Source organism: Sorex araneus, chromosome 3 (genome assembly GCF_027595985.1).
Source record: "Sorex araneus isolate mSorAra2 chromosome 3, mSorAra2.pri, whole genome shotgun sequence".
Taxonomy (NCBI): Eukaryota; Metazoa; Chordata; class Mammalia; order Eulipotyphla; family Soricidae; genus Sorex; species Sorex araneus.
In genome coordinates this window covers 159,581,254-160,728,811 of record NC_073304.1, presented here as the reverse complement: position 1 = coordinate 160,728,811, position 1,147,558 = coordinate 159,581,254, and the positions used below count along the sequence as shown (strand labels likewise).

The following is a 1,147,558-nucleotide window of genomic DNA, read 5'->3' as shown; positions in this document are numbered from 1 at the left end:
TTAAAGCTTGACTCAAGCTCTTAAACACACAGTGTCATGTTTTTTTTTTTTTAAAGATGTGGAGAAAAAGTGGCTTCCCACGGCAGCATAAACGTTCTTGTCCCTCGTGGCAGCAGAAACTGTGATTCATGAATGGGCTTGCCACAGCCAACGGTACCTGTTCATAGTGACAACGTCCTGAAAACAACTGGTCGCTGCCACCCCTACCCCTCTCCCTACAGGTGGAGCCCTTTCTGAGAGACACTCACATCTTCCAGGGTCTACCCTGGCTGGAAGTGAGCAAAGTGACAAAGTGTGGCCCCAAGAGCAGGACCCTCCACAATGGAGAGAAATCATCTGCTGAGACGGGCCTCTTGGAAAAGAGCCCACTGCAACCACGCCATGAGCGAATGCAAGTTTAAAGTCACAGAGTCCGAGACGTGCTCTTCTCTCGGGCCTTGGGCCCTTTCTGTGCACTGGATAACCTCAGCCATGTCCGAGATGCTGCCTGGGATGAGTGCCTATGAAATGGAACACAGCTCATCCTCACGGGCCGACAGGCCAGTCACCGCTCACCAAATCCCTAAGACCTGCTGCGAGAAACAGCAGGTTACAACCAGGGCTGATTTGGACCGCAACTCTCAGAAAGTCTGGTAAGGCCATTGAGAGGCAGTTTTCCAGCTGGCAACCAGAACGGCCCCGGCAATCAGCCCCTGCTTGGCTGAATCAGCTCAAGGGCTGACTCCTGGCAGAGGAAGGCTGACTGTCAGGAGGTTCCTGGAACCCAAGGGAAGATCCCTGCCCCTCCCCTCTTCTGGATGGTGGGAATTACACAAGACTGGACTGTTTTCCACAGAGGGAAAGAAGAAACAGGGAGGGAAAATCTTTAGGCATAAATAATATAAATGGGCACATGTCGTAGGATACATTCAAATGACATCACTACTGAAAAAAATAAATAAATAACGGTTCTCTCAGATTTGAACAGTTGTCCTTCACACAGTCCACCCCCAGGTCTGTTCTGGGCAGTGACTGGCTTGAAATGGGACCTGGATAGCTGTCTGCATATGCTCAGGTTTCTTGGGGTTGCTGAAGGACCCCCGAAGGGCTTCCCAGAGGAGCATCCGGAGACCATGCCTTTTCCGTACAGTCCTTTGAGACGTGGGGCAAAATAAGATGATTCCAACTTAGCATTTTATTCTCTGTTTCCAAATGCACACAGCTGTCTCCTGAAAAACACAAAGGTTTCGGGAAGCACAATGAAATGACCAAAATTGATTTTCACTAAGTGATCTAACCCGTTTTGTTTTTTTTTTAAACTTTGAGCAATACATAAATCTAAAAATGTAAAAGCAGAGCCAGATTATGTCCTGGAAGTGAGGGAAACAGCAGATTAAGTGGTTTAAGATAAAACTGAATGTGGATGAACAGTTACACAAGTAGATGTGTTAAAGCAAACTCCTTAATGCCCCTAAATGGTCACCTGAAAGACAAAACACAGTTCCAGAATCCACTCGAATTTGAAAAAGAATCCCATGATCACAAAAACACTTTCTTCCAGCAAGTCTACTGTTCTGGTACAAAGGAAATCAAAGTCTATTTGGTGGCCAGAGAGATAGCACAAGGGCTAAGGCACTTTTTTTTTTGGACTGTCCTAAGTTGTTTATTGCATATGGCTGACCCTAGTTCAATTCCTGGCACTGCACCCAGTCCCCTGCACACCATCACAGCTGGATGCGGCCCCAAATAAACAAAAGCCTATTTGGATTTGTTTCTGGAATGTAATGTAGTCTATGATAAAGGAGGACATGAATAACAGACTGTCAAAGAATCCTTTAGTCAACTCGATTTTGGAAGTACGCAACCCTCCCCATGCCCACTTTCTTCAGACATATGTGAGCTGATGACAGAGAACGAAAACATCTTTCCTGAGATAGTTCTTAGCTAACTGAACACTACTGAGATACTTAAATTTAAAGAGGTGGGGCCAGGTAGATAGCTCAAGTAGGAGAACAAAGCCTGGAAGAGTGAGGCCTTGAGTGTGATCCCAGGCCACAGGGCTGAGAATTGTCCAAGACATCCCAGGTGCACCTGATCCCCCCTCCCGCTGTGCCCCCACTGCACTGCTGGATGTGGCCTCTACATAAAAATACTCACAGATGCCCAAAAGGTCAGAGGCAAGTTGGACAGCTAAGAGATGAATTCAAGCCTCATGGTAAACACAAGACAAAAGTCTAGAGCACTTAGGATAAAAATTAAGATATTGACTCACCAGGGAAAACAACCAAAGGAAAAGACTGATAACAAAGCAATGAGAAATCAGGACTGAATTCAGAGGCCCAGAATGCCTTTCCTACCTGTGCTGCACTCTGCTGTATCTTCTGAGCTGTCAGGGCTGATCTCGTGTCTACTGTACTGACAGCAAGTTTGCTGAGCGGGTGTTGGTGCCATGTCATCCCTGACCTGCTCCTCAGGGGCTTGGCCACAGTTGGGGACTGTGGAGGCCAGACATCCAGGCATCTTCAAATGACCGAGTGGTTTCATTTCCATTCCTTCCTGAGGACAAGGGGCAGCCACTGGGAGCACAGGAAGGGGGCTGGCGCTGAAAGTGCTACTCGCTTTGGTGAAACACCTGCAAGATGGAAACGGAATGTGTATAAAGGGACTGACAATTCTCTCTCTCTCTCTCTCTCTCTCTCTCTCTCTCTCTCTCTCTCTCTCTCTCTCTCACACACACACACACACACACACACACACACAGAAAGCTCATTTAGTATTTTAAAGACATTTGCTGTTCTTAAATATTTTTAAATGACCAAGTGATTTGCTATGGTTTGAAATACTGAGATCTCAAACTCCCAAACAAAAAAGAAAGGTAAGAATATAATACCTGTTCTGAACATAACTGGTTCCACAGGATGTGAAAACAAATTACTTAATGATAGTGCTTTCATTCATGTTTCTAAAACAATCAGATAATCTCAGAAATGACATCTGTATATTTTTAACGCTAAGAGACTCAGATCTACAGCTAATGAAATAGAAACAGAACAAAGACTCTTACAAGGCGCCATTTACAGTGGATAGAGTACAAGGAATTTTCAATTCCATTAGAGACTTTTTGAAAAATCTTCTGGTCTCACTTTCTGGTAAAAACAGAAAGCAAGTCTCCACTGGGTTCTGAAATCGACTCTGAAATGACTTTTCCTTAACTGAGGTCTGAAAGTTTTTAATGAGGGGCTGAGACAGCTCTGGAGCCCAAGTGCCTGCCCAGAACTGTGAGGCACAAGTTCAAGCCCTGGCACTTCCCCCTCGTGCTAAATCCCAGCAGCTCTGCTATCTGTGGTCGGGGGTACTACGAGCCATTTCTGGTCTCACTGTAGTCGGGGATGAAACAGTGCAAGTAGAGGGTACGACACCCTGGGGCTGTAGCAGTTGCAAAGATGTGGGAACTGCACCCACATCCTACATCCTGCGTGAACACAATGGAAGTGAGAGACTCTGGTGAGTATGTGCCAGCCCTGAAAATCAAAAAAGCACTGTGACCGAGAGTGAACACCAAATCCACATGTGTGTGCGACCTCAGATCAGCATCAGTAGAGGGGAGGGGAGGGTGGAAAACCAAACAACCCAAAAGTGTTCCAAAACTGAAAAGGAGGGGCCCCCTGGTAAAGTAGTGTGACTCAGCGGCAAATCGCAGCCCTTGCATGCATGAGATCTGGGTTTGATCTCCAGCACAGCAAAACAACAAACAACTTTTAGGTAACGTGGTAGCCCCCAAACATAGCAGTGCTTACACTCCTATAAACCACTCAATAAATACACACACAGAGACACTCTGAATAAATGGGCCTCTCTGTGCATCTGGCCATGAATGAAGCTCTGCAGTGGGGCTGGGGAGGCAGCTCAAAGGGCGGGTGCACATGCCCGCATGCAGGAGGCCCCCGCTTCAATCTTGGGTACCAAGGGGGCAGAAGTGGCTGAGCACTGCCAGATGTGCCCCCCCCCCAGACTCAAACCCCCAAAACAACCCCATACAGAAATCTATGCTGGTGTGCATGGACTCAGGTGGCCTGGACCTGTTTGATTTGGTGAAGCCGAGAGGCCTCTCTGAACAATCTCTAAGGCAGAAAATCAAGCTTCATTGTGCCAAAAGAAAAATGGGCTCTAATACCCTTGACAGCCTGAGAATGGTGCATAGTCTTGGACCGGGAAGAAGAGGGAGAGTCAGTATCAGCCTCAAACACATTCTGGACATGCCAGTAAGATCTCACTCAGAGCAGCTCTGAAATATTTTCTGGAGTATTCTATTTTCAACACATATCTGCATACTTATTAAGCATGATTATATGCAGAATTACTCTGATTAGATAATACATCAATTTTGCACTGCTTTAAACAAAAGTTATTATATGACGCCCCCTCCCCCCCCAAAGAGGAAGGGTTAAGGATCAACTTTGAAAACTGGACTCAGCATTCAGAATTTCCTGCCCTGCCTTTTAGGAATCAGGCGGGTCACCATAGGAGGAGGAGGACTGGGAGCTTAGGTTTTCTGCTTTCTTCCTTTGGATGATAGCTCACTCTGCAGCTGAGATGTGAACGAGAAGAAGAGGGAATGGAGTCACCAAATTCATGCACTGCAGGAAGGAGGCTAGTGGATTAACTTCTTACTGGTTTTCAGACTCACACTAACTGGGCTGATCAAATCCTCAGCCTGAAAGTACGACCACTGTAAAGCGTCTCAGTTATCGTCATTTCTGTGCACATCCTTTTTTGAAATCCATGGGAAAAGCCCAACAATGCACAGATTTGTAGGATTTTCAATATGCCAAGACTTTAAGAGCAGCTGTAATACCTGTATTTTTGGAAGCACTATTCCCAACAGTCACATTATCCTCTGGACAATCAGCCCTGTAGCTCTTGTATTTTTTTCTCTGGATGGATTATATACATTTTTCCAAGCTGACTTTTACTTGGCTATTTCCTGCCCGTTTCCAGTGTCTCCGAGACTCCTAAAGTTGTTTCTTGTTCCTTCCTGACCTCTCAGTTCATTCATCTGTAGATTTCATCAGTGTCCTCTCTTCTCTCTTAGAAATTATCTAGACTAATGGTAAACAGGCCAGACTTAATACAAATCCAGTCCCACTAAACTAGCCAAGCAACCGACAGACCACATTTGATTACAAATCCAGAACTGTATTATTGCCTTTTGAATTGAGGAGAGAAGAAGGTAGAGGCCTTTGATATATTGGATTAGCATCTGATTAACTGGACTAGGACTCTAGCTTAGTGATTAAAGTGAATGCTTGGTTTGTATGAAGCTCAGGGTTTGATTCTTTTTCTTTTTCTTTTTTTTTTTGCTTTTTGGGTCACACCAGCGATGCGCAGGGGTTACTCCTGGCTTTGTACTCAGGAATTACTCCTGGCGGTAGTCAGGGGAGCATATGGGATTCTGGGAATCAAACCCGGGTTGGCTGCGTGCAAGGCAAATGCCCTACCTTCTGTGCTATTGCTCCAGCCCCAGGGTTTGATTCTTGATTGTGTGCACGCACACACCACACACACACACACACACACACACACACACACACACACACACACACACACACACACCCCTCTGCTTAACTCTTAAAATGCCCAGATCACATCAGGATTTCTCAACTAAATCTTTAGTATAGGGAACTACTCCCTGCAACTCTATTAAACAACTTTAAATAAGCTTCTCAGTGAGCTCTAACTTAAAAGCAGAAAAAGGTTGAAGTGAACCCATCACACAGTGCAAGCCACAGAGCACTCCAGCCCAACACCAGTGCCAGATGGCTGCAGCGAGCAGCTGTCCACATCATGGCTCCAGTTCAGACCACAGGCAATATTTTCTCTCTGGACAGTTATTGCAGAAACAGAGGGATGATAAAGAGGGCATAAGGTTGGCATGACTTGTTTTATTTTGGAGGCCACATTCAGCGGTGCATAGGACTTACTCCTCGCTCTGTGCTGAGAAATCTCTCCTGGCAGGCTCAGGGGGCCATATGGGGTGCCAGATCAAACCTGGGCTGGCTGGCCTTATGCAAGTCAAGAGCTTTATCTGCTGTATGACAGCTCCAGCCTCTCATTTGGTTTTTTGTTCTGTTTTTGGGGCAACACCCAGTAATGCTCAAGGCTTACTCCTGGCTCTGTGCTCAGGACTCATTCCAGGCAGGGCTCCCGGGACCAAAGGGGATGCCAGGGATCAAATCCAGGTCGGCCATATGCAAGGCAAATGCCCTCCCCACTGTACTATTGCTTTGGTTCATCACTTTTTTTTTAAAGACTGCTCCAAGAAGTACATGTAAGTCTAAGGTGGCAGAGAAAGAAATATGGAAGTACATTTCTTAAAAAAAAAAAAAAAAAAAAAAAGGCCCTCAGCAAGACTTCTGTGGTTTTGAATGTCTGGGGATCAAGAGAGCTTCCCGCAGAGAGGGAAGAGTGAGGGGGCAGCTCAAGTCTAGAATGATGCATCCGGTCCCAAAGGCCAGCAGACAGCTTCTCTTCCTCTCCCACAGTGACTCCCGAACCAAAACTACCCTGTGACTGAGAGGCCACCTCCCAGCCAGTAATCGTGTCCTTTTGCACACCTGGCTCTGCACACAGGGACCACTGACGGGACTCGGGGGACCATATGGGATGCTGGAGATGGAACCCAGGTTGGCTGCGTGCAAGGCAAGTGCCCTCCCCACTCGCTGTGCTATCTCTTCAATCCAATTGTGTGACTTTTACAAACTACACTTGCTACATGCTGCAGTCAGACTTCTGCCTCACCCGGCCTCCTGCAGTCCTCCCAAAAGGCTCCCCCGGGGTCTTCCCATGCCCCCTCCAACGAATTCTCCAAACCACATCCAGACTGTTGGATCACAATGTTGCCCAGCTCCAGAGCTCCCACTGGCCCACGAGACTCTCGTGGGAACTGCTCTCACTCATTTTCCCAGACTAGGGCCCCTTCACCCGAACTGGCTTCCTTCCCTATGGTTCTGGGAGGGTCCGGGACTCTGCTTTAGAGACTGGGCAAAAATGGTCTGTTACCTCTGGTGCTGCACCAGCATCTCCCCCCTCTTTGATCTACTTCTAGAAACTCTCCAGAAGTTAGAGCAAAATGGTACTTTTTTTTCACAGAGGCCTTTCCTCATCCCCTTACCCACAGGGGGTAGGGCGTTTGCCTAGAATGAGGCCGACCTAGTTTCAAGTCCTCCATCCCTCTCAGAGAGCCCGGAAAGCTACCAAGAGTATCTTGCCCGCATGGCAGAGCCTGGCAAGCTACCTCTGGTGTATTCTATATGCCAAAAACAGTAACAACAAGTCTCACAATGGAGATGTTACTGGTGCCCACTTGAGCAAATCGATGAGCAACGGGATGACAGTGATATAGTGGCATATTTTTTTATGCTACTTACTGATGTCATTTAAAAAAAATAAATTGCTTGTTTTGCTTTTGGGGTCATACTTGGCGATGCTCAGGGGTTACTCCTGGCTCTATACTCAGGAATTACTCCCAGCAGTGCTCAGGGGACCATATGCTGGGAATCCAACCCAGGTCGGCTGTGTGCAAGGCAAATGCCCTTTCCACTGTCCTATCGCTCCAGCCCACTGGTGTCATTTTAATAAAGATACACCTGCATGGGCTGGAATGATAGCACAGCGGTAGGGCATTTGCCTTGCATGTGGCCGACCCAGGTTCGATTCCTCTGCCCCTCTCGGAGAGCCCAGCAAGCTACCTAGAGTATCTCGCCTGCACGGCAGAGCCTGGCAAGCTACCCATGACATATCTGATATGCCGAAAACAGTAACAACAAGTCTCAAGATGGAGATGTTACTGGTGCCTGCTCAAGCAAATCGATGAGCAATGGGATGACAGTGACAGTGACACCTGCATGTCACACTATTGGCTCGATGAAGGTGAGATGATGCTTGTCCTGGTCACCTCACCAGCTTGGTGCCTGGCTCAGGCCATTCCTACAACAAATGTTTGCTCAATACATAAAAGAATGAATCTTCCTTTTCCTTTCACTCTTTCTGTGTGGTCACTCCTATTTTCCTCTCTTTGAGGACAGGTCAAGGCAGTAAACAAAACAATAATCAAAGGGTGTACACTACATGAAATGGATAGTTAGTCACTTGAAATACTTTGGAAAAAGAGCAAATAGAAACTTCAAGTAATTACAAGTAATTAAGGGAGATAGTGATTTATCTCTATCTCCTTTAATGATCTCAACTCTTTTTAAATCCTAGTTCTTGGATACAAATGGCTGCAAAATGCATTATCTCCGAATTCCAACCCCCCACCCCCTGAGCCATTTTCACCCATCTCCAGGACTCAGCTATCTACTACCAGTGGACCCTCTCCATGTCCCCAAACCAATTCCTCATTTCCTCTCCCTTTATCATTTACTCATTTCTTACTTTGACAGCTATACCCCAGCAACTGCCAACACACCCATACCTGAAACTTTCTGCTCATTCTGAATTTTCCCCTTTCTCTAGACCCCCGAAGTCTCTAACTCTAGAATCTCACTCCTCCCTTCCTTTTATCCTGTCCCTTGCAGGAAAGCCATTATTTAATTGGTCTCCTTCCAATCTCACCTGTATTTTGCTGCCATTAATTCAGCCTCAACACATCTGAGTTTCCCTCTTAAAAACAGGCAAAAGACAGAATTCTGAGGCCACCAGCCCAGAGTCCCTAAGCTATCTACCACCCCGCCCCACCCCCATGGCTTTACATGAAAACCTCCTTTAGCTTTGAGACATACAGAAGAAGAAATTTTTCCATTCTGTAAATAGAAAATTCTATAATTCAAACTTGAGCTCTGATTGCTCCTATGGGACGGTGGGTTCTCTGGCAGAAGGGCTGGGGCTGGCACTCAGCAGGCGCTCATTAAGTGGGCACCCGTGTAGATAGGAGTCCTGGCACTCAGGGTCCTCTGTGATGGGAACACAGCATGGCTTTCCAGTCTTACAGCCCACCATCCTACTTGTCACATTCTTTGAAGGGATATCCAAACACAGTCCCAGGAATAGTGGCACTAACCATCCCAGTGAGTTTATTAAAAATGCAAATTTGGGGGTGCCACCACAGACTGACTGAATCAAAAAACAGAAGTGGCACTGAGTGACCTGCATATTCCCAAGAAGTTGGATCACAGTCCAACTTAATCACGACCTGATTAAGCTTTAGAAGATTTGTAATTCCCCCAGGCTCGAAACACCTCCCATGCATGGATCGGTTTGTGAGGAAAGGTAGCTTCGCTCTGTGCCTTTTAAAACGTTTTTTCCTGGTGTTTTGAGGCTCTCAGCATTGCTCAGGGGATAACACAGATCTGGAGATCAAACCTGCGCCTCCTGCTTGCAAAGCCTGCGGTCCAGCTCAGGCCTTTAAGCCACCTCTCCAGCACAGAAAACACAGTTTCAGCTGAAAAAAATTAAAATTTCTAAAACACCGCCCCAGGCAGCCTTCCTGTCACTCAAACCATGCCTTTTACATATACTTGGCATTAGGAAAAGTTAACTTAATCTTAGCAATAATGCCCATATTCTATGATGTATAATTCAACTACAACCATGCACATGTTGGGCATAAACCATGGGTCATCCACCTCCTAACGCTGGAAACTCACTACAAATTCTGTCATTTGTGGTTGGTCTGGAGAGGAAATTGCTGTTCTCCGTTTCAAAGCCGAAAGAGCTCGAAGCTTTGAATTTCATGACCCACATTTTCCACGGTCAAAGGAAGATACTTCTTGATACTCATCTGAACAATTATATTTGGTGTCAACTCACATAAAGGGTGCTGGGTGCCCAGTGAGGCTGGGAGTTCGTGCAGGCAAGTGAGGACCAAGTGGGGACCTGCCTGCCGAGGACCCACCTGCCCCAGGCTGGTTCCCAGCAGGAGCAGGGGAGGAAGAGATGCCAGTTTTCTCAGGCTGGAGAGAAGCCACCTACAGCCCCAGGTCAGAGTAAGCCCTCCGAAGGGAAAATGTAAGAAGTCATTAACTTAAAAATTAAAACATACCTGTCCACTAAAGAGAAAAACACATATTGTAAAATCCCATAGATAAAGGCCCCCACATGAACATAAAATGCTAATGGTGTTTTAAATTATTATTATTATTAGTAGTAGTAGTAGTAGTATTTTACCTTTAGTTTTTTAGCCACACCCAGCTATGCTCAGGGATCTGTCCTGGCAGGGTTGGAGGTGGGTACCATATATGGTGCCGGGGAGTGAACTTGGGTCGGCTGCACGCAAGCCTTATCCTCTGTACTATCTCCTGGCCCCAAAGTCATTTTAAGGAAGATAGATATATTTGAGTACTAAAGTTAATACCTCATCAGAAAGACATTGTTAGGAACCAAGTACCAAAATATAAATATTATGTTGGCATGATCATCCTATTGTCAGCAAAGAACAGAGTTTCAGAGATCACACAACATTCCCAAGGTCACAGATTTAAACAAAGGCACCATCTATGCCTACTAATTACAGCCAGGCCTTCTCGTAACAGCGATGAAATGCCCCACCCAGGCCACCCTGTACAAGTCATCCTGCTGTCACCTGACATGTGCCACCTAATGTCTGGGCCCAGCAATGACTTCTGAGGGCTCAGGGCGAAAGCACATAATAAAGTTAGGCTGGTGGCCCGTGGCTCATGCTGGGCTTCCCACTTACATAATACTCAACTGCGGCCCTTCGCTGAGAAATGCTGATTTAGGCAATACCATTGATTTGTGATAAATCCAGCCTCTTAGCAGGATATTAACACCTGTATCAATGCCTTGGCCGGTTCCTAGGAAATAGGTCACAACCATGACAAGCTCAGGAGAAAAATATGACTTCAGAGACAGAGAATGCCTTAAACGTGGCTGACCCAGGGTGATCCCTGGCAGATGGTCCCCTAAGGCTGACCAGGAGTGATCCCTGAGCACCGCTGGGTAAGGTACAAACCTCCACCCTTATGCGATTCAATCAACACTGTAATATCTGGGTATGGCCCTTTAGAAGTTTATAAGCACAACAGGCAAATCTCGGCATAGCAGGTCCTCAAAGAAGGTCTTTTCCTTCAGTCACATTGCTCTTACATTGATGAGAAAATGCTGACCAGCCGGGGCCTGGTCTGTTGCAGTTGCCCACTGTCCTCAGGTCGGGTGTGGGGGGATTGCTCTGGGGCTTTAGTTCCCCTTTGCATCCCCAATATGTGTGGCTGATTCATGGGAACATGCCTCCAGTATGTCCAGTATCCCAGCATGTGTGTGCGTGTGTGTACGGGGGACATCTGCGAGCAATTTGCCCTAAAGGGGCAGGGTGACAGGTCCCAGGGCTGGTTCTCAGAGCTACTGGGAGAGGTTGCGGCCACTGAAGTGGCATCAGTGGGTTGGAAAGTAAACACTCATTATGATTTACTATTAAAAAGTGTTTTGGGGTTTGGTTTCCAAGTTTGGGGATTTCTTGTGGCCAGAAATATGCCCGAAGAACTTATGTCTTGTTTACAGCAATTAACTGAGGGTCGGATTGGTTTTGTTATGGATCATTTCACTTAGAAACTGAAGTTTCCAAGACCTTATCCAAGATCCAAAGTGAAGACTTACGAAACAGGCAGCAGCGTGACCTAATAGAGGAGCTCTACTGCGGGTTCACACGTGAGATCTCCAGAAAGCATCATTGTCATTGTTTCCCGAGTCTCACATTACACGCTGGAATAGTGTGCAGTGAAACTGGAATGACTTCAGTGGTGCAGAAAACCTGAGCACAGTTCACAGTCAGAGATCTGGTCTGCAAGATCTCCGCATGGGGAAGGAGCTGATCAGTGGCTGATCAGTGGCTGATCAGTTGGCTGAATTCAGTCGTGCCCCCTCTGATAGACATAAACGCCCACTAGATATGTGGGCCTCCCTGTCCCCACTCTGCCGTACGACAAATGTATTTTTAATTCTGGTTTTAAAAACTCCCACAAAAGCTCTTAACAATAATTAAAAAAAAACCCGAAAACTAAAAAGCCAAACCCCATTTCAATAAAGAAATACCCTGTATATATCCTAATTATTTATTTATTTATTTATTTTTGCTTTTTGGGTCACACCCAATGCACAGGGGTTACTTCTGGCTCTGCACTCAGGAATTACCCCTGGCGGTGCTCAGGGGACCATATGGGATGCTGGGATTCGGACCCAGGTTGGCCGCGTGCAAGGCAAACGCCCTACCTGCTGTGCTATCGCTCCAACCCATATCCTAGTTATTTTAAGTGCTAATTATAATGCAATTTTAAAAGAGTTTTAGATAGATAGAGCTAGGATAAACTTTTGAGACCATGTAATCCAATACTACCATTATGCAAAAGAAAGAACTAAAATTTCTGGTGGACATTACTTTTAATATAGCAAAAAATGTTGATAATTCATTGGAATTTATTTAGAGGGATTAAGCTATAGTTTTCTGAATATTCTTTCAAAACTTAAATGAACATATTATCTTGAAGTACACACAGGAAGATACATATATTTAAAATGCAAAAAATACCCCAGAAAAATGAAAGATTTTTCTATAGAATTATCTTCAATCTGTAAGATTTATCAAAGAAAAATGGACTAATCCAGTTAGAAAATTAACATTACTGTAGAAAAAGGACTGCAGCAATAGCACAATGGGTAGGGCTAGCACATGGCCGACCTGGGTTCGATTCCTCCATCCCTCTCGAAGAGGCCGGCAAGCTACTGAAAGTATCCCGCCCGCACGCAATGGCAAGCTCCCCATGGCGTATTCAATATGCCAAAAACAGTAACAACAAGTCTGACAATGGAGATGTTACTGGTGCCCGCTCAAGCAAGTCAATGAACAACGGGACGACAGTGCTACAGTGCTACTGTAGAAAAAAACTATATATACTACTTTTGCTTCTCTCCAAAATTCAAACATAGTCTCATGCACAACAGAAAATAATGGGCAAGAAAAGGTAAAGTCTGTACCCAGAGAATGACTCTTAAGGTTCTGAAAATATCAACCATTTTATTATAACTCAAGAAACAATGTCTCTAATTCTGCCATTAAAAAAATCCAAGGACCAAAAGGATGAACACTGAAAAATGGGGTGGAAAATAAGCAATAGTCCGAGATTCAGAGCGCAGCTGAAAGTTCCATTATGCTTTGCTGCAGGGAAGAGTAAAAAGAGTCACCGTCCTGCTCCCTAGCCCCCTGGCCTACCTGTTGTTGTTCCGACAATTCCGACAGTTTATGCATTCCAGGGGGTCTGTCTGGGGAATCGCAGTGTATACGCCACCACCCTTGATGGAAGGAAGCACAGGGAAGAGAAAGCAAGCAAGTAAGATTCATTTACCAGTCACCCATTTATCCCATCTCTCAAGAGGCTGCAGTGACAAATGGCTACATGTCTGGGTGTCTTTGGGGGCAGTTGGGGGCACGCCCAGTAGTGCTCAGAGATTGCTCCAGGCCTGGTGCTCAGCTTGGTGCATGCTCGAGGCTTGCTGCTTAGGGACCGAACGGGGCTACCGAAGTGCAAGTCCAGGCCTCCTGCATGCAAAGTGGGGACATGTGGCATATTGTAACCTGCTCATGAGCAATGGTTCACTTGTCATAGTTTACCCATATTTATAAATGAGCTCTGCACACAATAAAATACTACTCTAAAAACGCTGCTGTTGTGTGTTTATTTTCAGAGGTTTAGTTATTCCCCTCACTCCTGCCTTCTGCTTTCAAACCAAATGGGCCCCCAATGCATTAGCCATCATAACCTCTACTCGTTTTGACTTTTCTAGCACTCGGGGAACAATTTTACATAATGCCAGTTGGAGCAACAGGGTGGAAATCTGAATGAGGTCACAAGATAAACCCATCTTCATTTTCCTGTAATTATTTCGAGTAGGGCTGTTTGCTTGACTACACTAAGTATTAAAGCATGTTCTATTTTTCCAGATGGATTAGATTCTCGGCCAGCAATGAGGTGAGGGGAGCATTAATATTTTGATGTTGCTTTTGGCGGAAACCGCCCAGCAATTAAGAAAAATGCCCAGAATAACACATACCTCATTGCAAAATGTTCACTTGACAGATATAATGGCAAGAGATTTTTTTGCAATTGAAGTTAAGACTGGAGTGAGTCCTGTGATTCGAGGGAACACATCAGCCGTGCATTTGATAAGGCTGGAGAAGGTCCCACCACACCCCACCCGGTCAGGCCTTCAATGTCAGGGAAAGGTCAGGCAGTTGTTTTTCCCAGAATACTTTCCATTTCTCATCTCATAACAACAGCCAGAAGAGAAGCAAACCAAAAGCACTGAAAATTTCTCTGGACATTCCTGATCCAACCAGTAACAGGAACTTTTCAGAAAACATTAAGAGAAAGACTATCCCCGTACTTTACTCAATCGATGATGTTATCCTCTAGAGGTTCCTAAAGCAAAGTGAACGACTTATAGGGCAACATATGTATCTGAATCATGAAACACAATGGGCACAATTCACTAATTCAGTGATTCTTATGATCACCAGGATTAAAAAAAAAATTCCATTCTTTTCGTTCCCACTCCAAAGACTAAGAAAAATGACAGGGTCTGGAGAGATAATACAGCAGGTAGGGTGCTTGCCTTGCATGTGGTCTACTTGGGTTCGATCCCTGGCATCCCACATAGTCCCCTGAGCCCGTAGGAGTGACTGCTGAATGCAGAGCCAGGAATAACCCCTGAGCACTGCTGGGTGTGGACCCCAGAAAAAAAATCAAGCAAACAGAAAAACAGCAGAATATAACTGAAACTGCTCCTTAAGGGGTAATTATTATTTCATAGCAACCCATTGTTCAAAACAAACAAATAAGGTACTTTGTTAAAATACTAAAACAAACATCAGACTTATTCTTCCTTCTCACAGAAACAGCATGGGCTGTCCAAACTGTAATGCCTTCTCCTTTAGTTTCTTGGACAATGTTAAGAAGTTCAGACTAGGATGATGACAAAAAAAAAACAGGCTTAGAAAGCCTAAATACCAGTTCTGCCTTTCTATACAAAACAACGAACTCATCATATTCTTTGGGTGATGACACGCTCTGAGGCAAGTGGACTTTTCTTTTCCTCTACACTGTACTAAAGCTAGGTCACATGAGATCATAAAATTTCTAGCTTTAAATTATATTCTAGTTTTTGTTCTCTAAAATCTTGAATAAATTTTTTAGAAAAATGTATAATTTTTATACTCCAAATTTTTTAATAAAATTTAAAGTTTAAGACCCAAAAATTCTATGCCTCTTGCAGAGACAGAGAGATGGCTCAAGAATTAGGGAGCATATGCCTTGCAGGTTGTAGGACCAATGTCCAATCCCTGACATACCTGGGTCCTGAGCACTGCTGGGCACAACCCTGGAGGCCTCGAGTGCCCAGAGCACTGAGCATTCCTTCAGATATCTCCCCATTCCCCAAAGCCTAAACATCCCCTCTTATTAGCTCATCCCCTCTTATTAGCTCTTATTAGCTCATTGCACTGCACTGTCGCCCATCGATTTGCTTAAGTGGGTACCAGTAACGTCTCCATTGTAAGACTTGTTACTATTTTGGGCATATCAAATATGCCACAGGTAGCTTGCCAGGATCTGCTGTGTGGGCAGGATACTCTCGGTAGCTTGCCGGGCTCTCCGAGAGGGACAGAGGAGCTCAGGTAGGTTATGGCAAATAAAGATAGAATCAGAACAGTGGCAAAAACTAGACAAGTGCTTAATCTGATCAGCTGAACAAATCATCCACTGGATCAAAAACCAGTGTAAGAAATCAAACTTTCTACGCTCTCTGTCAAGATGCGACCCAGGTGGCCACATGTTTGTGTGGCTGCTCTGATGCTAATCGACCACGATCCGGAGGCCAGCTAGACTACTTTTGATACCAGCAGCCGCTTGCAGAAATGTCTCTAGACTGTGAACTAAGCCATAGCCCCATGCTGCCCCAGGAAGGGAAATGATGCAATTTCTAACATAAATCTCCCTGGACTTAGTTACTAAAATACTAAAATACAGAACTCCCAAACCGTGCGGCCACTATTGCGGCTGCACGACTTATCTCTTCATTCTCAGCAATGGAAAACTAACTATCAAATGCTTCCTTGTCAGCAAGGCTGTTTTTTGGGGGGAAACTTCAACAACAATAGTGAGTTTTGTGTTGAAATATGGAAAGTAATCAAGGTAAAGATAAAGTGAAGTGAAATTCATCAGCTCTGCAGGCAGGGGTGGGGGGTGGGGAGTGGAAGGCATACTGGGGTTTTTGGTGGTGGAATATGGGCACTGGTGAAGGGATGGGTGTTCGAGCATTGTATAACTGAGACATAAGCCTGAAAGCTTTGTAACTTTCCACATGGTGATTCAATAAAATAAATAAATTATTAAAAAAAAGAAATCAAACTTTCTAGCCCAGAGAGCCTCTTTAGTTGACCTCCATCTAAGACATGCTCATCATTCTGGGCCCATTTCAAAAAGGGAACAGTCAAGCTGGTCAGCCTGAAATAAAGTCCGAGAAGCATATCACTCCAAGCATATCACAAGCATGTCACTCCATATAATATTAATGCTAGAAAACATTAATATTATAAAACACAAGAGTCTTATAGGTAACCCTGACAAGCAGCCTGGGTAAAAGAAATTCCTGAAAGGGAAAGTCACCCTGCTGGGCTGGGCACACATTCCCCAGGGCCCAGGCAATGCCTCCGAGCCTGGCAGTTTCACCTTGATTTTCACTTAGAGGACACATGGAATCTGATCTTGAGAATCAGAAACCTCAGTGCCATGAGTGACGACAGGGACTGAGGGCAGGCTGCTGCTTTAAGACCATACACATGCCTCAGATACACCATGGTCTCCACCGCCTGGGTCTTACTCCCGAACTTGCTTCCCATAGCTACATGATCTGTCTGGTGCCTTAAAGCATGTTTTCTCACTACATGCTAATGGAATCAGTCCCCGAGGGCAAGGATTTGACCAAGGGTTGGTCCAGGAGCAATTCACCTAAGAACTTCTCAGTCTGTTTGTTTCTGGTCCGCTAGTGTCAGTGTCAAATATTTTATTTTATTTTTGCTTTTTTGGGTTACACCCAGCGATGCTCAGGGGTGTAGCTCGGCAATCAGAAATTAGTCCTGGTGGTGCTTGGTGGATCATATGGGATGCCGAGTATGGAACTCGAGTTGGCTCTTTGGAAGGCAAATGCCCTACCCACTGTACTATCCCTCCATCCCCCAATGTGCTGAGTATTTTAAAAATACCAACTGAATGGATAACCAAAAGCACAAAAAGATCCCTCCAAAGCCAGAACTGGTCAATGATACATAGTTTGGCCATCCCAGCTGAGTCTGTGAGGTTTCTATATGGAACAAGGTCAACCCCATCTCCCTGTCTTGTCCCTTGGCACTCTGGGATGCAGGAAAGACTGTTTCTTATTATTAAGGTCTCTTACATTCACCAGATGACGAGGATGTTCAAAACCCACATGTGTCCTGCTGAGAGAGTTCGCGTGACCAGCATACAGCCCTCCATTTAAGGCCCCGTTCATGATCCCGTTGACTCCATTAGGAACCTTGTGGTGAAGATGGGAGCAGCCATTGCTGTGACCCCCATTGCTCCGGAAGCTTCCGTGAACATTTCCATTGATGCAGTTGGTGCCTGGCAGGGTGGTGTACTCCATCATCTGCCCGTTGAGATCGGATCCTTGGTAGAGATATCCTGGTGGGTCGTATTCTGTTGGGAGAGAACAGAAAAGGAAACAAAAACTGCTGAAAAGAACAATCTTCTTTCTTGCTTAGAAGTCTTATTTATGAACCACTAAGACACTAGCCAACACACTATGGCAAAACATCCCCAATGGATCCACGGAAAGTCTCCTTCCTGTGAGATGTGCAGTGAAAGTGAGGCGGCGACTTCCTTTCCAGGGTGTTGGCAGCTGGAACTCTAAGTTAATTATGACTCTGTTAATGGAAAGAAAAATTAACTGGAGAGAAATGACTCAAAAGAGAATTAATAAATTGTGCTAGCTGGAACTAGCAAAGTGCTGGCTGGGGTAAGTGAAAGTGTATAAACTCCCACATACTTCAAAGTGCTTAAAGAAATGGTCTGAAACAGCAAAAACAGCATTTCTTCATGGAAAGAGAGCACCCATATAAATTCTGGCTTGGTTAGGAGGGACGCTTCAAATAGATGTTTTGACACAACTGTTTCAAGTAAAAGTTCAGAGTTCTATTCCCATGCTAGGATGGGAAGAGTTGGAAGAGAGGAATCAGCTCCATCCCTTCCATTCTAAAGTGTTAATGCTGCGGCCTTAAAGTCCTCATTTCTACAGGCAAAGTAAGCAGATATAGCTAGGAGAAGTCACAAGCCCCTGAGGAAGCACAGCAATTAAAAACTGTCAGATATGTGTCTGGAGTCTGGAGCACCCTTCAGGGGGTTCTGAGGCACTTCTCTCCCCCGTCACTGAGCTCTGTGACCCACGGGGCTCCTGCCAGAATGCTAGCTGTCCATTCCTGCTAGCTGGCACACAGGAATGCGAAGTATGGAGCCACGTTTCCCACATGTCCCTGGTGCCTCTCCCACAGGGCCTGGCACACAGATGGTCATCCGGGAGTGTCTCCCAAACACACAACGGGGCGAGCACTGACATGGCCATTTCTAAACCAAGTGAGTCACCCAAAGAAAATGGCCTTGACCAGGTTCACCTCGCTCAGATAATCCAGCACCTGCTCACACAGGTACTGAAACCATTTGGAAGTGACCCCGTGGAACCATCACCGACCCCTGTGCACCATTCTCCCCTACCCTGCTCCAGGGAGGAAACCATGTTTTCCAAAGCAAGTCACCCGAAAGACAGCCTACGTGGGAACTGGTGGGCAGCCGGTGGGACTTTCCTGCTCTGTTGGGGGTAGGGCCTGCCCTTTCTTTTCTTTTTCCTTTTGTTTTGTTTTGGGGCCACACCCAGCAATGCTTACTTATGGCCCTGCGCTATGGAATCACTCCTAGTGGGCTTTGGGGGCTATATGTGGTGCCAGGGGATGGAACTGGGTTGGCAGTGTGCAAGGCAAGCACCTTACCCGCTGGACTATTCCTCCAGTACCATCTCTACTTTTCCTTTATCCCTTATTTTGAAAGCCACAGAGAAACACACAAAAAATTTTTTTTCATCTTGAGAGAGACTGAAAACCATGCTTGACCTGACTATTCTGTTTCAGAACTGGGGCTCTGGACAGGTAGAAAAGTGGGAAGATCTGTCGGATGACCAGGAGGAGGGAGGCAGGGGACAGCCTGGGGTCAGTGTCCCAGTTGTTTTGTGTCCTATAGTGACAGGACCTTGGAAAATAATTGACATGCTCCCCTCCCCACCTTGCCTTCCCCTCTCTGCTGGCCAGGCCCGTGCCAGCACCAGCTCCAAGCACATGTTCCAAGGGCTCGTCTGCTTTGGTGGTCTGGCCCTGGCAGACTTTGCCAGCACTCAGTCAGCTGTTTACTCAGAGAGCTGCTTAGCGGGGGGCTGTGCTGTTTACTTCTCCTGGGCCTGTGACGCTCGGCCAGCTCTGGCTGGCAGCTTAAAGTGTTGGAAAAGCCACCTCTTCCGAACAAGTTTGTCTAACGGGCTTTCGACCAGGAAACCGGCGTCACAGAAGTACCCGCAAGCTCTTCACGCTGACCCTGTTTTTCTCACCAGCTGCAGGGCAAGGCAGGGGAAGCGGGGACAGCACTCACTCTGGACGGCGCTCTGCTGGCGGTTCTTCCACAGGCACATGGCGATGAAGACCATGAGGATGAGGACCATGCCGCCCAGCACGCAGCCCACGATCAGATACAGCATATCGCTGCTTCGGGCCGGGCTGGCCGCGGGCCCCGCCGGCCCACCCCCGCCAGGGGCACTTGGGGGGGTGCTCAGGTCTTTGACAGGATACTCAGAGGCTCCAGGAACACGTTTCACTAGTGGGAATGAAAAGAGAAACGTGATGTGAGGAGGGACATGGGCCCTGAAACCTTCTCTCCAAGAGGGAGCTGGCGAAGGAGGGGGGCCGGCTTGCTTGCTCTTGTTACTCAGCTGATCCAACGCCAGTGACTCACAATGAACGCTCCAAAGCAGGGAAGCCTGATGTACCAACGTCTCTGTCCACCAATGCTATAGAAATCAGAGACACAGAGCAACTGGTCTAACTCCAACCGTTGGGTGATTGATTATCTGCTCAACTGCACTCGTGGAAGACCTCCAAGGAGTTGAAGGACCAGCAGCTCAGCCTATGTACAGGACAGTAACTCCTGTTTGCTCGACTTCGAGTTGAGTAAGACTTCGTATTGCTTATTTATGTCTCTATCATGGGATGAATGTCAGAAAAGTTGGTTTTGGACTATGAGAATTATATATTATTCTGAAACCCTCAAGCACAACATTAAATATTCCCAAGCCTCCCAAGCTTGAGAGTCTATACAGATACTGGACTTTTAGGATGTTCTGGAGAAAACGCCAAAAGCTAATAACAGGATGAATTCAGGTGGTAGAGATGCCTCAGTGGGCTGAACACCAGAGAATGTGACCCCCCCAACCCAAACCCAAGCCCAACTCCCCACCAAAAAAAACCCATTGTCTGTTCCCAAGTAACACAGTCGTCAGGCACTAAGTCCCTGTTCTTCAACCTTTTTCTATCTGTGGACTGGCACCAGTCTGAGGGCACCAGTCCAAAAAAACAGTTGAAAACAGTACTCCAAATGCCACTGAAAAGAGAGCAGCAAAACAGCAACCCTGGGAACCAGCCAGCCTGGGCTGAGGGCCTCGCTCCACCACCAGCCTGCAGAGGCATGTGACCTTCCACACTAATACCAGCTCCACTGCAAGTGAAGAGTAAATGAGTTCATCCATCAGACAGTGCTTCAAACAGGGCATGAGTCACGATACATTTTGCAACCATTACTGCTTATGATGGGTCTCATTCCCCTGACCCTGAAAGAGCCTCCAATGTGGCACCGTTGGGAAGGACGAGTAAAGAGAGGTTTCTAAAATCTCAGGGCTAGGATGAACGGAGACATTACTGAGACCGCTCGAGAAAATCAACGATCAACTGGATGATGATGATGATGATGATGATGATGATGACTGCTTATTTTCCTATATTTCCTGTTTAGGGGCTTACTGAACCCTAGGAGCAAGTAGTCTTTGAAGAGATCTCTTGCCACACACTTTGTGTTGGGGTTCAATTTTCCAGCAACTCAACTCCACAGACCGGGGTCAGTGAAGGGGAGGCTGTCCCACTTTTCCCTGAAGAGTGCTCCCACCCGAAAGGCTGGATGGACATTTGGTAGGGAGGAAGGAAACTTCGCCTGCAGGTAGGGGGCTGGATTACATGATGCTAAGGTGATGCCAGTTCTAAAGAAAACAAGTTTCTGGGGTAAAATAAATGCTGTTGAGTAAGGGATCATAACTACACAGAGGGAAGAGCTTCAGGTTTATTTCTTGATTTACTCTGCATTAATGAATCATTCAATCAAATTTGATAGTGTGGTTTAACCTTTTGCTAAAGCTGAGAATGGAGAGCCAAGAGCACACGGCAGAGGGAGGGTGAGACACACCCATTAAACATCTACATGAACAGACTTCTGAGGGCCTAAATTAAGATGAGATGCAAAATGAAGAGACACTGAAAAATTCAAACTCTCCCATCTTTACAGCAAGGAGACATGGCTGGACTTCAGCAGTTCAGTCATTCCTGAAAATTCACTGTCACTGTCACTGTCATCCCATTGCTCATCAATTTGCTCGAGCAGTCACCAGTAACATCTCCATCCTGAGACCTGTTATTACTGTTTTTGGCTTATCAAATATGTCATGGGTAGCTTGCCAGGCTCTGCTGTGCTGGCGAGATACTCTCAGTAGCTTGCCGGGCTCTCTGAGAGGGGCGGAGGAATCGAACCTGGGTTGGTTGCGTGCAGGGCAAATGCCCTACTACTGTGCTACCGCTCCTGAAAATTATCGAATTAAAAATGAATCATGGGGGGGCTGGAGTGATAGCACAGCGGGTAGGGCGTTTGCCTTGCACGCGGCCGACCCGGGTTCGATTCCCAGCATCCCATATGGTCCCCTGAGCACCGCCAGGGGTAATTCCTGAGTGCAGAGCCAGGAGTGACCCTTGTGCATCGCCAGGTGTGACCCAAAAAGCAAAAAAAAAAAAAATAAATAAATAAATAAATGAATCATGGATCACAAAACCCTGAGGATTACTATTTAGTCTATGAAGGTAAAGCAGAATTGAGAAGTTTGATTTGGAATCAGCATTTGTGAATTCACTCCTACACTTAAATAAATATAAACAAGTAGATAACAAATTTTATACATATCTGCCATTGAAGAAACCACTTTAAACATGAAGCATCTACCCTTAAAATTCAGATACCTTCTTACACCTTTAGTACTCTATTTCTCGCATCTATCTCAGACACTGGTCAGTAAATACTTCTCTTTTCTTCATGGCAAAAGATACAAGAGAAGTGACTTACTGAGAACCTTACAGAAATGACTAAACAGGATAAATGTTTGTGTAAGCTCTTTTTAGGACGAGGGCTCTAGCCAACATTTTATGCTTTCTGTTGGGACATTCTGAACACTTGCATCTAGCAAGGGCTCCAAAGCAGGCATTAGGTAAAAATATCGCTGTATTTCAATATGATGGGGAAAAGCACAAGTTCACTGCCCACTCTTACCTTTCGTTTCACAGATCATCACGTTACTAAACTCGCTTTCTCCCCCTTCATTGAAGCACTGCATTTTAATATCATAGGAGGTCTCTGGCTGCAGATGGCCAATCATGTGCCACTGTTTTGAACCTTGGGAGGAAAAATAAAGAGATAAGTTTCACTTATTATACAACACATGTGATGATGTCAATATAATTAGTAACTGTAAAATGAGCTTGGAGCAGGATCCATTACCACACCTGACAGCTGGTGCTATGAAAATGTACTTACTGCAAGTATTTTCCCTATGTCCTCCAGAAAAATAGCATTTCTGTTACATGACTTTCAACAAAGATCAGGAGCGGAGAGACAGACTGAATTAATGCTATGCTTGGGTTTTGGTCATAAAATTCTGTTTCCTTAGGGATGATTAGTGGTCAGTTCAATTCTACATATTCCTGCCCACACTGCAGGGAGGTGTGTGAACACAACACACTACAGAAAGGGGTGAGGCCCCCAGCAAGCACCCCAATGAAGGAGATCTACGAGCTTCACTGCCGACAAGGGTGACTCTGGTGGGCGCACAGATGAGCAGTGCGGTGACCCCAAGAAAGTACTGAAACCGTGACTTGTCTGGACTTCAACTGAGTGTCACCCCAGCAGCCCCCTGTACGAGCACCAAAACTAAAGACCTGCAAACCTCAGGGAGCACTGCAACCTGGTGGGCAGCAGAGCTTCAAGGGCCAGTGACATAGCAGGGGCACTGACACCTGGCCATGGCTACACAAGCCACATGATGTATGCCAGGAAGGGGATGAAGGGCCGAAGTGCGAGCACTCTACCCACTGCACTCTCCCGCAGGCCCAGGATTTCAGGATGAAATTCAGCAGAGAATCTGATGCAGAAGATGAAAGGCCTTGGAAAATTCTTTTGACTGTTGTGCAACAACTTAATTGATTTCCACCCCCACCCCCCCACCCCCACCCCACCACTTCCCCAAGTTTGAATAATTTTGAGTTGTCGGTATAAGTAAGTCATCTAAAACTTCACTTTAAAGAAAACCTTACATACAACGGGTAAATACTTTTGTTTCTGGGCATGGGAAAACAAACCCATAGTTTCTAATTGCCACACATACAAAAAATAATTTCAGATGCATAAGCTTGAAAATGAGGAATAAGCAAATTACACAGCATGGTGAAACCCACTTAAACGTAGAACTGCTCCATCTGTTACATTTATAAACAACTTCTCTGTGAGCCAGAGGCAAAGTCCACATCTGCAGACTCTGCTTCTGGGGCAGAAAGTCACTTCCTGGTTCAACGCTCAGTATTCACAGTCCACAAGCCTGCAAGTGCATGTTCAAAGTTTAACAAGAGAATAGCACTGTAGCACTGTCATCCCATTGTTCATCGATTTGCTCTATTCCTAACGAGAGAATATACCTTAAAAAAGCTGGTGATTATTTCTAGAGGGAAGAACTATGGAGGGGGAGGAAAATGCAGTGTGTAGAGACGGAGAGGGATATTCATTTTGCATGTGTTTCCCTTCATTTAGAATTATTTTATTAAAATGTTTAACCTTTGCCAAAAGGTTTTAAAAATAAAACTCTGGCCCCCATCATTTTCTTAAGTCCTAGCTAAAAAAAACAGACTTACCAAGGACTAAAACAATGGCTGTCACTAATAATTCTTCCCATTTCTTTTTAAAAATGCCCTTTTCTTGGGGCTGGAGTGATAGCACAGCAGGCAGGGCGTTTGCCTTGCACGCGGCTGACCCGGGTTCGATTCCCAGCATCCCATATGGTCCCCTGAGCCCCGACAGGGGAAATTCCTGAGTGCAGAGCCAGGAGTAACCCCTGTGCATTGCCGGGTGTGACCCAAAAAAGAAAAAAAAATGCCCTTTTCTTTTTTTGTGCGAAGTCAATGATACCTATGGAAAAGGGCCCATAACTGAACAGCTCATTGGCTATTCACAGACTGACATGTCCATCCGTGGTACTAACACCTATACCAAGAAGGAGAGAATGCACCCCAACATTCCCCTTCAGTTTTTTTTCCAACCACATCTTTCTCTAAAGACAGCTGCGATCTTAACTGCACGGATTACATTTTGCCCCTCACTTTTCATTGCCCGAATTCTTTATACCTAAAGCAGATTTTAGAGACCAACTTACATCAGACATTTCCAGTTTACCGACACAATTATTACATCATTCCAAAAAAATGTACTGAGTATCTACTCTGTGCCAGGTTTTCTATGGCAGATTACTAAAAAATTACAAGTTGAAAGGCTGGATTCTACTGGAGAACCACGCAGAGGAATGCCACAATATTAATGAACAGCCACCACCTCAGTGCTGTGAGCCCCATCCGGGAAGTTCTGGGTGTCAGGAAGCCAGGACACGGAAATGGAAGGACAACACTGCCCACCTGAAACCTTATGTGACTGATCAACACTGCCTCGATGAAAATGTAATTTCAAAACGTCATCGGAAAATGATGACGACCTGGCAGGATCCACTAGGACTCAAAGTTTCAGACTCTTAGGCGACAAAAAAAAAGCCTTGAAGCCGGTTTTCCTTTCTCGGCCAGAATTCCACCCAAGTTATTCCTAAGAAAGAGCCTCCAGCTTCTCGGAACACCACCCAAGTCAGCAAGTGCACTTGGTGAGAGAACCCCGGTTGGAAACACAATGTTGAAAAGTTCCTTTCCTTTTAACTGTCTCTCCCCAGCCAACTGACTTCTCCCTCTCCATAGAAGGGCCCTGAAATGTCTGAGCTGTCATGCAGGCTGTCAGTCAGTCCTGTCACATCTTCCCTGTGGCCCCATCACCCCCAAACAGCCCATTGTTCTGTCTGGGCTCCATCACTCAGCGGACAATTCTGAGCCCAGCCTTGCTGGGTTGGCAGGGTGCAGGGTAGGGATACAGCAGTGCGGCTGGGAGAAAAGTGCCTTTGCCCACAAAGGGTCAACTCTCTGTGAGCTTTAAGCAAATCATTTCAAACACACAGAGCAGAGAAAGGAGTCGCTAAAGGGGCCAGGGGGATAGTACAACAGACCCAGGTTTGATCCCCGGCATCCTGAACAGTCTCCCGTGCACCGTCAGGGGGAATTCTTCAGTGCAAAGCCAGGAGTAAGCCTTGGGTATCGTCAGTGGTGGCCCAAACACCACCCCCCACCAAAAAAAAAAAAAAACCCAGAAAAAAAAACCACGAAAAAGTAACCTCAAAAGAGACTCAAGGAGAAACAGGAGACAGCAGGAAGGACCATGTACTAGGCAAGAACTGTCTCGAAGCACAGGAGATGAGACGGTGGGGACACGGCTATAGTCAGTGATTAGGGGAGGGCAGACTGGGATCAGTGCAGTCTACACACCACATGCAAAATTCTAGGTGACATTTCAAATGTGGTGTGTGTGTGGGGGGGGGCTGTGGGGTGGGGACGGAGAGCTAGGACAGGGCAAGGGCATTTGCTTTGCATGTGGCCAATCCAGGTTTGATCCCTGGCACCCGACAGGGTCCCCTGAGCACTGCCAGAAGTGAGCCCTAAGTGCAGAGCCAGAAGTAACCCCTGATCATTGCCAGGTGTGGCCCCCAAACCAAACCAAAACAACTGAACAACAGAGTGTTTCTGTCTCCACAGATTCCAGCTTCTCAGCCGTGTATCCAAAAACGCCAACGTCTCAGCTTCATTTAAACAAAACAAAAAACAAATCTGTTTTCCCCCAGAGGAACTTCTGACAAACCGTATCACCCACACAGTTTTCTAACTGTTCTTGTAACCAAATTGTGAAGTTCTTTCCTGCACACAAAATTGGAAAAATAATTGTCCTTGTAGGGAAATTCAAAGCAGTAACACACATGCCACTTCACTTTTTTGCCCTATTTTAATCTGGGATGCTTTTCCTGGTTGGTCTCCTTCCTCCTCAGGTCCTTCTGGATGCCAGCTTGCTGACGGGACTCACCTTCTACAATATCCCTCTTGTAATCACTGTCGTTGTCACTATCTGTTGGTCGGTAATAGATATAAAATCCTTGAATGGGAGTATTATTGTTAATTGAGGGAATGTACTGAAAATAAAAAGAAATAGAAGATTTGTCAAATACAAAAATAATCACATCCCTTATGATTGGCTTATCTATGTGGTAACATTTTTTTCTAGCTTAAAATAACAGCTTGGATGGCCATTTTTAATTTAAATCAAAGATCTCTATATACCAAAGGCATTAAGAGAACTTAGCTTACTGCAAATCTGAACAGAAATGAAGCAGCCCTCAGTCAGGTTCAAAGGTATAAAGGTACGTGTGGTTTGATAAGTGTCGGTTCAGTTAACACGGAGTATGTTAATACTGAATCAGTTAACACTGAGCTGCAGAGAAAGGAATTTTCTCTTGAACCCTGCCCAGTTTATAATATGTACTTTAAAAAACAAAGATTGGTGTCCTTCACTTGCCTGTCAATGGAAGCTTAAAATGTGGCGGCTCACACAACCACATCACAAGTCTAGGAAATTGACAGCTCCCGAGGCCAAACCAGAAAATGTTCTGGTGGTGGGAAGGCGGGTTCGACTCACCGTCCACTTGAGCATGATCTGCGTGTCACTGACGGCTTCCGTGTATGCGATGTGTGGCCCAGCTATGGGGCGGTTCGAGAAATGATTGGGGAATCCTGCCACTTGGTAAGGACGAGAGGCTGAACTCCGAAAACTCTCACCGTAGTGGTTGATAGCAATGACCCTAAATTTGTACGTCGAACCTATGGAGAAGGGGGAAGGGGAAAATAAAACACGGAACTAAAAATATCTGTCATCAGACCAACGGAGGTAAAACGTTCACATGGGGGCTGGAGAGATAGCACAGCGGGTAGGGCGTTTGCCTTGCACGCGGCCGACCCGGGTTCAAATCCCAGCATCCCATATGGTCCCCTGAGCACCGCCAGGGGTAATTCCTGAGTGCAGAGCCAGGAGTAACCCCTGTGCATCGCCAGGTGTGACCCAAAAAGCAAAAAAAAAAAAAAAAAAAAAAAAAAACGTTCACATGATGACCTGCGGCTTAAATATCTACCATAACAGGAAGAGTAATATTCTCAAAATACAGCCATGTGCCAAGGAGCTTCCGATTCTTCTGGAAGCATGTCTCCACTAGAGCGGCTGCTCCGTGCCCTCACATCAAGGCGGTGAGATGGACCGTGAGGACAAGTGATGTGTGGCAGGGCGGGAGAACAGGGCAGGAGATCATGCTCTGAGCTGCACCCACGCCACCCTGTACAGTCCTGGGGCAGCTCTCAGAGCCACACCCTAAGTCCCCTTCCTTTTAAATTTTATTTATTTTGAGGGCCACACTCAGCTGTGTTCAGGGCTTACTCCTGGCTCTTGCACATCATCCTGCTGGTGCTCCGTTGACCATATGGGTTGCAGGGAATCAAACCCAGGTACAAGACAAATGCCCTCCCCACTGTACTCTCACGCTGGCCCCCAGGTCCTCTTCCTTTTTGAAAAATACCACTGAAGCCAAACTTGACACAGTGAATACCTTACTAGCAGCCACTGGGAAGGAGGATGCAGACAGAGGCCCCTGTGATCCCATCAATAGCAGTAAGAGGGAGTCAGTCTAACTGAGTGAGATGCTGGGATTTACAATATTGTTAGTGATGGTTTCCCATAATTCCAACACCACACCCATCACCAGTGCACACACCAAGAGACAGCACATTTAATTGACAACAGAAGGCAATTGGGTTACATATTCAGAACTCAAAAAAATTTTTTTTAAAAAACCCCAAACAAACAAAAAAATGAAAACAACCCTAAATCTAAAGAATCACTTAGAATGCTTAAGCCAGTTTCCAAAATAGCTTTAAAAAAATAAAAAAAACACTTAGCTTCTGAAGACAATGTTTTCCATCTGTAAAATGTCCTTTGGCATCACCCACATTTGAAGCTGCCACCAAACCCTCTGTGTTCCCCTACTGCCCACCCGTGCCCCCACACTCCTGGCACACAAACCTGGCACAGGCCCCTGTGGCACATTCAGATGCCCGAAGACAAGGGAATAAAGAGCCGTCACTTGACACTGCTCCTTCCCTCCTCTGCTATTTAATTTATTTCAGAAAGTCTCATGGTAGTGAATGAGTGCCCAGTTCCCTCTGCTGAAATTAAACTGACAGAGAAAAGGGGTAGTTCTTTGGCTGGAAACATAGCTTAGTGGTAAAGCACATGCCTTGCATGTGTAAGGCCCTGGGTGGATTCCCAGCAACACCAAAACAAAGAAATATATATATATATATATATTTATATTTATATATAGTGTATATATATCTCATTGTTTATGCTTATATGTATATTTGTGCTTATTAAGCATATATGCATATATACATTCATAACAAAACACATACATGCAAAGATGACACCACTACATTATTTCTAACTGCAAATAAGTAGACACAATCTAAAAATTAGAATAAATAAAGAATAGGCTCAAGAGAGCCAGAGAGATAACACAGCAGGTAACACAGTTGTACACAGTCCAACCAGGTTTGATCCCCAGCTCCCCATACAGTCCCTAGAGCACTGCCAGGAGTGATTCCTGAGCACAGAGCCAGGAGTAAACCTTGAGTATCGCCAGGTATGGCTCTCCTACCAAAAAAAAAAAAATCATAAAAAAAAATAGAATGGATTCAGGAATGAAGATATCCACATGGCAGCTACATAATATCGACAACTGAGTCTCTAAAACATCTTTCTGATGTTAAGAACCACATGTGGGGGCTGGAGTAATCGTACAGCAGGTAGGGTGTTTGTCTTGCACACGGCTGACCTGGGTTCGATCCCTGGCATCCCATATGGTTCCCCAAGCACTGCCAGGAGTAATTCCTGAGTGCAAAGCCAGGAGTAACCCCTGTGCATCTCTGGGTGTGACCCAAAAAGCAAAAAAAAAAACCAGAAAACCAAAAAAAACAAGTCTGATACAAAGTGGGGGAAATGGGCTCACAATGACACAATCCTAATTTGTACTGAAAGGAGAGAAACGGTTGATAAGAAAGACATGGAAATGCTAACACCTCATCTTTGCTGGTGGATTTCAGGTGACACATAGTTGACACACCAGAAAATGAAGGGAGTGTGAGAAATATCGTGAAAACAGCTGAGAGCGTGAAGGAAGATGCTGCATCTTTCTACCTGGCTCTAGACTCCGGACTTCCACAGAGAGTTTGGAGGGAGGGATGTCCTCAGCCGCCACCAGCCAGTCACTCGTCCTCATGCGCTTATATTCCACCTTAAAGGCAGTGATGGGAGAGCCCCCATTTGCCCGAGGGATCCACGTGACGTAGACAGAAGTTTCTGAAGCCGTGGAAATAGTAGGTCGGTCAGGGGCCTCTGGCACTAGAAGCAGAAACGCTATTTCAGTAACCCACGGTGATGGAGAAAAGAATAATTCAAATAAAACTCACAGGGATAATTCCCTGGCCTCATTTTATTAGTGCTTCTGTACCCAACGTTTGGCCTGACTCAATGAGAGCCTCGCTTTCTGCCTGCTGCTAAGAGCTAAGCAGTAAGAGACAGCAACAAACTGGAAATAAAGGGGGGGGAAGGGCAGAAATCTACACTTGATCGTCAGCTCTGGAAAATGGGACTTAAATGAGGATGGCCATGTGCCAGGCTATTTGGAATCCATGGCTCTAAGTGGCATTAAGTCATTATTACTTGGTGATCTGAGTCTTCCTGTGGTTATGATTTGTAATAAATGTCCAGAACTATACACTGTCTTACAAGTTTTACTTTATCCATCCAAGCTGCATAAAACCCACCCAGCACACCAGCAATAGATCTGTATATGAGCTGTTACTATTACCTCCTTTGTGTGTACATATTTTGTATATGATCTCATATATAATCTGTATGAGTTTCCAGTATATATATAATATGTATATTGCATATTAGGTCTATATGAGCTGTTACTATACTTCCTGTATGTTTTATATATATATGCTATATGTGATCTGTTCATGCACTGTTACTATTGTCTCCTGTATATTATGTGTCTGCCATATGTGATCTTTGCATGCACTGTTACTATCGCCTTCTGTATATTATGTATATTCCCGTATATGATCTTTGCATGCATTGTTACTATCATCTCCTATTTATCATATATATGCCGTATATGATCTGTGTATGCACTGTTACTATCACCTCCTGTCTTAACATACTTTACGGCTTCAGGGATAAGACTCCCGAGAGCAAAATCAGGGGCACACAGACACATGGGGTGAGGAAGGATGTCAATGTTGCTGACAGTGACACAAGAAAAGCTGCACTAGATGAAAGCAGGAAGGCGGGACATGCAGTTCAAGAAGGAAAAATGTTTCCTGAAAACAGATAAGGGGGGTCAGAGAGCCGGTATCTCCCAGTTTTCCAAGAGCACTACCAAGGGGAAGAGATGTCCCAATAAGACACTCTCAAATGGGTGGCAGGGGGATGGGAGTGGCGTCAGGAGTAAGTTCACGGTCATTGCACTGGAACCCCAGACCTCAGACAGAAACCAGCCCTGCTGGGGAGGCTCCCATTCAGGCCTCCCCAAGGAATGAGAACACCAGTGGGAACACGGTCACTGGGGTGGCTACAGGCCAGATCAGCAAACCCTCTTCCGCTGAACACAAATCACTTGTGAGTTTTATGACCGTGAGCCTGTTCCCTGGTGACCACCTGTTCAGGACATGATGACGTTCATTTCCAGAGCTGGAATGTCTCCAGGACCCACTTGGGACCATTTTACATGCACGAGGGTGATGTGTTTCTGACACAGGCCCCCTCCTCTGTCTCAACTGTACTAGCTCCCCAGGCAACACCCCTATTTCATCCCTCCTTCAGCCTACAACACAGATACCTTACGAGAGAAGAAAGCAACGTCGCACCGGGCACTGGAAAGGAGAACACAGAGAGAAAGAGAAAGGCATTCAAGGCAGACAACTTTGAGTGATACTTACTTTATTCCTTTCAAGTTAGAAAGCAATGGAAACAGAACAGACAGAACTGTTAGCGAATCTTTTTTTAATACTCGACAAGTAAAAAACTTCCTATGGTGAGTCTCAAGAGGTTAAAACTCAGCAAAGAAATACAACACATCAAATAGGAAAAGAAGATTATCTGGGGCCAAAGGGTGGCGGGGTGGGGGTGGGGGTTGGTTCAAAGGGCTGGAGTGTACGTCTGGCATGCATCAAGCACTGGGTATGATCTGATGCACGGCACAGCCAAACAAGCACCTTGGGATGTGGTCTGATAGCCCCCAGCATTGCTAGGGGTCCCACCCCCACCCCCGACCCCTGTGAAAAAGAAAGTCCCATGCAGGGAAGAATATTTCACTCTAAATAGCACAGGATATTCACAAGAATATTGACCCTGGATTTACAAGGCTGGGTCTGAGCAACAGTGTTCCACTTTCTGGGTGATCCTGGGCAAATCTAGAGACTCAGTTTCCTAATCTATAACCAAGATCTGTGATCCTCGTCACAGTGTTGTCATGAAGAGGAAATAAACCACTTCTGCTCCAATCACTGCAAACTCCTGGTTACTGAACACCTTCACCTGAAGTTCTGGTTCTCTGGCCTGGGAAATGGGACCCAGGTGCCTGAGTCATAGTATCCCTGGCTCTCCCTCAAAGTGGTCCCATCCCCCCGTCTGTCCTGTGTTCCCCTTCTCCAGTCACAACGGTGACAACTCTCACTTTCCCCTTGAGCCTTACCTTCTGTCATTCCTCCCTTACCCCCTTGTCTAAATACTTCTGGATTCTCAGTAGGCATGAAGGGAAAAGTTAAATCTTTAAGTGTGTCCCAAGTGGCATCCCCGCCCCCAACACCACCAGCATAGCGACCAGCTCAGGACAGTAAACCTCTGGTGTCTAAATGACACTGAGCGTGTGATTCACAGTCTCAGCACACAGAGTAGGCGCTAACCTAGACCCTCTTTTCTTCTTGCAGTGAAATTGCTCTTGTCTTTAAGGCTGAGCTCTTGAAGCGTGGAACGTCTCTCCACCACTTGCTACCCGCATTCCAGGCAGGGGACTACTAAGCTATTTCTCCTGCTGTTGCCCGGTGGGTCTCAGTTACCCACTATTGGAAGGCCCTGGTGGTCCGGATCATCCGCTTTGCTGACAATGTGGTGGGGGTGAGAGTCATTTGATCCTTGCTGTTCCAGCATTTAGCACAGTGTTTGCCATGGTGTGTTAAACGGACAGTAATGTGGTTTGCACAAAGTTGGCCCATCTGTAAGGAACCTGAAGCCATTGCACTGTGGCTCCCAGGGCAGTGCCGTGTAGAAGGGCTGGAGACGCTACAGGGGCAGAGGACACGCCAGGGGCCTGTCCCAGGCTCCAGAAAACCTCAAGGGTCTCGTCTTCATTTTTATAGGATTCCTCGAAAATTCTTAGAGCTCGGTAATAAAATTTTAAGTCTTCCCTAGATGTCTTACAAATGTAAGTTAGTAGTATCTCTCTCTCTCTCTCTCTCTCTCTCTCTCTCTCTCTCTCTCACACACACACACACACACACACACACACACCAAGAAAAAACCCAAACATGTAAAATTGTAACTGAAGAACTGGTATGAACACATTTTAAATATGATAACAGTCTTTTTTAAAATTTTACAGCTATGACTTTCAAAAATCCTAAGACTTGTTAAAACAGTAAAACTGAGTTTTACATGTGTAATCAAGTAAAACACTCTAAAGTTTACTATGGGTACCAGCTTGCATTTTGATGCTTCCCTCTCTCTCTGTCTCCACCTTTCACCCATGTACAGACACATACATATAGTGAAGACTTTCAGAGTTTAAAAGTAATAAGGATTAAAAGAAAAAAAATACCCACAGCAGATCTCAAAGTGTGAATGTGCTTGAAGATGGAGGAATGGATATGAAAGCTGTGGTGAATACAGTGGAACACCACTTTCCCAGGAAAATGAGTACTTTCCATTTATAAGAACATGGACAGACCATGACAATTTTAAGCTTAGTGTTTATGAGTCAGAGACAAAAATCACGTGATTTCATTTACCTGTAGAACCTAAAACAAACAAACAAAACTAAAGCATAGGACAGAAACAAGGTTGGTTGTTGTCAGAAGGGTGTATGGTTAGGAGGGTACAAAATGGTTGTAGGGGATCAGGAAGTACAAACTTCCAGTTATGAAACAATAAGTTCCGGAGATGCAATGTATAGCCTGGGGACTATAATCAATAGCACAGTATTGCCAATTTGGAAGTTGCCAATCAGAAAAAATGGTAAATGGACTTAAATTGTGATGACCACTCCACAACGTATACTTGAAACTAATATTGCACACCGGTAAGATTTTAATGTTCTTTTAAAAAAATTTAAAACAGACATAATATGGTTTTTCATTTCTTTGCAGAGAGAAGACAGAAAAATCCTGTTTGAGAGTTATAAAAACTTGTGACCAGAACATATTAAGCCTGAGTTTCTGCTCATGAATATCATTCAAGGCCTCAGGAAAGCAAGATTTGAATCCAATGCATTAAAGAAGGTTTAACAGGATAGTAAAGAACTATCTGGCTGCAGAGATTCTGAACAATGAACAAGCACCTTGTCCCCCCTCAACACCCCCCACACAGAATGTGAACCAGAACAGTCACGTTTGGAAAGGAGTGGCAGGAAGCTCCTTTTCTTTACCTCCGCTGTGCCTGGAGGGGTCTGCAGGAAGAACCACTCCAAAGCTCTCGGCAGCCTCGGGGACCACGGGGCGCTTCGGGAGCCCCACAGGCAGAGACAACACTGGGGTGTTTTTTGATGATGCTGTTTTCTCTAAAAGGTAGGGGGAAAAAAAAGACATAAACTGTAACACAGGCTGAGGTGTGCATGAAAGAAAAGATATTTAAAAACCTCACAAGTACCTCGGCGAATTGAGCTGATCTGTCACAGTGTCTAGATTTAAGGAATACACCACATCTACGTAGCTAATGCGAGGAACTGACTTAAAAATTACTTTTTTTTTTTTTGATCACTGTTTAAAAAAAAAAATTACTTTTTCTAGCAAGTACCTGTTGAGTGTCTTTCTTCGTCAGACTAACTGTACATAGGAACAGGAACACAAGTGAAAAAGGCAAATGACTAGGGGTTTTCCAATGATTCATCCATTGGTCTTTCTACTCTACAAACTTGATTCTAAGACATAAAGTTCATCATTAGGAAACTTCATCTAGGGCCAAAGCGATAGTATGGTGGGTGGGGCACTTGCCTTGCATGCAGGCAGCAACCTAGATTTAATCCCCAGTACCCCGAGTGGTCCCCTGAGCATTGCCAGGAGTGATCCCTGACTGAAAAACCAGGATTAAGACTTGAGCACCTCTGGGTATGGTCCAACCACTCCTCTCACACCAGCAAAAAAAAAAAAAAAAAAAAAAAGGCTTTTTTCCAAATATCTGCACAGGAAAATTGTCATGAAGGCAAAAGGTGAAATTGGGTGATCATTTACAAACTGAAATAAACAGATCTTATCAGGATTTATAGGTCAGACTTTAAATAACTGAGGATGAATTATTAAAATTAACTCAAAATGCACTTTGAATAAATACTTGACGGCCAGAGAGATATGACAGAGGTGCTGCCCTGGAGGCTGCTGATCTCAGTTGGATCCCTGGTACCAAGGATGATCCTCTGAGAACCACTACGAGTGATCCCTGAGCACAGAGCCTGGCTCAGAACCACCCCCACCCTCTTCTCGTCTCTCTCTCTCTCTCTCACACACACACAACACACACACACACACACACACACTTGTGCACATGCCCTGGGCTCTACCCCAGATACTGTCTGACCCCTAAGCACCGGTGGGTGCTGGTCCCTCCCCAGATACCCACGGTTTTCCCAGGAAGTAGGAGTGACTGGTTTGGTTTCTTTCAAAAGCTAGCAGAAGTTTTGTGTTCAATCGTATCACACTCACATACTCTTCCACACTTTGCATCTCTACTCACTGAAGTCTTTCTGCTTCTTAATGGCCAAACTACAGTGGCCTCTTTTCAACCCACCCCTGAACACTACCCCCAGAAAGAACAGCCCTTCTTTGTACTCCGCTGGCATTTTCTCTGGGACTCCAAGTTACCGGCCCTCCTCTGCCCATGCTTGCACCCTCCTGCAGTCCTGACTCTCCAGCCCGGACTGTTACCCTGAATTACTCTGCAGATCACGGGGCTCCTCTGCTCAAAATCCTCCGCGGCATCCAGCTCCCCCAGAGTCAAGCCAGAGTTTTCACAAGGTTGCCAAGGGCTGTGAGATCTTGCCTCCCGCTCCGTGCTCCCCACAGTCGCTCACTTACTCTGCGCCTGTCACAGTGGCCCCTCTGTGAGAGCCTGGGCACCTGGGGCACAACCAGGCCCAGAACCTCAGCACTTGCCTTCTCTGATGGGATAGTCTTTCTCCAGAGAGACAAAGGGCTTTCTGCTTCCCCTCCTTTAAGTTCTGCTCTGCTGCCAACAGTTCATGAAGGCCTTCCCTGATGACGCCCTCGGCTATGCATTCCCCTCTGACACCCACCCAATTTCTCTTTTGTTAACACTGCTTTCCAAGGTACCCATGGCTCTCCCAACTAGAATGGAAGCGCCAATAGGGCAAGGAGCATTTTCCATTTATTTTTATTTTTTTATTTTTTGCTTTTTATTTGGGTCACACCTGTTGATACACAGGGGTTACTCCTGGCTCTGCAGTCAGGAATTACCCCTGGCGGTGCTCAGGGGACCATATGGGATGCTGGGAATCAAACCTGGGTCAGCCGCGTGCAAGGCAAACGCTCTACCCGCTGTGCTATTGCTCCAGCCCCTCCATTTATTTTTTTAATGGCCAATGCACAGAAGGCATTTAGTGAATATTAGCTAAACTGGAATGCTGCTGGGCCGTGGGCAGTGATGCATCTGTCTTAGCAAACCAGAAGCTCCATTAGGATGGATTTTGTCTTGCTCACATTCATGTTTCCTGCATTGCCTGCCCAAAAATCTTACACACAATCTCTCAAACCCACAGTAGTACCTAATGAATATATTCTGAAGGATTTTCAACCACCCCCATGGACACTTTCCAGTAAGGAGAGAGGAGAAAGGCTCTCGGGAGCTGGTCCTCACCTTTGCTGGTGCGGAAGGTGAGCATGGCTGGCTGCCCTTCCCCTGCGGCACTACGGGCCACCATCAAGACTTCATAGAGGCTGGAAGGCTCCAGCTCTGACAGGTGGAGCTCATTTTCGCTTCCGGGGACTCGAACTGTGTGCCAGCTTCCTGCCATGCCCGTACCATCATCCAGCTGTTCAGGAGAAAGGAGACCATCAGAGAGAGACAGACAGACAGACAGAGACAGAAAAGAGAGAATAGAAAAACTTTCCATTCAAATCAAATAACAACTGATTAGTCATTACAAGCTTGATGAACTTAAGAGAAGTCACAGACCACAGAAATAAAAGACACAGTATCTCTTCCCACAGTAGAAGGAGATGAATACCAACTTTGACAGCGAAAATATGCTTGGCTCTGCCAGACCCAACAACTTAGGGCCTTAAGTAAGTTATCTTTTCTCCCAGAGTCTGTTTCTTTTACTTGTAATAAAGACAAGACTCCTTTCTTACTGGACTCAGAGGAGAATGAAATTGATTTACAATGATATAATACACTAATACAAGTATGTAATATAAACAGATTATAAACTACCATATGCCATGTTTGTATGTATACGAATTATAGCATTATACAGTATATATTTCCAGCATTCCTGGCTTGTTGTCTTAAAATGTGTTTGAGGAAATAAAAGCTCCAATCTGCTATGTCTTGATTCATGGAACCAAGACGCATGGAAGCTGCCGTGCAGGGAAGAACATTGACAGGTTGCTTCGTCTAGAATCACTGGGTTAGCAACAGTGTGTAAATGTTCAAACAGCACCATGCTAAGTTTTGCATATAACAAAAATTATTAAATAATGGCTGCCAAGGAGGGGTACTGGGAACATTGGTGGTGGAGAATGGGCACTGGTGGAGGGATGGATACTCAATCATTGTATGACTGAAATGCAATCACAAAAGTTTATAAGTCTGTAACTGTATCTCAGTGATTCGTTTAAAAAAAATGGCTGCCAAAATACCTTAGACAAAGAACATTATTTATATATGACTCCGTCTCTCTCCTGTCTCACTGATTCATGAAGAAAGGAAGTTGTGGGGGCTGGAGAGATAGCACAGCGGGTAGGGCGTTTGCCTTGCACGTACGTGGCTGACCCGGGTTCAAATCCCAGCATCCCATATGGTCCCCTGAGCACGGCCAGGGGTAATTCCTGAGTGCAGAGCCAGGAGTAACCCCTGTGCATCGCCAGGTGTGACCCAAAAAAGCAAAAAAAAAAAAAAAGAAAGGAAGTTGTGGGCGGGGTTTCCCACCTCATTTTCCTTTAATATAAAAGGCAAAGTAGAAAGGAAACATCACCTAAAAAAAAAACATCATCTCCATCATCAGTGGGGAGAGGACCGATGTTTGCCCTAAACAAGTGACCCCAAAATGTGTGATTCAACTACAACTAAGGCGTCATTGTAATGCAAACAAATTTGTGTTTGTTTCTAATAAGAAACTATTATACTGTTCCATCTCAGAGAGGAAAACACCCCAATTTGGTCAAAGCGGACTATAAAGAGACCGAGGCTAAGTGAGAACACGTCACCTTCCGATACTTCACAAAATAGGCATTGATGGGTAGCCCGCCGTCCTTGCCTGCCCGCCAGACCAGGTTGTACGTGTCTGGTGTGTGGGTCTGTGGGGGGCTCAGAATGATGGGGGCATCAGGGACGGAGGTGCCAGTAGCATTTTTCTCTGCTGATGCTTCCTGCGCTGGGAGAGCATCCGATAAGGCGGTTTCAGGATCATCTCCGTTGGCATCCGGGGTGGCACTGGCTGGTGTGACCATGTCCGCTTTTGTATTTGTTTCAAAGGGAACTGTGGAGAAAGGGAGAAAGAGGAGGCTGAGGGCAGCTGCCAGGCTTTCTGCATGGTGCCTCCTTGCCCACCTGCTGGTGGCACAACGGGAGCCTTGGAGTCAGGAGTTCCCCTGTGGACTGAGGAAGTGGGGGGGGGGTCTTCTGCAGCGACCTCTTCTTCATGAAGCGGGAGGAAGCAAGTGAACTGAGAAGCCAATTCTATGGCCCAGTAGAGTGACTTACGGGGATTTATTTCCCCCTGCTCTATGCTAGCGGTCTCTATTTTACCCTAACAATGGTTAACCTCCATGGATTTTTCAATAAAAGAACACTGCATTTTACCTCCAGAGGGGGGTGGCCAAAACCCTGCCAAAGCCCCAACAGCCACACTCACAGCCCCACAGCCGTCACCACGCCAACGGCCCGACTCCACCAGCTCATGACTGAGCTTTGCAGAGATAGCAAACCGCTGAAAACTTCAGGTCCACCAGCCTCCAGGCTGAGAACTCTGGGGTCTTCTTGGAGTGGGGGTAGGCAGCTTCCCCTCAGCCCCCATACTTCTGGAAACCCCAGCAACTCTGCCCACGTCCCACAGTCGCTGCCACAGAAACTCAAAGTCTCTAAATGATGACACCCCAGTAGGAGCACACCAAATTAGACAGGAAAGTTAAGCTCAGGGAGCCACCTGAGCTCAATAAACAAAAAAACATTGACACAGAAGGCCCGACTAACAGGGGTTACTCCTGGCTCAGGAATCACTCCTGGCAGTGCTCAGGGGACTATATGGGATGCTGGGAATTGAACCCGGGTTGGCCGCGTGCAAGGCAAATGCCCTACCCGCTGTGCTATTGCTCCAGCCCCATAGCCATTTAGTTCTAACCAGCAATATAAAATATATTCATTTGTACCTGCTAAGAGGACAGGTTTGGGGAGGGGGGTTAGTGGGAAAATGGGGACGATAGTGGAGGGAAGGGAAGGGCATGCTGGTGGTGGGGTTGGTGTTGCAATACTGAATGCCTGTAACAAACGCATCACAAGCAACTCTGTAAACCTTGGTGTTTAAAAAAAGGAAGGGGGGAGGGAATAACAATAACAACAACAACAACACGTCAAACATTGCACTGTAGCTCTCTCTGTAAGAAGCAGACATGAGGTCTCCCAAGAGTCTTCTTGGCAGCCCCGCGACCTGCATCAACCAATCAAAGACTGCAGTGAGGCTGTGCTCTTCCAGGCTGAATCCAGAGTGGACAGAGGTGTTGCCACATACAGATATACACACTAGCCTTGGTGGACTGGTGGGAGGGTAGAGAGTGTGTGAAAGAGAAGCATAGATACAGACACACACACACACACACACACACACACACACACACACACACACACAGGAGCCATACAAGGGGCAATATCACTTGGCTGGGCCAGGCCCAGGGGTCACCTGATGTGATTAGAGAGTGTGCAAGGCCTGTTGCCTCTGAGGCAGCATGGAGCCAGCCCAGCCGTGTAAGTTTCTCGGAGTTGGGTGTTTGCGCTCATTCATCTTTGGGGTCAGTATGAGGCAAGAAATGAAACAGAGTGGCAAAGCAAAAGGAAGCAGTTATTTATTTCCAGATCCCTCTTTTCTAGATAGAACTGGTGGTTGAGAAGTTACCAATCTAAAGATAGGTCAAAGAAATGAAAGCCTTTTAATATGATTAAAGCATAGAATATGTGATGGAAGGTAAAGATTATTTTTCACTGAAAAAATAAATATGTTGCACATAAATATGCTGCATGCCCTCCACATCCCAAAAATTACCATGGGGGGCAGGGAGGAGAGCTGCAATGATCTCCCACCTTGGATACAATTCATGAGGGTACTTTCTGTCTCTTCACTTAAAGACAGTAATTCCAGTGGGTGCTGAGTGATGTGGGGGTCTGAAGGGGATACAAGAGAATATATGCAAACTCATTCCAAAAATAAGTTTGGGAACCTCTCTGCAATATAAACAAAACCTCACTTAACTCTCATAACAAGGTTCTTAGTAACATTCCCATTTTGCAGATAAAGAGTCAGAAATGTGAGAGCTGAAGCCACAACAGCTGCAGAAAAAAAAAAAAAGAGCGAGAAATCTGGGGCTGAGACAAGGGCTCAGGCTCCGATTCCCAGCACCACACGGTTCCCTGAGCACCACCAGGTGGGGTCTCAAAAACTCAAAGAGCAATTTACAAAAAAAAAAAAAAAGCCAATATATTAAGAATATATCATAAAATATTACAATATAAAAATATTGTCTATATAGTAAGTACAATCATACTTAAAGATCAAAAGGTTACGCCAGAGCGAGAGCACAGCGGGGAGGGCATTTGCCTTGCATGTGGCCAAACTGGATTTGATCCCCGGCATCCCATATGGTTCCCCAAGCTCCGCCAGGAGTAATTCCTGAGTGCAGAGCCAGGAGTAACCTCTGAGCATCACTGGGTGTGACCCAAAAAGAAAATAAAAAAAAAGATCAAGAGGTTTCGGTTGCTTTCTCTAAATCATTATTATGCCAGTAACCAAAATGTCTCCTATTTTTGACAGGTGTTGAGGAGGGAGCAGGCGTGATACTCTCTTTTCTGCATGAAGTAAAATTCCTGGCCAAAGGCGGGTGGGTAGTGAGAAGAACTTCTGCTATTTAGGAGAAAACCAAGAGGAAACTGGAGGAATCATGTAAGGTCAGTTCTCTGTTTGTTTAAAGGAGAGAAAAGGTGTCCCAGAAGCATCTTCCAGTGCAGAAAACAAGAAGCTAGTGAGAAAATAATACAGACGAAAGCTCATTAAGTTCAAGGAGACAACGTCCAAATATTGCTCCTGGCACAGCCGTGTTGACACAGTGAGTCAGCGTGGGCTGGGGCGAGGGCCGAGGCCGGCCTCCCGCTGCGTGCTGACTCCAAAGAGCAGACCACGGGCAGTGGGTCGAGCAGTGGGAAAGAGACGCTCTCACTGGCCCCCTGGGGACCCTCTGGACAGGTTACCCTGGGAAGTGGCATCTGACTGTAAAAGCGCCTAAAATACCACAAGTCTCTGTTTCCACCAGGGCGTGAGAAAAATTTTACCCGACAGCCTGTTTTTCAAAGGTACAAATAGCAAAATCCCACTTGGGGAACTTAGTCCGAAAGGAGTGTCCCTGTAACTGTGATTGTAAAGGCAGTTTAATTGATGATGCCCTACAAAGCTCAGCAATAGAATATGTGGGCTTTCAAGACACCAGATCCACCAAGAAGCCCTTCACAGTACCTTTGCATTTTTTTATTTACTAATTTTGTACGTAGGGACTATGATTGACAAGGTTTTTAACAGAGTGTTTCGGACTTTCAGTGTTCTATCTCCAAACCCAACACCCGTGGCAGCGCCCCCCACCCCCCACCAATGATCCCAGCTTCCTTTCCTCTCCACAGCTGCCTCCTTAGCAAACTCACTTTTTAAAAATGTACTTGTTACCGTCTGGCTGCCTGCTTACCACTGTGTTGACTCTTAGGGTTCTGATGTACATTTTGAGACACATCCCAGCTCATGTTCTCTTCGCTGTTTTGAAGGGAATGTCTATGAAGACATCAGAATAGACATCTGGCATCTTCTTTAAAGACAAGGTGTTTTAGAAATTGAAACGGAGAACAATAAAACTCTGCTTTTCTATGTACTCTAACAATCGAGTCATAAGCAGACGAAACTCCGAGTTGAGCTACCCTGTGGTGAAACCAGATCTCTCCAGGTCTATTCCCATGGGGTCGGGCACACCTGCACCCCACACTCGAAACTGCTCAGGAGACCCAGGCTGAGAGTTAAAACTCACTCTGTAAATATTTGGATGCCCAGCACCTCAAAAACCTAAGGGGCCTGGAAAGAAGAACTGTTGGGGGATAGGGTGTAAGCCATTTCCTTCCATTGCTCTACCTGCTTCCTCCTTCACAATAAATAGAGGAGAAATCTGCCAAAAGGCTCGGGTGTAATAAGGCTCTGATTCCTTTGGTTTTGTTCTGGGTCACATCAGGCTGTGCTCAGTGGCGATTCCCTCGTGGTGCTCAGGGGAGCGTGTGCTTGGGATGGGCTGAGGCCTTCCACAGGCGAAGCAGATGCTCCACCCTGTGGACTCCATCCTTGGGCACCCGACAGCCCCCTCCCCCGGACTCTGGCTTCTATGGAAAGAAGCAGAAAGAGCTGAGAGTCTCTAAGTCTCTAAGCGACTCAGCTGGACCTTAACAGTTATTACAGAGCATGCAAAGAAGCCACACTGGACTACTTAGGTTGAATGCAGCTAAGCTGAATGTAGTTAAATGCCACTTTTGTGTTGGGGTTACTCAACATGAAAATGGTATTTATGGAGGCCAGGGAGAGAGTCCCAAGGGTTGTGGTGTGTGCCTTGCTTGTGTTAGGCTCTGAGTTTGATGCCTAGCACTGCAAGGGCCCCTGAGGAGCCTGGAGGCCCAAAGCATCATGAGGGTGGTCCGGTGGCCCCTCGCACCCAACTATCCAGCCTGCACAGCTGGATTGAGTATCTCTGGGACTGACCACTCCCCCCAGCCCCCAGGACATTGCTGGAGTGCCCCCCCCACCAAGACATAAAAATCCTAAAAAGGAGAATCATACAGACCGAAGTAAACAACATAGCTCTGAATACAGAATTCTCATATTTACTTGTTTTATTTTTATTGGTTTGGGGGCCACACCTGGCGGTGTGCCAGGGGGTAAATGGTGTACAAGGTGAATGACTTATCTGCTGTACTCTCTCTGGTCCCGAGATTTCTCCTATTTAAAGTGAGTCTGTGAGGCAAAATATCTGGTTCTACTGCTTTTGACTCTGACCTTGCATGTTCCCTCTATGTTTCCATGAAACAATGATTTCTGCTAAATGGTACCCAAGCACTGCCTGCCTGCCTGCCTCTCAGTTGACTACGGCTGACAATTAGGAACACAGTCACTTTTAGTTCTGCCTAGAAGAACATATATGCAAACACATACAGATGTACACATTTGCACAAATGGAATCAGCGCTCAACTGCTTCTTGAGGACTCTGGGTTTTTTGGGGGAGGGGAGCTGGGCCACCCCTGGTGGTACTCAGGGTTTGCTCCTGGCTCTGCACTCAGGCACCACTCCTGGCGGTGCTCATGGAACTATATGGGAAGCTGGGTTCGAACCCAAGTCGGCTACATGCAAGGCAAGCGCCCCACCTGCTGTACTATCTCTGGCCCCATTCTCTTTTTTTTTTTCTTTTTGGGTCACACCTGGCAATGCACAGGAGTTAATCCTGGCTCTGAACTCAGGTATTACTCCTGACAATGCTCAGGGGATCATATGGGATGCTGGGAATCGAACCTGGGTTGGCCACATGAAAGGCAACCGCCCTACCTACTGTGCTATCGCTCCAGCTCCAGCTGGCCCCATTCTTGATGATTCATCACTGTATCACTGTCATTCCATTGCTTATCGATTTGCTCAAGCAGGCACCAGTAACGTCTCCATTGTGAGACTTGTTGTTACTGTTTTTGGCATATCGAATACACCCTGGGTAGCTTGCCAGGCTTTGCCGTGCAGGCAGAATACTCTCAGTATCTTGCCAGGCTCTCCAAGAGGGGTGGAGGAATCGAAACCGGATCAGCCGCGTGCAAGACAAATGCCCTACCTGCTGTGCTATTGCTCTTAAAACCAGTTATTATCTCTTCCTCCCCTACACAACCGCACATCAGCTTATAATTTATTACTTAGATACCCATAATGATAATCTGATACTTAGTATTGATTGAAGGTTTTTCTATTTTCATTCCAGGCACTTTACACATTATTAAGCCCTTGAGTGCCTGCAGCTACCGTCGGAATAAGTACAGCTTTCGCAAGGGGTGCTGCATCGCTCAGCCCAGGGTACAGAGCTCGAAGGAGGTGGCAGCAGGACCCCATCCCTGATGCTGGGTACAGAAAGTTACAAAGGAGGGTGAAGATGGGATAGCCTTGCTCATTTCTCTTCCTCCTTCCAGAATTCTCCCAAGGGAAGGGGGCCTGTATGTATGCAAAAGGAAATGTTGTGGCTCACACCGAACTGCCTATGTCGCCTTCACCTCTCCGCACAGGGCCACCCCCTGGCACCTCCTAAGCTGTAGGCACCTGTTGGCAGCCAAGCAGGATGGAGCCAGGGAAAAGATGGAGGTATAGAACCAGGCTTATGGTTAACACACTCGAGAACCCTAGGTCTGTGGTCTCTTCAAGGCCCAAATGGCACAGCCTCATGATCTCCTGACCTGTGGGGAATACACACACACACACACACACACACACACACACACGAAGCCCTCAAAGGCAAAAGTCTTAAGAAAGGAGCTTGGGGATGCTAGTGAGAGGATACAGATGCTGTGGGATGTGTGTGGGACAACGCTGTAAACACACAACAGGAATGTTGATACTAACGGAAACCAGGATACCACAACAAAAACCCAAAAACAAACAAAAAAGGGAAACTAAAATAATACCACACAAAAATAATAAGGCAGAGATGTAGGGCAGCTGCCAAGACTGAAGACTACTGTATGACATTCAGATCATACAGCATGGCAAGTAAGCAGATAGCCACCCTGCAATGATTCCTTGTGGAATGCTGCAGAAAATGCCCAAAGATGTGAGGTTTGAGTCTAAAGTCACTCTGAATTGATCTGAACAAGACTGACATTCCATATACCAGTATTCCCAAAACCATAGTTTTCACATCATCACCCTAAAATCAGTACAATGAAAAAATTCAAATTATATCTCCATAAAAATTTTTATTTTTTATTTCTGGAGACAGTACAGGGGTTAAGGCACTTGCCCTGTTTGCACTCGCTCTGGTCTCTGGCACCATAAAAGGCTCCCTGAGCCTCACCAGGAGAGATCCCTGAGCACAGAGCCAGGAATGAACTGTGAGAACCATGGCGTGTGGCCCCAAAACTCCCAAATAGAACAAAATAATCCTAAAAATATAGGGGAAATATGGACTTCCTGAAGCCCCACAGCCACACCCATATCCTACTGCAGTAGCCATGTAAGCTCATCATAATTAAAATCTCAAGAGAGATCAACTAGCTGCAAAATTTTTTCAGACACCCAGTCCTTTCTGAGACCTCCAGGGTGAGCTCCGGACAGGGTGGTGATGGGGGTGGGATGGGGGAGGGGGAGCAGCTCCTACCAAAGCTCCAGCAGCTGCACTCAGGCCCCAAAGCCACTGCCACACCTCTGCCAAGCTGCCCGGCAGTTAAATATTCTTTAAATATTCTGTATTTTCCAGACTGCGCAACCTCGAACATCTCTAAACTCTACAATACTGTCCTACCAGTAGTAGTGCACCAGATTGGATGGGAACTAAAGTAGAAGCCAACTCATCTTGACAAACAAAAACATTAACACAGAAGGCTTAACTCGCAACCGCAGCTTAGTAAACCCTTAGGCAAGGATTTAATGTCCCCATGGTGAAATACAACAACTTTCCGATATTTTCTTCTACTGACGTATTATTTGATCATTCCATTAGCCATGTAGTGGTAATAAGCAATATCACTGTATCACTGTCATCCCGTTGCTCATCAATTTGCTCGAGTGGGCACCAGTAACGTCTCCATTGTGAGACTTGTTGTTACTGTTTTTGTCATATCGAATACGCCCTGGGTAGCTTTCCAGGCTCTGCTGTGTGGGCGAGATACTCTTGGCAGCTTGCTAGGCTCTCTGAGAGGGGCGGAGGAATCGAACCTGGGTCAGCCGTGTGCAAGGCAAACGCCCTACCTGCTGTGCTATCGCTCCTGCCAATAAGCAATATAAAATAAATTATTGTAGGTCTCTATGGGGGCAGGCTTGAGGGGTGGTTGGGAAAATGGAGACAGTGGTGGAAGGAAGGTGACAGTGGTGGCGGGATGGGTGTTGGAATGAATACTGAATGCCTGTAACAAATCACCATGAAAACTTCTTCAACCACAATGTTTAAATAAAGTGGAGGAAAAGAAGGAAAAAAAAGATAGGGGAAATAGTATTACATAGTTATTAAGGTTATTGTTTGATGATACCACGTCTCTCTAAGTTCAACCCTTTAGAGTTTGAATACCCAAATAATTAAGGACTTACCTGACAAGCAGCGCAGTGACCTTTTCAGTAGTCTAGAAAGCTAAATGCATTAGCGCCCCGCCCCCAAACAGAAGTCATGCCTCAGGTTTACTCCCACATGCAAGCTTTCTATATGACATCCACCAGCCGAACCAACATCAGCAATGGAGCTCGAGCTTCACCCCGTTCACTGAAAGCTAAATACTAAAAAATACGTTTTTGCATTTCCCTGCTGCCAGGGAAAAAGCAGAAAGAGGCTGCCAGTCATCACTGGTCGTTCAGAGCCGGAACTGTCTCTACACCCAAAAGAACTGTTCACTGGGATAAAATACTAAGAGCAACTCACCAACCGTGAGCATGGCGTCGGACTGTGCAGTGCCGTGTTCATTGCTGGCCTCACAGGTGTACCTGCCAGCATGCTCCGGAGTGACAGCCTGGATGTACAGGGAGCTGGAGCCAGCTCGGGACATGATGAAGTAGAGGGGCTCCGGGTCCAAGCTCCCCCCTCTTCCTACAGGTGCTTTTCGAGACTTAGATCGAAGGACCTGCGAGGGATGGCTGGTTATCAATCCCTGCCGGTCATACCAACGGATGACAGGGACCGGCACACCAGTGGCATTGCAGGACAAAGTAACAAAGTCTCCATCTACCACCTGAGTGTTTGTGGGTGCTGTAATTATTACTGGCTTGAGTCCACCATCTATTTAAAATAAGAAAGAAAAAAAAGGAACAGGTCAAACACATTCAATATCTACAATGCAACAAAAATATTCTCATTGACATGGTTAGGCAGAAATCAGGAAGGGTTTTTCTATATGTTTCTAAACAACACTTTACATGCAAGACACATTAGTTCCTTAAAATTACAGCATACCAAATGTCACAGCATATTGGGACATAACAAGATAGTAATGACAGGGCCTCCTGTCACTCATCCTCAGTAGTGCTTTCACCAAGTAAAACGAGAGAGGGTCTTCGTCAGTGTGAGCTCAGAGGCAAGTCCTGCACAGGTTTCCTCTCCCTCGGAAGAAAGGAACCCAGCGGTCCCAGCGCTGTAGGGAGTGCCCTCTATCTGTCCAGCCTATCTGTCAGAGCCAACGGACACCAAACATCCTCTGGCACAAAAGAGGGGAACAGAAGAATGGAATGGAATCACCCCCCGCCACAAAATGAGGCAACTTGGGGAGGCAGGGGCTTCTGAAGTAGAGTCCAGGAGAAAACCTGTCGTGAATCAGAAGTCCGATGCACTGTCCACTGTGCAACAGAACCACCTTTTCGTGAATCAAAGTTGATGGACATTTCTTGCCAGAGATGTGAACTACATTATTTTAGGGATGGGGGTGGTGCACAGGAGTTATTCCTCACTCCTGGGAGTGGTTGGGGGACCACATGGGGTGTCAGGGATTGAACCTGGGTCGGCCAAATGCAAGGCAAGCACTCTACCCCCTGTAGTATCTCTCCAGTCCCCATTTTTAGTTATTTTTAAAAATAGTTTTTATTGAAAGAAATTTAGAGAAACGTGAATGGGGAGAGACAGAGGGAGAGAAAAAGAAAGGGGGAGAGAGGGGGGGAGAGAGTGGGGAGAGAGAGAGAGGGAGAGAGAGAGAGAGAGAGAAAAAGAGAGAGAGAGAGAGAGAGAGAGAGAGAGAGAAACATGTTTAAGGAACAACACAGACTTCTCCAGAGAAGAGCCTATGTCCAGGTTTTGAGCAAAGTGGCAGTGACAGTGGCACTGCTCTGACTTCCCTTTTGGATCCAGAACTCTCCCGGGCCCCTGTGATGGGCAGCAGCGGAGTTGGGTGACGCTGGCTTTCTCTGTCTGCAGCACACCCTTCCAATCCCACTTCCTACATGTGACAGAACGACCCACTGGGCATTCCTGGGTTTCTGAATTCTCGCCCACCTAGCAAGGCGTCACCTTTGTTCCCTGAGTCCTCCGAGGGGAACATCTTCCTAGCCCTGCACAGTCCACTTGCGAATAATGAGATCACTTCTCTTCCCTGTGATGGTTCCAAGTTCCTTGCAGAAGCCAGAGACCAGATACTGTTCTTCCAGTGTATTGCTTTTCAGTTTTAGTAGTATCCAGTGAATGATAAGAATATTCTCATTCAGTTAGTCATACCAATCTTTTCTAAAACTTTTAAAAACATCTTGTTTAAAGTTTTACTCAGATCACAGGTATTTGTGCATATTTTCTTCAAAAGTGTCCACTTTGATCCCTAGTTAGGTCTTTAAAACCCTCCAGGAAGGGGCCAGTGAGGTAGTATAGTGGCAGCACGTTTGCCTTGCACTCGGCAGACTGGGGTTCAATCCCTGGCACCCCATCTGATCCCCTGAGCCCCTCCAGAGTGATCTCTTAGTGCAGAGCCAGGAGTGAGTGCTGAACACAGCAAATCCAAAAACAAAAAAATTTTTAATACACAATAAAACCCTCCAGGAAGTTGCCTTTGCATGCTATAGGAGGTAGAGATTTTTTCCTGCTTTCTGATAATTATCCCATATCAAATGAACTGAAATGAGAATCCTCCCCTGAGGGTCTGCATTGCTACCTCAGTCAAGCCCTTGCATGCAGATGTCTTTTTGGCAGGGTCGGTCTTGTTCCAAGAGTCTATCTTTCCGCTTCTGTACCCATGAAGCACTGTCTGTATTACTGCAGACTGTCGATGCTTTTTCTAATCTGGTCAGGCAAGTCCACTGTGTCCTTCTGCTGGGGTCTTCTAGTTGTTCTTGGACTTTGCTAACCCGTATAAACTTCAGAATCAGAATGCCAAGGTTCTCAAAATATTTTGAAGGAATTTTAATTGGAATTGCACAAATTCACAGAACATTTGTGGAAAGATGTGACACCTATTAATACTAAATTCTGGGGTCCAAGAACCTGGTCTGAGTACTTTGGATCTTTTGAGAGTTGCCAATAAAAAAAAGGGGTGGGTGCTCTTAAATGATAGTATCTGCCTGTGGCTGGTTGTAAGGGTTAATTTTATGTCAAACTGGACTGGGCTCCAGGGATGCCCCGAGAGCAGAGTGTCCAGGAGAGATTAGCATATGAATTGGTGGACCGAGGACAGCAGATGGCCTCCAGTGTGGGTGGGCACCGGCCAATCTGTTGAGGGTCTTGATAGAACAAAAGTGCAGATAAAGAAGACTTGTCTGCTCGGGCACTGGACATCAGACCTCAACGTGTCCTCTGGTCTTTGGGCTCAAACTGAGGAGTGTGCTGTCAGCTCCCCCACACCCCACTCCACCCTGTCTCCCTAAACAACTCAATGTCCTCAGGCCCCTCCCTCCTTCTCCAGCAGAAGTGGACCATGAAGCATCACTACATGCCCTGGTGCTAGGTGAGATCCCCTGTGTTATGTCTTATCTATGGACTGGCTGTCTGGACAAAACTACCTAACACACTGGTGAGAGAAACAAAGCTGCCCCGGGCGGGAGAGAGAGTACAGTGGAGAGGGCAATTGATTTGATGAGGCTGACCTGGGTTTGATTCCCAGCATCCAGTAAGCTCCCCTGAGCTCACCAGGTGTTATTCCTGAGCACAGCCAGGTGTACCCTACCCCCCTCAAAAAAGAAAAGAAACTGACCCTTGCTTATTGGCCTTCCTCTAACCACTTGCTATGTGCAGTTGTGGTTATTCTATAACTTGCCAGCACACTACTGAGGATTCTCATCACAGAAGCTATAATTGCAACTACTTAATTTCTTCTTTTTCCATATTTAATTTCTTTTTCTTGTTTCACGGTGGTGACAAATTCCAATATAATAAAAAAAAGAAGTAAGAAAGGAGATTTTAAGGGAATGTTCTGCCATCTCACCATTCCTGTGTCTGTTAAATATTCTTTCATTTATTTATTTTTTTAATTTGAGAGAGCCAGGGGATACTTCCTGCTCAGAGCTCAGGTCACTCCCAGCCGTTCTTGGGGAATCTAACTATTCCTTTATCAAGTTATGAAAGTTCCTTTCTATTTCTCTTTCTCCAAGCATGCCTAGCATACTTCTTTCAGTATGTAAGATGTTTTTCTCATTCTATTGGGATAATTACACTGGTTTGCTCCTTTATTCAATAAATAGGAAAAAAGACACCATCAATATTTTGACTGATTCCTAGGGTAAGTCTTAGTCAAAGCATATTTTCTTTTTGATACATTGATAGTTTGCTAACTTCTTATTTATGATTTTTGCATCGACGTTCACAAATAATATTGGCCTTTGGTTTTCCTTTCTTTTGCTAGTCTTCTGTGACTTTCAATATTTTTAATAGCACAGCAGTTGGGCATTCGCCTTTCACGCGGCCGACCCGTGTTCGATTCCTCTGCCCCTCTCAGAGAGCCTGGCAAGCTACCGAGAGTATTGCGCCCGCACGGCAGAGCCTGGCAAGCTACCCATGGCATATTGGATATGCCAAAAACAGTAACAATAAGTCTCACAATGAGAGACGTTACTGGTGCCCGCTCGAGCAAATCGATGAGCAATGGGATGACAGTGACAGGATGATATCTAAAATTCAGGTTATGTGAAATGCAGATTACATGAAAAATTCCAAGTAAAGAGAACTACTACACTTGTGTCATAAATACAAACAAGCATCCTGTTGTTAAATGCCAAGCAGTGCCAGGGTTGAACTCAGAGCCTTGCACAACCTAGGTAGTTGCCCTGCCACTTGTACTATATTCCCAACCCCCAGAATGCAGTCATTTGGGGTGCCAGAGAGAAAGCACAGGGATAAGGCATTGTATGCAGCCAACACTGGTTTGATCCATGGCACCACATATGGTTCCAAGAGCATCTCCAACCTCTTACCCCACCCATGTCACTTTTAACTTGAACAAAAGCCTACTAATAAAGCACAGTTTTCCAGGATTATATGGTCTAATACCCCACCTCTTACAACTTCAAGTCTTCCAGTCGACAGCATAAATCCAATCCCATTGTCCGCAAGACACTGATACAACCCAGAATCTTCTGTGGTAACACCACTGATTTGTAGGCCACTTCCTGTCATCAGATGACGTGGAGAGGGATGAAGTGGTTGTGCATTATGAAACCAGGTGCGGTTGGGGGCCGGATTCCCATGAACATCACATGTAAATTGTACAGTGGAGCCCAGAGGTACTGTCTGGTCCTGCAGCCCTTTAGAAATGGAAGCACGTTCTGAAAATAAAACATACCAGTCAGATTCTCGCCCTCAAGATAACTTTTTAAAATTATCACCCCAGGGGGCTGGGGAGGTGGCGGGGAGGGGGAAGGTATACTGTGATTCTTAGTGGTGGAATATGTGCACTGGTGAAGGGATGGGTGTTCGAGCATTGTATAACTGAGACTTAAACCTGAAAGCTTTGTAACTTTCCACATGGTGATTCAATAAAAGAATAAATTAATAAAAAAAAATTAACGCCCCAGTCACAGAACGTCTACAATACCGGGCTGAAACCAAATGGGACTGTCGATGCTCATTCTCCCTGTACCATGGCTAAGGAAAACGAAAAAATGAAAAACTGCCTTTCAACTTTCCTTACTAGAATCAACCATTAGTCACTAATATGTCACCGATTATTTTTATAACTCTCCATCGCTAACTCCCTGCTCCAGATACACAGAAAGACTCATCACATGCAGACACTCAAGTTTCTAATCCTGAGCTTCTCTCAGCAGTTGTGTCAGGTACTGATTTGAGATCAAGTAACAGTGTCCCTGGATTTCCCACTGCACAGGAACCAAAGCAGACAATGTCTACTCATAACTCTTTTTATGCTCAAGTCTTCTTTCAGATTAGGGCCTGAGAACCAAAAAAATGCCCTGAGGTGGCCAGAAATATAGTACAGCGAGTAGGGCAGTTGCCTTGCACATTGCCAACTCAGGTTCAATCCCCGGCATCCCATATGGTCTCCCAAGCACCACCAGGAGTAATTCCTGAGACAGAACCAGGAGTAACCCCTGAGCATCATTGGGTATGACTAAAAAAAAAAACAAAAATGCCTTGAGCTATCCATCATGTCCCTTTTTACCTAAACAGAGTGAATCCTGTATTGAAATTTAAAACATGAGTCCAATTTATTGATTATACAACCAATCTAGAGTCCAGTGTCTTTGATGCTAGAGGAATCGAAAAAACTATGCTTGAAGCATCACGTTTCACTCAAGTGAGAGAAGGAATCCGGAGTTCTGACCTCCGTCAACAATCAAGAATCAGGGACGTTGTCTCATTTGCCAAGGTGTCGAAAATCAGATGGGCCGGATACATAATGCGATTTAGAGACGACCACTGGACTAGAGCTGTTACGGACTGGATTCCATGGGACGTCAAAAGACCGCATGGCTGCCCACCTACGAGATGGTCAGACTTCTTCGTCAAGACCCTGAATGAACGGTTTGAAGCTCTTTGTGTTCCTGGAGTAAGCAGGCGCCATTGGGCTACACTAGCACATGACAGGGATGAATGGAGACATTACTGGCACCTGCTCAAACAAATCAAAGGACAACGGGATGACAAGTGATACAGTGGTACAACTAATCTAATCCAACTGTCATTAAACTGTATTTATTCAGAGGAGTCACGCTCAATATCTCTGGTGTGTGACCAGGGGCTGTTCCCAGCTCAGTGCTCAGGGACGGCTACCAGCAGAGCTTGGTAAGGACCACGTGGTACTGGGGATTGAACCCTGAGCTCCCACATGCAGAGCATGTGCTCCAGCCCTTCAGCTGTCTCCCCATCCCTATCATCAAGCTTTAAAGTCAGCTTGCCCACACTCTTGGTACAGTAATTCTAAATAACCCACACCAGGCCATTGTTGTAAATAAATGCAGGCAGAAGGTTTATGGAAACTACACAACCACTTACAACCCATTTTTGTCTTTTGTTTTTACTGAAACTCTGTTTTGATAAAACAAAACACCTGACACTGCAACACAAGAGAGAGCTGGAAGGAAAGAAAAGTATTTTTGAGGTAAAGAGTGTCTAGAAATGAGGGGGAAGATGATGCAAACTTTTCATGAGCCAGATATAGATTTTCCAAAAGGGAAAAATAAGAACCAAACAGATTTCCTTTGGAGATGACATTTTCGAGTCTACATTAAACCGCAGTTACTACAACACTGGCAGAGCCCGGAATCTCCCAGCCCACCGATTCCCCATCTTCTTCCACCATGTCACAAAGAAGGAAGAATGGGTTCTGCACTCTGAAGCGGGAGAATGAGCCCATCCCAAGACCATCCTGGTGTAAAGCACGGGCCCCCAGACATTGAGGCTGATTGCACACTTTGGGAAAATGAAGCTTGTCGGGACTGGAGAGAAGGTACAAGGATTATGGCATAGGCTGTGCATGCAGCCAAGCCCAGACGTTTTCCCCACACCACACAGTGCCCCGAGCATCACCACATGTGACCCAGGGGGGTACTGCTGGGTGTGGCCCTGAAGGGCCTGGAGCTCTGCCTTGGTGGCCTGCTCCCCCTGACAGCAGAGGGCCTGGCAGCTCCACATCCTCCAGTCCAGTTGGCTGGAAATTGCTGGGAGAGACCCCCAACTTCCGGCTTAAGAGACCTCTAACACACACACACACACACACACACACACACACACACACACACACACACCCTCCCCGTCCCAAATGAAATCTGTGTGGGACAGCAGAGGGGCGCTCTCGGGCAGTTGCCATTTCACTCCCAGTCCCCACAGGCTCCCAGGAGCGAGACCCGGCGCCTCTTACCCAGCACGTGGACCGTGTACGTGGCACGCTTCGCCTCGCCAGAGCCGCCGCCCACCAAGCAGGAGTAGTTGCCGGCGTCCCTGGGGTCGATGCGGTCTGTCGCCAGGTGCGTATGCAGCCTTCTCCAGCCGCTGCCCAGCACCACGTCCTGCCCGTCCTTCAGCCAGTGCACGGCAGGGACGGGCACGGCGCTCACCACACACTCCAGCGTGACGGCGCTGTGGGCCACGACGGCCAGGGCCTGAGCCAGGGTCGGGTAGAGGATGTGCACATGGCCCGAGGAGGGGGCTACGGAGAGAAGCAAAGACAGAAGCTTGTGACGGTGCCAGGGGTGCGCCCACCTTCCCACCGACACTTCTTTACAGGATAAACAACTCTGGTCGGTTCAGTCCTGTCTAGTGGAGAATTAAACAGAAACGTCTTGGGGGCCAGTGATAGTACAGAGGGTAGGGCACTTGCCTTGCATGTGGCTGACCCGGGTTCAACTCCCGGCACCCCATATGGCTCTCCCAAGCCTGCAGGACTCATTTCTGAGTGCAGAGCCAGGAGCAACCCCTACGTACCGCCAGGTATGGCCCCCAAAACAAAATAAATGAATAAATAAATGAAATGAAAACTCCTGTGTGATCCTTTAGGGCCACTTTCAATTTGGCAGCTTGGAAACAACAGATTTCTCAACGAATTCAAAGGCTTGATTGTTTGCTCCAGATCGATGCTACCTCAACGACCATCACTTACAACTTAGCCACAACTTTCATCGTCTCTAAATGAAAGAGAACAGATACATATTCTTCCTAATTCCGTTAGCTACCAATTTTATGTTCACTGGCAGAAAGGCAATACTTTCTCTAGAACATTTTTTTTCTGAGCAAAGGGACTACACATAAATCCCAGTGTGTCAGCTTGAGCAAAAATGCCGGCTAAAAAGCTTTTCTGTTATAAAAACAAGCATAAGATTATCTTATAATGTATTTATGTATTTGCTCTCTCTTAAGATTTTCTTCTGATAAAAGAACCTGAGAGAAAAATGAAACTCTCATTTCCCAACTTCTCATCAGAGCCTTTTGAGGACCCTTCCTCAGCTCTCCTCTCCCGAATACTTACGACTCACAAGGAGTTTTCGGCCAACGGGTTCAAGTTTTAGTTCATGTGTAACAGGATTAAAAGCTGCACATTTGTATGAGCCTTTGTCCTCTAAGGACACATTCAAAATCTGAAGATTTCCTGATGGAAGGATTAAGTAATTCTCTAAGGAAGGAAGACAAGGAGGCAGTTAGAACCTCTTTGCTGAAAATGTGCCCTTTCAACATTAAAATCAAATCCGCCATTAATGAAAATTCATCCAACAAACGAAAGTTGAGACAGAAAAAAGGGAAAAGGTCTCTTGCACAGGACTACTCGTTTGTGGCTTGGTTATTCTTTTACGACTCCTTAACTAGTTTCACTCACTTCCCTCATTCAATAGCAGTCCAAAAACAGAATGCACAATTTTATTTTATTCTTTAGTTTGGGAGCCACACCTGGTGGCGCTCAGGAGCTAATGTTGGTTCAGTGCTCAGGAGTCACTCCTGGCAGTGCCTGGGGGACCATGTGGTGCCAGGGATGGAACCTGGGCCGTAGCGTGGAGAGCCTGTGCTCAGATGGTTGTATATTTTGAAAGACAGACATCACATAACTTTTACTATATTGTATTATTGTTAACTACTTTAGCTTATCATTAGCTGTTGTTCATCTCTTACTATACCTAACTTAAACATTACTTGTTTATTTTTTTTTCTTTTTGGTGGGGAGGGATGTGGAGTCGAGTGGTTGGGCCACACACAGCAGTGCTCAGGGCTGATTCCCAATTCTGTGCTCAGGATCACCCATAGCAGTGCTCATATGACCATACAGGGATTGAACTAAAGTCAGAAGCTTTCACAACAAGGGCCTGAAAACCCGTACTGTCTCTCTGGCCCATAGTTCATCTTCATCATAAGCGTGTGTGTACAGGAAGAACTAGCTCTGTAGGGTCTGGTATCGTGGGGGCTTCCTTGGCTCAGGGGAAAGAAACCACTGTACTAGATAACGAAGTCAAACCCAGCAGAAACCCTTAAGACAGACGGCTGGAGTGAAGCACACTGAAAACGTTAAGAAGGATCTGCAGAAAAGATGAAGTGACGTCACAGCAACGGTCTGAAGCAAGCCTCTCCCTGAGAGAGCGCTGATCACTTGCAGTCACTGCGCCCGCACTGACCCTCAGCCATCCCTGGGTTTCCCCACACATCTGTCTAGAGAGCCTCCTTCCTGCCAACACTGACCCAGGCACAGGGGTCAGCAAGGAAGAAGGAGAAGGCCCGGCTCTCGGGGAGCTGGTCTCTCAGAGCAGGGGACGGGGGCGGCAAGGAAATGGGACCCACAAACGCACAGACACGAACATGCAGGGCACGGCCTGTTTCAAACATGAGACCAACTACCAGGATGTAGCCTAAGGAGCTGAGCACATGTTGCGCACACAGGAAGCCCGGCTGGCTGCCCCGACTCCATGGTTCACCGAGCACTGCTGGGAGTGACCCGCAAGCACAGACTGGGAGTAGCCCCCAAGCAAAACATTCAAATAGATAAATGAACATTTTTTAGAAGTGGAGCTGGCTGAAGGAGGCCGAGGACCCTGAGGCCTGTTCCGGTAGTTGGGAGAGAGGGTAGTGAGAGCTGCCCGGGGCAGGGGGAATTTGGGAAGGGAGCACTGGCCGTGAGACCCAGCATCGTTTCTTTCTTGGGCATTACTTGCTGATTTTCTGCCTGAGTCACCTCCACTTCTGGGAGAAGAGACAATGTGCTGTGGGCAGTTCAGGCTCTGCCAGCCCTGGCACACCAGCGGGTGAGGTCCCGGCGCTGACCTGGGGAGGGCCACAGGTGGGCAAAGGGAAATCTCACCTGTAGAATGTTTCAGCCACTTCCCCCGGACTTTATAGCGCACCTCGGCTTTGGGGTTACTCCGGGGGACCTGGCAGCCAATGAAGCCGGTGCCTTTTTCTTCTGCGATAATAACATGCTTTGTCGAGGAGCCAAAATCACCGAGAACTACAATAAATCAGACAGGTGAGTCAGGAAGTGGCCAGTGGGACGTTTCTTCCCACCGGGAATTAAACACCGGAAGCCACATCTGCAGCCTGGCGGTCTGCGGGCGTGTAGAGCCCCAGTCACCAGCCCCGGGACCTTTAACCTCAGGAAGCCACTGTGAGGCCGAGACGTGGTCACGGCGCCCCTTCCCGGCAGGCAGCTGCTGCTCCTAGAAGGAGCCCCTGGGAAAGCACAGAGAACACTTGGGAGAAGCAGGTCTCCTAACGTCCCGTCTGTCCAGTCTTGGCCAGCGAGGTCCTCGCCACGGCTCCCCTCGCATCTTCCCTCTGCCGGTAGCTACTTAAACCGCGACAATCACAATATGGTTTCTGGGAGTGAAGCCGGGTCACGGCCACAGGGCGCAGCACAAAGCGGTCCTGTCCCCACACACCGGCGTGGTCTGCCCCGCTCAGCAGCGCGCCTGGCCGGGCCTCGCCATCCGCAGCCACGAAGAAGGCGGCCCCCAGTGGCAGCTGGGAGCGGTCCATGGGTCACAGCTCTACAAAAACATTTACTCTTCTCAGTTATGACAAACTCACTCCTCCTGGGGAATCCAGATTTGTTCTGTAAATAGGGGTGCCCTTACAAAGACGGTTTCCATTACTGGAAGCCATCACCCTTTGAAAGGCAGATGGCTCAAACTTACTAGGAAAACCACGCATTCCAGATTTTCCATAAGCTCAATACTCCACATTCCTTTCTTTACAGTCATTCCCCGCCCCCTCCAAGCCCCTCCCCAACACCCCCCCTCGCTCCTTTAGCCTGGTTTCAATTAAATAAATTAAAATCACTCAGTAATCAAGACAAATAAAACAATTCGATGGGAAAGGAAGATAAAGGGCTGTTTGAAATAACTGAGTGTCAAAGTACACGGCAGCTTTTTCGGTGGTTGTTGTTGATATTAAGAATTTTTCAAGGCTCACCAGAGATAGAGTTCAAGTTAGAAAACAGCCCCGTGTACAAATCGCTTCCAAACCCACGTGGCACACAGAGACACTCTGAGAGGAGTGCAGGGGTCCAAATCCCCCAGGTGCACACAGCAGGAGGCAAAGTTGGGCTGAGAACCCCGATAAGATCTACTCCCAAACCCAGGCTCTTCCCAGTATTCAAAAATGCAAGGAGTCATCCCAGAAAAAAAAAAAAAAAACAAAGAGACAAAAATGACGCTCACCAGCAGTGGACACCATCGCGGGGCCACTCACAATCGCACCGACACTGTTGTTGGCAACACACTGGTAGGAACCCACAAGGGAGGGGTTCAGGGAGAGAAGAGTCAATGTCCCCTGATGAATCTGAATCTGGTCCATGCTTCTATCCAATCTTTTCCCATTATGCAACCACGAGATGTGAGCAGTCACGGGTCCAGCCGAACAACGAAGCTCTACAGTTCCACCAAGCTTCTGGACAGCAGACAGTGGCTCAGAAATAAAATAAGGTGCCAAGTCTGCAAGGGGACATTCCGCATGTGCAAAGGGGTGGGCGCATGGGAGAGAAAAGAAGGCAGAAAGGAGGGTACATTAAGTACATTTCACTGAGATCTCCATAACTGAAGGCTATCTTTACCTCCTCTATAAATGTTAGAGTTCTTAGTACTTGCAAAAGTTCTAGAAACATTAGCGCAAATCCACCTTGGAAGAACAAAAATGGCAAAATGTTAAATCAGGACTTAACGGGGTAAAATATAGGAAGATCATAATGCTATAGCACTGTAGCACTGTTGTCCCATTGTTCATCGATTTGCTCGAGTGGGCACCAGTAACGTCTCCATTGTGAGACTTGTTACTGTTTTTGGCATATCAAATATGTCACGGGTAGCTTGCCAGGCTCTGCTGTATGGCTGGGATACTCTCAGTAGCTTGCCAGGCTCTCCGAGAGGGACGGAGGAATTGAATCCAGGTCAGCCGCATGCAAGGCAAACACCCTACTCGCTGTGCTATCGCTCCAGCCCTTCTTAATGCTATAGTCAGACAAAATAATTTATAGAGGATAAATAGTATACTTCTCTCTTAATGAAGTAGCTTCTATAAAATGGAAGTTAGGTGCCAGACAGAGAGAGAGTACAGCAGCTAGGACGCTTGCCTTGCATGTGGACAACATGAGTTTGATCCCCAGCTCACCATGGTCCCTGAGCCCTGCCAGGAGTGATCTCTGAGCAGACAGCTAAAAATAAGCCCTGAGCACAGAACCAGGAATGATCCATGAGCACAGAGCCAGGAATAAATCCTGAGCACAGAGCCAGGAATAAGGCCTGAGCACCACTGGGTGTGGTCCAAAAAGAAAGCAAGAGAAAGGAAGGAAGGAAGGAAGGAAGGAAGGAAGGAAGGAAGGAAGGAAGGAAGGAAGGAAGGAAGGAAGGAAGGAAGGAAGGAAGGAAGGGAAGGAAGGAAAGAAGAAGGAAGGAAGAAGGAAGGAAGAAAAGAAGTATAAGTTATTGCACATTCAATGTTTCTCAAGAAAGAAAAAGAAAAGGGATGGAAAGTCAAACTGAAATACAAGATCTATACTTTTGAGAGTATAAGGCTAAATAGAGTATCAGTATCAATACTTTTATTTGGAGTTTGGAGTAATTACAGCTGTTCCCCCAAGAATCTGGATGGGCTTTTTACACTAAAGGATCAAGACAGATTCAGAAATACTGTGGATGTGGTGACATAAATAGTTCAAAGGAAAAAAACAAAATAATAAATGTTCTTGACTAAATGTTCTTGTTATTTAGCAAAACAAAAACAAAGCAACTAAATCCCTTTCTGTCTTGTGCAATTTTAGTAATTGGTGGGGTTAGGGGTGGGGGTAGGGCGTGGGGGCGGGGACACACCCAGCCGTGCTCAAGGATCAACTCCTGGCTCGGTGCTCAGGAATCACTTCTAGGGGTGCTCAGGTACCACCTGCAGTGTCGGAGACAGGACAGGGGCTGGCTGCGTCCGAGGCAGACACTAAACATGGGCCCATCTCTCCGGCCCCTTGAACAGCGCAGTTTTTAGTGACCGTGAATGAACTTTAACAGACATCAATATGTTTTTATAAACATTTACCTCAACTTTACACAAATCTAAAATAAAAGGGAATGTGTGTGAGCCATGTTCTAGGCTCAGCCTTAGAGCCACATTTAACCACATTTTGGCTTTTCAGCAACCCCGCAGCGGAAGGTAATAAATCAGGCCACTCTGAGGGAAAGTGGTGGACTCGGGTACCCTCTCACCCCACGCTGAGGATTATCATGGGCTGACTCCAGAGTTTCTCCTCAGGGGTATGTAGTCAGCATTTCATCCCCATGACAACATCCACATGCAGACACTGCCTTCATGTACAAAGCACAGTAAGAAAAGACTTATTTGGTAGCCAGCAGCATGTGAGGAGAACGCAGCACACATGCCTGCTGACACCCAAGAGTCACTGCTCCAAAACCATGAAATTCGTGAATGTTTTCAAAAATCACTCAGCTCAGCAATGTCTTTCAAAACCATTCCTAGGAGCAAAGTATTATATTTGTGCTTTGTTTCTATTATAAGACTGAGAGGTGCCGGCGAGATGGGACAGCCAGGAGGGCATTTGACTTGCACGGTGCCAACCTGGGTCCCACAGGGGGCCCCCAGCACTGCCAGCGGTGATCCCTGAGTGCAGAGTCAGGAGAAACTCCTAAGCACCAATGGGTGTGACCCCAAAACAGAACAACAGCAACAAGGAGCTGGAGTGATAGCACAGCAGGTAGGACGTTTGCCTTGCATGCGGCCGACCCGGGTTCGATTCCCAGCATCCCATATGGTCCACTGAGCACTGCCAAGAGTGATTCCTGAGTGCAGAGGCAGGAGTAATCCCTGTGCAACGCTGGGTGTGACCCAAAAAGAAAAAGAAAAAAACAGCAACGAAAAAGACAAAGGAGAGGCAACATTTTGGCCAAACGCCGGCTGCTCACCTGAACGCACGGAAGAGCACCGAAGGGTCAGGATCATGAAGAGCACTGTCTGCGCGGGCCCAGGGACTGGATGCATAGCGCTAGGTTCAGAAGCGGGCAGGACAGACTTCCAAAGCACGGTCCAGGCCTTGGCTCACTGAAAGACAGCCGGGAGAAAAAGAAGGAACAGCTGAGCCATAGAAGAGTTGGAGCCTTTGGTCCACAGAGGCAGAGCCACGAGGACCATGGGGGCGGCCATCTCGGGACAGTCTCCGCAGACTGTGTCCAGCCAGGAACTTCACGATTCACGGCTCCCCATGGCACACACTCATCCCCAAACACGGTAGCTCAGAAGCTTTCCTCATCGCTCCAAGGCAGGAAGACTCCTCCAACCGCACAGTCGGCCCTTCCATATGAATACACTCAACTGCTCTCTGGTGTCTGGACAGGCACCTCAGAGGCACCCAAAACTCAACACAATCAACCTGCACACCAAGCGAAACACAAGCACCACAACAGGAGCTGTTAGTTATAGAATTCCACGTGCCCCAGACGTGTTGCTGATATATTCATTTACGCTTTACCCAGAGGTACCACAAGGACAACAGTGGAGGGAGGCGCTTGGACACTCCTGGGGCTGGTGGGGGGACAGTAACTTTGTCCATCAAAAGCACACGCTTCAGGAGGCTGGCGCGATAGTCCAGCAGGAGGGCATCTTGCATATGGCCAACCCAGGTACAATTCCTGGAGCCCCACAAGGTCCCATAAGTGCCACTATCAACACTTTTCACGCCACCCTCCAGCCTGACTTGCTTTCTTCCCTCCACGCTGTGGCACACCTCTGCAAACAGAACCAGGAGTAAGCCCTGAGCCACTGTAGGGTGTAGAGCAAACAGAAAGCAAAAGTTTCTTTTTAACTTTGCAAAAGCACATACTTAACATTATTGTAACCATGTTACCTTCTTGTGATACAAAGCAAACCATTAAAAAGAACTCAGACCACATACTTTCATAGATGAATAAATTGAGAGCCACGCAGGGGTCTCCTATCACCCCCCCCAAAAAAAAAGATTGATTTCTGCAAGAAGTATGTGTGAAGCTTATTCAATGCTAGGTATTATTCTGAGTTGGCCCAAAAAGCAACTGGAGTATATAAATTGAAGTAAGTAGCAGACAAAGAGGTTCAGTCTACATTCTGGTGGAAGAAATGGGCAATAGGATGAGAAAAATTAGGAGCATCAATGCCTTTCACGCCACCCTCCAGACTGGCTTATTGTTCTCCCTCCATGCTGTCGCCCAGCTACCTACCATGGCCCTAATTTCTCTGTTCTGAAATTTAGCTGGTTCATAACTATGTCTTCTCTGAAAGCAAGAATACCTCAGAATTAACTTTGCATGATTAAATTCTAATACCAAGCATAAAACAGGCATGTCAGTTAAAACTGAAGTATCTTAACCAACGGCCATCTCATTTTTCTAGCATATTCCAGCCACATTCCTCATTTATTCACTCATATATGTGATTTTTCAAATCATCAAAAGCTCAGTGAAGTGCCCATTCTCTGACAGGCACCGTGCTGGCCTAGGGTTGCCGAGAGGAATGATGATGTTTGGGCTCCCTCTTCCACACCCCGGCACCCCACCCCCCGCCATGTCCTGCCGCCCCAGGGTGGGGGTGGGGTGGACGACACAGAATCCAGGGTTGTGAAATACAGTGAGGTTTAACAACAGAGCTCTGGGGCTGGAGCAATAGCACAGCGGGTAGGGCATTTGCCTTGCATGCGGCCGACCCAGGTTCGATTCCCAGCATCCCATATGGTCCCCTGAGCACTGCCAGGGGCAATTTCTGAGTGCAGAGCCAGAAGTGACCCCTGTGCATTGCCAGGTGTGACCCAAAAAGAAAAAAAAAAATTAAAAAAAAAAACAGAGCTCCACAGTTGACATTTTCTTGAGAATTTTTTTGTTTTGTTTTTGCTTTTCAGGTCATACCTGATTGTGCGTGGAGAAACATGCAGCGTGGGGCGATGAACCCAGGCCTCCCCCAGGCAAACATGTGCTCCAGCTCTTCAAGGTGGCACCCCAACCCCAGAGCAAGAATTTCCCAGTGTAACCATTCAGTGACTCTCACCACTGATGATACTGGGTAGCAAGACCAAGCAAGGCACGTTCAGTATGGTTTTTAATATGGCAAACCCTGTCTCCCAGGACCGGCTTGCTTCTCTGTACCAGGAACCCTAAAATCTATAGGTTGCAATCCTGGGGTGTCACGGCTGACCCATAGATAGGTCACAGGCTGTCAACTCGTGGATAGCCTTGAAAACCTATTCTTCAGAGCGGGAAGGGTGTTCCGGGAGCATTTTCACAGGCACGAGGCCGCTGTGTGGAAACCCTCAGGTTTATCTGAACTCTCACGTGGTTCCAGGGAAGGACTGACTGACAGCACCGGGGGACAGTCAAGGCAAAGTCAACACTTCAGTAACTGGTGAACAGGAGACACTTTCTGAGGGAATAAGGACATACGAAGGAGTGTTTCTTGCTTGGAGTTTGCCAAATCTCTCCTCAACTATTTATTTATCCAAAAAAAGCTGTGACACAAACTCCCGAATGAACTTGACCCCTAATGCACCATCTGCCAGACAACGTCAGAGCTGCCCTTGAGTATGTCCTTCAGGCTGGAGGCAGCTGGCTCAGAGTACTCCTCTCTGCCACACTAACTCTGAACTGCTGGCCACTGACTCACGTGGGGGCTGCGATGAACTGACCACCTAACAGACACAAGCTCTCAAGCTGGAATTCTGGCCTGGCACGTCTGCTCCATTTGGTAAAAGAATTGTGGTCCATGAGGACAAGGGCCTCGTTCTGTTGCCAAATGGGTCAGGTAGCTTGAAATTCTTTTCAATAGCCAACAGCAGCAACCCAGGTCCAACCACCCTTGACACATCACTGGTCACAAAGAGGATGAGATGCAGAAACGAGGAGCAAGTCCATTAGCACCAGTGGAAAACTTCAGAGCATGTCATTTTCAAAGTATATTAGTTGGGGCTGAAGTGCAAATACAGCAGGTAGGGCACTTGCCTGGCACGCAGCCAACCTAGGTTCAATCCTTGGCACCCCATGTGCCCCCCACCCCCGCAAGTCCCACCAGAAGTGATCCCTGAACAGAGCCAGGAGTCAGCCCTGAGCACCGCTGGGCGTGGCCCCCTTAATATGATATCTCTCGAAGAAAATGTTTTATATCATCAGCAGAATTAGTATATACAAACACATATTTCCATAGACATCAATTTATTCCACTTATTTATAAATAATTCTCCAAGTGTTTGCCACTCTTAACATTAGAGACCAAAATAAAGACACAGATGTGAAATTTTCCCTGCACTGCCCCTAGCAAATAAACTATTTTGTTTGGCCAAGTAAGTTCACCACAACTGAGCATAGTTTCGAACGCCCTGCGCACAGGTGTGTGGCTTTAACATGTATGTCCTTTCCTGCCCATAAAAATGTGCGTTGGCAAAAGCAACACCACCTCATAGGCCCTGCGGGGAAGCAGCTGCTCCATCCTACTCTCACTGTTCTGGAAACACTGTCCAGCAGGGAAGCGTCCAGGGGAAAAGTCCGGCTGCCCAGCACAAAACATCACTTGCCTAAGGACCTCCCGGTCTCTGACTGACAGAGATACATCACCATGACATACATCACCATGAACTCTTAGGTAAAGGGAAGCAACGGATGGTTTGTGAAAATCCTACCACGTAGAGTAGAAATGGATTTAACTCATACTGTCATTTTTTAGACCTCATAGTATTTCTCTCAGTGAGAATATTTTTAAAGACCCCTGTGGCTACCATAACGCACGCAATATTTTTATTTTTATTTTTGGCTTTTTGGGTCACATCGAGTGATGCTGAGGTTACTCCTGGATTTATACTCAAGAATTATTCCTGGTGGTGCTCATGGGACCCTGTGGGATGCCAGGAATCAAACCCAGGTCAGCCGTGTGCAGGACAAATGCCCTACCTGCTGTACTACTGCTGTGGCCCCACACAGGCAAATTTTTATTAAAATTCTGAGCTCTTTCTCCCCCATATGGCATAATGTGCATAAAGATTCCTTTAAAAATAGAAAACCTGAACAGAGGGCCTCTATAAATAGCAATTAAAACCATATATATTCAGGACAGGAAGCTACTCAGAGGGCTCAAGTGTAGGGTCTGCATATAGGAGCCCTGGGCTCAGTCCCCTGAGCACTGAACTAGGAGTAGCCACAGAGCACCAATAGGCATGGTCCCCAAGCAAACAAAAACCACCCAAAGAAACCAAAATTAAATATACCCATTCAATAAATGTTGTGAAGAAATAAAAGTACAAAAAAGAAACGAGACAAGCCTGCCAGCTGAAGATGACACGCCAATATTCTGATGCATTTCCTTTTTGGACAGTCCACATTTCTATAACTCAGATTGTCCCAGATGTGCACTACCATTTTAAAGCTTGCTTTATTAAATGATTGGTTTTGTTAAAACAATCATTTACTTATTAAAATTATAATTTCTAAGAGCTACAAATTATTTGCAGCTGTCCTCTACTTTTTAGAAGGTGCTTAGTTTACTTAGCTGGCACCTTATTGGCATATTTCCTGGCATTCAAAATAGTAAATTACCACTCACTCAACTGCAATCAACTGCAAAAGTTGATTCTCCCTGCCTTCCTGTTCTCCTTACACATAAGGTATATAAATACCTCTACTTCCCTAAACTCCTGGAAGTACTGCAATAACCCAAGGGGTCTGGCTTTAAATGGGGCTCAAGGATAACTGGTCTTCAGGAGGAAGCTTGGCACTGGGACAGAGGTGAGGGGAGTGAGTTAGTGAAGGGAACCCTAGGACCTGGGGAAGGATCCAAGTGCCTGCCACAGAGGCGAACTGGGGCGTGGGAGAGAAACCAGGAACACTGGTGGAGCAGAGTGGGCACTGGTGAAGGGGTTACTGTTGGAGCAATATGCAGGAAAATAAAAAAAAAAAAAACCTTTGTAAGTTTGTGATTCACAGTGATTCAGTTGGAAAAAAGCAAGATGGATGACAAATAAATCAAAAGGGCTCAATGCATTTCCACTGGATTCTGGCAAAGACGCCAAGGGTTCCCTATGAGGCCAGCAGGACTGGGAGGCCTTATCCAAGGTGCTGGCCTCCGAGAATCAGTTTCTCCCACCTGCAGAGAGAGAGAGAGAACCTGGGGCAACCCAGCCCGGTTACTCTCCCTCGGTTCCGAGGTTATGGAACTGAGAAAATGCATGTGTAGCCTGAACCTACACATAACCTGGGTGCTGCAAAAACCTGGGAGGTGCTCCCCACTTCTGCTGGCTTGAGTCCTGGCAGGAGGTCACGACGCAAAAGCTGGTTGTGCCCAGAGTTAATTTCTGGGAGCTTCTCCGCCCCCTGACCAGAAGGCCATCTGTCTCAAACAACGGACTGAATTTGATGCCCCCACCCCCACCCCGGGCTTCGACACATTTCTGCTGGCAAAGGAAACTGAAGGATGTCTCAGAAAAAGAAAGGAAATACTTCCCTAACATTTACTTAACTTATTGTTCAGGTTGTGAACTTAATGCTTTTATAACCCCCTTTCAACATGCTGCCAGAATAATGCTTTGGGGAAAAGTCTTTCCTGAATTTCTAGATTCAGTTCCTTTGTTTTTGAAGCAACGCCTCTGCCTTCCCAGGGGTGATCGAAGCTGGCTCCATGGATTTTCCCCTCCCTGCATTCTCTTCTCCCTGCATTCCTGTATCAAACATTCTTATACTCTTCTTTGGGGCTTAGGGAATAACTGTGATTAATTTGCAAGCAAAACGCAGCTTTAGGGTCGAAACCTTTCTTCAAATAGAAAATACCTTAGGTCAACTTCCTTTACAGGAATCCTAAAAGCATTTTCTTTCTTTGGAAAAAAAAAAAAGGAATCTTGTTCTGTGTGAAATTTTAATTTCCTTTGTGAGATAGCAATTGGTCCTTACTTTTAAATGATTGGCTTCAAAACGTGCTATTTCTCAATAGTTCATTTTTTTTTTGCTTTTTGGGTCACACCCAGCGATGCACAGGGGTTACTCCTGGCTCTGCACTCAGGAATTACCCCCTGGCGATGCTCAGGGGACCATATGGGATGCTGGGAATTGAACCCGGGTCGGCCATGTGTAAGGCAAACGCCCTACCCGCTGTGCTATTGCTCCAGCCCCTCTCAATAGTTCATTTAAAAAAATAATAATAAAACTTGGTTGTCTCTAGTTACTAGAGCAAAAGTCAAGCTAATTTTAAAATTATTCAATATTGGGCCAGAGAGATAATACCGTGAGTTGGTTTGACTCTAGAATCCCATATGGTCCACCAGCTCAGGGTATCTGCCAGGAGCGATCCCTGAGCACAACTGAGTGTGGTCAAAATCCAAAAACCATAAAGAAAGAAATATCAAGATGAATTCAGGAAATTTCAAGGAGGGCGGTCAAGTAAACATGTCTTTGTGTGTTGGGGGTGTGTGGGGGGATGCTGCCAGCGGTGCTGGGTTGGAACCTGAGATTACCCCAAGCAAAGGATGTGTTTAAATCCATCAAACTCTCTCTCCAGCCTCAAGCACACATTTTCTTTAAGCTCATTGAATTATCTTGGCTTTAATCACATCCAACCATAAATCTCCGATCATTCTGAACAGTGGAATAATTCAGTTAAGACACTAACATCATTTCCTGCACAGACTTTCCCTGCTCTTTTTTCCAGGAAATAATTCAATTAATTAACTCACACATAGGGTGTCTACCCTGGGCAGCATCCTGCTGGGCAGAGGAGGCGGCGGACAGAATTCCTGGACAGAGCAGCAGCCACAGCCACCCTGGGCACAGAGAGCAGGAAGGCAATTCTGAAAGTATGAAATGTGTCCAAAGTGCAGAGAGGGAACCAACGGTGCTGAAAGAGCCTAAAGCAGAGAAAAATCACCGTCGAGTCCACAAATTCCCGGGGCTTGCACTCGGGGCTGAGCCACGAGCGACACTTTTTCAGGACTCGGCTACACAACGAAACAGATGGGCCATGTGCTCAGGGAGGCTCATGACAGGGAGAAGGAAGGGGGAAACGGAGGAATCACTCAGCCACAGATGCGGCTGACACAAAGGCCATCAGCACAGCAACGCCTTCCCCAAGGGGCTCCTGCAAAGCAGTCCCACTTTGGAGAACAGCTTCTCTCCACGCCGTGAGATAACTTTTACACTGGAAGCAAGTTAAAGAGCAGTGCTTTGAACAATGACAGACACAGACACACATGCACACACATATATGCACACACGCACACATACATACACTCCTCTCTACCCTGCATCCCCGTTTACAGGATGCTTTCAAGTGTTAGCCAGAAAATTACCGTGGAGGACCAGGGAGCCAGCTCAAAGGGCTGGAGTGTTTCACATGCTGGTGCCCTGGGTTCGAGCACCGGCACTGCCTGGTGCCCTGAGCACTGTCAAGTATCCTCCATCCCCACCCCCAGAAGAGAAACATCATATGAAAAAAAGATACGGCCCACCCCATGTGGATCAGCCCACATGCCGTGCTGTGTGAGAGGCGGGCAATGTGTGATTCTCTACTCTGCAGCCCTGCGGTGGCCGCCAGCTATTCACACGGGTGCTTTTCTGTGCTCCCCTGTTGGAAATTCGATGGGAGTGAAGGAGGCTGTGAGGCTGGTGGAGATATCCCGGGAAGCAGCCCCTCCTTCCTGACTCCCACCCCCAAAGGAGGCAGCGGCAGCGGCCGCCCAGCCTCCACAGCGGCTGGGCCAGGAGGGCTCACGGCATCAGACTGAAGAGCAAACTGTGAGGGCGTCCTCTCAAAGCTCTGCCCCATCGCCTCGGCAAAGGTGATTTGGGGCTCAGCTGCCTGCTCCTCCTGTCTGTGAAAATGGGTGAAGGTGGCTTTGCCGGCACCCATCCTGATTCGGTCCCTTCTCAAGTCATGGCAACAACCGTTCCTGCGGAGGGCAGGCTCTTGGAGAGGTGCCGAGGGGTGGAAGGGCAGGTGAGCCGCAGAGGAGTGGAGGTGCGGCGGGGCCAGCGAGGGGCTGTCTCTGAGTGGAGGGGAAAGCCTCGCCTGGGCGGCGATGGTCAGAGAGGCTGGCAGACAGGCAGGAGGAGGGAGGGAGAAACAGAGCGTGTGTACAGAACCCCAGGGGGCCAGAGCCGGGATGGACGGATGGATGGGGGGCCAGCGAGGACAGGGGGGTCATGGCCACGCCGGAGTGCAGTGGTCAGAGCACAGAGAAACAGCAGGGCAGCCGGGACAGTCTCCTCCTGACGTGGGCGGGAAGGTTTCGAGCCGGCCAGAGACCAGGCCAGACTCGAGCCTTTGAGAAATCATTTGTGCTGCCACGTGGGGAATGATGCGAGCGAGAGAGGGAGGGGAGAAGACCTGAGAGGGAGCACGGGGCCGAGACTGCAGGGGCAGCACGGGGTGCACAGAGAGGATCTCACATGGTTTTGTTTTTTTTTTTAAAGAAACTGACATATTCGAAAGAGAATGTCTAGGACATGGCAAGTGGCTGATTTAAGACTGGGCGAGAAGATAGATCTCAGACATCTTTGGAATCCATTATCTGTCCCCCTGCTCCAATTCCCCTCGGCACTGGCCATAAATAAAGGAATCGGGGCAGCTGTCTGGATTCCTGACTTGGACAAGTGAGGGAAGGCGGGGATGGCGGAGACAGGAAACCAGGAGAAGCAGAATTGTGCAGGGTTGGTTGCTGCAGCGACCGACCAGGAGAGCATCCTACGCTGCAGAGAGAATGAGGTGGGTAGGAGTTTCAGTGAGTTTCAGGGGAGCAGACAGACCTGCAACACCTCGGACTCTGGGGAGCAAGAGCAGACACAGAACGGTCACTCTTCTTAGAAGGGGTAGAAATCTTTGTTCAAAATAGCCCACTTTGGGGGGCCAGAGTGACAGAACAGCAGGTAATGCAGGTAATACCTTGCACATGGCCGATCCAAGTTCGAGGCCCAGTACCCCCTCTAGGAGCCCATCAGGAGTTACCCCAAGCAGAGAGGCAGGAGTAAGCCCTGAGCATTGCTGGGTGTGCCCCAAACATCCCCCTCCACCCCCCCAAAAAAAAAACAATAGCCCACACAGTCAAAACTACTAACACAAAAATTCTTAAACAACAGAGGAAAAGATTTTTTTTTCCTAACAAAATGGTTTTGCAGGAACTGAATCAAATACTCCCTAACTCTCTGAAAGTGAGTTTCAACTGTCAACGAATTTCACACCCATATACCTTTCAAAGGTTCTCCAGTTTGGGGTGATCAGACACAGTCCTTAATGGCTGATTCCTTCCTGATCCCCAAGCCTTTGATGAGGGACCGTCTTCCAGCATTCCCGTGGGGGCTGAAAAATGAGAGGAACACCTGGCATCCATCCTTCAATGAATTTGCCAGAGGAGTGGGCAGGGTCAGGGGCGGTGGGGAGCGGCAAGGTCAGGAAGTGTGTGTTCTAAGAGCAGTCGCAACCAATAAACCATCTCATCTCCCCAGGAGCATATCAATTCGGCAGGGTTGGGAGCTGACCAAGACGCTCTCTCTGACCTGTCACAGGTCTGGGAGGCAGGAAGAGGACTGGGCAAATCTTACAGAAGCAGCGCTGCCGGCTGTCAACCAAACACCCGGGTCCCCATCACCTGGGTCAGTGCTTCCTTCTCCCCAGGATTCCAAGCCGCAGCCGGGCCCAGGACCAGATCACGGGGATGGACTCATTAACAAATGTGGACGTCGGCACTCCCCAGCCCTCCCCCCAGGAACTTCTGGTCTCCGGCATCGACCAGGCACACCCCCCTACCCCGTGGTCTGCCAATGCATTTCCTTTCAGTGCAGACCACCGAAAGCAGGGGAAGAAAATGGAAGTGACTTGGAGTTATGGACCCCAAAAAAAGGCCAACTGAGCAAAGAAATAATCAACTCCACATGAGCCTTGTCAGCTCTGGCACAATGAAAAGGGCCTACGACTAACCCCAGGAAAGGTCACGGAGATCAAAGGTCACAAGCAGAAAAAGGCCAGAGCGAGGGGCTGTCGGCAGCAAGAGGCGTCAATGTGGTCCTAATTACGCACCAAAGAAGGGATCTGAGCCACGGCAGACTGAGGGTCTATCCACAGGATCTGTGTGTGAAAAATAAAAAGTCAAGTGTTCCTGTTCCACTCTCCTTCAAAGGGACGATTCCTTCCTGCTCCTAGAGCACAGGAAACCAAGAGTTATGGAGATAAAGATAATTCTGGCACCCACAGTGAGCAGCGCGGGAGCATAATTTATATGTGAAATCACAGCTGCATACAAACAGGGCAATTCTAAAAAGTGCATCAGGAGAGATTATTCAACAGACAAAGTGCAGCCAAGTTCCAAGGGCACTTCGTTTGCAAGCACTGTGGCTTCCCTCGAGGGGGGTGTGGAGTGAGGGGGAAAGGAGATATACAGTGACTTCAACAAAAAACCGTGAAGAGCAAAGATTTTCCAGTTTGCAAAGAATCTGGTTAAATCTGAACAGATTTAATATGGACATTTGGCTAACCTCTGATGGAAGATGAGAAGACAAAATGTGAAAACATTGGCAAAGAGTTCAAGATAAGTGTCAGGTAATAAAACTAATGTGGCTGTTAATAAGTCCAGTGCTTTGCGGAGGCCTTCCCAAATGAAACTAATTTTCCCTGGCAGTTACAAAATACTCATGCTCATGGGGTTTGGTTTCGATTTCATTTTAATAATAAGGAAATAAAACCTCAAGGAGACACTCATTTCCATGAAATATAGCCTAATGTCGACAACCAGTGAGAAAAACACAAAGTAAGGGGGGAAAAAACCTGTCTCAGAAAAATACTTTTGCTGGGAACAAACCTCCATCCATCAGGCTGCACACTGGACCTTCTGTGACAATGATTTTTCGACTTTACCTGCTGGCTGAGGAGTCCCACAAAGACCTGGAACATAATGACCCTCACTTCCAAGTCCCTGCTCCATATTTAAACTTATCTGCATAAAATAACTGAAGACGCCTGGATTTATTGGGCATGCATCCCAGCTCTGCTCAAGCCGGGAGGGGAATGAGGTGGGCATAGTTCACGGCCTTGTGCCACGAGATGTGCCTTAACAATGGCCATCGGGTGCCACAAAAGTTAATCACAGATCATTCAGAGGTCACACATACTCACCACCAAACCACACCACTGCTAAGTCTCCAGAGAGTGAAAATACACCCTGGCCTATATGGGAAAAAACTTGCTCCCCCTGCTTACCCCCCTGCTGCTGCTCCCCATGGCCCCCAAACCCTGACAGGCAGCTAAAAATGAACAAAACGATAAGCTACAATATGCTGATGAACTACAAAATAGGAAAACAAAGCAATTAAGATGACAGTGTCTTTGTCAACAGCGCTCAGCAGAGCGTGCAGTTGGGAGAGAGGCCACTTTGGCACGGGGTCAGCCTGCCCACCAGAAATGAAGCCCGGCTCAGTGGAACAACTCTGCTGAGCGGAGGAAGGACAAAACAACAGCTGCGGGTTGTGACACTACATGGGGGAAAAAGTAAAGGGGTGGCTGGAAGGCATAACCCGAGGGCACTCTGGAAGCAGAGACAGACAGTGGACTCTTGGGAGACCCACAGCAGCGTCCAGACCCAGCCTAGAAGCTGGGTCAATGCATCCTGTACAAAACAGCTCTGAAAATTCTTTTGTGATTATTTCCAAGGACCTATAAACCAGGCGTTTATAGAGCTTCTGAGTTATGTTCTGTTACAGTGGCATCTTTACTCCATCCATATAGCCGTTTTGGGGTTTTTTTTTTCTTGGTTTTTTTTTTTTTTTTTGCTTTTTGGATTCACACCTGGCGATGCTCCTGGCTTGTGTACTCAGGAATTACTCCTGGTGATGCTCAGGGGACCATATGGGATGCTGGGAATCGAACCCGGGTCAATTGTGTGCAAGGCAATTGCCCTACCCTCTGTGCTATCGCTCCAGTCCCTGCCCCATACAGTCATTAACTCCAAAATTATCAACCAACTTATTGCTTATTCATGAATGGCTATTTCAAAAAGAAAATCAAGGATACGAATTTGATTTTTTAAAAAGCAAATATAGGGGCTGTGTCTGAAAAATACATAGAGCACCGCCAGAAGGAATTCCTGAGTGCATGAGCCAGGAGTAACCCTGTGCATCACCGAGTGTGACCCAAAAAGAAGGAAAAAAAAAGCAAATATAATTTCAAAAGAAGTCCAAATGCCTCGGCCCCTGCTCCTGCGTTTGCTGAGGCCCTGCATCTACCAACGCTTCCTTCACGGATGTCAATGACTTAAACACACAACCCAAGCTGAGGGGTTGTGTTGTTTTCTGGTGAGACTCCGAACAGTTCTGACTTTGCTCTTATGTAATATCATATGATTAATCTGGGCGTAGCATTTTAAGAATGTTGCTGGTTGGACCCTAAGTGTGATAGTTTGAAAATCTCTTTATTAAACCCATTTATTTTGGAGACAGACGATGAACAGAGTTGGAATCTACAGTTTAGGAACACAAAGCAATTTCTTGTTCATTTAGATACACACAGACACACATGCGAATGTAGTGAAGGGGCATGGGGAGAGCTCAGTGGCAGAAGCACTGCGTGTCAGTTGCTCGCAGGTCTGAGGTGGGTGAGTCCAAGTTCAGGGGGACCCTGCACCACCCCACATGCCCAAGTGGGATCCCAGTGGCTTTGTAACTTGGGATCCCTGGTGCCACAACAAAGTGTGCAACAATCTCTGGCATGCCACAAGGGTGCGAGAGCCCCACAAGCCAGTGTGCAAATGCTGGCAAACACGGGCTTCGGGCACAACTGAAGGATGACTATGACCCCGAGGAGGAGGTGGATGAGCAACACAACCACACACAGCCACCTCTGGTCATGGCAGCAGCCAGGAAGGGAGGAGGGGGGGGGGATAAAAACATCTTCTAAAATGGATAAGCTTTAATATCCAAAGGTAGGGAGGTAGGGCGGGAGGTAAGGCAGGAGGCAGGGAGGGGACACTTAAGAGAATAAGACAGTGGAGACCTTGATGTCATTTCCTGAACCTCTGACCTCACCAGCTCTTGGGTTACATAGAAGCATTTACACCTTTTAAGGGCAGGGGGAGAGGGAGGGAGGGAGGTGTGGGGAACAGAGCACACCCACAGATGCTCAAGGGTTACTCCTGCCTCTGCACTAGAATCACTCATATGGGATGCTAGAGATACACCCTAGGCCAGCCACATGCACTATTGCTCCAGTCCCCACATCATCTTTTTTAAAAGTATGTCCGGAGAGCCCGGCAAGCTACCGAGAGTATTGTGCCTGCAGAGCCTGGTAAGCTACCCGTGGTGTATTGGATATGCCAAAAACAGTAACAATAAGTCTCACAATGAGAGACGTCACTGGTGCCCGCTTGAACAAATCAATGAGCAACGGGATGACGGTGACAGTTTTGAAACAGAAGCCTTCAAGAGCAAGAGCGAGATTGAGAGAGAGAGAGAGAGAGAGAGAGAGAGAGAGAGAGAGAGAGAGAGAGAGAGAGAGAGAATGTTTGGGCCACATCCAGCAGTGCTCCGGGTCTCTGTGCTCAGGGGCCCTTTCTGGAGTTCTCCCAGGGGACCACATAGTGTGAATCCCAAATCTGAGCATCCCATAGGCAAGCCTGTGCTTCAGCCTGTTGAGTCACCTCTCTCCTGCCCTAGGAGATGATTTAAAATTTTTATATTCTAAATATTTATATTCTAAATAATATTTTATATTATACCTTATATTCTAAATAATATTTCAAAACATTTAAATATATAATGATTACATATGTTCTCAGGATTGTTTTAAGTTCATCGTTGGTGGTCTGAGTTGATGTATTTCTTTTTCCTCCAGAACATTCATCAGGTAGAACATTCAGTGATTTGTGTGACCATGTTCTGTCTCCACCTTTCTCGTCCAGTTTTCAAGCTCTCTGACAGGCCCTCCACAAGGACTACATGTAGGAGAAAAGTCTATGTGAGAGGTCGCTGCACTTCGCCCATACTTTCTGCCTCATCTCTGCAGATTCCTGAAATGACTGCTAATGAAAGAGGAAAGTGGGGGAACAGCAAAGGAATCCAAAGTCAACAAAACTGCAGCTCAAAAAATTAAGTCCAAAGCATGTAATTCAGCACTTGAGTTTGCAAGCAAAAAAAGGGGTGTTTGTGTTCACTCAAAAAAAAAAAATTTCAAAAATGGCCAAGTTGAAGGGATTGGGGGGAACAGTAACAGACCAGTTTACAATTTCATTGTAAGCTGCCCTTCATTTTATATGCAAGCGAAGAAACAGGAGAAAGTTTCCAAGCAGATGTTCTTGCCGTGCAAAGCACCATCCACCTGATTACAGACAAATTCTCAGTGCGGGAGGCAGAGAATGCTGGAGACACTTGAGAGTGCAAAAGACGCGGCTTTTCATGAAGACTCAGGGTGGGTCTTTCCAAAAAGGACCATTGCTCAGGGCGGGTGGGGGCATCCTGACATTCCCAATTGAAAAACTGCTCAGTTATCAAGCTTTCCAAGAATTTGGGTTTCGAACATTTCCCAACTCCACATAATCATCTCCTTTTTTCTCTTCCTCGGTCCCCTGCCAAGCCGAGTGAGTACCTTCGGGCCCAGACGGCAGGTGTGGGTGTGCAGAGTATCAGATAGTATTTTGTTTGTTTGAATTACATTCTTTGCTGGAGCTGCCTCGGGCTGCAAATAAAACATACTGCTAATTAAAACAACCAACAGCAGTCCCAATAAAACATCTGAAAAGCAGCTTTTAGACGGAGAGAGAGAGTTTTTAAGTTCCTGCCTCCTGACCTTGGAATATGGAACTTAGCGCTTCGAGCTAAGGGAGGTGTTTTCCATTTCTGTTGGACAACGATGAAAAGTCCACTGAGGCCTGTGGCCAGGGAGAGAACACTGCTTGATACTGAGGAATCATAACTACTTGGGCACACATCAAACTACATGGAGAAATGACTAGCACATGAGAAGGCGAAATGAAGCGCATTCCAATATGGTTAGCTGTACACTGATCACGTACAAGATTTAACTCACAGCGAAGGCCCTCAAACTTCTGAATTTTAAATATAAGATTGCCAACACATTTTCCCTGAACATTACAAAAGAGTTGACCTTATGTAGGCTTGGTTTCAGGAAGAATATTTGCCAAGTAAGAACTGACTGGGGGGACTGAAGGGGGTCGGGGAGGAGAGACGAAAAGATCTGTCATCTACTGTTGTCAACTCATTAGGACAGAATTCTCCCTCCCTCCTTCCCACCTCCCCCCTTTTGGTGCCACACCTGCCTGTGCTTGGGGCTATACCAAGCTCTACACTCAGGGATCACTCCTGGTGGTGCTTGAGGGACCGTGCACAGTGCCGGAGACTGAACTGGGGTAGGCTGCAGCCAAAACAAGTGCCTTACCCCCGTACTATATCTCGGGCCTGTCAGGATATATTTTTTAAGTGATTATCCCAAAATACTGAATTGTCAATTTAAAAAAACAAGCTTATTACTTAAAAGGAAAACAATCAAATCCAAAGAAACAAGTAATTTGTAAAATAAGCAAAGTACTTTTCTACTACCACACTCAACACTGACAACCTAAACATTGTAAAGGATTATTTGAAGGACCAAGAAGATAGTATAGGGGTAAAGGCTCTTGCATGCAGCTGACCCGAGTTTGATCCCTGAGCACAGAGCCAAGAGTAAGTAGGCCCTGAGCACCACCAGGTGTGGCAAAAAAAAAAAAATAAAAAGACATTTTTATTGTACTGGTTTTGTATTTACTTGGCAAATTTTAGTTTTATAAGAAACTCACATCGCGTTCATTTCATACATAAGTAAATGAGATTGTAATAAATGATTTAATTATCATTGGAATGTTCATAACAATTTTTCCTTTGGAAAGTCATGTCACTCATATGTGAGTTGTAAGCCCATTGAGCAAGATTCCAAATGCCATCACCATAGTTGGGATGGTGTGTTAACGTAACAAACACACAGCTACTTCTTGATCGTACACATACTTGCAAATCTGGGCTGAAACCAGGTTTAGGGCAACAGGCTAAGGATTATAGTTTCAAATATAAGATTCAAGAGTCACATCTCCCCAAATCAAAGGGAGTCTTGCAAATGCTACAACCACCAACTCTGTTACCCAAAGAAAAATTTATAAGTGTAGTACATTCAAGCTCTATCCTCTGTTTTCTAGACTCAGATGGGAGAGCTTAAAAGTCAGAGCATTTGCAGAACTGAGAGACCATGCTTTCTCCTGCAAACATGTTCAGTATCTCTATGGAATGAGTATGGGTCTCTGGAAACCTGGATACCCGTGATAGAACAATAATAATTAGGCCAACCTGTCAAGCAGAAGAAACAAATGGAATTCTAAGCACCTGTCAAAAACTAAAAAATAACAAAGGAGTCCCCTTCTTCCTAACGTGCTGTTGCAGTGCTGATGATGAGAGAAGGAAGGCACAGATAATGCCATCTGTGTAGCCCAGGTTCAATACTACAGTTGTTCCCTGGTGTCTCTGTAGGAAAGAGGCCAGCGGGCCACCACATGTGTCTGCATCCCACAATACCTCTGGAGCCCTCACTGCTGCTAAACCTCCATCTGCGACTTGAGGACTCTGCTACTCCTCCAGGCCCGTGAGAAACACAGTAAGACCGTGACCCTGTGTTCACTGAAACTCTATTCATCTGCGAAATGGAAACGATGACAATGACAGGGACTGGCAGAACAAACTGCACATGCGGTGACCACAGCAAACTCTACGAGGGTGAAGAAGCAGTTCTCTATCTAGCATTCGGGCCACGGACAGTTATAATGTCATCCTCAGGCAGAGGGGGCACAAGCAGTGGATGAGAAACACACGTGTCTGTCTCGTCAAAGCCCAGGATTCTGCAGACTTCATACTGGCTGGCTCATCCGCATCCCTGTAATAGACTAGCATGGGTTTTAACATTGGCTCCTAGACACAAGCACTCCACGGCCTGCCCATGGCTCACTCCGTAGGATGCCCTGCCCCCAGGATGTCCGGGAAGGCCTCCCATCCATCCATCCATTCTCAATGAAACTGTTTCATTCACCTGGAAGCTCTGTTTGCTAAGGCACCTTCCAGCCCTCTACCCATTTTTATTAAGCAGCATCTGATGGATTTAAAAAAAAAAACCACAAAACACAAAAACAAGAAATAGTCTTGATTTGGACACATCACTATATGTAGGCTACTGATTTAAAATGTTAACAAGAACATTGACACATTCCAGTCACACAGAGCATTAATTTGGTGGCAAGTAATATCACACATGATCCGAATAAGAAAGAAATACGGAACAAATAATGCAGCAAAGAGCAATAATCAATAGTTCATAGCCCAGATATAATACTATAGTTGTCTCATCATTTTTGTATAGGTAGGAAGCAAAGAGACTGAAATGCCTTCAAGGAAAGCCAAAGACTTTTAAATAACTCAAATTCATTAGAAAAACAGAGAGGAAAATTCCTATAGGTTAAAAATTCTACAATCTTGGGACCAGAGTGATGGTACAGTGGGTAAGGTATTTGCCTTGCGCACAGCCAACCCAGGTTCTGTCCGCAGCACCCCATATGGTCCCCTAAGCATCACTAGGAATAATTCCTGAGCACAGAGCCAGGAGCAAGCCCTGCATCAGGTATGGTCCACAAGCCAAAAGGAACAAAAATTCACGAGGTAAGAAGGATTTTTAAAATGTCAAGAATGTGATCATAAAAGCCAAATTAACTGATAGAAGAGTATTATTTAATAGAGTCACAGAGTCCAGGGGCTATGGTGCTTGCCCGGCATGCACTCACACTGGCACCACACAGGGTACCACCAGTGTGGCCTAGAAGCCCATGAGCAACCCCGGTAGCACAGCCCGGGTAGTGCCGCATCCTCAGTCCTCACACGGAACGACAGATCTGGCTAGCAAAGAACCAGCAGGAGGGGTTCCCAGGCCTCCCGAGCACCATTTGGGAGAATCACCCTGCCAAACACACTAATTTAAAACTACATAATCATAACCCAGAAATAACATGATATAAATTCATTATTACAGATCAAGGAGAATTGACTTATTCTTAATAATCACGGAACTAAACAAGTATTCCATCTTGTTCAGTTTTTCTCCTCTCAAACTAAAAAAAAAAAAAAAAAATCTTGCTGACAAGCCTCATCAATCATTAAGAGGGCCTGGTTCTGATATCACATGAGCTCTGTCAACTTTAATCAAATTGCTTGCCAGATCGTAGATAAGTAATGACTTGCTTAGGTTAAGCCAGGCCAGAGTTTTCCTTCTGTAGCATATACATCTCTGGAGTGAAAATAAACAGTCTCACACCTCTTACTGGGAGCTGCACTCTGTTGCTTTTAGAACTCAGGCTTCACCCCGGAGGAGGAGGTGAGAAAATCAGGCCTTTAAGAAAATCTACTTTTCTTTCTTCCCTTTTCAAACTGGTCGTCAAAACCATTTTTGAGCTACTTTACTAAAGCAGTTATCAAAGCAGTAAACAACTACTTTGATCTAGACCAACTTGGAACAAGAGAGCGAAAACTGAATGCTTACACATGAGCATTTGCTTTAGCCAACATTATATACTGATATAAGATGAAAGAGAAATAGCTCACCACTGACAAGAGCAATATTACAAGTAGCTTGGGGTCACTCCGGCAGTATCCGGGGAGCCACAGGCAAAAATGGGGATCAAAACACAAAATCTAATACATTTTAATAGAATTTAATATTTAGTTCTAAGCAAAACTTAAGCTTAAAAAGACTAAGATTCCAAATAATCTTTTTTCCTAGTGTTAGATTTGAAAGATGACCTAGCCAGGAGCCACACTGAACTCTCTGAAGTCTGATATAAATGCTCAGTCATTCATTGTCTTTATAATTCCCATAGTATGAAAACTTTTTTTTCTTTTTGGGTCGCACCTGGTGATGCACAGGGGGTTACTCCTGGCTCTGCACTCAGGAATTACCCCGGTGGTGCTCAGGGGACCATATGGGATGCTGGGAATCGAACCCAGGTTGGCTGTGTGCAAGACAAACGCCCTGCCTGCTGTGTTATCGCTCCAGCCCCTCATGAAAACTTTCACTAGCTTATACATTTATTGTTAATGGGAAGAGGGGAGGAAGAATCAACTGTACAATGTCCTGGAAATACCAAAGACTTTGTCGAGATGTTTTTTAAGAAATGCCACCATCAGAAACTGGGCAGGAGAGAATGTTTCTGCAAGGGGAGGACAAAGACTCACAAGACAGGAGTTGCCATGCTGAACTCACAACTGGATAGTCAGGAGCTATGGCAGGGGGAGAGGGGAGGTACTTCGGTGCCTGCTCCTGCAGGATACAGGATGCAGCAGTCCTCTGGAGACACTGTCCAGGTATGTCCGCAGGACACACACACAGATGAAGGTCCTGCAAAGCTGACCTTCGCACCCCTGTCCTGACTCAGGGATGGCGAAGTGGCCTAAATCTACGTGCATCCTTTTACTCTACAAAAAGTTGCTCATGGACTTCAACTCAAAAAATGACCTTGCAAGCAAATGGTGACTGAATTGAATTTCATCAAAAAAGAAGTTTTCTCCCCAGAACACTGTTTCAATGTAAAGGGGAAAAAAATCCTTCACTTGTTACACAAATGCAAAAACTCACAACTCAGTTACTCCTTAGCTGCCGCAGGTCTCACACATTTTATGGTGTGTGCTGCCTTTTCATCTGATTCCAGCTGACATCTATAATCACAACTGATTAAATATGTGCAGAGACATGAACTAGCTAAGAAAATAGGGATTTGATGAGGCATCAAAGTATTTTTTGGTAGGGCAAATCATTTCCTTATCAAAATTTCTCTAATAATCTACCTGCTGGAAAGTGAAATCTCAAAGTAAAACATGGACACTGACTGTTTCTTTAAAACTACCATGGTTCTTTTCTCTTTTTCGGGGTGGGCCACACCCAGCAGTGCTCAGGGTTTACTCCTGGCGCTGCACTCAGGGGTGCTTCTGGGGGTGCTCAGGGAACATATGGGATGCCAGGGATGGAACGTGGGTCAGCCATGTGCAAGGCAAGTACCCTGCCCGCTGTACTACTGCTCTAGCCTCTCCACTGCTACTTTCCTGTGACTTGGAATACAGCCTGAAGCTTTACAAGGTCCACATTTAGGAACCCAGGTTAGGAGTGAGCTCCGAGCATCCTAGCACCATTAGTAAGATGTCTGCACTCAAATCCCTAAGCTAAAATTTATCTGACACCGCAAACACTGATATCAAATCTCTGCACGAGTTGTATTGTATGATTAAAAACCCACTGTGGCTGCTGCCATGGTAACACAAATGTAAAATTATTTTAAGGCTTAACCACCATGACAATAGCTCTTTTTAAACACATCCTCAAAACACAAAAGAAATGACAAATAATGACAATTGTGTTTGTTAGTCTAATAGGAAACCATGGTTAACAGCCCGATCTATAATGACTCAAAATTGGCTTTTCTTAGCAATGGGATTTTTTTAAACTTTAGCATGAAAATGTATGATGAAAGTTATCTGAAAGACCTGCATAGGTCTATAAGTGATCACTGCAAGTTATTTCGGAAGAGCTATCTGACTACAAGCCAACACAATCTCTATCTGGGCAACTAGAGCTCAGACTTAGGAACTCGGGGCTAAAAGTTTGATGTCTCATTGGTTTTAATTTCACAAAGGACTTGTACCATAAAAAATAAATGCCTCAACCTCAATATATAGAAATCAAGTAACTGGTTTAGCAATTGGAACCATCCTAATCAGAGTAGAATGGCTTGAAGAAAATGATTCTAAATAGAGCTGTGCATTTAGAATTAGGTGAGATAGAGTATTTTCACTCATCTCCTCAGCAATATAATACTCCTTACTACAGAACAAAAAGTTGCTAACATTCTGAGGCAAGCATCCAACACTTAATGAAAGAAAATATAGAATGACCTTTTTATTTATTTATTTTTTTCAACTTTTTTATTGAATTGCTGTGAGATAGACCCTTACAAAGCTGTTTATGATTGGATTTCAGTCATACAGTATTCCAACACCCATCCCTCCACCAGTGGACATTTCCCAGCACCAGTGTCCCCAGGTCCCTCCCATCACCTCCCACCCACCTGCCTCTACAACAGGTGCTATTCCTCTCTCTCTCCCTCCCTCTCTCCCCTTCCCCCTTTTTAAAGTAGGTGACCATAGTAAGTAAGATGCACTCATGGGGTAAGCAGGCCACAGCAGAGGGTAAAACTTTAGTGGCACCTACACAGGGATCACATGTTGGGCAAGGGGCTAGAGTCAAGAGAATATGCTTTGCATATGTGAGGTCCCCAGTATACTTGGAAACACACACGTGAGCACCAACCCCCCACCTCCACATGCATGCGCTTACACACACACACACACACACACATACACACACACATACACACACTCTCAAGAACTAGCAAAATCTCCTTTCAGTATTGAGTCATCCCAAGACAGACTATTCAGATGCTTGAAAACCAAACTGAAAAAAAGGTGGATGATTTTTTCATTAAATCACAGTAAGAATAATTTCACAACAAGAGTAAAGAGAGTCCAACAGAGGGGGGAAGCATTAAGTTCCATCAAACCAATTTAATTGGCAAGAAGTCATTACTGGTGTTTATGAAGAGGGATTAAATAGTACTTTTCCCACAAGACTTAACTGCAAAATTCATAATCACATTCCAGCATTCACTCTCATATCATCCTGATATCAAGCCAATCATGCCATTTAACTGCATTTTACTGGGGGTGGGAGGGCAGGCGGAGAAACTGCATTCACAATCTTACCATGCACTTACCACTGAGTTCCGCCGCTAGGCGCTACCTCCGTCTTACAGACAAAAATTCCTCATACCTACTCTCAGGAACATAAGAAACTATTCAGAAAGGGAGAGTGTGAATAAATGGGAGGAGAGAAACAAACAGCATGTCTCTCGAGTTAGGTTCACCCCTAATTATTATTGCTGTTATTCACTGTGTTGTTATTTTATTATGTACACACGCCCTGAGGCCAAAATCATGAAAACAAGCCAAAAATTAATGGGCAAGAAAAATATCTTATCCCTAGCCTCTGATGCTGTTTTTACTTTTTTCACTGGAATAAATGGGGCTGCCAAGTTCTGAGGTCACTAGAGAAACTTCATGGCCAGATAAAAGGAGTATTTTATCCATTTATCCATTACACATTCATTCCCCCACGCCAACTTTACCTCTGACCAGGCAGCGTGTACAATTACTGAACATCTATCAAATAATGATAAAATAAAGAAACTCATTACTTTTATTTGAATACTGTACAAAGCCATTCACTGTCAGAGTCCCCTGACAGGACAAAGAAGCCGCAACATGCATTTTTCTACCTGTTCAACATCCAGGAGTTCTCACACTCAGGATTTCAACACACAAAATATGGCACCGACTCCCTGGACTCTTAAGTCAGAGCTTCTCCAAACGGATTTGACTCACCACCCCCTTTTCAGATGGGAAAAAAACAATCAATCAATGCTCTCCCTGAAATCTACTTTGTTCAAGCCAAGAAACAGAAAGCACCCCTCAACTGCACCTGAGGTTATTACTTCCCCATCAGTGAGATGGCCCCCGATGTGTGGGTGTGTATATGGTGGGGGGGGAGGTATTGTCCATCTTGGAAAACTCTAAACATAGCCATGCAGATACATTATAATCATGTAAAATTGTTTAAGCCAGGGACAATCCTTGGCGAGCCTTCTAGCAAGGATGAAACACTCTGTAACACTGAACTCTTTAACTCTTTTTCCCCAAGATCTCAAGTTTTCCTCACGTTCCTTATTGGACAGTTGACCTATAGTAGGAAGAAAGGCCTTGAGTACCTTTGATTTGGGGGAGTGGGGATGTGGTCTGGGGTTTTTCTTTTCCTTTCTTCTTTTCTTTGGATTTGGGGCCATATCCGGTGGTGCTCAGGGGACCACAAGGTGTCAGCAGTCAAACCAAGTAACTCCCTCCCTTTAGCTGCCTTTTGCAGCATCTCCCTAACCCTGAGCTCCCAGATTTTTAAGGGCCCATCGGTGGGTTGAAATCATCCCCAGATCTAGAGCAGACGATTCAGCACCCCATAACTCAGTGTGGTCCAAGCGGCTTCATCGCCACCGTTCAAACCCTTGTGCCAAAGGGAGAATCTTGACGTCGCCCCACACCTCTCAGGCCACAACCTGCATTTCAAATGCCCCTGCAAAGCCTGGCTTTAGTCTGCTGATATTCGGCCAGGCCAGTGGGGTGGGAGTAGGGGGAACTGAAGGGGGCCTTCACTAGTAATTGTCATCAACAGTACAAAGACAGGAGTGGGAGGGCTGGCTGGATACGGGGACCCCCACTGCCCTTAGTATGCTAAGGGTGAGGTGGACACGGTCACCAGGGCGACACAGCATCAGTGCCTGCGGAGATGCGCTCGCTGTCTGCTGAGCGTCAGCCACGCAGAGTCTAAGAATACAAAGGAGCCCACAGCGGCCGGGGCAGCAGGCAGGGAAGAGCCCTTCATGCTCCTCTCAAGATGTGGGTGCGGGTGGGTGAGGGGCTTGGAGCCCCCCGGGACACGGCAATTTGGGGGAGAGTAGCCACACACTCAGGCTCGTGACTGAGGAACACAATTATTCAGGCCGAATGTGGGAGAGTGGACAGGCTGCGGAGACAGGGATGGAGTGAGAAGTCAAAGGAATGTCGTGGGCGAACACTCTGGATGAATGGGCGGGAGAGGTGCTGGGCACAGACAGACACTGGGCAGCACCAGCAGCACAGGTCCCTGTACTTGGTGGGACACGAAAGACTCAAGAGACGAGACTCCTACTTCCCCCTGGTTTCCAGTTTCAGCGCTGAACACCAATTGGTAGCATCTGTTGATAAGGGACCACGCGCTCCAGAAAACATCTTGAGTTTGTTGCTTTGGTAAGTCACTGGTGATCAGCGTTTCCCCGCTCTGAGTTATTTCTCCCTCCCGAAATTCCAGTGCAGAACGCTCAGGTGGAGGAGAGATGTGGTCCAGCCAATGGGTGACTTCAAGTAAGTTCTCAGGGGTGTACAGAACAGAAAGAGAACAGAGACTGCTCAGGAAGCACAATGGCCTCTCAGATGGACAGACGCAGGATATTGGGAAGGTGCATATTTTTCTCTGGAGAAATTGCAAAGACTATCTGATAACAAGCTGATAAACTAAGAAAGGAGCCAGCAGATGCAGTCCTCGACTAGAAGCTAGCACTGGGGCCAAAGGGTGGCAGCAAAGGGATTATGGTGCTCCCCTTGCATGTGGCTGGCCCCGGTTTGATCCAGCACCGTGAGGTACCCCAGACCACTAGGAGTGACCCCCAGAGCACAGAACCAACTCTGCTCTCTGAATCACAACCACTGTCCAACCACCATCCTCCCAGCCTCCCCCCCCACACACACACACACAAAAGGAGGGCTGGTTTTGAGAAAATGAAAACTACTTATCAAAAAATAGCTTGGAATTTGGGAGTATATTTTCTTTTTGGGGGGCATCCCTGGTGATGCACGGTGGTTACTCCTAGCCCTGTGCTCAGAAACCACTCCTCGCTGTGTTTAGGGAACCATATGGGATGCTGGGGATCCAATCTGGGCGAATCTCATACAAGGCAAGCACCCTACCTGCTCTTCTATCTCTCCAACCCAATTTTGGATACATTTTCTACCCTTCAAATTAAGTATGGAGTGGCTATGAAATGTGGCCACCCCGCAGAAGCCATTTTAAGGAGTCAACACTACAAAGACCTTTTGGGGTCCATGGCTCAATATCTCACACAAGGACAAGATTCTTGCTACAACATCTTTTTGCAAACACCGCGAGGACACAACCAGTAATGAGGTCGAGTCTTCAGAAGAGCATTTCGAGTCGAGCATAAGGCAACTTTGGAGGGTCAATAGTTCCTCCTTCTTTGGAAACAAAATCTACATTCTTGAGTGCCCTAAGGAACAAAACATGAATCATATATCACTTTATCAGCTCTCTCCACTCCCATAGAAATCTTGGCCACCGGTGGGGTGATTTCAGAAGAAAAGGGAGCTACTTGCCCCTCTGGCATCCAAGGGAGCCCAGCCCTGCCCAGGGCTGTCCGTGAAAAATGACCTGGTGTCACAGAGCTATGAATAATAAGATTTAATAAAATTCCAAGCCCTGAACAAAACAAGGTCTCCTGAGAGGGTAGTGGCCTGTGTTCAAGCAGAGCATCAGAAAATCCTTCATCAACATTTCCCAGAACAGAAAATATAAGCTATTAATCTCAACCACAGCCTCTCCAAAAAAAAAAAAAAGAATATTTTTTTGAAAGTCATGAATCATCAACATAATCTTGTTTTCTTGTTCCATGGCTCTGTGAAATAAATTTTATTTTGTATATTAGAGAAATACAATAAAATAAATTCTAAACACACAGGCAGTGCCTGATAGCAACTGCTAATGTTAGCAGCCAAAAGTCTTATTTCTGATCTATGTGGACAGCCCCACTCTCCATAATTTTCCTGTGGAATAACATCCTAGCTCTATTTTCATCCATTTTTGGTGTATTTTGTGGCTCCATTCCTTCCTTTCCTTGTAAAACAACACACACACATGAACACAGTTATCAAAGGACTTGGTTTATGGAATTCTGGCTAAAGGAAATTATATTACTTTCTACCCAATTTTAGGTATAAAAAATAAGTCGAGGTTATTTTTCTAAGACAGCCACTGAGATTAAATTTTCTAACAATCTAGGAAGAAATCCTACTTTCCCCTTCCCCCCCAATGACCATGTATACACAGCACGTTAATAAAATGAACCACCATGGATTTCAAAGAACATTGCACCAATTTAAATAGCACGACTACTGCAGACATTTATAGAGATGAACCTCAAAGACATAAGAAGCAGTGCAAGAAATCAGATCTAGAAGGCTGGAGAGAAGGGCTGTGGGTAGGGCACCTGCGGTGCACAGGCAGACCCGGGCTCAATCCCCAGCGCCGGATATGGTCCCCTGAGCCCCGTCAGGAGTGATCCCCGAGTGCAGATCTAGGAGTAAGCCCTGTGCACAGCCGGGTGTGAGCCCAAAACGAGCAAACAAACAAACAAAATCAGATATCAAAGAGTACCTACTGCATGAGCCCTTTTTAATAAACTTTGACAAAATTAATCTCTGGTGAGACTAACCAGAATAGTTGTAGCTTGCTGGGAGGGGGCGGGGGTCTGGAAAGGAGCCCCAGGAATCTGCCAAGGTTAAGCTAGTGCTGACTTTATTTGAACATGGTTGTCACAGGTATGTAACTAAGCAAAACTTCGGCCAGTAGTTCATTTCCTACACTTAATTATCTCTCTACTTGTGCCCACTCTTTATTTCAGCTGTAGGGGGGGCAAATACATTTGTCTCCAAGTGCTTTTCAAGTTTCAACTGCAAAATTACAAAAACTGTAGCAAGCCCCAGATAACAGCAGTTAATCATGCCAACCCCACCTTCCCAGAAATCGGCCTTATTTCACACTTCAAAGAAATCCCTTCTGGGATCAAAGTCGTAGACTAACATGCTCAGAAGATTTAAAAAATAACATTTATGGCGGTTTTACCATACGACAAACACTTTACTTTCATTATCTTGTTTCATGCCCACAACAGAGGCTGAAGAGATTGTTGTTGTTATTCCCATTTTAGAGATGAGGAAACCAAGGCTTAGGTCGAGATCCCCATCCAGGCTCACATGGGAAAAAAGAAGGGAGCTGGCTCAGAAGAACTCAGAAGCATGCTCTATACCAACATCCTTATTCTCTGCATATGAAGATAGTGTACAAATAAAATTCACACAACAACTTGTAAGCAGAATATACAACCTAAAATCAAAAACAGTACACGACCTGTACTTCCCCCACCCCACGTTAGACGTAACGCAAGAAATTTCACGGTTCTTTTATTCTCTGATTAAAACACACATCACAGGCTCTTGAGAACTGAAGTTCCTACTTACATTCCAACGGATACGCTGCAGAACAAAATGTTCTTCTAAATTAAGTCTTTTAATTTATGTCGGATCGTCGAAATACATCACATAGCAAGGAGACTGGCAACTGTAAACTGAGGCAAGCACTGTGCTTCCTAACATCAAGCCTTCTGGAGGCCTTTAAATTTGGCGATGTTACATCTGGGATTAAGGTGAGAAGAAAAATTAAACATATTCTCCAAGTGGCTTGTTAATTTTCTAGAGGCGCGGAGACTTTGGTCAAGGACTGGAGGATAAGAGGCTGGAAAGAGCTGTGATACATGGTATGATTTTAATCAGGGACAAAATGGATCAAATTAACCAACAGACAGAAATCCTGCACCGGGAAAGCTACAAGCCCTGAAATTCATATTCATTTTGAACAGTTTTCAGAAGATGATCGACTAAATGTACCACCCCAGACTCAGAACTGCTCTTCCTTAGAAGTATTCTAGAAACACACTGTGGGTTAATACTCAGGAAAAAAATTTCGTGTCCAAAATTTATTTGTGGGGAAGTGGGGGCATGGGTGGAGAGAGGGAGGCAGGGGAGAAAGACAAACTAATGTTTCCCAAAGATTTTCCAGAAATTGTTGGTAGGCACACTTCATTGACTGTGGCTGCTAGGAATTCTGCAAAATGAGTGCCTTAAAATACTAAAAATAAGAGAGAATTGCTGAAAAAAAAAATGTCAAGACCTACCAGAGACCTACCCTGAATGAACTTACAGCCTATAATACAGATGTAACAACAACAACAACAACAACAAACCAACGAGATCCTGTTTAAAACAAAAGACCCCGGTAAAACATGCCTATTGCAAGAAGCATTTCATCTTGGCTGCGCGTGGAGTCTGATTTTTCTCTGCCTTTGAGAAGTTATGAAAACAATGCATGGCCCTTCTCAGCCGAGACTCGCTGTCACACAGCTTTACATTTACACTGAAAGATCATTCAAAGCAGACTTACCAAGCCGGCAAACGTGCGCGTGCTCGTGTCACAAAGTGCCTTTTCGGTACTCACTTTAGAGCGAAAATCCTCCTCCCAGTCCTGCTTGCAAAGAAGTCCTGACTAGCAATCTGCCTTTGGGTCAGGCTTTTCTCTTACAAGATAAGCTGTTAAGTCATGCCTTGATTTTAGATCTGCTAACATATGGAGTCTTCTTATGCAGCCTCTCTCCACACCCCACCCCGGGACACCCCCCTCCCCACATACACCGCTTCGGCCCCACTCTCTCCCCACACACACATCCACACATACAAAAAAGGCACTGCAGGGCAGAAATTCCTCAGGTGCTCGCTAATGGAATTCCCAGGGTCTTGGAGCCGCTTCGGGGATCAAGAGATCTCATAGCCCCTGCTGAGGTAAGGAGCAGTGAGTCTGTTCCATTTAATCAAATACAGAATGAATTTTCAGTTCTATTCACTAGCTTGTCTCCAGGGCTCTCAAAAGGCACCAGGCAGCTAGAATCGCACACATGTGGCTCTTTTAGGCAAGTATAATTAGTTTGATTTTAAAAAGCCACATTAATAATATCACCTCAGGACCATTATTCAGGGGACAGACGACAATGATACTGTATGTTTTAAACCTGACAATGAGGAAAAAGAGCACAAACAATGAGTGGAAACTTGAAGGATTAAAAAAAAATCAACAAACCAGTTTTTCATTTCATTGTAATCCAGTATTTCTCAAGCGACATCAGGCACGTTCATATACATTCTCTCAAAAGTGTTGCCTGAAGATACTCAGCAAAGCCCTCCTCCCCACTCTCGGGAAAGTAAATCAGTTCCATGGACCCCACCACAAAATGTACAAGTGGTATGTTTATAAATAAAGGAAATGTTTACATACAATATTAAAACTTCAATGAAAACAATAAAACATTCTCCTTTAACTCAAGTTCACCGAGTTTTTTAAGTGCCAATCAAAAACCCATGTGAAACCAAGTCCTTCAAAGCAATGCATCAGGCACCCCGACTCCAAATTCCCTTTCTAATCTAATTAGTTCTTATTAAATAGTAAGATCCTATATCTACAGAGGGACTACCTGGTAGACAGGTCACCAGTTCCTCTGATGTGCTGTTTTATCTAGATGCCTTCACACGGCACATGCTAATAGCAAGGTGATGCTTAACATAATTACATGCTACCAAACCAGCACATTTTTCAATTAGTTCTTTTTAATTTCCTATCCCCGGCCTGACTACACCGAGAGGTCTAATTCATGAACTCATTTCCCTAAAAGCTGTCTTAGAAACGATTGCCAGAATGTTTTAGTCTCCACAGTTGTCGAATAAACCATTTGAGAGAAGAGAGATTTTTGCTTCAACTTCTACTTTTGATAAAATGAGAAATGAAATCACACAGCAAATCAAGGTAGTGTAAGAGTAAAGAGGAGCAAAAAACAAAAACAGAACAACAAGAGATGGAGTCACCCAATTTTACCTGACGCTTTAGAGCGCAGTTCAGAGACAAGAGCTTCCCCTGTCTGCACAAAACCTCCATCTATATATACCTTGTGGGGAGGGGGGAGAGGGCAAGGGGCGGGAGGGGGGGAGGGATGTCCTATCTTAAAGTGAACTTAGTTCCTTTTCTGCAAAGCTGAACCACCTGCAAAGCAGGCCAGGCGTAAGAGTGATTTAGAAGCCAGCCTCGGCCAGCTCCATCAGTGCGGCCAATGTCCTACGGGTGCTCAGAGCGTCCTGGCTGCTCAGCCGGAGCTGTTTAAGTACTTTCCTTGGAAGAAGAGGTCGATGAGAAGCACAGCCATCAATCAAAGCATCCCCAGTGAGTTACTACACAAACAATACCCCTGTACCTCTACTAACTGATTTTCCTGGTTGACTAAACTATTCAAACAAAGACGGATTTCCCAAATACTCGATCTGAGTATTTGCACAAAAGTTAAACAATATACACTTGTGTGTCTTTTATAGAAGTATAAATGTTTCTGCTCTCCACGCTGCCAAACACACACCCAGGCACGTCTTTACAAAATGAAACAGGTTTTCTCTATCCTTCTCATATAACTGAGCGTATGAGGCCGTTTATTTCCACATGTGCATAACAGAAACGACAGGAATTGGAGCCTCTCTGGGTTCCTAAGAATGCTTTCTAGTTAAGGGCTAATTTTAAATTTCCAGAATTTGTCTGGTTCTGCTTTCATCTTGTCCTAAAAGTTGAACTCCCCACTACCACCCCTCATCACACACCACCACCATACACTTCGAACTAAAATGGACTACCAAAAGTGAGCTAGAAAATGTCACTGATTTTTTAGGTATATGCTGAGAATGTTCCCATTTTAATTCCTTCTCCTTAACCCCCCCTCCTGACTGCCCCCCCCCCCGCATCTTCTCCTGGCAGGCACTGACCCATAGATATGCCAAACGTCAGTGAGGCAGGGAAGCGCGGGGTGTCACTAGGCATGGATGCACAGCCCACCTGCTTCATCACTCCTGGCCATCAGCCTGAGAATAAATCTCACGTTCCCTTTCAGTGCAAACCCCTTCTTCTCCAGGTGTGTGATTTAAGCACAGAAAGGCTGACTTTCTACCCAGGTGGGGCCATAAGCTCCAGATCCCCAATGGAAAGTAGTCTGCACCACCACCAACCCCCTCATCCCCAAAAAACACCTGCGACCTCTGCACTCCTGGCCGAAGCAGCTGACCTTCCTGGGGGTTGGGGGGCTGGGGGGAACACACTCCGTCTGCTGAGTCCTCCACCTGATGTGGTGGAGGTTCGGGGGTTCGGGGGAACAATGACGGGCAGGGTGAGACCGTGGATCGGAGCCCTTTTGGTGATTTATGACTGCCAGTCCGAGATGCTGGGGCAAAGCAACAAAGGTCGAGGAAGCAGCAGGCTGGGGATCAATAGCGCGCTGCGATGTATTTAGCCTGTGATAATGCCAGGCGCAGAAAAAGCCTCGCAAAGGGAGGGAAACGCGCTCCCCGCGGCTGGGAAGGCACCCGGTCCGGGACTTCAGAGAAAGATACATTGTGCAGGAAATGTCTCCGGCTTCTCGCGCTGCATAAATCACTGTCTCGAGCCCGCGCTCCGCCAGGATGGAGAGTCGGGGGGAGCGGCGAGGACCCCCCCCCCAGCCCCACCAGCCCCGGCTCCCTTGGGAAAACGCGCCCGCGCCCCGCCAGGCTGCACCTCACCTGCCCCGGCGGGTCATTGTCAAAGAGATTCCACCGAGTCCCTGACACCTCACCCCCCGCCTCTCCGCACGCGGCGGCTCAGAGTCCGCGCGGACCGGGACCATGGGCGCTCGGCGGGGCATCGGCGGACCCCCTCGCCCACCGCGCGCCTGAGTGCCCACCCCGGGCCCCCGCCAAGCCCCGACCCCTCGGGCGCGTGCCCACCACCAAGCCCCCCGACCCCGCAGCCCCGCACCTCTCAACGCGACTGGCTGCGCCCCGGGACGTCCAGCGCGGCCGCCGGCTCCGAAAGCCACCCCCAGGTCATCCCCCGCGCGCGGGCCCCTCCGTGCACCGGGCAGGGCGGCGGGAGGGCGCGGCGCCTCGCATGCGGGGGCGGGGGCGCGCGGGAGGGCGCGGGGTCCGGGGCTGCTCCTCGCTCCGAGCCCGGGGGTGGGAGGGGGGGCGGAGTCACCTGGGCGCGCCCCCGCGGCCGCGCTCCTCCCCGCCTGGGCGCGCGGGCGCGTCCCCGGGCGGGCGCGCGCGGGGCCAGCCGAGAGCACGCGAGCGGCGCGCGTAGGAAGCGGCCGCCGAGGCCGCAGCTCCCCGACGGCCCGCGGGGCCCGCGGGGTGCGCGCGCAGCTGCCAGATCAGCGGCGGGGGATGGGCCGAACCACTGCGCGCGGGGGTGCGCCGGGCACGGCCCGCGCCCCGGCCCGCGGCCCGCTGGGGCTGGAGGGAAGCAGCCGCGGAACCTCGCCGCCACGGAGGGCCCGGGAGCAGCCTGCGCGTTCTGAGCCCTGGCTGAGGTGTCCCCGGGGGCCCGCGCTCCTGTCCCCTCACCTGGACCTCCCCAGGAAGGGTGGCACTTCTGCCCGCCCAAGGTCCGCCCCTCGCGCCTCTACCTAAGCGCCCCACGTCCCGAAACTAGTCGGTCCTTTCTCGGGGCGCAGGGCTGGCATCCCACCCCCCACCCCCGCCCCCGGCACCACCTGCGGCTCTTCCCCACCTTCGCCGCTCTGTGTCTTAGACAGCGCCCGCCCCTCCCAGCTGTCTCGCCCTCGCTCTGCATCGAGCAGTTTTGCGGGGAATTGGAGAGGCTCCAGCCCCCGGTGAAATCTTCGTGGCCTTTGGCCCAGGCTTCGCCAGCTGTGGTTAGAGGCGCTCAATGTACTGCAGTCGTTCAAACAGTGGAAACGATGTGTATTTATAAAGGTTGTTGTGAGGCATAGAGATGATGCTTTAAAAGCACCTGCCACTCGGCCTGTGGAGGGCTGGCTTCTCTCTATAATTATTGTTATTAGCAGTTAGTGCCTTTCCTCTTAAACCATTCTCATTATCTACTATTAGTTTCATTACAAAATGAGCCCTAATGCTCCCTGAAGTTCGCAAACACTCCGTGCCGGGGATACAGAAGAAATATGCGGCCCCCAAGCCCCCCCACCTCTTGCCTTCTACCATAAGTTTTAAATGCTTTGAAGCAGGAAGGATTTCAAAGGTTTGGTTTTGCGTCTTAGCAAGATCCAGGTCTTGGTGAAGGCATCCGGGTCCCAGGGAAGTTGGTATCAAGGAAGTTGGTATAAAAGAACTCTGGCTCCAGTTTGTTCTCCGCTGTTCCCTGTTTTCATTTACTCCAGCCAAGCCTCTGTATATTACCCGCTTGGGGAATGATCTTTTCCTTTGGCAATTCCGCCTGAAGGTTGAAATGGGATGACAGCTGAAGGGCTCTGGTGCCCAGGGCACTCGGTTCCCTTCCATCTGGGTTCTGGGACTCTGTCCCTCCCAAAACCCAACAGAACCTTTCAAACACCACTGTGCCTGCTGATGTTCAGATCAGACCTGAGAAATAATTCATGGTTTTTCTGCTGCCGAATTCTCCCTCCCTGCTGAGTTTGGGAAGTGGAGAGACATTTCAGGGGTGGATAGTTTTTCACTAATAAGCCACTTGCTTATTCAACATTTCTTACTAGAATTATTGAACAGCAGGCTGGGGAGATAACCTAGTGGGCAGGGGCCATGTTTTGCACAAACAGGGACCCAACTTTGAACCCTGGAATCACATGGCTAGACCCTCCCTCTCCACCAAGCACCACAGTTGTAGCCCTGGAGGTTCCCCCAAGTACATCCTGGCCAGGCCAGCATCATACCACAGGCCTCACATGAGCTGTCTGACCCGGTTGGCCATATCGCTGGGAGGGGGCATCCAGCCTCCAGACCAGTGCTGGGAGGTCTCTCCCCATCCCAACCCCCAAAACAATCTGTTAAGCACTTTCTTGATGCCACTGCTAGGCCAAGTGGTACCCAGAGAGATAGGACCAGACTTCAGTGAGGTGATACTGACACCTTAGGGTGATACTGACACCTTAGGGTGATACTGACACCTAAGCGGGCAAGTGCCTCAAACCATTCAGTACAGTCCTGGGAGCGCTGGGGGTGCTTGGGAACACAGCTCTTACCCCTGGATTGGGGGTGCGGGATGGAAATACCTCCCCAAAGAAGTGACCCTGGAGCTTCAGTTTAAAGGTTAATAGAGGCTGATCAGGTGAGGGTGAAGGACGGTCTAAGTGAGGGGACCCGAAGGGCGAGCTCTTTATGGCTCAGGTGTTGGCCAGTTGCAGTTAGCCAATGTAGGCCCCACAGAAAGACACTAAAGCCAGACCCCAGATGGCCCACAAGTCAGATCAAGGACGGTGCAGGAGACGGTCGGACTCACACTTAGGGAGATCAGGCTGTGGTGAGGAGAGATTTGAGGGAATCATGCTCAAGGAATTTTTTTAAATGTGGGGTCAGAGAGAGTTGTGGGGTGAAGACACAGGCTCAGTCTGCAGCCCGGCCCGGCTAAAGCACCACACGTGGCTCTGGAGGGCCCCAGGCACCAGCAGGGGGGTCCTGAGGCTCCAGCAGTGGCCTGGGTGACCCCCAGTGCCACAGCCCTTCCTCGGGCCTCACACTGGATGGCCTGGTTGGGTCCAAGGTTCTAGAAGAGCCTCCAGGTGCCTCTGGCACCACTTCTGGAAGCTGAAAAAGGCCCAGCAGGTCAGACCATAGCCACAGGGACAGAGAAAAGAGGGAAACAGCACCAGCAAGAAGGGCATAGGAAGGACTAGAGAGCGAGCTGCAGGTGAAGGAAAAGTAGAGGCAGGACTCGAGATGACATCCTTCTCGGGCTGAGTGGCTGGGATCCCGCCCCTAGGCCAGGGTCTCCAGGAAGAGAGGGGTGCCTGTGGAGAGACCTTGTTGAGGGCGGCAGGGATGGGGTCCGTCCTGAAGCTAAGTTAACCCAGGTAGGACAGTCACTGCATAGCATGTCCACATGCCAGATGGGACTTTGATAGTCACAGCCTCGAGCACGCTGATGCCAGGAACACAGACGTGTCCCCTCAGGAAGAAGGTGGGACTCTAACAGTATGACCCAGAAAAAGCTCCCAAATTCACCTGCAGTGCTAACTCCCGAATCCCAGGCATGGAACTCAGAAGAAGCTGGAGGTGAGGGCTTGAAACCATCGTTAGCAAAGATGAGCGTGGACAAGTGGATGTTGAACATCACTCCCAGAGCGTGACATCTAGCTGAGGTCAAAGACATGGATTGGAAGTGACAGAGTTGGCCTGCTCCCATGCATTCTCCACCGGGTCTCAGGTGAGGGTAGAGAAGCAGACCACCAAATTTTTGCTGAGGAACACACAGAGAGCATGATATGAGGTCATCATCATCATCATCATCATCATCATCCCGTTGATCATCTAATTTCTCGAGCGGTCTCAGTAACGTCTCCATTTGTCCCAGCCCTGAGATTTTAGAAACCTCTCTTTACTCGTCCTTCCCAACGATGCCGCATCGGAGGCTCTTTCAATGCAGTAACCAGCATTGTTACTGGTTTTGGCACAAGAATACGCAATGGGGAGTTTGTGAGGCTCTCCCATGTGGACAGGAAACTTTCAGTAGCTTACCAGGTTCTCCTAGAGGAAGAAGTAGGCTATAAGATCTCGCTCCCGGGAGTTTAGTTTTAAGTCTCTGTATGTTGGCCGTTGGTGGGATTACACAGTGCCGGAGGCAGTCCCTGGAGAGAGTCTCTTGCCCGCTCGCCTGGCTGGCTCCCACAGCCAAAGACCTCCGGAGCCTTAGCCACCACCATGCTCAAGGCCCCTCTCCACACGTTCGGACGAGCCTCACGCATGAAGGTACCGGCAGAGGAACCCAGGTGTGTGGGACCAAGGCTGAGACCTCCAAGCCTGCTCAGATTGGGACTGGGCCTCTTCCGCCCATATTTCCCATTTTCCAGTAGCTAGGCAGTCACATGATATGAAGTATCCATTAGAAAATGGTTTAAATTATCTTTCCTGAACTCCTGGCTGTGAGGTAGGAAAGAATAAAATGGAATAACATGACTGAGTAAAGAGAAGAGATTTCTGTGAGGCCCAGGGAGTGAGGAAAGCCTTGGATGACAGTCACCATTTCCAGAGAGGAACGGTTCAGGTACTGGTTCCATCTCGGGTGCTGACAGCCCTGTTGGGGCAGTGCAAGGACTGAAGGTCATGAGAACATGTGTCTCTGGGCACAGAGGAGTTTGACGGAGGCAGGCAGTGAAGGGACCCACAGGATGTTGAAAGGAACCCTAAGACTCATGTCTACAAGTCTGCTGGACCAGGTGGGGAAGGTGGATGGAGGCAAAGGGACATAGGAGCCCATTTAGTGCAAGCTAGTCCTGACTTGGCGCTTGTCTCGACTGCAAATGTGTCTAAACAGATTGTCAAGAACATGTGGTCAATGGAGGAAAACCATCCGCAAGAACGCACACGGACCAGATTCTGATCCCCTTAGTGTGATTTAGCCCCCCGCCTTCTACTCTTGGAGTCACGTGTTCGTTGTAAAATCCAGATGATCCGAACACCTCCCAGAAGGTTCTGGTACAACCTTCCTTCACGGGATCCTGGGAGGATGAATGAGACGATACGCCTGGAGCACTTAATACTTGGTACATAGCAACACTGAATCAAAGTGTGATAGGATGGTAATAAGTCAGATTCTTACGGGCTGTAGGCCAAGCACTGTGTTCAGCACTCACCCCATGTTTAAAGTGGGGGTGTGGGGCTGGAGCGATAGCACAGCGGATAGGGTGTTTGCCTTGCACGTGGCCAACCCAGGTTCAATTCCCAGCATCCCATATGGTCCCCTGAGCAGCACCAGGAGTAACTCCTGAGTGCAGAGCCAGGAGTAACCCCTGTGAATCGCAAGGTGTGACTCAAAAAAAAAAAACCCCCAATAAATAAATAAATAAATAAAGTGGGGGGTGAGGGGTACATCATCGGGTATGACCCAAGAAGCAAAAAGAAAAAAAAGAGCATTTGCTTCTGAAAACAGCACTGCAAGTGAACCAGTCTCAAGAGGCAAAGGAGGGGTGGAGAGAGAGCACAGCGGGGAGGGCATTTGCCTTCCATGTAGCTGACCAGGGTTTGATCTTGGCACCCATCATCCGCTGAACACTTCCAGGATTGATCCCTGAGCACAGAGCCAGGGGTGGCCCCCACACAAGAGAGGCATAAGGAGATGCCTGCGTCAGAGACAGCCTGGACCTGCACAGGGTTCCTGGACCCCTCCTCTCTGGGCCCCAGGGCTGCCTTAGCCAAATATCATGCTCCTGTCACTGTCCTGACTCTGCCAAGCTGGACAGCTGACCTTGACGGGAGGCCCAAGGACAAGAACAGCACCTGGGAGGGACAGACAGGCAGATTCCTGTCCTTCCACAGAGGACTGTCCTGAGGTGTGTTCTCACAGCCTGTCTAGGGATGTCCCTAGCAGCCAACCAGGACCAGCTGTTGGGCGAACAGCCCTGACCCCTGTAACCTGCCGGCACTGGTTATCAGCAGTGTCAACCATCACTCAGAACTCGTTTCCTAATTGCTCTTGCCCATCCCACATCTCTCCTGGCTTGGAGTTTGCAGCCTGGATCTTTGTTTCCTGGTCTCTGAACACAGGAGCATAATATGCAGCTGCATACAGGCTGGCATGTGCTCACATAAAACCAGTCCCAGCAGCTTTCATCATTGGGTATATGCGAGGCACCCGCTACAGCAGAGCCAGGTCTTCGAGGGACTCTTATGAGCTACACAATGTGGGGGGTTGCCCTCCCACGGGCTTCTTATATGAAATGGAAACAGTCCCACCTGCATTGCATCTTCATCTGTTAATGGTGAGAAGAGAAAGTGGTATAAACTCCAGGGAAGAAAATTTGACAGTGTTTATCAAAAGGTAGCAGGCTTTGACCCTTTGATTCAGTAGTTGCAGCCTTGAAATTTATGTGACAGACACTCTTGCACTCCTGTGAAATGTCAGATAGAAAAGCTCGTTCCTGGCAATGCTGTTTATAATAGATTCAAAAAACCCGGGCTGGGAGGTGTCACCATTAGGAATTAGAACCGCCCCATGGAATACTATGCAGCAGAAAAGGAAGCACGATGCAAGGTGCTCTCACTTCGGTGTGGAATCTGAACAGGGAACAGATGGGAGTTTTCCAGAGGCAGGAGATGGGGTCACTGGCTTGACTTTCAGTCACACAATGAGTAACCTTGGGGGTGCTAGGTATGGTGTGAGGATTCTAACAGATGATTGTTAGGCAGTTAGTTGGAAGTTGTGCGTTTGAAAGAATAGACCTGGAGAGTCCTCAGTGCTCACACAAATACGTGCACTAAGTGGAACACCATATCATATGCCAATCATACTTCAGAAAAAGGTCTAGAACACATTGTCAAGTGAAAGAGGAGGAGGCATGGGCATGCCCTGTTTTCTAAGGGAGAAATTAAGAATATATTTGCTGATATTGTGGTTTGAGGGTTTTGTTTCGGGTTTGGTAAAAAAAAAAAATTAGAAAGGTTCAAGGGGCTGGAGAGCAAGTATAGGGTTAAGGCCTGTGTCTGACCCTGGCTCCATCCCTGGCACCAAGTTTCCCCATGGATTTCCAGGTGTGGCCTGGAAGCCCCTGAGACTGCTGGGGTGGCCTGGGTAACTCCCAACATGACGGGGTGCAAGCATGTAGCATGTGCTCATATGCCCTCGTGTTGAACCATGGGCCAGATTGACCAAGAATCCCTGGGAAGGACTCTGGGACTCCTGACCAACACTCCCCACCCCCACCCCCACCCCCAGAAAGGGTCCAAAGAATGACGTTATAACTAGCTGTGGTGGCATGTAAAAACTTGGGTTCAGAAGGACAGGGAAGAGATGAGGCTTCATCGGCTTCACCCGCAGTTCAGCGAAAGGGCGTGTGCAGTATGTAACCGAGGCTCTGGGTCCAATCCCCAGCTCTGGGGAGGGGGGGGGAAGCAAAGATAAAATAAAAAAGAGATGGAAACTTTGGAACTTTGGAATATCTAATTAAAATGTTTGAACATATAGGTGTGAATGCATGCCAATCTTTGCACTAATTAATTCCTTGCTTTCTTTTGTGTATGGTAGAGGAGTGACCCCAGCCCCCACCCCTGCCCCAGGCCTCATGCTTCAGTAGCTCGTGCTTTACCACCAAGTTGCTTTACTGTGTTTTCCCAGCCCCCAATCTATCGACTTTTTCAAATGCTTGTCCATTGAGGGCGTCCTTGCCCCTTTCTTTGTTGGTGGTGTTGCTTTGGCTGGCACTTGCACATGGGGCAACGGTGCTTGTGGTGCTCCCACTCCTCAGCGGTGGTGCTCCCTTCCACTATTCACTTGAGCCCTGGTCCCCATGCCCACTGGGGGCGCAGTGCTCTCCAGGGTCCACACTTGGCTACAGTGCTCATCCACACCTGGTGGTGGTGCACCCTCTGCATCTGTAGCTCCACACCGCGGAGCTGGCACCATCACACACAGCATGGGGGGTGGTTCCGGAAATCAAACTTGGACCCTCAAACCTGTGAGGCAGGTTCTGCTGCTGAACTATCCCTGAGTCCCCCTCGTTTCCATTCTTTATCATTTTTTCCCCTTGGAACCGTACCCAGTGGTGCTTCAGGCTCCATGCCCAGGGAGCCATCTGTGGTGCCAGGAACAAACTTAGATTGCCTGCACATAAGGCAAGCACCTTACCCACTGTGCTATCTCTTCGGGTCACCATTTTTATTCTTGAACCATACAAATGGATCCCTCGTCCAGAACAACAACAACAAAAAGGAATTAGTATGAAAAAAAAATGCCCTTGTAAGGCTTGAACGAGATCATGGGCATCAGATACCTGATTCAATGGAGTTCAGCCTGCGGACACTCCAAAAATAACTTCCAGGGGCTGGAGTGATGGAACAACAGGTAGGAGGTTTGCCTTACATGTGGCTGTCCTGGATTCAATCCCCAGCATCTTATGTGCCCCCACTCCAGCACCACAGAAGTCATTCCTGAGTGCAGAGCCAGGAGGAACCCCTGAGCATTGCTAGATGTGGATATAATTTCCAGCTGAAGTGGAAGAAGAAAGGCTTCCAGAAGGCAGGAGCACTGACCTGCCTGTGGAGGCTGGAACAGACGCAGGAAGAAGTGGGGGTGTGGGGACCATCTCCAGAAAAGCAGTGAGTGGAATAGTGAGACAGAGTGTTGAAGACTACAGGCAAGTCTTGGACAGTCAAGGAAAATGGAGCAGAGAGGGGCAGAGGGGTGCAGTGGGAGTGGGAGGTAAACTGTGTTAATGGAAGCCCTGGGGGAGGGCTTGATTGTCTTTTTTTTTTAATCACCATAAGATACAGTTACAAAGCTTTCATGTTTGATTTTCAGTCATACAACGATCTAACACCCATCCCTCCACCAGTGCACATTTTCCACCACTAATGTCCCCAGTATCCCTCCACCCCACCTCCCGCATCACACTCCTCCCCCTGCCTCTATGGCAGACAATTTTCCCCATACTCTCTCTCTACTTTTGGACATTATGGTTTGCATTATAGATACTGAGAGGCTATCATGTTTGGTCCTTTATAGGGCTTGAATTGTCAATGGAAACTTGGGACTTTATTCTTTAGATCATAAGAATAACTAATCTTTCTATTTATACAGTATCTTATGGCCTGTGGAAAAAAATAAGTGTAGATAACGCATACATACCAAGGAGAAACTTGAATCTTGTTATCTGGATTTGAGAGCAACCCAAGTGAGTGTTATGTGCTTCTAAAGTTTTCTTAGGCTAGAAATTACCTCCTAGAGGTGGCAAAAACCAAAAAAATGTCCTTCTTAGCAATGGTAAGAGGGGTCAGCGTTGATCAGATCAAGCTGGCTGAGTTGGCTGGGAGTTTTCAAATGAAACCATCAGTTTCCCATGTTTTGCTCCTGGTCAAGGCTTTGGGTTTTTATTTAATCTTCTTTATGTAAGAAAACACATTGATCAGCTTAAAATTGCAAAGGGGGAAGAGAAAAAGGACTGTTTAAAAGTCCAGTGATTTACTTCTCTGCTAGAGGTTCCAAAGTTCAAAACAACAACTAAATCCCCACAATAAGTTGGACCCCGGAGGGCTAAACAATAACAGAAGTTGCTTGTCTCTATTTGGATGTTTTCCAAATTCATACAACAGAGTTCCCCTGAAATGTGCAGGAAGTGCTGATTATTTATGATGTAATTTAATATCGATATGTCATTAAATGACCTGCTCCTCCCCAAGCCCTTGGAATTTTACATCTAATGATTCTAGAATAATTCTCCTTTCCCAGGCTACCAGGTTGATAATCCCGTTTTCCTCTGCCATACATTTTTGCCTTCAAAAAGAAATTCCCAAAAGTTGACTGTATTCTCACTGTCTTCTACATTTCCTGAAGCGTGGGCAAGAGGATTTCACGGAAAGACAGATTTCTATGGCCTTTTTTTATGCTGAGCAGCCTGAGCCTCGGAGACGCACTGCCAAAACCCATTACACACAGATCACCTAACTCCGACTGGGTTGGGGATGCCAGATTAATTTACCCACGCACCAGGCCAAGCGAAAATGACTTTCCAGATCTTCTGTGCACTAGCCCAGAATGGTGAGATCGCTTTACAGGAAAGAGAGAGACAGGTTGGGGTGGAACAGACAGAGATACCTCGCTGCATATAGTTCTGGTGACATGCCCCAAGGAGCTCTATCTGAAACCCGGGAAAACCCAGCCTGAGAGAGAATGACGAGTTGGGGGGATATTTGCAAAGGGGAGCAGCTAACGAATGAGTTATTTGAGGCTGGATGGTCTCATAGAAAAAGCACCGAAGTAAGCACGGGGAAACCTGGCCAGTGTAATTCATTCCCAGGGCCCTCATTATCCTCCTGTCTGCTCTGTGAACTTGGGCCAATCACTTCGTCTCCACTGTAGAATTTCCCTTCCTCCTCTCAGGGAGGGAAAATGAACGACAGTTTGTTAAGGACTCTCAGGGACTGGCACTGTTTGAGCAAATTCTGCCAACTTTGACGGTTCTGCTGGAGATTGGCATGAGGAGACGTTGACATCACATCTTAGCTGCGTGAGGGTTTGGCTTGAAGTTCCTGGGGGCAACTAGCAGCAAAAGGAGGCTGGTCTCTGCAAGACCCGGAGTCTTGTGTTTGTCCCCTGCTGGATGAACGTGGACGGTTTCCTCATCACTAAAACAGGGTAAATAGGCTGCAGGATTGAATACATGCAGTCCACCTTGAGAATTTCCGGCATCTCCCATACCTAGTATAGAGGACAGCGTCACGGAACAGTCACTCGTGTGATTGCCCTGAGTATCTAACAACTGAATTGAGGCCCTCCCCACCCCCTACCCCTGCCGCTATGGTCCTTATCAGGTCCTTATCAAGCGTGAGCAAGTTCTTCTAGCACCAACAAGGGAGGTTTTAAAAACTGGTCTGCAGACTGGGGTGGAGGGGGCCTAACTCGGCAGTGGAGTACTTGCCTTGAATGCATGAGGCTCTGGGTTCAGTCCAGACCCTGCAAAATAAACAAATTGGAACCCAGGAAATGGTTTAAAGGGCTGGGGTACACACTGTGCATGTGGTAGCCCTGGGCTTCAATCCCCAGCCCTTCATGGTCCCCCAAGCACCACTTGGGGTGGCCCCTGAGCACCGCCCAATGCTTACCATGTATTGTACCTTTATTCTCTCACCTAAACAAATCAATATTCTCTCTGACTCTTTAGAGTATTAAGTGAAATGACGCGTGCAACTGCCTAACCCAGAAACAAGGACTTAACCAAATATGACAATGAGTTTTTTTTTTCTTCTCTACCTCCTCAGCATTCAGGTCATGGAAAATTTTCCTTTTCCAATAGACCAGTCTTCTCTATTGTTTTCATGAGCAAAGTCTAAGCAGACAGCCCTTACTGGTGTATGTTCAAGTCTCACCATAGCGATAAGCCCCGATAACACATAGCAGATGCCTCCAAGAACACTGTAAACTTACAAGACTGTTGTGAACATTAGAAAAGCACATGGTTGGGGCTGGAGCCATAGCACAGCAGGTAGGGCATTTGCCTTGCATGTGGCCAACCCGGGTTTAATTCCCAGCATCCCATATAGTCCCCCAAGCACCACCAGGAGTAATTCCTGAGTGCAGAGCCAGAAGTAACTCCTGTACATCACCAAGTGTGACCCAAAAAGAAAAAAAAAAGAAGGAAGAAAAGAAAAGAAAAGCACATGGTAGACAAGAACATGGGTCTTGTTAACAAGTAAATACACATGTGTGTTTGTGTCTATGTTTTATCTATAGAGTTGTCTATAAACATAGGAAATGTTATGAGCTGTTCATTATCTATCCTGTGTCTTTAACATGTTATCTTTTGGGGCTGGGGGTAAGCCCAAGTAGCAGAGCACAAGCCTCAAGGATTTGCTTCAATCCCCAACATCTCCTGCCCCCTGCCCCACCCACTTCAGCACCATCAGCACCACCATCTATGGCCCTGACCACCCCTGAGCACCATCCACGTTTGGCCCCTACGGAAGGACCAGCACACGGTCAGGAGTTTTCTCTTGCTTAGTTAGAAGTCCCTGCAGAGAGCATCAAAGAGGACACCCCCGAAAAATGACTCTGATCTGAGTGTCCGAAGGGTTCCCTGGCTTCTGCCATCCCGTGCTGCTTCTCCCATCCATCCCGGATGACCTGAGTCTCCTGTCCTTTCCCCTCCTCCTTGACCTATTCCCATTTCCAACTGCCTGTTCTCCTTCCTGCCCAGGAGTGCTGGGTTTCCCTTTGCTATTGATTCCGTATCCGGTATCTGCCTTGCTACTCTCTGAGGATGGAGATGGAGGGCTGGACAGGACAGGGCCAGGAAGAAGGTCCCGTGAAAGGGGCCTGAAATTCTGGCATCTTGAGGCTGAAGGGGGAGGGCCAGAGACTCTCTCCATCCTGGCCTTGAGCTGCATGCCTCAATGCCGTCTTATATCCAGATGTTTGGTGCACATTTGTAGCAGGAAAGGAGGCAAGTAAAGGAGACAGAGAGAGGGGGAGACAGAAAGAACATCTGGGAGCTAGATACCTGGAAAAGGACGTTTATGAAGGGTGGCAGGAATTAAGAAATCTTAAATCCGTGTCACTTTCATTCCCCTTTCAATGCACTCCTCTCTGATAAGCTGCTGTACTGATGCCAAGTTGTCACTTATGTCCTTGTCTCTTGGTCACAGGGGCTGCTTGGTTAATGAGGGAAGAGCATTGGGGGAAGGGAGCGAGAGAGAAACAGGGACAGACAGAGACATAGATAGAGACAGAGACAGAGAGACAGAGAGATTCAGAAAGACTGTCTCCAAATTGGAGAGCTAAACTGGCCAAGGGCTTTTCATCATGTCCTCAAGTGAATAACTTCTGTCGAAGGTGTCCATAGTGGAGAACATCTTGGTTTGTTTGGGGGCCACGCCCAGTGGTTCTTGGGGGTTGCTTCCAGCTGTGCTGAGGCGGGGAGGTAGGCTATGCAGTGCCAGGGCTCAAACCTGGGGCTCCAGCACCCAAAGCCCATGTCTCCCTGGCCTGACCAGAGCTTTATAACTGTTTCTCGAAACAGGAGGCTCAGCCACAGGTGCAGACTGTCAGATGCAGAGCGGACCCTTGCAGAGATATTCTGGGTTTGGGGACCCTCTGTTTCCCTCACCTATCAGAACCCAGCTTACTTCTGGCTTGGTTCTGTGTAGCTTTTATGCCTGGCCCCATGTACTGTCTCTGCTGACCCCCACGCCAAGTGATTGTCTGGTGACAGCCATGCTTTACGCACCAAGATCAACACACACATGCATGCACATGCCCAGGTGCACAAACATATGTGCACGCACATGTGCACACGTACATACAGCAATCCCAGACCCTAGAGGGTGCATGTACAGACCTGTCACAGAGCCCATCATAAGGCCCTCTCATTGCAGACCCCCACCTGCTCTCAGGAACACCCCCTTTTCATTCTCCCTGTTGTATTCATTCCATGGACTTGTCAAAAGCTCTGAATCAAAACCACGGAGCCAATTAGCCCCTCCCGCAGCCCGGTCCTGCACAAAGGGCTCCCACCCTGATGAGAGGCTGTGTCCAGGGAGACTGTGCGTGCCCCCAGGCTCCCCTGTGCTCCCCCACCAGGAAGAGGGCGGTGCAGTCTCTCCACAGAAGGGAGGGCTGCCTGGAGGTGGGGGTGCTGAGACTGAAACCAAACTCACACAAAGTGCCAGGACTGACTGGGGTTTTTCTGGTGCTGCCCAGTAAACTCTTCTCTCTCACACTCCCAACCACAAGTGGCACCTGGGCAGGCAGCTTCTAGAAGGGGAAGATCTGTTTCTCTGTCTCTAACACAGGAAGCATTTCAGAATCCCCAGATGCTTCCCCTGGCTTCTGGCTGGGAGAGGCAGCCCCAAGTTTCCTCTGAGGCCTGCCTCGATGCACCCTTCGAAGGCTGCCTTGGAAATGGCTATGGTCTAAAAGAGGTGGACTCCATCACTTTTTCCTTCCTTTGTCTTGCTTGCTCTGTCTACCTTGAAACCATCAAAATTGCTTTGAATCTCAATTTTAATCTGTTTGCTAATTCTTATGTGTTATCTGAAGATATTTATTAAGTTACAACAGGATATTGGTGGTATTTCTCATCTCTCAGTGATTACTTCCTGTTTTGCAGCTTTCCTGGGAGGAAGTGAAGTAGAAGCCCCCCCCCCCCCCCCGCACCACCACCATTTTTATGAGCAGCCAAAGATCCAGGCAAGGCAACAAATGCTTCACAAGCCCTTCAAGTGTTCAACACAAGCTGGGCTGCTCTTGAAAGATCAACACCCTATTTGTCTTTGAGGCACTTAGTCTTATTGTTTGTTTTTGTTTGGGAACCATAACCATGAGTGCTCAGGGTTTACCCCAGACTCTGTGTTCATGAATCACCCCTGGCTGAGATCAGGATTCCATGTACAGTACAAGGAGTTGAACCCAGGTTGACCACACGCAAGACAAATGCTGGACCTGCTGCTTTATCTCTCTGGTCAAGACATCTAGTCTCTGAATGAGATCAAGTACGCACTTTAGAGGTCTAGGAGCTGGCTGGAAGGGCTGGAGCACAGGCTTTGCATGCAAGAGGCCCAGGTTTGATCTTCAACAGCACATGGTCCCCTGAGCACTGCTGGGAGAAATTCCTGAGCACCACCTGTTGTGACCCGATAATAAACAAACCAAGTGCACATAGGTAGGACCTACTCCAACCTGGGCACAGAGTCAGCAGCCTCCGTAAGCATGCAGGTGCTATTCTCTGCACTAGGCATTCTTCTTCTTACACGGTGTCAGGGAAAGCCAAGGTTCAGAGACGTTGTGTAACTAGCCCAGGCTGACAACGCTAGGGAGGCTAGAGCTGGACTCTGGGGCAACCCGCTGGACTTCAGAATCCACACACTTACCTGCGATGTCCTGCAGCCTTCAAATACGTGTCCCCAACCAGGACAACACCACACAAGGTGCCGAATAAGCAAACTCTCATTGATGATAGTGTAGACGGAGGTTTAAGGCTTAAGGAACAAAAGGTGTCTGGGAAAGAGAACCCCAGAGGGGCCTGGGATCGATGGTCATCAGCAGGAGGTGGGCCACCTGAGATGCAGGGCTGCGCATCCAGACTGAGAGGGAGGCAAGCAGGTCAGAGGGTCTCTGCCATGACAGAAACCATAGGTGCTCCCTCCAGGTCGTCTCGAACATTCGAACAATGTCCTGCACGTAGTCAGCACCACGTAGGTGTTGGCTGGGCCATTACCATTATTGTTCTTGGCTGAACTGCTTGCCTGGGGACTGGCTAGCGTCGGGGAGCAGGGGCCTGGCTTATATTATGGTGTCTTAGGTCAGTGACTGAAACACACTGAAAAGCTTTGTTCCTGGCAAAGCAACACTCTGCTCTCATTTCCACCCCACTTAGAAATTCTGCAATGGAAAAAGCGGGGCTGGGCCCTTGGGGAACTCACAGTAAGGGTTTCAGCCACCCCACACACCCCCTACTCTCTCTCGAAAGCCGTTGGCAGAAGACCTTCAGGCCACGCAGCCCCACCTGGGCCTGGACGTGGCGGTCCATTGAACAAACTGGTGATCTCAGCGGGTTCTTTTTGACCCAGGCGAGGGCCTGAGTCTGTGATCCTGTAAACAAACCCCTCGGGCCCCCTTGCAAAGCAGGGGTGTTTTCTGTGGATTGTTCTTTGTTCTGAAAAAGCCAGAGCTGTCTGCGGAATGTTAGAGCTGTCACTCGCTGAGGAGCGTAGCTCTGTTACCCGGCCGTTCCGCAAAGCAAAGCAAGGTCTATGTCTCCGCCAGTCAGGGTTTATTTAATAGTCACAACCCTGGCAGTTTTTTGACGGATGAAAATGTTTTGCAAACAGAACCTGGTCCTGTTTTTCTCCACGCTCCTTTCCCCTGCCAAAGGCAGTGAGAGGTTGGCAGAGGCAGTGCTAAACTAGTGGAGCTGCCCAGATGCTATCTCCCTCTCCTTGTAACACAAAACATTTATTTTGCAGCGAGTGAATGCAAGATGGAATGGAGTTCAAGATTTGGGGGAGTATGCATCCTGCCCAGTGCATGTATAGCTTTCTGCCTCTTGAGCCCTCATTCTTACCCACCCCCCTGCCCCCAGCCACACACATTCAGCATGAGTCCACCTGAGACGTTGGCCATACATAAGGGAGTTCTAGCAGTCAAACAGCTAGACTAGGGTGCGTGCCTTGCATAAGGCCAACCTGATTCAATCCCAGGCACTACATATGGTCCCCCAAGCACTGCTAGGGGTGATCTCTGAGCACAGAGGCAAAAGGAATAAGCCCTGAGCACTGCCAATATGGGACACACACACACACACACACACACACACACACACACACACACATTCACACATTCTTAGAATCACCAAACCACCCCCAACCTTGGCCCCAAAAGTTAGGAAAATTGCTTAGGGGACCAGCTCTAATCCTTTCTGTGGGATCCTCACCCCCTCCCTTGCCTTCGCTGGCTAGACCTAAAGATGGGTGAAGGGATGTCCCTACATCAGACCCAATTTGGGGCCCACCCAGCAGCCAGGGCAGACATATTTGCGCTTTGCTGGGACACGCCTGGCAGCCTGCAGCCATGCGATGATGATGCCACCTTGAGCTCTGGGACCCGGGAGGAAGTTTCAAGGCAGGGGAGCGTCCTGGCTTCGTTCACGGAAGCTGCTGCCTGGGGTAAAATCCCAGCTCTCCTCAGCATGTGGCCCCGACAAGTTATTTCATTTCCATATCTGCAAAGTGGAGATTATCACAGCTGCTCCCGGCCCTCAGGCTGTTGTGAAGATCAGAACAGGAAGCTCAGCGTCTCCCAGTCCTGCTATGCTCCTGACGTGCTCTGCTCCCAGCTTTGGGCGGGGCCTGGACCCTATATTAGAGGAAGGCTCTACATTAGAGGGAATTTGTGCACATGCGTGTGGGAGGCTGGCTCAGAGCCCCAGTATGGCCCATGCTCCCACCTGCCTCCTATGTCGTTCAAAGGCCACGTGATGTCCAAGGTCAAGGCCCTCTCCCAGGGCAGGAGACCCTGAGATGTGCCCTTGGCTCTCTGGGTGCTTCGGCTGGACCTTGGGCCTCCCCTGGACACTTGCCTCCTCTGCCTTCTGGGCCAGTGTGGGTCCTCATTGCAGCTGCCCCTTGCACAGCGCGCTCAGACGTCTCTCTCTTTCTGCCTCTTATTTCAAACCCAGTCACTGAGGAGGAACATGGCTCAAAGGACAGAACACATGCCGAGCATGAGTGGGACCCCGAGTCTGATGCCTGGTACCTCCCAGGCTCCCCTGCCCCCAGCACCACCCCTGAGCTCTGCCAATAGCCCCCACATTGCCAGGACTGGCCCCTATTTTATTTTATTTTTGCTTTTGGGGTCACACCTGGCACTGCACAGGGGTTCCTCATGGATCAAGCACTCAGGGATTACTCCTGGCGGTGCTTGGGGGACCATATGGGACGCTAGAAATCAAATCCAGGTCAGTCGAATGCAAGGCAACCGCCCTACCCGCTGTGCTATTGCTCCAGCCCTGAGTGGCCCCTATTTTTAAAAGAAAAGAAAGCACAGTCATTGTTCAAACTCTTTCTCTGAGGCAGAGAGTGCTAGCTGATGCCCGAGAGATGTTGCCATCCCCATGAAAATGCTCTCCTCACTCATGTTTTCATGGAATTCGGATTTATTGACACGCGCAGCCTGGGTGTTTCTCCACCTTGCCACTGGGGGTCTGGTGAGAGCAGGGTGGAACTTGTAAGACACCGAGCTCCATGCCTGCACCCCTGCCCCCTGCCAATTTGGGCCCAGTAGCCTCAGTCCTTCAATTGAGGTAACCCCAAATATCTCCAGACAGTGCCGTGTCCCCTGGGGTAAGCAAATACAGATGAGCTGAGATGTCCTTCATCCAGCGGCTTTGCTCCAGGACAGGGTCACCCCAGTCGGGGGAGTCCAGAGTTAAGAAGGAAGTAGGCCCTGTGCACCCCCCAAAACGTGCTGAGCAGAGGCTCCTCACATCCCCGGGATGTGCCATGCCCAATCCTGGGCTATTGGCTGTCTAGGGCCCAGACCAGACACTGTCCCTCGGGCCTGTCCACCCCGCACAGCTCTAGAAGCCTCTTGGGGTGAAGGCCAAGGGAGCTGAGGCGGGGAAGGAGCCGCGGGGCGCAGTGTCCCTGCCTCCCACAGTTGGGCAGCCAAGCCTGGCGGGAGACAAAGGCCGTGCAGGGCCAGCCTTTCCCGCTCCCCCTGGAGTCCTGCCCTCGCCGCTCCGGGGGCCTTATTAACAGACCTCAGCTGCGGCCCTAAGCCCTTACCTCACCCAAGAGGGCTCTATTTGCATGAGAATGCCCTCTTTGGGGGAATTATTGCTTAATTAAAGAACAGCAATCACTTTAATTAGCATGTCTCCTTGCGCCCCGGCACTTTCATGGATTCAAATGAGCTCCTCATTAGGTATTGGCACTTGGACAAATCCGGGGCCTCTGGCAGCATAGGGAGGCTCCTTGGGCAGGGGGCCCCAGCCAGGACCTCAGGGACAGAGGCCCAGCCCTGCCAAGAGCACAACCCCGGCTTTGTGAGGACCACAGCAGACAGGGACAGGGCCAGCACCCCCCGTGGCCCCCGGGGAGGCCTGGCGCGGCAAAGCCCTCTGCTCGGCCTGTCTCTGCATTTGAAGACCCCTGCCAGCTTTGGGTTCTTAACCTTTAGCTGCTGCCTCGTGCCACAGGCTTCCGCCCAGCCCAGGGCTCTATCCTCATTCTCTGTCTCTCTGTCCCTCCTCTCCCTGTCTCTCTGTCTCTGTCTGTCTCTATCTTTCTGTCTCTCCTGTCTCTGTCTCCGTCTCTCTCGCTTTCTCCCTCCCTCTCTCCCTCTTTCTATGTCTCTGTCTCTGTCTCTGTCTGTCTCTGTCTCTCTCCAAATTCTCAGTGCACCTCAGCTTCTTCATTGCCATGTTTGGGGGATGCAATGTTCTCTTTTAACTGGTAGTGCACCAGATAAAACAAAAACAGGATGTTTCTGTCCTGGGCTGGTGCTGATCTCTTGCCCTTCGTTATACCAAGGACCTTCCAGACGCCCCCCCCTCCCCACATTCAGACAGGAAACCAGGAACAGCCTGGGTGCCCCCAGCCCTGAGGAAGATTCCTAGAAACATGAAAACCCCAGGTCTCTTGGACTTCTTGCTCACATCAATATGCCATCCTGGATGATTCACTGTGTCACTGTCATCTCGTTGTTCATCGATTTACTCAAGCGGGTACCAGTAATGTCTCCATTTGTCCCAGCCCTGAGATTTTAGCAACCTCTCTTTACTCGTCTTTCCCAACGATTGGAGGCTCTTTCAGAGTCAGGGGAATGAAACCTGTTATTGTTACTGTATTTGGCATATCAAATAAGCCACGGGGAGCTTGCCCGGCTCTTCTGTGTGGGTGGGATACTCTTGGTAGCTTGCTGCACTCTCCGAGAGGCATATATATATATATATATATATATATATATATATATATATATACATATATATATAATTGCAACATTTAATATTTTTTAGGTCTCTGAATAACCGCATTATATGTATTCCGAGTCAGAGTAGCTTAATTTGATCGCTGCTGTTTCTCTTGGTCTTTTCGAGGAAGAGAGGATGCTAGACTCTCGTCCAGAAAAGCAAGGGGGTGAGAAATTCCACTCCACTTTCCTCCTTCAGTCAGTAAAACTAAGGTCTATCGATAGCTCCCTTTCACATGCCCATCCGCACACACACCAGCATGCACATACATGCTCCACCCCAAGGCCCCGATCTATAATATTTATAATGCAAACAAAGGTAAAGGCAGACATTGAGAAAGGGGCATGTCAGAAGGAGCCCTCACTTCCCATGGGAGTAGGTGAGCAGAAGCATCCATCCATCCCTTTTACACATTCATTGGGACCCTCAAGAGGAGAAAGAGAATCTCCCCCAGATCTCCTTTCCTCCAGAGAGGCCAACCCCAGCCCCTCCCTCATTCCAGGGCCACCTGCTGTCACTGCCCAGCCCTGGCCACTCCATCCTGGTGGCCTCTGCCCCCTATCTGAATAGGCATGTGGCAGCTCCACCTTTGAGTGGGGTGTGGAGGTGAAAAATGGAGAAATAGGTGAGATAGAGGAGGCGAGCGTGAAGTGGGGGTGTCTGGGGAGAGAGGGTCATGTTGCCCTCCGCCCTCTCCCCCAAACCCCAGTGGAAAGAGGAGCAACAAATCCAAGGTGAATCCTTTTCCTGGCAGGATGCTGAGGCTGAAATCAGATGCACACAGCAGTTCAAAGTGAAACACCCAAACAAGATGGCACCTCTTAATCCCCCTGCCCCAAGAAAGCTGAGAATGGGCGTAGGGCTCCGTCCCAGGGGTCGACTGGCTTGGTTTCACGAGCGCAGACACTCAGACACAGATCCCGAGGGGCAGCTGCCAAGTGCAAGTCCCCCAGCTGGCAGCACTCTCCTCTTCCCTCCCGGGCTTGGCAGCAACGAGGCGAAGGACGGAGCCGAAGCCTTTGCCTCTGGGTCAGAAAGGTTTCCTTAGTAGACGGACGGCGGGGGGCGGGCGCCTCCTTCCAGGCTGAGCTTGGAACTAGAGGCCTTCCAGAAGCTCAGAGAATCGGGCGGGTTCCACAGTCTCCTGGCACACCCAGCCTGGCTGCAGACCCCCGAAAGGGACATCTGGCACCCCATCTTTTCACAGCTCCATGGGGAAACAAAGGAGGGCTGTGGAGCCAGCGGAAGTTGGGACAGGTGGCTGGTGCCCTCTGGAGAGTGCCCAGGATAAGGGGCATGGTGTGTGTAGCGGGGGGGGTCAGAATTTGGTACATGGTATGTGAACGTGCAGCAGCGAGGGTGCCCCATTCCTCACAGGGCACTACCTCAGCCCAGGCTGGCCGTGAGGTCTCAGGCCCCTGAAGCCCTGTCCAGCAGAGAAGCACAGCCTAGAAGGCCGTGTCCATGGGCCCAGGGATAGATGGGGAGGAGACAGCCCAGGCTCACCAAGGGGTCCCCCATCCTTGCACCCACACTTCCCCACCAGTGTCTCCTTTATTTTCTCTTTACTTGATCCATGTGCCCGGTACAATGGTTATAGGAGAAAGGGAAGGACCCAAGGATGTTTGGAAAGCTCTGTTCTGGCGGGGAGGCACACAGCCATTCACATTCTGGCTGCAAGGTGAGGACCCACACGGGCACATCCAACAAGGGGCCATGAGAGGCCTTCAGGTTTCTGCCCACTGTCCACAGAGACACTGAGGCAGCTCGCCAAGAGATGCACCTAATAAAACATGGGTAAACTGAAAGGGACTGGAAGAACCAGGTTAGGAGGAATAGTCACTGTCACTGTCACTGTCATCCTATTGCTCATGGATTTGCTCGAATGGGCACCAGTAATGTCTCCATTGTGAGACTAGTTGTTACTGTTTTTGGCATACCAAATACACTATGGGTAGTTTGCCAGGCTCTGCCATGTGGGTGAGATACTCTTGGTAGCTTGCCGGGCTCTCCAAGAGGGGCAGAGGAATCGAACCCGGGTCAGCTCGTGCAAGGTAAAAAACACCCTACCCGGAATAGTACAGGAACTAAATCAAGGTCTGGGAAGAGACTCGGGTGCACAGTGATAAAGTCCTGGATCTTTACTGCTAGAGGATTCTGAATTGAACATTCTAGAAAGGGAGTGTGTATATGTGTGTGTGTGCGTGTGTGTGTGTGTGCGTGTGTGTGTGTGAAAGAGAGAGAGAGAGGGAGGGAGAGAGAGAGAGATCTAATATCTCTTTCTCTTTACTAGAATGAAGGAGCTATACCAGCTTTTCAGGTTAAGCAACATTTTTCCAGCTGCAAATTTTAGGAGATTCACAGCAGACGTCATAGAGGAAGTACTGACTGATAGAACTGATGGGCTTCCTATAGCAAAACACTCCTGGCACCGATGCTAGGATTAGTCCAGAAAACACGGAAGATCCTAAACACGAAAGGTGCTGGTAGAAAGACAGGATCCACCCAAAGCCCACTGTGAAAATCTGAGAAAGACCCCCCAGGGGTGGAGCAGGGCTGTTCACTTTGCACATAGTCTGTCTTGGTGTCTCTGTCTTGGCTTGGGTTCAGAAACAGACCTTAATGAAAAGATTCCGGGGGCGAGGGGAGAATGGCGGGGAGATAGCTGAAAGGGCTGGAGCAATCTCTGTGCATACTGAGGCCATCTTCAGTATGTGTGGGCCCAGAATACAAACAGGTCTAGCTCTGGGGGTCCCATAGCACTGACCCATCAGGACAGGACTACAGGGGCTGACCATCACTGAGATTGACCCCCACTCCGGGTTTTGGAGCTCTGCTGGGAGGCCCCCGCTGAAAAAGTCTTCTAATTAAGATGCGCATTGAGAGCATGATATCAGGAAATGTGTCAGGGCAAGGATAAGTGAGGCAGGAGAGGAGAAGAAGCCCCCCAAAACCTGTGCTGTCATTCTACTTGCTACTGCGAGGAATGAGGGCTTCTCCTTACTGGGGAGCGGTGGGCGTGTACACACCCTCAGCCCTACCTGGGTTCCAGATACAAGTTCCCTCCAGGCCCCGGGCAGGGCTGTGCCCGGGAACAGGGATTGCCTGGCACTGGCAGCTGTAGCACATGTGAGCAGGACAGGTCCCAGCAGGCAGAGAAAGGCCCTGGGCAAAGAGATGCAGGTGTTGGCACTGGAACATGGCCCAGTGTGCCCGGAAGCACAGCGGGCCGAGGAGGAGTCGGCGGGTCTGCGTGCCTGCCAGCCTTCCCTGTCCCATCAGACCGGGACACTCTAGAAGGAGGCCATTGTTCTGGCTCTTGCTTAGACCTCTGGGGCCTCTGCTGTCTGCAGTGGCTTCTCATAATTATCGCTGGGGGTCCCGTCGGCCAGGCACTTACTGTGCACTCATTGCCACCTCTACTGGACCAGCTGACCCCTCGTCCCGGGCCCCCTCCCTCTCTTTCAGATACTGGCCATATCTAGGGTAGCAGCTGTCCCATTGGGTAGCATGGCCTTTGCCAACAAGGGTAGTTTTCCCCTTAGAATTCGGGGTGATGTGGAACCCACCAATAGCTTTCACGTGGAAAAAGGGAAAACATCTTTCTCAGCGCTTACCTGCTTCCCTTTAGGATGTCTGAAACCCAGGCATTCGGGCCCTTGCTGTTCTTTCTCTCCCTTCCACAAGCTTGGAGGACAAGCCCCATAGTGGGCAATGCAAGGATCCAAGGAATGAAATGCTATTGGCCCTGTGATGCCTGGGTTCCCCCATGCCACCCTGATGGTGCGTAGGGGCCTCCAAGGCTGCACCCAATGGTGCTAGATGTGGGGTTCAGGGGCTTGTATGCCAGGGACTGGACCCAATCCCTATGCTATTCCTGGGCTCTTTAATCTTCACACTGACCAAGACTTGTTTCATTATTAACATAAAATTTATGAATCTTTGGGGGCTAAGGGGAGAGTTCAATGGGCTGATCACATGCTTTGTAAACAGAAGACTCTGGTTTGATCCCTGGCGATGCAGATGGTCTTCACCAGGAATAACTCCCAGAACTTGGTGTAGTCCCTGACCACCTCTGATTGTGGCCACCAAATCCAAACATTGATTTCAAATCAGCTTTTGATTCAAAGCAATTTGGAATCCTCATCTTTCTTCCCTACTATTTATTATGAATTACTTGGTCTTTCCTTCAAGTCACCACTTCCAGAATCAAACGTCCATGAATAACGAGCAGTTTCTATGTAAACTGAGGCCCAGAGACAGGTGCCTGAAGTAGTTTATCATTCATACCACCTTTCTTCAAAATTTCAACTCTGGGAGCCTACGATGACTCATTGGTAAGAGTGCTTGCCTTATAAACACAAGACATTAACAAAAATTAAAATAATAAATAATGAACAAATAAAAATAAAATAAACATGGGCACTGACTTTGATCCCCAGCATTGCCCACATTCACTGAGCATGGTTGTGGTCTATTGAGCATTTCAGATCCCTGATGCCCCCAAATAGAGTATGCCATCTTCAGCACACAGGTATGAGGGCACAGACGCTAAGATTGTGCAAACTCAGGGGACACATGTGCCTCCACTCACCACAATGAAAAATGCAGCCCCCAGCAAGTAATGAGACCAAGTGTGTGAGCACCACAGGCCAGTGTACAGCCCCTGGGGAGCATATGTGAGATGCCTCTGGTCATCACGACAGCCACAAAAGAAAAGGATAGAGAAGTTATCAATTATCAGACACTCATTTAAAATAATAAAGCTTTGGGGGCTGAAGCAATAGCACAGCAGGTAGGGCATTTGCCTTGCATGCGGCCCACCCGGGTTCAATTCCCAGCATCCCGGACAGTCCCCTGAGTACCGCCAGGAGTAATTCCTGAGTGCAGAGCCAGGAGGAACCCCTGTGCACTGCTGGGTGTGACCCAAAAGGCAATAATAATAATAATAATAATAACAATAATAATAATAATAGTAAGCTATGGGTCAGATAGTATAGTGGGGAGAGCGCTTGCTTTGCATGCAGCTGGCTGGGTTCAATCTCCGGCATCTCACATGGTTGCTTTAGCATAGCCAGTAGTGATTCCTGAGTGCAGAGCCAGGGTAAACCCATAAGAACTGCTGGATGTGACCCAAAACCCAAGAAAAAATAAAAATAAAATAATAAAGTTTTAAAATATTGGAGGCGCCACACCTGCAGTGCTGGGATGAAGGAACCCAGAGTCTCTCACATGTGTTCTGCCCCTGAGGGACACCCTCAGTCAAAATTTTCCTTCTGGTAAGGTAAGGCACTTGCCTTGCACAGGACTGACTCAGCTTCAATCCCTAATGCCACATTTGGTCCCTTTGAGCAAAATCAGAACAAATTCCTGGACACAGAGCCAGGAGTAAGTCCTGAGCACAGTTGGGGGTGACCTCCCTCCCTCCCCAATTTACCTTTCATCATAAAATGTCATGAAAATAGTTGAAACTCTATAATATAGCTCTGATGAGTTTTTATCTGTTGCTCACTTTTCACTAAAAATCTTTAATAAAAGGGATCCTATTTTGAGCATGAGACATATTTGTCTTATAACTATGTGGACCTCCCCCTGCACTTCCCACCCCACACCTCCCCCTCCCCCTAGCCATGACATGCTGAGTTTATCCTTTGGGATACGTGATTATATTTGAAAAGTCTAGCCACAAAGAATGATCAGAATTGCCCGTGTCTTTACAATGTCCAGAGGAAATGTGGCCAGTACACTCAGAAAAGTTCCCAACCCCCCCACACACACACACACAATCCCTGAAATGATAGAATATTTAACTTGGAGCCACATTCTGGTCATTCTGAGAGAAAAGTTCACTGAATGTGCTCTGAGATTGGGAGGTTGGTTAATCTGATCTGTGGGCACACCCACTGTGCCTCCATGGATCAGCTCCGTTTGGGAAGATGACATGCCAAACAAAAGAATCCTGTCTTAGGAATATTGAACCTGATCAGTAGCAGTACCAATTCTACTCCTGGATCACAGCCACTAGAATATGGGCCACATCTCCATGAAGTGAGAATATCCACCCACAGATAATCTTAGAGCAGGTTATTAGGGAATGTGACTTTTGGATTCAAAATTATAAAGATGGAAGAGAGTGAAGGAGAGCAAAAATATAAAAGAGAAGAGATGGCTCAAATGGTCATGGCTAGGGGGATCAAGATTCAGTCCCCAGCACAGCATCATGCCCTCCAAGCACTGCTGGGAGTGACCCCAGGACAAAAGAAGGAGAAAGAAGAGAAGGGGGAGGAGGAGGGAGAAAGGGGAAATAAAAGGAAAGAGAAAAAAAGAAAAAAGCAATATCCTGCTTTATTCTGGTCTAGAATGTGATTACAATGGCATTCTGGGTCAGCATGTTCTAAATTGCTGTTTTCTCTTCCAGGGAAGAATTCCTGTGGACATTGATTCTCATGCAGCAGCGAAGTGTAGCTGAACCTCAGCTGGGGATCCAGGCTGTCCTTCCGTGGTTTCCTGTCCTCTCGGTCAGGCCGATGAAAGGCTTATGAAACCTTCAGATGATATGATATTGGTGTTGACCCTTTCCTCCACAACCACAGAGAGAAAAACAGCCCAAGATGGAGCAACCGTGCTTCAACACCAGGAGCAGCTCTGGCCTGGGAAACACAAAACTCCCACTTGCTAAGAAGAGAGTGAGCACAATTTTATCAAATATAATTTATTTCAGGCTGGAGAGATAGTAGATTGGGTAAGGCATTTGCCTTGCATCTGACCAACCCGGGTTCAATCCCAGCTATCCTATATGGTCCCCTGAGCATCACCAGGAGTGATCCCTGAGTGCAGAGCCCAGAGTAACCCCTGAACATTAAGCCATGTGTGGCCCCAAATCAAAATTTTTTAAAAAAATTTAATTTATAATTTATTTATTTTTGTCTCAACAACAAGAAAAGACACTCCATACCATCAGATACTACACACCTCTCCCCCACACAAAAAATTGAAACGAGGCAGAGGCAACTGCGTGGAGTAGAATGAAAGCTAAAAGGATGCTGTGAGGTTAGTCTTGGAGGAACATGACTGAGGCGTGGGCACTCCTGGACTGGGGGGCACTCAGTTCCTCTCCCATGCCTCTTTGCAGTCTGTGATGGGCGGAGACTGGCTGGAGCCACTGACCAGTTCTCAGGAGGGTCACATATTGTAAACCTAATCCAGGTCAAGTTGAAGGTAGCATGGCCTAAGGGGACCTTCTCCTGGGGGAACCAGTGACTTTTCCTTTTCTAATCTATGCTTTGTAAACACAAGATTATATACCCTCCCTCCCCTATACCCTCTAGACTGCAGACTAGCGACAACATACTCAAAGGCTCGGCCTGTTGCTGAGGAGTCTGGTAGAACAAACCATCATTTTCAGCACCAGAAAGGGGGCCATTGTTGGGTAGGGTAAACCTAGACTGTCCCTGGTGATCACAGATGGTCTCTACAGATGGCAAAGTTGAAGATCAGACCCCTGAAACCAACAGAACCAGAGGCAATGTCACCTTCTGGAAGTTTTCTCAAACTTTAGCTCTCCAAGAAATGCTTTGGTTAAACAATGCTTTCATGTTTTGTTTGCCTGCGGTGCCTCCCCAGAGATGGTGGGGGCTGCCAGGGCCACATCCAGTGGCGCTCTGGAGGCCACTGAGAGCTGGGATCGAACCGGGGCCCTGTGCGTGCGAGGCAAGTGCTTCAGCCTCTGAGCTGTCTCCCAGCCCCAGCGCTGTAATGCTCTGGTATCAGTGTTTGTCAAGAATTAGCATATGAAGTTTTCATCATAATTCTTCATCTTCTGAAAACCGTTCATTATGCTGCTCATTCAGTTTCCTTGTATTGAGTACCAAAGGATTCAGACACTTCTCAAATTGTTTTGAATTCAGCAGAAAGTTTTCCTATTTCTGTTTGCTTTTCATCAATGAGAACCAATGTTTTCATTTTTGTGTAGTTGCCAGGAAGCCCAGCACTAAGTAAATACAATCTGGGCCTTTGTTTCCCTCTTCCTCTCTATATGGCCTTTATTTCTATTTTAAGCTTTATCTACATGTACACACTACATTACTGTTACTTCTATAATTACTGTTATCGGGTGGTATTTGAATCATGGCTGTGGTGCATTTTACCTGAGCATCATAAGGCTGGAAACAGCAAAGGGAAAGAAATACCTCTCTTGACCAGGGATACTGAGAAAGAAAAGGAAAAGGAAGGAAGGAAGGAAGGAGGGAAGGAAGGAAGGAAGGAAGGAAGGAAGGAAGGAAGGAAGGAAGGAAGGAAGGAAGGAAGGAAGGAAGGAAGGAAGGAAGGGAGAAAAAGTGAGAGAAGGAGGGAAGAAGGAAGGAAGGAAGGAAGGAAGGAAGGAAGAGAGGGAGGGAGGAAGGGAGGGAGGGAGGGAGAAAAAGTGAGAGAAGGAGGGAAGAAGGAAGGAAGGAAGGAAGGAAGGAAGGAAGGAAGGAAGGAAGGAAGGAAGGAAGGAAGGAAGGAAGGAAGGAAGGAAGGAAGGGAGGGAGGGAGGGAGGGAGAAAAAGTGAGAGAAGGAGGGAAGAAGGAAGGAAGGAAGGAAGGAAGGAAGGAAGGAAGGAAGGAAGGAAGGAAGGAAGGAAGGAAGGAAGGAAGGAAGGAAGGAAGGAAGGGAGGGAGGGAGGGAGGGAGGGAGGGAGGGAGAAAAAGTGAGAGAAGGAGGGAAGAAGGAAGGAAGGAAGGAAGGAAGGAAGGAAGGAAGGAAGGAAGGAAGGAAGGAAGGAAGGAAGGAAGGAAGGAAGGAAGGAAGGAAGGAAGGGAGGGAGGGAGGGAGGGAGGGAGGGAGGGAGGGAGGGAGGGAGAAAAAGTGAGAGAAGGAGGGAAGAAGGAAGGAAGGAAGGAAGGAAGGAAGGAAGGAAGGAAGGAAGGAAGGAAGGAAGGGAGGGAGGGAGGGAGGGAGGGAGGGAGGGAGGGAGGGAGGGAGGGAGAGAGGGAGGAAAAGTGAAAGAAGGAGGGAAGAAGGAAGGAAGGAAGGGAGGGAGGGAGGGAGGGAGGGAGGGAGGGAGGGAGAAAAAGTGAGAGAAGGAGGGAAGAAGGAAGGAAGGAAGGAAGGAAGGAAGGAAGGAAGGAAGGAAGGAAGGAAGGAAGGAAGGAAGGAAGGAAGGAAGGAAGGAAGGAAGGAAGGACATGTTGGGGCTGGAGAGACTGAATAGAGTAGGAGTCGAGGCCAGAGTGATAGGACAGTGGGTCAGGTGCTTGCCTTGCACGTGGCCAACCCTGGTTTGATCCTTGTCATTCCATATGGTCCCCCGAGCACCACCAGGAGTAATTAATTCCTGAGTGCAGAGCCAGGAGTAACCCCTGAGCATGGCTGGGCATGACCCAAAAAGCAGAGAGAGAGAGAGAGAGAGAGAGAGAGAGAGAGAGAGAGGAAGAGAGAGAGAGAGAGAGAGGAAGAGAGAGAGAGAGAGAGAGAGAGCCAGGGGCAGAGCCCTAACATGGCATCTAGGGTGTTGCCTTGCATGTGGCCCGGCCGGGTTTGATCCCATACATCCCACGTGAAATCCTGAGCACTGCCAGGTGTTATTCCATGATTCCTGAGTGCAGAGTCAAGAGCTAGCCCTGAGCATCCCTGGATGTGGTTAAAAAAAGAAAAAAAAAAAGGAGGGTGGATCCAGTTCCAGGCACAGTCAAGGGAGAGTTTATGGGAGACTAGGGTACCCAGAAAGAGGAGAATGGAAAGAGTAAAGGAATCAAGACCATCTTAGGTGGCTGGGCCTGGCAAGTCTGAATGCTGAAAATTCAGGAGAGTACCTCAGGTGTTTGGGGCTGAGTGGGGTGGAGAGACAGAGTCCTTCAGCCCCTTAATTAAGTCCCTAGGCTTCTGTCTGTCCCTCTGGAGTCACTGTGGGCATCCTGGCTGCTGAGAGGGGGGCATCAGCGGACCTCAGGCTGGCAGACCCCAGCACCACCACCCCTCCCCCGAGCAAGCAGCTGTGACCTCCTCTCCAAAGGCTAAACTGTTCTTTCCTCCCCTCTGGGATTCCAGGAGCAGGATGAGGAAAGGGGGGTGCCGGGCCAGGAAACTGGTTTGCATTTCAGAGAGAGATTCTAATTGATTCGGACCTGAGCCTCTTCACTTCTCATTACCCTGCAAGCCACTGAGGCCTTTCCTGTTCCAGAAGACCCAGGCCTGTGCCCCTCAGCAAAGACAGCCCCTTAACCCTTTCCTGGCCTCCCGCACTGAGCCCAGGTCCTCCACACGTGCAGGTGGAGTATAAGAAAGTCAAGTCACTCTGTCCATCCCTCAGAGCCCCTGGTGGCCTCCCACCACCTTTGCAGGGCTGGACAGGCTCTGGAGTCTAGACAGGCTCTAGGCATCACAACCACCTGGGGACAGAGAGGCCATACTGTACCACGAGTAGGGCACCTGCCTCTCATGACAGCTGACCCGGGTTCTATCCTGGTACCCCATATGGTCCCAAGTCCCGACAGGGGGCTGGAGCAATAGCACAGTGGGTAGGGCATTTGCCTTGCATGTGGCCAACCTGGGTTCAATTCCCAGCATCCCATATGGTCCCCTGAGCACCGTCAGGATTGATCCCTGAGTGCAGAGCCAGGAGAAACCCCTGAGCATCGCCAGGTGTGACCCAAAAAGAGGAAAAAAAAACACCAAGTCCCACCAGAAGTGACCCCAGAGTGCATAGCCAGAAGTAAGTCCTGACCCCTGCAGGGTGTGGATGAAATATCCTCTCAGAAATAAGTAAATAAATAAAAATAATAAATAAAGACCACCTGTTTTCCATATGGACCATATGTAGGTTGTTTAATTTCTTTTTCTGTTTGTTTACTTTTGTTTTGGGTCACACTCATGGTGCTCAGGGTTTACTCATGGCTCTGCACTTTGGATCTCTCCTGTGGGGCTCAGGGGAACCACATGGGGTTCCAGGAATGAACCCGGCTAGGCCAAGCACAAGGCAAGCACCCTCCCCACTGTACTATCATGCCCGCCCAGCTTTATTTTTTTTAGTCTCTTTATTTCACATATTGTTGACCTACTGAACATGAATATTTCTATTCTCTCTTCAATGAATTCAGTCATTGAACTGGGTAATGGTTCAAGTCAAGTCCTGAGTTTGGGGCTGGAGTGATAGCACAGTGGGTAGGGCGTTTGCCTTGCATGCGGCCTACCCAGGTTTGAATCCCAGCATCCCATATGGTCCCCTGAGCACCGCCAGGGGTAATTCCTGAGTGCATGAGCCAGGAATGACCCCTGTGCATGACCCAAAAAGAAAAGATTAAAAAGACCTGGGTTCAATCCAAAGCTCTACCTCCCCTCTCCCCCATCCCTCAAGTACCTCCGGGAATGATCCCTACAAATAGGAAAAAAAGAACCGAGAATGAGTTCAATGCCCTATCAAAGCACAGGCATTGCATACGGGAGCCCTGGGCTCCATCCCCCACACCACAAGGTCCCCGGGCACCGCTGGGCATCACCCCCCAATCCAAACAGATGAATGAGAAATAGGAAAACGGATCTGGGAGATGGCTCAAAAGGCTGGGGTGCATGTTTGTATGCATCCAGGTCTGACCCCAGCAATTCATAGTTCTTTGAGCATGTCTGGAAGTGGTGTGGGTAAGGTCCTGCAGGGTGTGGTCTTCAAACCAAAGGTAAATGGACAGATAGATACTTAATGTGATATTTTATATGGTAGCAATACAGCCAACTGTATTTCTTTTTCCCAAGGAGGAAATCATATAGAGTGGTGACGTGGCCAAGTCAGTGACCTCTCTCTCCCTCACCGTGTCCTCATGTCCAGACCCACTTCCGCCCCGGCTGCTCCTCCTTCAGTTCTTTATCAAAGCTGAATTGTCCTCCGGGAGGCTGGAGCCCTCGCCACTTCTCCTTCGGTCTGGACAGGCGGCAGTGCTGAGAATAACTCCTATGGTTTCCGGTGCCATGGCCAAACCTCAGCTGCGTGGCCTAGCCAAAACTGCAATTTTAGATTTTTGGTTCCCTCCCTCCGTCCCTGGCAGTGACAGAGGACACTAAGTTTTCCTGTCGCTGAATCAAGAAAGAAACCTATGCCGATTGCCGCAAAAGTGATGATTCCAGAGAAAAGGTGTGAGGAGATGAGGAAATTTCTATTGCAGAGCTGCCAAGTGATTTTGGAATGTAAGGAATTTGTGTAGGGGGCAGGGAAATGGCTCAAAGGCTAAAACAATGCCCTTGCAAGCGTGAGACTATGAGTTTGAGCCCCAGTGTCACCTGGGGTGACACAGCAAGGTGTATGGCACATTTTTTTCTCTTTAGGTCACACCCAGTGATGCATAGGGGATACTCCTGGCTTTGAACTCAGGAATTACTCCTGGCAATGCTCAGGGGACCATATGGGATGCTGGGAATCGAACCTGGGTCAGCCGCGTGCAAGGCAAATGCCCTACCCGCTGTACTATCGCTCCAGCCCCAGTGTGGCACTTTTTTAAAAAATATTTTTAAATTGTATCAACTTTTGGCTTTTGGACCACACCCAGCGCTGCTCGGGGGTTACTAGAATAACCTGTACTCTGCTCTCAGGAATCACATCTGGTGGTGCTCAGGGGGCCAAATGGGATGCCAGGGATTTAACCCAGGTCTGCGACATGCAGAGCAAGCACCTTGCCCCCTGTACTATCTCTCCAGTCCCAGTGTCCTGTGCATTGAAAGTAAAGAACACAGTCCCCAGGGAGTTCCACAAGTTGGCACAGGGAGGAAGTGGAATTTATGAAAGGGGGCAAGTGCGGAGACGTAGGACAGAGATTAGGGCACTTGCCCTGCATACAGCCCGCCCTCGTTCAAAGTCAGCCACCAGCACTGTTTACAATAGCCAGAATCTGGAAAAAACCTGAGTGCCCAAGAGCAGATGACTGGTTAAAGAAACTATGGTACATCTGCACAATGGAATACTATGCAGCTGTTAGAAAGGATGAATTCATGAAATTTGCATATAAGTGGATCAACATAGAGAGTATCATATTAAGTGAAATGAGTCAGAAAGAGAGGGACAGACATAGAAAGATTGCATTCATCTGTGGAATATAAAGTAACAGAATGCAAGACTTGCACCCAAGAATAGTAGAGATAAGCACCAGGAGGTTTGCTCCACGGCTTGGCAGCTGGGCTCACATGCTGGGGGAAAAGGCAGCTCAGATAGAGAAGGGACCCCAAGTAAAGGGTGCTCGGAGGGCCCGCTCGGAATGGAAGATGCGAGATGAAAGTAAACTATAGACCGAACATGATGGCCACTCAATACCTATATTTCAAACCACAAGGAGAGAGAGACAAAGAGAGACAGAGAGAGAGAGAGACAGAGAGAGAGAGAGACAGAGAGAGAGACAGAGACAGAGACAGAGAGAGCACAAAAGGGAATGCCCTGCCACAGAGGGGAGGTGGGGTAGGGGGGAAGGGTGAGGGATACTGGGATCATTTGTGATGGAGAATGGGCACTGGTGGAGGGGTGGGTACTCGATCACTGTATGACTGAAATGTAAGGATGAAAGTTTGTAATTCTATAACTGCCACATGGTGATTCATGTAAAAAAAATTTTTTTTTTTTTTGCTTTTTGGGTCACACCCAGCAATGCACAGGGGTTATTCCTGGCTCATGCACTCAGGAATTACCCCTGGCGGTGCTCAGGGGACCATATGGGATGCTGGGATTCGAACCCAGGTTGGCCGCGTGCAAGGCAAACGCCCTACCCGCTGTGCTATCACTCCAGCCCCGATTCATGTAAAAATTTTTAAAAAATTATTTTAAAAAGTCGGCCACCATCTATGGAGTAACCCCTGAGTCCAGCCACTGCCAAAATTCCAAATATATATATATATATATATATGTATATATATATATATATACACACACACACATTAAAATTGATTCTTTTTTTTTTTTTTTTTTTTTTTTTTTTTTGCTTTTTGGGTCACACCCAGCAATGCTCAGGGGTTACTCCTGGCTTTGCACTCAGGAATTACTCCTGGCGGTGCTTGGGGGACCATATGGGATGCCGGGGATCGAACCCGGGTCGGCCGCGTGCAAGGCAAACGCCCTACCCGCTGTGCTATCGCTCCGGCCCCCTGATTCATTTTTTAAAAATAATTTGAGGGGCTGGAGCAATAAACTTGGCTTGCATGAGGCCAACCTGGGTTCGATCCCTGACATCCCATCTGGTCCCCCAAGCACTACCAGGAATAATTCCTGAGCATCACCGGGTTAAAACAAAAACACACACACACAAAAAGAATTTGTTTGATTTTCATTGATCTGTGTCACAGAACTCTGAAACTGGACTCTCAGAGCTCCAGAATAGTTCATGGTGCCGGAGAGCTAGCATAGGGTAACGGGCACGTGTATGCACACAGCTGACCCAGTTTGATCCCTGCCACCACATGATCCCCTGAAAACCACTGAGTGTGTCCCCTGAGCACCACCATAAGGCCCGAGGAGCAGCGCATCCCTGGACCCCTTGTGGGAATCAGCAAGAGGGGCCTCCACCCCGGTCAGCTCCGCTGAGGAGACCCCACCCCACCCCCAAAGAATGCTTTCTATTTCTGTTTTCTTTTTTTGCTTTGTTTTGTTTTTTGGATCACACCCGGCTGTGTTTGGGGGCTTACTCCAGGCTCTGCTCTCGGGAATCACTCCTGGCAGTGCTCCAGGGACCATATGGGATACCGGGCATCCAACCTGGGTTGACCACATGCAAGGCAAGGACCCTACACACTGCACTATCTCTCCGGCTCCTATATTCCATTTTAATCCAAAGCCAGTACAGAGTGATGCCCCTGTGAGGCAGTGCCGGGCTTTGTGGGTGCGGCCTGCGGCAGAAGCAGAACACAGAGGCATAAAGCGCATCCTTTGCCACACCCGCATCCTCTCCTCAGAGCCCCAGGCCCCGGGGCCAGAGGGTGTCTCCAAGCCACTGGCCCCACAGGGATGGTGGTGTGGGGGTTCACACTGGGCTCCCTGCTGTTGTCTCGTGGGGCATCAGGCCACGGGAGCGGAGCGCCCCGGGTCCTTGGCTTGGTGCCCCTGGGTGCGCCTCTCTGCTCACCCTGCCTGAGTTCTCCTGCACTGGGAGTTTGCTGGAGCTGGTCAGCTGCTGATTCCACCACTCCTGACACCCAGGAAGGCAGGGAGGTCAGGGAGGGGAGGGGAGGGGCAGGGGATAATTGGGAGGGCAGAGAAGGGCAGGACCCGGGACCCCTCATGGCCCAGCCACCCCCAGGCACCGGTTGCTGAGCTGAGGACGAGGGGAGGAGATGAGGAGCTGGAGATCGCTGCAGACTCCCCCTCGCACTGCTGCTCTTCCTGGAGAGGGGGCTGCAGGCCATTTCTGGCCATTTCTGCCTATCTGCAGCCTCTGTCTCTTCACAGGAGGGTGGTGGTGCGGGCAGGGCTGGGGACGGGCTTGGACACTCTGCTGTGCACCCCACCGGCACCTCGAGGGCCACAGCAAGGCCGTCGGGGCCAGACAGCTTGTGGATGCGCAGCTCGCCCCGGGCGGGGCTGGGATATCAAAGCTGCCAGTGCGGGGGCATGTCAGCGCCTTTGTGGGCCCGCTCCCATCAATGCATGAAAGCCTCGCTGTGCAAACTGCATTCGCCTCGCTCTGGCCTGCATTCCTGATTGGCCACGGCCTGGCCCCAGCTGCATTCCTGGGCTCAAGGAGGCAGAGGGGGCTGGCCCCTTTGTTCTTCCCAAATCGGGCTGATCACATTACCCAGCGGAGGGCGTCCTGGCAGGAGCCACCACGGCGCTGGGCCCTGCCCTCCCCCACCCTGCTCCACCTCGCTCCTTACCTGCCCTCTGGGGGGCTACAGGTAGGGGTGTCTTCGTGGAGGATAGAGATCTCCGCTACGTGCTGGCTCCTTCCAAGCTCAGCTCCTCAGAGCAGGTGCCCGCCCCGGCTCCTCAGACCCTCTCGCAGAGCCTGCAGCAACTGTGGGTGGTGGGAACGGCCTTGTTTGCTCTTAGACCCCGGGGCCCTTGGTGGCATTTCAGTATGTTCTCAAGCCTAGGCTTCAGAGTTCCCATGGATTCAACACTCTCTGCTGGGGCCGGGAGCTAGCCTGCCCTGCGCACACCCAACCCAGGTTTGATCCCCATCACCACGTGGTCCTCGGAGCGTTGCTGGGTGCAGCCCTGGAGGTGCCCCTGAGCTTGGCTCCTCATGACCTTGCACTGAGTCATTGGCCTGGTGGTCGAATATCACCCTCAGCCCCTATGAACTTGCTTGGGAGATTCATCAACAAACGAACAAACAGAGAGATCTCTGTCCTGGGCTCCACTATGAGCCTCTCAGGAAGTGAAAACTTTTCACTTTTCCCTCAGTTGGCCCCCAGAAGACAAACTTGGACCCTTGATCTGCCTGGTTTGAATCCTACTCACTTGCTGTGTGACCACAGACAGCTTACTGAACTCCTCTGAGCCTCACTTCCCTCCTTTGCACAGGCAGGAAGCCCACCCGCTAGCCCTAGGATGGAAAGGATCTTATTGCGCATGGCCTGTGGGAGCTGTGTGATTCAGGTTTCGTGGCCTGCCCTCTGCCCTCGTCCGTCCCCCTGGAGCCAGGGGCCTGGAGCCGGGACTTCAAGCCAGCAGCGAAGCAGTTCCCGCCTTGTTCGGAATTCCTGCAGCCCCAGGATTGAGGGCCGAGCTCGGCTGGAGGCGGCCAGACTCTTTGAGCGCCGTCTCCGTCCCACCGCTGGCTTTCCCACACCCCAGGAGCGTGCTTCTGCGTGTCAGCAGATGCATATTAAAGAGAAGGCAGCGGGAGACCGGGCGGAGTGGACAGACGGGCCTCATCCATCTCGGAGTTACAGGAGTGTCCCTGTCTGCCGAGTGTGAAGAAAGAGGAGGCGCGTCCAGGGTCACAGAGCAGGGCAGGAAGGGAAGCCGAGGGGAGAGCAGCTCTGATCCCCTCACCTAAGAGCCCTGTGGATCGGGCAGGGGCCTCCTCAGACCCCGAAGGAAACTCCATTGGCTTCTAAGCAAACCAAGAAGCCCCTGCAGGATTGTGGGCAGAGGTCGGAGGATATCCCGAGGGCCTGGGTGGAGAAGAGAAGGGAGGGGACAACGGGGAGAATCACCAGGTGGCTGGACAGCTGCCTTGCTGTGCATCCACAGCTTCTTGGATATTCCCAGTGATCCTCATTTCACAAATAAGGAAAGCAATGGCCCCAGAGAAGTTAAGTAAGTCGTGCCAGGTCACACAGCAAGTGAATGGCAGAGTGAGGATTCAAACCGGGCAGGTCAGGGTCAAAGCCAGGCTCCTTGTCACCAGGCACTAAAAAAGGGAAGAGGCAGTAAGCCCACCCCAGGTGGAGCCGGCCAGGGTTTAAAATGTTTAAGAAGAACCGGTCCAGGGACGGAGAGATAGAACCAGTGGGGAGGGCACTTGCTTTGCTATGGCTGACCCGGGTTCCATTCCTGACATCCTATAGGGTCCCCTGAGCCCACCAAGAGTTAGCCCTGAGCACAGAACCAGGAGTAAGTCCTGAGCACTGGCAAGTGTGGCACAAAGTAAACAAACAAAAAAAACAACCAAAGAAAGAAGAGATACAAGCCCCAGGACTGTTCCTCAGAGCCCAGCTGCACACGGGGCATCCGGGGTCCTGGGAGACCTGGGCCTGCTCTGACTCACCCCAGCACATGAACGCCCAGCAAAGGCCCACCCAGTGCGGCCCACGGGGCACCTCCAGTTTCCAGGGTTTCTCTGCTCCTTCTCACCTCGGTGCCAAGAATCACTTGGAAGGACTTTTGTCTACTAAGCAAATTGAATCCATTCAATCCCTAATTAATTCTGCTGCCCGCGCTGCACTAATCAGTCTTCCCTAGCCTGCATCCCAGCCTTGATGCAGTAGATACCACTGCCGCCTCCCGCCGCCGTGCTAACATGGTTGTGTTCCAGCCAAAGCCAAGAGCTGGGAGGATTTAGTTGTCTGGCCTGAGAATTTTATTGAGCACATACAACTCAACCCCAGCCCTGGCCCAGGTCTCTGTGGTGTAAAAGGTCCCACAGGAGAGTCCAAGCAGGAGGCAGCAGTTCCACTGATGGATGGTGATGCCCTGCGCAGGTATGGCATCCCGGGGAGCTGTCTGGGCTGAGCGCTCAGCAGCCCTGCCCCAGCCCCTGTGGGGCAGTCCTGGGGCGGGGCCTCCAGGGAGTAATCGGATTAGATGAGGTCAGAGGGTGGGCCTTGAAGATGCTATCATTGCCTCACCGCAGAGAAGAGAGTCAGGACACCTCTCTCCCCTTCCCCCCCATGCTCCCTCCATGCAGGCCCTGGGAGGCGCCCTGGAGAGGGAGCCCAGGGGACCCACTCTCTGAGCTCTAGCCTCCAGGAATAGATGTGTCTGCTCTTGTCACCCAGTGCCTGAGCAGACAAAACACAGGACGTGTGTTGGATACTCCCCTCGTGCCCTCCAGAGCCTCCCGGCCCGCCAGGCCCTGCTCTGCCCTGTAGCCTCCAGGAGGATGGAATTCACCTCCTGGACACATGGACATGTGATCAGCTGAGACTCCCTGCTGGAAGGCCCCCCTTCTACAGGCAGCCCCTTCCTCTTTATAGCGGCCACACCAGGAGCTGTACAGGGGCCACCTGTGCTACATCCAACATTGCTCATGGTGTCGTAGACGTCAGGACCAATCCGGGTCCCTGCACATGCAAGGTCAGTGTCCAGCTACCGAGTCCCCCCGCCACCCTGGCCCTGGGCTTCTTGCCTTCCAGGAGGCAGAGGTCCAGCAACGGTCTCTTGTCCCTATGAGCCTAGGCTAAATGGGGGACAGACAGTAATGCCAATGACTACCCCTTCGTTCCACCCAGGCCTTGCCCTTAGTCCCATCACAAAGGCTTCTTCATGACCAGTCCAATCAGCTGGCCCTTGCTTGCACACAAGGTCAAGGAAGATCACAGCGGGTTGGTGGCTGATGACTGCAGAGTGTTGGCCTGTGTAGGAAACCCACAGCTTCCAAATGCTCAGAGGACCATATGGGATGCTGGGGATCCAATCCAGGTCCACCGCATGCCAGGCAAACGCCCTCCTTGCTGTGCTACCTCTCTGGCCCATCCACAGCATCCATGGCGTCCCAGTCCCGGGGACTGCCAGAGAGACACTTGGGACTGATAGCGACCAGATCTAGACCCTTACAGGCTGCACAGATGCAAATACAGGGTCTGCGCTCGCCCCCTCAAGCCCTGAGTGGGGAAGGAATAAGGCTGGGAGTGGTGACTCGGCACCCTAGGTGGTTCCTGCCCCCTTCCTGGGGCACAAGTGGAGCCCTTATCCCTCCCCACCAACTCCTGTCCTCCGGGAGAGTGGGGTTCGGTGGACAGACTGCTTTTCCCACCACATCCCCATCCCACTGGCCTGGGGACAGCTGCCCGGGAGATCGGGTTTCGGGAAAAACAGGTCTGGCAATCCGGGGCATGAACACCCGCTGAACGGCCCCCTCCCCAACTGCTCCGGTCCCCAACAGTGGAAAGGGCTGAGGTATGTCGTGGCTCCATCAGTCTTCCCTCTCGTCACCGGATCAAGTCCTGCTGTCACTTCCTGTCCCCTCCTGCTGACAGTACAGAGTCCCGCTTTTTAGAATGTTTGTCCCTCTGCTTTTGTCCAGCCCTGGGGGCAGTGCCCTTCCTCTCCGCCAAGGCTTGGCTGGTGGGCACTATCATGTCCACAGTCACACCGGACCCTGTTTTTCCTGTCCTGGGCTCTTGACCATGACCCCACATGCTTATTCTCACGGCCCTTCAACTAAGAGTTAATATCACCTCCAACCAGGCGCTTCCATCTCCCAGAGCTATTCTGAAATCACAATAGTTCTTAGGCTCTGTCCTTAAAGGTATAACTAAAGACACACATATATTGCTTCAGATCCCACAGGGCCATCACATTTTTGTTTGTTTGTTTTTTGCTTTTTGGGTCACACCCAGCGATGCTCAGGGGTTCCTCCTGGCTCTGCACTCAGGAATTACTCCTGGAGGTGCTCGGGGGACCATATGAGATGCCGGGATCAGCTGTGTGCAAGGCAAATGCCCTACCCGCTATACTATCGCTCCGGCCCCAGCCATCACATTTTAATCAAACTGGTTTCCTTTGCATACCTAGAGGGTTTTTTTTTTTCAATAATACATGCTTCCTCTGGCCCCCTGCTTCAATCTTTTAAAATTATAGGTTAGGTAACACGGTTACAATAGTGTTAAAGTCCATGATATTGATGTACAAAATTATTCTATCTGCCATCTCCAAAAAGCTCAAGACCCTTCACCACTGCCCCTCTGTCACCCCACCACCATCCATACATATCCTGCAGTTTTCTGATCCATGGCCAAGGGCTGGTTATTGTTCCATATTGTCTGTTCCTTTGCATGTATGGAGAAGGGGTCCCAGCTGTTTCGTGGGCCCTGGAAGCTTAGATCTTGGGAGATGCCATGTGGGGTCATGGAAACTATGTCAGGAGCGGGTGGAGAGATACAACAGCAGGAAGGGTGCTTGCCTTGCACATGACTGGCCCAAATTCAATCCCCGGCACTCCTTATGGTCCCACTGCCAGTAGTGATCCCTGAGCACAGAGCCCAGAGTAATCCCTGTGAGCCCCCAGGTGTGACCAAAAAAAGAAAAAAGAGAAAATTAAAGGAAGGGGAGGGAGAGAAGGAGCAGGATGGGAGAGGAGGGCCATCAGGACATCAGATGATTGAGATTTAAACCCAACACTGGTGCTTCCCTACTGGGCAAAGGAGGTTATCGAGGGAAACTTGTGTGCCTCCGTTTCTCCATCTGCACCACCGCATCGTTCTGAGACATGAAGGAAATGAAGTGGCCCTCAGTGAATAAAGGCTGCAATATAGCATCCTGCTTCCCTGTGCCTCCGCCCTGCACGGTGGCTCCTGTGAACGGGACAGGCTCCTCCTGCCGGGCCCTCTGTCCACTTGTGCTAATAAACAAGCGGGCACTGTGCTCCAGACCCACATTCCTGAGGTGGCACCAGGGCGGGCAGCAGGGGACAGGAGACACACCCCTGCCCCGCAGCACAGCCCTTCCTGTCAGGGCCGCTGGACCCGGCGGGAGGGGCAGGCGCACAGCCAAAGGCTGAGTCACCAGGAGGGGACCACAGGTCTGGAGGTGTGGCCTGCACAGGGTCTGGGGGTAGGGGGTAGAGGGGAAGTGCCCAGCCCCGGTGGCAGAGCTCTGGGGGCAGGAGGGGACCCCAACTCCGTGTCTCTGGAGCTGGGCACCCTGCTGCCCTTTCTTTAGCTTCTGGCTGTCTCCCGGGGCTCTGGCTCCAGGGTCCCCCTCCCCCAGGCAGGATCAGCAGGAAGATGGGTCAGGGGGCTCCGGGGACCAACAGAGACTAGAGTGCCCTCGGGTTTTGGTGGAGCAGGACAGGCTGCCATGGCCTGGCCTGACTGCCCGCATGGCACAGCGCTGTCCCTGTTGGGCTGTCTGTGTTCTGAGTGTCTGTATTCTGAGTGGGGGAGGGAGGTGCGCTGACCACTGGACTTTCTTCCTGTAACCCAGCTGGCCGCCTGGAGCTGGGCCGGGACAGCCTGAGGCGGGGAGGGGGAGTGACTCAGTCCCCAGCACACAATAATAAATAATAACACAAAACCAGAGTTATTGTCTTGTGGTGACCAAACCCACAAGGTTCCCACTCACCACTGCCCGCCTGGGCTGCCACCCTCCGCCCAGGCTCTCCAGACCCCACCTGATGTCCTCTCAGTCTCCAGCACCCAGCTCTTGACCCCAGGGCCTCAAATCCAGCAGAGAAACAGGTGCAGTAGAGGAGGGGGCCTGGGGACCCCCTAGAGAAGAACTCACTCCATCGCCTGCCGTGGAGGCAAAGACGGGATTCCGGAAAGTGCCCCCCACCCCTGCCTGTTCACCAGCTGACAGGGGAGGGCCCAAGGGAACAGCTCCGAACTTGCCCAGGCACCTCCTGGGCACCTCGACCCCTGTGGCATCCACCTCAGCCCCCCTTCCCCGAGCCCCTGGGAGTAAAGCCCCCTCCCCTCTCTAGCCCTCATGCCTTCTTTCTCCATTCTCACTGCCTGGGACCCACTGAGGGTCCCAACCGAGGAGGTGGGACGCCGGTTCAGAGGAAGGTGCCAGCGGGACCCTCTAAGATGCCTTGGGGACACAGGCTCGTCTGCTCCCTCTAGACCCATCCTGCAGGGGGCAGAGGGGAGGGATGCTGGAAGGGGCCATTTCCACGGCACCCCCAGGTTTCTGCTGCTCCATCACGCCTCCTAACACAGGACTCTGCATCCAGCACCATTTCTGGCCTACCTGGCCCAACTAGAAACTGCTTGGGACATGTGTGCTGGTGGGGAAGGTGCTGGAAAGGCCCCATAGAAGCATCTAGAGAGCAGCAAGAAGGTCCCGGCCCTGGTTTCCCGGGCCCAGCGGGAAGCCAGGCCAGGGGTGGGAGGGAGGCGGAAGCCACTTCCTGCGCCTTGTCCAGATTGCGGCCAGACCAGTGTGGCCTCCCTCCCGCTGCTGTCAACAGCCTCCTGTCGCCTGGTGGCACATGGAGGGACTTGGAAGGACACTACTCTCCGCTGTGGCCCTGCCACAGGCCCAGCGCAGAAGCAAGGGCCAGGAAGGGGCCTGGGGAGACAGTGCTGGAGGCTGCACAGTCCTCAGTCCCCAAGCGGCCACTTCTGGGGGACTCCAGCTTTGCGTTTCTCCAGTGAGTTGGATCTCCTTCCCCTTCCGGACACTCTGTGCCGTGATTCCACTTTCCATAAGTTAAGAAGAGAAGGTTCTAGAGCAAAGACATGGTGTACACAGACCTACGGGAAGCCAGGGCCTGTCTCTCCAATTTAGAAGTTCCCCAAACTTACTGCGCCCCCGCCCGCTTTCCAGGAACCAACTCCCTCAGTTTCCCTTGGAACCCACCTTCTTTAAAGCAACCAATAGAAAGTGGCCCCGATTATACCCAGACTGCTCTGGCCCTCCTGGGTGGTTTGGGCATTGGCCCTGAGGGTGACATCACCCCCTTGGAGACAGACAGGCTGGGCTGCTGGGACCCAGGTCCAAGGTTCCCTTGCAGCCTTCACATGCCATCGGGTGGGGGGAGCCTGACTGAGCCTTCTTCCTCTCTTTCCACCCCCCGAGGGGGCCATCTTCACCCAGGATGGCCGGGAGGGGCCGGCGAGGGCCGAGGAGGACTCGGGAGTTATGCTCCGGAAGGAGGCAGACGGACCAGAGACAGAGAGACAGAGACAAAGGCACAAAGACAGAGAGACGGATGCCGAGGGAGACGTAGAGACAGAAGCAAAGAGGCCCAAATTGACACCACATGGCCACTAGGCCGGACCCCAGGGCCGGGCAAACACAGGCGGCTCCGTGCTGAGTCCGTCGCCATGGTGACAAACAAGCAGGAAATATCCCAGATAACTAGAATAGTGGCGGGAACATGTGTTTCGGATAAAGTCTCCCCCTTCCCCCCCTACACCCGTCCCGCCCCCACCCTATCCCCCCCCACCCCACTCCCAGAGCCTCGTCACATGCTTTCTCCAAGCTGGAGTTTGCGCAATCACCTCCCCAGGGACCTGGGCTGGGGGCTGAGGTTGGGGGGGTGGCGGGGGGGGCATTACTGGTGCTTTCTCTCCCCAAGAGAAAGAAGCCCATGCACCCCTCACTTGCCTTCTTTGTCCTCCAGTCAAGATCCAGGTCCCCCACATCACACCATCCTCCTTCCTCTTGGAAGCCTGAGAACAGACGTGGCGGGGGGGGGGGGGGGCTCTTCATGCCCTCCCCTCCCCCCAAGATTCCCCTCGGAGTTAGACTCTGAGATTGAAGATGAAGCAAAAAGATGGGCACAGGAAGTGGGGAGAGGTCCAAGGTCCCAGGGGGACCACTGGCTGCACCCCAGGAGTGAGGGCAAGGATATATGGGGGGAAGAAGTGAGGCAGAGGAGGAATGGGCTTAGGGGGTGTCCCTGAGAGAAAAGTAAAGGACAGGCCAGGGTGGTCTGGGGTGGGTGTGGGGGGCTTGAGGGAGAGTTCAGGAGCCCAGCCAAGCACCCCACAGGCCAGCCAGCTGCCCCTCCCCACCCGGCACTCCCCAGTGGGAGGAGCCCGGTCCTCCGGGGGTCCCGAGGGTCTATCAGGAGGATAGCGGATAGCCTGGCAGAAGCGCTCAGGAGTTCCGGCCAGGCGCCACCGCCCACTGCTTGGACACCCTTCAGGCCCCGCCTCTCCCTGGGTCTCGGCTGGGGCCTCGGGTGGGCACAGGGAGCAGAGACGTCTCTCAAGGGGAAGCTCGGCCTCCCCGTGGCTGCTGGCCACCCTGGCTCAGGCAGTGGGGAGTGGACGGGCTGAGCGCGGGGTGAGGCCGCAGGCAAGGTTCACGCGAGGAGACTGCCCAGCCGGCTCTCATGACATGGGGCCCGGCGTCTCTCGCTCCACGCCCGCTTCCATTGTGATTTCCCATCTCGGAAAGTTTCGGGGAAATGGTCAGTGACAGAGGGGGGTTTGGGAATGGGCCACTTGGACCGAGGGCTCGGGACTTGGTCTGGAGCCACCCCCAGGCCATGCCGGAGCCGGGGCCTGACTGTCTCCGGGGGTGTGGGGCGCACAGGGACCCCACAGCCCAGGACTGGCATGAAGGCAGGATCCTTGGGGAACAGACGGCAGGTTTCCAGAGAGGACATCGGGGGGGTGGGGGGTCAGGCCAGCGCCCCTCCCGGCGCTGCCCACGCGCCCAGCTCTCCCTCCTGCTCATTCCACCCCGATTTGCTTTGGCTTTGCGCTCATTTTTCCAGCTCTTCATCGGCTTCTGTGTGGCTGGACCAGCAGAAGAGGCTGGGTGTGTGTGTGTGTGAGTGTATGAGTGCGTGTGACTATGTGCATGTGGGTGTGAATCATGCGAGTCTGAATGTGAGTGTGTCTATGAATTGTCTGTGTGTTTGAGTGGTTGTGTATGTATGTGTGTATGTGAGTGTGAATGTGTGTGGATGTGCGTGTGTGTGTGAATGTGTCACTGTGTGAGTGTGTGAATGTGTGTGAACGTATCACTGTGTGAATGGCTGTGTGTATGTGTGTGAGTTGTGTGTGTGTGAATGTGCGTGTGTGTGAATGTGTCACTCCGAGTGGCTGTGTGTGTATGTGTGTGAGTTGTGTGTGTGTGTGAGTGTGAATGTAAGTTTGTGTATGAATGTGTCAGAGTGTGTGTGTGTGTGTGTGTGTGTGTGTGTGTGTGTGTCAGAGGCAGTGATGGGTGGCAGGGGAAGGAGGACAAGGTCTTTGTGTCTCTGGGCCTAGCCATTCTGGCTTCTTCTCCACTGTGAGGAAATATTTGGGACCGGGGGATCAGAGAAGGCTGGGCCTGGGGACAAAGCACCCACCTCTCCCCTTTTCTGCCTCTGGGCCTTGAGAAGTGCCCAGGTGAGTGACAGGTCACAGGATGCCTTCCCCAGAAATGGAGGCACCCAGGCCCGCTCCCCTCCCCTCCAGGCCCTTCTGGCGCCCCAGCCGCACCCTCTAGTGTGGGCGCACAGAGAGGCGTCAGGCCAGCCTGAAAGACTTTGGCTCCCCAGGGTGGGGGCAGAGAGCAGGCCGCCGTGTCCCCTGTCTGCCAGGGCCAGACCCCCAGCCCTGGCGCCCGCCCCACCTGGGCAGCAGTGTCCAGAGCCTCCCAGGCGCAGGGACAGAGGAATAGTGAAGGAATAGGAAGGCCCCCGGGTGCCTCTGGGCAGGGACAGAGCCACCCTGAAATCCGCCAGCTCCAGTTTCTGAGGAGCTAGACTGTCATGAGCCACAGGGAGTTGAGGGGCAGGGCCACCAGGAACCCCCACTCCCACCCCCAGGACAGGAAACCAGAGGACAGAGGGAAGGGCCTGCTCCCGAGAGATCCAGGCTCACAGGCCACTCCCTGGCATGGCGGGAGTCGGGGTGCAGCATCCAGCCTTCTGGGAAGGAACCTCTGAATCACCCCCACTCGGCTGGAGGGGCCGGGGAAGGCACTGCCTAGCGCTGGAGTGAGAGCACAGTGGGGGGCCCCTGCCTTGCACGGGACCATGGTCCATCCCCGGAACCCCGTATGGTCCCCTAGGCCCCGCCAGCAATGATTCCTGAGTGCAAAGCCAGGAGCCGGCCCTCGGCACCACCTGGTGTGGCCCAAATACAAAACAAAAACAAAGTGCCCCTGGCTGGGGGCCCAGGTCGGAGCGGCTGATGCCCTGACGCTTTTCCTTCTTAGGTTGTTCTTCGGGTTCGTTCCCCTGGCTGCACCCCTAGGTGCCGGGCGGCTTCTCTGGGGATGGGCCCAGCTCCAGCCCGCCTCTACCAGCAGCCCCGTGAGCAGAAGAAGAAGGGGCGGGGCAGAATCTCCTCCTGGGGGCACGGCTCTGTGGCCCGTGGGGGTGCCAGGAGCTGATGAGGAAGACCCCCTGCGCCGGTCCCGGGGCCCTAGCACCTCAACGTGCCCACCCATGGGCCATTCCCCGGGGTTCCGCTGGGCCTCTCTGGGCCAGCGCTTGTCACTCCTCCCTTTCCCCTCACTCTGCTGAGTAAACAAACAGCACTCAGGCTGCGCTCTGCTGGCAGCACCCCTGGCTCAGCCACTGCTCCTAGAGTCAATAAACACAGGGGCACACTGCCACGCGCCCCACGTGCCCCCACACGCCCCACGTGCCCCCACACGCCCCACGTGCTCCCCCATACCCCACGTGCCCCACGTGCTCCCACACACCTCATGTGCCCCCACACGCCCCACGTGCTCCCACATGCCCCACATGCCCCCACACACCCCACGTGCCCCCACACACCCTACGTGCTCCCCCATACCCCACGTGCCCCATGTGCCCCCACACACCCCACATGCTCCTCCACACCCCACACGCCCCACGTCATACCCCACATGCTCCCACACACCCCATGTGCCCACACACACACCATGTACCCACACACGCCCCACGTGCCCCCACGTGCCCCATTTGCTCCCACACACCTCACGTGCCCCCACATGCTCCACATGCTCCTCCACTCCCCACGTGCCGCACATGCTCCCACACCCCCATGTGCTCCTACACTCCCTACATGCCCCCACGTGCTCAAAGACGCCCCACATGCTCCCACGTGCTCTGCAGGTGCTCCCACATGTCCCGCACATGCTCCCACATGCCCCAAGTGCTCTCATGTGCCCTACATGTTCCCACATACCCCACATGCTCCCATGTGCACACCTCCCACGTGCTCCCACACACACCATGTGCTCCCATGTGCTCCCACATGCCCCTACATGCTCCCACATGCCCCCATGTGTTCCCACCGACTCCCACATGCCCCCACACGCTCCTACACACCCCCATGTGCTCCCACACATACCCACGTATTCCCATATGCCCCCACATGTTCCCACACACCCCCATGTGCTTCCACATACCCCCCACATGCTCTCACGCCCCCCACATGCCCTCACACCCCCCACATGCCCTCACACCCCCCATGCTCTCACATGCCCTCACACACTACCACATGCTTTCACATGCCCTCATGTGCTCCCACACACTCCCACATGCTCCCACACACTCCCATATGTCTCCACATACTTCCACATGCTCCCACATGCTCCCACCCACACACAGGCTCCCCGGGCTCCCACATACCCACAGTCCCTTCAGTCGCCCCTGCATACCAGCACTGACATGTGGCCAGGAGCTGCCTTTAGCAGGAGTGCGGGAACAGTGGGGACCTCTGACTCTGGGAGTCCAGGCCTCTAGGCGGCTCCAGGCTGGCCACTGGCCTGTACATAAGGGTTCCTGCCTGTCCACCAAAGACTGCCCAGAGACACTCCCCCTCTGCCCTTGCAAGCATCTTCCACCCACTGTGGACAGCAGGGATATCAGGGTCCCCTTGGAGTGCCCCAGACCCTGTTGCTTAAACTGTGGGTCACCACCCCCACAAGGCTTCATCATTGAATTGGGTGGTGGGGGATGTCATGAAAAATTTAGTATCAGGCAAATGTTTCTGAGTGTGAAGCCATTCGTTGAGACTTGCTTCTCGTCCCCTGCAAGAGACAGGATGTGTGGCCTGGGCATGGAGGCCTCGGACCCGGTGTCACAGCGTGGCTTGCCGAGGAGGCCCATATGCAGGAAGGAGTCACGGCAGCGCAGGGTCGAGTGGGGACCCAAGGGACTAAATGCACCCAACGGAGCTAGGCTGAGCCCCCGGCTTCATGGGGCTTTGTTGGCCTTCCATCTGCCACAGGACAGGCAAGGGGTAAAACTCTCAGCGAGGAAACCAAGTATCACCGCTTGGGGCACCCAGAAGGATGAATCCTCTGAAGGAGAAAAGAGAGGGACAAAGACCAGCTAGGTCATCAACGGCAAAATCTTGCTCCCCACGTGCAGGCCAAGTTGGCGGTAGGGGTCTGCTTTGCAAACACCCCAGGAGCAGGGACAAGAGACAGCGTGGTCGGCAGCTACCAGAGAGCCACCCCCAGAATCCCGACTCTGGGGGTCGGGGTGAGAGCACAGTAGGGAGGGCGTTTGCCTCGCACACAGCCCACCGGGATTCGATCCCCGGCATCTCATATAGTCCCCTGGGCACCACCAGGAGTGATTACTGAATGCAGAGCCAGGAGCAAGCCCTGAGCACTGCTGGATGTGCCTCCCTTACAAAAAAAAAAAATCTAACTCTCCTCAAGGGGGGTCTCAGCATCACCTGGTGCCACACCCCATGAGAGACTCCGGACAGTGACAAAAGGGGGCAGGTATGGGGCTCACGGCACACCTGTGCTCTCACTCAGAGAGGGGATGCTCTTCTCTTCATGATATCATGACCAAAATAGGGATGAGGGACGGAAGCGAGAGGACGGCAGGTAGGGTGCTGTGCTGTCCTGGCACACGGCCCACCTGGGTTGGATCCCCGACTCCCCGTATGGTCCCCTGAGCACCTCCAGGAGTGATCCCTGAGTGCAGAGCCAGGTGTAAAACCCTGAGCACCACCAGGTATAGCCCCCAAATCAAAATAAAAAGTAAAAAATAAGGATGAAAAGGGCCAGGAACTCATCTCCCGGGGCAGGGCACACACCCTGCCCATCTGTGGTTCTGCTGTATGCGGCCTCCTCCAAACACAAATGTATTTCTTGACCAGGAGGACGGGTCAATGGTTGGAAGCTTGCCACAAGTGTGTGTGGGGCAAAGGGCAGCTAGGATAGAGAAGGGACCAGTATTACAATAATAGTTAGGAATAATCACTCTGGACAAGAACTGAGTGTTGGAAGGAAGTAAAGGGATATACATGATAACCTTTCAGTATCTGTATTGCAAGCCATAATGCCCAAAAGGAAAGAGAGCAAGAGCAAGGGAAAGAAAGAAAAGAGAGAGAGACAGTGTGAGAAAGAGAGAGAGAGAGAGAGAGAGAGAGAGAGAGAGAGAAGAAAAGTGCCTGCCATAGAGGTAGGTGGAGAGGTACGGGAGGGAAACTGGGGACACTGGTGGTGGGAAATGTACGCTGGTGAAGGGGTGGGTGCTAGAACATTGTATGACTGAAACCCGAGCATGAACAACTTTGTAACTGTGGCTCAGTATATATTATGAAGTTCAATCAGAAAAGAAAAAAGTGTTTCTATATCAAATAGGGCTAATGACAGTGACACCAACTTCAGGAGGGCAACTGTGATTGTGTGCACCAGACCAGAGCAAGAACGCTGCTCAGGCGCTTAGCGCACTGCCTGGCCCTGATGCCAAGTGCTCAATGATAAGCATCATTCCTAATTAGACAGTTAGCGCCTGTCTGTCTATCACATGCCCAGCTCAGGGAGGAGATGCAAGAATGAGAAGCTGTGAGCACTGTAGGGAAATTTCTGTAAAGAGGTGGGTGGAGGCCCCACTGTTATGACACAATGGTCAGTTCCACGGTGCTGTGACCCATGCCCTCCAGAGATGTAAGAAGGAGTCCATTCCAACCTGCTTGTCCACATCTCCCCGGGGAAATCAGGAAGGGCTTCCAGGAGGCTGCGATGCATGGGTTGCACCTAAAAATGAATAGGAACATTCCTGGCAGACAGACGAACCAAGAAAGGGCAGCGCAGCCAGGGGAAGGAGCAAGGACAAAGACGCCAAACCCTGGGCAAACCTGGCCCGTTCCGGCGACTAGAACAATGAGGTTCAGTGTTGGCAGGCCCGTTGTGGAGGAGGAGTGGGAGGGAGCACGGAGGCCGGCTGACAGACAGAAGCAGGCCAGAAAGGAGTTTTTATGCTTTGCTGAAGAATTTAGATTTTATCCTGAGAGTGATGAGAAGCCACTGAAGAATTTTAAGTAAAAGAATGATGGACAAGATTTGTTTCATTAAAATATCTCTCGTCAAACAACCAAAAAAAAAAAAAGAACAAAAATGCTCTTTCTCCTTTGAGCTAGAGAGATAGTATGTGGGTAATGTCGAGCTAGGTTCAGTTTCACTGCATATGTTCCCCCAAGCACTGCCAGGAGTAGTCCCTGAGCACAGAGCCAGGAGTAATTCCTGAGCACTCTCAGGCATGGTTAATAATAATTATGATGATGATGATGATGATGATAATGTTAGCACTGTTAGCACTGTCATCCCATTGTTCATCGATTTGCTCGAGTGGGCAGCAGTAACATCTCCATTGTGAGACTTGTTACTGTTTTTGGCATATCGAATACGCCACAGGTAACTTGTGAGGCTCTGCCATGCGGGTAGGATATTCTCAGTAGCTTGCCGGACTCTCTGAGAGGGATGGAGGAATCAAACCCAGGCCGGCCGCATGCAAGGCAAATGCCCTACCCGCTGTGCTATCGCTCCTGTCAGATAATAATAATAATAATAAAGGCTGGAGCAATAGTACAGCAGGGAGGGGTGCTTACCTTGCATACAATCAACCTGATTTTGAGGCCGAACCCCACTTATGGTCCCCCAAGCCCTTCCATGTGTGACTCCTGAGTACCGAGTCAGGAGTAAACCCTGAGCATCACCAGGTGTGGCCCCAAAACAAGGAAACAAAATAATAATGAAAATAAATCTCTTTTGGGGCCAGAGCAATAGTACAGCAGGTAGGGCGTTTGCCTTGCACGCGGCTGACCCAGGTTCGATCCCCGGCATCCCATATGACCGCCCCAGCACCACTAGGAGTAATTCCTGAGTGCAGAGCCAGGAGAGTAACTCCTGTGCATCTCTGGGTATGACCCAAAAAGCAAATATATATATATATATGTATATATATATACATATATATATATTGTAGTTGTGGGTAGCATGGACTATGCCAGTCAAGATTGGTGGCAGGGCTGGAGCAATAGCACAGTGGGTAGGGCATTTGCCTTGCACGTGGCTGACCCGGGTTCGATTCCCATTCCCAGCATCCCATATGGTCCCCTGAGCATCGCCAGGAGTGATTCCTGAGTGCAGAGCCAGGAGTAACCCCTGTGCATAGCCAGGTGTGACCCAAAAAGGGAAAGAAAAAAAAAACAGATAGGCAGCAGTCGGGGTGGAGACAGCACAGCAGTTAAGGTGACTCTTCACCCTGCGCCTGGCCCAGATCAGTCCCCAGCACAAATGCATCCCCCACCCCTCCCCCCAGCAGTGTTGCCTGCAGTGTGGACCCCACGGCACTGCATTCTCAGACTGAGCATCAAATGGCCAGCCCAGATGGCTGAGAATCACTGGGAAAGGCCTCCCGGAGCCCCTGAGTACCACTTGAGAGATTTTAAATTAAAAATGCAACCTCAAATTAAAAGGATCGGGGTTCCCATTGGGGGGTCTTAGCACGAGTCAGCAGAACCACAGGCCGGGAGAACTCAGTGCCCAGAACATGCCTGGACTTCGGGAGGCACCACTCGGCCTGAGGTCAAACCTCCAGGCCCCCCAAGAAAGGCTGGGGGTGACCCCTACTAAGTAACAGCAGCACAAAGACAGGGGCAGAATCCAGGCGCCGAGCACAGGAGACTCCCCCACGAGCACAGGGCCGTGGCCAGCTCACAATGGCAGGAACTGCTGGGAACCATTGACGGAGGCCCAGAGACGGGGGCAGAGTACAGGGGCCTCACCATGCACACGTGGCAGGAGGCTAAGGAAAGCTGCAGTGTCAGGGAACCACGGAGGGGACAGTCCAGAGAGACCCAGACTAGGGAAGTGGACACTGAAGAGAGAGCAGTGCGGGGACAAGACGGGGTTCTTGGATACTGGAGGGAGCAGATGGCCACGGACAGGGTTTAGGAAGTCCTACTCTGGACCAGGCATCGTGAGACAGGGCAAGTGATGTCGTACTTGGGTAAAGGAGAGGCCTGGACATCAGGAGGAACTTGGACCCACCTTTTCGAACAATATACTAAATAAATTCTAACTCTGAAAAAAACAAAGAAAAGAAAACCAGTTGGAGGTGAAGCTCAGGCAGCAGAAATGGGACTTGACCGAAGGGAGTGGCTGCTTTGGGGGGAAGTTGGCAGGACTAACGGGACATGAGGGGTAAGGTGGGGACCTGCAGAGATGGCGGCACCCTTCTCCAAGACAGGAGTCCTCAGGATGGCAAGCAGCATTCAGGGCAGAGGGGGTAAATCAACCACAAACCCAGAATCTGGTCCTGGCTGTCTGGCTTCCGCTTCCCTCACCCCTGCTTCCTGTTTCTGAGGGGTGGCCTTGAGACTGGAGTGGCGATGCCAACATGACAGGAACTCAGGGCCTGGAGCATGGCTTGGTTTGGTGGTGCAGCACACGCCTGCCAAGGACAAAGACTAAATCCAGTCCTGGGCACTGCATGGTCCCCAAGCACTGCTGGGTATGGCCCCCACCACTGGTAAATGAGTCAATAAATAAAAGACATTAACCTAGAACTCCAATCACGCTTTTAGCATCAAGAAGTTTAAGAGGGAGACGAAGCAATAGTACAGCAGGTAGGACGCTTGCCTTGTACTCTGCTGACCCAGGTTCAATTCCCAGAACCCCACAGGGTTCCCTGAGCCTTGCCAGGAGTGACTTCTGAGCCCAGAGCCAGAAGTAAACCAGGTATGGCCCAAAAGCAAACTAACAAAAGATTTAAGAAATGCATCGCAAGGACCAAAAAATAGTCCAGTGGGTAAGGCACTTTCCTCGCAAACGGCCAACTCCATATCTGTCCTCAGCACCACAGGTTCCTGGGTTCTTGTGGTAGTGAGCCCTAAGCACAGAGCCAGGAGAAAGCCCCGAACACAACTGTGTGTGGCTCCAAAATCCTCTATGCCCCCTTAAAAAAGGGGGGGTGTTTCTCAGGGATGGAGCAATAGCACAGCAGGTAGGGTGTTTGCCTTGCATGTGGCTGACCTGGGTTCGATTCCCAGCATCCCATATGGTCCCCTGAGCACCACCAGGGGTAATTCCTGAGTGCAGAGCCAGGAGTGACTCCTGTGCATCGCCGGGTGTGACCTAAAAAGCAAAAGAAAAAAGGGGGTTTCTGAGGGGCCAGAGAGACAGTGCAATGGTTAGTGCAAGTCAGCCTGATATGCAGGCAACTGGCCCTGGTTTGATTCCCGGCATCACAAGGTACCCTGAGCTCTTCTGAGCATAGAGCCGGAGCAGCCTCTGAGCCTGACCAGGTATGGTGGAAAATAAAATGCAGAGATAAAAGGTCTTCCTTTAAAGCAAGAAAGTTTCCTTCAACTCTTGCTTGGAGGCAAAAGTGTCACCTCCAACCTGATAGCAGAGATTAAGATCCATCAGGTTTGACTGATGTTCCAGGGTCTGTAACCCCCCTCCCCCCACACACACACACACCCTGTACACCACCCTGAAGCCTAATCTCCATAGAAATCTGACTCAATGGCCACTTTCTCCCATGGACAAGCTTTCCAGCATAAAGCAAAGGCGATCATCCCAGAGAAGGAAACAGCCCTCTGGGGTCATTCTCAGCTCCCCAGAGTGCTGGCCACCGCCCTCCGGGCTTAATTTGCACCCCTAATCTGTTATGTCTTCTTGGTAATTTAGCACTTTCAGACAGTTTTGGTTAGAGTCTGTTTATTTTTCCAAACCTCATAGAAATCCCCATCATACAGCGAGGGAATGAGCGGAGAAGGAGAGGGGGGAGGGGACGGGGTTTCTGGAAATATAAACTGCGGCTCAAAACGCTCTTCCCCATCTGTGGGACAGCTGTTCTGGCTTCTGCTCCGTCCAGCCTAGAGCTCGTGAGCTGAGGATCGCGGCTGGCTCCCTCCACCCTCCTGCTGCAGATCAGGACCCAGGGCTGCTCCGCCACCTGCCAGTCCCCTCGGCCCTCCGTGCCCAACTCCTTCCCTTCTCCATCCTCACCCTGGGGTCCATCAGGGCAGCAAGATGGCTGGAGGACTGGGCCACTCTGTCTGCACTTGCCATTGAACTTGTGGCCTCGGCCTACAACACAGGCACACTCTTCACTTAGCCACCCTCGGCCTCCTACATGACTTGTATTTTCCCTTCCCTCAGGCATCTGTTTCGAGAGAAAGGGGCTAGTGAATGAAAACTCAGGGAGGGATCGAGAGAGATAGTACAGTGGGGAAGGCACTTGCCTGGGTTCAATACTCATATCTGCACATGTTCCTCTGAGTGATCTCTGAGCACAGAGCCAGGAGTAAGCTCTGAGCACTTGCCAGGAATGGCCCGAAAATAATAACCAATGGTTGGAAGAGGTTAAAGGTCGAGCTCAGACATCGTGGGAAGTCCTCCACTTCCCAGAGAAGAAACTGAGGCCCAAAGTAGGATTCGCAGGGGCTAGAGTGATAGCACAGCGGGTAGGGCACGTTCGCCTTGCACGCAGCCGACCCGGGTTCGATTCCCAGCATCCCATATTGTCCCCTGAGCACCGCCAGGAGTAATTCCTGAGTGCAGAGCCAGGAGTAACCCCGGTGCCTTGCCAGGTGTAACCCCCAAAAAAGAAAAAAAAAAAAAGCAGGATTCACTTGCCCGGCTCCTTCCCTCAGCTGGGAAGTGACAGCCACATGCTGGAAGAGCCTGGGACCCCACGAGCCCAAGCAGAATGCACCTTTGGGGGGCTGGAAGCCCAGAAAGCAGATCTCCATCAACCCCCTCAGGTCCCACCGCCCCTGGTGTCCAGGCCCCCAAACCAGGCATGCGTATGCACCGTCCCGAGTCAGGAAGAGCAGGAGAAGCAACCACTGTGGATTTGGAAATGAAAGATTCACTTCCCGCAGCTGTGGCTTTCATTACTCCCCACAACGGCCGGTGCCTTTCCTAGAAAGGAAGCCCTTCGGGGCTCCTGGCTCTCACTCCTGAACTCGCAACTGCAGCTTCTCTGCTATTCATCCCACAACTAAATCTTAATTGCCTCATGCCTTTTGCTTTGGGGGGGCGGGGAGGGCGTGGAGGGGTCATGCCAGTAGTTCTCAGGGCTTAGTGCTCGGGAAACATGTGCTGCGGGGGCATCAAATCCAGGGGTCCTTTATAAAAAACCCATGTGCTGCATCCCTTGGAGGTCTAAGCCCCTGCACTTAGGGGGTCAATAGCTGCATTTCTGGAGCCCCCTTGAGCTGCTGGTGGGGTGTCGAAGCACCAGAACCCCACAAGGAAAGCCTCGTCTTCCACTGTAAGGGGGTGTTCTGACTTAGAACATCCTGCTAACTCCGCCACTTACCCCCAAATCTGCAGGGTGCCTGCCTGGGGTCTGGAGAGACCCTCACACTGCCATCTGCTCCCTGCCACTCTGGAGAGACAGGCAGGCAGTGGGGAGGGGGGAGCGGTCTAGGTCTCACCCTTGAATCTCAACCCACATCTGAAACGGGTGGGAGATGGACCGCCCTGAGCTGCAGCTCCCCGAGACGCTGACCCTAAACCCACTCTCTCAGACTGATGTGAATGGGCGGGTGCCTGCCTGCCACACCCTGTGGCACCCCCAGCACAGTCTCCACTACGGGCACTGGTGCTTGCTTGTTAAAAGACACTGTCACGGGCTGGAGCTATAGCACAGCGGGTAGGGCGTTTGCCTTGCACACGGCCGACCCAGGTTCGATTCCCAGCATCCATATGGTCCCCTGAGCACCACCATGAGTAATTTCTGAGTGCAGAGCCATGAATAACCCCTGTGCATCGCCGGATGTGACCCAAAAAGCAAACAACAACAACAACAACAAAAAGCTGCTGCCCTGCCAGGCACTCGAAGGGGCAGGTGGGGCTCCTTGGACATAGAGCCAAAGGACACATTACCCCTGAACCCCACTCCTTCCCGTAGACTCTCACGTCTCCCCACGAACCCCCGCCCTCCCGTCTGAGAGCACCTTCACAGAAGGATGACCCCCACCCCACTCCCTACCCCGTCAAGACTGTCTCTGAACAAAGAAGAAACGAAAAGAAGGCACGGGGTGGGGGTGGGGGGAAACGGGCCCTCCGGGGAGTCAGCTCCCCACTCCTCGGCGTGTCCTGACGCAGGCTGGGGCTCCACAGCCCAAAGGCACGCGCGCCTCACGTCCAGGCCGTCACCTGTGAGAAGGGCCGGGCGGTTGGGGGCACTCAGGGGGCTGCAGCACCAGCTCTGCACGCAGGAGCCTCGGGTTTGATCCCCAGCACCATTGTGGTCCCTCCTGCAGGAGGAAGGGGGCTCCCAACACTGGTTCCCTTTGTTCTGCTAACGATTAAGCTTGAAAAGAGGCAGAAGGATCACAAGCAGGATGTCTCCCCTCCCCCTCCTCCCCTCACGCCCCCACCAAGTGAGGACAGCTCTGGGGAGAGGCTGCTCTGTCCCTGCTAAGGGGGTGCGTCCTCGCTGGCCCTCCGGGGTCAGAAACAGAAAGCAGGCTCTTCTCTCTCCACCTGAGCTAGGGGGGGAGGCTGGGGTGCAGGGTGGAGCCCAGCAGTGGAGCCCAGAGCTGTCTCCTCCTCCATCTGTCTTGGGACTGGGATGGGGGGTGGGGCCATCTTGGCAAGAAGCCACTACCCCCCCTTGCAGCCCCCCCAAATGCCGAAGGTGAAATCCATCACCGGGGCCTGGGGCTGAGATAAGATAGTGAAGCATAAATCAGGCTTTCCTGAGATAAGAAGGCAGCCCGGGGCCCCAAAAATGCAGGGCTCCTGCCAGCTGCCCACTCCCGCTAAGCTGCAGAGAGCTTCAGAGGCAGGGCAGGATCCCAGACTCAACTCGTCTCTCTGAGCAGAGAAGGCAGCTCAGCCTGCAGCCCTGCTCCACCCTCCCGCTTGTCCGCCTGCCCACCTGCCTGTAGCACAAGCCAGGCCTGGTCGAGCAGCATTTCCCCTCAGAGCCCTTCAGCTTGGGGAACGGACCAGAAGACCACAACAGAGTTCAAACCCTGGTTCTGTTGGTATTGCTGTTGTTGTTTGGGGGCTACACCTGGCAGTGCTCAGGGCTCACTCCTGGCTCTGCGCTCAGAGATCACTCCTGGCAGTGCGCCAAGGACCGTATGGGATGCCGGAGATCGAACCCAGGTCAGCCTGTGCAAGGCAAGCACCCTCCCCGGTGCACTATGGCTCTATCCCCTCAAATCCCAGCTCTTGGGCTTACTGGGTGAGCTTGGATTTTTGCAGTGCAGGGGAGCAAACCCAGGGCCCCACAAAGGCAGGCCACACCTGAGCCCACCCTCTTCCTGAGGGCCCCCATTTCGGACACTCTCATGCTGATTTAGGGAACGGCATCTGTCGTGGTCATGCGCTTCCCTTCCTGCATCGCTGCCATGGCAGGGGGCATCTCACACTTGCATGTGGTGTACTAGAGGTCACACGACGTGTGGCACTGGGACCCCCAGCGGCAGTGGCCGCACCACCAGCATAGCACTTGTCACATGGGGGCGGTGCCAGGGATCCCATTCAAGGTCTTGCGCTGGCTTCACGTGTCACCAAATAGCAGCTGTTATCCTCACCTTCCCTTCCCAAGTCTTGAACGTGAGTGTCGCCATATGTGAAGATCACCCGCCACTGCCTGCCTCTGTGGCCCCCAAAACAGAACCGTTTCTAGAGAAGGAAGCGGCTGGGGAAGCAGGGAAGGGCAAGAATAGTGGTACATGCTGGGCACCCTAGGTGGGAGTCACTTCTGTCTCCAGGGGAAAAAAAAAATCTCTATTTCAAGAGATTCCCTCGAGTTCCCAGGGCTGGAAAGATAGTGTTGTGCCCGAGCTTCAGATCCCCAATTGTGGAGAGACCAAGTCCGCACACAATCATGCAAAAGCAAAGGAACTTTATTACTAGCCTGAGCCAGCGCTAGCCCGAGCTAGGGTCCAAGTCTCATCCAACACAGTGGAGTCTTGACAAAGACTCCAACTCTGAATCACAAGCAGTTTCTATAGGGTTCATAATTAAGAGGCAATTTCTATACCGGTCTATTTTTAGCATTGGCCCTATTCAGTGGTGGTCAGCAATTAGGCTACAGTTAGTAACAGTTTCTAAGGAGGGTGCAGTGACCCCTCATGACCGGCCAGACCCAACTGCCCAGTTTCTTATCTTGGCAAATTACTCAACCGGGAGTTTACCAGGAACTGCAAGTCCTGTTCTGGAGAAACAGCAACTGAGGCCCAGCTGAGACTTCGTGTTCGCTGCAGCGTGTCATGGTCTTAGTTTCACCCTCACAGTAGTGAAGGTGGGAGCCGCTTGCCTGACATAGGGCTGATCCGGGTTTGATACCCGGCAGGCATCCCACATGGTCCCCTGAGCCAGCCAGGAGCGATTCCCGAGTGCAGAGTCAGGAATGAGGCCTAAAAACAAACAAACAAAAAGAAATTTTCTGTCCCTCCCTTCATGTTGGGATGACAGGCGTCACTCACAAGGCGTGCTGTCCCAGGGTTGTGCTCCTTTACCTGTGGTGCTGGCGCTCGGCTGGGCGGCCGCTCACCACCACACCTGGCCATACCACTGCCGAACCACTCTGCAGTGCTCACACATGCACCCACCTTGGCTCTGGCTTCCTGGCTCTGCTGCTCACACATCATTAGGTTGTGGGCTTCATCGGAGTCGAGCTTTTTGTGGCACTTATGGCCAGAAATCACCAAGGGTCAGCGCTAAGGGTCCTAGAGAACAGAGCTACCCAGATTGTTTGAGGCACATGTGGTGACACCAGGGATTGGACCCGAGACCTGGGACTTGTAGGACAGATGTTCTGAGCCCCCCTCTATCCTTACATACTTCACCTGAGAGGTCTCTATCATCTTCAGTGTTTTCTCTTGTGTCATCAATAAAGACACCGATATTTGTGCTGGTTGGGACCTGGGATATGTTTCATCAGTTTGGTCCCTGATTTAACGGTGCTGACAATTTGGTTAAAGGGGATACCAATCAAAAACACCCGGGGACATTTGGGAGCGTTGAGGCGTCTGGCCTCAATACTGCAGACACCGTGGGGTAGTAGGGACGCAGAAAGGACAAGTCCCATAAGCCCTGACAGGTAGGTCCGAGCACACAGCCGGACTGACGCTGTGGACAGGGAGCCTTAGCAGCAGCCCAGGGAACAAGAACATCACACACCCACCGAGACCACGCGAGGAAGGAACAGACAAGCGCTCAGTTCACCCCTGGCTCAGCCTCTTGCTGCCCGGGCAGGGGTATCAGCATGCTGTCTATGCCCGCGTGGGTGACTCGTTTGGAAAGTGACTCAGCAGGTTCATGTCTTCACGGCCAGATGCCTGAAGCCGTCAGACTGCACCATGTACATATGAGAGTGGGTTTCCGTGGCCGGTGGGCCCCGAGCAGTAGGCGCGTGTGGGCGTGGGTTTCCGTGACTGTTCTGGAAGGGAGATGGGCAGGGCTGGGCTGGGACTGCTGCCATCTCTTTTTCTCTGCCTCGTGATTGCTTCCCTCCAGCCACCCACCTGTGCTCAGGGGTCCCAGAGAAAGAGTCCCAGGGACCACTATCCTCTCTTGGCCTAAAACTGACAGCAAGAGGCAGACAGCTGAGAGGCTCAGGGCCTGACACAACATGAGTGGATAGACAAATAGACAAGATTAACTAGTCCCATTGTATACACAAGAGGCTTTGCGAACACTCCACCAATTAGCAAACTAATCTAAACAGCCACCGCCTCGCCGCGGCTTCCGAGCTCTCCGGGCAGCTGCTCTGGGCTGCTCCTCCCGCCTCCAGCTCCCTACTTGAGCCTCAAGGACTCCTCAAGAGCAAAGAGCTGTGCAGCTTCCGTTCCCTGAACCCCAGCTCCTGGGACCCCGCAGCTGCTGTGTCCAGGGATCCTTCCACCTGTGCGAGCCCCTCCCATGCACCCGCAGGGCCCTTCCCATCGTCCACTGCTGCTGGTCCTGGAGATGGTGATGTCCAGGAGAACAGCCCTGGTTAAGAGCAGAGTGTGGAAGTGGACCCTGTCCCAGCGGAACCTGCAGATGAGACGCCTTCCACCCGCAACATCCTGGCTGACGTTCCTGAGACCCCCAAGCAGATGGCCCAGAGGAGCTCTCGAAACCTCAGAACGCCAGCACTGGGGTTGGAGAGACAGTACAGGGGGTAAGCACTACATATGGTCTCCCAGCACTGTCAGGAGTGACCCCTGAGCACAGAGTCAGGAGTATTCCCTAAACACAGCCTCATGTGACCCCAAAACATCTCCCCACCCCCCAAAAAAAAACAGAAAGAAAAAAGGAATTGCGATATAATAAACATGTTGTTCTAAACCCCTAAGCTTTACCGCGATGTGCTACCTAGAGACCCATCCGGCAGAGCCTGTGTTCCCTGCATGGTCTCGGCAGAGCAGGAACCTGGGTGGGGTGACTGGATGGATGCACGGACGACAGAACGGGTCAAATCATTGGGTCCTGAGGAAGGCCTGGCTGGGCGCACCCCGGGAGAAGCTCCTTCCCAAGCCCCAGTCCCGGCCTCTGCCGTTCCTCTCCCAGCTCCCTCTGCTCGGAGCCTTCTTCCCTCTCCAGGCCTCTCCATCTCGCTCCGAGTCTGCTTCCTGCACTTAGTCATTCCCTCTCATTTGTATGCCTAAAAGAAAAAAAAAAAGTTCAGCTCTCTGAAATATGTGACCCTGGTGAATTGGAATCATTTCTGATGGAAAGCAGTTTCGTCCAGAAAGCCTCTTCCCGCCCTGCCGAGGAATGCGGTGGCTGCAGAGATTAGAACAGACCTGCAGGCGTCTGTGTGGAGCTGGGCGCGCCCGCCAGGAATGACCTCAGCCTGCACAGCGGGGCTCCTGGCCTGCCCCAGCGCTCAGCTCCAAGCCTGCTGCTTCAAGGCAGCCCACGCCGCACCCCGAGAGCCCGAGCCCCAGTTTCCCTGGCGTCGAGGCGACTGTGCCTCCAGGCCTGATGAGGACAGGCTAGGGGGTCCTTGGTCCAGGTGACTCCGAGCGGTTTGGGCTGCCAAGGGCCCTCTCAGGGACACCCCATCCCCATTCCTCGTCTTTCCTCCACTCCACCCCAATTCTGACCTCCTCCTGGGGCACCTGAGAGGGCCCCCTGCAGGCAGGGAGGCACCAGGCCTCTGTCGGAGGTGCCCACGCCGGGGCAGTCAGACACACAGGGCATCTTCACGGGCAGGCCTGGCCCGGCACAGCTCAGCTTCCACCCAGCCCTGGAGTTCAGCCCAGCCCGATTTGGCTCCCACTGCTGCCATATCTCAACCCACCCAAGAGCCCCAGAAACCCAGGCCCAGAGACAGCTCGCTGGGCTGAGTGCACGCACAGCATGTGGGAGAGCCGGGTTCGATCCCCAGCACTGTAGAGTCCCTGAGCACTGCCGGATATGCCCTCTAAGCCCCGTCTCCAGCCACGTAAGCTCGCAACAAGCAAGCGCTACAGGATCCGGGCGAGGGCTCTGAGCTGCTGTGTGGGCCTGAGCACTGGGCCCCGCACGCCCCCTCCTGCCAGGCACTGCCGGGTGTCCCCTCCCTGAAGAAAACGGTCTGAAGAAGATGCTAGAAAGAGAACAGACATGTGTCCTGCTGGACTGCCCTTATCAAAGCTTCAAGCTTACATCACCAGTTCCCCCAGAAAATGCAGACAGCTCCCAACCAGGCTTGTCCCAGTCGGCCGGGTTTATCTGTGGAACTACTCCAACCTCCAACAGCCTCTCCGGAATCATCCCAATAACCATCACTCATCAATAATACTGCTTGCCTAACCCCTTCCTGCATGCGTGGATGAATCTGTCTCTCACGGGAATCCCACACTCATAGCCCATTTGACAGACGAGTAAACTAAAGCTCAGTGTGTAGAAGTCAGGGCCTGGGCGAACGGTGAATCCGGGAGCTGAGTCCAGTTCTGTCCACACGTAGCCCCAATCTCTTTCCACTGCTGCTCGCGCCCCCAAGTCTGCTCACTGGGTTCTCATCTTTCACCCACTTTGGCTGTATGATTTTTGTGTGTGCGCATGTGTACGTGTGTGTGTGTATGAGGGTTTCATACGTGTGTGAGTCAGCCGCTCTGCTGCAGAGCCTCTTCTCTGGTCTTTCTGCTGATGGCATTCGTTTGAACTGGGTTCTCAGTGGCCGATCCCCTCCCCCTCCTCCTTTGCCAGGGCCAGTTCAGGGCTGCGGGGACCTTCCAGCCAAGGGGTCAGGGTGGGAAGATCCCACTCTGACAGTAGTGGAGGGTGGGTGAGCGGGTCCCCTCATTTTTCCAGGCACATCACGTAAAGACGTGATTGCTGGAAGGTCTTCGGGGTGCGTCCAGCGCTGCCAAGTCCTTCCTGCTTGTAGCCCCGAAGATAGTCTTGCAGTCTGCAGCCTGGGCTGGGGGTGGGGGGCACGTACCCTGCCCCCACCGCAGCCCCCATGCCTTTTTCGGGGGGTGGGGCTTTTGTCCCGCCTCCTGTGGCCCCAGGCCCGCCCGTTCCCACGTGCAGACAGATACTCCCCTGGATCTCCCGCCTGCAGGGACTGGAGTGCCCCTGCCCAGAGGGACCCACCCACAGCTGCTCCCAGCTGTCCCGGGAGCTGGTGCTCGAGCTGCGGTGGCAGCAGGAACAGGAGGCATCTCAGCTGCCTTCCGCTCCCCCCTGGGGCACAGCACACATTCCTGCCCCGAGACAGGCGCCCCGGCCCCCGGAAGCCGGGCCAGGCATCTCCGGGTCTGCGCACGCTCCAACTCCCCAGTCATCTCTCCCAGCGCCTCCCTGCCCCGGACCCTCCGCGAGCTGCACCACGGGGTCCTGAACCCCACTCTGCACTGTCTCCCCCAGCCTGCAGGCGACTCCCTGAGCCTCAAAGGGTTCACCCGTATCCATTTCCCTGCGCACCGTCATGAATATTTACAAAGGATTCACAGGCATTTCACACATATTTGTATTGAGGGTGTATTTTCACAAGACAGTGGTGGCTTTTTATTTTTATTTATTTTTGGGGTCACTCCTGGCTCTGCATTCAGAAATTACTCCTGGCGGTATTCAGAGGACCATATGGGATGCTAGGAATCGAACCCGGGTCAGTCTCATGCAAGGCAAACGCCCTCCCCTCTGTACTATCGCTCCAGCCCCAATGTGGTGGCTTTTTAAAGGGCTTCTCCTTTACCTCTGACCCTGCCCCTTTCTCTGGTGGCAATGAGCCGGGTGCTCCTTCCTGGGGGGCTGGGGTCCCACACTCCAGGGACCCACATTCGGCTTGCACGGGGGCAGTGGGGTGGCTGTGGGGTGGAGCACTGTTGACCCAGAGTCATCCCCAGGCCCACGGTTCCCTTTTCTGCAGCCTCCTAGACAGTCAGTGGGTACTTGGTCATTTCTGCTGGACGCTCGCCTCTCCGGACGTCTCTGCCCATGTTCAGGATAATGTCAGGGTCCTTTCCAGAGTAACTGTCTCCATTCCCATCCTTTACCTCCTCCCCTTCCACCCCTCACCTCTTCCTCTTTCCCTTCCACCCATCACCCCTCTTCCTCCTCCAAAAGAGGGGCTGAGACTACCCAGGTGATGCTTTACCTGGTGGGGGCAGGAAATAGTCTGGGTCAGAGATGTTGGGGGATACGTCCAGCTGTGCTCAGGGGGCCAGGCACCAGGTGAGCCCCCTCTTGGCCTTTTCCTCTATCCTTTTAAAAATTTTGGTCCTTTGGCCACACCCTGCAGTGCTCATGGCTAACTCCTGGCTCTGTGCTCAGGAATCACTCATGGCGGTTCTCAGGGAAATCCCGTGGGGATGTTGGGGATCGAACACACCCCACCTGCTGCACTATATCCATCTTCGACACTTGGTCGGGGGCCCCTGGCTCTCGGAGCCCACCTGGCGGGTAGCCCATCACAGCCGCCTGGGCCCTTCTGTTGGGTGGAAGCCTGGAAAGGTGTCAAGACCCAGGCCCGCTGCCCAGGGACCAGCTGGTCCCCCCGGCCAGGTGGGGATGGGGGTGGGGATCTCTCCATGGAGACTGTTTCAGAGCACCCCGAGGGGAGACCACGGCTCTCGTGGCACCGGATCCAGCAAGGGCTCAGCCTCCTGCCAGCAGCCCGGTGAGAAGCATTTCAGCTCGGAGCGTGTGCCAGGGAAGCAGCCGAGTGGGGCCACCAAGGGGAGGCTGGCAGAGCAGGTGTCCCCACGGCGCTGGGTCCTGGGTGTCTCGGTGTTGGTGAGAAGCCACGTGCAGAGTTTACAGCGCTCACAGTTTCCTCCGGCGCCCCCCCACCACATTCCTGGCAGGCCCCCTTTATTAACGTGGCACCCTTCCCAGGACATTTTATGGGTCCGCGTGTGTTTCCACTTAGGCCCTGATTGGGTTTGATCTGTCTCTCCCCATGAGGAACCTTTAGATCTTGTTCAAGGCCTCCCCGTCCCCACCCCCCAGGATACAGGGGCTCCTGGTCTCATCTCTCAACCCGACACCCTGACTTGGGCATTTTTTTCCTGCCTTCGGGTCACACCTCATTGAAACCCCAAAGAGGCTGACTCACCCCGATCTGAAATCCCTCCTGGCTCCGGCCCAGAAAGCCAACCCCCACTCCCCTCCCCTCACCCCCCGCCCCGGGGATGGGGCAGCACATCTGCCACAATCAGGGTTTTCGCAGGAATGTGCTGTGAGCGCCAAGGCTGTCACCAAAAAGAAGCCGGAAATGGGGTGCAGGGCAGAGCGCCCCCAGATCCGGGCTGTCAAGGCCACGCGTGTCTTTGGAGAGCGGGGCTTTGGGAGGGCTATGGAGGAGAACGCACTGTCACGTTCAGGAGCATGGCTCCACGCCTCCGTCCCCTCACCCGCTCGTCATTCCCGGGGTGCTGAGAGGGATGGGCTGGGGAATAGCGGGGCAGCTTCCTCTCGCCGTGGAGTGCCGCTTTACACCCATCCCAGATCTGCTGCCCCTCGGCCTCCCTCACGGGCAAACATCGGTGCCCAGGCCCTGCCTCACAGGCTCAGCCCCAACCCTGCGGGAATGGTGGCAGCCACATCCACGGGGCTTGCAGGGTGAGAGTGCGGAGCTCGGTGGGGGAACCTGGCTCCCGTGGTGTGGCATTTCTGGAGCTCTGCCAAGAAGCTGCAGCCTGGGGAAGCAGCCGTGGGGCATTTTCCTGTGGGCAGTGGCTCCGGAGGCCGGAGCCCCGCAAGGCTGTGGGGGGAAGTCCTCACAGGTACCGCACATCTGGCCGGCAGATGGAGGGTGGCAAGATACGGCTCTGTCTTCCAGATGGGAGGTGCCTGCCCGCCCGAGTGGGACCCACTTCTAGCTGCCTTGCAGCATGGTCGCTCCACACCCTCCCAGAGCCCCCAGAGGTGAAGCCACTTGAGTCCTATCCCCCAAAGCCCCACATTCTGACAAAGGCTGACCACCCTTCCTCAACCCCATCACTCCCAGTCTCTCCCCCAGCACCACACACACACAACCCACAAACACGCACACACATCATACATGCACACAACCACACATGTGCACATACATTCACATGTGTGCACATAAGCACACACACATGCACCGGGAACACATACACATACACAATCATATCACATGTGTGCAGCAACCACAAACATGCATTTGTGTTCATATACCACGCACATGCACATATGTGCAATACACATGCCACATGTATACATGTATATGCTCACACACATACACCATGGGTACGTATAGGTACACACATGCCACATCTGTGCACACACCACAAACATGCACTTACATTCACACATGCACATATATGTACATGCACATACCATGCACATGTACATGCACACACATGTCATGCACACATGCAAACGCATGATGGCATTTCTAGGAAGCAGAAGAAAATCCCAAATAACATCCGTGGCCACACTGCACATTGCTCCAGTGGCTTGCAGGAGGCTGGAATACATTTCCCCTTGGGGAAGGTGGCAGGAGGCGGTGGGCCAGTGGGGTCTTCACCCTGCACCTCCCAGACACCCCAGCTCCCTCTCGCTGGCCTGAGTGTGTCCTGCCTGGGATGGGGCTCAACATTCACGCTGACACGTTTCTCTGCCTCATCCCTTTGCTTCTGGTGCGGAGGGCTGGGCCCCATTCCCAAGTGCCATGAGCAGCCAGAGGGGACGGAACTCGGGTGGCCCCCACCCCCTCTCTCTTCCTGGGCTCTGTGGCCCGGTCCCCAGCCCGTGCTCCACTCTGGCTTCCTTCCCTGCCGTGTCATCGTGGGGCCCCAGCTCACTGAACACGGAGTTTTATCCTGTAGACTACTGAGGGGAGGTCTCTCATGTAGTGTTCAGGGGCGCCGGAACCCTTCCCGGTGACTTAAATCTCCAGGTTTAATACGTAGTGACATGGTGCTGCTTGGCCCTGCCATGTTTGGGGGCCTCAAGGCCATACCTGGCAGTGCTAGAGGACCGTTGGGGGCTGGGGATTGTATTTGGGGTCTTGCACATTCTGGAGTGTGCCCCTCATCCAGCTCCCAGATACTCAGTTCCCCACAGTCACAGAGTATGCTTTCTTCATTTCCAACCTTTCGTTTGGGGGTCACACCCAGTGGTGTTCAAGGGGAACCCCTGGTCAGTGCTCAGGGGTCACCCAAGTGGTGCTTGGAGACATGGTAGGGATCCAACACAGATTTCCGCCATGCAGAGCGCATGCTCCAGCCTCTGGGCCTCCTCCCTCCCTGGGTCTCTCCCCCAAGTCCCCTCCCTGCTCTGCGGTGGAGACAAGCATCCCTACACCCCTGCACACTTTCTCCTGATACCAGGAGCATCAAGGAACTGGGACAACGATAAGAGAGGAACAGCAAAGGCCTCCGAGGGTCAAAGGGCACCAGTGGGGGAGAGGGGAAGAGCAGGGCTTAGGGCAGATGGCAGCTGGCGGCTCACTGGGTCTGTGTGCAGGAAATGAGGAGCAAAGACTGTGTCAGACACATTCACCAGTGCTGCCCCCCTGGAGCCTGGCTGGGGGTGTCCCCTGGCTGGACAGGACACTGGATGCTTGGTGCAGTCACTGGCCAAGAGTCGGTGCAGAGAAGAGATGTGCATCTACTGAGTGCACACACACACACACACACACACATACACACACACACCACTCTCATACACACATTTGTTCACATATTCATTCACACTCTCACACGCACATTTCACACATTCACCTACACATTCACTCAGACATACTCATACATACTCACGCAACTCATATACACACTCTCACAGTCACCTATATACTCACACACTCTTATGCACACTTACTAACATACACACACTAACACACAGTCAGTTACATACACACACTCAGTCACATACACACTCACACACACTTAGTCACATACACACTCAGTCACATATACCACTCATGTACACATGCTCACTCACACTCAGTCACACTTATACACATGAATGTACACTGACAGATACCTCACACATACTCAGTCACAAACACACTCACATACAACTCACACATTAATATGCACACGCCCACTCACACACTCAATTACATATACCTCACACACACACTCAGTCACATACACACTCACATACACTTGCTCAGTCACATGCACACACATACACACATTCACACACACTCATATACACGCACTCACATACACTCATACACTCACAAACACACATTTACACACACACACATGCACTCACATATACTCGCACACATGCACGCACACGGGGCTCAGCCTCAGCAGGCAGGCAGACGTGAATCGTGCGGGCGTCGAGCGCTCCCTTGGCTGAGAGCCACATTCCAGAGCAGCATCTGTTTCATCTCAAGCCCACGAGCTCTGCACTTCAAGTGGATCCAGAGAGAAAACCTTGGCTCGGGCTGCATGTTTCTTAGGAGAGGTGGGGGTCGGGCCGGCCGTGATCCACCCTCCTACCCCGTGCCAAGTTATCATGTGGAGGAAAGTTTGAGCTGGGTCCCAAATTTACGATGCTCTCATTCCAGCTCCCAACTCTCCAAGGCACCTACACAGGAGGTGGGGGGCACCTCAGGTCCCTCTCACGCACCCGAGTCCCTCCAGTCCCCCCGGCGCCTGTGCCTGAGCCCACGCCCTCATAAATCAATGATCCACGACCCAGGGCCACACGGTGTAGGAGGGAAAGAAAGCAGGCGGCACCTGACCTCTCCCCCCTTCAAGAGTGTCGAGGTCCCCCCGCCGCCCATCCTTCAGCTCAGAGAGGCAACTCCTCTGGTCCCTACATCTGTGGGGGTGGAGAAAGATCTAGAGTTGGATGGAAAGAGAACGCAGGAGGAGCGGGACAGGCTGGTGGGGGGTGCAGAGTGAAGAGCAGCTACAGAAGGTTCCAGGGTGAGAGCACAGTGGGTTGGGCACTTGCCTTGCATACAGCCTGCCCGGGTTCTATTCCCGACATCCCATATGTCCCCCCGAGCACTGCCAGTAGGTACCCCTGAGCCAGGAGTGAGCCCTGAGCAAAACACCGGCTGTGACCCCAAAAACTGAAAGAGCAAAAATTAAAGATCCCAAGGCAGGAAAGAGCCACACTGGGCTCTTTGGGTGGGTGGGGAGCAAGGCTGGAGGGGAGCGGCTCCTGGGGCTTCTGTGAGGGGGTCTCTGACAGAGGCAGACTGTGAGGTGCTGAGTCCAGCCAGCTCCCACCAGCAGATGTGTCCCTTCGTGTCCCTCCCCACTGAATTGGCGGCAAGCACGGAGCCACAGCCAGCCCCCTGAGTGTTTGGGGGAGCTAGCAGGCTGGGCAGCCAGGTGGGGCTGCGCCCTTGACTCCAGGATGTGGAGTTGCCGGACACTGGACAGTCCCCTAGGAAAAAGGCTCAGGGCCGGAGAGACAGGAGAGGGATAAGGTGCAGTCGAGGGGCTGGAGTGATGGCACCGCGGGTAGGGCGTTTGCCTTGCACACAGCTGACCCGGGTTTGATTCCCAGCATCCCATATGGTCCCCTGAGCACTGTCAGGAGTAATTCCTGAGAGCATGAGCCAGGAGTAACCCCTGAGCATCGCCAGGTGTGACCCAAAAAGGAAGAAAATAAGAAGGTTCAGCCGAGCCTGGTTCAGTCTCTGAAGGAGCAGGCAGGAGTGTAGGCGCGACTTTAGGGTGCAGCCTCAGTCTCTGGCCCTGGTCACATCAGCTGCCTTTGCTATTGTTGCCCCTGGTGGCAGGCATCGCCCTCCTTTCTCCACGTTTATTAGGGTCCGGAAGGGGAGTCACGGCTCTAGAAGCCCCACCCCGGGCCCCCAAGTCAGTGTCAATACTCCCCAAATACCAGTTGCTGGCCATCAGCAACCACGTGCTAGCCGGGGTAACCAGCTGAAGGGGAACGGTTGGTACTGGGGAGCTCCCTGGATGGCGGTGGGGTGCCCGTAATTCGAGCTAAAGGGCCACCACCCCCCAGAGCCCGTCCCCTCATCCTTCCTGGCTCTGGAATGGCAGGGCAGACGCCAGCTCAGATTCTCAGGAAAAGACTAGGGTGCCTTGATACCGGCCCATTAGCCGGGCCCTGGAGACAGAAGGAGGCAGCGAGGGGGAACCCACAACTGTCACACTTTGGCCTCTTGGACCTTCTGTGACTGTAGAGGTTCCAGGTCCCAGCAGACCCAGGGCCTCTCCCAGTGATACTCAACCCACTAGGCTGGGTGGTTCAGTGCGCAGGCCCTGGGGGCTGGGGGCCTCAGAGCCACCCTGGGGCACTCAGGGAACCGTGCAGTGGCAGGGATTAGAGTCAGGGCCTCGTGCCTCAGTCTCCCCATGGATGAGCTTGGGCGCAGCCTCCTCCCTGCCCCGGCCCATCTACAGTCACTGAGAAGATACTCAGGGGAAAGCGAATGGGGGGCTATCTCAGGGGCAGAGACAGATCGTAGTTCACAGCCTGTGGGCCAGAGAGACTGCATGGGCGGGCAGGTGTAGGAGTGGGAGTCGGAGGGGCCTCAGGATGATGTGGGAAGGGGGCAAAGAAACGAAGCCACAGAAGATCCAAATAGGAGAGAGGACAGGGGGGAGGGTGCTTGCCTTGTACATGGCGACCCAGACCAGACCCCCAGCCTCCCATATGGTCCCCACAAGCCCCACCAGGAGTGATCACCGAGCACTGTGGGGTGCAGTCCCCCCAGAAATAGATCAAGATGAGAATGCAGGGGGTGGTGTAGATTGAGGTCTTTTACCTCTTGTTTTGTTTTTGTTTTTTGGGGAGACTACACCCCCCCAGTCCCCACTCAGGCCTCTCGTGCAGCTTTCTGGGCGATGCCAGGCTGAAGTGGCCCTGTCCTGCCCAGAGGTGCCCTGACTAGGGGGCGCCAAGGTGGGGCCTCTCATCTTCCCTCTCAGAGGAAGTGTCAGGGTTCCCCACAATCTCATTCTGCCCTTACTTGGTGCCTGAGCTCTAAGGCAGCCTGGGGGCCCCCGGCCGCCCCCCACGTCTCTGCGTCTAGCACCATTGCTCTTCAGTGGGCAAGGAGCAGGGCCCATGCAGGAAGCATACGGGAAAGAGGGTCTGTGGCATTTGGCAGGGTGAGAGGCCTGCACCCCCAACCCTGCCCCTCCTCAGATTCTCCCTCATCTTCCAGAAAAAGGGCCTCCGAGACCCCCTATGCTCCCGCACACACTCAGCAAGTTGGGGGCCTGCAAACGTGGGGGGGTGGGCAGCAGGCCTGGTGGAGCGTCCAGGCTGGCCCGCCCCAGCACCGGGGGTTCATAAACTCCGAGAGGTTTTCCAAGGCCACTTGATCCTCCCCACGGGCTGCCCCGTCTCCCTCTCAGAGCCACGGGGCTGGAGAGAGAGAGACCCGCTCCCGCACAGCCCGGCCAGAAAGCCCAGCCGCGGGCAGCGTCTATGAATCCTGATGAGCGCTGACTCCTGGTCCACCCTGAGCAGTCGGCGATGTCAGTTTAAGTCATTCCGCACGGGTCACCGGCCCTCTGAGCACGGCTTGTCTCCAGCCTGGCCCCTCTAACAAGCTCCTTTGACTCAGCCTCTCTGAGCAGAGACTCAGACAATAGCTGCTTTCAGGGCCAGGCGCTCCCGAGCACTCCAGCCCCGCCGCGCCTGCTCCGGGCCCGCCCTGCTGCCCACCTGAAGGGCACAGGCCGGCCCCACAGATGCTGGGGACCTGGGAAGGTCTTCCTCCTTCCTTCTTTCCTTCCTTCCCTCTTCCTTCCTTTTTTCCTTCTTCCTTCCTTCCTTTGTTCCTTCCTACTTTTCTCCTTCCTCCCTTCCTTTCTCATTTCTTCCTTCCCTCTTCCTTCCTTCCTTCCTGCTTGACTTCCTTCCTTCCTTCCTTCCTTCCTTCCTGCTTGACTTCCTTCCTTCCTTCCTTCCTTCCTTCCTGCTTGACTTCCTTCCTTCCTTCCTTCCTTCCTTCCTTCCTCATTCTTTTCTTCGTTTCTCCCTCCCTCCCTTCTTCCTTCTTTCCTCCTTCCTTCCTTCCTGCTTGACTTCCTTCCTTTCTTCTTCCTTCCTTCCTCCTTCCTTCCTTCCTTCCTTCCTTCCTTTCTTCCTTCCTTCTTCCTTCTAACCTTCCTCCTTCCTTCCTTCCTTCCTTCCTTCCTTCCTTCCTCATTCTTTTCTTCGTTTCTCCCTCCCTCCCTTCTTCCTTCTTTCCTCCTTCCTTCCTTCCTGCTTGACTTCCTTCCTTCCTTTCTTCTTCCTTCCTTCCTCCTTCCTTCTTTCCTTCCTTCCTTTCTTCCTTCCTTCTTCCTTCTAACCTTCCTCCTTCCTTCCTTCCTTCCTTCCTTCCTTCCTTCCTTCCTTCCTTCCTTCCTTCCTTCCTCCCTTCCTTCCTCTCTTCCTTCCCTCCTCCCTTCCATCCTCCCTTTCTTTCCCTCCTTCCACCTTCACTAAGATCAGCCTGTTTGTCACATGGCTTGTGCCTCCTGGGGTTATGCAATGGGCAGTGGGTGATTGGCAGCTGGTGCTGAGTCTGTCAGGCTCCGGGGCCGCCTTGAGACCTTCCTGGAGATCCTGGAGATGTTCCTCCACCTCAGCCTGCAGGGGCATCATCCACATGGGGGTCGGGGGTGCAGAGCTGCTGAGGGACACTTACACAGCACCAGGGAGAGGAATGAACAGTGGCAGCTCCAGTCCTCCCCCACACCCACACACAGCAGGGGCTCCTACTGTACCCCCTTACCCCACTGTCCCTTCTCACCAGGCCGGGAGGATCCCCCTTCTGGCCGTGCCCTGCCAGTTTCCTCCATGGAGAGCTGGTCTGAAGGGGCTCCCAGGAAAAGGCTCCTACACTAGCCTTTGGCCAGGGCAAACAGGCAAGAAGCTCCCAGGGCCCAGTGAGTGTTGGGGTGAACAAGAGCTTCACCTGGGCAGGGACCCGGGGGGCCCTTTGACCCGGTCACCATCCCACTGCCAGTGAGACAGAGCTTGCCTCTGGGGGCCTGTCTCTGTCCTGGTGTTCCCTGTCTCCCTCCCCGCCCCTAGCTTGGCTTCCAGATACACACCTCTATGAGCTGTGGGGAATGCCACAGTGCTTCTGGGAGTGGAGGTGAGTGCCTGGGGACAGCAGGAGGCCGGGAGGTGGGATGCACTTGCCCTGCATCTACCTGAGACCCCATACGGTCAGCCCTGAGCACCGCCAGGTGTGGGCCCAAACAGGCCCGTTCACCCCCCATGTGGGAGGAAGTCAGGCCCCCTTCAAGCAAATCAGCCCCTTTTTCATGTCAAGCTAGACCAGGCCCTTACCTGCAGGGCGATGCTGGACCCTTTCTCCTGGAGCTGGCAGCCCTGCCCCCCAGCACAGGGAGGGGGACAACTGTGCCAGCATGTGATGACCCTCGTGCACTTGCTCAAAGTGCCCCTCGACGGGCATGACGGGGCTTGAGGCAGGGTCCAAATGTTGGGGTGCTCAATCCTGCATCTGCTCAGCCCCTCCTGGGGAGCTCTGCTGAAGGGGAGACGGGCCCCCTGCTGGCTGAGTCTGGTCCTCCGGGATCCACGCCCTGCCCTCTGCCGAGATGCTGGGGGGAGCGGAGGGGAGGAAGGGGGACTCTCCCTGGCTTTGCTCCAGGCAGTCAGGGACCAGAGCAGGAAGGGGGTGGGGGCCACATCTGGTCTGAGTGGGACTCCCTGGGGCGTGCCAACCGCAGCCCTCCCCTCCCCCCACCCCCCGGGGAGAGGAAGAGAACTGGAGAAGGAAACGTGGGCCATGTGGGAGAGAGAGGGAAAGTGGTTGGGGGTGCTGAGGGTGGGCAGCGGGTGCAGAGGGGGTGGGGAGAGGAGGGGCAGGGCATTCAGTCACACACACCCCCTCCCCAGAACAGACCGGGCACATCTGTCTGGCCAGGGACATGAAAGGCCGGCACAGCTGGGGAGCAGGTGCTGGGGCCCCTGCCAGAGAGCAGGACCGCCCCCCCAAGGCACATCCCAGCCTCCAGCCTGAGCCCCGCCCACCGGGGGTGGGGTGCCAAGGAAGGACACCCTCCCCCACTGCCCCCTCCACTAGGTGGGCTTGGTCTTGGGGCCACTCCCCACTTCTCTGCAAAACGACCTGGCATGGGTGAGTCAGAGGGTATGCTTCCAGCCCCTCTCCTGGCTCTGCCCTGTCCCCCACCCCCGACCTTCCCCCTGCACTCCTATTGGCAGGGGGGGTCAGTGTGCTGGAGCCTCACTCCCTCAGGATTCAGGGGCCGCCCGTGTGTGCTGAAGAATAGGTCCCAGAGGCATCTCCAACCCAGGGACACAGGACCAGGACACTGTCTGAGGGTCCCATCTGCAGGGCACCTGGTGATGTCCCTCCCCCATGGGGGCCCAGAGACACAGCCAGGAAGCGGATGTGCAGGGCCGGGGAAACTTGTCTCTCCGAAGAGACAAGAAAGGGGTCTCCTGCCTCCCATCCATCACTGCTCCCTGCCCCCTTAATTGGAACCAAACCATCTTTCTGTGGGTGCAGGGGTGCCGCGCCCCTCCCCAGCCAGCGCCAAGTGCCTGCAGGTGTCTGAGGAATGCTAATAGCCTGGGCGGGGTGGGGGCGGCATTTGCTTCCCATTAAGCTGCCCCCACCTTTCCTGCGCAGACCCTCCCCCACCCGGCCACATGCACATCTCATCAGCCAATTACCGAGGTAGCCCTCAGGGTCTGGCCGCCACTGGCACCACTAACCACACGCAGACGCCAGGTCCTGCGCCCTCCAAGGACCCCGAGCAGAGGCAGGTTGAAGAGGAGACGTTTCTGTTGTTCTGAGGTACACCCAGAGCTGCTCAGGGCTTACTGCAGACTCTCTGCTCAGGGGTCCCTCAGGGGTCGGCATCCTGTGAGCTGCATGCGAGGAAAGCATCTTACCCACTGACTAGCTCCGGGCAGAGGCAAAGGCCTCAGGGGACAGTGTGGACAGGAGTGATGACCAAAGTCCCGGGGGGGGGGGGGGCGGGGAGGGTCTCAGAGACCAAGAACAGATGAGGTGTGACTGCAGGTGCAAACCAGGACAGGGTCCCCTGTAACCTCTGATGGATCCATAGACACACACCCCAAGCATAGAGCACCAGGCGCAAACAGGAATCCTGTGCAGAAAGGACCCAGTGGGCAGGAAGGCCACCACCGCCCCCTGAACACCCCCTCCCCGCTCAGGATACACGGGGTGGGGCCCCTCACCAGAGATTCCCAGTCAATCAGGCCTCGGGTGAGTGTGAGGCACGAGGATGCGTGCCAGGACCCCCTAGTGCCCCAGGGGGCCAGGGGTTCCAGGACTGCCCCCAGCAATGTGCCAGTGCTGGGAGTTGAGCTCGGGTCAGGCGTTGCCAGGTGCCCTGGTTCCCGCCTGCAGTGTGTGTTCTGTGTCAGACCAACAGCCTCTCAGCAGCCGCCCCCCGTGCCAGCCTCGGGGTCCAGCTTCCCACCAATTCTCCCAACAGTTGGGGGGAACGAACCGTCTCTGCTCCTTGGCCCCCCACACTGTGGCTATTTCTTTGACTCTGGTATGACTGTCACTGTCCCCATTGGGGTATCTGAGGTGTCACTGTCACTGTTGCTATGGATGCATCTAAGGTGTCCCTATCCCTGTGGGGGTTTCTGAGGTGTCACTGTTCCTGTGAGGGTATCTGAGGTGTCACCATCACTGTCCCTGTGGGGGTATCTGAGGTATCCCTGTCCCTGTGGGAGTATCTGAGGTGTCCCTGTGGGGGTATCTGAGGTGTCCCTGTCCCTGTGGGAGTATATGAGGTGTCCCTGTGGGAGTATTTGAGGTGTCCCTGTCCCTGCAGGGTGTCTGAGGTGTCACCATCCATCCCTGTGGGGATATCTGTGTCCCAGTGGGGGTATCTGAGGTGTCACCATCCATCCCTGTGGGGTATCCTCCTCAGAGCTAGTGTCCTCCTCAGAACTCCCTGATTGCTTCAGAGGAGAGGGAGAGTCTTGCTTCCATGCTGGAAAACTACTGCCCCATCTCCGCACAGTCCTGCTGAGGTCCTGTCTAGGGGTCCCCTGGCCCCACTTTGCGTCTTATTTTCTCTTTTTCTTTCTGCCCTACATGAGAGATGATCTCTCAGCTCCCTCTCAGTTCATGAATTCTGTTAAGCTTTATCTAATCTGTTTGACACATCCACTAAACTTTCATTTCTAGGACTATCTTTTCCACTTCTAGAAAGTTCTGTTTGACTTAAATTTTTGGTTCGTTTTTTGTTTGGGGGCCATACCCAGCAATACTCAGGAGTTATTCCTGGTGGTGCACAGGGTACCATAGGGGATGCTGGGGATCAAACCTGGGTCTGCTGCATGCAAGGCAAATGCCCTAACTGCTAGACTATCGCTCCAGCCCTTTAGCACAATTTTTAAAAATCATTTGCCTTTTCTCTTTCCAAATATCCTCTCCTGGATGATCTCGCCCACAGATGGGGTATAAAGAGGCAAAGCAAGGGAACCAAGTGAAAGGAAAACAAACCTTCGGACTCTGCCCGAAGAACTGAGGTTCCCAGGAGGGGTGGAGGCAAGGGATGGCCAGGGCAGGGGCATGTCACCCGTACTTTGGGGGCAGGTGTGCTATGGTAACAGTTAAAAGAGGGGAAGAGAGGGCTGGAGGGACAGTCCAACGGGTAGGGCAGCTTGCCTGGCCTGTGGCTGACCCGTGTTCAATACCCAGCACCCCCACGTGATCCCCTGAGCCCCACCCTCAGGAGTGATCTCTGAGGGCAGAGCTAGGCATCAGCCCTAAGTAGCGCTGGGTGTGGCCAAAATACAAACAAAATAAATCAAACAAAACACACAAACAAAATCCAAGAGAGGTGGAACTGCCCCAACAGTGGTAGTCTGTGAAGCCAGTTTCCTGTGTGCGCTCTCTTCTCTCTCTCTCTCTCTCTCTCTCTCTCTCTCTCTCTCTCTCTCTCTCTCTCTCTCTCTCTTCTCTCTCTCTCTCTCTTTTGCCTTTTGGGTCACACCCGGGGATGCTCAGGGGTTACTCCTGGCTCTGCACTCAGGAATTGCTCCTGGCAGTGCTCAGGGGACCATATGGGATGCTGGGAATCGAACCCGGGTCGGCTGTGTGCAAGGCAAACACCCTACCTGCTGTGCTATCCTCCAGCCCCGTGTGCTCTCTTCTCTTCAGGGCGGGCATTGTGCTCTCACCTGTTCATCGCTTGAAGCAGTGAAGCCCCTTCCCAATAGGGACAGGGCTCTGTGTCCTGAGAACAGTCGCCCGGCCGGTCCCCTTCGAAGCCTCCTCCTATGCTGTCATCTTTGATCCTGTCCACACAGCCTCAGAGAGGGTCAGGTCTGCAGTGAGAGCACAGTGGCTGGGGGTCACGCTCCCCAAGAAGCACGTGTTTTCCCTTCCCCTAATGCCCCCTGCGTTGGACTGCTCCAGGAGCAATTTAATTTAGTTATTTATCTATCTATTTATTTATTTATTTATTTTTCTTTGTTCATACTGTTTTTGTTTTTTTTTTTAAGTAAATAGATTTTATTCAGAGGTTTCTGAGGGAGGGAGGGAGGGAGGGAGGGAGGGATAAGTGGGAGAGAGAGAATAGTAAGAATAACGCGCTCAAGAGAGAACGCGGGCTTCTCCAAGGGTGGAGGGAGCCCCTACACATAACCGAGCTTTAGACACAAAGGTGTGAAAGCATGAAAGTACACATCTCAAGAGGGGAGATGCGGGCGACATATGTGCTCGGGCGACACATGTGCTCGGCCACATGGGCGCAAGCAGCACATGGGCTCAGGCAGCATATGCGCCCTGTTTTTTTTTTTTGCTTTTTGGGTCACACCCAGCGATGCTCAGGGATTACTCCTGGCTTTGCACTCAGGAATTACTCCTGGCAGTGCTTAGGGGACCATATGGGATGCCGGGGATCGAACCCGGGTCGGCCGTGTGCAAGGCAAATGCCCTCCCCGTTGTGCTATCGCTCTGACCCTGTTTTTTATTTTTTAATCTTGCACTGTATCACTGTCATCCCATTGTTCAACGATATGCTTGAGCGGGCACCAGTAACGTCTCCATTGTGAGACTTGTTACTGTTTTTGGCATATCGAATATGCCACGGGGAGCTTGCCAGGCTCTGCCGTGCGGGCTCCATACTCTCGGTAGCTTGCCGGGCTCTCCGAGAGGGACGGAGGAATCGAACCCGGGTGGGCCGTGTGCAAGGCGTGCTAGCCCTACCCACTGTGCTATGGCTCCAATCCTTATCTTGCAATGATTCTTTTTATTTATTCTTTTTCTAATTTTATTTTCATAAAGTTGTTCACAACAACGGATTACATTCAGTATTCCAACACCAATCCCACCACCATTCCACCTTCCCACCACCATTATTTCGAGTTTTCCCACCACCACTCAAGCCTGCCCCACAGGCAGGGGCTAGGTAATGTATTTTGCATTGCTTGTTACGCAGAGCATGAGTTCGTGGGCGTGGCAGCCAGGACCCTGTAGGGGCAGGGAGACGGGAAGGACCGGCCCATCCCCGATCCTCCTCGAGGAGTAATTTTAATTTTCTTGAGTTAATGTTTTGTTTTGGGGGCCACACCCAGCGGCGTCTGGGAACCAGTGTCTGCTTGGGGCTCACTTCCCGTGATTTCCAGGGGCCCTCCCTGCAGTACTGGGGGTCAGACTGCAGGACACATAAAATACAGTTTTTTTTTCTTTCTTCCCTCGGTGCTGGGGTTCGAACCCAAGCTCTTACCGCTGCAGAGCATGGGGTCTAGCCGTCAGCTCTGTCCTGGGGCCCAAGGTTCTCCCTGCCTGCTTTCTCATCTGGGCCTTCCAGGTCCGGCTGGCTGCAGTCTTTGCCTTCAGAAAAGGCTGGGGCTGCCCTGGCAGTGCCTGCCCGCTCCCCTCGTGGGCAATCACAGGGGACGGCAGATGACAGAGTGCCCAGGCCTGGAGTCTCAGAGGCTCCATCTGCCTCCAGCTTTCCCGGGTTTCCTGAGTCTTGCAAGAGGGACCCTGGATCTTAAAGAGCCTCTTGAGCCGGTTCAGAAACAATGAATCAAAACCAGCTGGAAGCTGCCCTCCGACCCGGCTAATGACTTGTTTATTATCAGAGCAGCAGTGCGTCATATAAGGGAGTTTCAAAGTGTCACTGATTGGCACAGAGCCAGTAAATAGCACCATATAAATCTGAGGGTGCTTCCACGGGGACGAGGCTCCGCGGGCCAAGTGCTCCCTGCCAGGGGCCATGCCCCCTGCTCGCTGCTGGCTTCTGCCTGGGACCCCTCCCTGATGGTGAGAGAGATGTTTGCCCTGGGATGGGGGAGTGGGAGGAGAGACAGACACAGATCGCCAGTGACACAGAGAAGTGCAACTTGCAAAAGAACCTTAGCCGGACCCTATTCCTGTGGACCTTCGCCAAAAAAAATAATAATAATAAAATAATTAATTAAATTAAATTTTAAAAAAATTAAAGCAAACAAACTCCAAAGGAGGAAGATAGTATAAGGGTTGAGTCGCTTGGCTTGCATGTGCCTGGGTTCAACTCCCAGCATCACATATGGTCCCCTGAGCCCTGCCAGGAGTGAGCCTCGAGCATGGAACCCAGGGGTGTGCCCACAGCCCGGCCAGGAATGAGCACTGAGCATGGAGCCCAGGAGTGAGCCCTGAGCACCAAAATCAAAAGCTGCCAAGAAGGAGCCTGCCCTGAGGCCTTCCGAGGCAAGGTTGCCTCTTTCTGTCCTCCCACCCCAGCTGCTTAGAGCAGGACCCCACATGCAGAGGTGGCCATTGGTGTCCAGTCTGCAGAAGAGGCAAAGTGAGTCAGCCCAGGACATGACTCCGAGCAGGTCAACTCCCCGCAGCTGCGAGCCCTATACGCCCCAGGCCCCTGCTCTGCCCCCTTTTTCTTTATCTGAAGCACCTCCGCAAGGAGCCCCCTGCCAGCCTGTCCCTTCGAGGTTCACACATAAATGCAGCCTTCCAACATGGTTTTATTCTTGGCAGCGGCGTGAGGGTAGTGCTTTTCTGAAGAGCAAAGATGGCAGGTGAGAAAGCAGAGATGTAGGTCCTGGGTCCGAACCCCAGCACCGAGGGAAGAAAAGACACTGCATATGTGTCCTGCAGTCTGGCCGCCAGTACTGCAGGGAGGGCCCCGGGACATCACGGGGGAGTGAGCCCCAGGCACAACCCCGGCAGTGCTTTGGGGGCTCAGGCTGATCCCAGAGACACTGGACAAACTGGGCTGGGGGTTCTGAGCTAGGGTCTGAAGATGTGATTCTGCTGGGGCTGGGCATTGCTGGGGACCACCAGAGCCACCCCAGTAGTCTTTGGACCCAGCCCCCCGCCCACACCCCCGGGTGCCATGCAGTGCTGGGGATCAAACTCAGGTTCTGGAGCAAAGCACATGCTCTTTCTTTTTAAAAATGGTTTTGGGGCTGGAGCAATAGCACAGCAGGTAGGGCATTTGCCTTGCACGTGGCCAACCCGGGTTCGATTCCCAGCATCCCATATGGTCCCCCAAGCACCGTCAGGAGTAATTCCTGAGTGCAGAGCCAGGAGTAACCCCTGTGCATCGCCAGGTGTGACCCAAAAAGAAAATAAATGGTTTTGGTCTTGGGGGTCACACCCAGCAATACTCAGGAGTTACTCCTGGACCTGTGCTCAGGGATCATTCCTGGCGGTGCTTGGGGGACCGTATGAGATGCCAGGGATCGAACCCAGGTCACCCGCACACAAGGCATGCCTTAGCTGCTATGTGCCATAGCCTTAGCTGCTATGCTATCTCTCCGACCCCAAGCATGTACTTTTGACCACTGAGCGCTATCTCCCAGTTGCCCCTGTGAATCCACTTTTTTTTTATAACCTGTACATTTAATTTTTTGTTGCTTTAAAAAAATTGACTTATATGCTATAGAACTAAAGGACCCGTCTTGAAGCCTTCCTCTCGGTGTTCAAGCCCTGCCTCCTTTCTTGCTCTTCCATATCCTAGCACTCGGGGATCCTTCCAGAAACTCCCAGCAAGCGTCTTCGTTAGGAGGGAAATACCTGTGCCCACAAAGCACACTCACTGGTTCTTTGGGGCCCCAGAGGCCTGAGCTTCCGGGTCCCGGAGGAGGGCAGAGTCTCCTCGGGTCTCTTCACAAAGGCTGGCGGAGTGGGAGATGACGGGGGACGCGGTGGCAGCACGCACGCTCTGGGAAGCTCTCTAGGGACCTGCTCTTCCCCTCTGTGGACCTTCCCCTGGGTTGTCCCACGGGCCCCAGAGAAGCTCCCCAGAGAAGCTCCCCAGAGAAGCTCCCGGCCCCTCCGGGCAGTGGGCCCTCGCTCGGCGGGGGACCTGAGCTTACAGATCTTCCAGGACGAAGGTGGCCAGGAGAAGCACCCAAAGAGGAGACCCACTGTCCCCTGGCCGGCCCCCAGGTGCTAAGTGGCCCCCACCCCCTCAGTGCCCTGGACACTTGGGCAGTAGCCAATCACTCTGAGGACAGGCGGCAGCGGCCCAGAGGCCCCGGCGGGCGTCTGTGCAGACAGGCTTCCAGGCGTGGCGGCAATCAGGCCAGACAGAAATGATTGAACTAATAAGGAGAGAGGGTCGGAGAGGGCCGCGGGGCCTCAGTAATGAGACTTCACCGGAGCACAGCCTCTGGGCAGAGCAGCTGGAAGCCAGCAATCCCCAGGCTGTTTCTTAGGAGACAAAGAAAGGCCTCTGCTCCCCGCACGGAGGTCAGACTCAAGGTAACCCGGGGAAATGGCAGGGGAATTTATGAAGTGAGGAGGCAGCTGGCGTGACAAGCTGTCTGCTGCCCGTTGCCCCCAACATGGCTGCCTCGCATCGGGCATTGCACCAGGGTCCCCTGAGCCACCCTGGACAGTGCTCACCACGGTGGACATGGGCCCAGGAGAACATTCACCTGATGGATGAGAACCCAGGGACATTCGCCTGACGGATGAGAGTCAGGGACATGCACGGAGGCTGAGAGGCAGGAGTGCGTCACCCCAGGAGGCCAGCGGCGGGCAGTTCCCCAGGCCAGGCCACAGCTCTGGGACCTGGTGCTCCACCCACCCACGCAGCGCCCAGTGATGGCTGCTTCCGGGTTCCCCAAACCTCCCCCACGGCCCAAGAGCACTCCCAGCTCCCTGCCCCTCTGATGCTCCAGGGGCCGGCACCCCTGAGATTCGGGGACCTCTGCTTGTGCTGGTGATGGCCGCAGCCATGTGGGGCCCCCCCAGAGACTCCCAGGGCACCAGGGGTCGTCCTGGAACCTCCCACCTCCAGCATGGCCAGGCACCCTCACACTGAGCCCCCAGTCCAGTGTGCCCGTACCTCTGGGCACAGCTGAGTGCCCGTCCTCCAAAACAGAAGGTGGCGTTTAGAGACACAGACCCCACAAAGCTGGGGTGTGATGCAGCCCCCAGGAAGCCTGTTCCTGCTGCCCCCGCCCCCCCCCCCGCTTCTCCCTGGGGAAGCGCGCAGCCCCTCTGCCCTCCGCCTGACCTTGCCCTGCAGAGGAGGGCACCCCAGCAGGGCGGCGGGGGCTGCTGGCGCTTCCATCCATCAGGGCCGCCTCCCCCTGCTCCCGCCACTCCCAGCCTGGAAAAGTCAGATCGGGGGCCCTCACCGCCCGTGCCCCCAACCACAGGGCGCCTGGGAGCCTGAGAAGGATGAGCTGAGCGCCCCCTGAGCCTTTCTCTGAGCTGACAGGCCCCCTCCCACCTGGTGACCCCGGGGCTCCCCGCCAGAGATGAGAACTGGGGCGGACACAATAGGGGGGATTTGCATGTGATTTACATAACCGTCCCCCTCCCCAGAGCGGCCCCGCCTCTGCGCAGGCTCCCGCGGCCTCCCCCCCCACCCCCGCATGGCCCGCGGGTCTGTGCCCAGGGGGCGCACGGTGGCTGGGCTGCAACCCCCACCCAGGCACCCAGAGAGAGGCAGGTTCAGCTCTGCTCTCCGACCCCACCGTTCCTGTATCTGCCAGGCTCAGGCAGGGGCGCCGAGGGCTGGGGGCGCCGGGCCAGGCGGGCCGTAGTGGGGCACAGAGCTGGGAACAGCAGGAGCAGCTTGGACAGAGCCCTCCAAGTCTGTGCCCTCCCCACCCCCAGCCGGAAGTTTCTGGAAGCCCATGGGCGCTAACAGCTGCGCTTTCCCGCTACTGCGACAGCAAAGGGGGCTCTGGCCTCTCCTCCCTGTCCCCCCAGCCCTGGCCCCTGGGTTCATCCCTGAGGGAGAGTCCCTCTCTGACCGCCCCCCCCCAGCACTGAACACGGGTGGGTCCCAGCCATGGAAGGAAAAGCCAGGGAACAAAATAGCCCGAGAGGTCAGCTCAGATGGCCACTGGACAGTTGAGGGTCGCTGGTGGGTGCCAGGTCCCCGGGGTATTTCCAGGATCCCAGAGTGCTGTCTCCTCCCCACGAGGTTATGTGGGGGCTCTGGGGCCTCCTGGGCGGAGCCCCCCCAAGGACACTGTCTGCAGGTCAGATTCAGGCCCCCAAATGGCCCCCAGCCCCCAGTGTGCAGCATGGGGCTCAGCTCGCCCCACCCCTGCCCCCACACCAGCCCAGGGAGGGAGCTACCCCCCACCCCAGACTTTAGCACAGGCCCCTAGGGGGTGGCAGGAGCTGGTGGACAGCACCCTGCTCAAATATCGGGCAGTAATGTTCAGTGGTCAGAGCAGGACAAATGAGCAGTGACTCTGCGCCTCTGTGCCTCAGTTTCTTTCCAAATTAGGTGAGGGCTGGGGAGGGCGCACAGGGTCATGTTTTGAAAGGGTGGGCCCCAGGGCCGAGCCTTGCTCCCCAGCACCTCTGCAGGGGACCCTCCTGACCTTTAAGCAGCTGTGGACTTGGTGACCCCAGCACTGACCTGTCCCGCTGAAACCATGGGCCACCTCCAGTCTGCTCCCAGGCCGAGCACTGAAGCTGGGAGCATTGCTGCCCCTGTCTTGACAGCTCTTGCCCGGGGAGAATATTGGGGTCCCCTCTGCACCGCTGGACCATCTTCCCTGGAATGGCCCCAGCCAGTGGACCTCCATGAGGATGGGGTGGAGTCAGGTCTCGGGCTGCCGTGAGGACGGGGTGAGGTGGACCCAGACCTCTGGCCTGCTGGCCCCTGCCCTGTGGCCAGGCTCACTCAGTCCTGACCCGGCCGCCCTCTTTGGGGGCTGGGGGAGCTCCGACACTCGGCCCAGGACCTTCCACAGAGCTGGGGCCCCCTCTGGGCACACCTGCAGGCGGACCCCAGCTCCTGAGCCAGGTGCAGGGGTGCAGGGGTGCAGGGTCAGACTTCCAGGCCCTGGGGCTCAGGCAGTGGGCTGGCGGCTCAGCCTTGGCGGCTGGGAGAGAGGAAGGGGGAGGCACGGGGATGGGGGTGGGGGGCAAACTTCAGACTCATTATCCACAGCCCCCCTCTCCGCTCAGCAAGATGAGGGCCCCTAATCCGGAGTGAAAAGCAAAGGGTCCCTGGCCCCTCTCTCGCTCCCCGCTTCCTCTAATCAGCCAGGGCCTGGCTCCTGTCTGCACACAAAGGTTCAATTAAACTCTCCTAGGGGTGCCAGTAATTGGGTCCCGAAGGGGGTGGTTCCCACAGAGAGAGCGCCCCCCAGGCACAGCTGGCCCAGGAGGTGCCGACAGGGAGGGAGGGCCAGGGAGGCAGGGCCCCATCCTCACGCAGGGGAAACGCCTTTCCCCAACCTTGCGCCCACAAATCCCGGTTCCCTGAGATCAACCTCAGGGAGGAAATGAGCCTCAAGAACAGCCCTCAAGCCTGCCCTGATGCGACCGGACCAGTGACAGTGTGACATCGTGCCCTCCTCAGGAAGTCTCGATGTCACAGCAGCTCCCGCACTCAGCAACCCCCACAATCATCCATGGCAAAATCAAAACACCTGTGTGCCCGAGGGCGCTCGGGGCTGACCACATGCCGAGGTCCCCAGTTCAACCTCCAGCACCTCAAGGCACCCCCAGACCTGCCAGGAGCGGCCCCCTGAGCACCAAGTTGGGAGTCACCCTGTACGCCCAGGTGTGACCCCCTTCCCCCAAACCCAAGAACTCAGGCGCTGCCGCCCGGCTCTACAGTCCCCCTGCATGTCCCTTCAGAGGACTGTCTAGGGACAAGGATCGTTCCTGTGGCTTATCCAGAATCAGGACGAGGTTCTCCTGGTCCTGGAACAACCCTGAGACTCAGAGATCAGAGAAATCTGCACCCTAGCCTCCCAGAACCTGCCACTGCGGAGTTCCCTTCGAGAATGGAAAGGGGTCACACACACACACACACACACACACACACACACACACACACACACACACACACACACACACACACACACACACACACGCGCTATCCAGGTGCCCGTGAGAAATTCTCCTGCCGAGTCTGAGGACATAGAGACACAAGTCTCACATATGCGAGGTCCTGGGTTTGATCCCTAGCTCTGCAAAAGAGGGAGGAGAGGAGTGGGGAGGGGAAGGGAGGGGAGGGGAGGGGGAAGGGAGGGAGAAGGCAGGAACACCTTGGCACAAGGCATTTTTGTTTTACTTTTCTGCCTTTGGGGACCACAGGTGAGGGGGTGGTGAGGGGGACTCCTAGTAAGTGCTCAGTGGACCCTGTGTTGCCTGTGTGAGCCCAGGGCCCCTGTGTGTGTCCAGAGTGGGTACTCCACCCCCTGTGCTCCCATCTAGTGGTGTCGTGGCCTGCAGACCTGCCGTGGAGCAGCGCCAGCCCTTTCTTTCCGTCTCACTTTCTTTGTAATCTTCGGCTCCGTCCTGGGAAGAGCCATGACAGCAGCTGGGTACAGGCGTCACTCCTGGAGGCTGTGGACAGGCCCGCAGTGGGGAGATGCTGCATCCTGCCGCCCTGAGCACCCACGGGCTCCGCTCACGAGACCCAGACCAGCTCCCCAGCCGACCCTGCCACTGACCCCTGCAGGCGAGAGTCACTCCGCATCCCCTGGAAATCCACCTTTTTCACGTGAGCCCCGGAAAGCACCCCAACTGCTCCCAAGGCTGCCGCTGGCACGTTCCCGCAGCCCCAGGCTTGGGGAGGACCTGCCGGACCACAGGCAGTGGGCAGAGAAGGGCGAGGGGCAGGGACAGCTGAGCTGGTGTGGGGGCAGCCGGCAGCCTGTGGGGCACAGACGCCTGTGGTGAGATGCCCCCGGAAGGTACCCCCCAAGCCTGACCGTGGGGTTCCCTCCAAAGCCTGACCTGCCTCCAAAGGCTGGGGCAGCCACCTCCAAGTCTGGAAAAGTTGAAAAGTGACAATGGGCCCCAGGAGCTCTGGTCACCAGGGCAGGTCGGGGTGTGAGGCCGGGTGGCCCCTGAGCAGCAGGAAGTGTGTGAAGTGTGTGGGGAGGGGGGGGTGACCACTGGGAGTCACTCCCCACACAGGACACCCGGAAGGGAGATCAGGGCTTGGGGGTCAGCCATGGGATTTGCCAGTCTCCTACTCCCGTTAAAGACAGCTCCAAGGCCAGCTCCCCAGCTGATCCTCAGGGATCGGCTCTCGGGGCCCCCAGAGCCCTGGCGAGGCTCGTCCTTACAGCCAAGCCCCGGAACGGTGGGGTGGGGGGCTCTGGGAGAGCCCCTTCCGTGAGCATCCTGGGCCCGAGCTTCCCTTGCCGTGTTGAGAGCTGAGGGTGTGGCAGAGAGCACAGGAAGGAGTGGACGGGAGTCACCAGGCCCCGTGCTCAGGCCGCCCTGTCACCCTGCTCCCTAGCTCCACAAGTGGCTCCTTGGACTCGACGGTGCTGCCCAGCCCCAGCTGTCCACTGGCTGCGCTAGGACGGGGCCTTGTCACTGTTTCTTGGCTCAGATGCCACATCTGTCCCCATCTGGGCTCTGACTGAGAGGGGGACGTCGGTGGGCCCCACGGGTGACTCCTCTGAAGCGGGGAGGAGAAAGATGGTCGCTTTCTCCCCATCGCCTCTGCCCCCCGGGACCCAGGGTTACTGGGTTCCTGTCTCGCCTCGCAGAAAAGGATTTCAGGAGTAGACAAGCAGTGAAGTAAAACAGATTTTATTTGGAGGTTTTGAAGGGAAGGAGGAAGAGAAAGTGGGAGAGAGAGTAACGCACTCAAGAGAGAACCCGGGCTTGTCCAAGGGCAGAGAGATCCCTTACACTCCCCCCCCCCCCCGGCATTAGACACAAAAGCATGGAAGTACACATCTCAAGAGGGGAGAGGTGGGTGACATACATGCTTGGGCAACCGCCACATGTGCTGGGCCACGCGGGCACAAGCAGTACATGGGCTCGGGCAGCCTCTGCGCCCCTTCCTTTGTTCTAGGTGGCCTTTATAGGGTTTCTCCAACCTGCCCCCATGTGAGGCTTCTACCTAGGCCAAAGTCCGTTGCTCAGGAGGGTACCGGGGGTGGGGGGGGCAGGGTTGGCAGTGGTGACGGTCCTCTTTGAAATTCCTCCCCTGGCCTTTTGTTCCTGTCCAGCCTCCTCAGGGTCCATCGCTGGTGCCAGGTGAGGGCCTTAGCTCCTGTTTGCTGCAAGTTGGCCTTTGCAATTCCGGAGCTATCACTTCCCAGGAAATGTACTGCCATCGCCAGCAGAGGGGCCTTCCCTATCTGCCTGCCTGCCTGTGTCACACTGGAGAGAAGATGAATGTTGGTGCGCTTCCGAGATGACCCAGGCAGCAAGCACGCACCCACCGCCAGAGACGGCCCTCGGTGTCTCCTGCTTGCCCCGCACCTGCCACCGCTGCTCGCCAGCAGCCCGCGGTCCGCGCTCTTAGGAGAAGCCTCGCTTTGCCTCCCGCGAGCCCGCCAACGCCAACAGCAGCGCGGAGACGGGAAACAGAACGTCGCTGCGTCCCCAGAGGAGGCTACAGCCATTGTAATGCTGCTAATGAGTCCCAGCTCGGAGCGAGGGGAATGTGTCTAAAATTAGCCACGAGCAAGAGAGAGAGTGACTCAGTCTCTGCTCAGGACCCCAGGAAACTCGGAGGGGTAAGGGGGGAAGAGCAACATCTGGGACACCGAGAGAAGATGCTGGCGGGGGGACGGGTGTGGGGGGACTCTCAGGACCTGGATGACTCAGGGACTCAGCACTTCCGTGGTCAACTGCCCCTGAATCTGTGGAACTTCCAGCTGGAGGCCCGTGGCCCCCTGGGAATAGTAGCTGGAGCCGGTACCCCACTTCCAGCTCTGTCATCTCGGCTCCCGTCTCTCACCAGCACACGTTGGATGCTTCGTTGTCTCCTTGTCGTAGGTGCTTCCTTGCCCTTGGCAGATGCCTCCTGAGGTCTGCAACCCCCCCACCCCGCCCCCGGATCCCGACACCCTCTGAGCCCCCAGGAGCTGACTCGCCTGTCACCCACTCACCCCCTCCAGGGCTGCAGAGCCCAGAAAGGCCGAGGAGGGTCTCAGGGCTCGGGAGACTGCCTGGCACCTGGCGTGGCAGCCTGGCGGCCCTGCGGCTCCTGCTTCTCTGTCTCTGTCCCCACCGAGAGCAGCAGTTCACGGCCCGAAAGAGCCCAGTCCACCCTCCTCCCCTCGAATGTGCCCTGTGGCAGCTCTTTCCCTGCCTTCAGGACCCACCACGCTCAGAGGGACGCGGGCTGGACAGGCCCTGAGCCTCAGCCCCCTGCATGTGCGCCCGCTCCCTGGCTCGAACCCAGGGCAGACAGCACACAGACCCTCCCCAAGGGCATCCAGGAGGGCCCAAGGGGTGGCCAGGGAAGCCCCCAGATCAAGCTCTCAGGGCTCCCGCCGGGCTGAGCTGGAGAGGGGAGGGGTGCGGAGGGGGGGGGCGCAGTGGCACAGGGCGAAGCCGAGTGAGACAGGACGCAGTGGCGGGGTGCACACAAAGGGGGCTGTGTTCCAGGGTCCCTCGGGTGCTGATGGCCCCCGGCGGCGGCGACAGCTCTTGTCACGGGGGACACGGGGACAGTGCGGCCCCTCACAGCCCATGTCGCGGCCCCTCAGCCCTCGCTCACGGGGATGCAAGCACAGCTCAGCCCCCTCCGGAGCCCGGCGCCTGGACGCCTAGAACAAAGCCCCAGTGTCCCGGGGCTCCCCTGCCCCCGCCGGGCGACCCCTGACAGGACCGGGCTGAGCGAGCACTGAGTGACAAACGAGGGACGCGGGCTGGACAGGCCCTGAGCCTCAGCCCCCTGCATGTGCGCCCGCTCCCTGGCTCGAACCCAGGGCAGACAGCACACAGCAGTCTCAGGACCAGGCCAAGGCCGGTGCCCCCCTTCTCCCTCCCCCTGAGTCCTGGCCTCCAGCTCTCTCTTTGGGGCGCCGCCAGTCTGGGGGACACCTGTGTCCTCTTCTCCTGTGCCAGGCTATGGGAGGACGCCCCCACCCACCTGCACCCCCTTTCCCACTCGGGGCGCAGTGCCAGCTGTTCCTCACTCGTGGGCTTGGGCATGGCCCCGGCGGGGATGGACATGGGGGTTCAAACGCCCCCCACCTCTCCCTCGGCTCTCAGGACCCTGCTCTGTGGGGCTGTCGGGAAGCTTCGATCACAGGCGTCACCCCACACCCCGCCCAGCACATGCACGTCCACACCAGGGCCGTGGCCAGTGAGTGCTGCTGTGAAGCCTGACCCCGGGCAGACTCCCCAGAGGCAAGACCCCAGGCCTGACTGGCGAGGGAGGGGGCAGGTGAGGGCTCGGTCTCCTACACCCAGGGGCCCGCCGGGACCCAGCCTGCTTCTGGCAGCAAGAAGCCAGGGTGGGGGTGGGGAGTGGGGGGGTCTGGGGGGGCTTGGGGTGCCTGCGGGGGCTTGGGCAGAGCAAAGGCTCCAGGACCTGTCACGGCCCCACCCGCAGCCCACACTGTGTGACCCCTCGGGCGTCTGCTCCCAGGCATGTGGCAATGGTGCCACCTCAGCTCCCTCCAGGCCTGTGCAGCCCCCACGTGTCCCCGTGCTCAGGCCCCAAGGAGCAAGGAGTGGAGCAACGCCGACTCTTACGAGGGACCCCAACTTTGGGAGGGATTTGGGGGTTTTGTGCCCAAGGAAGGGATGGGGAGAGCTGGGAGGGAGGTGGGGAAAGAGAGAGAGAGAGTTCTAGAAAATCCTAGAACTTAAGAACCGGAAGCAGCCAGACTGCCTGACTGGGCCAGAAAGAGCAAATAGCAGGCAGGCCTCAGTACAAAAGTCTGTCAGTGTGCATGTGTGTGCACGTGTGCATGTGTGTGCACATATGAGTATGTCATGTTTGTCTGTGTGTGAGTGTGAGAGTGTGTATGTGCACGTGTGTGTGTGTGAGAGAGAGAGAGAGAGAGAAATTTGGAGGTTCACAGATCAGAGCCCTGCCCCTCTCTCCTACCCAGGTTTGGGGAGCCCTGGGCCTGGGGTGCATCCTCGGGGTACAAGTTTGCAAGAATGTGGACCTAGCCTGGCACTCGCCTCCTTGGGATATAGTGAATCAGCATCATAAATGAAACAATGTCCATATAACGCAAAGAATGTTCTTTATTAAAGTCAGATTTTTGGCACTGCAATTTTTTTGTGAATTATAGAGTTGCCAGTCCCCCTCCTCCCCTCCCCCCCCACCGAGGCCTCTGGAGGCAGGAGGATTCCTGGCTCCCCTCCTGGGGGCAAAGTCCTCTCAGAACCGAGTGCTTCCAGCAAAGTCCACTTTTTCCCCAGAGTCTACCCCCACCCCAGAGGCAGGACACCCTGCCTGGGAGGGGCCGCCCTGCCTGGCAGGAGGGGGGGAGGGGCGCAGATGAAAGGGCTGAGGCTGAGAGCGGGCGGGCGGGCGGCTCTCCTCCCTGGCAGGAGGCAAGCTGTCTCCCCTGGCCTCACCTCCAGCTCCCTCCTGACCTCCAGCTCACATCAAAGTCAGACCTTTCCTCCGGCAGCCCCTGACTGGGCCCAGGTCATCTCTCCCGGCCCCTGGACGCTGCTTGACAAGCACGCAGTAAGAATCGGGGCGCTGAAAGAGCTTCCTGGGCTCAGGCCTCAGCCTCCAGCTCACATTGGGTCCGGAGGTCTCAGCTTTGCCCCAAGTGGGCGAGAGTCCCAAATGTGCCAGGAAGCTTGTGGGAGCATCAGGGGTCCCGTGTGTGCACGTGAATGCGTGTGTGCATGTGTGTGTGTGTTGGGGGCAGCAGCAGACACTTAGGGTCTGAAGTCATGAGCAACCAACCACAGGATGATCCCTGAGCATCTGAAACTCCAGAACCATCCATCCAGGCTTCTGACCCAGGCAGGGGCATTTTGGCTCAACCACCTCTGCCCACAGGGGCCAAGAGCTCAGAACTGGGCATTTCAGCTGGGGTGGGCAGCCCAAGCGGCCACGCCACTTCCGGCAGCTCCCACAGCCCAGCTCGCCTGGGTCTCGCCTGCCAATGAGTTCACTGTCCTTTATGCATCCCAGGGCCCAGGGATCTGATTCACTGCACACTCATGCCCAGAACCTTCTTCTCGCACCTGCTCCCATCAGAACAGGAAACTCTGGGTTTGTTACTGAGAAACGGGGGCGCTGGTGCCACCTGGTTCCTGAGTGGGCGTCACCCGCCGTCACCCCACAGCTGGAGGAGCTAGCACAGAGTTTACAGGACTGGGTCGTTACCTCTTGAGTCTGAGTCAAGCTTGTTCCCACTTTGCAGCCCATCCGCACGAGGAGGGAGAAAACCCTAGGGGAATGCTGCCACCTGGCGGCAGCATCAGAAGCTGCCGCTACCTCCCGTTTTCGTCGCTTGCAGCGGTCCCGCCAACCGCTGTCCTACAGCGCCCCCTTCTGGCCACCCCCTGCAGTGCAGGGACTATGAGGTGCCCCCAACCCAGGTAGGTAATTGCCTCAAGTATGTCACTGTCACTGTATCACTGTCATCCATTGTTTGTTCGTGGATTTACTCAAGCGGGCAACAGTAACGTCTCTATTCCTCCCAGCCCCGAGATTTTAGCAGCCTCTCCTTACTCGTCTTTCCCAATGATTGGAGGCTCTTTCAGGGTCAGGAGAATGACCTGTCTTGGGCATATTGAATATGCCACGGGTAGCTTGCCAGGTTCTGCCCACATGGGCTGGATACTCTCAGTAGCTTGCCAGGCTCTCCAAGTGATGTATGTGTGTGTGTGTGTGTGTAAAACTTTCTATGATTTGTTGCCTACTGTCTGAACTCCATCAAATATGGTGTGGTTATTATGGAAAATGGATAGGAAGTGTCTCATAATGTGTCCAGAAAGCGGCCTGGAGCACGGCAGCCATTAAGTAGTGGAGGTTGGCTGCCAGGGCTGGGTTCCTTGGGGCAGGGAAGGTTCTCGCCTGCCCCACTCTGGGCACCCCGAGTGAAAACAGCCTAGCGAGGAGTCCGGTATGTCACTGCCAGTATTTCCCAAATGGCACACACTGTGCCTTTAACCATGAGAAAAGCAGAAACGGTCTGATATCCAGGCCTCGGATTGGGCCGTCTGTGCTGCCCAGCAAGCTCTGCTCTGGTCTCGGGCGTCACGGAAAGGGGCTGAGTTGCAGCCTCGGTGCAGAGAACCCCTAAAGGCGGTGTGTCCTGGGGCATCTCCCAGCCATGGCGGCAAGGAGACGCCAACAGTGCTCAGCTCTGAGGTGGGCAGCAAGCTGGCACCGTGGGCCAGAGGCAGAGTGAGCTGCAGTGACATGAGTGGGGGCCCAGCGAGTACACCCCTCCCAGAGACCAGCCCCCGCCCCCACCCCCTCCTGTACAGCTGCAGGTGAGCTGGGGCCCCGGGGGCCAGAGGGGTCTGCCACGAGGCCACCAATGTCCCCCCTGCCTGTTCCCTCCTTTCATCACTCCCCACTAGAGGCTGTTCTCAGCCAGGTGAACCGGGGCTGGCGTGGCTCCGTGCTAGCTCCTCCAGCTGTGGGGTGACGGCGGGTGACACCCACTCAGGAACCAGGTGGCACCAGGGTCGGGACCAGGCCCCGGTGTCCTCCTTCCACTTCAGCCCTCCAAAACTGGTGTTTTTTTCTTTGGGAGGCACAGCTGGCAGTGCCGGGGTCGAGAGCGGGGAGGGTTGTTGCTGGTCACACGAGGTGCTGGACTCAAAGTCAGGGCTCCTTCGTGCAAAACACATGCCCGGGCCCTAAGTGAGTTTGTGTGCATGTGCTTTAACACAATTTGTTAGCACGCCGCAAATCAGAGCTGGAATGCTGAAGAGAAAGCTGTAATACCGAAATCGTGTCAAAACAAGATTTTTAAAAAAGTTATTTAATGGGCAGGGGCTGAGCAATAGCACAGCGGGTAGGGCGTTTGCCTTGCACGCGGTCGACCAAGGTTCAATTCCCAGCATCCCATATGGTCCCCTGAGCACCGCCAGGAGTAATTCCTGAGTGCGGAGCCAGGAGTAACCCCTGTGCATCGCCGGGTGTGACCCAAAAAGCAAAAAAGCAAAAAAAAAGTTATTTATTTTGGGGCCGGAGCGATAGCACAGCGGGTAGGGCATTTGCCTTGCATGCGGCCGACCTGGGTTCGATCCCCGGCATCCCATACGGTCCCCCAAGCACCGCCAGGAGTAATTCCTGAGTGCAGAGCCAGGAGTAACCCCTGAGCATCGCTGGGTGTGACCCAAAAAGCAAAAAAAAAAAAAAAAAAAAAAGTTATTTAATGGGCAACACGCTGGGAGCGCACACCTGCATCCCCTGATGCTCACGACCAGGAGTCTGTCCCTGGGTTTCCCAGAGGCCCCGGAGCTGTGGGAGGGGCGTGCCTGCCCCGCCCCCCCCCCCCCCCCCCCCCCCGAGCCAGCCCCTTCCCCCGCGGAGCCTGCCCTGGGTCTGGGGCACAATCACTGTGTGCAAAGTTCCACATCCAGCGCTTCACTCCCCCTCTCCGGGGAGCACGGAGAGCCGAGGCAGCGAGACCATCGGGGGCTCTTCCCGGACTGGCCAGAAGCTCCGTGAAGTCCTCACTGGCTGCCCCCCGGGCCCGCCGTCCCGTCCTCCGCCAGCTCCTGGCTGGGGGTCTCCAGGCCCAGGCGGCGCAGGGAGCGGGTGAAGAAGGGCGGGGGCTTGCAGAGCAGGCTGAGCGGGGCGGCGCGGGCGTGCAGGGCCGGCAGCAGCAGCTGGCGCGCGTGCAGGTGCAGGGGCAGGTGCCGGGCCTTGGTCTGAGGCAGCCCCAGCTTCTTCAGGGTGCCGGCTGGCAGCTTCTACGCACACCGCGGGGGAGAGAGAGAAAGAGAGTCCGGGACACAGCCAAGGGTCTCATCCAGGACCCAGAGCCCCCTGCCCGCCCACAGACACCCCAGCACCCCCCAGCGAGGGTCCTGTGCAGACGCTTTTGTGCAGAGGTGGGAGCAAGCTGCAGGCGCCCCAGCCCTGGCTAGGCACCCTGGGGTCGACCAGATGTCTCCCGCAGACTCGCTCTGGACCCAGGCTATGCTCTGGCTCCCAGCTCAATGGTCCACAGCACCTGTCCCCGTGCATGTCAGTTTTGTCCTTCCTGCACTATTTCAAAGGGGTGCACAACTCGGTGCACAACCCGTGACAGTGCCCAGTGGGCTCTGACGGGGAAGGTTTGAGGGTGTCTGCGTGACGCAGCAAACTCCCCGTAATGTGGGGTGTGATCCCAGAGCTCCACCAACGGGCCGCATCCCTTTCCCTCCTGAGCTCCCAAGAAAGAAGGATGCAAGGCTGAGTGGTCAGCGGGCAGAGAATCTCAGAGCTAGGAACGCTGACGGTCAGCACGGAGGCAGTGTGGCCGCCAGCAGAACCAAGAGCCACGCTGGGAATGCAGAGAGAAGTTCTTGGGGCTGGACGGGCAGATGCTGGCCTGGCGTGCGGCTGACCCAGTTTGACCCCCAACACTATACAGGGTTCCCCGAAGAGAGAACCAGGAATAGGTCCTGGGCAACGGCCGCGTGGGGCCACAATGGACAGGGAAGTGGAGAGCCTGAGGAGTAAGAACAGCCACAGGAGTCCCCGAACCAAAAGGCACCCAGGAAGTCCAGGAGGCCAGCACCAACTACCCTCAACCGCCCAGCCTGAGAACCGGGAGGAGAGGCCTGGGAAGACCATGGGAAAGCACCCGCCAAACGCTGCCTCCAGGCTGGCGGCGGCAAAGCCCAACTCAGACCATGGAGGGAGGAAAAGTCTGACGCCTGCACCCTCCCGGGCGCACAGTCATACCTGGGGTGCCAGCCGGTTCCAGTCCGAGTACTTGTGGTCGCCAAGGATAGGGCAATCCAGCCCGAAGGACAGGTGGACACGGAGCTGGTGCTTGACTCCTGCAGGGGGGCGGGAAAGAGAAGGAGAGAAAGAGAGGGAGGGAGGGAGGGAAGGAGGAAGAGGAAGAGGGAGGGGAGAGAGAGAGAGAGAGGAGGGAAAAAGGGAGAGGGAGGGAGAGAGGGAGGGAGAGAGAGAAGGGAGGGAAAAAGGGAGAGGGATGGAGAGAGGGAGGGAGAGAGAGAAGGGAGGGAAAGAGGGAGAGAAGGAGAAAGGAAGGGAGAGAAAGGAGAGAGAAGGGGAGGGAAGGGGGAGAGAGGAGAGGAAGGGGGAGAGAGGGGTGGAGAGAGAGGACGGAGGGAAAGAGGGAGAGAGAGGAAGGGGAGAGAGAAAGAGAGGGAGAGGGAGGGGAAAAGGGAGAGAGGGAGAGAGAGGGGGAAAGAGAGAGAGGAAGGGAGGAGTGGGGAGGAGTCGGGCAGGCACAGACCCACGCCAGCACCCCTCCTAGAGTCCCATCGCAGGAAGCTGAGTGAGGGAGAGCTGGCTTGGGGGGCCCCTGGCTATGCCCCGCCACTGACGAGAAGCAGGAAAGAGATAACCAGGACCCTCCACCCGGGGTCGCCTGCCCTGCTTTGTATTTACTTTTTAAAAAGAACTTATTGAATCACTGTGAGTTACAAAGGCACAGAATTACTCAGGACTGAGTTCCAGGGTCCAGCGTCCAATCACTGGTCCCTTCCCCGGTGCCCGCTCCCCTCCAGCATCCCTCCCGCACCCACCCGCCTCTGCGGCAGGCAGTTCTTTTCTTTCCCCCTCAAGGCGCGGTGGTTTGCTATGCTGTTACTGGGGCGCCGTGCATGTCACTTTGCTCCCTTCCAGCCCCAGTCCTCGTCCAGAGCGGCCACTGCCCTCCACCCCTGCCCTGTCCCTCCCTCCCGGGGCCCTGCAGACAGGCCTCCTGCCCTTTCTTTCTGTCCTGGGGGTCAGTAACCCCCTGACCTCGCCGATGCCGGCTCTGAGAAATAACTTTGCCCACGACACTGAGCTGCGCTTCTCCGCTGAGTTCTCATCCCGTCTCACCGCTCGGTGAAACCCAGGCCACCCCCACTGGGCTCGGTCACAGTCCTGCTCAAGGCCTCTCAGCCCGCCCTCAGCCTGCCTCCACATCACTCCTGTCCTCCCCCCACACCCCCGACCCCGCAGGGTGGCCGGGAAGCTCCAGCTCCCCGCCTGCCTCCTCCCCGCTCCCGCCTGAGTCTGGCAGCTCGGCCCCAGCTGACGGAATCCCAGGATGCCCTTCGCGATCGCTGATGGCCCGTGGTGCGGCCGGTGTCTCCGGGACTGGGCATGTGGAGCCCGTGCCAGCAGGTCTGACCTCTCCGAGTCTCAGCAGCCTGACTCATCCGCCGGAGACACATGTGGCACACGGGCGTGCGTATCTTTACACATGTGTGTGTGTGCGTGGATAAACACACGCTTTGTTCTTCCTCTCCTCTGATCAGAGAGGAGGCGCCTGCCGATGGAGAGCGGCACTGCCCAGGTGCCCACGGGAAACCGCGGGGGCTGCCCAGTGCTCCTACCTTCAGTCCTTCCGTTCGGGCCACCCCCGGCGGCGTTCTGGGCTCACTCCTGGCTCTGTGCTTGGGGGTGACTCCTGCGGGGCTCTGGGGACTCTATGGGGTGCCGGGGACTGGGCCTGCTCAGCTGCACACGGGCATAAGCCCGCCCAGCCAGATTGTCGCTCCGGCCCACCGCTCCCATCTTTCGAGGACCCGCTCCGCACGTTCTGGAGCAGAGGGGTCAGGCTGTGTGGCTTCTCCGGCCGCGCCCGTGTCCACTACGGCCCTGCCTCAGAGGGCTGCATCAGGCCGGTCAGCGGCTGTCCCGCCCGCCTTCCCTGCAGCCTGGGTGCGGGGTCTCACCGGTGACGGGCTGCAGCTCCAGCAGGGCGGAGGAGATGCCGCTGCTCAGCACCCGGTACTGGGTGACGGCCTGGTGTGCCCCCGGGCCGCTCCGTCGCCGCACCAGCCTGTCGCCGTCCACACGGAAGCCGGGGGACAGCGTCATCTAGAGCGAGGAGACTCGGTCAGGGAGGGGGTCGGGGATGGGGAAACAGAGGACATCTCGGGGGAACACGGGCACTGGTGAGGGGAGGGTGCTGGACCACTGTGTGACTGAACCCCGCTCGCGGGCAGCTTTGGAAGGGTCCATCTCACCGATATCCAATTAAAAAAAATCTTTTTAAAGGGGGGGAGGGGGAGGACACGTTCAGTCGCCACGGCTGCGGGAGGGGGCGGGACAGGGGCGTCGCCCACCTTGTGGTGCTGCTGCTGGCCCTGCACCTCCTTCTCCACGATGGGGATGTCCACGACACCCGCGGGGGGCAGCGGGCTGCGCACGGTGATGGCCCTGCAGACACACGGACTGAGCCAGGCCCAGGGCCGTCTGCGGGGCGCGACCCCGACGGCCTGACAGGCTCCCGACACACCCACCGAAGAAAGCAACGCACGGAGTTACTTGGGGACAAGCCAAACCCGACCTTCACACGCAGGCCCCGGGGTTTGGCTCCAGCCGTTCACTGTGTGGAGCTGGAGATAAAGGGGCGGGAGGGTGAGCGCTGGGCTAAGCTGCCGACCCGGGGTCACGCCCCCGCCCCCGCACATGGCCTCCAACACCTGCCAGGGCAGCCCCCAGAAAGTGAGGTCATATGGCTTTAGGTCCTGTTTGTCTCTCTTTATTTAAAATGATAAAAGATGTTGGGGTCAGGGGCGAGGGGTCAATGGGCAAGCCCCTGGCAAGCGCCGACCCGGGCCCCCTCTGTCGGCCGGGACTTGGAGCCGGGCCCCGCGTGACGCGCTCCCCTTACTTGGGTCTCTCATCAGGCTTTCTAGCCCCGTTCTTCGTATGAAGGAAGAAAACAGCCAGTTTAGACGGGCCGATGTTCCCACGCAGGGAAAGGCTCGGCTGAGAGTGGACATGGGCCTGAGCACTCGGCAGAGCTGAGCTCCCTGCACCGGCCCTGAGTTCTCGTAACAGCAGCTCTTCAAAGCTCCTAAGCGCGACTTGGCCCCGAGACATCTTCAGAGGTTTTTTTTAAAGCAGAGAATGCCCCGTCCCCACACCCACCTCCCTGCTGAACCCGAACCTCAGAACCTCCGTGGGCGGGTTGCTCCAGGTCACAGCGTACCTGCACTGTGACACACCAGGGATTAACCCCCCAAGTGGGGAAAGAACCCTTGGGCCAAGGCAACAGTCCAGGGCTGAAGGCACTTGCCGTGCACGCGGTCAACCCTGGTTCAACCCCAGCACTGCAACGAGGCCCGCCCAGAGTGACACCCCCGCCCCCCGCCAGCACAGCCAGGTGTAGCTCCCAAAACCCCCCAAATAAAATAACAGAACAGTACTTTCAAATCAAATCAACCTGAAATGACAGACAATAGCAAACTGGGCAAAAGGAAGTCTGCTCAGAGAACACGAAACACAAGGGCCAGAGCAACAGTAGAGCAAGGAAAGGCACTTGTTGCATATGCAGGTGACCCAGGTTTGATGGCCGAAGCCCCTGTTGATTCCCGAGCACTGGCAGGAATGACCCCTGAGCGCAGAGCCAGGAGTAAGCTCTGACCACCGCTGGGTGTGGGCCTCACCCCCAGAAAAGGGGAGATTTCAGCTGCCAATAGTGGAAAAAGAGAGTCCACATCACCAGTGCAGACAGAAACAGAAAATATAATCCCGGGGCACATCCTGGAGGCCCCGCATGCGGCCAGCACTGCAGGGTGTGGGCTGCCCCCACCCCCGCTCAGGCCTGGCTTATCTGTCCTGCTTTTGTCTCTTCCAGAACAATCGTGGCGCCTCCTTCTGGGCCCTGAGAATCACTCAGCCAGAGGCTGGCGTGAGGGCGCGCTCAGAGGGAGAGCTCATGCCTTGCACGGGATCCCTGAGCTTGGTCCCCAGCACCAACAGGACCCTCTGAGGATGGAGTGACCCTGGCACTCTCCCCCCATGCCGCGCCCCATGCCCACCACACTAACAAGCCCCACACGTGACCCTGCAGTGTCCCGGTGGGCCTGGCGTTCTCCCTGACATGTGACCAGTCAGTGTCCTGGCGGGCCTGGTACTGTCCCACACGCGTGACCCTGCAGTGTCCCGGCAGGTCTACCCTGTAAGTCCCAAGTGTTCTGCATCCAGAGATTCGAGCGTGGCTGTAAACGGGGCTTCCGGGTGGCACCTCATTCCCGCCTCTTCTACCCCCACATACCAGTACTTCTTGGTCACCTGCCGGGTTCTGAACAGCTCTTGAATCTGATGCGCCACTTCCTTTTCCCATGCCAGCACCATGACACCGGTGGTCTCTTTGTCCAGTCGGTGGCACAGATGCAGGGGTTCCGCCTTGTGGCCACGAAGGATCTTGGCCAGGATGGGCAGCACATCAGAGATGCAGAGCCGGACCCCAGGGCCACCTAGAAAAGGAAAGGTCAGCACTGGAGTGGCCGGGAAAAGATCTCCCCAGAAACTCCACGTGGGCAAAGGCTCTTCCTGGATTAACCATCGCAGCCTTCCAGGGCACCTGTGGTCTGGGGGACTGGCCTGGTGGTGCGCAGATGGAACCCGTTGGAAAGGCACCTCAAGCCCCACCCAGGACCATTAAAGCCAAATACACTTAACAATAAGTGCCTGCTCCTCATTAACATATTCAAGTTTGAGAAGCACTGTCCCAGGGCACGTGGCTTTCTCCACCAACACTTACGAAAAAACTTGTATGCAATGCCCAGAAACTCGGCCCGCAGAAAGAGGGGCTCTGGTATCTCCCTCTGTAAGCCAGGGCTCGGGAATGTGCCAAGTAAACCCTGGTGAGAAGTGCCAGAAACCAGGGCCCCCCGCGGCAACAGTGCTCAGAGGAGAGGACTGGGGGGAGACAGTTCCAGGGTCTACCCTACACAGGCTCCAGACTGGCCACTGGCCTCCTGAAACGTTCCCTTTTCCTAGTCTGCAGAGCGTAAATATCTAGAAAATAATGCCCCTGCAGGAAATGGGAAGACAAGAGGCTATGATGAGGAGCAAGAGAGGAAATCAGGCAATGTGTTTCAAAAGTCCTTTTGACTTCTGTGCAACCTTCCCTGTAACTCCTTCGCAACTTTCTTCCACTCAATCGTGCCTCCCCGCTAGCAAAACCCCTGCCACAAGCTAGCTTTTCCCCCTTCCGTCTTGCCCACTCACCCCAGCTGTCTCTGACCACACTCAACGTTTATCCGAAACCATCCATGGAGCTGCAAAGATAGTATAGTGGCCAAGGTGCTTGCTGTGTACACAGTGAAGGCCACTCCAGTCCCCTGCACCACGTGGTCCCTGAGTATGGCCAGGAGTAGCCCAAGCACTGCACAGTGTCCCCTCCCCTATAGGCCCACCTGCTAAACCAAGTGAGCATCCACGGAATTCTAAAGGCTGGGCCAGGCAGATGGCTCCGAGGATGAGCAGTTTTGCACATGGGAGGCCCAGATTTACACCAGCACCCCATGCTCCACCAAGAGCGAAAATACAAAGTAACAATCATAAAAACTCTAGGTGCCTTGGGGCTTAAATGATAGTACAGTGGGTAGGGTGTTTGCCTTGAACGTGGCTAACCTGGGTTTGATTTCCAGCACCCCAATGCATCCCAAGCACCACCAGGAGTAATCCCCTGACTGCAGAGCCAGGAGTAACCCTTGAGCATTGCCAGCTGTGGCTTCCAAACAAAACAAAAATCCCAGGTGCCCTAGGGGTTTGTGTACTCCAACACTCAACACATACACTTTGGGCGGGGGGTGGGGGGGGACACCCAGTGGTGCTCAGGGGCCATGCCTAGATGGCCAAATATGTTGCCAGGAATTTGAACCCGGTTCACAGACAAGGGGCTCCGCATCTGTATTACTTCTCTGGCCTCTGCATACACTTGCTTCCCCTGAGATGCTGCTTCCTGCAGAATGTCAGCACACCACCTCAGCAACTCTCCAGAGACCCCTCTAAGGATCTGCACACCCTGCCTTCCAGGAGCCCATGTCTGCCAGGTTTGGGAAGTGATCATTTCTCCCTGTGTCCTCCTAGTGTCTTATTAGGTGCAGGACTCACAAACACGGAATCATTTTGAGTGTAGACTCAAAAGGCTTCCCGAGAGCCCCACAAGTTCCGTGTCGGAGTCGGCCGAGTTGTAGAAGAGAGCTGCAGCGGGCCCCCGCCCTTTGCCCGGAGCCCCTTACCATGCACGGGGACGCCGTAGGGCTTGTTGATGACCAAAAGGTTCTTGTCCTGGTGGATAATCCCGCGGCTCAGGGCCTTGGCGAGCACGTTGGGGTGTACTCGCTGCAGCTGCTGCGTGAACCGCGCGAGCTCTTGCACTCTCCGCTTAACGGGATTTGTGGGCACCTACGGGGAGAGGAGCAGGTGCGGGAAGGCCGGTGAGGGCGCTCCTCAATAAATCTGGTTGAGCATCTGAATAGGAACCGGGCGTATCTCAGTATTAACACTCCTGCCTTCCCCTAATTTGAGTAGGTGAGTACCCAGAGGGGGCTTGGTTTTGAGCTAGGCGGGAGCCAAAGACCCAGCCCGCAGGAAGATACTGCAGCTTGTCGCTCTCCCGTCTCGTCTTCCCGTTTCCCCACAGTCAATCCCCAACGCTTGATACTGTGTGTGGGGACTCAGCCCACCCGCTCCACGCTCCCGCAGGGAATGCAGAGAGCGCACTGCCTGTTGGGAGTTGTGGTCCTTTCGCACTCACCGACTCCTTGGCCTTTTGTTCCCGTTTCTGAGCTCGGAATTTCTCTGCCAATCGCTGGGCATTAAGGGGCGTGGAGGCGGCAGCGGCGGAGCAAAGGGGCTTTGCAGCAAGAGCGTAGAGAGTCCCCAAACGCTGCCCGGCGCCCCGGACCCAGAGCCCCGGCACGCCACACCTGGGCGCCGCCATCTTTGCCGGGGAGGGCGGGGCGAGCCGCAACCACGTGACGCGAGCGGAGCCGACATTGGGCGGGCCCTGAGGTCACGTGGGCGCAGGGCGGGGCCCGGCGCGGGTCACGTGGGCGCGGGGCGCGCGGAGTGCGGCTGCGCCGGCCGGTAGCTGCAGCTGGAGCGGTGGCGTTTGGAGGCGACGCGGTGAGTGTGTCGGGGAGCCGGAACGGGACCGGGAGATGCCGGCGCCTCCGAGCGCTGATGTTCTTGGCGTCTGCTGTCGGCGAGCACTACTCAGGGAGGCCGTTTGCCCCCAGGAAAAACGAATCTCTCTGGCAAACCCCTCCCCGCCCCCGCGCCCCCTAATTAGACGCGACGCCCCGCAAAGGCTCGAGCGCGTCCGGGGCGGGGGGGATGCCAGCCTCCCGAGCTGCCGTGTCCCCTCTCCTCTCCTTCCGCCCGAACCTTGGAGGTGCCCGGATCTCGCCTAGCCACCCCCTCACTCCCGACCTCTTTGTTTCCCGTTGTCACCTGCCGTGTCGCGGGGATGTTGGGAGCCGGTCCGTTATCCCGGGACCCTGGCCCGGGTCCACTGCGCGACGGGCGTCCTGCTTTTCTCCGGCCCTTCCTGGGCGTCTCTTCTCCCCGCCTCCTTCCTCCAGACCGAACGGAGCGCGGACCTTCCCGCCGCCCTTGGCTCCCTATTCCTCCTACCCCCCCCCATGCCAGCACCCCGGAGTTTGCAAACGCCCCCAAAACCTGACCCCTTCTCTTCCCTGGTGCATTGTTGCGACCCCAGTACCCAGGCTCCTTGCCAGCGATTCTCGCTGGTGTCATGGAGCGGGGAGGGCCTGGAGTGTGGGTGGAGGGTCGGGAAGCGAAACATCTGGCCGGGGAGGTCTCGGGGGCAAGTTGGTGCGGCCCGGTGCTGATAAGGGACCAAGCAGTGGTGTTGCTGGTGGTTTAGGTTGGTTTCTAACACGGCCCAGAGTGAAGGGCCCCGGAGCAGCTGGAGCAGTGGGTGGAGTTGGCTTTGCAGCCCACCCCTCCCGAAAGGGATGCCCGGGAAAGAGCCAGATGGAGCGTCCATGGGACGCTTAGAGAAAACGCCTAGAGAAAACTTCAGGCTGGACCTGGGGTTCTAGGCGTCTTTGGGACCTTGAAAGCAGGAGGGATTTTCTTGAAAGAGGAACTGCGAGAGGAATCGGGCAATGGCCGCAGGCTGCGTTGGCACAGAGGCCTGTGGTGCTGAAGTCAGCCCGGGCGGCCAAGGCAAAGGAGGCGCTTTCCCTCTCCGCTGCCCTTCGTAAGAGTCGGGGTTGCCCAAGTCAGGATGGAGCCTTGGCAGCTGCTGCTGAACTCTGAGTCCCTTGCAGCTCATTTTGTTTGTTTGGGTGCTGCGCGTATCAGACCCAGAGCCGCGTGAATGGGAAGCTGGCACCTTATCACAGAATGACATCCCTGGCCCCTTTCATTTTGTTAAAGCTCCCAGGTCTGGACCAAAATCATCCCACAAGATACTCAGTAGATGGTTGAAGGGTGACGAAGGCCAGTGTTGGGTGTGTCTGAGCATTGTGAAGGCTCTTATTTCTGCCTGGGTTTGACCCGCAGAATAAAGGTGTCTGTAGAGGAAGTGCGCCTGTTTCTGTTAGGAATTGGATGTTTGGAGAACACCACACCAGATTCGCAGAACAACTCCCACTCGGCTTGTGTCCCCCTCTCCCCCTGCCCACACACTCCCCACAAACTCACTGCTGAAACTTAGCTCTCTAAGGGTTGGCGCCTTTCAGTCCTGCTGCAGACCCAGCCTGATCTCACTGATTAAAGGGTCGCCCGTGTGGCTCTTCAGGTTCCCAGGGCTATGAGCCTCCTTTTCCGGGTTTCTGCATTTTGACTTTAGGACTTTGGTTCACAGCATCACACTGGCACAAGCCTGACCGGGATCTAGGACCTGGTAAGTGTCTGAAGCCAGAAGGACCCGATCCTGCCTTCACACGTCCTTCATGACTTTCCAGAAACGACATCTGTTCTTGCCGAATGGGCCTTCTGTGGCAGGAGCCAGAATGAAGAGCCAACTCAGATGTCATTGCTAAGACACCGAGCTTGCGTTCTTGGGTTTCAGCCCCAGGTGCAAACTATAGTGCTGGAAAATAAAGGTGTCCTCGTTTTTTTGTGTTTTTTTTTTTTCCCTCCAGATTTTTCTCCTCCCTTTTCCCCTCCCTTCTTTCTTTTGAAGGGGTAGTGGCATGTACCCATCAGCTCCCAGGATGGGCCTGGCAATTCTCAGCCTGCCTGGTGGTGTTGGGAGCTGTCGGGACTCCCGGCACTGCAGGGCCTTTTAAAGTTTTTCCTTGTCGGATCGTTGTAAGAGAAGTTGAAGAAGTCAGGACTTGCCTGTGTTTGGTGTTGCAGTATGGTATCACACAGTTTCAGCTCCCTTTATTTTCTCTCCTCTAAGTCTAGGCACTTGACGAGTCGAAGGAGGGTGTCTCGGTGCATATTCAAGAATTAATACAAGCTGGAAGCTTTTGCATCTCAAAGCTGTACTGTCTTCCTTCCCTTTGTTAGTTGGTCCTGTTTGAGTTCACTCATTTTTCCACTTCTGCACCAGTCTCTCATCTGAGCTGTGTCCCGCCCCCCCCCCCTTTTGGGTCACACTCAGCAATGCTCAGGGTTTACTCCTGGCTCTGCACTCAGGGATTACTCCTAGCAGTGCTTGTTGAACCCGGGTCAGCTGTGTGCAAGGCAAACACTCTATCTGCTCTACTATCGCTCCAGCCCTGAGCTGGTGTTTTTGGTATAAGGAATAAAATTCCAGTGGTGATGTCGTGTGTGTGTGTGTGTGTGTGTGTGTGTGTGTGTGTTTTCATTCGTACAGAGCACAAAATGACTTATTGAGACAGATTTTGTTATCTTCGAATATGTGCCCCCAAATAGAACTGGGTAATTAATTGTTAAGGCTATTTCCTGGTGCGCAAGCAAGACCATCTTTCATTTCACAAATTAACACGAGAACTAACATGGGAAACTGTGTGTAATGTAAGCTAATTAGTGGCATGATCAAATAGTGATTTGCTAGTTGCCGATTAACCAGCCATTCTGTTTCCTTAGCAGCAGGAACTCTTCACAGTTTTATGGTTTTACGGAGATGCAGAGGAGCCATGTGCAGGGGCTCCCTGGCAGTGCTCTGCAGAAAGTGTGGCCGTCGAGGTTTGGGAGTCCAGGGCAGTTTCCAGGTCAACTGCAGGTGCTGTGGATTTTTGTTTAATTTTGGTTTTTAAGAGAAGACTCTTCCTGGAGCTGGAGCGATAGCACAGCGGGTAGGGCATTTGCCTTGCACGCGGCCGACCTTGGTTCTATTCCCAGCATCCCATATGGTCCCCCGAGCACTGCTAGGAGTAATTCCTGAGTGCAGAGCCAGGAGTCGCCCCTGAGCATCACTGGTGTGACCCAAAAAGAAAAAAAAAAAGAGAGAGAGAGAGAGAGAAGATTCTTCATGTCTAAGCTAAACTCGTCTTTGAAGACTTCCACTGACACTCAAGTATTGTTCTTGTTTAATTTTTTGGTCCATACCCAGCAGTGCTCAGGCCAGCCCCCGATGCAGACTATAGTGCCGGAAAATAAAGGTGCCCTCATTTTTTCCCCCAGATTTTTCCCCTCTCTCCCCTACTTCCTTCCTTACTCCTTACTCCTGGCTCTGTGCTCAGGGATCACTGCTGGCGGGCCTGGGGAATCTGTGTATGATGCAGGGCACATGCCCCACCTACCGCGCTATCTCCCCACTCCCAGAATTGCTTCCACTTATCTTGAGTGCATTCAGCGTTGGCCCAGAGAACCTGGCTCCTGCCCTCACTCCCAGAATCCAACCTGTGGTGCTCAGCTAACATTCATATCTGGAGTTTACTTCACTGGGCGGTGCTGGTGCGTAATGTGAGGTTTCCTCTGTGGGGTAGGAGCCGGAAGGCAGATAGGGAAAATGCTGGAAACAATGGCGAAGAACCACGAACTCAGACGTTAGCTCCTTCTTCCTCGATGGCTTTTGAAAGAGCTTCAGTTCTGCTCGTGTGCTGCTCAGCGTAAACTAGCAGTTCCCAAACCTTTTCCTTTGCTCAGCCCCTGTGACTTATGTAAGTGTGTCACCGAGGCAGCTCAGGAGCCGTGGCTGTCCCCTCCCTGTCCCTTCACAGGCCGACTGCCCCATCTCCTTGTCCCCAGGCCTCACTGACGGTTTTAGAGGAGCAGAGGGACCCACACGCAGCCTCGCTGTGCAGGGCCCTGCCTTGGGTTATTTGTGTGGGGTCTGCCACTCATTTGTTTCCCCCCAGGCCTTTCTGCCCTTGACCTAGTCTGTAGTGCCAGCCCGGGGCTGTTCCCACACACTGGCCTCTCCAGGAGCCTGGGGAAGTTGCTGCTGGGCAAAGGAGGGAAATGCTTGTGCCATAATGCTGCGACACCGCTGGGTCGTGGGTGAGCTTGCTGTGCTGGTTTCGAGAAGATGGAGAAGATCTTTTAAGTTGCTTATTTGATGTTCTCCGTTAGTTGGGCAGTGTGGGAAATATAGCAGGGGGGGACCGGAGGGGGGTGCATTTTCTGTTCTGCATCCTAAATACTCTTAAAATAGGTTCCTTTCTTTTTGTTTTGTTTTTGGGCCACACCCAGTGGCTCTGCACTCAGAGCTCACTCAGTGGACTCAGAGACCTTGTGCAGTGGCAGGGATCAAACCCAGGTCAGCCGCATGTGCAAGCGCCCTTCCTGCTGCACTACTCCAGTTTTTAGGTCTTTCTTAACCTGCACTTTTCCTAACTCTGGATTTCAGGCATTTGCTTATGTAGAGAAAATAATGAGCCCCCAGGGCCAGCGCCTGCCACCCACGCCATCCCTTTCCTCTGGGGCGGTTTGGGATGGGAGGCACCAGGGTCTGATCCGTGACAGAAGAGCTTGTTTCCCTGTGACTCCCTCTCTCCCTCTCTCCTTCTCTTCTTCTCTCCCTCTTTCCTTCTCCTGCTCCCCTCTCCCGCTCCCGCTCCATCTCCCACTCCTGTTCCCACTCCCGCTCTCACACCTAAAGCAGCCCTTGCCGCCCAGCCCTGGTCCGGGCAGCTTTCTGTTGTTCTCACAGTTTTCTTTTTTCCCAGCTAACTGGTTTGAATTCAGGAATAAAGGGCCTCACCTCCTCCCCTCTCCCAAGACCCAGGGGCCTGTAAGCCTGGGACCTAGAGCACGCAGCGCTCTCCCAGCCTCTCGCAGACCCTGTCACTCCACTGCCCCCGGAGTATCCCTCAGGCTGCTGCGAGGATCCTGCAGAGCCTGCCGGGGCTTACACCCAGGAAACTCCCTGTGAGGGACCAGGCACGCTTCTGTTGAGTAAATCTTAGCGTTTTGGCAGGGGGCTGAGCATGGCTCAGTGGTAGGACATGTGCTTCATGTGTGGGGTCCTGGATTTGATCCCCAGCTCCACCACCCCTCCCAGAAACAGTTGAGGACCTTCGGTTTCTCGCCTGTGAAAGAGAGTGGGTTGGCCGTCCAGGTCTCTGCAAGCCAGTGCTTGCAGGGGTGAAGCTGCATGAGTATCTGAGAAGGAATGGGAGCCGGGAATGGGAAGGGGCTGAGGCCCTTGCTGTGCGTGCATCCGAGTCCAGTCCAATCCCGACACCCCATGTTCCCTGAGCATCACTGGGGACAGCCTGGAGGCCCACAGCACGTCTGGGTTGCCCCAGTCATCCCGAACATCACCCTTATCCTTGGACCTTCACACTGAGCCAGCATGGCTGGCGGAGAATCTCCAGGAGAGCCCCCCGGGCTTCCTGAACTCTGCTGCGGGGGGCCCTCCGAATAAGAACTGGTCCCTGTGTCAGCGCAGTTCCCAGTCAGTAAGGACCGGTAAGGTGAGTGGTGATAGTGTGGAGCAAGCACAGAGCCACGCTTCTGGAATATGATCCCTGGGAAGCCGAAGGACTCGCCCAGCATGTGGTTGAATAAAAGTCAAGGGGTGTCGCGTATTGGGATCCCCAGAAAAATCCAGGGAGATATCTGCGGCACACAGCTGCTGGTGCTGGGAATGTGAGACACCCCCTACCCCCTACAGATCTTCCTTTAGAGACTCGGGTGCCAGAGGCCAGGGAGAGTACAATGGGTAGGGCGCTTGCATGTATGTGGCCAAACACCGTTCAGTCCCCAGCATCCCATGTGGTCCCCGGGCCCGCCAGGAGGGATCCGTGAGTGCAGAGGCAGGAGTAAGCTCTGAGTACCGCCAGATCTGGCCCCCAAACAAACCATGAATGAATTTTATTCAGTTGTCCAGCATATTTTTCACATTCTCCTTCCCTCACCTAATTGCTGTTGGGATACAGGGTCAGTCACACCTGCCGGGGGGTGGTGTGTGCACATTTTAGTGCTGCTGCTGGTTGGGACCCAGCCTGTGGGACACTGTTGGCTTGCAGGGGTGCTGGGACCACCAGAAGCCTCTTGCAGTGCCGGGAATCACAGACCTGGGGTACTGGGGATCAAACTCTCTACCTTGATGCTTCAGGGCAGAAGCTCTGACCACTGAGAGTTTCCGCACCCCATATTTGTCTCATTCTTAACAGTAGCATTTTTCTCACATGTCCCCTTCCGGAACCCCGATCCTGAGGCTCCCTCGCCCGGTTTTCTCTCCCCCATTTTCCCCCGCCATCATTTGTGCTGACTGCTTAGGGTTCAGGGACCCCTGCCCGGGGAAGTGGGCGGTGAAGTGAGTTCCGGGGTGAGCTGCTCCTCCTTTGGGGGTTTGATTTTTGGGGTAAACAGTGCTTACATCTCTCAGCTCTTCACACATCAAAGGAAAAAGTTTCTACTTCATTTTCAGTGGGGGGAGGGGGAACATCCTGAAAAAGACTGAGGCTGGTTTAAGGTCGAAGGTGGTTTTTTTTTTTTTTTTTTTTTTTAGTTGAATCACCCTGAGAACAGTTACAAAGCTTTCAGGTTTAAGTCTTAGTCATACCATCTGTACCATCTGTAATATTCACTGCAGCACTGTTCACAATAGCCAAAATCTGGAAACAACCCGAGTGCCCTAAAACAGACAACTGGTTAAAGAAACTTTGGTACATCTACACAATGGAATACTATGCAGCTCTTAGGAGAGATGAAGTCATGAAATTTGCTTTAGAAATGGATAGACATGGAGAGTATCATGCTAAGTGAAATGAGTCAGAAAGAGAGGGGCAGGCATAGAAGGACTGCACTCATTTGTTTGGTATAGAATAGCATCATATGAGGCTGACACCCAAGGACAGTAGATACAAGAGCCAGGAGGATTGCCCTATAGCTAGAAGCCTGCTTCATGAGAAGAGGGGAGAAGGCAGATGGAATAGAGAAGGGATCACTAAGAAAATGATGGCTGAAGGAACCAGTTGGGATGGGAGATGCATGCCGAAATTAGATAATGGACCAAACATGATGACCTCCCAGTGTCTGTGTTGCAAGCCATAATGCCCAAGAGTAGAGAGAGAGTATGGGGAATATTGTCTGCCATAGAGACAGAGGGAGGGCAGGAAAGGGGGAGTATACCCGGGATATTGGTGGTAGGGAATGTGCACTGGTGAGGGATGAGTGTTTGACCATTGTGTGATTGTAACTCAAACATGAAAGCTTGTAACTATCTCACAGTGATTCAATAAAATTTTTAAAAAAAGAAAGAAAAAAAGAAATACTGGTTTCATGAAAAAAAAAAAAGTCTCAGTCATACAATGATCAAACACCCATTCCTTCACCAGTGCACATGTTTCACCACCAAGAACCCCAGTATACCCCCTTCTCCCCCCAACCCTGCCTGTGTGGCTGATGATTTTCACTTTACTCTCTCTTTACTTTGTTTACATTCAATTTTCAACAGAAAACCTACTATTATTATTTGGAACATTCCCCCAACAATCAGACCTGCCGAAAAGGCATCATAAAATCATTTTTTTTTTCTGTTGCTGATAATGAAGAGCGTTTGGAGAATAGTCCTGGTCCCCACATACCGGAGCCATGTCAGTAGAAGCTCAGTGTTGCCAGGTTTCCATCTGGAGAAAGCGGGGAGACTGCACCTTCTCCATCTGGGGCACCCCGGTGTTATCGGCCTGGTCTGGGGTCCAGAACATTCTCTGGTGTGTCTAAGGTCACAGGTTTGACCCTTTTCTCAAGTGCCCTTTGCCTGCTCGGAGGTTTGTGGAAGTGGCTCAGGTGGGGGAGTTGCTGGCTGGGGCTCAGGGCGGTGTGGAGCTTGGTCCTCGCACTAAAGAAGGAAGTGCTCACTCAGCCACTCAGGCCTCCAGCGTCCGATAAGGAGCCAACGGGTTGTTGAGCTGTTCTTTGACCTGTGAGGGGGTTTTAGGAACCTTTGAGTTTTGAGCGATGGTGACAGGGGAACTTTTGAAAAGGAACCATATTTCAGCAGAAATGGCATCACCATCACATATCACCATCACACCGCTTTTAAAGTCCTACTAGCCCAGTTTTTTGAAAAGCTTCATGTAATAGCTGCACCCCACTTTTTTTTTTTTTTTTTTTTTTTTGCTTTTTGGGTCACACCCGGCGATGCACAGGGGTCACTCCTGGCTCATGCACTCAGGAATCACCCCTGGCGGTGCTCAGGGGACCATATGGGATGCTGGGATTCGAACCCGGGTCGGCCGCGTGCAAGGCAAACGCCCTACCCGCTGTGCTATCACTCCAGCCCCTGCACCCCACTTTCTTACCTGGGCGGGGCTGGGGAAGAAGTGCAGCATGAAATCTTCAAGGAGGATGCTGGGAAGGCGGCGTCTCGGGTCACGGGCCAGGTGAGCACTGGAGCAGCCCTGCGCTCCATTAACGCTGGTGGGCATGCGAGGTGACAGATGGAGCAGAACCTTGGGCGCCCCAGCATTGAGGGACGGGGCAGAGGAGGGGGTGCTGCTTCTAGACAGCAGGAGGAAAATGGGATCCGGGCACCGTGAGGATGGAACCAGGTGCAGAGGGAAAGGATGAGAAATGCTGAGGGCAGCACCGGTGTGGCCAGGATGGTCTCGTGCCCCCTTAAAGCTCACCTTCCGAGGGCCCCGAGAGAGAGCACAGCAGGTTAGACGCTTGTCTTGCACACAGGTTCCATCCCTGGCACCACTTAGGTCCCCTGAGCACCGCCAGGAGTGATCCTTGAGCTCTGAGCCAGGAGTAACCCCTGAGCATCTCGAGGTGTGGCCCCAAACCAAAACAAGCAGATCCAGGGAGAGGCCCCGAGCACGTGGCCCCACCCTCCACGGGCACCTGGGCAGCTGTGCCTGTGCGTCCCCGCCCAGCCTTGTAGCGCTGTGGTGTGTGGCACTCACAAGTGACTCCGCTGCTCTGCCCCTGTGCGTCTTAGAGGATGAAGTTTTATGTATGAGCAAGAGAAAGTTCATAGGGTGTCGGTGGAGTGGAGCCAGAAGCGGTCCCGGGAGTATTTGGGGGGCACCTCCCAGCAGTTCAGCGGTTCCATCATGGGCCTGAGGGCACGGTGCAGCTGGCTGAGTAATGATCTTACACATGCCTGGCCTCTAAAGATGCTGGAGTGTGGAAGTTCAGTGTAGGTAGCAACATACCTGTCATGGGAAACTTACAGACGGGGCATATGCTGGCGATGGTGCCCTGGGGATGGAGAGAGCACACGCGAACTGAGTCCAGTGCCCGCCGGGGCTGCGGTGTGCAGAGCACGCAGCTGCCGTGCGGTGTGGGTGTCTCTCCCTGCCGGTAGGAAGGGGAGAAGAGCAGAGAGACTTCTGCAGAGCAGGAGAGGGTTTCTGTGTGTCAGATAAGCGTGAAAGTGTCAGCGTATGCTGGGGAGGGCGGGTGTGTGGGGGGGTGTGTGTGTGTGTGTGTGTGTGTGTGTGTAGTAGTAGAGCAAGCTGCCACAGCTTGAGTGTCTGTCCAGGTGTGTGTGTGTTGGGGGGGGGGGTGGCGCATAGAGCAAGCTGCCACAGCCTGAGCCGTTTATCCTGCGTGGCATCCCCAGAGATCGAATCTGGGCCTCAGGCAGGCAAGGCAAGGCTTTCTTGGTGCCTCTTTGTGTCCCACCCACATCATTTTTTTTATGATCATAAAATGTCCAGTGATCTCTTAGACCTTTAGTGATTAGCATACACTTGCAAACATAGCAAGTGTTTGCACTTTACTCCCTGTGTAAACACTAGCAACTGTCGGGCGGTGATAGATGATAAGTAAGATGAGCCCCACACTGACCCCAGAAGAGTTCTTGCTCTTAGGGGAGAGGCCAGAGATTTCTGGGTTAAGAAATGCAAATAAGGGGCTGGAGCGATAGCACAGCAGGTAGGGCGTTTGCCTTGCACGCGGCCGACCCAGGTTTGATCCCCGGCATCCCATATGGTCCCCCAAGTACCGCCAGGAGTAATTCCTGAGTGCAAAGCCAGGAGTAACCCCTGAGCATCGCTGGGTGTGACCCAAAAAGCAAAAAAAAAAAAAAAAAAAAAGGAATGCAAATAAGAGTGATAGTACTGCAGGCAGGGCGCTGCCTCACCCAGGCCAACCTGGGTCTGATCTCAGGCATCCCATATGTTCCCCCAGGCCCACCAGGAATAATTCCTGGGTATAGATCCAGGGGTAAGCCCTGAACACCAGAAAAAAAAAGAAGCAGTTTCCGATACGGAACCTGAGTCTAGGTGAGGCACTGGGCATTGGGGCTGGCTGGCTGACAGCAGGTGCTGTTCAATCTGAGGCTCAGGGTCAGGCTGGGGGTGGAAGTACTTGTAGAAGAAAGGGCCAGAAGTGGGGTGTGTGTGTGTGTGTGTGTGTGTGTGAGAGAGAGAGAGAGAGAGAGAGAGAGAGAGACAGACAGACAGACAGACAGACAGACAGACACAGAGATACAGAGACACAGAGACAGACACAGAGAGCATGCCCACTTGCCAGGACAGCGGGTGTGTCCTTCGGGCCTCCACCTATGTATAAGGGGCGGGAGAAGGCGGAGACATCTTGGAGATGATAGAAAGTGCCAGATCTCATAGCCAGGAGGAGGCGTTTCTTTTCTATCAAAAGCAGTGCGAAGCAGCGAATCATTTTAAACCACGACTGGAAATAATTGGCACCTTGAACTCCGTTCGCTGCTCCATAAATTTGTCTTCTCCAGCGTAGAGTCCTTCTGATAGACTTGAGAGGTAAGAGAGGAGAAACTGATCTCTCAGCTCTGAAGTGCTGTTAAAGGGAGTTGTTTGCCAGAAGGATCCTTGCCTTACGAATGTACCTGTGCCAGTGGAGAGCGAGTACGGGGTGGGGGTGGGGGGATTATGACACTTGCCTGGATGCAGCCACCCCAGTTCGATCCCCAGCATGGCATGGTCCCCAAACCACCCTGATTCATTTGGCACTCCCATTGGATACTTGGCCTGGGAGGGGGCCCAACAGCCTCCTGAGCAAAAACAACAGCAGAAACACACAGTCGAAGGGCCGGGGATGTGGCTCAGTGGTTGGCCCCACCTGGCAGCTGTGATCACTGGCAGCACCAGGTATACCTCTGTAACTGCAGCCCCACGGGACGTGGAAGGACACAGAGAGGGAAGCACGCGCCCTTCAGCTCTCTGTCCATCTCTGATACCAGACACTCAGCTTCACCCCGAACAACTGGCTTGGCCTGTGAGATCACTCCTCACGCCAACCTGCCGCTCCCCTTGTTCCTCCTCCACAACAAAAGGGCTTTTTGTTGCCTCCCAGCACTAACAGTGGTGACGGGGATTCCCCTCCCTTGGAAGTGCAGCCTAGGCGGCACAGTAAATTTGTCTTGCACTTGAGTTAGCTTGTTCCTTCCATAAAGACCTGCGTGCCAGGTCTGGATCTTGGGAGACCTTGGGGTGCAGTGACCCTCGGGGGACGAGCGCCCCTGGTGGGGAGAGGCGGCCGACTGTGTGTTTGCTGCGTGGATGCTAAGTAGGAAGCGCTGCAGCCGGGCACTGGAGAGCGGCCTGAGCATATCCCGGGGATCAGGACAGCATTGTCATGTTTCCAGTCCAGACCCCGATCCCCAACAGCCCTTCGCTGCTGTTGCCAGGGCCCAGGCGTGCCGGGGGTCACACGCACATGTGGAGATGCACAGGCTCTGGGGCTCGCACAAATGTTCCACCGGGAGTGCGGCCAGAAATCCCGCCATGGGTGGGGATTGCAGGCTCACCTTTGGCACACGTGTGCAGCTGGGATTTGAACCCATGACCATGTGCTCTAAACCCCTGTGCGGTTCCTGCGGGCCTGGCAGCCTCACTCACCAGCTCAGAGACTGGGGCAGCACTGAGGGGGGAGCCAGGTGGAGGGAAAATCGGAAGCTGGTGCAGAGCAGGGGACGGGAGGTGGGGGGAGGGGAGCTGGGATGTGTCCAGAGGGGAGGGCGAGAGCCTTGACTCTCTAGGAAAGGGGTTCTTCGGTCAGGTTTTTAAGGTCATAAGCCCAAACAAGTAAATCTCAGGCCCGGAAATTCCGTCCAGATGGTCATCCGTGAACAGAAGGCTCATGTCTCAGCTTGAGGCAAGTCCAAGATCCTAACACAGAAGTTTCTTCAATTCAGTTCATAGTCCAGCAGAACGAAGAAAGCAAGATGTCCTTTTTCTTGGCTAGGAAAATTGTGCTTCTGAGACCTAACATTTAGTAAAATTAGAAAAACCCGCTCCCAGCTTAGAGACAAAAGACTTTTTGTTTAATAGAAAGGCATCAGATAAGGCTTCAGTTGGGGGAAGTGACCCGGTAAGATTAATCTGGATTACCTTTCTAATTTCTGTGCTTAAAAACACTTTATTTTGTACCATAGCTGACAGAGTTGTTCATTATGGAGTTATTGCGAGCATTGGCTGTTCGAGCACCAATCCCACCCCCAGTGTGACCTTCCTTCCACATTGTCTCGTTTCCCACCCCTCACCCCAGCACTGCCCCTCTGGCAGCCACAGAATAATTTATTTTCATATTGTTTGTTACAACAGAATGGTAAGAGGAATTACAAAAAATAGTTCAGTAAGAGAAAGCTTGTGAAAATTGTTAACCTCACAGCAGGCTTACTAAGGCCTTGTCTGAGGGTGTGCTGGGCTTCTCATTGCTGGTCGAGGCTTCTGTGTTCCTGGTTTTTGCTTCTCAAGCTTAGCTGGCTCTGATACGGCTTTCCCATCTGATCTGCTGTGCCCTGCTGGGCCGACAGAATTGTGATACGGCCAAGCCCCAGGATCTGTGGGTCTGGGATGATTCCCAGCCTGCACCTTCTCATGGAGACCCCGCGTTCCAGCCCAAAACCCGTCTACCCATGAGTTTCATTGGCCTGGCATCTCTTCAGAGATTCTTCGTGAGCTGTGCGGCTGGGCTGTTCCAGGCAGTGGCTGCCTGCCCCACCCTCCAGCCTTTCTTACTTGCAAGCTTAGTAGCACTGCTCCTTGAGTCTGCTGATTTTTTTGTCTTTAAATTTTAAACCCCCTCATCATTATTGTAGTGACCACAACTGGTGGGGGTGGGGGGTGGGGGGTTCACACAGCCTGGCTACCATGCTTGCACCATGCCTGGGTTGTGGTGCCTGTTGGGGGGTCCCGCACTTCAGTTGTGTTTATGAACGGCACTCCCCCCCCCAGGGCTGTGGTGCAACAGATGTAATTATGGGGTCCCCATAATTGAAACTGGTCAGGGGTCCCCAAGCTCAGAGCTGCTGGGACCACGCATCCTGCTCGTGACTGCACTGGGACTAGAGGCTGCAGCACAGACTCTTGGACCTGTGTTTGCTGCTCAGTCCTTTGCCTCAGTGCAATCCTCCAAGTGCTGCTTAGGCTTCCTGTCTTCAGGCAGGCACACTGCCCATTAAATCTCAACCAGGGTGTCGCAGAGTGGTGTGCTATGCAGCGCGCCTTGTTTGGCCCCATTTGATTTGTTGCATGACACTGATGGATTGAGTTTTGTCTGTGATTCTGAGACTCAGTCCTCTTTATGAAGAACCAGACTCCAGTCTCTCTGTACCTGTGACAGTGGTTTTATTTTTGAGTGCTCTCTCTCTCCCTCCCTCCCTCTCTCTCTCTCCCACTCTCCCACTCTCTCTCTCTCTCCCTCTCTCTCTCTCTCTCTCTCTCTCTCCCTCTCTCTCTCTCTCTCTATCTCTCTCTCTCTCTCTCCCCCCTCTCGTCTCTGAGACAGAACATCCTGTTTTCTTTTCACGGTGGGAAGAAACTGGTTCCAGTTTGTATGCTTGTCCTGCAGAAGGGCCTTGGAAACATGCACTTGGCTTCTCTGCACCCCAGTTCCTCTAGATAGGGCTGCATCTGAATCACCCCGAAATTTAGTCACCTGCCCTCTTTTTCTCCACGAGGAAGTACTGCCCCTGTAGCATTGCCACCGTCAGGGCGAGAGCCAGCATCCAGGATGGACTCTTAATAGCTGCTGAGTGTTCAAAGGAAATCGAATGCACTCAAAGCAGGCTCATTCCTGAACCCCTCTTTACTGGGTGTTCTGGTGACTTTTGAGTCTGAGGCATAATTAGATGCTCTGAGCGAGTGTCTCTTCAGTTCTTTGTTATGCCTGTGTGAGAGAGTCTGTGCTCAGACTGAACTCAGAGGTCAGAAGGTAACTGGCCACAGCAATTTATTTTTGTTTATTGTATTGTTGCAGAACATGTTCTTTTCCTTTTGATTAACTTTAATAATAATTGTTTGGGGGGCAGAGAGATAGTTACAGGAAGTAAATGTGCTTCCTTTGCATGCAATGACCCCAGTTTGATCCCTAAGCACCACTAGGAGGACCCCTGGGCATAGCGGGGTGTGGCCCCCAAAAAACAAAACAAAAAAGAAGTGTTTTACAGGGCCCAGGGAGGTGACATAAGGGTAGAACACTTATCTTGCCTCTGAGGTCCTGGGTTCAGTTCCCAGCACTGCCTTGGTTTCGGTCTTCATGGGGCATGGATCGCGTGGCCGCCCACAGTTTGGGGGCTCCTGAGATGTTTCACCTGACGTTGACAGCAAGTTCACATCATGACATTAACTTTCAGCTGCAGTTGGGACTTCTGAGCAGAACATTTTTCCAGGATTCATGTTTTGTTGTTGTTGTTGTTTGCTTTTGGGGTCATACCCGGTGATGCACAGGGGTTATTCCTGGCTCTGCACTCGAGAATTACTCCTGGCAGTGCTCGGGGGACCATATGGGATGCTGGGAATCGAACCCGGGTCGGCCACGTACAAGGCAAACACCCTACCTGCCAGGCTATCACTCCCGGCCCGGATTCATGTTTTAAAGCATTTTGCCCCCAACTTAGTTCTTTTGAAGTCAGAAATTCTGAAGGAAGTGAAAAGGGGTGGAGGAAAGCACACGTGGGCCACTGGGCAGTTCTGTTCTCACTGGGACTAGGATATCTGCAGCCCTGGCTGCCGGAGCAGTTGTACATGGGGTAGGTCTTGCACTCCACAGGCCCAGGTTCCATCCGAGGCACCACATATGATCCCTTGAGCCCTTCCGGGGGTGGACCCTGAGCACAGAGCCAGGAGGAGCCCTGCCAGGTGTGGCCCAAACACTCCCCCACCCGCCAAAATCTGCATTCTTTTAATCTGCATTCACCTCAAGGAGAGCCCTTGACACACACACTGCCCACTGTGTTGGTGTCCCTGGGGTCGCCCAGGCTGGGGTGAACCTGCCTTTGCTCACGTGTGGCTGTCCTTCGTTGGCGCGAGAAGCGGGCGCTGAGGGTGCTCCCCCGGTGATGCACTCTGCCTCTCTGCCTCGGGGGGAGGCGCTGCATCTTCGAGGACTGAACTGAAATCTTCCACTGGAGGATTGGTTCGGCATCTCTTTTCCCGAACACATCCTGTGTCGTCTTATTGGAAGTCTCCGGTCGTAAACTATGGTCATGTTTGTATGAAATGTTTTTGGAATCTCATTCCTTAGCAACACGTGTTGTTGTTTGCAGGATAGACCTTCTCAGAAGCATCACAGGAGGGGAAGCAGCGGCAGAGAAGGAATTTCTCATTCTTGGCACGGTAAAAATCAGTTTCCATCACCCCCTTCTAATTCTCATCTGGTTTTCATGGGGGTGTTCCATTGTTGCCTGCATGTTGTGGTGACTGGCGTTATCGTTTTAAATAACTGACAGGAGCTGCCTCTGAGCTCCTGGGCCTGGATCCCGGGATGTGGGGATCTAGTGTGGGGATCCAAGCTCAGGGAGCCTTAGTTCGTAAAGGCTCCCAGAAGCCCGGCGCAGTGCCAAGAGTGAGTGGAATCATTCTGGCATGTTATCAGTGACTGCTCAAAAGCAAGTATTTCTCGAAAGGCATGTGACATGGAAGATCTTACCTGAAAGAAGATTAAGGAAACCCCTGGGGCCTGGGGTGCACAGAGGTATTGGACACTGGTACTGCTGGATGCCCCTCCCCTCACTCACATGCTGGGGGCCCCCTCCTTCCAGTGTGGTGGGAAGGCAGAGGTGCACTTTCTACTCTGGACACGGAGGCCAGAACCTCCATTTGGGAGCAGCGTTTAGCAGCGCCTGCCCTTGTGAGTCCGTTTGCTCGGGAAATGCTTCCTGGGCCGACTCAAGACCAACCTTTCGTCCTCCAGCCCCGCAGGGCTCCGCAGCCCAGATGTCTTGGAATTCACCCAGAATCCACAATCGGGGGAACTGCTTTCTTCCAAGTTGAAGGACGATGATCTTTTTCCCTGAACAAAGTGAAATGAACCCTTTTTCATGTTTAGTCTTCATTCCAGTCCCTGCTTTAATAGTAATAATAATAATGATGATAATAATAGAGGCAGGGGAAGGCGGGAGCAGCCTTCAGCCAGGCCAGCTGCTCTCGGAAGTCGGAAGGGTATCACTTTCCCAGGCTCCTCGTTGGTTGAGAACTTTGATTTCCAGGCCAAAAAGAAAAAGAAAAAAATAAAGTCATCCTGTGAACTTTTCTCCTGTTTGGCTTATTCCAGCCACCTGTGTACCGAGGCGTGTCATTCTGAGTTTCCTGGAGCTCGTGGATTATTTGAGCTAGGAGTGAGCATGAGGAAGGAATTGGGGGGAGGGGCACAGTTCTGCGTGAAGGGAGCCAGGCTGGTCTTTGCGGAAAGGCGAGACCTGGGAGCTCCGAGCTGGGCGTTTCCACGGCACCAGCACTTTGGCTCGTCCCTTTCTCGGGTTCCGTCACGGGCCTTTCCTAGAAGACATGCCTTGATTTTTTTTTTTTTTCCTTCCCCTTCCTTGTCCATCAGACAGTGGCCTTCCGGTGAGTTCCAGTCTAGGGACAGGTTTCAAAGGGGAAGCGTCTTACCTCATTTCTGAAGACTCGAGTCTTAACATGTTGTGGTAATGAGGTTCCTGTTACTTTTCTCAGCATTTACCAAAGTGTCTGAATTTTATTTGGCTGAACTCTCTTGGCCTTGAAGGATTTCTCACTGGCTTAGCCGTAAGTGGAGCTATGAAGACACTGCCCAGGTAACTGCCTCTATTTTCTGGTGGCAGAAGAGCACTTTGAACCCGCTGTACATAGCCAGTCTCACTAACCCGCGTCCTCGAGCCAAGACCCCTGGAGGAGTGACCTCGGGAGCTGGTCCTTGCATGCTCGCAGTTCTCCGCCACTCCCCCCTCCACCCCTCCCCCGTTAGCTTGGAAACGCTTAACACTAACTGCATAAACAGCATTGTAAATTGCAGAACCTCGATCAATTAAGACAAGCAAACAAAAAAACCACTAACTGCATACTGTTGAGGGTGAATGCGAAAACGGGCCTTTTATGAGCGTGACTCTGGAAAGAACAGTGTGTGGTTGGTGCTTTGATGCCGTGGTGGCGAGCCCATGAGGTCATAGCCCCTGGCGCATCCATCAGACCGAAGCAAAGAGACCAGAGGAGTGTCTACTCCCGTGTGACGTGGCCGTGCCCCGTTACTCACCTTGGCCCCCGCAGAGCTGCTGGCCGAGTTGAATTCCCTGAAAATTGTCGGAGCTGCCCCCGCCCTGCAGAACCGTTGACTCTATAAGGGAAAAAGTCAAAATTCAGTGTCAGGCATTAGCCGAAATGGAATCCAGCAAAAACGACCTTGTCAGTTTCCGGCAGAAAATGGTCCAAGTGGTCTCGGGTTCTGGGGTTCCGGGGCGGGGGCAGAGACGCATACCGGCAATGATTGGTTCTGTTGCTGCTACCTTTAGTTGGCCCCCACGATTGCCCAGCCAAGCACCAACATAAGAGGCAGTGGCCAAATCCCACACCAGCGTTGCTTCTGGATAACAAGCTTACTCGTAGGAGCTTCCTTTTCTCACTTCTCACCTGTGAGTTGTTTTTCGAAGTTGAGGAGGTGAAGGCCCTTGCCTTGCGTGTACCCAGCCAACTGTGGTTTGATCTGGAGTTCCCCTGGGGTGACCCAAGCCCCCAGCTTCAAAATAAAAAGGGGCCATGATGGCAGCTTGTGCAGTGGCCCTCCTGCCCTGCATGTTCGAGCCTGAGGTCAGCAGGACCCAGGGGCACTGCACCCCGAGGCTCGGCCTCCGTAAGAGAACACGAAAAGAAACTAGCCGAGATGCAAATCCTTGACAGGTTTTCAGGGAATAATGGTTAGTCAGGAGCCCGGGCGCGGGAGACAGGACGCCTGGGTTTGAAGTCTGGCCCTTCTGTGCTGCGGTTTTTATTGCTGAAATAGAGTGATGATTGCACTCCTTTTTTTAACATGAGTCGGTATTTATAAATGGTCTCTGGATGTGGTACGCGTTGTTAAAGAGTTAAAGTTAGTTAAACAAGTTCATTAACTAAAACTCTGGTTTAGTAGCTATGGCCCATACAGTACCACACTCGGGCCCTCAGATTGAACTCTGGCCCAGTTGGTCGAGAAATGCTGGGAGTGGCCCCCAGGTCCCCAGAGCACCACTTTCAAAGCCTCTTCCACCCCCAAAATATCATTTGTTCAGATGATACTTATAGGACCATGATTTTTGTTTGTGGGCCAGACCTGGCAGTGCCCAGGGCTTATTCCTGGCTCTGTGCTCAGGGACATCCTAGTGATGCAGGGATCTAACCCTACTGGCTGCATGCAAGGCAGGTGCCCTGCCCACTGTACTATTTCTCCAGCCCAGAACCATGGTGTCTCACGTGCTGGTGGGCTGTTGTGTGTGTGGTGCGAGTAGCCGCTTTTCCGCAACACTTCTCCCTTGTAGAGTGTAGGCTCAAGCAGGAGGGGCTTGACGTAAGCTCGAAGATCTCCACGACAGTATTCTCTTGGCACTTGGCCTCTCGCTCTGATGCTAGTGCTCTGGGCAGCTATCGGTCACCAGTGCGTGCTATCTCTCCCGACAGGAAAGGATGGTGGCACTTAGCAGGCCGAGAACGTGCCACCACATAGCAGAGGGTGGATCGTAGAAAACTGTATGTCATGGAGACGCTTCTCCTTTGCCTCATCATAAGAAGCCCCTGAAGATACTAGAGAGTTCAATTCATTAATTTGGAATTAGGGCAAGGGAACATATACCGTCTTTTCATTTACAGACTCAGTCTCTAAGAACAGAGACCTTGCACGGGGCTCAGGTGATTATGACGTCTAGGCAAGATTTAGTGCTTCATTTTTTCTGAGCTCCAGCTTTCTCACCAACACGTTTGGAATAAAGGCTTGAGTGGGAAGACCATCTTCTCCATAGCTGTAATTCACTCTGAGCGGGGTCTTCCCTAGTGACTGGGACTGGGGCATGGACTATGGGGGAGGAAGTTAGCACATTTCTCCACAAAGTTAAACCAACAAGCTTGTAGAAACATTTTAGTAAAGAAAAAAAAATTCCACAAAAAATCTAAATTTCAAATAATTATTAGTAATCAATCCAGTTCTTTCTGAACATCAGTGATAGAACATCAGAAGCCCGTGAAGCTGGGAGCTCATACTGTCTTCGGGGGGGTGGATGGGCGGGATGCAAGTTCACTAACTTGTGTTACTAGTCTAAAATCAACAGTTCTTAGCTTTAACATGTTCACTAAAAATGTGAGCGGTCAGACTTCCTGCTGTTTCCCTCACTCTGTCCAGGCCATGTCTTTCTCTTTTGCTGGTGGCCCCGTTATTTGGACATAACTGGTTATTTGTCCTCCCTCTCTGCTAAGTGACACCTGCACCTCATTGCCTTATCTCAGGGCCACTCTGCCTCCCTGTCAGGACACGTGTCCAGCCACCGTTCCCACAAGGGCATTGATCCATCTTATGAGTTTAATAGTAAATGCATAATTGGGCATTATCAGCACACTTACCTGGGGCTTGTCTTTAAGCCCATATACCTGCTCCCAAGGGGCTGAAGCGATAGTACCGTGGGTAAGGTACCTGCCTTGCAGCGGCTAACCCAGGGTTCATCCTTGGCACCCCATATGGTCTCCCAAGCACTGTAAGGAGTAGTTGCTGAGTGCAGAGCCAGAGTAACTGCTGAGCATTGCCAGCTGTGGCCCAAAACAGAAACAAAAAATAAAAATCTGCCCGAGCAGGTTAATTGTGGGAAAGCAGGTTATTTCTAGGCCCCATGACTGGACAGCCCAGAGTCAATGCCGTATGGATGCCATTTGACATTGGGGCCGGGAAGGTGGGAAGCTTTTAGAAACAGAAGCACAAAGCTTCCTCTCCAGCTGCCTTTCTCTTAGCCCGCAGCCCTTAGATTTGGGTCAGGAGAGCATCTCTGGTGACAGGGGACCACTCTCAAGCACCTTCCATTCTCCAGCCTGGTGGAACCAGTGTGTGTCCCAGCCCTAACCGTGGCTCGCCATGTTTGATCTGTTCCAGAAACTGAATGGCTTCTACAGGGAGCCAGGCCTCTGACATAGACTCGATCTTTGGGTTCTTCAGTGATGGCGCACCCCCCACCAAAAAGCCCAGGTAAGGGGGGCGTCCTCGGGTGGGAGGGAGAGTAGCCGTTCCCCCAGTCGCCTGGTCACTGCCGCTGGTGTTGACCACTGGGGAAGAGTCAGCTTGGGCGTTGATTTCCTCATCCAGGTCCTAAAGCTACAGAATTTTTGGTCAGACCTTCAAGGCCCCTCAGGCCTCACTCCTGAGATAACCACATTGAACTCAGCTGCTGCTTCCCATGTTTCAGATTTGGCTTTTTGAGCCCTGCTTTGGCCTGCTGTTTCTTGGTGTCTTGCTTTGCCTCTTTCTGGAAGAGGAAGACGAGGGGTGGGCTTGCTCTCCTGGACGCTGCCCGGGTAGCAGCCCCTCGCCCACACAGCACGCAGTCCCCGCAGTCTCATTCTGCCGGATGCCACTGTTTTGGTTAAGTCGGCTTCCCGTGTCCTTCTTTCTTGACTGACTGACTGACAGAATGGTGTCTGTTCTGGAGCCCGGTCACCTGGCTGATGTCCTTAGCGGCCACTTCCCTGTTGGTGCATTCCCGCCTGCCTCTGTGGCAGCACAGAGGGTCTTGTAGACCTGCTGACACATCGAAATTCACCTGTTTAAATTGAGTCTTCCTCTGGCCATGCTGGTGCCCCCTCCGTCTCCCGAGCCAGCCTTCCGAGATGGGCCCCCTCTTCCTGGGAACTGGTGTCTTTTCTTCCGGAGTGCTCTGATTTTGCTGGAAAATACCCTCACGGGCCCTCTTAGTAAGGATCCAAAGGAGAAAATGTTTTCCTTTTCAGTTGGAAATGCCTTTCTGCTGTTAGATGTTTTTCGGTGGTGTGACTTGAGTGTAGAAGCGTCAGTCGGAAGTCATCTTCCTTAGGGTGAGAGAGTCGCTGTGAATTCTCTGCTGACCTCCAGGTTCCTGCCCCGTTGTCCCTGGTTCCTATCTTCTGTAGAAGCTGTCACTGTTGCCCTTCCTGGCAGCTGGACAGGGTTGTCATGTCACTCCCAGGCACCTAGCAGTCCCCCTCTTGAGGCTCCATCACGGGCGGTGCTCCCGAGCTGGCTGCCTGGGTTTCTCTTTGGGGCCTTTGGCCGTCTAATTTCTGTTGCAGGCTTTTCTCCAGTCTGTCTTTGTAGGATTCTTGTTTGGTATTCAGATGCTGGATCTTTAATTTTCTCATGTTGTTTTTGTTTTTATAAATTCTGCTTTCTTCGAGATGGCCTAATGAATTCTTTGTTAACCCCAGTCATCTTTTTCTAAGCCCACCCTTCTCTGTTCTATTCAGGATTCATAGGTGTCATTTCTTTGGGAGTAGGAACCACCAGGGCTGAACCCCATACACTGTCTGGGAGCCCCTGTGCTGCCAGCGATTGTACCTGGGCCTCAGGTGTGCAGGCCTGGCATTCACTCCAGCCCTGTGACCATCTCCCTGCTCTCATACGTGCCACTGGGGCGTGGGCAGCTTCTCCTCTGCTCACAGGGGTCTCTCCTGACAGTGTTTGGTGGGGGGCCATCGGGGGTGCTGAGGATTGAACCCCGGTCAGCAAGGCAAGTGCCCTACCCAAGGCAAGTGTCCTATTCTCTCTGGCCCCCATAAATGCCAATATTTTAAATAGAAAGTGTATGAGGGGCTGGAGCGATAGCACAGCGGGTAGGGCATTTGCCTTGCATGCAGCCGACCCGGGTTCGAATCCCAGCATCCCATATGGTCTCCTGAGAACCACCAGGAGTAATTCCTGAGTGTAGAACCAAGAGTAACCCCTGTGCATCGCCAGGTGTGACCCAAAAAGCAAAAAAAATAAAAAGTCTACGTGAATGTCATTGTTTATTCTGTCTCCCTCACTTTAGTTTATTGTAACTGTCATGCTGGGGGCTTTGCTCTTGTCCTGTGAGCCTCTGTCTGCTCCAGTGTCAAGGCCCACCGCGAGCAGCGCCCAGAGTGGCCGTGAGCGCCTGCAGTGGACGCCTTCCTGCCGGCATGAAGCCAGGCTGTTGAACTATCCCAGTCTACCCCGAACCCAGAAAGTAGGAAAAGCCACATCCAGTGTCTGCAAGTGAACTGTCCAGCTTTGTCCAAGTGAGCAGGAAAAATCTCCTACCATCCACATTCCTGTCAGGGTCCGTGTGCGCTTCACCATCTCCAGCCCCTTGAGCCAAAACTTCTCTTATTGTTTGCTCTGAGCCCCAGGCTCTGACTTTTCTGTAGAGTAACGTAGGCCGTTGGAGGCCGTTTCTTCACAAATGCAGCTCCCCTGGGCCTGGGCTCCCCTAGGGGTTCCTGAGTGTCAAAGGACACATTTAGGAGGCTGGACTGGGAAGGCTGTTTCCTCTCACAGGCCCCATGGCTCGGCACGGGTCCTTTTTTTTGTTATTGTTTTGAACAAAAACTGACCCTGTTCTCTCTCTCCCTCCCTCCCTCCCTCCCTCCCTCCCTCCCTCTCTCTCTCTCCCTCCCTCCTTCTCTCCCTGCTTCTCTCTCTCTGTCTCTCTCTCTGTCTCTCTCTCTCTCTCTCTCTCTCTCTCTCTCTCTCTGTGTGTCTCTCTGTCTCTCTGTCTCTCTCTCAAAAATGAAGGGTGGCAGTTCAAATTTGCCCACATGTCAGCACAAAAGCCCGCACCCGTGTTGTCTCACACAGTATCTCCAGGGGAGGACTCTGGCCGACTGTGGTGAGACAGGAATGTCTCTCACTGTTTTGTCAACATCCTTTATCTGAACAAATAGTTATTTAGTAGTTTGATGTGCCTGCGCTTTCAAAATTCCTTTGGTCACTTTTTATTTTTTTGGCTTAAAAGATATCCAGAACAAAATCGAAGGCAAATTGGCTCCCATATTTGACTTTCTCTTGTTCAATTTTAGTCACGCTCAATTTTGTCTTAACAGTGTTCACTAGACTCGAGCCTTAAAATTGTATTGGCTTTCTTTCATAACCTCTTTCGCATTTCTCAGCAACCAGAATTTAATTTGTATGGGATTCATTCCTCCCTGGAATCCAAATCAAACATATGCTTCAGAAAGTTCATGTCGACTTAAAATACAATTTAGTTAGCAGAACTCAGCTCAAATGTGGTATAATTGAGCCTTTCCCTAATCCTAATGGGCTTTTTTCAGCTGAGAGCACGATGAAGGAGAAAGTGATTCAAGATTGCTTTTTAGGGTTCCGGAAATAGCTTTGCTGCCTCATTTTTCTGTGGGCACCAGCTCAGTGCTCTGTTCTTGCCTGCTTGTGTGCTTTCCTTTTGTTCCCATGTTAGGGATATGCCGCAGCCAAGTCTTTTTGGGTTTTGCTCTGGGTTTTTGTTGTGTCTTTGGGTTTGGGGCTACACCCGGCAGTGCTCAGGGCTTACTAATCCTAGCTCTGTGCCCAGGAATCACTCTGGAGGGGCTCCGGGAACCATAAGGGGCACAGGGGATCCAACCCTGGTCCGAGGGCAAGGCAGACTCCTGCCCACTGTGCTGTCGCTCCAGCCCCTGGGCCTTCTCTGAGCTGAGAAAAGTGTGAGGAGTGAGAGGTGTGTGGAGCTGGTATTTCCCTGCGAATGTGAGAGTTCAAGCTGGAAACCGTTTTTAAATTGTCCTCCCAGGACTCCGGTTCTCTTGGGGCTCCAAGTCCTCCGGTTTGATTTTTGCAGGAAGCTGCTTCCAAGCCTGAAGACCAAGAAGCCCCGGGAGCTCGTGCTGGTGATCGGAACAGGCATCAGCGCCGCCGTCGCGCCCCAGGTCCCAGCCCTGAAGTCCTGGAAGGGCCTGATCCAAGCCTTGCTGGACGCTGCCATCGACTTCGACCTTCTAGAAGATGAGGAGAGCAAAAAGTTTCAGAAGTGTCTCCATGAAGACAAGAACCTTGTCCACGTCGCCCATGACCTTATCCAGAAACTCTCCCCTGTGAGTACCCTCCTCTGTGCTCGGGAACACAGAATTTCTAGAACCTTGACGTCTGCTGCATGGTCGCGGGGAGATTCATTTTAGCCAGCACTGTGCACTGTCGTCTCGTGGTTCATCAATTTGCTTGAGCGGGCACCAGTAGCATCTCCATCGTGAGACTTGTTACTGTTTTTTGCATATCCAGTGCGCCACAGGTAGCTTGCCAGGCTCTGTCATGTAGGCGGGATACTCTTGGGAGCTTGCCAGGGCTCTCCGAGAGGGACGGAGAAATCGAACCCAGGTCGGCTGCATGCAAGGCAAACACCCTACCCGCTGTGCTATCACTCCAGCCCCCATTTTAGCCAGAAGATTTGCAAAAGTCTGAGCTTGGGCCCTCTTTGGGATGACCTGTTCGCACATGTGTGTGTCTGTGTGTGTCTGCGTTTGTGATGATGGTGATGCTGGATCTTCATCCCATTTTATGTATGTCTTGTTGCGATTTGGCTCCTGTCTCTGCCCTCCGTGCCTTATAGAGATCAGGAACATCACGACTGACAAATTCTTACCCTCTTTGCGATAAAAGCACAGCCAGCTTTTTTGTTTTGGTTTTTTAAAATTTTTGTTTTGTTTTGTTTGGAGCCACACCCAGCTGGGCTCAGGGCTTCAGTCATGCAAGGTCAGGGCCTTAACTGCTGTGCTATCTCTCCAGCCCCACCACAGCCAGTTGCTAATACTCCTTTTATTATTTTTTTTTTTTAGGGATTTTTGGTGGGAGTTTTGGGTTTTTTTTTGTTTGTTTGTCTTTGGTTTTGTTTTTGAGGTAGTGCTCAGGGGTTACACCTGGCTCTGCACTCAGGAATTACTCCTGGATATTCTCAGGGGACCATATGGGACTCTGGGGATTGAACCGAGGTTGGCCAGGTGCAAGGCAAACACCCTACCCACTGTATTATCGCTCCAATCCTTGTTAATATTCCTTTAAAATGTAAATCACTTGACATATTTATAAGGAAGTTTGTCATTTATCAAATAAAATTAGTTTCAGTTTTTGTTTTGTTTAGTTCCACAGAGATATTTGTGAAGAAAGTATAAAATTGTCTATTAAATCCAGTAAAAATGCAAAGAAATGTCCTAAGAAATAGTCTAAAATAGAGTCAAGATAGTGTAAAACCTATCTTTACAAGAAGATGCAGTGGCTGCTATTATTTTTGTCTGTAATACCTGTGATATTATGCCTTAGTCATTATTCACATGTTTAATATAAGAGCAATAGAATCTGCATTTTAACTCATTTTAAAAAATACTTTGAGCAATAAAGTATCATGATATTTAGGACCAGGAAGATGACTCAGTGGTCTGGGGCACAGGCTTGGCATAACGGAGCCCCAAGTTCCATCCATGCACTGCCTGGTCCCCTGGGCACTGTCAGGGCCTCCCACCTATCACCCCCGCCCTCTCACATTTATTTTTTGTTTGTTTGTTTGTTTGATTGTTTTTGGGACATACCTGGCAGTGCTTAGAGGTTACTCCTAGCTCCTCACTCAGGAATCACTGCTGGTAGTACTCAGGGGACTGTATGGAATGCCAGGAATTGAACGTGGCTCAGCTGTATGCAAGGCAAACACCCTACCCACTGTACTGTCACTCCAGCCCTATCTCCCCACCTCCAAGCCAAGATACTAATTCCTGGATGAAGAGACTCCTTAACTTAATTATCTAAAACTTTTATCTAACATCAGGACTCAGGGGCTGGGGAGATATACAGCAGGTAGGGCACGTGCCTTGTAGTGGCTCATCTGGATTTGATCCCCAGCATCCCCTGCAGTCCCCTAAATCCCACCAGGAGTAAGCCCTGAGCACAGCTGGGTGTGGCCCAAAAGTCAGAAAAGAAAATGCATCTCTCATGCAGCTCTGAATAGTATGGATTGTATCCAGTCAAGATTTATCAAAGATTTAACAAAAACTTTTTGTCCACCAAAAATTTAACAAAGAAATAATGCCTTCTTCATCATATTTAAAAATTAACTCTAGGGCTGGAGCACAGCAGGTAGGGTGTTTGCTTTGCACGCAGCCAACCCAGGTTTGATTCCCAGCATCCCATATGGTCCCATGAGCACCGTCAGGAGTAATTACTGAGTGCAGAGCCAGGAGTAACCCCTGTGCATTGATAGGTGTGACCCAACAAGTAATAAGTAAATAAATAGCTGACACTAACACTGTCATCCCATTGCTCATCGATTTGTTCAAGTGGGCACCAGTAATGTCTCTCATTGAGAGACTTATTGTTACTGTTTTTGGCATATTTAATACGTATGGGTAGCTTGCCAGGCTCTGCCGAGCGGGCTTGAACTCTCGGTAGCTTGCCGGGCTCTCCGAGAGGGGCGAAGGAAATAAATAATAAAAATTAACTTTAGGGCTGGAGCAATAGCACAGCGGGTAGGGCATTTGCCTTGCACACGGCCAACCTGGGTTTGATTCCCAGCATCCCATATGGTCCCCCGAGCACCTCCAGGAGTGATTCCTGAGTGCATGAGCCAGGAGTAACCCCTGTGCCTTGCCGGGTGTGACCCCCCCCAAAAAAAAAGCAAAAAAAAAAAATTAACTCTGAAGGATGGAGCATCAAAGAAAAGGCTCTGAGCCAGGGATGCGGCTCAGTGCTAGAGGTCAGCTTCACATGTCTGTGAGGCCCTGGGTTCAAGCAGCTAAACAGAGGGACTGACACTCTAAAAATCTCAGAAGGAAGCTTACATGTAAAGAGTGCTGGGGGTTTTGAAACATGACGAAAGCTCAGCAGCAGTGGGAAAGAGGAACTGCAGCACCTGCCTCTCAGCCGTTGGACTCAAAACACGGGCCCCTGCCAGGGAAGTGTCCCCAGGAGGTGATGCTGTGACCATGACAGTCCAATCAGCCTGTCATTTCCAGACTAAAGGACCATCCTCGTCGATGGTAAAAAGGCAGATAATCCCTCAGTAAACTGGCAAAGTTGGCACGTCTGTCTCTCCAAGGACAGTTCAGACCCGGCCACTGAGCTCGAGAGCATCAGTCCTTGGGAAGATTGACTCTGGGCACGTGAGGTAAAGCTGGATCATAGGCCGGTCACAGGGTGAAGAGTAGACACATGGGGCTCTTCTTCACAGCGGCTGTGGCATGGCGTGGTCATTGTGGGAAGCTGCCTGGCTGCTGACCACTGAGTTAGCCTGGTGACCCAGCGGGTCCGATCCAGGAGGCATGAAAGCATCCCTGCCTACAGCCCCTTGGAAACACACGACTGGGGCTTGATTCATAACAGCCAGCAGCCGAGAGCCATGTCTGTCCAGTGGATAAGCACCATGGGCGTACTTCTGTACCCTGGAGTACCACTCACCAAGAAGGAATTCAACTGGGCAACACGAGGTTGCATCAGAAGCACCTGAAGCATCAGACTGGATGCCCTAGGCCACTGTTAACCTACTTCCTGCCTGTGTAGGTTTGCCTGTGCTGGACGTTTCACAACAGCGTGCCATAGAACAATATGTGTTCGCCCCAGGCTGAGTAAGGGAGAGTGGGTGGGCGGGAAGATGGTGCTTAGAGGGGATGGAGTTCAGTGACCGGGCTTCGGGTTGCACACACCTGAATCACTGACATGTACACCCCACTGGATGAGCTCTAAGTCATGCGAATTATACTTCAGTAAGGCTTTATTGGTGAAATAAAGGTAATAGAGGCAGGGCCGGAGAGTACAGACTCCACCTGAGGGAGGCGACCCAGGTTCCATCCCCAGCACCTGAGCACTGAGCTGGGCTTGTCCATGAGCACCGCCAGGCGTGCCCTCGAAGCCAAAAAGAAACAACTGTAGAGTCAAAAAAAAATTATTTTTTAAATTTCAGTAACAATTTAAAAAAGGGGTGAAAAACTCAAGTACTAATAGTAGACAGTAAGCAGAGTGAGAGTGCCCGTGTCTGAGGGGGAACACTGGGAAGCAGAGAGGGAAGTCGGCTGATCCGTTTGCACTGAGAGGACCCGGGCAATAGCACAGGAGAAGAAATCCTCACCCGGGGCTGGAGTGCTTGAGCCAGGAGTAACCCCTGTGCATCGCCGGGTGTGACCCAAAAACCAAAAAAAATAAAATAAAATAAAATAAAAAATAAAGAAAGAAATCTCCCCCATGCACAGTCCCACAGGGTCATATGTTGGCCTTCTGGGAAACCAAGATTCACTGAGTATTTCTCCAATGTTGATACATTTCATTGCACAGACCAGAACTGCGTTCATTGGGAGGACCTGCAGTGTCATCAGGGCGCAGCTGACAAGCTCCGTTGGCAAAGGAAAGTTTTCTAAATTTCTGATCCGCCTTTGGAAGCTCTGATTTTCATCATTGGCAGCGTGACCACAAACTATCACTTGCTTCCTTGGAACGAATGGGCTCAATTTATTTTTGCAAAACACCTACAGAATACTCACCTCTAAATAGCTGTGGGTGTCTGTTAGTCATTTCAGTTTTTCAGGTAGAAATGAAGTTTGGTGAAAAGTGGCTAGTTCGACTTCAGCTTAAACGTTCATTGAGTGATTGGCCTCAGGATAGCCCTCAGACTCCAGTGTCTATACTTGGGGCCCGGGACGGAGCTCCTGCTTTGCCCTGGGGTCACTCCTTGGCACCACTCGGGCAAGAGCACGTACTCAAGGATCAAGATTCAAGGTCCACCATAGCTTTTGCTGTCTCATTAAGAACAACATTCTGAGGGCCAAAGCGATAAGGCAGGGTTAAGGCGCTTTTCTTGCTTGCGGCAGAGCTCAGTCAAACCCTCAGCACTATGTGTTGTCCCTCAAGTCCCGCCAGATGTGACCTCCGAGCACAGAGCCAGGAGTGGCCCCTGAGTACTGCTGGGTGTGTTCCAACCCCCACACCCAAATAAGAACCTTCTGAGGTAGAAGTGACATCAGGGCCTGCTGTCAGGCTTGGGTACTAGAGGGGCTGTCATGGACCCCTGGGGTCCTCGTGCATTCACACTGGAACCCTGGAAGTCGCCGTAGCCCTGCTTCTGCCCCGTCAGTGCGAGTGTCAGAACAGCATAGAGTAGACTTCAAGGGGCAGGGGAGGTGGTGCAGGGGTTGTGGTGTAGGCCTGTGGGGTGGGACCAGGCAGAGATGGAATAAGCTCACAGATGGTGTCTGGTGTGTAGTAGAAATACTGTCAGCATTCACAGCCGCAGCGGGGTTGGGCCAACAGCAACTGGGCGCTTGCTTGTAGTGCGCTGGGATCTGAGTTTACCTGGCACCACGTGGCCCCCACGTACTGCCTGGTGTGGCCCTGGTGGTCCCAGCAGCTCAGGTGGGACCTGTGCTTGGGCTCTTGAGTAGGGAGTGGGCCCTGGGCCGAGGCACTGCGTGGGAGACCCAGTAAGAGGAAACAGTAACCCTGGCAAGAAGACTCAGGGTTTCGGTTTACTCTGTGTGGGCTGATGATGGGGGTGTGGGGCGGAAGGAAACAAGGTGGAGTGGATCCTGGCCCTGCCGTGGCAGAGGGAGCATCCGGGCTCGGGGCCGGGGGTCTGCTTTGCCTTTCAACCCTGGGGGCTCCGTTTGTTTTCATTCCTTTGTCTTCACTGAGACAGCCACTGGCGGGAATCTTAATTCTCAGGCCATCTGCTCGTCTGCAGCTGAAGCCTCTCTCCTGCTCTGTTGATGCGCCTGAGAGAGGGCGCCCCTGACCGGCCTCGCCTTGCCTACCTCCCCGGGAATCCAGACGAGCCCTTCCCCACTGTGATTCTGGGCTGGGTAATGATTAAGCAGGGTTCAGCAGAGAGTATGTGAGTCAGAGTACAGAGTGAAGCAACACAGAAGTTCTTCATGAGCACCATGTTTGGAGTCCACTTTAACCTGTTCCCATGTTACTGGATAGGTGCTCGCTCACACACATCATAGCAATCACTGGACATACCAAGGGTCATACACATCCAGTGTCTCTCCCTGGATCTCGCCGCCACCACCGCCCAGAGGCCACTGGCCACAATTACTCTTACCTGTCTTCTTAGTTTGGCCAACGCCAGAAGGACGCTCTCTTCCCATGCTGCCCGTGTAAAGGTGGTGCGTGCACATTCTAATCTGCGCTGTTGGTTCTACTGAATCGTGTGTCCTGGTGACCAGGAGTCGCAGACCAGCGGCCCTATGGGTGTGTGGCTTGTCCCAGGCTCTGGGTGTCACCAGCAGCAGAGCAGACATCGTGTCATTTGTTGGCCCTGTGATAGGCAGGGGGTGCCGGGAAAGGGGGTCGCAGGGCTGGAGCCCCAAGGGTGGCACCTTCGGTAGACTGTCCCAGGAACCGTGGTTTTTAGGGTAACACCCCCGGAAGGGGCTGCCGTCCAAGAAGAGCCGCATCTTGGCTGCAGTGAGCACGCTTGCCGGGGCTCACCCCGCTCCTGTATCTCGGCTGGCCCTCGGGAGCCCGGGGGGCCGCTGCCCTGGGACAGGGACATTTGTGCCCTTTCACGTGAGGTGAGGGGGAACAACAGTTGAAAGGCTTCATCTGTGTTTTAGCCGCACAACCTGGGGACTGACCACGTTCTTAGCTCTTGAGAAGGAAGCTGGGGCCTCCCACCCTGGGAGCAGCGAGCAGGGAGCTCTGTGGTGACAGTGAGAAACAGGACGGGAAGATTCTGGAGAGGGGCCGCCCCCACTGTTGCACCTTTCTGCTCTCAACTCTCCCGCCCCTAACATCTCTCCGGGAGGGAGCGTGAAGGATTTGGCAGCGTTATGGAAAGTTTGCAAAGTTTGGAATGCGTTTGGCACAGACGGTGTGTCGACGGAGTCTGCTTCCGTGGGTCCATGGAAACAGAGCTGTGTCCCACTGAGCTCGGGGATAAACAGGAAGCCAGGAAGGCAGAGGGACCGCTGTGAGGAGGGACAGAAGGAGCTGGATCCTGTCCGGCACTTGGAGAGGGAAGTATTGAGGGTTGAGGCCTGATTGGGGGCTGGAGGAGGGAGCACAGCTGGCCGGAGGACCTGCTTTGCCCGAGGGAGGCCTGGGCTCAGGCTCCAGCACCTGGTCCCCAACACCTCCAGAAGTGATTCCCCTCACCACCACCCCCCCAACACACACACACACACACACACACACACACACACACACACACACAGAGCTGGGAGTAACCCCTGAGCATGGCCCCCAAAACTAGAACAAGCAAAAGTAGAACTAATTCTTGCCTAGATATATCTTGATAATATCTAGTGGCAAGATATTGTCAGAACTGAATAGGGATCAGATATTTGTTACAGCACATTCCATAGTTCTTTTTTTTTTGGGGGGGGGTCATACCTGGCAATGCTCAGGGGTCACTCTTGGCTCTGCACTCAGGAATTGTCCCATATGGTGCTCAGGGGACCATATGGAATGCTGGGAATCGAACCTGGGTCAGCTGCGTGCAAGGCAAATGCTCTACCCACTGTGCTATTGCTCCAGCCCCACATTCCATAGTTACTTCTTCTCAAACACCCCTTGTTTCCAGGAACTACTTTGCCTTGTAAGGTACAAAGCCAGCTTCCCACCTGAGGCTGCTGTTACATTTCCCTAATTAGTCATCAGAGACGTTTGCACATACTCAGAATGCACCAAGGAAAGTAATTTTTTTTTTAAATAAATTTATTTGGTCTTTTTTTTTGCTTTTTTGCTTTTTGGGTCACACCTGGCAATGCACAGGGGTCACTCCTGGTTCTGCACTCAGGAATTACCCCTGGTGGTGCTCAGGGGATCATATGGGATGCTGGAAATCGAACCCGGGTTGGCCGTGTGCAAGGCAAACGACCTACCCGCTGTGCTATTGCTCCAGCCCCGCAGGAAAGTAATTATTAATGTGAACCATGTGTTAAGAAAAAGGGCAGTCTGTTTAGAAGTGATTAGTGTTAGGTATTATGGATAATAGCAGAATGTCAATTTTTTTTTCATAATCTTCATGATATGCTGAATTTTCTTCCGAGCAAATGAGTAAAAAAGTTGCATCACCCAGGGATAAAACAGACATAGGTCATAGTTAGCTTTTCCTAAATTAACAAGCTCCTCAGGAAGCTTGTTAATTTGGAAGAGTTGGCTAAGCCAAGTTAGCTGTCTTTTTTGCTGTTAGGCAGGTAGTTGAAGAGAAAGTTTTTTCTCTTCCTGGACCCTCATCTGCCTCTAGTAGCCTTACTTTCTCCAGATTCCCGTAACCCTGGGAATATTGACATCTAGCCATTTCCTTCATTATGTAAAAATTCATAAGGGCCCTGGGCGATGGCTCTGAGGCCTGGAGTCCATACTTGGTCTGCCCAAGACCCGATCCTGTCCTAACGCCACATAGTCCTGCCAGACCCAAGCAGGAATGGCTCCTGAGCACTGTCTGGTGTGGCCCCACTGCCCAAAAAGACAAAAGCCACTTAGAGAATTAGTTTGCCGTCTTGACACTCACTTAGGGCTCAGCATTGTGCCTGAGCACTTGGCACGTTTCATCCCCTTTTCCTGATTATAGTCCCATGAATTAAGGAATAATTTCACCTTTATTTAAAGTACAGAGTGTTCATCACGAAGTTACTATGTCATTACGATGAATAACCTAGCAAAATGCCTAGGAAGGATTCATTTTTTCTCTTTCCACTCTCTCCCCAGCGCACTAGTAACGTCAGATCCACATTTTTCAAGGACTGTTTATATGAAGTATTTGACGACTTGGAGTCCAAGATGGAAGATTCTGGAAAACAGCTGCTTCAGTCAGTTCTGCACCTGATGGAAAATGGAGCCCTGGTATTAACTACGAATTTTGATAATCTCCTGGAACTGTATGCAGCAGATCAGGGGAAACAGCTGGAGTCCCTTGACCTTACTGATGAGAAAAAGGTACAGAGAAAGCGGAGTCTCCTTCAGGCCAGCGGACTGTGTCTGCAGCAGACGCGCCTTTCCTCTCCTTTGGCGTTTGTGTGCGGGTAGGAAGGAGGCCGCAAAACCCCAAGAGGATGTTCATATTTCTCCTACGGCTAATGCAGAGTGAATGATGCAGGGCTTGGCAGGGGTGGCGGAGCGGAGGAACCCACAAGGCAGTGCTCGGGGGACCATGCCGTGCCGGGGTTAGAACCCAGGCCTCCTGCATGCAGATCCCACACTCCAGCCCTCGGAGCGTCTCCTCAGCCCAGAGGCACCGATCTTTAAAGTGTTTCAGTACTTGAGTCTTGATGATCTTGCTCTGTGTGTGTGTGTGTGTGTGTGTGTGTGTGTGTGTGTGTGTGTGTGTGTGTTGTGTTTGCGCGCGCGCACACAGGCACAACTATAGACTGGAAATTATAGGAAGTTCATTTGAACAATAAGATCTCTTTGGCACCTAATAACAGCAGGTGAACAGAATCCAGATTTAAAGTTCTCAGATGTTGTCTTCATGGCTTTTTTTTTTTTTTTCTTTTTGGGTCACACCTGGCGATGCACAGGGTTTACTCCTGGCTCTGTACTTGGGAATTACCCCTGGCAGTGCTCAGGGGACTATATGGGATGCTGGGAATTGAAACCGGGTCGGCTGCGTGCAAGGCAAATGCTCTACCCACTGTGCTATCGCTCCAGCCCCTTGATGGCATCTTTGGGAAATGTCTGAGAACCACTTTCTGGTGTCCCGTGCTAGCTGGATGAAGGTCAGTTTTCAGTGGAAAGTTTCAGGGGAGCCCCTCTCCTGTCATGTAGCCCTTCCTGTACCTGAGCCAGCTGCCAGGTCATTGAGTCGTCGGCATTGATTTGTGTGAGCTAATGAGATAACGAGGCTGTATTGGGGAGGGCAACCAAGTTTGTCATTTGAAATCTGGCACCAGCAGGAAATTCTGTGGCTATATCCACACTAGCCCGTTGCTAACTGACAAGACCCAGTGAAACCATGAGAGGGGAAAGCTTTTCATTGCCCCAAGAAGATGTCAGAGGTATAAGGAATGCAGAAAGGAAACAAAAGTTCAGGTTGGACATACTCCAGGTCTTCCTTTGGCTGTTCCTGTGGCTCCTGTAATTTTTCTTCTACACTTTGTTTTTCCAGGAACCTGCCTTTGTGTCTGATGTGGAACCCAGCAAAAAGAAAGTTTGAGTTTTGTCTGGGGACCACGCCCAGCAGTTCTCTGGAGGCTACTCTAGCTTGGTTCTGGGTCCTGAACCCGGGGGCTCCCGTATGCTACATGTGATCCATTGAGCGACATCCCTGGCCTCTTAGCTGAGTTGCTTGAATAGACACATGGTTCGCCCACTGGCATTCACTGTCACATCACTGCCTCCACAGGGCCAGGAAGGTGGCTCCACCTTGTGCACACCTGTGAGGCCCCAGGGTTTGGTCCCAGCACCAAGAGGAATACAGTGCTCCCGCTGTGGAGCTATAGCCCTCCTGAAACTCTTGGGATTTGGCTCACTGTGGAGACAACTTTTATTTATTTATTTATTTATTTATTTATTTATTTATTTTGCTTTTTGGGTCACACCCGGTGATGCACAGGGGTTACTCCTGGCTCTGCACTAGGGAATTACTCCTGGCAGTACTCGGGGGACCATATGGGATGCTGGGAATCGAACCCGGGTTGGTTGCATGCAAGACAGATGCCCTACCCACTGTGCTGTCGCTCCAGCCCTGGAGCCAGCTTTAAAAGAGGAATCAGAGAGAGAGATGGCGCCAGGAAGAGGGTGTTCTCTGGTGGACATGGTGTCCAGCCCCGCTCCTCCCACCGCCCCCGTTTCTCCTGCTCCTGTCCCTGCCTCAGGACCTTTCTCGGATGCCCTGGGTCGGGCAGTGCTGGACGGCGTCACATCCTCCATGTCTCTTCCGTTTCTAGCTCAGGTAGTTCGTTTGCTGGTGCAGTCACTGTCACTGTCGCTGCTCATCGATTTGCCAGGCTCTACCGCACAGGCTCGATACTCTCGGTAGCTTGCCGGGCTCTCCGAGAGGGGCGGAGGAATCAACACAAGTTGGCCGTGTGAAAGGTGAACGCCCAACCGCTGTGCTATCACTCCAGCCCTTGCTGGCGCTGTATCCACAGGAATAGGAACTCCCTTCCAACAGCTCCCTCCACCCACCTCCCTTGATCTGATGTCTAAGGGACACTGATCAATATTTTCAGCGATAGAACAAATGAGATCTTAAAAACTCGCCATGGGAGCAACTCCCAGGCCATTTCTGATTCACGCTTCAAGCCAGAGGGTCATCCCTCCGGTCTCCGTCAGAGTTGGGGTTTCCCTGCTTGTTTGCTCCTTGCAATCTTGAGCTTCACTGGGTGTTTGGAACCACAGTCAGGACGATACTGAAGTGTTGGGGTGTGGAATGGGATTTAAGAGTGGCAGAAGTAGCCGAATCCTAGCACGGCCCCATCATGCTGCTTTCCCTCCAAGTGTCACCAAAACGCACTGTGCACACTCTCTCCTCGGGAAAGTGGAGCCGGAATCCAAGCGACTGTTAGTATCTTTGTCTTGAGTGACGGTCCTTAGCTGGTACCCTTCTCGAGCACTCAGAGGTGCCTGCGGTGTGATTCCTTCCTTGCTTGCCAGTTACTCTCAAAGAACATCCCTGAAACTTGGTGCTTACAACAGCCTTGGCAGGGGGAGCGGGGGGAGGAGGCTGGGAGCGTGAATTTGCTATTTGAACCCGACTCAGCAGCTCGTCCGAGCAGTTGAAAGGTTTTATGGTCCCCATGCACGGCCACAGTCACCGGTGGCCAGAGCAAGGCTGGGTGGGATCAGATGGTCGTGTTTATTATGTGCCCTCTAGACTAAAGCAAATCAGTCACAGGCCAGCCTGCTGTCGTTGTGAAACGGAACTCCACGAGAGCACGGAGGCCTGGGCTGCGAATCTCGGGGGCCGTGCCTGAGACTGCCCGTCGCTGTCACATCTGGGTCGCCAGTGGCAAAACCTCTCTTGGTGGCTGTGAATGGTGGCAAGGTCTGAGTTGGATGGCTGTTTTCAAGGACAGCCATCAGGCTAACTGTCCATTATAGAGTCAGGCCTAAGCTGGCCACTGAGGTCATGTCACCGGGGCCTTCTCATCCTGCCACCACACAGTGGACAGGCAAGAGAAGCCCGTCCTCAGAGGCCAGCCCGGGGTCCCGCCGCCCGACTGAGCTCTGCCTGTGCCTCGCAGGTCCTCGAGTGGGCGCAGGAGAAGCGGAAGCTGAGCGTGCTCCACATCCACGGCGTCTACACCAACCCCAGCGGCATTGTCCTCCACCCCGCCGGCTACCAGAATGTGCTCAGGAACACGGAGGTGATGGTGAGTGGCACTGCTTCCCGGGTGGGGCTCCCCTTGATCCGAGCAGAAGGCTGCAGACCATCTGTGCTCTGGCAGCAGTGCATTGTTGCCCCTGGGGTGTTGGGTGGGTATTGGGATTAACCCGCACTGTGCCAGAAATGACGTCCCTGGCCTTTTACTAGCACCTACTTTCTGAGGAGACTGTGAGTAGTGACGGGTTTGCTGTGAATTTATGGACTTGCTGTAGAAGTGAGCCCTGGTCAGTGATAGGTGGGGAACACTGGACTGCCCCCGACGCTGAGAAGAGCATCTGCTAGTGGTAGCATCACATGAGGCAGAAAAGGAAGACCAAGGAAATGTGGGAATGTCAGAAGGACCAGGGGCCTTTTCTCACCTCTTCTTGGCCTGACATTTGTTCTGATTACATCTGCAAGTAGTGGAATGATCTTGTCACAGCCACCTCTTAACATTTGTATGTGTGTGTGTGTGTGTGTGTGTGTGTGTGTGTGTGTGTGTGTGTGTGTGGACACACAGACTCCAGGTACATCTCCACGGAGTGGAATGACCTTGTCATAGTCACCTCTTTTTTTTTTTTTAACAGTTACAAACTTATGAACTTTCATGTTTGCATTTGGTCTACATCTCTCCACCGGTGCCCATTCTCCTCCACCAATGTTCCAAGTATCCCTCCTACCACCCCCACCCCAACCCCCACCACCCCACCCTGCCTCTGCAGCAGGGCATTCCATTTTGTTCTCTCTCCTGTAGGGTGTTGTCGTTTGCAATAGAGGTATAGAGTGGTCATCATGTTCGGTCTATATAGTCTACTTTTGGTACACAGTTTTCAACCCAAGTGGGTCCTCCCAACATTCTCTACTAGGTGTTCCCTTCTCTATCTCAGCTGCCTTTTCCCTCAGCATGTGAGGCCAGTTTCCAAGCTGTGGGGCAGACCTCCTGGTTCTTGTCTCTACTACTCTTGGGTTTTAGTGTTCCATTCTGCTACTTTATTTTCCACATAGGAGTGCAATCTTTCTATGTCTGTCTCTTTCTTTCTGACTCATTTCACTCAACATGATACTTTCCATGTTGATCCACTTATATGCAAATTTCATGACTTCATCTTTTCTAACAGCTGCATAGTATTCCATTGTGTAGATATACCAAAGTTTCTCTAACCAGTCATCTGTTTTTGAGCACTCTGGTTTTTTCCAAATTTTGGCTATTGTAAACAGTGCTGCAATGAACATAAAAATGCAGATGTCATTTCTACTGTATCTTTTTGCCTCTCCGGGATATATTCCCAGGAGTGGTATTGCTGGATCAAATGAAGCTCAATTTCTAATTTTTTGAGAATCATCTATATTGTTTTCCAAAAGGGCTGAACCATTCGGCATTCCCACCAGCAGTGAAGAAGAGTCCCTTTCTCCCCACATCCATGCCAACACTGGTTGCTTTTGTTTTTTTGGATGTGGGCCAATCTCTGTGGTGTGAGATGATATCTCATTGTTGTTTTGATCTGCATCTCCCTGATGATTAGTGATGTAGAGCATTTTCTCATGTGCCTCTCAGCCATTTGGATTTCTTCTTTGGGAAAGTTTCTGTTCATTTTATCACCCCATTTTTTGATCGGGTTGGCAGCTTTTTTCTTGTGGAGTTCAACCAGTGCTTTGTATATCCTTGATACCAACCCCTTATCGGATGGGTACTGGGTAAATATCCTTTCCCATTCTGTAGACTGTCTTTGTATTTTGGTCACTGTTTCTTTTGAGGTGCAGAAGCTTCTTAGTTTAAGATAGTCCCATTTATTTATCTCTGTTTTCACTTGCTTAGCCAGTGGCATGTCATCTTTGAAGATACTGTTGGCTTCAATGTCATGGAGGGTTTTGCCGGCCTTGTCTTCAATGTACCTTAGGGATTCTGGTCTGATATTGAGGTCTTTAATCCTTTTTTTTTTTTTTTTTTTTTGCTTTTCGGGTCACACCCAGTAATGCACAGGGGTTACTCCTGGCTCTACACTCAGGAATTACTCCTGGTGGTGCTGGGGGACCATATGGGATGCTGGGAATCAAACCCAGGTCGGCTGCATGCAAGGTACGCCCTACCCACTGTGCTATCACTCCAGCTCCAGGTCTTTAATCCATTTTGACCTGACTTTTGTACATGGTGGTAGGTGGAAATCTAATCCCATTCATAGTTACCTCTTAGTGTGTGTGTGTGTGTGTGTGTGTGTGTGTGTGTGTGTGTGTGTGTGTGTGTGTGTGTGTGTGTGTGTGTGTGTGTGTGTGTGTGTGTGTAGACACACAGACTCCAGGGTGACATTCTAAGAGTGAAATGCGATGGGATCATCATCCGGCAATTCATGGTTCAGTGTGTGAGGCAAAAGGCTGCTAGGAGCCAGAGAGACAGCACAGTGGGATAAGGTACTGGCTTCACAAGCAGCTAACCCAGGTTTGATCCCCTGGCCATTGCCAGGAGTGAGCACTGCCTAGTGCAGCCCTCTAAAAAGAGGAGCTAAGAAAGGTGCACAGAAAGAGTAAGATTTATGGAAGACCTGCTCATTGCCTTAGGACGTGGCCCCTGGGCATCCGGGTCTGAAAAACCAACCCTAAGACTCAAGGAGGCCAGTGTCAGCTCAGAGAAAGGCTGAGTGGTGAGCCTGCAGCAGGCCAGGAGGGGCAGGGCCGGCCAGACGAGCCCCCCTCCAGGCGCAGCTCCCCCCTCAGTCGTGGTCAATCGCTTGCCACTGTCTGTGCCCTGCAGCCTGACGGCCTCGAGCATGGCATGCGTGTCTCGTGCCGTCACAGGGTCCCTGACTCATGATTTCTTTTCCTGCAAGAGAGAGATCCAGAAACTCTACGAGAACAAGTCCTTCCTCTTCTTGGGCTGTGGCTGGACTGTGGACGACACCACCTTCCAAGCCCTTTTCCTGGAAGCAGTCAAGCACAAATCCGACCTGGAGCACTTCATGCTGGTCCGGAGGGGAGATGTCGATGAGTTCAAGAAACTCCGAGAAAACATGCTGGACAAAGGGATCAAGGTCATCTCTTATGGGAACGAATACGCTGATCTCCCCGAGTATTTCAAGAGGCTGACGTGTGAGATCTCCACTCGGGGTAGAACAGGTGAGATGTCCCGAGCCCCTCCTGCCCGGGGTCAGAGAGAGAGCGCACTCGGCCTTCTGTGGGAGTCTGCAACAGCTCAGTCGGTCCCAGGATGAGAGCCGGTGACATCCTCTCCAGATGCCGGAGGGAGGGCACGGCCTGTCCACGACTTAGACCAGGGCCAGGTGGGTAGCAGGAAAGTGACCACAGTTGCCCTGCAGCTCAGTAGCAACGTCAGAAACAGAACAGACAGCCTCTCCTAGTTATCCGTGAAACGCAGTGAGCATTTAGGTTTCAGAATAGCTCGCTTTTGGCTAAGGCGCTGAGGACAGAAATAGATTGATGTAGTGCCAGTGGGACGATAAAGTTAGTAAAGCATTTCTGAATTTGGAATACGTTCGACATTTTAAATTCCATGGCCCAGAAACCCAGTACAGCTTAGACGTTTCCCCTAAGAAGGTAATTGGGCAGTTGCCCACGTACTCGTTTGCATGAATGTAATTGTGTCATGCATAATGGCAAAATACTGGAAGCAACCTAAAATGTCCCAGCTAATGGAATTCTGTGAGTACACCCACATGTGCACTACCGATGAAATACATTGAGGCCTTCCAAGAAAAAGTGTGTTTTCTGCCTCTGCAGAAAACGTGTGTGCAGACCAGAAGGTCTGCGAGATGTGGCTCCGCCTGTCCCAGCCCCGAAGGCCGTCCATGTCCCTGCAGGAGATCTGACCTGTTGACTTGCCTTAGTTCCTCCTGTTTCCATTCAACATTTCACCTGTAGGGTTTTGTGTGTGTGTGTGTGTGTGTGTGTGTGTGTGTGTGTGTGTGTGTGGTGTTTTCTGTTTTTTTTTTTTTTTTTTGAGGGGGTAGACACACGTGGCTGTGTTTGGGGGCTCCTCCTGGCTCGGTGCTCAGGAATTCTCCCTGTGGTGCTTCGGGGACTATGTGGTACCAGGTATCAAACCCGGGAACTCACACATACAAAGTAAAGACTCCGCCACTGAGCCACATCCCAGGTCCTTCTAGGTTTTAAAAAGCACACGCGGCATAAACAGTTCCATGTATCAGTGGCTCCAGGTACATGCCCGGTAGCCCTGCATAATACCTTGATCTTGACTGGATTGATGAATACACATAAAAACCTTTCAGTGGGACTGAAGAAAGTGTAGCAGGTAAGTGCTTGTCTTACATGTGGACCAAGATTAGATCTCTGGCACCCCTTATGGTTCCTGACCTCGAGCCAGGAGTAAATCTTGAGTGTTGCCGGTTTGACCCCAAAACAAAGCCAAAAACTTTTCATGAAAACCTTTACCCAGGGTGTGGCCAATTCTCAGTCACTTATCCAGTGCCAAAGAAACTTTGCTGTTTTACTTGAGTATGTTACTGAGAATGTCTGTGTGGGGAATATGGCCACAGTCCAAGGCTGGAACATGCTTTGCATTCACAGGGCCCACAATTCCATCCCCAGCACCACCGAGGCCACCAGCACTGCTGGGCCAAGCTGGGAAGACAGCCCATCCCCACCCCACCCCGCCCCAAAGAAAGGGAAGTGCTGCTTTATTAGGAAGTTTTATTGTCAACTTGAATGCATCTTTGGAGGCCCATCAGTGGCAGATCTAATGTATCAAGAACTTTCCCTCAATCTAATTATCATCCTCAGGTTTCTTTTTTGAATCGATTGCTTCCATGGAATTGTGCTCTGGTGAGCAGTCCCACCAGCTCTTCCTCCCTGTGACTTGGCTTTGATGAGTTGATCCCTTGTAAAAACGCGTCACCGTCCCCAAAGACAGAACTCCGAAGACCAGACAACCCCTAAAAAGACGTGTTTTGCGTTTGTCCCGTGGAGTCGGCTCCTCTGGGGGATGTGTTTCCCGATGTTTATCCTGCCCCGTGCACACATTGGGATTCGCACTCTGTTCATGAGTCAAACATGCCCAGGGACTGGCCGTGCTCTGCAGTGCTGGGGAGCAAACCAAGGGCCTTGTACATGGAGGGACCTATCCATGCAGGACAAATGCACTGTCACAATCCCCAGCCCTTCTGTTTCTTTCCCTCCACTTTCTGAGGTCAACCCAGGGGAGATGCTGAAGTTGTAGGCAACAGTAGCAGCGTTCTGGACACAGTTATAAGCCGAATCTCTCCTTGATGGAAACAAAGTATTACAGAGTGGCACAGATTTTTTTAGTAGCTGTGTAGGCTTTGTCCAAAGGTAAATAGAAACTGTTGCCCACGCAACAGTTTTAAGTTAGTAACAGTTGCGTTTGTTTCATTTGGAGACAAGTCAAAAGTTATCTCCTATGTGCTTATGTATTCTTTGAGGTAGATGCTAGATGCTCCTCTGAGCCGCACCACCCCCCCTCTCTCCCTTGCTCTTGGGCTCTCAGCAGGAGCATATATGGCCTTTGAGATAGATGTGCACTAGCTCTCTCTCCTGCCCACTCACTCTCTCTCTCTCTCTCAGTCGCTCTCAGCAGGAGAGCCTTTGTGGCCTTTGAGATGTGCACTCTGTCTCTCACTCACTCTCCCACTCTCCCTCTTGCTCTTTTGCTCTCAGTAGGAGCCTATGTGACCTTTGAAATAGATATGTGCTCTTGTCTCTGTCTACGTCTGTCTGTCTCTGTCTCTCTCTCTCTTTCTTCTCTTTCAGCAGGTGTTGTTTGCTGGTCTTTCCAGTGCTTTATGCCTGTCATGCTTGGTACTCACTTTATATCCTGTTCATGACCATCATGTAAGCCCCTAATTGGCATGTTTCCAGTGAGTGACATGTTCCTGCTGCTTCATCGTAAACTAAGTTTACTGTTTAGTCAATACGGGATTCTACATTTTCCCACCTGGCTACAGTCTTCAAAGTCACTATTTTTTAATGCTCTATTCCAGTGTGGCTATTAAGGTTTATTGATACTTCCCTATGCGATTGGGCACATTTTCTTTTAGTGTTTTTCTCTTTTAAGTACTGTTGTAATGAGTAATACCTTCATTCCTGTGCTTTCCTTTTGCAGTAACTTCCTTGGCATGAACTTACAGTATAATTAACCAAATTATATTTGTGGCGCATTTTAGTGGTCAATGACTATCACTTAGGTGCTTTCAAGAGAAAACTGCCACTCTGTTACTATTTTTTAAATTTGCCTGTCACGTAAATTGTTTTTCCTAGTCAGTACAGTCCTGATGCTTTTTTATTTCCAGATGTTGCTTAGTATATTTTTCTGCATGAGGGTCTAACCCAGTGCTGACCCATAGACATTGCTGCAATAAAACATACTCTTTTGCCACCGTTCAGCAGCCTAACCACAGAACTTTGGTGGCTAATGAATATTTGAAATGTGGTTCATGTGACTGAGGAACAGGATCTTTCCTATAACCAGTTAGTCACAGGCTGCTGGCAGCAGGGGAAAGGTGCAGATCTAGTACATTTACACTGCAGAAGATTCACTTTTTCACTTGGTTGAATTTGCCCACGGGACTGCCATGTACCCTCCCAGTCACTTGAATGCTTGACTCTTATCAGAGAGTGGTGCAGAACAGCAGACCTCCTTCACCGTGTAAATGCCTCGCCTCTGAGCACTCCGGGGCCTTTCCGCTTCCCTGGGATCTGATCCAGTGATGTGCAGGCTAACCCAGAGCCTGCTGCCCACCTCCCAATCTTCAAACATGCGCTTGTGTCTCCGTGACGCCGTCCTGGAGTCAGCCCCATGCTCTCATCCACGTCTCCCATCGGCGCTGGCTTTCTGTTCACTGTGGGGAGTTCCGCCTGATACTGATGTCTGTTCTGTTTCACAGGGATGGTGAGAGATGGCCAGCTGAATGGCTCCTCCACAGCACACAGCGAAAGAGGTAGGCCGTGCCCGTCTTGCCATCACCTTGGCCGCAGAAAATGTTTTCTAGGACTTAGGTCAGGCCTGGAAGAATCACAATTTACCCCTAAGCACGTGTCTTTCCCTATCAAGTTTTCCAGATTCTGGAGCTGGAGCAATAGCACAGTGGGTAGGACGTTTGCCTTGCATGTGGCCAACCTGGGTTTGATTCCCAGCATCCCATATGGTCCCCTGAGCACCACCAGGGGTGATTCCTGAGTGCAGAACCAGGAGGAACCCCTGTGCATTGCCAAGTGTGACCCAAAAAGCAATTTTTCCAGATTCTGCCACGTTCCTGAGATATGTTGCACCCTCAGTGGTTAAGGTGGGCTTTTAGTCTCTGGGTCGCTTTACATGTCCAAGCCTCTTCTGTGACACGTCCTCTCAATCTCTCCACAGACTGTAGCACATGAGGGAACCACAGAAATGCCCAGTGGAGCCTGAGCTGGAAGGCCCTGCCTTGGACAGTGTTTAACAAGTACATTTGCAAGAACCCAACGCAGCTCCTAGGAGTACCAAAACCCAAAGGTGGAAGGCTGGGGGGAGGGAAATGGGGTCCTGTTCCAACTGTCTTCATGCCAGCTGGTTCTTGATGCCCTATACGTGTTCCCGTTCAAGATACCCAAGAGCCCAGGGGCCCCACACGCAGCCCCAGGCCGGCACAGTGACCCTCCTGCTGATGCCCATTGCTCCACACAACGACATGGACGTGGGACCCCAGGCCCTGTTGCAGTTTTGTACTCTACACTTGGTTTTTCAACTGAGCTCATGGCTTTTTTAAAACATGACTTGAAGCTCTAGTTTTCTAGCTCTTTTACAGTGTACAGTATTTTACATAATTGCGTTGTATTAAAAGCTTGTTCGTTTACTTCCCGGACCTGGCTCCACTTTTAGAGAAAGCACCTCACACTTGTCCTTAAGCTGACATTTTAAACATTTCTCTTTTTCCCTTGCTACTACCACATGGCCCAAAGTGGTCCTTCCATGAGCCCAAAACCAGTTCATGTTCAGTAGGATCTTTAGTTTGATAAAAATGTGTCTATAATAATTCCAAGGCCTACAAAGCAATTTACATATGAAATTTATTTTCTTATATAAATTATGTGTTTCTCTGGGCAGACAGCCTTCACCTTATCGCACTGAGCGCACGTCTAACACCAAGCCACGGGACCACGGGAACAGGCTTCTGTTCTTCAGTGTAGCACTTGGCTACCAGGCACTGTAGAGGATGAGGAAGCCAGGACCCGCGCAAGGCCGAGTGGGGCAGGCGCAGTGGCAACTTGTAGACCCTCCCGACAGCTGGTGCCTCCCGGGAAGGGGAACATGCAAGCTCACATCTGGATTCCAGGGGGTGGGGTGGGGGCGCTGAGTAGCCCGACACAACACTGCAGTGCAGCTCCCTTTATCTCAGAGGAAAGTGGGGGCTCAGTTTTCACTCGTCTGTAACACATCACTCGGGCCTAGCTGATGCTCTGGGGACACAACGGGGCTGGGGGTCGTCATCAGAATTAGCAGCAATTAAAAACAAGCCGTACACACCACGAGGCAGTGGGTATCCCTGGCCACGGGGACCTGAAAGCTATGTATCCTAAACAGGGGCCACTCTGGACCCGGTGCTCACGCTGGGCATCTCAACCCAGTGGGGCTGGGTACGCAGACAGCTCCTCGTGCCTGCGCGTCCCGGCGGCCACCCGCGTTAGCACAGCTAGCTCTAGTGTTGGATCTTCCAACCATTGGTCGAAGCTGTAAGGAGACCAAGTCTGTAGGCAGAGTGAGGGGGACGCCGCGGTGGGCAGCGTGGGGCAGTGACCGGAACATGATTAGGCCTCCGTGCAGGTGGAGGCGAGGCAAACGCACAGGGGCAGGCGGCGCTCCCCTCACTCTGTCTTCGCAACACAACCGAGACAAGTTGCTCACATACTCTAAAGCACATTCTTGATACAGGAATCGGGGCTTTGGGGGGAAGCGACGATTTGGTATTGGGCAAGAGCCACATTAAGCCTTCATGAGGGCAGCCACCACAGCCTTGGCGTTAAGACTGCGTAGATCACAGTAGGTCTGCCCTGTGCCCACAAAGACGATGGGTTTGCTCGTGATGTAGGTCATAGAAATAGCAGCTCCCACCTGCAGGGCAGAGAGGAGACACCCATCAGTCCGAGGCTCGGGTCTTTACCTCCTCCAGAATGCTGAGGACACAGATGCCACAGCCCTCCCAGGCTCCCCAGGGTGTGTCATCTCTACCTTATCATCAATGGTATCAAATTTGGTAAGGACAATGCCATCAATGAGCCGAGGTGTTTGAGCCATAGAATGATCGGCCAAAGCTCTGTTGAACTTGACCTAGAAAGGAGAAATGCGCTGAGTGTAATAGGGAACAGCCAGGCCAACGTGAGGATGGGAAGCGAGCGGGGCTCTGCCCTTACCAGCTGGTCCACAGCCTCGTTGCCCACTAAGGCCTCGCCCACAAACAGCACCAAGTCGGGCGTGTTGACAGTGATGAGCTTGGCCAGGGCAGTCATCAGAGGGGCATTGTCTTGCATGCGGCCAGCTGTGTCCACCAGCACCACATCAAAGCCTTGGTTCCGTGCTAGCGAGAAAGTGGTCAACTGTGACCTCCCAGGCCCTCGCTCCACCCCACTTCCTCTCAAGACCTCCAAGCCCAGCCTCGGGTACAGCATGAAATACAAGGGAAAAACCAACCCTGCTCTTGGCTATCAGGCCTGCTCAGAAAAAGGACCGCCGTGGTGGAGAGGAGCCCCAGGGAGACTGGGCTGGGACTCTAACCCGGCACAGAGCTCAGCCAGTCGCCAGTCCTCGGGCCACACCGCTAACTTGGTGGTAGGTAACCCTGACTCTTCACCCATCCCCCAGGAGCGCCGGAAGGTCTGGCCCAGCGCTGGTTACCAAAGGCGATGGCCTCCATGGCGATGCCCGCTGCATCCTTGCCGTAGCCCTTTTCGAACAGCTGCACCATGGTGCGGCCCCCATGGTTCTCGGGTGGGTGCAGAGTGCTCAGACGCCGGGTGTGTGTGCGCAGCTGCTCCACAGCCCCTGCACGGAAGGTGTCGCAGGCCGCGATGAGGACACTGTAGCCATTCTCTAGCAGCCAGAAGGAGATCTGCAAGAGGCGAGAGCGCCATTGGAGCCAGAGCTGCGGGGGCCTGCAGCGTGCAGCGAGGCCCTAGGTGGGCCTGCCACTGACCTTGGCAAGATTGGTGGACTTGCCCACACCGTTCACGCCACAGAAGGTGACAACGTAAGGGCGCTGGTGGCGCTGGGCGTCCATGATGTCCCGGAGCATATCCACACGGCGCTGGGGCTGCAGGATCTGCACCAGGGACTCCTGCAGCGCTTGCTTTACCGTGGAAGTCACCGCTGAGATGAGAAGGGGTGCGCCCGTGAATCCCCAAGAACAGACCCCCTGAAGCCCGGGGTAAGCTAACGGAGTCGGCTGATGCAAGCAGCCTGTGCAGGCATGCACCCGATAGGCATTCATTCCCCGAGCCCAGCCGCAGGTCTAAGGGGTATTGCAGGTGAAGGCTGGGAATCTGCCCCGCGCCCCACACCTGTCGGACCGGAAGTCGACATGCGCAGCCGCTTGGTGCCAGGCGATACTCACTGCTGAATGTCCCCATCACCTTCCCTTCCAGCTTGCTGGCCACAGACTCGCAGAGCTGCTGGGCAATGTCTGCCGCCACGTTCTTAGCTGAGGGGAGGGAGACAGGTGTGCCAGTGCTGCAGCTGTGAAACCACTGCCAGCTTCCCCGCAACCCGAGCCAGCTGTGCCTCGAACTCACCGATGAGATGGTCGCGCATCTTGTCCAGCACGGATTCCATGTCTTCACGGCTCAAGCTCTTAGAACCGACGAGGCCTTTCAGCATCCCGAACATGCCACCCAGAGTCCCCTTGGCAGCACTGCGGGCGTGCACACAGTCAGGTGCCATCATTCTCCGCCATCCGATCACACACTGCCCATCCCCCCCCACACACACACATGTGCTCGAGCACATGCCTCAACCCACTGCCCACCCTAACACACACATGCGAGCACGCGCTCTCGCAACCCACCCTTCCCCGCCCACCTAGGTTTCGTGGTGCTCTGAGCAGCCGCCTCATCCTCCGAGCTGCTGCAGTCCAGATCCTGGAGCTGGCCCCCAGGCCCGGTCCCTCGGATCTGGAACAGACAGGGAAAGGAAGAAGTGTCAGGGACACTCCTATGAGAGGGGAAGCCCAGGGTCTTCTCTGGTGGCCTTGCTTGTCTCCTAGATTTGGGGAAATGCGCACCCCTCAGAATCAAAGGCACTGTCCTGCTCTCTGCTTCCTCCCAAACTCCCTCAAAGTGTGTAGGGGGTGGGCCTGAGTCAACCTGGTGGAGCTCAGGGTTTACTCCTGGCCCTGTGCTCGAGAATGAGCCTTGGTGCTGGGGACTCAAACCCAGGTCAGCCACATGCAAGGCAATCGCTTACCCCTCTATTACATCTCCAACCAACCCTTCCAATTTCCTACTACTTTAACCTTCACCCTGATCCCAGGTGCTTCTTACCAAGCTGATGTCCTCAGGTGGAGCAACCTCAGGGGCACCATTGGTGGTAACCGGGGCGCTATAATCCAAGACTTCATTGGCAGAGCCCCCCAGAGCCCACACGCGTGGTGCTTTTTTGCCCTTCTCCTTTGGAGCATCTGACTTTGTGGACTTGCTGCCAAGAGTTAGGGGGCATCAGGTTAAACGGGGGGTAGTAGAAGAGGAGGAGCCCATCCAGGACCCAGAGAGCCCAGCATCTCCCCCCCACACACACACACACACAGCTGGGGGCTAGGACACAAAAGCTAGACCCTCACCTAGACTTGTCCATGCCCCGCCCGTGCTTCTGAATGAACTCCTCTCTCTTCCTGCGAATCAGCTCCTCCTTGGAAAGTTCTACCCCATTCTCCGACCCCGCTAACTTTTCTGTAGGGGCTGCTTTGCTGGTAGCCAGAGGGCCATCAGAATCTGTTAAGAGAAAACCTACTGGAGAAAAAGGTACAAATTCCAACAAGACAGACGGCAGGCAAAAATACCCTGAGAATCACAAAGCCAGAAGGAGGCAGGGGGGCAGTAGGAGGCCTGGAGGCAGAAGTGACAAAAGCACAGATCCCTTCAGCACGCCCCCATGCCACAACTCCAGGCCCGGTGAGGTCCGAGGCGTGCACACTCACTTTCCTTCTTGCCCCCCTTGTTCTTTTTGCTGTTCTTTGCTTTTTCCTTGGGCTTTTCGCCCCGCGTCTCAATCATGGACCTCACAGGTTTTTTGGCCTTTTCAGAATCTTCAAATTTCTTCATGGTGGTGGGAGCACGGATCTTACTGCTCTCCTCTGCTTCCCTAAAGGGAAAGGAGAGTCCCAAGAAAGTGCAATTCGCGGAGTCTCTCCCCACATGTCCCCTTCTTCCCCTGTACCATCCTGGGGAAGTAAAGGCAAACAACAGGCCTCAGAAACAATCTGTGGAGCTGGTGCCATAGTACAGGGGCTAGGACGCTTGCCCTGCACACAGCTGACCTGGGTTTGATCCCCAGCACCCCATATGGTCCCCCGAGCCTACCAGGAATGACCCCTGAGCACAGAGCCAAGAGAATGCTCTGAACACTGCTGGGTGTAGCCCCCTCCTAAGACCCTTCCCCAAAATGATTCTGGCTGCTCACCGCAGGAGCCGCAGGAAGTCATTTTGGAAATCAAAAGTGCCATTCAGTAAACTTAAGGCATTTTGCTGCTGGATCTCTGTACGGTACTTGTCCCGAAAGAGCCGGTGCACGTCATCTATCAACTTGTCAACATACGTCAGCGTTAGAATCTTCTGAAAACCAACCTGTGCAGGGAAACAGCCAACAGATCCGCTGACTCGCGGGCCAGAGCATAAGGGCACCGGCTCACCCGGGCCTCGGGAGCCTGCCTCAGCACCTGGCAGCTGTCCCTGACCCAGGACAGCCAAGGAGCTTCTTCCCTTTCCCCTCCACCTTCCTGATGTTCTGGTTGCTTCATCCTGCACTGAACTGGGTGCCACAAACTGGGGTCCTGCCAATCAGGGCGGCACCACACTTGTAATCTGCCCCCTCTGAAACGCCCCACTCACCACAAACACCAGCTCAAACTGGTTATCCAATTTATACTTGAGTGTGAGCGCCTCATGGGTGAAGGAGTTGTTACCGCCCCTTTCCTGGAAAAAAAAAATTTAAAAAGGGCTTCGTCTCAGTTCAGGGCATCCCTGGAAAACCCAGACGTGGGGCCCGAGATGACCTCAGGGAATGAGCCCGACACCTCGCCCCCCAGGTCAGTCAGGCCAGTCTCCCATCCGGAGAGGACAGCACACTGGACTCCCACCGGGGAGAAAAAGGAGTTAGTAGTTTGGGTGGCGGGAGAAGAGGGATGAGAGGGGAAGCCAGACGCGCCGGGCCAGGAGCGAGGTCGTCGCCAGGTAAACAGCTACCAACAGCTGTCCACCCGCCACCGTTTCTAAGAGGCGTTTTGCCCGTTCACCCAAGCCAGCCTTCAAATTACAGAAAAGCCAGCGGCCAAGGGAACGGAGGGAACGACGGAAAGTCTCGAGAGGCGCCCGAGCCCGGCTACAGTCCCAAAGAGCCCGGGGGAGGGGGGGCGTCGCAAAGTTGCAGGACGGTCCAGAGGGGGCGGGAGAGAGAAGTGGACGTCGGGTGACGAGGGGGTGGACAGTCCCGGGTGGGTCGCGAGGGTGGGCGGGAGGCACGGGGTCCGTCTAAGGGGTCCAAGGACCGGGCCAGGGGATGAGTCTGGAGTTCGGATCCCGCGGGGGCGGTACCTGCAGCAGCACGGAACGAATCAACGCGTTAACGGGCCCGGTGCAAGAGTCGCTCACGCCCTGGAAGCACCAGAGCACCAGCCCACCCTTGGAGAAAATGGTAAAGAAGTCGAGCATGGCGGCAGCGGGGAAGGAGTCGGGCAGGCGCCGGGAACTCAGGCCGAGATCGCCGCCGCTTCCTGCTGCGCCAAGCGCGGGACACGTCACACCAGCGGCCCCGGAAGCCCGCTTCGCCGCACTTCCGCTCCGAGCCGCGGGGTTCCCCGCCCGCCGCCCCCGCCGCCCGGGGCGCGCAGCACTGACGTCACTTAAGGCTGGCCAATGGCGAGTGGGGGCGTTCCCGGGCGGGGCTTCAGGTGACTCGGCGGCCAATAACGTAGAGAGGCGGGGTCTGGAGCACGCGGTAACCAATGGGCGCGCTCATCAGAATGACTGGCGGCGTGGCGTAGTGACCTGTGGTTGATAGAGGGCTGAAGAGCAGCTCTGCCGGACCGACACTTGTCGCCTATGGGCCATGCTTCGCAGGGTGTTGCAGCTCACCTCGAGCCGGGCCTGTTTGAGCCGGGGGCTGAGCACACGCAGAGGAGACTCTACTCGGGGTAAAGTTGAGAGCAACGGAGGGTATCGTGTTTCTGGGGTGCCCCGAGTCTTCCAGTTATGTGACTTTCAGAACTCAGGACCCCGGCGCATGCCGGAAAGACAAGCACTGAGCTGGGAAAGGAGGTTAAACTTCCTGCCAGGACCAGGTGAATGGATCCGTAGGCTATCCTTTCTCGGGTGATAAACCCAGGTCTTTCTATGCTTCAGTTTGCCACCAGAATAATAAGAGCCCGCCAGATCCATGATGGCACAGTAGAGTTTTCAGACCTGCTGGTGTGCAGGATCCTGCGCTTAGTGCTGTGGCCCTAAAGCAGGGGAAGAAGAGAAAGAGAGGATGCAACATGCCCTGGAGGTGCCTGAAGTGTAGCTGGAGAGGGAAGACTTAAAAGAGGTCAGTGCAAAACTGGTTAGAGCCCAATCTGGGAATGCCCCCTGCACTGCAAGTTCCTGACGTTAGTGGACATATTAGACATGCCTTGAATGGGTGGAACTTAGAATCATCCTTGAAGTATAATAGTGGCTCAAGGAAAGTGCGTGCTCCAGTTTCTGAAGAACTGAGCAAAGGTTAGGAGGAGAAAGTATTATTCTTATGCAATGAATTAGCCAAAGCCACTCTGTAGAGGTCATAGATGGGTAAATGTATTGCAGATCCATAATGGCAAGCCCAGATCAGAAGAAGATTTTAATGCTGCTTTGAACTTTTGTTTTGTTTTGTTTTGTTTTCTGTGGAGCTGAGGATTGAACCCAAGGAATCACATGGAAATTATGGGTTGAACCCCAGAATCATATCATCCCTAGCCCAAAGATACAAGACTTTTATCCTTAAAGTACTGGGAGGACCTGGGACATAGCTCAGTTGGCACAGCTGCACCTTGCAGTGCAGGGCCCTATGTCCGATCCCTGGCACTCTGTGACCCCCCTCTGGTGTGGTTTCTCCCCTCACCGAAAAAAAAAATCCCAGAATAACATAGAAGTGCAAATATTTTTAGAATAATGGAAAGCCATTGGAAGACTTTTAACAAGTTAAATGCTGGTTAACTGTCATTTAATGAATACTTGGGGAAGATTCAGGCTATGTTATAGAAAAGAAGTTGGGGGCTAGACCAGTAGTCTGTGGGTTAGGGAGCTCACCTTGCATGTGGCTGATCCCAGTTTAATCTCCAAACACCATTAGAAGTGACCCCTGAGCACAGATTCAGGAGTAAGCCCTGAGTGGCCTCAGACAACACCCACCCCTTCCCTTAAGAAAAGAAAAATGTTGGGTGGTTTCAAGAGGGAAATTAGAACATTTAGGAGACTTTCATGTTTCTACAGGAGAGAGATTATAGTGTTTTGGTCTAGGGTGAAGTGGCAGAGAGAGTAAAACTAAGGGAACAGATTGGGCTGGGGAGATTAGCTCAAAGCACTGGCATGCATGTGGAGGGACCGGTTGGATCCCCAACAGTGCATGCATTGTGGCTGTGTAGTCCCAATGGCCCCTGAGAACTGCTGCAGAGACCTGAAATGGTGGGGGAGGGCGCAAAGGTTGAAGAGATCGATAGGAGGGTCAGTTGTCCTGGTGGGCTGCCTGAAGGGCGGCGAGGGCATTTAGGCAGAGGCATAGCTGGAATACTGCTGGCTGCCAGTGGCCACAGGAGTTGGGGGATGGTGGGGACTGGCCATCTTCCCTCTCCACCTCCCTGATCCCCGTCTTCGAACCCCCCTGGAACACAACAGCTGGCTATCTCTGACTGCAACTGTGCTCCACAGACTGGGATGGAAAGATGTCGGAGATTAAGAAGAAGATCCAGTCCGTCCTTCCCGGAGGGGCCTGGGACCCCATATATGACACCAGCCACCTGCCCCCTGAACACTCGGATGTCGTGATTGTGGGGGGTGGGGTGATTGGCCTGTCCGTGGCCTATTGGCTGAAGAAGCTGGAGAAGCAGCGTGGTGCCGTTCAGGTGCTCGTGGTGGAGCGGGACCCCACGGTAAGGGACCCCACAGTGAGGCCAAGGGCAGGGATGGGGAAAGGTCAAAGGTCTGCTTTGCATGATGTTGAAAAATGATGCCAGGTGCTTTCTCAAACCGGGGCCCTTGGCAGAGGTTTTTGGCTTTTGAGAGCAAATTTCACAACTTCAGATTGCTTGAGATGGACAGGTCCAGCCAAGAGAGCCGTGTGCCAGCAGTGACCCCGCTAGGTAGCCATCTCCACTTGCTTTGGGCTCCTTCGGTGGCTTTGCCCTCTAGTCAAATACTTGCCGCTGTCAGCTGGCCAGTGCACGTGTTAGTTCTTTGTCCTGTTCTTAGAGGAGAGGCTCATCGCCAGCCCTTTGCGCGAACAACTGACCATTGCTGGACCTCCAGGCCAGCACTTTTTTAGCCCTTCTGTGCTCTGCACCTTGGCAGGGATTTTAAGAACCCCTGGGCCCCCCCGGAATGATGTCTCAGAGGGCAGGAGCATTAGTACAGCGGGTAGGGCATTAGTACAGTGGGTAGGGCACAACCAGCCCAGGTTCGATCCCTGGCATCCCATATGGTCCCCCAAGCACCGCCAGGAGTGATTCCTGAGTGCAGAGCCAGGAGTAACCCCTGAGCATCACCGGGTGGGACCCAAAAAGAAGGAAAAAAAAGCCTCAACCTCAATTTCTGTACAGACAGACCAGGAGGGGTCCCAGAGGAGTGGCCTAGTGACTTATGGGTGCATGACACTGGGTCCCCGTGGGAACTGAGCTCCCCTCTCTGTCCTCAGTACTCCCGGGCCTCCACTGGGCTCTCTGCCGGTGGCATTCGCCAACAGTTCTCCTTGCCGGAAAACATCCAGCTCTCCCTCTTCTCCGTCGACTTCCTCCGGAACATCAATGTACGTGCATGAGGTTGGGGCCAGGGACCCCTCCTCTAGCCAGAGAGGGGCTGCTGGGCCAGATATGGGTAGGGGGGAGCGGGGCTCAATTCCCAATGGGGGCCTGAAGGAACACCTTTCCCTGGGCTGGGCCCCGGAAGCCCTCCTGCCCTTCAGGCTGCCCTGAGGAGCTGTTCTGTGCACGCAGGAGCACCTGGCCGTGGTCGATGGCCCCCCGCTGGACCTCCACTTCAACCCTTTAGGTTACCTACTGCTGGCCTCCGAGAAGAAAGCTGCACTCATGGAGAGGAATGTGAGAGTGCAGAGGTGGGTGCCTGGGAGGGGCACGTGCACACACATGTGCAGCACCCCACATGAGGCACTGCTCCCCACTCTCAGAGCCTGTCCCTTGGGGGCACGGGCCTCCCCCGGCCCTGTGTAAACACCAGGGCCTGAAGCAGTGCTGCAGTGGCTCCTGAGCTTGCCAGATCTGGGAACACACACACACACACTCACACACATACACACTCACACACATACACACACACACACACACACACACACACACACACACAGAGCCTCTACCCCACCCCACACACACCCCTCTCCCAGGCTTGGCTCCTGAGCTTGCCAGACTCTGGGAACACACACACACACACACACACACACACACACACACACACACACACACAGCCTCTCCCAGGCCCCCCCACCCCACACACACCCCTCTCCCAGGCCTGGCTCCTGAGCTTGCCAGACTCTGGGAACACACACACACACACACACACACATACACACACACACACACCTCTCCCAGGCCTGGCAAACCCATCCCCAGGGAGGGCCTGAGAACCCTTCGACTTCTCCCGTAAACCTGGGAGGTCTACAGGTCCCTGTGGTCTCTGGCGTGTCCCCTTGGCTTCGAAGCATCAGAACAAGCCTTGCTGGAACCCGCACGAGTGGGTTTGGCCCAACCCAGAAGCCTTGCCACGGTGATTCCTGGACTCCTGGCAGCTTTACCGCACCCCCCTCACCTCCACACATCTCACTGGTACCATCGACACCAGTGACCGCTGAGAACACCCTCATTTTACATGTGGGGAAACTGAGGCATGGGGGAGCGGTGATGCTGAGATTTGGCCCAGAGTTCTGGCTCCAAGTGTGCGCTTTGGGGAACAGTGTCCAGAGGAGACAGATGAGGCCACTGGGTGGCTCTGAACGAGAAGGGGTCAGGAGGACCAGGAAGAGGGAGGGAGTGGCCAGCGTGTGTGGCCAACGGGACCCTGAGGGGGTAGGAGAGGAAAATAGGGTCTGATTCTAAGGCCTGACCATGGGGCTTGGTCTGCACCCATTCAGCCAGGGGGTAGGCCGTGCCCAGGGGGCAGGGGTAGAAGGGCCAACCAGTGCAACCCTCTCCACCTCAAACGCTGACCAGACACACGTTCGTCTCAGGCAGGAAGGAGCCAAGATTTGCCTGATGTCTCCTGAGCAGCTGCAGGCCAAGTTCCCCTGGATAAACACACAAGGGGTGGCGTTGGCGTCCTACGGTGAGGCCCGGGGAGATGCGCCCTGCTTCCCTCCATTCCCACCCCTGCTCGTTCCTTCCACGGGACTTGGCTCCTCATCCAACATGACACTGGCCTTCGCACCCCGCGGACAAGTTGGGCTGCAGGGCAGGGCCCGCCCCCTCCTCATTGTGTTCCCTTCTCTCCTTGCAGGCTTGGAGGGCGAAGGCTGGTTTGACCCCTGGTGTCTGCTCCAGGGTCTCCGGCGAAAGGTGCAGTCAATGGGCGTCCGCTTCTACCAGGGAGAGGTGACCCGTGAGTGTGGCGGAGGCCCGGGGGAGGGGTCCGCGGCCCTCCTCCCATAGGCTGGACTGTTCCCGGGGGTCTGCTGTCACAGACCTTCTCGTGACTCACATCTCCAGACAGTCCCGTGCCCTGTCCTGTGCGGCCACATGCCCCCGACCCACTCTGGTGCCCTGGTCTGACGCTCCTCCGGCTCCTCACTCCTCACCCCTCACAGTCGGTGTCTCTCGGCAGGTTTCCTGTCCTCCCATGACTGCATGCAGACGGTGGACGGGGATGAGGTGACCTTGAAGCGGATCTATCAGGTGCACGTAAGTTCCCAGACTTGTCCACTTCCAGTCTGGGGTCCCCAGCCTTGTCCACATCCGGTCTGGGTGAACGGAGGCCAGGGGGAGGCAGGCCCTGGCACACACTGTTTGCCCCCAGGTGAAGATGGACCGCAGTCTGGAGTACCAACCCGTGGAATGTGCCATCGTGGTCAATGCGGCCGGGGCATGGTCAGGCCATGTGGCAGATCTCGCTGGCATCGGGCAGGGACCACCTGGGACCCTAGAGGGCACCAGGCTGCCCGTGGAGCCGAGGAAAAGGTGAGGGGAGTGGAGATGCCATAGAAGAGTCTGGCCCGTGGGATGAGGTCGCTGCACCCCCAGCTCTGATTCCTCACCCCACCCTGATATCACAGGTACATGTACTTCTGGCACTGCCCCCAGGGACCTGGCCTGGAGGCCCCCTTTGTTGCAGACACCAGCGGGGCCTATTTCCGCCGGGAAGGACTTGGCCACAACTACGTGGGTGGCCGGAGCCCCTTGGAGGTTGGTAAGGGGGGTAGAGGGCCAGGGACACCCATGGAAGGGCCTGGCCCGAGGGGACTGAGCAGGGGATGCTGAGAAAAGGAGTCAGTCGGTCCCTCAGCTGGTGGCCCGGGCAGCATCAGTCTCATCTCTGCTTGGCACTGCAGGAGGAGGAACCTGACCCGGGAAACCTGGATGTGGACCATGATTTCTTCCAGGAGAAGGTGTGGCCTCCCCTGGCCCAGAGAGTGCCCGCGTTTGAGTCTCTAAAGGTAATGGCCACCAGAAAAGCCAAAAAGTATAGTCGAAGTGACATCTGCACTTACATGTTCATCGCAGCACTGTTTACAATAGCCAGAATCTGGAAAAAACCCGAGTGCCCTAGAACAGATGACTGGTTGAAGAAACTCTGGTACATCTATACAATGGAATACTATGCAGCTGTTAGAAAAAATGAGGTCATGACGTTTGCATATAAGTGGATCAGCATGGAAAGTATCATGCTAAGTGAAATGAGTCAGAAAGAGAGAGACAGACATAGAAAGATTGCACTCATCTGTGGAATATAGAATAATAGACTATAAGACTAATGCCCGAGAATAGTAGAAATAAGTACCAGGAGGTTGTCTCCATGGCTTGGAGGCTGGTCTCTCATTCTGGGTAACTCAGGGAAGGGACCACCAAGTAAAATGTGGTTGGAGGTCATGTGGGGGAAGGGTGATGCGGGCCGAATATAGACTAGAGACTGAACACAATGGCCACTCAACACCTTTATTGCAAACCACAGCACCTAATCAGAGAGAGAGAACAAAAGGGAAGACCCTGCCATAGTGGCAGTGTGGGGTGGGGGGAGACGGGACTGGGGAGGTGGGAGGGATGTTGGGTTTACTGGTGGTGGAGAATGGGCACTGGTGAAGGTATGGGTTATTGAACTTTGTATGGGGGAAATATGAGCACAAAAATGTATAAATCTGTAACTGTACCCTCACGTTGACTCTCTAATTAAAAATAAACTAATAAAAATAAATAAATAAATAAAGGTAAAAGTCCAGAACCAGGACTCAAAGAGTGCCGCAGCTCCCGCAGCTGTGGGCCCCCTGGTGGTGACCCTAGTGGTGTCAGTGCCCTTGGCTGCTGGCAGCAGGAGCAGGGTCCCCGCGCTGCCGCCGTCCCGACCCAGGTGCATGTCCCTGCAGGTGCGGAGTTCCTGGGCAGGCTACTACGACTACAACACCTTCGACCAGAACGGCGTGGTGGGCCCCCACCCGCTCGTCACCAACATGTACTTTGCCACGGGTTTCAGCGGCCACGGGCTCCAGCAGGCCCCAGCCGTGGGGCGCGCAGTGGCCGAGATGGTGCTGGAGGGCCACTTCCAGACCATCGACCTGAGTGCCTTCCTCTTCAGCCGCTTCTTCCTGGGAGAGAAGGTGCTAGAACACAACATCATCTGAGCCGGTGAGACCTGCCAGCTGCCTCCATCCTGTGTGTGGGGGTCTCTCCTCCTTCTTCCCTCCATCCGCCTCCTCCCTTCTTGCCTTTTCCTCCTTTTCCTCCTTTCTCCTTCCTCTTCCTCCTTCCTCCCTCCTCCCTTCTGTCCTCCCTCCACTCCTTCCTCTCCACCACCCTTCCTCCGCCCTTCTTTCCACCCTCTCTCCTCCATCCTCCTCTTCTCTCTCCTCTCTGCTTCCTTCCTTTCTTCCTCCCTCTCCTCCACCCACGCTCTTCTCCTCCCTCCAGGTGCTGCTTCCTCTCTGGTCAAGGTGGGAGGTGGACTCGTCCCCCCGAAACTGCCTGTGGCCCCAGCCAACCCCGATACAGGAGCGGACCCAGAGTCCAGCTGCCGCCACCTCTGGGAGACCCCTCAGAGCACCTACTGGTCTCGGGCTACAGTCCAGCTCTGCTTCCTGGTGCCCTCCCGGCAGAGCTCAGACACAGAGGGACAGCCTGGCCTCACCCGAGCCCCTGCCCACTCCTGTGATCTTTCCAGCAATAAATGTACTGTCCGGGGCTGGGAGCAATAGCACAGCGGGTAGGGCATTTGCCTTGCATGCGGCTGACCCAGGTTCAGTGCCCAGCATCCCATATGGTCCCCTGAGCACTACCAGGAGTAATTCCTGAGTGTAAAGCCAGGAGTAACCCCTGAGCATCGCTGGGTGTGACCCAAAAAGAAAAATGAATAAAAAAATAAAAATAAGTGCGCTGTCCCCACCTGCCAGTCTTTTGTCTGCCCCATATTTGCCTCGCGGCCGCTGCTATCAAAACACCCGTGACCGGCTCTCGGCTGGAAGCTGATAGGTCCGAGGGGTCAGGCAGCATGTGGAAAGCCATGGCCCCCTCGGAGCCTGTCGAGGACAGGCTGAGGTCACCGCCCTGGACAGTATTTACTCAGCTCCGGCTCTGCGCCAGCCCCAGCTGCTGCACCTTAGGAACGAGCACTCGCGGGCAGAGCCCAGCAGCCAGGCCACTTCATTCTCCCGCCGCAGAACCCTTCAGTCCCACATGCTCAGGAGCAAGCCCGCTGCATCCATGCGCGGGACAGCCTCTCGGGAGCAAACCTACTGCGTCCACGCGCCCACATGCAGGAGAGTCTCTCAGGCAGCCGTGCTCTGAGTGTCTTCTTTCCTTTTTACTGTCTCGGGAGAGGGACCTCTCCAGCGGTGCTGAGGAGCTGCTGGTCCCTCCTGGCGTGTCCCAGGGCTGTGGGCTGCTCAGCAGGGCCTCTGACGGGTAAAGGAAGTGCTGGCTGCACTGACTCCTCTGTGAGATAAGTTTATGTGGGAAGTGAGAGGAGGAAGGAGAGTGAGCCGCATGCTCGGGAGAGAGTGCCATGTGCTCACCTGCAGTGTGGCACCCCAGGAGGTAGGAGTGTATCTCCAGCACCTGCAGCACCTGCTCAGCTGCACCCCCTGGGGACGGAGCAGCCGTCAGCCTCCGTTTCCCTGGGGCATCAGTGCCAAGCAGGCGGGGCCCCTGCTGTTAGCACCCCCAGCTGCCTGGCCAGGACGGCCTCTCCCATCCAAGCCCCCTTCTAGCTGAGTGTCACCCTAGGAAAGTTCCCGTGGATAGACGGCCAGCCCTCATTTTCTTGGTCATGCAAGCCCTTTCCTCCTGTTAAGAGGATTAAGCGAAAACAGGAGAGATGGTGCAGAGCGGTAGGGCCCAGCCTTGCACTCAGAGCCTGCGTTGAGTTCCCAGGCACACCTGTAGGGTCCCCAGAGCCCTGCCAGGAGTGAGAGATTCCTGGGCTCCGAGCCAGGAGCAAGCCAAGAAAGGTGGGGGCAAGGAGTCAGTGCATTAAAATACTGGTTCTCTTCTCCCCTGCGGTCAACTAAAGAGGTTTCCGTTTCTCTGCGGGTTTCCAGGAACTCGAGCAGCTTAGCTAGGAAGTTCTCGGTGGCCACCTCCATCCAGCCCCTCTCCAAAGGCGCCCGCGCCCCACTCCGAGCTCTGGCTGCTGGGGGGCGGGCGCGGAGGAGGGGCCGCGGGGCGGGCCTCGCCGCTTCCGGGGAGCCGAGCCGGTGGCCCAACTTCCCCTTGGCGGGGTGGGCTCGCAGCCGCGCGCCCGCCCGCAGGGAGACAGCGCCCGCACCGCCCCTGCGCCCCGCAGTCGCACCCGCAGCCGCGGCCCGCGCGCAGGTGAGCTCCAGGCCCGCGGCCCCCGCGCTAGAGTGGGGTGCGGCGCCCCGGGGGGTGGGGGCGCGCTGGAGTGCGCCTTGCTGGGCCAGCGCGGGTTTCCGGGGCAGCGCGACCCCCTCTCGGGCTGGGTCTGGGGTCCCCGTCTTGAACTGCTCTCACCGCTCCGCCCTCCTGTCTCTCCTGTCTCTCTAAGATCCGCCTGTCCTTTGGGGTTCACCGACAGGTGTTCTGCAGCAAGAGCGTGTCGAGCGCGGGGGTGGGGGGGTTACTCCCCTGAGCAGGAGGGGCGCGGCCTTGCGGAGGAAGGGGAGGGGGCGCATGCAGAATCCCCAATATGAGACACCTCCCGGGACACCCCATGGGTCAGGGCTGCTCTGAGAGAACTCACAGCTGGTGGTTCTGGAACGTTTTCTCTCTCCCTCCCTCCCTCCCTCCCTCCCTCCCTCCCTCTCTCTCTCTCTCTCTCTCTCTCTCTCTCTCTCTCTCTCTCTCTCTCTCTCTCTCTCTGTGTGTATGAAGCTGATCTGTTTCGTCCCTGGAACCCCATATGGTCCCGAGTGTGTGTGTGTGTGTGTGTGTGTGTGTGTGTGTGTGTGTGTGTGTGTGTGTGTGTGTAGCTGATCTGTTTTGTCCCTGGAACCCCATATGGTCCCAAGTGTGTGTGTGTGTGTGTGTGTGTGTGTGTGTGTAGCTGATCTGTTTCGTTCCTGGAACCCCATATGGTCCCCTGAGCACCACCAGGAGTGATCCCTGAGCACAAAGACAGGAGTCAGCCCTGAGCACAGTGGGGTGGAGCCAAACCTAATGCCTCCCTCCCTCCCAAAATTGAAATACAACTGAATATAGAAAAGTGCAGGGATTCTAAGTTCCCTTGCCCAGTTTTCACACGGAGTGTGTCTGATACTCTGCATGCAGGAAAAAGGAAATATTGCAAGACGTGGAAGCCCCCAACAATTTCCAGTCACTTGCCTCCTCTGTCCAGGATTTCAAGCTGGGTTCAATATCTCTGTCTCTGTCTTTCTGTCTGTCTGTCTCTGTCTCTCATATGAAGCCCAGGGTCCACTCCCTGGCACCACAAAAATGAAATTAATAAAATCCCACGTTTCTTTCTTATAACTCATCCACCCAGCTCCCATCCCACCTCTTCCCCTCTGTCCTGCTGTCAGTGTTCATGGGTTTGTTTTTATTTCTTATTTCTTTGTTCTGCACACCGTTTTTATCTCCTTATATTGCAAACATGGGTGAAATTAGCCAATATTTGTCTTTTCCTTCTGACTTATTTCATTTTGCCTAATCCCCTTGAGCTAACATGTCATTGTGCTTGCAAATGGCAAAATTTCATCATTCTTTCATAGCTGAGTGGTATTCCATTCTAGAAATGCAGTACAGTTTGAGCTAGAGCAATAATACAGCAGACAGGGCACTTGCCTTGCATGTAGCTGAACTAGTTTCATCCTTGGTACTATACATGGTCCGCTGGGGCGGCCAGGAGTGTTCCTTGAGCACAGAGCCTGGAGTAAGCCCTGAGCACTGCCAGATGTGGCCCAAAACCAAAACAGGAAAGAGGAGGTGGGGGGGGAGGAAGGAAAAGAAGGAAGGAGATTAATCAGTGGCTGAATAAATAGCAGTACTCCTACATTTAAAAAAAAAGGAAGGAGAAATTCTGATTTAAATCTGACATTTTCACAACTCCTCGGTTTTCACTTATAGTATTAGCTCTTAGCATGGAGCAGTTTGCAAAGCATTCTTGGCCAGCACTGGGTGATGTTCTTTACATTTTGGAAGCATTTCAGCCGTGTGTTCAGTGATAGTTGTTTCCATATGAATTCCAGGGGCGTTTAGCTAGCCTAACTAGGGGATGTCCCTGCCCAGTGGTGCTCAGGCCTAGTCCTTCGGTGCTGTAGGGTTACTCCTGACGTGCTGGACATCTACAGCACCTGGGGTCGCACCTGTACCTCCCACTGGCAAAGCACATGCTTCAGCACATCTCTGCAGCCCCCTGCAGGCCAGGCTGACTGTGAGAGACCCCCAGTCCTTCAGCCCTTCATTTGCTGTCACGAGACTGGGCCATTAGACGTGTCACTGGAAGTGGCAGTCTCCACAATGCAGCACTCTGCCGTTGGGATCCCACTTTGCTTATCACTTTGCATTCCTGAAGATTTAAAGGCTGCAGGCAACACCTTCAACCCCCCAAGACAAACATTTGTTGGGATTTAGGATAACATCGGCATTGATGTAGGAGAGAAGAGATGTGAATAATATTGAGTCATCTAAACTAGTGTTTCTCAACCTGGGACCATATGGCTCCCTGCGGGTTCCCAGGATATTTCGGTGGGGGGGGCTCATAAATGCATAAATGGTGGGGCCATAGCACGAGATTCGGGGGACAACCAATAGGACAGAGAACCGCAGGCAAGAAAGGGCCACGGGTCAGACACGGGTTGAGAAACACTGTCCTACGTCCTGAGCGTATGGCTCCAATCACTAGATTCTCTCATTATTTAAAAAAAAAAAATGGGGTGGGGGACGAGAGATAGTAGAGCAGGTAGGGTATTTGCCTGGCATGTGGCCATCCCGGGTTCCATCCTCAGCATTCCATATGGTGCACCGAGCACACCAGGAGTAATTTTTGAGTACAGAGGCAGGAGCAATCCCTGAACATTTTGGGTGTGGCCCCCAAGAATGATTTTGCGGGGAGTTTCAGGGGTTTGGGACCACACCCAGCAGTGCTCAGGGACTATTCCCGGCTCAGTGCTTGGGGACCAGGCAGTACTAGGGATTGAATCGGCGTCTCCTGTATGCATGTTTGCAGAGCACACGCTTTGCCCATTGAGTTCTTTTTGGCCCCTAGGTTATTTTGTTTTGTTTTGGGGCCAGGCTCAGCAGTGCTCAGTGCTTACTCCTAGCTCTGTGCTTTGGGCTCAGAGGACCTTGTGGGGTGTCAAAATGGACCTCAGTTTGGCCGAATGCAAGGCAAGTGCCCAAGCTACTATGCTATCGCTCAGGCCCCACCTGGTTATACGAAATACCCATCAACCCTCACTGTTTCCTGAGCCATGTTTGCCATGCACCGTTAACGCTTGATGTAAATTACCTACCCAATGTAATTTTTGCCATAACATTGAGACAGAATGACTCTTATTTCCATTTCACAGATAAAGGGACTAAAGGCTAATGATAAGGGAGGTAAAGAAACTTTCCCAAGGCCACAGCTCAGAGGTGAGAATCCTAGTGGGTCCCTGCGTGCAGCCTGTGTCTGTGCTATGGAGCCTGACCCTGCTGGGCCTCAGGCACAGCCAGGCAGGCTGAAGAGGGCGGAATGCTGTGGTTGTGGGCGTGCGCCCCAGAAGAAAGTCGCCAGGTTCCCCAGCCCTGTTTTCTCTCTCCCACTCAGCATCTGGAGATGCGAATCCTCGTCTTCCTTCTCCCATCCACCCCTGATGTGTTCTGGGCCGGCGAGAGCGGCACACAGTCCCTCCGGTCATGCTGAGCTCGAACTCTGTAAGTCCCACTTGGTCCTGCAGGTTGGGGGGCCAATCCGAAACTGCGTCTGTGCCCCTGGGGCCACGTTGGTCCATTGGGGCGGAGGGTGAGTGTGGGAGGACACACAGCTCTCTGGGGTGGCTCAGAAGAACCGCAGTGTGGCTGACTCCCTCTGTCCCTGGCAGAATGGCGGCTCCATGACGTCACGCTGGGGGCCCCGCCCTCCACCCATGTCCCCAATGCCTGGGCTCATGGGGTTGGTTCGGAGTCTGGCACGATGGCATCGTCCACGTCCTCCCCAGCTCCTGGCTCTGCTTCTAAGAAGCCTCTGGACAAGATGGCTGGTGAGTGGGGGCACTCCTCATTCTGCTTCAGCTCCTGTCAGGGGGTCCCCAGGGTCCGTATAGTGGTGGGAGGGAGCTGACCCAAGTGAGGGGGTTAAAGGAGTTTGGGGTCACTCACAGCTTCCTCAGTCCAACCTATCTTCATCCAGAGGTAGGAGCCCAGCTGAGCAGGGAATCAAAACAGCCTCTATAAATGGAAACTTCCAGTCCTGAGTCAAATCAGAGTGCCGGGGTGGGCTGGGGTAGGTCAGGGAGTGGCAGGGCTGGCTTAGGGGTGCAGCATCTGGCTCACAGACACAAGGCCTTAGCATCTATCCCTCTCCATCCCAACACCACGCACAGGCTCTGGTGATCCCTGTGGCCCAGCCTTGGTGTCTCTGAAGCTGCATGAAGTGTGTGATTGCTTCCGAGAGCACCACGACCCAGTGTGTGTGCAGCCTGGTCATTGAAACCGCACAGGGTTTCAGGGTGACAGGGTGGCGGGAGACGGCGAGAAGGGTTGGAGCACAGGTTTTGATGGGGGGATCTGGAGTTTCATCCCTGGCAGTGTGTGGCCCCCTGAGCACTGCAAGGTGTGACCCCACAACAAAAACAAAAGCAAGACAAAGTGATAAAGCTAAAGAGATTGACTGGAAACCGCATGACATCTGCCAGTCTGTAACCCCCGAGGTGGACGCTTGAAGGGCCCACACCCAGCCTGTGCGCCTGACCCCCAAAGTAGAGGCTGGTGTTGTTGCTTACTGCTGCTGAGGGCACCCTTGTGGTGCTGGCGACCAAACCCAGGGCTTCCTACGTGCAAGGCTTGTGCTCTACCGTTTGCTCTTTCTCCCCAGTCCAAAGCGTAGGGGGTTTGTTTGGTTGACTTGGGGCCACACCCAGCAGGGCTCAAGGGCTATGCCTGGCTCTTTTTGGGGATCACTTCAGGGGCGGGGGCAGGGAGGCTTCGTGAACCACAGACATTGGGGGGGGGGGGCGCTTCGTGAACCATATATGGTGCCAGGGACTGAATCCAGGTCAGCTGCATGCAACACAAGCACCTTTCCCGCTGAACTTTCTCTGGCCCGCGAAGTGTAGGTTCTGCCTAAATCATGTGCCACCCAATGCCGAGTCGCCAGCTTTGTGTTACCCATTTGGCAAGCACCTAGGATTTCTCAGGGCCAAAGAGAGGCGAACCCCTCTGTGCCCTGCCCACGTATGAGGGTAATCCATTTGATGTAAATCCATCTCCCCTCACTGTTGGAAGTGGATTTGGGGGCCGGGGTCTCCCTTGGTAGCTTCACACAGCTCTGCCTTGCAGCCTTCTGGACAGGAGGTTCATGGGAGCTCCGGTAAAGGGGCCCAGGGCAGGTGAAGAAGGGTGAAGCCATGGTTCCTGCACGCTGGTAGCTGCGGCCTTTGCAGCACATCTAGTAGGCGGGTCCCCCGGGTTGGCCAATAGGGGGCGCTGCTTAGGGGAGATGGGCTGGGCGGGAGGAAGCTGCAGGCTGAGACCCAGTTTTCACCTCTGCAGACTGGTTCAGGCGGGCTCTGTCAAAGAAGCCCAAGAAGATGTCCAGCTCCCAGCACGAGACCCCAGCCACGAAGTCCAGCTCCCCGACCCCCTCACCCGCACCCGAGGACTCCAGCCCGGCCTCCTCACCCGCACCCGAGGACTCCAGCAGCGGTCGCTGGAGCAGAGACTATGACATCTGCGTGTGTCACAGTGAGGAGGACCTGGCAGCCGCCCTGGAGCTGGTCTCCTACCTGGAGAGCAGCCCCGGGGGCCTGCGCTGCTTCCTGCAGCTCCGCGATGCCACCCCCGGCGGCGCCATTGTGTCCGAGCTGTGCCAGGCCCTGAGCAGCAGCCACTGCCGCGTGCTGCTCATCACCCCGGGCTTCCTCAAGGACCCCTGGTGCAAGCACCAGATGCTGCAGGCTCTGAGCCAGGAGCCCGCCGCTCAGGGCCGCACCATCCCGCTGCTGGCCGGCATCAGCCGGGATGCCTGCCCCATTGAGCTGCGCTTCATGTACTCCGTGGATGGCCGGGGCCCAGATGGCGGTTTCCACCAAGTCAGGGAGGCCGTCTTGCGTTGTAAGTGCAGGGAGGAGGGTTGGGAGGCAGGGGAACAAGACATCAGCCACGGCACCCAGTCTCCCTTAGCAGCCACGGCAGTTCACAACCAGAGAGACTGGTTTTGTGCAGATTTTACACGTAGGAGGCCCAGGTTCCATCCCAGCACCCCAAAGCCCCCCACCCCCACCCCATCACCACCCGACATCATCCCAGACCACAGAGCCGGGAGTAGCCCCCAGCACACCAGGTGTGGTCCCCAAACCCAGAATAAACAACAGGAGCCAGAGGGACAGAATAGTGGGTAGGACTTTTGCCTTGCACTTGGCTAACCTGGCATCCCATATGGTCCACTGAGCACCGCCAGGAGTAATTCCTGAGTGCAGAGCCAGGAGTAACCCCTGAGCATTGCCAGGTGTGGCCCCAAACAAGACAAACGAAAACCCAAAACAACACCGTAAAAACAAAATCACTGCAACTTGGCTAGGTCTCTTAGTAGGTTCCTGGGCCTGAGTTTCCCCTATGGTGGAAGGAGGAGTGAGTGCACGTAAAGAGCGGAAGAGGGGCTGGAGCAATAGCACAGCAGGTAGGGCTTGCACGCGGCCGACCCAGGTTCAATCCCCGGCATCCCATATGGTCCTCCAAGCACCGCCAGGAGTAATTCCTGAGTGCAAAGCCAGGAGTAACCCCTGAGCATCGCTGGGTGTGACCCAAAAAGCAAACAAAAGAAAAAGAGCGGAAGAGCACTGGTCTCCAATATGTGACACCCTCACATACACACCCGTACCTGATGATGTTCCAGAGGCATTCAGAACCTGGCCTGGCACAGGTGAAATGCTCCCAATCGGCCCATTTCAGCCACGGGTTCTAGTACTTGAATTCACAGCCCGTTTCTTCCAGCCCCATCTGGCTGAAGAAGCTCACGTAGGACTGGGGGAGAGCCAGAGGGGCTGATGGTGAAGGGATGGTGGAACAAGTAGGAGAGCGCCCCTGCAAGATGGGGGGTCCAGTCCAGGGGCTTCAGAAGTGACCACTTGGGTAACAGGACAGGGAGGCAGGTGCCTTTGGCAGGGAGGAGGGCCTGGGACATGGGGAGGGTGACAAGCCTCATGGTCCTGTGTGGTCTCTTTCAGATCTGCAGACACTCCGTTGACACTTGTGTCGACAGACGGCCCCGAGTGGCATGAAGCTGGAGTGACAGTGTCCTGGGCCTGGACGAGAGGAGTAAGGACAGAGCTCGCGGGGCTTTGCATGACCTGGCACCGGCTGTGGGAGCCCTGAGCCTGGGGTAGTCAGGTACTGCCCCAGAAGGCTGTGGGGAAGCTGGGGACTCCCCCCACCCCGGAAGGCCTTGAGGAAGCTGGGGACTCCCCCAGGAAGCTAAAGGGGTGCAGCCAGATGTCGGAAGGCGTAGGTAGCACGGGAGGATCCCGCCTCCACCTGCTGCCAGGCACGGGCTGTTCCGGAGCTGTGCAGGGTGCGTTTCTCCCGGGGACTGAGCTGGAAGCTTGGGCCGCCGCCACCACCCAGAGGGGTCCCCCCGACAGGTGCCTCCATTCACACTACTCAGCTCAACACGGCCCCTGACCAGGGCACAGGGACCTCGCACAGGGCCTTGTCCTCAGAGGCCAAAACCAGACTCGGTATTGCCTGGACTGGAGCGTACCCCTCTCTGGGGATCCCAGGTCACCACGAAGGCCCTGACAGCCCGGCCTCAACAGCGCCTGGCTGGAACCTGACTTGCACAGTTGACATCCTTGGCACCTGTGTGCTGGGGGGGTGATCCGCTCACCTGCCCACCCCAGATAGATCCTTGAACCCCAACCACTTCCTGCTTTCCAGCCTGGCTTCCCTGCCACTCTCTCATCCCCCTCCCAAGTCTTAAAAAAAAATCACTATATGGACATTTAGATACACACACTTGATTTTGAAATTTTAAATTTTTGGTTTTTTTAGATTTTTAAATTGAGACTGTTATTTATAATACTACTACTATGGTTTCTCATGCACATAATTCCAACACAACGCCCTTCACCAAGGTACCCCTTTCCCTCTCCTAAGGACCCCAAGGCCCGTCCCTCTCTGCCACCACCCCCGTTTACTCAACTGTTTGGATCAGTTCTCTCATGATGTGGCCTCTGGGCCTCCACTGCTGCCTTGCTGTAGATACATATACTTTAAGCCTGATTACTAGGCACTGGGCATTATATTTGTGCCAGGTGCTCAAGCTGTGATCTTTGTAGAGACTATTAAGAAAATGAAATTATTACATACAAAAGGGCTAAAGAATAACAGAAGGTACACTCAGGTACCAACCCCTCAAAGCTGTAAAGCAAAACTTCCCCCTCCTGCAGGGCCCCCCCCCCCAGCCTGAGGCACCAGAACAGAGCTTCTGAGCCTTTCCGAGTTCCCTGGGACCCCACCAGGCTCCCCCTCCCTGAAAGGCAGTCTGGGCGAGCACCGCCTGAAACTGGGATTCACGTGTGGTTGAGTCTGAAATTTTTCCCGGTTGTTTTGCATTCAGGAACGTTTTGTCGTTCCAGATGTTTCACGCCCCCACCCTGTATCCAGTTCCTCAGCTCCCACAGTCGAAGAAGCTAGGATGTAAATGACCTCTTCCTCCTCCCTCTCGAACCTAACCACTAGTCTGAATTTTGAGTCTGGATCATTCTTAGCTTTTCCCTAATTTATTACATCTGTGTGCCGCGCTAACAACATATTTTACATGGTTGTCTGGATGAGTGGCATTATGTAATCTACATTCTGCAAGTTCTTTTCTTTTTTCTTCTTTTTTAAATGATCCTGAGATGTATGCAGATTGGTGCCCATAACTCCAGTTAATTTCGTCCCACTTGCATCCCACTAGGTAACGAGGCCACCCTTAGCTAGAACATTCGTTGACAAACAGGTATTAGTTTCCAGTCTTCTGCTATTAAGAACAAAGAGAAAGCCTATGAACATTTTGTTATGAACAATCCCTGGGCAAGATTTTCTAGGATTTAGCCTAGATGGGAAACAGCTGCATATAAGAAATATTTAGGGGGCAGGCAGATAGTTCAAAGGGCTGGAACATGGGGGCTGGAGCGATAGCACAGCGGGTAGGGCGTTTGCCTTGCACTCGGCCAACCCGGGTTCAATTCCCAGCATCCCATATGGTCCCCCGAGCAGTGCCAGGAGTAATTCCTGAGTGCAAAACCAGGAGTAACCTCTGTATCGCCGGGTGTGGCCCAAAAAGCAAAAAAAAAAAAAAAAAAGGGCTGGAACATAGGTGAGAACCCTTAATTCCATCCCCAGTACCTCATGGTCCTTTAAGCAGCACTAGGAGCACCCCCAGACTCCTAGCACTGTTGGATGTGGTCACAAATCCAAAAAGAATCATTTCTCTTTCCACAGAAGATACTGTTTTCCTCCAGACTGGTTGCACCACTTCATGTTCCTGTCATGTGTATGAGTTCCCCCTTTTCTATAGTCTTGGCAACACTTAGAATATCAGAGTTTAAAATGTTTGCTAATCTGGTAGGTGAAAACTGGTACCTAACGCTGGGACGAATCCTTTTCCTTTTGGGAACTTTTTTCCTAGAAATTTGGGCCACACCCAATTGTACACAGGGCGACTCCTGGCTCTGAGCTCAGGAGTCAAGCCCAGCAGAGCTCAGAGGACCGAGCAGTGCCAGGGAATGCACAGGGATTGGCCTCATACAAGACAAAACTTTATTTTTTCTTTCAGGCCACACCCAGCAAAGATCAGGGGTTACTCCTGGCTCTGCACTCAGGAATTACTCCTGGGGGTGCTCGGGGGACTATTTGGGATGCTGGGATCAAACCCAGGTCAACGGCAAGTGCCCTGCCCACTGCGCTGTCACTCTGACCCGTGGCCTCTTAACCCGTGTGATCTTTCCAGCTCCCCACCCCCAGGCCTCTTTGAAAGAAAAAACAATTGTTCTGCCTAGACTGCTTATGACTCTGTAGTCTGTTCTTTTTGCATTTTATTTCCATTTTATTTCGGGACCCCTTCCTTCTGCTTTGCAGTCTTGACTTACTTTAGGGGTTATCCTGAGCGGTGCTTGGGACCTGGGGCCACTCCCAGTAATGCTCAGCTCAGTGGTGGAAGCCTGCCTGCCTGGTGTCCCCCTGCGGTGCTTGGGGGCCATGTGGTGCCAGGGTCACACATGGGACCTTCCATGTGCAGAGCACAAGCTTTGCCTTGAGCTGGCTCAGCCCCTAACCATCTTCTCTCTGTATTGGGGTCACTAAGCCACCATGCCCAGGCATCTCCTTTGGGTTGGCTGTTGTGGAAGTTACTCTGCACTCACTGGATCACTTCCCCCATCAGACAAGCCACTGTGAACTGACTCTCATCCTGTCTGGGAGTATCATGTCAGTGCTGTCCCGTCACACTTGGGGTCTGCTCCTGGGCTGTCCAGCCTCCTCACTGCTGGGCTGGTGCCCACGGCTCACTGCCTGGGCCTGTGATAAGCTGGTGACTCCTTGGTGACTCCTCGACTCCTTACAGAATCACCCTGAACCTCTCTGCTCTTTCCTTTATTCTGTCCTACGGTTCTGTTTTGTTTTGGTTTGCCTTTTATGTCCTACCTGGTGGTGCTCAGAGCTTACTGACTCCAGGCTCTGTGTTCAGGGAGCCATCTGGGATGCCAGGGATCAGACCCAGATCAGCTGCATACAGGGCAAGCGCCTTAACTGCTGTACTATCTCTACCAGTTCTACAATTATTTACAGTTTGCCAGGTTCCAGGAAAATCTGTTAATTGGATGGAACTTAGAGATTCTTTTGGGAAGGATAAATGTGTCTCTGATATTAACTGTAAAAAATAGTGTCTGGACTAGAGTCAACCCCTGTCTGACTCCAGGCATCTCATGGCCCTGTGGAGCATGGCTGGGCTGATTCCCAAGCACAAAGCTGGGTGTACCCCCACCCCACAGGAAGTGCCTCCATTTATTTATGTCATTGAATGTATTTGAATAAAGCTTTAGAACTCGTTTCCCTATTGGTCAGTCACATCTTTTATTATTAATTCCTTTACACTTTGTATTTTCTGTTGCTGCCATAAAGTATTTTAAAGTTATATGGGTGTATCTATTTTTCATTTTGCTTTTGGGTTACATTGAACAGTACTCAGAGTTTACTGTGCTTAGGGATCAGTACTGTTGGTGCTTGGGGGGCAGTACATACATGGGTCAGAGGGGTAGTAAAACCCGGATCAGCCCATAAGCTTTACTTACACACACACACACACACACACACACACACACACACACACACACACACACACACTCTATTGGTAAAACTGCAACTTATTTAACTTATTTTTGATCTAATATAAGCAAACTGCTAACCTATTTCTTTTTTTTTTTTTTTTTTTTTTGCTTTTTGGGTCACACCCAGCGATGCTCAGGGGTTACTCCTGGCTTTGCACTCAGGAATTACTCCTGGCGGTGCTTGGGGGACCATATGGGATGCCGGGGATCGAACCCGGGTCAGCCGCGTGCAAGGCAAACGCCCTACCCGCTGTGCTATCGCTCCGGCCCCCTAACCTATTTCTTCAGTAAGACCCAGAAATAAAATTGACTTAAGTGATTTATTTATTTGTGTGTGTGTTTTAAGTGGTTTATTTCAGAAACATTTCTTCTACACCACCAGATCAACGTCGGAATAACTCCCATTAAGCTCTCTATTCAAACAAGGTGTCTAATCATTCAGACATTGCAAGGATGTCTTCCAGCTCTGTTCGCTGGGACGACTGGCGGGGCGCCTCTCCCATGCAGCATCTCCTGCTTGCCTACAGACGGTCTGGCCACCGGGGCGAGGGCAGTAACCTAGAGCGGAGCTTAAGCCACGACGGTTCGAGGCGGGCGGGCTCCGCCGCGGAGCACGCCGGGAGTTGTAGTCCAGCACCGTGGCCTAGGTGGGGCGTCGGCGTGAGTCTGCGCGTGCGCACACCCCCTGCCGAGCAGCATGGCGGACGTACAGTCGCAGCCCTGCAAGCGAAAGCGCGAAGCCGACGCCGAGGAGACGGAAGAGCCCATCCGGGAGGAAAAGGAAGGCAGCGTGGGGAATGGCACCTCCGGTCCCGTCCGGTTACCTTTTTCTGGCTTTCGGTTAAAAAAAGTGCTGAGGGAGTCGGCGCGGGACAAGATCATCTTCCTGCACGGGAAGGTACGGAGCGCGGCCCCGGTGCAGGCGCGGGAGACAATCAGCGCCCTAGGGGGCGGGCCAGGCGGGAGCCAATCAGCGGCCTGGGGGCAGGCCAGTCTAGAGCCAATCAGCGGCCTGGGGCGGGCCAGCCGAGAGCCAATCAGCGCCCTGGACATGCGGGTGGTTTCCCACCTCCCTTGCAGGGCTCTTCTCCGCCTCCTGGGCTAGCAATGACAGCTGGGCTGCATGCCCATGGCGAGCACGGGTTCCACTCCCGCATTCATTCAGCCTAGGGAGGTGCGGTCATTCCCATCCATGCCCCTGGATGAACTGGCCGAGGGACGATCCCGGCCGGACGCGACTCGAGTCCAGCCGAGGAGAGTGGGGACGTGTGAAGTTGGTGATGCAGTTCCACACATCGTACCCTCAGAGCCGGGCCCAAGGGTCATTAGGAGCAATGGGGTCTTTCCAGCTCGGCCGGTCGTGTTTGTTACGTAGCGCACTCAGTGCTTGTTCTCAGGCAGTCAGGACTGGAGACGGGATGGCCGGATTCAGTAGACACTTAATTTGATAAAAAGGATGGGCCGGAGCGACAGTACAGCAGGTAGGGCGTTTGCCTTGCACGCAACCGACCCGGGTTCAGTCCCCGGCATCCCATAAGGTCCTCAAGCACTGCCAGGAGTAATTCCTGAGTGCAGAGCCAGGAGTAACCCCTGAGCATCATTGGGTGTGACCCAAAAAACAAAACCAAAAAAAAAAAAAGGGGGGGGATGCTTGGGAAACGTGGGGAAATTTTCTATTTTTCTGTTCTTTGTCCCCCTTCCTCCAGAGGGATAGGGTTTTAGACATGCACAGTATTTCCCAGAGAGGGGCTGGGGCAGAGCAGGAGTATACCCCGGGCTTATACATAGCCTGGACTCAGTAGCAGGAATCTTCCTCCCCATGGCCAGCCTTTCTCGTCTCACCCGTCTGCTTCTGTACCTGTGGGCTGTGTCATGAGTGAGGTCACATGAATCACGAAATCCCCATTAATCGTCGATTTCTCGAGCGGGCTCAGTAACCTCTCCATTCGTCCTTTCCCTGAGATTTTAGAAGTCTCTCTCGACTCGGCCCTCCCAACACTGTTGCACTGGAGGCTCTTTCAGGGTCAGGGGAATGAGATCTGGCTTCTTACTGACTTAGCATAAGAATACACCATGGCAAGCTTGCAAGGCTGTCCCATGTGGGCAGGAAACTCTCAGAAGCTTGCTAGTTTCTCCCAGAGGGAGAAGTAGGTTATAAGATATTCGGAGCTTGCTTTTAAGTCTCTGGATGTTGGCTGTTGATGGGATTACACACACCTGGGTTCCTCTGCTGGTACCTTCATGCGTGAGGCCTGTCTGAACGTGTGGAGAGGGGCCTTGAGCATGGCTGTGGCTAGGTTCCGGTGGTCTTCGGCTGCTGGGAGCTCTGCTCGGGGTGGGGGAAGCTGGAGCCTGTAAAAAACTAAGGCTCACCGAGGGGGCGCGTGCACTCGCGGGCTCTCCGGGCAGTTCTGTCTCACTGCCCACGTTCGGTGCCCTGGAACCGCAGTGTGTGGACTGGATCGGGACGGCTGGTGGTCAAGGACAGGCAAAGGAAGAACGAGGACCAAGCTGGTTGCTGATTAGTTACCGTTTATTCAATCTTCCATCTTTCTCATCTCCCACACTCCCAGCTCGGGCCTCTCTCTCTGGATCTACTGCCACAGCCGCTTTCTCTCCAGCCTCTCTCCTACCTTGTATCTAGGCTACAACCAGCCAGGTAGCAAAATCAACATAAGAAAGCCCTTCCTGAGGGCAGGGCACTCCAAAGCCCTTCCTCACTCTTAAGGTTTTTTTCTTTTCCTTAGTCCAGGAACTTATTAACATCTTAATACTAGTTACTTTTGTATGGACATAGCAAGGGATACATTGAGGCTTGCAAGGCAGCAAGCTCTTAACTTATAGTTAAGCATTAGGCACTTTGGCCAGGCCCATCTCGATGCCAGGGTAGCACACAACTCACCGCTTGCCCTGGGTCCTTCTTGTCCCAGGTCGGGACCATGCTTTGGGGGTGCTAGGAAGTAAGGGCAGCTGAGGCTTAGGTCAAGAGAACAGATGCCCTGGAGGAAAATATCATGTAGAGTCAAATGACTCCCAGGTTACAAAAGCATAACCTTTGTTAGGTCTTCCTGTGTCCATACAAAAAGGACTTGCTCCGAATAAACTATGCAAAGGACTCAAGGAGAAGAGAAAAACATTATTTACAAGTCAACAGAATACTAAGAAAAAAGCTACAAATAAACAAAGAGGAATAGGAGCACTGTAACGGGAGTAACCCAATAAACCTAAACTACTGAGGCTATGTTATCCTACAGGAGCCCATCCCCTCCGAGGGGCCCCGGGGAAGACAGCCAGGCGTGCGGGCAAGAGACTCTGCATCGCTCTCTTCTGGGAGCTTGCTTTTAAGTCTCTGGATGTTGGTCGTTGATGGGATTACACACGCTTGGGTTCCTCTGCCGGTACCCTCATACATGAGTCCTGTCCGAACGTGTGGAGAGGGGCCTCAAGCATGGCTAGGTTCTGGTGGTCTTCGGCCGAAGTGAGGTAGCTGAGTGAGGTAGCTGTGAGGAAACCCAGCGGCTAGCCTGGGAGCTGCAGTTCTCTCTGGAACTCTCTTCGGGGGCAGCATTGGAGGACCTGGGTTTCTGCCTCCAGGCCGGTCTTCTTCACAAGGTTCTGTCTGGTCCCTCAGCCTGGCGGCCACAGCCCCCAGCTGAAAATTTGAACCCCCACAGCCTTAGAGCTGGGAGTCTGTAGGGATAAGTGGCTTTTTGTTCCTCGTCCAACACTGGCTGTACACGGGCCCTTAAGGAACTGCTCAGTCTCTTCTTTTTTTTTTTTTTTTTGCTTTTTGGATCACACCCAGCGATGCTCAGGGGTTACTCCTGGCTTTGCACTCAGGAATTACTCCTGGCGGTGCTTGGGGGACCATATGGGATGCCGGGGATTGAACCCGGGTTGGCCGTATGCAAGGCAAACGCCCTACCCGCTGTGCTATCACTCTGGCCCCTGCTCAGTCTCTTCTGATCTGTACAAGGACACTTTGCACCGGCCTTGTGAATCCACCATAAAGATGACCTGGGGTGCTCCGCCTCCTGGGGGGGGTGGGCATGTGGTAATTGGGGTTCAGGAGATGCCTGGCCCGGGAGAAAAAAGCCTGGGTGCCATGGGTGAGCCTTTCAGAGGGGAGGGAAAGCCAAGGGTTGGGTTTCCGAGGCCAGGCTTCAGGGCACGTGACGTGGCCCACAGACAGACAGACAGATGGTGTCTCTGGTCCCAGGTGAATGAGGCCTCTGGGGACGGGGACGGCGAGGACGCCATCGTGATCCTGGAGAAGACGCCGTTCCAGGTGGAGCAGGTGACGCAGGTCCTGACGGGCAGCCCTGAGCTACAGCTGCAGTTCTCCAACGACATCTACAGCACCTACCACCTGTTTCCCCCTCGTCCGCTGACAGGTGAGTCCCGTGGGGCCGGGGGCACTGGGGGGCTCATGTGCAGAGGCTCCTGCAGGGAGATGGTAGGGGGAATCTCAGAAGCTGCTCCTGCTCGTCAGAGTGTGGGGGTGTGCGGGGTGCTGCTGGTCCCAGCAGGAGAGTGGCCAGGGATGCTGGTAAGAGCAAACCACAGGTAGGTACCCGCCCACCCCGCATCCCCCAAAGGAGCCCCAGAGAAACCCTGTTCCAGGTAGTATTCCAGGTTTTTTGTTTGTTTTTCTTTTTTGAGTCACAACCAGCAATGCTCAGGGGCTACTCCTGACTCTGCTCTCAGGAATTACTCCTGGTGGTGCTTGGGGGACCGTATGGGACTCCGGGGATTGAACCCATGTTGGCCACATGCAAGGCAAACGCCCTCCCCGCTGTCCTGTCTCTCCCACCCTCCCAACCCCCGACATTTGCATTCTCGATAGCTCCACCCCGGAACTTCAGCTGCTGCCCTCTCCTTTGTGGGACTCTCTGTCTTCTGGGTCTGAAGGCAGCATGCGGACAGTCTCTGGACCTTCATCCTGCCCCAACGAACACTCAAATTTAGAGCAAACTTGTGGGTAGGGGTTGCCTTAACATGCAGATTCGATTCTTAGCTTGCTAAGGGTAGAAAGTTGAGTCCTAGCCCAGATGGGACCCACCTTATGGTTTGGCCGCCCCAGTTCCAGAATGTTCTGCCTGTTTTGAGTGTGCTTCAGATCAGCATTAGCTCCAAGGAGGGAACTGATGTTAGAAACCAGAGTCTTCGCCAGGGAGCTGGCCCCAAGGGCCAGTGCACCTATGTTGCCTGCTGGAATCCTGGGCTTGGTCCCCGACACAGCAAGTGCCACCTGGTAGCCCCGTCACCAGACAAACAAATGAGCTGGGGACATAGCACAGCAGCTCAGGCTCTGGCCTTGCCTGGGCCTACCGGGTTTGAATCCCCAGCACGCCCTGTGTGGTCCCCCAGCACCACCAGGGGTCACTCCTGAGCAGGGACCCAGGAATAGCCCAAGAACACCACTGCTTAGGGCCCCAGGAATGCCCCCTCCCCGCCAATGAAAGAGCATCAGGCCCCGCCACAGACCCCAGATTTGCACATTGAGCTCAGAAGCTCTGGCAGTGGAGCTGGAGCGTTAGCACAGCGGGTAGGGTGTTTGCCTTGCACGTGGCTAACCCAGGTTTGATCCCCAGCATCCCATATGGTCGCCCAAGCACTGCCAGGAGTAGTTCCTGAGTGCAGAGCCAGGAGTAACGCCTGAGCATCGCTGGGTGTGACCCAAAAAGAAAAAAAAGGAAAAATGTGCTGGCAGGGCCATCTCTGCTTCTCCATCTCTGACTGGCCAAGAGACACCAGCTCCCACAGGAATGGTCACTTTGAGGTCTCAAGGGCCCCCGCAGGTGCCCAGGAAGGGGCTGAGTACGGGGTGAGGAGCAGGGGTGCTCGTGTCTTTAGGGGCATCAGGGTTTAGTGGCTGGGCCAGGTCCTGGAGCTGTGGAGATGAAGGGACAAACCGGCTCTGTCCTCCCAGCCTTGTTTGGGTGGGAGCACTGAAAAGAGAGAAACAGTCTCAGCAGGGTTAGTTGGAGAGAATATTGGACCCGCAGCCAGTCCCGTTGTAGGTGCTCAGGAAAGGCCCCCTGAAGAACGAACACCCAAATCAAACGGTCTCTTGGCTATTTTTGCCTGTGGCAGATAACGCGTGACCACAAGGGGGCAGCCTTTCTCAAGTCTTGTTGTGCGGTGCCGGGGCCACCGAGTCAGGCATCTTTGGGACTCACAAGCTGACCGTGTCCAGTACCTTGAAACAGTTCCTGCAGCCTCAGCCCCCCGAGTGAGCCCTGTGCCATGAGATTTTCTCCCCTCTGGATACACCGTCAGCCCTCCTTGCCCTAACATTGCCAAGGGGAGCCTCCGCCCTCAGTTTCTGAGCTGGCTGCCCTTCTGACTTCTTACGCTCTTTCTCTAGTCATTGCCAATTCTCTTCTTCTGTAGCTCACCCCCAGGTCCGGGTGGGGGCTGTCTGCTGGAACAGTTGGTGGGTGGGGGCATTAGTAACCATGGGTGCAATTGGGGGTGGGGGCTTTCTGTTTATTCATTTAATTAAAGCGGATTTCTGAGGTGAGCTGTGCTGAGTAATTCTATTTTTCCTGAAAGGGGGACACGAGGCCGGAAGAGTCGGCGGGGCTTCTGCTCCAGCCTGAAGGTTCCGCAGTGCTCTTCCATACTCCTGGGGCCTCCAGGGGATGCACCCGGGTGCCCCGTGGCCGCACCCCATTGCGTGCCGAGTCCAGGCATCCTGGGGGTGGGGTGGAGCCGGCCTTACCCACCTGGGGTCCCAGTACATCCTGAGCAGTGGGTGGCTCGAGGGGGTGTAGCGGGTGGTACCGTGTTTGCTGCAGGCCTGTCTGGGTCAGCCAGATTTGAACCGGAGGCCTGGCTTTGCCCCTGACCGGATGCGAACATGGGGAAAATTGACCGGATGTGGGAAATGTCTGAGTCTGTGTAGCAAACAGGAAGTGCCTGTGGCCCGCCAGGCGCAGGGCTAGATATGGGTCAGGTGGAGGTGTCCACGTGAACCCCAATCTCGATCTTTAGACTTGGTGGAGCTGGGAGGGACAGCCAGCCAAGAAGCCTGTGCGTGCGTGAGCGGCTGTGGGGCAGGGGGGCTGCCCCCAGCCAAAGCCCGAGGGCCCCTGACCTGGGCAGGGGAAGTCTCCGCCTCTGCAGCAAGTTGACGAGGACGGGCCGTGCTCGGACTGGGGTCAGTGGGTGGCTTGCCGGCAGGTGGTGCGCTCGGTTCCTTTCCTGTTAGTGGGCCACTAATGGAGCCCACCTCTGACGGTTCCAGAATAAGTGAGACAGGGAGTATCCAAAGACCGTTTCAGCCTCTGGCTGCAGCAGCAGTACGCCCTCCCCCTCCCCACCACTGGACCGGGCCAGACAGAAGGTGTAGGATTTGAGATGAACTCGGGTGGAGAGGCAGTGAGGATGGAAGGGTGGAGTTCCAGATTAGTCAATCCAAGATTAATCTGATCTGGCATTTTAATTCTATCTGTCCAATTAAGACTAGGGGATGGGGGGGGGGGGGGCGAGGCTGGAGCAGTAGCCCAGCGGGTAGGGCGTTTGCCTTGCAGGCAGTTCAATTCCTAGCATCCCATATGGTCCCCCAAGCACCGCCAGGAGTGATTCCTGAGTGCAGAGCCAGGAGAAACCCCTGTGCATCACCGGGTGTGACGCAAAAAAATAATAAATAAATAAAAAGAATAGGGGATGGGCTGACTCAGACAGGAAACAGCAGCTGGATTCCTGGGCAGGCTTGGACTCTGTGCTCACCTACGCCCAGGCCGTATTGGTATTGGCAAAGCCCTGCACCCGGCCAGGGTGAGGTACTGAGCACAGGAGTCTCGCCCGTGCCTTTATGGCTGATCCATCTCCTTTTTTTTTTTTTGGGGGGGGGTTTTGGGTCACACCTGGCAATGCACAGGGGTTATTCCTGGCTCATGCACTCAGGAATCACTCCTGGCAGTGCTCGGGGGACCATATGGGATGCTGGGATTCGAACCCAGGTCAGCTGCGTGCAAGGCAAATGTCCTACCCGTTGTGCTATTGCTCCAGCCCCCGATCCATCTCTTTTTTTTTTTTTTTTTTTTTTTTGGTTTTTGGGTCACACCTGGCGATGCACAGGGGTTACTCCTGGCTCTGCACTCAGGAATTACTCCTGGCGGTGCTCAGGGGACCATATGGGATGCTGGGATTTGAACCCGGGTCGGCCGCATGCAAGGCAAACGCCCTACCCGCTATGCTATCACTCCAGCCCCCCGATCCATCTCTTTGAGCTGTGTAATAAATGTCCAACTCCTCAACCTCCTGAGTTTTTGTATGCAAGTCTTTCATACAATTCTCCGGAGCCCAGTAGTACATGGACCTGCTGTGTGGATTTCCACCTAATTCCAGTCAAGCTGGGGCCTTCCTCCCCACCCCACCCCACTTTTTGGATTTCTGACCACACCCACTGGTCCTGGTGGGGGCTGGGGGGGAGGAGGTTGGGAGGGAGCGTCAGGGATTGAACCTGGATTGATCGTGTGCAAGGCAAGTGGACTATCGTTTGCCCACCAGGGCCTTTTAGAAACACTGGTCTTTGCTTCTTTTGGATGTTTTTGCTCCTGTGGCTCGAACCCATGGGCACCCACATCTGAGGCAAGGCCTGAGTGAGGCTGTTTTTGCCTCAGCTTTTAACTTCCTCAGCGGATTTTTCTGCCTTCACCTTTATCTCAGAAATCCCCGTTGAGATAAGATACATAAAACCCCAGGCATGAGACTGCCTATTGATAGGTATCTGCATCTGATACTACAGTAACTGTTGACCTTTTCTTCCTTTCTTCTTTTTTTTGGGGAGGGCCACATCCAAGGGGGACCAGGGTGCCCAGCTCTACCTGCTGTACTGTCACGGCAGGCCACGGCCCGCTGACCTGGGTCCATCCAGCCCCACCCCACGCCCCAGAGCCCAGCAGGGTGATCCCTGAGTGCAGAGCCAGGGGTGAGCCCTAAGCACCCCCTGGAGTGGCCCCCGAACTAAACAGCAAAAATTCCACAGGCCCTGGGCACTGGGTCTTGCTCCACAGCTCCACTTCAGCCCGTTTGGCTTCAGTCCTGCTTGATCCCCAGCACCCCTTAGTCCCTGGAACAACCACTTGAGCACAGGACTGGTCAAGATTCCCCGACACAGCCAAGTGTGGTCCAACTCCCCCTCCCCCCCCAAAAAAAAAACCCAACATGTATGATTCCATGGACCTTGAACCAGAGAATGCAAAGTACTGAATGTCAGCTTCACATGTAAGAGATCTGGATTTGAACTGGGCACTGTGATGTCCCCCCAACACTGCTGGAGTGACCCCCCAGGCACAAAGCTGGGAGTAGCCCCCTCCAGTCCTGCTGGGTGTGGCCCCCAAATAATAAATAGACATCCCTTAGGCCTCTAGGGGCAGCTTGTGCTTCCTATGAGGAAGGGCCAGGACAGCAGCCTTACCCCTCGTGTGGGGGTGGGCAGGGGACCCCTCCCATTGAGACCTCATGCCCCCTTTTCTGGAGGCCCAGGAAAAGGCCGTGGTGAGTGTGTGACCCAGAAATCCAAACCACCTTTGAAGAGACCCAGTTGTTTCCTCAGGTTGGGGGGGCAGGGACTGGAGCCCCCCCACCCCACCCCCTCTGGCTGCAGAGAGCGCCTGGCCCTTCAGCTTTCTCCCCGTGTCCTCCGTGCAGCCAGATCTGGCACAATCCAGCCTGTCGCATTTGTTTCCCCAGCAGTTATCACTCCTGATAGAAACATCTAGATAGCAGGTATCAACTCACCACAGAGGTGCAGCATCAAGTATTGGACTCCTCCTCAGGTGGTGAAAAGGAGTGAGTCTTGGCCCTGCATATCAGAAAGGGCGCGTCTGCACACAGAACCAGAAAGGCAAGACCCAGGATACACACTACAGACACACAGCATGGGATTCTGATTAGATCATTTAACAGAAGAAAACCAGAACACAGTTGACTGCTGAGGAATGCAGCTGATCAAATCTCGGGGACCAAAAAAAAGTGATTAACCTCTAAATCAATATAATCCTATTCCCGATGGGGCTGATCAGAGAGAATGCCAGGAGTTGTAGCCTGTTGTTTCTTGGCTTCAGTTACAAATGTTCTGTTTTTTGTGGCTCTGGACCCACACCCAGAGGTGCTCAGGACTTATTCCTGGCTCTGTGCTCAGGGGTCACTCCTGGTGGGGCTCAGGAGACCGTATGTGGTTCAGGGAATTGAACCAGTTTGAACCAGCTGCACTCAAGGCCAGTGCCTCAACCCCTGTACCACCTCTGACCCCTGGGGTCCTAGTTGGGGTCCTTACACAGCACGCAGTTCGTATTTTTATGCAATACATCTGGATATAATGCTGGGTCTCATTCCCCTGACCCTGAAAGAGCCTCCAGTATGGGATTGTTGGGAAGGACGAGTAAAGAGGGTTCTAAAATCTCAGGGCTAGGACGAATTTCTGAGACCGCTCAAGAAATTCGACTATCAACGGGATGATTGATGATGATGATGATGATGATGATGATGATGATGACATCTGGATATGCGTATGGTTGTTTTTCATCTTATTTTCTCTGGGTTTGGTTCTACATCCAGTGGTGCTTAGGGGTTATTCCTGGCAGTGCTTGATGGGCCGTGCAGTGTCAGGGCTGACATCGGGGCTCCTGCAGGCAAAGCATGTCCTTGACTTGGAGAGCTCCCTCTTCCACCCCGGCCCACGCTGACCTGATGTATTTGGGAAATCCTGAGCTTCTCTGTCTAAACCCACATTGTCTTCTGTGCACTAGCTATAACTTCCTAGTTAAACATCCAGAAGGGACCAGGGATTGGGGCTCAGTCTTTGAGGTCTGGGCTTCCCCCCCTGGCACTGCTAAGTAAGTAGGGCCGAGAACTAGCTCTACGGGCAGGAGTGTGTCTAGCTAGCAAGCTCAGCGGTGCCAAGTTGGACTTCTGGCACTGTGGGGGTGCCCCCCCAACACACACACCCCAGGGTCTGAGCAAAACCGTGTCACCAGGGCCAGCACTGGTGCCTCCCGCCAAGTGTAAGCCGGGAGTGGTATCCAGGACACAATGATGGGAAAAGCTGCAGGGCCCGAGAACTGCCTCCCCGTTACCCCTCCCCGTTACCCCTGTAACCGGCCCCTGCCCTGGTTTCCTGAAAGTGAAAGTGAGAGGCTGCTTCCTCTGGGTTTGGGAGACTGGGGGACTTCCCCTGCTGATATCTGCCTCTTCTCGGCGCCTGACTGCCCCACAGCACGGGCATGACCTCTTCCCTCTAGTCACTGAGTGGCCCCTGCCTATATATCCTCAGCCTGTCCCTGGCAGCCTGCCCGCTGTCACTGAGCCCAGGGGCCAGCAGGGAAGCCTGACCAGGCGCGTCTCAGCCAGGGCACCTGGTGCGGGGTGTTGGCAAGTACCTTCTGCTAAAGGGCTCCCCGGCTCCCAGAAGTACGCAGGCCCTGTGGGGAGTCTCTCCTCACCCCGATGCTTCACTGCCGGACGAAGGTGGGTCTGTGTGATGGTGACGTGTGACTGGAGCTGATGACAGGCTGTGCTCTGGACGCTCTGAGCTAGGCCATCAGCCCCACCATCGCCTTCTCAGCCCCACTCTGTCCCAGGGCCAGGGGCTCAGAGTCTCTCGGCCGACTGGTCAGTGAGAGCCCCCCGAGGGCCTCCGTGACCGACACCGAAACCAGCGTGCAGGAAGGTGCGACTACTAGCAGGGTCTCAGGGCCAGCCCCAGCGATCTGGGTCCCAGCTGAGTAGGAAGGCACACACGGCTCTCTCCTTACCCCAAGCTGTCGCTGGTCAGATTACTTGTGGGTCGTTCAGGAACCCTAAACACATCATTCTTACTCCATCACCGTAGGCTTTTGTTTTTGCTTTTCTTGGGGCTGACCCCTCCTCACCCCACAGGGCTCAGGTCCCTGACTGGCTCTGTACTCGGGCCACTCCTGGAGGGCTTGGGGGACCCTGTGGGGTCCCGGGATTGAACCCAGGTCAGCCGTTGTAGGTTTATGGCAAGCTTTACGTTTTATGGGTCATGTGGACCATCCACTCTTTAGGTTTTATGGATTCACTCGGGCCCCATCCACACTGGTCCCTACCCCTGCCCCACACACACCTGCCCTATGCTACAACCCCTGCTCCTGGCCACCCCCACCTTCCATCCACAGTGCATGTGTTTTTTGGGGGGTATTTTTGCTTTTTTTTGGGTCACACCCGGTGATGCACAGGGGTTACTCCTGGCTCATACACACAAGAATTACTCCTGGCAGTACTTGACGAACCATATAGGATGCTGGGAATTGAACCCAGGTCAGCCGTGTGTAAGGCAAACGCTCTACCTGCTGTGCTATCGCTCCAGCCCCTATGCATGTGTTCTTAATGTTCTGGAACATTCTGCTGCCTAGCGGGAAGGAGATCTGTGGGCATCTTGTAGGTGTTGCTTCTAGGTGGATGCCAGCCCGGTGTGTTCTTGTCACTCTGGTCCCGTCCATGTGTGTGGCTCGTTCAGTAGAGTGCCCCAGAGCACCCTCCCCCCACTGCCCAGTGAGTGCCCCCCACTGGGAAGAGGGGGAGGCTCCTGTCTGCCCAAGGGGGGCCCTCTCCTCCCAGCATTCTCCAGCTCTCAAAGTCATGGTGACACGTCTGTGTTTTTGTGCAGGTTGTGCCTTTTCTGTGTTTTTTGAGATGATCCAGCCTGGAAGTTCATTACTTGCTATCTCCCTCCTTCCTTCCTGGAAGGATTGTTTCCAGAACACTCTTTCCTGCCCCTGCTAATTGTCGGCCTTCCCGAGCCCTGTTCTCTGAACTCGGGACCTTTGTCTAGGCGGGCGTCCCGGGCCAGCTGCACGCAGGCCTGATGCTTCTCAGAAAGACACGGCGGGGAGCGAAGTCCCCTCACCCTGGCGTGTGCTGGGTGGTGAGGGCAGAATCCCGCTCTCTTCCCCTGCTCCTGCTCTGGGGGTGCCGGTGCATGGTGTCTCAGTATCTTTGTGGCTGGTTTGGTTTCTGGTTTTTTGTTTGTTTGCTGCTCTCTTTGTCTCTTCTAAAAGTTTCCAGTCAGTTCTCTTTACTTTTGGTGTTCTGGCATTCAGCAAGGCTGTGTCGGGGGTGGAATTTCTTTTCATCACTGATTTCTTTGGGAACTTTGGGACCCTTTGACTTACCGTCAGATCATGGGCGGGGTAGATGGCTTGAAGGCTGGAGCGCCTGCTTTGATGCGTGGGCTCTGGTTTCCATCCCGAGCACTGCTAGGAGGGGCTCCAGACTGAGTCAGGAATAGCCTCCAAACACTGCCAGATGTGGCCCCCAAACCAGTAAATAAATTGGAATAAATTTATTTTAAAAAGTGATCCTCAGGGGCTGGAGCAATAGCACAGCGGGTGAGGCGTTTGCCTTGCATGTGGCCGACCCGGGTTCGATTCCCAGCATCCCACATGGTCCCCTGAGCACCCCAGGAGTAATTCCTGAGTGCATGAGCCAGGAATAACCCCAGAGCATCGCCGGGTGTGACCCAAAAAGCAAAAAAAAAAAAAAAAAAAGTAATCCTCAGGCTGAGGGCTGGAGCTATAGCACAGCAGAAAGGGTGTTTGCCTTGCACACGGCTAACCCAGGTTCGATCCTCTGCTCCTCTAGGAGAGCCTGGCAAGCTACCCGTGGCATATATTCGATATGCCAAAAACAGTAACAACAAGTCTCACCATGGAGATGTTACTGGTGCCCACTCGAGCAAATCGATGAGCAATGGGATAACAGTGCTACAATCCTCAGGCTGGAGTGATAGTACAGCAGGTAGGGTGCTTGCCTTGCATATGGTCAACCCAGTATCAATTCCCAGCATCCCATATGGTCCCCCGAGCACCACCAAGAGTAATTCAGGAGTAACCCCTGAGTATTGCCAGTGTGACCCAAAACTCAAATAAATAAAACAGTAAGTCTGCAATTTTGCCAGCGGAGCCTTTGATGGTTGTGTGCATGTGTCTGTCTGTCTCCCTGCCCGCTCTGCCCCCAGGACCACTTCCTTTTTCCCTCTTACTGGAAGCACTAGAGCATTCTGCTTCCTCGCCCTGCCCGTGAACCGCCCGGCCTGCCTTCCCCGCACACATCCTCTCTCGCTTGCCCTCAGCTGCGTCACTGACACTTTTTCCCACAGAGGTTTCTCAAGGGTTCACGGGGACTGCTCGAGTAAAGGGTGTCTCCTGGTCAGATGGACACTGCGGAGGCCTTCAAGAGCGACGCCACTCGCATTCTCACTGGTGCTTTCTCTGGGCTGCTGCAGGCAGGGAATTTCTGCTTTCTATACATGAGTTAGACCTGGGAGGGGCTGAGCCGGAGACTTGAACCCAAATTGGGTAGACAGGAAATTATCTATAAAATAATCAAAGTCAATCATAATAAAGGATAAGAAATACATACAGTAATTTGGATCAACTATGAAATGTCCTGAGGCATTAGTGTCAAGATAATAAGATCATAAAATATTATCTTTATTATTAGAGATAATAAAGATAAATAAAATAGCCTGTTCCAGGAAAGCATCAGTGTGGGTAATTTTAGGAATCTCAGTGGCAGACACAAGAGGTGTGTCTCGTTGGGCAACTTGACCAGATAGGGCTGTCAGGGCCAGGTCTGGGAGCCGGGGGCAGAATGGAGTGATGCTGGGGGCCTCTGGAACCTCCCGGGGACCATTGAGCAAGGAGGGTATCAGGCTGCCAGGCCTTGAAATGGGGCCTTAAACTGGGTGTCTGTCTCGGGGGCTTTTGCTAGACCACTTCAGTTCCCTTTGAGCCCTCGCGCTTGAAACCTCCTTCCCTCCATTGCTCGGGCTTTTATTTTCCGAGTGTCTTGCTCTGGCTTTTACATACGCCCAATTGCGTTCGCTCTCTTTGGCACACTCATTAGAACGGAGTTTAACAATCACCTCCTGTGGGCCTGAGAGATAGTGCAGCAGGTAAGGCACTTGCCTTGCATGTGCCTGATGCGGGTTCAGCCCTCAGCATCCCATATGGTCCCCCTGAGCCCTGCCATGATAATTCCTGAGTTCAGAGCCAGGAGAAAGCCCTGAGTTAGCACTGGGTGTGGCCTCAGAACAAACAAACAAACAACTCATCTCCTGGCCCATCAGCCGTGGCATGTCTGTGAACATCCTGGTCCTGGCTGTTCACTTTGGCCCCTCTGCTGTGTCCCTACCAGGCAGACCGCTTGGCAGTGGTGGGCTGCTGGGGTGAGTGCCTGCCTGGGCCTGGGCCTCACCTCCTTGAGGCTCCTGTCCCTGCGGCCTCCTGCTGTGCGGGCAGCTGCCTGGGTGGCCGGCTGGTGGCCTGCCTGCATGTCCCTTGTACTCCCCCGCCCCCCTCATGCTGGCCCGGGGTGCACAGAGGGAAAGAAGCTGGCGCGCTGGGTCTCATCTGGCCTGTGAACAGACGCTTCCGCACTCGGAAAGGGTCTTTTTCGAGAAAGGGGCAGTGGGAGCAGGCAGGGCACTGCGTGGCCAAGGGCCCCAGCACAGAGCATGCCCGCCGACTCCAGCCTGCCGGCGCTGCAGGCTTCATTAGTGCGTGGACAACCAGCTCGCCCCACACCCCGAAGTGCCCACCGCAACACCCCCCACTCACGGGCACTCCATGCTCGCTCCCTCCCTGCCCCCCCCCCCCGTGCCCATTTTTCAGAGCTGTCTTCGCTTCCTAACCCACTGGCTCCCTCCGCGCCTGCTCTTGCAGACCAGTGGGCATCTAGAACCTTCCACATCTCTCTCTCTCTCTCTCTCTCTCTCTCTCTGTCGGGCTGGACGCGTGTGGCTGGGCTTTGTTGGGGAGACCCCGGGTGGGTTCCGGAGGGGCTGCAGAGACAGATCCCGTTTTGTTCACAGAGCATGGTGCAGGGGTGGGGGTGTCCATACCCCATGCCCAGGCGGGCGGGAAGCAGGGACACAGCTGCGACATTGTGCTGCTGCATGTGGCCTCTGACGGGGACACTCAGCCGCATGCACCAGGAAGTTCCAGAACCTTCCTGGGAGAAGCTTTTTGAGAGACCAAGCTCGTCCCATGGAGCTCCCGGGTGGGCTGGGGCGGTGCCAGCCTCCCCTGGCCCCCAAACTGCTGACTCAGTGGGAGAGCGTCCTACTCATGGGGTCCTCAGACAGGCCACAGAGGCTCAGCTCGATCTGCACCCTCTCCCTAGGCACGTGAGCCCCTGCAGGGAGATGGATCCAGCAGCACCAGCTTGGGGGTCACGTCCAGGAAAGGGGCAGAGCTGGACATTGAATTGCTATTTGAGAATACTGATTTAAGAACAAATATTCTGAATCATATGCTGTTGCTTCCTCTTTGTCTTCATCTCCTCCTCCTCTTCCTCCTCCTCCTCCTCCTTTTAGTTTTTTGGGCCATACCCAGCAGTACTTAAGGCTTACTCCTGGCTCTGTGCTCAGGAATCACTCCTGGTGGCACTCGGGGGACCATCTGGGGTGCTGGGGATCCATCAGGGCTGTGCTCCAGCCCTCGACCCCCGGTGCCTGGGGTCTGCTCACCTCCTCAGCACACACAGGACAGAGGCCTATGAGGAGGTTCACAGGTTCGGGCTGGCGCTTCCTTGCTGGATCCAGCTCCTCAAGTCCTCCGCGCGGACCGCACAGCGCTCGCCCGACAGCCTTGGGGGACGTACAATAGGGGGCTGGGGCATTCAGAGGGTCTTCTTCTCACCCAGGCACGGGGCCCTTGAGCAGAACTGGACTCGGCCTCAGGCGGCAGGAGGCGGGCGTACAGGCGGGCATGGTGTGGACAGAATCACAGGGGGGGGGGGCGGCGAGAGGGGCCACTCGAGGCGCCACCTGAGTCTCTCCTTTGGCTGCACTGGGCCGCCGGGAGAGCAGACGCTTGTCTCCCCGCGTCGTGTGCTCTGTGTCCCGACCCGCCGGGCTGCCCACCCCAGCCCCAAGCATTAGCCCCTGGGCAGCCCTGCACCCTGGGGAGCTGAGGCGCCTGTTCTGGCCCCCAAGGACACCCCGGCTCCCTTGAGACTGCTGCCTTCGGAGCCCCGGAGTCAGGCAGAGGGCTGCCTGCCACCTCAGCCCCCTCAGCCCTCCCCTCCCGGCCCCCCTCAGCCCTGCCCCTCTCACCCCCTCAGCCCTGCCCCTCCCCACCCCCTCAGCCCTGCTCCTCCTGAACCCCCTCAGCCCTCCCTGCCCAGCCTCCCTCAGCCCTCCCTTCCTGACCGACCTCAACCCTGCCCTGCCGACTCCCCCACCTCAGTCCTGCCCCTCCCCACCCCCTCAGCCTTTCCCCTCCCAACCCCCCTCAGCCTGCTCCTCCTGACCCCCCACCTCAACCCTCTCATCCCTCCCCCCAGTCCCCAGCAAGCAATGCCCGTAGGCCTGGCCCTGGCGGGAAGCAGAAAGGTGTTTGAGGGTCAGTGTGAAATACCTTAGAGGGAAGTGGGTGGGGGTGGGGCTCGCGGCCCTGCCCTAGAACTGAGTGAGCAGTGGGGGGTCTCCCAGCTCTGAGGCCAGGACGCTGCCCATCCCCACATTCTCCCTCATGGGGGTCCACAGTGAGCCCTCGGCAGCGTTTCCCTCCTTCCCTCCACAGCACCCCACCCCGAGGTGCCTCCGGGGGTGCCCATACAGCCTGGGAGTTCGTCTGGGCGAGGCAGAGGGCGGGAGCGGGAGCGGGCCCTGGCCTGCTGCCTCGCGTCTGCTCCCCTGCTGGCGCTAGCAGCCTGCTGTCCTGACACAGGTGGTTAGTGGTTTAGACCGTTGCCGCCGAGCACTTGAGGTTCCGGTTAGACCCCGACCGCGCCCCTGGGCTTTCTGAGAGCTCCTAGAGCTCTCCATGGAGTGCTCCCCGCCCCCCCATGGTGCGAGAGGGAGCCTGCTCTGGCCTCCCCCTGGTGCCTCTGGGCCCCCCGCCCCCCGCCCTCCAGCCTGACATCTGGGCCCCATCCGTCGGCGCTGGCTGCCCATAATGAAGGAGCCTGAAGCCGCAGCCTGAGCTCATCGGGTGGAGGGGCGGCCGGGCCGCGTGGGAAGGAGCGACGGCCGGGCTCTGCGTCTTGGCGTTTCCTGTGCCACAGAGCCAGGCGCAGCCCTCTGCACTGCAGGGTTCGCTTCCAAGGTCCTGCGCGTGTGTGACTGTCTCGCTTCCCAGAAGCCCCCCTCTTCCCATCATCCCAGCCAAGCATGAAGAGCTGCTGCCCTGCCTAGGGGGCCGCAACTGGGACCTGCTGTCTCCTTGCCCCTCTGTCCACACCCTGGGGAGTGGGGGATGTGGACCGCCCTTGTCTGCAGTGAGCAGGGGCAGGGGGCCTGGCTGCAGTGCCCCCGCCCAGGGCCAAGAAGGTGGCCTCTGCTTCAGGTACATCTTCGTGCCCCACCTCCTCCCAGCACCCAGCCTGCAGCCCCAACGCCCCCCACCCCCATGCACCTCGCCCGCCCTGTGGTCCTGCTGGCAACTGCTGCCGGGGCGGGGCAGCTCTCCTGTTTCTCCCGGTGAGGAGCTGCTTGTGGCAGAGAGTGGCTGTGGTGCAGGCCTCTGAGGAAAAGCAGAGAGGAAGGCCCGTGGGTTCGTGGTCCTGTGATGCCATAGAATCATGGTATCATGGTCTGTGGCATCATGGCCCTGTGGTATCATGGTCTGTGGCATCATGGTCCCTTGGCTTCATGGTCCTGTGGCTTCATGGTCCCGTGGCATCGTGGCCCTGTGGCATCATGGTCCGTGGCTTCATGGTCCTGTGGCATCATGGTCCCTTGGCATCATGGTCCTGTGGCATCGTGGTCCCATGGTGTCAGGGAATCATGGTATTATGGTCCTGTGATTCGTGGCATCGTGGCCCGGAAAGACAGTTGCTCAGAGGAGCCCTGCGCCACTGACACACCTGTGGCCTGGCCAAAGGCCTTCATCTCTTTGGCTCTCCTTTTTGGGGGTGTATTTGAGGCCATACCCAGCAGTGCTCAGGGTCTTAGTGCTTAGTGCTTAGCTCCTAGCTCCTAGCCCAGTGCTTAGGGCTGTTTGGGTGGGGCAGCGCTCAGTGCTGAGGTCTAGCCTGGGCTCCCTGTAAGCAGAGCCTGTGTCCCGCCCGCTGAGCTATGTATGCCCTCGGCCCTTTGATATATTATTTGTGTAAGTCATCTGTATTTGGTTTAGAAAATACTTTTCTCTTTTTAAAGACGAAACTTAGAAAGATCGTAAGTCTGTCCAGGGGCCCCAGAGCCGAGTCCTGCACGTCTCAGGGCTGCCCTGGCCTTCGGGACTGCTTTCCTGTGTACCTTGTGCCACTGACACGGCAGGTTCCTGTCTGCAGACCGTGAGGTGCCCAGTGAGGCTCGACACTCACAGCTAACTCCTGCTCCCACTGGGCAAGGATGCCAGGGTGGGCAGCAAATGGGTAGGTCAGCTGGCCTGCAGCAACTGAGAGGAGATGGAAAAAAGTCAGGGAGACAGAACCAGGAGAAGGCGTGAGCAGTGAACGGGGTGACCCCGAGAAGTGACTGGTGCAGACTGTCTTCCTGCCCGCCACCCCCAACGGGGCAGAGGAAGCGGAGGAAAAGAACCAGAGAAGCAGTTCCAATGTCTAAGACTAAAGAACTTGACCCCCAAGATAGCACGGACTCACCCAGTGAGCCAGCCCCTGCCCTCGGTCACCCACATGGGGACAGGGAGAGAGTGTCCAACACCAGTGACATGGGTTCTAGGCTATTGTAGAACCATAAGACAGCTCAGAGGATTGGGGCATGAACTTTGCATAGAGGAGTCCTGGGTTCAAACCCAGCACCACATGGTCCCCCGAGCACTGTCAGGAGCGACCCCTGAGCACAGAGCCAGGAGTAGTCCCTACACACTGCAGAGTGTTGCCTAAGCACCAAAAAGACAGTGTGTATTGGGGGTGGTGAGGCAGATTTATGCAAACAGGAAAGTAACGTGGCCGTGAATTAATGAAGCGTTTATAAGAAAATTAAGCCAATACAGTCATTGCTGACTCTGTGTGCCCCAAAGAAAAATGAGCCTTAGCGTGCTCTCCCGGCATTTATGTCTCCATGGAAATGGCCGCATCGAGCTGACCGCCCCAGAGTTGCTGGAGGGGGGATTAGAGGAGCGGAGGGTGCCCCCAGTGCACTCAAGGGCACTAGGCCCAGCCGTGCTTTGCTGTGATGGACTCACCAAGAACAGCAGCAGAACACGGGCAGCGAGGAGGGACAAGATGCCGAGACAATTGCCACATTCTGAGGTTGTGGGGGGGAGGGGGCACCCTCTGCCATCTGCCATGCTCTGCACTCAGGAGTCACTCCTGGTGGTGCTCGGGAGACGATATGGGATGCCGGGGACCGAACCCTGGTTGGCCACATGCAAGGCAGGCGCCCTCCGCGATGTGTCTCGCTGGCCCCACATTTGTTTTTTTTTTTGTTTTTGCTTTTTGGGTCACACCTGGCAATGCTCAGGGGTTAACTCCTGGCTCTGCACTCAGGAATAACTCCTGGCGGTGCTCGGGGGACCATGTGAGATGCTGGGAATCAAACCTAGGTCAGCCGAGTGCAAGACAAACACCCTACCCGCTGTGCTATCGCTCCAGCCCCTCTGGCTCCACTTTTGTAATGGTGTGGCTAGGGGGCCTGGGGGGGAGCAGAAAGCTGCAGGAAGCTCCGTGGACCCCTGAGCAGACCGGGCACACCTGCAGTTAGAGCGCACGCGAGGAACGGTGTGAGAGAGGCTTTGTGCAGTGCCCCAGGAAGTGCCTTCCGCAGGACAGACTGGGGCGTTGTTTCAAGCTCCTTTGTAAGGATCCCAACCGGAGGTGCGGGGGAGTTTGCGGCACCGTGCATGGAGCCAGCTGGCTGGTGGTGCCAGGCACCATCCCTTCGGTGGGGGGGGGGACTCTGAAGTCACCTTTAATGGGCGTTGGCTGAAAAGGACAGCAGAGGAGGGCGCAAGCATCCTCTGCCCGAGGGGTCCGGGTGGACATGTGATGGGGGCTGTACAGCCCCTCACCCGCCCTCCCCTTCACCCCCTTCTTTCCCCCACCCCCCAAAAAAAATACCTCAAAACACCAAATGTCATTAGAGTTTATTTTGGAAGCAGTCCAGCCTGACACAGTGAAGTGGGAAGGGATGATTGAACAGGTAAGGTATGAAGCCATGGATGAGGGCAAGTGAATGAAGGAGAAAAGATGGATGGAGCCGGGAGGGAGGGGGAGGAAGAAGGGGAGGAGAGGGCGGATGAGGGGGAGGAGGAGAGGAGGGAAGGGGTGGGGGAAGGAAGTGGGAGGAGTGGGTGAAGGCGGAGGGCCCCTCAGGTCAGCGCCTAACAGCTGCTAGCAGTTGCCACGGAGAGTTCGCCGTGAATCAATAACATTTATTTAAAACAAGCAAACAAACTGATAGAACCATAGCAGGGAGGGTATTTGCCTTGCATGCGGTTGACCCAGGTTCGATCCCAGCATCCCATGGCGTCCCCTAAGCACTGCCGGCTGTGACTCCTGAGCACAGAGCCAAGAGTAGCCACTGAGCATCGCTGGGTGTGCCCACCTCCCCCCCCCAAAAAAATCCCCAAACACCAAATGTTACCAAGCTTTATTTTGGAAACCATCCAGCCTTACGAGCGGCGTGGCCAAGCTCTGCCCGTAACTTTGCCGCTGCAGCCCGGGCCAGGCCCTCTGCACACACTTACATGGTGTCGACACCGCTCACGAAGAGCACATCGCAGGCTGACGCTCCACCGCTAAGCACGTGGCCTGTGAGTCCCGAAAACGGTTAAGGAGCCCGGGACGCTGTTTCTCATCCCACAGAGCTGCCCGACTCCTCCTGGGGCAGGACTTGTCTGCCCCGACGCATCTGCCCCGGCCCCGAACCCCACGGCCCTTGAGTCAGCCTTGTCTCTTCTGCCTCACAAAGGCTCTTGTTCATTTGGGTTTTGTTTTTAATATCCTAATTAATTGATTTTTTAATTGAGTCACTGTGAGATACACAGTTACAAAGTTGTTCATGACTGGGTTTCAGTCATACCGTGTTCCGACACCCGCCCCTTCACCAGTGTTCATTTCCCACCCCCAGTGTCCCCAGTTTCTTCTGTCCCCCCCACCCCCTCACGACTCTATGGCAGGCACTTGCCCTCCCTCTCTCTTTCTCTCCCTCCCTCTTTCCCATCCTTTCTCTCTCCCTCCCTCTCTCTCCCCCCTCTCCCTCCCTCTCTTCCTCTCCCCTCTTTCTTTCTCTCCCTCCCTCCCTCCCTCTCTCCCTCTCCCTCCTTCTCTCCCTCCCTCCCTCTCTCCCTGCCTCTCTCCCTCTCCCTCCTTCTCTCCCTCCCTCCCTCCCTCCCTTTCTCTCTCCCTCCCTCTCTCTCCCCCTCTCCCTCCCTCTCTTCCTCTCCCCTCTTTCTTTCTCTCCCTCCCTCTCTTCCTCTCCCCTCTTTCTTTCTCTCCCTCCCTCCCTGCCTCTCTCCCTCTCCCTCCTTCTCTTCCTCCCTCCCTCCCTCCCTCTCTCCCCCCTCTCCCTCCCTCTCTTCCTCTCCCCTCTTTCTTTCTCTCCCTCCCTCCCTCTCTCTCTCTCTCTCTCTCTCTCTCTCTCCCTCCCTCCCTCCCTCTCTCTCTCTCTCTCTCTCCTTTCAGGTATTATGGTTAACGATACAGATACTGACAGGTTACCCTTCACTTCCTGTCCGGTGTGTTCATTTCCGACTCTCATTGTCACCGTGGCCCCTCCTCTGTCCTAACTGCCGTCCGCGCCCCACACACTCGTGGCAAGCTTCCACAGAGCCTCTTGTTTCACAGAACGTTCCTGGAGGGGTTTGTGCTATTGCTTCATCGTCTGGGCCGGAATTCCAGGCCCCTCCCTCCGGAGGCTGCCATGTCAGTTTGTCCTGCTCAGAGAGCCGCGTTCTCACCAGGCTGTCACGATCTCCCTCCGTGCTCGCGGGCAGTCTCCAGGAAGTATTTTTGAGGCTGTGCTTGGCTGTCCAATTCCCTGGCATATTTTCACGCCAAGGGTTGGGCACTGACTCTTGACCAAATTCCTGTGCATTTCCGCCTCGTCTCGTTGCTTGTGTGTACTCGGGCCCATGGGGGAGTATATTGACTTATCATTTCTGTCCCCCTCTCTTTGGGTCAGCAGTGACTGTTCTTCCTGGTCGAAAGCCTGCAGAGCCAGATCCCGTATCGGTACTTTTTCAGTGCTAGCCCAGGTGCAGAGGGCGAAATGGTTCCTCGGAAAGCACAAAGGGAAACTCCCAAGGAACTGTGGCAGGGTCAGAGAGGAGCGGGGCTTTCTGTGGCCCAGGATGCCCCAGAGAGGAGCCTGAGGAGGAGGGAGCAGCGTGGCTCGGTGGGAGGCTGCCCCCAGCTCACAGTGGGCTGCCGGGCACTGGGTGTCAGTGGAATGTCCCACGAGTGCAGCGGGCCTCCAGGGACCCCAGGGTGCAGACCGTTAGTAGCTCCTTAGGAGATGCAGCCTGGTGCGGACGCCAGCATGGCCGGGCCCCCTGGGGAGTGATGGGGTTGCCACTAACCAGACTGGAGGTAGGATGGGAATCCGTGTCTCTCTCCCCCAGTGCTCAGGGGAAGGCTGTGGGGCTGGCCCAGGAGGGGCCCACATCCCTGGCACCCAGGCCAGCTCGGACATCTGGGCAGGTGGGACCATCCTCACAGCCTCTGCTTTCAGATGTGCAATTGTGAGAGTCACGTGCTGAGAGCCTGGCGCCCTGTCTCCCAGGCCACCAGCTTTAGGGTGCCGCCCCTGCTGGGGCCCCCATCCTGGCCAGGGAACACCATCACTCAGTCTCCCACTGCCAGCCAGACTAGCGAGTACCAGTGGAACAGCACAGTAGGCCGGTGTGTGAGCTCAGCACTGCGTGCATGCATGCAAGGAAGGTCTGCGTGCTGCGTACATGCGTGCAAGGTCTGCGTGCATCGTGCAAGGTCTGCATGCATGCGTGCAAGGTCTGCATGCATGCGTGCAAGGTCTGTGTGCATGCGTGCAAGGTCTGTGTGCATGCGTGCAAGGTCTGTGTGCATGCGTGCAAGGTCTGCATGCATGCGTGCAAGGTCTGCGTGCTGCATGCATGCGTGCAAGGTCTGCAGTGTTGTGTGCATGGACATAGCAGGCACCGCTGCATGCAGGAGCTGGGTGTTCATGCACACAACCTCAGTGTTGCATAGATGTGTGCGTAGAGCTCAGTTCTGCATGTACGCGTATGTGTGCACATGTGGGCTTTTTATTATTTTTATTTATTTATCTTGCGGGGGGGCGGGGAAGCTGGAGATTGAATCCAGGCTCTCACTCAGGCACGGCAAGTGCTGTGCTGCCGAGCCAGCCTGTGTCCCCAGAGGGGCGTCTTCAAAGTGCTTCCCCCACTGCCACCCCAGCTTGCACAGCCCCTGGGGAGCAGGCTGCGAACCCAAATCCGAGTCTCAGTCCTGCCCCGCCCAGCTGCCTTCAGTGCCACAGCGTTCTCTGGATGTGTCTGAACCATCTCCTGCCTCTTGAGGTGTTTCACCTCCGACCTCTGACCTGTGACCTGAGCTATCCAAGTGGCGGGAAAGGCCAGACTCGGCACCCACGTCCCCCAGTGAGGCCTCCAGAGGCCCCGGGAGGGAGAAATGTGATGCTCGAACTCGGAGGCGGGTTTACCAGCACCTTCACGGGGCTGGGCGACCGGGGAGCCCTGCCTGCCGTGCTCTGCACCCGTGCCTGAGCCCGTGGGCTGGGGCCTCTGTCCCACCCAGAAGTCCAGACCCCACTTCTGCCCAACCACACTGGGCTGTTGGGAGACTGATGGGACCCGAGGCGGTGTGGCTGGGGTGGGCAGACGCCCCTTTCCCACCGACGTCCTGAGCCCCCGGGAGCCTGCCCAGAGCACACTCGTGCCCTCAGTTTGCTGCCTCTGAGCTGGGCCTTGGGAGGTGGGGTGAGAGTTCCCGGCTGCACTCACAGCGGCCTGCTTTGCTGCTGGCTCCAGTGTCCAGGGGAGGGTGTGCCTTGTGACCCCAGTGGCTCTCGGTCCCTCTGGGTGTGTCCCTGGTGGTCCCCACTCCAGGTGGAGCTGGAGCATTGCACCGTCCCGGGGTCCCCACCCTAGACAGCTCGGGATCAACCCTGGTCCAGCAGCAGCTGCCGGCCGGGCAGTGAGTGAGAAGGATGGCCCTGGGGCACTTGCCGAGAACAGGAGCGGCTCTTAGGCGGGGCCACCCGCTTTGCGGGGAGCTGGGGCAGGGTCTGTGGACACGTGAGGGACAGTGTGTGCCCCGTGATGCCTGCAGCGCCGCGGGCCCTGCTCAGGACAGCGCCCATGCCAGGATGAGTGAGCGAGCACGGGGGTGGCACGTGGGAGAGACTCGGGTCTGAGCCGTCGGGCCTGACGTAGTGTCTCCTCTGAAGGAGACATTGTTTGGCCTCTGCAGGCTGGAACTTGCCCGGCTCCGGGGGTGTGATGATCGTCAGCTGACAGCGGGGGAAGTCGGGCACAGGGGGGTCAAAGCATGAGGCCAGGGTCAGGGTCCCGCCTGGGGTTGAGCAGGAGTGGCTGCATCCTCAGCCCCGGGGGGCCATTTGGGTTTAACCCAGACTCTGCACTCTGAGTCCAGCAAGGAGCTGCTCAGCGTCTGGGAGCAGGCTCTGCGACCCCTCAGCCCCTCCCTGAGGAGGAGCTCGGGCAGGACCCTGGGGAGGGGAGCAAGGGTCCAGCCGCCTGATGCAGCCTCCTGTCTGCCAGATTCTTGCAGGAGGTGCCCAGGAATGGGGAGCAGGTGGCAGTGGACATACCTGTGGTCCTGCACCCTGCATTCGGGCAGGCACGGTGGCAGGATGGGACCCGCAGGGCCCCGGATGACAGCCTCAGCCTCGCACTGTCCTTGCAGATGTCAAGACGACCGTGGTTTACCCGGCCACCGAGAAGCACCTCCAGAAGTACCAGCGCCAGGACCTCCGGCTAGTCCGCGAGACAGGGGCTGACTACAGAAACGTCACCTTGCCACACCTGGAGACCCAGACCCTTAGCATCCAGGTGACGCGTCCGTGGACCAGCCTGAGCTCGGCCTCGGGCCCAGTGTCTCTCTCACTGGCATGCCTCCCGCAGTGCATGTGGGGCTTCCCGCCTCCCAGAGCCCACCTCCTGGGGCAGGACTCTGTCCCCAGTGTCGGATACACGTGTCTCACAGACTCATGGACACACACGCCTCTCAGACCCACACCTGTACACACACACAGGCAGCCCTCTGCGCACTCACACCTGGTACAGACTTGTATGCGCATATGTGCGCACACAGCCTCTCCCATGCAAGCATCACAGACACACAACCCTCCTGCACACACACACACACACGCACACACACACACGCACACACTCACAGATGCTCAGGTCACCCCTTCACATGCCCGGACACTAGAGCATGGAGCATCCTGGGGTGAGGCGGCTGTTGAGTCACTGAGGAGGCCCCAGACGGCGGCTGTTAAGTCTCTGAGGAGGCCCCAGACAGCGGCCCTGGTCTCGAGCAGGCCCTGAGGCTCGCTGGGGACACGCGGAGCCGTTGGCCTGTCCCAGGAGTTCGCGCCGTCTGCCTTAGGGTGCTCGTGTCCTGCTGGGTTGGGGGACTGTGTGCATCAGGGCCATTCCTGACACCCAGACTGACTCTCTCCACCTGCAGCCGTGGGTCGAGTGGTCAGCCTCCCTCAGGTGTCCCTCACTGCTCGGGCTGGAGTCCTGTCCTCTAGGGCAGCTCCACGTGCTCGTCTGTGGCATCTGTCGGCCGAGTGGTGGCCGTGTGGCCGTGAGCCTGACTTCCCGTCAGCCTGGGCCCATGCCCAGCAGCGCCTCTGCCCGCAACGGCCCCAGGTGGCCACTCAGAGCTAACCAGGATGGATGAGGCGGCTCCTGGCTGGCTCCATCTCCCGAGTTCGCACCCCGCCCCTTGAAGCCTGTATTTCCTTGCCTGACTGGGGTGGGGCCCCTGTGAGTGTTGCGCATAATCCCCCCCCCCAGGTGGCCCGGCCCCCGCCCCCATCCTCCACTCACTCCTGTGTCTTCCCCAAGGAAGGGGTGTTGGTCCCCGTCTTCCTAGACTGGGGGTCCCAGGGTCCTCCTCGTGCTGCTGCCCAGCTGCCTGTCCATGGGGCTCAGCCTCGGGGACATGGAGCCCCAAGTCCCGCCAGGCCCTCCCGGGCCTGCAGAGGGTGCTCCGAGCTCTGGCCACAGCGCTCTTTCTCAGTCCCCACGGCAGCCCTTTGGAGACACGGTCAGGCCCGTCTGACCCACTCCATGCCCTGAGCCCCCGCCACAGGGCGCAGGGTAGCCAGCTCAGAGCGCGGAGACCATCCCCCGAGAAGGCCCGTGTGAGTCACCAAACCAGCTCCCCAGAGGGTGGTCGTGACCTTCCCCCCGGAGCCTGTTTCCGGGTCTGGACAGTGTTATCCAGAGACCAGGGAACCATCTGGTGTAAGGGGGGTGATGGCCAAGGGCAGGCAGGCCTCCCTGTCACCAGCCCCTGGTGGGAATCCTCCCCAACCCCTCGCTGGGCTTCTGTCCACGTCTTGGGGTGGGGGGCTCTGACCCCTCTCCTATGTGGCCTTGAGCCTGGAATCAGGGCTGGAATCAGGGCTGGAATGGAGTGAACTGGGTTCATTTCTTTCCCTGCCGTGTGGGGGTCCCCACAGCCCCCCTCCGCATGGGGTCATGGTGGGCAGAGCTGAGATGGACTCCAAGCAGTGGGGACCCAGGGGACTCGGCCGTCCACCCCAGAGTCCGCACCGCGTCCCTGTCCCTCTCTGCCCCCAGGAGCGTTGGGGGCCTCACTCGAGTTGGGGTTCCCCAGCAGCACTCCATCTGTGCTGGGCTCGCCCGGGCGCTCCTCCCCGTCACCTTCCCGTGTAGCTGCCCAGCTCCCGAGGCTGCCCCAAGACCCGCCGGGGGCTGGGTGGGGACAGGCCCCGGCTTGCGCTGCTCCCACACTCCGCGCAGTCTCATCTGTGGGTGCAGGCCTGGCCCGGCCCCCCACAGAGAAGCGTTCCCCACCCCCAGCACACACCCCCGGCTTGGGGTGCTACAGGTCAGGTCCTGGCCAGACTCCTGGAGAGATTCCCAGGAGGGAAGGAAGTGCGATGGGGCCTCTCCCCAGCAGCCCAAGATCGACCCCCGGGAGGGGGCCAGCCAGGCTCTTGCTGGAACACCCATCTTCTAGTGGGGACCCGCGCTGTGACCGCCCTGTGGCCCAAGCAGGGCTGTGGCAAGCCCAGTCACTCCCTGGCAGGGGCCTCCCTCCCTCCCCCCACCCCCCACGCCAGGGGCACTAGGCCTTGGCTTGGTGCCCTTGACCTTGGCTGCGCTCAGGCTGGCTGGAGCTGGGCCTCGGCCCCCTCACCCTCCTCTCTGGCTCACTCTGATTCATGGCCAAGAGCTCCTGACCTTGGAGGAAGCTGCGTTTGCAGAGGCCCCGCGGCTTTGACCCCGGCGGGAAGGGGCCGGCTGCTTCAGAAAGGCCCCTGGGCCCCCGTGGTGATGGGATATGGCCTTGGGAGACACGTGGCCCCCAGCGCAGCTGACCCCGGGATGGAGCGAGGGCCGGAAACGGGGTCCAGGAGAGACGCCTGGCGCCTCAGCCGTCATGTGCTGTGTCCCGCTCTGGCTGTGTTGGCAGAGACGTGTGATCCCAGGGCAGAACCCCAGCAGGCGGGAGCCCTCACGTGGACGCCGCAGACCTCAGCCCGCCCTGGGGAGCGTGAGAAAGGGCCTGCGAGGCAGCACCCTGAGTGCTGACAGAGGGACGGGAGGCTCTACCCTGAGTGGCCGGCAGGACAGAGCTGCCCCGGGTAGCCTGTGGACAGAACTGTTCCGGGTGGCCTGGGGGACATCTAAGCCTGCCCCAAGTGGCCAACAGGACAGAACTGCCACGAGTGGCTTGTGGGATAGAGCTGCCCGGGTGGCCAGTGGACAGAGCTGCCCCGAGTGACCAGTGCGATAGAGCGAGCTGCCCTGAGTGGCCTGTGAGACAGAACTTTCCCGGGTGGCCTGTGGGACAGAGCTGCCCCGGGTGGCCAGTGGACAGAGCTGTCCCGGGTGGCCTGTGGACAGAGCTGCCCCAATGGTGTTGTGACTCGTCCCCTTTCCTTGCAGTGGGTGTACAACATCCTGGACAAGAAGGCGGAGGCCGACCGCATTATCTTTGAGAACCCGGACCCTGTAGACGGCTTCGTCCTCATCCCCGACCTCAAGTGGAACCAGCAGCAGGTACAGGGCCGTGACGGGGGCTGCCGGCCTGGGGGGCCCTCCCCAGGCAGATCAGAATCGCACTTGGGCCCCTTAGACCCAGGGCTCGGCCCTTTCTGGTGCCCCTCTGGGGCTGCAAACCCTCACCAGTTAGGTGCACCCCATCTTCCCAGCTCCTGTGGCCTGGGGGCTCTTGGCTATCTCCCTGCCCCCACAGTTGCAGGTCCCTATGGAGGCCTACCCCGTGGAGACCGGAGGTCCCCGCAAACCCTGGAGAGGTGCTCAGGTGGTCACTCTCCCCATGCCCACGCCAGGCCGTCACGCTCTCACTGGCCCTCAGTTCTCTGGGACCCCTCCCTCAGTGGATACTCCATGGCCCCCAGATACGATTGAGTCACCCAAGCCTGGGGTACAGCGCCATGGCCCACCCCAGCCCCCAGTTCTGTGTTCCCCACCTGGTGACAGATGCTCAGAATGGGGCAAGGAGGAGACCGGGAACTACATGGACATGCCTGTCTCTGGTGTGACCTGGGGGCCTGTGGGCAACTGCAGCAGAGCTGCCCCGACACTTGCTTGGTTTGGAAAGGGGTTTCTGGGCCTGCCCGCACCCCCCAATGAGGGTCTTTCCCCACCAGAATGAGGCTCTGGGGGACTGCAGCAAAGGGACAGTTTGACTCAGGGACACAGACGTGAGAGAAGGACCGCTGACAGCCGCCAGGGCAGGCCGGGGAGATGGGGTGGGGGACAGCTGGGAGTTGGGCATTTTCAGAAGGTCAGCACCTTGGCACGCAGCCAACCCAGCTTTGATCCCTGCACCCCCGAGCCCTCCAGGAGTGACCCCCGAGTGTAGAGCCAGGAGTATGTGAGCACTGCTGGGTATGACCCAGAAACAACAAAAAAACAAAGAAGAAGGTGCCGACGCTGATGTGATTTTTTTTTTTCAATTGAATCACTGTTAGATGTGGAATCACAAAGCTGTTCATGATTTGTTTCTATCATACAATGTTCCAATTTCCCACCACCAGTGTCCCCAGTTTCCCCGCCCTCCACGCCCACCTCCACGCCCCAGCTTGCCTCTGTGCTAGACACTTTTCTTCTCTCCAGTGTGGTTGTGAGGCTGAAGCAGGGAACTCCCCCTCAAGACTGTGGATTGCTCTGGAGGGATTGGGGGGCTCTGCTCCAAACCCACCCTACCGCCTGCCCCTGGGCAGGCCTGCTTGAAGACGCACCTCCCACCAGACCTCAGAGAACAGGCCTCTCCTTCCTGCCTGCTGACCTGAGCTGGGCCCAGATGGTCACTGCCTCATGGCCATAGGACTGGGCAATGCACCCTGGGACCCCACGAGTCCTGCCAGGCTCCCCCAGGCTGCCACGTGGCGGGGGGACAGCACCCCAGCTGCTGATTGTGTTTGTTTGTTTGTTTGTTTGTTTGGGTCACATCCGGCAGTGCTCAGGTTACTCCTGGCTCTGCACTCAGGAGTTTCTCCTGGTGTTGCTCAGGGGACCATATGGGATGCCGGGGATCAAGTCCAGGTCTTCTGCGTGCAAGGCAAACGCCCTCCCTGCTGTACTGTCCCTCCGCCACCCTCGCTGAGTGTTTCCAAGCTGTCCGAAGCAGTCTGAGACAGAGAGGCCAGGCTGGCTGCACCGGGCAGCCCTCACCAGGGAGGGTCAGGACGGGGTACCAGGCCCTGGTTTGGAGGTGCCTTCCCTGCCTCCCTGGAGCCCCCTGCCCCCAACTGTCCTTGTCCCAGAAGTGCAGCTTTATTCTCCCTCATCACCCCCAGTGCCTGGCCCCGGATGAAAGAGACAGTCGGTCCGTCTGTCCGTCCATTTGTTCATCCGTCCACAGGTTCTTGGTGTAGAGCTCAGCGCCAGCCAGACTCTGCCTCCCACCATGCTCAGTCCTGGGGCTGGCTCTGGTTGGCTTTTATTGGGGGGCCACCCCTGGCAGTGTCCTGGGAACCAGAACTGCTAGGTTCAGAGCCTGGGTCGCCCCGTGGGCGCCCCTGCCAGCCCCCTCAGCCCTGGGTCACACTCATGTCCTCTTCCCGTGGAACGGTCCTGCTGTTTCTGCCTCCCCGTGCCTTCCCGCCACGGCACTGCCGCCAACAGCCTGTCTGGCCGTGGTACTTGCTCACTGTCACAGTATTCCACTGTTGCACACTATTTTGTGTGGTAGAGCAGGGAGCCTCCCAGGCAGGGCTCAAGGGGCCCAGGGACCACTCCAGGGCCACACCCACAGCGTGTGGGGTGATTGCACCTGGGCCTGTTCTCTCACCCTGGGCTGTCTCCCGGAGGGGCTCAATGCACAGCGCTGGTGCTCACAGATGCTTTTATGATGGGGCTCCCTGGGACCGGGCACTTGGCTGTTTGCTGTTTGCTCAAGGCACTGGGGACCCCCAGCACAGTGCAGCGGGGTGGGACACGGGGTTTCTGCCCTGCATGTAGCTGCTCTCGGAGCTTCTGGCTATTGGTCTTGTTAATACACACGCATCCGCACATATGGGGGGCATCAGACATTCACTCCCCCTTAGTCACCTCCCAGGAACTCTGGCTCGTCATTCCGCCCCTCCTTGCTGCTGGCCAGGGAGCAGCTGTCACTTTGAGGTCTCTGACCTCCTGGCAAAAGGCAGTGGAGTCTTCTGCCGGGTGCCCATTGGAGACCCCCGCTACTGTTTCCCATCATCTCTCAGCCTTGGGGGCAGAGAGGCACCCTTGGTCTGTCTGCAGAAAACCTGCCAGCACAGAGGGTTTCTGGGTCAGGAGGTGGTTCAGGCCCTGGACTCCTGCCGCCCTGTGCCCAGCCCATGTGCTCATGCCGGGCGCCAGCCTTCGACCCTTGCCAAGCAGAGGTGTCATTTCATGCAGTGCCCAGGAGCCTAGATAAGTGCCACTGTTTACTGGGAGTGACAATGACGCACCCAGCAGCCGGCGGGCCCCGAGGCACACCCCTCCCCACCCTCCCGGGTCAGGCCCTGGCTTTTCTGCTGCCTTCCCAGAACCAAGGGTCAACGTGCCTGGCCTGAGCCACCTCACGGGGCTCGTGGGGGAAACGGGGGGCCCAGCTCGGTCATCTTCTTCTTGTCCTGAGCCCCCGACTCATCTGCAGCCGGTCAGAGCCACAGAGCCCAGATGCCTGCAGCTGTGGCAGGAGCAGCCGAGGCGCAAAAGCACCAGGACCCAGCTGGGCGTCAGGCAGCCAGATGGGAAGTGTCCTTCTCGGGGTGGGGTTCAGATCAGGGCCTCAGGGGGGCTGGTTGGGGGAAACGTGGCCCCCAGATGATCTGGAAGAACAACAGAGCAGCAGACTGTAGGACTGGGTGCTGCTGGATTCTCTCCATGCTGCGGTCCAGCCCCTCCCGCACCCTCTCCCACCCCCACTCCTCGGCGCCTAGGTGAATGGGGTCAGCCAGGCCGGGCTCAGGGACACAGGGCGAGGGGCCAGAGGATGAGGTCCTTTGCTTTCCGGTGCAGAGTATGGTTGCCTTTGGCGCTTTGCTTCATGGTCATCTTTCAGCCGGGCCTACTGTACTCTCGGGAGGGCTGGCAGGGAGATGGGGGTCCAGCAGAACTCCGGGTGTCCTCACTGTGCCTGACCCTGTGTCTGCCCTCTCCCGTCCCTCTCAGCCCCTCCGCACTCTCCCCACCAGGCGCCCTTTGTTTTCGTTTTCATTTTTGGTTTTGGGGCCACACCCAGTGATGCTCAGGGCTTACTCCTGGCTCTGCACTCAGGATCACTCCTGGTGTACTCGGGGAACTGTATGGGATGCTCGGGACTGAGCCTGGGTTGGCCATGTGCAAGGAAAGCGCCCTCCCCACTGTACTGTTGCTCCAGTCCCAGCCCAGTTTTTTTCTTGCCTCTGAGCCTTTGCTATCTCTGATCCTCCCCGCCAGGAGTAAGCCCTGAGCAGCACCAGCCATGACCTCAAACATAAGCAAAACAAAACAAGATCCAAGCTAGAGAGAAGAGAACACCACTTTAAAATCAATTGTAAGAAAAAAGGACTAGAGAGATGGTACAGTGGGCCGGGCACTGGCCTTGCATGCAGCTAATCAGGATTCAATCCCTGGTATCCCATGTGGTGCCCAGGACCCTGCCAGGAGTGACCCCTGAGCATAGAGCCAGGAGTAAACTCTGAGCATCACTAGGTGTAGCAAATAAAAAAATAACAAATAAACAAATAACAAAAAAAGTCATCAGAAAAAAATTAAAGAATCATAAAAGAGAGTCCACTTGCCACCCTGCACTGTGTCATTCCCGCAAGTTCATGTTGTCTGTTGGTGACCTGGGGACTGGGGGATGAGGAAACAGACCATGGGGGGATGAGGGGAAGGACCGACCACGGCGCTTTGTGGAACCCCCAGGAGGCCTCACACTCCCCTGGAGTCATCCTGACCCCCAGACTGGGCCCCGCCCCGGGGTGTCCGGGTGGAGGGTGGGGCCCCCAGCCTGGCCCGAGGTGGTGCCCGAAGCGCACTCCACTCTGCCCCCTGGGTCTTTGCAGCTCGATGACCTCTACTTGATCGCCATCTGCCACCGCCGGGGCATCAGGTCGCTGCGGGACCTCACGCCAGAGCACCTGCCGCTGCTCAGAAACATCCTCCAGCAGGGCCAGGTGAGCGCAGCCAAGGTGCCCATGCAGGTGGCACCACAGCAAGGGGGCCCTAGTGTCTCCCCCCGTCCTGCTCCTCTGTCCCCTTCCTCCCCGCCCCGCTCCCCCCTGCAGGCCCCCCGTGGCCCTGTCCTCAGTGGCCTTCTCTCCCCTCCCCTTCAGTGTGGTGCCCGTCCTGAACAAGGGGATACTCACCCAGGGGCGGGGGGCCAAGGGGGATGGGGAGAGTCTCAGGTTGTGTCATTTGGACCCGAGGTGGGGAGCGACCCCGTGTCCCTGGGCCCACAGCCTTCCTGACCCACACTCCGTGTGGGGGTCCTGAGATGCAGCAGGATGCTGCGGCTGTACCAGGGCCTGCCAATCCAGAGAGAGCCCCCGAGGGGGCCAGTAGGGGAGGACCGAGGCTAGCCTCCTCTCCCCACCCTGCCCACATCACCTCTCTGCTGGGCCCTTGTGGCGTGTCTTTCTGGGGACACAGCTGCCCAGGACAGGACAGCCGCTGCCCTGCCTTCCCCAGCAGTTACCTTGGCTTGTTCTGGAAGATTCTGGATGCCTGGGCTTGGTCTCTCTGACCTGCTGCCGAGTCCTGGGGTGCGCCTCAAAGGTAGAGCACCCTAACCTGTCTCCTCTTCCCCAGCTCCTCAGGGACACAGTGTCTGCTCGTGTCAGACTAGGCAGCCCAGGATGGGCAGTGAGCTCTCCCCTGTCCACCAGGAATCTGGTGGACTGGCCACACTATCCCGTTGTGGTTCCTGTAAGGGGCAGCACTGCCCACACCCCTCCTTCCCCTGCACCCAAAGTTTTTTTTTTCTTTTTGGTCACACCGAGCCATGCACAAGGGTTACTCCTGGCTCTTCACTCAGGAATTACTCCTGGTGGTACTCGGGGGACCATATGGGATGCAGGGAATTGAGCCCTACCTGCTGTGCTCCAGCCCCTCTGCACCCAACTTTAGCTCAGCCCCATCCACTCTCCTCATTCCCGAATCCCACTTGGTGCCACACCCCTTGACTGTTTCTTCAGGGCGCAGGCTCCAGGATGCACCCCCAGTCCTAGGGCTCTCGGGAGCCGGGGTCCACCAGATTTCCAGGCAGGTGCTGAAGGAGGGGTCCCTGGCTGCCGCGTGCCGGTCATGCTGTGTCCCTCCTCTCCCCAGGACGCCATCCTGCAGCGCTACCAGGTCCCGGCCGAGCGCCTGCGCGTGTACCTGCACTACCTGCCCTCCTACTACCACCTGCACGTGCACTTCACGGCCCTGGGCTTTGAGGCGCCGGGCACGGTGGTGGAGCGCGCCCACCTTCTGGCTCAGGTGGTGGAGAACCTGGAGCAGGAGCCCACCTACTACCAGCAGCGCACCCTCACCTTCGCCCTCAGGGCTGACGACCCCCTGCTCCGGCTCCTGCACGAGGCCCACGGCGGCAGCTGAACGGTCCCTGGAGCCGGTGGGGATCACGGGGAGTTGGGGGGGTGTGGGGGAGAGGGCGGGGGTTAGCACCCAGTGGCTGTTCTTGGTTTTATTTTGTTTTTTATAACACAAACCTTATTTTGTACCGACTCGTACCACGTGCGTGAATAAAATACTGGCCTCGTTTGGTGTGGACTGTCATCGGCGGGACACAGGCCGGGGGCTGGGTCAGTCTTGGACAAGGAGGAGGGCTTCGGGGTGTGGTGGGGAGCTGCCAGGGCTGCCTCCAAGGTTTCCCAGATCCAGCCTTGCCCCTTCCACCTGGCGCCAGAGACCCTCGGGCCCTTTCCGTGATTTTTAGGTCCACGTGTCCCATCCCGAAACAGCAAAAACAATCGGAGCCCAAGAGGTGATTCTACGGGAGTCTGTCGTGGAGTTGACCCCTGGCACTGAGCACCACTGGGCGTGGCCCCACAGTACCCCCCCCCCCAGCATCCAGACTTCCGAGGGCGCTCCTGTCACTCCTGAGCTCTGAGGTTCCCCTCCTCACTGTCGGGTGTCAGCCCTCCCAGGGAGCTTCTCGACAGCTGCAGGTGGGAGGGGTTGGGCCGGGATCCAGTGAGCAGCCCTGCCGGTGGCCTTCACCTCTTGTTATTTGTTCTGTAAGTCCCCGGCCTTGAACGATATTCCGGGCAGAAAGACAAAACACACCCCTGGGAGCAGCCAGAAGATCAAATACAAAACAGGGTGTCCAGGATAAGGCAGTTGGAGGCTCGTTCCAGAGACCCGAGGGCGCAGCGGGGGCTGGAGGCAGGGCCCGGTTACGAGAGAAGCCCAGGGGCCCGAGAGGCCTCCAGGAGGTGTGAGGCTTACCAGCTCATGCAGGGGGACCCCAGCACACAAGACACTGAGTTGCACATGGATGACAGGTGTGTCACACTGCAGGCTAGTCACCGGGGTGCCCCATAGCTGGGGTATCCCCAGGAAGGGGCATGTTCTACTGAGCACAGAGTGGCTCAGGGCAGCGTCCCCAGCCTGAGGTCTGGGGGGCAAGACCCTTCCCCCGTTGCCTGTCTGCTCCCCCCATGCACCAGGCAGGGTTCGATGCTGGAGCTGGATGGAGGCCGAAAGCTGCTCTCTTTTAAAAATTTTTTTTTCTTTTTTTGCTTTTTTTTTGGGGGGTCACACCCAGCAATGCTCAGGGGTTGCTCCTGGCTTTGCACTCAGGAATTACCCCTGGCGGTGCTTGGGGGACCATATGGGATGCTGGGGATCGAACCCGGGTCAGCCGCGTGCAAGGCAAACACCCTACCCACTGTGCTATCGCTCCAGCCCCTCTTAAAAATTTTTAAAATTTATTTTATATTTTTTGTTTTGGGGCCACACCCGGTGATGCTCGGCAGTTACTCTGGCTCTGCACTCCGAAATGCCTCCTGGCAGTGCTCAGGGGACCATATGGGATGCCGGGAATGGAGCCTGGGTTGGCGGTGTGCAAGGCAAACGCCCTCCCTGCTGTACTATCCCTCAGGCCCTGAGGAAGCCGTTCTCTTGAGCAGACTGTCACCCCATGACCCCGGGCAGCAGCATCCCCACCCCACACCTGCTGCTTCGTCCAGTGCTGGGTGGCCCAGCCCTGCTGCCCACCCTGCGTTTTTTTCCCTCTGAAGTGGCCTTTGAGGGGCTCTTGTTCTCCCATTGGGTGGGGGTAAGCGTCTGCTCTGGGCTCACTCCCGGCTCTGCTCAGGGGGGGCACGTGGTTCTGGAGATGACCCTGGCACCGCTGCCTGCCAAGCTTGTGTTCTGCCCATTGAGCTCCCTCTCTGGCCCTGACGATGCACTCATGAGCCAGGAACGGCCATAGCTCCGACCCCAGGGTAGTGGGACAGCTGGCCAGGTGCCTGGGGAGCAAATGAGGCGCCTTACAGGACGCTGCCTGGAAAGGGACCCTCCAGGACAAGCCAGCTAAGCCTCAGGGGGTCCCCACCGTGCTCAGTGGGCACAGAGACAGCCTCGGGCTTCCGGCAGGAAACCCCCCCCCCATGAGATACCCCCCATGAGATACGGTTTTGTAGGGTTTGAGCGTGGGGTGGGGTGGGGTGGTAGGAGTGGAGGAACAGGGGACAGCTGTCCCATGTGCTAGGCGAAAAGGTGACCCCAGCTTGTCTTTCAGGATCAGGAAAATCTAAAGGCAAAACAGACGGGACCCGAGTGATAGTACAGCAGGCAGGGCACTGGCCTTGCACGTGGCAGACCTGGGTTCAAATCCTGACTCCCCTTATGGTCTCTGAGCACCACCAGGAGTGAGTCCAGAGCACTCCCAGCTATGGCCCAACACCCCCCAGATAAAAGACAGTCTCAAGGGAACCGGGGAGTGAGGAGCACCTCCCCTCAGAGGCTGCCCGCCTAGGAGGCCAACTTTAGGGCAAGGCCGGAATCTTATCTGGCCCTGTGGGGCTGTGCTCATGCTGGACATGCAGGAAGACAGGCGGAGGGGGGACCCTGAGGGGACTCTCCTCAGCCCCCCTCCTCTCCAGCTCTGCCCTCCATCCCTGCATACACAGGCTCGCTTCTGTACTCCTTCCTGTCCCCTGCACCGTCACATCAGCAATGCTGGTGTGGGGCTGGGGCCGGAGGCAGAGTGGTCAGGGCGGTCGGAAGGGGAGACTTCCTGTGCTGCTCTGTAGTGCTGGGGGACAGAGAAGGGCTTATGCCTCCCCCACCCCCCGAGTCTGCCTTCACCGAGGAAGAGGGTCAGTTCTGTGCCCCATCATTGTCTCCCTGGGGGCCAGGTCCACTGCCTGCTCGTGGGCCATGGGCTGGGGTGACCCCGTGGAGGGGAGCAAGCAGGGAGCACATGCCCTAGGGAGTCCGGCCCGTGCCTGGAACAGGTGTCTGTCCCGCCCTGGGTGTTTCCCAGGAATCCCGGATCTACCCTCAAGACAGAAGCAGGCGGAATAAACCCCACAGCCCTTAGCCCTTCTAGGACTGACCAGTGGCAGGAGCAATGGCCCTCAGCCTGAAGACTGCCCCGTGCTCTCCACGCTGGAGGCGTGAACACAGCAGTCACCCTCCCACCCCAGCCCCAACTGGCCATTAACCCCCAGGTCTTTTCCCTGCTGGCTGGCTTGCAGGAGGAAGTGGACGGGGATATCGCTGCCTTCTGCCAAAGCTCCTCTCTGCCTCTGTCTCTGCCTGTCTCTGTTTCTGTCTCTCTGTCTCTCTGTCTCTGTCTCTGTCTCTGTCTGTCTGTCTGTCTGTCTGTCTGTCTCTCTCTCTCTCTCTCTCTCTGCCTCAAAGTTTTCCCCTGGAGCAAAACTGCTGGGTGCTTTATAAGTGTCAGTCGGCATTCCTTCCGGAAAGTAATCTCACAAAGAGCTGCTGCTGGAGAGGGGTGGAATACTGGCCCCCACCCCCACCCCAAACGGAGAGGAGAAACAATGACACACAAAGTAATAACTGGAAAAAGCTTCTCGTAACACTTTTGTATGGCAAACATGTCAATGTGTCCATTTGTTTTCTAAATAGGTTGACGCAGGTCCACCAGCTCTTTTGTAAGCCGAGGATTAAAGCTTTAATCCAAATGTCAGCGATGTACAAAAGACCATTTACAAGGAACTGTTCATAATCAATCAATTATAGTTGTAAAAGATATCTTTGCTTAGGGTCAAGGAGATGGTTCAGAGGACACATGCTGTGCATGCAGGAGCCTGGGTCCCCAGCACAGTAATGGTCCCCTGAGCACCACTGGGAGTGACCCCTGAGAACCTTGCATGGAGTGACCTCCTGGCCCACCAAGTGTGACCCCTATGAAATACATGTCTCTTAGCAAAGTAAAATAGTGAACAGCCCGTAATTATTCTCTTAACCTTATGGTGATGTGGATGATTTGAAATCCTGATAAATTGGAAAGTCACCATGTTTTAACTACTATATTAGAAAATAAGCATGAATTAGGGGCCAGAGCAACTGTACAGCGGGTAGGACGTTTGCCTTGCACGTGGTCAACCCAGGTTCAATCCCCAGCATCCCATATGGGTCCCCTGAGCACCACCAGGAGTAGAGCCAGGAGTAACCCCTCAGCGTCATTGGGCATGGCCCCAAAACAAAACAAAACAAAAGCATAAATGAAGTCAGCTTTGTTTTATTTGTCCTTGGTCTGGGAACCACACCTGGTGATTGCTCAGGACTTACTCCTGGCTGTGAATTCAGGGATTACTCCTGGCAGTACTCACGGGACTGTAGGGGGTGTCAGGGATTGAGCCTGGATTGACATGTGCAAGCATCCTACCTTGCTCTGCTATCTCTCCAACATGCCCCCCTTTTTTTTTGTAAAGGGGCCAGGAGGGTGTCATGGCAGAGCTTGGTTCAGGACAGAATGCTGTGCTCAGGGCCACAGTTAGTGGCGCTTAGGGCCAAGTGGTGCCTGGATGGAGCCCAGGGCCTTGCATGTGTCAGGGATGTGCTTTACTCCTAATTCTGTTTGAAGTGTTTTAATTCAATAAACAGATGTTGAACATTTCCTTTTTTTTTTGGTCACGCCCACCAGTACTCAGGGACGCTCTTGGCCCTGCACTCAGGGCTTGAGGAAGACCATATGTGGTGCTGGGGATTGAACCTGTGTCAGCTGCATGCCGGGCAAGCAACCCTACCTGCTGTATTATTGCTTCTGCCTCAACCTTCTTTCTCTCTCTCTCTCTCTCTCTCAACTCTTCTTTTAGTGTTTCCTTCCTCACTGTTATGAGATATCAGGGCTCACACCTGGTTGTGCAGGTGACACCAGGGACCATAGCAGTGGGGCTGAGGATGCTTCAGCATGGTGGGGAGGTGTTGGGGATTGAGCCCTCCGCCTCTGGCTTCATGCCTGCAGGCAGGCGCCCCTTTTACTGAATTACCCTACTTTTCATTTTCACACTATTTCTTTTCCCCATGCCCTACCCTACCTTTCTACAGACAATCTAGAGATTCGGGCTGGAGAGACCGTCCAGGGATGCAGTGGGGGGGGTGAGATGGCTGTCTTGCATCCTGCTAACCCCTAGTTTGGCCCTGGGGATTCACATGTGCACCACCAAATCCTGAGCCAGGAGTAAGTGCCCCAGCACCTCTGGATATAACCCCCAAACCGAAGTCATGAGCAAAAGGGTCTCCAGAACTAAAGGGTCTGGAGATGGGGCTGACGCCTGGGAGCTCACCGGAAGTGAGAAACTCTGGTGCTCATCACAGGCTTGCCGAGTGCCTTGAAAGAAGCCAGGGGAGCTGTGGGGACTTGTAGGGTGGAACATGGTGTCATGTTTGGGACCGGAAGCTATTTCTACAGGAGGTGATGCGTGGTTGGAGCACGAGCCAGTTTTCCCTTCAGGACTGTGGTGGAGAATGCAGGGCACGGCCAAGGGACCTTGGTTTGGGTTGTGGGCCACACCCAGCGGTCCTCTGTGCTCAAGGACCACTCCTGGCTGGCTGGGGGATCCAGGCGGTATTGGGGTCGGGAACCTCCCCCCCCACCTCCTGCCCACCACACACAAGGCAAGCAACCTAATAGCTGTACTATCTCTCTGGCCTCAGCCAGCACATTTCTCAGGGCTGTTCTCTGTGGGAGAGGCAGGGAGCCGAGGGCCCAGCACAGAACCAGCACCATAGGAAGCCAGTGGGATGGCGGGCCAAGTGACAGCTGAGCTCTGAAACCAGCGGCCATCCCAGTGCTGACCCCGAGGGATTTTTGTGGGCATAGTCATCCCTCAGGAAACGTCCGCTGCTATTTTCCAACTCTGAGAAGGACTGAGAAAAGGATGTAACTGGAGATATTCGGGCCAGACACAAAAAACAACTTCCTGATTGGGAGCTCCAAAGAAACCCGAGACCGGTGGGGCGGCATGGCAACAGGGAGGCTTCGTGGAAGAAAGGCCAGCTGCGAGTGCTCCGTGGTTAATTGATCGTGGCCCCCAAAGCAGGCCAGGGCGGCCCTCGGGCCTTCTCGGACGGCCTCCAGCCTTGGCGTTCCTGGAGTGCATTTCAGCCCGGGCCTGCGGGCAGCTTTCTCACACATCAGGGATGTCCCCTGCTATCGAGAACCCTGGGAACTGCTCCACTGCCTGGTCCAGCCATAGAAATCTGATAAAAATAGGAGCTGAAATCCCATCCTGGAAAGGGCTATTTTTAAAAGCGCGTGAGATGCGGGATTGGGTTGATTTCTTCCTCAAACGGCATCTCATCTCGCTGTGCCCTGCCGGGCAGGGACACTAAGGTGGCACATGCCAGGGACAGGAGCCAGAAGCCCAGGAGGCACATTTGTCAAATGCTTTCTCACCTCCTGCCCCACCCACAGCCTGCCCAGGAAGCGCCTCAGGCGACACTTCCTGCTGTGCAGCACCTGCCCGTCTGCCGGCTGCCAGCCTCTCTGCACCCCGACTCCCCCCGAACAGAGCTAAGCAGGGCTAGGAAGGCTGCAGGAAAGAAGAAGGGAGTCTCGGGTAGTGAGTCCCACCTCTGGAGGAACAGTGTCATCCCCCTGATTTTTTTTTTTCATTTTCTGGGGGGTGGCACACATCCAGCAATACGCAGAGGCTCTTTCTGGCTCTGTGCTCACAATCCTGGAGGTGCTCGGGAGCTATAGGTGGGCCAGGGATTCCGCCCAGGTCAGCTACTTGCCAGGCAAGTGCTTTTCTCACTGTCCTGTCTCTTCTGGCCCCATCACAGTGTCACCCATTCGGTCGCTCACAACGATCTGCTCAGGGGTCAAAGTGGGTGCAGTTGGTCTGGGAGAGGTTCCATGGCTCAGAAGTCAAGGAGCAAGTGGCCCAGTGTATAGCTCATGCCTCATCCCCGTAAAATCCAGGGTTATAATCCCAGCACCAGAGGGAAAAAAAAAATGACTCATCTAAGAAGCAAATAATTACTAAGTTCAGTTACTGAGTGTTTAACTTCAAGAGACACCAGAAGCACTTCCCCCCTGCCCTGTAGATGATAGGTTCTGGTCCGGCTATCTAAGCTGCGGTCTGTGTCCTTAAGACGCTGGCGGGAGAAGATCCTGTATGTTGTGGCCCGGGGAGGAGGCAGAATTGCAGTTTGCTTCTGAGCGCCCAGTAACCGGCTCGGGCTAAGCTGGGGAGGCTTAGCGCACAGGAGAAGGACCCAGCTTGCATAATAACAGAACAGACATGCCCACTCCCATTGCACCTGTACTTTCAGAGCAAATTTGTGCCCACTGCCTGATTGAATACCAACAAATGCCCTTTGAGTAAGCACAGTTATTTCCTTCCCCCCCACCCTTCCCTACTGAGAAAACTAAAGCAAAACTCCTAAGTGACGGAAGCAGAGGGGGAAACAGGTGCCAGCAGCGAAAGTCATCACATCGTTGAGAGCAAGAGCTACAGGCTTGCACATTGCAGATTCCGATGCTGTCAGAGGGCCCAGGTTTCCGGCTGCAGAGCTGGAGCCAGGACAAGAGAGTGCCTCTTCCTCTTGCCTTGCCCAGGTCAAATGCTTCAGTCTCTGGGTCTTTTCTGCAGCAGAGCCCCCGGTCGGAGTGTTGGACCGGCGCATGGCATGCACAGCCAAGATCTCATCAAACATCAGCCCGGTCATGCAGCATCACCACCGGAGTGCAGGGCCCATGCAGCGGGTGGGGATGTGGAATGGGGCAGGTCACTGGCCATAGAACTTGGAAGTGGCCAGAACTTTCCCAAGGTGCTCCCCAAGGCGCTCATGCATGACAAAGCTTCCTGGATTGTGTGTCTTCCACAGATAAGCCCCTGCGCCTTTGTTCCTCCCGTTCACACCTCACATTAGTCACACTCTGGCCCTCCACTTACTTCCTTGGACATGAGTTCATGGTCAGAGCTAAAGGGCCTGGGAGGGAGTTCCAGGGCTGTCCCATTCCTTGACACCCTGTCCCCACCGCCCCACATCCAAAGTGTCCCACGTCCAAAGTGTCCTAGGGTGACCCCTGGCCTGACCCCCTTCAGCTCAGGCAGCTGCCAGGTTGACTGGGAATGTGTGGGATGTGAGGGCCCAGGAAGCAGGGGAGGGCCCGCCAGGGTTCCCCTCTGGTACTGGGTGTTGGCGCCTCAGTAAGGAAGCGAAACCGCATTTCCCAACGTCAAGAGCGCTCTAGTAAAACAGGGGCGCCCAGGGTGCCCTTTGGCCGCTGCAGGTAGTGGTGAGGGCCAGGGAAGGTTCAGGTCTTGGTCCAGGCGGCCTGGCTGCACCCAATCGGGGCCTGTGCCCCCGGAGCCAGGCCCACCCTCTTGCCTGACTCAGTTTCCCCAGTGAGGGAAAGGCACCCCGCATGGGAGAGCAGAGAAGCCTTTGTTGGGGGCTCATTGTTCCCGGGGCGGGCGGGGGGGTAGACACAGAGGCTGCACCCCGCTGTCACAGCGCGCCGGGGCGCCCCGCGCAAGCCCTCCCCCATCACCCCCACCCCTGCGCGCCCCTCGCCACCCGGCTCCGCCCGGCGGCCGCGCCCAGCCCTTCCTCCCGCCGCCCGCCGCCCGCTCCCCGGAGCAGGCGCCCCGGCCGTGTGCGCAAGCGTGTCCGGCCCCGTCCCCGCCCCGCGAGCGGCCCGGCCCCCGCCTCCCGGCCGGCCACCGCGCCCGCCCGCAGCCGGCCCCGCGCCGCCACCGGGATCCGGCCGAGCGCAGCCGCCGCGCCCGCGCCTAGCGGATCGGAGCCGCGCGCCCGCCGCGCTCCACCCGCGCGGGTGAGTACGCGGGGCCCGGGGCCGGGGCGCGCCGCGGGGCCCCCGCTCCTGGCACCGGGCCCGCGCCACCGGCAGAGAGGAGGTGGTGGGCGCCGGCACGTGGGCGCCCGTGGGGCCGCGGCGGGGAGGGGGCGCACCCCGGGACCCCTTTGCCTGACCCGGTTTCCTCCCCCCCCCCCTCGGGAAGCCCAGCGTCCTGCTTCCCGGACGCTCCGCAAAGTTTGGAGCCCCCCTTCCACCCTTGCGCGGGCTGCCCAGCCCTTCAGCATCCTCCCAGCCTTGCGTGGTGTCTCCCGTCACCGCCCCGTCCAGTCCAGGGCCACCGGTGTGGGGAACCTGAGCGCTGGCTGGAGGGGACAGGCTCTGCCCAAGTACAGGAGTTACGAGGTCACCCGGCAGGGCGGTCGCTGGAGCCAGGGGTCTTGGGGCCTAGGCCACTGCGGCTGGTACCTAAGCGGCGGGGCGGTGGGCAGTGGGGAAGGATGGAGTTGTGGTGCAGGTGGGGTCCATCTGCTTCCACGAGAGCTAGCACAACCCGTGGGCCCAGCTGTGAGCTTTAGGGGTCCCCCAGGCCCTCTGGCAGGTCCGTGGAGACAGCCCCGCTGCCAGCAAGGTTGGTGGGCGCAGACCCTCCATTCCTTGTCTGGAGAGAAGGCTGGGCCTGGGCCTGGAAGCCTCATCTGTGTGTGATTGCTCCCACAGACCAGGTCTTAGGGCCTGACTCAGGGGGATACTCACTGGTGGGGGTGTGGGTGTAGGCAGTGTTGGGGTGCGAGGCTGTGCCCGTCTGACCTCATGGCCACCCACAGACTGGCACTTCCCCAGGCTTCCTGGGAAAGCCTTGTGGCCCCACAGAAGCAGGGAGCCAAGATCAGGCGGGCTCACCCTGGGGCGTGAGTTGTCCCCCAGGACCCAGTGTCCTGTGGCCGGCTCCCGAGCTGCCCGGAGGGCCCCGAGGAGTGCGTGAAGGTTAAGTGCTCAGAAATGTGCCGGCACGGAGAGGAGGTGTGTTTGTTGGCTGGGCACCGTCTTCCCGCCGCTCTCGCTCACCCGCGCTGCCTCAGAATTCCAAGGTGGCTGCCTGGAGGGTGCCAGCCGCTTGGGGCTCAGAAGTAAGTGTGTGTCCTTGTGGAATTTTTTGGCCCATGCTGGGAGCTGGCCTAGGAGCCCCTCACCTGTTCGCTGCTCTTGTCTCTCCACACCCCAGCCCCGTGCCCACCCCTCCCATTGGGGTAGGGGGCAGCTGGAGGCCAGCCTATGGAGCATTGGGGCTGGCACCCCAGCCCTGTGGTTGGGTGCAGTGTGAGGGGGTCAGGCGAGCCTGGGAATGGGGCACTGCCTCCAGAGCACAGGGACCCCCTTCTCTGCAGGCGGAGGGACAGGCTGCAGAATCCCGCGGCTTCTTCTGGGCCACCCCACTTCTCCTCCAGGGTGACTCACTCCCCGCTCTCAAATGAGGGTCCTGGCTGGGCCCCACTATGCTCCCAGTGCCTTTGAACTTAGAGTCTAGTTTTCTGGATAGAATTGAAAGTCTGTTTCTTTCTGGAGTTGTTACAGATTCTGGAGAGCCAGCCCTCCCTCCCTCCCGACCCCCACCCGCAGCCAAAACTGGGCCCCTCTTTCTGGGCTTCATGTAATCTGGCATCATCTTGTGCTTATTTTTATTTATTTTGGGTTTTGAGTCACACTTGGCAGTGCTCAGGGGACCATGTGGTGCCAGGAGTCGAACCCAGGGCCCCCCACCCCCACCCCTTGCATGCAAAGCTACCCTTCAGCCCTTCGCCTTCTTCCCCAGCCCTGCTGTCTGCACGCTCCGTCTCCAGCCTAGCTGGCATCTGCCCTGAGCTGGCCGACACGGACGCTGGGAGTCACATTCTAGGGGGCTGCCACAGAGCGCCTGTTCCTCTGAGCTGTGAGCCGTGAGCTCACAGTTTGTACCCCAGGGTTGGGGCAGGACCCCTCGCCGTCAGACTGATGACAGCATGCTTCCAGCCATCCCACGGAGCACCCTGCTTCATGTGGACCCCCCCCCCCGCCTCCTGAATGGAAATCCCCAAACCAGTGTCCCCGAGCCGCAGGACAGCCTGCAGACGGTGCTCAGGGCAGCTTCCTGAGAGAGAGCCCGGCCTGTGAGGGGCGACTGGGACGGCGTCCAGGCCCGGCCTCTCCCTCCTCACCTCCTGACTCTCACCGCCCGCGCTGAGCTACTGCTGTCCCTGCAGCGTCTGGGGCCTTGATCTGAGGGTTGGGTAGACTGGAGGAAGTGGCTGGGGCAGGCAGCTTTGGGGGGCCAGTGTCATTGGCTTCTTCACAGAGGTGCTCGCTGATGATTTTCACCGTGCTCAAGAGGTCTGGAGGCTGCTGGGTGCATGGCTGAGAGCACCCCTGAGCTCTCGTGTTTGTGTGTGTGTGTGTGTGTGTGTGTGTGTGTGTGCGAGCACGTGCGTGTGTGTGAGACAGAGACAGAGACAGAGAGACAGAAAAGTGCCCCAAAGTAGATTCAAGTGGGAACAGCAGCCAGTAGCCCCTGAGCCCCCAGGTGCTGCTCAGAGCTGCCCCTTCTCCGCGGGGGGCCTGGCGTGGGTTGCATTTCAGAGTGGGGACTGCACTGGGGCAGGGCTGTAGACATCTGGGCCCTGGAACACCTCCAGCCCCCGCCAGCTGTCCCCCAGAGATAACATGGTGGTGCCCAGGCAGCCAGGCCTGGCCTCTGCTCATGCCCTGGCCTAGAGGTGCAGGGCTCTGCTGCCCGTGGGGGGGCTGGGCAGGGAGGTGGGCCGCAGGGGTGTTAAGTGAGCCACTGGCATGGGGAAGGGTACTGGAAGGGGACAGTTCCGAGGCCTGAGGAAGAGCAGTGGAAGAGGAATGGCTGAGCTTGGGGGCCTGGGGCTCCAGCGTCCGGCCTTGCAAGGATGGTGGCCGTAAGACAAGGGCAGGGCCAGTGGGCTGGGCCTGTGTGACCTTGTTTTCATCACGGACCCCGGCCCTGGTCCCCTGGGTGCAGCTCTCAAGGGTGGCAGGACACTCAGACCTCACCCACCCGCGGCACTTCCGGGCCTACAAATCAAACTGGACTTAGCAAAGAACGGCCGTAGGTAGTGTCCACGGCTCTGACGCTTGTCCAGAGCTGGCCCGGTGCAGTGAAAAAGATGCCTTCTCTCACCGCTGACTCCTTCCCTCCGCCGTCGCTGGCGCCTCATCAGCCGTTCCCTGAAGCTCGCCCTTGAGAGATAGGAGGGCCAGTGGGAGGAGAGAAGACCTGGCCAAGGTCACGTGGAGGGGGCCGCTCAGCTGCAGGACCCGGACCTGCTTCCAGCCCAGAGCTTCTCAGCCCGCTCTGCTGGGGACCGGCTCCAAGACCCCAGGTTTGCTCCAGGCCACAGTGTGAGGGGGGCTCCCGATTTCCAGCTTGGGAGCCCCGAGTGCTGCCCTAAGCCCCATCTGACTCTTCACTCTCCCTAGGGTTGGGGTCCCGTCCGTCACCAGCTCCCACCAGCTCCCACCGCCACCCTTCTCCCGGCAGTAATTGCTTCCCTCTGTCTGCCCTTCCTGCACAGCCCCCTCCATGGCTGTGAGACCCCATCCTGGAGCCAGGGTGTCCTGTGCGGAAGGGGAGGGGGTGCCCATCGGTGTCCAGGCAGCGGACGGTGTTGCAGCAGCACTTGGCCCCTGGCAGGAGTGACTTTGCTGCCGACCCCCCCATCCTGTTCTGGCTGAGGGGCTGTGGGCTCCTCAGCGATCCCCTCTCTCAAGGGGGTGCGGGGCTTGTCTCTGTGTCCTCCAGGAGGCTCTGGTGTGGAGGAGGGAGGCCTGCCCGGGAGGGACAGGCAGGAGGGACACGGGACCAGCGGGACAGGGACAGTCGCCAAGGCCAAGGGGACCAGGGAGCTCAAGGCAGCCAGCAGCCAGCTCAGAGCGACTGGCCTGGAGCCCGCGAGGGCGAGGGACTTCCTGCTGTGCTCAGGGCCCCTCAGGACAGCCCATGCAGTGGCTGGGACCCGGCCGGGGTGGGGGTGGGGGTGGGGGGCGGGCTGCTGTCCAGAGATTTGGGGGGTACACCTCTTTTTCTTTTTTGGGGGGCCACACTCAGCAATGCTCAGGAGTTACTCTTGACTCTGGAATTACTCAGGAATTACTTCTGACCGTGCTCCGTGGACCATATGGGATGCTGAGGAGGATCGAACCCTGGTCAGCCGTGTGCAAGGCAAACGCCCTCCCCACACTGTACTATAGCTCTGGCCTCTGGGAGCGCACTTCTTTCTGCAAGGAGCTGGAGAGGGGCAAGTTCCTTCAGCCAAAGATGTCTGTACAGATCTTTGGCATGGTCAGGGATCTTCAAGGATTTATTTATTCTATTATTGATCAGTTTTGAGACACGAGAGTTCCAGTGTACAGCGTCGGCATCCTGCCCGCTTCTCCACCAGAGCCTCGTGGCACAGTCTGGGGCTGCGCAAACTTTTTTTCTCTTTTGCACAACCCCTTTGCATCCGAGAAGTTTCTAGGAGTCCCCAAGTTTATCAAAAGAGGCCACAGAGATGGTACAGTGGGTAGGTGCTCGCCCTGCCTGCTGCGGACCCAGGTTCAGCCCCTGGCACTGCGTGGTCACTCAGCCCCACCCGGAGTCACCCCCGAGAGCAGAGCCAAAAGCAAGCCCTGCACGCTGCCAGGTTGGCCCCAGGACAGCAGTCACATACAAATGAAAAAGATCGCCTAACCAGACAGTCACTGATAACAAATCACAAATTGATCTTCGCCTTCTCCCCCCACTTCACTCACATTCGGGCCCAGGACCTCTGGATCCACATTCCAGGCAGCGAGGGTCCAGGGTCCAGTCTTGTCAGTAACACGTGCGCAGTGCTTCTTTGTTTGCAGAATGGGCATAGCTTCGCGTTTTCTTTTCTTTTGGGGGTAAGGGTGCGCCCAGGGAGGCTGGAAGTCTTGGGAGGTCCTGGCAGTGCTCAGGCAGCACGGAAGGACCCCCAGGTGTGCTGGGGTGTGAATCAGGGTCTCCTGCTGTGAGGCTGAGCTCCCGCCCTTGGAACTCCATCTAGGCCCTCGGAACTTTCCAAGCTGAGGGGCCGGGCTTTGCGTACCCTCATTTCTAGGGCGGAGGAGGAAGAGTTCTCTTGCATCTGGGAGTGTTGATGCTGGGGACACCCCTGGGCGGTGTGGATAGGTAGAGTGTCCCGAGGAAGGCACGTCCCCACTGCATCCACACCAGGATCAACTCTGGTCACCCCTGCCCGCTGAACCTGCTAAGCAGGGATGAGGTCACCCCCTGTCCCTGTCACCAACCTTCCCTCCTCATTTGGGGTTCCTGGAAAGGAAGCCCTTCCTCAAGGATGCCGCAGGCTTGACACCTTCACTGTACTTCTGGGTGTTTGGGGGTCGTGCCTGGTAGTGCTAGGGGGCCTTGTGGGTGGGGGGAGTCACTCTCAGCAATACTCAGGGCACCTGGGGATCAAGGCAGGAGCCTTAACCCCTGGCCTTCTCTCTACCTTCCCTCCATTTCACTTCTATCTGAACAACATTCTTTTCCTTTTGTTTTGCTTTTTGGGTCACACCCACTGATGCTCAGGGATTATTCCTGGCTCTGCACCCAGGAATTACTTCTGACGGTGCTTGGGGGACCATATGGGATGCCCGGGATTGAACCTGGATCAGCCACGTGCAAGGCAAACGCCCTACCCGCTGTATTATCACTCCGGCCCCAAACGACATTTTTTTTTTTCAAGTAAGGGGTTTCCAGGCCATGCTCAGATCTGGGGGTCTCCCTGCGACTCTGAGACGCCAGGTCAGGAACCCCTGGGACGCCGTGCTGTTCAGTGTGAGTGCTGCGGGGGATCGAACTCAGGGCCCGGACCATGCAAGGCCCAAGCTTTACTCCTGCATATCGTCTCCGGTGTCCAGGTTCCTTCAGGCCCTTCTCTCCCCTTTGTTCCCCTGTGAGATGGTTCTCACTGTGCCAGCGTCTCCCCCGTTGTCCCCTGCTCTCGGGTGCCCTTGACAGTCACCTTTCTCAGTCCAGACCTGCCTCTGCTCTCCACAGGCTCCCGCCCCCAGCCCTGAGTTCGACTCCCGGCCACCTGTGCCCCCTCTCTCCGCGGGCCTCTGTGCTGGAGGGAGCCCGGAATACACACAGGCACAGACTGGCCGATGTGTCTGCAGACAGGGGCAGCTAGACGCTTCCCCATCCCCGCTGGGGTGAGTGAGGGACTCAGACGCCCCCGGCAAGGTGAGCTGGAGCCTTTCCTGGGCTCCAGGGGCCTTACCGTGGGGCTTGGCCCTGCTGCCTCCTCTCTGCTGCTGCCAGGCCAGCACCCCCCCGCCCAGTCTCTGTGACCTGGGTGAGGCCAGCTTCTCCCCCCTCAGCCTGGGATCGTGCTGCACCAGCAGTGGTGTGAGAGTGGGTGCTGGGAAGTCTGTTGGCCAAGGTCACTGCAGTGCAGGCACCAGCCGGGGAGGGACACGGGGCTGGTGACTCTTTCCTGTCTGAGACAGCTTTCTTAGCATCACCTGCCTTCCCGCCCCTCCCCTGCCGTGCCCAGGGGGCTGTTTCCTTAGTGTCTTTGTTCAGACCCTGGTGGCTCTGGGCCAGGAGGGGGGCTGTGGGCAGGGCGTGGGGCCTGACCTTCAGGCTGGGGTCCCTCTCTCTGCCTTCTCCCCTTCTCCATCCCTTTGTATGTTCTCCCAGCTCCTCTCTCCTCCTTTCCCCAAACTTTTACTCCTCCCTTTTCCTCCTGGCAATTGCCATCCCTTTCCTCCTGTTTGTCACCTGACCCCCGTCACCACCCCCTTCCAGGCCACACAGAGTCCCCAACTTGTCCTGGCAGTGGCAACTGTCTGCGGGTGTTCAGGGTTGGACCTGGAACCCCCATCGTTGGGGGCTGTGAGATTTCGCAGATGGGGGAGGGGAAGGGCTGGGCGTCAAACAGCATGTGTGGGTCTCACGCATGGCCCCTGAGGTCCTCTCCTCAGCCTGACTCAAACCTGTTTATTTCTGTGCAGGGGCTGGGAGGGGTAGGGGGGTGGGAAAGAGGAGGCGGGGTGTGAGACTTGGCCCCCTCTGCTGGGCATGCCCTTTACAGTCCACCTAGGCATCCCACCTAGGGGTGGGGTGTTAGAGCCAAGAGGCTCTCCTGGCTATCGGGCTTAGGGAGGGAGGGCACATCGCCAGAGTGGGGGTCCTGCCTCCCACCCCCACCCCTTGTGACCATCTTCCTGAGCAGGTGGGTGGGATTTGGTGCTGGGGTTGGCCGGGGAGGTATGTGTGAGGTCCCGGGTTCGATACCCAGCAGCTGGTCTGTGATGCTTTTCTGGTCTTCACCGTCTGCTCCCTCCCTCCGCTCCCCAGAGCCAAGTCTTTCCCCAAGATGGTCTGAGGGGCGAGGGGGTGGACCCTGTGTGTGGCGGTGTGTACATGCACACTCGGCCATGCACGTCGGCACCAGGACAGCCAGCCCGCAGGTGTGTGGCTGAGGGGCTGGGGTGCGCCCTGTGGGTGTGTCTCCACCCCGCTTCTGGACCTGCCCCGGCTTCGTGCTGGCCTTTGTTCCGTCTGTGGGCCAGCTGCTCCCTGCTGTGGCCCACGTGGTCGTGACGGATCCCGGGGCCCCCCCTTCACTGGAGCCAGAGTTTGCCCCCGTGCGGGGGCTTCCTGCCCTGCGTCTCAGCCCGGCTGAGGAGGAGGGAATGGGGAACAGCTGTGTTGGCCCGTTCCGGCTCCGTATGGATTTGGTTTGACAACAAAGCTCCCTCTGTGTGTTCGCGGGTCCCTTACGTAACAGGGTGGGGGCGGCCGCAGGAGGTGGAGATGGGGACAGTGAGACACCAGGGTGGCAGGGCGGGAAAGGGTCCTGGGGAGAGGGGGCCAGGGAGAGGCTGGCTGGGCAGGGTCAGGGGTTGGGCTGTGGAGGGTCCATTTCTCTCCCTGCCTCGGGCTGCTGTGCTGTGTCCCTTGGGGGGGGGACGCAGGAGGCCACCTGGTCAAGGATGAGACTTGTGAGGACCCCTTTGGCCCCCACGGAGACCCTGGCATTGAGGCTGTGCCGGGCGGGTCTCATTCCTTTGGCAGGCGCTGGCCTGCCCCCAGGAGCCCCCTCGGTGATTTTCGGGGAGCACCCTAACTGCGCCTCTCCTTGGCCCCTCCGAGGTCCTCCCCACTATTGTCTGTGGGATGCCCCTTCTGGAGCCCGGGGGCCCTGTGCCCAGCCCGCTGCTCCTTCACTGCCCTCACTGCCCACAGTCTTTGGGAGCATTTACTCCCGGAGCGGCTGGGGCCGTGGGCTCGGGCGGCCGGATGAACTGTCCCGTCGGGTGCTGTGCTCCTGGGCTGGGGTGGACAGGTCCCTGGTGGTCTCGGCTTTCTCAGCATCTGCCTCTCTTTCTGAAACCTCCTTGTGACACTGGCTTTTCTGGGAAGGGCCCTGGGTTACGCGTACCCTCGTTGCACTGCCTGGATCAAGAGGGCCTTGGGGTGGGCACCGGAGGATTTTGTCGCAGAATGGCAGGGACTGCTGACCACTCAGTCCCTGGTGCCCTTATTGAGGAGTGGCCACAACCTGGGGTCCTGGCTTCCAGCCTCTCACTGTAGCCTCTCTGAGATGTAGAACCCTGGGCCCAAGCCCTGTGCGGAGGCCAGTGAGCCGGGTAGGCGCTGACCGGCCAAACCAGCCCTGGCCCCGGGCTGCCTGGCTCGCCGCCTGCTGCCTCCCTCCCCTGGGTCTGGTTGCTGGGATAATCCTGAGAGCTCGGGGCTGGCATACGGGCCTTGGATGCTTTCAGATGTGTGTGTGGGGTGATGGCCGGTGTGTGTGTGTGTATGCGTGTGTGTGTATGCGTGTGTGTGTGTGACACTGCCACTCTGGCTGGCATACGGGCCTTGGATGCTTTCAAATGTGTGTGGGGGGGATGGCCGGTGTGTGTGTGTGTGTGTGTGTGTGTGTGTGTGTGTGTGTGTGTGTGTGTGTGTGTGTGTGTGAGTGTGTATGTGAGACACTGCCACCCTGGCCAGGGGCAGAGGCCAGGAGGGAGGCGAGCAACACCCCACAGCTCTACTGCCCCCAGGACCTCTGCAAGTCCCTTCTTTCCTCCCCGCTGCTTTCCTGCACCCCCACTGTCACCCCGACACCCCTCCCTCCTAGTTCTCGTGCGGGGCAGGGCTGGACTCCCTGCGCGCCGGGCCTGGCCAGCAGAGCGCACGGCCCCACACTCCCTTCCTGCAACTTTCTAGCCCCAGCTCCCCAGGGCCGGCCCCGCCCCGCCCTCGCAGCCCTCTCCCAGCTCCGGGCTCCCTGGCAATGACTCCAGGGACCGCCGCTGACAAACAAACTGCGGCCAGCAGCCTGGGGTGGCAAGAGCCTGCGGCTGGAGGGCAGCCCTGAGGGATGGGGGAAGAGAGCGAGCTGGCCGACGGGGCTCCGCAGGCCCCAGACACTGTATGTTGGGCGAGGCGAGGCGGGCGGGGACGGGGTGCGAGGAGGGTGCGGGCAGGGCACAGCCCGTGCCGCTAGACGGTGGTGCTTGCTGGGAGCAGGGATGAGCGTTCAAGCCCTCCTCAGTGCTTCCAAAGTGGCCACCAGGGGCCGAGGGGCCTGAGGAGGGGTTCAGGGTGCACCCTCTGGGCGGTCTGGGACAGACACAGCAGCCTTGGGCCAAGGTGGCCCGGCCCCGCTCTGCCCAGGACCCTGTCCCCCGGAGCTGCTTCTGTCGGGCAAGGGGCCTCTGCCGCTGCTGGCAGTGCCTGGGGGACTGCGTCCCTGCTCTGGGCCAGTAGCGGCTCCCAGAAAAGTTGTTCCGATGCTCAGCTGTCCCCGGCCACCAGGCTGCCAGCACGGAGCCTCCTGGCGCTGACTCAGACAGTACCCCAGCCCTCCTAGCCCCCTCGGGAGTGCCCTCTGCACCCGCCCTGAATCCACCCTGTTTCCCCAGTACCCCTGGGCGGGCTCTACTGAGGGAGGAATGTGGGGTGCGGCCGGTCCCCAAGCCTGGGCAGTTTCCCTGCTGCTCTGAGGGGGCCATCCTGAGCCAGCCAGGTTGGTGACCCCATTTCCAGGCCGTGCCACCTGATCCCCATTCCCGTGGGGAGCCTGGCATGAACCCCTGCACCCCCCTGCAGTGAAGAGCCGAGTGTTGGGGTGTGGGGAGTTCAGGGGTCAGGCCGGCCGGGGACCGGGCGTGGGTGAGGTGGTGCCGCCCTGGGAGGAACTTCTTCCATGTGGGCTTCCTCCTGACCTTCTCCTCCTGGTCCGGCTCCTCCCCGTGGCCACTGCCTCACCTGCCAGTCGCCTCTGCCGGGCCAGGGCAGGACTGTTGGCTCAGCAGCAGCATGTTCTATGCATCTGTGTGGTCCCAGCGAACACGGAGAACAGTGAGTGTGGCTCTGGTTTGAGAGTGGGTTGGCGCGGTGGTTCCTGCTTGGCTGCAAGGGGCAGCCCTGGGGTGGGGGTGACCCGCCCGAGGTCCTTCCAGCTGCCAGGAGCTGGAAGGGAGAAGTTGTGGGCTCCCAACACCCTCCAGCACCTGCTCTTACCCGCCTACCAGGTGTCCCCAACCAGGACCCACCTGTGACCTCAACCATGCACCCCAAATTTGATGTTTCTAGGGGACCTTAGAGGGTGGGTTTCCTGGGGGCAGCTGAATCGTCACCTTTAATCCCGGGTATCTCCCTCTGGGCCCCGTTCCCTTCCCGGCTCACCCGCGTGGAGAGGCTGACTCTTCTGGATAAGGTACTTGCCTTGCACGCTGCCAACCAGGGTTCGATTCTCAGCACCACAATGGGTCCCCTGAGCTCTAGAGCCAGGAGTCAGCCCTGAGTGGCACCACGTGTGGCTCCAGAATGACAGTAATAGTGATGATGATGAAGGAGAGTGAGTTTGTGCTCAGCAGCCCCAGAGCGGCACTGGGCAGAAATGGGGCTGCTGCTTGTGTGGGTGACCTCCAGGGGTGACCCGGAGCCCCTTTGCATGGCCACATGGGCTCCCTGGGGCCTCCCGCACATCCCCGTCATGCTGACTTGCTTCTGTTCCTCCCAGCTCTGTTCCTCCTGGCTCTGCTCCTAGTCTGGATCCTTCCACCTGCCTTCCATCTTCGCCATCTTCCTCTTAGGGGTGGTAACGGCAGCCCCCCGCTCTCTCTGCTCCCTGTCCTGTGCTCTCCCGGAACCGGGGCCGAGTCTCATTCTTCTGTTGTCTCCCTCCCCGCCCCCCATCTCCAGGAGCGTGGTTTCTGTTCCCTGCTGGGACAGTGCCGAGGCCCTGCCCACCTGACCAGCCACCCGGTGTCCCGGGGCCTCGGACAGGTGACCCTCTGAGGAGCTGATGCTAACTCCTTGTGCTCACAGCACCCCGGGGCCAGCCCAAGGCTTATCACTTAGATAAACTAGCCTTCCCAGATAACTGGGTTTATGAGGATTTGTGTCAGCAGTGGATCGAGAGTGATAGGCACAGGTGCACAGAGCCTGCCAGTCAAAAGGACATCCTTATGTGCCCAGAGGAAACGGAGCTCATAAAGATCAGCAGGATGGGGCAGGCCATATTCATCCAGATCTTTGCACCGGATGTCTTGTGTGTTTTTTCCCTTGGAGCTATAGGGCTGTACCTGGTGCTCAGAGGTCAGTGCTCAGAGGTCACTTCTGGAGCTGCTTGAGGGGGTAGGGGGGGTATATCCAGATATCCAGTTCTAGATATGGAACCAGGTTGGCCACGTGCATGGCAATCTCCTTAACCTCTGAACTCTCTCTCCAGCCCTGCTCTGGGCTGTTCTGGATGCAGTGGGGGAGAGGATGGTTCAGTGGCTCTGTTCTGGGCACCGTGGCTGCCACTTCCCCAGAGCCACCTTCTCTGCAGAGATGAAGTACACGGGCAAGTCATACACGAGCAGGGGGACGCTGAGTGCCCGGCCCTGAGGATCCCCAGACCTGCTGTGCCCCAGGACCCTCTCCTGCCTTTTCCTATCCATGCAGGGCAACCAGCGTCGTGACAGGTCAGAGTGATGGATGGCAACGGGCATTCAGGTGTGTCTGGGAGCTCCTGTTGGCAGCCGCTATGTCTCTGGGACATGACTCACGCGCCCAGCACTCCCCCAACCCCTGACTGGCTCTGCCGGTCAGGGAGGGAGCTACCCTGCCCAAACCCCTTTGCCCTCTTCCTCCTAACCTCTTGGCAAGACTTTTTTTTTTTTTTTTTGCTTTTTTGGGTCACACCCAGAGATGCACAGGAGTTACTCCTGGCTCTGCACTCAGGAATTACTCCTGGCGGTGCTCAGGGAACCGTATGGGATGCTGGGAATCGAACCCGCATTGGCTGCATGCAAGGCAAACGCCCTACCCGCTGTGCTCCAGCCCCTTGGTAAGACTTTTGCCAAAAGTACATCCCACTCAGCCACTGTGCAAGCAAAGCAGACCAGGGCGATGGCTTCAAGGGCTGAGTTCAGATTTGACCTGCAGTTTCCATTCTTGGCATCACGTGGTCCCCCCAGCACCCCTGGGAGCACCCCCTGCACCCAGAGCCAGGAGTAACCCCTGGATACCACCAGGAGGGGTCAGAACCCACCACCCCCTTCCAATAATAAAGGGGCAAAATGTGCAAGAGCGCTGGGATGTTCTGCTTCTTCTGAGCTTCTTGTCCCTGGCGGAAGAGCTGTGTCTCCAGGGAGAGCCCAGGCGGAGGGTGACGCCCCTCTCTCCGTGGCCCTGCAGGGCGCTGGGTTGTTGGGGCAGAGGCGGCTCAGCGGGTTCTGGACAGCCGCCGTTCCAGTGTCGAGAGCGCTGCTACCTGGCTCTCAGGGACCGTCCTGGCAAACACAGGCTTTACTGAAGAGTCAACTTCTTTGTCACTACAGAAAGGGGGTGGGCACCCCAGTACCTCAGTGCTCTGCTCCCCTCCACACAGGCCAGGCTCTGCAGGTCCAGAGGAGACTGCAAGCCTTCAACCTGGATGGGTTTTTTTTTTTTTTTTGTCTATTTCTTAATGTTAAATTTTAGTTTTTAAATTTCATGGTTTTATCGAATCACTGTCAAAGTACAGTGCTATTCATGATTGGGTTTCAGGCAGGCAAAGTCTCATCAATCCCTGACCCAGTGTCCACTTCCCTCCACCAGTGCCCCCACCCCCACTTGCCCCTCACCCACCAGGGCACCTCTGCCTGTATGAGCCAGCCGGGATGTTCTGTGGCTGACCCCTCATGTGACCAACTGAGGTGAGGGGTTTGGGGCTGCTCCTGAGCGCCCAGGCCACGCAGAGCCGTGGGTCTTCCTGTGTCAGGACCTGCTGGCCAGCCTGCAGTTTGCTCCCAAGGTCGAGTGAGGAGGGGAGCGGTTTTCTGAGTGTCTCCTTGGGAGCCGCTTGTGTCCTTGATGACATCAGCTTCCACAGAGTCGAAACCTTGGGGCTGACGGCGGTTACGGTGGGGCAGAGGTGCCGGCCAAAGTTCTAGAAAGCACGGCTGAGCTGTGGGTAACCGGGAGCCCCTGGTGAGCTGGAGGCGTGTCGGGCAGCATGAGTGGCCCTTGTGGGTTCAGCTGAGCTGAGCCTCTACCCGCTGCCCAGGTCATGAAGAATATGGGACGGGCAAGTTGGGAGCCAGGTGACAAGTCCAGTCCCCAATACCACATGGCCCCAGGGCACTGCCAGCACGATCCTGATGCCCCTGGGCACCCCAGGGCTGGAGCATTGCCAGGAGTTGCCCCTATTTTTACAAAACAAATGGGGTGGTTGCTTTATCTCGAAACTTCCTGTCCCCTGGCTCTGCTCAGTAGCCTGCGTCCAGTGCCGGCCAGCTCCTCCTCTTGGTGTGACCGTGTAGACTGGAGAGGCTGCGGGTGCACACAGTTGCCCCTTCTTCTTTTGAGGGGGGGCCACACCAGTGCTCGGGGCTTTGTGCTTCTGGCCCTGTACTCAGGGATCGCCCCTGGTGAACTGGAGTGGCAAGACAAACGCCTTAACTGGCTGTCCTATCTCACAGACCGGCCGCTATTCCTTGGGGTGTCGGATCTTGTGATCTCAGGGCGTGCCTGGGAGGTAGACAGCCAGTGTGGAAGGCAGAGGCCCCAGGAAGGGCCATGGGGACCCTGGCTGGAGGGGTGAGGGAGGGAGGGGCAGCGAGGGCGGGGGGGGGGGCAGGCAGGCTGCCCGGAAGGTCTGGGATGGGTTCCAGCCCCGATTCCAGATCGCCCAGAATATAGACTTGCAGTCCAGCCTCCGTCCACCAGGGCTTGAGGGCGGTCCCCACCCCCCAGCCCCTGACGCCCCGCCTCCATTCCCACTTGGGGTCATGGGCAGAGGGGCACTCAGGCAAGAAGCCTTATCTCTGGGGAGCAGCAGTGGGTGTGTACTCTGGAAGCAGGGAGCCCTAGAGCTCTACCACCGCTCCCCCCGGCTTCGTGCTCTTGTTTCCGGCGCTGACTGGGGACGGGGGCTTGTTGACTGATGTGAAAAGATGCCCAGTGCCCCCCTGCAGTTGTCATGTCTATGCTGCTGGCAGATCCCCCAGCAGAGCCCTGCAGAGCGTGACTGCCCCAACCCCTCCCTGGCCCCACCTGATGGTACCTGTTGCCTGGGGGCCACGCATGGTGGGACTCACGCGTATTCCTGGTTCTGGGCTCAGAGCATCACTCCTGGGGGTGCTCGGGGACCTATATGGTGTACTGGGGATCGAACTGCAGTTGGCCACATGCTAACCAAGCGCCTTAATCTCCATCCTAGCATTCCAGCCCCACCTTCAGCTGTTTGACCAAGGGAGAAACTGAGGCTTGGGATGCAGAGTCACGCACCTGGAGACTGGCAGGGGAGGAATCAGCTCCAGGCTTGGCACCTCCCCACCCCTCCTGCTCTCCAGGACATAACTCTGGGGGGCAGAGAGAACTCTGGGGACAAACTTATATGTGGCCTGTTCCAGCCACGTGGTATGGTCCATGTGGACGCCGGACCTGTGGATGCTCGTACTTGTGTTTGTGTGTGTGTGAGTGTGTGCACACACATGTGTTTGTGTGCATGTGCACGAATGTGTGTGTGCTTGTGTGGGTGCACATACATGGGTATATGCACATATATGCACGTGTGTGCACGTATGTGTGTGCATGTGCACGCGCGCAGGTGTGTGTGTGTGTGTAGATGACAGGGTCAGTGGGAGGCTGACTGGGCAGTGCAGTTACCTGCATTGAGGCTCCACTCTGAGAGGAGTGGCAGGAGGAGGGGAGGTGGCATTCTGGGTGGCGTCAACACCTCATATCTCTTGACCCGCTGACCCTGGGCCAGAGGTGGTGGCTTCTGGGGGGGTCTCAGGTACCTCTGGGCCAGGCCTGGCCGGGGAAACGTGGCGGGAACTGTAAGCGCCAGCCAGGTGTGCAGCCTGTTCTGCTTTGCTCCTGGGGGCTGCTGCTGGCTCGAGTTGGGGGCGTGGGGGCTGGAGCCGGTGGTCCTGCACGCAGGGAGCGTGCACCCCCAACACGGCCTTTAGCTTTGCCTCCTCAAACCCAGTTTTGTGGACTCCTGGGTGGGCGGCAGGGGCCAGCCCCTGACTGGCTTCTTTGTCTGGACCCCCAGCCCTGCCCAAGGCTCAGGCTTCTCACCCCGGAGTGGAATTCCAAGCATCTGCCGCTCCCCAGCAGACACCAGAGGTAGAGTTTTCAAGTGGCTCCCTGGGGTGGCTGGAGAATGGCAGCTGATAAAGTGGATTGTGTGACTTGGGGTTCAGGAAGTTGCAGTGCCTGGAGGTTTGGGGTTGGGGTACAGTGCAGGGGTGGGGCCCAAAGAGAAAAAAGAGAGTTTTTGTTCCCTGCCACCCTGAAAGCCCTCTTCCTCCCCACTTGGATGGCCAGAGCGAGGTCCCTGCTGCCCACTGGCGGGTGGTCCAGTGGCTCTGTCCGCTGCAGCCTCGAGCAAGCCTGGGGCTCGGGTCAGCAGAGTGCCCTCCCGGACAGTGTGCTTTCAGAATACGGCCAGTGAACTGTGCCCTAGACCGGACCAGAGGGTCTCCGGTGGCCAGTGACTTCCTGTTACGGCCTCATCTTCTCTTCTTGCACTTGCACGGTCTGGTGTTGACCCTGGCCCAGCGACCCACTTGTTCCTGATGCTGTCTTGTAGACGGGTGGGGGGTGGAGGGGCAGGATCTGAAATGTTGGGGTGGGTGGGCTGTTCTGTGAGTGAAGAAGTGAAGGAACCGATATCGAGCTCGTGCCTGGGGGCCGAGGGCTCAGCAGATGCAGAGGCCAGTGGAGAAGGGTGCCCAGGAGACGCTCCAAGGACTGAGCACTGCAGGAGCTCCAGGTTCTGTTCCCAGCACTACAGGGTCCCACGAGCACCGTCGGGGATGATCCCTGAGCACTGAGCCAGGAGTTGCCCCTGGGCATCACCCAGTGTGTGTGTGGGGGGCCCCACCCCCAAATATAAAGAGAAAAGAAATGCTACATGTCCGGAATGTGAGGGGGTCGGGTCTTTCAGCTTGGAGGCCCTGGGTTGGATGGTGCAAGGGGGGAAATAAAAAACCCGAGAGGGATGCAGAGCATCAGGTAGGCGGGAGGGGCGGGCTGCCTCGTCTCTCGCCAGGCCAGAGCCAGGCCGAGGGAGAATGGCCACAAGTTGGCCATCTGTATTCAGAGCCATAGATTTGAGGGGATTATCACCCCCTGCCGCAGCCGCCTCTGGCCTGCCCAGCGCCTGGATCCGGTTCATGGAGCTGACTGCCAGCGCCAGTCCCTCGGGGTATTGGCAGAGCCGAGAGGAAGCAGGCGGGGCAGCGGACACCGGGGCATTCCCGTGTCTTTCCCTGCTGGGAGTGGCCCTCCACTGCCAAGGAAGGGGCCGCAGCCCAGGGCTGCATTAGGAAGGGAAGAAATGGGGGGCTGGAACGATAGCACAGCGGGGAGGGCGTTTGCCTTGCATGTGGCCAACTCGGGTTCGATTCCCAGCATCCACATGGTCCCCTGAGCACTATCAGGAGTAATTCCTGAGTGCAGAGCCAGGAGTAACCCCTGTGCATCGCCAGGTGTGACCCAAAAAGCAAAAGAAAAAAAAAGAAAAAAAAAGGGAAAAAAACAAAGTACAACAACAACACTCCAAACCCTTAGTTCTGACATCAGAGTGTGGGTGGGGTGTGGGGTGTGTCAGAAGTGAAGACTGAACTTGTCTTCCTGGAACAGATACTGTGATGCAAACCCAAAGAGTAACGACTTCCCTGTGGGACTATAGCCCCATGCCGGGGAGGCCAGACTGCCAGGGAGCTAGCGATGCCATCCTGGCATGCCATGGAGAACCCAGCTGTGGGCACTGAAGGTGTTGGAAGCTTCTGGCAGGGCCCTGGGGAGCTGGGGACGATCTTCTGAGGAAGGGGCCACTCCTGCTGTGATGGCTGCTTCCTCGGGAGCCAACTGGGGGGCTTCATGGAGGCTTGGGGCCAGGAGCCTTTCCAGGATGGAGGAGAGAGTGGCTGGGACCCTGGGCCCAGGACTGACCGGTTGTCACCTCTGGTAGGGGACATGACCCCTACAGGGCAGAGCTTATGAGGGGACACCCACAGTGTCCAGCAGGGCACCCTCAAGGTGACAGGCTGGGGGTGAAGGGGGCAACCTGTTTCCATTGAACAGCCAGGGGGACCCAGGACAGCCCCCAGAAGCTGCTTCTCTGGCCCCCACCCCTAGCAGTTGCAGTGCGGCGGGGCACCACACCTCTTAGCACCCGGCACGCCCCTTACGGTTATGGGGTGGGAGATGGTCTTTGTCTTCGTGGTGTTTGCTTCTGCTTTGGAGTCATCATCGGCCCTCCAGTTTCAGTCATTATTTTACTCTTTGGGTTTGCATCACAGTATCTGTTCCGGGAAGACAAGTTCAGTCTTCACGTCTGACACACCCAGACCCCACCCACTCTCTGACGTCAGAACTAAGGGTTTGGAGTGTTGCTGTTGTTCTTGTACTTTATTTCTTCCCTCCGTCTAACTTATTGGTTTTGCTTTGAAGCCACACCCAGTGGTGCTCAGGGCTCACTCGCGGCTCACTCCTGGCTCTGCTCTTAGGGCTCACTCCTGGCTCTGTGCTCAGGGCTCTGTGCTCAGGGCTCACTCCTGGCTCTGTGCTCAGGGCTCACTCCTGGCTCTGTGCTCAGGGCTCACTCCCGGCTCTGTGCTCAGGGCTCACTCCTGGCTCTGTGCTTAGGGCTCACTCCTGGCCCACTCAGGCACTGCGGGAGATTGAGCCCAAGTCGGTTGCATGCAGGGCAAATGCCCTATCTACTGTACTATCATCATGACCCCCTGATTTTTCAAAAAAATTCTGTTTGAGGGGGGCTACACCCAGCAGTGCTTGGGGGCTGCCCCTGGCTCAACGCTTGGGGTGTTGCTCCTAATGGTGATCAGGGGACCCTGCAATGCCGGGATGGGACCTGGGCCTCTGGCATCAAAGCCTGAGCTCATCCCATCGAACCATCTCCCCACCCCACCCTTTCCTTTTTTGGGAAACTGGTTTATTTTTCATCCATTCTTCATCTTATAGACGCTCAGGGGCATACCTTGGCACCTGTGAGTCCAGACTCGCAGCATCCACCGCCGAGACATCATAAACGTTGTTAATCTCTGCTCATTGCTGGTCTGTCCGACATTTGAAAAGCACCGGCTACCTTCCAGGCTCCGTAATAACAGGGTCTGGAGCCAGAGACCCCAGCCAAAGAGGCCAGAGTCATATGGGCAAGACACACAAGCACATAATTATATGAGCCGAAATTATATTCTGGGGTGCTCAGGTACTTAGATAAGACACGAGCTGTAAACAGTCTCTGAGGTCAGAGGTCAGAGGATGATGGGGTTAGGACAGAGTTTGTAAGCCGGGGGCACAGGTGGACACCACATCCATGGAAGTCGTGGCTGGAGACTAGGCTGGTATGGGATGGAGCAGTTGGGGGTGACACGGGAAGGACTCAAGGTTGGAGGGGAGCCCCGGTGAGGAGAAGGTTGAGAAGTGCTATGTTAGCCGGGCCGGTCAATAACCAGGTAATAGGAAGTGATGTCATCACCTGTTAATTGCTAACACCAGGTCGACATACAATTCTTGGGGCCCAAAATTTGGGTTGTGGGGAGGGCTGCTTAAACTCTATTTCCTCGTGACCCTGCTTCGGCCTGAGAAGTGGAACCCGGGTGAGCTCAGTGTCTGAGCTTCTCAGTGAAGTGAAGACAGAAACAGACATTTCTCAGGGCCGGCCATGGGGAGGCCACTGGTGACCTCAGCTGCAACCCCCTCAGCAGGAGGGAGCCGGGGAGGGCTCCGTGGCTAGGCGTGCCTGCCTCGAGGGCTTGAGTTCCGTCCCTGGTACGTCCTGCCTGGCAGCTCTGCCATCTGGGGACGCAGGTGCCCACGGCAGCCAGGCTGTGCTGACACCGCCGCTGAAGGGTGGGACCCCAGCCTGTGCCCCTGTGCTCCTCCTCCGCCTTCCTGTGCTGCTGCTCAGGACTGGTAAGCCACATCCTCCTGAGGGTCCCCGGGTGCCTCAGGGGCGTCAGCCTCGCTTCCTCTTGCTACAGCGCACCTGCCCAGGACCCAAGTCCAGCTGCTCTCCACGTCCATCTTTCTGCACCCTGAGACCCGATTCTGTCCTCGAGGGTGTTTGCCCTCTTCCTCTCAGCCTGGGAATGTGATTCTCAGCAGAGAACTGGGCCTTCCTGCCCTGAGCAGCTTGACTGAGGGGTTGGGGGTATGGGTCTCCCTGATCATTGGAGGCAGGGACAGGAGGGGGGTATACTGGCCATTAGGTGGGGGGACGGCTCTGCGCCTGCCCTCCCACTCCAAAATCCTGCTATCCTTCCTGCTGTGTTCTTTCTTTCTTCCTTCCTTCCTTTCTTTCTTTCTTTCTTTCTTTCTTTCTTTCTTTCTTTCTTTCTTTCTTTCTTTCTTTCTTTCTTTCCTTTCTTTCTTTCTTTCTTTCTTTCTTTCTTTCTTTCTTTCTTTCTTTCTTTCTTTCTTTCTTTCTTTCTTTCTTCCTTCCTTCCTTCCTTCCTTCCTTTCTTTCTTTTCTTTCTTTCTTCCTTTCTCCTCCCTCCCTCCCTCCCACCCTCCCTCCCTCCCTTCTTTCCTTCCTTCCTTTCTTTCTTTCTTTCTTTCTTTCTTTCTTTCTTTCTTTCTTTCTTTCTTTCTTTCTTTCTTTCTTTCTTTCTTTCTTCCTTCCTTCCTTCCTTCCTTTTCTTTCTTTCTTCCTTTCTCCTCCCTCCCTCCCTCCCACCCTCCCCTCCCTCCCTTCTTTCCTTCCTTCCTTCCTTCCTTCCTTCCTTCCTTCCTTCCTTCCTTCCTTTCTTTCTTTCTTTCTTTCTTTCTTTCTTTCTTTCTTTCTTTCTTTCTTTCTTCCTTCCTTCCTTCCTTCCTTCCTTCCTTCCTTCCTTCCTTCCTTCCTTTCTTTCTTCCTTCCTTTCTTTCTTTCTTTCTTTCTTTCTTTCTTTCTTTCTTTCTTTCTTTCTTTCTTTCTTTCTTTCTTTCTTTCTTTCTTTCTTTCTTTCTTTCTTTCTTTCTTTCTTTCTTCCTTTCTTTCCTGTTGGGGGGGAAACAACCTGAAGTGCTCAAGGCTCACTCCTGGCTCTGCACTCAAGGATCACTCCTTGGTGGGCTTGGGGGATGCCAGGATCGAACCCAAGTCAACTTCATGCAAGGCAAAGGCCTTGCCAATTGTTCTGTCTCTCTGGCCCCTCTTACTCCCCTTCATTCTCGGGGGGACTGGCCTGCCAGGGGGGACAGCTGCTGGGAGTGGCCGCCCCGGACCCTGAGCCAGTGGGCGGGCCTGCTGAGCACCCCTCTTGGCTTGGGGTGGGCTGGGCGAATGAAAGCCCCTGTGGGACTTCCTGGAGCAAGCCCCCGGACTAGTGGGGGTGCCTGGTAACCAGCAGCAGTGCGGGAAGCAGATGGGCCAGAACCGAGCTGTGCCCGCGAGATCCTGCTGCCCCTCCCCGCTGCTCCCCTCGGCTATCAGAGTCTGCTGCGAGACCGGCTCTGGATTTCTGGGGCTGCCGGGGTCCCTGGACACTCAGGCCATTGTTCCAGCTCAGCGGTGCCCCAAATTGTAGGAGGGTGAGCCTCTCCCTCCATCACAGGGAGAACAGGGCGCCAGGGTGGGAGCTGCCGGGGCCTGGGATCTCCCTGTCTGTGGCATGGGGTCCCTGGAATCCCCCGAGGCTGACCAGGGTGAGTCTGGCCGCTCTGACATGGCTGCCCTGGAGCTCTGCGCTTGCCAGGAGACGGGGCTGGTGGGGCTGTGTCCTCACACCTGCTGGTTTCTGGGCTGGAGCGATTGTGTGACCGTGACTTCCTCCTCCTAGGTGGCCCGAGGCAGCCAGGATGACAGCTGTCCCCAGGAACCCTGCTATCTGCTGAAAAACATGATTAGCAAGTCCCGTGAGTATTGAGTATTCTCCCAGCGCCCCTGAACGGACCCCCTTGTGCAGGCGTTAGAAGCATCCCAGGGGGCCACGAAGGGGCAGGCAGGGAACCCGTCTTCCCTTCGGTCAGTTGTAAACCTAGTGCTGGGAAACTAGGACCAAGTGAAGGCTACCAGCTGGTCAGCCTGGTCTGGGGGGACAGGGGTCTAAAACCGAGGAGGGAGGGGCTCCTTTGGAGAGCACTGGCCTTGCCGGCCTGAAGCCTTAGCTCCCGGGCGCTGCAGTAATTATAGAACTAAAGGGAAGCTGGCAGGGGCGAGGGAGCCCACCCCGCCGCAGCCCTCCTTCCTCCACCCTGCAGGCTGGAAGCTCCTGGCCATGCTGGCTCTGGTCCTGGGCGTCATGGCGTGGTACTCCATCTCCTGGGAAGACAGGTACTTCCAGCCGTGAGTCCTCTTTCCATGTTCTTCCAGTGCTCTCCACACCTGGGGCTGGGGGATGGCACCTCCTGGGTCGGGGGTCCTCGGGGGGCTGCTGAGGTCGGAGATCCCGGGGGCCTTCTCCTGGGATTGCAGGTGGGGGGTTAGGGCGGGAGTTAGGGGTCAGTGTGGATTGGGTCCTCCTCCATCACTTGGTCCCAAGGGGAACTTGGGGATGGAGAAGAGAGAAGAGAGGGTACGGTCCATGTTTTGCATGCGGCTGACCCCATTTCAATCCATGGCACCACATGGTCCCTTGAGCATTGCTGTGCATAGTCCTGGGACGTGGCCTCTGGGCGTGGCCCACGTAATACTCAGCAGTGCAGGGCACCAGCCCCAGTTTCTTGCATTGAACCGGTGGACCATGGAGCTCTGTGGGGAGGGGGGTCCCCAAAACTAAGCAAAACAGGAAGCTGTGCAAGGGTGTTGGTGACAGAACCCTGCCCGTTCCTCTCTCCGTCCCCAGCTTTTACTTTCCCGTCCCGGAGAAGAAGGCGCTGTGCCTGCAGGGCGAGACGGAGCCCAAGGTCTCCCAGCTCTTCGGCAAGTAAGGACCTGGCCCAGGGTCTCGGGAGTGGCCGCGCTGGTGGACACGGGTTAGGTGCAGTGCTCGGGCGGCCGAGGGCATCTCTGTCTCCTCTTATTCATCGGCCAGACTCAGTCCCTGGCATGAAGAAGCTCTTTCTCCTCCCCGCCCGCTTTCATCTCTGTGCAGTTCCTCCCGAGATCAGCCCTTCTTCCTGCAGCTAAAGGACTATTTCTGGGTCAACACCCCCTCGGCCTACGAGCTCCCCTTCGGGACCAAGGGAAGTGGTACGTACTGGCCCAACAGCCTAGGAACTGGGGGCTCCCCTCACCCCACCACTCCTTGTTCTCTGCCCCCCGCCCATGGCCCCGTGCCCATGTTCGGGGACGGAGAGGCAGAGGCAGGAGGGTCTGCGGGCCCCCCTGCTCACAGACCCTGTCTGCCTTCTACAGAGAACCATCTAGTGCGGGTTCTGGCCATCACCAGCTACTCCATCCCCGAGAGCATCCGGAGGTAAGGAGGTGCCCGCGCTCTGCCAGGCAGCCTGCCCGGGATCCGCCCAGGGAGCCCTCCTGTCTCTGCTCCCTAGGGGCCAATTTGACCCTTTTCATCTGCCTGTCTCCGGGGAAGCCGTGCGTCCATGCCCACAGTAACTGAGGCCCAGGCCCTGCGGGGACCGCTGTGGCAACAGGCGGGCTCAGACAGTGGGCAAAGGCCCCGGAAGGGCTCAGAGCCCTGCCTGGTGAGGCTTCGCAGCTCAGAGCTGGGGGAGCTGGGGGCCAGGGCGGCATCCCGCGCCTGGCTGTACTGGGGACTATGGAACTATCCCACTCCTGGCCGGTCTGGGTACCACGGTGCCATCCCACACCTGGCCGTGCTGGGGGATCAAACGTGGGGCACACAATACTGGGGGATCAAACGTGGGGCGTCATCGGCCCTTGGAACCATCTCCTCAGCCCCGAGAGGGGGTCTCTTAATGGTGGTCTCTGAGCACCTTCTCTCCTCTCCCCTCCTCTGTGCTCTCTCTCTCCGCTCTCTGGAAGGGCCACTGAGCCAGCTCACCTGTAAGCAGGAACCCTGGGACCTGTCTGGGCCCCGGGGAGCAGGCGCCCCGGGTCTGGGAGGGGGGGGTCCCAAGCCAGCCCCCAGCAGGCAGGAGCAGCGGTGAGGAGGCCCCCTGGGTCTGACCGTCCCGCTCCCATGGCAGCCTCAAGTGCCGTCGCTGTGTGGTGGTGGGCAACGGACCACGGCTCCGCAACAGCTCCCTGGGCGGCGCCATCAACAAGTACGACGTGGTCATCAGGTGGGTGCGGCCGCCGCCCGCTCCTGGGGGCCACAACCTGGGGGCCAGGCCCCGGCGCGGTGGGCTCTGCTGACCGGCCCCCTCCACCTCCTCCTCCTCGCCCACCTCCCCAGGCTGAACAATGCCCCGGTGGCCGGCTACGAGGGAGACGTGGGCAACAAAACCACCATGCGTCTCTTCTACCCCGAGTCGGCCCACTTCGACCCGCAGGTGGAGAACAACCCCGACACGCTCTTCGTGCTGGTGGCCTTCAAGGCGCTGGACTTCCACTGGATCGAGACCATCTTGAGAGATAAGAAGCGGGTGAGCGGAGGGGCCAGGGTCCACCACTGTCCCACGGGCCCAGGAGGAGCTGCCACCTTGGGACAGGCTCAGAAGGTAGCCGGGACTTGTCCCTTGGCACCCCGGAAGCTGGCACCCGGAAGCTGGCACCCGGAAGCTGGCACCGCCCGGGTCCTTCCTCACTGGGCCTTGGTGGGACGCTGAGCCTTTAAGCGTGCATGTCTGCCACGGCTGACCCAGCCTCAGACTCAAGCCCCCGCTTACTATGTGGCTCTCCCCTTTCTTGCCTTTAAAAAACATTTTTTTTCCTGATCCACCTGGTGGTGCTCAGGGCTATGTGCCCAGGGATCACTCCTGGCAATGCCCGGGGTCAAACCCGGGTCGGATACATACAAAGCAAGTGCCTTACCTGCTGTATTAGTTCTCCAGCCCCTCCTTAATAACTGGTTTTGAAGTCGCCCAAGCAGTGCTTAGGACGTCCCCGGGCCCTGCCCTCATGGTGATTCTCAGCCTCCCTGGATAGTGGTTCACTGTTGTGTGTGTGTGTGTGTGTGTGTGTGTGTGTGTGTATTTTGTTTTGCTTTGCTTTGCTTTTTGGGTCACACCCAGCGATGCACAGGGGTTACTCCTGGCTCTGCACTCAGGAATCACTCTTAGTGGTACTCAGGAGACCAATATGGGATGCTGGGAATCAAATCCTGGTCAGTTGCCGACAAGGCAGGCGCCCTCCCTGCTGAATTATCGCTTCAGTTCCCTTGAGAGTCTTAATGGACTCCTGCTACCACATTTATTTACAAGTGAAATGGAGAGGTTTATGCCAACTCTATTGTTTGTTTGTTTTTTTTAATTTATTTGGTATTTTGGGCCACACCCAGCAGTACTCAGGGCTGACTCCTGGCTCTGCCCTCCCCGCTGTACTATTGCTCCGGCCCCAGCAGTTCACTGTTTGAGGCTCGAGACCATGGGGCTGTTCGGGCCCTGGGTACCAGGGGTTTCCCGGGTCGGCCCTGTGGTGCTCAGGGGGCCTGTGTGGTGCGGAGGTAGAACAGAGGTAGCGGCACATGTGGTCAGTGCCTTCCCCCATCCTGTCTCTCCAGCGCCCGCTCCTCCTCTCCCCATCCCTCTGCCTCCTCATCTTTGGTGTTGACCCTTCACCTCCCTCCCCTCACTCCGTTCCCGAGGGCCTCTGCCTTCTTGTGGACCCCAGCCCCAGCCTCAGCACCACCAGGTCAGACTTAAGAAACAGGTCGTGGGGCCAGAGACATCGCTGCATGCAGGCTTAGCATGGGGGCGGCTCATGTTCGAGGCCCCGCACCACATGGTCCCCCAGACACTGTGTGGGAGCACAGAGCTGCGAGTAGGTCCTGAGCACCCCTGGGCTGGCCCAAAGAAGGGAGACTGGTCATCGGGACATGGCACCCAGGACAGTGCACATGCCTGGCATGTGTGCGAGGCCTTGAGTGGCATCCCCCCCATCACTGCATGCCCCCCCACCAGCACCCCAAGCATTGCTGAGAGCAGCCTATGCGACCCCGGCAGAGCTGAACCAGGATGCCCTCTCCCCTCCCCCCTCCCTAGGTGGGCAAGGGCTTCTGGAAACAGCCCCCCCTCATCTGGAAAGTGAACCCCGAGCAGATTCGGATCCTCAACCCCTTCTTCATGGAAGTCGCAGCCGAGAAACTGCTCAACCTCCCGGTGCAGCAACCACGGAGGCTAAAGCAGGTGACACTGGGGGCCAGGGCGGGGTCCTGGGTGGACGGGCAGGAACTTCTTGCAGCCAGAGGAAGCTCGGAGGGCCCCAAGGAGGGGGCGTAGAAACGGTTGCAGCTGGTGTCTGGCTGGCACCCGCCGGAGGCCAAGTTCGGTTCAGCAGAGGAGAGCCAGTTTTGAGAACCGTGGGGTGTCTCCCAAGCAGGGGCTCAGGGGAGGGTGCCCGCTGGGCTGATAAACCAGCGAGGGGATTGCTGTTCTAGATGAGCTTCTTTTCAACTCCCACCCGCTTTGTCCTGGGGCAGCTGGAGCTGAGCGAGTTCACGAGTCTGAGTGGGAGGGTCACCCGGCCGGTCACGGTTTGGGGTACTGTGCCAACGGGGCGAGTCCTGGTGCTCTTGGGCAAGTGAAGCTTTCCTCATGGGTCTCCCCCACACTTGCATGACATCTTCTGAGTCCCCGGAGAATCGAGTCTGTTTCCCTGCTCGCCAGAGCTAGGATTCACCTCGGGCTGGGGCCCCCCATTTTCTTCTCTGCAGGGTGGGAGTATATTGGTACTGACCCTCTGGGCCACTGTAGGCCTGCCCCCACGAGTGTCCGCAGCAGGCCTTAGGACACATTCACCAATTTTTGTTTTGTTTAGTTTGGGGGCCACACCCAGCAATGCTCAGGGCTTCCTCCTGGCTCTGCACTCAGGAATTATTCCTGGCGGTGCTTGGGGGGCCGTGTGGGATGCCGGGGATCAAACCCAGGTTGGCTGTGTGCAAGGCAGACACCCTGCCCACCATACTATCACTCTGGCTCTTCATTCACCATCATTCACCAATTTTTGCTCTTTATTTTACTTAAATTTGCGGGGGGGGGGGGAGAACACACCCCCAACAGTGCTCAGGGCTTACTCCCAGCTTTGCACTCAGGAATTACTCCTGGCGGTGCTCAGGGGCACATAGGGGATGCCGGGAATTGAACCCAGGTTGGCTGTGTGCAAGGCCAGAACCCTATCTTTACTATCATTCCAGCCTCTGCATTTTTGGGGGGAGTGGGGCTACAACCCAGGGGCCTCTCCTAGCTCTGTATGTGGGGGTTCATCCCGAGCTTGGGGGACCACGAGGGGCTAGAGTTGAAGCCAGGCATGAGCTCAGCCCGCTGAGCATTTCTCTCTCTGGTCCCAACACATCTGCCTCATTGGAACAAACCGTTAGTTGAGTGTTCATCTGCTTTCGATCAGCTTTGTCTGCGCAGTGCCCGCTCGGAGGCTGCTCAGCGCCAGGCCCCCATTCGAGTCCTCGGGGGTGTGAGGACGCATCCGCACACAGCGGGCAGCAGGGACTGGCACTGCCCCAGCAGAGTTTGACGGTTGCGGGTACTGGTCCATGGGGTCTCTGGGAGACGGGCCTGGAGCTGGACCCGGGAGAGGGCCCTGTGTTGTGTTGGGCAGAGAACTGGGCAAAGGCGTGGAGCTTTTCTGCAGCCGGGAGTGAGTTCTTGGGCAAGAGCAACTGAGGGCAGCCAACGGGCTTCTGGGTTCCTAGTGGGTGTGTGGGGCAAAGCGTGAAGGGTGGGGACAGAAGTGTGAGAAGTCCTGGAGCCAGCGCTGGGGTCACTGTGGGGTCTGCTTTGTTCTCCTCTTGTATCTGGCACCTCCCTGAGTTTGCTTATGACTTAGAGTAATACCCAGGGCTGGAGTGTGGAGTGATCGGACAGCGGGTAGGATGCTTCCTTACCTTGCACGCAGCCAGTCCTGGTTCGAGCCCTGCCAGGTGTGATTCCTGAGCACTGAGTCAGGAAGAGCGCCTAAGCACCACCAGGTGTGGCACGAAAGCCAGAAACAAAGCAAAGAGCCGTTTACCAGCTGCTGGCCGTGCTCTGCCAGGGAGCCTCGGGGCTGACATCCAGCCGGCAGCCTGACTCCAGGGACACAGCCACCAGCACTCAGGGGGTTCAGACCCAGGGCTCCCGGTTGCCACACTTGCGCTCCCATTCTCGAAGCTCTCTGCCCTGCCCTGTGCCTGAGGGCAGCCAACAGGCTTCTGGGTTCCTAGTGGGTGTGTGGGGCAAAGCGTGAAGGGTGGGAACAGAGGTGTGAGAAGTCCCGGAGCCAGCGCTGGGGTCACTGTGGGATCTGCTTTGTTCTCGTGTCTGGCACTTCCCTGAGTTTTATGACTCCCAGGGCTGGAGTGATCAGACCTGCAGATGCTAGGTCGGGCATTTTCTACAGGAGCCTGAGCTCCTCCAGCCCTCACAAAAGCACTCTGGGAGACATTCTCCCTAGCCCCATTTTACAGAAGGAAAAACTGAGGCTTATGATTGTCAAGCCGCTTGTACCAGGCTGTGCCCGCTTCCCGGGAGAACCCTACCTCTCTCAGAAACCTGGGTGTCCCCTGATCCGGGGCCATGTGCTAGCACTGAGAGCAGGAGTAGCCCTTCTGCCCAGAGGGGATGCAGGACATTCACGTCCAGCCTCAGAGCTGCTCTGCATCCTCAGTCCATCTTTGGGAGACCAGCTTCCAGGGGCCCCTGAGCGCCCCACCCTCATACAGGAGCATCCCCGCCTTCCCCCTCACTGGCTTTACCCCACGCTCTTTTCCACCTCTCCTGTCGCTGCAGCCTGGACTTCCTGCCCGGCCTTTGCCCACCTTGACCACCCCGGTCATCTTCTCCAGCTCATAGGCTGCTGGTCCATGTCCATCCCCTTCCAGCCAGTCCTGCCCGACCCGACTCCAGAAACTCACCACACCCGGGGTCTTGCCCACCTGTGCTTCCTCCTAGTCCAGTGTGTTTCCATCCACCAGGTCCAAGGTGGGACTCTGGGCTGAGCCGGGCCGGGAGAGTAGCTCGAGCAAGAGAACACGTGCATCACAAGTGCAAGGCCCTGAGTCCCAGCCCAGCACCAGGGGGCCTGAGCACAGAACCACCATGTCCACACTGCTTGGCCGAGCATCGCTGGGACTAGTCAGGAGCTCCCAGGCCCCACTGCGGGATGGTTCCTATTAAAATATGGGAGTTGGGGGCTGGAGCAGTAGTACAGCAGGTGGGACGCTTGCCTTGCATACCACTGACCTGGGTTCGATCCCCAGAGTTCCATATGGTCCTCCAAGCACCACCACGAGTAACCCCTGAGAATCACCGGTGTGCCTCCCCCCAAAAATAATAGAGCCAGGCCAGAAAACAGCACAGCAGTGAGGGTTTGTACCTAACATGTGGCTGACCCTGGTTCAATTTCTGACACCTCATGGTCCCCCAAGCACCACCAGGGGCTGCCCTGAAGGCCTCCAGCCCTGCCAGAATGTCCCAGGAGTCCCTGGTACAGCAGGGATGGAGAAGCTCCACAGACAGCGTGGTTGGCTGGGAATCACCAGAGGGGGCACCCAGACCTACCCCATAAAATAAAAATAAATTAGAAAGTAAAAAAGGAAGGGGCCAGAGTGGTAGTACAACGGGGAAGGCACTTGCCCTGCGTGTGGCTGACCGGGTTGGATCCTGGGCACATTACACAGTCCCCCGAGCCTGCCAGGAATGCTCCCCGAGCACAGAGCCGGGAGTAAGCTCTGTGTACTGCGGGGTGTGGCCCAAAACACCAAATTAAAAAAAACAAACAAACAATAGAGTTGGCATAAACCTCTCCATTTCACTTGTAAAATAAATGTGGTAGCAGAAGTCCATTAAGACTCTCAAGGGGACAGCAGCGATAGTACAGTGAGGAGGGCGCTTGCCTGGTCTGTCTGAGCCGGGTTGGATCCCCGGCATCCCTTATGGTCCCCCAGACACCTCCAGGAGTGATGCCTGAGTGCAGAGCCAGGAGTGACCCCTGAGCATCTCCGGATGTGTCCCTAAAACAAAAAAGACTCTCAAGGACCCTTGACCTGGAGAGTGGGTACAGCCCGTGGAGCCCAGAGAGGGGATGGTCCATGGGGGGTCCAGCCTGGTGACAGGGTCTGAACCTGGGGCTCAGCCCCAAGGGTGTGAGAGGTGACACGGGAGAATTGGCTTGACTGTTGTCCTGGAGCTGGGGGCCTCTAAGAGCTAACAGTGAGCTCCCGCAGCTGACGCCAGTGGGGACGCAGGACCCAGGCCTGCAAACACAGGGATAGGGTCTCCCAGGGACATGGCGTGACCTGGAAGTGAATGCTCTGTGCTTCTAGCCAAGAACCCGTCAGCTGCCGGCTGGACTCCCCAAAACAACAGTAACAACAAAAACAAAACATGATGTCTAGCACATAGAAAGTGCACAAAATAGCAGATACTGGGTCCTCATCACTGGAAAACCCACCTCCCCAGGGCTGAGCTGTTCTTTGTGTGAGAACTAGCAGCACTGCTCAAATCTCGGCACTGGGGCCCTACATGAGGATGCCGCACATGCAGCAAGTCAGACCAGTGGCTTCCGCTCCTGGCACTGCCTGTCCCCCCAGATACCACCAAGTGTAGTCCCCAGGACTCCCCAAGAACCTCCCCTCATAGCAGCATGAAAAAAGAAACTGTAGCACTGTCACTGTCATCCCGTTGCTCATCCATTTGCTCCAGCGGGCACCAGTAACGTCTCCATTGTGAGACTTGTTGTTACTGTGTTTGGCATATTCAATACGCCATGGGTAGCTTGCCAGGCTCTGCTGTGCGGGCGGGATACTCTCGGTAGCTTGCCGGGCTCTCCAGGAGGGACGGAGGAATCGAACCTGGGTCGGCCACATGCAAGGCAAACGCCCTACCCACTATGCTATTGCAATAGAATATTATTATTATTTTTTGGGGTGGGGGCTGGAGCAATAGCACAGCGGGTAGGGTGTTTGCCTTGCACGCGGCCGACCCAGGTTCTGTCCCCATCACCACCTGTTGTCCCCTGAGCCCTGCCAGGAGTGATCCCTGGGTACAGCGCCAGGAGCGGGAGTAAGCCATAAGCACCACTGGGGGTGGCCGAAAACCAAAATAAAACAGCAGAGAGAAGCAGACCGAGAAGCACAGAGCCCAGCGAGCGAGATACATGTTTAAGGGAGAACAGGGGCTTGAAGAGCGAGGTGAAAACAGAAAGTATATACATGGATGAATTCAAACAAAGGGCGAGGGGACAGTCCAAAGGCACACACTTGGCTTGGCATGCCAGCTCCCGATTCGATCCATAGCACCGCACGGTCCTGGCAGCAACCGCACCCCAAGCCGGGAATAGCCCCTGAGCACTGCAGGGTGTGGCTCCCCGCAAGACAGTCAGGGGTGGGTCTCCTGGCTCCCTGGCTGGCCCCGTGGTCCTCCTCAGGAGCCATGGGGCTGGGGGCCGCAGGGGAGGGGACGGGACAGGGAGTTCCAGTCTGAAGTCCTGCAGGGCGCCCATCCAACAGAACTCCTCCCCCGCTCCCCTTAACACTGCCCTCCGCCCCCCAGAAGCCCACCACGGGCCTGCTGGCCATCACCTTGGCCCTCCACCTGTGCGACCAGGTGCACATCGCTGGCTTCGGCTACCCCGACGCCTTCCACAAGAGACAGTCCATCCACTACTACGAGCAGATCACGCTCAAGTCCATGGCAGTAAGTGGCCCCCTCGAGGCGGCGGGGGACGGGATTTCTGAGTGCCCAGGCCAGCAGCTACCCTCAGCACCACCCATTCTGTCCTCCTGTCCCTGGGGCTGGGGGCGGGATGGGGCAGCTGCCTGGGATGTGTGGGATGGGGGTTGGGGCAGCTGCTGAGGCTCCATTTGCTTCTTGGCTGTCTCCACAGGGGTCCGGCCACAACGTCTCCCAGGAGGCCGTGGCCATCAAGCGGATGCTGGAAATGGGAGCGGTCAAGAACCTCACGTCCTTCTGAGCGGCCGGAGCCAGACTCACTCCACTCCCTCTGCTGCCTGAGCCCCCCCACCTGTAGCTGTGGGGGTACCTGGTGCCATCCTGACCTGCTCCCCCTCCCCGGCCTCCCTGTGGGGAAGGAGTCCCAGGCCGGGCCAGCTCTGGCCTGGGCGGAGGCGCCGGGGCCGAGGGTCAGGGCACAGGGCCAGAGGCGCGGCCTCCGCTCTCCCGTAGCGGGAGATTATTTAACAGGCTATTTAATTCAGGGTAGGGTGTGCTGTGGGCTGGCCCGCGGCACCCGGGAAAGGAAGTGCAAACAGTGTTCTGCCCACTTTTTATAGAAACCTACCGGAGTGGGGCCCACGAAGGCCTCCCAGGAGAGAGCGGTTTGTCCGGATATATATGGGTGCCCTCCCAAGGGGCCGGTACTTCCCAACAGGCTTGGGGACGGCCCTGGTGTGCGGGTTCTGGGAGGAGGAGCACCTCATCTAGAGAAGAGATGGCAAAGTTATCATTAAACTATTTTTCCTAAAACGGAAGCAGTTGCCACGCAGGCCTGTGTCCTTTCGGGCGCGGGGATGTGGACGGGGCACTGGGTGTCAATGGACCTTGGGACACGCTAAGTGCAGCGCTGACTTAGGTGCCTGGTGGGGCTGCGGACGTTGTTGCTTCCACCCCTCCCCTCCTCTGGCACTCTGTCCAGCTTGACCGCCCCAGGGAGCAGGGCAGGAGGGCCTCTGAGGGGGTGGCAGAGTCCTCTCCCCTCCTTTTGTCTCCGATTCTCCTGCTGCGCCAGCGGTGCACACAGACAGAGGCCCCGGGCTTCCCTTCCAGATTAAGTGGGAACCATAAAACGGAGTTTACACAAGGTCTTGCCAGTGGCCCAGGCTGCCAAGACTGGGCTGAGCAGGGCTTAGGCAGGGCTGAGGGATGTGGCAAGTCCTCCAGCCAGTCCCTGGGCCCCGGGACAGACGGCCGGCAGCCTGCTCGCCCCCTCGCACACACTCCCTCCCCCACGTTCGGTTTCTTGGCTTGTGCCAGCTCCGCTGTTTGCCTCTGCCCGCCCGCTCCGTTTGTCTGCTTCCCAGGCCCCGCGCTGCTGCCAACTGGGCCCCCTGCCACCCCACAGCTGTTCCTTCACATCTGCCGCCAGGCCAGGCGGGACAGGGGCGTGCCCCCGGGGAGGGGGTGCGCAGCTGTGCTCCCTGCTTTCTCGACGGACAACGGACGGACGGAGACGCAGCCTCCAGGAGTTGGACACTGGGCTGGCCAGGACGGATGAGGAGGGGTGGGGAGTGGTGAGACACCCTTGAGGACTCTGAGCTTATCTCTGCTGCTAGGGGAGGGGATTCAGAAAGCAAATGGGGCGCCGGCAGCTGCAGCCCCCTTCGCTCCGCATGGCCCAGCGTTGTTCTGGGCACTGGAGGGAGCCGGGCTGCCTTCCGCCGTCTGTGAGCCGTCTGTGTGAGCTCGCGGCGGCGTTGTCTGCCCTGGATTATCTCTGACGCTTTCCCAGTTTCTGCTCCTGCAGCTCTGCAGGGGAGGAACCATCTTCCCAGCTCAGACTGGCTGTCAGCACCCGTGAGCCAGATGTCTCTCATGGGCCCCTGCTTGAGCCAGAATCTAACACGGGACAGAGATAGGGCGAGCCCCCTCCCCGCCAACTCTGCACCCAATGCACACAGACTTGGAGCATGTGACCTTCTCCATGAATCACATGCCAGTGGGAATGTGTCTGGTGAGGGGTGAATGCACCCGAACCATCCGGGGGTGCCCCTCGTGGAGAGAGTGGACGGTGGAGTTGCTGGATGGTGCTCTGTGTTCTGAGTTCTTCAGCTAGCCCAACCACCCAGAAGGAGCTGCCTGCCAGCCTGCCTGGTCCTCATTAAGCCATGCCACAAAAATGAGGGGTGGTGGTGGTTTGGGGGGCCGAGAGGGGGTTGTGTGGAGAAACTACTCGTGTGTGTGTGTGTGTGTGTGTGTGTGTGTGTGTGTGTGTGTGCAACTCCCTCCGGCCCGGGTTCTGCCTGATTACCTGGGGCGACCCCTCACTTCTCCGTGTCTGGTGTGTGATCCCGACATTCCTGGAAAACAGGAGGGCAAGAAGGACCACAGGCAGCGGGATGAATGATCTGGGGAAGGTCTAAGAGCCAGATTCTTGGACCCAGCCCAGGCTGCTGGGGATGCGGCCCCCGGGATCTGGAATTTTAACAGGCACCATGGCTGTAAGAGTCTAGACTGCAGGATGAGTTCATGGGTTCTCACCTCTCGGGCGGCTCACAAAGCCGCTCCTAATCCCCGGTGCCCTTGAGCCCTGGCAATTAGGCGCCGCCCGCGGGGAGCCGCAGTCGTGCGCGCGCGCGCGTGCGCGCGACCCACCGCGGGCGCCGGACCCTGGCGGGGGTGGGGGAGGGGCGCAGCGTCCAGCCGCGTCCTCCGGGAGAGGCCTCTCACGGCGCTGAGCTCCGCTCTGGCTGCAGAGGGGGAGCCTGGGAGGGCTGCGCGCCCTCTGCCCGCGTCTGCGCTCCCCAGCCCGGCTCCATTCAGCACTCCTGGGTGCATTCTGCACGCGCTCAGGTCCCCGGGGCAGAAAGACATCCGCGGGGTCGTCTCTGGGACCCGCAACCCTCCTCCACGCGGGGGACGCAGGCTCGGAGAAGGGAGGTAGCCCCCCACCTACCTGCCCAGGCGCCATGGACTTGAGGTCTTTGATCTCGCCCAGGCGCACATTTAAATGCCGTTCTCCATTCACTTGGAGCGCAGCCTTGCACTCTTGGGGGTTTTTATTTACACGTTCGAAAGACATAAGTGTATCCAATTGCTTGCCCCCCAGAGACTGTCTAGCTACCGGCAGTCTGAGTTTGCAAACAGGGCTGTCTTGAGGAGGCAGCAAGACACCAGGAAACAGCCAGGTTCTGAGACTGGAAAGATAGGTGCAGAAGGTGCCTTGCGGGAGGCCAGCGCCCCGGTTCGATCCCTGTCATCCCCTGGGGTCCCCTGAGCACCGCCAGGAGTGATCCCTGAGCACACACGCGCGCCCTTACCCATCTCAGCTACTTTAACTTTTTTTTTGTTTTTTTTTGTTTTGTTTTGTTTTTTTGGGTCACGCCTGGCAATGCACAGGGGTTACTCCTGGCTTTGCACTCAGGAATTACTCCTGGCGGTGCTCAGGGGACCATATGGGATGCTGGGAATTGAACCCGAATCGGCAGCTTGCAAGGCAAACGCCCGACCTGCTGTGCTATTGCTCCAGCCCCTCAGCTATTTTAACTTCTGAGAAATCTTTGGGATCCTAAACCCAGGACTGAGGGAGCGGGGAGCTGGGGGAGACGAGCCTTGTGTTTTAGCAGATGTTAGATTTAGGGGGGAGCCCGGCTCTGGAAAAGGTCCTCTTGCGGAGCGGGAGGGGATGGACTCTCTCTTAGAGGGCGAGCGCAGAGGAGTTGACCCAGATTGTTAGGGTGAAATTCACCTTGGGAGGCGTATTTCCATTTCCCAGGAAAGCCCAGTGAAGTAGACATCCCGCCCTGGACACTGGCAGGGCTTTCTTCAAAGCATCTTGGGATCTTGGGAGAGGGTGGAGTTAGGGTGGAGGGAATGAGAGAAGGCTCCGATGTTGAAATCACCCTCGGGGATCCGGGCTGGAATTTCTGAACTCAGCTCTTCCAGAACCTTTTATTATTCTGAGGCTTTCTAAAACACTGTTTACATTTCTCACCAACTTTAACACTGAAGGCTTGTTCCCCCGCCCCCCCCCCCCCCCCCACCCCCTTCCTTTCAGAAAGTGTTTCTTTCCAGAGCAGGGACAAATCACCAGAGTACAAGGTGCAAGGCGGGAGGAAAGAGACAGAGAAACGCCCGGTGGAGCCAGAGGTTCTTAGATGGGAATTCTGGTTTGGAGGGATTTGGAAGGATTCAGCGACTTGGATCTCCATCTCGCTGTCTCTGCTGCCTTCTTTGTGCAGTGGCTGTTTGCAACATGAATATGTGTTCTAGTAATTCTTAGGTAGCAAGGTTGTGGCCCTGTAAGTAGTTGGGTTGGGGGAATAATAGCAGAGTGAGGAGGGTGCTTGCCTACGTGCGGCCAACCTGGGTTTGATACCCAGTGTCCCAACTGGTTGGTCCCCTGAGCACCAGTAAGAATAATTTGATTTTTTTAATTTTTGGGTCATACCTGGTGTTGCTCATGGGGTTACTCCTGGCTCTACACTTAGGAATTGCTCCTGGGTGCTCGGGGGACCATATGGGATGCCGGGGATCAAACCCCAGTCTGCTGCGTGCAATGCAAATGCCCTCCCCACTGTACTATTACTCTGGCCCCCAGAAATAATTTTTGAGTGCAGATCCTGGAGGAAGCCCTGAGCATCATTGCGGGTGCCCCTTGCACCCCGCCCCCCCCCAAAAAAAAACCACCAAAATTAATTTTTTTTAAAGTCTCGCTTTTTTTTTGGCGGGGGGGCTTTGATTTTGGGCTACAACCCCTAGTGGTCAGGGGCTACACTCAGCTCAGTGATGTGCCATTCTCTCGGGGTGCCAGAGATCAAACCCCAGCCCTCCTGCATGGTAATTCTGTGCCAGTCCAGTGAGCCATTTCTGCCCTCTGCCCCTGGCTTTCTTGACAGAGGAGGGAAGGCAGAATCCAACTCCGTTCATCTGGACTTGACTTTGGCTAATTAGGGTGGCCTGAGTGACTCTATGCTCAGCTCCACCGCCAAGTGGGACTTTATCTCTTGCTTCGTAGGAGGTTCCACTTTGTAAGACTGCTTCTCCCGGAGCTGGCCCGCATCCAGGGACTTCACCTGCCTTCTCTGTGAGCTTTAGTGCTTCAGATTTGGCATGAAGAAAGGAGTGATAAGGGAGTATTGACCGGGAGGGCGGGGTTGGAGAGATAGTACAGCGGATGAGGAGTTTGCCTTGCACGCTGCTGACCCAGGTTCAAACCGAGAGAATGGTCCCTGAGCCCGCCAGGAGTGATTCCTGAGTGCAAAGCCAAGAGAAAGCCTGAGCACCGCCGGGTGTGTCCCCAGCCCATAGAAAGGAGTACTGAATGGAAATGTCACAACTTTTAAGATTATTTCCAGGTGAAAAAGCTTCCCAGGCATTGGGCTCAGGCTTGGAGGCTTCCCTACCCTGTGCTTGTGTGTTTGGGGGGGCTAGAAGGTAACCGTGCTGTCCCAGAGTGGGGCTCTGGGGCCCTGAGGACACAGAGGGGCACTGCAGGGCACGCGGTTTGAGAGCACAATTCTGCAAGGGATCTTGTGCATGGTTTATGTCCCCCAGACCTTTAATTTTACTCAATTTTGGGGGAAGGAGTTTCCCAAGAGGTGTTTAGCGGGCCAGTGGCTGCTGGACCCAAAGACTCGGTGGTCAGGCCATAGGTGCTGGCGGTCACCAGGGCCACACCTGCTGGTGCTGTGGGAATGGGCCTTGGGACCTTCCACAGGCCAGGCAAGTGTTCTGGCCCTCTGTGCTACTGCCTCAGCCCCTGAAGATCTTTAATTTTGTGTTAAAAATAGTTTTTTCAGGGGCTGGAGCAATAGCACAGCGGGTAGGGCGTTTGCCTTGCATGCGGCCGACCCAGGTTTGATTCCCAGCATCCCATATGGTCCCCTGAGCACCGCCAGGGATAATTCCTGAGTGCAGAGCCAGGAGTAACCCCTGTGCAGAGCCGGGTGTGACCCCCCCAAAAAAAAAGCAAAAAAAAATTGTTTTTTCAGTAGGGCAGATTGAGCCTAGGACCTCACGTATGTGCTCCACCTCTGAGCTACATGACCTGACACTGTCCCCAAGTCCCCCTCCCATGGAGATGGCTGGGGCAGGGGTAACACGAGGGCCTTTGGTAATGGAAGTCTGGAGAGGAGGGGAGCTGGGCCCAGGAAGAACGGCAGGTAGAGGGGTAAAGAATGGCAGCCCCCTCCCTGAGCAAAGATATACTTATCCAGGAAAACGTTCCTTTATCTTCCTACCTTTTGGGGGGCTTTGGAGTGACACCAGGTCTTGTGTCACTATTCCTGGCTCTCTCTCTCTCTCTCTCTCTCTCTCTCTCTCTCTCTCTCTCTCTCTCTCTCTCTCTCTCTCTCTCCACACACACAGGCTATTCCTGGCTCTGTGCTCAGGAGTGACCCCTAGTGGTGGTTGCAGAAAGGCAAGCCCTTTACCACCTGTAATCATAGTTGGCAATACTTGGGGGGGCGGGGTGCTACTCTTAGCTCTGTGCTCGGGAGTGTCCCCTAGTGGTGGTTGCATGAAACGCACACACCTTGCCTCCTGTACTATCACACTTGGCAATACTCAGGGGCTACTCCTAGCTCTGTGCTCAGGAGTGTCCCCTAGCAGTGGTTGCAAGCCCCTTACCTTCAGTACACCTGTACCCACGGCAAAACCCAAGGGATAGTCTCGCTCTGTGCTCAGGAGTGACCCCTAGTGGTGATCGTTAGGTCCAAATCAGGACGGGCAGCACGAAAGTCTAGCACCTTACTTCCTATACTCTCAGGCCAGTTCTGTGTGTGTGTGTGTGTGTGTGTGTGTATACATGGCAATACTCAGGGGCTATTCCTGGCTCTGTTCTCAGGAGTGATCCAGTGGAGATGCCTAGGATTTGAACCAGGGTGGGTGGGATGCAAGGCAAGCCCTGTAACCCCTGGACTGTGTCTTCGGGCTCTCCAAACCAATTTCTTTATTAAAGGAAGCCAGACCTAGCCTCATCTCCCCGTGATGGTCAGGAAGACCGGAGCAGGGCGTTGAAGAAGGTGCTGGGGCCTTCCTGGAAATGAGTAGTGACCCCGGAGGGAGAGCTCTCCTCGGCACCTCCCAAAGATGGTGGCAGTGATTAACGCTCCTCAAACCACCAGGAAGGGGCCTTGAAAAGGAGAAGTGAGAGTCAAGAGCCCTTTGTGAGCTCTTGGGTTCATGTTTCTCTCCGCAGACACAGCAAAAAGCTCTATGCAAATCAAGATCATTTTTATTGAAATATTTAGGCTTTTATTTTAATAAAGTTTATTTTCAAGGAAAGCCTCCTAGAGAAGCGACTTGCAGGATGCCCCCGGGTCTTTCTGTGTGTGTGTGTGTGTTTTTCTGGTGCCAGACACAAAGCCTGGGAAAAGCTAAAGGATCCTGTGGGGAGGGGGTGACCCTCTTGATGGCAGTTCTGAACCTCCAACCTCCATTCCTTAGCGCTCCGGGATGCCCCTGTGGGACGTGAGCTTCAGAATTCTGCTGGCTCCTCTCTCCGGATCTGAGAAATCTCCCCAAGGCCTGTGTTTGTTTGCAAGCCACGCCCCTTGGCCCCCCCATCTTCCACTCCGGAAGGAAGCAATTGCTCCAGGGCCCTGGTTTTCAACAGCCTGCATCGGGGCAGATTGGAGGGGGTTCTCTGCTCTCCTGGGGAGCGCTTCCTCTTCAGGAAAGCCAACCGGCTGGTGGAAATCACCTTGGCCTCTCCAGACCCATAGTGAGCCTGGGAAGCAGACGCCGTGAGGGCGGGCTGCTCTCCTGGGCTCCCAGCCAAGGAAGGGTTGGAAAACTCTCGCAACACTGGGGCCTGGCCCTGGGGTGAGGTGAGGGTGCCGGCTGGCGCTGTACTGTTTTTGTGGCCCTGGGAGTTTGTGGTTTTCTCAGGTCACTTCGGGACTTTGGGGACGTGGGGCGGGCACCTTGGCCACCCGCCGGTCTCATCGCCGCCCCTAGGAATGTGGCCTTGGGTGAGCGCTGAGGGTTGGAAGCATCCGATGGCAAAACCCATGTCTCCCGTTGGCCACTTGCCAGCTCCGTGGCCCCGGGTGTGCCTTGGGCGTCTCTTGGCCGCCTGACCTGTGCTCGGGGACGCACACGTGGACGGGATGTTGAAATTGCTGTGCAGGCACCAAACGCTCTTGTTGGCTCATTCGAAATCTCCTCCAGGGATTCAGGCTTCCCACCTTTGCTTCCGATTCTTATTCACTTATTTTGGTGGGTTTTGTTTGGGGGAGGTTGGGAGGGGGGTGACACCTGGTAGTGCTGGGGGCTAGTGCCAGCTCTCTGCTCACTCTGGTGGGCGGTGCTGGGGACGGAAACCAGGGCCTCCAGCATACAAAGCATGTGCCGAGCCCACAGAGCTGCCAGTCCGGCCCACCGCCCTTCAGCTTCCCGGGACCCCCAGTCCTTGTGCCTGGGACCGGACACAGCTTCTTCCTGAGGTTCCAATATCTCGCCCCTCCCCCACTCCCCGCACCCCTCTGCCTTCTTCTCTTTCACCATGTCCTTCCCCGAGACCTGTGCCCCCTGAGAGTGCTCAGGGTGGGCGCTGCATGGCCGAAGTCGCCCTGTGCAGCCCCCTATGTCCCCCCCCCCCCCGCCGTGTCTGTTTTGGGGCAGTTCCTGGCAGGGTGAGAAGCTCCAGACTCTCCCTCTCCCTTTCCTAGTTTGGGTGTCGGGGAGCACAAGACACCTCCTGCCATCTGCAGTGTATCGTGGGGGTGACCGGAGGATTTCCCACCTCTTCCCCAGCGAGGCAAGACCAAGCGAGTGGCTGGAGCGACCTGCTCCCTTGTGTCAGGCTTGGGGCCTTCCTGGATGGCTGCGGGCGGACATGGGAATTCAGTGGCCATCAAGATGACCCTTGGGGGGCTGGAGAGATAGCACAGAGGGTAGGGCGTTTGCCTTGTACGCGGCCGACCCGGGTTCGATTCCCAGCATCCCATATGGTCCCCCGAGCAACACTAGGAGTGATTCCTGAGTGCATGAGCCAGGAGTGGCCCCCTGTGTATTGCCGGGTGTGACCCAAAACGCAAAAAGATGACCCTTGGGACAGTTCACAGGAGCAGGGATTATGCGGTTGCTACGTGCACCTACATTTCTTTTTCTGTTTTGAGGGGCTTGGGGCCACTCCTGGTGGGAGACCCAGGATTGAAACTAGGCCCCCTGCATGTGCACCAGCTCAGGGTGCTTTTCTCCAGCCCCTGCACCTACTTTTCTTGCCCACGTGGACTCCCTGGGCCTGGGGGCCTGCCACGGAGGATGGCCAGGGACCTGGGGAGTTTACAACAACAGGAAACATCGTGAAGCAGAAAGACCCCCTCCCCCCTGGGAGAAGTGATCCGAAGGCCAAGCAGAGTGTCTGTGAGTTGGGGCGGCTCAAGGACTGTGCCGGGGGAGGAGGCAGACTCGGTGATGAAGCGCAGACACTCGTCACACGGAGAGGCCCGGGGAAGGGCCTGAAACACGGCTGACCTCCAGCCTGGCCCCCGAGCTAGCACCGGTGGTCGCTGCTGCAGGCTTCCTGTCTGCGCCCGAGGCCGGGAGCACCCCCTGGCAGAAAGGGGCCAGGAGAAAGGCTGGAATAACCCCGCGCCCTGCACCCGGAGTCTCTGCGGGGCTCCTCTCCTCCTCCAGCACCTCCTCCCAGGAGACCCGCGCCCAGCGGGCACTGCGTGAGCGCCCTCCCGTTCAAGAACCCCGGCCGGGCCAGAGAAGCGCGGACACGCCTTATATTAACCACGATTGTGCTGTCGGGGAGCAGGACCAACACGAGCGGGAGGGGGCTGGTGTCCAGTCACAGCCTGGCCGGAGGCTCCCCCGCTACCCCTCCCCCCTCCCTCCTAGGACACCCCAGCCTCAGAGTTCAGCTGCGAGTCCAGTCGGGGGCACAGAAAGGGACACGAATTCACCAAACGAGATGGGGACGGCGGGGAGCATCATGGCCAAGGTCAGTGGCCAAGGTCATTGCTTCTCAGCCCTCGGGGAGTGGAAGGGCTTGGGCGGGGGCGGGGCGTCTCTGGGGCTACTCAGAGCCAGAAGCGCTTGAGCTTCACCCCGTCGTTCTCTCCTCCTGGGCTGATCAGGACCTTGGACCCAGGCCAAGATCTGGGGCCGTGCCCCGCAGACACTGTTCCTTAAAGCAGAGAGGGGACGGGGGAGGACCGGAGGCCGCGTGTCCACACGCCAGCACCGCGGCCTTCGCTGGTCACTGCCCCGCGCATGCGCGCGCACACACACGCGCCCCCACCGGCCCCCCGCAGCACCGGGGACCCAAGCTTGTGCTTGATCAGGAAGGGGGTGGGCGGCGAGGCCCGGGCGCGCGCGTGTCCCGAGGCCCCCTCAGACGTGAGTCTGCATCCGCCGCTGCAGGGGCCGGCTGGGGTCGGAGTTCTGCGAGGACTGGGAGTGGTGGGAGGAAGAGGCGGACGCCTTGCTGGCCTTGTCGAACTGCACGTAGCCGTCCTGCTTGCCGCTGCTGCTGACGCTGCTGTCGCACTGCGTGTCCAGGAAGGAGCTGCTGTCGCTGAGCGAGCCCCGCTGGAACTCCCGCTCGCACAGCTCGATGGACGAGCTGCCCATGCCCAGCACGAAGCGCTGCCCGTAGTCGTAGAGGCGGGCCTGGCCGCTCAGGGTGCTGTAGATGTTGGTGAACGACATGCCCGTGGGCACCCGCTGCTTGCCCGCTGGCCGCAGGTCCGGCTGGCAGCTGGGCAGGGAGATGGTGGGCGTCGAGTGGTGCTCCTTGAAGGTGTTCACGCTGTAGTAGCCGTTGGTGGGGTCCTGGGGGGCGGGGGGAGAGGGGGCCGCGTCACCGGGCACCTGGGGAGCCGTGGGGGGATGTGGTGTAGGCTGAGCCAGTCCTGCCCGACCGGAGGGGACCCCCAGGGAGGGACGGGGCCCGGGGAGCAGGAATCCCTGGGGATGCAGGGGAGAGGGTGCTGGCAGTAGGGGTGTCCAGCAGATAAGCAGATATAAGGGACGTGGAGTTCCCAACTTGGTAGCGGTCAGAGGGGCGCTCCCACCCCCTCTCGCCTCCCTGGGCCAGCAAAGAGCAGGTCCTCTAGCAGGCGTACTTGGGGTGCCCCCAGGAGTGGACAGAGGACACCTGTCCCCCTCCTGTCCCTTCCCTTTGTGCCACGCTGTCGGGATCTGCTCCCCATGCCAGCCCTGTCACCTCCAGCCCCTGCTCCCTGTCACCCCTGGCCTCTGCTCCTGTCACCCCTGGCCCCTGGTTCCCATCACCCCCGGCCTCTGTTCCCCGTCACCCCCGGCCCCTGGTTCCCGTCACCCCCGGCCTCTGCTCCCCGTCACCCGGCCCCTGGTCCCTGTCACCTGGCTCCTGCTCCCCGTCACCCCACCCCTGCTTCCATCACCCCGAGCCCCTGCTCCCGGCACCCCGGGCCAGCCTTACCTTCAGGTTCTGAAACTCCTTCTCCTCCTCTTTGAGAACCTCCAGCTGCTTCAGGACCGAGTCCTGCTGGAATTCCCCCCGGTCCATCTACAACCAAGGACAGAGGCTCAGTGGCGGGAACGGGTCTCGCTTCCAACCCCTTCCCACAGCCCCCAAAAGTAAAGCCTGGGGAGGAACTGGGAGGGGGGCAGGAAGGAGCTCAGTGGTCAAGTGCAGCCTTGCACGCACGAGGCCCTAGTTCCATCCGGGCACTTGTCCTCCGTCACTGCCTGGCCCAGGGAGGCAGGTGAAGGCTCAGGCGTCCCGCTCCCTGGCTGAGCGTGCAGGAGGGAGGGGCGGGTGCGTGGGAGCTGCCTGTTCCCCCTGGGCCAGGGTGGCCGGTGCCTTTCCGCCTCGCTCACACCAGTGCGCCAGGGGAAACCCCGGGGCTCACAGGACGAGGGGAGGGCTCTTGCCTTGCAAGTGACTGACCCATGTTCGATTCCCAACACCCCAGATGGTCCCGGGGCCCACCAGGAGCGATCCCGGAGCAAGCCTTGAGCACTGCGGGGGTGACCCAGAAACAAAACAGACCAAGCCCAGACTCCAGCAGCACCCCTGGAGCCGCACCGAATGACTCGGTTCAGTCTGTGGAGCACAGCTGCCCTGTGGGCCGACTCCGTGGTGGAGGCCAGGCCACACAGCTGGACAGGAGGAAGACAAAGCGTCAGAGAGGGCAATGGGCAGAGCACAGGCGTGGCCTGCACGCGGCTGAGGGTAGGCCCTGAGCACTGCCAGCTGTGGCCCCTGAAGCAAATGAAAGGTTGGCCGGGAGCTGCCCCTGAGCCTAATCACCCCAGACCCCCGACTCTGGGCTCAGGTCGGGGTCCTGGCCGGGCAGCTCCCCAGCTAGGGCTGGGCTGAGCGGGGCCTGGACAGGGGATGGGCCAGGAGGAGGTGCTCGGCCCAGTGCTCTTCCCAGGCTGAGGCTCGGGGCAGGCCCTGCCAACCGTGGACACCGACACACTGAGACCATCACACGTGGGTGCTTCTAGGCTGGGTCCCTTCTCTGCCACTCCAGCACCTGCTACCCCCGCGGGCGCCTCTAGTTAGGAGCCCATGTTGGCAAAGGAACGGATGCAGTGGCCTCCTCCGAGGGACTCAGGACCAGGGCCCCCGCGGGCAGGCCCCATGCTGCCCCTGCCATCCTGTGCCCTGCTCCGCGCCCTGCTTGCGGGGCCCCGGGCTTGCCTGCACCCCACTTCCATCTCCCCTCGGGCCTCACACCCAGCCCCCTTCCCATTTTCTGGTGCTTCTCCCCACTCTCTGGACCCAGTTCTTCCCCGCCCTGACCTCTTGCCTGTCTCGGAAGGGGTCTGCGGTGGGGGGGCAGGGGAGCAGGGCTTTAGCTACAGATCCCAGGTCTGAGTTTGAACTGAAGGTGGAGGGAGTGGGCACGGGGACAGCAGCGTCCCCAATCTGGGGGGTGCCCCGGATCCCACCAGGGCTGACGGGTGGGCTGGTGGGCAGAGAAGCACCCCAGTGGCCAGTCGGCCTCAGCCCTCGGCTGGACAATGTTCTCCACGTGGGCCCCATGGGGGATGGGCAAGGGGTGCGGGGGTGGGGGGAGATACAGCAAGGGTGGACTCAAGCCCCCAGAAACTCAGGATAATAAGGGAGGGGCCCTGTAATTAGAGCGGGGGCGTGGGAAGTCAGAGAGGAGTTTGCCAAGGGTTTGGGAAGAGCCACCACTGTGGAGAGGAGGGGTCGGGTGAGCTGAGCCTGAGGGAAGAGTGGACCGGTCAGCCTCAGGCCACACAATAAGTGGGGCCTGGGGCTTCGGGTGCCCGGAGGGCTGGGGGCACTTGGCAGGAAGCTGGAGAGAAGATCCTTCAATGGGATGTCAGCCCCCACTCCCCAAGCACGGACTGGGGATCCCTGGGGGCCCCCAGCCCAGGCCCTGGGTCTCCATGGCTGGGAGGACTCGGAGGCACAGGGGGACGCCTGACCACCCTCGCCTGCAGGTGCTAGAGAGCTCGAGCCCCGAGGCCTGCTTCTGGCACGGCTGGCGGCTGAGTCCCACCACGGGAACCGGAGCAGCTGTGGGTGGGGCGGTGGGGTGGCACATTTGCTCCTGGGGCTGAGACAGGTTTTTGGTTTGTTTTTCCTTCCAGGTGGGGGGTGCGGGGGCCGGGCCTGAATCTAACATCACAGTAGGGGCATGCGTGGCGTCAGATCTGGCACGGGCTGACCATTTCGGCCTGTCGTCCCCGCACTGGGACCCAGGGCCCCGGGTCTTTTTTTTTCTCCTGGCTTTAGATCACACTCGGCGGTGCTCAGGGCTCACTCCTGGCAGGGCCTGGGAGACCACGTGGGGTGCCGGGATTTGAACCCGGGTCAGCCGTGTGCAAGGCCAGATGATACCTGCGGTACCACCTCTCCAGCCCTGTAGACCAAAAATTCAACAGCTGGGGCTGCTTCTGGGAACAGCAAGGACAGCTCGGCAGACCCAGGCGGAGAGGCGTCTCCATGGGGTGGGAGGGGCTCTCCCGGGAGCCTGCAGGGCACCTGGAGCCCCATCGGGCTGGGGGCCGAGGCCGTGCTCACCATCAGCTGCTTGATGCTGGGGTGATCTTCCGCCTCCCGCCCGGACGAGGGCTCCTTGTGCACGATCTCCACGCGGATGTCGTTCTTGGCCGACACCACCCCTTTGAGATCTGGACATGAGACAGGAAGGCAGAGAGGCGAGATTCAGTTCTCAGCCCCAAGCAGCAGGGCCTGTGACTCCAGGCACCCCCCTGAGCCCCCCACACCCCGCTCCCTGCCCTCCCTGGCCCCTGACCTCCCCAGCTCCCCAGACCCTGGCCAGCGGAGCATGTGTCCAGACAGGACCAGCAGTGGTGGACGCTGGGGGTCTCCCTGGCTGTCCCGGGCTCCCACCGCGGGGATCCCAAGTTCTCCGGATGCTGAAGGGGGTCCTCACCCATCCCTGCACCTCACCCCTGCAGACCTGTGCTTGCACCCCTTCCTTCGGACAGACCCAGATCTCACTGCGAGTCAGGCCCTGCCCGAGACCGTGTGGACCCAGTGTCTCTCAGTTCTGTGACCGCCAGGGACACCCCTAAAGGTCCCCCCCTCTCATTTCTGTGGAGCAGGTGCCCCCTCTGTGGGGGACGCGTGGTCTGGAGTGCGGAGCTGGGGGCTGTCCTGCTCCAGGTCCCGAGTTTGGTCCCTGGCTCCAGCCCCCTGCCAACCCCAGCACTGCCAAGCAGAGTGTCCCTGGGAGTCGCTCGCCCCCTGAGCCCCCCGAGCAGTCACAGAGCGCCCAGCGCCGAGCGTGGGGTGTGCGGGCAGCACCAGCTCTGGCACCCCCAAAGAGCAGGCGGCTCATAAAAGCCACGTCCACCCACGGAACACTGAGGCCTTGCCCTAGGTCACGGGGAGACACGGGGCCACCCGCCGACTGTCCCCATTGGCCCCCACTCCTGTGTCCATCGTGGCTGACCCTGGCAGGCCTGGGAGCCGTGTCCGGCTGGGAGCTTGGGCCCTGGGGACCTGCAGGGGGCCAGCGTTTACTGCCCCGGGAAGCCTGCGCCCTCCAACCCTGGGTGCCCCCTCCACCCCCACGGGGAGGCGCCGCTTTCCTGCTCGGGCACGCGGGCCGCCCGCAGCCGCCCCCACCCGGCCCCCGGCTGCGCCATCCGCACGTCCGGCGGCCTCCCCGGGCCTGGGCCCGGCGTGTCCAGTCGGGGCCCACCCCCAGCCCGGTAGGCCCCGCTCACTGCGCTCCTGCTTACTTGCTCTCCGGGGCAGCCTAAGCCTGGCCTTTCTCTCTGTCCCCCTCCCTGAGATCCCGGGTCTCCCTCCCGTACTTCTCTGGGACCGGGCACAGCAGAAGGCCACGATGGTCGCCATGAGGACCAGGAAGGCCACGCCGGCTCCTACGGCCACCCCGATGATGACGGCCATGGGCACGGACTCTGTGGGAGAGAAGCGGGAGACGACAGAGGTGAGCCCGGCCCGGGGCCCAGCTCCCTGGCACAGCCCCTGTGGGCCTCACACTCCCCTGCTCCCCCGCCCCCGGAGACGCCTTGGGAGGGGGTGCGGGCGCGGTGTGGGGGAGGGGCATGGGCAGAGGCCTGCAGGAGTCAGGGAGGGTGGAGGAAGTGGGGGAGGCTGGCAGAGGGGAGGAGGCGGGCGGACAGAGGGGGAGGAACACGGGAGGTGAGGCGAGGCTGGACGCAGCTGGGCCCTCCTGGGCACTGACCAGGAATATCCTAGCAGGGGGTGGCGCCTAAGTCCAGGCTGGCCTTGGAGAAAACAGTCTCTCTCTCTCTCTCTCTCTCTCTCTCTCTCTCTCTCTCTCTCTCTCTCATTCCACCCCGCTCTGCACTCAGGGATCACTCCTGCTAGGCTCAGGGGGGCCATATGTCGTGCCAGGTCGGCAGCACACAAGGCAAGTGCGCTACGCTCTGTACGATGGCCCTCAGTCACTCCCCTTCTCATTTGTTCTGCCCTCCCGGGGGCACAAAGAGGGGTGAGGACATGGGCCTGGGGCTCGGCAGGTGGGATGTTGCTCTCCTTCAGTGTCTGCGGGGGCTGCCACAGGCCCAGGTCTCAGGGTCTGTGGGTGCGGGCTTCCTCCCCGTTTCCGCTCCCCACCTGCACGCTGACCCCCATCCCTGCTCCTTCTCCTCGGCCAGTGCTCGGGACAGCCCAGCGCTGCTTCCTCCCCAGAGCCATCCCAGATGGGGAGGGACAAACAGAGCCCAACATCTAGCTCTGCGCACGGCTCCTCAGGGCTGGCACCTAATTCGGGGTTCTGAGCTGGTCACAGGGCGTAGGACTCAAGGATGGGGGTGCAGGGAGCCGGGGGGGCACTGAGTCCAGGTCTCCCCTTCATCCATGCGAGCACAGAATTCTAAAGATGTCCCAGCTCATTCTACTTACCCACCCCCATGTGACCTCAGGCCCTCCTGTCTCCTCGGCCCGGACCCGCCCGTATCGGAGCTGGTTGCTGGACCTCTAATCCATAAGACGGGGTGACAGGGGGCCTCCTGCAGGTGGTGCTGGGGTTAGCCGGACACTAGTCCTGCTTCAATGCCGGCAGTTTCTACCTGGACACTGATGCCCATCACCACGCGGAGGAAGAGGGCAGCAGGGTGATGGCCACACCCCCAGGGAGCCGCAGGTGACAATAGTGACAGTCGGTGACAGCATAAGACTCAAGGGCAGCAGGAGACACAAGTGAGGGAAACAGAGAAATGGCCGAGAAAAGGACAGGGCTGGGAAGACAGAAACGTGCTTCAGCAATTCAGCGAGTGCCTCCTGCCTCGGGCTCCTGGCTGCCAGAGCCCTGGGGCTGGGCCGGCATCTGCTCACACCCTGTCCACACCCGCCTGCCAAGCCCAGCTCCCCCGCCAGGGCTGCGAACCACAGCTCTCTCGCACAGGCTGAGCCCAGTTTGCTCCCGGCACCACTGTGGTCCCCTGGGCAGTGTGGCTCAACATCCTGCCCCTGTCCGCACACACACACACAGACACACAGACACACACACAGACACAGACACACAGACACACAGAGACACACACACACACCCCAAAAATAAAGTGAAAGAAAGGAAGGTTCTATTCTGCAAGCCTGGCTGGGCTGGGCCGGGACCCGCAGAAGGAAGTTTCTCTCTCACAGGTGAGGCCCTGGGGTCCAACCCGGGACATGGTAAATCCAGAGATGAAGACTCCGGTCCCGACCTCCAGCTGCCAGACCCTGGAGGGCTGCTAGGAAGAAGGGTCCCCACGTGTCCCCGCGGAGCACCGTGTCCCTGTGGCACTGTGTCCCCATGTCCTCAAGGAACTCTGTGTCCTCGTGAAATCCGGTGTCCCCGAGGAACCCTATGCCCCCGTGGAAGCTTTTGTCCCCATGTCCCTGTAGAGCCCCGTGTCCCCATGGAGTGAGCACTGTGTGGTGGCAGCACCTGCTCGTTTGCCTGAGGCCCCTGCAGGGGTGGGTTGGGGTGGGGAGTGGAAGGAGGGAGCATGGCGCCCCCCGTGGCACTCGCTGGGAATAGCAGAAGGTTCGTCTTCAGGTCTGCACTCCCCAAAGGAAAAATTGCTTCTTGGGAAGCTATTTGGGGAAATTTTCTGGGGTCACAGAGGGCCCGAGACCTGGGCTCCCTCTGAGCAGTGCTCCTGGCCCCGGTGCTGGGGAATGCTGGGTTTAACGCCACATTCCTGCAGACTGGTTGTGCGTTTCCTTGATGGACTCAGGCCTGGTGTGGCTGAGCCCAGAGCTGGAGGGTGTCCCCAAGGTCCCTGGTCTAACTGGACAGTCAGGGCCTCTGCTGTGGGACACCTTCGGGCCCAGGGAGCCCAGAGGCCTTCTCCCTGCTGGTTCCCAGCTGGACTGGAGAATGGAGCAGAGGGTCCTTGTGGGGGGTTGGGGTGGGGGGAGGCTGCCTATGCCAGACAGGGCACCCCTGGATTACTCCCCACAGCGGTTGGAGCTGGGGGCTGTGGCACAGCTGGTCTGAGCATCTGCTGAGTGGTCAGGGACCAGGGGAGGGCAGAGATGGGATGGACGGCCCCCAGCCCTGGGAGGGCGCTAGAGGGAGTGGAGGGTTCCCCGTGGACAGCACGGCCTGAGAATAGGCGAGCACCACCTCACTGAGCACAGCCTGGGAGTGTGACGGGCAGTGACCCCACTGTCCCTGGACTCAGGGGAGTGATGGCCTCATGTGGGCCCCATCCCGGGGCTGCTTGGGGCGGGGAGTGAGGAGCGGCGGGAGGGCGCTGGGTCCATGGGGGACAGGCCTGCCGGCCTCTGCCAGGCAGTTCGAGGCGAGGGGTGCTGGCTGTGGCGGGGGGAGTCGGGGTAGCCTGGCCAGTGTCGGGGGAGCAGGGCTGGCCGCTGGCCCACCGTTGGGGCTCCTAAGACAGGTGTCTAAGGGCCGTGGGTGTGTGTGGGGAGTCTGGGAGAGACAGGACTTGGGGTCCCCCCTCCCGCTGCTCTGACCTCTCTGACCCTCCCGATGGGGAGGGCGGAGGAGTTAGAGGCCCGAGTCCTCCCGCCGCCCCCAGACGGCCTCACGTCCTCCTTCCTACCTGCTTCCAGCCCGGCTCCCGACTTCATTTCCGAACCTGTTTGGAAATAAGGCAAGCAAGCGTCCAGGCCACGCCGGGCTGCTGGGCTGGGACTGGCTCGGCCTCCGAGGGGCCGCGGCTCCCTTCCCCAGCCTGTCTCCAGGCTGCACTTGGGGACCCAGCTGGCACTTAGCCACTCCAAGTGGGGGGACCAGAGAAAAAGAGTCCAGTCTGGGGATGGGAGGGGGGCAGGGCACGGGGTAGGGGGAAGACAGGGAGGGGAAGAACAGGGACAGGGAGGGTCTGGGATGAGGCGAGGATGCGATTATGCAAATCATATGCAAAGTGTTATGCAAATAAGCTCCAGTAGGGAATTCAGGGAGCAGGCCCGGAGATTCTCGGGGTGCACTGAGGCCAGGGGGTCCGCTGGGCTCAGGGTCTCTCGCCAGGGCTTGGGGCTTGCCAGGGCCGCCAAAGAAGCAGGGCTGGAGAGGGCTACCCAGCTTCTCCAGAACCCCCCAGGCCCTTCCCAGGCTGTCTGTGTCTGCATGTGGCTTCTGGCGAGGTGACCCCCTGACCCTGGCCTCCCCCGGCCTCCGCTGCTCTGAGCCTTGCTGCCCAGCGCTGCCTGCAGCTGGTATCTCCAGCTCAGTGGACAGCGTCTCTGGGCCCCTGGAGATGGGTAACGGGACTGGCTGGTCTCACTGTGTGTGCCCGGCACCCGCTCGGCCCCAAGGCCACGGCCAGAGAGGAAATGCTAAATGTGGAAACTGCTTTAAATCAGGTGACAGCTCGGCTTGGCCCCGAGTCACTTGGGGTCACTGTCCTGCCGTGTGGGTCCTCGGGCGCCCTCCAGCAGCTTCCGTGGCGGGGCTGTCCACGCCCCTGCCGCCCCCAGCCCCCCGGGAGGGCCCACCTTGCTCCTTGAGCCGGATGATCTCGGTGTCGGAGCCGAAGCTGTTCCAGGCGGTGCAGTTGTAGATGGTCTGGAAGTCAGCGCGCACGATGTTGCTGATGGTCAGCGTGGACATGACACCCTCCTCCGTGCCCACCGTCTCCACCGTGTAGCGCCCCGAGGTCCCGGACTCCAGCACATTCTCCTTCCAGGACCAGGCCTGTGGGGGGCACAGAGTCAGGGGGGCCCCTCCCTGGCCGTGCTGGGACTCTAAGTCATGCTCATGACCGCCTGGCACCAGGGCTTGTACAGTACACGTGCCCATAGCGTGTGCAGACACCCCCAGCACATGCACACACACACACACACACCTCACTAGACTGGGTGTGAGCACAGGTCTATGCACACACATGTATACACAAAACACACAACACAAGCACACAACATAAACACTCAATGGATGCAAGTGTGTCTAACACACACAGAGTGAACACAGTTTCACTCACAACCACGTGTCTATAGGCATCTACAACTCCACCACTCACTCCCCAAATATGTGCCAACACACAGCACAGACAGGTGCATGCACACACATGTACACATGGGAGCACGTGCTCAGCCCAGCACACCCCACAGGCATGTACACAGGCTCCAGTCCACACACAAAGTACAGGCTCACATACCACATCTAAGCATGCACACAGGTGCACATCACAACACATACCCCACAGTGCACACACACACACACACACACACACACACACACCATACCATTGCACACACTGTCACCCCCACACCCCCACGTGGACACCCAGGTACCTCCACACTCACACGTACACAGTGGGATCCTCTTGGGGGCCATCTGGAGGAGCTCTGCAGGGGAGCGGGCCCTGGGCAGCCCCTGATCCCTTCGTGGGCAGAGGGCCCCGTGGCTGGTGGAGCAGGGCCAGCTCTGGCCAGCACGGCCCCGTTACTTTGTCATTTGTATGAGAGTTGGATCTTAGTCAATAAGTACTGAAAGTTTGGTGTGCTTTAAATTTCGTAAAGTTCCCAAGGCACAAGTATCTGGGACTTGGGTTTCCACTAAGCCATTTCCCACCGCCAACCCCCATGCTGTGAGCACTGTGTCTGGGAGTCCCCTGGGTCATTCCTGCAGGTGGGGGCTGTCTTCCTGGGCCCCCTAGCTCCTTCTCCAGGTGCGATCACCTTGAAGTCTCTACCATGGAACCCCGGAGCAAAACTGCCCACGAGACCCGCTGGCCCAGAGGGAGCGACCCTGAGTGAGGGGAAGATCTTAGCTGGGCCTGGTCACACTCGGAACTTCAGAGAGAGGTGCCGGTCCTGGCTCTGGGTGTGACTCTTGAAGTTTTGGGCTGGATGGTGCAGGGAAGCTCAGATATTCCAGCAATAATGGAACAGAATCCCAGTTCCCAGCATGCCCGGACTCAGAGGTTTAGCAAGACAGACCCCTGAGCCCCCTGTAGCACCATCCCAGGGATGCCTTCCAGTGGGACCACCCCGGGGGGGGGGGCGCTGGGGTTCACTTCGAAGAATCCTGGCTCCCCCGCAGAGCTGACCACCTGTGCACCCCTCTCTCAGTCTGGCTCTCCAGACGCAAAGGGCAGGTGGTCTTACTGGAGCACAGGAGGCAGGAACTGGGGCAGCACCCCAGTGGGCCAGAACCCAGAGGACAGGGGAGGCTGAGCGGGGACAGTGGCGTGGCGGCCAGGGGTCACCCGCGGCAGGGCACGCCCGGCTAGCCTTGTGCTTTCCTGTCTCCCTCCCGCCCTGTCCCCCGGGGCTCTCTGGTCGCAGAGTTCGTCCAGTGCCCAGAGGAGACGAGAATCACTTTCAGGGTTCGGCGCCTGGCTGGTGCCCCCGCTGCCCTGCAGGAGCCAGGGAGACTGGCTGGGCTCCTGGGCACCCTGGACCCCGCGCCCCTCCCTCCCCGCCGGGCACACTCACGATTCGGTCGGGGGGCGGTGTGCTCCGGATAAAACACTTGATCTGACCCTTCTCTCCATGGAGCGCGTGCTGGGTCTGGGTGCTGGAGATGATGGGGGGCCCTGCGGGGGAGACAGCCTCGCGTCAGGCACCCGGTGGGCACTCATCCGCTCACGGCCCAGCTGTGTCATGGGCAGGCATGCACTCAGGGGGTCTCCAGCTCCTGCTCTTAAACCAGAATTCTGGCCCGTGGGGAGAGCTTTGCGGGAGGGGTGGAGGAAGGGGGAAGAATCTGTTCCCCAAGCTAGACCTCCCGGTTCAAGCTGCGTCCCCATTCTCCACTAGAGGGCGCGCTTGCCTAACAAACCAGGGGTGTGAGCAGGCCGCAGCCGTGGACAGGCCAGCCCAGGGCTCCCCTACTCTCCGGAGACTTCCACAGACACACATAGACGGCCCAGGGGGTCTGTGTGTGTCCCTGGGACTTCGAGTCTGATCCTGAAGTCACCCACATAGAATCTGTCTGAAGGAGCCCCATACTGACGTGTGGTGTGTGTGTGGACATGGCGTCCATGTGCACACGTGTTTGTGACAAAATGTGGAGGCGTTTCCAGAAGCGCAGGCCTCCCTGGCCACATCAGACAGCCTAGGGTCCAGCTACAGCCTGGGGGGCCGAGGGGAGCACCTCTCGGTCCACGCCCGCCTGGCAGGGAGAGGGTGTGTGTGTGTGTGTGTGTGTGTGTGTGTGTATGTGTATTGTGTAAGTGTGTGTTTGTGTGTGTGAGTGCATGTGTGTGTGTGAGTGTGAGTGTATGTGTATTGTGTAAGTGTGTGTTTGTGTGTGAGTGCATGTGTATGTGAGTGTGAGTATGTGAGTATATGTGTGTGTCAGTATATGTGTATGTCAGTGTATGTGTGTATGTGTGTGAGTGTATGTGTATGTGTGGGTGAGTGTTTGTATGTATGTATGAGTGTATGTGTGTGAGTGTGAGTGCATGTGTGCGAGTGTTTGTGTATGTGTGTATGAGTGTATGTGTGTGAATGCATGTGTATGTGTGAGTGTATGTGTGTGTGTGTATGTGTGTGTATGTGTGTGAGTGTGTAAGTGTATGTGAGTGTATGTGTTTGTATGTGTGTGAGTATGTGTATGTTTGTGTGTGTGTTTGAGTGTGTGTGAGTGTATATGTATGTATGTGTGTGTATGTGTATGTATGTGTGTATGTATGTCTGTATGTGTGAGTGTATGTGTGTATGTATGTGTGTGTATGTGTGCGTGTGTGAATATATGTGTGCGAATGTGTGAGTGTGTGTGTGAGTGTGTGTGTGTGTGTGTGTGTGTGTGTGAGAGAGAGAGAGAGAGAGAGAGAGAGAGAGAGAGAGAGAGAGAGAGAGAGATGTCCCTTCCTTCTTCCTGCTTCCTGGCCGGACGGGGCCTGGGGGTACGGGGCTGGAACTTGCTCCTTCCTGCTGGCGGGTACAGGCTGGGGCTTAGGACAGGGTGACAGGACGGCACGAGAGGCAGGGCGGGGAGGAGAGGCGAATGCACACAGGAACAGAGCAAAGCTCGCTGAGCCGAGTGTAGCTGCTGTTCCCGAGTCTCCTGGGTTCCCTCAGACCCGCCTCTGGCTGCAGGAAGCTGCTGGCAGCCACTTGGTGACACAGGCGCCAGCTAGGGTGGCCGTCGCCGGAGCGGGCGAGGCGGACGTGGCATTCAGGGTGCGGGCCTGAGGCCTCTCTCAGCTCTGAGAGGAGGGGGGGCCGTTGGCCTTCGGGACCTGGAGGCACTTGGTTTGCTGCTGCGTGGGAGCCATGGGCCCCCAGACCTTTCCTGTCCACTTCCCGGAGCTGGGGATTCCCGGGCAGTCCCCAGGGCTTCGGAGAGGAAGTGGAAGCCCGGTGCAGGCAGGCGGGGCTGGCCTCTCTCCCTCTGTGCTCAGGGCCCGGCTCGGAGCCAAAGCAGCTGAGCGGGGCTGGGGGCTCTACTGGAGCGTCCACGCCTGAGACCCTCACCTCATTCGGAGCCTCCAGCCGAGTCAGGGTCTCTTTCCTGAGAGTCTCTCTGCCCCCCTTGCCCTCACGGCCTGGGTCCCTCTCCTTCCTCCCCTTCCCCTGCCCCGGGAAACTCGGGTGTTTGTAGGGGGGAGGGCAGAGTCTCCTTCCCCCCACCCCCAGGATGTCCCTTTAAAAGTATCAGGTCTGGGGGGCTTCCTGGGGACCCTTTCTGAGGCCGCCTCCCACCCTGCCCGCCCTTTCTCAGGGAGCTGGGAGTGGGGTGCGCTGGGAGCGAGGCGTGAGTGAGTGTCAGACACGGCAGGAAAAGGCTGCAGCCCGTTGCCATGGATACACGGAGGTGCCAAGGGGAGGGGGGTGGTTATTTTTAGCTCTGAAGTGCCAATTTATTGGTGGTGTCCTGGGGGCTGGGGGAGTACGGGCAGGCTCCGGGTCAGCGCCGGGCCCAGGGCAGGTGTCCTGCGTGTGCGCGGGGCTCCTCCCCTCGGGGCTGGACGCAGATGGAACAGGCCCCAGTGGGATCCGAGGTTTGGATCTGAGGAGCAGGCCAGGGTCTGGAGCTCAGTGGCCATCCCGGGGACCCCCGGCCCCACCCAGGGGGCCTGGCGGGGACCAGCTTAGGGCCATGGAGGATATCGAGAGGAGGAGGTGTGGAGGCAGGTGTAAACTTAGCCCGCGGCGCCGCACCCCTCACACCTGCCACCTCACTCCCCCTCGGGATGGGGCCGGCTTCTCGGCAGGCCCGGGGCTGGCATCCGGCTTCTCCCCTGCACCCCACCCTCCGGCAGCCCTGCTCTGGGACTGCTCTGCTCCCCGGGGGTGTCCCCATCCCTGGAGATGGTGACGCCTGGCTGGTGGCGTCTAAGTCACAGGAAGAGGCCGAGGTGGACACTCCCCACCGAGGTCGAGGCCAGGGCAAGCCCGAGGGCAGATGGGGCCGTGCGTGGCTCTGACTCCGGCACCAGCCGGAAGCCCAGAGCCTCCCTCTCGGAAGGGGGGTCACGGGCACTTCCTCACACTGAGCTGACCGCTGGGTAGAGGAGGGCGGAGCAGACCGCCTCCCCCAGGGGGCCCCTCAGCTCTCCCACCCGGCCCCCCGAGGAGGGTCTTACCATTCACAGTCAGGGTCACCTCTCGCTCGCCGGCGCCCACCCGGGGCACCACGGCTCGGCACACGTACTTGCCGGCGTCCTCCTGGCGGACAGTTTTGAGGGTCAGTGTCTTCTCGTTGCTCAGGACCTGGGAAGGAGAGCAGGGTGAGAGCTGGCACGGGGCGGGGCTGGAGGCAGCCGGCAACGGGGGGTGTGTGCAGTGGCCAGTCTCGACTCTCGGGAAGGGTCTCGGGCCCTGCCTCTTCCCATGGGGACAGAGGGCGCAGAGGCTCTGGGGGAGGCCTGGTTCAGAGCTTCCCAGCCTCCCTCTGGACACTGTGGGGTGCGGCAGGCCGGCCCGGGCTGGCCCTGTGTCCTGGCCTCCTGCCCCGCGTGGCTTTGGCAGAGTGTCTCGGAGGCCCTCTCCTGACCACACGTTGGTCAGCTCTGAGCCGGCACCAGGCTTCCTGCTGCCGTTCCTGCTCCAGCCCTACAAGGCCCTCTCTGGCCTCCTCCCCCCCGGAGGCACAGACCCCAGAGTCCGCAGACACAAGAGAAGGTGGCTAGTGCTACTTTTATTTTGTTAATTTTGGGGTCATTCCCCATGATGCTCAGAGCTCATTCCTTGTCTGTACTCAGGAATCACTCCTGATGGTGGGGGGGGGGACCATAACGGGTGCCCGGATCAAATCCAGGTGAGTCGCATGCCAGGCAAGCACCCTACCCACTGAACTATCTCTCCAGTCCCTGGTTAGTGCTATTTTGTGGTGGCAATGGGGGTGGGAAGTCCCCAGCACTCCACAGGAGGTGTGGGGGGCCCACAGCGCTTCTCAGCCACTGGGCATCTGTCTGTCCATTGCCAGGACCTGAGGATGTGGCACCGCTCAGGCCCCATGGTGCCCGGATGCCCAGGATGGGTAAGGCACCCAGAGCTGCAGCTGCTGATGTCCGGGCGACCCCATGTGCAGCTCCCGGGGGCTCCCCGCTGCCTTCAGCTCGTGCTGGATGCTGATGCCCCCATCTGGGTGTGAGGGGGGGTCCCTCGAGGCCATGTCCACCCCTGCCCGGCCCTGGAGGCTTTTTGGGGTCTGAGCAGGGACTCACCACGCCAGAGCCCCGCTTCATCCAGACGATGGTCAGGGACGGGTTTCCGGTCCAGGCGCAGCTGAAGACGGCGTCCGAGCCAAGGTCCACCAGCAGGGACTGGGGTTCCGAGGCCATCCTGGGCCCAACTGCAGCGGGGCAGAGATGCTCAGTGGGTCTGAGACCCTAACCCACCTGGAGGTACCTCCCTGTCCCGGCTCCCAACCCGCTGAAGGAGGGACGATGGGTGGGTGGGTGCATGTAGGGTGTGTGTCGGCGAAACAATCTGTTGGGTCTATGGGTACATGTGGGGTGTGTGTGTGTGTTGGTATATGTGTATGTGTATGTGTGTAGGGGGTGGGTATGTGGTTGTAGGGCATGTGGTTGTGTGTGGATACATGTGGTGTGTGTGTAGGTATGGGGGCTATGTGGGGTATGTGGGTGTGTGGGGTATGTGGGTATGTGGAGTATATAGGTATGGGGGTATGTGGGGTACGTGGGTGTGTATGTGTATGTGTGTATGTTGGTATGTGTGTGTAGGGTGTGTGTGTGTGATTTGTAGGGCGTGTGGGTGTGTGGATGCATGTGGTGTGTGAGTGTGTGGGTATGGGGTATGTGGGGTATGTGGGTGTGTGAGGTATGTGAGTATGGGGGTTATGTGGGTGTGTGGATGTGTGGGTGTGTGGGGTATGTGGGTTTGGGTGTGTGGGGGGGTATGTGAGTATGGGGGGTACCTCGGGGTGTGCGGTGTGTGTAGTACATGGGTGTGTGGGTGTGTGGGATACTGTGAGTGTGTAGAGTGTGTGGGTATGGGGTATGTGGGTGTGTGGGGTGTGTGGGTCTGGGTGTGTGTGTGGGTATGTGAGTATGGGGGGTACTGCAGGGTGTGCGGTGTGTGTAGTACGTGGGTGTGCGGGTGTGTGAGTGTGCGAGTGTGTGGGTGTGCAAGTGTGCGGGTATGTGGGTGTGCAAGTGTGTGGGTGTGTGTGGTTTTCTGGGGTTCTGTGGAGTACGTGGGTATGTGGCCACTTCAGCCTGGTCCTGCACTGCGTGCTCTGGCCAGGCTAGGCCTGGGCCTGGGTACAGGGGTTGGGGTCGGGGCTGCTGACTCGGTTTCCACGAGCCCCATGACCCGCCACTAGAAAAGTGATCCAGGCCGTGACCTGGGCTGTCCCCAGCTGCCGTCCTGCCCTTTCTGGGCGCTCACCCCCTGAGCCTCCCCAGGCTCAGCCCCCCACCCGGTCCTTCCACTCGGTGCCTCCCCCACCGCCCCGCCCTGCATGGGGCCTGCTCGGGGTCCCCGAGTGGGAGCAGAAGGGGCATCCCAGGGGCGGGAAGCTGGGGAGAGACAGCCACCTTCAGGGGGCACCATGTGGGGGCAGGAGTCCCGGGCTGGTCCTCCTTTCGGGGGGCTCTGCACAGTGCTGGGGGATCCGGGTCACACGGCTGTGCTGGGTCGCGGGGTCGCCGGCCAGGCCTGTGATTCAGCCCTGAGCTTTCCCCACCCCTGGTGCCTGTTTTTACTATTTTATTTTAAAAATATGTGGGAGCCACACCTGGCGATGCTCAGAACTTACTCCTGGCTCTGTGCTCAGGGATCACTCCTGGCAGGGATTGGGGAGGGAACGGGGTGCCGGGAATGGAATCCAGGTGGGCCTGGGAAAGGTGGCCCTACCCACTGTGCCCTGTTTTTGGCTACAGGGTCCAGTCCGTGTGGTGTCTGGCCTGGTGTGGAGGGTGAGGTGTGGGGGGCTCCCAGGGCTCCTTCTGCGCTTGATTGGGGTAAGCGGGGTCACATGCTACTTAGGACATGCTACCTCAGTGCTACCTGGACCCATCTGCAGGCCATGACGCCCCTCATGTGAAAAGGGGAGTGGCGACAGTGTCTGGGGGCTGCAGGGGGCAGGGCAGGGCAGCAGCTACAAAGAAATTTATGCAGGTGCTTTTGGAACCGTAAGGGCCCTAACAAACTCCGGGGAGGGGGGCATCCGTCTGTGGCCGCTCACAGCGGGCCGTGCCGGGCTCCCGGGTTGGGGGCTGTGTGGGGTGCACGCCTCGGTGATGGTCTGGCCTCATCTGCGCTCTCCTTGGGGCGGGAACGGAGGTGGACCCGCGGGGCGAGGGGCGGAGCCTGCAAGGCCTGTAACGCACGCCGCCTCCTCTGGGGACGCTGCCGAGCCCGCCCGCCACCTGCTGTCCACTCACAGTAGACGTCCACTGTGCGGCTGATGTTGGTGCTGCCCAGGGCGTTGGTCACCTCGCATGATACCGGCTCGGAGAAGTACGTGTAGTCCACGGTGGTCCGGTAGACTTCTCCGGACGCCTCCTTGATGAGCTGGCCACGCTTAGCCCACCTACAAGGGGCAAAGGTTGGGTGGGGGGCCCTGAGTGGCCTGGGGACCCCATCCCACCCCCCAAACCTGGCATGGCCCGGGGAGCCTCTGGGAGCTGCACGCATCCGCCCCACAGGAAAAGGAGGCCGGCACCCCAGGGCACCCCAGTGCTGCAGGGTCCCTGGGGGCCATGGCCAGGGGATCGGTCAGCGGGCCGTGGGTCACTAGGCCATTAGGGACAGAGGTGCGGTAATGACAGGGTCAGCGATAGGAAGGCTTCCCTGAGCTCTGCCAGAGTCCCCACCAGACCTCACTGGAAATAAAGAAGCTGAGAGTCGAGATGGGGCTCGGTGGCTGCTGGCCCCAGGGAGGAGAAGTGTGACCCACGGTCCACGTCACCAGGGCCGGGGGGACTCGTTCTTCTCTCCTCTGCCCCCACTCTACATCAGTCCCGACCCGCAGCGCCACAGGGTTGTTAGCGCGGATGGATACGGGTCATCATCGAGAGCGCAATTAACAGTAACGATCAGAACACCAGAGCTGGCCACAGCTGCCGAGGGCCCAGCGGCTTCCCAAGAAACCACTCGCTGCTTCACGCATCAGCTCCGTTTACAACTTTAATCTCATACCAGGCCCCACGCGGGGCACTGCCCCTGCCAGGCACGGAAGAAATGGGCACAGGGTCCAGCCTGATGGATGCTGGCCAGGGCGAGGGCGGGGGCGACTGGCCAGACGGAGTGGGCAGGGCAGACCGGGGCCCTGTGAGGGTCTGAGGAGCAGACCTAGGCAGGAGGGGCCTTGCCTCTCTGTGTGGACCCCCACACTCTCGCGGAGGGGGGCTGCTCCCAGCCCCTCCCTGTCTCTGGATGCCTCCAAGGGGGTGAGTCTGTCTGAGTCTGGGAGATGGGGCGGGGTCCCGGGAGCTGCACCATTGGGCTTTGCTGGTTTACTGGAAAAGAAGCTGCTTAGGACAGAGGGGATGGGGGCGGGGAGGTCTCGGGAGAGCGGCAGACGAGCCAGCTGGGGTCCGTGTGATGCCATCTGCTCCAGGATGTGCCCATGTGAGGCATCGGTGCCCCCACACCCCTCAGCTGGTGCCACCACCCCCAGCTCTGCTCTGCTGGGAACACAGACCCAGGCCTCAGCCAGTGGCTGGTTTTTGGGCATCTGCTCGCCCTGGCCACTGGCGGTGGGCAGGGGCAGGAGTGGGGTGGGGAAGCTTGGGGCCCTGTAGGGCACCCCTCACCCCCTACCGTGTCCTCAGCTGAGGGGGAGCCCAGAGAGAGGGAATTGGGGGTGGGGAGAAAGGGCACAAGCTGTGCATGCTGGAACCCCAGGGACCATCCCAGGCTTCCCCAGCAAATGGCTGGGAAGGAGCCCCTGAGCACTGCTGGGTGAGTCTCCCACCAAGAGAGAGCTGGGGTGGGGAACTGCAGGCTCTGATGTGTGGGGTCCATCAGCACTGCAGGCGCTGCCGTGAGGGTGGGTGTGGGGCCTCTGCCTGGAGTTTGTGGGTGCTCAGGGCTGTCTGCGGGAACTGACAGCGGCCCCGGGTCTCTCTGGGCTGGAGGGTGGGGAGGCAGGAGCACACTCCTCCTCCAGAGGAGCAGAGGGCGCCATTCTGGACAGGCGCTCACACAGGGAGCCTCTCTGGGAACTCCAGTGGAGTCTATTGTTCTGCAGGGGTTCTGCCACCGGGGCGGGGTAGGCCCTAGGATACTCCCAGCAACGCTTAGTCCGGGGGTGCGGGCCTGGCGGTGCTCAGGGAACAGCAGTGATGCAGTGGGGCTGATACGGGAACGAGGGCGGGATCAAACTCGGGGCCTTGTGGGAGTCAGTCTCCAAGTGTGAGTCCCTCCATCCGAGCCTCCTCCCCGCCTGGCCATCTCCTGCGCTTTCCCCCCTTCAGACACTCGCTGATCCCTATCACACCTGCCCCTGAGCTCCAGATACTCGAGACCTGGGGTCTGCAGGTCAGCGACCGAGCGCTGACCAGTGACGGGTGACATGGGCCCCTTCTGAGTGCCCTCAGCCAGCACCGAAGGCTCTGCTTCCTGTGCTGTTCAATGACCTGCCCTGCAGGGAGCACCTCCTCCTGTCCAGCCTGACCCGGGTCCACACCCTTTCCTCTGCCCCGGGCCTGAGCTCCACCCTCTGCCCTCTGCTCTCTGGGACCATCGCCGTGCCTGCCACTGGCTCATGCTGGGATTTCATGCCCAACTCCATGGCAGAGGGGGCACGCTGGGTCCCACCTTCCAGTCTGGTTTGCGAGAGGGGAAGCTCTGGCAGGGCGGGGGTCCCAAGGCATCCCCAGGAGCTGGGGAGGGGGTGTCTGGAGCCTGCCTGGGACCTCGACGCTTAGAACACTGGGAGGTGAGGCAGTGCCAACAAGAAGGGGCCCAGAGGCCCCCTGCCGCACGGGGCACACAGGGTACCCCCCACCCACTGCACTGAGTCTGAACCACACACTCCTGTGCCCGAGAAGCTCAGGCCGAGACACTTCTACCCGAGTGTGAGCAGATGCACTGGGCCGGGTGGGAAGTCGCCGAAGCACGGCCCATCCCCGGGAGGGTGCAGAGATACGTGTGTGTATGGACTTTGGGGGGAGGTTAGGGTCATGCATGAGGTGCTCAGGAGGGACCTCCTGGTTGTGTACATGGGATCAGGTGTGGTGTTGGTGATTGAGCCTGCGTGTGAGGCAAGATTTTCAGCCTCTGAACCTTCTCTTCAGCCCTGTGGGCATTCTTACTGTCATTAATAATATTCTTGGTCTCTGCCCTAGCAGCCTGTGATCTCTCTCTCTCTCTCTCTCTCTCTCTCTCTCTCTCTCTCTCTCTCTCTCTCCCCCCCCCCCCCCCAACCCCTCTCGGTTTAAGACCTACTGAGTGAGTGGGTTTCCTGGGCTCTGGCCACCACTTTAAGAAGAATCAAAGTCAAGAGGGGGTCTGGGAGTGCAGCTGCAGGGTCAGAGGCGGTGACAGCCCACTCTGGGTTTGGGCTGGCCTGGACAGGGGCACATAGAGCTGGATTCTCGGACCCTGCGGAGGCTACCCTCATCCCACTGGAAACGGGCATCTCTCTGGGCAGTGGGGAGGGGAGGGTCCGAGCTGCTGTCTGCTCTACTGGCGGTGGGCGTGTGTGTGCAGGAAGGGAGGAGACGGCCCCTGGCCCGCAGGGCGGACAGAGGGGCAGCGAGCCAGATCCTGTGCTGGGTGCCAGCACCACAGGACAGATGCCCCCGTGTCTACTGGGTGTCACCGTGTTGATGGGACATCAGCACTGCAGGACAGATGCCCTGTGTCTAGGGAGGGGCTGGCTGTGGCCACTGGCTCTCACCTGTACTGGGTGACGGCTGGGTTGGCCTTGGCCGAGCAGTGAAACGTGACCACATTGTCCTCCAGCACCGGTTGCGGCTCCACTGACAAGTTCACGAGTGGGGGGTCTGCAGAGAGAAGCGGCTCCTTCAGATTGGGGGGCTGGGGCCAGGGTTTGGGGTGAGAGAAGGGCAGGGACCTCGTAGTGACACAGCAGTCCCCAAAGCTCCCCACACCTCCCCGGAGGGCCAAGACTCTGGAATCTACAGCCTTTCCCCAGTGACTGCCCGCCAGTGAGGCCACATGCGTCCAGGCTTGGTCTAATTGGGGGTCCCGGAGCCCTTTATCCGTGGGGCTGGCCTGGAGCAGGACCTGTAGACTCCGAAGGCAGTGCCCCAACCCGTGGTGAGCCAGGGGGCTGGTGTCCCTGCAGGTTGGAGGGAGGAGCTTGGCCTGGGGGCCGGAAGCCAGGACTAGATGTCCAGATGCATCGGGCTGGCCCGGATGCTCGTGTCTGAGGGCAAGTCTGGTTCAGAGAGTGGCTGGCGTCTCAACCCAGGTCAGCCATGTCAGTTCAACAGAACCCAGAATTTAGAGAGGGGGGGACAGTGCCAGGAGGTCCTTCAACCTGGGTGATGGGACTCAGGAGCAAGGAAATGGGGTGTCCATCTCTTGGGGGACACCCCTTGCTCCCTGCCCCCTCCCCTACGACTGACTTGTCATTTCCAGTTGATTCTGGGCGTGGTTGGTGGGGAGGGGTCTCACCTAGAGCTTGATTTCCCAGGTGCCCAGTTTTTCCTCGAGACTCAGGAGAATGAGTCCTAGAAGCTTCCGTGCTTGCCAGTTCCATCTGCAACACCCCCTCCCCAGCTCTCTGTCCGGAGCTACCTGCATCTCCCCCCTCTCCACCTCTCCATGCTGCGTGCACGGGGCAGGAATCTGCAGGCGTCTGCCGGGCTCCAGAGGTATAAACAGTTTATGTCATCACCAGCGATTAAACATGATTCTAATCCCACTTGTGATGTCGGCAGTGCGAGGCAGCTTTGATGTAGCGGCTGGAGCTTCGATCCCACCCAGCAGATGTTTCGGCTGAGAGCCTGGAAGCATTTCCTTCCGCCCCCTGTGCGTGCCTGCACGTGTGTGTGTGTGTGTGTGTGTGTGTGTGTGTGTGTGTGTGTGCACGCGTGTGTCCGGGGAGGCATTACACCGAGGCGGGCTGGCAGGAGGCAGAAACTCCATGACTCAGTGATTTCATCACACATTCGTTTGGCAACTTGGCAGCTGGATGCAGAGTCCAGATGTAGGGAGACTTTGGGGTGGGAAGCTGCTCTCCCATTACTCAATCTGGGGGCTTTATCTTCCGTTGGGGGACATAGAAAGGCCAAGGGAAACAAACAACAACTGTGCTTCTGCTGAGTCTGGCTGCTTCTGGGTTGACGGAGGAAATGAGCAGGTTTGTAGAGGCGGCCCTGCCTGGCCGTGGCACCTCCGGCAGACAGTCGGACGCCTCCTGTATGAACCAATGAACCCGGCGGGGCGGCGGGAGAGGGTCTGTGAGGACGGAGTGTGGGTGTTTGCTCGGCTGGTTTCAGCAGACACCTTCCGGCACGCAGAGTGATGGGGCCTTCTGAGGGGTGCTTGGTGCCGGACCACTGGGGCCCAACCAAAGGGATCACGGCGGATGATGTGCAGGGTAGGACCTGATCCCTGTCTGGCCTCTTCCCCAGGGCCAAGGCTGGCGGGGTGGGGGCACCCAGGCTGGGCCATCAGGGGTGACCAGGACGTACACGGGTGCTGGAGGGGACGCTGCTAGGAGTGGAAGCTGACTCAAAGAGGTTTACCAAGCACCTGCCCTGAGAGGCCTTTCCTGCACGTGCCACTCAGGACCTGTGCCCGCTGGCCCCTAAGTGCAGAGCTCGGGGCTGACCCTGGCTCGCTGGCCTCATCTCGGGCTGCGGGCAGGACCCAAGGGAGCTGGTCCAGGCCTGTCCTGTGGGAGTGGGCTGGTACTCACGCTGGATGTCGATGGTGACCGAGGTCTCCTTCCCTCCGGGGATGGCCTTGTTGGTGGCGCGACACACGATGGTCTGGCCGTTCTCCACGTCACCGGGGGAGATGAAGAGGGTACTCACGATGCTTTCCCGCTTGCCGTCTCGAAGGAGGGTCTGGGGGCGGGTGGGGAAAGACCCGTCACTTGACCGGGGTGCCTGTGCAGGGGGTGTGGGGGGGGGCTGGGACACTCAGGGGTGACCGTGGGCACACACTGGAGGCTCAGCCCCACCCACCCGGCTCCCTGGCCAGCTGAGCGCTGAGCTGCAGAAGGTAGCGGGCAGAGAAGGGGGCCCAGCCCTCGAACCTCAACCCATATAGAACAAAGCGTGAATGAGCCCTGCTGGGCCCAGTAGAGACCAGCCCCGATGCTCCCAGAGACAATTCTCACACATGGGTGCATGTGTGAGTGTGTGTGTGTTTGTATATGTATGTGTGTATGTGTTTGTGTTTGTGTATGTGTGTGTTTGTGTATGTATATGTGTTTGTATATCTGTGTATGTGTATGTTTGTATATGTGTGTTTGTGTGTGTGTGTGTGTGTGTGTGTGTGTGTGTGTGTCTGCAGGGAGCCCAGGCATTTTTCCAGGAGGTGTGTTTGCAGCAGGGGGTGCAGTTTTGGGCCAGGACAAGGGCAGGGCTGGGCACGGTAGTCATTGTATGACTTCTATTTTTTTTGTGTGTGTGTGCGTGTGTGCATGCGTGTGTGTGTGTGTGTGTGTGTGTGTGTGTGTGTGTGTGTGTGTGTAGGGGTCACACTGTGCAATGCTCAGGCTCTAAACTTCGGCTCCTGGCTCTGCACTAAGAAATCACTCCTGGTGGTGCTCAGGGGAACCCTGTGGGATGCCAGGAATTGAACCCGGGTTGGCCGCATGCAAGGCAAGTGCCCTCCCCATTGTACTATTTCCTGGCTGTTGTATGACTGTAGGAACCGTTTCAACTTTTCCAGCTGCTTCCTGAACCCCTGGGAGCTGTGAGCCAGCCTCAGGTGGCGGCCAGGCCATCACCCCTGTTGACGGGTGATATCATGAGGGGCCCCAGAGCTGGGACAAGCTCCCACGGGTCTCACGGGCGACAAAGCCTGTAGGGACTAAAATCGTCCCCCTAATACCTGGTGCATGCTGACCCGCAGAGGGTGACCTGTTTGGAAAGTGGGCATGCGGGGCCGGATAGCACAGCAGGTAGGGTGTTTGCCTCGCACACGGCCGACCGGTATTCAATCCCCGGCATCCCATATGGTCCCCCAAGCATGGCCAGGAGTAATTTCCGAGTGCAGAGCCTGGAGTAACCCCTGCGTATCACCAGATTAAAAAAAGCCAAAAAAAACAACTACAACAGTTTTTTGCCTTGGAAAGTGGGTGTGGCGTGGTGGATTAACTGCCCGGGCAGGCCGATTCTCATCAATTGTCAGCTGGGGCAGTCCTGTGTCCCCACACCCTTCAGCTGGAGGCCCCAGGGACCTGGCTGTGCTGGGGGTCCTGAATGTAACCCTCCAAATGTCGCAGGTGGCTCTCGGTATGTTTTGGGGGAGACAAGCGTTGGCCTCTGATTTTCTTTTTAACTGGGGGCCGTGTTCGGTGGTGCTGGGGCACGGCGCTGGGGGTTAACTCTGGGCGAAGCTCAGCCTCCGAGTGCGGGTCCCCAGGGCTCCACGCTCGGGGTCACCAGAGGGGCACCTGCCAGTGCCCAGGTGGCCAAGCAGTGCTGGGGAGGGTGGCCCCGCAGTCCGCCCAGCTTCCCCCACAGAGCGGAGGGGGCAAAGGGACCGTCCCCACCCCCAGGGGGCCCTGCTGGGAGCAGCGTCCAGGTCACTGTGCTACTTTCGGTGACGTGCAGGTTTCTGGAACTTTCTCTGTGTGTTCCTCACCCTTTCTCAACGTGACCCAGCTTGGGGCTGCCAGTCTAGCCCTCTCTCCAACGGAAAGGTTCCTGCTCTGACAGAGCCGGGCAGGGGTGCCCGAGACCCGGAACGGGTTCTGGTGCCTCCTTGGCCCCCTCTGTTCTGCCTGGGCTCCCAGGCTCTCGGGGCTGAGGTCTCCTTCCTGGGATGTGGAGTGGTACCTCCCTTGGGGGGGCAGGGGGGCGGTGTCCCGGGAGATCCGCCCTGGCCAGCAGCCAGTGGGTCTCAGAACCTCAGCCCACCCGAGGAGAGGGCGGCTCCTGGCGCTGTAGCCCCCAGGCCTTGGCTCCTGCCTCGGCCTCTATAAATAGCCAAGTGATAATAAGAACAATTTCCTGGATGAAAATAAAGCCCCGGGGCAGGGAGGAGGGAGGCTGGCGGAGGGAGGAGGGATGGGCGGGCTGCAGGGTGGTTCCATCCCTCTGCTAATGGGAACCTCTGCTGCCAGGGCTCCTGGATTGATGAGCTCCGGGTGGCAGAGGGGAGCCGGGCTGTGGGGGCACCTGGGCTCCTAATGAGGCCCTCGGCCTGCTCCCCCCCACTCCCTACCCCTGCTGCCCACACCCAGGGGCTTGGGAATGATGATTGATGACGTTTTCTGGGCCAGGACTGGGCTTTTCCAGTTGGAGTTATTTGTTCCACCTAATTAGGGAAATGGGGGCTTGTTCATTAGGTCTGGGGAATGCGCCCTGGGTCCTGGCTCCCAGGGACCCCAGAGCCTGGTCCCCACGGGGCCGGCCACAAGGCTGTGGAGTGTTGTTGGGAGGGAAGCTGGGGGTGCAGTGGGGACCCCCACCCTCCCCACCACGCCTACTCGGCTTCCTGCCCCTCTACCCTTCCCTCCTCTTCCCTCCTCTCCTCTCCACACTTCTTCCTCTTCTTTCCCTCCATGCCTGTCTCTGCCTTTATAATCTCACACCTGAAAGTGGCCTTTGAGCCTCAGGCCCTGAAGGTCCCAGCCGGGCAGAGATTCTGTTGGTGCCACCCAGACCGGATTAGGGTCTTGTCCGTGTAGGGCACATGAGTGGTGGCGCCAACTCTTGTCTCCTCCCTCCATTGAGCCCCCCTCTCTGGACGTCCTGCCTCCTGTGGGCTCAGGGAGACCGTGTGTGTGTGTGTGTGTGTGTGTGTGTGTGTGTGTGTGTGTGTGTGTGCGCGCGCACCTCTGTGAACAGGTGGTCTCCCCACCCCCCTGCATAGTCTCAGGCGGTGTGCAGGGGGAGACCAAGTCCCTCGCTCTTTTGCTGCCCCCCGGGGCCTCAGAGATGTGGGTGGCTGGGGATGGTGATGGGGACCCCCAGGAGGGAGGAGGGGGAGGGGGTCCTGGGGAGCTCTTTGATAGCAGAAGAGGCGGGGACGGGAGGTGTGGAACTGCAGGCCTCACCTTGGAGTAGGTGGCCCCGTTGATGACCTCCCCCTTCCTCAGCCAGATGATGGAGGCGGCAGGCTTGGCGTTGTCGGCGTGGCAGGTGAGGTTGAGGGGGTCCCCTGCCCGCAGGCTGATCACGGGCCCCCCCAGGATGACGGGGTCATCGGGCGGCACTGTGGGGAGAGCAGAGAGAGTCAGGCACCCCAGCTCTGCAGGGCCCAGGGGGCCTCAAGGAGAGGCGACAGACAGTGATTCTCCGCTGTGGGAAGGAGGGCAGCCAGATCGGTGAGCCCAGACAGACACAGTGACCCCAGACAGACAGGCACAGTGATTCCAGACAGACACAGTGACCCCAGACAGACAGACGCAGTGATTCCAGACAGACACAGTGGTCCCAGACAGACAGATGCAGTGATTCCAGACAGACACAGTGATTCCAGACAGACACAGTGGCCCCAGACAGACAGACACAGTGATTCCAGACAGACACAGTTACCCCATACAGACAGACGCAGTGATTCCAGACAGACAGATGCAGTAATCTGACACAGACAGACAGTAATCCCACACAGACAGATGTGGTAGTCCCCGACAGACAGACACAGTAATCCCACACAGACACAGTGACCCCAGACAGACAGACGCAGTGATTCCAGGCAGACACAGTAACCCCAGATAGACAGACACAGTAACCCCAGAAAGACAGACACAGTGATTCCAGACAGATACAGTAATCCCAGACAGACAGAGGCAGTAATCCCAGACAGACAGACGCAGTAATCCCACACAGACACATGGGTGTTGGACTCAGCCGAGGGTCCTCGGTCCACCTGTGTGGGGCTTTCCTGACTCCGTCTTTTTCCCAATCCTTTCCTGAACCACCCAGGCACCTCTGCCATCTGACTTGGTCCTTGACCTGGCACCTCTGCTGTCTGACTTGTCCTCACCCCATCGTTTGATGGGGACAGGATGAGTACCCCACTTCCCAGCCCGGCAGCCAGAGCTCTGCAGGACAGAGCAGCCAGTGGGGTGACCCCACGTTGCCTCAGCTCTCTATCTGCGGGAGCCCCCACCCCAGCACCAAGAGTCTGTCCTGCTGCCCCTTCCGTGCCCTTCCTCTTCTCCTAGGGCACCTGGTGCGACGTGTCCCCCAGCACCCGGAGTGTCCCCAGCATCAGAGTGTCCCCCCAGCACCGGAGTGTCCCCCAGCACCTGGATTGTCCCCTCAGCACCCGGAGTGTTCCCCCAGCACCTGGAGTGTCCCCCAGCACCCGGAGTGTCCCCTATAGCACCCAGCGCAGGCTTTGGGCCTTCAGGTCTCCAGGAGGCCACGGGGACACCACCCCCCATGTTCTCAGCTATCTCCCATGGGGAGGGGGTGTCTTCCCTCCCAGACAAATCACTGGGAGATGGGGGGTCTCCCAATGGGGACAGGACTGCCCAGCAAGGGTCACAGGATACCCTAGCCTGCCTCTTCTCTGCCCGGAAGATGCCTGGCTCAGCATCGACAGCCCGTTTCCATTTCTTAGGGAAGCCCACCCCCCAATCCCCAGCTCCACCGACCCCGTCCTACCCCGGGAGCAGCTGTTTCCGCCCTTCCTGCCCATTCCGGCTTTGGAGCCCGGGAGGTGCTGGCGCCTGCAGAGGGTGGGCTGGGCAGGGGACGGCCCTCCTCCAGGCAGCCTGTACCCCCTCATTAGAGCCCCCTGGAGAGCTTTCAGGAGGCTGATGACAGCTTTGGGGGTTGTTGCTGCTGAGGGGGCCATTGTGGCCGTGTGCAAGGGGACGCCCCTTCCTGCAGGGAGGTGTTTTGGGGGCTCCTGCTCCCTCCCCCTGGGGTGGTGGCTCTTAGCCCACCTGGAGCCTGGGTGGAGGCCCCTGGCGAGCCTGCAGAAGGCCGGGAAAGTGGCCGAGAGCCGCCAAGCACCATTTGGGAGCAGTGGGCAAGGCTGGTCAGTGTCCCCCGTGAGAAGCCGAGTGGAAAGTGGGGAAGGGCCCCACCCTGGGGGGCAGAGGGCCAGTGCAGGCCTCTTCACTTCCCAGCAGCAAACAGGAAAACTCAACAGGCTTCTGGAACGTTCTCTCGGGCCTGGGTGCTGGTTGGGGCTGAGACAGTGGTTCTCACCCCTGGTTGCGTATCAGAGGCACCTGGGGGTGCGTCCAGTCTGGTGTGGCACCCCATGCACCACTCCCTGCCCTGGAGGGGAAGCCCTAGTGTCAGGTGTCCTCCCCCACCCCCGAGGATTCCAAGGCCGAGAACCCACCCTCTCGGGGGCTTTAGGGGGCTCTGAAACTCTGTGGTCACAGCTGAGAGACTTGGGGGGTCTTTCCAAGGCCCTGCCTTGGGCTCCGGGGTGGTGTTTTGAAAGCATGGATTAGGGGGAGCTCAGAGGAGGAGAGAGGGGTGCGGACTCCACAGAATAGGCACTGATTACATCTCCCCAAATGAGCGGTTATCATACCGGCTATTCAGGCGCCTCTGCATTATTGATTAGCCTTCGCCTGGGTGCGCGCCAGCTGGGGAGGGGCGGGGGGAGGGGCGGGGCTGTTTGGGGGCCCAGCAGGCTGAATAGAAATCAGCAGTCACTCCTGGCAGCTGGATCTGGGACGGAAGGGGGGGCACTCATCACCTCTCCATTCAGTCTGGGGCTCGGAGCTGGGGGCCGGGCGGGGAGCGAGCTGGGAGCCGCCGCCTCGTGCTCGGGAGATGCATTATTCATCCGAACCGCTCGCAGGATCCGCTGTTATTATCCTGAGCCACTCTGGAGCTTGGGCTCCTAATTTTTAATCACAGGGAAGGTGGGCGCCAGCCTTTTGTGATTAATCCGGAGATAAAAATAGTTGGCTGTTTGGTGGGGCTTGTTGTCAGTCGGGGGAAATGCGTTAACCGTTGGGTGCCTGAGTCCTGGGAGACACCCGTGGGAATGCCAGGGATGGGGACCCCTGAGCGGGAAGTGGGGGTGGGGCCGGGGTCCTGCCTGAAACAGGGGCTGCTGGGAAGGGCCTGGGGGCCAAGGACCAGGCTCGTGTGGGCCAGGCCTCTCCCTGCAGGGCCTCCTTCCTGGCCCTGAGAACTGTCGGAGCACGAGAAGACTCAGGCCCAGACCAGGAACCCTGTCCTCTGCCCCCAGAAGGCCCTTGCAGCTCACAGGGCCCAGTGGGCAGGACCCCCATTCCCCGGGAATGGGCAGCAGGCTTGTTCACCTCAGGGCTTTTGCTGACACAGGGGGTCAATTCTCTGGGTGCCCCAAGATGCCATAGATGGACACGGCTCCATGGTGGACATGGGCCACAGCTGGACCCCCGTGGTCCGATGGCAGCAGGTGGGATGGATTCTGTCTCTTCTCCTGGTTCACTTTTGGTTCTTTTGAATCACACCCGGTGGTGCTTAGAAGAGCTTACTCCTGGCTCTGTGCTCTTGGCAGGCTCGGGGGACCCTCTGGGGTGCTGGGCATCGAACCTGGGTCAGCTGTGGGCAAAGTGAGTGCCCTTCCTGCTGTGCTATCTCTCCAGCCCCGTCTCCTGGGTCATTGTCACCAGCCTGCAAGACTCAGCTAAGAGTCTGGTCAGTCCATAAGGCCTTTCCGGAACCTTCCAAGTTGTACGTGGTGACTTTCGTCTCTGCCCCAGAGTGGCCAGGCTTCCCTCTGTCCCAGTGTCTCACCTGGTCTCTAGGGAGGTCTCTGTGCCGGGGTCATCTCATCCGTACCCTCCCTGTGCTGGGCCTGGCGCCCGAAGACTGCTTGGTTCCCCTGTGCTGTTTGCTGAGCCAAACCTGGCCTGAATCCATTTCTTTCCAAACTGGCTGGTTGCAGGCGGACCACAGAATCTGACAACCAAGTCCGCTTATCAGGGAAGTGAGATAACCAAGATTCCTGCCGGGCTATTGTTACTGCCTTCATGATAAGAGGCCGTGGGGAGATTAGAAAGGGGCCGTGCAAATATTGCTTATTAGGTCCAGAACTCCAGGCTCCTAGGGGCTGTCTGTGAGACTCTGTCTAGAGGCCTCTTGTTTGGGTCCCCCGGTCCCGGGAAACAGCCACTCTCAGGGTCTCATTGAAAGCTAGACTAGGAGGCTCAGAGAGAGAACAACAGCGCTGGGGGAGGATCCCTCCGTGGGGACGCAGGAGAGCTGGAATCGGGACTCACTTTGCCGGCTTCTATTCTAGCTTTTGGGTAGCGGTTGGGCCACACCCAGCGGTGCTCAGGGTCTACTCTTGGCTCTGTGCTCAGGAGGGGCCCCTGGGGGTGCTGCTGGTTGCAGGCAAGGCCAGTGTCCTGACCCATTTCCTTTCTAGCCGCAGCCCCTGTAATGCTGAGGCCCGAGTCTGAGCACTCCCAGGGCTGCCGCGGCCCTTCCCATCAGCCCTCCGGCCCGCCCCTCCTGGTTTCTCCAGGGCCTGCTGGACCACTTTCTGCACAGACAGGGGCCAACCTGATTTCACGGGATGCCAGGAAGCATGGCCTGATTCCTCGCTGGTGCCTGAGAGACGTCTGTGAAGCGAGCACACCAATGATTTCGGCCGTTCTGAGTCGCCGGCTGCACTCTGCCCAGAGCCGCCCCCAGCCCCCTGGTGCAGGCTGACTCACTGATCCGGCCGCCAGGGCTCGAGCCGGGGGTGCTCACACACAGGCTGCCCCCAGCCTTTGGGATGATCCGCTCGGCTGCTCTCATCACGGCTCAACTCAAATTCTTCCTGAGGCTAGAAGCAAAGGCACCCACGACTGGCGATGCAACGGGGCACAGACCAGGGCATCTCCAGACAGCTGAGAATAGGGCCAGGGATGGGCTCGAACGCAGAGCAGAAAGAAGGTCCCGAGCCCCACACGCGCCCGGCACTGCCAGCCGGACGGCAGCCAGACTGGCCTCCACTGGGGAGGAAACAAACCAACCACCACAAAACCCAGATCTGGGTTTTGGGTCTCGGTCCTGCTTCTGTGCACTTATTTGAAGGGACAGGGTCAGCACCCCAAAAAGCGATCTGTGTTGGGACGGGAAGGCCCCCAGCTTCCTCCTGGTGGCCGGCAGATCCCCAGCATCACAGGGACTGAGAAGCACTCCCCCTCCCCATCCCCCCTGCCGCCTTCTGAACTTCACAGGCCAAAAAGGAAATAAAAAAACGCTTCCACCGTTGGCGCTTGCTTGCCTGATGGGCACCACTTCCTTTTAAACAGGTGGCACTCTGGATCCGTGGGCGTTCAAGGTGGGGGCAGAGGGGGGCTTTGCTCTGCAGGGCAGGTGAGGCTGGGAAAAGGCAGGAGCCAGGGACCCTGGACTCTGTCACTCAGAGCAGGCCCTGGACTCCAGGACACATTGGCCAGGGACTGCTAAAGATAAAGCTCCATGGACTGGCAGAGGGCCTTGGTGCGCGAGAACTTGTGCCGAGTGCTGCCCTCTGCTGGGCCTGGTGGGGCATTGCAGACAGACCCTGAGATTTGGTCCCTGAGCACAAGTTGTATGGAAGGTGCTATCTGGGGGTGCCGGGTGCCCTGGGGACCTAGCAGGAGCCCCAAGACTTTCGAGGGAGTGAAGGAAAACTGTGGCTGGAAGGAACCCATGCGACATGTTAGGTAAAGGGAGGAATGTCCCACGTGTGCAGAGGAAGCGGGAAGAATCGTGTGTGTACGTACTTGAGAGAGGGTGAGCAAGGGGGTGGGGGGTGGGAGCCGCGTGGCCTCTGGGGCTATGGCTTCCGCCTCCCGGCATCCAGGCCCCGCCAGCGGGTCCACGCCCGAGACTCTGGAGCTGGCTGGGGCTGAGGCCCGTGCTCAGCGCTGCGTTTGGGTTCTAGATCCTGGTGAAGGCCTGTCAGCCTCCTGCTCTCAGCTCTGTAGGGCAGAGTGGAGGCGGGAGAGGCCAGGCCACAGCTCCAGCACGTGTGGGTGGTGGCCACACATGGCGGCAGGTGATGGACGAAGGCAGCAGGAACTGGACACACATTTTATTTTTGAGGGGGAAGGTTGGTCTCCACCTAGAGGTGTTCAGGATCGCTCCTGGCTCTGAGCTCAAGGGACCAAACCTGGGCCTCCTGCATGCAAAGTACGTGCTCTGCCCACTGAGCTCTCTCTCTGGCCCCCTGGACACGCACTCTGAAACCCTAGTCATGGGCTGGGGCATTCTGTTTGCGGAAGCTACCAGGCCTGAGAGACCACACAGAGTCTGCACAGACACAGGGAGAGATGCGTAGAGAACCCAGTTCCCCAGTGGCGCCCCAGACTTCCCAAGTAGAACAGAGGGGACACTGAGGTGACTGTGGCTCCCCCTGCCCCTGAGGGCAAAGGCCCACCCACGCCCAGAGCAGCCAGCAAACTGGATCTAATTCCCTAGAAGCAGAAAGGGTGAGCACTCAGGAATAATGACTGTTGTTTTAAGCTCCTGGGCGTGCGGGTGATTCGTTATGTAGCAGTAGACAACCGGAACAGACTTCGCAGAAATGGCCAAAGCTGTCTGTGCTCAGAACATCGTAAGGACTTGTGCTGGCTCTTTGGGATGGGGCTGTGGGGGTTCCCAAGCAGGGCTTGGGGGACCTGAGTGCTCACTGCTTAGGGGGCCACTCCTGGCTACACTTGGCTAACAGGGCTGGGCAGTTCAATGCTGGGAGCCACTGGGGTCACCTGGTGGTGGGAGAGAGGTGGGGATGTGGTGCCAGGGATCAAACTCTGGGCCTGGTGCGGCCAACAAATGTGCTCCAGCCTTTGGAGCCATCTCCCCAACCCTTAAGGCAGCGCAAGTGGAAGGGCAGAACACCAGGTGAAATAAGTGGGTCACTTTACATCTCGCCCATGGAATAATCAAAATAGATAATGGGATGGCTGGGGTGGGAGATGGCAGCTAACAAAAGGAGGCCCCCAGGCCCACCTTCTCTCTCGACATGCTCTTGACGTGCTCTTGGCATGCTTTTGGCATGCTGTTGGCACTGTCTCTCTTCACGCTCTCCTTGCATGTGCCCAGACGGTCAACAGGACCAGGGAGGGCTGGTGCACCCGGGTGGATGCCCGAGTAAGCAGACTGCAGGGGCCTGGACAGGGGCCGATTCAGGCGGGCTCCAGTGCCCAGGCGGGGACAGGCACGAGCACAGGCGTCTCACCCACAAGCACAGTGCCGTGGCCGGAGACTGGGAAAGCCGAGAAAGGACACCAGGAGCCACTGAGGTGCTGCGACCCAGAGACGGTGGCAGAGCACAGCGCCCTCGTCCACACGCACACGGCCATGCCAGACTAAGGAAAGCGGAAACGGCAGGTGACCTTGGGGGTACAGTCCAAGATTTGGGGAATCATACACTGGACGGGGCACTGTGAGACAGAACGAGTGACGTCGATGATGGGCACAGGCGAGGCCTGGACGCTCGGGAGGCCTAGACCCCCCTCCTCAAACTGTGCACTAAACTCTGACCTCTTCACCTTCCAACTTTGGGATGCAAAACTTTCACACAACTCTCAAGAACCCACCAGCGTGGGAAAGCCCACTTTTGTGCTAACACACGTTTTGTTTTTGTTCTGTTTTGTTTTGTTTTTGGTGGCCGGGGCCAAACCCAGGGTCTCACGCAGGCACGGAGAGGGTTCCACCACGGAACTGCGCTCCCGGCCACGCACATATTCAGAACTCACAAGAAGCTGAGGGTCACAGCTGAACCAACTTCAACATGGGCAGCTACTTGCAGATTGTCTCCAGCCAGAGAACTAAGCCGCGACCCCATGCCTGCCCAGGAGGGGAAAGGTATTTCTCTCTCTCGCCTGTCCCTTCCCGGGGATGAAGGGCGTGGGGACCGCCGTATTATGATGACCACAGACGGGGTTTACAAGCTTGCAATGATCTAATATCCGGAAGAAATCTCCCTGGACTTAGTTGTTAAAGTACAGAAATACAAAACCACGCGGCCGCTGCTGCGGCTGTGCGACCTCATTTCCCTTCACAACAGGTCTGACTCTAGTGGGGTGCTCCTAATAATGATGGTGAGGTTTGTGTTGAAATATTGAATGTAACCAAAGTAAATAGAAAGTAAAGTGAAATTTATCAGTTACAAGGCTGGGGGGGGGGTGAGGGAGTGGGTGGGATGGGAGGTGTACTGTGGTTTTTTTTTGTTTTTTTTTTTTGTCTTCGGTGGTGGGATATGGGCACTGGTGAAGGGATGGTTGTTTCAGCATTGTATGACTAAGACTTAAGCCTGAAAGCATTGTAATTTTCCACATGGTGATTCAATAAAATAAAATTAAAAAAAAAAAAAAAGAAGCTGAGGGTCAGAGGGGCTTCGTGCCGGGACAGGACACACTGAGTGAGAGCGTGGCACTCTGGCCCTCGGACAAGCCAGGGACCGAGCTATGCCCAAGAGCTCCGGCTGGCCTCTCTCCCCACTTCACACGCTCCAGCCACTCTCCCAACCTCGGGGACCCGGGGGAGGGCCGAGAGATCAGGGGGCAGAGTCGGGGCCACCCTCGGCCACCCTCGCCCGGGTTGGAGGCCGCCAGCTGGGCGCCCTGCTCCTCCCCACGGTGCCGTGATGTCACCGAAGGAGGTCGCGAGGGGGAGAAAGTCGTTTCCGCCCTCGGCGTTTCCCCCTCATTAATCTGAGTCTAATTGGATCACAACATTCCCGGTAAACAGCAGCCTCTCCCCCGACCCGCGATTGTGCTCCTAATCAGTCCGTGTTATCAGGGAAGCCGCGCGCTAATTGTCGCCGGGCCTCACTGCGTGCCAGGTAAGGAGGCAGCCAGAGATAATTATAATCAGATCTAATTAGTAATTATAACGGATCCCGACTAGAAATTGTTTTCAGTTAAATATTCCCCGAGAGGTGCTAATAGTCTCGGGGCCTGTGGAGGCCCAGAAGCCCTGGTTGAGGGGCCGCTTCCCACCTTCATTGCACCCTCTGGCCCTGCAGGGGCCGGGTGGGCCTGTGGGGGGCGGAGCTGGACAAGCACCTGGGGCCCCTGGCTCCTGCAGGGAGGTGGCACCCACCTCCCCCACTCTGAGTCCCAGCCACCCCAGGGCACCTGCAGTGACCCACAGCAAGGCGGCTTGGCTTCCCGGGCGTGGAAGTTTCCAGATCAGCCCAGCAGTGGGGGGGGGATACGGGCTGCAGTTAAATGGGGGAAACGCAGGGCCCGGGACCCTGGTTCACCTGGAGTGGCCGTCGGGTCCTCAGCACTTTGCTGCGCCCCAGCCCGCAGACCCCGGGCACCTCCTCTCTCTCCCTGGGTCTCTAACAAGGCCCCGGCAGGCTCTAGGTGGTCTTCACCGACCCCCACCCCTTCCTGTCCTCAGAGCCAGGCCCCCACCCAGTGAGGCGCAGTGGCCAAGTCTGCGCCTCGTGTGCATGAGGCTCCGCTCCCCGTGCCCAGCTCTCCGACACAAACGGCCGGGGGACAGTGGGCCCAGAGCCGCGCCCCGTGCTCCCCGGCTCTCTTCCCGGAGCCTGCAGGTGTGTGTGTGTGTGGGGGGGGTTTCCTCAAACACCGAAACTGACCCCCACCCTCCCACTCACCCCCTGCTTGCAATCAAATTCCAACTCTCCCGTGGGCCTCAGGCCCGTCCTCAGAGCCCCCAGGCCGCCCCCCCACTTGCCTTCACCCCTTCATTTCAGCCTTCGTTAGTAGGATTTCTTTTGTATTTGTTTTCCGGCCACGCCCTGTAGTGCTCAGGGTCCACACCGGGTTCTGGTTCTCTGGGCGATGCCTGGCAGTGTCAGGGACGCTGTGTGGCCCGGGATTTGAACCACAGTCGAGGCCGCAGTGCCCGCAACGCAAGACCCTTCACCCCTGCACTGTCTCTGCTCCAACAGGAGGGATTTCCCCTCTCTCTAAAGTGGAGAGCCTGCCTGTTCCCCAGGGATCTCTGTCTTTCTCTCTCTGTTTCTTTGTCTCTGCCTCTCTGTCTCTGTCTCTCTATCTCTCTTTCTGTCTCTCTGTTTCTGTTTTTCTGTCACTGTCTTTCTCTCTCTACCTCTCTATCTCTATGTCTCTCTGTCTCTGCTTCTTTTTCTCTGTCTCTTTGTCTCTCTGTCTCTCTCTCTCCTCACACCTGGCGGTGCTCAGGGAACTGCACAGTGCTGGGGACTGGACCCCGGGGTCCTGCAAGCAAGGCGACTGAATCTTCTCAATCATCCCTGAAGGATTCCTAGAACTCAGAGGTTTGAATAACCCCCCTCCAGAGTCTTCTGTTTCAAATGCAGATTGCGCCCCCCCTCCCAAAGATGATCCAGGTGCTAAGAGGGGTGGCTGGTGTCCCCAGGCTGACAGCTGCCCGCTCCACTTGCCATCGTGGTTCAGGAATCTTCCCCTGAATCTGCCTGTCTCCTGCCCTCTCTGGCTGGCCCCACATGGACATGGCTCTGAGCCCCCCTGACTGGACCTGGGAATTATTAGGGTAGAGATTTGAAGGCCTGCTGGAAAGGTGGTGCCAGGACTCGAACCCACCTCATCTGTGAGCAAGGCAAGTGCCTGAGCCCCATGCTGTCCCCGGCCCCTGCCTGATACTGGACAAGGTGGTGTGGGGTGGGCCCTGGGCCCCCTCCCCCTCCCCAGGCTTCTGGGAACCGCTTCTGGCTAAGATGAGCCCTGCGAACTCTCTTCCCCCCCCCCCCCCCCCCCGCCCAACCCGCTGATACTGGTGTCTAGTCAATAAATAAGTGGGAAATAAAGGATTTGCGAGAAAATAGCATGCAGTCTAAAGGTAAATTGTGGGCTTACAGCCTCTCAGAGATAGGCGGGACTCTGAATGCCTCCCGGCTTGACTCCGGCCCCTGCTCTCTGATTTGCATCTCCAAAAGGTAATCTTGGAAACTGATTTCCCTCGGTTGCTTTCCCGCGGCGCGTGGAGAAGGCACCCAGGCTCTCACGTTCCAGTAATAACATCAACGTGGCATCTACCTTTGCCTTAATTATTTTTCTGCCTTGCCAGTGGAGCCCATTTAATAAGATTTATAGGTGGCGGGGAGGTGGGGGTGAGCCGGTGTTCAGCCCAGATAATGGGCCGGGCAGACCCCTCCCTACGCCCCTCCGTGGGCATCACTGGGATGAAGACATAGACTAAAAGCTTTGCCACACTTAAGTAATAATAATGTCAACATTTCACCTGCCTCCCCCTTAATGACTGGCCTCCCTCACTCTTCCCACCTGAGCCTGTTTGGATAAGATTCCCGCGCAGATAAACAGCATGGCCCTTGCGCCCATGGTCCCTCTGGGCGGGATGCGGGGAGGTGGGCTGCAGTGAGGGTGGGGAGTGGGGGTGGTGTGCTGTGTGCCGTGTGCCTTGGTGTGGCATGTGTATGGTGCAGTGGTGTGTGTGTATTGTGGTGCGTTGTGTGCTGTGTGTATTGTGCAGTGGTGTGTAGTATGCAGTGTGCACTCAAAAGCTTTCCCTGGCTCTTCCTGGGCAGTTCCGCAGCCCCGTGGACCAGAGGTGAAGGGAAGGAGGGAGGTGACTGAGATGGCAGCAGGGGGCCACCTCCCCAGGAGACTTTGGGGGCATGGAGGGTGATCTCTGTTCATCTGTGCTAGCTGCAGGCTCCCAGGCAGGGCTGATGCTGCCACTGGGTGGGACGGGCCCCATCGCGGGTGCCTTGGGCAGCTGGGGTCTTGCTGCCAATATGCTGGGAGGTCTGGAGCAGTGTGAGGGCCATGTGGGACCCCAGGATACTCCAAGGGTGAAAACTGCATCAGTGGGGGCTGTGGCATAAGACCAGGGGGTCAACCAAAAGGAGACAAGGGGGGAAGGGGGCCATGGTGGGAAAAGGTGGAGAAACACGAGCCTGGAGGATTGTCCCCACCCTCCCAGCCACGGCTCTGGGGACAGAGGCTGGGCTGTGCCCTTCTCAGACCCGCAGTGGAAGCTGGTGGAGCTGCTCCTTTGAGAATGGGCAGCATCTCCCCAGAAAATGCACGGCTGCTACCAGAAGTTTGCATGAAACTTTATATAAAGCCCCCAGACCCGGGGCTGGAGCGATAGCACAGCGGGTAGGGCATTTGCCTTGCACGAGGCTGACCCGGGTTCAAATCCCAGCATCCCATATGGTCCCCTGAGAACGGCCAGGGGTGATTCCTGAGTGCAGAGCCAGGAGTAACCCCTGTGCATCACCAGGTGTGACCCAAAAAGAAAAAAAAAATAAAGCCCCCAGACCCAAAGTCTAGGTCTCATCCTCCACTGATCTCTGTTTCATGGCCCCCACCCACCTGTCACCGGAACCATGACAGGAGCCCCTAAGTGCTCCCCCACCCACGCCCATCCTCCCAGTCTGCCCCCAGTGACGCAGGCAGCTGACCCTTCAACAAGGGAAGTCAGACCCCTCACACCTCATTTGGAACCTCTCAGCAATGGCTTTGCCACTCCTGGGAAGGGTTTTGCTCCAAGATTCGCAGCTAGTCCCTTTCTCTCTCCCAGTCTTTGTTCAGAAACCACCCTTGAATAGGGAAGGCCTGAAGAGTTACAGTGAGGAAGGAGCTGGATGCATAAAGAGAAACCTCTCCATTAGGAAAACCCCAGGTTCAGTGCTCGCACTGGGGAGTTTGTCCATTCCGGAAAGAGGAAGCAGTCTCAGTCTTCAACATCTTCTTCTGGAAAGTTGGAGAATGTTCCAGCTTACTGCACAAGATGGGATTACCATGTTGATAAAGGCAGACAAAGTTTCTACAAAAATAGGGCCACAGATTGATATTCAAGAGTCCTGATGGAAAGGTTTCACCCCAAAATGAGCAAATTTAGTTCAGTAGCACAAAACAAAACAACGATTATGCACCATAACTGAGATTTATTCCAGGAATTCAAAGTTGGTTTAACATTCGAAAACAATTCATGGAATAAATCTTATTAGTAAAGAGCAATTAGTAAAGAGCAATCCCCCATCCCTGATACACATACACAGACATACAGACACACAGACACACACACACAGAGTCATCTCAGTAAACACAGTATAAGCATTTCACAAAATTTAACATCATTTGCGGGAAAAACTTAAAAAGTAGGAACAGATGAATGCCCAATCCTCCTAATCCAGGACCCAAAGAAAATATACCACTGGGGCTGGAGAGATAGCACAGCGGGTAGGGCATTTGCCTTGCACGCGGCCGACCCGGGTTCAAATCCCAGCATCCCATATGGTCCCCTGAGAACGGCCAGGGGTGATTCCTGAGTGCAGAGCCAGGAGTAACCCCTGTGCATCGCCAGGTGTGACCCAAAAAGAAAAAAAAAAAAAAGAAAAGAAAATATACCACTGACAAGTATTGATCGGGAGACTCCACTATTCCCCAAGACTGGGGAGGTGAGGATGGCAGCTCTCACACTTTTATTTAATCTTGCATTGAAAGCTATATCAGTCCACAATTAGAGGGCACCAGATTAAAAGAAGAAAAAAAAATTCATCGTCTTAGACAAAATTATCTGGAAGTTTTTAGAAACTCCCACAAAACCCAGTCCAACATGAAAAAAAAAAAACGAGATTACCAAGATTATAAGATCAAGATCCATATACAAATAAACTGTGAGTATGTATAAGCAATAAGCTTGAAAATGAAATTAAGAAAACAGTTCTGGGGCTGGAGCAATAGCACAGCGGGTAGGGCGTTTGCCTTGCACATGGCCTACCAGGGTTCGATTCCCAGCATCCCATATGGTCCCCTGAGCACCACCAGAAGTAATTCTTGAGTGCAGAACCAGGAGTAACTCCTGTGCATTGCCAGGTGTGATCCAAAAAAGAAAAAAAAAAGAAAACAGTTCTATTCATAATAGCAACAGAAAGAGAAATGTATTTAAGAAAATATTCAACATCAGAAGTATAGAATATTCTAAAAACCAAATGCTGCTGGGCAAAATGAAAGATTTAACTAAATGGATAGACATTCCATGTTCATGAACTGAATACTGTTACAATATTAACAATATTTTAGTTTTCCTCAAATTGGCCTATAGCTCTCACACAATTTCTATCATAGTCCTAAGCAACCACTGCACAAAAATGGACCAATAGATTGTAAAATTCTTATTAAAATGCAAGGGACTCCAAATAGCTAAAAACATTTTGGTAAAGAATGAACTTGGGGTGCTTAGCATCCTGATACTATAAAGGTGATCAAACAGTGTGAGCTGGCATCTGAACAGACATACAGATCTCCTTGTGTTAATTAACCAAGAGCTTGAAATAAACACATTTTTGTTAGGTGACTTTTGAGAAAAGTATGAAGACAGCTCCAGGGAAGATGAGATAATCTTTTCCAACACATAATGAATGCTGAGACTGCTGGATAACAGTTAAGATGCAGAAATCTAGGTTCTTGCCTCACGTCGGATGAGAATTTAACTTCAAATGATGCATAGACTGAATGAAAAAGCTAAAACCTTAAAAACTTGTCGAAGAAGATACAGAAGTCAAGCTTGCTGACCTTGGGTTATACAGGGCTCTTAACTATGACAACAAAAGCACGGCCCAGGAAAGAGAACTATTAGTTTATTAGTTTTTGGGTTTTTTTTTTTTTTTTTGCTTTTTGGGTCACACCCGGCGATGCACAGGGGTTTCTCCTGGCTTTACACTCAGGAATTACTCCCGGCGATGCTCAGGGGACCATATGGGATGCTGGGAACCCGGGTCGGCTGCGTGTAAGGCAAACGCCCTACCCGCTGTGCTATTGCTCCAGCCCCCTATTAAATAGGTTTTGATGAAATGGAAAGATGATTAGACTCCAAAGATTATAAAGAAAAGGAAATGACAAGTGATAAACCACACATGGGACCATAGACTTGTAGGTAAGGTCAGAGAGGAGACTGTGGGGTGTGTGTATGGGGGATGCATTCAGTCTTCCCCACAGGGACTCCTAAGTGCAGAGCAGAAATAGCTCCTTGGTTTGCCCCCAAACAACAGCAGCAACTGTCTTGTATCCAGAATCTGTCAAGAACTCTTGGTAGCCAATAAATGATCCAATTTAAGAACAGACAAGAGATGTGAATAGACCTTCTACCAAGGAAAATAAATGGGTTGAGCATGTCCTGTATGTACGAACCCTTGGATTTGATCTCTGGCACCTACCATCCACACCCCCACCCAAATCTGATCACATCAAAAGTGCTTAAAATCAAAATGAAAATGAAAGCCATTATGATACGCTACTTCTAAACCATGAGGATGTCCGCCACAGGAAGGACAGATAATAACAAGCGTTGATGAGACTGTAGAGAGATGGGAATGTTCACGTTGCTGGGACAGACTCTGAGACAGGGAACGTGGTTTGGAGACCCCTTCGAAAGCACTGGAAAGCAGTGTTTTTCAGTAACCCGGCTCTTGCCTAGGGATCTCCCTGCGTAAAATGAAACGGAATCTAACATTCTGATGGCACTGCTCACAAGCAGTCCAGATGCCCGCCGCCTGATGGCGAGATACAGTGAGTCATCTCCAAACTGGGGCTGGGGGGTTCATTTAGGGCGACAGACATGTCCGAATCCCGAACTGTGGCCTCCTGGACATTTCCCAAAAATCGAGTTGTAGGATGAAAATGGGTACAGAACTAAAATTGTTCCAGAAGGAAGGGAAAGGCCACCTCCTCTGGGATGTTGACCCTGACTGCTCCCTTTGCTCTTTCTCCGGGAAACTCACGCCTTAGACTCTGCTCAACATGTTTGGGGGGCATATCTCCCCTTTTAATTAACTAAGAAACAACCTCACTTCCCGTTTCTTCCCCACACGCATTTCTTTCTTGTCTGTGGTGCAGCGCCCTCTGCTGGAAGTGAAGGGGCACGGGTGAGAAAGGTCCTGGTGGGGATCCATTACCCATGTGAGCTGCCTAAACCAGCAGCGGTTGGCATGGGATGCCTGGGGCCCTGGACTGGGGGGCTCCTGCCAGCGCTGGGTCTGTCCACGCCAGCGCAGGCTTTCACAACTCCTCACGGGCTCACTGAGTGCTTAGAGAGCCGCTGGCCAAGGCCAAGCTGGAACCTGGGGGTGGGTCTGGACAGGTGGCACAGTTCAGCTGCTCCCGGCTCTGTGCGGGGGTCTCTCCTGGCGGGACTCAGGGCCGGAAGCCCCTTCCCGTGTGCAAAGCTCAGCCCACTGAGCTCTTGGAGAGGGGGCCCTGCTCAGATCTTGGCTTTTGAACGTGGAGAAGCTCCTCGCCCTGCCCCAGGCAGCCTCCAGCCGGGTTTCTTGGGCTGCTCGGGGAGATGGTTCTGGAACACCCTTGTGCGCCTGTGACTGGGTGTGCAGGAGGAGGGCGGCATGTGCCAGGGTGGGGCTCTCTGGCAGGACAGCGGCAGGCCAGCCTGCTCCCCACCTCCTGTCTTCAGCTGCAGAGTGGGGGCTGCTGGTGCAGGGGGACTCACACCCTGTCTGACTCACTGAACTTCAGGAAGGCCCTTTCCTTCATGACATTCACAAATGCCTTCAAGACGGGTGAGGGGGCAGGAGAGATAGTCCAGTGGGCAGGGCGTTTGCCTTGCATGCGGCCGACTCAGGTTTAATCCCTGGCATCCCATATGGTCCCTCGAGCACTGCCAGGAGTAATTCCTGAGTGCAGAGCCAGAAGTAATCCCTGATCATCTCCAGGTGTACCCAAAAAGTGGAAAAAAAATTGTGGGCATGCAGCTCTGGGAGGGTCTGGAAGCTGCCTTGCAGGGGTGGGGCTCAGTTGTCTGTCTTGGGCGGGGCTGGGGGATGGGCAGAAGTGGCTGTTGTAGGCCTCTGAGCCCCCCACTCACAAACTCTCCTCTCCGTGGACAGAATCGCTTAGAAACGCAGGGACAGCTGCCGGCCATGAGGCTTAATGGGCTGGAACACGGATGGTGCCGGTCGAGGTGCAGGAGGGGCAAGGCCTGCTGGGAGAGGGTCCCTGATGCCTTCGGCTCGCTGCGCATGCCCCTTCCTGACTGGGGTCCTGGAGAGCCCTGGAGCTGGGAGGAGCCAGAGGGGCAGAGCAGAGCCGGGAAAAGGCTGGCGGGAGGCCAGGGCTTGGAGTGTGAGCCTGGGGGTGCAGCGCTCTGCTCCTGAGAGGCCTGGTTTTCTCCCGTGCCAGCCTGGGGGACATCAGGTCTGCCTGGCAGAGCCAGGAGGGTAAATAAAGGCACGAGTGTGGGCTTCTGAGATACCTCAGATCCCAGGCCAGGCCCCCCAAACCGTCGAGACCATCAGCATCTTTCCCTGCCTGAACTGCCCTCTGCCAAGGGACTTGGGCTCATGTGTGCTCGGGCTCTGCCCCCTCGGCCCTGGGGTGCCCAGCCGCTGCCCAGCTCCGGAACTGCTCCTGTTGATCTCTGTGATTGTCCAGCGTCGCCCCACCCGCTTTATTACCCGCCCCCCTCCTCCCAGGCCAATCCTCGGCGCCCCGCCCGACGGCTGCTGGGGAAAGCTTCCGTTTAGCGCATTTCCTTTCTCATTTCATGCTGTAATGGAGATTCATTGCCAGTTTTAAATCCATAATTTGCCGTGAAACCCTTGTCTCAGCCTGGGCTGAGGTCAGCACGGGAAGGCGGGTGCTATTTTTAGCGCTCAGAGGGCTCCCTGTCTGGCCCCCCCCCCCCGCCCCGCCCCGGTTTCCTGGGGACTGACTGGCCATGGCCAAGTCACGAGCCCACAGCCGGATGCCCAGGGGATTGGGCATGGGAGAGGAGCCGTTGGCCCCCAATCTGGGGGCTGCCCCTGCTTTGTTTCTCACCCTGGGGAGTCCACAGAGAAGTGGGGTCTCACTCTGGGGGCCAGGTCCCAGCTGCTGACAGGAGAGAGGGAGGGTCAGTACTCGTGAATCATCAACACTTGCCAGGGATGTGTGGTCCCCAGCACAGTGTATGTGTGATATGGAGCAGTGTATGTGTGTGTGTGCCTGTATGTGCATGTGTGTGAGCGTATGAATGTGTGTGACTGGACATGTGGAGGTGTGAATGCAAGCATGAGTGTGTTTGCGTGTGTGCAAGTGGATGTGTGTGAATGCACGCATGAGTGTGTGAGTGTGTGCAAGTGGACGTGTGTGAATGCATGCATGAGTGTGTGAGCGTGTGCAAGTGGATGTGTGTGAATACATGCATGAGTGTGTGAGTGTGTGCAAATGGATGTGTGTGGATGCCTGTATGAGTGTGTGCATTTGAGTGTGTGTGCAAGTGGATGTGGATGCATGCATGACTATTGTGAATGTGAAGGTATGTGAATGTGTGCAGGAGTGTTCATGAATGTGTGAATGTGAATGCATCAGTGTGTGTGAGTATAAATCTGTGTGTGTGTGTGTGTGTGTGTGTGTGTGTGTGTGTGTGCAGTGCCCATGGAGAAAGCTATTGTGGAGGATGGACACACTAACAGGAAGCTCTGTGATTGGCCAGTGGGACTGGGACTACCTTTACTGCACACAGGATGTGCAGAAGCCCCCAGTGCAAGGGGTCCGAGCAGGTGAGCAGAGTTAAGCCAGGAGGGCAGAGTGGAGGGCAGAGGCCACAAAAGGGAGGAGAGGGCCTGCTTCTGGCCCCGGGTCCATTGCAGCTGCCCTGGCTTGGCTCCCACAGGGAAGGGGCTGGGCGGGCTGGTGGCAGGAGTGGGTGCAAGTGAGGGTGTAAGAGCTCAGCGCCCCTGTTGGAGCCCAGGCAACAGGGAGAGTCTCCTGATCCTCTCCCCCCTCTGGCTTGGGGGTGACTGCAGGATAACGAATGATGCAGAAGCAGGCACACAGCACAAATGAGATACGGCACCTCAGACCAGGCCGGGGCCCAGGCAAACATGCTTAATAAGGAGATAAGGAAATCAATTCTGCTTGTCTTCCTGCACGGGCGGGGCCAGGTTGGAGCTTCAGGCGGGCCCCAGCATGCAGTGGGAATCCTGGTAACACAGCCGAAGGCGCAGTCAGGACAAAGCTCCTATGCCCGGGTGTTCCAGGACGCCCCTGCTGGGGTCAGAGTGATAGCACAGCGGGGAGGGCATTTGCCGTGGCTGACCTGGGTTCAATCCCTCACACACCATATGGTCCCCCGAGCATGGTCAGGAACGAATCCTGAGCACAGAGCCAGGAGTCACCTCTGAGCACTGCTGGGAGTGGTGTCCCTGCTCCCCATTGGGAGGGCACTTGAGGCAGCCCCTCATCCTGCCCACGGGTGCTGAGGTCCAGAGCAAAGAGTCCGCCACGTCCACACTGCGGGCGGCTTCCCGGGGCTGGGCTCTTGGCCTGAACTGCTGTCGTCTCTAAAAACAACACAACTCATGTCACAACTCAGCGGACCCCTCACATCACACGCCACGTCCCATGGCAACAAATCCATCACATGGCCACACCACACAGCCTTGCTCTAGGGGCTGCCCATGCAGGGCACCCTGCTCATTATAAACCTCCCTCGGCTGTCCTGAGCCCTGGCACTGCCTACTGGCCATGCTGAGCACTCCCTAGAAGAATCCCACAGACTCTGCGAGGCTGAGGGGTGCAGGAGACCCCCGGAGGCCCAGATGGGGAGTCATAGATGTCCACCTTCAAGACAGCATGCGGAGTGTCGCCATCAAGCTGTGTGCGGGGAGCTAAGGGAGGTGTAGAGTGGGGTCGGTTGGGCCGAGTGGTGTTCAGGGAAGGCTTCCTGGAAAAGGCGAGGTGTAAGTAGAGGCCTGACAGGTGAGCTTGTCATTATTTAAAAGGCTGGTAAGGTGGTCTGCAGCAATAGCACAGCGGGTAGGGCGTTTGCCTTATAAGTGGGCGACCTGGGTTCAATCCCCGGCACCCCATAGGGTTCCCCAAGCATCACCAGGAGTAATTCCTGAGAGCAGAGCCAGGAGTAACCCCTGAGCATTGCCATGTGTGACCCAAAAAGAAAAAGAAAAAGTTGGTAAGGGAGGCACAATCCAGGCAGGAGCACTGTGGGGGCAGGCGCTGGAGGTGGTGTGTGGATGCAGCTGCGTTTGTGCTGGCACGCCCGGAGAGGAAGCAGGGCTCAGGCCTCAGTGCTCTGGCGGGGCGTCTGCGCTCCGGAGGCACTGCTCTGCCTCCCCCTGCTGACCGGGTGGGCGCTGGGCTGGGATCCCTGCCCAGCTCCGCTGTCTGCCTTCCTTAGATGACTCTTAAGACCACCAAGCCAGGAGTGAGGGGCTTGGGGTTTGGGGTTCGCTGCCAGTCCTGGGGACTCAGGAAGCTTCTGCCTGTGGCTTCCGCGGTGCAGGAGCTGCAAAGGGAGCCAGGGGGTATCGCTTTCTGGGGTGCCCCTCCCAGGGGTGCCGGGGATGAAATGGGGTCTCCTGTGTGCCAAGCTGCTCTCTTGCCCGGGAGCAACCCCTGCAGCCTATAGCGCACCGTAGCACTCTCGTCCTGTTGCTCATCGATTTGCTTGAGAGGGCACCAGTAATGTCTCCATTGTGAGACTTGTTGTTACTGTTTTTGGCATATTGAACATACCATGGGTAGTTGCCAGGCTCTGCCGCGTGGATGAGATACTCTTGATAGCTTGCCGGGCTCTCCTAGAGGGACGGTAAGGCAAAAGCCTTACCCACTGTATATATATATATACAAAAGCCTTACCCACTGTATACACACACACACACACACACACACACACACACATATAAAACCTTCACAGCAGTCCAGGGTTACTCCTGGTCCAGTGGCACTGGGCTGGTTGTGTGTGTGCTGCGGTGCTGGGTGTGGAACCCCAGGCCTCGCGCTCTCTTGGTATGACCTTCTCTCTGCTGAGCCCGTGTGTCGGAAGAATATCCGAGTTAAAGACGTCTTTGACTTCATCTGCCCCTCTCAGTGTCTGGGGCTTGACATCGTTTAAAAAGCCACCCTGAGTTATTTGAGCGGACTAAGTCTCCGCCGTTCAATAATTCATGTTGATTTAGGAAGCTGTACTTCTAACAGGCGCCCAGAGACGGCATGGCTGCTAGTAGGAGGGGCGAGGAGGAGAGGGGAGGGGGAGGGCAGCTGGGAAAGCCCCTTTAATAATGAATGTGGCATCCGCCATCCTCCCTGCCTCCTTCCCACCCCTCCACCTTTCTCCAATTCCTCTTTTCTGCAGTCCCTGATGCCCTCTGACCTCTGACATAGCGTCAGGGGGTTTCATCAACCAGAGTGGCAAGCGGGGCCGGGGTGCGGGTGGGGGCTCCCTGGTTTATGGACGAGTCTCTAACGCCCAATCTACATTCGCACAGTTATGTGCTTATCAAGTCCTTGCTCTCCACCTCCCACCTGTTCCGGGTTCCCCAAAGCCCTGTTCCCTAAGTTTCTGGGCGACCGGAAAGAAGGCTCGCAGTGGTCCTCTGGACTGGGGCGGCGGGAGTGTCTTCCCAGCCTGGGCCTTCTGCAGCAGGTAGCAGCTGTCTGCATGTGTGTGAGTGTGTGGGTATGTGTGGGTGCATGTGTGGGAGATGAGAATCCACGTGTGCATGTGTGTGCATGCATGAGTGTATGCATATGTGTGTGTGTTATAATGGACATGTATTATCTGTGTCTTTGGTTTTATAATTGATTTATAGCACATATGCTAAAGAGATAATTTTGCTTGTGAGTGGAAAACTTTAAAGGTACCCACCTTGTCTGCACTTCAGATCAACCTCCCTGTTACAAGCCCATGTGTGTGCATGAGTGTGTGTATGTGCATGTGTGTATGTGCATGAACACGAGTGCGTGCATGCATGTGTGTGCATTTACATGTGTGCAGAGTGTGCTGGTGAATGTATGTGTGTGCCTGTGTGTATGTGTACATGCATGCGAGTGCATATGTGTGCATGTATGTGTGTGCATGCCCACATGTGAGTGAATGTGTGAGTGTGTGCATTTGTGTGTGTGTGAATACTGTTTCATTCTAAGAGATCTCTCCTTTTATTATCCTCCCGGTAACAGATGCAGAACCAGGCACTCCATCCATTCAGCCGCTCCTTTATGTGGAGCCGGAATATGCTGGCAGACCTTCCCTGCTCTGAGGGGCTGCTAGGGAGCAGGCCCAGAGGCCCGAGCCAGCCTACAGGCCTTGCCACGGACGCATGGCAAGTAAGGTGCTAGCGGGTTCGCTGCTCCGCGGATGCCAGGGCCTCGAGTGTTTGCAGAGATGGTCGGACCGTGTGTGGGGAGCTATGAGGGCCTGGGGCTGGCAGGACTCACCGAGGTCCCATTTCTAGCCTCAGAGCAACAGCCAATGCGGCTCCCTTCTCTGCCTCGGTCACCCCTGTGCCCTCAACAGTGCCACTCCTTACGGAGGGAGGCAAAATCTTTGGGGTCAGATAATTTGGAGAACATCTGATTCACTGCCACCTTCAATGACAGGGGAGGGCTCTCCCAGAGAGGCTGAGTCACTGGGCTGATGCCACACAGCTGACTAGAGACAGGATTGAGCCTCTGACCTTCGGGTCTGCCATCTGTCCATGACCCCACACTCCCCGAGATGCCCAGATGTTGGCCTCCACCCGGTCTGAGGCAAGACCTGGTCCTTGGCAGCTGGCATGCCACAGAGGACCCGAGGCCCGACCTTCAGCCCCGTGCCCCCCACACCCCTGCCGTCTGGCCTGGCTCGGCCTCATGAGCTGGTGCTCCTTCCCCTCCCCGCCCGCCCCGCACCTCAGCGCCAAACGGAGAGCTGGAAACTCGATGCTCATCACGCCCACCTGGGAGACTTGGCCGCGGGGCCGGCCCCCCTGCAGCAGACGCGGGCTTCAGCGGCGCACGCACAGCTGTTGGCTCTATGGTCTCTCCGAGTCGCCCTCCTCACTTGGTGCCCGACGGAAGACCCCGGGGGCATCCCTCTGTTCCAGCCAGAGCGTCTGCTTTGCAATCTTTGCCCGCATACCATCTGAGTTTGCTCCCGCATCCTCCGCAGGTTCTAATCAGGCTCTTGCTTTATTTAATTAAAAATCTATCTCAGGCAAATACAGACTAAATTAGGAAGTGCTCTCATCCTGGGAAGGCGGGCAGGGAAGGCCGCCCTCCCCCGGGGCGTGGGCTGGGCCAGCTTCCCAGGCTGAGATGTCAGGACAGCAGATGGGGTCCTGGCTGGCGGAGGGGTGGGGCGACATGTGGCTGGCCAAGGTAGAGACCCCCCCCATGCCCTCTGCAGGAATAGCTGTGCTGCAGTGCAGGGCCACTCCCTGGCCCGCACCCCCAGCCTAGGCAGCTGGCCACACCTGGTTCACTTCCTCACCCCTTTCGTCACCTGCCTCGAAGGGCTCTGAGCCATGGAACCAAGCCCTGAGCCTCTGAGTGGCCCCATGCTGGCTCTGGGCCATGGAGATCTCCAGGAATGCTGAAAAGCTCTTAAATATTTCATCGCGAGTCTCGTCTCCCCGGCGGGGGGCAGCCCGGCCACTGCCCCCCTCCCCCAGACCTTCACCCCAGCAGCTGGGGCGGGGCCTGTGGTACTGGGGATCAAACCAGGGTCCCAGTGGGCATAGCTACACCCTGCCCCTGAGCTCTCTCCCCTGCCCAGTACTGCGGAGTTTCAAAAACCTTGTTGTGGGGGTCACTTCCGGTGGGGCTTGAGGGGCTCATGGGACAGTGGGGTGGACCCCGGGCCTCACACACGCCAGGCACATTCCCAGAGCATCCTCCCCCCATCCCCAAATGCTGATTTTAACAGAAAGAATATCGGAGGGTGAGAACGGATTTCTAGAGCCTCGGAACCCTCTGGGAAGCCGGACGACTGTATACAGAACCCAGAGACTGGAACCTGCAGCCAGAGCTCACAACCCAGTTGTGAGTTCCTCCCCAGCCTCCACTGCCCACGCTGCCCGGGAGAGCCGGCACTTGAACTCCGCCTCCTGCCTCCTCACCAGCTGACCGTGCAATCAAGACCCTCGTCTGGCCTCTGCTCGCGCTGGGGCGAGAGCCTGTCCTTACTTGACAACACGAGGGGTGCCAGGACCCCTCGTGGGAGGAGCTGGTGCTTGATTTCTGTCTCCCCCACCCCCTGTTTCACCCACACCTCCACCCCCTCTCCCAACACACACACAGACACACACATCTACATCAGAAGAGCTGAGCTGGTACACGGGGAAGGGACTCTAGCCACTGTCTGTCACACCACTGAGTTCTTGCGGCTCCTGTGCAAGGCTGGATTCCTGCAGTCCCGAGTCTCAGGGTGTCTGAGCATGCTGGACTCTGGCCCTGGACGCAGCTGATGGGCGGGCACTGAGGCCTGTCTCCAGGCAGTTCTGCTCAGTGCCAGTGTGGGGACCCCAGAGGGACGTGGGGTCGGTCAGCTCTGGTCGGGCACGGGAGCCCAAGAAGAACTTTCCTTGGGGAGAATTCGGGTGCCCAGTTCTCTACCGAGCACGGACAGGCAGAGGGCAGTGGAGGCTGGGGAGGAACAGGATGCCCGGGGCTTCCTGTGGGGACACACCTGGAGGGGACACTCAGGTCCTGATTCTCTCAGGGCTGGAGGCTGTGTGGGACTTGTCACACCAGAGGGAGGCTAGCCCAGAAGGAGCACTGGGGGAGGGGTGCTGGGGCACTGGAGGTGCTGGGACCCTCGGGGAAGCTCAGGGGGGCTCAGGCACAGCCTTCCCTGTGTCTTCACCACCTGCCATAGACCCCGGCAGAACAGGAACACATAGGACCCCAAGTGGCTTCTGTAGCTGGAGTGAGGCTTGGGGGCTAGACAGGGTCAAAAGAGGTGGTGGACCTCGGCCTCCTAAGCCCACTTTTCTCCTTTCGGTGGGTGCAGATACCAGGGGGTGGCCGTGGCCAGAGTCTCGGTGGGTGGATAACCCCAGGGCTGCACCTCAAGTCTGGCCTGAGGCACTCTCTGGGGCTTCCCGCCCAGCCCCTTCCTGCCCAGCCCCTGCCCACCCGCCCGACGGGTCTTACCCAGCACCGTGAGGCGCGCGGGGCGGGAGCGGATGGCCGCCTGGATGGCCTGGCACTCGTACACCGCGTCATCCTGCAGCTCGGCTCGCAGGATCTTCAGGTGGTGCTCCCCGGACAGGTGGTTCCCCACCACCAGGTACTGCGGGTAACCTGTGGGGCAGAGGCTCATCATAGCAGGCTGGCGGAGTGGGGACCCGGGGCTCGGGGCGGGGGATGGGTGGAGGAGGGAGACACACAGAGCCCTGAGGTTCATTATGGCGGGGGTGGGCTCATGGGGGCACTGGGCAGAGCGGGGAAGCACCCAGGGCAAAGGAGAGCTGGGCTCAGAGCTCAGAGCACGAGTGGGAGCCGTGGCTCCAGCCTGTCTTGGGGTCAGGAGGTTTCCCTAGGTGCTGGGTCATGTATGCATGCATGTGCGCATGTGCTGGTGTGTGCGTGTGTATGTGTGCAGGGACGCATGAGCGTGTACTGGTGTGTGTGCAGGTATGCACACCTGTGTGCATGTGCTGGTGTGTGTGCGTGTGTGTGTATGTGTGTGTGCAGGGATGCATAAGTGTGTGCTGATGTATGTGCAGGTATGCATGCCCGTGTACATGTGCTGGTGTGTGTGCAGGTATGCATGCATGGTGTTCCATGTGGCACTGGTGGTCCAGTGCAGCCTGTGCATGCTCTCCCCCAGCCCCTGTTCTGCCTACCTGCCTAAAGACCTGCCCATCTACTCCCTATCTGCTACCTTTTCTATCTACCATCTGCTATGTATTTGCTACCTACTATCTATCCATTCATCTATCAAGTGTCTGAGCCACTCCTGACAGTACTCAGGGCTTATTCCTGGCTCTGTGCTCAGGAGTGACCCCTAACACTGCTTAGGGGACCACAGGAAGTGCTGGGGATTCAAGCCAATTGGTTGCAAGAAGACAAGCAAGAGGTGAGATGGTGCACGCTGAGGTCTCTCACAGGCCCTGTAGAGATGAGGCGGTGCATGTTGAGATCTCTGCTGGGCCCTGCAGAGGTGAGGTGGTGTACACTGAGGTCTCTTCTGGACCCTTCAGAGGTGAGGCGGTATGTGCTAAGGTCTCTGCTGGGTCCTGCAGAAGTGAGGCAGTGTGGGCTGAGGTCTCTGCTGGGCTAGCAGAGGTGAGGCAGTGTATGCTCAGGTCTCTCCCAGACCCTGCAGAGATGAGGTAATGTATGCTGAGGTCTCTCCTGGGCCCTGCAGAGGTGAGGCAGTGTGTGCTGAGGCCTCTTTGGGGTCCTGCAGAGGTGAGGTGGTTCTCAGGATGGAGGGTGGTATAGAGCCCACTGCTCCTGTCCCCAATTGGTGCAGAAAGGGATGATTTTCCCAGTCCAAGTTTTGGCTCTTTCTGTAAGTCCAGGCTCTTCTTCACGACACCTGCCATGCAAGCAAATGGTTGTCCCCTACCCCATGTTCTGACTGTCCCTCTTGCCCCAGCCTGGCCAAGACGTTCTCCAGGCAATCATCTGGGGCCCAGTCTCCTCCCCTTCTGCCCTCTGCTGGGCTCTAGGAAGGAGCAGGAGCCGGGCGGGAACGGGGGCTGCTGGGGTGCCCCCTCTCCCGTCCTGTGATTAGCTCGGGTCTCCTGCCGGCTTCCCGGTGGAGCTCTGATTTTGTTGCTTTGTGCGCTATGAGCAGCAGGACCCCCGCTCTCTCCTCCTGAGCTACCGCAAACACCAGCGATGGGGTTGTTTGTATTCACCTAATTAGGCGGCGGGCTGGGGTGTGCGATCCTGGGGACTGCCATCGGCTTTGGAAAATGCGGGCCTGGAGGATGGGAGGAAAGTCTCACTCCGTCCCCACGGTCCCGGCTCTCGCTGCCGCCAGGGGAGGTGGGATGCTCCGGGTTTGGGCTCTGGAGTCCGCTTTGCCCGCTCTCTCATGCCCTGTCTTGCCATCGGAGGAAGCTCCGGCATCTTCTCTGCTGTCTGCTCACTATGGAGGCTGCCGGGAGCGGCAGGGAAGCTCGGATGAGAGAATCTATCTCAGATGATGGTGCAGAGTCAGGGGGTTGTGAGTGCTAGCGACAGCGTGGGACAGAACTTGAGGGTCTGACAGCAGGAGGAGAGCAGACTTGGCGAGGGGGGGCTGAGTTTTTTCAGGAATTAGGAATCCAGGTCTAACGCCTCCGGTCTGGGTACATGCTTGGGTCCATTCCTCTCTCCATGGTGACTCTGTCTGTGTACCTGCCCCAGGGGTGGGGCGTGGGAAACCCTCTTTCTCCCCCTGTGGATCCGGGTACATTTATTAGAGACCGTCTGAGAAGAAACTTCCGGGAAGAAGACCCTCCTGTCTGTCTGTGGGCACGGACCGCTAATCTCCTCTCAGGACTTTGTTTCCCAGCCCAGGTGGAGAGAGAGGGTGGACTGTCCTGTCTGAAGGACACAGTGGGGCCCATGCTGCAGGGACAGGCAGGGCTGGGCTGCAGCAGGGCCAATGGCTGCCCCGAGCCTCAGTTTCCCCAGAGCACAGAAGCACGGGAGCAAGGCCTCTCTGAATGGGGTCCTGAGCCCTCCTGCTCTCTGCAGGTGCCAGCAGGCAGCACTGCCCAGCCAGGCCCGGGTCTGTCCTGGTTTCCATGACACCCTGGGGAGAAGAGAAGCCAGGAGGCCAGGAGCTGGCCCGGGGCTGGGGCTTGCTGGTGCTGCAGGAGGCAGAGCCGCGTTCTCCACTGCCTCCCTGGCGTACATACATCAGTCGTGGAAATGCACATGTTTCCATGCAGCACTGGACCCCCGATCAGTGCCAGGGGCAGCCACTTGACCACCCAGCTAACCAAGACCCCCGTCTCAGGACCCCACCCCCACCCCGGGTGTCTGGGGATTCTCCCACGGGGCTGGGCCACTGCTGAGCCATGCAGGAAAGGAGTGAGTGAGTCTGGAAGGCTCTAGCTCCCCCACTCCCAGTTTCTTGAGGGCACATGAACTCAGAGCTCCCCGGTGCTAACGTGTCCCCGCCGCACAGTCCACTATGCAGATGCTGCCGTGCCCATCGCAGGCTGCTGGCGTGGCTGGAGTGCTTCCACGCGCATTTCTGGTGACATGTAGATCCCGGTTTAAAAGATTCATTTCTCGGGCTGGAGCGATAGCACAGCGGGTAGGGCGTTTGCCTTGCACGCGGCCGACCCGGGTTCGAATCCCAGCATCCCATATGGTCCCCTGAGCACCGCCAGGGGTAATTCCTGAGTGAAGAGCCAGGAGTAACCCCTGTGCATCGCCGGGTGTGACCCCCCCCCCAAAAAAAAGATTCATTTCTCAACCATCACGCTCCTGAGTGCTCCTTGATTTTCATTTTCTTGCAGCTCAATCTCCTGAGAGAGGAGTTCCCTGTCTGTCGACAGTATACTTTCTCTTCTCCTCTTCCCCTCAGAGCCCTTGCTCCATCCTGGGAACCCCGGCTCCATCCTCGGCTTCTGTCTGTGCCCCCCTTCACGCACAGACTCACAGCCAACCGAGTTCGATCCCTGGCACCCCATATGGTTCCCTGAGCACCACCAGGAGTGATCCCTGAACACAGAGCCAGGAGTAAGCCCTGAGCACAGCTGGGCACTCCTCCCAAAATAAAAGTTGACCAAGAACAGGAATATGTAACTTCTGGAGTTGATATTACAGACATCAGGTCTGGCTTTAGAACAGACCTGCCCGGGTAAAGCTGGGTTCTGTGCCCGCTGAGCACCAGAACAGGACGTTCATTGTGACTCACTGCTTGGAAGTGGATCCCTCCATTCCTCTGTACCCGGGGCCTGGGGCTCCCTGAACCTGACCCCACCTGGGGGGCCTGGGGTGAAGGTTGGGGATCCAGTCCCTCTGGCCTTGCCCGGGACGGTGAGGTACTTACTGGAGAGGTCTGGGGTACTTACTGGAGAGGTCCCTGCCCACGCCCAGAGCCAGGCCGTCTTTGATCCACAGCACGAAGCCTTCGTACTCGGGGATGGCACACAAGAGCGTCACGGGCTGGCCCGACACCACCGCCTGGTCCTGAGGCTGCTGGCTGAAGGAGTACACTTGACCTGGGGAGAGAAGGGCACAGCGGTTAGGATTTGTCCCCTATTCCTGAAATAGCCACGCGGGCCCAGGGGACAAGCCCTCCCTGGGGTGTCTCAATTCCTGCCTGGGACTCCTTGCAGCTTTTGGCAGCTTCTGGCAACTTCCAGCCTTCCCAGCAGAGACTCCTGCCCTCAGGAGCTGGAGTCTAACAGCAGGTCCTAACACACACATGCACACACACACCTGCACACACGCCACATGCACACATGGGCATGTGTACATGCACACACAACCACATGTATACATAGACAGGCACACCTGCATACATATATGCACATATACTGTCACTGTCACTGTCATTCCATTGCTCATCTATTTGCTCAAGCGGGCACCAGTAATGTCTCCATTGTGAGACTTGTTGTGACTGTTTTTGGCATATCGAATATGCCACAGGTAGCTTGCCAGGCTCTGCTGTGAGGTCAGGATACTCTTGGTAGCTTGCCGTGCTCTCTGAGAGGGGCGGAGGAACAAAACTTGGGTCAGCCATGTGCAAGGCAAACGCCCTACCCGCTGTGCTATCACTCCAGCCATTAATCGCTCCAGGAATTAATGATATCCCATGTAATCCAAAATTCAGAGGGGAACTGAGTTCCTTCCTTAGATACTATGTAGACATTGTCCCTAACTTTTCTCCAAACTTTGATTTAGGGTTCCTTGGTCTGGGAACCAGGGGTTTATATATATATAAATATACACATGTTTATATACAAGGTGTACACGTAAGCACATGCATGCATGAGCATGCACACACAGGCAAGACATGAGTGTACACACAGAGGCACACATACATACATGTATGCCATACGCACACAATGCACAGACATGAACACACACGCACACACTAGGTACACACACCCACACACCCACACACACACACCCTAGTCTAACCATCCTGCAGCCCACAGTCAGACTGTCCTGCTGCCTTTGGCCATGCCCTCTGCTGCCCGAGGGACACTCCTCCCGCACCTCACTCTCTAACGCCCACTCCAGCAGGACATTTGGTGCCCAAGAAACAGTACCCTTGTCTCAGGCTCCCAGTGGGGCTGCACCAGGCCCGGCAGGCTGCAGAGGAGGAGGGAGGGAGCAGGGCGTCTGCCCCCCTCTGCCTCTTGCTTAGGACTGCAGACCCCACACCAGCTGGTCATGACTGTGACCCCCACACCTCCCCAAGGAACGCTGAGTCATTGCAAGTGACTCAGCCGGTATTCTGCCGAGCCTGTGTAGGATGCACCAGGCTTTGTCCTAAGATTTCAAGTATCAGCTCATTGATGGTTCCATCCTTCTGACAACCCACTAGGCAGGTGCTAGCCTCGACCCTGTTTTCCAGGGGCCAAGGAGGCAAGGAACATGGCAGCCTGCTAATTACCTGTTTACCTGGGAGTGCTTCCTCTGCACTGTCAGAGCACACATGAGCCAGTTATCACCTGTCTACAACGGGAGTGCCTGCTCTGGATCTGACAGCACACAATCCAGCTAATCCCCCGTCTACACTGAGTGCACCTCCTGGGGGCTGGCCAGCACACAGGATGACAAGAAGGGGTTCTGTGGCCGGGAGCCGCAGCTGCGTGTGGGATGGGATCTGGGCCTTCCCTCAGTTCACCCAATGCCTGCACCCCCCCTTCCCCCTCGTTTCCATGTTCCCAAGCTCATGAATCACTTGGACTCCCAGGGAGAGTGACTGCCCGGGACACAAAGCTAACAGAAACTGCCGAGTCCTTGTTCTCTTTCTTTTTGGTAGGGGCCGCCCTGCAGTGCTGGGGGCCGCCGCTTCCTGAGTTCACACCTGCCGTGTGGCCTGACTTCAGAGCTCAGCCCTAGATGTGGGGCTCGCCAGGGCTACAGTGGGGATTTGGGGCTACAGCGGGACTCAGGGTACAGCGGGACTCGAAGCTACGGCAGGATCTGGGGTTATAGTGGGACTCAGGGGCTGTGTTCTGCACTGAAACTCCCTCCAGTCCTGAGTCCTATTCTCCTCCACCCTGGTCAGCACAGGGCAGGGGCTCTCTGGCAGGCCGGGATAGCTACTGCCTTCCTATCTTGGGTCACAAAGTCCCAGGGTCTGGCCACAAGGCAGGGTGGGGCAGTGTGGCCCCAGCAGGCCATGTATGGCCTGTGGAAGCAGAGGAGAGATGGAAACGTGGCTGCTAGCCGGAGGCCCTGGAGGAACACGGAGGCCCGTGGGGAGCATGGGGGCCCGTGGGCGGAGCATGGAGGCCCCCTGGGAGGAGCTGTGGCAGGTGTGGGGTCTCCAGCCTGATGAAATCATGGCTGGGCCTCTGAGGAGTCTCATTAACAATCAAATTGGCCTTGAATTGTGGGAGTAACACTTTTTATTCTGATTTGAGCTTTACAAATTAGATTTCATAGGACATTTTAATCAGCTCTGTGTGCTGGGTTTTTTTCCCCTCCCTGCTCTGTCTCTTCAGGTTCTCTGTTGTAATTAGAGTGTTTCTGGCACCAGAACAAGAGAGAGAAGGAAGGAAGAGATGAGAGGAGAATGGGGAGCAGGAGACTGGGGGAGAGCGGGTGGGTGGGAGAGAGGGAGAGTGAGGGGAGGCAGGAGCGGGGAACGGAGGAGTGGGCTGGCGCCAGTCAAGGTCAGCCTGGGCCCTGGTGTGTTCAAGGTCAGACAGCGGGTCCAGGTGTCATCCAAGGTCACAGGCGGGGTCCCAACTCACTCCTCTGTGGCCGCCTGCTGCTGCTTCTCCTGTGCCCATGATACCACCGGCTCAGGGAAGCCAGGTCTTGATTCTCTGAAGACGACTCTCCTCCAAAGAGACCATCCAAAGGCGGGCAGGGTTTGGGGGACAGGAGCGAGTTCTTGGTTCTCTCCTCAGTGCACTGAGAACCTCCTTGCCTGTGGTCAGGATGGGGTGCAGCACTGCACTTGGGGGTACGAGTGCAGGATGTATAGTGACGCTGGGACACAGGATCCAGCTACAAGGTGGATCAGATCCTAATCATGAAACCAACATGGTTCCTCTCAGATGTTCCTAACAGAACTGATGCGACCATACTGGCCGCCAGCCGGGACGGGGACTGTGCCACAGGGGATAGGAGGCAGGGGTGGGGGTCCAGGGCATGCAGGGGACTCCATCTTTCAATGCACCTCATTCCACATCCCACCCCACCCCACTGGGTGTCCTTCCCTTCTGCTTCGAGCCACGGTGCTCCAGCCACTATGTCCCCAGATCTGGCTCAACTTCTCTCCACGACTTCCCCAGAGCCCCTGCTATCAGATTAGGCTTTTGGGTTTTTTTTTCTCTGGGCCAGGAGTGCCTTTGGAACACCAGCATCCAAGACTTTGTGGTTTCTGAACCCTTTCTCTTCTCACACATCCACTTTCTCCCCCACCTCTGGCTCCCCAAACACCTCCTCCTACTCTCGGGGCTGTGTGCAGACCCTGATACCAGGGCCACCCTGGAGATCTCCGGAAGGGATTGTGCTCTCACCTCTAAGGTTCCAGCGGCCCAGAGTGCCCTGAGCCGACCTTGGCTCTGTGTGTGTGTTTCCTTGCCCTGTAGATGCCAGGTGGGGCAAGGGAAAGGCCCAGCAGAGACCCAGGTGCCAGGCAGGACAGTGGAGACACAGGACAGGCAAACGAGGGAAGGGACTCTGGTCCTGACCCTCGCAGTGTCCTGTGGGACCCTGTCCTCATCCCTGAGCCGCAGTCTTCCATCTCTAAAGGGAGGCTGGGGCCGGAGATACAGTGCAGGAGGTAAGCTTGGGCCAGTCCAGCCGGGTTCCATGCCAGCACCCCCAGGAGTGATTCTGAGCGCAGAGTCAAGCATAAGCCCTGAGCACCACCAAATGTGTGTGTGCGTGTGTGCGTGCGTGCGTGCATGTGCATCGTGCACGTGTGTGTGCAGGACATACCTACTTTAACAAAATCTGCAGATAATGTGTGTATATATATATATATATATATATATATATATATATATATATTGTTTTTTGGGTCACACCCAGCAATGCTCAGGGGTTACTCCTGGCTCTGCACTCAAGAATTATTCTTGGCAGTGCCTGAGGGACCATATGGGATACCGAGGATTGAACTGGGTGCCGGGGATCGAACCCGGGTCTGCCCTGTGCAAGGCAAATGCCCTACCCGCTGTGTTATGGCTCCAGCCCCTGAAGACAATATTTTTATTTACTTGTGGGGTTTCTGAAGCAGACCTAGGGGACCCAGTGATACTCAGCCAACCAGGCCAATGGCTCACGGCTCAGGCCTGGTGGCACCACTTGGGTACAATGGTGCTGGGGCTTACCAGGGTTACAGCCTGGCAGTCTTGGTGGTGGGGGGGCATGGAAGGACAAGGATCATGTTCAGGTCCTTGAGAAATCAAGGTACTGCTATCTCCCTGGAGATAGATATTTTTGTTTTATTTCTTTTGGTTTTTGGGCCATACCCAGCAGTGCTCAGGGCTTACTCCTGGCTCTGTACTCAGGGATCCCTCCTGGCAGGCTCAGAGACCATCAGAAGTGCCAGGGACCCAGCCTGGGGTGGCCCTGTGGAAGGCAAGGGCTTTACCCGCTATACTATTGCTCTAGTCCCCTGAAAGATCTTTTAAAAGATGTTCTTTTTTTTTTCTTTTTGGGTCACACCCAGCGATGCACAGGGGTCACTCCTGGCTCTACACACAGGAATTACCCCTGGTGGTGCTCAGGGGACCATATGGGATGCTGGGAATCGAACCTGGGTCTGCCGCATGCAAGGCAGATGCCCTACCCGCTGTGCTATAGCTTCAGCCTCCTAAAAGGGGGTGTTCTTACTTCCCTCACTGTCCATGAAGTTTCCTAGCCCTGGGCCCTGAAAACTGGGGGGCCCCCAGCGCCTGTCACCAGGGACCCGCCAGCTGGGAAAGGGAGCTTTACAAATTGGAAGCTGAACCAACTGGAATATGTTTTCTCCCTGAGTCACTGCTGGGCTCGGCAGTCCCTGTGGCCCCTGGGCCCTGCCTGGCTAGCCATGTGGAACAGACTCAAATGTCGCCGTCTGCTCTGTCCTGGGTCACTAGGCAGGGAGGCTAAGAATACTTGTACCAGGGATATTTGCTGCCAATTGCAACAGGCCTGGAAAACGCAAATGCCTCGTAGGAGATTAAGGGGGCGGCCTGGTCTGGAGGGGGGAGGGGTCAAGGCCGAGCCTTCAAGGTGCTGCAGGAAGGGGTGGGACAGGAAGACGCAACATTCCTGGACATCCAAGCCAGGAGCTCTGCAGTTTTCCTGTCACTCTGCACACAGGCCAGCTGGTGTGAGGCTTTGGGTCCAACTCCCAGCACTGCCCACATGCCCACGTCCAATCCCTGCTCATGACCTGGAGACCCCAGGCCCCACAATTCAGCACTGATGCCAAGGGTGCCTTGAAGCATTGCATCAGCCACCACAGAGGGAGACAAGGGTGCTGCAGAGTGACAAGGGGGTGTTGGGGTGCCAGCGAGCGGGCCAGCCCAGGGATGCTATGGCAGCCGGAGCGGGAGGGTGTACATCACCGTCTCCAGGGCCCCTGCAGAGAACTGACAGGTCCATCCACCAGGTCTGAGGGCGTGAGACAGATAGGTGGGTGTGCCAGGAACCAGAGGGAGGGCGGCAGTACCCAGCAACGGGGACCTGGCAGCACCCCAGAGCGAGCGAGGGAGAAGAGCGAGTGGGGAGGAAGGCTGGGCTGCTCAGAGGGAACGGGTACGGGAAGGGGTCAACAGGGACGACGTCTGAACTGGCCCTGAAAGATAAGGGGAGGAAATTGGGGAGGGGTAATTTCCTGGAGTGGGGGACACACGTGGAGTGTGGAGGGCAGTTTCCTGGGAACCGAAGTGTCTAGTGGCAGAGGCGGGGTGGGACCAGCCTGTGGTCCTCTAGGGCTCGGTGTCAGTGTGGTGGGGTTGTTGGTGACAAGGACATGCATGGGTGTCCCTCATCCCCGTGTGCCCTCCACCACGCAGTGCAGACCATCTGTCAGACCCCGATGCCTGAGCCAGGGGCCCAGGCAGAAGGTCCTTCTAGCTTTGTTTTGTTTTTTTGGGTCATACCTGGTAGTGTTCAGGGCTTAGTCCTGGCCCTGCACCCAGGGGTTACTACTGGTAGTGCTCGGGGAACCATATGGGAAGCCGGGAATCAAACCCAGGTCAGCTGTGAGCAAGGCAAACACCCTTCCTGCTGTACTGTTGCTCTGGCCCTGGTCCTTCTGGTTTGTGCTCTCACTGGTGGCCTCTGTGACTCTCTCTCCTGGGGCCAGCCTCGGCTGTTCAATCCCACTTTTTAAAGTATGCAAACTGCAGACTTGACCCAAATGCCCTGGCTTTCTAGTGCACTCAGCCCCCGCTATGGAAGGCACTGGGTCAAGTCTGTCATTTGCATACTTTAAATCCATGCATGGAAATAGACGGAGATGGTACAGGGGTCAAGGCACTTGCCAACCCCAGGGGTCAAGGCACTTGCCAACCCCAGTTCAAATCCTGGCACATTTGGCTCCTTGATCCCTGCCAGGAAGGATCCCAGGGCACAGAGCCAGGAGTAAGCCTGAGAACCACCGTAGTGCAATGCCTGACCCCCTCCCCCCGCCCAATGGTGCAATTCTTCTCTCAACAGAACCCTGAGGGGGTGCCACTGTGTAAGTTGGGGAGGGGTGCTGTTCAGCCTGGGTGCCCCTACAGGAGAATCATGACCACCCCTTCCCCTAGCGGCCCTTTGTGAAACACTGAAAGAATCAGAGACTTCATGGGCACCTGATGGGAGGCTCCCTGAGACAAACAAAGCAGGCCTTTCACCGGGGTCTAGAGGGCGGCTAAGCGACGCTGGCCTAGAGGCTCCAGGTCTTTGGGGGGTTCTGGGCACCTCGTGCCTGGTGGCGACATTAGATTCTCCTCCTGGCTGCTGAGGGGTCACTTTCTGCCGGAAATAGATGGTCTCCATCTCCCCCTCCCTTGATTCCTCCCACCTTCAGAGCCCAGACACAATCAACTCTTAATTATCTCTGTTAATGGAAAGGAGCGCGGGTGTGAATAATCCAGAATGATGGACATTCCAAAATAATGAATAATCCCAAGTAGCATTTATTTTTCAACTTGGAAATTGCATTTTGGCATTGGCGTGTGAATATGGATGTGTTCTGATGTTCTGGGAATTTTTAATAATTCCTAATGGATGGAAATAACCCCCAGGGTCAGAGCCCCTTCCCGCCTCCTGCTCAGGGGGTGCCGAACAGCTACATGGTAGTTACTGGGCTCTTCACATTGGGTCACAGCCCACCATCCCCCATGCCCCGCTCCTGGGCTCACATCACCCTGATGAGGGGCTGTGGAGGAACGTCTTTTGCTTTTAAAGGACTCTCTTCCAGCTGCATGGGATCACTAAGTCAATGATGGTTAGAGGGATCGTTCGGGATGGGAGATGTGAGCTGAAAGTAGATAAAGGACCAAACATGATAGCCTCTCAGTATCTGTATTGCAAAGCATAATGTCCGAAAGTAGAGAGTGTGGGAGAAATTGTCTGCTATAGAGACAGGAGGAGGGCTCGGATGGGGGGTGATACTGGGGACAATGGTGGTGGAGGATGTGCACTGGTGGAGGGATGGGTGTTTGATCTTTGTATGACTGAAACTCAAAATGAAAGCTTTGCAACTGTATCTCATGGTGATTCAGTAAAAAAATTGATAATAAAAAAAAATAAAGGACTCTCATTCCCTTTGGGCCTCATGCAATTAAGAGGCAGAAGGAGAAACTGGGAGATGCAAGCAGAGAACTTCCTGGAGCAATCTTGGTGGAAGCTTTTGTAGCAATGTGTAAACCTACCACCAGGTAATTGAGCGCTGTCTCCCTGGGTGTTCTCGTTAATAAAGCCTTTTTTCTCACTGCTCTGGGAGTGGGGGTCCTGTCATCTGGGGGTATGGGAGCTATTGCCCACAAGTAACTCATGCATATGCTTTAGGCTCTCCCATGTTTCTTTACTTAATCCACCCTCAAGACCCCCTGCAGAGGAGTTCATCAGCTCCCACAGAGAATCCTGAAAGCCAAGGTTCAGAGCAATGCATGGCTCACTGCGAAAGCCCCACTGTCAGAGGGACATTCTATGCCCTCCGCCTCTTTGGGATTCTTCACTGAGGCCCAGCGAGGGCTGGGAAGACTGCTGGCCAATCTGGCAGCAGCAAAGGAACCCCAACCCAAAGGAATTCACCATCCTTGCCTCCATCTTGCTTCTTTTTGTTGCTGTTTGTTTGGGGGCCACACCTGGCAGTGTTCAGAGCTTAACTCCTGGCTCTGTGCTCAGGGATCACCTCTGGTGGTGCTCCAGGGACTGTATGCAAAGTCTGGGATTGAACTGCAGTTGACTGAATGTGAGACAAATACCTGAACTCCTGTCTTTTTTATCCCCCCTAAATATGTTTTGGCTTTTTGGGTCACACCCAGTTATGCTCAGGGGTTATTCCTGGCTCTGCACTCAGAAATCACTCCTAACGGTGCTCCGGGGACCAGATGGGATGCCAAGGATTGAACCTGGGTTGGCTGCACACAAGGCAAGTTCCCTACCCATTGTGCTACCATTATCAGCCCCTTAACGCTTGTCCTATCTCTCCTCTGAGGCCCTGCAGTTTTGATAAAGTGGAAACACTGAGGAAGCAAAGCCATGGTGTTGGAAGAAACATCTCAAGAGGAAGGAAGTGGGGCGGTGTGTCTCTGTATACCTGGGGTGGGGGATGTATCAGGAATAAATTGTCAGCTTTGCTGCTTTCTGGAAAGCTGAGGTAGGCTCCTGGAGACTAGGACTCTCGGACGGGGAGTTGGGAGTACAAAGGATGGGGCTGAAGGTACGGCCACCCCAGAAGGCAGCACTGGCCCCATGGCAGGCTAGTCTGTTGACGTCCACCATCCCGAAGGCTAGAGAGCGTCTCTGCCATCTTCTGACCAGCACGGGTGCTCAGAAGGCCCCGGTGCAACAGTCAACGCAACAGACTTCAGCTTGCGGTTTCCGTATCTCCCAAACAAAGGGAAGGATGTTCACTCATCGGAAAGCAGAGCCCCAGCCTCCCTCAGTGAAGCGTCTGCACAAGGCGGGCCAGACCGGGCCCTCCCGCCTGCAGACCACAGCCAGGCCGATAAGACTGATTGTCTGGGAAAGCCCTGGGGCTGAGGTCAGCCCTGGGAGCAGCCACTAAGAGCCAAGCCCCCCTTCCTCCGCAGAGGCCAGCCTGTTTCCAGCCCCCTCCTCCCCTCTGCACTGTTGTTCAGGCATCGTGTGCCCGGGAGGCCCGGGGAATGGCTTCATCAGCTCGGCTCAGGCCTGGGTGACTCACGGCTTCCAGTCATGCTCTGTTGGAGCCTCAGGACTTTGCAACCTCTTCCGTCAAGGGACCACCCCGAGGAAGCCCAACTGGGGCTCTCTGGGTCCTCCTGCTTGGGCACGGGCTCAGGGGGATCCTCCTGCGAGAGAAGGTCTTGGGTCTGCCCTATCCCCTCCGAAGCACCCCCCCAGGTCTGGGCTGCAGGGATGTGCCGTCGGCTCCCCTAATCAGAGGCTTCCTCCCCGCCTCATTGGAGGGAACAGAACACTCCAGCCACCCTCCCTACAGGCCTCGGTATTTGGTACCACTTGGCGTCTCAGGGAGAGAATTCATGCCCGTAATTAGTTACTGTATATCACCGTTAGTACTCTGCTCGGGATTTACTGGGCAAATAGCATTTAACTGCACAATAACTACAGGTCCTTGCTGCTTATTGGGTAATTTACTAAGGCTGGGAGAATGGGGCAGGAGGGACTTTGAAGAGGAGGTATTGTAACCCCTTGAATCAAACTTTATGAGTTCGGGTTTGGCAGGGAGGTGGCTGCTAGTAGCCAGCTCTCATTCTTTGCCTGGCAGAGCTGCCAGGCACCCCGCTTTCTTCCATTTATTTATTATGGCAGGGACCTGGGATGGGGGTTTGGGGTTGCCCGGAGCTACCCGGGCCCACGGTGGGTCTCTGGGGAGTGGGAATTGGCAATGGGAAGTCAGGCTCGGCGGCCACGTGGCCTGGGGCTCCTGCAGCCCTTCTCCTTTCTCATTCCATGGGGGCATCTCTGAATCTGGGCAGTGGGTGGGGAGGGCAGGGGAAGGGAACTGTCCTTGGCTGGTGGCCTCTGGATTATCCCAAGCCCCCTCTCAGCTCTTAAGGGTCCTGGAGAGCCATGTCCTTCCTGGACAGGTGGCCGACCCTCACCATATGCGGGAACCAAGTCTCTTTGTTTGGCCGTGCCCGATCTCAACTCTCTTAACCTATTTAGACCCAGCAGAGGGGGGCTGAGCACAGTGATGAAAAACTCAACGTGCAACATCGCCTTACGCAATCTAATAAATTACTCGGGACCCGGCTGGCAGCTCAGACGAAGCCCAATATTGCCTGCAGTAATTATTTGGATCAAATGCAGTTTATCTGCCTCATATTTGTGCTTCTGTGCTCAGTGGTAACTTATAAATGTCATTGTGGTGTTTATTTGTTATAATGAAACTTAATGGCATTGGAAGCCAGGAGCAGAGCTGGTGGGGCAGCAGGTTTAAAACAATCTCTTCATCTCTGGAGGAGGCATGAGGCCAGATAGCAGGAAAGTGCCCAGAGCGACGGGATCCAAAGATGTGGCCAGAGTGGCCTCTGGAGATGGGGAGCCTTGGTGGGTCGCCCTGCCTGTCTCTCCCGCTCATTCTTTGAGAGGCATTTTAGAAGTGGGGGCTTTTCAATCTTCACCCCAACCCATGGCTGGCGCCCGGGGTCTGAGGATGCTGGATGGGGATGGAAATGAGAACCCCAGAGGACCAAGTGATAGAGAACAAAGATTCACTGGGAAGAAAGTCAAGAGGATGAGCAAAGGCAGGCGATGTAGAAAGCATCTCTGCGGTGAGGAAGGGCAAGAAACAGCAGTTGCAGATGGGCCAGGGGAGATCTGGCAGGTGTGGGAGATGGGGCACCCCCACCCGCCTGGGACCCAGGATGGACCACGTAGCACAGGAGGTAGGGTCTGGGCTTCAGATGGCTCCCGACGCTGCCATTTACACCGTCACGCTCTGAAACAGGTCTCTATCCTTCCAGAGACCCACTTCCTCGTGTGGAAAATGGGGGGATGACAGCTTTCCTCGGGGGTGAGGGAAGGGAGGCCAAGAGCTTGAGGGATTATAGGGCTCTGGCACTCAGAGAGGAACAGCCAATATCCGGGGTGTGAGTAAGTGACGATCAGCCCTCCCCACCTGTGTGGCTCGTAAGCTCCTCTTCCAAACAGCTGAGCCCGGATGAAGCCCTTCCTCCAGCCAGGCAGACCGCTGGGCCCCGATGAAGTCCTTCCGGCTGGCCAGGCAGACCACTGCCTCCCCCCACAGTGTGCGAAGGGGGCCAGGGAGGCTGCGGGAACTTGCCCACGGCTGTCGGACAGGATGTGCACTGCGGCCTGACTCTCCCTGACCACCAGTCCCCGCTGACAGCTCAGCTCTCCTCCTGCTCCTCGGAGCTGACCCACACCCCACATTCCCTCCAACTGAAACCCCAGGCGCAGGCCAGCTGGGGTCTTTCTGTCCATTTCATCTTAATTCTACATTTAGCGCTCACGCATGAAATATTCATTTTCTCCCCTCCGCGACATGCTCACACAAGGCTCAGAGCATCATAAATATGGATGCAAATTATTAGTCATTGTTGGTTCTCCCGAAAGCCGGCTGACTCTCCCCGGCACACCGCCTGTTTTGATCTCAGCACAAGCGGGGACGGAGCTGAGGGCATCAGCCCGGGGCACTCACAGTCCCACCTTGCTTCTGTGTTCTCTGAGCACCTGTCCAGCCAAGTGGCTTGCTAGTACAGGCATGCAGGAGAGGGGGCTTTGTGGCCCCCACAGGCACCCCTTTGGTAGATGAAAAAACGTAAGTCAAGAGCAATGAAGGGCAAGATCGCACACTTAGGACTAGAATTTGCTCTTAAGAACGCTGATTTCATTCGGGCTTGTTTTAAACCCCAGTGAGAGACTCTCTGGGAAGCTCCCAGCCTTTGTGTCCTGCAAATGTGCAACCAGCATTAGCTCTGGGGGCATTTTCCTTGTAGAGGGTAGCTACTTCCCTGGCCCAGACATGCAGGCTACGTGCATTCTTATTTTGATGGAGCTCATATGATGAGAAGACAGCAGAGCGGGGCCTGACACCAACTGTTTCCCAAAGTGGACTCCGTGGAACAGGCCCTGGGAGATGTTCAGTGGCCATGTAAGTTTGAGAAGCTCCATGTGCCACCTTGTCTCCTATCCCGATTCTTGTCCCCTATCCCCCTTCCCACGCCCTTTCTCCTATTCAACTGTAAGAATTTCTGCAGGAGACACTTGTTTAATTAGGGCTAACCCAGCCTCCCCCTTGTTTAACGTGGTGCCTGTAATTCACAGAAAACATATTAACACGTTAGTTCCAGAAATGCTGCTTCGGGGAAATGCCTGAGTGCCGTGGCTCCTTCCCGTTTCTGAGGCTGTGTGCTTGGAGGGGCTGGGGGAGGTGGTGGGGGGTGGGCACAGGGTGGAAAACGGTGACCTCTGCAGAGCAGGTATGTGTGTGGGCACTGGCGCTGGAGTGTGCCAGTCCCCACCCCCAGGGCCCCGGAAACACAGGTGGTCTCCCAGCCAGGAAGGGTGGTCCTGGCTAGCGCTGGTGCCTGCATCGCAGAGGTCCCCTCCCCCAGAGAACTCTGGCTGGCGAGAGCACTGTGGCCCTGTGTGAGCCCCACAATCTGATCTGCTACATTCTCTGGGGCGGGTGCCCAGTCAGCTCCGCCTGTGTCCGGCCCTGTGGCCAGTTCCCCACGCCAGCCTTACCGGGCTTCCCCGAGACCTTTCTTGTAAGAGGTACCTGGGACGCCCCCCGCCCCCAATAGCGCCCCCCCACCCCGCCACAGCTAGGTTCCCCACTCTCGGGGGCCCTGATGCTGAGGTGGGTGTGCACAACACTTGGGGTGTCCCCTTGGCCGTCGGCGCCCGCTGTTCCCAGCACAGAAGGCTGGATGATCGCCACGTCTTTGCTGTCCGGCCTCGACCCCCTGCCGGGTCCTTCCCACCTCCCTGTGGACCATCACACTCAAGATCCCACTGAGGGCCTGCGTCTGGGGGACCCGGACCCAAGTTGAGGAGGAGGACATCGGCCAGGTGTCACTCACCAGGTACACAGCAAGGGCCTGGCAGATTCCTGAGGAGACAAAGAAGGCACAGCCATGCACGTGCCGTGCCAGGATGATGAAGGGGCTGACTGCAAGGGGCGGGGCCGGGCTGCTGGGGGCGTGACCATCACAGGAGGGGGTGGGACCAGGAGGAGAGGGGCGGGCCTCAATGGGCTCCCCTCTCTTGTACCTACCTGGTCAAACCCTGGCCAGTGTAAAGGAGCCGTGGGCCGGCCTATGCCCCTTCTCAATGGGAGGAGGGTGGTCTGGCACAGTGTTTTGAGGTCCCTTCGTGAATAATGATCGAGAACTGTTGCTTTTTTAGTACCAAGAACAGTGGTTATTCCTGGTACATTTGACTCGGAGGTGGGGAGTATTACATTGCTCTATTTATCCCACACTCTGTATGCAGTTACTGAAACTGTCACCGTGTCCTATATTCCGCCGGCCATTATGTGTATTTCAAACCATTATATAAATGGACATGATTTGGTACTTCTGAATGTCATTAAACTCCTCCCCTATCAGTAACAACACAGTTTCCATGGAAACAAATGCATTTGAGAAGAGCAGATGGAGCAGGGGAACCATGTCTGCTGGCGACCACTTGCAGAGGGTAGGGCCGTGCCACTGCCCGGCCACCATGGAGAAGCGGCAAGTACCTTCGGGTTTTATAGACTCTCCTCAGATAAAGGTCCGGGGCTAGAGCCTGCTCATCCCAACACATGGCTCTAAAGACTGTTTGACACCGCAGGCCATTAAGCCCCTCATTTACTCGGATGCCTTTACCCATGGAGCGGGCTGGCGGGAGGCCTCTGCGCTGGGATGCAGAGTTTGAGGCTTCTCAGAGAAGGAGGAAGGGGGCAGAGAGAAGAAAGGCTTCCTTAGGACCCAGCTGGGGTAGCTCGAGACGCCTGGATTTTGCCAATCACAAGTACCAAAGCCACTCAGTGCCCCTGTGATCAGGGTAGAGAGAAGGATCAAACAGACTCCTGGGAACCAAGGGGTGCTATGTTTGATACCCTGCTCCCTGGCTGAGGAGCTGTCTGGACCTTGGCGGACAGAGGAAGGACCAGGCACCTTCCTCTGCAGTGCCAGTGGCCTCGGCAGAACCTTGTTTCCAGGGCTCAGCTCAGACATCAGCTGCTCCTGGAGACGGTTCTGGACTATGCTTCATAGGCCACAGCCTGAGGGCTCCCCTTCCCGTGGCCCCAGCTCCCGGTCTAAGCCCCCCACGTGCCACAGTCTAGCTGCTTCACATACTGGGATCAAGGCCGTGTCTTCACACATCACAGTGCTCTCTTTTGAGTGAGGGTCAGCGTTGGGCATGCAGGACGCTGAGCCACGAGGGGAAGGTGTGGACTTTGGGCCCAGAATCTCCCATGATGAGGCTCTAAGCCTGCTCTATTTTTTTCATTCCAGGAAGAGGCACATCTGACTGTGCTCTGGGTTTATTCCTGGTTCTGTGCTCAGGGATGACTCCTGGCAGTGCTTGGGGACCATCAGGGATACTGGGGATTGAACCTGGATTGGCCGCATGCAAGGCACATGCCCTCTCTGCTGTACTATCGCTCTGCTCCCCAAGCCTGCTCTGTTTCTGGGGTCTGAGGCTTGTTCTCTGCCCTCCAAGCTGCAGAACACATGGATGTCAATAAGGAGAAGGAAATAAAACAGCCGCTGGGGACATAGGTCAGGGCTGAGGGTCCCCTGTCTATACAACAAGGATCTGAATTCAACCTCTACAACTGCAGGATACTGACTGCCCAGCACTGCTGGGTGTAGCCCTGGTGGCCCTTGGGTGCTTCCAGGGCAGCCCTGGTGGCTGCGGGCCCTGCTGGGTCCCAGCAATGTTACACTGTCTGACCTGAGCATCGACCCATAGCCTGCTCGATCGTTATCACCGAGGCTGCCCCCCCCCCATCTTCTCAGAATTTCTAGGAGTAAAAACAGAAACAAGCTAGAAAAAACCCTCACACCAACCCCACAAAATCAGTGTGGTGTGACACAGTGTCAGTATCCCCCAGGGGAGGGCAGGCTCTGAGCACAGAGGCCTGTCCAGCATCTCTGAGGGACTTGTGCCCAGTGTGAGGGGGTCAACTAGCTTCCATGGCACCTTCTGTGTCTACACCAAAGAACCTCGTTCCCTTCTTCCCAAACATTGCGCCCAGGGGGCAGAGGGATAGTACAGTGGGCAGGGCATTTGCCTTGCATGCAGCTCACCCGCCAGGTTGTTGCAGCCACCAGGAGGGCACTGCTGTCACCCTTCAAGGGAGGGATGGGATCACCCTGGGGATGGAGAGGTGGACAGAGGTGGAAGGGTGAAAAAAAAACCGGCATCCCATATGGTCCCCTGAGCCCACCAGGAATAATCCTGAGCATTGCCTGGTGTGGCCCCAAACCAAATAAATAAATAACCATGGCCCTGATCTACTTTCACATCTCAAAAACTGTCGCCCCTGATTGATGCCCGCAGTCCTGCCCCCTCCCTCCCCCCAGACTCAGTGTGGTGAAGGGGACGAAAGAGCCTGGTGCTCAGAAACTCATGTTCAAGTCTCGACTCCTGTCTTCCAGTTTGTGATGCTCCCCCCCTGCCTCACTGATTGCTCTCATGCCATCGAAGAGCCCAGGAATCTAGAATCATGCAGGGTCAGCTTTCTGGGACCTACTGCCCAGAGCACAGATGTCCACTGCCACTGTTCCTTCAGTGTCCACCCAGTGGAGCCTCCCCAGCAGTCTCCTGGGGCCTCGCAGATGCGGCCATAGCCCTGGGAGCTCACAGGGCTGGACAGGTGGGCTGGGTGGGAGACGGGGTCCCGGGAGAAGAGTTAGTGACCTGTGAGCTGAAGACGGACCAGGAGTTGTGCAGGGCCGGAAGTTGGTGGTGGTGGGAGGCGGTGGCCATGGGGTATGGGGGACCAGTAGAGACAAAATGGAATAGAGCCTGCCTGGGGATTTGGAAGGGGCCCTGACTGGGGCGCAGATTTTAAAGGTGGCAAGATGAGGCCAAAGGGACAAGGAGGTGCCCGGCTATGCAGAGCCTTGGAAAATGTGCACAGGACATTGGAATTTCCCCTGAAACTTTGAAATCTCACTTTTCAAGGTTTGTGGCAATGCCTGGCTTGCCATGTCGCTCAGGGCAGCAGTGCGGACAAAAAGGTGGGTGGGAGGGAGGGAGATGGTGAGGCCAAATGGTGTTGTTGTAGCCACCAGGAGGGCACTGCTGTCACCCTAAAGGGAGGGAGGGGACCACGGGGGGGGGGTGGAGGGGTGGACAGAGGTGGAAGGATAGAAAAACTGTTTGGGCGTTGATTCTAGAATGAGGTAAGGAATAACTATGGATGTGGGGGCTGAGGGGGAGAAAAGAAAGTTTCCAAAGAAGCCTGGCAGGGGGTCCCCAGCTCATCTTCCAGGTCTCTCAGGAGGAAAGGGCCTGGGCATGAGTTCTGGAACCTTCCATCCGACTACAGCAGGAGAACGAGGGAGCTGGTAAATGCAGATCCCCTGCTTCGAGATGCCGAGTGAATTAAACACTGAGCATAAAGTGCTTGGAAAGCGGAGTCTTGCCATAAATAATAAACCGGGGCTGTTATACAAAGAACCAGATTTGCGGCCCCAGCGGAAGAAAAACACATCAGCAAGAAAAATGAAACCGGGGAAAAAAATGCACCCTAAAGCCCCGACAAACAAAATGACAGGATCCACCAGCACCCCGGGGGGTCGGGCAGGCGCGGTAGAAGAGGGAAATGGGAAAAGGAGCGTGGGCCCTGGGCGGGAGCGGCTGCAGGCAGCTGCACCTATACCCCTTCTCGGATCTCTTCCCGGGAACCAAGTTCGGGCCACAGCATGCAGGCTTCTCCCCAGCTCTGCAGGAAGTGCTGCTCGTCTGTGCTCACTCACTGCTCCCCAGGGCCCGCGCACAGCCGGCCCGGGGTTCACCGGCATGGGACAGGCAGGAGCAAGACAGATCTGCCATCTCGGGGTGCTGAGCAGAGTGCATCCACCGCCCAGCCCTGGACGCTTCCGTGAGCAGAGCCTCCACGGTGATGCTGGCTGGCGGGGTCAGGGCTGGCAGTGCTGAGCCCAGGTGACCACAGTTTGTGTGTTTATTTTATTGGGGGTGAGTAGGGTATTGGGCCACACCTGGCAGTTTCCAGGGGTTGCTACTTCTGGGTCAGTGCTTAGGGGTTTGCTCCTCATGTCACCTGATTGGGAATGTGCAGTGTCAGTTTGGAACTCAGTCCTTGGATCAACACATGTGAAAGCCTTGCAGAAGACAGGTCTACCTGCACGGGACGTGTCCAAACTCACCCCACTAGCTCCTCCCCCCTTTATTTAAACACTGTGGTTTACAAAGCTGTTCATGGTTTGTTATAGGCACTCAATGTTCCAACCCCCATCCCACCACCACTGTCACCTTCCCTCCATCTTTGTCTCCATGTCCCCATCCATCCCTCAAGCCGGCCCCCATAGTTGATTTTATATTGCTTGTTACCACTGAATGGCTAATGGGACCATCCAATATTTTAGGAGAAGAAAATTTGAGAAAATTGTTGCATCTCACCATGGGGACAGTAAATCCTTGTTGTGAGGGTTTCTGAAACAATTGTTGCAAGTTAAGCCTTCTGTGTTAATGTTTTTGTTAGTCGAGATTGGCTGGCCTTTTCCTTACATTCCCATCCAATCTGGTGTGCTCCTGCTGGGATGTCGGTATTGCAGAGGTTGGAGATGTCGTGCGGCTCCAGAAAAATCCAGAATATTTAACTGAGCAGAGGCACGGCGGCGGCTTTGGGGTGTGAGTGGCTGCCAGGGCTCTGGTGGGGCGGGAGCTGGTGACTCCTTGCTCTTATGAGATCTTTCCAGTAGGCATGCTGAAGGCGGGCAGGGCACCCTCAGAGCCTGCCCTTCCTTAACTCCTATGTTAGGGGTCCAGTGGGGACCAGTGATGATGAGTCAGACCCTTTCCCCCCTGAGTTTTGGCTCAGGGGCTACTCCTGGCTCTGTGCTTGGTGTGGGGAGGGTCAGTGCTGGTGGACCAGTGCGGTGGAGGGGGGGTGCTGGGATTACACCTGGGGTGTCTGCGTGCAGTGCTCGTAGTCTAGCTTTATCTCTTGCCTCCCGGGCACTCACACTCTTGTTTACCACGCAGGGAGGCTGGGAACGGAACACATCAGCTCAGCCGCCATAAAGCCAGAGCTGCTCCCCAGACCCAGATCTCTGCTCCTTGGAACCCTGGCTCCTAGCCTGACCAGGCAGGGTGGAGGTTCCGTGGGCCCCCAGGGGTGGACTAGGGGGAGGTACTGCTGTGGGGCCGGCAGCTGTGCAGGCGGCTTTCTTCTGTCTGGCTAGCATTTGTTTCCCGCTGGGAAGATAAAAGCGACGGTACCAGAGGCCTGTCTGCAGCCCTTTGCTTGGGCTGGGGGAAGCAGCTGGTCACTGATTCAGTTCTGAAGGTCAGGAAAACTGTCACATGTGTGGCCCCTTGGCGCTGGGAAAAGAGCCCAGACAGACCCAGCCTGGTTTCCCAGGGCTGCCTGGAAGGGGCAGGAGTCCCTCCTTCAAACAAACCTCCCTGCCCTTATCCCCCTTCCGAGGCCCCGGGACTAATGGAAATCTGGCTCCTTGGAAGGATTCTGCCCGTACTATACCCTGGCTCCAGGTCTCGGGTATAGTGCGGGCAGGTCTCGGCTCCAGGTCTCGGCTGACTCCGCCCCGCACCAACTGCAGTTCCTCCTGCGTGCCTCCCCGGTCTCCCCCTGCCCTTCCCACTTTCTCGGGATGGTCAGTGACCCTGAAAAACCAAACCACTGCAGACACAGGACTTAAGACACTTTCCTTGCACGTAGCTGACCCCGTTCCACCCCCCATAGTCAATATGGTCCCCCACACCAAATAGTGACACCCGAACACTGCCGGGGTCACTCCTGAGCAGAGCCAGGACTAGCCCCTGAGCACCACTGGGTGGGCCCCCGCCCCCCAATTCCAACAGAATGAGACACAACGTAACCCAAACTGCTAGAGTGAGGGTCGTCCCTCTGCCCTGTCTCCCATTCTTCCCACCACCTCTCATGGAGCCCAGGAAAGACCCACACACCTCCTGGTGGTCGCACAAACATCACCAGTGTTGGCCACCAAGAATTTTTGGGGAGGCCAGCAGAGCCCTGCTCGGGGTCAGGTTTTGGGAGAACTGTCCATACTGCTTAGCAAGGGGAGAGGTTGGGAATGCGGGGGAAACAGGAATGAGTGGGGTGCGTGTGTGAGTGTGTGTTGTGTGTCTGTGAATGTGTGTGAATGTGTGAGAATGTGTAAGAGTGAGACCGTGTGTGTTGGGAGCGTGTGCATGTGTTGAGTGTGAGTATGGATTGAGTTAAAGGGTGTGTGAGTGAGTGTGTGAGTGTGTGGGTTGTGTGTATGTATTGGGTGTGTGAATGTGTTGTGTGTGTGTTTGTGTGTGTTTGCATGTGTGAGATGCAGATCAGGTGTGACTATTTTGAGAAGCCAGGAGAAGGTGGCTCAGCAGTATAAGAGGTGGACACCCCTTGGAGGCCACCCTCCTCCTCCTCCTCTCTCCCCTCTCTCTCTTCTTCTTGCTCCCTTCCTCCCTTCCTGCCCCAGACCCACCTTAACCTGGGAGGGGAGGAGGCAGACTGTTCCCCACAGATAAAGAGCCTCAACAAGTTCTTCAGCCCTTTTTATTGATTTGTTTCATGATTAGAGCATTGCATTTTGTTTGATTTGATTTCTGGTGCTGGGGATCGAACCCAGGACCTCACCCATGTCCAACATGCACTCTCTGACGGAGTTACATCTACATCCATGGCCCAGCCCTGAGGACTTTCCGAAGGGAGAGTTGGTACCTTGTGGCACTGAAGAGAAAATACTACTGCCGCTGGGGAACTGGCTGCACGGAGGACAAACATGTGTACAAACGCTGGGAAGAAATCCAGAGGTTTGCTTTACTACAGCCACTTTATTGCTGTAAACAGGAGGGACTTACCCCTGCGTTTGTGATTGTTCTTAAAGTACAAAGGATCAAAGGCCAGGGGCAGGCAGGGAGGGGGTGGCAGGGTCTTCCCTAGAGAACCCCTCTCTAGTGGGGAGTTTATCTGAGATATCATCACCAGAGCCCGGCAAGCTACCTGTGGCGTATTCGATATGCCAAAAAACAGTAATGATAGGTCTCATTCCCCTGACCCTGAAAGAGCCTCCAATCGTTAGGAAAGACGAGTAAGGAGAGGCTGCTAAAATCTCAGGGCTGAGTTTTTAGTAGAGATGTTACTGGTGCCGAATAAAGTGACAAACAACGGGATGACAGTGATACAGTGATTATCACTGGGGGGCTGGGGTTATAGTACAGCAGGTAGGACCCTTGCCCTGCATATGACTGATCTGTCTTCAATCCCTGGCACCCCATATGGTCCTGGAGCCCACCAGGAGTGATCCTTGAGTAGCAGCCAGGAGTGATCTCTAAATGCAGAGCTGGGGGCAAGCCCTGAGCACCCCCTGGTGTGGCCCCAAACCAACCAGACAAACAAAAATCATAGCTAAATAGGGTATGTGCTGCAAAATAAATAGGCTTGTTGCCTTTGGGGGCACAGGGGTGGAAGATAAGGGGGATCTGATTTAGGGGAGTGGGTCAGGCAGGGTCTCTGTGTGCAGATGCAGGAACATTTTCCCATGTGTCTGTGGAGAGCACTGAGGGCACTTTTCTCCATGGTGCTCGGGGCAAGTGCTGGCACTGTAATACGCCGCTCTACATTCCAGTGCCTAGATTTTAGGGAGGTCTTCATGCGTGTTTGGAGAACCAGTGCATGAGCTCTGGCAGCTTCTTAGGGCAGCCTGATCTTTTTAAATTTAGGTTTTGGGGCCACACCTGGCAAGTGCTCAGGCTGACTCTTGGCTCTGTGTTCACTCCTGCGTGGGGGACCATCCAGGGTGCCAAGAATGGATCCCAGGTTGGCCTCCTGCACGCTCTACTATCTCTCCGGCCCTAACCAGCACATCCCCCATTACCTGAAGACGACACTAAGCAAATGAGATGAAGCTCTGCTGCCGCTGCCCACTTCCCTGCCTGTCTGTCCTGCGTTTGTTCCCATCCCCACTGGATGCCACAGATGAGTGGGGTCCAAATGGGAAAGAAACACCACTCCCCTCCCCCACTACCGACCACCTCATTTCTGCAAATGCTGCAGATTCTCTCCGAGAAGCTATTAAGCGCTCCCACATAGAGCAAACCTCTCAAGGACGATCACATGCCTCCTTAAACGATCTTTGAATAGTGTTTTCTTTTTTATTGCTGCGTGTAGTTTAATGGCACCAATTGCGATTACTCTAGCTTATGATAGACCCAGATCCATAAAACTCCTGTTCATTCATTATTCTTCTCTTGCTCCTTCTCAAGCTGTTATTATTATTACTATTATTTTGGCATGTAGTGAGAAAGAGGAAGTAGAGGGAGAAAGAAAATAAAAAGGTGTCACATTAACTAGGAGACAAATGAGAAAGGGAACCACTTCTTGGATGACAGCGCCCTACTAGACACAGTTAAATAGGACAAATATGCTTTAATACAGTGCAAGTAGGTCTTTTTATATTTATTCTACTTGGAAATATAACGATAACCACCTTATGTCTAATGAAAGAAGCGGCTCATTGTTCCAATAGCTCACTCACTAAGGCCAGCATCTAGGAAAAAATAGTCATTATCATTATTATTATTATTTTAGTATTTTGCCAATAGTTCCATTTATGCCAGAGTGTGTGAGTTCAGAGTGGATGGAGATTTCTGTTCTTTGATCTACATCATCACGGCTGCTATTCCAGTTCAATTATTAATACGTGGAAGTTATAATTATTTTGAGTATTGGTACAAGATAATTGTAAACCATAAAGCAGCTCCCTATGCTGGCTGATGCCTCTGATCTGCACATGGAATTTGGACACAGGAGCTTTGGAAAGAGAAATCTATGGGTATCACAGCACTGGGGGAACCAGGGGGGACCAGAGAGGGTTCCCCTCTTTTAGATCCCCTCTTGTCTTCCGTGCCATTTCCCCATCCCCCCACTTGAGTCAAGGCTGACCCATCCCAGGTTGCTCCTCTTCAGTTCCCCTCTTCACATTTCTCTTGCCCTGTCTCTTTCTCATAACCCATTGCACAGGACAGATTAAATTACTTTTTACCCCCTTGACTCCTTGGCCATCCAGCAGCAGCCACTCTGTGTGTGTGTGTGTGTGTGTGTGTGTGTTGGGGAATTCGTGAGGTTAGAGAAGAGAGGCAGGGCCAGGTAAGTTGCTCTGATAGTCTTTGGCTATTCCTGATGCCTTGGGGGGGCTCTTTCTTTTCAAATATCTTCCCAGGTTCTCAGTCTATACAACGAGGGAGGTTTAATTGGGGGCAAGAAGGGATCACTTGTCCTCCTCCTCATTATCATTGGATCTTGAGCCATACCCAAAGGTGCTCAGGGCTTAATCCTGGCTCTGTGCTAGGGATCACTCATGATGGTGCTTGGGGATCAAACCTTAGTCACCTGGAAAGCAAATGCCTCATCCTATGTACTATCTCCTTCATGCTGGGATTGCTTGTTTTTAACCAAGGTAGCTGTGATCCCCGAGGAGGAAGAAGGCATGTGGAAAAGGTTCTCATGTTTGCAGAGGGGACTCGAGAGAACACGCTTTGCTCGGGCATTTTCCCATTGTTTGACAAGAAAAAATACTTAAAATGTCTTAACTTAGCTGTTGTGCAAAGTAATGCTATGTGTCTCCAAAGGTGCTGAGGTCCTGTTTTGCTCCCTTGTCCCCCTCTAGACCTTCCTGGCTCTCTTTCTCCCTTCTTAAACAGCACCTAGGAGCGATGGTGCAGGCAACATTAATATTATTGCAGATGTAACTAAATATATACAAGAAACTCCCAGTAATATATAAGAAAGGCCTCTACTTAAAGCTGAAATTTTCAAAGGCCACTTTTAGGTGGGGGTTTGGGTCATACCCAGAGGTGTTTAGGACCCCCTTCTGGCTCTGTGCCCAGGGATCATTCCTGGCGGGTCTTGGGGGACCATATGCAGTTCCAGAGGTGGAGCCCAGGTTGGCTGTGTGCAAGGCGAGAGCTTTACCCCTCTGTGCTTTACCGTCCCTCTGGCTCTTTGCTGCTTTTTATTTATTTATCTTTATTTTTAAATTTTTAAAACTTTATTTTTATAAAGTTGTTCACAATAATTTATTACATCTAGTATTTGAACACCAATCCCACCACCATCACACCTTCCCACCACCATATTTCAAATGTTTCCACCTCCGAACCCCAAACCCTGCCCCCAAAGCAGAACTGAAATAATTTATTTTGTATTGCTTGTTATGAATAATTCGCTAAAAATGATCCAAAAAAAGTTTCCTTAGAGGAAACTCTGTGAAGATTGTTGTATTTCACCCTGGAGTCCTTAAACCTTTCTATAAGAAATTATTAACATGTCGCTAAAGGTTGAGCCGTGTGTGTGTGTGTGTGTGTGTGTGTGTGTGTGTGTGTGTGTGTGTGTATACACCCTTTGAAAACCATGACGACGCCTCTTTGGAGACCCCAACTATACAGGAACCCCAATCCTGGACAAACTCCAGAGCTGCAAGAACACAAAACCTTTTGTTTTAGTCACCCAGACTATGGCATTTTATGGCAGTTGAGCTGACTAATATAGTCCATGCTGAGCTACCTGTGTGCATCGTCTTGTGATTTTCTCCCTTCTAGGTTCTGGGACCCCGACTCAATCTCCCTCTTCTGGGGTCAGACATGAGAGGAGGAGGTTTCAACTCCAGCCAGTGACTGACTTTTCAGAGTTCCCATTTCCTGTGAGCCTTGTTCTGCTTCTCCGAGGAGCATCCTCCCAGGTGGCTGAGGCCCCTCTCTTCAGCACCATGGACAGAGACAGATGTTTCCGACCCACAAAGGACAAGCAGTGGTTTAGCGCTCTCTGGAGAGGGCAGGTGGGCGGGGAAGGAGAAGGTGGAGTCAGACAAAGAAAAAGTCAGAGATGGAGACTGACTGGCAGGCAGCAGAAGCTGGGACTCTCAGCCTGGCTGCACTCAGACACGGGGCGACTAGAATGTCGCTTCTTAGTCTGTTGATGCCTCTGGACAGGGGAGCGCATGGCTTGTACCTAAGAGTGCTGGCTTAACTCTTGTCAAACTGTCACTGTGATGAGTGCGGTGACACCCTGCAGTTGGCAAAGTGCTGGGTCTAAGACCTCAAGGTGGGTGGGGTGGGGGTGGGTTCGGTCCTCTGTGGGTCAGGGGAGGAGCTAGCTGTGGGGGCAGGGCAGGCAGGTGGGCTGGGGTCTCCTGTGAGTTTGGAGTGGGCGTGAGAGCTTCAGAGACCCTGAACCTGGGGAGCAGAGGGACGGAGCCCTGGGCTTTGCTTGTTTGCCTTCAGTGAATAAACAGCGTCCCTGGCAATAGCTGATCTCCTCTCTGCTCCTGACAAACAGGCTGTGGCATCTGATGGAGCAGGGTCCTAGCAGCGCCGAGACAGATGGCTGGGGATGGAGGGATTGGTGCTTTATTATGGCAGGCCCCGCAGTGACAGCACTCCTTTCAGACGCCAACCTCTGTGTCAAAGGCAATAGCTTCCCCAAGCCTTCTGCGACCCAGCCAACGCTCTGAGGCGAGGCACAGTATAAGAGAAAGGCAGAAAGGAAGCAGGAGATGTGGGGCTGGTGGAACTGGGGAGGGCAAGGTTTCCAGTCTAGCTCCGGAGAATGAAAACCACCTCCTGCCTTTGCAACCTCCTGTACCCTGCATGGTGCTGTTGATTCAACAGGCATCCGAGAAACAGGAAGGGGTAGAGTGGTGGTATAATGGGGAGGATACTCACGGAGGGGAGGGTTTGCATGCAGCCAACTCATGTTCGATCCCCAGCACCCGACAGGGTCCCTGAGCACAGACCAGGGAGGAACCCCTGAGCCCTGCTGGGTGTGGCCCCCAAACAAAAACAAAAACAAGTGAAGAAAGAAAAAAGTAAATGGGAAAGACTGAGGGAAAAGGTGAGAAAGATGATGAGGGCAGATTTCACTGCAGTGGTTGGGGGGACCTAAGCCTGGACTGAGAGGAAGAGGAAGAGGCAGACTCGAAGGAGGGTGGGGGAGGGGAAGGGAATGGCTGGAATCCCGTTACAAGCTTCCCATGCTGCTAGGTGAGCAGCTTCAGCAGCTCAGCATCTTCGCCTTGCCCCTCAGAAATGCCCCTCTGTGTCCTGGCACGAGGGTGGAAGGGCAGAGCTCCTCTCCTCACCCCACTCTGTCCCCAGGAGCCCGGGGGACTCACACTGACCTTCATTCATCCTCCGAAACTTGTCCTTGGCCATGTAGCCGAGCACCAGGCAACGTCCTCTCCTCTGGAGGTCCAGCTCTGGAAGAAAAGGAAGGGCGGGTGAGCTGGGGCAGGGGGTGCCCGTGAAGACCCCTCTGCAGGGGGTATAACATTCACTGTGTTTAGAAGCTGGGCTGCTTCTCTGTTTAATGCACACTTGCATGGAACAATGGTTCGGGTACCAGCTGATGCTACATCGGATGCCCAGTCCCCCCCAGAAAGTACAGGAAATGGCTGTCCCCTTGGTAGACCAACTCTGTGAGTGGGGGTGTCCACCCAGCCTGTACAAGCAGGCAACGGGCAGAGCTGGGAGCTGGCTGCTGAGTCCACACGCCCACAGCCATTCCCCCAGAGAGGCCTTTCACCTTCTAGGCATGGGGACAGTGCCCAGATCACCTGGGGGGCATGCTCAGGCAGAGTCCAGCCAGCTGGTGGCCAGTCACATAGGGAATCTCCGTGGGATAAAGAACTGATCGGTGATGGGTGGTAGGTCAGAGGTGGAGGATAGGTGAGAGTGAGTTCACTCTATAGTCAGAGCCATAGACTTGGTGGAACCCAGGGGACTAGCAGGCTAGGGAACACGGGGCACAGGCTCTGCTCCTGGAAGACGATCCAGCTGGGAAAACAAGGTAGAACATTCCGGGGAGTAAATGTAAGAGGCAGATGCTTGTGATGCTCCTTGTCGGGTAAGCCGCACGGCTGAGCACTGGAGTCCCATGTTCTCCATGCAGGAGATGAGCTCTTTCCATGGGAAACCCGCCTTAGATCCTGACTCGTCTTCGAACCGTATGGGCTCTGAGGCTCATGCACACCCACGGTCTCCGCTGACACCCCGCTCAAGCCCAGGAGCTGGCAGCTGGGTCATTGCACAGTCGCATATACAGAGGGAAAGATGGAAGTTCAAGGAAGTGAAACAACGTCCCACAATTACCCCCGGCTCTCTGGCCTGACCTCTGGCTCAGAAACCATGCAGACGTGACAGACAGCATATACAGGGCAAAGGGAGAAGCAATGATTTCTGATTTCTGGGCGTGGGGGTTCAGGAGGGATGGCACCTCTGCTGGGGTTTGGCTAAGTCACCCCTCCTTGGCTTCCTGGGGAGAGAGGGCACCTGCAAAAGGCATCTCATGGCAAAGCCACCACCTCTGCTCACCGGAGTTGCTCTGAGATCCCACCACCCCACATCTGAGAGTCAGAGTGGAGAGGGGAATGCCCCTCCTCTCCAGCTCTCCGTCCATGTCCACCTCCTGTTGCCCAGGTCCACCGTCTGCAGGCAGCAGGGTGAAAGGGCCCCTGGAACCCAGAGCTAGAGAAAAACAAAGTGGGGTGAGTGGTGGCAGAGTGCCAGGGCCCGGGAGGTCACTGGCTTTGATCTCCTGATGCTTTAAAGGGGCTTATTGACTACGAGCGAGGGGCAGATGATCCCAGCATCGCCTCTCCAAAGGCGCTCGCGGCCCATCCTTCCCCCCACGCGCGCTTGTCGGAGGCACGGCCAGCCCGCCCTCACTTCAAACAGCCTTTACATCTCAAGCGCCCAAATTGATGATGTTAAGTTCCCCCATCCAAGGCCGTGGCCCTTTCTTCAGGGGCTCCTGCTCTGTCGAGGGCCGGGACGGATCAAAGCTCCTTTGATGTTTACTCACTCTATTTGTAGATGCCTCCCAACAACCCCCTTGGAGAGGCAGCAATGCAGCGGGCCAGGCGGGGGCCGGCAGCAGTAGCTGGGCACAGGGCACTGCATTTCAGTAGACAATAGCCTCGTGCCTGCGACGCTATTGAGACCCTGACGTGCTGATGGCAGGCAGTTAACCAGCCCATCCTAATTGCAAAGCCGATTGTTCATCACCAGAACCGTACCGCTGCAGACGGCTGCTATTATATTTTCCATTGACTTTTTATCCTGTCTAAGCACATCCGCTGTAGTCTCCTCTGGAGAGAGCGCGCGTTTGGGTTCCTGGATGGAGCCCAGAAGCCAGCTCAGCGGGAGCACGGGGGAGGGAGGCAACGCAGGACGGATTTAGAACAATGAGGCGGCGAGTCTCCCTAGTCAGCCTCCTGTACTCTCAGGGCCTGGTGCTGGAGAGGCAGAGGGGGTGGACAACCTGTTGAAACCAGATAATCCACGCTGGCGCTCTTGGCCATCCCAACCTGCTCGATGTCATGCAGGAAAGAGGCGTCCCGCACCCCCCACCAGGGAGATCGCCCAGGAAGGAAGTCTCATATTCCAAGAGTTCTCTGAACCTCACTGACCACGATTTGAGGTTTGCAAATGAGCAGGAAGAGTAGTTTCAAAAAAAAAACACCTGATTAATAAAAGAAACGGAGGACGAGGCAATTTCTCAATGTATTTGGCTCATTTAATTTGACACGTGTGGGTTAGTCTTAATTATTTAGGTGGCTACATTACAAGGCGCTAATAAGCACACCGCAGAAATTTATTAAGCGAGAGGACTCTATGGGCGTCCTTGCTGAGGGGTGGAGAGAAGCCTCTGGGATCTTGGCAAGGAGGAGGCTGGCGGCCTCGGGAAGTGGGGGCTCGCTGGCCGGCCACGAGACAGTGGGGGTGTTGGTGGGGGAGAAACCACCGCAGGACCTGGGGGCTAAACCCCAGGTCCTGCGACCTGCTGGGCAGAGTGTGCCTGTGAGGGCACAGAGTAGAATTGGGATGAGGAGTGTGGTGTGTAGGGTGCAGTCAAAAGGAGAGAAACGAGGGGAGGCAGGACTCAGCCCTTGGGCCAGGGGGAACATGGCCGAGCCACACTCCGCACAGAAGAGATGGCAGAGTAGGACGGAGAGAACAAGGACCAGGCACCTGCAGCTCCCCAGGCTTGTCACATGACGTGGGGAAGGATAGGCGTCTATTGCAAAGAGGCAAGAAGAGAGGGTTTTTTTTTTAATTTATTTTTTTGCCAGGTGGACAAGGGGCTGCAGCATTGAACAGAGCGCTGGCAGAATCACCAGAGGATGGAAGGTGTTGGTGGAAAACGTTGCCATGAGCGGAGCCATCTTGATGCAGTGCTCGTGGGCCTGGGCAGAGAGCAGAGGGATGCCACCTGCAAGGGCCGTGCTTCGGGGGCACTCCTGGTCCTCACACGGAGTGTGGAGGGTGGGCGTCATGCTGGCTCTGAGGAAAGACTGATTGCCACTCAGACATGGGGTAGGAACCACATTTTCCCTGCACAGATGGGATGAACTTACGGGGCCCCAAGGTGTCACTGAGATCAGCTTAGGGAGGACGGCAGTGGAGTGAATACATGAATCCTGTAAATCACCAGTATGGGAGTTGAAAGAAACGTCCTCTCATTGGGAACAAAGGGACGACTTCACAAAGGGGACAGGTCCCCTTCATTTTTGAGGAGGGGGCTCTTTTCTAGCTTTAAACCCTCTGGTCCCCTATACCAGTAGGGACAGCAGTAGGGCCTCACGTTTGCGGGCTGACGGTCTCTGAATGAGGCAGGGCCGAGAACATGACCTCCGTGTTGGTTAAAATTGAAGCTCAGGAAAGAAAATGTGACAATTTATACCAGTAAAGGGTCATGTTGCTCAGGCGGGAGCCTGGCTCCGACTACCGAGTCAGTTCTTAGGGTCAAACACAGGTACCCAGACCAGAGAATAGGGACACAGCTGGGACAGTGTGGGGCTGAGAACAGGCCTGTGCCCCACAGCCATGTGCTGGAGCCCTAAGTCTAGTACTTAGAAGGTGACTCGGGGTGCGAGGGAGGGGAGAGAGAGAGAGAGAGAGAGAGAGAGAGAGAGAGAGAGAGAGAGAGAGAGAGAGACACAGACAGACAGACAGACAGACAGAGACAGAGACAGAGACAGAGACAGAGAGAGGGAGGGAAGGAAGAAGGGAGAGAGAGAGGGAGGGAGAGAGAGGGAGGGAGAGAGAGGGAGAGTTAGAGGGGAGAGAGAGGAAGAGAGAGAGGGAGTGAAAGGGAGAGAGAGAGAGAGGAGAGAGAGAGAGAGCGCTGACAGTGACAGTCAAGCTAAAATCCAAAACGATGGGTGTCCCCTAGAGAGAAGGATCGTGGAGACAGGCCACCCCAGAAGGAAGGCCACATGTGCAGGAAGGCCAGCAACAAGGCCTGCAGGAGGCCACCCCTTGCAGCCCAGGAGGGACCCCTCGCCCACACCCTGTCTGGGGTCTCTCGTCCCAGCCCTGCGAGGCTGTGCTGTTCTGACTGCAGCCGTGGTCCAGGCCATGGTGCTCATCCCTGTGGCCTGCATGAAGCTCACTGCCCACGCGCTCACCAGGGGCTGCATTCCCAGTCTTGGTGCTTTGCACACGCTGTTGTCACACGGGGATCCGTGAGCTCCAACACGCGGCCGCCTGCTTGCAAAGTAGGCTCTTTGGGCCTCCGAGCCATCCCCCACACCTCCTTTTTTGTGATTTTAATCTGTATTTTTTTAACCTTTGTTTATTTTTAATTGATTGAATCACCGTGAGTTACAAAGTTGTGCATGATTGGCTTTCAGGCGTACAGTGTTCCAACACCCACCCCTTCACCCGTGTCTGCTTCCCTGCGCCAACGTGCCAGTTTCCCTCCCACCCCTCCCCCAGACTGCCTCTACCACAGATACTTTTTATGTCCTTTCAGCTCCCCGTCCACCTCCAGACTGACCACTTCCCACACCTCCTTTTAAATCACAGGAGGAAGGAGAGACTCAGGGAGGTGGTGGCACATCTGAGTTGATGCAGTGACGTCTAGTTGACACTCTCGGAAGGTTGGTCAGAGCCAGCACCAAGTCTGATGGACGGGAAGTGTGAAGTGGGCTGGAGCTCAGCCAAGAGGGGGGGGGGCAGAACAGGAGAGGCTCAGCGGTGAGAGGTGTTGGGAAGCAGAGAGGGCATGGGGATCCCGACAGGTGGCCCAGGAAGGGACAGTACAGCTAAGGGGCTGCAGGCAAAGGTTGTGTGTGTGTGTGTGTGTGTGTGTGTGTGTGTGTGTGTGTGTGTTGGGGGGGGTATATAGCCATTTTCCAAAGTGTCAGAGGCCCACAGGGCCAGCCATGGGGTGACAGTCCACACATGTGGACCTGGGTTGGAGGTCCCCCAAGCCAGGGGTCCTGGACAACTATGTGAGAGGAGAGTTGTCTCGTGGAGACCTTCTGGGGGCCAGAGAGATAGTACAGGGGTTAAGACACTTGCTTTGCATGTGGCTGACCCTGGTTCAATGCCCGGCCCATGAGTGATCTCTGGGAGTGATCACCAGGAGTGATCTCTGAGCACGGAGTTAAGAGTAAGCCCTTAGCACCCCTGGTGTAGACCCTCTATCCCCATAAAAGTCCTCTGACCTGCTCCATTGAGCTCAGTGAGTGTGAGCCTTGTCTGTAGGCCACAATGCAACATGTGCAATGGGCATGGAAGACTTGGCTATGAGCACCCAGGCCCCCTTCCCACCAGCTCTGGTCAGCGGGCTCCGATCTACACCCACTCTCCACATAACGGATTCAGATTGGGTTAGGGCACAGCATACTCCTCCAGGAAGGCGACAGGTGGTGCACAGCAGGGGTTAGGGTAAGCGTAAAGGAAGGGCATAGCCAAGGAAGGGGGTCTGTTAGGACATGGTGGGTACTGCCACACAGAGAGGCCTCAGGCAGGAGGAGGGCATGCAGCGTCCATGGGGACAGAGGGAGCTGGCCTCCGCTGGGGGTCTGTGACTCCCTCAGGGCTGTCTGTCCGTCCATCAGCACTCACTCTCCCAGGCCACAGAGGGGTCGCACCTGGGTTCTGCTAAACTCCTGCTTTCAGCTAATGCCTCAGCTCCCAGAACTAAGCAGGCCTGTCCATCACGCGGAGACCACCACTTCCCGCCCAGCCCCCAGAGCACAGAGGGCTAAAGAGAGGGATAGTCAAGATTTATTCATCCTGACGAGAGCCGCGCTCCGGCCCAGTAGGACGAGTAATAAATGTTTCATAGCCCAATAATACCTGTTTCATAATTTCTGAAGCCCAGAGCCTGCTAATTTTAAGTTTATTAAAGAACTATAAACTTTACATTGTTGTAAAGACCTAATTGCTTGTTCATTGCTTATTTAATATGAGTTAATTATATCAGAACAAAGTTTCCCCCATTCATATTAAGTATCAATTACTTGTTTTAAACTATTGATTTGTATTTAATTAACGATGCTATTACATACCAATTAAATTCTTATAAGACAAACCTGAAACAGCTGTGGTATTAAATTAAGATTTTTTTAAAAAAAAATGGTTTATATGAAAAAGTAGCTCCCTTTACTGAGAGGTGGGAAGGAGTTAGCCACTCTTCACCGCCCCCCTGGTGGTGTGGTCCCACAGGCTCTGCGGATCTGGGGGCTATCTGGGGGTCCTGTGGCCACCAGACCTCTGGCCGTCCCCCAGCTCTGGCCCACTGATCTTGGCCTTGAAAGGAGAGAGACACCCGCTGGACTGTCCTCGATGTTTCCCCTGCACTGACTGCAGAAAGCCGGGGATGTACATTCCCACCTGATCGGAAAGGAAATGGACGTTCTGATTCACGCAGCGTCCTTGGTACGAGCGTGCAGCTGGCCCCACTGGGCTCGTGACCTCTGCTGACCCTGCTCAGGCTGGCTCTCTGCCCACTCCCTTCCAGGCTGCCACCTCTCTTAATGCAGGGTGGGGCTACCCCCCTCCCTGGGTCCTCCCCACCACCCCGTGGACTCATTGCTGTCCTTCCTTCCTTCCTTCCTTCCTTCCTTCCTTCCTTCCTTCCTTCCTTCCTTCCTTCCTTCCTTCCTTCCTTCCTTCCTTCCTTCCTTCCTTCCTTCCTTCCTTCCTTCCTTTCTTCTTTCTTTCTTTCTTTCTTTCTTTCTTTCTTTCTTTCTTTCTTTCTTTCTTTCTTTCTTTCTTTCTTTCCTCCCTCCCTCCCCCTTCCTTCCTTCCTTCCTTCCTTCCTTCCTTCCTTCCTTCCTTCCTTCCTTCCTTCCTTCCTTCCTTCCTTCCTTCCTTCCTTCCTTCCTCCTTCCTTCCTTCCTTCCTTCCTTCCTTCCTTCCTTCCTTCCTTCCTTCCTTCCTTCCTTCCTTCCTTTCTTTCCTCCCTCCCTCCCTCCCTCCCTCCCTCCCTCCCTCCCTCCCTCCCTCCCTCCCTCCTTTCTTTCTTTCTTTCTTTCTTTCTTTCTTTCTTTCTTTCTTTCTTTCTTTCTTTCTTTCTTTCTTTCTTTCTTTCTTTCTTTCTTTCTTTCTTTCTTTCTTCCTCTTTTTTTTTTTTTTTTGGTGGTGGGGGAGCACGCCCAATGATACTCAGGTATTACTCTTGGCGCTACACTCAGGCGTCACGCCGGGGATGGAACCTGGGTCAGGCCGCATGCGAGGCAAGTGCCCTACCCACCATACTATCGCTCTGGTTCCTCATTGCTGTGATTCTGGGTGGGGGGGAACCAGCTAACTATTTGTGGTTTTCCTCTGCCACCCCTGTCAGCTTGGGGAACTCTGCCACCCCTGTCAGCTCCCTGGAGTCAAGACACTGCCTGCCCCCACCCCCGCCGAAGGGCTGGATGCAGCTCAGCGCTGCCCCCCAGCGGCTGGAGTAAGTTACTAATTCTCCATCGCAGTTGCTGGGTGCAGTTGTGTGGATGGACACAGCGGAGGGGCGCGGGGGGGCATGGGGGGTACCTCTTGCCCTTTGCCCTAGTTTTCTGGGCCGGCACTGTCCCCAGGCCCAGAACTGGGTGGGGTAGTGACCACGGAAGCAGAGGCTGAGAGCTTGGCCAGTACCCACCCTGTGGGTTGTAGTGTCCCTCCCCACCTGCCCCCTGCCCCAGTCCCCCGCGACCTGACAGGCACAGAGACTGTGGGGGTGAGAAGAACCAGCAGTAAAGAGGGGAACCCCGTGGGCTGGCCAATCCGGAAACTTGTTGCAACTCCGACTCTTCTAATTAAATCGGACCTGCCACTTTCAGAGCAGCCATGCTGGATTCTCGAGACTTCCTGTTCATTTTATTGATTTCTTCAGCAGTTACGTATCTAGTCATGCTGCCTGTGGCCACATGGAGGCCCTTGTCTGATGTATCGTTCACCTCCACAAACAAGAACATGACCCCTTGGTGGGGGCCCGGGGAGGCGAGCAGGGGGCTAGGCAGTGTGAGGAGGTGAACTCCAACAGGGAGAATCCGTGAGAGAGGGTTAGGGTGAATGCACGGGCTGCTTCTTGCCCCAGACACCTTACAGAAGGCTAATTCCAGAAAGTTCCACAGAAGGCCCTTGTCCAGTATCCCTAGGGCCAGGGACATGGGTGAGAGGATGTGGGTGGGTGACAATGAACCCCAGAGGTGCTGGCAACAGTGGTTTCAGGTGCTCCATCCACAAGTGCTTCCTGCTCCCCATCACCCTGAGACCGGCCTGAGAATGACCCCGGGACCATGTGCCCAAGGAGGTGGCGGTGACGGCAGGGTGGCATTTGTACACAAGGCTAGGGATACCCCCTCATTCCCCCCTGCATCCCAGCAACACAAATCAAAGGCCAGAGAGACCACCCAAAAGGCTGGAGACAGGCTTGGTACGAGGGGCTCCCGGCTTTGTCCCTGGCACCACTTGTCCCAACACCGCACATGTGTCCCCCGGAATAAAGGGCAAAAATCAAACTCCGACTCTCTTTAGTGCTCACTTTTCTGTGGGGTACAGGGGGAGTGCCTTGGAGTTCTGACTAAGGAATCAGTCAAATAATACTGGGGAGTTATCCGGGATCCCCGGTTGTCGTGCCAGACCATGAAAATTCACTCACTCAGGGGCAGCCCTCAGGCTGCCCAGTCCAATGGCAGGTCAGCAAGCCCAGTGGGCAGGAGCCCTGCACCCCTAAGTGCCAGTACCCCACAGGGCCATCCTGCCTAGCACCCTGGCAGGGAGAGGCCGTATCTCAGTGGGAGATGGGAAGGACACAGAGTCCCCCAACAGTTGGACAGAACTTGCTGGGGCCATGGATCGGCCCTGTTGGGGTCTTTGTGGGCTCCTGCAGCGTGTAGTTGTGGGGGGCAGCGGGGAACCCTGAGTCTGCACAGGAATCGGTGGGCTCAGTTCTGGCGGGAGGTCCAGGTGGCCCATGGCCTGCTGGCCGGTAGGAGGTCCCCAGGGACTGTGCCGCGGACTCTGGACAGGCCAGATGGCGGGAGGCCCCGTGTGTTTGCGGGCCCAGAGCTGGTTCCCGCCAGAGCACAGCAGGGTAGCGGGGCTGAGACCAGGAGGGACCTTGAATCCTGGGGGGCTGGGCAGCGGGAGGCCACTGGCTCTTCTCCGGGGCCCTCAGGTTCCAGGGAAACTGGGGACCATAGAACCCAACCTGGAGGACCTTGGGGACCTTCCAACTGACATCTCTGGTGAGCCCTACCCTTGGCTGAGCTCCGGGTCACACACTGTCCCATTATCTCCCAGCTCTGCCCAGCTCTGCCTTCCAGAGCCAGTGACCCGGGCGAACCTGAGTCTTTCTGGGCCTCACTTTCCCCATTTGTGCGCAAGAGCCTTTCCCCCAGGCCAGGACCCCACTTTCCCGGTGGTTCTGGCTGGACCCACAGCTCCTGACTTTGCCTGCAGGATGCGTGCGTTTTTTTAGGACAAGGAGAACTCTGCCTGCCAAGGAGTTAATGCTAACTCCAGGAGTTAACGCTCCCACCCTGTCCCCAAACTCAGAACCTGGATTCTCGCCGCAAGGATTCCCAAGGCTCATCTTGCTTTAGTGCATCCAAATAACCCCCTCTGTGATGGTTGTAGCTTAGCGGTGAGGCCAAGCCCAGGGAGTGAAGTGTGCAGGAGGACTCCTACGACTAGTTTCCAAAGCTTATTGGGGGTGTCCTTTCACACAGTGCTCAGGAGTACTCCTGGTCATACTCGACCCACCAAGCTGGTCGTTTAATGCCCAAGGATGTAGAGCTGCTTGGGGTTCTACAGCACCGGGGACCCCCACGGTCACAGCCTAAGGTGTGTGCAGGCCTCCAGGACTATACCTGGTGGGCACTTGGCGGGGTGGTGGGGGGAAGACCGTGCTGAGATTCAAACGCAGATTCCAATGCGTGCAAAGCATTCCCCCCAGACTGCTGAGCTGTCTCCCTGCCCACCTGCCCAGGCACGCTGCGTGTGGGGGTCCCGGGAGCCCAGTGGGATGGAGCCTTTTCCTGCCCGCCTCCCGCCCAGCACACAGCCAGTGGCTCCCTGTTCTCCGTCCTGTTGCCTACTCAGACTTTGGGCTGGGGGAACAGCAGGGACCACCCCCTTCTTTGAGGGTGGGGGAAGTGCTGTTGGAGGGACTGGGCAGGCACTGCCTGGACTGCGGGCTGAGCTGTCTCGGCCTTGGGTGCGGGGGATTAACTGGCGGCGCGGCTGTTGTCTCAGGCTCCCGTCCTGTGTACATATTTGATCTGGGGACTTCGTCAGCAGTGTCAAAGCACATCAGGGCGGGAAGGGATGGAAAAATCACCCCTGGGCACGCTCCTCTCCCTGTCGGAGAGTAGGAGGAGGCGGTGAGCACCGACCAGGAGGTGAGCACGCAGGAGGGACGCTGACGCCAACGCCCAGCGCTGAGCCCTGCTCCATTCCCCGGGGGAGAGTGTTCACAGCCTTCTGCAGCTCCTCCTGTCCCCGGCTCCCTGCCCTGTCTCTGAGCTCTCATCGCTCTCTGTCCCTCTCTGTCCCTCTTTCCCATAACCGTCACCTTCTCACACACCCACGGGGATGGAGGCCCTGTCTGAGGTGGGGCGGGGTGGAGGCGGCCACCTGTTTTCAGCATAAACTCCTGTGTCTCTCCCTGCCGCTGGATGGGTGCCTCTTTCTGCAACCCTGCTGGTCACCTCTGTCCCCAATGCGCCCCTGCCCGCCGCTGCCCCGTGCTGTAAATATCTACTCCTGAGCCGCTTCCCGCCCAACTCCCTCCCAGCACACAGGCAGTGACTCTGTTTTCTGTCCTGTCGGCTACTCACGTGGGGTGACAGTTTGGGAAGGAGCGGTGGGGACGTCCCCCTTTCCTTGAGGGTAGGGGAAGTGCCCTTTGGTGTCTGACAAAAGGTTTTTTTTTTTTCTTTTAAAAATGGCATTTGGGGGCCATAATGATAGCACAATTTGCCTTGCATGTGGCCAGCCTGAGTTTGAGCCCCAACGTCCCATAAGGCCTCCTGAGGCCATATGGACTGATCTCTGAGCACAGAGAAAGGAGTAGCCCCTGGGTACTGCTGGGTGTGGCACCAGACAAACAAAAGCCCAGCACTTTTTCATTCATTCAACAGGGCCACACCCAGCAGGTGCAGGGGAGCCCTGAGGCCACTCAGGGGTGATGTGGGTCACCAGGTCTGCACCCTGCCGTGCGGGTGGGAGGTGGGGTAGGGGTGTGGGGAGGAGGTCCCTGTGAGCTCAAGCTCAGGCCCTCCCTGTAAAGTCATTGAAAATAGGGGCCTCGTCCACCATCTTTTGTTTTCTTCCACCCCCGCCCCACCCCGTGACTGTCTTTGGAATCACACCAGAACCTTATGGTGTCTAGAACTGCTTTTATAACATACTAAGACATAATTGAGTCCAATTAAATTCACTGGCTACAGGACTCTACAGCCAACTCCTCGGGCCTTGCTGTTTTTGAGCCCCACCCCGTAGAGGTTGGGGGGAGCCTGGTGCAGCTCGGGCACCTAACCAAGGCCTCCGAAGCTGAAAACCCAAAGCCGAGGAGGTCAGTGAAGGGCACACCCAGAAGGAGAAGGCTGGCAGGGGGCACTTTCCCAGCACCTGCGCCCCACCGGCCTCCTGACTCCTGGGGGCTCCACAGTTCTGCTTCCTGGACAGACTCCGGGAGTCTAAGCAGCCGCACGGCAAGGTCACTGCCGAGGGCCCAGGCGCACCGCGTCTGCCTGACTCTCCACCGTCTCGAGGACCCAGCTGCTGCGCGCGTCTCGGCCCCACGGGGGCCGGGGGGGGGGTGGCGACCACATCCCTGACCCTCTGTCCTTCACGCTCCTCCTGCCCAGCTGGGGAGGGCTCAGGACAGGCCTCCTCGCTCAGACCAGACGCGCCTGTCTGCCCCGTGTCCCCAACTGCCCCGGTGGCCGCCTTGGCCAGCCTCAAGAACCCTGGGCGGGCGTCTGGCTCTGGGGCCTTGCCTGCGTGAGCGGGTGTCGGCCCACACGGTCTGATGCCAGCGGAAGGAGGGCTGAGCACAGGCACGGCAGGAGGGTTCGGTGGGATCTGCCAGAGCAGGGGGAAGAGAGGAAGGCTGTATCTCCTGAATTGGGCGGGGGGGCAGGAAGGGGCGAGAGTCCCAGAGCAGAGGTGGGCGGGGAGGGGGGACAGAGTGGGAGCAGAGCTCAAGGGCAGCCTGCAAGGATTCCCCTCCTGCACTCCGGCCGCCTGTTGCTCTACCAACAGCCCCCACGCAACAGGCCGGCATTTCCTGCCGCTGCTCCTGATCCTCCTGTTACGTCCCCAGCAAACCACATACACTGGTGGGGTTGTGCTTGGTGTATGGGTTAGAAAGCTTGGGTGACTTGACCTGGGCTACCCAACCAGTAATGACACAGAGACCAAAGTGGGCCCAGGCGCACCCTCCTGCTGCCCTCTACCCCACATCAGCAAGTCCTCGTCATGGAGAAGCTCCCTTGGGCTGTCCCTGCTGTGTCCCCACCACCCTCTGACAGGCTCACCTACACACTCAGGCTCTCCTGTTGCTTTCCGCTCTGCAGGAAGTGTGGGGTACCCAGGAGAAAGTGCTCCTTGAGCTTGCCAGCCCAGGTGTTACCTTCAAAGACCTTCCACTGTGAAGCCATGGCCACCACTAAGTTAGCCAGTCTGCAGAAGACAGCTGGGCTCAGGCTGAGGTGGTGCCGCCTACAGATGCCAGCCCTCAGCCCCGATCAGTGATGATGCCCTGAGAGCCCCCCTGTCTCTTACAGAGCTGCTTTCCTGCTGCTCCCCACGGGGGCATTTGCACGGATGAGTAGGAGAGTGAGGCACCCAGGAGTGCCCCAGCCTGCACGGCACATGTTTCAGAGTCAGACCTGCCTTCAAATCCCAGCTCTGCCAGCTCCGCCTCCTTCCAACTGGGCAACCCAGCAACTCATTCAATGCCCCTCTGGGTTTCACGCTCTGTTTCTGGTTCTGAGAAGCCCCTGCTTGCCCCCTGCCAAGGAGCTGCAAGGAGCAGGCCGGCAAACCCAGCACGGGGCCTGGTGCACGCTCAGAGTGCCTCATGGTGCGGGGCGGTGGCGGAGGGGGGAGGGGGCACCTGCTGTCCCGCCCAGGGCCCTGCAAATGCTCGTCCCCTCCAGCTGGAGCGTGATAGTCCCCGATGCTGGCAGGGAGGGGGCTGCTGCAGAGCCTGGCAGGCCCGCCGCCTTTCAGGAGGCATTACAGGCCATTGTTTTAATCAATACTATATTATTTCCTCCGTGGCATCTATCCCCATGTTTATTATGTGTAAATAGGGTTTTTCAATGATGTGAATGTGTTAGTTTAATGTAGCTGACATTCAGCGCGTGCAATCTGGCGGCCTCTGGGAAAACGAGATGATGGACTTGCCACAGAGCCGTCCTTGGGCGCAGCCTCTGAGAGCGGCAGTCCAGGGGTGTGAGGGGCACCCCGAGCGTACCCGTTAGTGTGCGAGTGGGTTGCCATGGCAGGGAGGGCAGGCGTGGCCGTGAGGCGGGGGCAGGGAGTTGGGGTGCCACGTCCCAGTCTGGCTCACTCCCGGGATGGCTCCTGTCCTCTGGCCCTGGACGCCGTCCCACCTCTCCCTCTCCGGCAGTGACCTCAGGCAGCCCAGTCCTCAGAGGATCCCTCCTGGGCTGAACTCTCAGGCCAGGGGGTTGGAGCGAGGCAAAGGGGACTTTCGCCACCTTCCGACGCGGCTGTTCCTGTCCTCTAGTGCTGGGTGCTCTGACCTCATCAATCCGAATGTGCAGCTAGGGGGCACGTTCTCCTCCTGGCAGCACGGGAAGGCGGGCGCCTAGTGGCTGCAGTGGCCTGTTCTGGGTCATTGAACACATTCAGCTGTCAGATTGGGAGGCCCAGGGGCTCGCTCTCCGGGGGCGCTGTCCCGGAGGACGCGTTTCCGGGTCAGGTGGTGGATTTTAGCAAGGGGATTTCACCTCTTTGGTTCCTGTTTGGGGCACTGGAGAGGAACGTGCCGGATTGCCCACCCTCCTGCCCGGTGCCACAGGGGGCTAGTCTGCCCCCAGGGAGCACCGGAAGGGAAGTAGCAACGGCCATGGTGGCTCAGCCCTCCTCCGACCATGGTGCTGGCCGCCCTCTCGCACTGGGAAGGGCCTTTGTGGTGGTGAAGCTCCGTCTGTGCCTCCAAACCCTCCCGCACCAAATCTGACTCCCTTCGCTGCCTGCGAGAGAGAGAGAGGAGGGAGGTGTTTTTCTTGGCAAATAAATATGATATCATAAGCCCTGGCAGGATTCCAAGCTGAGTAATGGCCTTCTGCCTTCCCAATTCCCTCCGCAGTTGCAGCAGGAACATTCGTCTTTCCTTCCTCTCTTTAAAAACAAAGTCTCCATTGGCACACCCTCCTCCCCTGCCGATTGTGGTCCAGGCACCCGAGCCTCCGGATAAGGGAGGCCACTCCAGCCGCGTCCCTGTACAGAGGGGCACTGCCCACATGCACGAGAATGCCAGCGGACTCTCTATCCAGACCCCCACAGACCTGGTGATCCCCCTTGGCAATCCAGCTGGATCTGGGGATCCTTTCAGTAACTCAGCTGGACCCAATGATCCCCTAGACAATCCATCTGGGTCTGGTGATCCCCTCAGTAATCCTGCTGGATCTGGTGACCCCTCGCCCCCTGACAGTTCAGCTGAACCTGCGTCATCAGGATTAAGCACAACCTCATTTTGCCAAATTCCTTTATTGGATGGATATTGGGGGCTTCTCTGCGCATACGGGCACAGCCACCAGGGAGCACCCGGTCCCCGCAGGCTTTGCTTGCCATTTCATCTCCATCCATGACAGCACCTGCCGACGGAGGGGAGGGTGGTTCTGTGAACCCCCGGAGTGGTCAGTCAGGACCTGGTCTGGAGTCACTCAGCGTCTGAGGAGGAAAGGAGAGCAGGTTCCATAATGGCCTGACATGCCTCATTGTCCCTCCTGTAGCTAGGGGGCTTTGGCATCCTCCTGGGTGCAAGAGTTAAGATGAGGTGCTTGCCAGCAGTGTGCCTGGGTTCTATGTCATGGGACCACCGGTTTGTGGGGTCCACTGGGGTCACCTGGCCAGACCCAGAGAACACAGGCTGAGCTCTGGAAAGAGCAGGTGTGGGACCCTGAAAGGCTGGGGGTGGAGGAACCCCGAGTGCTTTGTCCCAGGAACCTGCCAAGTGGTCTGACTCAGCTGCTGGGGATCCCCGTCCGGCCCACTCACTCCAGTTTGTGTGCCAGTGGCCTCCCCGTAACACTCGGTGACGTGTGTGCAGAAGCTGCCTGTGCCCCTCACTGCACACTGTACTACGCACCACGTACCACACACCACACACCGCACTCCGCTCATAGCTCCCCCTGCACCATGCCCCAGGCACCACACAGCTCCTGCAGCCCCCTGCTCCTGGACCTGCTCCCTCCCTGTCCCCGACCTGTCCTCCCTTCCTCCCTCCCAGCTCACCAGGTCCCCAACTGCCCTTGGCCAAGGGCTCCTCCGGGTCCCTAGGAAAGAGGAAAGCTCCCGAGGCTGTGTGAGAACCCCCTGATGTCCCGTAGTGTCCCTGTCACCAGTCACCCCCTGATAAACTGACTTGGTTCTTATCACCTAAATCTTTGGTAACTTCTTTAAGCAGCGGCTGCCCAAGCCCCTGGGACCTGGGTCCAGGGAAACCCCCTTCACAGGCATGGGGCACCTGAGGAAGGGGTCAGGCCCTGCAATCAGGGGGCAACCTGGGGTGACTGTGACACAGTGGGGGAGCTCCTGAGCTGCCACCTGATGCAGCACCTGGAGAGGCTCCGGAGCTCACCTCAGTGAGGCAGGCAGGTGGAGGAGTGGCTGCGGAACATTCCAGAAAGAGGCATGGCAAGGGCTGGGCTCAAAGGGCACAGCCTCTGCTTAGGTGGGTGCATGCCCAGTCCAACTGAGTGGGGCGGGAGGGGGTAGCTAGGGCAGGGGTGGGAGCGGGCTGAGTGGTTTCCCCAGAGCAGTGGTCTGTGGGGTCACCAAACCCCTCCTCTTATCTGTGCTGCCCGCCCTTTGCCCGGGGACCAGGCAGACAAGCCCTGCGTCAAGAACCCGCTGTGCTTTATCTAACCGGAGGACTGTAATCTGGGAGACGTTCATTTAACATATTTCTGCCTTCTGAATGGCTTTTACTTTTCACTAAATTGAAACTGCAGCACAATATATGTGAATGATTAGCCCGTGTAATACATTCCTGCAAATTTAGATTAGGAATGATTATGACTTAAGTAAAATAGTGGGACGCAATTCTCATTGCCATCGATCTTTTCTCTTCTTTCCAGCGTTCCTGGAGGTGATTGAGTGCGGGGAGGGAAGGGCCCGTGGCGGGGATGGGCCCGGGGGTGTTCCTGGGGAGGGAGTCCAGGAAGGATGCGAGAAGGGGGGTCCTCAGGGCAGGGGAGGGCTGGACCTGGAGACAGAGGAGAAATGTCCTGTCTCTGCCCTGTGTGACCCCAGGGACAGACCTGGACTCCGGGGTGCTTCCCACCAGCTAGACGGACTCTGAGCCTGGTACATGCGGTTGTGTGGGACAAAGGGCCTGGGGGTGGGGGTGCTCTGGAGTCCCACTGGGCATAGCTCGGGCAGGGAAGGGGGAGTGGCACCATGGCCTTTGCTCCTCAGCTCCTCAGAGCCCTTTTTCCTCACCCAGTGAAACTCAGGTGCCCAGGTGAGAATCGTGCCCGGTTATGCCAGCTTCAGCCTGCGGAGGCTGAAGAGCCCTGCCCTGAGGCGTCGTGAGACTGGGTGCGCGGGGTGCAGACCCTCAGGCTCCTGACCAGGGCCATGACGCGACTGGGTCTTGGGCCCCATGGCCTCCCCTCACCCAACACTGCCTCCTACTTCCTGAGCTTTGGATTCCGCTCCCATCAAACACCAACCGGGGCCCCCACCAGCAGGCTATACGACAGCCTTTTGGTACCCCGGAAACCCTCCTCCTCCTCTTACTCCCACTAATGGGGCCTCAGGTGGGCACTGGGAAGTAGACTCTGAGCTAGTTTGTTTTGTCTGCTTGTTTGGGGGCCACGTCGTGTGGTGTTGGGGGGCTATTTCCTGCTCGGTGCTTGGGGGGTGCTCCTGGGTGCTGGGACGCGAACCTTCCATCCTGGATGTGTTCCTGCCCTCTGAACCATCTCCTGGATCCACGAGCCACCCTGGTACCGCCTGCGCCTCCCTCCTCTGACAGTGCTCCTCCCGCCAACCTTCCCGGGCATTCTCTGCTTCGTGCCCTGCGCAGACCCACGTCTGCAGCCGGGTCCCCGGCATGCCTCCTCACGCAGCCAAGGCAAACTCCGTGGGCTGCTCTGGGCCCAGGGCTGTGTCCTAAAGCCCCAGATCTTTCAGAAGAGAGGCCAGTGGGGGCCGGTCACCTGTCTCCCCCCATGCGGAAGCAGTCCCCGTTTTCCTGCACCCCAACCACAACCCTCTGTGACCCCCATAGCTGCACTGGGCTCCGCGGGGGCTGGTGGCAGAGGCTCCAGCTGAGAGAGAGAGCAGGCGGGGAGCAACGGGGCTGGGTGGTTGGGAGATGGACCATGAAGGTCACGGCCTCGGCTGTCCCCGTTTCGGCCTCCCTGAGAGTGATGGGGACCATTAGGGCCTGGGGGCCGCTGTCTGGCTCAAGGAGGCTGAGGACACACTGCAGAGGCTGTCCTGGGGGGAGCTGTGCGCCCACTTATGGGGGTGGTGAAGGGTAGCAGAGGCCACTGGCCCCTCACCCTAAGTCCTGATAGTTCCCAGGCTGCTGGAAGGGGTGCCAGTGGCGGGTAGGAAGAACAGGGGCTGGAGCCATAATATAGCAGGTAGGTGTTTGTCTTGCACGTGGCCAACCCGAGTTTGATCCCTCGCACCGCACATGGTTCTCTGAGCCCTGCCAGGAGCGAGGCCAGAGTACAGAGTCAGGGAGAAGCCCTGAGCACTGCCAGGTGTGGCCTAATAACTAAAACAATTGAGAAGAAGGCGGGCTAACGAGGAGCCACGGGAAACCAGGAAACGTCCTTCTTTCACTTGGGTTCTGGGGCCAGGTCCCCCAGCGCTCAGGGGATTGTTCCTGGCTCTGTGCTCGAGGGTCCCTGTGGGGCTGGGGATCGAGCCCTTGGGTCAGCTCACGAGCTCTCCTCTTGCAGCCCTCCTGGGAAACAGTTTACAGGGAGGAAAAGCATCTGTGTTTCCAGTTCTGTCTGCCACCTCATTTGCTCACCGCATCCGGGGACCCCAGCTCCTCCGGCCTCCCCAGCGACTCCTTCTCTCCTCTCGCCCCACTGATCAGCTCGCCAGCTTCCTCTCATTCTGCGCCGTTAGGTGTGGTCACGTCTCACTGTTGTCTGAACACAAACACGAGGGGGTCCCCGAATCTCAAGGCACAAACCTCAGCAAGCAAATCCGCCGGTTCTGGCTGGGAGATGGCTGGGGAGAGAGGAAGCCCCAGTGGGTTCGAGTGGGCCTACCACCACCGCCCAGGGCCGGAGCTGACCATGGTCCCGTGACGCACAGACTGGCACGGAGGACGATGCTCCTAAGACAAGAGACCAGAGTTCCTTCCTGGGGCCCTGGCCACCTCCAGCTGGACCCTCGCCACTTCACCCCTGTTGTGAGGGTCAGGGCTGAGGGAGGGGACGGTGAGACTGGAAGCTGCATGTGCTGGGGGGGGGGGTCCTGGAGCTGGGCAGGCCAGCGAAGGGCAGGGCTGAGCCGGGACTTAGCTCTGTGGAAGACGTTTGGTTGGGAGATTTGGGAGATGCAGGTGAGAGCCCAGAGCAGGGGGCTGGTGGGGGCCTGGGGGTGGGTGGGTCAGTGGGTGGGGGGCATTCCCCATGAAGAGGAGGCCTGGTCTAGGCTCACACAAAGCACGTCTCTGCCGGGCGTGATGCACCCCGATGCAGAAGGGGTGCACCCTGCTTCTGCGCACAGCCGCTTGTTCCGGACCGTGACCCCGAGGCCACACGACCTGAGAGGCCGCTTCCCGCAGGGCGTCAGCGCGTGCATGTGCAACCGGGCGAGGCGACTCTTTTGAGCAGCCCAATCCCCGTCCCCGCTCAGCCGGCTGGCAATGGTCCACTGGTCCCCGCGTGCGCGAGGCCATTGAGAAGCGGTGACTTGAAAATCACCTTTATTTAGCAGCATTATCAGGAGGTTGCAGGGGGTCACGATTCTCGCCCCACCAGCACCCACAGGCTCCCTGCAGCTCCTCCAGTTGCTCCAGCTCCCTGTGGGCACCAGGAGAGGGTCAGCGCTGCCCCGCCTGCCACATCCCCTCTGGGTATGGTGTGGGCACTGGACAACACCCCCCTTTCCACACACCGCTCCGTGGTCTGATCTGCCCCACCTGATGAATAAATGTGGGAGCCTCTGCCGCTACCCTATATTCAGGGGCTGCTTTGCTCACCCGTGACTCAGTTTCCCCAATGGGCTCCTCTCCTCCCCCCTAAGAGGCCCTGAGCTCCCAGTGGACAGGCCCTTCCCTTGGGAGTCTGGGGACTGTGTCCATGCCTGTGTCGAGCAACCAACAGGCTCTTTGGAGTTAAGTGGCCAAGTTTAGTTTTTAATTAGGCCCTCGTGGTCTTTGTAAAAGGTCACCCACGACACCTTCTTCTTTAAGGCCAGGATGAAAAGACACTCAAAGTCAGAGTTCTGAGATGGGAGCCTTGTAACTCGAAATGTCACAGGGAGGAATTTGGGGGCGGCGGTGGCAGGGAGGGTCGGGGGAAGGGGCGAACGAGTTAGGTATCCAGGAGCACAGGCCCGGGGCCACCAGCAGCAGCTCCCCCCGTCACGGGGGCTCATGTTGTCAGGAACCTCATGTTCCTGGGTGGGGAGCAATGTCTGTAGCTTGGGGCAGGAGGGGGCAGCATGACCCGGCCACGGGGAAGTGCGTCCAGTACCGGCGTTCTCCGGGGAACTTCCTGCCTGCACTTTTCTACATCCTTTGAGCAGTTTTGCTTCACTTGAAAATGCACTGCTGACAAACGGGGGTCCAGAACCCCCCGGGAGGCTCCCTGCCATGATTCTGTGAGGAAACAAGGGCAGGCCTGGTCCTGCGGAAAACCTGGGAGCACTGAGTCAGAGGAGCAAGAACAGTCGGGGGCCTCAAGGGAGAGACACCCGTAGGTGGGGCCCAAGATGTGGCAGCCCGGGGCCTCTTCCTAAGGCCTTTGGCTTGGGCCCCAGGTGTGCGCCAGCAGGAAGGACAGCCTGGACATGTCTTGGACAGAATCGGGGTCTGAGCCGGGACCGCCTTCTGCCCATCAGCCCAGAGAAAGTGCAGCTAAGTGGACCCCCCGACTGATGTCCGCGCTGCCCCTGGAAGCCTCGGGAAGCCCCAGAGGCATCACAGAAACCACTGGGCGGGTTCTATGAAGCAGTAGGTCCACCTGGGAGGCCCATTTCTCTCTTTCTGCTTCCTTTTTTTTGGGGGGAGGGGTCACACACCCTGCAGTGCTCAGGAGCAATACCTGACTATGCTCAGGGATGACTCCTGGCAGGGCTCGGGGAGGCCTCTTGTGGCGCTGGGGTCAACCACGTGCAATACTTTATCCTGTACTATCTTTCCAGCACTTTTTTTACCCTTTCCTTTTCTTTCTTCTTCCTGCCTGGTACGTGGAGCTGATGGCGAGTGCTCAGCAGCCACTTAGTGTCACAAGGCAGACCGGAGCATGGAACCAGTGCTCAGTGGGTCTCCTACCTTGCTCTGGACTTCCTGTGATGGGGTGAAGATTTACCTTCGAGCCTGATAAGGGCCCTGAGACTTTGGGTCTCTGCTGTCAACCAGAGAGAAGTAACATGGACTCTGATGAGCCTTTTGCTCTGATTTTAGTGCAGAGACTTTGGATACCTCATAGGTCTCTGGGCTGCTGTTCCTGCATCGCCACAATCAGAAGCAGCAATTGCTGGGCTTGTAAACCGGATCACTGATGTCCAGGGTCTACCCGAAGGCCTCCAAGAAGTGACCCTCCTCTCCCTGCCCCCCAAATGGCTAACAGTCATGTGGCTTGAGCGCGGCTGCCTCTGTCCACTGCAGGGTGGGGCCTGACCATTGTTCCTGGTCATAGACGCGCTCCCGGAGTCCTGCCTTAACGGGGCATGGGCGGTTACTCAGTCCCCTCGTGGCTGCCTTTGCTTGACACAAAGACTCTGGCGGGCTGCCCCCCTTCGCCCCTCCTTGCTGGGCACCCAGACACCTGCTGTTTGGAGCTGCCGGGGAGGAGGACGCTTCCGAGAGTCCCGCGCTGGCCCCTGGGGGGCGCTGGCTCAGAGAAGCGGCTCTGCAAAGGCTCAGAAGCCTCATTCATCCGCTAAGCGGTCCCCGAGGAGGTGAGAGGCCGTGTGCCCGCTCCCTGGCGTGACCACTGTCAGGGCGGCATTGTTCCCGCTCCACCAAGCGTCTCTGGGAGGCAGACAGGCATCTGGCCACACCTGCCGCTTCCCGCCCCATGTCCTTTCTCCTCAGTTGCTTTGACTCTTGAAATGGAAATGTGACCCATTCATCTCCGCTGCATTCATGCCTCTGGCACCTCTGGCTGGGCTCTGCGTCACCCCTTTCTCTCTGGGCACTGGGCTGCTTCTGGTTCGACCCACAGGGGCTGGAACAGGAGCTCGGCTGCTGGCCGGTCCTTCCAGGGAAACCCTAGGGGCTTGGTTACGCCTCACGCAGATTCTGGGCACCACTGTGGGCCTGGCAGGAGGCCTGTGGACAGCTCCCAGCCAGCCCAGCTCACTCTGGAGGGCATCATCTCCAAGATGCCTCCCACCCCCTGCTGGTTCCCCATTAAGCCATGGGTACCCCTGATGTGTGGCTTCCTCTGTGGAGCTCACAGCCTCAAGACTTCAAGACCTCAAGGGCTTGCCTCCTGGCCTCCATCCCACGCCGGGGACAACTGTCTTGAAAGTCTCAGTCCTGACAGTGGCCACCCACTATCCTCTTCCCCAGGACGGTCTGCCCTCTCGCCTCGTGGCTGGTGATGGATAGGGCAGGAGGGATAAAATGTCAGGTCTGCCATGAAACCACGGAGCTGTCTGTCGGGGTAGAGGGGCGCACACACTCCTTGTCTTGGTGGCCAGGCCGCTGGCGTGCAAGACACAAGCAAGAGAGAACCAGGCGGCAAGGACAGAGCGTGGCCTTTGATCAGAACCTGGGGAGGAACAGGGGCACTTCGCCCTTGGAGTGAAGCGTCCCGGAGAGGGACACAACCCTGGCCAGCACCTCAATTCTCACAGGGGGAGGGACCCTGTAGTCATGGGCCCAGCCAAGCCCTGCTGATCTGTGAGGGCGAGAGTTGGCCAGTATGTGGGAACCTAGGCTGTCTTTTTTTTTTCTTTTTTGTGGGGGGAATGATTTTGCACAGAGCAGCAGATAACAGCACAATAGATAACAATGCAGGTCTGTATTAGCTAAAAATATGGTTGTTTCATCGTCTTCTCCCTCCGTTTATACTCAGGGTCATTAAATCTTCCAGACCCACAAGACACTTTAGTGGTACAGTTGTATGTGAGCGCATACAACTCTCTCTCTCCCTCCCTCTCCCTCTCCCTCTCCCTCTCCCTCTCTCTCTCTCTCTCTCTCTCTCTCTCTCTCTCTCTCTCTCTCTCTCTCTCTCTCTCACCCATAGATTGCTCCAGTCCCGTTTCCTCTATTCCCAAAATAGTTTATCAGGATCAATGGAAGAAAGACTCGGCTGAGATAAAGCTCTATTCAGGTGAGTCCTGCTTTCTATTAGTAACCCAAGTGACCGAGATTAGTAACCTAAGTAAAATTTGAATTTTTGCCAGACCCAAAGTGCCAGACAGGGCTTGACCAGGGCCCTGGGGGGTCTTTGTGGATCTCAGATCATTCACTTCCCTGACTCACCTTTCAAAGTCTGACTCACACTCGCCTTCTCTGAACAAAACGATCCGACTTCTGCTGGCAGAGCTCAGCGGGCTTCCCAGCCGAGTCCCACACCACTCCCCAGCCCGGGCACAGTGCAGGCCACGTCGTTTTCCGATAGCGGTCTAGTCCCTCTCCCCTCTCACACTGATCCGCTACCCCCAGAAAGCCCAGAAGGCAGAGATGCCTGCAGGATTTCACAACCCTAGTCAGAAGCAAAATTTAAAACCCCATGCACCCCCTTCCCCCTCCCCCTGCTCGCCGCCCCATGTTCCAGGAAGCCAAAGCACAGAGCAATTTCTCCAATCCAGGAAGCAATAAAGAAATGTATTTATGAACCAGTCTCTATCGAAGGGTGAGAATTTATGTCTCTTCATGCTCTTTTGACAATAATAACTGATTGCTGTATCAATGCCATGCAATATGATTTTAAAACCCTCCACAACAAGGATCGGCGAATAACTGCCAGAGAAAGAGCCCCTTCGTTGGAGGCTGCGCCCCAGGCTTGCCAGTGCCCCCCGGCTCTTAGGAACACAGCTCCGGGAGCACCTGCAAGGCTCCGGTTCCTTCCCTAGGCGCTGGGGAAGAAAAGCAATTTGTTTGCTCTCCCCGCTCTAAAGATGAACTTCCCGTGCTCAATCACACGTTATTATCCCAATGTAAGTCAATTTACCTTCGAATTTGAAGGCTATTTTCTTCCTAAATGGCTAATTATGGGAGATAGATGGCTGTAAACAGAAGCCTTCGATTTCGCCACTCAGCCCCGGCTGCTCCCCACGGCCCCTCAGCAGAAAGGGGGGCAGGGGGCTCTACATTCCTCAGCCTGCGTCGCTCACGCCTCACCCAGCCCAGCACACCTGCCTGTGCCCGGCGCGCCTGTATGGGGCTCCTCTGCCAAAAACCCCAGCCCAGGCTACCCGCTGAGCTCCGCTTTCCGAGTCATAGAGCCCTAGGTCCATTGCCTCCGCTGCTCAGGCTTCGAGAGGAGGAAGAGTCAAGAGGGGCCACGGAAAAGGCCCCCGCCACCCCGCCGGCTTCCCCCAGCTCCCCTCCTTCCCCCAGAAGACAGGAGAGTCTCGGCATGCCAGTCCTCCCACTTGCTCCCTCCTCCCCACAACGCTGTATCAAAAGCAGCCGTCCCCACTGTGACCAAGGGATCCTGGTGAGCGGCTGGCTGGGAACCTGGTCACCCCGGGCTGCCCCTTTGATTCTCTCTCAAAGTCACAGTAGCGACGCCCTGTGGCGGCGTGTGGAGGCCTCCCGCACACACGAGCTCCCTGAACAGTCAGTCGCGCCTCCCCAGGGCCCACAGCGTGTCCCAGGAGCGCTGGCCAGGAGGTGGCCACAGAGGAATGCTGGATTGGCAGCTCACTGTGAGTGCGTGGGGAGAGGAGGCTTGGCATGCACGGCCCAGGGGGGTGATGGGAACTGCAGCAAGGGTGGTCATTTTGGGGAGAGCCCTGGTTCCAGGGCTCCTCCCCGGGGCTGGCCTCTGGACCCTGGCACTTTCCTCCTGGGTCCCAGAGCCTGGAATAATAGTGACCTGCTTGGGCTGGGTGTCTCCCTGACAGCATCACAACTGGACCGAAGCTCTCATTCGGGCCTCACACCCTATAACTGAGTGGCAGGTTCAGAGACACCCAGCGCTTGGCTGGAGGTCACACAGCTAGTAAGGGACAGAATTGGGACCGGTTGCCAGGTCTGAGGGAGTATGTCTCCAGGAAGGGGCAGAACTCCACCCCAACTCTGCGCCTGAATCACAGGGTAGGGAGTCCAAGATACCACCCTGCCTGGCGGCCTGCATGAAGTCACATGCTGTGAGTGGGTGTTCAGTGGGTCTTCTCCCTCAGCTGTCGGGAGGATGAACATTTCAGAAAGTGTCTGCAGAGTCACTTCAGTCAGAAGGCCAACAAGTGTCCTCCCGGCCAGTCTGTCTTCCCAGGCATCACGACGATGACATTTCTTTTTTTTTTCTTTTTGGTCACACCCGGCGATGCACAGGGGTTACTCCTGGCTGTACGCTCAGGAATTACTCCTGGTGGTGCTCAGGGGACCATATGGGATGCTGGGAATCGAACCCAGGTTGGCTGCGTGCAAGGCAAATGCCCTACCCGCTGTGCTATTGCTCCAGCCCCATGATGACATTTCTGAACCGCGGAGGCTGGGTGTAAGTGTGGAGACTAGCACGGGCCCCTCCTCTGGCTGCCACGGTCCCTTCAGCGCGGCCACAATCAGTCCTCGCCACGCTGCCTCATCCGTGAGTTTCCCCTAATGAGGGGCTGGGCCTGCAGCAGGGAAGGCACTTGCCTTGCATGCAGCCACCCTTGGTTTGATCCCTGGCATCCCATATGGTTCCCTCACTGCCTGCAGTGACTCTATTTTTTTTCCAAATGTTTTTTAATTGAATCACCATAAGATACACAGTTAGAAAGCTGTTCATGGTCGGGTTTCAGCCATACAGTGTTCCAACACCCATCCCACCACCAATGTACATTTCCCAGCACCAGTGTCCCCAGTTTCCCTCCTGCCAGCCTCCACTTCCAGTCTACCTCGATGGCAAGCACTTTTCTTTTGTCTTCTCTCTCTCTCTCTCTCTCTCTCTCTCTTTCTCCCTCCCTTTCTTGCTCTGGAGTGATTCTTGAGCAGAGAGCCAGGAGTAAACCTGAGCAGAGTGTGGCCCCCAAAACCAAAGAGGGGGAAGAGATAAAAAGGTGAAACAGCAACAACAACAAAGAAGGAGACAAGCTGCATTCTAGCAGGCACCTGTGGCCGGTGGCCTTGCACCACTGACCACAGACTCTCCCCAGTCTCCCTCCCCGCCCTTGGGGGGCCGTTGTGACCCCTTGGCATGGTTTGGCAACACCGTCCTTGCTAGCTGTCTTGAGCCCATGCCTCTCCACGCAGCCCCTCTGGACAGTGACTCTCCAGGCGACCTGACCCCGGGGGGCGAGGGCCGGGGCACCTGGAGTTGGTCTGAGAGGATGCTGAAGGACACGCTCCAAACCAGGGCGTCTGGGTTTTGCCAGGGTTCAGAGTCATTGTCAGCAGGAGATGAGGGTGAGAAGCTGCCGGGAAACAGGCTAGATACGGGGCTGGGGGTGGTGGTGGGGGGAGTGGGGAGGCTCTTCTCCGCAGCTGCTGTGTGCAGGTCCCCGACCTTGCTGGTGAGGCTGCACCTTCCCCAGCCGCCTACTGCGTCATACAGGGAGACCAGGACTGTGCCATCTCCACACAGCCGGGCTGAGGGCAGCAACGAGGCCGCTGGTCTCAGTCAGAGCATGTCCAGTGCCAAGCTGCAGGCTGGAGGGTCATTACTGCTTCCCGTGTGACCTTAGAGCGCCTCATGGCCTCTCGACCCTTGGTGGGGCCTTTCTATTGGGTCATTGGGTCCCCCTCCCAGGCCAGATTCTAGCTCTCTCTGCTGGGGATCCCCAGGGCTCAGGGAGTTGGGGCCCCACCAGCCACCTCCGTCCTGGTATAGCCTGCAGGGTTCTGGTCCAGTTTATTGGGCAGTACTGAGTGTAGCCAGTGGGGAGCCCATTCCAAGAGCCTTCTCCGTCCCCATCGCCGATGTCCCCGGACCAAGCCAGGGGTTCCCGCCCTCTAGGGGAGCCAGAGGGGGGAGTGTGGAGGGAGGGGAGGACTCGGAGAGGGCTCTGGGTGGGGGCCCCGCCCTGGGGAGTGGCAGGAGGGTGAGCGGAGGGTGAGGGGGAGCGAGGCCAGGCCTCTCTGCAGCTCTGAGCACGGAGTCAGCGCCCAGCAGTTCATTTCCCAGAGATGGTCCATGCGTTTCAATAACGTCTCCCGGGGTTAATGAGAGTTGTCGGTTTCACTTAATAAATACATCGCCCTGCTTGGCCATACGCGTCCGCGGCGCGAGGCCTGGGCTGTGCCCACTCAGGAGGGGGCTTCGGGAGGAGGGGGCGGGAGGAGGCTTAACCTGGGAATGCAGCGGAGACCCCATGTCTCTGTGTCTCCCCTCCAGGTGCAAAGACCACCCTGAGAGCCTCCGCTCACTCTGGGGTGCCCCCTTGGAAGGCAGCCTTGGGAGGAGAGACCGCCTTGGGGTCCAGGAGGCTGGGTCCAGTGCGGGCCCTTCTCCGACCCGGGGTCAGGCTGAACCTCAGAGCCTCGGGTCCACCTGTGAGCTGCAGGTGGGGGAGGACCCCCGTGATGAAACCCATCACCTCATCCCTCACAAGTAAAGCCAGGATCAGTAGTAGGAAGCTATGGAGATCTCTTTGAGGGGTGGGGTCTCCCTGAAGGTGTTGGGGGCCATCAAGGATACACCTGGTGCTGCTTAAACCCAGCCCTTTGAGCCCTGCCCAGCCAGCAGAACTGAAGGACCAACGCACTGGGTCTTGGTTTGCAAAGCAGGGAGGGGGCTCTGGGCCTGGGGTCACGTTTGGGGTCTCTCCCCGACCAGCAGAGTCACTGTGCCTACCGGGTCTGTCTCTGGGACCTCCACATCCTGCAGGGATGCGACTGGGTCAGGACCGTGGGCTCTCAGGGGAGTGACCTGGACTCAGAGTCCAGGTTCAAGGTTGGCTGAGGACGGAGCAAAGCAGGGCCCTTGGCTGGTGTTCTGGGGCCACTCCCCTCGGACTCTGCTGAGGCCTGAAAACTTAGCCAGAGAGCATGAGCCCTGCGTGCCCGAGTTTAATCCGTGGCACACTGCAGGTCCCTCTGAACTCTGCGCGTGCAGCCCCGGGGCCCTGGCATGGCTGGTACTGACAGCAGCACCCTCGGGCCAGGCCTGGGAACCTTCACCTGTTCGGCTCAGCTAATGGAGATTTGCCCCTAGAAGCAGCTCCCAGCTCCCTGAGCACTGCTTAGGAGCCCTCGCCCGTCTGTCAATCTAGGGACTTGCTTTTCTCGCACTCTTCTTCAAATTTCCCCTCCGATGAAGGCTTAAAGTGATCCAAGTAAGGAGGGGCTTGGGGGAGGGCAGGTGGGAAGGGCCCTGGAGGCGGAGAAGCTAGATGGTGAGGCAGGAGAGTCCTGGCAATCACCTGATACCTTTCAGGGCTCCCTGGGGGCTGCCCGGAGCCGAGGAATGGGTGTGGGACTCAGTTCTGGGCACGGGCAGGGTGGCCAGGGAGACAGGACCTGTCTCCGCTGCCTTCCTGGGGCAGGGAGCCAGGGCCTCTGTGGCAGTGAGCTGGGCACCTGCTGTTTCTGCAGCGGTCAGCAGTGGTCACAGAGGCCAGGAGGCCGAGGAGCTGACCTTGACCAGCGCTGGCCACTGGGGGGAGCCACGCCTCCACAGCTGGGGCCGGCCCTGGGGAGCAGGACTCAGCCCAGCGGCTGCACGTGCTCCGAAGGATCCCACACAATTTCCAGTTCTGGGGACAGAAACTGCTTCTGACCTTGGGGACAGGGCAGGCAGGATCCAGCCCAGGCATCACCATGCCAACACTGCCCCCCCCCCCCCGCCCTTCCCTCTTCACCTCCTGTCATGGGGCCGTTTTACAGATGAGCAAAGAGAGTCCTCCCGCCCCACCCCCTCCCTCCTCCAGCCCTCCCTTCCCTGCCCTGTAGGGAACACAGGTGAAAGGAGAGGGACATACTAGGGACATGCCAGTGACTGAGGTCAGGGCTGTCCCCCCCACCCCTACCCCCACCTCACTGACCAGGCAAGTTTCTTCCCAGGCAAGAGGAAGGGGTGGGTTTCCAGGAGAGGAAGTCACAGACACAGGCCAACCAGAACCAGAACTAGAGCCACTGGGCGCTGCTCAGGTTTCACCTAGGATGGTCCCCTGCTGGGATCAGGGGGACCAGTGTGGGGCTGGAGGTGCGGGGAGAGAGGCAGAAGGCACTCTGGGGGCTACAACTGGCCGCAGCATCTTCAAAGCTGGGCCAGCAGGGAGGAAGCCTCCTCCTCCAGCCTCGCTACGGCACTGAGCCAAGCTGCCTGAGATCCCTCATTACAGCCAACCTCGCCCTGCGTATCCCCCTCGCCCTCTCTGTGTGTGGGAGGTGTTGGGGGGGGGGTCCTCCCTGCCTCTCCAGGCAGGTGCTCTCTGTAAGACACCTCCTCCCCGCCCGCCCCAGTCACCGCCTTAAAAAAATCACGACTATGTATTTTTAATTTTGTTTTTTAAATTGAATTCACTGTGAACGACAAAGTTATTCATGATGAAGTTTCAGATGTCTGATGTTCCAACCCCGGCCCCTTCACCAATGTCTACTTGCCTCTACCTTGTCCCCAGTTACCCTCCCTCCCTCCCGCCAGCCTGCCTCTGCGGCAGACTCCTTCCCCCCTCCTCATTGTCCTCAGGTTCCCTGGCTGACCTGGACCTAATTTCCTCCAGTTTCCTCACTGGACCAATCTTGCTGGGCCCCAGGATCCCAGCCTGCAGCAGGAAAGACCCCTATCTCCATGCCCCTCCCTCAGCTAAGGAAGCGGGGGTCCCAGTGGGGCAGGGGGAGCCCTGCAGGAGAAGGGGCTGGTACCAGGTCATCTTGGGTGCACATGGAGAGCTGAACCTTGGACCTTCCTGGGATTCCATGCCAAGGGCCACAGAGGTACTTCTGTGTGTGGGGGCTAGATGCCACCCTCTTTCAGGCTCAGGGAAGCTCCCAGGTCAGGCTGAGGATGGTCTGAGCACCCTGGCCCTGAAGATTCACCACTGCAGGGCCCAGGTGGACAGAAACTCTGGCCAGCGGGCCAGTTTCAGGAGACGAAAGCCATCAGCATTACAGGCAAACCAGAAAAAGGCCCATGCAGTTTTTTTTTTTTTGTTTTGTTTTTTGTTGTTTTTTGTTTTTGGGTCACACCTGGCGATGCACAGGGGTTACTCCTGGCTCTGCACTCAGGAATTACTCCTGGCGGTGCTCAGGGGACCATATGGGATGCTGGGATTTGAACCCGGGTCGGCCACGTGCAAGGCAAGCGCCCTACCCGCTGTGCTATCACTCCAGCCCATGGAGACAGGGCAGGCGTCACCGCCAGTTCCAACTCCACACTCAGTTGAGCTAACCTGACCATGGGCCATCTGCTTGGGGCGTGTGCTACCTTTTGCCCAGCTCACACCAGCACCCCTCATGGCAGGACTTAGCCCCCGAAAGCTGAAGTGGATGAAGCATCTACGACTTAGTTCACAGCCATGGCTCACTGGCCAGAGGGTCTGGTGCCCAGGGAGATGGGTGGACATGGTCTTCTCAGCCTGGACTCTGAGGGAATCAGGACCTTCTGCAGTTCTACCCCACCTGGCCCAGATCTTACTTTTCCACTCTAGGTGCCAGAGAGCTAGTACAGGAGTTAAGGCTCTACACCACATGCCTTGCAGGTGACCCACCTTGGTTCAATCCCTGGCACTGCATATGGTCCCTATGCCCTGCCAGGAGTGATCCCTGAGCCTCAGAGCCAGGAGGAAGCCTTTAGCACAGCCAGGTGCAACACCCCTACCCCCCACCAAATCAAATCAAACCGAACCATTTCCCACTCTACTGTTTCGGTGGATGACGGCGAATGCAGTTGTGACATCTCCACGTGCCTGCTTCCCGGTCTCCCAGGGGGCTGCTCTCCAGCCAGCATGTGGGTTGGGGACACAGCCTTAGCATCCCCTCTCTCTCCCTGCTTCTGAGGATTCCTCGCCCTCTGCACCCATCAGTCAGTCTAAGGTCCTAGGAGCAGGCTCCTCTCGGCCTGACCAGTGGCTCAGCGGCTACCCAGCTGCCTCCCTCACCAGTTGCTGGCCACGGTTGCACTCCAGAGCCCTTCTCTGCTCCCCATGGCCATGTGGCTCTCAGCTCCATAAACTAGCTGGTCACTCCTGGACCTGCCTCCACAAGGACATCTCCTGCCCCCAGCCCTGGGGGACCCTATGCACCCCTGCCCAGCCCTTTCCCTTGTCCTTATGTAATTCCCCATGCACATGGGGGGGGGTGCCTCCCTCCTATGAGAAGAATATCCATCCCTAAGTGGAGGAGAAGCTTATGTGTCTCCCCAGGGACCTGCTGTCAGTGCTTAGAGTGTCTGGACAACTCAGCACAGAGGGTGTCCCAGGGTGAGAGGGCAGTGCCCCCAGTGGACAGAGATGGGACCAAGGCAGAGTGTGAAGAAAGTGCCAGGTTGCTGGTCAATACTGCCGTCCTTCTGAGGACATGCACCCATTCAAAGATAAGATGCGGGTCACATGACCTACAATCACCCTTCAGGCATCTGAAGTGTCTCAACATTTTGCAACCATATCATGAGAAAATTCTGGAAAATTTGATCATCCTGAAAAGAAAGCCCTGTCCCCTTTAGCTACCTCTGTTCATTCTGCTCACGCTGCTGGTGGCCTCACTGGCCTTTCTTTCTCAAGACGGGACTGATTGGAAACTTTCACACCCCTGGGATCAGCCGTTCATGGCCTCTGTCCTCCATTAATTGCCACCAGTTTCCTTCTCAATGTCACGGATCAATAATTCTTCCCTTTTGATGCCTCAGTAATGTTCCATTGTCCAGATGTGCCACATTTCACTCTTGGCTGCGAGGTGGGCAGCTGGGTTTCTAATGTTTGGCTCACAGGAATAAAGCTGCTATGAACATTTGTACCACTCTTTTGTGTGAGCATATGTTTTTGTTTCTCTTGTAGTGGGGGTGCTGGAGTCAGAAATGCACAGGCATCTTTCCACGGAGGCGTAGAATTGGCCGTGACAGGGTGTCTCGGGTCTAATTTGTTTTGTTTGGGGGCTCTGCTCAGAGATCACCCCTGGCGGTGTTCGGAGGACCATATGGGATGCCAAGGGTCAGCCACATACAGGGCAAATGCCCTACCTGCTGTACTACCACTCTGATCCCACTGAATTTTGCATCCTTAGAAAGCATTTTGAAGAACTGCTTTCTAAGGATGGTTATATATTTCCTTTTTAAACAAAGAGGGGCGGGGACACAGAACAGTTTAGTCTTCTTAGTTGTGGACTTTTGTTTACTTTGGGGTGAAGAATTCCTCTAGAAGCATATTTAAAACCGTGGGCTCCTGGCTGTCAGCGTGCGAGTGAAGGCTCGGGATCCCACCTCAGGACAGCTGGGAATGAGTCCTGATGTTCTGGGATGCCAGACTGGGAATGGCAGAATTTGAAGGTGAGATTCTTTTCTCAAACATCTTCCTCTACATTTTTTGGCTTTTCTACATGGCTATAGGAAATGGATAATTTGACTAATGAGTTCCGATCCATGTTCTGATTTCCATCTGGGGTCCTTACATATAGCAGCCAATCAGTTGCCTTAATTTTTTCCACCCACTCTGTAATCATCTGATTGATGTGTAATTATTTCCCCCCCTGCTTCCATACACGCCCCCCCCATCTCATGAATGCCACACGATGCCAGAGAACCTTCATTTCTCCCCATTTATTTTGTGTGTGTTGGCCACCGTTTGATATAATTATTTTGCAATCATCTCCCATTAGGTGAAAGAATATTGCAGTAGAGAAAGAAGGGGGGAAAAAAGAGAAAATAAGTGCCTTCCTGACACGTTCTAATATTTTATGTTTACAAATGATCTCCCAATATCAGAGCAATAATATTATTTTCTCAATGTGCATTTATTAAAATGGAAAGTAGCTCCATCACATTGGAAAGGGAACCCTTGGCATTACCTTGGCCAGAAAAATATCACGTATTTATTTCAGACTACATTGCTGGGATTTTAATACTATTGCTTCACTTCCCCCCCCCCGTACCCCCCCACCCCCAGTCTTTATCTAGCAGGAGAGACAACCTGAAGGGTGATTTCTGAAGAAGCATTGCCGACTGCTCAGGACCTTAATTCGGTTTTAAGAATTGCTTTCGGCTCTTGATTTACGACGAGTTTCTTCCCTGTGTAATCTCTTTGAAAGCTGCCTAGAGCTCTCCCTTGGCAGCTGGCGTTTGGATGCCATGTTATAAGACCGGGGTAGAGAGGAAGGGGTGAGGGAGGCTTAGGCAAGAGGAGCAGGGTTGACATAGTTTGGGGGCTGCGGGTGTGAGGTCCACTATTGATTTCTCTTTAGCGTTGGAGGGTGCAATCTTTGAATTCTAGCTTGAAGCTCGGTTGTTAACTCCAGGCAGTTCGTGAAAAAGATACTTAGATGGGAATCAGGAGCCGGCCTTTCTGACCCCGCTGCTCCTGTCAAGAGCTGAGTGACCGTGGACCCTTCCCCCTCTGCTGGAGGTCGTTTCTTCCACCTAGTTCCAAAGGAGACTGCCGCTGGACGGTGCAGTTTTCATCCTGGTTGTGTCTTACAGCCCTAGGGGGCTCTGGTGCAATTATATTGATGCCCAGGTTTCTATCAAGGGCTCCTGATTATTCGGTGCCACTGAGAATCTACCTTTAATTACTTATTCATTGGCTACCCAGTGGTGCTCAAGGATCATACTGGCTCTCTGCTCAGGGATCACTCCTGGGGTGCCGGGGGTCAAACTCGGATTGGTGGCAAGCAAGGCAAGTCCCTAGCCCCTGTACCATCTCTATCTTAGAAAATTTACCTTCTTCAGGAGAACATGCAGAAAGCAGCCTCTAACATCAAGGGCACCTCTGGACCACTCTGGTGATGTCCGGTGGCAGGGGGGTGGGCGGCATTATTGCCCCCTTTAAGAAACATCTCCTCATCACGTCAGGATTCCTGTGGGTGGGCAAATGAGGCCACCCTTTCTGGGGGTCTTTAGGAACCCAGGTAATTAAGTCATGAAGCAAGGGCTGAGGACCCCTTGTCCAGATGCCCTCCAATACGTCTCTCGATTTCTGGTGGCCTGAGGCCAGTTGGGAAGACATATTTCAACAATGGGCTCCAGCCACCCCCTCGGCACTGAGCTGGCATGGCAGGCGTCTCCTCGGGGAGACCCAGGGGGCCTCCTGAATGAAATGGGGTTTTTCTCTGGCACAGGCCCGAGCTGGGGCAGTGATTCTTCCTTTCTTTGCAGGCCCCTGAGCTGGGAAGATGGATGAGCCGGGGCTGGGAAAATAGCTTTTGTTCCTTGGAGAAAGGCGTGCCGAGAGATAAGGCAGGTTTATTATTTTTAGAGTGAAACTGGGACTGTTTAGCCCAGAAAAGAGGGGCCTTGGTGTGGGGGGTGGTGGTGGCGGGACTATGATTTTGTCATGTGAAAGAGGAATTGAAGGGCTCCTAGGAGCGGGGAGACAAGGGGGAGCATGAGACTGCCTGTGCCACATGAGAAAGAAGAGCCGTGTGCCCCCAATTCCGTGTGTGTCCCTGTCTCAGCACCTGCCCTGTGACCTGACACCACTCCTGTCCCTCCCTGCCTCCTCCCTCCTACCCTGTCCACACAGCTCTGCATATGGGCTTGTTGCAAGTGTGCAGTTCTGAGTCCTGGTTCTGACATGCAGTCTGCCCAGTTTGCTCTGCATTTCCTCAGACCTGCCCCCACGGGAGTAGAAGTGTTATTACCCCACGCTGCAGTGCAGGCAGCCAAAGTGTGGGGAGGTAAGTTGGGGGTAACTGTACCATGAGGGGCTAGGCTGGCTAGGAACATAGGTCTGAAAACTGTGGTCTTCCAGGACCCTGAAGGGGTGCATTTTTTTGTTTTGGTTTTTGGGTCACACCCGGCGATGCACAGGGGTTACTCCTGGCTCATGCACTCAGGAATTACTCCTGGCGATGCTCGGGGGACCATATGGGATGCTGGAAATTGAACCCGGGTCAGCTGCGTGCAAGGCAAACGCCCTACCCACTGTGCTATCTATCACTCCAGCCCCAGGGGTGCATTTTGGCTAGACCAAGTGGACCCCAACCTGGAGCATTTAGGTTGAATGACAACTGTCAGGGTGATTTAAATATGCCCTTGCTGTGGGCGTAGACTGGGTTAGGATGGGCCCAGAGGGCAATACAACCAGTGTCTAGGCAGCCTGGTGAGGGCTTGAGCCACGTGACCATTGTCATAGACTTGCTAGCATGGACTCCGGCTCCCAGGAGCCAGTCACTGCCATTGGTCACGCAGGCTCTGGGCCAGGGCAGCCAGCTCATCACGGCAGTGGGCACCCCTGCACCTGCCTGCCTGTCTCCTAAGACCCATGGTCATATTCTGGAGAGCAGACTCCTTTGGGGGGCCCTTGGTGTTAATACAGAATGGAGAGAGGAGTCCTGGTGTGTGTGTGTATGTGTATGTGTGTACGTTTGTGAATGTATATGACGTACATGTATGTATGTATGTGTGTGAGTGTATATGTGTGTGTATGTGTATGTATGTGTGTATTTGTGTGTATGTGTGTATATGTGTGTATGTGTATGTGTGTGTATGTGTATGTGTGTATGTGTATGTATGTGTATGTGTATGTATGTATGTGTGTATGTGTGGGCCCGAGCTGGGGTAGGCAAGAGAGAAGGAAAGGGGAGAGGAAGGATGGTGGGGCCAGCGATGGCTTTCAAACCATGGCGGTTTAAAGGTGAGGCTATCTTCTGCCGCAGGACCCTACTTGGCTTCCAGGTGGATGAGGGAACTTAGCTGGGAGCTATGTTCATCGCTGGACATGGTGTCCCCTAAAACTCCTTTCTTTTCTGGTGGGTTATGCAACAACAGATGGTGAGAAACAAGCTGGGAGCAAACAGTTGAGAATTGGGCGTGGGCAGCATCAGGAGCGCATTGTCAAGACATCGGAAAGGATTTCCATTGTGCAGAGGGACCGGGGCTTTGGCGGTTCAATCAGAACCCGGAGTGGTTTTAGCCCACCCCTAACCACTTCTGGGTATGACCCTAAGTCCAAGCACACAAACCGAGAAGCCTCAGCGGATACCACAAGGAGGTGGTGCCTAGTGGCTAGAGGGGCTTCCTCTCCTCCGACAACCTCTCGGGCTCCTTTCAGCAGAGACTCATGTACCAGGCACCGGACCCAGAGCAGAAACCCAAGGCTGTGCCCTGCCCATCTGCCTTTTGGCCGCGGCCACATTTCTCTTTAGATCTTCCTCGCCTCCTTGACTGATCCCAGTTCTCCCGTGGGGTTGTGGCTCTAGCCCCTTCTAACTCTGCCAGGCTCTCACTGACCCTTGTGTGCCACGCTCTTAGCAAAACGCCAAGTCCAGGCTAGGCCAGAGCTCAGCAAGAGAGCACAGGACTCATGAGCACTGTCACTGGCTGTCCTCCTGCCTGCCTCCAAAGTGGTGCCCATGACCAAGTGCACACTGGCCAGCAGGGATTAGAGGGACCGATCACCTCCCTGGACACCTACAAATGAGTTCTAGACAACATCCTTGGTCCTGGGTCCTCCTCCCAAGCAGTGCCCAGGAGGTCCAGGAAGCCCACCGGGTAATTCTCAGCTAATTAGACTGGCAGTTCAGTGTGAGGGTTCCAGCACCCTGGCAGTGCTCTGGGGGGTCTCCCAGGGCTGCACCTACCAGGGGAACCGTAGTGCCACTGCCTGGGCTGGCCACGTACAAGGCGTGAGCCTCCACTCCCACACTAGTTCTCTGGCTACAGGGCAGGGATATCTAATGGGCAGGTTCTGGGTCTGTGGCTGAGTCCATGCACCTTCTACACAGTGGTGTGTGTGTGTGTGTGTGTGTGTGTGTGTGTGTGTGTGTGTGAACACCTTTCATTCAAGTGTGAACTAGACCTGTTCCCCTTGGTTACCAGGAGCCGCTGCCCAGGGAAGCCAGTCAAGGCGTTTCTACACTGAGGGGAAGCTCCAACCTAAGCTCTGCAGGCTTCACATCCGTCCTCCCTCACCTGCTCCCAAAGCCTTCCCAGGCCTCTTGACCTTTTCATCCTAATTTATGCCCCACTTTCAAGGCTCCCTCTCAGTTCCTATAAATCACCCCAACCCAGGGAAGACAACCTCTGCCTTCTTCTTGGGGACAAGACAGCAAGGACGAGCGGCGCTGGTGGGACAGGGGGACACGGGGAAATGGGCATCTGGCCAGAGGCGGTTTCCCCCCTTTATTTCTGGATTCACAGATCTTTGGCACTGACCTGCGTGCCTGGCTTGAAGATTTCTTAAGAGCAGAGCAGAGACTGGTGGGAACTTGAACGGTAGCTAATGCAAAGGGCAAAGTCATCTTAAAAGAATTATTATTCATTTCCCATTGCAGTTAATTTTGGCACCTTCATCAGGGTACCATATCATATCAAAGGGGGAATAAAGTATTTGATGTACATGTTAATTACTGCTAAGATGTAGCTACTTAAATCAAGGGTTTAATCTTTACTTCACTATTCAGAGGCACTTGGAGTGGGGGGAGGTGGGGAGACCTCTTTTTGATTTGGGTTCTTTAAATAGTGGATGGGAATTGTGTATAAAATAACTTCCTATTTTCTATTTTGTGGGGAGGTGCTTGAGGCCACACCTCTGTGGTGCTCAGGGGCTTGGTGCTCAGAAGTGACCCCTAGTGGTGCTCAGGACACCATATAGAGTGCCCAGAATTTGAGTGGGGGGGTCGGCTGCATGCAAGGCAAATGTCTTACTTCCTGTACAGTATCTCTGATCCATGGCCTCTTCATTTCTACACCAACGCTTGGAGTAGGCACCCAGCTCTGGGATACAGAGCTGGGCAAAGCATGTTCTGCTAGGAATTCCCAAGTCAGCCTGAACTGGGAAATGGGGAAACACAGTGACTCATACAGTTCTGAGCTTGAAGGCAGAGTGATAACCTAATGGTTAAGTGAGACCTTAAAAGCATGGGAGAGGCTTAAAAGGTAGATCCACCGCACGATTATTTAAAAGCACAAATTGCCAAAATGATACCACTCCGATCCACTTTTTATAAGAACCTCTTGGACGAATCCCTAATGTGTAATTTCTCCCCCTAAATGCCACAAAACTATAAAACCCATTGAAATACCAAGTTATTTACTCGGTGATTAAATCAGAGCCATTTATTACAGCTTTCCTAGGACATTGTTTTCTTGGATTTCTGAGGCTGTATTGCCTCGGATAGAACAGTTGCTTCCTAATCATCCCTATTGATTTTACTGTATTCCCTTATATTTTTAGATTTGCTTCACCGCCCGGCACTAAATTCTAACCTTAATGTGCTATATATAATGAGACAGGCCACTCTGCTTCTCAAATCCTGTGAAGATATTTGTCTTGTCCAACATGAGTGAAAACTACTCAGTTTTGGCTATTGGTAGGGATGGGGAGGGGGGTGTCAGGGACGGGGGGGGGGCGGTGTGTGGCAGTGCCTGCTACTGTCTGATGCAGTTTCTGGAATGCACCAGCTCTGTGGTACTGGCCATGTGTTGGCTGAGCACTGGAGGGGTCCGTGTGGGATTTGGGCCCTCATGGGGTGGCTGATCATGGGGCCACCACTTTCACCTTGCTGCCAATCTCCCTTGAGACTGTGTCTCTGCTTACCTCTCCCCGGTCCTTGGTGGAGAGTAACTGTCCCCACATATGGAGAGTGCAATTCCTAGAAGTTATTGCAAGCTGCATGTTGTGGTAATCACTCTGCCTTATCTTGGGAGGCCTCCCCAGCAGTGCTCAGAGGTTACTCCGAGTCATATTTGTAGGCTCAGGTCCTGTGGTGCTGGGCCCCACCAGGGTCCCCCACAGTGGTGCTCAGAGACCACCTGGCTATATCCAGAGGTACTCAGGGTGCCATGCAGTGCCAAAAATTGAACATGGGGGACCTGCCACATGCGAGAACATACTCCAGTTTGAGTCATCTTCCAAGTGACCCTTCTCTTGGACGGAGCCCAGGATGGTGGAGGGCAGCCCCTGTCAGCCTCCTTGCCCACCCACCCACCCACCAGTCTGCAGCGGCCAGGACCCTAGAGAGTCGCACATGTGCGCGTCAGGCTTCATGCCACTAACCCGCCACCCCTTATGCTTCAGGGGAGATGCAGTTCTGGACTTCGGGAACTCCAGTTCTACAAGGGAGATCCGCCCTCAGCATGGAGCTTCTCACGCCACCACAGACCTGACTCTGCTCTCAGCAATCACCTCTGCCAGCTGTCCCGGGGTCCTGCTTCCCCCTGAGGAAATGGAATCCCCAAGAAGTGAAGCTCCCAGAGACAGAGAGGGAGGAACCCAGACTCCCAGTGCATGCCGGCTGCCTCTTGGTGCCCCTGGGCACGCACGGGCACTTCACCGTGTATGGAGCATGGCCACCTCCTCGGATCTCGCCAATAACCCACAGTCCCCCTGCGGAGGTGAGAAAGCAGAAATAGGGAGACCCTCGTCCTGGGGGGTTCACAGCCTGCACCCACTTGCAGGACATATCTCTGGGCCTTGGAAGGGGCTTCGTGCGTCCTTCAGTGGGCTGGTGAGATCTTTCAGACTCAGGAGCTGGCAGAGAGGAGGCGGGAAGCATCCAGCTAGAGAGACAAACGCAGTGAGGGGGCTGTGAGCCGGGCAGCCCCTCTCGCTTTCTGAGGGTGAAACACAGGACTGGAAGGTGTCTCCCTGGCGGAAGGCATCTGCAGCTGCAAACCTGGCACTGTCACTTGTGCTTAGCTGATCAGCACAAGTCAGAAAACGGCTCAGCAGTTAGAGGTACCGGCCTGGCAAGCACAAAGCTGAGAGTTCAAATCCTGCAGCCAACTGCAAGCATCGACAAGCTCTTGCCTGCCTGGGGTTGCCAGTGAGGGCAAGCACAAACAAACAAACAAACAAACAAACAAACAAACAAACAAACAAACAAACAAACAGATCTGAAGAACAGACCAGACAAGGAGGTGAGGATCACGGACTACACACGATGTGGGGAGACAGACATCAGGTGAAATTCTAGACCCTCTAGAAAAGGGTGAAAAGACAGATGCTGAGTCAGAGGAGCCTGTTTCCCTGTATGGAGGCTTGTGCTGGACTCAGCAGTGGAAATCACGCCCGCTCCACCCTCTCATTGGGAAGGGGCTGGGACTCGGCCATACCGGCCCCACTGAGGAAAGATAGGAAGCGCTTATTGGGATTCAGCCAACAATGCCGGAAACAGCCGAAATGACAGACGGAGCTCAGGGGAGGTGTAGGGGGCCGGCCGGGTCCATCTGTGGCTGATCTCAGACTCTGAGGCCACTGGAGGCCAGGCCAGGTTCCCAACAAGAAAAATGGCATCAGGGATGATGACAGGTAAGGACAGGTGGGTGTGGGGCAGGGGGGCAGATGGACAGTTGGAGAATGGGGTGATCGGTGCTAGGGGCACCCGGCTTTCTTTGAACAGATGACTCTCTCCTCTCACACCCACCAGGAAACCCGCCACCTGCCTTGTGTATCCAAACCCAAATCATCGGTACCTGAAAATCAAGGATGGCCCCTCCGGGTCTGAAAGAGCCGTCTTACCCAGAAAGAGGGAGAGCTGGTCATTCCTAGTGGGTCACTGAGTGAATGTTGCTCCTTACGTGAGCAGCCTGGTCTCCCTGGGCCGCTGTGGGCCTGGGATTCTGTCCCTGTTGTCGGTCGTTCACTTGACAGGCCAGCCTCTGCAGAGGCTGGGGAGCCCGGGCCTGTCTGTCGCGTAATTCAGCATTAAGTACCCTATTGATTCACTGAAGTGCTGCCATGGGTGTTAATGGAGACAAATATTGTGGCTGTGATTTTACAAAGGGCTGAGTAATCCCCCCCACCCCCCCTGCATCAATTACATCTGTCATGATGTCATGGGAGCGAACTCCAGTGCCTTAACTCCAGGCCAGCTGGGCGGGCCTGGCTGGGGAAGGGGTCCTGGGGACCGGACCCTGGGCTGGGGGAGGTGGACAGTGCTTCCCCTGGTTTCACATGGCTCAGGGTAACTCGCACGGGGGGAGGTGGCTGGACCCTGGCCCTGCCCACTTTAGGCCCCTCCCATTCAAGGTGCTTGACAGGAATTCTCTAGTTCCCCTGGAGTAAGCGGGGCGGGGGGTGGGGGTGTTGGGGGGCTGGGAATGCTCGGAGATGCCGGGGGAAGTGACATAGGTCACTTTTCCCTCACTCATGGCAGTCTCAGGTTGCAGCCAGGACAGTCCTCAGCTCCTTGGGGTGGGGGTGGAGGGGAGCTGCTGCGAGGGATGAGGTATAACTGGTTGGAGGGAGAGAGAAGAGAGCAGGAGCATTGGAGCCTGAGCAGTGGCAGCCTGTCCCAGGGCTCTGATGCGGAGAAACACAACTTCTCCCCCCTTCACTCACGAGGAGGATTTCGCTAAGCCTGTGGGTGGGGCGAAGGCCACCTCTGACCCTGTGCTTCGCTTGTGCTCAGTGTACCCCCCTATATAGCACACAGCTCAGGCTCAGAAAAGCTCAGTTGCAGGTCAGGCCTGGACAGACAGAGTTAGAACCCGGGCCCAGGCCCATCACCGTTAGGACCTGAAACAGGTGATGGTTCCTTCCCTCAAAGAGCAGTGGCTCTGGGCTGGACCCCGTCCGAAATCGGTCATACCTGAACACATCCCATTTGGGTCAAGTTCTGTGGGCTGCTCCTGTACTCAAATGCAGACCCCACTCCCGCAGTCTGCTCAGATGAGCTGGTTGGGACAAACCCAGCCATGCCTGCTTCCCCAGCACTCTCACTCTGACCCGACTGATTCCCTGCAGGAGCCCCGCTGTCTCGCTCACTAGCTCACCTTCCATGTGACCTCAGAGGCAGCTCTGCAGAGAGCCTGGAGTGTCTGGTTCCTCTGTCCCAACAGCTCCGCCTCTATTTACCCACCGTCTTTCCCCATGTATGCATGTGGGCCAATCTCTTTGCTTGTGCTGAGGGGTGAGTGGCTTCCAGACTAGAGAGCTGGGGTTGGAGCTACGAGCAGACCAGAGGACACCTTGGCTGGCTCTGGGGGCATCTGCTTCCAGAGTCTTGAGTCCACAATGGAGCCTCAAGGTATGAGGACTCACAGGTTTGAAAGCAGCGGGGTTCTTGAAGTGTGCACAGTTGTGTTTGGATGTTTGATTTGGGGCCACACCCAGCAGTGCTCAGGGCTTACTCCTGGCTCTGTGCTCGGGGATCACTCCTGGTGGGGATCAAGGAACCATATGCAGTGCCAGAGACCAAACTGAGGTTGATTGTATGCAGGCTCAGGGTAGGCAGTGCCTAACCCCTGTCCAATCTCTCTGGCCCAGGGAGGCTCAACTTTAACCCCCAATCCTTCAAAAACATTGAAGCCACACATTTACGCAATGGGGGTGACAGGGGGCAGCGGGGACAGCATGTCCTAAGGTTTGTCGACTGAAAGCAGCAGCTCCTCTTGCTTGAACAGGGCTGAGTCAGAGAGAGGGGAAGGCTCAGTCCCTGGACCCCCAAATTCTCAGCATGGCAGCTTCTGGAGCCGGAGATTAGGGGGTTCTCTCAGGAGGGCCTGGGTCTGGGAGCAGCACGGTGGGGGGAGAGGGTGGGAGGTCTGCAGGAAAAGGCTTCAGGAGTTCAAAGCCCACCTGCCACAGGCCAGCCTTGAGGAAGAGTGAAAATCCGAGGGTTCTCCAAAGAGCAGTGTGTGCATCTAGGTGGGAGAGTGTGAAGACGTGAGCGGACCTCTTCCCAGAGGCAGCTGCAGAGAGGGGATGTCATGCCCGGGGGCACTGAACTTGTTCTTGGGCTCCGATGAGGAAGGAGACTGTGGGGGTGTCAGGATTCACTGCGGGCGAAGAGAAAGAAGTCGGGGAAGCCAGATGGGAGGGCACTGGGAGGCCACATGCTTTAGCCGTGTTCTGGCCTTACTGCCAGGCAGGCTTCCGCGTGCCCTGGTGGGCACAAGCAGAGACCCTGTCCTTGCCAGTGCGGGGCCCGCCCTGGGGAGGAAGCCCAGCATCTCCTTAACGAGGACTGTCGGCCCCACGGGGATGGCTGCCTCCTGTCCAGCCACTGCCCGGCCCGTGTCCTCTCCTAATTAACACATCTTGTCGGGTCCAGCAGTGGCTTCCCCGTCGTGCTCCTAGCAGCTGTCACTGGGACCCCACAAGGGGCGCTGCCTCATTAGTGAGAGAGAAGGAAGGGGCTCTGGCAGCCGTGTGCCGGGCAGAGGCTGGCAGGACCCGAGGGATGTCAGAGGCACAGGGAGAGAGAATGTGCGGGGTTCAGCAAGCTCTGGGCTCCCCTCGGTGGGGACGAGAAATCAAGGTGCAAGGGAGTGTGGTCAGACCAACAGGCCGGGAATTAGGACAGAGCAGGAGGCTGGTCCCCAGGCTGTCCCACCCACCACTTAGCAGGGCTGGGGGAACCTCAACTCCCCCCCCCCCCCCAGTTCCTATGCTGAAACCCTAATCCCCAAAGTGATGGCACCAAGAGGGGACTTGGAGGCAATAGCTAGGTTTAGATAAGGCTGAAAGGTCAACTTCATGTTGGGATTAATCTTATTTGTTTGGTTTTGGGACCACACCGGATTGCTTTATGTTAGGAATCACTCCTGGAAGTGCTCAGGGGACCATGTGGGGTGCCAAGGATTGAACCAAGGTGGGCAAGTGCTAGGCAAATGCCCAAAATGCCCTATCTGCTGTGCTATTGCTCCAGCTCATGGGGTTAATATTCTTATTAAAAGGAAGGAGGAGACAATCTCTCCCTCCCTCCTTCCCTCCCTCCCTCCCTCTCCCTCTCTCTCTCTCTCTCTCTCTCTCTCTCTCTCTCTCTCTCTCTCTCTCTCTGTATCCACCAAGGAAAGACCATGTGGGGACAGATCCAGGAAGGGGACCCCATGGAGACTCCAAACACCCGGTCCCCTAATCTGAGTCTAGGAGACACAATTGAGGAGCAGCCTCAGTTGCCAGGTCCACGGCCCACTGTGAAGTCCTCCCAGTGACTGAGACCAAGGTCCAGTCTTCCTTGGAGAAGTGAGGCTGCCTTAGCCCCCAACAGACAGTGCAGCCGTGCTGTGTATGTCCAGTGAGAACCGGGAATCCAGACAGCAAGACCTGGCCTGGCTCTCATGGGGGCCGAGAGGAAGCAGGCTTGGCACAGGCAAGGTTGGTCTGGGGGTTTCTCGGAGCCCACCATGCTCCTCTCTCCAGGACTCACTGCCTGCGCTGTCCACTCTGGCGCCTTCTCAAGCTCTTGCTCTCAGCTTCTCCCCCCTGGGGGCCCCTGGCAGAGACTTGAGAAGATGCCAGAAGGAAATGCTCTCCTTCCTCCAGCTGCTGAGCCTGGGGTACAGGCCGCCTCCCTCACCTCCTAGTGTCTCAGTAGCAGACCTTAGCCCACCCCATTCCTGCTGGCCCGTGGATTCGGAGCTCCACCCTTGCGGAACTCAGCTGGTGGGTGAGCAGAAGGCAACATGGGCCTGCCACTCCTAGCCCTTACAGTAATGACCGATTAGAACAGCAGTCCCTTTGTTCTATCACCTCCTCTCTGCAGAGCCCCTGGGGTCTAGCCCACCTCTCCCTGGGGCCAGCCCATGTAGTTTCCTCTTCCGCCCCAACATGAAACTTGAGTCATCCTCTGCCTACATGGGGAGAGAGACCAAGGCACCGTCCTCCTCCCTGTTCTTCCTGCTCCCTCAAGTCCCACCCCTGGCATCTGTCCACTGCCCACTCTGAACTTCATGCTCCTACACAGGATCTGTTTGGGATCAAGGGAATCAACTGAGGTTATGAAGAGTGTGTTGGAAGCAGGAGGCAGTTTCCCACCCCAGCGCAGGCACCCACACCCGCAGCCCGAGTCTTCGGAAAATGTTCAGAGGGTTTGAAGAATGGAAGGGGCTGGGGGCCACTGGGCGAGGAACGCAGGCGGCACTTAGGAAGGAAAATGCTTCTGTCTGGCTAGTTTGGTTAGTTCCCCCCTTTCCTCCTCTTTGCCTCCCCCACTCATGTCCCCCGCTACCCCGATGTTCCTTGCTTCTAGACCAGGCTGGTGCCAAGGGCCCGGCTCCTAGTTCCTTTGATGTCTTGTGTGGCCCTCAGAGGCACTTGTTTTTTTTCTGAGTCCTTTTTGAGTCAGGGCCGGCCAGGGGAGGACTTGCCTCCCCAGAGCGTGGGCCCATGTGGGTGGAGGCGGGCCTGGAGGATGCTTCCCCCGCCAAGCAGCTGCCTGCACACCCCGGAAAGCACAGCGGGGATCCGAGAGGCTCACGAGTGAGTGGCAGCTGCCAGCCGCAGGAGCTTCCTGGGCCAGAGCTCTGGGGCAAGGGCTGGGGGCACCAGCTGAGTGACTTCTGGGCCAAAGGGGTGTTTCTTGGGCCTCGGATGGTACTTTTCTTTCCAAATGGCTAAGAGGGGTGGGGAGCCAAAGCAGCTGTGAGAAAAGGGCTCTGCATCATTTCCGAGGGGGGGGGAGCACTGGAGACAGCATGGGAGGCACTGTGAGGCTGGAAACAGCATCTGACTCTGTGGCATGGGGTCATGACCCCTGCCCACTCCTCACCATCAGCCTGGGCAGGACCCTGGAGTGAAGACCCTCTTGCATGGGTCTCCCACTTCCTAGAAGAGAGTGGAGATGAGAAGGCTGCTTCTCAGGGTCCCAGGGAACCCTGTGATTCTGTGCTGCCCGGCTCTGCCAGGGAAACCTTCTGGAAGAGAACCCCATTCCTCTTATCTGCTCTCCGCCAGGAGCTGTGAGCCCTCTGGGCCTCCTCCCCAGACATGTGGCCCAGCAGCCTGCAGGTTTCAGGCTATTTCTGGGTTATCGGATCTGATGGGGGACATGCTGCCACATCCGGTGGGTGATAAGGTTCCCACATTCAGGTGGGCGAGGGGGGGTTAGAAAAGTGCAAAAGTGTATGTTTCTTAGGAATCAGTGACAGTCCTCAAACTCAAGCCCAAGAGTGCATGGAGGAGGGGCTAGAAGCCCTGTGTGTGTTCACGCATGTGCACATCCATGAGGGATGTGTGTACATGTGTGTGTTCATGTATATGCATGTCCATGAGGGATGTGTGTGTATGTGTGTGCGTATGTGTGTGTTTGTATATGTGTGTGTGCATTAGTTGTGTGTGTGTGTGGTGGAAGTGGGGCTCTCTCTCCCCTGGCATGATCTCTTGCAGGTTATGGTCCTCTTTCTAGAAGGTGGAGTGACTGTCAGTGATTTAAGGGGCACGTTCCTTCTGATATTTAGCAAAGCGGGAGCAAGTACGAGAGCAACTGACAATCCTTTCGTTCCTTCCCTTTTTACTTTGCTTCCCGTTGCCTGTCAAAAACTGACACCAGGAATCTTGTGGGCACTGACTTCATGTTGGAAAGGACTCCACCAGCAGAGACCCCCCACCCCACACCTTCCCCCCCAGACTCTTTCTCCTGGGGGATTATTTATCTCAGTTTAGCTGACTGCCTGCTCCCTTCCAGGTGGTCTCTTCCTGGGCTCTGTGCCTAAGGCCTCTTTGACTCCTGATTGGCTCTTCCACCCACCATTCCCTGGATGCCAGTGAGCTCTGCCTCCCCTATTGGCCCAACAAGGTGAGCCCGTCCCCGCCCTGAGGTCGTGATTGGCTGCACTCCAACATCTCACCCTCAACATCTCCCCTCCTCCCTCCTAGCCCTCCAAGCGGGGGCCTTTGACTGAGCAGAGAGAGAAGCACGCTGTCCTTCACCTGTCCTTGAAATGCCGTTTCCAGCCACTCAACTATGCCCTTCCCCGCCCAAATGTGCCAGGCACCTTTCTTCTTCTACCCAACCATAGCCGCTAGCTCACCTTCACTTAGCACTCAGCTGTCTATGCGCCCAGCCACTCTCCACTCGCGTGCTCCTTCCTCCCTTCTGTCTGCTCCTCAGGGGCAGAGTGAGTGTGTGTGTGTGGGGGGAGGGGTGTGACAAACTGAGTCAAATCATGGGAAGAGGCTGGAGAAGGACCCTGAGCCGGGGTGCATTGGAGCCTGGGTTTGAAGTGAGGTGACACCAGATCCTTTCCTCTCAAACCTAGTCTCCAGAACATCGTTCGTTCACTGGCAGAAGTAGAAAGTCCAGGCCAAGTCCCGCCCATCACCCACTACTGCTCTTCTCTGAGTGAGGAGAGAGTCCAGGAGAGGGAATGCAGTTCCATGTGTCTGCAGCCAGCAGAAGAGGATGGGGGGCTGCCCCTTATCACAGCCTTCTCCTGTGCTGACATGATAACAACCCCTCACTTTGGGGTGGCGCTGCTTTTCATTTCAAAGCACTTTCCAATCCATTAGCTCATTTTATCCCCACAAACGTCTGGGGGAAGCAGGGATCATTATCTGTATTTTGCAAATGAACAGGCTCAGGGAGGCTGTCTATGTCTGGGGGTAGGAGGGAGGGAGCAGGCAGGTGAGAATAGCGGGGGTCCCCCTCTTGCTCTTTGTACCTTGCCTCTCTCTGTCCTTTTTTCCAGTTCAGAGCTGTCTGGGAAATGGTTGGCTATCCAGACCCTCAGACCCCCTTCACCCCGGCTCTGGGCTCCTGAGACTAGATCAAACCTCAAATGTCAGCATCATATGGATTCCCGGGGCACACTGTAGAGTTTCCCCACCGGGAGGTTGAGAACTAACAAGTTCCTGGGACCACGGCTGCTGGTGGTCTGGGGATCACAACCCGGTGGATAGCAAACCATGTCTTCTGGTGGCCTAGCAGGCTCTCCCGCCTGGATTCATAATCGGGGCTAATGAGACCCCCAGTAAAGGAAAAGCTTCTCTGGATTGTGTCTCCCGAGGGGAGAATTTCACGAGCACCTCGCTTCACTGCCTCACCGCCTCACTGCTGAGGGGCCTGGAGACTGGGGAGAACCTCAGGGCTTTTTGGCACACACACACACACACACACACACACACACACACACACTCGGAAAACGTCCGCACAGGAGATTATTAATTCATTGTTCAATTAAGTTATGATCTCTAAAATTATCACAATATTTGGCTCGGAGGAAGGCAGCATTGAATAGCTTGTTCCACGTAATGTGTGAATAATGTAACTTTATTACTTTTCTCGCTGGTGAGTAATTGTGACTGACACCTAGGCAATAACACATTACCTTCTTCCCTCCCCTCTCACTGCTCTCGGCACCGACTCCTGTGTTCGCCTCTCCTCTCTCACTCACCCCCCTCGCCACTGCCAGACCCCTGTGCCTGGCTGGCTTCTTTCTCTTTCTGCCAGAGCAGGCCTGGGCAGGGGATCTGGGTCCCAGCAGACCTGGCTTAGGAGCCGGTGGAGGCGTCTTGGCTAACCCGGTGGCTCTCCCTGGGACATCTATTCACATCTGCCACACGTCACACCCACCCTACTTTCTCTTCCTCCGCCAGTGTCTGCGCAGGGCCTGGCTGCTGCATGCTGCTGTGAGCTGGCCAGGCTCACCCTCTGCAGAAAGGGAATTGCTGTCACTGTGCTGTGGCAGGACTGACAACCCTGAGTCACCCCCTCCCCGTCTGTCTGAGTCCAGCTTCTGTCTCTAGTTGCCAGTGCTGTGGAAATGGACGCCCGAGCTCACTCCGTGGTGGCTGTGCCAAGTCAGCACCTTGGACAGACCCCACGTGTCCCTCCCACTGTGGCCTTCTCAAGTGCCTGGGGACTCAGCAGGAGACTCCTGGTCATTTCTCTTCCCCGTGCCACTTGGGGTCTAAGTATTCACAAAAGTACTCTAGCTCTGGCAATCCAGCTACAACACTCTCCCGTCTTTCTGTGGCATGCTTTCTGGGTGCACGTTATTTAAAATTTTAGTGTTTTAGTTTGGGGGCCACACCGGACGATGCTCAAGGCTTTACTCCTGTCTCTGCACTCAGGAATTACTCCTGGCGGTGCTTGGGGGGAAACACAGGGGATGCCGGGGATCAAAACTCAGGTTGGCCTTGTACAAGGTAAGCACCCTACCTGCTGTACCATTTCTCCAGCAAAGAGTTCATGTTTTTGTGACACCCTCACCCCCCATCCCGAACCTGCTTCTTTATGTCTCCAGTGGAGGCCTGGGAAGGCCAGGCAGGCTGCCTCTATTGGAGATGACTCCACACTCTTTGGTCACGTTCCTGCCAGCCATGTCCCTAAGCCACACACCTTTTCTATCTCCTTGCACTCCTTGGTCACACATTCACCCCCCTGTGAATGAGAACTGAGTCCGAGGAGTCCTGCCCTCTCACTCTGGAGTCTGAGTCGCTGATCTGAATTAGCCTCTTTTCAAATTCCAATTCAGGGTGAGAACAGTCACCTGCATGCAGGGAGCACCACCTACAGTGCTCTTTTCAGGCTCAGGGGACATTGCTCCTGCTTTGCATCCCTCAGCTGCCTGGTGAGGGCTGCTATCTGGGCATGGACCAGGGTCAGACTCTGTGATAAACACTTGACAGGAATGATTCCATTTCATCCTAGGAACCATGGAAGGAGGAAAGTGCCCTTTTCTTTCTTGTTTAACTGCTGGCCAGGGCTAGCAGCAGCTTTGGAAAGACAACTTTCCAAAGTTGTCTTGGCCACAGTATTATCATTGCTGGCCAGCCCGTGGCATGTCTTCTCTCACTACTCATCTCTGGGGCCCAGCGAGGTAACAACTGGATGGACTCCAAGGGTGGGCTAACGGGAAAGCTAGAACAAATCCTTTTAAAACAAACATGTTTTGATTATAGCTTAGGCATCATGATTACAGTAGTGCTAATATTCATGGTTTTGCTGTACATATTTGCCACCACCAAAGTGCTCAAGTGTCTTCACCACTGTCTTTATGTCACTTCTAATCTGCCTTTTCTGTCCCTTCTCCCTTCCCCACACTGCTTGGTAATCTCAGTTTTGTAATCCAAGGCCAAGGACTGTCCTTGTTCAGCACGGTCTATTCCCTTGTTGGTTACTCGGAATACCTAAGATGAGTGGGATTATCCAGCGTCTGTGCTTCTCCTGACTTGCTTCACTTTGCACAGTGCCCTCCAATTCTAACCAGGTAGCAGCCAAACGCAAGACTTTATATTTCCTTATAACTGCATAGTATTCCATTGTGAATACATGCCACAGTGCCTTTATCTCCTCATCCATCATCGGATTTTTAGGTGGTTTCAGGTCTTAGCTACTGTACTTGGTGCCACAATAAACATAGGTGTGCACATAATCTTTTGGAATCGATGCTTTTGAATTCTTGGGGTAGATGCCAAGAAGTGAAACGAAGGCTGGAGCAATAGCACAGCGGGTAGGGCATTTGCCTTGCATGCCGCCGACCTCGGTTCGATTTCCAGCATCCCATATGGCCCCTCCGAGCACCACTAGGAGTAATTCCTGAGTGCATGAGCCAGGAGTAACCCCTGTGCATTGCCGGGTGTGACCCAAAAAGCCAAAAAAAAAGAAGTGAAACGGCTGGGTCATACAGAAGCGCTGTTCATCCTGGTTTTGAGAAGTGCCCCCACTCTTTTCCACACAGGCTGAGCGAGATGACATCCCCACTCACAGTGGGTGAGGGTTCCTTTTGCCTCACCTCTCTGCCAGTACTGGCTGTGGATACACAAACTCTCAGAGCCTGTGGGATGCAGAACAACTCTCTGGCAGTTAACAGCAGGAACACTTAGGACGCAGAGACTGGGGGCTGCATGCAGGAAGCAAGGCACCTGGCTTTCCTTCGTTTCAGGTTTGCCTTTCTTTTTTCTTTTCTTTCTTTTTTTTAGGTTTGCCTTTCTTCTAAATAATTACTAACGGGAGCCAGGTACCTTTGGGTAGCCAGGTAGGAAATGTGTTGGAGGGGTCCTCGTTTCCTACTGCTGCTGTTCCCCAGTGGGGAAACCATTCCGAGGAACTGCACTGCACTATAGCACTGTCGTCCTGTTGCTCATCGATTTGCTGGAGTGGGCACCAGTAACATCTCCCTTGTGAGACTTGTTGTTACTGTTTTTGGCATATCGAATACGCCATGGGGAGCTTGCCAGGCTCTGCCGTGTGGGCGGGATACTCTCGGTAGCTTGCTGGGCTCTCCGGGACGGATGGAGGAATCGAACCCAGGTTGGCCGTGGGCAAGGCAAATGCTCTACCCGATGTGCTATCACTCCAGTCCCTTCTGAAGAACAATGTGACTTTTATTCAGGCCAGAGGAGGAGCCAGAAGGCTGGCAGGTGACAGCTGAGCTTAGAGCAGGGAGGGGAGTGTGTCCTGGAAGCCTGGAACATCGTTGGTCTAAAGCTGGTCTCAGGACACGACCTCTCGCAGTGAGAGAGAGGGGGGGGGCTGTGAGCACACACTCCCTCCAAGATGTGGAGGGAAGGCTCCCAGTGCTCCCCGTCTCCATCCTCTTCTCAGACTGTGCAAAGCCTGGACTCTGATCGTGGAGGAAGGATTTTGCACTGGGCCTGCTTTGGGGGTGGAGAACAAAACTTCCTCACTGTGGGGCTGCACTGTGATTTTCACGTGGGCTGGCTTCATGGTGACCTGAAACACTCAGCAATTAGCAGCCCCGGCCCAGCCGAAGCAGCGGTGACTCACGCTGCAACCACCCTCTTCTCACTTCTCTCTTTTGCAAGCTCCACACACCGTTGCTCTCCCTGAACCCTCGGCCTCGTGTTCCCACTGCAGACGCCACATTTTCAGCTCCGCTCTAGGGGTCAATGTCTTGGCACCCACCTCCCTTCCATCCTCCTGTCTCCTGCCAGCCTGTGCTAAGTGTCTACCCAGGAGTTGGCAGGCACACGGAGCTAGCTTGTCCTCTTACAAGTTCCTCTCAGGAGGTTATTTCAATTCCTAGAAACTTAAAAGAAAGGAAGAAAAGGACAAAAGGCGAATCATGTCTAACCTGATTACAAAAATATGGCTGTGCAACTCCTGGGTTGATTCTCCGACTTGGCGAGTGGGGGCTGATTTTACCCCAATTTTGTAATCTTCTTCTAGGCTGTTATTAGTTACAATGAGGAAAGGATTAGCAGGTAGATAAGAATTTTCCTTCTCATAATTAGTGGGTTCAAGAGCCATCCCTCTATCCATTTACTCAATGAATGCAGAGAAAATATTTACAGAGTCAATATCTACAATATCTCAAGCAGGGGACTTTGAGAGCACACAGATGGGGAGTAGGAAAACTGGCCAGTGAACTGATGATTTCTGGATAGTACAAGGCATGTTAAGAGTAAAGGGAGCCTGAGACCGTGGATAGAGAAGGAGGATGACAATGGAAGATGCAGGGCATGGCACCAAGGCTCAGTAAACACCAGAATCTTTTTTTTTTTAAATTTTAAAATTTTATTGAATCACCATGAGATAGTTATAAGCTTTCATGTTTGGGTTACAATCTCAAAATGATCAAACACCCATCCCTCCACCAGTGCACATTCCTCACCACCAATATCCCGGTTATACCCCCCTTTCCCACCCTCCCCCTGCCTCCATGGCAGACAATATTCCCCATACTCTCTCTCTACTTTTGGGCATTATAACTTGCAACACAGACACTGAAAGGTCATCATGTTTGGTCCGTTATCTACTTTCGGCATGCATCTCCCATCCCAACTGGTTCCTCCAGCCATCATTTTCTTAGTGATCCCTTCTCTATTCCATCTGCCTTCTTCCCTCCGCTCATGAAGCAGTCTTCCAGCTATAGGGCAATCCCCCTGGCCCTTGTATCTACTGTCCTTGAACACCAGGATCTTTTTTTTAAAATTTATTTTTTAATTGAGTCACTGTGAGAAGAGTTACAGGGCTTTTAGGATTGAGTCTCAGCCATACTATGCTCAAACACCCATCCCTTCACCAGTGCACATGTTCCACCACCAATAACCCCTATACACCAATAACCCTAGCATACCCCCCTCCCACTCCCCTTCTGCCTATGTGGCAGATGATTTTCACTTTACTCTTTCCTTACTTTGATTACATTCAATTTTTGACTGGAAACTCACTATCATTATTTGAAGTTTTTCCTCCAACAGTCAGACCTGTCAGAGTGGCATCATTAGATGGTATGTTTTCTATTGTTGGTAACAAAGAGCATATGATGTTGCATGGTTGCGAAAATGGCTGCCCAGTTTTGGAATTCTGGCATTAGGTCCAGAGGTATTTCTGCCAGCAGCCGCTGCATTCCGAGATTGGTTTCTGTGGCGCTGGGATCATGGCTGTTCAGGAGTGGAGGAGCTGTACATGAATGATGGCTCGGGGTCTCATTTGGGCAGGAGACAGGGCCGGTTCTGCCTCCCCCAATGGCAAGATTCCCCATGGATCCCTTCCTATCACTTCAAACTCCTACCTCTCTGTCCAGTTGGTTCTGAATGGTGGCAGTCGCCATGCTGAACACCAGAATCTTGACATAAAATTTCCACCTGTCCCCAGTGTATGGGGGAGCATTGTCGAGTCACGGGAGTGAAACGCTCAGAGCATGAATGATAACTTTGGAGATTAGCACCCTGCTTTAAGCTCTAGAGAATTCAGAACACTTAGGTAGTAGCAAGCTCCCCTTTAGGACTGGATAGCCTTAGAACACACCAGAGAGAAGGAATAGAAATGCATTGCCTATGCTTTATTTTTTTAATTGATAGTTTGATAATTTTATTTATTTATTTTTGGGTCACACCCGGTGATGCTCAGGGGAATCTATGGAATGCTAGGGATCGAAAACAGGCTGGCTGCCTGAAAGGCAAACATTACCTGTTGTACTATAGCTCCAGCCCCTACTTTGCCTGTTCTTAAAGAACCCTGAGTCCTACCACTTTCCTCTTTCACCCTATTTACTAGCTCCCCATACTAGAATTCGTCTGTTCTTTCATGGCAGCCAAAACCTATCTTTCCCTATGGAGTTCCAGAAAGACCCCATATCATACCATCCTCATTTTCAACCAAGTTCAGGATTTCAGTTTCCATCTGGACTGAACAGAATCAACCCTGGACACCTAAAGAATTATTTCATGGGGGCTGGGGTGGTAGTACAGGGGTGAAGGCACTTGTCTTGCCTGTAGCCAACCCTTGTTTGATTGATCCTTGGCACTGCATGGTCTTCTGAACACTGCTGGAAGCTACCCCCTGAGCACAGAGCATGGAATCTTCCCCACGCACCTTCAGGTGTGACCCTCCCCTCCCTCATAAAAGGAATTGTTTCATGAATGTGGCACAGTATGGGCACAAGTGGAACACTCAGTGAAAGAGGCAACACTTTTATCCAGATGGGCTGGATGGAGAAACCCCACAGCCCACAAATAATGTCCTATGTCCTCCCGTCATTTCTCAACACTGTCTCATCACTGGGATTGGGTGGCCAGTTTGGTTATGGATCAGCCTTGGTGAGTGGAAGCCCAGTCTGAGGGCTTGAAATTCAAGCCCTATCACATTCCTATTTCCCAGAGGAACCGTGGTGAGGAGACTGCAGCAGTGTGCAGGGAGGGGTGCGGTGCGGGGGACCACAGAGCTGAAGTTTGAGCTGGAGGAGACAGGTGGGAGCATCCCCTGGCCTCCTCCATCCCAGAGACAGAAGGCACAATGATTTATTACTCATCTTCTTTCCTATAATATGTCACCTCATCTTTGCTCACCACCAGATCCCTAGAGCTTGGGACATTGCAGCTAAATCTTTTATTGACTGGATGAATAAAAATGATCAAATACCAGGCAAGGAACTTATGCTTGTCCCAGGGTATTTCAGCCCTCAGCTATGTCCCCTTTCCCTTCTAACTTGGCCAGGCTCCTGACCCCAACGGTTATTTCAAAGTAATACTTTTGTGCTAATGGACCTAAATTTTGGAGGTCCATCTCTGTCCCATGAGATTTGTCTTCAAAGGCCACTAGCTCTGACCTTTACCTTTTGATTTTACACACACACACACACACACACACACACACACACACACACACACACACATAGGAGCAATAGCACAGTGAGTAGGGCATTTGCTTTGCACATGGCCGACTCGGGTTCGATTCCTCTGTCCCTCATGGAGAGCCTGGCAAGCTACTGAAAGTATCCCACCCATATGGCAGAGCCTGGCAAGCTACCTGTGACATATTCGATATGCCAAAAACAGTAAGAAGTCTCACAATGGAGACGTTACTGGTGCTCACTCGAGCAAATCAATGAACAAAAGGATGATAGTGCTATAACAGTGATATACACACATATATGTATATGCATACACACACACACACATATATATGTATATATATATATATATATACACCGGGCTCAATTCCTCCGCCCCTCTCGGAGAGCCCGTCAAGCTGCTGAGAGCATCTAGCCTGCACAGCAGAGCTTGGCAAGCTACCTGTGATGTATTTGATATGTTAAAACCAGTAACAAATCTCACAATGGAGATATTACTGGTGCCCGTTCGAGCAAACTGATGAGCAACAGGATGACAGTGACAGTGATATATACATATATATATATATATATGAACAATTTGAGGCTCTTCCTGTTCCTGGAGCGAGCAGATATCACTGGGCTATACTAGCACGCGAAGGGACAAATGGAGACGTTACTGGCACCCGCTCAGCAAATCGAAGATCAACAGGATGACAAGTGATACAAGTGATACACACATATATATATATCACTTGTATCATTTCATATATATGTATATATATGAAATAAAGAATCCTCATGGATGGAACTTGAGAGTAGCATGCTGAATAAAGTCAGCCAGAAGGACAGAGGGGCAAATACAGGCCAAGTTCTCCTATATAGGATATAAAGAAACATAGCATGGGAATAACAGAAAGTTAAAGAGTTAAAGAGAACAGAACATGAGAGTGGGTTTATGGAACTGTGCTTCACTAGGGTGGGGTGGCTGGACCCTGAGATTGGGTGGAGGGAAGCAGACTCTCTGGGTAGGGGGTGCGGAGTTGAAATACTGTACGCACAAAACCCTGTCATTACAGTGAATCACACTGCTTCCAAAAAGATACAGTGAAAAATAAAAGAATCCTACAAATGGACTAAATTGTTCCACTCTCCAGTGAGGTCTAGATAACTATTTATATCTCTCTCTGCATCTTTAGGTCCTTTCTCTTTTTCTACTTCTGGGTAAGCAAAAAGGAACAAACAAACAACAGACTCTTTGCTTGACCAAATCTCATTTAAAATTTGTTGGTTTTTCCCTTTTCTTTTCAATGGAACCCAATCCCTTAAGCCTTAAAGAGTAACCTCTGCCAAGCTCAATAAACCATCTCCAACATGACACTTCCTAATCCGGGAGAGTTCAGAGAAGGCAGATGCTAAACAACCACCAACCGCATCCCAGGATGGTCGCGTGACCAGTCTCAAGGCTGCCGGCTGAGATGTGATGCGCTAATCCCGAGGACTCCTGGCTTTGCTCTGCTCGCTGGTCTGACAGGGGCAATTAGTATTCTCCCCGGTGTTGATTTTGTTCAAATATATTGGGCCCATCAATCACCCCCTTTCCAACTCATCTGTCTGCATCAGTCAATTACAGAGTTATTTTGGAGCCACTAGGATTCTTGTGAAACAGACTCATGAAGGAGCTAAACTCATTTCAGCTTTGACCTCTGAGGCTGGGATCTGAGGGGGCTTGGTGCGCTCACACATCATGGCCATCCAATCCAATCTGGCCCCTGGAAGAGAAAGGCCACTTGCTTAATTGGGAACACTTTAATATAGATATCCATTAACTTATGCTAAATTACAGTAAAACAGCACTGAAGGAACTTGATGTGACATCTGCATGAATACTAAATAACTTCATTACGATCAGTGCCGTGACAATGAATATGAAATGAACGTGCCCAGAGAAGGCAATTAATCTCCTACCTTCCCGAGCCATTACTGTTTTATTTTCCCCGGTGCTCTCCTAAAAAAATAAAATAAAATAAAATAAAATGTGGCATGGAAGCTCTATCACAGTCTCAGAGCGGAGCCCTTGCTCTGTATCACTTGGCTGCTGGCTTAGACCACACCTCGGAGTGTCTATAAAGGACAGCGAGGAGGGGGAGGTGGGGGTGTGGGGTCCCAGTATGGTCTGGGAGAGGGTTGGTGTTCCAATGTGTACCCCTGCAGTGCACACACACGTTCTCACTCATCTGAAACCAGTCAACAGGCTGTCAGTTCAGATTAACAACAGCCAAAGCCTTGCAATCTGTTCCCGCAGACCCGGCATGCAGAGGCTCAGGGAAGTCAGCTTTCCTTCCCGCTTGCCTCTCCACGGGGCCTCGTGCAGAGGGTCCTGCTTCCTGCTGCAGGGACGGACCCAGTGGCTCTGGTGTACAGGGCTCACCTTGGTTTTTTCCCTTTCTTTTCAATGGAACCCAAACCCTTAAGCCTTGACGAGTAACCTCTGCCAAGCTCAATAAGCCATCTCCAACGCGACGCTTTCTAATCCGGGAGAATTCAGAGAAGGCAGATGCTAAACAGCCACCAACCGCATCCCAGGATGGTCGCGTGACCAGTCTCAAGGCTGCCAGCTGAGATGCGATGCGCTAATCCCGAGGACTCCTGGCTTTGCTCTGCTCGCTGGTCTGACGGGGGCAATTAGCATTCTCCCCGGTGTTGATTTTGTTCAAATATACTCTGTTCAAAACCAGAACTTGAACTGTTTTCGAGTTCTCTCTGCATTTCAGGGGGAGCCCTGGGACCACTCGTGATCCCCAGCGAGGGGCAGGAGGAAGACCCAGGCCAGGCTGCTCCTGATCTGCCTGGCTTTTTGGTCGGCTCCCTGGGCTCTGACTTGCTCCCTAGCCTGCTCCCCACCCTGAGGCCTCGGACATCAGCCTGCAGGGAAGGCTCTGGGGTTTACGAGCACAGCACGATGCTTCTATTCACTGCACACCTGTTTCCAGCCACGTGGGCCCATGTATCTGCAGCTCCCCACACGTCCATGTGGCTGCCCTGCAGGCGTCTCCCAGGCTGAAATCCCAAAGCAAGTGCCCTCTCTCGCCTGCTCATCATTCCTCGTCATCCTCACCGTGGATGTTCCCAGGGACACCCACCAGAGACTCTGCATGATGCCATATGCACCTCTTTCTTCCTATCCCTGGCCACTCTGTCCACACAAGCTGGACGTGCCCCAGGATGCATCCAGAGACCATCCACCATTTGCCATGCCCTCCTCTACCACCATGCCTAAACCAGGGCCCACATGGGTGGGACGGTCATTTCCTCCCGATTCCTAGCACCTGGACCATCACCAAGGGACCATCTCCTTATTCCTCCGCTCTAGGCTCAGGTCCACAAAGCCTCGAGGGAGTGAGATGCCTTTGATACCGGGAACAACAGCAAAGTGGGCAATAGTGATTCCCACCCAGAAAGTTCCAGCTATTGGAAAACAGCTCGCCTAGACTTGGTGAGACTCAGCACAGGCCTCTTTTGATGTGGGGACTGGGATGCCTGGTGACCCCAGGCTCTTATAGCCAGGGCCACTTCCCTGGTACAGAACAAGAGACAAGAGTTTCCCCTCCCTCTCTCTCTCTTTCTGTTTTTCTCTCTCCTTCTTCCTCTTTGTATCCAGGAGATTCTCCCTCCTCAGGAAATGGCTGAAGGCCTCTCAAAGTTAAGTTAAAGGATGCTGAGAACTAGGGGTGAGTCCTATTGGACAGAACCACATGCTGTGCACCCCTTGAAGACCCCACAGGGTCCTGGTACTTGGACATGCCTCACCCCTGGCTTAGACTTGTTTCTGGGACAGAATGCCTGTTCTGCTGCTGCTAGCAGTAATCAGAAAAGGGCCTTCTTCCCGTCCCATCATGGCAGGGTCCCAGAGCCAGGAGCTGGTATTCTTAGATACTTTCCAGCGGGTTGTAGTCCCACTTTTGGCTGTTCCCAGAGGGCCACGAGCCCCCTGGAAAGGGTCTATCTCCTCATCCCTAGGAGGAGAGGGGAAGCCAGCTATCTTGTTAGCTTGTCAAGGAATAGACTGTGACAGATGCTTTCTATCCCAATTTCCAAATCCTCCCCGCACTGGTCTCCTTGGGGTTGGTGATTAGTTCTCACTGTTCCTTCTTCCGAGAACAGCGAGAGGTTTGGCTTGTGCCAAGTCTCCCTGTAAATACCGAGGATGAGCCTCCACCAGGCAGAGCCTTCCTGGGAGATAACAGCAAGCTCACTCGTGGACTCCTACAGGGCACAGGAGGGGGAGGAAGCTTCCGGGTTCTAACCATGTGGCCCAGCCCAGCTATGCTACCAGAACGGGACCCTCCCCTCTCTCCCCACCCCTCCTCTGCTCTTCCCAAGCAAGCCCTCAGTCTGAAATCAGCACTTCTGACTTTCTAGGGTGATCGTGGTCTCCAAGCTTGAAAGGCAGCCAGAAGAGTCCAGGGCACAGTCAGAGCTAAGAAAAGTCCAGATTAGGTAACAGGAGAGGAGGTGGATGAGGCACATCAGAGTCCGGGGTAGTGAACAGAAGTGAATAGGGCAGAATCTGAATGGATCTTGGGAACAGTCCTTCCAAGGGAGTGGGATGGATCACATAATGCCTTACGGTCTTCCTGTCACTGTTTAGCACTGTTGTCCTGTAGTTCATCAATTTTGCTCGAGCAGGCACCAGTAACGTCTCCATTGTGAGACTTGTTGTTACTGTTTTTGGCATATCAAATACGCCACAGGTAGCTTGCCAGGTTCTGCTGTGTGGGTAGGATACACTCGGTAGCTTGCTGGGCTCTCTGAGAGGGACGTAGGAATTGAACCCGGGTAGGCCAGGTGCAAGGCAAATGCCCTATCCGCTGTGCTATCATTCCAGTCCATGGCTTTCCTAGGTTTATTATTTGTTTTTGGGCCCTACATGGCAATTTTGAGGGGTTGCTCCTGGCTCTGCATTCAGGAATCACTCCTGGAAATGCACAGGGGACATTTGGGATGTCAGGGGTCCAATCTGGGTCCACAAGTCTTACCCGTTGTACTATCTTGTTGGCCCCCGGGTTTATGATTTTGTGAATGAAAAGTCCCTAACTATACATCCAGTTCAACAGAGGACAGCTATCAAGCACCTCCTCTGGGTCAGGCTCTAAATGAATAATTTAAAGGGGAGCCAAGTATAGCTCCTGAGTTTAAGACACCACAGTGTAATAGGGTCAAAAGTGTACACAGTTAAACTGGGACCTATCAATGCAAACAATGACCAGTACTGGAATGGATGTGGGGAAATGTTTTTCCCTTCAGTCACTGCTAGTAGGGATGTCGACGGGTTCAACCTATTTGGAAAACAGTATGGACACTTCTGAAAAGCTTCTATATGAACCAGAAATTTCACTTCTGGACAACTGGACCTCTGCCCCAAAGGGCCCAAGTACTTATTTCAGAGAAGATATTTGCACTCCTATGTTCATTTCAACGCTACTCACAATTGCCCAAATCTGGAGACAACCTGAGGGTCCAGGAGGAGATGACTGAATAAAGAAAGTAGGGTACATGTATATAGTGAAATGCTACTCAATTATGAGATGAAATCATGTAATTTGCCACTCTATGGATGGATCTGGAGAGTAGCTGAGTGAGATCAGGCGGAAAGGCATTATCTTTTTCACATGTGAGATATGAAGAAGGACAGTAAGGGAGTAACAAATGGCAAAAGGCAATAGAGCCTTGTCTATAGACCTGAGATTACAAGGAAGATTGCAGGGGGTGGAGGTTTTGGATGGGGTGGTGGGATCCTGAGACATTGGTGGAGGGAAGGGGCACTTAAATAGAGGGCACAGGACCAGGCTGCTGTACACATAAAACTGTGTCACTAACCAGTATACATCAGAGTGACTAAAGTAAAATGGAAAACAGTTTTGTAAATATATAACATTTTACTTTTTTTTGGCTTTTTGGGTCACACCCAGCAATGCTCAGGGGATTACTACTGGCTCTGTAAATTCTGCACTCAGAAATTACTCCTGGCAGTGCTTAGGGGACCATATGGGATGCCAGGGATTGAATCTGGGTCAGCCACTTACAAGGCTGTACTATAGCTCCGACCCCTATATAGATAGCATTTCAAGAAAAAGTTCATTTGGTCTTTCCTTGCCTCTCTTCTCCTTCCATCCCCTCCTCTTCCAGGAAGATGATACTAAGGGGGAGGTGATTCTGGTCTGATATGATTAGCCCTGGAATCAGGTTTTCAAACTAGTTTTACCACTTCCCAATCCTGTGATGTCAGGTAGGAAGCTTAAAGCCAGTTTCTTGATAGAAATACCAGTGATTCGTATTTCACAGGGTTAAAGATTAAATAAGGTTATATATATGCATATATATAAATTTCTTGGCACATAGTAGTTGCTGAATAAATATTAGTTGAACAAATTAGTTATAAATCAAGAAGATGCTGGGAAAACACAGAGGAGAGCTTAAAGGTGGTTGGAGCGATAAGATTTATGGGTGGGGCAGTATTTGAGTTGGTCCTGTTGTGGGCAGAGCATTTTGACAGGGATAGATGGAAGCTATTTCAGATGGCGGCAGGAGCAGCATGAGTGCTGAGGTGGGAGAGAGTAGGTCATTCCTCCAGAAGATGTAGACTTTCTTTGGGGTGGGGGTGGGAAATGTATGCTTGCTATGTCAAGGAGTAAGGACTTGACCCCAAGGGCAAATGCAAATCATTAAAGATATTTCAGAGGAAGGAAATAGTAGGCTTGTGCATGACCAGTGTGGCAGTCAAAAATAGTGTATTGGAAATGAAAAGTTGGAGATAGGAAGAGGAGTTTGGAAGCAGCACTAATTTCAGTGAGATTCACTGGGGATCTTAGCAAAGTTAGGGGGAGTTGAAGTGAATGAAACTGGTAACTGAGGGGATGCAGAGAGGGAGGGAAAGAAGGCTCAGAGCTGACCCTGAGCAGGGAGGGAGAGAAAGGAGGAACCCAGGATGCCAGCCTTTGTCATGGAACTCAGAAGCAGGTAGGTGTCTTTTGAGGCAGGTGAGCTGCAGTCCAGATCGTGAGGGAGGCATTTTGCAGGGAACCCATAATATCTATTTGGGACTCCCTGCCTGATGGCCAGGCCACTGTCTAGAACGGGAACAAAGGACAGGAACACGCCTTCAGGACCAAACAAATGTGGGAGTAAGGTGTCACTGAGAAAGGGGCTGGAATAGTGCTGGGTGCATGAGGTCAGCATTGTGTAGAGGTAGGTTCCAGGAGCTGTGGATTTTGAGAACACTGGACAGACCAGTCCAGCAGGTAGAAAGACTCCCTTCCTTGCCTCCCCCCAAAAAGTGAGGAATTCTGGAGGGATGGAAGATGGAGGCAGAGATAGGTGTCATTGGGTTTTCTCTGAGAGCTGTCAGGGAGGGAAGAGAGAATAGAAGAGGAGGGACAGATGGAAGGCCAAGGGGAGACCAGAAAGGGACCAAGAGAGGCCTTGGAGTGGATGTGGCACCTCCTGTGCATTCTGTAGTGAATGTGGGGGCACACAGCTGGACAGGAGAGTGAGACCAGACATGGGTGTGTGTAGACTGAAGTTACAGGAATGCCAAATACTCAAATACCCACTAACACCCCTCCCCCAGTTGATAGCCCCTTGGATATGAGCTTGAGCCAATCAGAGTTTTAATATTTACAGAACCCCCAAACTCGAATGCTTCTTGTTTCATGGCATCTATTGCATAGCTCCGTCGGCCAGGCTCTCCCCCACTGTGAGCCACATGAGTGCCGAGACCAGCCCATCTGGACAGCCCGAGTCTGCGGGGGCGCCCGACATCCTGCAGAGTGAGCGCTCGACAGACACAGTGGCAGGAACGAACCAAAGGGTGACAGCTGGGCATAATCCAGAGTTCCGCATCTAACTGGGTTATGGAGTCTGCCAGACCCCCCCATATCTGAACCGAAAGTATCACAACACAAGGTGAAATTCCAGGTTTCTGAGGGAAAAAATATAGGAAGGTCTCTCAAAGCCTTTGTTAATTAAACCCACGAATAGCTCTTCAGGGACCATTCCCTGCCTCTGATTCTCTCTCCTTGCACTGAATGGCAGATAAAACGGTATCTTTGCCTCTGCTTTGGACCACATTTAATTAAATGCCTACGTTGCCAGCTTCCTCATATACCTTGTTTTATTTCCTTTCCTTCTTTCCATGCTAAAGAGGGCCAGGGCTAATACTAATGCATATGCTGTTAAACCTTTTTAATTAACTTCAACTTCTTCCAGAGATTTATGTTTAAACAGTAAATTTTTTGTTGATACTCAAATACATAGGCGGCACTCAGAATGATGTACGAGTACTCTTGTCCTCAAAATGATTCTTCCTGAGTTACCACCAGAGACGTTTTCATGAGCCTCTTTTATTAAAATAATAATACTCAGCAAAGCAATAATGCTTTACCACGGCAGCTAATTAACCCACCCCCCCTCCCCCAGGTCAGCATTAGCATCTGCAGGTTAGCGATATGATCACCCAGTGGGGTTCTCTCATCCCTGCGAGTCAGCGCTGAATCGGTCTGGGTTTGTGCTCCGGCATCTGTGAGTAATGATTTTCATTTAAAACACATCTTTGTTCTTGGACTGGAGCTCAATCTATTATTATCGTTATTTATTTTGTTCTTGCTCAGTTCCTTCCCTGCACCAAGTATCAGCATGTCTGATCTGCGGTTGACCTCCGGAAACAGAATTTAACCGCGCCTTGGAAAATCCAATGGATTTTAAAACTCTTGTCTAATTGCAAAATCCATTTATTTTCCTGTAACGCTAAATTTGGGTTCCAAGTGTTTTTAATCATGATCTGTGCTGTCAGTTGTAATTGTAACACAGCAACCCTCTGCCAACAAAACCAATCTACCTACCCAAGCGCCTGGACCATTCTTCATGTGGAAGCCACACTCTCCCCCACGAGCCTGTGGCGTTCTATTCCATGTTGTCCCATCGATGTGCCAATTACTTCAATTTTGGCATCAGACTCAGAAGAGGGTTTAATGACCCTCAATAGTATAAACTGAATTTTTATTCGACAGCAATTTAGTAATGATGATGGCAGTTAGAGCACTCAGAAAGTGTTTCTCATTTTCCCACCACGACAAACAGGAAGCCAGATGATCACTTTAGGCACTTTTCTGGGCAGGTCCAATGGAGACCTCAGCCTGGACAACTTTGGCACAATTGTGACGAAGGCTGGCCTGAATCCCGCTACTCTCCCACTGAGAAAACATCCCCTAAGACCCCAGGACCCCATAGCTCTGTCTCCTTGGAAGTCAGAAGCAGGTCTTAGGTCTTGCACTCCTATATTTTTTGTTATTTTTTTGTTTTGGTTTCTTTGGCTGGGGGTCACACCCAGCAGTGCTCGGGGGTTACTTCTGACTCTGCACTCAGGGATTACCCCTGGTGGTACTCAGGGGACCATATGGGTGCTGGGGATAGAACCTGGGTGAGCCACTTGCAAGGCAAACGCCCTACTCTCTGTGCTATTTCTCCAGTTCCTTACACTCCTATTTTAATGAACTCATTTATTCACTTATCCAACAAATATTTAATGAGTTTCTACAAAGTGAAGAAACATAGCCCCAGGAGAGAGACACAAGGCACGTTTCCTACTCATCAAGTCCAACCCACAGGTCCCAAATGAGCTCCAAGTGGCGGGTTACTTCGTTTGTGGGGATGTTGAGACCACTTGCTCTCTAGAGCCATACGAGCTCTTACTGACTTTTCCTGCAAAGCCAGCTCAGAACCAGGTGTGCACCACCCCTCTCTGCTGTGTCCCGGGGCCAACAGCCCATGCTCCAGGGCCTCCCCACATGCTCCTCCTCAGAGCCAGCTGAGTAAGGAGCCTGCAAAAGGCAGCAAGGAGGCAGCCACCCCCCCTCAAAAGCATGCCGGCCAAATGCTTTTCATGACTGCCTGCTCCCCTCACAGTCTGGCTGCCCTCTTCCTTATGAACAACACCTCCACTTTCCTTTTTACTCATCCCGTTTCAGCCTTTCTGGCCTCTTTTTTTTTTTTAAGTTTTTTTTTTTTTGCTTTTTGGGTCACACCTGGCGATGCACAGGGGTTACTCCTGGCTCTGCACTCAGGAATTACCCCTGGCCGTGCTCAGGGGACCATATGGGATGCTGGGATTTGAACCCGGGTCGGCCGCGTGCAAGGCAAACGCCCTACCCGCTGTGCTATCTCTCCAGCCCCTTTCTGGCCTCTTGACTGTTTCTGAAAGCACTGGGAAGCTTCTGCCTCGCCCCAGGCACTTGGGTGTCCTGCTGCTGAGATGTGTCCCCTCGTCCCACACCTGCTTCAGTCCCTTGCTCCCTCCAGGACGCTGCTCAGCTGTCAGCTCCTTGGTTATCCAAAGCGAAGTTTGCACCCCAAATTCTGTGGTGTACCCTTTTTCTCCACAGCCCTTCCCCTCTTGGCTGTTCTCCAGAGAGTGCAATACCATCCATCATACGATCCATTTTATTTCTTGTCTCCTCAGCAGAATGCCAGCTCCAGGAAGGGGAGAGACTTTTCTATCTGCCCGACTGAGGGATCACAGCCCAGCACACCTCAAATTGATATTGGTTGCCCATAGACGTTAGGGGTAATGGGTCTAGGATAAAATAGCACCCTCCCTGTGTTTGAGAAACAAACATGCACACAGGAGAGCTATGTCTGAAAATAAACAGTGAGCTCAAGGTCGAGGAAGCAAGCCATGCATGTTCTGAGCTCACCCAGCTGCTTGGGTCCAGAACTCACCCCAGGTATGGAGGCTGGGAAGGAGCCAAGGTCCTTGTGGAAAGCGGAAAAGTTGCTTTGCACCATGATAGTTCAACCAGACCCGGGATGGATCCTGGGACTTGGGGACGACTGAGGATGGCAGTTTCAACCAGGGCCCTTCTAACTCGGATGAGGCTGGCTGTACCCCAAATTGCACAAACAAATCCCACTGAAAATTCCACTGCACATCTCCAGCAGTGACTAACTCTGAGGCTCAGGGCAATTTTTTTTCAAGTTGGTGGAGGCCTGGAAGGAATGTCAGCCCTGGTCACTTCTGCTGACCGATTCTGACAGGCCCTGTCAGTCTAGGGCTACTTATCTTGGGGCCTAACTGGATCCTGAGGACAGACCTCTTATTTGGTAGTACTTTAAAATAAGTGGCAGCAGTTCATGCATAATTACTTCTGAATCATCTGGGGGATTCATCAGGTTTGATTATAGATGCATAATGAATTTACCAAATTTGCGAGTATTAGGGAGATATTAATTCCATATGAAACCTCACAATTCATTCATGTGCCATTTGTTTTCATTCCTTTTTTATAATAAGCTAATTAGTTTAAATTATTTGTACTTGTACAGGTCTGGAAACACATATAAGGAATGATTATACCAGAGAACCCAATAAATGAGAAGCTTTGGAGACAGCATTAATTGTGATAAAGGGTTCATAAAGCAGTGGATGTTCAATTTTCCCATTTGGGGTGGTAATAATAGGTCTAATCATGACACCTCCATAAAGTCGTGGGAAGTCCCTAATTAACATTTCTGAATTCAGATATCTAAAAGATGGTGGAGGGAATCGTCTTTGTGTTAATTAAGAGAATGAAGTAAAAAGGGGGCTTGGACTTGGTGTTGAGGGAGAGACGGGGAAAGGGGACAGATATAACCCCGCCAGACCAGGGGAGGCTGGGTGAGGTGGGACGGGGTCCCAGGAGGCCTGAGGAGGATGGCAGCGGGGTGGGGCTGGATGGAGGGTCGGGATGAAGCCAGTTCTGTGAGGAAGCCTGGAAATGCCTTTTAGCAGAGTTCAAGTTCTGGGGGGCTTGAATCTCAGGACTCTCTCACTGCTTTTGTTCCTGATGGCCTGGGTTGGGTTGGTGGGCAGGTCCTTGGGAGGGCCTGGGAAAGAATCTAGGCTGGAGAGGGGCCCCACAGGAGCCCTGCCCCAGCCACTGCACCTGGGGCCCAGTCTGGATGTGGGATCCCATGCTCTGCACTGTACCTACCGCCCCCCCCCCCCCCGCCCTGCCTCAGAGTGATCGCTTCCTCTTCTGAGCTGTCCTGCAGTATAAGCAGCCCCATCACTTCCACGTCACAGGGGGAGGCCTGTGGGCTTGAGGTCACGTGACCGTTGGAAGGTGGACCTGGATCAGTAAGAGCAGGGCTGGGACTTAAGGTATCTGGTTCCTGAGCCCCAGGGACCACCATACAGTGTGGTCTTCTGCCCCTCAGTGCCAGGCCGTGATCATTGTTGCCAGCATGCCAAGTCCTGCTGTCATCCACCTGCCTTACACCAAATGGAAAAACCTACAGGCGAAGCTTTTTTAAAAAAATGGTTTGGGGCCACACCCAGCAGTGCTCAGGGATTATTCCTGGCTCTGTGCTCAGGGATCACTCCTGGCAGTGTTTAGGGGACCGTAGGCGGTGCCGGAGATTGAACCTGTGTCAGCTATGTGCAAAACCAAGTGTTTCTCCTTTGTACCATCTTTCCAGCCCCGGTGCTCTATTTGGACCTCTTAATCCTAAATTTCACCCCATGGACAATCTGCCAGGTCAGATGTCTTCATATTTTCCTCCCTGGCAACAAGAGGACCATTTCCCACACTGCTTTCTCACCCATGTTCCACAAAGCTCTGCAAGGGTTAACACAAAAAAATAAGTTGTGCTTTGGATGAGATGCCAGTTTAATTTATATTTGATTAAAAAAGTCATTCATTCATGCATTTAGCAGCCGGCATTTGTTAAATGTCTCCTACACTTTTAATTGGGTTTTGTTGGGGGGAGCGGAGTGGGGAAGAAGGAGCAGGTATAATAAAACTTATGCCAGACGCCTTGTTTATAATTTTCCTGGGAAGGATAGATGCATGTACCTGCAAAGTTACACCAACAAGAGAGTGATTGAATTTCCAGGCGCCAGAGAGCGGCAGACAGTGTGAGGTTGGCACAGGCACAGAGGGAAGTGGCCCTGGGAACCAGTACAGTCCAAGAGGTGTCTCAGAGGAAAGGACAGGCAGACACAGGATGGCAGCGGGGCTCAGCGTGACCTGGCCAGCGGCTGAGGAATGAGCTGTCTCATCTAGTGTCCCTCTGATGAGACAGGAGCTACCTCCCAGGTGGCCATGGGCCTTCACAGGGTTATGCACTGGAGATGTACCCCTACAGATTGCATTTTAGCAACGCCCTTCACCAAGTTCAAGAGCACTGGGGAGAGGAAACCCACCGTAGGGGTGGGGGTGAACTTAAGGGATACACTATGGGCCAGGAGAAGGTGGGTGGAAAGAGGTAAGAGCAAGACTCCATCCTAGAGGCCCACTGGCTTTACTGGAATGGGAATGCCCAGTGAGAGTTGGGACAGGAAGTAGTAACAGGGTAGTAGCGAGACCAACAGGGCTGTTGGTCCCGTGTCCTGTGGGATCTGTGTTCTGCCACCATGGCGGCGGGCTGCTCCACTGGGCAGGGTGTTGAAGAATCTGCAGTCGACCTGGGCAGAGGCATAGCTCATGCACAGAGGACCCACCTTGAGGGCAAAGGTTGAGTACCTTTTCATCCTTTACCAGGTCAGGCATAGTCTGGTGCAGATCTGCCTCCAGCTCAGAGTGGCCCCAGCCTGAGTTCCAGGGCAGGAAATCTATTTTTGTTTGTTTGTTGGTTGTTTTTTTTTTTTTTTGTCATACCTGGTGATGCTCAGGTGTTACTCCTGGCTCTGCACTCAGGAATTACTCCTCATGGTGCTTGGGGGACCATATAGGATGCTGAGGATAGTACTCGAATTGGTCACGTGCAGGCAAAATACCCTGCCCGCTGTACTGTTGCCCCATCGCCAGGGCAGGAGACCTTTGCACCTCCCACTGCTGGCATCTCTCTGGCTGCAAATGGATTTCAGGCCTGAGAATCTCTAGGACTGTCTTTGGACCTCAGCATTGACTTGTGCTAGGCAGGTGAGTGTGGGCTCAGGGTAAGGTGGCCTGGCAGAGGCTGGGGGCTCTGTTCTCTGTGAGGGGCAGGATTTTTATTGCTGATTGTATTGTCAAAGCCACTGTAGGATGTCTGCTCTCCCTAGCATCCGGAACCTTAACCAGATCAGGGATGGGAGTGAAGACTCAACTAAGAAGAAGGATCTAGAACCCCCCGTAAAGGACATGTCAGTGAGAGGCTGTCCATCTCCCCACCTCAGCATTTGCCTCAGAAACTCTGATGATGGAGGCAGGACTGGCCTTTTGGGGAAAACACCCAAGAAAGAAGCTTCCCTGCAGAAGACCCTGGGGTGTCGGGCTGACACTAGGGGACCTCCAAAGATCCCTGCCTGGAGAAACATCCCCAACTCCCACTGACTAGGGGGCCCCAACATCCCCTCTCTTATCTTACACAGAGGCTTGTGCATCCTGGACCTCAGCCCTACCGACTGCTCCCAGGAGCTACTCAGCCTGATGGGGAGCCCTGAACGCCTCAGAACCACACATTTGAACATTCAACCGTATCGCCACTCCATCCCACCGCCTCACTGCTGCCTCCTTCATTTCTAACCTGAAGCCCCAAGGATTTGCTTTCTGGGTGTCCAGCTCCTCTCCCTAAACACTGTCACGGACCTGAGTAGGCAAAAGGCCAGGTGTCTGCAGGAGGCCACTCATGCACCCCAGAAGTAACCGCTTGCTTCTTTCCTGAACAAAGCAGCTCCAACAGCCAGTTTTGGATTAGGGCGGAGGAAGTTGGTGGGGGGGCCCAGGTCCCTTCCGACCCCCCCCCTCCGTGCCCCAGCAAAGGTCACCACCCACAGTGGACAGATGGTGGCTGCATGTCCGTCTGTCTCTAGGTGCTGGGGGAGGTGATTTGGCAGCTCTGGGAGAGGGAGGCGGGGAAGGCTGCAGAGCTGAAGAACGGGAAGGGGGTGGGGGAAGCGAGGGAGTAAGTCAGTGGAGTCAGGATCATTTTTTCCCCATGTCAAAGCCTCATCCAGGAGTGCTCTGGCTGTCGCCGGCTTTTATCTGGAAAACAATATGCACAGTTTCTCCAAATTGGGTCACAGCTTGCAAAGGCAGGGCTTGCCAAGGTGCCGGCTGCCTGCCTTCTCCGTGGCTTTACAAGACTCCCTGGGCTGACAAATGCCGCCTTTGTTTTCCTGAAAAGTTGACTTGCTGGAGCATTCAGGCTGTCTTCTTCCGCCTTCCCCTTCCCCTCCAGACAACTGCCGCGGAAGGTTAAAATTCCTTCACTTGTCAGACCCAAGGCTTGGTCTCCCCCACTCCTGCTCCTCAAACCCCACCAGCAAGTGGCCCCAAGGCCCTGACTCCGGGACAAAAGTTTGGGGAGGAGGAGGAGACACTGCCTGAGACTGCTCAAGGCTCTGTCCCAGAACATTTCTGTGTGCAGCAGGATTGTGGGGAGATCCCGGAGGAAGGGGGACTGGCCTTCTGCTGTCTGGGTTCAGGTCTCTGTGCGTCACTAAAGAGGCAGAAAACCCCCAAGTCCCGCAACATTTTATTTTGCAAGATGGGAGGGGGCAGTCCCAAAGACAAATACAGCTTTTGTTTGGAGTGTGAGAACAAACCCATTTTCTCTTTGTGTTTTCGGGACTGTTGCAAAACATGGTCACTCTTTTCTTTTTTTCTTTTTGGGTCATACCTGGTGTTGCAATGGGGTTACTCCTGGCTCATACACTCAGGAATTACTCCTGGCAGTGCTCGGGGGACCAGATGCGATGCTGGGAATCGAACCTGGGTCGGTGGCGTGCAAGGCAGACGCCCTACCCGCTGTGCCATCACTCCAGCCCAAACACGGTCACTCTGAAGGATGGGAAGGACTGGGAAGGGGTCAAGATGTGCTGAAACCAGACTCCCCTGGATGGGGCTGGACAGGTGATGGGCTCTGGCTTCTCCCTTAGTTGTGCTCTGTCCAGGGGTCCAGAAGCAGAGAGGCTCAGAGATGGAGCGCAGCGGGAGTGGGGCGGGCGGGGACAGGGTTAGTGGGCATGGGTGGACGGGAGGACCGGGGCTGGCTCAGAGGTTGGAGGGAAGCCTGCAGCTTCTGTGTGCACCCCAGGGAGGGCTGGTGTGAGTTCCGAGCCTTGTCTCTATGGTCTGTGGAGCCACTGCTTTCTGTGCTAAAGGAAATTATGTCCTTCGCAAATGGTCAGTGAGAAGGCGTTGAGGGCCCAGACTCCCAGAAAAGCTTCAGCTGTTGCTCCATGATGATTGTTTTGGGAAGGAGACAGAATAAAATATTTTTTATTATTGGGGAGTGCTGGGCAGTCTCCAGGAAACCTTGACTAATGACTTCTGAGCCATTGTTTTGACCAGAAGGAGTGGCTGATATTGGAATATTAACGAAGGAGATTGGTACCAGTGAGGTATCAACTGGCGAGCTGCACCCCTCCCAGTCCCTCGCTCCAACTGCTGCCCACACAGCAGCCTTTTCCATCCAATCAAGCAAACTGAGTCCGAGAGGGCTGGATCAAGAGAAGCCCAGGTGGTGCCCACGTGCCCGGGGCAGTGCCTTTGAGAGAGAAAAGCCAGGGATATCTTTTCTCACCGAGGATGCAGCCAGGGACGGTGGCAGACAGGGCCTGCAGAGGCGGAGATGACGCAGGAGAGAGTGAGCAGCCCAGGGGGGACAGGGGAGCTAGGGAAAGAGTCAGCGGTGGGTGTGCAGATGGGGTATGGCCAGGCACCTCTGACCACTGCTGCGGGGTCTCGTAAAGGGCTCGTTGTGGGGGTCCTTGGGTTATTCTTTCACTCTTTCCCTTGGCTTCCTCTTCATTTTAATTTTACTTTTATTATTATTATTGTTTTGGACCGGAGCGATAGCACAGCGGGTAGGGCTTTTGCCTTGCATGCGGCTGATGCAGGTTCAATTTCTCCATCCCTCTCGGAGAGCCCGGCAAGCTACCCAGAGTATCCTGCCCACATGGCAGAGCCTGGCTAGCTACCCGTGGTATATTCAATATGTCAAAAACAGTAACAAGTCTCACAATGGAAATATTATGGTGCCCACTTGAGCAAATCGATGAACAATGGGACGACAGTGCTACAGTGCTATTATTGTTTTGGGCTTGGGGTCACATATGATGTAGCTCAGAAATTACTCCTGGCTCTTGCTCATAGATCACTCCTGGTGGTGCTCAGAAGCCCATAGGAGGTGCTGGGGATTGAACTCAGTCTAACCTCTGGTCTCAAGGCGAGCCTGACCCCCGGTATTCTCTTTCCAGCCTGCTTCCTCTTCCTCTGAGAGAGAAGGCTGCCTTTCACTTCTCTCAGCAGATCACAATTAAAGCGCAAATCACACAACTCCTGGGCCCCTATCCAAATAGGGGCCCAGGAGTTGAACAGAGAAGGTGGGTACCCAGAAGCCCAAGGCTGGATGGGTCCCTTCGAGTCTCAGGCCCCCACCTCCCACCAACTTCAGGTGTCTGGGAGGGTCACTTTCCAGGGGAGTCCTTTAAGACTCACAGTTTTCACATGCCACGTATACCCCTGGCCATGTCTGCCTGTACACAACTCAGATGGCGCTGCTCGGGGGGGAGGCAGAGCCTGCCCAGCCCCCGAGGAAGCAGAAACCCACCTTTGAGGAGATGCTGACTTGTGTCCACCTCTCCTTCTGGGTGCCTTTAATTCCTTGGGAACGCCCCCCCCCCCCCCCACCACCACCCCCTGCGCCTCTGAGCACAGATACCATGTCAGAACTCCCCTGTGGGCCCCCTGGTCTCCCCACTCCTCTCCTCTTACATCTGGATGTGGTCACAGCTGGACCTTGCTGGTTCCCTCATCCACTGGCATCTCCAGAATGAATGCTCGCCACCACGGTGCCCTCATTTAGCCTCGCAACCCCAATAAGGTAATATTTGATTTGTGCGAAGTATCTGATTAAACAACGTCAAGTATTTAACCTATTGATCTTTTGTACTTGGCCGAGCCTCCACTCCTGGGTAGACGGTAATTACGGACTTGGGAGCACTCGCCTGCCTGGAGCCAACATCTCTGTCTTTCAGGCTCCCCGTTGATGCCTTTGCCTCTGTGTGGCCTCGGCTTCTGCTCCTCCCCCAGCCCCCTCTCCACTGATTCAGCCTCCACAATGACGATGGCTGATGACTCAACCGGAAGGGGACACTTATGTCACCAGGAATCCTCGAGCCTACTGGAGAAAGACAGATTAAAATCAGCAACTGGACTGGTTGTTTTGTTCACTCTGATGACTGGGGCCTGGGAAATTGTCCTGAGGGACAACCCTGGGCAAAGTTTGGCAGATGGTCATGGTGGATGGATTGACCTTACCCCTTGAGTCACCCATAGAGAAGGGGCTAGAGGGTCCCCATTGGAAGAATCACTGAAAACCACGTTGGCTGGTTCGTTCGTTAACTCATTCTCTCGCCAGAACCACCTCCTGGAGAAATACAGAAAATCTGACTTCTATTTTTCTGTCTTGTCTGTGAGGGGTAGACTTGGGGGTGTTAATAACAATTAGTTGATTTACATGCTGTCTTTCCTTCAAGCATCTCAGCCATGCTGGGTTTGTTGATTTTCCCTTCTTATTTCAAAATTGGCTCTACCAAAGCTGTGATGGATTCTCCATGGGTCCTTCCAGAATAAGGATAACACCTCAGAGTTGGAGAAAATTCACGTGGATCCCCAATCATTGTGCTCACCCCTAATTAAGTGCTCAGATTAACAGCAGCCCCCAAGTAGGGACACCCCAGAAGGCACAGGCCACTGTAGCAGGAGGGCAGGTATTTCTTGCCACAGGAAGGCTGGGAAGAGAGTCCACTGGCCCAGCATCTGAACACTTTGCCCAGTCCCCTGGGCTGAAGGCTCAGGGCCATCCCAGAGCAGACCTGGACCCACTTCAGCATTCAGTAGTGATTTCTTTTCTTTGTTTCCTTATTTTTTAAAAAATTGAATCACCTTGAGATACACTTAGAAAGCTTTCACGATTGAGTTTCAGTCAAACAATGATCGAACACTCATCCATCCACCAGTGCACAATTTCCACCACCAATGTCCCCAGTATCTCTCCCCCCACCCCGACCCCACCCCACCCCCCTGCCTTTATGGCAGGGACTTTCCTTTTTACTCTCTCCCTACTTTTGGGCATCATGGTTTGCAATACGAATACTGAGAGGCCATCATGTTTGGTTCTTAGTCTACTTTCAGCACATATCTTCCACCCTGAGTGATCCCTCCAACCATCATTGACTTAGTGATCCCTTCTCTATCTCAGATGCCTTGTCCCCCAGCTCATGAGGCAGGCTTCCAACCATGGAGCAATCTTCCTGGCTCTTGTTCTCTACTGTTCTTATGTGTTAGTCTCATACTATGATATTTTATATTCCACAAATGAGTGCAGTCATTCTATGTCTCTCCCTCTCTTTCTGACTCATTTCACTTAGCAACTTAGCATGATACTCTCCATGTTTTGCTAGCGATTTCTAAAGCCCCTTTTGAAATTCGGTCAAAGCTCCTTTTCACTCAGGCTGTTCCCCCAAGTCCTAGAAAGCAGTTAGAAGCATTCTCTGAACCCAGGCTCCAAAAGGATTACCCCAAATCACCTTCAACTTCTTAACCATGTAGCTGAAAGGTATTCCCCCTCCCCAAAACAAAGTAACTTCACTAGTGCTTCCAAGAGTAGGGCCTTGGCATCAATAGGAAAACGTGCTTCCTCGGCCATGCTTGGGGTCGTGACGTTGGAGCGCTGTCAGTGAGGCAGCTCCCGAGAAGTTCCCAAAGTCTGGAGACAAGTGGTGTCTGCAAGAAGTGGAGCTATGCAGGGGTGCGGGGCTGCGGAGCTGTGCAGGGGTGCGGAACCGGCCCTGCACTTGGATACCAAAGGGAGCCAGGTGTGTTCCAGAAGGAGAGTCGTCCTGACAGCCCCACCAGGATCTTGGGCAGAGGGGCAACCCTTAGGGGGCAGGAGGGCCAAGTGGGGTGCCCCGGGAGGAAGGGACAAGCTGGGCAGTGTACACAAAACTGCCAGAAGAGAGGCCTCCCCTCGGCCTCCCAGTCCCCCCTTGGAGCACTTGTAACTCCACGCCTGCCTCCCTCAGCCATACTAGTCAGCACACAGAGGGGTTGCCAGCCCTCAAGCTAGAAGATGGGCCCTTGTAACAGGCCTGTGTGAATGCACGTGTAGCACGGACTGTCCAGAAAAGGCGAAGCCGTGGACACACTCACACATGCCTGGGTCCATGCTGCTTCCCAGCGTTTGCTCCTGCGAGTGTTTTAGCAGGTTCAGGTGTTGGGATGCTTGCCCCTCCACCACTCTCCCCCTCCCCCCTCCCTTCCAGCAGAACTCTTTGCGCCTGTGTGTATTGGAGGATTTCCAAGCTGGGAACCTGTGGCCTGGAGGAGAAGAGCTGCCCAGGAAGCTCCGTGGTGATGCATAGCATGGACGTTGGACAAAGAGAGACCCCCACCAACTCCAGCCCCCAGGAAGCCATACTGGGCAAGTCACGTGACTACCAAGGTGGTCAACTATCCAAGTGTCCTGCCACTAGAACATACACACAGAGGCTGGGGGTCTGGGGTAAGGGTGACGCCATCCTAGCACAGAACGAACACTGTGTGTTTCCCTGGGCTGTGTCCACACCGACCCGCTGGCTCCCGGGGGTGGGGGTTTAGCAGCCAACTATGCTGTTATTCAGACTCTTGCAGTGTGAGGAGCTAGAGGGAGGATGATCTGAGCCCAGATGAAAGACTCACAAGGCCTAAGTCTCCGTGGACCCCAGCCTCGAAGGAAAGCACCAAGGTCCCTGTGTCCGCATCACACTCTCCCGTCATCTGCTGGCTGGCTAACATGCCCCAAATACATCTCCAAACCCAACATACTAAGACAAAAGGGAAAATGCCAAAGAGGAGCACAAAGCCGGAGCTGCCTTCCGGGTAACTGCTTTGGACGGGGCTGTTTTTCTCCTGACACAGACTCCCAAATGGCACAGATGCCGTCTCTAAATAAATAGCAAGCAGCGCTGGGTCAGGCCTCCTGTGGGTTCCTGATAAGTACTGTCGGGCTGTTTGCCGTTTATCACAGAGAGAACAGATACCCTTGTCCGACGGGCTCATGAGCTGGCTTTCTGCAAGAAGGATGAGCAGCATCCCGGCCTCCCTTGCCGTTCTGCCTTGGATCCCAAATAACAAGGACAATGGGATCAGCTGGCCTGAGAGGCAGTTAATGGACACTCGCTGCCCATGATCCAAATGCTGATGTCCAGGATGACTACATTTCACTGCGCACACAACGCAGGTTTTATGCCACTTTTTCCTTTTTCCCTCCAAACATAGGTGTGACCATTGTATGACAATGCCAGTAGCACATCTAAACAGAGTGTGACAATCAGATGGTATGGGAAATATGGTACTCTGGACCCCAGAGGGTGTTTTCAGAGTATCCCAGTCAGACCGGTGACTCTGTCAGGTCACTCCTGGGGTACCTCCTCCCAAACACACACCAATCGGAACCTGTGGGTTGGATCTGAAGTGAGAGGCACAGGCTTGGGGGGGGGGCAGCAGACTGGGACTTGACTGGTTTCACTCTAAGCGTTTCAGCAGGAACGCGGGATGGGGGAGGAGGGGTAACAGATATGGGCAACCGGTTCCTCCTGCAAAGATTCTACTTCCTTGGGTCTGAGGAGGGTGCCCGAGTGGATCTTTTCTAAAAGGTACCAGGAGATGGCATATGGACCTAGTGCTGGGAAGCCAGCAGATGCTTTCCTGGTGAACAGAGAGAAGTGAGTGTCCCTGTGCAGGTGACAAAGCAGTGGTCAGATCTGGCCTGTGAGACCTGCTGCTCTCACAGCCAGACAGAAGGGAAGCAGAGAGGGCCTCCATGGCTGAGAGGAGAGAAATGACACAGGCTTCTCCCCAAGGGAGGGGCTTGGCTGCCAAGGCTGGAGGGGAAGGCAGTCTCTGGCTGTGGCAATGCATAGCACTCAGGCAGTGCCCGGTTTAACCCCTGGGTACCGCAGGACCCAAACATGGAGCCATCTGGTCCCACGGGCTGGTATCGCCTGGAGAGGCTCCCAGTGCCCCTGAGCACTACTTGGAATCCCCCCAAAGCCCCCAAAATAAGCTATCAGAAAGTATCTCTAGGGTTAGGCTAGCACAGGTGCCCTGGCCAGGAGATTGGAGGGAGTTTGCCAAGCATGTGTGTGCCTGTGTTTGAGCCTGTGCCCCCGACTCAAGGGAAATTAACCAGACTCTGCCTAGCGTGGGAATTCTGCTTGGCAACCTAATCAAGGCTTAGTTTTTCATTAAAATTTCCATTAATACTGGAGCTGTTTAGAGCACGCTGAGTGGGAGCTCTGTAATGCACCTTCCGCCCTCCTCTCTTTCAGAGCTGAGGATCGGGTGAGGCTGGGTACTTTTCCTGGGGCCATTTGCATTTTCACCACCTTGATTTTAGACAGTCAGTGACAGTGGCATCCTCCCCAGCCTGGGCAAAGCACAGCAGACAGAGGGGACAGTAGAAGAGTAAGAGAGGAGGCAGGTAGGGGGTGTTGAGGGGAGGTGCTGAGGCCTCCTGGGACAGACTTCAGCCTCAGCAGCATAGAGCTTCTGTCCCACTCAGTCACCCACCACCCTCTCCAAGGGGACGGGAATGGCCCGGGAGGAGCCCGGCTCACCATCCCTGGGGTGCTTCTGTATCAGAACTCTTGAGCCTCCTGTCCCTCCCTGGCACCCACTAACACTTCCGAGGCACCCAACTCAAAAGGTGTTGACCCATCCAGGGGACAGTGCATGCCTTCTCCCTTGGGGCATGCACGGCCTTCAACCTGGGGATGCTTTAATATTATGGGGGTTGGGGATACCTATATCTCCCCTGAACCCGTGCAGCTGAGAATCTCTTTGTACACCCAAGATTAACTGCTCATAGCCTGCTTGATTGGAAGCCTCACCAACTGCTGATCCCAGGAACTTCCATGAATATTTTTTTAATAATTATTGAATCACCGTGAGATACAGCTAGAAAGCTTTCATGGTTGAGTTTCAGTCATACAATGATCAAACACCCATCCCTCCACCACTGCATATTTTCCACCACCAATGTCCCCGTGTCCCACCCCACCCTACCCCCTGCATTTATGGCAGACAATTTTCCTCTTACTCTTTCTCTACTTTGGGGCCTTGTGGTTTGCAATACAGATACAGAGAGGCTATCACATTTGGTCCTTTATATACTTTCAGCATAGATATCCCATCCCGAGTGATTCCTCTAACCATCATGAACATTTATTTAGCTTGTCTCATGTCCTCTGTGTTGACGTCGGGCAAAGTATAAGTTGGAGGGAAGTATAAGTATAAGCTGGAGGGAAGAATGTGGCATAAGAAAGTCAGAAAGAACATCTACTCGCAGGACTGTTCTGTGCTATTCAACGTGGGTTGGTTCCACCTGTTTGCAGGAAGACCAGAATAGATGCAGTCTCTGGCTGTGCCCAATCCAAGTGTAGGTATAACAGAGGCTCATTACTGTGGGGGTGGGGGTGTCTCTCTTCCTTTCTGAGTGGGGGCCACAGTTAACAGCGTCTGTGTTCACATGGAATAGCTTTTTGCAAAAGTTGACTGAACTGTTGCAAACTTGCCTCCATCTATCTGAGATGTGCTTTGTCTGGGTTGTGTTTTGTGGCAAAACACAAGCAGTGAACATGGGCCTGGCGGAGTTGGGAGGTGGCACACTTGTGCCACCTGCCCTCTTTTGTCCCGTGCGCTGACCGCCTGAGATGGATGGCAATCCCCCCACACCCTCAAAAATGTTACATGGAGCTTAGCGTAGGGCGCTCAGGCCAGGGGCACCTCTAGACCTATCTCAGGGTGCTCCTAACCAGGCCGCAGCAGCCAGGCCCGCAGAGATGTGGCATGAAGACCTGCCCCATGGCTGTGCAGTACTTCTCAGCTGGGAAGGTGCCTTCACCTCTGAATCTGCTGCTTCCTCTATAAAATGAGTTCATCAAAGACCCCCATAGCCCCCCAGGGCTGTCGGGAACCCAAGGGCTACTTACAGCCGGGGCTGAGCCTCAGTAAGAGAATCTCCCGCTGGGCTAGTGGTGGTTATTCCTGAGAGAGGATTCCTGTATTTCAAATGATCTGGGCATTTGTATTTCAAAAGAGCTATTTGAGAGGGTCTGCTTTGTCCGCAGGTTTTGTGCCCTTGGATTGTGTCTTACTAAATTAAGGCCATAGCATCAACACTAAATAAATAGATACACGGGGCTCTTGCTCCTACCACGACACCAAAACATCCTGCAATCCAATTCCCGTGGGAAAATTAGTTCGAATTCTTTCGCCAGCTTGGGGTCCTCATCCTGTCGCCTGGGTGAGCTGTGCTTCCCACAGAGAGAGGACCGAGCACAGGAGTGCTGGGAAATAGAGGGGCAAGGGCAAAAGAAGGCGTGTCTGGGACCCACCAGCTGCATAACCAGTTCCTGAAAGATCAAGGGCTCGCCAGCGTTAGGGCTCTTTGGGGCCTGCTAAGTCTTCCTCGGGTTTACCAATGATGGGACAAATCTAATGAGAAGAACGTTACAGCAGAGTTTATTGAACAATAACCCATTTTCTTCACTTAGAAACAATGAAGAAACATCTTTCTCACTTCCATGGCACAGGGAAAACAATATTAGTGATTTGTGCTGCCTGGTTATCCGGCCTCTTTCCCAACTCGGCTTCTTTCCTCACGGCATGATATGAATATTTAGGGTGGAGCGCTGCTCCCTCATTCTCTCTGCCGAGACTTTCGCTTTGCCCCCCTTTGGGGTACATGCTGTAATAAACAAGACCATCCCCTGAGCAGTCATTTACCTGGCTGGCTGAGGAGTTGATTGATGGGCCGTGTTGTGAGGGGTGAATGTGGGGGTATAGAACCAGGAAATATGAGTTGAAAGAGTCTAGGGGTGTGAGAGAGCCTGCAATTGGGGTTCTCTTGTTCCTACCAGATTCAGATCCCTGAAGTGGATTTTGGGAGACACTGGGGTGATGAGGCAATCTGTGGAACAAGGCAATGGACCTTATCAACAACTTGGCATTTTTTAGGGCCACTTTTGATCTTTTGGGGGACCTCCCAAGCAATGCCACTCCTGACAATACTTGGCCAATATATCCAGATGGCTCAATTTTTAATGTTCAGGACTGGTGGTGCTGGGGACCACAAGGGCCTCCCCCCATGTTGCTCAGGGAACACTTTGGAGCTGGGAATTGAACTTGGGACCCACCATGCCAGACTGGCACCCCTGTTTCATAACAGGGAAAGGTTTGACTTAAAAACAAACAGCCCTGTGAAAGATTGCTGCAGGAAGACCCAGCCTCTCAAGGAAATAACTTTGAAAGCTGAAAGTCACCAGAAGTGAATAACAGAGTAGTTGAGGCCACACTCCCACCGATTTCAGTAAGAGCCAAAGTCATTTCCAGCATCTGGGATTCTTGACCATGTCCAGCTGCAAATATCTTTCAGAGGGCTGCATGCACATGGAAGGAGGTTATGTTGATGGACACACATTTCAGATCCCTCCTGTCTGGACTCCAAGAGGCCAGATGGGCCAGGACGTGGCGTCTGAGAGTGGGGGCGGTTTGCATAGAGGTGTAACATCCGTGTTTGATGGCATTTGCAGAAGGGAATTGCCTGGAACGCAGCGGGATTTTAAGGACAAATTCCCAACTTCCGATGAGAGGGAAGATGGAGGAGAACAGAGAGAGATGCAGCCTCTTCATAACCCACCTTCCCTGGAGGCTCATGATTGTAATGACTTCTACTTTGCCAAGATGGATTCCCTACACAGTCTTGCCCTGCTTCTGCTCTGAGGCAGGGTTTCAGCTCTAGCCGGCCTGGTTGAGGGTTGTCCTCCCGGGATTCTGACACTCTTTTCAGGGTAGTTGGGCATATGATTGGGGTGTTCGACACTAGTAGTTTTGAGACAGAAGGGTACTTGTTTGTGCAAGTGTGTGCAAGTGTGTGTGTGTGTGTGTGTGTGTGTGTGTGTGTGTGTGTGTGTGTGTGTGTGTGTGTCTACTTAGGGACAAAGAAGGCTAATGTCACTTAGTCCCACCTCCTCCTTTGGGGCAGGAGTGATTCACCCAGGTCCCAGATGTGACTGGACAGGGGAACTTGGTGTTCTCTGGTCTTGGGACAAAGCAGCTCAAATCCCTGGAGAGAAACCTGATAGCTTCTTTACTTTGGGCATGGGGCAGGACTGCTGGTTTGACTTCTTTGTGAAGATGGGTAGGTTGGGGACCCATTACCCAGGCTGCCATCCCAGGAGAGGCCAATAGCAGTGAGATAAGGAGAGGAAGGATTCCATCATCTCTCCCCGGTCTGCTTCCCTTTCCCTATTCTGACACCATTCCAGCTTGGGGTGATGCTTCCTGAGAATGGTGCTATGGCCTCACCTTCTGCTTCTCCTCTGAACTTCCAGGAGGGAGGGCAGGAGGCCCCATGTCTGTTCTCTTATGGCATTTGTGAGTCAGCCAGTGGCTGGTCACCAGTGTACCAAGAGCATCTGGGAGGTCATTCACTAAAAATCTCCATTCCCCCAGTTGGTTCACTGGAGCTTTCAATAACTCCAGCTCCACATGTTCTGAGTGTTCAGTGAGTAACCTTTCCCTGGCGGCTGGATGGTAGTCAAGTTAGTGCACACAGACTAACCTTTCCTTCCTGGGCACGGAGCACTGGGAATAAGAGCATTCTGTCTGGAGGAGGACGGTTCCAGGGATGTTCCGAGATTTTATTTTCTATGCCAATACCTGGCAAGCAGGATGATGCTTCTGAAAGAACTTCCACTGCCCAGCATGCTTGTGCTAGCTCTTCTGCTTCTTTGGCCTGTCCATCCGTCTCCATCTTGTTGTTGTTGTTGTTGTTGTTTAGCAGTTCCTCTGAGAGGCTGCAGGATGCTGCTTGGACCCCTGGCTTGGAGGCCGTCAGAGACAAGTCTAGATGTGAGGAGGGGTCCCAGGTCATTTCTTCCGGTCATTTCAGATCCTGCTCTGCGCAGTTGCCTCTTTGGCTTCCCATCTTGGACCACCTCCTCCAGGGAACTTTTCTTGACTGACCCTCATCTAGGAAATATACTAGCCTGTTTCCCGAGCTTGCCATAATTTTAGTGAATTCTTGCCAATAGCCATATATATTGGAGTGCGTCTCTGCTGTTGTCGGTTAGAATTTTCACTCCTGATTGGGAAGGAGTACATCTTTACGAGCCCCTGGCTACATGTCTCTGTGGCACAGGCTGAATTATTTTCTGTTTGTTTGTGTTTGGGCCACACTTGATGGTGCTCAGGGTTTACTACTGACTCTGTGCTAGGGACCAATCCTGGCATGCTCAGGGGACCATATAGGGTGCTGAGGATCAAATCGAATTGGCCGCATGCAAGGCGAGTGCCCAGCCTGCTGCTATCACTCTGATCTGTGCGGGTTGAATTAGTATGAACCCTGGCTGCCCACTGAGGCCCCCCGCCATGGGTCAGATAATCCAGCCAGCCAGAAAAATTCAGGGGATTCCAGAAACCTGCGGGGTGCCTTCCCCCCTTTTCTCTACTCATTTTTCTCTCCTAAGCTAATTGCAAGAGTCCCAAGACTTAAAATACCAACACACAAAAGATCTTTATAAAAAGACTGATCTAGTCACAGCCTGATCTCTGAGCCTCAGATTCACAAATTCAGTTGCCTCAGTGAATCTTAGTTTTAAGTCTGAGTAGTCATTGAAATGGAAACGTGTCCTAGACCATCCTGTAAACCCACACCCCAAATCTGTTGCTCTCCCAATCTGTACTATATCAGTGCATTGAAGTACTGGTCACTCAGCCATTCAAGCCCCCCAGCCAAGATTCTCTCAGCTCTCCCTTTCCTTTCCCCACCCTATGCAACATGTCAGCCATTTCATTGGCACTCGATGGAGAATTATACCCAGCATCTGTTCCCGTCTCTCTTCTGCGGCCATTCTAGTCCGAGTCACCACCAACACATGCCAGGGCATTTGCTTTAGTCTTTCTAGCTGGAATCTCTGCTTCTTATCTTGACCCCTGAAAATCCACGCCCTGCAGAGCAGGCACAATGATCTTTTAAAAACAAATACATATTTGGCCAAATTCAATGCCTCTCTGTAATAAACGCTATTAAATAACCAGGGTTGAAGGAGAAATCCATAACTAAAAGGGTTAGGAAAAAGACCTGGAGTGAACATTCACTCACTGGAGACAGGACGCTTTTCTCCCTCCCACCACACCGAGGCCACAAGCATGGGAGATGCTAGTCAGTGCAATAAGACATATAAAAGTATAGAAAAAATGGTTCACAGTGTGAGAAGGGAGGAATAAAGTGAATTTATAGCCGATATGATTGTCCATGTATTAAACCCTAAATAATCTCAGAAAAAAAACTGAAATTAATACAACAAATACAATAAAATTTTAGATAAAATGGTGGTTATATAGCTGTGGACTGTTTTGAAGGGAATATCCAAGTCAAGGCTGGCCACCCCCATTGCCCCGCCCTGGAAGATGACATTTGAGCTTTTACAGATTGTAGTCCATGGAAGGAAACAAAAATTGATGTCCTTAGTGAAAAAGAAGAGTTTTTCTTCTTGCACACCAGCAACAATTAGAAATAAAAATACTATTCATGATTGCACCAAAAAAGTACTTGAGTTGGAACATAAAAAGATAAGTATAGTATATCTATATGTGGAAAACTGCAAAACTGATAAAGAAAGAGCCAAAATCTAAATCACCCAAGAGATACTCCACCTTTGTAGGTAGAGGAAATATTGCTTAGATATCCATTCTTCACAACTCAATCTATAGATTCCACACAGTACCCATAAAAATGCAGAAATCTATTTGATACACAGAGGAAAACTGAATCAAAAATGCATATAGAAGGGCAAAGGACCTAGAGTAATCACCATAATCGGAAAATGGAAGAACAAGGTTGTAAGACTCACTACTGGATTTCAAGATGACTTTAAAGCTGTAGTAATCAAGACAGCAAGCTACCGGTGAAAGAACAGACAGTTAAATGGATCAGAATTGACAGCTCAGAAATAGACCCACATAAATATCTTTAACTAATTTTTTTTAAATAAAGGTACAAGGGCAATCAACAGAGAAAGGACAAATGGTGCTGTTACAATCTGGCCATCTTAATGCAAAAAGGGACCTAGACACATTTATAGTTATCCTTGCATTAATAAAAGTCAACACAAATGAACTGTAGATTTAAATGTATAGTAAAAACCTACACCTTTCTAAAAAAATATGGGAGAAAACATAGGAGATTTTGAATTTGGCAGATAGATGCACCATCAACAACCAGACATAGAGAACTAGAAAAATGATCATTTAGACTAGTCTTTCCTAACTTTTTTTTTCCCAACTATGGTTCTCTTTTGACCTTGTTTTCTTCCTGTGTTCCCCTTGACCTTTATGGCCTCTGAATTTATACAAATTTCATCTGTGGCCCCCTTGGAATATCCTGGAGGTTTATAGACAGCCATATGACCCCCACTTGAGAAATGATTATTTAGATGTTAAAATGGAGAATGGTGTCTTGCTAAAAATGCCTTTAAGAGATGAAAAGATACTTTACTGACTGGAAAAAAATATTTGCTGGTCACATATCACAGAAAGAACTATATTCAAAATATATAGAAAACTCAACATTCAGGAATAAGAAAACAGCAAAACAATAGGCATGAGATCTAAGGATATACCTGCCAAACAATATATTGATATCAAGTAGGTGTATAAAAGATATTAAATATTATTGTCATTAGAACTGAAAATACAATGGGCCATGGCTTCTCTCGTTGTATGGCTGAGTTTGAAAAAGGTCCTACATGGAGCAGAGACAAGGATCGATGAGTCCTCTGGTTTAGGAGTTTCTTATCAAGCTGAAAACACTCTGGTGATTTGGCCAAGTAACTGGACTCCAGGTACTTCCCCAACTCTGAATTGAAATCTTGCCTGCTTGCACACAAGAACATGTGAATGGTGGTGGTACCTTTATCCACAACCATAGAGCTACCTCCATGCCCCCACAATAGGAAGAGAGAGGCAAACATGGACAAGTGGCCATGAACAGAACATTGCTCAGCAGAGAAAAGAAAGGCACTGCCATGGCCTCCACTTTGGGGTCTTTTAGCTGTCCCTGTTAGTTGAAGAAGCTGGTCTCCAAATACTACACAACGTGATTGCATTTATGGGGTCCCGGAGAATACAAAACCACCGTGAGGTGAACAGATGAGCAGTTCCCAGGGGTGCGGGAGGGAGGAGAGCATTTGAATATGTGTATTGGGTCTTTGCCCTTGACTCCTGGTGTGGAGCTGGGAGGACACCAAGATTGAGAATAGCCCTAAGAGCACGCAGGACACCAGCTCTCTAGTTAGCAAGAAGCTCTTTAGCAATGAGCTAAACAACGAGAACCTCTCCTGTCTGTCATGGAACTCACTCAGCAAACCAGCTGGCTAGCCGTCTTTCTCCTTTTTACTCAATGGCTCAGAGCCTCACTTGCGTTCATCTTGCTTGTTTCTCAAACTGTTTAAAGCCTATACTGAGCAATCACTAAAAGGCAGGTAGGGGGCCAGAGCGATAGTACAGTGGGGAGGGCATTTGCCTTGCACGTGGCTGACCTGGGGTCGATCTCCGGCATCCCATATGGTCCCCCAAGCACTGCCAGGAGTAATTCCTGAGTGCAGAGCCAGGAGTAACCCCTGAGTATCGCTGGGTGTGACCCAAGAAGCAAAAAATAAAAATAAAAATAAAAGCCTCTCCTTAAATACAGAAAGGAGGATCATAAACTCTCGTGGTGGGGGGGCTCTCCTTGCTTCGAGGGAGGGGCGGCACTAGTGATAGGCACTAGTGATAGGTCTTCTTATCCTGGGGGCCAGGAAGGAGGAATGCCACGGGGTATGGGGTGTGGGAGGGCTCGAGAGCCAACGAGGAGCAGCTCTGGAAAGCAGACACCTGGCTGGATTCCGCCCACTGGCCCAGTCACGCCTGCGAAGATGTGCTGGAAGGCAGGAGGCCTGGATAGGGGAGGTCAAGGCAGCCAGGCCACATCTGACTTGGAAGGGCGGCGGGAGGGCGGGCCGCACGTTGCTGTGTGTGCAGAATCCGAGCCGGCCCCATCTGTTTGCAGGTCAGCGCGGGCAGGCGGCAGGCGGAGCACGGATGCAGGCGGGCGGCATCAGGAGGGAAATTTATGGGGAGACCTTTATCGCTGGTCACTTGGTAGTGCAGCAGCTCTGGAAATGAGATCCAGATGGATAGCATTTGGATAGCTTCTCCTGACCAAGGAATTCATGTTAGTCCCGGGGACCCGAGGGGAAGGAGGAAGCATCTAAAGGCAAGAAATCCATAATTGCTTCTTAATATGTTTCCCCCAAATTCATCTGTGTTTTCACCCCTTGGCCGCAGTCGGGGGTCGAGGTGGGTGGCTGGCGTGGAGATGGGGGGAAGGAGAATCTGATGGGGGCCCCATGCTCCCCGCCGTCTGGGAGATTTCCTGCAGCAGAGAAGGAGGAGTTTGGGGTGTGGGTTCTTCATCTGGGCTCAATGCCGGGGTTGGTGTCTGCAGCTCTTCCAGTATGGGGAGGTTGTGTCATGGCTGCACAGTTCACAGATGTCTCTGAAGAAGCTGCAAAATCCCTTATTAGGCTTCACGGATCCATCACTGAAGGGGTGAGGCTAACGTAGCCGGGTGCCCCCTAAGGGACCCCTCCACTTCAAAATCTCTTGGGGGTACCGAATCACTTCTGACCAGGGGTTTGCCACCCATGGTGTCATCCAAGGTGACCTTCTACCCTCTCGAGGCTCCTGTGCTCAGGGAGTGAGGACTGTCCCCCTGCCCCCATGCCAGTCCCAGTTCATGCGGGGGCTCTAGGGAAACAGCCTGCATTGGCTGGAATGTTCAAAAAGAGGGTTCGGGGGATATTCTCTCCTGGGCAATGCCTTGGGAATTCTGCAGGCCCTGGAGAGACTTTGGAGACTACATCTTCCACCCCTTGGGACTGGACCCCTAATCTGCCTCTCCCGGGGATAGCGTGCAACATACATTGAGGCTATATCAGGTGTTGTAAGCGCTTCTTGAGCTCTCCCCACTCCCCGCCAATGCAGGCCATGTGCTGGTGAGTCGGAGAAGTGCCAGAGACCTAGCGAAGTCAGAGGCAGCAGGGGAGGGGCAGCCCAGCTCCAGGTCACTGTTCAGTCACTCCATGCCTCTCGGAACCCCAACATGGCAGCCCAGCAGGAAAGCATTCCCAAAGACTGACATCCACTCACTCTAGCCCTGGGGCCTCGTGGGGGGACCCACAAAAGGACAATCTTTTCACTCCTCGTTTTTCTGGCAGGGGCATCTGGAGGGGCTGGTGGTGGGAGGAGGGCAGGGGCTTTGCAGTGGCGATGAGAATTTTCAATTTCCAAGTCATCAGCAAGGGACTCCATGAGGCTGGTCCACCCTGAATACTCTCCCTCGCCGAGGAGAGTGCTCTCCTGGTGTCCGCTCTGCTGTGGGTGGTGGGAGGAGACGGGAGGAGACGGGACGTGAGCATTTCTCTGCTGGAAGGGAGGCAGGAGGCCAGTGGAGGCGGCAGGAAGATGGTAACCAGGAAACCGGGAGGGAGGCGCACCTGGCTGCTCTGGGCCCCGTCCAAACGCGTTTCCAAGTTCAGCAGTGGTGGCGGCTCCCACTTCAGGGCTTGTGGCCGGCCCACGCCAGCTGGACTGGCCCTTGGAGGGCATGACATCAGCACCACCCCTGCCTGCTGGCTTTGTTCCTCGTAAGTCTCAGGCTTGACCTACAAGCTGGCCGCACAGGATTGATTACCAAGCCGGTGGTCTCCTCTCCCAAGTCTCCAGCCCCTCGCCTGTCTTCTGTGACCGAGTTCTGCTCTGCCACAGCTCCAGGCACGACTGACCCCTGGGGGCCTTCCTTGCCCCACTCTGTCATTATGCACGGGGCAAATGGCTAATAGTGGCTTCATGCCACACTTCCAAAGCCCACAATTTGGGACTGAGGCTGCAAGGGAAACATTTAGCCTTGGCCTACATCGGCATGCACGTGTGGGAGGAAGGCAGCCGTGGGTTAGGGGTGGGGAAGAGGATGAGGTTTTATGTCACAGAGTGGCACCTGCAGACAGTGGTATTAAACAACCTCTCTTTAGCTGGGGGGCCTGGGGGAGGGGGACACGGCAGTCTCTCTCCAGAACAGAACATGGGGCAGCCCCCTGCCCAGGGGCAAAGCTGGGGAGCTGCCCCAGCTGACTGGGTGCTGGTCCTGGTGGAGAGAGTGCGTGGAAAAGAAGAGCGTGCAGGCTTGGCAGATGAAAGGCAGTGCCAGTCAAGCCCGGACCTGGCACTTCCGGGAGCAGGCTCTGGGGAGCCACCCACGTGGGCCATGATCATTCCAGCAGCTACGGGCTGTGGGATTGGAGAGGAGAGATGGGGGGCCTGGGGCAGCTCTCCAGAGATCAGAGCAGTACCCAGAGCAAAGAAGAGGGAGCTTATTAGTGGGCAGTACAGAATGCGCCCACTTGGGGGACAAAAGGAGCTGGTGGGGCATGGCCACCACCAGGCTTTCAGAGTCTGATTCTGCACAGGAAGCTCAGCGGCCAGCACAGGAGAGCCAGCTGGAGGAAGAAGCTTAGTGATCAGGAGGATGACAGGTTCAGTCTGGGGCACAGTGGCTGGAAGGGGTGGGGGTGTGCGGGGAGGATGGTGGGGGAAACTCAATGGCCATGAGTACCTAGAGCGTATTCTCCCCCCACTGCTTCGGGGGTGGGGCTGGCGCAGGAAGGCTGGAAACCCCTGCCCCACAGACCTGGCTCCAGCCTCCAGTGTGTGGGCCTGCAGGCAGGGCAGCCACTGGTGCAGGTAAGAAAAAGTGGAGGAACATTTAGTCTTAGTCTGGAACTCTAGAGAGACCCAAATGGAGAGACAAATGGGTTGGGGGGAGACTCCGGCCCTAGGATGGCAGAGGCTAGGAGGAAACCCCTCAAACAATGAAGCACCTGTAGGGGTTGGAGGGATGGTCCAATGGGTAGGGCTCAGCAGGCAGGGCACTTGCTTTGCATGCAGCCAACGCAGGTTTGATTTCTGACACCCCATATGCCCCGCCACCCCCCAAACATTGCCAGGGCTGATTTTTTTTTTTAATTGAATCACCGTGAGACACATAGTTACAAGGCTGATTGGGTTTCAGCCAAACAATGTTCCAGCACCCATCTCTCCACTAGTATACATTACCAATGTCCCCAGTTTCCTTCCCACCCCCACCCCGTCAGGCACTTTCCCCTCTCCTCCCGCTCTCTCCCTCCTTTCAGACATTATGGTTATCATGTTTGTTCCTTTACCTATTTTCAGCATGCAGTTCTTTTTTTGGGAAGGCTCACACCCAGCGATGCACTGGGGTTACTCCTGGCTCTGCACTCAGGAATTACTCCTGATGGTGCTCGGGGAACCATATGGGATGCTGGGGATTGAACCCAGGTCGGCCTCGTGCAAGGCAAACACCCTACCCTTTGTGCTATCGCTCCGGCCCCCAGCATGCAGTTCTTATCCAGAGTGATCACTTCCAACCATCTTTGCAGGACTGATTCTTAAGCACAGGGCCAGGAGGAAGTCCTGAGCACAGCGGAGAGTGGGTCCAAAGCAATAGCAACAACAAAAAGTGCACCTGTAGACGTGACATCTGTTGTTTTTTAGGGGGTGGGTGGAGGTGCTGAGGGTGAAAAAGTTGAGGAACCACTTAGTCTAGAACTCTGGGGAGATCTGAGTGGAGAAGCGAGTGGGTTGGGAGAGGGTCTCCAGCCCCAGGGTGGTACCCCCAGGATGGCAGAGGCTACTCTGCCCCTGGCAGTGTGGGGGACAGCTGCTGAGGGGCCTTTGGATTCTCAAGTGCAAGAAGCCAGGAAGAGGCACCTACCTTGACCCAGCTGGGCCTCGCTAAGCCCCTGGTTCCCACACAGTGCTCGGTTGCTGGCCTACCACGCTACGCTCCTGTCCCTTCTCTGCCATGGGAAGCCATCTCTGCCATGGCTTCACTTTTTCAACAGCTGTATTAAGATGCATTCCCTACTGCACATGATCTAGCCCTTTAGAGTGTAATATCCAGGGGTCGGGAAGATGGCTCAAATATTGGGCTCAGTGCCTATGTGAGACCCTGTGTTTGATTTCGGCACCACATGGTTCCACCAGCAAGGCTGGGAGTAGCCACCCAGGACCCAACAAACAAACCAAATAATAAAGACCAAAACAATCAAATGCATGTGGGGTCCCCTGAGCCCTGCCAAGAGTGATCCCTGAGCACAGAGCTAGCAGAAAGCCCTGAGCACCGCTGGATGTGGCACCCCCCCCAAACAAAAGCAAAACCAAACGTTTTTAGTATATTCAGAGAGGTATGCCCCGCCATTCAGTCCTACCCCATCACCCCATCCTCTCCAGCACTGCTCCAGACATTTCACAGGGGCAGCGTCAGAATGACGTGGGGACTGCGGCAGTGGCGTGTTTCCTGACACCATCAGACTACACGCACACTATGGGTCTTGTGTTTCTTTTCCCACTGGCTCATCGTCACCGTGTGTCCAGAGAGCTGGTGTAATTAACTCACTTTTGCAGACAGGAAGGGTGAGGTTGCAAGAGGAAGTAACTAGGCTGAGACCCCCCCCCACTCCTAAGCTCCTCATGTCTTAAAGGCTTCAAGCCCCCCTGCGCCCCGACCCCCACCATTTCAACTGTACTGAGTGCCCATGGAGATAGATCATAGGGGTCGGAAAGGGATGACCCCTCCAAAGTGAAGGGGATCTCAGAGTCGGTGAGCTGGGGTCAAAACTCAGGGCAGGATCCCCCAATGATAGCCATCACAGGTGCTTGTCCAGAACTTGGGGTCCATCCCCTCTGGCACTACTTCTCCAGGTGGGAGTAGTGGGGTCTGAGTTTCCAGACCCCTGGGAGGGCTGTGCTGGACCAGCCAGTTCAGACTCTTGCCTCTTGCCACCTCCCTGCTCTGCTCTGTCCCTGGACACAGAGAGTCAACCCTCCCCTAGCACCAGCCTGGTGGCGCCTGAGAATCGGGGCTGCGCTCCATCCACCACGGGGAACTCATCATCTCATTATAAAGGATAAGACATATTTTTTCAGTATGGTTATATGTGGTAATGAAGCGTGCAGGAAACCACACAAGATAGATGGCAGCTTTCAAGAGGGAAGCCGGAAACTTGGTTAACTTAATAGTCTATTTATTACTTTCACTCTCCCAGCTTACGGCACCCGGCGAGCACCCCTCTCCCCACTCCGGTACAATTAAAAGCGGATCTCTGCGATTGAGTGCGCTCACTTCGGATGGACCCAGAGGCTTGAGAGAGATGGAGGAGGACTCAAGGCTGGGTCTCGATGGGGGCGAAAGGGAGAATGCATGAAATGAGACATGGGAGAAGGCACTACCCCCAGCTCTATGCTGTCTGGTCTTACTGGTCCAGGCCCTCTGGCAGGAGAGCGGTAAAAGCTGAGCAAGAGGCCTCCCACTTCTTCTGATCTACAGAAAGAGACAAGGCTGGGCAGATCTCACTGAGATAAGAGGGGGTGAGGCTGTCTTGCATGATAATACTGACATAGTTCCTCAAAAGCCAGGCTCAACTTCCTACCACCCTCCCTGCCTGCTGAAGATCTGAATAAGGACACATGAGGAGATATCTGGGGAGATTACTAGGAAAGAGGTTGACCTTTGAAAAGAAATGAGAAAGGCTTCCTCTCACTTCCTTTGTTGAAGGAGGATGCAATGCCTGGAATATAGGCAACCATTCTGTGACTATGAGTATGATAAGGCAATGGGGGGTAGGGAGCTGGGGGGTGGGACACTGTGCTTATGTGGGGGCAGGGGGTATGCGGGTTATCTCTATACCCTCTTCTAATGGTGCTGTGAGACTAAAATGATTTTTTAAATCTATTTTTTAAAAAGCACAATGTCCCTTTTCTCTATGTAACAAACTGTGGATGGTAGAAGAGCAAATAGAAGGAACATGAGCTCTTGGTTACATCGCTTAGCTGGCAGCCCAGCTATAGGATCATCTATCCCTGGACTTTTTGTAATACAGACAATATCCATCTTTATGGATAAAGCCATTGTCAGAAGGGCATTGTGTTACCTGTGGCTGAAGCAGATTTCTAAATAACAGAAATAATTTCTGTTCACAGAGCCCATGCATGTGCCCTTGCTAAGTTCATTTGGAAACTTCACAGTTCCCCTCAGATGCAGGTATATTTCTGTACCTCCAATTTATAAATGAGGACACAAAAGTAGAAGAGCATTTTAAGGCTACATAGCTAGAAAAGACCAGAACCAAGGTCTGGATCCAAGTCTTTCTGTTCAAATAATTAGGATCAGTAACCTCTGGGACTTCCTGGGTGGGTCACGTGAGCAGAGAGGTGGGAAGGAGAGGCTGAGTCTGGTTCACCTGAAAGGACAAGACACCAAGAAGAAAGCCAAGGGACCCATGTAAATAAGGCAAATTCCATTCTGGTTGACTGGACATAGCACACTGCCTACTTACCGCAGTAGGTCCAAACAAGTCGCATGACTTATGTGTTTAAGTGAGTCTAATGAAACCAACCTGATTGCACCAATTGGACAGTGCAAGGGAAATGTGGATGGAGAAGAAAAGTGCCTGGGAGGGTCGGGCGAGCACTCACATGCAAGCACTTGTCCCTAGCTTTGTGGATCCCATCAGCGCCCACCTCAATGTCACCCCTCAGCCTCTGCTTTGGCTGTCACAGCAAAAAAGTCATTTCTTGCATGGCTTTGAAATTCTGAGAAACATTCAGTGTTTCAGAGAGCACTGATGAAGGGCCTGGTTCTTCTGTGCCATCTTTGGCTGGGGGGGGTGGTGGAAATACAACTTCCCAATTGTTCTTTGGGAAGGTCTTTCCCAAGGCTAGTGAATTCTTTAAGTCTGTCTCCCCAGGAGCTTTCTCAGTGCTGGTCAGCCTAGCAGATGTAATCAATAATGCCCACTGGCTTTGAGATCACTCAGGGGAACAGAAAAAAGGGTCTTGGTGAATGTGACTCATTCTTCTATTTCCTAGTGAAAAGGCAAAAAATTAAAATCATCCCAGTATGCATCAATACATCCATCCATCCATCCATCCATCCATCCATCCATCCATCCATCCATCCATCCATCCATCCACCATCCATCCCCACCCACCACAGCCTTTTATCTCCATTATTTGTATATATGTATCCATCCAGTCATCCATCACAACCCTACCACCCATCCATCTTACCACCCATGCATCCTATCACCTATCTTTCATCTGACTATGTATTTATAATTATTCATATACTCTTCCATTATTTATCCATTCATCTACCATCCATCCACCCATTCACCCATTCACCATCAAACCACCCATCCTTTTCTGACCATGCATATATGTATCTTTCTATTGATATGACAATCCATGTATGCAAGCATATATGCATCTCTATATGAATGCATGTATTTATTCATCTACATCTATCACCTATGCATGCATGTATATATGTATGTATGCATCTACACATCTAAGTAGGTATGTGCATACCTATCTACCCTTGCATCACTGGAAGGAGTTGGCCACATAGCTGATATTCTTTCACTTCCATAGGACTATTATTCAGTAGGAAGTAGAGTTTTCTTTTCCTCCTACTACCTCCAGGGTAGATACTGTCTAGAGATGGGGAAAAAATCAGAATTAGCATATGCAAGAACTGGGGTTTAAACATCCCACGAAGATTAACTTATCTGCAGTAATTGCCTTAACTAGGGGATTTTTAATGCTTTTCCAAGTTTTTAGAGAAGGAAAAATATGCAGAGTGAGTCTTAAAGCAGTCGACAGAGGAGATGCACTGTGCAAAAAAAAAAAAAAAAAAGGTATCAACTATAAGAAGCCCATAGCTAGGACATTTTAAGGCACTGATTCTAGGGGATTTAATAAGAATGTAATTTGTATAATTAACCATTCATCAATGTCAATTTCATTAAATGAATGCCAGAAATATTACCTTCAGCAGCCCGACCTAACAGGATTGGAATATATTATATGAAAAATGAACACTGAGTGGTTTCCACCCCCCCTCCCCCCCGCTCTGTCTGTCACAGCAAGATTTGCAAGACTGAGAAATAATTTAAAGGGTAGTAAATGAAACTGGCTAAGGCGAATGTGTGCATTTTGGTAACTAACCTCCGTCATGATGTATGAGAGTACGTGTCAAAACGTTTGCCTGCTGCAATGACTAAAGGGACTTGGAGCTCCCTCCTAGGTGGTAAAACCTGAGAAATAATGTCGGGAGCTTACCAAACACCCCCCCTGGTCACTGCTTACTCTTTCCCCAGGAAGGCCTTGGGGGTTCAAGCCCAACTCTGTGTGTGTGTGTGTGTGTGTGTGTGGCAGTGGGGGAGTGGGATGGCTTTGGGTCTAGAATTTTCCTACATTCCCTAACACATTCGGAGGAGGAAACTGGCACGGAACCACAGGCCTATCTTCCCCTGGCAAGCGATGATGGATGCCCAGTAGAAGGAAATCATTCTGAGTTTGATTCATGTTATTGCCTGCAGTCGTCAGGGGAACAAGGGGATGGAGGTAGGTGGGCTGATGAAACATTTGTAAATGTTAAAAAGAACTTATTTCTAAGGTTGCTCATGTGGGAGGTAGCTTATGGGATTTGTTTATCAGTATACACTGGGGTAAAGTAGGGAGCCTGGAGCGGGCAATGAGTATGAGTGTGTGAGAATGCACACACAAAGGGAACAAAACAGACAATGTGTATGTGTTCATGGGAATGTATGCACAGAACACACACCATGAATCAGCCGAAAAACTTGGAGCCAGCAAGGCGCATGACATATAGGTACTCCACCGACATGCTTCCCTGAATTTTTCTTTGTGTGAACCCCCCTCCCATTCTCTCTTCTAATTTCAAGGCCTTTGGAAGGCTCACAATATTGGATCAGTATGAAGAATCTTCCTTTAAGAATCTCAGGTCCTGAGAGATAAGAACTACACAGCAAGCAAATCAAATGTACTTTTAAAAAATGTAATCACGCAACAGAAAGATTTTTCAGAATTTCCTAAATGAATTAGATTTCACAAGTCACCCTACGAAGTCGGAAGAAAGACAATATTAGTTTGGGAATCTGGAGACCAGGTGTCTAGAGTGAACCGACTCTTCATGGCACTTCCTGGTTGAATTGCTCTGTTCTGGCCCTGTGGGCTACCCAGCAGCCAGTGAGCCCTCCCCTGCCTAGTCTTGGAAAAGGGCAACTGTGGGAGAGGTCAGGGTGTGTCCAAAGTAGGGCTGCTAGCTGTAGGTCCAACCAGACTCACAGTCGTGGGACTTTACTTGTGAAAAAAATCTGGTGCACCATTCAATCCCCTTCTCTTCTTGCTAGGATTAGTTAGGGTCACAGGACAGGTGTTTATCTTCTCTGAAATACCTCTTGCTCTCACCTGACAAGTGGGGATACAATATGCCTGAGTTAGGGTCATGGGAGAGGGACAGGAAGCATCTGGGTTCATGCCCGAGAGCCAGGGGACAATCATGGTGCGCTTTTCTCCTCTAGAAGAATGGGGAATCATGGCTCCTTCTTCTTTTTGGAGAGGATGGGGAAGCTGAGTTCCCTCTGAGATGAAAACCCAGTGGTGCTCAGGGGCTATTCCTGGCTCTGTGCTAGGATTAATCTCTGGTGGTGCTAGGGAGAACCATAAGTGGTGTCTTCAGGGGACACGGCAAGTGCCCTAATGCCCATAATACCTTCTCAGTCCTTGGTATATGGATATTTTAAGGAAACAGAGCCAGAAAGGTTAAACCTTGGGATGAAATGTCAGGTGTCTCCCTAGGAGATCTTTTTAGAGAACCAAGGCCTAGCCCTTTGTTCTAGAGCAGACAGATACAGGGACCCAGAACTCTCCCGGGCCAGAGAGAGGATAAGGACATACCAAGCGTTCTGAGTTGTTTTTCCAGGGTCTGCTGGGAGGCTGGAGACACCAGCAGATCCTGAAGGACAGATGTGTGGGTGAGTGGGACAGACTCTGACATCGGGACCCATCAAACCCTCTCACCGAGAGTCTTGGGTCTGGGGATTACCCTCTGGGTCTCTTGCTCACCAAGTCCCGGACACTCTGTAGTGGTATGGACCTTGGCGGAATGCGGGGAGAGACAGGAGAGGACACTTGCAGCTAAGAGGCGCTTAACCTGCTGCCCGAGACACAGCAGCGAGTTAAGGATAAGAGCTGCAACGCAGGAGGATGGGGAGGGTGGCTCTGGAGCTAGAATCTGTCTGCTGCTATCAGCTCTGAGCAGGGGAGTCTCCAGTCAGGCCCTACTCAGCACCCTTGGCAGCCTCCCCTCTCAACTCTCCCCTCTCCCCGCAGAACCTGCTTACGAAGCAGAAACGAGGCCCATCAGGCCATGCTGCCCAGGATCGCTCTGGCCGGCTTTCGTGGCCGGCCCTTCTGGGGCATCAGCAGTCCTTCCTGGACTGGCGGGGCCGGAGCCCAGGGCCCTCACTGTCTCCACGCCGGGCTTCAGCCGAGTCTAAGGCCTGGCCAGTGCGGCTACCTCGAGAGCCCAGGAATAGGACAGGCACCAGGGAAGGTGGCAGGGAAGGACATGTGGGCAGGCAGTGAGCCAAATGGGGTCCAGGCTCCAGGCTGCGGACAGGGCTGTGATACCCCCGGTCCTGGGTTCTAAGTCCTGCCCTGCCAACGAGGAGTTGGATTGGATCCAGGAATAACGTGGTGATGACTTTTTAAATTAATTTTTAATTAAAAAATTATTATTGTTATTATTTTTAATTGAGTCATGATGAGATACACAATTACAAAGCTGTTCATGATTGGGTTTCGTCATACAATGGTCCAACACTCATCCCTCCACCAGCGTCCATTTCTCACTACCAATGACCTCGGATTCCCTCCCACCACCCTCCTTCCCCTCTATAGGCAGTTTCCTTCTCTCTTTTTCACTCTATCCTTTAGTGCATTGTCATTTGCAACACAGATACTTGAGAGGTTATCGTGTTTGTTCCTTTACCTACTTTCAGCATGCAGATCTTATCCAGAGTGATCATTTTCAACTATGCCATAATGGTCCCTTCTCTATCCCAGTTGAAAAGTGGTGATGATGTTAAACAGCAGCTTTCTCCTCCCAAGCCCAGCAGAAACCAAAAAGCACTGAAGGACTAAACCAGTGTCCCCCACCCCAAAGTGGAACCAGGTGTCTCTATACAGCCTGCAGGCCTGTAAGACCATGAAGGGAGGGCTCGTCTCCAGCCTGGACTGCCTCATCTGCTGGCGCTGAAGATGAGCAACTTCCGGCCAAATCTTAGTGGAATCAGTGGTCACAAAAGAGAAAAAGCCCTCCGGAGCGAAATCTGCTGCTTCTCTTTTATTTTCCGAGACGGCATTATGATGTCAGAGTGACTTATGGCTATCCTGGTAGGTACTGGAGCTTGTAAAGGCCACCTAATCACTTTGTTTGGGGATTCATTAGTCATTCACACCTTGAGGAATGGAAAAGTTTTCATGGGCTTTGTGTGTTTGTTTGTTTGTGTGTGTGTGTGTGTGTGTGTGTGTGTGTGAGAGAGAGAGAGAGAGAGAGAAAGAGAGAGATAAGGGTAGGGGAGGGAGAGAGAGTGTTTGTGGGTGAGTGTGTGTAAGAGTGTGTGCATGAGTATGTATTTGAGTGTATGCATATGTGTGTCTGTATGTGTCTGAGTGTGTGTCTGTGTATACTATTTGTGTATGTGAGTATTGGTGTGTATGTCATCTGTATAACATATGACTAATGAATCTGGGAGTAGGAGGCTCTGTGTGTGTGTGTGTGTGTGTGTGTGTGTGTGTGTGTGTATGTGTATGTCTCTCTAGGGAGAACTTGAGGATCATGTGCTCATGGGAAGACAGGGAAGCCTGACCCCCCTCCCGCCTAGGGATGGTTAAGAGAAGGCCAGCATCTGTCTACCTAGTCTTTCTCACCCTCGCCCTGGCTTCTTCCTCCATATTCTCTAGCTCTGGGGTGGGCAGATTTGGAGGAAACACAAAGATAAAGAACATGAAAAAGGTCTTCTAGGAGCATGTGCCCTGGTGTGAGCTTCCAGTAAGTCGAGGGCAGTAAGAATGGGGAGGTGGTGTGGTACTAGGGGCCTGATTGCAGAGGAAAGAGCGACTCGCTCCACCCAGGGGTATGGCAGATGCTCTGTCAGGCCCAGAAGCTCTGTCAGACCCAATCCGAAGCACATTTGTGAGGAAGTCCCAAAGTAGAGCTATGAGCAGGGTGGGTGTGTTAGGAGAAGGAGAGGGAAGAGGGTAGAGGGCAGAGGGGAGAGGGGAGAGGGCTCCCCAGGCATGCATAGGCATATCTCATTTTGTGAGATGGTCTCAGGGGTCCGCACACACCAAGTGCCTTATAATAGCAACAATGATCATTTATCAATACGGAATGAGATTCGATTCGTCACTGTTCACATGGTGAGACACGTTTCTCCTCTTCTTCCCCACTGCCAGGACTGGCTTGGCCCTGCTTGGGATCACTGCCATGATGGTGCCAGATAAACCTTCATGAAAGCATTCCTTACTCAAATGCAGGACTAAAATGCTATGACATGTCACCCTCATCCCATCCCCATCTCTTATGACATGGCATGTTCCCCCAGCTGTTGGCGACCCCAGTCCCCACATCACTGCATCACTCTGGGATCATTTCCAGGGTCACTTTCCCCCTCTGCACCCTGGAAATGAGAAGGCAACCTCACTGGACTCTGGGGTTACACCTGCCTTTTCCTGGGAGCCGAGATGCTCTGCACGCAGCCTTGGGGCCTGACCCATGCTGGACACGGACACCAAGTACAAGTAGGTCCCTCTCTGGTTCCCTCCAAGTGTCGATCGAGTAGACTCTACCCTGTGTGTTAAGTGACATTATGAAGTCTATATGTGTCTGCATTCAGTGCGAGTGTCTGTGATCAGTCTTTGCAGTTCTGGCTTCCCGAACACTGTCCTTGGGGGTCTCTGCGAAGCCCCCCACCCAAGTTTCTCCCTTCTCTCCGGCTTTGCAAACCGACAGGGTATCTCTGTTTGCCTCTCTTTGAATTTCTCTGCAACCTCCCCCCACTCCCCCCACCCCCCGCAAACTACCAATGTTTTCTGGCTCTGGATCCTGTCTGGAGGCACGTTTCCAGGTACCATAGAGCATGTCCAAGGCCACTGCCTGCATTTCACCTTGGCTAGCGCTCTTCCCTTCAGCCATCATGCATTCTCTTGTTAGTAAACACTGATGGACAGTGGCTGGCCTTGAGCTGGGTGCCGGCTGGCACCAGAGATAAAGCCATCATATTCTCATCAGCCTCATTAGCCAACAGACACAAAGGCACACAGACAAAGGGATCCCTCTGTCCGGAGTGTTTGCACAAGAACACTGGCAGCTGTGGGGGTGTGGGGAGGGCTGTGGGGTTCCTGAGATAGTGACCCAGGTAAGGGTCAGTTTCATGGGCTGCTCTGCATGCAGCCTTGGGGGTCTAACCCACGCTGGACATGGACGCAATGTACTAGTTTCCTCCTGGTTTGTCACCCTTAGCTAAAATTTGAAAATAGGAATACCCTTTCCAAAATGTCACTTGGAAGAGGGCCAGAGAGCAAGGACCGGGGTTAAGGGGCTTGCCTGGCAAGTGGCTGGCGTTGGTTCAATCCCTGCTACCACAGAGTATATCCCCGAGCACTGTTATTAGAGATCCCTGAGCACAGAGCCAGAGGAAGCCCTGTCTACTGCTGGATGCGGTGCCCACTCTGGGTCCTCGGAAGAAGAGGCACCGTGCCAAAGCAAGAGGGCTCCACGAGGCATAGCTTTCCTGCGTGGTAGTGAATGAGTGTGGTGGAAGAAGAATCTAGAGGGAGGAGAGGAGACTGGGGAAGGACTTAGGGGTACAACCCAGAAGCAGCCTTGGGAAATGCCTCAGTAGGCTCAAGTCCATGCTTGGTGAGGAGAGGAGTCAGCCAGGCCCCACAAAGGAACGACTTAACTTCTGTCAGGTTTTCCTCACACCTGTGGTGGGTCTTGCTCCGTATCAGACAGGGACCAAGTGGCCTTTTTTCCCTCTGAATTTCTTGCCGAAGCTAAACTCCAGAGATGTTCTGATGTCGGGGCCACTTGCATACAAAATCTCTCTCAGACTGGCATAGACAGGAAGGAATCCTCTGAGTGCCTTCACCTACAGATAGAAATCCTGTTTGTTCTGGAACCATTGCATGTTGGGAGCAAGGCACCACCACCCAGTCAAAAGCTCCTTCACTGAGAAAAGCCCAGCCGAGAGCCAAGAGGGAGAAGGTTCCCCTTCCTTGGAGCTGCCGGGTCTGGGAGGCAATCTGGGGGTAAGGGGTTGGTCTAGAGTTTTCTGTTGGCTCCAAGCAGGTTGTATATTTTCCTCGAGCAGTTTCCATCTCCTCCTTGCTCAGTTCACGAATGGACCACTTGATTCATTCATGCACACATGCATTAAAAAATTCATTCAGCAAAACTCCATTTTTTTCCTGCATGCCAGGGATAGTTGGAAAGTTTGGGGGTATAAAGATGAATGCTAGCTGACCTCAATTCCCTAGCGAGAACTGGAAAAGCCATGGGTAAGTGGGGACAAAAAGGGAGTATGAGTTGGTCTGACTGGGTGGGAGTCTGGTCTGAGTCCCAGACCCCACCGTTAGTAGGAGATAATTTCACTCATCCAACAAGGAAAAATAATAAGAATAAAATATCTGGAAAAAATAAATTAAAAACTTTTATGTCTATGAGAGGACTCCTTGGTACTAGCTCCGTCTAAAAGATTAAAAGAATCATGTCTATGAGAATGTGAAGGGAGAGGAGGTGCAGACTGACATCAAGAGTAAGTACCTCTGCTTCTGTTCACAATAGCCAGAATCTGGAAACAACCCGAGTGCCCGAGAACAGACGACTGGCTAAAGAAACTTTGGTACATCTACACAATGGGATACTATGCAGCTGTTAGGAAAGAGGAAGTCATGAAATTTTCTTATAAGTGGATGGTAATGGAGAGTATCATGCTAAGAAAAGTGAGTCAGAAAGAGAGGGACAGACATAGAAGGACTGCATTCATTTGTGGAATATAAAATTTCTTAATATGAGACTAACACCCAACGACAGTAGAGACAGGGCCAGGAAGATTGCCCCATGGTTGGAAGCCTGCCTTATGAGTTGGGGGAGAGTGCAGCTGGGACAGAGAAGAGATCACTAAGTCAACAATGGTTAGAGAGATTGCTTGGAATGGAAGATGTGTGCTGAAAGTAGATAAAGGACCAAACATGATGGCTTCAGTATCTCTACTGCAAACCATAATGCCCATAAGTAAAGAGAGAGAGTAAGAGGGAAACTGTCTCCCTTAGAGGCAGGGGGAAGGGAAGGGATGGGTGTGGGGGAGAGATACTGGTGGAAAATATGAACTAGTGGAGGGATGGGTTTTCGATCATTGTATGACTGAAACTCAAACGTGAAAGCTTTATATGTGTTGCTCACGGTGATTCCATTAGAAAAAGGAAAAAGAGTAAGTGCCTCTGCTTGCTGGACAATACTGAGAAACCTGAAATAATTCGAGATTGTCTGGATGTAGCCAGAGCTCAGCATTACTGTCAACACCAGAAATCAGCAGCACCAGAACTAAGCCCCAGCTGTCTGGTGTCTGTCTGGCTCCCGCGTCACCCAGCTCTGGCCTCTGTCAGGTGATCGCCATGTGCCTCCACTCACCTCCCTATCCCATCAACAGCATGATCTCTGCATGCCCGGGATAGAGCTATTGATTGAGGATTTGTTGGCTGGGGGACAGGCCTTGTGGAAATGGTAGGAGTGCAAACAGTGGGGAGCTTAAAAATTAAAACGGGGCCCAAGAAACATTCCTGGCCTCCAGTTGGAAGTGGCTCAAAGATTTGGAGCTAACCATGTTTTGGCTGCCTTTCCCTTCCTATCCCCCCAGGAGCCCCCCTTCCCCTGGGTTTTAAATGTCAATATTGCATTTAGTGCTGCACAAACTAAAATCGTAGCAAAGATAGTAAAGGGGGAGTGTGAGTCTGAGCTTTTTTTGGGAGGATGATTGGCGTTCTTGAACCCCAGATCGGTCAGGTCTTTATCTTGACTGTGTCAGCTCATAATTAAACAATAAAGGAAGGAATTGCTGCTCCTTGTTTTGAATGCAGAGCGTCGGCCTTCTGTAGGGGAAAGCGTGTATTCTGTAAGCGCAGTGGCTGTTCTCAGTTTTCTATAAGGACAGAAGTGTGTGTGTGTGTGTGTGTGTGTGTGTGTGTGTGTGTGTGTGTTTAAGCTCTTTTCTGGTCTCTCAATGCTGAAAGACTCAGATGGTGACATAGTAGTTTTCATAAGAAATATTTGCATAATAACACTGAATGCCAACTACTCTCTGGGCCTGAAGGAGGAATGGAGAGATGAAGAGGAAGGAGGAGGTCAAGGCAAGCAAATGGTGAGAGGGAGATTTTCTCTGCTCCCAATCTTGCTTTTGGTTTGGTTAGACTAGAGAGAAGCTATGTAGGAGTATGTATGTGTGCCAGTGCATCTGTGTGCATCAGAGTGTGTGTGTTTGAGTAGGAATGTATGCCAGAGTATGTGTTAGCATTGGTGCGAGCATATATGTGGGCATGTGTATGTAGTGAGTATCGTAAGTCAGTGCATGTGAGTTTGTTAATGTGTACGTATGTATGTGAGAGTTTATGTGAGCATGCGTGTATGTATGAGTGTGTATGTATGAGCATGTATGTGTGTGAGGATGTGAGTATATACGTATGTGAGCATGTATGTGTGTGTCTATGTGTGTGAGGATATCAGTATGTGCGTGAGTATGTGTGTAGTTGTGATGATAGATTGGGCATCAGTTGCCCCATCTTTATCTGATGAGAAGCTGACCCTCTCCTTACCCCACTGGACATCACAGCAATGTGATCCTGGGCAAAGTTAAAAAAGAGGATTTTCTAGTGAGCAGGCCTGTCCTGCCCATGGCCTCTGAGATCAATGGGTGGGGCAGGAATTTACCTCATCTAGATGTGGGGGGCTGGGGATTGTATAAGTAGGCCACAGAAGTCGCATGTCCCACCAGGAATTCAGGGGTCCTGGCTTGGCATCTCCCCACCTTTCCTTCACCCTCTCCCCTAAGTGCATGCAGTGTGTCTCACATCTGGAGGGAGAAGCCATCACCCTTCCTAGCTGTCCAGGCAGACTCATCTGGGCTCCCATCCCCACAGAGGGGAGTCAGGAAGGGGTCTGGAGCCAGTCCTCTGTAGCCTCGCCACCATGCAAAAATCCAGCTTTCAGCTGGCTTTGCTGCAAGGCAGGCCACAGGCACCCCACTTGCTGTTGCCTTTCTGGGGCTGCCAGGCTCTCAGCAGGGTCGTGTCTGTGGAACCTGGCGGTGTCCTGGTGCATTTTGTTCTCCAGGAACCCCTTTTCTGGACTCAGATAAATTGTCTAGTGGACAGGGGAGTAGGAACGGGCTCTCCTGATGAGGTACTGAGCTGGCTAAGAATGAGGCTGGTAAGTCACGCCAGCATGAGACACTTTCCCTGGATGTAAGCAAAAATCACTCCATGATAGGCTGGTGTTGCCACCATAAAGTATGTGCATGCCTGGGCCAGGTACTCTGGGTGTTTCCCTCGAAAGGCCCGCCACTGTTTCTGCTTCCGCTCCTTTCCCATGATGCCCACTTCCGGGCTAGCTGCTAGACATCCGGGTCAGCTCTGGGCTTGGCAACTCATGGTAGTTTGTACTCTGCCTTTCACTTCCTCCAAGATATCCTGATGAGCAGAGGATCTTCATGTGATTAGAGAGACACAAAGGGTCGAGGCTTCAAGGAAGGGAGGTTTCCCACACTCATGACCAGGAAAATGCCTCTCGGGAGCCCGTCACAGGCGGCTCTGCCCCATCTGAATGTCAAAAATGCACTCGTCCAGCAGTATCGAGTGCTGGAGAGAAAGGGGACCCCAGAGCCGTTTGTACCTTGTCAGTGGGAGTGTGAAACCAGACAGCCTCTTGGGAGAGTTTGGCATCATTTGTGCAGTTAGACATCCTAACACCTCGTAAGCGTCATACATCTCACAACATGTCAGGGTCCCTCAGGTTGCACACAGGAAACTTCTCACACACATCCAGTTGGTGTGAGCAGGAGTGTGCCAGGCATAGCATCGAGGCAGCAGACCCCGGAAAGCAGACCGCTGCAATCTGGCAGGAGCTCACAGAAATACTTTGTGGTCTGGGCCTTTAACGGATGAATAAATCTCAGCCCAAATGAATGAGCCACAGCCTGAGCAACAATATGGATTCGTTTCAGTAATAGAATTTGAGTAAAGAAAGCAAGTCCCTCAATAATAAATATCACATAATACCCTTGGTAGAAAGTTAAAATCAATCAAAACAAAATAATATTATTTAAGAAAAATGTGGCTATATAAAACTTCATTTGAAACAACAACAACCAAAAAAAGGAAAGCAAGGCCATGGCAAAAATAAGATTCAAGGGCTACAGTGGGTAAGGCGCTTGTTTTGTATGCGGTAAACCCAGGTTTTATCCCCAACACCACATAGGGTCTCCGGAGTACTTCTAGGAATGATTCCTGAGCAGAGTCAGGCATAAGCCCTGAGCACTGATGGGTGTGCCTCACACCCTGCCACCCCAAATTCAAAATGGCAATTATTTATTCTGGGCAGGGAAAGATGGGGGACAGACCACAGATTTCATATATACTCTAGATTTCTTGCTTTTTGGTGAGTTAATGGACATTTATTATAGCACCAAAAGTGCAACAAAACAGTACATCAAATAACCAATAAAAAAATTTAGATATCCCAGCTCATGGTGATTTAATAAAAAAATTAAAAAATTCAGATATCCCTATAAAAACTGGGCAAAAGATTTGAATATGTCTCTATGAACACTGCAAAAATAGCCAATAAGCATACAAAGAGATGACTAGCACCGCTAAGGATCAGAGACATGCAAATCAGAATCACCAAAAAACATACGTGCTGGCAAAGATGTGGAGAAACCAAAACCACTATGCACTGTTCATGGGAATGTAAAATGGTGGGGAAAGAATGCAAAAGATCCCCAGCAAATGAATCCATAGAGTTACCTTGTGAGTTAGCATCCTGTACCCCAGTGTATTTCCAAATGGGTTCATAGAGAATCTCAGAGAGACAGGTGTGCGCACACCCAGCACTAGTATTCATAATGACCAGGAGTTGGGGCATGAAAACTGGTGCCCAGGGGTAGGTGGAGAGGTACACAAGAGTGGGAGGTACACACAGTGGAATCTGACTCAGAGAGGTGAGGCAGGGAGGCCTGACATGTCCCACAACACCGATAAGCCTGGAAGATTTAAGGCAAGTAAAATAAGCCAGTTATAGAGAGACAAATATGCTGAATCCCACTTATATAAGGTATTTAAGTGAATCCATTTCATAGAAATATAAAGTAGAATATTGGGTAACAGGCCACAGAGACAAGGTAAAAAGAATTGTTATTTAGTTGGTATTAAGTTATTGCTATGCAAGATGAGAAAGTTCTGGAGAGGTCTTCCAACAATAAGAATACACTTAACACTTAAAGGTTAAGAGGATGCATTCATAGTATTATTTTACTACAATAAAAAAATGAAAAGGCAAGAGGCACCCTAAAAATATTCAATTGCTTTTAAATGCTAAGAGAAGAATTTCAGGCTCAGTTCTGCATTAAAAAAAAAATCCCATGTTAGAGAAGGGACCACTATGACAAAGATGCTTGGAAGTGGTCATTCTGGATTAGAACTGCATGCTGAAAATAGGTAAAGGAACAAACATGATAACCTCTTAGTATTTGTATTGCAAACCACAATGCCCGAAAGGAGAGAGCAAGCGAGTGAGCGAGACAAAGAGAGAAGGACAGTGCCTGCCATAGAGACAGGCGGGAGGGAAAATGGTGACACCGGTGGCAGGAAATATACCCTGATGGAGGGATGGCTATTGGAACACTGTATGACTGAAACCTGACCTAACTCTGTATCTCACAGTAATTCAATTAAAAAAAGAAAAAAAAATCCCATGTAACTCTCCAAACTCCTGCATCACAACCCCACCCAAAGAGAAAGACACATGTGAACAAACACATACGTTAAGAAATAAAATATTTTCCCTAGCCACTCCCAGATGAAAGAAAAGAGAATGCTTCTCTAGGTCCATTGTATCTCCATTTGGATGGTTCTTTAGAGATGGAGCCAGGTCACAAACAGAAACGAGGGGACGAGATGGGGGAGGGTCACATGATCATTGATTTTAGCCCTAGGAGGGGGCTATATAGAAGGCAAAAGTGACCATCTCTCCTAAGGCTTTCCACAGCCCTCCAGGGTTATTCTCAGGGTCGTGATAAGGCCAGCATCTTCATCTTTCTGATGGACGATTTCGGTCTCCCATCTGAAGTACACTTTCTAGACCTCGGACTCTGCTCTGCGTCTCCCGGCCCCTGCCCCTTGCCTGCACTCACCTCTTGTCTGCCTACCTTACACCCTCCCGAACATGTGAAACTGGAGGTCAGCAAGAAGGGCAGAGTGAGCTCACTGAGGAGCCCCTAGATGCGTGGGAAGTGGAATTTGGCAGGTGGTAGCGGAACCGCGGACCCGGCTCCATCCCTAAGGGAGCCACATTTGTTTCTTCCCTTTCAAAGTCCTCGGCAGTAAAGGAAAATTGCAGGGATGGGGAAATAATGAGAAAGGCTCTTTGTTTTCCCCCCAGTCCGAACCCCTAGCTCATCAAACCTTGGAAATGCTCACTGCAAATGGCTGTTCCTGTTTTATTGCTTATTTATGGGAATCTATTTAAAGTGAATTGCACTTTTCCATTGTATCCCAGCGAGCATGAGCCCGAGTTGTGTCTCCCCTGGCTGTGACTGGGGATTCTGTCTGATTGTGTCAGCATCACGCTCCACGACATTTAAAAGTGGGGAAGGAAAAGACTGCAGAGGAAGCAAGGAAAGTGTGGGGCTGCGGCTGGGGCGGGGGCGGGGACCCCGGGGCTGAGGGCCAGCTTGGAGGCTGTGAACATGTCGCAGAGCAAGGAAGAAACTTTGATTTCACGTTTTTTGGGTTCTGAAGCCCCATTGGAAACCTCCAGAGTTTGAGTGTGACTAAGAAACGCAACCTTAGGACAACTACCTGAGTCTGGGAGTTACAATGCTTAGGAGGGGGCTTGCTGCTGGGGTGGGGACGGGTGGCTATAGGAATGTCTGGGTCTGGTGAGTTTCAGACCCCAGCCTCCCATATGCACGTCAGCCCCTTTGTGCTTATCTCCCCAGCCTTGCCACATATTAATACATGGAAAGCATCATGTTAAGTGAAATGAGTCAGAAAGAGAAGGACAGACATAGAAAGATCGCACTCATTTGTGGAATATAAAGTAACAGAATGGGAGACTAACACCCAAGAACAGTAGAGATAAGTACCAGGAGGATTACTCTACAGATTAGAAGCCAGCCTCGCATGCTGGGGGAAAAGGCAGCTCAGACAGAGAAGGGACCACCAAGTAAAGGGTGCTAGGAGCGCCCGTTTCAGGATGGGAGGTGTGGGCTGAAAGTAGACTATAGACGGAACATGATGGCCACTTAATACCTCTATTTCAAACCACAACACCAAAAGGAGAGAGAGAGAGAAAAAGGGAATGCCCTGCCACAGAGGTGGGGTGGGGTGGGGGAGGACGGGGTGGGGATGGTAGGAGGGATGCTGGGACCATTGGTGGTAGAAAATGGGCACTGGTGGAGGGATGGACACTTGACCATTGTATGACTGAAATACAAGCACGAAAGTTTGTAAGTCTGTAACTGTACCTCACGGTGGTTCACTAATAAAAATTTTTTTAAAAAAATCTCTAAATGAGGTTATGAAGAGGGCTATTGCTAACAGCAATAATGAGAGCGAGTCTGTGTTTGTGGAAGTGCTTACCTGGGAGAGCTTGGTGCTCTCCAGGCCTATCCGCTCCTCTGCAGGGACAGGGGGAGACACGCTAGTAACAGGACATCCATGAGAGTCACACCCATGTGAGTATGCGAATGGCTGCGTGGGCACGGGTGTCCCTCTGCTTTGCTTGGAAGACGCCAGACGAGGCTCACTGTGCCCAGACGCTCCTCGTCCAGGGTCACAAACAACAGGCCAATCTGGCCGCTGTCTGTTCGTGTCCACAAAGCCGGGAGGTCGCACAGCCTGCCCCTTTGTTTGTGTGCAGGGCCTGACGGCCTCGTGAGACAATGGCTGTGCTGAGCGGCTGTGAAAGGGACTGTGTTGCCTGCAGAGCTGAAAATACTCCTGACCCGCCCTGCACAGGAAGAGCCTGCCAGCTCCGCCGTAGCAGCCCGGCACTGCTGGGTTTCTCAAATCTGAGTGGTGGTAGGGCCGGAAGTGCTCTGAGACCCCGAGAGAGGAGGAGGTAGCCCTGATCACAGAGTGGGGTTTCCGTTCCGGCGACTAGCAGCTTCCCTTATCAGACAACATCATCACAGGGAGCCCCCAAACCACTGGATTAGCTCCCTACCGCCCCCTCCGAGTTTCAGAGCCACAGGACAGTCTGAATTCCACTTGGCTGGTGAAGCTGATATCATCTCCCAGTGCCCTGTCTTCTATCCCTCTTGTCACTGCACCGCATCTCTGCAGGCTCAGCTCACACCTCCATGACCTCCACAGCCCCAGAGATCCTCAGCACTCAGCTGTGTTCGCCCCAGCTCCTAGGTCCCTGGGGGTCAGGGGTCTCTGCCGAGGCTGCGCCAATGCTGGGTTGTGGGTATGATCCAAGCATGTGATGGGCACCTCCAAGTTTCTGGGGCTCTGCAGAACTGCAAGGGCGTGAGTGGGAGTGGCAGGGACAGAGAAGAGAGCGGGGATAGAGCGGGAGGGGTGGGGAGCTTCAGAGAACATCCTTCCTTCCCACAAGACCTGCAAGCTGTGGGTGTTGTAGGGTCACAAGGCTGCCAAGCTGCATTTTTGGTAGGGACCAGGCCCAGGGGACTGTGAGGGGCCAGGGACTGAACTTAGGGTCCTGATCATGCCTAATGAGTTAATTCCCCAGTCCTACAACTTTCCTTTTGAAGAATGAGCTTATCTTTAATGAGCGGTCACATCCTCCTTCCTGGCCCTGCCACAGCCCTAGCCATGGAGAGGGGCTAAGACAGCCGACGGACGTAGTTAAACGCTTCCTCTCAATTCACTTAACCTGCTCTGCTCTCTTCTGAGCATTCCTCCTGGAGCACCCAGCTTAGCTAACAACCTTATCCGTCAGTTGCTCAGGCTGGGACTTTGGCATCAGCCTCACATCTTGTTTGCTGTTCCCTTCCCCTCAGCCAGCAATCAGATAGCAAATCCTGCCTCCTCCAGCAGCCTTGGATCAGCCGCATCACCACTGACCTCCCTCCCTCCACCCCTCCTTGCGAAGATCAGCCCGGCTCACCCAAATACAACCTCAGACACAGTTGACCATTACCTAACGCTCTTCTTTCCACATGGAAACCTTGTCTCCTGCTCCCTAAGGTTGCTCACCTACTCAGCTGGACCCTCCAGTAAGCCTCTATCTAAACCCCTCTGCACTCTCTTAATAGCAGGAACTGCCTCTAGCCTCACACCCTCAAGAGCTCTGATCCGGACCGGACTCACCCCTGCTAAGCTAATATTTCTTCTTTTTCCTTTTTCTAAATCAGGGCTCCACCCCACAGTTCTTGGGGACCACAGGTCACATCTGGAAGTGTTGGAGGGGGACAACATGGTGCTGAGATGGAACTCAGACCCTCCCACATGCCAGACCCGTGCTCTTTTTTACTTGAGCCATCTCCCTGGCCGAGCCTTAGTGTCTTGTATTCATGGATCCAGGATGGAGGTCTAAGGGTGACCAGGAAGTGAAATCATGAAATGAACCGGAAGGTCTGGGCCAAACCCAGACAGGAACATGGCACTCTTCCTTCCTCCTGCCCTGCGGTCCCCACCACACGACTACCCTGTCCGGATGGCCCTTCCCTGCTGCCTCCCCCTGGCCCATGACCCAACCCAAGAGTCTTCCTCTCTCTAGTCCCAGCTTCGTAGACCCTGCCCTCCCAATTCTGGGCCCTTGTTCCTCGTTCCAGTAATTATGTATGCAGATGACAAGGCTATGGAGGGCTGCACTTTTTGCAGGAGACCAGGGTGGATCCAGACAGTACCGGGCACTTTGTTAAGTGACATGAGCAGGAACTTGACCTTGAGACCCTCTTTTCTCACCTAGAGGAGACAATACTTCTTACTTGCTGCAGTTCCTTCCCCTGGCATCACGGCAGACTTTGACTAACATTGGAGGTTCTCCTATGCTTCCTCATAGCTGAGTCCTGCCACTGAGACTCACTGGACCCTGAGTGACGCTATGACACAAATGAGTAAGTCACCCATGTGAGCAAGGGGTCCTGGGATCTCGAATTGGGATCTCAAGAGATCAGACGTGGGACCAACCCCCCAGACCTGAATTCAGGGAACATTAGGTGGAAAGACCGTGGGTGGGGTCCTTGTTCCCACAGAAAACTGTGACTTCTCAGCATCCGTTCCTGGTGGGTGAGGACTCTGCTTCTCCTGGGATGTCAGTGTGCACTCCCAGGAAGGCAGCTGAGCCGTAGATCCCTGCTACCCTCTTCCTGCTCGTTCCTGTGAGACTCCCCCTTCCTAATGGGCAGGATGGAGCTGGCCAGGGGAGCTAGGACAGGAGGCACGGAGAGCGAAGGAAGGAGAGACGCAAAAGTGATGGAGCAAGAGCGAGCAAGCGGACCCGAGGAGAGAGCGAGGCCGGGAAGAGGTGCTGGGGGTGCTGGCGAAGTCTGAACAAACGCCGAGTCAAGCACAATAATAATTTGGGCAAAATGGCAAATGGCACAGCTGAGGAGGAAATAGCATTGTGAATGTAAAAACTCCTAAATGGAGCGCAGATGGGAGGGAAAAGTGTAATCTTCTGGAAAAGCCTCTAATTGTCTGCCCACACTAATAATTTCAGCAAACGCTGCCTCTCTCCCTCCTGCGTATAATTACACCATTCCATCTGTCTATCAGCGGGTTTTTTCACCGCGCCTTACTGCTACCACGTTCTCCGGCGCGCGGAGAGACGAGGGGTTTTTGAAGATTTAAGGATCCTTCTGACACATATCCCGAGGAAAAGACACTCAGGAGAGACAAATCCCTCTCCGAGGCCTGTTAAGACTCTATTTTAAAAAGTCATATAATCTCTTCCAATGCTATTACGGAGTCAAAAGGAGGCAGGGCCACGGGGCGCCCCCGCTTTGGGAGTTGGCATCCGTAGACTTGCCTCAGTGGGTCAGCCCGAGACCCTGACAGCACCCACTGCAGCCGGGAAGGGCCCGGTGGTGAGGGTCCCTGGTAAGACATGCGGCCCCTCCTATGCTGAAGGACAGGTCACGCGAGCATCTGTCACGGAGTCTCAGCTTCGCATTTTTAGAGTAGCAGAGTCAGGCTTTGGGGCTGAGGAGGAAGGAGGGGAGCTGGGCGTGGCTGTGGGGCAGCCCTGAAGGGCCGTGCTGCCCAGTGGGCCAGTCCAGGACGGAGCATCCCCAGCCCTCTGGCACCTCTCCCTGCTCTGGCCCGAGTCCCCAGAAGACAGGTGTCCAGTACGTGGAGCCCATAGGAGAGGATCCAGGTTCCCAGGCCAAGCCACTGGCTCTCTGCAGGGGGACTGGCTTCCCACCTCCCTGCTCCCTCAGAGGGGAATGGTGTGTGTGTGTGTATGTGTGTGTGTGTGTGTGTGTGTGTGTGTGCGCGCGCGCGCGCGCGCTATGACCTTAGGGTGTTTTACTGGGAGGCAGGCAGTTCAGTGGGCTTTCTCTAGCACCTTCACCCAATTCACCATCCTACTCTTCAACAAATGGGCACCAACTAGTTGCAGGGGTGGCAGGAGAGAAGCAGGGCAGGTATGGGGGAAGTGAGGAGAGGACGCCCGAGTGCCTCATTATAGGGTATAAGGGTGGCGATGGTGGTGGAGAAGATAATGGTAAAGGTTTGTGGTAAAGTGATGGCGGTGAGAGTAATGCTGTGATTTTGAACGGTAGTGACAGTGGTAAATGGTGGCGGCTGTGATGGGAATTGCTGAGATGGGACCCACTTACTGACCAGGCCTAAAAACTGCCACTCAACTCACACTCACACTTTTCAAGATCAGAACTAAGCTGTCCCCTGAATTTCTGGGTGGGTGAATATTTTTACTTCATCACAGTTCAAGAAATATTGAACATGTTCTTGCAAGGTGTTACAAAAGATGAATAAAGCACCCAACTTTCGAGGGCAGCAAGGGCCAATGGAATTATAACATATCTGTCGTTTTAAATATCCGAGCTGCCAAACTAAATGGGTAAAAGGAAAACTGGCATGTATTTTGAGAAGATGTTCAATCTAAGCTAACGTATCTAAAATATTAATTTAACATGTAATTAGTATAAAATACTCAAATACATATTTGACTTTCCTGGCTAAAAACTCTTTCAAATCAGATAACTCTACTTATATTTACGCTAAAAATAGACTGAACTTATTTGAATTCAAATAAATTTGAATGAGTCACTTTTCAAGTGGTCTCTGGCCTTGTGGTAATGGTTACTGCGTGAGACAAGTCAGACCTCAACCATAACAGGAAGAGAACGTGGAATGATAATTATAACAAGTGCAAAGTCATTATTATATCGCACCCCCAGATAATCATTGACTAAGTAGTTTCACATACATCATGGCATGGCAATTGTGTGAGATAGAGAGAGTAAAAATACGACGATTTTTACAAATAGGTATATAAAAGTGAGATTCAGGGAACAAAGTGCCTTGGTACCTCAGGAAACCGACTTAGCCTCTTTCAGTGTTTCTCAAGCACACACAGCAAAAAATGCAAAAACGCATCTCTTAGGTTAGGAACGACCAGATCAGGCTTCCCAGCGGAGGGAGCACCCTGCCGAAATCTCGACAGATGGAGATACCCAACCATGGAGAGAAGGGGGAAAGGTATTGGGAAGAGACTCCTCGCTTGAGGAGCCGCCCGAGCAGGGTGGAGTAGAAACATATGGACCTTATGAGAACAGTGGTCCTGTGACCCATGGAGCGGCCAGGTGTGGGGGAGGAGCTGAAGGCTGAAAACGAGACCTGGTTGTAGAAGGCTTGTGCAGATGGTGGGGCTGGACTTGCCCGCGCAGGCAGAGTAGACTCAGTTAAGATGCTTTCATTCAGCAAACACTGGCCGAGCACTTAGGTCGAGCATTTATGACCATGTTTGTGAACGGGGAGTGTCTCAGATGCCTGGATCTCTTACTGTCCGCTGGGGTGACACTGGGAAGCTTGGGGTGGTGGAGCAGAGAAACCTGGTGGGGAACAGCACTTGGGAGGAGAGAGAAAGGGACGGAGGGGGAGGGGGTACAGCTCTATAGAGCCTGCAAGGGTGTGGACAGAGAGGAGCTGGCCAGTGGGGTTTTCGAGGTTCTGGAATGGGATGCCGGAAGAGCAGCACTGCAAGGGTCCCTAGCGCGGGGCGGCCCTAGTGGGGCGAGTGCCTTGCTGGTGCTGGGAGGGAATGTTTCCTGGAACTTCCTAAGGTTCTCCAGCATGGCTGGTGGCCATGGAGTCCTCAGACCCCCTTCCTGCCTGAGAGTTTTGAGGACCCTACAGAGAGCAGCTTGCTGGTTTGAAGGCACTGAGCTCGAGTGAGCCGTTGTCCCTTTCTTTGGCATCATGAAGATGCTGCGATTCAGTCCCGCACCTCTACTCTTCCCCCCATCCCTGCCTCCTCTCCTCTCCCCCTTGCCCTCAGGCTCCTGCCAACTCTGGAGAGAGAAGCTCCATGGGTTCCTGGCAGCGCCCTCCCTCCGCCCTGCTCATTAGCACTGCAGCTAATGAGTTGTGCATCACCCGAGCTCATTACTCATCTGTAGAATGGGGCTGGGACCCACAGGGCTGTTTGGGGAATCAGAAGAAATCCTGCATATGCAAGTCTGCGGACTCGATGCATGAGGCAGCTCACTGGTGGTGGACGAACCCCGGGAAAGGGAGGCACCGCCACCCACCCCTCTGGCTTCCTGCTAGCACCCCGTGCTTCCTGGTCACTGAGATCTGGTCCTCTCTGCAGGAAAGTCTTCCCCTAACCCCTGCCTGGCAAGCTCCTCTTTACCGTGACCACCAGTTCGGAAGCTCCCTGGGTCACAAATTCTGCATCCTCCACTCTCTGGTGCTGCCCCAGCAGCTGGGCGCGGGTGCTTTGCTTTTGATAATACTGGGGCACTGTGATGTCAGTGTCCTTATCTGTCCTCAGTGAAATTCTCAAGGACAGGGTAAATGCTCAAGTCACCTTTCACTGCAGCCCCCAGCCCCCACCCCAGTGCCAGGCCCAGGCAGTCTCTCCGGGACACTTTTGTAGGGTCAGCAGAGGGTCAGACTCCACACCAGGGATGCTGCTCCCAATGAACTGGGCTTAGCTGCCCCTGGGGACCCAAAGCACCACACCCCCAGCCATCCTTGAGACATTCTAACTTTGGAGTATGGGGAACCATCTAATGTCCTCAAACCCTCTTCCCCCAGCTTAGCTGGTTTCTCACACATCCACTGAAAATATGCCCCCCCCTGCCCCCCGTCCCAGAGCACAGCCTCATCTGTAACTTATCTCAAGCTGCTCTGAGGTCACACCTTGAGGGCCTATTTTCTTCCCTCCCTGAGTTCCTTCATGTGGCTTCTGATCTCCTCTCTAGCCCACCCTCCCTCAGGAGAACCCCACAGTGAGGCTTTGAACAGCACTCCTGGAAGACACTGAGGCCGCCACCACTGCATGCGCCCTGTGGACACCCCGTGGACTCTGGCCACCGCCCGGGACTGAGGTGGGCCGCACACATCCTCTTGCCTGGACGAGACCCTCCACTGGCAGGACCCTGACCCTCTAGGGGGCCTGGTAGGGGCGCAGCTCCAGAGGATGCAAGGGTGCTGGGGAGCCAGCATCTCTGCAAGTCTCCTCCCAACTCAGCACAGTCATCCTCAGTCCCAGTCCCCCGCGGGTCCAATAGACAGACAGACAGACGGATGGACGGATGGATAGATGGATGGCCATGGTGTGTGGGCAAAGATGCCCCCAAGTGCTTCTCGAGGGGCACAGCACTCAACCCTCAGGTTGGCAGGGGGGTCACAAGCTGAGTCCCTCTCAACCCAGGTCTTGCCTTGGCCCTGGCAGCAGCTCCATATTCAGTGTCCGGCCAGGGAGACAAAGCCCAGAATTAAGGCCCCCAGAATCAGTGCCTTTAATGAGAACCCACGGAAGCCAGCCCAGCAGCCCATTCATCCCAAAATAGCCTCTGAAAGCCGGGCCTACGTCTGCGTCTCTGCAGAAAGCACGCCGCATTGTCACCGAAGGGCTATTGGAACAGAAACGATCTGCGTGCAATTCAGTCACCGCCCCGCGCCACAGCTCATGCCTGGCTGACACAGCACCGAGACAATGAATGGACTGTACTACATGTGTGTGTATGCATGTGCATGTGTGTGCATATGTGTGCGTGTGTGTGCATGTGTGTGCATGTGAATATGCGCATGTGTGCATGAGTGTGTGTGCGTGTGTGTGTTTGTGTGTGTGAGTGTGGGCGTGTGTGTGTGTGTGTTCATGCAAAGGCATGGGGGAGACCTTCCGCACAGCAAATCCCTAGATGAACCCAACTGGCCATCTCTCCACACAGATCAAACTGCCAGCCTGGCACCCGGGGGCCCGGAGACTGTGGCAGCTGAGATCCTGCTGCTCTGAGGGGCAGGAAGTGGGGCTGCAGGAGGGGGTGGGGCCGAGAGGCTGCAGATCCACAGCCCTTTCTCCTGGGGGGCATCGAGCTTGCTGCCTGTCACTCTGCAGCCTCCTCAGGAAGGCATCGGCGTGGGGCACTGCTCTTCCCCTGGGTTGAGGCGCTCCTGCAGCAAGCTACGAGCCAAGGGAGCGGAGGCCTGAGCATTCTCCTTACCAGGGAGCCAGGTTGGCAGGATGGCAGCAGGGGGCAGGGATGGTCTGCCCACCTGCAAGAGTCTCTTCCCCCTCTGGGGCAACTCCCCGGGGGAGTCTGAAATCCGGGTTCCTCCCACCCCAGTTTAGATGCAGGATTTCCTGCGGGTGCTTTCCCACCTATAAACAGGAAAGGCAGGTGCCGTGGTCCTGGGCAGGTGCCCTGAGAGATTTCAGGACTTTCAGAGTTTGGTTCGAACCCGGTGAATATGGGGCGCATCATGCTGGTCTCTAGCCTGGCTCCCCAGCTGTGTGGCCCCAGGCAAGTGCTTCCACTGTCTCTGGAACAGGTTCCCAAGACGCCACCCTAAGAAACATAAAGCAACGAGTTTTGGGAGGTCAGACACCCACCTTGTAATCAGGGTGCTGCCTGGACCAGTCTCCTGAGCCTCAAAGTTTACCCCCTGGCTTTCTTCAAGAAAGCTTTTTTTTTTTTTGGTGAGAAAGAAACAACAGACCTTAGCATGGCACTCATCAGCCACTGGTGCTTCCCGAGAAGGAGAGAGGGAGAGAGCAAGAGAAAGAGAGTGTGAGAGAGCAAGAGTGAAATAGAGAGAGAAAGAGTGCAGTGGCCCTGATGGAGCATAACTGGGGTCCATGGTGCAAATGTCACAACTTCCAGCAAGGCCCTGGTGCCAGCATCAAAACTTCTGCAGACCCTCCTCGCTCATCAGGATGAGTGTACAAGCCCCTGAGGGCAGCAAGTAGGTGAGAAATGCTCTTGAAGGTCTGGAGCCATCTCTGCCAATTCTGCCCCTAAGAGGGGACAGCATAAACCAGGGAGCAGCCATGTTATGAGTCCCCATGGAGGGTTTTCCTGGGACCCTCTTTCATTTTTACAAGAGCCCCTGCAGGGCATCTGGGAGGAAGGCTGGTTGGTGGCAAGGAGGTGAGGTGAGGACAAAATGAAGATGTGAAGGGGGAGATTGGGTGACACTTCTCCCAACTGAGACTCTTCTGGGGCCAGTGGTGTCCAGGGTGGGACAGGCGACACCCAAAAGGCCATGGGACCTGTTTCTTCCATGCTAGACCTCTTCCTGTTACTCTGTCTGGACTGCATGCCAGGTGCATCAACTCTGTGGGATGTGGAAAATTTATGATCAATAGTTAGCAGTTGCCTAGAGAATGAAAGAATGAATGGATAGATGAAAGGATGGATGAACAGATGGAGGAAAGATAGGTGGATGGATGAAAGGATGAATGGGTGGGGGGGTGGATGCATAGATGATGAATGAATGGATGATACATGGAAGGATTAGTGGGTTCATGAATGGATGACGGATAGATGGGTGGATGAGTGGGTGGATAGATAATAGATGAAAGAATTGGTGAGTCAATGAAGGAATGGATGGATGGATGAATGGGTAAATAGGTGAGTGGGTGGATGGATTAAAGGATTGATGGGTTAATGAATGATGGATTGATGGGTCATTGGGTGAGTGGGAATGATGAAAGGATTGGTGGATTAATGAATGAAAGGATTGGTGGGTTAATGAATGAATGGATGGATAGGTGGATGGGTGGATGGATGAAAGGATTATTGGATTAATGAATGAGTGATGGATAGATGGATGGTACAAGAATTTATCTTTACAACAGCTTTGTTCAGGGGCTCTGGCGAGATATAAATGAATCGCCATCCCAATAATTATTATCTACCCCCTGCTCTGTATCAGGCTCACTCTTTACATTATTCCTTTCTTTACACCCTATAACATAGGCCTTGTTTCCTAACATCCCATTACAGAAGAGAAAACTGAGGCCAGAGAGATGAGATGAACTATCTAAGACCAGTTGGCAAGGAAGTGTTGGAGCTATAATCTGAACATGGGACTGGCAGCTGCCCAGATTCATGCTCCTGATCTTCATTTACTAGGCAGAGACTGATGGGGAGGCAGGGACTCCTGCCCTTTGATAGATGGGGCTAGTTGAAGGACAGGAGATAGAAAAATTCTACCGTGGCTCTGATGTCCCTTAGAATTCCTCCTGTAACGTGGATCCTGAATCTCACTTGGTGCCAGCCTGGGCAGCAGCTGTGCTGGGTTGGGACAGTGTGAGATTTGTTTCCTTCCCCCTTTTCAGGGGAAGGAAGAAGAGAAAGAGCTATTAGATTGCTAGGTTCAATGCTGTGCAATCACCATGCCCATCTTTCCAGAGGAATTCCACCCTCCAACTCCCACCACACACCACTCTATAACCACACCTTTACACCTCTTACAGACATGGACTTCCATATGCTCCTGGATATGTAGGCTCAGAAAACTCCATCTAGCATGCACCCACACCAACACACATCTGCATGCACCCACAACCTGCATACTCCTCACATCTGCACGCACCCATAACCTCATACCCTCATATCTGCACACACCCTCACATCTGCATATCCCTCACATCTGCATACACCCACAACTTGCATACCCCTCACATCTGCACACACCCACAACCTGCATACCCCTCATATATGCATGCACCCTCACATATGTACACACATCTGCACACACCCACACCTGGGCCCATGTCAAATTGATCAGCACCAGTTTCTGGCTATGTGAGGAACCATCTCAGACCTTCAGCAATGGTAATCCCAGACAGGCCAGCGAGACCTTTGGCTTGAATCCAGCCCAAGCCAGACCCCCAGAGACAGAAAGAAGGGGTTTGTCTTAGACTGCTCTGAGGGAGTGGCTTAGTCTATTGGAATAAGGAACTGAAACATGTAGATCGACTTTATTCATTATAGTCACTGCTTACTAATTTGCTGATGGGCCACACTGCAGTTAAATATCCCAGGACAGTTCTGTGACATTGCAGAGACACAGTAATGAATATCCTGTACTGATGGACGGACGTGCATGTATAAATACTTCTCTCTAGGTTAAAAACTAAGACATCAAATTCTTCTTAAATGACACTTGAATTAAAAATTTTGATAGAGATTGCCAAATATCTCTCAAAGTTGTCACCACACTGACTCCCACCAAAAGGCACCCATGTGCCTGATTCATACACCCTTGCATAAAAGGGCACGGGGATAGAATCAAACTTCTCATCTCTTCTTGTCTAGTAGATTAAAAATAATCAACCATATTTCAGTTTGCTTTTTTAAGATGATGATTGAAGTGGTTAGTCTTTTGATATGTTTATTACTATTTTTCTCCCCTGCGAATGTCCTTTGCTCATTTTTCTACTGGCTCATAAAAGCTTTCCTTAAATTGGATTTTAAGAATTCCCTTTCCTTATTGAATTATAAGAACCCTCAGATGACAAATGAAAGAAATTAGCCTTTTGTCATTTGTGCTGCCAACAATTTCCCACAGATTGTTTTTAGCCCTTGACTTTGTACACACACACCCTCACATGCATCCATGAGGAACATTTCCTTTCTTCTTACTTTGTGGCTTTATTTGTGTCCTTTTCATCCAGGTAAAACATATTTATTTATTTATTTGCCTTTTGGGTCAATCCCTGGCTCATGCACTCAGGAATTACTCCTGTCAGTGCTCAGGGGATCATATGGGATGTTGGGAATTGAATCTGGGTCAACTGCATGCAAGGCAAATGCCCTACCCGCTGTGCTATCACTCTAGCTCCTAAAACTCATTTTTGATATAAGGGGTGAGGAAGGGATCCTGTGTAATCTCTTTCTTTCCAAACATTTAGCCAGTTGCCCAGGAGCTGTATCACATAATTGACCTCTCATCCATGCTCTGAGCTACCCTTTCTCACCTGCCTTCTCCCCACACAGACTTAGGTCTGTTCCTGCTCCATTTCCTTCCCTAGCTCTCTCTTTTTGCACCCAGAGCATCAGTTTGCTTCTCAGGAGTGCTGGCCTGTGCTCTCCAGGGGAATGCAGCTCCCTCTTGGAACCAGGACCAAGGTACTAATATGCACCAGCTGGTCAGGTACTGTAAGACCCCCACTTTATTCAAATCCAGCCCAACCTCTGCTCCCAGGGACACCTCAGAGCAGCTTTTTAGAAGACCCTTGTCCAGGCTCATTTCTCCTGGAGTAAAAAATTTCTGCCTCCGACTGTTCTCTCTGTCTCTGTCTCTGTCTCTATCTGCCTGTCTGTCTCTCTCTCTCTGTATGTTTGTGTGTTCCCAAGAGCTCTAGGGACACCAATGGCAATTCTCAGCCAACTGGGCATGTGGTTCAGCGTAAATGCCTGGTTCAGATCCTGTTGTGCTGAAAGACACAGAGAATCCCAAAATCTCTTGGGAACCATGTGGTTCCAGGAGTCCAGCCCAGGTTGGCACATAGTAGGCATGCACCCTAACCACTGTACTATCTCCTGGCCCATTAAGAATCACTCATCAGCTGCTTCTCCTATCTGCTGCGCTTAGCTCCTACAATTTTCCTGGAAACCTTTCCCCATGGGCTCCAGACCTCCCTCTGCCTTGGCTGCTCTGGGAAAAGAGTGACCTTCCACTGGCCACTCATGCTCATTCATTCTCTTGCCTTCCTACTGACCTACATGGGTAGCTAGGCGGAGCTAAGGGGGAGCCAACCAGGAGAACGGGGATACTCAGAGGTATCCCCAGATTAGGGAGTGGTTCACATGGGTCCCAGAGGATCCTCTGGGCCCTTTGATACTCAGGAAAATCACTGACCTTATCCTCCTCCTATTTCCACGTGTCACAGGATTGTGTGGCCAGGGAGTTAGAAACCGTGGCCTCCTGACTCTCTGCTCATGGAGCTTCTTGGACTCCCTGGCTGCCTGCACCATCTCAGGCCAATGAGTGTGTGAAGGGGCATCAGGAAAGACCCTCAACTCCAAGCCTGAAATACATTTCCATAGTGTGGGAAGAACATTGTCTTCCTAGAGCTCATTTGGCCGGGACAACATTCCTGCTTGGGAATCTATTTGTTTTCCTCTTGGAAAATGGGCATGTTGGTCTGTAATACGGCTTTGAACAGCCTTGCTTATTTTTAAAGAGAAACACTAGAAATAGTGCTTCAGGTCTCAAAGCTGGGGCCAGAGCACACAAGACCAGATGTTATCACCACTACTTCCAACCACTTTATGCCGAAGCTGCATTGCTGGGGGGTGGAGGGGGAAGGCGTGCATGGGGTTCCTTTGCCAGGAGAGAGGCCTCGGACCCGGGCTGGTGCTCTAGGCTATTGCCTCACTTCTTCTCTGCTGACAATCAATCCTGCCCACCTCCAAGAGGGTCCCTGTCCTCTGTTCTCCAGTTTCTCTTGGGTCCACTGCACCACTGTCCACGGAGCCAGGTCTAGGGCTGTGGCATTAACTCCAAGCGCCTCTGTCCCCCTCATCCTCCTTCCTCAAACCCAGACTCTCCTTAACTCCTGTGTCTCTGCCTCCAGGTGTCACTGGAATGCTTCTTCTCTCTGCCAAGGTTACTGTCCTGATTCACATCGACCCAATGGTGTTTGCCTCGATCCTGTATGCAGGCTGAGTGTTGTGCTCAATGGCTCCATCCCAGCCAAGGGAGAAAAATGGCAGCATCTCAACACCATAAGCACAGCTGTGTTATGCTCTGTACTTACTTTAATATTAAATAATAATATAAACTGTCAGACAACCTTATGAAGTGTTTTATTATCTCTGAGCAAAAGGATCAGGACATCATTAGAGCAAAGCCAAGTCTTTTTCCTGGCATCCTGAATGCTTCCCATTACATGGCCTTGATTCCACTATTTGGCCTCATCTCACAGGCTGTGCCAGGATGACCTTGATTTCCATCTGGGCCCTCTCTTCTCTGGGGGATGAAGATGTAGGGTGGGCGGGGGTTCTGGGCAATTCCAGTGGTAGAAGGCAAAAGCAGAAAGGCACAGTTCACCCCTAAATGGCCCAAGTCCAGACACAGCTTCTCATGAACGCTGAGGGTGGTGATCTGCCACCGGCTTTACTTTATCCCTTGAAAACTCACGTATTGCTGCCTACACGCCTCAAAAGGCCACAAAACTGGGAGATCAGGTCTTGAAAGAGGCAATTCAGCTAGAAAGAGGCTTTCGGAAGAATTCCATCCCTGTGGGGGCAGGACCTTTCGGAGAGTTGCGCGGGGTGGATATGCGGGGAGGGAGGCCCTGGGCAGACATGGAGGGCTGAGGGGAGCAGATGCTTCTGGCGCAGAAGAGATGCTTCAATAGGGACAGTCCGATTGCCACTGCAAATGGGAGAAGAGGGTTCTCTACGGCTTAAGACCCCCAGGTAGGCCAGAGTGATGGGACAGCAGGGGATGTCCCAGGGGATGGGACAGAGATGGGACCTTGCCTTGCTTGTGATCCCTGGCACTCCATCTGGTCCCTGGATCCCCACTGGGATTAACTCTGGAGTGCGGAGTTAAGTAGTAACCCCTGAGAACTGCTGGGGGCGGCCTCCAAACAAAACAAAAAGACCCCCAGGCTGGGGGCTTTGGGACTGATGGGGACCTGTGTTCCTGACCCCAAAGCCTGTAGCAGAAGGTTGAGCAACACGTCTTGGCCCCATAAAGATCCATGTTCCATGAAGAAGCAGGGTCTGTCCGTGAAGCCTGTACACCCAGCTTCCTTCTTTCTCCGTCCTTACAACTCAGACATCTCTTTTCCTGCCCTGCCTGGCCTCTGTTGGCAGAGCCAGTCTAAACTGTCTTCGTCTTTCCCGGCACACACATGCACAAGCCCCGAGGCAGCCTGAGTCTCTCCATGGCCTTCTGTCCATTTCTGTTAGACCCCCAAAGCACCATGGGTAGTAGAGTTCCCCAAGGTGGTGGCCCTGGCAGTTCAAGCAGGAATCCAAGCAGGCATTGGTTGAAGAGGTGGGGGTCCAGAGAGTGGAGGGGAGGTTACCAGAGCTGCCTTATGAAGCCTCTTCTCTCACCAAGGTCTGCATCTCCCATTCTTCCTCGCGCATCTTCCTCCACATCCCTGCCACGGTCCCGTCACAGTGATGGCCAAGATCCTGGACTTCCCAGGTCATAAACATCTGCTCTGAGACTGGGACCCCAACTCCTTCCGGGAAGCTCTGTGCTGCTTCGATTGTGCCCCGCACCATTGATCAGCTGACGGGGCCAGCACTGGTTGACTTCCAGACCTGCCTGTCTCCTGGGTAGACACGGAACCCTGAAACCACCTTTCCTTCCTGCCAACATCTGCACAGTCCAACCCACATCGCACCCAGAGGCAGTGCCAGAGTAACTCACTGGTAATACGCTGGTAACTCCAGTGCTCTTTCCAGCAAGAGGAGAGCCCTCAGTCCCTGCAGCCTGTGCAGATGGGGGCTTCGGGGTACAATTTCTCTAGGTGATGCACTTCAGGACTTCCCTGTCTTCACCCCGCTGAGGACTTGAGCCCCCAGAGGAAATGCATTAGTCTCACTTATAATTAAGTGTCTCCAATCAGACTTGGGTTGAGGTTTAATAAGAAAACTGATCCCAAGTCAAACGATCACCGCTGATGATTAAGAACAGAATAAGTATGGTTCAGCTACTGCCACAAACATGAAATCCGATTTTGGAGTTGTTAAGCCTCAATTAATACCATTTTAATAATTAATGAAACCCTAATGAGTGCACAGTAGCCCTCTCAACCTGATATTTCTTCAGTGAGCAAGGAAGATAAAGAAGGAGAGAAAGGGGCTCTGGGGAGAACCAGGCCAAGCTCATCTCCCCCACAAGAGAAAACTCTGTGCTCTATACTCATCAGAGGAACTGCCTTTCTGAGAACTCAGGTTTCACACAACACCCCAAGAAACTGGGAAGTACTTTCAGACCCCAAGGGAGAAGTGTCTGTCCCACCTGTCTCTCAGCTGAGTGGTGGCAGGGGATGGTGCAATCAGAAACAGCCTCCAACCCAAATGGGTCCTCCCAACATCCTCTACTTGGTGTTCCCTTCTCTATCTGAGTTGCCTTTCCCCCCAGCATGTGAGGCCAGTTTCCAAGCTGTGGGGCATGCGAACTAAAAGTAGACTATAGACCGAACATGATGGCCACTCAACGCCTCTATTGCAAACTACAACACCCAAAAGGAGAGAGAACAAAAGGGAATGCCCCGGTGCGGAGGTGGAGTGGGGTGGTGGGGCATGGGGTCGGGGTGGTGAGAGGGATACTGGGTGTTAGGGCATGGTTCTGGACCCCTCACACTGGGATCATTGGTGGAGGAGAATGGGCACTGGTGGAGGGATGGGTAAACGATCACTGAGTGAAATGCAAACACAAAAGTTCATAAGTTTGTAACTGTACATCACAATGATTCTCTAATAAAAAAATTAAAAGAAAAAGAAAAGAAACAGCCTCTAATGCTGTAGGACCATTTCAAGGGTTCCTACGTCACTGGAAGACCTAGAATCCTGTTAGCTATAAAAGCAAGACAAGTAGATAAGGAAGAATTCAGTCTCATCTCCTCATCTCACACAAGTTTGCATTTGCTGGCAGGGCTAAGACTTAGCCAGAGGGGGCTTTGAATTCAGTCCCCAGGCTAGCAAAGGTCTGGCCTTCTTTAAGGCACAGAGCAGCCTCCCTGCCTGCCCCCCCGCCCATGCTCTAGGCGTCCTGCATCCCGCAAGCACCCGCACCCTCCAAGGAGAAAGTGAATGTCCCACTGACAGCAGACTCCAGGCACGTGGATCATGAACATGCCACTAGAATTTTGTCTGCTGGGGTTTCCTGACCTACTGCTCCTCGGGGCAGGGGCTCCACTGTTGCCAGCCAGGCCCCTCTCTGCAGACATGAAAAACGCCAGGACAGGGGAAGGCAAATCGTTGAGCTGCGTTCCCTCTCATGAAGCGTTTTCTTTCTGGGTCTCAGGAGAGTCAGTCTCTTGGACGCTGATGATCTACAACGCGAGAGAGGCAGCACATCTGGCTCTCTTGCCTGAAGGACGAGATCCAGATCACAGACAAGGAGGAGCAGATGTGTGTGTATATGCGTGCTCGGTGCCTATGCACGCACGCACATGTGCCTACATGTGTCTGTGCACTTATGCATGTATGCCTGTGCGCACATGTACCTATGCATGTGTACATGTGCAATACACGCATGCATGCTTATGTGTTTGTGTTCCTACGCACATGTGCATGTGCCCATACATGCATGTGTATATGTACATATGCTCATATATACCTATTGTAGGCCCATGTGTGTGACTATGTGTGTGCATGCAGCCATGTGCATGTGTAGATGGGACTATGCACATGTGTTGTATATGTGACAATGTGTACCTAGGTGTGTGTGTGTGTGAGACCCTATGTATCTATGCATGTATATGCTTTGGATGTGACCACTTGCATGTGTACATTGGAGCTATGCATATGTGCACACATGTGTGTACAGCTCCTGGGGCAGGGAGCATCCTCACTAAAGTGATTCCCGGGGGACTTCGAGAGGGGTCAGGGTTGGGAAGCATGAGCTCCTCAGAGCCCACTGTGGGGATGGAACTCAAGAGCAGAAGCTGCCACCTCCTAGGGCAGGACCCCACACCAGCCACCAGCGCCACTGGTCACCTGTGCCGCGGCTGGCCCGGGTTCCCGAGGGGCACGGTGGAAGGAGAGGAAATGGGTCTGTGCTTGTACCTGCTCCTTTCCCCCAACCTCTCAGCAACCTGGTGGGGGAAGGAAACCACCACCCCACACTAAAAACAGGGCTCTCAGGGCTTCTTGGCTTGGCATGTGGCTGACCCCAGTTCAATCCCCTGCACCCGTTGTGGTTCTCCAAGCCACGTCAGGAGTGGTCTCTGAGCACAGTGCCAGGAGTAAGCCCTGTGCACGGCTGGGTGTGAGCCCCCAAACCCAAACAATGAAACAAAATGGGGTGCCTAGGTAACAGGAAAGGCACCTACCCTGCCTGCAGCCCACCTGGAGTTGCGCAGGAATGATCCCTGAGCACAACTGGTTACGGCTCCCCCCAAGAAAACAAAAAAATAGAACCCCTCCTTGGTACCTGGAGACCCAGGGGCCACTACTCAGGAGACTGGTCCAGCTGTGCAGGCATGATGGTTCCACACCTAGACTGGTGATACCCAGGGGCCTCCAGGCCACCCGGTGGCAGAGTGACCTCAGTAGGATCCGACTCCGAGCCTCGGGACTGTGCTCTCCCAATAGTGCTCTTCCTGCCGCCAGCCTCTCCACACTCTCAGACCTCTCTCCTCAAGATCCCAGGGCATGCCAGGCCAGTTAGCAGGTGCCCTCCTGCACTGGCCGGCCTCGGACGGGCCTCTAATTAAAATGCAAGTTTTCAGTAAGTGCTCTCCGTTCCTGGGGCTGGTTGACAGCAAAGGACCACACGGACTCATCAGTGTGATCTTAAAGAGAAAAATGATCCAGGCAAATAGCTCCAAGTGGAGATGAAAAAGCTTTTACAGTGACAGGGAAGAGATACTGTCGGCTGCTTGAGAAAATGTGGTTTGGGAAGACAGGGACGGTCGGCAGGTCAGAGCAAGAGAAAAGGGATGGAGCACACAGAATGATCCAGAAGAGAGGAGTGTCAGAGCAAGCGAGAGGGCTGCAGGCGAAGGGAGGAGTCAAGAGAGCAGACACAGGCCCTGAGACGTTCAGGGGAGCGGAAGGAGACAGAGTACTCAAACACCATCGCGGACGGAGTCAGAGGAGGTCGGGGTTCGGGAGATGCACTGTGCCCGAAAGGCTTTCAGTGCTCCTTGCAAGGACTCAGAAGCAATCTGCATTGCAACTACTGGGAAGAGCCCTCTCTCATGACCCAGGATGCGAGTCCTCAGCCTGGACACTGGGCCAGAGGTGCAGCCTGAGAGGCAATGGGGACCTGGGGAAGGATGAGAAAGAAGAGGCCAGAAAAAAGGCTATGGACAGAGAGGAAGCTAAGAGGGAGGGAAGGCAGAACTGAGGGAAGGGAATCAAGGCAGGCAGACAGGCCAGGATGAGAACTGGGGAAGGAGGCAAAGGGAGGGAGCCCAGAAGGGAAGGAAGGAGCTAGAAAAGAAAGAAGTGGAGAATCACAGCGGACACCTCTGGATGATTTGCTGGGTGCTTCCCTCTGAATGAAGAGACATTTTTGTTTGTTTGGGGGCCTTATCTGGTGGCTATATCTGGCTTACTCTTGGCTCAGTACTTGGGAGTCACTGTTATTTATTTATATTTCTGGTTTTGGGACCACAACTGGCCGTGCTCACGGTTTACTCCAGGCTCTGTGTTCAGGGATCACTCCTGGCAGGCTCAGGGGACCATATGGCATGCTGGGGATTGAACATGGGTCAGCTGCATGCAAGGCAATACCCTCCCCGCTGTGTTATAGCCCTGACCCTACTCAGGGATAACTTTTGGTGGGGCTCAGGGAACCACCTGCGGTGCTGAGTACTGAGCCTAGGTCAGCCACGCTTACGGCAAGCTCCTTACCTTACCTACTGTTCTGCACCTATGGCTCCAGGCAGGGACATTCTGCTCCTTAATCCTTGCCCCAACCCCACTTTCATGCCACCCACCCTCACTCTTACAGGTGAACTTAACTTTGCTCCAGATCACAATGCTGAGGAAGGTCGGAGCATGGGATTCAAGGTCAGGAATAGAGAAGTTTAAGATGACTCTGGGTCGGTGCCATTCCAGGGGAACAGGCAAGCAACTGCGTTTATGGAGGTTCAGGCACACGTTAGCAGAGTCCAGAGTGTTGCTACAGCGGATCAACACTCAGGCCTCCAACCACCAGGGGGAGCTATGTCCCCAGCAGAGACAGGACCCAAACCCATAGAAGTCTCAGCCACATCAGGTGAAGTTCTGTGCGCTGAGACTTGCAGGGGGGAGGGATTGGACAGAGGTGGGGAGTGTTCGTGATGATTAAGGAGGGCGAGAGCTGAGCAAGCTGATTTCTATCAGCTGGTCTCTGCTTTATCCTGGACCCCATCTAAATGGGACCTGCCTGGCATGCTCCATCACTCCCTGCATCATATCTCATGCACTTGGACGGGCACTGCCCTTGCTATCAGTGGCCCTTGCAGGCGAGGACGCACTGGGCTGGTCGCTGCAGCTGTGCACTGTCCACTGCGGTGAGTGAATGGACAGGCGAGAGCAGACACACAGGCTTAAGCAGGAAAGGATTCCACCCTCCCACACGCCATTCAGGTGGGAACCTCAGGGGTGACCCACGAACAAGGAACCCCACAAAGGGAGTTTTCTTTGCTTTCTGTAGTGGCTTGCACCTGGCCTTCTCCTTTCTAGTTTAACTCATGGGTGTCCTTTAATTTGTGGGTGGGGACATGGGAGTCAGGAGAACTTGTCCGTCTCTGTCTCTCTGTCTCTGTCTCTCTCTGTCTCTTTTTCTCCCCCCCCCCCCCCTCTTTTTTTTCCACACTGGCAATGATCTGGATTTACTCCTGGTTCTGTGTTCAGGGATCACTCCTGGTGGGGTTTGGGGAACCCTATGTGGTGCTGGGGATCGAACTGGGGTAGCTGTGTGCAAGACAAATGCCTCATCTGTGGTGCATCTGGCAGGTTCTTGCTTTGTCCCAGTAACAATCACAGTCAAGGAGCCTTCCCAAGCTTCCCTGGTGGCCAGCACAGTCTGTCATCCCGAAGCATTCCCAATGGTCTCTGACACATTCCTCATGCTTCTGTGGATTCTCTCAGGGGGGCTCAACAGGCTGTGACAGAACGTTCTGGAAGGTGACAATGCCTCTCCTTCGCCCTGTTGAATCAGAATCTCTGGGGATTCTCTTGGGAAACTGGCTCTTTGAAGACTTCCCTGAGAGGTCTGTGGCTGGTCATCTTTGGAAGGCCCTCCTCCTCGTCCCTTCCATGCCCAAGGCTGTCTGTCCGTGGGGTGGCGTCCATCCACCCTAGCTGAGCCCCACCCCCCAGCCTCCGTCTTTCCTGGGGACTTTAAAGTCAGTGCACAGGAAGGAGCCAGCTTCCACCAGTGTGAAACTTCACTCTGAGCCACCCTTTAAAGCGACTTCACCGCGATCACAAACAGCAAAGTTATTTTCTGCCGAGCCTCCGCATCCGAACTTAATGGCAGGCTACAAGGCCACCCTGCGCGGCTGTGTGGCATATTTAATATCCATCTTTCTTAGAAATAACAGTGCTCGGAAATTAGAAGGGACTTTAGCAGCGAAATGATTAATGTGGATCACCGCCATCCACGCAAGTGCCACGCAGGCAGCGGGCGGAGGCCGATGTTGCCGTGGGCTAACCACTGCTTCCTCAGAACCTTCCAAGTGCCCCTGGGGGGCTCGGGGACTGAGGGGAGACATCTCTTTCCTCCTGATCAGAGCCTGACTTCTGGGGCCGGCTCTCCCTGAGCATCTAGTGGGTCTGGGCACTCTGGCTCAGAGCAGGGCTGGTGGGTCCTGGGTCTGAGCATTTCTCTGACCCCTGCTGGGGAGAGCGGCGTCTCCTGCACCATGGGCTCATCTGCAGCTCAGGCTGGCAGGACTGTCACTCTACGGAGTGGCGGTGGCTGGGAGGCTGGGGTCTCGGGGGAAGGTGATGATCCTAGCGTCTAGCAGGTGTGGTGCTGACAGAGCCCAGCTCTGGCACCTGTGCGGAAAGGCCGACTGGTCAGAAAGACTGACCTGTCAAGTTATGGAGACACACAGGAGGGGTGCTTGCAGGGGTGGGGGGCTGTCCCTGGCGGGATCATTCTGTTTCTCCAGAGACAGCAGAAGTCCCCGGGAAACCCTGTGGGCGGAGTGGAGAAAGCCCCGCTGTGTCAACAGTGTTATTTACCCTTCAAGACGGCTGCTTGTTGTGGCCTTGGCATCGCACACTGGGGACACAGACCTCAAGAAGGAGGCACAATCGATTGCCGAGGTCCCCAGGGGACCTCCTGAGCTTCCTGGGTGTATCCCACCTGGCTCAGACGCCCGAGTGACGTGCAACCATGCGGCATCTGATGGTGAGGGGAGCTTCTCTTGGATCCTAAATCTCGGCTCCTTTGTCCTCCCCACGTCAGTACCTCCTCCTCCATCCAGGACCCTCACACCTGGTTTCTTTATTCTATAATCTGCCCCCTAGTTGGGTGCAGTGTTGCTGTACACCTATTTGTTTTTTTTTTTTTTTTTTTTTTTTTAATGAAAGAGGCTCCTTGGACCCCAGCTCCTCTTCACAGAGCTCTTTGACACGGGGGTTTGTCAACGTCTGCTTTCAGGTGTTTCCGTCCCTCCACTGCTGCTGAACCTGTCCAGTCAGGTGCCCTGCGCTGCACAAGTCCAAAGCCAATGGTCACTCTTGGTCTCCATGTTGATGGGCTCCACCTGTCCAAAGACCCTTGGTCCTGCAGAGAATGAGCCCTTTGGGGTTCCCCCTTTGTCTCACGACTGCTCCACCTCCATCTTCTGGGTGGGCTTTTCCTCATCTCTGTTATTTCCATGTACAGGTGTGGGGAACCCGGCGCCTTCTTAGGGTGAGTCCATGCTCTCCCTCATTCTCTCCTTTATTAGCCTCCCGGCTGCCCAAATCAGCCTCAGGCTGGACACCAGCCCCTCGTTTGACATCTCCATGGGGATGACCTCTGTCTTCTGAAATGTCACCCCCCAAAGGCAAGGGCCAGCCTACTCCCTCTGCTCCCCGACCCCCATGACCCCCTCAAAGTTATTCCAGCTCAGCAAAGGTCAGCTTTGACGTCCTCCTGACACCCCTCTCTCCCCATCATGTCACAATCTGTCACCCTGAGCACAACCGGTTCTCACGTTCATCCCAGACACACTCGGTATGAACAGGGATGGAGCATGTGACCCACGAGCTCCCTGTGCTTCCAGCCGGGTTGCCACACTCCCCTCCCGCGTGCACAGGGCCAGCCGGGGCTGCTCTCCACCCTGTGCTGCCCTGCATAGGCAGTCACGGTGGTCTGGCCCCAACTCGGGCTGCTGCGTGCTGCTTGCTCTCTTCATCTTATTTCTCCTCATTGCCCTTGTCCCCCCCCCAGCTCCCCCTCCCCCCACCAAGAGTATGACTACATCTGTGAACTGCCCCTCTCCTGAGCACGTGTGTTCCTGGGGGCATGGACCCCCTCTGTTCTGCCCCCACCATGGTACCCTCATGCAGGGACTGGGAGGTGCCCACCACCTATTTGCTAAGGGGCTAAAAAAAAACACTCATTGCACAGTGCCCCTCGGTGCAATGGGGTTTGGTGTGTGTGTGTGTGTGTGTGTGTGTCTCTTGCCCCCGCCCTCTGCCATGATGCTGTTGCAGATAGGGCCAGGAGCGCGCAAAGCTTGGCGTAAAGGCTGCTTCGGGTCTACCTGCCAGTGAGCCCCCGAGTCTCTCCAAGACGGTGTCACCAGCGAGTCACACTTCACCCCCGGTAAACACACCAGACTGCCGGATGCATCGAAGGAAATGAAAAAACGAGATGGGCAGAAAGTTGTGACAAACTGAAAATGATGTTTCACTTAGATGCGAAGGGTGTAAATGAGTGTTCCTTCCTAGGGCCAGTCCAGGGAAAGACATTTGTCACCAAAGCCAGACACAGGGGGGTTGAGCAGTGGGGTGGGGGGGGGGATGGCATTCTTAGTGAAAGTCCTTCCCCACATACAGGACAGTCCTGGACAAACCAGGATGGTGACCAGAAGGAATGGGAGGCTGTGTGGCCAGGCCCAATGATATGGGGGGACATAGAGGGGCCCAGGAGAGGAGACGCCATGGTGACAGGGCAGAGGGCAACTGTGATGGGGGTGGGTGGCCCCACATAAGGGGCAGGGCCAGAAACAGGCTGGGGAAGGGAAACAAGGTTCCTAAAGGAGCAATTTATTGGGGTCCCAGTCTAGCTACAAAGGGAAGCAGCCACCACATAGGGGTACCCTGTGGGCTATAAACCAAAGTGTGGGTAGGAGACAGATGAGGAGTAAAACCCAGGGCTTGAGGAAGAGCACTGAGTCTGGGAACTGGAGAGATGGTACAGTGGGTAAGAAGCTGCCTTGCATGTGGCCTACCTACCTGGATTCGATTCCCTGATACTCCATATAGTTCTCCGAGTCCCGCCAGATGTGTTCCCTTAGCACAGAGCCAGGAGTAGGTTCTGAGCACCACCATGTGTGAATCCCCTCAAACCAAAAACCCAAAATGTTAAGTCCAGCCCCAGGTCGCCACTTCTCAGCCTCCCCGAACTTGCAGTGTGGGCTGACATTGGGCTCTGCCTCAGTTTCCTCATCTGCAAAATGAAGTGTTGGCTGCACCTCAGAAGAGTTGAAGGAGCAGGGATGACACCGATAAGCTAGGTGGGAAGCCTCCTCTTAATCTTCCTGGGAAACTCCCACCCACCTTCCAGGCTGGGCTCAGATCCCCCACCCCAACCCTGGTCTTGCCCAGCCCAAGCAGAGCCCTCAGCAATTCGGTCAGGCTGAAACCAGCCCTGTGTGTGACCGCATGTGTACTGATCGAAGCCAACTCTGCTGCTTGGACCCCTTGGAGCTCCCACAGAGCATGGGGGTCTCTGGTGTGTGCTCTGCAGCTAAGCGTGCCCCCCAACCCTGGAAGGCACCACCAAGCAGGTCACTCCCAGTCATCAGAACAAAGGCCACAGAGAGAAGGGGTAGGGGGAAAGGACGCCAAAAAGCACAGGCTCTGGACGGAGCAACAGCTTCTATGCTTGAGGTGAACCGAAGTCCTGTGCTTTTGTGGGAAGGCGGTGAGCTGGTGGCTCTGCTCGGGTGGGGTCCAGCTGGACCTCCGTGCATGCAGCAGGCCGGAGCCCTCTCCCACCTCTCCTCCCCCTGCCCTTGGAACGTGCTCTGCAGCAGAAACTCAGGGGTTTGTTTTGGTGGTGCCTCCAAGCTGACAGATCCCATTAAAGTGAGTGAGTAAGCGCACCCCCGGCTCCGTGGCTTGGGGCAGCGTCCAAATCTGAAAGCTGTGTCGAGAGGTTGAGCCCAGCTCAGGTACAGGAGCCCAGCCAGCGGAGGCCCCCCCACCCCCCCAAGGACCACATAGCTCCCCGAGCCCCTGGGAAGGTCTGCCATAGCCTCTGGGGGAGCCGTCCGTCCCCAGCCTCCCGCCTCTAATCTCTCCGTCAGCCCACAAAGTGGAGAATTCGATTTTCTTCCCAAAGAAAATCAGATTTGACTGAGCTCAATCCATTTCCACCATGGCTACCAAGATGCTTACTGTCAGTCATGAGGACAAAGGGGCCGAGCAACGGGGATGGAGCTCCCCATGTCGGAGCAACTCATGGGGCACAGACCTGGGCGTAGACAGCCATGGCCTCAGGAAGCCCGTGTGAAGCTCCGAGACCCCCTGGACACGTGTGCCTCTCAGCTGGACCCCACAGTTGCCTGCACCCTTCCTCCTCGTGCCTCTGCTCAGCCCCTGTCCTGCTCACAAACCTCTTCTGCCGGGGTGAGTGGTTCTCACCAGCCGTGACTCTGCCCCCTTGGGGAAGCCAGACAGCATCTGAGACAGATTGCCGGGCCCTCTAGTGGGTAGAGGCTGGGACGCCGCCAGACCCCTTGAATGCACAGGACAGTCCTCCGGATCCCTGTGACCCAACCAGCTGGAGTGGATTTCGGGACATGCACTCAGACACCCAGGCTAACCCGGCACACATAGTTGGAACCTGAGTGTGGTTCACAAAGGCCCGTCTGCATCGATGGATTCAGCCTCCAGGCAGACGCAGTTGGCCAAATCCAGCCAGAGAGCATGGGGTGAGGAGAAATCTATAAGGACCGTCTACGTGGCCCCTGGCTGGTTTGGGTTGTGTGAGGTTTGCTGGGTCTGCCTCACTGGTCTCTGTCCTCAGGTGCCCGGAAGTCACTTCCCTCAGAGCCTGCTGGGAGGACTGGTAAGCCATGGCCACAGGCATGAGTCTCCACACATTTCACCCCATTCACAATCTCCTTGGGTTGCCTCACAGCATCCAGATCCCGCCAGGTCCGCCGTGGGTTAGTCTGGCCAGCATGGTGTAAGCCTTCCCTCCCAGAGCCCTTGGTCTCTCTGGCACAGCATGCGTGGACTCTGCTGTCTGCAGTCTGCTGGACACCCGTATCTTGTCTCCTTCCTCATGGCAGGCCCCCAGGGATGGGAGAAAAGGAGACAGGAAGTGGACACGGCCCACCTACACACCACTGGACCCTGAGCCAGGTTCCACAGAGCTTTCTGGCTCCCAGCGAGAGCAACAGAAAGGCCTCTGTAAGTGCGTCGTTTTTCCCACAAGCAGAAAGACAAGAGCCCAGCCCTGCAACCCAGCCAGATCAGAAACAAAGAACAAGAAGGAGTGAGAGAGAAAGGCTGGTAGCTACTTTGATGCAGAAGCTCTTTGAGGGTGCAGCAGCGGACAGAGCCCCAGCAGGGAGGAGCCGGGAGAGGCCTGGAGGGATGGGGAAGCCCTCATGGAGGAGAGGGAGGGGAGGGAGGGGAGGGAGGAGAGGGAGGGGAGGGAGGGATCCTGTGTGCAAGGCTGGTTTCTGGAGGAGCCTGGTGCATCCCTTGCAGTGGGCTCCGTGGGGAGGGTAAGGTTTCTTCTGGGGATGTCCCCCCTCGTGCGCCCCAGATGGGATCTGGGGAAGGAGCAGGGTAAGCCATGCTTGACACCAGGGAGCTAGTGGAGGTGAGGACGGTCACCTAGTTTAGAAGGTGAACTTTTAGTAGTTGGGGCAGGCAGGGACTCCCTGAACCCCCCACTTCTGTCCTGGACACAGCTCTTCATGCTTGTGGGGGTCACCCTAGGAAAAGGGATCCTGCAGAGGAAAGCGGAGCTGGACTTGGTCTCAGAGCTCTTAGCAGGCCAGGCCTGAAATAGCTACACAGTGGGGCCAGGAGGGTGAACGGAGCCAGAGGAAGAGGGACGAGCGCAAGATCTTCCTGATTGGCTGCCATATGTTGGAGACACCTCTGATTGGCTGCCATCTAGGAGACGCACCTCCTATTGGCTGCTGTCTGTGAGCGCCACCTTCGCGTGCCTACCTTCCTGGAGCACCACCTCCAATTGGCTCACCTGGAAGAAGCGAGCACAGAGATACTTCAGGGAAGGGGATCTTTTGATTGGGGATGATTCTGATGTTGCCAAAGGAGCAGGTTCAGCTCAGGCGGATTTTGGGGGCTGATCCAGGGGCTGGTGGGCAGAAAGGCTGCAGAGAAACCCTCTTCACCCAAAAATACAAACAAACAAACAAACAAACAGGAAGTCAGCACGCATCTGAGTCCGCAGGTAAAACCCCCCTCAGAGTTTCCTTTTGGACCCCAAAACTATGTGCCTGGCCACTGTACTGAGAAGCATTGACATCTGTGTCAAAGGAGGAAGATGGGCACCCATGCTGTGTCTAGAAGGCACAAAGCCGGAGTTCTAAGGCCCTTAGAGTGATTAGAACTTCACCTCTCTGCACTGAGCGTGCAACCTTGCCATTTGAGAGCCTACGCTGGAACATTGGAGATGGGTGAGCTCTGGGCTGCTGAACTTTCCGGGACTTTAAAGTTAGATGGGGGAAAGACGTGTAGAGAGAGGGGCTCTGTCTGCCAGCCCTGGGAAGATAACCTCACAGTTCAGGACACCTTAATCTTCTGCCCAGTCTTCCCTTCCACCCCCGCCCCCTCCTCCTGACCCCAAAGCAAAGCCATGAGCTAGGAACGTCAAACCAGTCTGCCTCTTCCGAAAGATCTGAATCTTCCCTTCTCTCTCTGAGCCGTCACTTGCAGTAAAACCATCATTGATATTCAGCCATTATGCTTCCATAATCATTAATATTCTTAAAAGGCTTTTGGAAACACATTTATACAAGGCTACACGATCAGTTCCTACATTTACTTTCAATTTCAATAACAGCTTTAGCCGGGGTTTTGATGTGCTGTTTACTTTAATTACTGTTCTGCCCTCTCTGTGTCTTGACACGGTGTCATTTAATATTTTATAAATTTCCTTTAGCCCATTTCTCCCCCCACCCAAATGTGTGATTCTCAGGGATGCGATTCCTAAAAAAAAACCAAACAAACAAAGCCCTGCCACCACCACCCCCTTGCACTCTTAACTTTCCCAAGGCTCTCTGCAAACAAGATGTGGCGAGCGATGGCATCTTCCTTCTAGTGATAATGGGAGGAATAAATACAATAAATGCAGCAGCAGACATGGCACTTTAGTGAGCTGGCACGGGGACACCAGGGTGTGTGGCCCTGCAGGGGGCTTAGAGTGACAGGTCAACAACAACACCGAGGTACGGAGAGGCCCAGGAAAAATCAGTCCCTTCTCGAAGGGTGGCCTGGCTGCATAAGGAACATGAGGCCAGAAACTGCATTTTCCTAAGGTCTTGGGCTGATCCTGTGCCTGGCTGGGGCGGCCCCAGGATTCTGGGGAAAATCATTGAGGTGGAGAGGAAACAGAATTTTCTATAAAATTCTTCTCTACAAAATTCCCAGGCTTCTGTAGGAAAAACAATAAAAGCTCCAATTTCAGGACCTGTGATAGAATCTTGGGACCACTTGAGACAAATTTGATTTTTCCTTTTTTTTAAATTTAATTTTATTTTTATAAAGTAGCTCACAGTATTTGATTACATTTAATATTACAACACCAATCCCACCACCATATTTTGGATGTTTCCATTCTGAACCCCAACCACTGCCCCAAAGCAGAACCGAAATAATTTGTTTTGCATTGTTATGAATAAACCACTGAAAATGCTCCAAAAAACTTTCCTTAGAGGAGAGTGTATGAAGATTATTGTATTTCACCCAGGGGCCACTCAGCCCTTTTATAGGAGATTACTAATATGTTGTTAAGGGTTGAGCCTCAAGTGTGTGTGTGTGTGTATAAATATGTGTGTGTGTGTGTGTGTGTGTGTGTGTGTGTGTATGTGTACCTAGCCATGCTGGAGGCTCCTCTCTACAGGTTCGGACAGGCCTCATGCATGAACGTACCGGCAGAGGAACCCAGGTGTGTGTAATCCCATCAACGGCCAACATCCAGAGAGAGAGACTTAAAAGCAAGCTCTCAGAAGCTTTCGGCTGCGCAATATCTTTAGCCTACTTCTTCCTCTAGGAGAAACTGGCAATCTTCTGAGAGTTTCCTGCCCCCATGGGACAGCCTTGCAAGCTCCCCATGGTGTATTCATATGCAAAATCCAGTAACAAGCTGGATCTCATTTCCCTAACCCTGAAGAGCCCCCAGTGCAACATCGTTAGGCGGGCCAAGTCGAAATAGACTTCTAAGATCTCAGGGAAAGGACAAAATTAGATGTTACTGAGCCTGCCCAAGAAATCGGTGATTAATGGGATATTGTGATTATGATTGTGATGTGTACGTGTATATGTATACATACACACATATATATCTGTAACAACATATTTCCCTCTAAGATTGGTTACCTTCTACTTTAAATCTCATCAAATGTGGTCCGCTGTTCTCTTGGAGAATAGTGGTGTAAGGTATGAGATGTTGGTCCAGGAATAGATTCACTTGTGGGTGACACTCAGCCCGAGTATGTGGAGAGTGTCCATAAGCATGGTGGCGGTTGAATTCCAGAGGTTTTTAGCTGCCAGGGCTGGGTCCCTTAGGGCAGGGAGGGGCCTCACCACCCCCCTTCTGGGTGCCTTGAATGTGAATGAAGTAGCCTGGCCATGGCTAGTCTTTTTTTTCAAGTTTGATTTTCCTTAAACCAGATCTTTTTATTAGAAAAGAAATCTGCAGTGACAGTACAGTGGGTAGGGTGTTTGCCTTGTATGAGGCCAACCCAGCTGTGATTCTCAGGACCCTGAGACTACCAGGAGTGACATCTAAGTGAAAAACCAGAAGTAAGCCCTGAGCACCACTGGGTATGCCCCCCAAACCAAAATAAATATCTTTTCATTGCATTGAGAGATAACTAAAGATATTCCCCAATTTAACAATTGGGGTTTTAATCCAATAAAACTATCACCAGGGGCTAGGGAGATAGTACAGGGTTTAAGATGCTTGCCTTATATCCTCCCAACCCTGGTTTCACCCCTGGCATGGCAGATGGCCCCCTGACCCAGTCATGAGTGACCCCTCACCCAATAAGTAAATCCCTCATCCCATAAATAAAACCACTGCAAGATGAAAATACTGTGGGCCAAAGTGCCTACACACCTACCCACATCGACCCCATAGCCTCATGCATGTGCTCAGAACATTTGCAGAGGCTGAAGTACAAACAGGAGTGCATCAGCCACCGTGCTCAGTTGGCAGTCCTCTCTTCTGGGCCTTGGATGGAAGCAGAGAGGTGGGTGCATGTCCCTGCACCCGCGAATGTGCCATGTAGCTTCTGCAGGGCCCTGGAGGGCCTGTTAGTATTCAGGCTGTGCTCTCTGGGCTTCCTCGGCATGCAACATCGCAGCTCAATATTTGCTGGGTGGTAATTAATAGCACTTAATCTGTACATCTTGGGTTTGCTCCTCATTTGTTCAGAAATTAAGTCATGGGGCCACCCCATCGCTGGCTCCTTTCCTCTTCTCCCTTCCCAGAAATGTCCTTCCTGTTCCCCAGCCAGAACCACCCTGCAGATCTCTGGAGCGAAGGCGGAGACAAACCTAAAGGGAAGAGGAAGAGAGGGTGTAGCCCCGAGACTCTCCCCTGCAGACTCTCCCCTACAAGAAAAGGGCAGTAAGAGCTCCCCAACTCTAGCACCCCCAGTCCCATCTGGGGTCAAACCATAAACCCTCCCAGGTCCTGAGGCAGTTCTTGCTTCAAAGATTTTTCAGACACATTCAGAAAACCAGCCCCTGGGGACAACATGACCATGTGCTGGGATCTGGGCTTTGGGGTCCTGACACGCATGTGGAGGTGCATTCTCCAGACACCTCCAGTGCCCCAGGCAAGGGGCACCATTTCCATCCTCCACAACGCTGGGGCTGCAGACACACCAGGGGACATGCTCAAGACCAGAGGTGGGCGACTCTATCTCTTGCTCCACGTGAGCCCTTAAACCCGGACTTTGCCCTGGCAGCCTCCTGTGGTGGGCAAAGAGGGGGATGCTTCCAAAGTCCCTTCTGGGAACATTAACAGCTGCACCTGAGACCAGTGGCTCGCTTTCCAGAGGGGGAAACTGAGGCTCTGAGACCTTGGGGGACACGGTGTACGTCCCCACCACTTACCATGTGGGTGGTGATCTCCTAACTGAACATGGGGAGGGATCGGAGATGAATTTCCTCAAGCTTTATTGCCAGTGTTTGATTTGTGGATCTATTTTATGTATCCGGGGTCACATGGCACAATTTCTTGGGTGAAAAGGGGTCACTGGTGAAGAAAGGTTGAGATACTCTGGGTTAGGGGAAGTAATTCATGAGTGCTCTTCAGTCTGTAGGATGGGTTGTCTGTTGTCAGGAGGCACCCAAGGCTGACTCTGGCTAACACAGCCAGTCTCTGGGGTCTCACCTGGCTCAGCTCTTTCTCATACTAACTCATCAAGCACAGAGTTGCACTTGCTGTTTGGTGGTGGTGGTGGGGGGGTGAGGCAGCAGGAAGAAGGAGAAGTAAAGGATGGTTTAAGGGGACATGGGTCATTTGGCAGGTGAGGGAGCCCCCATATAGGTCTCCCACCCAAGGTTAGGGCTGAGTCTGCGGCACTGACGTCATCCATAGCTGGAGCACATACAGGCAGGCAGGTTGCTTGCATCAGTCTCTGGAAACATCCGAGGGTTTTAGGACAGCAGATAAAATGTGCTCTGTTTCGTCTGAGTGGAGGGGACTGGGCAAGAAGGAGCACTTAGAATTTTGACACTAAACTTTGATCAGGTTGACGGGCTTAATATTATAGAAATATTTCATTGCTTCAGTAGACACAAGGAAATCTAATCATGCATCCAACGCCAAGGTCTGCCGCCAATCCCGAGTGGGGTGTAGAAGCCAAGAAAAGAAGCGAGGAAGGAAGAAAAGCTGGTCCCCCCACTCCCTCTCCCATCCGGCCCAGATAACCTCAGGTAATTGGGCTCATTAGTTCATATTATGTTTCCTAACCCCCGCCCGTCTCCTCCTCGCTTTTTATTTAAGTCATTGCTCTATTTTCAAGATATTATTTTTAAAAAGTGGCATCTAATTATGTTTTCTCTCCACATTCATTCTGAGCAGGTAATGGAAACGATGGAGGGCATTCTCCTGTGATTAATGGGAGAAAATGCAGATGGGGTTGAATTGAAGCCGTGGTGTAAAATATGGTTTTATAAATAGGCTCCAAAAAAAATCAACAAAACAAAAGTGCTCTATTGCTAATTCAATGGAGCCGCCATTCGTTCTACTTCTGCGGCCGTAGTCGTCTGAACATTTTTCCGGAGAACAGGCGGCCTGGATGACCCAGATGAGCTCCTGCGAGATTGAGAAGCAACCTCTGACTTGGGGTGCCACCGGAGCACCCCGCTTACAGCGCTGTCTCCCAGCCCAGAAGCTGTTGTTTACATTTGCTGTTCGTTCCTGTGGGCAAAACATCACTCTCTCCCCGCATCCCCTTTCATCTTCCGAGAGAAAACAAATGAGATCATCTTCTTAGAACTCAGCTGAAACTCCAGATGGAGGGGCTGGGCACGGACGGCCTGAAGCAGGCCAGGAAGGGGCTCTGGGCTCGGGGCACAGGAATAGACGAAAAGACAGATATAGACGCATGCATAGTTCTGTCTCGCCGGGCACGGATCGAGCTTTTCTCGCATGGAGTGGAGCCGGGCGGGCTTGGCATTACAGAAAGAGAGGTCACAGGAGTTGGAGAAAGCCCGACTCACAGAGCAGAAGATTTACTGAGAATCCCCCATGGGTGGACAGGTGACTAGGGTCTCTGGAAACATCACAGAGGCGCCTGTTTGGAGGCTGTGGAAGAATAGGGTAAAGGTTGCGCCTAGGAGAGGATTTCTTGCTAGGAGCTCTCATCTGCAGGCCAGGACAGAAAGCCACCCCTGGCACAAAGAAACGGGTTAACCCTCTCCTCAACCGCAGCAGGAGATGGCTCAGCTTGAGGAGGACCAGTTGTCCTTCCTCTGCTCAGATTTCTCTCTTCCCTGGCTTCTTTCCTTGAGCACTGACTTTTCCTCCCCACTTCCTCTCTCACCAACCCTTAGGAGATGGTTGGAGCATCATTGCAGATCCCTAAAAGCTACTCTCGAACATCTCCATAGGCATTTAGGTGTCACCTTGAATGTCACTTTGTTCACTAATGATTCTGCTGGCTCCTGTAGTGAGTGATATATATACTTTTTAAATGTGTGTGAGGGTGCCTTTAGGCTACACTCAATGATTGGGCTACACTCAATGGTGCTCAGGGCTTCCTCCAGGTTCTGTGCTCAAGGACAGAGGCAGTGCTGGGAACAGAACTGGAGTCTGCTGCATGACAGAGACATGCCCCACCTCCTCCACTGTCTCCAGTGTACGGTCACAGTCATCCTCCCATGAACTCTGTCATTCAAAAGTAGCCAGAATGAGCTTTAACTTCCGGGTCCCCACCAGACTCCACTGAGGGCAGGGGATGGTTCTGTTATAGTGGAAGTAGAGGATGATACCAGGAAATCTAGTTAATTTAATGGGTCCTTTTAAATTCATCTGCATAAGAGCTAGTCAGTGGACATAGATTATGGAAATGGCATTGAGATGGGAAATAGTAATATAAAAAGCCACCCTTTCCTTAGGTGGCTTTCTCTTTGGTCCCACACTCTGCTCAGACACCTGACATCGTCTCTTTGATCCCTCACCTGTGCCAGGGTGAATGGCAGGAAAGCAGCAGCTCTCACATGTGCGACTGGAGACCCAAGGAGAGCTGAAGGGACACAGAGCAGTGGGTTTTGCGAGGCAGGTCAAGGAGCCCTAGTGACACCCAACAGAACACTGGCTGGCGACCAGGAGGCAAGCAGGACAGCAGGAGGCTTCAAGGGATAGAAACTGAGAAACCAGCATGGGCATCGGGGGACCAACCTGGTGAGTGACCAGCATGGGCTTCTGAACAGAGCCAGGGAGAGACTAGTGCAGACCAGCATGGGACATGGGACCAGTAGGGGGCCAGCATGAGGTTGGGACATAGACCACCAGCGACCCCAAACTACCTTCTTAAGGTTGTTAAATAAATATAACTTTAGACACATCTGGACTGGAGTGGTAGCACAGCAGATAGGGCGTTCGATTCCTCTGTCCCTCTCGGAGAGCCCAGCAAGCTACCGAGAGTATCCTGCCTGCACGGCAGAGCCTGGCAGGCTACCTGTGGCGTATTCGATATGCCAAAAACAGTAACAAGTTTAACAATGGAGACATTACTGGTGCCTGCTCGAGCAAATCTACGAGCAATGGGATGACAGCGACAGGAGTTCTTGTGCATTTCTTTCCCCACCACTGAAACTCGAACCCCACCCACTAGAGGAACAAAACCAGTGACAGTTTCTTACATCTCTGCAGAGTTCAACAAACACATTACACCTTCAAAGAAAACACCCAAGGTCTCACAGTGGGGGGCCGAGGATGAAAGGGGAGCATTCAGCATAGACAGGAGTTTCAGAAGCAGGAAGGGAAACATGAGTTAAAAAGAGACCCTGAATGAAGTGGAACTAGGAAACTCTTCAACAGGGGTGCTAAGAAAACTGCAAAAAATAGACACATGCAAAAAAAAAGTTAAATAAGAACTGGATCTCACACCATTCACAAAATTTCATTCAAAGCAGATTAAAGACCTTGAGATCAGACCCGAATCTATGATATACCGGAGGAAACTATAGGCAAAACTCTTCTGGATATGGACTTCAACTTCAATGAACTGACTTCAGTGACAAAGAAAACAAAAACAAAACAAATGGGACTACATCAAATTGAAAAATCGAAGTAAAAAGATACTCTACTGAGTGGGAGAAACTATTTTCACACAATACACCAGAAAATAAGGCTAATATTCAAGATAGATAAAGCACCCACATAGCTCAACGACAAAAACCTAATGATCCCATCAAAAAATGGGGAGAGGATATGAGCACATGCTTCTGGGAAGAAGACATACAGGTGGCCAATAGACTTATGAAAAAGCATCCATGGTCACGGATTATCTGTGCATATATAATTTTGAATGAATGCTTTTGTGTTTGGGGGATAGATGTGATAAAAGTGAAGCTCTTTCTTACTTTTTTTTTTGGATAAGTCTTTATACTACCTCCAATATATAAAAATATTAACTCTAAAAGATGCATGCACACCTCCGTTCATTGCAGCACTTTGTACAATAGCCAGGATAGGGAAACATTCCCAAATTCCAACGACAGGCAGATGGATAAAGAAGCTATAGGAGAGCTACACAATGGAATACTCAGCAGCTGTGAGGAAAGAGGAATGCATGCAATTCACTGCAATGTGGATGAAACTCGAGGGTATCCTAGTAAGCAAAATAAGCCGGAGGGAGAAGGACAAATACTAGACTGTCTCACTTATCTGTGGAATACAGAGAGGCAGAACAAGAGAAGAGGCATTCTAGAACTATGACAGTCCCCTTAGGTTATGAAATTTATTAACAAATAGTCGGGGAAGCATTGGGAGGCGAGGAGGGGAATGAAGATCAGAGCCGAGGGACATGGGCAGTGGTGGAAGAAGGTCGTGGGCACAGTAGGTGACGGTGGGTGCGGTCACTTTGTTTCACGGCTATTGTCACCATGTTGCCAGAACTATATTTTAAAATGATTAAAAAAGAAAGAAGTAGCTGTAGCTGTAGCATCTTAGAGGTGGAAAGAAGAGAAACACAGAGGAGATTATGCCTGCCAGTTCTCAGCCCTGGGCACAGGTAGGTTCCTGGGAGTGCATGTGAAAACTTCCAAATCGGCCAGGCAGACAGAAATTCAGAACCTTCTTCTCAGGCAACTTGGATGCTGACATTAGGGATGCCTGTGTGTCTGGGTCCTAGAGGCGGAGACACCAGGGAAGCGAAAGTCCACATCCGTGCCAGCAGGCTAGCGAAGAGGCAGAGAGTTAAATTCCCGAGCTGCTGCCAGTGAGCATTTCCCTGATGTGGAGCTTCCGTGGGTCGGGGGCCACAGACCCAGGGGGGTGAGAGGAGGATGCCGATGAAGGCAGGAGAACTCTCTAGAACACATGCGGATCTCTTTACACCAGACTTTTAAATGAACTTTCCAATTTCCAGCTTCGCTTCCAGAATGCAACCTTAATGCAGTTCATTTGCATAAGCTTTAAAATAAGCCTTTAGAACAAATGTAAATGGATCTTCGAAGAACAATATTATGATGGGTTCAGTGTAAACGACTCGCAAGCATATGGACGACACTTCCCGAGGACTTTGCAGAGTCCTGCTGTCTGTCTGCGTTCAAGGGGGTCTGATGATGGAGGCAGAAGCAGAGGCTAGGAGGGGACTGACACCCTAACCTCTGCTCTCCCTGGGCTCTGTGGAACAGGGAACAGCAGGTGGGAGAGAGAACTGGTGCCACTCTTCCTCTGGCTGGCCCTGGGACAAAGGAACAGCTCACTCCCAGGGCAAAGGACAGAGATCCACGTCGGAACAGGAAGGAACCAGAATTTCTCCACTCATCAACCCTCACAAGAAGAAAGTGGAAACAGGTTCAGGAAGGACAAGAGTTCAAGGTCACACAGCCAGCAGATGGCTGGATGGAGGACCCCCACCCTTCAATCAGGCACGTCTAGCCCCAAGTTTATATGTTTAGAACACATCACAGGGTTGCAAAACACTTCTCAGACAGACAGAGGTTATGAGAGCTGGATGGGCCACACCTGGTTCCTGGGAGAGGTCAGGCCCTCGGAACTCAACTTACCCACTCACACCTCATGACTGGGTGATGTGGCATGAAGGGGAAGAAGCGTATGTGGTTGAGCATGGGGCTGGCATGGATGGAGCATCAGGGTCTGGCTCAGAGGCTGACCCTGGCTTGGCTTGTCTGAGATGAGGCCTCGGAAGGACCATCTCCCATGAAAGCGGGAAAACTGACCAGACAGATGAGCAAGATGTTCAGGTGAAAGAGGGAGACTCCCAGGCACCCATAAGTGTCCCCGCTGCCCCAGATTTTACCCTGCCTCTGATTGGGTACCATGGAAGCTCCCCAACATCTCCTGCCCTCCCAAGCTCAGTAAATTGGATTCTTCAGATCCAGACAGAACAGGGGTTGGAGTGAAGGGTCTGTGAAATCAGTCACCTCAGCATTCTAGAGAAGACCACCCTGAACCTGGATTCCCACGGAAGCTTTAAAGAACACACCTCCAGTTATTCAAAAGGTAAAATTTGAGAGGGAGAGAGGCAGAGAGAGAGAGAGAGAGAGAGAGAGAGAGAGAGAGAGAGAGAGAGAGAGAGAGAGAGAGAGAGAGAGAGAGAGAGGGAGAGGGAGGGAGGGAGGGAGAGAGAGAAAGAGAAGCTTGAACAATTTCCTAGCTCATTAAAAACAGCATTTGGTTCACATGTCTACATCTGAAAGAGAAAAAAATAGACAAAATGGAATTTTACAGCACAGTCACATGAGCTGAGAAAAACAAAATAAGGTAAGAGAAAAAAGTAAAAAAAAACAAAAAACACAAAGAAACAAATTCCAAACAAAATCCAACAAAGCCCAGCTAACTATTGATGCTAGGGTGAATACTCCGCATGGTGGTAATGGCCATTTCCAGTGAGCCCTGTCTCTCTCACCTCCCAAACTATCAACAGAAAACAAGCTTATGAGATGCAAGCAGAGATCAAGGAGATATGGTACCCTCAGTGGACATGAAACCTCACTGTGGAGATTAAATGCAGGTTGGCTCTGGGCTGAATATCTCTGTACAGGCTCCCAATGTGCACAGGTCCCAATCTTACTCCCAAAGGCCACAGGCAGGACCTGTTCGGTTGGCTCTGGGCTGAATATCTCTGTACAGGCTCCCAATGTGCACAGGTCCCAATCTTACTCCCAATGCCACAGGCAGGACCTGTTCGGTGGCAACAGATGTTTGTGGTCACCATCTCTCCCCTCTGGAAGCTTTTCCTATGGCTTTCCTCTCCTGTTATTTTCTCTTACACCCCATTGCCCCCCCCCCCCGCCACACACACACCGGTGCTCACTCTCTTTGCCAGCCTTTGCAATGGTTCACAAGATGTGGTCATTAATCCGCAATATTAAAGGTACCTGCTGTGTGTGCCGGATGCTGAGTTGGGCATGTGGGAAAATAAACATTGGATGCTGAGACAAGGCAGAGGAGTGTGTACCTGGATGAGTACGACAGAGGGCAGTATGTGATGTTCAGACAAATGGGGGAGGTACATCACCTCTGCCTGGTGGAGGACCCACTTCATGGGGGAGGGGGCCGTGGATCAACTCCCCCAGATCCCCACTTCCCAGTCGTGACTCTGATCTCTATGTTGGAGTCGCGAATCCCTTGACAGACCTGGCTTCTCACCTATCCTGCGGAAATTCAAATCCCAAATGTTCCAAACAGAACTCTGACCCCCAGCTACCGCCATTACCAGTTCTCTGGCTCCCCCCACTCTAGCCCCCAGCTGGAAACCACTGCATGAGTCTGGGCCCAGACCCCTCCCTACGGCTCCATCTACAGCCCACCTCCTCCTACCTGGCCGCGAGGTAGTCCAGGCTCAGATTCTCATTATCTCAAACTGGAGCATTGCAAGTGCTGCCGCTACTTCCCTACTCCTTGGCCTCGATCCCTAGGGTGCTTATGAAGCACCTGGGGAGCTCATTACAAGCACATCTTCTCTAGCCCCTTGCCTGGAAAACGGGGTTCAGGAGGTCTGGGGGAAGGGCCTCCGAAGGGGTGATTTGTGGAGCCCGCCATGTGTAAGTGGTGTCTCTCTGCCTTCCGCCTCCAGCTTGCTCTAATGAGCCCTCGCTCTGCCAGGGCAGAGGCTGAAACAACCCTCCTCACAGCCCCTGCCCAAGGCCTCCAGGGCAGGCTGGGCGGAGGGGGGGGGGTGCATCCCTCCAGGTCCCCAGACCCTGACCAGGTCTTCCTGGTACTACTGGGGGCATCCCCGGTGGCATCTGGGCTCCTTGCTGGCAGGGGCCATGAAAAGCAAAAATGAAGCAAACAAAAGTACCTCCAGTGGTTCTGAAGTCTTGAACATAGCAGGTAAAGCACCTCCTCCGAGGGCGGGGACCTTTCCAGCTACGTTACGCGCTTATTTTCCTTGTCTTTCTCATGCCTGGCCAGCCACCGTGGCCACTGGCTGAGACTGTGTGTGATCGATCAGGGGGGCAGGACTGACTCGCAGACTGCTTGGCCTTTCCTTCCTGCGCTGGACGTAGAGCAGAGAGCCTGGTGCCGGGCTGCAAGCCCGTGACAGCCTTCCTCTCGTGCTGTGCCGTGAGCTGTAGCTTCAGACAGCTACACCCTTAGCTCCAGTGGGAGCTGTGCCGAGGATGAGACCAATGGAGGGAAGCAGAGTGCCTAGCCTGGCACCCTCCTGCAGCCAGACGCCAACTCTGAGAGTCTGACTCACTCCTCCCTTCCCTGGTAGACATGTGGTCCCTAGTGAGGCTCGACCCTTCACTCTTCCTTAAGTCCTGCCACCTCTCTGATGCACTCTGGAATGGACTTCTTTTCTTTCTTTCTTTCTTTCTTTCTTTCTTTCTTTCTTTCTTTCTTTCTTTCTTTCTTTCTTTCTTTCTTCCTTCCTTCCTTCCTTCCTTCCTTCCTTCCTTCCTTCCTTCCTTCCTTCCTTCCTTCTTTCTTTCTTTCTTTCTTTCTTTCTTTCTTTCTTTCTTTCTTTCTTTCTTTCTTTCTTTCTTTCTTTCTTTCTTTCTTTCTTTCTTTCTTTCTTTCTAACTCCTATTCACCCTGCAGAGCCCTGTCCACAAGCTGCCCCTCTGGGATGCTGGGCTCTCCTCACGGCCACTGTGAACATGGAGATGACTTTGAAATTCCCTCTAGGTGAACTGGCATGTGTGTCTGGTGGGGAGGGGAGAGGAGATTCTTCCAGAAGGGGGAGGGAAGGGCCCTGGTCTCTACATAGTGCATCACCCTCAATGTCCCTTGGGGCCCAAAACGCGTCCTTGATCTGGGAATCCCCAGACCTGGCTGTGTGCCTGGCATGGAACTGGCAGAGGGTGCAGCGGCCATGCTCCTCTGAAAACCTGCAGCCTGACACCCGTGCTTCCGCCAAGCGTGGCTTTCCCTTGTCCCCTGCACTCACAAGGAGCCCCACTGCATGGATCTTTATTTCTTCCATTTCTCAGTCTCCTCTGGCCCTGTGGCCCCTCTGAAGGGTGCATTCTGCTCACTGCTGCATCCCAGGGACAAACTAGGAGTGCTCCTGTAGTCTGGGGGTGGCCTAGCCACGCAGGGCAAAGCTCTATTTTCTGAGCCATCCCCATTCTGGGGCCAGGGCAGCTCTCGCTGGGGCGAGATGCTGTTTGGGGGGTACTCTGGGGCTGTGGGCAGCCTGGCTGTCCATTTCCTCATCCTCCCTTCACCTGTCAGTTGTCTGGGTGTCCCTAGTGGGCAATGCCAGCCCCAGAAGCTGGGAAAGCTGGGAAAAAAACAGAGTGTTTTCTAGGTCACCCGCTTAAACAACAATCTTGCCATCGCCTCTGCAAAAGCCCAGACTCAGGCCCCCAAAGGTTATTTCATCAGTAATTCTGGACTCGCCGGTGCTGAGTGACTCCCTGTAGGTCCCTCTGGCCATCCCTGCCCAGGCCGGGTGGAGGAGAGGGGGATGGAAAAACACCGGGGTCCGGCTATGAGTATCATCCAAGGGGAGTGAGAAGCAGGTGGATGGGGACGTGTGTCGGTGGGGAAGGGGAGAGGATTCTTCCAGAAAGGGACGGGAGGGGGCAGGGGCCGAGCCGGAGGCCACTTGCCCTTCGACAAAGCGAGCTGCTTCTCAGGCTAATAAACGTGGATGAAACTAGGGCAAGCGTGCCATTGGATGCTCCGAGAAACAGCCTCCCTCGGCACGGCACGGCTCAAGGAGGCTGCAGCCTTCCACCCCCGCTGCTGCAGCACAGGCCTCTTTGATTTACTTCGTGCATTTACCTTGAAACTGGCAGGACCCAGCCACTACTCCATAGTTCACCTATTCCTGGGGGAGAAACCCTCCAGGGAGGGAAGATGACCAATCCGTCATCTCACTGGACTCAAGGCCCTGCTGGCCTTCCCGGGTCTCCCACCTTGGGTCCTGATGGCCTGTGGGATTCTAAGTGGGAGGGCCACAGCCACCTGGCCTGGACAGCAAGACCCTACCCCTGACTGCTTCTTTTAGCACTGAATTCCCCACCGAGGTCTTTCCACTTCCTTCTTCATGCTCAAAACTCCTGCCCCTCGTCCTCCTGGCTTTGGAGCCGGTGACTAATTCCCTTCCTTCATTTATACTGCTTCCATGAAGGTATTTATAGCCTGTGATTGTTCCCTCCGAGCCGGATCCCTTCTCAACTCTATAAATTTGACTCTCTCCCTCTTTCCTGATACGGCTTATCTGCTAATCCCTAGAACATTGCCAGTGTTTATGTTTGGTTGGGATTTTTCTACACATCGGCTAACCTGCACCAACAAGGGAGCTGCTTGAGGGGACCCCAGACCACACTGTTCCCTGAGAAGGGGCCCTCCCATGTCCCCTCTTTCCCCCACCCCCATCCTTGCAACCTCTTTCTTGGGGGCATCTGTGGCTGAGACTCAGGAAGATGACACAAGGGGCGAGAAGGTTAGCAGATGGCTCATAATTATATTACAGGAGCATCTCCAAAGGAAATAGGATTATTTTTCAAGTGAGTTCTTTATCCAAATACTGTGTCAATTCTCCCCCAAAGCACACACCAAAGGGTCCGTCCTTATTTGAAAAAGAAAAAAGTCAATTATTTCTCTAGGAAGAAAACAAATCAGTTCCTGACAAATAGCCTTTATTTATTACTATTATTTTTATTTTATTTTTTGGTCTTTGGGGTCACAGCCAGCAGTGCTCAGGGTTTACTCTTGGCTCTGCATTCAGGGATCACTCTTGGTCATGTTGGGGTGGGAAGGGGGCAGTTGTGGTACTGGGAATCAAACCTAGGTTAGCTGTGTTCAAGGCGATAGCCCTACTCACTGTACCTTCTCTGTGGATCCTGAGACAAATGGTGTTTACAGAGGAAAGGAGCAGGAAAGGAAGGGGTGGGAGGGAAGGGGCTGGAGCACTTCCGTGACTCATCCTGGACGCAGGCAGACAAGCTGCTGGCTTGGGGAGTCCGGATCTAATGTGACTTTCGATAAGCAAGAGCCTAGGGACTCTACCTGGCCTCATGAGGAAGTCCAGCAAAACAAGTCCGCAGAGTGACACCATCTCTCTAGAGTCCTGATGTCTGCTCATTAGCTCACGGGCCTCTGTTAGGCCCCTCCCCAACTTTGCTAAACCTCAGTTCCCTCATCTACAAGGCCAGATGTTCTCTCGACCTGGGTGCTTCCAGTGACTATTAAAAATAACACTTTTGGTTGGCTCCTGATCTGCTGTGGACACCAAGCTCAAGGCCCAAGCTGCTGAGGCAGAGAGCAGGGAAGTCACCTGCCTTAGTCCACCTGGCCACCAGGGGCCCAGGATCCCTTGGCCCCCCTTAATTGCTTCTATCAAGAAACCACCTCCTGAGTTTTGAGGGTGGATTCACCCTGTTCCTTGATGTGTGAACCTTGAGGCCCAGAAAGCCACATGCCCTGTGCCAGTGAAGCTGTGAGCACGGCCAGCCCCCTTCTCTGCATGACAGGGCCCCGGCCTGCATGGTTTGGGCAGGGGGAGGATCTGCTAGTGGATGTGGCAGCACAGTCACTTTAAGGACGATGACTCCGGGCTAGTCCAGGCCACTGGCCCACACAGGGGGGAAGGAGGTTCCACCACCACAGAACTGGAAAGAACCAACATTCCCCAGGGTACTTGGAAAATGCTAACTCAACGTTTCTCTACCTACCCAGTAAGTTTTTCATCCTAGAGACAAACAAGGGGAGGTCCAGAGTCGTGGCAGAGGGGGGAGGGCTATCCCACGGCAGGGCTGGGAGTGATGCTCACTCTCTTCCTTCCCCAGAGTGGAGATGTGTTTCCCTGGCACTCAGCAGCGGTCCCTCGAGAGGGGGGTGTTCATTTACACCTGTCTCCAAGGAGCAGGGAACACTGATAGATTTTCATAAATGCAATTAAGTTTGTTATCTTAATATGATCTTGTCTCCGTTCTCCGATGGATGTGTACACATGCAACTTGGGCTGGGAAATCAATTTGGATCGTTTAGACCCAATATGTATTTTTCGTCTTGTGTCTGTGCTGTAGAAATGATGGGGAGGTGGCTCAGGTTTATGCTTCATGTGGTCCCCTGGCAGAGCACGCATTTGTGTGTGTGTGGTGGGGGGGCAGGGAGTGCTTCACTCAGCAACTTCAATCCACTTCCCTGAGTCTTCTCTGCTCCAGGAAGCAAAATACTTTTATTCAGCAGAAATTTTCAGGGGCCAAGACATGGCACACATGCTGGGGCCCCAGGTTCAAGCTCCAGCATTACATGCTCCCCCCAACCCCTGCCGTGTGTGCACATGCACATACATACACACACACACACACACACACATGCACACACCTGGGAATAGGCAACCTGAGTACCGTCGGGGGTGGCCTCCCCCAAAATACCACCGCCACCATCACCACACATACATACAAAAACACACAGAAAGGACTTTCAAGGACATCGAGTAAACTTCCTGACTGACAATTCTCCCCAGCCTGAGTTTTCTTCCGTGTCATCAGACTGTCTGTTGCGTTGTGGAGCCACTTTCCTGCTGCTCCGCTCTTGACGATGATGCTGGGGAACAGCTGGGGAGGTTTCAGTCTCTACGCTGAGTTTGAAGGCAGTTTCAAACCACGGCTCAGTTTTTTCACCCCCCGGGCTAAGTTAATGTGAATGGTGAATAGGCAATTAGGACCTGGCACAGAGATGGCATTTGCCACCCATCTGGCCTGTGGATGAGAGAGGGAGACCACTAGTTTGGATTGTGAGGTTTCTGGACACAAGGGTCACCTTTCGTTTGGAGCATTTGTCACCATGGATGGGAAGGGGTCCTTCCTACGTATTTCTGGGAGGGAAAGAAGAGAGTAACTGGCGGTGATTCTGAACGGAAGGGGAAGAAGGCTGGGGAGCGCAAAAGCAGAAAAAAGGAGCATGAGAGAAAAGAAATGGAGAGATGAGGGTCACTCAGGATGGACTGGCCAGTCGAGCCCGGTAGAGGTGGCTAGTCAGAATGAATGTGAGCCCAAGGGCAAGAATAATTGGTTTCCAAAACCCAGTTCTGCCCCAGTGTGTGCCCTTGACCCAGCTTTGCCTGCCTCTTCTTATGACTCAGCTGCTTCTGCAAAGGAGGGACAGTGATAGCAAGCCTGGTCACAGACACAGTGTTCACAAGAGTCTCCGTCTCTATCTCCCTTGGGGCCAGGGGGCCAACCCCAGGGCCTTGCATGAAGGTCATGTGCTCTACCACGGAGCCACGTCCCAGTCCTTTATTATCCTCTGAACCGAGCAGGCTGATGCAGGACTTGGCTTCCGAAACCACCCTTTAGGGTCCCCCTCTCTGAGGGTGCATGGTGGGTTCCTGAGAAGGCTTTGGGAAAAATGTCAGGATCATTCTGGCCTTTAAGCATTGGAGGGATTGTAGGCGCTAACTGGGTGGAGAGACAGTCAGGAACTGTGGGACTTGTGTTTTCATTCCAGTGCTAATGAGAATGACTGTGGCTGAGTGTAGCCCCCAACAACAGAGGGGGGTTCCTGGACAGCAGACCTGAGAACGAAGCTGGGATGGGGCTGAAGGACCCTTTCCGGTTTGGATGCAATTTACTAGAACCTGTGACACAAGATATCACTGCTGTTCTCACATTAATATCTCCTCACCCCTGCCCACCCACTGGGTCACCTGTCAAAGGGACGCAACCTGCAATGCATGGATTTTCCCAGCTGACCCCAGACAGAGGGCTCTCTCCAAGGGAAAAGAACATGGAGGAGAAGGTGACCTTTGTGTTTCCATGTGGAATTTCATGAGGAAATGGAGCTCAGGCAGGTGGTGTTGGGGGCCAGGAGACGACAGTGTGACATTAACTTCTGAAACTGAGTGGCCTGAGGGAGTGAGGTTTTAGAATTAAATCTGGATTTTTTTTTTTTTTGCTTTTTGGGTAGCAGTTGGCGATGCTCAGGGGTTACTCCTGGCTCTGCATTCAGGAGTTACTCCTGACGGTGCTCAGGGAACCATATGGGATGCTGGGAATCGAACCCGGGTTGGCTGCGTGCAACGCAAACGCTCTACCTGCTGTACTATCTTTCCAGCCCCTAGATCTGGAATTTCTATATAATACTGTCTTGGGTGAAATGGGAGAAGAAAAAAGTCTAATGAAACCCGGGGTGGGCAAACCCACTTAATTCTCCAAGGTGGGCCTGGGTGAAGGAGGGGTGAGGGGCTGCGGGCTTTCAAGCTCCCTGGATTCTTCCAGACTCTCCTGAGATAATTTTGATTCTGTGCCAGGGGCAAGTCTTGCATTTTCCTGAGATCAGTAGGGTGGGAGGTGTCTCCTGGGGTTTCCCTGCTCAATCACTGAGCACTGAGGGACGGGAGGTGAGGGAGCTGGGGGCTCTGTGCTCCTAACCCTGCTCTGCCCAAGAAGGGGACAGACAGGGCATACCAAGCTCCCGGGACAGAGCAGCCTCGTGTCAACTCTGCACCCCAGAATGGTCCTTCCACCTGATGGCTTTCCAGAGCAGCTGGGAGGGTCCTTTAGTGACCTGGGATTGGGGTGGGTACAGCCACTAACCAAGGTATCCACACTTGCAAAGGAAAGCAGGGGGCTTTGCTTATTTAGGAAAAATGACAACAACAGAAACAGTGACGGCATGGCAAGCCAAAGAATAAAACAAAATAGAAGACAGCTACAAATGTGCCCCTTCTCCCCGAGTCTCTGGGCAGAACGTCTATCATGAATTCACCGGTGCACTTATGTCTCAGTTCTCTGATTTCTGGCCAGGGAAGGGCACACTCAGGTACCTTCTGAGACCTCGTGAGGGGCTTCCAACTGGGAGCAGCACCTGATGCAGCTGGGCCCTGTGGCTCCACCCCTACCCTCAGCCTGGTAGTGTGCTGGAGACAGAGTGAATCCCCTCACCACCTGTCTCCCGATCCACCACAGTTGCCCTTCTTGCAAGAATCCACGCATCCTTACAACATGCCGGGAATGATGAGCTGGCAGCATACACAGACAGTGTTAAGAAAAACTCTTAGGGTCTCGGTACACATTTCTGTTCCCATATAAGGGAGAGGGTGGGGTTGCTGAGTTCTCTTTAAGGCCAGGCCTGGGGATCCAGGGACAGAACCCACCTTGTCACTTTTTCCCCTTTTTTGTTAACTATGTAAGATCGATGGGAACTGCTAAACAATTTGGTGGCAGAACATCATAAATGAAGTCTGTTTTCCCTGGAAACTGCATAACCATTTGAATTAATTTAATTTGAAATATCAAATTAAATTAAACTGTAGAATAATCCCCAAGGGAGGGCATATTTCATTTGCAATGTCTTTTGATAGAGTGTTCCCTGCCAAAAGTTCTGCTCTGCATCTGGCTATGGATCTAAATTTATTGCATTAGCTTTGAGAAGACTTTTAATAGAAAGCATGATTAAAAGAAAAACTTGATGAAAAAATAAAGATATTCAGTGTTGAGCGCAGCCTTCCCAGCACCTACCTCTCCAACTTTACATTCTCCCTCTGGTCTGTTTCTGGTCTCACACTCAGAATCAGGGAGCTGCTTCGGCTGAGATGGCTGCTGTTTGGATCAGGCTTGTTTCTGTCCTTGTTAACAACACAAATGAACAGGGACAGAAAGTATCAGGAGGAGGCGAGAAGCAGACTTGGTGTAAGAGCCACAAACTGCACCATCAGTGTCTTTCCCAGATGCTGAGGATGGTGATCGTTATGATCTGGGAGACCAAGGGTCGGGGGAGAGAAGTGAAGAAGTCACTGAAGAAGACCTTGAAAGTCACGAGGGGGCTGGAGTGATAGCACAGAGGGTAGGGTATTTGCCTTGCACGCGGCCAACCAGGGTTCAATTCCCAGCATCCCATGTGGTCCCCTGAGCACCGCCAGGAGTAATTCCTGAGTGCAGAGCCAGTAATAACCCCTGTGTATCACCAGGTGTGACCCAAAAAGCAAAAATAAATAAATAACTAAAGTCATGAGGAGGGGCTGGGAGATTGGCTCAGAGGCTAAGACAAGTGTAAGACCTCAGGTTTGACCCCAGATGCTCCCCCACTCTCCCCCCAAGAATGGAGCACAAGATGGACAGCTTTCCTGGAAGCAATGCAGCCAGATATGCATGGGTACCCCATTAAAGGATGGGACCCCCAACCCCCTGCCAGCACAGTTCGAGATACGGCAGCCCGGGGCGAGCCCCCCATGAGCATTACTGCCATGAGTGTGACATCACGGCCAGCGTGTGTGTGCTCCAACACGGCCACATCAACAGAGGGAGGCGGGGATTCAAGGAAAAGTGAGAGCACTTTTCTTTGGGGGATGCACGCAGGACATGGGGCCACTCGGGTCCTGCATGGCTCTATCTAGGCGCCGGGTATACAGGTTAGCAGGAGGAGCTGATGGGAATCTGACAGTCTCCTAGAATATAGGTCACCCCGAATCGCCACTTAGGAAATGACAGCTCTCCTTTTCCATGGTGAGATATTGAAGAAAATTGCACCAAACAGCTGCCTGCAAGTGGATGTGATGGGAAGGATCTAGTTCTTCTTCCTCTGGAGCAAATACACAGCAGGAGAGGCAGATGCGAGGGGCAACGTTGGCTTGAAACAAACAAGCCTGGTCCTCGAACACAGCTTTGCGGCGAGCTTCCACGGCAACCCAGAAAACCCAGATCAGAGGAAATTCATCAAATTTTAAAAAAGCATCCGGGTTTCATCTCCAGCACGTACATGACCTCCTAGCTTGTTTTAACTCTCCCTCAGAAGAATTACCCTGACAAGAAAATTAGTACTGAATTCATAGGCCGGTGGCCCCAAGGTGCAGCAGTGTTTGGGGGGAGGTTGTGTCCCCGCACTGAGGACCCGCCTTCTGCAGACCAGCCACCTCCCAGCCCCACCCCCAACACTGCGGTGGCAGCAGTGGCGTGGAAGTGCGTTCTGATGTCAGCCCCAAGCCCTGAAGTGCAGGTAATCATATTTAAAAAGATAAGGCTCAGGACAAGAAAAGAGGCCTGCCTCATGAAGAAATTCTAATTTTCAGCAGTCATGGGTGGAAAATCAATACGACTCTCAATGCCAAATGAGAACTGGACTGGATAAAGCCACCTCCTGCCCCGTGTGCTCTTGTTAGAAGAAAAACATAGTAGAATTCATAATAGGACCCAGAAAGGTCTGCACCGGGGGGTGGAGCATGTCCTGCATCCCCCAGGGCTCCAGCCAAGCCCAGCTCTATTGCACCCCCAGACCCAGGTGGTCACTCTGTTCTGCTCCCCTTGTCACAACATGTCTCCACGAGACTTCCAGCAAGTCCTCTAACCCCCTTATTGGCCCTTTCTTTTCCCCCCACATTATTTCCACTCCACCTGTCTCATCACCCTTATTCAAGAGCAGATGGGGAACGAGACAGACACACAGACAGATGGCGAAAAGAGGGCCCTACAGGAGTCCCCCCCACTCCACACTCAGGAACCTTAAATCATATCCTTATTATTGTGCTAGAAGGAAGTTTTGTTGGTTGGCTAGCAATGGAATAGGTGTTCTTTTACACCCTCTCGTTAATTATGGGTGGCGTTCAGGCGTATCCAGAGATTTCTAACTCCTGGTTATGTCCTTGGCCACCAAAGCTCACGTTGTTATTGTGAATGTATACATAGTTTTAACCCAATGGAGCTAGACGTAATTCAGTAGAAATGTTTGCAGTAGCAGTGATAACCATTTTCCAAAGAACCCCCATCCCCCACCCCCAGGGTCCTGTAGATCTGTAGATGAAACTCTACTCACTCCACATTTAAACAGGAGCCCGGCGGAAGGATCTGGCCTACCTAACACATGAGCCAATAGCGTGACAGCGAATGTCTCGACTGTGTTGCACCAAATGTCCACTGGGATCCAGAAACCAGCATTGGAGGAGCCCATGGAGAGTCAGGGGCTCCCCAGAAACCCTTGGAGAGGGGGGCTCCCAGAATGCAAAGACCAGCAGCTGACCAAGACCAGGGGAATGAAGCGTGGGTCCAAGCCTGAGGGATTCCAGGGCCTGTCCCTGGAAGAGAGCAGAGCCATCTGCCACCTGTGCTTCAGCCTGAAATGCAACAGGCCCACCCCACCCCAAAAGGAAGGGAGGTCTCTGCTCTATAGGTAGCAGGGAGAGTAAGGCAAAAGTGGTTCTTTTCTTTGGGTCAATATAGTCCATTTCACACCCACGGGACCTTCCTTTGCTTGGAGGGTGTCTTTTGCATGAGTTTGCGCTGGGGGGAGGGGCTTTCCCGTGCTTCTGCCCAATTCGATGCCAGCCCCCTGGGTTCTCTCCCTTCAGGAGACAATGCGCTCCCCCCAGGGAGTATTTTTCCTCCCTTGCTGCCACCCGTGGCCCAGCAGAGCTGGGCAGCTGCTGAAGCGGCTGCTGCCAGAGGGAGCCATGACTAAAGCTTGTAGAGCGTCCTGGCAGCTAGTACTGGAGGGCGGGTGAGTTGAGTAGAGCTCAGAGTTGGTTTCTTGAAGGTGCCTTTTGGACTCAAGAAGCGCCCTGGCTTCTTGGGCCCCGGGGGCCAGACGCAGCTCCCGAGACACGGGGGTCTTGCCTTGCCCTCCTGCACGGCGCCGACGCTCCCATTTTTATATGCCGTGTTACACACATCATTTCGGAACCTCTCAGAAGCCCATGCATTTCTGAGCATTGGCAATCAAGCATACAGTTCTGGGGCAAGCTGTGAAATCTCTGAAATGAAAATCAATTCCATCTCCATTTCATGGAGACTAATGTGGCATTTACAACATAAACAATCACTTCTGTTAGGGAGGGAAATTAAAAGCTGTGCTACATAAAGGCACAATGTTTAAAGTTCTGGTGGAAATGAGCACTTGGCTTTGAGATGATTACAAAGGGAATTGGAAAAAGAAAAGAGGAGAGGGAGAGAGAGATAGAGAGGGAGAAAGCCAGCCCCAACAATTCCAAGGTGCAGAGGTTTCATAACACAAATTTGCTAGCACGAAGCCATTGACTTCAGCTTGCATCTCTGGCGGGGGGTGGGGAGAACAAACCATTTGTATTTCCTATGTAAGAAGGCAGGGAAATGACAAACAAGTATAGGACCTTGCCCAGTGGTGTCAGAGGACATTGGAATTTCCCCCTGAGGAACATCTCAGATCCCAGACTCGAGGATCAACAATGAGTCCAGGCGGTTAGAATCCACTGCAGGGACATGTCTTTGGCATCCCTGGTCTGGTACCACTTCATCGTATCAACTGCAGTCTGCCCGCCTTCCTCATAGGGTCCCTTGAGTGTCTGTCTGCCAAATCCCCAATTTTCAGGCTGACATCAAACTGAAAGATTGGGGGAGGAAAAAGTCACTAGATCTCAAAGCGCCTGGAACTGAGCTTGACTTGACCTCTAGCTATGAAACTTGGGCAAGGGTTCTAATCTCTGAAGATGCAGTTCAATGGTCTATAAAGGAAATATTAGACCACAGGGTCTCCGAAGGGGACAGCTCAAAAATGGCATCATTCTCGTCTGCATTGGACGCCAACAACCATATCCTTGGCTTCATTTGCATGGGTGGCAAGGAGAGATATAAGCTGTTGCCAATCAGGAGGTGCTCATTTGCATAATAGCTGTGATTCACTAATTAGCCAGAAAGACTTCCAACACAATGGCACAGGAAGGCACGGGGGTCCAGCTGGGACATTATTTTATTGGGCTCCTGGTTTTGGCTATTAAGACTCTCAAAATACTAGCCAGTCACTAAGTGACTTTCCTATAAAGCTGCCCAGGCAATTATGAGCATTAGCATAAAGGAGTCTTTCTCAATTAGCTATTTTTAGAGGGGGGTTGGAAATGCTGTTTCCCCCTCCCCTACCAGCACGGTGTCTGTTGTATTATCAATGCCATATGTATTCCTATTTTATTTCGGATTCTGCACCAAGTCATTCGTAGTAATACTATTCTGAGGGGTGGTTATTTTCATACCATTTGAAGAGAATTCAGATGAATTTCTGATCAAGGCAGTCTGTATGAATTCTCCCGTGAGTATGGGACAGCATAGGGTAGGGCTTGGATCAAGATGTCAGCCAATCATCCCGTCAGAGGGTTTGATTCCCCCTGATCAGAGAAGCAATTTGTTAGACATTTCCCGTCCCCACCCCCAAGTGCTAATCACCTGTTCAAGGTGGAAGATGGATGGGAAACAGCACAAATTGCTTGCCTTCGCCTCCAAATGCTAATTACTTACCAACATCTACATTTCAACTTGAGACCTTGCAGGATCAGATAAGAAAACAGTGCCTGTGCTTCCAGAACTATTATTTACCAGTGTCAAAAATAACTATCCCATTTGCATAACTGTGGGGCTCCATGACAATTTCTCCCTCAAAAATGCTTCTGTGGCAGAAAAAACTTTGACCCAGAGGAAGTGTGACATGCTTTTTTTTTTTTTAACCTTTACAAAAATGAAATGGAGCCTTTTAGAAGGGGCTGGCTGAGTGCTACTTGGGAAGAAAGGAACTCTGAGAAAGAGAGGGAGAGAGAGAGGAGAGAGAGGGAGAAGGGAGAGAGGGAGCAAGGGAGAGAAAGGGAGAAAGAGCAATTGAAAACACTTTTTCAATAGCATTTATTTAAGGTGCATCATCTTATGGAAGTCGGTGGCCTCTAAAGTGAGTTGCGGGCACCACAGGAAGACATGGGATCCTTTGGGAAACAGTAAGGAAGCATTTTTCTCTGAATTATATGTTGTCAAATACAATAGGCACATGATTTACATAGGAATGCATCTATCCTGAGTACATACTAAGTTCCTTTTAAAGGATAGAAAAATCTCTGGCAAACATTAGTAGAAAATACATATTGTAATGCGAACCAGGATGATATGCCACTTTTATTTATTTATTTACTTGGGGGGCTACCCCCTGTGGTGCTCAGACATGACCCCAGGTAGTGCAGGGGGGGCACCATATGTGATGCTAGGGATTCAAAACCACAGTCGCTGGGGTGCCCAGTAAGTGCCATAACCCCCGTCCTATTTATCCAACCCAGCAGCCTGCTTTTAAACAGAATTTCCAAGAAGGGAAGCTCATTAGGCAGGTCTACAAGCCTGCCGGGATAGGGGTCATCTAGGAAACCTCCTCTAAGCTCTGGGTACAAATATATCTCGCATTTTAGTCACCTTCCTATTCAGGCAGGAGAGAACACCACTTTTCTGACAAATGACCCTTATCAATACAGCCTCTCAAAGTGAAGAATTGTAGATTTAGTGCTCTTTGTGAGGAGACTATCGCTGTAATCAGATGAGATGTTTGCAGAGAAGAATAGTCTCTGGAGAAGTGATAGGAGAAGTGGTGGGCAAGACGAGAGCTCAGTAAGCAGTGTAGGGCCTGGAGCCCATGGGTACCCCCTCCCCAGTCCAAGTCCAGGACCATCCTCCGCCCCCACCATGCCAGGCAGACTCTTGAGGCTTGCCCAGCTCTGCAGCGCTGGTTCCCATCCATCCATATGTACCGTCTCCCTTGGTCTCCTCGATCCTTCCCCATTCATTCAAGCGCAGATAGTGACTGGGGCTTCCAGCTGGTTCGGGCTCCGTTTGGCCAATCCAGAGGGTCTCTTTCTTCCCTGCATTTCCCCCCCACCAGCTCAGGATTCCTGTGTCTTAGTCCTGGTCTGCTTGACCGAGAAATCTAGGCCATGATTTCCAGTGCAGCTCCTAAGGGACTGAGATGAGAACTCAGTGGGACTGGCCTTCCCTGAGTGGCTGCTCTGCTTGCTGGACTTCAGACTAGATGTTAGATGGTACTTCCCCTTTCTCTGGAGCAACAGCCGTGACTCAGAGCTGTGGCACCCAGAGCTTGATACCCACACGGCACAGTGTCAGCACATACTTGCCTCAAGCTGGGACCCAAGCTGGAGGGATCAAAATGCAAACCCAGACCACACAGGCCCGTCATCCTGGGGCTGGCAGGCTAAGGGCTAATCCTCTACTCGGGGTCTACTGGGGGACCAGGGTGGCTGTTATGATCTGCCCGGGAATCAAGGTCTTGACATCGGAGGCTGGACCTTAGCCCCAAGAATAGCAGTAGAAACTTCTCTGACTCCTTTAATCTGTAGAGCAGGAATGAGAAAGCTTATGGATGGGCCTGTCTTCAGGATGGAATCAAGCAATGGGGTGGAAGGGCTTTATTATAATCTCGAGAGCTACATGCATAGATCCTAGAAATCCCTATTAATGGAGGCAGCTTCCTCTGGTGTGCAGTGCTTAGGGAAGGCATGAGTGTATTGGCTATCTGCATACTTCATGACTCATATGAAGCAGGAGACTGAAGTCCATCTCTCTCCATGTTCTTTGAGTCTGGGGGACGGATGAGATGGGACCCACTTCCTGCCTTCTGGAGAATCTGCTACGGCTTGGAACCCCTGTCCTGGTCAGCTAAGAGTGGACGCGCAAGGTGGAAATGGGATTGACCAGGGCTTGAGGTTATGCAGAGCCTAAAGGAAAAGGCTGGCAATTAGCTTGTGAGGCTTCAGGCAGGCCTAGGCAAGGGCAGTTGATAGCCATCAGGGGCTCACTGGCCAGGAGGACTGGCCTCTTTCTTGGATCTAGGTGTCCTCTCCATGCAGGCCTGCAGTGGGTGTGACTCCCCTGCCCAAGCCCTGAGCCAGACAGGCCTCCACCCTCGTCTCTGCTCCTTTCTCCTGCGACACCAGGTTAGCAGTTGCCAGTTCCATGTAAATACCCGGAGGTGTCAAGATTAGTAAATGGGAAGAGGATTTAGAAAGCAAATGTGAGCCCAACTCACAGAGCAGATTATACGGTTCTACTGTTATTACTTTGGGACATAGTTACTCTTAGAGCTAAATCATCTTACGGAAATGTGATTAACGTGTCATCTCCGTATATCACCCATCTTCTGGGGGACAGGCCACTCGGCCCCCGAGAGTGAGACCTGAGCTAGGATCGGTGCAATGTCTTCTTGGTTTCATCTTCCTTCCTCTGTAATCTCCTGGGAAGCACCCTTGGAAGGATGTTTCCTGCTTTCAACCTCACTTTCTGATACCCAGTTTGGAATTGCCCTCAAGGAAGTGCAGCCAGTCTCCTGGCTTCTGCGGGTTCCTCACCTGTCACATTGGTGGCAGCTTTGGTGGGGTGCTGTGGGGCTCCTGCAGTAGGACCCCTTGGCTAGAAACTGGGTTGTGTAGCGTTGCCAAAGCAGATGCATTATCACTCAGGAGAAAAGAGTGTCCGTGGAGACAAAACGTCACTCCCTTTCTGTCATAGCCATAGCTCTGCTCTCCTCCACTCCCTACTAACGGGCAGCCAAGGTATGAGTAGAAAATGTGACAGTCCAGAATAAAGCCCACAGACATTGCCCATGTTTCTCTGCAGCTACGCACTCAGGTCTTGTCCCACAGGAGGCGGGCAGAAGGACTTTGTCCTCCAGGGAAAGAGGCCCCGGGACCCAAATCTCAGCATAGCAGTAGGAGACGGGGCAATCCTGAAGGTCCAGGTTCCATTTCCCACTTCCTGTCTCACAGAGAAATGAGAAAAGAGACGTGAACTCTAGCTTGCTTTCCATGGTTAAGTTGGGCCTTTGGCCTGTGCTCTCCTCAATGGAGACCTTTGCCAGGGAGCTGCACATGGGGGACCTGGAGATAGATTCCCGGTCAGGTCCTCCTCCCTCACCCTGCTTAGCAGGTTCTCTTGGTCAAAGGCCATGGGGCACCGTGGCACTGAATGTGGGGTCCTCTTTCACAAGAGGCCTCTGAATTTTTCTCCTTTGTTTTTTTGTTTCCCTTTGTCACTGATAGCTCTGAGGCCGCTACTCCTCAGAGCCTTGGGGTTCACGCTGGGAAATGCGACAGTACGGGAGGAGAGATGGAGACCGGACCCCAGTCCTGACTCCCAGACTGTCTCTTGGAGTTGGTCAGAGGTCTAGGGGTCGGGTTGGACTGGCGAGTGGCACCATCTTGAAGAAGCCTCCCCCTCTGGGAGCTGAGGCAGGCAGCAAGGCTGGGTGGATGGAGGACGTCTCAAAATCTTCCCTAGTCCCGCATCTATACCATGACCACAGCTCCTCAGCCAGCCTGTGGTGGTGCTGACCCCTCCCAAGGATGGAGAAACAGCCACGGGTGTCAGAGACTGTGCCAAGGGTGGGCTAGACTCACCCTGGGCCCTTTGCCTCACTCACCAGCCCTGACTAGTTTTCAGGGCTAATGGGGGGGGGACACGGTGAGTAAAGGGGTGTGAGAGAACAGGGGTCACAGAATACACCCCCTACCATGCACACAAACATGTCCACGTGCACACATGCGAGAACACCCCAAGGTTTACTCTAGAAGTGGGGATCCCAGGAGGCAGGAGGGGGCAGGCATGTGGGTTTGAAGTTGCACAATCCTGAAGGAGTCTTCCATCTTGGAGCATCTTTCCTGGGGTGTGAGAAAAGAACCAACGCCCCCTGACATGCACAAAGGGAGCAAGGAGACATTGGGATTTGTCTGAGGCCCCGGAGAAGCCCATAAATTCACCTTCCCTCCCCTCAGCCCACTGCGGCACTGAAACACCAGATTCTGATCAAGACTCCCGCCCATTTCCCCGCGGACACCCCAACTATCCTGCCTTCTGTGCCCTGAGCCTTTCCTTTCTTTTCCTCCCACTGCACACCTCTGCGCCCCCCCTCACATTCACCCATCAATCTTTGCTGAGGGCACCGAGAAGGGGCTTCTCCAGATGCCCACTGATATTTCAGACGCTCTAATTAAGGGGAAGATTATGCATGCCATTTGAGTTTCAAAAGGGGCTCAGATCAGAATGAATAAAACGCTGACGTCTTCCCTGTCTCCCCCACACACCGCGGGGCACCAGGAAACAGAAGCGAGTGTCTCGGAAGGTGGCAGGCAGTGGGCTGCTCAGGTCAACGGGCCCATCATCTACCAGGCTGGCAACTACCAGCTCTGCCCTGTGTCCACCCCTACCTCTTTCCTCACACACAGGGCACTGGGCTTAGCCACTGGGGGAAGCTGCGTGTTTGTTTCTGTCCTTCCAACAGTGGGCAGAGTCATGCCCTCCCCCTCACCTGCTCTCTGCCCTGTTACCTCTTCCAGTGGGGTGGGGGCAGGAATTCTCATTCCATCTCCATCCTGGGGCAAAGAACAATGGTGCTCAGTCTGAGAATTCCACCGGCTTCTGCTAAAGTTCCTGGGACTCATCCTTTCCCCTCCCACCCCCTTCCTTTCTCTTTTGGATTCCACCTTCAGGGAGGTGGAAGGTCAGCTACTGGGAGTTTGTCTAGAACAGTCTTCACCAACATAGTCCATACCAACCCCGGGGGGGGGGGGCGGTGCTGGACCCATCCAGGGGGCAGCAGAAACTCCAGGTGCCATCCAGGCTGCCATTCCTGAAAGCAGATCTCCAGGGGGTGAGAGTGGGGTTTTTCTTTCTGAAAAGGAGCCAGTGACTCCAATAGGAGTTTTGAAGCTTCGGGTTCAGAAAGAGCATCACACGTGCACACACGCATGCATGTATGCACTCATGCGCACATGCATGCATGCGGGCCTCCACCAAGACTGGAGCAAAAGCCGCTGCCCAGGACGGCCACCGCATGGTGAGGGCGTGCTACGGGCAGGGAAGTTCTGGGTCCGTCTCTTTCTGCTGCTGACCCCAGTTCCCAGAACCCTGTGGGGGAAGGGGGCTGCTGCCTACTCCCGGGGGGGATGCATCCAGTGTCATTCAGGGGGGCGGGGTAGAATGGGTTAAAATGAGCCTCTCCCACCAACACCCTAGAATCTCCCTCCCGCAGCCCCCCGTCTTCCTGGCCCTCGGTTGGCTGGGAACAGTAGGAGCCCGTAACAGACAGCATGTCAGCCGTCCCTGACAGTCTCTGTGCTCTAATACGGGCCTGCCAACCCCATTACGGTAATGACAGCATTGCAGAATTAGAACGCTCCCTCCTCCGTGGAGAGGGAGCCATGGGGGAGAGGCAGCGGGGCTGGAACGCGTGTGACTGTGCTGCCTCCTCTTCCCTCCTCCCAGCTCGGGGCCTCCTTCTGCTCTCATTGGCTTCTTTTCGCCTTTTCTTTAGGTGTGGGGGAGGGAGTGGACACCCCGGCCACCACCCCCCCCCCCGCCCCCAGTGGTGCTCAGGGGACCCGACAAGTGCTGAAGACAGAACCCTGGGTTCCCGCCTGCAAAGTCCTGCCCTCCAGCCCTCTGAAACATAGCTCGGGGATTCATTTCCTTTTGTCCCATTAAAAAAGATAAACCCCCCAGCCATGGGTCTTGAACCCACAAGCAAGTCTGGGTGGGGGGAGGGCAGTACATCTCCAGGGTCTCCCGCATGGAGGGGAATCCCATCCCCTAGTTCCCTAGGAAGGTCTGTGCTTATGGTGGTGCCTTTTCTGGTGCTTTCTTTACTTTATTATTTTTATTTATTTATTTATTATTGAATCACCAGGTGAAAGAGCATTTCAAAGCAGTTCATTATTGGGTTTCACTGATACTGTTTCATTGTTCCAGCCTCCATTCCTCCACGAGTGGCCAGTGCTCTCCAAAGCCAGGGCACTCTACACACAGAATTCTCTTTCTGCCTGGGGTTGGAGAAGGGGTATCGCCGTGACCGGTGATGAGGATGGTCCTTAAAGTGATTTGCCATTACTCATTAGCTCCGTGGACTCCATGGGGGGGGGTGAGGGAAAGGGACAGCTCCATCTGGCACATGGGCCAACTGAGGCATAGAGCAGGGGAAGACACGACAAAGGACTCGTCCTTTCTGGTCATGAGAGATGGGTCTTGGAGTGCTTGGCAGAACAAACAGAGGTAGGGTGGTGCGGGTTGAGGGGTCTGCCTGAGTTGGGGTGGGGCCCGGGGACCATTCAACATCAGACATGCAAGTCTGATTTTATGCCACAAATCAATAAACCTTGCCCGCTGAGCCCCTGCTGAGTGTGGAGGTTGAGGTAAAAGGCCGAAAGAATGTACCAGAAGGGCTGGGTTTTCCAGGTTCAAACGGGGACAGTGGCTCACATGGTGAGAGAGAGGAAGTGAGATGAGACAGCAAGCTCTGGAAACAGTCCCCATCAGAACTGGGCGCCTACCCCCTTGTCAAGTCCAAGAGTCTCTTGTGACAACATCTGATGGCAGGCAGCTGGTGTACCCCTGGGCTGAAGGTCAGGACTCCTGTCCAGAAGGGTCATCACTGGGACAGGCTCTCGCCGGGAGGGTCAAGACCAGGATGACAACAGACATGGAACAGGAGGGCAGTTCCCGCTGGGGAGTCTGAGCCTTTCGGTTGCGGGGGTGGCCCCCACGTTTAGCTATTAAGCTTCAGACAGGCTGTGTATTTCAGGCTGTGTATCCTCGCCAAACCCCACTGTGCCCGGAAACACGGGCAACAAGCTACACCGCAGAGGGCAACCGAGTCTGTAAGGCAGCTCCAGCCCCATCTCATGCCAGGTAGGAATAGATGCCAGTGAGCCCCCTTCCCCTCTCTCTTTCGAAGGCCCTCCTCAGACACCGAGTCAGTAGATATTGAGGCCCTACCATTCATTCAGCCAGCACTGTTTGAGATACTTGAGAGAGGAAAAACCCACCAAACTGCACAAAATGATGAATACTGAAAGGCGGTGTCTAATATTCTGTATAATTCATTGATTCCATGCGATCATCCATTTGCTTGGGGAGGGAAGGCACAGGCCTAAATTCTCAGATGCTAATGCAAAGTGAGACATTATCTAAGGCTAAATAGCACAGCGGGTAGGGCGTTTGTCTTGCACGCAGCTGTCCCGGGTTCGATTTCTCCGTCCTTCTCAGAGAGCCCAGCAAGCTACCGAGAGTATCTCGCCTGCACGGCAGAGCCTGGCAAGCTACCCGTGGCATATTCGATATGCCAAAAACAGTAACAACAAGTCTCACAATGGAGACATTACTGGTACCCGCTTGAGCAAATCGGTGAGCAATGGGATGACAGTGATACAGTGATAGCAGCGAAATTGTCTGCTAAGAGTAAGTGCTCCCCAAGCTCCTAACAGCTACAGTATCAAACAATCTGCATGACCAAGGCTATTTTCCCTTAAAACTTAACAATTCCAGGGGCTGGAGAGGTAGTACAGTGGGCACAGCATTTGCCTTACTTGTGGGTGGCCCACTCTGACTCAAGTCCCAGCCCCCCACCGAGCTTGGGGTCCCCCAAACCTGCTACAAGTGGTCCGTGGGATCAGCTCAGTCAGCAAGACGGGCAAGAGGGTGTGAACGGGGGTAATAAGTGGAGGTAGGTTAGGAAACTGCTTTGGAAGAGGTGGTCAGGGAAAGAGTCGGGGGATGGGACACGCGAGCTGAAGCCTATTCCCCAGACAGGAGAGGATGGAACACGGAACCAAGAAGGACATTTCTAGGCAGCTGGAAAAACAAGTGCAAAGTCCTGAGGTGGGAAAGGACTGAGTGACACAGAACAGAGAACCCACCTTGGCTGGAGTGTGGGGGACAGGGGCGAAGGGGGTATGGCATGTTGTCTGAGCAGAAAGTGGCTGTCATGGTCAGGTGCCAGATTGCTTTCTACATAGTATAGGAACCAGAGAAGTATTTTTTTCGGCAGCTGGGTGTGAGCAGTAGTACTCAGGGCCCTGGCAGTGCTGGGGGCTACCCCAGGTCATGCTGGGGGGGGTGTGGATCATGAGGGGTCAGGGATAGAACCAAGATGTCTTCTGCCATTTCCACCATAGCCCATCCTCCTCCCCCGTAGCCCATCCTCCTCCCCCGTTTGCTCCAAAAGAAGTGCTTTCACAGAGAAGGAACATGATTCACTTCGTGTTTCAGAACCATTTAGAATAATCGGTAGGTCTACTTTCTAAAATACACATTTCTGCCACGTATTTTCATGCCTCTGGGGAGGGTGGGTTCTGCCTGTGTTTCCCTGCTCCGTCTCCGATGCCGTCTTTGAGAGTCAAGCCTGGCATGTCTCCCTTCCCTGCCCCCACCGCCATCCCCCATGGCTGGTCAGTCAGTTATAGCCCCTTCTCACACCTCTGCTTCTTGCCCAGCTCAACACTGCACCATCAACTGCACCATCTAGCTCTCAAACACCCCATCTCCAGCAGCCATGAGGGACCACCTGGAGGCACATGGTAGAGGATGAATAGAGTTTGGCCAGACAGAGAGTCTCACAAATCCCACACTGGCTGCTCTAGTCAAAGGAGACATGATTGGAGAGATGCTATCATCAAGAAGGGGCGCCGACCCCCTGTGAAGACCACATGAGTCTCTGGCTACTCCCATCAAACACCAACCCTGGCAGTTAATGAGAAGAAGATAGTTGGTGATTTGCATATGATATTCATGCATTCTGCATACTCCCATTTAACATTGAAATGCACGGACAGACTTCTCAATCCCCCGGTTCCTTCCTCCATTTAGCAACTTTTAATTAAATGTCTCCTGGAGATCTTGCACTATACGAGGGTTCGGGAGAAGGAAATAGAACCAGAGCCTTGGTGAGCTCATACGCCCTGGCTTCTGGAAGGAACACAGTGACTTCCGGCTCGGTTCCAGCACTGCTGATGCTCACTCAGCACTGAGCCTGGACCAGATCCCGATATCGACTCAGACAAGGTGCATGATCCCAGGTAGCTGACTTTCCCTCCAGATCTTGGCTTCACTGTTTTATAACCTGGGACACAGACTGAGCATCTGTGTTGGCCTGGCATCATAGAATGCCAGCCAGGGTTCTGAGAATAATACCTCCTGAGTATTGTCTTCCTGATGGGAGAGATTGCAGATCCCATCAAAAGTGCCTGGTCCAATCAATCTGTGTAGGCATGTGCACCTTCCTACCCAAATCCCGAGTCTTCAGCTCAACTAGGAGCAGCAACGGAGCAAGCTCCCGGCCAGCCTGGTTAGGGCGAGGGGAAATCACAGTTCTGAGCTGAGTTGTACACCAAGCATCTTCCTGGGACTCAGTGCCTGGTTTTAACAGGTGCCTTGTTGAAGGGGCTCAGGTTGTTCTCTGAAGACTTGGAACTGGGACAGAGGACAGTGGATGTGCCTGCACAGACCTGAGCAGGAATATCTAATGGGAACGGCAGATCCTCCTGCAGTCGTAGCTGAGGGCACTGCGGTATACAGATGTCTAGTGGTTAGCTTGAGGCCTCTTTGCTGAGGTCTTAGGCTAGAATGCTAAATGCTGATCAGGGCCCTCCGCTCTTACCGGAGCACTTTCTGCACATCCCCAATCATTTCAGTGTCTCAGGACTCCTTCGTGGCTCTGCTGAGGATGTCCCAGGAAGGGCAGCCCTGTCCAAGGCAACACAGTGCTGACAAGTGATAGTGAAAATCCATTTGCCAAATGACTGACTTCTTCTAGGTGTGAGCGTTGAGCAACATATTTTGGTTTGCTTTTGGGTCTACTCAGTGCTCAGGGATCACTCCTGGCTAGACTCAGGGGTCATATGTGGTGCCAGGGATCAAACCCAGGTCGGGTGCATGCAAGGCAAGCACCTTTCCCTGCGGTACTATGTTGTGCCCCACCTTTTTGTATTCTGTTTATTTTGGGGTGACGCCTGGTAGTGCTCGAGGGTCACTCCCAGTGGTGCTTGGGGCCTATGTGGTGCCAGGCATGGAACTGGAGTTCCTACAAACAAAGTCTGTGCTCCAGCTGTGTGAGCCATTTCCCAGTCCATAAAATTCACAGAACTTACTAGAGGCCATTTCACACAACGCGCAGACATATATTTGGTCCAGGCTAGATGAGGTCAGGTTTCTACATCAAGCATCGTCCTGGGGCTCAGTCCCTGGTTTTCAATAAGGTGCCTTGTTGAAGGGGTCCAGGTCATGCTTTAAACAAGAAGACTGCCACAGAGTGGAGTTCCGGCAGAGCTGTGCGGCTGGAGGCATGCTGTTCCCTAGCAAGCTGCTCCGAGGACTGTGCTCTCTGCCGAGTCCGGCTGGGTCTCTCCGAACAGAAGTTCCACCCCTGCAATACTGGCAGCGAAGGCATCTCCAAGTCACTGCAGTCCAAACTCCTGATTTTATAGGACCGCAATGGTTCACCGAGGTGTCAGAATTTGGCTGGGCCACGGTGCCCAGATACTGCGCCAAGCATTCTCTGGGCGTTTCTGTGGAGGTATTTCTGGATGAGATCAGGACTCGAGTTGGTATAGAGTAAAGCAGATTGCTGCCCAATCTGTTCCTCCTGCGGATGGACCTCGTCCAATCAGCTGAAAGCTGGAACCGAATGAGGACTGACCTCCCCCGAGCACAAGGGAATTTGGAGGGCAGATGGCCTGTGGAATTATCTGCAGTTCTTCCTTGGGTCGCCAGCCTGCTGGCCCGCCCTGCCAACTCTATACTAGCCAAACTGTGTCTAGAACCTAGCAAATGGCTACCGTGAGTGACAGTTCTTAGCGGAAAGCCCTGTGGCCAGAGGGCATCAAGCCCACAACCCTCCCTCCCTCCCTCCCTCCCTCCCTCCCTCCCTCCCTCCCTCCCTCCCTCCCTCCCTTCCTTCCTTCCTTCCTTCCTTCCTTCCTTCCTTCCTTCCTTCCTTCCTTCCTTCCTTCCTTCCTTCCTTCCTTCCTTCCTTCCTTCCTTCGTTCCTTCCCCCATAGAACCCAGGACTCACACACATACACAAGACAGGCATTTGATCATTGAGTCACATCTCTGGCCTAGAAATTGAAATCTCAAAGGCACTAAAGTATTTGAATGATCCTGGGGATCTTCAAAGCTCTAGGCTGAAGGTTTCATTAGTCTACCTCACCATGCCCCACAGAATATTCTGACGAACAGGAACTGGGATGGTTCTAGGATGTGGAAGGGAAGAGAGGGTGATCAGGTGGTAAACAAGTGGACCCCAAGTTCGAAGGAGGGATGGAGGGGGAGGGTCTTGTCCCTGCCGCCTTCTATTTAGCAATGATGAACAGGAAAGAGGTAGAGGTGAGGGTTCGGAGCCAGCACCACGAGACTCCTGCCTCCCCCAGAAGGAAAACAGGCCCTGGGGAGGAACATGGGGGTGTTTGGGGTGAGAGTAACAACTTCAAGTCCATGTCTGTGGCCACTTAAGCCACCAGGGGTTCAGGGCCTGGGCATTAGACTCAGGGCAGAAGGGGAACACCAGCCGGTTCTTTCTGCGCCAGCTGGTAAAGTTCTCTGGATACAGTAGAGCCCTGAGCCTGGGCTGGTCTCCTCAGCACCCCGGGACACGCAGATCATCTCAGCTACCTTAGCATCAAATACGGGGCCTGCAGCTTTAATGAAAAGCAGGCCCTGATTGCCCCTCTGCACTGTTCCTGCAGCTCTGCACTCCACACACATCTCTTCTCTCACCGCGCCTGCCTCTGGCTGCTCCTTAACAAGCCTTGAACATCCCCAGTAAGCTGCTCCACCCCACTGTACACCGGGATGGACCCCTGCTCCCCAGAGTCCAATGCTCCTCAACGTGGTTTATTGCAGTGAAATAAAACGTGCTACCCCGTGGGCTTCTGGTGACCAGTTGTACCATGAGACCGCGGTGCTCCTAAGCAGCTGGGGAGACCCAGGCCGCAGGGCCTCTGGTCCCGAGACACCCCTGCGAGTTCCCTTGCTGTGTTGTACAGAGGAAACTGCCAGCCGGCCGCAGGAGGCAGGCGGGGAGCTGTTCGCCAGATGTGCTCACTTAAGGAGTTCATCGATTTAAAAATTCAGATGGATGCTGTGGAACTCGGTTCCTGACAGCAAAATGGGATTCTCCCCAGTCCCACTGAGTTAAGCGCCGAGTTACAGCCCTTCCCCACCAGCACGGATACTTACAATAAAGCATGCTTTGCAGAGGGGGGGGCGGGCAGCCGCTCCTGCCCCAGGGCCCCAGCCTGACTCCCCAGGAGATTAATCGGAGTCGGGGGACAGCACCACACCCCTGCTCCTCCTTCCCAGCTCCCCTACCCCATCTCTCAAAGCAGCCCAGGCTCCTGCTCTCCACCCAGACCCACCCTGAGTCCTCAGGGCCAGCGTCTGGAATAGTCCCCCAATGAAACAATGCCTTTCATGCACTAGGGCCATGTATGTGATTTTTAATGTTTTACTGTTGACACCTGACATAGCACTTGGGGGGAAACACAATCCCTCACATGATAGAGGCCAAGGAACAGACTGGGATGAATCCACATCTGCTCCAGCCATGTCTGGGAGGCTGCACACATGACACTGAGCCTCAGAGTGCAGGGGCCAGACTGCTGGGGGCCTTGGGGGCTCCCCCCAACTCGGGCCTGGCTCTGGCTTGGAGGCGTACCCTGCATTTCAAGGGGCCACTCTGCTCCTCTAGCTCTGCAGGGAAGGGTGGGCGGGGCCTGACCTCTGGGCTGTTCCAGGCTGTCTCCAGGGATTTCTCCAAGGTCCACTGCAGGGGTTGCTCTGATCAGCGGGGGAGAGAGAACAGGAAAAGGAACAGATGTGTGTCTCACGGAGTTTCCAGGGGTGCTCCGGAGTGAGGCTGGAGGGAGCCAAAGACCGGCCCTGGGCTTCTTTGTAGGCAATGAAACCTCATAACCCACTTTTCCCCTGGCGGAATAGTGAGTTCCCTGGACATCTGGGGTAATCAAGTCCGAGGGAATGATGAGGCAGTGGAAAGCTGTCGCTGCATACATGCGTGGTGCAGAGATTGGGCTGGGCTTCTTTCCCCCATTTTCCATACTGATTTACCGCAGAAGAAATTGTAGACACCTGAAATGATCGAACTCCTGTGATTCTCCACGCAGTCACAAATACATTCGACATTTCACTAGCTACCTCATCCCCTTTTCTACCTTGTATATTCATGAGATTCACATACGCATAATTTTCTTTTTAATTAAAATGGGATCATACTAGAAGCGTCGTTTTGATTCTTGCTTCTTCACTTAAGAATCTATCAGGAATGAGTGTGAGGGGAGATCAAGAGTTTTGTCTTCAGCTGCGCCTGCAGAGATACCACCCATTTTCATTTTGACTGCATCTTGGAAGAGGAGCTAGCTGAATTGGTGAGCACAGCTCCAAAGCCCATGAATATTCTTCCCCACTGTGGCATTTAATGGTTGCGAATGATGTGGCTGTACCATTGTACTGTAATGGATCAAACCAGCCCTCAATTGTCGCAATCGGGATCACTTTTATATTTTCACTATCACAACAACGAGGCGATAAATAGCCTTTCAGTTGAATCTTTGCATGCATTTCTAATTTTCCTTCATTACAATTTCTATGATGGATACTGCAGCAACGAAAGCAACACAATCCATAGCTTTTGCAAACTATGGCCATTCTATGCTCCAGAAAGACTGTACTGACATATATCCCTACAAGCCGTGTATGGAGAGTGCCATGTTAACTCTCTGAAGCCATTATGTTGAGTTCATGGAAATACCAAGACAAGCTATTTCAGTGCCACTCAAAGAACCATCTGCATCGTTTCAGCATGGAACTGCATTCTTACTAATCCAGAGGCTACTGGATATGTGTACATACTCAGTCTTGATGCATGCTCAGTGATGCTTCTGAACTGCACACATAGATTTTGTTTGCATGCTTCTGAACACACACATAGGTAATAGTCTTAAAAGCAGCAAGCCCAGTGTCTTGACAAAGAACAAACTCAACAAATGCCCCCGCCACCTGTGCCCATCACACTGCTATGGTGATAGCCTTTATCATCTCTTAACTGCACAGTGGATTCCTGGCTTGGAAACCTATAAGCCAATCTACCCACCTGCTAGGATGATTGATCAAAAATGCAAGACATACCAAATCATTCCTTTACTGAAATGCCTTTGGACGCTCCCACTGTCCACACACTGATGCGTCAACTCTTTGGAAAGCTGCTGGAGACCCCACAGTTTCATCTCCCATTGTTCTCTCACCTCACAAACCCCAGCGATGCTCCATGTCCCCACTGCGGAGTCTTAGTAGGATCCAGCCCTTATTTTCTCTGACACTGAGCTCTGGGAGAGTCTCTCTCCCCTCCAAACACATCTGTCTCCTTTCCAATCTGGTGTGTCGACAGAACTGTCTCCTGGGAAACCTATTTTCGTGTCCGTTTCTACCTGTTCCACCCAAGCAATGCAAGGCTCTGCTGTATTTCCAGAAAATCGTGCCTGATCGCTGCTTAAACATGCTGCCGTGAATGGGAACAAGCACTTTCATGTGTATCTCAGCCACTAGAATCCTAATCTTCTTGACTTTTATGTCACAATTCTCAACACTTAAGGGACGAAGTGGGTGCTTAATAAAGTGCTTCTTAAAAGAATGCATGAATGGAATAGAATTCCCTCCTTCCCCCTCCACCCTCTTCCTTCCTTCCTTCCTTCCTTCCTTCCTTCCTTCCTTCCTTCCTTCCTTCCTTCCTTCCTTCCTTCCTTCCTTCCTTCCTTCCTTCCTTCCTTCCTTCCTTCCTTCCTTCCTTCCTTCCTTCCTTCCTTCCTCCCTTCCCCCTCCCTTCCTCCCTCCCTTCCCCTCTCCCTTCCCCCCTTCCTCCCATCTGTCCTAGAACAGTCCTAGGGCAGTTCTGGAGAGGGTCTGAGATGAGCCTGGCTTCCCTGCAGCCTTTTTTGACTGTGGGATGGAGGTTCATTGACAGCCCAAACGCAAGAGTCAAGGCCAAGACAAAGATTGAAAAGGACCTGAAAAGGGAAGCTGGGCAGGTAATCAAGAGACCTGGGCAGGGCAGTATTAGACTCAAAGTAAGGTAGGGAAGAGAAGCAGTTAGAAAAGATGAGGATGAAGAAGGCTCCCGAGCAGGCGAGGCAGGGACAAGGCTCGGGGGAGCGGCGTTTAGCGTGAGGAGCATGGGAGCCGTGCGGGCAGGCGAGAAGCCTCTGCTTTCTACTCAGTGTAATTAATTACTTTGTGGCTTTAAATAAAACCTAGCGATTCACAGGGAAGCCTGACAGCATTTCTTTTTAACTTAATGTTTGCTGAACCATCCCTTCTATCTCACTTACCTGATGTGGAACATATGCTGGGATCAGAATGACAGAGAATAAATCACCAGATTTGCTTGGCTTCTTTGAAAAATGAATTTGGGGGCTGAGATTTCTCATCAGTATCTATCATCCCTGAGCAGCCTCCTGACAGAGCTACGAGATTGGGGGATGTCCTGCGCGTGGGGACACGGGAACCCAGAGGTGCCCAGATGCCCACATCCGCCAACGGATCCATCACCTGAGACTTGGGCCAGGCCACGTGGGTGAGACTGACAGGTGCCTCCAGGGTGAGATTTGAGATGATTCTGACCACAACTGTGGTCTGGACATGTCCTTTAACATGGAGCTTCACTTCTGCACCAGAGAGAGGTAGGGAGAATGTGGTGGTGGGGGGACTGGGGGGCCGGAAAGGTGGGCTGAGTCTGTATCCTGCCCCTTAATCTCTTGTCTGTCAAGGGGGGCTGGTCTGGATCTGAAATGAGTTCAAACTGGTCTTCATTGCCTAGGTGTACCCTGCCTTTCCTGCATCTTATCACCTGAAAGGGGATTCTAAGAAAGCTATTAGAAGCTGCCTCCTGTCTGACTCACCTCCCCATCATGGCGAGGAGGAAAGCAGAACAGGGACTGAATAATTTGGGATGGGTTTTGGTGCCTTCCAATGTTCCGGTCCGATGGCCGGCCTATCTCAGGAGCCAAGTAAGAGTTCCTTTCCCCTCTAGAGTTTGCAAGAGCTCCTGGAGATATTGGTTAAAATAGGGCTGGTCTGAGAATCACTTTTATTTTCTTGTTTCTTTATTTTTTGACTTTTGGTCTACATTCAACAGAGCTCAGGGCCCAGGGGACACTACAGGGTGGTGGAAATCAAACCCAGGTAGGTCTTAAGGCCAGCACCTTACCCACTAGACTTTCTCTCCAGCTCTGTGGGAATCACTTTTAAACTGAGTATTTTGGATCTGGGGGAAGTGTGTGTGTGTGTGTGTGTGTGTGTGTGTGTGTGTGTGTATGTGTGTGTGTGTGTGCGCAATACTTCCATTATCTGTGATATAGATCACTGAGGCTGCAGGAAAGAACAAGCCCTTCTTTAGTTCTTTGACTCCCGACCTTTCCACTAAATGAATCTGGGGGCTTTCCACTAAGCATCTGTGAGATATTGTGGAAATCATTCCGTCTCTGTGATAGTTTCCTCCTTGCCACAATGGGGAGGTGAGCTGGACAGGAGTCAGCTTCTAATAGTTTTCTTAGCATCCCTTTTTGGATGATAAAGGCCATAGATGCTCATCACAGAAATCTTAGACTACACATAAAAGTATAAGGAAAGAGATGAAAATGTCTGTTATTATCCTAGTCAGAGAAAAGCATTGCTAATATTTGGGTGTGTTCTTCTCTCTCTGTGCATGGTGTACAGCAGAGAGAAATTATCCTGTGTATTCAATGCTACCAGGCCTTTTCTCCCCTGAATGTTAAATTATCATAAACCCATTTTCTCAGTGTCATTAAAAAATTACGTGGGCCTCATTTGAAAGGTTTACTCTGACACTCACATTCTGTGATGATGGAGTATCTCCTCGTCTGTTAAGCACATGAAAAAAATGCTCCACATCGCTAGTCATCAGGGAGATGCAAATCAAAACAACACTGAGATATCATCTCACACCACAGAGACTGGCGCACATTCAAAAGAACAATAGTAACCAGTGCTGGTGTGGATGTGGGGAAAAAGGGACGCTCTTTCACTTTTGGTGGGAATGTCAACTGGTCCAGCCTTTCTGGAAAACAATTTGGACAATCCTTCAAAAACTAGAAATTGAGCTTCCATATGACCCCACAATACCACTTCTGGGAATATATCCCAAGGATGCAAAAAAGCACAGTAGAAATGACATTTGTACCTATATGTTCATTGCAGCACTGTTCATAATAGCCAAAATCTGGAAATAACCCAAGTACCCTAGAACATATGACTGGTTAAAGAAACTTTGGTACATCTACACAATGGAATATCATGCAGCTCTTAGGAGAGATGAAGTCATGAAATTTGCTTATAAATGAATAGACATGGAGAGTATCATGCTAAGTGAAATGAGTCAGAAAGAGAGGGACAGACATAGAAGGACTGCACTCATTTGTGGACTATAGAATAACATCACATGAGGCTGACACCCAAGGACAGTAGATACAAGGGCCAGAAGGATTGCCCCATAGCTGGAAGCCTGCTTCATGAGCGGAGGGGAGAAGGCAGATGGAATAGAGAAGGGATCACTAAGAAAATGATGGCTGGCGGAATCAGTCGGGATGGGAGATCTATGCCAAAAGTAGATAATGGACCGAACATGATGACCTCTCAGTGTCTGTGTTGCAAGCCATAATGCCAAAAAGTAGAGAGAGAGAGTATGGGGAATATTGTCTGCCATGGAGGCAGGGGGAGGGTGGGAAAGGGGGGTTATACCGGGGATATTGGTGACGTGCACTGGTGGAGGAATGGGTGTTTGATCACTGTGTGATTGTAGCCCAAACCTGAAAGCTTGTAACTATCTCACAGTGATTCAATAAAATAAAAAAAAAGAAAAAACCCAGCAGGAGATTCTTCCTTGGATGGACGTGGGTTCTTTGTGACCTTTGGCTGAGGCCTCCTGCTGGGACACAAGGTCTTTGGCCCATCTGGCCTACTACTTTGGCTTTGACTTTTTAGCTTTATATATATATATATACACACACACATATATAAAGATATATACACACATATATAAAGATATATATATATATATATATATATATATATATATATATATACCTGCACCAGGCTGTGTCCACTGGGGCCCCTCAGAGGGGGACAGGTTGAGTTTTTCTCCCTGCCCCAAGAAGAGCCCCAGCAGCTGAAAACCTCCAGAACCCAGCCACAGCCATGTCAAGGCCACTCTCCACATGCTCAGACCTGCCTCACCCATGAATGAACTGCCAGAGGAATCCAGCAATGCGGGACCTGGAGCTGAGATCTCCAAGCCTGCTCAGATTGGGACTGGGCCTCCTCCACCCAGATCCCCCATTTTCCAGTAGCTAGGCAGTCATACCCACAAACTGCCCCCAGTGCCATGTAATCCCATCAACGGCCAAGATCCAGAGACTATAAACAAAGTTCCCAGAAGCATACGGCCATATTTGTGGCTGCACGACCTCATAGTCTAGCCCACTGATGTACCTAAAGCAGCACACATGTATTTGATTTTAACATACTTGCTTGTATTCTCTTATATACATTCTTTGTCTTTCTCAGGGAGCCTGGTAAGCTACCAAGAGTATCGTGTCCGCATGGCAGAGTCTGGCAAACTCCCCGTGACATATTTGATATGCCAAAAACAGTAACAATAACGGGTCTCATTCTTCTGACTCTGAAAGAGCCTCCAATACGGCACCATTGGGAAGGACGAGTAAGGAGAGGCTGTTAAAATCTCGGGGCTGGGAAGAGTGGAGACATTATTGGCGCCCACTCAAGCAAACTGATTAACAATGGGATGACAGTGATATATTTGCAGAGCTGGAGATCAAACTCGAGCTCTCACACATTCAATGAAGGTGCTTTATAGCCAGGCCATAACCTCGCAGCTTTGGGTGACTGCTTCCCCTGGCCATCTTTTTTGACCTCCTTTGATCTTGGGGCCCAAGGGTCGGTCTAAGGGCTGGAGCACAGACTTTGCTTGCAGGAGCCTCAGGTCCAGACTTCTGCACCACATGGCCCCCTGAGCACCCTCAGGAACAACCCTTGAGCTGCATGCTGGATCATGAATGTGGCCCCAACACCCCACTCCCAAATTTACCTTTGGAATTGGTAGGAAAAGTGATTTCTAGTAGAATAAAATTTTAGAGAGGGAATAGAAGTTTTCTTTTTCCTTCTTTTTTTTAGCTTTTGGGGTCACACCAAGTGATGCTTAGGGGTTACTCCTGGCTCTGCGCTCAGCAACCATCCTGAAGGTGATGGGTCGGGGGCATAAGGGTGCTGGGGATTGAACCCATGTTGATTGTGTGCAAGCCAAGTGTCCTCCTCTCTGTGTTATTGCAAGGCAAGTGCTCTCCCCACTGGTGCTATCACTCCAGCCCTCCGATAAAAGTTTTCTTAGCCCTCCCCTTCCTCTTTCTCTTGGTTGCAAACATTCATTCTTTTCACATATAAAAAAGGCCTTTTGTTTCAAAGTTAAAATAAGACTCAAGACAAAAGTTGACTTTGGGAAACCAAACGCATTGACCAACATTCACACAGGGATCAGGGCAAATACCAGACTCTGGGCTCAGAGTCCAGCCGGGCTGTCCAGGGCTTCAGCAAGATGCCATTTTCCAGGAAGGTCATGGGACAAGTGCTGGTCCTTCCATACTGACAGTTCAGGAGTGGCTGCTAGTGCTGGGGCTTTCAAATATGCCCCCTTTCTCTCTGCTTTCTTCTCCCCTCCTGCTCTCCCTTTGGAAGCCACAGAACCACAGAATAAAGCTAAAGGTGGAGGACACCGCCCCAGCTGTGTGGGAATCTGACGGGATTAAGAGACAACTCTGGGGTCAGATTGCTGAGGTCCTGTGAATTGGTTCCCGTGGCTTAGCTAAACTGACGCTGATGAACAGTGCAAAGATACCAATGGTTGATCCTTGAGGGATTCGAGTTTTGGTACCAAAGAAGATGGGGAGAGGGGGAGAGTACAACCACTGCAGGCTTTTCCACTGGTCTGGGAGGAAAGTCAGCCTGGAGAGGATGAAGGGATGCTGCCAGCCCACAAAGCAAAATAGAGAAAAAGGAGAAAAGAACTCCCGTGGTGACCATTCTGGTGGGCTTTACAGAGAAGTAACTTCATGGTGTATTGTGGAAATTGGACAGAGTTTACCGAGCAGCCAAAGGGGGCAGCTGGAATGTGGTGAATCGGCCACCAGAACATGACAAACTCACACCACCTGAATACGGAGCCCCAAGTCTTTGAAAAGATTCATAGTTATTTATAGATACAGGGGAAGGTTTATGCACACATGTGCTCATATGCATCTGTGCGTATGTCTGTACATGAATATGTATATATAGCGTATATATGCTGTGTATGTCTGTATATGAATATGCATATATCTGTATATGAATACATATATAGACATATCGTATACATATGTCTTTACAGTAGATGCAGGCATATGCGTCTATGTGTCTTGGTGTGTTTTATATAAGCATGTGTCTATGTGTGTATCTGGGAAAGCACATGTAAATACACGTTTATTTCCTTGTTTTGTCTTCTGAGAGGGCTTCTAAACAACACTTCTGTGGCAGCAGGTAGCACACGGGACACAGAGTCGGGCTTCTGATACTGTCATGTGGCAGGAGCAGGACCCCTGGGAGAAACGGCTCATTACAGGCCTGGAGCAGGCTCTGTCCCCATGGATCCTGGAGCACCTTGTGGGGCTGAAGACCCAGGAAGGACTTGCTCCGCACCCACCTGGTAGAGACACAAGGAGGCAGTGGGGAAGGGGCTATGTCAAACCAGAGCTCTGAGCCCAAGAGGACATTTTCACAACGCTCATGTGGCCTGGTGCTGGCTGGCCGGGAGCCTCTCAATCAGGAGAGCAACAGAAATAGACATTGAGGTGACAGCCCACAAGGCTGACATGATTCAGCTGCTTTTCACCCTTGTAAGAAGATGTGCCCAGGCGTGTGCTCCAGACCGGCTCTAGCCCTCGAGATCTCAGCAAACTCCGGAGTTCCTTCCCCACTCTGTGGTGGGAAGAGGATGAAGGGACCTCTTGGGGGGGGGGGTTCTGAGTCAGGATAACCCAGACCATTACCACATAAAAGCAATGAAGGGGTCGCGGTTGTGTGTTCCATTCCCCCTGCCCCCCCAACCCCTGCCCACCACAATAACCAGCCCTGAGAATTCAAAAGCTCACCAGAGAAGCCCAGGGGCACACATAACCTGAAGACAATTTGGCAGCATGTATCATATCAACAAAACATTCAGAATATTTGACTTGGTGACCTCATTCTGGTGAACCTTGTTCTCAGAAAAGAACTAAAAGAAACCAACAAAAAACCAAAACAAACCAACAAACAAAACCAAGAAACCAACAAAACCTAAAATAAAAAATCTAGAAGTGCGGTAGCAAAAGCATCCTAAATATTCAACATTTGAGAAGTGGTTAAATAAATTATGGTTTGCAGACTTGATGGGATATTATGGGATCCTTAAAATGATCGTTTATGAGAATTATATAATATGGAAATTGCATATGATCACTATGCTAAGTGAAAAAGGGGAAGGTAAAAATATAAGTAAAGATAATTACTACTATGTTAAAATATGCATAAGAAAAAGACTCAAAGGAAATTCACTAAAATGCTAACACTGTTTGTATTAGACTGGTGGGGTTTGAGTTGGTTCTTTTTCCTTTTCCTTAGTTTCTAGGTATTTTTCTGTGATATGGTAACATTGTATCCTATTGGAAAAAATTGTTTTAAAATCATGCCAAATCCTGCCCTCCAATGCACACTAATAGTAGAAAGGGGTTCCAATGTACGTGTTGCAAGCCTAATAAGGGTTATCAATAACAAAAGAACCTTAATAAAAATTGATAACATAAAAAGGAACAGCCTGGCAGAAAACGGTACAACGATTTCCTAACACAGACACTCTCATTTCTGCCAGGATCGGTTTGGGGGGCTTTTTATCTTAACAAGATGATCTGAGTCTTGTCAGCCTCTGCTGATTGGGGGAAGCTGACCGAGTGAAGGATTGTAGGCTCTTCACAGATGGGCAGCAAAGGGGCAAATCACCCATCTTTGTGCCCTTCCCATCCCCAGCACCGCCCATGGGGCTGGTCCAGTTGTAGACCCTGTGAAGGAGTCCTCGCTTGCTGTCCAGGCTGGGCTGCAGCTGGCCACCTGCAGTGGCCAAGTGGGGTGGGAGATCAGTGAAGAAAGAAGCGGGCCCATCTTTCCTAACAAGCAGTCAGGACATGCTGAGCCTGTGGTGGAGGTCTGGAGGGGGCGTCAGTAGCTCCCTCTGCACCCCTGCATCTGCTTTCAGGGGGTGCAGACACACCCTGTGTTCTCTGGGCTTTGAGGCAAGGAGAGAAGGAGCAGCCAGCATGGGGGTGGGGTGTAGGTTGGGGGCAATCATGTTATCAGTGGTGGGGATGGGGTTGAATGCAATTTCACCTGACCCCGGGACCACTCACTGGAGAGAACTGCTGAGAAAAAGAATGACAGAACGAGAGACACTTGAAATGATGAAGCTAATCAGCTGGGGTTGGATGAGATTGTATTACCCACAGCTGCAGAGATTCTCTGGCTTCTCCAATTTGCAATGTGGCCCACCAGGACAGGGTCTGCTTGATGTGGCTGAACCCTAACATTACCAGGACTCACGGCCTGATGCTATTTGCCATGCGCAGAGTTGAAATCCTCGCCAAAGGTGGATAAAAACAAACCCAAGGCCACCCCACCCTCATATGCCAGCACCCGAAGCCCCTTGAACAATAGAAGCTCCAGCTTCTAGTTCAAAGCTAAAGAAGAGGTATCCAGCTTCTGGTGCCAACTTCGGAACTTCGTTTCATGTTCTCCCACCGGAAGGGAAGATGCTCGTCAATGCTCCACTGCTCCTTGGCTCGGTGGAAGGGTTGGTGTGTCTCAGGAATGCAACTGACTTGTGGCTCGATATTTCTTTTCTGTCCCCACCAGTGTTGTCTGGATTCTCTCCCCTCACATAGATCCTGAGCGTGCTGAGCTCTGCAGAGGGAGCACCCAGACAACCTGCCCTCCAACTGTCATCTGACAATGGGTCCATCCACTCTTCACCTGCCTCATCTTCACATTCACCCCATTTCTTTTTTTTCTTTTCTTGGGGGGTGGGGGCAGGGCACAGCCAGCAGTGCTCAGGGTTTACTCTTGGCTCTGAGCTCAAGAATCACTTCTGGCAGGGCTTGGGGGACCATACAGAGTGCCAGGAATCAAACCCGGGTCAGCCGTGTGCAAGGCAGGCACCCTGCCCTCTGTAATATTGCTCTGGCCCCTCCATTTCTAGTCTGAACCATCCACCACATGCCAGGAACTATCTTATTTCCTGCCCATGACAACCCTGTGGCAGATTTACCAGTCTTACCCTTATGTCCTTTGCAGGCGTGGGGAAGCTGAAGTCTGGAGAGATGAGAACTAGCCAGAACCCACAGGTGACCAACACCCAGACTCTGAGCCATGCCTGTGTCTGGTCCCCCCAAAGCACCTGACCTTCCCACGTGGGTGAGGGGCATGGAGCTGAGGCTGAGGTAAAGAGGAGCAAAGCATGAAGGCTGCTCCTGACATCGGGAAGGAGCATCTGGGTGGGCACATGGGTATCTTCACAGCTTGTCCTATTGTTTAAACTTGGCCCCCACAGGGATGGCTGGATCTGATGCATGCCCAAGGCAGACAAGGATGAACTAAACAGACTTGGTCCCCAAGCTCAGAAAATAGATGTTGAATGATGAATGGATGTAATCATGGGTGGCCGGGAGGAAGAAGAACCCAGCATCTGAAATTCCCAGTGAGAAGGGGTGGGGTGTCTTACTGCCACCCTCCCCCAACTATCCCCCCAAATCCCCCATCCCCAGGAACCTCTTCTCCAGAGTGTGGTGCAAACTGGTCCTAGGATGAAATCCTGTTGTTAAGACTCCATATTTTAATTTTTGAATTATAAAATGAGATGAGTAACTTCGAGCTCACAGGGCTTTAGGAAGGATTCAATAGCATCAATAGCATTGGGAGCCAGTCTGTGTTCAATGCACGCTTCGTTCAAAACTAAAAGTACCCCACGGGGCCAGGAAACAGCTCAGTGGTGGATCACTTGCCTTGCCCGTGTGAGGCTCTGGGTTCCATCCTCAGCGCCACAACCACAACAAACAGAAACAAAGAAATGCCACAAAGAACATTCTGTTATACAAACAACCTCCCTGCTTGATCGATTCTTTTCCCCCTCTTGCTTTGGCTGCCGCTACACCCAGCCCGAGGTGAACCTGCACAGCAGAGGAATAAACAATGACACAGCCCAACCCTGAATGCCAGAAGGGCGCGAGAGTTCTCAGCCCTGATCTCAGATGCGCGCAGTGCCAACCAGGCCAGCTGTGTGGGGGGGAGCAGGTACGGGCGCCCCTCTGCCCTCAGCCCTGTCTCTGCCTGCGGCCCCGGCCTCCCCGCTGTCTCCTGTTCCTGCTCCCGGAGGAGAGTTGATGGATGGAAACATCACCCTAAGAACAAAGCCTATTGTGCTCCGCTTAGAAACGGCCTGTCTGCTTTTAAAAATTATGAATAAAATAATACACTGACTAAATTGGGTGGTGTGGAGGATTTGCAAATGAGAATGCAAATGAAAATGAGGTCACTTGTTCTGTTTGGGAGGATAAAAAAAAAGAAAGAAAGAAAAAAAGAAAGTGGTCCCGGAATGAGCTTTTTCTTCTGCTAGGAAGGTCAGGGAAAACCATCTTCGGGAACAAAAGACCAGAAATTGCCTCCCGCGCCCGGCTGCTTCAGAAGAAAGGGCCGTGTTTGGGAAACCTCTAATGGAGGACACTTTTGGTAGGGGCGGTCCTGACGATTTGGTGTTTATTTGTTGATCTGACGAGATGGGAAAGAGTTGAGGTATTAAATTCTAGAGGGAAGGCACACAGTGTTAAAATAAAAAACAACTCCATTCTTCAACCTTGGTGCCAGCCTAAGGCAGCCCGGGGACCTGCTTGCCAGGCCCCTATGAACCCCAGTTCCACCTGGACCTGGGACTCAAGGAAATGAACTCCTGGCACCCCTGGCATTCACGGGGTAAGCAGAAAATTGGACCTACCATGCAGATCTCTTTCCTTTGCTTGACCGTCTTTCAAAAGAAACGTTTTTGTAGAACTCTCTGGAAACAAATGATTGAGGAGTCGAACCTCTGGGTTCCATGGAGCAGGCTGTGGTTCAGCCCAGCCATTCTCTTTTCTCCTAGGACCTACCACCAGGCCCCAGGTTGGGCTGCAGGAGGGCCAACCACACCCTTTCAAACTTTCTTTAGTTTCCTTGAACATGGACTGATGTGTTTGTGTGTGTGTGTGTGTGTGTGTGTGTGTGTGTGTGAGAGAGAGAGAGAGAGAGAGAGAGAGAGAGAGAGAGACAGAGACAGAGAGACAGAGACAGAGACAGAGACAGAAACGGAGAGAAAGAGACAGAGACACAGAGAGAAACAGAGAGGCAAAGAGACAGAGAGAAGGAGAGAGAGACGGAGAGAAGCACAGAAAGCAGCTCTCAGTGATCCAGAGCCTGAGCAGAGGGTACTGAGTGGCACCCGGCAGACACCAGGGTACTGGGCTGTAACGCCCACACAGAAATCCGGGCCAGGCCTTCCAAGGACACGTGCTAGGGAGTTGTAGGGAGGGGCTCAATTGGAGAAACTGAAACAATTTCACCCAAAGCCACTGAGCAGGAACCACGGGAAAGTGTACATTATTAGCTGGTGCCCCAGCAGGAGAAGTTCTGATAAGGAGAAGGCAGGTAGAAATGAGGGCAGCTCCCCTGCACAGCTGAACTCTGCCATGCGTGCGGGCGTAATCCAAACACACATGTTGTTGCTCTTCCCACTCAACCGGTACCTGGATTTTAATAGGTACTATTGGACAAGTCCAGAAAGTTACATAAAGGCCTAAACACATGCATTTCTAATCACTGAGTTTCCAAATGCTGCTGAAGGCTGGGCCAGATCCTCCGTAGGGAGAGACCAGGGTTGAAAGGAAGTCTTTGGAAGGTTCAGAACACTGGAAATATTAGACTGTTTCCTCCCATGCTTCTTCCAAAAGTAAATCCCAAATCTAATATAATGGCAAGGAAGCTCTGTAAAGTTCTGATGCTTATCATGACAACCAGGATTCATGTTTTAAAATCACAACTATTGAGTTTTTTGGTCTGTTTTATTTTTGGCCACACCCAGCAATGCTCTGGGGTTACTCCTGGCAGGGTTCTGGGGACCATATGGGGTGCCAGGGATCGAATATGAATTGGTCATATGCAAGGATCCTACCGACTGTACCATTGATCAGCCCCGGTACTATTAAATTTTATTTGAGAGATGTTTTAGGGACCACTAGGACAGGATAGTATGTCTCTTGGGCAATTCCATCCTGGCTGACAGCCCTTGACTGTAGACTGTGCCTGGGTCCCATTTCCTCACTGCTTTAATCAGATGAACAGAGCTCAGGCCTTGTACTCACAGAGCTGCATTAGAGCCCCCTGCTCTCATCATGGATGGCATGACTTTGGAATCTTCAGAAATAATCTCTGTGCCTCAGTGTCCCCATCTACAAAGTGTGGGGGAGGAAATAGAAGCATCCCCCCTAAGGAATGGCACAGTCCAAATAGTCTGGAAAGGACCAGTGCTGGTAGGGATGTGGTGAAAGAGGAAGGCTCATTCACTGCTGGTGGGAATGTTGGCTTGTTCAACTCTATGGAGATTCTCATAAAAGTAAGAGTAGAGCCCCAACTACAGAGGAATGGATCAAGGAATTGTGTACATACACAACAGAATACTAGACAGTTATAAAAAAGGGCAAAATCATGCTTCTTGCTGCTACATGGATGGAGCTAGAGAATATAGTGCTCAGTGAAGTCAATTAGAAAGAGAGGGAAAGATGAAAAACTATTTCTCTTATATTCCACATATTGCACATATAAGGGAACAACAAATGGTCAAAGAACTGAGTTTAGAAATGATGATGGCATGAAATGGACAGCCTTGGGGATGTTGGTGGAGGGTTGCAGACATCCTGGTGGTGTTGGAACCATGTAATCAACCAGTCATGATATCACTGACTGTAACTCAGAGTATCTCGAGAAAGTGTCATATGAAAGAATAAAATAAAACACAATAAAAACTCAGAGTATCTCGAGAAAGTGTCATATGAAAGAATAAAATAAAACACATTACTCCAGGAAGGTAGTAAAGGTCTGATGAGGGAACAGGGGTTCAACTGTCACACTGCTTGGTTTGTGGGAGTATAAAAATATCCTCACCTTTTCCAAAAGAAAATCATGAGAGGCACTGAGAAGGTCAGGGAACTAGAGAGCTTGCGGTAGGTGGGGACACAGAATGAAGGGTTGGGGAGGCACAGCAGTGGCTCAGAAAGACACATTTTCCAAAACATGCCTGGAAAGACACGGCGGTGGCCTCTTACAAAGCTAAACAGACGTTTACGACCCAATGCAGCAGTTGTTTTTAAGTGTTTACTGAAATGAGTTGAAAAAATCATGTTTGTGTCAAAACCTGCACAAGAATGTTGATAGCTGTTTTTTCCATAATTGCCCCAAATTGGAAGCCACCAAGATGTCCTTCAGCAGGTGAATGAATAAACAAACGCTGGTATAGCCAGATGATGGCATATTAGTCAGCAATTAAGTGAAATGAGCTATTAGGAGAGGACAGGGAAGAGCCTTAACTCCAGACTACGTGAAAGAAGGCTCCCTATTGTCAGATCCCAGTGACTGACATTGTGGAGAAGAACAAAACAAAACAAAAAATTAAAGACAGCGAAAAAAGAAATTAGAGGTTGCCAGGGGCTGGGGTTGGAGGGAGGGAGGTCTGGGTGGAGCAAAGGGGATTTTTAGAACAGTCTATGATCTGATACATGCTTTTGTATGTTTTTTTTTTTTTTGCAAAACTACAGAATCCCATAGATTGGGGGGGGGGGGAGGTGTTTACTCTTGGGTTCTTATTTGTTTGTTTTGTACCACACCTGGCTGTGCTCAGAGCTTTCCTGGCTCCGTGCCTTACCCATTATACTATCTCTTCAGCCCTGGTGGGTAACTCTTAATATGCACAATAGGCTTTAATAAATAATAATGCATTGATGTTGGTTTTCAATGACAATACATATGCCACATGAGTGCAAGATGTTAATATACCAGCGGAAACTGTGGGTGAGGTGGGCATCTAGGCATCTCTGCACGATGCCGTGTCCCTGTAAATCTAAAACTGCTCTAAGAGCTAGAGTCTACTCATTGAGAAAATGAACAGAGAGGCCTAAATGACCCGCAATTCTTCCGCATTTCTTCACCATGCAGCAACCCCAAGAGAATCAGTTCTTTGGAGGAACAGATCAACTCTCTGATCCAGTCCAGCCTCGGGAAGTCCAGACCCCTCAGTACCCTGGGGAGAGGCTCACACAAGCAATGGGGAAAGCACAAATCAAAAACGACAGCACATTTTTCACCCCGAACTATTCCCTCATCTGGTTACTTTTGCATTCGCGCCACAAATAACCAGACCCTCGGCTCGCCGTCTTCCTTGAGTTTGCTATTTGGACTAGGCTTTCACGAGGACACTTCTGAGCAAAAATCAAATGGGAAAAGGTGTCATCTGATTTCTGCTCCTGCAATAAGGTTGGAAAGTGGAACACGCTCTGTAGGCTATGAAGGCAGGGCGCCATCTTCATTAGTGCCCTGGCCTCTGGCTGCAGTCCAGCAGGCCAGGGCAAGCATTGTAAGGGTTGCTGGGAGCACGGGATTTCACTCCGCTGGGCAGTCCTGTGCTCTGCGCACTGGCATCGGTCCATCCTAGAAGGAGCTCACAGGGGCCAATCTAGGGCACCCGAAGTAGGGGGGGTGCTTTCTGATCCTGTGACATCCACCCTTTATTGGAAATAGAACAGGCCACATGGGGGATGGATTTGAAAAGTCCCCATGTCTCTGAGTGCTGAAGCTAAAATTCTCCATCCCAGCCAGAAACCTACTGGGCAACAGGACTAGAGATGCTGGCTTAGGTTCCCTCTGGGCTGGACACCATCTTCCAGCTCTTCTTACTCTGTTTTAGAGGGGCTACCTCCAGCAATGCTGAGGCCTGGAACTCAGGGTCTCCCACACATGAGGAATGCCCTCTGCCATTAGCTCTGGGATCCACCCCAGCTGCAGATTCAGGCGCACAGCTCCCATGGAGCCCTGGAACTCTGAGAACAGCCTGCCCAAAGGTGGGGTGAATCAGCACACAGTGTGCAAGGCAAAGATACTGAAAACAGTGTTTCTGGGGCCTGGGGGCCTTTCATGACTCTTTGGGAATCATAAGAAGATGCCTGTGGGCAAAGGAAGCAGCCCCAGACTCACCAAAGGCCACCTCAGAACAGTCCAGAACAGGCCCAAGAGCATGCTGGGGTGTGGCTCAGCTTTATGAACCATGTGGCTCTGGATTTGGGGGTGTGGGGAGATGTAGGACATCTGCGCCAGGGTTCTGATGTCCTGTCGATTCAGGCAGACATCACTTCTGTTCTCTGCTCATCCTCCTGTCACTCAGTTTCTTGGACACACCGGAGATGACTAATCATCCCGTGGGAGGCACTGAGCAGAAGGAATAAAATGCATCCGGACCAGGTCCTTAGCACAGTGTCTCGTTCCGAAGAATATTCAGCACTTGGATTGTTTGGTTTTTAGGGGGAGCTAATGATTCTCTACTGACTTGACTGGGAGATTCAATGCCTGGACACCAGTTGGTGCAGGGCTCAAATTCAAACGAAGCTTGCCCATGCACTGACCTCTGTGCATGGGTAGTTTTTTTTCCCTTTTGTTTATTCTGTCATACCTGGCTGTGCTCAGGGCTCATTCCTGGCTCTGCACTTACTGGTCACTCCTGGTGGGCTTGAAGGACCATATGTGATCCTGGGGATTGAACCCAGGTTGGCCGCTTGCAAGGCAAACACCCTACTGGTTATACTCTGGCTCTAGCCCCACATGGGTAGTTTGGATGGAGTGGCTGTGGCTCACACAGAGTTTGCAGTGGTCAGTGTCCTGGGGTCCAGTAGTGCACGAGAAGCTGCCTCATCCCTGTCCCCTGCATAGCTAGTCAGTCTTACCCACAGCCCCCATGGACCTCCCGAGGCCAAACCTGGTGCAGAGGCTGTGGGGGAGAGGAGTCAAGTTTTACTAGGGACTTAGTCTGAAGTCTCAGTCTAATCCGCCCAGTGGCCTGTGGCTGCCAGAGCTTGGGATAAGGGAGTGGGCTGATGGGGCCCTGCCTGACGGCGCCAGCCTCAGCTCCAGGCTGATGGGCTATGAGGAAAGCCGAGGGTACCACGGTTGGAGAGAACTGTAATTGTAATGGAAATTCAAATCACTCCACTGAACCTGTCTTCTGCTCTCGCATTTTGTCCTTGTAAATCAGCAGCACCGGGAGCGATTTATTTCAAAACATCCACAATTGGGCAGGGAAAGGAAAATGGAATCACTGCCGTGGGACTTGGTTGGAACAATTCATCTGCACGTAGAGGTGGCTCCGGAGGGCACCTGCGAGCTGGTTTGGGTGCCTTCACCTCGGCTGGGTGCCTGAAGAGGAGGGGCGGAGGAGCTGTGGGAGCCAGGTGCCTTTCCACTCCCCACTGTGCCAATCTGACGGCTGCGGGAGCCAATCTGATGGCTCATTGCACCCACCACGGCCAGGTGGAGAGGGAAGATTTCCCAGGGCAGGCCCTCTGCTGCCTAATTCGTGAGCCCCTACGGTAGCCTGGAAAGCCCCCCTCCCCGCAACCACCTTTCTCTCTGAAAGCAGGCCAGTTTCCCCTTTTCCCTTCCGGACGTCTCTCCTGCAGAACCCTTGCGGCTTGCCTGCTGGCATTCCTAACTGACTGATATTTAGGGAACCTTCTAGAAGCCTGTCCTGGACTTGGGGTCTAGTGAGAAGCAAAAGCAGATGACCCAGGCCCCTGGAAAGCAGAGACCACTAACAAACAACAAAAGCATAAATTTGGCAAGTCTTGGCTCTCCGATGTGCATTGGAAGACTGGGCATTATCACCGGCAAAGGATGAGCACTGCAACTGATTTCCTGGGTCAACACGAAATAAAGTCCTACTGCCTTGGGGTCAGAGGGAGGAGGCATGAGGACCTGTAGGATCTTTCTCTTGTGGGTGAGGAGTTTATGGCCACACTGGCAGCACTGAGGACTACCCCTGGCTCTATGTTTGGTGGTGTTTGGGGGACAATGAAGTGGTGGAAACTGGGACTCCCACAGCAAAGCAAGCGCACTGCCCATTGAGCTATCTCCCCGGCCCTTGTAGAGTCCTTTAAATGTAGAGAATATCTCCAAAGCCCATACAGTCCTGTCCTCCTTGGGGACCCTACAAGTGCCTCTGGCTTTTAAGAATCTAGGTGGGGGAGTGGGTGACCACCTCCTCAGGATTAGGGTGGGGGGTGGGTGATGGTGGTCCTGAGTGACATGGTGCAGAGTAGCATTTGCCCAAGATATATTTGTGATCAACAGGCAGAATGCTGTCTGAGATCAGGCACGGGCTTAGGGCACACAGCTGTGTCTACTCTTCAGGGGCTGTGCCTGTGACTGTGTTATACCTCAGTTTCTCCATTTGTAACACGAGCTCTTACATGGAAGTGAGTTTCAAATAGCAGATTCAGGGCCATGTGTGAGCACGGGAAAACAGGAGGTAGTGTGTGTGTGTGTGTGTGTGTGTGTGTGTGTGTGAGTTAGAAGGGACAGCCTGAGTGTGATTGTGTGTGTGAGTGTGTGAACTAGGAGGAGAGCGTGAATGTGAGTATATAATAATGCGAGTGTGAGTGTGGGATGGCGTGTGAGTGTGCATGTATGGAGTGTGGGCCCAAGAGCATGAGTGTTTGCAAGTGTGATGAATTTAGTATGAGAGTGTGAGTGTGGGAGAATGAGAGTGAGAACATGAGTACGAGTGTGAGTGTGCAAGTCAGTATGTGCAAGAGTGTGGATGTGAGTGTGGTTGTGTGTGAAATATCCAGATTGTGTATGTGTGTGACAATGGGTACCTCTGCGAGCATGAGACTCTGTGTGTGTGTGCGTGTGCGTGTGCGTGTGCATTACAGAGGTGTGTAACTAGGGGAGTGTGTGAGTGTGTGAGCCTGACTGTGTTTGGACAGTGTGTGTGAATTATGATAGAGATTCGGGAGGGTGTCAGTGTATGTGAATGAGCCTGTTCAGAGGAGTCTGGGGGTGTGGGTGTGGATGTGACTCTGAGAGAGTGTGAAGAAGGGGAGGGATCGTCACTATCGCAGCTGTCCCAGGCTTACTCTGGGGACCATCTGGTTTTGTGGGAAGAACACAATGGTCAGGGCTGGAGAAGGCACCAGAGGAGCACCCATTCCTCCTGCTCTGCAGCGAGAGGGGAGGCACTGGGGTTCACTTCCTGCTGCACTTAGGGAGAAAGTGCTGTTCCCATGGAAACTTGAGAACTTCCTAGAGCTGCATCCAGGGGTTTGGGACAATGCACGGTCAGGAGGCTGCACGAGTGCAGGCAGCCCTCAGACCTCCTCTGCCCTGCTGGGCCTCAGAACTGGGAGGAGCTAGCACGGATGGTGCCTTCCACGTGCATGGATGCCAAACTGTCGTGAGTGCTCCACATGCCAGAGTGATGTGGGCACCCCCAGGCCTGCCCCATCCACACATGAGCTCTTTCCTTCCACTGCTCCAGGCCACCAGGGGCCGGATCTCAAGAGGCTGCACCCAGGGTCACCCACAGGCTGTTTCTATCAAGCAGGTCTCAGGGGCTAGAGAGTAAAATTGCATGGAGGTCCTAGTGTCGGTGACACAGGGTGTAGGCAGAGGGCATCAGCAGAGCATTCTTCCTTGATTAACATTCAACTGTGGTTGTGCCCCCTGGCTCCCCCAACACAACAGTGCTAGGATTCTCAAATATTTTCAACCTGCCACTCTCCTGCCGTTTTTCTGCCTACAAGCTGCATTTGTGGGAACTGTGGCCTTCGGGATAACCTCCAGAGTAATGAATGAGCTGCGGGCACCTTTCAGATCCATTAGTGCCCAGCCGTGGCTCCGGGTCCCCAGCACACAGACAGGCCACCTCTGGGGCGGGTGAGGGGAGCTGCAGATTCTCTGCTCAACAGTGCTAGACAAAGGGGGTGTGGGCAGAAGCAGGGAATCACCTACAAGTGTGGCCTTTGTGCCAGGGATAATGGCCAGGCAGTGCCCCATGGCCTGGATCCAGAGCCGCTGCTGTTGGAAGAGCCAGTTAGCAGTTGGGCTACCGGCGGCCAGGGGTTAGTGAGGGGCACGGAGGGCAGCTAAGATCTGCAGAGTGCGCCTGCTCCAGAATGTTTTATAAAATATCTGTCACATCGTGCGTTGCTTCTGCATAAAACTCTGGCTTAATATCAGCCATTGTGAACTCAGTTTGTCCTGCATCAGGGAGAGTCCACTAGAAATGACTTCCCCTTCAAGTTTCAATTGTTCTAGAAGAATTTTTTTTTTTTTTTGCTTTTTGGGTCACACCCGGCAATGCACAGGGGTTACTCCTGGCTCGAGCACTCAGGAATTACTCCTGGCAGTGCTTGGGGGACCATATGGGATGCTGGGAATCGAACCCGGGTCGGCCGTGTGCAAGGCAAATGCCCTACCCGCTGTTCTATTGCTCCAGCCCCATAGAAGAAAATTTTAAAAATGTATTAGCTTTGGGGGAATGGGCAAAGGGGACTCCCAAGCAATGTTCTGGGGGTTCAGAGGCTCCTTCTGGGGATTCCTGACCCATCAGGACATAGCTCAATGTGAGGGCCCACGGACTCAGTATGGTTTAGGTTGTTCGGGGTTATGTGGGCGACCGTAGGATATTTGGGGGCCTCCAGAGCTATGCCTGGGAATTCTTGGGGGATCTTTCAGTGTCAGGGATTGAGACAGGATGGACTGCATTCTCTGGTGCCACTTTATTTTCCTTTACATTTTTTTTTTTTGAGGGGAGGGTACCCTGGCTGTGCTTAGGGCTTACTCCAGGCTTTGTGCTCAGGGATCACCCATGGTGAAGCTCAGGGGATCATAGTGGGTTCCAGGGATCAAATCCAGTTAGCTGCATTCAAGGGAAGTACTTTCCCTGCTGAACTACCTCTCTGTTCCTTAATTTTTTAAGTATCAAGAATTAGAGGTTCATTAACGAATAATTTTAGAGCCTCTGACATCTGAATTCTCAGAGATTTCTTGATGCTGATGTTTTCTGAGTTTCCACTTTATCTGAAACACTAAGCCGGGGCCTGCTAAATACCAGGGCCATCCCAAGAGTCCCCGTGCCCTGGTATTTAGCAAAGTAAAAATTTGGATGTGAGAACAGTCTTTGGAGAGCCCCCATGGCCACAGGCTTGCTAAGATCAGGGTAAGAGAGCAAGGCACTCTGTCAGAGGCCCAGTGTCCAATCCTCGCTCCGGTGCGCAGCAGAGACCTCAGTGTACTGTTTGATCTTCTGATCTGCTACCTGTCTGAAAGATGGGGTCACAATACCTCCCTTAGATGTGATACAGGAATTAACCACACACACAGACACACACACAAACACCACACTGTAACATGAAGCTTATTCCAAGATGCCTTCTTGCTTATTCCTGTTTAAAATGAAAAACTGAACCATTCCAGCATCTAAGAGAAACCAAAATAAAACCAGGTTCTACCCCACTGCCTTCAACCCTCCCTGCCCTCAATCATTTGGTATAGTCTGCGGAACTGCAATTTCATAGGCCAAGGATGTCCCATTTATAGATGGCCACGATGGACAAGAGTCGGCAATAGACACGAAGATTCAGGGGCACTGTAACTACTTCCCTACCCCACTGCCTTCATTGCCTGCCCCTGGTTTTTCTTACTCGGCCTATCCCCACCTTTGTTCCTTGGGAGAAGTTAATTCATCAGTGTTAAATACCCTCCGTGTGAGGTGGGTGTATTGGAAGCAGATGAGAACTGCCCAAGGGATAGCCCTGGGGCTAAGCCATCCTACGCATGGCAGCATGGCATGGAGGGAGGGCAAGTACACAAAAAAGCTGGCCTCCCAGCAATTCCCTAAAGGGCACCAGACTCTTGCATTCATCCATTTAGAAGCACTGAGTATGTGAAGGTTGGAAATTTGGTTCCAACCCCAACATGATTCGAGGTACCGAGAGGAGCCAAGGAGTGTATGAGAGGCACAATTGATCCTCAGAAGCACCCAGACCCCAGGCCGAGGAGCCCATGTGTAACACTGTGGGTGGAATTTATGGTCCCCTGTGAGTGCGCACTTTAAGTTAAACACTTCAATTCAGTTCTGAGAGAGATGCAAAGGCTTCGCAGAGTCTACTCTGACTGGGCTGGGCACAGACTGTAAGGGAGAGAGATCACTAAGAGCAGAACAGAAAGAACCACATTATTACCCAGGGAAGCACTGATGCCAAAACAGAGAAGCACCAGCCCCTAGTTTTCCCTTGCAGGCAGCCCTGGTTTCATGCCCGTCGATGGGCTGGAGGCTTAAAGACTCTTCTCTTGAGAATATGTATTCCACCCACTAACAATGAACTGATAACAAATAAAAAATATATTGGGCTCATGAAATTCTCCTGTGTGTTACTAAGTGTCCAGGTCAAGGGAAGCAGCAGCAGCTGGCCTCTGATTCCAAGGAGGTCCTCCAGCCCAGGACAACAGAGACACACGTCCCCCATGCGTCCCTGTGGGTGTCAAGGGCTGCCAAGTTGGCACTCCCTTGATAGCACTGGGACTTTTCTGTCTTCCTAACCTGCTTGTTTTATGTTCACTTTGTCTCAGTTATCCACTAGATACACTCAAGGGTAAGAGCTCCACAGGGACCTGGGATCAACTGCCACACATAGAGCATTTCTCTCTGTTGCCAAGGCAATACCTAATAACATCAGATTGTAACAGGGCCCTCCATGGAAGGACCTAGTTGAGAGGTGCACTGGAGAGTGAGCCAAATGGAGAGGGGCAAAATGTGGCCTGTGTACTCATATGTATGTATGCATGTGTTCCTCTGGATGCCAGCATGCAGGCATGGACACACTTGGGCATGCATACAGGGGTGTGTGTGGTGGAGGAAGACCCTTTGGCTATTGTGTTGTGAAGGGTTCATAAAGGCACAATTTACAATCCAGTCAACAGCCGGTTGTGTGCTAGGAAATAAACCAGCTGATACCCCAACCTGTGACTCCTGAGGTCTTAATCCAGGAAGGAAATTACAGTTTTTGGAGTGTGTGATTTCTCCACTTGCTGTCAAGAAGTGTTGAGTTCTGTAGAAAGCACAGGCCTGGAGATGACCTTTTGCTGGCAGAGGCGAGAGTGGAGAAGCCTATTACAGAACATAAGCCAATTTACTTTGTACCAATAAGTGGCAATTTTCTTTCTTAAATACATAAGGGCAAAAGGAACTGTCTATACACCAAAGGATGCACTCCTTGGCAAATCCCCTCTTGCTGTGGAAAGCAAAGAAGGGCAATCTGGTTTGGGTCTGATGGAAAGATATTGGAGGAAGTGAACAAATACTCAGAACTTCATCCTAGAAACAGGACTGCAGCCCGCATTTGGCTGGGGAAGAGGAAGAAGAGACATCTGGGTAATTTTTTTCTTTTTTTGACCAAAGTGTTTTGGCCAAGAAGAAAAATAATGAAATAGATTCCCTGCTAGCAAAATCACAGGTGACAGAGAGATCATACTGACAGCTTTTGTGACTAGAAACTGGGCAGCCTGAGGTATGGAGCAAATTCTTCTCTACACAGGGGGTCCTAACCTGCACAGTTGGGTCCCTAAGCAGGGAAGGGCCCTCTGAAAACATCTGCAGGTGTTGGTGCATTTTCCTTTGGCTCCTTGATTTAATTAGGTTTTCAAAGGGATGGTGGGTATGCTGGTATGAAGAAATTCTAGATTGTGTTCAAAGGTGTTGGAGGGGGATGAAGATCAAAGAGTGTAGTGGGACTGGGTCTTTGCCAGTGGGGTGGTCCCAAAAGAATGGGGAGAGAATAAGACATGCAGGTCACCCCTGGGGCACAGTTCCAGGGGGCTGTGGGGCTTGGGTCATGGGCCTGAACCTGGATGAAATTCTATGTGTGCATGTGAATAGGTTCATGCTGGGGTACATGCAAATGGCCTCTCTGATCAAATTAGATCTTCCATTCAGGATTAGAGAAAAACAGGTCCACGACTGGTTCCTGCAGGCACAGAGCCGGACAGGCCCCGTTAGAAGCCAGACAGGATGAAGGGACTTTAATGAATCAAATGTAGGCTCCAAAGGGTCATGGGAACCGCAGGAAGTCTCATCCCCAACATACCCCTCCTCCGTTTTGTTGTGAAGAACCCGCTGCTGAGGTGGGGTCCCCTCCAAAGAGGAGAAACCTTGAGCCGCTTCAAACCTTCCCTCCCAGTGACCTCTCACTCCTTTCTGAACCCACGGATCAAAAGGAGCGAGAAAGAAGGACCATGTCTGCCACAGAGGCAGTAGGTGGGATGGGGTGGGGGTGGTGGAGGGATACTAGGAACATTGGTGGTGGAGAATGAGCACTGGTGGAGGGATGGGTACTCGATCATTGTATGACTGAAACATAAACATGAAAGTTTGTAAGCCTGAACCCACAGATCAGTCCCTCCATCATCTGAAGAACAATATGTTCGGCGGTACAAAGGCCACCCTGACCACTGAGCATTTCTCCACTACACAAAGGAGAGAAAAGAGAGAAGGAAGAAGGGAAGGGAAGGAGGAGGAGTTGGACTCAGCCTCTCACAGTTGTTCAGCTCCACTTCTCCATCAGAGTCTCCCCAGACAGCCTTCGGGTCTGCACAGGACCTGAGGCTCCAACCCGATCCAACACGCAGCCTGGGTGAGGCAGGCGGCTGTGTGGGAGGGGGTGTGGGGTAAAAGGAGTAGAGGTGGGAGGGGGCTCGTGGCCGTTGTTTCTTGGGAAATTCTTCACATGCCCCAAGCACTGCCCTTCAACTCTTTCAACACATCTACAAAATCCACACTGAACGTGTCACACGCCGAATTAAACGCCTGAATAGTTGAACAGCCTAACAGTTGTACAAACATCCAGCCCTTGCAACCCAATTTGAGTTCTGACTGCACACAAGACAAAAATGAGAGGCTGGGGAATGAAGAAGATGAAAGCCAGGCTAAGGTCTTCGGGGAAAGCTATTGTCTGGCTTCTTCAGCCTTGATGAGCCTCATGGAGGTAATAAAAACATGAACGATATTCTCCCTGCTACACTCACAGCTTTCTCCGTGCTAATAGTGAGGCTCGTACAATGGGGCCTTCCCAGCCAAACGTTGGCCGGTGGTGGCCCCAGTAGCCTTGGGCATCTTAGAGCTGCTTCTTCCTGCAGGTCCCAGCCTGGAAACTGGAGGTGAAGGGTGTGTTGCACTAGGCCTACTGCCCCTGCCCAGACGCCCCAGAAACATCAGGGGTGTGGGACTGGATGCCCCAGGTGAAGAAGTCCACCCGTGGGGTGCAGAATAGGTTCCCTTCTGAGGGTGGGGATTTCAGGGGCAGGACAAACCCATCCCTGCAGGAAAAAGACCCAGTCAGACATTAGCAAAAGGGAAGCTGTATTTGAAATTCAGTGTCCTTCTGCTTTTACCAGCTCTGCTGGGCTTTTCCCAGAGGTCACCCTCGCTACTTTGTCGTTGCTCCACGTCAAACCACACAGAATGGGCAGACTGTTAAGCCGTTGCAGTGGCCTGGTCTGAAGAAACAAAGCCATTTCCTGGAGATTTGTTTTGTTACCCAGTGACCCCTGAAGCAGCGGGCTTCCCAGGTCCAGGACTGTGACCCTCGGGATGGTGTTCTATTTGATACCCTGGCATTATAAATCCATTTTAATTGTAGCAATCAGGAGCCAAAGGGAGCCAAGCAGGGGCGGGTGGGACCCTATTCTGGGTTGCTCTCTAACTCAAGCTAAATGCTGAATTGTATTTTGGGGTCTGGGTTTTGTCATGCAAACGAAGAAAAACAACTTGCTTTTGCATTTCCACATGCAAATAGAGAGTGAATTGTCAAGACAGAGAATATATTTTGCCATCTCAGTGGTTCTAGAAAAGATAAGGGGCTCTTGCAAGAAGTTCCGTAATATGTCCTCTGGCAGCTTATTAAACACCCCAAATAAATGTTTATATGGCATTAGAGGGGCACTGCCAAGGTCGGGAGGTTCCAAATGGCCAATTCTGGCCTTTTCTTGTTTTTTTTTTTTCTTCTGTAACTGTTTTCAATTTTTTTGTTCTCCCTCAAAACAAATGAAATGATTCTGTTTTCAGCTGCTTTAGAAAAACAAAACCAGGCAAGGAGCCAGCGCTTGTGTACAGACCTCTAATAATAAACCCAAAGGCATGGCTATCTGCTCAGCAACCACGATAATGGTTGCACAACACGCAGCCTTTGGCTTCAGTGGAACCTTCATTAAGGGGGTTGTGGATAAGAAGAGGCTCCCCCCAGCCTGCAAACAAGCCCTGACTCTCACGGTCTGGGAGCAAATGAGATTAGTCCATGGCTGCAAGTCAGACAAGGCATCCTCCAGCTCAAAGCCAGGGGCCTGAGCAGCAGGTGGGGCCCTAATACACTCCTGAAACGGTCCGTGTGGCTCTGGCCACCATGCAGGGTGTGTCCGGGGAGGTGGCAGACCACAAATAAAGACAACAAAAAAGTGACTGAGTTCCCCAAAGGGCTTTCTAATGCAGCGGCACCTGGGGAAGAGATACTAAATGATTTTGTGCTCAGCAGAATAATGCAGGTTTGAAATCTACAGAGAAGCCAAAGAAGTGAGAGGCAAGGAGTAGAGAGAAGAGAGTGGCGGGATTTTGTTTGATTCCACCTGGTCCCCTGAGCATCGCTGGTACAGCCTATTTAGCAGGGCTGGGGTTGGCAGACATGGGTGTCCCTGGCCCTGCAAAGCCTGAGATGCATTTGCACCCTCAGGCCCCTGTACTAAACTTTTGGCCCTGAGATTAGCTGGTGAGGACCGTGAGGTACCCTCCTGACTCCGAATTCAATGATCCCAGTTCTAGTCTGTTAAGCCAACATGTCTTGATAATCCCATTTGAGAGATGTATTTGCTAATGAATGGACTCAATGCCTCGATGCTTCTGGAGAGAATTTACAGAGGCCTGTGTAAGGTCAAGGACAAAGTGTCCTGCTCCTGCCTGCAAAAGGCTTATCCATCATGCCTGCTTTTAGGGAACAGTCACCTCCTCACCATAACCCCACTTCACAGGCCTTTCTCATATCCAGTTCACTTGAGATGACCTCCCAAGATTTGGGGGTGTAGGTGTGAAAAATGCTCTTTCTGGGGTGCCATGCCAATCTTTCCCACTTAAGTCATGCCTAGAAATTCATTTCTGTCATTCTTCTTGCCGGTCTACTGGGCATGCGAAGGAGAAGATTGAGGGGTGCATCTCAGCGCTGCAGGGGAGTGGGGTGCTCTGTCAGCACCATTGCTCACACTGAACTAAAAACATGTAATTCACAACTTCTGCGAGCTAGAGAAGTTATCACTGGGAAGTTGTTGCTCTTGAGCGTCTTGACAGTCTAACAATACAAAATAAATCTTCTGTTCACGCCTCTCCAGTGCAAGGATTCCAGGAATGTGTAGCAACAGCGAAAACCAGAGATAAGTTCCTCATTAGGTTGTAGAAACTTACAACAGCTCCCCACGGCCGTGATTATCATATATTAGCTTCCGGCAGACACACGGGGGTGGGCTGGGCTGGGGGCTTTCTAAGGGGACTTTTTTCTGGGCAGTACTACCAAAATATTTCTTATAACCCCCTCGAGTCCTGCAGGATCCCTCTGAAATCCTTCATTTTTACCAAACAAGTTTTCTCCCTTTCAGTTAAATTGCTGCCAAATACATCCCACACCCCCCAGGACGGGTGTGTGGAACCACGGTTGTACCCCAAAGCCCAGGATTTCTGCGCTCAGCCCCATGTCTGGGCATGATGGCAGCATCTGGAAAGCTGGTGGAAGCCAGAGACAGGGCAGATAAGAATCCCAGGATAAGTTCGGGAATGCCTGGTAAAAAAAGACATGTTTTGAGGAGGAACTGAGAGAGATGAAGCCTTTATGGGTTACTGAATCCAAAACACCAAATTAATCAGGGAGGCTGAACAAGAAATAGCAGTTTCCACTTTCACTTGTTGTCCTGGCTGCAGCCCCAAACGTGTGACAGCTGTTGGGGGGATTGTCTGAGACCCCCCTGCCCCAGGCCATGCACTCTCTCTCAACAGCTGTGGGTGCTGGGGTGCACGTCTGAGTGTGAGCAGGCAGGCACTGGCCAGTGAGTCACGTGGGTAGTTTGACAAGACCCATCAGAGGACCATTGGATTGGTCACTCTGGCTGTCTACCTGTTTGATCTGTACCCGGGGGTATGTGCTGTTCTATGCCCAGACCAGACAGGGTGTGAAGTCCTGGATTGAACCCCACCCCGAAAAGCTGGTAGGGAGCTCCATCTTCCTTCCCCAGACCCATCTGGTACCTGAGTGCTCACGTAGCAATTTTCTCCAGCTCTGAAGTCCATGTTCTCTACTGTAGGTGCTGCTTTCGAGCCCTTGCCTTTCCTCCATCCTCCTTGGTCTCCTGGGAAACTCTTGACCCAGAATCCAAGGCCCTTGTCTGAAGCTTCCATGTGGTTCCTGGTTTGTTGCTCCCCGGGGGGAATGTGTCTGCATTGCTTATTGCTGTGTCCCTAGAAACTTGCAACGTGTCTGGCACATAGAGAATTCTCAATCAGGCATTGACTGACTGGATAGGTAAGTGGGTGGGTGGATGGATGGATGGATGGATGGAAAGATGATCGAGTAAATGAACAGGCACCAGTGTGCATCGAACAGGAATGATGCCAACTTCAGCTAAGCCTTCTTTGATAGCACTGCACATTACCCATGAACCTCTTCAAGCCTAAAAGGAAGCAGACCAAGCCCTCAAAACATCCATTTACAGTCAAGAATGCATTTCTGCATCCAGCCCTCCCGCTTCGCCTGGATTGATATTGATGGACCACAGACCTTCCACCGTCACTGGGAAATATGGGTGGGTGTAGGCACTTGAAGGACTCGAGAAGCCTTGATATACATGAGAACCACATATCCTCATGACCAGATTTTAAGAAAGTACCACGTCTTTTCCTGCTCTGAAGACCATGTTCCCTACTGTAGGTGCTGTTTGTGAGCACTTGTCTCTCCTCCATCCTCCTCTGTCTCCAGGGAAACTCTAACCCAGAATCCATGGGGATTCTGATGGAGAATGTGATGGAGCTGTGGATGTCCTGAGCATTTCTTGAGCATTCTTTCTATTATCACAAGACATGGATGGCCAAATTCTACTGCCTTTACTCTTCACCTTTGGGATGATAATGACTGAATTGTGCATGGGCACCATTCATAGAGTTAAGAAGACACAGCCATTGTGGGTATGGAGAGGGGGAAAATAATGCCCCTCCCAGCAAGGCCCCCACATTAGGCATTTATGGTGAGGCAGCTGAGCTCCACTGAGAATTTATTCACTTTATGATACCTCTCTTCAATGAAGGTCAGGCCAGTGACCAGCACAGCAGGGAGCATTCTAAGCCTTCTTCCCACCAGAAAGGGAAGTAGTGGGTCTCGTGGATCAACCCTGCCTTGAAGAAACATTTGCCAAGTGCTACCCACCTCAGAGGACTTTTCCAAATTTGTCAGATTTCTGCTGCAAGGTAACAGCTACTAATCAGAGCTTAGTTTGTTCTGGCTCTGGGCCTTGGGGATGGAGGTACATGCTCCTTTCCTCGAGCTGAGCATCTATGTCCTTCTCTCACTGAGATCAAGACTCACAGCACGCCCCAGTGCATCGCCACCCACCTCCCATTATCCAGGTTCTGAGTGGGGCACTCTCTCTCTCTGAGCATGTGTGAGCCATCTCCACTCACCCGCCCAAGGATCTGGTTCTGTCTGAAAGGAAGAATCTGTCCGCCTCTGCTGATGGGAAACTGGGGCTCCCTTGGAACCCCCCATTCAGCTGAAAACCCCAGAACTCAACATAATTCCCGGATCCTGATAACAACCCCCTCCTTTTCCTTAGGCACTGCATCCTGGGTGTCAGATCCCGTTAACTAATTTGGACTGCAAAATTGACCTCTGTCCTGGATATAGTACTATCCCCTATCACCAGTAATAACCAAAGACTTTGGGAATGGCAGGAATTTGGCAAAAACAACCCAGCCATAAGTTTTCACTGAAAACCACTAGATTCGGTATCCCAGTACGTCTCACCCCCTGGGTGTGAAACTAGTAAACTGGCGGCAACTCTGACCCCCTGTGTTCCAGCTCCTCAGAGGCTGGCATCTGTCTCCAGAGCTCACGCTCTCAGTGCCAAATCAGTATTTTTGATGAAAAAGTCATAAGTGTGCCACATCAGAATGTTACCTGGAGTTTTTTGCCCACCTGGTTTCCACAGCAATGCATGGGAATTCTGCCTAAGGGGTAAAGAGGGGCTGGGAGTTCACATAATGGGCTGAGCAGAGGCTTTGCCTGCAGGAAGCCTGGATTCAATCATGTCTCCTAAGCACTTTCAGGAATGACGCCCAGGCACTGATGAGGGTGTGCTGCCCTCAAGAGAAAAGAATGGCAGGGCCAGGAAGATAGTACAGTAGTTAGAGCACATGTCTAAGTGGGTCTCTGACTTGGGTACAGCTCCCAGCACCACATGATATCCTGAGCATCTTTGGGTACCACAGACCCCCGGCATCATGGGATGACTTGGGTATCACCAGCACTGAAGGGCCCAACCACATCACATCATCAGGCCTCTACCATGAACTGATGACCTGTTTGGCAGAGAATTATGGATGGGGTTCCTGTACCTCCTGAGAACTGGCTGGAGGCAATACCCCACTCCCCCAGAAACGAAAAGGGAAGAGGAAAGAAGGAAAAATAAAAGATATGGATGAAAAAAGAAAAAAAGGAAAATGGGAGAGTAGAGAATAGAGGAAAGGAGAAGGGGGGTTGGGAAGAAACAAGAGGGATTGACCAAAGCATGAATTCCCTGGTTCTTTTGTGGCTTAGTATCTTCATAACCATCTTGGTTCACAAGATCTCTCCCATCAGTAAGACCATGAGCACAGAAAGCTGCTTTTGAGGTTTACCTCTATGATGGAAGGCAGGCCAGGAGGCCCCACTACCAGTGAGTGTAATGAGATCAAAACTTGTCATCTGACTGGTTAAAGAAACTTTGGTACATCTACACAATGGGATATCATGCAGCTGTTAGGAGAGATGAAGTCATGAAATTTGCTTATAAATGAATAGACATGGAGAGTATCATGCTAAGTGAAATGAGTCAGAAAGGAGGGACAGACATAGAAGGACTGCACTCATTTGTGGAGTATAGAATAACATCACATGAGGCTGATACCCAAGGACAGTAGATACAAGGGCCAGGAAGATTGCCCCATAGCTGGAAGACTCCTTTATGGGCAGAGGGGAGAAGGTAGATGGAATAGAGAAAGAAAATGATGGCTGGAGGAATCAGTCAGGGTGAGAGATGTGTAAGTAGATAACAGACCAAACATGATGACCTCTCAGTGTCTGTGTTGCAAGCCTAATGCCCAAAAGCAGAGAGGGAGTATGGGGAATATTGTCTGCCATGGAGGCAGGGGGAGGGTGGGAAAGGGGGGTATACCGGGGATATTGGTGGTGGGGAATGTGCACTGGTGGAGGGATGGGTGTTTGATCATTGTGTGATTGTAACCCAAACATGAAAGCTTGTAACTATCTCACGGTGATTCGATAAAATTAAAAAAAAAAAAACCTTGCCATCTGAAATCTACAGGTGATCAGACAAATCCAAGACAAAATCAAATGCCAAAGTGTGATATTTCGAGTCATCTTCCTGAAACCGTACCCTCTCTTCAGGGACTGCCTCACTCAAGGACAAGCCACTGAACCCACAGGTATATTATACTGGCTGCAAGGCTTTAAGAGAAAGAAAGCTGACTCTTCATGAGTTGGCATATGGGAAGGAGATAGTACAAGTGCTTGGTTTATGCTCTAGACATACATTCTTCTTTGGACCCACCAAACCCAGGGGAGCTAGAGCTTCTGTTTCCACAGCAAAGCATAGCAGGCTACCCGGATGAGGTCAAGGCTGGTGTGTGCCAGCTCAGCCACTGAATGAATGCCTTGGGGACATTCTAGACTGCACAGGGAGAGACCAGGCCATGTGACCAGACACTGCTGCTTCTGCACCTGGCTCCATAAGACCATGGATGGATTTCTACTGTCTCTGAGCACTTACTTCACTTCTCTCTAATGTGAGGGTAGGATGGGTGATTTGTAGAGGCGTTGATCAAATAAAGAGGACAATTTTGAAACCACAAATACTGGCACAGAGAGCACATTCAATAAAGGTGAGCTACTATTTTTTATTATGAGATATACTTATTCCATTCCCCCAGGATATAGCTCTTATCAACTCTTAATAAACAAGCGCCACACAACTCGAGTTTTTAAATATCTGGTGTAAAGTTCTTACAAACTCAAAGCTAAGCTCACCCACCAAGGAAGAGGAATTATTGTGTGTTTTGAATATTAATGAATAACTGACCTCCTTCATTATTATATATCTGTATTCAAAATGCCACAGCTAGTTCTAGTGATAATTATTGAATTTTTAACATTTATAGAAAAAGAGCACAGACAGTATAGAGATAATTGCCTCCATCAGAGTCTTAAGAAAGAGACAGTTTTCTATAAATATAGAATTTGGTAATTATCACTAGTGCTACATGTTAAAATTAGAAAGTGGGTAAATAACAACTAAGAATGGTCTTTGTTCATTATTCAAATGTATGTTAGTGCCATTATCCTGAAAGTGTGCAGACAATAGGCAAATTGCGCTTCTCCTTCTGGGGGAAGGCTTCAAAGTTTCTGTCTGCGGAGGATGAAGGAGTTGTCCATTATCTGACAAACCAATGCTCAGAGAGGCTCTCTGGATTTAGGAGGAGTTTCTGCAGATGCTCTGTGTTCCCCAGGCTCCACAGTCTTGGTGCTGAATTAAGTGTGTGCCAAATGCTTAATCCTGCCAAGTGGAAAAGACCCAAGTGGAAAAGAAGGTCCAAGCTCTGTCTTCCTCTAATTGACCTGAATGTTAAGGTCAGAGTCAGGTTCCACCAGCAAATCAGGGATTCCTCCAAGAGCTCAGGGGCTCAAGGATCCTCCTCTCTCTTTTCCTTTTCCCTGTCACACCACCGCCCAGCCTGGCCGTTGGAGGGAGGACAGCAGCCCCCTGAAGCTCACACCCATCAAAAGCTCTCTGTTGTGAGTGTCCGGGGTCAGGACCTATGCTGGTCCAGGAAACAAAAGAAAGAAGTGATTCATGGAAAAAGCCCCTGGGAGTAGCCCAAGGCTGATGCTCCTGTTCATCAGAGGCTCACCCCTCTGGCAGCCGGCAGCCTCTGGTCCAGAACCAGGCACATGGGCATAGCTACAAATACTTGAATGGGTGATGGGATGAAAGGCAAAGCTTGTTGCAGGAAATGCAGGGTCAGGAAGGGGCACCTGAGGTGGGAGGGGGAGACAAGAGACCCAGCAGGAAATCCAGACGTGCTGTATGGAACAGGGAGGAGGGAGAAGAAACCAAAGATGGACCCTCCGACCTAGTCAATGCTCAGGGGGGCAACTGCCAGCAGAGAGTGGGAGGGGGCTGTTTATTCCACAACAAAGAGGAAAGAACTGAGGACTTTCTGCAGGGCTCTGAGAGGTGCCACTGAAGATGTGGAGACAGAGGAAGGGACAGTGACAGATGCCACTGCAGACCCAGAGTTGCCAGGACCAGTGATTTCTATCTCCCAATTTCTGGTGGCACCAAAGGATGTGCCTCTGCTCTGCTGTGAAGATCTGCCTCAGCCTGGCCTCAGGTCCCCGAATTCTGCAGGGATGTCCACAGCCATTCAACTTTCTTAGAGAGGAGACTCATTCAACTGTCAACACCGCCCCCCCAACATAACAGAGAATGTGCCCCCAGGCGGGTCTCTGATGAACTCCGTACATGATGCTGTACTGTCCTGGACCTACTTGGGGGATGGGGTGGGGAAAGAAGGCTGGGGGGGCACACAGAGACAAAGAAGGGGCAGAAGGCATGCGAGGGAGGGGGATATTTTTAGAATCTCAGGCTCCCAGCAACCTGGGAGAAGGGGGGTAAGCTGGTGGCAGTATAGAGGCAGACCCCCAAAGAGGTGTATCAACATGAGGTGCTGGGGAAACCTGGGTCTGGCAGCCTGGGGCAGGCTCGCTGTGCGGGTGGCTGCTGCTTCCTGTCACTTGTCACACGTGTCACTGGCAGAACTGACAGATGGCGCATCCAGGCGGCTGCCCCAATTAGGAGCCCAACTGTGGCTGTCCTCTGGCACTTCCCATAGCAGGGGTCTTGGGTCAGACTCTGGGAGACCAGTGGAGGTGCAGGGACCCTCACACATGTCTCTCTGAGCGAAAGGGGAAAAGGGCTGGTTAGCAACCCTTTCTAGTTTCTCTCACAGACAATCCATCTAGGGAACTAAGAGCCCTTTGCCTGTAAGGTCCGGCCCTCCCAAATACTCTGAGGTGCTTTGGAATTAGGAAGGGAGCCCAGAGTATCTATCATCAGGTGACCTCCTTTGGCGAGTTCAGTTGGACTCTTGGACTCTGCATTCTGATTGCAGTCTAGACCACCTGGATTCCATTGATCAAAGCTCATTAAGTCAGTTATCTCGTGTACAGCTCATTAAGGTGCTCATCTGAAATTTGTATTCAAAATACGTTCATTCATTCTTGCACTCGTTCACGCATGCAGTGTTTTTGGAGTGCCTTCCACAAGCTGGGCGCTCTCCTAGGTGCTGGAGGGATGCAATGAACAAAGCCTATGAACACCGATCCCCGTGTTGGTGATACCTTTCAGAGACGGAGATCACAGGCACCCAGAGGAAGGAGAGAATGAACGGGAAGGGGTTGTCTGAGCTTCAACATTCACCGAGCAGCAAATTAGCCATCACGCTAGACAAACGCCTGGGTCTTCAGAATGGACCTTTACAGCCAAAGCCTTTTTCAAATAATAACCCAGAGGGGGTGAGGAAAAAGCAAGTCATTTTGCAAACCAAGGTGATCCGTGGCAAACACCTGAGTGTCCAGCCCTATGGTGGGCACCAGGGCGACTGCATCCACAGTGGATGGATGTTGATGCAGACAGGTTCATGTGCAATTCTGGGTGAAGGACTAAAACCCGGGCAGATGGGTGACTGCGCACATCAGGGCAGGGTCCCAGGATGAGAGGAGTCTAGGACTTCAGCCAAGAGAGAGGGCAGTGGGGGTGGGGTGGGGAAGGAGGATGGGTCTTCACCCTCGGTGCGGAGTGGGGGACATATCTGAAGATTCTGACATTCTGGGGAATGTACTGAGAACTCCTCCCTCCCCAGGAAGGACAAGCATCAAGTTCATCAAGTTGAGTCTCAACAAGATGACCCCTCAGATCAGTGACAGAACCCAAAGTGCCTGGGCCTGGGGTTGGAACCCACATGGGTGCAGTTCCCATTTCCCCCTCTTTCTGGCTCTTCTGATTATGGATGGGCGGCTTCACTCCCCTTTCCAGGGGTGAAAACGAAGGATCTGAGAGGGGAACACCCACTTTGAGAGGCCCTGGGGATTGCTGATGGTCTCTGTTTCACACGCTTGCTCACAGCCGCTGCTCTGTCAACACTGCCATTCCATGGCCTGGCCACCAGAGCCGGCAGAGCAGCTGGACCGAGAACACCGTGCACTCAGGGTGGGGCTGGCTAAATGACTCAGGGGACCCGCTGGAGCTTTCGAGGTCTGAGATGCCACAGGCACACAAAATGTTTTTTAAAGCGCTCCAAAACATTCCCTCTTTATCTCTCTGGGGGCTGAAGGGGCTGCTGCTCTGGGACGATTCATGGCTTCACTCCGAGCGGTGTCCCTTATCACAGAGTTCATTATCGCCAGCTTTACTGGATATGAGAAATGCTGTTTCTTCCATTCTCGGGGACAGATAAGCGAGCAGTCTCCAGGGGTTCCCTAGGCAAGGCTTCTCTCTCCTTTGTTATGCCCAGAGACATGGGCCAGGGGAGAACCCCCAACCACTCCCCTCACCACTACAGAGATGATAGAAGACAGCATTTATGTGGGCTACAGCAGCGATTTTTATTAACATTCACCGTCTTACACAGGGATTGTCTTTTGGGAAGTCTTATCTGGCTGCTCTCGGAGACTCCTGCTTTGTTCTAGCCCTGGACTCTCCAGTTTTCAGGGAGGTTGACAGGTGGGATGTGGGACATTGGGGAAATGATATCTTCTGATCCTAATTTTTTAGCACAGTCGATTACCATTTTAGAGGGTGGAGCAGGAATGACTGTCCCCTAAGTCTCCCACCCCCAACCCCTCCGCACAGCCCCAGATCTCCCGGTCATGATTCAAGGAAAGAAGGAACAAGTTCTGATCCTCTGTCAGAGGCAATTCAGGTTGCAGATGGAATTGAGGTCACTGAGTAGCTGACCTTCAGCTGGGGAGATAATCTTGGGTTGTCTTGGGGGGAGCATCTTGCAGCCTCAAGGGTCCTCAAGAGACAGACAGAGGCAGGGGAATTCAGGGAGCAATATGTGAGGTAAGCAAGAATCACTCACTATTGTTAATTTTTAAAATGAAGGTAGAGGGTCAGAGAGTTTTTTTAAATTATCATTGTTTTATTTTTATTTTTTAATAGATCACTGTGAGATAGTTACAAGCTTTGAAGATGAAGGTGGGGGCTGAGAATTGTGGACAACTCCTATAAATGAAAAAGGCCAGGAAAAATTCTCCCCCAAGCTTACAGAATATGACCTCCCTGACACCTGAATTTTAGGTCATGAGATGAACCTTTACCTCCCACAACCGCTCTCACTGGTCAAATAGGTGTGTTGTTAATATGTATTTATTTATTTACTTCAGCATCGGCAACAGGAAACTAGTGCTCTGGGTTAGGAGGAGCATGAAATTGAAGCATGTGTCTCTAGGCGTGTCTCCTTGGACCCAACACTTGACATCTCTGTTTCTTGGTTTTCCCAAGGGTCCAAAGAGGATGAAATGGCGACTAGGTGTGAAGTATCAGAACTCTGAGCACATATATGTGAGGATCCTGGGGTCACTCTCACTGCTTCATAGAAAACACAGACTGGCCAGGGACATCCTCAAACATAAAAACTACTACTTCCATTACACGGGAAGGAGAGGGAGAAAGAACTGAGGCTGCAGCTCCAGGGATTTCCCACCTTCTCTCAACTCCAGTAGCTCCACCCACAATCCACAGTGATCATACATCTAGGAGGTTCCACACAAACACACTTTGCCCAACTCTTCTTTAAGGTTGACATTAATCTCTGTCTCCTTTAGAATTAAATCTGAATCTGAGTATTTCTGTAACTTAGGTGAAGCAGAAGTTTCCCTAGTGTTGCACAACAAGACAACCCAGAAAAATTGACCTACAATGATCAAGTGTTCCGGGTGTGTGCTGGGAAGTGACCACAGGACCCCACACATGCAAAATGCAGAGTTTCACAAAGCTACCTCCCAGCCACTAACATCTTGTTTGTTCATTTGTGGGCCACACGTGGCATGCTCAGGGCTTACTCTTGGCTCTGTGCTCAGGGATACCTCCTGGCAAGTGCTGGAAGGAACCATGAGCAATGGCAGGAATTAAACCAAAGTCAGCCATTTGGAAGACAAATACCTTACCTGTTGTACTTTCTCTCTGGTCCTAACTATTTTTTTTCCTAGATCATGCCTTATGAATAAGGGATTTCATAGGGCCTTCTGCTATATTTTGACCTTCCATGTGGACCAGTTCTGAGTGGTGGTTCTTCTGCTCCAGATGGTATCAACTGGGATCACTCAGTTGGTAAGCTGGTTAGAATAGATGGTCCAAACTAGCATCTCTCAGTGTCTTTACTAGGGTTGGAATGACAAAGAGAAGTGGGGTTGGCGAGAAACCCTCTTTCTCTGTGATCTCTCCTGGAAGCTAACCTGGACTTCTTTAGGAGAGGAATTCTGGAGAGAAAAGTCAGCAGGGTCTTTTAATGATAACATGACATCCCTCGTGTCCTACAGGTCACAGATTCAAGACCATCCAATAACCTCCAACTCTCAATGGCAGGAAGGTCAAGAACTTTCAAGTCCCACCACACATCTCTAGTACTCAGGAGCCATAAAATATCAGGAAACGAGCAATGGGGGCTTGAGGGAAGGGCCTAAGCCGTCCAGCCCTTCCCATACAAGGGAACCATCACCTGCTTCTCTCTGACAGAGCTGGGCTCAGCGAAGGTTCACTGAGCTTCTGGCTCTGCAAGTCTATACTGAGTGTTTTCCTACCCATGGTTTCTTCTGACTCTTTTACAGAGAAAGCGTTCTGCTTCAGCTACGGACATAGGGCTTTTGGTTATGGGAAATTATGCATCTAACCTCCAGGGCACTTGCGTTTCATTACAGGCTCATCTAGCCTGGGCTTTATGCCTCCATTTCCCCGACTCCAGGCAGAGAGAATGGCCTCTGCAGGAATGCTGGCTGGCTTAGACATCCTGGGAGAGTCCCGGATCTCTCTGAATCCAGGTCAGAACGGACCCCAAATGAGCTCATGTTTCTAAAGCGCTTTGAGCTCCTCGGAGAACAGAAGCTATTTAACTCCAGCGCCCGGCTGTTCTCCTTGGTGGGTCCCTGCAATGGGAACAATGCTTTGTCATTGCTAGCACCAGGCGGGGGCTGCGGATAAATAGGGGAGACCAGTCTCCAGGGCTCTGTGTCTGCCGTCTTTTCAGCCACAATAAATTAATTTTCAGAAAAATGGAATTCAACGCAGGAAGAGGAGGGGGAACTAAACAACCTGCCGGGGAGGAAACAGAACTCTTTCCGGCTGGCCTACTGCCCCCTTGCAGCAAATAGGCACCAGCTGACCACTGGGGGTAGTGCCAGGACCCCCAGGAGCAGGCTGCCAGGCAGAGGGAGGGCAGAGGGGCCAGGGGGAGCCAGGGTGGCTCCGGCTGGAGCTACCTGTAGATATTCTGGTCTCGTTAGCATCTCTCCAAATAAAATCAACTTGATGCTGATTAAAGCTGAAAAACCCCACAGGCCCAGCATGCCGAGTGCCTGGCTCTAGGGCCCCTGAACAAATTGTTTTCCCTTTTCATGCTGATCCTTGTGAACTTCCTGCCTGGCAAGGCTTGCCCCATGGGGACGGGGCTGGAAATGGAAGTGTGGGTTTTCTCCTGGCACCTAGCTGTCAGCGCCATCCGCAAACATCCCAGCAGGAGGGAGACAAAAAAGCCTTCTCCTCCCACAAGCTGACTCTCCCATGCAGATGAACTCAGGAGCCCACAGCCTTGCATCTGCTTCCAAAGGCCTGCAGGGAGCGTCTCCCAGGACCAGTGTTTTTTTTTTTTTTTCCTTTTTCCCACATCTGGATACTCAGCTCTGGGTAAAGATGGTCCCGAGTCACATATTCACCAAGGGAGTTCTGGGCCTTCTGAGACTAGTGGGGTGGTTACCCCATCCAGGAATCACAGTGACCTCAGTGGTTCTGGACATGACATACTATCAAAACAAGGCTCAGGGTAAGAACATGTGACCCACCAGAATGGGAAATCTAAAACTTCAGCCGTCTGGTGATGACACGGGTTCCTTCTAGAATGTTTTGAAATAACTTCCCTGATGCAGACGATTATGAAAGCAACAGCACTGGAGCGCAATTATCAAAATATTATAAGAAGAATCTGCAGTACGGTGCGCGCTCCCTTATCAACACTTCGAATAATACAATTTAGCAAAGGTCTAACAGCTGACTGATTTTAAGTAGAGCTGAGCACAAACAATATTTTGAGATTTCTGTGGAAATACTAAAGTCTTATCAAAATAGCTGTGATTTTAATTGGTGACAAAGCCACAGGTAACTGTTGCTTCTGCTACATCAGTTGTCTGTATTAATAATTAAAAGGAATTCTAAATTCCTGTGAGAAGCTAATGAAAATAATAGGTGCCTTTTCCACACAAGATCATGGGCCCCTCTGAGTTTCCCCAGCCAAAACACCCCTCACACACTTGCACATTGAATCCCCACATCCACGCAATGTTCTTCCTCTTACAAACCCATTTCACAGATGGATAAATTAGACCACCCAGAAAGCTTAGGCCCAAGGTCACACAAGATCAATGAGCTGATCAAGGCATAGGTTTCTTGCATCCCCCCAAGTGTGGGGGTGTAGCAGCCCTCCTGGGAAATGTCTTTGAAGGGGACCTGACATTTGTGTTGGTCCTAGTTGGTCCTACTGTGTTTTAATTTTTATTAAGTTGTTATTTAAAATAATTAATTGGGGAACCTCTGCTCTAGAGTCAGAAGGAAACAGTGTTTAATAATCTTTTATTAGTATTATTTGGCGGTGGGGGGTGGGGGTGGAGCACACCTGGCTCTGCCCTCAGATATCATTTCTGGCAGTGCTGAGGGGGACCGTATGGGATGCTGGGGATGGAACTAGGGTCAGCCACGGGCAAGGCAAGTGTTTGACCTGCTGTACTATCTCTCCGGCCCCTCACTGCATTTCTAAGGGCGAGAGCTCTCCTCTGCATCCTCCCTCTGCCCAGGTCTCTGGGTCTGAAGGTTCCCTGTGGAACCCAACAAAAGAAGAACTGAACTCAAAATCAAAATCCAGTAACTCTTCTGGGCAAGGACAAGTGTTTCTTAGCCTTCCCCCAGCTGTGCTGGAGAAAGAGGCACAGTGAGCCTTGAACAATGTGTGGGCCCAGCAGCCAACCTTCCCGTGGAGGAGCCCAAACGCCACCTACAATCTGTGGCTCCCCGCAGCCTGCACTACAATTACCCCTTCGGGTTCCCAGACGATTGATTTTCAGACACCCTCCTGAGATACCCAAATCCTGCCTTGTGGAAGCCACAGGTTTAGCTGACCAGTGCTTTGGCTGGCCCCACGCATGAATGTGGGGCTGCTGATCCAGTGGCCAATCATGTTTACTGGTAAAAAAAAAATCCATATCAAAGTGGACCGGCATAATTGAAGCCAATTGCTCAAGGTTACTTGCCCTTATGGGCATGGCCAGTGTCTGTCTCTGTGCCCGCTAAGAGAACACCTGGGCCTTGCTGGACAATGCCCTGAGGAGGGGGTGCCACCTGATTTCCTTAACTCCCTCCTGGCATGCCTGGCACCGGGAACTGCCTGCAGAGTGAACAAAGGCGTCTAAGAGGGCTGCGTGCTTCCTCACGATGATGGCTGCCTCGCTTGACCCCACGCCCACGTCTCCACAGAGCCAGCCCTGAGACGGAGGCCTCTCGGGCTGTCTCTTCAGTGGGTTTCTGTCTCCCTGGCCTTTGGAACATCACTCTTTCCTCTGAATCTCCTCCAATGCTTTCAAACGCTATTTTTGCTCTCAGCTTCCAGGACGAGGATGTTCTGGGAAATGTCTATCAAAGGTGTTGGGGGACAGGCTCGGCGCAGCCTGGCGCTCCTGCTAAATATGGCAGCCGTGGGCTTTCAAGCCCCCCACTTCTACTACTGCGAGGATGCACCTTGAAGACAGGGATGGTGGAAATGGGCATCTCCCCCTGTACTCAAAGGGCTCCCCCCTCCCCTACAAAATGCATTCATGAAGACTTCCCTGACCTTGACCTTCTTTGGTGGGAGGAACTTCCTGCCACAGCTTCTCTCCCATCCTGCTGAAAATGCAGCAGCTTGAACAGATCACCTCCTTTCCCCATCTTGGGGGAAGGGTGCAGGGGGCATGGTTCTGTCTGTTTTTGGGGTGCACTGCACCCAGCACTTTTTGGTTTGGCTGCTCTGTGTTTAGATAAAGCATGGACAAGAGCCATCCCAGCACCTTCTCTGTGTCCTCCCAGTAGGCAAGCAGGAGGTGGTGGGGGCAGCTAAATTCAGGGCTTCCCAGACTCGGATGAGTGTGACATTTCCTGCTGCGGACAATTTGGGTTTCCCAAAGTCCTGCTTCTTCTGGGGGGAACTGAGCAGAAACTTGGGAGGAGGACCATGGGAGCTGGGATGGAGCAGGATGCAGAAGATTCTGGAAACTTCTTCCATGCATGAGGGCGGATCTGCAGAGTTAATGGGGGAGGAGGGGACCACCCATGCAGCCCACCCTGGATTCATCCCCTCTCCTTCATGGCCTAAGCATGGCCAGGTGTGACCCTGGTGGTCCCTGAGCCTGGCTGGGGTGGCCTGGCAAGTCCCCACCACTGCAGGGCCGAGCAGCTCCACACTTTCGAGCTCTCACCTCAGACCATCTGGCCTGGCTGGGAGAGGCCCCAGGTCCAGTGAAGACCGCTGGGGAGTTCCCCTCCACCCTGGAGAGTCTCAGGTCACATCCGGTAATGCCGTCATCACAACCTCTTGCCAACGGAGGAGGCAGCCTTCAAAGGGAGGGAACTCACTGGGCATGCTGAAGTTCTGGGAACTTTCAATATATTTGCTGATATTGGTTTATTGATTTAGGGTGTCAGGTCATGCCTAGGATTCCTGCGTGCAGATCAGGCACCGTGTCAGAGATCAAAGCTGAGCTAGCTAGAGGAGCTGGGTTCTTCTGAAAGTACTCCCAGGACTACGGGGAGAGGCTGCAAGGGTGCTGGTTGGATACCAGGTCGAGGCACTGCCCCGGGGGATCCTGGGAAACTCACAGGAACACTCCAGCTCTGGCCCCCAAGAGGAGGAGGTGGGAGGGGTCCACTCCTGCTCTCCCCATACAGAAAGTTTTTCCTCACTTCCAGGCACACTGGTGTGCAGGCTGGGGGTCTGCTGGGGAAGCAGGAGATGGCCCCGAGGCTGTGCCCACCTCTGTGGTGAGCTCCCACCAGACTGGGCTCATCAGGGCAGCCTCGGGAGAGTTGCTCCAGACACTCAGGGGACACGGAGAGGGGTGGGGCACGTTCCCCCAGGCCAGGGAAACAGAGAAGAAATCAATGGATGTCTGAGTCATTCGGGGATCCTGCGTCTCCTGGGGGAGGCTCGGCCACCCAAGGCTGCCCACGCTGAGCGCCCACTCCAGGGATTGGGAGCTGGGACGCTGCTTGCCTTCAAGGTGTGACTTCAAAGGTTTCAAGGTTCAAGCAACAGCCTCTCCCCACCTTCTTTTGGTTGCTACTATTGTTGCAAAGGTGGGGGTTCAGCACATGCTTCCGGGGATGGGGGCTTGTCAGGCATGGCACAAAAGGTACAAGACAGCAGAGCCAGTGGGGCAGTGCTCAGCTCAGCAGGGATCAGACTCGTGGCCTCACACTGGCAAGGCACATAAGTGACTTTCAGCTGCAGAGCCATCCACTGCACCTTTAAATCATGGCTTACAATCCTCAGCAAGGGCCACCTGTTCATGTGTTCATTCACAGAAGCATCACTCGTTAAGAACACTAATATCTCTGCTAGGTTCCAGGGCCCCAGGATTGGGCTCTGGTGGGGCCAAGAGGAGGCAGCAAAGGCAGGAACGGAACCTGCATCATGCACAGGAGAATAAGAAATGCACCATGAGAACGAGGAGTGGGGCAGCATCTAATGACCACAGAGGGAATCTGGGAGCAAAGTTCTAGTCGGTTGCAGTTCCACAAAAGCTCACAGAAAGTGAGTTTTTACCTGAGCCTGGGGAGGTGTTCACGGTCTCTACAGCACAGAATATTTTCCCTAAACAATCAGATAGCACTATTTTCTAATTCCTTTTAATTACCTGTCAAGGTACCAAAGGAAAACCCAAAGTTGGAAAGAGTGCAGGAGTGAAAGTGCTTATTTGCATGTGCCAACCCTAGATTTATCCCCACCACCTCATAGTCCTCAGAACACCATCAGGAATGAGTCCCGAGCACTGAGCAAGGAGCAGTCCCTTAACATCGCCACGGGTGACCCAACATACCCCTCCCCTAAAATCTCAAACAAAAATAAAGGACAACTGATCAAGGGGCAGTACCAGTCAGATGATGAACATCAGCCCCCGCTACAGTGCCAAAGAAAAAGGAAAAACACCATCATCTTGCTACTGATGGAATGAAACCATGGGTTTGCCCGTGAGTCGCTCCTGAACAGTCTGTGCTAATCACGCCGAGTTGGTATTTATCGTCAGTGCAGTTTACAAGATGAATTCTGTCGCTGATGTTGGCAGCCACTCACCAAGTCCCACCAGCAGCTGCAAATATTCATTAATAATATTTTGTTTAGGTTCCCACTTGCCACTTACCATCCTTCCTGCTTCATAAGTAGGAACACGGCATCATTGCCAAGCGGTGCCCGCAGAACAGAACACAAAGGCAACTTGGACATTTTAAACGGAAACAGATGTTGAGAAATGCCATTATCCCAGGCAGGCGACCATCAATAGCATTAACAGTTCTAAATGATGGCCCTCTGAATTGGACTGCAAGGAACTCGCATTTACAATTAAATGAGGGACTTATCCTTTGGCATCCCCGGATTCTACAGGTGGCTTGGTGATAGTCGTCTTAGTATTTCCACGTGCCAAGGCTGCTGAGAGCCAGCAGGGATCGGAAGGCAGGCACAGAGCAAGGTGTGGGTGCCAGTTGCTGTCACTGTTTCCCTGCCTGGATGCAGAACTAACTCAGCATAGGATCAGGAATGACTTCCTCCCCACACTGCACCTCCCGTGCCAAAGAGGGGCTGGCTGTGTATGTCTCCATAGACTGAATGCAGGGGCTTTGGTGCAGTGTTTTTGGTCTCCTATAGTCATTTATTAAAATGACCAGAAGAAAGATCGTGCTAGGATTACTGCCATGTCATTTTATGGCTGAAGAGTGCATCTGCATATGTCTGTACATATGTGAATACGGCTACCTTGGGTATTCTTATCACTCAGACTTTGCAGATGCTAAAAACTCCGCATCGTGGCTAAGAGCATGGATCGTGGATCATACAAAATTGGGATTGAATTCTGGCAGAGCTGCTGACTAGCTCCTGGCTCTTCTGCAAATTGTTTATTCTGTATGGGGCTCGCTGTCTTCATCTATCAAACAGGGCCAGCGATATTTACCTTAGAGTTGTTGGTACATGTCAGCCACCTGGCACGTTAGTCTCTGAGAGATCAGGCTTACACTCAGCTCTGAGATTGTCTTAATCTTATCTATTCACCAGGGCCAGTTCACCTTCACCCAAATAATGCTCTAGGAAACAGCTGAGCCAACTTTATCCAACTTTTTTGCAACCCCTTCTTTAGTGAGAAAATTTTTATGCAACCCCAGATAGATATAAAACTAGGTCTATAAATCAAACGTTTACTGATAACAAACCATAACTATATTGTAACACAAAATCTCCACCATCCTTCCACTTAGTTTTGTGACTCCATATGCGATCATGAGTGATAGTTTAAAAAGCTGGGCTTAGAAGCAGCATGATGGCCAGAGAAATGCTGGTCCTAATACATTAAGTTAAGGTGAGCATGTTCACTACTTGATAAATCTCTGTGTGTCTCTTCATCTGTCAGTCTCATCATTCTTCTATCATCCACTCACCCACCACCATCCATCAGCCCCTACCCCCTTCAATCTATCTGCCCATCCATCCACTTGCTCACCAATTCAGCCATCCACCCTCTTCTCTTTGAATGGGCCCCTGACATTGGGAAACCTTGACACAGCCTGAAAGCACTCTTTTGAAATACATTTTAAAAAAAAGATACAACTTTGAGGAACCCAGGGTACTTTAGAGGTGTCTTCTCAACCACAGGTCTCAGGACCTATGGGTCCCTGGGTTATACATAGGGGCCAAGGGTCAAAATCATGTTAATGGGGTCTATGAAACAAGACTAGAAGGGTCCACCAGTAGGATCAGGGTCCACTGTATCACTATCACTGTCATCCTCTTGCTCATCGATTTGCTCGAGCAGGCACCAGTAACGTCTCCATTGTGAGACTTCTTGTTACTGTTTTTGGCATATCGAATACACCACGGGTAGCTTGCCAAGCTCTGCTATGCGGGCAAGATACTCTTGGTAACTTGCCATGCTCTCTAAGAGGGATGGAGGAATCAAACCCGGGTTGGCCGCATGCAAGGCAAATGCCCTACCTGCTATGCTATCGCTCCAGCCCATCAGCATCCATAGAAAGGAAAAAAAGGTTGGAAGAAGGCCAGGGTTGGAAAGAGTATGAGAAACAATGGCTTTAGATGCGACCAATGCAACCCCTTGTTGATTGGCCTAGGGCAACCCTGAAAATATTTTATACAAAACTTTTAATTTGGGGTGACATATAGTAGAGATACATGAGAGAAAAGACATGTTTTCGGTTTTCTGTTTTGAAGTGTAAGTCTAGATATTTCCTGAGGTGTTCCTAATGCCTTTTTATTAACACAACAACCTCAAGCTGTAAATTAGAGAGACAATTCCAAGTGATATTTGGACCCAAGAGGGGGGTCTAAGGACTAGTGACAGGTACATACTACTGACTGAGTATTTGAAATGTCTCATTATATACTCTACACATTGTTCAGAAAGGCTCTCTATGACATATCTCTGGCTGAAGTGCAGATGGTAATACTTCCCACTCTCTCAACTTAACTCCTTACATTGAATTGGTTTCATGCTATTTAAATCTCAAAGACTCTGGAAAACATCCTTCTTCATCAAATATTCCTGTGTTATTTTCAATAAAAATGAGAACAATGAGCCAGAGAGATAGTACAGCAGGTAGGATGCTTGATTTGCATATAGCTGACCCAGGTTCCATCCCTGACACCCCATGTGGTGCCTTGAGACCTCTGAACACAGAGTCAGGAGTAAGCCCTAAGCATCATTGGGTGTGACCCAAATTCCCACCCCTAATCCCTCAACAAAAGGAGAACAAATCACAGATACCCGTTACCATGGCAAATGGGAATCTACCTCAAAAGGGGGTAAATTATTCTTTTGTGGATGGTTTGTCCAGAGTCACCACAAATGTGTGATCTATGATTCCAGGCTACACCCTGAGCCCATGCAGAGTTAAAAGAGAGCAAAGAGCCTGTACGATGTCAGGTCTCAGGCTCATTCTATGTTTGCTGTGAAAGGGAACTTCTCCCAGCCATCATTCCACTCTCAGAGAGACACATGATGGAAGAATTAAGCCACCGGTCCAAGAGAACATCATAATTCCATGAGAATGAACCCCACGTCTCTAAGGAGACCCTGGAAGAGCAGGTGCCCAGAACATCCCCCTTCTCTCCCCAGAGCTGAAAGTACCTGAAGTTGGAGGAGTGTCTGGTTTAAGGAAGCAGATCCAGGCAGATTCGAACCCCACACTGATGGAATTCATCCAGTATCATGAGGTCCTTCAATGCACTGTTCTGCCATGGAGGACCCTTCCCGTGTCCCACTTAAGCATTGAAATACGCAGAGATCATAAGTCCTGAAAGGAATAAAAAGGCAACTCCCACTGGAATAGCACCTGGCGGGGAGCCGGTGAGTCCATGATCACGTGGACATATTGGGGCTCCTAGAGGGTCCCTCCTTTCAAAGTTAAAACTCTTGCAAGAGAGGTGGCACTGAGTATGTCACTGGGGACAACTTAATAAGCAGATGCGAATTCAGTAAAGGTTGGTGGGCTAGGATTCAGCAACTCGGTAAATGCCACATTTCACTGCACAATTGTTGCAAACTTTACGCTTTATTATATATTTTTTCTGGTGCAAAAAATTTGGAATGACCATGCTGTGAAGCTTTTTTAAAAATTGTGCTGGTATGACTCAAAGACAGCGTGTGACCATGGAGTTTGCGATTTTGGAGTGGGTGGTGATGGGGCCGGGGTGGTGATGGGCTGCAGTGAAATAGGGCAGAAACCTCTGCATGTTTTGTCCAAACTCTTTCATGCACTTCCTCTTCAAGGACCTACCAGGGCTTGTGCTTGGGGGTCTGTCTGGCTCATGGATGGTACATTCCTTTGAATGGCGTTTGTTCAGGAAGACTTCACCGCGGTGTACGACCAGACTGTGCTGAAATAACGTTCAAGGTCTGTGTGGAAGCTGTCCCACATCAGAGCACTCGGAGTCCCAGAGTGCCACACCACCTCTAAATCAACCCAAAGTGCCCAGATGCGGCTGTCACGACACTTCTCTCCCTGCTGTTATCCTTAGAATAGGGTCGTTCGAGTTCTCTTATCTTGTTGCCTTGATGCTCTGGGCTCCAGCTCTTTCAAACCCACCGATGTCTGTCACATGGTGCCTGCACGCCCTGCCTCCTGCAAACAGCACCGGTAGGGAGCCAGCTTGCTGCTCTGGGGGGTCCCTTCCTGTGTCTCACTTAACATTTTAAACACACAGAGAGAAAGAGACAGAGAGAGAGAGAGATCATAAGTCCTGAAAGGAATAAAAGAGGCAACCCATACAAGACAAAGAGGCACTAAAAAAAACGACAGCAAAGGGGTTCTCCGATGACCTAAGAATAGCCAGGCCCACAGGTCTGCTGGCTGAAGACAGAACAGCCCATTGGAGGGCCTCGTGATCCCAGATGAATCCTGTCTTCTCTGAGGATGCTGACGTGTGGCTCCCTCTGAACAAGTCCCCCTAAGGGCTAAAGCAGCATTTCACTGTGGAGGGGCTGTGATATGCTTCCCAGAGACTCATGCATCAGAATCTGCTGTGCAGAGAGTGGAGTATGCGTCACTGCGCATAGAGGGGAGAGCATCGGTCCCTGCGCCTTCTAAGCTGGGTGAACGGGCTGGTGGCTGGCGTGTGGTGCACCTGCGTGGTCCACCAGCCCCAGCCGGAAATCCCACCCCTTACCCCGCATTGTGAGCTGCACGTGTGTCTCTGTGCTCCTTTGTCTTCACTTGTTTCCTCAGCTCTGGTTCTTAAAAATTAAGTTCAGGGGCCAGGAGGACTGGTCCATGGTTGAAAGCATGCCACAATGTGTTTATTGGAGGGAGAGGGGACTGCACAGGGCAGTTAGGAGAAAGAAGGGACCATTACGATAATAATAGTTGGAAACCGTTACTTTGGACAGGAAATGAGTGTTGAAAGTAGGTAAAGGGATATACCTGATAACCTTGCAGTATCTGTATTGCAAACCATAATGCCCAAAAGGAGAGAGAGAAAGAGGAGGAGGAGGAGAAAGAGGAGAATGAGAGCAGAGGAGAGGAGAGGAGAGGAGAGGAGAGGAGAGGAGAGGAGAGGAGAGGAGAGGAGAGGAGAGGAGAGGAGAGGAGAGGAGAGGAGAGGAGAGGAGAGGAGAGGAGAGGAGAGGAGAGGAGAGGAGAGGAGAGGAGAGGAGAGGAGAGTGAAGGGATGGGTATTTGAACATTTATGACTGAAACCCAATCATGAACAATTTGTAACTGTGTATCTCACTGTGATTCAATTAAAAAATAAATTAATTAAACAAACAAACAAAAAGCAATGCTCAGCTTACAGCAGACTCCAGTGGTGGGAGGAAGAAAGAGGAGGCTGTCACTCTGTGGGGTTTGACTCCCCAAAAGTTTGTACCTTGTTTCTACTGTTGGTGTCCCCCCACATCCTTACTCCCAACTTCCACTGCTCTCAGCATCCATTCCACCCAGTGCAGCCACAGGGAGGGACATCTTTGGGAGGAAGTTTGGTCTCTGCTGTTTAAGATTTCTTGCCAGGGATCAGAGTGCTAACAGAGTGGTATGGCATTTGCTTCACAAGCAGCTGACCCGGGTTTGCTTATGGGCATCCCATATGACCCCCTAAGTCTGCCGGGAGTGAGCACAGAGTGAGGAGTCAGACCTGAGCAATGCACAGTCCCAAACCAAAATGACAAGATGTATTTCCAGGGAGATGGCTCACAGGGCTGAGTGTAGGCTCTGCAGGCTGGAGGATGGACCCCATCCCCAGAATCATGTGGCCCCTCGCACACAGCATGACCCCTGATCCCTCCCCCAAGCAGCACATCGGGAGCATGTACCTGAGTACCAATGGTGTGAGCCCCTGAAAAACAAGAAACAAGAAATTTCCTTTTCCATTATTGCTTTTTCATGGGGTGGTAAAAGGCGACCACAGACTCTACCGTGATGTGGTGGCTCAAGGCGGGATCCTTATAAGCTCCGGGGCCACCCTAGGGCCTCCGAGTTTGTCCTGGGGTTCATCACCCACAGGTTGGACGTGGCGGGAAGTCCTCTGCAGTTTCCCTGTAGCTCTAAGCTGGAGGGAAGGCAGGGCTTGCTTTAAATCTCGCTCTAACACTCGCTCTAATGCTCCTCCCCCTTGGGCAAATCAGAATTCCTGAGTCACAGAGATGGCGGGGAAACGCCTTCCCTTTCCCAAGACCCAAGAAACTTCTCCCTCAGCCTCTGGCTCCTGGCAGGGGAGAGAAAAAGAGAGAGAGACACAGACAGACAGACAGACAGACAGAGACACAGAGTGAGACAGAGACACAGAGAGAGACAGAGACACAGAGACAGAGAGAGACAGGAGAGAAGAGAAGAGGAGAGAGGAGAGAGAGGAGGAAGAGAGGAGAGAGAAGAGAGAAAGGAGAAAAAGAGAGTGAGAGGGAGGGGAGAGAGGGAGCCACTGGACAGGGCTGAGGTCAGGTTGGCCGCCTGGACTGCGGAGAAAGCATGCCCACATCCCCCCGGGCCCTTGGCCTGCCACGGCTGGGGATGGACGTTTCCGAGGTTTTGTGCTCCATGAGTCCAGCAGACAGGGATGGTAAGGGAGTGGCATCCCCCCTTCAGGGTCTGGCGATTGAGGGATCGATTGACACTGACGCACAGGCCGTCCCCATGGCCACGGAGGGCCGGCGGCCAGGCGCACCCCGGCAGCACAGCTGGCAGTGGCCCGAGTCTGTGCCGCCACCCAGACCCATTAGGAACGCAGCACAGCTGGCACATAATTAGGAGCTCCGCTCAAACAAATCACAGCTTTTTTTTGGGGGGGGGGTGTTACTCCCCCTACTGCTGATGCTGGGAGCTGCTCTGCTCCACCCACCCAGCCACAAACACAACAACAAACAGGCGGGGCCGTGTGCAGGTGCGCCCAGCTGTGCCTGCACCAGCCTTCCTGCCCATGCTCCACTTCTGACTTCCGGGCCTTTCCGTCTCTTGCCCCAGTGGTGTTTTCTCACCCCAGGCCTGGCCGTGAGTCCCAGAGGGCTGGATTCTTCTGCAGCTTTTTATTTCATTAAAAAAATTTTAAAACGAAATGTTAAGGCATCATGGTTTACAGAGCTACTCATAACTGGGTTTTAGGACTACGAGGTTCCAGCACCGCTCCCAGCACCAGTGTTCACTTCCCCCTACCAGTGTCCCCAGGCTCCCCGCCACATCCCAGCCTGCCTCCTCAGCAAGCACAGTTTCAATTTGGTTAGTGCAGCCTTTTCATCTCTAAGAACATCACGGCCTGCAGAAAGGGTCAAAGCAAGGAAGAGCTGCTTGGGCCGGGCAGGGACTGGGACCGGGCACCCAGAAATGTCCCAAACATGCCCAGGAAGAAGGATGCTCGAGTTTAAGGAGGTTCTGCAACTCCAGGTGTGGAAGCTCAAATGCAGCCTGGGACCTACAGGCTGGGGGAACTGCCGGGACTCGGATTCTCTGAGCTTGAATGAAAGAGTCAAGTCGTGTCTGAGAAAAAGTCAAAGGGGGTAAGTGAGGAAGCGGAGCAAAGGCCACTGGTGAAAGCCCCAGTTCTTGCCTTAGCAAAGTAAGAGGGAGCACTCCACCCTGGAGAAAAATCTAATCCAAACCAAACTTGGTAAACGCCTTTCTGTGCTCGCCACTGAGGGGCTGAGGGCTGGAGGAAGAATGAATATTCTGACGCATCTTTAATTTTAGAGAGTTTACAGTCGGTCAGTGCCACAAGCACAGGCAGGTACCACAGGGAAGGGAGCCTCTGACTGGGTCGGAGGACATATGGAAAAGAACTTGACCTTGTGCCCATACAGGTCTGGCCCAGGCTGGCATCTGTGCCAGTGGCTGGGATATCTCTGTTTGCTTGTAGGCTTTGGCCCACATGAATGTGGAGGGGCTTTGGGTCACAGAGCACCTATGGACTCGGAGCCTGAGATCAAGCATGTACCCCATCCACAAAGGAAGGAGGCAGCAGTCATGTCTGTGGAATCCTGAGAGCGAGGCCCTGGGTATCCATATGTATATGTGCACACAGGTCCCAGGAAACCATGCAACACAACTGCCAGGAAACCACAACAATGCACCTATAGGAAACTACAACACATGGCTCCCAGGAAGCCACACAACACACCTACCAGGAAACCATACAACACACAGCTCCCAGGCAACCATGCAATGCACAGTACCCAGGAAACCACACAACACACAACTCCCAGGAAAATGTGCAACACATAGCTCCCAGGAAACCATGCAACACACCTACCAAGAAATCACACAATACTACCAGGAAACCACACAACACACAGCTCCCAGGAAACCACACAACACACAGCTCCCAGAAAACCATGCAACACACCTACCAAGAAATCACACAATACTGCCAGGAACCCACACAACACACAGCTCCCAGGAAACCATGCAACACACATAGCAAGAAATCACACAATACTACCAGGAAACCACATAATACAACTCCTAGGAAACCATGCAACACAACTCCCAGAAAACCACATGAAACACCTACCAGAAAACCACGTAATACACACTCCAAGATACCACACACACAGCTCCTAGGAAACCACACAACACAACTCCCAGGAAACCATGCAACACAACTCCCAGGTACCATGCACTGTGAAAGTCCATGGCACAGGACAATGGACCTCCGTGCTCCACAATGTCCCAAGATTCTGCCCTGGACTTTCCGTCGCTGAGCTGACTTTAATCCCTCCCCCTGCAATAAAGCGGGAGGTGGGGGGAGGTGAATGGAATGCTTCCCATGAGTTCTGAGTCCTCCTAGAAAATTGCTGGCCCTGGTCATTGGGTTTGCTGGCCCCCTGTGAACTGGCAGTGGATGTTCGAGGTGAGTGTGCTCTTGTGGGGACAGCTGGTCTGACTCACATTGGGATGGCTGGGTGGTTGGCAGCTAGAGAATAAAGAGGCCACGGAGTAACTATTGCATCTGATCCCTTTGAGGTTCTCACTCGGTATAAATCCCGACTCCCACAACGCCTTGATGAATAGCCTTTGTTCTCTGGGCAGAAGTCTAACACGTCTGATAAGGATCTGAGTGAGCAGAGATAAGAAAGATGAAATACATAGAACTTAAGTTAAACCAAAAGTTCAAAAGTCTCTACTGTATTGACAAACTGGTTAAAGATGGTAGTCTGAGATTCTAAGAGGGGATGTTATTTTTCCTTTGCCTTTTTTACTGATGAAAGAATATGATAGCAAGATGCCCGTCTCTTTTATTTTTTGTAGTTTGGGGGACTACCAAATATATTAATTTTCTGGGGAAAGGTGATATTTCTGGGCCCCTCCCTGCAGAATGGGCTGGTCGACGCCCTAATTATGAATCATGAGCTCCCAGGATGCCGGTGAACACTGTTCAGGGCCATGAAGCATCCACTGTTTCCTGAAAGACTGGACACACGGCCCCATCTCCAGGAAGTCCTTTCTGAGTTCTGGGGCCAGGGAAACCAGATGTACCCACCACCACCCCCAGGTACCTCACTATTGCTCATCTGACAACGCAGATGTATGCTGCCCTCTACAGAAGCCAAGATCTCTACAGGGGCTCTGTGGCTCCCTTGGGGACATCCTTAGCACCTGGTGTGCTGACAGAAGGTTTCAGTAAATCACTACTGTTGCTGTTCAGTGAGTAAAAGGAGGAAAGAACAATAGCTGTTTTGGAGCTAGACATCCAAGAGGGTTCAAGCCCAGGCTCAGCCTTCAGCAAGTGTGCGAGCTGGGGATAAACAATTTCTCAAATTTCTTCCACTGTGAAACCTCGAGAAGCTGTGGAACACAACCCATGTGAGAACATGAGCTCAGGGAGAGAGAAAGGGAAAACTTCCAGGACTGGAGTGATAGAATAGCGGGTAGGGAGTTTATTTTGCATGCAGTTGACTTGGGTTCGATTCCTGGCATCCCATATGGTCCCCCAAGTATTGCCAGAAGTAATTCCTGAGGGCAGAGACAGGATAACCCCTGAGCATCACCAGGTGTGCCCCATAAACAAACACAAAAATGGAAAAGCTCCACGAACACCCAAAATGCTGAGTAAAAAATAGGGTCCTCCCCTAGAAGGACACTGCTAGGCTCAGAGCAAGGAAGAATTCAAGGATGGGCTGGATTGTCACTCCTAAGGGCACCTGATCATCCACACAGGGGAATCGGATCTTGTCCAGGCCACAGTCCAGACTGGATGGAGGTCCCGGCTGACACTTCTCTCCTACCCACCATCAGGAATCACTCCCAGACTCACTTGGCGAATACTCACTGCCTCTCCTCAAAACCAGAGGTCCCCAAATTTACTTAGCCTCCTGCCCCCCTTTCAGCAAAAACATGTCACTCAACATCCCCTTGGAAATCTACCTTCTTTAAGAGAACATACAAAAGTGTCCCCCAACGGCACCTGCAGGTACTACGGCCTCCTGGATGGTTCCTGCTGTCCCCCTCCCGCCCTGACCCACCCTCACAGGGCTCTTCCCAAGGTGGTAAAGACGGCAAAGGAGAGTTAGGCAAACTAAAAGCAAGTTTACAAAGGATGTCAGCAGTCAGGCAATGGGGTTCCCATAACAAGCCAGGGAGATGAAAGGTGACTTTATTAGAACACAACACAGCCCCTCCCACTATGTTCATTTCTATGGGACAGCAAGCTGTCATCCATTTTCAACAACGTGCAATCTCCACACTGATGTCCTCTCTCACCACACTCCCCAGCCCCGAAAGAGCAGCCATTTACAGGAATACATCGAGGATATAATCTATAGCTAAATGCCCCGTTGATTTATCATGATCTTGGGTTACTTGGAATTCACATTATTTATGACACTAATCCTATCCCAGACCTCTAAGTCATTGCCCATCATTCCTCTACCAAACAATAATAATGAAAAAAAAACATACTCACATTATATTTTGACATCATCTGTCTGAAAGGTAATAAGATGCAGCAACTACAATGATTGAAACGAAGGGAAAATGTTATTAATACAATAGAGGTTGCTCCTGGGCCGGCCTTAAATCAATGGGCAGATGCCATTTAAATAACCCATCCTGTCATCGTGTTTAAAACACATTGATTTCTCTCTTTCTCTCCCTTGTGGTTTGTATCTCTTAGGCCCACGGATTTGGAGAGTAAACCAAAGGAAAAAGAAACTTCAACAAGAGGACTGGCTGAAATAACTAACTGACAGCCTGCCCCGTTTAGAACGTTTCTAATAAATCAAGAGGAAAAATAAATCTCTGCTCTGGTGCCACGGTTGACAAATTGAAATTAAATTGCACCAACTCTGGGGAGAACCAAGATGACCTGCTCTGATATTTCCCCCCACTTTAATAGTTAACAGGTGTGAGCGGATATTTCAGGGTTATGTTTTTCAAAGAATCCCTCTGAACTTTGATCAAAAAGGTGATTCAAAACCCTAATCCCTCTTCCATGTTGAGCATGAATTCGGGAACTAAAAATAAATATGGATATTTTTGCGTAGAGATGTATTTTATTTTTTTCTATAATTCTAAAATTATTATCTAGAGAGTGTAGTAAATGGATTTTTTGTGAGCAGTGAATTTTCAGTGTTCTCAGCTGTCAGGTTGGAAAAATGTATGGAAGCAATAAAGGGGGGAAATATATATTCCATAAATAAAGATGAACGGGATTTGTTTGGCATTATAAAGTTTTAATGTCTTTAGGTAGCAAAAACTCCAAACAAATCCCCTCCCTTTAAATCTTCTTGGGCTATATATGATTGTGGTTCTCTACTTCTTCCTCCAAAGCCTGTTGGGGTGCTCCATCCAAGGGAGCCATTATTCTAAAGGGGAGAGAACTTGTAAGCGACAGGCTGAGAGAATGTTCATGCAACACCAGAGATAAGATAAGAAAGTGTGTGTTTGGGGAAAATCCTGGATGAAATTGTTTTCTATGTTTCTTTTAATTGAAAAAATGATTGCTGAGGCCTGCTGAGCAGTGCTCCGTGCCAGTGACACTCAGCCAACAAGCTGGATGGTTCAGATTTTGGACTTGGTGATTCCTTGGTGCGGGCCCAGCAGTGCTCTGGGGGGCTGTGTGATACCATGGTGTAAGGCATGCATCTCTGACCTCCAAGCTAGCTCTCCAGCCCCTTTCTCTCTGTTGCTAAGAATTACCATCGTCTGTTGAAAATATGATCATGATCACAAACCTGATTTACAAATCACCTTGGCCTGTTCCTCCCCGATCCCAACTACTCTCGTTACCTCGGCATATGCTCTGTGTGCAGGGTGGGTCGGAAGTGTCAAGCCAGGTAGAGGAAATGTGGTCTCTGCCATCAGGGACTTATGCTCCTGCCTGAGAGCCAGAACAGGTACCTTAGAGAGCCACTAAACTGTCCCTGAGTCTCGCCATGCAACAGGTGGATTGGGAATGAGTGGAGTGCATGAGTACATGGATGTGACTAGGTGGGCGCCTGAGTACATGGATGTGACTAGGTGAGTGCCTGAGTACATGGATGTGACTAGGTGAGCGCCTGAGTACATGGATGTGACTAGGTGAGCGCCTGAGTACATGGATGTGACTAGGTGAGCGCCTGAGTACATGGATGTGACTAGGTGAGCGCCTGAGTACATGGATGTGACTAGGTGAGCGCCTGAGTACATGGATGTGACTAGGTGGGCGCCTGAGTACATGGATGTGACTAGGTGGGCGCCTGAGTACATGGATGTGACTAGGTGGGCGCCTGAGTACATGGATGTGACTAGGTGGGCGCCTGAGTACATGGATGTGACTAGGTGGGCGCCTGAGTACATGGATGTGACTAGGTGGGCGCCTGAGTACATGGATGTGACTAGGTGAGCGCCTGAGTACATGGATGTGACTAGGTGAGCGCCTGAGTACATGGATGTGACTAGGTGAGCGCCTGAGTACATGGATGTGACTAGGTGAGCGCCTGAGTACATGGATGTGACTAGGTGAGCGCCTGAGTACATGGATGTGACTAGGTGAGCGCCTGAGTACATGGATGTGACTAGGTGAGCGCCTGAGTACATGGATGTGACTAGGTGGGCGCCTGAGTACATGGATGTGACTAGGTGGGCGCCTGAGTACATGGATGTGACTAGGTGGGCGCCTGAGTACATGGATGTGACTAGGTGGGCGCCTGAGTACATGGATGTGACTAGGTGGGCGCCTGAGTACATGGATGTGACTAGGTGGGCGCCTGAGTACATGGATGTGACTAGGTGAGCGCCTGAGTACATGGATGTGACTAGGTGAGCGCCTGAGTACATGGATGTGACTAGGTGAGCGCCTGAGTACATGGATGTGACTAGGTGAGCGCCTGAGTACATGGATGTGACTAGGTGAGCGCCTGAGTACATGGATGTGACTAGGTGAGCGCCTGAGTACATGGATGTGACTAGGTGAGCGCCTGAGTACATGGATGTGACTAGGTGAGCGCCTGAGTACATGGATGTGACTAGGTGAGCGCCTGAGTACATGGATGTGACTAGGTGAGCGCCTGAGTACATGGATGTGACTAGGTGAGCGCCTGAGTACATGGATGTGACTAGGTGAGCGCCTGAGTACATGGATGTGACTAGGTGAGCGCCTGAGTACATGGATGTGACTAGGTGAGCGCCTGAGTACATGGATGTGACTAGGTGAGCGCCTGAGTACATGGATGTGACTAGGTGAGTGCCTGAGTACATGGATGTGACTAGGTGAGCGCCTGAGTACATGGATGTGACTAGGTGAGCGCCTGAGTACATGGATGTGACTAGGTGAGCGCCTGAGTAAATGGATGTGACTAGGTGGGCGCCTGAGTACACAGATGTGACGAGGTGGGTGCCTGAGTACATGGATGTGACGAGGTGGGTGCCTGAGTACATGGATGTGACTAGGTGGGCGCCTGAGTACATGGATGTGACTAGGTGAGTGCCTGAGTACATGGAGGAACTGCGGATGAACTAGACATAGAGGGCAGGCAACAAGGTCTGCTGGGTTTTGCTGGGCATGGGAAGGGCTGAGGCAGGGCTGTTCGGCATGGCAGGAGGTGAATCTAAACCAGGCCGAGGAGAGGAGGAAGCCTAGCCCTGGTTCCAGAGCTTCCCTGCAGCCCTCTTTGCTGTCTATGATTGACATTTGGAGGTTGATGAAAAGCTGCCCGGGAATGCTGAGTCAGCACATCCCAGCCAGCTCCTGGGCCCTGGTGGGGCAGACTCTGCCAAGGGAGAAACGTGCCTTATCTCCCCAAAACATCCCCTCGGCTCCTCTGCTGTCCCCAGACCATTCTGCAGGCTTCGCTGATGTTTTATGTATCATGCTTCTCACACGCTAAAAGGTACATGCACGCGTCGGCAAATTTAGGTAAATTATGAATAAATTAAATCTTATCTAAATAAACAAGTGTCTTTTTGAACCCAAATGCAAGCTGCCATGAATATGTAAGTGGACCGGGACGAATCCTCTGGAGGCTGCAGCTTCCAGGAAGCTGTCTGGGGTCTCCGTTACAGGAGGAAAAGGGCATCAGGCATAGAGTTCTCATGGGGGTGTGTGAGCCGTGAGCAAGCAGCAGGGAGGAACGAGAGGAGGGCTGGGGCTTACTCTGGGGACACAGCTCTAGGCTGTCTGTGGACACTGGGAATCGCAGCCTTTTGCGCTGGTTAGGAGACCTGGGTCTCTGGGAGAGCTGTGCTTCTCGTTCTTCTCGCAACTCCTACAGAAGGCAGTTCTAGAATGTTTCAGAATCCAGATGTGCTTCTTCCCCATGTCACTGTGATTTCTATAGGGAGCTTTCACAGCCATAAGCCTTCAGTGTTGTCCCTACAGTGATGCTGAATCTGCAGAGGTTGTCGGCTGCTGGAACCACGGGTGGTGGGTGAATCACTGGCCCACGTGGTTGGTGTTAGCCAGCAGAACCTACTCCACGTTCCCTCCTGCTGGCCAGGAACCCAGTGCATGAGCCTCAGAGTCCCTGGGGCCTTTCTTCAGGCTATTGCCCCCTCCTCCAGCCTGCCATTCTCTCTCTTCTGGCTTACAGGACTGGAACTGTCCCCTAGTCCCCTTGGCAGTGACAGCTGTGATGGCACCCAGGAGGCAGTTTTTGTGCTTGCTCATCTTGGTGGGAAAGCAGAAAGCCGCCTCACTCCTCGCACATGTGGACCAACAAAATCCACGTGGACAGGGGCTCCGGTCCCCTGTCTCTAAGGAGACCCCTGAGCACTAGGAAGCAGGCCAGGGCCCTCTGCGGGGGGAGGGTGGGCTAGGACAGCCCCAGCAGATACCTCCTCCTCATCTGATTCTACCCGCTCCCACCTGCCCTTCTTACACTAAGTGCCATTTTCCAGAATTTGAGGGGAGAGGCAAATGGGCTATTCCCAGCACCCACTCTGAACCTGATACTGTATTTGTTCTCACAATTCATCACACCAGGCACCGGGTCTTGCCTTGAGAGAATCCATCATCAGCCTGTAGTTATTACCCAGCTTTGTGACTCCAAAGCCTGAATCTCTCCCATAAGATGAGCAGTTGAATCATGACACTCTGACACAGTGGCAGCTGGGAAAGCACCTTAGAGTGCTAAATCCCTACTCCATGCACGATGCTGCATCTAAGCTCAGAAGCTCTGATGTGCTTCCATGATGGCATTCATTTCCCAAGAAAAATCAAAGGCCAAGACACTGGGCAAAGTAATGCAAGCTGCAGGGCCCAGTTCTGGAAGGTTCTGGATTAGAACAGATGGCCTTGAAGCATTCCAGAGGATCAGCAGCTCTTCCCATGTGCACCTGTGTCCTAAAAAGGCAAAGTCTAAAGAGAAGAATCCTTCAGGGGGGAATTCTCTGGTCTTCTTTCAGAGCCAAATTCACTGCCAGCAAGGTAAACCCATCACGTGACTCTGGCATGGTTCTCTGCTGTCGCCTTTTTTTTTTTATAAAAAAAAGAAAAACATTTCTTTCCCCAAATGCTATCAATTTCAATCAAATTATGTCTACTGCCGAGCCCCCAAAAAGGCTGCTTAAATTGCGGTGTGTGGTTTTTTTGCCTTATTTTCCCTCCATCCTTCCACTCAGCTTCTTGAAGAATTAAGGTTTGGTTCTTTCAGATGTAAATGAGGTAATTTGCAAAAATATGTATTTTGGCACATAGGCAACTCGGCTTTCCAAACAAACTGGGGTTTTATTGATTCTGTGAGCAACCATCCCATGAAGTTATCTGGGGGCCTTCATTTCAGTCCTTCTCGGGAGAAGCCAGCTCTCATTTAGAATGCTCGGCGGCACATCTGGCTTCTCCGCACCCCTCTCCTTCTCGCTGCGTTCTAAGTGCGTCAGAGAAGAGACAGGGGGAGGGACAGAATGGGGGGACAATCTGGAGACATCGGTGGTGGAAAATGTGCACTGGTGGAGGGATGGGTGTTCAATCACTGTATGATGGGAACTCAAACATGAAAGGTTTGTAACTGTATCTCAAGGTGATTCAATTAAAATATTTTTTTTTTAAAAAAAGAGACTGGGAGTCTTAATATGCTCTTCATGGGCTTCGTTGTTCAAATGTTATTTTTACCATTTCGTTGATTTTATTTATTAGCAAAACAATCTTTGCCGTCTCCAAGGAAATGAACACACAGCCACGCATCGACCCACTGTTCTGCCCGCTGGAGACAGCTCTTTGCTGAGCCCCCGGCACTGTCCCACTAGCGCACACGCACCCGTGTTTCTCAGGGAGTGGAGATCGTGTGGTGAAAATAATCTCCCGAATAATTTTTACATACGCTTAAACTTTCTTGACCTGCTTCCGAGACCTGGGGACCAATTTTGCAGAAACGTTATTTTATGTTCCATTCCAGAGCTGGGAGAGAGGCCTTTAGATTTCAGAGATTTAACAAGAAACTCTGTCTTTTCTTAATGAGATTCATAGTGGGGTGAAAAATCAAGATGTGGCCAGGGGTCTCAAGGTCATTCAGCTCAATGCACTGCTTCCTCCTAAATGGCCCAGGCTCTGTCACCCCCGTCAGCTCTGAAAACCCCAGAGGGCTCCCCCTGCCCCCATACCTCTGCTCCATGGGGTAGATCCTTCCTCTGAGGAAAAGCTCTTTATGACTCTTTTTTATTGTGGTAAATATACATGACATAAAATTTACTACTTTAATCATTTTTAAGTGCACAATCAGTGGCATTAAGTACCTCTAGTGTAGGGCAACCACCACCACCATTTAAATCCAGAATGTTTCCATCTTTCCAGACTGAAACTTGGTCCCCATCAAAGACTCCTCACTATCCACACTTCTGTCTCTGGGAACATGTGCCCTTGTAGGAACTTCCTGAAAGGAGAATTTTCTGCCGTCTGTTTTTCTGATGTCCAGCTCATTTTCCTAATCATGAAGCCCCCAGGATGCAAGCTGGGTGGGAGTCATAGACAACAGAATCACCTTTCTTTGAGGCTGAGGGCAATTCTATTCCTGGGAGAGATCGTACTTCATCGCTCTGTCCAACATTCAGAGATGTCCATATGTTGTTTGCTGTGAGCAGTACGGCTACAAGCAGGGTAATGCATAATTCCGCTGAACCACCAGATTTCCATTACCTGGGGTGCAGACCCAGGAGGGGAATTGCTGGGCTATGGTCTGGTAATGACCTCTGTTCAGGTTTTTAGACCTCATTCCCCATCTCCTTCCCAAGCTGGGGGACCAGGTTATCTTCCCACCAGCTCACCTACATCTGTTCTCTGACATCATCTCTCCATGTGGAAGAACTGGTCAGAGGCTTGTGAAAATCTGTACTTCAGTGGTACGGATTTCCTCCTCAGCAGTGGAATCCTTGTCAGCAGTAGTTCCCATCCTTAAAGGTAAATTATTCCTCAGAAACAGATTCCTCATCAGTGGTAGATTCCTCGTCAGAGGTAGATCCCTCCTTAGAGGTAGATTCCTCCTCAGAGGTAGATACCTCAGCAGCAGCAGAGTCCTCATCAGAGGTAGGTTCCTCATCATCAGTGGATTCCTCATCAGTGGTAGATTCCTCATCAGAGGTAGATTCCTCATCAGCAGTAGAGTCCTCATCAGAGGTAGATTCCTCCTCAGCGATAGATCCCTTCTCAGCAGTAGATTCGGCCTCAGCAGTAGGTTCTCTGTAGATTCCTCCTCAGTGTTTACATAATGGGCTGGAGCAGGAGGAATGTGGGCCAGGCGTGGGTCTTTGCCTGAGGGCCTGGGCAGGAAGGAGACAGGGTTCACCCCAGGCAATCTGTCTCAGGATCTGGGGCACATCCTCTTTCTATTTGAGTGGCTCCCTGAGGAAGTGATTTTAGGAGCTTATTTGACATATCCACTGTTTCATGGCTCCGGCACTTTGTACAAAGTGGCACAATGTCTGCAGCTTGTGACTGACCCTGTGAAGGACCTTAACTGCTCTCCGGGGCCCAGCCACCAGCCTCTATGCCTCACAGGCCCTTCTTCCCTCCTTTCTCTAGCCACCATGGGGGTAATGACACCTAGCCCAGAATGACATAGTCCACGCCTCAAGGGGTGTCATTTTTCCTTCCATTTACCCACCTCTATGTACCCATGGCTCTTCCACCAGAGCTTTCCAGGATCTGAGCTGTCCAAGACCAGATGCCGACACGGGGAGATTCAGAAGCACCCAAAGCCATCTCTGGCCCCCAACTTTCCCTAAAAACACACTGAAGCCTTGTTCTCCCTTTGCCTCAGCCCAGGGTTTCTGCCTGATGATCTCTGGGATAAGTACTAGCACGCATCAAAAAGAAAAGAAACAGCCAATGTTAATGGGGACGTAAGGGGGAAAGGAACCCTCATCCATCACTGGTGGGAATGTCCAATGGTTCAGTCTCTATGGAAAATGATTTGGAGTTTTCTCAAAATACTAAGAATTGAGCTTCCATTCAATCTGGCAGCTCCACTTCTGGCCGTCTACTCCAAGAGCCCAAAGACACTATTTTGAAAGGACATTTGTGCTATGGTCACCCCAACATTATTCACAAGAACTAAGATCTGAAAACAGCCTAAGTGTCCAAAAACAGATAACTGGATAAGAACTGTGGTAGATATATACCATGGAATACTACTCAGCTATAAGAAAAGATGAACTCATGCAATTTGCTGCCACAAGGATGGAACTAGAGGGTGTCATCCTGAATGGAGTGAGACAGAGAGGGACAGACATAGAATGATCTCTCTCATAGGTGGGATATAAAGAAACAGTAAGGAGACAACAGTCAAAAGTAACAGAACCTGAGAGTTGGTTTACATCAGCTTAAATTACATCCGTTTATATCAGTTGGTTTAAATTACAGATCTGCACTTATCAAAATGGGGTGCAGGGAGTGGATGGGGGACACGGAGATAACAATAGAGAAAAACAGGCACTGGGGGTGTTGTTGTTGAAACTCCATTGAAAACAATATCATTGACAGTACTTATAAATCACTAAATCATGGTGCCTCAAATAAAATGAAAACAATCAAAGTCTTTGTAACAAAAGGATTGCAGTGCTAATGAAGCTTGGGGAGCTTTCCCAGGAGCCTCTCTCCAGGAAAATCATGACACACTTTCATAGATGGGAAATTCTGGGAAATAACACCATAGAGAAACCCAGTTAACATGCACTAAATCACAGAACCCAAACCGGTCTCTGTTCAAATGCAGATACATAACTAGGATGGGAATTAAAAACTAAAGATAAAATCGCCAAGTGGAGAGCAAGTGAAGACAAGATGACCTTTACATTTTTTTCCCAGTTCTTAATGAAATGACTTGATCTTTCTAAGCCTTATTTTAAAATAGCTTTTAAAAGTAAAAGTAACACTTGCTTATGATAGAAGATTCGGGAAAGCAGAAAGATCAAATACCAATGAGGCTAGAACTTCTGTACCAAGAGATCATCGCTTGTGGCACACTGAGTATTTTCTAAGAATATCTACAGGGTCAGGCATGCAGTGCACGCAGCGCAGCACATGCCTAGCATGGATTCTGATCCCTGGCACCTCATGGCCCCCCAACATCACAGGCTGTAGCCCAGGTGAACCCTGAGCACCAGACTGCGGGGGAGCACCACTAGGAATGGCACTCTGGGCCCCAGTGAGACGGCCTGTGGCCTTTACTAAAAATATATAAGATGTTGGGTATTTTATTATTTTACTTCCTGAATCCTGCTGCCCGACCCCCATAGCCCCACCCACACACATACACAAACACACTAAACATGATAGCTGGAGTATTCAAAGTGGAGCGGAGCACAGAAGGCGGGAAGCACAGGAAACGAGAGTGCTGACATGTATGTGTCTATAGGGGTGGGGACACTGACTACACCCATCAATGCTCAGGGGTACTCCTGGCTCTATGGTTCAAAGTCACTCCTAGCCGTGTTTAAGGTGAATCATCTGGTACTGGAGATTGAACCAGGGTTGGTCGCAAACAGAGCAAGTGCCTCCATCCGAGTGCCCTATAAGCTCAATTTGTCATTTTTTTAAATATACCCGGGACTGGAGCAATAGCACAGCAGGTAGGGCGTTTGCCTTGCACGCGGCTGACCAGGGTTCCATTCTTCCACCCCTCTTGGAGAGCTCAGCAAACTACCAAGAATATCTTGCCCGCACGGCAGAGCCTGGCAAGCTACCTGTGGCATATTCGATAAGCCAAAAACAGTAATAAGTCTCACAATGGAGACGTTACTGTTGCCTGCTTGAGCAAATCGATGAGAAACGGGATGACAGTGACAGTGATAGTGATGGTGTCCAGATTGAATTTAGGACTTTACACATGCAAGACCAGTGAATAGCCTCTGGGCTGACATCAGTAACTGCAACCATCTTCCCACACTGCATGTACCTGCAGGTACCTCCATGTATATAAGGGCCAAGAAGCCTGTAGAGTTAGGGGTGTTATAGATATGGCTGGGGCTCCCACAGACCCCCTACACCCTCTGCTGTCTCATGCCCACCCCTGCTTCTGTGGGCTTCCTCTACCCCTTCTCCCTCACCTCTCTTCCTGTCTCTGAGCACTGTGGACCTTGCCTCTTCCCAACCCCGCCCCTAGCTCCAGCTGGCCCCAGCTTGCAGAGAATAAGAATTTCCCGGGAGCCTGGAGTCACTGGGGGTCTCAGCCACCCCCCGAACAGGGCATGCACATTCACTTCCAGTCAGATCCCCGCTACAAGTCCCTTCTCATTCTGGAGTTTCTCCCTCTGTAGGCTTGGCCTCAAATCTCAGTCTGGCTTCCTCCCAGCTCTGTGCAACTTCCTGGGCTCCCGGGAGCATGTGTCCAGGAGGTCTTGTTTCAGAGACCCCCCTACTTGGGAATCTCATTTAGGTCAGAGCCCCCGCCCAAGGTGCCTCCAGGACTGAGTGGGTCTGGTGCCCACCGGAGCCATCCCCTGCCCCATCACAAACCCTTTTGCTCAGTTCCTGCTGAGGCATCCCTGGCCAGCCCTGGCTGTCTGGGATGAGAGCTGGTGACCCCACCTCGGGTATGGCCCGAGCTTGTGTCCCAGCCCCACAGCAGACAGCCCAAGCAGGCAGAGCTGGTGGGGCTGATGAAATCAGCCACAGACACACAGCCTGGTGCTGGCCCCCAGCCAGGGCCCCGCTTACCGCACACAGCACCCCTACCAGTCGGGCCAGGAGGCTCATGCCCAGAGCCCGAGAAATAGGACCATGGGCTCGTGGTGGGAAGAAATTTGGTCCATTTCTGCTCTCGTGTCATGGCAGCAAAACACACAAATAGAGACCAGGCTCATCCAAAGGCGCTTCTCTCTCATTAACCTTGAAGGCTGCTGATTCCGTCGAAGGCTGCTCGAGAGTCGGCCATTAGCAGAGGCTACCGGGCCAGATCCAATGAGGCAATGGGACTTAAACAGCAGACAGGAGCACTGCCAAATGCATTTCCCCTTGCAATACACCAGGGACCCCGCGTAAGTGCTGAGAAGGGGTGTGTGCGGCGAGAAAGGCTGGGATGATGCGCCTGCCAGGGGTACTGTGGCTCTCCAGCCAAGAGAGGACCAAGTCACTTGGTGACTTGGTGTGAGTGTGTGAGTGTGCAATTATGTGTGAGAATATGAGTGTGTGAGTGTGTATGTGTGGGAGTGTATTGAGAGTATGTGTAAATGTATGAGTGAGTGGGAGTGTGTATGAGTGTGTGTGAGTGACTGTGTGCGAGTGTGTATAAGAGTATATGAGTGTATATGTGTGTATGTGTAAGTGTATGCGTGTGTAAGAGTGAGTGTGTATGTATGTGAGTGCATTGAAGTGTGAGTGTATGAGTGAGTGTGAGGGAATGTGTGTGAGTGTGTCTGTGTGAATGTGTGACGATGTGTATGAGAGTGTGTGAGTGTGCACTGTGTGTATATGTGTGTGAATGTGGGTGTGGGTGTGCAGGGGTGTATATGAGTATGTGAGAGTATATATGAGTGTGTGAGTGTCTGTGAGTATGTATGTGTGTGAGAGCGTGTGTGAGTATATGAGAGTATGAATATGTGTCTGAGTATGAGTGTGAGAACGTATGTGTGTGTGTATGAGTGTGAGTGTGTGAGAGTGTGTGTGTATGAAAGTGTGTGTGAGTTTATGAGCATGTGTGTGAGTGTGTAGGAATGTGTGAGTGTGTGAGTATGTGTGATAGTGAATGAGTATGTGAATGTGTGAGTTTGTGTGTGTGAGTGTATGAGAGTGTATGCTGATGAGTGCGTGAGTGTGTATATGAGTACATGTGAGTGTGTGTGGGCATATGAGTGTGTGTAAGAGTGTGTGTGTGAGTGTGTATGAGTGCTGTGAGTGTGTGGGTGTATGTGTGTGAGTGTGAGAGTGTATGCTTATGAGTGCATGAGTGTGTGTGTATGAGTGCATGTGAGTATGTGTGAGTGTGTGTGGATAGATGAGTGTGTGTGTTACTGTGTGTATGAGTGCGTGTGAGTGTGTCTGTGAGTTGGTGTGAGAGTGTGTGTGTTTCCTGTGTGGGTTCTGAGAGGAGCAGGGGCACACATTGGGCCTGTGCTGGGCTGGTGAGCAGTGCGTTCTGCACAGCCATGCTGAGGGCGAGACGGTCTTGTCGTGGTCCTATTGATGGCTGAGAGACAGGCCGCTCTTCGTCGAGCTGTCAGGCTGTGAGAAGGGCTGTGGGTTCCCCTGGGAAAGAACTCAGGAGGGTGGCACCTGCCCTCCTGGGGCTGGGGCTCCTGGATGGGGTGGCAGGTCCCACCCCATCCAGGAGGCCAGTGGTCTCCCCATCGAGGGCTCAAGACAGAGTCTATAGACAGACACTGTAGAAAGGGCCAGGGAGGCTCTAGACAGACGCCAACTTCCGTCCAGAGAGCCCCGGGGGCACACCCCCTCGTGAGGAAGTTAGACCAGGCCTACAATCAATTCTTGGCTGAACCACTCCTGCAGACAGAGCCGCGTAAGAAACTTTATAGAACATTTCACAGGAAAGGAAGCACTTGCCGTGGTCTGAGGCGGGCAGAGGCCCCAGCTGGTGCTTACAGGAGGATGGTCTGGGGAGGATGACGGAGATCACACTCTGTGCACTCATGGCAGGGGGCTCCACTCTCTGCAGTTCCCAAGCGAGTTCCTCTCCTCGACGGGGCACGTGCGGTGCCAGCTATCACTGCCCCCATGTTTACTCCCACAGACTGAGCCCTGGAAATCCCCACAGGAGCAGACCTGGGACTGGAACCCTCTGCTTCAGCGTCTACACCTCTGACGAAGGTGCTGTGTAAACCTCCCCGTGACCAGTGGGGGCGATCGGACTGGACAGCAGGGAGCCATCTCCCAGCAGAGAGAGCAGAAGGCTGTGCCAGGGGGGAGGGAGGGAAGGCAGGGACTGTCCCCAGAGGGGCTCTCGCTGGAGGAATCCACTCAGAGCCTCACCCAGAAACATGGCCAAGCTGACCCCATAAACTCAAACATGGCCCCAGATGTGAAATAAGAGAGAAGAGCTGCAGAAAAAAGTTTCTCCCTAAGACACAAGCCAGCTCCCTGGAACAGTAAGTGATTTCTAAATGAACCAAGACTGAGGGGAGCCCAGGGGTGGTGGGGGTGGGGGGGTCCTTGCTATAGCCCCACTTTGAGTCTTGCTGTTTCCGTCTCCCACAAGTTCTTTTCCCAGCTGAGCTGTGTAAGTCACCACTGAATCTCTGCCGAAAGCAACCATTTGCCTTTGGAGGATTGTCTTCTTAATTCTATTATTAATTAGAATTAATACTCTCTCAGCGCCGTTCTTAATTCTAGTCTTCTCTGCTATTATTTAAGGGAGAGCGAGATTAGCCCTGGAAACCGGGTGGAAAGCACGCGCAGGAAAGCTGTGTGAGGGTCTTCAAGGGCTCTCACCACCCCGCCCCCATCTCTCAGAGACCCTCCCCTCCTCCCGGACACACAGCCTGAGACCCTTCAATGCATGTAGCCGATCGGAGGGAGCAGGGGTGGGACGCTCAGGCTTGTTGAGGGGGCCCTCCAGCCGCGGCCCAGCTTGTGTGAAGAAAGCCTCAGTGCAGCCATGAAGTGGGGATGTGGGTTGTTCAGGAGGCAGACAAGGAAGGGCCCTCAGCATGTTTGAGTGGCGGTAGCGGGGTCCCACACTAGCCATATGGCGCCTGAGTACTGGGCCAAGACAGCGGGCCTCCTTGCTCTCTCTAGCCCCCCTGAACCCACATCTGCACAGGCGCACTCCTAGCCAGTCCCCCGCAGGCCGTCCTGGGGGAGCCACCCCACACCATTTACGGAGCCAAGCGGATACCAATAAGAGTGTAAGGAGTGATTTTTCCCAGCCTTGACGGCTCTTCCTGGAATTCAAGCTCCCCACCCCCGAGGTGGGTATTTATTGACCAAACCCTCCCTCCTCTTGGACGCTTGCTCTTCTGCAGACAGGAACCATCGGAGCAGATCTGGGCAAGGGGCCGCTGGCTCCTGCCCATGGTGGGCAGAGGGCAGCCCCGAGGCTCGGCATGCTCCGTGCTGCATTGAGGGGGAGGCGTGGGGAAGATTTATACCATGAGGGCATGAGACCCTGATGGGTTACCCTCCCACCACCTCTACCCGCCTTGGACCTCACGACCTCAGCTCTGCTCGCTGAGAAGCCGAGAGGCAGAGAAGGACAGTGACGCCTTGGACAGTGGCAAGTCTGCGCTGCGGGCATTCGAGAAACAGACGGAGGAGAAGTGTGGCCTGCGGGCTCCTGCCGCGGCTCCCTGACGGTGGCGAGCCTGGGCCTGGCGCCTGCTCCACGCAGCCCTGGCTGTGAGTGACAGGGCGCTAATCCACACAGCGCTCGGAAGTGCGAGGGTGGGGAGCTGGCTTCACCCCTTCCCGCTGTGGGCTGCTCCTGCGGAGGCTGGGCTGACCCCTGCGGGCTGCCTTCTCCTGCCACCTGGAGGTGTTTCTGCGGCACCTGGCTGTGGGCTGAGATGCAGACCAGGGGCTGGTGAGGCGGGGAGCGCGGATGCGTATGTGAAGGGTAAAGGTGCGGGGGAGACTGGGAAACGGTGAAGCTCGGCTCCTCACGTACAAACTGGCCTATCAGGGCGCTTCGCAGAATGGCCTGCTCTCTTCCTGCACCTGCGCTCCCCTATGCCAAGGGCCCAGGCCTGGGAGCCAGCTCAGAGCGTGGCTGCTACCTGCTGCAGGCTGGCTATGCCCCGGGCACGCTGCCACAAGCCCAGCCAACAGAGGGCATCTGTCCCCCAGGCCCTCTCCTGGCCCCCGTTTTCCCAGGAAGCCGGGGGAAGGCCTTATCATTGTCCTGCCTCAGGTGAGGAGACTGAGGCCCAGGGAGGAATCAGGCACCTAAGTTCAAATTCCAGGATCTGTCTCCTGCTGGCGGAGGGGGGGGTGTGGCGGGGGCCGCTTCCAGGATGGTCTGAAGATGCTAAGTGTGACCAGGGTCCCTCTCCTTTGTGCCCTGGACCTGGGAGAGGCAGAGACAGGCCGGGTGGGCCCTGGAGCTGGGGGTACCATCTGCTGCAGGGGCCCGGGGGCAGGCTGAGGAGGACAGGGGGCTTCTCGGGGAACCCTCCATGGCATGGACTTTGCTGATGCCTTGGGGTCCTTCCACTCCACTCCCAAGGAGGCCCTGCCCTGCTCTGACGTCCTCCTAAGAAACACTCGTCGGCATGTAAGTGCATGCTTCACCTGAGAGTGTCCTTCACAGCAATCAAGAGTGTACTGAAGGATCCGCTTTGGGAGGGAGTGCAGGACCACGAGGTGCTGGGGACGAAGTTCAGGCCACCGGCATGCAAAGCCTGTGTTCCAGGCTCTCTCCCAGGTCCTTCCTCTGTGACACTTGAGCCGGCCCAGGGACAGAGGGGGACAGGAGCACCCACCTGCATGCCCCCAAAGCTGGAGGAGCCAGATCCAAACCCGGTCTGAGCACCTGCTCTGAGCACCCAGGACCCCTCTTGTCTCGGAAACCCCCCACCCGGGCTGTTCACTGCTCCCCGGTACGTCTCTGCTCGCCGTCCACTCTCCCGCTGGTGGACAGGGATGGCCAGCGCGCACACACGGTGATCCCCTGCAGCTATCTTTTCCTCTCCTCCCCGTCTGCTGTTAGTGGGGGCAGCTGTGGGTTGTATCTGGGGGGCTACACACTTGGGGACAGAGGAGGGGGGTGACAGATCTTGCCTCTAAGCACAAAGTGGCTGGGCCTCTGGCCAATTTCCTGGATCCCGAGGCCTCCTCCTCTCCTGCCCCCGGGGCCATTGTGGCTAAATATATCCCAGGACCAACCCATTTACCATCTCCAGCGAAAATGCCTCTGGACTGTTGAGCGCCGAGATTAGAAGTCCCTTTAAACGTCCATGATTATCTCATCGGCTAAAAGCAAATTGATCAAACCTGCCCTCCCCGCAGACGGGAAGGCTCTTGGTCTATTTGTAGCTCAGTCTGAGCGGCAAAGGGAGCTGCTCCGAGGGAGGGAGGCTGCTGGGCTTCAGGCCCCACAGATGGAGGTGGGCGGGGGTGGGGGGTGGGGGATGGCAGCATCTACAGGCCTGGGGCTGAGGTCCCAGGCCAGGCCCTCTCTGGTTTCCTCCAGAAAACCTGGTTGCTGGGGCAACCGTCCCTGCCCACCTGCAGTGCCGCCTGAGCCAATAGGCTCCTCTCTGCTCCTGGGGCAAATCCTTCCAGGATCTCTCCCCTGACACTGAGCCCCGATCAGCTCACCGATCACAGGGAAGGTGGGGCATCAGGCAAGTCTGCAGAGGCTCCACGAGGAATTGATCTCCAAAGTGTGGGACAAGGCCTTTGTCTCTGGGGAAGAGTTTAGGAAGGAGAGAGCAGGCACTCGGGGCGGAAGAAAACAGACACCGGGAAGGAGAGGAAAACTTATCCTTCCCCCCAAAAAAAACTTCAGGGAAAAACAAACCAAAACCACTAGAGGCAAGCGAAAGCCAGGGAGAAACCTTGTCTCCATTCCAGGAGATGCTTCCCGCTCCTCCTTTTTTTTTTTTGGTCTTTAATTTTAACTTTGTTTTTCTTGGTGAGCTCAAATCTCTTACCCCCACCAGGTCTCCGGCTGCATCAGAGCTGAATAATGCAATAGCCAGGCCACAGGAGCCTCGATGCACTGGGACGCGATTCTTTGGCTCATCCATGATTTAAGGCCTGACTGCGATTCCCCTTGTCAGGCCGTCTCTGCACCGAACGAGAGGCGAGAGCCATACAAGTGTTTTCTGTTGTGTGCCAGACCAGGTCCTGGGAGGGAGATGGGGGGTGCTGGACCAGGCTTTCACCCTTATCTAAACACCCCGGAGAAGTGTGGCTAATTGCCATACTTAGGGAGGATTCAGGGAGAAAGAGAACGGGATGAGGAGAGGGGAGAGTCCTGTGCTTCCTATTTTGCCGGACCTGGCCATACCCCGGGGGGTTTCTGGTTCCCAGGTTCTTGCTCTGAGAACTGTCCTATAGCCCTCCTCCCATACAAGCAGGTTTAGAGGCCCCTCCTCCCCTGCTGGCCCCCCTAGTTAGGTACTGAAAACCATTTCCCAGGAAAACAGAATCAGTCTTTTTAAGGAACTCTGCATCTTCAGGCTATACTTCCCCTGAGTCGATATACTGCCCCCCCAAGCCCCTCCATCTTAGCCGTCACATTCTCCCGCAAAGCCCCTCCACTTTTAGCCGTCACATTGATCCCCAAGCCCCTCCACTCTTAGCCGTGCCCCCCACAAACCCCATGGGTTCTTTTTTTTTCTTTTTGGGTCACACCTGGCGATACTCAGGGGTTACTCCTGGCTCTGCAATCAGGAATTACTCCTGGTGGTGCTTGGGGGACCATACGGGATTCTGGGAATTGAACCCGGGTTGCCCGTGTACAAGCCAAACACTCTACACAGCACCCCCACACCCCCCATGGGTTCTTTAGAAACTTCCTTCCACCTGCCCTGGCCTCAGCGTCCTAGCCACCCTTCCTGCTTGCAATGTCTTCTCCCTTTCACCTCCAAAATGCTTCCAAGGATCGACTGTAGCCAACTCATCAGTCTTCCCCTGGCTACGCTGATCCTTTCTGCTCCCTGCCACCCAAATGTCCAAAGCAGTTTGAGCCAGCGACGAGAAGGAGGCAATGGGCGACATGCATGTCCAGTAATACTGCGAATATAGTACACACAGTGACTCCAGGGGCCGCTCTCCCAACACCTCTTCACAGTATCCACACTTCCAGGCCTGGGCCCAGGAGGGGAGGCCTCACCTCTGCTAGGCAATCTCTAGTGAAAGTCATTGAAGCCAGGAGGGAAGGACGCCGGCCAGCATCCACACTGAGACTTTCTGCTTTATTTATTTATTTCCTAAAGAGCCTTTAACCACTACCTTCACTGCCTCCCAGTCCGGGATGACTTCGGAGGTAATTGATTTTCAGGTTTTCGTTTAGTTCCGCAGTAAAACCAGGCAGTCCCCAAGGAGGTTGGCGTGCCTCATCTTTCTGATCTCCCTCCGGTCCCCAGCCTCCGAGCGAGACAGGCGAAGGCGCTCAATATAAACTCAATCATTCATCGATTGCCCAGACGGCTTCCAGACAAGCACGTCCCTCGCTCTCTCTCTCCATCATAGAAAGGCCTAAGCAAGCCCGTGATCCAGGGAAATCAGGAGGGGTAGGCAGGGGAACAGAACCAGCTTCTTGGGGACTGGAGTGGCACTACATCGGGTAGGGCGCTTGCCTGGCATGCGGCCAACCAGGGTTCAATCTAACCCCCCAAGCACTGCCAGGAGTGACCCGTGAGCACAAAGCCAGAAGTCAGTCCTGAGCACTACTGGGTGTGGACCCCCCAAACCAGAAAATAATAAAAGAACCAGCTTCTCTTTGGGGCACTTGCCTACTGGGTGCCCTTTGTATCATCTCTTGGATGGCTATGAGGTGCCCAGTCACACCCAGACTTGAGGAGAACTGCTGGCAGAGTCCTCCAAGGATGCCAAGCCCAGACTGGATGCAGAAGGAAGCAGAGAAGCCAGCAGGGAGCCCCGGGATGGTGGTGGGCAGGAGGAGAGGATTCTGAGCCCAGCTGGTCGGTTCTTAGTTCCCAGCCGACTCCCCTCCTTCGCTCCTGGGGATCTGGTAGAAAAGGCGAGGCTGGCCTGACTTTGCCCCTCTTCTCGAGGGCTGGCTACTGAGCTTGGGGCTTTCTTGCAGGCTGTGCTGAGCGTGAGTGGCGCCCCCTTCCTTGCCCCTTGGCTGGGATGTCCCTTTGTAGACCAGAGCTCTGGCCAGGCTGGGGGATACTGGGCCCTGTCAGAGGCCTCCAGGTGCTCCCCGGGTTCCTAGGGGTCTCCGGCATGGCCCATGGCAGAGCAGTTGTGGGGCATATCCCTGGGAGAACCCAGAGAAGGGCACTTCCCTCTCCAGTCAGGGCACGAGCCCATCCACTGCTGGACTCCCCCAGGGCAGGCACGAATCGAAGTACAGCTGAGCCGGGTCCAGGGTGGGTCGGCTCACAGGGACTGATGGAGGTTCTCCTGCACCTGGGGGTGGCCTCCTCGCTCCCCCCACCCCCTAGGAACTTGGAGAGCTGTGCAACAGCCACTTCAAGTCCCCCCAGCCCTTCTCCAGCCTCTAAGAAGTGGCCCATGAGGATTATACGTGAGACTGATTTACAGACACAGCAGGTTCGGTCCCAGAGCAAGCCACGTGGTTTCCACAGTGATGTGGGTTCAATTCCCAAAGCCACGTGGGTCCACACCTGGGGGTAACTCAGGGCTGCTTCCCGCTCTGGGCTCAGGGTCCCCCGTGGGCTGGTGCTGGGGCCCAGTTCCAAGCTACAAAGCCTGGGCTCAGCCCCTGACCCTTTCTCTCTCGGGACCCCACACATGCATCCAAACAGGGTCATCACTTCATTTATCCCGGAGGGCCACGTCCTGTTGCTTGTTCTCTCCAGTGGTCTTATGGACCCATCCTCTGCCTTTTTCTCTCTAACGTCCCTACATGGTCCTCTCACGGCAAGTAAAACTCCTCTGGTCCTGGCCTACTGGGAAACAGGGGCCAGGGACCACGATGGAGCTACAGGGGCGAGTGTGGGTGAGGCTACAGTCCAGCTGCCCCCCACCCCCCAGGGGCAGGGCAGGGCTCTTTGGTCCTAGCTGCAGCATCCATCAGGGCTAGTCTCCCCTGTCCCCCAGCTGCCATGGCACCCAGACACTCTCTTCAGGAAATCAGGACCTCCCGGGCCTTGCTCTCTGCTCTGCAGCCATCCATCCAGGGCTGGCCGTTGCCCAGGACGCGCTCATCAGAGACGGCAACTAAGCCAGGCGGACTCCCAGAGCCAAGCCCTGGGAGAGTCTCCCACTGCCAGGGCGCTGCCATTTGGAGAGACTCTGAGAGATAGCGAGCTGGACCGGGCTGGGGCACTGTCCCTGAGACTCCCGTGTCCAGCCTGCGAGAACAGGACGAACAGCTCTCCAGAAGGTGCTCGCCAGGCCCAGGGCAGGCCAGCGCCAGGTGGGCCCTCCTGGTTCCACCGCACCAGTGGGGCAGACACCAGACGGATGTTCCTCAGCACTGCCACTGTCCCATTCATTGGGAAGGCAGCACCGAGGCGCCCTGAGCTCTGAGAGACCAGGGCCAGGCTGGCGCCTCCGGCCAACTCCACAGAGTCCTCCCACTTCTTGGTGCCAAAATCCATGTCTGGGTGTGGGCTGGGAGCACTGTGTAGAGGGCCAAGGAGGCCTGGAGGGCAGGGACCTGCCCCACTCAAGCATCCTGGGGTGGCAATGGAGCATGTGGGGAGCAGGACAATGGGATCATTTCCTGCCTCAAGCAGGCACAGGACACCACATTCCAGACACAGGGCTGTGTGGCCTCCTGGATGCTGACTGGGCATGGGGGCCACAGCCAGGGGCCAGCCCTCCCCAGAGTCCCCAGAGCCACTTTGGGCTAAGGGAGCAGCTGGAGCCTAAGGCCGCACAGCCCCGTACCTCAGACAGTGTGGCCGCTGAGGGGAGGGGCAGCCTGGGAGCTGGGCTCCAGGGGACAGCAAGCAAGCACGGGGATGTCCCCAGTGGTGCAGACCCGCCCAGTTGGAGGGGGAGGAGGGTAAGGCTGCCTTTGACCTCAGAGCCAGGCCCCAGGCAGCCCTGGTAGGCAAGGGGGCCCCTGGGGACTGTGGAAGTCAGAGAGAAGGTTCTCTCTGGACCTTCTGTGAGAGTGTGTTGAGTGCGTGTTTGTGTGATACGTGTATGTTTATGTGTGAGTATGAGAGTGTGCATGTGTATGTGTGTGATAGTGTGTTTATGTATATATGTGGAAGAATATGTGATGTTTATCTGTGTGTTTATGTATGTAAGTATGTGCAAGTGTGTGCATATGTGAATGTGTGTGAATAAGTCTATGTGAGTACCTGCGAGAGTAGGTATGTGTATGTGTGTGAGTACATGTGAGAACAACTATATGTGTTTGTGTGTGTGCAGACATGTGTGAGCGAGTGAGAATGTGTATATGTGAGTATGAATATTGTGTGAGTGTGTGTATGTGTGAGTATGGGTGAGTATATGTGTGTGAGTCTTGTGTGAATGTGTGTATGTGTGAATTTGGGCAAGTGTATGTGCTAGTATGTGTCTGTGTGAGTATGGGAGAGTGCATGTGTATGTCTATGTGTGTGTGTATATATGAGTAAGGGAGATATATGTATATGTTTATGAGTGTGAGTATATGTGTGTATATATATAGAAGAGTGTATGTGTGTGTTTATGTGTATATATGAGTATGGGAGAGTGTATGTCTATATCTATGTGTGAGTATGGGAGATGTATGTATGTGCTTATGTGTGTTTGTGTATGTGTGTATATAGAAGAGTGCATGTGTGTGTTTATGTGAGTGTGTGTATGCGTATGGGAGAGTGTATGTGTGTGTTTATGTGAGTGTGTGTATGCGTATGGGAGAGTGTATGTGTGTGTTTATGTGAGTCCATGTGTGAATGTGTGAGTATGGGTGAGTGTACGCATGAGTGTATTCATGTGTGTGAGGCCATGTGTGAGTGTGTGTCTGTGAACACGCTGTGGGAACCTTCTGGAGGGGCAGTAGGAAAGCAGGTCCCTGCAGAGAGGAATGGTGACAAGCCTTCTGTGCAACAGATACTTTCCTGGGAGCAAACACAGTCCGGCAGGCTGCGGACACGGGTGAACAGAAGGTGCCTGCAGGTCCACCCTGCGGCCACTCTGCCATCAGGAGAAGGGAAGGGAGGCCTGGTGTGGACTGCTCCCAAGGCTCCCCACTCTGACTGGGCTGCTAGACCCCCGGAATACTTCCCCCCGAGCCACAGAGCCGCCCTCTGCGAGACTGTGGCCTTGGAAGGGCTCCCCAGGAACCATCTTTCCTAGGCCTGCTGCCCCTCACCCCAGGCATGCCTCTCGGCACAGTCTGGTGCTGATTAGGGACGAGAAAGCCAATCACATACCAGTCCCGCCTCCCCCACTTCCTGCTGTGCTGATAGCACCCCAGACAACTCTGCTCGTATGATTTTTTGATTTGGGGGATTGAGTCACACCCAGTGCTCAGTGGCTACTCCTGACTGCTCTGGCGTCCCTGCTCAGAGACCAGCTGGTGCCCAGGAACCCAACAAGATGCCTGCCTGGCAAGCCCCTGAGCCCCTAAACTATCTCTCCAGGCCCCCAAAGTGTGGTTTGCTGGTGGAACCACCTAGACCAGCATGGGTGGAGACCAGCTAAGGTCATTCCTCCCGTTGCCATCTCTACTGAGGGTCAAGGTCAATGCAATACCCCCATAAGCACTGGGGTGGGATGTCAAAGCAGCCCAATCCATCAACAGTCACCCACTCCAACAGGTAAAGGAACAAATACCCCCAGAATCCACAGCAGATACATCTTTGTTCAGCCAGAGAATGTGGATATAAATTGTAGCTTTTTAGGAAGACTCTGTCAAAAGTGTAATATATCACAGAATAGCGGATACAAGTTCAAAAGTACATATAATAATATAATTAAGATAGCTTGACAAGAATGTATTTTAAAAGTATAAAATACCTGCAGGTATAATAGCTTCATAAAGTCTGTCAGATTTACTTCTGCTGTGAAGAAATTTAAAATGTTTTACTTTAATGTGATGCAAATGAAGGCTGAAGTATGCATATAACACAGTCCTTAAAAAATAGGTAGAGGGAAAAGAATAAAAGTCAGATTCGGGCCAAACAAGACATTCAACTTTGCAGGTGACTGGATAATAGATCAAACAAACAGATGGGGAGCGGCGCTGGGCTGTTTGCAGAAAACACCAATTTCACATTTCCCTCCCCTTGCTGGCTCTGGGAACCTAAGTGTTTTTATTCAAAATTAATGATTCCCTTTGCACATTTTTCTTCCCGCTCAAAAGGTTCAAGCATAATTCTTGTTTAAAGCAAAGAGCAATTTTTATATAATTACCGGCCCGTGGAAAATCTTTCTCGATGTACTCAAAGCTGAAAGAGGAGAGACCAGCACCACAGACAATGGCCTGAGAGGCCCTCAAGGGCAGGCCGGCCTCCAGGCACTGGGCTCCTGCCCCAGGCCACCTGTGTGGACTTGAAGTCCAAACAGCACTTTATATGAAGTGTTGTTTGCTAAGTCATAAAAGAATGATCCTCTTCTTGCTTGTTTTGGGGCCACACCTGAAGGTGCTCAGGACTTATTCCCGGTTCTTCTTGGGGGAAAACAGGTGATTCTGTCATCAACAGGGTCAGCAGCACTGGCCCCATGAAAAGTTAAGATATAACATTATGAGGTCAGTCTGATCAGTGAAATTGTAGGTTGTGTGCACTGACCATTTCTTCCCCCTCCCTTGTTCCCCACAAGACCGCCCTAATGAATTGCATCTCTCAGCTGGGTGGGTTGGGCATGACGCTAACCCAAGAGTGCCCACCCACCCAGCCCAGTCTGGCATCTCTGCCCTGTGTGTCTAATGGCCAAGGAGTAACCCGGAGCTGTCCCTATCCATGACTTCAGTGCATGGCCTTGGAGGATGGAGCCTTCCACCCTCAACACTGTGAGCTGTCATCAGAGCGAGGGAGTTGCGCTTCTGCGGCTCTCTCCCTACCTCTGGGAATAAGGTCAAGTCTATAGCAGTGAGAGGTCCAGAGAGAGAGTCCACCAGGCAGGGCACTGGCCTTGCACACAGCTGACCTGGGTGCAATCCCTAGCACCGAATCTGCTTCCTCGAGACCCACCCAGAGTGACCCCTGAGCTGGATATGTGCGCCCCCCCCCCAAAAAAAAAAGGTATCAGGAAGGTTTTTTTTTCTTTTAAGACACAGGGAAATGCAGTTACTTTTGATTTCCAGGCTGCATAAGAGCAAGGAAACTGGTCTGACAAGAGGAAACCAAAAACTAAAAAGCCAAACCACTCATGTTGACAAATGGGGTCAGGGGCTCCTGGCTGCAAAAGGGGCCTCTCATCCTAGGCACAAAATCCAGGATCAAATCATGGAGCGGGAGGGGAATTAAAAATCCACACAGCTGGCACCTCTGCCACTGGTGGCGTTCCCCTCTGCAAGAATTTTCAAAGTAAATGCACTTTTTACCATCCCCTCGCTCATTTGCATTCTGCTCCACGTGGAGGCTGCCAGTCGAGGAGACGCTTTATTTTCAGGGCAGGTCCGCAAGATGGCAAACAAACAGTTTGGAAAGGAATTAGCCATATGGGCCTGGGCAGCATTTTCTTAATGTGGGAATTGGGTCAACCCTACAAAACGCTGCCGCCCCTACTTACACTGGCACATTTTCCCGGGGAGAGGGGAGGGTTTCCCGAGGCACCCTTCCTGTTGGCAGGGCTGCCAATCAATACTCTGGAGTTCCTGCCCCCTCCTCCGTCCCCTCCCTGAGGCCCATGAGAGAGGAAAGGCCCCTGAGCTCACCCTTCTGCCAGGCTCCACGCGGCTCCTTCTGCCCCTAAGACCTGGGGAGGCCCAGCATGAACTGAGCCGAGCGAGGGGGCACCTGAGTGTCCAGCCTATGTATATCCCTCTCCTGACACCCCTTCTTCACATGCTACAGCTCTGGATCCAGAGGCTGGGAATCGGCACCCCCAACCCTGCCATGCGGCCTGCTCAGCTCCCCCCATGGATGACTCTGAGTCGGCGTAGGGCCCCCCAGCGCCGTGCCCCCTCTGCTCCCTCTGCATCATGACCAGGCAGAAGACCCCAGGAAACCCTCCTGCTCCTTCCCGTAGCGACCGGCGGGAAATGTGATACTGGGAACAACCGTCTAGAGGGGTTGGAAGTGAAGGCCAAGAACAGAGAAAGCAGACAAGACGGGGGAAACCCATTATTGTTATAATTTGTTTAAACAAAGCCGAGGGAACTTTTTTGAGACTCCAATTCTCATCTCGACAAGCCAGTGCTCCTATCTCTCCTTCCTTCCTCTGGCATCACGACTGTGGCTTTAGTGCCCGCACAAGGCATTAGACAAGAGAGGTAAACTAGGTTGAGGGTTCTGGGTTTTATCAGATAATTAAGACACTGCCAATGTCAAACCTTGATCCACTCTAGACGGAAACTAAGCTGTTTCCATCCACAGGCCTGAAAGGGACAGGCTCCCGGTGAGGGGGAGCTTTAACATGGCCTGTTTCCCCCCTCTATTGGCAACCCGTCCCCATTACGCCCAATGCATTCATCTCCATCATATGTGCTCCACAATTACAATATCAAAGGGTTTGTATCTACATTATAATCATGATCTATAGGATAGTATGAAGGGGGGGTGCATAATGACCCAGTGTGATTGTTAATGAAAGGAATACTTTGAGAGGAACATCATCTCATGGGAGAACTTGTTCCCTAATTGTTAGATGTTAGGGCACAGAAAAGGTTTGGAGGTGAAACAGAAATAGAATCTCCAGTTCCCTGGAGGATGAGAACACAGCCTGACATAGTTTGACTTTGATGAGGGGAGGGGAACGTGGAGGTGTGTGTGTATCTGTGTTTGTGTGTATATGTGTGTATGTGTGTGTGTATGTGTGGCAGGGGGCAGGGGGAACAGCCAGGGGACCTCACATTGGAAAGAGTCATTTCAAAGTTATCTGCTGCTTCTAACCTTCCGATCTTTCTGGTCAAAAGTACTGGCATGACAGAAAACCAAGAAAAGCCTCTTTTCTCTATTGGCAACCCGTCCCCATTACACCCAATGCATTCATCTCCATCATATGTGCTCCACAATTACAATATCAAAGGGTTGATAAGCTTCTCTTCCGGATAAGCTTAGGCAATTTCTCTCCATGGACGAGGATTTGCCACACACCCACAGGTGAAGCATATCAAGGGGACGCAGAACTACTGCCCCTGTTTTCCAGGCTAAAGATAGCGACTGGAGAGAAAAAGATGGAGAGAAGGGGCAGTGATAGGGTCAAAAAGCAGCTCAGTGACCATCTGGAAAGCTGGATCTCAGAACCCACACAGGCAGCGAGAAATGAGCAGAGAGCTGGTTCCTTTAGGGAGCTGGTGGGCATTGATACTCTATGTTCTGTCCAGGCCCCAGGATCAGAATGCCAGGGACCCACTCAGTCAATATCTTTAAAGTATAAAAAGACATTATCATTGGCCAAAAATTTTCATAACTGAGAATCTCCATACTAAAAGCCAGATACTTTCGATAGAAGAACTGGAAAATGAGTAGTTGTTGTTTTTCCCTCTAAAAGTTGTATGAATGACCAAGAGGGAAAAAAAAGAGGCAGGTGGGAAGTGGCAGGAGGTCAGAGGGTATGCTGTCCAGGCAGAGCAGGGGGCCTCTGCTGGGCAAGGGGTTGTGGGCAGAGAACCTGCGATGAGGGGTGGGGCAAGATGATCGGCTTCCTGAAAGACTGTCGGCTGAGGTGGAGAAGCCCCCTCCCCACCCCTGCTTCTCAACTTGGGTAACACAGACCCCCTGAAGGGAAAGTGTTCTTCCTGCCACAATTATCCTGGAGCAAAGCCCACCCGTGCCCAGGGCTGGACAGGAACACCCACTCCCACAGTCGTTTGAAGCTTCTGGAGGGTTCAAAGGGTGAGGAAAGTGCTGCTCCCCTTCCAAGCCAGAAGGGTGCAGAGCAGGCACTCAAGCTAGCAATGGTCATGACTTCCCACCTGCCCTTAGCCCTGCTCACCCTCCCAGGCACACTCCTGCACAGGAGGTCTGAGCCTCTACCTCCACACTCCAGAAAAAGCAGGTTACACTGAGAGCTAAAATAACTTCAGCCACAGTTGATTTAGACAAAAGCAGGTTTTTTTTTAAATTTTGACTTGGCTTATCTGGGAAATTATTCCAACTACTCAACTTTATTCAGCCACTAGATAACTGGCATCTGTGTAAGTGCACCTTTGAAAAGGGTCCTAGCTTGGCACCTGGACAGGGTAAGAAACCCATAGGGGACAGAAGCCATATAACCCAGAGGAAAAGTCAGGCATAACAGCTCTTGAATTCACCATTTACATTTTTTTTGCATGAGAAAGTTGAATATTAATATATTAGGTGCTAAGCAGTTGCAGTGTTAAAGATTAAGTTGTCCTTACAAAGTCCGAACTTTTCACTTCACAGATGATGGGGCTTAGATTCAAGGAGAGATGACTTACTCAAGGTCTGAGAGTGGAGATGGTTTTTCCTTTGTCTAGGTGTTCACCTTGCACACCGCTGACCCAGGTTCAATTCCTCTGTCCTCTTGGAGAGCCCAGCAAGCTATTGAGAGTATCTTGCCCACACGGCAGAGCCTGGCAAGCTACCCATATTATATTCGATATGCCAAAAACAGTAAAAACAAGTCTCACAAAATCGATGAGCAACAGGATGACAGTGACAGTGACAGTGACTGTTTGGTTTATTGAGGGGAGGGGGCACTCCCAGCGATGCTCAAGGGCTTTTCCTGGCACTGTGCTCAGGGACCACTCCTGGTGGTGCATGGGGGACTGTATGTCATGCCAAGAAAGGAACCGGGGTCAGCTGTATGCCAGGCAATTAATTGCCTTGACTCCTATACTCTGTCTGCAGCCCCTTGGAACTGGGGTGAAGCCTGAAAACCTTGACCCCCTCACTTGTACTTTCTCACAATAACAGGAAGACTCTCTTTCTACGAGGTATGAGGAGGGCAGAATGTGGATGGGGCCACACAGACAGATACATGTTAGCTAGGTAGAATTCCTCTCCACACACGATTGCTCTGACTTCAGGTTGGATAATCCATAGGCACACTGTAGTGCATCTAACGTTTACTACAGAGTTAAAAACAATAGAGAGTTAAAAGTCCCCTGTAGCTATTGAAATCGCATATCAGGAGAAGAGTTGTTACATGTGACAGATGGGGTTTCATCCCCTCCGACCCCATTACCTAGAGATGCTGATATAGATACCAAGGCATCTCTTAACAAGGAGTCCAGTATTTTTATTCCTGGGGGAGGGAGCAACTGCTGACTATTGAAAAAAAAACAGCCTGCATTAAAACTTTCTTTTTGTAAGAAAAATGAGAGAAAAAAATCAATACAGCATGAGAGGACATGAAAAATGCATTTTAACCTATATACATTTTCTTCTAACCGTGCAATTTTTTTAAAAAAAAACTTTCTAAAAGAGTCAATATGATTTGCAAGGGAAAAATGCAACACAAAATTCAGGCACAAAGGCAAAAAACAAAATGAAAAGAAAACAAAACACCAAGGATAATGAAGATCTAAAGCTTTGACCTAGTAATTTGAGGCATGGATGAAAAATGGTGCAATCCTTGGTCACCTCTGGAATTGGCAAGTCAGAGAGACCATTGGATGTGAAGGGAACAAATTCTCTTTTAGTCTATTTCCATATTAAAACTTGCAGCCTCTCAACTGCCAGAGAACTAAGGGTTTCTTGGTGGACCTCTGGGGAGCTGTATTTTATCTCTTTGGAAGAGAAATAGTGTGGCAAAGACTATGAGACCTCCTTTTGAGGGCTCAGGTGGAAAGATGGGGGGAGCGTGCAGGTTCGTTGCAATACTAAGGACGCTCTCTTAATCAGTGCATCTTTCTTTTCTGCAGCTAAGCAATCTTTGTCAATCACAGGGCATAACTCTGCAGGCCAACTGGCAATTACAATGGAAGCTTTATTCTCATCACCGACAGTAAGAGGAGGGAAGGAAATATTCTGAGTCCAGCAAGATAGAAGGAGGGAAAGGGAGCTCATTTCAGAGGTATTGAGGAAGGGACCCTATAAGCAGGATGCAGATGTGACATACAGCTGTTATGCAAAGAAGTTCCTGTTCTAAGAGCCGATGTGTTTATTTAGCCGAGTGCTAAAGCCGTGGTTAATGCCAATTTCCAGAGAGGATTAATACAAACTAACGTGGAATTATCAAACCGTTACACACATCTGGAACTGAGCATTTTAACGGGTTCTTTTGTGGCTGTCAGCTGCAGTGGAGAAGCAGCTGAGGAAATCTGCCACTGCTCTTGAGGAGAGGAACAGGCACCACACCACTGGGGTAACGAAAGGCCCTTTCTGGTCAGGCCTGTGACCCTCTCTCATTCCTGGACCATTCAAGGATCTCATTTATCTCTGTCCAAGTGTGCTTCCCAACTTCCTTGTCAGGATCAGGCTTTGATCTATTCCATTTCTCCCAGTTCACTCTCAGGTAAGCTACTATCTACATAGTCAGCCACAAAAAGTGGAGAATTAGCTAGAGAATCAAAAGGCTTTGGGTTTCCTCTTAGACTGGGGCATGGGGTCAGTGATTTTAACCTGGACAAATGCTGAGTGGATGTGCTCAGAGCCTCATCCTTGGGCTAAGAGACCTCTCGGCTTCATGGCAAAGGTTGTGTCAAGGACTTAAGGCATCTCATGACCCAGGGGCTTCTATTTCCAGAAACATACACCACCAGGACCCTTCTGGAGTGGCTGGCGTGCTTTGGAGCTTCCGTTTCAGCAAGGTGATGACTGACCTCCAACCCTCCTTTTGTCAGTGAGTCAAGGAGGAAGCCGGGAAGAGGTGTGCCTTTGCAGAATGCTTGCAGAGGAAGGCTAGAGTGGGGGCACTGAAAGGGCAGCCTCCCCTTGCTCCCCCACCCCCAAGCCCATCCTGTCCTGGACAGATGCTGATCCAGATGTACAAATGATCCTTCAGTTTTGTAAAAGAGCCCGTCCAGTCTCACCTTGGCTGCCGCTGTAGGGATTTGCTTGCCAACAGTTACAAAGCTCCCCGACAACTCCAAGTACCCTCCCAGTAGCAGCCATCAAAGCGATTTCTATTTGGAGATTCTGTCCGGGGCTTTCAACCACCGCCGGCTTCCATCTACCCACCCCCACCTTTTGCTCCCTCAATCCCCAGCTGTTCAGAGAGATCCCACTGAGCGAACATCAGTCAAACCATCCCTTCGTCTCCGGCTCCCGAGTACCCTGCAATCATTCGTGCTTTCCTTCAGAATACCTCTTTCGGTGCCACATCAGAAGAGCTCTTTAAGCGCTAACAAGAACCAATATTTTAGATTCTACTGCTAGGCGCTTCAACTCAAGTCACTTCATTGTAAAATTAGATGTCATTGTGAAAAGCATGGATATAAATATAAGAGCAAAAGGCCCTTTTCTTAATGCAGAAACCCAGGTAACAATATTCTATTTTTCTTTGTCGTCAAAAAGCGCTCTCTCCCTCTCTCTCCATAGCTCAGCCAATATAATGCATTGCATATTTACACTTAGCATTAAATAACTATTATGCAAAAGTACTCCACAGTAATATCCAAGTATATTTATGGAAAGCTAAATTATATTGCCAAGTTTATTTTAGACCAAGGAAGCCCCTGGGAAGGGATATTGTGTAGTTTAAAGAGTAAATGTAAACTATTAAATAGAAAGAGGCTTTGTGGCGTGTAACACATTCTACCTAGGTAAATCACAGAGCAATTACACAGTAAACTTTTCTTTGATGAAGCGCTGAAGTGATGACATGTAATTACTTTTCCAATGCTGCACCGTGTGTTTATCAAAATGTTAATGCAAGCATAATAACAGGCTGCATGTTTGCGCCGAGAATGTCAGAGCCATCCAGCTGTCAATCACATCTGAAAATAAAATCGCAAATAAGCAGGCAGCTTGATAACGGGAGTGACAGCCAATACTCACTCAGCTGACAACTACTTTGCTCCTGCACCAATCACGGCGTCAATGCCACAGACCTAATAGGAGTCGTATGTCTTCTATTAGCTGGAATGGAACCAGGGGGCGTGCATGGGCTGATCTTTGGGGGCGTTTCCCACTCTCGCGCCCAATCTTTCTCTCACAGGACCTCTCTCTCTCTCTCTCTCTCTCTCTCTCTCTCTCTCTCTCTCTCTCTCTCTCTCTCTCGGTGCTGGCTGATGACCGCCCACCCTGTTCCCTGTTGCTGACGAAAGGGCATCAGGAAACCTTCGTCCAGACCAGGCTTTCCAGCCCAGCTGGTTCTCACTGCCCTTATTCTGGTGAAGGTCATGAGACCAGAGTTTCCATGCTCGAATCTCTCATTGCGGCAACTGGAAGGGCTGGTTTTCCTTCCATCTCTCCATGAAACTGGAAAACGGAACAAATAACAAGATGCCTGGATTGGAAAAACACGTGCCTCAATTCTGTGGGGGACTCAGGCTGAGCTAGGCAGTGTTAGGAGACCAGAGGTGGCCGCTTGGCTTTCCTGGGGGATGAGGATTGGGTCCAGTCCTACAGAGATGCCCCTTGCCATCATTTTCTTGTTCTCTGGAACATCTGGGAAATGAGCCCTTTCCCCCTGGAAACTTGTGTTCACCCTGACTCATAACCTCTTGACATTCTCCAAGAACACTTTTCTCTGAAGGAGCCTTTCAAATGCATCTAAAAATTGCCAAGCACTTGTTGAAGGAGGAGCAGGTGCATGCACCAGCCTCACTTTCTTGTAGAGACTTAGTAATTGCAGATATGCCTTCTAGGATGGGGCACACTTACAAGTCCAACTGCTGGGAACAGCCAGAACCCAAGAATCCTAAGGATGCTCACTCCCATCTCAATGGAATTTGTCCTGAAAATCTCCTATGTTTGGTTGGTAGGAAATGCCAGGCTGTCTGCTCTGCCCTTTGCATCATCATAACCAGAGGAAACGCACTAATTCTCCAAGACACTGGAAAGGATATCTTGAAGAAAGAAGATGCAAGAAGAAATGAGGTCCCTAAACATTTTGCTCCTCAGCAATCTGATTTCCAGGGCTTCTCATGCTTTCTGATAATGCCAAAAGATGTAACGGTGACAGCCCATCCTGGACACACCCTGAAGAGCAGCAAAGAGCTTATCCAGAGCCTAAGTGATGGTATAGCAGGTAGGGTGCTTGCCTTGTACATGGCCGACCTGGGTTTGATCTTTGGTACCACGTATGGTGGGTCCTCAGCACCGCAAATGGTCTCTCTAGCTATACCAGGAGTGATCATAGTCAGGAGTAAGTCCTGAACATTACAGGTGTGGTCCCCAAACAGATCAAACACACAAAATAGCTGGTCCCCTTCTGAGACTATGAGGATTGCAGGAATGTGTCTGATCTTGCCCAGGGTAGAGAAGGGGGTACACTGGCTGTGACATAGGACATAGATCAACTGGGGCACAGGAGAGGGAGGTGACAGGAAGTGAAAATTTGTCATTATTGATCCCATGGACATTTATGTCACCCAAACCAACATACCTTTAGATATTCTAGGTACCCTGTAAATGTCCCCTTTCCACAGACAGCCTGTGGGACACACAGTGACTGTGAAGAAGAGATAAGAATTTAGCTAGACCCTGAGGCTTGCCTGCTGAGCCCATCTGCTAACCACCTAACTCCCATGGACATGCATGCTCCCCTCAGCAGAGGAAATACTCTTCCCTGGAAGTTCTGAATCTCCTTTATCTGAGCAAAACAAGGTAGGGTGGATTACCTCACTTCACTGTGCTCTTCCTTCCCCAGAGAGACAAGTCTGAAACTGAACCTGGGGCCTAAGTTGTTGGAAGTTGATCTGTAGATCTGCGACCCAGGGTCCTTGAGAAATTGGCAGGAGTAAGAGGTGCATGAGGTCTCTCAGGAAGGAAATGCAGGTTACCAGAGGAGGTATGAGAGAGAGAGAGAGAGAGAGAGAGTGTACACAGCCTTTTATGCCCTAAGAGTCCACTGGCCACAGAAGCTTCTAGTGCCACTTCCTGTAACCTCCCTCTCCTGTGCCGCTGTTGACCTATGTCCCAGTCACATGGACTTTTGGATGCATCTCAGAGTGCATGCTTATGATTCCAATGTCATGACTCGACACACAGGGTGCCTTTGCTTGGAATGTTCTTCACTCCATTTTTCCTACCTGCAAAATATCCCACATGCTTCCATTTCCCCGATGGGCACAATGAAACAAAATTTTGTCTCCCAAGTGATGTTCAGTGGGTCCACGGTCCACTTCTGGTGACACAAGGTCAAACTGGATGTATAGTACAAGGCTTAGACTTGGAGATGCTGCTTGGACCCAGCATGCCAGTGGGCACTAAGGTCATAGCTGGCAGTGCCAGAATTGGGTCACCAGAACAATGCCTGGTAGAGCTAGGGAGAGAGGATCACATGAAACCGAGAAATCTCCCCTCAAAGGATATTTTTCCTATGGTAAAGAATTTACCACCTTAGCACACCGACTACCACACCTTCACTTTAGCAGATATTCCCCACACAGACCTCTCCCTCACACCACACTAGGGAAATCTCATGAACAAACATGGCAAAATGGGTGTTTGGAATTCTAGCCCCCTACCCTGTTCGGTTGGCTTATGGATTTACAGGAGGAGTACAAATAATACCGGAAGATTTGAATTTATGATCCAATAGCAGAAGGCATGTTCTATAAAAGAAGGGCAATTATAAATTCAGAGTCAGAACCGGAACAAGGAGGTGAAGAGACAGGCTTGGAAGCAGTACAAAGAACTCTGCTCCCACGGGCAGCTCAGCAAAGGAAGACTCTTGAAGTTCTGAGTTTCCTTTCTCGGCGAGGACTGAAGTGGGGACAGTCGGGCCACACAGGGAGAGTGCAGCCATGCCCCTACTGGTGCTTAGGGTACTTCTCCACCATAGACTTCTATGAAGCATGAGGCCTACTAAGATAAATAAACAATTTCTTGGGTCTACTAGTTAGAAAAGACTCTGGCTCTCAGCATGCAGAGAAGTTGCTTGTGAAGCTTGTTAAACATTCTAGTCTCCCCAGAATTCTGCTCAAAAGTGAGGAGGTGAGAGCTGGCACACTCAGGGTGGTATGGCTCTAGCCTAAGTGAAATGAGTCAGAAGGAGAGGGGCAGACATAGAATGACTGCACCCATTTGTGGGATATAAAATAACATAGTATGAGACAAACACCCATGGACAGTAGAAAAAAGGACCAGGAGGATTGGTTCACATTTGGAAATTTTCCTCAAGTGCTGGGATAAAGGGAATCTGGGATAAAGCAGGGGCCACCATGACAAGGATGGTTGAAGGGATCACTCTGAATGGGAGATGTGTGATGAAAGTGGGTAAAAAACCAACCGTGATGGCCTCTCAATATCTGGATTGCAAACCATAATGCCTCAAAGTAGAGAAAAAGTAAGAAGAAAAGTGCCTGTGATGAAATCAGGGTGGGTGGGGTGGGGTGGGGTGGGAGTGGAGGGAAGGATACTGGGGACATTGGTGGTGGGAAATGAACACTGGTGGAGAGCTGGGTGTTGGATCAGTGTACGACTGAAACTCAATCACGAAAGCTTTGTAACTGTGTATCTCACAGTGATTCAATAAAAAAAAAATTACCCTTCCACCAAAAACCAAACAAATAAAAAACAAAAACAAACAAACAAAAAAAACAACCTGGAAACATCGAATGGGGAACCTGCTCTTAAAACTCTGCAAAGCTACAGCAGGCAGCAGCTTCGGGAGAAGCCCCCACCCAGTCACCTCTGCGCCGCTCTCCAAGGTGCTGACGCACAGATCCAAACTAGCCCATCTTTCTGTTGTCATAGTAGAGTCAATCTCACCAGCAGCTTAACTCCCTCAGTCCAGGGGTGCAAGAACCTGAGCCTGCGGGCTCAGAGTCCCCAGAACAGACATCGCCAGTCCAGGTCATTGGGATGCAAGATTCCCCTCGAACCCAACGGGCATGAAGATGCTGAGGCCGCCCAGGCACATGGCCACAGAGGGGAGACTCGCCTCCCGAGAACGAAATACCATTAAGCACACTTGAGGGGTCCTAGGCCCCCTGCATGAGCAAATGGGCACACGGTCCAGACAAGGAAGGAGGTCATCAGCTCAATGACCAATCCTGAGGCCTCTTTGCACAGACATGAGTCCAGGGGGATGGCGAGGGGTGTGATGGGACACTGAGGCCATGAGCTCCCCACTGTGGGTGGGCTGGTCAGTAGATAAGGTTTTCTTGGCTTAACCAAATTAGCACCAAGGCAAGAGGTCAAGGACTATCAGAGACACAGAACCAGGCCCTCTGGGCAATGCCATCTCCTGAGTCTGCAGGGACAGGGACAGGGGCAAGGTGTACACCAGGGTAACAACCATTGCATTCTATTGTTTCCCTTTGTCCCATGTGAGTCAGCATGGGGCAAGGGGCTCTAGTGCATGCATGTTAAACACAAGGGCCCCTCCATGTTCATGCAGGACTCCAGCTGTGGACTGGGCCGTGGGTGGTCTCAGGGCAATTTAACAGAGCAGGAGGGCCTTAGGATCTCTGACTCGGGGCTAGCAGTATGTTTCAGCAGAGAGAGGATCCTGAGTGCAGAGGTGTGTCTTACCTGTACCTCCAATATTAGAGTGTGCGGGGAACCACCGGGCATCTCTGCTGCACTGCTGCAAGCCCAGGTTGGCTGCAGGAACAGCAAAGCCCCCAGAGATGGAAAGGGACTGGAAAACACAATCTTAGCAGATGCTACACTAGATATTTTGGCCAAAAGTAAAATAATAGTAAAATAATGAGTGTGATCATTATGTGGAGCCTTATGAAAGAATCATATGGGTGCTAGTGTTCATGTGTGTGTGTGTGTGTGTGTGTGTGTGTGTGTGTGGAAGGTGAACAAAAATAAAAACTGGAGATCATGATGATGCAGTGATGCAGAGTGTTACTGTGTGATCCTGAACCAGATGCCTCTAAAATGCATTTTCAGATATATTTTATCAAACATTTGGAAATTTTCAGGAAAATTGGCTTGAAGGCTCGATTGTCCTAGACCTCTCTTGAGACCTCGGCTGGGATCTCAAAAGGGCAGTAGGCTGGCTCAGAGCCCCACAAGCTGTAAGCCTCAGGTGAGCATGCCAGCGTGCCATCCAACTGTGGGTTCGGAGCTCTGGAAAGAGGCGTTCTCTCTTCTATTTGGTCAAACAACTTTCATCTGAAAATTTGCAAAGTTCACAAGATGAACCTAATACCACTGCCTCTGGATTTGCTAAGGCTGAGTTACTAAAGCCACTGAATGCCACTACATAAGCATCACAGATTTTAGTGTGACTTTTTTTTTCTTTTTGCCAAACAGTGGGGTGGGGGTTGGAGAGAGTACAGTGGCAGCGCACTCTTCTATAGAGTTAACCCAGATTCTATCCCCGGTACCCCACACAGTCTCCTGAGCCCCATCAGGGGTTATCTCTGAGAACAAAACCCTGAGCACAGCTGGCTCAAAACCCAAAACAAAAAAAATAACATGGAAGACAATCATTATGTGATGCTTTTATAAGATGATGAATCAATTTTGAGACTGGAAGAAAAAAAAACAGGGATAGATGATTCTGCAGGGTCACGACTACATGGTGAAATAAGGTAATCAGCAAAGATAAGGGACAGAATTCTGAAAGACTTTCTCCATCTAGCTCTCTCTCCTCTTCCCCTTGTTCTTCTCCAGTCCGGGACCTCCCTCTGAGCCACTCTGCCTTCCTCACTGTCCTCAGACTCTGTGTCCCACTTCACCGTACACTTGTCAATGCAGATATTAACCCAGAGCTGACCCAGGGAGTATCATTGAGAAGGTGGTAAGAACCCAGAGAAAAGGGTGTGGGGATGTGGCCTCATGGGGTTCATCCCTGAAATACTCTGCTCCCAAAACAGCCAGCCCAGCATGTTCACCCCCTCCAGAATCTCTCCTGAAGCCTTGGGGAATAGAGTCTGGGTTTATTAGCTCCCTAGGCATGGCCCTGGGCCCAACCGCCTCACCTCCCAGCACCTTTGAAAGTCTTCCTCAATGCAGCCAAAAGCAGAGGCTTTCCCTTCTTCCCAAATGAACGACCAACATTTTATTCTGATGCAGAAGGTCCTTCTGCCTGAAAACCCCGCCCCATTTCAGGGCTACATTCCCAAACAGGTGCTGGATAATTCAGTAATTAGTATGCACATCGAACTCCATACCGCCTCTGTTGATCTCTCAATTATAGTTAGCCGGGTCCTCTGAAGTTTGCAGTAGTTAATTAGCACATTATCGAACAGTTGGGCTGCACAGCCAGTCTCTGCCCTGGGCTGGGCACTGGGTTGGTGCTGATGGGGTGAGGCCAGACCATGGCAGGGTGACGCCCGGGGCCAGAGGGGCACATTAGGCCTTTGAAGAACCATTGCAGGGAGAGCTGCTCACTCGTGAAGAATAACAGCCACACTCTTTACTCTGCCCAGCCCTCGGAAGACAACTGTTTCACAAAACTCTCCTGGGGGAATGAGGAGCCTTCCCCAGGTAAGGTGAGCACGGGAGGGGAAAATCAGTCTCCCTGGGCCTCCTGGAGTCCCCTGGAGGGTCATGCAGAGGGTAGGGGTGGAAGGGAGGGAACCCCAAAGTCCGGGGGAAAGTTGGGGGCTGGGGGGCTTCTGAATCACTGAGAGGTCAGGCATTCACGGCGTCTAGAATGACTGAGAACCGCTGAGTTCCATTTCCGTAGTGGCCCTGAAGCTTGCCTTCATTCCCTCTGACGCAAAGCACGGGGTGTCAGGGTGGGGGGGGCACGGGGTGGTGCTCTGGGGTATTGGGGCTCAGAAGCCAGGCGTGTTCTGAGCACAGCCACCTTCAGCATGGACCCCCGCCCCCCACAAGGAGTGTCTCCTGCCTGCCCCGGTTTCCCTGCTGTGCTGTTCCCACCTCCATATCCACCCAGGCCCGGACTCTGTGGCTTTCTCGGTGTGCTCTGAGGCCCACGGAGGAACATATCTCACTCCCCACCCCCACTCCCAGGGTCCCCAGCCCTGGTCCGAGCATAAAGGCCAGAAGGTGTCACCCACTGTCAAAGTAAGGTGTGAAGTGAAGCAGAGATTGGAGATGACACCAGTGCTGTGGAAAGAGGCGGCCTGGGTGGGACTGACTAGGGCGCCCACTCGCGACTTCTCTGTTACATCAGGAGAGACACCACATGACCCTCAGAAAGCGTGACGAAGAGCTGGGGACACCCCTCTCCTGGGGTGGTCTGGGGAAGGTGGGTGTGGGCACTCCTGTGTGGAGTGAGGTCTGAGTTTCCTTAACCCTACGTACATCGGACCCACCCTACAGGGGTTGAGATGAGACAGGAGAACTGCATCGTGCGTGCATGTGTGTGTACCCCAGATTCTGCAGAGGGAGGCTGCAATAGGTGCACAGCAGAGGCGGGACCGAGGGGCTGGAACTCCCTATGTAGCAGTGAGAGGGGGTGAGTTTCGGAGTTGGGGGATGCGAGTGGCCCCCAGACTGCCCTCAGAGTATATAGTACAATCTCCCTAGGCTCTGTGGACCCAACCCCTGGGGTGGGGGGCGGGCCAGAGGCACTGTGATTCCCCCTGGATGCAAGCACAAACTTCTCCCGGGGTGCCTGCCACAGAGCTCGTGGGAGGCAGAGCTGAGCCCTCACTAACACGCGCAGCTGTTCCAACAGGCATCCCCTGGTCTCAGCGCCCCAGGAGAGGCTCATTGCGCCGACTTCCAAGTGGATGATTCATGTCTGGGCATGTTTTCCTCGCTGAAACCACCCTCAAAATCAAGAGAGCAAAGCTTCCCTCTGCACCGTCCCCCTGCAGCCCACAGCCCCAGGTCCGTGCTCTGTGTTCTGTTCCCAAGCGGGAGTTTGCTTTGCTGGAGGCTTCTGAGAAATAGACTCAGAGGCAGGAACTTGCCTGGTCGGGCTTCTGTGTTTGAGTCTTGCTGGGGAGACTGGGAGGTGCTTCAGGCCCGGGCTTGGTACCACACTGGTCTCTCCCTCACCTCACTGGCATGGCCCCTGGGAATCCCCAGCACACCAGGGTCTGAGTGGTACCACATCCTGGTCCTCTCATCAGCTTGGCTGGCCCAGAGGCCCCTGAGACAACCAGCCACTGCCTGGGAGGCCGGGGGGTGGGGGGCAGGGGCTCCTCTTCAACAAAACCCAGACTTCTCTGATATCATCTTTGAGATGTAACTCCAGACATGTCTCCCCTGTCCTGCTGAGGATTCTCGGTTGAGAGAAGCTTTCTGGACTCAATGCCCAGCGATTTCAAAAGACCGCTGCTCTTAGAAACAAGAAAACAGACCCTTGAAGGTCTATTTCCTCAATTCTTCCTACAACTGCGGGCAACGACACGGCGATCTCTGTTCTTAAATGCTCCCTGGGACTCGGGCACATACCTTGGGGCCTCTGAGCGAGACCGGGGCAGGTGTCACTGAGGACCGTTGCTCGGCTTGTAGACAAGGGGAACTCACAAAGGCATCAACAATACGGAACTTGGGGAGAAGGATGAGAACAATTTAGGAGTGGATAATTAGATATCTTTTGCAGGATGTTTGGCAAATTAAATTAGCTCTTTTTTTTTTTAAATGAAGGTTTAGGGGGATCACTTCATAAAAAATATCGCTGTGAAGGGTGATTTTTATAATACTCTTCTCCTTCCTTTGCCAGCAGATCTGAGGAAGTGGCAGTTTTAGCCCTTAGCAGTGGCAGCCAATCATAGCCTATAATTGCATTCGCTGCATAAATTGTCAATGCCATGAATAATAAAATTAGTTTAAATAAACCCCCAACCACAGTCACAGATAACAATCTGGAGCAGGACCCCCGCATCCCTGTGTTCTAGGGGAAGGGTCAGTGTCATAATTGTAGTTAAATTCTTGAATTAAAATGAAGATATAATTATTCATGGGGGGTGGAGGGAAGAGGTTCTCGTTAGTGACTCGAGAGCTGCAGAGCAGGCCCTGCACCACACCTGGCCCAGTCTGAGATGCAAGGAGAGCTGTGAAAGGGTGGCCAGTCCAGGGTGCAGATCCCTGACCTTCCTGTGAGAGGCCAGCAAAGGCCGGGCCCCCTCCACTGGCCTACCTGCCCAGCGGCCCTGCTGTGTCTGCCAGTCCTCCTCCCCAAACCACCAACCCCCACCCCAGATGCTTTAGAAAATGCCCCAGTGCCCAGCTCCCACCCATGGCCATGCCCATGCCCATGGCTCCACCTCTCCCTCCACCCCCTCAATACCTTCCCACTTCACCCACACTCCCCTTGGCAACTTGCCCTTGTGATTCTGAAAGTCCCAAAGCTGCTGGTGCCCTGGCTGCACCCAGAGGCACCGTGCGGGGCAGGGAAGTGTTTGAGAAGCTCAGTTTCTGCTGGATGGGGCAACGGCACCCCTCAGCACAGGGCTCAGGGGGTCATTTCCTGGCCAAGCAGCTTCCCTCCCTCCTGCTCAGAGATGCTGTCCTCTCTAGCTCCTGGACCTCCTGGAGATGGGGGGCTGGGACCCCCCCCTTAATCTCAGGGTGCGTCTCACCTCCCAGTGTAGGGGCGAGACCCGCTCACCCATAGTCCCTCTCTCCAGACCACCCTGCTTCCATGTGGGGGTGGCCCTACTTTTCCAAAGCCCAACTCTTCTTCCAGACCTAATGCCAGATCTCTCTCTTGGGCTGTGAGGGGACCACCAGGTGCCCACTTAACTCAGCACCTCTCCTCGGCCCCTCTGCTGACTTCACTTAATGAGGTTTATTGTTTGTGTTTGGAGATGTTCAAAGGCCCGTCACCTGCTCTGAGCCAGCGTTCAGATGTGCGGCCTGGCGAGGGGTGGGCTTTTGAAGCACCCCTCATTAATTCCGCACCGCCATCCACGCTCCCGGCACAGGGCTGGCCGCTTGCAGAAGGCGCCGGCAAACATCTGAGAAGCGGCCCCGCGCTTCTGAGAATGATAAAGGGTGATTAGGCAAGAGTGAGGCGTGCCGGCTCCTCGCGCCTCACAACTTTATTCCTGATATCAAAAAGGCTCTAGGATATCAAAATATCACTGTCTGCCTCTGATAATGACTTCCTGGAGCTTCAGACACCAATGGAACAAAGGCTTAATTTTAATTATCAACAGCTCCATTAAAAAAAATCTACAGTTATTATAAAGGACAGAGGAACCGGAGGAAGGACAGAGGAAAAGGAGGGAGCACCAAGAAGGCCCATTATTAAAATTCTGGGCCGTGGAGGGACCCCTGGGCTGCAGATGGAGGAGGTACTCCAAAGGCTGGTCTGTCTTGCTGGCACCAGCCCTGCCAGGCAGCCAATGGCAGGATCCGCTCCCAGAGAAGCCAAGCGCGACATGAGGGCCAACACAGCCTGCAGAACACACAGCCGAAGCTCCCGAGTGGTCCCCTGTGTCCTGCTCCAAGGGGGCCAGGACCTGAGGGCCCCAGTGCTGTGGGAAGGGGCAAGATGGAGCACCTGTACCCCACACAGGTGCATAGACACTGTACCAGTGAGGCTGTGCGGAAAGGCACACAGGAGGCTGGGCTGGCGGGAAGGAATCCTATCTAGGATCAGGCTGGGGAGATGCTAATAAAAGCTGAGTTCACACCCCACCAGCTGCGTCCGACTAGACCCTCACAGCTACAATGGACTCCAGGTTCCTGGACAGAGCTCAGGGGTCTCTCTACGCCTCCAATAAAAGCAGTAGGACTGTCCTTGAGCAGTTACCTTTTGCAAATTCTAGGCCACCCCCAATGTTGGGGCCCCCCCGGCGCCCCCAGACGAAAGCTTGCAGCAGGGAGTGGGTGGCACACACAAACCCAGTAGGTGAATTGCACCAGGCAGTGCTGCCAGAGGTGGCCCTGGCCCCACGGCTGAGCTTTGATCTTCTCTAGGGGCAGGAGGGGGGAGCCCTCCTTTTCTCAGACCCCCACCCGGAGACCCATCTCTGCCCTCTCTGAGAGAACTGCCGCTGTGAGCGACGCCGACTGGATCTCAAGGCCATCACTTTGGAGCTGCCGGGGCCAGAGCGATGGCTCTGGGTTAGGGCCTTGCCTTGCACGTGCTCCACCCTGGTTCAATCTCCAGCACCACCTGGTTTCCTGAGCACTGTCCAGTCCAGCCCTGGCTGCCCCGAAGCGCCACCGTGATGACTGCATTCCTGGGCCCTGGCACTGCATCGGAATCACCACGAGGGGCCCATGGTGCCCTACCTTGCCTCCCACCCCTACAAAAAGAAAAATCAGCTCAGGTGTCCTTGAAGGGGAGTGGGAATGTTCTGAGAAGGGAGAAAAGGGTCCCGCACTCACAGAGGCCAGGCACAGCTGGGAGCCAGGAAGGATGTGCCTGTGCGCATGTGTGAGTATACACATGTTCCTGCGTGTGTGTGTCCCTGTGTGTGTTTATGTGTGTCCTTGCATGTGTATGTGTCTCTGTGCATGTACCTACATTGACTCTGCATGCATGTATCTTCAGGGTCACATGTAGGTACATACCTGATGTGTTTCTAGCAGATGGCTGTGCATGCGAAGAAAAAGCCCCGTCTTTCCTATCTTAGCTTCCACTTGCAGTAACAGGAAAAGGAGATTCTGACCTGGCCTGAGTTTTTTGGTGAGGGGAAATGGGGGGCACTTCAAGCACTGCTCGGGGTTCCCAGAGGCCACTCCCAGCCATACTTGGCTGGGCATGTGGTTTGGTCAGTCAGCTCAATGCTCAGGCAGCGAGAAGATGCTGCTCAGGCCCAGAGAGGTGGGGGACACACCCAGGGGTGCTGGGGGGCCGTGCAGTGTTGGGGATGGAATTTGGGGTCTCATGCTTGCAAGCCATATGCTTCAGGCTCAGAAGCCCTTCCCTGTCCCTGGCTGAGCTTATGTCACAGTGGTGCCCACGTGGCCATGGCCTGAGTCTCTCACCTTGGAACCCAGAACTTCCCCGAGAGTGAGAGAGGCCCTCGGGGCCATCAGTGGCTACATCGACCAGGACCTCTGTGCTCCTGACAGCTGGCGGCGGGCCAGGCAGTGGTGGCACAGAGTCTCCTCATCATCAGAGGAGAGCGTTTCATCCTGCGCAGCTATTCTGATGCCGGGCAGACCTGGGCGCTCTTAGAAGTGCCCCGCACCCCCCACGCTCCTCGCTGGCAGCCTGCACTCACACCGGGGAAGGGAAGGGAAAGAAGAGTGTTCTCCGGAGAAAAATCTCAGCACTCTGGACTCCTCCAAATAAATACTCTGCCTGCCCTTGCTCCCCTGCTCCCCTCAAACCACTCACAACAATTCCAATAAACACCTTTCAAATGGTTCTTCTCCTATAATTTCGCTTCCTTTATAAGCGGTGATGGGGTGAGAGTGGCTGCCCGCCGGATGTCCATCACGCATTCATTTTATCCAGCTCACTGCGAGGCAGCAATTAGGAAAGGTAACACTAATTAGGTTTTACAATGTAATATGTGTCCCTCTAAACTTAAGTCATAGCATTTTAAGCTTCTAATGACTGCGAGGTCATTTTGCTATTCTTCATAATAGCAGGAATGCTAATGAGCACATTTGGTATGCATGGGGATGCCCTTTTTTTCCCCCTCTCGGGGCTTATTAGCATTTATTGGGGACACTTTACTTAATTTGTTACTGAGCTCATGCCCTAAACAGAACCAGTGAACCAGCCACATGAAAGACCAGAAGTTTTAGACTCTGTGGGACCAGCCCCATGTGAGGTCTGGTGGTCTGTGTTGTCGAGAGATAATCATTTGTTTTCCCCTGGATCTGAAAAATTTCACATCCTCTTTATCCAAGCATCTCAGCTAGCCAACTTTTATCTCCCGCTTCCAAACACGCTCCTACTTGCTCCTCCTTAATTAGGAAAGCATTGCGTTATTGAGCTGTATATTTACGAGCACTGTATCCGTCATAATTCCATGTTTCGATCATGTTGCCAGATGTTCTGACTACAGTTCCTGGAACCGGCGTCTGTTTCTTGGACCATAAGCTCTCGGGAGGCCGAGCGCAAGCCCAGGAGATGGTGCGCTAATGTCTAACCCGGAGCCATGGCAGGAGCGCGTGAGAAGGAGGGTGATGAGGCTCACGAACTGAAGCACAGCTCATCCTCTGCAGCCGGGAAGCGTGAGGGGCTCCGTTTCCACGGCTGGCACATCTGTCTACATGGCCACATCGGGGCCCAGCTCCTAAAACGAGACGGTTACCAGAAAACACCTCTGGGAATTGGGCTCACTTCCTGCCTTTCTCAGAGAGAAGAGCAATTCTGAATGCAGGGAGAGCTAAACCAAGAGAGGAGGCTAGGGAGGTGGGGGGAGGGGTGTGTGTGTGTGTTCGTGTGTGCGCGTGTGTAACTGTGTGTGTGCGTATGCTGTCCGTGTGCATACGTGCATGTGTGTGTGTAACTGTGTGTGTGCGCACACTTGTGTGTGTGAGTGTGTGTATGTGTGTCTGGGTGTGTATGTCCATCTGGTCTCTATCCCAGGCTGGGGATATCAAGCAAACAAGGCACATGGGGTCCCAGACTCCTGAAGTGACATTTCTGTGTGGGGAGGCCAGAGTTGGCAGCAACACTCCCACTCATTCTTTCCCATCCTGGGAAGGGAAATAGAGTTGAGAGCACCATGATGGAAGCATGGGCCTCATCTCCTCCGAGGTCCAGTGAGCACCTCGAGAAAGTGACGATTCAGTGAGTCTGGAGGCGTCAGTGAAATCTGTCAGGCAAAAGTGGGAGGGCAAGGTGTTCTAGGTAAAGCGAGTGGACTCCGATAGGGTCCTCTGGAAAAAAAAGTAGCAGAGAGCTGACAGAAACTTCGGAGTGTGGCCGTTGATGAGATTGCCCAGTCAGGTGGGAGGGGGCACCCTCTAAGCCATGCCCCAGGACTCCATTGATCTCCCCCGCCACAGGGAAGCCATCAGAGCATCTGCTCCCACTGACCCCATCCTTCATCTCTCTCTCTCTCATTGATATTTTATTTATTTATTTATTTTTAAGCCACACCTGGTGGTACTGACTTCTAGCTCTGCACTCAGGTATCACTCTTGGTAGTGCTCAAGGGTCCATATGGGCTGCTGAAGATTGAACCTGGGTCAGCATTATGCAATGCCTTATGCATTGTACTATCTCACCAGATCCCTCCCATCCCTTCTTGACCAATGTTCAGAAGAATCCTTGAATCTTCCCAGCACTGCCCCAGAGAGGCAGATAGAAGATCCCTGACAATGCTCTCTATTCTGCATTCTGCTGACCCCAGCGCACAGAAATGACTGAGTGGCAGAGAAAGACCCTCCCAGGGGTTGAAGTTCCCGGATGCCACGGCTAGTGACCATTCCCAGTGTGTGTGCATGATATATACCTAACATGGCGCTTTCCTCCGGTGCAAGGAAGGAGAGAGCTGGAAGAGAGCAAATAGGGCTTGAGGGGAGCGGCAGGAGGCAGACTGGCGCTCCCGAGGCTGGGCTTTGGTATGGCCCTGGATGGGGTTCAAGGCAACCAAGCGTCAGGCCACGCAGGTGAGGGATGGGTCCCTGGACGTGTCTCTGGCTTTGGTTCTGGAAGTCCAGGTAGCAGGAGCCCTGGCTTCAAGGCTCCGGGGCAGGGGGGTTCGATGCCTGTCCCCCACTCTCCCGTGCCTTTCTCGATGCTATATTCTGAGAGCAATGCAGGACTCCTGGCAGGAGCCACAGAGGCCACGCAGCCTGAGCCCACACTGCGACAACGTCAAAATGGAACTGCAGCCTGTCTGTCCCAACTCATCTCCAGATCACGAAGAGATAAAGTGCATTTGTAATAGACAACAAAGGGATTATCCCCCATTCCTCAGGGAATACCTTTCTCTTTACTTATCGTGCAAGTAGTCTTTCTTGTATTTCTGTTTCTCGGAAGAGCACATGTTCAGTGCAGGGCAGCTGAGAAGCAGCAAGGCCGGGCCTGGCATCCCAGAGAAGTCCCCGTCCAGGTGCAGGACGAATCTCAGTGGGTCTCGCCACATTGGTCCCCAACCCACGCATATCAGACCCTTGGCTCATACGCAAGTGGGAAAGTGCTCCTCAGGAAACTGGCAGCTTGGGTTGAGACTTCTACAAGCCTCTGGACAGTTCAGGAGGCTTCTGTGAGCCTTTAGGATGGGAGCCTAGGTGGGCACTGAACACACTCATGTCTCAGACCCACACAGAGCACTTTTGACAGACGCTCGGTATCCAAGAGTATCCTTTGGTATCCAAGTGTCCAAGTGTGAGCAGCAGAGAGCCAGGGGATTCATCTGTCTCCTTCTCTCCCTCCCTCCCTCCCTCCCTCCCTCCCTCCCTCCCTCCCTCCCTCCCTCCCTCCCTCCCTCCCATCCTCCTTCCCTCCCTCCCTCCCTCTTTCTCATTCTCTCTATCCTCTCTCTCTGTGTTTCTCTCCGTGTGTTTATTTCTTTCTCTGTGTCTTTTTGTCTCTGTCTCTCTGTCTCTCTCTGTTTCTCTCACTCTTTCTCTCTGTCTCTCTCATTGTGTGTGTGTGTGTGTGTGTGTGTGTGTGTGTGTATGTGTAAGAACTCGGAGACCTGGAAAGCTGCATGGAGATTGTGGGGTGAGTCCCTGCACATCAGTGCCTGGTGTTTGGGTTTGGGGAGACTGAGAGAAATGTCAGCAGGGGCCTGGCCTCAGCTCAGATACCCCCACCCCACCCTTCTCTGACCCGTGGGCTCCCTCTGCACACGCTTCCTCTCTTGCTTTCTGCGTGGTCTTAGGTCTTAGCCCAGAACGCTTTCTGCTTCTGTTTTGTTCAGACCCCTGCCCCAGTCACACACAAGCATGCCCTCCTCCATACTAGTGGCATGGATAAATCCCATCCCAAGCACTGCCCTGACCTGCGGTGGCTGTTTCCCTGCCCGTCGCTCACCCCATCAGGACCTCAGGAGGAGGCCCGGGAGAGAGCAGGAGTGGAGGCCCTTGCCGTGCCAGACTGCCCCACGGTGTGCTGCCCTTGGAACGAGCCACATCATCAACAGAGAGAAGTTGGCTCCGCCCAGGGCTACAGCCAAGGCCAACTCTGGGCGCCCTGGACATGGCCCCCAGGGAAGGGGACAGGGGAGGGTCACGCAGGGAAGCTGAAGGCTCCTCACCCTCAGGAGGACAGGAAGTGCCCGAGGACAGCACAGGCCAACCTGGGGAGAGGAAGTTCAGGAGCCACCGTGCACACCTTCACAGGAAAGGTTTGAAAGGGAAGGCGGGGTGGCACGTGGGCTGGAACAGGAAGAACAGGGCCACATCCTCCCGCCCCTCACAGGAATAAATGGTCAATTCAAGATAAATAAAAGGCAGGGAGATCATTCAGGGGCAGAGGCCTGTGTCTGACCGGCGTAAACAACCGAGTCTGATCGGCAGCACCACCTTGGGCTCCTGGTATGGCCCCAGTGGCCCCAGCACTAGGTCCAAGCTTTGAACTACGCTGCCTGTTGGGAGCTCCCCTAAAAGTGCACCAGAAAAGAAAGCAACTGAATCTCCAGGGGTTCTCACTCCTGTCTTGGAAAAAAAAATTTTTTTTTAAATGTGTAAGTGCACTGGATCTCAGCACAGTCCATCAAGAACATTGGAATTTATCACCCTCCCTATCCGATGGAGCTGCTCCCAGACCCCTGGCCCAGGGGTCCTGTCCCTCAGAGGCCTCTCGAACCCCCATCTCAGGGTGTGGGAACTGCCAGACCACTTCCGCTTCTCCCCGCCCTCGTGTCACACAATACCACATCAAAAGAACATTTGCGGCGGAGCTTATATTCTGAAGATGGATAATTTGGTTAAATCTCTTCCACTTTGATTTCATCTCCCATTTCAGACAGGCAGCAGCACCAGGCACAGCAGCGAAAGCCCATTTTATTCTCATGAAAAAGAATTTAATGACTCTCTGATATAAAATTGATCCTCGGATACGATGGCACTTGCGGTCTCCTTCGATGGAAACATTAAACTAAGTGAGTCTGCACGGACCCGTGGAGGGGTGGCGCCCCGCTGCTGCCGGTCAGGGGGTGAGGGGGCCCTGCCCGGAAGAGGGGAGTGGTCAAGCTTGCTGCATCCAGGCTGAGCCAAGCTTCCACAGATGCTGTGTCGCTGCTGAAGCAGGCAGGAGGCTGTGCGGGCCTCCCGCTCGTGATGGGGACGGTGGGCTCTGAAACGAGCTCTTCCCTCCAGGCCTCCATAGCGGGGCCCCCTGGCATCCAGCTCTAGCACAAATGGTTCCTGTGCGTAAGCTGAATGTCCAAGTTATAGGTAATAAGAGACCTGAAAATAACAGTGAAACACCACTTTTCCCATTGAGCCGATTAGGTTAGCGAGAATTACAAACATTGAGCAGGGGCTGGAGCAATAGCACAGTGGGGAAGGCATCTGCCTTGCACACACCAGACCCAGATGCCATCCCAGCAGCCTGTGTGGTTCCCCAAACCTGCAAGGAGTGATTTCTGAGTGCAGAGCCAGGGGTAAGCTCCGAGAACTGCCAGGTATGGTCCAAAAGCAAATAATAAGTAAACGATGGAGTAGACTGAGAGTTATTCATGGCCATGGTCGGTGGGGGGGGGGGTGCCAGGATTCTCTTTCCTGCCCTGTATGGACTTGTAGTGAGAATCTACCCTTCCTGGTTCTTTAGAATGCACCCAGCAAAATTTAATGCAACTGTCCTCACTTCAATCCCAACTGTTGTAACTTAAATCCCCAAACCTGGGAGTCTGGTCTCGCACTGACACCAGAACTCTTAAATGGGTTCCTGGGAGTGGGTAATAGAAGGAGAAACAAGCTAAAAATTCATCCAAAGTAAACAGAGAGGAGTGAGAGAGTGAGAGAGAGAGAGAGAGTACAGCAGGCAGGGTGCTTGCCTTGCACATGAGAACCTGGATTCAACCCTCCAGCACTCCACCTGGTTCCCTTGAGCCCCTCCAGGAGTGATTGCTGAGTTCAGAATGAAGAATGAGCCCTGAGCTCTTGACTTTTGTGGCCCAAAGTCAAAGCAAGCAAACAAAATAAAAAGCAACCAAAGAAAGAAAACTCGGAAGCCATGTACTTCAGAAAGAATGGACGAGGGCTTAGCCAAATGAACCATGATGAAAAGCAGGGCTAGGGGCATGAAGAAATAGAGTGTTTCTGATCCTGCCCACCTTGCCCAATCAATGAGAACTCAATTCTCTCTCTCGTTCCTCAGTTTGCAGGGATGGTAGGTGATACAAAGTAAGAGAACAGACATGGAGTAGACCTGGCTACTGACCCAGAATACCCTCTGGAGGAAAGCAAGACCCCTGAGAGACCCCGTGGTCTTGTGCCACGGAGATTTCCTACAGACAAGGCTCTAATTTGCCAAGTGCATTGACTTTTGGACTTGAGCATAAAGTTCATCTCTGAGGCCGATCCAAACAGGAGCCCTGATGCTGAATTGTTTATAGCCTTTTACTCCTCGAAGACAGGATGATAGCTGAGAAGCGGAGGTAGGTCATCAAGGTCACTTACATTTGTAAAATGTGACCCAGTGACTAACTCAACACAAAATCTTGTATAATAGCAGTAGAAGTAAATGCCACTTATGCTAAGTGACAGAGGAAAGATAGAAACCAAAGTCAGATGGGGGAGACTGGTCAGCTTCCTGCTTGGAAAAGAAGCTGGTGCTTACTATTCTCCCTCTGTCCCTTTGGAAGAACAGAAAGGAGACCAAACTTCCTCAAAGCTCTCTCTGTCCTGGAAAGTTGTGTTCAAGAGACCTGCCTGAGGGCTGAGGTTCTGGGGCCAGTCACAGAGACAGAAGGTCTAACGTCAAAAGACTGAGGAGGAAGGCAGATTAAACCTCGGGCTGAAGGAGGAGCCAGCCCTGAAGGTCGATAACATTTGGATGCATCATTTAATTCACAAGCAACCCCCAGGTCTGTCTTGAAATGCATCATGGAAGTCTCCTGCTTGAGTTTCTATATTAGAACAGACAGAGCAAGGCAGGGGAGCTCTCGGGTGAGGTTCCAGAGAGAGATAGACATCTCTCAGAGCTCCAATCTCCTGCCACCAAACAGAACCAGCCTGGAGCGAAGCAAATCTACTGGCAGGGGAAGCGACAAAGAGGGCCAGTTACTTTGGTGGTATTTTGTGCAAGAAGAATCAGTTGCTAAAGCACATTCTCGACCCTTCCAACAAGCTGCTTTTCACAGCCGACCAGGGTGGCCAGAGACAGGGAGCTGGACTTCCCTGTGTCTGTCCAGTGAGGATGAACACCCCATCTCTATCTCCAAGCCCGATCACCCCATCTCCCCATCGCAAGTGGCCCGATATCAGGCCTTCCTGCCTCAGGAAGCTGCATCAAACCAGGGGTCCTCCTCCTCCCTAATCAAGGGCCAGGTGGATTCAGGGCTACTCACCCCCTTCCTACTACAAGGATCCTGTTTGTTGGGAATGCAGAGAGCACAGGAATAAAAGAAACCCCCCATCCTCATCCCCGAACTACTTCATGTATATCGATGACAGCCCAGGAAGCCTCATTTCTATATTCCCACAATGCACTCTGCTCCCTGTCTCTCCAAAAAGGGTTAAACAAAACAGTAATTAAACAATGATTTCTTTATAAGTGCTGGACTTCTGAGGCCTGTTTTCTCTGTTGGAAAAAAAAATAATAGATTTAAGATAATGGCCCTATTCTCCTCAGAATAAATTAAGCTCAGAGATAAAGAATTCCATTACTAATGCCTTTCAGCAAAGCCCGGGCTTCCTTTAAAGTCAAACTTTAAAGTATAATGCGTGTTGATCTCGCTGAAATCTTGCCTGTAATGATATTTAAGTGACGGTCAAGGGTATCTATGGTTCAGGCAAAGGATCGATCGTAGATCTTCAGGGCTGTTGAGCCTTTGCTGCTTTCTGTTTGAGTAACAACGAACGGCCAGGCAGAGTTAAACATGATCTTAAAACACTTGCAAGTGGAATCAAGATACTTTTCCTATTCTGGGAAAGTATCGGAAATGCGGGTAAGGATGAAGAGGAGAGAGAAGAAAGGAACATGGAGGAATCGAAGGCAAAGACAGAAAATACGAAGCCTACAACTGGGCTTGGGTTATTGGCTAAGAACAGCATGTGATCGGTTGAGTGATAGATTCTTTCAGTTTTTTTTTTTTTTTTTTTTTTTTGTGGCCAGACCCAGCTGTGCTTGGGGTTTATCTCTGGTTCTGCACTTAAGGATCATTCCTGGCAGGGCTCAGGGGACCGTATGGGGTTCTTTCTAGGGAATCAGCTCTCTTTGCTTTTCTTTCCTGGGGGAAGCGAAGACAAAGGAAATGTCTTTTCTCTTGCAATACAAAGTTTTTGCCTTTCCCTCGGGGATGGATAGTGGTGACTCAGTCGCAGCAAGTCCAGCTGCTCTCTCCACAAGGCAACTGGGCTGGGGTGGGGGTTGGGGGGGCTACTCTGTGAAGAAAGAGGGGGCCATGGTCTGGGGTGACTGTAGAGCTTTGAGAGCCTTGGGTGGTACTGAAAGTCCTTGCCGTCTTAGACTCAGTCCAGTTTCCATCACTTGATGAACCATCAAAGACACTGACAACGTCCCAGCCCCCAGCATGAGTCTGAAGTTCTCAATTGCCACCCTGAAGTAGCTGTTGAATTTTTGCATGTAGAGATTTCTGGGGCCAGGGAGATTGCTCAAATGGCTGGTGTTCACTATCTATATGTGGGAACCCCAGATTCCAGCCCCAGAACTACATGGTTCTCTGAGCACTTGTAGGAATAAATGCCAAGCAGAGAGCCTGGAGAGGACCCTGAGCATGTGCCAAAACCCTGGGCACGCTGAAAATCTGGGATGGGGGGAGGCCTTTCCTGACTTGACAGTCTTAAAAACAAAAAATACAAAAAATGTGTGCATCTGGAGCAAATCTAGTCCAAGGCACTTCACCAACTGGGGGGCCTCCTTGGGACCCTGGATTTGCCAGATTCAGAACCTATGGATTTGCCTGACACCATCTGAAAGTTCCCCAACAGGGTAAAACTCTCTTACACACATCCACTATAGTGTGAAGCTTCTCTGAAGTCCTACTCATTCTTCTCTCCCATGGGGCATTGGGTGATGCCCTCAACACTGGTGTTCAGGTCTACAAAGCCCAGGCTGGCTCCTGGCTGGCTGCCTCTCAGTCACAAGCACCCACGAAAACTCACTCAGGTAGGGGCACCATCATGGCAGAGCCCAGGACTCTGGGCAACCTGGACCACTATCCGACCCACCTATTGGTAGGAAAGCCCTATTGGCTAGAGGGTCTGGATACGTGCCAAGAGTCCTGCTCTTTGCGTCCTCACCTTACAGGAAGAGGCACGGGTTCCCTTTTGGGGCTTCGCATTCACAGCTCCCACACGTTCTGTAGACTGGACTGATCTAGCTGCAGTGTGGATCTGCACACACATACACACCTGTCCGTCTGTTAGAGGAATGCATGTGAATGTCCGTTCGTTATTTAAAGTGCATATTGCACACGATATGAGTTTGGGCCATTTTTGATTGTTGCTGCTGCTTTGGAGGGGTCAGGGCCATACCCAGTGGTGCTCAGGGACCATTGCTGGTAGGACCTGGAAGACCCTATGTGGTGCTGGAGATTGAACCCAGGTCAGCTGTGTGCCAACCAGGCAAACCCCTTAACCCGCTGTACTGTGTCTTTGGCCCCAGTTTAGGCCTTTGGCAAAAGGCAAATTTAAATGAATGGACTCTCACTCTACCCTATAATGCAGCCAAGCTGTTGGGAGGGTGAACATCTGGGTGTCACTCACTCTGTGCAAAGTGCTCATTCCTGTGGCCATGGAAGGAGTGAGCAAAGCCCAGCAACTCCAGAGAACGTCCTCCCCAGACACACACACACACACACACACACACACACACAACCTGAGGCAGCAGACTGGTGATCTGACCCTGACAATGCAGGTGTGGGAGGAAGCGGGGAGTGGGCACACTGGGTGAGCCCCAGGATGCAATGCCAGTTTTTTGGAGGGAAAGCTCTGACAGGACCAGGCAGGAGAGGCCTTTTGTATTCCCTGTGCTCCACCTGTGTTAATCACATTTCCTTCCTCCGCTATGCAGCTCAGCCTTCCCATCAAGTTTTCCCCTTATATCAACCGAAATGTGCCCCATCTTCTATTTATTTCATGGCTTCATCTGCATACTAATTTTTTTTAAAAGGGAAGCCCAGAATTCTCTGACCTTGTGAAATAAGCAAAAGAAAAGAAGGAAAACAACAAAAAAAAAACCAAGAAAGGTATCATCGTTTACCCAAGAATATGTTGTAGGTCTGCCAGGGGCTTGCTTGCCAAAAAGGATAGCTCTGGTGAAGCACTCTTCTATCAGCAAATAGGCTTTGATATAAGAAATTATTCTGCAAAACACTAGAAGTCTTACAGCTGGCTTTGGTCTATTCAGAAGCTGTTGGTCATTGCCACTCAGGATGGAGTATGGACTCTTGTACTGATCTTCCCTTTTTTTTTTTTTTACCTCCAACCGTCTTCCCCTCTTCCCGGGTTAATAATGCAGGGATCACAGCTACATGCTTATTAAGAAGAGGCCACTTCAATTCCACCCTCCACAGATACAGTGTCTGTGGCAATGTTTAATTAGAGATTAAAATGGAGGAATAGAATAATTGAGGCCGCTAATGAATTTGAAAACTCAGCGAGGCAAGGCGCATCAAGCATTTCTCTCCGACCCTGTTTTTCTTTCTCGAATCCTCTTCTCTCTTCTCTGTGATCGCTTTTGGGGGCCTTGACTTTGGAGTTTACTGCTACTCATAAACCTGGACTAAGTGGAAACAACAACAACAAAAAGCTGTCGCCTCTTGGCTGAGCTTCTGGGGCCACTAGGGTAACTGGATTGATGACATGTTTTGAGGGTCATCAAGGCAGAAGGTCAGAAGGCTGCCTCTGGTAAAAATGAGCTGTGTTGACACCCCTTTCCCCCCTACACTATTAGGTGCCACCTTAAAGGACTGTCAGCAAAACAATGAGTGGTGTTGGCTAGAAGAGTAAGAAGATGCGCCTAAATCAAAGTAAAGCTCAGTAGTCATCAACATTTATTGCCACCCACTCTGCAAAACTGGTGGTAGAGGGGGTGTCCTCGAGCCCTGTACTTGGTAGATTGGTATCAGTATGAAGAATTCACCATGAAAGTGTGCATCCCTTAGTTCTCCCTGAGCCGACCACCCCTCTGTAGGTTCATGGGACTTCTGGCCCTGGCAGAGAGCACATTTCCCACCTGGCATGGAGGTAACTTTTAAGCAGTGGTTTCTGCACTGGCGGCGGGGGTGGGGAGCTGGATTCTAAGACCCTGAATGTCCCTTCTCATTTGACAATACTAGGGTTTTATGATGATGGCCCAGAGCAAATTGCCTGGCTCCTAGGAGCATCCCTCTGAAACCTTTTTTAATAACCAGGCACGGGTGTAAGGACTGTCTCCATCAGTCGGATGCTGCACGTCAGATGATACATTTCAAGCTTCATTTGGCACAAAATCTATGTGACTTAAATCAACATTCAAGGCAAGCGCCTGCGATTTTTATGGTCAAAGGCCCCCACGCTTGTGATTATTTGCTGTTTTGCTGCTGCGGGTTCAATGGTGCCCTGATATTTACTGCATCTCTGGCTCCGATTGGACTGAGGACTCCTTGGGATATTACAGCTGATATAAAAGGCACTGGGCCCGGCAGCGACACCAACAGAGCTGACCGTTGCTCACAAAGCCTTTTATGGATAAGAGGTCACTCCTGACAACATTGCCTTAAAATGTCTGCGCCACACCGAGGCTGATGGCTTCCACCGATGACTCTAAACCGAGGATTTGGACAGCAGAGAAAGCAAAGATCCATCTTCAGAGACTTCGAATTTGAGCCAAGAAAGTCTCTGTCCCGCTCTTCCCCGGTGAGGATGGGGAGGGGCAGAGATCTGCATAAAGCACATATTTAAACTCTGTTTTTCCTCCAGGTGCACTCGGTATTCCTGACAGTCTCCTTGTGTCTGCAACCATCAAGGCATCCCTCCGAGACAGCAGAATCCCTGAGAATAGGTAACGACAGTGTTCCCTGGTGGTCTCTGGCCCAGCTCCAGGGAATGGACCTCACAGAAAAGGAGCAGGAGAGATTCCTCTTGGGAGAGGAGAGCATTTCAGAGGCATCTAGGTCATCCCCCTCCCCCACACCCTTACTTTGGCCAAAGGTCTGACCCACACCTGGTGTCCCCCAGGTGTGAGGTTCCCATATCAGTGTGGTGTGTGTGGCCCAGAGAGCTGGGATGCCATTTGAGTCAGAGAGTTCTAGAAGGCAGGGCTCAGCTGGCACCCAGGGGGCACGGTCCTGCCAGGTGGGCTGAGAGAGGAGGGGAAGGAGAAGCTTGGGGGAGGCTGTGCAGAGACGCTGAACACCTCCTGCTTCCAAAGCTTCTGTTTCCTCCTTCTCAAGATCCGCTCGGGAGCAGCACCCTTGGTGTTCCCTTTCTCTGCCAGGCTGAGGGGACCCATAGGGCATCCCGGGGTGCCTGCTGTGCACCGGGGCTGCAGCCCAGCAAGGGAGCCTGGCTTTCCCTGCCCCGTCGAAGGACTCAGGGAGAGGCCCTGTCCCTCGTGCCACCTCTGGGCACTTTGCTGGGCACTCGGGCCTGGGCTGCCCTTCGGTGAGCTGGGTCTACGGTCTGGCAGGGCATCCTCCACCCAACTGAGATGCCCGGGGAGCTAGAGAGACAGTCCAGACTCCCACAGCGCCCCGGGTTGCCCTGTGCCCAGCAGGGGCGGCAGGCAGAACAGAGAAGAGGGGAGCAGCAGGGGGCAGCCAGGCCAAGCCATGGTGTCCAGGGTCGAGCCACAGACTTTCCGGTCAGATCTTTCTGCTGCAGACCACGCTCCACACCAGACCCTCGAGGCCAGCCTGAGGGCATGGGGTGGAAAAAGGCTCCACCCCCCACAGGGCCCCAGCCCTCCCCACTCACGGCAGACCCCACTCCTGCTGCTCCAGGGCCTCCCCTCCCTTTGAAGTCGTTTGCATGGGCCTCTGGCTGCCGCTGGCCACCCCGGAGGCTGGCACTTCAAAGATGAAGCTCCCTGCTTGGATGGCAAAGCTGGCCTGGCTGCAGGGGTGTTCTTTGGTAGGGGTTGTTGGTGCTGGTTTTGCATGGGAGAAGCACTACAGCATGGGAAGTGTGGAGCTCGGGAAACTGAGGCTCAGAGACAGGAAGTACTGTAGCATGCTCCCAGAGATTAGCTAGGGGCCCACCAGAGGGCAGGGGCCAGGAGAAAGGTTTCCAGGCTGCCCTACCCAAGGACCCGAGTTTCCTCCCAGCAGCTGGACGGATTTCGAGGGAACCGTGGTCACCCCAGACCTTACTTCCGGTCACTGTGTCTGACATACACAGGAAGGTGGCATTCACTAAGTGGTGAATCATTCACCTTCAAACCAGCTGTGCATGAGCCCAGATATGAACAAAATGGATCTGAGCGTCCATAGCCACCAACGTGCTGTGTCTTCCTGGAAGGGGGGCAAGCTGGAGGAGATTGGCTGACCTCCTCCCCTAGTTTCAAAGTTCTGCGTGTATTGACTTGAGGGGAAATGTATGAGGAGCACATGAGGAGCAGGTTTACAAACAAAGACCCGATTTTAAAGGAGACATTGGAGCAGTGTGAGAGGGAAAGCAGGGGGCAGGGACTGGCCTGGCAAGCAGTCCAGCCCAGTTCCATCCTCAGACTGGATACAGTCCCCCAGCACAGCGGGGGTCACTCCCAAGCAGAGTCAAGAACAGCCCCTGGCATCACTTGGGGTGGACCCCAAAGCCCCTCCCTTAAGCTGTCAGATAAGAGTAGAGACAGAATGGTCTTCTAGGACCATTCGCTTCTCCTTACAACACATTCTGGGTTCCCACTGCCAAGGGGCCAGAGGGAAATTCTGTGCTACAACCACTCCTTCCCCTTAGCACAAGGGGAGCCAGGCACCAGGTCACTAAAGGGAACATCAGTGAGAGGGACAGAGATGGCCCGGAGCCTCAGGGAGTCCCTACAGCCCTAGAAGCTCCCCTCTGATAATTCCTCCTGCTGGTTTCCAGAAGCTTCTCCATCAGGTCCTTATCCCTGGGGAGCCTTCCACCCCCCATACCCTTGGGACCCCTCCTCACTACCTTCTAATTCTACTCTCTCGTGTCACATTTTCAATGACATTCTGTAAACCATGATACAGACGATCCCACCCCCTTACAAATAATTGCCCCTCTTTTCCTCGATGGCGCAGTCCACCCGCCGCTCAAATCTCTTTTGATCAGTCTGTTTTTCTGACTCACCTGCCCCCATCCATCTGAGTCTGAGTTCCGTGCAGGCAGGTGTCTTTGTTTATTGCAGCATCTCTAGTTCCCAGACACACGAGTCATTTGATAAATATTTGTTAAGTTGCTGACTCTATGAGGACGCTCCAACTGGGAGCTTACAGATTCGTAAATGCGAGTGCTAAAGAGAGCTTTATGATCAGTGTGGCAGAACTGGACCTCTGGAGCCAGACCGCGGGGATTCCTACCTGAGCCTCATCACATACTAGCTGGTGTGACCTTGAGCAAGTCATTTAACCTCCACCTCACTTATCTCCATGTGACACAGGGGAAATGCCTGCCCATCTCTGGGTTGAGGGGAATATTAATTATTAACAGAAACACTTAGAACAGGCACAGCACAGGGCAAGCATTAGAGAAACATTAGCTATTATTACCATTGCTAAGAAAAAACAAAGGCTGCGAGAGATAACTTGCTCAGCATCATCCCTTCCTTTGCTCATCTACTCAACCAAGAAATCTCTGTGTCTCCAGGACACCAGGGGCTTGGGGTGCTGCTGGAAGTGGAACAAACTGAACTAGAGAGGTAGTGCAATGAGTTGGGCACTAGCCTTGCACACAGACAATCTGGGTCCGATCCCCCGAACCCCACATGGTCTCCTAAGTCTCACCAGAGGCAAACCCTGAGCAGAGAGCCAGGAGTCAGCCCTGAGCACTGCTGGGTGTGGCCCCAAACCCAATCACGATAGTTCACCTGAAACAGACTTGCTCTGCTGCGGATGGATGCCACGTCGAAGCAGGGGAAGCATGTTGAACAGAGTCACACAAATATATAATTCGGGTCCAGCTGAGTCCTGACTAAGCCATGGTCCTGAAGGGGAGAGACGGATCACAGATGCACAGGGCTTGGAGGGCCATGGCAGGCGCCCCTAGAGAAATGCAGACTAGGGAGACCTTGCTGGGTCTCAGTTGAGAGTAGGCAGGGGAGGGTGAAGAGGGAGGAAGAGACTGCAGGAGCTGTGGGTATCAGATCAGGGCCCCACCTCAGGCTCATCCGATCGGGATGTAGGTGTAGGGGCTGGGTGCTGAACTCTCCCCTTTCCCCTTGCCCAACAGAACCCTGGAGCAAGATGGGATACAAGACTCAGTAGCTGTGGATATTGTGCAGAGATGTGCAGAGCTGAGGGAAGTGGCTGTGCCCATGGGGGGGGGGCTCTGGAGTGAGCAGGTAGTGGGGCTCAGGTAGACACTCACGTCCTCCACACATGCTTCCTGAGTACCGCATGAACAAGCGCTGTCTTCTAAGAGGCGAGGAGCCGCCTGGGAAATGGCCGGAGGACAGGCACAACTCTTTGTCCCCATAAACGCAAAGACACAGTCACTGGCCCCTGCACAGTCCTTCTCCAAGAGCCCCTTGGCATTGGTGGAAGTGGCTGCGCACGGGGCTGAGCACTGATGAAGCACTTGGTTAAAATATGGATTAATCCCTGGGAGGGTGTTCCACGAGATCCAGATATACGGTCTGTGAATCAAATGGGATATATATATTTTTATGGCAATAATAAGTTTCTCGGGTCCTAATGGAGCCTGCAGGAGCTGGAAGCGAACGGACGGGAGTGAGGCAGAGGGAGCGGCAATGTGTGAAGGTGGCGGAGCAGCAGTTCCAGGGGTCGTAAAAGATAAAACATTTCTGAGTTATTAAAATCACCCTAAACGGCCTATCTAACTCGGAGCAACAAAGCCAGCTGGGTCTCGAGCCTGTCATGGGTGTATCTGCGTTCCCAGGGTCTTGGCTGCCCTGGACCTGATGGGGCAAAATCCACTCCCCAAACCCCCTTCCAGGAGGAGGGGGCTTTGCAGATGTGGAGGGAAAGAGGAAGCTGGTGGGTGGAGACACAATCTCGGTACTAAATGACCTTGTTTTCTGAATAGTAGGGAAAGGAAGAACATAAGGATTTCCTTCTTTGACTGACAGAGAGAGGGTCTTCAGGGGACCCCAAAACTTTTCTGGTGCCAGAGGTCAACAAGTAGGAAAGTTCCTTAACTCTCAGGTGGGTATCTGTGCTGGTCTCTACAGGGATGCAGGACAGTCAAAGATTTGGAGAATGATGGTCAGAGCCATGAGTCTCCTAGAAGTTTTCTTGATGTGGGTGGGACTATGCAGTGGTGGAGGATGCTTAGAATTTGTAATAGGTGATTTCTGAAAGGACAGAAAATTCCAGCCTAGTGGCTGGGACGCTCTTCCCAGCAATGCCCAGGGTCTGAGGCCACTTCAGCTTTGTGGGCCTATTGCTTCAGTGTTTGGAGCTGATGACATGGTGCTACTCAAGCTGCCAGACCACCCCAGATGCCTGGGGGAGCACATCATATCGGGGATCAAACTCAGGGCATCACACACTTCAAGGATGTGCTCTAGTCCCTTAAGACACCACCCCAGCCCACACTGGGGAGCTTGAATAACAAATCTTGCTACTCTCAACTAAGCATGACAAAGGTCCAGGTGCCAGGTGAAGGGATTTTTCACACCAAACTTGTTGGATTCTTGGGGCTGCCCCAGGAGGTAAATGAGAGCATCCCTGTTTTATGGGGAGGAGGTGGGCACAGTCTGTAAGGGTCCAAGATTCGGGGCAAGGTAGCTTCTGGGTTGTGGGATCCAAACCCAACCTACCCACTTCCATGCAGCAGCGGGCACAGAGCTCTGGCCCAGGGGGCGTCTCCTCTCACATGGAGCCAGGAGGACCACCCCAACTCCTCAGTGTCACCTTGGGGTGTCACCTTGGATAGTGTATCACCAGATCTCTTCCCCATGCCTCTGCACTGAGCCTGTGCAGAGGCAATACACATGAGACCTCAATATTATGACAGCTTGAGCCTGGGCACCTCAGGGAGCAGGACAGAGGGACACATGCACTAGTGCCCAGAGGGAAGGGTGGGCTTTGAGATGTCCCTCAGTAACAATGGTGACAACGGTGACCCTCTCTGTCCCTGGGTTTCACCTTCTGCTGGGCATAAGTTCCAGCAATGAGCGGGGGTGGGGGTCAGAGGGGCCAGGAAGCTGTAGAGACCACTGGGAAGAATTGGTGAGCCTGAAGACATGGGGATTACACATTCCGGGGTGCACCTGTCTCCCAGCAGGGGGTAGGCAAGCAAAGGAAGGGGGTAGGCAAGCAAACCTAGGTTGAGCTGCTTTGATATTAGCGTGGTTGTCATGCCCAGGACATAGTTCGCATCCTGAAAACAACCTGGGATTTATCTCATTAAAGAGCCCAACGGAGACTCTGCAGGCAGAGAAGGGCGGGGCGGGGCTGTGGCGGATGCTGGCTAAGGTCTCGCTGGGGCCGGCTCAGGGGGGTCTGCAGTACAGAGCTTCCCTGGTGGCCGAGAGCATATTCCTGTAAGACCCTCTCCCTTGCCTCCCCTGGTGTGCTACTGGACAGATGTGCAGCGCCCCAGGGAATGGGAGGGTGGATGGGTGGGGAGACAGAGGGACTTCTAGGAGGGACCTCTAGAGGACATCAGTGGATGGGAGGATTGGGAGGGAAGGATCGGCAGAGTCAGGGGAAGAAGCTACCAGGAACTGTGCCCAGCCTGGTGTCCTTGGGGTGCCTGCAACACCCCTCAGACCTCTTGGGAGCTCCCTTATGTCCGGAGACCCAGAGGAAGAAAGTTTAGGCTCCCAAAGTCAGTGTGGAGACCAGTCCTCCTTCTGGAAAGGTAGGTAGGACAAAGAGCCACACACACTCGTAAGGTTGCTGTGTGCGGACAGTCCACACCTCAACTCAAGAGAATCTGGTCCAGAGCTAACCTGGATCTCAGCGGTTTCCTCGCAGCTGTGCACAGCAGCATCCTTGGGTCTTGCGCTGCTGCCGGCAGCCTGGGTCATGGTTTCAGAACCTCGGACAGCTCATGACCCTAGAGCCTACTCCAACCAGCATTGCCCAGGCAGAAGCCCTGGGCACACACCTGTACACACACACACACACACACACACACACACACACACACACATACACACACTCACACACACCATACACTGCACTGTAGCACTGTCATCCCATTGTTCATCGATTTGCTCGAGCGGACACCAGTAATGTCTCCATTGTGAGACTTGTTACTGTTTTTGGCATATGGAATACGCCACGGGTAGCTTGTCAGGCTTTGCCGTGCAGGCAGGATACTCTCAGTAGCTTGCTGGTTTCTCCGAGAGGGGCAGAGGAATCGAACCCGGGTTGGCCGTGTGCAAGGCAAACACCCTACCCACTGTACTATTGCTCCAGTCCATACCATACACACACTGAAAAAATACACATAACCACACTTGCACACACACACACAACCCTCCCACATAGGCTCTCATGTTCTCTTACACTCAATCACATGCACTCACACACATCCACACACACATAGTCTCACACACAATATACTCTCACTCACATCAGACCCATACACACATTCATGCAAATTCTCACACACAACCATACTTGTGCACACACCCCCCTCACACATGAACTCACACACGCATACACATCCAAACACACACTTTCACACGCACACTTGCATCCACGCTCACACACTCTCACCCTTCACACACACAACACGTCTAATTGATGAGTGTGGGACTCTGCAGGCTAGCGGGGAGCACTGAGTTAGGAGGCACCGTTTCAGTTCTCAGAATTTTCAGACACAGAAAGTGCCAGGAAGAATTAGAGAGAGGACAGAACTTGGGGAGACCTTATGGGAATATCTTGAGACTAGTGTGGATGAACAGATGAGACTGAGATGGGGGGACAGGGAGGTGGCAAGGCCCCAAAGCCAGAGGTTCCACACCAGAAGGTGGAGACGAGAGCAGCGTCACTCACGCTGGGATAGCACGTGCACGCACCCTTCACTTTGTACTCTGCCTGCTGGAGGCAAAGATGTCGAGAGTCCCACTTTCATGTTTGAATGAAAATATCTCAGTGTACAAATTATCACTTTACAATTAATTATGCAGAGCAAGCAATACACATGAGACCTCAATATTATGACAGCTTGGAAATTTACTGTTTTTGAACTTAACATGCAACAGTCTTGCCAAATGTACATTGAAAAGTAGCACGAGATTAGACAATTAACATTTTAATTTTGTGTATTCACAGCACATCTGTGGGTCAGTGTAAACATCGCCAATAGCTCCACACACAATCACTTGGTACCCCCGAGGATTCTGACCTTAAAAACCAACGTCTTTAATGAGGCCTTTTCTCCCCCTTCTGTCTTTAGGGAGAAGAGGTTGTTATGAAAAAGATATGATTACACCATATTGGAGTTCACCAGACATCTCAAATGGTTTGATTTGAAAAAAAACCCCCAGATTTCATTATTTCATTGCTAGAATCTTCACTCTTGAATCTGTGAGCACCATGTGGCTATCAGGGGGAATTTCATCTGTATGTTTCTGATTCCGTTACACTTAAATCATTAAAAGATTTTTGAAGTCCAAAAACTCTCTCGAGTCTTCCTTTTCCCCCCAGCATATTTTTCATTTCTTTTCATAAAATTTAGGAAATTGAATTTTAGCTCTGGATGGAAGGGGAGGGAGTGGGGAAATAGCAGCTGCTTGTCAGTGATAGCAGTTGAAGATTAAAACAGCAATTCTAAAAATTTGTCCTGGGGTCTATCGACCTAATGAACATTGATCCAGCTCCTTGGGCCCTGAGTCTAGATGGGACAATTCTGGCGAGGGGATCGGTAAGTAACTGCTTAGCTGTACTCCAGGGAGCACACGCTTCTGCCCAAGAAAAGCCAGGACAGCTAACTTGCAAGAAGGGGAGGAGTGGGAGGTGGGGGAGCTAAGTGAGAGCTGGAGGGCCCTTTGTGCAAAGCTCCTGCCTCTTCCAGGCAAGGACAAGTGTGACAGATTTGAAATCCCTTCCCCCTGGGAGCTGATGCCCCGTTAGTCTCATTGCAGTCAACACACTCTTCGCTATGCCTGATGCATCCTGATCTTACCCTTAAAAGCATTTCCCAATTTCCCCCACTCCTTTGACAGACTGGAACCTTATCTTGAAATGGATCATATAATGGCAAGCAAAGACCACAATGTTTCACAAGGGGGTCCATGACACAGAGTAGCTCCTCTTTGTATTTGGGAAGGCATCCTCCTCCCTGAAGCCTGGCCCAAATAGATGCTGATGGAATCTTGCCTGGGGAAGGAATGCATCAACAAAAGTCTAATCACATACAGAATTGTTGTGCATTTCCCAGCCCTCCCTCACCTACTGATGAATTACAGCTATGGATACCCTGTAGAAGTGATAAAGGCAAAGCCCATCCTTAACTTATTTGTGGAGTTGCTGCTTGGATCTGAGGACCAGCCAGTGGAAAAACTGGGATTGATTTCAGGTCATCTGAAAAATTGCACATGGTTCTTAGAAGGTGTTTTTCCCCCCACATAATCCGTTATTTCTGAATGGTGAGCAAGCCTCAGAATCACCTAGAAAACACAAGCTGCTGAGGGTCAGTTCCACTGTCTGGGGATGGATGCCAGGATCTGCATTTCTAATGTGCTCCCGGGAGATGGTTTCACCCCTGATCCTATGACCAGACTTTGCAAATTACTCATTCAAATCATCATGTCTCCAACGCAAAACAAAGGCACATCAGCGAGATCAACACTTAAAAACATTCTCTGTGATTTACAACTATTTCAACTCAACAGATCAGTGCCAAAGGTCAGCCCGTGAATTTCACTCCAGAAGATATATATTTTTTCTCCTACATTAAAGACTAAGTTGCTTTTTTTTAAAGAAAACTGATTAATGTTGATTGGGGGTGGAAGATTCCAAGTTCAGGATACTCCAGCTTAGTGTGAACATTAGCTGGAATTGATCCAAACAAGAATTTAGGTCTTGGGCATGAAATTCTAAGTTGGACAGAACATTAATAATGATCTGGTCCAAGAATCTATAAGGTACATGGAAAATAAGGTTGGCAAAACCCTCCACAACATTGAAGCTAAAGGTATTTTCAAAGATAACACACCACTGGCCAAGCAACTGAAAACAGAGATAAACAAATGTGACTACCTTAAACTAAGAAGCTTCTGCACCTCAAAAGAAACAGTGACCAAAATACAAAGACAGTTTACAGAATGGGAAAGGATATTCACCCAATACACATCTGATAAGGGGTTGATATCAAGAATATACAAGGCATTGATTGAACTCTACAAGAATAAAACTCCAAACCCCATCAAAAAATGGGGAATGGAAATGAACAGAAATTTTCTCAAAGAAGAAATTCAAATGGCTAAAAGACACATGAGAAAATGCTCTACGTCACTAATCATCAGGGAGATGCAGGTTAAAAAAACAATGAGATATTATTTCATACCACAGAGACTAGCCCACACCCAAAAGAACAAAAGCAACCGCTGTTGGTGTGGATATGGGGAGAAAAGGACTCTCCTTCACTGGTGGTGGGAATGCCGACTGGTTCAGCCCTTCCGGAAAACAATATGGACGATTCTTAAAAAATTAGAAATTGAGCTCTCATTTGACCCAGCAATACCACTCCTGGGAATATATTCTGGAGAGGCAAAAAGGTATAGTAGAAATGACATCTGCATTTCTATGTTCATTGCAGCACTGTTTACAAGAGCCAAAATCTGGAAAAAACCAGAGTGCCCAAAAACAGATGACTGGTTAAAGAAACTTTAGTACATCTACACAATGGAATACTATGCAGCTGTTAGAAAAGATGAAGTCATGAAATTTGTATTTAAGTGGATCTACATGGAAAGTATTATGTTAAGTGAAATGAGTCAGAAAGAGAGGGACAGACATAGAAAGATTGCACTCATCTGTGGAATATAAAATAACATAGTGGGAGACTAACACCCAAAAATTGTAGAGGTAAGGATTAGGAGGTCTGCTCCACATCTTGGAAACTGGCCTCACATGCTAGGGGAAAAAGCAGCTCAGATAGAGAAGGGGACACCAAGTAGAGGATGTCAGGAGGACCCATTCGGGTTGGAAGATGTGAGCTGAAAGTAGACTACAGACTGAACATGATGGCCACTCAATACCTATATTGCAAACTACAACACCCAAAAGGAGAGAGAACAAAGGGGAATGCCCTGCCACAGAGGCAGGGTGGGGTGGTGGGGGATGGGGTGGGGGTGGTGAGAGGGATACTGGGATCATTGGTGGAGGTGAATGGGCACTGGTGGAGGGATTGGTAAATGATCACTGTATGAGTAAAATGCAAACACAAAAGTTCATTAAGTTTGTAACTGTATATCACAGTGATTCTCTAATAAAAAATTTTTAAAAAAGAAATATAAATGGCAAAATGGCACATGAAAAAATGCTTCCACAATGCTAATCATCAGGGAGATGAAAATCTAAATAACAATGAAATGCCATCTCACACCACAGAGACTAGCATACATTCAAAAGAACAAAAGCAACCAGTGCTGGCGTGGATGTGGGGAGAAAGGGATGCTTTTTCACTGTTGGTGGGAATGCCAACTGGTCCAGCCTTTTTGAAAAACAATATGTGATTTCCTTCAAAAACTAAAAATTGAGTTTCCATGTGATCCTGCAATACCACTTCTGATAACATATCCTGAGGGTGTAAAAAAAGCACAGTAGAAATGACATCTGCACCTATATATTCATTGCAGCACTGTTTGCAATAGCCAGAATCTGGAAACAACTTGAGCACCCAAGAACAAACAACTGATTAAAGAGATTTTGGTACATCTACACAATTAAATACTATGCAGCTGTTAGGAGAGATGAAGTCATGAAATTTGCTTGTAAGTGGATGGACATAGAGAGTATCATGCTAAGTAAAGTCAGAAAGAGAGGGACAGACATAGAAGGATTGCACTCATTTGTGGAATTTAAAATAAGGCAATATGAGACAGACATCCACAAACAGTAGATACAAGGACCAGGAATATTGCTCCATAGTTGGAAGCCTGTCTCATGAGATGGGAGAGAAGGCAGTTGGAATAGATAAGGGATCACTGAAATAAAAATGGTTGGAGGAATCATTTGGGCTGGGACGTGTGTGCTGAGAGTAGTTAAAGGACCAAACGTGATAACCTCTCAGTATCTATATTGCAAATCATGATGCTCAAAAGTAGAGAGAGAGTATGGGGTAAATTGTCTGCCAGGGAGACAGGGGGAGGGTTGGAAATCGGGGGTATACTGGGGACATTTGTGGTGGAGATTGTGCACTGATGAAGGGATGGATGTTTGATCTTTGCATGATTGAAACTCAGTGAAACTCACGAATGAAAGCTTTGTAACTGTACCTCATGGTTATTCAATAAAAAAAAAGAAATATTAAAAAAATTATCTGGTCCAACTTTCTTATTCTAGTCCAGATAGAAATCTTGTGAAGATGGAGACAGATGCCTGCATAACTCCAAGGCACAAGTTCTCTCGCTGGTCCATGCCTCACCTATGCGTCATTGACAGAGGCAGGAATTTCTCTGGGGCTGTTTCTCAGGGGCCTTGAATCACTTATGGATGTAATGATGCACAGAAGCAATTCCCATCTCAGCGTGAAGTTTTTGGTGGCTTCACTAATTTCTGGTGGCAGCGAATTCTCATTGTTGGCCCCCTCCACTCAGTTCCTAAGCTTGGGCGTGAGGTGATACTTCTGAAGATCACAGGTACATGCTCCTGGCCATACCTCTGTAAGTGCTGAATTGTCTCTATTTCACTCGCTGTGTGATTATACAGCGTATGGGGACAGAGCACAGTTTAGATCCCAGGACTCATCTCCCCAAGCTGGGCTCCCAGAAGGTTTCACACTGAGCTCTGGCATGTTTATTACTGCCTGGGAAGCTGGCTGCATGCATGCCCAGAAATACAAGGCTAGCAGGTGATGATCTCCCTGCCTCTCAGAGGAAGACAGAGACCCTTGGGACAGCAGCTGAAGGACACACGACTCGAGTGAGATGGATGTTTCCGAGGCCAAAGAAATGTTTGTCATTCATTTATTCCTGATGCCATTTCCTTCCCAGCCAGTGTCCAGCTCCATCTCTAAAAACCACGCTGGTGCAGGAGACACCCCGTGAATCACAAGCAAGCCGATAAAGATGATTTAATAGTAGCAGAGAAGAACTTGCCACACCACAAAACTTCCCCCTTCATTTATTTTGACAACGCTGTGTCTCATATTTATGACAGTTCTGAGGCCATTCGAGTAGGTTTACAGAAAGGGATAAAGTCTTTGTAAACTGAGTGGCTTAAACAAGAGTTGCTCTCTGACGAGACGATGAGCAAGTTTATGGAGGTGAAGGCAATCATCAGAGTTTAGCTAGCTAGTCCAATGACTATATTTCTGCCATATAAATATTCGATAAGCAATAGTACACTATAGTTCAAGATGCAATATAAATAGCCTTCGTCGCCACCATCAATAACTCACGGCATATGTTAGGTAGATGCAGAGAACCAAAATGATATGTCCCCTGACTCTCAGAAGTTTATAATCTAAGACAGGGGTTGCAAATATAGAGGGATGACACTACCCATTCTTCATTCCTATACCCACGCAGACATTAATAATCAAGCACAGAGCCTTTCTTCTGGCATCTTTTCCCCACTGAATACCACACCTCCATGAGCAATGGATTGTAGCAAGCAGGTGTTAGTCTTCTTTGTTCTGTTTCCACGAGGGAGAGGTGGGACTGAGACCCCAAGGTCTCCTTATGTTGCTAGATGGGAAAAGGGCTGACTAACCGAAGGAAACCCAACTTAATTTTTTTAACTTATTTGATTTGGGGGACCACATCCAGCTGTACTCCAGGCTTACTATTGCCTCTGTGCACAGGGATCACTCCTGGCTGGGTTTAGGGACTATCTGGGATGCCCAGGGCTCCAACCTGGAATGACTTCATGCAAGGCCAGCTCAACCCATGGTACTATCACTCAGAACCCAAGAAACCTACCTTTAAGAGCATCAGCTGAGGTCTTCCCACCTTTCAAGCAAGAAACAAAATTGTCACCTCTAGAAGAAGCCAAGTCCAGCAGCTTTGTGGGTTGGGCTTCATAAGTTCTCTCCTCTGTGTGGAAGCTCAGTTTGGGGCAGACAGGACCATCATTAACATCTTTGCCCCTAAGACACGAGGCGTCCAGGCCCTTTGGTTAAACACTGATCAGAGTCTCAGCCTCTCCGCACTTCCTCCTTTCTGTAGTTCAGTTAAGTAATTAAAATCACTTCTGTTAAACTAGTGGGGTTGGCTCAGTAAGCCAAGGGCAAGTTTATGGATCTGGAGGATGAAAATAATTTGAAACCTTGGCAGTTGGGGCTGCGGTGAGGAATAACAATGAGAAGACTTCATACCCGGGTCCTTGAGGCTCGCCACCACCCAAGGCCTCTTCCGCCCAGCAGGCTCTCTGACTGGAGCAGATAACGGCACCAAGAGGCCGGGAGCAAGTTTCTGCTCAGTGCTCACGGGGTCAGCTGTGCTGGACTTGGAGTAACAGGCTTAGATATGGTCTGGAGGAGAAACCTTTCCCCACTTTTTAGGGGCTAATGTCGAGGGTGTGATTTTCTGACTTAACGGTGAGACATTGCAGAGTTCAGGTGTCCACGAAGGCAGGCCAGAGCAAGAGGACAGGGGGAAGGTAATGTGGGCCAGGAGGTGGGCCTGATGCGGGTCTCCTGAGCAGTCCTTGAACCCCATGGCATCCTTCCAACTCCTGAGCTGGTCTTCACAAGCGCTGACTGCCGCATGCTGAACAAGGGTGCCACCAGCAAACTCTCACGTGTGTTTAAAATGCTGCCACTCACTTCTGTCTCATAATTACAACATTTAATCTGCATGTCAAGGCTGTCAACTACCTACGATTCCCCCTAATGTATAGATGGAAGCTGAGAAAGGCAAACTCGCTTTCCTAGAGTCAAGCAGGCCCTATGTTGTGACACTGAAAACCTGATCCCCAAATCCATAGCCCTAATCACTCTCCATGAGCTGTACTGCCTTTCACGGGCTGATGTGCTCCCCCACGCTGACTCCATCTATATAAGGTCTTTTTTTTTCTTTTAATCACTGAAAGATGCATCCCTAGATCCCGGGAGACCCATTGATTAGACGAGATAAATGCACAGAGCACTGTAAGCATGCTGCTAAGCCAAGCACAGCAGGGAACAAGAGAGAGCCGGAGCTCCCTGGTGTACATAGCCCGTTTTGCTGGGGCTGGCTCTGGAATCTGAGAATTCTTCAACGGGAAGAGCTACAATGCACGATCAGTGTTTTCATGGGGGACAGAGCCGTAAATGACACAAGGGGACACTTGGTTTCCCCCCATCACTCGTGAATTTTTCCTGATTTTACTTGGCTCTTTCTTAGACATGCCCCGGGCCTCATGGAGAGCCCCCTCTCAAGCCCCATTGCATCTCCCCATCTCACACAGCCCGGCCCATTCATTCTGCCCCCAGAAACCAATGTCAACACTGCAGGGAGTGACACTACAGCTCTAAACTGGGAACAGACACCACGCACCAAAATACAATGCAATAAAGTAAAATAAAAAATGCAGTTGGCTCCAGCCCTCGGATCCTTGAGCATCTTTTTTCTCTCGACCCTACTCCCAAATGGGGCCCCAAGCATTTATCTGAAGGTTGTCCAACCAGCACTAGCCCATCCTTACCACCTACCTTCCCAACAAACCTAACTGAAACCCAAGATTGTGTCATGATTGGTCTTTCTATGTCTGATCCCAGAGACTGAGAATGGCTCAAACTCCAACACTCAGAGTGGCCCCCAAATGTGTGTACCGAACCCTCACCTCCAAAAGACCCTTCTAAGCATCTCAAATGTCTGTGCTGACATGCACCTGACCTTCCCTGCCCCAGTGCAATCCATTTCTCCACACTTCTGAGACACCCCAACCCCTGCCCTGGCTCCCTCACTTGGGAAACTGTCATGCTCCCAGAAGCCAATGTCACCTCGGCAGGGAGTGGCCCCCCAGCTCTAAACTGGGAACAGCCACCACGCACCAAGATAAAACTTAATAAAGCAAAATAAAGATTGTACTTGGTTGCATGCCCTTGGATTGTTGAGCATCTTTATTTCTGAACCTTTCCCACCCCCAAATGGGACTCTGAGCATTTATTTGAAGATGGTCCTCAGGGAATGGATGTGAGGATGAGGGAGAAGTGGCACTTGGTGCCATGAACATCCCCGTCATTCCAAGCCAACGGGGCTGCTCTGGGCTCCTCTCGTCTGTGGGGCCAGGGGGACAAGGTGGCTGGGAGCTGCCACCCCTGAACACCCACTTCACTCTGGATCCATGTGTGTGATGCGCTTGCCTCTGGCTCAGCTTACAGCATGATGGGCAGGGTGAGAGGAATGTGTGATGTGTGTTGTGAGTGTGTGTGTGTGTGTGTGTGTGTGTGCGTGTGTGTGTGTGTTGGTGGGCATCAGGTACTGCTGCCTCTGCTGTTCCCCAGCACCCTTGGCCAGGGGGTGGACAGCAGGCTCCAGGGGCTGCCCCAGGCACTGGGATCAGGGGTTGGAGGAAGGACTTTGTGGATGGCAGTCAACAGCCTGTGTGGCAGAGTCCTCCCTGGACTGTCCCGGGATGCTGTTCCCACCAAGACTTCCATCCCACCAAGGCTCACTGGACCCCTGACCTCTGGGGTCACTGCCAGGGACCAAGGCACAGACCCCTGTCCCTCCTAGAACCCCACCCTCCCCACTGAGTTCTGCTAGACAGAGATGACCCCCAACTCTGAGACTGTAGACTAGGTGCTGAGTCCTCCTCATAGCCTGGACCTTCAGCACCGTTTCTGCCAGAGTAGGAAGGTTGAGTCCAGCCCCACAGACAGAGCCAGGCCAGCCTTTCCCCTGGGCAGTGCCAGGGCCGAGTATTTACTTCTCACCAGGACACTTTCTGGGTGTCATTGGGCAGCCTGGTAGTTCTGGGCGACTGTTGAGAGGACCCCCGAGCACCCTGTGCTGTCAGGAATACTCCCACTACACCTTCTGGCCGCCAAGGCAGCGTCTCCACCGGGAGGGCCCCTCAAATGGGCTCATGCAGCTGTGCTGGGCTAGGTGGCCATGCGGAGAATGGGAAGGGGGCCCTGGGGCGGGGGTTCTGCAGACTGAGCAGGGGACAGAAGAAAAGGGGGATGAGGGCTGGCTTACTGCTCTTCCCCAGGCTCTGCCCACCCGCGCTGCACCCTAAGGACCAGGGACAGACAAGACAGGCTAACTACTGACAGCTGAGCTGAGATTATAGGGCACTTGCATCCTGAGAGAATCAATTAAAACCGAGCTCGGCACCCGGCAAGTAAAATTGGCTTCTGAAAACAAATCTGCTACCCTTCCCCCGTGTTCAGAAGCTGCTAAACATGGGTGAGAGGGGATCATACATATCATAAATCCTCCCTACTGTAATACACGCACACATGTGTGCCCCGAACAAAACACACTGACACACAAGCACAGTCATGCATGCTCTCAAACATGCACAGATGCATTCACAAACACAAACACACAAAAACACACAGAGAAACTCACAGGTATACTTCCACATAAATGCACACAAATACAGTCACATACACGCAAATGCACTTTCATAGAAATGCACTAACACATCTGCGCACATACAATAACAAATATATTCACAGGCACACTAAAAATGCACTACAAACACAAATGCACTCTCACAAATACACTGACATATGTACACACATACATACATAAATACACTATAACAAATACAGCACAGAAGTACACTCAAATACACTTATAAGCATACAAACTCACAAGTATACTCACAAACACACAAATACATTCTCACATACCTGAATCATAAATATTCTCACAAGTGCAAACACAGAATACACTCTCAAACACACAGACAAACCAATACACAAACCCGCCCCACATGCATCAGGGTGCTGTGCCTGAGGTCCACGGGGGTCCCCTCTAACTGCATGATGCTGTTTTCATGTGTGGTGGGTCCGATAGGAGTCCCTGGATGCTTGCTACAGCCACGCCTCCTCCCGGTCTGCCTTTGCCTTTATCAGAAATAGAGGGGATAACTTTAATCGAGTAGGAAATGAAGCTTCTCCTCTGGCCACCGTCCTTTGGAAGACTCATCAGGAAAAGTGGCCGTGACTTTCCACAGCCCAACCACGGAGCAGAGAAGCCACAGTGGTGAGTTTGCTGCACCTCATGGCCTGTGTGGGTGAGTAGGAGAGTGGTGCTGCTGTCCATCCTATCTGAGCATGGGGCATGGAACTTGTGGGTGCCCTAAGCCAGGGAGGCTGCCCTCTACACCCTCAGCACCCTCAAAAACCACTGATTGGGGGAACCTGTAGGATCTCAGATGGGCCACATGAAGCCCCAGATGTTCTGATGACAGGTTAAAAAAGAAGCTTTGTAGCTCTGATGAGCTGAATGGGTGGTACTTTCTCTTGGGTCTCTGGAGCTCAGGCAAAGGGCTAAAGACAGATGGATTGCAGGATCTAGAGTCAGGAGTGAAGCTCAGGTTGGAAAACACAGTGAATAAATAAACAACAGCATCTGGGGAGCAGAAATAAGAAATGGAGATGGAGTCTGAGATAGGGAGAGGGAGACACAGAGGAGGGACGGGCAGCATGAGAGAGGGCAGAGAGCAGGACAGGTAAAGAGGAACAGGAGAGAGTGAAAAGGAGGTCGGGCTCTGTACTCAGGTGCCACAGAGTTTCTAGAAAATGGGTGGGAGGCAGGGGGTACACACAGCAGAGACCAGACACTGAGAGGAGAGAGACACAGCCCGAGAGGGGGGTGCAGTCAGAAGCCAAAAGAGCAGAGATCTTGCCTGGAGGAGCACAGGGAGGGATTGGGGTTCCCAGCTAGAAAAGAGGGGGTGATGGCTGGAAGTGTCACCCAGACAGGTGAAGTGGGTCAAGGGCAGGGGCATGGAGGTGGGTGAGGAGGGTATAAATGGGGAGGACCAGGAGTTGGGGTGAGCACGAGCATTCCATATGATCAGTAAAGGACACCAACTGCATACACACATACACACACATGTACACAGACACAGAATAGGGGCCAGTACCATATGCACGTGCACGTGCACATATATGTATACATGGAGAAACATACATGTGTATATGCATACATATATGTGCATACACATATAATCCATATGCACACCTACACAAATACATATACACATACACAAACAAGTGCACAAAACATACTCATATGCATAGATGTATGCGCGCGCGCGCACACACACACACACACACACACACACACACACGCACCCCATCTGGAAAGCAGAGTCTCCTAACTGGCATCCAATCAAGCAAAACAGAAACACTGAGAAAACACACACACACACACACACACACAATGGCTGCTGAAAGGGACGACAAGTCAGCTAGCACAAAGCCCCATGCTGGAGGCCGATGACCCAGTTTGCAGTTGGGTAGGGGGGTGGGTAGTGAGGGGATGGTGTTAGTGCCCAGAGCACCATCAGGGAAGTTGCTGCCTGAGTGAGTCAGCCAGACCCAGAAAACCCGAAGTCCAGCCTGCCTGGAGTCCCCTTGGGCCAGCAAATTCCTGGAGAATCTATTGGCGGCTTCCGATTTCCCCCTATCGCACTGCACATTTGCCTCAGAGCAATTCCACAGCGAACATAAGTCAGCCCAGAAAAATGCCCCTGTGTGCCTTCCTGCAGCAGCTTTCCTGGCTCCAGCCCGGCTTCTGCAGCAATGGCAGCATCCACCAAGGGCGCCTGATTGCATCCGAGGGCTGGGGGCCCCCACCGTACTGCCGGAAGAAGGGAGGAGGGGCATGTCATTTGCTCATTTCTTACATTTTATGGAACACTTCACTTTGCTCTCAGCATAATTATTGTTGTACTTTTTGCTGCTTCCCATTTGCCTTGTTAAAAAAGAACACATACACACACACACACCACCCCCTGCACACTCTTCTTAATGCATTAAAATTAATAACTCATAACAGTGACCTAATTTGTTTTGAGTAATGTAACTCAGGGGTGTGTGTGTGTGTGTGTGTGTGTGTGTGTGTGTGTGTGTTTCCTCTTCTTCTTCAAGAACTGCAAAACCCTTGACATGTTACTGTGGTAACAAGAGCAACTTGGGGAGCTCTGAATGAAGCCATTGTGTTCTCCCAGCCTCCCCAGCCACCACGCGCCCTCCCTGCTAGATAAACCCCTCAGTGCACGCTCTTTCCTGCAGTCCAGCACCTCTGCTAGTCCATGCCAGCCAGTCCTTCTCTCTTTGCATGTTTCGTTTCCTCTGCCTGGTCTGTCCCTCCTGGCTCCCACACCTGCTCATGGCAATATGACCTTGAACTCTCTAGCCCTGGGGCCCCAGGGGGTTCTGGGTCCCTGTGCTCAGAGCATTTCCCAGTCCATGCAATGTTGTGAATCAGATGGAAGGATGGAAGGACTGATGGCCATGTGCCACATGTCTTCCCTCTCTCCCCAAGTTGCAGCTTACTCTAGAGTATGGGGCAAGAGAAGGAGGGGGCACAGGAGAATGGGGCCCCCAGACTTGAGAGCATGAGTAAGGCATCTGTTCCTAATGTATCCCTAAGTGCACAGGCTAGGATGAGCATCCCAGAGAGGGAGCCCGTTCTTTTATCTCACTCTACTCTCTGGAACGAAGTGAAAGAGGGAGGGTGGTGAATTGGCAATGGGGGACAAAGGGCCCCAGGTATTGAGCAGGGATGCCCACACCTGGACGCAGCCCCTCTGCTGGCCTAGGATGTGCTGGCGCCAGCTGACAGTGGTGCTGATGAGGCAGGAGGTAGGGTTTGTGCTGGGGAGGAGGAAGAGATGGTGACAGAGGATGCAGAGAATTGAGGTGCATGTCCCTGGGGTACCATGATAGCCTGCAGGGTCACAAATGGACCATGGACGGGCCTGGACCAGGAAGTTCTGGGAACCGGACGAGGGGCACTCCTCATCCTGCCAGGGTGGCAAGGAGACAGGAAAGAGGAAGAATGATTCTAGGACTCTCAGAACTGATTCTAGAATCCCGGTGACCAGAAGGCAACGCGAGGCGGTTCCGTGCTGCCTCTGAAGCTGGTGCTCTCTGTGCCTGCCCCCGCAGAGCTGACTCCGCACAACAGCTCCTAATTCCTAGAGGGTCTCGCTCTCTGTCCCAAAGAAACTTTGTAGGAGGAGTGGACGGCAGCTTCTGGGATGCATGTGGGGGACAGTCAAGCAGGTTCTTTTGAGTCTCCAGTTCAAGGCTGCCATGGAAGAATGGAATATGATGAGGAGCACAGACACTCCTGTCCGGGCGTCCGGGGGAAGGTTTCAGAGCACATGGGAAGACAAGGCCTCCACAGAGCCTCTCAGGCAAGTGGCAGGCCCCTCCTGCCCTGGGCAGGCCCTATTCCCCATGGCCTCTGCCCAGCCCGAGCCACACATCCATAGCAACCTCCCTCTCTCCCGATGGCCAACATCCCCAAGAAGGACAACAGCCTCCACATCGAATTTACTTGTAAGCGAACAGCTTCTCTGTGTTTGAGGAAACGAGGGGAAAATGAACTCAACCTGCAAATTCGTAATTGCTTGAGATTTCACCTCCCAGCCACGCTTCTCTTCCTAGGGAGTTATTAAAACCCACACAATCTGGCCTAATAATTTATTAATAGTCAACATAAGTAGATAACAACTCACACAGCCTTAGTAGCCAATGTACGGCGAGTCATGAGGGTTTGTTTAAAAACCTGGAAGGAGGAGTTGAGTCACGTGGAGAGTGACTGACAGCCAGTGGCAGAGGGACAGAAGGACATGTGACCTCGTGGACTGCTCTCCTGCCACTTTTTGGCATCATTTTCCTGTCTTTATTTGGAAGGGATGGGGGTGCCTGCTAGGCCCACTTAATAGTAAGGACACACAAATTCAAGGGCAGAGTCAAACCACTTCTTCATGGGAAAAAAAAGTGAAAATTCCAGAGTAGATCAGTTTCCCAGAGACGGGTTTGACCATGATGCAGCTTCTGCGTCACCCCTGAAGTTAGGCCTATTAGGGGGCAGACTTTTGATCTGGCTTCTGGCAGAGTATGAGTGAATTTAAGTCGGGAACCCCTGACTGAGAGTCTGCATCTCCTTCCCAGCACCCCAAGTCTTAACCGTCTCCTCTCTTCTCAAGTGCTTTATAAAATTTCAAATTTGTTACTTGGCTACCTGACTGAAAGTAAGGGGGACGGCATAGATTTCAGTTGCTGACAAATGTATATGTAAGAATTCCTGAGTGATTTCCAAAAATAAATGACAAGAACTGAATTAGTGAGTTTAATAAACTCACAAGATCCATGTACAAAAGTGAACATTGTTTCTACATACTGGCAAGAACCCAACTGTCAAACAATGAGCCATTTACAGCCATAGTGAAAATAGTAAAACACTTAGGGATAAATTTAACAAGAGACAAATGTGTGCACTGTCAACTGAAAAACATTATTGAGAGAAATGAAAGAAGTCTGAAAACAATCAAGAGAGAGGTAGTCCATGTTCATGGAAAGAGTCTAAGTGCGAACAGGGGAGATGGAGCAATAGTACAGCTATGAAGGTGTTTGTGTTGCATGAGGCCGACTCGGGTTCGATCCCCGGCATCCTATATGGTACCCCAAGTACCACTAGAAGTAATTCCTGAGTGCAGAGCCCTGAGCATCGCGGGGTGTGACCCAAAAAGAAAAAAAAAATGTGAACGGGCAATTCTTCCCCATTTATCTTCTGACTCAACACTATGATAACAATCTCAGCACATTCATTGCTTAACTTTTGTTGACACTCACAACCCCCAAGTTATACAGAAAAGCAAGGAACCTAGACTGGTGAAACAATTTCGAAAAGAAAAGTCAAGTTACAAACTTACACGGTCTTCATTTGACAACATGCTCTAAGTCTACAGTTGCAGCTGCCCAGGTGATATTGGCATGAGGAAGAACAAACACATCAGGGGACAGAACTAACCCCTAAAAAGGCCACTGATGTGTTTAGAAGGTGCCAAGGGAAATCACCAAGAGAATAATCTTTTCAATACTTGGGCTGGAGAACACTTGCATATTCACACACCAAAAAAATGTGAATTTAGATCCTTGCTTCACACTGCATGCTTACAAAAAAAAAAAAAAAACAGAATGGAAAAATTCACTGGGTTAGGCAGAGTTTTTTGACCAGCAACACAAATAGCCATGATCCATAAAAAAACATAAAAAATTTAGACTTCATTAGCCTGTAAAACTTTTTGCACTTCCAAGGAGAACATTAAGAGAATGAAGTGATTGGGGACTGAGAATATAGTTCAAGAGGGAAAGCATCTGGCTAGGATGCGTGAAGCCAAGTCTGCTCCAGAAACTCATGTTCCTCAGCCTGGTACCTGGTACCTGGTACCAGCAGAAATAGTCCCTCTTAAAAAAGAGAGGGGGAGGGGAGGGGAACAGAGGGGAAGGGAGACCACAGGAGAGGAAGGGAGGGGAGGAGATGAGAGGAAGGGAGGGGAGGGGAGGAGAGAGGGAAGGGGAGAGGGAAAGATGAGAAGCCAAATACTTGGTTGAATATGTTTTTGTGAATCATATAACTGATAACTCAGTAAAATAAACAGCCAATAACCGAATTTTAAAATAATAAAACGTCAAGAGAAGACACGCTGCAGACTGATAGAAACTCTTTATAAAAGACACATATGGTAAAGGAAGATTACCCCAAATATACCAAGAATGTTTAAAGCCTAATATGCAGAAAATGAGCAACCTAATTTTTAAAAATGAGCTAAACACCCGAACCTCGCCTAAGAAGAGCTATGAACAGCAAATTAGAATATAAAAAGTCACTCCACAGAGAATGTTGAGGAGGAATTTGAAATGAAAACCACAATGAGATATACTGCATGCCTATTAAAATAGCCAAAACCCCAAACACCAGCCTGCCACCCCACACTGGTGAGAGAAGAGAGCCGGGGGCACTTCCCTTCTTGCTGCTGGGTTGTAAATTTTGGTGGACAGCTACCAAAGCAAACATCTTACCACGCAGTTCAGCAATTGCACCCACAGGCATTTACCTAAATGAGCCGAAAATGTACTTTCACACAATAGAAACCTGCATACGAATGCTTATAGCAGCGACCTGATTCAAAACTGTCAGAACTTGTAAGTGACCGAGTTGTCCTTCAGGAAGTAAAGGAATAAATAAGCTGTGGCCCATCCAGGCAAGGTATTATCATTCATGACTTGCAATGAACCCCCAGGCCGTGAACAGACATGGAGGAACTTAAATGCATATCACTAAGTTAAAGAAGCCAGTCTGAAAATGCTACAGACTTTATGATTAACTACATGACATTTTGGAAAAGGCAAAACTGGGGAGACAGCAAAAAGATCAGTGGTTGCCAGGGGGTTGGGGTGGAGGAAGGGATGAATGGGGGCATAGAAGATTTTTAATTATTTATTTGGGGGCTACCCTCAGTGGTGCTTGGGGCCGACTCCAAGCTAACTACTCTGGGGTCATATCCAGCAGTGCTTGGGGGAACCAAATGGTTCCAGAGGCTGAATGTGGGTCTCCTGCATGCAAAGCACACATTGAGTTCATTGAGGTCTCTCTGGCCTTAAGATTTATTTGATTTGGGGTTACACCCAGTGGTGCTCAGGGCTTATTCCTGGCTCTACACTCAGGAATCACTCCTAGTGGGGTTCAGGGAACCGTATGGGGTGCTGAGGATTGAACCCTGGTCAGCTGCATGCAAGGCAAGTACCCTACCCACTATACTACTGCTCACCCCCTCCCCAAGGAGACTTTTTAAAATAGCAAAACGGTTGTTTAGAGTAGGATCTGTAAAGGTGGACACACGTGTCAATGCATGCAGGGCACCACAAATGAACAAATACTCATGGAAAGTTCAGGCTTTGGGGGACACAGCTAAGTTGGGGCAGATTCCCCAGAATAAATGTGCCCTGTGGTGAGGGATGCTGGCAGTGCAGGGCTGAAGTGGAGATGGGGGTCAGGAATGGAGATTTTCTGTACTTTCCACTCAATTCTGCTGTGAGCCTAAAACTATCCCCCCACTTTTCTAATGACAAGTTCATTTTTGTAAATGAGCAAAAAGAAGCAAAAAGACATTTCACCAAAGAAGATGCACACATAGCTGATAAGCAAAGAAAAGATGCTCAAGATCAGGGACCGACAAACTGGAACCACAGTGAGGTCCCACCATCTACCTGCTAGAAGGATAGTCACCAACGAGACAGTAGCAGGTATGGGTGAGGATGTGAAAAAAATTGGCAGTTCCTGAAAATGATAAACGGAAATTTACCCCACGCCCCAGTGGTTCAACTCCTGAATATCCACCCAAGAGAAATGAAAGTGTCTGTCTGCAAGAAGATGTGAGCACACATATGCACAGTAGCAAAAATGAGAAAGGAATCAAAATATCTATCGTCAACTGTCTATTCACACTTCATAACTATAAAGCAGTTCCCAGTTCAGTCCCAGAGCACAGTCAGAGAGAGGCCCTGAACACTGCCAGGTGTGCCCAAGAACAAAACAACATTAATAATAATAATAATAATGATGTGGTAATTTCTGCCTCATATGGCAACAAGGATTCATGTCGTTTGTGCATGTTCATGTATGAACCACTTGGACAACACGCATGTGGATAGGCATAGAATAAAACAGTAACATCTGCCACATCCACACTACATCATGGATGAACCTAGAAAGCTAAGCCTTAGAGCCGTTTGGTTGAAATGCCCAGACAAGGCCAACTCAGAGACTGGGAGAGCTTTGCAACCATCAGCAGTGGGGAGCCGGGCATGGGAGAGATGGGATTGGAGTGGGGGGGGGAATTATTATAGGGCAGGAATCTAGGGATGATGGCACAACTGTAAAATAATTCACACACAATCATTCCCGTGTACATTCAGTGGATTGTACACTTTGTAAATGATACCTCAATGAAGCTGTTAAGAAAATAGCAGAGACTGATTAAGGGTGTCGGCGGCGGGCCCATGTCGAGGAGACAACCGACCTGTGATTAATGGGACATCAGCTATTACTGGCCAACGAGTCTCTCAGGATTACCCCCTGCTGGGGCGGGTGAGGCGCTGTATTTAGCCGAGCTAGAGCCTCCTACTTACATCAAGCAGAGACAATTGGAGGCTGCGAGCTCAATTCAAACACCATCTCTCGGCGCGGCATGAAACAGGGTCACCTCCAGCTCGGTCGGAGAGGCCCCGACCTGCCAATGGGTGCCGAGGAAAAACCACACCTTCCCCTGATCTCAGCGCGGGTTTAAAGGTTCCCAGCCAATGGCCTCCTTGCCTTTGAGCCCCAGCTAGGTAAGGATAATAAACCTTTGTAAAACACTTCCAGAATGTTCTAACATCCACTGGCCATAGCAACCTGATTGGCACTTATTCCAAAGCTGAAAGCGGCCCAGTCCAGCCTTTGGAGGGTGCCTGGGGTGGGGGGAGGGTTTGGGGGATGCTACTGTCCTCTTTGGCCTGCTTCTCTGCACCGAGAACAAAAAGCCCCAGGAGGGTCCGAGGACCAGCATGGTTCAGCTGCTGAGTCAGCTACATCCACGTCTCCCTGGAGGCTTCACTGAGGTGGCTGAACCGCCCTTATCAGAAGCCTCATGGATGTTCCTAACTGGTAAGGTGGAAATGATGAGTCAGTCACCAAAGGTGCCTAAATGAAGGCTTTGCAAACATGTCACAGTGCTGTTCCCCTTGTCCGTCCACCTCTAATAAAGTCCAGCTAAAGTGGACTTTAGCTGGACAGACCTTGCCAGGCCCCTCAGCAGGGAGAATGTCCTAGCATCTCCTCTGCGTCCTTCCCCCTGGAGGGGCATCAGATAGAAAGCCCTCCAGCAGTCTTCCATCAAAAGCATCAGTGAATGTTTAACCACACACATAAAAAATCCCTTTTTCCTAGATTCAAAAAAAAAGAAAACCACAACAGTTGTTTCTTGTTCCTTTAATTTCAGCAGGGTTCCAGATAATAAAAAGATTTATAATTAAGCCAGTAGATTTACTTTTGCTGTGCTGCCCTAGATTATGAAAAAGTATAATTATATGCAATTAAAAAATGAACAGTATTTCTTACCCGAGTGAAGCTTTAAAAGTCATTAGGAAGCCATTAGCTCAGCAGACCTTACAAATGGCCTTCACCACTCTGGACTTCATTTAAATTTACAACAGAGAGAAGAAACTTTTTCCCCGTGTGTGTGTGTGTGTGTGTGTGTGTGTGTGTGTGTGTGTGTGTGTGTGTGTGTGTGTGTGTGTCTGGGCTTGGACTTGCCCTATCATTTTCTAGTCATGTGTTCCAAAGTGCCACACTTTGAGATCCTACCTATTGGAAAACAGTACCATGATCTTGAACTTCTAACCTCCCCCTGTCACCCCCTCTTTGCTCGTGGAATTACTCCTGGCTGGAAGCCCAGAGCCAGGCACACAGTGGCCCTTACCTCTCCGACAGTGGCTTCTGCAGCCCTGAGGGGTCCCACACTGGCAGCCTCGGTTACTGGCCCTCTCTGTGGCTCAGACCCTCATGTCTTGCATGCTAGATGCCTTCTCCGTGGACAACCTAGCGGTAACATGCCTGGGAGAATTGATCTTGGTGATTCTGACACCGTTCGTGATTTTATTTCAATCGAGCCTTGTGTCTGAGGAGGAGATACAATTATTGAAGCTTGCTTTCATCGGTATTAAAATTAAAATAACAGATCTCAGCCACAGGTCCATGAGCTCTTGTGTCTCTGGGTCAGAACCAGCCTCCACCACCACCCAGTTAGGCCGACAATAAAGCAGAACAGAATGAAGACTCTCTCTCACCCCATTAACACCCTCCTCCCCTCCCCAGTGCCTTGGTTGATTGAAGCTGCCCTCGCTGTGGCTAGCTCTCACACAGTGCTGTGACATCAGAGCTCCTGCAGAGGCATCTCTGCGCCTGGTCAGTGCCCTGGAGACCCCAAAAGGCCACTCAAGCACTTCGGTGCATCATAACATGGACCTGAACCTGGGGATCAGAAGTTCTGCAGGGAGGGTACAGGGCCTTCCCACACCTCTCCGGGGTTCCTGGGTGCCAGCCAAGTACAGAGCAGTGCTGGCAGGGAGAAGGCACGGAGCACGCACAGGTGGCCAGGAGAGAAGGCCTGTCCTGGCTTTGTCCTCCGAGGCCTATTAGGTTATTCCTGCGGGCCCACGACTCCCCGCATCAGAACCAGATACTCAGCTCGGGAAGATGCCCTGCATGGGCTGGTGGAGGCCTCCTCCTTAAGCTGCGGCCCCCTGGACTTCCAGGTGGTTCCCTCAGGGGAACAGCCAGGGCTCAGAGTACAGTGTTCTCCACCCCAGCTTGCTGCAGTGTGAAGACGGCCCAGATCCAGTGTCCTTGACTAGACACGAGCCATCCACAAGCTACTCACAGGTGAAGGTCCTGCCTCCCCCGACTGAAAGGGAAGAGAAAAGGCTGGAGTTCAACAGAGAGTCTTCAATGCTCGGCTTGACATTTGCCAGTGCTTCGGTCTTGCAGAAATCACTTCCATTTTTTCACTTCCATACTGTCAGGATGGGCAGTATCTAAATACACAGCCCCTCCCTTCCTCAGTTCAAGAATTGTATAATTCCAGATGCCCGAGGGGTGGGCATCTATGCCACCAGGAATGTCACCAAGCACAGGGAGTGAGGGTGAGAGGACCCAGGCACCTGAGCCCTGCCGGTCATGCCTGGCACACAGCAAAACCATGTCGTCTGACACGTCAGCAGCAGCAGCAGCAGCAGCAGCAGCACCATCCATAGCACATATAATTCCCAGTGTTCCCAGCGCCTCATTCTACCAGCCACAGTTCCACCACATCCACAGAACAAAGCGACCCCAAGAACCTGGTGACAGGATACCACCTGGCTTCAGAGAACAGGAGCTGAGCCCCTGGTGGGAGTCCAGACGCCCTGAAGAGGAGCTCTCAGGCATAGTAAGTGGGCAGTATGCGGGGAGATGCTGCCTTCATCCATCCCATGCACTGTGTGCTGGTGGGCACCTGGGATCTTATATGAATGAGGGGAGCTTACAGGGGGTCAGCTCCCCCAATCCTATATGAATGAGAGGATCCTACAGGAGTGGGTTCCTCCAATCGTATGTTTTTTATGCTTATTAATTTACCTTTTCTTTATTTTTTTTTAATTTTATTGAATCACCGTGAGATAGTTGCAAGCTTTCATGTTTGGGTTACAATGTCACAATGATCAAACACCCATCCCTCCACCAGTGCACTTTCCCCACCACCAATATCCCAATCGTATATGAATGAGGGGATACTAGAGAGGTTCGCACGGGCAGAGCCTGACAAGCTACCTGTGGCATATTCGATATGCCAAAAACAGTAGTGATAGGTCTCATTCCCCTGACCCTGAAAAAGCCTCCAATCGTTGGGAAACACGAGTAAGGAAAGGCTGTTTAAATCTCAGGGCTGGGACAAATAGAGACGTTACTGGTGCCCGCTCAAGTGAATCGACGAACAACGGGATGACAGTGATACAGTGATACTAGAAAGGTGAGCTCCCCCAATCCTATATGAATGAGGGGATCCTACAGGGGGTGAGTTTTCCCAGCCCTAAATGAATGAGGGGATCCTACCGTGGTGAGCCTCCCAGCCTTATAGGAGTGAGGGGACCCTATAGCCCCTAGCTTTCCTGGCTCTATGAGTGACAACCATCAGCACCGAGACTGCTGGGGGGATGGGATGGGAGCCTCCCTGATCAGGGGCTCATGTGGAGGCAGCTGCCTCCTGCAGGCTGGGCCTCTAGTTGGAGCCCCAGCTTCCTGCTCTTCCTGGAGCCTCTGGGCCAATTGTGTGCACTCCCCACCCTGCCCCACACTAACTGGCTCTCTTGTGGGCACTCAGTGCATGAGCTGGCAGGGATGTCAGGGAGGAGCTCTGATTTGGTTCTATTAGTAAGATTTCCTTTTAAGGCCCACCCCGTCCAGTCCACTGCACACCAAGTCTGGGGACCAGTGCCATGCTCTCATCCACCAATGACCAACGGTTTCTATAGCATTCGGCCTGGGTCTCTCCCTCCGAAGGTCTCAGGGACTGGACCTGGGGGCCTTGAACAGAGGAACCGCACACTCATCTCCGTGGCTTCTTTCCTCTCCTCTGCTCACTTACAAAGCCCAGTCCCAGGGTGGGATGGAGATTCCGTCTGTGTCTGTGCCGCCACCACGCACTCGCTCGCCTGCTGGCGTCAATCCCAGCTTTCAGCTGCCCTTCTCATATGACGCCATGCCCCGGCGAGCAGCAGCGTCGGAAAGGCTGCTCTGCAGACTGCACCTGCAAACTGCTCCGCGTGCCTCCCTCGGCTCCGCGGGAGACCCCAGACGCCTTTGCACAGGCAGAAGGACAGGCTTGTGACCAGAGCGACTCCGCAGCCCCAAAGACAGCTGAAGAGTAACACATGCAGATCAATGCAGCTCTCTGTGCAGATCAATGCTGCGGGGTGGGAAGGCTGGGCAAAGGCAGGACTCTGGGCTAGGGGCCGCGATGGTGCAGGTGTGGCTGAGAGCAGCTTTTCCTGCTGGGGCTGGGGTGGGGGGCATGAGAGTCACCTCCACTGGTGAACAGAAGTTGGCCTCTGTCCTCCAAGTTCCACTGGCATTCTGCTGGGATGAGTTGGAAACAAGGAGGGGAAACTACCCACCTCAATTGTGTGTGTGTGTGTGTGTGTGTGTGTGTGCGTGCGTGTGCACTATCATTATGGGTTATGGTGTTCAGGCTGGCTGGGACTTCTTGAACCACATCTGAAGTGCTAGACTGGGTCCTTCTCTGTGTAGGGCCAGAGGAAGGGAGAACAAAATCTAACACTCTTGGTGGGGAATGGGCCACTTGTCCTCTGAGGCCTCCTGGAGGAAAAGAGCCTTCAAATTGTGGCAACATCAGGAGAAGGCATGACTGTGACCCCCGGCAGGGCTCCCTGTCCCCGAGGTCCCCCCACACGCACCTGCTCTGAGGGGGGCTTCTCTCTGGGACGAGGATGAGGCTGGAGTGGAGTCAGAGAGAACTGAATTCCCTCCTCCCTGGCTCCCGGGGCGGCTAATTCATAGTTGCATTAGCTTTCATTTGGATAACAGCATGGGGGATTGTCAGATATTGGCTCGGACCAAATTTAATCTGCAGCCTGAGCTCTGCCTTCCTTGCACTTGCCTTGTATTCGAGACCCTAATGAAGAGACCCATCCGATTGGTTTGCCGGCGCCCGATCCGGAGCGCATGGCGAGGGCCTCCGTGCAGGCGGGCCCCCGCTCCCTGTCCACTCCAATCAAGGAGAGGGGCGCCTGCGACTCTCGGGGCTCTGGCACAAATTAAATCTCCCTGACAGACTCTGTCTGCCTCGAGTTCTCCATTAGGCTTGGCTTTGCGTTTGCTTGCGCGGTGACAAAACTACTTTGACGCGTTTGCAGATTCTCGGGACGTGCTCTCTCACAGCCCCCCAGAGTGGCTGTCCGGAGCAATTTTTGTAATGACAAAACCATCGCCATCCTTCCCGGGGGTCTCCATGCCTGCAAACTGTTCAGCTACAAATCAGCAATGTGGGGCGCAAGTATCATTTGATGGCTCCACCCTGGCCTGCCCGTCCTGTCCTCTCTGGCCAGGCAGGGGGCCTCCTTGTTTCCTCCCAGAGAGCCCACCACCCTGGTCCTTTATTCTGATTCAGGGGCCATACCTGGTGGTGAGGGGGAGACTGTGGGGTGCAGGGGATCAAGTCAGGTATTCCAAGCACATGCCAGCCCATGTGAGCTGCCTCCCCAGGTCCACCCAGTCCACCACACTTTCCTGTCTTCAGAGTTTCCAGGACCATGGCCCAGGAAACTCTTATAGCACCTTCTCCACCTGACCTTGTCACTGGCCCCATCTTTGGGTCTGTTCCCCCAGACTGTTGAGATGCAGATCTCAGGTTGGTTTCCAGGGAGGAGGTGAGCTTCCACCTGAACCCCAGTGGACTCAGGAACCTCACTCTCCCCCCTCCATCTTCCAACGGCAGATAGAGGCTCTGAGTGAGAGGCAGGCCAGGCAGGCCAGCCCCCACAGTGCACCGGCAGTGAGCGAGGGAGGGAGCATGCTGGTGATTTCCATCCTGCCCTTTCCTGAACCCCGAGCACTTGCAGAGCTGCCTTGTTGAGATTACAGATGGCGAGGATATTGGTCTTACCCATCACTGAAGGTCCATTAAGGACCCTTTTAAGCTCTATAACTCCATCCTTCATGGGCAGTTGCATTCATTCATCAGCCACATATTGAGCACTTGTCATATGGACTTGTCACTAGCCACCCCTGCAGTGGAGTCCAGAGGAGAAATAGAACCTCTCGCTTCTTGTTCCAGTGGCCTCCACAACACATTTTCTCCCAAGAAAAGACCCCTGACTCCCCAAAACATCATCGGTTTTAGAAGGTTCAGATGTGCAGCTGAGGAGAAGATGAGCCATTCCTAGCCCCAAGGCTAAGGGCCTGAGCTACGGTGACCACCGCTAGATGCTTCCCCCCCAATGCTCAGCTCCTGAGCAGATGCTAGAAAACTTCCAGGACCATCTCACTTCTCAAATGGGGTCCAGAAGTGCCCTAGAACAGTAGCCAGAGGTCCTGGAGAGGACCAGAACAAAATTAGAAGTTGCACCTTGGAGTGTGATCTCCAGGCTCTGCACCTGTCCAGCCCCCCCCCCCCCCGCAGGGGGTCACGGATGCTCTTAAAAGACACAAACATGGTCTGGAGCTCTGGGGGGGTTCTTTAAGTTCTGGCCTACTGAGCCCAAATAATGTCACCTCTCTGATGCTCTGACGCTTCTGTCATTTCTGACATGCTTTTCTGTTTGCCTTCTTTACATGTAATCAGAAAAGGATTTACAGGCTGATCTTTGACATCTATAGGCTCCACAAGATGATGCTAAGGCCACTCTAAAATTCTACAAATGAATTGCTCCACTAACTTAACAGACCTTCTGAACACATTTTATGTCAGTCACTACAAGAGTTCATAAGTATGTCCCAATATCCATAATGGGCAGGGCATTGCTTAGAAGATGAAGTGGTTAGAGAAAACATATCCTAATGATTCCATATCCTAATGATGGGTGCAATCATAATGATTGCTATCATCGATTTTTATGATGCATCAGGGAAGACATTACATGTTCTCAAAGGGCATTTGCCCATATTTGTGTCCATAAGCACAGAAGGTGAATGTCATGACATGTTCACCATTCCACTATTGTTCATGTAACTAGGGTATGACAGGTTCCTGGAATATACAACTACACAAATACTGCATGTCCACTAGTAGAGGTATTAAATGCACTCCGTAGTCATATCACATGCAGAAAGAGCTAGAAATCTAGTCTTCTGAGTGCTCAAACACAAGTTTCTGCTAGCTATCTTAGCATACGCAATTTGGTTCTATGGTCTTCATGAAGTCGGCCCAAACCACCGTGGTCAGAGCTGACCGGTGCCTCTTGTTTTGTACACACTCAGCTCACCAGCCTTGAGCGCTCCTTCTCCGAAGGGGCTCTCTGCCCATGACACAACCACGTCTGTTCTCCTTCCTCCATTGCTTCCACTTGCCACCCAAATACTGCCATTTCCTCCTCGCCTTCCACTCTCTTCTCTCTCCTTCCCCTCGCCTCTAGCTCTGTGAAGGATCTGTGAATCAGCACAAGCAAAGGACTCTCCCACTGTGAGCTTTCCAAGGCCACCTGAAAGCTCCTTTGGAAATCAAAGCTCCTTTGGAAACCAAAAAGCCAGAGCAGCCACGTCCCGAGGCAGTTCCAGAACAACGCTCAACAATGCTGGGAGCCTGGATATCTTGACAGAATTGGAACCTGGGTGGCCCCTTCTTCACTGGACACCCCACTTGACCTGCTCGGCTCATGCAAGGAAGAGCCAGGCTAGAGCAGAGTTGGCCGTGGACATGGCACAGGCCAAGCCCAATTACAGAGAAAGTTCCGCCACAGGCTCTTCTTATCATGCGGCAGACAACATGGAGGCCATGGAGAGATGGACTAGGACCCAAGATAGGTCTGAGAGGAGTCCATGGTCCTTCGCATGACAAAGAGAAAGCTGGGGAAGTTGACTTCCTTGTGCCGGCACTGTCTTCACAAGCTCTTCAAAAGAAAAGAATGACCAGTTCTTTCAGACCAATCTGGTATGCTTGCTACCTTTGAGCCCAGTGTCCATGGGTACACTTGGGAGCTAAATGCAGCTGGGAGAGGGGGAGCCACAGGCCTCACCCACCAGGGAGATGTGAAATGTTCTGAAGATGGCGCCTGGCCCTCAAGAGCACCTACTGCTATGTGGCCACTCGAATTCCTACATAGCTCATTATTTCATAAGAGGTGTTAAATATAATTTGTTCATTAAAAACACATATTATTGGATGTTTAACCACCGTGTAATTGATTTTCTATCCATTGCCTCATGCTTAACCTTCAATAAATGCTTTTTGTAATCAACTTAAAGTATAATACCTACCACGCTTGAGATCTTTCTCCTTTGGTTTAGTAAGAAACCAATTCCATATTACTGAAATTGTATTTGATCATTACAACAACAAAAATATATGTATAAAATCATGAATTGTTCAAGTTTCAAGAATGGCCTAAGAAAAATTCTCTGGCAGGACTGGTTAGTACAGAGGTGAGGCACTTGTCTCACAAGTGGTCAAACCTGGCACCACATATGGTTCTCTGATCACCACCAGGAGTGATCACTACACACAGAAGCAGGAATAAGTCCCAAGTATCACCCAAAAAAACAGAGGAAGCAAGGAGGGAGGGAGTGAGGATGATAGGAAGGAAGAGAGGGAGGAAGGGAGGCAAGGAGAAAGGAAGAAAGCAAGGAAGAAAGGAAAGGAAAGAGAGAGGGAGAGAGGGAAGGAGGGAAGGGAAAGGAAGGTGGGAAGGGAAAGGGAGGGAGGAAGCAAGAAAGGAAGGAAGGAGGGAAGGCGGTGAGGTGGGAAGGGAAAGGAAGGGAAGGAAGGAAGGAAGGAAGGAAGGAAGGAAGGAAGGAAGGAAGGAAGGAAGGAAGGAAGGAAGGAAGGGAGGGAGGAAGGAAGGAAGGGAGGAAGGGAGGGAGGGAGGGAGGAAGGAAGTTAGTTAACTCCAGTGGGAAGCTGTGCCCTGCACAAAGAATCTCAGTATGATCAAGAGCTCACAACCTATATCCTCTTCTAACCATTGTGTTGCTAAGCCCTGAGCAGTCCAGGTGCTGGAAGCTGGGAAAACTGGAGGAGAAAGAGGCAGTACTCAGGGGTCCTGGTTCACAGCCCCAATCCCATATCCTGACACACTAAGGTTCTTCCCTAGGATTGAGAGATTAAAAATGGGATCTCAGGTTACCCAGAACAAAACCAGCAAAATCAATCAAGCATTCACAGGCATGTAAAACACTCTGGGGTTCTGTTTCATCAGATATTTTTTCTTTTTAGGTCACACCCGGTAATGCACAGGGGTTACTCCTGGCTCTGCACTTAGGAATTACTCCTGGCGGTGCTTGGGAGACCATATGGGATTATGGGAATCGAACCTGGGTCAATCGTGCGCAAGGCAAATGCCCTACCCACTATGCTATCACTCCGGCCCCGCATCAGATTTTTGTTCAAAACCTCCCCCCTTTCTTCAGGGCTCCTCCCTAGAAACTACTTCCTCAGGGTGCTTTATTTGCCTGGACAAGGGTAAGAAGCGAGTGACTGAGTTGTTGGAAAAGTACAATGGTGTGTGGTGGGGGCAGGGCCATGCTGTTGGCTCAAATCCAAGAAGGCAAGAGATCAGAAGTGGACAGTAACTGAGAAGCCAGTGAAGGGGGTGTTGAGGAGAGACCCCCCCCCCCGCCCGATTCCAATCTGATCCTCCAAACCTCTGCAGTATCCACAGAGTCCTCAATCCTGCAGCTTACAAACACAAGACAGCAGGGCTGAGGGAACAGCCAATGAGGCCACATGCGTGAGCGTCTCAGAAGAGAGGCACAAGGCAAGTGTTTAAAGCCTCTGCTACTCATGGTTCACTACATTGGCGTCGATTCTTTCATTGCACTACCAGGCATGGAGAAGAATACACATCGATTGAGTGACGGATTGATAGCCTTCGATCCATTCCTAGACATGTATTTGCTAGGCGTGCATGTACAACTCTGAGTGGGTATTGGAGGCCAGCAGCTCAGTCTTGCCCGCAGAGCCCTGTCTGCGGTGGACTTGCTGGGCACCATGAGTGGAAGCTCTCAGGGAGGAGGTACATCTCTGGGGAGGAGAGGCGAGAGAGAATCAGGTCTGTTACCAGGGGAGGTTCTGTGACCGGGGGTGGGGGGTGGGCAGTTGGCTGTCAGGTCCTTTCCTGTTCCTCCATTGTTTGCTTCTAATTCTCTGCCAATGACAGAGATGGTGATGTACATGCATCTTCGTGTGGCGTGACACAAAGGCGTACTTCAGACTCAGACTCAGACAGACTGCTTAGCGCCTTCCCTGGATGCGCCCACCCTTGGAGATCAAAGGCTGAGCATTTCCCTATTCATCCTGTGACAATGGACAGTTGTGGTCCGAGAAGCAAACAGGAATGCTCTGCGCCAGAGGCACTCTCCTGCAGAATGAGTGGGACGCCCTTGGTATTGAGGACACATTCTGAAAATAACATTCAGTGGCCACCACCACATGACTCAGTGGAGGGGCCTTCATTCTGCAGGAGAGGAGGGCTGCTAAGAATGGCAGGAACCACCCACAGATGGTCTGGGTACCAGTTGCATCAACAGATGCATACACAACACAGCCCTGTTCTCTGAAGCATCCAGCCAAGCTCCCATCGAGTTCTCCACTGTGTACATTGAAACCAAAATAAATAACCCAGGAAAATCTGCACATGTCGATGTGTTGGGGGTATAAGAGAAAGCCGGCAACAGGCCCAAGAGGAACTGAAGACATTTGGCTTTTCTCCTTCTTGCTTCATAATTTATGTAAGCCGAAGCATGAGATCACTTTCCAGCTTTAGCACAGACAAAGACACCCCACATCCCAAACAGCAAGTATAATCTCTCCTGATGGATGGTTAGATCTTTCAGAATCTGTCCCCATCTACCTAAGTAATTTCAAGTCCTATGGATGCTCCACTCTAACCAGCCAGTCCCCTCACAGGGACACCTTCCTCCTGGCTTTCACTCTAACTTCTACTTCCTGTATTGACTCAAACTTGTGTTACGAGAGATCATACCGTCCTGCTTCACGTAGTACATCTTCCTTTGTCTCAATTGCAGCTGCAGCTGCCTTTGACGGCTGGAGCTCATCAAGGCTGGCATGCTTTTCATATCTCCCATTGCACAGATGGGGTGGAGGTGAAGAACCACCATCATGAAGAGCCACCACTCTGCTCCATTCTGATGTTGCCAGTGTGCCAGCAGTGGTTACTAGGAGCTTGCACTGAGCTGCTAAAGTTTTGCACTGAGCACCTACAGTCCTTGGTAGACAAGCCATCGATGCCGATTTGGGCTGAAAGATCTCTTGGGGCACAAAGATGGACCCTCCCAAATAAAAAGGAGCTACTGAAACCAGTCCGGCTTGCCAAGGGTTCCTATCTGCTACTTACCCAGAGGTGACAGAAGTGGGAAGGTAAGTGCTCAATTCCAGAAGTCTGCCTCTAGGTGGCCAAGACAAGTGTGGTCAAGTGCAATACTATGTGTCTTCCTTCTAATTGCCTTTGAGAAAGTTCTAGAATTATGTTCCCAGTCACCTGGTGCTGGGATATGTGTGGACAGACATGTTCGCTCTCTAGGCCCTGACTTGAACCTTCTCTCCCAGTTAAGATCAGAGAAGTTTTCCCTGTTCGAGCTGGCTGTGGAAGCTGCAGGTGCAGCTATGTCTCAATTGGGCACTGAAGGATGGGTACGTTTCACAGAAACAGAAAACAGGAAGTTGTCTTCCTTTGAGAAAAGAGGTATCTTACTTGGACAGCTGATCTTCAAGCTTAAATAGAGTCACTCTTTTTTTGAATAAGAAACATGAGTGTGACAATAAACATAGGCCCTCAGCATAAGAAGGAAGCCTGCTCCTTCTATAGATAGATTCTGAATACTTCTCACAAGAAGAAGTGAGATATCTGATGACTAATGGGATGTCAAGGGCACAGTTTGAAGCTGGTTCATACCAAATTTAAGAGAAGCCAGAAGGACATGAAAAGATCTGACAATTCTGGGGCTGGAGAGGTAGTACAGGGGGCAGGTCATTTGACTTGCCAACATCCAACCTGAGTCCAATCTTCAGCACTGCAGATGGTCCTCCAAGCCCTACCAGAAGTGAATCCTGAGAGCAGAGCCATGAGTAAGCTCCGAGCACAGCTAAGTGTGGCCCCCAAACAAAACAAACAAAAAAGATCTAACAGTCTAGAAACCTGTGTCTTAAAAAAAAAATAAAGCAAGGAGGGTGCATTAGCAGAAGTGCTCTGATAATGGACTCTCATAGTTTGGATATTTTTAATTAGAGCACAAGCTTTAGAGGGGCAGAAGGCATGTCTCACATTTTCCAGTTTATTGCCCTGAGCATCTGGCTCACCACAGAACAGAGAGAAGCTGCTGCTCAACGGTGCCTTACCGACAAGCGTGAGTTTGGGGCAGAAGAAAAGAATTCTGGGGTGTCTGCCATGGGGGAGATGCTTTCTCCTTAGGAAGTGCCTCAGAGCCCCTCAACAGTAAAGGGTGACTGTGTTAGGGCACGAAGTTTGGAGGCTGAGGTCCCAAGGACGAACACTCATCTGCTCCTTTCCCATCTCCAAAGACACACCACACCTGGTACCAATCATGTCACTCCAGGGCCAGATCAACCAGAGGGAATACTCAGCCTCTGAGTGCTGGGAGGAAGGAGGAGCCATAAACCAATAGCTCCAATCAACCTGCAGGAGGTCACGGGATCTGCCCAATGTTCCCTGCCCTTCCTCTCCCCCCTACTGATGTTGGTAGCAAAACAACAACAACAAAAATTCTGTCCCAGCAGAGAAGCAACTTATGGAAGAAAAGGGAAGCCAGAGGGAAAACTGGGCTATATCAAAGCCAGCCAGGGACCAGGGGGTCAACATTCATCGGGGCAATCTAGATGGACGTCTGGTGTGAAGGGGTGAAGGGAAGCAGGAGGGTGTTCAGAGCAAATGACTCAAGCAAGATGCAGAGCAAATGACTCAAGCAAGCCAGTGGAAGAGATCAAAGATAAAACGCACGCTAAATACATGTGTCTACAAATATATGCACGAACACATGTTCATACAAACACTCATGCATGTGAGTCACATACACAATTGAGAATAGGCTCCCCCGAGCACTGGACATGAGAGCAGAACAACATCAAAATTGTGGACAGAAAGGAACCAAGTTGGCTCCTATTTTCTCACAGTGAGGAAGTTGCACCCTTGAAACTGTAGGCCAGCAGAGACTCCATGGTTTCTGCCTCTCTGGGACACCTGTAGCTGATCTGATGTACTGCTTTTATATCAATTCTGCAGTGACTTTTCCCTAGCATTATTGGTTGCCTGGGTTTTCTTCTGCCTGCCTCTGGCTTATCTATGGTCTCCTGATTTCAATTTTTGCTGCTCCTTAGTCTCTGCTGAGCCCTGGTTTCCCAGAAACATTGGTGGACTGGTCTAAACACAAGATGTGGGGTATGTGTGTATGAGTGTATGTGCGTGTGTGCGCGCGTGCGTGCGTGCATATAATTGTGTAAACCTGTGCGCAGAGGCATGTGTGCAGTATGTCTATGTGTGTACATATGGGTGCATGTACGTGCAGTCCCATGCACTGTGGACCATGATTGCTTATTTTCTCTTTTGTCATTTCCCCAGGTCCCCAGAGGGAGGCAGCTGGGGCCCTGAAGCCACCACTCTAGCCACACTGGCACCCGGGGAAGACAGGAGAGGTTTTGAGATGCCCCGATTCGCCTCTCAAAGCAGAACCAGTCTTTTGGCATTGGATTTTATAACTCTATTAGAGTTGAGTTGAACATATTTTGCGCTATGGTAGCTGATTGATTATTTTTCACTTCAATGGCGAACTCACTGATTTACTTATTATTTTAGCTGATAACATGAAGATCTGAAAATTACCAATCCTCAGGGGGCTCTGAGAGGCTTCACTGAGCCCGGCTTTCTTTGTGCTCTCCTTCCTCTCTCCTTCCGCCACCCAGGACCCCTCCACTCACTAGTGGGGAGGAAGCCCATCTCCCCAAATCTACTGAAACCTCCTAAGACAGCGGGTTTGCAAGGACTGTTTCTACCCAGGAAGGCCCCCAGAGGCCAACCCATGGGCTCTTGAGGGCGGTTCCTTCCCCAGGCAGTAGGGGAGAGCTGACCCCACAGGTGTCCTCTCCTCCGAGAAACAAACACTCTGAATGTGCCCCAACAAGTTATTTCTTCTAGGAGCCAGACACACCCCTCCTGGAGAGTCCCATCTCTCTGGGAACGAACACAGGAGCAGGAGCTGGTGCAGCCTTTGGCTTTCCCTGTCACCCACCGGCCCAAACATGCTTGATTGAGGTGCCTCACATATGATGCCCAACCTGAGACGTGGCCGAGCACTGGAGAGTGGCCTGCTTGCCACCCCAGCCTAGCGTGTGGGGGCATGAGATTTTCCCTAGGTCCTTGCTGCTGCCCTGGGTTTGCAGCCAGAACCAGAGGAAGAGGAGAGGAGGGTAATGAGGTCACTGAGGGAACTGAAAAGTAAAGAGTGAGTTTGCTTCAACCCCAAAAGCAAGCATTCCTCTAGCAAACAGCAATCACTTTGAAAGCAATTGGCAGAAAGCTGGCTTAATCCTTGTTCTGGAGGTACTTGGAGCTGCCCGCAGTTTTTAATTAATACACTGGGCTCCCCAACTAAGGGGGGGGAGGTTGGAGAGCATTAACAGATTTACTTACCCGCGCAGAGGAGAGCGATTTGCAGGAAATGCCCTGGCTGCTCGTGGACCCTGGAACGATCCCTCCTTCCCTGTGTGTGAAGATTGGGGGTTGGTCCTACATGAGCCCGGAGGGCAGGCAGGGGGCCTGCGAGCCTCTTTGTGCACTCGGCCCCTTCCTTCCACCACGTGTTCATCCCACATGAACGTCAGGAGCAGCTCTGACGCACGGAGCCACACAGCATCTACACTGAGCGAGCACAGTTACAGCATGGAGGCTCAATGAGGTGTGCGAGCCAGCAAGCCTTTTCACCCCGAGCGCGCAGTCAGAGGTTGGCAGCGGGTGGCCCAGAAAGGACCTTCATCCAACTGGGCTGGCATGCTGATCTTGAACTTCCCGCCTCTGGAATGATGGCGTCCTTGAAGGAGCAGCCTTTCCAGAACATTGGAGGTCACAGGGCAGAAAAGAAACTCAGCCTGTTCTGTACTGGGCTCTACAGAGGCTGGACAAGTGAGCAGGCACGGGCTGGACACATGGAGGAGTGGACGGAGATCCAAATGGTTCGGAGCAGAGCCCTGTAAAAGGTTCACGGCCAAGGGAGACACTGTCCAAGACCAGGAGTCTCAAGGGGGCAAGATGAGGAGAGAAGGGGGGCTTGTCCATGTATGGAGGGTCCACGCATACTCTGAGACACACCATCAGAGTCCAAAGGCAAGTCTGCACAAACAAAGGCACTGTGCTCCAAGTAGAAGGTCACTGACAAGCAATACATCCAAAACAAATGAAAAATGGGTCAAGAGCACTGAATAGACCTCTCTTCTAAGCTGATAGACAAAGGGTCAACAGGTCCAGGCAAAGATGCTGGACATCACTCGCACTAAGGAAATGTAAATTAAGCCAAAAGGAGTTACCACCTCATGTCTGTACAAATGACTGTTACTACTAAAAAGACAGTGCTGGGAAGGAGGCAGTGAAGGAGAACCTTGCACCTGGCTGGCTGGTGGGGTTTCACACTGGGACAGCTGCTGGGGGGTGAGGAATGGAGGAATCCTCTGGGCATCTACCCCAAGGGCCCAAAGAAACACTTTCAAAAACATATGCACTCCTATGTTCACCGTAGCACTGTTCACAGAAACTGAGATCTGGAAACAATCTGAGTGTCTGAGAATAGATGACCGGATAAAGAAGCTGTGGGATATGTACCCCATGGAATACTATTTGGCTATAAGAAAAAAGCACAGTGGCCGTGCTGGGCTCTGAGCTCCCCACTCTGATGGTTTCAAATCTGGCTGGCTAGTGCCATCGTGTGCCCTTAACTATTGCCCTGGAAGCATGGGTTGACAGCTGTGCCAACAAAGGCAAAGGGCGAAAAGTTCTGAGGAGGGGACACAGGAGGATGGGTCCATAGTGCCTCAGAGGGGCAAGAGACCAAGCATCCATATGAGAAACACACTGATGTCCTGTCACTGAACGCCATTGCATTCCTGTTTGTCTGGCCAGCACCCCTCTGTGGCTACCTCACAGACTTCGAACCACCTCTCGACTTCATCACTCACCTGTGCTCATTCTTTGTTCTTTCATTCAGTCATTCACTCAATGAGCCACTCAGTCACTCATACAGTCACTTAGTCAGTCACTCACTCAGTCACTCACACAATCACTCACACACTCACTCTTTCAGTCACCCATGCAGTCACTCACACACTCACTCACTCACTCACTCAGTCACTCACACAATCACTCACACACTCACTCTTTCAGTCACCCATGCAGTCACTCACACACTCACTCACTCACTCACTCAGTCACTCATGCAGTTACTCACACAATAACTCACACAGTCACTCACTCACTCTCAGTCACTCATGCAGTCACTCACACAGTCACTTACTCACTCTCTCACTCAGTCACTCATGCAGTCACTTGCTCCATCACTCACTCACTCACTCAGTAACTCACTCAGCCACCCAGTCACTCATGCAGTCACTCACTCACTCACTCACTCACTCACTCACTCACTCACTCACTCACTCACTCACTCACTCACTCACTCACTCATGCAGTTACTCGCTCCATCACTCACTCACTCACTCACTGCTCCCTGCCCTCCGCCAACCAGCTCTTGCTGGGAGCTAGTGCAGCCCTGAGGCCTCCTGGCCACCCCCTGCTTGGGGCGCCTGCCCGCCTCACCCTCCTGTGGTGGGATCTTTCTCTTCTGGTTAGTGGCTCCTGTGTCAGAGTCATTCCATCTGACAAAGTCTCTCCTCGTCTGAAGCTCCCTGTCTCCTCATATCTTCATCAGTGCATTTCCACATGCCTAAGCATTTTAATGGCATATGGTTCCAGGGGGGGCACTCCAAATGAGAGAAAATTAGCAACTGTGCTTATTGGGCTAAAGCGAACGGCTGGCGGGGAAAGTTTTCTTCGAAAACACCCTGGAAGAAGCGGCTGCCCGAGGAGGCGTGAGCGCCATAAAAATGCTGATCTTCCTGCAAGGGGCAGGCACGGGGAGGGGGCTCCCCCGGGAATGTGTCACAGTCATTAATTTGTTTAATTTATTTTTTTTTTCCTGCCTCTTCTCGCACGTCACCGTCGGGCCTACCCATTAGAACAAATTGCACTTTGGAAATATCCGAGTGCTCCGCTTTTCCCATTAGGCAGAATACAAAGCCACAATGCCAGGCTCCAGCCCAGTGCCTCTGCACCCAAGATCTTCTAGCACTTTCCACACTTGCAGCTGAGCCAGTCCGTGGTCTGACAGGCCCTCCTGGTGGGGGCAGGGGGAAAGGCAGTTTCTGCACCCCTCGACCTGGAGGAGGAGGCTTTGAACCCACTCTAACGAGTTGACTCCATCTGCCTCCCCACGTTAGAGTCTCTTGAGTAGAGGGACTCACGCCCTGTGTCTCCCCACTGTGCCCTCAGGAACCCCAGAGTGGCAGACCCTGGGCCACTGTGGCTTCGTAGGGCCCCGCCTGGGGAGAAACCCCCAGCCTGGCCGTGCCCCCTCCAGCCGGTGGCTCCCACTTCTCCTTCCTCCTCCTGGCCCACATCTGACGGGGCCGCAGGTGGCGGGGAACACAGCTCAGGCCCGCAAATCCGTTGGGCGATGGAACGCCCCTCTCGGACATGACTGTCCCTTCTCTGGATGGAGTCTTCCTGGCACAGACCAGCCAGGGAGATGTCCAGGGGTGACACAGGGGCAAGAGCAGCCTTCTGGTGGAGTTCATCCCCAATTCAATCGCTTAATCAATGGCTGAGAAGGTAGCAGTATTCCTACATTAAATTAAAAATAAAAAAGAGCAGCCTTCTGTAATTCTCTCCTGGCCTGCCAAGGGCCCACACTCCAGCAGTTCTAACTCAGGCCAGAGGCCAGTGATGGTCCACTTCTCTACATCTGTGGACTGGTGGTTGAAGAGCAATGGCCTAGAATGAACTTGAACTCTGAATTTCAAGTCAGAGATGAACTGTCAAATGCTAGAAGGTTTTTGTTTGTTTGTTTGGTTTGGTTTTTGGTGGTTTTTTTGTTTTGTTTTGTTTTGTTTTGTTTTGTTTTGGGTCACATCCGGCAATGCTTGGGGGTTACTCCTGGCTCTGCACTCAGGAACCACTCCTGGCAGTGGTTTTGAGGGATCACATGGGATGCCAAGGATTGAACCCAGGTCAGCCACGTGCAGAGCAAATGCCCTCCCTGCTGCTCTATCACTTCAGCCCCAGTGTTAATTCTTTTTTAATTACAAAAACTTGCAGAAGGCTGGCCAGGGGCAGTGAGTGCTCAGATCCATCTCACTGGGTGCTCGGCCCACACTGTCAGTGAGGCCTTTCTGAGTCTGAGAGAGAAGGGATACAGGGAAAAGTGGTGGCGATGCATCTCCTACTCTCTGAGATGGGGCCGAGAACTTTCTGAGAAGCAGGGGTCCAGAGTGCATGCAGTTCTCAGTCCTGCTCTGTGCTTCTGGGTTAATGTGAGCCCCGTGAGGAGGGGGGTTCTGGGTGCAGCCTTTCTTTCCAGGAGAAGGCAGTGAGGGGGATCACGAGGTCCAGGTTGGTCTGCAGACCCAGTATGGAGCTAGCACTGTGCTCCCTGGCAGTTGGATCTGGACAAGAGCTGCCCCTCACCTGGAGAACGGGCAGAGTCATGGGTGTGAGGCAGCTTCTTTGTGCTGCTTCGCTGTTTACCAGAGCAGCTGGGACCGGCTCCACACTCCTGCAACTCCTCAGGGTGCCACAGGGAGTTTGCTGGGAGAGTTCAAGGAGCTAAGGCATGGAGAGTGCAGTGCCAGCACTTAACTACCATGAACAGGCCCTTCTGGGAGTCACGGTGTACAGGTAAAAGATAAAACGGCAGGACATTGGAGAGGCCGGAGGAGAAGGAAGAATTACATACTTGTGATCATTCGTCAGGCACCAGGACAGAAGACGGGAAGCGGGGAAGTCCTCAGGGTGCCCAGGTCCTAAGTGGACTGCATGAAACTCCCTGGGGTCCCCAGGATACTCCAAGGGAGTGATGGGTGAAAAATTACCTCGAGGTGGGCAGAGCATGGCACATATTTTGTCCTCTGCAGATATCCTCCTGATTTAGTCATTTCTCTCTCCCTTAGTTTCCAGAAAAATGCTTGGTAACTCTCAGATACTTAATACAGTGCTAGTGTAAGGAGGAAGGGAGGAAAGGATGAAGAAAGGAAGGAAGGAAGGAAGGAAGGAAGGAAGGAAGGAAGGAAGGAAGGAAGGAAGGAAGGAAGGAAGGAAGGAAGGAGGAAGGAAGGAAGGAAGGAAGGAAGGAAGGAAGGAAGGAAGGAAGGAAGGAAGGAAGGAAGGAAGGGAGGGAGGGAGGGAGGGAGGGAGGGAGGGAGGGAGGGAGGGAGGGAGGGAGGGAGGGGAGGGAGGGAGGAGGGAAGGGAGGAAGGTCCTGGGGGAGTATGGAAAAAGACAACCACTGAGAAGACCTTCATTCCATAAAGGAACAGAAGAATTAGAAAAAAGTGAACATATTTGCCAGAAATACATAAAAGCCTCATTCTCCTAGAACAAATCTGAAGTGAGAAAAACTGAAGCAGGCAGTTATCTTCGGAGGAGGCGCGCTAAGAGCCTAACGACCCCCACGGGGTAGGAGAGGCCTGCGTTGTTTTTGTTTACCATTTCAGATAAAGCAAGCTGGAGACACAGAGACAAACCCAATCTTTGCAAAGAGGCCCTGGGGTGTGTTTCAAGCTCTCCCAGCTCACGCTGCCGCCACCGAAGGCCGGGAGTCCAGGGCCCTGCCACATGCGAAACTCCTGCAGCTCCATTAATCACACTCATCAAGATGGATCGGATTTGAATTGCGGTTCCAGGCAGTCACTAAGTGTCCAGAGAGCAGACTGCTGAGCTGGCTCCTGGGCAAACAGAGGACCCAGGACATCACACGAGGCTGGACGGGAGCTAAGTGAGCCAGAGAACTGCAGACAGTGGAGTCCCAGAGCGGGGCTCGGCCCAAAGACCTGGCCCCCACTCCGCCTCCGCCTGGCATTCACTTCTCACTGCATTTCTCTCAACTAGTGGGAAACATCAACAGACACGGAAAAAAAAGCTGAGTTACTGGCTAGACAGACACAAAACAAGAGACAAGAGGGTCAGCTGTCGGAGGAATCCAGCCTTCCAAGAGTTAGCTTCCTAAAAGGAACTGCTACTGCGGGCATCCCTTATCAGACATGCAAATCCGGGCACACACACACACACACACACACACAAGTGCACACACACAGACACACACAAAGTTAACTTCCTTAAAGGAACTGCTACTGCCGGCATCCCTTATCAAACATGCAAACGTGGGCACACACACACACACACACACACACACACACAAGTGCACACACAGACATGCACACCATCCTTGGAAATTTGGAAACACTACTGCTTGCAAATGGGCCCATTAAAAACCAATAAATCAATGGGAAAGGTATATAAAAAAGTCTCATTTATCATAAGATGCATCAGACAGGTTTTTGAGTTTTACATACATTTATTCTAGAAATCTGTTTATCTGTGCAACATTCCAGGACAAAATGCTTTGTGATGAACCGTTCTCTCTACTTGAATCTATATGCAAAGCAATTAAATCCAACCCCCAAAGACAAGAGACTATGAACAGAGGCCGCACAATTGATCTGGCAATCTGGCACTCCACAGCCACTCTGCTCCCTTTTGCAGATTGTCTCCCCCACCACACACACACACACACACACACACACACACACACACACACACACACACACACACACACACACACACGACAGTCGCCTTCTCTTAGGAACGTGTTTGCTGTGTCTTACATGCAGGAAGATTCCCTGACTGGGCCTGAGACGCAGGGGGACACTGTGCTGGACACAGTGTGAAGAAGCTGCCCCAGCCAACAAAGTTCAGGCCCTTCCCAGGAGCAGCCTGCAGAGGGCGCTGGCACTCAGCATGTCCCGGGCAGTATCTCTGCAGATTGTACAGGTAACAGGTAAGGGTAGGAAGCACGGAAAGGAGAATGTCTCTGGAAGAGGGGCACACCTTAGAGAAAGTTCCAGAGCATGAGGCTTCTGTATTCTTAGCCCATGCGAGTTGTGCCCAGCTGTGGAACCCGGGCAAATGCCAGGCTCTAGCACTGGCAAGGGGTCTAGCACTGTTGGGTTTTATTTCCCCTTTTTTTTGGGGGGGAGGGGCATACCCAGCAGTGCTCAGGCCTTACTACTGGAGGTGCTCGAAGGAGCATATGTGATGCTGGTGATCAAACCCAAGTATCTGTGTGCAAGGCAAGTGCCCTACCTGCTGTACTGTCGCTCCAACCCCAGTACTACTGCTTCTTAAGAAAAAAAATAATTCAGGAGCTGGAGAGATAGCACAGCAGGTTAAGGTGCTTGATTTGCAAGCAGCAGGTCTTGGTTAGATCCTGGGCATACTGTATGGTCCCCAGAGCCCTGCCAGGAGGGGTTCCTGAGTAAGCCCTGAGCACCGCCAGGTGTGACTCACCTAGCCCCTGCCCAATTAAAACAGTGTTCAGTGAGGCAGTGCACTCCTGAAGTTGAGGCCCTGAATTTGGTCTCTAGAACCACAGAGTCCTCAAGCACCACCAATGTGGTCCTGGCTCCCCCAAGCACTGCTGGGGGTCACCGCCCAAAAAAAATAAAAACATAAACACAAATCTTGCAATGAAAGTAGCTCCTGAGTGTCTAAATCTGCGTGTGTGCTCGGGATGGTGGAGAAGCACACGGAACCCTGCCCGGTCCCTGGGATCAGCCCGGCTTCTCTGGGTTTGGGAGCCCAGCTCCACACAGCAAGCCAGGCTTCAGAGCTTCCCATCAACAGATTTGGAGGAAGATCCAATCCATGTAGACATAAGCCCGGCTGTAGAGACCAGACCCCCTGCCCCACCCCACAGTTAGATCTCAAACACTCAGTGACTGCAGGGACCACCGAGTCTCATTGATCAGACCCCACCAGGAGTTGGCAGGCTCCGTGCCTCCCCCCAAGCCCTCCCCATGAGAAAAGCCGTGAAAACCAGATCCAGAGTTTCTGTATAACACCCCAGAGCACCCTGGAGTGCCCCCACCACCACCCTCCACATACCCTCCCCGCCCCTAGCCCCCTCGAGAGCGTGCCAACAGCTGGTGTTATCAGCGCCTGCAAATAAGGATTTATTAGAACAGAATCAAGTGCCAGACGGGCAACTGGCAGCGCAGATGAAGAAGACCTCAGGATCCGCGGGGATGTTGACTTTTTACCAAGGTCAACACTGAGATTTATTGACCCGAGAGGTAAATATTGATGAAGGCTCAGGAGGTCAATATCTGCCCCGAGGCAAAGTCAATCTTGCCAGAGACACTCCCTGCACCCCACCCCGCCCCCCCAAAAAACATATCTGTATTCAGTAGACTCGATTCCCAGAATGAGCTAGCTGGGACCCAGATGAAGCGATGCCTTTTCATCAGATGGCCTAGGGCAACGGGAAGCAAGATTAATACTAAGCACTTGGTGCTCAAAGCCTTTCCCAGCCTTCACAGAGGGCACCGTCCTTTGCCAGAGGGGTGACGGTGTCGAGCTCCAAACCCAGCAGCCAGGTCAGAAGAGCCAAGAGAAGGTTCAATAGTTTACCTGGGGCCGTGGGGGATGCAGCACAGGAAGCAAGGTGAGCCGGGGACAATGGAGGCTTGGGAGTGCTGCAAGGGTCCTAGGCAAAGGCTGTCAGGGAAGGTCCAGGCGAAACCACTCAATTCAAATGACCTCACTGAGTTCATCCATTTCCTGCAGTTTAAGTGGGACTCGGTCAGTTGTACTGCTTCTTTATGGGGGTGCTTAGGGTGGGGGGTTCTATCCTTTGAACCATGACTCTCAATACTTTGATGCAATAGTGTCTGGGGCGGCCCCAGGCTGGGCTATGCAGCAGAGAGGATATAGTCCTGACTCCCGGGAGGGTCAGTCTGAGCAGTGTTTGGGAACCAGGCAGTACTGCAGTGGGCAGAGGGAGGGCCCTGGTAATGTGGACTGGGGAAAGAGACTATCTGGAACTCAAACCAGCCCCAGGGCAGGAAGGTCTTGGAAATACAGGAGTCTGGAAAACCTCTGAGAGGCAGAATTCCTCCCCAGAGTCCTCGGAACTCCTAGGAAAAGGAGTGACCCACAGGCAGGAGCAAAGGCGTGCAGGAACGTTGAAGATGGCCAGCAGTTTCAAGATCTCCTAGACAGCCCCCCTTGCTCCCAACACACTTGGGAGGCAGTGTGGCCAACCATATGAAAACTGACTTCACGGAGACGAGGCTGCGCATTTCCCCTTTGGGGGTCACCTGGTTCCTCTCTGCCTGAGACGTGCGCCCTTCCCAAATGCTCCGTCTTGGGGAACTTTGCTGCAGCTGTCTCTGGGATGCGTTTGGCTCTCCCCAGAGAAGCCTGAGCTCTGTCTAGGGCATGAAATTCTCCCTCTTTATCCTCACTGTTACCAAATAAAGAGATTCACTCTTGGTCTCCTTGGTCAAACGCTTTCTGTGAAGGCAGGTCATGGCCCAGAGGAGACAGTCCCTAAGGAGAGACTGGGGCTGATGCCCCCTTGCCCTGGAGGTTCAATTCTTCACTCTAGCTTGCTATCTATTGCGGGGAATAATGCCAGGGCCATCCAGATTAAGTGGGACTCGGGCACCATTTAACACCGTGGAGATGGGGAGGTGCCAAGTCTGTGCCATGCAGGTGCTCAGATCGGATCCTATTAGACCAAATTCTCCAGGCACCTCCAAGATAACCCAGATGGGTGATAAGGAAAGTGTAGGCTCCTCTCTCGAGTCTGCCACCTCTCTTTACCTCACTGCACCTGCACCAGGTCCTGGAGGGAAGCCAGGACATCTGCAGACAAAGTATTTGCCCCTGTCCTCTGCGTCATCTCCACAAACCAACGCCCAATCCAGTTCTTTTTTCCTTTCCTTTCCTCTCCTCTCCTCTCCTCTCCTCTCCTCTCCTCTCCTCTCCTCTCCTCTCCTCTCCTCTCCTCTCCTCTCCTCTCCTCTCCTCTCCTCTCCTCTCCTCTCCTTTCCTTTCCTCTTTTCCTTTCCTTTCCTTTCCTTTCCTTTCCATTTGTTGTTGTTGTTGTTGTTTAGGCAACACCTGGTGGTGCTCAGGGCTTACTTTCAGCTTCATGCTTGGGGATCACTCCTGATGGGCTCAGAGGACCATATGGGCTGCCATGTTTGAATCTGGGCCAGCTGTGTGTAAGGCAAATGCTCTACCTGCTCATCTACCACTCTGGCCCCACAACACCCAATTCTTAAGTAGTGAAGTTGCGGTCCTTGTATGAACAATGGAATACTATGCAGCTCCAAAAAAGAACCAAATCATGCAATTTGCAGCAACATATATAGACTTAGAGATCATGCTGAGTGTAGTCAGAAGGCAAGGCACAGATACAGAATGACCTCTCTCATATGTGGGACTTAAAGACACACATCAAGGTAGCAACAAAGATCTAAAGGCAACTTAACAGGTGTGGGGGGTAACTGATCCACACAATATAACTGGGAGTGAGAGTTGGTCAACATCCTTGGGGGATGGAGATGGATACATGGGTGAACAGTGTGGTGTTAGAATTATGTCCATGAGAAACCATAATCTAGAAGTATTATGAGACAAAATAATAAAAAATAAAAACAATAACAGCAATGGCAGTGAAGAGTGCATGGATGATGACGGAGACAGCACACCTGGATGGATACTCTGTCTGCACAACAGTTCCCAGACGCCAGGTCTCAGCAGTGCCTGGGTTTGTCCAGGGGTTCTTGGTATGGACAAACATCCCCCATACCAATATGCAAGTAATTGGCATCTGTATGGATGCATCCAATTAACTATTTTTTGTTGTTGTCTCAAAACTGAATTTTAAATATTTTCTGGCTTTAACAAGCTCTGCTAATGGAGAGGAGAGAGACAAAGACAATCCCAAACACGGGCCAACCCCATACCATTATCAGCTTCACACCCATGCTAGGGAAGGACCCAGGGGGTGGGGGTGTGCAGGGGGTGGAGGGTGGGGGCAGGAGCATGCCGGTTCCATCTGCTTGGAAAGGAAACTCATTCACTTGGACAGATATCCAGGGTGAGCTGAGGCGGGCTCTCTGAGGTCACCGTGACGTCTGGACTCTGCATTAAGGGGGAGCCCCGCCTGGTTCACAAGCCTAGTTCCACCCACTGTGATCCCACCTGGCAGGCTCCCCGTTCTGCCTCCTCTCTTCATCTCTCATCTCTTCCCTCACTCTCACCCCTTAAATCCTCCCATGACAGTGGAATTTTGACAGCAGGCTCAGGGACACCTGCACAGGTGAGGCAGCCCCGTCCCCTCTGGGGTCCGGTCACAACTGCTTCCTGGTCTCTGTGATGCCGAAGTCCAGCACTGCTTGCCCTCCCCTGCACCCTCTGCCCTCCTCTGCCTGGGAGCATCCAGCTTGCTCACTCGTGAATGGGAACCAACACCGCCTTCTGAGCCAGCTGCCTGGCAGCTTCACCGAGGCAACCATGCTCAGACACGCGGCCCCCTTTCTGATGCCGAGATCTCCACCGCTGCCACTCCCACAGCAGTCTGCGGAGTAAATGGGGAGTCCTGCAGCATGCCGTCCCCCCAACCCTGGGCCCCGGAATACTTGAGTTCACAAGGCTCCAGCAAGGTTTCTCCTCAACTCACTCCCTTCCTGTGGGCTCACCCACAGCAGGACTGGGAGTGTCTGCAATGCCGAGGGTGCTCATGGCCCCGCAGCTGCTCAGGAACCTTCGGGCTCAGGTACCTTTGCGCCTGAGTGACGCACAATGGCTCAGGTCCCTTTGCACCCGTCGCAGCACACATACCTTGGCAGCTGGAGCAACTCATGCATCTTTGCACCTGGAGCGGCTTCCATAGCGGCGCTCCTGGGCACAGCTCACACACCTTCGCACCCGTGTCTTCGGGAAGGGAGGCTGGGATGCTCAGCGATTCCTCCTGAGCCTGTGAATCACGTTCTTTCTCAACGAGCCTCTCCTCAGGGCTCAGCTCCTTCAGTCTCCTGCTGCTCTTTCTCCAGCCCACTGCCCACTTCAAAGAACAGACCAGTTCTGGGGCCCTCACAGCTGGGGCGTGCTGCAGCAGGGCTAGGCACCAGCCAGCCCCGGTGCTCTCAGGCAGGCGTGCCCACGGAGCGTGTGTTCCGGGCACTGCCTGCCAGCGCTACAGAAGCCATCTGTCTGCGGGGAGCCACTCCCAGCGATGATCAAGCGATCATGCCAGGCTGGCACTTGAACACGATCTCCCACATGCAAAACCGGTGTCCCGCCATCCCCCCAGCCCTCCAAAGCTAACTTATAGAATAATAAGAGCCACCATAGCAATGAAATGGGTCTTTTTGCGCCCTTCCCTCTGGATTCCGATTCCCATGGCTCATTCCATCTTCACAGTGATGCACCTGGCAGATGAGGACCAGGTCAGCAGAAAGCCCTCGTTCTACGGAAGCGAGTGCCCTGCAAGCATGAGATGACCAGTCTGATCCCTGGTACGCCCCACACTCCGCACCTGCTGCTCCACTGCCTGCGATCCCCAACGCCCTGAGTGATTTCCAGCCAGACCCTGTGCAAAGCAACGTGACTACAGAGCTGGGATCACAGTGAGTGCGAAAACTGAGTGAGAGCCCCGCTCTGAAGCGCCATCTGCAGCACCCCATCCACAGCGGGGCAGAAACCATCTTCAGCAGACCAGCCCCCGGTGCCTTTTTGTGTGTGTGTGTGAAAATAAACACTAGTTCTCAACTGGGGGCAATTCCCCACTTTTCCTTAAAGACAACTGACGAGACTAGACATACCACTGCTGATGACAACTGGGGGCTCCTCAAGACAAAACAGGAAACAGCCCATCACAGCCAAGAAGGGGACAGCCCAAAGGGTTGCAGCACCAAGGTCCAGGGTCCTGCCTTAAACTCATGTTCATGCCAGTAACAGAATTCAGACTTCCCCCTAAGCCCAGACCTGCCCTCTGCCCCTAGCCCATCTGTTGCAACCCCTTCCCAAGAAACTTGGCTGCTCTCTGCAAAGGATTCTGGGATGCTGCAAAGCAAGTTAACAGCTTTACACGCAGAGTTGTTGGAATCTGGAAAGCCGCGGGAAAAAAAAAGTTATTTTCATTTTGCTTTTTAAATTAGTTTGGGAGTTGGTGTTCTTCTTTACATAATTACAAGCTGACAAACATGCCTCTGTATTTTTTTTTAATTAACAGATATTTGTATTCAAGTTCTCCAAATTACACGCCGCAGCCTGCACATTACAGGACAGCTGCCATGCTCCAGATGCGGGCAATAACCAGAACACGGTAATGGGGGAAGAGGCACAAGAAACGGAGGGAGGAGAAGGGAAAGTTAATGCATCGGGATGGAGAGGAGCAATTCGTGTCTGTGTGTTTGGACTTTTTCATGGAGATGAATACCTTCGATGCACCCCCCGCCCCGATTTCCAGCTCCGTCTGAACATGTGGGAGGGAAGCCGTCTGGGTCATTCATTGCTACCATCAAAGGCTCACTCGTGCCTTGTAAAAGCAGATTACAGATGAAATGGGGCACATATAAATGTTAACAGCGTACGGAGAAACTATTCAAATCGCTCCTGTTTACAAGCACCCTATTAAATGCGCCGAGTTCCTCCCGAAGAAAGTGGGTCTACGACACACATGCTGTTGTCTTTATTGATTTGGCCCATTTCTAAGACTGCCGTCCACCCCACCCGCTCCCTCTGGCCGCGGAACAGATTCTCGGGACCCCTGTCATGATGCTTAGGAGGTCTTGAGGATAGAGAGCGGCCGAGAGACAAGGAGCGTTCCTGCCAGTGGCCTGCTGGCATTGCCATGTGAGCCTAGAGAAGGGTATCATCTCCTTGGGCTGCACCAAAGGTGGATAGTCGCCAGAGGCTGGGCCTCCTGTCAGCCTCACACACATGTCCGACAATCCGAATAGATGTTGAATAGGGAGGGGGAGCTCAGGGTGCGGGGCCTAAGGAAAACAACTAGGGAGAGAACTGGGCTCTCCAGCCTCTCACTGGAGACCCAGAACCATCAAGACAAAGCTTGGCCCAGAGACGAGAGGGCACTGAGGTACCAGTGGGGCTGGTTCTGAACTGGAGGGAGTAAGTAGGGCAGGGCTCAGCATTGAAGGGGGATTCCTTTCACCTTCTAAGCCACTGGCCTTCCAGAGAGAAGGACTGAGGCAGGACCCCATGGGGGAAATGTCCGGGGCGGGGCATTCAGCAGGGTGTGGCCAGCTCCAGGAAGGTGGACAGCTGGGCTGGGTGGGCTGGGAACGCCCATGAAGACTGAGGAAAGCAGAGTCAGGAAGAGTGAGCAGGGTGAGGTGAGCTGGGGCAGAGGGAGGAGGACGGTACCCAGAATAGTGTACAAGACAGTCCCCAGGAAGGGAATTCCACCCGAGAGAGTGGAGAAGAGGCAGTAGGATGAGGGACAGCCCCGGTGTTGATCTAGCTGCTCCTGCATCGTGGAAGGACATGGGCAAGTGGAGGCAACTGACCCACTCACGTCGGGGTCCCCTTGAAGGGTGGAGGTGGGGAGGAGTGAGGACAGCTGTCTATGTTTTTCTCTTCCAACTTCTTCCAACCATAAACTCCTCAGAACCTGCACCATTTCAAGGTCCAAATCACTGCATCACTGTATCACTGTCATCCCGTTGTTCATCGATTTGCTCAAGAGGCACCAGTAACGTCTCCATTGTGAGACTTGTTGCTACTGTTTTTGGCATATTGAATACACTATGGGTAGTTTGCAAGGCTCTGCTGTGTGGGAGGGATACTCTCAGTAGCTTGCTGGGCTCTCCGAGAGGGACAGAGGAATCGAACCTGGGTAGGCCATGTGCAAGGTAAACGCCCTACCTGCTGTGCTATCGCTCCAGCCCAAGGTCCAAATACTCCAACAAAATACATACGAGGGATTGGTATTTCTTGTCAGCAAAGTCAAGGAGGGGGAAGCAAAGAATGCTTTGTGTTAATGCCAGGAATCTGTGCTAAGACATGTTTGGTAGGAAAACTGGGCTGAAATGCAGCTTTGAGGCAAAGAGCCCAGCAGCCAAACTACCCTTCGTTGACAACGCCACCTAGAGGTGGAATCTGGAAACGTAGTCTCCTGGAATTATATTCTGGGATTACACACATTTGAGAAATTGCTCTTCCTGCTTTTCACTAGTCACAACTGTTAATACCACTATTTCCCACACTCGTATACATTTCTCTTGGGCTGCCTCTTTATTTTTCTTGATTTTAACTAAGTTTACCAGGAAGTTCACCCTTTTTCTTTGTCACTCTTCCATTCTCCCATTGCCTCTAAGACATTATTCTAATTATTACTGATAGAAAAGCACAAAACTGAGTGACAGTGCTGAGCCAACCAGGTGGAAATTCACAGACTGAAAACAAAGTGATGCAGAAATAAATAAGTACCAATGATACCTAAAATCCTTCGAAGCACTCTGGCAATATTTCAAGGGACAAGGAAAGTCTGTGGTGGACCAATCTACTGACCTCTAAAGAAATTTAATATTTTAACCAAGGACAAAATGACAGAGTATGTTCAATCATATCTTTGTTTGCCTGATTATTGATTTACTGGTGAGTTTACAGGTGTTGTGACAGCAGTGTTTTCTATTGTATGCAAAACTATGAATTTAGAGCATTTCAAAATTCCTAGTTGAGGATGATTTTGTGAATGGGCTAAGGAACCCACTTTAATCTGAACACGAGTTCCATGAAAACGTTTCTTGCTGAGTTCCAAATCAGTGAGATCCAAAGAACAGTAGAAATTCTTCTGCATTAGGAGTGGATTGTCTTAGGGGCACCTAGACAGAGGGTTCTGGTAACCTGGTGGTCTGCCCCCTGGCTCCAGGATTCCTCATCTCCCTCCTTCCCAGTGTCCTGGGCTCAGGTCATTTTTGGAACTGAAATATAAGACAAAACATTGTTTTTCACTCTTTGCTATAATGTATTGTCTATCTCCTCTACCTAAGAGCTCTTTGCCTTCCTCCCTGTCTCTTTATTGTCCTTTAAGAAGCAGAATCTTACTTAGAGGATTTTGACTATTTATGAGTAGAATATATTATCTACCTGTCTGGTGGCATAAATCCCAGAAATGAAACTGGAGACATGTCACAAAAAGCCCAATGCTTGGGAGGCAAAACCATCAGTGAGAAAAAAAAAAAAATCAAGGTGGGTTTCTGAAGCCTGACCCTATGGGGGCTGTCGAAGCCTCACATTCAGCACCCCAGTTTGCCCGTCATAACCTGAGGATAATGATCCACCTGCAATCATTAGAAGTGGCCTGCACCATCTCAGCAGTCCACAGCTAGATGTGGGATTTGGAGGATGCTTTCTCTCCATACTGTTGTCTGACCTTGAGGCATCCTTGAGAGTCTTTATTTCTGCACAGGGGTCGGGGCAGGATCAGGTTCCTTTAAGTCAGCAATCCTTGGAGTGGGAGTTACTGGAGCAAGGAAAGTGAGCAGCAGACCCGTCTGTCTGCTTTCAGCAAAGTGCAGGTGTGAGAACGCAGCCGGCACACACGCCTGGCACACAGCGAATGCGCCTGTTGTACGGGCTGGCGCGTATGGTCAAAGGGACAAAAAAAGGCATGGGGCAGCCCTGGTCTGTGAGAGTCCGAGAGTCCTAGAGTCCATCCTGTAAGGCTTGTGGGAGAGAGAGGCAGGGGGAGTGGCCACTCAGAGGTGCAGGTATACCTGCTCTGTGTGGCTCTGGCTGGATGTGCATACAGACCAGAGGACAGTGACTGGACCCAAGGAGGCAAGAGCATCTGAAAACCCCATCAGTCCCAGACAGACAGATGGAGGGATGGACAAACTGATGCAGGATGGAGAAACTATCTGCCTCCCTCTTTCCCTCTTTCCCTTGCTCCCACACAAGATGGCAAACCCATCGCCATGGGTATATGCAGAAGCTCCTCAGGTGTCTTGCATTGGCACCGTTGGGAACCCCGGGTGAGTGTGAGGATGTGTCAGCATCTCCTCACTGGACAGCATCCCAGGGCACATGAGCTGCTCGTGGTTCCTGGGCCTGACAGCAGTGAACACACCTCCTCATGGACACACGACCCCTTCACTGGCTGGGCCACCCTCATTATGCTCCTTCACCTGCAGGAACTCCTCCACTGAGGAGGGGTCGTGTCTACCCACCAGGCCTGCTGGGGCACAGATGTCCCTCCCATCTGGACAGAACCAGAAGTCCAGTGGCTAGTTTTCCCACAGCAGACCCTGGGCCCCGTCATGGCTGATCTGACCTGCTCCCAGCCTTGTCCTAGAGGGTCCTTGAACTAGGAAGAGATGGACCAGAGCCCTCCTTCCTGTGGGACATGCAGTGAGGTGATAGCTGGACATCAGCGTGATAGCTGGACACCAGGGTCGGCTGTGAGAGGGAAACACCAGGGTCGGCTGTGAGAGGGGGACATCAGGGTCGGCTGTGAGAGCTGGACATCAGGGTTGGTCATGAGAGGGGGATACTAGGGTCAGTCACAAGAGTTGGACACCAAGGTCAGCTGTGAGAGAGGGAAGCCAGGGCTGGCCACAAAAGCTGGTCATTAGGGTTGGCCACAAGAGCTGGATGCCAAGGTCAGCTCTGAGAGCTGGACACCAGTGTCAGCCGTGAGGGCTGAACTTCAGGCCAGCCATGAGAGCTGTCAGCAGCAGGAGTTCTGCCAGAGCATTGAGGGTTCACTTATGAGCCAGTTCATCAGCTCTTCTGGAACTTTCGCAGCCCTCCTGGTATGACCCTCTCCTGAGGGTCACCTCAGAGACCCTGGCGGCCACAGCACAGGCTGCCTGTGTCCTGGTCTCCTGCCCTCCTGCCTGCATTTCCTCTGACCTTATCTCCACCAACACCAGGCAGAGGAATAAGGTGGTGGTGGTGAGGGGGTCCTTTATGCCCCACCCTCTCACATGATCCACCTCAAAAGGGACAGAGAAGCAGGAAGGAATGAAGCTCCACTCTCCAAAGCCGACGGGAATTTCTATGTGTCTAAGATTAGAACCCATCGAGGCTGAAACAGTTTTGCAAACACCTTATTTCACCACCAACTATTTGGAGTGTGGGGGGCGGGGAGGCATAAACGGAAGGCCTAGGCCAATGTGTTTGGTAGTCACAGACTCTTAAATAACGAGTCACACATTCCCCCAGCACCAACACATAGGGGTGCCTGGCTCCTGGCTGCAGAGGCAGGAGTGGGGTCAGGAGCGGATGCAGCCCTGTGGCGGGAAGGGTCGAGTCCACAATGTCAGTGGGTCCAGCCCAGGGGGCGCAGGGTCAGTGACTGCTCCAGCTGCTCCCACAACCCCGGAGTACTGGCATCTGAGCCCAGTTTCTTTCCACAACAGCCGGTCCTCCCACCCTGGGCATCTCCATTCATTTGTCGGAGAACGTTGCTCTCAGCCACTAAGGAGACAGGTAAGTTCAGACTCCCCGGTCATGCAGAAGCCTCTTGACCAAGGAGCTCAGGTCTGAGGGGAAGAGGGAAGAAAAGAAACACGTTCTGCAGAGCTGGGAAGGACTCGGAGTCGTGGCCACAGTCGTTGGCAGATCCACGTGAGTGCACGGACATAAAGACGTCGAAAAGCAATGATGCATACCCAGGTGGTGACACCGTGGCGAGCAGGGTCTCAGCCCACCTGGTTGTGTGCATTCACTGGGCAGGTGTTGATGTCAGGGACAAGCACTATGTGGGCAGCGACTGAGATGACAGTGGCTTTTCCCAAGGGACTCTCTTCCCTGGTTCCAGGGGGGTGACCTGGGGCTCCTGACCTGTCCGTTTGACTGCAAGTTCCCTGGGGGCGGAGACCATAGTGGCCAGCATTGTGCTTGTTTCTACCATCCCCCCTCCCCCGGCACCAGCAGGGGCCCCAGATGCCATCAAACAGGATGGGTAGAGCACCCCCAGGCAGAGCACTCGGGGCTCCCAGGAAGTGCTGGCCACTATCCATCCTCTTCCCCTTCTTTGTCTCTCTTTCCGTCCTTCTGTCTGCTATGCCTCTCTGGCTCCATTATCTCTGAACTGGAGCTGACTATTTTTTCCCCCAGAGTATTATATTTCTTCAATTGAGCTTTAAGGCAGTGGAGGATGCGGCGGGAGGGGTCCCCTGGTGTGAATCCTGCTGCTTCCTGTCACCTCTTAGGCATTATCCAGTCTCCCCCAAAAGGGGCCTGTTGATGGCAGGCTGGCTGCCTAATGAGGCCACCGATTTCCCTGTGAAGAGCCTTTATTCTGGAACGTTCTGTCTCCCAACTTCTTGGTAAATCCATGGCCGTATTTGCCAACTGCTTCCTGCATGCCAGGCAAAATACCCAGAACGTGGGGAATGCCCGGGTCCCCTCCTCCCTCCGGTGGCTGGCAGACAAGTGCAGAGACCTTCTGATTAGGGGGCTGTCCCCAAGCCACGTGGAGAGATCTGACTTGTGAGATCCCAGGACAGCAATTCTGTTCATCGGCGGCATCTCTTCACCTTCGGGCTGCAGATCAATGGGATGAGAAGCACCCGGGATGCCGCTTCCTTTGTAATTTCCCGGACTCCTCCTGGGATTAATGAAGCGGAAGCTCTGTGAATCAAGGTATTGAAGTTGCTGGAATCTACAATTTAAACAAGCTCCCCAGGTGATCACCGTGCTCCGTAAAGATCCAGGCCTTGCGTTTCCCCACTGCCATGTCACTGGGCGTTTCCTTCCACCCGGCCTCCCGGCACAGACCCCCGCGCAGGCCGTTTGCATCTCTGGCTCTCCAAGCCCCCACCAATGCATCACGCTAGCCGGTCAGCAGCTCTCTTAGCTCAGTGGAATATCTCGTCCCCGACGTGGTCACCCCAGCGTGAGGACCTCAGAACTCGGCAACTTCCTCAGCCTGGACACAGTCTTCAGTCTTCCCAGAGGGGACCTGTGTGCACTCTTAGAGATTTTTTCTCTTGGGGCCACACTTGGTGATGCTCAGCGTTTACTCCTGGCTCTGCACCCAGAAATTACTCCTGGCAGTGCTTGGGGGGGCATATGGGATGCCAGGGATCAAACCCAGGTCAGCCTCAGGCAAGGCAACCCCCCACCCACTGTACTATTGCCCCACTTCCTCTCACCCCCTCCCCCATGTCAACTCTTGGTAACCAGGCCTAATTATCCTCAAACTTGGGGTTTCAGTGAATGAAACCCCCTTAAGATACTGGCAGACTCTTGGCAAGAAATTTATCAACTTTATGAATAATACAACAATACCACTACACAGGGAGATTAGGATAAGTTTCAAGGCCACTTAAGAGAGAGAGAGAGAGAGAGAGAGAGAGAGAGAGAGAGAGAGAGAGAGAGATGTCAGGGGTCATCCAGATAGTACGGAGGCTAAGGCATTTGCCTTGCATTTGCTGACTAGCGTTCAAATCCCATCACCACATACAGTTCTCCAAGTACCACCAGGGGAATTTCCTAAGAACAGAACCAGGAATAGCCCCGGAGCCTACAGGGTGTGTCCCCAATCCAAAAAATAATAATGATGAAAGGAATTTATAAATGAAAAAATGCAACATTAGCATGACTTGGTCCTCGTAAGCAGAAGCTGGTCTCCAGTGCCCATGCAGACTTCGGGTGACTAAAAGCCAAGAACTACTCTCTTGCAAAGATACACTTTTTCTGGATGAAAGTTTCCTGGCCACTGTCTGCAGAATCTATTTTCATTCACTTCTCCATCATAAGTTCAAATACTTTGGGATTTGGGGGTCACAAAGTGTTTGGGGGCTATTTATGGTCCTGTGTTTGAGGGTCAACTCCCAGTGGCGCTTGGGGACCATGCAGTACCTCGAATTGCACTCCGGACTCCATTATGTAAAGCATGCATTTTGCCTGTGGAGCCATCTCTCTGGCACCTGTGCTTCCTTTTTTCTTTCTTTTTTTTTTTAAATCATGGTATTTCCCCAGCTGCTCCTGTTGTCTAATATTTCTTGACTGTTGTTCACCCAGAACAATTCCAGGATTCAAGACCCTGGGAGGTTAATTTTGTTGGATCCGGCAATCAGGTTTGTTTTAAATATCTGATGATCGTCATCACAAGAGCTAACGTTTATGGATCCTCTATCACTTGCAGTTCGGGCACAGAATGTTCTACATTCTCTCGATGGGTCTGGGACAGAGATTCTGGCGATTTCTCTCTCACAGACGGTCGCTGGGCTGTCATACTGTGTCATGGATCGCTCTTGCCACGCGTGAGTCAAGTGCCAGAGCAGGCACCGAAGCACTCATTTGGAGTTGGCAGTGTGTCCCCTCGGCCTCCCCGCGTCCTACCCCAGATCTGGTTCCCTTATTTCCCAATCAAGACTGCACCCTTCAAATGCCAAAGATGCTACAGAAAATATACTAGTGGGGCTGGGCGGTAGCTCCAGGGCTGTGACCTGGATGCCGCCCTCTGTGCCACTGGTGTGACCCCCGAAATATTTAGGGACGATCATCACCAAACAGAAATTGAGAGCTGGCTTCGCCCCCCGCTCGCTTCTCAGGAACAGCCCTCCTTCCGGGGAGCTGAGAAGTCGCCATCTATCCTTTCTTGGGGTTCTCCTTTGTGTGTGAAAGCTGAACTCCTCTGGGGTAGCCGTGGCCACTGGCCTCTGGCTCACCTTGTCCTCTCTGCTTCCCCTCGGCGAGAGGCCGCCTCTCACCCTGGCCGCAGCTCCCTTGGGCCCCGGGGTTCTCCGGGAGCCACCTCTGTGCTACTCATCCTGCTCACAGGCCGGGACAGCGTCTCCACCCCTTTACCTGGGCCCCCACTCCACGCGGTCAGCCATGGCCTCCCACGTGTCTTCACGGACCCATCCCCACACACCATCCTGGAGCCTGGCTCGGGTCTGGCCTGCGGTGTCCTGATCCCCTTAGCAGTCTCCACCCCACCCCTAGGCCTCCGCCAGATCACCAGCTCGTTCGCACCTTTGTGCCCTCAGCCAACTTGAGCGAAGCCCCTCAGTGCTCCTGGAGATTTCCTGGGGAGGACACGGCCAGAACTGACCAGAAGCTCCATTAATACCGGTGGGGAAAGTTAACTTTGACTCTCCTTTCCTTCTTTCCCTCTTTCCTCCCAAATTTCCTCCCTCCCTCCCTCCTGCCTCCCTCCTTGCCTGCTTCCTCCCTCCCTCCCTTCCACCCTCTCTGCCTTCCTGCCTTCCTGCCTTTTTGCCTTCTTTCCTGCCTTCCTTCCCACTACCTCCTCTTCTGTTCTGAGCTGCCATCAGCCCTGGAGGAAGTTTCCCCACCCTGTGGGGTGCATTCCTGCCATCTGCTCCCACACAGATGACTCGTGGCCCCCTCCCCCGAACCCCATCTCCCCTCACGCTGACTGTCGACTCTTCCTCAGCCTCACACACTCCTAAGTGAGAAAACAGCAGCAGGGGCTGGCCAGAGGCTGGACCACACTTCCAGGGAGAAGGCGGTCAGGACTCCACTCCTGGCCCCCACGGAGTCCCCACAGCGGGCGGGCACGGGCTCTCTCTCGGGCAAGCAGCCCACCAGGGCCCTGCCCCCCTCCATCTCTGAGCACTGCATCTCCCCCACAAACACGCGTCTCGCTCCACTGCCAGTGCCCAAGACCACATCTGCTTTAGGACAGCTCCAGGGGAAGACCGAGAGGGTGAGGGAAATGAATAGAAATGAGAGGATGAGTTTATTTATTTTCCATATAAATCAGCTAATCTGTTTAACATTCATATTAAAGTTGTAATCACCTTTGCACACATTAAAATACAAACTAGCACCAGTAATAGGCCTTAAGAACAACATTACAATAGCTATTAACATAGAACAGCTACCTTATCAACTTACAACATCCCTATAAAATAATAACTGCTTCCAGAATGGATTCGCAGAAACTCATTCTCCCGGAGCGCTGAAGCCTGACCTCGAGCCTGGGGAGCCAATGCCTGCTGCTAGGGGCCGGCCTGGAGGGGGTGGGGGGCGCCCCCGCTCCATGGGGAGCCAGATCCCGGAGCTTTCCTGCCTGCTCTGTTACCCGTGGGCTGTGCAAGCTACATGTCCCTGGGCACACGGTCCCCCCAGCCCCCTAGACTGTATTCCTGCCTGAGAACAGAAATGAGGGGCTTCCCTGCATGTTTCCATTGGGGGTCAGATGAGAGGGGCTGCAGAGGAGGCGGCAGACAGAGATCAGCCTCTGGTCCCAGGGACTGGTTTATCCCACAAACCCACTGAGATCCTGTCACGCATGCAATGCCCTGGAGGACCAAATGATGGCGGGCCTCTGGGAGGAATGAGCAGGGCGGGTGGCACGGGGTGTAGGGGGCAGGGGCAGGTGGGCTCTGGAGAAGGGCACCACGGCCAAGCCCTGAAACATGAGCCACATCTGAGAGCGGCCTGCAGCTGAGCGCTCGCACACAGGAGCACCCTGGGGATGTGGGGTGAAGCCAGGGGAGAGTGAAGGAACAAGAGGGTCCAGGGCAGAGTGCAGACGACAGTGACCACTGGACACCACCCCCACACCGTCCAATAGCAGGACCTGAGCTCCATCTCTGGAAATACCTGCCGTATTTACCCAGTGGCCTCACTGGTCCCCGACAGTGTAGGACCAGGGCATCCGAGTGTCCGAGCCAGCCGAGTGAGGGTCACCTAGCACAGCCTCTTTGCCCTCTGACCATTGGCTGAGAGTCAGAAGACAAAGGAACAACTTCTTCCACGTCTGAATGCTGCCAATGTGCTCTTGCTAGCTTGCTGTGATCAGGGGTCTCGTCTCACAGAACAGGCGATAGACACGTATATGCATGCTCCATGTACTATGTCTTGTATTTGACATGCATTTGCATGTCCTATGTATCATTATGTCCTGTACTCAATGTCCTATGTGTGACTATGTCCTGTATTTGATGTGTATTTTCATGCTCTATGTATCATACATATGTCCAGTATTAAACAGTATTAATCCAGGATTTGCATGCCCTATCTGTGACTATGTCCATATTCAGTGTGCATCTTCATGTCCTATGTGTTATGTACTGTACTCAACATGTATTTGCATGTCCTATGTATTGTCATGTTCCATGCTCAATTCATATTTGCATGTCCTATGTGTTATTATGTAGTGTACTCCATGTGAATTCACATGTCCTATGTCATCTTATGTACTATATTCAACATGTATTACCTGTCCTTTGTATTACATACCAGATCTGTGACCTCAGAGCTAGAAACAAGGGTGCATTTTTGCATGTTCTATGTATCACGTCCCATAACGTGTCCCTGCCTGTCCTGTGTATTATAAACTGGACTTGTCACAATGGAGCTAGAGAACAGGGAGTGTATTTAGCAGGTGAGAGGACAGAGAAAATACCATTATAGCAGTCCTCCATTGGGACCTAAATTTTGCACTGTCCATTAAAAAGAAAATCCACATGGACACAGACCCACATGATCTAACCCTCTTGGCCAAGGTGTTCGCAACTGGTCCCCGGGACGTGTGAATCAGCTATACCCAACGAGGAGAAGGTGGCGTGGAGAGAAGACATAGTCACTGGACAGTGCCATAGTCCAAACCCACCACCGGCTCCACAGAAGGCCTGCCAGGAGGAGGGTCCATGCACGCACCCCCTTTCCCAGACTCGGTGACAGGGCACAGGTGGCATTTGTGAGGACAAGAGGTCTGGTGGCTCTGGGAGCTGAGAGGGAGGGCCGAGGGCTCAGGTTTTAGACTGAGAACAGGAAATACAGGGTGTGTGTGGCCTGAGGCCTGAGCCAGACTAGGGGTGGGATCCAAGTACTTCGCTTCAGCTGCCTTAGAAATGATGGTGAGAGGGGGCTGGAGTGACAGCACAGCGGGTAAGGTATTTGCCTTGCACGCGGCAGACCCGGGTCTGATTCCCAGCATCCCATATGGTCCCCTGAGCACCACTAGGCATAATTCCTGAGTGCAGAGCCAAGAGTAACCCCTGAGCATCGCCAGGTTTGACCCAAAAAGCCAAAAAAAAAAAATGACGTGAGAAGCAAATTCCTGGGGAATCAACAAAGACTCACCAGCACAGTTCCCTGGGGCCTTGTTCTCGGCACTGGGGCCTTGGGTGGGGAACTGAACTTGGAACCAGATTCGGGGGGGACAAAGGAAATGGTCTGGGAAGAGGCTGTGGCAAAGATGTGCATCAAGGACAGGCCTTGCCCGGCTCACACAGCCACAGGACTCTGCTCTCCCACCTTCGAGGGAAGCAGCTGAGAAACAGGCCCCCAGCTCAGGAGCGCAGGGACCCCCCAGTGCTGAGACAGGCGAGTGGTGGCTGGACCCCCGCGGGGCACCCTAATGCTAACAAGACACCCCACCAGAGCTCCTCTTGGCCTTTTGCTCTGCAGGGCGACAGGTGCTCATGCAGACAGGCCACCAGGGTCAGGCCGTGGGCTCTGCCAGCAGAGCCCTCAAACGGCCACGGGCCTTGGGCCTCTGAGAGCACGTGGACCAGCTGCACAGACGGCAGGAAAATGCCAGGGGTGGGGCAGGGCCAGCAGCTCTGGCCACTGAGGAGGAGCTGCACACAGTGACGCTGCCTGTGGGAGCCCCTCCCCCAGGACTGCCCCCTCACCAGAAAGGGGGGCAGTTCCTTCCGCGAGGCGGGCATTGGCCCTCTGCGAGAGTCCATGTCTGGACGCCAGAGGGGGCCTGCATGCAATGTGCAATGCGCTTGCTGCCCACAAACCAGGCGCCGGGGTGCTGGGGGGCAGGGCGGAGGCGAGGCTGGGGGTGGGTGCCCCCCAAGATTGAGAGAGAGAGAGAGAGAGAGAGAGAGAGAGAGAGTGCATGAGAGTGGGCGGTGGGGCTGGGGCGCATGCCCCGCCCCTGCCAGGGAGCCAGCCAGCCTGGCAGCCCCGAGATGCCTCATTAATATTCAAATCTATTCAAGTCATTTCAATTTGAATTCTATGCATATTATCAGATAGAACAAAATGCAAATATATACAAATTCATCCATATGAAGAAATAAATAGGGGGAGCTCTGCATAATGGGATTATAATCATTCTCGGGGCTCGGCTCTTTCCTCTAATTCCCCAGTGCCCCGAGGCCCTGGGGCTGTTTGGGAACCCCCCCTCCCAGGCCCTCCCCCTGGATGCAGACTTGAGCATTTTGCAATAGTATTGAAGGAAGTTCTCCCGGTCCACGGAACGTCTTTGAGCTCTGTGGTTTCGGGGTAGCGTGGGGGCATACCCAGAGGTCCAGGAGCTGACGGAGACTCTGGCCCTCTCGTGGCCCCCACACCTCAAGTCTGACAGAGGCCTGAGGCACTGGTGAAGAGCAGAGGCCCCTAGCCTCTCACACGGCCCCCCGCAGGGCCCCAAGAGGCTGGTGTCTCGGGACCTGAGGGCTGAAAAGCCATAGCTCTCGGTACAACACACAAACCCGTGCCCACCCCCAGCCCCCTCCCATCTCATGCTCTTCCCAGCCAGACTTTCCATCCACACCAGAAACTCAGCCCGGCTCCGAGGCAGAGGCCTCAGTGTAGGGCCTGTCGGCCTCCTCCCGGCAGCACATCTCTGTCCTAATCATCCTGCCCAGCTGTGCCCTGGGCGCCCCTCTCCCCAGCCCTCCTGGCCCTCGCGTGGCCCCAAAGACGGGAGGAGAAGGAGGCGGGCTCTGCCCTTAGGAGGAGAGCTCCCATCCGCCATGCTAATGAAGCCAAAGTAAACCGCTATTAAGAATCATTTAGTGAGGTTTAACTACAGGATCTAATAGATGTTCCCCTAATCTCTCCCCCACGGGAACCAGGGATACTCGCATCTAACAGGAACGCCATCGATTCTGGAGGCACGACTCACAGCCAGCCAGGTACGCCGCCCTCATCGGCTCCTCCGATCATCCCTAAGCACTTGTCGCTGTTTGGGGGCCACACCAGGGCTCAGGGTTCAGTCCTGGTTCTGGAGCAGGGAATCACTCCTGGTGAGCTTGGGGGGCCACAGGGAGTCCCGGGGGTCGAACTGGCAAGGGGTGAGTCGTCTGCAAGACAATTGCCTGAGCAGCTGTGCTCTCTCCCCCTCACCCCACCTGCCCCAAGTACTTGTAAGTATAAATGGAGACTGAGGCACAGAATCTCGCACAGGACAGAGAGGAAGGTTTACGCTGTCCTCAAGTGGAGGGGGGTGCCCACTTCCTTCATTTAGTCTGTGGTCCTGGGAGGAGCAGAATAATGAGCCCCCCCTCCAAAAGATGCCCAAATGCTTAGATACGTTACTTTATAACACAAAGGAAAAGGGAGGGAGGGAGGGAGGGAGGGAGTGAGTGAGTGAGTGAGTGAGTGAGTGAGTGAGTGAGTGAGTGAGTGAGTGAGTGAGTGTGCGCCGCGTGCATGCGCACAGGGTGGCTTTGAAGCTGTGGTAAGACCCTGGGATGAGGAGATGATCCTGGACAATCTCACGGGGGGTGGAGGGGGATGCAAACCTCATTAGAGCATGGGTGAGGGTCCGACAGGAGTGAAGGGAGCAGCTGCAGGGATGCCAGGGAGGAGCCACAAGCCAAGGGGTGCAGGCAACCTGGCTGTGGGAGGGAAGAGGTGGGACACCCGCTCCGTCTGGGCCGGCTTCTCCCACCTGTCCACGCCTGGGCCCACACCTGTCCTGCACATGGCATGGCCCACTTCCACATCAGCTCTGGCCCACGGGCCATGGTGCAGGGCCCAGCCACTGAAGCCCCGGCACAGCTAGGGAAGGCTGTCCACAGCGCCCGACATGGCGCCCACACAGTCGCTTCTCAGAAGGAGGGACTCCGGACCACCTCTCCCTCTGAGGACGGGGCAAGCCATGACTACTGAGAAAGGGGGCAGCTGCTCCACAGAGGCCACACGCATTGAGAGGTGGGCTGCTGGGGAGATCTCCTCTGCCTCGGGACAGCCACTCTCACCCCAACATCACAGACCCTCCCCCCGAGTCACACACAGCCTCTCCCTGACGTCACACTGACCCTTCTCTGACGTCACACTGACCCTTCTCTGACGTCACACCGACCCTCTCCCTGTGCAGAGCAGCCCTGGGTGGTGGTCAGTGCACAGTGTGAGCCGGGAGGAGAGGAGGTGGACCCCTCCCGGGGGAACCCATGCATGGGGAGCACCGCAACCTCGAGGCACAGGGCTCGGGGGTGAGGGTCAATGGACCCGCAGCAGCCCTGCCCTGACTCTTCAGGGCTGCTGCTCCTCGGGGATCCAGGGCTGGGACACAGTGCGGGGCTGTCCTGGGGCTGACTGTTCTGTCCCTGAGGGAGCCGGGCACACAGTGGGGCTTCTGCAGGGCCCTCCCCTGTGCTCCCAGGACCTCTCCTGCTCCTGATCCCCAGGAGGTGCGTGCGGGGAATTCCCAGCTGGGGGGGGGCGCGCAGGAGCTCTGCCAAACACCCTTGGAGCCCCCTGGGGCAGGGCAGGAATCTCTGGGAGAGGGGAGAGGAGGGGCAGGGCATCAAGCCCCTCCTCCGAGAGCCCCCAGGAGCCCTAGGGAGCATGGAGCAGGGTGCCCCTGGCTGTAGACGGGCAGGCAAGAGCAAACCTCAAGCCTGTGCAAATGTTAATGTTTGCAGGGGCGGCTCTATGCCGAGACACACCTAGACCCACTTACCTTCCTGCAGGAGAAGCCGCGCTGGAGCCCTGGGGTCCCCCCAAGGCACAGCCCACGCCAAGCCAGGGGCTGCTCTGCTGTCCAGGTGGCCCGAGGCAGGGCACAGGGGATGGGTGGGGGGAGAGTCTGCACCACTAGTGACTCCCAGAAGGCTCCAGAAGGAGGCTGCTAAGGAAGGAGGGCATCCCTGGGGCCGCTGCCCAGGGTGGACACGTGCTGGACCCTTGTGTGGGGAAGGAAGCCCGAGAGCCCGGAGCAGAGCTGCTCAGAGCTGGGGCAGAGTGTGGGGAGGGGAAAGCGGGAGGGACAGACCCCGGCCCTTGTCCCTCAGAATGCAGTCCCCTGAGCCCTGGGCTGTGGGGTGTTGGAGTGTGGTGGACACGGCCTGTCTCCCACTCATGTCTCAGACCCCTTGGTCTCTCTGTCTGTCCATCTGTCTACCTGTCTGTCCAGCTCAGTGGGCAGCCACATCCCCCATGCCTCCCCTCCACCCACTGTCACCTGCCATCATGACACCTGGGTGCCCATGCCATGTGGTCCCCGGAGGCCCTCAGCCTGACCTCGCTTGCCCGCCGGCCTCCCCCCATCAGACCAGCCCCCAGCCTGGCACTTCCTCCAGGCGCACAGGGTGGACATGCAGGCCCAGAGGCCTGGGAAGGTAGGAGGGAAGAACTCTTCATGACCTGAAAATGCAAAGCGACAGCGAGCAGTTCTCAGTGACCTGAATATCAACGTCTGTGCTCGCACTGACCTTGAAGACTTGGGAAAACAAACAAACACAGCGAAGAAGTCGTCTCAGTGGCTGCCCGCAGACTCTGCCCCAGGCCGAGCAGGAACGACCCCTCATAAGGGCTCCCCGAAGGTGCCCAGGTCCCATCCCTGGCACTGCGGTCCCCTGAACCCCTGAGGGAAACCCACCCTGACCCTCAGCACGGAGCCAGGAGCAGCCCCAGGGCACCCATGGGTGTGGCCAGAAGAACAATCAGAGCTTCCACTACAACAGCAGCTGGTGCAGATGGGGCAGTGCTGGCTTTCAGGAGTACTAACTCCCTGGTGGCCCTCAGGGACCACCAGGTTCCTGATGGTCCCTGAGGGCCACCTTCTGCTCCCTTGGGGGCAGAACCGGAAGCCACCTCTAATGCTTCTCAGAGTCTTAGGTGATTTGCCCAGGCCAAATCACCCCAAGGCACCCGTTTTTATAGGCTCAGTTCCCAGCACAGGCCATGAACCTTGAGTCCATCCTCACCATGGGTCACCCGTGGGATGTGAGGGTCGGCAGGAGACTGTCACAGGGATGGCGGGAATGGGGTAGCACCAGCCACGCGCAAGCCCCAGAGTCCTGGCACGGAGCCTGGAAGGGCCTGAGTATCTGCATTCCTGGGCCCAGGGGGGCTGCTGCCCGCTGGGACCCTGCTGTGCCACTCTGTGAAGCTCCTTTTTAAGGCTCTAAACCAATTCTGGACAGAAAAGCCCAGGGTGCAAGAATGACCCAGTGAAGCTTGGTGACCTGGTCACATGGGCAGGCAGGAGGTGGGGGCTGGCACGAGTGGGGGACACAGACGACCACGCTGACACTGCAGTCATGATGAATGTGGCACTGTGCAGGGCACAGCAGAAAGCCAAGGACACCGTCCCAACACTCAGAACTGGCCACTGGATGGGCAACTCCCTTACCAGACACTGATCCCCAAACCTGTCCCCCCTCTCTCAGCACCACCCCACTGGCTGAGGGGGGCAGAGACTGTGCTCTCCATGTCCCAGGCCTCGTGGGACACTCACGTGTTCTCCAGATGCTGCTGGCGCAAAGGGGACAGTGTCAACACCATCCACGTGAGTCCGGGAAATACCCTTTTCCTGCTCACCCGGCTGCAAGATCCCTAGCAGCACGCACAGTCCTGTCCTGGCTGGCGAAAGGATAAGTTGCAAACACGGCAGAACACAACCCAACATGAACCAATGCAACACGAAACCATGAAGCAGCACAGCAATACAACACAACGCCTAAGGTCTCCGCAGTGGAAGAAGCCTACATCATTGGAAGTCAGAGAATCACCAAAGCACGTGCCTTCCTGTGCTTGGCAGCTCAGGGCTGAGGGTCTCGGGAGAATCAGTCCATGATGAGAGAGGAAGGTCGTCCACACGGTATGCGAAGAAGCGGGCAAAGTGAAAAGGCAGGAAGGAACCTTCTCTCGATTCTGATTATCTCAGCATTTTTTGGTTCTCACTTAAAACATGGACCCCTACCTGTGATCCCTTCGACCTCAGTCTGATGAGTTCAAAGGCCCCAAAGCAAAGCACAGGTCCAGAGAGAGAGGCTGCGAGCCAGGCTCTTCTGCTCTGTGAGACCCTCGGTGGGGCGAGACTGGCAGAGGGAGGAAACTCCATCTTCCTCCAGAGAAGGGTCTGGCTGGTGCATCCTGCCGCTTCCTCATTCCTCTGACCGGGGCTAACAGGGTTCTGGGCCCTCCACGGGACCTCGATGCTTTGCCAACTCATCCTACGTACCTAGCTTAGGCCAATGGGGTAGTTGCAAGGCTGGGCTGGACAGCTCCGTGCTCTTTCCAGATGGGGTCCTGGTCCCGGGGGGATGAGTAAGCTGGAGCCACCAACGGGGGCGGAAAGGCTGCCTGGCCCGGGGCTGGCCTCCACGCCTGCCGTCTCTTCCTTTCCTCCAGCCACCGCAATAGATCATTTCAGAACCCTGAGGTCACCGGACACACCTGCTGTTCTCAGGTTATGCAAAAAGGAGGCTCGGTGTCCCCACATGCCCTTCCGGGAACAGCACTCTCGGGCACCAGTGCCCCCGCCCCTGCCCCTGCCCAAGCGGAACTTCCTGGTGGAATGGGCATCCATCAAAGGAAACTTAAAGGCTGACGGGTCCTGGTTTTGAAACCCACAGTGGGGCTCCCAAGTGTACAGCGGCTGGAGGGACAGAGTGGCCACCAGACGCCAAGGGGAGACCTTGCTCAAGTTCATGCTGTCTTCAGGGAGGGGTCTGAGTCTGTTCTTACGGCTTCTTCCCCAGGTCTGCGAGTTTGAGAAGAGAAGGAACACAGGGAAGGGCCTCCTGAGGCTGAATGGCAGTCACACGGCAGTGGAGGCATCCGAATCAATCACCAGAATTGCCGCTTGGAGGGCCAGGCAGCAAGGATTTTGAGGAGTAGATAGGAGTTTGGGGGCAGAAGTCTATTAGATACAGGTAACGTAAACTTCAGACAAGTTAGGGCATCTGCTTCCGCTTTAGTAGTTTTTAATCAGCAAATGAGCTTGGAAATCTGCCAAATCAAGGTGCAACGAGGGTGACACCTGGGCTGGGGGAAAGAGGCATACAAAGTTCAGCAAAGGACCTGCCCCCAGGGGCGCCAGCCCACCTCCTCACCCAGCTGTCGTGGAGACAGAGAGAACCTGGGAGAGCTGATTCTTTCTCGGCTTGCATGGCACCTTCCCCATCTCGGTGCAGTTCCTTGCAGCACCCCCAAAACAGGAGAAAGGAGAAGGAGGCACAGGCCGGTGAGTCTCGGCCGCATACACACTGGCTGGGTGTGGGGCGTCCTGAGGCGAGGAGCGGAACCAGCCCTGCAGCTCTCGCCCCCTCACCTCGCGGCAGGGGAGACGGGGATTGCAAATCACATGCAAAGCCTCACCTCTGGCCTGAGAGACAGGAGCCCAGCCACTGAACCACCAGCCACATGGAAGGGGCCACTGGCCACCCCCCAGGGGAGCACAGGGCCATGGGGCTGGGGGCGGGGGTCTGGGAGAAGGGTTCAGGGACTCAGGGTAGGGACAGGAGGCGCTACTCAAGCTGGTGCAAACCGCCGAGTCTCACGCCCACCCAAAACAGTGTCTGGTGACTTCAGGCCACTGGCCACTGGCCTAGGAGGGGCCCATCCTCACCCACTTTCCCACCAGATTGCGGGGGTCCCTGGTCTCGCCCACCTCCCACTTGTCATGCTCATGTGAGTTCAGTATGCAAGCAACCCCCGCCCCTCCCCAAATATTGGCGGACCTGAGTACTGGCCCCAGTCTCCCTGCCTCCCCCAACCCCTGGACGCCTCAATTCTGCACAAGAGGGAGCAGTGGCGGCTGGGGGGCGGGGGGAAAGGGCTCCTGCACGGGACAGGGGGTGAACTCTAGGACAAATGGATGGAGCCCCGCAGGGCTGCTGGCTGCGGCTGGCCCAGCCCCTGGTGCTGCTTTGCTGGCGTCCACCCGTCCTTCCGGGCTCTGCCCTGATCCACGCGGCGCCCTTCATCTGCAAAAGGAAGGCGTGGGCCGGACCTCCGTTGCCTGTCTCTCCTTCCCTCCGTGCCCCGCTGCCTGCCTTCCTCTCACTGGGCCGCCCCTGCTGGCGTCCAGGCCCAGGAGGGCTCAGTGCTTGTCACCCCCCAGAGCGCAGTTTCCGCCCGCGCGCCGGCGCTCCTGCACTCCTGCGCTGTTGCAAGCGCTGCTGCTGCCACCATCAGGCCAAAGTGGAAACTGCAGGCTCCCGGACCTCAGCTCTTCCACATCCTTTCAGCCTGGCGCGGGGCCGGGGCCTGGGGAGACGCGGGGTTCCAGAATAAAACATCCCAGGGGCCCTTTCACATCCGCACTATGCCCCGCGCTATTAAAAAACCCTTTGTACCCCAGCTCTCTGATGAAAAAGATTCCCTCGAGTGTCCTTAAACGAGACATACACAGTCCCAGGATTGGGGGGCAGGGGGCCAGGGGAGCAGTAAGAGGTCACTTGTGCTCCTGGCTGGCAGGACGGGGAGGGTGGGAAGGCCGGGAGGGGGCAGCACATCCAGGCCTTCCACCCCTTGTCACTCTAGCTGTCCTCGCCCCCAGCACCACTGAGGGTAACAAGTGAAATGTCACCTATGACATGTGCAGTGACCGTTAGGAGCTGATGCAGATGAATGCGGTGGCTTCTCTCCGAGTCTCAGGAGGGCAGGGGGTCAGGGTGCCCTGTGGGTCAGTCTAGGCCTCTAAAGGGTGACAGCGTCTCCTCTGCCCTCGCCCGGGGCTTGGGCATCTGCGCAGACCCTACTTCGTTCTTCTCCCCCTTCCACAACATCCCAGTTTCCCTGGTCCCATCCCAGGCTATGCAGAGGGCCCTGGCAGGTGGTCACTGCAGGGAACCTGTGAAAATGAGATATGCCCCACCCTGGCTTGTAAACACAAGGCAGAGTGATGAAAGGCACCAGAGAAGCTTCTCAGTCGGTGGCCCTGGGTAGCCACTGAGCCCCAAGGCTGGTCCGACATGATCAGGGCAGGAGCAGTCGGCCCCTGAGGCTCATGGGGCATCCTGAAGCCATGACCCTGCTGAGGCATCGGGGCTCCCCATCAGACCCCAGACTTCTGTCGCACCCCAAGGTCTGCTCATGATAGGTATAGTGTGGACGGGGGCAGTGCCCAACCCCCCACCTCCACCCCAGCTTTCAGGGACAAGTGGACAGGACTGAGAGGGGCTTGAGCCAGCACAATTCTCCCTGAAACCCCTCGCTGCTGTAAGGGGCGGCAGTGCGGACGCCACCTCTTACGATGTCACGGTCATGCCAGTCACACGTGGGGACAGAGCCAGGGGCATGGCACCCAACAATCCGTGTGGATCGCTGGGAAAGTGAACTGGAGAACCGCAACTACTGTCCAAGAATCTGTCACCCAAGATAAAGACGGAGTTGCAGCCGAGAGAAGGGGGCGCAGCCCGTTCACGCTGAAGCCACGTGGTAGAAAAGGCGTCGACATTCTTGATGCCAGGGTGCCACTCTGAGGCACGGGCCCCTGCGAGTGGTAGGGCCCATTGTCCTGGGGATGGTGCTATTCTGTGCTTCTCTCTGGTGTGTGTCCTTCATTCCCTAATGCGAGGTTCCCCTTGTACCCGTTTCTAGCACTCTGGGGTGGCTCGCTTAGCTTGTCACCGTGTTTCCCCCAAAGCCAGTGTAGCTCCGCTTCCTCTCAAGGAGAGAACTCAGTGGCATTCTGTCCCTGGGCACTGCTCGCTCATCTTTGTCCTCGCTTCCCTCCCCTGCTCGGCTCCCGCCTGCCCGTGAGGGGCTTGCGCAGGGCCCAGGAATGGCTGGCCCCATCGGCGGGGCCCCGGCTGACCGTCCGAGCATAGTAAGCCAGACTTCTCGGGCACGGATCCCTCCCACTCCACACCTCCCCGGCACCTGTCCACCTGCTCTGCTTCCCCGCCGCCCCTCTGCAGCAGACAGTCAGGCCAATGGCCCCTTCCCTGTCCGCAGGCAAATGAGCCCAGCAGGGACAGAGCAGGGACATTTCCGCCCAAGTGTGCTTCTCCCAGGCCCTGTGAACAACACGGGAACGACCGGGAGGCATGAAAAATGTGGGGCTCACCTCGCTTTTGTCTGCAGAACCCGTGAGAAAGACAGGCCTGTGGAGATGCCAGGGTCCAGGCTGGATTTGATCTCACACCCTTCCACTCACAAGCTGACCCGTGAGTGTCCCCAACCCTCCAACAGGCAACTGGGCTGGCCCACCCCCTGCCCCAGGGTTCTGAAGCCAGTGGCCCTCCTCTCCCTCTTGTTTTCGCATGTTCTGAAACCCAGACCAGAATATTCTCTGCATGTTTCCTCTGGAGAACTCCTAACCACCTTTGAAACCTCACCTCCTCCGGGCAGCCCCCTGCAGGATGTTCGAGCAGCTCTGAGTCCCCACACCAAGAACTCTCCCACGCCCACCCCCTGCCCATGCAGAAGCCTGGCCTCAGCGATCCTGGTGACAGATGCCCCTGGAGCATTCCCGCCACACAGCTGGCACATGGGGAACCCAAGGCTAAGCTTTGGGGGGCGCACAGATGCTGCTTGATAGCAAAGAAAGGCGTCCCAAGTGGGGGTGTCAGAGGCGACCAAGAAAACCCGCTGGGGGGGTAGAGGCGACTGGAAAGGGGTGCTTGTGTGTCCTCGTGGGGATGCCCAGAGTCAGGTTTGTGAAGACAAAGAAGAACTTACAGCACCATGAACACAGGCCATGCAAGCAAATCTTCCACCGATACGCACACGCGCTTTTAAGACAGCAAAACAGGGGTCTGTGGGTCCAGCGTCACTGGTCGGTAAAGGAAAAGTCTACTTCACTTTCCCTGGGGAACTTCAGCGCTGGGCATAAACTGAGAAAAATATGCCCTGAGTGCTGGAGACTGGAGATGTGTGCCACGTGAGTGGTCTGTGTACATGTGTGTGCACATGCGTGCGCACATATGCCTGTGTATACTCATGTGTATATATACACACATATGCATTTGCATATGTGTATGTGTGTGCATACTTGTGCATATGTGTTTGCATGTATGCATGCACGTACATGCTGGTGCGTACATGTGTGTGTGCCTGCATGTACACGCTGACATTTCCTCAGTCTCGTGGTGCTGACCATGTGCCCATGGAAGGGGCTTGTTTGCACGCAGTGTGGGCTGAACTATTGAGATAGCAAGGAAACGTTCATCCAATATTGACGTTTCCTGGCTTGTCCCAGTGTATCACCAGGACCCTGTACTGGGAGCCAGGGGGTGCAGGCTGTGCCTGTCTGGGTGGCCCCCCGTGGGCCAGGCACAGGAGAGGACAGTCCAGTGGGAAGGTGGAGGAGGGAAGGTGGAGGCAGAGGAGATGCTGGCGAGCATGAGTGGTGGCAGAAAGAGGATCACGGTACCCCTCAGGGCCATGTAAGCCAGACTGCAAGGGCCCAGGCAGCATCTGTGCTCTTAGCTGGCACGGACCGGGCTGGGGGCGCTGGGGAAAGCCCCCAGGGGAAAGAGCCTGCGGCACTGATCCATGGGACCAGCCTCAGGGTCTCACCTCTGCATCACTCCCACCTGGAAAACAAGTTCCCACCCTCTCCTAAAGATGGGGTGAAGCTCTTCTGGCCTGGGTACAGGGTGCTGGCTGACTGTGGGAACCCCAAAGGGACAGAGAGACCCCTAACATCAGGACCCCACTCTGTGAAGTTGGGGTGTACAGAGGTCCGGAGGCACAACTGAGTCCTGGTGACCTCGCCATGGTCTGGATTGATTGAGGTGGGGGTTGGAGACCCTCATGGAGCCCAGCTGCTCTGATTGGAGTGACCGTCTCAGTGGCTGAACTGAAACGTCCCCCTGATGTGACATGGTGGCATGAATGTCCAAGAGAAATGTCAGCAGGAAGAATGTGGCCCCTTTCGGTTTGGAGGGCGACTGGGATTCCCCAATCCTGTTCTGGTTTGTCCCCTCCAGGCAACCTCCGTATCTCTGCCAGGACGAGGAGAGCAGGGAGAGACGGGGAATCGTCACCTTCACTGCCAGGGCACTGTCCCCTTGTGCCCCCTTCCACCTCAAGACCCAAGCGTGAAGGCCCTGGGGACTCGGCCCTCCCCTCCTGTGGCGGGCAATTTTCCTTTCCTCCTTCGTGTTTCCAAAACAGTTTATCTTTTTATCTCCCTCCGAAGAAAAGTGCTCGGCAAATCAAAGGTATCATTAGTATTGTTATTATTTGGCTATTGAAATCTCTTGAATCTGCTCCGGATTATTCATGTGCTTTTTTGGATCTGGAACATAAAGCCTTGGAAAGTCACCCCCACTGGGCCTAACAAAAAAGGAAAAATTGCATCTTCAGGCCTCACCCCCGGCTCCGCCCGGGCTCCTGCTGGCCCTGGCGCCCAACACACAGGCAGAGCCCAGGAAGGCTGCTCCTTGGTCCCGTGCCCTGCGCCCTGCCGCCCGCGTCCGTGCCATCCTTCCTTGCCGCCTGCAGCGAGGCCCCAGGGTGGCCTGTGAGAGCAGCCTGGAGGGCGGGGACCCCACCCGCCCCCCTCTCCTGGGGGCTGCACCTCCTTCCCTTGTGGGCCTGGTGGCAGCTGACAGCCCCCCACAGGGTGGTAGACACGGCACCACCCCAACACTCCCATCGGGGGCCCCACGCCCAAGGACGTGAAGGACGTGGTCCCACACCCTTGGCAGCTGGGCTGTGACCTTCCAAGACAAAGATATCGTTCTTCCTCCTCTAGACAAGGCGCCCAAAGACCCAGGGGCCGCAGGGTGGGGAGGGCCCCACTTCCTCCTGCCACATCTCCTGTTCTCATACATTTCTGGGGATTCAGGGGGCTCCTGAAGTTGCTGTTTGTTCCCAATTTTCTTTCCCAATGCCATCTCAGCCCGTACCCCAACAAATGGCATTAGGGTGCCCCTACTCTTTTCTGGGGTCTCCACCACAGCTCTGAAGGAAACACCTCACAAGCTCAAGACTCCAGCTCCTGCCATGGTGTCTGCCACCCCTGGGACCCTCTCTCCGCACCCCTCTCTGCCCCTCTGTCTGCAGCACCCTTGGTGGCCCCCGAGGACAGCTGCATTGCCTTGAGCCCTGGCCTCGAGGACACTCCCCCCATCCCTTAGTATTTGGGCCATTCAAACCACCAAGTCAGGAGACCAGATGGTAGGCGGTGTCTGGGGGTAGGGGGGTAGCCCTCTGACTGACCTTTAAGTCAGGGGGTCACTGACAGGTCCAGGCAAGTTTCCTCAACCCTCCCCCCAACATATCTAGAGAAGCATGTGCAAACCCAAGCTGAGGTCAGGGTGTACCGGGTGAGAACTTGGGCACCCCACAGCAGCTCTGTGGGCAGGTCCCACTGGGGACCTGAGCGTGGGGGAGACATCCCCTTTCCTAACAGCAGGAAGTATGGGGCTGGTGCAAGAGCTGATGGGACCAGGCACCCACTGCCACCCCCCAAGGATCCCCGCACTTTGGAGATCTCAGAGGAAGCTAGTGCGTGCCCCTGGGAAGGGGCCACACAGCCTGGAAGCTGCCAACAGAGGGATGCACACACAGGGACCACTTGCGGGCAAAGTGCCAGGAAGAAAGGGAAGCAGAGAGAGTTGGGAGTGGATGGATGATTCCTTCTCACCCAGGATCTAGCAGCTCTTCTCTGCGGGGGGGAGGGGGGCAAGCCCTGCTGATCCTGTCGGCTGATGGGCTAGCAGGTTGGGCCTCTCTGCCCTGCCCCAGAGAGGCCCATGGACATCCCAACCATGCCTGCAGCTCTCCCCCGCCTGGCTGGGCCAAAGGAGGACAGCATGTGGCCTTTCGGCTGCCCCCTTTGGAATGAATATTCGGGGGCTAGAGCAACGGAACTGTAGGTAGGATGCTTTCCTTGCACCTGGCCGGCCTGTCTGGGTTTGATTCCCCAGAACCCAATAGGGTCTCCCAAGTCCCACCAAGAATAATCCATGAGCACAGATCCAGGAGTTCAGTCCTGAGCACTGTCAGGTGTGGCCCCAAATCCCACTAAAGACAGAACGACAAAGTATTGGTCTCAAGCTGTACCCAAAGAACCCCTGCTTTACAAGAACAAGGAAGACGGTGGGTCCCAACATTCCAAACACCTCTGTGTGGTTACTCCTCTGAAGGGTGAGGGGAGAAGCAAAGAGGAGTGAGTGTGGGCCACGTAGGAGAGAAGGGGTGGTGGACGGGGGCTCCGAGAGGCTCCCTGTCTGAAGCACCCGCCGCATTCACCCCTCCCTCCGTATGCAGAACACAGCTCTCAGGCAGTACAAGCAACAGCACTGTTTCCAGAAACCCCCCAAACAGTCTCACACTCCCCACCCTCTGCCCAGGGCCAGGCTGGGCCCCGGGGAGCTGGAGCAGGTTCTCTGAGGGCTGGGCTCCCCAGTCTGGCCACAGTTCCCTGGAAAGCACCCCCAAAAGAAAAGCATGTGCAGGAGACAGCGGGTCACAGTGGAGGAGGGTGCCGGGGGCTGCGGCCTCCGTCAGGGCAAGACTGCTGGACACGGACACTGCCCAGTCACTTGATATACACAGGCTCTGAGCATCGGCCAGGTGCGTCTGTGCAGAGATGGCCTCGAAATGCAGGGGTTCTCCCCAACGCTCCACCCCCCTGGGCACAATAACTGCCACACAGAAAAAGTGGAGTGCAGAGACAACTGACCACAACCAAGTCCCTGCCCCCTGCCCCAACTGCCCCCCCCTTCCTGGGCATCAGCTGCTGAACATTCCAGGGGCTGGCAGGCAGGGCCCAGACTCTGGGCTCTTGGGACCAGCTCCATCCACTCTTCTCTCCTCTCCTGCCCAGCCCTGTGCCTCTTCCATCGGGCAGGGTGGGCAGTGCCAGCCAAACCCAGAGTGTTCAGGAGTCGCGGGGAGCAAGGGATGGCAAGAGGTTGTGGTTTCTTCCTAGAGCTTTCAGGGCCCGGGGTGGGTGGGGCTGAGCGCTCAACCTCCATGGGCGAATATTGAAAGGTTCACGGGAGGCTGCCGAAACTAGCTCCTACTGGGGAAAGCAGGAAACAGAGACACAGCAGCGATGCCAGCTGTCACACAGGTGCATGGACACGCAGAGAAGACCCCGGCAGGGCCCAGCTTCAAGACCCCCCCCCCCAACCCCGCTAAGACTCATGACATCATGCTTGGGTCCCACAAGCATAATATGGGGCTGGGGCTGATGGGCAGCAAGGTCCTGGGAAGACTGGGGAGAAAGGGACTGAGTTGCAGGTGTCTGTGCAGGACCCCCAGCTAGTAGGTAAATGCCCCCCCACACACACACCACCACCACCACACACACACACACACCACCCAGGAGCTGGCGATCAATTGCACAGAACGGCAAGAGAACCCAAACAGCTTCTGCACCGGCTTCCTGAGATAGTTCGTATTCATTCCGCCCGGGAACTCTGGGGAAGGCGATTTATCTTCCTGCTGCTGGAGGGATACACCGAGCCACGCACACGAACGGGAGTGTGCGGCCACACAGCATAGGCTTAGACGGCTGAGCCGGGGAAGGGCCCCTCGAGAGGAACCGGGCTGGCCGTGGTCTCGGGGCAGCCTGCCGTGGCCACGGGGGCCGAGGAAGGAGGCAGCCCCGGCTCGGCTTGTGCTCCGCTTCTCTCTGAGAGAGAGAGAGAGGCGAGCTGGCGGCTGGCACAGTCGGCCACCCATGGCCGTGCTCTGCTTTCTGCAAAACTTTTACCCTTCATTTAATCAACAGATGGACGTGCTGTTGTGGATTTTTTTCCCCTCTGAACGAGCCCTGCCCCTCTCCTCTCCTCTCTCTCTCTCTTTCTCCCCCCTCTCTTTTTTCTCTCTCTCTGTCTCAGAGCTGTGCTGGCTGGCACCAACTGCAGCCTGATGGCACAGGCAGCCTTAGCATGCCAAGAGGGGGAAGGAACTGATTTTTTCCCTCCCCTTCCAACTCCGTTCCACAGGTGACTTTCCATGCCTTTGGCCGAGGAGGCTCTGGGAACCCACTCCTGGTTTACCCTTCCCGCCTCCGCAGTTCCCAGCCTGGAGTGGGAGTAGGGGGAGGGCAAAGGGGGGTGTCCCAGGGGCAGGGAGTCCCCAGGTGCTGGCAAAGTTCTTGCAGGAAAGTCGGTTGGCACCTCTGCCCCGCTAGGCTGCAGAAAGAGGCAATCAATTGGCACCAGCGGGGAAATTGCATTGTAGACCCTGGACCCGGGAGGCTGTGTGTAGGACTCGGCATTCAGCCTCACTCAAGCACCCGGCGCGATTCAATGAAACTCGCGGCAAGCTTTTCCCAGCCACCACAGATCACCCCCACAGCACCGTGGGCAGAGGCAGCTCCGGCGGCCCCGGCTCCACACAGCCCCTTTCCAACGCACTCAGGCAGACCTACTCGGAGCTGAAACCGCCACCTCAACAAAGCTTCTCCCTCCTCTCCTCCATCCTGGGAGAAGGTGGGTGGACAGAAGTTCGCAGCGGGCAGATCCCGTGGACCCTGCCGGCTGACCACAGCGGGAGCATAAGCAACTCGTTTGCATGGGAGACTTTGAGCTGAATGCTGACAAGTGGAGGGAGAAACTCGCCCCCACCCCGGAGTCCTCCAGCTCCCCTCTCCCCATCCCCAGCAGCCCCTTCCTTCCACAGGAAAATGCACGGTACCATTTTGTAGCGGTAGCAAAGGCAAAGAAAGCAACGCCAGCGCCAGCCGGCCGGCCACAAGACACGCATCCATCAGCGCGAGTTTTCGAAGCCTGCCCCCCGGATTCCTGTTCCCGGCACCCCCACCCGCCTCCACCTCCCCACCCTCGGCGCCCCGGACAACCCAGCCGACTTTTCTTCGCAACTCCAGCAGCGGGTCCTACCTTGGTGGAAGAGGAAGACGCCGGCGAGGAGCAGACCCAGCGGGAGCGGTCTCATTCCGCAGCGCGGCCAGGGGCAAGTTGGCTGGGCCGGGAGTTGGTGCGCCCGGGCGGGCGGCGCGCGGGCTCGGGGATGCTCCTGGCGCGTCCCGGCGCCCGCCGCCGCTGCCTGTCCCTAGCCGCCCCGGGAAGCCGGACCGGGCAGCAGCAGCAGCAGCGGCAGCAGCAGCGGCAGCGGCTCGTCCATCCCCAGGCTCGCGGCGTCCCGGGCTCACGGCTGCCTCGCCGGCTCCTCCCACCGCCAGCCAGCGAGCGAGGAGCGAGTGACGAAGGGCGCCTTTCGCCCGAGCGGCGGGGCGGGGGAGCGGGAGGAGGGGGACGGGGCCGAATTAAAGAGGAAATACTTGGTGGGGCGGGGGGAGGAGGAGGAGGAGGAGGTCTGGGCACGCGGAGGATGGAGGTGGGGCTCCGTGCTTTCTTTCCTGCCCCCACCCCACCAGCATCTCCCCCTCCCCAGAGCACCTCCTACCCCACCCCCCCACCCCCAACCCAGGGGAAAATTCAGCCTTTGTCACCATTATTGAGCGCCAGGCAGCTTGCACGGGGAGGCGTGCCGGGGGACTTTCTGGTGCTCCGTGGAAGTGAAGTTTAAGGCTGACCGCATGCAAGCGCCCCGGCTGGACACGGGCACAACCAGGGCTCTGCACCTGGCTCTGGGAACTGGGCTGGAAGCAAGGAACTGGGGGCTAAGGGTGTGTGTGTGGGGTTTGCTTGGTTCTTCCCGCCGGGGTGTGCAATGGGAGTCCGGCATAAACGATCCTGCTTTGCAGTGCTGAGACTTTCCTGGGGTGGGAGTGGGGGGCGCTAGCGAGGACCAAGTCCTGACCGTTTGGACCTCACCTTGCTTGCCTGTCCCTTATTTAACCTAAATAAATAAATAAATAAATAAATAAATAAATAAATAAATAAATAAATAAATAAAATCAAAGAAGGCACACGAGGGGGAGCAAGCAGGTTGGGGGCACTGGCCCACCATTAAGATTATTCTGAACAGTGCAGCCCCTTGCCAGGGGAGGGGGAAGCCCTGGGGGGGGGACAGGGTTCAAGGGAGCACCCAAGGATCAGCTCTTCTCCAGAAGGTGCTGCTCATCCTTCCTGCCAAGGAGAGGCCAAGGTCGCGGGCAGGCAACCACCGCCTGCAAGAACCTTCGGGCTGCTTTACCTGCTGTGAAGCCCCACCCCCAGGACCATCCAAGTGAATTCACTCAGGTCCGTGTGCCTGCCAGACATTCAGACGGGCCTAGGGGCTGCTAGGAGCTGGAGGAAAAGAAAAGCGCCGGCACACATCATACCTTCAGGGGCTCGTGATTCTACGTGAGAGCCAAGTGTCTACGTCAGACCCCATTTGTGCACGAGGAGGGTCGCCCAGCAGACAGAGAATGGGCAGCCTGCTACAGAGACGCTGAGAGGACAAGGAGAAGCCACTCCCGCCTCGTGTTTTCAGGATCAGATCAATAGTCCCTTTCTTCAGCCCCTGCATCCAGGGCACCTGTCCTCTCCAGGGATCAGGGATGCTGGGAGCTTAGCTGACTGCAAGGCACCGTCCAGCTCCACGTCTCCACGTGGATGCTAACTTCAAAACACCTCCCTGGGTATTTGTGAACGGGGAAGAGGGGAGGAGGGGGCAGATGTGAAAGTGAGAGGCAGTAGGAGCTGACATCTGGGAGCTGACATCTAAGATCTACAAATTAGTAGGTGTCTGTTGTGTTAACTTTTCTATTCTTAACGTAATCGGTTATTTAAGTTTATTTAACCATATCCCCTAGAGGCTGTTAAACATATCAAAGGGCAATCTGTAAGCAAGCTGGGTGGGGGGCCAGGGGAGGGGGAGAGCAGGAGCCCGGAGCATCCCAGGAGGCACCCCAGGCCCTGAAGGGAAGGTGAGGGTGGGAAGCGGCGCCTGCCATCTCCACACTTGCTGTCCGCAGAAGCGGCAAATCAGGAGCGGAGGCAAAAGATGGGCAACAGTCCAAACAACATCTGCCCGACAACACGCGAAGGGGAAAGTGGGCGGGGAAGTGGTGCGGGCCAGCGGCTCTCGGTACACCTGCAGACCCACACAGCCCAGACCCCAGCCCAGAGCAGGCGAGGCAGTCCCACCGGGGCTGCAGGTCAGCCTGCAATGAATCACGGATCCTTCAAGCTGTTGCTTAATTTTGATGGCTAATTCCTGCGTGGCCTGGGGCCCAGATTTGCTTAATTCAACCCTGGAGAGAAATACTACAAAATCAGGGGCATGTGGCTCATGAACTGCGCAGGACGGGGGAATCAGGCCACGACAGGCATGTGTAAAACACACACATACACCACACTCTCACCCTCATACCCCACACACACACTCACCCCACACACACACTCACATATTCATATCAACACACACTCACACACATACACTCATATCCATCCTCACACCACACACACACACTCACACCATAGACACTCACATACTCATGTCACGCACACTCATAACATACACACTATACTCACCCTCACACCACACGTACACTCATACCACACATACACATTCACAAACTCATATCACATACTCTCACAACATACACGCTCACAATCATCCTCATACCACACACACCACACACAATACTCATATCACACACTCACAACATACATACCACACTCTCACCCTCACACCACACACACTCACATACTCATATCACACACTCACAACATACACACCACACTCTCACACTCACACCACACACACTCACCACACACACTCACATACTCATATCACACACTCATACTCACATAACACATACTCACATTCATCCTCACACACAAACTCACACAACACACATTCATTTAATCTCATACCACACACTCACACCACTCACACTCATTCACCCTCACACCACACACACTCACATTCAAATACACTCATGCCACACACACTCATTTTTTCTCACACCACTCACACACACTCATACCTTACACACACATGCATTCATCCTCACACACACTCATTCACCTTCACACCACACACGCACACACATATCACACATACCCTGCACACACCACACACACATCAGTTAAGTTGTGCACACACCACACACTCAAACACACAAATCACTCACACCACACAGTTACACACTGATGCACTTACACACTCACCATGCACACATCACACAACCCCCTACCACATCTATATCCTACTCTCATCTTTACATCACACAGTTATATTTGCACTCACACTACATGTACCACACTCACATTCACACCACATACAGGTACACACTCGCGCAGACACATGCGCACACATACACACATGCACACACATGCACGCATGCACCCACGCACGCACTCCCGGGCAGAGCAGGACAGAGCATCGCCAGACACTGGCTCTGGCCCCTGCCCGCCCCTCTCCCGGCCCTGCCCTGGGGTCTGCGGGGCGGCTAGAGCTTGCAGGTGCCCAGGGCAGGGCGCGGTGGCCGAGCGGGACCGTCCGGCGCGGGGCCGAGCGGGCAGGGCAGACGCTGGCTGCGGGCTCGCCGCCCCCTCTGGGCGGGGACCCGTGCCGGAGTCCCGTGCCGGGACCGGGCTGGGTCAGCCGGAAGGCGGCCCGCGAGCAGCGGCGTTTCTGGGTCTCGGCACCGCCAGGCGCCCGGTGGCCAGCGGGTCCCTGACCAGCAGGTGGCGCCCTCTCCAGCGTTTCTCCTGCTGGCCGTGCGCCCGCCGGCGGACCCGCAGCCTGCAGCCCCCGCTCTCTCCGCAGGCCTTGCGACCCAGGAGACCAGGCTCGGCCGGGCCCGGCTGCCCGCCCACGAGTTCCGACGGGCCGGGCTCCCCGCCGCCCGCCCGCAGTCTTCTGGGCTCGGGGAGTCAGGCCCCAGGTGCGGGGGAGGGGGCTGGACCGAGGTCCGGCACCCTGGCCACGCACCCCCTGGCTGGACACTCCTCCTGGGCAGCTCCCACCTGCGCCCGGGTCGGGAACGGTCACTGAGCCCGACTAGATTCGGCTCATCCCCCAGTCTACGGGCTTTGCTTGCTCCGGTACTTAACAGGGATGCGCGGATGCTAAAGCGAATCCTGATTCCTGGGGAGTTTGTCCTCTGCCGGGAAGAAGTCTCTGGGGGCGTAAACGTGGTGGGGGGGTGGTGGAAGGAAAGTCCCCCTGAAGTTCTGACCAGACAGACAACACTCTCCTGGGAGGTCCTTCTGGAGGAGCCTCTCCCTGCGCTCACTCCTGGGGTGAGTGAGCTGCAAACCCGGGGTGCAGCGGGGGCCATCCCCCTCCCCAGCTCCCACTACCGCTGGTGGTCAGCTTCCTCCCCACCCCCTTCCTGCCTTCTAGCACTAAGGGGAGAAGAGGGACTGTTTTATGAGGGGGAGGGGGCGTCACGGGCAAAGAATTTCCTGTTTAATGCCTCCTCGCAATTATTCGTTGTACAGATGCATTATAAACCACATTTCCTTTCTTTTTTTTTTTTCATATATCCTGCCAGTGCTTTTAAAAACCTCCCAGTCCAGGGATTTAAACACTTTTCGCAAGGACCCCTCCTGGGACATAGGGGTAACCTGACGCCCCATCCTGGGGAAGTTAATAAAGGCTCCCAGCTCCACAGCCTTCCGGAGACCAGACAGCCTGCAGAGGTACAGCCCAGGCAGTGGCCTGGCTGCCCCTGGCCAGTCCCAATCTTCCAGCCTATTTCTTTTTCATTTATCTGAGCGAATTTCTGGCTCACAACTTGGTCTGTGGGTTACAAACCTTGCCCCTGCCCCCGCCCCCTCCACAGTGCTCAAACTACCCATGGAAGAATGAAAAGCCCAAAGATCCAGGTGTGCAGCTTGGAGAGCACCCGCATCCCCAAAGCCGGGGGGTGGGGGTGGGGTGCTGCCCCCATAGGCTCCCCAAGGCCAGGCCCTCTAGGGTGTCCCAGGACACGCCTGCCCCCAGTGCTGGCCTGCACACTGCACATATTGGTCACCATGGCCACAGGCTGACCTGGGCACAGTCTTGCTTACCCAGGAACTGAGTGGGCTCAGGGAAGCCCAATCCTGCCAGGGGGACCAGCCTGGGCAGGACAGGAAACAGATCTGCAGAATCTGCAAGGAGGCTCCCTCAAGTCCTGACTTCCGCCCCCCCTCCCCCATCCTCACCACACCCTCCCTCCTCCTTCTACTCAGTCAGTTTTAGGGGCTTCCTCTCCATCCCGTCTCCCCTACAAAGGAGTCCCATCTCCAGCCTGGAGTTGGGCAGAACCATTTCCTCATCTCATGTTCTATCATTGCCTTACATGTACACCACGGGCTAAGATAAGGCAGTGGTGAGGGCCGTGTGGTTAAACAGGGCGATAACTCAGTCTTCACGAGTGACTCAGGCGTGGCTGTGCCCGGACTTGGGCCCATGAATGAGGGAGGAGCCTCCCCAGTTCCCCAGTGTGACCCAGTTCTTCCCTGGCAGGCACAGCACCCGGCACCTATGGCTCAATAGATGGAGAGATTTGTCCTAGGAGCCCCCATCCTGCGTCCTGTTTCTGAATCCCATTGAACTTTCTCACCCCGCTATTAACCCATTGTCAAACATCTGGCAAGTGCCTGCCCCCATGCTGGCTGTATTTTATGGGGCTGGGTAATGAATCGAGCCTATATATAGTCTGCAACATGTGGAACACACTTTAAGATGCATCGCACTACAGAAATGAAAGATATTTTTATCTCTCCGGCACCACCCTGCGCCCTGGCAGACAATTCTCTGCAGCACCGTTTAAGAACAATAGACCTGTTTAGCCTTGACACTCAATGCATGCAGGCCACTGGGTATTGGTGTTCGCTCTCTCTCTCCGTCTCTTGCTTTCTCTTTGTTTCTCTCTCTCCCTCCCTTTGTATCCTCCACCAGGCCTGAAGAGTGTGTAAAATGGACAGGGAAGAACAGGTGGTGCCCCCTCCCTCTCCCCCCATTCCCCCATGCCTTATCTCAGCACAGGCCCAAGGGATGGCACCAACACCAAGCCCAGCCTCTCTCCTCAGTGCTGGGGCCAGCCCGTGTTATTCTGGAACACGCCATGTGTGCATTCTGTGTATATGAATAGGCTAATTGTGTGGAAAATATTGGAAGACCAAGTGAAATTCCAGTTTATGACTCACTTGTGGTATTCAACATCTCAGAAATTACACCACATTTCTTCTTTTCCCCCATTATTCTCTTTTACACCACCCCCCTGCGCTCACGCACACGCGCGCGAGAACACACACACACACACACACACACACGGATGAAGTTATAAATTAGCAAACCTTTACAGCAGCCAAGAGAGCAGCTGCTTCTAACTTGAAGTCCCGCTAAGCTTTCTTCCTAGATGACAAACTTCATTTGTTATTTTCTGTTATTGCACTCAGCATTAACCTCCTCCCCTCCCTCCCTTGTCCCTCCCTTCCTTCCTTCCTTCCTTCCTTCCTTCCTTCCTTCCTTCCTTCCTTCCTTCCTTCCTTCCTTCCTTCCTTCCTTCCTTCCTTCCTTCCTTCCTTCCTTCCTTCCTTCCTTCCTTCCTTCCTTCCTTCCTTCCTTCCTTCCCTCCCTCCCTCTCAATACCGTTTTTGGTCCTGCTATCTCAAATTAGATAGTCCCTATACACTCCTTTTGCCCTTCTTAGGGGTGGGGTCCTAGGCACTGTTCCTGACCCTGGGGTCATTCTCAGTCACACTCACCCACCCAGGCCAGATGGCTCAATGCTGAGACCCAAGGAAGAATGATCATGGTTCTGCTCCATTCCTGCAGTGCCAGGACTACCTAGACCATCCGAACCACCCTCCGTGGCATCATAGGGAGCCTCTAGAAATACACCCATTGATGCTTGGGGGCTGAAGGGCTGGAGGTGAAATCCAGCCATGCCTGCATTCTTTGCTTTTGCCACACCTGGCAATCCTCAGGGATTACTCCTTGTCTGTGTTCAGGGCTCACTCCTGGCAGGACTTGGGGGCCCATAGACAGTGCTGGAGATGGAGCCCAGGTCAGCCATATGTGAGACAAATGCCTGAGCACCTTTCAATCTAGCGGGCATGCATGTAAGCCTGTGTCCCAGCCCTTGTGCTATCTTCCTGTACCCTACAATTTTTCTTAATCCTAAATGGTGTAATGCAAAGAAGCAATTGGCGATCAATGTTTATGGCAAACAATTTCAGAATCTCCCAAATAGCCTGGCCAGATCACACCAGGTAGCACGGAATCTGGTGGATACAAGCAGGCTCTAAGAGCTGGCCTGTGTGGGACACACACCACAAGAGCCTGTGTGGGCTGCACCACTCACTCACCAGGACACAAAGGCGCCAGGTAGTGGGGCAGGGCTGGTGGGGTTGTCGGTTTAGAGGATGAGGTGCAGGACTGCAAGGAGCAGGGTGCTCTATTCCAGGAGCTTGCACACACGGTTCAAAGCTGTGGCTGGCTGAGATGTTGACACTCTGGGTACGAAGGAAAGAGCTTGCTGGAACCTTTCTTCAATCTGGGCTGCAGCTTCCAGAACCACTGCCTGGACCAAGGCAGAAGGGAACTTCGCTTTGCAGCTCCACTGCCATAAAAGTGAATTTGTGTTTTTCTTTGGGGGGGCGGGGGTACTGGCCACTCCTGGCTCTATGCTCTCATCATCCGGGTGATGCCTCAGCTGAGGTAATCGGCGTACAAGGCAAATAAATACCTTGGTCACTTTAACCCCTGCACTATCTCCCCAGCCCAGACCTTTTGTGAAAATAAAATGGCTTAACGCAAAGTTCAAAAAGGTGGGAATCCCTGTAAAAAGATGCAGGCATGGGGCCTGGAGAGATAGTACAGGATAAAGGCTCTTGCACATAGCCAACCTGGGTTTGATCTTGGCATCCTATATGACCTCCTAAACACTGCCAGGAGTGACCCCTGAGCACTGCGTGTGTGCCCCAACTCCAACAAAGGATAAACAGACCCAGCATGTATCTGTAAAGTGATCTGACTTTATAAATCAAGGTCAATGTATGTCTAGACAAACCCAGACACACTCACAGCTTCTCTAGTTAACATGTTTGCTAGCAGTGGGCCCCCACTCAGATATTCTGAATGCCCAGGTACGGGGCAGGCTTTCGTCCTCTGGCTGAACGCAGTGTCCTGCATGCAGCTCCTGAACACAAACATAAAACTTCCCAAACACAGAATCTGCCCAGCACAGAGACTCTGAAACTCAGTCTGAACATACACCATCCTGAGTGCATAGCCTCCTGAGCCAGCCCTTCCTGAAGCAGCCCCTCCTGAAGGCATGCCCTGTCTGCAGATACACAGACACCCCCCCCCCACACACACACACACTCAAGCCCGCTGTTCCAACATATAAGTTGGTTTAAAATTTAGCCCTGTGATCTCTCGCCCATGCTGGAAAATGTTGATGGGCCCCAAGAGAGACGGTCTAATGAACATTTGCATCCTGAAATATAAGACATGACAGATATATAAGACATGACAAATATAAGCCCCACTGCTCCTTCTGCCTGGTGGCCGGGCCCCCCTCCTGAGCCCACCCTGCAGGGCTCTCACAGTTCTGTTCTCGGTCAGGGAGGGCTGAGAGCTGCCACTTTCACTTTTCACAGCTTTCTCACCCTGTTTGTTCCCTTACTGCTTCCCCCCCCTTTGGCCTAAAGAAATGCTGCTGGCTGCTGAGGCATCAGCTGGAATGTCACCCATGAGAAACCTCCCTCACCTCTTCCTTCTGGGCCCCGATCACAATAAGCATCAAATTCATCTGTATTGTGCAACCATATTGGGGAAGATGGGTTGGGCACCACCCTGCAGTATTTGGGGGCTGCTCCTAGCTCTGTGCTTGATGGCGGGGGCGGGAGGCTTGCAGGAGTCAAACCAGGATAAGCTATATGCAAAGCAAGTACGGTGACCCCGTCCTATTTCTCCTCCCCTTCACAACATTCTTACATTATTTTATTCTATAATGATCAATGGACTGGAGCGATAGCACAATGGGTAGGGCGTTTTCCTTGATCACGGTCAACCCAGGTTTGATTCCTCTGTCCCTCTCAGAGAGCCCGGCAAGCTACCCAGAGTATCCCACCCACACCGCAGAGCCTAGCAAGCTACCCGTGGTCTATTTGATATGCCAAAAAGAGTAACAAGTCTCACAGTGGAGATGTTACTGGTGCCTGCTCAAGCAAATTGATGAATAATGGGACGACAGTGCTACAGTGCTATAATGATCAATGTGATCATTATTTATGTGTCAACCTTCCCAACTACATGTGAGATCTTTAAGGTCCATTTTCTTTGAGGTCTATTTTTTGTAGTTCCCAGAATGCATTACTCAATGCCAGGCATATAACAATTGTTGGCTAGGCGGTGTTTAATATTTATATGTGTATATTTAACATAAAATAAGATGTGGACAAATCCTGGTGTCTTTCCTGTGATGATGCAATGCCGAGCTTGGAATCTGTTTGAAATCATCACTGGATGCTTTTTTTTCTTTTTTTTTCTTTTTGGGTCACACCTGGAGATGCACAGGGGTTTCTTCTGGATTTGCACTCAGGAATTACTACTGGCAGTGCTCAGGGGACCATATGGGATGCTGGGAATTGAATCTGGGTCAGCCGAGTGCAAGGCAAACACCCTACCCGCTGTGCTATCACTCCAGCTCCATCACTGGATGCTTTTAGATGACACCAGATCCATAAATTCCAGACCCATCTTCTGGAACTCGATGCAATTAAAGGATCAGAGTGAAAGATTTCTTACTTCTTGAACCCTAGCAAGCCCCAAGCAAATATGAGTAAAGGAGCCCTCAAGTCTCCTAAATCCCAGACCACCTCTAGCTCTAGGTATAAAGAAACAGTTAGAAATCCTGTCTGTTCAAGCTATTTACTAACATCGCCCAACCAAGGTGTGAAAGGGAACATGCCATAACAGTTCCATGGATGTGGGTTTGAAATGAATGAGATCAACACTCATATTCACAGATCCAGGTCACTTTGTCTTGTTTTTTTGGGGGCAGGACACACCTGGCAGTGCTCAGGACTTACTCCTAGCTCTACAATCAGGATCATTCCTGGTGTTGCTTGGGGGGATCAGCTGGGGTGTTGGAAATTGAACTTGGGTCAGCTATGTGTAAGGCAAACATCACTTCACTGTGTTATCTTGCCAGTTCTTTTTAAAAAATAAAAAATATAGTAAAGTTGATAGGAGTGGTGGGTTCCTGAGCCAGCAGCCTAGAATTTCCCCGGTAATTTTCTAGAAATGCGAATTCTCAGATCTCACCCCAGAACATCAGAGACTGTGGCACAGTTATCTCTGTGCCAGCAGACAATTCTGGGACATGCTCCAGCACGAGGACTCTGGCGAGGACACCTGTGCTCCATCACCCGGCACCCACAAGGACCGCGTTTGAGCCCGTCTTTCTCCTCTCCTCTCCCTCTTCCTCCCATCTCACTGAATTATTTTGAAGCAAATTCAGGCGTCATAGCTTTTCATCCATCAGTATTTCAGCGCGATAAGGGCCTTTAATGTGGAGGAAAACGCTGCTTTACAGAACACATTTGTTAGCTATCTGGGCCAGACCATTCATCTTTAGACAATTCATCCTTAGAACCTCGCTCAGCGGTCTGACTATGGTTGTTTTTAGTTTAGTTTTTTTTTTTTAAAGACTGTAGCTAGATAAGTCAGACAAAGATCCTTTTTCTTTGTTGGCTTAAGAATTTATTATTTATAAAAGTACGAGCCTCAACATTATGGTGGGGAGCATCAGAGAAGCAGGCCAGGGCCCTGAAAAAATGATGCAGGCCAGCCTCTCTGGACGACTCTGACATGGAGAGTCTATGGTCACTTCCAGCTGCACATACTTCATTCAGCCTGTGGCCTGATGGCCTTCCCAGAATCCAGACAGAGAGACAGCTCTTATTCATCCTCTTTTGCTTGCTCCTCTTTCTGCCCCACTTGCCAATGAATGACAATTGACCTATGTCACAATGCAACCTATGGCCATGTCCTGATAGAATCTCAGAAGCACAGACCCTGTCTCATGGGACCATTTTCCTTCTCAGCTGAGAGCACCGAAGCCTTCAAACTAGCTAGCCAGTCTCCTTACTGTGGAATGTCACTGCCAGGTGTCCTCAATTCCCCATGAGGCCCCACAAGGACTTGTTAAACAAAGACACCCAGAGAACCTTGGCTCCTTCCTTGAACGTCTGTGGCATGCACTGACACTTGCGTGGAGCATGATGTGAGAGCACTATCTGCAAAGTGTCAGAAAGGGGAGGGGATCGATACACTTAATTTACTTGGAATAATTCATTGCCTAACTGGAGTTTTCAGCGAGGGCAGACAGATTCCACACTAAACTACTCACCCACCTGGATCCAGAGAAGTGCCGCAAATCCATCTTTCGAATGAGATGTAAAACTGAGTTTCTCGCTTTGGTTAACGACTCCTCTCATCCTTTCTTGAGACCGGGTATTCATTCCAACTGCGGTTTGCCAGAGCAGAAGATGCAGCTTATGGACTGACCAGAAAAGCTCTGCTTGTACCCACCCCTCGGCTCAGGCTTCTGACTCTGTCCTTGTCTCTGAGTGTCTGACTTGCTCAGTGATGGTCTCTCCGGGGCCACCATTTACTCCGGGAGGAAAGAAAGCAGAGAGAACTGTTCCTGGCATGGAAGGGAATTTTTCTTCCAAGGCTAAATGGATGGAGAATCTTGTTTGTTGAAGGCTGGGAGTGAGAAATGAGGAAGAACTGTGGTTGGCAGAGAGGTAAATGCCAAGGTCACAGTGTCCTTCTTAGGTCACAGTGCCCTTTGGAGACCTAGAGATTCATTGGCTACACCATGGTCTTCCCCTCTCCCATCTCACTGACTGAGTCAAAGTGATTTGCTGGCAGGTTGGCTGAGGCTGAGCAGCTATAACCCACCATCATTCCGGTTTTTTTTTTTTTTTTACAAAATCCATGGGAAAGTTCTTTCCCTCATAAGATAAAACCATCCCTTGTAAAGGCTTAATAGTGGCCCAGTGGCATTGCATCGGCAGAGTTCAGGAAGGGGACAGGAACCAAGGATCTCAGTTGGAGCAACTAAGGGAGCTTGGGGAGGAGGGATGTGACTATGAGGCGCCTTCGAATAATTATGCTATTACTACCTAATTACAAAGTGCCGCTTTCGACTTTAACTACCTGGAATTTAGAGATCACTTAGCAATGGCTCTCTACCGGGCTCTGGCGTACTCCTCAGAGGGAAGGAGAGAAGCCAAGAAAACACTGAATCCTCCAGGGATGGCAAAGGTTCTGAGAGATCTGTCTGAAAAGGCCAAGACATAGATTTCCCTGATCTTTATCAAAATGTCTTAGCTTAGGTCTTCAGTTTGGGTTATTTACATGATAAGGGAATTAATACATCTCCTCCCCACCTGGTTTGTCAATAAACTGAGAAGGAAGGAAGGAAGGAAGGAAGGAAGGAAGGAAGGAAGGAAGGAAGGAAGGAAGGAAGGAAGGAAGGAAGGAAGGAAGGAAGGAAGGGAGGAAGGGAGGGAGGGAGGGGGAGGGAGGGAGGGAGGGAGGGAGGGAGGGAGGGAAGAAAGGAAAGAAGAGAGGAAGGAAGGAAGGACGGAAGGAAGGACGGAAGGGAGGGAGGGAAGTGAGAAAGGAAGGAAGGACGGAAGGAAGGACGGAAGGGAGGGAGGGAAGTGAGAAAGGAAGGAAGGAAAGGAAGGAAGGCGAGGAGGGAGGGAAGCAAGGAAAAGAGATAAAGAGGGAGAGATATATGGAGGGGGGAGAGAGGGAGGACTGTGAATATTTTTGTATTATTCTTTAAAATAGAAGGAAGGGGCTGGAGTGATAGTACAGCAGGTGGGGCATTTGCCTTGTACGGGGCTGACCCAGGTTCAATTCCCATCATCCAACATCCTGTATGGTCTCCCAAGCAACACCAGGAGTAATTCCTGACTGTAGAGTAACCCCGGAGTATCACCTGGATGTGACACCCCCCAAAAATACATAAATAAATAGAATAGAAGGAGAAGGGCCAGGAAGGAGTATAGCAGTTAGCATACACCTGACCTTTGATTTTCAGCACAACACACAAGCACTTCTGGGTGCAACCTTGAAGGTCTCTGAGTCTTCTGGAGTGACTCAGATAATTCCCGCACCCCAGGGCCCAGCAGCGCTGCATCCATGAACCCCATGTGTTGAACTACCAGCACAGTTGACCAAGAATCAACTTGGGTGCCCTGGGCTTTCTAAACCCCACTTGGGAGGTTCCGGAAGGAAAAAAGTGAATTAGCAGCCATCATTTGTGGGATGCCTTCCTTTCCCGGCACTGCAGGGGCGACAGAAAGTTTACGACTATAGGATGCAGCACCATGCACCTTCCAGGGCAGGTGAGGATCTTCTGCGGGTCAAGGATTGCTCCCACCAGTCAAGCACAACATCCATTTGCATGTTCATGGGAAACGTGTGCCAGCACCCACTTTGCACTGAGTACTAGAAGCAACTGTGGCAATACAGAAGTGTAAATGGTGGACTTTCAGTGTTTCTGGAGCTGGTGACAGCCTGGGGATGGGGGTTGGAGTGGAGGGAAGGACAATGGCAGAAAGTTTTCTGCTCATCTACAGTGATCAGCCAGAGAGAAGCCCTGGGAGAAGTGTCCCTTGGGCAGGTGGGCAGGCAAGTCTACAAAGATGCTCCTCTGGGCTCCAGGTGCAGGACATGCCAGGGGCCAAGTGGGCCACAAACCTGGGTCAGTTGGAGAAGCTGGTCCCCATGACCCGATCCTGTCCCCTTCCGGTCCCATCTCCGGAACACAGCCATCCCGGCTAGCAACCCCAAGGGCCTCCTGGTGGTGACAGAGAAAGCGTTAATTCCCAATTCTGATTTCATTTGAACCATTTTTACTTGACTGACTCAAACCTCCTGTGGAAGATGATTCACGCTTCTCTATTTAAAAGCAGAAGCAGGAAGCACAGCGACACCCCAAGACGATTGGGTCTGAGTTTCCAACGAAGGAATCTTCAGGTTTTCAACTTAAAAAAAAATGTGTTTTCCTCGGTGGAACCAAAGGGAAAGAAAAGATCTAAGAAATCGTTCCCAAAGTCCCTGCTGGGGATGGACGCCATGATCACTGATGGAAGCAAAGCAGAGAGATGGGGGGAGATAATCTCGTTTAGAATAAATCAAGTCTGACAGCTGCATATAGAGCAGAAGGGAGCCCCCTCCTCTCCCGACCCCAATCCATCCCCACGGTAACCTTGCTGAGTGTGTGATGTGGACCTCAGTCTTCTGGGAAGAGGCAGCCCGTGCAGAGCTGCGTGATGAACCACATCTGAGGTATGTCACTATGCAATCAGATCGCTTGAGTTTATAGGACAGCTCAGAGATTTTCCCACCGACAGCCTGCTTTGACTTGGCCTGGGAACCACTCCTAATCCTGGTCCTCTGCTTCCCAAGGGAAGACTTTCAGCTCTCTGAGGCAGGCTCCCTGGGAGGTACAAATCACTGAATGGCCAGGGCCAAGAGGCCAGTGGGGAAAAGGTAATGGCATGGGGTCAGGAAGACCTGGGCCAGGTCTCCAGGTCTTTCTTTATTCATGGATTATGCATCATTTTGTGCTGGCTCAGCAATGGAACCCGTAAGGCAGGTGCTGAACCACTGAGCCACACTCCAGGCCCAAAGGGAGTTAAGTTTTTTTATGTTTGGCCATGCATCAATGGTGCTCACAGGAGCATGTGGGCTGGGGATGGAAGCCGAGCCTCTATAGGCAAAGCCTGCACTCTGGCCCTTCAAGTCAACTTCCTAGCCTCCAGGTGGTAAAGTCTGGCCTCAATGGAGGCATCTGGAAACAAGACCCAAACAAAAGTCTTGAAACTTTTAGGCACATAGTGGCTAACCTCACAAAGCAAGGCAGTTCATAGCGAGTCTATAGTCATGTACCACTTTCATTGTGCAAAAAGCAGCACACGTGCCTTAGGGGTATTCTTCCTATCACTGTGGGAAGGAAGGAAGGAAGGAAGGAAGGAAGGAAGGAAGGAAGGAAGGAAGGAAGGAAGGAAGGAAGGAAGGAAGGAAGGAAGGAAGGAAGGAAGGAAGGAAGGAAGGAAGGAAGGATATATGCAGGGAGAGAGGTGCACACAGCCTCTTCTGCTACAGAGTTTGGACCCATTTCATTCTCATTAACCCTCCACCAAGCAAGCCTGTTGCTCAGTTCCCACCACCTGGGCATTAAGACCACCATCATTTCCCCCCTCTCAAAACCCCTGTGTCATGGCTAGTCAGTGAACTGTGGAGGGAGTCACTTAGGTTTTCTTGACTCAGATCCTTGTTCCTGAATGAGATACTTCCCGAGATGGTCCTGAGAGCCACCGACCTCCATGGTCTCTGATTAGAGCGAACAACAGGGTGGCAGCAGGTAACAATGTGGACACCGGTTTCCTAGGCGGGCAGGAGAGCTGGGTGCAGGGGCTGTTCCACTCCCTAGACAGCGGGGCAGGGAGGACCTGACCCAGGAGCAGCCTTCTGAGCCAGGAATAGAAGCTGACCGAACGATCAATCGGTTTCCTGGATTGATTGGATGGAGGCCTCGTGGTGAAGAGGGAGAAATTGTAGCTGGCTGATGCAAAGGGTGAAGAAAACACAGAGAATGTCAAAAGACTGAGTGCTCTTCAATAGCGCAAAGATTTCCAATAGGTTTGGGGAGATGCTGATGTAGTGTGGCCTCATCTCACACTCTGGGGAAACCGAAGATGCAGAAGCCAACAATAATAAAAATAGCTTTGATTCATGTCACACTCTCCCCCTCATCAACCCAAGGCATGTTTGTAGTGTGGTTGCAAGTTGATCAGTGCAACGCCCTTGCTCCGTGCAGGCACGGGGAATGGGTCCTCTGGCCTCCTGGAGGAATGGGGTCTACTTGCATGGCCAGGTGAAGTCAGCCTGGGGAGCTTGGCAGCTGCCCGCCAATTGCCCCCCAACACCTCACCCATGTCAGTGGACAGGCTCTGAGAAAGCCACCTCCCATTTTCTTTCTCAGGACACATGACACATCCCCTTCCTCCTGGAGACACCAGAATGCTGATGACTGACCGAAAGCTTGACGCTTCTACGTGGAAACCAGGGGGAGGGGGCCCCAGCCTCAGTCTCCCACAGATGTGATGCTGCTGACAATGCATCAGGATTCTGGGACATTGGCTCACCTGCTGGCCTCATCTTGTCTGTTTAGAAAATCTCAGATTTTTGTCCCACACTGCCCCCTCCCACCTTTTATGGTTCACACCTCCCCTCCCTTTGACGGGGGTCCACTCTCAGGCGTGATTCCTTTCCCAGATCTCGCCTACAAACAATGGGGGCATAACGGGTGTATTTTAATCCCGAGATGGCGTCCCAAAGCGATTTTTGCAATGCCGCCAAGCCAGCACTTTTAGGAGCATCTGACGCTATTAATTTCAGTCTATTTCCTGAGATTTGCAGGAAACTAAAATGTAGAAAGTGCTGTAGCAAAAAAATTAAAGCTTCGTGGGGGAAAAAAAAAAAGGAAGATTGACAGGAAGCGAGGCTTCAATAGGACAGCCTGCGGGAGCTTGGCTGCACTCGCTCCTGCCTATCGACATATGTGCGGGGAAAAATAGCTCCCTCTCCCACTTGCAGCTCGAGACAGGGAAGGGGCCGTGCCTGCACGCTGTAGGTGTGTGCTGCAAAGTGGTGGTGGTGATGGTGGGGGATGAGGGGGAAGCCATGAGGGCGGGGTGGGGGGTGCATCCACACAGAAGCCTGCCCAGCTGCCTTGGTTGGTGAAAATTCCTCACTGGTGGCCAGACTTTTTATACAAGCAAAGTTGCACCTCATTTTTTTTAAAGCAATTGAAAAAGAGATCATATCAGTTTGTAGAAAACCCCTAATTATGTTGTGCTCTTTGATCTCCTAAAAGGTTTTTTCAAAAATTAACGTTTTAGGAGGCAGGAGATCATATGGGCAGTAAGGGTAAGGTCTTGCCTGCAGCCAGCCTACCTGGCGTCACGTATAGTCCCCTCGGCCTCCGGAAGTGATCCCTGAGCACCACTGGCGTCTTTGACCCAAAAACCAAACCCGAAAGTCAGATGCTTTCATTGTAAGCCTTTCTGGGGCTTACTCCTGTGACATCTCCCAGCTGTATCAATGGTCCTTGGAAGTGAGTGCCCCCCGAAACTCACCGTCTTCCTCAGAGGAGCATTTCTCTCCTCTCTTCTCAGCCCCTGCAGCTTTCCTGGGCCCGAGCTTCCCTGGCTCCCGCCCAGAGCCTCTTCCTGCTTCTGACCAGTAGGTGGACACCAATCCTGCTCGGCACATACAGGATTTCAGCCCTCCCACTGGGGCCTTGCATATGCCTCAGGATGCCCAGAGTGACCAAGGGAGCACTGGGCAGGTCACCTCCAAAGGCTATGGGAAGAGGCGAGGGGTGGGAGAGGCCAAATGCCAAGTCTTGCCAACAACAGCAGTTCCCTGGCATGCCTCCACGCAGAGACCGTCTTTGAGGGAAGGGCTCAGTTTCTCCTGGTCACCTGTCTCTGCTTGTCACTCGCAGAGGTAGTGGTCAAAGATAACAGCAGATCTGGGGCAAGCCTGGGTACCCCACATATGTTGGGGGTCTAGGATTCATCATGGAGAAATGGCAGAAGTGTTGGGAGCCTGCGAGGTGGGACCTTCTGAGGGGCCCAGAGAGATGAGGGTGGGTGGGGGGGTGCACTTGAAAAGCCAGTTCCTAAGAGGCTGAGGGAAGGCAAAGAGAGAGAAGGTTCCCAGACAAGCTCCCTGGAGAGACAGCACCCCCCAGCCCCCCAACCCTTAAAGCTCTTCTCAGCTCTTTCTGTTACAGCTCAAGTGAGACTTTTTCTTTTTTCAAATGTATAGGTGCAAGACATGCCCAGTGCACCCTGGAGAGTGTGAAACCCATTATGATTTGTTGTTGTTGAGAGGAGGTGTGTCGAGGAGGTGAGAAGCAGCCAGTCTCACCTCCCAAGGGCTTTTATAGAGCTGGGGAGTCAGCTGTGCCAAACGTGCATGTGTGCATGCATATGTGGGTGTGTGCATGTGTGGGTGTGTGCATGTCAAATGTGCATGTGTGCGCATGCATGGGTGCATGCATGCATGCATGTGTCTTCTCCAACAGTGCCATACACCAGTGTCCTCGATTCCTACTAGAATCTTCCTGGTGAGGATGAGATATAGAAGCCAAGGGTGTTGAGGCATGGTCTCAAGGTCAAGTGGGGTCCAGGGTTCAAGGGAACCATGGGGGCCCTTTCTCAAGTGTATTATTGGGCCTGGAGAGCAGTATGGGGGCTCAGCGTGCCTGCCTTGGAGGCATATGATAGTGAGGTTGAACCCCTGGGGACGCACTTAGGTAAAGTCTGATGGCGGCAGCTCTGGGACATGAACCTCTGTGGCCTGAGAACCCTGCTGACTTCTGGCTGCTCCAGCAAAAGATGTGGGAGCTCAGGTCCTGGAAGGATGAGCCCTGGAAAGCCCACGTGTGAGCTTCTGTGAATGTCGCCCCTCACCAGCAGCACACAAGCACCCCAGCTAAGGGAACTGAGTGAGGGGCTCCCCTGGCACCACCACGCATGCAAGCTCCAGTCATCCCAACACCACCACCAGAAGGGGTTAAACTATATCCCAAGGGGTCCCAGGTGGAGCTCTGGGGCCCAGGGACCACTTCCAGTGATATTAGGTCAACTGGGCTGAGTAGCTAAATGGTAGGATCCAAGGGCACCCCAGCAGGACTCAGGACCCTCCTGGGTTACCCCAGGGATACTGGGGGGACCATGTGGTACTGGAAATGGAACCAGTCAGAGCCCATGGAAAGCAACTGTCTGTAAGCCATGGGCTATCATCTGGACTTGTAAAATTCTTTTGTGGATAAAGGGGCTTGAAAGATTGTAGAGGAAGCGAGGCACTTGCCTTAAGAACAGCCAAGCCTGGTTGGATCCCTGGCATCACAGACCCCTGAGTCTACTGGTCTCCTGAGCGCCACCAGAAATGACCACCCCAGGGCAGAGCCCTGAGTAGCCCCTGAGGACAGCTCAGGGTGACCCTTCCCCCACATCAAAAAATATATAGAACCCTAAGAAAGAAGTTGTGACTTTAGTTGTGGGGGGACCCATGCCCCATGTCCTCATTTCCCCCCCGAAACCCCTCACGGGAGGCATGATGAGGAAAAGTCACAGGGTGGGTGGGGGCTGAGTGAGACTCAGGGTCTCCGGGGCTCCTCTGCACTCAGTTCAGCACAGGTCACAGAGGTCCTGTGAATGGGTCACGGGCGTGGAGAGCCAGAGAGAGGCCAGGGGTGTGCGGAGGACATTGTGAACAGGTGGAACTGTGGGAGGGTCCCTCAGACTCTGCAGAGACATCAGGGCAGCACAGGCAGTCTCGGGCAGTGACGGTCCCTTGCACAGATGTCACAGTCAGGAGCTTCGTCTGAGCTGAGACCTAAGTGTGGCTTCAGCCTATCGATCTGAGCGGAGCCGACGGTTCTCACCACCTGAACTCTGCCTTGTCAGACACCCAGAGGCATTGGCTAAGCCAGGCACAACAATCGGAAGTATGTGAGCACGGCCAGGGGTGGCGAGGGGTGGAGAGACACGGGGGTTTGCGTGTCTGGGGTCAGTTTGGAGCAGGAGCTTCCAAAACTCTAAGGGCTGATGGAACTGTGTCTATTTTTGACCACACATGTCTGGAGCAGAGCTGGTTTGTGTATCGTCTGCTCTGACAGGAAGTCACAGGTCTGGATGCCAACCAGACTTTAGTCGGCGTGCTCTCTGCTCCCTGGTTTCGGGGGTCTGGCTCCTTTGAGCTAGTAGTGCTGACCTACAGCATCTCAGAGAATGTGCTGGGTCCATCTTCCAGAGGGGTGTCCCAAGGAGAGCTGGGGGTGCAGAAAAGGAGCTGAAATGAGTGGGGCCACAATGAGAGGGCTTCGACTGGGGCCGGAATAGTTGGGGCTCCAAGGCCCCTTCCACGAACGTCTCCTCTGGGAGACTTGGAGAAAATCATTTCCAGAGCTGGACCCTCCAAGTGACTCTCGGTTGCTTTGTTTTTCTCTTTTTATTTCGGGTATGCTGAGTTTCAATCCTGGTGACTGCAAGTAGACCCCTCCGCTATCAGGCTGGAAACCCTCCAATGTTAAGGATCAATGCAGACATTTCCTCTAAGAGAAAGAAAATTGGCAAAGGTAGAAACTTGAGGCTTCTGAGGGTCTGATGTTTTGACGCCTGGACAGCAGTGCATGGTCTGGGGGTGGGTTCTCTTAGGAATTTGTCCTGGGGCTTTCTTTCCGGCAATTTCTGATTGAGTTACTCTCTGGTTGAGAGTGGCACTTACTGACAGGCTTGTGATTCCATTTATTTTTATTCTTATAGTTCTATTTAGCACAGTGGGTAGGACGTTTTCCTTGCACGTGGCCAAGCAGGGTTTTATTCCTCCCTCCCCACCCCGCAAGCTACCGAGAGTATCCCGCCCACATGGCAGAGCCTGGCAAACTACCTGTGGCATATTTGATATGCCAAAAACAATAACAAGTCTCACATGGAGACATTACTGGTGCCCGCTCGAGCAAATCAATGAACAATGGGACAACAGTGCTACAGTGCTACAATTCTATTTTTATAAAATTGTTTCCAATAATTTATTACATTCAATATTCCAATAATCTTAGCACCATTACACCTTCCCATCACCATTATTTCGAGTTTTCCCACCACCACATAAGCCCGCCCCATAAGAGGTCCTAAATGATTTATTTTGTATTGCTTGTTATGAATAATCTGCTAAAAATGATCGCAAAAAGTTTCCTTAGAGGAAAGTGTGTGAAGATTGTGTATCTTGCCCTGGAGCCATGGAGCCCTTGTATAAGAGATTTTTAATGTTGTTATAGGTTGAGCATTGTGTGTAAACATATATGTATATTTTTTTTCATCGAGATTGGTGCCTTTTACTTTATACACCATCAAATGTGGTGTGCTATTCTTGGTACATGAGTGGAGTAGAGTATGAGATGCCTTGCAGCTGCAAACAAGGCTACACACGCTAGAAATTCTAAAATTTTAAATAGGGTGATGCACTGGAGGTGACTTTGGGGTCCAGAGGTGTTTCTGCAGATTGTTGCTCTCTTCGGGGATTTATTTGTGAGTTTCTGGATCATGGTTGTTAATGAGCTTATATGGTTCCTCAGGCAGTTCTTGGGTATGACTGCCAGGCTCCAGGAAGAACAGGGAAATGGAGGAAGGTCACCCAGTCCCAACTCTGTGAGAGCCTGGAGATTTCAATCATAAAAGCCACATACCTTTTTTTTTTTTAAAAAAAAAAAGCAGATTCACTCTCATGGATGAGGCTTGTTCCGAGCCTGTGGAGATCGGCTGTGAGCATGGAGGCAACTGGGTTCTGGAGGTTTTCGGCTGCCAGGGCTCTTTTTTCAGCTGGGGCAGGTGGTGGGCCTCACCTGCCCCTCTCTAAGGTGACCCAGATGGACTCAGCCTGGCGTGGGGCCTGGATGCATCTCTGCAGCTTGTTAATTTCTTGCGAGATTTTTTTGTGAGTCTCTGGATCATGACTGTTATACCTTATGATTCTAACGTGAGCACCAAACAGTGTGTGTGTGTGTGTGTGTGTGTGTGTGTGTGTGTGTGTGTGTGCATTTGATGGGGACCACACCTAGCAGTGCTCAGGGCTTACTCATGGCTCTGCTCTCAGGGATCACTCCTGGTGATGCTCATGAACCATACAGGATGCTGAAGATTCAACCAGGGTTGGCCACATACAAGGGAAGGTGGCCAACCCAAGCGAGGTCCCTACCCACTGTACTACCATGCTGATCCCCTCAAAATCTCCTTTCTTTGCCAGAGTTTCTATTAAATACTAGGGAGACCCCAGTCACATCTTGCATGGTGAATGGCATCCAAGGAGAGGGTGAAAGGGCTAGAGCACAGGCTTTGCATGCGGGAACCCCAGGTTCAATCCCCACCCCACACCGTCACAGCATTGCCAAATGTGCCCTGCTATGACTTTGAAAATAATCAATTCACTTTATTATATAAAAGTAAAGAAGAGGGAATGATTCAGTCGCTAGAAGAGTACTGTATGACTGGGGAGGGGGGCACAGTGTTCTCATACACACATGGGGAGTGTCAAATGTCTTAGCTACTACCCACATGGGACCCTTCACAATTAATTAATGGGAATCAATTAATTCACAATGGAATTAATTAAAATCAAAGAAAATTAAATATATACTTCTGTATTCATACTAGCCCCAGTGGCCCACACGTGGCAGAGGAGAGTTTATGGACCCTTTATAAACATCTCTAACATCACAGGAGTTCTATGGCCCAGGAGTGTCCTGCCTCTTTACTCCATCAGTTTTAAACTGGCCCTGTGTGAGAGTGGGGGTGGGGAGTGGACCATCTGGGTTTTCCCCTCAGGAAGAATCACCACAGAAATGGCCCAATAACAATTAAGCTTTTGAAAAGAGCAAGTGGGAGGTAACGTGCCAACTTAATTATACTTCCCACTAGATCACTAGACCCTGATGAGAGATTAAGAAATGTAGATCTGGGCCAGAGAAGAAGTCCAGGGGGCTAAGGAAACCGCTTCGCATGTGTCTGACCCAGGTTGGATCCCCAGCACCTCATATGGTCCCTGAGCCCCACCAGGAGAGATCCCTGAGTGCAGAGCCAGAAACAAGCCCTGGAGATGGCCCTGAAACAAAACAAAAAAAGCAGATCCTGTTAAAAATAGCCCAAAAGTAGAGTGAGGGTATAGGGGAAATTGTCTGCCATAAAGGCTGGGGGAGGGTTGGAATACTGGGGACACTGGTGGTGGAAGATGTGCACTGGTGGAGGGATGGGTGCTCGATCATTGTATGACTGAAACTCAAACACAAAAAAATTGTAACTGTATCTCACGGTGATTCAATAAAATAAATAAATAAATAAACCAATATGCCCCAATTGCTAAGGATGGAGCTGGGTCTTCTTAAAGTGCTTATGTGGAAATTCTGCCACACTAAATGAGTGTGTTTACAGATGAGATGAGCCAGTAGGTGATACAGGTCACTGGCACCCGTCGAAGGGGACACCCCAACCAACTTTACACCTGTGAAGACACTCCAGAGATGGGGTCAGCCAGCTGGAACAAGAGTGGTCGCCGAGCTCTGGGTACATCACCCCTGTGTCTGGGACTTGTCACTCAGAGTGGCAGGGAAATCCATGGGAGGTGTGTCAGCCACTCCAGGGCTTGTATTCTATGCCAGCAGCTGGTGCCCCGTGTATGTGCCATGATGACCTTATATTTGAGCTGCTGCGACTAATAACATCTAGCATTTGTCTAGCACTTTCAAAGCTGATCTTATATATCTTATTTGCTTTCTGCCCCAACATCCCCAGGGGACTGGTATTAATACTGTGATTCTACAGATGAAAGCAGAAAGGCCTGAGATCTCCTAGACAATGAAAGGTCACCCGAGTCTCCACATCCCAGCCCCAGGCTCCACCACTCCACCGCAGTGCTTCATCCTAGGATCCTGGGAGCTTGCCCAGCTCAGCCCAGGGGCAGCCCAGGCTCCCAAGGCTCAGGCCCAGCTGCTCTCCCTCAAGTCTGCATGAGTCTGCAAAGCAGAAATAACAGAGAGCTCAGGAACACGGAAGTCAATCACGCTTGATCCACCAAGGTTTCCTCTCCAGATTATTACAAATATTTTTCTACATGTTCTTTTAAAAAAGAGATTATCAAAAGACATAAGCAAGAAATCTGTAGAAGATTAAAATAGCTGATAAACATGTTTCCCTCTTCCTGCCACCGCCCCCCACCCCCACCCCTAGATGCTGGGGCGATACCTGGGGTTTGCATGCACAATTGGTCATGGTGCACTTGGGACTCCAAGGACAGTATCACCGGGTCATGTCTGAGGATAGAAGGGTGGCCCCGGAAATAAAACTCTTGGCCTCCAGCATGCAATTCTGAGTGACATCTCTGGGGCTCCCAATATGCATTTAAAAATGTGCGAAGCTGTTAGCAAAAGAAAAAGAAACAACATGTTGGAACTACAAGAGGTCATTTTTGTAGCCATCCAATTAGGGAAAGAATTTAGAAGTCACCTAATATCAACCCCCTCCCCCTCCTCCCGGGAGCTGTCATAAGCTAGAGATAGGAGTGCAAATTAATGCAGTCTCTTTGGAGAACAATTTGTCAATATCAAATAAAGTTGAAGATTTGCTTGGCCTATGATCCAGGAATTAACTTTTAGTTGTAAATCCCAGAGAAAATCTTGCACTGGTAAACAAGCAGCTATGATCAAGGATCTTCACGGCAGTCTTACGTGGAAATGCAAGAGAGTGCAAATGAGCTACAAGCCCACCGATTGCATTACCAGGAGAAGGCAGAGTCTGTGCATAAAAGGAGCATCTTCTAGTAGATAAGACAAAAGGAACATGAAGCAAAGGGAGTAGCATTTGGCTGGGTGAGTCTCTCCGTGGGAGAGCGCGTGCTTGGCACGTCTGAAGCCCTGGGTTCAGTCCCCCACGTCCTCCAAGAATAAATGGATCAACATGGCACTTCTCCCCCAAAACAGTGATGTCAAGCTAAAAGGGCAAGTCACCAAAATATGTGTAGATGATCTCATCTATATGAAAGTTAAGGACAAATTAATATTATATCTCATTTGGAGGTACAGAGATAAAAACCACATGCAACATCGACATGGAGATCAAATCCAGCTTCTTTGAGGAAGGAGCAGAATGAACGAGAGGGCCTGTGAAGTTTGCAAATGTTAGCTAATTTTTTTACTTTTCTGGGGTCAGAGAGATAATACAGATGATACAAGGCACTTACCTTGCACATAGTTAACCCAGGTTCAATCCTTGGCACCCCCATGCCCCGTCAATTGTGATCTCTCAGCACAGAGCCAGGAGTAAGCCCTGAGTACTAACTGGTGTAGCCCCCACCCCACCACCCCCGCAAATGCCCCCAAATTTGCTTATTTTCTAAAGTAGACACAACACACAAAAACAACGCAACACTTCCCATGTGGTACAGGAGTGTATCTGTTAACTGCATCTCTGTGCTTTTGCACGTATATGAATTCTCCTTATTCAAAACCTCACAGCACGTTGCAAGGTTGCAAGCATCTGACATTTTGCACAGTCTTCAGAGCTTAGCAAGTAGGACTCCGAGGCCCCACATAGTTAGGGGTTCCAGAAAGTGCAGCGGGGAAGCCGGTGAAGGCCCCGCCCTGGGGCTGGGCAAGGGCTGACCATGATCAGGCAGGAGATGGTTCTCTGTCCTGGGAAAGCCAGAACCCTCATCCCCCCAGCCCTGGGTTTTCTCTCTTCCTTCTGGATCAGAAGCCTCCACCTGACTTTCATCTGGGCTCTCAAAACTCGGTGAACATCTTGCAAATCTGAGCCAAAACGAAAGCCTAAAACTCCTTCTGACACAATTAAAGTTAGACTCAGACAATTATTTTTGTGGGTCTCCAGAAAGCTTGGCATTGCTAAATGTGGTTTGTTTTATGGGGAGAAAAGAAACCCAAGATTTAATTAGCATTCCATGAGTCACACAGTTGACACACACCTTAAAAAAAAAAAGAACAAACAAGAGACCCCCTCAGCCCTGCAACAACACCCCCACCTCCCCACCCGAGCCCGCTGTCTCGCTTCTGCCCATCCGGATTTCCAAGCTTGCCAGTTTTCAGAAACTAGGTGTGATTAGATGCCCAACATTTCGTCATCTTCTCAAAATATGTCTTCTCTAGATGCTTAGCTGTCAGCTGACTTAACCACTGGAGTGAATAAATAAACATCTTTTGAGCAATTATAATGTGTTAGATGCTTCCTGACTACTTATTTAATTGGACTTTGTTTGACTCATAACAAACAGGTGTAACCATTACTATTAACCTCATTGCAGAATTAAGGCAATTGAATCCCAGAAATATGAAGTGAGTTTTCTGCATTGACAAGGCTGGAGGGCTTGGTAGACCAAAGCAACACTGATGCTTCAATGGGACGCATAGAATTGGATTCCAACCCTGGATCTGTCACTGATTATGTGGCTCCTTAAACAAGGCAGCATCTCAGTGTTACCCACACTGGGCATCTCCACTCCACAGGGACACTAGCCTGGCTGATTCGGGAGGGCGGCACCAGCCTCGGGCACAATTAGGGGATGTTTTCCATGTGTTTGCTTAAGGAAGGCAGATTTCCAGAGGAGGCATAAAAATAAGTTGGGAACCTCTGCACTGGATAATGTCTGAACTTCCTTCTACTTCTAAAGTCTTTTTCTGTGAGTCTTGATTATACAACAAGGCATAGAAGACAGAGCTCTCTTTAATATCACTTTCTTTTTCTGCTTCTCTGTGGGCATGATTTCAGAAATAAAGCAATCAATTAAAAATGGCAATGAGGTAATAATAATAATACAAATGAACAAGAGTTGAGTGAAACTGTTTTGTCCAGACAGACCCCTGCCTAACTGTTCTGTCCTCTGAAACATGGGCATGCTGGAAAGCATCCAGCATTATTATGATCGCTGAGTGGCTACTCAATGCAAAATATGGGAAGCTGGGAGAAGTCTGTGCATATGCAGAACTACAGAGCAACTCGGAGTTGCATCCCAGGCAAGGCTCTGAAGGGTTCTCAATTCTAGACCTTAGCCCACAGTGCCAAGGTGAGTTCAGGACTTGAGTTGGGAGGTATGTGTCAGACCTGGAAGGAGAGTTCTCCAATTACTCCATTTGTTTTATAATGGGTTGAACTTCACGGATCCTGAAAAAGATGAAGGCTGGATATAGTATCTAGAGGTGGGGTGTATGTGTAGAGTGGGTAGACTATCAACAGTTAGGGGCTATTGATTAAGGCCAATATATGCAGCATAAGACTCACCTAAATGGGGGGGGGGAAATGAATCAAAACACACAAAGATGGCACATAATGGGAAATCATGTGAAAACTGTCGACAGAAAGTGCAGAATGGTAGTTTAAAGACACTGACACTGCCTGAAGGATGGGAAAACACTAAGATAAAAGGATGTCTTTACCCTACATTCCCTACATTTGGAGTAGCAGCATGACATGATTCATACTTGCCCAATGGGGAATCAACTTAAATGGGCACCAACTGATAATTGAACAAAGAGGCTAGGACCTGTACAGGTTGGAGATAACCACCCTGCCATTCAAAAGAGGAAACTGCCCTGTGGGGCAGGATGGATGCATCTGGAAGTGATTGCCTCAATGAAATAGGCCAGGAAGTGAATAAGACACAAGGCTTCACCTAGATAGAGAATATTGGCAAAAACATTCAACAAAACTAACTTTTAGTTAGACTCTTGCAAACTTGTTGGTTTCAAGAGGGAAAGGAGCAGGGAAGCAGGGAGCTGGACATAGAGGTACTTGGGGTGTGAGGGTGTTGGTGGGGGTGTGGTTAATGGTTCCACACACAGTTCTGATGCTGAGGCACTGAAATTTCATTATATTGTAAATCAATGATAAATCACTAGGAACACATATAGACAGTACTATTGGGTCCCTTGGTAGAACCTTTTTTTTTTCTTTTTGGGTCATACCTGGCGATGCACAGGGGCTATTTCTGGCTCCGCACTCAGGAATTACCCCTGACGGTGCTCAGGGGACCATATGGGATGCTGTAAATCGAACCCGGGTCGGCCACGTGTAAGGCAAACGCCCTACCCGCTGTGCTATCGCTCTAGCCCCACCCTTAGTAAAATCTTGACTCTGCCACATACTTACTTTTTCAGGTCATCTCAGTGCTAACCCTTGGTTTCTCAACTACAGCATCTGTCGCCTAGGACCATTATAAGGACCACGTCGGGAAGTTCCTGGAAGGTCCTAATCTATAGAACTCCAGGCATTTAAGGATGGTTCAGGTTGGGCTGGATCCAGTCTTCAGGGAAAGATCCCTGAAAGCTCCGAATGCAGGAATGGTGGTTTCAGGGCACAGGTGGGAAGCAACTGAGTCAGGTGAAGGCAGAAGAGCTTGGATGTCCTTGCAACATCAGGACTAAAATATCACTGAGACTTGACAGGATGCTGATGAAAATCAAAGGGAAAGGATAAAAGTAACATTAACTTCAGGGTGAAAAAAATGAGCAACTAAAGGAAACAGAAGAGGAATGAATAAGATATGATCCTGGTTTGGAACTGGCCTATGAGAACAATGAATGCCACTGCTGAAGCCATAGAAGAGATGGTTTTAGGGAGGAAACTTCATTTCACTTTTATGTATGACTTTTGAGAGTTGGGCAGACTATTCAGATGGAATCCCTCAGTTGGTAGTAAGGAATACTCATTCACAGGAGGAAAATGGCGACCTTCAGTATTGGAGGACTCCAAGTATATTCCCTAAACCTCTTGTGTACTGCTGACTCCTTCTCTTCCAGACCCCCTACAGTACTATTGGTTTAATATTTCACTTTGATATATTTGACTCAATTGACGTATTTGACTTTGTCCAAGGAGTTACCATCAATATTTCTGGCTGTAGGTCCTAGTTATCTTTTGTCTAGTACACAGTGAAATGCGATCATTATCTGTTAGAATAGAATAGTTTGTACACATCACTCCTGAAATCATCCCTGGAACCATCATTGTTACTCATATATTTTGTATATGAATATTAGAGCCTTAAGAAACACCAATTCTCTGGAGAATCAGAAGAGTAGGAAGACCAGAAGGCTAAAGTAAGGGATACAAAAAGTAGTCCTCACATTTGAAAGAAGCACAGGAAATCTACAGCAGATAATATCATGGCAAATGGACAGGGGCAGAGATGAAAGGGTGTTACCAAAACATTTCAAAGAAAGCTTGGTAAAAACTAACATGAAGCAAATTAATCTTTGAAACCTTGACAATATCTTAAGCTGAAATAGGCAGGGGAGGGTTAGCTGTTGGCTATATTTTGAAGGCAAAGTCACCACCATGATATTCCCATAGGTTCACTGTGGCACCTAAGAGAAATGGTAAAATCAGAATATTATCATGAGGTTTGGCCTATGCTTTAGGGCTCCCATAAGTGTCCCTCAAGAGACAGGAATGATGTACAGGTCCAAGCTTTGGGTAAGGGAAGACTATAAACTTCACTTGGTGGCCCTCTAGTTGACCACACACTTTAAGATTCTGAGAGGATTCAGAGAAGATGCAGCAAAGACAGCCTGACCTTGGTCCCCAGTGGACCTGTGGACACGGTTCACTGAGAATCATGTGCTAGAATGCTAATAAGAATAAGACAAGTCTCCAGTACCAGAGGTGGCAGGATCAGTGATGGATGGTATCAACACTCATTGAAATGAAGCAGTGAAAAGAATGAGCCATGTGAAGAAGCAGCCCTGGGAAATCTCACAACCTCGCTACAGGGAAGGGGGGCGGAGGATACACACCCTTGGTTCCCGTCTACATGAAAGATGAGAACGGGCCAAGGAGCCCTGCCAGGGGGGAGTCAAGATGGTGAGCTCTTTGAGAAGAACGAGTTACTGGAAGGAGAAGGAGGTGGACTTTGGGGTTTCTGGACATTTGTTCTATTGTTTGGCGCTAATGAATGATGGAAATGTCCAGTCTTGAGGCCATCCATCAAACTGCATACTTATCATAGGGCCACTTTCATTAATAAGACGATTTTGTGTGTATGTGTTTTTTTTAGGTTCTTTTGTGAGTGGGGATGCCTGAACTGCCATTGCTTTGTAATCATGGGTTTTTGCATCCTCTCCAAAGAGCTGGCTCAAACCAGGGGAATAAACATTTGTATAAATAGGGTGCTCATCATTGTGGCTTGATTGGCATTCTAATTAGGCATTTGTCCTTTCATTGCCATTCTAATTAGATCAGTGAAGGATCCAGAAATTCCAGGTTGTTGCATTTGACTCGACTGTTAGACTTTCTTTTTAAGGACATTGTATTGATGAACGTGTGGCAGTCTTGACTTGGAGATGGTCACACTCACCATGGCCAGAGGTGAATCTCGTTATGTTAATAACTGATGCTGATAGACCGGAGATTGGCGACAAATTGGTCCCTAACCCTGTACCCTTCCTGCTGAGTGTCTGTAACAAAATGGGCTCCTGGAACTTGAAAAATCAGCCTTGAATTTAATTGTACACCAAAAAACAAGTCAAGTTCTTGCCAATTTTACAAGGCAATCTCAGGCTCCCTCTCTCATGTGTGTGTGTGTGTGTGTGTGTGTGTGTGTGTGTGTGTGTGTGCATGCGCATGCAATTGTGTGTGTGCTCGATCATGTGTGTGTGTGTGTGCGTGCATGTGCTTGAGTGTGTGTCTGTGTGATTTCCCTTTTACTGCAATGAGTTTAAAGTGATGCTGTACTCTAATGGCTATTAGGAATAAACAAAATCTGGATCCAGTAGGATTTATCCAATAAAGTTGAAGTTAGACTCAGAAAAAAGAGAAAGGTCTACTGGATTGTGGCCTGTCTCTAGGCCAGACTAGAACGTTGTCAAAAATGGGGTCACCAGAATCGGCAGGGAGCGGGGAGAATGGGCGGGGAAGATGTTGAGGGGGGTGTTCTCTTCCTTTGTCTCCTTTCGTCCTCCTGGATTAAACTCCACAGTTTTAACTAGTTCATTTTAGGTTTGTATAATTAGGAATTAGGGAACATCCTTAAAAAAATTCCTTTTCTCTTAGATACTTTTACTTAATTGAGGATTGGTAATTAGAATCCCATTTTCTCTCAGAGTGAGCTAGAAGGCATTTGAGTAGAAGTGTGTGTTTGTGTTTGAGATTTCTATGGAGATTTCAACTCAAACCTACATACTTTATAAATACGTTTTGCAGATGTTAGTCACACTATATTATTTCTAAAGCAAAAAAAATGAATAAGGAAAGCCTTACATATTAAATAACCTTTCAGAGGAGGCACCAATATGTAGGTGAGTATTTCTGCTCATTTTGAGCTATTATTTATCTTAACTAAGTTCTACTCTCTCCCCTTGCTATCAGAACACTCTTTTCTACCCTCAACACGAGCTGGGGGACCAGAGAGACGGCACAGGGGTTAAAGCACTTGTCTAGCATGTGGCTGATTCTGCTTTGATCCTCTGTCACCACATATAGTCCCTTGACCATTTCCAGGAGTGATCCCTGAGCACAGACTGGAGGAAGTCTGAGCACCACCAGGTGTGGCCCCCAAGCATCAACAGCAGCACAATAACAATAAAACCCGTCTGAGCTAGAGACAATGGCATCATTTCAACCCGTGGATATTTATGGAGACCTTGCTCATCCTCACGCTTGCCCACAAACGCACATGTTCAGCCCCCACAGATCCTTACGCAGCTGGTCTACCCTGAATCTCCTTTGTGATCCTGAGACCAAGCTAGGCGAAGGAAAATGTCTCTGGAGCAGAAGTTCTCAAACTTGACTATGACTCTGAAAAGCAAGACTGTGAGGACTTCCCCAGTGCCCCACAAGCTTCTGATTCAACTGGGGTGACCTGAGAACCTTCACACCACATATGTGCTTGGCATTAGGAAGGGAGTGGAAAAATAAACTGGTCCTATTTTAAAGGGACTCAGATTTACACAGAAGGATAAATATACAGGATGGTAGGCGGGGTAGAGTGAGAGTACAGTGAAAAGTGGATTTGCCTTACACGTGGTCATACATTCCCCAAGACTGCCAGGAGTGATCCCTGAGCCCAGAGCCAGTAGTAAGCCCAGAGCACTGCAAGGTTTATCCCCCAAACAAAAAAAAGTTGGGGAATACAATTAAGTAGAAATTATAAATATAATGGAAAGGAGAGAGAAATTGACTTTAAAGGTAGAAGGATTCTAAGAAAGATTTCCCAGATATGGGACTATCTGATTTTGGTTTTGAAGGATGAAGAGGAGTTTTCTTAGGAATCTTCAAGACAGAAAGAATATAGTGGACATAGATAAAATTATGAATCAGTTTAGAATGTGCTGGAAAGAATAGCTGGACAGGTAAGCAGGGGCAAACACACTGGCAGAAAATTTTGGACTTTATTCTGTAGGTGAAAGGCATGGCAGGCTTGGAGGATTCTAAATATCTGCACGTAGATTGGACAACTCCAGTATCCTGGTGGAGGACAGACTGCGGGTGTGGAAATACCACTCAAGGTGAGAGCCATTCAGCAGTTGTTGAGGCCGTTTAAATTGGCAAGATTTGGAGAAAAGTGTCCTCAGAACCTTTGGAAACTAAAGGAGAATTGAAAATAGATTTAGAGGAAATCATGGTCCTTGTCAAAGAAAGAGCCTTAGTGAAACCATCTGGTTTCTAGCTCACCCGATCACCTTTGCATTATTTCATTCTTACCCTCCTCTTTATCAAGGATTTCTAACTGCATGGCACTACCCAGACTGGTCTCCCCAAACCTAGAAGGTTTCTTAGGCACTTGTTAGAAGACAAGTAAAATAACTTGGAATATCTCTCTCCATCTGTTCTTTGAATCTTTAGCTGCCAGCTGCTAACTAGGTGTAGCATCATTTAAACACTTTCCCCCAAAGAACATCTTGAGCTCATGATCTGACTTTACAGAATTCCATTTATACACCTAAAGACATTAGAATAGCATCTCTAAAACACACACGCTTTCACTAAACTGCAAACTGAGCAATTCATGAATAGATTAATGGGCTGAGATTTTTTTTTTAAAACACAATAAAGGAATTCTCTTGAAAAAAATTCCAACACAGGTATAGTGTGTAAGATGTTTTTGATTTCAAAGAGCATGAAACTTAACTCAAGCTGGGTTAGGCCCTAAGAGGAGTTTACATGAGCATGTGTATGCAGGACAAAGTCATAGTCATATTCAACATGAAGGTCATCAGGGTCCACTTCTTGGCCCTCTTCTTTGACCCAATTGAAATGGCAGCCAACAGCTCAGTACTGTAGCCACATCTGGTTTAGGGCTAAGGTCAAAATCAGAGGCAGGCAGATTTTTATAAAAGCAGAGTAGCTCCACCAGATAGCGGGGACTGAGAATGATGGAAAATTTGTACTATAGAGAAAATTCTGAGCCCTAAGACCAGAGACAGAGTAGATGAAAACAGAGAAACTCAAGAATATTTCCTCTACTAGGAAATCCAAAAATTCTTGGAGCAGCATGAAATTTGGGGCTTATTTGAATTTTAATTTTCTTGGCAGCATGTTCAATGGTAGACGCACAGGATAGGTGTGCGCTGAAGATTTGTTGAATGAGTGTGTAGATGAATAATGAAAGTTGCTGCAGAATCAAGGAGAATTCTGACAGGACTAGCAAGTGAGCTCTGCATGCTGCAGACCCCATGCTGGGTCCCCAGCACCGTTGGGTGCAAGCCCCGAGCACCATGTCAAGAGTAGCCCCTGAGCATCACTGGGTGTACCCCTCAAAGAAAAAAAAAATACAAAGCCTTTTTGCAATTTTGCACCCCTTCTCTGCCTCCTCAAGATATAGGTAGACTCACTGGAGTAGAGAAAGCCAAACTAGAATGACTTGAAATGTGTCATTTGGTGGATGGGACACTCCTTGCTGGGAGAAGCTTTCTGGTTCCATTCCCCTGCCTGGAGCTGGTCAAGACAGCGCCTCAAGCTGGACGGTGGTGTCTGCACAGTGGAGTCAGCTGGGCCCCCTTCCCCCTTACTCCCACACTGAAAAACACACCTCACCCCTGATGGAGCTATTTCCCCGCCCTTCTTCTGCCCCTATGATCAATGTCTTCTGTACATGGCTCAACTGTACACACACCCGACCCCTCCCCACAGCCATGAGAGATCTCTGCATGTCAGAATAAAGCCCATGGGGCCTTGCGCAGGCGAGGCCCCAAGGTCAGTTCCCAGAGTTGCATGATGCCAGGTGAAGCTCTGAGAGTGGCCCTGGGGGTAGCCAGCAGCCCGGGCCTGGCAGCAATGCATCGCCAGGTCTAAGCATTGAAGCATGTAGTCTGGCTGGTCTGGTATCACTGGGAGTGGGCCCTAGGCTCCTGGGGCACTGATCGGATGGAGTCCAACCTCTCCAACCCACAGCATCAAGAGGAAGTTGGTGACCTGTAGCTTGGCCTGTAATTAGACAGTTCCATTCTAGGGGTGTGAACTCCCAGGCACCAGCCCTGACTGCCAAATCAGAAGCAACTGCTAATCGGGATCCCCGGGTGGCAGCTATGCCCAGGTCTGTTTGCGAAGTGCCATGCTCATCTCCTTTAGTGGCCTGAAAAAAAACTTGAGATTTGCCATTGTTCTTGTGCCACAAGGAAAAATCTGAAGCCTTTTTCCCTGCTATGGGCCTTGAAGACTTTGTGTCCCTCCCACAAATGCCCCCAGCACCCTCTTCACCTCTGCTGGTGAGACACGGGCTTCCTTTTTGGGCTCACCCTGGTGGGAGTCAAGCGCTTCTGCCGTGAAGTGGGGAGATGGTCTGCATGAGTGGCCGCATGCCTGGGCTGCCTGCTTCTCTTGGCTTAGCAGAAGGGAAGGAATGGCCCCGAGGAAAATGCAGTCAAGGTGAATCTGTTGCTGAGCAGAGGGATCGTGAAGCAGGTTGGGCCAGCGTGTGGCTGCGGAGTTGACTTGCTGTGTGCAGAGAGAGGGTAAATGATCTCTAGCAATGCACCCTCGGGCCAAGCGCTGGACTGCCTGGCCCAGTGACTCGGCTCCAGTCTCCAGCCAGCGTGGACAGTCTGCCCTGTGTGATGTGCCCTGGGAGAGATGACTAACTGCCACTTCTCTGACCCAGTTAAATCTCATCTCTGAGCCCCCTCCCAGTCAGAGTGACCCCCTGCTCAGCTCCTCTCACTTGTGACAGACCTATCTGGCGTGGGCTAGCCCCACCAACTCCATATCTCTCACCTTCCATTTCTTCTCTCCTTCAAAGCTGAGATTCTGGGTGAATTTTCTTTTTTTTTTTTTCTTTTGGTTTTTGGACCACACCTGGCAGTGCTCAGGGATCACTCCTGATGGGGCACAGGGAGTTCTGTGGGATGCTGGTGACAGAAACCAGGTTTTCTGTGCGCCAGGCCAATGTCCTACCCACTGTACTGTCCCTCTGCTCCCATCTCAAGTGTATTTTTCTATTTGACTGCATTCATTCATGCCATGTCACACAGTAGGGCAGTGGGTATTAAATTTATATTTAGAAATAAGGGCGAAGGGTTGAAAGAGATGGTAGGGCATTTGCCTTGCATGTTGCCGACATGGCTACTATCCCTAATATGGCATAAGGTCCCTGAGTGCAGAGCCAGAAGTAAACCGCAAGGACAGCCAGATGTAACGCCCCCTAAACAAAGACAACGAGGTCCAGAGAGATGGCTTGAAGGACTGGATGCATGACTTCTGGGCAGGAGGCTGGGGTCAGTCCTCAGCACCACATGGTACCTTGAGCACTGCTGGGAGCAACCCCTGAGAACAGAGCCAGGAGGAGTACCTGGGTACCACCGAGTATAGCCCACCTCCCCCCGCCGCCACTGCACTGCCCCGCAAAAGTGAAAATGAAAACATCTCTTATTTAGTGCAACCTGACACATGTGCTAGGAAATATCGTCAGCCATGAGCTCATTCCTCACTTACGGCATCGGGGTTGAGACACAGGAACAAACCGTTCAACAGTAGTGTGTGGAGTATGCAAACAACGCGGTTCGAGATTCTGGCCTCCATGGCACGCTCCTTTCTCCACACAATACATAGCACCTTTCTAGAACCCTCCATCTGGGAGTTAAAAGGCATGCCTCCCTCCCCTGCCACCGCTTGGCGTCAGACACACCAGCAGCCTAACAGAATCCAAGTTCCAAGGGTGACGGCTCCCTAGAGGGGTTTGCTGTAGAGTAGTGGGAATGCATTCGGCCTAATTGATCAGCACTTTAGCTGCCTCTGGGCCTTCCCTGGGTCTTCACGATCAAACCAGGCTCTCTGGAAGTGTGCCAAGCTCCCAGACCCCAATCAAGGGCCAGAGGGGCCAGTGGAGGAAACATCACAGTGTCCGACCAAATCCCATGACACAGGGGACTCAGGGCTCAGAAAGGAGTGGGAGGTGAGGAGGAAAGAATTAACAAGAAATATTCATGGGCCGAGTGTGGCATAGTCCTGTAGTTAAAAAACAATGTGGGCACTTATTTGTTTTCACCCATGAAGTTTCCCAGTCCAGCAGAGCACTGCTATCATGAGCAAAAGGGGTCATTTCCCAGTGGGTCACCACAGCCCGTACGGAAGCAGATCAGGTAACTAGGACAAGTGTTGTAAAGTTGGAACTATGGCAGCCAGGCAGGTTCCAACTCAGTTTCTTTTTTCAGGAAGTTGAACTTGGAGGTGGGGATTGATTCAGCCATCAGGTCTATGGGGGTGCTTCATTCAATGCGTCCCCCACACCACGAGGTCCTACAGGCAGACAATAAAACCCACAGACGTGTTGAATCTCAGCCCTCTTGTTTGCTTTATTGCTCTTTTATCATCGAAACAAACTCAGTGCTAATTTCTAACATTCAACATTTATGGACTTCCAGGAACTCGTAAATGTCACATCAGGCTGCCTCTTGGTGAATTTTTAATCAAGGGGGGGAGAATTTCAGCTACAAATAGACCAAGAATCAAGAGGCCCAATATTGATCGGGCAAAGTGGCACTTAGGAGCCTGAGGTTGAAACAGTTTGGATGAAAGGATGTTGGGCTCTCCAAGGCCTCAGAGACAGCCCCTCCCCCATCACTATCAGGTGAGTATCAGATGGCCCCATTAGAACTACTGAACAACTGCAAGTAATAGATGGTCTCCAGAATGGCCACACTCACCACTAAAGGCATGAAACTCCAACCCGAACATGCCTTTGGCCAGAAATCCCATTGGTAGCACATGTCAGTCCCAAAGCGCATCAGACCACTCTTTCCTGAGTGGCAGAGAGCAGCTTCCAGGCCTAACTGGCCAGTGACCAAGAGTCGGGGGCCCCGAATCGTTCCTGCTGAGCCACCAAGCAATGCCTGTCTTGTTGGGGATCGTCTGTCTTGTTGGAATGCTGTCTCTCGCTAGTGTCCGGCTGTGAGTCACTGGTCTGTGAGCCCTTGAGATGAACATATGCGGCTATAAATAACTCATCCGTCATGGACTGTCATTCAGGGCCCTTTTGGAAGGGCTCGACTCAGGAGTAAGAATGTTAATGACCGTAATTGAAATGAGATGAAAAGCATCGCTATAGGATTTTCTTCTGACCCGTGAGAGGAAAAGTTCCATCAAATATCAAAACAATTATGCTGGGTCAAGGCTGAGGACGGGAGGCCACGGTGCCTCTTGGGTGGTCCCGGGGAGGGCTCTAGATAAGTGAGGTCTCCAGGCCACATGCTCCTTGCTGCTGCTCAGACCATTGGTGTTCAAAGAGCCTCGAGTTGCAGGTGGGGCTGTGACCAGTCCCTTGTGCTGAATCACTGGTCCCTGGACCCATTTAGCTTCACCCTGATCCAGGCAGGTAGTTTGCACCATCACACAACCATCCAGAAAGAGGTTCTGAGACCCAAAGCTTTCCCCAGGCTCCAAAGGCAGGAAGCAGGCAAATACCCCCAGCCCCCATCTGTGACGTGGTGGTGTCACACTCTCTCCCTCTTGCTGGGTCAAAGCGGCCTGTATCTCCTACATGAAGAGAGAGAGAGAGAGAGAGAGAGAGAGAGAGAGAGAGAGAGAGAGAATGGAGGGCCAAGGCAGGATGGTCCAGTGCCTGACCTGCATTCTTGGCAGTTGCTTCATCACACTAAAGTCATGGGCTGAGGCTGTGAGGGAGTTGGTGGAACATCTCTGAATCTGCCTCTCCTGGATCTTGGGTCTCTCAGTCTAAGAAGGGTCTTGGGTCTCGCTTCCGGTGTGATCAGAACTTCCAGAGTTTCCTTCAAGGTGACTCTGGGTACTGGGGCAAAGCAGGTTTTCCACAAGGAAAAGCCCCAAGACATCAATTCAAGGACCCCATCCCAACCCCATTCCCCCTCCAGCTCCCTCTCCCTTTCTGAAAATTGGATGCAGCTGAGTTTGAGATTCCTAGTCCCCTGCAGTGTCCCAGGAAGGCTCTGATGTCACCCCAGGTGCCTGTAGCCACTCTTTCTCCCCTGAGACAGAAACCCTCAGAAGCTTTAGAAGCCATATGCTTCAGCCATTATCTTCCCAACCTCCAGGCCCCAGACAATTAGTCAGAGGAGCCATGTCCGCATGGGCCTCCAGCCCTCCTATCGCCCCAGCCTGCGAACCTGCGCCAAGCCGGTTTGCAAATGAACACACAGCATACCTTTGTTCCTGCAGCCTGTCACCGGTCCCCACCTGGAGACAGCCCCATAATCCTCCTGTGCAAAAATAACAAGTCCCACATCGGATTGCGTGCCTGGTCTAATTACACGTAACAAAACATCTCCTCTCAGGAGAGAAAGAGTGTTTGGGAGTAAATTAAGAGATGCAAAAAACCACTGTGAGCCATGCTGATTAATCCAGTTCTCGAGCAATGGGGAAGGATCCTTGAGAAATGGGTTGGCTGTTGGGTGGTAATTATGTGCCCACTATGGGGGCTTTTGTGTGCAGGGGAGAGAAAGGGTGGCTGGGATGGAGGATGGGGGGAGGGGATGCAGAGATGATTCTGTCAATATTGTGTGGGTGGAATGAAACTTGCTCCCCCAAACACTGTTATTGATTAAATGGGGGAAGCCCCGGGGAGCTCACCTGTGTGGCTTCTCAATGCCCCTCCTGCAGTGTCAGATGGGGCAGGCATCTGGACCCCTGGAAGCCTTTATCTTCCCTGGGCCCTAAGCATTGCACGTGTACTTAATGTTGCTTCTCCCTTGCAGCACCAAGCCCAGAGACCCATTCTGGATGCCAGTCCATGGGGACAGCACTGATGAAAGGGAAGAGAGAACAAACACATTAGAAAAACAGAGAGAAAACACGCTTACAACTAATTACCATGCGGAACAAACAGACTGTGTGTGTGCCTGAGCATGGGGGATGGGGGAGGAGTCTGAGGGAAGGGAACAGTCTCCAGCACAGTCACAGAACTTCATAGTCAATGTGAGATCAGCAGTTGCCTTCCTGACTTTGCTCCTTCCCAGCAGACACATGGCCTCCTGAGGCCTTCGTGGACTAATCTGTGAAATGGGTTTATCTATTTATTTGCTTTTGGGGGAGTCACACCCAGCAATGCTCAGGGTTTGCTCCTGGCTCTGCACTCAGGAATTACTCCTGTCAGTGCTTGGGGGACCATATGGGATGCTGGGGATTGAACTTGGGTCTGTTGCGTGCAAGGCAAACGCACTACCTGCTGTGCTATTTCCCCGACCCCTGTGATATGGGTTTAGTCATTTCACCCTTCTGACCTTAGGTGTGCTAGTGAAGATTTCTTCTGTAGGAAACTAGATCTGGAGATGCCTTGAGGCTGTCACATATGATCCAGATGTCGTTATCCTCCTACTAGTGCAGTGTCTAGCACATGGCAAGCATCTAAGACAGATGAAACTTGATGGACGAGCAGACAGATGCTGAAGAGTGAGAATGGAGTTATTTAAAACACGTGAGAAACTAAAGGGATATTTACTCTGCAACATGGAATTGCTGGCAGGGGTCATACCCAGGGGTGTTCAAGGCTTACTCCTAGCTTTGTGCTCAGGGATCACTCCTGGCAGTGCTTGGAATCTTATGTGATGCTGGGGATTGAACCAGGACCAGTCATGGGCAAAGCAAGTGCATTAATTCCTGTTCTACCCCTTTGACTAATCCTGGGATTTTTGGTTTGTTTGTTTTGGAGTCACACCCATCTGGGCTTAGGGTTTACTCCTGACTCTGTGCTTGGGGAACAAATGGGGTGTTGGGGATCAAATCCAGGTCAGCCTCATGCAAGGGTCCTGCCTGATGTACTATCTCTCGGCCCTATGTCTCGGTTTTTGACAAATCTTTTCAAACGGAAGGGTGCAGCGACCTTGCAAGAACAGAAGGAAATCTCTGACCATAAATGAGATGTTATAAGTGGGAACAGTATATTTCCTTGGCTGGAATCTTCTTGAGATGCAGTTGAAGGTAACTGAGTAAAGGATGGGGAGAAAGGAGGAGAATTAACGAATAGCTAGGTGTCAGAATGGAGTTTGCCTTGAACAAGCTGCTGACTGCATGGGTGGCCACAAAATGATGGCAAGAATTGCAATAATGGTAGGCAGCATGCAGCGGGGAGCAGCTTGCAAGAAATCCCGGTATTAATCAACATTCCTAATCTGAAGGGCAGGCTAAAATCTGGTGGTAGAAAAGGAGAGAGAATGTGAACAGTCTGGCTCAGGAACATGACCCAGCATTCTTGTCCCTCCCACACATGACAGTGACACCTGAGGTAGCATGGGAGTAGGAGACTCACATTGGGTGGTGACCCCAAACCCTGCCATTGCCACAGCTGAATGCCAATTGGAGGGGGTGTAGAGGTCTGAGTCCAGAGACAGTGATCCCTGGGAAGCCTGGGAAGCCTGCTTTACCCTCGGATCACTCCAGTCTCCCACACCCTCTTAGTTTGTGCACATCTACAGAGTTACGATCCCCAAGGATGAGGAAAAATACATTTCCATTATGCTAGAAGGAGCTTCTGTGAGAACAGAGCTGTGTTTTGAATGTTTTAATATACAGAAATTGACACCCATCCACTTCGGCATTCAAAAACCCTCTCTCTGGAATAGAATAACAATGCTTCCCCTCTATATTTTCCTTGCATCCTGCCATGAACTGCTGTTGTGAAGCAAATCCTTCTGTTGCAATCCTTTATTTTTACCTCCCCCCACCCACTTTGCAAATCGTTTTCTTTCTCCAAGAGATTAAAGTGTGGTAAAAGCTGCTAAGTGACTAAGAACTGGACTCTTCGGAGTCCACAGATCTGCCCCCCGTGCATCTTTGAATCGTATCTGCTAATGGTTGTTGACAAAATCCGGTTTTTCTTTGGATTTTTCGTTCTCTCCCAGTGGCAAAGAGTGTGGGCACATTCCACTGTGTTTCGCGATGGGCAGTTTTGTTCTGGTGCTCAGCTGCCCATTTTGCAGAATGCCCTGCCACGGGGCCCACGGATAGGGTAGACCCTGGACATACACCCCATGGCACAGCCTGGGCATCCCTTTGCTTTTCCAGTCATTGTGTGTATATGGGGGATATCCACATCGGGGCTCCTATGTCTCTAAGAGTACCTACCCTAAGACCATTTTAATCTGGGGTGACCAAATACTCTCTGGAACCGCACACCCCCAATGGACAGAGCTGATTCAAATTCAGATCCTCGCCTTGCTGCAGAGATCTTGGGCCCAGTCACTTTACCTGTCTGAACCGCAGCGGCCCAACTTCAGAGGAGAATGCTGGGAGACACCAAGGCATAACCACGATGCTGGGCCCTAAGAGGTGAGTGCCCCTCCTTTTCCATGGAAGGACTCCCCCTCTCTGCAGGCCAAGCACAGGCTCTGCACGGGAAGCCCAGTTTGATCCCTGGCACCACCTGGTTCCCCTAAGCACTGCTGAGAGTACGCAGTGAGTAGACCCCAAGCACCAAAGCACCAGTGGTGTGGACCCCCAAGGTGAAAAAAAGAAAAGGAAGCAACTTTGTAATCTGATCCAAGCTTTTCCTTCGCAGTGAGAAATGTTGGGTCTGGCTTAAAAAGTGGGTCACTTGTGTGTGTGTGTGTGTGTGTGTGTGTGTGTGTGTGTGTGTGTTTCAAAAAATATTTGAATCCAAGTATGTTGATTGAGAAACGCTGGATTCCTGAGCTTCGGTTGCTCACCCCCAGCATCTTCGCTCCTTTAGTGATGACAGTCTCAAACTGAACAGGTCCTAGAGGAACACTTGTATGTGTGGAGTTTTGTCTCAACAGGCCTGGTATTCACGGGAGAGCTGGTTTAGAGTGGAAGGTCTCCAGTTCAGGAAGCACTGGGAACCAGAAAGGGTTCTATTAAATAGATTTAATCAGGAATTGGACAACTGGGTAGCCATTTGGGAAAAGATAAAAATGGATCTATATCTCACACTATCTCCCAAAATACACCCCAAATGAATCAGAGATTTAAAAGTTAAAAAATATATATATTTTTGAAATTGCACAAAAGCTAGAATAAAACATGGGTGAATTTCTGAATAACCTCAGTAGAGGGAAAACACTTTCATTATGATCTAAAATCCAGATTTAGTAAAGAGAAAATGTTGATAAATTAGACTATATTCAATAAAAACAACAAAACCAAATATTTCTGCACAACAAAGTCAAACAAATGTGGGGAAAGTACAATGTAAAAACAGTCAACAATTGTGGAGAAAGTACAAGTGTATATGCTAGATAAAGGACTAATGTCCCTTATTACATAGAAAACGTGAAAATCAAGATGTAGAAGTAAAAAAAGTCTGAAAGAAACATAAACAAAGAAACAGGCTCTGGAAAAACATCAGTAAACATATATGAAAGTTATTTAAGCATAAAGGCAATTGCTCAACATTTAAAAAAGGCATGTCCGTGGGACCTAGGAGATAGTTTAATGTGCTGGATCACACATTATCCCCAAGAATAGAGCTTGGAATAACCTCCAAGCAGTGCCAGGTGTGGTCCCAAAATAAAAACGAACCCCCAAATGGATGTCCCAGTAATATTATCCATAAGGAATAAAAACTTAATAAGGAAAATGCAACATTAAATTGTCCTTCATTATTATTACAACCAATCCAATTGACAGGATCAGAAAGGATGGTAATACACACTTTCTAGTCATCTTGGGAAAACGAGGGCTCTTACAAATTGCTGGTGAAACAGCCACAGGGGCCAGTCTTGATGGAGAAAATATCTGGGATATTGAGCAGGACTACAGATTTAACTCTTGAGCTAGTAAGTTATTTTTGTTGGGATTTACCCTGAGATCCATTTCCACAAATAGGAACCACTTGTGATAAGATTATTTATAGTGATGTGATTTGTTGTAAGAAAACACTGGAATGAGCCAAGATGCCCTTTGAGAGTAAATATGTTGAATACAAAAACAATACACCCAACCAGCATGGCAAAGCGTGCGGAAACGCTCCACAAACCAATCTGAATGATTTCCAGCCTATCTTGTTTGGAGCAGTGGGGAGGGGATAGATTTGACAGAGGGTATTCATGGAGAATACTGTGTTTTATATAAGCAACCAGAAAACATGTCCTCACTGCCTCATTTTTACCTCCCCTCCCCAAAAAAAGTTGGGGAAGCATGAGCCAGCACCCTGAAAATGGCTGCTGCCTCTTGGGGTGGGGGGTGCACAAGGAACGGGGACGCAGTACCATTAGGGACTACACTTCGTTGAGTACCTCTGTTCATAGAGTTGTGATGTATAAATCACATAAATGTTTTCCCATATTTTAAAAGGAAATGAAATCTGTAAGGAGGAACATAAAGCAAATCTTAAAACGGAATACAAAATGAAACAAAGGAAGTCCCCCACATATCAAATGGAGATCATAACCGTACAGAAAATAAATAATTAATTCGCAAACTCTTGGCTGCGGCTCTCCGACTCTATCCCCTGAGCAGGTTTTTGAAAAGGGAGCTATAAAGACACCTTGAGCGGAGTGAGTAGGCATGTGTGTGGGGGGCGGGGGGAGGAGGGGATCGGGGGACGAGTGCACTGGTCTAACAATTCCAATCATTTGGGACGTATTACAGGACTGAGTAAATGAGTTTTAATACTGGGATCGGGGTAGGAAGTGTAGAGTAGTGGGGTATACAGATCTGGGCTGGGGGAAAAAGAGTGGGGGGGTGGATTCTGCCAAGCTAACTCTGAAATAAAGAAATCAGTCTGGATTCAGGTTGCTTCACTAGACAGGCCTGGAAACAAGAAATTCCATCCACCACAATGAGCTCACCTGGTACCCAGCACCTTGGCTCTCAGTTGCTCAAGACTCTTGTCTAGAAGAAACCAGTGATCCTTGGGGAAATGGCTAATTGCAGCTCTGAGTTGTCCCAGAAAGCAGCGAATGAGTCAAGGACAGACAGTGATTTGCAGTAGGCACATGAGCTGGCCCAAAGGCGCCCTCACTAGCTGAAGAGACAGTGGGAGCAGCAACAAGTTTAATGGTGGCAATGAAAAGAACAGAGGAAACTAAATGAGTCCACAGTCATGCTAAAAAATTAAAATAAAATATACCTTTCAAAATGTGGTGGAGTTCTAGGAAAGTCTGTAATCCGGTTAAACATGAGGTGGCAGTTGAAATTCCCTAGTTGTGGTAAAGTATATTGAGAGAGGGTCTCATTGAAGAGTAGTCAGATTTTCAGCACATGGACTGGCTATATCAGGATTTTGCAGTTTCTCGTGGGTTGATGATGATGCTAAGAGCAGGTACTGATAACAAGGCTTGGGATTGTGAGGAAGGTGAGGCAAAGCTCTTTAGAGAAGAACATTTATCTGAGTCAGCAGGATAATAGAATTAGAAAATAATCAGCATTTGTTTCAGACACTGATGCAATGATTCATTCAAAGATCATCAAAGGATGGACCTGCATTGAATGGCCATCCTTATAGAAAAGGATTGTAACCTGGTCCCACCCCACACACCAGAGGGAGAGAAAGATTTCATGGTGGAGAAATTAAGCAGACGTGATCTTCATCAAGTGACAGAAATCATTTCTTGCGCCTGAGCCTTCGATATCTTATGGGATCAAAATACTGAAACAAGATGACATTTTGAGCTGGCTGACATGCCCAGATGTAAAGGCTACTTCACCTATGGGACAGTAATCCCAGAAAGATTTAATCTGAAGCAGACATAGAAGGAACAGGCAGGGACATTTAGATGATAGGACACTATACAAGACACAGCCTTGTACAAAATACCAACATGAGCCCAAAGGAAGCCACCCTTGATTTTACAAACCAGACTAAAGAGAATGACATCAGATGAAACAAACAGTTCTTGATAGGATCCGGGAGCTGGAAGAAAAAAGTAAAGAGCATTTACGAAGACGATGAGGGAAATATCTAGAGGGACAGTCGATGAGATGATATTATTCTATCAATGTCTTGGGAGGTAGATGTCTTGGGAGTTAAAAAAAGAAATCACATGTGCTTACCTAAGATAATGCCAAGCTCTTAGGAGACCAGACTCAAGTATTTCAGGGGCCAAATTTGAAGAGATCTATATTTTTTAAATGCTTTAACAAAAAAAAATTTAAGAGAGAATTCACATAAAGAGCAAAATGTGAGCCACTGGTAAATCAAGTGGAGAGATGTAGTTTCTTATTATATCTGTCATCTTCAAAGGCTTGAGCATCTTCAACAGAAACAATGAAGGGAAATATGCCTAGCTGATTCAGGCCCTGGATGCATTCTCTTTCTTTTTTTTCTGTACCTGAGTGGGTATCCCTCCCCTTTCAGCTCATCTCGCCCCACAATCTCCACCTGCTGTAGCAAGCCTTTGCCTGGGGCTCCATGGCCCGCTGGGGCGCAGGCTCTGAAGGATGCTGCCGGCACAGCTTCCCAGGGCTGCCACCTCTGGGACCTGCTGCCGGCCCAGCAGGGGCCCCTTAGTGAAAGCTGCTTGCCTCATCCTGAGCTGAAGAGAGTGTGGAGAGAGGCAGGGCCTCAGCAGACCATGGCTTGCCTGGCCCCTGTCCCCCCCACCACAAGCTGATACCTGACAGGAATCCCTGGTGGGTTTCTTTTTCTGGGCAAAAGCTGCCAAATGGATAAGGATGGGGGTACTACAAATGGGTCAAGTGCTTTGGGAGGAGGGTCTGCCGCCATCATGGGGGGAGGGGGACAGGTCCATGAATCACTGTGGCATGTTCCAGTGACAAGTCTAAAGCAGCTCATCGATGCAGCTGTGCCTCCTGCCAAACAGACACAGGGCTGTCTGTGTGACATTCTCCTGAGGCTGCAAGAAGGGGAGGCCCCGGTTTCCTGCATGCCCCCCAAGTGTTCCATGAATAGCTGGGGAAGGGGCTGTGGCCACACAATGTGTGGTTAATGTGTGCTTTTGTGCATGGAAATCAGGAAGCAGAGGTGCACAAAAGCCCCCTGAACGGGGGGGGAGGACACATCCCCGCCACAGCCCCCAGCCCATCTATAATAGTCATTTTCCTTCTGTCATCAAAGGGGGAAAAACTGAGCTGGGGGTACAGAGTGGGGAAGTGGGCAAGAGCCAATCTAGAAGCTTCGTTGGGCTTCCCTCCCTCTGTGTCTCCATTGGTCACTTGGAAGGAGTGATCATCTCATCCCTATCTGTCTGGGACTAAAACTTCTGCTCCCCAGAAACTCTCCGTTCCGTGCAAATGGAATCCGTGGGTCACCAGACCGATGCCCTACCCACCACCAGTCTCGGCTCTGAAAGATTTTAAGTGAAGACCAGCCAGATAGCATGTGTGGTCTAAGGGTCTGAAAGTGCATGCAGAGGGGACATAGCCAGCAAATGCAGGGGGTGGGGTGGGGCCCAGAGGGCCTACTTTTCCTCCACTGTCCCTGCTCCCGGTGATCTCAGGCCTCCCTGTGGCTAGGCCCCAACACCCTGCATTTCCAGTCCTGCTGAAAGCACGGTTTCTCTTTCAAACCTTTCCTGACCATCCTACCTGAAACTGATCTTGCTCTCCTGAGAGACGTAATAGCTCTTATTGTCTGCGTGCTCATGTGGCAAATATGGGCTCTTATTTTAGAATTAGAAAGAGCCTCGGAGAAACCATCAGGAAGCCAGGCACACATTCAAGCCCATGGAAGCTGCCGCTTCTGTGCTCAGGCCCCAGGGCCCAACTCAGGGTCAGAGGCATGGGAACCCCAAGCTGGTCAGGGCCTTCTGGGGCCAGGCGGGCTGTGTGGGGACGTGGGCAGGGAGCACGCAGGCCTCCTTGCTGAGGGAGGAAAGCACTGGGCAGGGGTATTACTGGAGGGGCTGCTCCGAAAAAGACACGGTGCGGTTCTGGTTCTAGAAGTTTGCAAAGTCCTTGGAGAGCATCTGTCTGAGGCACCTCCAGGACGCGCTATCTCAGTAGGGGGCAAGTGTCCTCCAAACTGTCAGCCAGGGTCTCTGAGGACACAGCTGAGGCAGGCTAAGCTGTGCAAGGGGTGTGGTCCTGGGGGTTATTCCCGGAGGACCTGTTTCCCCAGAGGGCTGGGAAGAAGACAAGGCTTGGGCAGAGCTGAGATGATTTTAGCAGAGCAGACGAGATGAGCTTTGGCAGCTGCAGAGAGACTACCAAGTGGTCATCTGATGGTAGTTGCAGGGAGAATAGTCCTGGCTCTCACCTCTTTCGGGGAAGTCTCATCCCATGCATTGGACCTGGTGAGCAATGAACACACTTCTGTAGGTTGATTTAGGAGGGATATTAGATAAGAATCCGGGGAAGATGTTTGATGATTATCCAGGGCACTCTTGTCACTGGTGTTTCTGGGAGTATATTTCTATGTCAAGCTCTAAAACGAAGAACTTAGACAAACAATGCCACATTTCCCAACTGAGAAATGTTCCCTGTGTGCGCTTGTGGTCACCACAACCAGGGGCGGCTTGGCCTTAGGAAACGGCACTGTTGACTCTTCTCCATGGGAGGTGATGGTGGCCCGGGGGACAGGGGCTGGCCAACAGTGAAGAGCCCCTTCTTTCTGCTTGCGTCCTTCTTTATTTTCTTCCTTATTTCCTCCCTCCCTCCCTCTCTCCCTCCTCCTTCCTTCTCTCCCTCCCTCCCTCCTCCCTCCCTCAGTCCTCCATCCTTTCTTCTCTCTCTCCCTCCCTCCCTCCCTCCCTCTCCTTCCTTCCTTCCTTCCTTCCTTCCTTCCTTCCTTCCTTCCTTCCTTCCTTCCTTCCTTCCTTCCTTCCTTCCTTCCTTCCTTCCTGTTTTTGGATCACACCTGGAGATGCTCAGGGATTCTTCCTGGCTCTGCACTCAGGAATTACTCCTGGTGGTGCTTTGGGGACCATATGGGATGCCAGGGATTGAAACTGGATGGGTCGCATGCACGGCAAATGCCCTACCCACTGTACTATTGCTCTAAACCCAAATTGTCTATTTCTTGATTCTCTCAGAGTCCTGCCCCTGTCCTTTATTTTAAGGTGCTTTTGTTTGTTTATTTTTGAGTCACACTCAGTGATGCTCCTGGCTTACTTCAGGCTCTGCACTTGGGGATCATTCCTGGCGGGACCCAGGGGACCATATAGGTAGCCAGGGATAGAACCCAGGTTGGCCATATGCGAGGCAAGCGCCTTACTCACTGTATTATCACTCCAGCCCCCATGATCTTTTAATGCAATTAAGAATAAAATCAAGCCTTAATGTTGACCTGTCTTTTCTTTTCAGCTCCTCTATTCCAGCCTGTGCTCAAATTCACACAGGCAGAAGTGCATGCATGTGTACATGCATGTGCACACACACATACGTGTTTGTTTTGTCTGTGAGGCTCTAATCTGTTTTCCAGCATTAGATGTTAAGTTCCTGCAGCGGCGGGTGGTGTGGGCTCACATACAGATTTAATACCTAGGCCGTGACACCAACTGCCCACACAGCGCCGGAGGGGTGTGGATTTGAGTGGGGACCGTGCCTTCTGCGAGAGTCCCATGAATGGCTCCAATGCCTCGCCCTCTTCTGGACTTGCTGGGAGGGTTCAGAGACAGCACTGTGAGGAATTCCCTTCTGTCTCCGTGACTTCCCCAAGCCCTCCTTGGTCTGTTCTCTCCTCTGCATGCCTGCCTGCTGGACAGTGCCACGCTGCCAGCCATCCTGAAGGCCCATATCCCAGGCAAAGCCCCTGCAGGCCCTGGACAACAGCAGGGAGGAGACAGCCAAGCAGCACTGGGGACCCTCATGGGAAACCAATGACTTTCCTTGGATCATCTTCTGCGTTGAGAAATGCAGACACCATGGGTGATTAAGGAAACGTCTGTACCCAGAGATGCTCAGATGCCCCCAAATGGTATTTGTGACTCTGCTGTAGACACTAGCACCAAGCTAGGCATCAAAGGGCAAGTGTTCCTGTGGCATGGTCCCTGGCTTCCTGCATGACCTTCCAGGACCCCTTTGTTATGAGCCCCACCCACTGCTCATGGAGTAGCAAGAGCTGTTGAGTTCTTCCGGGGAAGGGGGTGCTCCCAGGACCTCTCATTCAGCACATGACCCTCACTCTCCAGTCACCCCCCCCCCCCCGCTCCCTGGGCAGCCCATAAGGACTTGGAGAGTAACAGGCAGCTCAAGCTGGGCCCGCAGGCTGGTAGGAAGAAGGGTAGGTGCAAGAGTCTGACTCTGTTCGGTTCTCTGTCTGCCTGTGAAAATCCAGCTTAGCACTGGCCATACTCCTCACGGACTGCGGATGTGGATAGGTCCTGGTAGGGGGTCTGAGGGCTCAAATGGACCCTAGGAGGGGTCCAGGAGGACTGGTCCATTGTTGGAAGCTTGACAGGAGTGTGGGGGTGGGGAGCAGAGGGAGGGGGGCTGTTAGAATAGAGAAGGGACCACGATGACAATGATAATTTTGAAATGATCACTCTGGACAAGTACTGAGTACTGAAAGGTAAGGAGGTAAAGTGATGTACATGATAATTTTTCAGTACCTGTACTGCAAACCACAATCCCCAAAGGAAAGAGAGAGAGAGAAACAGAGAGACAGAGACAGAGACACAGGCACAGACAGAGACATAAAACCAGAGAGAATAAAAGTGTCTGCCATAGAGGCAAGCTGGTGAGGGGGTGGTGGGAGGGAAACTGAGGACACTGGTGGTGGAAAATGCATACTGGTGAAGCAATGTGCGTTGAAACATTGTATGATTGAAATCCAGTCAGGAACAACTTTGTAACTTTGTATCTCATGGTGATGAGATAAAATTAAATAAATAAAACCACTGGGGAAAAAAGAAACAAAGACCAAAGTGGACCCCAGGCCTTTATGGATGTTGGAGTCTCTCTCCTTCACTGTGAAAAGGGAGAAGTGTCCCTTTCTTCTCCATGGGTCTCTTCAAACAGTCCACTGGAGCCTTTGGAATCTGGGAGCGGAAGCGGAACGGGGTCTCCTGAGTTTGGAGACGAGTCCATGTGACTCCCCTCCATCTCTCCATTGCCCTGTTCGAACCCATTCATTCCTTCCACAAACTCCTCCTGGAGCTCAGTGCCACATAAACACGCTCAGATTCCTTCCGTGTTATGAGGCATTGCAGATGACTCTGTATAATCAAATATGCCATTCCACATCTCATTTGTAATTTCACAATTTAGCTCTCTGCGCCATTTAAGCACACATAGAGCCTCAAGAGAAATTCTTATTTTTTCGCTAAAGCTTTTAGATGTGAGCTTTGTGCTGATTTTGGTCTTTGCTGCGTCTAATAAGATTCTTACAAAGTTTTCTCACTAGGAAAGGTTTTTATAAAACTTAAAGAACCGTGGAAATAAGCCACAGACTAATAGGAGTCCTGGTTGGTCTGGGAAGTTGCATGCAGGAGACCCAAAGAAAGGGCTCTGCTCTTTCTGCTTCTGTCCATGACACTTGTGTTGGGTCAGCCTGGGTCTCTGCAGGGTGTGACGATGGCAGTTCAGTCATGAACTGCATTTACAAGGCACATCTCTTGAAGGAGTTTTACCCCTTACCCAGTCTACAAGGAGGGATATTCCCATTTCCAGGTGAGAAAATCAGTGCTCCAAGAGGCTGTGTGAATTTATGGCCAAATTTCTTGAAGCTCTTGTTGCTTTTGTGTCTTGGGCCACATCTGGCAGTGCCCAGATACTATGCATGGCTTTTTCTGCTCAGGTATGACCCATTTTGGTGCTAGGGGTCTTCAGAGGTGCTGGGGATCAACCCAGGGTTGGTCCCATGTAAAATAAGCACTTTACTTCTTGAACCATCTCTGTGGCCCCCCTGAAGCTGATTTTAACAACGGATTAGTTACTTTGGTCTTTGTAAGATCCAATTCAGATCCCTGGGCTTTTATTTGGGGGTGGGTAGTTTGGGGGGGTGGTTTTGGAGGGTGGTGCCACACCTGGCAATACTCGGGCCTTAATCCCTGTCTATGCTCAGGGTTCACACCTGACAGCACTTGGGGGCCATATGTGGCACCAAGGATGAAGCCAGGGTCAGCCATGTTCAAGGCAAGAGTCTCATCTCTCTCTCTTACCCTCAACCCCAGACCTCTGAGTTAGCCATCAGTGTCTTCTTGCTGGTGGCTGTCCTTCGTGGTCACCGAGCCAAGGTTCAGGAGGCAGGATGATGACTGATGAGCTCCCCCCATCATTCTGTTCCTGAACCAGCTCAGCCTGACGACTGCCCACCCTCGCTGGGTCTCCACGGGTCTCTTCAAACACAGTCCACTGGAGCCTTTGGAATCTGGGAGCGGAAGTGGGCCAGGGTCTCCTGAGCCTGGAGACGAGTCCGGGTGACTCCCCTCCATCTCTCCAATGCCCTCTTCAAGCCCATTCATTCCTTCCACGAACTCCTCCCGGAGCTAAGTGCCATGTACGGGTCCCTGCCAAATCGGCCACACTGTGCCCCCTGGGGGTGTGCCCCTCCTGGGTCTAATCTCCACATGGCACAAGTCATCAGTGACTTTCTAACATAAAAATTTGGTCATGGTGTCCCACCACTTACACCAGGGCAGGCGGCCCCGCAAGGAGGTGACTGCTGGTTTGATTACCTTATTTCATTGGGGTTTTTTCTTCCCTCCCCTCTGTTGCTGCTGCACTGCTGGGCTCTGCATGCTTAGTCGTGGGGCCCCTGGAGCAGGCACGCTGGTAACTCTGGCCACCATAAGGGTGTGCTGGAAGGGGTCTCTGAACTTGTGGACTCATGCTTGCAACGAGGGTGCTCCAAGGGCTGAGTCACAACCCCTATCCCTGAAGGTGAACATCTGCTGTCACAGGGCTGGGCCTGGGCTGCTGGAGGCGTCTTGTCTACTCCCCCGTGCTGGGCACATGCCCGTTGTTTGCCTTCCTTCTCCCAGAGGTTCCCAGGAGATAAACCGCATTATAATAAATCTACACAGAGCATGCAGCCAGGTCTTTCAGACTTGAGGGGTGGGTGTGGAACATTATGAAACCTCCAAAGTCAGTTCCTTTGGCGATGAAAAGGACTCCCATAGTCCAGTGTGGCCGGTTTCCCCTCCAGTGTCCCTTTGCCCTCTGCACAGCCAGCGAAGATGGATGAGCAGGCTGGCGGGGCTCCCTACCAGGGCCTGGCTTCAGCGTTGCTGCCAGGAGCTTGAAACACAAGCATCAGTTCCAGGGGGTTTCAGGAAAACATCTCATTCTCTTATCATGGTCTCCATGCAAAAACCCGAGGCTGCCTGCTGCTGTACCCCCACCTCGGGCACCCTGACCCCCGGGTCCCCCAAACCTGCCCCTTCTTACCACCAAACTATTTTTTGGAGTGGGGAGGTTGGCTACTCCAAAGAGAGCCCCCCTCCTATGCCTACTCCTGGCTCTGTGCTCAGCAGGGACCCCTGGTGGTGCTCAGTGTGATGCCAGGGATCAAACCCTGGCCCCAGATCAGTACATCCCATGCCAGGCGAGTGTGTTACCCCCCAGCACCCAGCCCTCCCGTCCTGGAGGCTTTCCTCCTGCTTTGGACTCACTGTCACCTTCTTCCCGGGTCGTCTTCTCTCCATAATGTTGAATTACTCTAGTTCCCTCCGTAGCCAGCTCCAATTAAGAACAAAACTAGCTTATAATTTGCTACTCGGATCAGAAGCAGAAACCTTTATTCTCACAGCCTGATCTGGAGCTGAGGCACCCAGACGGACCCTGTACAGGAAAAACCATCGCTTGGTGCTCCCCAGAAACGTGCCCACTTCAAGCGGACAAACGGAAAGGCCTCCCACACACACACACACACCCCAGATCACTCAGCAAAGTGGGAATGGCCTGCCTGGGGAAACACCAAAGGAGTGCCCTGTCAGTCCCCAGAAATTCCCTACTGGCCTGAGAGAGAAACTGCCCCTTTTACACCCTGTAAAACCATCCCTGAGGCGGGGGGCGGGGGCGCGCGGATAATCCATGTTCTAAGCGAAGATGCTCAGATTTGGAGACAGTCCATCACTGGCAACTACAGACCCCACCTTAGAAAGTGACCTTTGTTCCCTGCCCAGGGACTGGGGGCAGCAGGGGACAGCAGGGGGAAGAAGGAACATCAGGCAGTGCAGCTGCAGGTCCCAGACTCATGGGCTCTTGAGCAAGAAGGGGCCCTGTGAGGGCAGAGAAGCGGTGAGGAGGGGGAGCAGGGGGAGCGGCTGCTGCAGTCACAGCCGCAGCCAGGTTCATTAATCTCCCAAGCAACCCCGGCACCTCCGGGTCCCCACTGGCCAGAAACCAGTCAGGGGGGAGCCATGTGCCACGCTGGTGCCCACGGGGATGGGGCCCCTGGGAGAAAGTGTCAGGAGTGGACAGAGTCAGCTCTCTGCTGAGTCATGGCAGGGCGGGGCAGCACCTCTTTCTGGGAATAATTGGGAATTATTCTCAGGGGGAAATTCCAGTGTCCCCGTAGGGCCACCTAAATGACATGAATGCCACGGGCAAGAGTGTGCCAATTAAACTCCCGGTGTGCCAAGGGCTGTGGCTCCTTCACGCTTGTCTCACATTCACCTGCCAGTGACTCAGGGACAGAGGCCGCGGCAGGGCGGACACATGGTAGGGGGGTCCATGGCCACTGTGAAACATTTCAGAAGAGGGAAGACCCTCAGTCAGCGGTCAGGGGCGCAGGCTTGCATGTGCAAGGATATGTTTTGTCCCTGGCACCTCATGGTCCCTGGCTTAGCTGGGGTAGCCCTGGGGGTCCCAGACACTGCAGGACCCCAGCAGTCCCTTAGCACCAGGCTCAAGCACAGTTGGCTGAGTATGACTGGGAGTGGCCCCCCCAGGAGAAAAAGAGGAAGAGAAGGGGTCCCTGAGAAGGCTCAGAGGTGAGACCCCCTGCCTTGCAAGGGTGAGGTGGTGAGTCCAATCCCAGGTGTTACCACGTGCTCCCATGGGGGATCTCGGACATGCAAGCAGGGGCATGTGCAGACCCCAGGACTGTGGGTGCCACCAGGAAAACATGCAAACTGTCCCTGTCACAACTGCAGAGAGGAGGCAAGGTGGGGGCAAAGAGGAAGGAAGTCCAAGGCAGAGGAGGAGACAGGCTGGGCAGAGACAGGCACAGTGAGAGCAGGACACGGGCTCTGAGAAGCCTGGCCTGGGGCAGCAGGTCTGAGGATGACTGTTCTGTGGGGGGCTGGGGAGGAGGTGGGGGGCTCCCGCTGGCCAGGGCAGCTCAGTGAGGCACCATGTCGTGTCCGAGAAAGGGGATGAGAAAGCCAGGTTCTCCCTGTTATTTCCGGTCAGAGACAAAGCACCTGATGAGCCTGTGGACACTGGGGGTCCCTCCTTGCCCTGGCAGCCCAGAGAGACGGAAAAAAGGACTTGGCTCAAACCAGACTGTGGGGTGTCTACAGTGGGAGCAGCTTCTGCAAAGGGTCAAGGCCCCCCACCTCCCGCTTCCCAGGCTGCGTTTCTCCTCCCAGTCAGAAGCAGGAGGCGAGAGAAGCAAAAGTCACAAAGGTTTAAGTGGGGAGACAAATGCCCAGGGCGAAACCCCACAAAGTTACCGTTGTTCTCCTAGGGGCGGGAAATCCGAGTGGGTGGTTCATGGGAGGGCAGAGCTGGGCAGAGCTCCCCAGCCGTGAGCCTCAGGTCCTGCTCACCTCCCGGGACAAAGCCAAGGTCGCCTGCACACAGCCAAGGTCACCTCTCAGAAACCCTCAACGCACCCACCCCCCTACAGGGCCCTGCATCCGGGAGTGGGACTGCCCGCATGCCTCCCACTCTCAGATGCGTGACCTTTCTTGGTGCCGGCGTCAGCGATTCTAAAAGTCACAGGGTCTTCCTCCCAGGGTTCTATTTGCACGCTCCTCCCTGCTCCAGCAAATGTACCTTTCCATCAGAGTGTATTTGCCAGGGAGGCCCGGAAGCAGGTGTGGTCCCCGGGGCTGCTGGGATGCCGATCTCAGGCCGGCAGCACGTGCGCAAGAGTCTGGGGAGCTGCGCGCGCAGCAGCGCCGGGGAGAACAAAGCGCCTTGGGCTGGGGGAGCAAGAGGTTCCGGAAAGGGGCGAGAGGGCCAGGAGAGAGAACAGAGGCAGTCTGATCTCTGCGAGGGCCGCCTCCCCGTCACCCGCAGTCAGGGGCAGCTGGGGCTGGCTGGAACCCACACAAGAGCTCCAGCCTCTGATCTCTGCCCTCAGCCCCTGCTGGAAACTTTTGAGTCACCCCCGACCCCGCAGTGGAGCCCCCAGCCCCAGCACGAAGGCAGCCGTCGCCCCAGCACTGCTTTGGCTCCGCAATTCACTGCACGGAGGTAGATCTGAGGTTCCCAAACAGTCCCAAACACTCCTTTTCAAAAAATAATACAGACTCCGCGGTGCTTGGAAAGCAAGCTTGTGTGAAGGGACCAGAAAGAGCAGGGACTTGACCCCAGGGGACTCTTTCCCAGCTCAGTCACCATCACTCCACTGCCCGGCGCTGGGCCAGGCCGATCTCCATCTCCCGGGCCCCCCCTTCTGCAGCCGCGGCTGGACCAGCTGTGTCCACCGGGGGAAAAAGGGATCAGGCAATCAAGTTCAATCACAAAATTGGAGAAGAGCTAGGCAGGCCAGATTTATTTTTCCGTGCAGCACCTCCAAGTTTTGGCAGCAAGGGCAGTGATCATTCTCAGTTTGGTAAAGTGTTTTTCAGTCCCACGCCTACCTCAGGGTTAATTCTGTGCTGTTTGCTCCCCACGCTGAGTGCCACAGGGAACGGCCCTCAGCAGCACCCACAGACGAGGCCAATCGTCCTGTGTGGTGAGCACCGCACACAGCTTGGAACCTATCTTCACTGCATGGAGGAGGCTGTGTGTTTTAATGCATGATCCGGGCTGCTTGAGAGCGCCAATACAGCTCCTGCCCAGGACCCCCACACCCCTAGGCTGATGGGGGGATAGGGGCCTCCTGGTCGCTTCTCCCGGTATGGGTGCTCCTGTTGGATGGAGTACTGGGGAAAGAGACTTTGTCTTCAGAGCACGGGGCCCTGGGGAAACAGGTGCGAGTCCTGGCACAGAGTTTAGTGAGTGCAGTGGAAGATCAGAGCAACCAAGAAAGGCCAGGAGGGCAGGGAAGGGCCCTGGGGAAGCATGTAGGGAGGAAGGAAGGAAGGAAGGAAGGAAGGAAGGAAGGAAGGAAGGAAGGGAGGGAGGGAGGGAGGGAGGGAGGGAGGGAGGGAGGGAGGGAGGGAGGAAGGAAGGAAGGAAGGAAGGAAGGAAGGAAGGAAGGAAGGAAGGAAGGAAGGAAGGAAGGGAAGGAGGGAGGGAGGGGAGGGAGAGAGGGAGGGAGGAAGGAGGGAGGAAGGAGAAGGAAGGGAGGAAAGAAGGAAGAAAGAAAGGAAGGAAGGAAGGAAGGAAGGAAGGAGGGAGGAAGGGGGAAAGGAAGGAAAGAAAGAGGGATGGAGGAAAGGAGGAAGAAAGGAAGAAATCAAGGAAGGATGGAGGGAGGGAGGGCAGGCAGACGACCCTACTGGCTCAGCCATGAGACCATCACCACCTCGGTGTCAAGGTGGGAGGCAGGAGGGTCAGTGAGACGGGGAGTGGAGCTGCTCAGCACCCCAGTCTCACACCTCAGCTCCGCCTTTGTCCCTGAGTCCTGCCCCATGCCCTCTGCCCTCTGCCCCACCTGCTCTTCCTCCCCCAGGGTCACCACCCAGAAGTGCTCCTATCAGCAAGCAGATGGCGGCTGAGGCATGTCGCAGGAAATATATTTATCACGGCAAACAGCTGTAGCCCATTTCATTTGCAGATTTCTATTAAAAGTTCTCCAGCGCTCACAAGCAGCTCCGCGGCGGCCGTGTGAGCGGGAGCAAGGCTGCCTTAGCCTCTTCCCAGCCCTAGGCCCGCTGCTGCCTTCTTCTTCCTCCTCCTCCTCTTCCTCCCCTACCCCGCCCCCTTAGCCTTCCTCTTAAGTGCCAGGATTACCGTTAGCAGACTTGCTTTTTCTGCCTGTGTGGCAGACATGGGCAGGGTTGAGGAGGTGGGGCAGGGGGTCTTCCAAAGTGCCCTAGGGCCAGTCACACGCAGCAGGGTTTGGGCCACGCGGTCACCACACACTGCCCATGCATCTGGCTGGAAGCCCCTAAGTGTCTGCTGACCCCGCTCCTTCTCATGGCACTTCCTGCCCTTGCTTTGGGTAGTTCTTTCACTGCCATCTGGGATCCGCTCTGGGCTCTCTCGCTAACTGGCTTTGAACTTGGCCAATCCATGTCCACTGCTGGGCCCTGGCCTTCCTTTTAGAAGGGTGGACTTGAGGCAAGTAAAAGGACACCTGCCTTTCCAGAGCCTTCCAAGGCACCGGGGCACACCTGGCGCCTGCGGCTCTCCTCTGAGACGTGCCCCCCATGCCCGACACCAGGTTCCAGAAGTCCTTCCCGGAGACGGGTCTCTAGGGAAGCAGCTACCTTTACATTTTCATTCAAACAGAATATTCCCAGTGTTATTTTAGGTTTGCAGCAGAGTGAAGGGGAAGTTTCCTTCTATGGGCCCCCTGTCCTTACACATTCATGACCCTCCAAGTGACCCTTCCCTGCCATGAACTCCCCAGGGGTCCGACCCCATCACCCTGAGCTCCTAGTTGACAATCCCAGCAATGTGTACAGCCCATGGATCTGCACAGACGTAGGAGCACGTTTATTCCCATGACCGAGCTCTCCCCAAATGCCCTAGGGCCTGCCAAACCCCTCATCCCTCCTTCTCATCTCTTTTGCTCTCTTCTTTTAGGGGTGGGGTTGGTTTTGGGCTCACATTTGGCAATACTCAGAGGTGACTCCTGGTTTTGCACTCCAGAATTACTCCTAGCAGTGCTCAGGAGACCATAGGGGATGCCAGGAATTAAACCTGGGTTACTGCGTGCAAGGCAAGTGCCTTATCTGCTGGACTTTCTCTCAACCCCTCTGAAGGTAACGTCTCAGGACACAGAGAGACCCCAGATGTTCTGCTCATCCCCAGGGGTCCCCCACCTGATAAGTTACTGGTTTTGTGAGTCAAGGGCCCTAGGCCATTGTTTCTCCACCTCTGTCTGACCATGACCCCTTTGGTCTATTCCTGTGCTCCCCCTGCCCCCATCCTATGGTCGGGATTTTCACCTCTGCCCCTCTCTCCTGCCCCGTGAGGAGTCCAGCTGGGATACTGCTGTCACGCTGCCTGTCTGGACCCAGTGCTAATCTCCGCTCCTAGAAGGCAGAGCCCCTTGTCCCCCACAGTTCCATGCACACCTCCACTGGGGTGTGGCCAGCACCCCTCTGCTCCAGCCCAGTCTCCCTGGCTACAGAGCCACCTCCTGATCAGTGCCCGACCTCAGGAGTGATGGGGAGGGACCTGGGTCGTGCGAAGGCTCCTCTGAGATGAGGCCGGGACAGGGTGAGTGCTCAGGATGGACTCCCTGCTCTGCACAGAGACAGGCTCTCTGGGCGCCAGGCAGGATGCAGCCAGGGACACAGGGAGTGGCCAGCAAAGCTGCCGTGCACACACAGCCTGTGGTGGTGTGGTGATGGGGCCAAGCAATATCCGTCCAGAGCGCCACAACAGCCTTGGCACCTGCTTTAGAGATACGTCCTCCCTGGCCTCCCTCTTGCACATCGGATCGAGGGCCCCGGGCAGGCAGATTTTCCTGAGCCAGTTCAAAGAGGCCTCGAGGTGTTGCAAGCTGCCCTCAAGCAGGAGGGGCGTCGGTGGTACCCAGGAGCTGGCATCCAGTGGCCCCGAGTGCCTCGGTCTTCCCTTGCTCTGAGCACATGAGAGCATACTCTGCGGTCATGATGAACGAACAGGAGGAACCCAGGGCACCTCCACCCCAGAGCATTGGTCCCGCTGCTTGTCCCAACAGGGTTTCAGGACCCCACGGTCAGGACCCGAGGACAGACCAGCTTGCCTGCATGGGCCACGTGGGCACATGGACAATCCCGCATCCAGAGATTGATGTGTGTGTTTTATCTGCAGGGAGACCCTGCACCCTGCCTTGGGGGTCAGACTAACTGTCTCAACAGCTGCTTCACTGAGGGTCTAGGAAAGGAGGGATGGGTGGAGGGTCACATCCCCCGAGGGACACTGGGAAGAGCAGCAGCTGAAGCCCTGGGATTCTTTTCGATGCCACCTGGCTGCTGCGTGGAGGACCCGGGGTGACACAGACACCTCCCAGCCTGGCCCACTTCTCAGTGGGGGACTCCCGCGAGGGAACCCCCAGGAGGGGACACTGCCTCTCAGTGCCCAAGACACCACCCAAACACACACTGCACCAAGATCTCAGCCATGTCCCTTCTGCAGGACACAGGGAGACGGGCACAGTGATCTCAAGGAAACCTCCACGTTGACAAGATCCCTGGCAGTGGCTCCCAGCAGGTCACCATCATTTCGGCAAGTCTGGGGAGTGTCGGGGCTCAGCCGATGGTGTGTGGACATGTGGGGAGTCAGGAACAAGGCTCCGAACCCTGGCCCCCCAGCTCCTGCTTCCCCACTCCTGCCCCTGGCTCAGGTCGCCTTTCCTGGATCTCATTCTAAAGTGCCACCCAGAACTTTCCATTCCTGCTTCTAGTATCAAATTTCAAGTCCACCCATACCAGAGTATTTCAGTTCCTCCTAGAAGGCAGGGCTAGCTCCTTCTTTTCTTATTTTTAGTTTTTGAGGGGTTTTGGTCAGACATGGCGATGCTCAGGATTTACTTCTGGCGGGACTCAGGGGACCATATAGGGTGCCAGGTATTGAACTGGGGTCTTTCCCATGCAAGGCAAGTGCCCTACCTGCTGTACTATCACTCTGCCCCCATGCACCCCATCTGCTGTGCTATCATTCTGCCCCCAAGGTTATCATTGAGACACGGGGGTCCCAGGGCAGCACAACAGCATGGTCCTGTCCTCCACTGTCTGCTGTGTTCTAAATGTCCAGGAGGCCAGGGCTGGCTCTGCTGAAACTTTTCTGGGGGTTTGTGTAGCTGCACTGAGAGCCAGTGTGAGAGCTCAGCCTGGCTCCCAGCAGTTCCTTGATAGACACAGGGAGAACTCAGACCTGGGGAGTCTCTGGTGGGTGGTCATTTCGCTGAGCATTTGACATCGAGCCCAGTAGAAACCAATGCCCTCATTTTAAGCAACGTAGGAATTTCAGGGCTTGTAGCACTGTAGCACCATCATCCCATTGTTCACCGATTTGCTTGAGCGGGCACCAGTAATGTCTCCATTGTGAGATTTGTTGTTACTGTTTTTGGCATATCAAATACGCCACGGGTAGCTTGCCAGGCTCTGCTGTGTGGGCAGGATATTCTCAGTAGCTTGCCGGGCTCTCTGAGAGGGGCGGAGGAATCAAACTCGGGTCAGCTGCATACAAGGCAAATGCCCTACCCACTGTGCTATTGCTCCAGTCCTTCAGGGTTTCTAATACTGAAAATTCCATCTGGGGGAGTCTTGCTAGTCCAGACACATGAGGTCAGGGTTCATAGACGTGGTAGGGACTCTGTTCCTGCCCATCTCTGAGCACTGCCTTCCTCCTAGTCCACTGGATGGGTGAGGGAAAGAGGAATCAAAGTTTCCCTGGGCTCCGTCCCCCTTGCACCCATCACGCCTCAGAGAGACAGTCCCAATGAAGGCTCAAGGCCTTGCCCTGGCTTGTGGGTATAATTGGCCAGTCCTGCACCCCAAAAGGAGGGCATTTCTCAGACTGAATGCAGGGATAGGGTGGGTGCTGAGTTGGCGAAAACCACAGCTGTCCAATGCGGGGTACTTAGCTTGCCCTCAGAGAATGCTCAGCAAATTACTTTCTTAAATACTGATTTTAATTTCTGGTGCTAAACGGGAGTGATTAAAAAAACACGTATACATTAATCCCAGGATGAAGCAGCCCCAGAGGACATGGCAAGCTCAGTGCCACTTGTCTTCACTAACAGACAGACGCCTCCCATCCCAGCCAGGCACACTTCCCCTGAGGACAAATTGGAGACACGTGCGAAGTAGGATTGCTCATCTTAGCTCGACGTGGGGGCCAGCTAGAGCGCAGCGGAATCGGGAGCAGCAGGCACAGCCCAGAGAGTTCCTTAAAAATATAGGACACACATCACAAGTGATGTTCCTGAAAGTTTCTTGATCATTTTCCTCCCTCCTTCCTAGGAAATTATGATATGTGTTGAAACAAAAACCCCAAGACCTGGGGCTGGAGAGATGGAGAGATTATCCGGTGGGTAATATGCTTTGCCTTGCACTCAGCTGACCCCAGGTCAATCCCTGGCAACCCTTATGGTCCCCAGAGTGCCAACAGGAGTGACCTCTGAGCACAAAGCCAGGAGTAAGTTCTGAGCACTGCTGCATGTGGTCTGCAAACAAAAGTAACCGACTTAACAAAAGTCTCCAAGACACATAAGTATTTATATGTGACAAGCCCAGATGTGTGTGCACATACACAGTTGCATGAACGGCTGAAAGACACAGAGAAATCACCAGCGTTCACCAGTGAAGAGTAGAAAGGTCCCTTTTATTTTACTTTCCCCTCCTTCATACATTTCGGTTTCTTAAATTTTGCCCACGTATAGTATGAGTTCATGATTCGACAAAAACCAACCTGTTGTCTATCTCTACATGCCTCACTGCCCGTGCAGGAGAAAGTCCACGCCATTGAATGGACGGTGCTGAATATCTATGGACAGGACAGGCATTCTCTGAGAGACAGACCCCAGAATCCACACAGAGGGGGCTGCATAGCAGGTCTGTGTAGGGCACCGGGGGTCTGTGGAATTCCAGCACTCTGCTCGCTTCCACGAGCTGATCTCCTGGTCCCAGCCTTGGGAAGATCTAACACCTTCTTTATTTATTATGGATCTAAGATGAGAGTGAGTGAGAGAGAGAGACAGAGAGAGAGACAGAGAGAGACAGAGAGAGACAGAGAGAGAGACAGAGAGAGAGAGAATGAGAATCATAATCCTCCCCCCCCCCACCAAAGAACTGCAATAAAGGAGCATATGTATCAACTTAAAAAAAAAAATTCCTTGGCAACAAAAGCTTTTTAATTGAACACAGTCTCTTCAGCCAACTTATGTAAATTCGATCCCAATTTTGGGCATCTATTTTGAGCACAGAGTGAAGCGGTACGTATCTTGCCCTAAAATTGTGCTCGGCAGAAAGGGTGGCACCAGATGGGTGCCATGCTATGGGAGCCCGTCACCCGCTAACCGTGATGGGGAATCACAGGTCACACTTGCCTTCCCGCTGCCGGAGGCGCTCAGGCAGCGACGGGGAAGCGATTGGCATCCGGGTCTGAGTGGCAGCCACAGGTGTCCTGGAAATGCTGGGGAGTGGGGGGGGTGCAGAGATAAGGAAACCAGTCACGGGGAACAGCGCTCCCTTCTCCCCAAAAGGAGCCCAGGTCTCGGTGTGGGAGGGATGGGGCTCCACTGTGGAAGCATCATCAGCTGAGAATGGACGGGGAGTACAGAGGGGACATGGCTGACTGGACTTCGCCACGGGGAAGTGACATCTGGGTGGGGCAGACCATGTGTATTACACAGTTAGAGATCCAGGAGAATGGGGCCCCTGAGCAGGCTCCTCAGGGCACTTCTGAGCACAGACAACCCCATTCCAGGTCCAGCAGTGTGGGGTGGGGGGCATTTAATCCTGTGGCCACGCATCTGCGGGTGGTCGGTAGCAGGTGGGATGTAGGTGGGGGGACCACAGGCTGCCTGGCTTTGGTCTGGAGGCAACTTCCCCTCCATCTGCTGGGAAGGCCTCCATCTCATACACACACACACACACACACACACACACACACACAATCCCAGTTAGGGCCAATGCAGGGGAAATGAAACAGGCACATTTATTTCCCTCTCAAAGACATGCCTGTTCCCTAGGCTGAAGTCAGAGCCCAGTTCAGTCTTGGTGTTTCTTATTTCTCTCTCCTTGCGCAGGTTGTGATCAGAACTCCTGGCTGTGGTCCCTGCTGGGGGGCTAAGCCTGGTGTTCTCAGGATAGGATGAGAAAGACAGTGAGACAGTAGCCTGCTGTAACAGCAGGAGCTCTCGGGGAACAGGACTCGGAGCAGTAAAAGCTGTTATCAAATAACAACTTTCGGGGGTGGGGAGAAGTAGGTGAAGCAGAAGTGTCTCCAAAGTTAGTGAGAACAAGGTAGGATGAGGCATCAGAAAAGGGGACTTGCTCAGACCACACTAAGTAAGAGAGCAGTTTAGGGCACCCTGGCATTAGGCTGCAGGAGCACATCTAAAGGAGCCTCACTGACACTCAGCCCTCCAGGGGTATGGGTCATGCAGCATCCTGGCCAGAGGTTGTGGAAATACTTCAACACAATGCAATGTGCCAACTTAGTGGAGGGAGGGATGAATGGATCAGTGAGTGGATGGGTGGATGAATGGGTGGATGGATGGATATATGAATAGCTAGAGAGATATTCAAATGGATAGAGAGGGAGGTATAATAGATGGATCAGTGAGTGGATGAGTAGGTATATGGATGGATAGATGAACAGAAGGATGGATGTATGGATGGATATTTACATGGATAGGTGAATGGATCAGTGAGTGGATGAGTGGGTGGATGGATGGATAGATGGATGGACAGAAGGATGGATGGCTGGATGGGTGGATGGATGGATGGATGGATGGATGGATCTTTAAACGGATGGTTTAGGGAGTGGGTAAGTAGATGGATAGATCTATAAATCAGTGAGCAGGTGGATGGATGAATGGGTGAATGAGGTAGACATATATTAAGTATTAATACATTATAAAGTATTATTCATGCATATTGTGCTTTATTTATTGATACTGTACTTATTCTTTATCAAGCACCATGTGTATTCAAGTCTCCCTTCATGAGGAATCTACATTCTTTCCTCAGACACACAGCTGCCTTCAGGGTGAGGAGATTTGCAGGAAAAAAGGACCAGCACATTTTCATTTTTCCCCATTAAGGACATTAATCAGTGCTATCCTTTCATGGAGGAGTAACTGATGGAAAGCACTCTCTTTGCTCCAGCACAGAGTCGTACACTGCCCAGTGGTGACCCAGCAAGTCTTGTCCACATTCACGCCTACAGACATGTTTTCCCATTATGAGGACTTGGAACATCTGCTCTCACCAACCTTCACGCATGCCACCCAGCCTGAGCAGTGGCAAACACCAGACAGCACTGCTATCCCCAAAGCACATGCCCACTTTGGCGAGGGACAGAGCACAGGAGGCCTCCAGTGCCCAGATTGTCCCGGGGGACCAAGGTGTGAGAAGAGAAAGGACACAGTGCTTCTATCAGAGGGGACTGCTGCCAGAGAAGATTACCCAGTCTTCTCTCTGTCAAGTGTCGGTGCAGTGTTGAGTGACAGGCTCAGAGATCCCTTACCAGGGACACAGATTCCAGAGGGCCCCTCATCTGAGTTTCTGTTGACCTGGGTGGAAAGTACTTGGGTTTTATGAGAAACGTTTCTATCTAAATAACTCACTTGACCCATGGCAGTTATTCTACTTCCCTCCCTCCTTCTCTCCCTTCTTTCCTTTATCTTCCTTCCCTCCCCATTTCCTTCCTTACCCTCCTTCCCTCTCTTCGTTCTATTCCTCTTTCACTTTTTACTTCCTATTCTACTTCCTTCATTCCCTTCCTCCTTTCTTCTCTTCCTTCCCACCCTCCTTCCCACCTTACCACCTTCCTTTCTTTTCTCCCTCCTCCCTCCTTCCCTCCCTCCCTCCCTCCCTCCCTCCCTCCCTCCCTTCCTTCCTTCCTTCCTTCCTTCCTTCCTTCCTTCCTTCCTTCCTTCCTTCCTTCCTTCCTTCCTTCCTTCCTCTTTATTATAAATATTCAGTCACCTACATTCTAGGAACAGTATTTATTTTGGGGGAAAATTAATAAGGCATGCTTACCATGAAGGAATTTATAGTCAATTGAAGGGAACAATCACTAAATTCTAAGGAACACTAAATGGATATGTAATTACATGCACAAGGGGAACAGAAAAGAAATATCTTTATCAGTGTATCAGCTACAAAAGTATTAAAAATGTTCAAAGATGACTTTTAGCTTCTTCAATGGTATATAAGTGGGGGGGGCTCATACAGGAACTCTGCATGTGAGGTATCACTGGAGGAGCCATCTGTGGCACTTCCTGCTTTCTGAGATGTTTTAAGGAAAGACCGAGAAGATGCCCATGAGGCATTTAGACTGTCAGGCTCATAAAAATTTCAAAAATAGTAGTTAGTGGTGGTGGTCATTGAGCAATAGCCTCTTATCTCACACCCAGTTCAGGAAACCTCTAAGAATATCTAGTATGGGCGAGACACTATCTTAAGCTCTAAAGAAGCATATGGTGTAGTAAGATATATTGATCTGCAAATAATTCATGGGTGAAACTTGCAAAAAGAGGAAAATGGAAAAGGTAGAGTAGTCTAGGAAAAAGATGCGCTTAAAATGACTGAAGCAATCTGGAAAGGGCTTTCAGGAATGAATAGGTGTCTTTGCTATGCATGAGGAGTGAGAGAGAAGGCAGGGCAGGTGAAGGGAGGAACTGGCTTGGCAGCTCTGAGAAATTTCTAACTGCCGAGAAGTACAGAGGCTGGGGATGAAAAGCCTGTTCACCGACGGATTAAGTTTTGAAACAAATTCCCTGCGGTAAGGGGCTCTCAAGAGCTGTCCAATGGTAGATCGATTATTATTGCTTCCTAAAAGGAATGTGGAATGTCCCTCTAGCTCTCTGGGTACCTCAAAGCATGCATGTGAGTGCACACGTGTGCACGTATGTACACACATACACACTCACAAGTGTGTACACCTCAGGGGTGCCCCTGAAGGTGCTGTATGTCTGTCCTGCATCTTGCAGAGGCCCCAGGCTAAGAGTTCCATAGCTGTAGGGGCACACACAGTGTCCTGGTTCCCACTGTGAGCAGCCCTGGACTGTCTGCTCCATGTGTGACCCCCACTACTGGACAACTATCTCTGTCGTCTCTTCCGAACACAGGACAGTTTTACCCGCTGGGCCAGTCTGGAGACCCACTCTAACCCGATCACCTCTCCAGGAAAATGGGACTCAGATGCCTGACCACATATCATTTCCATTTGTTTGGTTTTTTTAAGGGGGAGGGTAGACCCAGCCGGTGCTCATGGCATACTCCTGGCTCTGTGCTCCGGGGAACACAGATGATGTCTGGGATCGAATTTGGGTTGGCCACATGCAAGATGAGCTCACCAAGCGGTTATGTACCAGTGGGCAAATATGTGGCTCAAACTGACAGTAACTGCCACGGGTGACCAGAGACTTCTCACTCCCAGGGGACACTCAGGACAGGGGTCAGCTTAAGAGACCTCCCCGTTTTATCCCACCACCTTGGGGTGTGGGAAGTGAGTGACTGGTGGTCCTTCCTGTTTCCCAGGTGTCTGAGAATTCAGAGTCTGAGAATCAGGAGGGGTGGGACAAAATGGGTCCCCACCTCACGACTCTATTGCTAGCATCCAGCCCAAGCCCTGGAAAATAGTAGCAAGCCAGACTTCACAGGGTGACTGAACAGGGCAGCCCTGCAGAGACAAAAGTCCATACCCACCCCTATTTCCAGGGCCCACTGGCCTGGGACAGCACGAGTGTTGCACCTGCGAGGACCGTTGTTGAGGAGGGCGGTGAGGCCAGTGAGGCAGGATGGAGTGTGGTGGCAGGGACAGGGGTCTCTCTCTGGGTGAGCCTAGGGCCCCTGAGCTGCAGAGAGCACCGTCCTTATTACTCTCCAAGTGCTCTGGAGATCTGGGTCCATTCGACAGGGAAACCGGTTTGCCTGGCAGCAGCCAAAGCCTGTGAGTCTCGAAGTTCCCCGCAGGGGGACGGCATCTGAGTTTCTCGCACTCCTTTCCTTGAAAGCGCCACCCTCTCTGCGCCGAGCCCAGAGCCCCTGGGGGGGCAGGTCACCCTAGACAGTCGGTGCAAACACAGCTGTGAGCCCCAGCAGAGAGCCGTCTCTTAGTAGCGGGGCCTGACGGCAGTGAGCCAGCCCTCCCGAGAGTCCCTTCCTGGGGGATGAGGCCATCGTGGGCCTGGGAGGGGGGGGTGAAGGGGGGGAGGACGAGCTGGGCCGGGCAGCAACCAGGGAGAGAAGGTGGCTCAGCTCCTGCACCTGCTTCTCTCCCGAGAGACCACAGCCGCTCCTGAGCTGAACACGAAACAGACTTGGCACGAGCGTCTCGTGGGGAACAGAGGAGACCCACTAGCAGCTTTAGAGAACCCCAGACTCCGGAGAAGGCAGGGGTGTGATCCGAGAGAGGACACCCAAGGTCAATTGGGGCTCTGGGAGATGTTAGCTGTCTTATCACACCTTCCCTTTCCTCCTCCCTTCCTTTCTCTCCCCCTCCCCCCTTTCTAGTTCCTTTTTCTTTTGCTCATTCATTTTCTGGTTTGAGGGACACACTCAGCACTGCTCTGGGGTTACTGCTGGTTCTGGCCTTGGGAGCTGCTCCCACACAGTGCTCAAGGACCATGTGGTCCTGGAGATCAAATCCCGGCCCCTGTATACAAAACCTGTGCTTGACCCATTGAGCCCTACCCCTGGCCTGACACTTTTTCTTTCTTCTTCCAGTGCCCGGGTGTTGCACCACACAGGTGGCCACCCGAGAGCTTTCCCCACCTCCCACCCGCTCGCACTCCACACCAGCCTCACCTCTGCTGTTCTGATGGTCCTCCCGGGAAAAGACCACCTGGGCTTTTATTGTCCTTGCCATTGTCCCTCTGAGGGTGGATGCTGGCTGGGGTCTTGTTTAGGCACATCCTATGCCCTGGACAGTGGCCTTTCTATTACAACAGCTTTGAGTGCCCTGTTCTTACAAATCCAATTTCTCTGCCACCTTCCAGATAATACCATTCACCACGTGGCCAAACCCAGTGTGAACCCTGGGGCTTGGCTTAAAGACTACCCAGCCTGAGATCAGCAGTACAGTGGGCAGGGCATTTGCCTTGAACGCAACCAACCTGGGCTTGATTCCCGGCACCCATACAGTCCCCTGAGCCCACCAGGAGTGATCCTGAGAGCAGAGCAGGACTCAGCCCCGACCCTGCTGGGTATGAGCCCAAACAAAAACCAAAAAAGTCAACACAAAAAGACTTCTGGCCTCATCCCAAACCAGTTTCCCATGATCAGGGGCAGCAGCCAGAGACAGCACAGGAGACCATGGGGCATCGTGCCCTGGAGGGTAAGGGGCCCCAGGCACGCCAGGTTCTCTGCTCTTCGGGCCTCTTCCAGGAAAGGGCAGGAGTTTCTTGGGAGAGAGAACCCCTCTCCCCCGCTGAGGGGCTCCCCTTCACTGGGGAGCCAGCAGAGATCCTGTCCCAGTGCACCTTGGGGACATCCTGGGGAAGCCCTGAAGTGAAGACACCTTTGTTCGGACTGGCCAGGTGACCTCAGGGTTCCTCACCCCACCCTGCTAGGGGAAAGGGCCATTCAGAGTCTTGAAGGCCAGTGTGCAACGTGATGGATGACAGCAGAGTCCACTGGCTAAGATACAGCGGGGTCCTTCCAGAAGTCTCTTTCAGTTCCCTCCACAGAGCTGCCAGGCTGGGCAGCAGACTCAGAAGGAGGATTCCTGGGTGCCTGTGACCTGATGAACAGCCTCCCTCCTGCTCTACTCCTTCTCTCCCCATTCCCCCTCCCCCACCCCTTTCACTCCTAATCCCCCACATCCTCAGGGCCTTCTCTCCCAGAAGTCAGCAAAAGGGGGTGATGCTGGCAGAACGCTTGCGGCTGAATCCCACAGCCTCCAGTCTGGGGAAGTGATTTATAATCCCCCAACACACTTCCTCTCACTCTCGGTTCCGGCTTCCTGCACCCCAAATCGCTCTGCCTATTAGCATCTCATGGATGACATTCAAAACAGGTGCAGCCGCCTGGAGACCAGCTGCCAGGGCCCGAGGAGCGCCAAGCCGAGACCCCTGGGTTTACAGTCCAAACCAAACCGTCGGTGGGGCGAGCTGCGGGGAAGGCAGGATCCTCATCAACGGGGAATTACCTCTTAAGGTCAGGCCCCGTGCTCGCCATCACCCCAAGCGCAGGCAGGCAGCTTTCAAAATGGACTCTGCTTCCGAAACGGATTTGATACATCCAGCTAAGAAGCTTCTGTGCTGCAAAAGGAACAATGGCTAGAACAGGAGCCCTCTATAGACTGCGAGAAAATATTTGTCCTTCACGCACTGGATTAAGGGTGGATATCCAAGACGTATAAAACACTGTTAGAATTTTACAAGGAAAACTAATCCCATCAAAAATTGGGGGGGGGGGGAGATGAACAGAAACTTCCTCAAGGGAGATGTACAGATGGACAAAAGGGATATGAAGAAAGGCTCTTTATCACGCATCTTCAGGAAAATGCAAATCCAAACAACACTGAGATATCACCTCACGCTAGTAAAATTAACACACAGCACAAAGAATAGAACCAACCAGCGTTGGCGCTTGGGTAGGAAAAGGGACCCTCATTCACTGCTGATGGAAATTTCCACAGGTCAAGCCTTTTTGGGAAACAATATGGACACTTCTCAGAAAATTAGAAATGAATCTTCTCTATGACCCAGACATGCCACTTCTTGGTCTCCACCTCCCAGGCCCAAATACCTCTATTCAGAAAAGATATTTGCACTCCTTTGTTTACTACAACCCTGTTCACAATAGCCAGAACCTGGAAGCTACCCAAGAGTCCAAGAGATTACTCGATAAAGAAACTGTGGTGTGTATACAGGGTGGGATACTACATGGTATAAGAAAAGATGGAAAAGATGGAATGATGAAATGGGCTGCTACATCAGTGGACCTGGAGACTAGCATGCTGAATGAAGAGATACAGGATGCTCTCTCTTATATGCGGGGCATCAAGAAACAGAGTAGCACTGTAGCACTGTTGTCCTGTTGTTCATTGATTTGCTCAAGCAGGCACCAGTAATGTCTCCATTGTGAGACTTGTTGTCACTGGTTTTGACATATCGAATACGCCACGGATAGCTTGCAAGGCTCTGCCGTGAGGGCGGGATACTCTCGGTAGCTTGCCAGGCTCTCTGAGGGGGATGAAGGAATCAAACCCAGGTCGACCGCATGCAAGGCAAATGCCCTAAGGGAATGATATGCCTAAAGAAGCGGAGAATTTGTCTTCAGTGAGAAACTTTTCATGGCAAGGGGTAGAGGGTAGAATAGGACAGGAATGGGGGAGGAGGTCGAAGTATGTCAGTGTTGGAGGGAAATGGTCACTCTGGTAAAGGGTGTGCCGTTAAATTGTTTTATGCATGAAACTCTACCATTAATAGTACTGTAAATCATAATTTACAGAACAAATTTAAGGGTCCTAAGAGAGAATGTAGGGGTTAAGCCACTTCCCTTGCACACAGCTCACGGAGGCTAGGTCCCTGGCATCATATAAGGTCCTCTGAGCTCTACCAGGAGTGATCCCGGAGCATAGAGCCAGGAGAAAGTGCTGAGTAAAACATCCCCCACCACCACCACCAGCTGCAAATAAAATTGAAAAAAAAAATGGATTTGAAAGAATAATGGCCAAGTCATAATCTTTTTCAGGTGAATGGTGTGGCATGGCTCAGCAATGCCAAAGGGCTGGCTGTGTCTTTTATGGCCTGGAGCAGGGGTGAGGGTAGGACAAAACATTGCCTCTAGATTACAGGAACAAAAAGTGTCAAGTAGAGAAATGGAGCAGGGAAGCAGTCAGAGGAGCCTGGGAGTGTGACGGGGGAAGAGCCAAGGGCCTTGGGCTTGGAAGAAGTGTAGAGACCAAGAATCTGTACCTGCCCAACCCTCTGAGCCCCAAAAGAGTGAAGGCTGGCCCCCACCACAACCATACAACCTCCAGGTGTGTCTGTCAGGGAGTCGGGGGTGCTGGGGGGGCGGGGAGGAACCTGGGGACATTGGTGGAGAGACTAGGGGTGGGAACAGTGTGCCTGAAACCTTATTGTCTACAGCTCTGCACATCACGGGGTCTAATAGAGACCCAACCCCCAACAGAACCACACTGAAAGCTCTGGTCTGCTCAGCCTGCTGGGCAGCGAAGCTCAGGCATCTGCCTCCATCCCAGCGCCCGCCTATCGCACCTGCTCGAGTGAGACCAGCTGACAGAGTCAGGCCCTCAAGTGACAGACTAGCCCAAGGGGACAGATCTCAGCATGCAGCTGGGGCGGGGAGGCTCTGCCTGCTGGGGCAGCAGCAGATCTGCTGGTCCTGCCTCCCTGGGTTATTTCGGGCCACCAGCTCACGCACCTCAGCAGAGCCCCACCATCAGGCAGGGGCTGGCGCCGAGTGCGCTTGCTTGGCTGCAGGGAAATTTCGTTTGGTTTCAGTACCTTGGGGAGGTATCCGGGTCTCCTCCAGGGAGTGTAGGAGTCAGTTGCGTGAGGCCAGTGCCCAGGCTCCGTGGTGGTGCGTGTCCCCTTCAGAGGTACCGAAGGGATGGATGGGAGCCGTAGTACAGCAGGAAGGCTTTTGCCTTGCACGTGTGTGGCCCACCTGGGTTCCATTCCAGGCATCCCATATGATTCCCCGAGTACCACCAGGAGTAATTCCTGAGTGCAGAGTCAGGAGTAACCCCTGAGCACTGCCAGGTGTGGCCCAAAAATAAACTGAAAAGAAAAAAACTGATTGAAATATGTCTTCCTGGGGACCCACTTTCCTCCCTGCGGCTGTGGGGCTTCCCCACCCTCTGCCTTCCAGGCAAACAAGGCTGGGCCGCACCCCTCCCCACCCCACTCACAAGTCAGCCTCTGTCTCTCCCCTTGTGACCCATCCCTGACACCCTTCCAAATGGGGGGGGGCTGGGGTGAGGGAGGGCTGACTGCAGCCTGGGGTGGGGGGTGGCAAATAAAAAGAGCGGATCCCAGCAGCAATTAGAGGCCATGGCGGGGTGGTTTAAGAACAATGGGCACAGCTAAGCAATGTAGAAGTGAAAATGCAGAGAGAGAGAGAGAGAAAGAGAGGCCAAAGGGCTGAGCTTATGCTTTGTATGCAGGGGCTCCTCTCCCCCCCAGCACGACCAGGTATGATTCCAAAACCAAAAAAGGAAAGGAAAGGGAAATAGAGCGTTTTCTCATTAAGTGCGTACATGTGATGCTCTGTGCTAAGCCGTTGGCTCTAACACTCCTCCTGCTCACTGAGACGAAGCGTTGTTCTTGTGCCCACTAGGGAGATGAGTCCCAGAGAAATTCATTCACCTGCCCAAAGACACACAGCGGCCATATGGAACTGGGTGAGACCCCAGGTCTGGTGGTGTCTGAGATCAATCCATGCCCTTCCCAGATCCCCAAGGCCCAGACCTCCCTGTCCTGCACCTTTGCTAGCCCGACCCTCATCCTCCCCTGGCTCTGCATTCAAATAACCCTGGTGTGTAATCTGGACCTGCTGCCTGACCTCTACCTTAGCGGGGGTCAACGCTGTCCTATCCCTGTCTCAAAACACCCTCATCCCAAGTCCCTGCTCTAAGTTGAGATAGGCGTGTCAAAATGGGCTCCCTTTGCCTTTCTTGCATTGTACCCAGCCACTCCAGGATGAGTGGGGAGGATGTCAAGGGCAAACCCCAATGCTCAGACTCCACGCCAGCACTGACCCCCAATGCTCAGACGTCACCCCAGCACCCACCCCAATGCTGACTTCACCCCAGCACCCACCCCCCATGCTTAGACTCTACTCTCGCACTGACACCCCAATGATCAGGCTCCATCACAGGATTCAACCCTCAATGCTGAGACTTCACTCCTGTACTGACCCCCACATTTTCTCTGATAAGGTCTGCACTCTGAAAGGTATGTTTGTCACAATACTAAAAGCAAACATCACGGGGGTTGGGGGGGGTGAGAACCATCAGCCTTGGAATTAACCCAGCCTGTATTATCCATGTGACTCGAGGCATGGCCCACATCCTCCCTTTGAGCTGAACCCTTAAGAGGGAGGCCAAAGGGAAGGTGTCCTTGAAAACTTCAGGTTTGGTGACTCCAGAGGGTCTGACAGTCTCAGGCATGGAAGTCTCCTGCTCTTGGACCATCTGGCTTCCATCTTGGAGGGTACATGTGGCTGGGGTTGGGGGTGCCGCTGTGCCATGCACAGCTCTTTCTCATCACCCCTTCTAAGCAGCAGCCTCTGGTCCTTGCCCTTTGCCTTCCTGAAGGGACTGGGGTACACATGTGTTGATCTCCCTTTCTTCCCTCCTCTAAGCAACTTCCCGTGGGCCACCTGCGCTCCGCCCCTCCACCTTGTCAAAGAGGAAAGCAGCAACCATGTAATTATGACATCCTGGGGGTAATTTTAACTATAAGTCATTATTCTAAAACAACCGATGCAATCCCCATTTGCCAGCACAAAGAGATGATTCTCACTAGCCTGAACTCACTGTCAAACATGCCAGGAGAAATAAAAAGGTGCTAATGCAATATAGCCCAGAAATAGAAAATAAGATCAGAGGCGTCACTTGAGATGGTGGGGTGGGCTGCAGGCAGGGGTGGGGGTGGGGAGGGAGTGGGGGAACAGCGCGGGGGTTTCGCTACCAGCAGAATTGTCAGACAAAAAGCCTCCGGGGTCATTAAGACCGCAACCTTCATTAAGCCAAGTGGATAAAAATTAAAGGGTGTTGGGTGAGGATTTAATCTTTCCTGGAGGTTTCTTGCCTCTGAAGGGCACGCGGAGCCGGCGAGGAGGCCAAGGCATCTGAAGACCCTGCAGTGTGGAAACCAAGATATTGGAGCTCTCCTTCTCTGTCATCTTCTTCAGGAACCTGGGGGGAACGGCTGCTTGCCGAGAGGGCCTCTTCAACTCAGAGCTGCTGCGAAATCAACTCCTTGAAGTGACTCCCCAGGCCAGGTGCCTGGATGCTACCCACCCCTCCAGTCTGAGCCAATCAGAGCTCAGCAGGGCATGGGGGGCGGGGTGGGACCTGGTCTGGCACAGACGCCATTGGAGAGGAGTTGCAGGCATCCTGGCTGGGCAGCCGAGGCAGCACCATAGGATGTGGGAGCAGCCCTGGTTTCAACTGGCAAGTGGCCTCTTGGGCGGCTTGTCCCCCACCGCGTTCGCGGGTCCTGCCCCATCTTCTCTGTCCCTCTAAGCAGCTCATTCTGGGGGATGCAATCCTGTCCGCTGGCTGTCACCAGAAATCTAATAGATGAATTCCCTCAATGTCGCTCCGTGATTAGAGTTTAAAGGTGTTAAACAGCCCTCCAGGAACATTTATCGGTCTCGAAAAACATTTATCTCCATTTTCTTGTGATAAAACATGCATAAGACAGAACTTTCTGTAGCAACACCGGGAGTGATCCCTGAGCTCAGAGCCAGAAAGGAGGAAAGTCCTGAGTACTGCTGGGTGTGACCCAAAAACAAAAACATAAAAAGAGAAGTCACCCATGGTGGTGTTGAAGGGGTCCTGGGGTACCTTCTTCTAAACCCCACCCTCGGGGCTGGAGCAATAGCACAGCGGGTAGGGCGTTTGCCTTGAACGAAGCCTACCTGGGTTGGATTCCCAGCATCCCATATGGTCCCCTGAGCACTGCCAGGAGTAAGTAGTTCCTGAATGCAGAGCCAGGAGTAACCCCTGTGCATTGCCGGGTGTGAACCAAAGAGCAAAAATAAATAAATAAATAAATAAACCCCACCCTCAAGCTGCAGGTGTAAGGCTGTGGCACTCAATGACTAGCCATGCTGAGGACACCAGCCACCCCTACAGAGCTTGGAAGACAGGGCTGCACCTGGCAATGTTTGGCGGGGCGGGGGTGGGGGGAGGGAGGGTCACATGGTACTAGGGATTGAAGTCAGAGTCTCACACACATGATCTCTATCCTTTTGATCTATTTCCCTGATGCCATGTAAACATTTTTAATTTCGGGCCACACCTGGGAGTATTCAGGACTTACTCATGGCTCTGTGCTCCAGGATCAGTCCCCACAGGGATCAGGGGACCATACGGGGTGTCAGAGATCAAGGTATGGCCACGGGTTGGCCATGTGCAAGCCAAGTGTCCTACCCACTCTACTACCTCTCCGGCAATGCCCCCTGTGTTAACTATTTTTCCTCTCCAGGCCCCCACATGTTAACAATTTTTAAGTGCACCATTAAGGGGCATATACCCATGCTGAACTTCCGTCATCATTCTCCCCTCAAGAATTCTTTACATTTTTCAAAACCCAGAGGGGATACCCACCTGCCACTTGCTCTCCTCATGGACCTGATGATGCTGGGTGCCTCTCCTAAGTGGAACCACACGTTGTGTCTCTTATCACTGGCTGATCACACTTAGCGGAATGTCTTCCAGGTTCACCTGTGGTGTGGCAGGCATTTGAACTTCCTGTTTCAGGTGGAAATGGAGAGATTTCGTGGTCTGTAAGTTGAAGCGAGAAAGGGCTGAGCCCTGTGCTTGGAAGTCTATGCTTTAAGCCAGGGGAGGCAGGCTCGGTGTTGGTCCTGGGGGAAGGGCCAGGAATTTTGTTTATGTTTGAAAGCAGGAGGTTGAGAATCGGGATGCTGGGGTCCCATCTTGACTTTGCAGATGCTGGGTGCTGGCATTATACTTTGCTCAGCTGGAGATGCCAATGCCCAGGAGGCCTCGTGGTCATGCAGGGGAGGTGAGCAGGGCTTCAAACACACCTCCAGCCAGAGGGGAATTGGTTTTCGGGATCCATAGTTCTGGGCTGTTTGTGACTTCTGCTCTAGAATATTTGTAGTGTACATTAAAATGACACTATGTATGTATATATGTGTGTGTGTGTGTACATGTTATATAGTAGTAGGAGACTAATACCCAAGGCCAGGGAAAACAGGGGCTAGGAGGATTGGTATGTGGTTGGAATCTACTACAAGTGTGTGTGAAGCGGAGGGTAGGAAAGATAGAAAAGGGACAGTAACAGTATGACAATAATAGTTGGAAATGATAATGCTGGACAAGAACTGAGTGTTAAAAGTAGGCAAAAAGATACATGTGATAACCTTTCAGTATCTGTACTGCAAACCACAATGCCCAAAACGAGAGAAGAGAGAGAGAAGAAAAGTGCCTGCCATCGAGGCAGGCTGGGGGGTGAGGCGGGGGGTGACGGGAAGGAACCTGGGGACACTGGTGTACACTGGTGGAGGGATGGGTGTTGGAATACTGTAAGACCGAAACCTAAACATGAACAGCTTTGTAAGGGGCTATTTCACAGTGATTCAATAAAAAAAAACTATTAAAAATAAATTAATTCCTTTAAAAAACAACCCCATCAAGAGGTCAGGAGAGAGTGCAATGGTTAGGGCCCAGGTGTAGCAGGTGCTCACCCAGGTTTGGTTCTAACAGTACATGGTTCCCTGGGCATCACAGGGTGTAGCCAGGAATGTGACATCTGCTCACTCTGATCCTGAACCAGCAGCTTCAGCCTGACATGGGAGCACTGGAAATATGACATGTCAGAGGCTGGGAGTGAGCTCAAGCAGCTGAGTCCAGGCCGTATGTGGACAAGGATCCCCTGCACCATGTGGCCCCCTGCTGAACCTCCCCCCAAAACTGGGGTGGTCCATGTGGCCCCTGAGCACTCCTGGGCCAGAACTGAGCCATAAAGTTCAGACCACCAGCAGGGGCCTTGGGGACCCCAGAACACTGGCAGAGAGGCTATAAAAAGGCAAACTCTCAGATCCCCCCAGATCCCTGCATTCCAGTACATTCTTCGGTGATGTTAACATTTATTCACATTTTATAATGGTGTCGGACCCCAGTGCGGGGATCTTCGGGGTCTCCATGCATTTCTCTCAACAATGGCAGAGCAACTGCTCTTCACGCAGGTGATCAGGAGATCAAATGACTCCGTAAACAGGAAAAAACTCAGGGCTGGGAGAAACGTGATGCTCCCTTGCCTCTTGGTAGCTGGCCAGTCACCACCCCCATAGCCAGGGCATACTCTTCGTCTGTGCGGCCAAATCCATCTCTTTCTCCATGCTCACTCCTAAACCCTCTTTGAAACAACATCAATTTGGGTTGCTTTTATCCGAACAGCCAAGAGTCTCTGAATTCACATTATTGCCCTTTAGTGCAATTCTCTTCTCTGCCTCCATTTCTTTCTGTTTTTCTTTTCTGTTTTTCTTTTCTTTTTTTTTTTTTTTTTGACACACATTTACCGTGGCATCTGGAACCCGGTGCAGAGGAGATTAGCGTGGTGTTCCGCCACTGGCCAGGCCTCTGAGGAATGCAGTTTTCTGTTTATCTGCTAGAAGCAGAAGCTTGGATTTTATCCCAGGGGGAATTTATCCGGGTGCCCTGAATTCATTCATTCATTCCCATATTCCTCTCCATCCTCTCTCTCTCTCTCTCTCTCTCTCTCTCTCTCTCTCTCACACACACACACACACACACACACACACACACACACACACACAGAGCGCTACGCATCAGTCATGCCAATGCTGTCTCTGGGAAGCTGCTTTTGGTATGGAGATTTTCATTTTGGATGGTTCTGCAATTTAGTTCTCCTCTTGCTAAGCTGGGTTTCTTGACCCCATGGGAGGTGGTGTGGGTTAGTTACTGTTTCGACTCCTCTATTTGTTCTGGTCACATGGGATCCCCGCCCCTTCCCATACCCCCAGCCCTTTCACCTGATTTGCCATGCTCAGAGCAACACCAGTGCTTTCCTCATCTTCTATCCAGGTGCCCATGCCAGGACGACTTGCAGGCCTCTGAGAAAGAATCATTGCTCATTTGTTCCAAGAGTGAGTTTTTCTGTCTTCTGAAGCATGTGCTTACGTAGTTCCCAGGAGCCTTCACTCAGCCTGCGCTCACTGTGGGAACACAGTGAACAGGTGGTTAGGCAATTGATTCACAGATCCATTGATTCATATTTTTATCACCAGGAATGGCTACATACTAATGAGAAGCTTTGGTGCTATCATTCACCTATCTTATTCCTAGGTGCATTCACGAACTCAGTGTGTATTAAGTGCTTCCTATGTAGAAGGTGTTAGACCAAGTTATTCATAAACAACCACTGGGTGAACAAAGACAGAGTCTTTGCTTTCAAGAACCTTGAGCTTTCTGAAAGAGATGAGATACTATCAAGCAACTTGAATACACAGTTGGAAGTGATATGGATGGTGGATCAAATAGATACACTGGGGCCTGGTGGCTATCATGTGGACTGCAGCTAGTGAAAGCAGCCCTAATTTCTAGGAGGAGGTGACAGTGGAATGAGGGCTCTGAATGGTTGGACATAAGCACAGGAGCTGCGGGGAGGAAGCCGGGAGGCAGAAATGCTGGTGCAGAGTTCACAGAAAGTGGCTGAATCATTCATGGAGGTGAATGGATCCTTCACAGTGAGGTTGGTGTGTGTCAGATTGTAGAGAGTCAGGGCAGCAGGTGCGGGGGGCTTCTTCTTGGACTGGATAATTCCAGGGATGTGGACACTTTGTCGACAGTGACATAGATCAGTGTGGCACTTTTGGAATATAACTTTGGCAGGGGTTAGAGATCTAGGCTACCAGTGGCCGCTGCAAATGTAGTTAAGAGGCTCTTACCATGCCTCTGAATATAGATGGGAAGGATTGGTGGAGTGGGGGGGTGGGGTGGGAGGAGCAGAGACAAGTAAAGAAAATTCTGGAGCCAACACTGACTAACTCAAACATGTATTGGCTTATAGAGAGGAAGGCAGGGAGGCTGAGAAGAGTCTGGGTCCTGAGCTGAGGGGTTTCTAACTGATGTAGCTACTATGCCAAGAAGCTTGCCTCTGGCAGGGGTTGGAAGGAAAGGGTGCATTAGTGTAGGATGTGTGGAGTCTGAAATGCTGGAGGGAATATCCACACACAGAAGTTAAGCAAGCCACTGAGAATTTAGAAGTGATCTTGGAACTGATGCTGGGATGGACCTTACTTGGTCATCATGTGATCTCTGAAGCCTTCTAAAGTGAGCATATTGCCATGAAGAGAAATGGGTGGAGGTCTCACTGTCCATGTCCAGGGAGAAGGAAGCAAGAGCACAGGATGCAGATACCTGCATCCCTAGCTAACAAGAGCTCACCCACAGTCTAGATTAACCCATGCATACTTCCAGATGATGGGGACCCTTAGCTTTACAGAGCTGGAAGAAAACTGGAGAGGGTATGTCTTGCCCAGTGACGCTCAGGGGTTATTCCTTGTTCTGCACTCAGGAATTACTCCTAGTGGTGCTTGGGAACCATATGGGATGCTGGGGACCAAACCTGGGTCGGCTCCATTCAAGGCACTCACTGGCTATACTATCTCTCCGGCTCAGGGAGAAGCATCATAAATAATGAGAAATCCTCATGAGAAACCAAAGGATTTTTTGCAAAATCCTCATGAGCAACCACGAGGATTTCTAAATAATGAGAAATCCTCATGAGACAACAGCTGGTATGTTCTCCTGGGTGCCAGCATATGCAGGCCTGGGTATGCATAGCCCCAAGCATGGAGGAGAAAGAAGCAGATAAGCAGGATATAGGCAAGAAACAGGGTGACATGGTTCCTGGGTGTCTTCGCTGGGTCTTAGAACAGATGTATGCCCAACTGAAAATTTTCTTGATTGTTCTGTTGATTCCTCAGATCCTTAACTTGGGTTCTAATCTTTGATTAGATCCTGCCTGGCATTTTGTTTCATTGCACTCAGCTAATTTTGTCTCATTTTCTACTCCGACTCTTTTTTATTAGGCAGGAATTGTCAGGTTGCATTGGTCCCCATTTTCATGGTGTGTCCGTGAGTCTCTCATAATTAGGCTCTTGATGAAATTCACTCAGAATAGAATACTGGCCTGAATATTTATCTTGTTCCAGCCAATATGCTGAATAGAAAAGGTGTGCTCTATTACCAACTGGTGGGGGAGGGTAGATGTGGGTTGGCTGACAATGGTGATGCTCAGAGCTTCCTCCTGGCTCTGTGCTCAATGGTCATTCTTGTGGGTGCTCAGGGGATAACCTATGATGTGATAACTGAACTGGGGTCAGCTGAATGCAAGACAAGCGTCTGTACAATCTCGCAGCCTCTATTACCAGTTTGAATGATTCCCTTTAAAGAGGAGAGCTGTGTGCCACTTATTTTTCTGGGTTAGAAATCTCCCCAAGCTTCCTCAAATGCACAAACCACAGTGGTCACAGAGAAGATCCATTTTAGTCACAAATGATCATTACAAGCAATAGGATGGTAGGCCCTATTCTTCACTACATTCCCCTAGTTTTCCTCCATTATATTCATCTGATGTCATTTCTCTCCCACATATGCCTTTTATGAAAGTTTAGTTAACATTATACTATCATAGCTTGATCCCAGTGAGGAGGGGCTCAGGGCATATAGCTGTAGTCACTGCTTAAATGCCACTATGACAAGGACGGTAACAGCAGAGGCCAAGATGACTTGGCTTATACATTGAACATATCTGCTTTTCTACCACACTTATTATTTTTCATTCACCAACTTTATTGAGCTCCCACTCTATGTGCCCACAAGAATCATGGTTCCCCAATCCTCATTTCCTTCCTCCTTTCTTCCTTTTCTTCCTGCCTTTCTTAATTATAAATCAGCATGTTACAGATCCTGGTCCTGAAATCTCATTTCAGTTCATAGAAAAATAAAATTCAAAGAACCTTGATTTTCTTTCCTCTGTTCAGAGACTTTTAAATGAATTTGTAGCTGATTTCCCTTGTGGCATACCAGGGGGACATTGTCACATGTGTGTGTGTGTGTGTGTGTGTGTGTGTGAGAGAGAGAGAGAGAGAGAGAGAGGGAGAGAGGAAGAGAGAGAAAAATGGCCTTTCTTTATAAAGTAAGGAATAGGTACAGTCAGCACTTCACAGCTGGCTGAGTAGTAATGGAATTCTTCTATCAAAAGTAACTTTTCTAGATCCTTCAGATTATGAAAGTAAAATGTTGTTCACTGTGCAAAGGGAACACTTCTGGACCCTGAACTGATTAGCAGACACAAATTATACCCTGTATACTGATGATACAAAACCAAGCCAGCCTGTGCATTGCTCAGACTCTCTCTCTCTCTCTCTCTCTCTCACACACACACACACACACACATTCACACATACTCACATACTCTCACATAAACACACATTCAAACACAATTTTTATTTTAAATCCACATACATCTGCATTTTCACTGATACACTGTACTGACACTTCCCTTGGCAGTTAAAAAAATAGTTTGAGAGGAATTATCTGAAGTATTTACCAAACAGGGTGAAAGGCTTTTTTTCCTTTTTCTTTTTTTTTCTTTCTTTTTTTTTGTGCCACACTCAGCAGTGCTCAGGAATCACTCCTGGTGATGCTTGTGGGATGCTGGGCATCAAACCCAGGCAAGCACCCTACCCACTATACTATCTCTCCAGCCCCAAGGCTTTTCTGAGGGGACACATAAAAAGAGGGGACCCTGTAGTCCTCCTTCTCTTCCTGGTGGTCTCCACTCCCCCTATGGATGGGCCGTCACTCCTGCCACCCCCTTTGTTCATTGACATTCATGCTCACTGCATGTGCTTATCTCTCCAGGTCAGCAAGGGGCCTTTGGCACAATTCTCTCCCGATTCCTGCCACAACAGAACTCTCGGAACACCACACACTCCTGAGATGTATCTGCCATCACGTGATGTGGTTGGATGCCTCCTGCCCTTGTTGGGAAGTCATGCCCTGACAGCAGCATCCACAGTTCCTCTGGGTTCCAGCATGGCTGATTCAGCACTTCCCCGCTGGACAGCTCCACAAGGGGTGCCCCAGACCCAGCCAAAAGGCAGGTGCAAGGCCACCAACCTGCCCAAGGAGGTCCTAGTGCTTGCCTTGGCCTGGGAGTGAGCAAGGAGCCTGCTCAGCTTCTCATTTTTTCTTTCATCCAGACCAATTGGTGAAAAGAAATGACACATATAATGTAAGACCTAGGGGAAAGTGCCCTGCCTGTAAAATATCTATCTATCTATCTATCTATCTATCTATCTATCTATCTATCTATCTATCTATCTATCTATCTATCTCTCTATGGGATTTCACCACTGATCAATGCCATGAACTTCTCCCAGACTTTCATCTCAGGGTCTCCCAAAAGCCAGACCCACCCCCAACAATTCTGCTCCTTCCCATGGCAAAGACTGTTCCTGCCATTCCAGTGATGAAGAGGAGGTTTGGAGTCTGGAGTGATCGGAAATTTGCGGCCAAAATAACTCATGAATGTAGCCTGTCTGCTGTTGTCCACCTACCTCTTTTATTTCCCTCTCTGACCACCCACCACCCCTGGTCAGTGGGGTTGTGTCAGTGGCAGACGCAACGTACAAGTTTCTCCTAACTAGCAGATAGAGACTGGGAGTAGAGGGATTCATAAGCTTTTTCCTTGACCAAGAGATTCCTTTTATACTTTGACCTACCCTCGTTTCATATCAGACCTCAGAAAAAAAATAATATTCAGTGCACTATCTGTTACCCTTGAGAACCAAATGCGTCATTATTATTCTGTGGCCAACCCAGCCTAATGCACTCCTAGATGTCCAGAGTGTTGACTGAGAGAGGCCATTTCCACTTCTCACCATGACAGTCTGAGGGAGAACACATTGGCTAGATGGACCAAAGCCAGCCGGATGCTCAGGGATGCTACCACAATGATGGTGGCAGAAAGTTGCCACGTTCATTGTTAAGCATCAGAAGGGTGGATCAGAGAGGAAGACTGGCCTGGTTGTCTTTGGGCCCCGAGGAGGACATTTGGGAGTGATCAGAGAGAAAGGAACTCTCAGATTTAGGCTGGACAGGAAGAAGCAGGTCTCATGGATGGGAGAATGAGGAGAGACCACCTTCTGGCAAATGATCTTAACACAGGCCCCATGTGACACATACAGACTTGTGACATTCTGCTGAGGGACTGGATAGGGACCTTACATCTCTCTGTCTCTCTGTCTCTCTCTCTCTCAAAAAGCCACACTCAGGCCAGAGAACAGATGTAAGTCTGCCAGGATCCCTACCATTATGCCCAAATTGAACAAATTGAAGCCTAAGAACTTCCACTCCCTAAACTTTCAGTCTGACAAGGAACCAGCTCCCACAGCCAAGGTAGAGATCTCTGGGCTCCAGAGACTCTGCTGGCTACTGGGCAGTGAGGAGGCCCAGCCTGACAGGAAGCTGGGCTCATGTCCCCAGGGCGCTTGTCTTCTAAAGTGAGACATCAATGTGCTTGGCTGCGTTTGAGAGCAATTAGCTTTTGTTCCCACACATTCTCGGTCTCAGAGAATGACTTAAAGAATCCCAAAGAAATATTTTCAGAAAAGAGAGCAAATTTGTATTACTTAACCCAAGGAATGCAAACAAGTGTAATTAAAGTGAATACCCATAAATAAAGTCAATACATTAGTTGGGAAATGAATTAATTAGTGTTTAATTACTATCAATTACTAAAATCACTACAGAATTACTTGTAGAATGGATTGAATCTCTTGCTCCTATTAATAATTTCCATTGCTAATTGTATGCAATTGTATTTTCTTTTCTTTGGGTGCATCTTAGCAGAGCTAATGGGAGGGAGGAACAGCACAATGACAAACGAAAGCAACATTTTTTTTCCTTTGTTCGGTAAAAAAAATGAAAACAAAACAAGTTTGGAAAAGATCTGTCTGGGGTCTCGAAAGCCAACACCAGGGTCAAAAGTACGTGGGAAGGAGGTGGTGACTGTAGTTCAGGGTGACTGTGTGCTTCTCTGTGACCGCCAGCAGCTGGGGCAAGTTTTGAGCAGGATGGAGAGGGGAAAAATTGTATGTGCATGCACCTCTCTGGGGCTCAGTTTCCGCATCGGCAGAAGGGGGAAAAGAGGAGTCCCTACCTACCTCCAAGGGTAATTTTGGATGCTGAGATCAGGCCTGGTCCTTCAGATCCTGGTCTCTATGGGTGCTCATAGCATCACAGTGGACACACAGCTCTTGGGGGAGCCAGGAGCCCAGTGGGGAGCATGGCTTGTGGAGGGGGGCTGGTGGGGGGGTGGCAGGAGCCCTGGGAGGGAAAAGAAGAAGGTGCGTGGGTTCTTGCCTGATGGTGCTATTTGCAGAGGTGCTGCTGGAAGGATAGTGGGGCCAGTCTCTTCTGCCCTGCTCCTGCCCCAATCTCCCTCCCACCTTCCTGGGGTGCTCACTACACACTCTTCCTTCTCGGAGTGTCGGGAGCCGGAAATGAGTGGACAAAGGTGCTGCCATGACTTTCACGGAGACTCCCTAGCAGGGCTCCTGCACGCAGAGCTGGGTGAGCTGCCATGGCCTCTGTGTGGGCTCCAGGGAAATCAGTACCAGGGAGCCCCTGCACCCCAGGACAACAGCCAGAACCTCCAGTCCATATGGTCACCTCGGAACACCAGGCAGGAGCAGGATGCTGGCTGCCTAGAGAAGCTCATCTCTGGGTCCCCATAGCCTTTCTTCTGCCTGAGAGCCCAAACCAGGGTGAGGACTCTGGGATGAATAAAAATAAAAGCCTCTTTGTTCCCCCTTGCTCAGAATGGCTGTTATCTTACAAAAGCAAAACAGTTGAGTATAGGCCTTAACACTGAGATTGCCCCCAGGCAAAACTGCTAGGAGCTAATCTCTTCAGTACCTTTTTTGTTCTTTTAGCGCTTATTGTTTGTTCTTTCCAACACCCATTCATTCATCCAAACACTCACCCATCTATCCATTTTATTTATCCATCTATTCATCCAATCACCACTTATCAATCCACCCATCCCATCCCTCCCGTTAATCCATCCCATCCATCCATCCATTCATCCATCCACCCATCCATCCACCAATTCAACCATCCATCATTTATTAACCCATTCATTTATCTATTCATCCATTCATCCATCCATCTACCCATCCTATCTTTGCATTAATTTAATCACTATTGATAAGATAATTGGGCCAGGACACATTCCTCTGTGTCCAGCATTGGTGCTAAACTGTTTGTTGCATGCACTGTATTTACCAAAAGAAGGTGAAATAGGTGTGGGGTGAAAGGCCAAGGAGGTTTCCAAGCGAAAGAGCCTGAAGCAAGGAAACTATCAGAGATGAGAGTGTTGAGTGAGATTCATAAGCATCTGCATCAGGATCTAGCTACTCAAAGTTGTTCAGTCACATCCTATTCTCTTTTCTTCCTTCTCTCCATCTTGAATCAGAATTCCCCCTGGTTGGGGGACCCACTCGGGAGGGGAGATGCATGTTGAACGTAGACTATAGATTGAACACAATGGCCACTCAATACCCCAATTGCGGACCACAACACCCAAAAGGAGAGAGAGAGAACAAAAGGGAATGCCCTGCCACAGAGGCAGAGAGGGGGAGGGGGGAAGGGGGATGGGATTGGGAGGTGGGAAGGATACTGGGTTCACTGGTAGTGGAGAATGGACACTGGTAGAGGGAGGGGTGCTCAAACATTGTATGAGGGAAACAAATATAAAAATGTGTAAATCTGTTACTGTACCCTCATGGTGATTCACTAATTAATTAATTAATTAATTAATTAAAAAAATAGAATTCCCCCACTTCGTGTGCTCACCCCGAATACCTATAGCAGAAGGGCTAGATGCCCACGAATGTGCTTTCACCTGGATACTCAACCTAGCCTTTCTGAGTGTAGAACGTGATGTCTACAGTGAAGTCAAAGGCAGGCAGGCAGGGAGGTTTGGTTTGCAGAAAGCTCGGGATCAGACTGTTCAGAACTATCAGTCCACAGGTGGTGGCAGGCACAATCATGCATGCGGAGTCATGGGGCTGACCCCCAGCTCATGTCAGCGCCAGAGCCGCATTGCCTGTCTAATGAAGAGACCTGGAGGAGAGGCCTTACTCCTCTCCTTCCTGAGGGGAAGGTATGAAGAAGGGGCTCCGTTGCTGTGTGGAGCTGGCTCTCAGCTTCCCCCCAAGAAAATCCAGAAACGGTGTCCCAAGACCAAAGTCCTCAGATCTGTCCTTGGAGCTGGAACCTGTAAGGCACTCATGAGGGAACAAGTTCACACACACACACACACACACACACACACACACACACACACACACACACACATGCACACACACACACCCTGCCCTGACTCCACATATCAGTACCGAGAGATGCGGCTGCATTGTCCCCAGTGCCCTACTGTTCAAGCCCCCTCTCTGGCCAGGCTGAATGAGTGAGGCAGATGCTGCCCAGTCTCCACCCTATGAAGGCCAGAGCCGGGTGTCTTCACTCTTCACACTCTGGAATCAGCCGTTTAATCCTGACTTATCCCAAGTCTCTCCCCAGAGCCAGGGCAAAAGCCTTGCCGGCAAGATTGAATCTCACTGTACCCACTGTGGTGGGGACACACAGGGCTTCTGCTGAGTCAGGCAGATCTTCTCAGGCTTGTAATTTAGCCCCCGGCTTCTCAGGTGGAGACCTCACCAGCACCCCACCTGCCCTCAGCCCCACCCCCCACCCCCAATCACCTCTTGTGAGGCTCCAAGCTACATCCACTCCCGTCCTGCAAAGAATCCTTTCCAAATTCAAAATCCTGCCAAGGGTCTGAGACTCAATCCGGGCTAAGGGGGACCTTGCACACACCCAAGCCAGAGCATTGCTGGGTGCTCTGGAGACTCCCAGCATGGCCAGGTGATTTCCAGCACCATAAGGTCTGAGCAGCACCCCATTCTGGGGCCCAGTTGGCCAAGAACCCTAAAAGGGACGCCCGGTCTCCTGAGCATCCCTTGGGAGGTCACCCCCACCCCCAGTACAAAAAGTCCAATATAATCCTGGATATTTGTTCACAGAAGGTGATTTAGGCACATGTCCACATACATGGATACCTGGACACACACACACACACACACACACACACACACACACACACAGAGCAGCTTTTCAGATTCGGATAGTTCTACAACACCCTACCCAGCTCAGGGTGGCACGTTCACATTTGTGGCTGCAGATATGAGGAAAATGTGGGACAAAGGCGGTGGGGTGCAGTGGGGATTTCAGTCTGGATGTTCCCCAAGACTCAGACCAGGAGAGCAAGGCCTGGCCTGAGGCACCCAGTGCCCCCAGACCTAAGCTGAGTGTGGAGTGTGGAGGGAGGGGGGCTGCTGGTCAGGGTGCAGCTCAGGTTTCCATTAAGCTGGAGTTGTGAGAATCTGGGGTTCAGGGAGCGGAGCGTCAAGCTCAGGAGAGATGGGGAGCCAAGGAACTGCACCCCCTCCCCGCAATCAGACCTTCTCTTTCATCCCCAGTGTGACCTAATAGTAGCTGCTCAGGTCAGCCACGCTCCTTCCATGACTGTAAGCATCTGAGACTCAAACTATAATAATTAGATTTCTTTCCTTTAAAAAATGACTTTGCCCAGGGAGTGGGCTGGGGGGTGGGTGGAGGGGGACGCTGGGACCCGGGCACTGGTGGCGGGTGTGAAGTGGGAACGCTGTATGCCTGAAACTCTATTATCAACAGGATTATAAATCATGGCGTGAATTATTAAAAAATAATTTCAATAACTTGAAATAATTTAAATAACTTGAAATTATTTAAATTCCGAATACAAATTTGGAAAGAAAAAAGAGGCAAGGTTCCGAATGTCCCTGCTGAGGTGGAACTAGGCAGGGGCCGGGTGGACGGTCTGGCTCCACTCAGGCCAGGACCCCTAATAACGTGGCCTGTGCCTCAGTTTCCTTCTGTGAATAGGGAAGTGGCAGCCTAACTGACCAGGTACCAACTCTGTGAGCCCTCCTGGTCTAAGCATCTGTCTCCCCTCCAGCAGGCAGGGTATGTGTATGTGGGCGGGGAGAGGTGGGGGGAGGGGGCTTCGGAAGATGCAGGGGAGTAGTGGGAACAGTCTCTATTCCCAAACTCAAGGCTGGTCCCTCCTGGTCTGCAGCTGCCCCAAGAGGGCTCCCGTCAGTTGTCACTGTGTTTCGAGGCATTCAAATAGTGCTGGGTCTTTGGGGTCACTGCTGGCCTTGTGTCCTGGTTGTGTCTGGGCGGTGAGTGCTCTGGCCATGATGTGTCACTCCTGGGGCTTAGCAGCACTGGGGACCACCCATACTGCTGGCAGGAGTGGGCATGCAGTGTTAGGGGCCAAATCTGAGACCTCCGCATGTGAGCAGGTGCTCCAGCCCTTTGGCCCATCTCTCCAGCTCAGGATGCAGGATTCCCTTGGGAAGGCCATCCCGGGGGGTGGGGGGGGGCAGCTCTCAAAGCTGCAGAAGGACAGCGCTGATCTCCCAACCATCCCTGCCACCTCTGAGCCATCTGTCCGGATTCAAGATCTGCCAACCATGTTCAGGATAGGGAAGCCCAAGAAGGCAGAGAAACATCCTGTGATCCCAGCCTGTGTGGCCTGGGACCTGGGCCCCTCCCATCGATGCCCATCTCCTGCCTTGCTCTGCAATTGGTCATGGTATCTATGAGGCAAGAGGGACTGAGCCAGTCCAGCCCTGAACAGGAGCTCCAGGAGAGAGGAGAGATGGAAAGGAGGGGAAAGGAGGGGGGAGGATGGGAGGGGCCAGCAGAGGAGGAGAGGAGGGGGGGAAGAGGGCTGTCCTGCAGAGGAGATGAACAGATGTCCACTTCAGGCCATTCTTAACAGACCACCAGTTAGGTGCTCAGCCCAGCTAGGTTTGGGGGTCCATGGGGTGTAGGGACCAAGCCCAGGCCTTAAGCATGCAAAGCCTGAGCTCCACCTTTTGAACTCTTTCACAGGCCCCAAGATAGGGTCTCTTGCAGGCAGTTTTGCAGGCTGAAGAATTCTCTGCAGGTTGGAGTACATTTCCTTCCCTCTTACTCTTGAAAAGCCCTGATTATGTCAGGTAAAAACCCAGGCTTGGAAGCTTGGGGGGGGGGGGGCGCTATGGAGGGGGACCTATACAAATGCACCCTCACTAGGCTCCTCAGGACCCCATGGCCCTGTCTGTCAACTGCTTCCTGCCACCCCTGGTCCAGTTGCCAGCAGTCACTCTGAGGGGGTTTAAGGCCCTTCCCTGGCCCCTAGGCATTGCAGGTGTATAAGTGCTCCCAAAGTAATTACTGCGATGGACAGTGGCTGGAGGATATCAGTCAGCACTGGACAGAAGTGGCCGTGCCCGTGACCCACCCCAGGGCCTGTCAGAAATAGAAATCATCTTCCCGAAAAGGCCCGTTCCTTGGTCCTCTGCATGCTGACCCAGCAAAGTGGTGCAGATTTAATAAGGCGTCCGCCTCATGTCCAGCAGGGAGGGGCTGAGTGACGGACAAGGGACAGCATGCAATCCTGGGGCTGGGAGATGTCCCTGTGACCCCCACTCGGCTGAGTGAGAGCAAAGAAAGGAAAGGAAGGTGCCTTGGGTCCCCAGAAGGCAACCAGGGGGTCCCTCATCTGGGAGACAGGATGAGCCTGTGACAAGCATGGAAAATGGTAGAAATGCAATTTTTCTCTGCCCACCTCCCACAGAAGCCCTGTTGTCTCTGCCACGCACCCCTCCCTCCCTTCCTCCCTCCGAAGCTGCCAGCCCACCAAGGACTGGGTTCCAAGGCCAGAGCGCCGCTGCGGTCTCCCCAGAGAGCGGGGCCTGCCTGGGCACAACGGAACGGGACTTCTCCCGGGCGCCTCGGAGCCTCCCGAGCAGGGTCTGGCTAACGGGGTCCCCACTTTACCTCTCTGGGGACATGGGGAGCTTAAAAACAGATCAAAGTACCTTGGGGAGAGGCCCAACGAAATGCAACGGCGGGGCGCCAGACCGCCAGCGCGCGACCCCTTCCTTTGAGAGAAGACCCTCTCCATCATCCCCCACCGAAGTCCAATCAGCAGAGGCCGGGAACCGCGGCGCGGCCCCGGGAAGGCTGCGAGGCTGCCCGGCGCGTCTGCACAGAGCAGCTGCGGAATTGAGGGCTGCCAAGGCCTCCGCGGCGGGGGAGGGGCGCGCCGCGCTCGGGGCTCCTGAAATCATCCCATTTAAATGCAGATTGGGAGTGAGCCGGCTCTAAACGGTCACCGGGAAGCCCGGGCGAAGTTGAAACGGTAATTTCTTTAAGAAGAAAGGAAGCCGTTCAGCTCCTTTCCACCTGGCACCGAACTGCCATTTCTCCTTACGGTACCACCCCCCCCCCACCCAGGCCCCCCGCTCCTCACCTCCTCACCCCTAGGTAAGTTTCTCCACCACCCCGCCCTACACCCATCACCCCAGTCTTTGCAGAATCGGCTCCTTTAATTATGCAAATCCAGCCCCCCTCCACCCCACCCCTGCTCGGCGTCCTTTCAAAGCCAGGATCCCGCTCCCCGGGGCTGGCTTATCCCTTCCCTTCGGTCTTTCTTTGGCCCTCTCGAGCCCTTTTCTCTCCATCCCCAGGTGAGATGAAAGGCCGCTTTGCCGGGAAATGAACAGGAGGCGGCTGACACCCTGACAAAAGAAGACCTCTCCCAGTTCGGGATTTTTTCCAGACACGGTTTGAACCATCTCTCCACGCTCAGCCGCCAGGCAGGGGCCCAGGGCTGGGGCGGCCGGGAACCGGCCCCCGGGCTCCGTTCCAGAGCCTGCCCTGCGGTCAGTGTGCAGGCCGAGGAGCCGCTGCTTTCTGCTGGCCACTTTCACAGTAATTTGGAACCTGTCAAGTCCTCTGGCATCTCACCTCTAGGTGCTGGTGAGGAGCTGGTGCGATTCGGAGGCGGGGAGGGGGTGCTTAGGCTGAGACACACTTCCTCTCCCCCTCCCGAGAGCTACTGCAAAACTAAGCCCGCAACTCCCAACGGAAACGGTAGCCTGCACTTCCTCCCTGATGGAAGGGGCCAGGGGGGCAATGAGTGCAATGAGTGGGGGGCTCTCTGCAGGTTTCCTTCAAGCAGGTAGATTTGCAGGACCACCAAGCTGTTTTTCATGTTTATTTCTTTTGTTCTGAGTTACATGTCTGCACTCACCGCTCTGGCTTTGAAGAGAGTCAGACCTCATGGTCTGTTCTACACCACAGCTCAACTGGCTTCCAGCCTCCTGCTATGGCCCAGAACTTTGGGCTTGTATCCAGGGAAACTCGAATGTCCCATCCCAAACCCAGTCCTCCCCGAGTTCAAGACCTCTACGGACTGAAGGAAAGAGGCTGTGACTGCCCGGGCACAGCTGTCACGGTCACTGTCATCCCGTTGCTCATCGATTTGTTCGAGCGGGCACCAGTAACATCTCTCATTGAGAGACTACAATAAACTCAATTCCCAGCTCTCTAGGTCCCCATGGCTTTGGACTCTTGTATGGGGCCTGACACGGGAACAGAAATAGTGGCAAGTGGGCTTAGGCCACGGATAAGTCCCGGAGAAGGGGAAGCAGGGAAGATTTAGCGCCTCCCACTCCTGATGGGCTGAACCCTAACCACCGCGCCGCCTGGTGCTGGACAGTTCTTGACCGAATGAACCCCAAATGGGTCATTGCTCTTTTGTTTCAAGGATTCTTTGGATCTTGTTTCTGTCTCTCTACTAAAGTCTACACCCACGCTTCTCAACCTTGGCCCAACAGTGGCCCCTTCCAGCCTCCTTTCCTTCCTGTACCCCCGTCCTACGCTCTAGTGTTGGTGCCCATTCTCATGTCCTGATTTCCCCAGGCACATACACATTGGTGCAATTTTCACCTGTGGTCTCCTTGGAATCTCCCTGGCACCCGCATGGCCCCCAGTTGAGAAACTCTGATCTACATGATTTTATTCCTTGTCTACTCTGACATTCCGGGTCTAAAAACTAGTTGTGTGAGTGTGACTATGTGTATATGTGTGTGTGTATGAGTGCCTATGTGTGTATGTATATGAGAGTGTGCATATGTGTATGTGTGTGAGAATGCATGTATGTGAGTGTGTGTGTAAGCATGTATATGGGTGTGACAGTGAGTTTGTGTATGTGTGTGTGTGTATGTGTGTGTGTGTGTGTGTATGTGTGTGTGTGTATGTGTTCCACAAGCTCTGGATTGTTGCTGTCAGTGAAGAGAATTTTCTTCTACCTTTTTAGCTCCGGGCTGGGGTCTCTAGATTGAACTGATAAAAAGAGAGACTCTTTGAAGCATAGAAACACATTTTACTGAATATTCTCAAATGCCCAGGGGAGTCTCTGACAGGAAAATGAAGACCTGGAAGAGCAGTTAGAACTGAGGCTTCTGGACCTTTTGAACGAAGTAAGATAAATTTGGGAGAAGCGATAGGACCCAGGATAAAAGGGGTGGCAGATGGTGGAAAAGTGACTAGGAACTTGGGGGAATTTACTGGAAGATGAAGGTTAATCTTGTAGGTCTGTGTGTGACCATCTACATGGGCCTCCTCCTGCCCAGTCTCAGGTGACAAGGACATCAGTCTGTTGCTCTCCCCCTCCTGTTCCTCTTCTTTCTCCTCCTGTAAGGGGTCCATACCGCCTCACAGTGAGACTGACATGGTGTAAAAAGAGGAGGAGATGGACAGTGTTTCATACACTAGCTATTCTTAATTGCCTGAAGCTCAAAATAAGTAATCTGCCTGAGTGGCATCTTTTGGGGTGGCCTGTTCTGAACTTCTTCCCTCTCCCGGCAGAGTACAAAGGCCTGAGCAGAGAATAGAGCCAGAGAAAAAGGCCCCAAGAATAGACAAGGGCCAGCTTTCTGCAAATCTTTTCTTCCTTTCCCTTCTCCTCCCCTCTGTAGCCAGAAACCCAACTATCTGACTCTTGCGGGAGAGAAAGGGGATGGTGAGGCTCTGAAATGCTTATTTAGACGGTGCCAACCTATCAAAAGAGCATTTGACACAAATGGGGTATCTAGTTGCCATAGATCTTATGAAGCTCATTCAAAGACTGTAACAGGGAAAAATCAAATAATGAATCATTCAGGGAAAAGCAAAGGATCGTGCCCATTCTCTTTCTTTTGTTCTCTTTGCTCTCTCAGGAGAAAAAAAAAAGGGAAATGAGAACAAGATGTAAAGGGCAGAGCTGAAAGGAAGAAGGGGCTGGGCAGAAGGATGGGAAGGAATTTAGTGGGGACAACCTGTACCATTGTGTACTGCAACACAGTGTTGTGTACTGCAACACAGTGGCCCTGGGAAGGACATGGGGCAGCTTTTCCAGGGGCCCTATCCTGGGATTTTAGTTGTTTTTTGAGCCATACACGCTGATGCTCTGGGCTTATTCCTGGCTCTGCACTCAAAAGATCTCTCCTAGCATGGCTGGGGGTGACCCAGTGTGGTGCCAGCAATGGACCCCGGGTCAGCCACATGTAAGGCAAATGCCCTAACATCCTGGACTATCTCTCTGGCCCCAGACTCATCCTGAAAGAAAAGATGGGGAGGAAAGGCATGGGTCAAAGAGATAGTAGGTGGGTAAGGTGCTTGTCTTATTCTCTGCACCCCAAGTAGTCCCCCAAGACTGCCAGGAGCAATCCCTGAGTGCAGAGCTAGGAGTAACCACTGCTGGGTGTGGCCATCAAAACCAAAGAAACAAAGAAAAAACAGCGTGGGGGGGAGCACATCACACTTTCCCGACACCCTAGTTGGCAGAAGGTGGGGCGGGGAGGGTGCAGGGGGGCTTTGGCTGGATAGGCGTTGGGGTAGGTCAAAGGGGGCTGCAGTGTTTTCAGAGCACCCGGGAACCGAACTTTGGTGCCGTGGAAGCTGCTTGCTGCTTGATTTCCGGCAAGATGGTTTTCTCATCTTGGGACATAAGAGAGTCAGAAGGATTTGGGCACCCTGAAGCCTGGGTTTGTAAAGATGCCATGGGACAGTGAGTGCAGAAGGGTTGACTGCAGACGGGGTCTCAGTAAACCAGGGGGTCTTCCCTCCCCAAGCCAGAGGGCTATCCGAGGGGAGCAAAAAGCAGGACGCAGTGCTGAGCCAGAGAGGATCTACCACTGGCACCTCAAGATTTATTCTGCCCGCTGGGGTCCGGGACTTCCTGCAGGAGCTGGACCCCTGAGGTCTGAGTGCCTTCCCGGAAAGCTCTGTGACATGGAGACTCCCCCAGTGACTTGATCCTGGGAACCCAAAAGTGATTGACTGATGCCACAATGGGAAAGAGTTTGTATTGAGAGCCTTGAGCCCAGCCGACTCTCACTGTAGAGTTCCTAGGGGAACAGGCAGATGGAGACCCCAGGAGCGGAGCCCCCTTGAGAGGTCTCCGTGCAAAGCTGGGAGAGGGCACAGGGAGTGGGGTCCGAATCTTGCACGCAGCTGGCACCAGAGGCGGCAGTGCAAATCCCCCTTCAAACTTCATCAGGGTAACCCTGGCGCCACTGAGCCCCACTATGGGTGGGCCTGGTGGCCCCAGCACAGCTGGGTCCTGGGTCCGAGCAGCATCAAACACATCAACAGGTCATAGTGCACATCTGTCTAGGTCACGTGGCTGAGTATCACTGGGGGTGTTCCCTGGGCCCTGAGTACTGCTCAGGAGCACCCTCCTCCATTAAACAAAGTAGAAACAAAAATAGACTCCTGGGTGCCTGTTCTCCTCATATCTTCTCTGAGGTGACAGGGCTGAGGAGACAGTTACCGACTCTGAGGGTCACTGGGTCTGAGGCACTGGCCTGGGGTGTCCTTCATGGGCCCTCAGGTCTCCCCTGGGCTTCCTTGAGCTTCAACTAACTGCTAGCCCCCAGCCTGGGTCTTCTCCTTCCTCCTTCTGTCCTAGGGGGGTCCATCAGGAAGGGCCATGGAAAGGACCTGACAGAGCAAGGCCACTGACAGGTCCTTGGACTCCTTTGGGTGGGTTATTTATTCATCCACTGCTTGAGTGGTCAACGCACGGAAACCCGTGATCTGTACTCTGCCTGGTGACTGCAGCTTGGGTGTCTCTTCTCTCCCTTCCCTTCAGAAGCTGAATTTAAAGCTCACTTCCTTCCAGCACAGGCTGCTGGTCCTCCATGTAGCCCCTTTCTGCAGAGCATCTGAACCTTCCATCTCCCACCATCAAACACAACGAAGGCCAATCGCAGATGTGCACCTTAAACCCACCTTCTGGGTACTGGAGCTCATTGCAGGTTACATGTGCACGCTCTGGTCCCATCCATCACACTGTCCGCAGCCATTCTGAGCAGCTTGTGAGGGGCCTTAGACACCATCCCATGGTGGTCTCCCAGTAGGTGAAGTCTGATCGAACCCTCAGTATTGGTCTCAATCAAGGAGGGCCTAGAGAACCAGCTGCAAGGGGAGCAGCCACTGAGCAAACATGCTAGAAGCAGGGTGGGCACAGAGGGTCAGAGCTGGGGTCGGGGCTGGTCATGTAGAGGCTGAAAAAGGACCAAGGAGCTGGCAGAGGGAGCTGCCCACTGCCTGTTTGCTGGAGGCAGGCAAGGCTTGCCCATCATCCTCATCTGCTTTACTTTAAGTGACAGGAAGTTACAGCCTCTGGGTGTGTAGCAAGACTACTATGAGCCTGTGGCTGAAATTGCTGGCTTTCTGCTTACATGGAAAAGCAGCTGCCTTTCTGCCCAATTCTAGAATTTTTGTTTCATATGTGAAGGGGGCTGGAGCGATAGCGCAGCGGGTAGGGCGTTTGTCTTGCATGCAGCTGATCTGGATTCGATTCCTCCCTCCTTCTCGGAGAGCCCAGCAAGCTACCAAGTATCCCGCCTGCACGGCAGAGCCTGGCAAGCTACCCGTGGCATATTCGATATGCCAAAAATAGTAACAAGTCTCACAATGGAGACGTTACTGGTGCTCACTTGAGCAAATCGATGAGCAACGGGATGACAGTGATACAATGATACAGTGATGTGTAGAAGGAAGCCTTTGCATGTGAAAAGAGTTGGGAAATTATTCAGCAGGTAAAAGCCAGGCTTTTAAGGTCCCGCTTACTCAGGGTGGGTCCCAACGCTCGCTGGAAGCTACGAGGTCTCAGTACTTCCCCTTCACCCCGACAAAACTTCCCTTTGGACCCACAATCTCCACCACACCCATAGATGGCAAATAGGTTCCACGCACATGATAGCAGCCCATTACAACTGGCCTCGATCTAGGCCTCATGGGGCAGTTTCTTCCCAGTCTTTCTCCAGGCTTGCTTTCTGCTACTGGACCCCACTGTCCACTCAGGGGTCCCTCCCTGGGAGGATTGTGGTCTTCAGAGGGATGATCTCAGGGAGCCTGAAGAGCCCCGTTCTTCCCCGTCGCGTCTCACCCTCTTTCCTCAAACCTTCTCATCCATGTGCTGTATCCATTGTGTCTTGCACTTAATAGTCACAGGAAAGAAACCAGAATTGTGAAGGGGGGCAAGAGCAAATCGGGGGAGCAGAGGAATCTGGTGAGCACAGTCCAGTGCTCTGGGCTGTCAGGGGCCAGGCGCTTTCAGTCCTGTCTCACACCCACCAGGGTGAGTAAATTGGATTGCTGTGAGAGACAGAGAGAGACAGAGAGACATATGTCTCTCTAGACATACATTTCCCTTCTCATGGAAAACCTAAAAAGTTCTTTTCTGATCTTCAAATTCGGGTCATGGAGCAAAATCCTCTTCTTATCTGCTTTTGTATATTCTTTTTAAACCTGATGAGGTTTGATGTAGAAGGCTTTGATTAAAGAGTCTTTGCACTTGCCCACACAAAGTTTCTTTGTTTCTTTCGCGGACATGATGTCTCCATGTCCCCTATGGACTTTAGGATGAAAATGTTCTTTGCGCCCTCAAGCCGTAATGGACTTTTCACCGTCAACATTATTATTATTATTATTATTTTATTTTGTGACAGAGAGACAGGGGGGAACGCCTCTCCCCCGCCCAGTCAGGCCCTCGGGGCTCCCCCTTCGCACCCCTAAGGCGGGAGGCTGGGCGGGTGCGGTGCTGCGGGGCCACCTTTGTGCCCCATTGACCCACCAGCTCGCTAATGGAAGAACCGCACTGCGGGAGTTCACGGGCAGAAGTGTGCCCTCCCCTACCCCGGAGGCCATCAGCTGCCCGACTGGGACATCTCGGGGCTCCAGGGGCGTCTCTGAGGGGACATCAGCCATTGCCAGGACATGCGGGTGTCCTTGGGTAGAACTCCAAGGGCAATCCTGATTTTACATCTCCAAGATGAACCCCCTGAGTCCTCCTTCAGGCGACTTTGTTGTACCACTTGTCCTCAAGTATATGTCCCTAAAGGGTCTGCTTATGGCACTGTAATAAGAACCAGGACCAAGACTGCCTGTCCCCAAGGCCTGGCTTTGGGGACAGAGTCTGTGGATTTCAGCAGCCTTTAAAGTCCCTGTCCCAGCTCAGCCACTGGAGACACAGTCCCCTCTTTAGCTCTGAGGTGCTTTCCCACATCTACTGCTTTCATTTTCAACACAATCATGTTAGAACCCAAGAAGAAAGGCTGCTTCCCGGCAACCTTCTTGAAGAACAATTTGGGGCATGTGGTTGGCATGGAACTCTCATTTCTTCATCAGGTCTTAGCTGCACTTCCTTGGGAAACACCCACTCAGCACTAACCATGTCTTTGATCCTTGCTTGGGCCACTTTTGGTGTTGACATTCAGCATCTAGGACAAGGGTGTCAAGATTCTCACCTGACTCATGAGAAAACCATGGGGCAACCTGAGCTAATGTCAAAAAAGCACTTGGCACATATTAGATGCTGCATGCGTGTGCACACATGCATATACACACACACACACCACACACATTCCCACACATGGCCACACACAACTGTGATCATCGGCTTGTCATGGACTGGCTGGAAGAAGTTTCATGTGCTCTCTCTGGCAATTCCTTCTGCAAATGGTCTGAGGAGATGTATGCACCCTGCCACACATCCAGATTTCAGTATCAAATGCCGTTATCCAAAGTCAGAAAACAGAGGTCAGAAATAATGAAGGGAAGGTTAAACAAAGTTCCTTGAATGTCAGATAAGCAAGACACACAAGTTAGAGGGATTCATCTCTCTGGTCTCCATCGAATGTCAGGGTAGGTATTTTTTCTGCAAGCTTGCCATTCTAATTAAATAAGGCATTTAGGTCTGTGAGCTCACAATGACTCCCCCCACAGAGGTCAATTCTCTTGCAGAGATGGAAGGAGGCATCCGTCTAGGCGGGTCTATTCCTTAGATGGCCAGGAGCTCGTTGGACGTCTAACTCATTTGATTCCCATTTACCAGCTCACATTGGGGTAGTGCAATGTTCTGAGCCACACCACCAGATGTGGGCCATGCACTGGAATGGCCAAGAAGCTTATCTCTTTTTTATTATTTTTTAAATTGGGTATTTTAATTTGGGGTTCACACCGGACTTGGCATTCAGAGATCAACAGCATAGGGGTGTAAATGCACATGACTGTAAAGAATCAGCCAGCATAAGAAGGGATTAGAAATGTGTGTGTGTGTGTGTGTGTGTGTGTGTGTGTGAGAGAGAGAGAGAGAGAGAGAGAGAGAGAGAGAGAGAGAGAGAGAGAGGGAGGGAGGGAGAGAGAGAGCCCTAATGCTCAAAAGTAGAGAGAGAGTATGGGGAATATTGTCTGCCATAGAGGCGGGGGGGAGGTCGGGAAAGGGGAGGTATACCCAGGATATTAGTGGTGGGGAATGTGCACTGGTGGAGGGATGGGTGTTTATCATTGTGTGATTGTAACCCAAACATGAAAGCTTGTAACTATCTCACAAGTGATTCAATAAAATTAAGAGAGAGAGAGAGAGAGAGAGAGAGAGAGAGAGAGAGAGAGAGAGAGAGAGAGAGAGAGAGAGAGCTGGTTTCGAAGCTGCTCAGTGCCCTGGCCTGTTTGTTTTGCTGGCCTGCATCTCCTAGTACATTCCAGCTGTTCAGAACCAGGACTTGAAAGGATGGGCTGATTGAAATGCTGACTGTACACCAGACAGGCGGCCAGCCCCACACAATTAACAAAGAAAAGAGCCCCTCCCTGCTTTTCCTACTGTTCTTATTTTTCCCCCAAAACTCTTTCTTTCCTTCCAGAGAATAAGGAAATGTGCAGAGAAGCAATTAATTATAATTACATATGTGCTGGAGTACGGGAGAAGTAGTCACAAAGAATTTTCAAGTTCCAAAATTGTCTAATAAAAACTATCCAACAACGTCATAATTTTGGGAGGAAGTTAAATTTTTATAGAGTTTGGTGATAAGAAAAATTTGCTAAAAGTGAGCGTTCTTAATCACTACGCTGTCACTTTGTAAAGTAATTGTGGGATTAGGAATAATTACACTCTAAAGAAGGAAAATGAAACAATCTGCCTTATGATATTTTAAAATAGAATTATGATTCTGGTTTGTTCTATAAATCATAAAAGAAGCAAAGCAGGAACTTGTGGGTGAGGTAATAACCTGAGATCTTTGAGACTTAGGTTTAATGGTTAAAGTGCCGGATGCTGGAATTCAACTTACTGGGACCTCAGCCACGGGAGGGAGGGTAGAGGGAGAACTTTATGAGCAGACGTGCAGAGGACGTGGTCTTGAGGAATCGCATGCCTTGGTCCCAAGGAGTGCTGTGGTTGCTACTGAAAATCATGAGAGTGAGTGGAATGATATATTACTCTCTACTTGTGCACTCTTCTGGTAAAAATTCCTGTATGCTAGTCTTTGTCTCACCAAGATGATGACTGTATGAGTCTGGGTTATTTACCAAAAAAGACCAACTGGATATATAGGTGGGTAGATGGATGGAGAATGATAAATGGCTGACTTGATGACAGGATAGAGGATGCATGGATGAAAAGATGGATGGACAGATGAATGGATGGACAGATGGATGAATGGATGGATGAAGGATGATGGCTGACTGAATGACAGGGTAAAGGATGGATGGAGAGATGGATGGATGGATGGATGGATGGATGGATAAATGGACAGGTGGACGATGAATGGTCAGCTACAAGGAGCCATAAGAAGTCTCAGAACTCTCATAGTCCACCTCTTACAAGTTGAGAAAGAGGGTGGAATAATTCATTCTGAGTCCAAAGGTCTAAAAATGGGAGTATTCATGCTTCAGGGCAGAAGATGGACATCCCAATTTAGAGGAGAGGGAAAATTCATCTTTCTTTCCCAGTTCTATTTTGACTCTTAATGGATGGCATAATGCTCACAATAAGAGGATGATTTTTTATATTTGGTTTACTGACTCAAACACCTTTAGGATACCCAAACATACCCAGAAACAATGTTTTCCAGCTCTCTAAGATTCAAGTTGACATATAGAATGAGCCATGGACAATGAGTTACAGTTAAAAAGGAGGTAGGAGTCATCCAGAGGGTTTCTGTGTAGAAACATAAAGAGTCCAATTTGTTCTTCTGTTGTAAAAATGACATCACAAATATTGTGGGCATTATGCCTGACAATACAAACAAGATAAAGCAAACCCATCTCTAGTAGTTCCCACCACCCTGTGGAGAACACCAGGGCAATTTTAGACATCTCACTCTTCTCCACTCACACTAGGTTGCTGATTCTAGAAACTTCCCCAAAGTGCAGTGCTGACCTATTGGTAAGAGTGGAGAAGCTAAAGCAATGATGCAATCAGCCAATGACTAAGGGTTAAAAGTGGACAGTGGGCCCATTGACTGAAGGTCTGGCAGGAAACCAAGAGACAATAACATAGGTATTAAGAGGATAATAGCAGAATAGTAATAATAATACATTATGTCAACAGCCGTGACACAAGAAAAATTCGATGTATTTATAGAGCTAAATAAAAAACAGAGCCAGGTCCCACGTTTTGACTCCAAACAACCTTCTCAGTTGGATTTTGCCTCTGCCTAAGGATTATTTTGGAAAGAGCTATTATTATCTGTGATTTATCATGCTGCACTAGTGGGAACTCGTACTTTCCACAGAGACAATTATGAATTCTCATTGGAGGCTCTTAAAGGAGCCTAGACTTGTTCAAGGGTTCAAGAGGATGAGAAGGTTCATAGGTGCTGGGACCCAACCTATGAGATCCAGCTTGTGTGTCAGAGCCCATGGGTCAGAGTCAATGGGTCTCAGTTTATAGGAACCAGACTGGGGGTCCCAACCCATGGGATCTAACTTGTGGGATCTAACCCACAGGATGTCGCCAGTGGGACACAGATTGTGTTTCCAGTCCATGGGGTCTAACTCCAGGGAGCCACTATGAGACCCAGCCTAGTGCATGATGGCCCCATTCTCTGGGCTGCCGAGACCCCTTAGCATGAGCTCCTCAGTTCCCACAAGATGACCAGTGGGCAGAGGGAAAAATTGAGTTATGGATGGACAGACGGATGGATAGATAGATGGATAGACCCATCCATTTATGGTGAGTTCCTTTCACAGGCAGATGCCCACCTTCCTCAGGCTCACTAGGGGCAGAAAGTTCTGAAGCATCATTGGAAAAAAAAAGCCAAGCTAAAGGCCTGGCAGGCTTCTGGGCTCGATCCTTCATGTGAATAGGCAGACGTCTGAACAAGCCTCCTGCCCCGTCTGTGTTTGGGTGGAGGTCATGAAACATTTAGAAAAAGAAGTCATTGTTAGTGTTAGAAAAGAGCTCTGGGAATGAGGAGGACTGAAAATGCAGTGGATTCTAGGCAAAAACTCTGAAAATAAGCAATGACAAAAACTGCATTAAATCTAAATCTATTACATCTACCTTAGTAGATGTTAACCAGGGAGAGAGCAATAGAGCACTGCTGATACTGGCCAATGTATCATTTTAAACATTTATTAAGATTTCACAATGGCCAAATAATTTTTTTGTTAAACAGTTATTAAACGAAAGCCACTGTATACATGAATCAACTGATATTTCTCATTCAGATGGAATCTCATTATATCTAGAGGGGGTGTATAGATTTCCAAAACAAGCATTGAGATCTAAACTGTAGCGCCTTTGTGCCAAGTGTGAACGCAGAAAGATTACTGCGTCTGCCAGCTGGGTCGCCAGACAGTGCAGTGGACTTGTCTAATTAGGCACAATTGCTGATAAATCAATTCTTTCCTTTTGTAAATCAATTCTTTCCTTTTATAGGACAATTAGAATTTGTGTGAGTGTGTTTTAAATTCTAATTTGATGTTGCACATTGTTCTGCCACTGAGTTAATTCTCTGCAGCCCTCTTAGATCAAGCACAGTTTCCATGAAATACCAAAAAAAAGAAAAGTGTCATGATAGTTGTAGCCATCATGAAAATAATCCAAGATTTGGGTCTGGTTTGTCCATGTCATCATTCCACTCAAGCACAGACTGCATGGAAGGGCTCAGCAGATGCCCTCGATGTAGCAGACCACACTGAACCCCACACACGAAGCTTAATCATTTGCCTAATGGTTTCTGGGTTATATTATTTATCTCCAGGCATGTGTGTGTTTGCATTGTGGCTTATTAAATTCCTCCCCAGTCTTCAGGAACAGCTCAAAGAGCACTATCCTGATTCCTCTCATGGAGAGGTAGCCTCCTTTCAGTTCAAATTTGCTTTTACCACTTGTGCCGGGCAGGGCCTCTGCACAGGGAACCTTTGAAGAGCGAACTGGAAGTTCACTGCAGGAAGCTCAGACCCACCTCATGCAGCCAAGAAGGGTCTGCATTCACCCACAAGCAGAGGGGGTGTACTTATCAGGTCTCCTCCCAAGACCTGGAGTTGCATGGGCCATCATCCCTTCGGGGAGTGTTTTTATTTTCCCACTTGCAAATATTAATCTTCAACAGTTAAGGAGCAAAACATCTGCTCCCCGGTTGGGGGCAGCTTGTTCTCCCTTTGACAGATGCAGCCTGGCGCCTTTTGGTGCTCAGGGGAGAAAGTGGTGGGTGAAAGTATTTGTGTGCTGGAGACTGGGAGCCCTGATGTCCCCTGAGCTGTTAGCCCCATAGGGTCCCATGGCTGACACTGTCCGGGTAGCCCACAGGAGAGCATGGCCAGAGACATAGATGGCTCCAAGAGCCTGTCTGTGGACGATGCGTGTGGGAAACAGATGTTAAGATGGTTTCTGGCTTGCAGAGCATGGGATTCTTAATGAGGGGTGTTTTCCTGATACTGGACTATACTGTCCAGAAAGAGAAATGGCTGGTGGGATTTCTGCACTAGCTCCTGGTCAGTTTCATCCAGTCTTTGCCTTTTGAGGTCTCAGAAGAATCTGTTGTTACCTGGTTACATACGGGCAGCCCGACCCCTGCAAGGGAAGATTTCTGCAGTGAAAAGGTGAATATCTCTCCATCAGCCACTGGATTGTGTTCCCAATTCATACCATGCTGAGAACATAGAGTAAGAACAGTCCATGAGGCTCAAAATTCCTCCAGACTGCTCAGGAGGGTCAAAAGATGGTCACTCAGTAGCCACGAAAGCTGTCACATCGCCTCCACACATTTCTCTAATGTATTTGGGTAATAACCTTCATTTTTGGAGATGCTACTTTTTGCAGGGATACACAGATCACCTTTGTCTGTTCTTGCTGCCTCCTTAGTGGTGCCCCAACTCGATCCTCAAGTTCTGCCAGAATTTTCTTGCCAGAGTGCAGTGGGAGGGTCCCGCTCTGTCACCTCTCCTCACTCTGCTGGTTTCCCTGATATACCACCACATGGTTCCACCCTACTTCTCAAGGTGCATCCTCTAATACAGAAGCCCCATGCCCTGTTTCACATGGCTTCTTTCAGATCCAGGCGTGTTTTAGTCTTCTCACCTGGCTGTTCCTTGTCTGGGTATCTGTCGCACCAGCACACATGGTCTCTGAGTCATTCCTGAAGAATTGTCCCCCATCACAGTTCCCCAAACATTCCTAAAACTCCCCTGCTGGCCCTTGCTCTTACCCTCCAGCTTTTAAGACAGGATAAACTTGTCAAATTGTCCAAGGATCGGTTGTATATTTATTATAATTCTCCATTCCAGTATTTTCCAACACTTTCTCTAGAACAGGTCACCGGGGGCAGTCCCTGGGTGTGACCGACTAGGTACTGGAAAATGGGAAATCTGGTTGGAAGAGGCCCAGTCCTGATCCGAGCAGGCTTGGAGGTCTCAGCCCTGGGTCCTACACACCTGGGTTCCTCTGCCGGTAGCTTCATGCGTGAGGCTCACCCGAACGTGTAGAGAGGGGTCTTGAGCATGGCTGTGGCTAGGCTCCGGAAGTCTTCGTCCACCGGGAGCTCTGCTCGGGGTGGGGAGGGAAGCTGGAGCCCATCCCCTCCAAGGGGCCCCGGGGAAGACAGCCAGGCATGAGGGCAAGAGACTTTATGCCCCCGGCGCCCTGTAATCCCATCAACGGCCAACATCCAGAGACTTAAAAGCAAGCTCCTGAAGCATGCAGCTACTTTGTGGCTGTGCAATATTTTATAGCCTACTTCTCCCTCTGGGAGAAACTGGCAAGCTACCGAGAGTTTCCTGCCCACATGGGAGAGCCTTGCAAACTCCCCATGGTGTATTCATATACCAAAATCCAGTAATAAGCTGGGTCTCATTCCCCTGACCCTGAAAGAGACTCCAAAGTGGCATCATTGGGAAGGATGAGTAGAGGGAGGTTTCTAAAATCTCAGGGCTAGGATGAATGGAAATGCTACTGAGACCGTTCGAGAAATTCGATGCTCACCTTTCCGGCCCCGGAGGCAACTGAACCACTTTGGACACGAGCGGCCCCCCAAAATGCCTCCAGACTGTGTGCTCGGAGCTTCTGGCCCAGGCGATGCCGGCAGGGTATGGTCTTCTCTCTCTCAACTCTTTCTTTTTTAATGCAGCGAGGCAATAGCCAGTTTTTAGACTATACAGGAAGCCCGGGAAAGCCGATGGGGCGGGACTTCCGGGTCCGCCCTGTGCCGGCCGACATTTAAGCACAGAGCCATGTGGGGACGCTCCTTTCTGGCCCCGCGAGAGATCGACCCCGGAGGCAACTGAACCACTTTGGACACGAGCAGCGCCCCCAAAATGCCTCCAGATTGTGTGCTCGGAACTTCTGGCCCAGGCGCTGCCAGCGAGTGATGCAATTACCAAAAGAATTTTCCCTGGACTTCATATAGAAATCCAAAACCGCAACCTAATATATCTTGATTGTCAGCAACGTGTAAATGTTCCTTTTTGGCAGGTCTTACCGTGGGGGGAAACTCCAAACAATAGTACTAAGTTTTTTGTTGAAGGGTAAAAGATTGTAGCGATAGAATTTTAGGCAGACTTTTCCCTGGACTTTATATAGAAACCCAAAACTGCGCGGCCGCGGCAGCCTAATGTCATCTAATCATCAGCAATATGAAATGGTTCCTTTGTAATGGGTTGGACTTTGGGGGGGACCATAATAGGGTTAAAGTTTGTAGCGACGTGCAATTTCTGGCTGTACTTTCCCTGGACTTTATACAGAAATTCAAAGCCGCGAGGCCGCTGCCATGGCCGCGCAACCTATTGTCACTTAATCATCACCAATATGAAATGGTTCCCTTTTAACGGGTCGGACTTTGGTGGGAAATCCTAAGAAGAATAGTAAGTCTTTTGCTGAAATATTGAAGGCTACCAAAGTGGTAGCCATTTCTATAGACTGCACTAAGCCATATCCCCACGCCGGCTGAGAAGAAATATCCTTCTTTCTCGGGAAGAAACGTGGCGTGGCCTTAACCATAGTATGATGTCCATTAAGCTGACACGGACCTGGTGGCGTGGGAAAGGGATACAAGGGAATAAATTATTATGTACTTGGAACAGCGGGACGCTGGTGGAATCTCGAGCCGGGGCCGATACCAGCGTATTACTTTTGGTTCCAGAAACTGCTTGCAGACATTCTACCAGACTATCAACTAAGCCAGAGCCCCACACTGACTGATGACGGGAAATAACCATCTTTTTTGGTTTGTTTTCCCTTTGTCAGGCAGCGTGGTGATTACTAAACAGGCGTGATCTCGGTGGCGCGGGACGAGGGGGGAAAAAAATAGAAAAGTTATGTAACAAACAGCGGGACTTAATATCTCTACATTCTCAGCAATGGAGAGCCATCAAATGCTTCCTTGACAGTGGGACTGTCTTCTCTTTTTTGGGGGGAAACCCTAGCAACAATAGTGAGTTATGTGTTGAAACATGGACTGTAACCAAGATAAAGCGTAAATGAAGTGAAACTTATCACTTACAAGGGCGGGGACTGGGGGGGTGGGAGAGGGCAGGAGGTATAATGGGGTGGTTGGTGATGGAATATGGGCACGGGTGAAGGGAAGGGTGTTTGAGTATTGTATAACTGACATAATCCTGAGAACTTTGTAACCCTCCACATGGTGATTCAATAAAATTTAAATTAAAAAAAAAAGAGAAATTCGATGATCAACGGGATGATGATGATGCTTCCCTAGAACACTAGATCCAGGAGATTCTACTTCTGGAAAACATTCTTTTGTCCTGCAGACTGATGGGCTTCCTTTCCTCTCAGAGCTTGGTCAAGTGCTTCAGTGTTAGAAGTTTCTGAGCAGTTCCAGAGTTAAGAAAGCTGTTTGTGTTTACTTAACCTGAAGCTTCTGGAATGTCTTTGTAACTACAACAAGCCTTGTATAACAAGCCAGTATTCCATGAAAAGAAATTCATGCTGGGAAATCTGCTCTGGTGCTCTTGCAAGTCAGGACTCTGTCTTATCTCTGACTCCCCAAAGTTCTTGATTATGGAAGGCATCTTAAGAAATACAAGCTAAAACACATCTTAATGGCACCATAAGATATTTGGTTCCCTAGAAATGTAATTATTTGCTCTGGACTTGTTCATTGTCAACTTGAGCAAATCGCTTTTTTGTTGTTGTTAATTCTATGGTATAATTTTGCATTTATAAGATCTTAAGGAAGTTATATTAGTTCTTAATAAAGTGCTGATGAAAAAGGAGAACTGGGGTAAAGGCATATTTTGAGATGGGGCTGGCAGTTTAAAGCAAGGGCCCAAGGCAGCAATGCTGTTTTGGGCCAAGATGTCGGGAATTACCTGACCACCCTAGAGATTCTGGGGGCCTCTAGGGCTGCACTGGGCGATGCTTGGGAAGACATGTGGTGTCAGGGATTGAACGAGGATCAGCCACAGACATGAGCCTTACCTTTTGTACTATCTCTCTGACCCTCTGTCCTCTTTCTTTACTGCTGCTCAGCCTGATTCCTGAAACCTGACAGGGTGAGCTATCTCAACTCAGGATCACTTAAGCTCCAAAGAACCTCTTCTTTCATCTAATGATGAGTTCAGATATGGTGGGTGAGGTGGAGGGAAATATCTTCTGTACTTGTGTTGCTGATGCATAGGTTTCCAATAACAAAAATTTTAAGACCATAGAAAGTATGAAATCCTTACATCTATGCCCAAGACTGATCTAGATTTTGTAATGTATTCTGAAAAAGCATACAATCTTGGAGTTTCTCTTTAGCGAAAAAAATGTCAAGTTACATAAAATTTGTTATAGTGCCTACAAATGTGTTCTGGCAAGTGAAGATGATGGGATTTAAGATTTATTCCCTACTCAATCTATTCACATCTATCTACCCCTAAAATAAATTACTATCTAGGGAATTCCATAGAGTTTGAAAGAGTAGGAGGCATTTCCTTGGCTGAAGGAGAGGGAATGTACAGTATGCTCTTATGTAATTATGATTTGGATAGAACAAACAAGAGGTCAGTGAGTGGTTTTTGATTCAGTGCCCTAAAAGAGATGCTAAGTAAAAATTGGGTGATTTTCCAGATTAGAAAGTCTCCCTTAAGAATATATCAAAGCCAGTTTAGACATGGGGTGAAAGGTGGGCTAGTGAGAGCATTAGGCAAATAGTTATCATAGCTGTATAGAGATTGTATTGTATTTGGGATTATGACACTAGATATTACCATGAGATGCTGACTTGACCTTCTCTATGGTATTTCTGATATAATTTGCTGTTTATAGGCTGAGGCATTAGGTGTTTGGTCCATGATCTAGGAATATGGGATGAAAGCCAATCTCATACCCTCTGAGAGCTCGGCAACCCATCACAGGCATCCCTGCGACAACAGACTTCAGATCCAAGCAATGTTTCTCTCAGTCATGGCCATCAGTATCATTGTACCTTTAGACCCTATCACAGGACATTCCAATTCTCACCACAGCTGCGTGGGTGACTACCACAGGGATGTCTCAGTGGCCAGACTCTCTACCCACATGTTTCGGTCAGCCCCATTCTAAATCCCTGTGACCTTTCTAAAGGTCGTGGAAATGTTCTAGGAGATAGATGAGATGCAGCAAGAGTAAACACAACTGTTCCTGCTCTGGAGGGCTCGCTCGCAATTTTGCTATCCTTCTCTCATGGCACGGCCACCACCCTGGTTTCCATGGGGGCCACGAGTGCCACAGGAATGCCACACATTCTCGGGACCTTTACTCATATTTGTCAGACTGCTTTAATATTCAAAGAGGAGAGAGCGTGAGATTGACATCAAGATTGTAGGCTCATAAAACATTGAAGGGAACTTAGAGAGTGTCTGGTTCACCCTTCATTTTCCTTTATTTTTAAAAATTTCATTTGATTGCTTTTATGCTAAAAAGATGTAAGTCAATCTGGCCATATTATAGGACTTCAGAAAACGAAGAGCGGGGAAAAAAAGACAGCCATTTATCATTCTAACATCCTATTAGAGCCAACGTTATCAATTACCATCTGCATATTTCTTTTTTTTTTACCAACTTGTAATTGTTGTGTACAGAGAAGGTTGTTTCCAGTTATTTTTAGCTTTAAACTTAGCAAGACAGACGAGGTCACTGCAGCCCCAGATCCCACGACTATATACTATCTGCCAGTCACAGTATTTGTTTTCCTATTAACCAAGAACACACGTCTCAGTTTCTTTTATTTCTCTCCTGAGGCTGCCTCTGTGGTAGCTGCTGATGGGGCTTTGGAATCCAAGTGCTTGGGTCTGAATACTGGACACTGGGGCTCCAGGCAAGTCCAGGACTCCTAGTCTGGCTCTGTAGGGCTGGGAATGCAAGGATAGAGTGACATCATCCCTGTCCACACTGAATCCAGCCCCACATCCACACCCTAGTCTCCCTCCTGCATTCTAGTTGTGTCCAGTGAGAACTAAGCCTCCCTTTGCCTTTTGCTAGGAGCCCTGTAGGGGATAGAAGAAGGGAGGGAAGGAGGGAGGAAGATTAGGCTCTAGACTCCCTGCTCTCTCTTCATACTGGGGAGCCCCACGTGGTTGAGGTCTTGATCAAAGGTGACCGCTCCCGACTCTGCGTCCCCAGTTTTCTCTCCCTCCCAACTGCAGTTAGGACCTCTCCCCTCCCAGCTTCTGGCCTGGGGCTGATAACGGCATTGCTATTATGCAGCCCCAGGTTCCTGCACGGTCCCATGTGGTTCCCCAATACCCACACATTAGACACAGTCCCTTTGTAAATAAAACCATCCCGGAACCTTCCTATTTTGAGTGCACCATCTGTTTCCTGTTGGGACCTGACTGATGCAACATGCTACTATTCCTTCAGCCCCTTTTCAATGAAAGACGGAATTAGACATTTCAAAAGACAGCAGATGAAGACCGGCTACTTAACTCTTGCTGGGTTGGGAGGCGAGGCACCTGCTAGGACACAGCGCTGGGTCCACAGAGTGGAAAGCCTCACAGAGGCCCCAGGACTGAGTCCAAGGATTTCTGGCATGCAACGGCTTGTTTCCATACACCAGGGCTCCAGGGTAGATCCGCGGCACTTTCCTTCTGTGGGTGAGAAGACTGAGACACAATGAGGTTGTGAGGCCAGCAGGGAGCAAGGGGGCTTCTGATCAAGGCTATGCCTTCCAGCATTCCGGGCAGCACACCAGAGGGGCTCAGGGCTCAGCCACCTGCAGCCTCACCCAGGACCTTTTGTGAAACACAAATCCCCATTGACTGAGGCAGACACTTGGGACTCCCAGCCCAGTCCTCGGTGTCCCTCAAGTTTGAGGACTACTGCTTTGTGCTAGGCTGGGTTAATTCTGAGGCCGCTTCAAGAGCCTAGAATGACGTGCGGGATGGCAGCAATGGAGGAAAAAAATGCAAATCATCATCTTCATACAGCCCTGATAGGTCTACCAAGTGCTCACACCCCCCGCCCCCCAGTAGGCATGAGCCTGAGCTCGCACCTCCTTTCCCCCCAGTATATCTCGCCTCACCCACCCACACTCTGTTCTCATTGGCAATGTGAGATAGTAATGATCTGTGTCTCCTAGAACTTCTGGGAGAAGCCCAAGCAGAGGATGTGGGGGGATGTTCGTGGTGCCAGAGCACATGCCTTGCAGGCAGAAGTCCTAGACTGGAGTCTGGGCACTGGATATGCCCTCATCATAGCATCCACCAAAATAGGGCTGGGGTCACAGTATAGAATTGGGGAGCATACTTGCATATGCTGGATCCCAGCTTGATTCTGGCTAGGTGTACGCCTGGAGACCCCCCTCCCCAACATTACTGGGTGTGGGTCTGGAGGTCTCTGACATCAAGCAATGCCACATCCTCACGTCTTGGCATTGAACCATCTGTCTGGGTTGGCTTAGAATTTCTGGAAGTTCACAAAAACTTCCTGAATAATAAAAGCAGTTTTGAAAAAGATAGAAGATATGAGAGAATGTATTTCCTGACTTTAAATTATGCCATAAAGAGAAAGCAATCAAAACAGTGTGGTACTGGAATAAAGAGAGACTCCCAGAACCATAGAACAAAAGCTCAGAACCCTTAGATTTATGACAGTTAATTGATAACATAGGGAACAGGTAAAGCGGAGCCAGGAGACCCTAACTGAATGACCATATGCAAAACAAATCAACCTGGGACCAGATCTCACACCATTTACAAAAGTCAATACAAAGTGGGTTCAAGGATCATGAGATTAAACCAGTAGACATAAAATACACCGAGGAAAACACAGGGAAAAATATCCAGGATATGAACCTCAAAAGTGTCTTCAATGATTTGATGCCAGCGGGAATGACAACAAGAGCAAAAGTAATGGAACTATAATCATCCTGAAAAGTTCTTGCATGGCAAAAGAAAGTCAACCTAATATAAAATGACACCTTACTCGATTGGGAGAAAATATTTGCACACAATACATCAGATGAAAGGCTAGTAATCTAAGATACATAAGGTACTCATAAAGTTCAACAACAACAACTATAAATCCACAACCCCATCGATAAACAGGTAGAGGAGACAAACTGACTCTTCCCCTAAGAAGACATGTGGGTGGCTACTAGGCACATGATAAAGTGCTCATTGTCATTTATTAAAAAGAGAAATATCAAAATAACAGTAAAATATCATCTTGTGCCAGTGAGAATGGCACATACCAAAAAGATTGGGGACAATCAATATTGGTGGGGCTATGGTGAAGAAGAAACCCTCACTCATTGTTAATAGGTCTGCTGCCTTGTTTAGCCTCCATGGAAAAGAGTGTGGAAAAAATTAGCTAAAAGTAGAGCTTCTATATGACCCCACAATGCCACTTCTTGGCCTCAAAACACAAAAATGTTCATTTGGAAACACATATTCAAATCTATGCTTATTGCAGCACTTCATATTATAGCCAGGATATAAAAATTACATAAATGCTCAACAACATATTGATTAAAAAAAAAACCCTGTGCCTTATCCACACAACTGAATACTATGCAGCTATTCAAAATGATGAATTCTTGCATTGAAACATGCATGGAACTGGAAGGCATCATATTAAGCAAAATAAATCAGAGGGAGAAAAAGTACTAGGTGATCTCAGTCACTGTGGAATACAGAGAGGCAAGACAAGGGAATAGCCAATGTTGAACTATAATGAACCCTTGGCCTAGATGATAAAACAAACTGCCAAGCAGAGGGGGAAGAGAGATGGAGGAAAAATTAAAACTGGGCCAGAGCTGATACAGGGGCAGTGTTTGAAGGTTGAGGGCACTTTGCAGGTGGTAAAGGTGTAATAACTTTGTACCTCAATACCATATATTGTGTTGGTCAACATTACTGTAATTAACTTACCTAAACTATACTAATCCCAAAACACCACTAAAACAAACAATTGCTAGGAGTGACCCCTGGGGGCTCCATGAACACTGCTTGGGAATCGCCTCCCTCAATAAAAAAAAAAAACAACTCAAGTAAATAAATACATACAGAGGACCCCTAATAAGTGCCCAGTGCTAATATTTTCATGAACATGTGAAGGAACATAGTTACCCTCTTCGTTTCACAGATGAGGAAACCCCAGTTCAACAATGTTGACTGGTCTACACTGGGGCTGGAATTCAAGTCCAGATCTCCCAGATCACTATCCCTGTAGTCCTCTTCTTGCTCTATTTTCTTTCAAAAGTGGCCTTGGAAGGGGCTGGAACAATAGCACAGCGGGTAGGGTGTTTGCCTTGCACGCAGCCGACCTGGGTTCGATTCCCAGCATCCCATATGGTCCCCTGAGCACCGCCAAGAGTAACTCCTGAGTGCAAAGCCAGGAGGTAACCCCTGTGCATTGCCGGGTGTGACCAAAAAAGCAAAAAAAAAAAAAAAAAAAAAAAAAAGTGGCCTTGGAAAATCAAGGATTGCACCATCCTTGTCAAACATGAGTTTGAAGGGTTGGGTGTGCCAGAATACGGATGGGGGGGGGGCGGGAATCTTTGTGCTATTCTTAGCCCCCATGAACAGCACTCTCCCCTTTCCTGAGGAAACAGAATACTGTGCAGGAGACCCCCACCAGGGCCTGAGTACTGGCTAGCCCAGGATGACCCCTTCTGCACTTTGCTCTGTCTCAGCCTGCTTGCCTCTCCATGCCGTCTCCATGGCATTCTCATTCTCTTTCTTCAGGAAAAAATGGTGAAAAGCTAAGAGTAGAAAGCCATAGAGGCAAAGATTTTCTGAGCAACCTCAATATGGGAGCTTTCGGAATAGTCCTGAAACTTCCAGAACCATTAAGAAGTTTCCTACCCCCAGGAAACTTTCAGAACCATCAAGAAGGTGGCCAAACAGGATGGGGAAAGTTAATAAGTTCCTTATTTGAAAGCTAAACCTTTCTAAACCTATCACACACGCTTTTCCTCATGGAGGATTAACGGCCTGACAAGGTTGAACTTTGAAAGAAAAGCTATTTGTGACTTATGGGGAGCTGGGGGAGAAAGGTCTTGACTTTATAAAAACAACACCAAAACAAGCAAACCCAAACATGTTAATTTTTCTTGGGCCTGTAACTCACAAAGGGCATCTCTGCTTTCCCAAACACCTCTCCTCTGAGTTGGAGGGCGATGGGAGCAAGCGATATCCCCACAGTATTGATCTGGTAATATTTATTTGAGTGAAAAACAAAGGGTCAGGGGGGAACAATTTTCAAAGCTTAAATGATGGAGTTGTTGCCAGCAATTTATTGCTTCGTCTCAGTATCCCCAGGCCGGATGGTAACATTTAACTCACCCAGACACTCTCCTTCCAAAGGCCTCATGATTCGGAGTGGGGTCTGGAGTAAGTTTATTTTCACAGGGGCTTCTGAACAAGTTAATACTATCACCGAAGTTTTAGGAAGGATGCGTATAGAGTTCTTATTAGCTGTGTTCCTCTGGGTGTGCGACTTCTCCAGGTCTCAGTTGGGTAAATGGACTTCATTGTACAACCAGTGGTTCAACTCGAAGGTCCATTAAGAAGGAACTAATAAAAGTTAACTATTGCTGATAGATCTTAGAAAATGGCATTTAAAATTGGGTGAGGATCAAGTGTGAAATGTCAGGTATCTAGCATTTACTCATGTTAAAGACGATCCCTTAGGACCGACATCCAACAACAATTTTTAAACCTGGTTTTTATTATTAAATCTATTTCAAAGAAAGAAAGGTAAACTTCTTTATATGTATTTAAGTCAGCTATTAAGGATGCATCGTTCTTTGTCTGCTTCCTCTAGCCTAAAATGACGACAGTTTTCTGTACTTAGCATTATTTATAAGCGGGGGTTGTCCCAAGGTGCTGGAGGTGGGACTGGAATAGACTTAATGCCGCAGTGTCATTATTGGCATTTCGGATGCAGGTTTTCTCTGCTCTCGGAAAGTGGAAAGCTCCTGGGAATATTTTCCTAAGCTGAAACAGTGGGAATCAAAGAAGTAATTACCACTAATTCCTGGGGGGAATGAAATGAACCTGCCCAGATCCAAAGGAACCCTGGCAAGTAAAACCTAAACCAACTTCACAGACACATTCCTGATAGACTCAGACACTTCTCATGGTGTGAGACGGGCACAGTCGGTAGCCAGGAGCTCCTGGGAAGGAGCTTGATAGGGTCACCCTGCTTATTTGGGGAGTAGCCGAGAAACCATCCTTGAAGGAGAAAATCCTCTTTGGGTTCCTTTCATTTGGCAAAAGCAGTCCAGCAGGCCTCCAAGGGCCTCAGGAGACCTGACTAATATTACTCAGTAAATTCTAGTTCCCTGACCCATGATCCTTCCTGGGTCCCACTGGAAGCACAGAGGGAAGAGACCCAGCTCAGGGAACCAGGCACTCAACTCGGAGTGTTGGGCTGGGAAGAGACCCAGTTTAGTGGCTTGGCGGGTAGGTCTGGACAAACTGGAGAATTCTTTGTGGAACAGGGGGGACAAAGGTGGACTCCAGGACAAGGATGATGAGCATCAGAGGATGATGTTGCCCATTGATAGAGGGATGGCAATGAGGAAAGACCGAGAACATGAGACAAGGCAGGAAGGGCTCAAACTCTTCCCAGCCACCCCTCGCATCAGCGTCAGCTCTGCTCCGCTTCGCACCCAGGAACTGACGTGGAGAGGGGCCTGGGATAACAAAGAAGAGAGACCACCGGGAGATTTTTAGTGTTAGTAAGCGGAATAGCACAAACGGTTGCTGTGTCTTTTAAAAAGTTCTCTTGGTGCAGGGTAGATGCACCACCTCAGGCAGTGCTCACGGACTGCCCCACTCTCTGAGCTTCGGAGCCACTCGCGGTGGTGCTCAAGGGACCATCTGTGGTACTGAGGATCCAGCCGGGATTGGCAACATGCAGGGCAAGCACCTGAACCCCTGTACTTGCTCTCCAGCCCCACAGAGTTTCTTTTTCATGAAAGTTAGCGGTTTCTTAAAGCCACCAGTCCCTTATCCACTGGGCCTGCTTTCTCAATTCTAGAATTTTTTAGGTGCAGTTTTGCTAGCTTCAAGTTCCTGTAATACCTGACTAGTCACTTGCTTAGTGTTTTTTTTTTTCAAACCACAGGCAGCACCTCAATAGTGAGTCACAAAAATCAATGCTTGTGGGTTTCTTACAAGAACATTCTCCTATTGTTTATCTGGAACCATGTCTATTTTTTATTAGTGCTCTGGTATTTGATTAATTGTCATTGTAGCTAACATCAGGGGCATGTTTATATGATTTTGGGGATTTTCAGTTGGCTTAGAAACATGCATATTCACACACGTTTTATACATAGATGTGTATAGTTGAATGCAATGTGGAATTTGCTTCTTCCTGTAGTCCTTAGTAAATACTTGGTTACTTGGCTACTCACCAGAGGTCCCCTAGTTCTGTTACACACAATCTGATTGTTTGATAGTTATTTTTATTTTTCTGGTTTACTTATTTGGAGGTGGGCCAAAAGGCCCCCCAAGCAGTACTTGGGCAGGGGGGTCATTCACAGCAGCACCCTGCCAATTAGGCCTGGCGGGACAGTGTTAAGGACCAAGGGTGAGGTCTGCTGTGGCCCTCTGGTGGCTTCATGTCATCTCAGCCATGCCTGGCCGGGGGAGGGGAGGGCGGGGGGAGGGGCGATCTGGGGCTATATCCAGTAATGCTTGGGGGGGCCATGCGGTACCAGGGATTGAACCAGGCACCCACACATGCAAAGCATTCACCCCTAATCACTGAGCTATCCCCCAGCCCGGGAACATGAAAATGAACTAGTCTCTCGGGAATTCTGATGCATTGCCAGCTTGTGAATCCCAATGCAGGACTACTTTCTCCTGTGAGGGTAAGATCGAGCCTCATGGTGCCCAACGATTCTTGAAGCTGGTTCAAGAATGTCCAGGTGGAGAATCTTCAGTTCTCAAAGCCAGGCCATTTCCAGATCAAAGAAGTGTATTGGAGAGGGAAGGACTCAGGAACCAAACGGGGAGTGACATTACCAGGGGATTCCTGCCAACCTGCCAAGCAGCCCCCACCCCAACCTCTTCCTGCGTGATTCCAGATGACAACTCTGACATTAGTTTGTGTTCTGCATGATTTATATTTTTTCATAAGTTTCCTAAGTTATGTGGGAGGGAAAGATGGATAATGGCAGGGGGGTGGGAAAGATCATCATTCAGTGAGCGCATAGACAACGCAAATAAATCTGAGAAGCATTCTGGGAAAACGTCAGAGCCCAGCCAGACTGTAAACCACACAGATCTGGATTTTGGAAACTTACATCTGCTTAAAGCCTTTTTTCCCCCCTTATCAAAGTTTAACACGAGTAATTGGGGGTTTTGATTGATCTTTTTTTTCTTTGTTTCCATTGGCTGTTTTGTTTCCCTTTGTAGAATAAGGTCATGAAAACTTTGCAAAGATAATAGGACAGATCGCACCTCTGTCAAAAGCTGGTATCGAATATCACAGAAGAATCCAGGATTGTAATTCATGCCAGGGAGAGCAGCTTCTTCACCAGGCAGAGAAGTTTGCCCAGTGCCATTCTGGGGGAGAGCAGTGAGTCCCCCACACATGCACTGCCCACATGGCACTGGCTGTTTGTGAGCTGAGAGATACTCCTGGGACCCAGGCAGCTGCAGGAGATGTGCTCATGTGTGACGTCACTGTGTGAAGGGGACAGTAACACTAATGCAGGGGCATGTGTCCAGCATGTGTCTGGGCTTCCGTCTTCTTACTGTTCTTTCTCATCTGCTCACTAGATCCGTGTCTCCTGCCACACTGTAAGTGGACACTAGCTCTCAGGGCTTTCCTTCCCCAAACCTGCAATGCCAGTTCAGTCCTGAGGAGCCCAGGTCCAGGGACAATCCTACAATTATGGTCAGCAAGTCTTGACCAGAGAACAAAAGACTGAGAAAGCACCATCAATGGGGGTGGGGGAGAGTCAGGGGGTATAACATGCTCAGGGGTGATATTTTCAGACAGAAAGAAGCTCGGCATGGAAACACTGGTAGAAACCAATCAACCAACCAAACAATTAACCACCAACCAACCAAAAGACAAAGAGCCACCAGGGACATTGACCTCCAACTGGTATCTGCAATATAGGGCAGGAATTAGCCTATTTGAGGTTCTATTAGCCCCAGGACAGATGAAGAAGCCACTTCTCCAAACAGAGTTCCTGCAACTAGCTGGCCTGGGTGTCTGAGCCAAGCCCCCTGGTGGGCAAAGCACCCTCATTTTCAAGTTCTGTAAGGAAGAACAAGACCCACTTCATCTGCATGGCCTTGGAGATTGTGGGGAAGGAATGAAGAGCTCTGGGCTGATATGCCCTGAGCTCTTATGAGCTCATATGAAAATGCCCTGGTCAGTGCCGCTGAATCTTTGCTATCTAATATCCTCCTGAATAAGAAGACTTGGCAGGATTGTTCAGATTTGCAAATAGCCGGAGTCTTTTAGTCCTTCCTATTTGCCTTTCTGTTTGTCTCCATGCAAATAATGAAAGTACACCCCAGAGGGGTGTGGTGAAAGGTGGTGGTCAGGGCCTCAGTCTCCTCCCCTCCACTCACTCACCAGTCATACCCACTGACTTGACTTTGGCAAACTGACCATTCTGCAGATGTTTCTAAGACCAAAGCTGTCCCTCTGGGTTGGCTAAAAAACAGGAAGTGGGTCTGGGAAATTGTTCAAAAGGCTGGAGCATGAGTGCAAAGTCCCGCGTTTGATTCCCAGTACCCCGTGATCTCCCAGCACCTCCAGGATAACAGGCACTGCCTTGGAAGTCCCAAGAAGCACTGCCTCATGGGTCAGGGTCCCTGAGGACTGCTTGAAAGGACACCCCCCAACTAAAAAAAAGAAAACTATACAATAAAGGAAGGAATTGACTGCATATGTCCTATTTAATAGTCAGCTCTTTATTGGAAAAACTGGAACCCTAAAAAGATCAGACCTTCGCTTTGTGCTGAGAGAAGCCCATCCATGAGTGAGAAAAGCATTTCCTGAACACCAAATCCACCCCTTTTCTACAGCCTCCTCCCTCTCTCCCTGCACTTACAGGTGTGGGCTAGCCATCTGCCTGGGGTTCTGATGACTTGCTCGTCCTAGTGGCTTTTGAAAGATGTATGTTCAGTGGGAAGAAATTACATGTTTCCGGTGCCCGGCCCAAGGGTAGAGCTCCCTAAATGTTAAGTGTTATTAGAGGCACCATAATAACAATGCGGGGATGGTGGTGGCGATAATGATGATGGTGATAATGGAGCCCAAGGAACTGTGTTACAAAACCAGCGCCATTATTATTATTGCATTTGCCTCTGCATGGAAGTGATTGAAGGGCTGCCCAGGAAAGACCCCATTCTCTCCCTGAACAGAGGAGCCAGCAAGGAACCTAGCAAAAGGTGTTGACAGGAATCCCTCCATGGGGTCCCTCAGCACGAGGCAAGGCCCAGGAGTTCAAAAATCCACTCAGCTCTGCAGAAGTTTGACCTTGTGGCTCCTTGGCCAGTACAGCCCCGAGAGAAGCCCTGAAGTCTGCTGGGCAAAAAAGAAGAAAGGATCAAAACCTGGACCAGCTGCAGAGGCTGCACTCCAGCCACGGATAGGGCAGCAGTTGGGGCATTTCCACAGTCAGTTCACCCGATGTATCCCTCGGCTTTAGTTCAGACACTATTATAGCAAATGAGATCAAATGCCCAGATGAGACTCAACTTCCTGGCCCGGCATGGGGAGGTTGGAGGTTGGGGGATGAGGGGAGAAGGCTCCATCTCCTTCCTGCTCTGGTCCCAAGAGGACAGAGCCTCGGGCATCTGGAACATCTTTGGGTGTAGAAAGATGGGACGCCAGAAAGGAGCACACACTGGCCCTTAGAAGTGTTCACTTAGAACAATGGCCATGGCTCCGTAGCGTGCTCTTGGCTGGAGCAAGTCCCCCAGCAGCATGGTGTGAGATGGAGGAGTGTGGTCCCACCCCGTGGCAGCCAAGTGTGATGGTCTGGTGAAGAGTGAGCTGTTACATTGCCTGCCTGCTCATCTGTGGGTCCGTGATAGGAGGAGGGAGAGGGCAGCTGGCATCAGCTTGATGCTTCAAGCCTGTGACCGAGATGGCAGAGTTGTCCCTGATGCATTTTCACAACCATGTGCTCTACCCATGGGGCTGGATAATCAGTCACTGGACTTCTCAGCTCCTCTTGTATCCCTAGATGCTTGAATAAAGGTTCTAGGGGAAGCAGATATAGGTGGGAATCTTCCAGGAAAGCAACCCATTCCAATGAAAAGGAATTTCCCTGCTTGTACCCTGGATCTTGAAGAGAACATGGTGGTCACACCTGAAAGGCAGGAGCCACTGGGGAAGTACCTTCAGCAGAGAAAGCCACAAAGAACTGCATGGGGGCTGCTCTTCATGACACAAGGCTGAACAGTGATGATGGCTACTCCTGACAGGACGCAGAGAAACCCATCTGTTCTGTTACTTGAAGCAAAAAGCATTTCTCTCCAGACAGTCAGTAGGACCTGGTGAGATCACAAGATTACCACTGAAGAGGAAAGCAAGCAGATCAGAGAACCGCCTGCCCCAAGTTCGATGCCACAGCTCACAGCAAACTTAGCACCCACCCTGGAACTAGGGATTAGGAACGTTGAATTCTTTGATATCACTTTCTTCTCATTCTTCTTGGTTCTCTGGGTATAAACCAATTGGGCCCTAACACAAAAGTACCTTCTCCCACTGCCTGTCAGTTTGGGGCAGTAGCCCCTGTCTGCTGAGCCCATCTGGACCCTTTCCCCAAGCCCTCAACCTTTTCGACCAGATTCAAAACCCCTCCACAGAGCAGACCACCTTCCCAGTGAGAAATGAAGCCATAGACCTGGCCACCTTCCCATCCAGCCGCGGTAATCACTCCCCGAGACAGGATGTGTTGTAATGCTCGGAGAAGTTTTCCACTTTCAAAGGACTACTCGAATGTCAAGGGCAACAAGAAGAAGGCCACTGGAGTGAGGATGCTGGGATGTAGCTCATGCCGCAACAGCGTATGCAGGAGAGCCCGGCCTCATAATTGATTTCTAATGGTGGAGAACATTTAACCTGGCTGTGTGCAGAGGGGGGGAACGGAGCAAAGAGGAGAAGAGGAGCTGGGCTCCAGCTCGCACTTAAAAACTTCTTGAAGTCTAAATTAATTTGGTCTTCTCGCACTTACAAGGAAAGTATCTATTTCCCTTGCAGCCAAAGGGAGCATTTATTTAACCTCTTGGGGGATAGGCTAAAGCTGCACGTAGACCTTCGCAAGAAGTGGCACGGTTATCCAATTTCCCTCTAATTGCTCTAACAAGGATGAATTAGGACTTTCATCAGCAGGCCTGAGTGATCAGTTTGGAGTCAGCCATGGGCAGTGAAGCTGGTTATTAAACAAAACTACAGTGTTAAGTCCTAATAATACACAGTGAGGGCAAATTAAGCAGAAGACAAATACGCCATACTGGTGACACTGGAGATAATGTTCTCCCGACTTTATGTTTTAAAGTGATGCTATTATTAGTGCCATTTAAGTTCATTTCTAAGGCATAACAGGCAAGTAAATGTTCACTTGGGCTTTCAAGGCAGTTAAAAAGAAATCATCTGACAAGGGAACACGGCATGCTGCTGAAATACCCAGTTGGACTATGCTCCACGTTGATAGACATTCATTATCCAAGAGCATCGCTGGGGGAGAACTTAGGGAACGTCGTGCTCCCCAGATCATTGCTCCCGGCCAGGGAGGACCATGGCCACCGCTGGCACTGTTGTCTTTGCTCAAATGTCACTGTGCTGATTCAAGGTAGCCTGCAAGCAAGCACGTCTGTTTGCTATCCTGTTTATCTACAGCCATGTCCCCTGACTCCTGCACCCTTTCTCAAACACAAATCCTACAGACGTGCAGGGTCAGGGAGAAAGGCAATGGAGAAGGTGGCTGGGCCTGCTGTAAGTTGAGCATGGCTGATGAGCCTGGAGAAGGGGAGAGAACCACTTCTATGTCTTATCAAAGACCTCGGAAGCCCACTCGGGTAGAACCTCGTTAATTGGCACTCAGGGCTGGGATCGACTTGCCTAATGGCTGAGCAGCAGGCAGCGTGGATTAGAGAGGAGGGGAGCAAACACAATTTAGAAAGCTGGGATCGTGGATCAAACAAATGGACTTTATTGTACAATTAAAAACCTCCTTGAACACTGCCTGGAATGAAATCCAATAGCAGAGTAAGTGCTTTAATAACAACACTTTCTGGCAACCAGCTTCATGCCTCTGGGAGCCAGCCTCTTGGCAGGCTAGATTTTTGCCCAGCCGCCAAATCCCCATTGGCTGTGCCAAAATGACCAACATCTTCTGAGCCCCCCTCCTTTTGAATCCTTGGAGGAAGAGCAGGTGTATGCAAGCTTTCATTCTGTGCAACGTAATTTTACTGTTCCCATCTAGCTGTGGGCAAGTGCCCTGGGCCTGGCCTGCCCAGTCTGTGTCAGAGGCTCCTCCCTGGAGTAGCTGCTTGCCTTTCTCTCCCTTTGTGTTATTTTCAGCTCCAGACATGGGGATTAGGATGTTTGTCTGTGTCCGGCCCACCTGCTGGCCATTCACCACCTGAACCCACAATCGGGTGTTTGGACTCCGCAGAGATCTCTGCCACACAGCGGCTCTGAGAGGCCGACAGGGGATTAGCAGCACCTTGGGTGGGGAAAGCAGCAGGAGGGGATAAAAATCTTAAGTAGCAAGGATTTTGTTTTCGACTCCAGAACTCTAGTTAGAAAGGCCAGCAGCAATATTCTGGCTAGTCCTGGGGTCTTCAGATGTATTTCTCTCCTCCCACATTTTCAAGCCCTATTTGTTCTATAATACAATTTTTATTTTCCTCTTTTTTTTTTTATTAAGCCATCCACAAATTACAAAGTTATTCATAATTGAGTTTCAGGCCTACAGCGTTTCAGCACTGACCCCTCTACCACTGGCCACTTTCCTCCACCAATGCCCCTCCACACCTATTTGCCTCCCTCCCATCAGTCTTCAAGAGGCACTTTTTAAAAATAAGTTTTTGCATTGTGGTTTAGAGTATTTTGCTGGTCTGGACAATGCTGTTGGCTTTCTCCTCCCTCCCCCTTGCATGCACATAGATGCATACGCACATTGGGGCTAGATAATCTGAGAGTAGTGAAAATGTGCTATGCACACAAAGTCACCCTTTTCTCTTTGCTTGGGGCCCACAATTTACAGTGCTGAGCAACTACTCCCAGATCAGTGCCTACAGGGACATGTGGATCTGGTGCTGGGAATCAAATCCAGAACCTCACACTTGCAAGACAAACGCTCTCCCATCGAACCCCATCTCTAGCCCCATTACGCTCCGCTTGCTTGCTTGGGTGGTTGATCTCTTAAATAGCTCTTGGCCAAGCCCAGGCAGTGGGCAGCCTGCTGGCTTCCAGGACAGAGGTGTGGCCTTCATTGATCTTCTGGTGATACCATCAAACATTACAGACCACTGCCATGTGTGGTGAGTGGGACAGCATTGTTCATCCATGCAACCTTGCAGTCCAGAGCAGCTATCCACTTCCTACTGACACCTGGTTTTAGCAATGATGTGGGACCAGATGGTATATGATCAGAGTTTTTTTTTTTCTTTTGGGGTCTCCTAAGCAGTGCTCCAGAGGTTTGAGACTCCTCCCACTGGTTCTTGACCAACAAGACTGGTGGTTCAATGCAAGGGCCTTCTCTCTGAGGTGCTGTTCAGGCCCCAGGATGCTGGGGATGAAATGGATTAGCCCAGCAATTCCTGCAGACCCCCAGGCTGTACCTGACAATCTTTGGGGACCATTATGGCTGGGGACTGAACCAGGGTTGGCCACATTCAAGGCAAGTGCCTCTTTTTAAATAATTAATTCTTTGAATCATCATGAGATAGTTATAAAGTTTTCGTGATTGAATTTTAGTCAATGTTCCAACACCAGTTCCTTCACTAGCATACATTTTCTGTCATCAGTGTCTCCAGATCCCCCAACCCCCATCCCACACCCTTTTCCTGCAAGCCTGCCTCTATCTTAGATACTTTTTCTTCTCCCTCCCCTTTTTCTTTTATGCACTGTGGTTTGCAGCATTGTTACTGAGGGTTATCATGCATATCACTTGATCTCCTTTCAGCACTCAGTTCTTGATCAGAGTGATCATTTCCAAGTCTCATATTTCATAGTGGTTCCTTCTATGTCCTAACTGCACTCCCCATGACAAGCCCCTCCAACCCCCAAGGCAAGTGCCTTAACCCTTGAACTCTCTTCTGAGTAGACACTTGGTAGGATAATCTAATTACTGAACAACATGGGGCACAGATTTCCCCCTCCCTTCCACAGCATACACCATCAAAACCCCGAGTAGAACTTTTTCTTATAGTTGGCTCTCACTATCCCTTGGTTCTAGATCTGCAACTCAGCCAATTGACATCACAAGTGGGTCGAACCCATGTAGAAGGAACTCATGTGTAGAAAAATCTCTATGGGGAAGATGACTCCTGGAGGTCCAATAAATCTATGTGGTCCAGGGGTCAGCTGTGCTGGTGCAGTCAAGATAGCCACTTGCTTCCTGCACTGGCCAGAATCAGGTCTCACCCTCAGCCACTGCTGCTTCTACTCTGAACTCAGACCCAGAAGCCCTGTCCCCTGCTTCTCAGATTAATCAGTGAGGAACATCAAAGGTCATAGTTTAAGCCCACGAAACATTGCTACTTGCTATATACATTATGAGATCAGTGAAATAACAGCTCCCAAACATGACACCTGAAGGAGGGATTTCTCCCGCCCCTGCCCACCCACATCACATCTGTACTCCCTGCCTTCCAGGAGCTGGTCAGACAGCTTGCGGAAGAACACTAGGCAGAGAGGCAAAGCTCATGGGAGGTCGAGGGTGGGAAAGGAAGAGGAGGGGGAGAGAAGAGAAAGCTGCATGTGGGTGTGGCATTTGATTGAGATCTTGAAGCCTGGTGGGTAAGAAAGCATAGAAGGGAAAGGAGGCAGAAGAAAAAGTACAAATTCAGAGAGAGGCACATGGAGAGGAGTTCCCAGGAAAAAGTGACTATCAAGCACTGTCTTGGCAAACGCAGAAAAAAGCAAGCCAGTGGATCTAAAGCTTTCTCGCTCTACAAGGCCAAGCCGTTCCATTTCCTACCTAATCCCCTGTTTGAGACCGAGTCTTGTTGAGACGGAGAAGTAGGACAGACAAGGCAACACTTTAGCAACCTAAGTCACTGTCGCTTTACAGAGAAGTCCATTCTGCCTTGCACTTTGTACAGTGTATGGAATATGGAATTCATCTCAGAAAGCCCCAGAGATGGCTCTATCGACTGTCCTTTAAATAGAATTAAAATTGACTCAAGACATATCTCCGAATCTATTGGATTACACAGTCCACAATTGAGTTGCAGCTGGTCTTGCAGGAGGAAATGAAACAGTGGGAGGAAGGGGGGTGTGGAGAAACAAGGGGGGACAGGCTGACCCCGGATGCTGAGGGTCCTTATGGAGGGGATGATAGAAATCACAGTTAAGAGCCAAACGTGCCTCACAGGGGGCGCCTCAGGCAGGGTTGCTGACCCTGCGATGGGGTCTGGCCACTTTGCGGCAGAAACAAAACATTCATCCCTTTGGATTCTCACCCTCAGACTTTAGGAACCTGTGCTGAGAACGGAAACACCACCAGTGTTTTCCCTCTCACCACCACACATGCCCTGTTCACTGCAAGAGCCGGGACCCAGACAAGAAAGCAGCTCTCTACCACTCCTCATTGATCTGCAGTCTCCACTCATCGTCTCTTATCCCTCCGACGCCTCCAGCTACCAAATTACTCAGGTGGGGTCTCTGTTCTGGACCTTGGGGGTGCTAGCTGTGATGAATGTCTAAAGGGGAGCTTGGCATTACTAGTCTGATACAGGCCCAGGTTGGCACTTTGGAGAGAAGGCACGTGAGCTATTTGACCTTGAAACAAGCCCACTGTGACTGATAGCCAAGTGGTCAGGGAAGAATCCAGCCCTCAAATATCCCTCCTACTGAGAATGATGGCAAGGATAAAGAAAGGATGACAATTGGATGACGCTTGACTGACACACAGAAGGCACCCATTTCCTCATTGTAGTGTGTGCCACTGTGAGTGCCATGGCATGATTATTGCTCTGATCATGGCAGGCAAAGGTGTAGGCAGGGATCCAAGATGTGGCGGTGGAGGAAACACTGTAAGGTTCCCTTGAGAAGCTTTAGCTTGAGAAGCTCAGCTCTGTGGGGTGGCTCAGTTACAGCCCTGTTCTAGCACTGTCCACACCCTGACCCCCACAGATGCTTCTTCATTCGGTCAATTCAGCATCTCCTTCCAGCACACCTATCGTAGGCCTGGTGGTGTTCCAGGCGCTGAGCATCAATAGTGACCCAGCCTGTGATCCCAGAGGGTCCTCAGGACACTCACAAGTTACAGATACCACCTGAGAAACCAGCACAGATCTGGGACTGGTGCCAGGATATGTGGGGTTTTGAGATAAAGAGGCAGAAGCTTAGGTAGTAGGTTTCTGAGAGGAAGTCAGCCTGGGGGACTGAGTTGGGAAAGAGTTTTGTTGGCCTAAGAATCCTTTAGAAATTTCCCATCATTCTGAGCCAAAAGATGCACTGTTGTGCACTTTTAGATCAGACAGGACTTATTACAGGGGTCAGTTCAGGGTAACTAAGTGTCCTGGTTTTTCCAATTCTTAGAGGTTCCCAAGGACAAGGGAATTTCCGTGCCAGACCTGGGAGCTTGAGAAATAGTATAAGGGTCAGGGTACTTGCCTGTATGCAGCCAATCCTGGTTTGAACCCTGGCACTGCAGTTCCCTGAAGACCGCTAGGAATAAACCTTGAGCACTGTTGGGTGTGGCCCCAACCCCCATTAATACTTCCCCCTGAAATCTACCCAGCTGGGAAAATCCTTCATAAAATGAGTCATTCTCATATGCATATATGAGCATGCATGTGTACCTGTGTGTACACATGGTCCTGCATATGTGTTGAATAGATTTGTTAGATGCAGCTTCCTTAGCTAGCTGAGGCGTGTAACATTGGCCTTGCATCTAGCTTGAGATCTGCTTCCTTAAAGTACCTAAGGGGGTGTTTCTCAGAGTCGACATTCCCACTGCTGATCAGACAGGCATCTGTGCAGTTTGGGGCGCATGTAGGTTGCGGATGAGAGTGGCCTGCATGCAAGAGCGGGTGTATGTGGTTCCCAGTGCAGGAGCCACAAAACACCACCCCCGCCCCGTCACTTTCTATGAATTGCAATTGAACATCATTTCTATGGGCGCATTAAGCCCAATGCTAAACAGTTTAGCTCTCTTTGTGCCACACTAATCTACTGTACTCGCTGCAAATGGGCTGCCATTAGCCTTGTTGTTAGAGCTGGGAAATCTGTATAATTGCTTGGTAATTTCTTTAAACTTTTGAATGGCGTGCACGCCTGTGTGGCTGGGCAGAGCCCATCCCTCCACGGGCGATCTAATGGGTTCCAATGGGAGCGTGCTCAGCGTACCTCCAGCCTGGTGACTGCAAATTCATCAGCGCTTCGGGCATGAGTGGCATTTTAAAGGACCTTTACCATGAGAGGAATTAGTATGCACTATCCCTCCGGAGCCTGTTAGCTTTTCGATCCTGACCCCCAATGGTAAAACATAAATGCATGCAATTTAGTGGGGGAAAAAATGGCTCGCGGGCATTAGTGTTCTTCTTGGTTCTATTCTATAGGACAGATATAATTTTATTTTCAACAAGTCCCCAAATGCCAATGGCCAAAATGAATATAGGTCACCATCTAGGAAGACAGGAGTTTGTAGCAGCACTGACTGGCCACGCTGTGCCAGGTCCACCCCTACAGCTGTTTCTGTCTCTCAGCATCTACAGAGGTGGGCTTCTGCTGGTGGCCTCCTGGAGGTGGTCATGCATCCAGCTGGTGCCCATGAATGATGGGTGAAGACAGTATGTCAGGATTTCATAGTGCAGGAGGATGGGAGTTTGAAACACAAATGGTGTGCAAGAGTGCTGAAGCCTGAACAGGGGCCCTAGAGCAGGCAGGAGGCCTTCTACACCATGTAGGAACCATGTTCTCCTCCCCTCTGCATCTCTGAAATGTGCCTGTGTGCCCACAGAGCACATTATTTTCATCACTCGCCCTGGGCTGACACTTCTCAAATTTGTGTTGAGTATTTGTGATATTTCCCTGTTAGGACTCAGGGAACCCCCTGCAGAGACAGGAACTGTCTAGCATGGCTCACCCTAGCCTTCTTGAGAGGAAGTCCCCCAGGCACTCCCTCTCATGACACACATCAGCCTGTGCTCCATGTTTAACCTCTCATTCCCCTTTTCATGCTTTCTTAAAGGGGCATATGACAAAAAGTTAGAAGAAACCACAGATGTGAATATTGGTCCAGGGATGAAGAAGAGGTTCCATAGCACTAGGAACTCTACCACCTGAAGATGGTAAAAGTTCTGATACTTTGAAACCTCTTCCTCATCCCAGCACAAATCTTCACTCACTACAATTCCCTTACGAGGGGAGGTTCAGGACTAAGCTCTGTCCCACTAGGCTGGGATCGGACACAATCTTTGTTATCTCAGAATCCATCAACGCAGTCACCATGATGGCCAAGCCACTTTTTATTTTTGAGAATTCTGCACAAATGATACCAAATGGCCCTCTCTGAGTATTTTATTTTTATGCATTTTACCAATAATTTCATTACTTTCCCCTTCCAAACCCCTTTGCCCCATCTGGTCTTTAATGGAGGGAAACGGAGCTAAGATTACAAGGCATCTAGATTTATATCCAAATACAATCGAGTTGCATTTGGAGCCCCAGAGAGTCAGTCAAGGCTATTATTGGCTGCCAGGATTTTTAGAAAATACATAAATCTCCCTTTGTGCCATAAATACATTTTTGCATTCAGAGCTCCGAGAGAGACCTCATTATACCACATCCTGAGAGAGGGAGACGCACATCTCATTCCGAATGACAGGTGACATGTTCTCTCGAAACATGTGAAAGGGCTGCAAGCTAATTTAATCCCGTTCTCATTTTCTACCTGCAGTTGAAATCGCTGGAGCTCTGCAAATGATCCTGAGACCAGTTGTTTGGGGCTGGGTGGGGCCAAAGTCCAGAATGGCTTTGTACCTGACCTTGGTGGCACCTTGGATAACATGCCCTTGTTGGTAAGTGGCTTCGGATTCTTGGACAGAGGTTGGTTTAGAAGAACTTGATTACTAGGTTCTAAACATTTCAACCGGGTTTTCTCTAGAGTGGCTAAACCATGTGGGAGCTTTAAAAGTTGCTGAGTCAGTTCTGACTTCACTGCAGTGGGTTGTTACTAACTTAGTGGAAGGTGGGCCCTGCAATCAGGACTTAGAAACAATTTTACTATGCAGCAGCATTTTGCTGATACCCTGATACTGTCCCCATCAGTTTTACATCTCCTAGATTCTGATCCTGAGTGAGTGGGGTCTGAGGATGTATGAGGTCAACTAGTTGCCCAGTGATGCTGATTGATGTTCATGGCCTGGGCTACCATCCTTTGAGAACCACAGAGAGCATGAATTGGGATCTGAAGGCAGTAATCTGGGTGCATATAGGAAGGGCATTCTGAATTATGTTGGTAATTCCTTCCTTACACGATGAGTGGTGTCAACACATTCTCTTAGTAATGACTTGAATCAAGTAATTAGTCATTTTCCAAAAATGGACTTTCTGGGAACAAGCCCTCCCACTCAAAATATCAAAACAAAAACTCAGTCTCCCAAATGTCTCTATTTGGTTATGAATTAGAAAAACAAAGATGACAAATCCTGTACTTTGGGTGACATGTACAAAGGAGGTTTTTTTAAATAATAAAGATAAATGTGCTAAAATGTCAAAAATAGTCTTTCTGGCTTATCTAGATCAGAAGATAAAATTTTCTAAAACATGAGGTTGATTCCTGCTGGTCCTTCTGAAAACCTTAGCATCAAGCATCCAACAAGCTGGAAGAAATCTACTATATCTAGAAGGTGGAGTCTATCAGAAGTCTAGGTCTTCCTGGTCTGACAGGTGCTTGCACCTCTCTCTACCTTTCCTCCTTTGGTAATCTGAGTATCTAAGTCACAAGTCAGGGGGCAGTTTCATATCCTAGAGCCTCTTAATATCCTTCATCAGTCCTTTCAGAGCTCTTCACGTTGCCTAGCAGCAGGGTTCTCCAATAATAGACACCCTCTAGCTTGGAATCACAGACATGACCAATTTATGATGCTCCCAGTAACTGGCATCCAGGTGCTATGCTTCAAGGATACCTTGGAAGAAGGAGTTCTCTTGCTCCGGGCACATACCAGAAGGAGTGAAAGGTGAGCTAAGTCGGCACACTGTGAGGTTTGTGGGAGCTGATTCCCGGCCTCGACACTTCTGATGGCCTTTTGGTTTTCTGATCTACTTTGCTCTGGGCTCACAGAGGAAGGCATAAACACTATTGCTGCCCCTTGGGAACATCTGTGATGGATCCCCCGAACCACTGGTTGGTGCCAGGACAGGCACAGGGTGGGTGAGTGGAAGGAGCTGAGCTAGGGGAGCAAAGGCTTGCAGAAGACTTGATGAAGGCGGTGCAGGTCCACCCTGTAGGAGGTTGAATCCTTTGCCTGGAAATCAGCCTCCTCCTCCTCCGAGGGCAAACGACTTGAGGCCAGGCCTGTCTTCTCGACTTTCCTGGTAGGCTCCAGGAGCCCTTGCAGAACGCAATGGAAGTGGAGAGTAGAATTTGTCCCACCTGTTCCCTTTGGGCTTACTGACAGAACTAATGCTTCTTTCTAAATTCCTCTGAGATCATTCTTCCTAAAGGCAGTTCCTAGGGGAAGACCAAGGACTCAGTTCCTGTGGGGAATTGATAATTTCCTGAGGCTCTCTAGGATTTGAGCTGGCCCAGCCTGGCTGACACTCTGCTGTGGAACAGAGAGAGAGAGTGCTCGTCAAAGGCACCGAGAGTCTAAACGGAAGATCAAGCAGATCAAATTAAGGGTGGTGGGGGGGAACCTCTCCTACAATGGCTGTGCAATAGATTATAATTGCCCCTGGAATGGAACACCTTCTGTCAGCTCCACAGCCCTCCCTCCGTCTAAATATAGCCGGTTACTGCTTCCCCTCCACTTCTGCACCCAAGGCCCCCACTCCCCCATTCCCTGGAGCTACAGCTGGGTGAGTTACGGAACACCAGTGTCGCAGACCTTGCAATTTCCTTAAGACCTACCAACAAACCGATAAATAAATAAACAAAAAGAAAGAAAACCATTAGGGGAAAGCCTATTTGTGCAGAGTTGCAAGAGCTCCAGATGTTCCAGGATCAGAAACCTCCAAACTCAAAGTCAGGAGGACATTCACTATCTAATTGCAGGTGCTCACTCTTTGGAAAGTCCACTAACAGTGACCACCAGTACAGCTGTGCCCCAGCAAACCCACAACTCCCACATTTCAGGTCTTTTTGAGCTCATTCATGCTGCCTGGTTTTCTGGGTAAGGACTAGTTAGCAATTTGATTTAAGTCTTTTATTGATATTTCCAGCTTAGCATCAAGGATGAGAAAAGGTCACTATTAATCTGGTCTGCTTATAATGCACATCCTGTCATACTGGATAATCCAGGTCCCTTTTTTTCCTTCCCCATTTCTCTCCACAAACGGTTTGCAATAAAACCACCTGAAAACTTCAGGCCCAAAACAGTTTAGGATAGATTCCAATATATTAAAATAAAATCTGGCTCCTAGATCTTCTGTCTGTCACAGTTTTAGCTGGGCAATTTCAGAGGAAGCAGATCTTTAGTTTGCTGATTGTAAAATAAGAATAACAAGATCAAAGTCATAGACTTCTTGAAAGACGATGGAAGGGAAATATTGGGTGAGAATGCATTTTATCAACTGGCAAGGTGTTAAAGGAAACATTATTATTGTTGGAAATGACATTTGCCAGGAACTGGAAGGTCTTTGCGAAGCTTCAGGTTTGTTGGAACAATCGAAACTCCTACTACCATCTTTTGAGCTTGGGTCAGAAATTCATCTGATCCCAAGTTTATTGGGGGGTGTGAACAGGCAGCCAATTTCTGTCAGTAATTGGTGATGTGAGTGTGCTCTCAAGTTTTACACTTTCCTGACACTACCGGCAGGATTAATTCCCTGAATCTGATCAGAATCATTTAGTGAGTGTACCTACAAAAAATGTAAATTGCTTCCAGTGCTTAAAAAAACACATTTATTCAAACCTTTGAAGTGACTATTTCTAATAAAAGACAATTCCTTTGGGAAAGCGTGAAGTTTGAAAGTTGAGTTTTGTTTGAATTATTTGTATGCAGAGATTCCCTATGGGCGAAACAGAAAATAGCGACTTCCTTGCTTATTATTAAAGGAGAAGAGAGTATCTTTTCCAGGAACTAAAACTCACTGATTATACATGTGAACATTTTGTTTTCACGTCTGGTTAGTTCTGTAGCTTCTAAACAACTCAGTCATTAATTAGCTAATCTGCTTATTACCTACCTCTTCCAGATTCTAGGAAGGCACAGGCTCTGGGTTATAAAACTGAGGGGTTGCTTTAGTGCAAGATGCTGAATGGCTGCCCCATAAATATTTATTGGTAATGTTGACAGTATCAATGATGGCACCAGTTAAATGAGCATTATTAAGCCCGAGAAGTCTGGAGATAAACTTAGTGTGGCCTAATGCAACAAGAGCTGGACTGAGGATTCTTTGCTGTAAGGATCTAAACATGAAGTCAAAACATTCAAGAAAAGAGAGAATCCAGGATTGGCAAAACTGAGACTATCAGTCGATGCGTCTAAATTCATTAGATAATTGCTTCTGCTGAACTCTGCATACAATCAAGTTCATTGAGAAACAAGGGCGCACAAGTGGCTATTTTGCATTTACAAATTCAATAAATTCTTGTGGGATAAATGAATTCATGAGCCAATAATCAGCTTTTGCCTGCCCCATGATTCTTTTCTTTTTCTGTCACCTCTGAAACAATTCAACAACTCAATCTTCGAAAAGCATTAAAGTGTGTGTGTGTGTGTGTGTGTGTGTGTGTGTGTGTGTGTGTATTGCAACTGAACCAAGAAGTGGCTTCTGGGATTTCCAGTGACAGGTTTCTTGGCAACCTGCAGGCATTATCTGGGCAGAAATGCTACATTTCCTTATGTAGTTTACTCCTGGAGACACAGAATCTAATTGGCAAAGACAAGGTCTGGTTGAAAACAAACTTTCAACCAGACAAGGTGGTTAAAAAGAAACTTTTGAGCTAAGGGTATCAGGGTGAAGGGTCATCTAGGTGGAAAGGAGTGCAAAGGAATCTGGTAAAATCTGACAGGCAGGAAAATGATTACCCCATCACTTGAAAAATGACGATGACGACCTTTCTTAAAGGTTGGTTCTACCTGAGACCCTATTTTCTGACTTTCTGAGCCCTGCTTCTCGCCAGAAAGGCTGCTTCAACTAAGCTCTGTCGATGGGACAAAAGTGAAAATGGCAAAGAACTAGTGTGCTATTCCCTGGTCTCTGGTAATGAAGAACCACTGTCTTCATGTGTAAATTGCACCCATGAAGGCGGCCACTTCGGGACACCACAGACTATCATAGGACAGTGAAGGTCATATGCAGATATCCAGCTGGATTCTGGGCCCCTTCCACCAGCTCTCCGCCCCCAGGCCCCTCTGAGTCTCACTAATCAGTCCCTCCCCTGCTGGCACTGCTCTCCTTGGCAGGTCTCAGATATTTGTCATTTAGCAAGCTGACATACAGGCTTCCCTTTTTTGACTCTCCCCTTGGAAGCCAGCTCCTCCATCAGCGGGGAGAGTTCAGACCAGGATCTACTCTGAGGATGGGCAGGATGACCTTGAGCCACAGTGAGTGTCTCAGTTTGCCCCAGTGGGGAAGAAGCAATATTGATTTTTTCCCTTTCTTTCTGTCTAAAGCCCTTTGAAATCACCAAGTAAAACAAAAGAGACCAGGCAAACAACAACACTCACCCAGGCTCTGAATAGTTGCATTGCTATAGCTGCCATTATCACAGCACTTTAAGCAACAGTACCTGAAACCTGATGACTATTTACCCTTTGAAGTTTCTATGCTTAGAAGGAACATTTTTCTTTCAATGTTAATAATTAAAGTAAATTCCAAGTGCATAATACAGGCTCTTCAAATAAGCATATGCAGAGAGGGTTTTTAAAAACTTTTCTTGATGACTTAGTTTTTTTTTTTCCCTTCTCTTTTCTCTTTTTAGTATTCTATGGAGCACGCTAATCTTTGTACTACAAAACAGTTCTCTTTAAGATTCAGAACTTGCCAACAGTTGGATAAGATGTAATAAAGTCTCTTGTAATAGTACCCCGCTGACATAGCCACTGATCTGAGGAGTGTGAGAGAATGAAAGTCTTCTGCCTGAAGGTTTATATTCTTTCCCTGAAGTTGAATCCAGTACCAGGGACCCATTGCAGCTGGTTATTGCCTCTGAAGGAAGACAAAGTGCCATGACTCATGGCTTGAGGGGAGAGGGCAAAGACATATCTACAGGGAGCCTGATTTTGGTTTTGCAGATGAAACTACTGATCTCTTCAGCGCAATTCTTCCATGTCAACAAAAATGACTTTGTTTTCCATGTTGTTATCAAACCCAGGGCCTCAGACTTTACCAGGCAAGTTCTACTGTGAGCTACATGCCTACCTAAAGGAGAAACAGAAAAAAGATAATAGAAAACTATGAAACCCAGATCTCAAGCCTTCTTCCTTAAAAGAAATCAAGGGAGGCAATTATGCCACCATCTTGGTGCTTTCATGTTCCTTAATTCCCAGGGGACCACCCACATCTTGGTTCACTTATGTGTCTTAACTCCCCAGGAGGCAATGATAGTTGCCATCATGGTACCACCATATTCTTTACCTCCCTGGGAGGCATTCATGGCTGCCATGTTGGCACCACCATAACTCTCCATTAAGTCTACAGGAAAAAATATAGTGCCACCATGGTGCCACCATGCCCCTTAACTCTCTAGGTGGTTTGAATTTGGGAGGTAGAGTTAGTTTACTTCTGGGCATCTCTTTTTTAGCTCTTCAAGACTCAGGTCACTCAATGAGACAAACAATCATGGAGTTTCTAATGGGCTATTAGAAAACAATCCCTGCACATTTGGAATTCACTCTAACATAATTTTATCCAAAATCAGGTCTTCCTTCCTTCCTTCCTTCCTTCCTTCCTTCCTTCCTTCCTTCCTTCCTTCCTTCCTTCCTTCCTTCCTTCCTTCCTTCCTTCCTTCCTTCCTTCCTTCCTTCCTTCCTTCCTTCCTTCCTTCTTCCTTCCTTTCTTCCTTCCTTCCTTCCATCCATCGTTTGAGAAGCCCTATTCTCCAACTGCCCAGATTTGGGATCTTGACTCTGGAGAGTTCCATCCTCTTTCCAAATGGTAATTTCTTGAGTTCTAATGGGCGATTCCCCTGCACTTTCTAGCACTCTCACTCTTGTCCTCTCTCTGGGCGTCTCACATGAGGGCTATTAAAATGGCTTCCTGAGTTCTTTTTTTTTCATGATGCATTTCTTCTTAATTTAGACATGAACCAACCTTTTTCTTCCATCTGGCTTCATAATTTCTGGTGAACGACAAAAACCATTGTCATAACCTGGAACCCACATCAGTGATGACCAGTCTTCTGTTATGTGATGGTGATAAAGTGATATATTAATGTAGAAGTCACATTTTAAAAAAAATGTGGACTTATTCTATTTGGAGGAATTTGAGCAGGGAATATCTGGAATATGGCTTGGTACCCTCCACTCTCTTGCCTTCTTATTGGTCAAAGACCCTGCAGACTCAAAAACTCAAATGAGGATCACTGCTGGGAATGAGGATGACCGCCCCCTAGAGGTTGGCAAATGTTTTTGGAAACAGAAAGCAAACAGTTTTGACTTGGCACTCTATACATCCGTACCCTCTGCAGCTCTGTGATATATCATTATTGCTATTATTATTCAAAGCATCTACAAATGTAAAGCTCTTCTTCAACCAAAGCCCCAGAATGCTGTCCAGACCCCTATAAGGGATAACTGTGGCCTTCATAGGGTGCACACCTGAATTCTCATGGCTTTTTCTAGAAGCAATGAGTGCGGGTTTTCCAAGTACAGACTGAAGTCAGACTGCCTGTTGTCTACTTACTGACTAGGTAAATTACTGACTGGGCCAGTTACATGGATTTTCTGTGTCTCCATGTTCTCATCCACATAACGGAATCAGTGGTTGGGCCTCCTTAGAGTATGAGAGAATTCAATAAATCAATGCCCATGGAGTGCCCAGAGCAATCTAGCAAATGAATATTTGATAGAAGGTGGCTATTCCGGTTCTCATTGTGCCACTGTGCAGCTTTCCTGTGGGTGCCTGGCACTATCCAGCTCTCTCTGTGGACATCTGTCCTCATCTGTTTTCCAACTTTCCCATTCTCTCCCCCTTCCAGAATCCAGAACCATGAAGGAGCATCCCTATCTCATTCATCTGATGCTTAGACACAAAGACTCTGCTAAAGTCCAAGAAAGGACTATCAGCCCTGGAGATGGTTCTTAGTCCAACAGCACTGGAAGAGCATTGCCAGAAATTGGGTGTTAGAATGACCTTTGCATCCAGTGGAAAATGTGACTGAGAGCAAACATTAGATTCTGGGACACTGTCATGAAAAGGGCATGCCATGGCTGTCTGTCCGAGACTCAGTGGCTGCTATTGGGGCACATAGGGGTTGGGTTGGGACTGGAGTTTCAGGCTGGGATATGAGACCTGCTAGGCTGAGAAAAGACATGTGGGACAACGTAGGCAAGTGCAACTAAGAACCCTCAAGAACCACATCTTCGCTGTAGGGCTCCCCTGGCTTAGCCCAGAGGCTAGTTAAGGTCAGAGAGACCATGAGGGCATTTGTGGAGGACTGAGCTAGTTCTCTTCCTGCTGCTCTTACAACAGAGGAGGAAGGCTTCATAGAGGCCTAACGGGGAGTGGGGTAGGAACCTCTGAGAACTGGGAAGCCACAGACTGGTACTTCGTATCTGCCTGACAGAAACTAAAACCAGGCTGGCTCTGGTTGCCTACTGCCAGCACAAAAACTCTGGGGTGACCTGTCTTTTCCAGATGCACCAGACACAGGAAGCTGCTTCCTCTGGCCCAGACATGACTCCACAGGGAGAGATCAGGGCAAAGCAGGGCAGTGAGAATTACGTGCTCTGGGTTGCTGAAAGGGTAGTTCCCACAGGAGGAGAGTCAGTAAGAGACGCCAGCAGGGAACTGCGCTATAAACAAAATAGAGCGCAAAGTGAAGCAGTGCTAGGTCATCTTTAGATGACAGCAGCCGGGTCTCATGAAAAGGGGTTTTTTATCTTGCTCTTCCTGTGTCAGGCAGGCAAGGAAGAGGGCAGGGGACTAATGGCAGCCTGCATACCTACATCCTCCCCTCAGACTGTGGCCCCAAGAGCTCAAACATGGGCTTACAAAGAATCCTGAGGTAGAATGAAGCTGGGTGTTGGGATGCTTACAAAGTGCCAGATGTCTTTGGACTCAATTATTGAATTGAGACTGCTTTTGTGATTAAAAGGAGCTTGGACAGCTTTAAGACTTTCCTGAAATTTTATCCCAGGGATAGAGAAGACTAATCCATAGTGGTTTTGCAGGGACTCTGGAAGAAAGAATACATTTACTCTTTGGGTTATATTTTGTTCAGTCCAGTTCAATGCAGAACAATGGTTAACATACGTGTGAACATCTTTTCAAGTAACATAGATGTTATTGTCTTTATAATACCAATTTAGCTTTGTGGTATGAGAGAGACAGAAACAGGGAAACGGAGAAAGTGGTTTCAGATACTGAGATACTGAGCTTTGTAAAGATGCGAAACTTGTTTGTAAAGCACTTAGCAACATAGCAGTTATGTTCCTGTTATGTGATAAGGACTCAGTAAACACCATCTAGTGTAATCTTTATCCTCCATATCCACTCCTACCCAATTCCTTCACCTACTAACCTGGGCATCTGTCCTCCTCCTCCACTTCCTTTAACCAACATACACTCTTGAGAAAACAGCAAGGATTTAATTTATCTCAGTTCTCTGCATTTTTTTTAGAACAGCTAGTATTTAATACACATGTGTCAAATGAGTAATATCAAGATGCAGCAAACATCTTGCAGCTTTAAAGAGCTTATTGCTCAGTAAAAAGAAAGTGACCAGAGTAAGTCAGAATGGTGACTGCCATCTAAAGGGGAGACAAAGTGGGGGTCCACTGAGTCCTGGTCAACATGGTTGAACTCAAGATGACTGGCGTGGCTGAAAGTTCCTGTCATATCCCATTCCTTCATTCACCCAGTGAAGAACTACTTGGGGGTCTGTTCTGTGTTTGCTACCTGGTGGGCACTAGTTGTAATTGAACAAGTCAGATATGGAACTGTTCTTGACATCTGGCAGGGTCCTTTGCTCAGAGCAGTGAGCAAGGAGCCACCGGCCAGAAGGACACAGCTCAGTGGTGTGGGTTATAGGTTTACAGAGGTGCTCTTGTTTCTGGAGCAAGCCTCTGTCTGCTTGGAGAAGACAGGAAGGAGTCCAGACTCTGGCTGCCCTCTGGCTGACCGCCTGGGAGAAACGCCTGTCCTGGTTCCAACTCAAAACTTGCCTGGTGGAGCTCACTCCAGCAGGGGGCCCCCTGGACAGTTAAGAGTCCTGACTGTATAACATGACCAGAAAGGGAAGGCGGGGCTCAAACAGAACCTGTCCTCAGAATGCTTTTTTAGGTGTGTCCCTCCGCTCTCCCTCCCACCCCTCCCCTTTGTTTGCACACAGGGATATCTGGGTACTTTCAAGGATAATTTCTTTAAGTTTTGAGTATTGGGCCACATCCAGCAGTGCTCAAAGCTAACTCCTGGCTCTAAGCTTAGGAATCACTCTTAGTGGGACTAAGAGGGACCGTGCCTGGATTTCAAACCAAGATTGAATGTGCAAGGCAAATACCCTACTCATTGTACTATCTCTTAGGCCCCAAGACACCCTTTCTTGAAGTGCAGATAGAAGGCCAAAAAAGGTGCAGGGATAATGCCTGGCCATAAGTCTGGGAGCCAATGGTCTGCTGGGCTGCCAGTGACCTGACACATGCATGCGTGAGTTTGTCTGAGCAGATCAGATTTTGGCAAGTGCACCATGGACTGTCCCAGTCAGTGGGGATGGAGTAAATTTACCCCCAGAAATCAGGGTATTACTTGATCTTGAAAACTTCAGCTCCCTCACCCCACAAGCTGTCTATGGCCCACCGCCTGTCCCTGCCTAATTGTTCCATGTCTCCTGGACACAGGTGACCCCAATCCATCAATTGTCTCTGCTCCTTGACATCCGCCCTTTGGTTTACACTCCTCCTCTCTCCTATTTTCTTCTGAAGAATACTGCTTTCAGGTCAGGCTTTGAGATGTTTTAACGACTCCAGGCTATTGACCATGAGGTATAATGCAATCCTTTCCTCTGGAGCCAAACCAGCTCAATAGAAAATCACTTTCTGCCATTTCGGTGGGTTTCGGAGAAACGTGTACTTATTGACTGGGCTGTGAAAAACAGTGTCGGGCAAAAATTCTGCTTAAAAGGTGCATTATCTCTCACAGATTGGCGCCCACATCAGGAAACATAAAGGAATATGGGCTGGGAAAAGAGAGTGGCAAGAAAGCTGTTGAAACACCAGTACTGCTGGCTTCAAAAATCCCCTGAGCCCCCTCCAGCAGTGGGGAAGCCCTGCGGCTGGTGGGTCAGAGGCCTAGTCACCCCACTCCCCCTCTTCTAGTCTGGGTGGTACAGTGGAGTGAAGATGAGCAGGACAGGTGACACACTGTCCAAGGCAGATAAAGCTGAATTCCAAGTTTTCTTACTGCCATAAAAATACTTGGCCTCCCCCTAAGCCAGGCTCAGCAGCTTTCTTTAAATGATGGAGCGAATTGACAATCTGAACAATTCCGCTGATTCATTATCATCTATTTCACTCGGTGGGCCGTTTGCTGTTGTTTATTTGTTCATGAATCTATCCATGTGCTTATTCACTCACTCCTTCAATTATTCATTCATTTGTGCAACAAAGATATAATTTTATAGCGTTTGTTTTCTGATCAAATAATGGAGACATCCATCAAAGTGAGACTGTGAGATTAGAAACGCAGGCACGTTTTCTGTCTTTCTCTGAAAACTACCCCAGGAGGGCATCCCTGATGGCTGATGAGCCCATGTTTCAAGGCCTTCAGGAAGTCCATCTATAAAAAGTGAGGTCTAGGGACCCTTCAAATTTGGGCAGTTAAGGGGGGACCGCCAAGGGGTACAAGAAACAGATTGTCCAGCAAAATTGGGACCAGCTGGCAGTGATGGTGTGGCCAGGGTGAGTATGTGGAGTTATAATTCCAGTTAAATGCTTGCATGAGAGAACTTGCTATACCTGAAATGTGATGAGAGGAAACCATTTCTTCATGATCCTTTCCAAAGGAATGGGTTTAAATTGAGGAGCAGGTGACAGATCCTGAGAAAAGAAGCAAGAACAAAGGCTGTTTCCTTTCTTAACTTGGAGGAACTTGATTAACATGGTCAAAGAGACAATGATTTGGATGAGAGAAGTTCAGGTGGGACCATTTTCTAGGGTCTACAAAGGAACAACCCCCCTGAAAGTCACTACTGGCGTGTAGGTGTGTGTGTGTGTGTGTGTGTGTGTGTGTGTGTGTGTGTGTACGCGCGTGTGCGTGCATGCATTTTGGGGGGTTGAGGAGGAGTAAATTACCCTATTAGAATTCCTCAGCCGAGAATGACTCAATTCTTCATGTAGAACCTGAAAGCATGATGCAGATCTTCATTCACTGGAGGGAAGAAGTCAGTGTGGAAGGCACCCCAAAGCACACATTGCTGCTCCCTACTCATGGGGGCTTGGTGACCTCACTCATTCCCTGGAGACTGCAGGCTTAAAGATGCACAATGGAGTTGAGCAGTGTATGTGGTAACCAAGAGAGGTAGGCTCTGCAGAGGCCAGAGGGGCAGAAGCAGCCATGGAGAGAAAGAGAGAACTTATTTTGGAACAACCTCCACGTTAGCCCTGGGCCCAGGAATGCTCCATCCTTGATGTGGTGCATTGGTTGAACACATATCTGTCGGCTTATTGTCTTTAAGCTCCTGCTGCTCCTAAATTTCATAAGGAGTGCTGTGTGGCCACGTGGCTGGAGATTTCCTGCAGATCACAGGCAGGTGTTAGGAGCTCCAAGTCACTTCTCTGCAGTAGCCTTCCCCAGAAAAGTCATTCTGCAGTGCAACTCTCTCCATCCTCTGGTCTAGTGACCAGGAGGGCGATTCCAGGCCAAGGACCAGTTGCTACAGAGCCATTTAGCTACAAATCTTGTTCACATGGAACCTAGCATCCTTTTGGAGCTCACACCCCAAAATCTAGGCCTGGGTTTCGTGGAGTCAGCCCTATGCCTGGTCTTTATTGCCTCATGCATGGCAACCCCCTGCTTCCTTCCTTCCTCCCTGATTCTCCAGTGTCTCCAGTGGGTATTTGGCCATGCCAGTCAGCTCTTCTCACTCAGGGCTGACTCCCGATTCTGCTCAGGAATCATTCCTGGTGGTGCTCAGGGGACCATTTTCGATGCCAGACATTGAACCATGTGCAAGGTGAGCACCTTAAGCCCGGTACCATCTCTCTGGCCCGGGTATGACACTCACTGATCCTGCTGCAAGTTTCTGAGAGATGGGCTGCCCTGAGGCCCTCTCTCACCAGGGTGGGTTCTTCTCAACAGTCAAGGTCATGGTGCAACTGAGATCTCCAAAGCAGAGACTCCCCAAAGTCCTCTAAAGGTGCTTTGAAGGGGGCTGCTCACCCAACCCCCACCCCCGACTTCAGAAACAGGACTCCCAAGCCATGTGAGCCATCTCTCTATCCCTCTTCTTACCCAGAGGCTGGGCAGCACAGTGGGGGGTGGGGACAACCAGACCTACCCACACCCCTTCTAGTCGAATTCTCAAGATTTTGTGGCACAGTCAAGTAGGCATCAGTGAGAAACCTTCTAACCCAAGGAAACTTAGAGGCCAGCTTCTCAGTGAATAAATATTTTCCACAGATTCTATTGGCAAACAGAAAAGCCTCGTTATTCATGGTTGGATAGAACCGACTTTACTCTGTATTCGGGCCTCAGATCTTTCTTTTTCTGGCTTGGCTCCCAGCCCAAACATCTCACCTTTCCTCTTTCTTTCCACTTGAAAAGCTAAAAGAGATGGGAAGAAAAGGTTGGCACGCTGACCTCCCCCCACTGCCTCCCCTGCTTCTTTCCCTTAGGTGTGGAGGTGAGGAGGCTGAACGAGGGAAAACACCCACTGGGCAGCCTCACCTTCCCAGCGGCTGGAACAAAGCCGGAGGCCACTGCCTGGGGCAGGGTTGTGGGTTCCCACCTGTCTGGGAGGGTGCCAGTGGGAATCTGGGTGCTCTCGCCAAGCCAGGTGCATGATGTCAGGTATGAGCTCTCATCTGCATCTTTAATGTCACACTGGGGACTTTTCGCCTTTCTCTGTGGAGTCTTTCTTATTTGGGGGATTTCTTGTTGAATTAATTCCTCTCTGGGGAACAGGCAAGATTTTGCAGATCACGATGTTTTTTTTTTTTTTTTTTCTGGTGGGGAGGCTGAAGGTAGAACTAACAAGTTGTATGTGGATCCTACAATCCTTGCTTTTCGCTTTTCGGAGGGTCTCCAAACAATGCTGAAGAGGTGTCAACCTTGGTCAACCATGGCCTGAAGCCTAAGTGAACAGTGGTGCTGGGACCCTGGGTGCTGGGGTCTATCAGCACCACACCCAGCCATGCTCAGGAGACCAGTTGGTTCTGGGTTTTGAATAAAACTTTGGCACATGCCTTAATTCCTGTATAATGTTCTGGTTCCTGACCACAGCTTCTTTTTTTCAATTATTTTATTATTTTTAAATTTTTTAATGAATCACTATGAGGTACAGTTACAGACTTACAAACTTTCATGATTACATTTCTGTCATACGACGATTGAGTGCCCATCCTTCCACCAATGCCCATTCTTCACCACCGATGTTCCCAGTACCCGTCCCACCACCCGCCCATCATCCCCCCCCGCCACCCTGTGGCAGGAGCATTCCCTTTTACTATGTCTCTCCTTTTGGGTGTTATGGTTTGCAATACAGGTAAGCCCTGCATACTCCCCTAATGTGACCCAGAAACAACAACAAAAGTTGCTTTGTAGGAAGGACTTGCCTGCACAGAGCATCGGGTGCAGCATCTCAGGAAGGACTGAGAGGCAGTGGGTCATGGGCTGTCAGTAACTGACTGCAGTGTTGGGGACCAACCTGGGACTCTTGTTGAACTTTCATCTGTAAACTTCTTTGAGGATCAACTGCATGGCTCCATGTCTCTTCAGTCTTTCTGTTCAACCCAGTGGACAGGTGGAAAGGTGCTCAGAAGCTGCTTCCGGAGTGACTGATGTGGTAGGACTGACAATTCCTCCAAGCTGGCTAATTAAAGGAGCTTATGGAATGCGAGAAATTTGTTTTCATCCCTTTTGCCATGGCCTTTCTCTAACAAGGTCTGTTTTTACTCTGCTCCTTTCCAGCCCTTCAGGGATTCCATTCTCTCTAGAATATTACCCATTAAAAACTCAAGTTTACAATGTTTTAGAGGATTTTTTTTTTTTACCCAGCGGTTGTGCAAGTAGAAAGATAAGAAACAGGAATGTATGAGTATATCTTTATGTAGAGTTTTAATTTTATAAGAGTCATATGTCGAAAAAGAATCTTTATTGATGTCTTTAAGATTTCATTTTAAAATAAAAGATCATTTGTCATGATCCAATTGGGTATTATTAGTGATAACAATCATTATGCTAATGAAGAGCACTTATTGGACATTTATGATAATCTAGAACTGATTTAGTGCTGTAAATGTTTGAACTCATTTAACGTACCAATGAATTCTTCTGACTTAAATATGTTAATTAGTAAGAGACATGTGCTGTATGATTCTATGCCCTGCTGTGTTGTGGACACGATGGCTACAAATATGCTCTGAAAATCTCCATCTTGGGAGCTCATAAACTGGAAATGGAATGAGACAAGAAACTACCACAGTCCAGTGTGTCGAGAGGACCCCACTCAGGCTTGTGGGGGAGGCTTCAGGTGTGATGAGGGGAACGGACTCAGAACACACCAATTCTGCCTGGCAGAGCTACTGGGTAAAGAATGAACCCCAGGCCCAGTTCCTAGGGAGGCTGCAGGGACAATTGACTGTCCTGTCACCTGTAATCTAGAAAACTCTTGTAGTCTAGAATAATGCTCTTAGATACTGGCAGTGGCGAGGGAGGTGGTGGGTGGTGGTGGTAGTGGTGGAGGTGATGGTGGGTGGTGAGCTGTGGTGGAGGTGATGGTGGGTGCTGGTAGTGGTGGAGAAATGGTGGGTGGTGATGGTAGTGGTGGAGGTGATAGTTGGTGGTGAGCTGTGGTGGTGGTGATTGTGGGTGCTGGTAGTGGTGGAGAAATGGTGGGTGGTGATGGTAGTGGTGGAGGTAGTGGTGGAGGTGATGGTGGGTGGTGATGGTAGTGGTGGAGGTAGTGGTGGAGGTGATGGTGGGTGGTGATGGTAGTTGTGGTGCTGGTGGTGGGAGAGTTGGTGATGGTGAAGGTGGTTGTATTGGTGCTGCTGTTGGTGGTGATGTTCTGGTGGGGTATCATTAGTGGTGTTATTGGTGGTAATGGTACTACTGGTGTTGGGCCTGTTGGTGCTGTGGTGGTGCTGCTTGGTGGGTAGTGCTGCTGGTGGTGTTAGCCCTGGTAGTGGTGGTGTTGGTGCTGGTGGTACTGGTGCTGGTGGTAGTGATGATGGTGGCAGTGAGTAGTGGTGGGGAATTAACTCGCCCCTGTTCTACTCCTGTTCCTGCCTACTTCTGCACTTTGCCTTTTCTTTGGCACCTACATTCAATCCTTCACTAACCAGGGTTTCTGAAATACTATTTGCCTCCAGCCAGGCCAGCTCTGACATTAGGAAGTGATGGAGTGGACATGGGGGACAGACGTCTCTCTCTCATGTCTCTCTTCCTTGCAGGAGGGAGGGAGTGTTCGTACACACAGTGTACACATGTGTGGGTGTGTAGAGATTTAAGCAGGCTCCATCAAACTGCACAGGGGTTTCCAGCTGTTCTGCCCACTGGCCTGCTGAGTACTCTTTGGGGCTCTATGACCCAAGGCACCTTGGCTTTCTATTACCTTTGCTTTGGGGTTTTGTGCTGTTTCAATTTGCATCCTTCTGGGAACTTTCTAGAAGCACAGAGCCTTCATTCATTATCATTTTTGCACTTCGCTACTTATACTAAGAAGCCTTTGGGTGTGAGCAGCTGCATATTAGCATTTATTATGCCTCTAATCTAGCGCGTCAACATTTTAAAAGTGCTGCACAGGAATTTCTTTGCATCCTAATCTACAGGCATTGGCCAGAGAGGGAGTCCCATAGCTTCAGACAATGGGTTTTTTTCCTGCCCCTGCTTCCTGACTGAAGGCAGGCATCGGGCGCTCACCACCATTCGACAGGGGCACTCCTACCTGTCCAGCACAGCTCCCCAGGCCTTCATCAATCTAAGGAGTCACTTTCTGCCTCTTGAAGATAGGCTGACAGCATAAACAAGCTCTGAGTGGAGACGCAACAAGTATCAGGAGGCATGAGGAGGGATCCAGAGGCTTAGGGCTGTTTCTCTGTTATCACAGACACTTTGAGGTGAGATTGGGGAATCAATTAATCAGGAAGTATTCACGGAGAAACTAGTCTGGAGGAGACCCAGTGACTATACAAAGGTGCATAAAGAATATTTTCAGTCTTGAGGAGCTCAACATCGAATTGGAGAGTGCAAACCCCACAAAACCCCCACACCCAAAGGCAGTGTCTGTTTGGTGCCCTGTGGCCGTGAGACATGAGCATTGGGCAAGGAAATCTGAGCTGAGCTGGACTAAAAGAATTGGATTTGGGGGGGAGATGGAGGTGGTCGGGGCTATACCTGGCAATGCCAAGGCAGCTTCGAGTAGAACTCTGGGGATCAAACCAGAGTCAGTCACATGCCCACATGTAAGGCAAGAAATGACTTGGTAATAGCAATAATATTATAATAAAATAATAATATTAGTCCCAACCATTTTGTTTACAACATACCACTTCAGCATTTTTTCTCATTTTTAAAATTATATTATTATCAAAGTAATGTAGGTTAGATTATTATTATGTATTTTTTGGTGTAAAAAGTTGTTGTAACTCCACCACCATCAAAGTGCCCCAAACCCTCCAATGACTGTCTTGATGTTCTTCTAGTCTTCTAGTCTGCCATATCCTCTATCCCAGACTGATCTCACTGGTCATTGATTGCGAATTTCTGTTTGTTGTCCTTTGTATACCATACATGGGTAAGATCATCTGATGGTAACAAATACCAAGTTGTAGCAAGAGGCAGGATTCTATTTTTTAATTACAGTAGAATGGTATTGCACTATATATCTACACCCCGATTTCTTTATCCACTTGTATATCACTGGACATTTAGATTGTTTTCAGATTTTGGCTATTACATACAGCATTGCAATAAACAGGGGTGTACATATACTTTCTCAATACCTTTGGGACATTACCTATCTTAGGATAGATGCCATTTGACTTTAAGGACACATATAAGAACAATGGAAAGAAAAGAAAAACTGTTTACTCCAAGGAGCAGTGGTAGCCATGTAGCTATCAAACCAAAATCAGTATAAACCAAATAGAAACCAAAATCAGTAACAAGAGACAAAGAAGTTTATTCATTATATAGTAACCAAAGGGTCAATTCATCCAGATGATAGAGCAATCATAAATGTTCCTACCATCAGAGGACCTAAATAGAGTGGTATATAATTTATATTTTAATAAATATGCAAGCTCTGGGAGAAATAGTAATAGGATGATAGTAGATGCTTCAACACTCAGTTTCTACAATGGCTAGATTATCCAGACAGAAACAAAACTTTTTTCCCACTTTATTTAAACACCATGGTTTACAAAACTGTTCATGATGCATTAGTTACAAATATTCAATACCCTGCCACCACTGTAACCTTCCCTCCACCACTGTCTTCAAATTTTTCAACTACCCTCAAGCCTGCCCCCATAGCAGCAAGCCCCAGATAATTTATTTTATATTTCTTGTTACCACTAAATGAATAATGGAATTATAAAAAAATATTTCAGTGAAAGAAAATGTGTGCATCTCACCATGGGAACATTAAGTCCTTGTCTGAGGGTTTACTAAGCTGATGTTGCTAGCTGCCTTTCTGTGTTACTGTTTTTGTTAGTCAAGATTAGTTGGCTTCTATGTCACATTCCCATCTAATCTGGTGTACTCCTACTGGGATGTTCGTATTTTCTCTTCGGAATGTCGTGTGGCTGCGAATGCAACCACGTGCTCCAGAAAATCCAGATTTATCCCAGCAGTGAACTTATATGGCAGTAGAGTGGATTGTGGGTGTGGCTTCTGGGCCTTCCAAAATATGGGCAGATGGAGAGAGGTCACTCACTCTGACTCTAAGAAGCCCCGGAGTAGAAAAAATGTTTTAAAAATCAAATTTAAAATCAAATACTGAGCATGAACTATAGTTTAGAATAAGAGTGCTTTACAGATATATACAGAATGTTTCATACCACAGCAGTCAGATATAGATTCATTAGAGACAACATGGAACAGTGTCCAGAGTGGATTATGCATAAGGTCATAAGATATTTAAGGAGCTTGAATCAGATCAATGATTTTTTCCAACCATTTTTCCAACCCATTATGGCATGAAACTAGGAGTCAATAATAAGAGAAAATTTTGGAAATTCTCAAGTATGTGGAAATTAAACAAGATGCTCCTAACGATCCATTGGCTCAATGAAGTAATCAAAAGGAATTTGAAAAGTGAAACAGAAAATCAAAATGCGACTTTCTGCTGCAACAAATGTCTACATTAAGACAAGGGTAAGATCTCATAGTAAAAAAGTACTGTACACCTCAAGGAACATTAAAAAGGAACAAAACAAACCCAATGTGAACAGAAGGAAAGAAATAACAGAGATCAACACATAAATCAAACAGAGAGCAGGAAAACAATAGGAAATATAAACAAATGTAAGAGCTACTTTTTAAAAAAGATAAGCAAGGAGCTGGAGCGATAGCACAGCGGGTAAGACGTTTGCCTTGCATGCGGCTGACCTGGGTTCGATTCCCAGCATCCCATATGGTGCCCTGAGCACCACCAGGAGTAATTCCTGAGTGCAAGAGCCAGAAGTAACCCCTGTGCATTGCCAAGTGTGATCCAAAAAGTGAAAAAATAAATAAGTAAATAAAAATAAAATAAAAAGATAAGTAACATTTGAAAACTTTTACCTAGACTAAAATGGAAAGAGAAAAGATTGAACTAATGAAATGGAAATGAAAGAACTTATAACTGATAACACAGAATGCGAGATGTAAGAAATGACTCTGGGAATTAAAAAACAAAAGTTGGATGACCTAGAATAAATGAAAAAGTGTAGAGAAACATATAACCTTACCAAGACAGAATCATGGAGAAATAAAAATATTAACAGATCAATAATATACAGGAGACTGAATCAGCAACTAAACCTTCCAGTGAAGAAAAAAGTCAATGCTTTGGTTCATGATCACCTGTTTCAGGAAAAATAAACACTAATCATTCCCAAAGTCTTAGAAACAAATGAAAAAAAAAAAAAAAGGAAATAACCCTCAAGCCCATCTTATGGTTCCAGTATTAATCAGATATCAAAGTCAGAGCAGGGCACTACCAGAAAACTACAGAAACACACCCCCATGAATATAGATCAACAATCTCAGCCAAATGCTAGCAAAGAAAAAAAAATTCAGTAGCACCTTTAAAGGACCATATAAATGACCAAACAGCATTTATTGCAAGGGCAGTTCAACGTATGCAGATCAATAAATGTGATATGTTATATTAGTAGGATGAGAAAACATCATGTGATCCTCTCAATAGAAACACAAAAAACAACCAACACAGGGGCTGGAGCGATAGTACAGCGGGTAGGGTGTTTGCCTTGGACGTGGCTGACCCGGGTTCGATTCCCAGCTTCCCATATGATCCCCTGAGCACTGCCAGGAATAATTCCTGAGTGCAGAGCCAGGAGTAACCTCTGTGCATCGCCAGGTGTGACCCAAAAAGCAAAGCAAAACAAAACAAAACAAAAAAACAACCAACACACCTTTTGTGATAAAACACCCAAAAACTGAACTAGAAGGAACATACCTCAATGTCATAGAAACCACCTGAGGCGAGGCTATGGTTAACATCATAGTAAACAAGGTGAGGTTAAAAGCTTCACCTGTAAGCTTAGAAGCAAAGCAAGGAGCCTGTAAGCTACACCAGCTGCATTCAGGGATCACTCCCAGTGGTGCTAAGGGCTTACTTCTGGCTCTGAGCTGTGGATCACTGCTAGAGGTGCCTGGGGGCCCAAATGCTGTGCCAGGGATGATAATGGAGGCCCAGGGCAAAGCAAGTACCCACACCCAGGTATGTCTCCAGCCCCATAGTATTCCTTTGTATCAATCAGAGTTCTAATCAGAGCAATCAGGCAGGGAGGAAATCAAATTATCTTTACTTAGGGAATGCAAGAATTTTGTTTTATTTTGTTTTGGGGCCATACCCAGCTTTTCTCAGGGCTTACTCCTGGCTCTGCACTCAGAGATCACTCTTGGTGTGCCCACGGGACCATATGGGGTACCGGGAATTGAACTTAATTTGGCCACATGTAAGGCTAGTGCCTACTTATTATACTATTTCTCCAGCCCCAATGACATGGCCTTCATGTAGATCTTAAAATAGAATTTCACCCAAAATTATTAAGATTAACAGATTGAATTCTGAGATATAAAACCAACTTTTTTTTTGCGTATGTTTCTATATGCTTATAAGAAAATATCTGAAAGAGAAAGAAAGCCATTCCCATCACAATAGCATCAGAAACAGCAAAATGAAGGGCTAGCGAGATAACTCAGCAGGTAAGGCACCTTCCCTGCACGCAGCTGTCTGGGGTTTGGTCTCTGTCACTGTATATGGTCCCTGAGTCTCACCAGAAGGAAACCCTGAGCACAGCTGAAAGTGGTCCAGCCCTCCTTTCATAACCACGAGCATTGGGAAACTCTGTCATTGGCAACAACACAGATGGGCCTTGCAGGTATTGCTCTACATAACTCAGAGAAAGATAATACCTGAGACCACTATTGTGTGAAAACTGAAATTGGTTAAGGGGTGGTTATCAGGGCCTGGGGAAGGAGGAGGGGTCTGTGAGTCACAGGACACAAAGTCATGAGATAAACGACTTCTGGGACGTAATTTACAGCTGGTGATAACTATTGTCATCCTCTTGTTGATTGATTTGCTGGAGTGGGCACCAGTAACGTCTCCATTGTGAGACTTGTTACTGTTTCTGGCATATCAAATACACCACGGGTAGCTTGCCAGGCTCTGCCGTGTGGGCGAGATACTCTTGGTAGCTTGCAAGACTCTCCGAGAGGGGCGGAGGAATCAAACCCGGGTCGACCAGCTGTGTGCAAGGCAAATGCCCTACCTGCTGTGCTATCGCTCCAGCCCGGTGATAACTATTATGTTATTTTATACTTGAGAGTTGTTAAGATAGTAAATCTTAAATGTTTTTGCCACAAACAGGAATGGTAATTATGAAATATGATGGAGGTGTTGGCCAATGTGTTACTTTGTTACAACTTAACACAGTAAAAGTGTTACTATACATAGACATATATACGTATATGTGTGTGCAACATGTTGTGTGATTTAAGCCTACATGATATTATGTACCTACTGTAGCTCCATTTAAAAAATTAACTGTACTGTAGCAGTGTCATCTTGTTCATCGCAGGCACCAGTAATGACTCACAAAAGATAAAAAAAAAAAAAGATCTAAATAGGAAGAGGCCGCCAAAATTCAAGAGAGAAAAAACAAACAAACAATCAATAGAGACTAATCCAGACATCAGATTTATCAGATTTCAAAGCAGGGGCCAGAAACATAGTACAGGAGGTTAGGCATTTGCCTTGCACATGGTTGATCCAAGTTAGACCTTCAGTATTTCACATGATCTCCATCCAGGAGTTATCCCTCAGAAGAGAGCCAGGAGCTCTATGAACATGGAGTTCTGAGCATGGCCAGGTGTGGCACATACAAAGCAAAACAAAAACAAAATGAAGCTTTGAAAACTTTTAAAATTTTTATTTATATATTTAAAAAATTTTAAATTTATTTTTGTAAAGTTATTCACAACTTGGATTACATTCAATATTTTAACACCACTTCCACCACTATTACACATTCCCACGACCATTATTTTAAATTTTCCCGCCAGCACTCAATCCTGCTGAAAATGTAGATGCTAGATAATTTATTTTGTATTGCTTGTTACAAATAGCATAAGATGTGGCACAGCCTGAGAGTGGCCTTGCACTTCTGGAATTCTAAAATTTTAGATAATTAGGGTATGGAGAAATCTCTGCAGTGAGCTGCTCGGGTAGGAGATTCTTTTGTGTGTCTCTGGATCTTGGCAGTTAAGGAGCTTAAATAGTAGCCAGAGGCATGACCTCCAGGGTCCTATAGGGATGAGGAGATGAGAAGAGTCAGCCCATCCCCCATCCCTTGAGGCCTGGAGTTTGTAGTCACTGGACCTGTTAATCTGCATTTCTCACTGGGTTCTGGAAGTTGGCAGCCACAGGAATTCTTAGGGGGCAGGTGGAGGGACTATGCCTGCTCCTGTCTGAGGCACCCCGGTGAAATTGGCCTGGCTTACTCTGAAGGCATCTCTACAGCGAGCCGCTCAGTTCTGAGATTCTTGTGTGTGTCCTGAAAACTCTTAAGGTTTTGTAAAGATATGAAAACCACACCTCCAGGGCTGGGGAGGTGACTCAGTGGTGGAGCTGAAACCTGGTATGTCTGAGGCCCTGGTGTTCAATCCATGACATCACAACAAAAATTCTTGCTAGCGCGCCCCCTCGCCCCCTAGCATCTGTGTGCTTCTCTGTCTCTCTCTCACACCCAAAGAAAATCACACCATAATCATCAAAGTCAAACTTGAAAACCAAAGGTTAAGAGAAAAAAAATGTGAAATCAATCAGAGAAAAATGCTACATTACTTAGAGGAAACAAAGATAAGGGACCTAAAGCCTTATCAGAGATAACAGAGCCCAGAAAAACAGCCAACTGGGTGTCCTGAAGGCAAATCCCACCAGCCTGCTATTCCACATGCAGCAAAACATCCCTTTTAAAGATGAAGACAAAAATCAAGATTCTTTGCAGATAAAAAAAGAGTGAAGAGAATTCACCCCAGTGGGCCCGCACGACAAGAAAAAGTAGATGGAGTTCTTGAGGCGACAAGACAACTACATCCTGTGGGAGTTTGGATTTTCAGAGAGAAATGAAGGGCACAGGAAATGGTAAATACACAAGTGAACAGAAAATATGTATCACATGAGCCAGGGTCGGTTATTATACATGTTGATGGAATACACCCAACAAAGTCAAAATGTCCATAAAGTTGGAAATTCAACCACAGTTATGAGATTCTTAAATTTTAGATGATGTGATCTAAGTGTAATCCTAAGTATACTGTGAAAAAGTAAAGATATATATTGTAATCACTAGAAACTACCTAGAAATAAAATAGATAGTGTGGTACATACCGTATACTATAGACTATGCAGTATATGCAATAAACAAGATGCACAGTACAGTATAGTTTAAAGGACCCAAAGACCCATTAAAATTAAATCAAGGATAAGATAACAACGGCACAACAAAACAAAACAAAACTCCCCCCAACAAACACATCCTAGAATGCAGAACATTAGTAACAAGACACCAAGGTATTTACAGGAAGAAACAGAATAATTGGGTAGATGTATATTCAACTGTCATATCCATTAAGTGAAAATGGACTATAAACATTCCAATTAAAAAGCAGCGAAGATCAGAATGAATTTTTTTAAAGCAAGATACAATTTCACTCTATTTGCTAGAACTGCATTTGAAATGCAGATACAGATGCATTGAAAGAGAAAAAAAGGATGGAAAAGATATAAAAATTCAAAGAGTAGGCATAAGAAAACTGGAATGGAACATAAAATGCAACTTCTAAATTGATGACTACGATATTGACGGAAGTTAAAGAAGTCATCAACAAATTCACTCTTCTTTTTTTATTATTGGGGGGCCCAAGTGGTGCTCAGAGGGTTGATGGGGGGTTACTTCCAGTAATACTCATACAACAGGGCAAGCAATATAGCATTAGGGCCTGAAGGTGCAGAACTGCCTGGCCTCTGCTGTGTGGAGGACCAGAGGGCACCCAGCAAGTCCAGTGCTACCCTGGATAGACAGGAGAGAGGAGGCTTGTGCTGGTGGGTACTGATCTGGGGTTGAGGGCAAGCCCTGGATTATTTTCTTGCTCCCAAATTCACAATGTTTCATGATTATCTTAACACCCTTCTTCCATGTCATCAACACCGTCGCCCAAATATGTGAACTATCCAAACAGCACAACCTTCTTGATCTAATTAACATTCAAGGAGGGGAGCCCCCACAAATTGTAGATAACGTTCTTCCCCAGTACACATGATGTGCTCTCCAGGATAAAACATATGCTGGGTCATAAATAACGCCTGGGTGATTCAAGCAATCGGAGCACAGTCTCTGATGACGGTGGAATGAGATTATAAGTCAAGGATAATATATGTGAAAACCTTGAGTGTGCATTGTTAAACAACTAATTTCTAAGCCATTGATGGGTCAAAGAAAAAAATGTCACCAAAATCATAATGAATCACAGATGATCATGAAAGTACAAATATTCGAATCCTAGAGAAAAATTTAGGATATCACTACTAGAGAAGTTGAAAGGTATATCATGGCTAGAGATTGAAATCTTAAGAAGTTAGAAAAAGAAAAAAGGCATGCAACTCTCAGATGGGCTGTGGGTTCTGTTTAAAAGAAGCTAAGAAAGAAGAGCAAAATGAAAGAAATTGGTAAAAAAACTGACAAAATAAGCAAAGTCAGAGTAGATTTTATGAAGTTGTTTTTAAAAATTGGCAACTTAGAGGGATAGAGCAAGAGTATAGTGGGTAAGGCATGCATTGCCTTGCATTCGGCTGACTTGTGTTTGATCCCTGGCACCACATATAGCCTCCAAGCTCCTGGAGTTTCTGAGCTCAGAGCCAGGAGCAAGCTTGGCACACCCCTGGGTGTAGTCCGAAAACCAAAACAAAACAAAGCAAAACAAAACAAAAACCTGGCAATGTAGTTAAATAAGTATTTTGAAGAAATACTTTGAAATATACAATAACCATTATTATTATCAATGCAAAAAGAAATAAAAGAATCCTTTTTGTGGTTGGTACACTGTCCACTGAGACAGTCCCTTGAAATAGAAATGCCTTAATAGCTCTTTATCTGCTAATGTAATGAATTTTCCCCCAAACAAATTCCAGATACAGATTAGTTCACTGTTAATTTCAACAGTTAGAGGGAAAATATGACCAGCATTCTAAACTCTTTCAGGAAAGTCTGCATTTCATTGAGTATTGACCAGATAAGGGACTGGAGCGATAGCACAGCAGGTAGGGCATTTGCCTTGCACGTGGCCAACTGGGTTCGATTCCTTTGTCCCTCTCGGAGAGCCCGGCAATCTACCAAGAGTATCCTGCCCACACAGCAGAGCCTTGCAAACTACCTTGCAAAATACCGAATTTTGGCATATTCGGTATGCCAAAAACAGTAACAACAAGTTTCACCATGGAAACGTTACTAGTGCCCACTCGAGCAAATCGATGAACAACAGGACAGTGCTACTGTGCTAATAAAGTCAGGTATAGGTCCAAGAGATAGTACGGAGAATAGAGCACTTGCAGAGCAAGCATCCAACCTGGGCTGAATCCCCAGCATCCTATACGGTCCCCCACACCCCACCGGGAGTGATCCCTGAGCACAGGGCCAGGAGTAAGCCCTAAGCACTGCCGAGTGGCCCGAAACAACAAAGCAGAAAATGATTTCACATATAGGCTAGAGACATAGTACAGACATAATACACTTGCCTTGCACTGTCCAACCCAGGTTCCATTGCCATGACCACGTATTGTCCCTCAAGCTTTGTCAGGAGTGATCCCTGAACACAGAGCCAGGAGTAAGTCCAGAGCACAGCCAGGTGTAGCCCCCAAACAAAACCAAACAAAATTTCACATATATTCTTAGTCTCCAAATATTCCAGAGAGGTGCCTATGTTAGAGATAGGGAAATGGCTTAGGGAGGGTGAATAAATCCCTTTAGATTTCATAATAAATGGAACAGTTTGACTTTGGAATGTACACTCCACAAAGTGCTTCAACATTTCTCTCTGGTCCCTCCCAGGAATACAGCATGGAGTCTCAGTACAGTACACCCCTCACCCCGCACCCTGAGAACACATCCGTGCAGGTACAATGTCTTTCCTGATCCCTCCCTTCCCTCTGATCCCTCTGTGGAATCTTCACTCTGGAATTTTCTCTCTGGTTGCCCAGAGTTCAGTTATGGCCAGGTGCCCTGCGTCAAACATGGACACATTCACTTAATACTGCTCTTGTCACTTCCGATATAAAGGCGGTGGGCGGGGGTGGGAGGGAATGGACTCTAGTGCTTTGCTACTTCGGCAAGAGCAAGATTGGAAATGCTATTGCCAAGAATAAGGTACCAGCCTGACTACTTAGAATTTCTGTGGGGCTCAGTTTCTTGCTGGAGCCCATGGTACCCATGATGCACTGACGTCACATGACAGCCCCCGACATGCCACAGGTCAGGGAAAGGGAAGAACTGAAGAATGAGGCAGGTTGCCGGGAACCACTGGAAATTGGAAAATCAAAACAAGAAAACCGAACCAAACCAAAACAGAAAACACCCAAAAGTTTTCAACTGCTGGAAAAAAAAAAAAAACTCCACCCAATTTAGTTCCTTAAAAAATAGAAAGGAATCCATTGCCCAAAATGGCTTTAGGGAAAGCTTTTCAAGTGCTTCCAGGAAGCTTCAAGATCTTCCATTTGGGTTTGTTTGTTTTTCCCCAATCATTTTTTAGAGGAGTGTTAGGAGGAGGGTGGCAAGGAATGATTTTTACATTTTAAATTTTACTGAAGAACAATTTATGTCCCATTTCATTTACCCATTCTAGTTGTATAATTAAGTGGATTTTCAGTAAACATACCAAGCTGTACAGCTATCACCAGCTAGAGAACTGTGGTATTACTAAAGTAAGATCACTTGGGTCCATTTATAATTAATTCTCATTTTTATTGCCAGCCCCGGGCAACTACTAATCTACTTTCTGTCTCTATAGTGTCACTTATTCAGGACATTTCATATAAATGTAAATATATATTACGTGGTTCTGTGTGCCTACTTTTCTGTTTCAAAATCATCATCCTATTTTTGAAGTTCATCTATATTGTAGAATTTATTAGTACCTCATTCTTTTTTATTGCTGAGTAATATTCCATTTGCTGGCTACACAGTACCTTTTCAATTTTTTTTTTTTTATGAGCAGCTCTGGAGATCAAACTCAGAACCCCGCCAGTGCAAGGTGGGTGCTCTCCCACTGAACTCCATTTCTGGCACATCAATTTCTCTATGCATTTACTAGGAGCTAGATACTTTAGATTCTTTTCACGTTTGGCTCTTGTGAATAATGTCTTACAGTTGAGTATAACTTGTTCGGTTCTCAGCTACAGGGCTAGTGATGCTCAGACACAGCTCACAGTGTAGATTTTCTTTTTACTTGGACAAGTGATTTACCTGGAATGAAAATGACTCCTGCGAACACATGCATCATGCATAGTTAGAGCAATGAGTAGGCTTGAGTATGCTTTGATACTATTGGTTATACATGCATGGCAGAGACTGTGCAAATTTTCATTGTGCCTCCATTCTGTCTGGGAGATAGGTAATCAGAAAAGAGAGAGAAAGAAAGAGGAGAAAAGAGAGAAGAGACTGAGAGAGAAAGATCCCCTAAGGAAGAAGAGAGGGATGGAAAGGAAGAAAGGAAAGGGGGAAGATGGAAGAAAGGAAGGAAGGAACGAAGGAAGGAAGGAACGAAGGAAGGAGAGGGATAAAAAAGGAAAGTATGTAGCAAGGGAGGGAGGTGAAAAAGGAGGGAGGATGGGAGAAAGAATAAAAGAAGGGAGGATGGAGGGAGTAGGGAAAGGAGGAAGGGAAGAAGTAAGGAAGAAAAGGAGGAAGGAAAGAAGTAAGGAAGGAAGGAAGGGATGAAGGGAAGAAAGAGAGCAGGGAAGGGAGAAAGGGAGGAGGGATGGAAGAAAGGGAGGAGGGAAGGAAGGAAACAATGTCAGATGTGACATATTCTACCTCTTTAAACTTCTTACTGTTATTGATTCAAAAATCTACTTCATTGATTTTTCTGTTAATTTGTTCATTCTTTCTAACCACTCATTAAAAAGCTATGCATTTATTATTGCAAAAATCAAATAATATTTACCATTTTACCAATGCTAAGTGTTCACTTTTCTGGGTCATTAGTATTTCATCTTGTGCAAAGATCCCGCCCATCCCTCTCCAGAATTTCTCCTATCCTGAAGCCCCTCACCCATGACACAGACCTGCCCATCCCTCAATTCTTCAGTCCCCACACCACCATTCCCTTTCCTCTTTCAGTACACTTGACCTCACATGAGTGGGGTCCTTGTGTCCTTGTATGACTTGGATCCCAGTGTGACTTCAAGGTTTATCCATGCAGTTACATGGGTCAGAACTTCTTTCCTTCCATTCATTTTACTTTAGAGTGTGTAGCATTTTGGCAAAAATGATAGCACAGTACGTAGAGAGCTTACCTTGCATACAGCCCACCCGGGTTAGTCCCAGCACCCCATATGGTTAGTCCCCTAAGTACAGTCAGGAGAAATTCCTGGGCACAGAGCTAGGGATAACCCTTGAGCATCGCCCCACCCACCCTTCCATCTTCTGCCAGTTACTCTTTTTTTTTTGCTTTTTGCTTTTTGGGTCCCACCCAGCGATGCACAGGGGTTACTCCTGGCTCATGCACTCAGGAATTACTCCTGGTGGTGCTTGGAAGACCATATGGGATGCTGGGAATTGAACCCAGGACGGCCACATGCAAGGCAAACGCCCTACCCGCTGTGCTATCACTCCAGCCCCTGCCAGTTATTCTCCACGTGAATTTGAGCAAGTGACTTGAGCCTCAGTTCCTTCTCTGTAAGTATTGGCATTGTGATGCAGTAACTTCTATTTGGTCTGTTTGCTTTGTTATTTTGAAGGCCACACCCTGAATTGCTCAGGGGCTACTCCTGGCTCTGTGCTCTGAGGATCTTGTGGTGCCAGTGATGGAACTGGGTCAGCTGCATGCAAGGAAAGTGCCTTAACCTCTGCACTGTCTATCTAGCTCCAAACATTTATTGAGAATTGGATGTTTGTTTGTTTTTGGGCCACACCTGGCAGTGCTCAGGGCTTAATTCTGGCTCTGTGCTCAGAATTAAGATCGCTCCTGGCGGGTCTTCAGAGACCATATGGGAAACCATCCTTTGAATCTGGGTCATCCGTGTGCAAGGCAAATGCCCTGCCCCCTGTACTATTTCTACAGCCCAGAAAATTTGTTCCCTCCCCATCTTTAAAATAGATTTCACACTAGTTTACATCATTATAACATTTCAGGGGCATACTTTAACCCCTCTCCTTATATACACAAGACTTACCATACCCATCACCATGGCAAGTAAGTTAATTTATATACAAGGAGTGCAGAGCAGTATCTAGAACCAGAAATAATTAAAGGTGGTTATTAATATTATTTATCAGCAGGCTGACAAGTCTGATTAAGGATAACAATAAAAATTAAACATGAATAGCGCCCACAAGGCTATAGATGATATATCATGATACAAAGAGCAAATAATGCAAAGAAGAAATTGCTAATATAAAAAAAAAACAAAGGGTGTCTAGGAGGGCAGTGATGCATGGAGGCAGAAGTGAGCATTAGCCACCAGGTCTAAAGGAAATTCCACTCACAACTGATTTTGTGGGAGGCAGGATGAAGGAGGTTGGGCCACACCCAATGGTGCTCAGGGGCTATTTCTGTCTTTGTGCTCAACCGTGACCCCTCATGGGACTTGGGATGCAGGAGATTTAAATCAAGGTCTGTGGGATGCTGGACAAGCACCTTACTGTCCCCCCAGCCCCTTAAATAGAGTTTTAAGTTGGGTTTTGAAGGTTGAGGGGGCCTGAATTCTGCAAAAGGAATGGTGTGAATGAATGCCACTAAGAAGGCAGAAAGCTTAGGCCGGGCAGGTGGCTTGGGGGCAGAGCATCCACCAGACTGCTTGAGGTGCTGCTCCAGGTAGCTGCGACTGTCTAGAAGCTGGGATCCCAGCATGTGGGTGCACATGTCTCAAACTGTGGAGAGGAAGAGAATCAATTTAAGTCTGATTTACAGAAGTGTGTGCAGGCTTTTGGAAAACCAACCAGTCTGGGCCTTGCCCAGCAAGCAAGGAGAGAGCTGTGCAGTGGGAACGCGAGAGTGGGAAATTGCAAGGTCCTCCTGGCAGACTGTGACTTTCCTCAGCCCCTCATCTCTCCTTCATGCTTCCCAATGGACCCATCCAGCAAGTTATGATGAAGCAAGGCAGTGACCACTCCCCGATGTCCCCTCCCCTAATCAGTTCCCAGAGTACTGACCAAACTGAAGGAGGAAATACAGCAGCTATGCAGGGGGATGCAGGTAGGGCATTTGCCTTGCACGTGGCTGACCCGGGTTCGAGTCCTCTGTCCCTCTTGGAGATCCCGGCAAGCTACTGAGAGTATCTTGCCCACACGGCAGAGCTTGGCAAGCTAACTGTGGCATATTCGATATGCCAAAAACAGCTACAAGTCTCACAATGGAGACGTTACTGGTACCCGCTTGAGCAAATCGATGAGCAATGGGATGACAGTGATACAGTGATACAGTGATGCAGGGGAACTAGCTTAGTGTGGTGAGAGAGGGAGTTAGGGGACAGTGTGGTGCACGAGAAGATGAGAGGTGTCACTGAGGACCTGCACACAGAGAGCTTTAAATAGCAAGAGCCTGCAGCAGGGAACAGGGTGTTACGAAGACTTTGGGAGGGAGAAATGGCATAATCAGAGACACTTGCTCCTAGTGACTGATATGACAACAATGTGGAGGAAGGATGAGTGCTAATGGAGCTGGTCAGTCATTGCTAGAGGTTCTGGAAATTGTTTCTTTTCTTTTTTTTTTTTGCTTTTTGGGTCACACCTGGCGATGCACAGAGGTCACTCCTGGTTCCACACTCAGGAATTACTCCTGGCGGTGCTCAGGGGACCATATGGGATGCTGGGATTCGAACCGGGGTCGGCCGCTGCATGCAAGGCGAACACCCTACCCGCTGTGCTATCACTCCAGCCCCTGGAAATTGTTTCTAAAGGGATTAGTAAGGCGCTCCCAGGCACTCCCTGCCTTCTCCTCCCCAGCTATTCAACATGGACCTCAGAGCCACCTCTGGGACACAGGGAACAGGAAGTTGCCACCACAGCAGAATTGACAAGCACTGGAAACAGATCAGTTGTAGGAAACGAAAAAAAAAGTGTCCAAGGGGACCCTAATCCATACTTCAGAGGGGCAGAGCCAGGAGCCTGTCTGATCCATGCCATGCACAGACGAAACTGGCTGTGAGCATTCTCATTAGCAAGGAAACCAAAGTCTTTACTCAACAAACTTAATACAGTTTGATGGGAAGTTTCTACCAGCTTAATTTGATTTTCCTATCACATTATTAAGATATTAAAGAAAATGATTAATAATAGAAAATCCTATAATGAGAAAGAAATCACAGCTTAGAGGAAACATTCACACAATGATTTTAATCCCTTGATATGGAGATGACATCTTTTCTGGAACTGAATGAACATATTCAAACACGGTCTGTTAATATTTGACGTGCCAATTGAAATATTTGCAACCTATGCTCTGAGTAGGGTATGAATATGATAAGTTCCAGACATTTTTCTAGTTTAGAAGGACCATATGTTCATTGACATTTACTGGGTCCCTAGTTGGATCTTTCTGTTTTAAAAGTTAATGGGCCTCTGAGAGCAAAACCTCTTTCTTCTTTTCCACATGGAACATGTGGAGGAAAAAAATAACAATACAAACAATAAGAAAACGATACAAGTTAGCTACTATTTATTAAATATTTACTATCCTTAAGGTATTGTGCTAAGGATTTTCCTATTTAATTTTCACACATTAATCTAATGTACTTCTTTTAGCACAATTTTGTACATAAAGAAGAGACACAGAGAAGTTAGCTTCCCAAAGTCACATAGACAGCAGGTGTTGTGATGGTGAAGTCTAAGTAAGGACTTAAAAGATGGCACAGCATCATTACACTGAGTTCAAGATATGATTCAAGGGAGAGCAGGTGTCTGTGGAGGATGGTCTGACAAGGACTGTGAGCATAGGCACCAGGATGGAGCCAACTGGTGGGGGGAACTGGGGTTGAATATTTTGCCATGATCTTCATCTGTCTTTACCTCCAATTGGCTGTACTCAACCATATGCTGGAGGGACAGAGGATTCATTGTAGGGGCCATACAAGTCAATTCCCATCTCTTCTCTTCTTGTAGTGCAAAACATCCTAGATATGTCTTACTTATGTCATTATGTCGAGATTTCAGTACAGTGGTAAAGTCTCTGGCTTCCCTTCTCAAACCCTGCCTTGCCTCTCTCTAAAGTATGGGCACACCTAGATGGTCTCAGGACTCTGCCAGTTCTTCTCAAATACTCTACTATGAAGTTATTTGGGGAAAATATAAGAGTAAATACCAGATGAAATGAATGTTTTCTTATGTATTTGCCTCAATGCCACCAACTCTCAGGCACTACAGGTTGTTTTTTTCCCTTCCCTTCAATCACCTTACTTCCATTTTCATGTCTACCTCTTTCCTTTCCCCTTGATGGTTCACCACCTCATTGTGGTGGGGGGTGGCAATGGTGCTAAGCAGCAAAGAGTGAACCAACAGGTGCCGCCCAGAGATACAGACAGGTGTGTGTTTGTCAGCATGCAGACTTACAACATACCAGTCGACGAAAAGCTTGCATTCAGTAGACTGGGAGCACCTGTAAGGGTGATTACAGGCTGCCCTAAAAGCCTCCGTCCCTCTCAGAGAACCCAGCAAGCTACCAGAGGTATCCACCCTCATGGCAGAGCTTGGTAAGCTACCCATGGCGTATTCGATACGCCAAAAAAAACAATAATGGGCCTCATTCCCCTGACCCTGAAAGAGCCCCCAATATGGCAACATTGGGAAGGATGAGCAAGGAGAGGCTGATAAAAATCTCAGGGCCGAACTAGGCTGCCAAAATGAAGAAGGACTAAAATGACTGTCTGTACTTTCAATGCACATATGCTGGCATCAGAAGCATCCATTGAGGACCTGATGGTGCAAACGCAGAAGATCAAGTATGACGTCATTGGACTGACAGAGATGAGAAGGCATCCAACACATCATGCCGTTTTTTTCACTGGAGAACTATTCCTCAGAACATGCAACAGTAGAGGTGTTGGTGATGTCGGTGTCCTTGTCAACATGAACTTTGCCATGAGCATTGATTCGTTTGAATGCCTAGCAACCCGAATCAGACACTTACATTTGAATAGATGTGGCTCATTGCCTGCAGTTTCTATCTTCGTTGTCTATGCACCAACATCCAACTACGACTAAGAAGAAATTGAGAAGTTCTACATGGAGCTGGAGAAGTTCTACAAAGACCACACCTTCTACAAGGTTATTGTCAGTGATTTTAATGCCAAGATAGGACCAAGATCATCACCCAAAGAACTCCACATTGGGACCCACGGCCTAGAATGGAACTAAAAGGTTGAGAGACTGTCTGAGTTCATCATGTCGACCAGGACCATCCATGGTAACTCACAGTTTCAGAAAGCCGAATCTAAACGTTGGACATGGAAGTCTCCTGGTGGACAGTTCCACAATGAAATTGACCACATCATATTCAATCAACTGTTTTGCTTGACTGATGTTGCTGTTGTCCCAAAATTCCAAATGGGATCAGATCACCATCTCCTTCATGTGAAATTCTACTTCACAGAGCGGGAAGAAAGGGCCACAAGTTTAAGAAAAGAAATCCCAGAATGATCACCAACTGGGAGTTCTTTGGCACTATTGCAGCAATATGGGAAGATGCTATCATTGACCACATCAACGAGGAATACCATCAACTGGTTCAGCACCTCCATGACTGTGTGAGGAATGCCGAGTGAGAAAGCCACAAAAAGACACCTGTCTTCGGAAACTCTCGAGCTTCTTCACCAACATGGTTTGGTGCAAGCCTCAGGCAATCACAAGCTAATGTCCGAGCTCGCAAAGTTGTGTAGAGAATCAATAAAGAAGACCTCAAAGAGAGAAGAGCAGCAGTGTTGGCTGATGCAGCAGAAGCTGGTAAAAGTATTCACAATGCCCGCCTGTCCTTCACCAACTATAAGGCCAAGATGACTGCCCTCCAACTTCCTGATGGATCTATCACATCTTCTAGCAGGGCAATGGAAAAGGTTATCCATGACTTCTACTCGGATCTCTTTGATAGCCATGTCCACCTGCCAACATACCAAATCCCGCAAGATGGGTATGTTGTTCGCAGTGTTCTCCCTTCTAAAATCCAACATGCCATTTTGTTGGTAAAGAAGCATACAGCACCTGGTCCAGACAAGGTCAGACCTGAACACCTGAAGAATCTGCGGCTAGTACTCATCAATACACTGGCTCGGCTCTTCACATGCTACCTGTCTGAATGCAAGGTTTTGTCCCAATGGAAAACCAGCAGGACCGTTCTGTTGTACTAGAAGGGAGACATCCACAACATCGGCAACTATCTCCTGATCTGCCTGTTGTTCGGCATCTACAAGCTGTTCACTCGAATCATCCTGAATAGGATTGGCAGAACATTAGATGAAGGACAACCATGTGAGAAAACCAGGTTCCTAAAAGGATTGACCATATCCACATGGTGACCAAGCTCATTGAGGTTTCATGAGAGTTCAAAATGCCTCTTTGTCTAATGTTCATTGATTTAAAGAAAGCCTTTGATTCTGTTGAGACTGAAGCAGTCATCGAAGATCTAGTCAAACAGGGCATTCAAACTCAGTACATCAGGATCCTCCACGAGCTGTATTATGGATTCACCACCAGGATCTCATCATTCTACTAGTGATCATCAATGTAAAGAGAGGGGTTCGGCAGGGTGATACCATTTCACTGAAATTCTTCAGTGCCACCCTCAAGAACATCATGCAATGACTGGAATGGGAAGGAATGGGAGTGAAGATAGATGGTCAGCAACTATGCCACGTCCACTTCACTGATGACATCATTCTAATAACACCAAACATTAGCCAAGTGGTATGAATGCTGGCTGACTTCGACTGTGAGTGTGGAAAGGTCAGACTGCAGCTGAATCTCATGAAGACAATGTTCATGAGAAACGAACTAGTTCCTGACGCTCCATTTACTCTCAACAGAATGAACATCTCTGAATGTAGCAGTTACGTGTATCTGGGTTGAGAACTCAACATGGTGAATGACTTGGCACCAGAACTGCGCAGGAGGAAGATAGTGGTGTGAAACGCCCTCGAGAATGTTCAAGAAGTTGTTAAGAGGATGAAGAACCTCCAGCTCCAGGCACATCTTTTCGATTCCAGTATTCTTCTTGCACTAATGTATGCCTCAGAGACCTGGAACCTACGAAAATAGGATGAGAGCAACGCTATTCAAGTCTCCCAAAGAGGAATCAAAAGAGCTATGCTTGGAGTGTCACGTTTCACTCAAGTGAGAGAAGGAATCCAGAGTTCTGACTTCCATCGACGATCGAGGATCAGGGACACTGCCTCGTTTGCCAAGGCGTCAAAAATCAGATGGGCCAGACATGTAATGCAATTTGTAGATGACCGCTGGACTAGAGCCATTACCAACTGGATTCCACGGGACCTCAAAAGAATGCCTGGCTGCCCACCTACGAGATGGTCAGACTTCTTTGTCAAGACCCTGAACCAATGGTTTGAGTCTCTTCGTGTTCCTGGAGCGAGCAGATGTCATTGGGCTACACTAGCATGTGACAGGGTCAAATGGAGACGTTACTGGCGCCCGCTCGAGCAAATTGATGAGCAATGGGATGACAAGTGGTAAGTGACAAGTGATCTCTTTCCTTCAGAGCAATCCATCATCTGAATTCCAAGTCTTGTACTCTTGAAGTGGCCCACTGATTGTCTCCATTGTCTCCAGGCTCACTTGCTTTCAAGTTACATATGGGTTGTGGTGTGTGCACATGGGAAGCTGATGCCTGGGATTTCACTCTGCCAGAACTGAAGGAGAGGAGGCTGACAGGAAGGGATAATTTATTATAAAGTGCTCATTCTTGTAACCAAGGATGGCTTCACTCTTGGGAAGTCTGCATAGACTGGCAGATTATAGCATGCAGAGTGCAAAGACACGGGTTAAACGGTAGCCAGATTCCTTATTAGTTTTTGACACAATGGAACCATTTACTTAATGCTGACCTAACCCTGATCCCTCTCAATTTAGTACTGAGATACAGTACTGAGTACTAAGTTAGACAGTACTAGCCCTCCAGCAGCTTCTTACACCACTGACTTATAAACAGAACCCCCAAGTGCCTCTGTGCCGGGCTCTCCAGAAGCACCCCTCCATAGAAGCAGAGGGTTCTTCATGTCCAGAAGACTCAAGGTGGGACCTTCATCCTCCAGAGCAAAGGCAAGGCCAGGCCAAGGCCCGCTAGGAAGCTTGGGTTTCTTCTCCTGAGGGTTCCTCTTCTGTAATGACATGTCTTCCAAGTCCAGTCACCTGCCTTAGTACACCGAGGCAAACAGCTCTGGGAGCGAGGAAGGAAAATAACTCTGACTCCACCCACTGCTGTGAGCTAGGTGCCAGTGTCTCAGAACCAAGGATTTCCTACCTTCCAGCAGCACCCAAGGGGCGGTGGCAGTCAACCGTCAGCTGGCAAACAGTAATATCTGCCTCATTTAACTTCTTTTCTCAAACCAGGCAACTAAGGATGTCGTAGGACCTGCAGCGGAGTCAGCACCAGATCTGGAGCCAGCACTACTGGCTGTGACACTTCCTCACAGGTGATCCGGGGTGGGTCAGATGTGCACGCGCAACCTCCCGGGGTTTGTTTTGAGCTTATTTCATTGGGCCGGGAACATGGGGATAATAGAATGTGCCTCGGGGTATCTCTGTGAGCATCAAATATAATAGCACATGTGCAATTACTTTGGATAGCAATGAAGGTACTTGATTATATTGAAAAGTAAGTCTCCCTACCACGCTATTCAAAGAAACATGCTATTTCTAACCTAATTTTGGAAAGGACGACAATAGCCGCATAGTGGACATTAATGAGTACAGACATTTCTCAATGCTGCATTTGATTTGCCTTCTATTAGATTTAACAATAATGTCCAATTAATTCTGTGTCTATTAAAAAATCTCGAAGTCATAATTTCAAAGAATAAATATGAGTGAATTGCACAGGACACTTCAAAACTGAGTCGAAGAGAATTGTATGATTTAATTGCTCATCACTGTGCATGAGAAAGGCAGAAAAGGGTATATTAGAGTATCACCATGCTAAGGTGTGAGGAGATATACAACTCAAAACATATTGCCCTGTGGAGAGTGAGGATGATAGGGTAGCACCAGGACCAAGCCACTCGGGGAACAAATGACTATAGAGAAGTGCTGTCACTGTCACTGTCATCCTGTTGCTCATTGATTTGCTTGAGCGGGCACCAGTAACGTCTCCATTGTGAGACTTGTTGTTACTGTTTTTGACATATCGAATATGCCTCGGGTAGCTTGCCAGGCTCTGCCATGTGGGAGAGATACTCTTGGTAGCTTGTTGGGCTCTCTAAGAGGGGCAGAGGAATAGAACCCAGGTTGGCTGCATGCAAGATGAATGCCCTACCCGCTGCACCATGACAGGTGTGCACACTGGGAAATGAATTGTGATGGCAGAGGTGATGAAATGGTGCCTGTATTGTTTAGCTAACTTCTCTACACAAATTAGCTCAATTGAAGATTACTTTTTGTGTTCCCGGGGTTTGAGGAGGAAATGCTTTCTTCCTTTTCATCTCCAGGAATAACCAGGGCATTAAGTTTGTGGTCCCTGATCTTTGTACTCATGTATGTTTTTGATGGCTCCTGTTTCTCTTTTTCTTTCATTCGTGTTTTCGGTAGTGGGGGTGCAACTCGGCAGTGCTCAGAGGTTATTCCTGGTGAAGTGTATAAGAGCAACATAATGCTCCGGGTACCAGAGATCATACCTAGGTTCTGGCACCAAACTTGGGCTCCAGCCCTTTATGCCACCTCCCCATCTCCTCTTCACTTGTCTCTTTAGATTACTTCCTATTTCTGAACAGAGACAAAAATCCCCCATCACCTGGCCTTCGACTCACTCTATCACCTCTCCAATGGTTTACACAAGGCTCTATGGAGTTTAAGGGAGTAATTTCAAGACCAAAGCTTGTGGGGAAGCAGAGACGTTCTGTGGCTCAGGGAGAAGCTACCTGGAGCCCTGCTGGGGAAGGTGTTAGAGAAGAACTAAGGAATGCCCGGCTGCTTTCCACAGGGAGGAATAGAATCTCACTCCTGAAGCCCCCTGCGGTTCCACCCCGAGGTAGTGTTCTGCTGTGTTTGCTCTCAAGTCTCTGCTCTGACCAACAGAGGTTGCCCCTGGGAGTGGTAGGGAGAAGGCTGGGAAGCTCATTGCGTGTTAGGGTCTCAGTATCCCTAGAGTTCCCTCCACCTCCATGCATGATGGGGATGCCTGTTGACATCCTCATTGTCCTCCCCAGGGTGTCCCTTGCATCCTCTCCTGAAGAGAAACCATAAGCACAGGGAGAAAACTTCTCAAAGAAACCCAATTTTGGTTAAACAAATTTGCCCCCTGCAAGAGGGAACAGGGCAATTATGTGATGAGCCATGAGCCAGGCAGATGGATATCCGATTTAGGAAATCAAGACCTCCCCTCCCCCCATTGACTTTGGCCTAAATTATTTAGATGCTTTATCTAGTTTTGGTCATAATGCTGCTCTGCAAGAGATGGAAGGGAGTAGGTGAGGAGATAGACGTTGCCTCCCCCTACCTAACCCCCCCATTACACTTAGGTCCATTAAGAATAAGCTCAATGATTTCCTCTTCTTGGCCCATAATGAAGTCAAATTGACTCTGATTGTCATCAATAATTAATAAGTCCAATGGTTCTTTGCCTCTCCAGGCCATTTGGCAGATGGCACTGTCGACTTACTATTGTGCTTGCCATTCTGGAAGTTTCTCAAAGTGGTTTACATTGTGAATCTAGTTATAAAGGGCTTTGCACTTCAGGCTTTCTCCCGTCTTTGGCATTCTCTGTGCTACTTTTTCTTCTTGTGACTGTGGCAGAAGAGGAATAACTGAGTTATGTTGTCAGAGTTCATTTTCCCTCCTCAACTGCAGGGTGAATAAAACAAGAAAACATATGTGTATTGAAATAGCCAATGAGAAAGTCCGCTGGTCAAGATAAATGGCATTGTAGGAATGCCAGAAACCCTTAAGTGACTCGATATCAGAAAGAAAGATTTAAAGGTTGAAATGTGTCAAAGGAGCAACCAAAATTTGAAAGGATCTAAGCTTAAAAAGATTTTTGTGAAGTCTGTGCTAAGATAAATGGCTCCAGAATTAATGAGATCTGAGAGATTCCAGGTAAAATTAGAAATAAAAATAGCCCAGACACTGCAGTGTGTGTGTGTGTGTGTGTGTGTGTGTGTGTGTGTGTGTGTGACTAAATAACCTACAGGAAAATAATCACTATAAAATTTATCATCTTTGGGGCAGGAATTTAGCATAAGATATTTGATATTTTTTACATTAATTTTAGAAAAGGGTCAAGGAATAAGTCCCTACTAAAACAAAAAGAAAACACAATGATGCCATACCAAAAAAAATACCCTCCAAATGTAATGGAGACCTAGTAAGAAATCTTCAGTCCATATTACAAATCCACATTATTTTCCAACTTCATTTTAGTAAATTAGAATTCATGAAATTTCCACAGACACCCCAGAATATTACCTGAGATTCTCTTGTTTGCCTCTGTTCAGGTTAAAAGACACAAACCTAAGGTTAAAACGGTTCCTTCAAAACAGACATATTTTTGTTAAGATCTTTTTAAAAAATATCTCCCAGGTATAGACTTTTAGGAAGGTAGGCCAAGAATGGAATTTTTATTTTCCTGCTTGATCTATCTCTGGGGAGCAAGAAAAGTACTATTGTCCAAGAAATTTCTGTTTATCTTCAGAGTCTTTGTTTAACTTTGCCAACAGCTAGCTTCCCATAGAGTAGTTAAATTTCATTTCAAATTCTCCCTTCCGAGACCTACTCTCTGAAGGAGAATTTACAATACAATTCCTTGTGACTCATGCCCATCAGGCACAGAAGGTCAAACATGCTTAACTTTTCTCTTTTGGAGAGCACAAGTACCTCATCTGACAGGAAAAGTCCCCGAGAAGCAGATGGGACCCCCTTCCTTCCCCTCCAGTAAATATTGAAGTGATGATGGTTAGGGAGAAGAGGAGCCATTGTTATTAGCAAATATAAAAGCAGATGGAGGGGCCTGTTCTGTTTTCTTCAGACAGGCTTAGAGCTGGGTGTTGCGATTGTTGGTGTTGAGATAGAAAGTTTCTTTAGAAGAGCAGCAAGTACATAAAAATACAGATTTCACTGAGAAGGATGGTGTTTTTCATAAACCTTAATCCCTCCTTGTCTATTCCCAAATGCCATGTTCTAACCAGCTTATACTTTTTCTCAGCAATTTAATCAAGGCCTGTAGATTCTGCACTGTTTTAGCTCTGCCAGTTACACACTGGCCCAAACAACTGGCTGCTCCTCTCTGAGATGAATGAGCAAATACCTTTCAGGAGAGGAAGGAAGGGATAACTTACATCAGAATATGGAAGAAGATATGAGGAATTCAACCCAGGTAATGAACGAGGACAGCTCCTTCTTCCACACCTTCTACTTGATCGCACTGTTTGTCACCACCATTAAATCCCAGTTCAAATTTTCTGCATAGAGGAATGAAGGTGTGGGTATTTCAGAGAATGATGACCTGGTGATTTTACACATGCTATCATGCTATCTTGAGGAAAGGCCATTCCTACACTCATCAGTGTCCTGTGTGTTTCCTGTATTTCCAAGCTCTTATTATCCTAGACGAACTCAGTACTGCTGGTAAGTGAGCAGAGGGATGGATACATGATTTTCCTGGCCATTTGTTTTAACTAGCATGTTATCTTTTCTTTACATTAGGAAAATAATATTCCAGCATCATTGATAACTTCTCAAAGGCAAAAATAAAAGTCCCGTTAATAACAACCTCATAATCAATAATAACTACTATCAATATTTTGGAGTAATAATCTTTTGATCTTGTCTCATTTGCCAAGGCATCGAAAATCAGATGGGCTGGACACGTAATGCGATTCAGAGACGACCACTGCACTAGAGCTGTTACCAACTGGATTCCACGGGACGTCAAAAGACCGAGTGGCCGCCCACCAAGATGGTCAGACTTCTTCGTCAAAACCCTGAATGAACGATTTGAGGTTCTTCCTGTTTCTGGAGTGAGCAGATATCACTGGGCTACACTAGCACATGACAGGGACAAATGGAGACCTTACTGCGCCAGCTCGAGAAAATCGAGGATCAATGGGATGACAAGGGATACAAGTGAATCTTTTGATCTTATCAGTTTTGATATTCATATTGATATTTTGGGTTGTAAGCACAAGCAACACAAACCAATGGCCTTATTCTCTGAAGGAAATGTTGAGTCTTGCTTCTCAAACCTAACAATATAGCTAGAGCATTTTGTCAGACTATTTGGAATCATTCTAGAGGCTGTTTAGGAGGTATTGCATGAGAGGGAAGAAACAAACTGCATTTAGTCCTGGGAATTTTGAGTAGTAAAAAGAAAGGCAATTGTGCGCATAAAACACTGAGGACACTGAGGGGGGTTTTATAGTATGCGAGGAGAATGAGAATTTGATTCTATAATATCCCACACCAACGCACAGCCTACTACATGAAAGGTCATCTGTTGATTCTGGGGCCATGAGGAAGAATAATAACATACCTCGTCCTCAAAAGAGATTTCACAATAATAGCCATCACTCGATGCTGATGGCACTGTGTAGCTGGATCCACCTCTCCCACCTCCCATTCACTGACATCACAAAGCCTTCGGGGACAGGGAGGGTATAGGACACGCATTTTCCACACAAGGCTTAGGGGTTGTAATGGCACATATGCCAAACCCAGCCACTCAAGAACCGAAACCACCTTCTCTCCTGGTCTCCATTTCCTCCTCTCACCTTGCTGTCCCACAGCAAGGCTCTGTCCCTGTCCCTCTGAGTTGGGGTTGTCCATTTATTGTTAGTGGTGGCACTGAGAAGGAATGGTTAGTCCCTCACTTCCTTCACTCCCCTCACCTATTTTCTCTCATGGCCACAGGCTCTTTCTGAGAACAGAGAGGGTGGATGAGAGCCCAAGGAATAACTGGAAGGGAACGAGTATGCAGGGTGAAGGGCAATGCTTCAGGGCAGAGAGGAAGAATGGGGTGATGGGAGAATAGAAGAGTGTTGGAGACCAGGGTGGCCACAAAGGGGCTGGAAACATGGAGGCGGAGAGGGAGGAGGGAGTGGGGGCGACAGTGGCTGAATAAGAGCGATAATGAGAGGAAAGGAAGGCTCCTTCAAGCCACCTCAGCATTTTGAGCCTTGGGTGATGTTGTTGTTCTATTTTAATGGGCTTTGGGTTTTTTTTTTCTCTCCTCACTGCATTAGTGGTACCATTCAGAAAAGAAAGGGGAAAAAATGGAAAAATGGTAATAGTCAATTTAGGAGGGAAAAAAAGAAACCACACACACAGGGAAAAAAATCACCCGACGCCAGCACAAAGACGCACTCACCTTTCCATGCAGGCCTCCCTGCCAGCTGCGGCCGAGCTGACACAGCTTTACTCAGGAAGCAGCCAACACCCCCGCCTCCCCCTCCACACACCAAAACAAGGGGAGGACTGGGGAAGGGGTGGAAATGGGAGTGCTGGGTGCAGGAATGGGGCAGGCAGCAGAGGGAATGTGAGGGCCTGGCTACGGAGCTAGACCGATGTCTTCCTGTCAGGAAGCAGAGCTGTTGGATGTTAGCGTTGGCAGAGGCAGAGCCAGGGGTTAAGAACGTGGACAGGTAGAGAAAGCATTGCTGTCTAAGCTCTGAGTGGCCACTGCCTTCCCCCTCCTCTTCTACTTCGTTACCATCACTGTTCTCACCACCTGGTCCTCCACTGAGCTATCACTCATCCCTCCTGATGTCCAGTGTCCAGTGCCCAAGATAGCTGACATGCAATTCAGGCTCATTAGCAATAAAGGTAGAGAAGGTAGCAGAGAATTCCTATATACATTTGTAAGTGCGTGATGCTACAGATCCTACTGATAATTATTATCAATGAATGCAGAATGATGACGATGATCAAATGAATGAGAGTTTACAATTCTGAGCTTTTGGAAAATCCTGAGAATGCTCCGAATCAAATCACAAGCACAATTATATTTAGTTGTCACCATCACCTTATGGTGGGAATGTTGATGTGGGTACCACTAATAGAAGAATTTCATAAAGGTGTAAATGAAGTCCTAGAACTTGTCGCTCAGCTCAGAAGCAAGATTGGAGGTCATTCAGAAGTTTATAAGCAGGAGCACATAAGCAGGGCCCAAAATATTTGAGAACGGTTACTTTGGGGCCAAGGACTTGTCTTAAAGAAGTACCTGTTTTGCCCGTGGGAGCCTTGGGTTCAATATCAGGAGCTGCATGTGTTCTCCCAAATGTGAAAATGGGTCACTTCGGTGGCTTTGTGGACAGAGGATGGCATAAGACACTGGAGCCACTGAAGAGAAGAAGAGTCGGTGCCTTGGAGCCAAGGGGAAACTATTGCTAATGAGAAATAGTCCCATTCTCAATGGTTTTATGGTAAATAAGACAATGACTCTGAGTGTAAGAGAAGGAAAACAATTGTGGCTGAAATGACAATTTGGGTCTGAGCAGATAAAGGATAGGTTGGTGTTAACAGAAAAGGGACAATGTTGGGAGGAGTGCCTGAAGGGACAATGGTGGGAGGAGTGCCTGAGAGAGAAAGACCAGAGTTTGACTTTGAGTTCCTTCACAGATGATCTAGATCTGGTGGTTGCCAGGGCTCACTGGGCGAGCTGGGAGTCACCTACTCAACCTGGCACATGCACAGTGCTGACACATGCCAAGGGAGGCAAATGCTTAAAGATAAGCAAACTGTGAAGGAATAAAATAAGGGGGTTAAAAAGGGTAATCTAGGGAGGCAAAAATAAAATATAAAACAAACAAACAAAACAGAAACCAAGTGAGAAGATGGTAGTGAAGCAACAGGTACCATCACATGCTGATAATAGAGCAAAAGGAGTAAGAATGTAAACCAGATATTAGACTGGTGATCGTTGGTCACTGTTGACCTTGACAAGAACGTATTTACTGGAGATGGACAAAAGCCTGTGAAAGCCGGGCTGGAAATGTTTAAGAAGAAATAAAAGGAAAGGGACTGGAGACAGAGACTCTCTGGACAAATATGTAGGGTCTTCTGTTTTTAAAGGCATGTACAGAAAGAGTCAGTGGGTTGAGGAAGATAAATGTGTAATTTGAAGAGTCTTAGACTGATTTAGTTCTGGTCTCCCTTGCAATGCTCAGGGGGCTCAAAGGCCACCTCCACTGGTTTTCAGTTGCTTCCAGGACTATATCCAAAAGTGATCAGGGAACCACTTGGTGTCAAGGTTCTTTTGGATTTTTTTTTTGCCATTCATGTGTTTTTTATTTATTTAATTTTCAAAAGAGTTGTTCACAGTAATTGATTACATTCAATATTTCAACACACCAATCCCACCACCATTACACCTTCCCACCATCATTATTTCTAATTTTCCCACCACCACTCAAGCCTGCCCCAAAGGCAGATGCTAAATAATTTATTTTGTATTGCTTGTTATAAATGATTGACTAAAAATGATCCAAAAAGTTTCCTTTGAGGAAAGTGTGTGAAAATCGTTGTATCTCATCTTGGAGCCATTAAGTTCCTGTATTAGAGATCATTAGCATGTTGTTAGAGTTTGTGTCTTGTGTGCGAGTGTATGTGTGTGTGTGTGTGTGTGTGTGTGTGTGTGTGTGTGTGTGTTGTGTCTGTATTAGCGCTCCTAGAATTCTAAAATTTTTTCATAAGGTGCTAGAACTGGAGTTAATTTTTTTTAACTAGTGTGGTTTGGGGGTATGTTGCTCCCCTTTGAGATTCATTTGTGAGTTTGGATTATGGCTATTGATTTGCTTAAATGTTGTCCAGAGGCAGTTCATGGGCATGACTGCCAGGAAAGCAGAAGTGCAGGGAGATGGGAGGCAGGACGCATTCCCAACTCTGGAAGTCTGGAGATTTCAGTAACAAGTCCTGCATACCTGGTTTTTTCAGCAGATTCAATCTCATGCATACGGGTTCTGGGGGAGTCTGTGGAGATCAGCTGTGAGCATGGCAGCTATTGGGTTCTGGATGCAGTTGCTGGGGTTCTTTTGATGAAAGAGGAGGGACACACCTGCCCCCCTCCAAAGTGCCCATGAGATCAGCCTGGCACAGTGTGGAGAAACATCTCTGCAGCACATTGCTCTCTTCAGAGATTCATTTGTGAGTCTGGATCTTGACCATTGATGCGCTTAAATTGGTGTCAGGGTTCTTGGGTTCTTATGCACAAAAGGTGTGTACCCTGATTGCTGAGCTATCAACTCAGCCCCAAAGTCTTTTTTCTTTAGAACAGAAAAAAAAACAATATAAGATTGCTGTTGCAGAGAGCCTGGGCTAGAGAAGAGAACAGGAATGACACATAAGAGGACAAACTGAAGTGCAATTCTTCTGTCAAGATGGGTACTGACCTGGGGTACCAAAGTTGGGGGCTGGGGTTTGGTTCAGACTGATGCTTTTTCACCAATGACTAAAACATCCTTCAGGATCTGTTAGAGAACAGGAAGGAAGCACATCAGCTAGAGGGAGGAGCTGCTAGACATTTGGGGAGGAAGAGAAGGCAGGAAGAGTTCACTTATTCTATAGGATTCCATGTTTTATTTTCAATAGTTGACACTCTTTCCTGACTTGAACTAAATAAACACAAGGATCCTTCTCTTGTGAGTGAGATGCACTTGGGAGATGTTTCTCCACAGAAAACAAATGTGATGCCCAGGTGGAAAACCTTGCTCTGAATGGCACTCTTCTCTGGGCCACCCAGGGGAAGACTGTGGATCTGATCGTGCACTTGGAGACTCCACAGTACACTGCTGTGAAATGTTTCTGTGGCCCCAGGGCTTCAGGGGCCACCTGTGAGAATGACACCGCCCTCTTATGGGCCCTGAGATCTTTTAGGCTGTGAGCTGAACCAGACATTTCCTACTTGGAATTCCTGTGGCTTTCATGATCGTATGAAGCGGTACTTAAACAGAGATGTAAAAGGCTGTAGGGAGAAGCGAACACTGAGAACACAAATGCATTCTGAGGAGACACTGCTGGGAGTAGCTGTTACTGCGTTTTAAAGTGCCACTTATTTTAATTGAGGGGCAATAGGATAATAATACTGTTCAATAATGGTGCACCTTTGTGCAGAGCCCTGAAATACTTCCCCATACATGGTGTCAGGGGGCCCCATGTCTCCAAGGGAAAGAGGCAGGTAGAGCTGCCTTATTTTTGCAAAAACAAATGAAACTGGGTCAGAGGTAGAACAGGCTTCTTCCAAGAATATTTGAAGGAAGCATTCCCCCGGACTCCTGAGGTTGCAGTGCAGATGATAGTGAGCTGAGGAGTCAATGGTGGTGGGGTGACCCTCTGGCTAGAAGAGGGCAGGAGCAGACAGCCAGGCATGACATGTATCTGGGGTCAGTATTGAACACAAGAGAGAAGTGTCAGAGACTGGGACTTGTGGAAGTTCTGAAATTAGAGAGAAGAGAAAGCAAACCAAGAGTGCCGTGGAGAGACAGGGACATGGGATGGATTTCAGGGGTGCCAGGGAACTTGGGGATCATCTAGACTTGCTCTGGCTCATTCTCCCTTCAGTACTATGATGTCTTTCTGAAACAAATCCTTCATCCAGTCGTAGTCTTTTCATGTTTGTTCTGTCGAGGTCAGAGTCAACTGTGATTGAGGTTGACATGCATAAAGGGGATTGGATAGGGGTGCTTGGGCTAGAGGTGATATAGGTTACTTTGGGGCAGGTTCTACTGGGCAGCAAGGCCCAGCAGCATAAAAAGGTGAGGGACTTTGTGACTTCAAGAAAAACATGATTTCCTGCTTGAACTATTACAAATCAATGCTTTGTAAATTTCAACCTCCAGGGAATCCCCAGAACATCTTGTTAAAATTCAGATTCTAATTCAGTGGGTCTGGAGAGGTTCCTGAGATTCTGTAGTTGTCTTTTTTTGGTGGGGGGATCCTCCCAGTGATTCTTGGCCAACTACGCCAGTAGTTTAATGTGAAGTCAGTGGGCCCCACTTGTGGCTTATGTGAAGTGGGGAGGAGAGAGATGTCTCTGCCACTCAAGGCCCAGGGTTTCAAGTTCTTGTATCACCTCACAGAAAAGAATTTTAGGAGTAGGTGAGCAGTAAGGCAGATTTTATTTGGAGGTTTTTAGAAAGGGGAAGTTAGGAAGAGAAAGTGAGAGAGAGTACCGTGCTTGAGAGAACGTGGGCTGAAGGCGGAGAGAGCCCCTACACATACCTTAGCATTAGACATGAAAGTACACATCTCAAGAGGGGAGATGTGGGTGACACATGGGCTAGGGCTCCACATGTGCTTGGCCACGTGGCATAAGCAGCACATGAGCTCGGGCAGCATATGAGTGCCCTACCTTTGTTTCAGGTGGCTTTTATAAGTTTTCTCAAACCTATCAGACTGGAGCGATAGCACAGCGGGTAGGGGGTTCGCCTTGCAAGTGACCAACCTGGATTTGATTCCTCCATCCCTGTCAGAGAGCCCGACAAGCTACCGAGAGTATCTTGCCCACATGGTAGAGCCTGGCAAGCTACCCGTGGCATATTTGATATGCCAAAAACAGTAACAAGTCTCACAATGGATATGTTATTGGTGGCCGCTTGAGCAAATCGATGAACAATGGGATGACAGTGCTACAGTGCTCAAACCTATCCCCACATGGGGCTTCTGGCTAGGGAAGAGTCTGCTGCTAGGGTTGTTGCTAAGAAGGTAGAGTTGTGAGTGGCAGATGGTCTTCTTCGAAATTCCTTTCCTGACCTGGGGGGTGGGGGTAGGAGTGTCCAGCCTTCTCTGGGTCTGTTGCTGGCCGGTGAAAGTCTTATCAGGCCCTAGTTTCTGTGCTCACAAGGTGGGTCCTGATGGCCTAAATGCAAAGCGGATTTATTACATCCTAGGAATTCCATTGCCTTGGGCCCATCCCTGTCTAGTTGCATATATCAAATGTAGCATTGACAGGCCTTGTGGGCTAGGGACCACATGGTGACCCCCTCAGTGATCAGAGGCCACTAGGACCACACCTAAGCCGTGCACAGAGGCCTCTGGGGTTTGACCTGCTGAATCTCTGGAGACCTTGTGGTGCTGGGGACTGAAGCACAGTTGGTCACATGCAGCACATGTGCCTTAAGCCCTGTCCTGCTCCTCAGCCCCCAGGCGGCGTATTTCTCACACCAGTACAGGTGCCGTGGTGCAGCTGAACCGAGGAACGGGAAGGGGAAGGGAACATTCCTGGTCTCCTTTTCTGTTAACAGCCCCACTGATAGTTGAGCTGTGTATTCTCTTCCCTCAAGGAGAATTCATTTGCATGAGGTATTTTTAGCTGAGAGGGTCCTCTTAATGCAGCAGAAATAGCAACCTCTCTCTTTCCTGGGGAGTCCCGGGCTGGGAGGAAGCATCTTGCTTTGGGGTGGGGAGCCCTATCCCAGCTGTCACCTGCTGGCTCTCTGCCCTTGAATGCCCTTGCACAAGTCATCACTGCCCTGGGCCGCAGAGTCCCCTGGCTGAAAACCAGATGAATAGTCCCAGCACCAGTCACTCTTCAGTGGAAGCGATTATATTCGGGAATGGATGTGAAACGACTTTGCAAAGTAAAAACTGCAGACCATAAAGGCAGCAAATTCTAATCCTTTATGGAGCCAATCCACAAAAGGGCCTTATCCTCCTGCTCTGTCACCCACTATCCCAAATCTCTTTAAAAAACCCTTCCTGGGTGTGTGTGGGAGAGTTTTAGGACCATACCTGCCTTTCTTCTGGCTCTGTGTTCAGGGGTCACTCCTGGTGGGGTTCAGGGGACCATCTGCGATGCCAGGGATCAAACCAAGATTTCCTGATGGCAAGGCCAGTGCCTTCCCCTTGTTCTATCCCTCAGATCCTTGAATGCATTCTTGAGTGGAAGCACTTGACCCAGCTGCAGCTATCAGGCTTTATGGTTGGTCCCCACCAGGTGTTGTGGGAAACCTTTTCTTTCCTCTCACCCAACCTGCCCTCAGACCTCAGATACCATCCTCTCCTTCACTCAGCTACTGTTCCTGCTCATGTCTGGGGTGGGAAGCTTCCAGGCCCTCAGCACTGAGATCCCACATCGCAGTGAGGATGATGAGGAGGAATCAAAATAATCACCCGGTGCCCTTTCTCCAGAGCAGGTAGTAGATCCACGGAAACCACAAGCATCCACGGACAAATCATCTCCAAGCTAAGTTCTAACCCAATGTCCCCGGGGAGGAAGATGGGCTTCTGAGCATATGACTCAAAGACCCGCTTCGAATAGCTGATCACCCCACCCTGGTACTGAATTTCAGTTTCCAGGAGCCAAAGTGATAGTACAGTGGGTAGGTACTGATAGTACAGTGATAGTACAGTGGGTATAACCTTGCATGGATCTGACCAGAGTTCAATCCCGGCACCCCTATAATCTCTCAAGTCCATCAGAGACATTTTTGAGCACAGAGTCAGGAATAAGTCTTAGAGCATAGCCAGGTGGTAAATACCCCACCCCCCAAATTTTAATTTTTCAGAAGTGTGGCCCTCAAACTCAAAGCAGCAACAACCCAAAGGGTAGATTTGGGGGTGTTAAGGTGCTTGCTGTGCACATAGCCAGCCCAGGTTGATCCCTGGCACCAAATCTGGTTCCTGAGTGATCCCTGAGCACAGATACAAGAATAATAATCCCTGCACACTGCTGGGTTTGCTTCAAAACAAAACAAAAACTGTGTGTATGTGTGTGTGTGTGTGTGTGTGTGTGTGTGTGTGTGTTGTGTCGGGAGAAGGATGGTGGTATCTAAGAGATTTTACAGGGGTTAAGGATTTGCCTTGCAAAAAAGGGTTGATTTGGTAACAACAAACAAAAGGCATCCTGGTAAGTTCAGTTTCAGGGTGGGACTCCCAGGCCAGCACCTCCTTTTGCATCCTTTGGAAAAGGGGTGCCAGGCACCCATGGCTCCTTTCCACTTCTACGTGGTCAGGGAGCTGATGGCTCTTCCTGTCAGAGCACAAACCCATGGCGGCCCATGGTCTGCTTCTTGCCTGGACATGGGTGCCCTTTGGTTCTCCCCTCCAGTCCCTTTTACTTCCATCAGGTATATGTCTATTGTCACAGTCTGATTTCAAAGCCTGACACTGATTTCAGAGTCATTCTTGTGAGCTCATCTGAGTCTTGGTGGGCTCCAATCTGAGTCTGGCAACACACCTTCACCTTAAACCTTAACTCTGATGATCCTTCAAGAAGGCAGTGAGTGCGGGCAGGTGGGCAAGCCATGGCATGCCTGTCACATGGGACACCTCCCACCGCCAGGTGAGCAGGCCTGGTCTGGGGGCAGCTGAGAGCCCAGAGTCATGATTTCTTTTTCCCCGAGGCATGTTCTCAGTGATAGAATGATAGCTGTGTCTCTAAGGGGACCGAATCTGTCACTTGCAAGGTTGGGGAGAGGTGACCTCTGTAGCAAGATAAGAGTGGAAAGAGTCTGGAGAAAGACCCAGAAGACAGGAAGGACTTTGGAGCAGATGAGAAGACTGTGTCGCCGGCGGAGGGCAGGTGGTGGCGTGCACCTCTGGAAATGTATCTTCCCAATGGCCATTTCCACTTGTCACCGTATCTGGGCTGGGCAGCCACATGGCATCTGTCTTCCTCTTGGAGACTTGCTTTGCACAATGTGTTTTATTTACGATAATCCTCAGATGGGCTGTTGCAATGATTTATGGCTCGCGGGTGTTTATTTTACTCTCCCAGGTCTCCATTTTCTCCCACCATTGTCTAACATCTTAGAGTGTTTCTTGCGCTCTAGCCCAAATTTGTCTTCTTTTCATATTTATTTTGGCATTTGTCTTGTTCTCCCAGCGTGCGGCGTTCCCAGAATTTATCTTTCTTATTTCCAAAAGAATGTCTCAGAATAGGATCTCTCCATGGCCTCTGCCTGGTCGTTATTTAATATTGCGCGTCTCTCCTCCGTGTAGACTCCGAACTGCTGTATCTCGGGTATTCTCTCGACTGGGTAAGGGCTCGCTCTTGCCTGCAGACATGGGTTGGGGTTGTGAGCTGCTTTCTATTTCCAGGCACCTCAAGTTTTCAGTCCATACAAATGGGGGTTATTAAAAGCCCAAGAGATAAAGTGTGATCTCTGCTTTGTCTCAGAATAGCTGGGCGAGTTGGCGAGAATGAATATTTAGTTCGGAGCCCTGGCAAGGGCCATGCCTGCGAAGGAGCAAGTCCGTTTTTCATTCCTCTTATCCGCTTTCCAGGGAGGCAGGTCTTCCTCTGTCATGGCTCTGCAATTTTTTCCTGCCGGAGCTGCTGGCATTGGCTCCCCCACAGCCGCTGCAGTTATCACATCAGCATTTTCATAGCTTTTAATGAATATGCAAATGTCGGTGCCAGGATCACCTCTTTATCAAACATGATGATAATACCAATTACGGACATTACCATTTGAATAGCGACATTTATAGCTTATGAGGTGCCTCCTGGGGTGGGTCTTCTCTTCTTGATTCTCATAATCATCCGTGGAGTTAGGGTTATTTTCCCATTGATTTGGGGGGAAACTGAGATGCAAGGAAGCAAGTCAGAACCTGTGGCAGAGCCAGACCTTGAACCAGCTGCTAAGATCCCATTTGGTGTGTCTTCCCTCACCCACCTACCCCCAATGATGCCATATTTGTCTTTAGTTTGATCCAGGTTGTTGGATAATGGACTTTACAAAGACTATTCATTCTGTGGACTTCCTTTTCTGGTTTCCCTTAGCCTGGTCTTTCGTTCTTTCCCTCTGGCCCAGAACTGATTCTCTCCCTCCAGCTTAAGAACTTTCAGGAATATGCAAGGCTGCCCTGACACTGCAGGGGAGGAGCAGACACATTCCTTGCTGCAGCACTGGCTCTGTGCAGAGACAGATGTTCTCCTTCCCTCACCATCAACGCTTTTCCCTGATGGCTGCTTCTGTTATCAAATGTTTCCAAGAGCAAGACCTTTCAGGAACCAACTGGGGCAGGCTCCTTTCCCATCTGCAGTACACTTTATGGAGACGGTGGCTGCCCAGACCAGGCCTCCCGTGCATCCCTCACCTTTGCAAATTCTCAGGGCCTAAGCTTTCCTAGGGATGGGAACTCCTGGAGAGAATCTGCTGCTGTTGAATAAAAAGCCACCTGCAGCTGTACAAAGCTGTGTCCGTGCTGTTATCAGAGCACTGGGCATGTTCTGAATGCCTGACTCCAGGGATAGTGTGGACACAGTCTTTAGGGGCAGTGCTGTCTAAATGCTGAGCCAGGGTTCTGCCCCTCTTGTCAATGCAGAGTGAGCCCTGGCAGTGCATCTCGGGTGGCCTTTGTTTTCCGAGTCCTGCTCCAGCTGGCTCATAAGGTTATACCGTCTGGGGGATCAACTGGGGCAGGTATCTGCCCTCTGTCCTCTGACTCAGTCACTGATCCTCTCTCCTCAGCCATCCCAATGTTTGGAACAGTGTCCCTAGGACACTTCCCATCCCCTTTCCCTTCTTGATGTATGGCCTGAATGCTCCAATCAGCTTCCCCTCTCTCCCCAGTTAGGGTTCCTTTCTCGTCTTCCACACTCCCAGCTCCAAGGAGGGGAGATCATGGAAAGAAATGTATTTTAAACAAATAAAAACATATCCTCATTTAATATACTCTAGCTAACACCTAGGATGACTTTCTTCCCCAAATTTATCTTCCAGAGATATTGTTCTGCTCTCTTGCTCCAGGAGTCGTGCCATAGATCCCGCCTAATATTATCCATCACCTCCGTCCACTCTTTATCTGTCTCCAAATCTAATTCAAAATTGGCCCCTAGGTTCACAACACTCATCTCCCCAGCATCTGACTTGAGGCAGAAATGCTTCTGAGCCTCAACGTCCTTCTTTCTGCTCTCCTCGTTCCCTCCTGCTTGGCTCTTCAATTTCATTTGTGCCTTGAGCATTTCCCTGGCCTGATCTATGGAAACTGATCATGAATGTGAAAGTGCTTTGTGAACTGTTGGGCACTGCACATGAAGAACTATAAAATCAATATGTTATTACTATAACTACGGCTGATTATATATGTTATGACACTCAGGATACTTTCACCTGACAACCCTTATTCCCTTGCAAGAGTATAGCTTGGTGATAGGATCCCATATTAGTCCAAAAAGACACAGATGTCAGACACACAACCCTAGCAAATCAACAGTAAGAAGAGCATCCATCCAATTCACCTACAGATCCTAATGGCATGATCGTGACAGAGGAGGTCTGTTCTCTAAGTGTGTCAGACTAACGACAGAAATGAACCCAGTGAATGTCTCCAACCAGACGCAGACTTTTGCGTTTGGTTCTGTCAAGCTTCTCATCAGGGATCCAATTTCCACCATCAGAACTGTGACTTGTTTTGGCCAATAGAATACGGCAGAGGGAGGGCATGCTGTTTCTGAGCACAGGCCTTAAGAGGACCCCTATTCTCTTGAGCTTCTTTACTTTCATTTTTATAACCAGCTTGTAGAATCCTGGGGATGGGTGTGGATGACTAACATACAGGTTATGCAAGCATAGCATATGTTATATAGGCACTTATAGCTACCCATGTAACTGAACCCAGTGGAGCCAAGACCCCCTAAAGGAGAGGAGGGCCTTCTGGAGTTTGACAAATGTGATTGTAGCAGTTGCAAAGTATGAGTTTTGAGAATAGGCCTAGAAATTCAGTTGCTGTTGTGGTTCTGAGTCAAAATATCTGAAGGGTAGAACCAGCTTGGGAATTAAAGTAGGCTTTCTAGAATGTTTTGGTCCTGAAGTAGAGATCTCCTTTCCTGTAAAGCTTATTTGCAATTTTGTCTAAGGGGAAACTGCTATTAAAACTTACTGACTACAAGTCTGGTCATGTGATCTAATTCAGACCAATCAGAATGTTCTATGGGAACTTCTTTTGAAATAAATCCATGGAAAGGGGCAATCTTATACTCTGACAGCAAAGGGAAGATGAGAGTATTTCTCCACAAAGAAATCTGGAGACAAGCAAAGCCCACCAGTATCCAGTCTTGGGAGAAATCAACTTAGCTCAGCTGCCGACTCTACTCTAGAAATGGTCCCATAAAATGGTTCCATGACTTCTCTATTCTGTCAACACGTATTTCAAATGAATTTTTGGAAAAAGCCCAAAGAATTTGACTCATGCAAGCTCTGGCCCACCAGTTCCCCTCTTATTTTGTCCAAATCTCCCCTTCAAATTGCCCATCTCACACCTTTGAATATCAGAGAACATGCAACCTTTCCATAAAATATTTGGTAAATGTGAATATTTTATGTCATTTGGGGGCGAACTTTAATTGTGTCAGGGCCAGGATTAAATGGTACGTTATGGAGTTTGTGCTAGGGAATCATCTGGCTCTTAAGCTCTGTGGAACAATGGAATATGAGCAGGAGAATTCTCGCATTTGATTTGTGGGGTTGCAAAAGAAGAAGGCTTTCAGTGTAGAAGACAAATCTGTGAGAGCAGAAAAGCAGACATATCGATATATTTGATTCCCCAGCCAGAGAAAAGAGCAGACAGCCTCAGCTGACAGGTAGAAAAAGGGCCAGGGGTAACATGAAATTTAAAAGTAACAAAAAGTATATTTCAAACAACAAAATGGCAACTTTGCAAGTATGTTTCTCTAGTTTAACTATTATCTCTCCTTTAGAACTATGGAGTAATTTATAAAAACTTAGAAGCCCTAAAATAAACAAACTTTAGGAGTCCTAAGTGATCATTAGAAACAATATATTCTAAATGCATTGCACAAACATAGCTTCATTGTTAGTTTCCAAAATACCAAAAGTAATGAATGTATACTGTTTGTTTCATTCTACTTCAGATATAAGCAAGTAAAAAGGAGTGTTAAGGCATGAATTTTGCTGCCATTTTTCTTTCTGTAGTATTGAGATGTTTTCAAGACAGGTTAGACTAGTGGTAAAGAGATCTTAGCTCCAAAGATGTTGAAAAGAGTGGTTCAAGAAAGCTCATGGAAGTGAAACTTGAAGAACAGGGCTTTGCTAGACATGATCCAAGGGAAATGGCCTTTTAGCTTGAGACAGAAACCATGCAAATACATGGAATAGAGCTGTCCATGGTATGATTGGGGACTAATGAGAAGACTAATTTGGCTGGAGCAAAGTGCAGTATCTGGGTAACAGGTTAATGAAGTACTACTTTAATGAGACTCGATTGGGTCAGACATTATGCCAGACTGATTCCTTAGGGGATTACCCTGCAAGACAGACAACTCTTATCTCATACGGTAACTAGGCTCAAAGAAGGGGGAAGAGGGCATGATATTGGCCCTCATCTCAGGAGGCTAACAGGCTGGTACCATGAATAAATAGAATGAACCCACTCCACCTCAGACATGGGTGGGTAAAGTACCCTTGAAATCAAAATGCTCTGATGAGGCCACAATTTACTGGCTTGAGCAGGTGGGTGGCCGTGCTCACTCAGAGCTCCCACTCCACAGGCTGCAGGCGGTGAGGGGTGCACATGCTCCAAACCAGAACCAGCATGCAAATCCAAGCCCACAGGCGCTCTCTGGGAGCTAAAATTGGAAGAATGAATTTTGAATGAGGACAGGCACCTAGGGCACTTTATTTATCTATTTAGGTTTTGGGCCATATCCAGCAATGCGCAGAAGTTACTCCTGGTTCTGCACTCAGGAATCACTCATGGCAGTGCTTGATGGACCGGGGATTAAACCTGAGTCAACAACATGCAAGGAAAGCACCATTGTAATATAATTCTGGCCCGATACAGTACTATATTTAAAGGAAGAATTTCCTTATGATTAAGGTTAAAACACTGTTCTTGGATTTCCTTCTCAATGCCCTTCCTATATGGCCACACATCCCAATCTCTTGTACTTCATACGATACAGCCACACCCATGTTCTCATTGTCCTTCCCATGACATGGCCACATCCATGTCCTTCCCATGACACAGCCACACCCATGTTCTCATTGTCTTTCCCATGACATGGCCAACATCCATGTTCTTATTGCCTTCCCATAACACAGACACACCCCATGTTCTCATTGTCCTTCCTGTGACACAACCATACCCCATGTTCTCACTGTCCTTCATATGATATGGTCACACCCATGTACTCATTGTCCTTCATATGATATGGCCACATTCATGTTCTCATTGTCCTTCCTGTGACACAACCACATTCATGTTCTCATTGTGCTTCCCATGACATGGCCACACCCTGTGTTCTTTCATTCTCCAATCCTATCCTGCTACTTCCATACTCTCCCTCAGTAAAAGAGCTGAGTTCTTTCAAGTTCTTCTCTTCTTGCATTGAGCCTTTGAATATCATCCATTTGGTTTTATTTTATCACACCTTATCTCTTATTTTTAATTATTTTATTGTGGTTTTGTGATTTACAATACTGTTAGTGATTTTTTTCTCACGTTCATAATTACAACACTACACCTATCACTACTGTACCCCTCCCCCTCCCTCAATGCCTCCCCCTTTCAACCCCCTAAAATCAACAGTGTCAGTCAGTTCTCCCATTGTGTTGCCTTTGGACCTTTGTTTATATCTTGTTGTGTATCTTTAGGTCCCACACATTTGTGAGCTTATTCTGTATCTATCCCTTTCCTTCTGACTGACTTCAGAGAACACATTATCCTCTAGTTCCATCCACGTTGCTGAAAATTGCATGACTTTATTTTTTCTTAGAGTTGCATAGTATCTCACTGTATATGTAACATGTACATAGTGTACATATATATATCAAAAGTACTTAACCCCTTCATCTGTATTTGGGCATTTGGTTTGTTTTCATATCTTGGCTGTTGTATACTGTACTAAGTGTGGCAATGAACACAGGTGTGAATATCCTTTGGAATTAATGGTTCTGTGTTTGGGAAATAGAGCCCAAGAAGTGGTATTGTAGTTTTATTCCTAGTTTTTTGAGACATCTCCATATTGCTTTCCTTGGATACTGAGCCAGATGATATTCCCACCAACAGTGGCCGAGGGTTCCTTCATCACCACAGTTCTCTGCACACTGGCTGTTTCCAGACTTTTTGATATGTTAGTACAAGTATTTTTCCTGGATGTGTCCAAGGTAATGTTTAAATATGGCTTTGAAAGTATTTTTGTTTTCTTCTTAAGCATTATTTTATTTTTACTGAATTAACATTGCATTATAACATGATGTAAGTTTCAAGCCCGTGTCAGTAAAAATAAACATGGGCACTCCCCGTGTCCTGCTGTACACTCCCAACTCTCACTCCCTGCTTTATTTCTTTTTTCTGGGAACCAATAATTGGCTCTCCAGTTCAAAGGTTATTACTCTTTCATTTAGTTTTCTCTACATACCACATCTGAGTGAAATATTACATTGTTTGTCTTTCTCTGTTTTATTTTAATAAGCAGAATACATTCTAGCTACATACATATTGCAGATGGCAGAATTTCATCTTTAAAACTGGATATTTGGGGCTGGAGCAATAGCACAGAGGGTAGGGCATTTGCCTTGCATGCAGCCAAACCTGGGTTCGATTCCCAGCATGAGCACCGCCAGGAGTGATTCCTGAATGCAAAGCCAGGAGTAACCCCTAAGCATAGCCAGGTGTGACCCAAAAAGCAGAAAAAATCTGGACAATATTCTATCATGAATATTTTACTGTCACTGTAACTGTCATCCCATTGCTCATCGATTTGTTTGAGCAGGCACCAGTAATGTCTCTCATTGTGAGACTTATTGTTACTGTTTTTCGAATATAGAATATGCCACGGGTAGCTCGCCGTGCAGGTGCAATACTCTTGGTAACTTGCCGGGGCTCTCTGAGAGGGGCGCAGGAACTGAACACAGGTCAGCTGCATGAAAGGCGAACGCCCTACCGCTGTGCTATCGCTCCAGCCCATCATGAATATTTACATCACATAATTTTTAAATGTAGCATCAGGTAATTTTAAGGTTGGCACATTAGAATAATCAAATGTGCTTAGTGAAAGTCCAGAGTTAATGATACTTTCATGGAATTTGAATCCTATAAGTCTTTTAACAATGTTAAACCTTCTCTTGTTTTGTGTCTGGAACTATCCCCATCTGTGCACCAGCTTCAAGGGATAGAGAAATGAACCTAGATTTGGGAATGGACATGTGGATTGAAATCCTGATCTCAGGATTTCAATTGGATGGGTGTTCTGGGAGCCAGGGATGGAGAAGGAAGGCAGCCAGCAAGGACCACACTGTCACCCGGGCCTCTTGGCCACTCTGATGGCAACCAAAAGGAGTGAAGCTGGGCTTGAATACAAGGAGCAGGCAGAAATAGCAAACAAATCCATAGGACACTCATAGATGCAAATTGGTCCCCAAAGGCCCCAGCAGTGCCCCAAAGTCAGTAGGGCGAGGAGGCACGGTATAGTGGGGTAAAGAGGGGGTGAGGAGGGGAGAGACGACATGGTTCTGCAGTGGTCTCCTCAAGTTGAAACTAGAGGTTTACTGGGCACTCTAGGTCTTTGTATATGCCAGACTGTTCTACTTCCCTGAGCTCAAGAATTCCCGAGAATCAGTGGGACTGAAACAAGCTCCCTTCAAGCAATTCTTCATGGCTTGTCTTTGCACGTTTGAGAGGCATTCTGCACACAGGGCAGGCTGATGAGCGTCTCATTGAAAATCCCCAGAGAGGCTCAGAACCTCTTCATGGTCTGAATCTGCTCTCGGCCGTTGCCGGGACGTTTCAACTAGCTGGGCACGGTTTCCGGCTCCGAGTCTCCACCATCCTTTCAGGACCCTCCCTTTGATGTGCCTTTCTTAAACTTTTCACCCTCATTAAATTAAGCTCCAGTTTTTGGCAAAACTCTGCTCCTGGGGGAATTCTTTAAAAGCCCCATGTTGAGTTCAAATAAAAGACGGTTTCTGCAAGAACTATGCCAGCAAATCTTGTCTGCACCAAAAAGAACCGGAGTCTATGTAGCCTGCCTGAGCCTGGGCCGTTTCGGTTTGATATCTGAAATTATCCTTTCACTGAGAACACCAGGGAGGCCGGGTTGGAACTAGTAGGTCCTTTTAAATTTGCTTTGCTTCTTGGATAGATGCAGCTCATTAGAAATCCATTCCTTATGGTGCATTTGAAGGCAAGAGGGGAGAATCATGCCATCCAAACCCAAGCCTGTCCTCACCTTTCAGGCATTGGTGCGTTCTGATGTGCTGCCCTGAATCTCTGCCCGCACCTGCAAGGGCCTAGAGAAAGGGCGCTCTCCTTGGCAGAGACCCATTAGAATAACAGCATCACATGCTTTCAAACATGCCCGACCTAAAATCTGTCACCCTGGCCTTTTTCTTTCTTCCCTAGTAAATGTGATTAAACCGTTGTATTGGCTAAGCTTATTCTTTGTTATGTATTGTGTTTCCCTAACACCCACACTTCCTGTGGCAAATGGACAATATTAGTGAACTGTAACTCTTAACAATCCTTCACGGGGCCATCAAGCCGGTGGCAATTTATACAAGTTCTTGGAATCGTAAGGCACTTGAACCCAGCCCTTGCCCTAGTGCTGCACAGTGCTGCTGTGTGAGGCCGTGTGTCTGTCTGTGTGCCAAAGCTCCTCTTCCTCATCCCCCAGCAAGCAGCCCTTCTGCCCAAACCTGCATCGTGTCTTGCCCCAACTCCATAATTTTTTTTGGGGGGGAGGTGGGGGAACACCTGGTGGTACTGAGAGTCTTGGCCAGGCTCTCTGCAGGGAAGTTGGTCCTGGTGATGATGCTCTAGAGAAGGGGCTGTGCCAGGGTCAGACTCTGGCCTCCTGCATTGAAGCCCACACTCAGCCCACTGAGCCATCCTGCTCTTGTCCCTGCTGAGACCCCCAGCAACATATTCCTGGAGCCAGGGGTGGAGGGGCTGACTGCACAGAGTGGGGTAGACGGAGCAGAGGTGGCCTTCTTCGTTCAGATGTTTATTCGCTTATCCACTCTGCTCCACTCCAGGATTCCTCCAGTCCTGGCACTTCTCTGACTCCGCATGACAATCAGCGTCTCGCAGAGGCTGTACTCCAATACAATGTGAAAATGAGGCGACAGCATCTTTATTTTCTTCTAAAGGGATAAATGCAGCATGAAATTCTGTGTGGGATTTGCTGTCGTTTGTGTTGGAGTGGTGGGGCTTTCTGTCTGAGAGATACTCAGCTCAAATGGGAGGACTCTTGACATGCAGAAGGTCCCAGTCCGAAGCCCAGCACCACTAGGTCCCCGTGAGCATCACTGGGCTTGAGCGCCAACCGCACTGTCGGTCTTGACCACTGAACCATCGGGCCAGCCCCACCAGGCCGGAGTGCCAGGAGCTGGGCCAGGCCTCCCATTCCACTGGGTGTGGCTCCTCTCAAAGCAAATAAAGGAGACAGAGACCGCCGAGATGTGATCCCGGGGGCCGCACGCATGTGCGGCCTCTCCGCAGCTGCACAAGCGTGAATCCAGACCCAGCAAAACCTCTTTCGGCATGGGCAACTCCTCGCAGAATGTCTCCAGCCTGAAAACTAAACCTCGGCCCCGTGTCCGCCCAGGAGGGGAAAGGTATTTCTCTCTCTCGCCTCTTTCTCTCCGGGGATGAAGGGCGCGGTGTCCGCCATATTAAGACGACCACAGATTGGGTTTTCAAGCCTGCAATGATCTAATATCTGGAAGAAATCTCCCTGGACTTCTTGTTAAAGTACAGAAATTCAAAACCGCGCGGCTGCTACTGCGGCCGCTCGACCTTATTTGTCTTCACAATAGGTCTGAATCTAGTGGGGTACTCCTAACAACAATAGTGAGGTTTGTGTTGAAATATTGAATGTAATCAAAGTAAACAGAATGTAAAGTGAAACTTATCAGTTGCAAGGTAGGGGGTGGGGGGGCGGGATGGGAGGTGTACTGTGTGTTTTTTTTTTTTTTGGTGGTGGTATATGGGCACTGATGAAGGGATGGTTGTTTCAGCATTGTATAACTGAGACCTAAGCCTGAAAGCATTGTAATCTTACACACGGTGATTTAATAAAATAAAATTTTTATTAAAAAAATTAGCTATATTTGAAACGGTAAGAAAAAAAAAGGAGACAGAAATGGGAATTGGGGGTTGTGCCAGCTTACCAGTGCCAGCATGATTGAATCTGGCATGTGGATGCAGGGATCCACCTTGAGGCCTTGTGCCCGAGAGGCTGGTGTTCTACCACTGAGTGATTTCTGGGCACTTACAAATATTCCTCCTAAAGTTATAGGTCATCTTGGGGAGGGGGGAAGAAGATGCTAAGACAGGTTGACGTGCAGGGTGACGTAAAGTTTCCTATTGACAGAAGGACCTCGGGTTCCTGTTGCCCAGCCCTGTCTGCTCACTGGTGCCATAAGCCTGGCTCTGATTGCTTTGCTGGAGCAGCATCTACATTCAGTGTCCTTGTACCCAGGTGTGTCCCCGGGGACTTCTCCCCAAGCTAGCATGGCCAGGGCCAAGCCCCATCTCAGTGGCTGGTCCTGCTGGGGCTCCTCCAGGTGCTGGGTGCTAAGCAGCTCACCATGGCCAGAGAAAGCTTGTGTGTGTCCCCATAATAGGGATGGACAGACACCTCCCTTCTGCCCCAGGGAAGGGAACCAGGATGCCAGGACGGGGCTGTACCCTGGCCACGCCTGCCTGGGGAGTGGAAAGTGGCTTTTGGAGGGGGTTGGCAATGAAGGAGAGTGTCTGGGCTGATGCAAGGAAAGGCCTGGTTATAGGAGGGGGCATTTCCGCAGGAAGGGACGAGAGAGGCATGTTGGGGACTGAGACCTCTTGCTACCAAAGGAACTGATCGCTGAACAGATCAGCCTCATTTCTGCAAAGAAGAAAGAGAAGAGGCAGAAAAGCAAGACATCGGGCCAAGAGAGCAAATCCGTGTCTGGAGCGTTTGGAGATCAGACGATCTGAGTGGGCGGCTGGATCAGGTCCATTTCCATTTCACGCTCTGAGAGCGGGAAGATAGCGCAGAGCGGGGCTGGCCGCCTTCTCTCTCCCTTGGACCTGCTCCCCAGTGGCCATCTTCCTCTGGGAGACAGCGGACCCGGTGCCCTCTCTGGCCCTGGGTGAAGTCTTAGGAAATTTCTGCTTCCTTCTCCTCTCTGTCCTGATTCTCCCATGCAGCACCCCTCCCCAAAGGCACTGCCCCCTGGACAGTTGGTTCAGACAGACAGTCGGTTGGAAGAAGTGGGACAGACACCCCATACCTGGGCCTGGCTTCCGGCAGCCACAGGTGACTCTGGGCACACACACCTTCTCCATCTTCCGAGATTGATGGAGAGGCCAGGCAGGTGCGCTGAGTGGCAGTAAAGGGCTTCTGGGCACCGGTCAACCTGTAGGTCCACGACGCCAGGAGAAATGGGACAGTGCTCCATCATCAAGGCACTCTAAAGAATCCGCAATGCTGTCCCTGTGACCCACGTGACACCTCTGATGGAAAGTGGACAGTCCTAGTGAACTAGCAATCCCTGGTGACAAGGCACACCCTGGATGGTACTCCGTAGGGTCAAGCATGAGCTCGCACAAGACTCAGTTTGTCGCCTCATCACTGCCAGGGATAGTGACAGTGGGGATGGCGGTGTGAGCCCCAGAGTAATGGCAGCAGCAGTGATCTGGGGACAGACGCCCCTTCTATAACATCAGGCTGCGTGGCTGGCATCACTGCCAGAGGTCATGGTGGCATCTGGTTTTCTTAGGCTGCTGAGAGAGACTCAGGGGAGGGATGGAGGAGGGACTCTAATCCCCGCTCATGGGGTGATGACAAGGCTGGACACTGGTTCATTCCATCCTCACACTCTCCTGCTTGTGCCATTAACAACCCAGAGGCTAAAGACTTTTCCCCGAAGCTGTACCAACTTGCTCGAAGCAAGACTGAACATTTGAATTCTGGAGGGCCTGACTTCAAAGGCTCATGCATTGTCTTCCCCCCCGAGATATGAGGTAACTACTTCAGTTCAAAATCTGGGGTGACCCTTTCTTTTTCCCCTTTTAATTTGATTTTGACCATTATCTACAATACTGTCAATGATGGACCTTCATGCATACAGTGTTTTAACTCCATATCCCCACTTCAGAGTGTTTGTTTCCTTCCATCATTATCTCAAGGACCACCCCCCCCCCCTTCCTACCTCATACATACACCAGGCCCCCTCCTCTGTCTCTCCAGCTCATTTCTGTAATCAGTTCACAGACTCTGTTGCTTGGGTGCTTTATTATTCCTTATTATGCTTCTTTATACCCCACCTATGAGAGGGATCATTCTGTGTCTGTTCCCTTCCTTCCTTCTGTCTAGCTTCCCTTACGATTCCTTCCAGTTCCTCCATGGAGTGACAAATTGCATGATTTCATCTTTTCTTACAGCCGAGCAGTAATCCAGCGAGTATATATACCATCATTTCTTTATCCAGTCAATGAAATAATGCAAACTTATGAAATTTCTCTTCTGTTTCATTGTGTAAAAATCCGGGAGAGAAAATCTGCATCCTCTTCCAGGTGTGTTTCTTTCTCCATGAAGACAGGATTTATGGTTTGGCTAATTAAAGAATTAAACCAATGTTTATTGCACCCCTACCAATTGCATATACAGTGTTAGGTGCTGGCACTATGGTATAAAAACAAAAAAAAATAGAAATAAAGTCCTATTCAGGTCAATGAAATAGCACATTTGAACAGGCGAAGGAAAGTAAAATAAAAAATAAATAATAACACCTTGTAAGTAGAGATACTACTGAAAAAAAAACCTTGGTACTCTGTTTTATAAATATTGAGAATGGGAAAGCAATTTTCTATTGGATGTCAGGAAGTTAAGGTGAGGCGTAATACAACGGAGTGTTTTTGAAATAAGAAGAGATAGTTGGAGAACGGCCACCAGGAGCCAACGTGCCGAGGTGACAGGCACTGTGGGATCCACGCTTTGCACAAGGCCCCAAGGCTGGTGACTGAACCCGGGGGGAAGGCGAGGCCGTGGGCTCTGGTCTAAGTGTTACAGGCAGTGAAGGGCCTGAGGGGTAGATCAAAGGGCTTTGCAGGCAGGAGGCCCAGGTTTGAGCCCCTGCGCATGCTGTTGGACATGACTCCAAAACCAAATGAGAGCATCGATAACAATAAAAATGCAACAGGAGACACGTGTTAGTGTGTAAGTGTGAGTGTGTCTGTGTGCATGTGTGCACGTGAGTGTGAGTGTATGTCTCAGTGTGTGTGCATGTGTGTGCAGATGTGTTTATAAATCTGTGTGCATGTTTGTGTGTGAGTCTGTGTGTGCCTGTGTGAGTGTATGTGTATGTGTGTGTCTGTGTGTCTGTGTGAGTGTGTGAATGTGTCTGTACTTGTATGCATGTCTGTGTGTGTCTATGTGTGAGTGTGTGTGTGTGTTGGTGTGTGCACACGTATCTGTGTGTCTATGTGTGTCTATGTGTGTGTGGCCACTGGACATTCTGACATTACCTAACATCTACAGAGGGAAGGGGAAAGAAAACCACACCACCCCAAACCAGCACTATAATTCTGTCTGACCCACACCTTTGCTCAGCAGTCCAGGAAACCAGACCACAGACGTCAGCACCAAATGTCAGGATTTAATTGATAGCCACCAGCTCCCTGGGTTTTCACCCTAATTCCAACAAGGACCAACAGAAAAATGTACAGAGGTTCCTGGTACAGTCTCCTGGGCTGTCCCTGGTCAGACAGCCCCTTGCAGCTTGTCCCTACAGCAACCCTCAAACTGAGCACCCTGAGCCGTGTCCACTCCCCATCACAGCACCTGAACCCTGTCCACACCCCCATTCCAGCACCTGAACCCTGTCCACGCCCCGTTCCAGCACCTGAACCCTGTCCACACCCCGTTCCAGCACCTGAACCCTGTCCACACCCCGTTCCAGCACCTGAACCCTGTCCACACCCCGTTCCAGCACCTGAACCCTATCCACACCCCCGTTCCAGCACCTGAACCCTGTCTACACCCCGTTCCAGCACCTGAATCCTGTCTACACCCCCGTTCCAGCACCTGAACCCTGTCCACACCCTTCATCAGAGCACCTGAACTCTATCCACAGCCCATCACAGCACACGGAAGTGTTCCCTTCTCTCCTCATTCTGCCTCTGACTGCTGAACAGGAATATGGCCACTTCCTCCCTGGCCACATGTAGCTCTGAACAAATGTCTTGTTCTCATTTGAGCAGTGCCGTTATTTCCACAGCCAATGTAGATGAGAGGCTAGAGGAGAGGCTGGAGTTTGCAGTGAAGAGTCAGTCCCTGACTGCTGTCCGTGTCTGTCTGTGGTGCCTCACACTGGCCACGTCCCACCACTCACTTCTGGTTAGAACACAAGCTCCAGGAATGAAAAGGCCGCTGCTGATAGCTTTGCTCACCCCTGGGGAGCCCCAGAAAAGCTTGCCCATGGAGTAACCTGCGGACGGAAAGGCTGAATCATTCGGGCCGAGGACAGCAATTATCCTGCTGCTGTTCCGAGCTCTCAACCCAACCGTGGCCCACTGGGAACTCCCAAGTGAGGACTAGAGGTGCCCCACACCCTTGGGGAAGGGACAGCGGGAGAGTGAGCATTGCTACAAGAAAGAGTAGTACTTCTGGCCTGGCAGCGCAAACTCTGACTGTCATGGACATCTGTTTCGCCACGTGACTTAGGGCAGTACCGACTACATAGGGGCATCAGGAGACCTGGGGACTATTGAGCCCCAATGTCCTTGGTCAGGGAGGAGGACACAGTTCTTGATTGATCACCAGAGCAGTTCCTTGCTGTCTGGCCTCTCTGGAACTTGTCTCTTCATTTCTCCACACTGGACAACTCCAATACTCCACTGAGCTGGGCTGGGGCCAGCACTGACCATGTCACCGACCTGCTCAGGAAAGGGGGCGCTAAACCCAGAAAGCTGGGGGTGGGAGGTGATTGTTTGCAGAGGGAGTGTGAAGTCCAGGCTTTGGGCATCCAGTTCTGTTTATTCCAATCCTGTGCTGCTCCATGACTTCCCACTCCTCTCTGAGAGCATGGATATGGCAGAATTCACGGGGCTTCCAAGACCCTCCCGGAGGAACATCTGAACGCCACCCATACCCCACTGCCCCGGCAGGAACAATGTGTCTCTGTACTGCTGCTATCACGTCCACAGGGCCAGCAGTGGTCAAGCGGGAAGGGAGGACAAGGTCCCCGGAAGAGTCTTCGGAACCCATCTGTGCCCACCACCCTCGGCTGCCCACCCACTGCATCCATTTGTGCTCATTGCTGCTATTCGCCTCCAGGCCCTTGGCCACGACAAGAAGCGGCATCTGCGGCCATCTAGTTCATGCCACTAATTAAATGGAATTTATGCTTTGGATTCGGAAATGGCTGACTCCTTGCCAAGGCACAAGCATGATGTGAAAGCCCGCAGCAGAGCTCACCGAGGTCCCAAAGACCCCTCTTTGGCCCTATACCCTTCGTTCCACAAAAATCCATTACAATCAGCATGTATTGATCATGTGCCAAAGATACAAAAAGAAGACATCTCTTCCCCAATTGCCCCCCCCCCGCAAATGTTTCTTGAGAAAAATGGGGGAGCCATGTGCTGAATTTGGTATGGTGGGGGGAGGGAGGAATGGCAGGGGTGATTCAGAACCCAGAGAAACGGGGCCCAGCATGAAGAAGCCAACCAAGGGAAGACAAGGAGAGGGGTACTCTGGGCCAGAAAGCCAGCCCAATGGGATCCAAGAAAGGAGTGCCCTAGACAAGAAAGCCCGTCAGGCGCCAAAGGAGGCCTTTGCGGTGTGGCAAGCAAGAATTCAGAAGTCAGAAATCACCATCCTACTGTCCATGTATATAGTAAGAACGTGGATGGAAATGCAGCCCACACCAGCTCAGGGCACTCCCAAATCACACTGATTCCATCACCTCTGCCATGTGTGGGTACTCTCCAGCAAGGGCATGGGGTGGCAGGGAGCTAAGAGACTCCAATCTTGGTCTTGCCTCCTCCCGGCTTCATCTCCCGGGGCCAGCCCCCAGCCCTGTGATGGGTATCCCCTCTCCCCTGCTCTGAGGATTATGGGGACCTCCCACAGCTACACCCTCAGTCCTGGGCCTCCCTGTGAGCATGCTTCTGCTTCTGGGTGTCCACTCCCAGCACCTGGACTTCCTGGGTTCACTCAAACCTGAGGGGTGAAGGATCCCCTCTGCAATCCCCTCAGCCCCCATGGCTGTAAGGCTGTGCCATGCAGTCTCTTTCTGTGGAGATCCGCAGGGCTTTCAAGAGGCTCCTGTGGGAATAACTCCCTTTCAAGGCAGGTTGAAAGCCTTGGCCTCAGCCAGGCCTCAGTGAGCATCAAAGGGTCGTGTCTGCACAGCGGGGGTGTCCTTTCAGCTCTGCTCCCGTCAGAATTAAGCACGAATGTCCTTTCTCTAAGTGGCTGTTAAAAGCTTCATTTTTTTGAAAGAGAAGGGGGTAAGAATATAAAGAAGGCAGGACTCTGAACATTCTCTTTAGCCATTATGTAATCCTGAGATTATGGGGCTGATCTCCTCAAATGACAGGACTGGAGGGAGGGCAGGGGAGGAGCTAAATTAGGTGATTGCCTTCATCAGGATTGGCATCTCTCTCTCTCTCTGTTTCTCTCTCTCTCTCCCTCTTTCTCTCTCTCTCCAAATCTATGTATATGTAATACACAGGGAATAACATTACTATGTTACTTGCCATTATTACTGTCATACCAGACACTGCCTAACATTGCTTATTTCATGATGAGGAGCAAGTTCCTGGGATTACAGAGGCTCAGTCACACAAATGTGCCCAAGTGAGTTGGAGACCGGGAAGAGCAGAGACTCCAACTACAGCCCAAGACATATGACATGGGGACCCAGGGACCTTAGGGAACAAGTTCCAGTCCAAGGCAGGGGACTATGAGCTGAACTGTTTTAGGTCGAGCAGTGAGCAAGGGATGAGAAAGGTGTAAACTCCATTCCAAGTTGTTGGATTCAGGCCTTGAGTGGACCAGGGGGCACCTACCTACCCTCTAGGTTCAGAGAGTCTGATGCTAACTCACCTAAACTCATGAACTCATCTCCTCAAACTATGTACAATCAAACTATGTACAAACTATGTACAATCTATGTACAAGCTAACTCACCTAATTCGAACTCATCTCCACAAACTATGTACAATCGGGACACATGGTAGCATCTAGGGAACATACGTACAATGACCTCTCACTATTGTGAGTTTCTTTTAGGTCTCTCTGGTTAAAAGTAACCCGACTAAGGGCATTTTCTTAGTATTCTCAGCTATGTAACTTGAGTGGGTTGCTTGGTCTTGAGTCTAACTAATTAAGTGGAAGTAATACCTGTGATCACTGTTTAGGCTTACTGAATGTATGTGATAGGATAGACCATAGAAAGAACCCAAGGAGGCTGACACAGTAACCTGACACTGTTACCTGGTCATTAGCACCTCACCCCAATATCATTTTTATTCATTCCATCAGTATATTCATTATGTTTTAAGTCACTGTATTGGGTTCCACCAGGAAATAAAAATGAATCCAAAGTGGCTCATACACTTCAAGGAGTTTAACTGAAAGGGTCCACATGGAACATTAATACATGCTAGGAAAAGAAAATGCAGCAAGGAGGAGGTAGGGACTGCAATGAGAGACAAGGGTATGAAGTGTTGCATTTCAAAGGGCAGCAGGAGAACAGTAGGTATCCCAAGGGAAGTTTGATGGAAAAGGAGAGGGCTTGCTCTGGGTCTGACTGGATAGAGAAGATTGGAAATAGCAAAGGAAAATGTCAGTTTGTGAGCAGAAAACCACGTGAGGCAAGTCACGGAGGCTCAGACCAAATGGAAGGAAAATCGAATAATTCAGTTGGGAATGAGTATGAGGTGATCACGGAGGAATGAACAGTGGGGCAGAATGGGGACAAGTCTTAGAAGGGCCATAATCTTTCTGGGAGGGAGAAGAGGAGAGAGCGTGTGTGTGTGTGTGTGTGTGTGTGTGTGTGTGTGTGTGTGTGTGTGTGTGTGTGTGTGTAAGAGAGAGACAGAGAGAGAGACAGAGAGAATAAAAGACTATTAAGAAAGCAAGAGAGTGAAAGAAAAAGAGAGAAAGAGGAGAGACAGGGAGCCCCTAAAGGTAACAGGAAATTTGCATCCCAAAGAAAGGCCTAGGCAGCAAGAGTAAAGCCCTTTGAAGAGGAAGAGAAAAATTCCATGCTTCAATCTGGGATGTGGCAACCCCAGAATGGAGTGTGCTGTAGTAATGATCTGAAATAATCCTATTTTCGCCAGAGACCCTCAGCATTTTATGCAGCTCTCAGAGCCAAAGACTCTGGGAACATGTCCAGTCCCCTCTCTAATGTCTAGGGGACCCTTTCTTAAGATTTTCCCATGTGAGGTGCTGGCTATTCTCTTGCTACTGCTGCAGGGGAGGTGGCCCCTGGGACCCGAGGCCCTCTGTTCAAGTTCAGTCTCCTATCCTGAAATGTCAATACAAGCTAGAAAAAGGAACATTCATATAAGATATAAAATGAAAACACAGCAAGGAAGAGGTAAAGACTGCAATGAGAGACAAGGGTATGGAGTGTGGCATTTCAAAGGGCAGCCAAACAGTAGGACAAACTTACAGAGGACAAACTTACAGAGAAGCCCACCCAGTCATGAAGCCAAAGTTTTTCCACTTGCAAGTCTATCATTAAACCCTTCCAGAAAATTTTAAACAGGTTCTCTAATTGCCCAAGGATAGCCCTGGTGGGAGCCAGGCAATATTTCATTGTCCTTTGCCAGCCCATAGATCTTCAACAACTTTGCCTGGGGCGATAATTATGTTTGATTTATTTATTGACACATATTTAATACCTAGCAGGTGGCCAGTGAATATTAATTGAATGAACGAATCCTGATCTCAGCCCAGCATCTGTAGTCATGGCAGGCAAACTGGTAAGTGCATTGGCTAGGAAAAATGGTCAATGGCCAAAGAGCTAAATTTATTAATTGACCACGTGCACTTGAGCACATTTTAACCACTCACACCCTTGATCACTGATTTATAAAGTAAAAATCCCAAACTATAGAACATACAACCCCAACTTGTAGCTGTGAGTGAAATGAGGTGATTCTACTCAAGACGTGGTTTCTGCTCTCTTGCTCCACCCAGGACCTGGGCCCAAGCATGGACAGTGATTACAAATAATTGAACCCACGAATCAGACTATTTTTATACAAATAAAAGTCAAGGGGTTGTTACTATACACAAGGCCTCATCAACTTGTTATCATGAAAATCGCACCCAGGAGACCTGACAGTGTTCCCTACTGGAATTTTTTTTCTCCCCCTATTGAAAAATTGAACACATTCTTTTTCTCATGACATTTCATCTAAATCAAGTTGTCAGGAAGGTGTAATTTCTTCTAGGTGTGCGTATGAAAATAGATAGGCTGCTTTCTCCTTGGGGTCATTAGCGCTTGCCTATTTTCTGGATCCCTGGTTTGTTGAAAGCAACAATGGATGGCATTTACCACCAGAATAACTGGCTGCGCGTGCTCCCTGGAATGGAGCACTCCTGACCCGTAGCTCCCCCTACCCTCCCCACGTAGCCCATGCACAATTTTTCTCCTGAGCATGTCTGTCTGTTTGTTTATAAGGTTGGAACATGCTGGAAATCAGTTTGTAGATATTTGCTGGTTATATAATAGAGGTCAAAGTTATAAAATACAAGTTATATAATACAGGTCAAAGTTCCAAAATTAGAAAACTGAGTAATCATTTCATTTGACTCTCATTTTACAGAGAAGAAAACCATGGGGGGGGGGGCGGAGAGATAGTACAGCAGGTAGGGTGTTTGCCTTGCCCTCAGCCAACCCAGGTTCAATCCTCAGCATCCCATACGGTCCCCCAAGCACTGCCAGAGTAATTTGTAATTCCTAAGTGCAGAGCCAGAAGCAATGCCTGAGCATCCCTGGGTTTGACCCAAAAAGCAACCCCCCCCCAAAAAAAACCAAAAATAAAAACAAAACAAAACACCGAAAAACCAAAATAAAGAAAACCATTGGTCCAATTGGTCCACCTATTTGGGGGTGGGGGGTTTTGGGCCACACCTGCTATGCTCAGGACTTATTCCTGGCTCTGTGCTCAGGGACCAGCCCCTGGGGACCATATCGGGTGCCAGGAATCAAACCAAGGTCGACTGCATGCAAGGCAAGTGCCCTACCCACTGTACTATCTCTCCAGCTTTTATTGGCCCAGCTATTATTCTAGCCATTGATTTGATAATTAATTAAATCCATATTTAAGAGCCTCTGGTATATATCTGCCAAATGGGGATAAAATATTCAATGGATGAAGGGGAGGAGTCTTAAATGTAGAAACCTTGATGATATGTGGTTGTTATATAATTTGATTATGATTATAGTAACAAGCATAATTGCAGCAACAGTCATTTATTGAGAACTTTATATGGTCCTGAAGATGCCTTTTCATATCTTACTTTATTAGATTCTCATAAGTACACAGGAGATTTTTCCGCTGTATGAATGGTAAACTCAGAGAGATCAAGCACCATGCCAAAGATGAGATCTTTGGTGATCAAATTAGCATCGCAACTCAGCTCTACCTCCAAATCTACGCTGTCTGCATTATACAGAGAAGTCTGACGAGTCACAAAAGTGGACTTTTGCCCATAAGATCACAAAAGTTTATTATAAGCATCAGAATCCTCTGAGTCAAATCACCATGTTTGTAAAGATGAATATGTGTGTTTTCGCTCACATCTTCTTTCCATCCCAATCAGCTAAGTAAAGGCTACAAAACGAATAGTTTTATTTTTTCTTTATCTAACTTGCTAAACTATTCAAGTGTTCCCTTGAGTGTGAGAAGATTGAGAAGAAGTAAACCCTGAAAGGTTTAAAATGGTTACAACCAGAGGAAAATAGCATAAACTTTCCCAATATTGCTGTAGAAGCAGCACAGAGGAGTGGACAGTTCTGAAAGGGCTGAGAGAGAATGCAGGCAGCCATTCCTGAAAAACAACCCCCCTGAACACTGAGCCCAGCCTTATCCATTTCCTCCCGTGATAGCGCAGAACTGTAATATGTGTTTTCTCCTGGAGAATAACATTGATCGTGGTAGAATGACCTCCTTGCAACAGAGGTTTCCAAAATATGCTGATGTCTACAGCAGAACGGGCCTGGAGCAAATCCTTTCAAGTGCCTCTCACATGGTGTTGACTTATGATTAGCCTGGACATGGCATCCCCATTGATACATAGACAACCATAAGGGAAATCATTCAGCCTCTCAATTGACAGTCATCTAGAAAAGCACAAGAAATGTATCAAAACAGAAGAATCATCTCAAGGGTCCTCACCCTTCAATGTGCATATCAATCATGAGAATTTTGTGAAATGTAGTTTGGTTCAGGAGATCTGAGTGGACTTGAGATGATGCATTTCTCAGAAGCTCCCAAACACTTCTATTGCCTGGACCATATTTTGGCAAGTGGATTCCAGACCCAACTGGACTGTTACTGGAACTTCTGGGGAAGTAGATAATGCTTGATTTAATATGGTGGTGTTAATGGTGGTGTGTGTACATCCGGAGATGATATTTTCAACGATAGGCTTAAAAGGCATGATGCTGATTGCTAGTTCGATGAATGGCCTTTTTGAGACCATTCACTAAGGTAGTTGTCAGCATGGAAGCAAACCAGAGGTGCATTTCAAGTGGCATTTCAGGAAAAGGTTCTACACCACAGTGAATCATTACAAGTCCCAAGTATGGAGTGAAAATAGGAAAGTGATCTCAACACACACCCCACTGCGATCTCAACACACTCCACCACCCCATCCCCACCCCACTGCATAGACAAAGAAAATTTTAAAATGACCTTGACATGTTATTTAAATGACTTTGGCAAACATCAGTCAAGCTCAAAATGAAGAGGGAGAAAGTAGACTGTGTAAAGCCAGAAAGTCCAAATATAAACGTAAGATGTGGTCAGGCTGGGAAGTATCAAAGGAAAGATCTGAAGCATAGACCCAAGCATGAACTAAAGATGAATCAGCAATGAAAGGGGCTGTAAGATGGAATAAAAGTACCAAGATATTGTAAAAGTTAAAAGCAATCTTTCTGCAAGGGCTTGCCCTATGTTAGTTGGATTTTACATCTTGTATTTTAAAAAAGATGTGGAGAGAACAGCAAAGAGCTTAAAGACAGCAATATATTTAACATATTCATGGATCTGAGGGACTTCTTCCATCCCTGGAGAGTCCTCAACAATACCCTCAGACCAGAGAGTGTATTCCTGTGCTCTTCTTATTTACAACATTACATAAAACTGAACTGCAGAAAAATACTGATTTCACGGAAGCCACTGGTTAAACATGCTGTCTCACCTGTCAAGAGCATACAGCTGACATCTTAGTGATGGAAACTAGCTAGTTACTACTTTGTCAATACAAACACAGTCTGAGATCTGATAGGCTGAGTCTACTGAAAAATAACAGTAGTCTTCATAGAAATGCCTCCTTCCACCAGGACCTCGCAGAATTGGCCCCCTGTCTCCAGTAGAACAAGCCCGGAGAGCAAATTCCTTTCAACTTCCTGTCACTTGCCATTCATTTAGGTCTTTGGGGGAGAAAAACATCAGTGAATAGAGGTGGCTGGATAGATAGCCTGGAAATCTATGTGCAAAGGCAAAGCTCATGAAAGACCTCAGGGCCTCTTGTCATCCTTCTTGCTTTGTGTTTATTCTAGTCTGCCCCTGGGCTGTGGGGACTTTCTCTGAGCAGTGAATGGCCTTGCAGGTGATAACTCAATGGGGGAGGTCTTTGACTTTAACTCGAGGCAGCAGGAGCTGACTCTTTCTGCTTCTTCCCAGACATCAGGAACCCCTCTGGGTTCATGGGTGGATAAAACTTCCCCCATGGATCAAGTATCAGGTGAAGAGGTAGGGGAGGCACCAGTAGAGGTGCGTATTGACGGACTGAGAAGCATTCATTCAGCACCTTGTTCTATTATCAGAGGAAAAATCTTTTGCTTTGGTTGCTCTTTAGGAAGGGCACACATTCCCAAATACTGATCTTTAACAACAAAAAAATACTTGAAAAAAAATTGGTCATAAGGTCCAGAGCTATAGCTCAGGGCAGAGCTCATGCCTGTCATGTGTGATGCCTGGGTTGGATCCCCAACACTGCAAAGTAATAAACAGGGCAGGGAAGATCCTCAAATGACTGGCTGGATGCATCGTTTGTGAGAGTCTGCGTCTATTCCCAGGGCACTTGCTGGGCTTGTGCCCCAAGAACCATGCTGGGGCTACACCTAAGTACCAGGTGAACCCCAATTAATAAACAAATGGGAAATTGAAAAAAATGGCAGTGTAAGAATATTTGAATCCGGGGCTGGAGAGATAGCACAGCGGGTAGGGCGTTTGCCTTGCACGCGGTCGACCCGGGTTCAAATCCCAGCATCCCATATGGTCCCCTGAGCACGGCCAGGGGTAATTCCTGAGTGCAGAGCCAGGAGTAACCCCTGTGCATCGCCAGGTGTGTGTGACCCCCCAAAAAAAAAAAGAAAAAAAAAAGAAGATATAAAAAAAAAAAAGAATATTTGAATCCATCTATTTATTTCTAGGATTAGCTATGTCTGGAGATCTTCCAAGTGTCAGGTATATGGGTGCAGGAGCGGGGGGCAGGAAGGGGCAGGGGAGCCAGGGGAGCAGAGTTGCATGATCTGGAGGGAGAGGGGAAAGAAGAAAGGGAAAGGGTGCGAGCAGCAAAGTGCTCTGAGTGTAAAATGGGATGGATCCAGGGAGGACGGTCAGGCTTCACTCTCTCCCCGGTGAATGGGGACATATCACTTGTCTCCTTCCTGGTGAGAGTGATGACTGAGCAACGCTGCAGAGTAAAGCGTCAAAACCAGAAGCGTCAAAACGCAAAACCAGAAGCCAAACGCTAACAGTGAGATGGAGACCAAGAACGGGTGTGGTCTGCACCCTTGAGGATTCCTTTCTCAGGACCACAATACGGGGCAGTCAGTGCCTAGAGGAGGCTTGGAGTTAGGTTCTAGAGGAGCCGAGAATCCTGGGGGTCCTAGTCATGAAGGAGAGTACGTGGGAGATGGAGCTGTAGTAGTGTCCCCTGAGCTGGAGTGACAGTGATAAGAAGCGACGCAGGTTCTGAGTGTGAGCATGTGCAGTTGGACCACTGCGCCGCGTACGCAGCCTCCCTGACCCAGTCCTTCATCTGCATTCAGAGCAGAGCAGAGCCAAGAGGGTGAAGTTTCAGTCTTCTCGGTGCAGCTGGCAGACTCTCCCCCACGTTCATCAGGCTTGGGGCACAGCAAAAGTGCTTTCAAAGGAGGAAAGATGTGCAAGGGGGCAGGTGTGAGGGGGTAAGGGGGTGAGGGGGGCAAGCTGAAAGGGGTTGGGGGTACAAGGCAGGGTTGGTGAGGAGGTGAGAGGGGTGAGGGGTGAGGAGATAAGGGTGCAAGCTGGAGGGCTGAGGGGTGCAAGCTCGGGGAGAGGAGAGGAGACACCAAGCCCTCCAGTAGTTGTGGCATCAGTGAAGTCACCCACACATTCACTTCCATGGCAGCCCATGGGGAGAGGAAATTCTACGTGAGAAAGTTCGACCCATGCTCCAGCTTCTCTGCTGACCAGTGCCCAGCTACTCCCCAGGGCCACCACACAGGCTGGACCCACTGCGAAGGCCCTTGTTAGCCTGACAGGTGCAGGCCTGGCATCTCTGCTGAAGCCCCACAGAGAGCAGAGGGCTCGGCAGTGCTGGGGCAGCATCTGCTCTGGGAGACACAAAGTCTAGTACTGTGGTACCCCACGTGCTCCTGACGGAGAGCCAGCGATTGCTATGCACCGGGAGCCCCAAGCTTTTCCTTTGCGATCAGGGGCCAGAGCAATGGACTTATTTAGAGTGAAGCTCATTAAATTGACGCCATGTGTTATCAGCATGTCATATTCTTGCTCTGTCTGATTCCCGGGGGGACCATCCTGCCCGCGGCATCTCCACTGGGATTAACCAGAGCCTAAGCCTGCAGGCTGGGTCTCCTGGACTCAGGTGTGTCCTCGCCTCTGTGCTGACATGGACACTGCCCCCAGCACCCTGAGCAGCGAGGGGGTGACCTGTGTCTGCCAGGAGGAGGGCAGAGAGATTGGTTTTCCCAATAATCCCCCTCAGGAATGCTCAGACATGTCCTACATTCTCCCACTCATATTTCCAAGCATTTGTTTTGGATCCAAACATGGCTTCCAGGTATGCGAGTGCTTAAACAAAAAAGGTTTCTTAGAGGAAAGTATGTGAAGATTGTTGAATTTCACTCAGCAGCCATTAAACCTTTCTATAAGAGATTAGTAACGTGTTGTTAAAGGTTGAGCCTTGTGTGTTTATATCTATATCTATATAAATATACTTCCCCCTAATATTGGTTGCTTAAAACCCTCTTAAAACTCAATCAAATGTGCTGTGCTACTCTTTGTGTATCTGTGGTGTAAAGTACAAAATGTCACGTGGCTGTGAATATTCAGAACTTTCCTTGTCTCTCATGCTGTGCTCCAGGACCTGAGAACCCCACTCTTGGCAGCCATCTAGGTGCTGCTCCCCAATTCTGGGATACTCTCCAGGGGACACCCAAAAACCTTGAAGGCATTTGGGGAGGCTGGTGGTGGATGGGCCACACCTGGTGATGCTCAGGGCTCACTCCTGGCTCTGCCTCCAGGGATCATTCCAGGCAGGGCTCAGGGGACCTTCTGAGGCACCAGGATTGAATTTGAGTTGGCTGATGCAAAGCAAGCAGTCTACCCACTATATTATTTCGTGGGTTCTATAAAAATATATATTTTAAAAATGAACTGAAAGGGAGGGTAAGAAAAGATGCTATAATAAATAAAGAAATAAATGTTAGCAACCCTAAACTGAACACTAACCCAAAACAAACACATTGCTGTGGCCAAGCAGGATGAGGGAGAAAAACTGAAAATAGGGGCTGGAGCGATAGCACAGCAGGGAGGGCATTTGCCTTGCACGCGGCCGACCCGGGTTGATTCCCAGCATCCCATATGGTCCCCTGAGCACCGCCAGGAGTAATTCCTGAGTGGAGAGCCAGGAGTAACCCCTGTGCATTGCTGAGTGTGACCCCCCTCCCCCCAAAAAAGGTGAAAAAAAAACTAAAATAAAAGCCAAAAGATCCAACCCACAAAATCATGCCCTCAAAGAGATACTGGCTTGTTGATAGGAACTTACATTACCCAGATCCTATATTTTGTTTTTTCCAGGTGTGAGCACTCCACTCTCACAGTGAATTAATAACGAGGGCCAGAACCTGGGGGCTGGACTCAATAGGGCAAGGGACCGGGAGTACACACAGTGTGGAAGGCTCCATTGGGCGGGGGATTCATACATGCTGGCCTTGCTTGGGGGCTGGGGCCATGTGACCAAGTGACCATGGCGGAGTTGTGGAGAAGACAAGTGTGTGGCTGAGTCGGAAACCCCAAGCCATGAGTCTCTCTCATCTGAGCCTCCTCGGGGATCCTGGCTAACCCTGTGGGTTGGACCAGGCTGTCTCTCTGAGTGCATTTTCTGTCCCTATGAGAATGGGTCACAGTGGCTGGAGGAGCATTGCCACAGAGAACTTGCCAGTGCGGGAGTGAAGGCCACACGTGATGCCAGGAGCCAGGCCCCTGCACCCATAGCTCTTTACATGTACATATGTTCGCTGCCCCAAATACACAAAGAAGTCTCACAGCTCCAGAAGCAAAAGCACACGACCCACTTTATGGCAGAGGGCAGGAGCAGACCTTCCCCCAAGATGGACAGACTGCCTCCAGTATGGCGAGGCAGGTATAGTGCCAAGGTGCAAAGCTGTACTCCCTCGATCCTATGAAATTATAAGCCAATGGTAAATCAATACTGATTTGGTATAAAAAAAAAAACACCCGGGGGACAACCAATAAGAAATAAGTGGTTAAAAGAGCCCCATGTGTCAAGAGTTGTGGCTGGGTGTGAGTTTGATTCTAAGTGGGGGAATGGCATTTGAACAGAGCTGTCTTGGATGGCAAAAGCCAGGATGGTCAACTCAAGTGCATCTCTAATAGAACAAACATTCCTACTCTCCTGTCTGAGAGGAGAACGATGCTGAGACTCTGATAAGTGAGAAATCTGTGCCAGGGAACTTTGATGAACTGTGTCTGATTGAAGAACCCCTGATGCGAATCCTCAAATCCCTGCTCAGACCCTGGGTTACACTGCAGGGGGATCTCCCAAGAAGAGTCCTTCTGCACCCCATTTCCCCACACTGCCTCTGACTGCCAAGTGTAAGAACCAGAGTAACCCAGCGGAGAAACGCCCTGGGCATCTTGGTAAAATAAATCCATGCCAAGACAGCCTCTGTGCTCTTCCCCAGCCATTAAGGCAGGGTGCTCCTGGGCAGAGGCCCCAGCCAGCAAAAACTTTCTTTACAACTTCCTTTGAATAGTCAGGGTTGTGGAGATGGCTCAGGTGGCAGATCACATAATTAGCATGTGTTAGACCCTGAGTTTGAGCCCCAGTGTTGGTGAATCCCTGAGTACCATGTGAGTGTCCACCGCCCCCCAAAAATTAAAATAGCACTAGAGAGGGAGTAAGGCCTAACATGTTTTCTCTGCATGTAGTGGGACCAGAACCAACCCCCAGCACCACATTTGGTCTCTGGAGCACCATCAGCAGTTATTCCTGAGCACAGAGCTGGGAGTAAGCCTTGAGCATGCCAGGTCTGACCCAAGTCACCCCCTAAAACAAATAAACATACAAAGCAACACCTTTCCAGTGAGAGAACAGTTATACGTGGGTCTCTGTTTTCTCCATAGGAAGAGTCCGTCTCCACAGAAACACTCCTGGAAAGAGTCTGCTTATCACATAGCGGGTCTGCAAGAGAAGTCGGGGAGCAGGGTTCTGGGGTGTCATCCCGGCCCACCTTATGAGTCACCAGCACTTGGGCCTCATTCTTCACTTGTGTGGTGAACCAGGAAAATCCTGTTTTTCTGTCAGAACCACACTCTAAGATACCCTGACATGATGCGCTTTGCAAGTGTCGATTTCCTGGATCATCAAACTAATTCAGGGCTTGAAACTCTTTGCATTTCTACGATTTGGGGTCAAACTCTTCTATCTAGGGTAAGAGTCCTGAGCACTGTAGGCTTTGAATCACATTCCTGTCCTCTACCCACCATGCACCAAAAGCTCACTCCTGAATCTGACCATACCCATCCAAATGTCTCCAAACATCATGTATTCCGGGGATGTGTGTGTGTGTGTAGGGTGTGTGTGTGGGGGGAGCATAATAAGTTGGATAAGTTTCCTAAACTCCCAGAGCCTTGGTGTTTCCAGGTCCTGGAGGGAATGATAATCCTGTCTACCTGAGCTTTGTCACTCTTCTCAAGGCTTCAATGAGATAATGCATGTAAAGCTCTAAACAGAGACCCAGGACAATAGCAAGTTTGCCTGAGTAAACATCTGCTATTATTCAGTAAGCTGAGCTTACTGCTGCTTCTCAAAAGGAGTGTGACCTGCTGAGGCACCTGCCAGCAGTACACATCCCGCCCCATCACACTTCCAACCTGAGCTTCTCAGTAACAAGCTCCCACATGTACATGTGTGATTAGCCATGAGGGCCCTGGCTGGCAACTTGTCTGAGTCCAGCAATCTTGCCTGAGTACTCTGTCCTTCCCTGCCTGTCCCTAGCAGTTGTCTGAGTAGCCTCCAGGATCTTACCAGGGCTTCTCACTGTCTCCCTCTCCCCGAGACAGGCTTCTAAGGCAGCTCTCACCCCCACACCCGGGCTGGAGCAGACATCAGTCGGGCTTAATATGGGCTCCGCACAACTGCACGGGGGAGTGTGTTAAAAGGACTTTAGGTCAAAGGAATTTAGGCATTTATAGACCAATGAATTATGTATTTAATTAGCCAAATTGCCCATGGATAAAGCCACACACCGTTCACCCAGTCTGAGAACATTCTGTAGTTCTGAAGAATTCCTGCTGGCCAGCGCAACTAGGTACTGAGCTCAGTGCCCTCTGCTTGGGGAGGGGGTGTGGGTAGGAGGGGGGCAGGGAGGGAGGCAGAGGAAGCAGACTGTGATCAGTTATTGTATTTAGGGACCAACCAACTCCCCTTCTTGTTTGTCCATGTCTGAATCATTTGAGGACAGGTGGAGACCAGAAATGAAGCAACAAAGCATCCTGGGCAGAGATAAGTCAGCCTGGAGCCTGTGGCTTTAGCTGGACTGTCATTTGTGTTTTCAGGGGCCACCCCCAGCAGTGTTCAGGGCTTCTTCCTGACTCTACACTCAGGGATGATATCCGGTAGTGCTTGGGAGACCTTATGTGGTGCCAGGGATCAAACTCAGATTGCCCGTGTGGAAGGTAAAGTGCCATCTCTCTGACCCATTTGTCTAAACTAAACGTGCAGTACAGATTTTGTTATTCTTTTTTTTTCCTTCAAATTTTGGGGCAAGCTCAAAGGGTGCTCAGGGCCTACTCCTGGCTCTGTGTTCAGAATAGCTCCTGACCAAGCCAGGTGCCTGGAATCAAACCAGGTTGGTCACACGCCTTAATCTTTACAGTCTCTCTACCCCATATTTTTGTTATTCTTTAAACTAACAAATGATTTGGGGAGGACTGGAATTCTACTAATGGAAAAAACAAAGTCATCGTGAAATTTTCTAAATTGCCCCCTTTATGTGAGGGAAAGAGTGAATTCACAGTGTCTGGTGTTGGAATCTGGCACACAACCACTGAGTGGCTATTTGTATAGAAACACGCAATGCGGGAGCTTGCTTATAGCTGCAAAGTGTATACATATTTAAATGCACGATGTGTAAATATATACACACACAAGTGTGGCTTCATGACAACAAAAGAATGATTCCTCTTTTTTCCTTTTCTTATTTGAAGAATCTTAGTCACGGAGGATAATGTTTACAGTATAATGTCAGTGAAAAAAAATAAAAAAAGCCAGATATTGAATTGTCTAGACTATGAGTTCCAATATGTAAAAGTTTCTCTGTATATTGCTACTTAGAGTGTTTATTTATGCATATGTAACACCCATTATACCTGGAACACAAACCTCTTACTTCATATACACAAAGCCATTAGAATATTAAACCGTCTCATTAATGCTGCAGACGACAAAGGCTGTATCATTCCCCATACTGCAGATAGCATAATGTCCACTGCACACAGGTATGCCTGTGTCTATACACACAAGTGTATGGGTGTGGGTCTGTAGAAGCACACAAGCAGACAGACAGACACAGAAGGAGAGGGAGGAGAGAGAGAGAGAGACAGGAAGAGAGGGGGTCTATGGCCTTGTTTGCTGCATTTTCCAATAGGAGATCCGGGTAACAGGTGTGGGGACAGTACCTGGGCTCTGCTGGGAGACTCGCGGGGTGGGTTGAAGGGGCTGGGAGAGCCTTGAACGTGGCCCCCTCAGCAGGAGCCAGCAAGGCTCTTAGCGCTTCTAGCTGACAAGCGCCTACAGCAGAGACCAGCCTTCCTTCTGGACTGATCTTTCTCAGGTACAACAACGCATCTGTGCACCCCCTCTTTGCGTGGGAGACTGGGGTGGTCTCTTTTTCTGGGTGGGCTTAGGGGAGCCTGGGAGAGGTGGAGCATGTGGAAGAGAAGGCTTGGCTCCCTGCTGGCTGCCCATTCCCCGTGCTCCGAGTGTCTGATCTCATGACAGCACTGGCTGGTGCACCGTGCACTGGGCCACACGTGGCCAGTGCAGCCCCAAGGGTGACCAGGGCAGCTTCCAGCACAAAGCCTTGATTTCCGGTTTGGGACACTGGCAGTGTGTGTGTGTGTGTGTGTGTGTGTGTGTGTGTGTGTGTATAAACTCACTCCCAGGCTGAAATGTCTCCTGCCCATTCTCACCTCCTATGGAAGTGCTCATTTCTGGGTTGGGCAAAAACCTTTGTCCCCATGAAAGGGCTCTTGAGTGAGCTAGGAATGGGGACTGGTCAGTACAGGTCTCCTAGAGGGAGGTCTGGGGGAACCCAAACTCAGAGTGGGGTTCCCAAAGTGTGCAAGGCAGGACTTCGCTAACTCTTGGTCTCTGATTCCCAGAGTCCCCTGGGTTGATTCCTGGACTGAGGTAGCTGGTCCCTCTAGAAGCCAGTGAGCAGAGTCACAGTGCAGGTGAACCTGGCTTTGATCCTCTCATCTGCCCACACGCGCCCCAAGCCAAAGATGACACCAAGTCTAGAAGCTGCCACTCTGTGTCCCGCCCCTCAGAGATGACACCCAGCCGTACCTTCACATTCTCCAGCTTTCCATTCCCGCTGGGCATGACCAAAGTCTTGACGCGTCCATAAAACCGGCCTCGAGACTTAGAGATGGTGCAGCGGGAAAGTCTCTGGCAAATGAGAGACTGTGAATGCCAGCCCTGCACAGGTGACAGTCCTGGTGCTGGCGGGATCCCCAGCCCCACAAGAACTTCCCATCTACACAACAACTGGATGTGTGAGAGAGCTGAAAAAAAGGTGCAGCGCCAGGAGAGGCCACCTATAAGAAGAGGTGGCAGCCCTCTGTGACCCTCAGAGAGCATGTGATCCTACTCTGTAGGGAAAGGGGAGCAGTCCCCCCTCAGCCAGCATCACAATGAAGGTATGGGGGGTGGACCCCCCTCAGCCAGCATCACAATCAAGGCCTAGGGGGCGGCCCCCAGCAGGCTCCACCCTTGCTCTTGTAGGCATTGCATGCAGTGAAGAACCTGGGCAACCTCTGACCTCACAATGGCAGCCACGGAGGCACACAACTCCCAGCACGACCTTTTTTTGTGAGTCTACCCTCTCCCCTGCATCCCTTCTTCCTCTGCATTCTTTGTGGGTTTTTTTTTTCTTTTTGGGTCACACCTGGTGATACTCCTGGCTCATGCACTCAGGAATTACCCCTAGCGTAATTGCTCGGGGAACCATATGGGATGCTGGGAATCAAACTTGCATTGGCCACATAAAAGGCAAATGCTCTACCTGCTGTGCTATTGCTCCAACCCCTCTGTATTTTTTGTGACCCGGATCTAGATCTAGCCTCTGCCTCTCTGCTCTCATTCAAGTGTCATCTATGTGTGTTCCCGCCCCCTTGATCTCAGCACCGGAGAGCCAGGATGCTGGGGATTTTGTTGGCACTGTGATGTCTTGTGAATGGGAGGCCCCATCACTGACACTTTTAAGAGTCCCATTCTTGTCATTCTCTCCACTTTCCTCTGATCACTCAGCCCCAGACAAAGGGGAAGCCTCGGAGCTGCTGCTTTCACTGAGATTACAAGCACTGGCAGCACTGGAAAGGCACCAAGCCTACCCTGTCTTTCCCCAGGAGAGGGAAACGGGTCTTGGCCTCTTCCGAGGATGATTTCCAGGAGGTACAGCTAAGAGAGGGAACAGAACCCCCAAATGCAAGTAAAGACAGGAAGTGTTCCAGGCTGAAGGATGCTGGACAATGGTTCCGAGCTTCGCCTGCCCTGTGGACAACTACGGGCATGAGCAGGGGAGGGATGGCTATATGCTTATGGAATGAACCTGGTGGTCTGTTCTGGACCTCTCTGCTTCACGGAAGTCATGGCAAGCTCCTCAGAAAAGCCATCAGCAGAAACTAACCTCAAATCGTTCTCTGATGGCTTTCTGATTATTCTTGAAACAAATCAGCTTACAAAATATAAATCTCTAGGGGCTGGAGCGATAGCACAGTAGGCAATGCAGAACCAGGAGTAATCCCTGTGCATCTCCAGGTGGGACCCAAAAAGAAAAAAAAAATCTCTGGAGCTGTGATCTATCTCAGGAGAATACACATTCTTTAAAATTGACCTGGGCAGAGACCTCAGAGATCAGAAACACGTGCTCAGCATGTGCTGGGACCAGAGTCTGGACTCTGGGGGTGTGGCCCTGGGGTGTCCCTGTCTGAGTCCTCGAGGCTTGACCCTGGAGTAACCCGAACACATGGAGGTGGTCTGGGGGCTTGCCAGCACTCCACTGAGCATGCTCGAGACAACCCTCTCCCCAAAGAAAAACAAAGTAGGTCTGCTTACTGCACCCTTGAGAGAAGACAGCGAAGGGCAACGAAGAAAACTAAACACCAAGTGGGTCTGAAGATTTTCGTGGAGCTTGCCTGCCTCCACCCTCCATGTCTCTACAGCGAAAGTCTCTCCTGACCAACTGACTATGGGTTATTTACTCCTGGCGGTGCTTGGGACCATAGGGGATGCTGGGAATCAAACCCAGGTTGGCCGCATGCAAGGCAAAGGCCCTACCCGCTGTGCTATTGCTCCAGCCCCCCACATTGCTTCTTTTCTTTTTAATTTTAAAAATTTTATTGAATCACTGCGAGATAGTTACAAGCTTTCATGTTTGGGTTACAATCTCACAATAATCGCATTGCTTCTTGCATCTCTGTTGTATAAAACTTGAGGTCGGGAGACCCGCCTAGGCAGGAAGGACTCAGGAAGACATCCTGCTTCATGCCCTCTGCCCATTCCCCACTGCTGCAAGAGACCATCAAGGCCCACATCCATACGGTGTCGCCTAGTTGCCCTGTCACTGGACAAGCTCTCACTTTGGATACAATGTCCCCCACCCCCGCCCCCTGCCCCCAGGCCCAGGGTCTGTTTCCCAGTAAGGAAAGGTCTTCTTAGCTTCCCAGAGTAAATCCAACTCAGGATTTCAAAGTGGGTGTTTGGGCAGGTGGGGAATCATTACTCCTGCCCCTCCCTTTCTTGTTTTTTTTTTTTTCTTTTTTGGGGTCATACCCGGCGATGCACAGGGGTTACTCCTGGCTCTGCACTCAGGAATTACCACTGGCAGTGCTCAGGGGACTATATGGGATGCAGGGAACCGAACCCAAGTCGGCCGCATGCAAGGCAAACGCCCTACCCGCTGTGCTATGGCTCCAGCCCCAGCCCCTCCCTTTCTATACCCCCAAGCCCCACTGACCTATTTCACCTGTGGTGTTTCCAGAGTCTCATTGGTGGCCAAGGAGGCCAAGTCCTGGTGGTGCCCCTCCCCAAGACTCCCCTCCCTCATGCCTAGCCAGCCCCCCTGGGGGTTCAGCTATGTTCAATGCTCCTATTTTAGAAGCTGCAGGATGTGAGCTGGGCACAGGCCGCATAGAGTCGGGAGAGCTGGAACATACAGGTTTCCTGCTCGCCTCGGAGGCACGGATGCTCCCCTCCGTGGGAACTCGAGACGGAACTCAGCACAAGAAGTGTCTGAAATGTCCCCTTTACCCCTCAGACTGAGCACTGTTGTATATGAGTTCCTTTCTCTCCCTCTCTCTCGGCTCCTCTCCCTCCCCACTCCTTTCACCCTCCCCTCCCTTCTCCCCTCCTTTCTCCAATCTCTCCCTCTCCCCTCTCCTTTTCCCTCCCTTCCCTTCCTCTTTCCTTCTCTCTCTTTCCCTTCCCCCCATCTCCTTCCTTCTCCCTTTTTCTCTCTCCTCTCTTTGTTCTCTCTCTCTCCTCTCTCTCCCCTTCCCTCCCTCCCACACAAACAGCATCAAAGAAAGAAAAAAAAAAAAGTCAAAACAGGAACCCAGCAAGCATTTCCGTCCACTTGGATAAAATAAAGCCTCTCCACTAGGTTCTCTGCCCTCCTTCACTTCACAAGCAAAAATAAAGCAAACCAGCCCCATAATGGGACAGAACGGCCCCTCCACGCGCATCCCCAGAGGTGCTCCTCCAGACAGGAGAGTCCTCCCTGTGCTCCCGCAAACGCCCCTTTCTGCCCAAGCCGGTGACCTCTGCAGTTATCTCTAGATTTATCAGCCAGACAGGATGGGTTTTTTTCACATCAGTAAGCACCATCCAAAATACGACAATCAGAAAGAATCAGAGAAAATAAATCAATGTCCGCAAACAACCGGCCCATTTTGGCAAGTGCGATTTATTCATAAAAGCTACAGTGCTCCGGGGACTCTGCTCCTGCCTGCACAATGCCCTCGGTCGCGACGCAGCGCAGGGAGAGCCAGGTGGCAGCCTAGATGGGAAGCCACGCATTGTTCCCCACTCCGCTTTGTTCCCCTACTGCCTCTGGCCTGCTTCTCCTCCAACCTGCGAGGCGCACGGCATGGGGTGATTCTGCAGGGCAGCTGTTCCCACCAGGGGGAGGCAGGAGTTAGAGTGGAGCAGACTTTGATTTTGATTTGGGGGCGTTGCAAGGGACTCCTGATCCCATGCCTGGAAAATTCCAGATACCTGTCATGCCCTGCAGGGGTCCACATCAGGTACCCACAGAAACCTTCATTCAGAACCACTCCCAGCCCAGCGTTGCACCCCTCAGTCCGTCGGGCTGCATAGCCTCTTTTCCTCTTTTTCCGAGGGACTTGGTGTTTCCCCCTGACCCCGGGAGCTTTAGAGCCAGTTTGCAAAAGTCTGGGGTGCAGTGATGATGGGGGTGGGGAGACGACTCAACAGCCTTGCGATTGGGGCCGTGAGAGGGACAAAGAGGAGGCCGGGAAGGGAGACAGATGGAGATGAGAGGCTGCCGCGGCGTTGGGAAACAGCAGTGCAAGTGTTCTTTCACCAAGGAACAAGCGCCCTGGACCTGCAAACGCAGAGTAAATAATGCCACTGACAATCATTAATTAGCAGTAATATGGGCACTCAGAGCTCAGCTTTCAGTCGGCAACCTCAGTGCACTTCACCAACCGCACTTAATTAAGGCTCCGCCCTGTGGAAGGCAGGCAGGTATTAATAGCACCCTTGGGCCAGCGGGAGCTCATGTGCATGGTGCCACTCCAAGGCCTGTTTTCCCTGCGGCCGCAGTTTGGGCGGGTGACTGGGGTCCTCATATGGGTCACCCCACGTGGGTGGTGGGTGGCCACATACCTGGGGAAGGGTACCTTGGTAAATGAGTAGCTGAGCTGACACACACCTGCAAGGCAGTGGCTGCAGGTGGCCACCCACCCCCATGCCCCTCCAGGCTGGCAGCCTGCAGCCTCATATCTGGCCAGAGCATGGACAATCTCAGCTTCCCATTCCAATGCAAGCCAAGGGGCAAAGCCTCTGGCATAGACTGTGTTTAATTTGGACCGGCTGGATGAGGCCAGTCACCTTGTGCTCTCACTGCTGCTGTGAGTTGCTGTGAGCTGCCGCAGGCCACCTCATCCCTCGTGCCCTGTCATGGGGGCTGGGCGGAGAGGAGGGATGGGGAGGGACAGGGGTGAGGGGCTGGCGTCTGTCTGCAGGGTGGGCCCTGTCTCTGTCCTTTGCTGCTCCTCTTCCACGCCCCCGTCTCCCTTGCCTGGCAGCTGCCTCTGCTGTGCTCCCTGTGGGTCCCCCCAGATGGAAGAGAGAAAGATGAGCTCTGTGCATCCCGCGCCAGGGCTGCTTGCTGGATTTGGTTGGCAGGAAGACCCAGAGAGCTTCATCTTCCGGAGCAGGAGGCCTCTGTCAAGGTCACCGCGCCACTCGCCACTTTGGAGCAGCTGTGCCAAGCCACCTCCCGGCTCTGGCTTGCATGGAGGAACTCGGACACGGGCCTGAGAGGGGCTCTGCTTTCTCTGTTTGCCTTTGGCAGAGCTCGGCCCTTGCCAACACCCCCCCCCCCCCACCCAGCGTAAAACTTTGTGGTGGTTAAACCTTTTCTTGCCGAAGCCTGTGTGGACATGATACCAAATGACGATGCCAGTAACGACCCTTTCCACATAGGTATTTTATTGATAACAATAGCAATTCCCTTTATAAAGGCAAGGCAGGACACTGGAGATGCACTCCAGTCTGAAGCTGCTGGCAGGAATGCCAGATCCATCAGGGAGCCCCAGTACAAAGGTTGGAGGTGTTTGCCCTATTACACAAGGCACCTAAAAGTTAGGGTGACTGCACCAGCACGAGCTCCCAGAATTAGACCTCACCCATTCTCAGATGTGCAGACCACTGGATTCCTAATTGTGGGAGTACAGACCACCTTTCTGTGAGAAAGTATAAAAGCCCACAGTCCACAGGGGACTGTTTGGGGAAAAGCTATGAACATCCAGGAAGTGCCCCTTCCGTGGGTTCCTGTGATTTCTCATCATTTCTTCAATATCCTTCCACCTCATTGCCTCCAGGATATCAAAACATTTTGCCAAAGAGATCCTGTCCAGGATGGCAAAAAAAGATAAAGAACTGGGTGTCAGGGGCCAGAATGACAGTACAGCAGATAGGGCATTTGCTTTGCATGTGGCCGACCCAGGATTGATCCCCAGCGTCCCATATAGTTCCCTGAGTACTGCCAGGAATAATTCCTGAGTGCAGAGCCAGGAGTAAACCCTGAGCATCACTGGGTGTGACCCAAGAAAAAACAAAAATTTCAGGAGTATTTGCTCCATTTCTTTGTAGAATGTCATGGGTATCCTTATAGGGATCGCATTGAATTTGTACAATGCTTTGAGGAGTATTGCCATTCTGATGATGTTAATTCTCCCAATCCATGAGCAGGAGATATGTTTCCATTTCCTTGTGTCTTCTTTTATTTCTTGAAGTACGGTTTTGTAGTTTTCTTTGTATAGGTCCCTTACCTCCTTAGTTAAGCTGATTCCAAAGTACTTGATTCTCTGAGGCATAATTGTGAAGGGGATTGCTTTTTTTCATGTCACTTTCTTCTTTCTTATTATTTATGCATAGGAAAGCCATGGACTTTTGGGTATTGATTTTATAGCCTGCAACTTTACTTATACAAGTGTATTGTTTCTGGGAGCTTCTTGGTAGAGGCTTTAGGGTTCTCTAAATATAGTATCATATCATCTGTGAATAGTGAGAGCTTGATTTCTTCCTTTCCTATCTGAATGCCCTTAATATCTTTTTCTTGCCTAACCGCTATTGCAAGTACTTCCAGTACTGTATTGAACGGAAGTGGTGAGAGTGGGCATCCTTGTCTCATCCCTGAAGGCTCTTAGTTTTTCCCCATTGAGGATGATACTTGCCATAGGCTAGTGGTAGATGGCTTTGACTACATTGAGGAAAGTCCCTTCTATACTTTTGGCGAAAGTTTTCATCATAAACATGTGCTGGATCTTGTCAAATGTTTCTTCTGCATCTATTGATATGATTATATGGTTTTTATCTTTTCTTTTGTTGATATGATGGATTATGTTGATTGATTTCCCGATGTTGGTACATCTACACAATGGAATGCTATGCAGCTGTTAGAAAAGATGAAGTCATGAAATTTGCAAATTAGGTGGATCAACATGGAAAGTTAAGTGAAATGAGTCAGAAAGAGAGGGACAGACATAGAAAGATTGCACTCATTTGTGGAATATGAAGTAACAGAATGGGAGACTAACTCAGGAACAGTAGAGATAAGTATGAGGAGGATCACTCCACAGCTTAGAAGCCGGTTTTGCATGCTGCGGGAAAAGGCAGCTCAGATAGAGAAGGGAATCAAGTAAAGGGTGCTAGGAGGGCCCGCTCAGGATAGGAGATGCATGATGAAAGTAGACTATAGACCAAACATGATGGCCACTTAATACCTCTATTGTAAACCACAACACCCAAAAGGAGAGAGAGCGAGCAAAAGGGAATGCCCTGCCACAGAGGCAGGGTGGGGTCAGGGGAGGATGGAATGGGGGTGGGGGGAGGGATACTGGGACCATTGGTGGTGGAAAATGGGCACTGGTGGAGGGATGGGTACTCTACCATTGTATGACTGAAACGCAAGCACGAAAGTTTGTAAGTCTGTAACTGTACCTCACGGTGATTCACTAATAAAAAAAATTTTTTTTTAAAAAGAACTAGGTGCAGATGAGTGCTGGGGACTCCGAAGAGGCTCTTGATCATAATTTAAATGTGTCCTCCACACTCTGAAGGCCTAGGAGTGAAAGACACTCATGTGCAACTAGAACAGGACAGGGGGCAGGGGCACGCACTGACCTGTGCAAGGCCCCCCTTCGATCCCCAGCATGGCTGTGGTCCCCTGAGCGCTGCTGGGGCACACTGGGGACCCCAAACAGCACTACATCCCAGGCCCTGGTATGAATCCTCTGGCCTGGCTGGGCCCCTATCACTGGGAGTGGCCCCAGGATCCTTGAGCATGGTTTGAGAGACCCCTTCAATGAAAGAAAAGAGAATGGGGGTGGGTGGCTTAGGTCAGCGCACACTGGGCTTGGGATGTACCGACAGTGACCAAGATCAACACCCAGGCTCAGACGCACGGCCCCACCTAGATGCTCTCTGCCCTGTGCCCTTTCTCCCAGCAGCCTCTGCTGAGGGAATGCAAGGTCTGCTCCCCTGAGGGCTTCCCCGGGGGCACAGGGATCTTCCATGGCAGAGTGGCAGGCGGCAGCAGGCTCCCCAAGGCTGGCAGTCGGGCTGGGGCTCAGGGGGTCTGCAGGGGGGTCGCTAGCCCTTCACAGCACCCATCTGAAGAACACCAAGACCTCCAGGAGGGCCGAGGGAGCCATGGGTGTGAACTCACAAGAGAGGCTGCCCCAGAGCAGGGAGAGATGCTGAGAAGGGACCCCACGTCCCAGCACAGAGTCTGGGGCCTGAGACTTTATATACTGACCAGCATAGACCAGAAGCAAAAGGAGTTTGGGGCTGTGGTTCCTTTCTTTCTCCCTCCTTTTGGCAAGGGGTTGTTGGCAGGAAAGAAAGGGGATTTCTTGCACAACTGGGAGTAATAGTCTGGGGTAGGGTGGGATGCAGGATGTGGAATATGCATCCAGGAAGTTCTTGAAAGAGGGCTGCAGTGGGGTGACATGAGCGTATGAAGCTGAAGACTGAACTGAAGAGACAATTCACAGACAGATGAGGCCAGAAGTCGGAGGAGGGCTGGTGGGGGCTCTGACGGGCTTCCGCCATGGGAAGACCGGGGCCAAGTAAGAAGGGGACAGAGTTTTCCGAAAAACATGGTGGAGGCAGCCCGAGGGTGAGGCCACATTCCGAGGTCTGCGTGAGCGCCACGTGGACGTCACGTACTGGTCCACATCACTACGGGTGCAACAGCCATGGGGACGATGTGTTCACGGAAGCTTGAGGCTCAGCTGAAGCCACAGGAGTGAGGAGGGCAAGTGCCCGGGGAAGGGGGCGCTGGGGGCATCCTGAACCGATTCTCTGCTGGGATGAAGAGGGGAACCCAGAGGCGCGAAGGGAGCTGGGGTGGATGGAGATTCCGGGGGCTCTGCAGGTGCGGAGAGGGGGCGGGGGCTGTGCTGCAGTGACAGGTGTGGAAGGAAGCAAACCATCTGGATGTGATCCGGGGATCACAGAGGACTCAGAGAGAGGATGAGCTTCCCCCTACAAACTCCAAAGGCCTGTCCACGGGGCTGATGTCAGCACCTCTGAATGCGACTGTCCAGAATGCAAAGGCCCTGGGGTCTCCACCTGGATCTCATCATCTTCCACCTCTATCCTACCCCTCACATACCCTCAAAACTACCTCTGCTGCCCTTTCCATGCTGCTCTTATGCTACACTTCTTTGTTCAGGTTGATTCTCTCTGTCAAGAAAACTTCACCAACCGCTGGCAAACACCTTCGTAGTGCCTGCAGATCCTGTGGCACTCAATTTGAAGATCTCCTCCTCCAGGAAGCCTTCTTGATTTTCAGCAATGGAACAAAACTACTCACAGGGGCCCTCGTAACACATACCTCAGGGTGAATCAAAGGCTCCTTCCTTGGTCCTCCCTGAAGCCCAGGCACCTATGCATTCATCCACATGATCATCCACCTTTGGGGCTCCTCTTACGGGAGGGAGGCGCATCTTGTCATGTCTTAGCACTTCCCCTTCTAGCTCAATGCCTGACACTAAAGGGTCCTCCAGAAGCCATAGCTAGACAGGAACCGGCAAACAAAGAGGAAGGTGCCAGCATGGTTTCCCTGCTCTAGGAATCAGATTCTTCTGCCTCCGAGGCACAGCCTCAATCCCCACCTCGGACACGACGCAGCTGATGGGGAAGGCGGAAGACAATATTGACCAGTCACAGCCCCATGGATGCAAGTTGAGGACCAGAGCACCAGGGCTGGTAACTCCTGCTCCCCAACGCATCCCCGCATGCAGCCCCGGAGCTTTGCTGGGTCTCTGCTGTTCAGAAGCCGTCTGCGGCATGGCCACTTGATCAAATGACTTCTGTTTGGTAAGAGCGGGTGGCATGCAGGCGTGTGAAGCCAGGACAATCAGGGCCGGAGCTGATGGCAAGCCAAATTGCTGAGGCTCCGAGAATGAAAGCACAGTGGAAAAGAAAAAAAAAATCCCCAGGGACCTCATCAAGTTTGAGGTTAGAGAGCAGGAACAAGAGAAGAAACATCTGATTGTTACACCATCCCCGGACTACCTGACTTTAATGTACAATGCGGTGCTGAGCCACAAACACAGATTCACAGACCCAGTCCCAAACAAACGGTCTCAGCCGCCCTTGGCCTTTAATACTGGCGCTTAACTCATCCTAGGGGCTGGGCTCAGCGCACAGCAAGACTGTAGCTGGGTGTGGGCGCAGAACTGTCTTCTGAGCGCCTGAAAAACATGCTCTAGGTAAGCAGAGCGTAGGGAGGTGGCGGGAGAGAGGGCTGCTGTCCTCAAACCTGGGGAGTCACTGGGTGTCCTGGAGCCACTGGAGCTCATCCCCGACAATCAGGACCTTAGCGGGGGGGGGGGGGGCTGCAGAGATGGTTCAGAGGGCTGGAGTGCATGTGGGAGACCCAGGCCTGATGCCCAGCACTGCAGGATTCCTAGAGCACTGGGGCAGGGGGAGGTGAAGTGGGAGAATGACTGTGCCCAACACCCCAGGAGCAGCTCTGGAGTACCCCTGGGCCTGGCCCCAACCCCGACAGGAAGAAACAAAAGGAGAGGTTTGGGACTAATGGGTCTCTTGAGTGTTTTCTGATTGCATGGCTCGCCCCCGTGCCATCTGGGTGAAGGGCTGCTGGCTCGCTCCACCTTCCAGGGGAGGCGGGTGTGAGAATCCTGGCCCGGTGGTCTCGGCTCACCATTCCCAGGCTGGCACACTTAGCCCCACTTCCACCGCACACAGCCTCTCAGGTGAGGGAACTGGGCGGGGTCTCAGCCTTGTCCCTCCTGCAAGCTCTGAAGCGCCCCCTCCCCAGCTCTGGCTCAGGCTCTTGGCATCTGTGGCACCTGTGCGCAAGCAGAGGGCAGGAGATGGCTCAGACCTGCCACTGAGTGTACAGAGATAAGAAAGAAAGGGGGAACAGCCAATCCCGTGTGCTGCGGACCTACCTGGGCTCCGCCTGGCTGTGTGCCAGCCTCCCTCTGCACAGTGCCACCTGAAGTGGCGTCATGCCAGGGCTCACCCCTCCCTGTAGGCTCCACACTGCCATCCAACCCCTGTCCCTATTGGCTCAGCCCACGGGGTCAAGCAGGGGCAGGGAACCCACAGGAGGCTGCAGAGAACCCAAATGCCCTTGGTCATGGAGGGCACTGGCTCAGCCCATGGGGTCAGGCAGGGGCAGGGAACCCACAGGAGGCTGCAGAGAACCCAAATGCCCTTGGTCATGGAGGGTAACCACGTTCAGGGCGACCCCCGAAACCCTGTCTTCATTCTATTCGAGTTTTTCTTTTTTTCTTTCTTTTGCCTTTGGGGCCACACCCAGTGATGGTCAGGGGTCACTCCCTGTTCTTCACTCAGGAATTACTCCTGGCCATGCTTGGGGGATAGGGGAGGCCAGGCATTGAACTCGGGCCGGCCATGTGCAAGGCAAACGCCCTACATGCTGTACTATCTCTCCAGCCCTTCTCCTTGAGTTTCTCTCTAGATTCTGAGGCTCCCACTTGGCGCTGGGCCTGCACTGTCTGGGCAGTGGCGAGTCAGGAGGAGCTCAGTGGGGAGTGGGGAGCCACAGCTCATCGTCCACGGCCACAGAGCCAGTAACAAAGATGTACGAGGTGCCTACTGTGTGTCAGCTCGGGAAGGAGCCAGGGGAGAGGAGAGATGGCGTCATCAGCGCTGGCGCTGGATCGAGGGATCTGGGACTTTGTTCCTGGGCATGTGGAACAGGAGTTGGTGGCAGAACCGTGTGTGTGTGGGGGGGGGAACAACTTGTGGAAAGAAAGCAAGTTTCTTTTTTTTTAATTGGGGGAAATAAGAAATGGAATATGGAAAAGGTGGGAAATAGGAGGAAGGCTGCTCTAGTAAGACGGAAAGGTTTCTGGAGAGAAGCGGGCTGGGGCTCCATGAGGTCACAGAGGGGCCAGTGAGGGGGGTGCGGGCTTCAGCAATGCCCCCTCATGCATGGGTGCATGGAGATGACAATAGCCAGCAACGTAAGGGACACTGAGACAGTACATTCCTGTGCTAGCCTCGGCCAGTGACTTCTCCACTGACCTGCTCAGATACCCGGAGAATCTGGCCCCTTCCTACCTCAGGGCCAAGCATCCTCGGGGACAAACCATGGGACTGGAACATGCCAGATGGGCCTGAGCAGCTGCATACCACAGGCCCTGAGCTTGGAACGGTCCAGCCTTGATGGCCATGTATCACGAGCAATGGCCCCCAGGCCCCCTGAGCACTTCTTGGGAGTCTCTCCCACCCCCTAATAAGGCACATGCATGTACAAGAGGTGTCTGGGGAGTCTACCAGGCTGCACGGAACTTGTGGGTGAACCAGGGGTGGGGGTGGGTGGTTGTGCTGGGGGAAGAGGGGCCCAGGGCAGGGCCCAGGGCAGCTCCAGAGGCTGGAGGTTGCTTCTGGCCTCAAGTCTGCCCACTGCCAACTCACAGCAGGAAATAATCCCAACAATGCCTGCCATTTGCCGAGTCTCAACTAGACCAACACGGCTCCACTAAAACCAAACTTCAGCCTGGCATATGGCCGAGGCCAGTTCAATCCCTGGCACCATGGAAGGTCACCCTGAACAGTGCCAGGAGTGATCCCTGAGCACTAAGCCAGCAGTAAGTCTTGAGCATAGTGGGAACAGCCTAAACAAAGCCCCCCCCCCACACACACATGGTAAAATATAAAGCTGAGTTTCACTGTGTGCCACACATATTCTCCATCTTACTGCTTATTCTCTGTCTTATTACAAATTCCCCATCATCTTACTCACTCCTTCCCAAATACAGATGAAGTAGGTCTTACTGGTTCCTTTGACTAAAATGCAAGCTGAGAGGGCACCGGGAGTGGTTCAAAGTGTTGGAAGCTTCATGCTTTGCAAGTGGGAGTCAAATGACCCCCTAAACACATAGGGAGAACCCCCAGCACTGTCTGAGGTGGATCTCCACCCTCCCCCCAAATCAAGACAGACAAGCAACGTGAAGCAACCAGTGATGGAGCCCAGTCCCCGGGCGGTGCCCTTGGGAGCGTGGGCACCCAGAGCGGAGACCCAAGTCCTTGTCTTCTTTCACTGATGTTGGGGGGCTGGAGGGGGTGGAGAGTCTGGTTGAAAATTTTTCTGGCTTCTAGAGGGAGGAAGGGGAACTGAGCCCTCCCCCCCCCCGCCCACCCAGGATGGGGGATCACAGAGCAGCCCTGCAGGGAGACAGCCTCTGGGTGAGGGAGCGAAGCACAAGTATAATGAAGTCTCTTCTGCGGGCGGCAGAAGCCTTGCTCATCTCTCTGATGAGTGCTGTCTGCGCATTATGGCTCAGAGTCACAGGCTGTAATGACCATTGTCCAGGCTGCGGGGCGCGGGGGGGGGGGGAACGGTTGGAGCTGGTGGGTTTGCATCCCTATCCCAGGCATATGCTGGATCCAGGCCGCTGCAGTCTCTGGGGGCGAGCGGGGGTGGGTTGGAGCTGGTGGGTTTGCACCCCTATCCCAGGCACTACACTGGACCCAGGCTGCTGCAGTCTCCGGGGGCAGGGATTCTCAGAGGCTCCTCATTAGAGAACATCCCAAACGCCCCCATGGGGTGCCCCCACAAATGGACACCATCCACAGCTCTTGAAATGCAGCCTGATTTCCCCACCCCGAGGGGAAGATCCCCAGCCCGAAGCCCACTGCGACTCCCCACTGGGGACTGTCCCTGTTAGCCTGTCCTGTCTTCCCCGTGCTGGAGCCCGCCTGGACCCCGCGGCGTTTGGGCTGTAGCTAATGTGGGTGGTGAAGTAATCTCTTCAGGGAGGGAGTGTGGCCAGAGCAGCTGGCCCCATGGGCAGGACAGTGAAATACCAGCCCTGCTTTCCTGGGAGGAGAGGCTGGGCAGGGTGACGCCTGGTGCTGGGGGTGCCCTTAGCAGAGGCTCTGAGCAGGCACGTCTGGCCCAGCCCAGCTGGCATGAGGGCACAGAGCCTGGGGCGGTGCATCTTCTTCTGAACATCTTTGCTGCAATTCTGCTGCCTAATGGGGCCCATAAACCTCCGTGCCTCCCGGCTGGGCACATCAGCCTTGCCGGGAACAGACGGGATATTTCCTCCACCTCAGGACAGCACCAGCTGCTGAGTCGCCCCACCCTTCACCCCCAGTGCAGCCACTTGGATCTTGAGCCCTGAACACACAGCCAAAGTGTCTGGCCAGCCAGCTCCACACCGCCCCCCTCCCCCCGCCTTCCTATTCTAGCCATAATTGGGAGAACGCTTTCTTGTCTCAAGAATGCACGGGCCCCAAAGATGAATGGGCACCGAGAGCTAAATCCACTATTACTATTCCACTGACCCTGTTGTTTATTTTTCCACGGAAACTAAATAATGGATCTAAACTGTTTGCTATTACTTTAAGGAACTGTTGATGCATCATAGAAATCTTTGAAAACATTCTTTTCAGATTCATGATTCTACTTCAAATATAGCCATTTGCGCTTTTCCTCCCCCTCCCTTATTTTAGATATATATAATAATATATATATATATCTCCTGAAAATTCTGCAAGACAAAAAGCACGTGACTTGGCTCCAAGTTCCAGCAACCATTTTTCTTTAGCCAGAGCTAGTGTGACCACGTGTGTCCTTGGGCCTCTGGGGGCTCTTGGTAAGGTCAGGGCAGGACTCCATAGCCACAGACTCCTTCCAAACCCTGGGGCCCTTGGCTGGGGTGGTCAGTGAGCACCTGGTATGGAGGGAAGAGGTCAAGGTTATAGGGGGTGTCAATGAGAATTCAAATTCCTGCCCTCGAAACAAACCAGTGCATGCAAGGCCCATTCTATAAGGCTCCATCACATCATTTGAGTGTTCGTTGGAAACTTATGACTCTCCTATTCCAACCCATCTTGTCACTGGGGAAGAAACTGAGACTGGAGAAAGGCTCAGTGCCTGCCTGTCCCCAGGTCCTCAGCAGAGGTAATGGCAGGACCTATCTGAGAGCCCACCTTCCAGCCCTTGCCTCCCCTCTCCTTAGCCATGATTGTCACAGGAAACAGGGACTCCAGGGACACAGCTGGGACTGGACATCAGTGTGGCAATCACTCCCCAGAGACCCCTGCCATGAAGGTGTCTGCTGGGGAGCTCTAGGGGACCCAGCCCTGCCTCTCTGCAGCTCAGAAACTCAGAGCCCCAGGGCCTGCTGTGTGCAGCCCATTTTCCTGCCAAAGCCCCGAGGCTTAGCTCAAGCTCCCATACCAGTCACGAGAGGACATTTTGGAGAGAGCACCCCGACAGCTAAATAAGAATGTCTGAGGCACAGTATGGAAGCTCCAGATGCCCAGAGAGAGAGAATGGGTGCTCAGAACTGAGCTGCCCCTGGAACGAGGCATGCACGGAAGCATCTGGAACAGTTGTGGACCTTGGCACCTCAATATAAATGAGATGCATGACACAGATGCATGTGTACCCTGCCCTGTAAAAAGTCCCAGGTGGTCCCTCGTTCAGCACCACTGCCGGGCTGAACTGCATCTTGGCCTGAAGCCAGCTGCTGGCCAGAGGGAGGAAGGAGCTGAGAGCACGTTTCCGTCAGAGCCCACAGAGAGAAAGTGGTTGCGTTCTTCTCTGTCTGCCAACCTGGGAAAATTCCGGATGATGCTGGGTCCCCACGCCTGCAGGAAATGGGCTCTGTTCTGTCTGTCTGTAGGTCACACACTCAGGGACTGTGGCAGGTCAAGGGAGCTTTCACACATTGGCCTTTGGTCTGTTTCTGGTGGGGCTGACCCCAGGCAGAGGTGCCGAGCTCTGTGACGGGCAGTGCCTGCCTCTGGGATTGAGGCTCCCCCACCAGAGAGCGGTGGCCACTGTCCCCAGTTGTTCCAAGCTGACAAGTCCAGAGTGTGAAGAACCAGGAAGTGACCCTCTCACCCCAGAGCCTAAACAACCCTGTGTGTGGTCAGCCCCTGACCCACAGTGAGGCTCTGGGCCACTAAGAATGGCCCTGGCAGGCACCACAGAGGAGGTGGCTAAGGAAGCTTCCAGAAGCAAGACTGTAGCAGCTCTGTGTGGTGCTGCTGAGACAGGGTATCCGCTGCCCTCAGGCGGGTCTCTCTGCTCTGCGGTGTACAATGCCCCGCCAGGCTTCCTCTCAGGGAATCATGACCAACAATGACAGCCTCCTTTGGGGGGCAGGTGTTTTCTTCTGGAACCAAAACTAATGGGTGTGTGTTGCTGCAGATTCATGGTGAGGGCTCTGGTGAACGGAGGCCACAGTGTGAACCCTGAGCTTCCCTGCTGGCTTGCTCCACCCCTGCATCCCTGAGTGAGGGGCCATAGCTCCCGGCATTGTCAGACTCAGGCTGTGTCTGAGTCCACACTGTAAAGGGACTGGTGGGTGCTATTATTCTCCCCTTTCACCTATGGAGAAATTGAGGCCACAGACGGCCTGAGATCTCACAATTGGCTAGTGCTGAAGGCAGAGCTGAATGCGTGCCCTCCCAGACCACATGTGATGCAGGTGCCCAGAACCCATCCCACCCCTGCCTCTCTGGCCCTGCCCTTCCTCACACATGCATACCACACCACATATATGCACACAAATACCCCATATCTCACTATATACGTACACATATCATATGCAAGCCCACACACATACATACTACATATGCATCTCTCATACCCCATACATGCAAACACCCAGCATTGAATATATATGTATACATGTCACACACAAACCCACATGCACACATATAGACCTTATATACTTCTCTCATACCCCGTACACACAAATACCCCATATCTAATATATATATATACACATATGTCATACACAACCCACATACACAGTACATACCAAATATACACATCTCATACCCCATACACACAAATACCCACACCCCACTGATATCATATGTACACCTATACATAGCACACACAAACTCCACACAACCAATTATCAACACATACACATCACACATACGCCATATGTTCACACAAATAATACTACCCTATATACATAACATCACTTGTATCACCTGTCATCCCATTGATCTTTGATTTGCTCGAGCGGGCATCAGTAATGTCTCCATTTGTCGCTGTCACGTACTAGTGTAGCCTAATGGTATCTGCTCACTTCAGTAATAGGAAGAGCCTTAAATCGTTCATTCGGGGTTTTGATGAAGTCTGACCATCTCGTTGGTGGGCGGCCATGTGGTCTTTTGACATCCCGTGGAATCCAGTCGGTAACAGCTCTAGTCCATTGGTCATCTCTGAATTACATTATGTGTCCGGCCTATCTGATTTTTGACACCTTGGCAAAGGAGACAGCATTCCTGATTTTTGACCATTGACGGAAGTTGGAACTCCCGATTCCTTCTCTCACTTGAGTGAAACGTGATACTCCGAGCATAGCTCTTTTGATTACTTTTTAGGATACCCAAACAGTGTTCTCATCCTGTTTTCATAGGGCCCAGGTCTCTGAGGCATATGTTAGTACAGGAAGAATGGTGGAGTTGGAAAGATGTGCCTGGAGCTGGAGGTTCTTTGTCCTCTTAACCACTTCTTCAACACTCTTGAAGGCATTCCACGCTTCTCTCTTCCTCCTTTGCAGTTCTGGCACCAAGTCATTCCTCATGTTGAGTTCTCGACCCAAGTACACATAGCTGCTGCATTCGGAGATGTTCATTCCATTTAGAGCAACTGGAACATCAGGGACTAGTTCATTTTTTATGAACATCATCTTGCAGAGATTCAGCTGCAGTTCGACCTTTCCACACTCTCGGTCGAAGTCGGCCAGCATTTGTGCTGCTTGGCTAATGTTTGGTGTTATGAGAACGATGTCATCATTGAAGCAGAGGTGGTGTAGTTGCTGACCGTCTATCTTCACTCCCATTCCTTCCCATTCCAGTTGTCGCATGACATTCTTGAGGGTGGCACTGAAGAGTTTTCGTGAAATGGTATCACCCTGCCAGACCCCTCTCTTTATGTCAATGATCACTTCCTCGTAGAATGGTGAGATCCTGGTGGTGAATCCATAATACAGCTCGCAGAAGATCTTGATGTACTTACTGAGTTTGAATGCCATGTTTGCTTAGGGCTTTGATGACCGCTTGTGCATATACATGCTTAAACATATCACACAATATTAAACATATCACAAAATTCTACATATATGCATCACATATATATACAACACACATGTCCCATATGCTCACAAAATACCCCCAACCCACATATATCATGTATTCACACCTATACACACGTTTCAACTTACCACTCATTCCCCACAAAAAATGTGCATACCATACATACACAGAAATAAACATATCTATATATCACTGGCAAACACAGACACACATATCATATATACACATTCTACTCACATACCACCCATATATGCTCATATACACATAGCTTCCCACACATGCATATATGCAGACTGTGTTGGCTTCCATAGACCTGAAGAGCTGCTGGCTCATTTCTCTGGCTCCCCCTTTGGCTAAAGATAACTGTGAAACCATCAGTGAAAGGCTGTGTCTCCCCAGTGATTCATGACCTGACTGAGTGACATCTCAGAGAACTTCCATCCATCTGTATGTCATTGCTGGAGAAACGTCTATTCCTTGACCCACTTTAAAATTGAGGAATTTGACTCTTAGAAACAATAGACTTATACAGTAAAGTTGCAGGCTACAAAATCAATACCCAAAAATCCATGGCCTTCATATATGCAAACAATGAGGCAGAGGAAAGGGACATGAAAAAAGCAATCCCATTCACAATTGTGCCCCAGAAAATCAAGTACCTCGGAATCAGCTTAACCAAGGAAGTAAAAGACCTTTACAAAGAAAACTACAAAACGCTACTCCATGAAATCAAAGAGGACATGAGGAAATGGAAACATATACCCTGCTCGTGGATAGGGAGAATCAATGTTGTCAAAATGGCAATACTCCCTAAAGCATTATACAGATTCAATGCGATCCCAATATGTATACCCATGACATTCTTCAAAGAAATGGATCAAGCAATCCTAAAATTCATATGGAATAACAAACGTCCAAGGATAGCTAAAACAATTCTTGGGAAAAAGATGATGGGAGGCATCACCCTCCCCAGCCTCAATCTTTACTACAAAGCAGTAACAATTAAAACAGCATGGTACTGGAACAAAGGCAGAGCCGTAGACCAATGGAACAGGGTGGAATATCCCTACACACAACCCCAAATGTATGATCATCTAATCTTTGATAAGGGAGCAAGAGATGTGAAGTGGAGCAAGGAAAGCCTCTTTAACAAATGGTGCTGGCAAAACTGGACAACCACATGCAAAAAAATGGGTTTAGACCTTGACCTGACACCATGCACAAAAGTCAGATCAAAATGGATTAAAGACCTCAACATTAGACCACAAACCATAAGGTACATTGAAGACAAGGTCGGCAAAACCCTCCACGATATTGAAGATAAAGGTATCTTCAAACGTGACACGGAACTAAGCAATCTAGTAAAAACAGAGATCAACAAATGGGACTACATTAAACTAAAAAGCTTCTGCACCGCAAGATATACAGTGACCAGAATACAAAGACTATCCACAGAATGGGAAAGGATATTTACACAATACCCATCAGATAAGGGGTTGATATCAATGGTATATAAAGCACTGGTTGAACTCTACAAAAAGAAAACATCCAACCCCATCAAAAAATGGGGCGAAGAAATGAACAGAAACTTTACCAAGGAAGAAATACGAATGGCCAAAAGGCACATGAAAAAGTGCTCTGCATCACTAATCATCAGAGAGATGCAGATCAAAACAACCATGAGATACCACCTCACACCACAGAGACTGGCACACATCCAAAAGAACAAAAGCAACCGCTGTTGGAGAGGATGTGGGGAGAAAGGAACCCTTCTACACTGCTGGTGGGAATGCCGGCTAGTTCAGCCCTTTTGGAAAACAGTATGGACGATTCTCAGAAAACTAGAGGTTGAGCTCCCATTTGACCCAGCAATACCACTGCTGGGAATATATCCCAGAGAGGCAAAAAAGTACAATCGAAACAACATCTGCACATGTATGTTCATCGCAGCACTGTTTACAATAGCCAGAATCTGGAAAAAACCCGAATGCCCCAAAACGGATGACTGGTTGAGGAAACTTTGGTACATCTATACAATGGAATACTATGCAGCTGTTAGAAAAAAGGAAGTCAAGAATTTTGTAGTTAAGTGGATGGGCATGAAAAGTTTCATGCTGAGTGAAATGAGTCAGAAAGAGAGAGACAGACATAGAAAGACTGCACTCATCTATGGTATATAGAATATCAGAGTGGGAGACTAACACCCAAGAACTGTAGAAATAAGTACCAGGAGGTTGACCCCATGGCTTCTCGGCTGGCCTCACGTTCCGGGGAAAGGGCAACTCAGAGAAGCGATCACCAACTACATTGTAGTTGAAGGCCATGTGGGGGAAGGGAGTTGCGGGCTGAATGAGGGCTAGAGACTGAGCACAGCGGCCACTCAACACCTTTATTGCAAACCACAACAGCTAATTAGAGAGAGAGAACAGAAGGGAATGCCCTGCCACAGTGGCAGGGTGGGGTGGGGGGGAGATGGGATTGGGGAGGGTGGGAGGGACGCCGGGTTTACGGGTGGTGGAGAATGGGCACTGGTGAAGGGATGGGTTCCCGAACTTTGTATGAGGGAATTATAAGCACAAAAGTGTATAAATCTGTAACTGTAAAAAAAATAAATAAATAAAATTGAGGAATTTGATTGGAATTCTCTCCCTCGCTCCCTCCCTTCCTCCCTTCCTCCCTCCCTCCCTCCCTCCCTCCCTCCCTCTTTCCTTCCTTCCTTCCTTCCTTCCTTCCTTCCTTCCTTCCTTCCTTCCTTCCTTCCTTCCTTCCTTCCTTCCTTCCTTCCTTCCTTCCTTCCTTCCTTCCTTCCTTTTTCCTTCCCTTTCTTCCTTCCCTCCCTTTTTTCTTCCTCCCTCCCTCCTTCCTTCCTTTCTTGCCACCGAGTTGCAATTTCTTCTAATTCAAGAAAGCAAGCAACAAGCAGAAGAGCTTGGGGGGTGCCTGGGGAGCTGGGGGGAATGAGTGGGTGCAAGAGTCCGATATGTGCTATGAGGGAGTTCTAGGGGTGTATGATCTTGCGTGGCACCTGTCATGAATGCAGAGTCGTGCACTGAAAATCTGTGAAGAGGGAGATCTCGAGCTAAGTGTTACTGCCACAATAAGGAGAGGGCAGAGAGGGCTAGGAAGGCGGAGGGCAGGAAGAAACAAACCAGTGTGGGAGAAGAGTTGCAAAATAAGGTGATGACGGAATTTTCAATGCATTAGTTTCTTTCAGACAAGAAAGCCCAAACCTAGATGTACTGGAATGGGAATTCAGATGTCCCTGACCACACTCAACTTTATCACCAAAACTTCACTCACCCCAGTGTCCAAAATCTTTGAGCCCCACCATTCAGTGTTGATCCTTCTTCTGATGTAATCACTTAACGCAACACGCTCCAGTTCCAGTCACATTGCAGCAAACGGCAAGATTCCACCTTTCCTTAAGATGCCAAGTGTTAACTGTATATACAGACCACAATTTCTTTATCCACTCATCATTTGGTTGTTGCCATATCCTGGCTTAGAGCTGCAATAACTCTGTGCATCAGAACCATCAACCCTAACACATTGCAACCAGGATACCTAAAATAAGAGTAAGAAATACTTTAGGGTGGGTTGTCTTTGGTTTGGGAGCCATGCCAGGGGGTGCTCAGAGGACCACATGGGGTACAAAGGATCAAAATGAGGTGGGCATCCTGCAAGGCAAAAGGTCTTAACCTCTGTACTGTCTCTCCAACCCAAGAAATAAGTTAAAAAACCGAGTTGCAAGTACAGCTAGTTCAATGTCACTGGGGCTGCATTTCCCACCAGGCAGCCACCATGTGGGAATGTGCAGAGCGAAAAGTATCTGGATTCACAGGAGCCTTCCCCAGGAGTTCCCCACCCCACCCCCACCCCTACCCCTGGGGACTCTGACAACCAGAGGTGCCACCTGGAAGCTGAGGCATGCAGCCCTGGAGCTCAACAGTCATTGGGTTTGCCCTTTCCTGAGCAAGAAGTTCTCAGTCCGAAATTACTTTCTGCACAAGTGTGGCCAAGGGAGCTGGTGATCCCGACCCTTGGGCTAATGTGATGCAGTTCCAAGCCTGAAGCCTGAAGATTCCTTATCACCCTGCCAAGTGGGTCCTTTCTGCCCCCATCCCCGCCCGCCCCCATGGGACAAGACAGCATGCTGCCTTACCACTGAGACTTCCCCAGGCAGAGAAGCAGGGGAGAGATGTGGCTACACCCTGGGCAGGGTTTCTAGTGCCTCTGCATCAGATCCAGAAGAATGGGGGTCACCCCCTCCTTTGGTCCCTGTGCCTGAATATATCTCGAGGGATTTCTGCACAGGACCTTGAGAGACTCATTACACAGTCAAGTCTCTGCTCACAACTCAGCACCCACTTTCTTCTCCCCCTCCCACCCCACAACACATGACACATCTAAACCGTTTCCCTCATTTCCTCCAGTCTTCAACGGGGTGCAGGACCACTCCCCCACCTCCTGGACGGTGCACTCTGGAGTGAGACTGATATCAATCATGGAGTTCTATGGGCGCCTTGGGGATGGGGTAGTGCACCTGGCACTCCGGTTAGCGTTCTAACATCTTCCTGCCTGACCCAAGCCTGACCGCTAACCTTCTCTGGGATTCTACTCAGGCCCAGCAGAGTGGGGCTTACAGGGAAATAAAGACCAGGAACCAGAAAGAGGCTGGGCCATGAGATGGGACAGATGATCAGGCAGAGCTGGAGCTGGAGGCTGGGCCAGGCATCCAGACCGAGGGGAAGTTAGTTTGGGAAGCAGAACCTGGTCGATCCCGGTCAGACAACAGTGCCTGGGCAGGAGATAAGGGATGAAGGCATCTCCATAGGGGTCAGATGGGCTGCAGCATCTGTCCACAGCTGCCATCCTCAGGATGTGGCCCCCATCTCCTCTCTCCCTAGTCTCGGTCCCTCAACTCCAGTCATAGGGAACCATCTCTGTTTCCCAACCATTCCCACACACCCACTTCCAGCTCCACACTTGGTTTCTCTCTACAACATTCTCACCCCAACCTCATCGCTAGAGGAACAGATGCCTCTTCATTTGGACTCTGATGGTAGAAAGATCATTTCCTCCAGGAAGTCTTCTCTGACCATCGTTGCCTCCACAGTCCTGGCTAGGCGCTTCCTCCATGCCCCCTCAAATCTCCTGCTTCCTCTCTAACCCAGCATCGACTTCCCCTATTTCACAGTTCCTTATTTAGTGTTACTCTCTCCCAACAGGCTGAAGGGCCAGGAAGGCAAGGGACCAGGTCCGTACTGATTCTGACTGGTCCAATACCTAGCAAAGCGCTAGCACTCTGAAAATAGCAATTACGTTTTTACGCATTTCTATGAGTCACTGTCTTCCCCTCACCCTGAAGAAAGAGTCAAAGACGGTTTTTGAAAAGACAGATTTAACACCTTTGGTGATCAATCTACTGTTCAAAGGTATTACTCTTGTTTCTGCAACAGATCACAAGTCCTGGAAGAGAGAACTGTTTCCTATTTCACCTTTCTCTCTCCACAAGCTCTTTCCTTCCACAAACTAAACAGCTGGGCATACAGTAGATGCTCAGTTAAAAAAAATTGAGAGAAAAGTGCTATTTGATTGCAATGGTTAGCTATCAGAAAGAAGGGATTAGCTCTCCTTTAAGAGATAAAACAATTTGCTTCAAACTTGTCTGAGTGGTCTGAGTGTTTGAAATCAGACAAGAGTCCTTTTTTAAAATGGGAAAATGGGACTTTAATAGGTCTTGCCCTCTTTCTTTCCCTGCAGAAGATGAAGCAGGCATTTCATTCAGTTGGAGGTGCCGTCTGCAGCAAATAACCCTTGGGAGTTTGAGAGGGATTATTTGGCCACTGGAGGGCTCTTACATTTTCCCATGTAATGCAATTGAAACCTATTCAGAATGACTAAATAATTAATGCCACATTGTTCAAAGTGTGCTCCCTGGTTCCTATCACAATTTTTTAAAATGCAGAATTTCAGGACGACCAGACTTAATTTACTGTGTGTTTTGCTTCTTCAACAGAAACATGAGATGAATAATTTCCCCACATCATGGCTTTAGATTTCCCCATAAATAGGGCATCTGTTAACATGGATTGTTATGTATGCGACGTTAACAGGATTAGGCTCAAACACTCACCCAAAAAGCTAATTTTTTCTCAAAGGAATGACTCATGAGAAAATGAGAATTCAAATCAAAGGAGGAAAAATATACTAAGGCAACATCTGAAAGTGCCAGACAGCCAGAGAAAGCTTGGCATTTGGGAGTTGGAAGGTGAGTTCCATTTGGCCAGTATTGATCATGTTCCTCTGAGGGGTCCAGAACTGAGCTTGTTTTGGTGCATAGAAATATCAGTTCATAACAGACCAGCCATAGTGTAGCCCACCGAGGGTGTTGTCTTGTTCACCACTAATCCTGGACCCCCAATCTTACTCCACACACATACTCTGTGTTCTGGACACTGTCATTTGACACAAATTAATGTGTTATTTGACACATTCACTTGGCTCACTTAAACAACTTTATAGGTGCGATCATTTCTAATGCTCTCCAGTGGTGGTTCTACCTTTACTTTTTTAAAGGAGGGAATGTAAGCTAAGCAGGATGAATTAAGTTGCCCAAGGTCATCAGGCATGGCCTGCAAACCCCACCCTGTCTCACACGAAGCCTGTTATAAAAATGAACTTGCAATCATTCAGCTTGACTCTATAAAGATGATATTCCTGCAATCTGGGCACTCACACCTAGTGCCAGAAATAAATGTGTCAGCTAGGAGCCAAAATACATATAATTGGAGAAAGACACTTCTGTTGCCGCACTTGTCTGCCCAAGAATTCTGGAAACGCTTCATGCAGGAGCTAAAATTTCACTTGGTTCATGGTGGTGGTGTGAAGTCGAACCCCAGAGGAGCCCCTGGACACAGGTGGGCAGGGGTGGGTGAGGGACCTCAGCAACCAAGAGTTGTCTGGGGTGACTTGTTACTCAAGCATACTCTGACAGCTACACCCTGTCCTGGAGAAATGAGTCCCACTTCTTTATCTGTGTGACACTCATACTGGAATGGGTACGTCTAGGCAAGAGCACGCAAGGAGATTTCACTGACTGTAGGTGAAACATTAAACAGAACTTCTGGGGCTGAAAGTAGGGGGTAGGCTTGCTCCTGCACAAGTCTGACCCAGGTTCAATCCTCGGCATCCCATGGGGTTCCCCAGTCCCATCAGGATTGATCCCTGAGCACAGAAGCAGGAGTGAGCTCTTAGTACCAGGTGTGACCCAACCCCCGACCCCCCCTCCAAAAGAAAAAAGGAACAGAACTTTAGTGGGGTGGCTGAAACCCCAGACCCATCATGTCCTCTCACAAGTCTTAAGTGAGAAATCTGAGATTAAGATCTGGACATAGTGCATTTATCCCAAAGCTCTGAGGAATAAGTCTCTGGTGGCTGGCTCTTGATTCCTGTCATTCTCCTGCCCTCCAATTGCAGCCCTAACTCCACCCTCTCCTGCCTGTTCTATCTCAGATATCCATTCTCTTATAACTACCCCAATCTTTGTATACAGTCCACCCTAATGGAGGAGACACCCTTAATACAATCCCACCCTTAGAACTCAATTCCCACATGAGTGTACATTCTTGGGGGACACACACACACACACACACACACACACACACACACACGAGAGACAAAACTTAACCCCAACGACCTCTTTTCTGACATGCCTGCCCAAGGGCAATGCTGTTCAGGCTTCATTATACAGCTTGTCCATTTCTCTACTCCTATTACTGGCCCAACACGGACCCATGGGAGGGAAGCCTCTACGTGGCAAATGAGAGGTGCGGGTTAGGTCCCCAGTGCTGTCCACCTGCCCCAAGTGCTGTCCCTACAGCCTGTATGGCTGGCAGTCATGCAACAGTGTATGCATGGCTGGGTGTGTCCAGGCACCACAGACAGGGGTGCAAGCCATGGCACAGGTGTGGTCCCCACAGCCACCTCCCCTCCCCTCCACTAGTTGGAGAAGCAGAATGTTGCACCTCCCAGGGAGCTCCACGACCAAGTGCCTATGTGAAGTGCCAGCAGCGGCTGCAGCCACCCAGGGGAGGCTATCTGTTCCCTGTGTCTTGTTCCCTGTGTCTCTGACTCCTTTCTCTCCAGTCTACAGGGATATTTGCCCAGACCGTTGCCCACAGTTCTAACAAATTGATTATCATCGCTGAGAACTATGTTCTTGTGTGATAACATAATTTCTCCATTAGGCTGGTGAGGGTGTACTGGCAGTTTCCACGTTATTTTACAAATAATGCTGTCTGGAACATCTTTGCCCATGATTTTAGGTGCTCTTATGACTGGATTTATGTTTGGGGGAAGGGGGAGTCGGGTCTTTATTCAGAAGGAAAGCATCTAGGTCGTATGGTAGATGCAGGGCCTGTTCAGTGGACCGGCAGTGTTCCAATGGGCTGATCAAAGGCTGGCTTAGTGGAGGGGCAGGATCTGATTTACACGTTGGAGAGGGTCATTGACTGCAAACGGGTTTAATATCGAGATTAGATTCAACAAAGGAAGGTGGGAGGAAACGAATTAAGCAATCCGAGTAGGCGGTGCTCTAACTCTAAGCTTAGAAGTCTCGGCTCCTTTTGTTAAGCAAAGTGCAATTAAAAAAATGTTTTAAGAGAATGCCTGTATCAGATGTATTCCTCCTGGAAGATGCATGGGAGGTTGTTAGCAAGTAAGGGGGAGCTAAAAACGGTGAGAAGGATACCTGCAGAGGGGGTCATTGATTGAAGCCAGCAGAGCTAGCCCTGCCCACAAGGCAGGAGGTGGGGACTGAACCGGCCAATCGCATGCCACCACGCTGGGGGGCGGGGCCGAAGGTGGCTGTATGGACCACGCTCACGCAAGGTTTTTGCTCTGCAGCGCTGACGCTCCTCATCACACTTAGATGGGTCAGCTTTGCCCACAGAGCCCGAAACCCTTTCTCCTGGTTTTCTAAACATCACGTAGAGAGACAAGTGGGCTAGATTTCCCCAAACGCACTTATTAAGAACCTACTGTGAAACACACTTGGCAGCCAAGTGTTGGTTTTGATCACAAGACATGTTAAGGGAGCCAAGGAGAAGCAGCAACTGATTGGATGGAGAGGTGGCAGGGAGCAGAGGGGTATCGTTCCCGAGCTGGAGTTCCCCAAGGGGGAAAGGGCTGGGTGGGGTGTGAGAGGCTGCAGAGGGAACCTGGGTGAAGACTGGGGAGAAAGAGGGTCACATCAAACAGAGGAAATTACACAGACCCCCACCTTCCAGGCTGCAAACCCATGCCCTTCCTGTGACCCAAGCATGGCGCTGAATACCGTGTTGGGATCACTCATGGATTCTGCCTAGAACCCAAGCAAACAGATGTGCTTCTGCTGTCTTTTTCACAGGTAACAACTGAGCCTGGGGCCAGAGTGATAGCACAGTGGGGGCAGGGCGCTTGCCTTGCACATGACACTCCCTATAGTGCCCTGAGTCCTCTAAGGGTGATCCCTGAGTTCAGAGCCATAACTAAGCCCTGAGCACTGTGGGTGTGGCTACAGCCACAAAAAAAAAAAAAAAAAAGAGAGAGAGACTTTGAAACCCATGACCCAACACAAAACCTTTGGTTCTCAGAGAGAGCAGGAATTCTAACTCAGGGTTTAGATCCTTAATCCTGGTGACGCCCTTCACGCTGAGAAAGAAGTGGGAAGTTTGGTGTGTGCTCTGGCCACAGCTGCGCCAAGCTCATGGGCAGTCATGGTACAAGTAAGTATTCCCTCCTCAGAGTGAGGACAGGTAGCAGATAGCTCCCCAGTCCTCTCCTGCTACGCCAGGAAATTTGGGGTCCCCTGTTAAGACATTTTACTTATTTGGGGGACACATCCAATGGCAACCAGGGGCTGCTCCTGACCCTGTGTTCAGCGGAGGCAGTTGGTGCAGGAGATGGAATGGGGCCTCCTGCACGCGAACCTGTGGGCCCTCAGCCTCAGAGCTCTGTCACTCTCTGCCTCCTCCACATTAAGACTCTGCAAAATGCTGGAACCGTACCCAGGTGGGCACCCAAATAAAAGTTGCCCCCTCTCACCCCTCCTTTAACCCCTGATCCTCAGCTGAACACCCCTCGGTTCTGCTGCCACTGCTTTTATTCCCCCCCTCTTTGAAGATGCATCAGGTCTCAAGTTCAGTTGAATCCACTGCTAGATGTATTATTCATTTCTATGCTTTAATGATGTGATAAGGTTTCTGGAAATAGGAAAAGGCTCATTAAACTGTCATTTGAATATAGATCACACCTAAATTCCAAGGAAGACAGAGTCTGCCAGCCGGGACGCACTCGCCTTTCCCACACAGCACTGTACAAACTGGGAAGGCAGAAGGGAGTCTTTCAAAGATAAGATCCGCTGGAGGAGAGAGAGTTCTTGATTTATCCAGCAATTAACACCTGCTCGCACACCCAACACGGGGAACAGAGAGGCTGTGCCTTAATCTGGACCCAGAGCAGCTGGGATCGGAGACATCAGCCAGCCTATGAGATGCGTGTTTGGTCACTGTTTGAGACCAGGATGTGACCAGGTAGGCTCTATTTGGAGGCAGGGAGAGGCACTGCAGGGATTTAATTTTTCAAATTTTACTTGTGTATGGCTTAGAACACTACACTAGCACGCGACAGGGACAAATGGAGACGTTACTGGCACTTGCTCGAGCAAATCAATGAATAATGGGATAACAGTGACAGTGAAGCAGTGATGGCTTAGAACAGTCATCCTAAGCTGCAAAATAGATCTGAAAATGCAAGTTGCCTGGAACTCTCTCTCCCTCTCTCCCTCCCTCTCTCTTTTTCTTTCTCCCTCCCTCCCTCCCTCTCTCTCTCCCTCTTTCCTTCTCTCTCTTCTCTCTCTCTATCTCTCAGATTTGAGGAATGCTAGAAAATGTGGGAGCGCAAGAGAAGGACTGAGAGCTGAATGCTGGGGAAATCAGGAACAGGATCAATTTTTTCTCTACCTCTTAATGCAGAGGAGACTTAGAAATAAAGAGTTAACCTAGATCAACAAATTGTGAGTCTGGAGAGAGAGTATAGGAGGTAAGGCACATGTCTTGCACGCGGATGTGTCAAACATGACATCAGTCAGAATCTCCAGCATCCTATATGATCCCCTAAGCACCACCAAGAGTGATCCCTGATCACCAGCAGTAGTGACCCTACTCTTCTCCTCCTCTCTCACCTCACTCTCTCTCTCTATTTCTCTCTCTTTTTCACACACACAATCAGAACAGGTGAGTGGAAAACACACTGATCAATCCAGCCAAGATCTGTGCATTAAAATATATTTCATCCACCCATTCACTCAATCACTCAATTTTTCAACACAGAGGTATAAATGATCATAAACTGAAGGCATATATCAAATATGGCATTTTCCTGGGTAACATGGAACCTGAAAGATATAGAAAAACGTGGCCCTTGAAGGGGTCCCAGGCCTCCACAAGACTTGGACACTGCAGCTGTGCTGAGGAGGCCTGGCCTCACACCGCGGGCCTTTGCTCACAGCTCTGGCTTCTACAATGTTTTCTTCTGTGTTCTATAATCCCTGCAAGTTGAAACAATGTCCCCACAGCCAGAACCAAATGGGTTTGCTCTGAAGCAGAGCCACCCATATTAACCAGGCATCAGATGTCTAGGAGAAAACCAGTTAGCTCGTGTGAGTGAGATGCAGGCTTGGCCACGGAGGGAGCTCACATCCTGAATGGCTTCCTGGAGGACCGGACCTCAAGTGAGTTTACAAAGGAAGGGAGGCAGTAAGAAAGGAGATAGCAAGGACACCTGTGGTGAATGGAAAGGACTTCAGGATCATGAGATAGTCAAGCAGAAAAGACTTGCTTCACAGAGCAAGCAGAGCCAACGAGTACAGGAATGGGTACAGGTGATTTGGGTTGGGGTACTGGGGCAAAGCACGAGGCTCAGTTTCTCCCTATTCCAGACTGTGGCTGGTGAGAGCCTGACTCGGGGAGGGAAGGGAGTGAAGGGGGAGCCTTACACTAGTGCCAGGAGTGCTGATGTGCTCAGGAAAGATGATGATAATGAAAGTGACAAGAATGACGGCAACAGGTGCTGTCCCATGAGCTGGCCCGGGTCCTCTATTCTGAGCAGGCAGGTCATTGCTTCAGCTCCACAAGAGAGGCACTAGCAGCATCACACAGGGGAGCTTCTGGGAGGGACCCAGATCCCGCAGCTGGAACAGGATCTGATCCAGATGTGAAGCCAAGAGGCATGGAAGGACCCAAGTTCACAGACTGGCTCTCTCGGATGCTTTCTGCAGCCAGGCCTGGCTGAGTCCACAGCGGAGAGCCGGCGCCTGTGATGAAAAGGGCTTGAACACATCTCCCTGTGTCCTGAAATCAGGAGTGCCAGCTCTTCATGCTGCTTCAGAACTTCTTTATCTTTTAACCGTTTTCCCCTTCAAATTTAACTCTGCTGCCTTCTGCACTGAGGATTACCGAAAGGCCAAGTTTGACATTCTTAATCCAGCCATTTCTGAGTTATCTGAGAACAGAAAAGGTGCAGGATAAATGCTGGTTGCGTTAACTCTGGGAGTGCCAGGGAGCACAGACCTGAGGGCGTTTCCTTTCCTGAAGGTACCATGGGCCACAGACTTGGGTGTGCCCCACTGATAGGGCAGATGCTGGATGATCATTTTTAGTGGCCAGAGATCCATTTATGTCTGTCCTGTTCTTCAGATTGTCTTAGGTAAACTACGTGGCCACTGAAATGATTAGGAAGACAGTAGACCATATCTCTCAAGAAAGAAGTTAGCTGGCGGGATGGAGCTCTCAGGGTCAGAAACCTGCCAGGGAAATTCAACAGGTTCCTCTTGGTCAGGGAGCTCCCAGGAGACCCATGGACTGGAGGGACCCAGAAGAAGGTGCAGAAGAAACAGGCCATGGCGTGACCAGAGACCTAGATGAATATAGACATCAAGGAGACATCGCTGGGTGCAGCACAAGAAACCAGACGATCAAAGCAGACCTCATCAAGAGAATTAAGCCCTCCTGGAATGAATATCCCAGACTACACTTTCGGACAGGAAAGCACTCTTCCTGGCTGAATGGTGGCGGAAAGAAGCAGAAAAGAGAATCAAACACATCATTCACTGCAGGATGAGAACAATGGCAGGATTCTCTCTCTCTCTCTCTCTCTCTCTCTCTCTCACACACACACACACACACACACACACACCACACTCTCACACACATCCCTCCTCTCTTTCTCTCTGTCACACACATACACACACATAGACACATAGACACACAACCTCTCACTCACGTGACCTCTCTCTCTCTCACACACACAAGGCCTTTCTCTCACACATATCCTTATGTCATGCACGATTTAGTCTCTGTTTAGAAGCAGCTGAACGGAAAGGGTGCAGTTTTTAAGGTTTAGATAACGAGAGAGAAAGTATGTGGTGAAATTTTCCCGATTAAGCATCTCACCATGGATTTGAAATCTCACATGTGAAGGGGGAAAAAAAAACTTGGAGAACAATTCAAGGCAATTTTGTCAAGTTCTCCTATTACCCAGGCCACTTCTATCAAATTTAAACACAGAGCCTGCCTCCTTCAGGGAACAGACTGCTCCTAAGATCTTGGCATTAATTACTGGGATGCAGATGGGTACAAATAGATGTTGTCAGCGACAAATGAGTCTTAGCTGGTCGACAAATCAGGCCTCGCCTGAATATCTTACATGCCCTGCAAGTCAGTGAAGTGTCTTTCCTCACACCATGACTCTCCTTTCCCATTTCCGATAAGAAGTCGTCTGGAAGCTTGAGTTCACCCCACTCACCAAAGGCTTATCCTCCTTCAAAAATGAAGGGGGCTGGGGGTGACAGCATGCACAAACCTGCCCTCGGGGCATGCCCACACCACTAAGAGATCCAAGAACAGGTAAATAGGTAAACATATAAATAAAATTGTTTTAAGCTGCAAAGACGGTCTGAGAAGCAGTTAAGGATCACCAAGGGGACAAGTTCTGGAAGATTCTATGTTAGCCTGGTCGGAGAAAACTGGGGTTGGATGTGGGTAGGCGAGGTGCAGCGCACTTGAGCCATATGGAAAATAATTGGTGGAGGGTAGTGGGCACTGATGAAGGAATTGGTGTTGAAACAATATAAAATTTTTTTTAAAAAGACACGGTGTTACCTAAGTGCCCCATGCCCAACGGTGTTTGCTGAGCTTAGAACAAGGAGCAAGTTTACCCACAACCTCTGAGAGATAGAAAGGAATATCCCCAGGATGTTTGTGAAAGGCCACAGTGAGAACCTTGGGCTTTAAGCAGAGAAGGAAGTAACTGAAGGGTCTGAAGCAGGATTGGGACATGGTACAACTGGGAAATGCACAGTCTCTCTGGAGGAGAACCTTGGCACTGGTCACAAGGCCATGCATGAGGGCAGGCAAGAGGGAGGGACATGGCTGCAAAGAGGGCAGGGCCAGAGACATGGAGAGGACACAGGTGCTGGCAGCCAAGAGGTCTTGCGAACTGGTCACTCTGTGAGTGCTGGGTGGACAGAACAGGGGATGGGGAGGGGGGACAGGACTGCTTCGCTTTTCCACTTGAATAAAGAGGAACACCTGGAATGATTGGAAAGCCTGCCTGCAACAGAAAAGGCACAGAGAGCAGATGATGGACATGTGAGATGTGTGGTCAATGGTAGACTTTAATTGTGATAGTTTCTCTTTGCCCAAGAATAGGTATGACACCCCATCAAATTTTTGATCTGAAAAATAAAGTTTTAAAGATCACTTACTTCCTTTCAAGCTATCCCCTGCCCCTCTGACAACTTCCAGCCTCTCAGTTTTCACTGACTGTGTTTCTAGTATTCCTCCCTGGCATCATCCCTGCTTCTCCCCCTGGACATTCTCCCACCCCTTCCTGCTCTCCAGGCCACTTAGCTCTGAGAATGCCGCCTCCGAGTGTGGCAGACAACCTCAGAGCCTTTCCCAGATGCATATTCTACTGAATCCAGACCCAGGAGAGTCACAAAACGAGGGGGCAGACATCCAGTTCCGTTTCCGATCCCTGCCAGCTTCCCATTTCTGGCCATCCTGATGGTGGGGTGGAGAGGAAATATTGCTTCTTCCACTGCCGCTTTAATGACCCTCTTTTGCTAATTGTCTCCTTCACCATAATATCCACTTTTCCTCCTCTGTCTCTTAGACAAATGACCTAACTCTCTAAGCACCAACTTCAGATGTCTCCATCAGTCACTTAGGTAGCCAACCACTCTAGCATGTCAGTGCTCATACATGTGCATGCAATCATGCCAGGTTACAGGAAGAATCCTGTTTGGAAATAAATACTGTCCACTGTCACTTCCTACCAGCTCTCTGAGAAGCCTGAGAGGCAGTAAATAGAAGGATGAAGGGATTCCAGAGTGATCTGTTAGTATTTAGGGAAGACACCTATGGAAGGATGTTTAGAGGACACCAAACCTTGCTGAGGTGAAATCAGAATCTAGCAACCCAGGGGATTCGGTGCCTTCTCCCTTCCTTTCCTGTGTGGAATGCTCCCTGAGGAAGTACTCACTGACCTCATCTTATGATCTTAGCTTTGAAATCTGAAAAGATGTATAAAACTCATTTAGCAGGGGAGAACTAGGAGACATGCTCCTCAAGGTCAAGGTCATTCTGATAAGAAAGGTCGATGGGCAGTTGTGAGTGGGGAGAGCATAAAGGTGCGCAGTGTAGTGGAAGGGGAAAAGGAAAGGCCTCTATCGGGGTACATATTTAAAACTGGTCTCCGGAGTCTGGTGGCCATGATACTCGGTCTACAGGTAAGGAGAAGGGAGATGGTGGAGAAAGAAGAGTTGAATAGAGAAGATAAAGGAGAAAGATGAGGAAAAAGGGAGCGCATTCCTTCTCAAGAGAGCATTTCTTATCTTATTTGAGATTCCTATCTTTTAGAGACATCTGGTAAACCCCTGTTTGCAAGCGTCTGGCCCATTGGGATAGTGGATTTCCACACGTCTCAGTCTTTATCTGCTTGGTTGTTCTTTTTCAAAAAGATATTCCAGAGTACTTCACAGGACTTAGGATTATCCCCACCCCTATCTGACCAAAGTGAGTTGTCTGCCAACACTGACATCTGCCCCTCGATCAGAAACGGTATAGGTGGAGAAGGACACAGAGAGGTGAAAATACAAGGTGGAGAATTGGCACTCTGCCTTATTCCTCACAGGGCCCAGTACCTCAATGATGGGAATAAACTGCAGACTTGAAGTGAGGAGACTCAGGAGAAGTGAAGATGTAGGAGAGGAATTTTAGACTCTGCTGGTCCTTACCTTCCAGTGTTCAAGGTAAAGGGAGGCTATTCCTGGCCCTGTCTGCATGGTTGCTTCCAGAAAACTTCCCTCCTAGCTCTGAGGCATCCTGTGTTTGAAGGTTGGTGCAGAGAAGGTTGCTGGGAGGCAGAGAGATAGCTAAAGGAGGAGACCAAGATTAGGTGAACACAGGAGAACCCTGTTATGCCAAGTAACCAGCTCCAGCTCCATCAAGCAACCAATCCTCACAGGTTTGCCTGACTCAGGAAAATTCATAGAGAGATTAAAATAAATAAATAATAAGCTTAGTTTCTTTTTTTATTTTGCCACACCGGTACTGCTCTGGGGTTACTTCTGATTCAGTACCAGGAATCACTACTGGTGGACTGAGGGGACCTGATAGGACATTGGGGATTGAAAAACTGTACTATTGCTCCAGCCCCTAAACTTAGTTTCATGAGTAAACCAGTAAAAGACTTCAGGACTTTTCTTTCCATCTTCTAAATAATCCTATTAGGAGCTTAGAAAAATGAGTTATCCTCATGGCAGAATATATACATGTGATGATATATTTTCCATCCACCAGTGTCTGAAGGGGATCCTTTGCACTCACTGAAGCCCACCTTTTTCTATTTTTTTTCAGGGTTCATTCCTATGCCCAGGAGAGGAGAGGCTGGCAGGGGAGAGGCTGCTGAGCCAGATCATGTCTTCTCTGCCAACATGCCACGTGGCAGAGGAACTGCTTTCTTTCATGCCCAGGGTGGGCAACAGGGAGCCAGGGCTGGGAACAACCTCTCAGTGGAGCTCTTTGCTATTTCACCTACAAAACGGGGTGTCCGTCATTCAATCAGAGGGTTGTCTTGAAAATGAAAGCAGATACTCCATGAAATCAAAGAGGACATGAGGAAATGGAAACATATACCCTGCTCGTGGATAGGGAGAATCAATGTTGTCAAAATGGCAATACTCCCTAAAGCATTATACAGATTCAATGCGATCCCTATAAGTATACCCATGACATTCTTCAAAGAAATGGATCAAGCAATCCTAAAATTCATATGGAATAACAAACGTCCAAGGATAGCTAAAACAATTCTTGGGAAAAAGATGATGGGAGGCATCACCATCCCCAACCTCAAACTTTACTACAAAGCAGTAACAATTAAAACAGCATGGTACTGGAACAAAGGCAGAGCCGTAGACCAATGGAACAGGGTGGAATATCCCTACACACAACCCTAAATGTATGACCATCTAATCTTTGATAAGGGAGCAAGAGATGTGAAGTGGAGCAAGGAAAGCCTCTTTAACAAATGGTGCTGGCACAACTGGACAACCACATGCAAAAAAATGGGTTTAGACCTTGACCTGACACCATGCACAAAAGTCAGATCAAAATGGATTAAAGACCTCAACATTAGACCACAAACCATAAGGTACATTGAAGACAAGGTCGGCGAAACCCTCCACGATATTGAAGATAAAGGTATCTTCAAAGGTGGCACGGAACTAAGCAATCTAGTAAAAACAGAGATCAACAAATGGGACTACATTAAACTAAAAAGCTTCTGCACCGCAAGAGATACATTGACCAGAATCCAAAGACTATCCACAGAATGGGAAAGGATATTTACACAATACCCATCAGATAAGGGGTTGATATCAATGGTATATAAAGCACTGGTTGAACTCTACAAGAAGAAAACATCCAACCCCATCAAAAAATGGGGCGAAGAAATGAACAGAAACTTTACCAAGGAAGAAATACGAATGGCCAAAAGGCACATGAAAAAGTGCTCTGCATCACTAATCATCAGAGAGATGCAGATCAAAACAACTTTGAGATACCACCTCACACCACAGAGACTAGCACACATCCAAAAGAACAAAAGCAACCGCTGTTGGAGAGGATGTGGGGAGAAAGGGACCCTTCTTCACTGCTGGTGGGAATGCCGACTGGTTCAGCCCTTCTGGAAAACAATTTGGACGACTCTCAAAAAATTAGATATTGAATTCCCATTTGACCCAGCAATACCACTGCTGGGAATATATCCCAGAGAGGCAAAAAAGTACAATCGAAACAACATCTGCACATGTATGTTCATCGCAGCACTGTTTACAATAGCCAGAATCTGGAAAAAACCCGAATGCCCCAGAACGGATGACTGGTTGAGGAAACTTTGGTACATCTATACAATGGAATACTATGCAGCTGTTAGAAAAAAGGAGGTCAAGAATTTTGTAGTCAAGTGGATGGGCATGAAAAGTTTCATGCTGAGTGAAATGAGTCAAAAAGAGAGAGACAGACATAGAAAGATTGCACTCATCTATGGTATATAGAATAACAGAGTGGGAGACTAACACCCAAGAACTGTAGAAATAAGTACCAGGAGGTTGACTCCATGGCTTCGAGGCTGGCCTCACGTTCCGGGGAAAGGTCAACTCAGAGAAGCGATCACCAACTACATTGTAGTTGAAGGCCATGTGGGGGAAGGGAGTTGCGGGCTGAATGAGGGCTAGAGACTGAGCACAGCGGCCACTCAACACCTTTATTGCAAACCACAACAGCTAATTAGAGAGAGAAAACAGAAGGGAATGCCTTGCCACAGTGGCAGGGTGGGGTGGGGGGGAGATGGGATTGGGGAGGGTGGGAGGGACATTGGGTTTACGGGTGGTGGAGAATGGGCACTGGTGAAGGGATGGGTTCCCAAACTTTGTATGAGGGAAGTATAAGCACAAAAGTGTATAAATCTGTAACTGTACCCTCACGGTGATTCTCTAATTAAAAATAAATAAATTAAAAAAAAAAAGAAAATGAAAGCAGATGACTTCAGTGGAAGCACAGACCACCAGTTCCGGCTGTTATTTGTGACATGGTTGTCTCTGGTGTCGGAGAACCTAGATCGAAGTTATAGCTATTGTTATTGAGTTTTCGCAAGCCTGTTGCCTTGATTTGGATCAGGTGGGCTTTATTTGCTGGTCCATGAGTGCAACATGCAATCTGGCAGGTAGAAAGTATGATTGTGTATTCTCTTTTAGCCTTAGGATCTGATCAATGAGATTCATCAAGTTAATATCAACATTCAATGACCCCGTGACTATGGTGCACGCACACATGCACGTGCACACACACACTCGTAAGACTCTGTAAATGCGAGTCATGTGGTCTTTAAGGAAAGAATATTGCTACATGGTTAGTCTTTATGAGAAATCTTTTTTATGTGGCCTGCCTGCCCTTTTCCCACAACTTCTAGAGCTGCAGCCTGCCTTTTTGGATAAGAGGAACATCCATGCTCTTGTGAGAAACAGACCGCAGATTTCCTCTACCGCCTGCCAATCTCCCCGAGGGTGCTCTGTGCAGGGATCTGATGCGTGTGCTGCCAGAAACGTTTCTTCTCTGTGTTGTAATGACTCATGCCCCCGGGATAATGAACAAGATTTGGCAAATGTCAAGCCCTGGTTTCTGAGCCAAACAAGAGCTGCCCACATCTGAGAAACTAATAGTGGGTCCAACTAGCGTCTTCAACAGTTTGCAGAGAGAAAGGAAAAAAGTCATTAGCCAACAAAACCTCTTTTGACTTGAACAAATGATGTGTGTTTCTCTAGTCTATTTTCCTTACTTTGAATCCTTAATTCAGTTGGTAGAAGCAAGTTATTGAGATGCTCACAGACATATTATTCTTGGAAAACATGGAGAACACGTGAGTCTCTGGTAAGGTCACGGACTGTGGAGGAGAGGGTTTAGACAGACAGGGCTAAATCCACAACAGAGGTGGCTCGTATGGACAGAGTGGGAAAAAGAATAGGAGGCATGGATGAGGCTGACAGGCAGAAGAGAAAGAAGAGAGCAAGGCATAACCTGCAGGAAGGAGAGATGGGCAGACACAGGATGAATCTTGGGAAAAACACTGGAAGTGACACCCACATCTCCCCTCATTTCTGAGAGTTGCTGCCTGCTAAAATGTTCACTGATTAACCAGTTTTTTTTTCAAGCTCTCCAAAAGTGTTAATCTTTAAAGCAAATCCCCTGCAAATTGGATAACCATAGCAACCCACACCACGTAGATTGCTCCTGGTGGGCTGCAGCCTGGGGTAGTGGTGGCCAGGGGACCAGGACATTCAAAGTGGAGGTCAGGGGAGAGCTCTGGGTTGCGGTTCCTATGTGGGGCTCGGGGGACTCACATCTTCTCTAGGCATTGGTGGCTAAATCAGGGGTGTGGCCAGAGAAGGGTAATAAAAAAAAGGGTTCCTCTCACTCCTGTAGGTTGAGGTGGACCCCAGAGTTCTGTCGCCTGAGTGTCCAGGAAAACAGGATGTAAGAGGAAGCAGGAACACTTGAGATTTCTTGCCAGACCAAAAGCTGACGGCGGCAAGAACTGCCGAAGAGACCAGGAAGGAGCAGCCTGCGAACGGCAGGCTCTAACCTTGATAGCATTGACTGAGAGCATCTGTCTGTCTTCATTTCCATCCAGGAGCTCTGCTGTGGGCAAGTTAAGAGGATTAGGAGGCTAACTGGAGGCCTGCGTTTTCCTGGAGCTGAGTGAAATTCATGGCTGCGGGGCTGGTGGTGGGCTCACCTCTGTTTCCTAGCTGAGGCCTGTGAGTCGATCCAGCGGGGGCTGCTTGCAGGCCGGGGTCTCATGCAGAGGAGGTGAAACCAGAAAAGGGGCCAGGACATCTGCATGAATTGGAGACCTCCACCCCTGTCTCTGGCCTCACTGGGCACACAAAAGCATCCTGGGGAAAATTATTAGTATGTAGTATTGTGTTGACTTTCTGATTCTTCATTCCACAAACGCATGGCTTATTTCCAGAGTGAGCTGGGAACCACCATTCCCTGAGTTGGGCCCAGAGGGAAGGAACAAAGGTTCTGACTGATCAAACAATCTGACAAGGTCAGTCCCAGGAGCCTAGGAAGGGCTGTGCTCTGTGTTCCAGACGGTCGCTGCTGGTGGGATCTCCTTTCATTTGCAGATGAAAAACACAGAAGTTTAGAGGAATAAGTGATGTGTCTAAGGTGTAGCGATCACATGGGGGCAAAACTAGGCTTCTAAGACATTTCCCCATGACCCTGCTGTTCCTCATGACAGTCTCATCAGGCATATGTAGAGGCAAGTGGAGTTTGGCACCCTTTTTTAAAAAATTTTTTTATTAGAGAATCACTGTGATGTACAGTTACAAACTTATGAACTTATGTGTTTGCATTTCACTCATACAGTGATCGTTTACCTATCCCTCCACCAGTGCCCATTCTCCTCCACCAATGATCCCAGTATCCCTCTCACCACCCCCACCCCATCCTCCACCACCCCACCCTGCCTCTGTGGCAGGACATTCCTTTTTGTTCTCTCTCCTTTTGGGTGTTGTAGTTTGCAATAGAGGTATTGAGTGGCCATTGTGTTGAGTCTATAGTCAACTTTCAGTTTGCATCTTCCAACCCAAACGGGTCTTCCCAACATCCTCTACTTGGTGTCCCCTTCTCTATCTGAGCTGCCTTTTCCCCAAGCATGTGAGGCCAGTTTCCAAGCTGTGGGGGCAGACCTCCTGGTCCTTATCTCTACTATTCTTGGGTATAGTCTCCCATTCTGTTATTTTATATTCCACAGATGAGTGTGATCTTTCTATGTCTGTCTCTCTCTTTCTGACTCATTTCACTTAACATGATAGTTTCCAAGTTGATCCACTTACATGCAAATTTCATGACTTCATCTTTTCTAACAACTGCATAGTATTCCCTTGTGCAGATATACCAAAGTTTCTTTAACCAGTCATCTGTTTTTTGGCACTTCGTTTTTTTCCAGATTTTGGCTATTGTTAACAGTGGCAACCCCTTTTTCTTAATAGCACCCGAGGACACGTGATTTTCAAAAGAATGTAACTTTTTCACACATTGTCTTGTCATATCAACGAATAGGTGCCGATGGGATAAGAGCTCATGGACACCAGCAGTTCAAAAAGATGGGATTTGATCAGGGACCTTGAAGGAGAACTGTACTAGGGGCACACAGTAGGTCTTCTGATGCCCTTTCAGAGGGCTGAGGCTGCTGCCCAGGGAGAGGCAGTGATGATGGGCCACTGGGAAACTTGGGAACAGATAGATGCAGCATCTCCCCAATTGATCAAGGGCAGCACTTTCTGTTTCACAAGCCACCCCACTTCCTGGCCAAGGGGGGAGATGCCCTGGGGGAGGGTCTGTGTTTCCACATCTCTGTAGCCCAGGGAGCTCTCTGGGAACACTGGGACGTTCCAAATCAGGGGAAAATCAGTTGAAAATACTCATGCACAAATGCACGGTCATAACTGTGACCGCTAGGGGGAGCTTAAGAAGGAAAGGAGACGTAGGGAAGCCAGCAATTAAAGACAACCTCAGTGGGCTCTCTTTGAGAAAGAGGAACTGGAGAGGGAGTGAGGGGAGGCAAGAGACAGTAGGGGGAAAGAGTCCATGAGACAGGGTGTTTCAGATTATTTGTAATTTTTTAACCTTTCTGCAGCTGAAAGCCTTCTGGTGGTAGACCATTAATCCACAATCTTTTGAGTCCTGAGGACAGGCTGATGAAAATCACTGCCTGATGGTGATTCGAGGTTGGTTCAATTCCCGGCACCACATGCATGTTACAGCTGAGGAGAACAACTAGAAAAATCAAGGGTGTGTGTGTGTGTGGGGGGGGGAAACACAAAATCTGAGGAGAAAAACTATAAGAAGACAAGACTTGAGAGAGGCGGTAGAATTACTCAGCCGGCTGTTGCAATGAGTCAGGATCCAAGCGACCAGGAGGATAAGAAATACAGGAAGTAGGAAAGGTTGTGCTTGGACTTGAACTTACAGCCCTAACAACCAGATCAGGAGGGAGAGTTCAGAAGAGGAAGGAGATGCCAGAGGCTGGAGAAAGCATCGCCTGGTCAAAGGCAGGGTGTGGGCAAAGCTGTGTGGGAGAGGTAAGTGGGGCATGGGGGGATGTGTTGTCATTTTCCTAGAAGAACTGAACTTCAAGGAAAGGTTTAAAAGCATTTCAAATAAAATTTTGTTATAAAAATATTAAAGCTCACAGGACAGTGGAAATAACAAACCACACACACCACCTTTATGTGGCATTTGCCTTTTTGCTGGATTTGTGCCACCAATGAAGCTCTTGCTGTTTCCACTTTATGAGAAAGGTTTAAAAGGAAGGACATCATAAGAAACACGTCCTCCCTAAATTTTGGGGCAGTATCTTCCTAAATGATCAAGGACAGCAATTTCTGCTTCAGAAGTTACCCCACACTTCCCAGCCCCAAACTCCCTTTTTGTTTTGCCCAGAGATTCCAGTGGTTGAAGGGATGGTTTTCAAGGGATGGTACGTACCTGGGGTTTATTTCAATTAGGAATATTCCAATGGCTGGACAGGCATTGCCAGACGGTCCTTACAGAGAAGCCCAGAATTATTTCAAAGTCTCAGTTTAGTAGGGTCTCTGGACTATTGCTTGTTGGGGCTGGACTGAGATATCAAGATGAGCCCATGTAAACTGTACCAGACAACGGGCAGGAATATAGGGAACCCATGAAAATGGGCGAGATTTCTCATGTGTCCTGGCAGGTTTGGATGAAGCTGAACATCTTTTTTCTGTAAGCTGCCTTCAGTAAATAATTTCATAAATTTTAGTATGTTGAGTCAGTTTTTCCTTTTCTCACAGAAGCCCAGTCTGATCTTTGACATGTAGATTCCGGTCTCTGGCCCAGTTTGTCTTTGGGATGTAGATTTCAGGTGCCCACCCAATTTGTTTTTGGATGCAAACCCAAAATACTTGTAGTTCAAGAACAGTTTCAATTTCTGTTTTGTATCTCTTTCCTTAGGCCAAAATGCACTGGCCTGCAGGTACAAGGAAACAATACACGCTTCACCTACCTCGGTGTTTTTTCTGTAACTTCTTTTGATGCTTCTGATGACGTCACTGTATCACACCATTTAGATGTACCTTTATCAATAAAAGGAGATTTCGGGGTTCTCTACCTTTGTCACAGATCTGAGAGAACCTGGACCCTCCATGACGTAAATTTCTTTCGAATCCTTGTCTCAGCACCTCTGACTCAATGAACATTCATGCAACAATTGCACCCATAGGTTGCTTCTTGAAGCCTGGGTATCTCAAGCACAGCACCTGGGTACTGAGAAGGAGTGTCTAAGAATGACCATTCTAGGAGAATCAGGCAGACCTGTGATTTGGAAGGCTTGCGGCATCATTTCTGCTCAATCCTGTTGGCTGAAGCAGGCCCATATCACAGATGGGCACAATTTCTCTTTCCACTACTCTGAAATGTCACCACAAAGACAATCTCCTAGGCAGCACTGTGTTATTATCCTACAACAAGGATGACCCCTGAACAGCAACTGAAGCCAACTATGTCCCCAGCATCAAACACGTCTTTAATAACTGACTTTTTTCCTGTTCAAAGTAAGGTTCCAATTAAGGACAGTGCATTAAATTTTTTATGTTGTTTCTTATTTTAGGAGAATTTTAAAAGAAGCCACGCAGTACAATAGGCAGTATACCATCATTCTCCATTCGCTCATGGCACTCACTTTCAGTAAAAATCTAAATAAGTCTTCTGTGCTTCCAGTATCAAATATGCAGAGTGTCTTTGCTTTGAATGTGGTAAGAATGATGAGCCAAGCCTCAGGATGGACTGATCCTTCATTCCTTCATTCACTCACTGATTCATTCACTCACTCACTTACCCACTGAGCAGTGACTAGTTGGGGATGTATTTTCTGTGCATTATGCTAGATACCAGGCATATAAACATGACTAACAAAAAATAATATGGAGAAAAACAAATCCCTACACTCAATCAAATCTCCATCAGGCAGGGTAGACAGAAACTCAATAGGCAATTAGAATGTGGTGGGGTGGTAGTGTGGCGTGGGGGCTTTAGTGGGTGCCGTGGGAGCAGACTGACACGAGGGCCTCACAGGGAAGAGCTGGAGCAGAGTTTAACGGGGATACAGGAATGGCTGCAGATAAATCACAAGACAGAACAAAGCACGATGAAGAAAGTGCCTATAAAAGGGCCTCACACTCCTCCGGCCCCACCCACAGCCTTGGCATCTTTTGCTTTGCATGTCCTGCTTTTGCTCTTCCCAGATCCACCTTGCTCTGTCTTCTACGAGTCTTGGTTGGCTGGAGGCTGCTCTCAGGCCTAGAGCCCTGGCCCAATCGGCTTATTTGATCATTCCATCTGCGATGCGCTCCGATAATATATTTAGGCTGATTTCGGGGCCCAGTCACATGCGTGCACATTCTCTTCCCCATTGCTGCCAGCTGCCCTTGAGTTTTCTCTGTGTAAGTTGGGAAGCTGATGGGCTCCCACGGACTCTGCCATTTTGGACAACATCACCGCTTCTCGCCAGGGAAGCCATAAAACCTGGCTCATTTGCATGATTCTCTGCAGTGGCTTTTCTGACCCCAGGGCTGTTAGAAATACTCATTAGATCCTCTTTAATTAAATATGTAACACACATCATGCCATCAAGCATAGAGGTGGGGGGAAAGGGAAAGAAAAACACAAATCTCACAACGGCTCCGGCTCCTAATTAAAAGCAGACTGTCTTTGCCCGAGAGCAAGCTGGGGACAGCGCTTTCATCCTGGGCCCTGCTCAGAACCCCTGGTACCAAAGCCCAGGGGGGTAGGAACGTGAGGCTTTGGATGTGCCAAGGGGGCTGAGCTGTGCTGGGCGACACAAATTCTTTCCCAGCCCAGTAGGTGGTATCTAATTTCAGTTCCTGATACAGCACTCAGGTAAGGACACGCTTTCATTTCCTTTTATCCCTCTTTTCAAATGTTCATGGATTCAACGCCGTAGAGTAGCACTGGAGGTAAATAGACGATGAACACAGTGGGATGGTCTCACCAAGCAAAACCTCATAAAAGTTCAAAGAAAATGAGCCGCGGGCATCAGTTGCTCATCTGTGATGGTAGGAGGACAAGAAGGAGCAAAACTGGCATGGGGTACTCAGGGGAAGCTGGGAGGGAGCCCCTTATTGTATGCAAAGCCAAAGGCTGAATATAATATCCCTAAGTGGGAGACTTCCTTTTCACCTGCTCATAATCTTGCTTCTGAGAGACTTTTCGGTCTCTCCTCCTCCCCTCTCCTAATCTCTTCTCGACTTCACTGCCCACCCTCCGGACCCCTCTCTCCAGTTCTCTTTCATCCATGAAGTGAGCTCTGCAGAAACACTTGTGCTGCCTTTCCATTCCATCCAGTGCTCTAAACAGCTTCCACACACTCAGCCAGATCCAAATACATCTTGCTCAGATTTGCAACGGTAGTGAATTATTCTAGGGAGGGCTCAGGGTACCCCTGAGTCTATCGAGACCTCTCAAGCACAGACATGTTCATTTAGCTCATAATGACTAAACCTCATTTCGGTCCATGCCTTGTTTCAAACACTGGGGACACACAATATCCCTAAGGTAGCGATGCCTCTCCCTCCCCTGGAGTTTCTTACCACGGGGATCAGACAACAAAGCAAGGAAGGGGCGTCCAGACAGTTCAGGGGTGACAACTCCTGACAGTACCAGCTGTTGGTATAGTACACTACTGCCCCACTGGGTTCTATGCCAGCACCACAGGGGACCACACAGAACTACTGGGTAAGTGCCCTGTAGGCCCCCCAAGCACTGCCATGGCAGCTTTTATTATCTTCAGCACTGCAGAGCCTGAGCAGCAAATCTTGGGCTCTTGCCCTGAACCGTTGGCATTGCCTGGGAGGCCCCTTCTCCAAAAGCAAAAAAAAAAACCCCAAAACATGGAAACAAAAAGCTCAGGCATACAGCACTCTATGTAAATCATGAGGATTTATAAAGCGGAGCCCCTTTCCTGTCAGCTTGGCTGAGAACAAATCATGGCCACTTCCCTAGAAGACATTCCCGTGGGCCCCAAACCCAATTATAGCCTGTTGTCTTTTCTTAGAGTAAAAATTATTTCCTTAATTTTGTGATAATCGTCCCTTTATTGTTTCATTCTTGGGTCATCTGTGTATAGAGTTAAGCAACCTATTTTCAATTAATTTTTTTTTATTTATAGAGGCTATATATTGAAGTTGTGCTTGAAATCACCTCTGTGCTCAGCACCATGGTTCCTGTTCCTTGTTGCTGATGCTCGTGTTAGTCAACCAATCACTAGGCTTGATGTAGTCTCTGAGTCTCCCATGAAAACATCCCCACCCCATTATCACATCTCATATCATCTTAGAAAGACCATATTCTTTATCCTTATTTTTTTTCAGGGCTCCTATATTCTGCCCTGTGTCATAATTTTGTATCTCATATTTACTCTTGGAATTTAAGGTCTTTAGAGGCAGGCTGCTTGTCTCAGATTTCTTTGTAACCTCGGCAGCACCAGACCTAAGTGATTATGCATAATTTATGCTTATAAAATGCTTATTAAATGCATGATGTTGAGACCCACAGTATGTATTTGGACGGTCCCTTTATTATCTATTCTCCAAAGTCTGGACAACTTAATAATGAACACATCTCAGCTACTCCTCATGCTGACTGCATCCTTGTGCCATGCTCTGCTTTGTGTTTGACTTCAATTACATTCTCAATAGCATTCTATCATCTCACCAAAGCTGGGCTTCATAGCCATTAACCTGCATCTGGCTAATCGTGAAATCTTCGCACAGAAGAAAACAATTGGATAAACAAAATGTAAGTGGGTGAAGGATTAAACAGAGTTAGGACTCTTAATTTTATGCTGTTTCAACAAAACAAATGCAACGAGGGGGATCCAATAATACAGGCATGAAGAGTAAGAACCAGTTCCTTGGAGTATGTGTGGAAAGGCGGCCTGTTTACCATGGATTCTGCAGAAAGAGCATGATGATTCTCCTGGCTTAAGTTCCCAGAGCCTCAGGTCTGTAAATTTTCTCCAATATTTCTTCTGAAAGCTGCCTCTGCCTCTCCAGAGCCAAAGAACCAGCGTGTTTGGGAAAGTTGAAGTGAATTCCCCTCAGTTCTAAACACACAGAGCAAAACACAACCTCCTTCTGAAAAGGAAATGAAGTGTTTTATTTCTTTATTTATTAGGTTTGTTACTAACTGTACCCTGTGCCAGAGGCCCCAAGGCAGAAAAGTTTATTGTAAAATAATAGAGATAATTAAATTTTATATTATGAAACAGCAATCAATGCAGCGAAACTAGTATCTGGTCTACTGGGGATATAGAAACTAAAGAGGTGAGTTCTGCATGATGTCCCAAGGCCAAACACTATAGCAATCTCAATTCTTCTCTTCCCTCCTCATCCATTAATATTTATAAAAACTTTGGTTGCTGGGCACTTCACATGTGTTTCAACAACAAAGTAATATTGGAACTTATATTCATTATATAAGTAACAGAGATATGTCACCAACTGATGTTTGAGGTATTGATCCATGAAGAGATTCAAGAGTAGATACCATATGATCTTAAGACTATCTGTGAAATTGGCCAGTTTCGTGTTCAGAGAATCTCCCCACTTTGGTGTGGTTGACCCACTTTTGGAACCCTCTTCATCAATACATTCTACGCCAATACATTCTACACAGCAAGCTTTCAGCTTGTAAGAATGGAATTCCATGCAGAATTTCCCAGATTTAATCTGGAATTCCACAAATTCCTTTCTCTCCCTTGTACTTAAACTGTACTTGAACCTACCTCTAAGTAGGCCTTTGCATGTTTTTAGCCATATATTTATCTATTTTCTGCAGGAAATAGGAAATTGTTGTACTATAAGACAGGATTTCTTGTCTAAGAAGACTTAGGTTTAATCTTGGCTAATTCTCACTTCTCACCACATCATCTTGGAAAAGTTTCTTTGCCTTTTTCAGACCTCTTTTCTTTACTCACCTAGAATAAAAAGCATCCCCTCCTTTTTCTTTCAAAAGCAAAGGAAGCTAATCACTTATTTATGGGCTATCTCAATCTTGCTTTCTCAGGACAGAAAAGTTAGGTCCTGCCAAAGATGAACAAACATGACAGAGACACCAGACTATGACTGGGGCCATATTACTACCGGTCTGAATGGGAAATCACAAAGAAAGAAAGAAACTGCAGCATTGAGTGAACTGGAATGCTGACAACCATCTCACCATCAGTGGCAATACCAGAGAAGTGAAGTTTAAAGGGAAGTTCCCATGTGCTTCCAGAAATTCTCATTGATTTGCAAACTAGACACTTCATTTCCTTTTGAGATTCCCAGGGAACTGTAGACTTAAAGGACAGCATGAACAGCAAGGTGCTGCTCTCTGGAAGATGAGGATATTAAGGCACCAAGAGACTGCAGAGGAACACACAGTGAAGGAGGGACTGGGTCATAGGCCTAGGGTTCATTTCCCAGAAATCACCCACCCCCCTACTCCATAACCAAAAACAGAAAAGTGAGTGAGAGGTGGAACTTGGGGCAACATGCTAAGCCCTTACACTTAAAACTTGTTCCACAAAATAAATCAAGGTTCTTGTGACTTTCTAGATTAGCGCCTCGCCCCCCTCACCCTGCTGACCCCCGCCTCCGCCAGGCACTCTGTGTGCCAGCATAGATGCTATCCAGTCACCTAATCTGAACTCCTGGAAGAATGAGTGAAACGACAGGAGGTCGCTCATACAAATGAGAATCTGGTTCTCTTCCATCATCTACTCAATACTTGAGAGGGAGTGGGAAGAAGAAACCTATTCCTCAATTCTTCTATTTGAACATCACTTTGTGGTGTCCAATGCTTCTGTTTCTGGAGTAGAAACTTTTAGGATTCCTGCTTTAGATGAAGAAATGAGAGGTCTATGTGACTTGGTGGCTTTCTCAGAGGCAGAGTCACTGAATGAGAGGAGAAGGGTTTGAGGCCAGGAAATCCTGCTCCAAAATCTATACCCCTAACCAAAATTTTATCTCAATTATTTTTTATTTGAAGGGCCCAGGAAAGAGGTGATGGACATCTTTGAATCCCCAACTGTGAATAAGCACCCTCATCCTCTTTTCTTTACCCAAATAATCTTTCAGAAAAGTGGATCCTTTATTATCTATGTGCACTGGCCCCTCACTAGGGCAATTTCTCTCTCACTTCTGCTACCCATATCCTCCTGGAGCAAATTGCTTAGAGGAAAAAGATGAGATCCTGGAATCAGAGTTCAGGAAGTCATTTGGTTCCTTCTCTCATCCATAGCTCCCAGGCCCATTAGCCACTCTTCCCACCTCGGTGTATTCACTAAGTGTCTGTGATCCTTCTAGACAGGGACACTGGAAAACATCCTCTCTGGGAATGACAATGTTCCGCATTGGGTTTCACCTCCTGACTCTCATTTTTCCCTCTGGAACTATGAGGAGTAAGTGACAGCCTTCACCTGAGAACCAGGCAGTGCCAGAAAGGGTCTCCATCTAGCCCATATAGCTTCACACCTCTGGTGCCCATGCCTTGGATCCTGCCCCTGGATTCTGAGATAAGTGCGCCCCTTTGAACTTCTGCAATAGTGTCAGTCATGTTTGTTACAAACACGTTCATTAGGGAGGCATCTTTTTGCCTGGGCTTTCACCAGCAGGCAATAAAAAAAAGGACAAGTAACAAAGGGCTACCTAGGAATTAGGTATTAAGGCATTTTTCTAAGAAAGGAGTAAGTCTAGATGTTAGCAAACACAGTGACATCCAGAGCAACAGAGCAGGGATGGAGTGGGAGGGGGACACCACCACAGGCCCAGGAGGACAAAAAGTCTTGTGGGAAAGAACACAGAGATGACTAATATGTCCACAGTTGGAAGCCTGCTTCAAGTGCTTGGGGGAAAGGCAGTTGGGGTAGAGAAGGGACCACTATGACAAAGGTAGTTGGGAGTGAACACTCTGGGTAAGAATTGCATGCTAAAAGTAGGTAAAGGAACAAACATGATCACCTCTCAGTATCTGTATTGGAAACCATAATGCCCAAAAGGAGAGAGGGAGAGAGAGAGGGAGAGAGAGACAGACAGACAGAAACAGAGATAGAGAGACAGAGAGACAAGGACAGAGAGACAGAGAGGGACATAGAGAGATAAACAAAGAGAGAAAGGAAGAGAGAGAGAGAGGAAAAGTGCCTGCCATAGAGGCAGGCTGGGGCAGGCGAGTGGCAGGAAAGAAACAGGTCATTGGTAGCGGGAAATGAATGCTGGTGAAGGAATGGGTGTTGGAACATTGTATGACTGAAACCCAATCATGAACAGCTTTGTAACTATATCTCACGGTGACTCAAAAACTTAAAAAGTTAAAAAATTAAAACTAAGTTTAAAAGATAAAGATAGTACAAGTATTAAAAGAAGAAAAGAAAAAAGAAATAGCCAGTACTGGTGACATGGACTCTTGTGAAGCATGTTACTGTCCATGGGTACCAACAGTCAAACATCCAGAGCACATCTTCCTTCATTTATTGCACAAGATAAAAAGGGAGAGAGAAAAGAGGAAACATCTTCATTGAATCTGAGTATGTTCTGAGAGGCTGACCACCTTGGCCTTACATAAAACTCTTTTCTCTTTCCTCACAACTAAGTTACACTAAAAACAACTTGGAAGCATAATGAGCAAAGGCATGAGTGTAAAGAGATTGGACCCTGAGAGAGTTAGGGTTAAGGATAGAACTATTACTTATCAGTTATGAATTTGTGATAGTAAGACGGAAAGAGGCCAGGAGACTTCATCCGCGAGGGCTGGCATGAGGATTAGCCCTAATGTACATAAAAATCATTAAATCTGGTGCATCAGGGAAACTCAATTACTTATAACCGTTGTTGATATTTTTATTATTTCTGGGAGGAGAAGATGAGAAATAATCTGCTGACTACAATAATAAGAAGGAAAAATTGGTTTTCTGCATCATCGCTCATTATAAAAGAATGATGTTCTCTGAGAAAATGATGGAGAACATCACCCGAACATCTGGAAAATCGTGGAAATCAACACATCAGTGTGATCAAAACAAACAAAATAAACATTTTGTAAAAAGGCTGAGGAAGGCCCAGACTAGGCTGAAAATTAGTATCAAGGAAAGTAAAAGGCATGCCTGGAAGTGGGGCCACTTGAGAAAATAATGACTCACAGAGGAACAAACATCAGTGAATATCGGATGCCTGCATGTCAGACCTGGGCCAATATCAATAAAGCAAACATGGCTGCTTACTTCCTCTGGAAGTGACATACAGAGTGGCATGACATAGCTACTAAACACACTTGCTCTCATTAGGGCATCACTGAAATGGGTTGGAATTGGAACTTGATTGGAACTTGATAGAGGATGTTGTTCAGAATCAGTCAAACTAATCTAATAGACGTGGAGCATAGGACCATTTAAGATAAATGCATCAGAAATGTTCACACCCAAGTTGGAATGTGGTGGTCCATTCTGAATGGAAGAGCAGGAATGAAGAGAAACATTGGGTTCACCAAGGAATGATGATAGCATTCTATCCACACCAGCCACATGAGCCATAAATACTGCAGCACTCCATGGAGAAGGGGGATTACCTGTGATCTACTGGGATCCTGTGAGTCTCCAGGAAGCCCTTAATAGTCTGAATCGTCTGAAAGTGGATCATCTCATGAAGCCATGCCATGACTTGATCTTATTTTGTGTTTCAAATGGTAAGGAAAGTCACAAGAAGAAATTGTTGAGTTGACAGCCTTCTGATCATCAAGGGAAAGCTGGTCATGATGAGTGGGGAAGGGACCTTCGGGGAAAAACTCACCCAAACCTTTGGTATACTCACCAAGGCTTAGAAAGACACACACTGACTCCAGAAATGCCAGGTTAAAAATAACCGGGATTTGTTGTGTGGGTGTATAATCCCAAGGAGAGAGACTTGAAAGTTAACAGGCTGAAGAGAGATAGAAAACGAGGAACACTCAGGGGAAAAATACCCCATATAATCAGAAATTATTCTAATGATAAAGAAGGGGGTATAAATCTAAAGGAGCTAATATAGCTGAAAGTTGAGTTCATATTTTAAAAGGACATATATTAAATATTGAAGGAGGAGAATAAACATCAAGAGAATACAAAGGAGCAGTAGCAGGCGGTAGCAATAATATTGCATAGTATAAATGTTAAAATAAGGCTAAGATTCAAGGAAGAAGCTTTAAAAAAGTGAGAAAGAGATCTGAAAGGTCTGTGCAGAGCAGGATAAGCTGGCAAGGTGGCTCACCTGGGCTGCCCTGAGAGCAGAGCTCAGGACAACAAGAACAAAAGTGCAGAGAACACAAATACTTAACAGTGACCCTAAGGGGCAGACTGGAGGGCAGGGCCAGGGGAACAGGGGGAAGAGGCAGGACAGCATTAGAGTCAGGGAGATGAGAGGTTAGGGTGAAAGCCCCAGGAAGCACCAGGGTAGCATTTGAGGTGAACAAGACACCTGTCCGACATGGTGAGGTGTGTCTGACCTGAGTCCCCACCCCGGGGGATTATGGAGAGCACCACAGGGTTATGTCTGCAATTTAGGTTCCACCTGCATCTCCAAAGACTTAGGTGGGAAGGAAGAGGAGATCTGAGGATGCTGTGGCTCAGAAGCCGGAAGTCCTCTCAGAGTAGGCTGCTGTGGCCAGGGGCTGTGGGGACTGAGCTCATACCACAGGAACACAACATGGGCGGCATGCAGAGAGCAGGAGGCAGGTGATGCGTCTCGACAGCAACATATCCATTAAAGGGGAAACAGCCTGAAACTGGGAAGGCTCAGGTAAGTGTCACAAAGGGATGGCGAGGGTCATCTGCAAAGATGTGGTGAGTGTGTCCCCACGCACCCAGGGTACCTTTCAGGAAGACACAATCAAACAGGAGCTGCAGAAACATAAATGAAAAGAAATGCAACAAAGAGCAGCATATGAAACAACCTATGTGGGAAGGGCAGCATTTATGGAAGCATTTCCATTTATAGTTCAAAGCCTCAATGTATGTAGGTGCCTCTAACTCACCTGTCTTCTACCTGGTGTCGATGGATACCCATTCTCATTACACTCCCATTACATGAGGAGGAACTGATAGAAACATAGTGATTAAGGAAGACACTAGATTAAAGAAGACTCTAGAAGACTCAGTGGGTAGGGTGTTTGCCTTGCACGCAGCCAACTCAGGCTTGATCCCCGTCATCCCATACAGGTCCCCCAAGCTCTGCCAGGAGTTATTCCTGAGTGCAGAGCCAGGAGTAACCCTTTGAGCATAGCTAGGTGTGATCCCCCTGAAGAAAGAAAAAGACCCTGAATATCTATCATGAGTGCAAGAAAAGGTTAATAGAAAGATACCTCCAGATCTTCTCTCCAAATTCCCATAGACAATTCTACAGACTGCTTAGATTCTGGTACATCAAATTTTTGTTTCTTAAATCAGAAATTAAGAAGAAAAATGCTGCCCTGTCACAATGTAACAAACTGCAAATTAATGACCAAAGCTTAAGATGCAAATAAAACCCAGCAATTTTGTGATTTAAAATGTTGACTTTTATTTTTAAACCCATTATTCCAAAGAGAAATCAAAATTACAATAATAGGCTATTTACAAAATAGGAATTTCTTATAAAAATCCTTATTACTGTAGTGCATTGCAGCCAAAGTTATTCTCAGAGGCAATACTCTTAAATGCTTTCATTATTAAAATAATAATAAAGAAATTTAGCAATCAACCCAATAAGTTAGCAAAGTAATCAAAAAACAAACCTAAAAAATTGGAGAACATGGAGTAAATATAGACATTTTTAAATGAATTCAAAACCAAAAGGATAGTTTCTTAATAAATGCAAGAGCTGTTTCTTTAAACATAATATCAACACCAGTAAAAGAGGCAAAATTCAAATCCTATTAAAATAAAAATAGTTTATGGGCCAGAGTGATAGTACAGTGGTTAGGGCTTTTGCCTTGATACAACTGACCTGAATTGGGTCCCCAGCATCCCGTATATTTCCTGAGACTACCAGGAATGATTCTTGAGTGCAGAGCCAGGAGTAACCTCTGAGCACTGCAGGGTGTGGTCCCCAAACAAAAATAAATAAATAGTTCTTAATGAAGATGTGAAAGGTCTTTTAAATTCAGTAAAATAATCCAAACACATTGTAACTTCCTAGGAAACTCAACAGCCAAAGTTAAGATGAACAAAAGTAAATTATGACTTGAGCAATGAGATAAAATTAATGATCAAAGTCTTCAATAACAGATCCATAATTTTAAAATTTTAATGCTAGAATTTAAATGATCATTCCCATGCTACATAGTTTTTAGATCACTGAAAACCAGTATTATACATCTCATTTTCTTAAGCTTGAATGCCACCGAAAGACCTACACAAAAAAAGTTCCTGTTTACTGGAACCCCTCACTCAAAACCTATAAATGAACTCACTGTGGAATATTTATGCAACACTTAAATTATTAGTAAATCAAATTCAAGGTATCTTCAAATAGTCATCCACCATGACGAAGTAGGATTTTGTGTTAAGATCGAAAGCCTTGGGTATTATCAAGAGAGATATGCTTATAATACATCATATCTCTCTGTCCAACACAAAAATAGATGCCAATCTCAAAAGATGTTGTAAATGTTTGATAGCAATCAATATGGTTCTTCTTTTTTCTTCCTAGAATAGCACAAATGCATTAAGAAAACTGGGTTTAGAAGATTAAGCCCTCAGTTGCAAAAGTGTGTCTCTCTGAAATCAACAGCTAACATCATACTTGATGGCAAAACACTAGAGGAAATTCATTTTTAAAAGTCCACTATTTCTTTTCAACTTAACTCTATTGTGTTGTAATCAGGCAGTACACTTTTAAAAAGAGAAGGAGCAGAGGCAAAGGAAGGAGAAAATTTACTGCCAATTGAGCTGGTAAAAGAACTAACAACTGTGCTAATTGTGTTCAAGTTTCTTAGTATAAACAAATGACATCCCAGAGTGCAGAAAAGAGTGAAATCATCCAAAAATCAATGGTGATGTATTCTGAGAATGGAGCCCTGTCAGAGGCTGCTCAAGATAAATAAACTCTGCCCTGCCATTTAAATATGGAAAAAAAACCGGTGGGTTCCAAGCTTCAGACTAAGACTATTAACAACTGTCTTTGGAAAATTAATTATTAAAGATGTCAGGAACTTAGCAGAAGACCATTTGAGTTCATTTTGAATTAAATTTGAACTTTCAAAGGTTACTGAGAATTTTTAAGCTGTTAAGAAATGTAAGCTGTTAAGAAATCAGCTTGAAGTATTATTTTAGATTTAGAATTTAAAAGGTAGTTGATAAAAGCAATGCTTTCAGGTTTGGTGCATATTCAACAGCAACTTCAGGAGCATAATTTATTGGGGTGTTCATTCTGGCAGTATGGCAAGTGTGAGGTATGCATCGTACACTGGCTGTGGGGGTTGAGCAATGCCCAAAGTCAGCTTAGGTTTGGGAGATGGCTGGGCTGCCTGGACTTTGTGGCCAGTTACTCAGGTCCAGCTGTGCACTGTGACAGTTCCTCAACGTTGTTTGTTCATCTTTCAATGAGGTTCCTTACTTTACATGAACACAATGGAGGTTAGGGTTCATTCCTAGGAACTCTCTGTCACAGGATCGGGCGTGAAGCCCCATGCAACGGGCACTGCTGTTGTCTCAGCGTCTACTTTAGGGGACTTGACCAGAAGTCATGAGTATCAAGTGCATTCACTGTACTCTCTTGTTTTCTGTAATCCTGATAGTTTGGTATAGGCTGGTTGGAAATTCCTCCTCCAGAGACACCAAACATTTACCCCAAATGCAAACCAATGAACTCAGACCCCTTGCCCTACTTGCCTTCTTGACCCTGTGCCTGCCATCATGGACACAATTTCTCTGCCTGAAAGAGCCCAAGGACAAATACTGGATAGGCAGAGATCGCTCCACTGTCTCAGCAGACACTGCAATGATTCAAACGTACACGTCATACACCCGATCAATTCCCTTACCCATCTGGGCCCATTCTTTTCCATGCAAAGCATGAGGGTTAGCTCTGCACTGTCCTTATTCCGCACTGCCCTGGAGGGTATCCATGTGGCCCTCCCTGAGTCTGGGATCCATAAGCACAAACTTCTTCCTTTCACATGATCTTTTCCATGTTTGCTTGTCTTACAAAGTCGGATGAAAACAAATCCAAGAATTTGTATTTCTTATTGTTGTTTGGGGGCTACAGCCAACCATGCTCATGGCTTACTCCTGACGCTGTGCTCAGAGATCACTCCTGGCAGTGCTAGAGGGATCATGTGTCCGGGCCAGGGATCAAACCCAGATGGCTGCATGCAAGACAAGTGCCCTACCTGCAGTACTATAACCATGGCCCTCACATATCTGTATTTTGAGACAACATGTCTGGAATTCCTGTTGCTGCCTATTTTGTTCATTACAATTATTCTTAAACCGTACAAAAATGTGTATAGAGTCAGATAACGTAGAACTGGCATAAATCGAACTACGGATCAGAATTTCAAGTCTAAAAGGTCTTGACAGGTCGAACTTGGAGTGCAAACAGCACAGAGTGCTGGTAAACAAGGACGTCATGTGTTTATAATTGTTATACTTAAAAGAGTTGATATATTAAAGGCAAGAAAAAGGGAAATGTGGACAGGTAACCAACCATGAGGAAATGGAAGATTCATTCTCTACATAATTGTACCTTCAGATGGATGCATTTTCAGGGAGGAAGGGATGATGTGATTACAAAAAAGGCAAAAGCAAAGCTGGGCTGTCCTCAAGAGTTTGAGTGTCAGTCCCAAGTTGCAACTCTCCTCACCATGCTGGCAGACAAAATTTAGAGCTCAATTTTTTCCCCTTCTTAGTCTTAGGAAGTAAAGACACAATTAGTGTTGAAAATTAGACTAGATTTCTTTGTACAAGCGCTTTACTTCCTTAGTTAAGCTGATTCCGAGGTACTTGATCTTTTGAGACACAATTGTGAACGGGATTGCTTTTTTCATGTCACTTTCTTCTCTCTCGTTATTTGCACATAGGAAAGCCATGGACTTTTTTTAATTTTCCTTTTTTAAAAAATTTATTTTATTCTTTAATTAGTGAATCACCATGAGGGTACAGATACAGATTCACACATTTTCGAGCTTGTTTTTCTCTTATACAATGTTCGCAAACACATCCCTCCACCAGTGCCCATTCTCCACCACAAATAAACCCAGTATCCCTCCCACCCCCCAATTCTATCTCCCCCCCACCACACCACAGAGTGGGGTTACCCAAGAGTGGAGATGGGATTACCATTACAGAGGCAGGGTATTCCCTTTTGATCTCTCTCTCTCCAATTGGGTGATGTGGATTGCAATATGGGTATTGAGTGGCCACTGTGTTCAGTCTCTAGTCTTTCAGCACGCATCTCCCTTCCCGCGTGGGATCTCCAACCACATTTTACTTGGTCTTCCCTTCTCTATCTGGGCTGCCTTTCCCCCCAGCATGTGAGACCAGCTTCCAAGCCATGGAGCCAACCTACTGGTACTTATTTCTACTATTCTTGGATATTAGTCTCCTACTCTGTTATTTTATATTCCACAGATGAGTGCAATCTTTCTTTGTCTGTCTCTCTTTCTGACTCATTTCACTTAGCATGATACTTTGCATGTTGATCCATTTATATGCAAAGTTCATGACTTCATTTTTTCTAACAGCTGCATAGTATTCCATTGTATAGATGTACTAGAGTTTCTTTAACAAGTCATCTGTTCTTGGGCACTTGGTTTTTTTCCACATTCTGGCTATTGTAAACAGTGCTGCAATGAACATATAAGTGCAGATATCATTTCGACTAAACTTTTTTGCTTCTCCGGGGTATATTCCCAGTAGTGGTGTTGTGGGTCAAATGGGAGCTCAATTTCTAATTTTTGAGAAGCATCCATATTGTTTTCCATAAGGGCTGAACCAGTCGGCATTCCCACCAGCAGTGAAGAAGGGTCCCTTTCTCCCCACATCCTCTCCAACAGCAGTTGCTTTTGTTCTTTTGGATGTGTGCCATTCTCTGTGGTGTGAGGTGGTATCTTATGGTTGTTTTGATCTGCATCTCCCTGATGATTAGTGATGTAGAGCACTTTTTCATGTGTCTTTTGGCCATTTGTATCTCTTCCTTGGGAATGTTTCTGTTCATTTCTTTGCCCTATTTTCTGATGGGGTTGGATGTTTTCTTCTTATAGAGTTCAACCAGTGCCTTATATACCCTTGATATTAACCCCTTATCTGAAGGGTATTGGGTGAATATCCTTTCCCATTCTGTAGACTGTCTTTGTATTCTGGTCACTGTATCTTTTGCAGTGCAGAAGCTTCTTAGTTTAATGTAGTCCCATTTGTTGATCTCTGTTTCTTCTTGGTTGGTCAGTTGCATGTCATCTTTGAAGAAACCGTTAGCTTCAATATCGTGGAGGGTTTTGCCGACTTTGTCTTCAGTGTACCTTATGGTTTGTGGTCTGATGTTGAGGCCTTTAATCCATTTTGATCTGACTTTTGTGCATGGTGTCAGGTCGAGGTCTAAGCCCATTCTTTTGGATGTGGTTGTCCAGTTGTGCCAGCACCATTTGTTAAAGAGGCTTTCCTTGCTCCACTTCACATTTCTTGCTCCCTTATCAAAGATTAGATGGTCATGCATTTGGGGTTGTGTGTAGGGATATTCCACCCTGTTCCACTGGTCTGAGGCTCTGCCTTTGTTCCAGTATTATGCTGTTTTGATTATTACCGCTTTGTAGTAAAGTTTGAGGTTGGGGGGGTGATGCCTCCCATCATATTTTTCCCAAGAATTGTTTTAGTAATCCGTGGGCGTTTGTTGTTCCATATGAATTTCAGGATTGCTTGATCCATTTCTTTGAAGAATGTCATGGGTATCTTTATAGGGATCGCATTGAATCTGTATAATGCTTTTGGGGGTATTGCCATTTTGACAATGTTGATTCTCTCTAACCATGAGCAGGGGATATGTTTCCATTTCCTCATGTCCTCTTTTATTTCATGGAGTAGCATCTTGTAGTTTTCTTTGTAGAGGTCGTTTACTTCTTTAGTTAAGCTGATTCTGAGGTACTTGATTTTCTGGGGCACAGTTGTGAATGGAATTGCTTTTTTTCATGTCCCTTTCCTCTGTCTCATTGTTTGCATATAGGAAGGCCATAGAAAGCCATGGACTTTTGGGTATTGATTTTATAGCCTGTAACTTTACTATACAAGTCCATTGTTTCTAGGAGTTTCTTGGTAGAGGTTTTAGGGTTCTATAAGCATAGTATCACATCATCTGCTAATAGTGAGAGCTTGATTTCTTCCTTTCCTATCTGAATGCCCTTAATATCTTTTTCTTGACTAACCGCTTTTGCAAGTACTTCCAGTACTATATTGAACAGAAGTGGAGAGAGTGGGCATCCTTGTATGAAGAAAACTACAAAATGCTACTTCAGGAAATAAAAGAGGATACGAGGAAATGGAAAGATATCCCCTGCTCATGGATTGGAAGAATTAACATTATCAAAATGGCAATACTTCCCAAAGCATTGTACAAATTCAGTGCTATCCTTATAAGAATACTCATAACATTCTTCAAAGAAATGGAGAAAACACTCCTGAAATTCATATGGAACAATAAGCCCCCATGAATAGCTAAAGCAATTCCTGGGAAAAAGAAAATAGGAGGACTCAACCTCCTCAACTTCAAACTCTACTACAAAATGGTAATAATTAAAACAGCATGGTACTGGAACAAAGGCAGAGCCATAGACCAATGGAACAGGGTTGAATATTCTGACACCCCCACCCCCAAGTATATGATCATCCAGTCTTTGATAAGGGAGCAAGAAATGTGAAGTGGAGCAAGAAAAGCCATTTTAACAAATTGTGCCAGTAAAACTAGACAGCTACATGCAAAAAAATGGGCTCAGATATCTACCTAACACCATGTACAAAAGTCAGATCAAAATGGATTAAAGACCTCAACATCATACCAGAATCCTTAAGGTACATTGAAGACAAAGTCAGCAAAACCCTCCATGACGTCTAAGCTAATGTTATCTTCAAAGATGACATGCCACTGGTCAAGCAAGTGAAAACAGAGATAAACAAATGGGACTACGTTAAACTAAGAAGCTATGAACCACAAAAGAAACAGTGACCAAAATACAAAGACAGTCTACAAAATGGGAAAGGATATTCACCCAATACCCATCAAATAAGGGATTGATATCAAGGATATACAAAGCACTGTTTGAACTTCACAAGAAGAAAACATCCAACCCCATCAAAAAATGCGGTGATGAAATGAACAGAAACTTTCTCAAAGAATAAATCCGAATGTTAAAAGGCATATGAAAAAATGCTCTACATAACTAATCATCAGGGAGATGCAGATCAAAACAACCATAAGATACCACCTCACACCACAGAGAATGGCCCACATCCAGAACAAAAGCAACCTGTGTTGGCGCGGATGTCGGGGAAAAGGGACTCTCCTTCACTGATGGTGGGAATGCTGACTGGTTCAGCCTTTTTGGGAAACAATATGGATGATTCTCAAAAAATTAGAAATTGAGCTCCTATTTAACCCAGCAATACCATTCTTGGGAATATATCCCAGAGAGGCAAAAAGGTAAAATAGAAATGACATCTGCATTTGTATGTTCATTGCAGCACTGTTTACAATAGCCAAAATCTGGAAAAAAAACGGAGTGCCCAAAAACAGATGACTTGTTAAAGAAACTTTGGTACATCTACACAATGGAATACTATGCAGCTGCTAGAAAAGATGAAGTCATGGGATTTGCATATAAGTGGATCAACATGGAAAGTATCATGTTAAGTGAAATGAGTCAGAAAGAGAGAGACAGACATAGAAAGATTGCACTCATCTGTGGAATATAAAGTAACAGAGTGGGAGACTAACACCCAAGAGTAGTAGAAATAAGGACCAGGAGGTCTTCCCCACAGCTTGGAAACTGGCCTCACATGCTGGGGGAAAAGGCAGCTCAGAGAAGGGAACACCAAGTAGAGGATGTTGGGAGGACCCACTCGGGTTGAAAGATTCGAGCTGATAGTAGACTATAGACCGAACATGATGGCCACTCAATACCTCTATTGCAAACTACAACACCCAAAAGGAAAGAGAACAAAAAGGAATGCCCTGCCCAGAGTCAGGGTGAGGTGGTGGGGGTTGGGGTGGGGGTGGTGGGAGGGATACTGGGATCATTGGTGGAGGAGAATGGGCGCTGGTGGAGGGATGTAAACAATCACCGTGTGACTGAAATGCAAACATGAAAGTTCATAAGTTTGTAACTGTACCTCACAGTGATTCACTAATAAAAAATTTAAAAAATGAATTTTATTTACGTCACCATTAATTACAAAAAAAAGAAAAAAAGGAAGTAAGACTAGAGAAGGATGTAAAACAATGGTGAAGAAAATATAAGATAAGCATAGCTATCTTTAAGTATATGCAATGTTTTCACATAGAAGTAACAGATACACCGTCTCTTTAGTAGAATAACCATGGCCAATAAATGTAAAAGAAAATGTGAATGTTCATTTCACTCAGAATTAAGGAGAAGAGTAGAAAGAAATTAACATTTCACTTGCCACACTCACATTATGAGCACAATACTGTACGGAATGATAGGCAGGTAGATCTAATTTCCTAATATTTTGTCTTGTCCAAATACACTGTGGCCATTTTTCTAGTATGCCCATAAATTAGTTTATAAAGAAAAACATTGAAGATAGGTCTTATATTCTCTAAGTCTTCTTTAAATACTAAGAGTTTATGATTTGCAAGCTCCAGTCTGACTCTGGGGAATAAGGCTGGGTCAGAGGCTGGAATATTTCTCAAGGCTCCTTATCTTAATGTGATTCTGATTATAAAGCACATAAGGAGGACTGCAACATAATCTCTTCCTCAGGCAAGTTAGAACTCTGTTCCCTAATATAGCTCATAAATAAAATTGCTATCTGATTATCTTCTGAGAAAGGAGAGCATGTTTATTAGTTTGTCTTTGATAGGAACTCCCATCAATTTCCCCATATATTCTCACAAACCGAGTTCCCACAGTGGCCTGTCTTAGGATGGACCTAAGCATAAAGCATGTGACCAAGATCACATCATGGCTTAACTAACCTCGTGTGACCAAATGGTGAGACAGTACTGGACAGTGAGGCATTCTTAACTTTGTGGACTACTTTGTAACTATTTGATTAAGGAGAAGACAGCTCAAAAATTGTAACAGGTAACTGCTGTTTACCTTCTAGAGGTGTGGCATAATTCATGCCTAAGAGGATGTGGCCAGTGGCCAGCAAAATACTTTGTTGGACACATGTAAAAGATGAAGCTCTAAGAAGTTGAAACTCTGGAGTTCTAAAATGAAGAAACTGTCCAAGGGCACTGCATAAAAATTAGCACTTGTATGAAGAAGCAAAAAGTAAGGGGAGGGAGGGGCAAGAGTTCTGAGGACAGGAAATAGGGCTCAGCCATTGGGGAAAGATCCTGTCCATATGGGAGGAATTTTGCAGGATAATGAGAATTTCTTGGTAGTAGGCATGGCTGCAGGAATTGTAGAAAGATTCATTTAAAATGATTTCTGTATAGTACTGTAATGAAATAGCTCTCTGCTACCCAGGTATGTTTTCAAAGAGTAGATTTTTGGTGAATAAAGAGGGTGTGGGGGTATATGAGTTGATGTCTGGCATCAGGGGAGGGAAGATACATGTTCAGTGGGAATAGTTAATTAAAAATACAGATAGCCATGAGAAGGTACATTTAAGATGTGTGCAAAAGCTCTTTGAGAGGATATTGAGCTTCTTATTAGAGAGGAGAATAGCTGTTGAAGTTAATTTTATGTAAGTCTCAAAGGACAGAATGACCTCTGCTGCCATCTAGATTGAATATATAATGACCCTGGTTTTCTTTGCGCTGTGCTTCTGTAGAAATATCTTGAAAGTCAGTCTTGGGAAACAATTGCAGACATGTTTCTGTTATTCACAGGGCACAGGTTTCCACCCACCGCTAAAAAAACCCAACTTGAATCTACTGCTTGACACTGAAAATAGAATAGAGAATACACATGTTGGGCAAATGAACTCACTGGATTTGTTCCTCTCATACCAAGACAGAATTGGAAAGTGGTCTCATAACATGGGAGAGTTTTCCATTTTTAATCTGGTATCTTTAGTGAAAAATAAGAGCAATTCAGATTTCACTGTTACACAATGCCAAAGCAAACTCCAAGCCACGGCACTGATGCCAAGAATTTTCTGGAGTTTTCATAAACCAAAAATTCTGCAGGAAAAAAATGAACTTGGAATTTCCCATGGGCCGGGCCTTCTGAGTCCGTTGCTCGATCTTACATCTGGCAAGCTGCAACTCAGCAGCTAAAGTATATTACGGTAAACTTTCTTCCTGTATTTTCTTTATTGATTTAGTACAATGGCCTAGAAATAAATTTCCAAATTAAAGGAGAGATGGAATTGACACCCTAACAGCCTTAGAATGTTTCTGCTTTACCAGGTTCTTAACTATTTTCTCCCTCAAGTTATTTGAATGGGAGCCGAGGTGTGAACAAGGCAGGAATGAGAATCAATAATTAAGCCTGTTCTCTTTATACCTGCTATGCTGGGAAATCCATTTCTTTTTCTTGGTTTGATTATTATTTAGCATTTATCCAATACCCTCAAGCCAAGGCTCCATCATAGTAGAACAAAACCTCCATAAAATGAAACAAAAAAACACATACCAGAACAACCCACTTAGCCTGTTTCCACAGGCATATTTTATTGTCTCAGAGTGGCCAAGTCCTGGGGGAAGAGGCTGGTGTAGCATTCGATGGGAACTATTTTTCTATCTGTTTCCTTGGATGAGAAATGTCATACTGGATCCCATGAGGCCACTATCGTTATGTGTGACCACCAGATAAGAAATGAAACAAGGCCCTCTAGGGAGACATCTAGTCCAATTTCACCAGTCTGCCTGGCATGCCCGTTGCCCCCCAGAAATGGTGTTTCTACCCACATAGATTAAAAAGTGGATCATAGTAAACAAGAAATGTCTCGACAGAACAGATCCAGAACCCTGAGCCTGGAGACTACTCTACAAAACTCAGTGGTCTGATTCTCCAAGCAATTTGTGATGGGTGGTAAAGCATGAGCCCTTAAAGACCTGAAGAGAATCATGACCTGAGCAAAAGAGGTGACACTTGTTTATTCCTTCGTGGCTGGGCAATAAAATATTCTGAGACCTCAAGTCATCTGTATTCGGTGGTTCCAAGCTGATTGCCTTAATGCAGTGTGGGGAAATTGATCACAGCTGGAGACAAGTCCTGCTTACAATATTTCCCTTTTCATTATCTTCCCCCAGAAGACTGCAAATAGTCCAAAATAATAATAATAACAGTTTTTCTCCCAATGACTTCCTGGTTCTGATGCTGTGCAGTTATAGATATCATTTCAATGGGGCAATGCATGAATAACTGTTTTGTCCCCAAGATAAATACGGGCGATTCTTTATGTAAGTTAGATGTCTTTTGGAGGTCATCTCAACCTTTGAGATGAATATCCTAGAGAATCAGAGTTGCCTAGCTTATCATTTGATACCTTAATCTCCAGAAACATCTTTTCTGTGCATTATGCTTTCTCATCCCAATCAGACTTCATTTCTCTGAGAAAGGGCATCCATTGGTGCTTGGCCTGTCACCACTGTCCTTCAGGACTTCATACGACAGGGAATGTCACCTCCTTCTTGCTTGGACTTTCCAAGTTCTCCTCGCTCTCCAGACCTCCCTCACTCAGTCAATCCTCTACTTCTCCTACTAAATCCATATGGTTGAGGTGTTTGTTCACACACCTGCCTTCACATTCTATCCAATTTCTTTTTTTTTTTTTTTAATTTTGATTAGTGAATCACGAGGTGCTTTGCTTTTGTTTCTCTCAGTTCAATTGAGTTTCCAACTCGCATTTCCATTTGTTCCTGCTTCAGTCCTGCCCCAGTTCTCATATTTTTTTCATCTGTTTTCCATTCACTTTATCCAGTCTCCCCTATTAGACTTCAGTAGTTTCTTGTTTCTCACTGGGGTTCCATGTATCACTACCTTCTTCTTTTTCTTTCTTTCTTTTTTAGATGTAGGATGGCTGGAGCGATAGCACCTCTGTAGGGCATTTGCCTTGCATGCAGCTGACCTGGGTTCGATTCCCTCACCCCTCTCAGAGAGCCTGGCAAGCTATTGAGAGTATCTTGCTCACATGGCAGATCCTGGCAAGCTACCCGTGGCGTATTCAATTGCCAAAAACAGTAACAACAAGTCTCAAAATGGAGATGTTACAGGTGCCAACTTGAGCAAATCCATAAGCAATGGGTGACAGTGACAGTGACAATGTAGGAGTACTGCTATTTATTCAGCCATTGATTAAGCTGATTGAATTGGGCATGAACTCCATAGTACTTCTTTTTTATTCAGAATGTTAATTTAATTTAAATTTTTGTTATTATTTTTAATCACTATGAGATACAGTTACAAAGCTTTCTTTTTTAAGTTTCAGTCAGACAATGATCGATCACCCAACCCTCCACCAGTGCACATCTTCTACCACCAAGGTCCCCAGTATACACGCCCCCCATCCCACCTCTCTCCCTGCCTCTATGGCAGATAATCTCCCCCATACTCTCTTTTGTATTGCTTGTTATGAATAGCATAATAAGCTGGTTGTGAGAGCAACTGTGTGCTCCTGGAATTCTAAAATTTTAGATAATTAGGGTCTGGAGAAATCTCTGCGGAGAGTTGCTCGGTTCAGAGATTCTTGTGTGTATCTCTGTATTATGGCCATTAAGGAGCTTAAGTACCAGCCGGAGGCAGTTTGTGGGCATGACCTCCAGGGTCCCATGGGGAAGGGGTGGGAGGGATGAGAAGAACCAGCCCATTCCCTACCCCTTGAGGCCTGGAGTTTGCCATTACTGAACCAGCCTACCTTCACTTTTCATTGGGTTCTGGAAGTTGGCGGCCACTGGGGTTCTTAGGGGGCAGGTGGAGGGACAACACCTGCCCCCGTCTGAGGCACCCCAGTGAAGTCAGCCTGGCTTAAAGTCCAGAGGCATCTCTGCAGAGAGATGCTCAGTTTGGAGATTCTTTTGTGTGTCTCTGAATCATTGCCCTTGTTTCCATCTTTTCCAGAGAAATAAACTATTGGCATATGCCCTGGAGCATGCCCACTCGCCCACAGCATGCTGCCAGCCCTAACTGCAGCTTTAGATCTCTTTCGAGATTTATGGGTCTCTGAAATAAGGCCAATAAATAAGCTTGTATAGCTGAGCCAGAGGTGGTTTGTGGGTGTGGCTCCCTCACACCTAACTTTTGGCCTTTTAATTTCTTTGTAAACTTGGCCCCACATAGTTGGGGTCTGGCCAAAGGCACAGCGGCAATTTGGGGATATCAGGAAGTCTGAAAGCACTGCTGATGCACTTGTCCTGCAGGTACAGGTTGACTTGCTGACTGCACCATACCACCATATTACTACTTTCACAGCAAGATTCTAGATTGTCTTACTTAAAATCTCCCTTACCCCCAGCTCCCCACCAAGGCCTATAGCATTGTTATTATTTCTGCTCAAGGCAATGTCAAAGCCTACTTTGTACCCATCTTATCTTCCTGCAGCTCTCTTTGAGGTCTGAGCTATGAGGTTATTTGCTAGTGCATCCACAAAAGTTTCCAGCGTGTTACATTGTTTGTAGAAGCTATGCCACGATTCATCATGGATTAGTAGAAGCCTTACATTTTAACTCTTATCTACTCAATCCAATGTTTTTCTTGACTAGCTCAGTGCTTGATTATACTACTGCAAAACAAATCAGACTCTTGCTCCTTATGCCTCAAAATATGAGAAATAAACAAGAGTTTTGTCTGTATAGATTGACTTTTTAGTTGATAAGCATCAAAATTAAAAGCACTGACAATGATTGCACACACTGGCAAATTTTTTAAGATGGGTGGACTCTAACAGCAATACTAATTACAGTCATTTAAGCGGGCTGCATACCATGCAAACCAATAACAATGATTCATAACAGTAATACATATTAAATTAACTTTGTTATAGATGTTACTTGATATGATTTTCTTGATTACACTGCTAAAATATTCATATGTACTTAATTGTCGTGAATTGTTTCCATTTCCATTTGGTTGTCTATTCAGACTTTAAAAAGTAATCAATAAAACATTGCTTAGAATGATCTTTAGGGTTGTTAGTTTTACCAGAGATATAAAGTTGCAGCCATTAAAGAGATTGTAATGTCACTTAGAAAAAACATATAGTAAAATTAACATATCTTTTTCTGCAGCACTGGAGATTGAACCCAGATCTCACGCAGGGAAATTAATTTTGGGGAGGTGGACATTTCTGTGAGTCTTAACACATGTGTAGATTTGCGTGGCCGCCACTGCTATCAAGATACTAAACAGGTTTGCCGATAAATTCCTTGTGCTACACTTTTGTAGTCAAATCCTCCTCCCCACCAGCTCCTTTTAACCTCTTGTCTGTTTTCAGTCCCTGTAGTTTGGCCTTTTCAAAAATGCTGTATAAACAGAATCTTTTTAAGACTGAACTCTTCACTTGAATCCATAGAATTTTGTATGTGTCAGAAGTTGATTCAGGAGTGCATGCAATAGCATGACTGAGAGGGCACTTGCCTTGCATGCAAACTATCCAGGGTCTATCCCCAACACTCCATATGGTTCCCCAATTTCTGCCAGGAGTGATTTCTGTGTACAGAGCACAGAGCATAATCCCTGAGCACCATCGGTGTGGCTCCCTAACAAACAATAAGCAAGATACCCCAAAACATCACCCTTTGCTTGCTCTTCAAGCCCGTGTTCTCTCTTGAATTCATATCTTGCTTGCTTGTCACTGTTTCTTTGCTTGCCTATTTCCACTCTGGAGAAGCCTGTGTTTCCTCTTGAACATACACTTCTCCATTTTTCTCCCCTCACATATTTCTAAGTAAGTTTCAATAAAACTATTTTGATACACACACAAATGTGTACTGTATTCCTTTTTCCTATCCTTTTTTGGATAAGAGTCTCTTGTCTTGCCCCTGGCTGTCTTCACCAGGGCCCCTTAGAAAGGGTGAGTTGAGTTTCCCTCCCGCCCCGAGCAGAATCCCAACAGGCGAAGACCTCTGGAACCCAGCCACAGCCACGCTCAAGGCCCCTCTCCACATGTTCAGATGAGCCTCACACATGAAGGAACCAGCAGAGGAACCCAGGTGTGTGGGACCCGGGGCTGAGATCTCCAAGCCTGCTTGGATAGGGACTAAGCCTCTTCTGCCCAAACCCCCCATTTTACAGTAGCTAGGCGGTCACACCCAGAAACTGCACCCCCCACCCCCCGCCCTGGTGTCGTGTAATCCCATCAACGGCTGACATCCAGATACTATAAAACCAAGCTCCAGGAAGCTTATAGCCTAGTTCTTATAGCCTACTTCTCCTTATGGCTTAGTTCTTATAGCCTAGTTCTCCCTCTTGGAGAACCTGGCAAGCTACCAAGAGTTTCCTGTCCACATGCGAGAGCCTGGCAAGCTCCCTATGGCGTATTTATTTGCCAAAACCAGTAACAATGATGGGTCTCATTCCCCTGACCCTGAAACCTTGAAAGAGCCTCTAATGTGGCACCATTGGGAAGGACGAGTAAAGAGAGGCTTCTAAAATCTCAGAGTTAGGTTAGATGTTACTGAGACTGCTTGAGAAAATCGATGATCAATGGAATGATGATGATGATGATGATGATGATGATGATGATGATGATGATGATGACGATGATTTTTTTTTTGGATTGGAGACCACATCCTATGGCACTCAAGGTATACTTCTGGCTCTGCACTGAGGGATGTCTCCTGATTTGGCTCAGAGGACCATATGTGGTGCCAGGGATGAAAGCTAGGTTGGCTGCATGCAAGGCAAGTACCCTACCAGCTGTACTATCTGTCTTCATTTTAAGATGTGTTTTTTATTTTGATGAATAAAGTGGCTTCATGATTTTTCTTTTTGGGTCACACCCAGCATTTTTCAGGGGTTACTCCTGGTTCTGCACTCAAGAATTACTCTTGGGTACTCAGGCGACCATATGGGACGCCAGGGATAGATAGAACCCAGGTCAGCCTCGTGCAAGGCAAACCCCCCTGCCCACTGTACTATCATTCTGTCTCAAAGTGGCTTCATGTTGATCTCTGAGTGGAGTTCCATTACATAGATGCACGTCCATTTGCTATTTCAATTCTGGAGGACATTTAGGTCATTTTTAGTCTTAAGGAAGGAGGAATAAACTGCTATAAACATTCATTTACAGATTCTGATATGAAAATAAATGTTTATTTATCTGGTGTAGTACACAGAAGGACAATTTCTAGGTTATAAGATAATTGTCTGTTTTCTAGATGACAATGGTCGTCTATTGTCCAGCATGTATTGTTTTCCAAACCAACCACCACTGTGTAAATTCTATGTGTGCCCCATCCTTCCAGGTCCTTGCATAGTCAAGTTATTTTTTAAATCCATTCTAATTTAGGCTTGAGTATTTCATGATGGATTTAATTAGCATTTTCCCGATGTCTTGTGATGCAGAGCACCTATTCATGTGCCTATTTTGCATCCAAAAATCTTCTGTGATGTGTCTGATCAAATCTCTTACCCATTTGTTAAATCTCTGTTTTTTTATCTTTGTGTTCTTAGAGTTTCTTATATGTTACAGATACAAATTCTTAGTCAAATATGTGGATTTCACATATTTCTAGTCTTCAATATTTTTAAAAGTGTCTTTTGCATAACAAAAAAGAAAGTTTGCTGAAATTTAATCCTTTTTTTCCTCTTTATTTCTAGATTGGTCCCTTGAGTCACAGTTTAGAATTGTTAGCTTAATACCAAAAAGTGTGAAGATTCTGCATCCTTCTAAATGTTTTGCACTTTTGAAAATTGTTACAAGAGTCTGGATTTATTTATTTGTTTGTTCTGGGGTCACATCTGGCTGTGCTCATGGCTTACTCCTGGCTCTGTGCTCAGGGATTACTCCTGTAGTACTTGGAGAACCCAAGGGTCCTGGAGATTGAACCCAGGTCAGCCACGTGCAAGACAAGTCCCTTATCCACTGTAATGGTTATAAAGGTAACCATTAAAAACATTAGAGTCTGAATCTTTTAAAAATATTAGAAAGATGTGTGTATGTATATGTGTGTGTGTTTGTGTGTGCGCACATAGTGATAGCTAGCTAGCACTCAACCTGGCTAGGTTCAGACCACAAATTGTGAGTGGTATGTGGTTCTCAAATTAGTTGTTTCAAAGGCTGTTTAATGCTGGTTGTACCTGCTTAGCATTTGCACCACTTAGAACCATCTCAAAACTCGGAATAACTGAACTATTATTCAGTTCACCAAGCTGTAGTGCACTTCTCAGTGCCTTAGAGAATCCAATGACTTGTTGAAGGACACACCCAAGAGAGGGAGTCTGGAGGAGAGCTTCCTCAAAGCTCTCTGCTGTTCCTCTGTGTCACTCCAGAATCTCCCCCACTTCTTGCCCTTCGGAGAAATGCCTCAGACCGTAATATGTCTAATATGTCTCTGCTTCTCATCCCATTTCCCACAGTGGAGTCAGCCTCTAGAGGGAAGTGGCAGAAGGATGAGGAGAGAAGGGAGAGAGCAGCACGGGTACCCCACAGATTCTTTGGTCCAGAGTGCCTCTAGCTACAGGGAATATTTTTCCTCTGAGTTTTAGGCACATGTTCAGCCACGTGCTAAATCTCTCAAAGAGTTGCAACTTTCTGAGTGAGTTGTCAGGATGTGGAAACTAAAGAAAGAAAGACACAGGAAAGGATTCTGGTTTTTTTTTACCATGCTGCAGGAGGTCCCTCTGGCTTCAGGGATCAGAGTTAAGTCTTTGTCCACACGGTCTGCACAGCTCCAAGATTTATGCTGTCTTTGAATAACGGTGCCATTGCCATCACTTTGGGAAATAAGATGGGAAAACTACAGGAGGATGACTACTGTCAAATTGACTGAACTTTAAGTTTGGAATCATTTCCCCAACTCAGACCCAAAGTTTCATCATTCGTCCTATGAAAAAATTTTAGTTGTGTTTAATAAGAGGTACAGGCTGATGTGTATCTTCTCTGTCTCACATGGAACTTGAACTTATAAAGTGGCCTGGAGATAAAAATAGCATTCTCGACCAGCGAGCTGGGACATTTCTCAGAACTAGACTTTGTGTTATAAATCAAGAAGTGAGTTTATCAACAATACAGTACACAAACGTGAAAAAAAATGAGAAAGTATTTATTGATGGTATCCTGAAGAAGACCCAATATTTGTCTGGCCTTAGTGGGATTTGGTGAGCTGAAGAGCGCAAAGCTATTCTAGATGACATATCTAGAGTCCTGCAGAGAAGAAAGATGGAGACATTAGCTGAATACCAGATGGCACGATAGGTCTGCCAAGACTCAACCCACCATTTCCTTTCAGCAAGCCACAGCACCGGGCAGCCCACTTGCCTTCCGAGTCAGCAGCATTCTAGCTGCTTGCAATGCAGATGGAGTGAAAAAAATATATCAACTTGCAGATAGTATGGAGAACTGAAACTTTTCTCACTTATGAAGTTCGGTGGAATTAACTGGACCTTACAACCAGGTCTTCTTTGGATTCTGAAATTGAGTCATAAATGACTAATTGATGGCAGATTTTCCAAAACTTTCCTAAGTTACTCACCGCACAAATGAATATGCACAAATCCTCACAACCAACCAAGATTTGGGCACTCTGATTGGCTAAATAAGATATTTGACTAAATTGAGCAGTGGGTCCTAGAAATTTCCTCCTCCCCCACCCTGTCCTTTCAGCCTGGGGAGACACACCATACTGCAGTATTTCAAGTAGCCTTCTCTTATATTTACTTATATTTCACTGTATTACTGTCATCCCCTTGCTCATTGATTTGCTCGAGCGGGCACCAGTAATGTTTCCATTGTGAGACTTGTTGTTACTGTTTTTGGCATATCTAATACACCACTGGTTGCTTGCCAGGCTCTGCGGGCGAGATACTCTTGGTAGCTTCCCGGGCTCTCCGAGAGGGGCAGAGGAATATAACCCGGGTCGGCCACATGCAAGGCAAACAGCCTACTCACTGTGCTATTGCTCCAGCCTCTTATATTTAAGACATCAGAAAAGACAAACAATCCCTTCCCTCTGAAAAGCAAGAACTACTGCTCTGTCAGGCTGAAAATCTTTGTTTTAAGAAGATGATCTACAAGCTTGACTGGAGTGATAGCACAGCGGGTAAGGCATTTGCCTTGCATGCGGCCGACCTGAGTTCGATTCCTCCATTCCTCTCCGAGAGCCCAGCAAGCTACCGAGAGTATCTCGCCAGCACGGCAGAGCCTGGAAAGCTACCCGTAGGGTATTCTATATGCCAAAAACAGTAACAAGTCTCACAATAGACATTACTGGTGCCCGCTCGAGCAAATCAATGAACAAGGGGATAACAGCGCTACAGAACTAAAAGCTATGTCATGGCCACTAAATTCTTTCTGATACACTCAAAGTACATTTGCAAAGGCAATCCTTTCCGAAGAAAACTGAGGGCAGTCAGTAGATATGATTATTCTGTAATGCAAATGGGACCTCTAAGGCACTGTAGCTTTCCAAGGATGGTGCTGAGACAGGGGGTGGCTGCAGGTAGGAACTCTGTATAATCCTGTGATCATTAGTACCACCCTCTCTTCAAGGAAAGCATTATCATAAATAATAGTGGCTTTGAGATATATTCATTTACTATCAAATATGTACCCTGAAGTCCTAAGTTTTAGTTCTGCTGCTTTGGAATCTGTAAATAGACTCATGCAGCATAATTTTTTTTGTGTGTCAGCCTCTTCTATGCAAAATATATTTCTTGAATTCCATGTGTGGAATGGACTGTAGTAGAATCATTTTCATCGCAATGAAGCTTTCCATTGTATAAATACATCACAATTTATAGTTTGTTCATTCTGCCCTTGACAGGCATTTCATGTGTATCCACATAGGACTGTGACAAATAAAATATCTCAGTGTATTACTGTGAATATTCGGTATATTACTCATGGTACATTTGGCCATGTGACTTCAATAGATGGTACCAAATTCTCTTTCAAAGTCCCCCTGCTAATTTTATTCCCACTGGAGACAGATGAGTGTTCCAGTTGTGCATTCTCTCTCTCTCTTTCTTTCTCTCTCTCCTTATCACTGATAAACATTGGTAATATGTTTTTTAATATTTTATATTAGACCATCTGGGGAATCTTTTAATAATATTTAATTATTTCATTTTACTTTTTGGAAGGAATGAGGGAAGGGAAAGCTAGAACCAGGTCCAAGCAGCTTATTATTATTTTAATTCATGCTTCTTTAATTATGCGGTAGTATATCTCTGTGGATCACATTGGCCATTTTCATAATCTATTCTGTGAGGTATTAATTCTAATCTTTATTCTACTGAGTGCTTTACTTTCTCTTACAGACATGTCGAGTTTTTATTTAAAGAATCTGAATACTGTGAATAACCTTCTATTTATGATGACTTCTTTACTCAACGATGCTTTCTGAAAAATAGAACTTCCAAATTCTCAGTAGCATAATCTATCTCACGTGTGTTTCTCACCAGTGATTTTGCATTTTATTTTTTGCTGTTGGGGGTGTTGTGGGGCCAATCCAGTGTTTTCTGCAGGAGACAGGACATGCACCTCAGGGGATCAAAACTCAGGCTTCACCCATGCTAAGCATAAGCTCTGCCCCTCGAACCACATCCCTGACCTCGTGTTTTATTGCCTTAAGAAGATATGCTCTATCCTGACTTCTACACTAATTTATGGAGACCATATATCTACCATTTACTTGGAAAAATATTCTGTAAAGAAAGTGAGTGAGTTTTCATTGTTTTCCACAGAAAGATGTGGTTGAAGGGCACCATTTCCTATGGAGTCAGTTATTTTCCAGGGCCCTTCAGGAGCACCTTTATCATAATCCAGGTGTGGGGCGGAAGTTAAGCCACTATGTTATCCAGTTAATCTGGGTTTGTGCCAATATCATTCTTCTGAAAAAAAAAAATCTCGGGACCAGATAACTGGTAGACCAAGACTCTGCTGGCCTGAGAACACCTCTTAGCCAACCAGGTGTGTCTTCCCCAAATTTGCATGTAAAATCTTAGAGGGGAGGCCTTTGGGAGATGGGCAGGAACCGAAGGCTTCTTTCGCATACAACAGAAATGCAGAGAACTCCCTTGCCCCTTAGGCTTGGTGAGGTTGCCCCCAAACCTGTCTATCAATCAGGAAGTGGGAGTGCATCACACATGCACCCTCCCAGCCACCGGCCTTGGACTTCACAGTGTCTGGAATTGTCAGAAATATGGTTCTTTTGTCCCTAAACCACCATGTCTGGGGCGTTTTGTTTGAGCAGGCTGAACAGACTAATCACCTCAGCTCTTCCTGCCTTGCATTTTCAAGGTAATTTTAGAATCAGTTTTTAGATTTCTACAAAACCACCTCTGGGGATTTTTATTAGCATTGTATTTATGTGTAGATTTATTTACTATTAGAAATCTCTTTGCAATATTGAATCTGTCAAACCTTGAGCAGAATATATATCGATATTTATTTAGGCGTTTCTTAATTTCTCTCTGTAATGCTTTATTTATTTATTTTGGGGTGAAAGATTTTGAATATCTTTTATTGCATGAATTGCTAATTTTCTGATACTACTGTGAATGTTTTTTTCCCAAAGATCTAATATTGCATTATCCCAAAGAGGTGCATTTATAATACATAGACCAATATGTGTTAAATATAAATGGATGAAAAGAAATAGTAAACGAGTGTGTGCCAAAAATACTTGCAACACAAAAACATGCTGTCAGATGAATCTTAATATTTAAAAACCAGAATTCAAGTCAATGCTGTCATAAAGAACGGAGAACGGCATCGCATGCCAGCAAAATTAACTATAAAACAGTAAGGAATGTTCATCACAAACACATAGGAATTTAGTCAATAGTTCCAGAGTATATTAAACAACAGCTACAAGAATCGGGAGGAAAAGTAAATGACACAAAAATTTTAGCCAGAAACTGAACACACTTTTCAGAAGCTGAGAACACAAAGGGATAAGATAGATCAGATTTCTTAAGCACATACACAACAAATTCATTATACTCGACCAATTCATCATAATGTTCTGAATTCAAGCCACAGAAAGAATACATTACTTGGGGGTCACATCTGACTTTGCTCACAACTTACTTCTGGTTCGGTGCTCAGGAATCACTCCTGGAAGTGCTCAAGAGACCAGGTGGGGTGCTAGGGATCAAACCTGGGTTGGGTTTGATCCCTAGCATATGCAAGGCAAATACCTTATCTGCTGCACTCTTACCTTACCTCTTACTCTTACAGCTTACTTCTGGCAACAGAAGTATGCTTTTTTTTTTTTCTCAAAGTCACATGTACTAGTTACTAAAAAAAAGATCATGAATTTAAAAAAAGTCTCAGGTGTTCCAAAGGATCAAAGCATACAGGCAATTTTCTCTCACCAAAATGCAATAAAAATAAAAACCAGTAATAAAGGGAGGAGCTTTACAAACCCATGGGTTTTGACTTATGGATAAAAGAGAGTACCAGGGCCTGAATTTCCTCAAACACTCGAAATGACTAAAGAAATGAAGAAAAAAATAAATAAAGCTATTTTCAAAAAATAAGGTCTCCCACTCAAGGAGTAATGTCTTTGGGATGAAATATAGAGGCCGTTTATATTAAGTTGGTCCCAGTGCTCTCCCAGGGCTCTCACCTGGCAAGGGGGTCTTGGAAGTGGTCTGGGAACAAGGCACAGTCTGGAAGTCCCTGCAGGTGGAGGAGATGAACGTCTGAGAGTTCAGAAAAATCATGGGAGCCAGAGAAATCATAACTACCACAACAAACAACAAACTGGATTTGATGAAACTTTAAGCCCACAGATCCAAGAAGCTAACTGAATTCAAAGAAAGCTACTGCAAGGTGTACATGAATTACTTTCCTTAAAATCAGTAATAAACAGAAAAATCTTTACAGTAGTGGGGAATTGTCATATCCAGAGCAACAAAGAGGGTGTTTTTAGATTTATTCTCAGGGGAATCATACAAATCGGACACTGGAAAATTTTTTTTAAGTGCTAAAAACAAAAGCCAAACAAATAACTCTATGAAAACTTATAATTATTCACCCTATGGCATTATCTTTCCAAAATTAAAGTGAAATAGACATTTCCAGTCCTACAGAAAGCTGAAAGTTTTCTTACCAGGAAACAAGGAAGATACAGAATGTAGGTTGAAATCTGGAAGTATGAGGCAAAGAAAAGAACATTGAAAATGGTAATTATGTGAGTAAAATTAAAGGCAGACATTTCTTATTATTTAAACCTATTGGAAAGATAATTGAAAGCCTAGGGCAAATATAATAACAATGTGCAGTGTAGTTTATGACGTATATGGAAGGAAAAATATATGACAACAATCACGTAATGCTAGGCTGAGCAGAAATGGAAGGAAAGTATAGTAAGATTTTTAGGCCACAAAGTATAATATTATTTGAAGCTAGATTCTGATGTTTTTTTTTAAAAAAACATGTGTAAATGGACTGGGGAAAATGTATAGGTTGCAGCTGACCCCGGATTAGCCCTGGCACCTTGGGCCCCCTCCTCAGCACTTCAGAGTTTAGCCCTGAAAGCCCCCAAGCACCATGAAATGACCCTAGTGGTCCCCAGCATTGCATGACTGGGAAAAACCAGCTCCTCAAACCCTGCATCCAAATATCCGGTCAGGTGACTGAGAATCACTAAGGATTGCCCTGGGCCTGTTTGGGAACCCCTTCCTTTCACCCAAATAATGCCTATTTGAAACAAAAAATTGCAATCCAACAGAGAGTTGTCAATATTCAAACACAGTGGAATCATAAAAGGATATTTAATTAGTGAAAAAAAAGACAGGGAAAGAGGGGGGAAGGACAACAAAGCACAGATTTAACAAGTAGAAATGATGGAGCAAAATGGAAGATTTATTTATTTAACTGAAAAATTATTTGGGGAAGTGCTCAGGGGCCTATGGTCCTATTCCAGTGATACTTGGGGGACACCTGGGCTACCTTCCACTGCTGGTAACGTGGGGAGGGGCACCCAGGATCAGGGACAAAACTCTAAGTCTCATGCATGCAAGGCACATGCTCCAGCCCTTTGAGCTGTCTCCCAGATCATGACAGCAGATATGAACCCAATCATCCATATCACATTAAACCTAAGTATTCTAAGCACCCCAACAAAAGGGGGAAGATAGTGATCCTGGTACCAGGGGGAGAGTTCCAACTTTACAGAATATCCTGAACATATATGAAGTTCTGAATTCCATCCCCAGAGCTATATATATGTAAAACTGTTTTACACACTCACTGTTACAATCCTGGTGGCTCCCAGCACCCTATCACCAGACCAAGCACTGAATTATCAGGCCCCTACTGAAAGGCCAGGAATCACCTGCATGGCATACATATATTCCTAATTGTAACCCTGGATAAAAAAGAAAACCCTAACTATATTCTTTAACCTACTATAACAGGTCTAAAGAAATCCTCTTTAGGGATGGAGAGGTAGAACATCATTTAGTATACTTACCTTGAATACTGGAGCAATAGCACAGCAGGTAAGGCATTCGCTTTGCACGAGGCCGACTCGGGTTTGATTCCTCTGTCCCCCTCTGAGAGCCTGGCAGCTACTGAGAGTATCCCGCCTACATGGCAGAACCTGGCAAGCTACCTGTGGTGTATTCTATATGCCAAAAACAGTAACAACAAGGCTCACAGTGGAGATATTACTGGTTCCTGCTTGAGCAAATCAATGAACAACGGGATGACAGTGCTATAGTGCTACCTTGAATACAGTGAGCCTAGGTTCAATCCTGGAAACACATATACTTCTCCCCCCGCCCCCAGCACTAACAGGAGTGACCCCTGAGCACAGATCCAGGAGCATGTCCTGAGAATCACTAGAGTTGGCCAAAAACAAAATTAAAAAAAATAAAAATAAAAACCAAAAACCAAACAAACAAAGAGAAATGAAATCCTCTTTAGTACAGTAAGGTGAAAGCTGAAGTACGAAAATGGTGATCACGTGGATGGTAATTAAAGAGAGCTGGAAAGGCAACATAATATTGAACAAGTCGATTTTAGAACACGGATGAAGGAAAACAGTTCACAGAGACAGGCAGGTTGGCTCAGCAGATATGATTAAAACTGTTTTTCACCTACTAATAACTATAAAACACATCAGACAAAACCAGTAAGAGCCAGATCAACAATTTTAGTTGGAAATTTCAATCTGTCTCTCTCAGTATCTGATTGAGCCAAGAGAGTAAATCAGAAAGACTGCCTGACCACAGAAATGAGAAAAACTCTATCCAGCAGCTTGATCTAAACACACTTAAAGAAAAAAGACAAGACACACACTTTGAATTGTACAAAATCATTTTCCAAGACAGACTGCCCTCTAGGCTAGGAATCAGACTTAAGTTCCCAGACCAACATTTGTCCAGTGCCAATTTTTGTAAATGAAGAAGAACACAGGCCGGTTTGTTCTGTCCTGTCCCTGGCTGCTTTGTCCTCCAACAACAGGGCTAAGTTTATGACAGAGACATGTTGGCCCCAAAGTCTACAGTATTTACTATCTGTACTATCTGATCTTTTACAGGAAATGGTAGCTGACCCTTGCATCAGACCATAAAATGAATCTCGGCATCAGAGCACAATCCATAAAAGAACACATTGGACGTCATAAAAATCAAGAACTCACTTTTAATCTGTGTTGAGGCTGCATTGTTTTATTAGTGTATATGTATGTGTTTTAGGGTATGATGTTAATACACCATCCGCCATCAAAGTTCCAGTGGCTCTCTCTATTTTAGCTGATTTAAAGTCACACAATATTTTTTCCCCAGTGCAGCATGTGCCAAGCATGACCTCTGATGTTATTGAATGATAATCTACTAAGAAATTGTAAGTGGACGGCTTACCTGAGCATGTTTACTGTGGTTTTACAATGACCTTATTAGTAACCCATTGATATCTACTAATAAACATATAGGGCAATGAATGTATCTTCATGGAAAGTCTTCCAGGGAGATGGCCCACAAATGCTTGATGGGATTTGGTGTTGAGGTAGTGTTGTGACTTCAGTAGGGGGTGGGCACTAGTCAGATATCCTTGAAGTTAAATCATATCTCTAAAAATATCTCAATTTTCTGATACATACTACTATGTACATACTACTCATGTAATATTATGATTTTAGTCAAAATAATCTCTGATGTTCATTTTAAATATTCTCTTATCTTTATCATCTTTTTAGTCTATAAAAACATTTACAATTGCAGAGAATTAAAATTCGTATCACCAAAGAGTTTCCCAATCTCACAGAAAAACCCTCCCAGCCTAAAATACTTGGGTAGTGATCGAGAGAGAATCAAGGAAAGAAAAAGTCATGCATGGAGTTGGGTTCTTACTTAAAGTATGGAAAATATATGTATGAAAAGTATTAACATCTATATCTGGCTTACTGTGTTCCAGTCTGCTTTGTAAGAAATAGGGCGCAATCATGTGGAACACCAAGACGCCTCCTGATCTTGGCAAGATGCTACCCGATGATTGAATCAGAGCTAGAGTCTCCCCGATGATGCCCTCATGGCATTTGCAAACTCTCACTTTGATGTATGTAGTTATTTGCTTTTGCTAGTCTGTCTTGTACGTCTTGTCTTATTTTCTTAGCCTCTATTCTGATGTTCTGTTTTCTTGTTTATTCTTGTTTATAATGAATTTTTTCTCTCTCTCCCTTGGATTATTTTCCTATCATAGAATAAAGGCTTACATGAGTCACTACTGCATCTCTCATCACAGTCCTTAGATTACCCATGGTCCCACTTCTTGAGTTTTCTTAGATCCATTTGCACATTATATGCCATGATCTCTTATTGGTGCCACATCAAAATGTCTTCATTTTTAAAATAAATTCTGGTTACAGAGTTTGGGAAATGCTTAGTCCACATGATTTGTTGGACTATCTGATTAATGTTTATCTCTCTGCCAAGAAAATAAGATTCAGACTAAGCTCCAGGTCTACATTTTTGGGGCATGACTGAATCAACAGTACCTAGCTCTCTGCCTGAGCACAGACAGGCACTAAAATAACATGTGTATGAATACCCAGAAAATCAGAAACTGATTATCATGCAAAGTTAACGATTCCTATTATGCACTAAGCCCCATGATAGAGCACAAAACAAGTCCTTTTATTTCCACTGGCATATTTTTACCATTAGTTCTGGGTTGTTCCAATTTCAACTGACAATCCATCTGTCTGTTCTATATGGAATTACGTATTCCCACCGATTAACTATGTTATCTATTTTCTGCCTTGTCCTTTTTTGGCAAATCTTACTTTGCTAGAAAGAAATCTTGACTTTATCTGATTGTCAAGGAATTACCTTTAACAGCCTGTGACATGCAAACTCGCTATAAAACTTGCACTGATATTTTTCTTTTTCTTAATTTAAGCCTTTTGATTTGTCTTCATTTTCATCCCCCCCATGTCATGCCCTTCGCTGTGGACACTGTTGCCAGGAGTGGAGGTTACACACGGATCAGGTCAGGGTGTGTGGTTTATACATTCAATCAAAGTCCTCACAAGGCCTTCTGTCCTGGTGCTGGCACGTATGCTCAGTAGAGAACAAACTCATAGTTGGGGCATGCAGTTCCAGGGTGGTGCTAGCTGGGGTCACAACAGTGCTCATGCATCTGTCCATGAGAGGTGGCTTAGTGGTGCTGCTCCTTAGCCATCTTTTAAGTTGCTGCATTTAATGGGCCCCTTTTCTCTGGCACACACACACACAGACACACACACACACAGCCAGCTACAGTGCAGCTGGAAATCATCCAAAGTCGCTGGGATCACCCAGGAAAGCAGAGTTCCCAGATACTACTGCGCACTCGTAGAACACTGAGGATTTGAACTCATGACCACATGACCACAGCTTGCAAAACAGGTGCCCCAAGACCCCGAAAACCTCCTCTAGGCCCACTCCACAATATTCTAATAGGTTGAAATATTTTTGGTTGTTGTTGAAATACTTCTGAAATGTAATCTTCTCCTTCTAAACTATTTTCACTGGCATTTAAATTGAAAGTGTTCTAAGCATTGTTACAGAAAAGTCATTCCGGAACTTATGAATGTAGATAAAGGAAATTTGAGGACACAGACATTTGGGCTTCTGGATTTCAAACAGTTGGATTTCCCATTTTACTGGTGACACTTCTGCTATATTCTGTTCCTTTGAAGTGGGCCACTAAGTTCAGCCCACACCCAGAGGGATGCAACTTAGTCTACCTCCTGAGAGATGGATTGTAACATAATTTCTGAGCATATTTTAAAATCACCACAAAGAGGCCCAGACAAAAACTAATATACTTAGGAATATGAGACACTACATTTCTGAAATAAGTACAGAGTACTATCAGAATAAAATACTCAGCTGACAGTTTATGAAACTGCTTAAAAATAAGGGAAGGGGCTCAGAGATAGTACGCTGTGGTTCAATCCACAGCACTACATGGTTCCTTTGAGCATCACTGGATGCAGCACCAGAAGTCACCAAGCACCATCAAGGTGGTCCCAGGAATCCCTGGCTACTGTGTAGAGCCTAAGCAAGTAGCATGGTCTTGGGTTCTTGCACTGAACTACCAGTCTGATTGACTGAGAATGGCTGGTGGGTCCCTGGGCTTCCAGAGCACAGCTGCCCTCCCCTCTAAGAGAAAGTCACTTAATGCAAGGGCTGAAATAGTACTTGAAAGGTGAACAGAGCCCAGAAATTAAGAACTCTACTTGGCATTTTTTATAAACAGTCCATAAAAGATTGGGTGTTTGTAACCAATAATCAACAATGAATAGCCAATATTCTACCTATAGAAAATTCAGGGTGGAAAAACAGAATCAAAGTTGCTCTCACCAAAGGACAAGGAAGAAGGGCAGAAGTGGAAACATTGGGAGAAGAGAAGAGGATGAGAGAAAATAAAGGAGAAAAATACGAGAAGGAATTCCCCCAGATTCCGTAAAGCTGTGTTTTCATCAGCAACTCTGAGGGAGAGAAGAGAAAATAGAAAATAATTTCTGAATTATGAGTGAGGATAATACTGGAACTTGACTCCCATCACCAGAAAAAGTTCCAATCAAATCAGACACAAATATTTTTCTTTTTTTGATTGCCTTATTTATTTATTAAAATATTTTTTAATTTTTTAAATTTTATTGAATCACCATGAGATAGTACAAGCGTTCACATTTGGGTTACAATCTCACAATGATCAAACACCCATCCCTCCACCAGTGCAAATTCCCCACCACCAATATCCCGGGTATACCTCCCCTTTCCAACCCTCCCCCTGCCTCTATGGCAGACAATATTCCCCATACTCTCTCTCTACTTTTGGGCATTGTAGCTTGCAACACAGACACTGAGAGGTCATCATGTTTGGTCCATTATCTACCTTTGGCATGCATCTCTCATCCCGACTGATTCCTCCAGCCATCATTTTCTTAGTGATCCCTTCTCTATTCCATCTGCCTTCTCCCCTCCACTCATGAAGCAGGCTTCCAGCTATGGGGCAATCTCCTTGGCCCTTGTATCTACTGTCCTTGGGTGTCAGCCTCATGTAATGTTATTTATACTCCACAAATGAGTGCAGTCCCTCTATGTCTGTCCCTCTTTTTCCGACTCATTTCACTTAGCATGATACTCTCCATGTTTATCCATTTATAAGCAAATTTCATGACTTCATCTCTCCTAACAGCTGCATAGTATTCCATTGTGTAGATGTACCAAAGTTTCTTTAACCAGTCATCTGTTTTAGGGAACTCTGGTTATTTCTATATTTTGGCTATTGTGAACAGTGCTGCAATGAATATATAGGGGTAAAATGAATATGTCATTTTTACGGTGCTTTTTTGCATCCTTGGGATATATTCCCAGAAGTGGTATTGTGGGGTCATATGGAAGCTCAATTTCTAGTTTTTTAAAGGACTGCCCATATTGTTTTCCAGAAAGGCTGGACCAGTTGGTATTCCCACCAACAGTGAAGGAGCGTCCCTTTTTCCCCACATCCAATCCAGCACTGGTTGCTTTTGTTCTTTTGAATGTGTGCCAGTCTCTGTGGTGTGAGATGATATCTCATTGTTGTTTTGATTTGCATCTCCCTGATGACTAGCGATGTGGAGCATTTTTTCATGAGCCTTTTGGCCATTTGTATTTTTTTTTTGAGGAAACTTCTGTTCATTTCTTCTCCCATTTTTTGATGGGGTTGGAGGCTTTTTTTCTTATACAGTTCTACTAGTGTCTTGCATATCCTTGATATTAATCCTTTATCAGATGGGTATTGGGTAAATATTCTTTCCCATTCTGTGGGCTCTTTCTGTATTTTGGTCACTGTTTCTTTTGAAGTTCAGAAGCTTCTTAGTTTGATGTAGACCCATTTGTTTATGTTTGCTTCCACTTGCATGGTCAGTGCTGTTTCATCCTTAAAGATGCTTTTAGCTTCAATGTCATGGAGAGTTCTACCTACATTTTCTTCTATGAACCTTATAGATTCATGTCTGATATTGAGGTCTTTAATCCACTTTGATCTGACTTTTGTGCCCGGCATTAGACAGAGGTCAGAGTTCATTTTTTTGCAGGTAGCTATCCAGTTTTCCCAGCACCACTTGTTAAAGAGGATTTCCTTATTTCACTTTTCATTTCTTGCTCCTTTGTCAAAGATTAAGTGGTTATATATTTGAGGGTCTGTGACAGGATATTCAACAATGTTCCACTGGTCTGAAGATTCGTTTTTATCCCAATACCATGCTGTTTTAATTACTACTGCTTGACACAAATATATTTCAAGGCACGTGAAGGCAAAGAATTTTTATCTTGCACGAGACCAACTTACAGAGGTAAACATATCATATTGAAACAGGAACATTGAGGACTGTGGGCAAAAGTCCTAGAGGAATAAAGTGGGATAGATTGTATAGAGCTCAACAAAAAAATGCAAGGGTGATTTCCCCATCTACTAAGTCAACCTGGACTTCTTATCTAAGTTCAGTCCTTCCAAAAAGAAAAACTCAGGAAGGTGAGCACTGAGAATGAACAGGGTAGCAGAGAGCTCTAAAACAGAAAAGCAGAATCCCGGAGAAGAAAACCCTAAATATTTAATTTAATTAATTAATTTATTTGCCTTTTGGGTCACACCCGGTGATGCACAGGGGTAATGCACTCAGGAATTACTCCTGGTGGTGCTCAGGGGACCATATGGGATCCTGGGAATGAAACCCGGGTTGGTCTTGTGCAAGGCAAATGCCCTACCCGCTGTGCTATTGCTCCAGCCCCTTTGAAATTTTTTTGAACCTTAAATATTTCAGTCTGCAGGAACCTCTGTGGATTTAAGCAGCTAGACAGGCAGAGATTTAGAAGACTGGCAAGACTTGAGACACGAATGCCTGAAATCTTTCACCCAGCATTTCCTTACTGGGACAGAGATAAAAGCCAGAATTATATCACAACTAGGATACAGGCATCAGTACCACACACTGATCCTATTTGACCCCCACTGCCTTCCCTTTCCTTGTATTCAATTTTTTGAGTATTTCATTCTGAACCATTTCAATGTCTAGGCTCATGGATGCAGTGAGCCAGCAGTGGTACCAAACTCTGTCATCATCCTTTGACTCACCAATGAGGATGCTCTCATTCATTGTATCTACCTTCCATACCTGTCCTTAATGGATAGGCCACACTGCAATGCTCTCCATTCCTATGCTTCTGTTATTTCAAAAATGCTCCATCAACAGACTCATACATTAGGCAGCCTTTGGGGAGTGGCAATTTTTAAACTCGATTCCTTGGATTTTCACCAGTGTGTATGTCTCTCAATAACTGGCCACTTGCTGCTCGGAATAGTACTCTGGGGTGGGCACCTATCACAATCTGTTTAACCATTCATCAGTTGAAGCTCATCGGGGCTGTTTCTAGTTTCTGGGCTATTTTGAAGAAAGCTGATATAAATAGACATGCCTGACTTTTGTGTGTGAATATGTTTTCATCTGGGATAAAAACTCAAAAAAAAGAGACAAAACTGGGTCATATAATAACTCAACATTTCATCAGAAACTGCCAAATGTTTCTAAAATGGCCAAGTACCATTTTACATTCCCACCACCTGCACTGGAGGAATGAACCCTACTTCTCTCCATCCTCATCGGCACTTGGTCTTGCTTTCATGTTCTAGCCATTCTCGTGGGTTAGAATGCATAGTTCATTGTTTTGTCGTGTATAGTTCCCAAAGGGCCACCTGTAGAGCAACTCTGCATACACTCATTAGTCACATGTTCATCCTATTTAGTAAAATGTCTTCACTCTGGTTTTTGAGCATTTTTGAACTGGGTATTGCTTCATCCTGTTGAGTTTCGAGTTCTTTATATACTTCAGGTATCAGACCAGTGTTAGACATTTGGTTTGCCAAGTATTTTCTTCTTCTGTCTATATGGTCTTTCCAAACTCTTAACAAAGGCCTTTGTGGAACAAAAATTCATTTTGATGAGCTTTACATTATCAAGTATTCCTTTAATACACGGTGTTATCAATTCTAAGAACCCTTAGCCTTGACATAAGACATAAGGATGGTCTCAACACTGGAGAGTTTGGGTTTTCTTCTAAATGCTATATTGTTCTACCCTCTGCATGTTAGTCTGCATTCTCTTTCACTTTGCATGAGAAAGGCCAGTGCTTTTCAATTAGGATCCTTCTCAGTATAAATTCAATGTTTTATTTTTATTTAAATGTTTAAAAATTTTAATATTTTGTCACTGTGAATAACAAAGCTGTCAGGATTGGGTTTCAGGCACACATTGTTCCCACAACAATCCCTTCACCAGTGTCCTTTTTTCTCCACCAATATCCCCCAGTTTCCCTTCCACTCACCAGCTGGACTTTATGACAGGTAGTTTTAAAATAAATTTTGAGCACTATGACTTGTAATACTGTTACTGATAAGGTTTCATAAATACCATGTTACCACTTTATAGCAACCTCTGCTTCTGGAGAGTGACCACTCCCTTCCACTATTGTCGTCGTGTGTCCCTCCTGTCCTACTCACTGCCCTCCACCAGTGACAAACTTCCTCCTAAAGATCAGTCCTCAGGATCTTCGGTTCTACTGTCTTTGGGCCTTAGTGACTTTTCTACTATGCTGCATTTTTATCCTACATATGAGGGAGATTATTCTGTGTCTATCCCTTTCCCTCTACCTAATTTCACTTCGCATAATACTTTCCAGATCCACCCACATAGAAACAAATTACATGATTCCATCTTTCAGAGTTGAGTAATTTTCTATTGTGTGTATGTACCATAGTTTCCTTTTCCGGTCATCTTTTCTGAGCACCTGTTGAGTTAGTGATCAATTCAATTTCAAAATATGGCAGTGTTTGCCTTTGATGCTCAAATAAATGAGTTCACTTAGATTGAGATTAAAAGTTAGTGAAAAGAAGCTGTACTTCTAAGCCTTTGTGCTGTGCTGTGTTAGTTGCTGGTGCAATGGTCAGTACTTTCCCTTCTGCAGTCTTCCCTTTAGGTGTAGTTCGATTTCTAATATTTTTGGGGACACTGTCCCTGACTGCTCCCCTTACAGAGAGAAACTCCGTCCTGCCGCGCTCTATGCACTAACATTTGTCTAGTTGGTGCCTCACACAATGGAACTCCAGTCTCTTTGCTCTTCTTTGTTACCTTTTGTTTTGGGACCATTCCTGGCTGTGCTCAGGGCTGACTCCTGACTCACTCCTGATGAGGCTCAGGGGACCATATGGGGTCCTGGGGATCGAACTAGATGGGTGGGTGCAAGGAAAATGCCCTAATTGCTGTACTATGGCTCTGGCCCCTGTTTCCACTTCTTTGAATCCTCTGTGCTTTGTCCTACTGCAGTCCATTTGGCCTTTCTGTGCTCATTCTCTTCCGGTCACCCGCACTTCACCTGGAGCCCTCTTGCCAGTTCTCAGCTCAAAGGTCACCTTCCAGAGACCAAGGAAATACCACAACTGAATCATTTTCAGCAGATGCTTCGTGTGTGTGTGTGTGTGTGTGTGTGTGTGTGTGTGTGTAAAGTGGGGAGTGGTTGGAGAATGTGTAAATATTTGATTTGTGCTGAATGGTGACTTACAACTAAAAATCATAGAAACTGGGTGCTAGAAAGATATAGTTGATTTTCAAGCAACGAAGATGAAGAGTTTATTTCTCCACATAACAGAATATTTAGGAGAGCAGCAATATATACCCAGATAATTTGTAGTGGGGGCAGGTGGCAAGGTGGCACTTAAAACCTCTCTTGAAATACCCATGTGAGTAGAGTTAACTAGCCAGAATAATTTAAAGAGTAATTATTTATATTCTATAATTCCTTTCTTTCACTGGAGTGTTCATTACCTAGAAGGCCTCCCATTATTTCCTTCCTAGAGTAAAATGAAATGCATTAAGAAATGTGGAGACAGCCAGGCAAAGAGGATGTTAGTGGCTGGATTTGTACCCGAGCATGCTATAAAACCTGCATGTAATTTTGCTGGCCTATTTATGAGTTAAAAATATACATTATTTTGTTTGGCCCATTTTCCATGTTATGCTCTCCTGGGAGGCCTGGGGAACTGAGGCTCCTTTTTAACCCTCTCCTTTCGAGCAACTATTCCCTTTCCTCTGGCTGCATGGTGGGGAAAGGGACTCGGCTCTTCCAGAAGCAGGGAGGGTGAAAGCTGAGTCAGGACTCGCCACTCTTTAGGGACCCTTGCTCTGCAGGTAGAAGGGTGAGTCCAGCAGAGAGGAAGCAGTGGACGCTTTCATCTCTGTTCTTGAGAGTGGGAGCGCGCACCTGGAAACTGCACCAGCAGGCTTGGGAAGGCAACCTGCGGCTTCCTTCCCTTCCCCATGCCAAGGGCAAGTAAGCGTGCTGGAGGCGTCGGAGCTGGAAGGGGAACCCAACAGGTCACCTCTGGGAGAGGAGGTGATTCATTAAAAACTCCCGTTGCTGGTGCAGCTGCTGGGTATCTGGACGCTGTCTATTCAAATCTCCGCCGAGACGCCCCGCCTCTCCTGCTTTGAGCATCTAATGGCCTTGCCAGGAGGAATGAAAAAGTTGATTACACACAGCTTTGCCAACGGTTCTTGACAGGAAAGAGGAAAAAAAAAATCCTCCAGAACAAATGAAATGTCAAAGCTCAAACATATTAAAGCGGGATATGCTATATTATTTTCTTAGATTAGCGCTTAACATGTTTCTAATTAATTCCCAAGGCATCTATGAAACTAGCTTGACTGGTTTTAAGTTTGGGGAATATTCTTTAATCCAAAGGGTGCTTCTTCACCTTTTTTTTTTGTTGTTGCTGTTTTGACGTTTGGGGGTTGGTGTGTGTGTGTGTGTGTGTGTGTGTGTGTGTGTGTGTGTGTGTTTAAGATACAGTTTTTATTTCATTTTTCTTTTTTTAAGCTTTTGGGTCACACACAGCAATGCTCAGGAGACACTCCTGGCTCTGCACTCAGGAATTACTCCTGGTGTTGCTTGGAACTATATGGGGCACTGGGGATTGAATCCAGGTCGGGCATGTGTCAGGCAAGTGTCTTACCCACGGTACTATCTCTCCAGCTCCTGGGGTTGGCTAGATTTTTATTGTTATGTTTTGTTTTGTTTTTTTCTAAAACAAAACAAACCCATGTGCTTATCTCTTTAAAACCTGGAGAGCCACTGTTTGGGAAGTGAGAGAGGGTTGGTATTCAGACTCCTTCTTTCTTTCTTAATGAGCTACAGTCTTTAAAAGTGTTAGAACTAGCCAAGAATTGAAGGGGGGCGGAGGAAACGCCCTAAGTTTCATATATTCACATCCTGACAGTCTCCCACCCTCTTTCCTTGCTCTCAGCTTGAATTTGTTTCACAGAGATGTTTGAAAAAAAAAAAAGGGTTGTGTGACGATGGTGTGGTGTGGGCGGGAGGCAGGAAGGAAAAAGGAGGACTGCAGAAGGAAATGGGACTTTTGAGATACACCACGCATTTCATGGCAGGGAATGTGACATATGAACTTGGAGACCAGGCGCCATTCACCTTCCAATATTCTCTCTGCTGCAGCTGGACAGAGGGAAATCTTGACTACACTTTTCTCCCTTTGACTCCTGGGATATAGAAGGGGCACTTCTTGCTCTTAATTCTTGTGAGGAGTAGAGTTCATGACACAAAAGCACAGAATCCTTCACGTGACCTCTGATTTCTTCCTTGGTTCGTGACTTTAGAGATAAATGTCGTCTTTGAGATGATCTAAACACTTGCATGGCAGAGCTGCCATCAGCGAGAGGCTTGTCGGGAATGCGGACTTTCGGAGGGACAGTACAGCCTGCAGGGAGAGCGCCCTGCACCAAGCAGAGAGCTTGCCCTGCACCAAGTTCCATCCCTGGCAACCCATATTGTCCGGAAGCCCCACCAGGAGTGAACCCTTGAAAGCAGAGCCAGGAAGAAGCCCTGAGCACAGCCGTATATGGTTCCAAACAAAGAAATGAAAACTTTTCCTCTGTCTTAGATCTACTCAGTCAGATCATACTTTTGGACAAGATCCCCAAGTGATTCACATGAGTGCTGAAGTCTGAGAAGCAGTGCTCGGCACCAAAGCCCTCATTCTGTAGCTCACCGAGGCCCTAATTTGGGAAAGATAGAAGTCAGTGTCTTGCGTTAACAAATCAGAGTCTAAGGCTTCTCCTTTCTCCAGGCTCCCCTTCGGAGCGATAATGCTTCTCTCGAAGCTTGAATGGGGAGTTGTTCATGTATCGTATCTCTGCTTATTAGTGAAAAAGAAAATGGTCCTCAGTTCAGAAATTGGGCCTGGGTTTCCATTAGCTCTTCTGTAGTTTGTTGAGAATCCCATGCATGGTGCCATAATATGGGAGGTGGACCACCGATCCCAGGGCTTGATCAATAAGATATTTAAGCTCATTTCTACTTCTCCTTAATTGTGTATGTCTCATAAGTGGAATAGGAAATAGTGAGAATTTTTCATGAAGGCTGTCTTATCCATCCAGCTAGCTTGCAAACCAGATGAGGAAATCCCACATCTGTCTGGATGGACGCAGGTTTATTTTCACTTAGATCCCTGCAGCTACTTGGACTCATAATAGGAGCGTCTCTTTTTTTACCCACTTCCCTGACACTGGGAAAGGGAAAAGCTGCAGTTATTAAAAAATATGACCCATGTCTTCTGGGGGGAATTACTTCTGCTTATCACAGTTGCTCAATTATATCACTGGGAGAAAACTCACCTCCTCACCACAATCTCCTCCTTGTTCTCTTCCTTTTCTCTCCCCTTTCTCAGTCTTTATGAAGCACCAATTATATGCTAGGTTCCACAGTATAGTACAGGCAAAATAAGTCAGGCCTAATTTCTTCTCATAAAGGAGCCTTCTTGTGGGAAAGGATATGGAAAATTTGACAGTGGAAGTACCCTTAGGGATGCAAGTGAAGAAACGCATGAGAACAAGAGAACAGTTGAGGAAGACTTTTTTTCTGAAGCCCCACCCTATAGTAGCTGGGATACATGAGCTGTCTAAGAGGAGATGGGGTAGATCCACAGTTGCGATGATATTTGGGTTATTTTAGAGACCTAATAAATGGTTGCTTAACCAAATGGTTACATGGATAAGGTTCCTGCTGGCAGAAAGAAGGGCACAGGCAAAGACAGGGTATAAAAACAGTCTACTTTCAGAGATCGAGAAGCAGATTCCATTCCTCTACATGATCATCATCATTATGGCATGGTTTATAAGAATGTGGATATTGAGGCACTTGGCATGCACACAGTACCATCAGTCACCAAAGTGCTGGAAACCTTCCACCACTATAGTTACTATAGTTTATAACCCATCCACTTTCTGCCACCCCCAACCGCCTGTCACCTCTCCCGAATCTGCACATTCACCTCAGTCCTATCACCTGTCTAAAGGTCTCTTTTCATTGGATGCTGTCCATTTCCCTTGGATTTCTTTATACGTCACCTATGACTGAGATCATCCCATGCTTGTCTTTCTCCCTCCGATTTATTTCATTTACTATGGTACTCTCTAGTTTCATTCAAGTTGTGGGAAAAGGCAGTATTTCATCTTTTCTCATAGCTGAGCTGTATACTAGATGTATATTCCTTATCACGTCATCTGTCATTGGGCACTGGGGCTGATTCCAGGTCTTGGATATTGTAAATAGCCCCGCGATGGACTTAGGTGCGTATAAATCATTTTAATGTTTTTATGCTTTGGGTATAGATGCACAGGTGTGCAATCACTGGATCAAATGACAGCTTTATTTTATTTATTTGGTTTTTGGCCCACACCTAGAGTATTCAGAGTTAGTAAACTCCTGGCTCTGCATTTGGGGATCATTCGTAGGTTGGGGGAACCATATGTCCTCCAAGCCAGGACTGAACCCAGGTTGGCTACATGGAAGGCAAGCACCCTATCCACTGTACGATTACTCTGGCCTTTATTTATATTTTTAATGTTTTGATATTTCTTAAAGTGTGGGACAGACAAATGAGAACAAGAGGGGATGTTAAAGTAGACTGAATTTTGATACTGAAGATCCTAAGTGTTCTGCTGCAAAGTCTGGCCTCTAACTAGTCCACAAAAAAGTTTGAAGTAATGAAGTGATGTGGATTAATTCTTTTTTAAATACATCTGTGATATTTGGACTGTGATGAGAACTCAGAGACAAGATGACTTTGGCACAATCCTATTAAATTTGGTCAGACAACAGGATAGTTGCTAGGTAAGTGGAACCAGGTATTTCCTCCCCCTTGTCCCACTGGGAAGGGCTGAGAATGAGCCTTGAAAAATCGAGACTGGGCTCACAGAGGTTCCTTCAAACAAACATTTAAAGACAAGGAAGCACTAGAGAGATGCACATTGGAGAGATACTTATTTCCTCAACTCCAAAGTTCATGTCCACAACTCGAAAGTTTTAACAAGTCTCCTCTTCTAGAACCCTGTCTGAGCTCCTGCTGGGCTTCCTGTGCCTATAGGTGAGTGAGACTGGGCTCAGCCTTTGGCAAGTGTATTGGCATATGTGGGACTTCCTTGCCCAAAGTTGGATACTCGCTGTTTTTAGATCTTAAATGTGCGATGTGAGTTCGGGGATGGAAGGGCAGTATGCTGAGTGGCCCAGATGACAATGCAAGTGTGGGAGATGCTGACATCATTGCTGTCATTTGCTTTAGGGTCAGCCTTTTTTTTTCATATATGATGTTTGGTGAGGTGGATGGACTGGAGGGATAGCACAGAGGCAGGGCGGTTGCCTTGCACGCGGCCGACCCAGGTTCTATTCCTCTACCCCTCTCAGAGAGCTTGGCCAGCTACTGAGAGTATCTCACCTGCACGGCAGAGCCTGGCAAGCTACCCGTGGCATATTCGATATGCCAAAAACAGTAACAAGTCTCAAAGGGAGATGTTACTGGTGCCCGCTCGAGCAAATCAATGAGCAACGGGATGACAGTGACAGTGACAGGTGAGGTGGCAGTAGCAATAATGCTGTGTGGCTCATTCTTTCTCCTTAGAGCAACAGGCTCTCTGGAACCGAGGAGGGGGCTACACACAAGACATAGTGTTTTACTTCAAAGACCTGCTACATCCTGTTCTCATATCAGAGGGTTTAAATAGCAATACCATGTCTAATTAGGTCTGAGTCAGACTTCACTTTGACAGCCAACCACCTCAGAAATGGATCCTTTCATCTGCAAAAAGCATGTCAAAATAAAAGCCTTATCCATGTGTCATAAGAAAAGGTAGGGCCACTCAGAATCAGACAGAGGCCTGAATGACAGGATCAATGGGAAGAACTTTCTAGAACTATTAGAAAAAGTAAGCAATACCTAAGAACATATTTCCAAGTAGAACCCTAGACGGGGAGGGAAGTCACTTAATAACTAGGTAGATTTATGTCAGTGAATGGAATTTTCTGAATGATTACAAAGTTTGTACTTTGAGAAATATGATAACATCTTCTTAATTAAGAAATGGGGAATACAGCCTGTAGTGATATAATCTGTGAAAGCAGACACATGCCTTTCAACTTTTAGATCCTTAACTTGCCAGCTATCTAATCTTGGAGAGCCAGCCATTTCTAAGTGCCCATTTCTCATCCCCTCCACGAGAAGATAAATTCCAACCAGATTATCAACTATATGGATTAAATGAGACCATTCTGTCACATAAAGGTCTGAATAATACATTTTCTTCTATGGACTTTGCCCTCCATGGAAGAAAATGTGCAACCCTTTAGCCACAATTAATGGATTATGAGTTTACTTTTTATATTAATAGACAATAAAACTAAATATTTTGCAGGGATACAGCACTCTGAATATTATCACACTTATAAAATCTGCCACCACAGAATAGCACCATTTCCCCCCATGCCCAAACTTTCCAGTACAACCTCTTGATGGACTCCCTAAACCCTTAACTCTTGGCAAACACTGATCTATCTGTAGTTACAGTGGATTTGTCTTTTTGAAACTATCCTATAAATGGAATCGAGCACTCCACAATCTTTTGAGATAGGTTTCTTCCACTTTACAAAATTCCTTTGCCATTCATCTAGGTGGTTGTATCAACAATGCTGAGTGGAGTGCCGTTGCATGAATGGATATCTGTTTATCCATTTGCTCATTGAGAGATAATTGCATTGTTCACAGATTTGGCAATGATGAAATCAACTTTTGTAAACATTTGATGAAGAGTGATTTGGGTGAATACATATCTTTCTGTCTCTAAGAAAAATCTGTAGCAGTAGGATTTCTGGGTCCTAGCTTAAATAGATGTTCAGCTATATAAAAACTGTGAAACGGTGTTCTGGAGTGGCTGTGCTGCTCTGTGTCCCTTTTAGCCACCAAGGAGAGTTCAAGCTTCTCTATGTCCTCACAAGCACCTGGCACTGTCACTATGTTCTACTGGAGCTTAACAGGTGTCTAGACATTTCAGAGGTAGATTCAGTTTGTATTTCCCCCCATGACAGGTGCTGTAATTATGCTTCCATGTGTGTGCCTGTGCCTGTGTGTGTATGTGTGTGTTTTAGCCTCGTGCATATTCTTAGGGGAAATGTCTGTTATTTGCTCATTTTTTGGTGGTGTTGTCTATTACTGTTGGAACTATATTACCATGAATCGAACAACTAGATAACTAATATCTCTATTGTTTTTCAATAAATGATCATTGTATGTATCTTGATTTATTTAAATTTTATTCCCTCCTTCCCTCTCTCCCTTCCTGGTGTTGGGGGGCTCCCTGGGGTCTCACAGACCAGAGGCAAGCACCTAAGCTCTCACTGAGCACTGCCCCAGGCCCCATTATTTGATATTTTTCAGCATTGTTTTCACTGTAGTTCAGCACTGAGGAACAGTAGTGGTTCTGTATGATATGCATAAAACATTTCTAAATATTTTAGGTTTTTAAAAACTATAGTAAGCAGTGTTTCGTCATTGTTGTTTTATACAATTTTGCTTTCTAACTATTCATTACCACAATACCTATATGCCATTGATTTTTTTTTTTTTTGCTTTTTGGGTCACACCCAGCGATGCTCAGGGGTTACTCCTGGCTTTGCACTCAGGAATTACTCCTGGCGGTGCTTGGTGGACCATATGGGATGCCGGGGATCGAACCTGGGTCGGCCGCGTGCAAGGCAAACGCCTTACCCGCTGTGCTATCGCTCCGGCCCCTATGCCATTGATTTTTGTCTGTTGCTCTATATTCTGTGTCTGTGCTAAACTCATCATTCTTCTGAGCTTTGGGGGTAGATTTCTTGAGGTTTTCTACATAACAAATGGCATCATCCAGGAATAGAGGATTTTACTCCCAGGAGCCCTGGTAAAGTAGCTGTTGTGTGTGGGTCAGCCACATGACAATAAATTCACACCAGAAAGAGAAGGAAAGAGTAAAACTAGGTGCCAAGGGAGAAGCAGTTCCAAGTTGAGACTCTGTGTGTGTGTGTGTGTGTGTGTGTGTGTGTGTGTGTGTGTGGTAGGTGGGAGGGGTTGACTTTGGGGCTACACCCAGCAGTGTTCATGGGCTATGGGATCTATGAGCAGAAGTGAAACCCTGGTGGTGCTTAGGGGGACCATATGCAATGTCAGGTATTGGACCAGGGTTGGCTGCATGCAAGGCATGCACCTTACTCCTGTCCTATGTCCCTCATCCCTCAAGTTGGGGCTCTCCAACTCCTGTCTACCATTTATAGTTCCCCAACAGATGCTTCATACTTTTGGTTCAGGTGAGGAAGCTGCACTGGACAGGGAATGAGACTGGGATGTGTTTAACCCTGAGACTAGATTTGGGGTCTTCCCCTACCCCATCTTTGGAATGGATCTTCCCTTCTCCACTCACGTTCTTTCCTGTCCAGCCCATTTCAATTCTTCTTCTGTTCATAATCCCTAACAGATGGCCAGCATAGAGGGTCAGGCGTCAGCCCGCAGAACACAGGGAAACCTACTGGGTCTCACACATGGAGCTCTGGCCCCCCACGCACTCGTGCTGGGAAATTGAGTTAAATGACTCTGGACACAGGGCAAGAGAAAACTTTCGCTCAGTTTATGTTCAGATTATTTCACATTAGAGAGTTAATGAGCCCCTTAAGCCACAGAAATTATCTGGATCAATTTACAACACAGGAAATCAATGGATGCTTGCTTTGGTTAGCCAGTGTGGTTGCTGGTGATTCTGCACCATCCGCCTTGTCAGACAGGAGTGGCACCGAGTGGCACGTGCCCAGGGGCAGATGGCAAGCTGGTAGGGGAGGCTGCGGGGTGTCCCTGTCATTGAAAAGAAGAAAAGAGAGATTCCTTCAGACCCCACACCAGACTGAACCTCATATCGGGGCACTCTGGAGCGGGATGGGTGACTTCCACTACCCACCCTAATAGAGCCTTGGAAGCTGAAAACCTCCAGAAAGCAATTGCCACTATGATCATGGCTGATCTCCATAGGCTGAGACATGAGAATGAAACTGCTGAAAAGCTCAGGTATGCAGGTTTTATGACCAAAACCTCCAGGCTCTCACAGAGTTGGAGATGGGTGACCTCCTTCCTTCCCTGTGTTCTTCCGGGAGCCTGGCAGTCACACCCATGAACTGCCTCCAGTGTCACATAAGCTCATTAACTGGCCATGATCCAGAATCTCACATAGATATCGGAAGAGATCAACAAGCTGCACTGATGCCTCAAAGTCACCATCCAGTTAAAAATTTAACTCCAGCTGTATCACCTTATTTAAAATTTTAGAATTCCTGGAGCGACATCGCATACTCTATAGCACTGATGTACAAGGAGTAGTACACATTGAATAGGATGTAAGGAAGAAGGCAATCAATCTCAATTAAAAAAATATTAGCACACAAGGCTCAACCCGTAACAACATGTTAGTAATCTCTTATACAAGGGCTAGGTGGCTCCAGGGTAAGACACAACAATCTTTACACACTGTCTTCTAAAGAAATCTTTTTTGATCATTTTTAGAGAATTATTCATAACAAGCAGTACAAAATAATTTAGGGCCTGCTAAAGGGTCAGGCTTGGGTGGGTGGTGGTTGGGAAAATTATAAATAATGGTGGTGGGTAAGGTGTAATGGTGGTGGGATTGGTGTCAGAATATTGAATGTAATAAATTATTGTAAACAGCCTTATAAAAATAAAATGAAATGAAAAAAATTTTAAAAAAAGAAGAAAAAGCAGCGGTGGGCAGCTCAGATATCTGTCTGTGCTGTACGCATGCCATACACCGGTCCTGTCGGTACCCTGCATCCTGTAGAGACACAGACTTCACCTTAACGTGGACTCATTTCTCCTGATGCAGTTAACCCATCAGACCGCCCTGGGAAGCTGCATCTCAGCGCCCTGCGGCTTCAGGGAGACCTTTGGGAAGAGAGGAGTCTCCTTCGGAGTCGCTACTGGGGCTGCCCTGTATGTCACTGGAGAGATGGGGACAGGATCACAAGCCTCTTTTCCTGGTCCTGATGACGCTCCATCACTAGCTCCCATTTGCTCCTTCCTTTCTGTGCCCTCAGCGCTGGTCGGGAACAGTGCCACCTGGCGGCCCCCGAGCCAGGAGCAGGAAAGAGAGGAGGGGGAGGAGAGGACTTGCTGATTTCTAGGTGTTGTGTCTCCTTCCCCACCCCACCCCATTGCTTGGCTCTGCCGCGATTTGGGGCCCTCTGGCATTTCTGGGCTCTGCCCAGGCCATTTCTCTTTCTGCACATACTTGCCCAGAGGTGTCTGAGGTCAAGAAGGGAGTAAAGCCCAGGGATTTGGAAGGCAGTTTCTGATAAGCAATTCTAAGAATACGTAGAGAAAATGTGGCTCTGGCAGGCATCTGATCCGCCAGCTATCACATCATGTTTCCTGCTCTGCCCAGCTCAGCTCAGGAGTTTTCAGCCACTTCAGCAGGGGCAGTGCATGGGGACAGGGCTCTCCTTCTCCATTCTGGATCTGGGTACCATCACATTATACCCATCTCTGGGTGTGACTCCCAAACCAAGGAAAGAGGGAAAGTGACCCCTACTCCAATGCCGCTGATCCCAGGAGCCTTCTCTACTCGTGAAGGGGTCCCCAGGCAGTGCTCAGGTTTCACCCCTGGCAATACTCAGCCAACTGGGCGGGTGGCCAGTGTGGGGGCCCAAGTGTGTGATGCTGTGGGGTCCTGTGATGCTGAGAACCAACCGGGTCACACCGGAAGTACTGAGAGTGGGTCTCTAGGGCTGCCCCAGTGGTGCTGGGAACACAGCAGGGTCTGTTGCACATAAGGTAAGTGCCCCAAACCCAGGGGTGTGGCTCTGGCCCCCAAGTTGCTTCCCTAACTTTTGCTCCTGCCTTTGTCTCCTGGCCCCAGTGTACATTGCTGTTTCCTAGGCTCTGCTTTGCTTGCCTGCCTAAATAAATCTGGAGGGTTTCTCTGCTCTCTGAAATTTTTAGTATTCCAGTTGAAAATGCCAAAAGGAACACGAGCTGCTTCAGTAATCCTGATGGAAACATAAGCTCAGGAGGAGCGGGGATCTGTGCTGCGTTTTCATCTGAACACGGCTGGCACCTCCGCTCGCTTCTCCAGATTGCTCACCTGAAGAATTCTTCTTTCTCTCTTCCCATTTCTCCTTCATGTGCATATATGTGTGGACTAGCTCTATGGGTGTCTAGTCCTTCGTGCACATGTGTGTTATTGAAGGATCAAGTCAGTGAGGAGCAGAAGGTACCAAGTTACATGCTGAATGATCAGCCTCGGTCTCCCTAAACCGTGGTGATTATCACACATGATTTTAAAAACACTTAACCCAGGGATCAATGCCAATCTATACATCTACAACTGTATGCTTGGATATTGAAGACCAAACCACTCAAAAGATATACAGAGACCAACAATTGCTGGAACCCAATGTAATTAGAACAGGGGACTTTACTATCAGACAAATTCATGAAAAGACTCTTAATTATTTGGGCCCCGGAGACTAGGAATTCAGCATTAGAATCGGCTTGCAAACTCTCTGGCTGTACAAACTGGCGCTCCCGAGCCCACGCACCAAAACCTGCTCTTCATCCATTCGTGATTCCTACAAAAACAATTTAGTTCAGTTCCTGTCAGTGGCTGTTTATTTGCCACCGAATGAGCTCAATGTTTAGCTCCATGGGTTTTTTTTTTAAATCACATTAAAAATGGAAAGTTTTATAACAAACTGGCCACACTAAGAAGTAACCGGTGACAATTTTTTTCTTTTTAATTTAAACGCAAATGTGGGAGAGCAGCAGGAGGCCTGGGAGTTGGCCCTGGAATGAGAGCCTGGAGGCATCCTTCACCCATCGCAGGGCCCACTGGACGTGTGTGCAGGGGAGCCCAGGGGGGTGGAGCACCTCATCAGATAGACCTCTGTCACCCCCTCTTAGAGACAAGGACATGGTGGGGATGTGGGAAGGTGGAGGCCAGCCTGGGGGTCCCCAGGACAAGCCCAGCAAATCTGTGTGACCACACTGCAGACTGAGGTCCTACCCGCTCCACAGAGCCAAGTTGGGGGGCAGGTGGGTGCAAATGCAGGTGGCTCCAGGGTAGAGACGCCCCCTTTACACACTCAGGGGCTCCTCTAGAGGGTCAGACTGACTGCAGCTGCATATACAGGGCAGGCCAGCTGCTGGGCCACGGGGATGTGGCCTCACGGAGTACTGCTTGTTTGTGCTCAGAGAGAGCAATACACATGTAGATACACACATACTTATATGCATGTGTATACCTGTGATATATCCACATATGTCTATGTGAAAATATTCCATACCAACATCATCTCCGTGTGATAGATAAAAGCATGCATATGTGCATACAGATATATGCTATATGCACAATCTCTAGGTATGATATACATGTAGGCTGTGTTTGTATATGTGTACATAACCTATTCATACATCATATGTCTCTCATATACATACATATATATACACATGACATATACATATACATGTGCTGTTCATATACACTAGATCAGTATATGTGCATAAGCACATATATAAATGCATGATACATGTATATAGCTATATATAACTATATATATACATGATCTAATGTTCCTATTTAGAAAATCTTAATATTTTATATCTTCAATAGTCCTACTATTTTCTGTAAATAAAATATATACTTTTTTTAAAAAAGGAAGCTCTCCCATAGTTGGAAGCCTGCCTCATGAGCTGGGGGAGAAGGCAGATGGAATAGAGATGGGATCACTAAGTCAATGATGGTTGGAGGGATCGTTCAGGATGGGAGATGTGTGCTGAAAGTAGATAAAGGAAAAAATGTGATAGCTTCTCAGTATCTATATTGCAAACCATAATGTCCAAAAGTAGAGAGAGAGTATGGGGGAAATTGTCTGCCATAGAGGCAGGGGGAGGGCTGGGATGGGGGGGGGTATACTGATGGTAGAAAATGTGCACTGGTGGAGGGATGGGTGTTCAATCATTGTATGACTGAAATTCAAACATAAAAGCTTTGTAACTGAATCTCATGGTTCTTCAATAAAAAATAATAAAACAAACAAACAAACAAACAAAGAGGGACCTTTCAGAGGACAGAGACAAGACGCTGAGAAGTGGCAAGAATGGGCAGGATAAAGTGGGGAAATATGATATGGTCTGTGGGTGGTAGCCGGTAGCACCCAGTGGATTCAAACTCTTCCGTCAGAGGGGTCCTTCCTCTCCCTGGAATGTCTGAAGGTGCAAACTCCTCCTTGGCATGACCCCTAAGCAAGCGCAGCTGAGCTGCAGTTCTCAGGGGGTTGCAGGCTTCCTGCAGCCAGCGCGTGAGGTCGCCCAGGGATTCAGGGTGGTAGCCCCTGATTCCTGCAGGAAGTAACGAAGAGGGAAAGGACAGAGGTGCTGAGCTCCACAGGATCTCGAAAACTTTCCTTTGCTCTTCTTTTGTTTGCTTCTCCTTTGCTCTCCTTTTGTTTGCTTTTTTGGGGGGCCACACCCAACAGTGCTCAGGGCTTACTACTGGCTTTGTGCCCAGGGATCACTCCTGGTGGTTCAGGAAACCATATAAGGTACCAGGGATGGAACCCAGGTCAGCCCCGCACAAATTGAACACCCTACTGGCAGAACTATTGCTCCAGGTCACTCTTTTGCTCTTTTGACTTGAAAATATGTCACAGAAGGCTTGGCCAGGCAGTTCAGGGACAGGGACAAGGACAATTGTCATAAAACAGATATTCAACAACTGGCAGCTCTTATATTCCTGAAAACCCACTCATAATATTATATATATGTATTCTAGGATATACATTATTTCTTCAAAAATTTTTTTCTCTTACTTAAACCCAAACAGTGATTTGTAAAGAAAAATATGAAACCTTATAACATTCTGTCATCCAGAGCAACTAGGATTTCTGCATTTTCAATGAATAATCAAACATTTTCTGCATTAATACTATTGATGATCACGATCACTTAAATAGAAGCATACCTCGGGACTCAAGCAATAGCGCAGTAGGTAGGGCATTTGCCTTGCACGTGGCCAACCTGGGTTCAATCCCCAGCATCCCACATGGTCCCCTGAGCACCACCAGGAGTAATTCCTGAGTGCAGAGCCAGGAATAATCCCTGAGCATTGCCAGGTGTGACCCACAAAGAAAAAAAAGAAGCATACCTCATTTATATAAAACTATAATTCATTAAACAAATATTGATAAAGTTACCTTCACATCTTAATTATTGTAAATAATGCTGTGATAAATCACCTAGCAAATCTATGCCTTTGCAAGCTGTTGTTTTCTTGGAAAACATTTCTAGAAGTAAAATGCTAAACCAAAGGATAGACACATTTTGTATTTTGAACATATTGACAAATGCACTCTTGAAACATTCAAGCAAGTGCATACTGATAAAACACAGAAATGGAGCAAGGCCAGATGGAAAGAACATTGTATTCCACAAATCTCTCTTAAAGTGATAGGTAAAAATAATTTTTAAACTTTTCTTATTTACATATTTTATCAATATTTTTGGATCTCCAGTGTTTCCTATTTCACATATTTCCTGTTTATCTTTTTACACCATTTTTTAGGAGAGAGGAAATTTTATTTACTTGCTAATGCATTTGTTTCCCGGGGACCGTTATATAGTGGGGATATTCACTTTTCATCTGACATAAACAGCTTTATTTTCCAAATTTCCTTTTGCTTTTCAAATTTGTTTATGGTGATTCTTTTTTCACACAGAGGTTGAAAAAAATAGATGTAAGCTATTTAAATTGCAGTTTCTCTGTGTCTGGTCATTTTCATCAAATCATTCTTTTTCCTGCTCCAGAAAACTCTGTAAAATGTTAGTTCATAAAGCAGCAAAGAGATACCATGCACCTCAATAACCTAATAACTATTTTTAAAAGTTGAGTCTTGCCATGAGACCCGCCCCCTTGTAATGGAGAATATTTACCAATAATAATAAGACTTTTTGAAACTTCTAAAGGTTTGAATTGTGTTTTCTCAGAGAGCAGACTGGTACCAAAGGAAGACAATAAAATATGAAATCTAAGACACTGGTTTAGTTACACAAACAAAACAAAACTGGTTTCTCAGCCTTTCTCTGAATACCATTTCTTTTTCTCATTTCCCTCTGTGGCCCCTAACTTCCTGCTGTCCTCCCCACCCCATCCACATACACGATTTTCACCTGTAAGCCTCTTGGAATATCTTGGGGCTGGGGGGCAACTTAGGGTATATGGCCCCTGGCTGAAAAACAGCTGAGAATCACAGTCCAATTGGAATTTGTTTTATATTTTTTATTTCTTTTGAGTTAATCACACGTGTGAGCAGAGCTGGCCAAATGCAACAGTGGTTTGCTTTACCTGGGTCCACAAATGCGTGCGTCTTCTTGAAATAGATGCCACAAGACTCAGCATCCAAACATACTGAAAACCTGACAAATGCACTCGCCTTATGAGTTTCTATAAAGTTTTATTTTTTTCAAGCTTACTTTTTAATAAGGATACATGCATAGAACATGACATAGAACATCTGGACAGAGTATTAATACTTGTACATATTATTTTTTTCTTAAACAGGGCAACCCCGTGGCGCTGGGGAAGCCTGGGGACCACTCCTGGTAGATTTCTATTTTCTGACAGTGAGTGGGGCCAGGGCCCTGGTCATCAGGATCACAGCAGTGATGCTCAGGACCTCATGTAGTATGGGATTAAACTTGTGCTAAGCATGTAGTCTACTTCCTTGAATTCCCCCTCACCCCCAGCCCCAATAAACTGCTTTTGGTATATTTAAGGCTCTGGTTCACAATGGACCATTAGTAGCTGAGTCTTTGGGGGGATGTGGGAGGGGGTAGTGGGTATTGCCAAAGTTTATATAATGGCCTGGGGCCAGCACTTTGAAGGCACAAGGTTTTCAAGATTTAGCTCTATTCCGTATCTGGTTTCCCCTTCTTAAATTTAAAGTTTCTTTACATTCCTGAGATTTGCCCTATAATTGGAGCTCATTCATATTTATTGCTTGTATAGTATTCCATTATTTTAATATACTATAAGTTATTTACATGAGTTATATTTCCTTAAAATATGTATGTTTATGCTTTACATGTACCAGAATATGCCTCAACCTGGAATTGATTCCTGGAGACTGTTTCCCCCAATGATCAACTACTGTTACCCTGCTAGAAACAGAGCATTATAATTTCTTATTCTCTTCACCACTACAAAAGGGCAGGCTTCCTTTCTAAGTCTCGATGAGTACAGATCTCTATTGTATTATGATTTTAGTTTACAAGTTCCTTATTTTAACAATGGTGAGGATTTTTCTATGTTTGCAGCCATTTTTTTTCTTCTGTGAAATGTGAATTCAAATTCCTTGCAACTGATTTTATTTGGTGGTATTTAGTTTCATTTATTTTGCTTTTGTAGGGAGTCACTTCTGGCTGTGCTTGGGCTTTCTCCTGGCTGTGTGCTGAGGGATTATTCCTAGCATGGCTCAGGGGATCATTTGTGATGCCAAGAATCAAACCCAGGCTGCCTGTATGCATGGCAAATGCTTTGCCCAGGGTACTACCTTTCTGGCCCTAGTTTTTATTATTTTTATTTTTTTATTTTTAAAATTTTTTAATTTTTATTAAATCACCATGTGGAAAGTTACAAAGTTCTCAGGTTTATATGTCAGTTATACAATATTCAAACACCCATCCCTTCACCAGTGCCCATATTCCACCACCAGAAACCCCAGTATACCCCCGCCCCCACCCCCTACCCCCTACTGTATAACTAATGAATTTCACTTCAGTTTTCCTTTACCTTGATTACATTCCATAATTCACACAAAACTCACTATAGTTGTTGGAGTTTCCAACCAAGAGAGACAGACCTACTACATTTGATAATTAGTTTTTCATTGCTGGAAATGGAGAGATATGTAGCCCCACGGCTACAAGTACATAACTCTCTCTCTCTTTTCTTTTCCTTTTTCCTTTTCCCTTTTTTTTTTCTTTTTCCCCCTCATCCCCCTTCCTTCGCCTCATAGTATGGTGTACGCCATGCCGCGTCAGCCAGCGTGGGGCTTTTGCTTAGTTCACAGTCCAGAGGTGGCTGCTACATTAAAAACCTTCAATATTTCAACAAAAACTTACTGTTATTATTTGGAGTTTCTCCCCCAAGTCAGACCTGTTCAAATGGAACCGTTTCACATTGCTGACAATTATAAATGTTAAGGCAGCGTCCGCGTGGTTTTGGATTTCTGTATAAAGTCCAGGGAAAATTCTGCCAGAAATTACATAGCCCAGCTCACAGTCCCAGTGCATTGCTGTAAGAAGTCTCTGAATTCAAAGTCTTTAGGCGCAGAGTGTCCGATTCGTGCTCAGCGGCTCCGGATTTATCTGGGCCGAGGGCGTGCCGGTTACGCCCCCTTCCCATGAGTTCCTGGGAGCCCCAAAAGTAAAATCCGAATACCTGTGGGTTTGGAGTCACAGAAGATGGCGCCTGCCACATGGGTGCCGCCAGCCCGCCGCTTTCCGTGCAGGAAGACAGGGTGGGGAGGAAAAAAAGTCCACCCCCGGCAGCACAGAGTTGTAGCCCAGTTCGGTGTCCCAGTGCATCGCTATTGGATGCTGCGCTGGATGCCCGAATGTGTTACATCTTTGGAATCAAAGTCTTTAGGCGCAGAGGGTCCCTCTGGCCCTAATTTGATTAACTTTTATAGGCATTCTTTATAAATTTTACAAAAACATTTATTTTTAAATAAACATTTATTTCAATATCATAAATATTGCAAAAGTTCTGACTCTCGGGGCTGGAGCAATAGCACAGCAGGTAAGTTCGATTCCCAGCACCACCACCAGTAATTCCTGCGTGCATGAGCCAGGAGTAACCCCTGTGCATTGCCGGGTGTGAACTATAAAGCAAAAAAAAAAAAAAAAGATAGAGTTTCTACTCTCTTTCTAGTTAATGATGTAAACTAATTCTAGGTCAAATATTTCAAGCACCTGCAAATACAAGCCCCTCGTTTGGGGCTGGCCTGTTTCATTTAGAGACCCTGTTCTCTTTTAAAATTTCATGACATTGAATCCAATTGCAATGATGTTTTGTAATATCTGGTGAGAATCAATTTTCATTTTCTTCTAATGAAAAATGAACTGCTCTAAAATAATTGTTTTAAACACCTTGTCCATTCACCACTAATGGGTGATGCCAGCTCTGGCATGGAGCTGAAGGAGGATCTGAATTCCCAGCCAGGGATGGGTCACTTTTTAGATTCATTCTGGCCATTAGTCTACTTACTGATTCATTAATTTTTAGTTTTACCATTGTTCATAAGTCTTGATGTCTTCTAGAGGGGAGTCCTCCATACTTATTGGATTAATTCAGAAGTATCCCGCCTATTTTTGGATCTTGGTCTACCCTGTTAGTTAAAAAGGCAAACAAACTGTTAGGATTTTGATCTGAATTAAAATGTTCTATAGGTTTTATAATGTTGCTGAATTTACTGGTACACAAACACACATACACACACACCACTCACACACATGCATGCGCGCACACACACAACACACACACACACACACACACCAGGTAACTTTGATCCCTGCATCCCATATGATCCCAGAGCATTGCCAGGAGTGTCCCTTAAGCACAGAGCCAGAACAAAGTCACCAGCACTGCCAGTTGTCATCCCCCCAATACTCCCCCAAACCAGGTAACATTGATCTAGGATTTTAAAATTTTTTTCAGTCATATAATCTACATACAGTTTTTGTTATAATTGCTTGATTTTTTGGCAGGGTCAAAAGAAGCAGTGATGGGAGTGAGCTCAGGGCCTCACAAAGGCAAGGCAAGCACTTTACCCCTAAATAACATACCCAGTTTATAATTGTTTTAGCTTTATACCCAATATATTTGATTTTTTTTCTTTCTAGGTCACACCTGGCAATGCACAGGCATTATTCCTGGCTCTGCACTCAGGAATTACCCCTGGAGGTGCTCAGGGGACCATATGGGATGCTGGGAATTGAACCTGGGTTGGCCATGTGCTAGGCAAACGCCCTACCCACTATGCTATTGCTCCAGCCCCCTATATTTGATATTTTTGGTTGCTCTAACAACATCCCTTAAAGAGTATGCCATGTACATATTTATAATCAGGATGAGTGAACTGCAGACAGGAAGCAGAAAACCTTTGTTAATTCAAATGTTTCTGGTTTTCTCTTTGATTATTTGGGTTTTCTATGTCCACTATTGTCAGCAGTTAATTATGGAAATTTTATTTCTTTCTTCAGTCTTTATCTGTTGAGCTTTGTTGTTGCTACTTTCAGGCCATATCTTGTGATACTCATGGATTACTCCTGACTCTATGCTCAGGGATTTTGGGGGGACCATATGGGATGCCCAAGGTTGCATTTGAGTGGCTGCATGCAAGGTGAATGAATGCCCGACCCGATGTACTATCTCCTGGGCTCTTGTTGTATTTTTCTTGGCCTTTAGTGCTAACTGGAGAGCAGAAATTCTTTTAATATTCCTGATCTTAAAATAATCAAGTTCCATGTTTCATGATTAAATATACCAGTGGTAGTTTCTGTTTTGTTTTTATTTTGGTAGATGCTACTAGAAAGACTTTGAAAGTTCCAAGTTCCTTTCTGTTTAATTTACCAAGACATTTAAAATTAGTAATTATTTTTGTTGCTGGTTTCTTTATCTACTGAAGTGACCATGTTATTTTTACAACTTTAATCTGTTAAAATTATAAACAGAATTAGTTGATTTTCTAATTAAGAATTTACTTTGCATTGCCATGAAAAATTAATTAAGTCATGTATTGTATTAACCTTTTTCTGTGGAGTTACACTGGTTTACTAATATTTGGTTGAAGATAAGTGTTCCTGTATTAATACACAAAGTTGCCATATTGTGTTCCTTTGTCATATTATTTTTTTAGTTAAGAATGTTTTTTTGAATCACCAAGGTATATACAGTTACAAAGTTGTTCATGATTGAATTTCAGTCATACAATGTTCCAACATCCATCCTTTCACCAATGCACATTTCCTGCCACCAGTGTCCCCAGTTTCTAACCCCATCTCCACAGCCTGCCTCTATGTAGGTAAGATCTCTCTCTCTCTCTCTCTCTCTCTCTCTCTCTCTTTCTCTCTGTCTCTCCACTTTTAGGAACTGTTGTTTGCAATACTGTTACTGAAAGTGTATCATGTATATCACTTTACCTCCTTTCAGCACTCAGTTTTTGTCCAAAGTGGTAATTTCCAACTATAATTTTCATAGTGGTCCCTTCTATGTCCTAACTGCTCTCCCCCTCCTGCTTTGTGGCAATCTTCCTTCCATGGACCAGACCTCCTGGCACTTGTTTCTATTGATCTGGATATTATTCACACACTATGTTATTATTTTTTTTTAATTCCCACAAGTGAGTGCAATCATTCTATGTTTGTCCCTTTGCCTCTGCCTGATTTCACTTAGCATGATACTCTCTGTGTTCAGCCATGTATAAGCAAATTTCATGACTTCATTTTTCCTAACAGCTACATAGCGTTGCACTGTGTAGCTGTGGCATAGTTTCTTTATCCAGTCATCTGTTGTCCAGAACTTGGGTGGTTTCCAGATTCGAACTATCACTGTGAATAGTCCTGCAATGAACACAGGAGTTCAGATGGCTTTTCTGTACTGTGTTTTGGGGTCACGGGTAAATTCCTAGGAGTGAGATTGCTAGGTTCTACAGAAACTCAATTTCTAGATTTTTGAGGAATGTCCATACTGTTTTCCAGGAAGGCTGGACCAGTTGGCATTCCCACCAGCAGTGAATGAGAGTTTCTTTCTCCCCATATCCATGCCAACACTGGGTGTTCTTTGTGATGTGTGCCATTCTCGGTGAGATGGAGTGAGATGATATTTCATTGTTGTTTAGATTTGCATCTCTCATATAATTAGTGATGTAAAGCACTTTTTCATGTGCCTTTTTGTCATTCCCCTGACACCGAAAGAGCCCCCAATACAGCAGTATTAAGAAGGATGAGCAAGGAGAGTCTGATAAAATCTCAGGGACAAACTAGACTGCCAAAACGAAGGACAAAAATGACTGTCTGTACTTTCAATGCACATACACTGGCATCAGAAGCATTCATCGAGGACCTGATGGTGCAAGTGGAGAAGATCAAGTACGACATCATTGGTCTGACCGAGATGAGAAGGCATCGATCACATCACGCCATTTTTGACACTTGAGAAGAACTGTTCCTTGGAACATGCGACAATAGAGGTGTCGGTGATGTCAGTGTCCTTGTCAACACGAATTTGGCCATGAGCATTGATTCATTCAAATGCCTAACAACCCAAATCAGATGATTATGCTTGAATAGATGTGGCTCACTGTCCGCAGTTTGTATCTTTGTTGTCTATGCACCAACATCCAATTACAGTGAAGAGAAAATTGAGAAGTTCTACATGGAGCTGGAGAAGTTCTATAAAGAAGACCACACCTTCTACAAGATCATTGTTGGTGATTTCAATGCCAAGATAGGACTGAGAAGGTCGCCTGAAAAACTCCACATCAGGATCCATGGCCTAGAATGGAACAAACAGGGTGAGAGACTGTCTGAGTTCATCATGTCGACCGAGACCATCCATGGTAACTTGCAGTTACAGAAGGCCGAAACTGGACGTTGGACATGGGAGTCTGCCAGTGGGCAGTTCTACAGTGAAATTGACCACATCATAGTCAATCAAAGGTTTTGCCTGACAGATGTCACTGTTGTCCCAAAATTCCAAACAGGATCAGGATCGGACCACCGTCTCCTTCATGCAAAATTCTACTTCACAGAGTGGGGAGAAAGGACTGCAAAGTTTAAGTTTAAGAAGAGAACTTTCAAAATGACCACCAACTGGGAGCTCTTTGGCACTATTGCAGCACCGTGGGAAGATGCCATTGTTGACAACATTGACGAGGAGTACAATCAACTGGTTCAGCACCTCCACGATTGCACGAAAAATGCCAAGTGGGAAAGCCACAAACAGACTCTGGAAACTCTTGAGCTCATTCACCAATGTGGTTTGACACGAGCCTCAGGCAACCACAAGCTAACATCCAAGCTCCCAAAGCTGTGCAGAGAAGCGATAAAGGAGGACCTCAAAGAGAGAAGAGCAACAGTGTTTGCCGATGTGGCAGAAGCCAGGAAAAGTATTTGCAACACTCGCCTGTCAATCGCCAACTACAAGACCAAGATGACTGACCTCCAATGTCCCGATGGATCTATAACATCTTCCAGTAGGGCAATGGAGAGGATTATTCACGACTTCTACTCGGGTCTCTTTGACAGCCACATCCACCTGCCCACATACAAATTCCCCAGGATGGATATGTCATTCCCAACGTCCTCCCTTCTGAAATCTGACATGCCATTTTATCGGTAAAGATGCTTAGAGCACCCAGTTCAGACAAGGTCAGACCTGAACACCTGAAGAGTCTGCCACCAGTACTCGTCAGTACATTGGATCGGCTCTTCACACGCTACCTGTCTGAATTCGAAGTTCCGTCTCAGTGGAAAACCAGCAGGACCATCCTGTTGTACAATAAGGGAGACATCCATGACATCGGCAGCTATTGCCCAATCTGCCTGTTATCTGTCGTCTACAAGTTGCTCACTCGAGTCATCCTGAATAGAACAGGCAGAACACTAGACGAAGGACAACCATGTGAGCAAGCCGGGTTCCAAAAAGGATTCAGCACAATCGATCATATCCACATAGTGACCAAACTCATTGAAGTTTCTCAAGAGTTCAAGATGCTGCTCTGTCTAACATTCATCAATTTAAAGAAGGCCTTCGATTCCGTTGAGACTGAAGCAGTCATCAAAGCCCTAGCCAAACAGGGCATTCAAACTCAGTACATCAAGATCCTTCATGAGCTGTATTACAGACTCACCACCAGAATCTCACCATTCTACATGGAAGTGATCATTGAGATAAAAAGAGGGGTTCGGCAGGGTGATACCATTTCACCAAAACTCTTCAGTGCCACCCTTGAGAACATCATGGGAAAAATAGAATGGGAAAGAATGGGAGTGAAGATAGATGGTCGGCAACTACACCACCTCCACTTCACTGATAACATCATTCTCATAACACCAAACATTAGCCAAGGGACACAAATGCTGGCCAACTTTGACCACGAGTGTGGAAAGTCAGACTGCAGCTGAATCTCACCAAGACAATGTTCATGAAAAATGAACTAGTCCCTGATATTCTATTTGTTCTCAATGGAACAATCACCTTGAATGCAGAAGCTATGTGTACCTGGGTTGAGAACTCAACATGAGGAAGGACTTGGCACCAGAACTGTGCAAGAGGAAGAGAGCAGCATAGAACACCTTCAAGAGCATTGAAGAAGTTGTTAAGAGGACAAAGAACTTCCAGCTCTGGGCACATCTTTTTGACTCCGCCATTCTTCCTGCACTAACATATGCCTTAGAGACCTGGGCCCTACGAAAACAGGATGAAAACTCTATTCAGGTATCCCAAAGAGGAATCGAAAGGGCTATGCTTGGAATACCATATTTTACTCAAGAGAGAAAAGGAATCAGGAGTTTTGACCTCTGTCAACGATCAAGAATCAGGGACTCTGTTTCGTTTGCCAAGGTGTCAAAAATCAGATGGACCAGACACGTAATGCAATTTAGAGATGACTGCTGGACTAGAGCTGTCACAGACTGGATTCCAGGAGACGTCAAAAGACTGCATGGCCGCCCAACGATGAGATGGTCAGACTTCTTCATCAAAACCCTGAACGAATGGTTTGAGGCTCTTCGTATTCCTGGAGCGAGCAGATACCATTAGGCCACACTAGCACATGACAGGAATGAACGAAGACGTTACTGGCACCCGCTTGAGTAAATTGAAGATCAATTGGATGACAAGTGATACAAGAAATGTGCTCAAACAGGCTGGCTCAGTTCTTCTTGAGGTTTCCCTGTCTTCAAACAAGCCTGGACTGCCTTACTGATTCTAAAAGTCCATGAGGCTAAGGTATTGGTCTATAGTTCATGTTGATATCCCAGTTATTCTTGGCAAATACATTGTTCCACCACAAGCTCTTGTCTTTGACTTGAAGATGATGCCCTATTTTGTCATCAATTTTGGCTTCATTAATTTATTTTCCACTTCTAGAACTGACATGAAGTGTTTTACAAAATCTCCTTGGTGGGAATTTGCATGCATTTTATTTCGTCAAACACCATCAGGTCACCCAGAAGCCCTCATTTTTCTTTCCTTGCGTTTTGTGAATGCTATATGAGCCTGGTTCCACCTGCAGTGATTTCTGAGTTCTCCTGGCTGTGGTTCTGTGTCTTCTCCTGAGCTTTGGCATTTTTACTATGAACTCATGATCTCGGGAACTTCCCCTGCGGGAACATTTTGATGTCTGATTTGAAGCTGTGCTCTTTCAGAGAGGATTTTAATTTGCTTCTGACAGGGACCCCAGGATACCTTCAGCCGGAGCTTCCTGTTGCCCTCAAAACAGAGAGGCTCAAAGGCATCAAGACTCAGTATCTGCCCTCGGGTGACAGCACGCTGCAGCCCTCACAGACCTCCGTGGAGTCTCCCTTTTGCTCTCGTTTTGGACTTGTAGAATTTTCTTTGTTTTATTGCCAACTCTGTGATGCATTTTAACCTTTTATAAAATCACAAACAGATACAGACTAGCATACAACAGTCTATGGCTTAATATGTAAACGCCTCTGTACCAACACCCGAATTGAGAAGAATTTTCCACCCTCTTTGTCTGTGCTGTATTAGCCATCAATTCTTTTCTCTCCAAAAATGAACACTGCCCAATCTTTATTTTAAGACGGAAAATGGCATAATGAACCTTTTTATTTATTTATTTTTATTTTTAAATAATTTTGGGGCTGGAGTGATAGCACAGCAGGCAGGGCGTTTGTCTTGTACATGGCTGACCCAGGTTCGATTCCCAGCATCCCATATGGTCCCCTGAGCACCACCAGGAGTTGTTCCTGAGTGCAGAGCCAGGAGTAACCCCTGTGTATCGCCAGGTGTGACCCAAAAAAGCAAAAAAAATTATTAATGAATCTCAAAGAGTCTCTTGCCCGCATGCCTGGCTGTCTTCCCCGGGGCCCCTCGGAGGGGATGGGCTCCAGCTTTCCTCCCCACCCTGAGCAGAGCTCCCGGCGGCTGAAGACCACTGGAACCTAGTCACAGCCATGCTCAAGGCCCCTCTTCACATGTTCGGACAAGCCTCACGCATGAAGGTACCGACAGAGGAACCCAGGTGTATGTAATCTCATCAACAGCCAACATCCAGAGACTTAAAAGCAAGCTCCCAGAAGAGAGCGATGCAGAGTCTCTTGCCCACATGCCTGGCTGTCTTCCCTGATGTCAACCCCTTATCAGATGGGAATTGGGTGAATATCTTTTCCCATTTTATAGACTGTCTTTTTATTTTGGTCACTGTTTCTTTTGAGGTGCAGAAGCTTCTTACTTTAAGATAGTTACATTTGTTTATTATCTCTGTTTTTACTTGCTTGGCCAGTGGTGTGTCATCTTTGAAAAACATTTAGCATCAATGTTGTGGAGGGTTTTGCCAACCTTGTCTTCCATGTACCTTATAGATTCTGGTCTGATGTTGAGATCTTTAATCCACTTTGACCTGACTTTTGTACATGGAGTTAGGTAGAGATCTGAGCCAATTTTTTCTTTTTTTTTGCATGTAGCTGTCCAGTTTTGCCAGCACCATTTGTTGAAGAGGCTTTCCTTGCTCCGCTTCACAAATCTTGTTCCCTTATCAAAAATTTGATGATCATATATTTAAGGGTGTGTGTAAGGATATTCAAACCCTGTTCCATTGGTCTGTGACTCTGCTTTTGTTCCAGTACCATACTGTTTTAATTATTATTGCTTTGTAGTAGAGATTAAGGTTGGGGAGGGTGATTCCTCCCATATTCTTTTCCCCAAGAGTTTCTTTAGCTATTCGTGAGGGTTTATAGTTCCATATGAATTGCAGGAGTGTTTGCTCCATTTCTTTGGAGAATGTCATAGGTATCCTTATAGGGATCACATTGAATGTGTACAATGCTATGGGGAGTATTGCCATTGTGACAATGTTAATTCTCTCAGTCCATGAGCAGGGGATATCTTTCCATTTCCTTGTGTCCTCTTTTATTTTTGAAGTAGTGTTTTGTAGTTTTCTTTGTACAAGTCCTTTACCTTCTTAGTTAAGCTGATTCCGAGGTACTTGATTTTCTGAGTTACGATTGTGAATGGGATTGCTTTTTTCATACCACTTTCTTCTTTCTCGCTATTTGCGTATAGGAAAGCCATGGACTTTTGGGTATTAATTTTGTAGCCTGCAACTTGTCATCCCGTTGACCTTCGATTTGCTCGAGCGGGTGCCAGTAACGTCTCCATTTGTCCCTGTCACGTGCTAGTGTAGCCAATGATATCTGCTCGCTTCAGGAACACAAAGAGCCTCAAATCATTCATTCAAGGCTTTGACAAAGGAGTCTGACCATCTCATTGGTGGGTGGCCATGCAGTCCTTTGATGTCCCATGGAATCCAGTCGGGAACAGCTCTAGTCCAGTGGTCATCTCTGAATCGCATTACATGTCTGGCCCATCTGATTTTTGACGCCTTGGCAAATGAGACAGAGTCCCTGATTTCTGACCATTGACATAGGTCTGAACTCCGGATTCCTTCTCTCACTTGAGTGAAACGTGATACTCCTAGCATAGCTCTTTCAATTCCTCTTTGGGATATCAGAATAGCATTCTCATACTGTTTGCATAGGGCCTAGGTCTCTGAGGCGTATGTTAGTGCAGGAAGTATAGAGTAGAAAAGATGTGCCCGGAGCTGGAAGTTCTTCATCCTCTTAACCACTTCTTCGATGCTCTGGAAGGCATTCCATGCTGCTCTCTTCCTCCTGTGCAGTTCTGGCGCCAAATCCTTCCTCATGTTGAGTTCTTGACCCAGGCACACATAGCTTCTGCATTCAGAATTGTTCATTCCATTGAAAACAAATGGCACTTCAAGGACTAGTTCGTTTTTCATGAACATTGTTTTGCTGAGATTCAGCTACAGTCCAACCTTTCTACACCCGCGGTTGAAGTCGGCCAGCATTTGCGCCACATGGCTAATGTTTGGTATTATGAGAATGATGTCATCAGCCAAGCTGAGGTGGTATAGTTGCTGACCATTTTTCTTCATTCCCATTATTTCCCATTCCAGTCGTTACATGATGTTCTCGAGGGTGGCACTGAAAAGTTTTGGTGAAATGGCATCACCCTGCTGAACCCCTCTTGTTACCTCAATGACCATTTCCTTGTAGAATGGTGAGAATATGGTGGTGAATCCGTAATACAGCTCACAAAGGATTTTGATGTACTGAGTTTGAACACCCTGTTTGTCTAGGGCTTTGATGACCACTTCAGTCTCAACAGAATTGAAGGCCTTCTTTCAATCGATGAACATTAGACAGAGCAGCATCTTGAACTCTCGAGAAACTTCAATGAGCTTGGTCACCGTGTGGATACGGTCGATCACACTGAATCCTTTTCGGAACCTGGCTTGCCTGCATGGTTATCCTTCATCTAGTGTTCTGCCTATTCTATTTGGGATGACTAGAATGAACAACTTGAGATGAAAGATAGCAGGCAGATTGGGCGATAGCTGCCGATGTCATGGATGTCTCCCTTCTTGTACAACAGGACGATCCTGCTGGTTTTCCATTGGGATGGAACTTTGCATACAGACAGGTAGCGTATGAAGAGCCGAGCCAGTTTATTGACGAGTACTGGGGCAGATTCTTCAGGTGTTCGGGTCTGACCTTGTCTGGATCGGGTGCTGTACGCGCCTGGAACTGCAAGTTACCATGATGCTCTCGGTCAACATGATGAACTCAGACAGTCTCTCACCCTGTTCATTCCATTCTAGGCTGTGGGATCCAACTTTACTATACAAATCTATTGTTTTTAGGAGTTTCTTGGTAGAAGTTTTACGGTTTTCTAAGTATAGTATCATATCATCTGCAAATAGTGAGAGCTTGCTTTCTTCCTTTCCTACCTCAATGCCCTTAATATCTTTTTCTTGCCTAATCGCTGTTTGCAAATGCTTCCAGAACTATATTGAACACAAGAGGAGAGAGTGGACATCCTTGTCTTGCCCTGATCTTAGAGGTAAGCTTCTTAGTTTTCCCCTATTGAGGATGATGCTTGCCTTAGGCTTGTAGTACATGGCTTTGACTATATTGAGGTAAGTCCCTTCTATACCCATTTTGGCGAGAGTTTCCATCATAAACGGGTGATGGATCTTGTCAAATGCTTTTTCTGTATCTAATGATATGATCATATGGTTCTTATCTTTTCTTTTGTTGATATGATGCATTATGTTGAGTGATTTTTGAATGTTGAACCACACTTGCATCCCCGGGGTGAATCCCACTTGGTCATGGTGTATGATCTTTTTGATGAGTTGTTGAATTCTATTTGCTAATATTTTGGTGAGAATCTTTGCATCAGTGTTTATCAGAGATATTGGCCTGTAGTTTTCTTCTTTTTTTGTGGTGTCTTTGTTTGATTTTGGTATTAGGGAGATATGAGCCTCACAGAAACTGTTTGGGAGGGTGTCTGTTTCTTCAGTTTCCTGGAAAATCTTGAGAAAAACTGGCAATAGGTCCTCTTTAAATGTTTGGAAGAATTCGCTAGTGAATCCATCTGGATCTGGGCTTTTGTTTTTGGGAAGACTTTTGATTACAGTTTCAATTTCCTTGATATTAATAGGACTATTCAGGTATTCCACGTCTTCTTGATTCAGCCTTTGGAGATTATAGGAATCCAAGAATTTATCCACTTCTTCTAGGTTCTCTTGTTTTGTGGCATACAGATTTTCAAAGTAGTCTCTGATTATGTTTTGAATTTCTTTGGTTTCTATTGTGATGGCCCCTTTTCATTTCTGATTCAGTTTATTAGGGTTCTCTCTCTCTCTCTCTCTTTCTTTTTGAGTCTTGCAAGTGGTTTATCAGTCTTGCTTATTCTCTCGAAGAACCAGCTCTTGGTTTCATTGATCTTCTGGATTGTCTTTTGGGTTTCCATGTCGTTGATTTCTGCTCAAAGTTTTATTATCTCTTTCCTTCTGCCTGGTTTGGGCTCCTTTTTTTAGTCCTTTTCTAAAATCTTGAGCTGTGAAGTCAAGTTATTTATGTGGGCCCTTTCTTCCTTCCTGAGAACTGCTTGCAGGGCTATAAATTTTCCCCTTAACATGGCTCTAGCTGCATCCCACAGGTTCTGGTAGCTCGTGTCTTCATTCTCATTTGTTTCCAGGTACCTTTTGATGTCTTCCTTGATTTCCTTCCTGACCCATTCATTGTTCAACATTGAGTTGCTTAATTTCCAGGTGTCTGATTTGATTTTCTGCTTCTGTACATGATTAACTTCTATCTTCAGTACATAATGATCTGAAAACGTAGCTGATACAATGTCTATCTTCCTGATTCTGTTGAGGTACGTTTTGTGGACCAGCACATGGTCTATTCTGGAAAATATTCCATGTGCACTGGAAAAAAAATGTATTTTTTTTGGGGGGGTATAAAGTCCTATAGAGATCTATAAAGCCCTTTCTCATCTATTTCTTCCTTCAAAGCCAGTATTTCCTTGGTGAGTTTTAATCTCCTTGATCTATCCAGAGGTTATAGGGTGGTGCTGAAGTCTCCAACTACTATTGTGTTGCTCTCAATGTCCTTCTTAAAGTCTGTTAGCAGTTGTTGTAGGTATTTAGCTGATCCCTCATTGGGTGCATACACATTTAGGAGTGTGATTTTTTCCTGCTGTACATATCCCTTGATTAATAAAAAATGACCCTAACTGTCCCTCTAATCTTTTTTAACCTGAAATCGATTTCATCCAATACTAGTAAGTACACCCCAGCTTTTTTGAGGGAGTTGTTTGCTTGCAGGATTGTTTTCCATCCCTTGACCTTGAGTCTGTGTTTGTTCTGGCTGTTCAGATGTGTTTCTTGTAGGCAGCAGAATGTTGGGTTCAGTCTCTGAATCCATTTTTCCACTCTGTCTCTTAATTAGTGAATTTAGACCATTGACATTGAGAGAGATTATTGTTATGGGGTTTTGTGCCATCTTTCTGTAAGGGTTTGTTGTGCTTGTAGGGGTTTTTCTTGTTTTACAATAGCCCCGTTAGTCCTTCTTTTAGGTTTGGTTTTGAGTTGATGAAGTTCCTGAGCTGTTGCTTATTCACAAAATAGTGTATCATTCCTCTGAGTTTAACTGAGAGTTTAGTTGGATAAAGTATTCTTGGTGAAGCGTTGTTCATTTCAGTGAGTTCTTTCACTATATCCCACCACTGCCTTCGGGCTTGGAGGGTTTCCTCTGATAGGTCTGCTGTGAATCTAAGGAGTGCTCCTTTATATGTGATTTCCTTCTTTGACTCTGCTGCTTGCAGTATTGTCTCTATCCATGACACCCATCATTCTAACTATGATATGTCTTGGAGATTTTTTTGTTAGGGTCTCTTTTAGTGGGCACCCTTCGGGCTCCTTGAATCTGGATGCCGGCATTCTCCAGCTCTGGGAACTTTTCAGCAATGATTTCTTTGTAGCTTTTTCATCCCCGTTGTTTCCCTGTCTGCCTGGTACTCTGATGATTCTAACGTTGTTCCTCTTGAAATCATCCCCTAGGACTCTGATTCACCCTAGCGCTATTTTGAGGTCTCTCCCCATTGTTTGTTGTTGCCTGTAGGCTTCCTGCAGCTCATCTTCAAGCTCACTGATTCTGTCTTTGGCTGTAGCCATTCTATTGTTGAGGGCACCCACTGAGCTTTTTAATTCATCTACTGAGTCCTTTATTTGTTACATTTCTTTTTGTAGCTTTTTAAATTTCTTCTCTCATTTCTTCCGTATTTTCTTGGTTGTTAGTTTTATTGTTTCTTTCAGGTCCTCCTTTAATTTAATGGATACCTGTTCCATCTTTACACTGAGTTCATTGAACATCTTCAGCATTTCATCTCTGAATTCTTTATCGGAGAGCTCAAGTTTGTGGGAAACGCCTATTGCAGCCCTGGACTCCTTTCATTGTCCTCTCCTTGTGGTGGGGATTTACACTGTTTCTTCATGTTGTTATGGTGGTATGGAGGAGTGACCTTCAAGTTCACTATCCCTATTCCCTCTTGTTGCGAAAAAAGATTCTGGATGGGCTCAGTAAATGGTGGTCACCTTTTTATTTTCTCTTTCTAGAATATGTCCTTCATCTCAGATGTTCCTCTAATCCCTATGTAAGGCCTTAAGTAATGCTTTCGGAGAGTGTGCTCTTTTACATTGGGCTTGTACAGCTGCTTGTACTCATTGGTATTTTGGTGAAATTGGAATAGACTAGTGGCCTATTGGCCTACTGGTTTTGGGATAGCTAGGATGTTACTCACGGATATAGGTAATGAAGTCTGAGATGTAACAACGGATTTCTGGGCTTGAGGAAAATAACTGTGGCCACTGGCCCCAAAGAGGCCGCGCCCACTTCAGCAGAGGACACCTGCCTGAAAATAGGCAAGTCCCCCTGCAGCACTGCAGCTGGGTCCAAGAAGCTGGCTGGAATGCAGGAAGGGTGGGATGTCACACACCTGGGCTGGAAGAGAAAACAGCTTTGGTGCTGGGGAACAGCATGCCGCTGGCCAGGGAAGCAGTCCCGGGGAGAGGGGGGGTGGTCTGGGTCTGAGACGCTGGCTGAGATGAGGGAAGTGCCCAATCTTTTATACAAATTGCTTTCTCACACTGTTATATAATTTAATGACCCACCCAAAGGGGCATTCATAGGCATTGAAATTTAATCATTTTTTTGGTTTTGTATTTGTCTTTTAGGATTCTTGTCATTTATTGGCATCACCTATATGTCCCTGTTCCCCTTACAATTTGTTGAGAACAAATGAAAAATAGATTTTGCTGATTACATGTTCATGTAAGGTTCAATGCACTTCTCTTTTTTCTGTATTTCATGCAAAGGTTTAGATGGATCCAGATGCAACACCATTTTAAGTTTTGATATCTCTGGTGAATATCTAGGTGAAGTTGTGTACTTCTATTCAAGAGTCACACAACTCTGTTTTTAAGTAATACCATTAGTTTATGTTCACTGCGTTAGCCCTTTTCATCATGGTCAATGATGATATAATTTCATTACTTCTTTAGTATTTATTAATTGAAGTTCTTTCCTAAGGAGATACTTCTCATCAGCCCGCTGATTATCTAGAGGAACCATTCACATAAGCAAGACAGAGTAATCCGTGATTTGTTTATCTCTGTTTTTACTAAAGTGAGTTGATTTATCACTCACTCAAAGATGTGTGTATATAAATATATGCTAGAGCACACATGTAAGAGTTACTAGTGTATATTTAAGAACTCAGATGTAAGTATAATTAGTAACTTTAAATCTATTAAATTATTTTCCTTAATAAAACAAGCATCACTCCATCTTTGACTAGTGAGAGAGTCTCTTCAAGTTGCTGCAAAAGCCCTCCCAACAGTACCCCAGATATTCATAGTTAGCTTACCTATCTTCCAACCCAGTCTTAGAATCAGATGTTTTTTCCAAGGAATTCTACTTCTTCTTAAAGGAAATCCAAGTTGAAACCACAATCTGAACAATATAAATGTTTGATTGTTCATTTTATAGATATTCATAAGTCATTTAATATATATTTCATCCAGGTTGTTTGTACCTTCAGTAAGGTTGCTGAGGTTATTTACTCTATTTTTTCACAAGAAAATGAATGTTATGCCCCACTGCTTAACTTAGGTTGTTGTATAATATTTCTATAGCATGTATAGTAAAATTTCCTATGCATAGCTCAATCAATTCTAAGTCAACTTCTATATTTTTTATATTTAAATCCCTCCCTGAAACAAAACAATATGAAGATTTGGATAAATAACACTTCCTCTAACTTAATCCTTCCCTTTGGTTACAAGAATATCTTTCATTCATTTCTTTAAGAGGAACTGAAGATTAAACTTCTTTGTCATTTTACTTAAGGACCAAGAGAACGGAGAAGTCAGCAATGAGGGGACATGGGAATTCCATTTTACCCTGCAAACTAGCACAGGGGAAGAGTCTAATTCCCGGAAGCTAATCAGCACCAGGAAAACTGGTCAAATTCAATTTCTGTCTCATTCATTATTTTTCTCTTTAAAAATTTTTAAATTTAAGAACAGTAATTTACAAAGTCATTGACATCTGGGTTTTAGGTATACAGTACTTTGACACCAACCCCACCACCGGTGAAAACATCCCTCCACCAGTGTTCCTAGGCCCATTCCCACCTCCTCTACCCTCACCCCCGTGCTCACCCCACCTGCCGTTTTGACAGGCACATCTCACAGATCTGTGGTTGTAGTTTAGATCTCCTGTTTCCAATGCTGTAGAGTCTATGCTTTGGATCTATGGCTCTGCCACTCTCCCACGTCACTGGTCTACCTGGGGCCCCAGGCCCCTGCTCTCCCATTACTTCCCTTTCTCTTCTTCTTCCCCCCTCACCCCTGACTTCTTTCTTTCTCTGTCCTATTCTTCGTGTACTCTGGTGTCAAGGCTGACCTGGGCATCGCCTCCCTACTACACTTCATTTCTTCATCCGGTTATTCTATAGATCACTGATAATTGAGATCAGTTTCTATCTCTTGAACACAGAGAAGAAATCTGGGAGTTGATACAACGCTAGGAAGTTTAGAAGAAGCAGTTAGGGACTATACCAGCCAGAGTCACTGCTGATCAGGGGAAAATCCAAATGAATGAGAGATCCTGAAGTGGGCAGATAATCATGGAAACTCAAAGTCTACTTGTCCTCCTAGTAACGATGAAGGCAGGTCTAGTGGAGAGATACGGGGAACAAGGCTAAGGCCAAGCCTTCCTGATAACGTGTCTGCGCCATGGGAGACAGTGACTCCTGGCCTCAGAGCGGCCATCTAGCTTGTATGATCCCCACAAGGAGTTTTTATAGGAGAAGAGAACAAGGAACTCTGATTTTCAGAAAGGTCGAATAGAGATCAACTATTGTCAGTATGATCAATGAATCTCCTCAGGGACTGGTCCTCTGGGGCACCCTGATCTTATTTACAAACCCAAACAAAGTAAGGGTTCAGTTATAGGGGAATAGCATGAGTTCAATTATTCTTGCCCACGAAATATTGCTCTTAGATTTTTTTTTTAAATTTGAGCTTGTATATATCCGCCACCCACCCTGATCACACAGACACACAGACAAACACACACACACACACACACACACACACACACACACACACCTCTCAACTGAAATCTAATCTAAGAGTAACTTATGAACTGCATTGATTGCTCTCTTTCTCTCTTTCTGTCAGTCTGTCCATCTCTCTCTCTCTCTCTCTCTCACACACACACACACACACACATACACACCTCAACTATCATCTATTTTCAGTAACCTATGGACTCCACGGGATGGTGCATGCACACACACACACACACATACACACACACACAAACACACTCACGTTCAGACCCCCCGACTGTAAATTCTCTGTAGTCTATGATCTGCACATATTGCACACACATTCTCTCCTGTGCCTCACACACACACACACACACACACACACACACACACACACACACTCAATTATCATCTTTTCCCAGTAACTTCTGTCCCACCTTCAGAGCACTTGTTTCAAGAGTCCTCCCCAATTATCATCTTTTCCCAGTAACTTCTGTCCCACCTTCGGAGCACTTGTTTCAAGAGTCCTCCCCACCAAGCTCCAAACTGCAGAGGGAGGCAAGCAGTCTCTCCAACAAGAATCCTGTCCCTGACCTGGAGCCCTGCAGGGAAGTTGAGAAAGAGTTTGCTTGGGGAGAGTGGGGGGCAAGGCCTGGGCATCTGAGGACCATTTCACCAGGCAGACACCCTGAGGGAAGTGGGGGGGTGTGCCAGGCATTAACACAGCTGGCAACCCACAGTGCTAAATTGTCCATAAAAGCGGTTGTTAAAGCCAGGGGGAAATGCAGGCCTTCTGCAGACATTCTGCTGCTTATTCAGGAATTTCACAAAAGCTCAAGGCCTGTAATGAGGCCTCTGGTCCTCCTCCACGTCCATCACAGCGTGACCAGCAGATCACGTGATCCTGATACATCGGTGGCCTAATTGATGAGGTTTTGATGCTTAAATGGAGCTCTGATTGTGGGAATTTCAGGGACCGGCTGCCAGGGAGGGCTCTGAGGTGAGGGAAGATTTTTACACTTCGTTCCCCTGAGCTCAGCTAATGACTGCTATGAAATGAAAACGAACTTGGGGGGGAAACAGAAGGTGGGGGAGGAAAATGAATGCCTTGAGGCCAGATCCAGTAATCTGATCTGCGTCTGAAGAAAAAAAAACGCCCCTGAAATACCTTTTGCTCATTCTGCTGTTGAAAGCTCCCCTCTAGGCCCCTCAGGTTCAGACTGTGGGTACTGCATCTGCTTCAGAAGGTCATCATAAAGGGAAATCAAGTGTCTCCTAAATGAGGGTCCTGTCACCTCTCTATCAACTCTGAAATGCTTCTCTCCTGGGCCCAGGCACAGACAGGCTCCAATCCAGGCTCAGCTACTGAACAACAGAAGGGCAAGTTTCTTCCTTTTTGAATCCTCCTTTCCACCCTTTTCAAATTGGGGTGGAGGGGGAAGAGTGGGTGTCTGACAGCATTTTAAGAAGATTAGAGGAAATAATGAAGTTCCGGGCCCCAACCTTCCCCTCCTCAGGCCAGGGAGCTACAGTTCCACTCAGTCACCACCAGTTACAGCACCAGCCCTTCAGCCTGTCACCTCTGACTGCTCTCAGGACACTTTCAAGCTAGCTGAAAGGCAGAAATGGGCAGAGACGTCACTTCCGTGTTCTAGGCACTGTCCTTCTCACCCGTCTCCTTTTGCCCCTTACCCAAAGAATACAGAGGTTAAAGCTTCGAGAATCTTCCTTTCAGGACCCATGTGGATGCATCAAGAGAGAAAAGGAGAAGGTTTAGCAGAGGCAGAGGAGACAGCTGTCCTTGCTTTCTAGAAAATTCCCAGGCTGGTGGAGTTATCAGAACAGCATCCGGTTAGTAGGAGAAAAAAGATTCCGCTCAGTTCCTCATGGATGCATTGAAACCTACAGCAATTACGAGGATTTTTATCACAATGAGGGGGTGGGGACAAGGTTCTAGTGACCCTGAGCTAAGCCACGGGACAGGCAGGCACCAGGGCATCAGTGAGAGAGGAGAGGTCCCTGCCTGGAGGGGAGAGTGACTCCTGGTGGATGGAGTCTGTGTGTGTGAGCCGATGGCTCTGATCACACACTTGCCCTGCCATCTCAATGGTCTCTCTAGGGCAAGTCATTTCTGGAGACATCCTTCAATCTAGGCGATACTGCCCTCTTCACTTGCCTAGGTAGTAAACGGTGGGAATGGTTTTGATATTTTCTTTTTGTATATTTGCTTTGGTGGGGGGGGCACACCCAGCTAATGCTCAGGGCTTGTTCCTGGCTCTAGGCTCAGGAATCACTCTTTGGTTGGGCATGGGAGGCCATCTGGACTGCTGGGGATGGAGCCCAGGTTGGTTGTGTGCCAGGCAGGTACCCTCCCCGCTGTACTGTTGTTCTGGCAAAATCCTGGTGATATTTCTTTCTGAGCCAGCAGAGGAAACAGTCCACATGTCTCTGAGTATGTCGGTCCTCAGTGCTCCTGTATGAAATGACAAGGCCTGAGAAGTCAGCAGTCAGGCTGCTGGAGGCATACATTAAGAAAACCCTCCCACGGGACTCAGGAGGAAGATTCATGAAAGAATCCTCTCCAGCCAGATTGAGGACCCCAGCCTCCATGGTGGACCGGCTCTGTTAGAAGTAGCCATGAGATGCTTCCGCCACTGGCCAGCTGCCAACTCTCGCCCTGGGTGTGAGAGGGCCGTGTGCCCTGTGTTTTTGTTCAGCTTTTCCAGGCTTTGTTTTTCGAGGAAGCTTTGATCCATCACAGGGGGCGGGGCAGAGTGTTGGTTTCCTGTGCTCTTTCCTCTAGACTGCACCTTCCAAGGGAACGGCATAGGAAGGTTGGCACAAGGCAATGCCCATCTGCCCAACCTACAACCCTTCACAACAGCAGCCGGAAACTTCAAAAGTGGTCAACTGTCACTTTCTGGCTCTCATTGATCAAGGTCCACTCGGGCCAGAGCCATCTGGAGCTCTGTTTGCCAATGTCCTAATGACCAAAGGCTTCTTAATTGCTAAATCTAATGGGAGCTTCTGCGTCTTTATTTTACATGCCCTTGCTGTAGTATTAGACGCCGCTGCCAGGGAAATTCTCTCCCTTTTTTTCTCTTTGACAGGACTTTGCAGAGATTTTTTTTCCCCTCAATCTATCCTCTCAATGCTCAATTTTCTCAGATCCACTTCATGGACCATCCTTTGACCCTAAGGACCCTGCGGTCAGTGGCCTGACTGTCCATCTCTGCCTGTAGCTGCCCCACTGGCCCTCTGTTTTCTTCTTTTTAAATTTTTTTTATTAGTGAATCACCGTGAGGTAGAGTTACAAACTTATGAACATTCATGTTTGCATTTCAGTCATACAGTGATTGTTTACATCCCACCCCCAGTGCCCATTCTCCTCCACCAATGTTCCCACTATCCCTCCCACCACCCCCACCCCAGCCCCCTTGAGTTCTCATCTCCACCTCTTCCTAACTTTCTCCTTTATTTTCCCTTTTTGCTGTTTTTTTCCTGACATAACTATCAAGCCCTCCTTTTTCAGTGCCCAGCCTTTTTTTCTAGTTAATATTCTGTCCTTGTCTTATGCTTTCCATTTTTTTTCTTACTTGAAAGAAAAGAGATTAGAAGATATTTTTCTTTTTTGGATGGTCTCTGTTTATTTATTTTTTTCCTGGACTAGTCTCTTTACATCTGTTCTGGGCTCTGTATTTTACATCATAAATGATCATTCGGTGTTTGTAGTTGTTGGTTTCTGGCTCTTATTTCAGAGCCGTCCGAACAAAGCTCACTGGGGGTTCTGAGTGTGTCCCTGGGAGGGATCTGGCTGGGCCTGGAGGCGGGAAAGCCTCTCATGTTGATGTCTTCACGTATTCCTATAGCATAGTAACACTGCCCAGAGAAGACTTGAGTGCTTGCTTACTGAGTGAAGATTGCCAGTACTATGGAAATGAATAGGTCAGGGGTTGTCTGTCCCCAATACCTGATGTGCATTTAAGTCCCTGCTGTTAGTGTACTGATTCCTGTCCCTAATGGGCTCACTGTCCATCAATACAGAGATCTGCTGTAGGTCTTCAACACTGAAATACCCAGTCTTGTACCAGGGTGAGGGGAAGACCATCTATGAGGTCCCCAGCTAGATGTAAGTATCTGCTTCTGAAGTCAGTTTGCAGCCAATTCACACTCACTTCATTCTTTCCCTTCAGAATGGCCTCCAGTGTTCTGGTGTCCCCCACTTTGGGGTCTTTGTGGGGTGTGGATCAGCTCTGAACTTGTGTTTGTTGCTCTTGCTTGTTGGGGTTCTGTTTTCCACACACTCTCTTAGGCCTTCCTCATCCTCTTTTCTTTGTCCAAGTCATCTGTATTCTATTCTTGCTTTCTCTTCTCCCATCTCCCTCACCTGCAGGGGGTTCTACTTTTCAGATACCTTCCTGTTTGGGGAGTTATTTCAGTAAGATTCTCCTCACCTATGGACCTCTGTGGGAGCACCTCTCAGCCTGGCCTGGCTCTTTTGCAGAGAGCAGAGTTATCTGATGAATTTCTCTTCTTTCCTGTCTACAATTGTGGGTCCTTTTGGGTGTTTGAGAAGGGGCTGGATGGGTGTTCTAGCTGCAACTCTGGGTTGGGCTTTTCTCTTCTGTGATAACAGACACAGACCACACTCCTCCCCAGCCCTGTGTCAGTGGTACTGCATGTGTGGCAGATAGTGGGTGCTGGGCAAGGTCAGACCTTCCAGGTTCTTTGTTGCCATTGTACAGCCAAACACCCACCAGTGTCTGTGCCTCTTCTTTTCACGTCACCACCTTAGAGGCAGATTCATTCCCATCAGTCTGCTCCTCAATGAGATGGGACTTAGTATCCTAGTTCTGTGTGAACCCCTCAGGTCCCAATTTTTCAGAACTTCTTCTTAATCCCTAATCCACCGATACCAGTGCTTCTCATTTTAGATTCTTACAGAATTCATTAAAAACAATTGTGGCCATACCAAGCTGTGGTCAGCCTGGCTTTTGACTCAAATATTACTCCTGTGAACTTAGGGACCATATGGGGTGCAGGGATCAAACCTGGGTCGGTCATAGGCAAGACAAATGCCTTTTGTGCTGTACTATCTTTCTGACCCCAGACTCTTAGAGATTTTAAACAAAAATAAAGATTTTTTTCCTACAACTTCTGTGCATATCTGTAGGAATGTAGCCTGCATCTTCTCTCATGCCAGATCCTTTATTTCCATTTTCTTTTCTGAAAATTATCTTCCATATTTGCTCTTTTGCCCCCTACATCTCCAATCTCATTATGCCACCCAAACTTCCCTGGCTAATGTCACCAATCCTCTTCATACGGAAAATGTCAGTGGAAATCTTTAGCTCCCATCTCATTGATCTCATTTCATATGACTTCCCCAAGGATATCAAGGTAACAGTGATTTCCCTCTCTTCTCTCATCTCTATGGAATCCTACTGTCCCTGAGTCCCTCTTCTCTAGAGTCATTTCTCCCAGTCACTGTATGGCCATATATACAAAAAATGGAACTCTTCAACACCCAGTTCAGAGACAAGTTCCGTCTAATCCTTGGAGAATTTTCCTCCTTCTATAGCTTTAAAGTCCCTCTATTAAGCTTGGTAAAATTATTTCCAAGGACAAAAAAAATTTATATAACTGTTCTCCCCACACATATTCAGGAAGCTTTGTCCAAAATGTCAAAGCAAGCTTTTCTTGATGTGTGTCCATTTGCATATGGAGCAGAGGCCTATGAAAGCCCTATGGGCTTCAAGAGGGGTGACTGTTACCATTACCTTAAAGAATACAGGTCTAGAGTTAGGATCACTTCCAGAAATTTCCCTTTTCTGGGATAAACCTGTCTTGGGGTAAGGAAAGCACCTGGAGATCTGGTTTTGCTGGTCACTGAGCCCTCACATCAATGAGACTGTCCTCTCTTCCTGACAGTCATGAACCTATGTCTATGTATCTTCCTATGTTCAGAATATAGCTCTTGGTTATCTCCCTGCATCCAGAATTTATCATCATGCACATTCTCCACATGCATTCAGTTATAGTTATTCATTTTGTCTTACCTATCTCTATGATATTAATTTGTTTGCAAGGTTAACCAATGAGAATCCACAGGAATGTGGAAGTTTTCCTCTATACCCATCCTAAGCTATACTAAATTCAATCTCCATTATATATGTTTATATAAATGAACTGATATATTACATCATTCTTACATGATTCAGCTCCATATTCAGTGACCTATGTGATACAGTTTCTCCTCTTATCTCTATCTTGTAAAATAGTCAATCAGATAGGCCTTTTCTTTGCATGACATTGGTCCTTAAATACTGTCAATTTCCCCTCTATCTATAAGGTGTTTTATATCCTTAAGTTAGTTGTGTGCCTCTCCCCATTTCTCAAATCACTTGTATCACTTGTCATCCCATTGATCTTCGATTTGCTTGAGTGGGTGCCAGTAATGTCTCCATTCATCCCTGTCTCGTGCTAGTGTAGCCCAATGAATGTTATCTGTTCCCTCCAGGAACACGAAGAGCCTCAAACCATTTATTCAGGGTTTTAACGAAGAAGTCTGACCATCTCGTAGGTGGGCAGCCATGCGGTCTTTTGATGTCCCATGGAATCCAGTCTGTAACAGCTCTAGTCCAGCCGGTCATCTTTTGTATTTCTCAAATACCAGCACCTTAATACCCACTCTGACCTTAGCATCATAGGCTGGCTTCCTGGAGACAAAACTCTGAGATGAAGATTAGCAATTAGGTTGTGGATTCTTCACCAGGGAGTCAACTCAGTGTGCAGATTCACACAAAAGTGCCTTACAGAGGCACTTTTCCTATTTTATTTGAAAAATTGGAGCAGTTACTTCTTCCAATCCGACACCCAACAGTGAGGTCCAAAGAGGCCTATCTCTGGTGGAGATGACCCTAGACTTGTCCTCCAATGACCTAAACCACCAAGAAGAGGAGGAAATAAAACATCTGTGGATATCAATGTCACCCAGGACTCTCTGGAAGATAATGGGCATGAGTAAATGGTATTCCTCAAGGGACTCTAGGGAGTCTACCTTTAAAAAGACTCTATGCATCAAATAAGCCATATCAAGGGGGTTCCATAGAACTCCCTCCTCTAATCTGCAAAAAGAAGAAAATTCACAAACCATCTTGTTGAAATACTCGGTTACTGTTCTCGTTTAAACTATATTGTGCCTTTTAAAAGTTACAATGGATATGCAGAGCTCAAAATACATGTGTGATACCTAGTTCACCTTTCCTGTACAAAGAAATTCTGCTTTATTTCACACATGGGGATACAAAGGCATAAAAAGTTTTGTGTTTTTCCTCATGTCTCCATGTTTGTTACGATGGAAATGAGGGTATTTACTGAAACGAACTGTGCTAATGAATGTGCAGCCTTCCCTTAGAATTTTTCTCATTCTCAAGAAAAACAATCCTTAAATAACTTGAGTCCACCAGATTGCAAAACATGTTCATTCTTTTTTGGCTGCTGATTTTGAGTATCACATCAGAACACAATTCTGGTAAGATAAAAAAAAGGAGGAAATAAAATTCTGCTGCTGGTTCACTTAGCAGTTATGAGAGCAATACAACATGGGGTCCTCTGATTGCCCCCAGCTCTACAGCCTGTGATAGGCATATACATGTCTGTGTCTAAGTCTGGGGCCACTTTCTCTCTCCCCTTGATCTCCAAAGCATCAACATGTTGAGTCTGTGTGTGGTTCTGCCCAAAGTGGGATGATGGCCTGCAGATATGGAAACTGCTTGTACCCGGAGAGGTGAGCATCTGGTCATGGACTCAAAACATGGCACAGATGCTGTTCTTACAACGTAGAGTATAGAGAAGGAATAGGTCAACTCTAGCACTGTATTACCTCTCTTCCCAACCTCATTCTTCTTTCCTTCTCATAAACACACACACACACAGAGTTAAAACTGCAATCAGTGTAATCAAGTTTGGCATCCAAAAATAAGAATGCAGATTCTGTGTTGTCCCTGACTTACAGTGGGCAATGTGAATAAACCAGCGATCAGGAGAAAGATCAGGAACTCCAGGTTAATCACAGTGCCCATAAAAGATACAGTTATTCAACAAGAGTGTTTGGGGGAAAGAGATGATGAGGGCGACCCTTGCACGAGAAAGAGAAAGGCTCATAGAACAGGGTGTCCTGACGGGCCCGGCTCTGGGCTGTGTCATCTGAGATCGCAAAGGAGAGGTCTGAGAGAAGCCTCAATTACAAAAATAAGAATGCACCCAGGCTGTAAGACATGTCGGGTGTTAGAGTTGTTTAATAATATCTTTACTGTGTGTCTCTGCAGTACACAAAGTCTAGAATTCCCAAATTAGCCATTGAGGGCTTCAGAGAGTTTTCCCAGACACCTTTATTTCTCTTTATTAGCTTGCTGGCTAGATCATTCATTTGCACGCCACATTTTGTAGAAGGGAAATGCCTCTGCACTATAGGACTCAGAGAGCCATTTGTTAAAAGAGGTGAAATTACCGGAGGGAGGTTGTTTCTGCTGCTCACAATAACCCTTCCTACCAGATCCATTTCCCGGGTTCCTAATAGCACAAGCCGCCTGGGGACCGTTGCAGCAGGTAGTGGCAGGCACCCAGCGCATGTACCATTCCTCAGCCACCCACACCAGCCCAGGATCCATGATGCTTTGATTCAACTACACTTGATACCTACTGTTTCTGCCACCCTCCCTCCTCAAACAGATTACACATGGAGGTTTCTTCCCACCTGGCTTCCTGCTTTACTTCTACGGCCTTTGCTCTCAGCAACTCCTTAGCAGAGTCTTCCAAACCTTCCTTCTGAGTCAGAGCCTAATGCTGTTCTTTGAAAGGAAGAAGTGTCCGCATATCTGCAGACAGCTCCATGGTCTGTCTCTGCGAGGCTAAAGCGAAGGTCCATCCGGGCAACCAATGGCCTCCTGGCAGAGTCTGGCTTCATGGTCTGACTCAGACTCTTGGTCCTGGGTGCTGGCACATTCTCTGGCCCAGGGCAGGCCATCAAAGTTAACGCTAAGCAGAGCACCAAAGTTAATACTACTAAATGAAAATTATTCAGAATCCTTCTTTTATCTTCTTCATCATTACTCACACAACAGAGATTCCCTATGATGTCAATCGCGTCTGGCTTCCACCCTTTTAGAGGTGGGCTGAGTGGATTCTCTGTATTTCAGAGTGCCACTGAATGAAAGCCAGGTGCCCTACAGCTCCTGTTGTCCTGTTGAAGTCTCAGGTAGAGATATGCTAATCCAGCAAATTTACCCGCAACCCCTACCACGACCGGAAATGCTCAGTAATGGGGGTACCCGTACATCCACAGGCTTAAAGAAGGAAAGGAAAAGGAAGACAGAGAGAGAGCCCCTGAAGATGGCCTATCGATTGAAACTAATTTATAGGGGAAGGGATGCCTCCAAATAATTCACAGCTCTGTCTGTTCGTCGCGAGTGTAAACAAAGCAGAGCAGTAATGAATTCTTGGTGGTTACTGAAGTCAGCCTGCTGGGGAGAAGCAAAATGATTTGCTTTAGTGGGTTCCTGATGTGTTGACCAGCTGCCCAGAATTGAGATCCAGTAGCCAGAGGCATGCAGGGAATGGAGAACTAAATCTCAGCTTTCCATGGACTGTAAATGTCATGTGCAAAGACTGGGGGGTGACAGTTTGCTGCCTCAGAGAGAGGGTCGGAGATGTGGGATTGGGAGGGTCCTAAGGAAACCCTAAAATGACATTTGATTATAGGCAACTGGCCACCATCTCCTCTGCAGATATCAGGGGCAAAGGAAGGAAAGTCCTTCTCCCGCTGGCTGGAACTGTATCTCTGCCAGGCCACCTGCTCCCATCATCCTGAGCCCTGTGAGGGAAGACCTTGGGAGCAGCTGCTCATTCCTCATTCCTCTTCTGAGAAGAGGAGCAACTCATGCATTGGTATGGTTGGGAGAAGGAAGTAAGGCTGGGCATTTCAGCTTCCTCCTCTCTGACTCTTTTGAGGTGATCTGTGGATCTCAAAGCTCATGGACACCATCTTGCCCAGGAAGAACCTTAAAATTGGATGAACCGGGAGCCGCGGCACGAGAAACAGACCCTCCGCGCCTATTGACTGTGATCCTGAGGTCTCCTAACCCATTTTGGCACCAGAGCAGATGCTTGAGCCATGCATTTTGACTGTGAACTGAGCTACAACCTCGTGCAGCCCGGGAGGGATTTTTTTTCCCTCTCCACCCCATTTTTCTGAGCGAAAATGGCGGCAGCGGTAGCAGCCACGTGGTAAGAGCCAACCTCTAAGACCCCTCCACCAGGAGGTAGGACTTTCTTTAGTGACGTAGCCTGTAGGTGGTCCTGGGAGGGGGGGTGTTCCCGGTGTGCCTTCCGCCCAGAGATGAACCGGGAGCCGTGGCACGAGAAACAGACCCTCCGCGCCTATTGACTGTGATCCTGAGATCTCCTAACCCATTTTGGCACCAGAGCAGATGCTTGCAGCCATCCATTTTGACTGTGAACTGAGCTAAAATATTAGAAACCCAAAACCGCGCGGTCGCTATCACTCTTAGCAATGAAGAGAAATTATTAGATGATGCCTATTCAGCAGGCCTGATTGTTGGGGGAAATTTCCAATCAATAATAGTGAGTTCTGTATGGAAATATGGAATGCACTCAATATATATAGAGAATAATGGGAATATCATTAACTACTTAGATGGGGGTGGGTGGGAGGGGGGTGTATTGGGGTTCTTGGTGGTGGAACGGGTGCACTGGTGAAGGGATGGTGGATTAATCAGTATTTGACTGTGACTTAAACCTGAAAGCTTTGTACTTTTTTTCTTTTTTTCACGGTGGTCCAATAAAATATTTCTTAAAAAAAAAAGAACCTTAAAATTGCTCAGGGGTAGACTTCCTCCCCAAAGATCACGCCATTATTCAGCGGGGTGCGGCTCTGGTGGCGGATGACTTTGGAAGTTCTCTAGTGGGTGCAAACATGCAGGCAGGGACTAAGCAGTCCCCACAGAGGTACCCATGCGGCTCATCTGCAGAGTAGGAAGACTGTGTGTGAGTGTGCGTGGCAGACCGTCGTCATGTGTGTGCCCATCAAAGCTGAAAAAGACCTAGGGTACAGTCTCTCAGCATGAGGCACAGATCTGGACAGATGAGGACATAGGCTCACACAGAGGCAAGAAGACAGTGGTAGGATGAGACCTGGGTGCTGGCTCTGCAGCCTCAGCCCAGTGCTTGCTGAGGAAGCCACCCATGGAACCTGTCATCACAGCAGCCCGAGATGCTTACAGGCCACTGGTGACATCTTGGGAAACTCCAGAGAGGGAGGCAATTAGCAAGCCCTTCGTTAGTGGCAACCCATGCGCTGTTTGTAAAATGTGTCTTAAAGGGCACTAAAGCTCACTCTCCCTCCATCCGCTCCATCCCTCTGACTCCACAGTTGACATCTCATTTTGTTCTAACCTAGACAGGGGCAAAGTGGGGGCTTGCTGGCAGCAGAAACCCGGAGACCAGCTATTTGCCACCAGGGACCCCAAGTTTGCAGCAGCAGCAGGGCATGTGCCTTTGCTCTGGAAGCTGCTTCTGCACCACTGTCCTCCAGGCACCCCAGAGAGAGCATGCAAAGGCGGCTCCGGTAATGTTTGTAAAGAGGCTCAGCCTTTGTGCCAAGAACAAGTCTTCCTTAGACTTAAAATATGCAATGACAATGGAAGTCGCCTTGCACATTTGTATTTCATTTATTCTATTTTAAAAACATGTATACATAGCTACCTATGAAACATTTGTAGGAGCTTCTCAGAAGACACTAAAATATAAAAAGCCCAGGAAAAGGGGTCATGATGTTAAAAGTACATGAGGTTTTTTTTGTCCTGTGAGCCATTTCAGGAATGCTCTAGCCAAGGAACAACTCTGCATTTAGGGGACCATAGTTAACTGGAAGAAGTTATCAGCCTCATTTCTCATTCCTGAGAGCTACCCCACTTAAAAAATATGTGTCCCTCTTGTTGTTGCAGTGTAGGCCACACCTGGCTGTGTTTGGAGTGGTGCCCAGGGGTCACCAAGGCTGCCCTACCTGGCCATGCTTCGGGAACTGTGGGCTGCTGCGGATGGAGTCTAGGCTCAGCATGCCAAGGCATACCACTGTGACGTGAGCACAGCTTTGGCCACACGTGTCATGTTCACTCACTGGAGAACCCCATGGTGAAGATCAGCTCTCAGCTAGACCTGTTCATTTCACTCACAAGACAGCCATGAGCAACGGTGAGTGAGCGATGTCTTCAGCAAGCTGACCCACATGAAGAAAACACATTCCATGTGTTGGTGCTTGAGAGGCTTGCACAGGAGGCGCTGGTGTGTGGCATCGCCAGCCTGAGATGCACAGCCAGAGTGAGTCATCTGTGCACCGTGCAGCTGCAATGCTGATGAGCCCGGCCCCCTCACCCAGCTGCCTGGAAGGAACCAGGAGTCTGAAGGAAAGGTCTGAGCACAGAAGCCCCAACTACCAGGAACCCATGTCAGCAGCCAGCAGAGGGAGCTCTTTCACTCGCGGGGGAGAAGGAATGCAGGGAGACAGATGAATGAAAAAGAAAAAAAGAAGGCAAGAGAGAAGTTGCTAGAGTTTCCTCAGGCCTTCGGATGAGGGATTGGGGTTCCAGTGTGAAGCGACTTGGCAGGAGGCCAGGGCGATGCCCTCTCAATGGAGCGCACCTAGGGTACTTGTACCTCTTTTGGGGGGTGGACAAATAAAAGGGATCTGGAGTTGGGGTGCAGGATTTGCTGCAGGTTCTTCGTGCTAGTCTGGGATATTGCCCTTGTCTCTTGTTCCATCTTGGAAAGCAATCACTGACTCTCATTAACTTGCAGAGAAAGATTACTTATGCTCAAAAATTAATGTTCTTTGTCAAAGCGCAACAGAGGATGAATGTCAGGTTTGCTCACTCCATCAGCAGCAAACCTGGGGAGCATGCTGGTAGCTGTTGCATGGTTAAGGGGAGCGGGTAGGCGCCCAGAGTCCCCCCGCGGGCAGGCTGGGCTCGGAGCCATTTTTCACTTCCCTCTCTATCCTCACGTGCGCTTGTGATTCCCTTTCAGACCAAATTAGAGGCAAGCAAATGACTGTCTGGGGAAGCCCCATAAACAAAAATAAGTCACAGAGGCAGAGTGTTGAGAAGTTTGTGGAAGAGCAAGAGGCTCCGCTGTCCAGTTCTTTGGTGATGAGAGTTGGCTTTGCCAACTTGAACTTGAAACATCAAGAGGAAGGGTGGGTGTCACTGTCTTGCCAATCAGAAGACTCCATCCTTGCACTTGGCACATGGGTGAGAAAAGAATCGATTGCATTAGAGGCTCTGAACATGTTAATGAGCAAAAGGAACTCTTACCCTCTTTGGGCAGTTATTTTAAAAAATGTGCCCATAGGGGCTGGAGTGATAGCACAGCGGGTAGGGCGTTTGCCTTGCACGCGGCCGACCCGGGTTCTAATCCCAGCATCCCATATGGTCCCCTGAGCACCGCCAGGGGTAATTCCTGAGTGCATGAGCCAGGAGTAACTCCTGTGCATCGCCGGGTGTGACCCAAAAACCAAAAAAAAAAAAATGTGCCCATAATTTTTCCACCCAGTGAGATCTTTTTTCCTTTTCTCAAATGCAAGCCTTATTCCAAGAGGGTTTATGAAATAGGAGCAAAGTTTCTTTCTGAACTGGGTTTTCAAAACATTAAGTCCTTAAAGAAATCAAACTAGGCCTCAAGGACATTGGTAAAACTATTATTAAAGATGGACAATCTGAGACGGAAGATAAGAAAGTGATTTAAGACGGATAAGAAGAGACGAGAGGGATGATGGATGAGGTGGACATCATTGGTTAATGGACTGGACTTCTTGATTCCTTTGAATAACTTGGCAAGTGTGATCAGAGTGAGAGAGTGAGATACAGTGACCATGAGTAATGACACAGCTCCCAATGTAGGTATGGGAATAGGTCCTGCGAGCAGGATGGAACACAGCACTGGACAATGCTTGTGATGTTGCCAAGAGGGTCCAGATGGGCATCCACGTGTTCCAGGAGACTGATTCTGCCAGAACAGACAGGCCATAAGGACCACCAGGCCGGTTCCTTCTCCCTAATGACTGTGGATGAGGGCTGTATAGGTCAGTATGTGTTGTTAACGCACAAGTCTCCCTCTTAGACATCTGGTCATTTGACATTCTTCCTGCCAGTTTTCATGACTGCCTGAGACACTCCTTTAGTGTCTCACACCACATTCTGTTGCTTTCATACAACATGCTGCAAAGCTTCTCCTGACTTTTGATAAGTCCATTAAAAACAAGGTAGTGAGAACTGGCCTCTCCCAAGGCAGGGAGCAGCAGGAAGTCACTCTCATCTGACTGAATTATTCCTTCAGATTTCTGCTGGTTGGTTGTTATTTAAAAACCTAGCCTTTTATTAGCTCAATATGGATGAATCTTTAAATACCATGTTTCCTCACTACTACTGACTCCTCAGTAAACTGTTAATATTACTTCACTGAGAATACAGCTTGTATTCTCCAAACGTGGCGACAATATTATCCTGTATCCCTGATGAACCCAACAGGAAACAAACATCCATTCCATCCAGCCGTGGCATCCATAGCCTCCTTTGTGCGAAAAGACTCTGTCAAGGCCACCAACAAGAGAACACTTCAGTAGTAACACTTGATTCCTGAGTCTGCCTCATACATTCCAATGTGTTCTTGCCCCTGTACTCTTGAGCTCATAGAACCTAGCATTTAGGAGAAGCTCTAAACTAGCTCTGTGTCTGAATCAGGGATGCAGTCCGCTTGAGTCCCCAGTCAACAGCCTTATTGACTTCCAGATACTGGACTGGAGGTTCTTTCCTATTGTTTCACGCCTCAGCCCCATTGGTGGCCTCAAGTCACTGAATTTTCCAATGCAATAATCATGGCATGCCCTGTCAAAATTCCTAACCTGTGAATTCTGTAAGTTTTCACCTGGTTTGTTGCCCAGTCCTGAACTGCCAGAATAAAATAGAATGGACAAAACGTATTAAAGTGCTTGAGAGTCAGCATGGGTCTATATGTGTGTTTCACTATAAAAGAAGACTGAAAAAAAAGAGTAAGGTTCATCCTGATTGAACCAACCCCCCAACTCATACCAACCTAGTGATTAACCTGCTAGCCTTGAAGACTGCCAGGGTGTCAGAGCCAGCATGAGTGCCGCTCTGGAGTAGAGAAACAAGGCAGACAGATTACACTGGTCCGCACCAAAATATTTCCTACGTTTCTACTCAGATCCTTTTAGTGGGTTCCTAAGTTATTAACTCTCAGCTTCTTTTTTGGAACAAAATGTCTCCTTCATGACAGTGGCAGTTCTTAAGGATGTTTAGCATTTATTGTCCTCTCTCACCCGTGCCATACCTCTGCCCACTGCTGACTTCACATCAACAAGTCAGCATCATGTTTAATATTGACTTCCTCAGTGCCAACAACCTAAACTCATTCAGGCTTCTATCCAGCCATATTTCTTTGTTTTATTTTTTATCTTATTGAATCGGGCTGGAGTGACAGCACAGTGGGTAGGGCGTTTGCTTTGCACACAGCCAACCTGGGTTCGAGTCCTCTGCCCCTCTTGGAGAGCCTGGCAAGCTACTGAGAGTATCTTGCCCACACGGCAGAGCCTGGCAAGCTACCCATGGCATATTCGATATTCCAAAAACAGTAACAAGTCTTACAATGGAGACATTACTGATGCCCGCTCGAGCAAATCGATGAGCAACAGGATGACAGTGATACAGTAATACAGTGATTTTATTGAATCACCATGAGATAGTTACAAGCTTTTATGTTTGGGTTACAATCACACAATGATCAAACACCCATCCCTCCACCAGTGCACATTCCCCGCTACCAATATCCCCAGTATACCCCCACTTTCCCACCGCCCCCTGCCTCCATGGCAGACAGTATTCCCCATATTCTCTCTCTACTTTTGAGCATTATGGTTTGCAATACAGATACTGAGAGTTTATCAAGTTTGGTCTATTATCTACTTTCAACACACATCTCCCATCCTGACCGATTCCTCCAGCCATCATTTTCTTAGTGATCCCTTCTCTATTCCAGCTGCTTTCTCCCCTCCACTCATGAGGCAGGCTTCCAGATACCAGCCATGTTTCTATGTCACAACACATGTCTGCAAACTCATCTTTCATAGAAATCTCAACGCTGCAATAGAGTCCAACTGCAGAATTTGAAGATGTCCTACCAAGATTAGGTACAAGATAAGGATATTCCCTGTCCCCACTCCTTTATAATCTTAAATTAAGCTAGAAGTTCTACTTAGTATGTTAAAGGGGAAGGAAAATAAAATTACAAAAAATGAGAAGGCAAACTTTAAACTGTCTTTGTTCATGAATGACATGATCATCTAAGTAGAAAATCCAAAAGAATCAACAAGAAACTGGAACTAATAAGCAATTATAGCAAGGTTGCAAAACTCAAGGTTAATATACAAGAGTAAATTGCTTTCCTATACACCAACAATGAGCAAGTGGAATCTGAAATTAAAAACATAATACTGTTTACACTAGAACCTCATAAAATAAATATTTAAGTGTATATGGGAGACAATATGTACAAAATCCATGTGACATAAACCATAAAAATCTGAACAAAATTTAAAAATATAAATGAGATTTTTCTTTTGCTTTTTGGGTCACACCTGGCAATGCTCAGGGCTGTCTCCTGGCTCTGCACTCAGGAATCACTCCTGACAGTGCTCAGGGGACCATATGGGATGCTGGGAATCGAACCAGGGTCAGTCGCATGCAAGGCAAACATTCTACCTACTGTGCTATCGCTCCAGCCCCCAAAATGAGATATTTTACTTAAAATATTTTATCTTTTTTTGGTTTTGCTTTTGGGTCACACCTGCCTATGCTCAATACTTACTCCTGGCTTTGTGCTCAGGGATTACTCATGTCACAGCTTGGGGGACCATACTGGATGTCGGGGATTAATCCTGGGTATGCAATGTACAATACAAGTGCCCTGCTTGTTGTGCTATCTCTCCAGGCCCTATTTCATGATTATTGAGGTTAAAAGGTCATAACAGCATTAATGCTAATGCTTTTTATGTATAAAATTACTGCATCTCCACAACCACAAAAGTGCCTAAGACCCTTCACTATTATTCTTAGGGAGTGCTATGATACATTACTTCCATGGGTTGGAAGAATAAAAATTATCAAGGTGTAATATTTCTTTTTTTGCTTTCTGGGTCACACCCGGCGATGCTCAGGGGTTATTCCTGGCGCATGCACTCAGGAATTACTTCTGGCGGTGCCCGGGGGACCATATGGAATGCTGGGAATTGAACCGGGGTCGGCTGTGTGCAAAGCAAACACCCTATCCTCTGTGCTATCGCTCCAGCCTCTGTAATATTTTTCTAACTTGATTTATAATTCAGTGCAGTACCATTCAAAATCATGGAAGGCTATTACATGGATATCGACAAACTGATCCTAAAGTTTTATGGAGATGTAGGAGACCAAGAATAGGTAATACAAACCTGAAGGAAATAAACAGTTTAAAGACAGACATTACCTGACTATAAAGCTACAGTAATCAAGACTGTGTGGTATTGACAATGTAATAGACAAATAGATAAATGGAACAGAATACTCTTCAGAAAAACCACCTAAATATACACCCACAAGTATAGTCAACTGATCTTGGGAAAAGAGCAAAGACAGAGAAAAGACAGTCTTTCTAACAAATGGTGTTGAAACAAGTGGAAATATCATGCTAAAAAATAAATCTCAACATGGGCATACCATTCATAAATATTAACTCAAAATTAAACTCAAGAGTGAAACATAAAACACAAAATTATGAAATTCTTAGATGATGTAGGAGAAAATCTAGGTAACTTTTGGGGAAGATGATGCAATTTTTTAAAGATATAATACCAAAAGTATTATCCATGAAGAAAATAACTGTTAGAACTTTATTAAAACCTAAATCTAGGGGGCTGGAGCAATAGGATAGCACTTGCCTTGCACGTGGCCAACTCGGGTTTGATCCCTGGTATCCCACATGATCCCCAAGCACCTGCAGTAGTAATTTCTGAGTACAGAGTCAGGAGCAATCCTTGAGCATCACCGGGTGTGTCCCAAAATCCAGTTAACAAAACTGCATAACAATAAAACAAATGAAAATTTGCAATTCACTGTAATATATAATAGCACTGTCACACTGTTGTAGCACTGTCATCCTGTTGTTCATCGATTTGCTCCAGAGGGCACTAGTAATGTCTCCATTGTGAGACGACTTGTTACTGTTTTTGGCATATCGAATATGCAACGGGTAGCTTGCCAGGCTCTGCCATGCAGGTAGGGTATTCTCGGTAGCTTGTCAGGCTCTCTGAGAGGGCCAGAGGAATCTAATCCTGGTTGGCCATGTGCAAGGCAAACACCCTACCCACTATTGCTCCAGTAATCACTGTCACTGTCATCGCTTCAGTAATATATAATAATTTTTTAAAAATCTGCTTTATGAGAGACATTGTCATGAGAACATAAAAACAAACTACAAACTGAGAGAAACTATTTACAAGTCACTTCTAATATAGAAATATTATCTAAATGACACAAAGAGCTCTTAAAATTAAGAAGACAAACTACCAAAATTTAAAAAATAGTTCAAATACCTTAACAGATACATCAACAATGAAAATATACAGAAGGAAAAAAAGCTGCTGGAGCAAAAGCACAGCGGGTAGGACATTTACCTTGCACACGGCCGACCCAGGTTCGATTCCTCTGTCCTCCTCGGAAAGCCCGGTAAGTTGTCGAGAGTATCCCACCCGCATGGCAGAGCCTGGCAAGCTACATGTGGCATATTCGATATGCCAAAAACTGTAACAAGAAGTCTCACAATGGAGACGTTATTGGTGCCCGCTCGAGCAAATGGATGAACAATGGGATGACAGTGACAGTGACAGTGAAGAGAAGTACCAGAATAGCCAACAACAGGAATAGTGACTTACTCCAAGACTGGCACAGTAGCCTGTTGTGGAACAAGAGGAATTGTCATTCTTTTGCTGGTGAAAATGCAAATGGTATGCAGTTTCACAGAGGGTTTGCCTAAAGGCTCAAGCATCACATTACTTGGTATTTATTCGAAGGAAAAGAACCTGTTCCTGCCCAAACTCTTGTATGCTGATGTTTATCACAGCTTGTAATTGCCAATCAGGAATGCTCATATAGCAGTCCATAATGACCAAACCTCGGAAGCAACAGGGTGTGCTACAGGGAGAGAATGGAAAAATAAATGGTGGTACACCTAGACAATTCCGTATTCTTCAATGCAAGAAAGAAGGGAGCGTCTATGCAATGAAAAAACTTGGAGGCAACGCAAATGGACATGACTAAGTGAAAAGAAACGATCTGAAAATACTATCTGCTCTATGGTCACAATTATATGACATTCTGCAAACATGAGACCAGGGAGGGCTGTGGGAACCTGAGTTGTCAGGGGTATGCTGCAGAACTAGGGAAGGTCAGACACAGAACATTTTGAGAGAATTGAAATTACTCAGAATGAAACCATTATGATGAAGATCTGTTATTAAACTTTTGCCTAGGCAATAGAATGCACACAACAAAGATGAAAAGCAATAGAAATTATGAGCCATGATTGATAACGATGTGTCAATATAACCTTACCATTTCAGCAAGCATACCTTTCTGGTTGAGGGTGTTGATAATGGGAGAGTCCTTGCACATATAGGGGAAGAAGTATATGGGTCCAAACCTGCATATTTTTCTGTAAATCTAAAGGTTCTCTGAAATAACAGCCGCAGAAAACTCTGAAATCTCTCTATCCTATTTTGACTTTTTTTTATTATAACTATCTGTCTCAGTGCATCGTTATATGTAAATATATAGATCAGGCACAGGGAGACATGTGTGTTTGCTTGTTTTATATCTGCCCTCGAGTATGTCATTGGATATATTACACTAAACTGAAATTATTTGGAATGGATTATAATATCAAGACTCCCTTAGGAGCACAGTCTCATATCTTACTACCCTCAGAGTTTAAAAGACTTTCCAATTGTCTAGTTTAAAGATTTTATACTAACATTTAAATATATATTGTCTTGACTTGCCCTGAGTGAATACAGAGAAAATGATCACAAAATCCGCTTGTACATTCAGGCATTATTCTCTCACCGACTTGAATGTGCTTCATGAAATGTGGTTTCAGAATACAAAGTCGATAAACCCACTTGAATTCTCCCTTCCCCCGTGGTCCTACCCTGGGTGCATACAATGCTGCTCATGCCTTTCCCAGTCATATTTCTCCTTCCTCAGAATCAGTGCAAAATACACGTGGTCACTCACATTTTGCTTTACAAACAGAACCTAAGAGAATAAATTTTCTTCACAGGGAAGTAGTATACATCACTACAGTTATTAATGATCTGCAAAGAGATGAGGAGACAAAGCTTTGTGTTGTAACCAATATCTCTTTTTTTGAGGAAATCTCTAAGAGTTTTTTTTGTCTGTTTGTTTTTTAAGGGCAGAGGACTGTCACTAAAAGGAATAAGCCCTGGCAGGGGAAATGGATGAATATTTCAACCTGGTGCTATTTTGCTTTCGGCCTAGAAAGGCAAAACACATTTTTGTTAATAGATTTCCCCCCCTCCTGTCACATGTATTGTGTTATAGAACGCAAATTATGGTAAATCTCCTGCTCTTTGCATTAGACACAAATAAACAAAAAATGCCAAGTGAACAAAATAATATGATTTATAATTCTCTACAATTGCATCTCTTCCCAGCAATATATAATCATACGGTCTCTCTCATTTTACAGCTTTGGAGGAATGAGAGAAATCACTTTTTTCACCTTTGCTGATAAAAAATAATAAGTATAATAATAAAATCCATCCACTTTCCTGGGTGTATTGTAGAGAAAAAGCAAAATTCTGTGACTGTTTATTAATCAGCTGGGTTTGTAAATGCAGAATATTTGACTTCAATTCAATCTGCTCCAAAGCAAATATCCCCACAGCATGGTATGTATTAGAAACCATTTTTCTTGGATTAAAATCTTCCAAGTGGCACCTCAGTGCTATGATCTTTCAGAAACCTGAAGACTTACTGGATACTTGTTTGGATGGAAGGAGCATTTCTCTCCAACTGCTATTCTTCTGGAGTCCTGAGTCTCATTCAATGCTCAGAAAACCCTCTATGCTTCCATCCTGAACCCTAGCTAGAAAGGGAGTGTCAGGGTTGCAATTTCAGAGGTTTCAAACATCAACATATAATCCTCCCTCCCTCCTTCCCTCCCTCCCTTCTTTCCTTCCTCCCTTCCTTCCTTCCTTCCTTCCTTCCTTCCTTCCTTCCTTCCTTCCTTCCTTCCTTCCTTCCTTCCTTCCTTCCTTCCTTCCTTCCTTCCTCCCTTCCTTCCTTCTCTCCCCTCCATCTTTCCCCTTCTTTCTTTTTATTCCTTTCTTCTTTCCTTCTTTTTATTACTCCTTCTCTCTTTCCTTAATCTAGCTTTTTTAAAATCAATATTCACTGAGCCCTTACTGTATGAGAGGTTAAGCAAATATGACAATGATGAAGGTAAATGGATCTATGTAGCCCCTAAGTTTACTTATCAATGGGCAGGGGAGAGCAATAATTAATAGATACACAGAAAAACAGTTTTTTTGCTTACCTATACATGGCTATAAAATAGTGATGGGAGAGAAAATCACTGAAGAAAGTCATTTCAATCAAATAAAGCAGTCAACAACAGCCTATTCAAGAAGGTGCTGATGTATGAAGAAGATTCCAGCATTTTCTGAAGCTGGAGGAAAAGAGCTTAAGGACCATGTGCAGTGCATGCATGTGCATGCAAATTTCCAGAAATGGGAAAGGGTTTTAGAGAAAAGTTAAGAGAAAATGGTGCCAAGTGAGGAGAAGAGTGTTGAGAAGAGAAGGGGAAAAGAAGTCAGGTACACAACAAATCAAGTTTGGGTTTTATTCTAAGCGCAGGGGATAGAGTTAAGAGATTTTAATGCAAAGAGTGAGGCAATCTGATTTATAGTTCTAAGAGCTCACCTTGGCCTCTCTGAGAAGATACGTAATAACACAAAAGCAGATTAGGGAGAATATTCAGTCTTTCAGAGTAATCTGGAAAAAAGAAGATAGTGATTCAGACTACAGAAGCCTAAGAATATTGAGATCTATTTTGTAAGTCAAATAAATGGGATTTGATTTATTTGACTTGATTTAGTTGGAGGAAAGG

General features: G+C 51.3%; 9 protein-coding genes across 30 annotated transcripts in view; 5 read left to right on the top strand and 4 right to left on the bottom strand.

The window, feature by feature from the left end:
* The window catches only part of CDON (cell adhesion associated, oncogene regulated), a 94,797-nt gene extending 1,705 nt beyond the window's left edge, over positions 1-93,092 (bottom strand). Inside the window, exons 1-20 of the mRNA XM_055133731.1 lie at positions 92,913-93,092; positions 61,415-61,550; positions 58,673-58,945; positions 57,316-57,462; positions 55,504-55,647; positions 54,400-54,687; positions 51,578-51,847; positions 47,043-47,396; positions 38,369-38,640; positions 36,798-36,972; positions 34,357-34,488; positions 29,847-30,050; positions 27,243-27,424; positions 26,634-26,739; positions 22,695-22,817; positions 19,710-19,931; positions 17,437-17,717; positions 13,199-13,278; positions 2,337-2,611; positions 1-1,208 (exon numbers count right to left, since the gene is read on the bottom strand). The exon at positions 1-1,208 is cut by the window's left edge and continues 1,705 nt beyond it. Of these exons, the coding sequence (XP_054989706.1) occupies positions 1,051-1,208; positions 2,337-2,611; positions 13,199-13,278; positions 17,437-17,717; positions 19,710-19,931; positions 22,695-22,817; positions 26,634-26,739; positions 27,243-27,424; positions 29,847-30,050; positions 34,357-34,488; positions 36,798-36,972; positions 38,369-38,640; positions 47,043-47,396; positions 51,578-51,847; positions 54,400-54,687; positions 55,504-55,647; positions 57,316-57,462; positions 58,673-58,945; positions 61,415-61,490 (3,762 nt within the window). The 5' untranslated portion in view covers positions 61,491-61,550; positions 92,913-93,092 and the 3' untranslated portion in view covers positions 1-1,050. The remainder of the gene's footprint in view (positions 1,209-2,336; positions 2,612-13,198; positions 13,279-17,436; positions 17,718-19,709; positions 19,932-22,694; positions 22,818-26,633; positions 26,740-27,242; positions 27,425-29,846; positions 30,051-34,356; positions 34,489-36,797; positions 36,973-38,368; positions 38,641-47,042; positions 47,397-51,577; positions 51,848-54,399; positions 54,688-55,503; positions 55,648-57,315; positions 57,463-58,672; positions 58,946-61,414; positions 61,551-92,912) is intronic.
* A 92,198-nt stretch (positions 93,093-185,290) lies between these two features.
* Positions 185,291-193,684, bottom strand: RPUSD4 (RNA pseudouridine synthase D4). Its single transcript, XM_004614149.2, has 7 exons — positions 193,470-193,684; positions 192,952-193,117; positions 190,977-191,178; positions 189,037-189,130; positions 188,644-188,788; positions 186,686-186,783; positions 185,291-185,706 (listed from the first exon to the last, which is right to left on the bottom strand). Exons 1-7 carry the CDS (start codon positions 193,653-193,655, stop codon positions 185,467-185,469), a joined length of 1,131 nt encoding a protein of 376 aa, XP_004614206.2. The 5' UTR covers positions 193,656-193,684; the 3' UTR covers positions 185,291-185,466.
* Positions 193,685-193,742: 58 nt separating this feature from the next.
* On the top strand, positions 193,743-238,282 carry FAM118B (family with sequence similarity 118 member B). Of its 3 annotated transcripts, XM_055130086.1 has the most exons (10): positions 193,743-193,840; positions 209,532-209,601; positions 210,940-211,040; positions 214,343-214,435; positions 218,031-218,283; positions 226,874-227,101; positions 230,350-230,478; positions 233,294-233,579; positions 237,341-237,394; positions 237,814-238,282. In XM_055130086.1, exons 4-10 carry the CDS (start codon positions 214,350-214,352, stop codon positions 237,825-237,827), a joined length of 1,050 nt encoding a protein of 349 aa, XP_054986061.1. In that variant the 5' UTR covers positions 193,743-193,840; positions 209,532-209,601; positions 210,940-211,040; positions 214,343-214,349; the 3' UTR covers positions 237,828-238,282. The 3 variants fall into 3 exon arrangements, with proteins under 3 accessions (XP_054986061.1, XP_054986059.1, XP_054986060.1); XM_055130084.1 differs by lacking the exon at positions 210,940-211,040; XM_055130085.1 differs by lacking the exon at positions 210,940-211,040 and having other exon boundaries at positions 193,769-193,840; positions 209,537-209,601.
* Positions 238,283-238,478: 196 nt separating this feature from the next.
* SRPRA (SRP receptor subunit alpha) lies at positions 238,479-244,458 on the bottom strand. Its single transcript, XM_004614108.2, has 14 exons — positions 244,224-244,458; positions 243,522-243,605; positions 243,094-243,257; positions 242,612-242,775; positions 242,255-242,405; positions 241,959-242,112; positions 241,498-241,589; positions 241,212-241,330; positions 241,034-241,120; positions 240,617-240,789; positions 240,319-240,532; positions 239,838-240,001; positions 239,656-239,754; positions 238,479-239,538 (listed from the first exon to the last, which is right to left on the bottom strand). Exons 1-14 carry the CDS (start codon positions 244,338-244,340, stop codon positions 239,410-239,412), a joined length of 1,911 nt encoding a protein of 636 aa, XP_004614165.2. The 5' UTR covers positions 244,341-244,458; the 3' UTR covers positions 238,479-239,409.
* Positions 244,459-244,659: 201 nt separating this feature from the next.
* On the top strand, positions 244,660-252,437 carry FOXRED1 (FAD dependent oxidoreductase domain containing 1). 6 transcript variants are annotated; one of them, XM_055131766.1, is made up of 13 exons: positions 244,716-244,822; positions 245,031-245,214; positions 246,573-246,793; positions 247,555-247,665; positions 247,853-247,971; positions 249,097-249,191; positions 249,363-249,464; positions 249,687-249,763; positions 249,879-250,039; positions 250,135-250,264; positions 250,411-250,515; positions 251,440-251,698; positions 251,981-252,437. In XM_055131766.1, exons 3-12 carry the CDS (start codon positions 246,587-246,589, stop codon positions 251,692-251,694), a joined length of 1,362 nt encoding a protein of 453 aa, XP_054987741.1. In that variant the 5' UTR covers positions 244,716-244,822; positions 245,031-245,214; positions 246,573-246,586; the 3' UTR covers positions 251,695-251,698; positions 251,981-252,437. The 6 variants fall into 6 exon arrangements, with proteins under 6 accessions (XP_012789423.1, XP_054987744.1, XP_054987741.1 ...); XM_055131768.1 differs by having other exon boundaries at positions 246,540-246,793; XM_012933969.2 differs by lacking the exon at positions 245,031-245,214 and having other exon boundaries at positions 244,660-244,822.
* A 1,294-nt stretch (positions 252,438-253,731) lies between these two features.
* Positions 253,732-264,990, top strand: TIRAP (TIR domain containing adaptor protein). Of its 2 annotated transcripts, XM_055131792.1 has the most exons (6): positions 253,732-253,879; positions 257,035-257,098; positions 257,274-257,380; positions 257,548-257,706; positions 259,217-259,777; positions 260,890-264,990. In XM_055131792.1, the coding sequence occupies exons 4-6, from the start codon at positions 257,640-257,642 to the stop codon at positions 260,907-260,909; spliced, it is 648 nt and encodes a 215-aa protein (XP_054987767.1). In that variant the 5' UTR covers positions 253,732-253,879; positions 257,035-257,098; positions 257,274-257,380; positions 257,548-257,639; the 3' UTR covers positions 260,910-264,990. The 2 variants fall into 2 exon arrangements, with proteins under 2 accessions (XP_054987767.1, XP_054987766.1); XM_055131791.1 differs by lacking the exon at positions 257,035-257,098.
* A 387-nt stretch (positions 264,991-265,377) lies between these two features.
* DCPS (decapping enzyme, scavenger) lies at positions 265,378-300,265 on the top strand. Its single transcript, XM_004614153.2, has 6 exons — positions 265,378-265,930; positions 269,252-269,426; positions 290,848-290,993; positions 294,096-294,209; positions 298,697-298,807; positions 299,961-300,265. Exons 1-6 carry the CDS (start codon positions 265,730-265,732, stop codon positions 300,228-300,230), a joined length of 1,017 nt encoding a protein of 338 aa, XP_004614210.2. The 5' UTR covers positions 265,378-265,729; the 3' UTR covers positions 300,231-300,265.
* An 8,505-nt stretch (positions 300,266-308,770) lies between these two features.
* ST3GAL4 (ST3 beta-galactoside alpha-2,3-sialyltransferase 4) lies at positions 308,771-340,834 on the top strand. 6 transcript variants are annotated; one of them, XM_055131675.1, is made up of 11 exons: positions 308,771-308,901; positions 330,184-330,259; positions 330,605-330,677; positions 331,189-331,269; positions 331,438-331,535; positions 331,701-331,761; positions 332,456-332,551; positions 332,665-332,854; positions 334,412-334,555; positions 339,914-340,057; positions 340,248-340,834. In XM_055131675.1, the coding sequence occupies exons 2-11, from the start codon at positions 330,244-330,246 to the stop codon at positions 340,332-340,334; spliced, it is 990 nt and encodes a 329-aa protein (XP_054987650.1). In that variant the 5' UTR covers positions 308,771-308,901; positions 330,184-330,243; the 3' UTR covers positions 340,335-340,834. The 6 variants fall into 6 exon arrangements, with proteins under 6 accessions (XP_054987650.1, XP_054987645.1, XP_054987649.1 ...); XM_055131670.1 differs by having other exon boundaries at positions 331,378-331,535; XM_055131674.1 differs by having other exon boundaries at positions 330,605-330,689.
* A 6,421-nt stretch (positions 340,835-347,255) lies between these two features.
* KIRREL3 (kirre like nephrin family adhesion molecule 3) lies at positions 347,256-794,129 on the bottom strand. Of its 9 annotated transcripts, none has more exons than XM_055133989.1 (17): positions 793,716-794,128; positions 430,734-430,811; positions 405,099-405,248; positions 401,224-401,373; positions 376,516-376,673; positions 373,198-373,348; positions 371,206-371,311; positions 367,742-367,890; positions 365,558-365,685; positions 364,475-364,601; positions 361,377-361,477; positions 359,433-359,631; positions 358,538-358,573; positions 355,235-355,417; positions 354,045-354,154; positions 351,459-351,545; positions 347,256-350,866 (listed from the first exon to the last, which is right to left on the bottom strand). In XM_055133989.1, the coding sequence occupies exons 1-17, from the start codon at positions 793,768-793,770 to the stop codon at positions 350,387-350,389; spliced, it is 2,448 nt and encodes an 815-aa protein (XP_054989964.1). In that variant the 5' UTR covers positions 793,771-794,128; the 3' UTR covers positions 347,256-350,386. The 9 variants fall into 9 exon arrangements, with proteins under 9 accessions (XP_054989964.1, XP_054989968.1, XP_054989967.1 ...); XM_055133993.1 differs by having other exon boundaries at positions 355,310-355,417; positions 793,716-794,123; XM_055133992.1 differs by having other exon boundaries at positions 347,256-350,827; positions 793,716-794,122.
* Between the last annotated feature and the right edge of the window lie 353,429 nt (positions 794,130-1,147,558).

Coding starts and splice junctions, on each gene's coding strand:
- SRPRA (XM_004614108.2), bottom strand. CDS start 244,340: ATGCTCGACTTCTTTACCATTTTCTCCAAGGGTGGGCTGGTGCTCTGG. Junction 242,406..242,611: donor CAAGGGGGGCAAGAAGGAAA/GTGAGTGTGCAC, acceptor TTCTCTTAACAG/ATTCTGATGGCCCTCTGGCT. Junction 240,002..240,318: donor CATGGAGGCCATCGCCTTTG/GTAACCAGCGCT, acceptor CTTTCTCGCTAG/CACGGAACCAAGGCTTTGAT.
- FOXRED1 (XM_012933969.2), top strand. CDS start 244,738: ATGCTTCGCAGGGTGTTGCAGCTCACCTCGAGCCGGGCCTGTTTGAGC. Junction 244,823..246,572: donor CAGAGGAGACTCTACTCGGG/GTAAAGTTGAGA, acceptor TGTGCTCCACAG/ACTGGGATGGAAAGATGTCG. Junction 246,794..247,554: donor TGGTGGAGCGGGACCCCACG/GTAAGGGACCCC, acceptor CTCTGTCCTCAG/TACTCCCGGGCCTCCACTGG.
- RPUSD4 (XM_004614149.2), bottom strand. CDS start 193,655: ATGGCGGCGCCCAGGTGTGGCGTGCCGGGGCTCTGGGTCCGGGGCGCC. Junction 191,179..192,951: donor CTACGGCGTCCCCGTGCATG/GTAAGGGGCTCC, acceptor TTCCTTTTCTAG/GTGGCCCTGGGGTCCGGCTC. Junction 186,784..188,643: donor GGAGCTGCAGCCCGTCACCG/GTGAGACCCCGC, acceptor GCCCCCCTGCAG/GAGTCAAGCACCAGCTCCGT.
- KIRREL3 (XM_055133989.1), bottom strand. CDS start 793,770: ATGAGACCGCTCCCGCTGGGTCTGCTCCTCGCCGGCGTCTTCCTCTTC. Junction 367,891..371,205: donor CCAGCCGTCACCCAGTACAG/GTGAGAGCCAGT, acceptor TGCCCCTTGTAG/GTGGGCTAAGCGTGGCCAGC. Junction 364,602..365,557: donor TGAAGCGGGGCTCTGGCGTG/GTGAGTCCCTGC, acceptor TCTCCTTCCCAG/GTCCTGAGCAACGAGAAGAC.
- FAM118B (XM_055130084.1), top strand. CDS start 214,350: ATGGCTTCTACAGGGAGCCAGGCCTCTGACATAGACTCGATCTTTGGG. Junction 214,436..218,030: donor CCCCCCACCAAAAAGCCCAG/GTAAGGGGGGCG, acceptor TGATTTTTGCAG/GAAGCTGCTTCCAAGCCTGA. Junction 230,479..233,293: donor TCAGGAACACGGAGGTGATG/GTGAGTGGCACT, acceptor TTTTCCTGCAAG/AGAGAGATCCAGAAACTCTA.
- ST3GAL4 (XM_055131669.1), top strand. Junction 330,690..331,188: donor GAAGACAGGTACTTCCAGCC/GTGAGTCCTCTT, acceptor CTCCGTCCCCAG/CTTTTACTTTCCCGTCCCGG. Junction 331,762..332,455: donor ATCCCCGAGAGCATCCGGAG/GTAAGGAGGTGC, acceptor CTCCCATGGCAG/CCTCAAGTGCCGTCGCTGTG.
- TIRAP (XM_055131791.1), top strand. CDS start 257,640: ATGGCATCGTCCACGTCCTCCCCAGCTCCTGGCTCTGCTTCTAAGAAG. Junction 257,707..259,216: donor GCCTCTGGACAAGATGGCTG/GTGAGTGGGGGC, acceptor TCACCTCTGCAG/ACTGGTTCAGGCGGGCTCTG. Junction 259,778..260,889: donor CAGGGAGGCCGTCTTGCGTT/GTAAGTGCAGGG, acceptor GGTCTCTTTCAG/ATCTGCAGACACTCCGTTGA.
- DCPS (XM_004614153.2), top strand. CDS start 265,730: ATGGCGGACGTACAGTCGCAGCCCTGCAAGCGAAAGCGCGAAGCCGAC. Junction 265,931..269,251: donor TCATCTTCCTGCACGGGAAG/GTACGGAGCGCG, acceptor CTCTGGTCCCAG/GTGAATGAGGCCTCTGGGGA. Junction 294,210..298,696: donor TCAAGTGGAACCAGCAGCAG/GTACAGGGCCGT, acceptor GGGTCTTTGCAG/CTCGATGACCTCTACTTGAT.